The 1,109,310-nt window shown below is 48.8% G+C and overlaps 40 protein-coding genes, 1 long non-coding RNA gene and 5 other non-coding genes across 97 annotated transcripts; 25 read left to right on the forward strand and 21 right to left on the reverse strand.

Annotated features, from left to right (window-relative positions):
- The first annotated feature begins 3,082 nt into the window (after window positions 1-3,082).
- Window positions 3,083-49,137, forward strand: PRRC2B (proline rich coiled-coil 2B). Of its 6 annotated transcripts, none has more exons than XM_063410190.1 (32): window positions 3,083-3,237; window positions 16,383-16,550; window positions 17,459-17,636; window positions 17,855-17,957; window positions 18,796-18,868; window positions 21,521-21,664; window positions 22,302-22,543; window positions 22,851-22,972; window positions 23,425-23,567; window positions 24,159-24,249; window positions 24,647-24,839; window positions 25,206-25,521; window positions 26,148-26,341; window positions 28,735-28,939; window positions 29,670-29,886; window positions 30,514-32,577; window positions 32,710-32,912; window positions 33,590-33,735; window positions 34,181-34,322; window positions 34,916-34,995; window positions 35,702-35,893; window positions 36,033-36,227; window positions 36,652-36,738; window positions 37,332-37,436; window positions 38,002-38,194; window positions 39,382-39,479; window positions 40,130-40,257; window positions 40,864-41,101; window positions 42,485-42,661; window positions 43,329-43,420; window positions 43,948-44,068; window positions 44,445-49,137. In XM_063410190.1, exons 2-32 carry the CDS (start codon window positions 16,436-16,438, stop codon window positions 44,583-44,585), a joined length of 6,738 nt encoding a protein of 2,245 aa, XP_063266260.1. In that variant the 5' UTR covers window positions 3,083-3,237; window positions 16,383-16,435; the 3' UTR covers window positions 44,586-49,137. The 6 variants fall into 6 exon arrangements, with proteins under 6 accessions (XP_063266260.1, XP_063266259.1, XP_063266263.1 ...); XM_063410189.1 differs by having other exon boundaries at window positions 3,091-3,285; XM_063410193.1 differs by having other exon boundaries at window positions 3,091-3,285; window positions 43,987-44,068.
- Window positions 38,430-38,512, forward strand: LOC134557360 (small nucleolar RNA SNORD62). The gene has a single exon (XR_010082030.1). It is a non-coding gene; the product is annotated as a small nucleolar RNA SNORD62 (small nucleolar RNA).
- A 136-nt stretch (window positions 49,138-49,273) lies between the features above and the next one.
- POMT1 (protein O-mannosyltransferase 1) lies at window positions 49,274-63,306 on the forward strand. 3 transcript variants are annotated; one of them, XM_063410201.1, is made up of 21 exons: window positions 49,274-49,764; window positions 50,145-50,268; window positions 50,869-51,014; window positions 51,682-51,788; window positions 52,344-52,394; window positions 52,737-52,883; window positions 53,805-53,916; window positions 54,385-54,450; window positions 54,578-54,671; window positions 55,104-55,259; window positions 55,830-55,960; window positions 56,188-56,283; window positions 57,588-57,680; window positions 58,628-58,724; window positions 58,808-58,900; window positions 59,409-59,529; window positions 59,761-59,858; window positions 60,372-60,485; window positions 60,968-61,094; window positions 61,175-61,352; window positions 61,576-63,306. In XM_063410201.1, exons 3-21 carry the CDS (start codon window positions 50,893-50,895, stop codon window positions 61,748-61,750), a joined length of 2,178 nt encoding a protein of 725 aa, XP_063266271.1. In that variant the 5' UTR covers window positions 49,274-49,764; window positions 50,145-50,268; window positions 50,869-50,892; the 3' UTR covers window positions 61,751-63,306. The 3 variants fall into 3 exon arrangements, with proteins under 3 accessions (XP_063266271.1, XP_063266272.1, XP_063266269.1); XM_063410202.1 differs by having other exon boundaries at window positions 49,274-49,467; XM_063410199.1 differs by having other exon boundaries at window positions 49,274-50,268.
- A 155-nt stretch (window positions 63,307-63,461) lies between these two features.
- UCK1 (uridine-cytidine kinase 1) lies at window positions 63,462-68,248 on the reverse strand. Its single transcript, XM_063410203.1, has 7 exons — window positions 68,129-68,248; window positions 67,728-67,887; window positions 66,867-66,963; window positions 66,612-66,754; window positions 66,438-66,532; window positions 65,302-65,350; window positions 63,462-64,995 (listed from the first exon to the last, which is right to left on the reverse strand). The coding sequence occupies exons 1-7, from the start codon at window positions 68,213-68,215 to the stop codon at window positions 64,808-64,810; spliced, it is 819 nt and encodes a 272-aa protein (XP_063266273.1). The 5' UTR covers window positions 68,216-68,248; the 3' UTR covers window positions 63,462-64,807.
- Window positions 68,249-69,105: 857 nt separating this feature from the next.
- PRRT1B (proline rich transmembrane protein 1B) lies at window positions 69,106-70,698 on the forward strand. Its single transcript, XM_063410204.1, has 4 exons — window positions 69,106-69,228; window positions 69,355-69,708; window positions 69,877-70,017; window positions 70,104-70,698. The coding sequence occupies exons 1-4, from the start codon at window positions 69,106-69,108 to the stop codon at window positions 70,248-70,250; spliced, it is 765 nt and encodes a 254-aa protein (XP_063266274.1). The 3' UTR covers window positions 70,251-70,698.
- A 793-nt stretch (window positions 70,699-71,491) lies between these two features.
- Window positions 71,492-155,592, reverse strand: RAPGEF1 (Rap guanine nucleotide exchange factor 1). 4 transcript variants are annotated; one of them, XM_063410198.1, is made up of 26 exons: window positions 155,365-155,592; window positions 124,660-124,799; window positions 120,241-120,419; window positions 117,395-117,551; window positions 113,003-113,091; window positions 112,467-112,619; window positions 110,987-111,110; window positions 109,633-109,816; window positions 108,542-109,057; window positions 102,140-102,345; window positions 99,130-99,288; window positions 89,815-90,096; window positions 88,406-88,498; window positions 86,749-86,831; window positions 85,385-85,496; window positions 83,643-83,718; window positions 80,626-80,714; window positions 78,765-78,853; window positions 78,205-78,390; window positions 77,974-78,058; window positions 77,657-77,751; window positions 77,145-77,223; window positions 76,900-77,001; window positions 76,377-76,474; window positions 75,868-75,996; window positions 71,492-75,373 (listed from the first exon to the last, which is right to left on the reverse strand). In XM_063410198.1, the coding sequence occupies exons 1-26, from the start codon at window positions 155,387-155,389 to the stop codon at window positions 75,223-75,225; spliced, it is 3,681 nt and encodes a 1,226-aa protein (XP_063266268.1). In that variant the 5' UTR covers window positions 155,390-155,592; the 3' UTR covers window positions 71,492-75,222. The 4 variants fall into 4 exon arrangements, with proteins under 4 accessions (XP_063266268.1, XP_063266265.1, XP_063266266.1 ...); XM_063410195.1 differs by lacking the exons at window positions 89,815-90,096; window positions 99,130-99,288; XM_063410196.1 differs by lacking the exons at window positions 89,815-90,096; window positions 99,130-99,288; window positions 155,365-155,592 and adding an exon at window positions 153,984-155,190.
- A 35,146-nt stretch (window positions 155,593-190,738) lies between these two features.
- MED27 (mediator complex subunit 27) lies at window positions 190,739-277,747 on the reverse strand. Its single transcript, XM_063409391.1, has 8 exons — window positions 277,509-277,747; window positions 274,881-275,025; window positions 240,809-240,939; window positions 216,739-216,832; window positions 206,947-207,054; window positions 200,732-200,773; window positions 193,592-193,669; window positions 190,739-191,148 (listed from the first exon to the last, which is right to left on the reverse strand). Exons 1-8 carry the CDS (start codon window positions 277,712-277,714, stop codon window positions 191,014-191,016), a joined length of 939 nt encoding a protein of 312 aa, XP_063265461.1. The 5' UTR covers window positions 277,715-277,747; the 3' UTR covers window positions 190,739-191,013.
- Window positions 277,748-305,824: 28,077 nt separating this feature from the next.
- NTNG2 (netrin G2) lies at window positions 305,825-353,362 on the forward strand. 3 transcript variants are annotated; one of them, XM_063409775.1, is made up of 14 exons: window positions 305,825-306,183; window positions 308,726-309,809; window positions 326,527-327,170; window positions 337,971-338,143; window positions 339,742-339,768; window positions 341,636-341,821; window positions 343,869-343,937; window positions 345,785-345,859; window positions 346,843-346,884; window positions 347,566-347,631; window positions 348,181-348,255; window positions 349,366-349,533; window positions 351,845-351,979; window positions 352,297-353,362. In XM_063409775.1, exons 2-14 carry the CDS (start codon window positions 309,597-309,599, stop codon window positions 352,518-352,520), a joined length of 2,097 nt encoding a protein of 698 aa, XP_063265845.1. In that variant the 5' UTR covers window positions 305,825-306,183; window positions 308,726-309,596; the 3' UTR covers window positions 352,521-353,362. The 3 variants fall into 3 exon arrangements, with proteins under 3 accessions (XP_063265845.1, XP_063265844.1, XP_063265843.1); XM_063409774.1 differs by lacking the exons at window positions 341,636-341,821; window positions 343,869-343,937; window positions 345,785-345,859; ... (1 more) ...; window positions 347,566-347,631; window positions 348,181-348,255 and adding an exon at window positions 307,394-307,599 and having other exon boundaries at window positions 305,829-306,183; XM_063409773.1 differs by lacking the exons at window positions 341,636-341,821; window positions 343,869-343,937; window positions 345,785-345,859; ... (1 more) ...; window positions 347,566-347,631; window positions 348,181-348,255 and having other exon boundaries at window positions 305,829-306,183.
- A 5,006-nt stretch (window positions 353,363-358,368) lies between these two features.
- Window positions 358,369-385,770, reverse strand: SETX (senataxin). Of its 2 annotated transcripts, none has more exons than XM_063409041.1 (26): window positions 385,044-385,770; window positions 383,459-383,645; window positions 382,193-382,373; window positions 380,709-380,919; window positions 380,439-380,548; window positions 379,757-379,976; window positions 379,497-379,616; window positions 379,134-379,305; window positions 378,465-378,555; window positions 373,787-378,019; window positions 373,126-373,225; window positions 372,536-372,712; window positions 371,677-371,906; window positions 370,998-371,165; window positions 370,722-370,878; window positions 369,787-369,888; window positions 369,255-369,367; window positions 368,518-368,589; window positions 368,122-368,271; window positions 367,541-367,648; window positions 366,693-366,880; window positions 365,972-366,064; window positions 365,229-365,393; window positions 364,649-364,786; window positions 362,208-362,295; window positions 358,369-361,734 (listed from the first exon to the last, which is right to left on the reverse strand). In XM_063409041.1, exons 3-26 carry the CDS (start codon window positions 382,370-382,372, stop codon window positions 360,421-360,423), a joined length of 8,700 nt encoding a protein of 2,899 aa, XP_063265111.1. In that variant the 5' UTR covers window position 382,373; window positions 383,459-383,645; window positions 385,044-385,770; the 3' UTR covers window positions 358,369-360,420. The 2 variants fall into 2 exon arrangements, with proteins under 2 accessions (XP_063265111.1, XP_063265112.1); XM_063409042.1 differs by having other exon boundaries at window positions 384,835-385,770.
- A 3,618-nt stretch (window positions 385,771-389,388) lies between these two features.
- On the reverse strand, window positions 389,389-397,856 carry TTF1 (transcription termination factor 1). Of its 2 annotated transcripts, XM_063408900.1 has the most exons (12): window positions 397,510-397,711; window positions 396,866-396,966; window positions 395,891-396,714; window positions 394,882-395,141; window positions 394,371-394,556; window positions 393,845-393,923; window positions 393,438-393,568; window positions 392,715-392,943; window positions 391,646-391,735; window positions 391,342-391,407; window positions 390,867-390,952; window positions 389,389-390,492 (listed from the first exon to the last, which is right to left on the reverse strand). In XM_063408900.1, exons 3-12 carry the CDS (start codon window positions 396,703-396,705, stop codon window positions 390,329-390,331), a joined length of 2,106 nt encoding a protein of 701 aa, XP_063264970.1. In that variant the 5' UTR covers window positions 396,706-396,714; window positions 396,866-396,966; window positions 397,510-397,711; the 3' UTR covers window positions 389,389-390,328. The 2 variants fall into 2 exon arrangements, with proteins under 2 accessions (XP_063264970.1, XP_063264971.1); XM_063408901.1 differs by lacking the exons at window positions 389,389-390,492; window positions 390,867-390,952; window positions 391,342-391,407; window positions 397,510-397,711 and adding an exon at window positions 397,749-397,856 and having other exon boundaries at window positions 391,684-391,813.
- A 56-nt stretch (window positions 397,857-397,912) lies between these two features.
- Window positions 397,913-454,700, forward strand: CFAP77 (cilia and flagella associated protein 77). Its single transcript, XM_063408902.1, has 6 exons — window positions 397,913-398,197; window positions 430,927-431,026; window positions 431,551-431,767; window positions 443,364-443,466; window positions 444,927-445,028; window positions 454,469-454,700. Exons 1-6 carry the CDS (start codon window positions 398,063-398,065, stop codon window positions 454,535-454,537), a joined length of 726 nt encoding a protein of 241 aa, XP_063264972.1. The 5' UTR covers window positions 397,913-398,062; the 3' UTR covers window positions 454,538-454,700.
- A 3,299-nt stretch (window positions 454,701-457,999) lies between these two features.
- On the forward strand, window positions 458,000-468,683 carry BARHL1 (BarH like homeobox 1). The gene is made up of 3 exons (XM_063410301.1): window positions 458,000-460,595; window positions 463,759-463,981; window positions 465,529-468,683. Exons 1-3 carry the CDS (start codon window positions 460,145-460,147, stop codon window positions 465,821-465,823), a joined length of 969 nt encoding a protein of 322 aa, XP_063266371.1. The 5' UTR covers window positions 458,000-460,144; the 3' UTR covers window positions 465,824-468,683.
- Window positions 468,684-471,712: 3,029 nt separating this feature from the next.
- Window positions 471,713-515,036, reverse strand: DDX31 (DEAD-box helicase 31). Its single transcript, XM_063410300.1, has 20 exons — window positions 514,857-515,036; window positions 513,778-514,031; window positions 513,518-513,593; window positions 513,093-513,136; window positions 512,648-512,718; window positions 512,314-512,378; window positions 511,456-511,500; window positions 510,165-510,206; window positions 509,340-509,404; window positions 508,445-508,564; window positions 508,081-508,187; window positions 507,102-507,337; window positions 506,570-506,746; window positions 504,096-504,155; window positions 498,065-498,115; window positions 496,160-496,299; window positions 490,774-490,855; window positions 484,623-484,734; window positions 479,320-479,500; window positions 471,713-472,145 (listed from the first exon to the last, which is right to left on the reverse strand). Exons 1-20 carry the CDS (start codon window positions 514,890-514,892, stop codon window positions 471,995-471,997), a joined length of 2,115 nt encoding a protein of 704 aa, XP_063266370.1. The 5' UTR covers window positions 514,893-515,036; the 3' UTR covers window positions 471,713-471,994.
- Window positions 515,037-515,130: 94 nt separating this feature from the next.
- Window positions 515,131-526,986, forward strand: GTF3C4 (general transcription factor IIIC subunit 4). Its single transcript, XM_063410299.1, has 5 exons — window positions 515,131-515,471; window positions 516,550-518,370; window positions 520,039-520,169; window positions 521,813-521,901; window positions 522,571-526,986. Exons 1-5 carry the CDS (start codon window positions 515,172-515,174, stop codon window positions 522,633-522,635), a joined length of 2,406 nt encoding a protein of 801 aa, XP_063266369.1. The 5' UTR covers window positions 515,131-515,171; the 3' UTR covers window positions 522,636-526,986.
- Window positions 526,987-528,810: 1,824 nt separating this feature from the next.
- On the reverse strand, window positions 528,811-597,038 carry AK8 (adenylate kinase 8). Of its 5 annotated transcripts, XM_063409601.1 has the most exons (13): window positions 596,798-596,955; window positions 591,682-591,766; window positions 587,800-587,849; window positions 587,015-587,128; window positions 581,577-581,645; window positions 575,599-575,680; window positions 574,006-574,077; window positions 573,196-573,396; window positions 570,355-570,486; window positions 568,082-568,171; window positions 554,394-554,535; window positions 531,413-531,493; window positions 528,811-529,383 (listed from the first exon to the last, which is right to left on the reverse strand). In XM_063409601.1, exons 1-13 carry the CDS (start codon window positions 596,897-596,899, stop codon window positions 529,137-529,139), a joined length of 1,467 nt encoding a protein of 488 aa, XP_063265671.1. In that variant the 5' UTR covers window positions 596,900-596,955; the 3' UTR covers window positions 528,811-529,136. The 5 variants fall into 5 exon arrangements, with proteins under 5 accessions (XP_063265671.1, XP_063265670.1, XP_063265673.1 ...); XM_063409600.1 differs by lacking the exon at window positions 591,682-591,766 and having other exon boundaries at window positions 596,798-597,038; XM_063409603.1 differs by lacking the exon at window positions 587,015-587,128.
- LOC134557017 (uncharacterized) lies at window positions 593,639-594,117 on the reverse strand. The gene is made up of 2 exons (XR_010081972.1): window positions 594,024-594,117; window positions 593,639-593,902 (listed from the first exon to the last, which is right to left on the reverse strand). It is a non-coding gene; the product is annotated as an uncharacterized LOC134557017 (long non-coding RNA).
- Window positions 594,295-606,371, forward strand: LOC134557015 (sperm acrosome-associated protein 9-like). Of its 4 annotated transcripts, none has more exons than XM_063409606.1 (5): window positions 594,295-594,359; window positions 597,140-597,213; window positions 597,812-597,973; window positions 600,394-600,596; window positions 601,088-606,371. In XM_063409606.1, exons 3-5 carry the CDS (start codon window positions 597,830-597,832, stop codon window positions 601,416-601,418), a joined length of 678 nt encoding a protein of 225 aa, XP_063265676.1. In that variant the 5' UTR covers window positions 594,295-594,359; window positions 597,140-597,213; window positions 597,812-597,829; the 3' UTR covers window positions 601,419-606,371. The 4 variants fall into 4 exon arrangements, 3 of the variants coding, with proteins under 3 accessions (XP_063265676.1, XP_063265678.1, XP_063265677.1); XM_063409608.1 differs by having other exon boundaries at window positions 594,308-594,373; XM_063409607.1 differs by having other exon boundaries at window positions 594,336-594,401.
- On the forward strand, window positions 594,374-596,768 carry SPACA9 (sperm acrosome associated 9). 2 transcript variants are annotated; one of them, XM_063409609.1, is made up of 5 exons: window positions 594,374-594,482; window positions 594,856-595,020; window positions 595,132-595,334; window positions 595,826-595,964; window positions 596,073-596,226. In XM_063409609.1, the coding sequence occupies exons 2-5, from the start codon at window positions 594,877-594,879 to the stop codon at window positions 596,157-596,159; spliced, it is 573 nt and encodes a 190-aa protein (XP_063265679.1). In that variant the 5' UTR covers window positions 594,374-594,482; window positions 594,856-594,876; the 3' UTR covers window positions 596,160-596,226. The 2 variants fall into 2 exon arrangements, with proteins under 2 accessions (XP_063265679.1, XP_063265680.1); XM_063409610.1 differs by lacking the exon at window positions 594,374-594,482 and adding an exon at window positions 594,493-594,758 and having other exon boundaries at window positions 596,073-596,768.
- Window positions 605,764-631,802, reverse strand: TSC1 (TSC complex subunit 1). Of its 6 annotated transcripts, none has more exons than XM_063409595.1 (23): window positions 631,680-631,802; window positions 624,518-624,580; window positions 623,283-623,458; window positions 622,327-622,430; window positions 621,553-621,705; window positions 619,723-619,867; window positions 618,528-618,682; window positions 618,178-618,251; window positions 616,569-616,747; window positions 616,017-616,126; window positions 615,676-615,799; window positions 615,204-615,319; window positions 614,900-614,972; window positions 614,162-614,260; window positions 613,502-614,069; window positions 613,239-613,282; window positions 612,562-612,728; window positions 611,524-611,706; window positions 611,063-611,173; window positions 610,451-610,573; window positions 609,321-609,508; window positions 609,053-609,214; window positions 605,764-608,776 (listed from the first exon to the last, which is right to left on the reverse strand). In XM_063409595.1, the coding sequence occupies exons 3-23, from the start codon at window positions 623,386-623,388 to the stop codon at window positions 608,296-608,298; spliced, it is 3,465 nt and encodes a 1,154-aa protein (XP_063265665.1). In that variant the 5' UTR covers window positions 623,389-623,458; window positions 624,518-624,580; window positions 631,680-631,802; the 3' UTR covers window positions 605,764-608,295. The 6 variants fall into 6 exon arrangements, with proteins under 6 accessions (XP_063265665.1, XP_063265669.1, XP_063265667.1 ...); XM_063409599.1 differs by lacking the exon at window positions 631,680-631,802 and adding an exon at window positions 631,538-631,655 and having other exon boundaries at window positions 605,764-608,773; window positions 615,204-615,316; XM_063409597.1 differs by lacking the exon at window positions 631,680-631,802 and adding an exon at window positions 631,538-631,655 and having other exon boundaries at window positions 615,204-615,316.
- A 4,220-nt stretch (window positions 631,803-636,022) lies between these two features.
- On the forward strand, window positions 636,023-646,950 carry GFI1B (growth factor independent 1B transcriptional repressor). The gene is made up of 7 exons (XM_063409275.1): window positions 636,023-636,164; window positions 641,075-641,203; window positions 642,581-642,727; window positions 643,260-643,522; window positions 643,779-643,916; window positions 644,364-644,529; window positions 644,964-646,950. Exons 2-7 carry the CDS (start codon window positions 641,089-641,091, stop codon window positions 645,140-645,142), a joined length of 1,008 nt encoding a protein of 335 aa, XP_063265345.1. The 5' UTR covers window positions 636,023-636,164; window positions 641,075-641,088; the 3' UTR covers window positions 645,143-646,950.
- A 3,220-nt stretch (window positions 646,951-650,170) lies between these two features.
- LOC134557104 (bile salt-activated lipase-like) lies at window positions 650,171-660,380 on the forward strand. Of its 4 annotated transcripts, XM_063409762.1 has the most exons (13): window positions 650,173-650,450; window positions 654,861-655,224; window positions 655,346-655,508; window positions 656,286-656,436; window positions 656,663-656,785; window positions 657,092-657,289; window positions 657,379-657,509; window positions 657,934-658,041; window positions 658,254-658,371; window positions 658,635-658,821; window positions 659,067-659,270; window positions 659,505-659,702; window positions 660,151-660,380. In XM_063409762.1, exons 3-13 carry the CDS (start codon window positions 655,431-655,433, stop codon window positions 660,353-660,355), a joined length of 1,701 nt encoding a protein of 566 aa, XP_063265832.1. In that variant the 5' UTR covers window positions 650,173-650,450; window positions 654,861-655,224; window positions 655,346-655,430; the 3' UTR covers window positions 660,356-660,380. The 4 variants fall into 4 exon arrangements, with proteins under 4 accessions (XP_063265833.1, XP_063265832.1, XP_063265834.1 ...); XM_063409763.1 differs by having other exon boundaries at window positions 650,171-650,450; window positions 654,861-656,010; XM_063409764.1 differs by lacking the exons at window positions 654,861-655,224; window positions 655,346-655,508.
- Window positions 660,381-662,525: 2,145 nt separating this feature from the next.
- Window positions 662,526-667,514, forward strand: LOC134557106 (bile salt-activated lipase-like). Its single transcript, XM_063409765.1, has 11 exons — window positions 662,526-662,598; window positions 662,748-662,898; window positions 663,329-663,451; window positions 663,771-663,968; window positions 664,074-664,204; window positions 664,703-664,810; window positions 665,018-665,135; window positions 665,968-666,154; window positions 666,400-666,603; window positions 666,718-666,915; window positions 667,266-667,514. Exons 1-11 carry the CDS (start codon window positions 662,533-662,535, stop codon window positions 667,468-667,470), a joined length of 1,689 nt encoding a protein of 562 aa, XP_063265835.1. The 5' UTR covers window positions 662,526-662,532; the 3' UTR covers window positions 667,471-667,514.
- Window positions 667,515-668,043: 529 nt separating this feature from the next.
- GTF3C5 (general transcription factor IIIC subunit 5) lies at window positions 668,044-675,164 on the forward strand. Its single transcript, XM_063408920.1, has 11 exons — window positions 668,044-668,219; window positions 668,797-669,019; window positions 669,261-669,459; window positions 670,198-670,393; window positions 670,725-670,829; window positions 671,303-671,417; window positions 672,063-672,143; window positions 672,663-672,760; window positions 673,420-673,502; window positions 673,789-673,931; window positions 674,510-675,164. Exons 1-11 carry the CDS (start codon window positions 668,073-668,075, stop codon window positions 674,665-674,667), a joined length of 1,548 nt encoding a protein of 515 aa, XP_063264990.1. The 5' UTR covers window positions 668,044-668,072; the 3' UTR covers window positions 674,668-675,164.
- Window positions 675,165-675,812: 648 nt separating this feature from the next.
- On the reverse strand, window positions 675,813-733,307 carry RALGDS (ral guanine nucleotide dissociation stimulator). 5 transcript variants are annotated; one of them, XM_063408919.1, is made up of 18 exons: window positions 733,094-733,307; window positions 684,763-684,873; window positions 684,175-684,368; window positions 683,766-683,840; window positions 683,023-683,216; window positions 682,558-682,679; window positions 682,224-682,439; window positions 682,026-682,129; window positions 681,617-681,701; window positions 680,936-681,013; window positions 680,760-680,846; window positions 679,635-679,667; window positions 679,362-679,483; window positions 679,108-679,203; window positions 678,761-678,962; window positions 678,206-678,565; window positions 677,979-678,093; window positions 675,813-677,776 (listed from the first exon to the last, which is right to left on the reverse strand). In XM_063408919.1, the coding sequence occupies exons 1-18, from the start codon at window positions 733,109-733,111 to the stop codon at window positions 677,601-677,603; spliced, it is 2,388 nt and encodes a 795-aa protein (XP_063264989.1). In that variant the 5' UTR covers window positions 733,112-733,307; the 3' UTR covers window positions 675,813-677,600. The 5 variants fall into 5 exon arrangements, with proteins under 5 accessions (XP_063264989.1, XP_063264987.1, XP_063264986.1 ...); XM_063408917.1 differs by lacking the exon at window positions 733,094-733,307 and adding an exon at window positions 718,039-718,324 and having other exon boundaries at window positions 675,814-677,776; XM_063408916.1 differs by lacking the exon at window positions 733,094-733,307 and adding an exon at window positions 700,560-700,967 and having other exon boundaries at window positions 675,815-677,776; window positions 678,206-678,532.
- Window positions 733,308-736,835: 3,528 nt separating this feature from the next.
- On the reverse strand, window positions 736,836-746,412 carry LOC134556847 (globoside alpha-1,3-N-acetylgalactosaminyltransferase 1-like). 2 transcript variants are annotated; one of them, XM_063409226.1, is made up of 8 exons: window positions 746,299-746,412; window positions 746,147-746,217; window positions 745,484-745,599; window positions 744,589-744,651; window positions 743,370-743,420; window positions 743,236-743,271; window positions 741,089-741,223; window positions 736,837-739,434 (listed from the first exon to the last, which is right to left on the reverse strand). In XM_063409226.1, exons 3-8 carry the CDS (start codon window positions 745,546-745,548, stop codon window positions 738,750-738,752), a joined length of 1,035 nt encoding a protein of 344 aa, XP_063265296.1. In that variant the 5' UTR covers window positions 745,549-745,599; window positions 746,147-746,217; window positions 746,299-746,412; the 3' UTR covers window positions 736,837-738,749. The 2 variants fall into 2 exon arrangements, with proteins under 2 accessions (XP_063265295.1, XP_063265296.1); XM_063409225.1 differs by having other exon boundaries at window positions 736,836-739,434; window positions 746,147-746,352.
- A 3,175-nt stretch (window positions 746,413-749,587) lies between these two features.
- Window positions 749,588-752,385, reverse strand: SURF6 (surfeit 6). The gene is made up of 4 exons (XM_063410038.1): window positions 752,208-752,385; window positions 751,554-751,778; window positions 750,872-750,963; window positions 749,588-750,426 (listed from the first exon to the last, which is right to left on the reverse strand). Exons 1-4 carry the CDS (start codon window positions 752,299-752,301, stop codon window positions 749,755-749,757), a joined length of 1,083 nt encoding a protein of 360 aa, XP_063266108.1. The 5' UTR covers window positions 752,302-752,385; the 3' UTR covers window positions 749,588-749,754.
- A 391-nt stretch (window positions 752,386-752,776) lies between these two features.
- On the reverse strand, window positions 752,777-758,703 carry MED22 (mediator complex subunit 22). 2 transcript variants are annotated; one of them, XM_063410043.1, is made up of 4 exons: window positions 758,568-758,703; window positions 758,062-758,142; window positions 757,590-757,798; window positions 752,777-754,120 (listed from the first exon to the last, which is right to left on the reverse strand). In XM_063410043.1, exons 1-4 carry the CDS (start codon window positions 758,688-758,690, stop codon window positions 753,928-753,930), a joined length of 606 nt encoding a protein of 201 aa, XP_063266113.1. In that variant the 5' UTR covers window positions 758,691-758,703; the 3' UTR covers window positions 752,777-753,927. The 2 variants fall into 2 exon arrangements, with proteins under 2 accessions (XP_063266113.1, XP_063266114.1); XM_063410044.1 differs by having other exon boundaries at window positions 752,782-754,126.
- On the forward strand, window positions 758,698-762,649 carry RPL7A (ribosomal protein L7a). The gene is made up of 8 exons (XM_063410047.1): window positions 758,698-758,816; window positions 759,319-759,439; window positions 759,703-759,852; window positions 760,583-760,723; window positions 761,055-761,134; window positions 761,482-761,612; window positions 761,979-762,048; window positions 762,491-762,649. The coding sequence occupies exons 1-8, from the start codon at window positions 758,814-758,816 to the stop codon at window positions 762,593-762,595; spliced, it is 801 nt and encodes a 266-aa protein (XP_063266117.1). The 5' UTR covers window positions 758,698-758,813; the 3' UTR covers window positions 762,596-762,649.
- Window positions 759,562-759,634, forward strand: LOC134557372 (small nucleolar RNA SNORD24). Its single transcript, XR_010082042.1, has one exon. It is a non-coding gene; the product is annotated as a small nucleolar RNA SNORD24 (small nucleolar RNA).
- Window positions 760,446-760,511, forward strand: LOC134557373 (small nucleolar RNA SNORD24). The gene has a single exon (XR_010082043.1). It is a non-coding gene; the product is annotated as a small nucleolar RNA SNORD24 (small nucleolar RNA).
- On the forward strand, window positions 760,823-760,900 carry LOC134557371 (small nucleolar RNA SNORD36). Its single transcript, XR_010082041.1, has one exon. It is a non-coding gene; the product is annotated as a small nucleolar RNA SNORD36 (small nucleolar RNA).
- LOC134557369 (small nucleolar RNA SNORD36) lies at window positions 761,334-761,407 on the forward strand. The gene has a single exon (XR_010082039.1). It is a non-coding gene; the product is annotated as a small nucleolar RNA SNORD36 (small nucleolar RNA).
- A 617-nt stretch (window positions 762,650-763,266) lies between the features above and the next one.
- Window positions 763,267-767,970, reverse strand: LOC134557234 (surfeit locus protein 1). Its single transcript, XM_063410045.1, has 9 exons — window positions 767,827-767,970; window positions 767,045-767,126; window positions 766,803-766,930; window positions 766,364-766,446; window positions 765,412-765,603; window positions 765,022-765,094; window positions 764,509-764,671; window positions 763,891-763,972; window positions 763,267-763,723 (listed from the first exon to the last, which is right to left on the reverse strand). Exons 1-9 carry the CDS (start codon window positions 767,911-767,913, stop codon window positions 763,657-763,659), a joined length of 957 nt encoding a protein of 318 aa, XP_063266115.1. The 5' UTR covers window positions 767,914-767,970; the 3' UTR covers window positions 763,267-763,656.
- A 3-nt stretch (window positions 767,971-767,973) lies between these two features.
- SURF2 (surfeit 2) lies at window positions 767,974-770,973 on the forward strand. The gene is made up of 6 exons (XM_063410042.1): window positions 767,974-768,106; window positions 768,491-768,645; window positions 768,858-768,961; window positions 769,347-769,538; window positions 770,090-770,241; window positions 770,875-770,973. Exons 1-6 carry the CDS (start codon window positions 767,999-768,001, stop codon window positions 770,956-770,958), a joined length of 795 nt encoding a protein of 264 aa, XP_063266112.1. The 5' UTR covers window positions 767,974-767,998; the 3' UTR covers window positions 770,959-770,973.
- A 260-nt stretch (window positions 770,974-771,233) lies between these two features.
- Window positions 771,234-784,261, reverse strand: SURF4 (surfeit 4). Of its 2 annotated transcripts, XM_063410041.1 has the most exons (7): window positions 784,107-784,173; window positions 782,983-783,059; window positions 776,968-777,154; window positions 776,068-776,144; window positions 775,430-775,473; window positions 774,319-774,505; window positions 771,234-774,084 (listed from the first exon to the last, which is right to left on the reverse strand). In XM_063410041.1, the coding sequence occupies exons 2-7, from the start codon at window positions 783,007-783,009 to the stop codon at window positions 773,818-773,820; spliced, it is 789 nt and encodes a 262-aa protein (XP_063266111.1). In that variant the 5' UTR covers window positions 783,010-783,059; window positions 784,107-784,173; the 3' UTR covers window positions 771,234-773,817. The 2 variants fall into 2 exon arrangements, with proteins under 2 accessions (XP_063266111.1, XP_063266109.1); XM_063410039.1 differs by lacking the exon at window positions 782,983-783,059 and having other exon boundaries at window positions 784,107-784,261.
- A 22-nt stretch (window positions 784,262-784,283) lies between these two features.
- STKLD1 (serine/threonine kinase like domain containing 1) lies at window positions 784,284-796,600 on the forward strand. 4 transcript variants are annotated; one of them, XM_063410031.1, is made up of 19 exons: window positions 784,284-784,432; window positions 785,101-785,196; window positions 785,621-785,665; window positions 787,069-787,143; window positions 787,749-787,853; window positions 788,040-788,110; window positions 788,725-788,840; window positions 789,189-789,301; window positions 789,385-789,545; window positions 790,015-790,118; window positions 790,746-790,829; window positions 791,463-791,579; window positions 792,120-792,254; window positions 793,123-793,251; window positions 794,064-794,201; window positions 794,763-794,891; window positions 795,162-795,299; window positions 795,582-795,661; window positions 796,466-796,600. In XM_063410031.1, the coding sequence occupies exons 1-19, from the start codon at window positions 784,418-784,420 to the stop codon at window positions 796,526-796,528; spliced, it is 1,914 nt and encodes a 637-aa protein (XP_063266101.1). In that variant the 5' UTR covers window positions 784,284-784,417; the 3' UTR covers window positions 796,529-796,600. The 4 variants fall into 4 exon arrangements, with proteins under 4 accessions (XP_063266101.1, XP_063266103.1, XP_063266100.1 ...); XM_063410030.1 differs by having other exon boundaries at window positions 784,285-784,432; window positions 789,988-790,118; XM_063410032.1 differs by lacking the exon at window positions 787,749-787,853 and having other exon boundaries at window positions 784,285-784,432; window positions 789,988-790,118.
- REXO4 (REX4 homolog, 3'-5' exonuclease) lies at window positions 796,370-801,155 on the reverse strand. Its single transcript, XM_063410037.1, has 8 exons — window positions 800,812-801,155; window positions 799,998-800,353; window positions 799,567-799,719; window positions 798,918-799,111; window positions 798,435-798,523; window positions 798,141-798,215; window positions 797,813-797,887; window positions 796,370-797,186 (listed from the first exon to the last, which is right to left on the reverse strand). The coding sequence occupies exons 1-8, from the start codon at window positions 801,004-801,006 to the stop codon at window positions 797,085-797,087; spliced, it is 1,239 nt and encodes a 412-aa protein (XP_063266107.1). The 5' UTR covers window positions 801,007-801,155; the 3' UTR covers window positions 796,370-797,084.
- Window positions 801,156-801,209: 54 nt separating this feature from the next.
- Window positions 801,210-820,005, forward strand: ADAMTS13 (ADAM metallopeptidase with thrombospondin type 1 motif 13). Of its 3 annotated transcripts, none has more exons than XM_063410029.1 (29): window positions 801,210-801,535; window positions 801,839-801,905; window positions 802,689-802,972; window positions 803,116-803,257; window positions 803,643-803,782; window positions 804,422-804,505; window positions 804,583-804,707; window positions 804,971-805,117; window positions 805,468-805,602; window positions 806,111-806,261; window positions 806,863-806,967; window positions 807,414-807,565; window positions 807,665-807,728; window positions 808,242-808,368; window positions 808,721-808,869; window positions 810,200-810,320; window positions 810,955-811,035; window positions 811,287-811,468; window positions 811,873-812,008; window positions 813,586-813,715; window positions 814,310-814,499; window positions 814,740-814,854; window positions 815,177-815,306; window positions 816,145-816,349; window positions 816,816-817,101; window positions 817,568-817,714; window positions 818,166-818,342; window positions 818,671-818,855; window positions 819,145-820,005. In XM_063410029.1, the coding sequence occupies exons 1-29, from the start codon at window positions 801,434-801,436 to the stop codon at window positions 819,301-819,303; spliced, it is 4,218 nt and encodes a 1,405-aa protein (XP_063266099.1). In that variant the 5' UTR covers window positions 801,210-801,433; the 3' UTR covers window positions 819,304-820,005. The 3 variants fall into 3 exon arrangements, with proteins under 3 accessions (XP_063266099.1, XP_063266097.1, XP_063266098.1); XM_063410027.1 differs by having other exon boundaries at window positions 801,212-801,535; window positions 814,737-814,854; XM_063410028.1 differs by having other exon boundaries at window positions 801,212-801,535; window positions 803,646-803,782; window positions 814,737-814,854.
- Window positions 820,006-821,276: 1,271 nt separating this feature from the next.
- Window positions 821,277-832,278, forward strand: CACFD1 (calcium channel flower domain containing 1). The gene is made up of 5 exons (XM_063410046.1): window positions 821,277-821,640; window positions 826,110-826,182; window positions 826,989-827,114; window positions 827,221-827,328; window positions 827,713-832,278. The coding sequence occupies exons 1-5, from the start codon at window positions 821,511-821,513 to the stop codon at window positions 827,804-827,806; spliced, it is 531 nt and encodes a 176-aa protein (XP_063266116.1). The 5' UTR covers window positions 821,277-821,510; the 3' UTR covers window positions 827,807-832,278.
- Window positions 832,279-832,448: 170 nt separating this feature from the next.
- SLC2A6 (solute carrier family 2 member 6) lies at window positions 832,449-838,033 on the reverse strand. 2 transcript variants are annotated; one of them, XM_063410036.1, is made up of 10 exons: window positions 837,735-837,977; window positions 837,070-837,232; window positions 836,200-836,406; window positions 835,265-835,364; window positions 834,544-834,755; window positions 834,253-834,405; window positions 833,859-833,967; window positions 833,450-833,623; window positions 833,048-833,193; window positions 832,449-832,963 (listed from the first exon to the last, which is right to left on the reverse strand). In XM_063410036.1, the coding sequence occupies exons 1-10, from the start codon at window positions 837,833-837,835 to the stop codon at window positions 832,808-832,810; spliced, it is 1,521 nt and encodes a 506-aa protein (XP_063266106.1). In that variant the 5' UTR covers window positions 837,836-837,977; the 3' UTR covers window positions 832,449-832,807. The 2 variants fall into 2 exon arrangements, with proteins under 2 accessions (XP_063266106.1, XP_063266104.1); XM_063410034.1 differs by having other exon boundaries at window positions 834,253-834,755; window positions 837,735-838,033.
- Window positions 838,034-859,650: 21,617 nt separating this feature from the next.
- Window positions 859,651-866,858, reverse strand: MYMK (myomaker, myoblast fusion factor). Its single transcript, XM_063410237.1, has 5 exons — window positions 866,724-866,858; window positions 864,278-864,392; window positions 861,680-861,828; window positions 860,792-860,908; window positions 859,651-859,797 (listed from the first exon to the last, which is right to left on the reverse strand). Exons 1-5 carry the CDS (start codon window positions 866,856-866,858, stop codon window positions 859,651-859,653), a joined length of 663 nt encoding a protein of 220 aa, XP_063266307.1.
- Window positions 866,859-875,082: 8,224 nt separating this feature from the next.
- On the forward strand, window positions 875,083-904,860 carry ADAMTSL2 (ADAMTS like 2). Of its 8 annotated transcripts, none has more exons than XM_063409282.1 (19): window positions 875,136-875,320; window positions 877,042-877,153; window positions 877,987-878,132; window positions 879,079-879,154; window positions 879,518-879,620; window positions 881,177-881,322; window positions 881,425-881,548; window positions 882,507-882,587; window positions 883,687-883,862; window positions 884,778-885,120; window positions 885,803-886,178; window positions 891,021-891,121; window positions 892,951-893,077; window positions 896,061-896,274; window positions 899,208-899,363; window positions 900,606-900,776; window positions 900,873-901,049; window positions 902,696-902,840; window positions 904,042-904,860. In XM_063409282.1, exons 2-19 carry the CDS (start codon window positions 877,043-877,045, stop codon window positions 904,158-904,160), a joined length of 2,892 nt encoding a protein of 963 aa, XP_063265352.1. In that variant the 5' UTR covers window positions 875,136-875,320; window position 877,042; the 3' UTR covers window positions 904,161-904,860. The 8 variants fall into 8 exon arrangements, 7 of the variants coding, with proteins under 7 accessions (XP_063265352.1, XP_063265354.1, XP_063265355.1 ...); XM_063409284.1 differs by having other exon boundaries at window positions 884,778-885,042; XM_063409285.1 differs by having other exon boundaries at window positions 884,778-885,042; window positions 885,836-886,178.
- Window positions 904,861-907,317: 2,457 nt separating this feature from the next.
- Window positions 907,318-908,036, reverse strand: FAM163B (family with sequence similarity 163 member B). Its single transcript, XM_063408970.1, has 3 exons — window positions 907,944-908,036; window positions 907,640-907,863; window positions 907,318-907,483 (listed from the first exon to the last, which is right to left on the reverse strand). Exons 1-3 carry the CDS (start codon window positions 908,034-908,036, stop codon window positions 907,318-907,320), a joined length of 483 nt encoding a protein of 160 aa, XP_063265040.1.
- A 28,596-nt stretch (window positions 908,037-936,632) lies between these two features.
- DBH (dopamine beta-hydroxylase) lies at window positions 936,633-951,098 on the forward strand. The gene is given in 13 exon segments (XM_063409575.1): window positions 936,633-936,689; window positions 936,691-937,065; window positions 939,116-939,262; window positions 940,535-940,792; window positions 942,196-942,372; window positions 942,953-943,055; window positions 944,257-944,423; window positions 945,129-945,272; window positions 945,913-945,951; window positions 946,835-946,894; window positions 947,756-947,883; window positions 948,318-948,477; window positions 950,856-951,098. Coding segments are annotated over 13 exon segments (1,950 nt in total). The 3' UTR covers window positions 950,991-951,098.
- A 2,458-nt stretch (window positions 951,099-953,556) lies between these two features.
- On the reverse strand, window positions 953,557-978,639 carry SARDH (sarcosine dehydrogenase). Its single transcript, XM_063409559.1, has 22 exons — window positions 978,527-978,639; window positions 978,340-978,455; window positions 977,366-977,678; window positions 976,503-976,681; window positions 975,778-975,957; window positions 975,326-975,449; window positions 975,046-975,146; window positions 973,812-973,916; window positions 973,310-973,439; window positions 971,203-971,289; window positions 971,008-971,098; window positions 969,155-969,296; window positions 967,060-967,143; window positions 966,006-966,119; window positions 965,350-965,488; window positions 964,235-964,348; window positions 962,089-962,236; window positions 961,346-961,439; window positions 957,192-957,354; window positions 955,712-955,880; window positions 954,859-954,994; window positions 953,557-953,972 (listed from the first exon to the last, which is right to left on the reverse strand). Exons 3-22 carry the CDS (start codon window positions 977,670-977,672, stop codon window positions 953,847-953,849), a joined length of 2,733 nt encoding a protein of 910 aa, XP_063265629.1. The 5' UTR covers window positions 977,673-977,678; window positions 978,340-978,455; window positions 978,527-978,639; the 3' UTR covers window positions 953,557-953,846.
- Window positions 978,640-981,950: 3,311 nt separating this feature from the next.
- VAV2 (vav guanine nucleotide exchange factor 2) lies at window positions 981,951-1,103,792 on the reverse strand. 2 transcript variants are annotated; one of them, XM_063410085.1, is made up of 28 exons: window positions 1,103,054-1,103,792; window positions 1,076,004-1,076,120; window positions 1,029,044-1,029,102; window positions 1,017,537-1,017,605; window positions 1,008,754-1,008,856; window positions 1,006,555-1,006,653; window positions 1,005,131-1,005,199; window positions 1,004,431-1,004,531; window positions 1,001,296-1,001,395; window positions 1,000,007-1,000,102; window positions 999,379-999,447; window positions 997,627-997,713; window positions 996,656-996,741; window positions 996,275-996,407; window positions 994,294-994,403; window positions 993,482-993,583; window positions 993,295-993,383; window positions 992,044-992,060; window positions 991,709-991,730; window positions 990,420-990,547; window positions 990,164-990,238; window positions 989,566-989,618; window positions 988,776-988,892; window positions 988,569-988,656; window positions 988,353-988,476; window positions 987,421-987,507; window positions 984,971-985,125; window positions 981,951-983,949 (listed from the first exon to the last, which is right to left on the reverse strand). In XM_063410085.1, exons 1-28 carry the CDS (start codon window positions 1,103,255-1,103,257, stop codon window positions 983,902-983,904), a joined length of 2,607 nt encoding a protein of 868 aa, XP_063266155.1. In that variant the 5' UTR covers window positions 1,103,258-1,103,792; the 3' UTR covers window positions 981,951-983,901. The 2 variants fall into 2 exon arrangements, with proteins under 2 accessions (XP_063266155.1, XP_063266154.1); XM_063410084.1 differs by lacking the exon at window positions 987,421-987,507 and having other exon boundaries at window positions 1,103,054-1,103,778.
- Window positions 1,103,793-1,109,310: the final 5,518 nt, after the last annotated feature.

A 1,109,310-nucleotide genomic window follows, 5' to 3' on the forward strand; every position in this document is an offset into this window, starting at 1 on the left:
ACCCCGGGTAGAGCATCTCCCAATGGGATGGTGCAAGTGTGATGTCACTGGTGAGCCTTAATGGCCCATTAAGAGCAGATATCCCCCCTGGAGCGTGGACAGTGGTGACAGAGATAAGAAACACTGCCCCACCTGGTTTTAACAGCTGGTCTGTTATCAGAAGGCATCCATCACCCTCCCCCCTGGAGTTACAAGAGATAAAGAAAAAACATCTCCCAACTGCTTTCAACAGATGAAGTAAAATACATGGGGTTTTTTTGCTTACATAACCCAAGACAAGCTCTCACTTTACACCAGTTGTTTTGATTTATACCCAGGCTGGTATAAATGGTGGCGCAGGTCTTTCAAAGAGCACCAGAAGAAATTCCTCATCTTATGCCAAGGTGTGATCCATGGCTGTCCCCATGGACTACGTGTAGTTGTGTGGATTTAGAGGAGCCCCATTCTCCCCTGTGGTGGTAGAGACAAGCAATATCCTCTGACTCTCCAGATTGTGCCCAGCTTTGAACAGTGAGGGGGTGGAAAATCCAACCCTAATTCAGTCCTGAGCCAGACTTGCAGAATTCCAGGGCTGGCTCTGGCACACTGCTGGGCATGGGTGGAAAAGCCAGGAGCTCATGGGCACTGCGGTGTACACACCTGGTAATGAATGTACAATTGTCCTTCATTTGTTCACTTTGGCCTTTTGATCGCCACAACAGTTTGCATTAATTTTTTCTTTAATTGCTGCATCTTTTCCCTTGGCCTTGGATTGTTGCCTTGGAGATGCACAGGAGGCCTTCGGAGAACTGCTTATTACAGCAGCAGGTGTGGATAGTGCTGACCTGGACAAACCTGTGTGAGTCACCTGCTGATGGTGGGGGTTTGTAGGTGTCTGCATGAGTCACTGAAAGTGAGGGGATCCCACATTCCTGATATCCCAAAGGGAAATGTTAATGCCTTTGAGAGGCTTCCTGTGACTGTGCTCCTGTAGCTGCTCCCGTGGAGGACAGTGAGGTTTGCATGGGCAGGAAACAGGTCAGAAGAGCTACTTGTATGTGTGTGTACTTGTCTGAGCCATGCAGAAAGAAATAATTTAGTGGACCAGACTAATGTCCCAGCTGTCAGTGAGCTGACGAGAGCAGCAGTTTGTGAATGTCGGGAAGGAGGCTGGGCTCCTGTAGGGAGAGAAGTGGAGGGTATTGGCCTCCTGTCTCTGGACAGGCAAAACACTTCTAGAAAGAAGAGACACCAAAGGGCCAGGAGTGGTGTAATACTTGGATATGCAGAAAAGGACATCTGACAACCAGATGATGGTTTTCAGCAGCGCTGGTGCATCTCTTGGTAGCTCAGTGCCTGGCAACTTCAATAGCAGAGCAGATCAACTGTAGGAACATCCCATATGGCCCAGAAAGCTGTTCATGCATTTCTTCCCTCTGCATTACTCTTGATGACTGTTTGAGATCAGACACATCTCTCATGAGCAGTGAGCCGGGTGCCCAGCCTTACGCTGTTCCTGTAATGTGGAGAGAGGTGGGAACTGTTCCTCCTGAGGCATTGCCTACACCGGGCAAATGTGCTACAAAATTCTTCTAAAGCCACCTTCCCTTCATGGGCAAGGGCACGTGGCGTGACAGCATAGGACTGGTGACCCATGAATAAGCCAAAGAGTGCATTGGCATGAGAGTAGCAATTTCCCAGGTGCTTGTCCCATATATAAATATATATATATATATGTGTGTGTGTGTGTGTGTGCACAATTTTTCTGAACTGCTGGGCAGTGCCTAAGAAATGCATGTGTGTATCTGCAGTCTGGCCTTCTGTCACCAAATGTCACACTGACAGAAACCTGTGTGTCTTACAGGACAGGAAGAAGAATCAAAGAGGCTGCTCTGTCCTTGAGTGCAAGGAGACCACATCTCCAAAGCTATAAGAGATCCACTGAGCAGAGGAACTGCAATTTGCAGTAACCTTTACAACACTACCTTTAGTGCCAATTTCTTGCCAGTGCTGCTGCTCAGGTTGTGTCAACCTGAAGCTCTTTTTGTCTGAAGCAGGGACTGTGTTTGCCAGTGAGGCTATTGGTATTTTACAGCTCTGTAGAGTGTTTTGGGAGAGGAGTGACTGTCTTGGTCTGCTGCATTCATTTCCATCATCCTTAATGACAGAACAAATTAAAAGATATTTCTGGACTGAAGTCCTTCCAAGGGGCAGCTCCTCCAGGTTGCCTTTGAACCTGCTGCCCATGAAACCACAGGGGGACAGCAGGCATCCTTCAGTGGTGTTTTCTGGTCCCTCTCAGGCTGGACAGGAATCCTCATGGGCCTGTCATCACCCCATGTCCCTGTCATTGCCCTATGGCTCTGGGGTCATACAAATGTGAAGGAAAAACTTCCAGTACCCCCTCGGAGACATCGTCCCTGGCTCAGGGGGTTCAGGCTGGGGTGATTGTAGCAGTGAACCCTGCAGTGACGACCCTTGCCTCATAAGAGATGCTCCAGTCCCCCAGTCATCCTTGTTGTCCTCCTCCTGGAGCCACTGCAGCAGCTCCATGTCCCTCTGAGGGGAGCTCACAGAATCACACATTAATTGAGTTAGGAAGGGACCTCTGGAGATCAGTGCAGGGTCACCTGGAGCAGGTGACACAGGAATGCGCCCAGGTGGGTTTGGAGTGTCTCTAGAGTGGGAGACTCCACGCCCTCCCTGGGCACCTGTTCCAGGGCTCTGCAACCCTCAGCCTACAGAAGTTCTTCCTCATGTTGGGGGGAAACTTTTTGTCTTTTAGTTTATGGCCATGGCTCCTCATCCTGTCACCAGGCACCACCGAAGAGAGTCTGGCACCCTCCTCGGGCACGCCGGGGAGATATTTCCAGGGATTGCTGAGATCCCCTCTCAGCCTTCCCTTCTCCAGACTAACCCAGCCCAGCTCCCGCAGTGTCTCCTCATCACAGAGATGCTCCGGCCCCCAAATGCTCTGTGCGGCCTCGGCAGGACCCTCTCCAGCAGCTCCCTGTCCCCCTGAGGGAGCTCCCCCTCAGCGCCGCCCCCGCGCTGCCGGCGGCGCCCTGCAGGTGGCGCTGCGCGGCGGGGCCGGCCCGGCACGGGAGGAGGGGGAGGAGGAGGAGGCAGCGAGTGCCCGGATCGGCCGCAGCCGCCGCCGCCGCCCCGCGCAATCCGCCGCCATCCGCCGCGCCCCGCGCCCATCGTCCCTCGGCACCCGGCTCCGCAGGCACCCCCGGCTCCCCGCCACCACCACAGGTGGGTATCGGGGGCCGGCGGCGGCGGCGGCCGCGGATATTCGGGGCGGTGAGTGGGGCCGGGGGGGAGGAGGAAGGGGAGGGAGAGGGAAGGTGGGACGAGGCAGCGCTAAAATGGAGCCGGAGCCAGCGGCTGCGGCACCCCGCGGCCTCCCGGCTCGGGCGGGTCCCCCGGGCGGGTTGGGGGGATACTGTCCCCAATTTCTCTCTGCTGTAGCCGCCGGTGTTTATTGTGCGAGCCGCCCCCCTTCTCCCTGCGGGGACGGGGCCGCCGCGGGGCCTGGCCGGGCCCATCCCCGGTGGCGCTGGCGGGGCCGCCCGGGCTCGGGGCCCCTTGTCCGGCTCCGGCCCCCGGGCCCGGCCGCCCCCGCCGCGCTGCGCTCCTGGGCGGGTGCAGCCGGGGCGGGGGGCTCCCCGCCGCAAAGGCAGGTTGTTTTTTTTTTTTTTTCGTCGTCTAGAGTGTGACACAAAGATATTTTTGTCGCGCCGTGTGTGTGTGTGTCTCAGCAAAACAAGGGGGGGGTGGCATCCAGAAGGCTCGGCCGGTTTGTTATTGTGCGGGAGCTACAAAAGGGCCGCGGAGGCCGAAATGCGGCTGGGGCGGGGGGGAGCGAGGATGGAGTTTGTGCGCTGGGAGAGCTCGTTTGGTAGGTTTGGAAAGGTGTTTTAGGGCTCTTTTTTTTCCTTTTTTTTTTTTTTTTTTTTAAATTCAAGAAGGAGTTTCTCATTCCTGTGTGGGAGCAGCTGTGCTGCAAGCTGGGGAAGCCCTAATGCGGGTCCTGGGACGTGTGCTGAGCATCTTCTCTGGGGAGTGGTTTTAGTCGTGTTGGTTGTGAATTTCGAGAGTCTTTTCTTTACAAAAACCCCCCTGATCTCCAAAGTATAAGCTGCCGTAAGGGGTTTGAACGAGCTGGGAATTGTGGGGTTTGTTAGGAAAGTTGTTTTGTTTGGTTTCTGTCTTCTGGGTGTGCAAAGTGTGAGATACTCAGTGAGTATCTACTCATCAGATAGATTTTCATGTGTTGATGTTACTGCTGTTTGGGGTGATAAGGTACAATAAACGTGAACGTTTAGGAATTCAGTGGTTTTGTTTCTTTCTAGGAACAGGTATGAAGTGTAAGCACATTGCAGTGTCTGCATCATCTCCTAGGGGGGAAGGCATCGCACCCCTTCTAGCACTGAATCCAGGTTTATAGTGAAAGTTTTGGTTTTGTTAAGCCTTGTCTTACAGATTTACTGGAGACCTCCACTGGATGGGCTCTTCCACGATGGATAAATAGTTGGTCCCTGTCTTGGAGAGCCCAAGGTTGGAGAATCAACTCGTAATGAGTAGGTTTCTCAGATATAAACTGGCCAGGACATTTCTTTTGTACTTGTCTTTTTCACGTTCAGTTTCACTACCCCAGTGTTCCAAAAACCAGTGCTCGGAGTCAGAGACTGGGGAGTAAAGTCACCTGGAAGAGGTAGGGAGGCTAAGGCCATATTCTGAAAGTGGGATTTAAAAACCAAATGGAAAGTTATGTTTTCAGGCTGGTTTCTGACTGAAAGTATGAAATATTTACATGCATTTTTCACTCCCAGTTAAGCATTGTAGATGAGCCTAGGTTTTATCAAGAGCTCATTTGTCGTCCATGAGATCTTTGTGGGCTCATCATGGTTTCTTTTGGATCTCTGGCCTAAGAAGTTTTTCCTAGTTAGCAGAATATTTTGGGGTTACAGTAAACAGCACCTCTCCCATAATGTTTTTCTTGTTAAAATTTAAAAGTTCAGATGAAAATCATTCTCAAGAAAATTGCAGATACTGTTTGGAGTCGCTGTTTTGTTGTTTTTGCAAGCCAGTGTGAGTACATCTGCTGTTAGCTGTATTTTGATTTTGTGCTTAATTTATTGAGTGCCTTGAGTACAAGTTGATTCCTTTTTCTTTGTTCAGTAATTAAGAAAACAAATTTCTACGTGATTTGACAGATACCTTTCTTTAAAAAAAGAGAAATTAAACCATGTGTTTGGTATGGATTTCCAAGTTTGTCATTATATAGTGGCTTGGTGCCTTGTTTTTTCTAAATTCAGAGAATTTTTCTTTGGTCTATACAGTGCATTTTTTGGATGCTCTCTGAGCTTTTTTTTTCCTTTTTTCTGTGTGTGCATGAGAGCTTAAAAGGGCAGCTCAGCCAGCTGGCTGGAACTGGAAAAGTGAGTAAATAGTCCATAAAGATGCTGGAAGGGACATGCAGGGTTTAAAAGTATTTTTGTTTCAATAAGTGAGTAATATTCCTGAACATTTTGTATTAAAGTTATTTCACTTTATAGTGACATCTTAATAAAACCTTTTAATAAAGCTTTGTGTACAGCCTGACTTCAAAGGCTAATTTATTTGAGCAGCCTCCTGAAGGTGGTGGTGGCATTAGAGGCTGTGTTTGTGTGACGCAGCTGCCCGTGGTACCCGAGGAAAACAAGGACCTGAGCTGTGAGATGATCCCATACAGAATTTACCTGCCTGTTCAAGAGTGTTTCTTGCTCATTGTGCTCACCTGACTAACTGGAAGTATTTAAGGGCAAGCCGGGCTGGGTTTAAGTGCTGCTGAAAATAATAGTAAATATTTTGTGTTATTTTTATTGCATTTATGGTGGTAGTCTACACAGAGATTTTGGTGTAGTGCCATTTCCACTTTAAATTGTGTATTTTCATGTTGGAGGAGTATAATCAGTATGAGCAGGAGAAACTTAGTGAAACAGGATGGTAACTTTAGGAGAGGGAGAGGGTTTATTCCAAGGGCTGGACCTCTCTGGTTCCCTGTTTCTTTTTACTACATTCCTCATTTATTCTGCAACTTGGCACTGAGCTGTTGTCTCAGTATCAGACCTTGCTCTTAAGCTGATCCTGCTTTGTTAAGTGGGTTTTGTTTTTCGTGTGTCACTGACTCATTCTCCTAATAGGTCGATAATTTCACAGCTCCTTATCACTAATTTCTCATTTGGAGCAGAGGAAAATACAAGGGTGGTTCTGTCAGGTATCAGACAATGAGATGAGAGCACAGAGAACAGGTAAAAGCTGGTGAGCTGCAGCTCTCTCCATCACAGAACAGCTTTTTCTAACTTCTGAAACGAAGTGAGGTCATTACCAAGGGGAAAACACCCTCTGAGGTGGGTTTTGCACACATCTGGGCTGGTTACAGAGTTTTTCCTTCCTCCACAAGGATAAAATGGGGCTAAAGCAGGACATTGCATTATATTCAGCCTCACTGAAACATAGCTTGGGCTCGTGTTTTGTTAGTAACTTGTACCAGAATTCAGGATGTTCCCTGCATGCACATGTACTTCTTGTGCAAAAGTAACAGAGCAGTTGGAGCTTATGGGCTGTTTATTTCAGAGCAAAGCTGTTCAGATACTGATCTGTATAGCTGTTAAATCCTGATCTGGTTTTTTTTTTTATCTGGGAGCTTTTGGACTATAATTGAAGTGGACTGGAGGCTGCTTTAGTAGCCCTGTGTTCTGTAATTCCCTGTGGCATTGGTTGGTTGTGAGGCTGCTTGTCCTGCCGTGCTGTGGGGTGTGGGGGGATGGGTGTTAAAAAGTGTATATGCAGTTCTGCAGGGAGTTATTTAACTTGCAGCCAAAATACGTCTGTATTTTGATTCCAACATTTAATTTTTTTCAGCAGAGTGTTAGTAGGCTGGAAAGGGTGTAAAGGTGAGAAGGGGTGGAAGTGGGGGTGAGCTCACAGTTCCATCTTTAGGAGACTGCAGGTAATAATTTGTGGGGGACTGATGGAAAGTCATACCTTGGGTGAAAGGGAAGAGATAATGACCAGGTTTGAAGTGGGCAGGTGAGCCCATTAGGGCTTAAGTGTGAAGAAATACGGGGGAAAAAGAACCATGAAGAAAAATTGCTAACAACCCTCTTAAGATTTGGCCAAGAGGCCCACTCAGTTGGACTGGAGTATCTCAGATATCTGCCAGCCTTCAATTAGCTGTTGGGAACATCCTCAATGGCTTTGGATTTCAGGTGGGTAGCACTTCAGAGGAGTAAACTACCGAGTATTTGTGCAGTTATCACCCTTATTGAAGAGGTTTGGTGTAGGAATCCTTCCCAGGTAGCCATTGAGACACTTTAATGGGAATTGTAGTGATGGTGCTCCAAAGAGTGAAGAGAGACAGATTTGAAGAGCTTGCACTGGGACTTTGCCTCCCTCAGCCACTTATTGTGTGGGATTATAGTGATTTTTTTGGAAGAGTTCTGCTGTGGGTGAGTTCTTCAGCTCTTCCTACCTGTATGTGGGCTGGGAGGCTGCACAAAAGCCTCCAGTGATCTTGTTCAGAGTTGGGAGTGGGCTGTGAAGCAGGCAGGGGAGTAGGGACAATTTCAAGAGGTGCTCCTTCTTTGGCTTCAATAATAACTATGGTTTTATCTTTTATTGAAATAACCAAGCTTCAAGAACCGTCATTCAGAACCAGATTCATGTGATCTTGAGTGTTATTGTGGTGTTAGTGTTCTGCATCTGAGCTAAGTGTTGCCTCTAATGATGCTGCGATCCTGTTGCAGTGAAAGCAGTGTATGAGGTCGTTCATTTAGGAGGTGTTTGCAGCATTCCCCAGCCCAGCATGCAGGGACCTGCTCCTCCCAGAGCTCCTCTGAAGCAGGGCTTTATGCTGCTGCTGGCCCCACAGCGTCAGGCAGCCTGTGTGATTCCGAGGGTGGTTTTCAGCCCCAGAAGGTGGGAGATGAAGGCTCTATTTCTTGCTCTGCCACTTAGCATAGCTGCAGAGTTCTGCGGTGTTGTTTTCCTATCTGGAAAATAGAAGCGGTGACGCTTACACACCTTGTCAGTAATGCACTGCAAATATCTATGTAAATTAAAGCATCTGTGAAATGTTTTCACTTCCTGTCTGGCTCAGCATAGTCCAGATGTTCTGGGCATAGTCCGAGTTGCTTAGCTGTCCAGAAAACCTAAAGCTTACTAAAGATGTCTAAAGCTACTTTCTTCAGAGCACTGAACCACAACTCATGTAAGGTGCTTTCTTACCACTTTGTACCTGTGTCCTTTTCCCGTCACATTTCTCTTAACATCCTTGGCACTCATTTGTCCTGCAAATGGCTCCCATGAACAGCTTTCCTGTAAGAATTGTTGTGCAATGCTGCATTGCCCTGGTGCTGTTGAGATTGGGGAACCTGGAGGAAGACTTCCTTGGAGGCTTCAGCCTCTGCAGTGTTTATGAACTGCAGGCTTGTCCAGACTGTTTGTCATCTTATTAATGGCTCGAACCAGCTGCATCAGTCCTGATGGCTGTGGGAATTGGGAGAAATGTGATAGAGCTATTCAGCTCTTGCCAGGGCAGCTTTGTACCCTGCAGCGTGTACCTGCCAGGGGAGCTCCCAGCAGTGCCTTGGGGAGGAACAAGGCCGGAGGAATTGCTCAGCAGGGGTGTAAAGGAGCCTCTCCCTTGCTTGTGTAACGAGGAGTTGACATTTGCTGCCTGCTGATCAATAGCATTGGGTTTTATCTCTTCATAAAGAAAACCTGTGCATAATCTTAGTGGGAGCTGAGACCCTGAAGTCAGCAGACAACTTAAGAGTGGTGTTACCAAAGCCCAGATTTTATTGTGAGGCTCATCAGGCACAGGCTAAGCATGCACATCCCCATTCCAGTGTGATCCTTCCTGAGACTGCAGAGAAAACAGAGCGGCTTACTCAACAGCTGTTGATGGCATTTGTGTGGAAAGAGCTGTTTCTATTCCTGAAAAAAGGACTGTTAACCCAGAGGACTGCCAGCTTTGCTCTGATTTCATCTCTTGGAGTTGTGACATCTCTGCTTTTCTCTCTGCTTGTTTGCAATAAAATTTATGTTCACTGTTGAGAGATGGAGTAAGTTGCTGAGCTTGGGACCTGGTGAAGGATTTATGAAATGTTTGACAGAGAAGCATTCTCCAGTGGCCAGTGGTAGTCTTGGATGAGTAGTGCTCTCCAAGATAAGCTAGACCTGGTGGTTTGGAGCCTTATGTTTGGGTTTTGGCACTGGCAGCACAGGTGTTTCACCTATGCTGCTCTTGCTGTGTCTTACCTGGTTATATGGGTATCATGGCTGTGCTGACTTTTAAAAGTCTGTGTAGGCAGAAGTATCAGGGCTAAGGGACTTTCACAACCTTTACATGCAGTGGTGTTTATTTTCAGTGATGGAAGAGTCTTTGCTTTCACCTATCAGAGCTAAGGTGTGGTGCAGCACCTGAGAACAGTTTGTGCTTGTGTGGGTGCGTCCTGCTCTTGTGGGCTCCTCGGGAGGAGCAGGCTGGTTTGGGTGCACTTTCTGTGCCAGTGGACAGTCTTTTCTACTGGAAGGGAGTGTTCTGGACATGGCAGGTGCTGCTGCAGTGCATTTCCTCCTCCTCATTTGATTCTTCTTTGCAAATTACTTCTTTTTGATGAAGAGCCACATTTTCTCTGAGAGTCTTGGCACACAGGTTTGGGTGGCTGAAGCTGGTACCTGAGTTCTGGGACTTCTTGCTGTCTACAGTCTTAGTTGAGCAAACCATTCCTCTGACTTGAACTGGTAGTGCCAGTCCTGTTACCCATCAGGAGATCCCACCAGCTACTCACAGTCTGTTACTGTTGCTCGGATACTTAAATGCCCAATTTACCTTACAGTTCAGCTGAATGTTGCCAGGAGCTTTCTGAACAAGTTTTGCCAACAGAGCATTATGCCAGGTATTTCTTTTGTATTTGGATTTAAATTGCTTGCTCATGATCAACCTCCTTGTCTTGATGTTGAGGGAACGGGATGTTGTATCTGTGTGTTCCCCCTGGACACTGAGGTCTCAGAGGAACCTCAGCAGGGCAGAGTGGAAGGCAGAATCTGTGTTGGAGGCTGGGGGTCGTGTGTTTTAACTCTGACCCTTGGTTGTAGGGGAGGCAGAGTGAAAGAGCAACTCTTAAGAGTAAAGATTTGCACTTGAATATGAGCCTTGTTGGGTAGGCAGCTCATGGAGATCACAAGGTCGCTTCCCTTTCCTCTTGTGCCAGAGAGGATCTGGATCTGTTGAGGCCACAGGTGATCCTTGTTGAACTGAGCTGTTTTGTCCTCCCTGGGTTTTGCCTCTGATATGTATAAAGGCAAAGCAATTGGCTCTTTTACTTCAATTTGTGCTGAGCCTTGTCTCCTTTAACACCTTGTGGGCCTGGATGAGAGGGTAAGGAGTGTAATGTTGGTAGCTGGTGCCTGCAGGTTGTTCCACATGAGACACCTTCCTGCTTCCCTGCAGGTTACGAAAGCCCTGCAGCACTTCCTCTTGGGTTGGAGATAAGGTTATACCTTCCTGACAAGCTGGCAGCAGTGGGTCAGTTCCTTCTCTACAGCGAGGGGGGCAGATGGGTGAAACTGGCTGTTTCTCTGGTGGGCTGTTGTAAACAGACACTCCTTTCAAGGAAAGAATTAGCTGCACACCTTGGGTTTTCTGCTGCTTTGAAAAAGAGGGGGAGTTACATGAGCACAGGATCTCATAAGTACTTTCTGTGGGCTGTGGACCAGCCTTCTGACTGGGTTTTTTTTCTCTGTGCCATAGTCTTGCATACTCAGGATGAACTATTTCTTTGTCTGCATCCTCAATTACTGGAGGTCAGGGCTCCTTTCCAGGGTGTGGTATTGTCTGTCCAGCCTGCACAGAAAGGACCACAGAACTCATTAATGTTTTTGTGTAAATACAATTGCACTATTCTCCAGACTCTGGTCTGCTTTATCTCTTTTACAGTAAGTTACAATTCTGGCCTCTCTGGTTGCCTTTGCCTTGCCTGCCTTCCCAGCACTGGAAAAGCTGTTTAGCAGAGAGGTGAATTGTCTGTATTTTAAGGCTAAACCTGACATTGCAAAGACCTGTTTTCTCTAGAATGTGCAGTGCTTCACTGACAGTAGTTGTGATTCCCAGCCTGTTGGTGCATTCAGAAGAGGGGGCAGCAGGTGAACTTGGTGAATGCAGAACTGAGGAAATGAGGACAGGACATCAGATAGGACACACCCTTTCTGTTCCCCTTCCCTGTTGTCATGTTTTACCATGGTCTGTAGAGCTCCACAATGTGGAGTTAATGGTAGATCCACTGCCTCTCCTCTTTGCAGTCCTGCTCCATGTTTCAAATCCCAGGAGGTTTGACTTAGAGCTCTGAGGATGGGGCTGGATAGCAGGCAAGTCCCCTGGCAGAGGACTTCCAACAGTATTGCTTGGCTAACAGCATAACTCTACAACAAATCATGGCAGATGTGATCCTGGTCTCCCATTCCCTGAGCCAAGATTCATGGGAGATGGAGAGAAGCTGGAACTGTGCAGGATTAAAAGAACTGGTACCACCAAATATGCCTATTGAGCTGAGCTAGGAGGGTCCCTCTTGTGAATCAGGAGCTCGGTGATGAGACGTGTTATCTCTTCTCTGCACTGCAGACTCCTGACTTGCTTCTCCCTGTCTGGCAGGATTTGGTGCAATTTTCTGGCGCTACATTTGGTGTTACATCCAGATCTTGGCAGGGCCTTTTTCAGGTGTACCAGCAAATCTTGGCATCTCCCTCTGGAAATAATGCAGTAGAATGACAGCAAGAGGGTTTTTTTGTGGCTTAGACTCTTGCTACAGCCTCTGCCTGCTGCACAGCTCTTCTGCATTGATCCCATTGACTTTGTACTTGGATGCTGATATTCTCCTGTTGCTCCCTGGCTTACTAAGCAATCTCTGCTGGGAACTGAGTGCTCATCTGGTCCCTTCCTGGCTTGGCTCATGATCCCTGCATGGCCCAAACAGGGCTTCTGCAGGATCTAAATGCATCTGACAGCAAGTCCCAGGCAGGTGATGACAGTGTCTCACCAAAGCCCTCCCAGGGGCAGCCAGTGGTGCCTTTCATCGCTGAGGCAGGTGGTGAGTGTTTCACAAATAGGTGGTTCTTGGTGGGACATGTTCCAGAAGTAGTGGTATCTTTGTGTTGACAGATAAATGTTCAGCTATGGAAGTACAAGTAAAATTGACCTGTGTGTGTATTTAAAGAAGAGTGAACATCATTAATCTCCTGTAAAGCTATACTGTGTTTTTTAAAAGGTTTCACATTGCTGGTAACATTAGGAACCACAATGTATTTCAGTTTAATGTAACTCCAGACACTTTTCTCGTCTAAAAGTACTGTTTAGCTTTTTCAACCTGTGAGTTTCTGAACAATTTGTATAAAATTACGTCAGAAATTTTCCTGCTTGTGGAGACAACCCTGTTGATCTGCATGCTGTTGCTTTGTTTTGGTGGCTGCTGCTGTGAAGTGAGCAAGGAGTGAAGAGCTGCAGTAATCAGGACTGTGCTCGGTGTAGAGCTCAGTAGTGTGTGAGTAGCTGAAGTGATTCCTTCTAGTATGTGTGTTACCTTTCATAAATCTGTTTGCCCTGCTCAGCTAAGGCTGGCTGACTTCCAGATACTCAAGCTCCATTGAAGTCTTGTGAATAAAACACCAGCAGCCCAGCCTCCTGCATACATAGATTTGCAAAGAGCTTTGTGGACAATCCTGTTTGTCAGGAGTCCCTGCATTTGACTGTTTCCAGCTCAGGGCTTTCCAGTTGTTACCAGTGCCAGTAACTCAAGGTTTTCACATGGGTTTTTTTGCAGGACAGGCTCGGTAGATTCCTGCTGTAGCTCCAAGACTTGCATGCTTGTAAGTCTAATGTCTTAAAAATATTAAAATGTCACTGTTGTTTTCTGGATTAGAATTTACCCCTTTAAAAGGCAGGTAGACAGGGTCAATACCAAAGAATTGGATCCAGGGTATGATGTGGACATGAGTATGCCTGGGAATTGGAGCTCTCTGCCCAAGTGCTTCTGATGCAGTTATTTGTATCCTGGGATCTCTAATGGGACTGGTCATACTGCAGTATTTTGTGATTGCTCAGACACTCAGTGTTTTGCTGTCTGGTGCTGTCCCTGGATATAATAGGAGACATTGCAAGTCCTGAGAATGAAAAGAGCCACCCTCCATGCTGAAACTGATAGCAAGCCTTCCTCCACAGACCTCTATAAACCCAGAGAAACCTTCCAGAAATACTGGTGATGGATTTTTTATTTCTCTGTAACAGGGGATATTGCTTTCTTCAGGGTCAGCTGCTGGGCACAGGAACCCTGAACACAGGTCAGAGGCTCTGCCGAGGCTGTCAGTTTTCACTTGTCAGCATCAGCATGTGCCTTCTAGTTCCAGCTCTGCTAATAATGAGCATGCAGGCTGGCAGTTTAGTTCTAAATAAACCACGATTTTTATCAGAAATGGCTTTGCTCTTCAAGACTAGAAGGCCTTTATGATCCCTCCTTGGATTCCCTGCTCAGCAGTGTGATGGGAAGATAGTGCAGCGTTGTGCCAGCCTTGGGAGGCTCTGTGCCTCTTTGAAGTGCAGTGAGTGAGCTGGGTGCTGAGTGATCTCCTGGCTGATTCACCTTTGGAGTAGCTGGGATCTGCAGCTGGCAGCAGGGACAGGCTGCAAGGTCCTACCAGTCCAGCAGCTCTGACCCAGCTCGGTGCTGCTGCAGCCTCTTTGCACAGTGACTCTGGAAATTGCTTCACCTCTCCATGGTCTTGCTTTCCCCTTTGGAGCACACACATTACACACAAACAAAGCTCTGTGTTTCACATCTTCAGAGCATTGAAGGAGTTGAAATTTCATTTATTCAGACAGCAGTTTTTGTCTGTCCCAGAAAGTTTGACAAGAGGCTTTATCCCGACATGTCCGCAGTTCCTCTGCTATGAAGTGGTTGTTTATTCTTCCTGAATCCTTTTAATGATAGAAGATGTAATCAAGAGGCAGCTGAGACCCGGTTACATAACTGTTGTCAGGGTTTCTCTTTGGCACCATTGCCCTGTGTGCTGTTTGCACACTGACTTTTAGGAATTCAGGGCTTTTCTGTTAACCAGATAACCCCTGAACCTGATCTGGGTAAGGTGGTTTGTTATTGTTGGGTTATTTTTAAACACCTTCTAATTTTGTTTGGTTTGAGCTTTCTGAACTTCAAAGTAGATTTTACTGCTTTTATTGTGAGGTTGGTACAGAGTTGCCATGGTGTGGATGGGCCCTGAGCCAGGCTCCCTCTACAAGGGGCAATATACCTGTAAGAGCAGGTGACTGTGCCCTTGCCAGCACAGCACCCTCTGCTCCTTGTTCTGCTCTGGGACTCCCCACAACTCTGCCCCTTCAAAAAGCTCATTGTTCTCAGTCCAACTTGTGCTTTCCTGCCAAGTTTATGCTAATCAGCGTGGTTTCTCCCTCTCTTTTATGTCTGTCCTACTAATAAAATACAGTGCAAATGGGTGAGTGAGGGAGGAGCTGTTGTTTTCTTTGGCACATGGTAGGCATCTGAGCAAAGATGAACCAGACTGGAGCCAAAGATCTATTTGCTAATCTGCAGGAAGAGGTGCTTCAAGACTGCCAGCCAGCCCTGTTGTCTCTACAAAGCCTTCATGCTGCAGCCCTGTGTGGTGGTCCGGCAGAAATGCTGTGAGGGGCTTTTTGGGTTGCTCAGTGGTTTTCCTGAGCATCCTGAGGGTGCTGTCATTGAGTGACAAAAACCACTTTTCTTTCTCTCTCCCTGACCACGTAGCACGGAGTCCATGGCTTCTTACTCCTGACAGACATGGTTGAAATCCTGCAGTGCAGGAACAAATGCTGTGTAGTGCTGGGCTTATTGGTCAGACACCTGCTCCCAGCAGCAGCTTTTAGATGGGCTTTACTGGGCCAGTTGCATTTGGCATTCCCAGTCCGGCTCTATCCAGCATGTTCACAGTCTGTGCTTTAATTTGTACATAATGTGTGATGGACTAATCCTCTTACCTGCAAATCGTGTTTGATAAGGCATTGCTGATGGGAATTACAGCCTTTGGTCAGACACAGTTTCTTTCAGAAAGAGTCATTGCTCTCTCCGTTGGAAAAAAGCTTTCAGCTGGCTGAGTTTCAGAAAGTGTGAGGTGTGGGAAGATCCAAGATATGTGTATATGTGTATATATATATATATACACACACACATGTATGTAGTGTTTTGTTACTCCCAACACAGAGTTGAAACCCTAGAATGGGACCTAGCAGATGGTAAAATGAAACTGCCAGCAGTTTTGGGCCTGAAGTAGAGGCTTTACAACAAGAGATCTGGAAATCTAAATTATGTGCGAAAAGGTTAGATGAAGCTCCTAGATTTGAGAAAATTTAGAACAGAATGATGCTTTAAAAAAATGAGAGCTAGGCCCATTGAAAGTAAGCAGAGTGTCTTTTCTGACATAAAAGTTGATGTACAGTGTGAGCATTGCATGTTTGAGCTTCATCCCAGGCTCCAGGAGCCAAAAAGTCAAAGTAAGGAGATTGCCTGCATGATGGGTGTTACTCACAGCATGTTGTGCCAGCAAAGATCAGATTGAAAAAAATTAACAAACCACATCCGTTACAGAAAGGATATTTCAAGCTAAATTATGTTCAAGATGCCAGCAACAGAGGAATGTCATTTTTTGATAACGTGTTTGGAGAATTTGTAGTAGAACAACTGAACTCACAGGCTCAAGAATGTGAATCTGGTACAGTTAAACAGATTTTTTCTGAATCCTTGACTCTTTCATGGCCAGCTGATGGGAAAAGGGGATTTGGAGAAATAGTTCTGTTGCCTTCTAGTGATGCTGTCAAAGCATTAATTGCTGGTGGAACTGTGGCCAGGGTGGAACCATAATCTAAACATTGCAAACCCAGTGCTTCAAGGGGAATGCAACGGTAAATTCCAGTGTGGTATAAGATACAAAGATACAGTGCTTTTCTGGCATTTATGTTTAAAAATCCTTGTGTTTAGCTGCTTATTGTCAGCCTTACTCTATAAAGCAAAGACTTATTGACCCCCCTCTTTTGTGTTCTCATACTTAAAGAATATCACTTCTTTCAGCACTGGAGTGGCAGGAAAAATGATACCATGAGAAGTGTGTTCCTGCAGATCTTCTCATTCAGTTTGTGACTCTTAAAGCCCAAAACCTTCTTGTGACTAAAGAGGAGGGAGTTAAAACTTGTGACTTGGTGTGTGTGCTCACTGACTGTGTTCAGTTCCTTCTGTTGTGTGTGTTCTGTGTTTTGCTTGTCCGTGGCTGGCAAATCCATTTGATGGGTTTTTCTGGTTCTCTTCCATTAAAAGGCAGATCAGGAGCGGCGCAGAGAAATTTCCTTACTAGATGACATTTCATCGCAATGTCCGATCGTTTGGGGCAAATAACCAAGGGAAAGGATGGGAAAAGCAAGTACTCGACTCTCAGCCTGTTTGATAAGTATAAAGGAAAGTCAATAGAAGCTATCAGAACTACAGGTAAGAAACACCTCCAGAAAGCTCCTCTTGATGTCTTCCAACAGTATTGTTGCAGAGCTCATTTGGGTTTTTGGCCCTGTGGGACACAGCTGGGTTGCAGTGTTGGTGCAGGTGTCAGAGCCTGTGTTTCATTAAGACCTAGAGGAAAATGTCCATGGCTCTTTGTGCTGCTGTTGTTGTGTAGACATAGAGGAATTACACAGGACAGCTGCAGGCTCTTGGCCATTTTGCTTAGTCTGTGTCCTTGCTGCAGAGTGGGCCAGTAGCAAACTTGAGTGGAAGCTTTACCAGGGCCTTAGGCTGTGCCAGGGCGGGGCATCTGAGCTGACTGAAGTGCCTTAATCTGATCAGATCTTGGGTGAGGTGAGAGTCAAGGACTGAAGACCACTGGAAAAGAATCTGAGTAGGTTTTGCAGCAGTATAAAAAAGTATACAGTGGGTTCAAAAAAATGACCTTGCCTGGACTGGCTCTGGATTGGTGTGAGAATAGAAAACAGAAAATAAAATACTTCCCTAATAAATGTGGTCTGGTGGATAGAGCTGGAAAATTGAGACCTTGGGATTCCCAGGTTAGGTCACCTGTTTGTCTGCTAAGAGGTGACTTGGGTGGCCATTTCCTCAAGCTGTAAAAAGGTGGTACTGCTTCTCCTTGGTGAGATGAAAGAGCTACCTGTGCAAATCCTCCTAAAAGACTCTGAGCACTTTGTTAGGGAGAATGATTTTTCTCCCTCCCTGTTTGCCAGCTGCTACAACAGACGGCTGCATCTGTGGTCCTGTGGGAAACAACCTGTGTGTTGACATAGCTGCAGCACTTCTGTTGGGGCTGTACCCAGCCACAGCTTCCTAATTAAGGTTACTTATCTAGCAGGGTACAGCCCTCTGACCTGCTGCTGTTCCTTTGTCACCAGTTATTCCTAGACATGGCTTACAGAGTCTTGGGAAAGTTGCTGCTGCCCGGCGCATGCCACCTCCTGCAAATTTGCCTAGCTTGAAGTCTGAGAACAAAGGAAACGACCCCAACATCATTATAGTACCCAAGGACGGTACAGGATGGGCAAACAAGCAGGATCAGCCAGACCAAAAGAGGTGGGTAGAGTGAATTTTTGGTAAGTTTTGGCAGGCAGGCAGCAGTGGTTGTGCACTACTGTGTTTGGTGTCAGACCTCACAGCGATCAGTTCTCTGTTCTCTGTGGCAACATAGAGCTGATGTCTTGACTTGATCTTTTAGCAACTGCCATATTGTGCCAGTTGTTGTTTTCCTGCCATCCTTCCCCTTTGGTCTCATCTGTGCTGTCTCTGCTCAGTTCCAGTGCGACGGCTGCACAGCTGCAGGAGTCGCTGCCGCAGCAGGGTTTGCAGAAATCTGTCTCCAATTTACAGAAGCCGACACAGTCAATCAGTCAGGAGGTAGGTACCAGCAATCCCTGACTGCCACCCTCCTTCCCCTGTCCCCAGGCAGCTCGAGGGCTTTAATTGCCTGTGTTGGAGGAAAAAGCTCCTGTATAATCAGTTGTTGTGGAGGTGACCCTCTTGAGTCCAAGCACAGGAGCATTGTGCTGCAGTTACAGAAGTAACATACACAGAAATATATTTCTCAAATGTGTGCAGCAAGTGTAGTTGCAGTCTAGGAAAAAATGGCTGGAATGTGGGATGGCTGGTTAGCACTTCTAAACTATTCTGCTTCTGGTCATGTGGGAGAAGTAGCCAGTGTTAGGACCTGAAAAAGCTACTTGGGAGTGAGAAGGTGTCTCAGACAGTGAAAGGACCTGGCCCCCCATGTGTTGCAAATTTCACACTTTTGGTTTGAAAAAGATTCCCAGCCCTCGAGGTTCAAGGAAATCAGGACAAGAGTATGTTTTGAAGAGAAGAGTGGTTAATGCATGAGGAAGTAGGGTGGCCTTCAAGGTGAGGTGTAGCATGGATCAAATCTGGGAGTTTAAGAAGACCGTTCAGGAAAGTGCAGGAGAAAAAAAGAAAAGCTTGGAGAAAGTACAAGCTGAGAAAGTAGTTGGTGAAAATGGGCAGAGGAGACATTAGGGCAGAGCAGAGGATTTTTACTGTAGCATTGTAGTACACTGGAGTGGGGAACAGCTGAGTGTAGCCCCAGCTTGAAGCTGTGGAGACCTGTGGTATCTGGGTCATCTGGAGGTCTGAACCATAGCAGGTGCCAGCCAGGAAATGAGAAACAGTCATGAATCTTAACTGATCCATGTTGAGGTTTCTTTTTGCTTTGTTTTGTTTTCAGAGTACAAATTCAGTGCCAGGTGGACCAAAGTCATGGGCACAGCTGAATGGAAAGCCAGCAGGACAAGAAGGTGGTGAGTATGATAAACAGAACTGGTCTGTGCCTGCTTTTCCCAGACAGGCATGAGATGGAGTGGACTCTCCTGCCCTCCCTGTCAGCCTGGTGCAGAATGGGAGTGAGGCCTCCTGAGCCCTATTTCCAATTTTTGGTGTGTGTTGCTGGAATGATGCAGCTGAGTCAGTTCAGGGCTGCCAGCACAAGGCATGGCTTGAACAGAAAGTGTCTCATGGCCACATGGAACCAGAGCAAATCATGTTCTTGGGATGCAGCAGGGAGTTCTGGAAGGGGAAGGTTCTGAAGGAGAAAGGAAACATTTGCCCCCATCATGAGCATCTTTAGTAAGCCCAGAGCAGTGTGTAACAAAGGTGCAGTAAACACTGTGAAATAGGAAAGGGATTGGTTTAGAAGAGAAGAAGGAGAAGGGACATTGGACAGGGGAAATATAGGCATCTCCATGGGCAGTAGTAAGGGGATCTTCGTCTAACTGGGTAGTCAGAAGTGAGGCTGGAATGTTCTTGTATCCAAGGGAATTGTGGTGTCAGTGGGTGGAAGTGACAGTGCAGCTGCTGCAGGGTGCACTCACACATTGGCTGAGGCCTTGCTGTTAAGTCTCCCTCAGTAACTGTGCTGCTAATGGCTTCTGCTCGACTGAGAATCCTGAAGCAGTGTTAACACGAATTGTGAGTTTAGTTGTCTTCAGATGCATCCATTTCCACCCAGGAGGTGGTTTCCAGCTGCACTGAGTAGTGCCATTAAAACCACAGTGAGAATAACAGCTCAGTTCCACTGTTATAATGTGAACAGGCCTTGAACCATTCACTTGTCAAGTGAAATTGCAGAGAGATTTGTAAGAACTAATACAGCTGCTGATTGTAGGAACAGAGGAGACAAGTTTACCCTGAATTAAATGAGGCCCTTAATGAGAGGGTGTTTCTCAAAGGCTAGGTGTTAAAGCAGAGACTTGTACTTCCCTGGGGCTGGTGGCCAGTGCAAAACTGTCTTGTTTGGTTAATTGGTATTTTCTTGAGTCTTGCTGTGTAGACCTCCTGTACAGTCATTTTGAAATCTGATCATCTATCAATGTTCTTAAAGGATTTTTTGAAAACTCATCCTAGGTCACATTTAACAATATACAGTTCTCAACCCAAGAAAATAGTTGCCTGTGTGGCTAAGAGCAGCTTAATTAGAAGGTAATTGAATCACAGGAGCATCAGAAATCTGTCTGAAAGGATTTCTTAGACCATCGCATGCTTGTACCTCTTCTCTAGTGGCACTGAAAAATTGCTTTTCCTTCTAAGATAACTCAGATATTACAGATGAGGAGGAGAGTCTCTTGCCTTTCGCTCTTTTTAAGTCTTAGAGCTGTAAAATCTCTTTTGGAGGGTGTATCCTGAAGGAATGTGGTCTAATAAATTAATTATGGACTTCTCCATATCTGTGTTTTTGTATGAAGGATATTTGGAGAAGAAAAAAAGGGCACCAAACCTTTTCTCAGTGTGGTGCTGCTTAGGGTAAGAGTATAAATTGTTAATGGCTGCAGTAGTCCTTACCTGGAGGTAAATGTCTCCCCTGAAAGATGCTTGCCTGTGCCATTCTAGTTCAGTAAAAATCAGAACTCTTCAGCAAGTCTTAGCTACTTTGCAATGTATTTAGGCAATGTCCTTCTCAAATATTTTCATCTGTCTAAAACTGAAGGTGTTTTGTGCAGCTGTTGCAGAGTTTTTCCTGGAAATTTCACATGGGAGGTCTTGTGCAGTGTGCAAGTTCCAGAAAATAAAAATGACTTAAACCAATCTGTCTCAGTTCTTCAGGGCAAGGAAGGAGAAAGATAGATGACTCTTGTCAAATCTTCGGTACTCATTCCTGATACTTCTAATATAATTCTGAAATGCTCCTTTTAAGAGAGCTTTAGCCAAGTAACACTAAGAAACAGATCTCAAAAAAAGCATTTCTTTTGATGTGTAATAGTACTGTAATGCTTGTAATTTCCTTTTTTTCAGTGTTATCTTGCCAACAGATATAGAATTGCTGTGTTTTGTGTTCCAGGCAGTGGCTGATCTTTAGAATTGACAGAGAACTGTTGTTCTGGGGTGACTTATGACTCAGCAAGACAATTTGCCAGTGACTAGAAATTGGCCTGATCTGGCCAGTGATCTGCATTTTGAAAACACTGCAGTAGGGAGGAGAGGATAGAACATCTGTCCTTACCTGTGGTGTTTCACTGATACATCAACAGAATTTTTAGCAATAGACTTCCCTGGCAGAGTGAGGTCTGAGGAAAAAGAGTCTGAATAGAAATGTCAAATGCTTGATAGCAGGGTATCATTGATGAGTGATACTGCAGAATTCACATCTCTGCCTCTGTCTGAATTCTGTACTTCACAAAAATAATTGGAAGCTGAGAAAGTTCACTGACATTGTTGAATGTGAGAATTTAAATGAAGATCCCACGTGTGGGAGTGCTGGGTGAGGACATGTGCTGTCGTGTTGGTGACAGTGTCTGAGAGTGTTGGGGATGTGAAGTGAGGTGCTGGTACAGTAGTAATTTGGGTTTAAATATGCCAGCAGCCCAGATTCCCAGGAAACTCATTTCCAGCCTGATCTCATAAGGGAGTTGAAACTGTGGAAAGATCTTCTCTGAGTCCCACACTTGTTTGTCTGACAGGTTCAAGGGCCTCAAGCCGACTGTTATCCTTCTCTCCCGAGGAATTTCCGACGCTGAAAGCAGCTGGCGAGCAGGACAAGGTTGGCAAAGAAAAGGGCGCCTTAGATCCGTCGTATGGGCCAGGACCAAGCCTCCGCCCCCAGAGTGAGTGAGGGATTGTCTTTCTGCCTTTTCCCAGCTCACTAACCCCATTGACTCTGCTTTGGGCAGGGGGTGCCAGTTCACAGTAGTACCAAGAGCTCCTTACTTACATTTCCTTTTATCTTCTTATGAGCTTACATGTGTCAGGCTGCTTAGCAGATGCTCACGGATTGGCGTGTGATTCTGATGTTCTGTGGTCTGGACAGCCAAGTATGGACTGTCATCTACTACACTGTTTAATAAAAATTACTGTGTGATGTTGCAAAGCAGGCCCCTTCCCAGGCTGGGGGAGCCACAGTGAAATTAGTGTGTGGTGTAATGTGGCATGTCTTTGAGTGTTTTTGCATCTAATTGGCCTTAATTCTGCAGGGTAAGGACTGTGGAGATGGGGAGCACTCCTAGGAGTTCAGGTTTATTGGCAAATAAGGACACCACTGGTGCAGCAATTACTTAGTAACAGATGATACTGCTCCTCTCTTAAGAAAATAAACACAGTTGGAAATTTTTCTTGGTCCTTGATATTTTTCTACAACCTTGGAGTTAATTAGGGCTTGACCAGACTACTTGAGATTTCGAGACTTTCTGGCAGAGCGGCTGCCCGCACTTACAAATATTAACATAATTCTTACCTCTTTTCCAGATGTCACCAGTTGGAGGGAGGGCGGTGGGAGGAACGTCACCTCTGCCACATCTCTGACCGCCTCCCCTGCTGAGCTGGGCAGCAAGACCTCGAGCACTGGGGACGGGGCCCCCTCCTCGGCGAGCGCCAGCGATGCCAAGGAGCCGTCCCTGCGCCCAGCCCAGCCTGTCCGCAAAGGGGCCTCGCAGTTCATGGGCAACGTCTACCAGCCACCCACCTACCACGACATGCTGCCTGCTTTTGTGAGTCGTCCTTTCTCCACACCTGTGTCATGTCCTAAGATAACAGGGGGTTGAAGTCAGCTGAGATGTGTTTTCTGGACTCAGTTGGTTGCCAGGGCTTGCTTAGGGATCCTTCTCTTGACATTCAGCCCAAAGAGAAGTTGTCCATTGCCCTCTGGAGCTGGAACAGGAACCATTAGCGTGTGGCCTATTGGGCAGCCAGATGTGAAATGTTTTTCCCCTACCCTGCACATGTTGTAACCTAATCTGGGTAAACCTTCCTGTGGCAAGGAGAAAAACCAGGCTGTTCTGCTTTGCCTCGTTCCAGATGTGTCCACAACAGCCAGCTGAGACCCCTGCACCGCTGGACCGAGGGTCTTTCCCCGTTCCTCAGCTTCGGCTTGAGCCCCGCGTACCTTTCAGACAATTCCAGATGAATGAGCAGGATGGGTAAGGCTGCATTGCTTTCCCACTTGAGAGGCAGGTTCAGGGTGACATGAACCTTACATTAGGCAAGAATTTTTGCCAGGGATGCAGTTGCATGCGTGAAGGTGCAGGCACCAAAGAGGAAATCTGTTTTTTACCCAAAGCATCAGTGTTTTTCTCCAGCTACAACAGCAGCTGAAGTGTTGCAAGGCTGTGAGTATTGTGTATCTGAAGAGCAGGTGGATGTGGAAATTGGTGTATTCCTGGACTTTGACGGGTTGCAGTTCTCATCTGTAAGTTCTAGGAAGTAGGTACCAGGTAGAGAAGGGAAAGAAGCTGCTGGACAGGGAGAGAAACTCAGATGCATTGTACATAAGTGCGTAGTAGAAAAGGACTGGTTCAGTGCTACAAACTCAGCTCTGCGTTCTTTGATTCTCTTTTTTGCTGTTTCTGACCAATTCTGTGTTTTCCCCCAGAAAAGAGAACAGGCTCAGCCTGTCTCGCCCAGCACGCCCACTTCGGCCACAGATGGAGCGAGTGCCCCGGCCCACCATCATCAATGCAGAGAACCTGAAGGGGCTGGATGAGCTGGACAACGATGCAGATGATGGATGGGCAGGTAAAGTGCCTTCATGCTTGAGCTTTGTGCAGCTGTGAAGTTTCTGTTGGTGTAAATGATGACACAATGGATCCTTCTGATCCTTCCATCACATTGTGCTCAAGGAACCGGATCTGAAGACTCCTAAGATCTGAAAACACCAAGTACAGCAGGAGGGATAGCACTGTGGGTGCTGGGAGGGAGAGTTAGTCCTGCCTTTTCAGTCAAGGCATTCAGTATCCAAATGGACACAGTCTGGCATGGTGATGTCTCCTTTGCAGCCCCCACTCCCAGGCTGTTTGCTGCTCCTCCCCTGGGACCAGCCCAGCTGTTCAGTGTCGTGTGTCCGCACTGCTCACATCATTTCTCGCCTGATCTAGTTGGAGTTGTCCCTGCTCATGGAGGGAGGTTGCTAGGTGACACTAAAGGTCCCTTCCAACCCAAGCCATTCTGTGATTTCCAGGACCAGTGCTGGACATTTGGCTTTGCAAGTAGTTCATGCCAAGCCTGTGCATCCTGTAAATTAATGCTAAAGGGAGGCATAAGCTTTATCAGGAGGAGGGGCCTGTTTCTTTCCTCTCATAAATCCATTCTCCCTTGCTGCCTTTGTAGGCATTCATGATGAAGTAGATTACTCTGAGAAACTGAAGTTTAGTGAAGATGAAGACGAGGAAGAAACTCTTAAAGATGGACGACAGAAATGGTAAGAAGTCACTCTATTTGTACCTTGTTTCAGTAAAAGTGAGCAATACCAAGTTCTTTAAAACTTGTTCTGAGTGTGGAGTCTTGGTCCTCTGATTTGTTGCTGTGACTTTGTTGATTTTGCTGGACAGTGTTTGAGTGGTCTTCAAGGATGTGTGTAGGTCTAGCAGCTGACTGCCAGTTTACCAGACTATTTTCCTCTTCTTTTCTCACCTTTATCCTGCTGCACTGTAGTGGAGTTGATCCATATGCACCTTAAGAGAAGCACATCACTTGTTCTGGTGGTTTTTTGTGATCTTTCCTTTTTATTAGAGTCAGTTGCCTTTGCCACTTGATCAGGCTGCAAGTGCTTTTTGAGGCAAGCAGCAAATGCAACAATAAAGCTGTTTATGTGACAGGAACAGCTGGGATCCCAGAAGGCAGCGACAGTTGTCCCTGAGCTCTGCAGACAGTGCAGATGCCAAGCACACCTTGGAGGAAGGAAAGAATTGGAATGATTCCGTTGGTTTGTCCCGGCCAGTCCGGAAAGCGCAGGATTCACAGCAGCCTCCGAGGAAGCTGAATGGCTGGAGCTCTGCCTCAGAATACCAGGTAGGTTGAACTCATGTGGGTGAGCTGGAAGCCCATCCCTGTCCTTAAGAGGCCAGGTTTTTTTATTGGAAACGGGATGCTGATGAATTTCTCTATTCTTAGTTTATATCCACCTGGAGAGAAATCTATCTGTATACCACTTCCACTAGGGAAAAGAAATTGAAGCTGGGTCCAGAACAGTGGGATTGTCAGTGAGAAAATGGAGTTACTGAACCAAACAGAAGTAATTCTTCCCAGTGATGGGGATTTGTGCTTGAGGATAGAGGGGAGGGAGTCAGAAGGGGATGTCATCAGCATGGGATGCAGGTCTCAAGATAGAGGAGCTGGCTGGGTCATGCTGATGGAGGAATGTTTTTTCTCTGGCAGAAGCCCGCACTGGGAGGTGTTCTCAGACAGCAGTCCCTCGAGGATAAAGAAGAAAAGGTGCCTGTGAGACAGAAGTTTGTGCACTCTGAGATCTCTGAGGCTGTCGAGAGAGCCAGGAAACGACGGGAGGAGGAGGAGCGGCGAGCCAGGGAGGAGCGCCTGGCAGCTTGCGCTGCAAAGCTCAAGCAACTTGATCAGAAATGCAAACTGGCTCAGAAGAGTGGGGAGACACAGAAACACACAGAGAATGAGGATGTGCGACCTCCCAGCACAGAGAAAAACACTGCACAAGAGAATGGCCATGCTTTCCGTAAAGGTACAGAAACACTCCCTGCCTCTCCCTGTAAAAACTGCTTTTTCTGCCATTGTGCTGATCTCTTACTTGGAATGGGGGAATTCCTGGGAGGGCGTGTTCAGAGGGTTCTTCAGCTGCCCTTGAGAGATCAGCTGCTGTTTGTGTTCTGCAGAGTATTTTGCGCTGTTGACAAAGGTTGATTAAATAAAAAAAAGCTATTAAAATAAATGCAAACTTCTTTAGTTGCCTTTGTCTGTGCTCAGTGAGCTGTGCTAGCAGAGGCCTTGTTGGAATGGGCCTCATGGGTTTCTCATGATTGGATGATAATATTAAGTGCTCATGGCCATAGATCAGAAAACCAGTAAGTGCTGGCAGGTTTAAAGACCAACAGGGGAAAAGGACTTTCTCCCCACTGCTTAAGCAGAAGGCTGATAGCAAGGAAGGATCTCAGAATTTATCATTAAAACAAGATGGACAAAAGCCTCTATAGGGCTGTCAAGGGACAGGATGTGCTATATATGATTGTAGTAAGGTTCAGCCATGCATTGCAGTCAGGACATGGCCACACCTGTGTGTGTTGTGTAGTGGTGGTGCACTCCCAGCTCTGTCATGAGCAGGCTCTTAAGGGCTTGTTTTCTTCTCTGCAGCAACCCCTGAGTTCCACACACAGGATGCCTCTGTTGGCTATCTGGAAGAGGAGAGTCCTGCTCCAGCAGCAGCAGCCCAAAGCAGCAGTGAGGAGGAGCTCAGAGAAGCTCCCTCGCCAGCACAAGAATTTAACAAATACCAGAAGTCTCTTCCCCCACGATTCCAGAGGCAGCAGCAGCAACAACAGCAGCAGGTAAATGGCTCACAACCCATTTTTTGGACCCCCACTAAACCATTGTGTTTGCTCAGTTCTCAACACCATCGGTTTTTGGGCTGGGAGGAGATAAATGGGGTTTACCCTGGCCTTTTTCAGTATTTCTGATCATGGAAATATCCTGTGGGATTGGGTGAAAAAGCTCTGTGTGGGCTGCAGTTTTCCTTGCACCCTGTGATGCTGGAGCTGTTGTGGGTAGGGCTAGACCAGGTTTGTCACTTGCCCGGGAGAAAAATAGAGCGCTGTCAGAAATGTTGACTTGTCTTGCATGGTTGTCTGGGCATCTCCTGACAATGGGAACTCTTAGGACTGTGTGGTTTGTGGCAGAGCTCTGGTTTGCAAATGTGCATGAGCAGGAGAAGCTGGGGATGTCCCCACATCCAAACCCATGAGCACATCAGTGCCTGTTTTGGTGCTTGTGTAGGCCTGGGCCAGGGAAGCTTCTGTTCCTTGGGCTAGCTTTCATCCTGATGAGCACCTCTGCTTACTGTGTGGCACAAGATGAGCTGCTGTTCTTCAGCACTGCTGCAGTGCCTGAGTACACAGGACAGGAAAGGGAAAACCCTTGGGGTTCAGCTGCTTCCATTTCACTCAGCACTTGCTGTGTCCATACCATTAAGTATGGACAGCCATTTGCTTGCCAGGGGCAAACTGTGCTTAGGTTGGCAAGTTGCTTCTGGACTAGGAGAGAGTTCTGGAGTGGCACATCTCTCATTCCACCTCCTGCCTTTGCAGAGGGCTGATCCTTTGCTCTGCTCTCATCTAATATCTACTCGGGTTTTTTCTGTGAGGCTCTTTCAGATCATTGTTTTCTTCGTGCCATAAAAATGTTTGGTCTTAAATGTTTCATTTTTGTTGCATTGAAAGCTCTTCTGGGGCACTGAGACATCAGCTGAACTGCTTTGTGCATCTTGGCTCTTGCCTGACCTTTCAGTGCTGTATGTGCCATACGTGCAGTGCCAGCTCTGCTGCCAGATGCAGCGAGCCTCTGTAGGGCAGCAGGGCCAAACCAGGGGACAGAGTATGCAGGCTTCAGATAATGCGAAGTTAATTGCCATTCTTCATAAAATAACCACTTGAAATGGGATATAATCAACATTGCTGCAGATCTTAGCGAGGAGCTCACAATTGGCTTTTGCTCAGTAATTGCTCTTTTATGGATGTTCCCTGTGCTCGTTGCTCGGCAGTTGACATTTTCATGATTCAGATGTACAGCAGCAAATGCTGCCTAATGTTACTCCTGAAAAGAGATGCTCTTAAACTAAAAAGAATTGGACGTCTTTGCTGTCATGCAAATAATACCACAGGTCATTGCTGCTGGAAGAACATGAAGTTTTATTTTATTTTCTCATATCCTCTGTGATCTTAGTATGTATGAGGCAGTGCATCTTTTGGCTGGCTTGTATTGCTGCTTTGGTAGCTCCATGAAAAGAATAAAATGCAGGTTTTGGTATTGGGAAGGAAATATTTTCTCCAAGGTACCAGAGGACTGGATAATGTAGATATAATCTGCATTTATCAGAGCCTTCCTTGCTGTAATGATGTGTCAGATTCAGATTTAAAGGTGTCTCTTCTGCTCTGCAGTTGGGGATTGGATTTTTTAGTAAACAGAGTATTTGACACTGTTGTAAGCTTAGCAAAAAAATACGGTGGCACATTTGACAAGTAAGTAGATGCATTTCATATTAATTGGAGCTGTTTCGTATTTGAAAACTTTCTTCAGTACACAAAACTCCCTTTTATATATTCTTTTTGGACCTTTGGCGAAAGTTAAATGTCAGATCAAATTAACGTCATGACAAGTCCTCAGCTAAGGGAAGGTGGCCTCGGCCATGTGGGAGATGGGGAAACAACCTCCAAGTGCCAGCCTGTCTCTGAAGAATGCTCAGGAAACACTGTAAAATATTAATAGCTCTCTTAATGTGGTTTAGGTTGTTTTTATATAATCTGTTAAGATAACAGGGGTGGAACTAATATATATATATAAACACTAAATAAATTAGAGATGCATTTCCTGAAAAATGCACCATCTTCTAAAAATATTTGGTTCCAGTTATGAAGTGGCATTTGACAGGAAGCTGTCCAGTATTCGTAGGAGTGTTGAGAAGATACAAACTGTGGTCTTGAAGCTGATCCCTTGTGTTTGGCCACATAGCCTGGCCCACAGTGATGTGATAGTCTGGCTGCTCTGGTATTTACAGAGCAACAACTGCCACATTCCCAGCTGGTAGTGTATTACCCCTCTCTGCTCCACCTCCCATCTGATTAGGATTGAGACTTTGATGCATGACACGTTTTCCTTTGGCTGGCCAGTACATCAGTGTGAATGCTGGCCCCACCACCGTGTCCAATGCCCGTCCTGTTCCCTGCAGGAGCAGCTGTACAAGATGCAGCAGTGGCAGCAGCAGGTCTATCCTCCTCCGTCGCACTCGCACCCGCAGCGGACGTTCTACCCGCCGCACCCGCAGATGCTGGGCTTCGATCCCCGCTGGATGATGATGCCCTCCTACATGGACCCTCGCATGGCCCAGAGCCGCACCCCCGTGGATTTCTACCCTTCGGCCCTTCATCCTTCAGGTGACGTGTTGTCAGGGTTTGTCTTGGCTGTTGAGGATTTGGAAATTTGCTGTGTGTATTAACCTCTGGCCAGACTTTGCATTCTGGCTGGCATCTCTTCTCTGGGGGTGAGAAAGCTGGTTGTAGTGGGAAGTGATGGGAGACTGGGAGGGAGGATGTGTCTATCCATTCTCTACACTGCAGTGAGAGACCTTCCCTGACTGCTTTGTGACCTTAGTGGGTGTGACTAAACTTGCCTCTTGGAGGAAAGGGTTAGCAGATCCACTGATCTTGCCTGTTGGAGGAGAAAGATGTGTTTTGGAGTTACTGTGATCATGTGAAGTCTTAATAGACCCCCTTTAGGAAATGTGGTGGAGAAACCCTGTAGTTCCTGAACTGTGTGCACTTTGCACCTTCCTGTCTTGTTACTAATCTTCAGAGGTGTGAATGTAAACATCAGGATGTATAAAACATTCTCAGAGTTTGTGGATTGCTTGATCCCGAGCCAGTGATGCTGTGTAGTGTCTGTGTGGGCTGGGCTCTGAGAGCTGTGTCATCTTCTGAATCGCTCCAGGTGTATTTCCCAGCTTTGCATTTTCCAAGCACAGGCTCCCCTTTACAAGGGAGGTTTCCATGACTGCAGTCGCCTGCTGCCCGAGAAGGAAGGGGAGCCAAGCTATGAGATAGTTAAATTCTTCTTGTCTGTGAATTTCTAGTGCTAATGGCATGAACTCTGAATTCCTCTGAACAGGAATTATGAAGCCCATGATTCAACAGGACTCCATCGGTGGGAGCAGCTGTCGGTCTGAAGATCAGAACTGTCAGGCAGGGCAGGCAGAGAGGAAAACTCCCTTGGATCCTGTGCCAGTGTGGGGCCAGGACAGCTACACATCCCTGCAGAGCAAAGGATACTCCCTGTCACATCAAAAGCAGGCTGACAACATGAGCATGGAGGGGCTGCATGCCAGGTGGGTGCAGAATTCCCCTGTCCTGCATGCTGGGTTGGGAGGTGCTGCTGTGAGCTATCTGCTGAAAAGCAGGTGTAGAGCTGGCCTGAAAGATACCTGTGAGCAGGCCCAGGTACTGATGTGGGAGCACCCTTACACTCCTGAGTGTTTTAGCTGTGGAGGTGTTTACAGACTGAGCTATTCAGAAGTTTTGTACCTGACCAGCTTGGAGCCTGTTTGGAGGGAGAGGGGGACTTGTCACCTACATGGGAAGGTATAAAAAACAATGAGTCAAAAATTCTGATGCTTGCTAGTTTGTCTCCTGCTTTTTTTGGACATTCTAAAACCAATTCTTTGTTTTCAGATTTCCACACACTGGAGGTTAAATCTCCCTTCATTTCTTAAGTTTGCTGCCCTTCATGGGAACTGTTTTCTTTATCATGCGTTGATTTAACAACCAGGCAGTACAGCCTGGGGCCACAGCAGCTCTGCCCAACATTTTGGTATTTATAGATTCACTGCCTCATATCTAGCATAAACCTCAGTTTCAGTTCATTTCTTTTCACCTCTTGTATCTGGCCTGGGCCCTTGGAGATGTGCTGTGCTCTGCATTACCTGACTTCCCTTTGTTTGTTGTTTAATTTTCAGGAATGAGAGTTACTCTGCTTCTGCAAGGCCGGAGAGTCTGAGCACTCAGCGAGATCTCTTTGAGGAGAGAGGGGAGGAGTATTTGAATGCTTTTGACAAGAAGGCCCAAGCAGACTTTGACAGCTGCCTGTCTTCTCAGAGGATAGGCCAGGATCTCCTGTTCCAGCACCAGGAGAGTGTGCAGGAAGCCTGTCCTGCTGGCAGCCGCCATGTGAACCTGAGGTGTTCACCCCTCGAGCCTGATTTTATCCAAGCAGAGAAGAAGCCTGAGTATAATGGTTGGGATATCAGCCACCATCAGAAACCTGCGGAGACAGCAGCGGAAACTGCTGAAGAAGTACCCCGGGATGAGTCCTCGTTCAGTGCAGACCCATGGAAGAAGGAAGGAGCCAGTACCAAACAGGCCACTGAGGAAACAGCAGAGTGGGCTCCTGAGAGCCGCAACACCAGCGGGCAGCACCAGGAGCAAATGGGGAGGACACGGCGGTCAGGCCCCATCAAAAAACCAGTCCTGAAAGCCCTCAAGGTGGAGGAGAAGGAGAAGGAGATGGAGAAGGTTAAACTGGAGGGAGAGGACAGCTCACGCTCGCTGAAGGAGAAGGCAGCTGTTCAGAAGGTAGAAAATGAGTCAGATGACTCTGCTGCCTTGCTGAACTCCACACGTTACCTGCTGGATGACAAAGGTTCTTCCCAAACCAGCCTTGCACGAGAGGCTGAGAAATCCCAAGAGGAAGAAGAGGAGGAGGAGGAAGAAGAGAAGCCAGAAAGAACCTGGGAAAACAAACTATCCAGAGAGAGCAGCGACCTCCCTCCCACAAAAAGAAACAACTGGATCTTCATCGATGAGGAACAAGCCTTTGGTGGGAGAGGTCAAGGGCGTGGACGAGGGAGAGGCTTCAGAGAATTCACTTTCAGAGGCCGAGGCACGGTTGTGAGCAGCAGGGGGGTTTACAACAACAACAACCAGAGGAGCAGCCGGGGCAGAGGGCTCCGAGAGTTCAACCAGCCAGAGGACTTCCCCAGAGGCAAACCGAGGCGCCGGATTGCCAGCGAGACGCACAGTGAAGGGTCAGAGTACGAGGAGCTCCCCAAGCGTCGCCGGCAGAGGGGCTCCGAGAACAGCAATGAAGGCTCTGTGCTGGACAGGGAGGACAGTGATTTGAAAAAGGGAGACTTCAAAGAGTCTTGGAGGTCTAACAAAATCTATTCAGATGATCACAACAGCCTGGATCCTAAGAGGGCTCCAAGAGCCTTTGGGAGATCACTGCCACCAAGACTGAGCAACTCTGGCTATGGGCGAAGGGGGTTCATGGGCAAGGAGCCCACCCAGTGGCAAGGCAGGAGTGGGGGAGGAGGGTGGCAGGAGTACAGCCACAGCTCTCCATCAGACACTTTTGGGAGCAGGCAGCAGTCTGACAGGGACTACATTCAGGATTCTTACAAACACACGGATTCCTTCTCCAGCCGGGTTTTTGATGAGAGTCATCTGGATGACAGAAGGCACTTTTTCCAAGAGGATTACTCAGCGGATCAGGAGAACATAGAGAACAGGCCCTTCAGGAGGCGCCGTCCTCCCCGCCAGGACAAGCCCCCACGGTTCAGGCGCCTCAGGCAGGAGAAGGAATCGGTGGGGCAGTGGAACCCTGAGGAGGGAGGCCCTAATCTGCTGCCCAGCCAGTGGCCAGGCAGACCCAAGCTGAGCAGTGCAGAGAAGAGCAGCATCTCGGGCAGACGCTCTCCTGAGCTGTCCTACCAGAACTCTTCGGACCATGCCAATGAGGAGTGGGAGACCGCGTCTGAGAGCAGCGACTTCAGCGAGCGGCGGGAGAGGAGAGATGGAGTTCCAGAGAGTGAGAGCCAGCTGGAAGGTGGCCTTGGCACAGGGAGCTTGGGAGAGAAGAGGGAACTGGCAAAGAGGAGCTTCTCAAGCCAGAGGCCGCTGGTGGACAGGCAGAGCCGCAAGGCTGAGCCAGCAGGGTTTGCAGAGCAGTCTGTCAGGACTGGTGTGGGAGCAGCTTCCAGATACGAGAGCCAGCAGAATGGCACCCTGATAAAGAGCAAAAGGTAAACTTGTCTTCTGATCTGTGATACATGCAGATCTTGAAGGAGTGGACATACACCCCATGCATTTTCTTCTTGTCATTTGTATTCACGTTCTACTGACAAAATTTAATCCTTTCCCTTCTTTTCGTGTAGGTCTCCAGAAGAAGGAGGAGGCCTTGGCAACACCAGCGGTGGGAGCAGCCACTCCATTTATAGCTTGGATAGGGGAGCCTCCCATGTGAACTCAGAGAGTTCTGAGGGGCCAGGTAAAAAGCCGGAGAAGGAGCACAAATCCACTGCACAGAGAGCGAGTGAGAAGGGAGAGACCTTGTCACAGTTTGAACTGAGTTATGGAAGTGAGTGTTTCGATTCATTTGTTTCTTTAAGAGGAAAATGTATTATGGCTGTCTTCAAGCCAGACTGATTCAGTCCAGTGTAATTTTTAATATCAGGTTTGGGGCTTTTTCCCATTTATTTACAGAAACAAGAAAATTCTTGTGTATCTAAATAGAAAAACATGGAAGGTAAAATTGTTGTTAAATTTTAAATGCAGACTTTTCAGACAGATCTAACAGTGTCTCTGATGTTTCATCTATAGAAAGGTTGTGTTTAGAAAGAATATTTCTATATGTCTCTCTAAGAGGCTAATGTATTTTTAGGCTTGAAATTTCTGTTGTGTGAAGGAAGTTGAGAGAGCATCCAGAGTGGGAAATTTGAGGCTGAGCTAATGGCAGGGAGGCAAGAAATGAGTATCTCTGAAAAGAGAATTACCTGAGTTATCACACAGCTCCCATTCCCAAGCTCTAGCTGAAGCGTGCTCATCTTGAAACAGAGGAGACAGCAAAGTCCTGCAAGATAAAATGGCTGGTAGATGTCAGCAGACTACATTATTTTGTTTTCAAAATGTAGCTGCAATGTTGCTAGGTGAACTTGTTGTGGCATGGATCCTCTTTGGAGTGCACTGTTTAAATTATTGCAATTATAAATATGCACACACATGTTCACTGTATTCTCCCCTGTGTGCTTTATTCAGGTACTATCATTGATAATCGAGTGTCGAACACAGCAGAAGAGAGTGAAGTTGGTTCTATGGCAGGGGAAGGCTTCATTGAGGTTCTCACTAAAAAGCAGCGTCGTTTGCTGGAAGAGGAGCGGAGGAAGAAGGAACAGGCTGCTCAGGTGAGGAATGGGAGGCAGGAAAGTTGGACCTGTTACATGGGTTGGATTGCAGTCAGAGAAGCAGGGCCCCAGAAAACATTTGTATGAACAGAAAAACACAGAACTGACAGTGCTAAAGTGGTACAGATCTTGTATTGGGACCCAGAGACTTATTTAAGGCTGCTGGTCTGAAAAGGAGAGTTTGATTTCTGACTCTTCTTGGCTTGCTAAAATAGTTAATTGGTAGTTAAGTTTCTGGAGTGGTCCTCATCCAAAGCAGCTTGGCTCTCTAAGCCAGCTGCTGTGTGTGCTTGGTGGGGTACTGGGCAGCAGGAGCAGTGCAGGACTTTGCACTCTCACTGTGTTGCTGCCAGCAGAAAATCTCACCCTGCAAAAGGTGGCTCTTTCCAGTCTTGTTAGACTGGGGGAACGTCCCAGCCTGACACCTGTGCCTTCCCTGCCACAGGCACCAGCCAAGGCGCGCGTCCTCCAGTCGCGCATTCCACCGCGGTTCGCCAAGAAGCAGAACAGCCTGTGCTTGGAGCAGAGCGATGTGACAGTGTCTGGAAACAGCCTGGGCACGGAGATCTGGGAGAGCAACAGCCCAGGTAGGCTTGGGGCTGTTGGTTCCAAAGGGTTTCACGGAGCTGGAGTCCTCTGGGGTGTGCAGCAAGGATGGGGTCCATGGTTCAGAGGAGACAACCATCTCCTGTCTGATGCTGGGAGTGAGAGGGGAGCTGGCAGACATGTGGAGTGAACTCTGCTGTTCAGCCATCTTGCTCCCGTTGCTGGCCATGTCCGTCTCCTAATCTACTTCTTGGGTCTTCATTTCACATCAACATCCTACTGTGCAGCATTTTATAACTGGTTGGGCTGGATCTGCTTGAGGCTTAGTCTTACTTGGCTTTCCTACATTGTCTCATCACTAGCCCTGAACAGCCAGTCCCTTCCTTGTTTCTCTCTGACCTGTCTTTATCCTGTTATGTTCCCTAAGAAATCTCCCTGTTCTCTACTCTCACTCCTCATACCCTGTGTTCTCTGCTGCATCATGTCTCAGATATCTGGGCAACACTAAACTTTCTGAGGTGGTGAAAATACCCTTTTTCATGTCTAGAAATGGAAGGTTGATGGTGTAATGTGTACAGAGTGTGCTCGTAGCTGTGTTCCAAGCAGCTGAACCCTGCCCTCCATTCTCTTCCAGCACTTTCCGTTCAGTCTCCTGGCAGTGATTCCTGGAGCAAGCCTGTAAATGCCTTTAATGGTACTGAGTCTAGCACTGAGGTAAGTGGCACCTAAGGTGCCCTTCAGGTATTGTGTGTATAAAGTATTAATGCTGGTGGCTTTTATGCTTCCCATTGCTCCATCTGTGCTTAGTGACTCTCAGCTCTGCTTCTGCCATTTTAAACTGTCTCTTTGCAATTTTAATTTGAGCTTGATGCTATTCAAATCTTGACCTAGAGAGCCAAGTGCTGTTTGGTGTGTTGTGTGTGGGTATAAATCTGGAGTAACTGTGTGGTAGAGCTGTTCCAGGGTTATGCTCATCACTGGGTGCAGACTGTGGTCGAGGAGGGTGGAATCCCATAGGTCCTGTTTGTGCCTCGTGCCCGTGAGCAGCGTGTAGCTGTAGCCTTAACACAGGGAGGGCAGAGTAGTTCCTCTGGAGCTTCACCTCTGGAGACCAAGAGTTGAAAAATTAGGTTTGGGTCACACGTGAAGTGAGTTTGGCAATCTCAGCCTGGTTGTTCTGTGGGACACATTTCCTTACTCTGAAGCCATGGTCTGGTTGGTGCATCAGTTCCCCCGTCTTAGAGCTGTGTGGAGCTAAAGGAGCAGCCCAGGGGTGCTGCAGGCCAGGCCCAACTCCTTTGCAATTAACCAGGATGGTGATTTGAAAAAGGGACGTGGTCTTGCTGTTTTCTGGGATGTTTGTTCCTCGGTGGCGCTGGGTCGGAGTCCGGGGCTTTAACACATTTCGTGCTTTGCATAGCAGGGATTTAAAGGCAGCCAGGGGGATAGTGGCATTGACTTGAGCGCGGAGTCTCGGGAATCCTCCGCCACCTCCTCCCAGCGCAGTTCTCCATATGGCACCCTCAAACCAGAGGAGATGAATGGGGCTGGCCTGGTGGACACAAAGCCTGACTGCCAGAAGGAGCAAGTGCAGAAGCAAACTGATAAAAAGGTAATCTGGATTCGCAGCCAAGCCAGGGCACAGAGTGAGAGACCTTGTGAAGTGGTTGTGTTGTTCTTGATGGCATTTTTAAGGCTTGAGGTTGGGTTATTTGGTCTTTGTGTCTCAGCCTCTCTGCTTTCCTGTTAAGGATTCAGATCAAGGCTCAGGACAGAACAAGGAACACAAGCCTGGACCAATCGGCAACGAACGCTCCCTGAAAAACAGAAAGGGTTCGGAGGGAACGGAACGGCTGGAAGGGAATATTCCCCCTGTTAATGGGGTGGAAATTCACGTGGATTCTGTACTTCCTGTGCCACCCATTGAATTTGGAGTAAATCCTAAAGTGAGGATTAAATTTAATTTTATCTTCTTGGTGATTTGATCTTGTTGAGACATGAAAGGTGGTTTGAGGCAGAAGGATTATTTAGAAGAAGCTTCCAGCTGTAGGTTTGTCTTAGATTTCGTTACTGATACAGACCAGGTACTCAGGATGTCCTGGCAAACATGGAGTATCCACTTGGTAATACTGTCCCAGGGACCAACTGGGGTGGTAGCAGAGGTGAGGGATAAAATCATGGCCAAGCTTTTGTGTGCCTCTGGGGTGCCTGCTGCTGAGTGCTGAGAAGTGCTTTCTGTTTCCAGCAGGGCTTACTGGAGATCAGTCTTTAGTTTGTAGTATCATAATTCAGGCTAGAGTCATTAACCATGAAAAGCAGAGGGCTGGCCCATGGACCTGGATTTGAATTTTATGTGTTTTGCTTTTTCAGGACTCTGACTTCAGCTTGCCACCTGGATCTGCCTCTGGCACTGCAGCTAACCCTGTCACCAAATTGCAGGATGCCTTGGCCAGTAATGTAAGTATTTTTTGTCTTTTGGTGTTGATTCATTGGAGATATTCCTTAGGTAAAACCTCAGATGCTTCCAAAGAGAGCAAGCATGTTTGCATCTGACTTCACATTTCATGCTTAGGCAGCACATGTCACTGAAATCCAAAATGGAAATCTCAAGACACTTTGGTAAAATGAGTATCACAGGCTCAGAAGTGATGTAGAGAGCAAGTGTGTAGGCTGTTTGATTTTGGAGATTTGTCTTAAAGGGTGTTTCTTTTCAGAAACAGGTTTTGTCTGAAACTTAGGTAGTTTCTAAATATGAGACAGGAAGGAGAACTCTTCTGCACATGGAAGTTACTGGATCAAACTGATGTTTAAGTGAAAGCTGCAATAGTTCATCATAGAGGGATGTCTTTGTACATAACCAAAGCTTCCTTTAATGCAAGAGCAGAATGGATTGAACGTGGTACTTGGCTCCTGCAGTACCACTGGGGACTGAACTCTTTGATCTGAAGTTTCTGGAGCTGTCCAGCTGAACCTCTGTCAGCCTTGGTGGCTCATAACATTCTCCTAAGAGTTCCCAAATATTCACCTTTTGTGACTCTTCCTCCCCTCAGGCAGGGTTAACACAGTCCATTCCCATCCTGCGAAGGGATCATCACCTCCAGCGCTGCATCGGCCTCAACCCCATGTCCTTCCCCACTGCAGACCTTACTCTTAAGGTAAGGAGGCTGAAGGTGTGTGGATACCATGTCTCTGTGGGGAGAGCTTTCCTAGAGTGTTTTGTTAGGTATTGCTGAACTTTAATTAGCTTTTGTGAAAGTTGTGCATATGTGCTATTCAGCATGAGCTCAGGGGTGTGTGTGTTCAGTCCTGAATGCAAGAAGTCCTTGCCAATTGTAGAACCAGTGCAACAGAGCTTTCCTATTTCAGTACTGGGTAAAGTGGCTGCTCAGGGATCCTGGGAAGCCTCGTGGTGTAAAGAGAGGGAAAAACCAAACAAACCCCACCCAACCGTACAAACAAGAACAACAACAAAACCAAATAAACCAAAACAAAAACCACCTGCACCCCAAATCTGAGAAGCTCAGCAAATACCAAAGGGTTTGAGTATTTGAAGGATTCTTGTCCATTAGAAACTTTTGTAGAACCCCCAGACCTGCCAGCTTTCCACTATGCCTAGAGTGCAGTGAATTTGAGTTCATAGGACACAGATGAGCAACTGTAGGTTTTGGTAATGTCCTCCCCATTTGAACTGTCTGTAGTTATTGTTCTTTGTTTCCGTAGATGGAGTCTGCTCGTAAAGCTTGGGAAAACTCTCCAAGTTTACCAGAACAGAACTCCCCAGGAGGTGCAGGCTCAGGCATCCAGCCTCCTTCCAGTGTTGGAGCTTCCAACGGTGTCAGCTACAGCTCTTTTGGTGGAGTTTCTATGCCTCCTATGCCTGTGGCGTCTGTAGCACCTTCTGCATCTATTCCAGGTACCTGCAAAGTGCAGCAGCATTTGCACTGTCTGATTGTTATCTGGGAGTCATCCTCTGGTTCTGGTGGATGGGAGCATGGTGAGAAGAGCTGCTGTGTAGGGTTAACTGGCTGGCTGGCGTTTGACAGATTCTTAACAACTCAGGCAAGGCAGAAAGAGGGACTGTCTCCCTGCTTTGAAGAAGGTGACTGGTGAAAGCTCAATACAAAGACAGCTTTCCCTGTGGAGTGGCAAGTCTGTGATGTCTCAGTAGATCTTGCTTACCCTTTACTGTGTGCCCAGTAGAATGGAAGGAAAGAGACTTATGGCTGAGAGGCTTCAACAGTCATTATCAGCCATTCCTTTTCTTGTTTTGCCATTGAATATACAGGGTCTGAGCACCTTTTGCTTATAGCAAAACAACTGGCTTATAGCTCACAGAACTCTGGGAGAGGGGAAGGTGTTGCTGTCTTTAGTTAAAGGAAAAGCCTAACTCAGTCATGTTAGTGTGTGTAATTAGGGAGAGCATCTGGAAAGAGGAAATGTACTGGGATCTCTCCATGGGATGACTGCTGGGTCCCAAAGGGCTTCCCATATATGCACTTTCCCATGTCTCAGTTCAAGAACAGAGTAAAATGGGTAGTGACTCTGTTTTATCTTCCACTTGGTAAACAGAATGTTCCAAGTCAGGTGATTTCCTTCCTCACCCACCCTAATCTTGCTGCTTAATCCTGTGGTTCAGATCTACACAAAAGTACAGGAGTGGCACAGCAGTTAAGCACTAATTGGTGCCACCCTTGAGGGTGAATATGGCTTTTAGATCTCACGTTCTGTGCTTTTTCCATCCCTCTTAGCTGCAAAGATGAGATGATTGCAGAGCAGATTTCTGGCATCAAGTTCAGATTACAGGTTACCAACTTCTGAACTGCTAGTGTCTGACTCTTTTGTGGAGGTGGGGAACTTGGGTTTACATTTAGCCTCCTACAGAAAGGTATGATTACAGAAAGGTATGATTCTCAGCAATCCTGCTACTGCTGATGTTGGTATGTGGATTTAGGAGCTTTACAGACTCTTCTGAATGGGTTCTATGTTTGTGTTGACTTGCTGAGAGGTAGGAAATAGTCTTGACCTGCAGATCTCTGCAGTCTGTTGTGCCTGTATCTTCCCTGTACTTTGAATTTACAGCCTGCCTTTTGTGATGTCCAGGTAACCATATTCCACCCCTGTATCTGGATGGGCACGTGTTTGCAAGTCAGCCTCGCCTGGTCCCTCAGACAATACCTCAGCAGCAAAGCTACCAACAGGTAAGGGAGCAGTACAGCTTGCAGGTGGTATTTCAAGGATTCTTCACAGTGGCAATTAAGAAACAAGGAGTAATTTTTCATTTTCCTAGCCCAGAGGAAGTCAGATGTGGCTCCTTTCAGGTTCCATGAATGCTGCTTCCCAGTGGGTGGCAGAGATTAGTGAGATTGAAGGGAGGGAATTGAGGAGTTCTTCCCTTTCTGTACCAGTGCCCTTGGACTGGTTTTAACTGAAGCAAATGCTGAGACCTGTGTGAGAGGAAATGAGTTTCAGTAAATTCCCCAGCAGTCATCATTACAATTACAATGAGTAACTTCACTAGTAAATAGGATGTTGATAGGGCTGGGGAGAGCTCTTTCAAGGTGGAGTACAGGCAGAGGAGAGCTGGGATTGTCACTGCCCGCTCTGTGTGAGGAGCACACTGGTTCCTTCATGTCCATCAAATGCCTCTTGCAGGCATGAACCTCTGGGTGCCTGTGCAGTGTCTTCCCTGGCAGTGCTGCTGTTCCTGGGAATGATGCAGGGCTGGGAAAGGCCCAGTGTAGGTAATTGTCACTGCAGATTGACTCATGCAGGAAACTGATAGGTTTTTAACAGCCTTGGAGAGTTTCTAGCTCCTTGTACCTCTCAGTGATACTAATTTTTTCTGCAGGCTGCTGCTGCTCAACAGATTCCCATTTCCCTCCACACATCCTTACAGGCCCAAGCTCAGCTTGGACTGAGGGGTGGGCTGCCTGTTTCCCAGTCCCAGGAGATGTACAGCTCCATACAGCCCTTCAGGTAACTGCTTTCTGTTTTCCATTCCTTGTGGCTTGCTCTCTTACATTCCTCATGTCTGTGTACATTGATGAGATACCCCACACTCATCTCCCTTTGTTCAAATGCTGTTTCCTTCCCCAAACAACAATGCTAGTGTAGGGAGCATGAGAATGAGAGTGAAAAATCTGAATTAGCACTTAGTGCCTCAAAAGCCTAAACACTGAGGTTTTAAAAAAACCACTTTTTTATTTGCTAGAGCTGTTGGAATCTTTAACTTCTGATTTCTTCCTACTTTGCAAATTTGCTGCAGACTTTGGGTAACCTGAATCCTCCCTTAACTACTAATCCACAGGTTGTTGTGTGGGATATTGAAGCATAAATATTAGATACTACACAATGTTGTTCTGCTGAATATTCCAGCAACACAAGGACGTGGTTGTAAAAGCTTAAGAGTGGAAGTAAAAAACCCTGATAACTAAAATGGAAAGTGGCATCACAGCTTATTTCTAAGCTGTCAGTTTAGTTGTCTGAGAACTGATGGCAGGCCAGATACGGTTTGGCAGGATGTATTTGTACAGCCTCCAAAGGTTTTGTGCATAATGACTGAAGCATGTTTTTTTCCTGCAGGTCTCAGGTGTACATGCACCCCAGTCTGTCCCAGCCCAGCACCATGGTCCTGACAGGAGGCACTGCTCTCAAGCCTCCTTATTCCGCCTTCCCAGGCATGCAGCCCTTGGAGGTGGTGAAAACCCAGTCTGGGTCCCCTTATCAGCCCATGAATGGAAGCCAGGCACTGGTTTATGAGGGGCAGATAAACCAGGCTGGTATGGGAGCCTCCCAGATGATGGACTCTCAGCTCACACAGGTTAGGAGCAGGACTGGCGAGCCACTCCTTTGGTCCAGGCTAATTCACAGCCACTTGTTTCTGAGAATGGGTTGTAACATGTCTGTCTGAACTAAACTCTTTGTAAAGAGGCGGAAGATTTCCCCAAGACACTGTTCTGTGAACCATGGTTTCACATATGCAGCACCTTATTTAATGAGATGGTTGCTAATACCTTGTCTGTCCCTGCTGAGACGTCACTTGGAAGTCAAACCTTCCAGTGCTGCATGCATAGGAGGCCATGATGCAATGGTTGTCCTAAAAGCACCTCTTCTGAGAGCCAAATCCCAGTCATCTCTCCCATCACCTCAGCTTCCAGGGCATCTAGGAACTTGTATTAAAGGCTCATCCGTCTTCTCAGTTCATTTGTCGTCCAAGTCTTATTTACAACTTCAGCTGATCTGTTTGGCAGAATCCTAACAGGAATTTCAATGTGTGAAAATGTTTTAATAAAGCATGGTTCACATAAAAAACATTGAATCTACTGTGAGCATAGCTGTGTTTGTGGGCATGTGCTCTGGTTCTCTGGAGAAATTTGATAATTTTATTAAACTCATCTTACGTTTATCTTGTGCAACTTGTTAAGGTTTATTTTTTGTTTCAGAGGGATTTTTGTGTTGTGACTGACGTAAAGAGTTAATCCTGAAAGTAACTTAGGTGAGGAAAATACAGAGAACACTGGCAAACTAAATATTTGAAGACATGCTTTATCCATCATAAGTGAATAACTTGGTTTCTTTTGCCAGCCTTAGATTGGTTTATTTATTTATTCTAAAGTGTTGATAGAACCTCCCAATCCAACAATTGTGAGAAAATCAGAGGGAACAGGAGGTGCCTCATTCCCGAGCTACAATATGTTCTGTAATTGCTCTTAATTATGTCCATCACTGGTTTGAAGCTCACTGTGAAACATGGAGCTGGGGTCCCCGTCGCTTTCTCTGGAGGTCCAGTCCTCAAAATGTTTTGCTGTGAGAGTGTAGGAGATTTTCAAAAGTGAAAACCAAGCACCTGACACTGCACTGTGACACTGCCATTGTATGAAGGGAAAACCGACCCGTGAAGTGACCGTGAGGAAGACTGGGACACTGAGCTCTAGGAATGGAGGAAAGCCCCCAGCCACAGGCAGTTAGGTTAACTTGATGGCATGTTAAAAACCCAGCTGATAAGGGTGTTGGCAGCACTGCCAGAACATTCATTTGAGTGTGAAAGTCCCTCTGTTACAGTCACTTGCATTTGTTCCGTGCCAGACTGCCCTGTTCGGGAGCTTCGTTTCGGCAAGGCTGTGCTTTCAGGGTATTGGGAGGCAGCATGTCAAACACGAGACTGTTACTGCCATTAAGGTAACTACATGTCCTTGTCACACAGCTGACAATGCCTGTGCCTGGCTCCCAGCTGCCTCTGCCCCGCTACGGCTCTGGCCAGCAGCCCCTGCTTCTGCCACAGTCCATCCAGCTTCCCCAGGGGCAAAACCTGCCTGTAGGAGCTCCCCGAAGAATCCTCCCTCCTGGATCCCAGCCTTCTGTTCTTGCTGCCAGCAGGGAGGTAAGGATTAACTCCTGGTGCTGCACATGGCATTCAGTAACCCCTCCTGCACTGAAGTTTTACTCCTTGCTTGTTAAAGGGGAGAATGGCTTGTTTGGGATCCTTAAATACCCAAGCCAAGGATTGCTATTAAAATGAGGGAGCCCTTTTCCCCTCATCTCCAAAGCTCAAGCCAGCAGTTCCCAGGTTTTGCTGCTGGTCGTCATTCTGTTTCCAGGGAGCCACATCCTGCCTTGATCCAGTTTGGAGTCTCCAGTTTTATTACATGTTTACACAGGTTTCCCCAGAGTGCTTGAGGGGTGGTGAGCTCCAGACACAGTTGGAATACTGCCCAGATATTTCACTCTGTTGTGAAGCTTGTCCATTTGAGTAGGTATATTAATGTCATGTCTGGTTTGATGGATTCATATCATAAGTTTGTCTTACTACAGGGGAGAGAGAGCACAGCAGTTAACTTCCAGGTTCTGAATTTGCTTGTGCTGCTGGCTTGATGCTTTAATACAAACAGATTATTTCACTTACAAGCCTCACTTTCCTCACCTGAAAAATATTCTTCTTTTAATGGGCATGATGGGGAGAAGGGCAAAGATTTGGCGTGTTTATATGAAGTAATGAGTGATTTGTGAATGCAGAGATGATACTCTCTCTCACTCATTTTCCTCTGTAGTCCTCCCAGATGGAAATGAAAGGGTTTCATTTCTCGGATGCTAAACAGAGCATGTCCTCCGGAGGGTCTGTACCGTCCCCACACGCGTACAGGTGAGACCTTCACACAGCTCGGGCTCCTTAGCATGGCAGAGAAACACGTGGTGCACCCATCATCCCTCTGCAAGATCCACCTTGTCATGTCTAGAACATGCTTACTTCAGTCCAAATACTTGCATCTAAATGCATGGTCATGGTTTTTCTTTTGGGTGTGGGCCAGTGTGTGTATCTGACCTGGTGCTTTGTGGGAAGTGCATGAAGTTCCTTGTTCACTGAGTCTCAAAGATAGGTTGGAATTGGTGTGTGCCTTAATTCCTTGTGAAGGTGGGAAATCTGAGGATCATTGGATAAGTGCTCATGGTCCTGAAGATGGGAGTGCTCATGTCTAGACACATCAGGTCATTGAGGCATAGGACACTAGTTTTATTTTTTTTTCTCCTAACCGACCCATGTGTTGTCTTTTGAACTGTGGAGCTCACTGATCTGCACAGCACCGATCTGTGCCCTGTGTATTGCTGCTTTGCTGTTGTCTTTTGTCTTTTTTTCTTTCACACATGAATAAGGCTCTCATTCCATTGTAGAATTTACTCCATGAATGTTGTCGACTCTTCGATTTCCAGGCCTAGCTCTGCCAGCCCCAGCGGGAAGCCGTCGGGACCAGCAGTGAGCATGGGCTCTGTGCAAGGACACTACGTACAACAGGTAGTGTACCTGAGTTCTTTGTACAGCCCAAAAATACCTGCTCTTCTACACTGCTGTGCTTGTGCCTTGGGCAGCAGGGCAGAAAGGCCTGTGTAACTAAAGCTCCATGTGGGAGCTGGTATTTTCCTCTGGGTAGGTGGGTGTTTTCTGAATTCAGGAGTAATTCTGTGTGATTTGAAAGTCAGGAGAGATTCAGTCTACTGTGGAATTTATATAAGCTGCTTGCATTGCCAAATATGTGAGACACTGAGATTCTTAAATGTGAGGTGTTACAGGAACAAATGTGATGTCTTGCATGGATGATGGTCACAGTTTGCTTGTTCTGCCTGCCTAGAGGTGTCTGTCCTAGCTAATGCTTTGGTTTTTGTGTCAAAAGGCAAAGCAGCGGGTGGATGATAACAAAACCAGTCTGGGAGCAGTGAAGCTGCAAGAAACAGCCTCCACAAACCAGATGAAGCCAGTGCGCACAGGAGCGATCAAACCTCAGGCAGTCAAAGTGGAGGAGAGCAAGGCCTAGGAGCACCTGTGATGCCCAGCTGGTCCTGCTGCCTGAGAGGCACCACAGCTTAGACTGGACCCCACTGGATCTCCTGAAAATCTCACCAGATCTATCCCCACCCCACACTGACTGACTACAGCGACATCATTTAAGCCCCTCTCCCAACAAAGCAGTTTGAAACAGTGGATATGACATTGACCTGCTTGCTTTAAAACAAACCAATCATGTGACTTTTAAGTGGCTTTAGCCATTTTTTTTTTATTTCCCCCTCCCCATGCCCCATCCACAGGTAGCTGTGATCGCTCACTTGGCAAAGCCCGTCCTTCTCCTTCCCTACTTCTGTCTCAGCAGAGTGGCAACCGGGGGAGAGGGGTTTAGTTTGAGGTTTTTCATTTTAAAGGCAGCTGAGGTTTTTACAAAAAAGCTGTATCTTTGTTTATAGCAGAACTTTTATATGTTCTCTCATTCCTCCCCTTCTTTCTGCTTTCCTCATTCCTTTCAGAAAAGAATTCCCTTCAGCTAAAATGATGTTCTGACAAAACTCTGCTTAGTTTTGTATATGGTTCTGTGCTATGTTGAGAGTTTGAGTTTGGGTGTATTTCCCCAGATGATTTAGCCTTTCAGACTCTTTGATTAAAAAAAAAACAGGACAGTTACGACATTTGTTAATTTTCCAGTATTTTTGTTTTAAACTAGAAGCAGTGCTTGCATTAGGAGGAAATGTGTACTAAAGACACATTTTACATCAGTGCATAAATCCTGAAACTCGTATCACTTCAACACAGCTTTGGGGTGCTTCGTGCACAACAAAATTTGGCATTTTCATATTAGGGAAAAAAACCCTAAACCACCAGATTTGTTGCAAGCTCACGCAGATCTAGGTGTTTAATTTTTCCTTTTTGCGGGTTTCGGATTCTTCTAGTGACTGCAAAACACACGCCAAAATGTAAATCATAGATTTACAAAATGTAACATTTGTTAGGAAGAAGAAAAATTCTCCTCACAGCACATGGGTCAGAAGAGTTGGCTAGAGCCAACGGGTGTGTATGGACTACTTTTTGTAGTTGTGATGCTCTCTCATGCTCCCTGCCTTGGCTGCTTGAATTCTTCGTGTCTCCTAAGACTTGTCCTATATTGTGTTCATCCCTCGGGGCTGCTCTCCTAAGCTTTGCTCTTTTCCCTGAGTCTTGCTTTCTGTTCCTCTATTCCACTTTTGTAAAATTTGCATAGAAATGCGTTGGTAAGGGAGTCCCTCTGCAAGGCACACTTGGAACCTCCTGTTTTGGGTTGGAAGTGCGTGGTTACAGAGGCAGTCTGGAATCATCCTTCTCCTCTCCTTCCCCAGGTGAACAGCAAAGGGTTCTTTACTCTGATGCAGTTGCATATAGTGTGTGTACAGCATCGTCAATTCACCACTCCTCTCCAGTATTTGATGATCTACACAAGGAAGATCCCAGTGGGAGAGGTTGGGTTTTATTTCTTTGGCTGTTTGGTTTTGGTTTCTGTGAGTGTGTGTGTGCGTGTGTGTACGTAGATTTTTTAGGACGGACTTAAAAGTTCCTGAAAGGGCTTAGAGTCCTTCACCTGATGGTAGTCTAAAGTAAAAACTACTTTCAGCTAACTTGGTTTGTGTTGTTCAGCTCTTTCAAAATGTAAAGTAGGCTGGTCACTCTGAAGTGAGGGACAGAACCATTTTAGGAGATGGTAGCTTGCTCACGGGCTGTGTGTCGGCCTCTGCTGGGTGGCAGAAAGTCATTTGGTGGTGGTTCCAAAGAAGATATTTTGAACAAAGAATGTATTGGGGAAGGGATCTGAAAGGTGTTCTTGTTTCTTTGTTTGCTCCCCCCGCCCCTCCCTTCTGGAAAAAGATCCTTTGTAACTTTTTAAGGATGCATTTGAAGTTTTAAGCTAGGCATAAATATGATTTTTATACAGTAGCTTTAAAGAGCTTAGAAACCTAAACTAACTTAGGCATAGTAATGTCCCCTCTCCACAGGTATCCCCATGGATCATGGCAGAGAACCCAAAGGGAAAGGTATAGGATGGTACTTTAAAAAAAAATAAGAGCTCTTTTTTTCTTAGGTTTTATGGATTTTAATTTCAGAGCAGAGTGTGCCAGCATCTCTCTAGCATCCTCCTTAAAGTACAGGGTTGAGATTTAGTGACAAATATTTCCCCAACCTTCAGACATCTCCCAGATCTGCATCCTTATCTGCTAGTCCTGCTCCCATTGTTTTCCAAAGATTGCACCTCCAGTAAGTCATCCCACCCACATTTCTATTTTCTCCCTTGAAATACCATTAACAGCAGAATTGTCTGTTTGGGATTTTTTTATTATCCTTCTGCCCAGCTGGCCCTAGCTGATACAAGCCCAGAATCTAACTGAAGAGACTTACCTGAGCCCCCCTCTTCTCATCTCTTCCTCTCTAGACACACTACTTTAGCTTTACAAAGACACTAACCTCCTTCCTCCCACCTGTGTGACTTCAAAATGGTCAAACGTGTTGGAGAAACTGGGTTATTGCAAGATCCAAGTTACTGCAGTCCCTCTGGTGTAAATGCCATCAGAACTACAAAACTTCCTGTTGAAAAAAGGTCACCCTTCTTTCTCTTTTAATCCCTCCGTTCCTTCCCCCAACAGAATAAAACACTAGAATTTATTTATACGTATTTGATGTTGTAGGTCTAGGTGAAAAAGTAATTGTTTCACTGCTCTATTTATATATTATGTCTGAATTATTCTGTGCAGGAAAGGCCAAGAAATGCATGTGAGCTTCATTCCATTTCTCAACTTTGCGTGGCTGTCAGCTGCAGTTGGCAAGACTCTCTCACTTTAGTGGAGTTTTGTGTGATGGAAAGCAGTTTTAGAGCCCAAATTTCTACGGTGCAATATCCTTCTCTGGCATATATTTTTGCTTGTTTGTTTGTTTGTTCGTTTAAAGCTAGTCCAAGGTTAGTGCAGTTTGTGGTGCTCTGGAGTCAAAAGGAAAAGCCTCTGATCCTCAAAGGAGCAGAATTGCCAAGGGAGCTGGAATGCTGATAAAAATCCAGCTTGGAGAGGAGGACGGAGGTGCACAGAACGTATTGATACGGTTACAGAGGGTCCTTCTGCTTGGTGTCTGCATTGCTGAAGGGTTGATTTATTGCTGATTTATTCCTTTGTGTGAGTTGCTTTTGCTTTGACTGAAAGTCAGCTACCAAACTGCAGGCTCCTTCTGCTGGGAAAGGTGCAGGGTGCAGTGGGAGGGAAAGGTGGAGCCCATCTTTGCAGCAGCAACAGGGAAAGCAGGAATGTTCAGAGGCTGACCCTGCTGCTCGTGTTCAGCAGAGGGGCTGAAGCCCCTGTGTGATCAGTTCTCTGTCACACAGTGAGCAGCTCCAGTCAGTGCTGCTTTCCTTGCCACTTCTGCTGTCAGCTCTTAATTTAAAAACAAATCAACACTGAAGTCTGGGACAAAAAATAGAAAAAAACCAAAGGCACTCGAGTATATTTGAAATGACAAGCAGAAGCAGCACAGTCACCAGTGCCACAGGTATTGCTGTTGGTGTTCCATAGCTTGCTCCTGGCAGTGCCAGCACCTCTGGCTGTGTTTGCTGCCCGTTACACTCCCGTGTGTTCACACAGAGGTGTCCACTCCATCACCAGCTTCCCTGCAGGAACGCTGCAAAGCTGCCCTGTGGTTCCTGTGTGTTTATAGATAGGTATTCACAGTGAGCAGAGTGTTTTTGCTGTGTCTACCCGGTCACCTTGCAGCCAGCACCCCTGCATGCCAGGCCCTCCTTCTGTTGCGTTTTCTTAACCCTCTCATTTGCTCCAGGCTGGTTAAGCACAGGTTAATTCCTTGTAGCACTGGTTATTTTTTTATTCAGCAACCCAGTTTCTTCATAAGAAAGTTGCATTAGTGAATAAAATTTAATTTACCAGCGCCACCAGCGTGCTTATTTGTGGCCCATGGACAGACAAGGTGCGTTTTACTGAAGCAAAAAAGAGACAGCAGAGCCCAGCTATTTTTGTTGTTTATTTTAATCCAGTGGCCATAGACACTCCCTTGGATTTAGTGGCTTGTTCTGGCTGCTCCAGATGTCCTTGCCTGTTCCCCCAGGAATCACAGCTGCAGCAGTGAGGCGCTCACCCTTTAGCATGTCTCGAGGCATTGTTCTTAGCTGGAATCCTCCCTCTGGTTCTGTAGAAATTGCATTTGTTGTTTCTCAAGGGGATATTGTCCTCCTTAAAGCTTTTAACTTCATGACCTGTATAGTAAATTTTTTTTGGCCTTTCCTCTCTTTGTCTTTTCATGTAGACCAGATATTTGAAAGGGCAGACGATGGATAATTGTGTTACGTGCAACCTGTTTATATTTTTTGGAAACTTTTACTCGGACCGGAATTCGAATCACGGAATCACCAGGCCAGTTGCGGCACACTCTTTATTGCCCTTCTCCTCGTTTCAGTACCTATTGTTTCTCCTTTCAAATATGTGATTGTATTAGCTCTTTCCATATGAAAGAATTCTCCTTATTTAAATAAAAAAAAAATTCAAAAAATAAAGCAGGTTATGCTTTTCTCAAAATCCCCAGTCCCTTGTCTGGTTATTTTAGTTAATAATAAAAAAGCAAAACAAACGCACATTTTTCCCCTCCCCCAAAAAAAACAACAAAAAACCAAAAAAAAAACCCCACAAACAAAAAAACCACCACCAAAACAAAAAAAAAACCCACAGAAAACAAAATAAAAATCCCCCAGGTTTTTAAAGTTTGTGCTGGCGGCGCCCTCTCGGCTGTCGCGGCGGGGAGGCCGGGCCTGGTCGGAACGCGCGGCGTTGCCACGGCAACACATCCGGGTTTCATTGTCCCGCCCCCGTGCCGACGCGTGCGTCTGACGTCACATCCGGCATCGCCAGGTAAGGGGCGGGTGGAGCGCGGCGCGCGGAATGGCCACGCCCCCCCGGCGCGCGGGGCCCGTGTGGGGCGGGGGGTCCCGGTCCTGATCCCGATCCCGGTCCTAGGCCTGGTCCCGGTCTTAGTCCTGATCCTGGTCACGGTCCCCGTCTTGCTCACGATCCCAGTCCTAGTCCTGGTCCTGCTCCCGATCCTAACTCCGGTCCTAGTGCTGTTCCCGGTGCCGATGCTGGTCCCGGCTCCGCGGTGCCGCTGGTTACGCGCCCCCTTCACCCCCGTACAGCTGAGGGGGGGCTGGGGTTGGTGCTCCTCTGCCCCCCCGAAACGCTCAGGGGAGGGTCCAGGGCTGGATCCAGGGTGGGCGGTGGGTCCTAGTGACCCTCTGAGGGCGGCGTGTGGGGTCAGAGCTCCCGCTGCCCCCCCCGAGAGCTTAAAGGGCGAACGAGGCGGGGTGGGGGACGGTGGCCCTGCTCCCCCTCCTATGGGGTGAAGAGCCTGGCAGAGGTTTGAGGGTGCTCTGAGGAGAAGCCCGAGGTGGTGCTGCCCCCCTGCCCTGGGCCCATCAGGCGCTCCCGGAGTCCCAGGGCCTCTCAAGGGGTGACAGAGCACAGGGGGAGCACAGGAGCTCTGCCAGGGGCTCCTGCAAACCTCTGCTCCACTCAGCGCTTGTGTTTTGTAGGCAGAGAGAAACCAGGCCAGTGGCACCGCTCTGGATGGTGGTGATGTGCTCACATCTCGCTTTGTTCTCCCCTGATCAAAGCCACGCAGATGGATTTGTTCTGGTAACTTTCCGTTGTGTTGAGGTGAGGAGGCAGGGCACTGATTCTTTGCTATTTTCTGACCTAGCTTTTAGCACTTCTGCTTAAATTGCACCTATCCATGTGCTCCAGTAACCAGCTTTCTAACGCAGAGGGTGTTTGGGGAATTTGCCCCTCCCTTCCCCCCTCCCAAAGAAATACCTCAGTTTGAATGAAGTAACTTGTTTGAGATATATTTTTTAAGCTACCTCAGCTCTGAATAGCTCAGTTAGTGAGGTCATCTGGTGCCTGAGCAAATGGGTTGTCCATCAGCAGCATCAGAATTTGGGTTTGCTTTTCACAAAGCAGAATACAGGCTGGAGAATTAAGCTGCTGTGTTTCTGCAGAACCAGTGTAAGAATAAACAAGGTTTCTAGCTTACTACTGCAGGCAGAAGCAGGGCAGATGAAAAGTGTGTCAGTTCAGTAACTTTATTTTTACAATTAGTCCTGTAGATAGAAAAGAGACACAGAAACATGAAAAGCAAGAGAATTTTGGGAAATTACCATGAGCTGCTTGTAGCAGAAATTAGGCCTGATGCTTTCTGTGAAGTGTTCAGCTCTCTGTGAGCCAAAGGGTGACTGCTGTTCTCTTCTGCTCTCAAAGGTTCAGACAAGGCTTTGACCAAGGATGTTGGGATTTCTGAAGGAGCCAGTTGTGATCACTGCACAGATCAATGTGAACCTTGTGGCACTGACCGTGCTGGGGTTAATAAGTCGTCTCTGGGGGCTTTGCTATCCACGGGCTGTGGTGTGAGTAATGAGTTTCTTTTCTACCTGAATGATGCAGACTCGCTTTTCAAACATTTGTGAGCAAGAATGCAGGAGCAGTCAAGCACAGCTTGACTGATGTCAGCCTCTGTAAATCACAGAATCACAAAATCCCAGATTTGTTTGGGTTGGAAGGGATCTCAAAGCTCATCTTATTCTGCCCCCTGCCGTGGGCAGGGACACCTTCCACTATCCCAGGTGCTCCAGCCTTGTCCAGCCTGGCCTTGGACACTTCCAGGGATCCAGGGGCAGCCACAGCTTCTCTGGGCACCCTGTGGGCCTGCCCACCCTCACACAGAAGAATTCTTTCATAAAAATTCTTCTCAACCCACCATCTGTCAGCGTGAAGCCATTGCACCTTGTCCTGCCACTGCAGGCTCTTAAACAGTCTCATCCCATCTTTCCTGCAGGCTCCCTTCAGGTACCAGAGGCCACAGTTAGGCCCCCCCTGTTGGCCTTCTTTGTTTCAGCCTGAATAAACCCAATACAGTGCTAGTCTTTCCCTAATAAAACCCCAGAGGAGAAGGGGCAAAGCCTCAATGCTTTGTTGCATTCTTAGCATTCTGCCAACAAATCAGTGTTTGCTTTCTGAGTATCCCTGCAGGATAATTGCCATTAATTTGACATATCTCTGCCTCTGGTGTTTCAGTTTCGATGAAGTTTATTATGGCCAGTTTGTTTCACTCTACATGAAGAGGATCTTCTTTGTGGATGACAGTGGGCCACCCTTTGGCCACATGCTGCTGGCCTTGGGAGGTAGGCTCTCCTGGAATTGGGAAGGGCCTCTGTGGAAGAGAGAGGTGCTGGTTAGAAATGAATAATCAGATCTGCTTATGGGGGTTAATCACAAGGGAAATGAGACTCTGATGGAGAGAGAATTGAGTGTTCCTTTATTTAGGATTGTTAGGGGCTGTTGCATGAGCAGAGGGGGGATGATGAAGCCGTGTATCCATCACCTCACTGTTATCCAGTTCTTTGGATAAAGAGAAAGGTAAGAGGTCACTGAAATAGGCAACAAGCCTCAGTTCCTTTCTGTAGCTGAGATACCACAACGTGAAGGTGTCTGTATGGCAGGGAGGGATTAAATACACATCTGACTTTGTCACTGAGAATCCCTTGTTCCCAGTTTATATTCTTTGTGCCTCTGCACATTCTCAAGCATTGCTACAGACAGAGCAGTGTCAAAGAGGAGCCTTTTGGGAAAGAGGGCCTTCATGCAAGGAAAAGCTATGTGTTTGGGAAATGGTTCCCAGTTTAGCACCAGGTTTTATATGTGCTTTGAGACTGGAAATTCTCTTGTTTATGTTGTAGGTTACTTAGGAGGATTTGATGGAAACTTCCTATGGAATAGGATTGGAGCTGGTAAGAGCTGTTTTTAACTGTCTCATTCTTTAGAGAAAATAAGCAGAATTTCAGCAACTGACAGATTCCTTTTGCCTGTTTAGCAGAAATAACACTTTATCCAACACCTTCACTCCCCTTTTTAAATAAGTCTTCTGCAGGTCTCTGGCACAAGTAAAAAGCACTGCAAATTCATAGCACAGGCTTTCTAAATCAGTTAAACGGTTAAGCAATGCAAGATGGACAAAGTAGTGCAAGTAGGAATTATATTCCTCTAACAATTAAGAAGTTCTGTGTTGGCCTGTCCTCTCTGCAGGTAAGTCTCCAAACTGGTGGATCACTGTTTCCTGTTTTCTGTTTCAGAATACAGCATGAATGTTCCTGTGTGGTCCCTGCGGCTCCTGCCAGCCCTGGCTGGTGCTCTCTGTGTGCCTTTAGCCTACCAGATTTTGGTTGAACTGCATTTCTCCCACTGTGCTGCACTTGGAGCTGCTCTTCTGATTCTCTTAGGTAAGATTGTTCAACTGAGCCCCATCCTTAATACGTGGGGAGGAGAGTCCCTTTTCCCCTTAGGAATGTTTAGGGTGGAGTAGCATCTCCTCAGAAAACACAAACAACACATCAGCCCTGGCCTGTGTCAGTCTGTGCTGAGCCTCCCTGGTCTCCTCCATCCTCACAGCAGGCTGCCCTTTTGGGCTTTATACAAGTTCATTTTAATATTAAGCAAAGTAGGCAGCCTTAACAGCCTCACAGGAAACCACATTTCTTGTATCCAAGGAGGCCTGTACTCCCTTCCTCACAAGTTTACAGGATGAGTTACAACATACTGGTTTTAACAGCAGGACAACTCAGCTTGCAGTCAGAGCTCATCAAATTTCTTCAGCTCCAAACTGCAGCAAACCAGCCTGTGTCCTTAGCACTGTGATTTGACACTGTTCTAGTGTGTACAACTCAGCTGGTTTTGTTTTCTGAGGAGCTGCTGGCACCTGCCTGAAAGGGAAAGAGCCTCTCAGCAGCTCTTTAGTAACCTGATAAGAGAAACCTCTCCTAGCTACCAGCTGCTGTGATTCTGGCCCGTTGCAGCTCCCTTCCCTGCAGATCTGTTGTGGTGCTCACTGCCTGCACTCTGCTTTGAGAAGAACCTCTCTGGATTTCCCAGGACTGATTTTCTTTGCCTTTGTAGGAAGTGCAGCAGCTTTATCTGCCTCCTGGTAGACTTCACTGCTTGCCCATCTCTTTGTCTTGGAAACAGTTATGGCCATGTGAAGGTTTTTGTCCCTCTAAACCCAGCACTTGCCTGTTACAGCCAGTAGTGACTGTCTGTCCCTAAGAGGGCAGGTCCTTCTGTTGGAGAACAGTATGATTGTCTGAGGTAACACTTGCCTGTAGATAAGTTTCTTTAATTTTGTGTCTGTCTCTCTTTGCCAACAGAGAACTCTCTGATCACTCAATCAAGGTTCATGCTTCTGGAATCAATACTGATTTTTTTTATCCTGCTTGCAGTTTTGTCCTACCTGAAGTTCTACAATTTGCAAAAGCACAGGTAAAGCTGGATTGTCTCCCACCCTTTTGGATATTCTCATGATGACTTTTTGTCACAGAGTGTGTTTTTCTATGCCTCTTAACCATTATGTAACTCACTTCACCTATCTGTAAAATCCAATGCTTTGACCTCTCATATAGCTGCCCCAGAATTTTTCTCCTAAGCAGTGTTAAAGACTGTTTCTACTGTTAGCAGGGTTGCCTTTTTAAATTTTAAAATAGAGATAAAATCCATTGTGAGCACTTCTTTGCCCACCCAGATTTTTTACTGGAAGGTTTCTTTCTGTGCACAGAAACACTGATGGTAACAGGTCACCTAATGCTCCTTTGTAACTGTTTACAGGCACTGAATTTCAAGATATTTGTCTCTTTTGTTCTTTGATCCTTGCAGAGAATGAAGTAATCCTTAGTAAAGTAAAATTATCTTTAAACTGAGCCTAGCAAGTGATTTAATACATTTATCTTTAAGTGCCTTCTCTGGAAGCTGGTGGTTTTGGCTCCTGCTGACTGGAGTAGCCTGTTCTTGTGCAGTTGGGTAAGTGATGATGTCTAACCTGGATCTTAATGCCTGCTGTTCAATAGAATGTTTGGATATTTATATCTTGTGTTAGGTAATTGTGTAGTTTTTAACCACGTTCATTTTTTATGCACTTTCTTCTCAGAGTGAAATATATGGGCCTGTTTACCTATATGCTGCTCCTGGCCACTGCAGGACTCCACTTCTGGCACATGATAGGAGACCAGAACTTGTCAAATGTAGGTAGCACAGCATGCAGAAGATATTATCTGTCACTTTTCATTCCAGGAGCTTTTCAATCCCACAGATAACAATGCAGTCTGCAGCTGGCTTTTGTACTAAAATTCCTTGTCTGGAAACCCTCCTGTCATAGCACAGTTCCCAGCTCGGTTGCTGGGGAAGATGGAATTAAGTTGAAGAAAATTCTGTTTGTGTGTCTTTTCTGCTGTTATCCATGTCTGGGTGATGTGTGACTCAGCACATGCACTTGTCTCACACGCTCCTGCCAGCTCCTCTGCAAAGCCTTGCTGGAAGTTACCCAGTTGTCCACAAAGTCACAGCTGCATGACAGCACTGGGGAAAACTTAGAAAAGACAAACAAAACAAGCTAAGTGCTCTGGAATTATTAATATCTAGAGCGTGAACCCAGTGAGTTTTCTCTGCTCTTGCAGGTTTCCTTGCTGTGCCATTTTGTAGCCCGGGGTGTGGCCCTCATCATCATCCCCATGGGGCTGTACCTCTCCTTCTTCTACGTTCACTTGGCTTTGCTGTATCGCTCTGGGCCTCACGACCAGATCATGACAAGTGCTTTCCAAGCCAGCTTAGAGGTAAAGGAAATGTCATCTTGGAACTGATTTATTGGAGAGAAGAGATGGAAATGTTCACTATTAGTTGGTGTTTAATCCTGTTCCTTTGATCCTGCGTATTGTTTCCCTTTTATGTCATTAACTATTTTGCTGCTGTAGTACTGCTTTAAGGTGAAGCAATAATGACTGAAATCCTAATAACAGATGAAAAGCTTTTCCCAGTGAAGCAAGAACAATCTATTCATTCTTCTGCTGAAGGTTTGTCCCTTCCTACAGGAAACTCCACAGAAACAGATACAGTACTGAACTCTCACATGGTGACATGGTATACTATAGGAGTGCTTAGCCTGTCTTTTAGAACATGGCTTTAAGGATATTTCCTGAGACCCTGTAGTCTTTTAGTTTTTTAGGTGTTGGTGTATTTACTATCTATTGAGTATGGTGCTGCAAGACTTGATTTTGGTGGATAAAACCAAACGAGAAGGCGCTGTGTGAAGATACTGCTGTTTGAAGTGGCACATGACTGAATAGAATTTAAACAGCCTCTGGGCTGTTTCTTCTTTGTACTTACCCTGTCCTTACCCTTCTCAGGGTGGGCTGGCTCGAATCACTCAGGGTCAGCCCTTAGAGGTGGCCTACGGCTCCCAGATCACCCTGAGGAATGTGCTGGGCAAGCCCGTGCAGTGCTGGCTGCACTCTCACACCAACACTTACCCCATCAGGTGAGGAATCTGCTTGGAGCTCCATGGGGAGGGTGGAAGTCTGCTCTGCTTCTTCACTTGCCAGTCCAAGTATAACAGTTTGGGTCCTGGCAATGTCTTCATTAATCCTTCAAGTCCCTGTGCTCTGGAGGAATGATCAGTGGTGTGGTGCTGGTTTGTACTGCTGGAACTGGTGAGCACAGAGATGGATCTTTACACCTCGGGGGGTTTTGTATCTTCCTGTGCAGGTATGAGAATGGCCGAGGGAGTTCCCATCAACAGCAGGTGACCTGCTATCCCTTCAAGGATGTGAACAACTGGTGGATTGTCAAAGATCCTGGAATGTGAGTATGCAAGAGATTTAAATTCAACCTATATGCTTCCAAAACTCAGCCAGGGCTTGGATTGGACATAACTTTTCTCTGCTTAAGCCTGGTGTGATCTGAGCAAATGATTGCAGCTCTTTGCAAAATCCTTCTCAATGTGGTAAAAACATTACTGAGGACTCTGAAATCCTGTCTGAACTGCTGCTGCCAAAACATGGGCAGTGCTGTGCACAAGGGGAACTTGACAGACTCACAAGACCAGTGGAGATTCTTCAGGTGTTTTGCATGAAAGGGAAGCTCTGCCTTTTGAAGTGTGAGCCATGGTGTTAGAGTGTCTTGATGAGTTTTGTCAAACTTGAATGCGTCTCAGAGAAGAGTAGAAAACACTTTTGAAAAATGAGTAGCTCTTTGTACTAGAAGCATGGAGTGAGCTGTAAGATCTGCCACACAGGGAAGGATCCAAGTGCTGCCTGTACCTGAGAGGCCTGGTTTGTGCTGAAGTGTTCTGCCATTGTCACTATCAGTGCAGAGCAGGACTCTCTGTCCTTATTTTGCCAGTAAAAGCCTTTGAGTGACATAATTCCCTACTGATCAAAAAGTTGCTTTTGTAGGTTTCTTACAGTGTTATGGAAACTGTATAAAGAGTTCTGTCAGAAGGACTGTGTGCCATTACAACTCATATCCACATTGGGAAAGTTTGTTCATGGTACAAACTTTTCAAGCAGGGGCTCTAACAGAACCACAGACCCCAAATATATTCTTAAAATTCTTCATACTCAAAAGACTCCTATTGGAGGATGTGGTGTCCTTCTATGGAACAGTAAAATACAGGCAGCAGTTCAGTGAACTGCAGTGTTTCCCCTTGCCATGGCCCTGTCCAGAAGCAAGGTGAGAGTTTATATGGTGCAAAAGCCATTGATCTCTCCTGTAATTCTGCCAGAGTGACACCAGCTGTAGCACAGCACCCATCAGACTCAGTGTTTCACACAGGCCACCAAACAGCTGTGTGACAGAAATAACCTTAATTCACTCCTGACTGACCTGGATTCAGACCACTGACCTAATGCCTGCAGTGTCAGTATCCCATTACTGATCCTGACTCATTCTGCCCTTAACTCACCTTTGCCTTGACAAGCTTTGTTTCCATTCTGCTACAACCTATATATTGCTTTAATTTCACATTTTCTTGCCTAAATGTCTGTCCCTGCCTGCAGCTTCTTGACCTATCAACTTGATCATGACAGGGTTGTGTTCTATATAAAGATGCATATAATTTAACCATTTCCAATGTAACCATTTGCTCTTGGGTGTCCCTTCCCCAGGCAGCAGCTGGTGGTGAGTAACCCACCACGGCCTGTCAGGCACGGGCACATTGTGCAGCTGGTCCACGGCATCACAACTCGCTACCTCAACACGTAAGTCCTTTCCTTGTGCTCTGCTCTGCCAAGCCTGCTGGCTCATTCTGCTGGCTTGGCTCTCAGAATAACCACGTAGTGACCTTGCATTCAGACATGCCATAAACTGCCTGTTACTTGTGGATTTTTATGCCTTGGAGGGACCTCATGTGGTTAGTTCCATATGCCATCGCTGTGGCCCAGAGGAAGGATGCTGTATGCTTATTTATTTTTTCTGGTTGACTTGGCAGTGGGATTTGATCCTAATCACAAACTTCTTAATGGTTGCTTACTGCTTCTGTTCTTCCCTACCAGTGGCCTTTAGAAAGTTTCACAGTTTTTCACATTTCCTGGTAATTCTGCAGATTCCTAAACACAGAGTCCCCTCTGTGAGTCTTCATCCTCACCCTTTCATGGCCCCCGCTCCAGACAGGTGCAGGTATTTAGTATTTTAGTATATGCTCCTACCTGAAGGATGTGCTCTGGAAGTTAGGAAGATGTGCTGGAGAATCCGGTGTGCTGGGGCTGATTGCCAGAGATTCTTGCTGCTTTTGAAAGCCTGCAGTATGAATTTGCCTCCTGACTGCTTCCCAAAGGGCATCTGTGTGTACTTGAATATCACTCAGATTAGGAAAGGGGTTGTTCTGAGCTTGGGTTTTTGCTATGTCCTTTCCAAATCTAATTTGTTTATTATTGGAAACCCCAGTGAACAGCGTCTCTGTTTGTCACAATCGGTGCTTGTTCTTCAGCCTGGCATCACAGGCATCTGCACTGGCTTCCTCTGAGCCTGTTCCTGGCAGCTCTTAGTTGTGGGGAATGCTCTCTCTCAGAGCAAACAGTGCAATCTCTATAAGTGAGTTACTTTTTGCTTCACTACTGAATCCAGTCTAAGCCAATTCCATATGGGTTTGCTTTTCGTATGTATTTGGGAAATGGTGGTGGAGGATCTTCCTTTATTTGTCTTCTAGGCATGACGTTGCTGCCCCTCTTAGTCCCCACTCCCAAGAAGTTTCCTGCTATATTGATTATAACATCTCCATGCCAGCACAGAACCTCTGGAGAGTGGTGAGTGGTCAGAGGGAGGGGAGGAACTGCTCCAGCAGAAACAGCTGAGACAACATGGATCAAAAGGCATCTTTCTGTTGTAGGAAATTGTAAATCGCGAGTCTGACACGGATGTGTGGAAGACAATTCTGTCAGAAGTGAGGTTTGTTCACGTGAACACCTCTGCAGTGCTAAAGGCAAGTGGGGTTATATTTATTAGCCTGTAGCTTTTGCTTCATGCAGTTCTTGTAGTCTCAAAAACTCTGCTCCAAAATAGCTACACCACTGTAACAACCAAGTCAGTAAATTAAAGGAAACAACAGACTTGCTCCGTGTGACAAAAGAACAGCATGTGTTTTAAGTAGTCACCTTGGTACTGCATCCCTTTCAGTATCAAAACTGTCCTGCTTCTCAAGAGGTGTGACCACTCTACACAACTGAGTGTGTGTGTCTGTGAGAAACTGAGTCTGTGTGTCTGTGAGAGCAGCTGGAATAATTAAGGATATTCACAAAGTTTGCCAGAATCACTGATTTTATGGTGGTAGCATTTATTGAGACAGTTCTGTGTGGCGATTCTTCACACATTTTCTGGCAGTCCCTTGCTGTCTTCCAGTGCTCAGGCAGAGCCTGGGAACTTCTTCCATCCTGAAGTTCAGATTGGTAGAACTTGGAATTTAAAAGTTCACAGTTGTCTTTCTCTTTTAGCTCAGTGGTGCGTCTCTGCCTGAGTGGGGCTACCGGCAGCTGGAGGTGGTTGGAGAGAAGCTGTCCAAGGGCTACCACCAGAGCATGGTGTGGAATGTGGAGGAGCACAGATATGGGAAAAGTACGTCTCAGCCTCGTTCCTGAAGCAGGTGTCACTTCATGGTGATGGGAAGGTGGTACTGTGTGCTCTACCATGGTGTCAGAATCCTTACAAAGTCCCTTCAAGTGCTGTTGCAGTTGGATAATTACTGGAAAAGGGCTCCTGGGAGAGTGAGGAGCCTGTGTGCTCTCTCCCCTTTCTAGCTTTCTGCCTGCTATGTGGTTATTTCTGAGTTTTGCTGTTTTATTCCAGGCCAAGAGCAAAAAGAGAGGGAAGTGGAACTCCACTCTCCCACGCAGGTGGACATCAGTAAAAACCTCAGCTTCATGGCAAAGTTCACAGAATTGCAGGTGAGTGTCTTGTTATTCCCTTCATTTTTCCTTCTGCTGCAGAGCAGGAACCTGAGCATTTCTGCAGAGTCTGAGCCTGAGGATTCATTGCTTAATCCTTGCTGATAGTTTGGCTTCCTCGCTGTAAAAAAATGTTTCTGAATGCACTTATAAGGGCACTGAAGACCTGGGCTGTCCAGTAATGAATACCCAAGTGATTGTGTAACAAAAAAGGGGGAGAAAAGTTGGTTGAGCACTCAGAAGCTGCCTGAAACTGAACTGTAATGTGTGGTACATGCAGTGAGTAGTGTTGATGCCTTTTGCTATCTTTGTAGAAATTCATTAAGGAAAGTGCATTATTTAATAACAAAATAAAGCCATTGTATTGATCAGTATCCATGTGAGATATGTAAAACATTTCTCTACTCCCAGCTTAGGAACTTTACATCTTACATCTGGAGCTGTTCACTCATGCTTGCTGTCCCACCTGTTCCAATTCTGAAAGCCTTTTGTGCTTCCCTTTTGTTTTTCTAGTGGAAAATACTCACATTAAAAAATGAAGACACAGAACATAAGTACAGCTCCTCTGCCCTGGACTGGATCACAATGGACACCAATATTGCCTACTGGCTCCACCCCACCTCGGGGGTAAGTACAAGACGTGGAAGCAGCTGTGAAGCTGTTGAGAAAGCAGAACAGCTCAAATGTGAGCTCCAGGAGTGGGAGTCAGAGCAGGGCTACAGCTTCCAGCCAAGGACTTTTCCTGTATTAATATGTTTTCCATGAGGGGTGAGGTATTTATTTTAGCATGAGATACAGCTTTGACAGTAGTTGCTTTTAATTAAATCATGTTTGCTTGTGCTTTTTTTTTTAAGGTAAATTGCAGTTTAATAGTTTCCATTATTGATTTCATTTAGAAGATGAGTTCATCTCCAATAGCATCCTTTAAATGCCTTCCATTACACGAGAGTTTTAAAGCAGCAAAGTTTATCAGCCAGTTTTGTTCCAGGTTACTAGGCAGGCACATTCTGCAGCTTAATTTAGCAAATTTGTGTAGGTAGTATTTAAACTTACCTAAAAGAACCACAGCATGTTGCTGCTGCTGGCTTAGACCATCCTCTGCCCTGCAGGCCCAGATCCACCTCCTGGGGAATGTTGCCACCTGGGCTTCAGCTAACGCTGCTGCTCTGGTGTACCTGTGTCTGTCCCTGTGGTACCTGCTGCGGCGAAGGAGGAAGATCTACGACATCCCTGAAGGTCTGACTGCACCCTGTGTGTGTCCAGGTGGAGGCTGGGGGCTTGCTGTGCTCTGAGATGCCATCTCCTGTCTCCTGCAGATGCCTGGCAGCTCTGGATGGCAGCAGGAGGCATCTGTGGTGGAGGCTGGGCTGTGAATTACCTGCCCTTTTTCCTGATGGAGAAAACGCTTTTCCTGTACCACTACCTGCCTGCTGTCACATTCCAGATTCTCCTGATTCCCGTGGTACTGCAGCATCTCGGTGAACATCTCTGCAGGTATTTGGCTTCAGCAGAACCCTTCTCTTGACCAGGACTGGCACAGTTCCCTCTCCAGGGCTGTCACCTGGGCCAGCTGCTGCAGGGAAAGCAGCGATTTTTCCAGCAGTGGCCAAACTCTGTCGCTTGCCTTTAGGGAAGCCAGGCCAGGCACAGGTCTTTTGGACAAAGTGTTTGGCCACCCTTGATATAACCTGAGTGCTCTTTCCCTGTTCCATGGCAGATCTGTGCTGCTCAAGAGCATGCTGAGTGCCCTGATTGTAGCCTGGCTCTCCTGGGTGTACTCTGTGTACTGCACCTTCAGCCCCCTGACCTACGGGCAGCCCGCGCTGTCCCCCTCGGACCTCAAGGCCCTGCGCTGGAAGGACACCTGGAACATCCTGATCCGAAAGCAGTGACACTGCAGCCTTGCTACAGCAAAAGGAAACACCTTCTGTGCAAAGCCAAGGATTTATTGTTAGGATCATGGAAAGCTTAACAGTCCGTTCAGGTGTTTTGTAGTATTAGTCCAGATCTAATCATTACAGGAAAAAAAGGAACACTGTTACAGTAAAGGTCTCAACACTAATACAGCTGGTATGAGCACAGTTCCCAGTTTCTGCCTGTTACATTCACCCTTCACTGCCCCTCAGGCTGTGAAAGTTGCTGACTTCAGTCAACAGCATCCCAGTTCCTTTGCTGGGAAGAGCTGGCACAAATTCTCCTCTTTCCTGGGAGTACAACGGTGGTTTCTTCCTTCTGGCACTGTGTTGCACTTAGGGCTGTTTAATGTGTTTCCTAGCACTGTGGTCTGCAATCCCATGATAGGCTTACTCTAAATGGACTCCTTCCAACACATCAGATACTTTTTTCTGTTTTCTTTGTTATGCCTGAAACCCAGGTTTTCCCTCTCTAAAGCCTGCCTATATTTATCAATCAGTAACTGGCCCTGCAGCCTAACAGCATAATTCCATGACTCTACTCCTCAACAATGCATTATTTGCCCCCAACTTCCAATGCTCTGCTATCATTTCTATTTATGTAAATACAGCATTAAGCTACATTTATAAATAGTTCATTCTGCATAGAATAATGACTTGTTACTATTATCTATTTATAATCATCTGACATAAGCATCACTTTTAAGAAGATAAGCAAAATAAAGAGACACTAAAAATTGCTGTTACAGCTACAGAAGGCTTCAGGCAAGCCAGGAATTGAGGCAAAGCCAGAAGAATCCTTTGGCCTTGTGGCACTGTTGTGAAGCCTGAGGCCTGTAAGCAGCAGTGGCAGCGTTGCCATTACACCTCAGATCCCATGGGAAAAGGAACTCTGGGCAAAGCAGGACTGATCCTGCTGACAAGGAACCTGCTCCAACTTGTGCACATGGGTTCAGGGTGAAAACACTGAAACCCAGCCCCTGGCCTGGCCTGCGCCAGCAGAGAATTCACAGAGGAGAAAAAGAAAAAGGTGAAGGAGTGGGGCTCAGTAGGGAATTTGTAATGGCTCTGTCCTATGTCCAAGCAGGCCTGTAGTACCTGGGCCACACTGCATTTCTGTATCTGCACGTGGCTGCAGCAGCAGGTCCTGCAGGGCAGCACGAAGATGCCAGAGCAGCATTCCCACACCCCAGGGCTCTTGGCTGTGCAGTTCCTCACTGCTCCAACAAATTCTATTCAAGGCTCCCCCACCCTCTCGAGGAGGGTATGACCCAACACCACAGTCATTCAAAATAGGTTTTAGTGACTATTTTGCTCGTACTGTAATCAGCCCTGAGAGCTAATGCTTCAGTGCAGTAGCTCATACTCTAAGTCTGTCACCCTGAGCTAACCAGCACCCAGCAGCAGTCAGGAAATGCTCTGCCTTTCCTGGGGCACTGCAGAAGTACCATTGAGACACCAAACCTTCACCCCTTTCCAGGGCTGGAAAGACTCGGGATGAAAGTGCAGACTGCATTTCTTAAGTTTGGGGTTTTTTCTCTAAATTTTCAGCCACAACAGAACCGAAGGTAACAATTCTGAGTGAAGGGGAGAAAGAACTGTTGAGTATAAGATCCCCTCCAGCAGTGTTTCTTTCTGTGCCTTTTTGCTGGCATAGTAAAAGTACCAAAATAACCTTTTATAAAAATGGTAATTTCTCATCACTGTTAATTTATTTATTAACCAAAGTAACACTCCCACAACCAACACAGCCAAACCCTGCTTTTAGAAAATTAGCAAATATGAAAAATTTCTTCTTAATAATATTTCCCTCCCACCCTCATTCTCAAAATTACACCGTAAGTCCAGACTCAAGAACGGTATCACAAGGACATTTTCAAAGGTCCAACCAGCACTTCATTGCAGATTTTTTTCCAGACAGACACTTCATGCTGCAGCAGTATCACTTATCTGGGGTAAACTACAGAAACTGGGATATCAATGTTTGTACTTCTCGTCTGCTCTTTTTAGAAAGCCAGACATTCTTGTGTTGAAGCTGCTGGAGTGCAAGGCAAGCGCTCTGACCCTGTCTGAGGGTAGAACATGTCCAAGGCAGCTGCTTGTGCCAGCAGGAGGAGGAGGGTCCTGCAATTCCCAGCTCCCCCCTGGCTGACCCCACCAGCCACCTCTGGAAGTGGACGGATTCTGCCCAGCAGAATTTGCAACCAGCAGTACAGAAATGCACTGAAAGACACCAATACTGACAAGGTCAGCTTTCTGATTCCATGAGCAACTCAATCCAGTTGGAGCTCACACATTCAGTAACTGTGGTAAAGCACACTGGGTACAAAAAAAAATCATACAGTGTAGCGAGACTCATGAGCTTAGAAACTAATAAATTAGGAATCACTAATTAGGAATTCGAACCACTAGACTTGGGCCTGTCCCCTGGGTGAACTGCAAGTTCCCATTTGTCCCAGACAGTCTCTGTCTCACCCCTGTCTCAAGGGAGAGGTGCCTCCTCAGGTCAGTCCCTCTGACCCCACAGGCTGGAAGGAGGCTGGCCAGCAGCACAAGGTGCTACAAGGAGCATGGCCACAACTCAAAGTGCCAACAAGGTGGAGAAGAGTAAGAGCTTGTTAAAATTAACAGAGCTAATCTTGGATAGAGAGAAAAACACCCAAGAGGCAGATGATTTTCCTGCTACAGATGACCATCATCAGGGAAATGGGGTATTATGATAGTGCTCAATTTTCAGGGGAATCTTCAGCATTAGATCTCATTTTGAAAATTAAAAAATGGCAAGTAGCACTGCCTTTAACCAGTTCATCAAGTAACAACTCCAGACATCTCAGGGAGAACAGGGAAGGGTTTGGAGGGAAGAGGGATGGATGGCCAACCCCTTCCTCTCCCTTCTGCAAGAAGATTCCCACCAGGATCCCCTCCGCTGCTCGGGCGACTTAAGGGGCGTTTCACCAACCATTCCGTGGAAGTCCTTTCCCAAAGTTGTCTTCAGTGTTGGTGTGGACCAGAGGCAAACCCTTGGGCCGTGGCGGGTCAGTGCGGGCGGCTGCTGGACTCGAGGTGCGAGCGCTTCCCGGGCGCCAGGACGGCGCCGCCCTCCGCCTGCTCCGGGAACGGCCGCTTGTACGTCCGGCCGTGCCCGTTCAGCGCCCCCCGCTGCCACTTGCAGATGTCCCCGTTCAGGATGTCCTGAATGTGCTGCACGATGAGGTTTATGGCAACTGCAGAGAGGAACGGGGAACACAGGACATGAAGGATCTCCTGGCTGAGTTATCTAGAAAATGTGGAGCATCCAGCTCTGCTCGAGTTTTAACAAGCCCTTAAATGAAATTCTGCCTGCTGTCTGCAGTGAGGTCAGACCTCAACAGGTCACTTTTCCAGCCGTCCACAGGCTGAGCAGCTCCCTCCCCTCCAGCAAAAATCCCTTGCTCAGGAGCAGGCACTCAAGGCAGCAATGTGCCTCCTGCTATCTTCCCAATCCCAAAGGTGTCTCCCCAGGAAAATGAGGGAACCCAACTCCCTTTTACCCATGTTGTCAACTCCTCGGGGGATGATCACATCCGCGTACTTCTTTGTCTGCAAAACAAAAACAGTAGTGGAGGAGGCTGTTAATGGGAAAAGTCAGCTTCATTCCAGGAAAAAAAGCAACCAAAGGCCAGAAAACTGGGCAAAGATGGAAGGTCCTGGTTCTCCAGGGTTGTGAGTTAAAGCTCTCTCTCATGCTAACAACCTAAATGAATTACAATATCACACTGGCAAATGTGCACTTGATTTAAGATCAGGGATTCTCCTTACTGTCCCTTTGCAGAGAATCACCAGGTAAAAGCAGCAGGTCAGGTGTGGAGTCCTTTGCTTTTACCCATCTGAGCTGCCTTCAAACATTGCCCGCTTCAGGCAAGGTCTGTTTGCCAAGAGCTGGTTTTAATCAGCATTTCACAAGCCCTTGCTAAATCTCTGCTGAAAGCCAAGGTATCCAATGTGCATGTGAAATTCCTGCCTGCCTCTGATAACACTTTATTGATCTTTACCACCATAGCACTCCTGCTTTTTCTTTTCCCCCACAGTGGGGAAAAAAGCTGGCAAATTCAGCATTTCTAATGAGTAGTTTCAGAATCCCAGAATTCCTTTGATCTAGAGCAAGAGGCACCTGAGTTAGCCTTTTCCAACTTACTTAATCCACATACTGGGTTTTGTTCTCATAGGGTTTTTTACAAATTTGATTATGTGAGCACCTAAATTGGCCTCACACTATGTGGTTGGCAAGCAGAGCTAGAATGGTCTGCCCCAGGTTTTCACCAGTGTTCCCTTTGAGAAAGGCTGCCAGAAACCAAGCTTTCCCTTCTTCCTACAAGACTTAAGAATAAACTGAGAGTGGGAGTGTTTCATTCAGAGAGACCCATACTTAAATAGCCCCAGCAGCCAGCAGTGAGAAAATGTGCTTGAGGCATTTCCATGGTGCTTTGCCAGCAGAAGGGACCATTTCAGTTCCTTAACAACCAGCTTGAAATGGTTGAAGACACGAGGCAGAGGGGATTTGTGAAATACAAATACCAAAACCCACCACTTCTGCACCTACAGCAGCTAATTCCCAAACAACCCTGTCCCTCTGCCCATCCTCCCCAAAGAAAGACCCCACAAATGGAATTAGTGAAAGGCTTCATACCGGCAAGCAGAACTCCTCAAAGGCAGGCTTGACAAACGTGGTGTACTGGGTGAGGATCTGCTCCAGGTCCCTCCCACGTTTCATATCTCGCAGAACTGGGATGGGGAGATAAAAGCCCTGAGCTCTGCCCCGTGGTGGGGACGGATAAGGAGCAGGGGCCCGGCGGGGCTGTACCTCTGCGGGACAGCCGGACATCAGAGTCCGTGTCCACGAAGAGACGCAGGTGGAACATGTCCCGAATGTCCTGATTGTAGAAAACCAGGATCCCCTCGAAGAGCACGACATCAGCAGGATACACCACTGTGGTCTCTGCCAGCCTGCCAGCACAGAACACCCCGAGCACTCTGTTACACACGCTCCTGCCACTGCCACGGGATCTGTCCCCAGGCTGGGGACACCCCACACCACCCAGACAAAGCCAGAGCCCACCTAGAATGTGTCACGAAGTCGTACGTTGGGACCTCAACCGTTTTGCCCTCAACAATGTTTTTCAGGGTCGAATGCATCAACTCATTATCGAACGCATCTGTGAGAGGAAATTTTAAAAGTGAAGGACTTTCAGATGCTGTTGTATCAAATGGTCTGCTCAGATTTTTTCCAGACCTAAAAGAAAAACCCTCTGCCTAGTATTTCACCAGGAAAAAGGAACTTGCAGCTTCTTTTTTCCTACCAGTAGCAACACAACACTCTCTGCCCAAGTGACAATGGCTGTTTGGTTTCAGAGATAAGGAAGAGACAGTTTGTAGTTGCTTATAAACTACAACACAATGAAATTAAGAGCTCAAAGGTCATTGTATAATTTTATCAACCCACTTAGTAATTGTGTAATTTTGTGCAACTTTGTTCATCTGTTAGTCAAAAGCCAATTGGAAAACCCCAGGCATTTTTCATGCTTTCCATTACCCACCCAACAGGCACCAGACTTCAGCCAAGGGCAGCTCCCTGTCCCGCCTACAATCCACAGCATTCCCCCGGGCCAGGGGAGCAGCTGTTTGTGCGGACAAGAAGTAACAAGAAAGGATTTGGGGAATGATGTAGCTCCTTAAGGAGCCTCTCGTGAGCAGGGAGGGGAGCACGGAGCAGGCTGGGATGCTCCGCACCTCTCCATGGCTCCGGAAGGGCCAAGTGAAGTAACGGGCACACGGGAAGGCCAAATGGATGTTTTGGGTGGGGGAAAGCACATTTCTGCTCCCCAACACTTCCCATTTCCTACCGGCGCTGCCCGTAAGACCCAGCTGCGCTCCAAGCACCGACCGAACCCTGCCGGGGCCGGCACGGCGAGCGGCTCACCCGGGTGGTCGAAGTTGTACTGTCCCTTCAGCGCCTTGGCCTGCTGCTCGGCCGTCAGCACCTTGTAGAAACTGTCCTGGCTGAGGATCAGCACCTTGCGCTGCCTCTGCTCCACCTCGTTCTGCCCCAGCAGCTCCATGATCTTCTCGCACACTGTGGACTGAGCGGGACGGGGGCTCAGGCGGGGCGGGGGGTGCCCGACCCTCCCCGCAGCGCCCGGCCGGGCCCGCAGCGCGGCGCTCCGCGGTGCCGGGCGCAGGGGGCGAGCGGCGCCCGCCCAGCCCGGGGCCGGCCCCGGCGATGCCCCTGCGGGCGCCGCGCAGGTCCCGCACCGCGCGGGCTGCCCGGGGCGGGGTGAGCCCCGGCACAGCCCCAGCACGGCCCCGGCACGGCGGGCTCACCTTGCCGCTGGCGGTGCCGCCGCTGACGCCGATGAGGAAGGGCTTGGGGTGCGGCCGCTCCGCGTCCGGGCCGCCGGCGGACGCCATGGCGGGATGGGCGCCGGGGGCGGGGCCGGGCGAGGGGCGTGGTCTGAGAGGGGGCGTGGTCTGAGGGGGGCGGGGCCACCCGCGATAAGCGCGTCCGGGCTCAGCCGCGGGGCCGCAGCATCGGCACGGACAGATGGACAGAGAGGTGGACAGACGGATAGAGGGGTGGACAGACGGACGGGGGGACACACGGACAGCCGGACGCCTCTACCTTGCTACAGACAACGCTGTCTTAGCCAGGCACTCGTGTGAGCGTGTGTGAGTGCACGCCCGTCCCCGGGTGTGTGATACCTGTTACCGTGTGTTTTACACCTGCATCGAAGTGCACGTTTCCACCTGTTCCTGTGTGTTTTACACCTGTACGATGTGCATGTTTACACCTGTTCCCGGGTGTGTTTTACACTTGTTCCCCAGTGCACGTTTCCACCTGTTCCCAGGTGTGTTTTACTGCTGTTCCCCAATGCACACGCAGGTGCCTACAGAGTGCAGTACATGGAAACTGTGAAGAAACCCTTGAAACCCCCCAGGGACCCCAAGACACGTAAATACACAAATGGGTGAGACACGTACACACAGCGTGTGCGCACATTCTGTGCGTGGGTGTGATAATCTACACTCACACACGTTAAATATTAATAGCTATAGCTACAATATACAGAACATGGTATTAATTTTGTGTATAAATAGAGCCGAACACACACCACATTCTACACATAAATCTAATACTCTAGAATAAAACCAAATCGTATGTTTAAACACGAATAAACTGCTGTGAAGCTCTCTGCCCTGCGCCCAGCACCGGCTCCATCACACCCCGGACCCCCTGGTCACCCCCGTTCTCCTCCCCGGGCTCCCGGCGCCGCCCGCAGGCCCGGGCAAACAGCGGGTCAATGATTAACCGGGCCCGGCTGCGCCCCCGCCGCCTCGCGGGGCCACGCGGGGCCCGGGGCCGCGGCGGGGCCGGAGCGGGGCCGGGCCCGAGCGGCGGCAGTTGGGACCCCGCGGGCACCGGCGTGAGTGGGGCCGGGGATGGGGCGCTGCGGGCTCGGGGCGGGGGGCAAGGGCAGCTTCATCCCACCCGAACCTGGGTGGGTGTTCCGGGAATGTCCCGTCCCATCGGAACCTCCCTGTCCCCGCAGGCGTCTCCGCGGATGGACGGTGACCCGCCCGCCGGGCCGCAGGGCCCCGCAGCGCGGGCAGCGGAGCAGGGGGATGGCAGCGGGGCAGCCGGGGCGCTGCCCACCCCCGGCACCGCCGGCGAGCCCCCCGCGGGCCGCGGGGACAGGCCCGTGGCGCCGTCGGTGGTCACCAGCTCAGCCTTCGAGGGGGCCCCTCCGCCCTACTCGCCCCCGGACCCCAAGAGCTTTCACCTCCTCTACCCGCCGTTCCCAGCCGGCTACTCCCAGCAAGGGCCTTTCATTTACCAGCCGCGGCCGGGACCGCGGCCCTTCCCGGGCCCGGGCTTCCCACCCGGGCCCCTGCCCTACCCCACGGTACGTATCCCCCGCCCCGCTGTGCTCCTGCCCGCTCTGCAGCGGGGCACCCCTGATCTCCCCTCCCGGGCCTCTGGGGTTCCGTGCGGTGCCCCCCGATGATGCCTGAGCAGCAGAGCCCTGGAGGGGAGCCCAGCCGGGGCTCCGCAGCTCTCTCCTGTCCCGCAGTACAACCCGCAGCCGGGCGCGGGGCCCTCGCCCGCCGGCCGCGGGCAGCCCCTGCCCAAGGACTACATGGTGGAGTCGGTGCTGGTGACGCTCTTCTGCTGCCTGCTCACCGGGGTCATGGCCCTGGTCTACTCCCACGAGGTAAGGCAGGACTGTCCCGGCAGCCTCGCAGCCCCTCCTGGCGCTGCGGGTCTCTTCTCAGCCCTCCCCTTCTCGCCCTGCCCCAGACCCGCTCTGCGCTGGCCCGCGGGGACGTGGCCCAGGCGTACGCGGCGTCCAGAAAGGCTCGGTCCCTGGTGCTCTTCAGCCTCCTCTTCGGGCTGTTCGCCTCCATCACCTGGATCATCTACGTCCTGGTGTCCCTGCACCTGTGACAAGGACCCTGTGCCAAGAACTCCTCGTGGCTCGCCACCTGCGGGGGCACGGGCAGGTGGAGTTGCCACAGCCTCGTGTGGAAACGGGTGAGAACGAAGCGTGACTGGGGCTGCGGGGCAGCGTCCGTCCCTGCTGGGGGCCAGGAGCTGCCCCGGAGCCTTCAGCCCTGCGAGCCCCGGCAAGCGGGAGGAGCCGGAGCAGGGAGATGCCGGTGCTGGATCCAGCTCTGGGCAGGGAGCTGTGTGGGACCCACGGGCGCGGTCAGGCTCTGCTGCAGGATGCTGAATCCCATTGCTGTGGGCTGTCAATGGGACTCTGGGGCAGAGGGAGCAGCTCGTAGGATTGGGGTTGGAGGTGGAGCAGTGTGGGAAGCCTCGCTGATCATTAATAGTGTGAGAAGATACAAACCCATGCAGTCCTACAGGAATTCTGCACACAGACACACACACACACACACACACACACTGTATTGCCACCTTCCTGCTGCTTCCAGATTGAAATAAAACACAGCTGTAGCCAAAGCTTCTGTCTTCTCTGCACACCGAGGGCCTACATCTCCCCTTGCCATGGCTTTTGTCCACCACAAAACTCAGGATAAACTCTCCTGCAACAGCTGAAATCAGGGTTTTCACTAAAGCAGGGCACCAGGGCTCCAGCCCATACAGGACCCAGGGAAGGGCAATCTCCACACGGCCCCAGGCCTGGGGGTGCCTCTGGCTGAGCCGTGGGACGCAGCCCCACATTCCAGCCCTGGTGCAGGGGGCACGTGCTCCGTCACTGTCTGGGCACTCTCCTCCTGAGCTGGCCCGTGACAATTATTTCCAGAGGAATTTTGAACCCTGTCCAGGACTGAAATAGCAGCACGGAGCAGCCCGGGCGCTGCAGGGGTTATTTATAGCCCTCGGCTGCCGGCGCACGGCCACTGCATGGGCTGGGCACACGCCAGGGCTGGGCAGCCAAACCCTGACACGGGGGACACTGGCGCCCAGAGGAGGTGACAGGAGCAGGCTTCCCCTCCCAAGTGTACGGCTCGTATGGGGGCAAAGCCATCTTGGCAGAGAGAGGGAAGAAATTTACAGTGAAAAAGGGAAAAAGAGACAGGAGCAGTCTTCCCCTCCCAAGTGTAAGGCTTGCATGGGGGCAAAGCCATCTTGGCAGAGAGAGGGAAGAAATTTACAGTGAAAAAAGGGAAAAAGAGGCATGGGCAGAGGAAAGCCAGGGGGGAACATGAGAAAACACGAGGCCACACCAGCGCCAGAGGAGGATTCGATTGTCACTTTAATCCACAGACTGTGCATGCACTGTAAACAGGATCATCAGGCAGGTGCGTTATTGGTGTTTTATTTCTCTTTAATATAAAAGGTACAGGTCTGAAATGTTTGCAGGAAGATGCCACCATGGGGGTCAGTGGTAAATCTATAATACAACGGAACTGCTTGGGGAGAGAGAGGCCTGGGAGCGGGGCAGGGGGCTGGTGATGGGGGCATCGCTTCTCCCCACTCCCTGCCCCGTGTGGAGAGGGGACTCAGACTCTTCCCTCTCCCCAAAAAGAGGTGATGGCCTTGAGGATGCTGCCTACAAGATGGGAACACACTCATGGCCAGGCTTGCACAAGGATGTTCTGGGTTCCTGCTCCCCAGGGAGTGCTCCTGGAGAGGAGGGGATCTCTGGTCAGCAAACCTGAAGCTGCTCCAGGCAAGGGGACCTTCCTCTAGGGTCCCTCCAGCCCTGTGAGCCTGGCCTGAGGGTGGGACATGAGCCAGGAGCTGTGGCTGGGACACTGCTCAGCTGGGGATGACAGCAGAGGAAGTGGTGAAGGGGAGGAAATTTGGGGGGCCTCATCCCACTGGAGGAGGTGCTGTGGCCACTCAGACCTCCCATCCTCACACCATGGGCTGAGCCTGTGGCTCTGCGGGCTGGGCAGAGGGCAGGACCTCCTTTGGTGCTAACTGGATTCAAGGGCAGCAGAAAACCTGGGCACGGCTCCTGCTGGTGGGGATGACAGAATCACAGAAGGTGCTGACTTGAAAGGGACCCATCAGGGTCACTGAGCCCAACTCCTGGCCCTGCACAGCACAACCCAAAAATGCCACCATGTGAGCGATGTCCAAACGCTTCTGGATCTCAGACAGGCTTGGTGCTGCCCTGGGGAGCCTGCTGACAGTGCCCCACCACCCTCTGGGGGAAGAACTTTCCCCTGATTTCCAACCTAAACCTCCCCTGACGCAGCTCCAGCCGTTCCTTGGGTCCTGTCCTGGCCACAAGTGAAGAGATCTGCACCTGCCCCTGGTGAGGCTGCTGAAGAGCACAATGTGTCCCCTCAGTCCCCTCCAGGCTGAACAAACCAAGTGCCCTCAGCCACTCCTCACAAGGCCCCTCCAGACCCTTCCCCATCCTTATGGCCTCCTTTGGATAGCTTGATATCTTTTTTATATCGTGCTGCCCAAATTTAGTGTTCTCAGCAAAGTTCCTTAGTATCCCTTCCACTCCGGTGTCCAGGTTGTTAACGAAGATGTTGAAGAGCACAGGGCCAAGGCTGGAGCCCTGTGGAACCCCATCACTGCAGTTTTTGGGGTGTCCTGTGTGCCCAACCCACGAGCTCACCCCTCACGTACCACGGTCACTCAGCTGGATGGAGCTGCCCCTCCTGTCCCTCTGAACCCCAGGGCTGTGATTCCAGAGCTACCAGCACACACAGCCCTCCTGGGACAGCCACGGCACCCCAGGGCTGTGATTCCAGAGCTACCAGCACACACAGCCCTCCTGGGACAGCCACGGCACCCCAGGGCTGTGATTCCAGGGCTACCAGCACACACAGCCCTCCTGGGACAGCCACGGCACCCCAGGGCTGCTCAGAGCCACCAGGGTGAAGCCCACGCCACATCCTGGCTGTTTTCATCGCCCTCTTCACCACCTCGCCACGCTGGGCTTTTAAAAGATCTTATTTACAAAAGAAACATGGAAAAGGCTTCCTGGGAAGCCTTTGGGGATTGCAAAGCCTTGGCTGGACAGAACACACAGCTCCAATGCCCTCAGTGCCATAAAAATAAACCACTTTTGAAGTGTTCTGGCTTGGACACTGGTTCAGCATGGAAGATTCCTGGCTCCTCTGCTCTGGGGCTGCACAGAACTGCTGCACAGAACTCCCCTTCCCCAGAAGATGCCCTCGTGGGCAGGGGGTCTCTCTGTGCTTGGCCACTGTGTGAATCTTGTGCCTGAGTCCTCAGGAAAATAACCAAGCTGGGTAAAACCCCGGGCTGTCACTCCCTCCTGAGAGGCAGAGCTGGCCAAGGCTTTGCAATCTGTTTGGAGAAGGAAAGGAGTGCAGCTGATTCACCCAGAACAAACAGGGGCTTTAGCAGGCACAGAGCTGCTATTGAGAAATAAGTTAAGGATGCTCTGTCAAACTCCACATCTGTATTCCTTGGGAGCTGCTGCCCTAAACCTGCAGGATTTTCTCAGAACCTTGTAAAAACCTGTGACCACAGGGAGTTGAGGAGGGTCTTGCAAAGCTGCTGAAACCTGCAGGGCACACTCACACCCAGGATCCAACTGCAAACCACTGGAGCAGCACAGAGAGGAGGGTGTGAAATGGCCTGGCTGGGGCTGTGCTGGCTGGGACACAGAGGGGGAACAGAGGGGCTGAATAAGGCACACTGAACAGATTGGGTTAACACTGTGTGAGTGAGAAATGACACCCCTGCCTTGGCCTTCCATGCTGGGCTGTCCCTGCCCTGCTGGCACCAGCACAGCAGGACTGGGGACAGGGACCTGCCGGGGGCCCTGCCAAAGTGCAGCTCCCAAAGCACAGCACTGAGGGTCCCAAATGGGACCCCTGGAGAAAAACATTTGGCAACAGAGAGAGGAGAGAGGAGTGGGTGGGAGGACAGGGTGGCTCAGCCGGGCACAGGGCTCCTTCCTGGTTCCACTTCCAATCCAGAAATGGATCCACTGGCTCCTGCACGAGGCTCCTGCCCCTGCTCTGCAGCCAGTGCCCACCCGGCCGCCCCGAGACTCCTTTATCCAGCACTTAAACGACATTGTCACTGGTTGTGGATTTCATACAGACTGGTTTGCACTTTTCTTCTTTTCTTTTCCCTATAAACTCATCGGTATTCAGACATGCATCAAAAATTCCCCGGGGGTTCTAACACTAGGTATGTACAGTCTGTATCCTACAGCATTTCCTGTGCAAAAGCTAAGTACCATCGCTAAGAGACATGGGGTCACAGACAGCGACCCCCAGTACCTGGGCAGTCCACGTTTCCAGGTTCAGAGGGATTTACCCTTGCTTAAATAACGAGATCTGAGAGGAGGAGGGGGTGTGATGACTGGAGATGGTGGGGCCCTGCCCACATTTTCAGTGCCTCTTCCGTATCTACGGCCGGTGCCTTCCTCCCGTGAAGGAGGCGCCGGAGATCTGGGGTGAGCCGAGACCCCTGTAAACACAAGCAGCTCTCTGGGAGCAGAGCTCCTCTGGCAGGCAGCGGGACACGCTCCCATCCTCACGGACACGTTGGGAAGGTGGCATTGCAGGGGAGACTCCAACCCTTGGCTTCCACGGCTGCTGCTGCCCCACGCCGCTCTGAGGTGAGTCCGTGGGTGCTGAGCTCCTGCTGCCCCTGCGCTGCGGGTGGGAACCAGAGCCAGGGCACACCCGGGTGCAAGGGGCCAGCAAAGCAGCGGCACGCCGGCGTGGGACGCTCCTTCCACACAGCTCTGTCCCCGGGGTTAAAGCTGGTTCATGGCACGGAGGGACGGGAGGAGGAGGGCGAGTGCAGCGAGCACCGGCCGATCTCTGCCCTCGGCGGCCGCGCCGGCGCCTCCGCGCGCGGCACTGCCACCCCCAGGGGTGGCTGCCAGCTGGGAGGGAGGGTGTGTCATCCAGTGACAGGTACAAACATTGAACTCCAGTCTCGTAGCTGCCCTCGGCGCCTCTGCGGAGCGGTTCTCCTCGCACCACCCCTCCTCCTAGGTTTTCTCCTCCCGATCTGTTTTCCGCCTCTGGATGTTCCGAGGTTTGATTTTCAGGGACAGCTCCCACAGGGCCTCCTCAGCCAGGTGGTCGCTGAAGTCGTTGAAGAATGACACGATGTCGTCGTTCCTTTTGATGTCGTAATGTCTGGGAAGGCACAGAGGGGCTGCAGTTAAACCAGGGCTACCTGGGCTCCTCTCCTGCCTTTGGGCCACCCCTGTCCCGCTCTGACATCCAGCACTGCGTGTCAGTACTCGTGACAGTGGTGTCACATCAAAGGGGAAAAACCTGCCACTGAACTGAGGGGAAAAGGCACCCATCACACAGAAATCAGCAGTTAGATCTGCTGCCTCTGCTGCAAGACAGCACTGAAGAAAACCCTGAATATCCCCGAGAACATGGGAACCAGCAACGGCAAAACCTGAAGGCAAAACCTGTCTGGGTCTCCAAACTAGTACAGAAAAATGTCCTCAGTGTTTATCAACCCAGAGAGGGAAGGAGACTGATTGGAGCCCTGTTGCTCCCAGCTCTCCCTTCCCCTTTAGACTCTCTCCTTGCACAGGGGCTTCCATGTCCAAGCCCTGCCCCAGTCCCCACCGTGGTGCCCCAGAGCCTCCTCTCAGCCCCACTGCTGCACTCACACTTGCTGGAAGCACCTCATGCTGTCCAGGATGTTAAACTGCTGCCAGCGCTTGGAAAAGTTCACTTTGCTGTCGATGTAATCAGGGTTTCCCAGGTGGACAAAGGTCAGGTCCTGCAGAATCAGGCCTCTGAAAGAGGGAAAGGGGCAGAGGGCCAAGGGAGTAGGCAAACAGACACAGAGGTTAGTCACACAGGGCAGGGTGGCCAGCCAAAAGGCAGCACAACAAAATCCAACAGCCTTCCACTGCCTTATCCACAGGGAAACATTCCCCAGCAGCAGATCCAGAGGTGTTCAGATGCAAACACCCCCAGCTGCCCCCTGCCCCAGACAAACTGCTCCAGAGAGGGCCCTGGGCTGATGTGGCACGGTGCTGCCAAACCACAGATGCTGGGCAGAAGGCAAGGGCTGAGCTCAGCAGCAGCTGCTGAGGAATCCTTGAAGGAGAATCCCTGAAGGAGCTGTTTCAATGTGCAGGAGCAGAGGCAGGGGAAGGAAGGGGCCACTCACAGGTAGGGGATGCAGGGGGGCTCCACGTCGGCCAGGGCTGCTCGGTAGGCGCGGAAGGACGAGGAGCTGTCGATCAGGGTGCAGTACTCAGCCAGGCCCTGCAGGACACAAACCCCTGGTGACACCCCTGCTGCACACCCATCTTTGTCACCTCCCCCAGGAGGGCCACACAGAGCAGGGAGTTAATGCCACCCTGCAAACACCTCCAGCTGATTTACTCAGCCCCACCCTGGGGTGTTCAGTGGGACACTGCTGCCTTCAGCCTCCCAAGCCTTGGGCTGCAGGAGGAGGAGGAGGAGGAGGCTCCTCTCCCCTGTGACTGTGCTGGCCCTCCTGCAGCTGTCACAATGCCCAGCTGCACTGAAGGCTTTCAGCACTGCACTGTGGCATTTTACTCACTGGAGAGGAGTTATCCACCAGCCCTCCAGCCTGGGACACTGCTGAGATGTAAAACCACTCAGCTGTTTCACACAGAACCACCCTTATCCTCCCCCCAAAGACCACAGGCCCCACTGCTCCTCACCTCTGAGGTTTGCTTCTGCCACTCCAGCCTTCGGATGGGTGCAGAGTCCAGTGCAGAAAGAATGGCCAGATAGGAATTAAAATTATTCAGCTTTCTTAAGTGCTGTGAAGAGGAAGAATATTCCAGTTACTTGAGAGCTCTGAAAAGCCTTCTAGCATCAAGCAGCTCTACCAAGCAGAGGGCCCCACTCCCCTGCTCCTTTAAGCAGCAGTGTGTGTGATTCCCAGGAAAAACCAAGCTGGTACCTTCATAATCTTTATAAATTTAAGGAGCAGCCTCTCTCGGTCCTGGGCTTTCTCTTGTAGCATAATTATTGAACGGACCCTGGAAGAACAGACAGAATAAAAGATAAACCTACCTAAGGAGAGATCAGATTAAGAAAACTGATCACTAATAGGGATGGGCCAATACTAAGAAGTTCACAATACCTTCAACTTAAATGGAGCACTCTAATCTACAGTAAAGACAGGATAATTTCACAGAGTGTATTTATTTGCAAGGGGAATGTTTGTTTGAAGAGCTCAGTGATACTGATAATGAATTCCTCAGGATTACAAGGCCCTCCCTAACCCTCCTGATTTTATTTCTGCTGTGCCCTGGGGTCTTAGATGAGTGCTCTGCATCTACTTCCTGGCCAAAAATACACATTATCCCATTTGTAATAAAGGAACCCAAGTCTATGAGGAATCCTTGGAACATTTGCAAGGCATTGGAGGTTAGGCACAGTTCAGTGCCGTGGCTGTTCTGAGCTCCTTACCAGTAGGACATGTTATTAAAGTGCTCTGTGAACTGTGTCAGGTTGGGACTCTTCTCTTCATTTTGTTCTTTTGCCCAAAGCAGAACTTCTGGGATCTGCCAAGGAAGGAGAGGAGAGGGGTGGGAAAAGACCACACATTAAAATGGGATTTCTACCCCAGCATTCCCAGCTGCAGCCTTTGTTCACAGCCACTTGCTGGCACAAGATCAGCTGTGTCCTGCAGTCCAGGAGGTGTCTGGGAGAGCTGGCAGGGAACACCAGACACTGCAGAAGGTCCAAACCCTCCCACTGCCCTCAGCCCATCCTCATCTCTGTACCTCGATTTTATAGAAGAGTTCAGCATCCAGCAGGGTCAGCTGCTCAGCTATTTCATGACTGTGGAAATCATGTAGTGTCCCTGGCCTGTGGAAAACAACCAGCAAGTACAAAGGCTCAGCAAATGTGACCTGTTTTCTTTTCTTTCTTGTATTTTGAACTGAGGAAACTGCTGTGCTCCCAGGGAAGGGATGCCCTGGCTCTCAGCTATGGTTGTGTGGCCCTTCCCTCACCTGGCTGCCACCCCTCTGGCCGCGAGAGGTTTGATGGAGTTGGCGTAGCTGAGCATTTTCTTCTGATCCACTTTGTCCAGGATGTTCTTGCGCAGCACCCTGGCCAGGCTCAGCTCCCCGCTGCACACCAGCCGGAACACCAGGTCCATCAGCAGCTTCAGGATCTCCTCTGTCAATTCCACCAAGCTGAGAGGAGGATGGAAAACACAGGGAAGGCATCAGAGCTAAGACACTGAGCTGTGGGATATCTGTACCCATTGCTCTTTCCTGCATGCAGAATTGGGTGACTGAAATTCCTCTTCTTCCCAGCTCCTCCTTTCCCAGAGATTCCCCTTTTACTTGTTTTAAAACCACTGACCCAGTTAGGACACACAGGAAGAATCTGTTCCTCCAACACGAGAGTTCAGCACTACACATGTCCTGTTGGTCAGGGTTGGGGGATTTCAGTTGTCATTATAGATGGGGTTAAAAAAATACATCTTCCCTAAAACCCACATTTTCCCAGCTGCCAGATTTCTGAGTTACTGGCCCTGCATCCCAAAATGAAGAAGGCAACTCACCACAGCTCATCCACCACTCGCACCAGCACGAAGAAGGTGTTCTTACTGACTCGCTTCTTGAACGTGTCTGGGAAGTGGCAGAACTTCTCATATGTTGGTTGCAAATTAAAGAATCAACTCAGTGTAGCCAAACCATCAGTGCAATTCCCAACTGCCTCGAGGAGTCATAAAATCATTGAAAGATTTGGGGTGGAAGGGACCTTAATGATCATCCAGCCCCACTCCCCACTGTGGGCAGGGACACCTTCCACTGCCCCAGGTTGCTCAGAGCTCCATCCAGCCTTGCCTCGCATATTTGCAGGGATGGAGCAGCCACATCTGAACTGTTCTGTCCTGATGGAAACTGGTGTTTGATTTCCAGGAGATCAGGGACACTGATATGGCTCTAAGATGGCATTAAACTGACACCAGCTGCTGGTTAGCAGGGGGTGTGAGGAGGTACTTACACCTCACAGAACTGAGAGCAGGTGTACCCTGAAATTGTTCTCTCTAAGGTGGAATTTAATGAGCAGCACTTCCCTACAGTGATCTCCCCCGCTGGTCTGTGACATCTGGTCTCAACAGATCTCAGATGTCACCTCCACCTTCCTGGCTGCCCAATCTGCTGCAAGGAGGACAGTGACAGGGGAGGCAGCACAGGCTGAAAAACCTTCTGCCAGGTGGACAAAGGGTCAGAGAACAAAGTTATCAGTAAGGCAGCACTGGCAGGGGCCTGCAGGGACACCCCAGCTGGGGCTGTCACCCGGGCTGAGTCGTGCTGTGTCCTTGGCTGCTGATCCCAGCTGCAGCAGTGGCTCTGCTGCAGATGGCACTGACGAGCTGCAGCAGGACACGGTGACGTCAGGCTCCCCCTGACGTGGTGCACAGCACCAGAACCACGGGGCCTGGGAGCCCAGGGACCAGAGCCTGCCCCCCTCTGCTGAGCCAAGGGCCAGGAATGGCAGCAGGGTGCTCAGCCTGCTCCATCCTCTGCCAGGAATGCTCACCCTGCACATCAGGGCCCTGCCTCGTTACCAGTTCCAAGCTCAGCTCTGCTCCCCCCTGCACTGGGAGGCCAAGAGCAGAGCACCTTCAGGGCTGAGTTTATTGCAGTAAGAAAGTCTTGATTGTTTAATCATCTCTAATATTAAACTACACCTGTCCACGCAGGCAATGCCCATGGTCCTTCTGGAAGGCAGAAGGTTCTCTGGTCCCCACTCTACAAATGAGATGTCCCAAATAAAAGACCAGTTCCCAGTGACATACAAAAAACCTGAATTGCTCCTCTACCCTGCCAGGACTCTCAGGAGAGAACGGTGACTGGACCTGCCCTGCAGCAATTCCCACTGGAGAGAGTGGAGGTGAAGGAATTCGTGCCTGGGACACCACCAGGGCCAGCACATCACTGACTGCTGGTTTTTCTGAGATTTTTTTAAAGCCTTCTACTTGCTTATAAGATGGAGTCAGTTCTTTAGTTACTGTACGATATTAAGGGTCAGTTTTTCACTTTCTCACACTTTGGAACACAAACAACCTTTCTTGTTTTTGTTCACTGTCCTTTGCTTACATATTTCCAGCCTGAAAATAATGTTGGTTGACAGCTGGTCTGGCCAGTGGGGTGAAGGGGTAGTAACCCCAGAAGCCAATCTGCTACCAGACCCACAAATTTATAAAAGGAAAAGAAATAAACAGGCTGGGTCCCTTTTTTGTGGGGAGCAGCTTTCACTGAAGACCTCTGCCTCCGTGTTGTTGATTTTGCGTTCCAAGCAACAACTGACCATGCTGCCAGCAGGCTTTTGACCAAAAAACCTGCCACCAGCTCCCTCCACGATGACAGCCCAGCTCTGACTCCTGGTGGGAGTGAACTGCCACTCATAAAAGGATATCTGTACTGCAGCTTCTTGATGAGCTCTTCAGGGGTAATAAATGTCCTGTATGTAGTCAGAAAGGCTTCACAGTACAGCACCAGATCTAGGCAAAAAAAGCAAGAAAGCCTCAGTCAACCCTGCTTTCAGAAAAAGAAGCTTCTTGTAAGGTTGAATCCAGATGTACAGAGGACACATTTTGGCATGAGTGAACTTCCCAGAAATGCTGTGCTGTTGGTCCTTACCAGCAGATGGACCCTTTGGCACAAGAGCAGCAGTGACACTGCCCTGTCCCCACCGGCCTGGCCCTGGCTCCCACTTGCAGCACTCGGGCTTGTGCCTCATAAAAGGGTCAGTGAAAAACACCTGCTTGTGGGACAGGAGCTATCAATAATGTGTCAAGGAAAAATGTAGTTTAGACCTTGGGGATGCTTTAAAAAGATCTGGTGGCAAGAGGTGATGCCTGCTCTGTCTTTGGTGCTCAGGCAGGTCACTGTGCCCTCCCAATGAGGAACACACGTGTTTCAACACATGCTGTGGTGCTGCAGATCCTCTGCCCTTGCTGAATTCCAGGAAATCCATCCCAGGACAGTGTAAATAGAAGATTATTTCCAGCCAAAAGAAAAGCAAATGGCACTGCAAAAACTGATGCTGCCCCGACAGAGACGTGGTGGATGCAGTCAGCCTGTGCTAATTCATCTGCAGGACAAGGTGCTGTAGGGCCTGGAATTGCAAAGGCTTTGGGCATTATCATGGGCACAGAGGATGGAATTTGAAGAAGCACAAATTGCAAAAAAGGAATGCAGATGTCAAGTCAAGACTGCAGAACAGTTGCAGTGCCAATGCCTGGTCCCTGTGGACAGCAGTGCCAAAATGGGAGCATTGGGAATTAGTCCCAGTAAGGAGCAGGGGGACAGCAGTGGGTGCCACCCTGCCCTGCCAGGAGCACCAAGGGCAGACAGAGGAAGAGCTCCTGCTGTGCCTGCCCAGGCTGGGCTGTACATGCAGAGCTTGCTCCAGCCCCACACCCACGTGCTGTAAGACCCAGCCACTGCTGGGAGGTGGGAGGGAGCAGGGCACAGAGGGAGAGCTGTGCCTCTCTACCTGCAGTGTTTCTCTTGGCAGGGACCTCACCTTCCTCCTGCTCTTAAATCAGGGAGTGCTGCTGCCTCTGGGTTACAGAGAGCAGAGGCTGGGTGGTCACATCAGGGGTGAGCCCCGGGCCTTGTCCAGCTCCAATCCTGCACTCACACCAAGTGCGTGGGCTGTGAGCACTTCACTGGCCATGGATTTTATTCCTGAACACCACAGGTCTCTCTTTATTCCTTATGCCATTTAGCTCTTTCAGAAAACTCAAATGGACAAGAAGCATCATGCAGCAGGGCGTGGAGCTACATTTATTCTGGGTTCCCATCTGCCCAAAAGGCAACGTGAGGTAATACAGCTGGTCTGCTCTGGCACTTGAAGCTGCCAAGAAATTCATCTTTAAAGGAAAGCCTCTTAACTCTACCCCTCTGTGCCGGTTGGCTGATTGATTTACAAGCCCTGAATTCTTCTCATTGTAAGCTTAATTCATTAACCCTCTCAGTCACCCAAACAGTGGGTGAGCATAGCACAAATTCCTCTGTGCTCCTTTCAGCTCCGTGGCTTGGCAGAGCTCAGCACTGGAACTGTCGCCTGCCCCAGCTCCCTCCACCCAGCCCTCCACAGCTGCACCACTGGGCACATCAAATCCTGCTCTAGCTTCTCCCAGAAGGTTCTGAAAGGTTTCACAGAATCCTCTGAAAGGTTCCCCACAGCTCTCACCCCACTGCTTGCAGAACCCTCAGAGTTCATGAACTGGAGGTTCAGCACTCACCCCCTTATCTACTTTTCAACAGGAACAGCAGGGAAGTTCTTTGTAGTGATGCTTATTCCAGAGAACAGAGCAGAGTTTCTCTGTCCCACTTACAGCATGTTTATAAGTGGTATTTTTACCATCTCATTTAGACTATTTTCTTTAATATACATTTCCAGCCTTGGCACAATCAACTGCCTCCTGCTCTCTGGTGTGTTCCTAACTCTGGTCCTTTCTGGATTCAATACCCATTGCAGACTGGGAAACACAGCTGTCAGGGGAAGGATTTTCTTGCTAGCTGAATGGTGCTGGTAAGTAATTGCAAACATCTTATGCTACAGTAAAACCCCAGTCATTTAAAAATGTACATGAAAGATATTTCCCTTTTGACTATCAACCTCTAAACTATGAGCGCTGAGCGATTTCAAGGGTTAGTGTTTTGCCTCCCAGGAGATAAGGAGATCAATCCTGGTTAAGGCCATCAGCACAAATGTGTTTGGCAGGTTCAAATCACTCTCTGGAAACACTGCAAAGGCTGTCTTTGCCACAGGTCTTGGAAAGGAGCCGCTTCATGCGTGTGGTGGCTGGATTTGGACAGATGAAGAGGGGTTTCAACAAATCTGAGCTGAGCTGCAAATGTCCCTTCTCCTACCCCACATCTCTTTCTTTTGTACTGTGAATTCCCTCTCTGGACTGGTCTGGGTGGCTCCCAGGACACAAGTGCTACAGAGGGGGACAGGAGGTGGCACAGTAAATTGAAAATACAGGGTGTCAGCAGAGCAGCACCTGAACAGCCTCTCTGTGTCCACAGGTACTGCATTAACCCCAAACCAACATCTCTTTTTTCTTCTTTGATGCAACAATCATTCCAGGAACTCCTACATCACCACTGCCCTGAAATTCAAAGGACAAGGAGCACCACTGCAAACAGCATCCAAGCACAACAGGCTGGTCACACCAGCTCCCACAGGGACACAGCACTGTCCCTGGTGTGCCTCATCTTCCAGATCCAGGCAAGGGCTGGCAGGAGTTAATCCCATCCCTGCAGCTAAATGGAACCACCAGGCGCTTATCCAGCTTACCTCCATCTCCCCCAGATAAACACAACCCCCCAGGCTCAGAGGATGCCTGCAGGCTGTCCCCAGCCCAGCTGTGTGTGCCAGGCTGTGCCCCCAGCTCTGCCCTCTGCTCCTGTACCTTTCCTGTCGGTCTCCGTGGCGTGCACCAGCAGAATGTCTCCAGATCCACCACGGACATCGGGCCCATCATCCCCCTGCAATGGGAGCACAACCACGTTAGGCACAGCCCAAGCTCCCCTAGGCCTGGTTTAACACCCCTGGTTTAACACCCCTGGTTTAACATCCCTGGTTTAACACTGCTGGGGTTCCAGCTCAGCAACAGCTGGCAGTGCACACGATGCTCCTGGCACTGCTCGCAGCACAAGCTGGGACATGGACTTCAGTGCTGGGATAATCCTGGAATTTGAGAAGAGCATTTGGTGTCCCAGATCAGGAGCTGGGCTGATCCTCACTCGGGGTCTCTGACTCTTTAAGGCCAGGTTGTGAAGCTCAGTGAAAGCTGAACCTTCTGCCCACAGGAGAAAGAGCAGAAATGCCACAAATACTCCCAAGAAGACCATTAAAGGGCAGCAGCACTGTGTGAACTGTCTCAAAGTGCAGGATCACATAGCACAGTGGCTCTGGGGTGGGAGGTCATGCATTCAACTTGCATGTTCCTGGAACATCAAAACCTAGTGAGTTAATTCCCTAATCTGGGGCCATTTGGCCGGAGGTCACCTGAAACGATCCAATAACTGGCAGTAGAAAACAGCCCTGCTAATTGCTTGACCCCTGCCTTACCACTCTCTAAAACACATCTTTCTTCTAGCTACTGCATTTCACAACTTAAAATATGCAAAACTGATCCACCACTCAGCCAGCAGTTCTCACACTGCAGGATGCAGCTCGCAGTGACAGTTCTATACCACTTCAAACATGTAGATCACAAAGAAAGGAAAGAAAAAAAGACACTAAGACACAGATCTGCTAGTCCCAAATGTTCAGAAATCACTGATTTTTAAATGTTTTTTAAAGGAAACAATCCGTCAGAGGAGGCTGGAGTTGTGTCTGGCTTTCCTTAGGAATGTCTTTATCATTTCAACATGCAAAACAGGGAAACAATCATGGATTACAGCCATGGAGCAGCTCTCTCTAAGATGTGAATTTTTCAGGTGACCCTCTGGCAAGACTCACAAAATACTACTTAGAGAACAAGTAAAAGCTTCTCACTCTCTCCTGCACATCTCAGCTGACCAAAGAACACTCCTAAAGTGCCAGTAAATGATCCATTCTCTCTGTTTTTCAGCCAAGCCCCCTGACAGTCTGAAAGCTTCAAAAGCCTGCATGTTCCCTCCAGCTGCATGTCAAAGACAGCGTGGCTCAAGAGCACAGTGAGCAAAGCTGGCTGGGAGTGCACCCAAGGCTAGACACAAAGCTATTTCTCAAACACAGAAAGAGTTCCTTTGGCTGCTTTTCCACATCAGTAACATCATGTCCTGCTCATTCACCTGCTGAACCTGCCATCAGAGAGAAAGGGCAGCAGCATCACCCACACCGGGATTTATTTTGTGCTCAGGCTCTCAGGTGATTCATTTCAGACTGTCAGAGGCTGAAGAGGTGGGAAGGGGCAGCCTGGGAAAAGGGCACAGGATGTGCTGGTTTTTAGGGAGCACCTTTTGTTAAACCCTCACTGATTGCTGGTGCTCCCTGCCTGTACCAGCATCTCATACTTTAACAGCAGCCTTCACACACACCCCACTTCTGCTGCAACCTAGTTTTTCCTATCAAATAAAAGGTGATGCCTTGTTTGTGCACACAGAGAATCAGATTTCAACTCAGAGTAAACCAAAGAGTATGAAAGCAAACCCTGGATGCACCTACCTCTTGCTTCAGTGTTAACCTAGACATGATTTCACTGTGGTCAATAAGGGACAGCTCATCTACTTCTTCCTCCAGCTGTGATGACTCCAAAGTATCTGGTGACTGTGGCTGCCTGTGAAAAAAAAAAAGGGAAATAACCTTCATCAAATGACAGTAAGTACACAGATACTCTGGAGGTAAATCTTTTGCAAACAAGCCCAAATGTCTGGCTCTAACTCTGTTGCTTTGTGCATCTCTTGAAAAAGAGAAAGATAAACCTTTAGGACCTGAACACTTGTCCGTCTGCATTTCTGGCAGACAGGATTTTACGATAAGTACACACTTCCATGTCTCCTTAATCCACCAAATTTTTAGTGCACACAAATCTAAGCCCTTCCTCAAGTGTATAGAGACTGAGCACACTCTGCACATACACATCTTAGTTAGTTCATGACCCGCTGTGCTGAGACAAGGGGAGATGACAGGCTCTTGCTCTGCAGGAAAATAGAGCAGAAAATCATGGCCCTTTTTTTGGTGTACATCCCCCCTCTAGAATTCCTACCCCAAAGGCTGGTACTTTTGTGCCAGGACATGTCCTCTCTGTGCCTGTTTTTCTAAAAAATAAAAATAAAGTATTTATTTATGTTCCTCATAGCTTTCCCCAGGCACAGGCCAAAATCCTATGCACCAGTCAATACTTGGGGCACATAGTGAGCTCTGCAGAGCACTCCTGTGTTGTCTCCTTCACTGCAGGGATTAAAACCCTCAAACCAACTGCAGGAAAATGGGGGAGGGAAGTTGACTGTCACACACAAATCAACGCTGCTCTCTATTTTTGCTTTAGAAATGCAATTGCAGAGCAATCTCGAGCAGCAGGGAAGCACTCACTCCACTCCTCCTGAAGCCCATCTGTTACAGCTTGCACCTCTTCATTTACATAGGCAAATGACAGCTAAGAGCATTAGAAGGGATATAAAACCTCCTGCTCCAGGGCCTCAGCCAGCCTCTAACTAGCAGGGTTAGGAAGAAATTTCCCTCTGCAAGACTATTCCAAACAGCAATACAGACTCTTTTCACACTTTTCCCTGGAAGCAGGAGGGAGCAGTCGGTGTCAGGGACAGCACTGAGATGGACTGAGGATGGCTAAGGCTGCATTAACCCCCACAGGCTCCCTGAGTTCAGCAAGGATATATCTTGCCAGGATTCTCCTCGTTCAGCAGAATCCCACCACGCACTGGCTGTGCAAAAGAAGTGGGCTTAGAAGTTCAGAGAACACAGAGGAGGTTCAGGGCAGAGCAGGCAGCCCCGAGGATGGGTTGGCAGAGGGGATTTGGGGCTCTGCACCCTCTGAACCTGGAAGAGGACACCAGGGGACCAAGGCTCACCTTTCAGCACCATCTTTGCCCTCCTTCCCCATGGCACTGCTGTTCAAAGAGGAGTCTTTGGAGTCTTTGACAGGGGGAGATTCCTGCCAAGAGAAAGGAGTTTTCCATCATTACACGAGGTCCTTGAGCCCAGCCAGCCTTGCATTTACAGTCTGCCTGCCTCTAAATGGCCCTTTACTGTAAATTCCTACAGAGTGGTTAAAGATTGATGCAAGTTAATGCCAAATGCCAGGAAAACACAGAAGTTAATCAGACAGGAAATTTGGGACCATCTCTGGAGACTAGTGTAATTAGTACTGTTTGCTTTTAACATTGTGAAATGATGCTGAAAGTTACAACACAAGTCAGCTGTTGTCTTGGATTTTAACCCTCTCATGACCTTTTATTTTTCCTCCAGCCCCTCCCATTGAAATACACTTTGCCTCCTGCTTTAATCCAAACAGACACAATCAGCTCTGAGCTCTCCAGTTTCAGTTCCCCTCCTGACCACAGCCCCCCTGCCTCAGGGGGTGGATGCTCACTGCTTCCTACCTCCCCTCTCTCCCATCAGGAGAGGTTTTGCAACGATGCAACATTTCCACTCCACGACTCAGGGCTGTGGAAATGAGGCTAATGCAAAAAAGCAGAACCAGCTGAACCCGCGGCACGGAACAGCAGGTAGGGAGCTCAGAGCAAAGATACAGCAGTTTAAATTAGCCATTTATTAAGGAGACAAATAGCCATGAACAGCAAATGGGAATATTAATCCAACAGTGTCGGAGTTCAGAATTATTTAACATCATGCAGAGTGAAGCTTGGAAATGCAACCTAGTGAACAGAGAGGACTGAAACCACCTCCATGCTACCCACTCAGCATGGAAACACCCTGCTGAGCCTGGCTTTCTTGGTGTCTGCAGGATTTTTGCAGACTCTCTCTGTAAAGCCCTTTGCTTCAAAGTTGAGAACCCGCTCACAGCTGCCCAAAAGGATGGGCCTGCCCAGATGTGTCTCCTGAGGGGAAGTGATGGGAGCACTATCTCTTGGCGTATTTAACACCACCATGAATAAAGGTCTTGGAGACATCCTGCAGGAGATGTGCCTTCCAAGAGGAGGGCAGGCAAAAGGATCACCACGGAATTCTGCCAGTTTCCTGTGACCCAACAGGAAGATGGGACCTCCCAGGAATGGAAAACGCCCTGGCTCCTCTAGGAAATAGCTAAGATACAAGGCTTGAGTAAAGGAAGAAACAGCGTGTGAGTACAATGCTGAATCAATCATTTACTTTGCAACCAAACAGTGAAGGAGAAAATAAATATTTAGTGCAGAAGGCTTTCTGTATTAAAATAGGGAAGGCAAAGCAGTTATAAGAAAAGATGTGGCCCCAGGATGGCAGAGGGTGAAGCTCTCTGGAAGGGAACTTCACGCAAGCAGCTCCAAACAGCCAGCGAAGCGCAAAGGAAACAGCGCGGCAGGAGAAGCCATCCCTGACTCCTGCCAGGGCTCAGAGTGACCCCAAAAGCATCTCCTGCTCTGCATCTGCACCAAGAGGGCCCCCAAACCTGCAGCCAGGAGTGGGCAAGCAGAGGGGTGGCTGGGGAGCTGGGGCAGCAGGGAGCTCCAGGGTGTGCAGAGGTCGGCATGCACCGGGCAGCCCCCGCCTCTCCGGGCTCTTACTTACTCCTTCAGAGCGAGGGAGTTCCCCGTTGCTCTGGCCAGAGGAATACAGATTGACATATTCACCCTCACCAGCCTCCTCACTGGCGTTTTCACTCTGAGGGAGACAGGATGAAAGGAAATCCGTGATGGTGCCCCCCACCAGCGCTTCATGGCAGAGAGGACCTGGGAGCAGAACTGCCCTCGGCAGCTGCCGTCAGCTCCCTCGGAGCTGTTCTCTGTCTGTGGCCAACAGCTGTCACTGAGGCTGCACCATCCTGGGGGCCATTATTTCTGCCTCTGGAGGACTATCCTGAAGGCCTTGGGCAGCAGCAGGCACTGCTTTGCAAGAGCTGTGGGCTCCAGGTGAGACTGCCAAGGTGCAGTGGGTGGATTTCAAAGTGCTGGAAGTGGAACGGTCAGAGCTGGACACGGAGCTCCTGTCGTACCTGTCCTGCTGAGTCCTATCTGTCCTGCTGAGTCCTACCTGTCCTGCTGAGTCCTACCTGTCCTGCTGAGTGCAGACCAGCCCTGCAGCCCCTTGGGCATCACAGGTATCCCCCAAACTCAGCTACAAGCCCGGGCTAAACCCACCACACCAGAACAAACCAAACTCTGGGATATAACAAGGATCCAGAGCGAGGAAGATGCGAAGCAAGGTCACGTCCAAAGCGTGAAAAGCTGCACATTTGCTCTGTAATCAGTGACCCTCTTCCAAACTTGGCAGAGAGGCAGCACTAGCATGCCCTGTGCTGACAGCTCTAATCCCATCAGCTCTCAGCTTCGCAGCGGGCCAAAGAGGAACTGTCTTGAAAATGAGGTGTTCAAAAAAGTGTCTGTAATGGACAGAGCTGCTCAGTGATGTGCAAAGTGATGTGGGACCTCAAACCAGCAGAGTGGGAACAGTGTTAGCCCAACTTCACCAGCATGTGACCACCTGGCACAGCACACAGCTGGGTGATGGGAACTGAAGAGCAGGAACCTGGAGAGAACAATAGATTTTGTGCACAGGAGAGGCAGAGCTGGACCGTACCCTCTGCTCCTGGACACTTAGGAGGGTGCAGGTGGCAACTGCAGGATGTGAACTGCTGTTAGGAGCCTGTATTTAGTAACTACCAACCTCACAAAACACTCCTTTACCTCCCTCAGCTTTGCCTTACAATTGCAGGAAGCTACAGCCAACTCCCCTTCACCAGCATTTGACATTTTGTGTTTCCTACATACGTCTAACATTTTCTAAAACCTGCTGAGGTCGTCCATTTCTGTCTAGCCATTTTTATATGAAATTTCCTCTCTGCAATTCACTAGACTAGACCCCAATTTAGCATGTATTAATACAAGTGACATTTTCTTAAAAAAAACACCACCAAAAAACCCAACAAATGAAGGCAGCCTCGCGTTAAGGTGCGTCATCATCTCTTTGGATAGTCTCACCGAAGGCGTCTGGAGAGAATCAGTGAAAGAGGTTTCAGAAGGAAGGCAGACAGGAGCATTCCCATTAAAGCTGCTCTCCTGAGAAGAGGAGTTTGGCACATCCACAGTGCTGGGTGACTGGCTGGCTGCAGCGGGCACCGCTAGGTCGGGGCTCTGGGATGGATGCACGGGCGGAAAAGGCGGGGTGGAGCAGGAGGAGGAGGTAGAAGAGAGGAAAGGAGGTATGGAGACTTGGTTGTGAGGCACAAAGTCCTGGGAGTAGGACCTAAACACAGATTTGTACTGCAGGACGCAGAGACACAACACAAAAACAAGGAAGATGGGGAAAGGAAAGAGACAGACAAAAGAAAAAGTAATTAGATTGGCAGCAGCGTAGCAGTGACAGCACAAGGCATTTCTAACACAGGCAGCACTATTTCACCATCCACACACTAGAGCAGGAATTGCTACCTGGGATACATCACCCAGCTTTTTCCTGGAGAGGAGTGTTCTTGCACCACTGCTCATCTCACAGGGAAAGTGAGCTGCAAGTGTGACCTGCAGTATCCAGCCTTTGCTAGGCAGGGGAAAACCTGGGGATCTCAGAACTGCTAATGCAGAATGACCCTGAGAATCCCCTGAGTGGAGGAAAGGATGTGAAGGCACACAGAAAGCACAGCTCTGAGCACACTGGAAGTATCTACATAGAGAAAACTACTTCAAGTGCTTATTGCTTTTCTGGGATTTTCCACAGGATCCAAATTTAAGATGCTTTTTGCTCCAGCCCTGTAATTTAACAGCTACTGTGTCAAGTCTGTTCCAGAACACACAGCTCCCAGGGAGGAGTGGCTGGATACTGCCTTCAAAGTTACACTGAAGGATAAAGGAGATTATGCTGCTACTCCTTCCCCTTCGTGAAAAACAGGGAGCAAAAATGGTAATTGCCCTCCGGAGTGATGAATTCCTTATCAAACCGATCCTTTAATGCAGTGCCTTGAAGAGTCAGCTGAAGAGATGAAAAGAGATCATCTGCGTAAAGCTTTATTTCACTATCTCTCCTAATCATCAGATTACTGCTCAGATAATATTAAACAGAGTGCAGTGGGAATATATTGTGCCAAGAAAAACAAGAGCAACCCTCTGTCTTTTAACATCTGGTGCTAGTAAGATTTGCCATCGGGGTAAGTCCAAAACAAAGCTGACAACCATTAAAAAAAAAAAAAAAAAAGACAATAACGCTAAATCTGCTGGAGAGGAGTTTATTTTAAAACCTACAAAGCTGGTCATAGTCAAGTGGACTGAAAGAAGAATCACATCATCCAAAAAACCCCAGGCTGGAACGCAGTTGTGGCGCTGCTCCACTGAGGGATGTGCTGCAGAAGGACGGTGCAGTACAGAGCTCTCAAGAAGCACTGGCACAACTTGCTCAAACCAGGCTGAAAAGTGACACCACCGTGATGGAAAAGAGAATTAAAGGCAGGGCTTGGAGAATTCAGGCTACATTTTCTCAGGGGAGTTGAGTGGGTAAGAAAAAGCAAAGCTTAGTCCATCACCTGAGCCCCAGCAGCAGCACCCAGCTCAGCAGTAGTATTTTTTGTTTCTACCTAGGAAAGATGTGGGCTTAAAAATCTAAGCTGAGAACAGCCTCAGGCCAGAAGCCTGGTCAAAAAAGCTTTTCCACTACAAAGGAAAGGAAATGTAAAGGTCAATGACTAGACTTTACCTTCCACCACCTTAATCCTTGAGTGGCTGTGCCTTGCATGGAGTCCAGCAGTGCTCTGGGTATATTCTCAGGGCCCAAAATAAATTGCAGGTCATAATACAGAGGAGGGGAGGGGGATGCTTTGGAAAGAGAGCTTAAAAGACTACTGAAAAATAATGAAAATGCAAATCCCCACCATGTGCCTGTGGCTAAAAGGAGACTGGCTCTAGGACAGGCTCCTCTCTCTTCCTGCCCATTTCTTTCTGGATGAGCAGCGCTGGCTCCAGGGACACTGTCAGCTTTTGGAGCTGCCTCAGTAACAATGACAAGTCTAATCTCTGTATTTACTTTCTGCCTGGATAAATGCTCTACATTTATTCATTTTCACTTGCATGGCACAAACCACTAAATCCCTCCTAAGACACCAGGCTCATGACATCATCTTGGCTCAGCAGATCCATTATGCCCGCCTGGTATTTCATGATCTCACTGCCTTTAATAAACCAACGATCACCCCAAGTCCCAGCCTAGACCCCAAACCACTGCTCAAGAAGGCACTCAAAGAAACTGCTGTGCTGATAACAAGATCCTTTGCTCCTGTAGAGGAAATAATTAGCTCCAGGAGAAGCTCTGTGCCAGCTCCCCCATCGCTGGATTTCCTGCACCCACGCTGTCCCTCACTTTGTAGTTGATGGACATCTTCCACCCAGGAGGTCCAAGGGGTTTTGTCCCTGACCTGCTGAACCCAGAGGAAAAGCCAGGCTTCTGCAAGGCAGCAGTGGAGCTCACGCAGGGCAGGAGTGAAAGGAAATGACTGTCCTCAGCCAAGTCACTCTGGGACAAGCAGAGCCCTGCGTGAGGCGCTGGCAGGGTTAGCTCAGGGCAGGCTCTGCCTCCCTGCCTGCAGCCTGGACCAGCAGCTCAGAGAGATGAGTTACTGCTCCTGGGGCAGGAACATTTGCACAGCTCCTGCCTCCAGGAGTTTCACACACATTAATCCTAATTTGAAGGCAATTTAGACCTAAATATAACACAACATTGCAGAAATTTTAGAAGTTTGAATGCAGATAAGTCACTATTGACAATCACTGTTTGTTTCTCTCTACCTGGCCTCATAATACACCTTCAGAACAACTTATTAGAATGAGAGATGTTGAAAATGCCAGTTTAAGGCCCAGGTACCGATGAAAATGCATTAATCTTAATTATGTGATCCGTGAACAATCATTTAAGGATGCAGACAGGCTCTCAGCATGCTGTTAACAAAGGGACCAGTGCAGAGAAGCCTTTGGTGTGCTGGCATTAATTAGTCAGCCTGTTCTCAACTTCCAATCCTGTTGTAAAGTTGCATCTTGTAGAAAGGGAGCCAGGGAGCCCCCTCCTTCCTCCGGAGCCTGCAAGCAGCTCTGGAATTCCAGTTATGCAGCCGTGCTGGGACAAGAGCCAGGAGTGAAGCATACTTTTGAAAGGGAAAAAAACCCACCCTGCAGTGGAGATGATGTCCATATGGCCCCCATTCCTGCTGCTCCCCAGCCTGACCCAGCCCAGCCAGCAGCTGCCCCAGGAATTGCAGCAATGGCTTCCACGGGATCTGGGTGTTGTCCATCTCCTGGAAGCCTTGTCATCCTCTAAAACAAATACTTTTTTTGGGAGGGGACAGTCCATTCACAACTGTCACAAGGAAATAAGCCATCTTTTAGTGCTCACCCCAAGAGGGAACAGTTTATCTTGGGAATAAATCAGTGCTCCTTTTACTCAGCTTCTCAGAGCTTTCCTGCAGGGTCAGTAAGGCCCTGGTTACGGCTTCACAGACACAACCTCCTACTCCATGGCTTTGATTTAAGTGAACTATTTCCAACTAATTTCTGGGAAAGCTACAAACAGGGTGCAAAAGGAGTCTTTGGGAAAGGATGCTCTCCTGTATTCAAACCCTGACCACACTGCCAGCTCCCGCCACAGGGCCAGAAGAGGGGCTCCCAGCATGAATGAGCCTGAGCTATGACAGCAAAGGGCCGAGACGGGGAGAAGAGAGAGCTCCCTCTCCTCTCACCAGTGCAGTGGTTTGTAAAAAGACCTCTCTGCCACTTGGGAAGTGCTTGCACAAAGCAAGCTTTGAGCTGGAGCAGTCTTGTCTCCTGGGAACAGCAGGAAGCAAACGTGCCTGGCCCTGAACATTTACCACACACCGTGACACACAGAGGTCTCCCAGAGACAGCATCTTTCAACCTTTTCAATTTGCTGCCTTTGATTTTTTGTAATGGTGAATATTTCAGAACAGCTTTCCATCATTAAAGGCCTTGTTCCAGGATGTCCCAAAGGTCAGTGACATTCTGGCTGTTTATTTGGATTAGATGGCAGGAGATAAGCACTCTAATAGAAAACTTATTTCAGGAGTGATGCTTCTTCACACTCACCAGGCATGGCTGACCACAGCTAACAGGGAGACAGGGATATATATGCAGAGAGTCAGTGGTTGCAAGTTACAGCAGTCTCCAAACCAAATCCAAAGTGGAATTCAATTATAAGGCTTACAGAGCATCTGCAGCATCAGCAGACACAGTCTTTACCTTTTAGGCACAGCCCTCTCAGTTACCCTATGGACTTCTGCCAAATTAATCTGCCATCCTGCCAGACACTCCCAGATCAGGTAGAGCATCAGACTCCCAAAGTATGAAGCTATCAGAGGAAAGGATCAATCTTTTAGATCTCCTCTGCTAATGCTATTAAGGGAACTACGTGGGCAACATGCCAGAACTGGATGCCCAAATTGTAACAGTACAGAATTATGTCCACAAAATACTGGGTGTTGCAAAGTCGTTAGACCCTAAGAATATAATTGCACAGACAACTATTGGAAAAGACTTCCTATCTCATGACACAATGCTGGGCTTCCAGGTACTCTTGCTAATGAGGAAGGAAATGCTCCTGCAATGAATGGCTGGAAACACAAGCTGCCAACAGAATGGCTTCAAGCACTGCCACAGGAAGGGCAGCAACTCCTCAGGCTGGAATGTTTCTCAGCAAGGCCTCTGACCTGGCTGCAGAGCTGACTTCCCTGGTTTTAACTGATGGTTAGCACAGTAAAGGGATGGATGGGGCTTGTTGTGTCTCCTGGCTTCTGCACAAGAGAACACAAAATCCAAACTTCTCCTTGTGGAGAAGAGATTTCTGCACATCTTTGCAATGATACAAATAAGGGGGCAGCAGGGGAAGAAAACATTTGTACGATTTATTAACCATGCTGTCATGCACCTCTCCTTGGAAAACATCAGAATTCAGCTCAGTTGCACCTACAGCATCAACTCTTTAGCAGATCAAGAGTCTGGAGACCAACACAAGACTTCTAAAAAATCAGTCACACGAAAAACATGGGGTGTGTGGCCTATGAAGTCAACATGGGACTGGTTAGAAAGACCTACAGAGACCTGCAGTGTTCCAACTGCAAGGAAAATGTATAAACCCCCAGAGGAAGTGGTTTTCAGCAGCAGGGTCCAGTGATGCCAGCAGGCAACAGCACTATTAATCCCAGTGTCCAGCCCTGCCATGGGCAGTGGAAATTAACACAAACACAGAAGGAATGCTAAACAGGAAAGGCAAAACAATACCTAAGTCAGGGCAGCTGGTTAAAGGGATGCAAATCTTTTCAATCCCCTTTCCCTCTGCTCCAAATTAAGGAGCCAAAACCTCAGGACAGAAATGAACAAACACATTACGACTTCCCAGCCGTGGTTTGAGGCTCCCACCAAATGAATGAGAACAGCTCAGTCTCTGCTGAGGGCCAGAGCCTGGTGTGTGCTGCAGGCTGGAAGTGAGCTACAGGAATGGGAACAAGGCAGGAAAACATGGCAAGCACATGTCTGCACTGTGCACGGCTCTAATCACTTATCTGACCCCCCTCTTCCTGAACATACATCAGCACACACATAAGAAAGAGAAACAATTGCTGTGAATTTTCTGTGCACTTGCTGGGTTTGTTCAAGAATGGTGAGAACAAGTGAGAACAGAAGCTCTGAACTGGAGCTTTCATAAGGAAATCACTTGCGCCTTCTGCTGGAATCTGACAGCCAATTGGTTTCTGGAAAGTTCCTGGGAATGTTTCTTAATTAAAAAGAAAACATAAGAAAAAACCCAACATTTTGAGAAAGGCAACTTATTTCTCCCCAGTGAAGGATGCAGCCAAATTTCCACTAATGGCATGTGCGTGCCTTGGAGATACAACTGTTCCTTGTTTCAGGGAGCAAAAGCTTCCACAAGACTCTCTGCAGCCCTTGGTGGAAAAAATGTGTGGATGGGCAGCAGTGGAGCTTGTCCTGGATGATTTCCTCTACCAGTGCAGAGTTCTCCAGCTGCCAGGAAGTAACGAGATTTCAAGATCTGATTATTCCTGCTGCTGGGATACCTGCCCACCCATTTCCAGGCAAACAGCACAAGGACTGATGAAACCAAGGGACAGCAGCTCTGTGCTCATAAGAAGAAGGGAGGGAGGTGATCAGCTGGAGAGAAACTACTGCCAACCATAACCAAGGACAATGGCTTCTTGTTGTGAACCTCCTTTCCCACTGCTTAGAACTTTCAGAAGAGGTGGGAATCCCTTGAATGATTCTTGACAGCACAATCCAGTTGTCCCCTCAGTGTGGGATTTAATGGCTCAGCTGTCCATGGGATGGGGAACACGATGCAGTTCCTTAAAACCCCAGCCCACAATACCAACACAACCCCTGCTGGCACAGAGGCCAGACACGAGTCAGACTTTTTTAAAAAACAGCTCCACTTGCCAAACCTATGAGGTCTGGTCCAGTTGCTCAAGATCTGCCTCTATCCAGTAAAAGCTATTACCTCTGACACAATTTCCTGCCAAGGAGGGAAAAGCACAATTAGTGGGCTGAAAGAGCAGTGGTGGCAGCTGGGCTGCAACAGCCCCTTCAGTGGAGGAAAAGGAGTCAGGGCTCTGGAAAAATTCATCCAGGAAAAATTAAAAGATGCTCTGAACAACTTCACCTCTTTTCTGCTGTCTGAAAACAGTCTTGTTAAGCTGTGTAAATCAGGAGAAAGGCACTAATCCTTCACCTGGAGCACAGAGCTAAGGGGATAATGAGCAGAACATGGTGCAGGCTCGGCCTCCCTGCTGCTGGCACTTGAACAGATGGGGACAGGGACAGGCCCTCCCTGGGAGTGACTCCTGTGTCCTCCCCAGGCCAGTCTCCAGGGGAGGAAAAAAAGCACAGGACACTTTCTGAAAACTGGCTACACTTGCAGGGCCTTGCTGACACTGGGTCAGTTGACAGCCATCGAGGTTTGCAGCTCAGACTCCCTGGTATTGACCCAAGGAGGTTTTTGCTTCCTGTGCAGAATGAACACCCTTTATGTAGGTGATATATAACTTCAGAAGATCTGACAGCCACTGCTGCTGTCTGGGTATACAAGAGGTGAACTGCTCAGCTGGCAGTGTCTGAAAGGTGTGCTCCCCCTGGCACTGACTGTCACTGGGGCTGGTGGCACCTAATCCTGATTTTTGCCAGGTTTATTGCTCCCCATCCCTCCCTCGAGTGGCCTTTCTCTAGGGACAGAGGAGAAATGAAGACAAGGGAATATGAGGAGCAGAGCAATGTCCTGAAGTGCTACTGGTGCAGCTCGTGGCATCCCTTGAGAGAAAGCTCAAGGAGCAGATTGCAGAGGGGCTCTGCTCCTGCCAGTGCTGATGGAGGGAGCCAGACCTCTACAGCTGCTCCACATCTCTGTCCTGTTAGGGACACGGGAAATGGGATAAACCATGGCCATGGTTTTACACGGATCAGCTATGATGAATGTAAGGACATTGGTGTTTTGCAGCTCAAAGAGACACTTTCATACTGAAAATCTCATTTTTTGGCTGTGAAAAAGTAGACCAGATAAAGTAATGAGAAACTACAAAATTATCCTACTTTAAAGGCACTAATGGAAAAATCACCATTTTTAATTCAGTTTATTTCCTTTGTGCATTTGACAGTGCACTGTCTCACTGTTCTCCTTGCTCCTCGTGCTCCAGCCATTTATTTTACCTCTCACCAAATCCCTGCAAAAACGAGCAAGGATTTTTTAATGAAGTTTCAACATTTCTTAAAATAATATATTCACAGTAATGTAGTCCAAAGTAAGATGAGAATGGGTCAGAGCAATTTAATAGGTAGTAACCATTTAATCCAACAAGGACACTTTCTTAAATCAAAGTGCCCATGTATTTTTAGAACATTATAGAATCATATTTATAGCCTCTCAATTAAATCAAAAATAGTCAAGTACTTTTATCTAGTCCTACAGTTCCATGTTTTGCTTGCAAGGACCACTACCAAGTCAGAGAGCTGTACAATGCAGGACTTTTACTTCAAATTTCAGAACTGCTCACCACAAATTTATGCAAACACTAACCTTGGCACCCCTCAGCCTTTTCATCCATGCAGCAAAGCTGTGATACTGCTCTCTCTCACACAAGTGGAAGCCAAAAGCTTTCATTCATGGCTTGTGAAGTAGCTCTACTTGTAAAGCACTTGAATACTTTCTTCTTCTTTGGACCAGTGATTATCACTAATTTTTAAAGAATGAGTAAGTGCTGAAACGGGAAGATAGCAGTGGCACAGTGGGAGGATACTGTTTTCAAACATTTAATATTAACCTAATTGAGCACTTCTCAATCTTCTCAAGTCTTGTCTGATAATTTCTTCTCCAGAAGAAGCCTAATTTACTAAACATCCAGGTCACTGTCAAAAAATAGTGTATCCTCAGTTGTCATCACATGGCAATCAGAGCATAACCACATAGTTTTACATGCAAACGAGCCCCACACTGATGAGCTGGTGGAATCCCATGGTTGACTTTAATTTCATTATATTAACACTTTGTTATTACTACCATTTAATTTAAGCAGCTGATCAGAGATTTAAGCAGTGCTCTAATACTACTTTGATTTAAATGATTTCCAGCTCCTCCTGCCATTCTCTCTTCAGGCTGCTCACAAGTGCTGTAGGGCTCATCCATCAGCAAATCATACAAGCAAACTGAGCTTGTTTGGGACCATGGAAACGTGAAGGGAAGCAGACAGGCAAAAATGAGATGGAAGATCTAGTAGAGGCCATTTTCTAGGAAAAAAAATAAGGAGCTGCAGCCCCTCTTCCATGTGTTTGACTAAATCCATGGATTTTGGGGACAGCATCTTGTTATTTCTCCCAAGGCCAGGCTCACACAGCAGCTTTTAATTGACTCCTCCACATCCCTGGCATTATGCAATGGGATGAAAAGACTTTGCAGCTCCAACGTGCAGCCTGGGGCACGCAGAGGTCACAGGAGTGTGCCTGGGCACGCAGGCCAGCTCTCCTTCCTCAGTCCCCTGGCAGAAATGTCAACGTGGACATGTAACACAAAGCCAGCTTCACCTCCCCTGGCTTCACTTGCTGAGATTTACACTTGGTGAGATTCACACTCGGTGAGATTTACACTCACTGAGATTTACACACCGCTCCTCCCACCTGGCTGGTGACTACAGGAATTCAAAAGCCCCCCAAGGAACTCCACCTCCAGCTGAGAGGGGCAAGCACAGGATTTGCACACCAGATATCAGCAGTCAGACAATCCCCACGTGCTCCAGAGGGAGAGGAACTCACCGAGTGCACAGGAAAGGAGCTGTGCCGGCTGAGAAAGGAGTTAGAGACTGACATAGTGAGGCCCTGAGTGGCAGCGCAGTCCTCGGGGGTGAAGGGCACTTTAGGTTGCTGGACACAGTAGGAGACAGAGGAGAAAGAGGAGGCAGCATAGGAGGCCTGCTGAGGAGAGGGGAGAAAGCAGGAGACACAAGACACAGAGAAAGAGAAGCACAGAAAAGGTGATGAATAAAGGGCAAGAAATGCTAGCTGTAAAACAATGCATATAATGGCTGGCTAAATAAACAGCTATTCATACAGCTCATCAGAGCCAGACACGCCAATATGCCTTTCTTGAGCTCAAGAGGCAGGACAAAAATCACAATTTAAATCTTCTTTGTTCCACAAATCCCTTAAAAAATGAACTCCTGCCTCCCCCTCCCTGCTCACCCGTGGACAGCTGCTGCCAGCACAGACAAGCTGCTCCTCGCTGCCCTTTTCTGGGGGCACATACCCTAAGGAGGAACTGGCTCTAAGCACACAATTTTTGCACTCTACTATTGTTTTCTGGCAGCCTGCAGACTGGGAACTTGGCCTCTCCAGTGTGGATCCTCACTGGCACTGCTGTGAGACTGGGTGACAGTGACATCCTGCCACTTCTCTGTCCAGTCCAAGATCATCATCATTTGCACAGGACGCAGCTATTACACCATTAGTGACAAATCCTGGCAAGGAATTTCTCCTGAATTCCCCTGTGCTAGGGACACTGAGAGAGGATAAGGTATATTCAGGCTTTCTCAGACCTGTTGGATCAAATATACAATGTAAACATCCAATCTTATTTTTGCTTAAGATCTGAAGCTGACAAGAAAGGACTTCCTCATTATTATATTACAGAGGAGTCCATCCAGCAAAACTTGCTGCTGCTAGAGCAGCTGATGCCCATTTGATTTGCCAAATCAAAAACTCCCAGGGCAGCAGGAGCAGAAGAACAAGAGTCTGGTGGCTTTTAGAGGGATTGTTGAATAAGTTGCACCTCTGCTTGCACCTCTTTCCCAACAAAGGGATGAAGGGTGGGAAGCTGCACTTGAAGAAACCTTTGCTTCAGGGGAACTGCAAGCAACACCTTGATGGTATCAGCTTGTAAAATGACAAGAATGGCCAGCAGGCAAAGCAGTGACATCTTGGCTGTCCAGATACTGATTAAAGGGAAGCAAAGAAATGCTTTGCTTCAGCCAACAAATTCAGGACAGGAGCAGAATTTCCCTTCTGCAGAAAGGCTGCAGTAAATCTGTGCTTTGCAGACACTGACCACGAGTGTGCAGCCCAAGCCACCTCTGCAAACATCACTGAAGTGCAGCCACCTCCAGGAGGGGAAGGCAGGCAAGGGACTGCAAGGGACAAGTGACAGTGCAAGGGTCACACTGATGGGGACCACAGGCCCTGGGGCACTGCCTGATCCTCCAGAGATGAGTCCTGTTGACTCCCCAGTGACCCTGCAAAGCAAATGGGACGCCAGCATTTAAGGTCTTATCCCCACAAAGAATTAATGCATAATACTCAGTTTAACTTAGCCAAAAATGTCACTTTATCTTTTCAGGACCTCCTATTTGCATGACAGGAATGTAATTATGCAAATCCCAAAATCAGAGTTAAAAAGTAACACTCTGGGACAGTCAAACTTTAGCACGTACAATGTGAAGAAATATTGCAAGAGTCACCCTCACAAATGGTAAGACCATGGCTCTGTTCCCACATTTCCTCCCATTTTGTTAATGCCATGGCCAATTTAAGTAAGCTACATCAGAACAGAAGAATTTTTTGTTTTAAACAAATAAGAACAAATAAGATAATTAATATAAACAAAATACCTTAGGTTGGAGTTGGGAAAAAAAAAAAAGAGAGAGAAAAGAACTGAAAGGAAAACCCTTAAAAGGAAATGGGACAAAATCCCACCCTCCACTGAGGTCGGAAACAAAACTGCTGCTGCCATCACTAAGGTCAGGATTTCATCCCCCACATGGAAAATGGCCCTTTCTGTGCTGTTAAATCCATCACTCACACACATGTGGATGTGCCTTTCCCTGCTGGCAGCCTGGGGGACCAGCAGAACACTGAGAAACAGCTAAAATCCTGAATCACACAAGGGCACTAACGTGAAGGAAACATGCAGGAGTGAAGCAGTGGCTACACCAAAGGTCTGTGCATCGTAACATAAAAGCAGTTATTATGTTTAAACAGTTATTATTAGTGGCATCTCTGACAACAATTTCAAACCAGCAGTGGGAACAACAGTGCAGCAATCTCTTGAAAATTGTGCTGCTCTGTGTGTCAAAATCTTCCAAGCAGTTGTTGTTACACAAGCCTGGCACAGATTCAGCCCTGCCATGTGGAAGATGATGAACGTTTCATTTTTAGGGCATTTTAGGTCTTTCAAAGCTTATGAGGAATGGTCTGAATGTGGGGTTAGAAAGCAGCAAAAATGTACACGATGCAAAATGCCCAAAATGTTCACAAGGTGCCAAGGAGAAGGATGTGGTAACACCAGGGAGACATCCTCCCATCACCTCTGCCTGTCAGAGGCAGGAGCAGGAGGAGCAGAGCTGTTCCTGGGAGCCTGGTGGCCCTGCCAGGTGTGGGCCTGATATTTCAGTGTCTTAGAGATTTTACCCTGCTGGCAGCTGCTAACTCTTTTTTCCCCAAGGAAAATTTCTCAAGAAAGCTTCTTCTCAAAACAATCTTGGCAAACAACTACCCTTTCTCAAAACAATCTTTCTCCAAGTGGTGTTTTGCCTTTCTAGTTCTCAAAAAACCATTTTAGCTGTTTCTCTAGTTTAACCAATGGGATTAGAGAGGTGTCTTTCCTATTCACCAATCATGTTAAGTCTGTATGGGAACACCTTATAAAAAGTAATAATAAGAATTAGACAATAAAGTTTCTTCTATGCTCTTTGCCTTCTGAAATATTTGGAGTCTCTCATCTTTTTTTTCATGTCCTACAACGACAGCCAGGTGTCCCTGAGGTGTCACTCACCAGCTGCCTCTGCTTGGGTGGGAGAGCAGGAGGAGGTGCCAGATCTTGAGAGGTTTCTGAGCTGATAAAGGAGTCGTTGGTGCCGTAGACTTCCATGAGGTACTTGTTCTTCTTCTTCTGGTAGATGTGCTCGTTCTGAGGGGTCTGGTAGAACATGGACGGCTGTGGCTCTGAGTAGTCCTCCACAAACTGCATGTAGGCCATCACTGCAAGGCAAAGAGAGGCCACACTCACTGCCCTGCCCTGCAAACCCCAGCTCAGGGTCAGCAGGAACTGCTCCTTCTCAGAAGGGCACCAAGGCTGTGCTCACACAGCTGCCATCCACCTTGCAACCCCAAATATCCATCCCACGAGCCAGCACACAACAAACACCATCCCAGGCCACTCTGGAACCAGTGAGATCTCCAAAAAACAGCTTGAGAAGTCTCTTTTGCTGATGCTTAGCCCAAATCCTCACATAATCCATGGCAACTCTGAGAATATTCCTCAACAGCTGATGTCCAAAGTCACCAAAAAAACCCAGAATAACGTCAGTCTGCTTTTAAGGAGTGTGACAATGCAACCTTGACAATAAATCTGTAATAATTCTTGTGCCTACAGTAAGTCTCATACCTGCAGTCAGCAAGATTTCAAGGTGTACAGTGTTTCTCCATTCCAGCAGGCTGATAAAACTGTTATCAGAGAACACCCACCTGAGAGATGGGTGTGCCTGTCCCTCAGCTCTTTAAATGCCACTGCCAATCCTGGTACAAAATACTTCCTCACAAAATACTTCTGAAAGTGCCACTGACCATGGGTTCCTACCCCCTTAGCTCAACACTCTTTGCTCCCATCCCTTTTTAAAGCAACTTACCATCTCCAATTTTCAAATTCAACTGATTCCCACGCTTTTGTGAGATGTGGCTCAACAGAAATGTTAAATGGGAACCGACCTTGTCTAGAGGACCTTTCTGTCTGTACAATATTCCTTCCAAAATCCATGAAAAAATCCACACAGGTCAGCCCAGGCAGCTCTGACAGAGGATTAATTACTGCTGCAATATTTTAGTGTTGGAGGGGGAGGATGACATCCAGTGCCATAGAGAGACTACTACAAACCCACCCCCATTATTAAGGATCAGAAGTGTGCTGAATAATGTAGAACAAAGAAAGAAGCCCCTCTGCACACCTGAGAGCTGGAGAAATAGATGTATTTAAGTGTCACGGGAAGGACTGGCCAAGGCTTTCTTGTAACCATGCTGTCATGCACAAGGCACTGTGATCACCCCTCCCTTCCTCCTGATCAACAAGCACTTGTCACTTTTTGTAAATCTGGTCATTTGGTGGCAATTATTCAGCTTCTGCTGCCATTTCAGTTGTACAGCTGAAAGGAGTGGACAACTTCAGTGAAAGCTGCAAATACCACGAGCACAGTGCAGGATCTGCACATCATGAAGTTGGTTCCCACACTGGCTGCAAGGCAAAGTCCTCTGTTCACCTGCCAAGGCAGACCCCTGGGCCCGCCTTTAAACAGGATGCAGCCCTGCAAATGTGTCAGCAGGAAGGAGTTGCTTTGCACCTGTCTTAGTGCAAGCTTTTTTCAGATTTCCTCTAATATTTTAAACTCTATTTAGAAATGGAGCTAACACAGGTGCCCTTCCCCAAAAGAATTATAACCCTCTTCTAAAAAATAGAATAAAGATAAAAAAGAAATCATGAAAAAGAAAAAAAACAGGTCGAAGCACAGGGAGCACAGGAAATGGAGCTGATGGATTTCAATCCCAGTTGGTGACAGCTGCTGTCCCCATCCTGTGACCCCACAGCCCTGCCACTGCACAACCTGTTTGTGTCCTGCAGTACAGCCAGTCCTGCACAGCTCTGCCAAAGGTGCTGGAATTCTGACCTCCAGCTCTCCCTGCCACCTGAGCCCTGCCCCTCTTCCTCCCTGCTCCTTCCCAGTGCCACCTCACAGTGAAAAGAAGCATGTTTTGAAAATACTCTTATTTGGTGAAGCTGTAGGAAATACAGAATTACCAGAATTGTTTTTTCAAGTATCAGTTGGCTACGGTGCTCCTGTTCCCTGGAAAATACCCTGGTATCATACAACAACTTCAGGGGATAAGATCTAAGGAAGGCTTATGAAAGATATTTCTCTAGCAGCAAAACTGAACTAAGGATCAGGAGTCCTTGCAGAAGTGTAGAGGACAAGAGCTTGAGGGAAAGACCACATTTTGAGCAGGACAAAAGCCAAGAAGGCAGTGCTGGCAGTGCTGGCACAATGCAGCAGACACTGCTGAATCCACACCAAGCCTTCACGTTGAGTCACCCACAGAGGCAGTGCCTCACTGAGCACCCAGATCTGCACACACCACTGGGGATCCACAGCTGGGAGCTCCTGGAATGGCTCCAAACACTGCAATGACACCACAGCTCGGAAGTGTCGGTGAAAAGGGCATCACATTAGACACTTGTGTGAAATTAAATCACTGTAACTCAGGGCAGAGAGCTGAATGCTGTCGGGAGCCTTAACTCAATCTGCAAGGGAATAATGAAGAGCTCTTTTATCTCAGCTCTTCATGGGGCTAATGCATCCCATTGTCATGGCAGCTCCCCTGCCTGGCTTGTTACAACTAGTCCTGGGCAGGTGAGCACATCTCTGCCTCTACTTTGTCATCTTTGTTTTTAGGCAAAATGAAGAACAGTTGGGATGGTGAAATACAAACCTGGCACTGCAGATTGCAAATCAAAATAGGCATCATTAAATCCTGCCAATCTTGAACAGGAGAGTAGGAGAGCGAGAGCACTCCCATGACTCCTGTTTGCAAAGGGTCTTCTCTCCCCCTCCCCACTGTGGTTTTTAACAAGGCAGAAATTTAAAAGCAGATGGGAAATTACATCAGCAGCTCAGTTCAGGCTGCACGCCCTGCAGCAACTGTGCAGAGGGAGGGATGGGGGCTGCAGCTCCCCAGTGAGCAGCTGGGGTGGAGTGACACTCTCAAGGCAGCACCCCAGGAGAGAAGGGAGGCGTGAGAGAGAAACCTCTCCCACCACATGCCCAGTTTATGTCAGCTCTTAACCCAGACAGAAAACATGTGAAATGTAAAAAACCATGAAATCTCAGACTGAGGCTAGGAACACCTTCCCAGCAATCTGCTTGCAGTGCCTTGACTGTCATTTCTGAAGGAGCTGAAGCTGCTCAGGGATTTCCAGCACACACCAGCTCTGCCCATATGGCAGAAGTCACAGGTACTGCTCTCCCAGGAGCCTGCTCTCCTGGCAGCAACACTCAGCTGCAGGAGAGGACCGGTGGTTGTTGGAGCCTAAGGGGGTTATTAGGACATGATCAGCACTAAGGCACACCTGCAACAAGGTGAGACACAGCAGCAATCCCCTGGAGAGCTCACTGACAGCCCAGCCCCACCCTGGCGCTGTTGGCAGCTGGGCCCTGCACAGGCACAACAGATTTGTGTGCATGAGCAAGAGCCAAAATAATGGACATTCTTAAGCTACACCACTCAGCAACTCACTGGAGAAGTCAAGGTCAATGAGGCAGTCACTGCTGTCACCTCTGGGAGGAGAGCTGCTCCTCACAGAGCTGGCATTATCCGCTGGCTAAGCCCAGCCTGCCCCCAGCGTGGTTCCTGCAGTTAAATACCAGCTGCTCTCTGGGCACCAGGCTGAGTTTTGTTCCCACTGACAAGGAGGGAAACATGAATTAAGTGCCTCACCAGTAGTTTCCAAGCTGTTTGGGGAAAGGATCTTGTTATTTCTGACTGTGGGCTCTTAATGGCAGAAGCTGTTCCGTGTCTGTGTCTTGTTCAGCAGGAGCACGATGCTGGTGCTCAAGCAGAAGTCTGGAGTAATTTGCCCTTAGCACAGTAACATGTGCTCTTACAGCACAGTAAAATAACCATAACTCATGCCAGACTAAAAGCCCTATCACTGCTCTGTTTAAATTATACAGAACTCAACTGTTGGAGGTCCCTCTGAGCACAGCTCACAGCAATACACAAGGTTAACTCAAGCAGATTTTCTGTGTATTACCAACAAAAAGACCACCAGTGTCTCTGCTGCAACACTTACTGCCAGCTACCAGAAGAAGCCCACAACAAAGGCACTGCCACCAAGTCCCATCTGTGTGAACTCTGGACCTTTTTAGCAAATCCATGCATTTCCTCCAGATCCCAGGAGCTTGTTGAGGTTGTGGAAGCAGCGCTGTGTGATTACACAAGAATATCTACATGCATCAGCCTCTGGGCAAAAAATATCCTGGGTGCCACCACAGGGCCTGAGTAATGTTTGACTGGCCTTTTAAATGATGAAAATAAAAGTAAAACTAGCAACCACAAACCCGTGGTGTGATATACTGTGGAGTAGAAACAACCTAAAACAAGTTCTCAGTGTCACACGAATGCAACTAAAAAATTTGCAGCGGTCAGGTATCAGCCCCAGGACTCCTACCAAGGGTACTTTATCAAATCATCAGAGCTGACAACACATTAGGTAACAGCTCCTACCTCTCCTAACAATGCAGTCTGATCAATACTCCCAAATTTTGTGATAGTGCCAGATTACAATTAACTCTAATCCAACATCAAAGAAAATTCACACAAGGCCTTGGTACTGAGGTTAAAGTTGTGCTCAGGCAATAATGCAGATTGCTTTTAAACCTGTTTTCAAGTAACTCTTTGGCATCTTGTGTGATACCAGAAAACAAAGACATGGGGCTTAAAGACACAAGCAAACAGCTCAGATCTCTCAAATGTCAAACTGCCTCTTACCCAAGATTCACCCAGGAATCTCCCCTCCACTGAAGCTGCCTACGTGCACAGAGGGGCATTTCCCTGCAGCCACCTCTCATCACCACCAGCAGATCCACAGGGATCTGACCCTGCAGTGATGTCTCTGTATCACAGCCCCTGGCAGCTCACACTGCAGGAGAGGATTTTGAACAGCACAAGCTGTAACAACCACCTTTGGCTGTGCCCTGTCACTTCCTTTCTGTTGTCCACAACCAGCCACCTCAGCCTCTTTTTTAGCTGATTTTGGTGTCTGTAACTGCTTGATTACCAGAGAGGAACAAAAGAGATTTCCTGCACATGGGGACACTTGGATGACCCTCACTTTCAGGTGGGTCAAGCCTTATGCTCTGAACAAAATCCCTGAGGGTTACTCATGTGGATTGGTCACTTAGGGTTAATGAAATGCTTTTAGACAAAGCCTATTTTTAGAGAAGTGACTGGCAGAGTGCACTACATACAAATGGAGAAAATACACCCTGACACCACACACCCCTCTTACTCTCATCTTATTGATAGCATTGCAGCATCTTGGACTGGTTTGAGTCCTGAAAGAATCCAGTTTCAACCCCCTACCATGGACAGGGACACCTTCCACTAGCCCAGGTTGCTCAGAGTCCCATCCAGCCTGTCCTGGAACTCCTCCAGGGACAGGGAGTACACAACCTCTCTGGGCAAAAATGATTCTCAGTGAGAAGTCTATAAACTGCAGAAAGGAGCCAGAAAACCAACTCAGCACTTTGAAATCAGCTCTTCTCTTGGGCTGCAAGCCATGCAACGTAGTGCTCTTCTCCCAGATCTTGTATACATTGCCTCCTCATGCAACACACAGCTGCAAACCAGCCAGGGACCAGTGAACCAGTATCTGCTGGATCTCACTGGGTAGTCCACAGCCTTCCCTGGCAGAGCTCTGTGGCTGCCTGTTTGGCAAGAGGTTTCACATTTTTCAGCCATGAACATTAAGGAAATCAGAGGAAGGTTGTGAGCTTGAGATGTGGTCAGCCTTGGTGTGCCAGGAGTCTGGCTGGGGACAGGAGCCTTTGCTTTTAGAGGCTGCTTGTTTTAATGATGTGGGAAATTCTCAGGCATCCAAAGGAAATGAGATCCTGTAGCAAAACAGCAGTACTGGGCTCCAGTTAATAGTGTTGTCTTGCACAGCTATGTGGGTGACTGTGCTCCTATTGCCAAGTAAATGCTCTGGCAAGGCTGGGTTTTGGACAGAAAAGCAGTCCTTTCTCCGAGCTCTTGGAGAGGACCCAACTCTTCCCTGCAGAGGGAAAACAAAATTGGGGAAGGGGGAAGGAATGGACTTGTAAAGGGAGAATAAACCAGAAAGATCTGCCTCAAAGAGTCACGTTCAGGTAAACAGAGAAGTAACATGGTCTCACTACAGTAATGAAGATGCTGTGTGATTCCAGATCTCTGGAGCCTGGGTCTATCTTGGCCCCAAAATCACTCCTTGCCCACCACAGCACTGACATTTCCCCTCCATGTCTTTAATATTGACTAACTGCTTTTGACACACTCAAACAAGAGCATCACCATCATCACCACTGCTTAGCAATGATCAGGAGCACGACAACTACGAGGTAAAAGTAAAACCCAAACACAGGAACTTGCTTACTGTGTTTGTTTTTCTTCTCTGGCAGAGGCGGCGGCTTTTCTGGGTCACTGTTTGAATCTGGAGCAGCAAAATCAGCAATGAATTCCACGGGTGCTGAGGAGTTTCCCTGCTGGAAAGGCAGAACAGCAGCAAAGGGCGTGAAGGGCATTGACGGGACAACCACGGCGCTCTGCAGGTCGTCCTCGGAGATGTTGTCGTACTGGGAGGGGTGCCTCTCGTAGGACACCCTGCAGCCCGAGTTATCCGAGGTCTGGGAGGCTGCACTCCTCCTCTTCTTCTCTGGTAACGCTGGGGGAGTCTCTGTTGGCTGCGCTGCTCCCGAGAGGCTGCAGAATTCCAGGGGAGGAGAGCTGCCCTGCGGGAGCTGGAAAGTGTGTCCATGGAAAGGGGAGCCAGACTCACCCAGGGACTCTGGCAATGGGCTGAGCACAGTCGACCCCTGCTGAGGTATCTGATCAGCGTTGGAGAGGTCCTGCTGCAGGAACTCATAGTCTGGATCGTAGTGATCCGATTGATCTGGCAAAACAGAGAATCACGGATTAGTTTCTCTCTTCTATTGTTCAGCCCTTCTCAGTTCTGTCCCTCCCATTCTATCAGTTAATTAATCAGTTCATTTGAATCAGAGGAACTTCTTCCTTGCAGCTGGGACCATCTTTTTACACCTTCTGTAACACCCAAACTTCATACAACTCATAATTAATTCTTTACACCAGCAAACAAATAACGAAAATTCAACAGGTAGATGACTGCAGACATAATTTGTGTCACATTTGTATTTTTATTTTCTTTCCTAGCATGTAGAAACAACACTGCTTTAGTCTACCAGGCCTGTCATTTCTGCAGACAGAGCTGAAATGAAGAAAACATTCCACTAGAGAGCTGAACTGAGTTTGAGAACCATCACCTACAGCAAGGGAAACACATTCTCCTGGGCTTTTTCCTCTCCCACAGAACAGCTCTGCACTGAACCGCCTGCAGCAACTCCCAGACAGCAGCTGCAAGTTCAGTGCATTTATTACATCAACTTGTGCACCAAATGAGGTGGGAAGGAGCTCCTAAATGAGAGGGAGAGCCCCAGCAGCCCCTCTTACCCAGGGTTTCACAGCTTGTGTTGCGGGAGCACTGGCCGCTGTCGCGGTCCAGAGAGGAGAGCTGCTCATCAGACTTGCTCAGTTTGCCGATGCTGCTGCACGGAGAGAGGCGAGGAGACTCCCCCCCATAGGAGTGGCTTCCACCTGACAACCTCCTCTGGGCATAGCAGTCAACATCAAAATCCTTCAGGACAAAAAAAAAATTAAAAAAAAAATCAAATCACCATCACTCTTGGCAGCTCGCTAGTGAGGAAGATGCAGCTCGAGGAGCAAAGACTTCACGGGAGAGGATCAGTGCTGCTGGCCCTCTCCAAGCTCATGGAGAACACAGAAACCCTCTGATCTGGTGAACAGCCCATGCTAGGGAGCTCTGTGTGACTTGTCATGACACTGCAAGACTTCTCATGACATACCCGAGGCTTTAACAAATACTTGGTTACCTCAGGTGCATGCAAAGGGAAAATAAACTACAGTGAGATACAACGTTCTGTGCCTATGGCTATGGTCCCATTTCAGAAATTACCTCAAGTTTATTAACCTGCAAGTGAACCCCTCAACTATTCCCACTCCATCAAACAGCCTCAGTGTGACTGTAGTTTTACCTGAAGAGTGGCCACAGCTTTGTCTGAGTCAGCCAAATGACTGCAGAGGCTCCCTGAGCCAGAGCTGAGCCTCTGGGGATGAGGACAAGATTTGATTTTTGTGCAATTTGATATGATTCAGGTCCTCACTGCTGAGCTAGTAAGTTCCTGAATGGGTAAAGCAAACCCAGCCATTTACAACCTCATAAAACGCAGACAAGCACAAGAAATGGAATGTGATTAACACACACACAACTTCCCCATTTTTCTACCAGAAAAATTTCCCCAAAGCACCAGCAGCAGTCAGAGCAGTAGCTCCAACCACTGCTTGAGTTGCAAGATGTTTCAAATTGTGACTGGATGAAGACAGACTTCTGATCTCACTCAGCCACGTGCTCCCTTGGCCTGTGAGTAAACCCTGGTGAGATCCCAGGGAGCTCAGCCAGCTGCTGTCCCCTGGTCCATTGGACATGGCAACACTCAGCCACTCCCATCCTCACACTCTGCTATGGCTCAAGGCAACAAAGTTTGCAGCAATTTGTTAATTAAACACAACACTGTAAAAAAAATAACAAAATTAAGCTGTTCACATTATTTATGACACTGCTGTTCCTGCCACTGCCACTCCCACTGCAGGCTGCCTGTGCTGGGCTGTTTGGGACGAGCAGGGACGTGCAGGGATCTGTGTGGCTGCAGGTGACAGCACCAAACTGAGCTTTTCCTCAGTTCACAGCACGTTTCCCTTGGCTTTCACAAAGGGGTTATGCCATTACCTGTCTGTTGATCCCAACAGGTAAACTGGACCCACTGGTAGCTCGGCTCATGGGGGCCACAACAGCCACTCTGGTTGGGGAAGGTGCAGACTGACGTTTTTTAGGGGGCAATGCTGGTGGAGGGCTGCAAGACACAACAGGAATTGATGCTTCCATCACTCTTCCAGAAAAAAAAAAAAAATCAGAGGCTTCACAAGTTGTTTTCCAGAAAGCTTTTGTCAGTCAGGAGGTATTCAGCAAAATGTATCCACTGAAAATATCAACTTAAGAATATTCTCACAGGTAAGGTTCTGTTAAGTGATTTACTTTTTAAGGTTGGTATTTCTCAAACAAAAACAAATGCTGTTCTAAAAAGTATTTCTAATGGAGCTAATTAGCATGGTAATTATATCCTGATAAAAGCACTGAAAATCCAAATTAAATGCTTTGGTTGACCCAAATATTGTTTCCATTCACAGACATCCCTCCCTCTCCTCAAACCTTCCAGGTCTGAAAAATGCTCAAAGTTCTACAAATTTACAGGACATGCAAATTCTCTTTTTTGGCCTTTGCTTTCTTGGTGAACTCCAGGGAACAAAAGGGTCAGAGCTGCTCTCACCACGTGCACTGTGAGGGCCCCATGTTCTGGCATGAATCCGTGTCAGGCCCACACATTTGCAGCAGCTTGTGAGAGTTTAACCCTTTGACTTTTAGTTTTTGCTTCTAATGACACGTAATTCTGGTAGTCATCAAGCCTGAGAAGTTCCCAAGAGCACACATAGTCTGTTCTTGGAACATACCAAGAAATTTTTATGTAACCTTTAAGAATTCATAAAATACACAGAACTGAGATTCCTAAGGTTAGCCACAACCCTTGATGCCACATTTTTAAATTAACACAACACCTATTTTTCACACCAGCCACTAGCACCAGTACCAGAGAAGAAAAACAACACACGCACACATACAAAAAAACCCTGCAAATTGGGGGTTTTCTCCTCCTTCTCAAAATAGAACATAGAAACTTTTATGTGGTTACTCGTAGAACAGGGTAAGAACAACCAAGCACAAGGGGTTTTTTCACACACTCTTGGCTTTCACTCTTAAGCTGATAGGCAAAGCCCAACAACCTGGCTGGGCAGGACAGATTGGTTAAAGGAGCATTTCCCATTAGATACAGCAGCCCAAGACACTTGTACTTGTGGAATTCACACAGTTTTATGTAAGGTTATCACAGATTTATGTGATGCCTCTCATGCGTGGATGTCAGGGCATGGCACTATCCTCACATAAAAAGAAGGAAAGGAAAAGAAACAAAAAATAATATGAGAGACAGAACACAAAGCAGAGTCCAGTAGCAGGGAAGAATTACTCTGGAGGACTAAAATCCAAAAGTAACACTAACCCTCCTCTCTGGTGCACATTTTGCAAGATTGTTTAAAAACCAGCAGGCTGGTAAGAGGCACTGGAGTTCTTCAGTCAGCTGGCTGGTCAGCATTACCTGTTCTCTGCCACACGAATGCTGGGCAGAGGGGGTTTAGGAGGTGCAACTTCTTCATCCATGGAGTCAGTCAGCAGCTCATTGGATTGAGTCATATTAGTTGTTTTGTTGAGGATTTCCATTTCTCGGTCGGTGAGGGGAAGTTCTGATGGGCTGCAATATGCAAAACACAGATTGTAGATCATAAACCACAGCTGGAACACAGCCTGCTGACAGATTCAAAGCTATTTTAAATCATGTGCTATCAGACAGACACCTAGAGCAGAAGGCAGAATTTGCATCTGCAGGTGGAATTCTGTGTATATGCAGAGCTCAGCGTGCATGTGACACAAAGGGATGTTTCACTGCCAGATTTTGGTGTCTTTCCTATCACAGCATATTCTCTTTTAGTGATCCTACTGAAATGGATGGGGGGTACATAAAGAACACTACACCACCCTCTGTGAAGAGCAGCTGAAGGATTTAACTCCACTGTCAGCAGTCAGAAATTACCCCTTCTATATCAGCCCTGCCCACAGGAGAAACCAGTGACCCACCTGTCAGATTTACATGCTGGTAAACTGGGTTTAACTGGGCTTGTGGGAGAGGGATGCTCCTGCTTTTCAATGGTGAGTCTGACCAGCTCCTGATGGATGGAGAGAAGAAAAAGAGAATAATCACTTCTTGCTGAATGCTACACTTAAACATCCCAGAAACAAAAGGATGCTACTGTAGTAAACTCTTGGTTATGGTTTAATGAGGGTGTGGACACAGAGAGAGCTGAGCTGGGTTTAAGTCTGGTACAGAGCCACATAAATGATGCAGAACAGCTGCTAAGGAGCAGCCAGAGGAAGTTTTGGCAGTATTTGAGTGAAGTTCATTACCCCTGACTGGATGGGGATTCTGCACAAACCCACATGTGTGTCTTTTTGCTGTGCTTCCTCTTTCCTCTGTCTCACAAATGTGTTCCAGTTCACTCAACACCCAGATAATGGTAAATTTGCTTTACATACATAGATCTAAGTAAAAAACAGCCTTACCCAGTGCAGTACTCCATCTAGCCAAAACCAACATTAAATAACTGCTTTATATTTTATATATTTGTTTCAAAAAGCAAGTTTCCAACCAAAAACTAAACAGTGAACACCTTTATTAATAGCCCTGCTTCCCCTGAAGCCACCTTTTAACACGTTAGCAATAGAAGACTTAATCATTCAAGGAGCTACTGTAGTGTCTCTGTTATAGGCAGATAAGGCTCTGGATAAAGAGATAAGGGCATGATAATCCTGAACTCTAAGTCTGCCAGCAGTCAAAGCAACAATCATTCACGCCAGAAATTCGGAGAGAACATTTTATGGATGTCTGAGGCTGACAAATAGATCTGCTCACACATACAAACACATGCCCCTCTTACAGGCAGGCTGGAAAACTGGCAGTGCTTCCTGCCACTATTGGTTTCCCAGCGTATTACACAAAGGAAACTATAAGGGATCAATTTTAATTTAATTTTTTTTTAAAGCAGCAGAAGTACAGTGTCATCATTCCAGTATCATCTTTGTGTCCTTGTCCGTGGAGCTTGGAAACAACTGGCATTGCTCTCCCAGTGCAGTAGCTGCAACTGGGATGTCTTTGCCATCATCCCTGTGAGGAAGGAAAATACCCCAATTCTGGTAGTTTTCCATAAGGCTCTACTGAAAGCTGAAATTCCATGGGTTAACACCCACAGAACAAGAGGAACAAGGTGCAAACACCATCCAAGTGTCCACCACAGCTGCCTTTGGTCTCCGTGCTCTACTTACGCTCTTGGTGTGAGCTGGTGCTCCAACAGAACGCACACTGTGTTACCCAAAACCAGGACACTCAGCTCTCCAAAAGCTGTCCTGGAACATCCCACACAGGGGGAAGAAGAGGGAGCACAAACAGATGTCCACAGGGACCAAAATTATGAAGATGTCCCTGCTGGGACAGAGAGCCCTGGTGAGGAACAGTGTGTTCTGACAAGTGTCCTGATCAGTAACATCACTTGATTCTTTTGGCTGCATTTGGCATCATGGGGCTGAGTGATGACAGAATGGGTTGCCACCTTTCTGCCCTCTGGAGAAAATTCCACTGCTGGAAAGGTTTTTGGAGATCCTTATGCATTTTAACAGACTCAGGGTTGGACCCTGTGGGCCTTTGGGGTAGTGGCCAGCAAGGACTGCAAATGTGCAGGAGCACAATAAGGGAAATAAAATGTATGGGCATTCAAACCTAAAGCCAAAATACTCCTTCAACATCTCCCTGAAAAGGCTGTGGAAGGGAAAAGGTAATGTCTCCTTTTTCCTGACCTTTCTTCCTGACCTTAAACCTAAATTAGGCCAACACTGCAGACTCTGGTGGTGGCTGTGCCACAGCAGCACTGAGGAGCCCCAGACACTCAGGGCTGAAGAGCTCAGTTTTTTTATTTTGCCAGTCATAATAGACACAGTTGTCTACCACATGGGAATATAGGTTAAAACAGGAGAAAACCAATCCATTTTGGCTCAAAAGTATCTTCAGAATAATTCACACCATTGGGAAAAAAACCCAAGGCACCTTCCAGCAGAGGCACCAAGGCAAGGCATGATTGCAATTACCTGAGAGGATCACTTCACCTTCCAGCTTTGACAAATATCACCAGACCCTGAATTTTTCTCCTCTCTGCTATCCCCAAATGAGAACTGGCATTTGGAAATCAAGCCAAAAATCTTTAGCATACACACAGAGGTAATCTGCACACAACTGAGCCAGATGCACATTATGCTATTCCTTATCAGCAAGGCAAGAGATTCCTGCAGCAGTAATTAGAGATAATTAAAGCCTCTCTACAAACTATGCTACTTCAGCAAGCTGAAAATTCCACAATGAGATGGATTTTTGAGAAGTTATGTAATCAAACCAAGGATTTTCTTCCTGCCTAGCAAAGCCCTAAAACCTGAGATCAAAATATCAAGTAACAGAGGTGAACAAGTCTCCTTTATGCTTTATTCTGAAAATAAAGAAGTAAGCACTGAAATGTGGAAGTGGATCTTGTGTGATCTGCCAGAAAAACAAAATAGGCTCTGCTGTGGAGAGAAGTGTCCATCTTCTCAGTTCTGCTTCCAGATCTGAAAAGTGGCCTGGCCTTCCTAAAATAAACCTTGTTCCTTGCTGTGCAGGAGGTGAAAGCACGCTGCTTCCAAATGCTGACCTCTTGATGGGCAAATACTCTCCCATCTCCCCAGACAGCCACACATCTGCTCTAAGGCTGACCAGACATGAGCCAGCTCCAACTGGAAGCCCAAAATAACTTTCAGTCTAAAAACAAAGCAGAGACTGATATAGCCACGCTGCTGAGCTGGCTCATGAACAGACATCCAAAACCTTCCCCAGTCCCAGACCTTCTCCCAACCCACAGAGGACACAGCTCTGGCTGAAAGGCAACAGGTACCAAGGGTTTAAAGTCTTGAAGTCAAAGAGCAATGTGTGTCCAAGTCTCCTCCAGTGAGACCACACAACTCTGCTCCAGATCTGGGGATAACACATCTCTCCCTGGGATTGTGCAGGTACAGCCACTGAGAACTCACCATTTGCTGTGGAATTACAACACAGCACAGCTTTTCACATCCTGCAAATTGCTGCTGGATTCCAGTGCTCACAGCAGCTGAATTTTAGGTTAAACTCTTTTTCTCTCTCCTGCTGTGCAAATTTAAGATCAGCTTTACTTGTAAAATGTGTAGCTTAAAGTTAAAGAGCATATTGTGCAAAATAATCCTAGAAAATCCATCTTCTTTAGGTGATAGAAATGATTTGTTTCAAAGATACTTATTTAAAAGGCTCATAAAGTAATAGCAGATTTTAGTAACTGTGTTTGAGTAACATTAAAGAGATATCCAGATGATGCAGACATCAAACCAAGAGGCCTGAAAATGTGACAGTCAAAGCTTGGGAGATCCACGTCATTTCTGCACTTGGCTCCATTTAATAAAACTGAGTGTGAGTACAGTGAAAGATAATTGTTCCTGATCCATAATTCCAGGAGAAACACCTGCTGCAGTTCCTAAAACTCTATCCCAACTTTCCTTGTGTAGTTGATTTAAACATTCCCTTTTAGATTCATCCCTGCTCTTGAAAGAGATTTAACTTTCTCTACAGTTTCCAAAATAAGATTCCCAGGAGATATGACAGTCTGGTGCCCTAAGCCCACGTCAACCAAACTTTTACCAACAATGCTAGGACAGGTGAGGAGGGATCAGCCCAGAGACAAGCCTGGGACACAGAAATAATGAGTACAAGAACCTTACCAGGAGGCAGAAGGAAAGGAAAGCAAAGCCAACAGCTTTTCCAGGGTGGAACAGTGGGGGAATGCTACAGGCAGGTCTGACAGTGGATACAAAGGTTTCTGTTAAATGTTTCCATTAGCAATGTAAAACTTATCTCCAGAAAACCGAATTTAGCTCATCACCTGTTCCACACCCTAATCCAGCTGCTTAGTGGTGATGTATCACTGACAAATCCCTTGAAATTTCTCTTAAAAGATGGAGCTGGAGTCTTTCATTCTCTGTGGGCATTGACAGGAGCATTTTCATTTTATTTTGCTGAGACAGAGAATGTGCAAACCACGTCTTGTAATCTGCACGGGAGACTGGGAATGACTCGCTGAAAATTTAATACAATGCTGAATAAAGATCCACTGCTTCTTCCAATTCATCCAGATGCCAGGGTGAACATGCCAGAAGTTCACATTCAGAGCCAAACTGTGCTAGTCTTTAACCAGCACTCCAAGAAGGAACATTTAATTTATGGAACAGTTGATTTAAGAGGGAGTTTACTGAAGCAGAAAAATAGGACCTTCATATTTTACCTGCGCTTATCTAGTTTACATAGATCTCTTCTAAAATACATTATTATATGCTTTTTACAATAAAATTTACAGTATTTGTCTCCTGTACCTTGACTCCATCCAGAACAGCTTTGATGACATCCTTGACTGTTGTCACCATCTCCTTGTCCTCGGAATTCACCCCCTCCAGCATCACCTGGTCAGACCAGCGGATGAGGTTGGCCAGGCTCTGGTACACTCGGCTGTAGCACGATGAGATGGCAGAACTGCACAGCAGGAGAGGGAGCAGTTGAGAAAAAAGAACAAAAAGAAAATTTGGGGATGTTATCAAATGTTACAGAGTGAGTTTCACACTGTGCATTTCACTGCTTTGCTCTCTGACACTCGGAATTTGTGTTGAAGAGGTGACAAAGCTCAGGCTTCTCTTCCAGAGCAGCTGCTCTCCCTTCTCTAGCACCAAATGATGACAGTTTGAAGGTACAAACCATCAACAGCTCATTCCCAGGTATCAGAAGGAATTATCTGGGATGCAGGTTAACACAGCAATACTAAAAATAACATTCTTTCCATCTTTATTTACAGCTCCATCCTATGCCTTAACTTTCAAGATAAGTATTTAAGCCCTACATTTAAGTTTAAGCTATGTTATTTCAGTATTATCCTTCTTCCTTATTAGCTCTCCCCAAAACCACCTTGGATCACTGAGAGCTGACTCTATTCATTCCTTTACAAATCACTGCCTCACTGTTTATAATGCCCGAAAACACGTAATTAAAATTACTTCTTTAGAGAAACTCAACTGAATGAATTTCAGGTTTGAAAGAGGAAGGGTGTTGCTTTGTTTTGTTTTTAATGAGAAACAGAATTGAAGCTATTGTTCTGAAGGAAAAAAAAAAAAAGAGTTTTGGAAGGATGACAACTTTAAATAAAAGTTAACTGTAACAACAGTGCTCCCAGGCATTTTCCTGGCCATTCTGAAAACACTGACTTCATTACTAAACAAGGTGTGTTAACAGTACTGCTGATGGCAACGCTTCAGCAATTCTTTGTCATGTTAAATCAATTTCAAACTGCATCAAAACCATAAACAGATAAGAGAAGGTGTAATCTTGCAATCATTACTGATACAAGTTGTTCCAAATCTTCCCGTTTCTCTCTGGTATCCATTTTACATTGGCTTAACTCCAGTAACTTCATTATCTGTGAGAAAAGAACCAAGCCCATGAGCTGCAATGAGTTTATTTAGGTGAATGAAGGTTTGCAGGACTGGGGAAAGAACTACTGTCAAGTTACAGCCAGGGGATACAAACAATGGCAAGGACTTGATTGTTTGGTTGTTGATTTGGTTTTTTTTAAGGTTTGCTGCTTGCCATTTGTTCTCATTTCAAATGAAATTAGCTTGGTAGGAGATATTTCCTAAACAGGGCCCTCCCCCATCTCTTTCCAAAGCTTTGATTTCTCTGCCATTAATCTTCAGTCTGCTTCCTTCTAAGGAGGCAGTAATTGAAAGCCCATTTTGTGCAAGATTTAATTACTTTTTTCCTTGATGCAAATGCTTCCCCTAAAGTAAAAAGAAGACCAACAATAATTGTAGGGCTTTCTTTGTCACTGACACAAGTCTTGCTCACTTTTCTTCAGGGGGATTTGCCATCAGAATCACCTCTTTGTGTCCTGCCACTGAAGCAGGGAGACCAGGACACAGCTTTTTGAGAAAGCCAGATCCCCTTTTGGGTTTTTTGGGAGGCTGAGCAAGGCAGGGCATGGACGTGGGATCTGTGCTTTAATGCACACTGTCTCCAAAAAGAGAGACTTATTAATGCAGAGGACATTCCCATTCTACCAGATTTGCTGACTGTGGTTGGACAGATCCAACCTCAACTGGATCTTACCTGCCCCAGCCACAGGTGTGATACTCACCCATTTCCTCCTTCCTTTTGCCAGCAGCAGCCCTGGCCTCAGCACTGGGGCCAAACACAACCGAACATCTCTGTTTGCAAAGTATTTGGCACCCCAGTGCTACCTCAACTACATTATAAACCTTCCCTGTGCCAGCACTGAAATAAACATCTTGAAAGAAAAAAATGTGGAGATATTTAATGGGAAAACACACAGGAACAGCACAAAAACTGGCAGGATTTCAGGAAGCAAACACCTGAATTTCTCTGCTTAGTTCTGTGCTTTTCTCTATGTTAACTTTGCTCTTTCAGTATTATTCAACAATGTTTGTTTGTTTTCTCTAAGTCAATTGCTCCAGCATCCATGGGATGAACACCAACAATATCTCTATGGCTTGGCAACACCACAAATTCTTATAATCCATGCTGAGCTTGGCTTTGGCAAATTTCTACTTCTTTCCTGGCTTCAAACCCACTGCCTAACCGGTAAAAACATAATACACATAATCTGTTAAAACATAAAACAATAATCTGTTGAGTGCAGCAGGAATGAACTTGGACTGGTTAATCTGCTGAAGTACATCTATTTACTTCTGTATCTGATCCAGTAAAATCCAAAAAAGCAGTTAAGAGTGCAGGCTCAGACTTCTGTAATATCAGGGTGGATAAAGCGAGCACAAAAAAGGATTACTTTGAAGATAAACTCCTTTTTCAGGTGAAGTTATTGGATTTGCTAGCTTTTAGGATACCATCATGGATTGCAGAAGCAGGAACAGCATCTGAAGAGAACCTCTCTCCAGAAAATAATGAATTTCCAAGTTTATGGTAAGAACCATCCCTTCCTCCACTCTGAAAGCAGCCTGATTTGCTTTATCTTTCAACAGCATGAGCTTCTTCACAGCAGGGAATCTGCTTTTAAATGATGTCTGAAAACCACCACATAATTAGCAAAACCAGCAGTCATCAGATACTTCATCAGCATCTCCTGCACTGCGGTTCTTGAGATAAAGAAGGAGCCTGTTGCTCTGCCAGGGTCCCAAAATGCAAGAAGGAAACTCACCTTTGCTGGATGCGTGGGTCAGTTTGCACCAAGGGCAGGATGGCTTCCAGCACTTTACTTGCTGAGCCTGGCAGCATCTCTAATACTTTGTTATCAATTGCCATTTTGTCCACAATCGTCTTAAAGTAGCGCAGTGCACTGACAACCTCCTTCTCCTTTTCCTCTAGCCATGATACATTCTAAAGAGGAGGGAAGAAAAGGAGAGATGTGTTAAAACTTCAGTATTTTTAAAGTATGGTGACACTGAGGTGTAGTCCAGGAGGAGTGGAAAAAAACCCCTTCTAGCATAAACAGGTTTAAATTGAATTACTACTCTTTCAAATGAATAGTCAGTGCAAGATTACACCCACACTTTAACCTTCAGAATTACCTGCATTCCAAACTGAAGGCTGATCTTGATCAGTTTTAGGCTAAGATTAGCACCAGTGATGACATCAAGGACATTGCTTTGAAACCCACACCCTAAACTGGGACAGTGAAAGAAAAAAACATTTCACAGAATGGTTTGGGTTGGAAGGGACCTTAAAGCCCATCTCCACCCCCTGCCATGGGCAGGGACACCTTCCACCATCCCAGGCTGTCCCAGCCCCATCCACCCTGGCCTTGGACACTTCCAGGGATGGGGCAGCTAAAGTTGCTCTGGGCAACCTGTGCCAGGTCCTTGTCACCCTCATAGGGAAGAATTTCTTCCTAATATCTAACCTAAACCTGCCCTCTGTCAATTTAAAGGCAACACTCCCCTTGTCCAATTACTACATGTCCTTGTAAAATACATCAAAATATTCAAATAAACTCCAGTCTGATGAGCCTCCAACCTAAATCACTTTGTGATGCTGCTGGAACAAGAGAACTCACACAATTTCCATCAGGACCAACTGTAAAAGCTAAATTTTGGCATTGGTGAATGAATGTTGCAGGAGGGAACAATTCATTGGAATAAAGCTGAGTTGTGGTCACCGATTTCCATGCCACCACCAACACTAGAGGAGGAAATTCAGAAGTGATACATGCCACCTCAATGGCATTCTGGACAGGGCTATTTTTTAAAAGTTTACAACACTGTGCCTGGAGGACTTTTAATGCCACAAGTAGTTTCTAAGTGAGATTTAAATTAACTACTGAACATGGCTAGACAAGGAGCAGAGAGCTTAGCAGAGTCAGAGTTCATCCATTATCTCCTCAGTAAATTCAGCTTCAAGAATTAATGACCTGTGGGCATTGTGTGCTCCCCATATCCTTGTCAGCTGTTAAACTGCTGCCTTTCTTCAAAATCAGACCAGCAGCCCAAAAGGTTTTAGGAAGAACAATTTATAGGCAGGACTGGTTAGTAATTTGGGGCCAGTTGCATAAAAGGATTAGAATCCCAAGTTCCATCTAGCTCCAACTTCAGAAGTCTAAGTGCCAATCCAAGAACTGCAAACCACCCTGTCATTTTCCATCTCATCTGGGCAGTGCCCAAAATCTGCTGCTGCCTCCCCTTTGGGCAACACTTCTTGCCAGCAACCTCAAGCTCTGATCTACAGCCCACAGTGCCCTGAACTCCCTTGCTGAGGAGCATCCTGGCAACTCAACGGGATAAAAAAATGACATTTCCCGTTTTGCAGGGATGTGCCCTCACCACTGCAAAGTTTATTTCAGGATATAGAATCATAAAAAAATTTAGGTTGGAAACAACCTCTAGGATGATTGAGTCCAACCATTAATCTATGGAGAGCCTCTCCCAAGAAGGTTTTGCACTTCATATGAAATGATCACACATTTTAGGGATCAGAGGGTCTGTAAATTCCCTGGGTAAGTACGACCATGGTGCAGCAGTCAAAGCTCTCAAACAGAAGTGAAAAAATGTGGACGGCAGTTCCTGCTCCAATGGCTGTTTATGGGTTTCATTCAACAACTGTTTCCTGCAGAAAGGCTTGTGACTTAATAGCTTAAACACTCTCCTGGTGCACAGGAGGGATGGGCCTGACAGAGTTCAGGGCTGAGAATGGCAGCTGGAAACACAAATCCTTCCTCTGAGCACGCCAAGGGATGGGAATCCAGCCACTGGACACTGGAGGGACACAGCCCTTTTTTTGTTTGTTTGTTTGTGGGTTTTTTTGTGTGTTTTTTGGTTTTTTGGTTATTTCCCCTGCTAATTCTTTGGGTAACATTCCCCAGGAGCACTTTTTAATGAATCATCTTCCAAGGACCAAAGGTATTATATGTAGGCACAGAACCATGGAATGGTTTGGGTTGGAAGGGATCTTAAATCTCATCTATTCCACCCCCTGCCACAGATTCCACTAGACCAGACTGCCCCAAGCCCTGTCCCACCTGCCCTGGAACACTTCCAGGGATGGGACAGCCACTCATTTCTCTTCTTTTGGGCATTAAATGAGAAAAAGTTACAACTCAGGCAAAGCAGCATCTCCTCTCCACTCTCTGCCTGACACATATAGATATTTTTGGATGATTTCTGAAATTTTCCCTTAATAATCAAGTTGCAAATGCATCATGTATGAGGCACAGCTGACCCAGAAAGGGTCACAGTGAGCTGTGCAGAATACACCCAATTACAAAAGCTGGAATCATCCTTTTTTTCCCTTACATTTTGGCAGTGTAAAACCTTTCAGAAGTCTGTATATAGCACTGAAGGACACTCCCGTTCCTGCAATAGGATAAAAATCACAGACAGGGCTCAGGGGACAAAAGGAGGTTCTGAAAAGAACTCCCCTATCCAGATATCAAGGAGAGCAGGAGATGATGTTTGCATGAGCTGAGCATATCCTTCAGCTCACACATCGTGATTTTACATTAATTTTTAGTATTGCTATTTCTGCTCTACAGTGATTATCTACTTCAAGAGCACAAAAATAGCACCTCAAGTACTTAAGAGGGAGAAAAGGATGATATTTGGTTTATCAAGTGAGCCTTCTGACAGAAGATCTCCCGTTTGTCAACTGATGTCTGTACTCCAGTGAGAAATCCTGGCGACAATCCAGGCACAACCTCTTCCCCACTCCCTCCACACAAAGCTAATGAGCTGACTACACTCAACTAATTGATTAGTTGGACAGTAGCTACTAAAATAGATAAGGAATGAGCCAGAAATCAACAATATTTTGCACGATAGAAATGAATGCAGCTTAAATAATCATGTACAGTAATAAAAAATATTGGGTTTTGTTTTCCAATTTAAAAACCCCAATCTGTGCATAAAAAATGGTTTTAATGTCCAGCATGGCTTATTAGTAAATCCTCTTGCACTGTTTTAGGGGGAAAATAGAAAAGCAAAAACTTCATCTATTATTGACATGCATTTGCTACAGACCACATTTTGAAAAGAGCTCTTCATTTTCTAATGTACTTAATGTGGTCACATATCAATTTAAAGGAAGGCCTCTAAATTATCTCAAGATACCATCCTGAAACATCATTGGAATTAAAAGCCTTCAAGGAGTACTCTTGTTGTTGTCTTGTTTGGTTTTTTTAAATTTAATTTTTAAATAGCACTCAGCATTGCAAGGTGTTTGGCTCCCTAGAAAGCCTCCTGGGGAAAAAAAACACAATCTGGGGAAAAAAACCCCATCATCTTCCTCCTGATGGTGCAGAACAGGGTGAGGAAGCGCTGCAGAGACTTCTCTGGGTGTTAAGCAAGTCACACAGCCTAAGAAAACTTTATCTTGCTGCCTGCTCTCAGTAACTCTACAACAACTCTCAGCAGAGATAATCTGAAAAATTCTGCATTTCTGGCGCTGCACACTGGATGAGACTTTTAACAGCTGAGAATGATGCTTAATTACTCTAAACAACCTCAATTGTTCTTGACTTCTGGCTTTGATTTGTACTTGCAAACTGACTACAGCAGTGTTGTCACAGAGAGAGTCTCCAGCTACATAATCAGGTCACGACAGGAGAGGAGATAACACAGATCAGTTTGTGACCTCATTTCTTAGAGGACCTGGAGTACATTTGGTGTGAGGAACATTGTGCTGGATCAGCAGCTGCCTGAACCCTCCTGTGTGACTCTCCCTGCTGGTGTCATCACAGATTGAGCACATCTTTGGACCAGCTTCAAGGATGTGCTCGCCTGGGTCTGGGGTTTTTCAAAGGATCACACCCCAAAACCAGGCAGCTTTTTGGAAGTTGTAAGCATAACCCACAGGGTGTGCATGTGGGGAGGATGTGTCAGGCCATACACCACGTTCCATAATGAGATATTTAAATGCTTGTGGAAGGAGGTCTCATCATGCTCTCCAAAGGGAGGCACATATTTTGATTTAACACTACCCAGTGCTGTTTATAGGTAACCATCAAGTGACCCTGAGGATCCCTGAGCTGCAGAATTATGCAGAGGATTAATTCACACACCAGATTATGACAAACTGAGTACCAGGAAGCAAGAAACCATCAGGAAAACAGAACATGGCCTTGGCTTACTTTGTTCACTGACTTCTCTGGTGTTTTCACTGTCAGGTCAGCTTGCTTTCCTTTCTTTGAGGGTGTCCTCTTTATTTTTGGTGAATGAAACTTGCCCTTCAACTTCATCGTGAACGAGGAGAGATGGGAACGCTCAGAATCTAGAAAGACACAGAAAAAGCATTACTGGATTAGGGCAAATATGTTGAAACCAGGGCTGTGTTACAGCATTATCTGGAAGACACTTGCACCACGTAAATTTATTGAGTGGAACACGATAAAGAAAATTAATAAACTGCAGCTCTATATTATGTTTCAAACCACAACACCACCATCATTTCCTGCTTTCCTCAACCACAATATCACCATCATTTCCTGCTTTCCCTTGGAGGCAGGGAAGCAGAGGCAGGGACAGTGGGACTGCTACTGCTCAGTGCCTTGGAGGGAAGAGGAAAACCACTTCTCTTCAAAGCACTCATCTCCAGCAGGTCCTTTGCAGTACTTTACAAAGGAGGCAATCATCGTGCCTCTCTGGCAGAGGAGTCAAGGGGTGAAGTGGCTCTGGCAGAGCAGAGCCCTTGGCTGAGGGTCAGTGCAGGCTGGGACTTGGCTGCTTCAGGGATGGAGAACACAATCCCAGGTAAAGCCCTTCCCAGGTGCTCATCTACCCTCTGGGCAGCATCAGTTTTGAATGTGGCCCCGTGGATAATCTGAACAAAAATTCCAGTTGTCATCTGCAATGCATTTCACTTCCAGTGTACCAGAAAAACAGAGAACAGAGGAACTGCTTTGACACCGGGGCATCCTTCAAGGAGCTGAACTGCAGCTCAGCCCTTTTAAAAATTGTATTTTCATTGTCTTTTGAATACCTAAAAGCAGAAGTCTCAAAGGGTTGCAATCATGCCATATACAGACTTACTGTTGAAATACATTTTTATCTGTTTAACCATGAAGCTAAATAAAACTAAGCTGCCTTGTAGAGAGCAATTTGGAAAGTATTTTGAGCAAAGAGCACTTAAATAAATGAAGGTCTGAGTTGCTCTCTGGTGATCCAGATAATTCAGCAGAAGTTACCCAACTTGTCTGTAACTACATAATCAAGAGAAGTACACACTTTTGCTGTATGTTTCATTTTTCTTTTAGATTATTTGAGCATTAACTGCACTGGCTGTAATGAGTCCAGAGGACAGCCCCGTGCATGCAGCACTGCAGCACCTCGTTAGCATGCAGACTGCAAACAGCAAAGGCTGCTGAGTCAAATCTTGCAGCCAGCAGCTAAATAACCACAGAGCACTGCTGCTCCTCGTACTCAGAAACCACCTAACCACAGTCAAGGAAAGGAACCTGTCTCCCTTTAAACCTGATTTCCTGGTAGCATGTTATAACCTTCTGTGAGCACACTACCAATACTCTGGTTAGGTTTGTCCTCTAGACCAAGAGTTTGCAGGCATCCTACAAATGGAAGCTGCATGAGCACCCACCCTAATCTGGTCTGGCTGCAGACCTGTTCTCCATTTACAGAAGTAAATGCTTCCCCAGTTTTCTTTGTATCCTAAAGTCCTGTTCAGTGCACTGAGGAGGGAGGCACTAAAAACCTTGGCCACTGCAGATAAATCCAGGCGTATCAGTTGGCCTCTGAAGAATCACTTAGAGCAGCTGGCACCCCAACTTAGCACCAATTTACGTCATCCAGAGAGGATCTCCAAACCTTTAAAACCTCTCTGTCTCCACAGGGTGCTGAAGGTCACCACTGAAGAGAGTTCCTGGCTGCTGTGATAACACTCTTGAACTCCTCCCCAGAAAATCATTTGTATTTATTCCATACACCATATGAGAATTTCCATATTTGCACGCATATGCATGCTTGCCATGAAAAGTCATGGCTCTGAATTAATTTCTCGAGAACTGGCAAACAATTACAATAATTAATCTACAGGGAAGCAATGGTGACAGCAACAAATTGTGTCTGGCTCCTCCACAGGCTGCAGTGAAATCCAAACTGCCAGTCTCAGTAAGAAAACACTCAATATCCACAAAATCCTTGGTCACCTATGGTGATAATTTCACATTTTAGGGACAGCAGCTCTTCTTCACCACCACCACCAGGCAACCACTGCCCCTTTGCTCTTTTTACTTTGGTCACACCAAACACTAAATCATTTGTGAGGGGATATAGGCACACAGAGCAAGGACAGAAGCAAGTGGCTGGAGCAGAATAGGAACTGCTGAAAATAGTACTGGTGAAGTAAACCAGCTGACATTCGCAAAAATAATAAATGTTATTGTTTGAACAGCCCTGCTAAGTCCTGCTTTGAAGATCACAAATTAATGCAGCTTTTTACTGCCATGGCTTTCTGTCTACACCAAGCACTTTCCAGCTCTCATCTGCTCACAAGTTTCTGATGCATTTGCAGTTAAACAAATGAGTCACAAACCAATATTCTCTCACACTCAATTACACTTAGCACTTAAAATAGCGCTTTTCTTGTTCCAAGCACATTACAAACACATCGTTCTCATCCTTAAACAGTCAGGCCTTAACCTTACTCTGCAGATGGGAAGCAGGCACAGAGGTGAAGCAACTTGTCTAAATAAGAGGGTGAGTCAGTGACTCTGGTACAGCATCTCCATCACTCTGCACCCTCAGCCCTCTCCCCCATTCATGGATCAAGCTGTGGAGCTCCTGTGATTATGTTCAGGGAATGCCAACAGAATTATTCGGCACACTGGGCTTTACAGTTTGCAAGCTGATACATCATTCAAGCATTATAAACAGAATTTGCTTTGTAATGAATCTGGATGAAGTGGTATAAAAGAGAAGTGACACTTGAGCAGGAAGGGATTCTAGCTCACAGGTGTAAGGGACCTAAGCTTTCACAGATGAAGCCTGAAACTCTCCTCTGAAGGCACAGCTGAGCCTAGGCTGGTTACCACAGCACTGGTCTGCTTTGAAAAAGTAACTTTTTTTATACTGTATCCTAATTTAAATATTTTACATGTCCTGAGTATCTGCCCAGTCAAAAAGTTCGAACAGCACAGCACGCCTTTACAGATTAAATAATTTGATAACATACACAGAGACAGAAAACAGAGCCTTGGCAGTGCTCAAACCACTTCTGTCTCTCTGCTCCTTCCTGCCTATCTACAGTAACCAAACCCCTTAATGCAGCATTGAGGTTGTTCTCAGCTTGGGAGTTTGCCCACTGGAAATTATTCTATCATATTACCCTCGCCTCTTGTTGATGAATAGCCAGCAGTGTTTAGCTGGAGTCTCAGCACTGGCTTTCTCCTCTCCAGTGTGCAGGAGGAGGGTACCCCACACTTACTTCTATGCAGTATCCAAATATTTGTGAGATGAATTGGAAAAGTCAGGGTAATAAACTCAATGAGGTGATTTCAACTGGAAGGGGGGGAAAAAAAGTTGTATCAAAGTGTTTCTGTCCCAAAGGAACCACTGACTTTCCATCCCCTCGTATTTCTGTCTGGATGCTCTCTGTTGCTGCACACAACTGGAAAAAACAGCCCTTCAAAATGCCTTTATTACAGATCTGAGTTTCTTGATTTCTGACTGGGAGCTTCCCTACGTCACTGGTTTCCAGCTAACTCCATCCGTGTCCGTGAGGCTCCCGCTCGCCGTGCCTGAAGCAGCTCCAGCAGCTGAGTCACGGCCCTGCTCAGCTCCCAGGCTCAGCTCCCCTGCACGTGTCTGGGGTCTGACCACACACACAACACCAGAGACACGCCTGACACGCCTGCCCCGACCAGCCCCGCTGCCAGAGGGGTTTGCAGCACCCCTCAAACCCTCACACCATGCCTAAGGAGACCAGGACCATCCAGGAGCCACCTGATGCCCCAGCAGCTCCCCAAGCTCCAGCAGTGCTGCTGCCAGTTTGCCAAAGGAAAGCTCACTCTGGTGAGGAAAGAACTGCAGGTTTACAACAACACTGAATTAAAAGGGAAGGCAGATAAATCAGCTTATGCACTTGTGGGCGAAGAAACTAAGGCTGCTTAGGAGAAAGCTGGCAAGTCAAAGCCCAACATCCAGCTCTGCCATAGTCAAATAAATGGTCACTCTCCACTTGGGTTCAAATGAAAGCCAGAATAAGTCAAAGCACACACAAGCAGGTGAATTCCACCAAGCTAAGCCAGCAGCAAATTCTTTGCTTTGAAGTCAAAGTGAAAGTTCAGCCTTTCACAGAGCTCAGTCACAGCAGTTTCCACAGCAGAGTTGGGTGCCACTCACCAGCCTCATGTAACCAGCACATGGGAGACTTCAGAAATGGGAAATAATGCCCTGCCTGCTTTTCCACCTCCTGGTCCTGTTTTTATCACTACTGCTCCATGGCAGGGAGGCTCCAGCAGCTGGGACAGGCTGCTCAAATTGTCTAGTGCTTGGATCATATAGAACTCATTGAAAATAGACTTATTTTTAATTAAAACCCCACAAACTTTAGGATACAGTACCTTTTCTTTCCTTCACCTGAAAAACTAAACTCTCCATCTTCTCTCACTCTCTATGTGTTCAGACACCAAAACTCTTCAGGAGTTAGAGGAGACACAGCCTTAAAAAAGGGTTATAGCTCATTTTCCAGCATGTCCAGACTCTTGTGGCTTGTTAGAAAGAACAGAGTCTAAAAATCTTATTCCACAAATGGTTCCCTTTACAAAGGCCATTTAGGTCTCTCTGCTGGATGCACATATTTAAAAGCTATCAGATTAAAAATAACAACAGACATCTCTCCCCGTGTCCTAATGAAGCTATTGTGCACATTTTTAATCAACTGCTCCTGCCACTTTTGCCACGAGTCCTTTGAAGGCAGCAGTGACTTATGTAATGAGTTACACAACGATGCCCATTAAAATGGCATTTGTTCCCTTGGGCTCAGCTCCATCATTTGAGAAGACAAAAGGCAAGTTGCAAGGCTTCAGCTAAACCCTAGCTGACAGGGATTTTAAGGGTTCTGAAGCAAAAGGCAAAAATAACAAGCTAGAGTTCAAAACGACCTTTCTGCTGAGGAGGTCTGTGCTGTGATGCAGCAGCCAGTGAGAGGCTTTGGGCTGGGGCTACTCCAGATGCAATTCTGCTCTCAGAAACACAGGAAAACAGGTGATGCAGGATGGGCAGAGAGGCATTGAGAGCTCAATATGATAATCAAGGAACATTCTGCAAAGCAGATGTTTTCCCAGATTTTATATGAATATTACTAAAATTCCCAACATCTTCTTCCACCCTTGGGGCAAGGGTTGTATCTGTTACATACCTGTAAAAAATCAGGGGGAGCGTGCCCTGGCTGAAGCTTTTGGGCTCTCTTGTAATGTAAATCTTAAAATCAGTGACAGAAAATCCAAGCCTTTGAGCTTTGCAGGAAACAGCCAAGTTCCTCTGCAGAAGAGCTGGCACAGGAGGCACAGTGGGATGCTCACCAGTGAGCTGTGGGCAACAGAAAACTACTGCAGGCACACTTGTAAAAACAAATTTTAATAATTCTGTCATGTGACAAAATGTTCAAGCCTGCCAAAGTGCAGCTATGAAGGTGGAGAGGTTTCAAGGAGGGTTGAAGAAACAGATGAGGAGGACCCCAGATAAATTCTGCACCCTTTCACACTTGCAGTGTGTCCCTAGCTCTCCCATCACACTGCAAACAGCCTTCAGCTACTTTTCACACCCTCTTTCTCCAGAAGTCCTGGGGATGTTTAAAAGCCTAAAAATGCTGATATGCAGCACTTGTGCAATGCTGCATGTTCCCAAAATGATGAACTGGGATCCTGAGTACAGAAAAGACAGACTGCGACAGAACAGAATTAAAATATCCCTTTTAAATGTATCAGCATATCACTGCTGCATCATGGGTGCTGAAAATCCTCAGACCTACTACTCCCAGCTCTGCGAGTTTACTTTCCTCAGCCTTGCCATTACCCCCAGAAGCAAAGAAAATTAATGCAGAAACAAAAAAAGACCTGGTAGGGGACCTGGAAAGGAAAAAAAAAGGGAGGGTCTGGTGTCAATCAGGAAGTTTGCCCACCCTAACCTTTGTACCTTAGGTGGAGTTGTTTGTAAGCTGCTCCAAGTCCCTCTCCAGGGAATCCAATTGCTAGGAGAGCCGCCAGGTTTTAGAGGAAAACGATGGAGGAAGGGCAGCTGAGAATCAAACAAGCGCTCTCGAGTGCTAAAGGAACTTTTCCTCTAACATCACGTCACCTTGGAAGCAGCCAGCTTTTAGGAGCAGAAAGACCGACTGCCCTTTTTCTTTTTTGGCAACATTACAGTGAATGAGCATAAACCAGTGAGCATTAATGATGTGCAATGACAGCACACAAACTTCTCTGGAAAAGGGAGGCTCAGTTCCTTCTCAGCTGGCCAGGCAATGCTCAGTGACTCACAGGCTTCATTATTTTTATGCCGCCCTCTGGGGCCTCCAGAGGAAGCAAAACATTTTTATTTGTCAGAGAGCACATTTTTATTTTGATTTTTTTTTTCTTTCTAAGCAACCATGAATGAGGCATCTCCAGCTGCAGCAACCTCATGTGGAAAGAGCTTGCAGTGTTTGCAAGGGAACTGCAAGGCAGAGAGGGTAACTTATCAATTCAGCCACGTCTCCCTACTGCAGTGAAAAGGACTGGGTTAGTCAACATTAATTTTACGGTGCATTAACACTACAGCTCTTCTTCCTTCCAGTATCATATCTGGAAGGAAATCTTCAGGTTGGAAAGGAAAAGAAGATGTACACGATCAAGTAGCAAGTTCAGAGCAGCTGACCAGATTCCCCTCTACTCCTCTTTTTGGCTGGTATTTCAGAACAGACAAATCTTGTATGCACATAAACCAGGAGGAATCCTTTACCTGCTGAAAGCTGCAGCAGTATAGCTCAACCAATGTACAGGAGGAAAAAGAAAACTAAAAGGCAAAAAGCTAAAATAAATCAAACGAGGAGGGATTTAAGGAAGTAAAACTGCTACCCAAGTTCAGTTTCCTGCAGCACACCAAAGCTGGCTTTCAGATTTCTTTTCGAACAAGATACTGTAATTTATTGATAAGCAGCAGACAGGACTTTTGCTGTGGTTTATCGAGAGCTGCTCCAGCAGACTGCTGCCGTATCAACCCCCAAGCAGAAACACCAGCAATCACCAGCAAACCTCTGTGCAGCATCTGGCGAGTCTCTGGTAATTTCCTATCTAAGAACTGATTTTGCACAGCTCTGCAAGCCCCAGAGAACTGATGGGATTACAACACTGGTAACATGACTCGTAACTCCCCCAGTGCCAACAGCACTAGAACAACAAGAGACTCAAGCAGCCTCCAACACCAGCATGAACAATGTGGTCCTTGCTCAGCCTGTTCTACCCATAAAAGCCACCAAGGATGTTAACTAAACATTTCTTTTTAAATGGAAAAAAATAATCCAGCTACCAGGCATAACATCTGCATTACTCCAGCAAACAGCTCCTAACACAGAAACTGAGATGGTTGAGGGGAACCTGCTGAATTTCCCTGCTCACCAAACATGACTTAATATGGGGTCTGTGGGCATCCCCAGTTGTCTGGCAGCTTTTGGAGGATACGGTCATGACAGTGATTCAGACATCTAAAAATAAAGCCCTGCAGGCACAAGTGTGCGTGCGCAGCACCTGAGTCACTGCGGGGAGCCCGGGAGCCAAAGCTCATCTGTTTCATTGACACCACTGCCATGGCCAAGCAAAAAGCTTCAACTCTTTCTGCCCTCCTCTCATTTTCTCAAGCACATTTAAGTTTTCTTCCTGTAAAACCTTTGGGTTTCAGTCGTAGGGCCGTCAGCTTTGAAACTAGGAGCTGAAAGATTATAAGCCAATGTTGCTGAAGCTGTTTATCCATCTCCAAGGTGACAGGATGTCGTCACAGGCACTCGGCAGGCCACCAAGCAGAAAGGCATTATTTCAGATGCTTTAGGGAAAAGCCTAATTGCTCACAACCTGGCCATAGGTTCAACAGCCGACAAACAAGGTTGTAAATGGAGCCTTGGCTTCTTGTCTGCCCCACAGCACCGGCTCTGAATGGGAAAAAGCTCAGCCTTCTTTCATCCTTGGAGAGTAACCTCTGCTCTCATTCATTAGGCAATGGAAAAAAAAAAGAGAAGCTGGCTCAGATCTGCCTGACACAATTTCCAGTTGCTTTGGACATTACTAATTATAGTCATCTTTATTTTTGACCTCTGATTACAGACTCTTTGCACATTCAGTCTGAATGGCAAAGATAACCCCTCTTTTCTAGTAGGCTTGGGAGGAACCTTATACCCTGCCCAAAAGCCACCGCCCACACTCATCTGAGCTGAGCACAAGAAATAAGATGAAAACATGGAAAGCATTTGCTTAAACATGCTCACTTTTACTTCCTTCTTTAGCAAGTGCCACAGATCAAGGGCAGCAGTCCAGGTGAGGGTGTGATGTAAGCTCTTTTCCATGCATGTTCCAAGATGAGCTAACTGCTCCGCACGGGAGCCTCACCTCTCACTGTTCTGACTAGCACTGTATCCTCAGGGCTCAGATGCTGAAAAGCAGATATTCACTTCAGGAAGATTAAACATGTCTGCACAACTCCAGTGCACCATGCTAGGGGCTCACATCTCTCCACGAGTGAGAAAAATGAATTTTAGGAACCAGGCCAGCACTATCTCCTAGAGGCACTGCAATACCACTGTAAACTTCCCTAATATTGCTTACTCAATAAAACAAGGCATCACAGGAGGGCTATGCAAACCCCTCAACTTTGAAGTACTGCTCTCCTGGTGCCCCAAAGGACCGGCTCTCTATCTCCACACACCCAGACAAGTGTGTGTGTGTGAGATACAGCGGCACTGCAGGTGTGAAATTTCTGATGTAATCAGGTCAAAAGCTGCTTTGACATCACTGTTGTGCTGCTCAGTAAAGGGTTAAGAAGCTGCAGGCCATATCCTCAATTCCATACTCTGTTCTAGACCTGATAGGATCTGCAACCAAACCACCAGCTTTATTGCCTGCCTACAGGCAGAAGGAAATATTAGTCTTCTATAAGCATGATTTGAAACATCAGTGCCTCCAGCAAGGGGAAACCGAGATGTTAATTGAACTGAACAGCCCAGGAGGGAGCTCCCTCTTCCCTTCCTGAGCTGTAGGATTAGCACATCCCTACACCACCACAGCAGGAAACATGAAGTACCTTAGGGAATCTAAGTGGGGTGTCTGTCTTTCACTCTGCTGCACATAAACATTAAAATTACTTTAGCAGTCAACAATTATTTGTGACAACTTTCTATTTTATCCCATCTCCTCATGCCTGAATCAAAGTCTCCTGGTTATACTGGTCTATGGACAACAGGTTTCAAGGTAAAGGCATACTGACACCAACACCTGCAGTTCTCCCCACTCTTTTTGGCAAATCCTGACTTTGAAAGATACAGAAGACTGAGCTTCTGCAGCAGCAAACCCCAGCAGATTTGTACAAACATCAACAACATGAAGGGAGTCTGGAGAATCCATCCCATCTCTAACTCATCTGAGCCTACTGAAGACTTGAGGTTTCAGTAGCAGGAAACAGACACTAGAATTTTACTTGTTCATTTAATTTTGAAGAAAAAGTAGCTATTCCCCAGCTCCTTCAGATATTACTCAGCCTAATGCAGTGACAAGTCTGAAAATCCACTTAACAAGGGGATACCTGAGCCTCATTTCTTTGGCACATCATTCTTTGCTGGCGTGCTGCATTAAATGCTGCATCATCCTATCTGTAGTTACTGTCATCTTTAATGGAAATTCCCAAAAGGGGGCCCTACTAAGAATCAGCTTCAATTTTTCGATGAACTTTCAGTTTGCTCACACAGGAAGCTGGCCTGAATTTCAAGAAAAAATACATTCAACACTCATATACAACCCAACAGCCAAAGGGAACCCAGCTCAGGCTGGATTTCACCAAAAACAAAGCGGAACCTTATCTCAGCATCTCTTTACAATCTTACTGAAACTATTCCCTTATCACAGAATAAATCTTGGTGAATTAATAGCTACTTGAGGGATATTTTTACCAACAGCCCATTTCCTGATCATATCCCATCCCATTCAGGGCATGGCATCAGGTTTCAAAAGCAAGATCTTGCCCACAGGCCAGCCATACCTGCCAGGAAGACACATGAATGCATTCAAAGACCATGACCTACTCCAAGAAAAAAACCCATGTTTTAAAAACCAGAGCCCAGATTGCGTGGTAGAGACACCTTAGGATTCTATAAATAATAAATCATTTTGGACAGTATTTCTATTTAATTTGGTTTTGACAAAACAGCAAACCCACAACCGCCAAAGCCGTTTAAGTCCACGCAGCACAATGCGCGGCTGTGTGGCCATCCTGCCATCAGCCCCTGAAAGGTGAATCAATACTAATTTCAGTTTGTGGTCCGCTGAGCAATACTTTGGAGCTTTAGGAGGTCTGTTTGGAAAACAGCAGCCAGTTTGTAACAGGAAACTTCAGCTCCACGAGGCCTCGAGCCATGCGGAGCAGGGTCAGGCCAGGCTCTGCTCCATCGCCTCCGGAGAGCACGGCCCTTCGGTCAGGCCCAGCCTGGCGCCCTGTCAAAGCTTCACTGTGATTAACTTTATGCTCCTTCACTGTGAAAAACAGGCAACAACCCACTGGTTTCTGCAGTGCTTTCAGTATGTCACACAGCTGGGTTCAGAAAGACATCAAGAGATGTGTATTAAAATACCTGTGGTGCTGTTAGTAGGAGGGGAAACACCTCCCAGATCTTCTGGGCTTGGTGTTATCAACTGGTAATGCACAACCTGCCTGCAAAAGCTTCACTCCAACTGGATTTTGAGTCTTCACCTGGATCCAGGCAATGAATACAAAAATTGCACTGCATTAAAGCAACAAGAAACTCAATAAACCATCTTTCAACTAGAAAACCACCACCTATAATGTTGCAAGCACAGAACTGACTTCATATATATGATCCATGTTTATAAGAATCTAGTACTAAGCTTTGTGTCAGTGTAGTAAGAAAGCATCATTTTTTTTTTTTCTGCTCAGCAGAAACAACCTTGTGTTGCAGGGAAGGGGCTTAGGGGAATCAAACACTGCAATTATTGAGTGCAGGACCTCCAGGAACATCTGCTCCACACAAGGACCACACTCACAACACCCTGCACAAGATTTGCAGTCAGAGCTTGGACTTCATTTATTTTAGCACATGTTTTCAGGAAACGCCTCTTTCCTTTCTACCCTGTTTACAAATTTACACAGCAAACTCACTTTGCCTCCCTCCCCAAACAAACACATAAATTTTGCCTTTTTTCTCCTCTGTGTAGTCACGAACTCTGACGCTCAGCAAATAAACTCTCAGCTACATCCACTTCTAAACTGCTGATTTCTGTAGAGGAATGACAGATGGAAGAGAGCTCTCCTGCTTCATTTTTGACAAGTCTGCAGCTAGAATACACTCAATGTGCCCTCATTCCTCATTAACCTGAGAGCCACTTGTGTACCCACTGCAAAGAGTGCAGAACTGGAAGACGGCTCAAACAAATCTTCAAAAAGGTGGTTGGTTTGGGAAAAGCTGCTTCATTAAAATATATTCAAACTCCTAAGCCCATCTGCAAAAGGCTCCTACAGCTTTGTATGACTTTAAGCAGTACCATTTCCATGTCTGTCCTCATATGACACCAGCCATAGGTATAAAACACCCCTCAAGGCTTGATTGCTGCTATTTGATAAAAACCCAACACTATATATAGCAGTCACAATCATAATTACGGAGCTGAACCCATATGGGAACTTTGAAAGATGGCCCTCACAGAAGATACTTTCAACAGGGATTCAAATCACTTATAAAAATAGAGAATTTAAAAATATATACAAAATACTTCTTCAAGTACAGTCAAGTAAATTTGCCATTTGTTGGCAGAAAACAGAGCAGGTGAAGAGCTAAGCTGATTATCTGGCAATAGTACAAATCTACTTTTAGGGAAATTGCTTCAAACTATAAGACATCAGAATTTATCATTATAAAACAGGCAACATTGAAAACCACAAGAACCCTGTAGCTCAGACTTTACAATAAGAGGGCTTCTCCATCCTGGAAAGGTAGCTTAAATCAAGGTGAAAGTTGGAAATTCACACATATTATTCCCAAGTAACTCCCCACATAGTTTTACTTTGGAATATGACTGCCCACTAGCAGAATGGATTTAGCTAATTATAAGGCAAACGGCCAATATTTAGAGATGGTTCTCATATATATGGGAAGTTGTTTCTCAAGATATAGTCTAGCTTTGTTGAACAGGAGTAGATAAAAAACCTCAAAGGAAGAGATTTTTCTTGTATGAACAGTCATTTTTTTAATTTAAAGACCACTCCTGTGTTATTATAAGAAATCAGGACAACATAACCTCAACATTTTCCATTGTAAAGCAGATTTAAAACACATTTAAAACTGCTTTGTGCTCTCCTGTTAAGAACTGGGTCTGCATTTGCAAAACAGCCCAACAAAGAAGTGCCAGCTCCACTGAAATATTTGTCATTCAAGAACTCAGGGGAGGGAAAGTCAGCTTCAGACCTAGCAGCAAAGCTCTAGGCTTACATTTGATCAATAGTCTAAACAAAGCCTGACCTAGCACCAAACAGGCAGCTGGTTTGTACATTGAAATTTGCAGAATGTTACTTCTGCCCCCCTTTAATGAGCAAACTGCCATCTCTGTGCCTCCAGGATGGCCCTGTGATGGTTTTTCATTTTACAAGCCAGAAATTCATGGCACAAATTGATGAGGTGGGGATTCAGGGCGGGTGACACCGTCAGTCACAAGAAAAGCTCACGCAGAACAGAGAAAAACATGTCACCATTGGCAGGTGACACACCTGGGTGATGGCAGCTCAGCTCCTGAAGCCACCAGGAGCAGCTTTAAAGGACAAATGTGATCCTGAAGCCACATAAAATTCCTATAATGGGCTTGAAACACACCAGTCACAGGCAGCACACAGTAAACAGTTTGGCAAAGCTGCCCAAGCAATGAGCAGGCGACTGTGAAAGAAATGACCAAACCTTATAGGAAATGACCCAGCAGAACCAATCTCACCACCCCTAACGAGCTCTCCAGACATAACAGGACCACTGCTTACAGTCATTTTCAATATTTCCAACCAAAAAACTGCTCCCTCATATTCTTAATAACCCTCCACAGCAGGACAGTCAGGGATTTGGAGCCTCCATAAATTCTCAGTAGTAGAGAAATCAACCCATTAATATTCTAACATTAAGGCTACTAGGTTTATTTTATAAAATTACTAACCAAACTAGAGTTCGATAATGAGATGATCTGTTTGTAAATAATATTTTGCTTGGAGGAAAGAAAGAAACACTGTTTTCATCTCTAATACCCATAAATCACTGTATTTACAGACTACAGCTTGGGGACTCGGGGCAAATCTACTGATAGGATTTCTTTTCTATTTGCACCGTGTCAGCATCTGCTCTCTTCATGTGAAAACAAAAAGCTGCCCAAGGAGATTATGGCACTTTCACACCCTGGATCACCCAGCTCCCAAAGAGTCTGCCTAGCTCAGCTCATTAGGAGCACACCATACTTTGCATTTCCTACTATTTTAATATTGTGTTTAGTGAATGTAAGATAACACTGGTAAAGAAGCTCTTGTTCAATTTTAAATAAAAGACACTTCTTTATTATAAAAGCTGAAATCACATGCTCCAAGGCTCCTTCCACAAAGTGATCATGGGCATAACAAGGTGAACACCAGCAAGTACAATCAAACATACATCCTCCTCTCCCTAGACATGTTCCTACTGTTCAATTACACTGTGCTAGACATGGCTTATTAAAGGATTTTCACACACCTAAGGAGCCATGTCTGGCAGTGATTTCTTTCTTTAGTTAAATAAACATTTTACACCTATATTTACATAGTGCTGTTAAAGAGAACCTCCAAAAAACATCAAAAACCATTCAACTCCAGGGTAAAAGGTGAGAAAAATCACAAGGAAGAAGAGAAATTAAATTCCATAAAAAAGAGCAGATGACATGAATTTGAAAGCATGCTAGGGGCTATGCAGGGCTCTACAGAGCCCACTTATCACAGATAAGAATTCAGATTGAATTTTGGAGGTCTAATCTGAAATACAGAGAGTCATAATATTCCTGGGGGTAAGCAGCTGCAGACAGCATTACAGGAGGCTTCTTCTGCCAAATTACCACCACTCTTACTTGAATTCACACCTCCTGGTTGTGTATTAGCACAATAATCTTGTATTATATTAACCTCAGTCAATCATTTTTACCTCCAAAGAGGCACAGGCCAGGAAGGGAATTTCAGAGTTCAAGCCCATTCTCTTGCTGGATCATAAAAATCCCAGCATTACTGTATCACACAAAAGCTCTCCCACTGGGACTCGATGCAAAACAAGGAAAACCAAAACAAGGAAACAAAGCAAACAAGGAAAAATCCATAAACAAAGAAAGAAAATCTTTGAAATCACTGGCCTATCCACTTAAATGCTGTTAATTCATAATGATCTTGATTCCTATAGCTAGTTCGGAATTTTCAATGTAGCATGTGAAATTTTATTTAAAAAACACGGCCTACATTTGAATTTCTGAGTAACAGCACAGTACACAACGCTTTGCATGCTAAAGATGCTGCTCTATAGTGGCTCAGATTTCACACGTGCCCATCTTTTGAACAGCAAATCTGTTCTGACGCTGCCCATTGTTACTGGATCTAAAAAATCCAGAGACACACACAGCACCTGACCTGGGAGTTCTGATAAAAACCAGGCTATTGCAGGGCCAGCAGGAGAAAAGAGGCCGCTCAGTGTCAGTCAGACGCTTTTTAATCAGGTTGAAAGGCTTGGCTGTGGAGAGGGGGGTTCAATCTCTCCAATCCACGTTCCCATCGCTCATGCTGCTTTCTTAATTAGCAGCAAGTGGACAACAGCTGTCAGTAGCCTGGAGGCCAGAAAGTTATCAGCAAAAAAGGGGGATGTGGTAAGAGAGAGCCACAGAACGGGGCTGTTCAATGCACCAGTGGTCAATACAGGCAAGAGATCCATCCACAGCCAACATGGAATGCTTTGGGTTGGAAGGGACCCTAAAAATCATCTCATTCCAACTCCCTGCAGTGGACAGGGACACGGCCTCGTCCACTGACACTGAGAGGATGCTCTTCCTGCTGCCTTTAGTCTGGTTATTTTAACATATGACTAACTGTAATTCAGTTGTTTTGTTTTTTTGGGTTTTTTTTTTAGTACTCCCGTAACAGGAAAATTTAAACTGAGAATAGAAGGAAATGGGAAGGCCATCCTAATGTCTTCATGAAAATACATGGGGGTCAGTTCAAAGGCACAGCAGAATAAAGGCTTTAAGATCGTTCCAGAGATTTTAAGGATAAAAGTTGAAGCACAGCAGAGAGGGGGGGAAAAGGATGTTTTACTTAAACAGTAGAGAGAAACTTTAGCAGAAGATAGAAACCTCATCTACAAGCCCTAGCCTCAGACAGCACAAAAGAAAAAGACTCTAGCACATCATTACTGTCTGTGTATTAAATCCTGTGAGCCCAAGTCATTGGTCTTGCCCTTATTGTACCATGTATTAGACTAAAGTGGGTCAAAAAGAAAATTCCTTCCCAAAGAGGTGACACCCTCTGGTCAAACCATGTGCTTATCTCATAACACAACTCACTGACTGTCTCGATGATCAAGAAATAAAGTAATTGCTTCCCTGTTGGATGTCCTGATTACTGTCATTTGTGCAATAGGGAACTCAATGCAATTGCACACAATAAAATGTATTATCAAAATTCCCCACTGCCCATTTGTTACTGATAAATTGTCATCACCCCAACTTCTCCAGAAAAGTCAGGCCTCTTTTGAATTTGTCTTTAACCTCACCAGAAAACAGAGATTTGGAGCAATTTTCTGAGGCCTGGCTGGCAGTTCTGCCAGTTCTAAATATATCCCAGCTTTCTGAGCTTGAACCTATGCAAGGGAAGCTTGGAGGAAGATGGAAGTATTTCCCCAAGCTGCCAATAGACTAGCAAGACATCTAAAAGCCCTCATCAAATTAAGTGCTTAATTACAATTCAGACTTTGAGACTCTGGAAATTAGGATAATCTTCTGGGAAATTTAACAGTCTCCCACAAAGAAATTGCAACACACAAGCCAAAAAAAGCAGAGAGCCTGGAGAATGTTATCCCACCAAATCACACCTTGTACTAGATTCCTCACCCTAATTCCTGAAGAATGTACAGTGAGATCCACAACTTAATTTCAAGTTCTTGAGCCATTGGGAAAGATGAGGATCAACATTTAGGAGGCTAAATTGGGAAAAGCAGTCTCATGTGAAAAGCTCAGAAATGTTTGTTGAGTTGATGGAGAGCTGCCTGTGAAGGGACCTTCTCACACTTGACTTTGTGACAGGCTGTGAGGCGAGGTCACAGAGGGCACAGCTTGGAGAAGGTCTGGACACAGTCACTGGTACAACCACCCAAATTTTGGCAGCAATGCAATGACTGCAGGCTTGCCAGCTCCATTCCTCTAGGTGGCATGATCTGTGCACGCATCACCTGGGTCCTCCCACGCGCAGAGATGTCACCACTACACAGCGCTACGTCTGCCACTCTCACTACCTAATGACATCCCTAAAAGCACGAACTAACCACCCACTCACAGGATACACAGCTCCAGGGATGACTGAAGAGCCCACAGAAGCTGATGGAGAAGCAGAGATCATCTGACCACATACCAAGTGAAACCAGAGCAGTAAATGAAAGGAGGGTGGAAGTTGTGCTCGCTGTCCTTACCTCACTACAGACAGCACTCTCTGTCACCACCCATCCATCATGAAGTCAGAAGTACAGAAGAAATGTTTGCACAATTACACATCTTAGCATTACACATCTTCCTTTTTGATTCATGAAATTATTGCAAGGGAAATGAAATCTTGATCTCAGAATAAGCCAGAACATCCCACACTTCCCATTGTTATCACTCTCATGAGCCATGACCCCAGAATCACATTTAGCAGCGAGAGGAGCTCTGCTGCTTGGGCAAGATGTGCAAGGATGTTCTTCTGCTGTGACACATGCACCACTGCTTGCTGGCACATCCCTGTCCATCTCCAGGACAACTCTGCTGAGTCAAAACCTCGTGACACAGAGGATGCACTACAAGCAACGTGAGTGTTACCATCCAAAAAACTGCAAACTAAGAGAAACAAGGGGCAGGGAGAGCTGACATAGAAAAAATCATATCCTGGTATCAAAGACAACAGGAGACAATACAAAATGAAAAGCAATTCAAACCCAGAGCTCAAATGGAGAATGAAGGAAGTGACTGAACTTGGGCTGGAGGTATCTCAGAAGCTGAGCTATGACACTGAGTTTGCTTGGATAATGCAGAAGCTGTAGGTGGGAGGGTGTTTCCCATCAGCAGCTTATCTCTGCACACTCAGCTTCCAGACAGGTTCACATCTGGAGCTCTGTACTCCTTGCTCATTGTTTTTTCCGTGAGCCAAAGGTCAGCAGTGCTGAAAACACCTCCATACCCTGGATGAGCCCACTGGAGCCTACTGCTCACACCTTGCCCTGATCAGAGGGGTCTGGAGCAAAATCATGATTTATTTTTCCAGAAATTGTCAACTAGAAAAATTCACAAAAATGTTCATTAATTCAAAACAAATCTTTTGGCAGAAAGCTACGGAAATCTATATATAATCTCATCAGAAGTCAGCTCTGTGATTAAAAACAGAAAAAAACCAAAAAAAGTCCCAATTTGCTCATTAGGAGAGGGAGTTTCAGTGTGTGCCTGGCCTAACACAGGTCCTGGTAGAAACCCAGGCTGGGTCACAGGGTGCTACAATGCCAAAGAATGCTCAAAGCCAGGCAGCCAGCAGAGATGCCTACCTGCAGAAAAAGAAACTGCTGCTTTAACTCAACATGGAATAAATCAATTAAATTTGTACCCTGGAGCAAGAGTCTGGGGAGTGTCCAGACAAGCCTTAACAAATATTAACTAGCCAGAAGTTAAATACCTCTTTGTAAACTATCCTACAGACTTTGATACCCTAAGAACCAGAATTTTTTTTTCCCAATAGAAAATTCCAGGCAAGTGAAAATATGAAAGAAGTTCTTCATACATCTTAACTAGACTGATCACTTAAGCTCGAGCTGCTTCCTAGAGATATTAGGGCTTTCACAAGATTTTTCTGTGGCTTACTCATAATGAATAGCTGCTCTAGCAACTGCTGGAGTCAGCAGGTACTTCTCGCCCTGAAAAACAGTCATCAATATATCTCAGTGCAGAAAATCATACTCTATTTAAAACAATTCATGATAGGGTTTAGCTATCAACTGGCTCCATGCCACAGACACTCCCGTAAACAATGGTTACACCCTCTATACAGCTAAAAATGAAAAAGCTGAAAAGGAAGACATTTTATACAAGTTCCCAGGGTAAAACACATCTGAGAAGCACTGGTCTGGAACTGACATTGTTCTACTGAAAGAATAAATATCTGAGTCCAAATCGTATTTCCTTCACCACCCTCCCAGACTTGCACAAGGAGAAAATCCCTCTGAGCTTTCCTTTTATACTTCTGGTGCTCTCCGACAGAACGAAAACCCAGCGTTTTATAAGACTGTAAATAAATTAGAAGTGCTGCAGATTATGATTTGCCCTTTTGTTAACATTGCTGGTAGCACCAGTGAGCCTGTTTGCCAGCTTAGGAGAGTTCTGAAACTCTTTCAGTGTTGACTTTAAGCTGAATACAAATATTGAGTGAGCTGCCTGTACACAAAGTGCTCAACCACAGCGATCTCCTCGCACAGCAATGCTGCTTACAATGCTGCCAGTGAGCCAGGGTGTCAAAACAAACATCATTGTATTAATTGCATCTGTTGATGAACCAGCCCAAGAACAGCCTTGTTTCAATCACAGGCTTTATAAGACAGTACTGAAACGTTACTGTGAGTGTTGAGATGGATGAGTCAACAGACAAAATACAAAAGCATTTGTAAAGAGAGTCTTGCTGGAGTAATTTGAAAAGCTGCACAGCTACACTAAATGATGGCCTTTATTGACATAGCTTGTTCATAATAGTCCTTATCCTAATTTTCAGTTTTGTTTTCTGCAGCCTTTCCAGTCAAGGACAGGCAAACACAAGTACTGTTGTTACCTTTGCAAAGGTGAAAGATCAGCAGATGCGTAACCAATCTGAAAATAGTTCAAGAAGTCATGTCAGGTACTAATCCTCACTTGGGGAGTTACAAATGGCTCTTCCCTGTATTTTGGAAGCTTTCCCTGACCTTGTGGAGTGAAAGATCTCTCAAACTACCAGGGAAATATAACACTGGGGCTCAGGGTCAGCCCAAGGCATGAAGCACTGGTCACACATCCCCAGCCAGCCTCCCCTCCTGGTCTTACTCGGCTGAAATCATCTCTGCAGTGCCACGTAAGGTCAGGAGATTCAGGTTACCAAAGGAATGACATTTTAAACCTGATCTCTCTCTCCCCCTCTCATTCAAAACCATCTGCAACTCATCTTTTAAGGCAGAGATTATTCATTCTGGGGGAATTATCCACTAATCAGTTTTTATCTCTGAACTAGGTCCTCACGCTGGCAGCTAGGTCTGGCAGAGGTTTTGGTGCCTTCCACTCTCAGAGCAGTCTCAAACTGGACAGACTTTAAAATGCAGCTCCATGTGCTAAGGAAACCAGCCCCAATTCACCAGCCAACAACACATCATGTGCCAAGGTAGGTACAGAGGTACAAAGCAAGGCTCCAGTTATGAGTCACCTTTACTGGGTTGGTTCTTTACATCTTCATGCCCAGGGAACTGCCGTGTGAGGTTTCACACCACCCTGATTTTCTGAAGTAGGATAAAAATAAGCAAAACTGCACAACAGGAAAAGAAGACAAGGATTCCAGTATTTCCCCCCAAACCACATGCACAGAGAGAGATCAGCACAGACCTCTGGCTCTCAGCACACTTGCTCACTAGCCTGGCTGCTGCTCAGTGGGATATTTGTCCCAGCCAAGTGTGAAACTCAAGAGAAACACATGGTCAAATGAGTCAGACCTCTGCATTCTGCAAGTGCTTGTCCCCTACTTATTATAGCTCATCCTTCAGCTCTGCCCTGTGACACCAAAGCATTTTCTATCCACTGCTCAATCACGACAGCAGTTCCTCCAGTTCCCTCCACTCACCAGCATGAAATTCATGTCCATCACTCACAGAGGTGACATCCTTGTTCTGTAGGGCCTTCCAAATAAGATGTGCTCTTCATCTGCAATTATCATGCAAAAATACCCCCACAAAACTCAGGCAGATAAACTCCTCCTGCGTTTCACCCAGAGGCCAAGGCAATTACTGCAGAACTTGCAGTTTGCATCAGTAAACACAGCAACGTAACAGGTTTGGGTTATCTGATTTTCAATTTTGAGAACTATGTTAAAACAAAACCAAAACCAAACCAAACTCACCTGGATTTCTCCTGACAAGCAAATTGTTAAAAGTGCCCCAAAATAATATTTTACCAACCGCAAAAGAGAAATTCTGGAGATTCTTCAGCTGGTATGAATCAGGATAAAAGGCATTTCACAGCTGTAGAAGTGAGAATATTTTGGGAAAAAAAAGATGTTTTTAATTCCCTCTAGTTCATTTAATAAATTCTAAACATCATAGCTTAAAATAATCCTGACAAAGCTGGTCAGACCTTCCTTTTCAAGAGTACAACTGTGCACTCACTGAATCAGAACTATTCTCTACCCTCTCCTTGGGTAAAATAGTGGGGATGGAGGGAAAGAAACTATTTAGACTGAAGAGCAGAAACCTCTAGCCAGACCCATTTGTTTTACTCTGCAAGTATTGACAGATGAGTAATGAAAACTTTGCTGCAGACACAGGCTGTTCTTCAAGGCAGCATCAGTTAATAAACCACAACCACAGCTGCAAGAAATATTAAGGAATTAAACTAAATGACTCCTTCAAGGGCAAAGGATTGCAGGAGGAGCCAGTTTTTGTGCTTTGTTATCATCCCAAAGGTTAAGATCAGAGCATGCAGCATCAACACAAACTAGGGTTACTGTTTTGGACGTAAAAGCTTTGAATAACAATTTCATTAAATGTATACAACTGGGTACTGATATTTCTTGCATGACTCTTTGCCATTATGATAATATTTGAAACTTAGTATACTATGTTGCCAAAGCTTTTAGATGTGAATTATCTCATCTGAAAAGAATTAAATGGTAAAAACAAATTAACAGTAATACTAAAACTTACAGCCTGTTAGCTCTCAGAACCACAGAACCTTTTTATTGTTACCAACACTCTCACACACCTTGTTGCCAAAAGACCCTCAGGATTTAATAATAAATTCTTCTGCCCAGGCCAAAAGAGGGTTTGGATCCTTTGGAGCTTGGCACTCACCAGGCTGATAGCCAAATGAAAATTCAGGGAAATTCTCCTGGGTATCACTTGTGGTGCACCTGATGTCTCCAGGGAACCCTCTGAGTGTGACAGTGAAACACAGACCTCACATCTGAGGGCTAATGAAGCAGGTTGTATTTCAGGATAAAACCCCACAATAAGTGCTGCCAATGAATATTTAGGGAATTTATACAAGTGCTTGCACCCAACACACACAGGAACAAAACCAGCTTTGTTTAAAGCATACCTGGAAACAGGCACAGAGAGTAACAAGAACCAAATTCTCTCCTGGCATGGTTTTTAAGTGTTTCTTTGCCCTGCAATTGGTACCAGGCTTTAATTGGCAACCCACCTTTCACTGCCCTCAGTGGGCTTCCCTGAACTGTCTCCAAAATACACACATTTGCTTTTTTTCCCTAAAGATTTTGCTTTTCCTTGGAATTCTCCATTCCAGGCCATTCACAAGTCATGTTTGCCAAATGGCTGCAAACATGGGACAGCTACATTTTCAATTTTGCCATAATGAAGGCCCTACCTGCAGCCTCTCTGATAGCCTAACCTTCTTCAGAAAATGTGCAGAAATTTAAATAAATTTCAATATCCATTCCTCCACCAAGTTTGACAGAAACTGGCCAATAAATCCAAGAGTTGTAACAGAGGATGGATGAACTATCACAGCTGCCTTATGTAAGGATGTTACAGATTAAGGGAGAGAGGTGCAGACAAGGAGCAAACTTATCTCCAAGAGATGTGCCAAGTTCTGCATGAAGTCTTGCTGGTTCTTCTTTAAAGGGATTTTGTGCACCTGAATATCACAAAATTCCCAGAGCTGAGAGTGCCAGCTCCTGTATGTTAAACACCATTCCTTAAATTCACTCCATCATTTTTAACAGGGTGGTTCTACAATGTTCCAAAGGGTTTCTCCCATAAAACAACATCCCAGAGAGAGCAGGGACAGAAGTGCCACTGACTCCAACAACAAAGAGCAAACACACATAAAAAGAGCAGAAAACCTAAGCTGAAAACAGAGAAACTCCCCACCTCAGTTTGTCACTTATGTTCTAGGTATTGCTCATGAAGATACGAGATTTTGGGGTTTTTGAAGGTCGTGTGACTTTCAGATGAACAATATTTTTGAGTACTGTAAATTTTTCCCACACAGCAGCCCTAGAGAAGCAATTCCAAGCAGTAAAAGTTAAACTCAACCCCTGCACTGCTCTTACCACGCTCTGTCAAAAATCCAGCATCAGCCTTAACATCTGATTTCGTGTGACCTTTCAAGGATATTTATACAGACAAACCAGTGCTCTACATTTTCTGCAAATCCCTGTAAATTCATAGATGAGTTCTAACTAAACCTTTTGGCAGAATTCCCTAGTTCCTCAAACGTATTATTCTTATATTTAATTCTTAGAAAAGAAATAAGAAAAATAGAAAACATAGACTTAAAAAAATTAAGATGGAAAATATATATCCAAAGAGGGATATTTCATTTTATTGTATTTGAAAGCTGCAGCATACATCACTCTCAACTGTGAAATGCCAGGTTGTATTAAGCATGAAAAAGGAAAAAAAAAAAAAAGGGGCAAGATGCTCAAATTGACAAAGTTAATATAGCTAGAGCACAGCTGAAAGGATCATAAAACACCCAAGAAAAACTGTGTTTAAACAGCATTGTCCTGCTAACTGAACCCATTGTCAGATGGATTCACTGAGCTCTGCTCTCCAGAATTGATTGGAATGTACTCTACAACCAGAACTGCAATATTGATCTCCCTGGGTGCCCTTTGTGATGGTTGGTTCGTAAAGGAAACTTTCTAAATATGGAATTAATTCCTGAGGCTACTTTGGCACCTCTTGGGCAGCACAGACAGGACAGATTGGTAGACAGGACCCAACCAAATTAAGGGATAAAACAATGTGTGCTGTATATTTGGAACACACTTGCTTTAGTTCCCATTTTAATTGTTAAAGACTCCCTGCAAACTACAGCTGAATAGATACAGAACTATTTATTCAGTCTCCCAGTAAAATTCTATCAAGGTTTAATCAACCAGCCAAGCTGCAGGATCTGTTTTCTCCAACCTTACCAGCTGTAACTATTTTTTGACTTCAACCTCCACTGATTTTTTTCCTTTCTTTCCAGAAGCTTAAAAAAGAAAATTCTGACGGATTTTCTTTCAAACCCCAAGATTTCGTACACGTCAGGGATGAAATTAAAGATCTTGTTTAGAATATAAATGGGACTGGTTCAGTGAATATGTTAAGTACTCAACAAAGGGCATCCCCCCATGAAGCCTTCAGAGAGAAAGAATGAGAGCATGAGAGTGCAGGCAAGCTTTAACCTCTCTCCCTGGGCAGAATAATGGATTAGGATTTCCTCAGAGGCACTGATGGCCACACCAAGATGTTAACTTACATCACAAAATGCACAGGATTTTCATGGCACCAGAAAAACTCTACCCAAAGCAGCAGACACTCATCCAGGTAAAGTAAGATAATGCAACACATGCATCTGTTTTGATTCAAAAAGCCTCATTTCTGTAATTAAGAAATCTCTTCTTCAGTGCCACCCATGCTCATTCGACTCTCAGAGTGGTTATAAAATGGGAACCAAAAATTTATTTGGAATATAGCTCTTATCAATTCTCAGATCTTTTAGCTCCTTTCCTAAATATGATACAATAGAAAGGAGGTGTAGGAAGACCAGTCCTCCCAAATACTGTGAATATTCTACCTCCCACAACACCAAATGAACACTCTGATACAGGCTATCTTTTTCCTCTACTTGTTTCTATTCCCTTCTCCCTTGCTCTCACCACCAAACATTATCTTACAAACTCCAGGGAAGGCGAGCTGTGCTAGCAGCTCAAACAGCAAAGAGATTTAACATGAAGAGACTGTTTCAAAGCTGGAGAGCTTCCACTGAAATATGCAACCCAAATAAAAGCAGATCAATAACGTGATCCATCAGCCTTCTCAGGCTGCTTCACAGAACACGTGAGGACATCATTTCTCTCTCGCACAGATGAAATTGTTTGCTCTGTCACTGCCAGTGTCAGACACCTGAAGAAGAGATTGGAAATGTATTTTTAAAAGTGGCTGCTGGGGGTCAGGGAATAAAGCTGTAATTTGTCAGGCTGCAGGAAAACGTGAACGGCACAACTGCAGAACATTCCTTTGGCAGCACGTCCCAACCTGCAGGATTCCTGCAGCTTTTCCGGATTGCTGAAATTCATCTTCTGCCTCTCTGCCTTGGAACACACTCCCATGAAAGCTGTCAGGAACGTCCTCCTTGCCTGATTTCCCCCTCTGCCATCCATCCTGTCTTCTCCTCCCTGCTCTCCTCGCACGCAGCTCAGCCCCTGCTCCCTCCTCTCCATCACTGGTGGGTTGGGCATTCTCTCACTTGATTCTCTGATCCCTCAACCCATTCCATCAACATGTGATGTCCCTTTTTCCTTATCTTTTTATACACCTTGGAGCTCTGGGGCTGCAAATTCAAATTTGCAAAGACAATAATTCTAGTTTTCCTTCAACCTGTTCTCCCTTTTCCTCTGATTTCAAGCCCTGAGAATGACACACTGTTCTCCCTTAGAATCCCCTCATCTCATTATGTTCTACCATATTTCTCAACTGTAGCCAAACTCTATTCAGAAAAAAAATCACAAATAACAAAGCTAATATCCTTGCAATAGCTTCAATACTCTTCCCATGACACTGGCTGAATACTATAGTCATATGCTAATAAATAAAAAGGAAAAAAAAATCTAACTCCAAAGCAGAATTTTCCAAGTATTCAGGCACTTACAGCATAATAAACTTTCAATTCTTTTCAGAGAGAAAAGCTTATTCTGTCACAAATCTGAGAAGCTGAAGGACCCCTCTCCATGCATAGGATTTTTCTCCAGATAATGTAACATCTCTACAGGCAGCATACAAACTGGAAGGATTAATTTCATGCTAAGCAACAGTACACAGAGGTCAAGAGCTTCCCAAACTAGCAAACAATCCCAAATCTCGAGTTCCAGCAGAAAAATGTTTTGATTATATGCTTTGGAAAACTGAACAAGTTATATCCACTGCATGTATTCAAACTATGCAAAATGATGGGTGTGGTGAGGAGGGGGAGAGAGGAAGGAGGCTATTAAATCACCTTACCTGTAGTTCTGACATGTAATTTGTTATTTTTAATATAAAACATAGTTTCAGGTGTTTTATCTGGCACAAAGACAGAAAATGTTCTTTACTGTCTTACTGGGGTACAAGGGATCTTCCAAACTGAGTGCTACAGTAACAAACAAATCCAGCTCAATTGAAAGCTACCTATGATACACATAAATTGACTGAGTGATTGAATTAAACCTGATTAACCATCAAATACCTCTGCCAAGGAAGGTACAACATCTCTAAAATGAAGTCTAGAAAGTTAACTCCTCATGTTCCTCCGCTTGCAGTTCAAATGCTGTTAAAATTCTGGATGGAATGCTCTCCTTCCAAAGGATTTGTAAGTCAACAGCAAAGCTCATTTTGGCAATCCTACCCTCAGGCTTTCCACTTTGGAATAAATAAGGTCTTAATGTATATTTCTTAAAAAAAAAAAGACCACAACTTGGCATTGGATTCTATCTGCACCTCCAGTACTAGAGCATCAACTGCAATTCAGAACTTCCAAAAATATGAACAAAACCCCAAGGAAACCTGAAAGAGGAGTTACAGATCGACTCCCTTCCCTAGAAGCAAACACCCAGGTTTCTTCCACTCAGGCAATACATTGCAGCAAGAAAAGCCACACAAGTGAATCAAGAGATGTAAATGAGGGATATTTGTTTTATGATCTTGACTGACAGTGAACTTCCACTCTTCTCTCTGCCTGCCACGAGGTTAGCAAGAGCCAGTGAGTTACCACTGCATAAAAATCACAACCAGGAGATATATTTAGTCACTGTGGTTCAAGGAAAACGATTGCTTACACTGGAAATAAATTTAGCAATTGTTTCCAGTTTCTGATTTTCACTAAGGCACAACCCAGCTGCTTCACATTCCAGTAGCCTTCAGCTGTCTTTTTTCTCCACTTCCTTCTTACAACTGCTAAGAGCATCTCAATCCTTCAGCAGTCATCCCACGGGCTGCATTTTGGAACACACCACCTGTCAGCCTCCAATGCCTTACAAAAGATGCCAAATTCTGCTCCTTGTGCCATCTTGCAGAAATCAGCGATCATCTTTAAAAAAATACATCTTGTACCTGTATTTTACCTCGACACAAAACCAGCCTGAATGGTTGATGCTGTTTGAACAAGTTACAGTAAAGCACACGTGGGATGTCACTATGGGAGTAGCACACAGGAGGAAACAGTAGGTGCTGAAAAAGCCTGACTAAGGAAGAAATGGAATTAAACTGCCTTTGAGGTTGAGAGGTAAGTTTTTTGAAGGGTCTCATTTTCAGATTTGCAGATAACTCCTACTTTGCTTGAAAACCACCAGCAGAGAAGCACTTAAACTGGTCAACTGCAAAATTTTCTAAGCTGAAAGCCCTCAGTTATTATTGAGGGACATGGTACAGCTATGAATGCACAATAAAATGGAGAGAGTCCTGCCTAGTAACCCACCTAAGCATGACAGACAAAGAAAAACTGCATAAAACTGTACAGGTATATAAAACAGGCAGGCTCATTTCCATAAAATGATCCAAGACATGATGACAGTTCAAAATATACCCTCTGCAAAAACAAAATCTCCAGGAAGCTTCACATTAGTACAAAAACATTTGCAGATGAACAACTCACGATCACATAAGTTGGCACGAAGGACTCCACACAGAACATTAAATTCCTACAAAGATGGGAATAATGTGACCCCCTGAATTGTTTCTTCAACTTTGTAATTTTCTTAAGAACAAGGTTCTCCTGGGATCACCCCTAGATTTTTACCCCACTAATACTAAAGGGCGAGAATTCGAGGTGAATTTGCTTATCAGGCAAGTGCTTATGAGCAAAAGGTAAAGTCAGCAGCATTTTTGGTCTGCTGGGAGTAAACACATCCCGTTGAGTCCTGAGCAGAATAGAGATGACTGCCTGCACTCCAGGTAGCTAACACCTGAAACAGCTCTCTCAAACAACCTTTAGCAGGCAGCTGTTGGAAAAGCAAGTTCACAAGGGAAATGAAAGCCCTGAAAGAAATAACAAGCCTAGGAGTGAAAACACCAAGGAGAATAAACCTTCAAAGTATGGCACCCATATGTTCTTTGGTTTTAATAAAAGGGCATTTTTGAAGGGACTTGTTTCACAACAAGCTTTTGGTTCAGAGGTGATGGTGTCTAATTCCTCCCTCACTCTCCCTGAATGATGCAGAGTAGCTGAATTCCCTGCAGCACGTAATCCATCAGGTAAATAAAAACAGGAATTCGTGCATCGCCATGGTAACAGGAAACCCAAGCAGAATCTGTGACCTTCTCTGCTCCTTCTTGGCATCCCTATTTTGGATTTCACATCAAAAAGGGAGAGAGCAAATATTTTCTGAAAGTGAAGACAAAAAAGTCACAGTTCTGGAGTAAAGAGAAGCCAATGGCCATTCCCTCTCTTCAAACCAAGGAGGGTTCTGCTTTGGAAAAGTGTCTGGAAGTCTCCTGGCGGGAGCCTAACAAAGCAGAGGCTCTAACACTAGCAAACCCCAAATATCCCATCTTCTTCTCCATTTCCAGATGGCTGCCCTTCACTCCAAAGCAGAGCTCTCAACTGCTCTACAGTGACCCTTCTGTGATTGAACAGCAGCACTGAGAGGCTCCAGAGGGAGCCTTGTCTGCTCTTCCTTCATGGACAGGATGGAAGCTGTTATCTCTAATCATTTATTATTGTTTTTTATTGAGTGCCAACAAGGTGTTTCAGTTAAGGACCCAGGGAACAGATGGATGAGGGTCTCTGGGGGTCTAACCCTGGAAGGGGTAACACATTTTTTCCATTGTTCTGTCTAGATGGCCACATGAGTCAAACCAAAGCCCACTCCAAAGTTTGTCACGGGGCCTTGTGACCAGCCAATAGTCTATTTGATTTATAACACATTGCATGAATTTCTATCCCTGCAAGAAAAACAAATTCAATGTACACCAATGCACAGACCTTGGACCTCACAGCGTTTGTCTCATGAGTCTGTATCCTTTGTTCTGCTACTGTACACGTTTTGACAAACATTACCCCCGAATGGCTGTGGTGTTACAGGTTGTGTTTATTCGGTGACGCTATTAACCAAACTGTTTGTGTCAATCAGAAGTTCAAACACTCAGAAGCAGCGATGGAGACACAGCTGGCTCTCAGCCCTCCTGCCCTGTCTCTTCTCCTCCCATTTATATTTGGACTCGATTTTTTTTAATATCCTTCCTAAAGAAATGAAAGTGCAAGCAGTTGAGAGAGGCCAGATTCCCAGATTTACAGCTTCTCTTGTTCAGCAAATCATCACTGTGATAGACTTCCACTAGAACAAATGTCTCTGCATCAGGGCTTCTCCCATTCCATCTTCCAAGTGCACGCTCACAGCACTGACCTGGGGATGGATCTTGCATGATCCTTGAATTCTCCAGTGGGAGCTCAGTGTGGCTGGTCTCTAGGTTGTGCAGGGTATGATTTTTATACGGTTTTTTATTGCTATTATATGGCGTTTTATACGGTATTTATATTTATATGGTATTTCTTGGCCTCTCTGTTCTATTGTTTATGGGACCATGATGAGTTTGTATGTGTCTCCAGAGTCATCTTCCTGTGCTTGAACTCCTCACGCTGCCTCTTTGGTGTGGAGCTCTATTTACGATTCTCCCAGGGTTATTTACAGCACGCGAATACACAAGACGTGATCACTTATTTATACATCTGTAATTACTGTCTACAGTTACTAAAACCCAAGCCAAATTCACCTCCAGCATAAACAAGTGGCAATTATTCCAGAGCTGGCCCGAGGTCTGTGTACTCTGCTAACACCTTCCTTGCTCGCTGGAGTACGGGACGAGCACGGAAAAGCTCAGCAGGAGCAAAGCTGAAAGGCAATGTGCACGGGATCAACCCGCGATATTCCTGGAGTAACATTTGTCCCCCGATGCTGCGCACACTTGTTAGACAGTAACCGAGCGCGAAGAGCTGGAAGCTCGCCGAGAGCTGCACGGAGCCTGCCAGGGCTCATCCCCCGGGGCCGCCGCAGAACCCGCAGCGCCCCGGGAGAACCCCGGGCTGGGATGAGCACAGGGCACCGAGCTCGCTCCTCGGAATCCCGGATCCTTCCCGCATCCTGCTGTCCTGGGAAGCCTGGATGCTCCTCACTGCCCTGCTCGGGCTCATGCCCTGTGTTCCTCCCCCAAAGGAGACAGCCCGGCTCTTCCCCGCAATGAAATATACAAAACAGCATTGATTTTTTTTTTCTCTGCTAATTAAATGCAACATAATTAAACTACGTAACTTCGCTGCTTGATTTGCACAACACTAATTGAATCTTTAGGCGTACTACTCCCACTACAGAGAAAAACAGGGTCATTCAACCATCTAAAGTGACAACTGAGAACCAGGCACGGCTCCAGAAGCACAGACAGACAATATGATCCATGCTCGAGCGTTTCCTTGCGATGCAGGAGGAACCTCAGCAGCCTCCCCTGGCTCTGGCTCTCATGAGCACCCCAGGCAAAGCGGAAGAGAGAGGAAAAAACCTGCAAGTTCCCTCTGACATTTGCCCACGGACTCATCTTTTCTCATCCTGCACAAACACCGGGAGAGGAAAGTTGGGAGAAGTTGAAATTAATCATTACGCGTAGGCCCCAAAGCGCCGCAGCGCCCGGCTGGGCTGATGCTCGGCTGCACGGCAAGGACGGAATGGGTGCAAGAACGTAAAAATTAAAATAAAGGAATTAGGGGGGAGAAAACAAGAAAACAGCGAGGAAAAAGGAAGACGCGGAGGAGACACAAAGCCCGAGCCAAACAGCGGCCGGGCAGCGCAGGACCAGCCCCCGGGGGGCCGGGCAGAGCATCCCCTGCGGCCCCCGGGCCCGGCCCGGCCCCGCTCGCCGCCCGCGCTGTCAGGAACCCCCGGGGGGACCTCGCCGGGCGCGGGGGGCCCTGCCCGGCTCCCCCCGCCCCGCCGGGCCGCGCCAGGCCCGCGGCACCGCCGGCACCTCCCGCAGCTCCCGCAGCCCCCGCGGCTCCGGCTGCTCCGGCGGCTCCGCGGGCCGCGGCGGCTCCGCGGGGCGGGCGGCGAGCGCGGCCGCCCCGGCGCGTCCCTCCGGCGCCGCCCCCGGGCCTGCCGGCGCTCACCTGCTTTCTCGATCTTGCCGGACATGTCGGAGCCGGCGCTCGGCGCTCAGGCCCGGCGGCGCACGGAGCCGGCCGAGGGCAGCCGGGCTCCCGCTGCTGCCGGGGATGCGGGAGCGGCTCCAGCGGCGGCCGTGGAGCAGCGCCCGCCCCCTGCCCGCTCCGCGGGGCCGCGACGGGAAGGGGCGGCCCGGGGCTCCCGCCGCGCACGCCCAGCGCCCGGCGCCGCCTCCCGGCCGCCGAGGGAACCGCGGGGCGGGGCCGGCGCGGGGCGGGCACGGAACCCCCGCGGGACGGGAGCGGGGTACCGGGATGGGATCGGGATACCGGGATGGGACCGGGATACCGGAACGGGACCGGGATACCGGGATGGGACCGGGATACCGGGGTGGGATCGGGATCATGGGATGGGACTGGGATCCTGGGATAGGATCGGGATTCTGGGATGGGACCGGGATACTGGGATAGGATCGGGATACTGGGATGGGATCGGGATACCGGCATGGGATCGGGATACCGGGATGGGATCGGGATACCGGGACGGGACCGGGATCGCGGGACGGGACCGGGATACCGGGATGGGACTGGGATACCGGGATGGGACTGGGATACCGGGATGGGATCGGGATACCGGCATGGGACCGGGATACTGGGATGGGATCGGGATACTGGGATGGGGACCAGGATACCGGGATGGGATCGGGATTGCAGGATGGGATTGGGATCGCAGGATGGGACCGGGATCGTGGGATGGGACCGGGATCCTGGGATGGGGACTGGGATCCTGGGATGGGGACTGGGATCCCAGGATGAGCATCGGGATCCTGGCATGGGAATCGGGATCCTGGCATGGGAATCGGGATCATGGGATAGGATCGGGATTGTGGGGTGGGAATAGGGATCCCCGAATGAGGATCAGAATTATGGCATGGGCATCAGGACCTCGGGATAGGTTCAGAATACCGGGATGGGCATCAGGATCCAGGGATGAATATCAGAATCCTGGGATGGGCACCGGGATCCAGGTGTGGCTGGGAGGGTCCCAGCTGGTCCCACCTCCTGCTCAGGGAGGGTCACCTCAGAGCACAGCACAGGGCACCAGATGTGCCTGCAATGTCTCTGCTGAGGGACACTCCACACCCTTTCTTGTCTCTGTTCCAGTGCATGGTCATTACACGGGAAAGAAGTTCTTCCTCGTGTCCAGGTGGAACTTGATGTGCATCAGTTTCTGCCCATTTCCTCATCTCCGAGTGGTTGGCACCACCAGGAAGAGCCTGGCTGTATCTTCTTGGCATCCCCCTTTAAATAGTTACACACATTGATGTGGTCTCTGCTCAAGGCTGAACCCCCTCAGTCTTTTCCAAGGAACCCAGGTGGTTTTTCCCCCAAAATGCAATCCTCGGGACGTGGGGTTGGAAGGAGCAGGGAGCCCCATCCTGAGCTGCCCAGGGATGTCCTGCTGATGCTCCTGACCCTTCAGAATCTCCTCAGGCCTCACAGATTCTGCTGTTTTCCAAATTCACTGCCATGGCAGAATCTTTCTTTTGGAGCAGTCAGCAGCAAAATTAAAATTAATCAATTACCATTTACTCCTACAACTGCCTGAAAGAAGGCTGTGGCAAGGTGAGGGTCAGCCTCTTCTCCCAGGCAAGCAGCAACAGAACAAAGGGAAACAGCTTCAAGTTATGCCAGAAGGTGCAGATTGGATATTAGGACAAATTTCTTCATGGAAAGAGTGGATAAGCATTGGAACAGGCTGCCCAGGGCAGTGAGGGTGTCACTGTCTCTGGAAGTGTTCAAAAATGAATAGAAATGGTTTAGTGGGCATGGTGGTACTCACTAGAAGGTCAGACTTGATGATACTGGAGGTCTTTTCCAGCCTTAATGATTCTGTGATTCTGTGAAAGAGGAGCTGTCACAGAGGACATGGAAAGAACCACACGAGGACACGCAGGTGAGCGAAGCAGGAAAAAGGGCTGAGTTTATTTACAAAACTCAGTTTTATACATTTCCTATGGGGCCTGTGGATTGGAGGATGGAATTCCACCTCTCAATCCACATTGGTCGAGCCAACTGTCAGTCAACTTTCTCCTCTCACCTAGAAATCTGTAAACAATGAAAGACAGTTAGCAAAACATGGCCATTGTTTATAGTAGAAAGTGTGATAAAGTAGAATTTCTGACTCCAGTATGAAGAACATTACAGAAGGCTTAGAAAAGTCTTCAAAACCAGGGTGACAGGGAGCAAAGGTGGGATTTGTGCAAAGCTGACTGCAACAGGACCCCAGTGCTGCTGCCTCAGAGCATCCTCACAGCATTCTCAGACACCCCAAAGCCACGCTCGGGGCAGGCGTGGCAAACGTGACCCCAGGTTGCCCAGCACGGCTGCTGGAAGCCCCCCAGTAGCCACAGACAATCCCTGTGGTGCTGCTCCTGCTCCCTGACCCCCTCAGCTCTGTGTCTGCCATCCCAACCTGCACACTTTGATCTGAGCTTTAATCTGAGCCCAGGCAGCAGTGGCAGCTCCCTGGGGACAGGTGGCTTCGCTCCACGGGGAGGTGACAGCAGAGCCCGGGGGGAGGGCTCCAGGCAATAATAAAATAATTATGGTCCTGTTTGAAAATTAACTCCTTTCTACAACTGAATTAGGGACGAACATCACAACAATGACTTGCAGGTAGTCCTGTGCTACAGGCCAATAAATCTGAAGCCTGGTGAGCTGTCAGAGGCTGTTTACTTCCCTTATCAAATAAATCATTCACGAAGCTGCTATTTCTGTAAGATTTCCACACAACTTTGCGACTTCATGAGCCTGTTTAAACCCCTCACACACCCAGGGCTTGGCAGAAGGTACAGGAGATGTCTAAGAGGCAGAGCATGCATTTTTCTCTCATTAATTTTTTCATTGAGAGGCTTGTGGAGAGTTCTCGAGTGCTTTTGCTTAATAAATCCAATTTTAAAAAAAGAGAAAGATTTATGTAGAGGTGTTCCTGTGGCTCACACAGATGTAGATGGTGGCTGTTGTAGACTGAGCTGTGCTGACTCACCCGTATTAGTGAGCAGTAGTAAGGAGGAGCTGCAGCGGGTGATGCTAATGAGAGCAGACCCGGCTGCGAGTACACACAGGAAGCAGACAGATGAAGTAACAAGCTGCTATTCTTACACCCTCCCGTTCTCAGACTTGGGCAAGGGAGAGGGAGCGTGTGTGCAATAATGTGAGATATGAACAGAACAGCTACTAAATTGGAAGGTCTTTTCATAGCCTCTGATATAAAAAGCCCCGTTGTGCCCATGATGTGTTGCCTTCCGGGGGATGCTGGAGTTTCTCTTGCGGTTTCTGCATTAAGATGTAGCTCACAACGCCGGGAAAACCTGGTGCTTCTAAATATCCCCTGGAGTCAGCTGGGGAAAAACACCTCGGAGCTGATTGTGTCCATCTGAGGGTGTTGTGAGGGCAGAGCTGTGGCCAGGAGAGAAGGAGGAGATCTGTGAAGAGAGATGTCACTTCCCAGGCTGTGTAAAATGTTCCTGCAGCACATTTGGATGGAGGGAAAGGGATGGCAGTAGCTGGTTACCTTCAACAGGGAGCAATGCTGGAACACCCTACAGGGAGCCAATTTTTCAGGTGCTGATGCTACATCAGGAAGAAGAAATTAAGAATATGTTGGGCATATAATTATGCATTGTTATCCAACGAGAACGCAGTGCTAAAGTTCACCTTACAGCCAGAGGCGTGCCAGATGTGGGGGCAACACCTGGAGCCTCCTTCCCCAAATATTTCTTCGCTGGGAGAAAATCCCTGGCAGCAAAACCTCAGCAGATTGTGAAGCCCCTCGCTGGAGGCTGCCCCAGACGGGCTGACAGCACCCAGGGCAGGCCAGCAGACACAAAGTGCAACCCCACAGGGTCATTTCCTGCAGTGAGTCACTGACTGTACAACTGACCCCACTGAACGGGGGAAATTGTGCAAGAAATGCCAGCGAGCCTCGAGGCGCGCAGTGGAAGAGCGCTCCTGCCCTCTAGTGAGCCCAAAACCAGCGCTGCTCCTGTCCCAGCCCTGCGCTCCTGCTCCCCTCCAGTTTGTGGGATCAGGGCTCAGCTCCTGCTGTGTCTGCCTCTGCAGAAATCCCAGGAGGTAGCGGCAATTCACCCCAAACAAAGCTGGGATTTAGTAGCAGGGAATAACTGGGATTATTTAAGGAAATGCATCTTAGCCAGCTGCCCTCTTGCACAATGCCCTCTGCAGCAGCACTGGTCCTGATAACATTGCTGCTCGGGATAGCTGCAGTTTGATTAAGGCTCCAAAAGCTCACTGAAACACCTTATCCCATGTGTAAGGACCCCCAAGTGACAAACACACCACAGTGACCCGGTGTGCCCCATCCCTGCTCAGTTTATGTGGTGGAAAGTTTTGCCACTGGGAAGAGGTGAAAAAAAAAAAGAATTTATTGGAAGCAGCTGAAGCTGAAGGGCAAGGTTATCATCTCCTGTTCGTGGCTGCAACTCCTCTGAGGTGTTCAGGGGTGGAAAAAATAGGAGTGGGATGCCAGTATGTGGTGGAGGAGAGGAACTTTTTGGGGAAGAAGACAGCACAATCATGGGGAATATGCTCTGGCTGAGAGACTCAGAGGAGCAATGCAGAAAGGGCCAGAGCTGTGTGTCAGTCCCCTGGAAAATATATGTGATGTCATCTGCATAAGAGTTCATATGAGGAAAAAAACAAACAAACAAACCACAGATGGGAGACACTGATTAGGGGCAAATCCCCACCTTCACCCTCTCGAGGAAGGGTCAGTGTTCAGGTTTTTTTGGCACAGCAGCTGATGGTACCTGGCTGGTGGTCCCAGCTGTGTGACAGAGCCCCGTGCTCTGTGTGCTGGAGTGAGAGACAAGTTTTTATTTTTAGGAGAGCTGACAGTTGGGGCAGGTTGTCAAGGCTCCCCCTGTGCATCCTCCGTGGGGCCGCTCCCCCTGAGGGGTCTCACCCTGCAGAGGGGGTTCCCACTGCTCCTCCCATTCTGATTGTCAGGACTTGCTTTCTCGGAGCTTTTTCCTCTAAAAAAGGCGAGATTTGGGTGCCGGCTCTAGAGGGCAGCATATGCCGGCACATGGGGCTGGGGGCACCGGCGGCTCCCCCCACCTGCCCCAGCCTGAGCCAGGAGAGTCCTCGGGGTGAGGAAGAGGAGAGGATCCCGGCAGGGCGAGGATGCTCCCCAGAGGTGCTCGCTGTCCTCTGCCTGCAGGTGGGACAAGGAGTGACACAATCATAGAATGGTCGGGGTTGGAAGGGACACTTTTAAGTTCCAAACTCCCTGAAATGAGGAGGGACACCTCCCACTGTCCCAGGCTGCTCCAAACCCTCTCAACCTGGCCTTGGACACTTCCAGGGATCCAGGGGCAGCCACAGCTTCTCTGAGCACCCTGTGCCAAGGCCTTACCACCCTGATTATAAAGAATTCCTTCCTTGTATGTAATCTAAATTGACCCTCTTTCAGTTTAAAGCCATTACCCCTTGTCCTATTGCAACATCCCAACCTTGAAACACCTTGGTCCCTTCCCGGCTTGGTCACAGACCTTTGGTTTGTTGTTTGGTTTTGTTCTCCAGGTAAATCTCCACTCCAAGACCAACAAAGCCATTGGATGTCTGGGATGGGTCACTCAGTGTTTCAGAGCTCCCCATGTGTGAAACACCAGCAGCCGGGTGGGCAGAAGGGCAGAGACTCAGGTCACTGGGACTAGGGGATTAATCAAAAAATAAATAAATTGCACTTTCACATATATCTGTTAAAGTGGCAGCTTAAAGCTTTTTGATGTCTCTTTCTTAGATTTTTGTAAAAAAAAAAAGTAAATAGGGAAAAAATTGTTGGCCTCCTGCTGCCACAGGAGAATGAGGCGGATCTGAGGAGGGACACTGAGAAGAACCCCAGGCCCTGGGATTATTAAAAAGAAAAACTGAGAGAGAGATTAAAGAGCTTATGACAAAACCTTTGTACATCTAAAGTAATTAGGAAGGTGAGGGTGGAAGGAGGAAAGGCTGTGAAGGTTCTTTCCCTGGTTTAATCTTGTCTCTCTACTGGGGACTATATTTCACAGTGGAAACATAAGCCTGTGAATCACCAGCACAATATATAGCAGCTAACGAGGTGTCTGGCACTCCAGGGTGTTTCTGCCACTCCTCCTCAGTGGTCACACGCCTGGCTGTCCCTTCACCTCCCCACACCTGGAGGTTCACTTCGGTGCCTCATCCTCCCGGGGTTTATTGGGACTGTGGCAGGTAACTGAATAAAGATCTTTGCTGTGCACGGCCAGAGCTCGGTCGCTGACTTTGCTGACCACATCCTGGTCCATCTGTGCTGTCCCTGAAGGGTAAAGGCAGCTCTGAGCAGGGTGAATGAAGCCTGCCCTGACCCTTCTGGCTCTGGGGGTTGTGTTGGACAGAATTGGTGGGAAGACCCTCCTCCTTTCAGAGGAAGGGAACAGGATGTCTTGGGCAGTCCTTTCCACTTGCAGATAATGAGGATGTCTTCCTAGAAACACAGATAGTCCCAAGCCCATCTCCTTTGGATGGCTTGAACCTCACCCAGTGCCACACTGCACCACAGACCTTGGCCAGCCTCTGGGCACTGAGCAGGCAGAGGAGAGGAAAGTTTGTTTTGTGGCACAGGCTTCTGGATACACCAGGACTGTGGGAAATGCACCTTAGACCTTGCCTGCTGCAGCTGAACTCTTCCCTCAACCTGAAGCATCATTACTGGTCACTGCTGAAGGTGGAACACAAGGAGATGGACACATTTCTGTGGCAAACTCTCCCTTTCAAGCAGAAGATGGTCCTGCTGCTGCTGCTGCTGCCAGCAAAGACTGGAGGAGCTCCACATCCAGACCTGCTTTGTTGCAATGCAGTTCCATCCACCTCTGGATGAGGGAGACAGCTCACCATAAAGCCACGGGGTATTCAGGAAGGACAGGATGGAGGGGCCCAATTTAGAGCACCAGAAGCAAGCCCAGCTCATACACAAGCCCTCTTTAAAACCTTGCTTTTCTTGCAGGTCATTTTCCATGCACAAGTGACCCTTCCTGCCTCACACTACAGAGCAAGCAGATGCTGAAGGTGAACCAAGTCACTCCCTGCAGGAAGGAGTGAAACAAAAATGAATCAAAAAAGGAAATCAAAATCAATATTACAAAGTCAAATAATAAAAATTGTGTTTTGGAAACAAAGGTCACCCAGGGAAAAATGTAATTGGATGTGACAGCCGAGATTTCCCCTCCCTGCCAATCCCAGGGGGGGAGACCTTGTGCCCAAGCCAAAGTGTCACCTGGCCATGTTGCTGAAGCTCCAAACAGCCTGTACAGCTGACAGCAGCTGCAGGAAGGATGAGGGAGAGGAACCTGGGGGAGCTGCAGGCAGCAGGTCTGAAATAGCAGAGGTCTTGCAGGGCAGGAATGAGCTGTGTTGGCAAATCCACCCGGGGAGCCCAGCACCGAATAAAGGAGCCTGTGGCAGGTCAGGAGTGAGATGTGCTGAGTCCTGCAGGCTGCAGGAGAGGCAGGATTGGGAAAGGCAGCGCTGCCTCTGAACAGAGAGCAGCCCCAGCACGGAGGATGTGCACAGCAGAGAGGGAATGCATTTGCTTTCCATGCAAAAAGGTGACTTGGGGCAGGCTGGCCTCTCCGTGCCTCAGTTTCCCCTTTTTTAAAATGGCCCTTTCACCTTTGCAGTTCAACAGGAAAGGCACAGACACCTCTGGACCCCGTTAATGAGCACAGCAACCACCCTGGCAGCTGGTACGAACATGAACCAGCGATTCCCACCCAGCCCCTCCAAGGTCCCTCCCGTGCAGGGCGACAAACTGCAAGGTCTCATGCCAGTCTTTATTTTGGCCTTGGAGGAGGGACTGACCCACCCTCATGTTGCTCCCATTATGCTGCACAAGCCCTGCTACATTTCAGAGAGCATTGTAAATGTGGGGCACGTCCCTCTGATAACGATGCAAACTTCAAACCATTATTCCTCAGCCCACAGCACTTCACATCAAGCTGGTGCTGATGGGTTGTTTGGTGTAGCTTTTTTTCTTCCTACCTTTATTTTATTTTATTTTTAAACTTGACCTCTCAATTCCTCCTGGGAATTTATGTTGGATTCTTTTTGTTATTACTTTCTTTATTTATTTTTTGTTTTGTGTCACACAAAGTCAGCAGCAGGGAGATAAACTTCCCCATGAAGTCCATTTGCCAACAAAGCTTTCTTTAGCACAACAGACAATAGCAAAGCAAAACTGATGCTCTGGCTGGACATGACATTTCCAGCACCATGGTGACCACGGCTGCTCTCTGTCCCCCTGCAGCTGGCCCAAGGGTGACCTTCAGCTCCATGAAATGCATTTTTCCTCGCCAGCTCACAGCCTGCCTACCTGGGCTGGGGGGTCCCACTGCAGGAGCTGGAGCTTCTCCATTCTTTGGCAGCCCCATCTCAGCAATCTCCTCTCCAATTGCTTTTACCCTGCTTTATTACCTTGTTTTGGCCTTCAGTGCTTCCCTGCAGCCTGTGGAATTGGGGGAAGTTTCCTGCATGCTGAGGGGGCAGCTGGATTTAACCAAGGAATAAGAAGAGAATAGAAAAGTCACTCAGCCTTCAGTACAATTAGCATGGGACCAAATCCTGTTTCTCCCCTCTTAAGGGTGGACAGGGTTTAGCTCAGTTTCTGATAAAATTGACACTGCTGTGGTCGGGATGGCACAAACCCCAGCACGCAGCACATTTCAGATGGACATCAAGATTCTTTTCCTTGTGGCTGAAACAGGAGTAAAATAACCCCTCAGCAAGCTGGAAAAGCAGTAAAAGCCAAACTTGAAGGAAACCCAAGGGATAAAATCAGGGAATCAGCCTGGTTGCCTTCCAATAACAACAACAAAAAAAATGAACTGATTTAACTAATAATAATATTTAACTAGTAAGTATCCAGGTGAGCTGGATGAGTGGAGAGAACCCTTTGGCAAAGGAGCTTTCTCCTCCTGGGACCCCCAAGAGCAGGACACAAAGAGAAGGCAGTGCCCCCCCTTGGGCTTACAAGGCCTCCTGGGGACACAAATAATGTTGTATAAATTGGGCCACCTCCCCAGTTAAACAGGAACCTGTGCACTGCCTACAACACCCCCTGGTGGGTTTGGATTTGCAAACAAAGGAGCTGCTGAGGCTGTGGATGTGCTGGGAGAGAGCTGGAACAAGTCAAGGAAGGGGAAGATGATTGCTCCCTGTCACACAGGGATGCTGCTAAGGGACCATGGGGAGCAGCAGCATCACCTCTGTGTCTGGGGGGTCCAGAGAGGCTCAGGACTGTGCAGATACAAGGATTGGAGGGACTCAAAGCAGCTCTGTGAGTGCCAGCAGCGGCTGAGCAGTCAAGAACTCAAAAAGGAGCAGGGGCTGGGAAACGCGACTGCAGAGCTCAACTACTGCAACAAAACACACAGAAAAAACCACAGAGGATCCTTCTGCTGGTGGATGGGGGCTCTTCCCGAGAAATAAAACCATAGGGAAGCAGCCTGGCACTGCTGCAGGGAGGTCCAGGAGCAGGGAATGGGTTTGGACAGAGCAGGGAGAGGCTGAGCTGCTGTGACTTTATAAACTTCACCTTCAGCAGAGCCTGCTCATCACCCCATCATCCCAGCCAGGATAGAGCAGAAAATGGAAAAGATCCAAAGAATTGCAACAAATAGTATCAATAATCCATGAGAAGAGATTAAAAAGACTTAGGGATATTTAGTTTTAGAAGAAGAGGGGATGGGATAGAGGTGAAGACAAGGAAGGCATGGCAGAGGCATACAAAGCACTGGCTGAGGTAGAGGAGGTGGCTGGGAGCACAAATTTGCCCCTGCAGAACCAAAAAAAGAGACATTCAATGCAGTTAGAGGAGGGTTCCCTTCAAACCAAGAACAGGCAAAGCTGCAGGGTGCCCTGCCTTGAAGGTTCACAGGAACGTGGAGTTCAGCAGGATCTACAACGCCAGTGGGCACAACTGGAACAACAGCAGTGTTTGCCAGGATTAAATTTAATAAGCTACAAACTGTCTTGCCCAGGATTTTGTACCTCTGGGGTCTCTGGCATGGACTCTGCTGAAGACAGGACAGTGGGGTGGGGATAGAAACCCCTGGGGGTAATTCCTGTACCTTCAATGTTAAATAGCCCGAGGACAGGCCTAGAGCTACTGATGGGAAACAGGAGCTGGATTTCAGCATCTGCCCGGAATAGACCCCATAAACATCCTTGAGGGACTGGGCTGTGAGATGAGAGAAACTCTTCTGAGTACCTATAAAAAAAAGCAACAGTGAATGATAACAACTGTCGTCTATGAGGTGTCCTTCACCTTGGACCTCCAAGTGAGAGCCTGTGCCTGGAGAAACTGAGGCACGATGACACAGGGGGATGCTGGGGTGCTCAAGGAGGGTCAGGGGGTGGAGGGAAGGGTGCTGGGGGGCTCCTGTAGCTCTCTTGGCTTGTCCCCCTGCCCTGCAGCTGGCAGCATCCCCAGGGCTGGGTGGGACAGGGGGGCCAGGGCAGCCCAGCTGCCCCCTGTGTGTCACCAGAGGGGTGGTGGCACCAGCAGGAGCAGGGACAGGTCACCCCTGGCTTGGGGTGGTGGGAGATGATTTCAGCTGCTCCACACGGTGTATTTGGAGGTTTTGCTGGTTTGCTCCAAGAGGCCAAGAGCAGAGGAGCTGTCAGGGGCCCGGTGACACTCCTGAAGAATTAATCCCTGCAGTGTGTCACTCAGCAGCCTCTGACAGTGCCTCTGTGCTGGCTCCGTGGTTTCTCACCTCTCTGCTGCTCAGGACAGGGTTTGATATGCTTCAGAGACTCGCTGGATATTTTTTTTTTCCCCAGTCACTTTTTCTATGCTCTCCTCCTGTCCCACAGCTGCTCTCACCTCCCAGATTTACAGCATGGTTTGCTTTGATCCTCCTCTCCCTCCTTTTTACCCCAAGCCCCCGATTTCTCCCCAGACACAATCCCCAGCGCGGTCCCTGCCAGCTCAGCCCTATTTCATCTTTAAATGAGGCTTAAAAGACTCTTTACAGGGGCAGAAACAAACATTCCTCCTCCACAGGGCCCCCGTGGATTCCCTGCCAGCCCAGCCCAGCCCAGAGGCTCCCGGCCAGGCTGGGGCTCAGGGAGCATCACCACACGGTGACACCACAGTGACAACTTCTGTTGCTCCAGCCACCCTCGGGGAAGAGAAAATGAGCAACTGTAGCTTTAAAACAAAGATTAGATGCAATTTTTTTTTTCTCCCTCTCTCCCTCCCTTTCTCTCTCCTTTTTAAAGGGAACTTGTCAAGGTTTCCATCAATAATAGATAATGGTGCATCACTCTGGCAGGTTACACCCTCCGGCTGTTTTGATATTTTCCAGAGAATTTGTCAGCAATCTTACAGCAAAGGAGGGCTGGGGGAAGGGTGCAGGGGGTGGGGGGGAGGCCTCATTAATTTTTTGTCATTTGCATTCCTGCTGCTAAATAATGTATTGATTGCTCTTTCTCTCTCCCTCTTTAATTCTCTCTCTTCTGCAGTGTCTCGCAGCCCGTGGCCCTCGCTCGGTGACAGATGAGTTTGTCAGAGGCACCAGACAGCTCCTGCTCCCCAGGACAGGGCTGGGAGAGCTCAATGTGACCCTGGCACCAGGTGCAGCCACACAGCCACAGGCCTGGTGACACCAGCTCCTCACTGGGGACACCGAGGTCCCTCCTGAAGGAGATGCTGAGACAGCCCAGGCTGTGCTGCAGTGATTTCCCACCACACCCAGCCCCTGCTGGGTTCAGGAGGTCAAGGACAGCGGCACAGGGGTCCCAACATGCTGGGGTGTCACCAGAGGAGGGATTGCCAAAGAGCTGGAGCAGTGCACAGCCATGGAAACCAACACAGAGCCAGGGAAACCATCCCACGGCCAGGGAAACCATCCCACAGCCAGAGAAACCATCCCACAGCCAGAGAAACCATCCCACAGCCAGAGAAACCATCCCACAGCCAGAGAAAAAATCCCACAGCCAGGGAAACCATCCCACGGCCAGGGAAACCATCCCATAGTGAGGGAAACCATCCCACGGCCAGGGAGAACCATCACAGAACCAGGGAAACCATCCCACGGCCAGGGAAACCATTCCATGGCCAGGGAAACCATTCCATGGCCAAGGAAACCATCCCATGGCCAGGGAGAACCTCACACAGCCAGGGAGAGCCTCACACAGCCAGGGAAACCATCCCATGGCCAAGAAACCATCCCATGGCCAGGGAAACCATTCCATGGCCAGGGAAACCATCCCACAATGAGGGAAACCATCCCACGACCAGGGAAACCCTCACAGAGCCAGGAAAACCATCACCCTGTGGCCCTGCTGCCAGCCCAGTTCCAGGGGTAGCTGTGGGGGTTTGCAGGAAAAGCCAACACGGGCAGCTCTTACCCTGGGAGAGCAGGAAACTGGAAATGCTGGGGGTATTTTGGTCTGCTAACCTCAGGAATCTGCTTCCCTGTCCCTTCCACAGCGCTGAGCCCAAGGCCCTGGGAGACACAGTTGTGGTCCATTGAGCTAAACAAGAACTTGCACATGATTTGGGCCTTGCTCAGCTTAATGTGGCTTGGCTTCTCTTTTAATTAATAAATACTTAATTACATAGTTAATATTTTAATATTTCCCTTTAAAAACATCTGATTTAATGGAATTACTGCCAGCTATTTGTTCTGTATGACTTTTATGTTTATTTTCCTCTTTCATTTCTCATTTCCCCCTCCAACCCACTGCTCTAATCCCCGAAGCTCCCAGCTGATCTTTGCTACTGGAAATTAGGAGGAGATTCACTAGAAATTGCTACTGGAAATTTCCAGGCGTTCAGCTGAAGTGCAGTCTGGCCCTTGGTGCTGACATCCACCAGCCCGAGGTGTTAATGTGGGTTATTAGCACTCGGAGACCTCTCTGCAAATGTCCCAGGAGGGGAGGAGAGGGGAGGGAAGGTAGTGGGGAGGTGCCCAGGGAGGGGAGGTGGGACAATGGGACGACCCCCAAGGTCATCCCCAAATTTAGGGAGAACCCCGAGCCTGTGTTTGTCTTTCAAAGCTTACCTGGCTGCATACCCTCGTCAGGAGCAGCTCACCTGCACCCAGGCGAGGATGGAGAAGGGCTCCAGCTGTGGGGATGACAAGAGTGTGTGACCTGCAGCAGTGACAGCTCCTCTCTTCCTCTCCTCAGCCCTTGGCTCCTTCCTGCAGCTCCTCTTGCTCCGGGGTACTGCCCATCGTGGGTGGATGCACCCAGAGAGTCACTGAGTTAAAACAGCCCTTCCCTTCCCTTCCCTTCCCTTCCCTTCCCTTCCCTTCCCTTCCCTTCCCTTCCCTTCCCTTCCCTTCCCTTCCCTTCCCTTCCCTTCCCTTCCCTTCCCTTCCCTTCCCTTCCCTTCCCTTCCCTTCCCTTCCCTTCCCTTCCCTTCCCTTCCCTTCCCTTCCCTTCCCTTCCCTTCCCTTCCCTTCCCTTCCCTTCCCTTCCCTTCCCTTCCCTTCCCTTCCCTTCCCTTCCCTTCCCTTCCCTTCCCTTCCCTTCCCTTCCCTTCCCTTCCCTTCCCTTCCCTTCCCTTCCCTTATAAACAGAAGAGTTAAAGCCAGGGCACTTGGGGCACCGTGAAACAGGCTAAAAGCAAATATAGCATTGTTAATCCATCATAAAATACCAGCCTCTTATGATCCTGAATGCTCCAAAAATGACCGAGAGGCCGGCAGGGTCCCAGTTCACCCAGGGCTGTGTGGAATGTGGAGCAGGGCTGGAAGCAGCGGGTGGGACACAAACCCCACCCTGCTGGGCAGGGGCTGAATCAGGACTCCAGGAACTCCGACCTCCCTGCCCAGGTGTGTTTAAACCCAGTCACACCAGTCCAAACCAGTAAGAGAGGTGTGCTGGTGAGAGACGTGCACGTTCTCCTGCTGCTGGTGGAGCTGGAGGTGGCGGGGCATCCTTGTCAGGAGAGGAGGAGATGAAACAAATGTGGATGGAAACTTTACGGGACTCTTTAGTGCTCTGTCTTCCCGCTAATGAGGGTTCTGCGTGTGAGGGCAAGAGAAAAAAAACCCACCAGGCACTAATAAAGCCCCGTGACTTTGCTGACTGGAGGCACTGGCGCTAATGAAGTCACCAGAGAGATGGGATTCCTCTGGCAGCTCTGACATTGCTCTGTAGAACTGTTATTTTAATTCAGTCTGAGGAAACAACAACCAAAACAAGAATAAAAGCCACGGACTTGGTGGCACGCCCAGGCAGCCGCCAGTGCCTCTGGTTTGCCTGGGGGCTGCGGAGCCTGGGTGGGAGACGGGGTTGGGAATGGGGGTGTTATAGATTTTTACATATTAATGCATTAACTTGTTGATATCTAACACATTAATATATTAAATATTATCCCTAAATGTTCCCCCCCATATTTATGTGTGTGTATATACACATGAAAGCTCAGGGCCGTAGTCTGGCACTGACAGGCTTTAGCAGAGGCTGCTTTTGGAAGCTTTTATTTGAGCTTTGCTGAAGTTAAAGAGGAGTTGCTTCACTGTTCTGTATCCGACAGTGCCCGCTGTCCTCATTGTCACCTCGTGGAGCAGGGAGGAACAGACAGATACCCCCCGAGGTTCTTCAATGCCTCTTTTTAATTAGAAACCTCGTCTCTGAGTCTTACGTGCCCTTCCACAGGGTTAGTTGCTCTCACCTGCTTAATCCTGGGAGATTATTTTCTGGTCTCTTTTAAAAAATAACCCAACCGCCCCAAACTCTTTGGTCTCTTTCAATTCTTTTCATTTCACCTCATTTAATTCCTTGCCAGCTTAATGACTTGGTAGTAATGAATAAGATGAAAATTAGGGCTTAATAAGTGTTAGGAAAAGACAGTTTTCTTGCTGATGAAGGGAGCCTGGTGGTGGGAAAGTGGAGCCTGGGGAGAGCACAGAGATAACCCCAAAGCTCCTCCCGACCTTGAGAGGGGTGATGCCAACTCTGGCTGCAACTGGTGACAATGACAAGCTGCAGTGACATCAGGGACATACCAGTCCCAGGAGAAGGATGCTGGAGGGAAGCAGGAGGGGATGGAGATGAGGAGGGGCTGGCACAGGGAGAGCTGGAGGGGAGGTGGCTGTGCCCAGCTCAGCATCCCAAACGCCCCATTGCTTTCTGGCCAGGGGCTGCTCAGTGGGTGCAGTGACCCCCACGTGTGGGGAACCCACTGCCCCACCTGGGGGTGGCTTTGGCCTGAAAAGCCCTGCAGCAGTGGGGTGGCACCCACTCAGTCTGGGGTGGGGGAACTCAGAGCCCAGCACGGTAAATCCAGTCCTGGGGTGACTGTGGGACCAAACCTGCCATGACTTCACCTGTCACATCCCCTATCACATCTCCTGTCACATCCCCTGTCACATCCCCTGTCACCGAGTGCCTGCGGGGCCAAACCCTGCTCTGGTCCCCTCCGTGCTGGGGTCACTGCCTGGCCACCGATGACACGGGGCTGACAGAACCCTCTCACTGCTCCTCCTGCCTGGTTTTCCAGGCTGTCCCCCCTCGGTCCCCCTTTCCCAGGGGCACCACCGGCACTGCTGCTGCTTTTGCTGACTCAGCTGCAGCGCGGATCCTGCTGACTCAGCAGCCCGGCAGGAGCTGCCGTGGCACACCGGGAGCACCGGGAGCAGCCCGTGGGCACCCCAGCACCTCAGGCATCCCCTGGCACCGGGGTGTGCCACGGACCAGCCCGGGATGGCACGGCTCACAGCTCACCCTGCATTAGCTGACTCTGGGCATGTGTTCTCATTAATGATAATATTGGAACTGACAGCCTGGTCAGGGGAAAAAACGGTGCGGAATTAATTGACCTGCCAGGAGACGTGTCCAACAAGATTCACCTCCCCATAACACAGGCACCTGCCTGCCCACCCCAGCCAGGGCAAACGCTGCTGGTGAGCCCCACGCTGGCACCATGGGCAGTCCTGTGGCTTCCCCGTGCACCCTGAGCTGCCTCCATCTCTGCCACCCACCACGTTATTCAGGTGAGCAGCTCCTCCATCATCTTTGCAGGACCTCTGGCTGTCCCCTGTCCCAAGCTCTGTTTGGTGGTGCCAGCACTTTTCCCTCCCAGGGATTGGTTTACCCCTTCTGCTCCCACGTGCTGTCTCTTCAGAGGCACTGGCCAGTTTTGAGTGCATTTTTTTGCTGTTTGGGTGTTTATTTTGTTTCCCTGGGAGTAACTGGGCATGGCTGAGGGAGGGCACAGGATCTGAGCCCCACTGGAGGTGTCTGTGTGCATCCATGGAGGGCTCTGGGTGCCACCCAGCTCATTTCAGGGCTGGGCTGTTTTGGAGAGAGGGTTTTGTCCCAAGCCAAAGCGTCAATCCCAACACCTCTCAGTGCTGCAGCTCCTGCCGGGGCCATCCTGAGCAGGGCTGAGCATCACCACGAGCCCAGGGAGGAGCAGTTTGGGTTCAGGGTGAGAGTGTTTCCCACTAAATCCACGTGCTGGAGGCCTGGGGTGAGTGCACAGCCCTACTCCCATGCTGGGACTGTGTGACCTTACACACATCCAACTTTAATTCCAGCCTTTCCAGCTGCAATGATCACTGAAACACAAGGAGTGGGAAGCCTGGGCAGGCTTTGCAGAGTTGTCCTCTCCAACACCTCCTCCTTTTCCAGGTGCACAGGGGACCATTCAGGTGACACCAGGGGATTTTAATTCCCCTTTCTTTGTGCAAGGACTAGAGGTGGTTAAATGGGTTTCCCCATATCATCATCTAAGCTGCTGAAATTCTTATCCAAGGGTGGAAAAACCTGAAGAGGAGAGTGAATGAGGACCTCAGTGAGATGGGGCAAACAACACCAGGCTCAGGAAGTTCCCCAAGCTAAAAATAGTTGACCCTAAAGTCTATTAGAGGGCTCAGTCATATTACAGGGGATCAAAAATCCTCTTCCTGCTCACTTCTGTGCATCTGCTTGTGGCTACTACAGCAGATAGGAGACCAAAACCCCACTAAACCCTCACTATTTTGTAGCAGACACCTCCAGCAAAACAGCTCTTGGATTCAAAAGGATGCTCCAGTCCCCAAACCTTCTTAATTTTTTAAAATTATTTTTTATTATATGCCTTGTAAATCTCCTCCAAGTCTGTTTCTGCTGTGACAAACGGCTCGAAAGAACCCCTCAATAATAAAATCAGATAGTGCTCCTGCACAGCCCAAGATCAGATGCACCTGCAGTGGGGATCGATTGCCTGATTAGGGGGAATTGATTGCCCCAGCCTCATTAGCATATCGTTAGCACTGACCCCGTGGCTGGCCCCACTCAAGCAAGCCACGACCTGGATGGATTAAAAAACGCAGTGCACTGGGGAGGGATGGGAAATCAGTAAAGAGGAGAGGAGGAGGCGAAGATCCTGGTCGATAACATCCACATCATCACCCTGCTGAGACCTCGAGTGCTCCACACCCCTGGAGCATCCCAGGGGGATGCAGCTCCAGGGAGCCGTGCCCTGCCCACAGCAGTCCCAGTGGAGCATCCCCCCAGGGACCACAGAGGGTTTCTTCAGGAGCTCCAGCCCTTTTGAACATTGACTAACAGGTTTTTTTTAGTGCTGTGAGTCAGTAGCCCCAGATAGGATTTCCATCTGTGCCGTGTGGGGCCTCGCCAGACTGTGTTTTGGGCCTCCATCCAAATAAAGCTGAAGAACTGGTTGGGTTTGATTTGGTTTTATGGTTGGGGTTTGTTTCTTTCTTTCTTTATCAGTTTTGCACACAGAAGACGGGGAGAGGAGCCCAGGCTGTTCCAGGGGCCCTGCCCAGGCTGAACTTCCCCAGGATCCACCTTGTGAGTGACTTTACTGAGGTCAGGGGACTTTACTGGGGACAGGCTGCAGCAGGGAGCCTGGCCCAAGCTGGAATCCCCTCTGGAGAGCCCCAGCTCTGCAGGGTGACCTGGGTTTGTCCTGAGCACCTGGGCTGTGGCACGTCACAGCTCTGCTGTCAGCATGTGGGGACAGCTTTTCACTGGCTGATCTGGCTGATCAAAGCAGCAAGGACGAGCCTCTGGGAGCTGGTGGAAGGAGCAGCTTCTCCCAGAGAGCTGGGATATGCCCAGTGCCCCAAGGGTACACACACCCCAAAGCAAGCTCCAGCCCCATCCCTGGAAGCACCCAGGTCCCTTTCTCTGGACTGACTCACAGAGGAGCCCCTGAGCATCCTCTGCTTTTGGGTGGAGAAGCAATTCCCAGGCCCAGGGAGGGCAGCAGCACTGCAAATGCAATCAGACACGCAGCAGCAGCCCCTGGTTGCACTGTGAGCTGATGAGATCCTGGCTGCAGGCAGGAGCAGACTGGGCACTTGTCCAAAACCCCAAGCCATTCACGAGGAGTCAGAGCCAGCAGCCAGCCCCGGGTCCCAGCCAGGACAGGAGCCCCACAGAGGTCATGGCCAGGCATGAAGTGCAGTTTGTCTGCTCCCAGACATCCTCTGAGCATCCAGGACCAGTTCTCTCCTGGTTCTGGGGTTTCTATTAATTTGTTTTAAATGTCTGATGTGGCAGCTGTGAGGAGCCAGGGTGCTCGAGGAGCACAGGCTGCAGCACAGGTGACCTTGCACAGGTCAGGGGACATTCAGGCCTGGACACCCTGTGCCCATCCCTGCTGACCACATCAGAGACCAGCACGGCCTGGAGGACATCGAGAGGACACAGAGGTCCCTGTCCTTGTCGTGTGGGGAGATGTGGGGACCCCACCTCCACCACGTCCCTTCCTACCTGCAGGGTGGAGGTGTCCGTGCCTGACTGGCAGCTGTGCCGTGGGCGTTGTGCAGGTTTAGGAGGCATTTTTAAAGTAAAAGGTGCTCACAGTAAATCAGTTCTGGTTTCCCAAATAATGAGCACAGATTTGGCTAAAAAAAAAGAAAAAAAAAAAGAAAAAAAAAAAAAGAAAAAAAAAAGGAGTTTTCCTTCTTTCCTCCCCCTCTGGTGTGTGGGACAGTGGAAAGCTTCAGGAGTGCATTTCCCTCATGTGGAAGCTGTCCATCACCTCTCATTACGGTTCATTTTCTCTGTTGGGTGAATTATTGCAGGAGACTCGGCGCCGGCAGCCCTTTGCCAGATCCCGTAACACAGCGAATTAATTAGCGGCGATGTGCTAACTACCCGCGAATCTCATCACCGTAATTGCACAGCGCGCTCGGGCCGGGAGCATTTCATCTCCTATCGACGGACGGAACTGGCCTCCCCCTCCCACCCTGGGCATCCTTTCCATCGCCTTTTGGGCCGCCTTTTCTGAGGATGAACAACCTGTGCGAGGAGTGGCAGGGGGATGGAGGCAGCAGCAGTGAGGGAGAGCAGCACATCCAGGGACTGTGGGGATCCTGTAGCCCCCTCAGCCCCTACAGGAACCCCGGGAATGTGGGACAGATCCTGCTCCCTCCTGAGCCCCTCTGAGGCATCCTGCTCAGTGTGGAATTCTCGGGGTGATGCTGCACCTCTTCAAGGACACAGCTCCAGGAGAAGATGCTCTCTTCACCCTCTGCACTGGGACAGAGCAGGCAGCTGCTCTGCTCTTCAACAAGAACCACGTTTCAAGCGGTGTTTTCCAAGAAAAACCCCTCCTGAGCTCTCCCTGTGTTTTTCCAACTGCAAGAAATGTGTGTCCCATTCCCTGCTTTCCTCTCAGTGCCGGGCTCCTCCACCCCAACATGGAAAGGGTGAGCAGGATCCACCTGAATCGCAGCCACCCTCCCCGCCCCAGCTCTGTGCAGGGTGATTACCCATTAGGCCATGAATAAATAATGTCTCACTGCGGATTTCCACCTGTTCCCAGCGTCTCCCTGTGAACTCTGTGGCTTTCAGGACGGGAGCTGCAAACAGAGACCTGTTTTGCAGGCACCAGAGGTGTTTGAAGCCTCCTTCATCCCACGTTTCAAGTGTTTATCTCCTCTGCTTGGCACAGCTGCGCCTCCTCCGAGGCTGCAGGGTGGGAATGGGCACACCAAGCTCTTGGTATCAGCTTTTCATTGCTGCAGGTCATTGCCTGGTCCAAAGGAAAAGGTGCTGCGAGGATCATTGAGCCACCACAGAGAAACAAACCCCAGGAAACTGCACTGGCAGCAGAGAGAGACTGATTAATTAATTGGCTGATTGACCATCTATATGTCCAGCCCTAGGGGTTCCTCTGTAGCTTTTCTCAGCAGTGAAGGGAACCTGGGTCTGCAGGAAGGTGCTGGGGTGGCAGATGTGCTCACTGAGGTGCAGAGAGCCAGGAGAACAGCCCTGTGTGCCTGGAATGCTGGAGATAATTTACTGTTGCTGAAGTATCTTCCTCCTCCTCTCTGCAACAGGCCAAGAATTAAATAACAAATATTGCTTTATTGTTCCCGAGCACCTCCACCCACCAGGCAAAAGGCAGGGATATAAAAGCTGCTATGGCCTTCAGGGAAAACAAAACCTCAAACCAAATCCCCCCAAGCTTCCTCTTTGCTTCCCTTGTCAAAATAAGCAAATGAAAAAAAATATGGGGAATGTTTTGCCACCAAACCTAATGCTTCACGCTGTGTAGGTGTTCTCCTTCTCTATGAAATTAGTGTTGGCCAAATTTAGTTATTTTCACATCATTTCAAAACAAAGAGTCAAGATACTCCATCTTTTAAGGATTATGAAGAAGCATTTTGACACCAAACCCAACCCCCCCATTCATCAAGTCCTCATCTAATTCAGCCCAAGTTCATGAATAATTTTCATCAGCCTGAAACCGCTCGTGGCCGATGGGGCTCAGCCCAAAGTGCCCAGCACGGTGGGATCCTCTCCCCTCTCAGGAGCTGCAGCAGGGAGATGTCCCTCAGCCTCTGGGAGCCCAGGACCTGCTGGCAATGGTGACCCCAAGGTCCCTGAACATCCTCCCAAGTTCAGTGTTTGCTACAGCAAATAAATGAAATCCTGGAAGGGTCAGGGGATGAGGTGAGGACCCTCCAGCACACCTTCCTCCCCTCCCTGGGACACATCCCCACAAACATTTTTGCACCAGTTTTGCTGCTCTGGCCAACAAGAGCTGTTTGGAGGGAAAAAGAAAAGCCCATGCTGGAGTGAAAGCCAAAAAACTGGGCCTGTGGAGCCACTGAGAGCTCAGCCCCAGCCCTCTCCCAGGACAGGGTGAGGGTCTGTCCCTGTGCCCCTGGAGGAGATCTCAGCCATGCAGGGCATGAGGGACACGTGTCCAGTGTCACCTCTCCTCTCTCCAGCCCCCCTGCAGCCCAGGAGGGGCTTTCTGGGCTCAGGCAGCAGCACTTGGGCTGGTTTGGGGGGCAGGAAGGCAAAGGGCTCCCTCTTCCCCTCCCTTCTCCCCTCGGTGGCAGGCTGATGGCAGCAGCAGTGCCTGCTGCTCTCAGGGGCTCCCAGGCAGCTCCACAGCTCCTCTCAGCACTGCAGGGGCTGCCTCTTGTTCTTGTTTTCCAAAATAAACTTCTCTACAGCAAAGATTTCTCTGCACTGACTTGTATTGGCATTAGCAGACCCCCACAGATGTGGCTGCAGCTGCCTCCCTGCTCTGCCTGCCTCTGCTGGGAACCCAGCTATGAAACTTCTGGCTGACTTGTAAGGGAATATTTTTATCATTAATTCTGCCTTATGAAATCTTTTGAACCCCATTTTCCCTTCCTGGGATCTCTTGGAGTCAGCCCATGGGTGTTCAGTGAAATCAGGGGGTTAAGCTGGAAATTCTCCTCCTGATGTTCACATCTTTGCAGAGTTCATTTCAAACTGATGGTGAAGATTTAGGAGGGTTCTCAGCTAACAGATGCTGCCAGATAACCTGGGAAACATTAAACACCATTTGATCACCTGTCTGTTGTCACAGAGGTTTCACCCAGGGCTGGGGGCAGTTTTGGCAGCCCAGGCTGGGCAGACGCTGTTTTTGTCAAGCTCAAACACCCCCAGAGAAATTCCTCAGCCCCTCTCCCGTCCATGCTCTGCTCCCACTCTCATTTTCCCAGGGGATCCCTGGTGGTGAGACAGGAATCGAGGCATTTTCCAACCCCCCTGAACTTCAGGAGCAGCACAGAGCCCAGAGGGGGATCTGAGGTGCAGCTGTGAGCAGGGAACACCCTGGGGCAGCCTCTCCCTGCAGAGGTTCCAGATCCACCCATGCCCAGGCTGGTGGAGCCATCCCCTCTCCCTGGGACACTGCCTCTGCCACAGCCGCCTGCTGAGAGCCTCAGGAACAAACCAGCCTCGTGTGTGGGAAGGGAAACAAAATAAAAAAACAAAATAAAGGAGAAGAAGAGAAAGGAGATTAAAAATTATAAACGGCAACAGACAACAACAACAACAAAAATATACAGCTTTCTCCTCAAACTGCTCTTTTAGTCCCAACAGCGTCTGCTGTGCAGAGCTGGCGTCTCAGAATTCACAGCTGCTCAAAAAAACCCAAAAAAGCACATGAATTATTTATCCCCGCTCGGATCAATCCTTCAGCGGGCTGTCAGTGAGGAATCAAAGCCCCAACAAGGCAGGCAGGTGAGGAAGCAGCTTCCAAACTCCCCGAGTGACCAGCAGGTCCCTCTGTTCTCCCTCTGCTGCCCCTCGCCTGCCTCATCCCTGTCCCCCTGGTGCCCATCACACACAACCCCTCATTCCTGAGCTCCTTCCACCATCCTGCAGGAATTGAAGGCTTATCCCAAGGCACAAAAATCACCTTGTTCTTAGGGAGGTTTCTCCCCCTTGCCCCCAAACCCAGCCATTTCTGACTGCACAACTCAAGGGTGCTTTATCCCCAGCTCTGCCTTCCCCAGGGGACTCCATCTCCTGCCCCCACCCTCTGAAACTCTTAAAATCCTGGACCTCTCCCCCACAGCCTCTTTCCTCCTGTAAACTGGCAGGGAAGCTTAAAAAAGAGCAATTGCAGCAGCTGAGGGAAGGAACCATCCCTGTCCCTGTCCCTGTCCCTGTCCCTGTCCCTGTCCCTGTCCCTGTCCCTGTCCCTGTCCCTGTCCCTGTCCCTGTCCCTGTCCCTGTCCCTGTCCCTGTCCCATCCCCATCCCCGTCCCCACTGCCCCATCTCTCCAGGCTCTGTCATGGAGAGGAGGGCGAAGGATAGGGACACATGGGGCTGGAAAAACTCTTGTTTGTCCACCCTGTCTGGTATGGAACAGCAGAGAGGGTGGGTTGGAAACAGAGGAAACGTTGCAGCTTCTTTTCCTCTTTGCTCTTCAAGTGAAAAATCCGGCCCTGCAAAGGGAGAGGAGGCCGATGCCCCCGCACCCGGGGATGCTCCAGGCTGTGATCAGGAGCGCTCTCAGGCTCTTCCCACTCACACCGAGAGCAGCTCCGGCAGGAGGGGTGCCCGGGGCCCCATCTCAGGCTGAGGATGTCTCAGTGACAGCGCTGGGTTCGCTCTCTCTTTTCCCCACGCCCCCAGCCCTGTGCTCTCCTCTCTGGCTCCATCCCCGCTCCTGTTCCGCCGCTCCTCCCGGAGCATCCCCGGCTCCGCAGTGACCCCGGGGCTGCTCCGGGCTCCTGCTGCAGCCCCAGCCCGGCCCAGGGCGCAGGGAAAGGCAGGAGCACACCCGGGACACCCGGATCCATCCCTGCCATGCCCTGGCACAGGAAAGGTGGCATCTCCCTGCGTCCCTGTGCCCCCGGGCAGGGGGCGGCGGGCACGGCGGGCTCAGCTCAGCCCTGCTGTCCCCATCCAACCCCCCCGTGATGCTCGGGGAGAGCCTCCAGAGCGGCCCTGAATTCCCGCAGCACCTTCCCTGCTGCAAAGCCATTCATCAAGGCACACAAACAGCTCGGCTGCTAAAGGCCACGCCGTGACAAAATGCCAATAGCTGTATTTACATTCAATATGTCCCGCTAATCTCGCCTTCAGGAAGCGTCTGCTGAGCCTGCCCGTTCCTTCCCGCGCATCACCTCTTTAATCAGTCTCTTGTTACTGATCACAGATTGATTTCGGTTCCAGTAGCCAATAGGTTTTCCTTTTAATTTTCAGCATCATGTTTAATTAAAGCGGGGTGGGTCCGACCCCATCAAATCATATCAAAGTCTGTCTGAGCCCCAGGTGAGTGAAAACACCAGCATAAATTATTGATCAATCTTTGTTCAGATTAATCTATCACTGCCTCTCCCCGGGCAGTGGAGCTCGGGAGGTTTTTGTCTCGTGGCAGCTGCTCCGTGGCAGTTCAGGACACCGTGGTGGCCCAGCCAGAGAGATCAAAACCTGCTCCTCAAAAGCAGCACAACTCCTCACCCTTTCCTCCCAGAAAATCCCAGCCCAGGGACACAGCAGGTGCTGGGAGATGCTGCTGAACTTCCAGAGCTCGTTGTCTGCTGGGAGGAGGATGCAAACCACAGCAAGAAGCCAAGATTAAAGAAATCCCCACTCCTGCACAAATGCCAGTCTGAAAGCCCTGGAAGAAGAAGAGTTTCCCCCATTCTTGGAGGCCCTGGAGCTGCAGGGTCGGTGGGAGCGATGCTCAGGGCAGGAAAACCTTTCTCCCCTGCCCTGCTGCAGAATTCCAAGTGATCAATGGAAACACATCTCGTACCTGGAGGCAGCTTTATGTCAGTGTGCAGAGATGAGGAGCAACAGGAGGTGGGAGTGATGGGCAGAGAGAACCAGGCAGACACAGGAGGGGCTGCTGCCCCCAGCCCAAGCATCTCCCCCTGTGAGCTCCCTGAGCCAAGAGTGGTGTCTGAAATTATCCAGAAAAGCTAAAAACCAACAGAGCCTTGGAGCACCTGAGAGGTCCTGTGGGGCTCAGGCGGAGCCGGCAGCTCCAGCACTGCAGCAAGCCCAGCCCGGAGAGCAAACACGCCTTTGGATGATGAATAAAGATGGAGCCGAGGCGTTCCTGCCGCTCCCAAGGCTCTCCTGCCTGAATACTAATTGCTGGTCGGAGCTGAGGCTGCTTAAAGCAGGTTTGGGGCCAGGGTCTGGAAGAGACTGCGGTGCATTTGCATCATTCGGGGGGAAAACAGGTGGTTTTGCTGGATTCAGAAAACTTCTGCTCTTGGAGTAAACTTTGGATGCTGCCAAACCCCGGGAGGGGTGAAGGGCTGCATAGAAATAGCTGGAGAGTGGGGAAGGATTGCCAAGAGCAGCAGCTCAGCTCGTGAGTCAGCAGCATTAGCTCTCACCTCAACAAGCAATCTGCAAATTGTGCAAATCTGCTTTTCACAGTTCACCTAACCTGCGAAATGGCCTCAGATTTACAGCCCCGGTGTTCACGCTCAAAAACAACTGAGTTAATGAAGAATTGGGAGGGAGGGGGGGAATTAGACAGAGTTTGGGTTTCACCTGGGGCTGTGGCTGCCACCCTGCACAGGGTTCCTGCCTCGGGGTGCTAGGCTGGGCTGGGGGTGCAGTCCTGGGGCTGGCTCCTGGGCCAGGTATCCCTTCTGCTTCCCTATTTTCCACCTGCTGCTGCAGCTGCAGCCCCACCTGAGGCCCTGGGAGGGCAGGAGGATTCTCTGATAAGGCAGAGAGTTCCAATCCTTTGGGATTAAAACCCTCCCATCATCAGAGGCGAGGCGGGCACGGAGATCGAGGAGAGGATGAAAGGGGCCGTGCTTTCCCTCCCTGTGCAAAGTGGTGGGATCAATAGCACCTTCCACTGGGATAAAAGGGCCAGCTTGGCTGTGGGGAAACTGCTGGGGAAGGAGGAGGCAGGAGCAGAATGAACGGGTGGAAGGAGCCACCCCAGGGTTTACCTTTAAAGTATTTTTAGCACCGAGCTCAGAAGAGAAAGCTGCAGCTGAATAGTTGAGAGCAGGATGAGTAGAGGACATGGAGGAGTTACCTTTGTGCAGAGGGCGTGGGGCAGAGCTGGGAATGGAGAGGGAGCAGAGGAGAGGGGGGAAAGTTGTGACTGTTCCATGTGCTCCTTGCACTGAGCTTCTGGAACTGGTGTGGGGTGGGAGGGTGGTGGCTTTGGAGCCTCTCCTGGGGCCTCACCCCTTGGATGTTAGATCTTGGAGAGAAAACCCATCAGTTCTGCATGTGTGGGAGAAGGTCCCTTGTGTGTGAAACCCTTGGGTGATGCTCTGGATAATCTCCAGCATTTCCTGGGCTGTGCCTTTGCTTGGCCCCTTCAACCCCACCCTGGTCCCGAGGCTGAGCCACCCCCAGCAAGACTTTGCCCACACTTTGCTGCCAACCTGTGCACTGGGGCTTTTTGATGGGAACCAGCCATCACTCCCCTTTTCCCACAGCAGCTGGGACTGTCAATCCCACTCCAATCCTAATTTCAGACGCTGTTTGCTCTCTTTGCAGATAATGCCATCTTAGTGTTCTCCAACAGGCTACCATTAATCTTGTGCCACAGACAGACAGATCATTATGGATGGGGAGGTGGGGGATCTGCAGCCCGGATTGATCAAGCCTGATACAACAAAAAGTGATGGGATTTATGTCCATATTACCCCACACCTATGGATATTTCTATAGGCAAACCCGAGCACGTGCCCCCCACACAATGAGCTGTGTGTGACAGTGTGGTGGCACTTCAGGGGCTGTGAGCAGGTCCTGGTGGGATAAACAGCTTCCTACAAACAGGGATTGAGAAAAAGGACAGGCCAGAGCTCCTCCAGCCTGCACTGGGGGCCTGGCACCTCCCTGTGCATGGGATGGTGCAGGGTGTCCCCATGGATCACCCCCATCCCTCCTCTTGAGGTTTTGGTGCCTGGAGAGGCCACCCAGAACAGAGGCTAGGCAGAGTTAAAGGCAGATATTTATTGAAAAACCTTCAAAGGGACACCTTGGGCAGTGCAGGAGTCTCGAGTCCCAAGAAGGATGACTGTCACGGGTTTTTTGACAAATATAAATTTGATCTGTTTGCATATCAGATGTTAATTGTTCAATTACAGCTTCAGGTAATGGAGTCCCATTCCCCCAGTTTGCTCCCCTCCCTAGTTCTCTGTTATTTGCGTTTTTCAGGGCCTGAGAAAGTGAGGTGTCCTTGGGTTTCAGGCCTAGAGAGAAATTGTTTTGTCTGAATGAAACAAGAGAATAGCAGCTATGGAGTTTTAGAGTTATACACTAAAGCAATACTGATCTGAAAAATATAAAAGCTAAAACTTAAGGCATCAGTCTGGACCCTTTTCCTCTCTCCCCTGAGGAACAGCAGGCTTCATTTCCCCTTCCCACACAATGACTGAGATGAGCACCAAGCAGCACCTCCCTTCTCCCCCAGCCCCACGGACACCCCTGGAGCAGAGTGGTGTCCCTGTGCCAACCTCCAGGTCCCCTCTGTCCTCAGAACGTCCCCAGCTCAGTCAGAAGCTGCAGGGACAGCCTTGGAGGGGTCATTAAATCAACTCTGGAACCCAGGCTCTCTGCCCAGACCCATCTCCGACCTCCTGCTGCTGCTGGAGGGGTCAGAGCCAGCCCAGGAGCTCCCTGTGCTTCATTCAGGCTGACAAAGCATCTCCTCTTGCTCTACAGCATCACCCCATGAGGTCCAACAGCTGCTGCAGCCCCCGTTGCATTGCTGCAGCCCCCGTTGCATTGCTGCAGCCCCCGTTGCATTGCTGCAGCCCCTGTTGCATTGCTGCAGCCTCTGTTGCATTGATGCAGCCCCGTTGCATTGATGCAGCCCCGTTGCATTGCTCCAGCCCTCGTTGCATTGCTGCAGCCCCCGTTGCATTGCTCCAGCCCCCATTGCATTGCTGCAGCCCCCGTTGCATTGCTGCAGCCCCCATTGCATTGCTGCAGCCCCCATTGCATTGCTGCACCCTGGGACCTGTCCAAGAGCTGTGGGAGCCGAGGGAAAACTCCCATTGGCATCAATCAATCCGTGATTAAACAGAGGCTGCAGAGCCTGTGGTACCTGAGGGATGAAAGATGTAAATAGAACTCTTCTTCAAGATTTACATTTTAAAGAAATGCAGTTTTCCACCATCAGTAAAAATCCCCAGCACTGCTGCTTGTGGTGGAACTCGGGAGGTTGTTCTGATTTCAGGAGACACTGAGCACAGGGGCAAAGCTGCTGAAATCTGAGTGCAAAGCTGGAGGACAGAGAGGAGCACGAGTGCCAAAAGCACCTCAGAGCTCAGGCTGAAGGATGCTTCAAGCCAGGAGACCCTTCAGCTCCAATGGCCTCTGAGTGCAATAAAGAAAAGCCAAGGAACTCTTATTTTTTGCAGCTTCCTTGAAATAACAGGGGAAGAGGACAAAATGCCAGGGTATCCCAAAGTTATTTCTGTGAAATAGGAGCCCTAAAAGGACCAGTTTTATCTAAAGGTGATAAAACAACAGAACCCAAATGGCATCCAAGCAGACCAAAAGCACATTATTCTGTGCTAGGAGCCTTACAGGAGAAAAGTTCTGGTTGGCAGCACCAATTTAAAGTGCAGCTTAAAACCCAGTGACTTCAAGGCAGGTTTTTTGTTTCTGTTTTGTTTCATTTTTTTAAAAAAATAATTACTTTGCCTTCTGAGTGTCCTTCAAAAGCTTTGCTTTCTCTACCCAGCAATTCTCACACCGCGCTCGTGCAGAGCCCTGGTGGCACCAGACTTGGGAAAAATAAAGTAAATCCACTTTTAATCTCAAGGGCTGAAGGTGTTAGGTTTTGTTTATATCACCACTGTTTAATGTTGAATATTTTCAGCTCTTCTGATAACCAGGGTGAGGGTGTATCGATTTCTCCACCTCGTGCTGTAAGGTGGCTTGTATTAAAAAAAAGAGATAACTCAGCTCTTTTCAACTTCAGAGCCTGCCCATGTCTGACTGGATTTTAACCACCCTTAAAGAAAATCCTGAAAAATATTCACGGATGAAAACTAAATACCAACCTTTCTGCTGGGTTTTGTAACAGTCTATCAGCAGTAAAACAACAGAAAGGATTTTTAACAGAGGGAAATAAACCAGTTTAATAACCAAGAAATAAACCTGATTTAACAGGAAACTGAGGTGTCAAATGTGGGACTATACCCAAAGATTAGAGCTAAACTTGTGAGGAAAATGCCTGGTTTTAAAGATTCTTGGGAAGTTTGGGAATTTCTGCCTTGCAGAGGGCAGCAGCCCCTGCAAACTCTCCAGGACCCGCTGTGCTGACATGGGAGAGCTCACCTGGATTTTCCCCGCACAGGTAACACAGGCTGGCAGGTGAGTTTGGCAGGATTTCCTTCCTGATCCCCCCCTGCTGCTTTAAGGCTGGAAGAATGTCCTGTCACAGCGATTTAAATTTCTCCAACCCGGCCTTTCCACTCTCCTGCCTCAGCAATTTGCAGTTTTAATTTCACGGATGTTTGTAATTACAGCGAGGGGCTCAGTGAAAACAAAAAGCAAACCGGGAGAGCTTGGCAGCTTTGCCTCTTGGCGTGTTTTCTTGAATACTCTGGGATTAATTTCCTTCTGTTTTTCTTTAGGAGAAAAGTACTTAATACAGAGAATTTGATTTGGCTACAACCTTCCACGGCCTCAGACCCAGGTGGCCCCTGGGCTGAGGGCAGGAGCATCCTGCAGATGTGCTCATCTACAGATCCAGGGGAGAAAAAACACCCAAAAATCTCAGGGAACCACATGGGCCCTGAGCACAGCACACCTTGATGGTTCCTCTCCCTGCCCTTAGCTGGGAGCACATTTCTGTCAGAAAACCGAGGTTTGGGAAGCTCGGGAAGAAGGGTTTGCGAGCGTTTCATCAGAGTCACCTCCTGGCTCAGGAGGAATTCATCACGAGAGCAGGATTTATAGGAGAGCGGGCTAAAACCTCTGAGAAAGAAAACAAAATCTAATTAAGCCTGCTGATAAGGTCGTGGTTTAGCAATTTTTGCTTCACTTCAGCATCTCGGGACATGGCCCGGCTTTGGCTTGCCCTGCCCCGGGCCGGGATGCTCCGGGATGCTCCGGGACCGCTTTTATTCCCTCGCAGCCGGCGCCTCTCCCGAGCTCCCATCCCCATCTGACATTTCCCTTCCCCTCAGGTCCCCCAGCAGGTTCCAGCCCCGCCAGCCCCAGGATCCGAGGGCTGCGGGGTTTTTCCTCCAGCAGAAAAGGAGCCGCGGGTCATCCCCGCCTGTGGATGCCCCCGGATTGTCCCCAACCCACCGCCCATTGTCACCCCCGGCCCGGCTGGTGACACTGTTAAAAAGCGCTCCCGCTTCCTTTTCAGCATTTTAAAGAGGGATTGTCAACAGTAGCGAGGCTGTAAGGAAAGAAAAAAAGGGCTAAAAATACCTTAATAAACCCCAAATGCAGGGAGGAAGTGCAGATGGTGAGAGACAAGGGCACGGCAGCGCTGCACAGGCACGGGCTGCTGCCCCCCTCCATCAGCTTTATTTTTATACCAAGGCTGCACCGAAATTTCCTGCTCATAATTCCTCCCCTGCAGATGCCGAATGAGCAGCTTGTTGTGAAACTCGGTGGCTGAGGTGTTGGTAGCACGGGTTAATTGTAATTGGGAACATAAATCTGAATTTCTGTCCCCAGCGCCACTCTCGGAATCACGTTCTCCACGCAAATATTTGTTCTCATGAATTCCAAATGATCTCACCATTAATATTTTTCACATATTTGTTGTTTTCTGGCAATACTCCTCAGCTGATTTGCAGAACTGTTGGAGATGCTGAAGACCAAAGCGTGGGGCACCTTTAAACCCAAAGTGTTCAGTCTCAGCTCCGGAGGAACAAAACTTCTCTGTCCTTGATCCTGGCCTTCTGCTTTTCAGAGCAACTTTTTAATTAGCACAACCCCGTCTATTACCAACTGCAAGGACTCCCATTTTAAATTAGCCTCCTTATTAACATAAAAAAGTAAATAAAATGAGCAATGCTCAGCCGTCCCTGGGTTCTCCCAACTCAAAGGACAACAAAAGCCCATTTACATTCCTGTGCCATACTTCATTTTTTTTTAATCCCCCTTTCATTTTTATGACACAAACCCAGTAATCAGGTATTGGTGCTGCTGTTGAACTTTAGAGAGGATAAATTGCCAGCTGATAAAAAATCCTGGTTTCTGCAGGGACACACCCCTGCCCTTCCAGAGGGTCACTGCTCTCCCTGTGTGAACAAGGAGCATGTCTGGAGATGTCTCTTGTTTTGATCATTTGCTTTTAAAAAGAAAGAAGAAAGACAACCTAACAAACTCTAACAAGTTCATGACACACATCTGTCTTTACAAGAACTAATTATCTGATATTGCAATCACTGTCCCTCCAAGCAAGAGATGAGACGCAAACCCCAGCAACTCGGAGCCAGCTTTGTTTTGGGGCTGCTGCTCACAAAACAACCAATTCCCTCCTCACCCTGCTGCTTCCAGCCAGGGGACAACATGGGAAAAACAGCTGATGTCTGATGTGAAGAAATTCAGTTTACCTGCAGCACATCTCCTCTTCTGAAGGACACCAGGTGAGCTCTGACCTGCAGTGGAGCGTTCGGGGGCATCGGAGACCTCGGCTGGGGCAGTGGGATTCAGCTCCTGTGAGATGATTCCTGCTCAGAGCTGGGGGAGGAAGAGCAGGACGTGGCCTGAAGGGCCAAACTCTCTGATGGAACCTTGTCAGGAGTCAGCCTGGGGCTGATCTGCCCCCCTCTTGCATAGGTGGGAAATAAATCCATGCATGGATCCGTGCCGGGGTCACACCAGGGGGGTGAGGGTGGCAGGAGGGACATTGGAGGTTTCCCTGCGATTTTGGGTGACAGTTGGAATGGGACCCTGAGCCTCCTGCCTCACCCCCTCCCTGCCAGCATCTCCCACCCCCATGGGCTCGGCTCTGGGTGTGCTGGCACAGAGCAGGGAGTGATGGATTCCCAGGAAAAAGCTGGAGGAGAGTCCAGACACAGGAGCTCAGTCCTGCACTGCAAACCCTCCATGGACAGGGAACTTTTGGAAGCTTTTCCAAAAACCAAAGGACATCTCTGGAATTCGCAGCTCTGGAGACACCAGAACAGGCTGTGGAGAAACACCTGGGATGGGGATCCTGCCACACACCAGAGCCCCCATCCTGCTCACCCAACACAGGACTGCAGCACCACAGCACAACACAGAGCCCAGAGGCTGCCAGTGAGACAAATATCTTCATATTTAAGCTGCATTTCTACCTTGAAAGGCAATTTGCAAACCCACGGAGCGATTCTGACAAGGCTCACTGAAACCACATTGTGAGTTTGCAAGAAAGACGCTTTCACCCACCTGCCAGCCCTGGGATTCATCATCATCAGGGCTTACGAGTGCTCTGCAAGGCAACCCAGCTCTCACATTTGCAGAATCCCAGCAGCTTCTGGAGCGTGCAGCAGCAGTGGGGTGGGTGAAAGCCGTGAGCCTGCAGGGGGGTTTAGCCAAGGATGTCAATTTGGGGTTGAAGAACCTGCAGGAGCCCTGGCAGGTACCCAGAGCTCAAGAGCTGTTGGTGTGGCCAAGGGGCTGCACTGCTGTGATGGGATTCCACTCCGTAAAATTTAAATTCTCTCTCTGTTGGGAGAAGCCAAAGAGAAAAGGGAAACCTTTCCCACGTGTCCTTCAAGCCCTTCTCCAAAAGATTTAGCTGTGAAAGGGGACCACAGCAACAGCACTCACTCTGTTACTGCATTCCTGGGTAAATCCTTCCCTGTGGATTCCTCTGGCTGGTGCACAGCACCAATTAACCCAGGGCCTAATTCAAAAAATGTATTTGTTTCTGAACAGACGTTAAAAACTTTGGGAAAAGGCAACAAATATACAGGAAAGGAAAGAGAACGAAAAGGCTTTGGTTGGAAAATTAAAGTTGTTTGCCATGGCTTGATGGCTTAATCAGTCGATCAATATTTTTCACAGGGCAGGCAGGGAGGGAGCCATGAGCTGTGATGAAAAATGCATGAGGGGACAAGGGAGACCTGGGAGCAGAAAATTAAAAAGTTAGCCTGTTACATTTGTCCAATATTGGCAGAGAAATTAAAGCTGTTTGGGGAGGGGTGCGGGGAGGGAAAGGGGAGCGGCTGCGAATCTGCTGCGGGTTCCCTTCACCAGAGAAACCCTGACATTAATTAAGTTGCTTTCTTAGCAAAAAGATGGATTTTGTAACCTTTAGCACCAGGCAGCACCAGGAGCACAGCGGGAGGGGATTGCACAGGGGGAATGGAAGGGGATCTCTTCCCAGAGGAGCACCCTGGGCTCAGGGTGGGTGACAGGGAGTGACAATGCCCAGGGCGAGGGGCTGCACCTCCTGCAGCAGGAGGGGAGCTGGAGGGATCCTGCAGAGAAACAACCACGCCGGGATGATTCAGCTCTGCCACAGCCAGAGCCACTAAAGCACTCTTGTTTCTGCGTGTGCATCACTTTCCTTTCCCTTCTCTGCTCAATTTGGCCACTCCTGATCCTGCAGCAGTGCTGGCCTTGCAGAAATGAGGGTAAGGAGAAGTGCAGGCCTGGAAGATGCTCTGGGAGAGGTGAGAGCCAACCACTCCTAATGGATCACGGTCCTTGGTGTTTGCCTTAGAGATTGGGAGTGCTTTAATGACTGCAACAAACTCCAGTGGTAAAGAGCAAAGTCACTCATTCTTCAATTAAAGTGCTTTTGGTCACCCATCCTTTCTAAGGGCCACAAAAATAATTATAATGCCCTGCATCCAAAGCTGAGAAAAACCACAGAAATTCTGTGAGAATGGCTCTGTACTTAGGAGTGGCCTCCCAGTTTCCAGCCCTCACACCCAGCCTCTGCTTTCCTTGGAATTCCAAAATCCACATCCCAGGGATAACCAGGCCCTGCCACCAGGCTCGAGGACTGCCAGGACAGTGAGCAGGGACAGGCACAGACTGAATCCAAACTGCTGGAACTCCTGAGCTGAGTTTCGCTCCCCCTAATGAAAATATTCCAACCTGTTGCCCTTCAAGGCTGGCAGGGACAGAGCTCCCTGCTCCTCCCGGGGCCCTGGCAGGGGAGAAGATCCTGATCCCTCTGCTGCAGCTCAGGGGGAAGGAATGAAGGGGTTTGCGTTGCACGTCATTAAGACAAATTATTTTTGTACTGAGGTACCTACAGTGAATTGTGTGACTTCAGATCAGGCTCCCCAGTTACAGGTTTAAAATTTCAGGCTCAATTAACAGACTTGGACAATGCTGTTTTCTGCAACTAATTATCTCCAAATGCCAAGACACGATTCCACACTCGGTACTTTTGTGAACCTCAGGATTTGCTTTCTACACCATTATTTAAGCATAAACAGAAGGGAGCAGCCAGCAATGCCTAAAGCAGGTTGGATATCATATTATGACCTTTATAGTAACAAAAAAAATGCTTATGCTATCAGAAAGCCAGGAGTTCTAATTAGCACAGGAACAGGATGGAGAGTGGGACCGATTATTTCCAAGGCTCAGGCTCATCCAAGATGCAAACATTGTTCTGTCTTGGCTGATCTTTGGACTGAGAAGGCTGCTTGGGTCAAGGAACAGCACAAGAAGTTTTCATTAAGTGATTCAACTACAGCTGAGTTTGAAATGGCCATTATCCCACTGCTATGGTAATTCTTCTGTTTGGTGACTGGGAATATTATTATTAATAATAATATGGAAAAAAAATTTAGATCTCATTATTAACAACCTCAAAAACACACACACACTCTCATCCTTCACACACAATGTTGTGCCTCCACAGCCATAAACATAATTTTCTTTCAATTTCTCTTTCGTATGAGGTAGTCCTGCAACAGAAGATTGTCCAAAGGCAGAAGGAACCTCAAAATTAACTCTGCAGCACTGTTAATTAATTTGTCAATTAATGGAGTGATAAGGGTCCTCCAGAGTTCCCCTTCCCAGTTCCCCAATCAGCTGATTACTGAAGCCTTTGTGGTTTCAGCAAAAGGTGGCAATGGGAGTGGAATTCATGAAATTGGCTGTCAGGGGGTGGCACAGGAGATGAGGAGTCAGGAAAATACCAGGGGAGACCCACCACCCCCTGGGCTGGGACAGGACCAGGGAGCTTCCCCTGTGTCTGGGGGAAGGACAAACAGCCAAGGCTCGGGGATGGAACTCTCTAAATCATTTAGGAATCACGCTGGATACCTGCACTGCAGAAACTCTGCTTTAGGGCTGAATTATTTCACTTGTAGAACACGACTGTCACTGCTCATCACACGTTTCCTCACCACTTAATACATGCAGATTTTGTTAACATTTCTCATTACAATTTTAGTAAAGGGAAACATCTGCTTCCCCCCTGCCTTAGAAAGTTACACTGCATCTTCCAAGCTGCCACATGCCTTTGAAATTCCGTGTTTAATCAATGCCATAATCTCCTCTTCCACCCAGCACTCACATAAGCAGCCTTGCAACAATTCCCCCCCAAGATTACAGCATGTTCAAATGTTTCTAGTTTTCCTAAAGGAAAGAGCACTGCAAAATCCACACCAAACCAAAGGTTTTGCTGAGCAAATAAAACAAACAGCACAAATCTTGAGAATACAAAATTTATTTCAAGCCTATAAAAGTCCTCAGCATTGCAAATTCTGTCACAAAACGCAAACTGTACAATGGATATTTTTATTAAAATTTGGAGTAATGGCAACTACTGCCAGATCTTCCCAGGCAGATCATTCCAGATCACACACAGCTTCTTCTCCAAGATGGATCAGTCTCACACGTGCCTGGCAGATGTCAAATGTTTCAGAACAACCTCACTGCTTAGGACAGGGAGGTTCAGAATGGAGCCACCAGTGCTGTCCTGGCTCCTACTGCCTGCAGGTGTCGTGGAAAGCCTCGAGTGTTCGGAAGTCCCTCCACGTGGGAGGCAGCCCATCCTGCAGGAACTTCCCACAGCGCTGGCACGGGGCCTGGAACAGCTTTATGTAACTCCTTAACCAGGTCTGAAAGGAAAGGGGAGAGAAATTAAAGAAAACTGGATATGGATGTTCCCCTTTGGCATTGTTCTTGCCAAAGAGGAGCAGCAAGGACAGAGGGTGTGCTTTGGCCAGGCCCCAGTGAGGTGCAGGGTGATTTTATAAACACAAGCACACCGAGGATTCCAAGGTCACTGTAGAGCTGAATTCCCACTTTATTAATCATCTCTTGCTTTTTTAGTCACTTAAGCAAATTTGTTAATGAAATTCCTGCCCTGTGAGCAGGAGGCATTCACAGCTCCAGCATGGTGAGGGGAGGTGAGAGCTGCAAAGCCTTGTGTTTTTACTGGGATATAATTGTTCCTGATGGTGCCTTCTCCAGCTGAGTATTGGTTTGTCTCTTGCCATGACCATCTATGACCCCCTGCTGCACTCCCACTGCAGCCTGGGCTCTCCAGAGCTGAAGACAGAAGGACTCTCACATCCAGCTAATGAACTTCCCCTCTAATGCGATTTTAGGATCAATACTCACTGGTCATAAAAATCCTGAGCCATTTTAAACCTGATTACACTGATGACTACACAGATAGACATAAATAAAAGGTCAGTAGTGCTGAACAACACAGGGTAAGTTCAGATGTTCCTTCACAAAGTTCCTGCCTCTGGAATGGGTTGTTCCCATCATCACAGGCAGCAATGAGCATTGCATAACCCAATTCCCCACTCAAGGAGACACACAACTAAAAAAGCCCTAGACCAGCAGATTTATACTGTGAAGGATGCACATGAATCTTGTCATTTAAAGTCCTATTGAATTACATCGATAAGAGAAAATTGTTCTCTGAAGAAGAGGTCAGCTGAGTTTATTGAAACAAATCCTTCCATCTTCATCAGAGTCTTCTCTATAGCAACCAAACCTTGGGCCGTCAATAACTCTCCTCCAGAAGAACTGGATCTTGTCTGGGTTGAGTAGTAAATATGGGAACAAGGGCAACACAACCCCACAAGTAAATTGCTGTTATTTACTTCAGCTTGGATGGGCTTTGCTTGCACTATTGAGAAATCGAATTTTCGGAGCCATAATACAAAAATAGGTAAATGAAGTTAAATCGTGCACTTGAGATGTGTGTTGACAGAAAAGAAAGGAATGGGTTCTTCATTCCCAGCAGAAAATCAGGGCTTCAGAAGATCCTGTCATGTGGATTGCACAAGTGACAGGTGAAAGGCCCAATGTATTGACACTTGTGCTGGTTTTGCTTTGTTGGAAGTTTTGGTGTTTTCTCTGATCAATACAGCAGGGCCTTGGCTCACACAAATCACTTGTTCTATTAAACATTCATTTTCAGGACCATGTTGAACATGGATCTGACCAGTAATGGTTGCTTTCACCTTTCAAAACCTATTATTTTTAAGATGCACTTTGCAAATCTCTCATCTTAGTGGCCTTTTTATTAAATAACCAATCCAGCACAGCAGGGAGCACAGCCTGACTGTTCTGAAATGATGCACTAGAAATTAAAGATGTAAAAGAATTGTTGCTAAACACTCCTAAAGATAGTGAATGGCAAAATGAGATTTTTATTTCCTCAAGTCTCTGCTGCATTCTCCAGGTGAAGGGAAGGAAATGGAGGAAAAAGCCTGAATTGTAAAAAAAATCTCTCCCCAAATCCTCCACTGGGTGACTGTAGCAGAGAAAACAGCAAGATCCTCCACTGGCAAAATTTATCTTGGTAGAAGGAATTCTGAATCTTAATTCCTTGTTCTCACCCTCTGATTAACAAGGCTGCTTCTTATGCAAGTTTATTTCACAAATACGATTCTAAATACAAACAGAATTAAAGGGGATAAACCCAAATCTGTATATCAAGGCAGAATAGTATTGGATTAATTTTATTCAGTAAGGAAAGATCAGAATATTCCAGTATTTCCTTGCTTCTGCAAACACCTGCTGAGCTGGGTGAGTACACACAATTCCACAGGAATAAAGTCTGGACACAGCAAAATGGAACCTTCTGTAGTTAATGCCCATCACTTCCCACACTGGGCAGGCTGCCTCAGCTGGAATACACAGACTGGGAATTTGAATTCCCTCTTACCAGGGAGCTCCCAGTGGAGCAGATTTTGTTCATCCAGAACTTGCACAGAAGGAACAAAGGCTGGGCCACAGGACAGAGCCTGGCTGAGGGAGTTTTCCTCCTGTTGTGACAGATGACCCAGAGCTTTGCAGGAATCATCAGGCCAATATTGACACTGGGACAGAAGAGTTCTTCCCAGCTCAATTTTCCAACACCAGTTACCCCAGGGAAATGGGAATGAGCTCCTCATCACTGTCCAGGGAGGTGACACAAAGAATCAGAGTCTCCAGCTTCTTTGAACTGGGGAAATCTCAACTGCACCAGAACTGCCTGATGTCAATCACTGCAAACACACTCAGACCTGGCTGGAAAAATGTGTTTAACAACACACTTACCATGAAAGACCTGACCACCACATCTGGCATCTGGGGCAGCTGGTAGTGCAGCAGGGCAGTGGTTGCATGATCTGTCACCTGCATCAGACCAAAGCAGAAAGAAAATACCTTTATTCACTCCTCATTTCAGACAAAGCAGTCTTAACCTGCAGGAAAACTGTGAATTCCATGGGGAGGTAGCAAACCAGGGAGTACAAGGATTACTCAGTTTCATTTCCTCTGACATCAGGAATCAATTAATATGATTATGGTTTATAAATACTCGCCTTACTAAAAGATTTCTGATAAAAAGCTTTTTAATTTCCCAGACAGAGCCATAACAAGCTCATACATCTGGGAATTGCACTCGGACACAATACATATAAAACGTATTGAATTAAGAATAATTAAAGAAAAATCAGGAAAACTAACCAATCCTGACTTTTTTTTAATAACTACCATTTTTAAGATTATTCTGGAAGGGACTGTTTCTGACAGTTATGATACAATTTTCTAGAGTATTCAGCACAGTCAACAGCTTACTGCTTCTTAGAAATTCCAGGCTGAATGCAAGAAATTACTGGAAAAACTCTTTAGGCTGGGCAATAAAGAACTCCAAACAACAACACAACCACAAGAGCTCTTTCACAGATTTCAACTCATGAATCTCAATGGTCCTCATCAGGAATGTCAAAGCTTCCAACAAAATACAAGACTTTATAGAGTGATTAAGTTGTATTTTCTAGCTCTGACATGGAAGAGTGGAGCTCTTCTCAGGGCCAGTCTACAAACTATAGCAAACTTTGAGTAAGAGAAAGTGAGAACTGAAGTTCCTGTTGCTATTCCCAGCTAACTCCAGTTGTTCCCCATTTGCAGTTAGGTCCAATTCAGCACTGGGAGTTGGAGCACTCCAAATTTCCTTGGAGAGGAGAGAGGCTCATGCTTGCAGCTATTCAGGGAGGTGCTTTTGCCAAAGATATATTCCTGAATAAATCCATGTATAGCCAGGCTCTCATTCACACCATACAAACGTCCTCCACAGAGCACTCCATCACATCAGTCTGTCTGAATCCAGTTCTGAGTTTTTCTGCTATTTTAGACACAGGATCTGCTCCCCATCACTCTCACACACCCAGCTCCGTTCAGCGTGAGCAGGGACTCACATGTGATTCTGACATTTGCAAAACTTCCAGGACTTTGCACATTCTGGTGAGTTCGCAAAAATATTCACAGAACGGACCTCGGCCCGTTTTAGCCATTTCTGTGCTACCATGTAAAAATAAATATGAGAAATAATGTGATGAACTGTGCATTAATAGCACAGCATAACTCAAACCAGCCACTGCTTTTAAACATAGCTCATGCAGTGCTCAGAAGCCAACCCCAGCCCCACCAGCTATCTGAATTTCTTTTTGAGATGCTGCTTTTACAGGATAGTAGCAGACATGTCAAAGAATAGGAAGTTCTGAAGATATTTATGAGCAGCCGTTCTCCTTCTGCTGTGTTTCTACTTCTAACAAACTGTGGTTTGTTTTTGTTGGTTTTTTTTCCTCCTGAACAACAAAGTTGTTTTCTCTTGGCACCGAAGGAAGTTGCTTAAAAAATACTGCTATTAACAAATTTAAATTGACTGGCCACTTTGGCAAAGTTGCCCATATGCTGCTGCTATTGTAATGTAAAGATAATGAGATTCCTTGGGGAGATAAAAGCCATCCCAGCATTGCTGGAACACTAATAATGCCTTCTGCACAAAAGGAGGCGATTTCTACCCTAAGCAAGAGCTGATAGTGAAGAAAGATCAAAGTGGGTGTCAAATTTGAGGAAGAAGAGTAAAGGAATTACCCCCCTCCCATTCCCAACCCAGCAAAGAACAGAAGTCAGAAAAGAGCTGGGCCATGGATAAACTGCCCAAGGCTTGGGAGTGAGGGAAAATTTACCCCCCTTAAGATAACAGAGACATGAGAGAAACCTCAAACTGACCAAGATTAAAAAAGAAGAGGAAAAAGGAAAAAAAGAGCAGGGGGAAAAGAAAAAATCCCCAAAGATCAATACCCAGCTTTCCTAATGGCAATACAATTTCACACCAAAGCACAGCAAAACAAACTGCCTGTGTGCCAGCTGACTTCAGGGACACACTTTTTCTTCCAGCCAAGCTGGAATCAGAAATGAATTTATTCTGGGTATAGGATGATATTTTGTACATCTCAGGGTTTTATTTTATTAACTCCACTTTTATCGTTGTGCCTTACCTACTGCTATACAAGTTATCAGTCACTTTCTAATTTCTCAACTTGTTTTTACAGGGAAACATTCAGGGGAGCACACATCGATTGGGATAGCTCTGCTCTGGACCTTGAAATGGATTTTCAAGAGATCTTGCAGAAGAGCTCAATATTTCACAATTCATCTATTGAAAAGCACTTGTGTTTCTTGTCTAAAAAACAGGGAAAACAAGGCAATCTCCTGCAGCAAAATTCTGCTAAATAAAATAGCCATTGTTTAACTAAGTACTTGGAGACTGAGGAAAAGAGACTTCAGTGACACGGAAAAAACAAATTTTGCAAAGAGACTCAATTTTTCACAGGAAGAGTTGTAATGCATTGGAACAGTACTGAGTTTTCCAAAGGTGACACATCCAAAAATGGCTTTATTGGGCTTTGATGACACTGGTTAGTTATACAGCATTCCCAAAGCCAAAAAATACATTTAAAAAATTTAAATTATGCAATTTACAGGTGGAGAAGGCTGAGCAAGTGCTTCCTGTAACTGGGAGAAGCAGCACAAAAGCAAAGACCTAAGGGACAGCTTTGCTCTGCTACAGACCAGGTGAATGAAGCTACACCTGGCCTAATAAAAACCATCACATGAGTGAATTATAAAAGCTCTCCCTCTCCCCATGTATTTTATCTCACTGCAGGAAATATCCTTCTCAAAAGCAGGTGCAGAACTTCCTTTAAGAGCCACAACTTCCCTTGCTACTTACTGGTTTTATTCCTTCAAGCATGGCCCTGACAACTCCATCTAATATAAAGGGATTCTTTAAATCCCCTGGAAGGTTTGTATTTTTTTTTTCCCAAACCCTTGTAAGTTCATGGCTTTAACAGTAGCCTGTAGCAATGAGCTCTGGAGAGGCTGATCACAGCACTAAGGGAAAAGAGAAAAAAGGAAGTTATTTTATTAGTGTTTAGATCTTTTATAGCGTGGAAAACTGCATGAATGCCTTTGTTCATTTCCAAGGATTGCCATTACTCAATCCTCTCTCCAGGAACACATCTGAGTCTCTCTGGAGGGAATGTGGAGCACAGAACGTGGTGCCTGAGAGGTGCTGGGAAGGATGATGGATGGAGCAGGCACTGATGAGCTCACACAAATCTTTACACACCCTTCCCCACTGCCAGCTCAGGAAAACACCACCACACTTCTCTGAAACAGGATCCATCAGTTGTTTTCAGAGCTCACAAAGTGTTCAGTTATTATTTTGCTTGTTCTGCTTATTTGGACTGGGTCACAGAGGTTTTATTTCACCCAAGGAGGTCTCTGAAGAGAGCCAGGGACTGATCCTGCCCCGTGACCCTGGAAGAGCCCAGCTCCTCTCCTGAGCAGCAGCAGCACAGCCCACAGTTTGTCTCATGCATGCATTCATCCTGCATGTGATCTCACTCCCAGATTATTGACAAGAATACATCTTCATACATTACAATACTTATGTGCCCTTGTGCTGCTGAAAATGCCATCACTTTGGGATTGCACGGCTCACAAACAGCTTCTCAATGTTCTGGTTAAAATGTGCTTTGGGGAGAAGCAGATCAAGCAAAAACACAACCAGTTTGTGGCATTGCTAAAGCTGGTAAGTGTTTAGGTGAAAATAATGATGGGACTCTGAGATCAGAATGAAATATGTGGGTTTAAAGCCTTTGCATTTGATTTAAACAGCCAACCTCATCATAGTACCCAGCAACACCAGCTATGCTGCTCCTAACTGAGCAGCTGTTTGACACCATCTCCCAGTTTAATCCACTCACAGCAGCTCCAAAATTCTATGTTCCTCTCTCTTTTTTGAATGCAAAGTTATGAACATTGCTCCATTCTTTACAATTAGAATTTTGAACCTTCTGCACAATGATTGGAATTATGCAGCCTTCATGTATACCAGGATTTAAGCCCCCAAATCTTTCCTTATTTCCTGTTTTATTCCTCTTCTTGCGTTAGTGGATCAATAGACACGAGGTGTTAAAATAAGGAGGTTTATAAGATGAAAACATTTGCTGCTCCTGTGGAGTTTAAATGTCACACCAACATGGAAGCCTGAAAAACCTTTTCTTTGCTCCTTGTGCTTCTGCCCTTTCAGCATCCTCCTCTCTTATTTCCCAGCTCCATTCTCTGGATCCAACCCTGCTGGTGCATTCAGTGCCTGTAAGGCTTGCTCACCCCAGGCCCAGATTCAGGGAGTCTCCAGGGAACTGGGAAAATGAGTGTACACCTGAACAGTAATGGGCCCTCCAGGGGCTGGCCCCCATCAAATCACACACACTCGGGGATCCTGCCTAATAAGAAGGAGAGAGAAAAGCCTTGCTGACACAGCCAATGTCTGCAAACAAAAAGCCAGGACAAATTTAGCTTCGTCTGACAGGGTTGGATTGAAGATCAGAGGTCTCTGGTCCTTAACCTAGAAAGTCGTGCAGCAACCCTGTGAGAGTTTGACAGCCTGCAGCTCCCCCAGGCAGGGAGCTGGGAGCTCCAGATGTTGTTGTATTATCACTGAAGACACAGTTTGGGAACTTGCTCGGGGTTTTAAAAAGGAACAGCCCTGTCCTTCAGAGGGTGATGGATTTTACATCTAAAGGCAGCAGTGAAAGGCCTGCCCAGCCTCCTCCATAGGGGGAGCAGTTACTCATCCCTATTTTTCCTTCTTCCACACTGGTGACTGCCATGAGAAACACATTTCAAGAACACTCTGATGTGCTCTGACACATTTACTCATGATTTTTTAGTGGCATGGAAACATTTGTTCAGAAAATCCTGCAGTACAGATCCTACCCTGGGTAACAGAGTATAATAGTTTCTGTAACACTATTTTATCTATTTCCTTCATTTTGCTACTGCTAAATCACTACTCCTGGGTATTACAAACAGACAGAAGTGCACCTTTAGAGAATAAAATCAAACCAAGCACTGCACCACAGAGAATTTACTATGCTGAACCACAGCACTTTCTATCACCTGCTTGAAAACCTGATGTGGGTCCCAGCCTTAACTTCTTCAACTCTCAGCTCAATCTACACCATCTATTGATTAGAAGGTGCCATCACCTTGCATTTTTATCACCGTTCTCAGGCAAGAATCTGAGAGCTCTATGCAACCAATTCAGTGAGAGCTCCTGTGAAGTCAGCAAATATTACCCCAGCCGAAGGGATGAGAAACTCAGCCAAAGAGAGGTGAAGTTGTCCAAGGTAGCACAATGACAGGGCCAGCACCAAAATCTATAAAACTACCATAAAACCTCCCCCACAGACAGTTTTTCAGCTGGTTACATGACATCCTTTCCCTGAAGTCTTTCTGAGCTGGTTTTTATATTTTGGTAAATATTAATAATTTGGTATTTATCAAGAGAAAAACGAGGAACTTAGGAAGAGAACAAAGATTCTCATTTATCCATACTGCAGCCACAGAGGTAGCAGGAAGAGGAGTATTTTATGTTTTCTCACTGATCTCTTCCAGCTTCTGCTCTGAAAGCACCACCTGGACATGAAGGGAAATTTATTCCACTTATTTATACACTCTGAGTCCTTAAAGTGGACATCTAAGCAAACTGGACATTTACTGTACTTTGTTATCTTGCTATAGACAATTATATCATCAAAACCTGATTATTTATTACCATTTCACACAAATTTCAGCAATATGAATTTACCCTTTTAAGTTATTCAAAACTAAAACATCCAGGAGGACAATCTTACGCCCAAATAAGTGTACAACCAAACACACACACACTGGGAAATTGAGATGATGCAGGTCATTCCAGAACCTTACATTTATTCCACTGAAAAAAACACTTTAAAGCAGGCTGATAAACAAATGCTGTTTTACTTCCTGCTCTATTACCCCACTTGATGCTAAAATAGAAAGAATATTTAAACCACTAATCTCCGGGGTAAAGACTCAATTGCAGCAAAAATTCGCTTTAATGCCAGGCAGAGAAGGGAGAGCAACCAAGCTCCCCAAAAGTTGTCCTTTGATCTCCAGCAGGGTAATACCCCGGGTCAAACATCTCCCCTTCTGATGTCTCTGAAATCTTGGAAGGGAGCTGCACAAACACAGCCAAGCTGGCACAGCTTTGACCCCTGTTTTTGAGCCCTTTCGAGTCCCTGACCCCCATTTGTTCCACAAACTACAAACGTGGATGAAAGGAGCCAGTGCAGCAGCTGGAGACTCCAGCTCCTTGAACTGGGGCTCCAGGGTAGGGAAACTGGAATTTAAACTCAGATCAATCTGAACTTACAGCATTCTGACAAGAGGCCTTCAAAGAGAAATCTTCCCTTCCTTGAAAATAGCAAGATATAGATCTTTTTAAAACACATTTTAACCTTCTTAGCAGTTTTATTTTTATTGCTGCCCTTCTCTTCAGTCTTCTCTTACTTTATGGCATAACATTCATTCCAGTAAGTCCCTCCTCTTGCTTACACCATCATGGGAAGAAGGGCAGGCAAAAATAACGTCATGGAAAATATTTCCAAACTCATTCTGGGAAGGGGGTTCCACTGATTTATTAAGCTCAAGCTCTCCAGAGGCAACCAATCCCAATGAAAACAACAAAGCAAAATCCAAATTAATCTGAAACAGTCCTTTCTCCCCCAAAAGATTTAAACTGAAGAAGGAATGCTCAAAGATTCCTCATGGAATTTTAAGACTAGCGTAGCATAATCTCCAATTTCCTATTACAAACCATGGAGTGGAACTGTGATGGGAAATAAATCCAAATTAAGTAACACCAGAAGTGATCTTCTTTTCTACTCACAGTTTTCCATCATTACAAATTATTGTTTGCTATTTGCAAGTTGTGATGACAAAGAAAAAATTCTGAATTATTTAACTAAGGGCCCAGATATTTAAAATCAATTCCACATATGTGCCTTAGGTAGAGAGAAATGATGTGAGACTTACCTTCTGAAAAACTTGATAGTTGGATTTAGACCATATGTCAAGCTAGAATAGGAAAAAAAAAGTTATATATTACTACAGATAAAGGAGCAGCTTTGGAGAGAAAATGGATCAACAAAGATGTATCTCTGAATTCACTCTGTTGACCCCTTGCCCTCACCTGTTGCAATCCAAGAAAGGGAATTAATAACATAAGATCTCCTTTGTATTGCAATGAAGAATGAACATAGTTCAGCACAGTTTCAATAAAAAAATTATACATACAAGACCTGTTGAATTAATGAGTTCTCTTTAAAAAAGCAAAATCTTCATTTGTATGGGGTTGTGGCTGATCTATGCAAATATTCATCAGCTTGAGTGTGTTTCTAAAATGAGAGCATTTTTATTAAGTTTATGCTTGTCTTGTGTTGAATAAGTGATTCAGTTACAAAAGACACAAAGAGCGTTTAGCTGAATTAAGCCAAAGCTTTGGGTCTACTGGGGCTAAATAAAACATCCCTCAGGAAACTGCATTTACATTTGCAGACAAAAATCACACTAAGAGAGATTTAAGGTTGTAGATAACAGCACACATCCATGACTTAAACGTGTGCTCAGCTACATATAAACTATTAAATTGAAATTTAAGATTTATTAGCCCCCAGACTGGAAGGTAAGGCTGAACAGTGCTCTGGTGTTTAACAATTCCTACTGCCATGTTAATGCTCTCTTAGCCCAGCCCTGTGGAACATCTTGGACTCTGTCAAGGAAAAGCAGCAGGGAAAAACAAGAGAAGCTTCCATCAATCCTGGACTTGCAAATCACTTTTTTTTTTCAACAGATCCCATTGTACTCAACAATTCTGTATGCACAGGACTCGACAAGGGAAAGGTGTTTGATAAAGCATTAATCTCAGGAATCAGTCTAGACAGAAGAACTTCTGAGTGAATTTATGAAGCAGGGGTAGCTCCTCTAGTGCCTGATACCACTGTTGTACACACGTGTTCTCACAAAGGGGGTTCTCTCTTTTTCTGGTTATTAAATTGATTATTTCAGTTCTGCCTTAGGTGCCCATACATTCTAACTGATGGTACAAGACTCTTCAAAGGCACAAAAAGAGTCTGAAATGAAGGAAGTCATAAGACGTGAGTAAAACACATTAGAAGGAGGTGAGGGAAGCGAGGGGGAAGGATGCTGAGTCCAAGTGATTAATTCACCATGCTAAAAATGGTCAGGATGCTAAAAGCTCTCATTCTTTCAGGAGCAGCAGTGTGAAGTGGCCCATGTCCAAACCCTGCCCAGCAGTGACTCCCGAGTCCCCAGTGCTCAGTGTGGACAGGACGTGATGCTGAAACTCCAAAAGCCACTCCCGGATCGATGTTTCACGGCTCAGCACCGCTGACCTTGCCGTGAGACAGGAGGGAGCTGAGGTCTCACTGCCTTCTCCAGGCTGGATGGAGACACGAGTACCCTGAGGCACCTCCCTACAAACCTTGCAGCATTTCCTGGCTCTTGGGGTGAGATCAAGAACTTGTGTGAACACCAGCCCGGACTCGGAGCCAGGCTTGATTTACAGGGTATTATCTTACCTGTGCCTGCTGGGAAGGCAGCACTGCACTCCCAGATTAGAAAAGCCTACATTTGAAAATAAAGAATTAATGTATATTTAACCTCCCCCCACATTTTAATGTAATTTACAGCTTTTTTTGACGGCAGAATGCTGTAATTGGAATGTATAGATGGTTTGCTGATCTCCAGTGATCAAACCAAGTATGTGATCCTCTCTAGTTAGGCTCAAAAAAAGGTCCTCAGATGCTGCTTTAAGTCCAACAGGTTCTGAATGTTCATTAGTTGGCATGGAGATGGGAAAGCTGAAAAAGTAATGAATGCCTGTCTTACAGACATGATGTTATCCATGTTAAAAAAGGAAGAAACAGAAAAGAAAGAAAGAAAAAGCCACTGGCCCCTGCTCCATGCATACATCCTAAATGAGTGCCCACCTTTTCCTCCTGAAACCGAGGATTAAGGCAGAGGCAGATTAAAGAATGAATCGTTATAGGTCTATTATTCTTCAACTTTTCACTTTCAATCAAGACACACATTTGTAACTAAAAAACTGCTGAAAGCACAATTTCAGGGCATCCTCCGCATGTGAATTAACCCGGGGCTTGCTTTCCCCAGTGCCCCTCTCCCCACCCACCCCCAGCAGCTGGAACAAGAGGCCTTTTCTGAAGGTCGTCGGAGCGATTTCAAAGGCGATAACAACCCCGAATGTTCCCCGCATCCCATATCAAACAGGTCCGGTGCCAACACTTATTAGAGAAATCGGATTCAACCCCCCCTTCACCCAAACGCACACACAGGCAGCTTTGAAGTGGTGAGAATGCAGGGATCAGAAATTACCCGAGAGACAACTCTGCCTGTCTTTGAAGCTTTCCTTTGATACTACTATTTCTTCTCCTCTCTTACGCTAGGAGGCTAAAAGCTGCCTTTTCTTATTGATATGGGGTAATTAATGAAGCCATAGCATTAACATAACCCAAGTTCCTGAACATGAGAATTCAACAGAGACACTTATGTTTCTTTAGTTAAGTCTAAGGGATGCAAAATAGGAATTTGGTTGGCAGTGAAGTGCCCACATGCCCTGTCAAGGTGATTCTTGGTCTCTGCACCCAAAGAAAAGCGTGGTATTTTCATGCCAAAAATTCCCAATATGACTTTTTTGTTGGCAGACTGATGGCTTAGCTGCCCTGTGAAGATGAGCTGCATAGCTTCACTGAGTCAGGAATCAGGAAAACACTAGTAATTAATTACTACCCGTGGTTAAATTTCAATGCACAACAAGCATGTCACAGTCTGAAATTGAGGGTGGCACTGTGCCACCACTAAAATCATGAGGGTAATTAAAATGCATCAGTCTGTGGTGGACATGAAGGGTTAGGATGGTGAGCAAGAGCAACTGTGAGCAGGTCCAGCACCCGTGACGTGTCAGAGCCTGCCAGATCTCACTTACTCTTTTTGCAAAGTGGCACCAGAAATGTCCAAGTTATGCAGCTGGCAGCTTGGCAAAGATATTCTGCAGGGTCTGTGAATAATTCACGAGAGAGGTACACGAGGCACTTAAGAAATGCAGTGATTCTGTCTGTATAAGCAAAGCTTGCAAATAAAACCCCACAATGGCTGGTCTTGTTTTACTCTCTGCAAACTTTAAACTTCTGCCTTTTCACCTTAATTTTGAAAATACTTAAATGTGTAAGAGGGAGGGCCCAGTTTAGGCAGAATTCAGCAGAGACCACGTGAGGCTCTCATGTAAGCACCTGACAACCTGCACAGCACAACGTGTGAGCACACAGCAAGATGGAAAATGCACTGTCAGCTTTCCTGGGTAACTGCTGGTGTGCCACTGTGCAGCTCCACAACCAGGAGGAACACCCAGATTTGGGGTTTTTTGCCAGATTTGCCTGAATGAAGGACCAGAAGAGTCTCAACAGCTCTGCTGTTTGCACCTGTCCCTTCCTTTCTTCTTCCTTGCAATGCAGAACTTGCTAAAAACCTGTGTATTTTCAGTAATAAATGATGACTAGTCTGATCAGAGGGGAAATCTTTGGCCTGTTCTGTGCACAGCCCATTTCTCACTTACTATCTGTGTGACCAGTCTCCCAGTGATGGCCAGTTCTCCTTTTTTAAATACCACTGAATACATCTGGTTGCACCAAACCCTCTCTACCTCTCTCAAAAGAGTCTCCCACTAAATTGCACTTTTTGTACTTAAAGGCCTTTCCAACATGTGCAGTTTGGAGGGTGACTCAGCAGACCCTCATCCAGTTATTTAAGTGCAAAGAAGTACAAAGACTTATCCAGTGTCCCTTTTTCAATGTGCCTTTCAGAAAAGAGGCACTTCAGCATTGCCATATTGCATGTTAGCACCTAATTCCTCATCTCCCTGTTGTTTACAAATATTAAATGTTTCCTAGGAATACATAAGCTAAGTCCCAAATCAACAATGACTGTGTAAACTGCTCCCTGGAAAAATTATCACCTCCCACTGTGTTCCTGAGGGTTCTCCATATTTCTGTTATTTAATAAGGATGATACTCTCTGATCTTTTTCTTACTTTTTTTGTGTGTTTCTCCTTAATGCTGGTGCATTTTTTAATGCTATCAGGCTAGCAACTGAGAAGCCAGAATTGTGTAGAAACCTCACTGAAGTGCCTTACCAAAAGCATCTGTTGTGACAGGGAAGGAATTGCAATGGACTCTGTCTGTAACTGACTGCAATCGCTCATTCCCAGCAGGCACAATAAAGAAAGCAAATCATTGTGAGAGCACAATCTTAATTCTTATTCTCCAATTACCAGAGTAGTTAATTAGTGACAAAAAAGAAAGGAGCTCACTGTTTGTCAATATGTGCTCCAGTTGGCAAAACTAGCGAACTATGCATTTATTTAATCTTCCAAGCCAAATTTGCTCATGATTTAAGTGGCTCCAACTCCAATTCTACTTCAGTCAAATGAAATGTTCCTGTTTATCCTAAAACAGAGACCTTCAGGTTTGCAAAATCTCTGGGATGCCCACTGGAAGAGCAAAGTGCCACGTAAAGGTCACGGGTTGGTGCAGCCGTAAAGGAGCAGTCACACAGCCCAGGTTTGGACACAAAGCTAAATGGGTAGAGAACAGACTCCCCTGCAGACTGGCTTAAAGCAAGAAAGAAGCCAGGTGTTAACAGCAATGCTCTGGAGGAGCAGAGCTGCTCCCCACTGACAGCAGGCAAAGGTTAGTGCCCTGTGCCCAGAGCTGGCCTTGGCAAGCCCTGCTGTTCCCCTGGCAGCAGGTGATGGCAGAGGAACAATGTGCAGCTCCCAGGAGAGTTCACCTTGAGCTGAGCAGAATCCCAATGCCAGATGCTGAGTTTCAGAAAGGAACTCCTTACTTAGCTTTTCAGCATATATAGCATTATTGTATTTCAAGGGAGCTTCAAAGGAAACTGGATTCATCAGAGAAAATGAGCACACCCAAATGAAGTGTGACACGGGAATCCATCACACACCGTCAGTGCTCTCTCAGCAGACCATCATTTCCCTTCCATGCAGAACTTGGGGTGAAGAGGGGCTGCTGCTGTAGCTGTGTATTTATATGCAAATATACAGGGAGTAGAGAGCAGCTGCTTCTGCTGCAAACTGGTATTTAAACCTGCCTATCTGAAAAAGGCAAATCAAAATGAAGCAATTTTTATTTTACTACTTCTTAGGCCAATCCCCTGCCCTTTGAGGGAGAATGTCTCACCTGGGAAACAGAGCTGCACTATTTCCTTCAGCAGCTCAGCTCCTGGCCTTTCCCAGAGAACAGAGGTTCAGACTCAGAGCTGCTGAACTCTGGGGCAGCACACAACGTGCTTCTGTGTGCTCAAACACAGTTATCACTTCTGAAAGGAAAAGAAGTCTCACCTCATTATAACATGGCCTATGGGTGCCAAATACTCATCTTGATATAATGAACTTTTTATTTTAATAGGCTTCATAATCAGAAGAGAAAGCTCCAGAGAGACAATGTGAAACATGGAGGTATTTAGTGCTGTTACTGGCAACGGAGAGTCCTGGTGGATGTCTCGGGAACAATTCTACCCTGGAAAGAGACCTGAGCTGAGCTCAGGCCATCAGGTCCCGTTAACATCTCCTGATGTGCTGAGGAGAGCCATATGGAGTGTGTGCAGGCACAGGAAATCTCAGGGTTCAAGCAGGGTGAACTGTTCACAAAACAAATCACTTGTGGAAGCAGGTAACACTCACTGTAGTAGCTGCTGTTCAGGATGTGCTGCTGCTGGCAAGCAAATTCTTGAGGAGCACCTACCAATGATCCTCTCTGTTGTGTTTATCAAGCCAAAAAAAAACCAGCACAAGATTTCTCAATGGCTCTCAGAAGAGAGAAAGCTGAACCTTGGGCTGTTGATGTGCTGGTACACTGCAAAAAATGTTTTCTCAGCAGACACTACGAACACAGCAACTGGGGTCTAAGGTGATAAATCAGAAATTCAAGCAAAAGCTTCAGAGCTTAGAAAGAACTCAGAGATCTGGGGATGCAAAACCCAAGCAAAGCAAGACAAATTTGATCTGGAACATTCCACAGACATTCCGAGTCTTTTGCCAGCTTTATGTTTCCAGTGCATTGCAGTGGGATCCCAGTTCTCTGCCGTGTAAATAGGTGAAAATGAACTGCAGTGCTGCTGGGGAGGCCCTGACCCACCTTGCCATCCTCGGTGTAGACGTTCTCGTTGTAGCCTTTGACGATCGTGCGGTCGATGAAGAGGCTCCGCATCACCACGATCACCTTCAACACCTTTCCTAAGGTCACCTGTGAAGAGCAGGACAAGGACACAAACGGGCTGAAATGGTGTCTGAATTCATCAGACCATCGAGTTAACAGCTTAAGTTGATGCAATTTCAGTTTTCAATATTTTACAGAGAGACCAAAATAAAAGATCTAAAAGCAGTGTGTGTTATGAGGAGGAGAGAGACTATAAAGTGCAGAACAAACAAACATTCATTTGCAACTGAAAATGTATGAGTTCACAGAATTCCCTTGTGCAGACATGACACTGCCAAGCAATTCTCTCCATTTTATTAACACCACAACTCAATAACTTGTCAAAAACAATGGGCAAATGTGATTATTTTCTATGAATTCGATATTCTCCAATATAAGTCCACTTAGAGAAAAACAATTTGAAAGAAGAATCGGAATCTCCTAATGCTGGCTTGTAAAAGCATGCCATGAGTTTAATGGAAAACATTTTCTGTCCAATAAAAATGTAAAATTATTTCAAAGGAAACCACTGCTTAAAGTAAAAATGTGACATTTTCAAAGGTTTCATTTCCTTCTGTGAAAGTGTTAAAGTGCAAAGAATAAAACTAGTATAATGGAAAATACAGAGGGTCAGTCAGAGTATAACAACAGAAATAAGCCTAAATTATATTATTGACAAAAATGCAATAATGAAGGCATTTTAATCTAAAAATCAATTTACATTTCAAAGATGAAGTTGTACTTCAATACAGTTAAGATGTGTGTCTAACAAGAATCCTGTCTTTGTATTTTGTTATGCAGAGATTATTAGAGAGCTTTTCCTCACCCACAAAAGCACAAAAGTGAGATAAAAAAGACACAATTAGCTCATTTTAATATTTCCCAACCAGCAGCAGCTCATTTTCTGCCTGTGTTCCAACATTTCATCCTGTATAGATTAACACCCACTGAAACAAATGTGCTTTTACTGCTGACCTCAGCAGACAAATCCACACCTAAAGAAATCAGTCAATATGCACCTTTATTGATCTGTTGGATGTTATTCCTTTGTAACTTCTGCTAATGACTCCTGCCCATCACCCTGTTCCAACAGCAGCCTGAGCTGATTTAATCAGCAGAGAGCAGGACAGAGGCACAAACCCTGGACAGAAGTGGTGCCAAGCCTTTGGCACAGGACAGGGAGAACTCCAGCAGGGAGGAGTCTGAACAACGGGGCAGGACAAGTTCACAGCAAGAGAAAAGACACGGGAACAAGAAGGGAAGACAATGACAGCCATCAAGCAGACAGGCTGCAGGTATAATGCTGCAAGAACATAAAAAGTGGGTCAGAAGAATGGGTAATTTCTGAAGAAAAAAATTGTGAAAGGCTGAAGGACAGGAACTTCTATCAGGGCCTGAGCCATGCACACACCAGGAACCATGAACATGGATGGAAACACCATGGTGTGCTATGAATTTTGGTTTAAATGCAGTATCTTGGCAGGGTACTCGTTTTTAAACAAGATCTAGATGGTCCTCATATACAGAAAATTGGCAGAGTTATTTCAGCATCTGACACTGTATTAATTAAGTCAGAAATGCAAAGTCATGACCCACAGGTGCCCAAGCTATGATGCTGATCATCCACTGGAATCACAGACTTTTGTCATAATTGCTAAGAGGAGGAAATGAATAAACTTTGCGAAGTTGCCAGCACATTAAGAGTTAACAGTTTTCAATTTATTTTTCTGCCTTATTAAAACTGGCACTTCAGTGGGATACCGGTCTGCTGAGAGAACGGACTCTTATTTATAACTTCACACTAGGCATCAACCACACATAATAAAATTAAAAGCAGGAAAAGAAGACATTTGAAAGAAAAAAAATCGTAATGGAAGAAGGATAATGCTGCCCTACAAATACTCAGACCTAGCTTTCTGTATAATATTTCCTATCTCCATTGCCTTCACACACTTCAGTTGATGCTCCCTTCTTTCCTCCTTCTCTTTACATTGTGCATTCACAGCATTTCCTCTTGCTGCCAGGTAGAAATAAATCTGAGGTTCATCTGAAGCCTGTGTGGGATGTTCCTGAAAATCCTCACAGTGAACAGTGGAACCTAACACGGTGAAAAATCCTGTGTGTGGCACTCCAGCTTGCTGGAATGAACTCACTGCTGGCCTCAAACCTCCTCCCCACAGGGTTTACCTGCACAAAAGCTCCTGCTTTAGCTCCCTGCCCTTCTCCAGCTGATCTGACTTCACACCCTTCCAGTGGTGCACTCCCCACTTCCAGAATCCATCCCAGCACTGAAATGTCACATCCTGCACGGTGTCCAGGACAGTATCTGGATCACCCACTTGTCTGACCACCAGAATTCAAAATTCCTGTCTCCCACACGTGTAAGGAGCTGTGGAAGCCCAGCCCTAGCTGGGTACCTCAGTGAGCTCCCTGAGAAAGGTCCTACTGCTGCATTGCCCCCTTACAGGGGGCACCCAGGCACCCTGGAAATCCAAACTTTGCCTGGGTTGTCTGAATTAGCTCTTACAGTGCTCCAGTACTAGAACAAAAACTTTCCTCTTTTGTACCACTCTTGTTTTGACGAGGGATTCCTGCAGATTTTACTCTGGCTGGAAGAGAGATCGAGACTTTGAGATGATTTCTGTAGGACTGTATCATTAGTTAAGTCTGACAGGAGCAGGAATTTTGTAAAAGAGTAGCTCAGAGAAATTACAGATCATCGTTTTAACAGCACTGAAAGAATGAGGGTAGTAGTACAAAGAATGAACAGCAGCCTGTCACCAGACTGGAGGATGCTGTGAGATGGAGAAACCAGAACTATGCTCCACAGCTATTTGCAGGGTGAAGCACATTCCATATTGTACACAGCAAATGCAATAACCTTTATTTTTTTCCTTCAGTAATCAAGATTTGTAACTATTTCCAGGGCTTAATGTTTTTGTTCAGCTCCACTGTATTTTACAAATCATGTTTTTCAGCAGACCATTTTATTCCAATCCCTGCTCAACCTGGCGACTTGTTCAGAACAGATCTATGTATGGAATATAATCTACACTTACAGCCAGTCATACAACTGTGTCCCTGCAGAGCACCTGAAAGAAGGTAATAAAACACTGATGGCTTTGGTAAACCAGTAATGTGATAGTTCCCTCCAAGCTCCAAGAGTGCAGGTCTCTCCTGGAGGTCCAGACTCACCCACATGGTCCCCATTTAATGGGCACTGAAATGTCCCTGCATTTCCACAGGTAGCAACTGAGAAAAATTTCTTCCCTTGTTTAGAAAAGATACCTTTCAATTGTGACAAGAAGACAACAATTTCCTTTCTAAGCCAGGTTTTCCTATTAAATTTCGACTTCTCCTGTCGATATCCTGTTAAGACAGCACTTGGCTTTTTAATATTTCGCCTGAAGGATATATGCCAACTCGTCCTTGATGTACAAAATTTTAATTCAAATCAATACATGTACAAGGTCACTTTAAAATTCAATTAATATGAATGAAAAAATATGCCCCACAGTTCTGTGAGCTGAAAATGGAACAGTTGCAAGTTAAATACTTCTGTAGCTTCTGTTTTGGGCTGTGTAATAACAATGTACTTCTAACTTCCTTTTAACTGAAGTGTACTAAATTCAGACAGTTAAGTTATTCATAAATCCCTTGCTTCCTAAAATGGCAAACCCCAGAAGAAGGTAGGACAGGCAGCTGATTGAAATCTGCAATATGATGCAGCTTTTCTGACAAAGACATATAAAATAAAAATCTTCTTGAAATATCCCAGTTTTAAAAATATTTTGTCTATCACCAAGATAAATCTCAAGGAGCATCTGACAGACACAGTATGCCAAGAAAGGGAGAGGGGGAAACAGAATAATCAGGGAGAATGACTTAGATAATTTCTTGTAAAACTGCTAAAAAAAGTTCCCATTTAAACAATTATAATTGGAAAAGAAGAAAGTGCCTTTCCAAGTAAGTCAGAATCAGGGTCCACATGAGTTTACAAAATGCAAAGGATCAAAATTAATTTACCATGCCAGAACTCTGCCTGGAGGAAACAGTTTGAAATCCCCCCTTCAATTTTGTCTCCTCACTGAAACTAATATCAAGTGAAAATCCCTTTTATGAATCATTTAAACAACACATTAACAAATATTCTTTCTTAAAACTTATTTAAGTTTGATATCAGGAAAATGTATGCTGACAAGCCCAAGCTCCCACACTTTGTGAAATGAAAAATTCCCAAAGCTGCAGATTTCCCCTCAGCATTCCAGGGAATTTGCTGCTGATTTGAGCTGCAGATGCTCTGCAATGCAGAGCTAAAAGAAAGAAAACATTATTTTCAGTTAACATGGGCACCTCCCTGCTTCTATAAAAAGGAGCACAAGTGTGTGTGTGGTTTTTATTCACCTCAGAAATAAGGCAACATCCAAGCAGAGATGTAACCGAGCCACAGATTTCCAGCAAAAGGCCAGACACCTGCTCCTTGCCATGGAACCAGCCATAAGCTCAGCCTCCCACTCACAGATCCTTCTTACTAATCAGTACAATGCATGGAAATCATATTTATATATGCTGAAAATAAAGGTTTTGCATTAAAAATAAAGATTAAAAAAACCCCCAACAAACCAACACACAGACTTTCAACTAGATTTTTTCCCCTTCGTTTTTTATGTCTCATCTGCTGCTGGTACGGCTGCGTTTTCCCTCACATGCTCATTATTCTTTAATGATGCCTATTTGTAAATAGCAAGATAAGATGCAATTAAGCCATTAGAGTCTAAATAAACAAACATACTAATTAGGTTCTTTACAAGGATTTCTTTTTTTATGCAAGGGCTGGAATTTACCTTTCATTAGTCTAACCTAATTGCAATAGCGCCTGATAAAAAGTCAACATAAATGAAGGACTTTAAATGCTTCCACCATATTAAGGATGAGCTGGCTCTTCTCCCTTGGTAACATTCCCTATTCTTTTAATAAGGCAAAAAAACTGGCACAGGAATATTGTTCAAAGGTTCAAGGACAGATTTTGCCAGTGGCCAGTCACACTTAGGGAAGGGTGACACCAGTCCAGCATTGCTACAGAGGATGAAATGGATTTTGTGTCTTTTTTCCTTTCTAAATTAGAGCACACCAGGAATTTTACAAGGGTGAAAATTATGTCTGATCTTCCACAATATAAATCTATGGGAATATCAATACACACCTGAGAGCTTTGGGTGCAGTAACTCCGTGGAGGGAGCAAAGCTGAGGACATTTCTCACAGGTTTTTCTCTACTTTTCTCTACTCTTGTTCCCTTTTCCCAATGGAAAAGATTCTTCCTCATCTTCCTCATTCTTCATTAGACAAGTAGAGAATACTTTCCAATTTACTTGCCAACTCCTGCTTATGTACTTTGCAAAATCCCTCCCAGTCCTCCCAGTTCTCCAACATCAGGGTCTCATGCACAGAAATCAGTCTGCTGCCTTTCTTAATGGGCAAATAATAAATTTCAGCTTCCATTTTCCCCACAAAAATAATAATGGTTTTATGGAAAACACTAATAAACAACAATGAGACACAAGGAATTATTCAGTTTCAGGGAACAGATGTCTGGCCTGCTTGCAATTAATACAACCCACCGCCACACAATCAGACTGCTGCAAATGCCGGGAACAAGATCTGAAAGTTCAAATGCAAATGTGTCTGCTTTTAAGGAGAATGACTAAAACTCTTTAAAAACCTGCTTCGTATTTTTATATGACAGATCTATTAAAAATCTAGGCAGCAGTATAAATTTATAAAAATTAATTTAGAAGGAAAAATTTGTAAGATAACCTGGAAAGAAAAAATCATGATTTCTGACCTGAGTTTGGCAGAAACAAATCAGTTCTTCAGGTTGGAAGTTACTTACACATATCATTGTGCTTTAGAAACAGAAACTGCAGGAAACAGTTCCATTATCTGCAAAAATATTTACCCAGTGCTTGCAGTTTCTGTAGTAGTTCTTTACAAATATTGCAGATAAAAAGAATTTAAAGACAAAGTAGCTCCCAGATGTAGATAAGAAAATAAGCTACTTCCCCAGGTAGGACTGGTTGGGTAAATGATGCTAAGGAATTCATATTTTTCAGTTGGAAAAGTGGGGCTAAAGTTTACTCTCTTTTAAAATCTTTCTGTTATTAATGAATCAATTGTACAGAGGATTTGTTTCACACAAAAAATATTCTGAATTTTGATAAGAGAAACAAGGTATGTGAAACAATTACAAAATAATTTATTATAATAGGAAAAATAATGTATCTAGGAATACATCTAATCAGTCAAGGAAAAAATAATCTAGGTATTTTCATTCATTAAAAATTAGTGAATGTTTTCTTAATATACAAGGTAAGGTTTATCTATTTAGAATTCCTGGCATTTGACCAACAAAATCTCACAAAAACCTTAAGGAGTCCAGAGTTCCCTGTGCTGCTGCTGGAAATTAATTTTGCATAATACAGTTATTAGAGCTGATATAATTCTATGTTTAGTCTATTTTATACATAGTGCTATTAAAAGATTAATTGAAAAATCACTGGTGAAGACTGGGATTAAACAGCACCTTGAAATGCCACAATAAACCGCTTTTAAAATCGGCCGAGGATCTCACACAGCTCTGAAAGGTTTCAATTATTTATGTGTTTGGCCTGTGTAGCATAAATCCAGACTAATGAGGTACAATTGGTGTGTATAAATTGAAAGCACAAAACCCCTCCTCATTGTCTGGAGGCAGCAATTCATTTTTCTCCCAGAAGTTTGCAGCTCCTGGTCAGGGAGAGCCCAGCTGAGCACGAGGGTTACTCACCAGCAGAGTTTGAGCAACAGGCTCACACAGCTCCTGATTAGTACAGAATTCCAGAATTGTTGGAATTGGACAGAATTGTTGGAAGGGACTTCTGGAGATCATCCCATCCCATCTCCTGGCCAAGGCAGGGTCACCTGGAGCAGGTGACACAGGAACATTTCCTGCTGGGTTTGGAATGTCTCCAGAGAGGGAGACCCCACACCCTCCCTGGGTTCCTCTTCCAGAGCTCTGCCACTCTTGATGAAAAGAAGTTTATCACAGAATATTCTGAGGTGGAAGGGACCCAAAAGGATCACTGGGTCCAACTCTTACGTGAATGGCCCATAAAGAGATCACCCCCACTAACCTGGCATTACTGGCACCATGCCCTAACCAAGGGAGCTCATCTCAGGCCACTTCCTCACACTGAAGTGAAACTTTCTGTGGTTTCTTCTAGTTTATGGCCATTACACCTTCTCCTGTCACTGGGCACCACTGAAGAGAGTCTGGCACTGACTTGGCACCTCTTGGAGATATTTCCAGGGATTGCTGAGATCCCCCCTCAGCCTTCCCTTCTCCAGACTAACCCGGCGCAGCTCCCGCAGCGTCTCCTCACCAGAGCCCCCAAACCCTCTCGGTGCCCTCCACAGGACCTCTCCAGCAGCTCCTGGCTCTTCTTGAAGAAAAAGACAACTTCTTGAACCCCCAGATGGATCTTAGTGGTGCAAGTCCCACCTCTACAGCTAAGGATATAAATAGATTTCCATGTGCACATAAAGTCGTAGTCTGGGGCTGAAACTTTATCTCTTGGGTCTTTTTCATAAAGATAATTTGTTTGGCAAAGGCCTCAGCGTTACTTGAGTTTCAAAGAGTCTCCCAGGCCTCCTTTCCCCTTCTTCCCCATCTCCCTCCAGTCATTTACACATTTTCAAGATATGGATAGTGCTTACCAGTGCCTTTGAAGATGAATGCACAGGTTTTCCCTGGTAGATGGAATGGTTGTGTTTAAAAATGTTATAAAAACTGGACCTTCGCATCAAGGACCTTCCTAAGATGCCAGGTGTGCTATGAACAGTCCAAAGATGAGCATGGTTGAGATTATATAGTTAGTTAATTAACTCTGGGCCAACAGCATGGCTGTGAAACCTTTTGAAATAAAATGAGCATTATCTGGAGCCTTTGGCACTGAGGTAAACCACACTGCTGCAGGGGAGCAGCTCCAGATGTAACTTGGGTTAAGTTCAGAGTGAGAAATCACAAGTGCTGAAGAATCCTCCCTCCTTCTGGGGGAGGTGCTCTTCACACTGCCCATCCTGCAGCACCTTTTCCACTGAAGGATCTGTGGCTGAAAACAGCAAAAGCTTTTGTAGCAGTCAGGGCCAGATGGAAAGTGCCATATTGGCAACATCAACTGAGACAGATGGGGAAGAGGGAAAACCTGGCTAAAAGAAAAAATGATAAACCCATCACACAATCACACACAAAAAGACTTTAAAAACAATCTTTCTGATCTCTGATCCAAGGAAAATATGCACACCACTGGTTCAACATGGGGCTGGGATCTTGTAGGAACAAAAATGGCCTTGATTTAGAGAGCAACTGCCACATGGAATTCACTCTCACTGCTGCTGGTGAAAGGAGCTTCCTTCAGTTACCACCCAATCTTGTTCCTTGGCAGTCACATCCAAGGTAATTCCTTATTTCCTAATTGTGTCTCATTCTTGAAAAACATCATCTATTTCCTGACCACCCTAAAAAGCAAAAGTGGAAGGTACTTGTGTATGCAAAGAAGGGCTCCAAGAGAATGGAAAGCATTTCAAAGTAAGGAAGCAAAACCAGCCATTTTTCTATAGCAAAACAGATAAAACACAGTCAGCTTAAGAGGAAACGCAAAAACTTCTAAGACTTATAACTTCTTAAGACTGCTCTGATGAATTCTATTCTTTTCTGGAATATACTGTTCCACTTGGTGAATCCAGCAATTGCAGATTAAATGTTTTAATGCCAGCTGTTTATTTTAACCTCTGACTCAGTTAATCTCTTGTGAATTTGTGACTGTTCAAAGAAAGTTAATAATGAGATGTTAAACAGTTGACTAATTAAAACTAAATACAATTAAAATACTTAAAAATTAACAACAATCACAGCAATAGTTCCTATAGGGAAATCTCCATGAGAAATGTGAGATGGAAAAGACTGAACTGGCCTCAGTTCCTCATCTGTGTATGTGGTATATTTTCTAATTTTATTTAAAATTAGGTTAAGTATGTGACTTCTGCCTTTCCCTAGAAGGAAATCAGCATCCAGAAGCTACACCATGGACTCCTCTTCCACTTTGCTGTCTTAGAGCTTTGAAGACTTCTTTTGCTGTAAGCACAACAGCTGCCTGTAAAAATGGATGTGAACAATAGGTTCCTCTGCAATGAAATCTTGCTTGGTGAGGCAGAAATAAGTCGAATGTATTGGACTTGTTTATCTCAAATCCAGCCTTTACTGCTCATTTACTTCAAAGGCAAATTCTTAACTTCATCACAGAACAGAAATTCACTGACCCAGGAGCAATGTGAACAAATTTAAATCATATTGGTCTCCTTCCTCTTTTCTTCTTCACAACATTCTCTTCCTTCTTAATTATCATGATTAAGATTCACTCATTGCCAAGTATGCCGAAAATTACAGTGAATATTTGAGTTTGTGCCCATATTTCTACAATCACATTTAACAATAAAGCAACAGATCTTCTGTTTAAGAGGGAAATTATTTTTATCACTTATTTGCCTAAGAGCAAGAAAGATGCTGCATTGCTGTGGCAAATGAAGAATGATCTATTTTCAAAAAAAAAAGAAAAGTATCTTTAATAACTTGCATTTTTTGGGACAGCAGTTCAACCTGCTAAAATCAACTGAAGGGAGTAAATGATCCAACTTACCAGCAGCATTGCAGAGGTTCCATTTGGCCGGGAGAGCTGGATGGACATTTCAGGGAACATCCTGTCAATCCGACTGATCACATCATCAACGTATCTACCAAGCAAACCAAACAGCACCATTAACACAGAGGCTGTCTCACACACTCAGATTATAAAACTATGCTTTTGAAAAACATTTATTCTTTTTAGAAATTATCCTTTTAAAATTTATCCTTTTTAACCCTGTTCATGGGACTTTTCCGTATCAGTTTCTCTCTGATACCTGTGTATTTTTCAACACCACATGCAAGCAATAATTCAACTAGTTATTGATAAAAGGAAACAAACTAAAGCCCTCTTCAAGTTGTTTTGAAAATCAATTACTCTGCCCTTAAAAATATGTACTCCCTTAAATTTTAGTCCACATCTGTCAGTCTCAAACTCCTATCATTGCATTTCTATACTTTCTCCTCAGGAGGGTTGAAGGACACATGATTAAAATTACTCCTCCAGTGTAGGAATTCACAGGCTGTCATGTCCTTACTCTCTCTTTGATAAACTTAACAGATAAAGGTTTTATCAAAGTCTTTGGATGATTCTTAGGGGTGGTTTTTTTTTCCCTGAATCTTTTCAATTTATTTCATGCACTGGTGACTCTGAAATTGGCTGGTAAATTCCAGGTGTTTCTCTGGAGCAATCAAACACAAATGTAAAACAACATCCTTTCTGCTGGGTGTAATCCCTGTTTCTGCAGGCCAAGGTGAACTGGGATCAAATTAAGAATTTGACTTCCATTAACTCTGAAAACAGCCTTACAGAGACCTTGTTTCCCAGGACACATCACCCCAAACCATGGATATGCCACTTCAGCCACTCGTCTGGGCACATTAAAATCCAAATATTTGCTTTAGCAGAGTTTCCAGGACAGTCTGTATTATCTGTGCATTGATCTGTCCCCATTTCCAAACTCTGCAACTTGATCAGATCCATGAATGAATTAGTAAATAAAACTGTTTTCATGCTAATCCACATACGTGCTCTGAAAAAAAAAAAAACTTTGGGAAAATTGGATGGCTGAGTTAGAGTAACAGTAAAACTAAAAAAAAAAAAAAAAAAAAGCTAATTATTTCCCTTTAATCTGCCTAAACAAAAGCAAAAAAATGTTGAATTCTTGCTCTTCAAAGTAATTCAGTTCTAATGTTAGAACTGAATTACTGAACAACAACGAGGTGCTATGCTTCAATGCCTACTTTGCAAAGGATTAAAACAATCAGAAAAAAATAAAACCAAATCAGAAAGCTACACCTCATCAGCTGGTAATGTCAGCTTTTAAAAGCAAGCGAAGAATAACATGAGTTATGACAATTTTATACAAACCCCTTAATCCACACTTGTCACAGTGCAGAAGAAAGCTCCCCCATTCACTGCAATGACTCATTAACACTTTGCTGCTGCTAAGCAAAGCCAAAAACATCCAGAAGCCAAGAACTTCCTCAGCACTGGGAAACAGGAGGTGCATCAGAACTGCTCCAGGAGGAATAAACCACACATGGACAGCACAAACCCAACTCATTTCAACACTGATGAATCCCAGATTTCATGCAGCAGGAGAGTTTATACTGTTTCATAAATGCTGTTGCTCCAGGCTCTGCAAATAAATTAATCTCTTATTGTGGGGGACCAGGGATGACTGGCTGTAGTAGAGGTAAGGAGAGATTCTGTGGTTCTGAACGTGTCGTGATGCAGATTTTTGCACAGTTTAAGTTTTCCAATTTGCCAAGCTTTAGGCAGTAAGAAGTTAAACAAAATAAAAGTTGCCAAAAACAAGACACTGGCATAGTCAATGCATTAAGGAAGGAAAATTCAAGTAATTTTAAATCATGTGAACAACAGTTGGACGTGAGCACTTAATCTGCTTACGTCCTTCTGAAAATCCCACTGGACACGCACACTCAGCCTTTGAAAATGAGATCCAGGCTGGCTGGAGGTAATCAATTCTTTGAAGTCTTTCTTACATATGATTATTTTTAAATGTAAAACTTGTCTTGACCACGAGGCTTAAAATCTGACTCAAACCCAACTGTCACCTCGTACTATGCGAGCAGTGCAAGGCAGAACAGGGAATGCACAGAAATCTTCCCTTTAAATGAAATCACACATACAGCAAACTAGAATTCTTCTAATTTGCATTAACCATCTTCTGAAAGCACTTAAAGGTGAGTTACTATGAATTTTTGGGCTTAGATGCCTGTTAAATTTGTACTACTTTTCACAGATCAGTTGACAGAAGAGGGAAAATGAAAACCAGGAAAGGTGATGTTTTACTTTGGCAGCTCTATCAGGACCATCACACAGGGAGTTTTTTCCTCCTCAATCAATGGGATGTCAGAGAAGATCCCAGACCAGCAGGAGAAAAGGGCATTGATGTATACAGCATTGTTTTGTGCCCCTATGCCTTTTCTCAAGTAATCATCAGGCTTTCCTGAGCCCTCTTCAGAACAAAGATCCTTCAAAAATACATATATATTTACTCAGCCTGACTGGATTGTGGCCTCAAATACAAAATGACAAACAACCTTATCCAAGGCAAACTTCTTCTATAGATTTGCCCTTCCGAGAGGACATCTGGTAAAACATCTTGTGAAGGGATGGACATGAGTGTAAAGCGAAGTAATGTGAAAGTGTAACTGGTGATTACTTCAGAGAAAACTGAGGAACACATGATAAAAAAGAGATAAAATGCACTCCTGAGGCTGTCTGGAAAGAGGACCAGAGAAAAAGCCGCTGTCTGGAACTTATTTTGTAGCACTGAAATAAATTTACTGCCAAAATAAGCACTTACAAAATGTACGCATCTCTGTCCAGTTTTAGCTCAAAAATACGATAGTTCCTATTCATGTTACAGAACCTCTTGCCCAGTCTCAGAGAAGCAAAGCACTTGAGGATGGAGAAAAGTCTAATTTTACTTTGCCAACGAGCACTTCTAACTTCTGACGTCCTTTGCACATCTCAGTTTTCTCCTACATACAAAAGATGATGGTTGGAACGAGCATTTACAAACCCAGATGAAATAACGCAAAATGGGGAAAAGCAAATGGCAATAGATTTGTTCAGATATGTGGTCTATTTTCATCTTAAGAAAAAGAAATTCATGGGATTCTCAGAATTAAATACAAGCTGAAATTTCATGTCCTAGAACAGGCATTGTTCCACCTACCAAGGGCTGAACAGTGTCTAGACAAACCCCCCCATCGCTTCTCTGGGATGCAAAGGTTGTTCAAAAAGGTCTGAAGCCAGACTGCAAAAGATTGTACCCAATAACCCCCAGTCTACAGCACAGAATTTTAACTCTTTATAGCCAGAATTTCATATTATGAACTATTCTAGGTCTCAAAATTATTTAACAACTTCTCACTGCATCATCCTGAGTTTGTCCCATCCTGTTTAAAAAGGGTTTAAGTAACTTCACCAATACCTGCATCCAAATCCAGATCCATATGTCCCTCCTAATCCAGATCCATATGTCCCTCCTAATCCAGATCCATATGCACCTCCTAATCCAAATCCCTGAACATCCTACTTAGAAAAGAACAGACTCAGCCAAGAGTTCTTCACCTCACTAAACCTTATCAAGAACTAAAACAATTTCCCCGATGTAATTTTACTGATCTGGGGGGAGATTTTTAAAACATCTTCAACAGCAGGTTTGTACCAACTTCCCCCTCCCATTTTTCTTCTTCTTTCCCTCATGACACAGGTTCATGATTTTTCAGGAGGTATTAAAATTGTATATTAGATACAAAATCTTTACTTTAAAAAATGCTAATATTATCATTCAGGGGTTTGCATCTGAATGTGCAGAGCCAGCCAGCCCATCAGATGCTTTCAAAGGCTGTCAACACTATAAATTAGTATTTTTATTTTAATGTAGAGGAATTATTTTTTCCCCAAACATGCCAGATTAATACTACAGAAGTCAAAACAAATCTACTTCATGAACATCAGCAATGACTAAAATTAATTCAAAATATTACACTTCAAATGAAGCGTTGTTATGAACATGCAGAAAAATCAGCACTAGAATAAAGTAATAGAGATATTAGTTGAAAAATCTCTCTGCCACTTTGCCAGTAAGTGTACACACAAATCCTTTAGTCCCTATTACAGAAACAATGCCTGGGACATGCATAAGACATCTTTGAAGCCAGTTAGAATACACTGTTTAGAAAGGCCTAATTACCTATGCAAAACACTCATGGAGAAGTTTCATGCCAAAACATCAGGTTGACAATTTAGAAATAATTCAGGAACCATTTTTGTAGATAAATGGTCTTGTACCATCTCTTTGATTCACATAAAGGCCCCCCAAAAGACAGAAATATAGGAAAGTAATTCATTATAAATGCCTTTCAGTTCCACACTGGACAGATGGCTTCGCTCTCTAATGTGACCTCTCTTTTTATTTTTTTTTATTTTTACTGGATTAGATCCAGCAATCCAGTGTTAGTGTGATGTTTAACAGCTTAGACAAGACTTAAATAGCATTTATCCCACACAGTTTCACTTGAGTGCTGTTCATTTTTTCCACCCAACACAGCAATTTAAAAATTACAAATATAGGTATTAATAATAATTTTCTTTTGGAAGAAAGAAAATTTTTCTAAGTGATCTTGGGAAGATGGAGAAGAAGAGAAAAGGGGTAAAAATACACATTTGTAACATGAAAGAAGTTAATCTTTCCTATACACTTAGCAGAAAACACCACACATAAGACAAAAATAAACTCTACAATTCTGTCGAATCTGGATTCATGATATTCTGGAGAGCAACAGAGGAAACTCTCCACACATCCTCTCACTTACTAGCACAGTATTTACTTGTTCACAGATTTTTTTGTTGTTGTTTTTGGCTTCAATTAATATTTTCAACCCAGTTAATAATTTCTTTTCACATGTGTGATATTTCAGAGGCATGAGCTGGCCCTGCTGCACATGCTGGAGGCATCAGGGGACAGCATTTCCCTGCACTCATTCCAAGACCTATGGAACAGCTATTTTTGGCAGAACCAAGACTCAATATACAACTTAAAAATTTTAGCAGCAGCAGAATTTAAAATATTATAGGCTTATAAAGACATTCAATAGTTTTAAGGGAGCCCTGATTAGAGAAATAGTACATTTTAACACATACAGGGTAATCACAGTTCTAGTGTGATTTATTCATCATGGAATTGAAGTTCTAATTTGATTCAACTACCTGCTAGGCAAGTCTCTGCAGGTAGCAAATTCAAGTTGATAGAAGGCTTTTCAGAAGCATCAATTAACAATAGTTATTAAAACAGTGACCTCTGCCAGCTTTGGTGAGATGACACTTCCTGCTTGGATAGGCAATGAAGAGCGTGAAAAGAAATTCAACACCACTCACGCTGAGAAAGCGACTTCACGTCTCAAGACTAAATTAGACAGCTGCCACCATCCCTGACATCAATCCTGGAAGTCTCTGCCTCCTCTACCAAATTCCACAGGTTCTGTTATTGTGGGGTTTTTTATATTAACACAGGTTCTTGCTTTTCGCTTCTGCAGAACCTCTATAAAATGCTCAGAGTTTCCTGGCTCTGGTACTAAACTCTTGTTTTGAGCAACTTCTCCTCCAGCTATGAGTTTCCTTGCCAAGCTGTTTTCTCATACAGTTGTTAACACCGTCCTCTTGTCCTTTCTGAACAAACTGCTTCAGCAATTTCCTCTCTCTTCTCACCCAATTTCCAAGTTTCTTGTGGTGGAAGATTCCAGCCAGGATCCTCTTGGCTCATCTTTCTCTTCCCTTCTCATCTGCACATTGACTTGGTCTCTGCGACTCCTGCAATGCCTCTGTTCCAGCTGTAAAATCTTTATTCATGACACGTCAGAAAGGAAAAATGTTCTTTCAAATAATAACTGACTTCTAACTACCAGGAGGTGAGGTGAGGGCAGAAGGAGCAAATCTGAGTTGTGCACACTGGAGCAGTGGAGTCCTGGCAGTGCTGGAGAGTCAGGGCAGTTTGAATCCACAGGTGTGGGGAGGAGTCAGGATGTGTGGGCTGTGAGGAATTGATTTGCTAAGACACCTTGAACAGAGGTCCTAAAGAGCAAATTTGCCAAAATTTTTGCCCAACTCCACCTTCAGAGGAGCGGAAACACTGAAAGATCCAAGCCTGAGAGAAGGCAGACTCCCATTGATTCTTACAAATCTGCTTGTTTTCAACTTTGCTACGGATCTTATTCTGGTCATAGAGGAATGATGCTTTATTATTGAGTGGATGCAAAAGATTAAGTTATGTGCCTAAATAATCTAGCAGTGTTTACATATAAACACAGGGTGGTCTGCTGCAAAAGCATATGCACACAGAGCTGTATCAAACACTCACCATCTGCACTCCTCACTCACAAAAGGCCAAACCTGGTACAGCACTTAAGGACACACGTGCAATCGTTTGGACAGTTCTCCAGAAGCCAAGACAGAGTGTGTAAGGGTTGGATTTACAAAGACATTTAGAAACCTGAGGCTGTGATTCAACAATTTTCAGGCTTCAGCAGCAATAGTGACATAAGGCACTGACACATCCCCTCCTGCACAGCATTCAGCCCCCTCAGCTGTGCTGTGCTGGAGGAGCTGGAGCTCACAACTGAGCTGGCTTGGAAAAAAACAAGTATTAGTTTAAATCTAAACCAGTTTCATGATTCAACTCCCCATGTGGCTGCACACACAGCGTGCCAGTACAATTCCTGCTGGCACTACACATCACAGGCCAGGGGCTGCACACTGGGGTCATTCTATTACAACAATAAAATGTTGGTTTATGGTAAAATGTTGTTACTTAAGCAGCATTGTTTAAACAGCAAACACAATTCAGAATTCTTCAGTGCCACGTGAGTCCACTGCTAAGTGACGTGGTGCAGAGTGCCTGGAATGTCCTCAAAGGTCTGAGCTGACAGCGATGGCACAAATGAACACAGGTTCTCCTGCTGAAAGCTGCTGGAATGCAAACCTGCTGCTGAATCAAATGGTCTCTGGACATCTGCACATTTACATTAAATATGAACAAACAGCTCTGTAACACCCTCTGAAAACACATGTTGTCAGTGCATACTTTGTTTTTTAAGACAGAGCAAAAAGACATCTGTTCACAATGCTGAGTTCCAGTGCACCACCTTAAAAAGCGTAACTTTAATAGGAAAAACTTTTAGTTACAAATAGAGACCTTGCAGTCCAATTCCCAGGGCTATTTTATTATAGTACTGAAATAGCTTTCTTTGTACTTATGTGGAATGCTCTTCAAAATGCCTTTAATTCACAGCAGTAATCATGAGAGGAATATGGATATTAGAATGTGTGAAAACTGGTTAACAAAACAAGCATGCATCTACTTTACAGTCATCACCAGGATCCTGCCTGAGCCTGCACTGGTCTGTGCTTTATGAAAAAGAAAAGCATTAACTCCTTTATACACACTTTGAGAGGAAAACCAGCCCTCCCTTAACCATTCAGCATCAGTGGGAAAATAATTTCAGAACCAAAACTCCACAGCACGAATGCATTGTTTATATTTCCACTTCATGAAACACGATATTGCACCACCACAATAATAATAATATTATTATTAACAATAAATACTAACAGGAGTCATTTTCAGGGGCCCGGGTAAGAACCAGAATTATTACATTAGTGTTTATCTACAAAGATGATTCTGGAATTATTCCTAACTTTTCAAGCAGTTTGTGCCCCGCACATCAGCCTAAATTTGGACGTGCACACACATTTCCAATACAGCAGAGCTGTGCCAGAATTCCTCAGGAGAAACCCAGAGTCCTTTAGAAAGGAAAACCAGAGTTTGCACACACACGGAGCTGTCCCCCACGGTGTCCCAGAGCTGGATAATGTCCCCACGCTCTCGGGGTTCCCTGGGGTGGCTGGGTCAGTGCTGGGAGGTGAAGCCCCCTCCCCTGCACTCCCCGCAGGGACAGGGGCTGAAGCTGGTGCTGATCTCAGTGCACAGCACACGGTGCTTTGACAAAGGCTTCAAAGGAAGCCAAAAAGTTCAGTCCTGCTTCGAGGAAATGTGATGGGCTGGGATGGTTTTTGCCCAGCTGCCCAGGCAGATTCCAGTTCCAGGGAAGTGAGTGGGGCTGTCTCCCACCTGGGAAAAGCCTCACGGTGTGCACTGCCCACCTGATGGGACCCTGACACCCTGCATTACTCCACACTGTCACTGAGCTTGAGTCCAGCCTTCTCAAGCTAGAATTCGATATTTTATAACATGTTATTTTCAGCTCTGCTATTGAAGATTTACTGCAACAGCAAAGCCTTCTCACTCTCTTTCTTTGTGCTTTATTTCTCCCTCAACAGAGCAGAAATTACAGTACTTACCTCCTTTTATGAACAGCAACAGATGATGCATGATACCTATTATTTATTCTATACTTATGGGAAGCATGAGATTTTCCCTTTGGGTGCAGTGACTGATGAACAGGAAACACAGGATGATGTGCCCAGTTAGACCTTTTCACACACTGGGCTTGGCCATGACAGGCACTGCTGGCAGAAGAGATCTTAGTGATCACTTCTCTTAGGCACATCAACTTCCAGAACTCAGTGAAGGCATCACAAATTCCAGAGGCTGGGAGGAAGGGAGGATTAGGGATTTAACCCTCTGGAGAATAGCTAATATATCAAAACAGGAGAGCAGAGCAGACCATTTCATACACAGGACTAAAAATACACAGAATTAGCAAGCGAAGACTCAAATTTTAGGCCTCATCTATAGAATTCAAATGGCCACTCCAAAAAAATCATCCACTTCAAGGTCTAGAGCTTTGTTAAAATTATAAAGTGTGGTAGAAACAGGCAAGTCTTAATATCACCAGTTCTAAGGGTGCTTAGGATACTTGATATCAGCCTTTAAGGATCTGTAAGATCAATTTGTTCTTCTGTCATTAAGAGGGATGTAAAGGTGAAGAAAAAAAGCAGGAAAGATGAGATATTAGTGTTGTACAGCCCACTGCAATTTATTTCACAGGCTTTTACCCATTTCAACTTTTGTGATCACTTACTTTAAGTTTTCTTGAGGGAATTTTGTAATTAGTCCTGGTTTTTAGCTCTTTAGAATTATGCTCTGACCAAGTACTTCGATCTGCCTGTGATACTACAGAGATAAAAATCTATCTTAAAACTCAGAGGTTTATCAAAAGACTCCTTCAAGGTCATCTTCACAGTTCAGTAGAAAAACTGGAGATAACAAGTACAATTAGGCATTTATAAACTCAAGACTCTCCCAGTACAAACATTTAGGAGAGAGAAGCCCTTCAGAACACTACTTAAAATATGCTTTCATCACTTCTTCCTCCAGCATGACAAGCTGTTCCTTAGGTTGAGATTTTTTATAGGGCTTATGGAAATTAATTGCGTGGCTTCCGCTGAAAGTCATCGTGGGGGAGGAGGGCGAATTCCCCTGAGGAAATTCTCTGAGAAAAACTCTCCTTGAACAAGAAAGTTAGTTAAAGGAAAGGGCTCATCATGGCTGTAACTCCTTGGCTTAGTGAACACAGCCCAGACAGGGCAGCAAAGTGACAGCAGAAATTCACTGCACCTTTCTGGCCACTTCCTCACGCTTCTAATCAGATTCCCTCTCATTTGTTATTTCCACTCACACAAGGATCATGTGCAGCCCCAGCAGAGACCACACAGGTTTTAAGTTCACTGTGGCTTTCAAAATATTGGAGCCTCTGAGCTGAAGTTTAAAGTCTTTCATGGGGCTGAGAGCTGGACTAAAGCCAAGTACCAGAGTAAGAAACAGAAGTGTAGTCCTGTACCTGCATCGCTTGACATCACCTGCAGAGCTTCCCTAAAAAATAAAACCTAAGCTAGCATTAATGCCAAATACATCTAAAGTAGAATAAGCCCTGCAAAACTACCATGTCTGCTGCAGTCTGGGAGAAAAGCTCAGCCTACTAAAAAATAATCTGATTCTGTTTATGAAGGCAGACTAAGAGAGAAAAGTGCCCAAGTGAAACCCAAGGAATGAAGATCTCCCAAGGTAAGCACATATATTATCAATAACACTGCCTAGCTTAGTTCCTAAATACATTTCCCAATCCTCTTCATGAATATCGAGCTCAGAACTTGTGAAGAGCAAATTCCTTTAAGGCATATCAAGTTAGTTATTCAGAGTAATGAAATTCCAAGTTGTCAGATAATTTCTAATAATAAATAGATAAAGATTTAAAAAAAAAAAAGGACAGTCTATGCATTCACAGTCCTTTATTTAAAACAAACATAGAACAAATAAAGCCTGTAATGTGACTGAGTGGTACAGAATAATCCACCCATCCCTGGGTCTGTGCTTGGTCAAAAGCCAGGGTTTATACTCTGCCAAACATCTCGAAAGTGCTGCTAGAGAAGGGCCAATAAAACATTTCTTGCAGACCCTGCAGACAACCCAAGCCTGCTGAACCCTTTCTGATCAGCAGCCCCAGTGTCTGGCCTGTCTGTCAATGCCAGTGGCTCTCAGCAGGGAGTGGTTTATTATTCTAATAAGATGCTCAAATGAAGAGAGGGTCAGCTCTGAATCGCTGCCATGAGAAGATTTAATTAGATTTTTACACTGACTAAAGACATTCCCTGCACACACACAAAATTTTAAATATTGAGATAAATGACAGTGTCTTTTAAGGCAAGGTTACTTTTGTTTTCTTTCTGGTTTAAACTCCCTGTTTCTATTTTTCCCTTTCTTGAGATAGCTGTTTACATTACACAGTGTCCAAGCTTAAAGGTTTCTTGTGAAAGAGTTCAATAATTTTCTGATTAAAAACTCTCTGAAGTACTCCACCCAACACAGAGCTCTATTATTTCCTAGGAAAAGATCTGAAAACCCATACCCAATCAAAAATTAGAAAAATCCAACAAAACAACCCAAATTTTCTTCATCACCCAGTTAAACCTGCAGAACAGATTGATATTGAAAACATGTATATTATATATCATTATTGGTAATTATACGATATATAATATTGTTAATTATATATATAATGTTTTATATTGTTAATGATATATATAATAACATATATCATATTATTAATTATATAGCATTATTGTTTATTATGCTGTTTTAATTCAAAATATACTGGATAAAGAAAAGAAAGGGGCTCAGCTGTATTGATCCACACAGCTGCAAACTACCTGTATTAGCAGACAGAACGTTCATTAAGGGTAACCTCATATCAAAGATTTTTCTAAAAGCCACCAGAGGAACGCTGAAGTCAAGCACGAGGGCCAGGGCTATTAGGGCTGTTTCAGTCATTAGGAAACCATTATCTCAAATTCATGCTGCTACCAGGATACAGGTTCACCCAGTAACATGACAGCAAATTATATGATTAATTAGCTCCCACATAGCTACTGTGAGTCAACCAGTTGAAACTGATGCTCTACAGAAACAGATAAAATATTACCCAATGGTTGCTATTGGCTCCAAAGATCTTGCTGCAGTTACACTCCCAAACATCAGTGAATTTGCAGATGTTTTAAGGGAGCTCCCCATCCATGCTCACTTTGCATTTACTACTCAGTGCATGGAGGTGCATTTCTGTATTTGATTCTTCTTTCACCATTTAATTATTTTCACTTTTTTGCCTCATTGCAATCATCAACTTTCCTGTAGATTCAAACCCTAAACTGCACTGGCATTCATCTAATGGCACCCATTCTTAAGAGCACTTCACAGGCATTTTTAAAAAGGAGGCAAAATATTTCCCTCCTTTGGCAATTTGGCAAAAAACACAATGAGACTAACATTGCACAATAACACTGAAGATGATGGGAAAGCTGGAAGAGAAAGCTTAACTGAGAACAAAACAAATTAAATTACATCCACCACTGAGAAATTCCCTGCTCTGACTGGTGTCCTGCACCCCATCCCACCAGGTGAGCCAAGTGGTGAGAAGCCAGCAACAGCAAAAAAACCAACAACAACAACAAAAACACCCACACAACCATGGGAAACAAAACAAATCTCTCATTTTGTTCCTTTCAAGTGCTTGAAAAAACCCAAAGTACATGTGTGTACAAACATTACCCAGTGTTAGAGCAGTTAGTGCTCCCTGACACCTGGAGAGGCTCTGCTCACTCAGCTGAACTTTTCTCAGTACATCCTCTCCTTCATACTCAGGAGATGGGAATGAACTGTTTATTTAGGATCTGAAAACAGGAGTCAACTGTGGAGAGACCTTATGTGAGAGAAAACAACTTCATCCTTGAAACTCTCCAAAACAAACCAGAGCAGGTTAAGAGATAAGGAAATATTTGAAACAACCTGAAAATCTAAGTACCATCCAATAACCAGGTTCTCTGTGTACCTTCTCCCCATCAGCATTTTAAGATATCTTGAGAATTTCAGCAGAAGGTATTTGAGAGATTTACAAAATGCAGACATTTAAGAGCGAGTATTTGCTTACTGATACTTTAACAAAGCAATTAATTCAAAAGCAAACTGTTCACCGGAATTAAGAGATTTTTGGTGCAGTGTGATGCTTAAGACACCAAAAATTAACTGGCTTGAATACATATCAGCACAGAAAGAGATGATTCAATCATGGCACTGCTGAGAGATGCAAAAGAGCAGGACAGAAAGAAGGATATTACAACACTCAGGCTTCAATATCAGAATCTTTATCCCTATTGATGACTTAATAAAAAAACTGAGGGAAGACAACAACTGTGGAACAACAAAAATAAATTAGTAGCAGCAGATAATATTTTAGTTGTACTAGCAAAAATTATAATTGATTTTCTGTCTGTGGTGTTAAAGTTGCTATCTTTGCTCTGAAAATAAATTTTCATTTTAAAAGCATGATCACATGTTAAAATAGTTCCACCTGGCATTTTCTGTCCACAAGCTCATTTTACAAGAGGGATATGAGAGCCACCATTGCTTCGTCATGTCAAGAAATCCATTTAATTTCCTCAGGAATACCTAAGATTAGAAAGCATTAAATTTGCTTATCATCTACTATGCTGTAAAGTCAGGTTGTTGAAGAAGGATCCTTTTGTCTAAATGAAGAGCAACTTTCAAAGTAGAACAGATCATGGAAGCATCAACACAGAAACTGTTTTTAAGCCAAATTTCAGACTTAAAAAAAAATCACAGAACTATTACTTTAAATGCCAAGCACTCCTCCTTGTAGCACTGCTTTCAATTAGCTCAGCTTCTCACCGTGGGATTTTTAAGCAGGCTACTATAATCTACATTATTACTTGATGTAGTTTCTTCAGAAATATCTGTTTTTTCCTTCCATCAGCCACCGCCCTCAAACCGTCCTGCTCAAGGGTTCACAAGTGGGCTCTCAGCTCTTTTCAAGACCTGTCTACACGGCACACACAAATCTGTCATGAGCAAAGGCATCATCGCTGCTGAGCAACTGTCAAAATGCAAAAGCCAAAATGAAAGAAGGTTCTGCATGTAAAACAGGGAAGTAGAAAAGCCTGGGTTTTGACTTCAGGGGAGCTCAGCTTTACAGGGCTTTATTGGACACAGATATTACACTCTGACTTAAAACACATCAAAACCATAGGGTATTTTTTACCACTCCTAGAGCACATTTGATTTTAATACCAAACACTGAATACAACAATCAGCAAAAGAGTTCAACAATTTAGAGGCCACAGAAGTTAAGGCAGCTTGACAGGCTCCAGCCAGGCTTGTGTGGAATTATTTCATGTGTTGGCACTTTGTCTTCCATCACTGAAATGAGCACCCGAAGGCAAGAACACAAAGGATACAGGATAATACATCACCACTCATTTATCACAACGAATGCTGGCAGTGGATACTGAGAGCTTCCTATCAGGCCTTCCAAGTAGGAATTATCTGGTCATTCCTTCATTCCCAGACTCTGGATTTTTCAAAATATGACCCGGATTTAGAAATATTGTTCAAGATATTGAACAACCAAAAACAAAAGGTAAAAGCCCAGATTCTTTCCCTGGATGAAGGCATCTGCTTTGTGGTTAAAGCCTTCTTGCTCCATTCACCCCCAGCACTCCTGCACAGCTTCCAGATGATAAAATTCTCACCATTCCCATGGGGAAACTGAGGCACAGAACAACTCAACAAAACAATTTGCTCTGCAAGAACTTGTTTAGGGGTCTCTGTATCTTTAAGTGCTTTCAAACACACGTGGCACAGAATAAAAAGGCTGAACATTATTCCACAATCACATTTTGTGAGGGATGGAGTCAAAGCATTACAGGCAACAGCAGAGCATAATGGTCATACACAGAATACAATCCTTGTCTCATTTCATTCCAGGTAAGCTCAGCAAACATTAAATAAGTGATTCACTACTTTACCACGAACTCTGTGCCAAACTTTTGCTCTCTTTCCTAAAGCTGAGTATCAAAGAACAGTCTTAAGCAACACTAAAGCACAAATTTAATTCTAATGCAAAACTTGCTGCATGGAGGTGCTTTTGGTTGCTAAAATTAGAGGGCTTACTACAGGATTCCCCTGGCCATGACTCACAGACAATAAAGACACAGTTTGCAGCCACAGAAAAAAGCCAAACCCAAGTCTCCCATGTTAATAAGCTCTTCCCTGTCCAGTTTTTACTCCCTGTGTTACCCATGCAAAGGTAAGAATCAGGTAAATACACAAATAACAAGGTGAATGTATCTATGTCAATTAACAATCTGCCTCACACTATTAATACAATATAATATTAATATTATTTTCACAATAACATACACATACTGCTGAGTTACATCAATGAAATTGAAAGGATGGTGTTACTCCTGTGTAGGTAAAACCTACACAGCACAGAGCCAGTGCCTTGCAAAATTAACCCATCAAGAATGAAAATAACAGTAGAGCAGCATCTATAAAGAGATGAAAACTGAGTCACTTCACCCAGTGAAACTTCTAATGGTTCCATTTTATTTATTTTTTCCCACTGGGGAAAAATGGGACTAGAAAATGGGACTAGAAAATATGTGTACCAAAATATTTCAAACCATTTTAAGTGAAGATTATATTTAGAGGAGAAAACTATGAAGTCATCAGCTGGAATTTGCTACCCCAAGCTTTTTTCATTTAACCCATCCATAGGGCTCCTTGTAAACACACGAATACCCAGAGAATGCCCTAAAGTGAAATTAAAAAGTAATAACAGTTATTTTTAACAGCAGGTGAAGAAAGCAGAGTAAAGCAAGCAAAGAAAAAGTTCTCCCCTGTAGTTAGAAAGGACAGCCAGGCATCCTCTCAGACCCTCCATGTGGTCAGGAGCACCAGCACAGTCCCCAGGCATGGACACAGCTCTGAGCTCCCAGGACACGTTCACCACTTGGGAAAACTTCACACTTTGTAGAGTTACTGCTGAAACTACAGGGGGCTTTAATTGTCTTTATTTCCAGGTAAGATTTGCATTTTTGAAGTTTTTTATGGTGATACACACCCAGAGCTTCATTCTCCTCAAGGGTACAGGGTTCCCATTTGAAAGCACTTTTATCTCCCCTCCCAGTGTAGCTGTTTAGTTTTCCTCTCAGATAGACAAAGGTTACTTTGTAGAGAGAGAAATAAAGTCATTAATTAATGCATTCACAATGGGCTTATACCACATTACACAATACAATTATACAATAAAGCTGGTCTGCCTAAGCCACCAAAATATAAAGATCTTCTCATTCCACCTTATTCCAGCTCTGCTCCTCCTGCTCCTCATCTCTGACAAGGGAATATACAACCAATGCAGATGGAAACACTTGCTGTAATACATTTTTGAATTTGGCAAGAAGCAGTTTTAATTTATTCTTTTCAGATTGATTGTCTGCTGCAGTAAAGCAGCCTCGAATCCCCATCCCCCAAATTGCAAAGCTAAAAAAAAAGGGAAATGGGGGGGTTTAAAGCAATCTTATTATAAAATCACAGCTTTAGGAAAAGCTTTGATATCATTATTAGGTTCATACAAATTTCCTCTCTTATCTAGCTTGTTCTTCAGTGTCTTAATTAGTTCAACCACACATAGTTTGTGTTCTTTTTAACTTTTTTTTGACACAGAAACAAGCAGTTAAACTAGTATTTGCAGTCTTTAATTACACATTAAGATCTTCATCCTTGCCTTTCTTTTTTACTGGAAGTACAGGGATTCCCTGCAGTGCAATATTAATGTTCTGCTCTAAATGCTGCAAGGGCATCTTCTAATGGTTGGGACTGTGGAACAACTTTTAATTAATTGCCACCTTTTAATGGCATGGTTCTCACACAAACATTACCTTTAAGGCAAACATACATCAAAAGAGTCAGAAGTCTGCTCTTTTACAACAGAGCTGTGGTCCCCAGTAATTCTAAACTCACTAAGGGTGTGTTGCTCTGGATCTGTGCACGTTTTGGAAACAGCAGATCAACACTGCTACACGGCCCAGAGTCTCCACAAAGATTCATCTTCTGCACTTCCCAAATACAGTGTTCCACTTAATCTTCCCCAAAGTAGATGGGAATGATTTCAAATCGCTGTGCTCGGTCACACAGGGCTCGACAATCCTGTTTGGGGGATTATTTGTGGAATATGACAACGAAATATCAACAGCCACCAGCCCCAGGTGCTTTTTGGCTCATGTCTCCATGACAGGCACGTGCACAGAGCTCATCCACAGTGGCTCACAACACACTCGTAAAAAAGCTCCATACACAGTAAAGAAATTGTGAAAATTTAATTGCATGCACTCTCTTTCTGCAGTACTTGGCTGTAAGAGCTGTTGAAAAGTGAATAAATAAACCAGATTTTTTACTCCATGTTAAAATACACTGTGAAGTTTTACCTCCTAGCCAATGTTTCCTGTCCAGAGAAGCTGTGGCTGCCCCTGAATCCCTGGAAGTGCCCAAGGCCAGGTTGGATACTGGGGCTTGGAGCAACCTGGGGTAGTGGAAGGTGTCCCTGCCCATGGCAGGGGGTGGAATGGGATGAGCTTTAACTTCTCTTCCAACCCAGACCATTCTGTGATTCTTTATTGCATATTTCAGTAATTTACTACGGATAAAGCAACATCCAAGATCCTTTTGTATTGTATGGATAGAAATTATTCTCCTGTTAATGAATATCATAAGGAACATTTAGTTTTAGTCAAAGTATTTCCTTTGGACAATCTGTGTTGATCAATGCCTGCTGGTTTTTTGTAATCACTTTGTAAGAAAATATGCAGCTGTATAATACTTAATGAAATGAAATTAAATTCAGCATATAACTACAGCCAAAAAAAAAAGCATTGATTTGGCATAACAAAACAAAGAAGATTACTGCAGAAACCCCTGCTGTCAGATATATCAACATATTAGAAGATTAAATGAAGATTAAAATGCTTAAAAGAATTGTGTTTCTAAAGATGCACAGAGCAGCAAAGCTCATGTTCTGTATCTTTGGTATCCACACAGGTTACAAAGCATCTGCAAAGTCCCAAAGTTAACATGATAATAACCCAAGGGAACAGCACTGAAAACAAAACAGACATCAAACAATTTAAGAGCACCTATTTAAAAATTTACCTGTTACACTGAAATAAAATTTCAACTGGATTACCCCCTTCATTCTCTTTTTTGGAGCAGAGTTTGGTAAGGTACCTTTGGCTACAAGTAGTGAGATGACCTTTTAATATCCCTGGTATGTTACTGGATTTGAGCTCACTGGACTTGCCTAACAAAGCCCTTCATGAATCAGAATTGTACTGTGGAGTTTTTCTTTCCAGCTACATCATACTGAGGCCTCAGCAGTAAATACCACATAACTGAGACAGACTGCCATCACATTTAATAGCAGACTGTTTTTCCCCCACCACATTTAAACAAAACACACCCAAGGCAGCAGGAAAAAGCAGCAGCCAGTCACAGAGCTCTGGAACATTTGTTCCTGCTGCTGACATGGGCAATTGGGAATGAAAAATATCTGTCTTTAAAAGCTTAGAATCATCTCTGCTGCAAATGACATGTGAAATCCAGAAAGGACAATGCAACAACCCACCCAAGGGCTGTTCCCTTGGAAAACTCCGTTCCAGACAGGTTCATGATGTGTCAGCACCTTGGAACTGTCCCTCGTAATTTGTTACAGGGATGGGTTCAGTCGAGGGAGATGCTTCCCCAGCTTTGAGATCCCAATGTCCTGGCTCCACAAGCCCTGAACACCCTGAAATCAGAATGGCAGTCAGGGGTAAATGGTGATACACTGCAACTCCCACCAAAAGAGCTTCACAAAAGAGCTCTGCCACAGGAGTTCAACAATTTACTAAAAATAAAAAGAAAACAACACAATGATGTGATCCAAACTGTGCACAAGATATCAAATACTAAAATTATTGTTCAATTGACATGGTACATAGCTGCAAAGTAATTAAACTTATGCTTGTAAATATTATTCTTACAATATAAGGAACTAATTTTTAATTTTTTTTCTTTCATATAAAAGGGGATTAATTTGTGGAGCAAAAGGGTCACATGTTTCAGCAACATGTTCTTTTACAGTTCCTGTTGCACTGTCTTGCTAAAATCAAGCTAAAGAATTCCGTGAGAAACTTAAACATGAACAGGGATATGAAATGAGCTCCCAGTCTTGAAAGTTATTGGAAACTGATCTCTTCCTTATTAATACAATTCCCCATCATGTACGAGACGATATCTCCATGTTCTAGAATGCAAACAGAGTTTTAATCTTTAATTATATTCTCAACCTCAGCTCTTCTGGAGAGCAGTACAGATGTGGGCCTGAGGATTATTGCTTTATTACATTATCATCTCCATGGTATTTAATGAATATTGATACTTAATGCAGCTTTGCCAGTACAAGCAAAGAAGAATTTCAGAATTGCACAAAGAACTTCTGATGACTTTTCTCAAAACAGAAAATACAGACACACACTTCACTCTTCTACTCTTGAACACTTCAGGAGGAGGCCCAAAGCTTGGAGTCCAGCTCCTGATACTGAATTATTGCAGTAACAACAGTGGCTGTGAAATAACCCTACCCTACACCTGGTGTCACACTGAAATGAATCACATTCAGCATGGAATTCAATTGGAAAGGACTAACACAGCATAATTTAAACAGGTTTTCTTTAAAATTACAAAACTTATGAACTTATTTATTGGTTTAAGCCTGTTTTGCCATTACCTTTAGAAAAGCCTGCCTCATTCTCACATACTGAAAATCACTGGACTTAGGAAGTAATTAAATGCTGTTTATAAAACAAAATGCTGAAAAAACACTTTCCTCCAAAAAACTCTTGGCAAAGGGCTCAGGATTTTTCCTTAATGCAAAAATGATAAATTATACAAGTTAAGTTCCAAAGAATTTATTCTGGCACATCTGATGACTGGGTGTGTATATATATAAAGCTGTTAAAAACAGCAACTTTTTTATTTAATACTAAATCTTCCTTAAAAGTCCATTTGAGTATCCTGAAGAAACCTCTTGACCAAAGCCAATAGAACCTGACAGTACTAATTATATAACAGAATAATTAAACAGGTAAGACATTAATGCTATGACAGAATGACACTTTGACTATGCTGGTATTGAATCAAGCTCCAATAAACACAGAGTTTGGGACATCTGTACAGTTCTGTTCCAAATCCAGATGAACAAATACCTGCTGAGCCAGGAAATTAACTTTTTATGGAGTATCTTTAGCTAATGAAGTTCTAAAGGATGCAGAAAGTACAGACTTCTTTTGGATATATCCTTCTTCTCTAGAAGAATCATCCAGATGAATTCTGAGCTGTAGAGGGCAAATCAGAGACCTCCTCCACCTCACCCAGAACAAGCAGAAACAAAGTGCCCATCCAGAGTCCCTAAAGCCTCAATTCCTTGTTATCTCCTAAAAGAAAAGTTATCTCCACAGATTTTTTGCTCATTCATCTAGAACAGTATCATAGGCAGCACTGTCTTTTCCTTTATTAAAAAAAAAAAAAAAGTAATAATTTTGCTGGTGTGCTCCTAGCAATAGAGTACAAATTTACAGAGATTTTTACTCAATCTATTACAGTATTTTCACTGTCAAGTTAGGGCATACATCAGACCACAAGAGATTTATAAGACAAGTTGAGGAGCTCTAAAACAAAGAAACTGGACTCTCTTTTACTCAAACCTCTCTGTTCATTGAGCCTCAGGTTGTCAAACAAGAACAAGACTTCCACTTCTTTATTGTTTATAGTGTGCTTATTTCTCCAAAACCACAAAGTGACAACAAATGACCCTAAAAGGCACCATAAAGGGCAAGAGTCTCAGTACCTTCTGTGGTGATCAAGTTCTTGTTCTGGCAATTTTCTCCCAGACAGACAAGACAGATGATTAATCTGGGAGCACAGAGCTACCAAAATCACAGGGTTTCCAACTGAGACCCCTAAAACTTCCCATTAAAACTGACTGACTCTTGTGTGTGTCACTCAACTCCACTGCAAGAATCCAGAGAACATCCTCGGCTTCCTCTTTTCTTCCTTCTCCAGCTCACAGTGGCTCACTGCTGTTGTTTTCCAGCTGGACAGTGACACACCAGATTCCCTGGAATCCCAGCAGGGTGGTCCAGCAGCAGGAATTATCTTGTGGATTCCCTGCTCTCAGCAACTCCCCGAGAGAATTCTGCTCCCTCAGGGCCTCAGAGACAACTTCACAACATCAAATTTGCTTTTGACATGTGGCATCAAGCAAAATAACACCAGATTAATTAACTGCGCCAATTACTCCATTTCAAGAAGAAAAGCAAAGCCACGCCATCATTTCTTATTGTCTTTATCTATTGATTCCCAAGCAGGAGCAGCCACCCTGGTTTTCAGCAGGGCTGCACGCAGATGCTTCCCCAGGCACTCAGAGGAGCTGACAGCTCTCAGCACTTCAGCAAACACTGCCTTGAGACTCCTGAACAGAAGGAAAGAACCCGCAGCCAGATGAGAGGCATGTGAGGGAACGCATCCATTAGCACGTACAGGGAGATGTCTTGTTAATAGAAGACAGAAGGAGGGACAAAGCAGGCACAGAAAGCAGCCAGCAGTTAGTCATTTTCTCACACAGATCATTTGGCTGGGAATGAGACACGCATCAATCCAGCCTTCCTTTCTGCGCTTTCAGAGCCAGGGAAAACCAATACTGGAAAGCAAAACCGAACGCCAAAAGGGCTCTCGTCAAAAATGCTCAGCACCCTTAGGAGTCCTCAAATAACAAACAGGGAGGAAATGCAGATTTTCCTCAGAGTGGTTGCATAGGGCAGAGAAATTTCATTTTCAAAACCACCTTTTATTCAAAATTCCTGCTCTGTTTCTGATATTTACTAGTGAAGAACTAGAGGTTCTCTCCTCCAAAACAGCACATCAGAAGACAGCCTGAAGTTGGGGAGGAAAAGGGGTGAGGAGCCACCAAGAATCACTTTTGCCATCAGCAAAACCCTTTCTCCAGCTCCTTCAGTGAGCATAAAATTGGAAGAAAAGGCTGAGCCTCCAAGACAGGCTTGGGTTTGCTTTGTTTGACTGTTTCTTTAAAAAGGCATTTTGGAGGGGAAGAAAAGCAGAGCAGGGATAGAGACTGAAGGCTTAAGTGAACAGGAAATTGAACAAAACTTGATTTTTCTGCTGTATCACCCTCTTTATGAGAAGAAACACCATTCAGTTTGTGGAATACAACCCAAGTCTCACCCCAGAGAACAAAGCCTCACCTCAGAATAAAGACCTGGATGAACAAGAAAATTGCTCAGCTCGCACCACTGCCATGGAGAATGTGAGGTGTAACAGCAAAAGTTACTCAGGCAGTTTCTTCAAGGAACAGGACCATAAATAAACAGATAGTAACCTGCCCTCTAATACTACCTTTAACTCAAATATAGACATGTTTACTAGCAAACTAGCCATGTGCAAAATCTGCATCAGAATAAATTTGTTTTAGGAGATTCTTTGCCCAAATCATCACCTCTGATACCTCCTGAGCAAGTGTTTCCTGGGCTCCTTTGCTGGCAGAAGGGATTTACTGCAGTGTTGATATTCACTCCAACCTGCTCTCCTGAAATGACATTTTGGCATACAGCTGGTTTCAACCACTTCTGTTTAAGAAAAGCTCTAGATAATATAGTTGCTCTGAACAACATTTAATAAACACTTGACTCATTGTTACTCAGCCCAATGACTTGTCACTGAACTTAATTTTAATGGCACACATCAAGGCAAAAAATAAACCAAGAAATAGTTATCCCTTTCTTGATGAATTAATAAAGCTAAAAAAAAAAAATAAAGCCTTGAATTGCCATGGGAATATTAGGATGCAGGATGCCCTTTCAAGGAGATCTGTAGTTTTGCATCTGGATGTTTTCTTCTTTTGCATTTTTTAAAGAATGAAAGGGAAAAAACCCACTGCATGATTCATCACTATTTGCATGAAACTACAGCAAAATCAAGATATTAAAAACCATTTGTCACGCCTTTCTTTTTTTTTTTAAATACTTTTCATAAGCCTATTTTCATAAGTCTTTTCATAATCTGCTTCTGCCTTGTGTTGGAAACAAGATACTGAGCCCAACAGGTATTTGATTTGCCTTATAATATCACTATTATTCTCTTAAGACACACCAAGATAGCAAACAAGAACAAATATGGAAAGGTCAAAGAGAAGCCAGAGAGGAGGAAACCAGTGACAGATAAAGGGCCAGCTCAGCAGAAACACATTTTCCCTGTGAATAATGCTGGAAGTGGTAATAAGACACTGAAACATAATTCAACTACTGCCTGAAGTTTAGCAACCACACTAAAATTTCAGTCTATCTGCAGATCCTAGGGAAATGCACCACTGAAGGAAAACCATCTACAGATAACAAGACATATAATACTTTTAAATTTGTATATTATGTATCTTACATTAAGATTTATAGAGCTGTAACTGTTAAGGAACAAATTTTTCTAGACAAAAGTAGGAGTTAGCTCTTTATATGTATTTCTAGTAACTAGAGATGCCATGATTAAGAAATAAAACAAAAAACCACCAAAATACTTTAAGATATCTGAAAAAGCTGTGTTAATTGATATAACAGTACTCAAGTTTATAGATTTCCTGGAGAAGGAAGTCCATTTGAAGCTCCAGATAACTCAACAAAGAAGAAAAATTAAGCAGCCAGTTTGTCACAAGATACCCCTGTTCCATCACACATATCAGAGAAAAAACATCTGGTTTTCAAACTACTGCTGGAGGCCCCTTCAAACCATTCTCCTTTGTCAAATATATTGGTAAAACAATAGAGCATTTTATGGATTCTTGAATTACCAGCACTTTAAAGTTAATATACAAGGGGAAAGCTCAATTGACTCTGATTTTTTCACATTTCTTTTAAGAAAAAACCCTCTGAACGTTGACCTGTGAAATCTGGTGACAACAGTGACTTTTATTATTGTAACTATGAAGTTTTTGGTAGCACAGTGTTTATACATCAGAGACTCTTGTTCTGTGAAGAAAACCAGGCAGCTTCCACGAACTACAAGGATGCTCAGCACAGTGAACAATTTCTTAACATTTTCTACATAATAATCATTTTCTTACATGGAACTAAATATATTTCAGGTTGTTTATTAATTTATAAGCTTCGTTGTGTACATCTCTGTGTTTCTGGCATCGCTACACACACGCTGTTTAAAGTGTTGATACTCTCTGTCCTCAAACAGTTCCTAAGTGTCCTCATAATTGCTTGTCACCTGTAAAAGAGGTTTAGATCCGATGCAAAATTAACATATGGTGAACAGATGGACTCGGAACAGACGTTTGCCGAGAAAGTACTCACACCAAAGACTTTGGCTTCAGTTTTCTAGGACCTTCAGAAAAGTCCTACTTGAAGCTCCAAGTCACAACAATCAGGTGAGCATCATTCCTCAATGACAAGCTCGTGTTGCAAAAAGTTTTTTAATGACCTGCTACAAAGAGAATGTGTACAGAACAAAAGTGCAAGCACGAGGTTGCTTATTATGATGATTGGAAATTAAACCAAAAAAACCCAGTAAGTTAATAAGAAATATTCCACCCCCCAGCATGGAAATTCTTCCAAATATTCCATTACTTACTGAGGAGGCAGGACAAGAGTTGTTGGCTGGGCTTTTGGTCTGCGCTTTGCAGAGACTCCCATCTGGTTGGCCGAACGTTTCAGAGACTGCTGATTCAAAAGGCCAGATGCCAGCCCAGCATGGTACTGCAACTGGATAAGGAAAAACACATATATATATATATTAAAATACACACCACTGCAGTACTCTGTCCGTGTCAGAGCTCTGCTACCTGTGGCACCTGATTCAAATTACAGCCAGTCAGGATGTTATGTGTGGTATTTCAGATATATTGCCTGGTGGAAGACAATAGGGACAAAAGTACGTGGAAAAAGTCTGCAGAGAAATGGGTGTGAGGAGCAAGTTATGCATTAGGGCAAGTAAGATGTTGAATCAAGGACTTCCTCTCAAGTCTAACTCTCTTGAAACTTGGGCTTGCTTTTAAACATTGAGACTGTTTCTCCTCCCTAGGGACTAAACATTCTCACTTTAGGAAGAGGATAAGAGGAAGACAGATGCAACTCTTTCACAATATGAACCAGCTTTTTAGAAATAACACTCATCTTTTTCTTCTTAAACATAAAACCACAAAACATTTGCAAAGGAGTTTCTAGCACTGTAAAGAAAAATCTTGCTTTTAAAATACCTGCTTGTTCTCCATAGCACTGCAGAACAATTCACATTCAGTAGCTTTCTCCTCAGAACTTTTCCTTGCCAATAAAAGACAAATTTCTGAAGGACACAACATGAATCAGCAGGATTTTGAGTGCACTCCCACAGCTCTCAGATTTAAGAACAGCTACAGGGCTCTGCCTGTTCTGCAACCCCCTCCAAGTGCAACAAGTTCTCCTCTGAACACTTTCAATTACATTTTGAGTTCCCCGTTTTTGAACTGGAAGGGGAGGAAGATTCAGTGCCAGCCAAATGTGATTTCCTGCATCATTCCAGTACCTGGATCTATGTGTTCACTACATTGTCTAAAGATTTGTTCTGAAAAAGCTGAATTGTTTCACACATTAACACCTCTAACCCCATGGTCTGTACATAAAATATGGGTTATGGTCAAGAAAGTATGATTTAAAAATGTTCAGAAAATGATGTGGTCTTAGACAGGGGCTAAGTGAAAAGGAGGCTGGGTGAAAAGGAGGGAAGCAAAGCTTGGAATGATGGACTCAGAACCACCTGTGGACAGGAGGAAAGCAATCCCCTGAGCCAGTCTGACTCAGATGTCACTGCTCAGAACATCCACAAGGATTTCTAACAGGCTCCTGGCTCCCTTGGCTGCTCTGCCACGTGAGCTCAGCCATGGCACGACACAAAGACACATCACACTCCTAATGGGAACAGAGCTGTGCTCCGCCAGGGAAAGGGGGGGATTTTATTGCCCCAACCAATGGATTTTACTCAAATTTGTTTTTCTCTGACAGTTTTCTGAAATGAAAAAAAATCAATGAGAGAGATGGAGGGTCCATGTTTGAAAGGTGATGTTTCAGTGTCAGGGGCTTAGTTTTCAATCTTCACTACCTGAATGTGCAGGGAGTGCAATGTGCAGGGAATTAAAAGCAAAGACAGCTGTGGCAGAAGAGCCTGTTGACTCCAGGAATACGCTTCTCCTTTTCCTTCTTGCATCTTTTTGTGCTGGTGACACCATTCACTGATGTTCCCTGTGCAAGTATTTCAGGTAAACAACATTATTTAGACACTTGCTCAGAGATGGAGGTAATCACTGGTACTAATCAGAGATGCATTTTAAAGGTAACCTCTTAAAAACATTTCCTAACCACCCAGCTAGTGACATTTAGTGGTCAGGCATTAAACAAACAACCGAAAAACTACAAAAGGAATAAAAAAGAAATAGATTCTAAATCACAGTTTTGTCCTTCAAGGCTGACTTGCAAGTGATTAAGTTATTTTTATTAATTATAAAGTATTTCTTCATCATCTACCTTTTGCTCTTAGGAATGCAAGTCCAACTGTCAAAACCTGTAAGGGCCATTAAATATTTACCAAACCATCTTTATAATGGTAGAAAAGGTCAAAGTTAATAAAACTGACAGGCAGCTTCTGTCCAGCTTGATTTATACATTATTAAAGCATCACACACTGTACTGCACAGAGTGCTGTCCTTTTTGGGGACAGGGGCTGCTCACTGAAGGGATCAGGAAATTGTTTCTTAATCATTTTTCTGAGGTGAAGAAGGAAGACTGAAAATAGGGCCAAAGCAGGACCACAGCTATCAAAACTAAGGCCAGGAGATTCATGGTCTGATGGATAATCCAGGTGCCATTCAATTCCCTTTTCCTCTTACAAAATAAACACCTTTGTCTGCCAGCATCAATCATGAAAGAAAATCTCAGCTAAAACTACACCAATTTCCCCAAATTTTTGCCCACTGACAAGAGAATGCCATTTCCAAACGCATTCTCTCCACTTTGGGGAAAAGTGCTGACATGCAATGTCAGAGGATGTTGTGGGTGCTAAAAGGCTCATGCAAGGAGGGACACATCATGGGACACAAATCCATTTTGGGGTTAATGAACACACAGAAACTACATAGAGCTCCAGGAGCCCTGAATCCAGGGAATGCTGGTGGCTGGAAGAACATTGTGGGGAAGGCTGTGGGCACGTGCTGCAGCTGGAGATGAGACAGGGGTGACAGAGCCTTGGGCTGGACCAGCAGAGCTGCTGTGACCCCACGACCCAGAGCGGCCGAAAACCGCAGAACTGCTGATGGAAACCTGCCCTGTGCATTCCCACCAACATTCCCAACAACATTCCCAACAGCATTCCCAACAACATCCCCAACAGCATTCCCAACATCATTCCCAACAACATTCCCAACAACATTCCCAACAACATTCCCAACAACATCCCCAACATCCCCAACATCATTCCCAACAACATCCCCAATATTCCCAACAACATTCCCAACGACATTCCAAACAGCATTCCCAACAACATCCCCAACAACATCCCCAACAACATCCCCAACAACATCCCCAACAGCATTCCCAACAACATCCCCAACAACATTCCCAGCAGCATTCCCAACAACATTCCCAACGACATTCCCAACAACATTCCCAGCAACATTCCCAACAGCATTCCCAGCAACATCCCCAACATTCCCAACAACATTCCCAACAACACTCCCAGCAACATCCCCAACAACATCCCCAACAACATTCCCAACAACATTCCCAGCAACATTCCCAACAACATCCCCAACAACATCCCCAACAACATTCCCAACAACATCCCCAACAACATTCCCAGCAACATCCCTAACAACATTCCCAACAACATCCCCAACAACATTCCCAGCAACATTCCCAACAACATTCCCACCAACATTCCCAAAAGCATTCCCAACAACATTCCCAACAGCATTCCCAGCAGCATTCCCAACAACATCCCCAACAACATCCCCAATGACATTCCCATCGACATTCCCAACGACATTCCCAACACCCTCCCCTCTGCTTCTGCCACCTGTGCCCAGTTAAACCAGCAGAATGGGGAACACTCACTGACAGGAGCACTGGTGCAGCACCAGGCACTCGTGCAAACCATTCCCCTATCAGCTGCCAAAGGAGTTCCCCATCACTACTGAAGGCATCCATGCTTTTCCAGCTTTGGGGAATTCCACCTGGCTTGTGTGAAGCTAAGCTTTTCCTAATGAAATATTTTTTTGCATAATATCAATCAGATTGATCTGTTTTCCCCAATACATGCAGATGAAACAGAAAATCTATTTAAGAAAACGAAGAAATCAAAACCAGCAGCAACAAAAATCAATTTACAACATTTAGGAGCCAGGATATGCCCCAGTGCCAACTTGTACAGGTTTATGATGAATCTCATGATAGCTGATATTTTTCCTAAACCTGGAGTTCCAAGTAGATGTGTGAATTCCACATTTTAAAACCAAAAGTGACTCTTCTTTGGAATGTAGGAAAGGTACTGAAAGTAACACTTCAATATATACAAAAGCTTTACATGTAGCTAAATGAAAACAGAACTTGGATTACTTTTAAATTACTTTTTTACGATTAATTCTTCTTCTAGGTTAATGGCCACATAGCTATATTTTCCAGAACAAAATGCTATCACTAATATTTCACATTTTCAGTGTTCCTGAGTATATGAAAAATATATTCAGATATTAACAGCTCTTAATTTTCCTCACTAAGTGAAAAGCATCAACAGAGAAAGCACTTGGGAGTCACTTTTCTCACAGCTGTAATTGTGAGGAGGGCAATTTCTTCATCAACATAAGATGTCTTTGGCTTTCACAGGAATTACTTAAACAAAAAAGAGAGGTGTATTAAAGAATCACAGATCTGATTTAGCACTGAAAACATTAATATTTTTAAAGACATTAATCACATAATATCTTTTCCTTACTCTACCCCAGTGACTCTTATCAGAAATAAGGCAAAGCACCTCCTAAAACAATGAAAATAACCAAAAAACCCCTCCTCATCCCCCCAAAAATCCTGTTTTGTGCAGATGATGTTTAATATTTGGAGCAGAGAGAAAACTTCTGCCACAGCCAGACCCCTGCAGAAAAAGTCCCTTTGTTCAGCTGAAAGGCACTGACCATCCTGACAGGTTTCCATCTCAGCCTGTAGGGTTATTCTGCAGTGAATGTTATGAAACCACAAACACGGGCACAGTGCTCATTTAAAACTTTGCAAACTAAAGCTTCATCATTAGAATCAAGCTGGGTCTAGAGGTCTTTAGTTTACATAATTCATGGGCTGGAGATTTTGCATGTGCTGACTGCTGCCCAAACTAGTGAGTACACTGCACTTACTGTCAAGGCCATCTGAAGCTGCAAAATTGGTGAAAGAAAGTAAGAATCAGGAAAAAAAGAATAAGAGAAAAAGAAAAAAATCACTTGGAGCATTAGTAACCGATCACATCAGCTCACAGTTGCACATTACATTTACATTTTGCCTTTAATTAAAGCTTCCTAAGCACCAACACTTTCAAAAGTGAAATCAGAAATGTGATTTCTTTGTAATCACCTTACCCTGTTATTTCTTCTATTCTTATGTAAATACTTAGTGATCATATATATAAACACAAAAACATTTTCTCACATCTAGGTAAAGTTTTTTTCCATTCCTCCAAGGAATGCCTTTTAGAGAGGTGTCTGACAGATATTCACCCACTGTGACATTTTCTGAGTTCACTGTAATCCTGGTGATGCACATTGGCCTCCTTTAGGATGCACAGAGCTCTGCCCCTCATCATTAAACAACTTCTCCCTTGCAGATGAAAAGGGATTTGTCTATTATGATAAAACTTTACTTGCTCTTTTGAAAAGAGCAACGAGCAACCAAGCAGGACACTCCCACAGTTTCATCTCTGCAGACTAAAGGAGGCAAGAGAGAAATTACACTACTTTAATTGATATTTTTAAGCTTTTTTTTCAGATAATGAGGCCTGTTTGGAAATTCTCTTTTTCTCCAAACAACGTTTGATCATTTTAGGACAGCTGAATTCTTGACTTGACCAAAACAGCATCAGTAAGTCAAAAGAAGAGTTTCCAATTTCTTTATTCACTGGTTTTCCTCTAGTCGAGCTGGCTTGCAGGCTTTTGAATTAGCAGGAAATCCAGACAGTGTGTCTTTGCTCTATTTTACTATTTAATTAGGACAGCTTATTCTATTTTTTGAAAGCATTTATGCCCCCCAAACACCTTCTATTTTACAAGAATATTTAAGCAAGAAACACCTGTCCATGACAGCATAAAGGCTGCTCCCATCCCATTCTTTATTAAATCCCTGTGCAGAAGTTGTGACACCTTTTGCCAAACACCCTGATCTGACTAAACTGTGACAATAATTAGCTCACATTTCTCTTACTGTCCTCTCTCATGCCTGGGTTGAGTCTTGCATCGCACTGAGATGCCATGGCCTCATCCTGGCCAATAAACTGAGATTTGGAGCAGACTGGGAGCATCAGCCCTGCACAGGTTTCTCTCTTGTCTCTCTTCTCCCTCCCTCCCTGACCTAGGGAGTTCAAAAACAAGCGGAGACATTTTTATTTATTTTTATATATAATGACACAATAGTAGGAAATGCATTGATACACAGCCCCGTTTCTTTTTCTTGTCTTTGCTACAGGTTTTATTCCATTGTCTCTGAATTCCTATTTTTGCTGAGAGTGCTGTTTTAATTAGTGTCAGATTTCTGCCCTAAAGTGTGTTCTTCCCATACTTTTCTTTCGAAAACATTGAAGTTCTGCTGATGAATGACTGCTGATGAATGTTCCCTCACTCCAATACTGCTTGCAAGTCTTTGGCTTTTTACCATGCAGAGATAGCAAATCTTGTAGTACTTTCTTCAAGGAATTGGTCAAAACTTCAGCCTCTGCATCCCTGCTGCCAATAAAATGACCTGCACTGTTCAAAGTCTCTGCAAAAGCCACTACTTCTCCTCTATGTTTTAAAAAAATGTTCTGGAACCCATTTAATAATTACAGAAGTGACTTATTCTTGCTTTTTGGATAATGTCAAAACAAAGGGACACTACACAGCCACCAGGCTGAATTTTAAAGGGATCTAGTGTTTGAAATGAATAAAGAGGCAGAGTAATCATAATCTGGGGTTACAAGCTACTTTATTTACTCTTTAGAAGAATAACTGTATTTTTAACTGTATTTTATGCTTAAAATGTCTATACCTCCAGGTATTCTGGAGGGTTTGAACATACATACTTACTGAAAGATAACTAAATGAACTGGCATTTATTTCATTGTATATGCAGCTACAACATAAACATAACAGAATTACAAAAAGCAAAGCAGAATTATTACATTGTGTTCTGCATCTAAATGACAAAATAAAAGCAGGTGCAATAACAAACAGCAGCACTTTCACGTAACCCTGAGCTGAAGGTAGAAGTACAGAGGTTGTCTAGATGTAAATGGTTTTAGTGTCACTCTGTGGGGTGTATTCACAATTGTGTGTTCCTTTAATGGACTTCATTAAAGTCTAAAGACCCAAGAAGTGCACATGATCAATATCTGACAGAAAATCCTAATTCCTTTTTGACAGAAGCATTATCTTTGTATAGGACAAATAATCTGTAGCAGGAGAAGTCATCATTAAACTCCAAGATAAGGATACAATTAGTACCTTCCCCCAGAGCTCCGTGCTCCCTTAAACAGCCACCAGAACCCTGGAGACGCTGCTTTCCTACTAAAATTAGTATTTTCTAAAGCCCTAGACTAAATCTTTGGTGTCAGGGGCTCAGCTGGCAGCTGTGTCAGTATGAAGAATGACCTGCTGCCTCTGTGACAGGGGATGCTCAGGTGCTTAGATAAGAAATGGGAAGATACTTTAAGCCCAAATAGCAGAATAAAGGGCTGCAATCAGGTACACAAACACTCCCCAAACTGTCCAGCACCGTGCCATGATTTGCAGCTCTGAGGGAGGCCTTTACTACAGCAAACAAAGCACTTTACGGACGATTTAAGAAATTAATAGTATCTAATAAAATGTCTACGTAGTGCAGTGTATGTAAATCCAACCAGGACAGTGCACAATCAGACAAAGGGGAGACATGAGGGAAAGCCATTACTGGGTGAGCAGTGGAACAGTAATAACACCCAGTACTTGTGCTGCTGAATTCTTCTTTCCCTAACTCATTAAATTTCATTATTTTAAATTCTGTTAAACGCCTTTCCTTAGCTTTGGTCACTTGCACAATAATTAAAATGCACGATACCTTTAGACTTTAGGCAGATAACCCATACTGAATGTCCAACAACAGCCCAGCTGAGGGTTTTCCTGCCAGCACAGGGAAATTTGGCTTTCCTCACTCTCCTGTGGCTCTCCTGAAGGGGAAATTGGAAGATCACAACTCCACAGTCCATCCCAAGGCTCTGCCAACCTACACCAGAAATCACCACCCTCTTCTGCTCGAGGTGACCACCCCACTGCACCAGCAGAAGGGGCTGAAGGAAAATGGGTTAAACTGAGCTCAAGTTGCCAAATTAGGAGCTGATTTTTCCTTAAATGGTTACTTTTGCTAATATCTTTCTTTACATCTAGCGGGCATCCTGAAGCAAGGCTGCAGGGGATGCTGATTTCCAGCCCGCTAGCGACAAGCAATTAAAGCTTAAAGCTGCAGAGTTTTGGAACAGAATGCACGAGGCCTATTTCCCTATAAGAACATTCCTACTACAGAATATTCATGATCATATTCATTTATCCACATTTTCAAGACACTAGAAAGTAACTCACAGAAAATATTCATCCACAAATAAGAGCAAATCTTAAATGAAAGGTCACTGTTACTACTGGTTTGAATAAGAGGTTTTAATTCTCATCTTTCCCATGTAACACCAGAGATTCTTACAGAGACAAACCCTGCAATCACCACACGTGTCTGGAAATTTTGAAAAATCAGATTAAAAGGTATTTCAAGTTAGACATCCAAAAAATAAGTAGACATCTATAACAGGCAAATGATTTCTTTAGACATCAGAGAGTTAAGTTATGAATGTTTTTGGGAATGCAAAAAGAGTCTATCAGGTTTGATTGATAAAAGTGTAGCTTTTAACTAAGACTGAAAAAATGGAAGACTGGCAACATTCTTTTCCAGAATAATATGCTTCCTCTGCTTTTTTTCAGCATAGTGCACATAAATCAAAGAAATGTTAAAGAGGCCCATACATCACAAGCTGGCATTTCTAAACTATTTACAAAATCTGTAATAGTCAAGAGGATGGAAAAGTGTGACCAGCAAAGTTCCTGGAAGAAAAAAAGGCAGTTCTACCATCCCAGCAGGGAAGGTTGGAAACTTGATTGTAGACTTTAAAATCATTAAACCAAGACAATCCTGACAATGCAGGGTTGCAAAAAGCAAAGAGGATGGGGTTATCAGCCAAATCTGGTGTCAACTAGACCAGAGGACTGAGTGCCACATCCAGGGATGGTGACTTCACCTTCCTGGCCAGCCCCTTCCAATGCCTGAGCACCCTTTCCATGGAGAAATCCTTCCTCATGTCCAACCTGAACCTCCCTGGCAAACGCTCTAAGGAGGATTGAAATACCGAAGTTTGAAGTACAGAAGCAGGGCTGACCTCACTGCAGACAGCCCAGAAACAGCAGGAACTCCAGTGCTGAGCTGTGTCTCCATCACATTTTCACGTCCCCACACCTACACACACAACAGATTTCGACAGATTAGGTTTTCCTCAACAACTTTTACAGATAAGAATCTCATCTCCTCTTCTGAAAGGAAAGAAGTGGATTACGGAAAGTTTATGTGTCCATCTGTTGGAGATGTCACACTCTGTATAGAGAGTGCAAAAAGCCCAGAGATGTTTTACAACCAAATCCCAAACTTACTGTAGTCTGAACGAGTGGAAGAGCCATATGCTTTGCAAAAAAACACCTCTTTTGCTACACATTTTTCTGCTACAGCACAAAGAGTAACAGTTCGAAAGCTGCTGTAATCTTTATTTCTGAAAATAGATCGCATATTCTTACTCTCATCTGCCACACTCGGGTGAGTTACTGATTGGAAACTGGAGAAACAAGGAGATACTACAGTGGGAAATGCAAATAAAGACACTCTGCACTGCAAGGAGTTACCTGCAGCTGCAGTAAAGGGGCAGCTCAGAGAGCCCGGGGCTGGGATGATGCACAACAGAAGGTTTGGTGCAATGACACATGAAATTCTCTTACAGTTTGCTCTGTTGAAGACTTGCAGTGGGAGCATTTGAGATAAAGCTGGGGGACCTCAGAAATATCTTTAGGAGTAAAACAAATGGAATACACTTCATCCTATTTTCATGGGAGCTTATAATGATATTATAATTAACTCAATTACACCACAAGATTAATAGCCTTTAAAACGCTCCCAGTCATTCATTACAGGCCTAATTAAAACTCTCTTTTGGTGCTGAGCCAGCACGAAATATGAAACGATTTGCTAGCAACCATATACATATAGAATATACAAAGTATTATCTTTACTGTGGTGGTTTTCCATGGTTACAATTCAGTGAAAAGTTTGGGGTTGGGTTGTTTGGGGTTTTTTTAATATCAAAAACAACAAGAAAAAAGGACAAGATCCACTTTGGAGGCTCCAACACCTGCAACAGCATATCAGCTCACCACAGCTAACCAGTTTATTTCTAGTTTTGCTGCAACAGTTAAGGGCTTCTACAATAGCAGATGCCTTCCCTCCCACACATCAATTAATTTGCAAATGCGCTCAGGTTGTAGAAATAATGAAGTGCTGAATGCTTCTCTATTGACAAGTTTTGCTGTCAGGAGGTGGATGCTGTAGGCGAGGTGCTAAAATCCGCTGCTTCTCTCTGCATGCCAAAGGAAAGACAGCCACACACGAAACTTGGACATGAAACTTGCTCGACAGCTAACAGGGCACATCAATTACTTTATTTACTCCTCTCTCGCTGGAACCAAAAGGAAGAAATCTGGTCCAAAAGCTTTTTATTGTGTTTATTTAGGTATTTATAACACATCATTTTACAGGGAGGTGGAAGGTTTTGTGCTGACCCAAGAAATATTGTAGATTTGAGGAGAAAAGTAGTATTTTTCATGTATTTTTAGGTATGCTAAAAAAGTTACATTAAAATTAAGGTTATAAATGAAGAATTCCGTAACTAGGAAATGCTTCATAATGCCTGTGCAATCTAAATCAGTCTGCCTGTGCTAAGGATTCAGATTTTCATTATGTGCTTCTTTCCAGACCTCAAATTACCACAGTCTGCAGGATCTCATGGATGAAGAGGCAGTTACTCAGCACCATTTTCATGCACAGAATGTTATTTGCAGGATCTCACACAATGCCCACACTTCTCTCAGATGCCTTCTACCATATTTTCCTGCTTTATCCTGCTTCTTTACAAATACTGTTAAATTTACCTTCACAATTCTTATTCCACTCATGCTGGGTGTGGATCTGAGGAACCTTAGATTTTTAAAAACACTAAATGTTTTTACTACTAACTATATTTATAGTAGAGTTTCTATAGATAATGACTGCAGTCAGGTGCTGAGCAAGCCTTTGAAGCAGCCAGAAGAGGCTTTCAGCCAGGCAAGGTTGGAATCTCTACCCCCACTTTTATCACTTGAAATAAAGGAACAGTCTGGAGCAGTCCATTGTAACTTTCTGTCTGGACAAGCCACTAATTGGAAATAAAGCACATCCTGCCAGATATTCTCTGAAACCATGTTAAAAACACTGAACTTTTACTTCCAAGGAAGGCAAGTCCCAGACTATTTCTGTCCCATTCTTCCCATGCTTAATTACCACAGGTATTTAAACCATCCACCTCAGCAGCCGTCCAGATTTGTTAAATTTTTATTTTCAATTACTGATTTCTTTTGTTTTGTTTGCTAGAATGAAGAACCCTCTTACCCACTTTCCTCCCTAGCAGATGTATTGGCGATTGAAGAGAGACGGGAAGACTGATTCGGTGATCAGAATTCGATTTTACTCAGGTTTTCCAAAAGCTTATATACTATTTCAGACAGGTTAATCATTTCTACTACAATAATCAGGTTAAAAATCACACAGAAAACTCATGCATTTTACAACAACTCTTTGCTTGCAGAAGTTGATTGAATCTTCTCTCTTCCCGTAAGCAGGTGTAATCCCATCTCCTGTAATTTTCACAGTTCTGTTGGTTCTTGCCATGGCATCTTGGTTATCAAACCAGATATGCTAATCAAGTCTGTTTGACTCTCTGTCTTGTGTATTCCCAGATCTCCCCCTTCTGTATTAACCAAGAATACCCCCTTGATGGCTTTATTAACTAATCTCTGCACACATTGAAGCAAGCAAGGTATCATAACTAATACAATTATTATTAAAATCATTACATGCATTCCTATCCTAAGAAAATCTTTCAGCCAGGGTGTCAAACCCCAGCCACTAAACAAGTTATCTAGCCAAGATCCAGATTCTACCTTTAGTTTAAACACACTGTAAAATATAAGGAATAATTATAACAATACATAATATAATGTCTAATACAAGAAAGCTTATTTTAACTAAATTTCTAATTTATTTATGGAGTCTTTAGCTTCTTAGGAGTTTATTCAGCTGTTCAAAACTATCATCTGTTTGCAGGTTTTACACTTTCTTATAGGGCTGAATTTCTGAAACACTCTGACAACAGCAGCTAATTCCACTATTTGTGGAGACCCTTCAACCACAGCAATATCAGATTGCCAAGTTCTAGTTTCAGGGTCCCTCCATACAATCACTGATTTACGGGTTTTCCCAGACCCGTCTGTGAATACTGTCATAGCTTGCAAGGGAGTCTCACTTCTCTTTGGCTTGGGGATTAAATTAAAAGACGAACTTAATAATTTGTGTTTAGGCGGATGGATAGATATCTGCCCTGGGTAATTTGTTAAAGCAATTTGCAATTTTTCAGACATCTGTAGCAACCAATTCAAATAAAACATTGTGAGAGGTAGATAGATAATATCAAAATCTTTCCCAGCCAAAGAGGTCAGTCTTTGCCGAGCCTCGACAATCAACATGGCCATAAGTTCATCTTGCATGGAAATAGTCTTGGGCATATTGTTAGGCAAAAAGACCCATTCGATAATTAGAAGAGGATCTGGTTTTTCTGAGTCCCACTGAAATATTAATGCATAAGGCTGTTTATTAGGATTCAGAATAATTAGCCACAAAGGCAACTCTGGAGCCCACCTAGCTGATTGCCTTTGAGAGATAGCATCAGCTACTTTTTGAAGCGCAATTTGTGCTTCTTTGTTTAAGTGTCTGGGTGATAAGAGGTTAGGCTCTCCTCCCAGGAGGGCAAACAATGGCTCTAAATCTGCATTTGAAATCCCCAGCAAGGGACGGACCCAATTTATTGTTCCTAGCAACTTCTGTGCATCATGTAAAGTTTTGATTTCAGTTGAGATTTGCAAGGGTTGTGCAGAAATAGAATGCATGCTTATTCGCCAGCCCAAATATTTCCAGGGAGATGTCTTTTGAACTAAAAATCAAACTGGTTATCACAATCTTTGTCAAAAGCATGTAAGTTGTCAAAAGCATTTAAGTTTAACAGGCTATATCTGAGCACTAGAAACAATTCTCAGTAAATATCATGATAGTCAGGAAATCATCATATATCCTTATTCTCAGTGGCAGTAAGCCACTGTGCTCTAATTCTTCAGGTGGATCAAACTTATATACACACATTAATCGTTGAATTTGTGCATTGCTTCTGATGCATCTTGATGGATCACATTAACAGCAAATACCTCGTCTTTTATGAGATGCACAGTACTACAGTATCTCACATTCAACACATTTGCATTCAACTTAGGTTTGATGACAAACTAGACATGAGAAGGAGAGAAGCAGTTCTGCATTAAGTTCTCACTCAAAGGCTGTAACCATTTGTTTAGAGTTCATCAAGAACAAAAAAGACTGAAAACTTAAAAGAGCTTTCTGCAGTCTTCTCAGAAGGGGTGCCATCCTCGGCTCCCCCTTTCCTGTTAACAACTTAAGAGACATTAATTTACCAATTTTTTTTTTTTTTTTTTTTTTTTTTTTTTTATTTTTTTTTTTTTTTTTTTTTTTTTTTTTTTTTTAAGTTTTAAATGACCTCTATACAAAATCTGACTGCATAAAAATTCCCTATTGAGATAGAACATTTCCCCCCCACAAAACTAGCGGCGCAGACAACACAAAAGGACTGACAGTTGCCACCCTCCCTTCAGGCCCTGTGATCTGTACTGGGTTTTGGCTTTGATAGCCTTGACTGTTTCCTCCCACCCCTGAGAGGATCTGGGGGACAGGCCATAGATTTCCTGTAGGGAGACAAAAACTGAGCAATTAGATAATGTTACTGCAGTTCTTGGGGTGGCTGCACATAGGTTGGAGATGGTCTGGTGGATGGGGGCTGGGCCGGCTGGAAGCTGAAGGTTGCTCCTGGTTACTTCGTCTGCTGTGGGACTTGTGTCTGCACTCGTTGCTGTCCCATGCTGTGAGATGATTTGCTGTAAAAGCTGGCCATTTGGTGAAACTTGAAGAGGCATTGATCAGCGAAATAAAGGCAAGGTCTCTGTCTTTAAGGGCTTTCTTTTTTATCTGTAACCAATTGTTATGCCTATTTGAAGCGAGTCAGTCCGGATCATTTTCGGGGCCGGGGTCGAATGGCTTTCTGTCACTGTTAAAGTCAGAGTCCCCATAAGCGGTTAGCGTTCGGCAGCTCTGTGGTCGCTGGTGGGATCCCGGTGGGGGTGCAGCTGGCGGCTGGGCTTTATCTTTGGCGTTCGTCGGGGAGGGGGTGCGGACGGGGGACGGGGAGCGGGACCTGGGCAGGTTTCGGTCTGGCACGGCCTCCGGGGCCGTCTCCGCGGTAGCCTCGCAGGCTGCCTCGCTCCCCCCCTCTTTTTTAACCGCTTCCATGACCGCCCTCCATGCAGGAAGCAGGCGCAGCTCTGGCTCGTGGCCAGGCAGCGTAGCCAGGTCGTAGAGCTTTACGCCGACCTTGTCCCAGTAGCGGAGAGTAAGAACAGAGGAAGGGGTGGTATCGGGGAACATGCGTGACACCCATCGTAGGAGCGACTTAAGGTCCTGCTTAAGGATGGGGGATCCATGCTTGCTCAGCAAGCGCTGGATGGTTTTCTTAACGTCTCTTCCGTCGGACATGACCTGTCCCATACCTTGAGTTCCCCTGGCTCACCTGTCACGTCCGGCGTACAGATGATTGTAGGCCCAAACACGGTTCTTTCACCGCCACGATCAGTTCCAGGGGCGTCGCCAATTGCCAGCAGACCGCCGGTTCTGCTCCTCACACGGGGCACCAATTATTGGCGATTGAAGAGAGACGGGAAGACTGATTCGGTGATCAGAATTCGATTTTACTCAGGTTTTCCAAAAGCTTATATACTATTTCAGACAGGTTAATCATTTCTACTACAATAATCAGGTTAAAAATCACACAGAAAACTCATGCATTTTACAACAACTCTTTGCTTGCAGAAGTTGATTGAATCTTCTCTCTTCCCGTAAGCAGGTGTAATCCCATCTCCTGTAATTTTCACAGTTCTGTTGGTTCTTGCCATGGCATCTTGGTTATCAAACCAGATATGCTAATCAAGTCTGTTTGACTCTCTGTCTTGTGTATTCCCAGAGATGTTGGTAAAAAGCAGGAGACCCATCCATTATCTCTTCTTTCATAAATGGAATAAACTGACTTGTTTGATCAAAGAGAATGAGCACAGGAACCCAAATACTTCTGGCTCAGTTCTCACGTCTCTTAACTAGAAAACCCCACATTAATGAGCACCAGACAAATAGTAACTAGGTAATTTTACAATTAAAATGATGTTTAAAATAATTTTTGAGTGTTAATAACTGAAAATGTTATTAGTAAAGGTACTAACAGGTAAGGAAATTTGCTGTTAAAAATAGATGATTTTTGGCTTTTTAAAATATGCAATTTTCAGGCTGACCTTGTTCCTTTTAAATTTTTATAGCATCTTCAGTTCCAATTTGAGATTTTCATATGGGGTAGGCAAACCTTCTTATGTTCTGTATTAAATGCAAGACACCTCCTTGGCATGATCTGCAATATTAATAATATAACAGTACCAATTTCAGGAGCAGCACTGTAGCATCAACACACGCATACCTACATGAATCAAAATTTAACCATGTACATCATGGAAATCTTTAATATATCACAAGAAAAAAGCAGTTCTAAGACAGCTCAAAGACAATTTGAGATTTCCTCTTTTGCCATGCAAACACATGACCTTGTCATGCCTCACAAGGTAACACCGACGTAGCTGATGCAAGAAAACATATGCTTGTCTTTACTGGGCTCAAAATAGGAACAGAGGGGAAGGAGAACGATACTCAGGGCCAAACCCAGGATTCTGAAGACCAGACTTGCAGCTGTCACTGCATTGAGCAAAAAATGTCCCCACCCACACAAGCCCTACAGGATTCCTAACATTGACTGCCACTACAGAGTTGGGAAAATACTTTCTGGAAATTGCAAACATTAGAGATTCATTACTTAGCTAGGAATTTGCTCTGGTGTTATCACAGGGTTTTAAGACTTGGAGATTGAGCCATTTTTATGTTGCTGTGGGACATAGTTAAGGGCACAGGAAAATAGAAATTATTATTTTTCATGGATTTCAAAGGAGACTGACATATATTTGATTTTCTAAGCACTGGCTGTCTTGCAGGCACTCTCCAACAATCCAATTACCACTTAAATGTTGGCCATCTAGCCCACAGACATTTCAGATCCTCATTTAAACCTGGACATACCTTATTTCTGTATCTTGATAATCACTATGAAAATCCTACCAGATCAAAGCCCAGCAGTTTATCAGTCCCTCAGTTCAAGGCACTAAGTAAACAGACATTCCTCTCCCTGCTTTGTGGACTTCATCACTAATGAAGTAAAAATTGCAGATATCAATCTATTGCCTCAGATGACCATCATCAGAAAAATAAACAGAAATGTGGCTGCTCACAGTGGCTCATCTGGCACATTCACTGGAAGGTAAATTAAAAGCACTAATGACCAGAGCACAGCAAGCAAGGGAATAAGATTGGATTGGAGCAGAAAATGCATCTACACAGCTTCGTTCAACCAAGGCTGTGTTTCCTCCCTCAATCATAAGATAAACAAATATCAATGATTGTTTTAATGACTTCACCCATCTCTGCGAAAGGCCACACTGCCTATGAGCCCCTACAGAAGAAATGAACACTGCTGGCCTTTTTTTCTGAATGTTCTCCAATATCAAGAAAAATATGAAAGGTGGAAAAAAAAAAATCCCAGTATGTGATCACACATTGTCACAGCCAGTGAGGCTCTGAGGGGGTTCTCCTTCCCTGCACCTGCACCGCCCAGTTCACTGCTGTTATCACACCCATCCCTGAACTGGGTAATTCCAAAATGTCCAGCTGGCTCTGGGAAACAGCACTGACCTCCCTACACAGAGTACACCCATCCCTGAACCGGGTAATTCCAAAATGTCCAGCTGGCTCTGGGAAACAGCACTGACCTCCCCACACAGAGTTTGTGTTGTACCAAAATTTCAGCATCACCCTACTGTGCACTGGTATCAAACTCATCCTATTGCCTGCTTCCCATTAAAACCTCAATGCATCCCATATATACAATCTGCCACCTTCCAAAGCTTGCCAGACCTGAACTGCCACAGAGTACCCTACCTTATATTCTTATTTTCCTCACCTCAAAAACCAAAGTGACTCCAACAGTTCTGAGCTGGCCAGAAGCAATCTCCCTACAGAGCTGAGCACAGCACGGTGCCTGTCACTGCAGTGTTATGGGTGCAGAACTTTGGAGAACCACTGGAAGTGAGAATGTGAAAATACATCATACATCTAAGAAAAAAGAAAACCCAAACCTGTATCTTTTGGTCTTGAAGACAGACAAGGAAATTATATTAAAATAAAAAAAACCCAATGCAATTGTTATATTACAGTTACAGTTGGAATTTTATATTACAAATACAATTTCGAAGCAGACATGAGCTGATAAATTCAGCGCTAAGTTTTCTGAAAGTATCCTCAACTCTTCAGCAGTGCATGTACTTACACAACCAAAAATGATCTTTCTGTATGAGCTCATAGCACCAGCAGTGTGACAAACTGGTGTGCATTTAAGGAAACTGGGGCGGTGGGGGAGCGAGACACTGCTTCTCACAAACCATGATTTTTGAACTTGTTTCCATCACTCCTCCAGCTACAAAATCTTTTTTAATGAGGACGCTACCTACCTACCTACCTACCTCACAAAGTTCATTTTATCAAGCCAATAATTCAGCAACATGAACAACTGACAATTCACTCAACTATAGTTTTTGCCTGAGGCGTTCACAAAAACATAAAAGAGCAAGGAAAACTTAAAAATGGTGCTGGAGAGCTGAAGCCTTGCTGGCGGCACGCTGAAAAAACAGGAACAATTGAAAGCTAAGGAGCAGTCAGTAATTTATACTACTGAGCCCAATGCCTGGACAGTAAGGAAAACAGATGGCTCTGCAATATGGAGATGGCTCCATGAAAAGCAGTCGGCACAGGGATGCTGCAATAGCTCAGCAGCAATAGTTTGCCTGGCTGTAACATCCACAGCAAACTGAATTCCATCATTTCAGAGGATAAAACAAAAGAAAAATAAACGAGAGCAAAAGAAAACAGAAGTTCTTATTACAGTTGGCCTATATTCCATGATAAAGCGTGGGCTCCTTCAGAGTTTTTCCAAGAGTCCTGCACAGACAGTTCTGTGTGAATAAATGAGCTCCATCCACCCGGCAGGAGCAGCGCTCCTCTTCCTGTCCCGGCCCCCTCCCAGGAATTCTGCATCACACCAAACGTCTCTGAACGTCAGCTATTTAGTTCTACTTTTAGCTCTGCTTTAAATAAAAGTGTGTGGAGTGCAAGCTGCATAATGAAGGCTCAAAACCATGGAGATGGCACAGACTGCACCGGGCAGCATTACCAAGCTGAGGGGGCTTTAGGGTTTGCTTTTCTTTCTGGCAGAACTATTTACATGGAACAAAACCAAAATTTGCCAAAGGAAGTTTCCAACTCCGTGCCAGGGGAGACAGAAAGCTGGTTCCAAATGGAAATGGCCCTCTCTGAGCCTTGAGGACATACCCAGAGGCAATGGCAGGGAACACATCAACAAACACATCAACACAGGAAGAGCGGGCGAAGGAGCTCTTGACAAGTGCGTAAGGACCTCAGACTAATTTTTTTGAAGTATTGCTTTTCAAGGCCATTGTGACTAAGCAATATACCAGTTATGCAAGGTCTTAAAATAAGCTAAAAATCTAGCACAAAACTTTTCAGAAAGGCCGAAACATTACAAACTCTTTGACCGTAAGAACCTCTTAAAATAAATGTATACTCACTATGGAATCAGAGCACAGGTGAAAGCGCCCATTTAAAGCCAAGCATAAGATTCTTCTTCCTCTGCAAGTTTCCTGTGATAAATCAGGTTGTTTAAAGGGCAAGCTCAGTAGCTGGATTTAGCAGAGGAAATATCATCCTGCCTTGCACACCATGACAGGTGATGCTACTCAGCTACAGATTATGCTGACATATTCCTGTTTCACCTACAGGATTGTTTTAATGTTAAAAAAAATCCACTGAAACGAGTGTTTTACTGTACAATATGTCTATTATTTTTCCTAAATCAAAACTCACTGACACAGTTGCTGATGGTGGTAAAAGGCCTCTGCACACAGTTTTACAAATGGTTTAGAATTCAGCATGAGCCCACAAGTGTCTGCATTTGGGGTAGGCTTGTAAAACTCAAAAGCACAAGTTTATCATCAGTTTTAGGGAGTAACCAAATGTTATTGTTCTTTAAAGTAATAATCAAACAGAAAATCAAAGCAAGTTCTTTTTAAGGAAGATGCTTACAGATATATTTCTCTTTTTCCAGATGTAAGCCTGAGACATTGTACAAGAATTAGAACAGAACCTGCATGCACAGTCCCAGCACCCTCCTGCCAGGACTGTGGCTGCTGGCATTGCTCTTCCCAAGAAAACAAATATTAAGATTGATTAAATACCTTTGTTCAAGTACTCTTGATAATAAAGGGATTATTCTTCCCCTTTTCTAATGGGTATTTTATTCTGGCAACTGATGGATCATATATTAAACTGTTTCAATTCCAAGCAGCATTTGCTGCTACAATTACCAAACTGAAGAAAGAAGATATAAAGCCCTGTGATTTGAAGGAAAAACAAGAAGAGAAAAAGGCATAAAGTTTACATGACACTAACAATCCTACTGACAGTTTTTCTGACTTTGCAAACTTCCTTCCACATAGAAGCATTCTTTTATAACCTGACAATTCCCTGCAGCCTGAAAACCTCGTGAACATGTCAGAGATTCTTGTTTTCAACCTCTCTGAAGTTCCTGCAAGAATCTTTCTAACCTACTGGTCAGGATGACATCCAACAGCAGACATGAAATTAATAACTGCATTTGCAGTAGCCTTCTTAAACTACTTCTGCCCTTTACAAGATGCATTGTTTCCCTAAGTAACCTTTTAATGAAGACAAACAAACATCAACAAAGGTTAAAAGAAATAAATAGATGTAAGCAACTTGCAAGAAAAGAAAAACCAAATCATTCAGTCAAGGCATGTTTGACTTCATCAGCCACTGAGAAAGCCAAAAAGAATGTGCTGCTACTCCAGTTTGATCATGCAAGTCTCTGAGAACCTTCTCTGGTCCATTATTTATTTAGAAAAAAAACCCTTTCCATCTTTACCATAAGAGTAGTGAACATGAGACATTAGTTTTCCAGACTTCACAGTGGCTGACAAAGCAAAACACAGACTGAATTTAGGCAGCCAGCAGAGCAAGAAACTCTGAAAAAGGGCACCTTAAATAAATGCACAATAAATGTCTCCTCAGCCCACTCAAGCAGAGCCTTCAGCCACTGCTGTATGTCCATGTCTGCTTTAAAAGCAGGTCAGGGATGCTTAGAGAAAAGCCACAGAGCCTGATTTCCATCCATCTGGGAATTACTACATTTTGCAAGTTAGCACATATGAAGATGCACTAAGGACAGTATTCTCTGAGTTCATTTAAGCTCAGAGAGCTGTACCACAAATAACCTTTGTAAAACAGTTAACAGGACCAACAACAGATTTTTTGAAGCAATGTGACTCTTCCATAACTTCTCTGTTATTCCATGGAAGACCCATACAAGTTTATCAGTAAAGAGCAAAATTTGTTGAATAAAGTCCTATCAAATCGATATAGCAATAACATAGTTCATGAGTGAGCAAACTTTAACAGTAATGTGTTTTGGTTTATCAGCTTAAATTAAATCTCTTTCCCCCATCATTTCCCTTTTTCATTTCAAGACTCTTTTACTTTGCAGGGAAAATTAATTTTATCTGAGCAGGTGAATATTCCACTTCCCCACTGCTTTTAATTTATGCAGCCTGCTGCAGCAACACAGTTGTTTCATTTGGGGTCTTGCAAAAAAATTAACAGGAAATTTATTCACCTGTGTGTGCAGATATTCTTGCCTATTACATGGAAATATGACTTTGAAACACCATATACAAACCAGAATATTCCAAAACTGCCTGATCTCTACAGACATCTGTATAATACCAAGTACAACATAAAACAGGAGTAATGGAAGTTCTTTTGAAGGTCCCCACATATGAAAGAGGGTTCTGCTGACTCTGCACCCGTGGTGCTCTTTGAACAGACAGAATCATCTCTGAGAAGCATCAACTCAAGCAATTGTGTGGATTATCTAACAAGACAGCCAGACTGAACCTCCTCACAGCTTTTCTCTGGAAGAGAGATTTGTTCCTTCCAAATCCATCAGGTGCAGTGAACTCCTCTCTGCTTCAGCTCTTCCAGAGGGAAAGTATTGGCTTGGAGGAAATAACAACTAAGTAGCTCCCTCATCGACAGCAGAAAGTGAGCGCATTGACTTGTGCCCTTTCTGTATTGATGCTCTGGCTGAGTAAATGAAGATGTACAGGGGAAAAGCAAAGAGCACCACAAGCGGGTATGTGACCCAGAAAAGCACAGTAGCAATTTTATATCTTCTTCAATCTTCCTGAAATGTGATTACAGTTGACCTTTAAATCTAGTAGATCAACCAATCGATTCTGCTGGAACAACCCCATGTGTGATCTAAGAGCATGCCCATGCTTAAAAAACTTCCCGTGCCTGCCTGGCAGAGTCATTTTATTTTGTTGTAAAAGTTACCAAGATTTGTCTGAATTGATTTTACTTGCAAGAAAAACACACCATCAAAACTGCAGCATCAGCAGACACTAAAGGTCTTAGATTCTTGCAGGATGAATGCAATATCAATACAATTAGGATTTATCCATATGAGGTACACAAGAGGGATGGAAAGAAGATGTTTCTAATCTCATTTAATCCTCATGCAGCCCCAAGTCTGCTTTTTTAGACTGTGGGAAAAAAATAAATACAAGGAGAACTACAAACACTCCGAAGTATTTGCCAGGCAAAACATTGAATTTGGAACGGAAAACATATTTAACAGCTCTTTCGGAAGTAAAGCTTTAAAGCTTTCCTGTTGTGTTGGATGGTAGTTTTATTTCAGCTGATAAACTGCCCTTAAAAAAAAAAAAACAACTTTAAAAGAGACTTCAGGATGGTGTTTGTCCATAGTGGCCTTGGAAGTGAGGACAGGGATCCTGCTCATGTGCAGCATCTCTCTCAGATTTCTCTGAGCACTCACTCTGTAGCACAACCATTATTTTATAGTTAGATATTTTACAGATGGAAAAAGACATGCACAACAAAGAGACTCGTGAAAGCTCATCCAGCAAGCTAAGGCCAGAAGAAAGAGGAGGATGTACAACTCCAGAGTCCCTCCAGTCCCATGACAAACTTGGCAATGCTGCCAAAATCTTCATCCTCCCCATCAGAAGTGTTTTGGGAAGTTCACATCACACACTCGTGTTCACAGAGTCAACTACACAGCAAGTTCTTTTCAGCTGAAAGTTATTATTTCACTCCATATTACATGCAGGGTGTCCAAAAGAACCAGAAAATTGGACATGAAAGGTTAGCTGGTGCTTTATCAGGCACAAGAGAGCTTAAAGATTTGATCAGCTCTGTGATCTATGAAATTTCTACAAACAGCTTTGGAAGAAGCATCAAGCAGCGCAGCCAAAAGAAAAAAAAAAAAAGAAAAAAAGAAAAAAAGATGGCACTGAGCAAACTGAAAATGCTACACTGAAAATTCTGAAAATACAAGATTTGACTCCAGAGTAAAACTGAAGCAGACGGCAAAGCAGAGAACTTGTTAAGTCTGAGTGCAGAGACAACTGCAGAGAAGACTCTAAATAGAACTCAACTGAAAGCAGATGGGCAGGGCAGGGAACATCAGAATAAAAATCTATCTAATGGTAAAACACACAGGGATGTTTTCTCTCAAAAGAGAAACATATATCCACCCTCACTGAGGGATAGCCTCGGAAGGAGGAGGAAGCCATTATCTTTTTAACTGCAGCTTATTTGATACAAAAGAGACATTTTCTTCGAATGAGGAATTCTTTTTCCATAAAGAAAAGCCACCATCTGAAATGAGAGAGAGCCCAGTAACACCGCAGTAGTTGAGAATGTCAGGATTTCCATCAGAAAACTGTTTTGCAGAGATCAGGAACAGCTGTTTCAAACTGAATTAGACTAAAACTGGAAACAAGCTGTCAAAACCCAAAAAATATATTTTATACATAAAAGAATGTATTTGATTCAGCTGTTTTATCATGGTGGTCAGCCAAAAGAGAAATAAAGTAACATTCTGAGATCCAGACGTTGTCACAAAGACTCTCTCATTTTAACACTCTTTATGTAGATTTATTCCTTTGAGCATTTGGAATAGGAAAAATGTCAAACAGCTCATATCACAGATTCTTGAATATTTTCAAACCATGGGCAGCTTAAAACAGTTTAAAGACACCTGAGGACTCTTGCTGCTCCAGTCCACATTCTGTGCATCTTCTGTAGCAGTAACAGGCTGGTGCAATAAGGAAAATATACTGAATTGATGTTGACATGAAAAGATTAAAATAATTCACTTTAACCCACCACTTGTGGGTAATAGCACATGCATCCAGCTCCTTTTTGTGCATGCTTGCAGATCCTGGGAGGCTTTTAGTGGGTATTTTCAATATTGATTTCCCCAGGAATCGCAGTTTCATGTAATGAGAGGTAAATACATCTATTTTAGAATATACTGTAAAATGTCACATCAAGATACAATTCCTTTGTGTCTAATGGCCCATGCAGTACACAGAGCACCTTTAGTACTCTGCCACTACCAGTTACAGGAGCTTAGAGAATCCACATACAACAACCAGATTAATCAAGACTGCACTGGTTTTGAGTAGAACTGTTTGTTTCAAAGCACAACTCTGAACATCAAAGACCTCTGTGATTTTATTACATGCTGTAAGATGTATCCATTATACCCTGCTTGCCAACCAAGTCTGAGATAATCTTGAAAATACCCTTAGCATTTCAACATGGTCATTACTTCTCATAATGATGATTCATGCTAATTCTATCTAATAAGGATATTCGGTATTACTGTCAGCAGCTGGGTTTTTGAAGAAGAGGTATCTGAGAACAAGCAAATTCATGAGTATATTAAAATATGTACACCCTAAGAAATGCATTTTTAACTCACTAGAAGACCAGGCAATCATGCAACTGCAGCCATGTGCCATTTCTCCTCTCAGATTACTCATCCAGTCCAGATTTAGGCATTTTAACTCGAGGGCTTAAGTTTCCAGCACACTCAGTGCAGCTCCAAAGAATGACTGAATGCTTCACACTAAGCCAAGAACTTCACAAAAGAGCACAACAAGGTAACTGCTGCTCAGGATAGAGAAACTTTTGATCTTTCTGTGAAAAGATCAAAAATATGAAAGACTAGCACCTGGTAGAATCAATCAGCTTTCATTAAATCTTCCTTTATTAATTCAGAGGACATCTTTTTCCGCATATACTGTAACTGAACAAGTGTCAATGGTTAAAAGACTTATTCATGTTTTTTGTTTCTTCTGCAAGAACCATTACATTGAGGCACATAAAATTAGATTAAATGAACTGCTATAAATGCTTGGGCTAATCTTGTATCAGCAAAGGACATGATAACATGTACTGATAAGTATCTTTATTTCCAGAACTTCAGGATTTGACAGCTCTAGTAGATTTAAATGCTAGCTCATACCAAGAAAATATACCAGCAGCAAATGGAGTTGGGAGTGAAGCAGCTCTGAGTGTAATGATCATATTCTGATCTCCTCTCTGTTTTCTCATCAATCCCCAAACCAGCCCAACCACAGCAGCCCTCAGATTCCAGGAGAGCCAAGACACGGTTCTGGATCTACTCAAGAACCCTGACAGCAGGCACAGAGTTACAGCACCTCCAGTTCTTATCCAGTAATGGTCCTGATGCCACAGTCTGTAATTTCTTATTCAGCTGCCACAGAGCCACAAACCACCACCCTTTGTCCAGGACAGGATTATCCTCTCTCCCAGGAAAATAAAGAATCGTCTGCATTGACCCCAAGAGACTTTGAGGGTCACCACAGACCCTCTGGTTTACACACCTTCAACATCAGGATTAGCTCCTGCTGAACAAAAAACTGCTGTCACCTTTTTACAAACGTGTATTTCCACAAAGCAGCAACCAGTGGTCAGAAATGCGGTTTTGATTACAGGCTCACACAGTTCCTTACACAGACTTGTCTCAATTTTATTAGCTGTTAAATCATCTCCATGTTTTATTACCCAATTATCAACAGCATGAGATTAAGATACAATGGGGAAGAACTGAGCATTGTTTATAAGCAATTCAAACAAATCCACTGTGAACTGTCTGGGGGGGGCAACTTCAGTAACTTCAAATGAGAATTCAAAGAAGAACACAGACGAGTACACTTCTGCATTAAAAAACACCAAATAAAAGACCTGACAACAACAAAAGTACAGAGCAACAGGGCGACATCATTAAATTTTCCATTTTATTTGATTTCCTCTAGAAGCTACAAAAAAATCTTTTCCATATGAAGAATACCTGTGGGATGCTTATCACCTGCATCAGTTATTTTATATTAGTGTTCATATTCCTTGAATGCCCTTCATACGAAGGTCAGCAAACGCTTCACAAACATCTTTAATTTGCCTCAAAGAAAGCAAGAAAGGACAGAGTGTCTGAAAATATTCTTTGTGTTTTCATGGTGGCACCATCCACGAGATGGTCACGCTTTATCACCAGCAACAAGTCAGTCTGAGCCATGGAGAGCTGAGGCAGGAAGAGAACTGGAAATTCAAAGGAATGTTGGGTCTGAGGCTTTTTCAAAAGGCTGCTCTTGTTCTGCAGTCCTGCATATTCATCAATTAATCCCCAGACAACATGGATTTCCAGTTATTTTTTGTTGTATTCCTCAGATTCTGAAAGTAAAGCTTTTTCTGCTGCTCTGATGGATGGATCCTGAGTCACCCAGGCCACATTTCTATGTCTGTGCCTGGCCTAGCTGCATTCAAACTCCATACAAAGCAAGGCAGTTTTAATTTGGTTTGATGACCACATTACACAACTTAGAAAGGGAAAGTGATCACTGCCTTATAAATTACGTATTTGAGCCATCCAGCATGAATTGTATGAGGAGTTCTAGCAGGGGGAAAAAAAAGGAGTTGGGTTAGAGGAGGAAGAACCAGGAGTGGGCAGAAGTGTTTTGGTTAAAACAGAGCCACATCAATCATTTCCATCCTGAAATAGGCTAACAGCTAGGACATTAATACTTATCAAAGAAACAGGGAAAAAAACCCACTCATTAGCAAATAAAGGTGTTGCAAAGCATTAAATAATTCCCACCAGCTGACAAGGGGGCTGTGATTTATAATAGTGTGTTATTGATAGATCACTTCCCATAATTAGGAAAAGCGAGACTGGTACTGCTTACAGCATTATTTTGATCAGAGCCTTGAAAAATACTGTTGAATAACAACGAATACTGGGCATAACAATAGAAAAACACCATTTCATTGCTCTCAGGCTGCTTCAGATTTGAAACAAAACATTCCAAAAAAATACAGTAAGAAAGGCAATTGTTTGGACACATAACCTTACTTCACAACAGCATCCTGGTGTGAATTATTATTGTGATAACTCAGGGAGGATCACAGATATATAAACCATTCAAACTATGGAGCAAAAATAAGTCAGAACCAAAGGCTAATTATTTCTCATTTTTAAGCAACATGTTACTCCTTGTAACTCTTACAACAAAGTAATCTCAATCTATTAAAATGTCAAATAAATTCAACTAATTTCTCTACTAGCACAAGTCAGCATATGTGGAAAATTCTCACCTGCCATGTTAACTTTCCATGAGCAAGGAAGAAAACACATTGGCAATTTTCATTTCATTTTATTCATATTATCAGATGTTAAAATATAGCTATAAGATAACAACAATATAGTTACAACAGCCCTGGCTTGGACTTTTGTCGGAAATCAGCATAAAAATCAAAGGCAAAGAAACAGAGAGGCCAAGATTCCAGGGATTCTCAGCTGAGGAGGGAGGATACATTTCCAAAGAGAAGACATAACATATCCATTTCTAATGCCCCTGACACTGCTTTAGGCAACATCTACAGGGAAAACAAACTCTGTCTAACAAGCAGAAGCTGGTGATTCTGCCTCTACTGTTGCTATTATTATAAACTTCCTTGTTTTCCTTATGGTTTTCACCATTTCCCCCCTCTCACTATATTCACATTCTCTTTTTAAAGTATGATTGCAGAGCTCAAAGACCCTAAGAAAAAGTTAATGTCCCTCCCTTTTCCTTCTCTAGTAAAGCCCACTATAGACTATTGAAATTACATTTTGGTACAAGCACTTCTTTCCTCATCACAATGGGATGTGAGTGCCTTTTCCAGTATCCTCCCATCATGATAATATCAAGGATAATTTCCACAATGCCATCCCTGCCATGGCTGGTCACTAAAATCAACCCTGCAATAAGAAAAGTCAGTATTCTCCAGGCAGACAACTGAGCAGTAATTAATAATTGCAGCAGTTGGAAGCAGAGAGGTAACCACCTGTTTCCCAGTCATACTAAAAATAAAGAAAAGGAAAAAAAGAACATTAATGTAATTTTGAACAGCAAGGGCATTTCATCAGATACTTGCCCAAAATCACACAGAATTAAAAGCCCATAAAGAGCATTTTTCCAGACTGCCAGGCAAACAACATTAGTCACTGGCTGTATAATACTTGGCACCTACAAAATGTTTCTGTCCAAAGAACCCAATGCACTTGAGACACATTTAGACTAGAAACTCTCCCAAGAAGTAGGTTAAGTGAGATTATCCTCTTTTATCTGCATGAAAAATGAGGCACAGTAAAAATTTGTGCGTCCTGTTCAAGGTTACAACAATTAGGAAGAAAAGCAAGAACAGAATCCAAGTGGCCCAGCTCCTATTTTGTGTGCAGTGTCCAAAACCCACCAGTCTGTGCCATTCACTTCTCCAGTGACAGGAACAGAAATTCCTGAGGCAGATCTGCACAGGAAAGGAGCCCACAGCTGGAGTTCCCAATGCAGCTCCCTCTAGGAAACTCTGATTCTACTCTTACAAATCAGATTCCTCCAGAATCTGTGGATCTCCACAGAACAGGATGTCACAACATTATAATGCTGCGTTTTTGCAGGAAAAAAGAGTTCTGAAAGGACAACATTTTGGCCACCTGCCTGAAATTCCCAACACAGTAATCTAGTTACATTGTCCATGCTACTGTAAAACTACAATAATTCACAATGTTTGAGCACACCCAAAATTCAAAATTAATGTTCCTTGGAATGAACACGTCCTTTTACAATCAAGATGAAGTAATTTTTTTTCCTGTTCTACACTGTTTCAATACCATCATGGTTAACATTTAATGTCATTTATTGTCATTAAACTCAGTATTTGTGTCTAATCAATACTAAGCTACCAAGTGCAGCTGTAACAAGTCTGGTCTTTCTCTACATGCTCTATTGATTGGGGTTTTTTTGAGCCCTACAATAAACACAATTTATACAAATAATTTATCAGGGAACATATCAAAATAATTTAATAAACAAAACCTATCTATACCTTTTCTCTTCAGTCATGTGACAGAAAATCATTTTAACTCATTAATGGTAATCTTAACAGTTCGATTTTAAATTTATGTAAAAACAAGAGGAAGCTATGAAGGAACAAATTTAAATCCAAATATTTTTAGCCTATTTCTACATGCAGATCAACAGTAATTTTTTTTCATTTTGTATTTCCCAGCATATTACTTTCAAATAAATTTATGACAACTCTTGTCCAGCTTTGTTCACTTAGAAAACTTAAAATGCACAGATATTGTAACATTTAGCCAATTTGCCAAAATAATCTTTTCACAGATAAGTAAAGTAAATAATTTCATATAAATCCTACTTCCCCAAAAAGTCACTAAGTCAGAAAAGTTGACTTTTTGCTTCCTGCTTGAAGCGGTAGAAGCCTTCCCAAACACATGGTTATCACGTTTTGTAAGCAGCATCTCATGAAGATAAAACAATACCACCACCCCTCACACACACCTACACACACGGGTTCAAGAAGAGTTGGAACTGGAGTAAAGCACATGGGTAAATGCAACTCTGAAAACAGCAGGGGATATAACACTGCACTTCAGTGAAGTTAAAAACCAAGGAAAAAATTTAAAATAACATCACCTGTTCAAGACTATAATTGCTCTCAATTTCCCCACTTCTAATGCTGTTAAAAATTATTTGAAGATCTGAACACAAAGCTTTCACTGCAAAGGAAGGGGGAGAAGGAAAGATGACTTGCAGACTATTTTTACTGGAGCAAGTGAACTCAGCTGATGCTGCTGTCACTCAGCAATGCAGGGGAGACTGAGTTTGCTGCTCTCCAACAAACACAGTTCCTTCCCTGGCTGAAAGTAGGAAACCAATTCCAACCAATTCTGCAGTGTTGGTTTAAGAGTTGATCCATTTTGCACACACCCTTCACCTAAACAAACAACAAACATGCAAAAAACCTCTCCAGTGATTAAAGCTCAAGTGTGAGGTATGAACTACTTAACAGCAATCCAGCAAGAGAGGTGAAACTGCCCAAAAAAGCATTTTCCTTGTTCAGTGGACATAAAATACGCTATTTTCTGTTCCACTAGAGCCAGTGGAAACCCCTTAACAGGCACTGCCTCGGGCACCCACAGGGCGAGGGCATGGAACACTTTACCAAGGGCAAAGGATGAGCAAGTACACACTGCAGGCCATAAATAAACAACCTCACTGAAGCTGCAGATGAAAACCCAAAGTTTGTATCACTCAAAGAATGAGCTGGCACTCCTGGATTCCAAAAACCTGCACCTGCTCTGAGCACCAGCACTTCTGTAGCTGGATCAAGTGACCACACCACCACAAGTTCCATAGAACATTTCATGTGTGGGGAAGTGTGATATCGGATTAATCACAGCACCAACAAGTATTTGCTGCCCCTATAAAACCTCTTTGTTGCCCAGTATTGAGAATAAATATTGAGAAACAGGCAGCTGCTTAGTAAAGGAAGCTGATATTCACGAGTTGGTGGTGTCATCTCCTGCAGGAAACAAGCAGCAGTGGGAGCAGGGAAGGGTGGCACAAGGGCAGCTGGCACAGCAGCCTGAAGAGCAAGAAAAGAGAGTTCTTGCAGTATCTACCAAAAATCTGAGGTCACATCTCATAAAAAAATTTAGAAATCAAAACTTAATAAGTATTTCAGTCTAGAAAGTAACTTACAAAAATTCATTTAATCTAAACTTAGCTGATGCCTTCTGCTTTCTGGTGATTCCCCTTGAATTCCAAGATAATGGGAGAAGCAGGAGCTGGTAATGAGGAGTAAGGCAGAGCCTCTGCAGACCCAGTCCTGACTGCTCCAGCAGCATCAGGCCACACACACACCAAGCAGGAGCCCTCCTGACTGCTGCTGTCATCTCACATTTCACCTCTCAGACACAGCAGTATATTACCAAAAAACCAAAAAAAAATCAACTGCCAAGATGTACATAACTACTAACCCAGAATTCAAGTGCAATGACTCAACAGAGACAGTCCATGAGAAAAAAACCTACTGCTATCTACAAACATCCTGTCTTACCCATAATACTCTCTGCATTAACCTTGCACAATGATAGCTCATTTTTACCTTATCTAATATTATATCTTCACTATTACATTAGAGGGTACATATGGATCCTTCTGGGAAACAGCACTTCAATTGTAATAAAGATAACCTCTTTTCTTAAATAAAATTGAAGAGGAGGAGGAAAGAAATTTATCAACTAGACCTAAATACTGTTCCATGGCTACTACAGGTCTCCATGCACCCCACAGGCAGCAAAGTAATTAACTTCTATGATTTCTACTGATACATAAAATAAGTTAAAGCAAAGAAAAAAAACCACTTAGCTGTTACTTGCAATAAAATAAACTTCCTGTGTTTTTCAGCTATGGCTTGGTGAGAGCTGTTAAACACCTGAAAAAGGAAAGTTCCTTTACAGCTGTGTGTGTATGCAATTAATGCATTTGACAAGCTGTTGTGTTCCCAAACAGCTGCTTCCATTACACAGACAACTTTGCCATCTGCAAAACTATTGGATAAACTACAGTAAGTAAATATCAGGAGAGCAGGTGCTCATAAATAACAAGCCCTGCCAAGATAACACACTTCTGTAAGAGAAGTTTTCATTCTTCCCACTGGACTTCTTCTTATTCCTGAAGCAGGTAAACTTAGCAGCAGAAATAGAGGAACCAGTGCTGTGACTCACAGGAGCAGTAAAAAAAGGTTCAGGGTAAGTATCTGTAAAATCACAATTAAATGCAACTCATCTCTGCTGCACTCAGCCAAAGGGGTCAGTAAATGTGCAGCTGGAAGTGAGTCTTCTCCAAATACATAACCAAGCACTGCTACAAGTATTAATTATGGCAAACAAACCAAGCCAGTAAGTGTCAGCTTAGTCTCATTTCCTATGTCAACACTCACATCTTAAACAGCATTTTCCATCTCTGACTATGATCTTCACTCCATTTCACATCCAGCACTGCTGCTTAACCCAAAAACTTATCCATGCATCCAAGACCAGAACAAAATCAGGCATTTGCTGGACCCAACATCAAAATAAAGCTGCAAATAGAAAGAAACAGCTATTCTAACATCCAGTATCTCAGGACACTGCTTTGCTTCTCATAGGTAGCCTAGTTATTACCAACCTTACTTATTATTGTCCTGAAAGTGACTTTTAACAGTCTCCTCGTGTCTTAAAAACAAGCAGAATGCATTGAGACCTGCAGCACAGCACTCATTTTCCTTGTATTTGGTGAATGTTCTTTTGGAATGGCACCACAGCCCCAGAAGTCTCCTCCCCTGGCAGCCATGGGGCCGTTCATGCCATCAGTAATGCATGAACAATCAAAGGCAGAGGAAAATGCCCTTATCTCAGCTCATCAAAAATACAAGCAGGCAAGCCACCAAGGGGTCACAAATTAAAAATTAAATGCAGGCAGACCTAAAGTGTATTGACAGACCATCACTTCAAAACCATCCCTGTGAAGCAGCTGGAAACAAGAGACACATAATAAGAATCGAAGGCAGCCAGAAGAAGTAATGAAATAACTCTTATTCCAGAAGTGTATTTAGCAATGAAGAATTAAGCAGGAATAGAATGATGTGTGGTGGTAAAACCAGCAGCTCACACTCTCACACAAGCAACACATTTCCTGCAACTTAGCCAGTGTTTTTCTTTTCTTTTGTCTCTGTTGTCTCTGACTTCTGTTTTACAGCTAAAATACAAGGTACTGTTTTTCTTCTGCAACATTTAATTATGAATATGAGTGCACAGGATACTAAAACTTCCAGCTTTCTGAAATCAGAATCCGGGATTACAAAAAATTGCTCTTCAAAGCTCCATAACACTCTAAGTTAATAAAAAACTACATTAGAACAGCTCTGTAAAGCTATTTCATTACTGCATGAGTTTACTCTGATAATGACCTGAAGAAGTAATTAAATCCCTGAAGACACAACTGCTGGATAAGTTTATAAGTTTTCCTACTTTTGCTGAAAGTAGCAAATCAATTATTTTTTCCTCAGTGCCAATAATCTGCTGCGAACAGCAAGGAACACAAGCAAACATGAAATATTTTCTCAATTACTAAATCTCCTCTTAAAAATCTTTACTGTTCCCCATTTTCCAATCATACCAAATTTCTCTCAATGCCAAATTCTGCTGACTTTAAAAAACATTAACACATTTTTATTCGGACCTATTACGGTCTGAATATTACTGTGATATTCATACAAACATTATTGCAGTATCATATCCTAAATATGAATAATGTTAGAATGGTTGGCTCAATGTATAACAAGAATTTGCCTACAAAGTATCTGTGTACTCTCAAAGTTTTTCTGGCTCATGTATCATAATAAATAATTTAAAGAACTGTTTCTTTTAATGCTCTAAATATTTTCAGATTTATAATTCCTGCTTACTCCTGCTGTCTTGCATAAGGGTATTAAAAGCTACAACTCCAAACACACTTACACTAATAATATTGTAACAGAAATTAATCCATCTTTTTTATTTCTTAACAGCTTACAGTATTTCAAATGTAATTTTTAAAAAGCTTTTAAATACTTACTCATTGTAATACTTCTATAAAAAGTAATAGGCATGCTCAAAAAAATCAGGATGGGAACAGGCAACCTGAAACGTAACAGTCCTCAGAGGCCAGCAATAACTGCAATGCCACGTTTACTTATTTAAGAAAATTAGGTGAGGAAAGGAGTATTTTTGACCCACAAGTAGATTATTCAGAGTAGAAAAGGGAACATACCTATCCAAATCCTACATATATTCAATATACAGGTTTATGAAACTGAATTATGCTGTTGAGAAAGATTCTTTCAACAAAAACAATTAAAAATTTTAAAGACTGCATGAATATTATCTGCATTTTTCTTTAACACTGCTTAAAATTCAGTGCTGTATTTATGATAGGTAAACAGGAGGGATGTCAAAGCTGCTGAATACAAAGCTGCTTTTGAGACCATAGGCAGAAAATGGTAGGGGAAAGGCTTGAAGATTTCTGATGATGGCAACTTCCCTACAGGACTCTTTCCTAGAAATAGTTTGGAGGTGACATAAGCTGTTGATTCTCTGTTCTAATATCCCACTAAATTGTTTATTGCAAGGTGCAAGGACACAACATATTTTTAATTTATATCTACATAAGATGCTAAGTGTGGAAATACTTGAGAGTTAATACCCCCTTTGAGATCAGGGGCACACCTTGGTATCAGAGAAAAGTCTGCTCTTAATTAAAATATCATTTTATCCTTGAAAGTACCTTTAGGTACATATTACACTCCTCAATTCCAAAAAAAGCCAGCCCCAAACACTCAGAAATCTGCTGTATGGCTACATGCAATGGGAATACACAGCTACATCACCCAGATGTGTTTGTTACCTTGTTTGACCATTTGTAGGCCTGGAGAAGTTGGCTGTACAGGGGAGTCTTGTCCTGCACAGGGTCCAGGCTCAGGAGGCCACTGTTGTGCAAGGGGTGGTTCTCTGAGGGTTTCCCCACCAGGTTGCTCAAACGCTCCAGTTCCCTGGAGGAAGGAGAGGGGCATTTTTAGAGTCAGATCTGGGAATCGCAGATGTGCAATCCTCCAGGGACAGCAGCATGCACCAGCTCTATTTTAGTAGCTAAATGAGTTTTAAATATGTCCCAAATTTGATTTAAAACATAATCTCTCTTATTACCCAAACAATCTGAAGCAGGTTGTTGGTTGTTAAGCTCAGTTTTTCTTCAGAGAGAAAGAACAAGTCAAAAGTCTTTGAAAACAACCTGGAAAGAGTCAGACTATGGCAGGTTCTGTTCACAGCCCAGGGCACCTCCCGAGCAAAACAGCCCCTCAGGAACCACAGAATTCTGACTTCAGCACTGCCTGCAATACCAGAAGCAATTTTTCTAACCACTATGCAAGCAGATGCCCCATCATTTCATTAGATAACTCCAAATTAACATTGTCCTCATATAAATATACACAAGAACTGGCATTAGTCCTAAGCCTGGAGACAATACTGCAAAGGCTGTGACTACTCTAATTAAGTATCTACCTTCCAAGTTCTCAGGACAAGGAAGGATCTTCTGATTTCCAAGAGTAATTTGTATATCTGTAGTGTAAAGTACTCAAGTGAAGCATAACAAGCACCATATTCCCCTGAAAAAGATCCCTCACTGTGAAATGATCTATCATTGCTTCATATCTCATTTGTCAAACACAACATTTAATCATAACAAAAGTTAAGCAATTTTTCAAACTTGCATTAATCAACTGTAGAAGAAAGACTGGCCACTTTGCACAGATATAAAAAGCAGTTTTTCAAGTGACATGACTAATCAAGTGCTTTTCCTTCTGACTGCCCAGTGCTACACCCAAGTCTGAACTTCAGAACCTCCACTAAATTAAATGCAGCACTCAAAAGGCAGCTTATGAAAACATCTGCAAAGAAAAATCCAAAATATCTCAATTTACATTTAAGAGAGGTTACAAAAATAAACTCCCAACAATCAGGGAACCGACAGTTAAAAGACTTCCAGACTTCACTACCACAAAATTCTCCTTTATTAATCATCATTCCTTGAAGTTTCCATGGCCTACATTCTTTCCAAGCCTCTGATGCTGTGAACACTTGCAAATCTGCTTAATACTCCTTGACAAAAGAATACAATAAAACAAGTGTGACTAGGCATAATAACTGAGGATTTGCTGAACAAAGACACAAGTCAATATTTTCTCTACATAAAAGTCCACTGGTAATATTAACTTCAGCACACCTTGGAGTATTCCCTCACTACTTGAATAGGCCAGTTCATGGAATAGCCTGAGTTGGAAGGGACCCACAAGGATCCAAGCTCCTGAGTTATCTATTATGGTCTAGGAATGAGATTTTGGGGTTATACCTGATTACTCTTTAGGAGGTCAGGAAAGAGGGATGACCAAAGGAACAGCTCGTCTTCTGCAGAGGGAACTGTGAGGCCTCCTCAACTTGAAAAGTAAAAACCAAAGGGATACAACACCTACCCCTAGAGCTGGGTACAGCATCATTCATGATCAGGGTTATCCACCACCTTTCCCTACAGAAGAGAAGTGGCTAACAAATTACATTACCATGACCACAGCTAAAAATCAGCAAGGCCTTTTAATCAACAAAAAATAAATTCTCATCCCCAAGACCCTGAAGCAGAAGATGTTCTGGGAAGGGCTGGTTGAGTGGACACCTTTGGACACCTCCCTGGACAGTGCTGATGGCTCCAAGGAGGACACAGCCAAACCCAGCAACCCAGTGGTGGGATCAACATGGAAAATTATTGAGTCAATCAGGTTGGAAAACAACTTTATGATCGTTAAGTCCACCCTTAAACCTCACATTGCCAAGTTCACTAAAGCATGTCCCTTGGTGTACACTAAGTACTCAGTTCCTGTGTCTGTGTAGGGGTTCTCAACTTTAATACACAAAATTGCTGAATGAAACTGTGTGCCAGCCTCTCTCTTCTGCCCATAACTTTCCTCCAAGCCTTCAGCCTCAGCAGTTTGTCTCTATTACACAAAACACACCTGCTGATACTAAGCAACCACGCTTACCTGGGAAAACTTTCCAGCCTGACAAATTTTAGTAATAAAACGATCATTCCTGAACCTCTTAGATGATACTGAATAGTCTGCACCTAGGAAGTGTTCGAATTTTTAACAAAAAACTTCAAAATACAGAAAGAAATCTCCCTGCAGCCAAACACCTTCACCTTGTCAATGCAATTCCACCGAGAGGTCCTTCGTGAAAACAAAACGAGAACAAAAACCAGGTAAATATTATGAGCACGTTTAACTCTTTGGAGACTCCAGAGCAGAACACCACGAAGAGGTAACGCGCACGGTGCTGGGGGGATAAAACAGAGCATTTTCGCATTTATTTGCCTAAAACTTTCGTCTGGAGTGCAAACGGCCCCGCCGGGCGCTGAGAGGAGCCAGGACACCCCGGGACCCCCACCCTGCCCACAGGGGGAACCCCCGCCGGGGCCGCTGCTCACCCCAGGTCGCGGCTGACGGAGTGCAGGCTCTCCTGGAAGGCGGCCACGAAGCCCTTCTCGCGGCCCTCCAGGGTCTCCTTGTTGCGCATCCCATCCTTGAGGCAGTCGAAGACCCTGGTGACGCTGGAGCGCAGCGCCTGGATGGCGGCGATGGCCTGGGAAAACGCCTCCAGGTTCACGCCGGGGCTCAGCGCCCCGTCCGCCATCTTGGCCGGCGCCACCGGCGCCGCCCCGCAGCACGCTGGGAAATGTAGTCCTGCGGCCTGTGGGGGCCGGATGTTGGTGGCCACGAAGCGATTTTTTAGGAAACTTTTATCTTCTTTTCCTGGGCTGCTTACTCTTCAGTCACCGAGTCGGCAATGTTGGAAGAGCCCTGTGAAATCATGAGATTAGCTCAGTTGGATAGAGCGTGGTGCTACTAACACCAAGGTTGTGGGTTCATGTGTGGGTCATTGACTTGAGAGTTGGACTTGATGATCCTCGTGTGTCCCTTTCAGCTCGGAATATTGTGGGAATCTGTAAATCATCATTTCTAACCATCCACTCAGCACTGCTACCATAACCCCTACCCCTAAACCACATCATCCAGTGCATGTCCAGATACCTGGAATCACAAAATTACGGAATTATAGAATCACAAAATATCCTGAGTTGGAAGGGACCCAAGGATCATCAAGTCCAGCTCCTGGCCCTGCATGGACGCTCCAACAATCCCACCATGTCCCCTGTTATCCAAACACTCCTGGAGCCCTGGCACCCTTGGGACCGTGCCCATTCCCTGGGGAACCTGGTGAGTGCCCCACCACTCTCTGGGGAAGAACCTTTTCCTAAATCCAGTCTAAACATCCCCTGACACAGCTCCATATCATTCCTTCAGGTCCTGTCACTGAGAAACGATGAGTGCCTGCACCTCCATTTCCCCTTTTGTGGAAGCAGCAGACCACAATGAGATATTTGTATGTTCTTGGATGTTCTTTGGATCTGCAGGGTGTTTCCCAGGCATAGAACCAGAAATGAAACCGTTTGGAATGGGAAGCAAGGGCCCCAGTCCTGCTGCAATAAATGCTCTGAGATGGATGCGGGCGAGAGCACTTCCATCATCCTGGTGCTCCTGGGAATCGCAGATGTGCAATCTGACTGGGGTGACTGGGGTGACTGGGATGTGCAGGTCCCATGTTATAGTTCTGTCTTAGTGATGGAGCCACCTGGTCCAGTGAAAGGTGTTCCTGCCCGTGGCAGGGGTGAAATGAGATGATCCCTTCTAACCCAAACCAGCCTGTGATTCTGTGTTTCTATTTTTCAGTTGTGATTACTGCTAAAACAAGGTCCTCATTACCCAACCTTTGCAAAGCACTGCAAAGTTCAGGAGTGCTTTCACAGCAGTAAACAGTGCTGGTTTGATTTTGTAGGAGCTGCTTATGTTTCCTATGCCACTGCCAGCTCTTTTCACCCTCAAAGTGCAGCTAAAATAAATAGAGCTAAAGTAAATGAAGCACTGCACAGGCCAATAGTTGCTCCATACAGAATAAACTGCAGCACAGGGATGGGTCTTTTGTTTTCTCAGCTTCTAGAGTAAATAACAACCCCTTTCATAAAGGTGTTAATTAAATTCGGTAAACAAAATCCACACAGATCCTTTAGCTATGGGTGATTTTTTTTTTGTATGTAAAATGGAAATGAATACGACAAGGAACAGCTGAGGTGTCAGTGGCCAAGTGAAGCGAAGCTTCGCCCTCCACTCAGTGACACTTTTCTGTCTGTCAAATGATGGATTCTGAAAATTGTATCCAATCAATTAAATGTTCTCAGAACACCATGTGAGGTATTGGAAAGTGAAACCCTATTACTTAGCATGAAAAATGAGAAAATGAAAGGGCTGCGGTGCCTCTTCTCTTGAGCTTAGGGATGCTCTTCCATCCGAGCACTGGGGTAAAGCAAACCTGCAAGCAATACACTTAGTAAGGCAAATAGGAACAAGGTAGGAATAGTTCTTTGTGTTAAAAAATACTGAATCAAAGAACAGCAGCCAGAGGCAGAAAGGACAGGACTATTTCAGCCAGACCAGCAACCTAAACTGTTTATGGATCTGTAATGCTAGTTATTTTAAGCATAAAATACCTTTCTTTGGACTAAAATAGATTGGTCAAGAAGGCATTGTTTTATAAGGGAATACTTGGAGGCTGAGAGGTCATTCCTGCATATTATTTTTTTTTTCTTCCTATGAAGTTCAGACTCTCGGTGCACATTGCAGATGTCTGTAACTTATTTTATGTGTTACCACTTGGACATGGATGATTCTTTTCCATTTAATAGTTACTATTTTAAAACATATATTTTTACATGTCAACATTGAACTTATTTTAATTATCTCCAAGATCCCTATCATTGTGGCTCCCAAAAGCAAGGAGTTCTGATTTCACATCCTACCTGGAACATTAAAAAAGGTTTGACAGTTGTTTTACTATTTTTAAACAAATGACAAAACAGTGGCCTAAAAACAAACCCATAAATATATAAGGAATCATTTGGAACTTGCCCCTATAGAACAGAGTGCACCACATAGCTTTGCCTTAGAAACTCAAAGGAGGGCATTCACAATTTTTTGCTCCAGGGATCTGCTTTTTCTTGCATAAATGAGGAGCCAAGTCCTCCTGAACAGACAACAGGCAATTCAGAGCACTCAGAGCTCCACCAGCTCCGTGGGGAGTTAAGGCAGACGCAGCTTCAACACCTACAGATAATGGCTGAAGAAGAGAGCAGGAGCTCCTTTTCCTCTTGTTATTCCTCCTCCTGTTTTGCCACATCTAGAAGGAAAAGGCTGCATCATTTTGTGTGCTCATTTGTAGGGCATTGCCGTGCCCATGTTGCTCGTTTCTTTTAAGCAAAATTCCTTAACTGGCAGCTTGCCCAAGCCAAGGCAGTATGTTCACTTCATCTTCATTATAGGTGCATTGTAAGGGGGCATTATGGAGAGAAAATATGTGGAACAGGGATATCTCCAAGGTACTGATAAAAATCTTCTTGCCTTTAAATCATTAATAAAACATAAAAGCAAGAATCCAGCTGATGTTCAGAACGTCCAAAAATCTTATTATCTGACAGCTGTTGAGTGGGCTCCTGCAAAATTATCTGTGTGGCTCAATACAGGTAGGTTTCCACACCCAAGCAAGCAGCAGGACTGGTATCTTTTATCCTCTCCACCAGAAGTTGAAGGACCTGGTGATCTCCCACCCAAAATAATCACATTGAAGGCATAGGGGGTATATCCACACGGCACAACTTGGTGTCATGTGGAGAGGTGCAAACAGCAGCCCTGCCCACACTAATTAACCCTGTGTCTCAGCCTGGCTAATTAGCTGTGGCAGACCCCTGTGCTAACACGGTGATGCTCCAGCCAGCTCGGTTCTCCCCATCATTGCTGCTCCATACTGAGCAGAGACACTACGAGATGGGAGAGGGAAAACTGCTCTGAGCTGCCAGTTCTGGGTCTGTTCTGTGGCTAAAGAGAGAATTTCATTTTGGGTGCTGTCAGTCTCAGATCGTACATAAGCTCTGAAATCACTTGGAGAGAAGGGAGGGGTATGAAGTAACAATCCAGCCTGGCATCACATGCAGCAAAAGAAGCTCAGTTCCCTTCTCAAGCAGAAGCTTGGCTGGGGGAGTGTGTGATTAAGATGAACATTTCACAGCAAAGTATGTTACTCAAATTGCAGCTACTAAGAACCACGTGGGCTGTAATTAATCAGCAACATCAAAGCAAAGGGATGACTTCAGAATCCTTGCAGATGTACTGTAAACAATTTGTTAGGGAAGAAAGTGTCCAATTAGAAATGCGTTCTCATTTAAGAGAAATTAATTTTGTTGTCAGGAGAGACAATTAATGGCCACTATTGGGCTTCAAAGCAAGTGAAGATAATCTCTCACAAAACGGCCAAACAGGGCTCAATATTTGAAATAACTTATAACACAAGAAATTATCTTTATCTTCCTCTGACAAAGATAAATGCTGATATTTATTCTATGGCAAGCTGGACTGATATTCATCACCAGAACCTCTTCATTTCTTTATACTTCATTGCTACATTCTTGACAGCACTTCAGATAAATATAATAAACTGATTTTGTTGTTGTTGTTGTTCAAATAATTGTGATGCTCAGTAATGCAATTGGCAAGATGTTCTCGCTATTTTTACATTCCTATTAATTTCTTTCAGGTTTTCAGTCTTCAGTTAGCCACTGAGTTTACTACAAGATGCATTATTGAAATAGAAGAGAAGCTGAGGGGTTATCGACTCATGTTTGAGGCTTCTGCCAAGAGAAGGGAATGAGTCCTGCCTCCCTTTAGAGAAGGCTGAAATGGCAAGACATTTTCAGATATGGAGGAGACTTGCTCTTCAGTGCTATTTCTTTCCTATTGTTCCCTGAATCAGAATCCCCCACTATATCCAACAATAGTGAGCAAAAATCTTATCTGAACACTCCTGCCAGAAGAAACAGCGAAATAATGAACTGAGCTGACAATGATGTAGTTATCATCAGATTTCCTGTGGGATGAATAGAGTTAGCTTCCTATTGTTTCATGCTCTCGGGCGACCAGGCTCACATTCAAAAGGATCTTCTCCCACATCATGGTGGATGGAAAACAGACCTGGAGGCCTCCCTGTCCCCTTAGGGGCTCTCTGTAACTGTAGGAACTCCAATTTTCAAGTGGCTGTTCAGTAATCCAGGGTGTTTTCTTTCAGTTTATGGTTATAAAATGTCCCCATGGCACACAGAGAATCCAGATTTGTCTGCAGAACCACCAAGGGCTGGCTGGACTTTGACTCTTCGATTCCCCCTTGCCTGATGAAACTGGCACTCTTGATATCAGTTTTAAGAAAATTGAAAGAGATCTGCTATTGTGTTGTGCTGCTTCTGGAACTTGGTTCCTTGGAGATGTCAACTTGACACCTTATTCCAGCACCGAATTTACATGAGAAGTGTAAAGCAAAATACAAAAAGTAAACCATACCCAGCAAGGCTCATGGTGTTATTTTATGCATGAGGAATTCTGTCCCAAAATATGTCAAATTTTACTTGCAAAAATAAAAGGCTGCTGTTTTATTCTGTATGTGTGCAATCTGCAGAGAACTCAGTTGCTTCTTTTCTTTAAACATTCAGTGATCAAATGGGGAATCTGCTGTAAAACCGAATGGGAAGAAAGTACCATTATTTAAAGGCTACAGAACTGCTTAAAATTAGAGCTGTGAAGGCACCAAAAAATACCAGAAATCACAGATGGTTTGCAGATAATTTCACATTGCATTTAGTCCACTCAACATCTAAAAAAAACCCCTATGCTTTTGCCTTGCTTTTCAGTCTATCTGTTGATGCCTGCTCAAAACGTACTGTCTTTAAATTGGGGTTTGAGTCGTGCTCTGTTGCCTGACACAGTCACATCCCAGTCATTTTGAAAAATCTGCACAAATATGTATTTTTAAATGATGTCGTTAAAATTTAATATATTCTGCATATTTGCAACATCACAACTATCCTGAGCAGGTTAAATAAGACATTAGCAGGGATGAAATAGTAGCAAGAACAGGCAAGTAGCTCTGCAATATGCAAGTGGCTGAGACAGAATGACCCAGTTGTTTCTTCTTGTCTATACTGATGATTCTGCAGTATTAGAGTCAGTTAAACATTGTTTTCCCCACCCAAAGACTGCAGGATCAGGCTTTTACATAATTCTGGGATATTTGTGTATTCTATAATTTAACTAGTTAAAGCCTATTTTTTTTTAAAATGCCTGGGCCGTATTTTCAAATGCTCTCTCTTTTCCCCTGGGTTTTGCTTCTGATCCTGGCTTGCTTTGGGGAAAATTCCGCTTCCATTATCATGAAAGATCAGGATTTGGCACAATCATTCCAGCCTCACTGCCTAGCAGCAGTCAGCAGAATTTGTTGAATACATAATGCTCCATTCTCCTCCTTACCAGGTTCTTGCAGAGGGATTTTGCAGCAGGCGAGGGGAAGCTCAGAGCGTGAGGGTCCTTCAATATCTACTTGAGACATCCAGAGCTCTTCATTGCACAGGCACAGGGAAGTTTTAGATGGCACTGTACCCGCCGTTAAGAGAGTAAATATGATGAAGTTCATGGTACAGTATATGGCATTTCTTCTTGCCAGGAGCAAACTCTCACCTACAGCCTGGAATAGCCAAGGCTGCTTTTCCCCTGGCTCGTTAAAAAGCCTGGCATGGTAAAAATCCCTGAGACAAGTTCAGCGAGTTCTCAAGTCCCTGATTAGTAAATATTATTTGTGCAAAGTGCAATCTCAGGACAATCAGGCCTGACACGAACCGGATTTGGGCATGTGTTTGGCAATCCTCAGCTTTATTCTTTCTAAATACAAATGCAGCATGCCAATCAGCAATCCTCTAACTCCTGAGCTTAGCTTTCCCCGTTCCACCAGCCACTTGCCAAGAGTCATTTGCTCCAGTACTTCACACAAAAGCCAAGCTACTTCTCATAACTCTCCATCCTAATTAAGCTACTTGCTGGCTTTTATAATCACCTCTCCATACACCAATCAATCTCAGCAGGATTTTTAACAGATGAAACTTGGCTGATTTCCCCTTAAAGCACCAAGCATCCTGAAACAATAAGGTTGGGGTTTTTACTCTTTACTGCTTTTCTGGCAGGCCCTTTTTCTTTTCCACATGTCAAAAGGGAAGGCCAACAACAAAAATAAATATAGTCAAGTATGTTTGAGGCTGAATGAGGACATGGAAAGCTCCTGTTTTCCAGACAAGTCAAGCAGTTCTAGCAGCTGCACAGACCAGGATTTTCTTCAAGCTATTCCACACTCACTGTTGTTCATCAGCCCATCAAAGAGGACAGCCACCCAAACTTTTAAACAGATATCCAGGCAAAACAGGCAGAATAAAGCAAAGTTCTGGGATATTCAGAACTTTAGCATTTCAGAAATTCAGTACTTCATCTTGACCTTTACTCAGGAGAGCAGCTTGAACTAAACTTGGAGTACATACAAAGGGAGTTTTCAATCAATAAGCCCTTCTGCAGCACTGCTGCCTGCTTCAAGACCCTCCTCTGGAATCTGCAGGGCATCTAAACAGAGCTCAGTTCACAGAGTCTACAACCAAGAGAGCATTCCCTCTGGAGGGGGCGTTGTGTGGAACACACAGATCTGAACAGTGCACAGAGCATCCCTGGACTGGATTTACCCAGAAGCTTCTGACCCCTCAGACACTGTTATGGAAAACATCCCACATGAAGGGAAAATAAAAGTTAACCAATTTGATGTCAACGACAGCAGAGTGTTCTGTGCTGTCTCATAATAAAAGGGACATCAACACTTGGAGATAGCAGAGGCGCCAGATGATGTGGAAACAAACTGGCTTCAAACAAAAACCTGGCTTCCTTTTGTCGGGACAGAACTGGAGCAGATGCCCTCACTGTGGGGCCACAGAGCTTCCAGCACCCTCAGCCAGGGTCAGCCCTTTCGGGTCTTGCCCCACCAAGAGCAGCAACCCCAAAAACCACACGCAGGACTGTGCTCTGTCGGTGCCAGCCTGCTGCCACACTTCTGTGCCAGCTGACAGTGTCCACAGGGTTGGGATGTGTGGCGTGGGCAGTGGATGCAGAATGGATTGGATTGTTTCCAAAGGCTATTATCTGAAAAAGACTTTGCTTTATGCTTGGGCCAATATGGTAAACTGCATCCAGTTAGCTCAGGGAAAGGTCAGACATATTTTAAAGCAAAGAAAGGCCATCTCTGGCAGGTGTATCCAATTCAGAGAGATATATTATCCCCAGAGGAACATGAGAAAAAAAATATCCTTATTTATTTTATTTCTGCATATTCCACTTAGAGTTACCCTGGTGCATTCATGATATGGAATTGAACAATGTTTTCAAGCAGAATCCAGCCAGTCTTTCCTAAAATGAGACATAGTTTGTCTAAACAGACAATCACTTACTGGAATTTGCAGATCTAATTCCGTACTTCAGTATTTAAGGCCTCCAAAAAAAGTGACATCCATCTCCCCTCCTATAAAAAAAAAGAAAAAAAGAAAGATTTTCCTTCTATCTAGAGATTATTTAGTGCTCTGTTATTGACACTGCTTCTATTGAAAGATTTAAAGATAAAAATGCAGTGTATTCAAGTAGTGATCATTTTTCATCGTCACTTAGTGACAGAACAGCCTGTAGTCAATTCCAACAGATTTATCTTTTCTGCTATTGATCCTGTGTGGGGCTGAGCTGTGCACAGGGACTTTGCTGTGGTGCTTCAGAGCTGCAGCAAGAAATGCAAAAGAGAGGTGCCAAGCAGTCTTGTTTTCATTGTCAAGGTGTTTAATTATTTCCCTGTAAGTGCTGAGATGGGCTGCTAGAAGATAATTTGTGTATAGACACATGGCACTTCCTGATGGACAAAGGGAACAGCCCAGAAATGCTATTTCCCCATGCAGCTCAGACTACAAGGTGTTCCAGAGCTGGGTTCAAGATATTGGATGTAAATCAAAACTTCAGGTACCGGAGAGACAGATGTTTTGTGAAAAGTAGGAACTGCCAGTGAGGTCCCTAAAGCAAAACTCCCATGACCTCCCGTGGTGAAGATGCTCTTTTGTGCTCTCATGAGGATTCCCATCACATCATGGAGAGAGTCTTTCTGCTTTTTGAAGCCCAAGGAGAGTGGAAAGTATTATCCTGAGACTTTGGAGCACTCCAGCCTCCAAAGTTCCATGACCAATTTTTATACTTAAAACTCAGAAATTAATTCTGGTCGCCTTCTGAGTCTAGAGTGAAGCTGAAGGGGAAAATAACAACAAAACATTTAGATGCAAGGTAAAACCTGCATCTTCTCAAACAGTTCAGTGCTGGATCCCAGACTCTTTACTATTTTAAACAGAGCCAGATTTCTATAATGCTCCTCTTCACTTAAGCCAAACACATCGGTAAATGCTGATACAGAGGCTGTGAATTTGATGGCTGAATAATGTTTGAATCCTTCAGAGACCAAGAAAGCTTTCTCCAGAAGCTGTCATGCAGCTCCTGATGGATCACCGCTCACAAACCATAAAGGCACTTAATGCTGGGAGCAGGCAGAACCAGATCTCCAGCTTCCTACAGAAGCTGCTGCTCTGGTATGGAGCTGAAAAGTGCTTTTGGGCTTATTTCCCTTACCATGACTGAAATGTGACCCAGACACCTTTAAAGTCCCTGTACATCAGGCGTAGTTTTTAAATATAAGCTGGAAAAGGGACACACAAAGAACTTAAGTGAATGAACAAACAATGGTTCCTCTGCCATTTGCAGCTTGTTCATCCTGCTGATGCCATTTATGCACAGTTCCCACTGTGACTTTGGGTCTGTTTTTTAGATATTTCCCACAGGGGTTAGGAAATGGAGACACAAGCACTGGCTTGAGCAAGGAGAGCTGTTCTAGTCCTTGTGGCTGTGGATACCCAGCAGATTAATTCAGACAACAGCAAAACCCCCAGACATTGCAACTGCAGGAACTACATCAAGATGAAAATCACAGATTGTATTCTGGAGGCAGTGACTTAACCAAAGCCAAGCAAACTATAAAAATAAAACACATATACAGGTTCACCTCATGTATGGGCTTGACAATGTTCTAGCCTTTCTATCCCTTGTTAGCCATGAGCTTCTGAGGTTAATTTTCTAATCACTTCTGTGTTCTTCTACAGAGACCTAACCTTGCATTCCTCTGCACTTTGGCTGCCTTATCATTTCCTGATCCAAACCCTTTTGATTAATCATCTCTGAACAGGTTTATCAGTCTGTTCTGAAGCACACAGGAACATACATGTTCAGCAGATATTTCCTCCATAATTGCTACACTGTTTTGGAGAACTGTTCCAAACTGTGCCAGCTAACTCTTGCTATTTGCAGACATAGGAGATGGGATTCTAAGCCATAAGCATTTGCCAAGGTAGCTATATGGGTATACTAGCAAAAGGATATTTCTCCTACTGTATAGCTCATTCCTGCTCTTCAAATAAACTGTACGAGTAGAAAGACTTGCACTGCCTCAGCAGAAGGGTTTTGTTGATAGATAATTTCACCTCTTTCATTGCAAACCAATGTAGCAGTGATAATGCAGCTTTTGACCAGAGTGAGTTTCCTCCTCAGTATTCACAGCTGCCAGAGGAGGAATATGATCATTGTCTTAAAGAATAAAATGTGGCTTCATTTTGTTTCCCCCAAATAACCTGCACCTTAGATCCATTCTGAATTCTTTCTCTTGCAAGGCTTTCCCGCACAGAGAACAACATTAAACAAATTAGCAAATTACTCCCTCTGCAAGAGCCAGGTCATATTTCATCATTAGAGAAGGAGTCTGATTTTAGTTGGGTGAAAATAAATCCACAGTAACACCATTTGCTATCATTCATGTCTCAACATTTCCCCTCAAAATAGTTTCATTTTGTTATATTTAATGCTTCAGCATTACATCTTAAAATAATGCCAATAATTACAAATCTCACTGTTTTATTTTAGGCACTGTTCTCCTGAAGTGACAGAAGCACACAGATTGAAAATGTTGCTGAAAGATTGCTGGAAGAGAGGAAAAACACGTCCAAGCTTTGCCTAAGTGGTAAAAAGGAAAGAGATGCTCTTTGGACACAGGAGGAGATAAAAAAAGTTTGTAATCTTCGTCATTTGCTTAAAGGCTGAAGAGGATTTTGGGACAGCAAACGGAAGCACTGCAGTGTCGTGGGTTCGTGGTGCAATATTTTGGTCCTTGTGGGATGTTACACTGCAATATTGAAATGAAGGATCATCCTCTGAAGTCTGCAATCTGGTGCCCCTCTCTGGCTGTCATACCCAATTCTAGGCAGAAGAAACCCAATAAGGGATATTGATCAAACTGTCTGATGTGTCAGTTAAAAAATAGCCCTTCATATGTAAATAAAAAACTATGCAGAGCGAAAAAGAAATAAATTCAAAACCCTCCTCTTCTTCAAGTTATTAAAGCTCTTTCTGTTGCTATACAATGAGAATCTTTGTATAAGTTTTATGAGCTCTATCACTGATCTATTCATTTTCTAATGCCTGAAAAATTACAGCTCTTCTGCCTATTGAATGAAAAAGCAAAGCCTTTTACAAGCCTATTAGGAAAACAATATTTACAACAAAGCACCAAGGAAAACTCTCCCATTAAATTTTACAGCAATTTCCTTGGAAGAGTCCTTTCCACTGAGAACAGCTGGACTTAATTGCAGATGAGCTGACTGAAGGAAGTACATCTGATTGCAGATGTAATAAAATTCATGCTTGACACCTTAATTTTTTAAAATATATATTGGCCACTATCAAATCACTGCATTTGCTGGTTTGCAGGCTGAATCTATCAAAGTTTTGGCAGGAGAATAGACAGGGAACGGAAAAGCTTGTGGAGGCCTTCAAAGCTTGGTGCTTTAGACACAGCTTTTTAATGCTATTGATTCCTAACAATCAATATTTTTTTTCAATAAGAAGGTCTCATATTACCCCTTTTCCCAACCACCCTTCACAATGAACTTAGTTAGGATGAAAAAGCACTTAATGGCTTTCTTTTGAGATTTTTTTTTCCATGTTCATTGCAGTCTCTTCTGCCTTACAAAGTTCACCTTGCTCAACCCTTCTGGTTGATGCTACATGGTTTTGGAGTGGTTGACCAGATGTTTTCCAGCCTAACAACCTGCCATGAGGTTAAGTTTTGACCCAGAAGAGCTAATTTCCTTCAAATAAAAGACATTGCAACCACATCAACCTCTAGCCTTTAAGGTTATTTGCTTAGAATCTACCATAAAATCAAAGAGCTTGTTCTTATTCCTCATCTCTGTTGAAATTCTGCGGATAATTTAATTCTCAATGAGTTTCACCAACTAGGTTTTTAGGTACCTTTATACCATTAAATCTGAACCAAAGCATTTATTTCTGTTAGGAGTTTTTCACAGTGACTTTTCAAAAAAAAGAGAGAGTTGGTCATCTCCTGTTGTGCATCATGAGGGTGTGGAAACTGCTCAGAGAGAGAATGGGGGAGCAGGAACTCTCCTTGCTGCCACTTGAGATTGCCCAGGAACTGTTGCATTGCTGACTAATTGCAGGCAAATTGCTTCTGCTGGAATATATTGAGTGAACAGCAGCAGCAGTGCTTGCCTGGAGAGCAGAAAGTTTAACAAGGATGGAACAAACACTAAATGCTGCCTGAATCCTCCTGCAGTGGGGGTACATAACCCCTTCCCTCTTCAGTCTGTGACTGGGAGTGTGGGATCCCCCTCCCATTTGTCCAGTTCCATTTTCTGCTGCAGAAAGTATTGGGGTACTCCTCCAATTCTTTCCTGTCTCCTGACCTAACAGGATTATTCCTGGATAGAAACATACATTTCTGTGAACGGAAAATAGTTTTATTTCATCCCTGTGTTGTGAGCTGAAGCTGATAATCAGGACTCATTACAAACAGAGGCTGCTTCTCATGCCTGGGGGCTTTTTGTTTGCAGAGTAACACTGCGTGGGCATCCCAACACTTCAAAACCAACCTGCTGCTCCTCAGGTACCTAGCATGCCACTAATAAGAACTTCATGAATGTTGCAGAATCTATAATAAGAAACTTAATTTTTTTTAAAGGAGTAGCATTCACCGCTTGTTTCTGTAAGTGGCTGTTTAACCAGCCTTGCCAAACATTGCAGATGTACACACAACTGCATTTTAATCAACCACAAAAACACTCTGTAGCATAAATAGTTAGGCAGCTATGCCCACAAGAGCACAGGTAAGTGGGCTAGTAAATATTTAATCAACTATTGTTGCATGGGATAGTAAACATGAATATTTAGTATAATATTTACTTACATTTATATCCCATGTTTAGAATAATATTATGTTTAAGGACAAGTATACATTCAGATGTTTGGTCTGGTAAGACTACTTGTAGACACCTGATTAGGCAAGTTATTTAAATACTGCCATGATGCAGGCAAGAAAGGAAAGGATGAGTTTATAAGATACAGACACAGGCACACAGCTTTATACATATTTTGTTTTCTTTATGGGGTAATTGCACTGTGACAAATAAATACCATGTACACATCAGAATCTCTTTGCAAGGTGGTGGTTGTTGGGTTTTTAACATCAGCCTTGTCACCTGGCAGGGAATGACCTTGGGAGGCTGCATTACAAAATGCTGGACTGGCACGAGGGCAGTTTTCCAATGAACACAGCATGAAGTGCAAATATCACTCCCCCAAGGCACAGCCCCAAGCACAGACAGACCTCGTGCCTTTCTTAGAGAGTAAAATGCAGGGGTTGGTGATTCTTTAGAGATGTGCAGGATCCAATCACTCCAAAAGAAAAGACTCCTTACCAAAAGCCCTGGGAATGCACCAGCTCCCTGGCAGGGCTGCAATTCATCCTCCATCAGGCTGGCTTTTGCCTCCATCCTGAAATAGAGGTGGCATCCAGCTTCACACATTAATATTTACTGCAGCTTGCAGTGCAGCAATAGTCCTATCTCAGAGCTGACTCTATTATAGAAAAGACCTGCATTATAGCAAGAGGTGGCCCTTTAGAGGGATTTGGGTTTTCTGCCTGATAACATATTCTGGACTACTCAGTCTCTATATACATTGAAAATTTCCTGTTACAGCCACCTTGTATTCATGATGACAGACAGCCTTTCTCTTCAGCTGGGGCCTTCTGAAAGAGCTCCTTCAGGTCTTCTTTTATTTATGAACTAAATGAGACCTCTTGTAAAATATATATCTGTAAGTGGATGTGCAGGCTTGGGTACTGGTTAGTGCCATTTATATTGGACCCCTGACCAAAGCCACGTCGTCAGCTTGACCAGAATATTTTGTGCCAAGGTAGAGAAGTCATCTGAGGACCAGTAAAGCAGTAAAAAGCATTTAATCACTATTTCATGGTCTTACAGATGGCCCATGTTATTCAGGACTGGTTTCACAACCGTGACCTCAGCGAGATGTGGCGTGGCAGTGGGTCTGCTCTTAGGGGATACAAGTTGTCTGTTGTACAAACAACATTGTCACTGCTGATATCTCTGCCAGAAGGACCTGTGTGCAGCACTGGGGTTTGTTGCTTTTTTCCTTAGCATGCACTGCCTTTTTAGCAATATGCCTGCTGAATATTAACCACCCTAACGATCCCAGCGCAGCTCCACAGCTCTGCTGCTGCCTTTAGTTCTGGCTGAAGTGATTTTCTGCTTTTGTAGCAGTTTCAGTAGAGGGGCCAAGGACTGGCAGAACTACAGCAGCTGAGCAACCTTCCTCCTCTTCACAGGCAGCTCACAGCCAGGCACCAGTGCTGACGCACAGGGCAAAGAGATGCTCTGTCCTCTCAGGCTTTTCTGACAAGGGCATGTGGTGGTAGGACAAGGGGGAATGGCTTTAAACTGGAAGAGAGTGGGTTTAGATTAGATATTAGGAGGAAATTCTTCCCCATGAGGGTGGTGAGGCCCTGGCACAGGTTGCCCAGAGAAGCTGTGGCTGCCCCAGACCTGGAAGTGTCCAAGGCCAGGTTGGAGCAGCCTGGTTGAGTGGAAGATGTCCTTGCCCATGGCAGGGGGTTGGCATGAGATGATCTTTCAATTCGTCCTTTCAATTGATGATCTTTTGGGTTGGTTCCTTCCAACCCAAATCGCTCTGTGACCATGACTCTATGACTTACACACCCTCCTCTGGTCGCAGCTGGACTGGCTGATGTGGTGGCTGTGTTTGGGTGCCCCTCACTGCTCTCCCCTCTGTCTCCCAGCCTGGATGGGTCACTGGGGTGAGAGCATCCAGGGGAACTGACCCAGACAAGACCCTCCCGAAACAGGGGCTGCTCTCTCTCTGACCTGCTCCCCACCTCTCTGCAGGCACACTTCATTTTTCATTGACTGCCTGGTAGCATTGTGCCTGACTTCATTGAGAGGCTTTTAAAATCTTCAGTTTTGCTATTAGTATTGATTAGCTTTGTCCTCTTAGCAGGCTATTCTTTTTTTTCCTGTGTGTGTCTCCTGCTTGTTGCATCATCAGGTTCTGTATTGCTCTTTAGGGTCCTTTCCATGGATTTATAAGTGTGAATACAGCTGGGGACAGCTCTGGGAAGAGATGCTAATCTTCTGAACAACCCCCCTCCAGGCCATCTTTCAGTGTGTAGGAGACAATTCAAAATGAGAAAGAGGACTAACAATCTGGTCATTGCATCTGGGCAAAAGGGAAAAAAAAAAGGAGAAGAAAAAGAGAAAAGAGGGAGAGTTGCACTTCTCAAGGGAGAGAATGAGTATTCAGTAACTTAGTGAGCCAATGCACCAACTTCATTCCTGCAGCCATGGGTTCTGAGCTTAAAAATACAGGAGTAGTAATTAATAGTTTGCACTTACATAGCATTTTTGCAGATTAACCTCGCCACCAAAATTTCACCTAAATCTAAATGCAGCCATTTCTGGAGTGGAAAATAGTGGGAGTTTAATAATGCATAGAAACACCATGCAAGAAATCAAGTCAGGAATACTATACAGATATAAAAATGCAGGGACAACGTTCATAGTGAGAGAACTCAGCTACTCAGGCTGAAATTGCTTTGTCCTGTCCAGCTAATAACCTGCCTTACAAAGCTGTTGCTGAATTGTTAAAATATTATAAGTAGATGTTACAAGTACACTTCAGTTCCATATCTCATCTCACAGCCAGCATCTCCCCGAGCATGGTGCCCCCAATCAAATCCCCCTGCACTAATCTGATATTTATTCTGAGGAAACAGAGCTTCTGAGCCACCCAAACAATGTTTTGCAGCACAGAAGGTTTCCATTGACATCTGTCCTCCAGCCACTGACCCAGCACTCGTGTAAGCTGTGAGAACAGCAAATATCACTTTGCAAGGTGGTGCGGGTGCAGCCCATTGATTAGGTGGCCTCATCCTCATCCTCTGGGAATGCATCCATTGCACAGTTTAGCTTGGATGTCAGAGAGGTACTGCAGGTGAGAGAGCTGCCTCAGAAACTGATGGTAGTTATTCTGCTTTCCCTATTGCTAGAAAGTCTTCTTTGCCATCTCTGTTCTTCATTCGATGTCCCCAGTCCTCAGCATTGGTTGGGTTGGTTGCTTGTCCAATGGGAAGGGGATCAGGAGTCCTTTTTAGCCTCTTCCTTGGGTGCTTGTGCCTGGGGTTTGATGTTGAGCTGCCTCATCCCCGTGTGTTACTGCAGACCATGAGCTCTCCAGCAGCACACACCTCATCCCCTGCTGCGTGGAGAAGTCCTGTGACATCTGGATCTGGAGATGTTGCTGATGTGCAGCGAGTTCAGCTCATGGAAGAGGGAGAAAATACTCCTTAGGGGGGTGTTCACTCATTAGCTGACCCCAGGTATTCCTTAATTGGACTCTGCTTCCCTCAAAATTCTCTCTTGAGGGTTGAGCTCTAATCAAATTAATTTGTCTCTTGGCCGGTGAGGAATAACAGTAAATCTGAAGTCCCTGAAGGCGTATGGAAATTGGCCCACATGAACCATATTATTTTTAAATATGAAGGAGAAAACAGATTTGCAAGGGAAGTTTCATAGCTGGAAAAATAAGCTGTAACAGAGAGCACAGCAAAAGGGAGAAAGTAACCAGGAGAATACTGCAACACAGCTGGAACACAAGGTTTTGTCTGAGAAAAGCATTTTCTTTTATTTTACCAGAAAGGCACTTCACTCTGAAAATGAAATCCAGACAGGATGTTACTGAAGGTCCACATCTTATTTTCAATAAATGATGAACCTTCATGTCCCATGAAATATGAAAGTATAAAGCTGCATTTCTATTATAGTCAGCAAAGGTAGGGGTTTTTTGTTCCCTTTTGTTTCAATATATTCATTATCAAAGGTGTAGTGCCCTTGAGAAGCTGAGACAGTTGCTTGTATTGCTGTGCAAGGAATTTGAGAGACTTGGTAAAGTTTTTATGAACAGTGATGCAGAGATGTGTGGTGTGTCTTTCAAGACCCCTGATCCATCCATCCCGAGCTGACACTTCCACTGTAAAGAGACATCCTTGTCAAAGCACTTACATATTGCATATACAATGAGATAGCCCTTCATTTCTAGCACACCAGTTGCAGGGGGTAGAATTTAAAGAAGAAAAGCTCCAGATCTCTTATTTCACATTCTTGTGGCTCCAAGCATGGAAATCACATTGCCAATAATGAAAGGTCAGTACCTCAATGCACAGTTCGTGAGAGGGCATGAAAATATTTTGGTGAAAAAGCAGCTGTTCTTCAGAATTTGCCAGTGTGCTACAAATCTGAGGGGTGTGGAGGGACAATGCTTGTTTGGGATGCAGGTTATCCCTGCACATCCTTTATTTTGTCCTGCAGTGTGGAGTGACACTGGAAAACAAACCCACCTGCATGTACCATGCCTGCAACAAAAAAGAGAGGGAAAACTATCTCAAATGGCTGCTTTCTGAAAGTCAGTAAGAAAAACAAGATACAGTTCAGCCCTTACATACACAACAATGGCCTTATGATTTGTCTGTGCCTTTTACATCTCTTACTTCCACTATGATTTTATTTTAATAACACTTTTCTACCTTCTCCCTGTCCTTTAGACACACTGGTTGCTATTTCATATAATATTTCCATTTTTTAATTTATATGATACCCTCATACAGGGTTCAAAATCAGGGAGAATTACTTATCTTCTCAAAAAGTAACAACAGTTGCTATTAACCAGATTTTGGTCTCTGCAGTGCCATTGGGAAAAGGTGGCTCGAGTGACTCCAGTTGTAACCCAGGAACTGAAGCAACCAGAAGTCATTGCCTAAATTGACAGGAGCCTTCTCCTCTGGCTGTGTATTTCCAAGGAAAGAGCAGGCACAGTCATGCTGGGTATTAAAGGAGATCCATTTTATGCCAGTTTTTGTCTGTGACAATCTCATCAGCAGCCATAGAAAATGATATGAAAAGTCTGAAGATGGATGTTAACAATTCATTTCCTAAATTTCCATGGTTAATATAAACTTAATAACTTCCACGTCCTACCAGCTTGATTGTGCCTGCTGGAGTTCACTGCTTAAATAGTTCTCCCTGTAATGAAAATGTACCAGGGGCATCCTCTGGACCAGCTTGTTCACTGCCAGGAACTCGGATGATTTCCTAGAATGATGATTGAGGCAGGTTTTTTACAAATCCCTGCAAGTTCAGCTCCTGTGAAAAGAGTTTTCTGAGGAGCAACTCAGGGGCACAGCACGTTTGGAGGCAAGCAGGAGCTGAAGATTCCCCTCTGCCTCTATGGGAATGGTGCATTTCCCAAGGCATCTCTCAGAGCAGCAGGAATCCTGCACGACATCAGCTCAGTCTTACCCAGGGAGGCTCCAAAGGCTGCTCCAGCAGCTGGAAATCTTCAGAGGTGCTTTATAAATATGTGCAGGTGCCACATCCTGGTCCACCAAGGAATTTTCCTGCATCTGTTCCACAGAGAGATCTGTGCAAGTCTGAAGGTCACAGCTCGGAGAAGTCCTTGTGCTAAGTGACCTCAGCTGGCTGGGATGTGGTCCTGGGTAATGTCTAATGGGTTTCGGATGACTCAGGTTTTTCTCCTTTGTCCTTCCTTCTCCTTGCCCAGCATTTTGCTAGTTAGTGGTTGTGCAGCAACAGCTGCAAAGTACCCTTTAAAGGCAAATTATTATTATTAACATCGCTTTGCCAAATTGGCACAAAGGAGTGAACAAGGAGTCACGGAGTGGTTTGTGTTGGGAAGGACCTTAATGATCATCCAATTCCATGGGCAGGAACACATTCTTCCAAGCATCATTCTTCCAAGCAGCCTGCTCGCTGCATCCTCTAACAGAGCACTCATTTTTAACTCCACACGCCTTTTTTATCCCAGGAGAGGCTGACAGGCAGGAGCTGGGCTGGCTGCAGCCCCGGCCAGCCCCGCTCCGCTCCCCCGGCGCTGCAGGAGCGCCCAGGGAAAGCTGCGGGAGCGAGCGATGCTCTGCTATGTGGCAGCTCCGGAGGTGCCAAGCGAAGCTAATGCTCCAGAGCGATACTAGAGGGCACTGTAAACCTGGCAGTTTTTGCCTTCCGAATGGGACGAAGCAAAAAATTGAAGTGTTTGCTATTTGCGGTCGTCAAAGCTCTCCTGGTATTTAGTGCAAAATTAGTGCTAACCCCCGGCTCCTGAGCAAATTAATTTGTGGAATTACATTCTGCTGTCGTAGATCCCTCTTACAGTCCGGGGTTCTTATTCATTGCCAGGCCCTGAACTGTTGCATCCACTGCTGGAGGGGCTCCTCTCCCAGTAAATGGGCAGGCTTGGGGGAAAGGGGAGCAAAAATCATTATGAGAACTCAGCAACTTTTTTTTTTTTAAGCTATCACTTAGCAGTAATGCGTTCATTAATTGGCAGCCAGACCACTGCCTGGCTTCATTTAAAACCTGATGGTTTCCTTTCATTGTGGTAGCAAAGGTTTCATCCTGCAGCTTCCGTACATGCCAACATCATTTTTTTTCCGCGTGCCTGATTAAGGATGCACTCCTATCAGAGAGAAGGAGAGTTCCTGCACTGCGATAAAACAAAATTGTTTTTAAAAGAGTCTTTTAAAACATATTTAAAAATAGGAACATGTTACTCTAAATTAAACACTCCAATCAATGTGATCGATAGATTAATGGGTTTCAGTACCTGTCTCCTCAGACAGTCCTCATACACCCATCACTGTAATTTATAATTCAGTGTTCAACTTAAATTAGTAAAATTTAAACTGAAACAACAACGGGCTGACAAGTAAACAAGACTTCCCAATTTAAATGTAAAATGTTTACCCAATATGCAGAATCAAGCTCTCGGCTCTTGCAATATCACTGCCACACAAAATAAACACAGAGCCACAGGGAAAAAGAGGAAAAGGCATCTTGAGAGGTCACCTAGTCCACCTCCTTCCCCCAGGGCAGGATCAACCCTACCTAAATTGGTCTTGACAAGAGAGTTTCTCTAACCTATTCATCCCTGGAGGTTTTAAAGGAAACTCCAGAGGCTCCTCAGATGGTCTATTCTGGGTGTCAGCTATTCTTATAGATGCAACATTTCCCCCAAAGTCTAACCCAAATTACTTTTACTGCAGTCTAATCCCACTAATTCTGTCTGTGAGCAACAGTTCATTACTTTTGTAGCATCCTTTATATTTGGGGAGATTTTAACTGTATCTTCATCAGCCTTAAGCAATGGAGGACAGTTCTTTTCCACTTGGGAGGTTTGTTTTCTAAACTGTTTTTTTCATTTTCTGTATTTCTCTGGAAGTCCGATGACAAAACTGCTCCTCCCCAACACTCAGCAGAGATGGGAGCAATGTACCACACCACACTCTCTTTATGTATAGCAGTGTCAGCTTTGCTTTGCTCACACCAGGGCACCACAGTTGGCTCAGGGTTCATTTCTAGCCCATGGTATTGTCCCTTTCTCTTAGAAATGCTGCCTGTGCAGCCATTTCTGGACACACATTTCAATAGTTTCCATACATTCAGCTTTGCTCTCGACCCTGTAGAACATCAATCTCTTCTTTCCAGCCCGTTCCTTCAGTTTGAGATTTTTGAATCTTTCTCTTGTTCTCTGAGAGCACTTACAGCCCCTCTCAGCTTGGTATTGTCAACAACTGCAATATGCCTCCTCCATATTCCACTACCCAAGTCACTAATGAAAACACTGAGTAATGCCAGAGCTGCACAGACCCCTCCAGCATCGTACTCAAGCCATCCTTCCACTTGGACAGCAAACAGCAAACAGTTTTCAGTGTGTTTCCAGCTGCTGTGGTACCTCACAGCATTTCTCCCCGTCCATATTCCCCCACCTCTCTCCTGGAACACGCCAGGAGTCAGAGTCAAAAGCCTGACTGCAGTCAAGCTGCAGCTCCTCCCCTCAGGGACCTGCTGCCCTGCCACAGGAAAATTAGATTGGTTTGACATGATTTATCCTTGACAAAACCACAGCTTGTGGGGCTACTGCATCCCTCATGCCAGTGCCATGGATCTAGCCAGCAAAATTCTGTCCCCTTGGAAGTAAAGGACAAAACTCCCTCAATCCAGGGACTTCACCACATCCAGACCCCACCCAGCCCCCAGAGGCAGTGGAAATACCATCACATTACTGCTCATTTTGGTCAGCAAGGGTTTATTTCCACTGAGAGCTGCAGAGACAGAACATAATCAGGGATATCACAGCTGGCTTTGAGCTTTGAACCCTCCCGAGTACCATCAGCTTGTGGACACACAGCCCCTCCCCAAACTGCTGCTACCTCATTTCCTTGGGACAGTTCAGTAGAGGTGGGAGGAGGTACAATTTACACTCTGAAGGGAGCTGCAAGGAGGTATAAATTACTCAAGCATGAGCTACCTAAGATTCACTTAAAATTCACTCTGAATTTGGCACCAGAAAATGTAGGAGATAATCAAGTTTTCCTTTTTGAGATCTTGTGTATTTAAAACCTGCTGTGTTTAATTTTTGCAGTCACAACAATGCTCATTCATAAATATTTCCTAATGTTTGGTCCTATTAGTATGTACAGCGTGGTGTTTGATTAATGGACTAGAACAATGCGATCAAATATATTTTGGGCTCCAGAATACCACTTTGTAATGCCTAATATTTGATGAGATATTACAGATAGGCTTGTCTTCTGACTAGAAGCGATTGCGCTGGAATTCTGAGAAACCCAGATACAGATCTTGGATAAGATCTGAATTTCAAGCGAGTCCTAATTACAGAGCACACTGGACCAAAGCTCGAGGTCTGCACATTTCCAGCGCTGGATTCTTCACAGCTCAGATGCAAATGTTGTTTCTTAGCCCTCTCTCTCAGGAATTCATAACATATTCATCAACTTGTAGTACCTAAGAGCCCTGTCCGACTGTATTTGGAAGACCTTAATTTGACTCCGGCAGGAGTTTAACAATATTAATAACTAATATTAAACTGGATTCCTAACGGGGATGCCGGGACAATACTCTTTGATCACTGCATTAATCTGGTGCAATTGTGTTTATATCAGCCTCGTTCATCCCATGTGAGCTAAGTGCCATCTTGGCATGAATATGAAATATGCAAATCTGGGGGATACACGTTAATAGTGGGTCCATCTGCTTGGATCTTTTATTAAAGGGAAGTGTGAATGCAGTTGCCATGCAATACACTCTTACACACAAAGACCACGAGTTACGAAAACAAGAGAAAACATCTCGTGCTATGGCCTTATTGGTATTTCACATTCGTTGTTTCTGCGTCTGGTTTGCATTTGAATTCAGAAATTTTCCCCCAAAACGAAATTTGAGTGAAAAAGCTCAACAGTTAGGAATGACTGTGCGTATACACGCACGCACATCTCTTCCTCTCTAGTGACAGACAGGATATTACTTTTCCACTGCATATGAAATTAATACCAGAAGCACAAGAAAAAACATGTAAATGCCATCCCTTAAAGCCTGATCTGGATCTCACTTCTCCTGCTTAAGACATATATAACATCGAGGAAAACTAGTTGTTGTGGTGAAAAAGAAGGTAATCCAGAGCTGGTTTGGGAGAGCCAAGCCCAAACATGAGCTCAGCCTTGGCTATGGAGTCACAGCCCAGTGCCTCCACGGGATATGGATGAGCTGCTGTGTTCTCCTATCCCAGTTTCTCTGTAATAAAGAACTCTCTCAACTCCATCCAAAAGGAAAAACTCCTATGGCTCATTGTTGCCGTGCACTGCCGTGTCCTTAGCTTGTCTCCCTTGGGTGTGTGCTGTTCCATGCTAATGGTTTGGGGGGAGTGAGCTGCTGTGATTTATTTAACAGCTGGCAGGTCAAACCTCCGTGCCCCAGATATGCAAGTGCTGATTCGCCTGTGGAGGGGAGAAGGTGCCCTGATGACATAAAGTCAAAGCATCCACCTTGCTGAGCATTCTCAATCCAGGAGCGGCCCTTCATCCACCACCCTGCAGAAATGGAGAGCTCCTGGCACCAGCGTTGGTTCTGAGCCTCACACTCATCCCAGCAGGCTGGATTGAGCAATCATTTTATTCAAGGACACTGGGATCTGATGTACAAAAGGGCCTATATTCTCCTCCTTGAATCACAGATATTTGAGTAGGCAGCAGAGTAAGCAAGAGGAGTTTTTTCCATATCTTCAATATGCAAAAAGATGAGTGAGCTCAGCTCCCTATTCATTGCTTCCAACATACATGACACAGATGATGCTGCTCCCATTGTCACGCTAAAACTGGGGGCTTGATGACAAGAAATTCACTGAGCTTCCATCTGCATAGAGCTGAGATGGTGGTTGGGTGGGGAGAGTCACTGCATTGGATTATGTCAGCTCTACTGTCTGCATCCAAAATTTATTAGCTGTGCTTGGGATCTGAGAGGCCAGTTGAAATCACAGTCATTCCTGCACCATCAGCTCTTGGTGCCACCTGGGGAGGGCCTCATTTGTCACTACCCAGGACTGGCACCTTTCTCTCTAGACTGTGATCCGGGAGCCAGCAAAACAACTGAAGGGATTGTTCAACCAGCAAGAAAAAAAAACTTGTGTTGAGATTTATTACAGATGTATTTCTTAATAGCATCTTAGCATAACTGGGTCAATTATCTGGGAATAGGCACGTGTGTGCCTGGGAGGGGGACATGTGCATGGGTCTGCTGGTTCTGTGCTGCTGAACACGTCACCTGCTCGGGAGAGAAGGAATGTGTTTATCCCAGTGCTGAGGAAAGAAGGAAAAAAGAACAAGTCAACCTTCCACAGCAAGCTGATTATGAATTTCCCACATCAGATTGTCAGCGTTTATTCAGTTACTTCACTCATTACCAGCGTGTTCTTCAGCCACTAACCTAAAACCCCGCCCTGCTGCTGTCAGCTCCTTTAGAAGTGACACGTCCCTTGCTCAGGTTAAAAAGCTTTTGTGGAAGGCAGCTGCTCCCAGGACAGGGCTGGGGGCTGCAGGGGGAGCACAGCCCTGGCCTGGCAAGGGAGCTGCTCTCCCAGGGAATCCACCCAGGGATTGAGGTGAGTCCTCCGTGGGGTAGCAGGAGTTGTTTTTAAAGCCAGACACCCTCTGAGGCAGGAATTAGAGGAATTCACAGGGCTCAGCCAAGGATACAGAGGAGATCCCCGGAGCCAAAACTGTATATTCTCCAAACACTTCCATTTTAATAGTAAGTTAAAAGGAAAGTTCCCCTTCTGAGGGGTTGTTAATTATAGATCCCTCCTTTAAACAGTCCTCCTGTTTTTATCCATGCTTACACCCCCACAGCTGGTAAAGATGAGGAAAGCTCTACCTTCCCCAAAAAATCAAATACATCCGAAATGCTTCCTGAGCTGATTCACTTGGCTGGGCTCCTATTTGATATATGAAACAAAAGACAAGGCAGCAGAAAGCAACATATTTTCCCTGTGTCAAGGTGAAGCACTCCCCATCACCCAGCCCATCTCTGCTGGGGTTAATGCGCATCAATAATATTTAAATGATCAAAGTTTTTCAGCAGAGACAGTGATGGTTTTTTTTTTTTTCTGACTTGTCATGCTTGTTTTCCTTAAAGAGGCAATGACCTGCTGTAGTCAAGGCTTGCAGTTTGGCACGCAGGAGCGTTTTGAGAAGCGTTATCTCCCGAGCAGAACAGCAGCCTCATGTTTCCCTGCACAACAACCTTTCTTAGCCTAAAATGCTTTGCATCCCATTTCCTTGATCTGGCTAAGTGCTTGCATGCTGAAAATCCCACCCTCCCTCCAGCTGTCCTTCTGGCAGGAAAGAGACAGCATCTTCTCTCTGGAGAGTACAGTCACTGCTCCTTTGGTTATCTAATCAGGGAGGGCAAAATTCACTCAGGGCCCTGTGAAACCGGCTGAGCTGCAGAAAATGCATCCCGAGGTCTTGTGCGGGAGGGTGGGAGGAGGCAGCCGGGGAAGCCTCCCCTCCCAGAGCAGATGCTCTCTGCCATTTCCCCAGTAGCTTTCACAAAGGAAGAAAAATGTGGAGTACTCCAGGGACTGAAGCATTCGGCTCTTCCCTCTGCTGCTCCCCGGGTCGGTGTGTGCCTCGGAGCAGGGCAGGGGCTGCCCCAAGGCCAGAGCAGCCTGTGCAGGAGGACAAGGAAATAAATGTCCCCCCACCCACCCTCCTGGTGCCAGAGCTGGCTGGTGCTCAGTTTCTCAGGGTTTGTGTGGGTTTTCCAGCATTTCTCATAACTACAAAATATTATGCCTCTCTGCCTTCTAAAATTCCATGATTTTGTCTTTGCACCAAGCAGGAGGAATTGGGAAGAGCAAACCTTCCCATCTTGATCAGGCTGGGAGCTTTCTTCACATTCAGCTTGCTGAGAACAAAAGGGCAGTACAAGGGTGGTGAGATGAGACAAATCCCCCCTGGAAGTGCGAGGTTTGAGCAGCCTTCACCTCCACCATCTGCAACATTCCAAACAAAAGCATCTTTAAGTCACTTCCTTTTCCTGACAAACTTCTCCCCAGAGGTCCTGGTGGGCTGGAGAAAGGCACCACTGGAACAAGGTTTGGGTAGAGCTGTGTTTGGCAGATATCACCCCTCACAAGGGGTCTCTCGCCTGCTCCTGGGCTCAGAGCACATTTCCAAGCCGTGTGTTCCCACCTAATAAAATGCTTACTCACTTGCAGGAGGCACTTTGACATCCTTGGCCGCACACTGCTAGATAAGGAGCATAAAAAGAATGTATTGCTGTTATAGGGGATACAGCAATACGTATCCCCAAATGAAATATCCTTTATAAGCCTGGTTATTATTCTGGCAGTGATCTCAGATCGCTCTCAGTGAGGTGTTAGCGAGTGCATCCTCACGGCTAGCAGGGACTGCGAGGTGTCACGTTTACCTTCTGTTGTTTCAGTACACTCTCTCCCATCCCAAGTCGGGAAAACACTCCCCTCTTCTTCCACGCATGTCAAAAGCACCATTTGCCATTTAGATTTAGATTTAGGGAGCCAAATATAGCCCTGGTATAAACAGGTGCGAGCCCACATATGTCAGTAGAATTCCACCTGATTTTAATGGGCTTACATTTGGCCCCTGAGCCCTGGGGATCCCTCTGGGAGCAGAGGCTGTATTAAATATTAAGGGCCTTATTCTCCACGCCTGCCTACGCTGGAGTAATTAAATCTCCATGCAGACCCATTGATTTTCAACCGCATTCTCCTCGTGTGAGGAGGCAGCGCTCGGCACGAGGGAGGGAGCAGAGATGTCCCCTCGAGGAAAAACACATCCATTTTTCCTCCCCACAGAAATTCCATCCAGAAGAATACTGTACTCGGCATTAAGCATTTGCAAAACGTGCTCGGGCAAAAGAATGCAAATGGTCTAAAGTGAAACAGTGACTCCAACTCTTCCCCATTGCCCCCAGCCTGTGACAGCAACGCTGCTTTGCCGCTTCCTTCAGGCTCCCGATCTCTGAGTGCCACAGACAAACCCTCTCCCTCCCAGCATCTTCGGAGCCAGACCTGCGAGGAGCTGGGCGATTTCTCATCCTCCAAGCCTGCTCCTGGATCTCCTGAATCGCTGGGTAACCTTGGATAAGCCCCACAGCTGTTGCCGGCCTCTCCGGGGTGGGGTGACACTGCTTGGGTAATTCCGGTGCTTTGCCTGGAGCTAGCGCCTTTTACCTGTGTCTATACAAGTATTGTTGCCAGCTTGTGATCTTTTGAGCTTGCAGGGCTGTGAAAAACGACTTTGGTTTTTCCTTAAATGCCACGGAGTTTAGAAGTGTGACGACTCACACTGTGCTGTTATTCTTTCCAATTGAAACCTAATGATGCGTGCATATCACTTAACTCTGATGTCAATAATCAGCACACCACTTGGTCTTTGCCGTGGCTATTAGAGGGAATGAAAATGAAATACCAACTCCTTTTTATCCTGTTACTGTACCATAATAACTAATAAAGAAGTAATAAGGGAGACGTGGGGAATTTCCAGGGGAGTCATTACTACAGAGCAGACCTAAAGGCACAAAGTGAAATCCAGGAATATTAGCCAGCCCTGGATTCCCAGCCAGTGCTTCTCACTTAAGCTGTACTGCTGCCGTAAAATAAGTGTTTACAGAAGAAGTTACCATGTGGAAAGTATCAGACCGTGTCCTGGAGTGGAAACTGAGCCAGAATCAAAGACATCCTTGCAGGTAAAGACCACCCTGTACAGCAGCGTTGAGTTTAGCCTGGGCCACAGTCAAGACACAATGCCAGCATTTCATAAATCTCACTTATGCTCCGGAATATGGGAAACGTTTCCCAGAAGAGCTCTAAATCACCTCTGTCTGGTTGCAGGATGAATCGTGTGTTTTCCAGGGACTCCTGTATGGGAGAAGCCACCCAGAGACCTCAGGGCAATGGGTCAAAGGAAACCATATAACAAAATACTGAGTGCATGAGGTTCAAACCACGCGTAAGATGGACAATGCATTTTCTGGCTTAGAAATTATTGAACTCTTGGTTAGGGAGGAGCAGTCATTTTTTGGTGGTTGTATACATAGGAGGCAGTGGTGATTCTTTGGTTTTCCTCCACGTAAATGAACTGTCGTTTATCCACAAACTGTCATTTATCCACGTGTCAAAAACCTGTCGCTGCTCAGGAGTTCTGTCTTCAGCAGCTGCCTGGTGCAAGGAAAACCTGCACCTTTACCTGCCACAATTTTATCCACCTTGTCCACAGCTGGAGGCTCCTCTGCCCCTCAGCATGGACTCAACAGAGCTGACCTAAGCAACCCCAGCCTCTTCTCCAGCCCCGTGCTGGAGGGTGCTGTCACACCTCACAGTCCAGCATGTTCATCCCCCACCTTTCCAAAGCAAAACCTGCTTCGGTTCGATCTCACAGCACATCCCCACCGGTATCAAGCATTTCCCAGCCATCTGATTTCCCCATCTCCGAGTTCCTGCTTTGTTTATCCTATTAATTCCAACCACCCCCTCTTCCCCCAACACACACGCACGCAGCCTCATTTACAGCATCTTCGCCAGCAGAAGCCTCCCCAAAATATTCAGGGCACACCAAGCGAGGACTTACACGTGTGGGGAAACCCTCGTGACTGGAGATTTTTTTTTCCTCTCTCGAGCAAACATGAGCTCATGATTTTAATTTTTTTTTAAGCTCTTAAAGGAAAAAAAAAAATAAATAAAAGAGAAGCCCCGAGGAGCGGCATTCCCGGCTGCCGTTATCCAAGCGGGGGCAGCGGGACGGCGCGGATGCTGCACCGGGAGCCGCGGGGCCGCCGGGGCTGAAGGCTCCCGCTCGCATCCTCCTCTTCCTCGGGTGGTTTTCCCTCCCTCCTCCTCCTCCCCCCCTGCATTTCCTCCTGCACCTTTAAGAAGCCCATTGCCGCCGGTGGGATGGTGTGTGCTAAAGCTGCACAGAGGAAGTTACGCAGCCGGGATCAGGCACGGAGATAAAAGCTCCGATTGTGATTGAAAGTGAGAGCAAAAGGGATTTCAGCCTCGGCATTAACTTGCGAGGGGAGCCGGGATTGCACAAAGCTCCCCCGGCCATCTGCCCTTGGGGGCCGGCGGCGCAGCGCCCGCCCGCCGCGCTGGGCTGGGCAGGGCTGGGCAGGGCAGGGCAGGGCTGGGGGCAGTGTTTTTGGGGGTTCCCCCGGCCCCGAAGTTGGCTGCTCCGCCGGGAGCCCCGCGCCGCAGAGCTCCCTGCCGGTAAGGACCCGCAGCGCCGGGGATGGGGGGAAAGCGGGGGCGGAGGGGGGCGGGCAGCGCCGGCATCTGCCCCAGCCCCGATCGCTGCGCGTCCCCCCGCGCCTCCCAAGTTGTTGCCACGCTCTCCTGGGGTGTCCCGCTCTCTGTCCCCCTGCCCGGAGCATCCCCGTCTCCCCGCCGCGGGATGGGGGGTTTATTTTTCCCCGCTTCCGAGTTTGGGAAGCCGGGGGGCTCCCCCAGCCCGGGGCGCCGGCTCCCCCCGCGCCGCCGATTCCCTCCCCGGTCCGTGCAGCCCCCCAAAGTCCTTTAGTGCAAAAGGAACCGGGGAGGACGGGGCGGAGCGGGAGCGGCATCGGCTTTTGCCGGGAACCGCGAATCCATCAGGGAGAGCGTCGGGATGCGAGCGGGATTTCCAGGTTCGCACTGGGAGCGGCGCAGCGTTCTGCCCCCGGGACCGCGGGGTTCGGGCTCCCGTCCCTCCCGTCCCCCCGCGGGGCTCCCCAGCTCCTGTCCGGGCTCGGGGAAGGGATGGTCAGCCTGGAAAGAGAACAACTCCCGCTCCACGAGCGCGGGGGGAGAGCGGAGAGTTCACGGGGAGAGCAACACTTCTGAGAGAAAATTAAAAACTCCTTCATTGAGTTTACTTTCTGCTCTTAATCCGAGAGCGGCTCAGTTGTTGCTCAGCGTTGTCCCTTTATTTCAATAGGGTGTTAATCCAATAATAAGAAAAAAACCCGGAGCCAGCTAAGTCAAGACACAATCTAATTTTGTGTTTTTAATACTCCGGCTATCAGTCCCCAGTGAGTGCTGAGTACTCTTCAAAGAGAACAAAGAGCATTGATTCTATTTGTTCCCATGAACTGCAGTTTCTTAATAATATCAGGTGAAGATTTATCTTCTAAGAACCAAACCAAATCAAGCAGGGTGAAACCTTTAATTTGGGGAGGCTCTCTGCCCCGTTTGCAGTATGTTGGCTCATTCTAGAGCAACACTCCAACTATTTCTGCACAGGGACTGGACCTGCTAAGTGAGTGTTGAGCCACAGACTTCACCCCAAACCCGCTTGCCTGGCTGATGGACTGACTGTAAATGCATTTTTTCCCAGCAAATTTTCATTTCCCTGGGAATCTGTGACATTTAGCCAGCATAACAAGACACTAATAGATATTATAGATCCTTTCTACCTGTTGGTTTTTTTTTTCCCTGACAGCCATTCAAGTGCAAGATATAATTGTTGAGGCTGTGAAAATAGATCCATAAACTTAACAGCACTGGAGTCCTCATTAAAACTACCCTGCTTGTTTTCTACACAATACAGGAGTCTCTCACTCTCCGCTGTTATCAGGCACTTGGCAGTGACCAGCTTGATGTAATAATTAGGAACTGACTTGTTATCACTGAAAAGACAGCTCTGATGTAAGTAGGACTTACAAACACTGTGTCACCGTGGCTTATTATTTTTACTACATTTACTCATAATATAAAAATAGCAGCCAGTCTATTCTTTTTCTGGGAGTTTATTCAGGTCCAACGCAGCTATAACAGGCTCTTCGTTGAGAGCTGGCAATGAAACATGAGAGACAGCTTCTCTTTTCTGAACTCATTCATCTCAATCAGCAATCTTTCAAGCAAAAAGGGGGGAAAGGGAGATGGTAGCAGAGCGGTGTGAAGCCCCCGAACACGGATCAGTGCTTCTGTTAACCTGGAGTTTCTGAGCTTTAGTAACTGAGCTTCATGAGAAAGCAAATGCTAAGCATGCTGTTGAAACAGATGTGCCTCCGTTGTGAAAGAAAAGTTGGGGAAAGAAATAGAAAGGGAATTATCCAAAGGTGAATTCCTGTCCTGGATATGTGCCTCCCACCTTCTGGGATGAGATCTCCCTCCTGAATCTAATACTGAGAGAGGGTTTGACTTCTTCCCCCTCCCCGCTTTGGTTCCTTGTCATTTTGTTTTGTAATTACTTACAATTTTTATAGCTCTACTGGAAAGACAACAAAATTGCAGAAATGTTGTTCTAACCTGAAATGAATACTGGGAAGGTCATTGCTCTTTGTATTAGGTGAACCTAAATGTTATTAGGACTTTAAATTGTTTTTTATTAAATGTTATTGTTCAGATAAATCATATGTGGGGATGCTGGACAATGTATCTGTCTCCCCAGCTGTCTTATTTATTTGCTTATCTTTTTAGGACTATCAATTTGTCTGTCTGTCCCTACTCTGTCTGCATATTTCCCATCTTCTAATGACCCATAGCTGCTTCTTGATATTATTTGAAGACCCATTAGAGCTCCTGTTGTCCAGCTGCTGTTGCAAAGCAGATACCTTAAATTGGGCAGCGCTCCTTCCCTTCTCCCAGACAGCAGAAAAGCCATAAGCATCTTACTATGGATTGCTTTTTATTAAAGTTGTATATCTCCCTGTTACAAAAACCTGTCTGGTGGCAAGCCCAGCTGAGGGCTCTGCCTCCTGAGGGACCCCTGTTCTTCTTCTCCAACTGTTCCCCCTTGCTCTCTCCTAACTTGTCTTCCAATTTCTTGCAGGTCCCTCCTGCTGATGAGCTCTGCCTTTGCCCTGACCATGAAAGAGAGAGGAGATCTCAGGTAGCCCCATGGCTTGCAGCTGAAGGCTTTGGGGATTTGGTGCTCTGTTGCCAAAAGGCAGAATTGGACAGGAATCCTCCACAGGACACAGCAGGGGAAGCCAAGGCCAGCCCTGCCCCAGTCACCCCAGTGACCACCCTGCACCTGCTGGGACCAGCACGGATCTGGCACCTGATCTGTTCACGCTGACACAGCCATCCTTTGGGAAAAGGGAATTTTAGCTCCAAGCAGTGTCTCTTGTCAGAGCTGTGCTGATGACCAGATGCTCTCTTTATTTAATGTGGTAATGTTCAAACACCCCAATAATTAAGGCAGACACAGTTTAAGGCACTTTCCACAGCAACGCATTTGGAGCAGGAGGCTGAGGAAAACCTGATCCAGCACCATCTCACGGCCTCTCCAATTTACTCCTATCAAATTTCATCAGCAGCCCAGAACTTGATCTTTGTATTGATTGACTGGAGTCACCTCTAGATATTTTCATGCTGATTGGAAGACCTTTCGTACAATAAAAGGGGCAAAAATGAGGTTAAGGAAGACTTTTGACCACTGATCAGCAACTCTGGCCAAAACTTTCCCAATCAAGTGAATTGCAAAGTTGGCTTCTGTGCCCAGAGGAACTTTCCACGTCCAGACACAGCGCGCAGAGTGGGATCATCCCTGTTACTGTCTGGATCTCCTTCGACTGGAGCATTTTTAGATGAGGAGTTTCCATGCTGATCCCGAGAGCCACCCCTAGCCCAGTCGCCGCCTTCCTCGGGACTCTCGGCGCTGCCCTCGCCCAGGGGTCCCGCGCTTGGCCGCAGCTGCCATGCTCTACCTGGCTGCTCTCCTCGTGCACTGCGTCCCCCTGGCCATGGGGCAGTATGACATTTGCAAGTCCTGGGTGACCACGGACGATGGCCCCTCGTGGGAGTTCTATGCTTGCCAGCCCAAGGCCATGCGGATGAAGGATTACGTGACCGTGCGGGTGGACCCGGCAGGAATCACGTGTGGGGACCCTCCCGAGAGGTTCTGCACCCATGTAAGTGTTTCCCTCCTTATTTGCTGCCTTAGAACAAACTCTGCTGGTGGCTGGAGGTGGTGTCCAGCCCGGGTGGCACTGTAAGGACGTTCTGGGGTGGCCACGGTGGCCACTGCCTGGAGCTCTCGATCTGCTGAGCAGGGAGAGGGCACCCTGCCCACCCCAGGGCTGTGCCAGCCCTGCAGTAGGGATGGGGCTGACAGGCTGAGGGGAGGGCCAGGAGGAGCCAGGGAGGGCTGAGCAAGTGCTGGGTGAGGTCTGGGTTTTGGAAAAGCTCTGCTCACTGCAAGCACACAACCTGAGCTGCTCCTCTGCTTGCCAAAGTGTGGGGTGTGCTCGCCAGTCCCATCCCAAAGGGCTGCTCCAGCACTGCTGGGATTTTATAGGATGTGGGTAGGTGGTCTCAGTTTGAGGCAGAGTGAAGGGCAGGGCAGTGGGGTGGTTTGGCCCCTGCACACCCACAGCTCTGGCAGTTCCTCTGACACCCACAAATTTCACTAAAACCCCTGAAAATGTGGTTCTCCCTCTCTTCCAGCCTCCACATGAAAGGGCTCTGTGGACAGACATTTGCCCTTGTAGTTAAAATCTTTAACTTATTTTCTCTTAAATATTAATCATCGCATTTCATTCCGTGCACCACAAAGCTCAGCAGGAGCATTTGATTTATAATTCACAAGGCTTTACATTGTTAAAGAGTTCAGGGGTCAAAGCAAAGAGCAAAGCAGTAATGCCCCCTCCCAAAGGTCCCCCAGGAGTGGTCCAGGCACACGTTTAAGGGACAGCCACCAAGCCAACCCTTGCTGGCAGGGTTTCCACTGGGCTGAGCACTGGACAAGGAGTGTCTTCTAAAAGAGTATATTATTCTTTTATTATAATGAGAAGGGGAGTTCTCCCTCTAAATCAGTGCAGGGAGTCCCATTTTCTATTGCCAGTGCTACCCCTGGGCCCAGCCAGTCAGGGCACCTCTTGAAAATACAAGAGAAGAATGCTCCTTCATCACCAAGGAATGCCCAAACATTTATGATCATCAGAACATGCTGCCAGTAGTTACCCAGTTCCCTCCAGCCTGAGGGCTCTCATTAGTACCAAGGAAGACATTTCCACTAATTCCAGATAAGTAGCAGCTTTTCCTTTTAAAAGATCGTTTGAAAAGAAAGATTAAGTCCAAGGTTGCAAATAAAACCGTTAACTATTGATGGGTCAGTCTGTATTTCCATTTATCTGACTGGCTGCAGAAGGATTAAAAGGAGAACACCAGATTGCTTCCCACTCCACTCACTGCAGCTCTGTGCAAACCCTCTCTGGTTAAAGATGCTCCAGACTTCAGCTCCACTGACCTCCAAGGAAGCAAAAGACACAAACTGCAATCAGCTCTGTGCATCTCTTGATTCAGTCAATACCAAGCTGAAATCTTTCTATTCTGGGCACCGGCAGTATTTCCTTGTAGCGTACGCCTGCCATGTGCTGTAACACTTGCAAACACCGTGTACAGCCGTGAATGAGAGCTACACAAATGCAAAACATGGATTTGCCTTCCTGTCCCTGCCTCACCCCAGCCTGGCCTGGCTCTCGCTTCCCAAAGCAGAAACCAGCACTCACAGCAATGTCCCTGAGCAATTCCCTGGTGAAGAATCAAGCTAAGAACAGGAATAATATATGGCATAAAGGTATTTTTTAGATTTTTTGGGATGGGTTTGTGCCATACCACTGTATTCATGGCCCCTTCTCCTCCATCCTGCACCAGTGCTGTTCTCTCCAGAGGGCTAAAGAGTTATAAAAACAGAGGAAGAGCAGCCCTGCTGAGGTGAGCAAGGAGCCCACCCAGCACCCAGGGCACAGAGTAGGAGGAGGCTGCAGGAGAGCTCCAGGTTCCAACCCGGCCTTAGGACTGGGCTGGGAGGCCATCAAGCTAAATTTTCAGGGCCTCTGTCACCGAGAATGACACTTGGCCACTTACTGCTGAGCATCCCCTGATGGTCAGGGAGAGAGGAATCAGCAAGAATTGGCCCTTCCATCGCCGGTGCTGGGTGGTGACTTGACACCTATCGACGTGCAGGGAGGGGAGCCGAGCCCGCAGAGGATGTGAGCCGAGTTTTGCTCCCCCTGCACTAAGGAAGTGCTGGGCAAAAATCGATGTCCCTGCCCACGGATCGTTAGAGCCCCCGAGCCCCGGGCCTGGCTGCCAGGGGGAGGGCGAGCAGCTCGCACAGCTCCTCGCTGCCAGCCCGCTCAGGTGCCTTTTGGTGTCCTGTTATCCTTTCTCTTCAGGTTTTAATTATTTCCTTGTAACAGGTGGCTTCTCATAGGAGCCTGGCTTTCCAGCAGAGAAGTTCTTACGGTGACTGTATTGCTTTCTTAGGTGTCTTTCAAAGCAGCAGGGGACTGTCCGTGCAGTTAAACTCGCGTTACTCAGAATTAAGCGCAGCCCAGCGGGGCTCCTGCCCTGCTCAGACAGCTGCAATCAAAACTGAAGACACACAGACACCCCTGCATGCTCAAGGCAGCCAGACAGGAATGAGCTGCACCATATCCCTGTGCAGGGCAGGCCAGGAGCAGAGTCCTGGTGACAGTCAGGACCTTGTCACACAGCAAGTGTGTCCTGCCAGGCTGCACAGCCCACGGGAGCACGCACTGCCCTGCACAGCACCAGCAGAGCTCACAAGACTTCTGCACCAGGAGGCTTCAAGAGATGGCAGGAATTATTTGGAGGAACGTCCTTTGTGTTTTATAGGAATTCTGGTCACATCTGGCTGCTTCCTTCTGATTGGGAAGCGTTTTGCTGCTTATTGAAGTCAAGGGTTTTGCTTTTTCCACAGTTTCTGAACCTGTTCCTGTTCGTGTCAGTGCCTCCCTGGCAGGGTCACCTGAAAAATGAATTGTACTTTGCCACCTGGCAGGGCAGGGGGAGTGGTGGGAGCAGGAAGACAGATGGATAAGTAAATAAAAGCCTGAATGAAACTGAAAGTGGGACTGAAAGACTAATAGGGAACAGATCTTTCAAACCAAGGATGTCGAGGGAGGGGTGAGACTCCAAAGATCACAGGCAGGGCATGGCACGGGGCAGCTGAAGGTGATTTCAAAGGACAGGGGTTTGCAGGGCAGGCCCAACTGGGAAATGGCCAAGCTGCAATCCCCGTGGGGCAGAGGGGAGATGTGGTGTTCCTTCACCTTCCCACCTCCTGGGCAGGAGGAGGAGGCTGGCACTGCTGGCAGGCTGCTCCCAGGTGTTGAGATGCTCTGAGATGCTGAAGCACTTCTTTGATACCGAGCAGGGACCTTTGGGAGTTTCACTTCCGAGCGTCAGCATTCTGCACACAGAATAAAAATTCCTCAGGTTTTGTGGGGAATTTGTACAGTGGGGAGCAAACAAACACCACAGCCCAGTCCCAGCTCCTGGCAGCTCGAGGGGTTTCCAAATCATTCCAGCAGAAACAAGGAGAGGTGTTCATAACAGACACCACACTCATTATGGGATGGTTTTGCTGCTCTTTGACATCCCAGTGAGAGCACAGGGAACCCACCTTGCTGCAGAGATGGGAGCCTTTCCCTCCCCCAGAGGTGTCGAGACAGTATTTCTTGTTCTGACAACACTCTTTGATGCAGGGCCGAGCTCTCAGCCCATATTGATGGGTCAGGGGTATTTTTATTTGGCGTCAGCATTGTTTCATCAGCTAATAGAGCTTGTTGACTTTGGCACGGGTACATGAAAGGAAAAAGCTTTATTTATTCATTACACACGCAGCCAAATTGGATGTTTAGTTTAATTCTTAGCTAAACTTTTCTGAATGACATGTGGTTATAAGGCTTGTACTAAAGGACTGTTTCTCCTGTGGACTGGTGCTAAAATTGGAAAAAGCAGACAAACCTTTGGGCTAAGAAACTCTTTTCCCTGCATTTTTAGCCCATCTCATACAACTCTACCCATCTATATCTTCGTACACCTGTTTAGGTGCAAACAAGAGATTATGGGTTTAGGGATGATTAAAAGCCAAAAGTTTTAAAATAAGAAGGGAAAAGCCAAAGTTTTTAAGGTAAAAAGGGAAAAAATTGCTTCAGCAATGCTCTTCTAAAAGCATTTTTAAAGATGCAACATGTTCTGGTGGTTAAAGGATGGATTAATCCCTTCTGGTACCCTGAGCAGAGACCCACAGCCCTTTCCTGGCCCACCACAGTTCAGCCTTGTTTAGAGTAGAACCAGGGGGCAAAGCACGAGGTGTTCTCAGCCTTTTGACTGCCCTGGGCTTCAAGGACATCCTTTGGGCTAAGCAGAGCCTGTATACAAGTCTAATAGAAAATCCTTTCCAAGAAAAGCAGATATTCTCCCTCCTCCTGGAATAAACCAGCACTACCCACTGCTGGTTGCAAACCCATCCTTGGCCGTAGCAGAGGAGTTGGAGCCTTTGCCCTTCCTTGTGGAACCCATATGGCCCTGGGGACGATCACTTTGCCTTTATGCCAAAATTCAGCAGCACAAGAAATTCACTCTGTGCTGTCAGGTCACCTGTGACACCCCTGGCAGGGCTGGGGGGATGGAAAGGCTGGACTTGGTTTTCAGAGCTGCAAAGTGCTAACAGCCCCTCTTCCCCAAATTAACACCTGGAAAAAGCTCCCCTTTCCTTTGAGGAAAGCCTGGAAAAGACAACTTGCTGCCATTTCCACCCAGAGGAAGATTTCCCAGTTCACCCCTTGCACCCTTGCTTTTGAGTGTGGGAGAAAGAGCTGGAGCCTTTTGGTTCTGTTCCCACCCTTAATCACTCCTCAGCATCAGGGCTGCTGCAGAGGACACTGTTTGAAGTCAGGATCAGTGGCCCCTTGCCCTTGGGGCCAGACCCTTGGGTTGTTCATTATTAGCTGCTCAGCAAATTACACACTGCTCCTCTCCTGCCACTGAGGCTACTTCAGAGTGCCAGCAGGATCTGGGTCTTTTAAAAGGAGAGGCTTCACAGAAAAATGAAAGAAGACAATTCAGCTTCAAATTAGAGAGTGCTGAGCAAACGGGATTTTCCCTCAACAGCCTGTAACAATTTCCTTAAATGCCCAGTTCGGGATTCATCTTGTTCTAAAGTGGGATGCTACTCCCCTAACAAGGATCATTTCCACTTGCTGATGGAAAAGACACTGTGATAAAAATGAAGCTGTCAAGTAGATTTAATTGGTACAGTGAGCAGAAAGTTTCCCCCTACCTTGAAGGTGCTCAGGAAGAGTAAACTACTTGTAAGAAAAGCTTTGCTCTTCAAAGGGATCAGTGTCCAGATGGGAAAAACAGAGGAGAATGGACTGAAGATTTGCTGGGAACTGTGGCCAGAGCTGGGAGAGCAGTTCTTACAGCAGCCCTTATACTGCAGCTCCAGGTACCACAGCTTTCCATAGCCAACTTTTGAAGCCAAAGGTATTCAGGGAAAACCTTCCTATTTATTTACTTTAAAATCTGCATTGTGTTCTATAGCATAGATATGATTCTCCAATAAACTCTAAAAAGGATTTCTCCCTACAGAAAATCCTGCCTGAGGGGGAAGGACCCTCTCTGGATCCTACCCCGCTCTGGTTTCCCTGAGTGAAAGTCCAGTTCCAACCTTAGTTTCAGATCCCAAACCACCCTTTTACCACCAGCCTTTTGAGACGTGGAGCTTTGGCTGACCCAGTTACTCTGGCAGTTCAACACAGAGCGCAGGTTTCTGTGTTGGAAAACACCAAAGAGGCTTTTTCCTCCCCAAAGCGCACAGCACTGCTGGGTGACAATTCTGGAGATGTCTTTGGGGAGAAGCTACTGCCTGCAAAGCCCTGGCAAACAGCAGTCTGGACTTCCAGCCTTCACCCCAGGTAGATGAGCAGCCCTGCAGCCTCAGACATGTCCCATGAGGTTCCCACTCGTGCCCCCTCTTCCAGGCAGGGCCACCAGCACGGCCAGAGGGGACAATTGCAGCACTGACCCCGCTCCTGCCCTGCTCCACTGCCCTGCCCTTTGCTTGCTCCAGCATTTGGCACCAGTGCCTGTGCACATCTGCTCAGTGCTGCCCGCAGCCAGGCTTAGGGGAACCTCTGCCTTTTGGCTCGGGGGTGGATTTCTGCTTTGCTCAGCCCCACAGGAGGGGCCTGCCCGGGGCTGCTGGCGCAGGAGCTGAGCTCTGCAGAGTCACCGGGCTGGGGCTCAGCCCTGCTGGCTCCCACCCGTGCAGGAGCCTCCCAGGGCAGCCTTCCCTCTGCTCCCCTCCGTGCAGCAGCTCCACGCTCCATCCCAGCTCTCCAGCCTCTGCCTGGACGCTGCACACCCCAGAGCAGTGGGTCTGTGCTGCCCTGGTGCTCCAGGGGATGCTGCCACCACCGTGCCCAGTCCTGCCTTGACACTTCCATGTCCCGAAGGGGGAATCAGCACAGATTCAACTGGTTTCTACTCCAGCCAAAGGGTTTGTAATGCCCATCTGCTGGCTGAGTCAGCTGCTCCAGCTCTGTGGTGCTGCCAGGTGGGAGGTTTGGGGAGCCCTGTCCAAGGCGAGGATCGCTGTCGGGGTCTCAGGGACAGCCAGGACACGTTTTGGGCTGACACAACCCAAACCTCTGACAGGCACCTGCTGAATTGTCCCTCTGAAACAGAGCACAAAGCAGCCAAATGCTTTGCACACAACAGCAAAGGCAGAGCTCCTGATGCAGCAGACAGACACAGGAGCCCTGATCAGAGGCTGGCGTGGGTGCAGGGGCATCCATCACCCAGCTGTGCCCCCTCCACACAGGCTCTGGGGAACATCTGCACCTCCCTTTGAGGAGCACAGCAGAGCCTGCACTCCCTCCCCTTTCCCACCCCCGGGCTCTGCGTCCTGCCCTCCCCCATTCAAACTATCAGGGCCTCTCTTACAGAATAAATTATTAATAGCGGCGTAGCGAGCCTCTCTGCAAAGGCTGCATGTATTGAGCTTACAAGGCGCACAGGCTTTTAGAGAGCAGGACACTTTTCCTACTTCCTAAGCATTTTCTTAGCCCCGAATCAATAATGCACTCGCAGCCCTGCACACAGGTCGCTGCTGCTGTGCTCCTGCTGCTCGGGGCTGCGGACACGAACACATCTCTGTAGCAAGATGCAAGGGCTTAATAATCTGGCAGGGAAGGGATGGGGCGGAATCCAAGCAGCTTAATTTGTAAACAAGCTTCAGGGAAGTGCCCTGGGAAGAGCAAAGCTTGCAAGTCCCCGGTACAGCAAGTCCGAGTTTGGAGACAAGCTAAAAAGCAGTCAATGGGATTAAAGTGCCGCGGTTTTGAACGCGTGCCCGCGGCTGCCAGCTGAGGGGTGTCTGGTGTGTCATCCTCTGATCCCGGGCCCTGGGTCCCCGCTGCCACAGGGGGGATTTGAGGGGTGCAGCCCCGGCAGGGCGGTGGGGGTGGAGGTGAGCCCGGGGCGGGGTCAGAGCGGCTCACCGGGGGATTAGCAGTTCGCAAAGAAAGAGCTGCTCAAAAATGATTCCATGGGAGGCCGGGCTGCCGCGGGTGATGTGTGTGTATCCCCAGCACAGATGAGATTATCTGCTTAGGAGTGGAATTTTCCGGGCGGCGTTAACCCTTGTACCGCCCCCAAATCAGCCGCGCACGCCCCTGGGGACAGGGCAGGGGATGCGGCTGCCAGGACACCCCGGGGCTCGGGAAATGGCTTTGGAAATGGCTTTGGAAATGCTTCAGGCCACTCTGCAAACAGCGTGCTTGGGGCTCTTCTTGGAGAGCTCACCCGTGGGCTGGTTTCAGGCTGGAGCCTGAAATTCCCCGTGCAGCCAGATTTTCTGTTTCTGGCTTAGCCGGAGTGGGCGTGAGGGGATTTGTGCCGGCCAGGACAGGTGACTTGGGTCAGCCCCTGTGCGTGACAAGCCGCATCTCCCTCTGGGTCCTCCCTCCGTGGAGAGGATGCTCCTTCCTGCCTGGATGTCGCCCTTTTGCCGAGGCTGTGTCATTTACAGTGCAAAGACCAGTTCAGACCCTTTTTGTGAGGTGCTGCCAGCCCACAGGGAGAGTTTCAGACAGCGTGGGATGAGAGCAGAGATTCCCTTAGAATCACATCAAGGCTGGGTGAGGGAGCCACGACTTTGCCCTGCCGTGGGATTTCAGCCCTCAGAAAGGTGGGGAGCCCTCAGTGCCTGGTGAAGCCGCTCCTGAGATCCCTGCCTGCCTCGATTTCCCCGTCTGGAGCCAGGGCACTGCCACCAGCCCGCCCTGTCTGGCACGGCGATGTCTCTCCAGGGCCGGTGGAGAGAAGGGCACGGTGCTGAGCCTGGATGAAATACGAACGAGATGCTTCTCGAATTCAGAGCAGGCAGGAGGGGGAAGGGGAAGAGCAGCCACGGGTAGGGCTTGAATCTCTTCTCCGGCGGAGAGACGGGCCCAAGGGAGCCGCAGAGCCTCGAACGAGCGGCGCTGCTCGCTGAATGAGGAGCTGCTCCGGGCCAAAGGGAAGAGGCCAAACACAGAAATGTGTCGCTGAGCGCGTCCCGGTGTCGCTGCCGGGGTGGGCTGTGCTGACTCACGCTGTGCCAAACCCCGCAGGCAGGCACAGCCCGGCCCGGCCGGGTCACCTTGGGCTCGGACAGCCCCGGATCCGGCAGGAAGGGGAAGGAAGCGGAGGAGCAATCAATCCCCCCAAACCACGGCCCGGGAGAGATGGAGGGTGTGACATTCGGCTGAGCCAGAATTAGCAGCAGATCTGTGGAGGGACCCCATTTCCACCCTATTAATAATTCATCCCAGCTCTGCCTTTACCTGCTCATAAACAGCAAACAGCTTGTTAGCGAGGACGGTTTTCTCCCCTTTTGCTGCCTCTGCCTGAATAAAAGCCCCTTGCAGATGGCTGGGGGAGGGAGGGGACAGGGGAAGGACACATGAGTGAGCAGAACACCCCACCAGCCCCCCCTGAGCTTTGAATCCCATCCCATCCCATCCCATCCCATCCCATCCCATCCCATCCCATCCCATCCCATCCCATCCCATCCCATCCCATCCCATCCCATCCCATCCCGCCCTTCCCCTGCAGAGGTTAAGCTGTGAAATACCCCTCACCAAGGGTGCCCTGCCAGAACCTTCCTATCCACACGGGCCCCCCCAAAAGGTCCCTTTGGATGGGCACAGGGATGAGGGGAGTGATGCCTGGAGGATGTGCAGATGAAGGCTCTGCTGGAGCATTCCCGAGTGGCTCTCAGGCAGCCCAGGGGAAAACTGCATCTTCTGCCTTGTGAGACAGCTCCTGTCTTATCTAAAATATAAAGAGCTTGACCAAAGAGGTATTTTTAAAACAACGACAAGAAAAAAAGTAGAAAAGGTAACATCTTGAAGAAAGACTCCCCAGGGTCTCCACAGTCCAATGCTGTGGTGCTGGCTCCATTAGGGACCTGTCCCTGCATCCCAGAACTGTTCCTGAGATGTTTTCCAGGTTCAAGTCACAGCTGTGCAGTGGGGACAGCTCACTGAGGGGACAGTGCACGAAGCGTGGACCTGGCCAGGCAGATCTCAGTGTCCCCCCATGTCCCTCAGAGGAGGGCACAGACCTTCACCTGGGCTCACAGGGAAGGGGATTTCTGGGGCTCTTTGGCATAAGAGAGGCCTTGTATCTCTCCTGATCCCTCTCCCAGCCCTCTCTGCAGTGAGTTATGCCACTTGCCAGCTGTTGGAAATAATCGCTGTAAATTAATTACGGTTGTTTCACCCCTCTGATCCCTCCCAGCCCATGAATAGAGTGAAAATTAATTGTCAGGGAGTATTTCCAGCTCTCTTAGAGTCCCACCTTGGCCACTGGCAGGTTATGGTTTATGCCCTAAAGCAGGAGATTTAATTACTCACAAATGTTATTTTTGATCATAAAATCACCTTGTCTTGTCATAAATCCAGACAGAGCAGTTGAACCCTCAGCTCAGGAGCAGCAGGAGTGAGAACACCCTGAAATGTCATTAGGGTGAGCCTGTGTTTTCTCCTGGGTAATTCTGTTTGGGAAGCAGCATCACGTCCTGGAGTGATTATTGGAAGAAAAGCCAAGGAAGTCTCCCAAAACACACATCTCTCAGGGTGGCCCTGCTCAGAAATCCGTGCTGCAGAGACTAGGCTGAACTCTGTCACTGGGGGGGTTAAGGGTGGCTGGCACTGGGGCTGGGTCAGTGCTCAGAGGGTGATTTCCCTGTGCTGACTGACACCACAGCAAACCCCCAGCCCAGCCAGGAGGGGCACAGAGATCCCTGTGAAGCCCCGGCAGAGGCAGGAAAGCTGGGGCAGGGGATGGAAGGGAAGCCCTGCAGCTCAATCTCAGCGAGAGCTGGGGGCACTCAGTGGAGGATAAATCAGGAAGGAAAATGTGCTGGGAAGGTCATTTCAGCTCTGTCCTGTGGGGCCAACAGATCCAACATGGAACAAAACTGGGAGAGGAATGTGTTCCAGAACACACAGCACAGGCAGGGATGGCGTGGGCTGGCCCTGCTCCCCTCTGCAAGTTGGGGACCCCCATGTCCCACGGCCCCCAGCCCTCCCTGTGACAGACAGGGCTGCTCAGGGAAGGACAGGCTGCAGGACACCTGCAGTGCCACTGCTCCACAGCAGGGACATTATCAGGGCAGCAGGGATCAGGTGCACGTGGAGATTTTGCTGATCCCTTGGTTTTTTGCAGGATTGGGAGGAAATTTGATACCAATTTCAGGACTCAGTCGCAGCACGAGGAAACGCGGGGACTTGGTGAAACTCATCTGCTGCCCTTTGAGCAGAAATTCAAAGGCAGTGCCCTGGGTGTCCTGAGGGAAACAGGAGGGCCTTGGGTATCCCAAGGGAAGCAGGAGAGCCTTGGGATGCTCCTGAGAGCTCCTTAAGCATCACAGCTGGATGGGGTGGGGGCTACGAGGGAATTGTCCTCTCCTGGATGGAGGTGGAGGTTCAGACCAAGGTTTCCTTGGTCACAAGCAGTCCCAGGAAGGAGGCAGGGAGGTTCCTGTGCTGTCACCTGCTTTTCCTGGCTCTGCAGGCTCTTTGGGGGTCTCAAAGAGCCCCCCAGTCCCACCAAGCAGCAGCACTTACAGAGACACCCCAGGTCTGAGAGGTGTCTGGTTGGGTTTGAGATCCAGGTCTTAGAGGGAAAAACCACTCCAGGAGAAACCCACACAACAGCACCGATCTTTGTGCTGAAGAAACACATTTAACTTTTTCCCCTTTAATAAAAATCTTCCTATAAAACACCGAGGATTTCCATCCCCCAGCCCCAATTAAAAGAATACCAAGTTTTGTTTCCCAAAACTCACCCAAATTGACGAGACCTTGTCATTACTCTTACTAGGAGGCTGTAATTAAAAACAAGTGGGTCCCAGGGTGCTCTAGGTTTTGGCAGAGGCCTTGGATTAAATTCCATCAAGCAGAAGAGACCCCCCAAAAGCAAAGGAAGTCCAGGAGGGTTCCCAAGACACCCTTAAAAAATCACACCAGGTATGAGAGCTGTGACTGAGCATCCTTGGCTGAGCAGTACAAACTCTCCCATCATCTACTCATTTTTCTTTGCTCAAATCTCGTTGGATTTTTGTTTCCCTTTTAATATTATTATTATTATTTTTCGTATTTTTCTCCACTGTGCAGCTAGTGGTTGCAATTGCTTTCCAGCTTCCCTTTGGCATGGAGATCTAAAAGCTGCAGTCTTATTTCTGTGCTGCTTTCACCATTCACAACAGATGTCTAGTTTGTTTAAAATATTCAACAGCCTAATGATTAATCAAGCAATTGCACCTACAAAAATATATAATTTTATGCTATGAGGCTTAAAAATTGTATTATCTGCTAGGAAAAAAAAAAAAAGGCAACTTTTACACTCATTAAGAGCCCTAAAAACCATCTGGGCTTTGTAAAACTGAGGCCTTTTGTTGTGGCTGGTTTCCCCCATTCCCCCCCTTCCCAGCAAGGTGGGGAGCAGCTTCTCTGCAGCATCCTGGGTTCCTGTCATCCTGCTTTGTCAGACCAATATCTTGTTTCTTTAAGAAATCCTCCTCCTCAAGGAGCAAGTCTCTGCTGTCACCTTCAGAAAGTTCCTTTTGCAGCATTTCTGCCCAGAAAATGCCCAGACTGCAGGCACCAAGGGCTGGGTCAGCAGTCACCAGGGCTGGGACACATTCCCAGCTCAAGGACTGGGCCCATGGGGACCTCCTGGGTCAGGACAAACCTGGGTCAGGACAAACCCGAGTGTCACCCCAGGCTGGGGATGAAGGATTGAGAGCAGCCCCAAGGAGGGTTCAGACTCCCAGCATCTGAAGAGGGTCTAGAGGAAAGATGAGGTTCTCTTTATTATGAATTGTAGTGTTAGGGCAAGGGATAATGGTTTTAAACTAAAAGAGAGCAGATTCAGATTGGCTGTGGGGAAGAAAACTTTTATAATGAGTGTGATAAATATTGGCATGGTCAAACCTCAAAGGTGATGGATGGCTCATCTGTGGAAACATTCGAGGTCAGGTTGGACGGGGCTTTGAGCAGCCTGACCTAGCTGAAATGTCCTTGCCCATGGCAGGGGGCTGGACTAGATGACCTTTAAAGGTCCCTTCCAACCCAGACCATTCTCTGATTTGGCTCACAGAGGCACAGCCTTACCACAGTGCTATTTTTTAGGACACCATGTCCTCAGTGAGGCTCTCACAGTTTGTCCCCTGGAGATTTGCCCTTTTGGGCTGAGCTGGAGCTAAGCAAGGCTGCAACACTCTTTGGTACAACCCCAAAAAGTGCTGGAGAGCCTGAAACCTGCAATGTTAGTTGCTGTGAGGACACTCACGACTGATTTAATAGCGTGAGACTCAAAGTGAACTGGTTTATTTTAAGCTCACTGAGACCAAGTTTGCCTGGCTAATGCATCCTGACTTTTAGATTGAAGACTTAAATATCTCAAGACTTTGGACAGATTCTTTGGAGGACACACGGCTTGGAGGAGGAAACCAGATTCAAAAATAATACCTGGAATTGTTTCAATAGTGCTAAATCTGATCTTACCAGGACCAACGGGGCAGCCAAAACGTGGCCATCTGTTTCCGCTCCCCCCTGCCCTCCTGGCTGACTCCAAACCACCCCCCAAGCAGAAAAGGCATCGAGCATCCCGCAGAGGAAGGACAATTCAATAAACCTAACCCCAAAAAGGAACACTTCATTTTAGCAGAGGAAGCCGTAGTGGTGTGACTCACTCGGCGGCTTTCGAGGCTCTCCCCCACCTTGCAGCGCTCTCACTTGGAGGTGATTTTTGAGTTTGCTCTGTTAGAGCCATGCCCTCCCTGAGCCTTTTGCCTCCCCAGAGCATCAGGGTGGCTCAGGAGATCTCTGGGGTGCTGAGCTGGGCTGAGCACACTCCCAGGTTGGGGAGGCACCCGGGGTTGTGCACATCCATCCCTGGGAGGAGCAGACAGGCAGAGTTTTCACTCCTCTCCTCCCTGCTCCCAGCCCTGCCAGGGCCGTGCCAGGCCAGCCTGGTCCTCCAGACGGGACGTGGCAAGGGGGATCATGCTTGATCAGGCTCAGTTGCTTCCCCCCCTGCTCCAGGGAAATCTGTCCCGCCTCCCATCCTGGCCAGCCTTCTCTGCTCTGGGTAATGTTTCCTTATCGTGCTTTCATCACAGAGTCCTTCGTTTGTTGAATTTGGGCACTCCAAAGAAAGCAGTGATGGGAGCATCACCCACAGCCCTGGAGGTGGCCACTGTGGCCGTGCTGGGGCAGCTCAAGTGGGAAATACTCAATGAGATCCATCTCCCACCAGCTCGAGGGCTGTGGCTGCTGCACACAAGGTAGGGAAGGCTCATGGCAAGAGCTCTCTTGGCAGGACAGCTCTGAGACACAGACTCTGCTCAGACAGAGCCCCTGAGCAGCAGGGCACGTTTGTCACAGAGTTTTCTGCTGCCATCCCAAGCCAATTCTCCACCTGCTGCACCCTCCTTCAGACAAGTGGCAAAAATGGACCTCTGGGATGGTCTTTTCAGGAGTGTCCTATTAAGCCATCTGTATGGCCACACTGACAGGAGGACCATACTGCAGCACAATATGTTGCCTCAGCACAGGAAACACACTCAGAGCCCCCTGCACTTCAGCTGAGGGGGGATTTTCTGCCTTTTCCCCCAGCCACCACGGCAAAGCTGTGCTGAGAGGCAGCTCCATCCCCCCAGCAGGGAGCTGTGTCTCATTAGCAGAGGTAAACAATTCCTCTGAACGTGACGAGTCAGGAGAGCATATTAAATATGTCAGTGTCTCAGGATTTTTAAATCCCTACTCCAGAACAGCTTGTTGTGGCAGGACAGGATCCCCCAGCACAGCTCAGAGCCTCAGCTGCCATCTCCCCCTCTTTGAGGGGGTTGTGGGGTGCCCTCACCCCTCAACCTCACCCACGCAAGCAAGCCTGAGCACTCTACTGATTTCCCTTGCTCCGTTATCACAGTTGCAAACTAAACAAATAAATAAATAAATCACCAAGCTATTTGATTTTAAAACATCAACCCCAGCACCTGCTTTTGAGCGTCCTCCCTGCTGCAGGCTGGGCACCACCCCAGAGCTCAGCACCTCCTGTCCCAGCCCTTCCTGCTGGCACCCACGGAGGTGACAAAAGCCACACGTGGCCCAAGCTGAGGCTGTGACAGGAGGAACAAACCCCAGCGTGGCATTTGCAGCTCCACTGCCAGGCAGGGGTGTGTCAGGGCGAGGCTGGGCTGGGAGCAGTTTGAGTTTTGACCTGTTTTATCGTGTGCTGCTTTCCCCCGTGCACACAAGCACAAACACGACGTGTGCTGTGTTTGCAGGAGTCCCCTCGTGCCCCCCAGGCTGCCTGCCCTGCTCAGGAGCCTGGTTCTCATGTACAGATCAGCACTCACTGCTTTGTTTTCCCCCCGTGCTGACAGAGCAGCCTCCTGCCTTATTTACACTGTGCTGCTCACACGCTGCTGCAGACACAGAATTATTTGTGTCCTCAGGAGTTTGTGGCCTCCACTGACTTTGCAAACAGTTGTTTGCCTTCAGTGCACATCTCTGAGCCCTGAGGAGGCACCAAAGGCCCTTTGCAGACACGGAGTGGAGAAGCTCTGAGTGGTTTCCAAGACCCTTGGCTGCCTGGCTGGAGGTGGCAAAGCCCAGGTTTTCCAAAGCTCGTTGTGTTACTCAGAGGTTACTCAGAGCACAGCCCCACTTTGCACCTGAGAGCATCCACTTGTGCCAGCCAGATCCCCTCCCCTGCTGTGCCTGGGAATGCACAGGGCACCCCAAAAGCAGCTCACAGGCACTCAGACCCCAACAATTCCCCAGGTCAAAGCAAGCCATGGACACAGGAGCAGCCTCTTCCCACACCTGCAGCAGCCAGGGACACAACCAACCTGCTCAGATCCTCATTTTTTGGAGCCTCCAGGTACCAATATCGGCTCCCTGCACCCTGGCACAGCCCTGGCACTGCAGGAATTCCCCAGGGCCAGGCAGGAACACGCTGATCCCCACACACAGCACCTCCCCATGGCTTCCAACCACACACAAAGCACCCACAAACCAAAGCACAACGCCCAGCTCGGTCTTACCTTGAAAGCTGCTGTGCTCGGGAGAGCCAGACCTCACACCCCAGCAGGCTCCTCACCTCCAGCCAGCTCCGAGCAGCTCCAGCTGCTTTATCACCTCCTCCTCCTCCTCTGCCAGGTGCCTCTGCCTTCCTGAGAAGGGTCCCACAGCAGCAGAGCCTGCTGTCATACCAACCCCTCTCCCTCCCCAATCCTTTGGATTTTGATTCTGAGAGGGAGGCAAAGTGACAGCAAAGAGATGCTTCATATGCAAAAAAAGAGGATTTGCAGCGTGTTGCAGAGTTTTTTGTGGTCTGTACCCACCAGAACACAATCCCCAAGGCAGGTGGGACCCACATGCTCACTCCTGGGGGCAGAGGCTGCAGGGCAGTGATGCTGGGCTTTAACAAACATATCGGGTGAGCAGTAAATGCATTGGCACAGCTGCCCACCCCCAAAACTTCAACATGTGGTGTGTGACCTTGACACAGTGTCCTAGAGCAGCTCAGCATGAGGAGGTGTGTCCCTGCAGAACACACCAGCCTGGCTGTGCACGGGCACTTGTGGGCAAAACGGGATGGCTGGATGCTCCCTCCCGCTGTGGAGGGGACATTGTCCCCTGGATGGGGTGAGCCACCCTTCCCACCCTCTTCCCTGTGGGTAGGTGAGGACCAAGGCACCAGGAGCACAAATCTCTGCTCTCTCTGTTACTGCTCAGTTCTGTCCCAGCTGGGAGCTGGAGAAATTTGGTTTCCGTCCTCTAGCTGTGCTCAGAGGCACTGAGGGGATGGTGTGTCCCTGGCCTTTTCAGCATCAGGAGCCATGAGAGGCAGGGGTGTGCTTGGGGGCTTTTAGCCATTCTGTTCCCCCAAGGAGACAGGGATGAGCACAGCTTTCTGTAGCCTTGTGAATCGGCCAAGCTTAGCCCAAGTTTCTCAGAGACCATCTCAGGCAAGGAGCTTTCTATGAAAATTGCCCCCGTGCCAAATTGAAAAGCCCTTTCCCAAAGGGCCTTTCAAAGGAAACAGCTCAGCCGTTCTTACAGCTGAGGCAAAGCCTCACCTTTCTGCCTTAAAGCCCTTCTCAGAAACAGCCTCCTCCAGAGCTCAGCCCAGCAGTTCAGGCTTGACACGAGCAGCCAGACCCAGGGCCTGTGTGCCCACTCTGCCCACTCTGCCCACGCCACGCCAGGGCTGTGCTGTCCCCTGTGGTGACCGCTGTTGTCGTTCCAGGAGAACCCGTACCTGTGCAGCGACGAGTGCGACGCCTCCAACCCCGACCTGGCCCACCCGCCCCGGCTGATGTTCGACAGCGAGGACGAGGGGCTGGCCACCTACTGGCAGAGCGTGACGTGGCGCCGGTACCCGGAGCCTCTGCTGGCCAACATCACCCTGTCGTGGAACAAGAGCATCGAGCTGACCGACGACATCGTCATCACCTTCGAGTACGGGCGCCCTACCATCATGATGCTGGAGAAGTCTCTGGACAACGGCAGGACTTGGCACCCGTACCAATACTACGCTGACGACTGCATGGAGGCCTTCAGCATGCCAGCACGGAGGGTCCGGGACCTCTCCACCACCAGTGCCAACAGGGTCCTCTGCACCGAGGAGTATTCCCGCTGGGCGGGCTCCAAGAAGGAGAAAACCGTGCGGTTCGAGGTGCGGGACCGCTTCGCCATCTTCGCCGGCCCCGACCTCAAGAACATGGACAACCTGTACACGCGGCTGGAGAGCGCCAAGGGGCTCAAGGACTTCTTCACCGTCACCGACCTGCGCATGAGGCTGCTGAGGCCCGCCCTGGGGGGCACCTACGTGCAGAGGGAGAATTTGTACAAGTACTTCTACGCCGTCTCCAACATCGAGGTCACCGGCAGGTAAAGGCCGCTGCGTCTCTTCGGGCGTCTCTTCTCGGAGGGGTGAGAAGAGGGTTCTTGCTAGAAAAATGAGCCATCAGCGTTTCTCCCTCCAACAGCCCTTCTCCCCAGGCAGGGCAGCAGATGTGTCCTTGCAGGGAGGGCAGGGGCACCTCCAAGGCTGTGTCCTCCACAGCTGGTGCTGGGGGAGCTGGGACGTGGCTTGGATGGACGCTCAGGGCCTGAGCTCCCTCCAGTGCCCTGTCCCAGCTGTGCAAACACAGCCAGCCTTTGCCCTCATGTCCCAGGGATGATGCTGGTGGATATGGGGCGTGGGATGAGGCTCACCCTGCTGAACTCCAGCTCACTGCCAGGGTGGGTCATCCCCAGCCAGCCCTGCACACCCTGAGCAGCCCCAGCCCTGGCAGATGAAGTTTGGGGTGAGGGTAAAACCCCCCGACAGATCTGGGGCAGAGGAAGCGGGGAGGGGGGGGTTTCTCCTGGGTTTTGTTTTTCATTTCTCTGTACGATGCCATATGTTACGTTATGACATCAACCGAAAAAGCAAAGTAAGGTGGAAAAGTGCCGAGATGGCTGATTTCCCATCCAGCTTGTGCGAGACTTAGAGGCGAGAGGGGAAGAACCTCCCCATCACCCACCCCGTGCTAACAAGCATCACCACAGCGACAGAGGAGCCGTTTGTATCGCTTCCAAACTGTTTGCTTCTGAGACTTGCAAGTAGAAATGTTTGCAGGTGCCACTGAGGCTGCCTTTGAACAGGCTCCAAGGGGAAGGAAGCTGCAGTGAGGGATGGGAGAGCCCTTTCCACCCGCCAGGGCGGGCAGGAGGCCGCGGGGAGGGTCTTTCTCACGGCGTGGTGCCTGTCTGGGATAGCAGCTGTGGCTCTCAGCTGGGTCGGGGGCATTTTGGGGTGCTCACTGTGGGGATTGCTCAGGGAGGAGCCCTGGGGGGCTCAGGCGTGTGGGCAGAGGAGCAGGAGAGCACCTCTACATGTGTCTGGTAAATTAGGAGTAAATGTTTGAGGTCAGTGCTTGAACTTTGGCTTCCAAGTGTGGAGATTAACCAAGGACTTGTTACTGCTCCAGCAGCAGCCTGGGGATACTTGATCAGAGTTAAAAAACTCTTGGGGTCCCATGAACACCTCCCTCCTCTGAGCCATTTACCTTTCCTGCCTGGCTTGGGTAGGATTTGTTGCTTCATCACTTTGGACTTCAGGCCGTGCTGGTGGGATTCTCCCCAAACTAGCACCTGGCTCTCAGTTGTCCTCCCCCCTCCCCAGCCCCTCATCAGCTTCTGAATTCACTGGCCAAATTTAATACCATTTTACAGCAGCAGAGATTGGTTGAAGACAGAAAATCCCTGAAAATTCTGTGAAAAGAGGCAGCTGGGGAAGAAGGGGAGGGAAAACCTCTCAAACACACCCGGGGCTGGAGGAGCCGCAACCTCCACCAGACACCCAAAATTCCACCGCCACCCCGAGGGCAGCCGGAGGCGGGGACGGCCGGGCTGCGAACGCCCTGTGGAAGCTGCAATGCCGCTTTTTAGCCGGGGCCAACACGAGCCAGGTCGGGGTTTTGTTGGCGGTGCCTGCCGGCCTCTCCCGGCGCTGGCGCGGTGCCGGCGTGGCCGCCTGCCCGCGGCTGCTGCAGCGCAGCGGCTCCTCCGCTCCCCCTCACCAAAAGCTGCCCCACCGCCCCCTCCAGGGCAGCAGGGCCCCTGCGAGGAGAGGGCTTTTGCTCGGCTGGGAACAGGGAAAACTCTGAAATCTGCTTTTTGTCAGCCCGGACTCCCGAGTTGTGAGCTATGGTGAGATGCAGGTTTGCGCTGCTCCAGCTCGCTCCAGGAGAGAGGGACACATCTGGACAGGGACAAGGTCAGTGCCTGTCCTGTGCTGGCTCTTCCACCCCCCTTGGGCTCAGGGCAGGGGGAAGGTGAGCAGCTGAGGAGCTGTGGATAAGTGGTGTGTAAGATGGAGAAGCTCCCTGTGAGTTAACTCTGCTCCTGTGATTATTCCAGTCCCAGCAAGCAGGTTTTTGCACTGAAAAGCAATCTAATTCCAGCTGTAAGCAAAGCCAGTTACAGTGCAGGGACTAAAACCAAATTAAATCTAGTGTATGGCTCAACAAGGGATGGGTTATTGAGAGGAAGAGAGGAGAAATCAATGCGAGCCTGACAGGAGCACTGTGCAGGGAAGGGGGGAGGAAGGGTGGGCAGGGATGGGGATGGACACACACTGCCTCTTCCAGGACATGTTGGAGGAACAGCAGGAAAGTGCCTGGATAAAAGTGGAATTTCCACTACAGAGGGCATGGAAACAAAAGGGGAGATGATTGTGAAGAAATGAGGGGTCAAGGGCAAAATACAGCCAGAAAATTCCACCTGGAGAGCAGAGTGAGAGAAAATTCCACTGGGAGGGCAGAGTGAGAGAAAATTCCCCCCGGAGAGCAGAGTGAGAGAAAATTCCCCCAGGAGGGCAGAGTGAGCAGCCCCGAGAGGCTGAGGGAGCTGTGCCTGGCCGCAGTGCAGGAGCAGTGTGTGCCCTCAGTGTGGCATTGCCTGTGTCCCTGTGCCACACTGGGATTTTGGCAGTGCCCACAGGGTGATGAGGCACTTGGCAGCTCGTTGCCAGCTGATGTTCCTGGGTGAGGGAAGAGCAAAACACTTTGCCCTCAGAGCAGACCATGAGCCCAGTGTTTTCCTGTGCTGCAGCCTTAACTGGTGGGTTCAGAGAGCTTTCTGTGACCCCCTCAGTGCAGGTACTCCTGGCCCCCATCCAAACTCACCTCATCCTTCACCCTCAGCTTCACACCAAGGAAAACCCCTCACCACAATCTCCCAGAGCTTTTGAGAAAACCAGAAAGAGAACAAAGAACATGGGGACAAGGGGAAAGAGTTTTCTGCCTTCTCTTGTCCTGTATGCCAGAGAATTTGGTGAATCCTGGGGGTCACTGCTTCACCCCTGGGTGTTGGTACAGTGGGCTGGTCCCTCAGGGTCTCCTCTGCATCTCCTCCTCCCACAGCCTCAGCCAGCTCCATCTCTCTGTTCATGGCTGACAGTTTATTTTTACTCCCTTTCTTCTTGGTATCTTTTATTTATTTTTTTCCCCTTTCTTCTTCCATCCTGTCCCTATTGATCTGCAGAGTAACTGGAGATGCAGAAGAGTCAGGACAGGAATAGACACAAGCAAGCCCTTGGCCTGTGTGCTGTGTGTGTGCCAGGCAGGGTGGGGAAGGGAAGTGGAAGGACTTTTCCCCACAGATCTCTCTATTCACTGCTTAATTTTCTCCTCAGTGCAGCAGTGAGCTCGGGCACGGGTGAATGAGCTTCCCCTGGCTGCCAGGGCTGTGGTGAGAGCCACTGGTTCTGCTTCCACTCCACGCTGGGTCTCTCTGGAGTAATTCCTTTCCCTTCATAATGTCAGTCACTGCCGTGCTCAGCAGGGCACGCTCCATCACGGAGACATTAATAAACTGTAATTGAAGTTAATGTGCCATGGCCAGGACATGTGGATCCAGTTAGGAGAAATCAGATTGAGCAGAAGTGAATCAATTTTAGGCTGGTTATTAGGATTTTTCTCCTCTGTCCTGCCCTGACCCAGTGCATGCACTGTCTGTCTGTCTGTCTGTCTGTCTGTCCTTCCTGCTGGCGATGAGCAGTCCCCAGAGGAAGGCAGGAGGAGGGAGCATCCCTCAGCACTGAGCAGCTCCACGGAACAGAGCCTCCTCTCGGGCTGTGCTCAGGCCAAAGAGGCACCAATAAAATGAGGTTTCTAGTTCTGAAGTGGCATTTCCTTTCCTCACTTCACCAACTGTGTTTCTTAGGCTTCCCTTGGCTGCTGCTTTGCTTACACCAAAAAACTGAAGGGAAAGGCCCTTTGTGCTCTCCTGCTTCTTTCCCTGGTGCATTCTCAGTGCTGTGCATGGATGCTCTCCAGGAGGATTTTCTCTCCACATGACCTGGAGAGTTTGTGCTGGTGGAGCAGAACAGCTTTGGCCAGCCTGGTGCCAACAGCCAGGATCAGGCACTCCAGACCTGGAGGACCAAGGCCATCCCCAAAAGCACCTCCTGCAACAAATGGAGCTGGAAATGGTCAGTGGTACCCACTGGTACCACTGGGATATATTTTTGTGCATTTGTGGTGAGTTTTGAGTTGTGGAGATGATGCTGCATCGCTGTTAAAGATGAATGAACTCCTGGTCACTGCCTCCTTCTCTCAATGGAGGCAGCTCAGTGCACTTCCCCTGTGGCTATAGCTCAGCTCAAACCAGTGCTGCCAGCACAAAGCACTTCCTGGCTGCCCCTGAGCTGCTTTGCCCTGGTTGGAATTCCTTCTTCTGGCTCTGTTGTAGGAGACCTTCCAGCTGATCTCGACTTCCCAGCAAAGCTGTCTTCAAATTGGAGAAGAGGTTTGGTCCGTGGAAGAGTCTCTTGTTGAGGGTCTCGGATTTTGTGTGGTGGCTGGTGAACATCTCTCCCTGAGGAGCAGGGTGGGACCTGCTCCAAGGGGCACAGGCAGCACTGGGGTGGATGAGCTGTGAGAGCAGGGGCTTCCCCAGCTGACATTTCCCAATCCCAGTGCTGGGGCATCACTCCCAAAATAGCCACAGGCTCACCATTCATCCCCCAGGAACCAGCCCAATGCTCCTGCAGCCCTGCCCACACTGGGCAGCTCTGGGATGACCACAAAAACCGGGCCAAGCTCTGCCTGTGCCGTCCCTGCTCCTTCCCCTGCAGCTCCTGGCAGACAGAACTCGGGTCCCAGGAGGCAGCAGCATCCTCGTGTCAAGGACAGCCCAGCCTGTGCCAGCACAGCACCGTGTTCCTCAGGCTGTCCTCGCCCCCGGGAGCTGCAGGGCTGAGCTTCCCTGCCATTCCTCCGGGCTGGAATTACCCTGAGCTCCGGCAAAATCTTGCTTTTTGTCGTATAGTTAAATTAAGTTAACTGCATCCACTGTTTGCTGGAGTCCTGCGAAGGTTTCTACTCCCACTGCAGCGAGGTGGGGAGGAAACTCTGAGCGGAGGGAGGGAGGGAGTTAGCGAGAAACCCGGAGAGCTCCTCCCTCCCCCAGACGCTGCTGACACTTTGTCGATAGCCAGAGACAGATGCCCAAGGTCCTATTACCTGCTCCTGGCTTCGGTTTGTGAAGGGTTTTATTCCCCCTCCGATTTTGTTGCCGAGTTGTGTCCGGCCCTGAGCAGATAATAGAATTTCATCGATAGACTGAGAAGGTGATGTATGTTAAAGCACTTAATATAAAGAGACTTCTACAGGAGCCCAAATTCAATTTGGCCAATGAACTCAATTGCAGGCATTATTGCATTCCAGGAGAAAGACCAAGAGCATTTATACACATTACTCTGCAAATATTTATGTTCACATATCTGTGTGATGTCCTCTTCACCCTTCCTCCCTTCTGCTGGCCGACCCCCTAATGGGGAAGTTTGGTTTTGTGTTTGCTTTTTAAGACAGCTTTGAATATAAATAATGTTTCACCAGTCAGCAGGATCTTGACAGCTGGTGAGTGTCAACTTATTTAAAATAAATAGCCTCTCGGATGGGAACAGCCAGCTAGCACGCTCTCCACTTTGGCATCTTTTAAATTGTCTCATCTTTGTAACACAAACCTCAAATCATTTCAGAGGGCAGCGAGGAGGGTTCCTTCCTGCTGGGAGGACTCACCCGTCCCCACCACACAGCCAAAAGTAAAAACCCACAAGGAAAACAACCCACTCGCAACCCTCTGACCTAACTCGGGGGTTTTTCAGTTCTTTGGCTCTGCACAAAGCAGTGAAAGCCAGAAGCCTCTTGCCCTGGTTCGAGCTGAAAAAATGAACACGTTAAAATGGCTTTTCCTCTCCTTCAGCCCCTGGACCTCGGGGAAGCTCCCTGCTCCTGGGATGAGCCACCCTTGGATTCTTCATCCCCTTCCTGAGCCCTGCTCCAGCACTGGCAGCAGCAAACCCCTGCCAGAGCAACCTCCCCGCAAGGCAAATCCTGATAGAAACACTTTCCACAAAGGGACTGTGCCTCTTCCATGGCCCAGCCATTAGAAGCTATTTTTACCTGTTTCCACACGCACAGATGGGCCAGAAACAATCCAAGCTCAGCACCCGTTCTGCTTTGCCCAAAAGATTTGCTCCCTGCTTTTGCTGAGCTGCCAGAACAGTTGCAAAGGAGCAGGTAGAGGTGGGTAAGTGATGGCCAGGCAGCTGCCGGAGCAGCGGCTGCGGATGACAATAGAGAGATGGAGAAGAGTTATTCATGTTTCCCCGAGAGCCCAGATCAGTTGAAACATCGTTTTCCTTGGGGACCGAGAGGAAAGAGCTCCCTTCAAACACATCGTCCCGCGAGACTCATTAAAGGCTCATCAATTACAGTGAGAGCAAACAATTCAGGGGAAAGCTCTGATAAGCCTTCCTCCGGCCGGCAGTCATTAGCGGCTCTCCCGAGCTGCCGCTCCCCGCACCGGCAGAAAGGGAGCAGGGGGGCAAAGCCCAGCCCGTGGGGGGAAAGGCAGGAGTGTGATGGCTCAGAGCCGGCAGGAGGGGACCAGCAGTCCCCAGAGTTATCCCTATGGCCCTGCAGAGCATCCTCATGGAGAGGAGTGGGCTGGAAAGAGCCTTGCAGGGGCGGTGGTGGCCTTGTCCAGGATTGCACAGGGTTTTTCAAGGAGCTCAGGGCAGTCAGAAGTGTCCCATGGGAGCTGGGCAAGAGGCACAAGGGGATGGAGCAGCTCTGTAGGTCCCCACCCAGCACGGCAGTGTCACTGCATCGGGCCTGAGGGGGTGCCAGCACCCCAAGGCTGCCCCATCCCTGCAGGAAGGGAGAGGGATGAGGAGATGCTCTTTGCCTCTCTCTGCCTCACTTCCCTGCTCTGGGGTTGTAAAACAAGTAAGAATCCTTGGAAGGAAAACAAAAGGACTGGGATGGCTTTTTAAAATTACTTCAAAAGTCATTATTAATGAAAGCTCAGGGAAAGGGGGCTGTTTTCCCACTCCCAGCACGGAGGGAGGTTTGCTGCACTCCTGTGTGTGGGCATCTCCTTCCCTCACACGTGGGTTTGGCACCAGACACCTCTCCAGCAGCTCGCTGCTGTGACCTCCAGGATGCTGACATGGAGAATTGCAGAAAAGTGTTCTTTATGGCTGAAAAAAAAAGTAAAAAAAAAAAAAAAGAGAAGAAGAAAGGAAAAAAGAGGGCACTATCCTGTAAACTTTCCTTGGCGCTCCAAGCTCCGTGATGTTCCCTGGTGGAGGCATTGGCAGCATCAGAACCACACTGCACCACTCTGAGGAAAGCTGAATGACCTGCACTAAAATAAACTCATAAATACCTCTTTGTGCAAACTGTGACACCTTGGGGCACACATTGCTCCGACCACTCCTGCTGGGAACAGTGAGCCAGGTTCTGTTTGATGCCAAGTGCAGGGGGGTGACCTCCTGCCAGCCGGGTGCAGGGTGGGTGCCCCTGGTGCCCGAGGGTGCTGCGGGTCCTGCTGGGGCTGCTGGCCCTGCACAGGCTCTGAATGCCCGCTGAGCTCTGTCAGCACAGCCTTGACCCTTGAGTCAGACTCACTCCCAGCTCCTCGTTTCCCCTCCAGAGCCAGAGAGACCATATTGCAACCAGCACTTTGCTGGAGCAGCCCCGGGGCTGGAGCGGGGCCACTGCTGCCTTCTGCAGGACACAGCGCAGGTGTCTGCCCCGCTGCTGAATTTTAAGCCTCATTGCTAAGTAGCTCCTAACCTTTCCCTTCATCCTCCCCTTCCTGCCGTGGCTGGGCGCCGAGGAGGATGAGCAGAGGCGAGCAGGACCAGCAGCTCCCACCCAGGGGACTGGGCTAATGCCATTTACTCCAGTCCCTGCCAGCTGAGTCTTGGCTGGGGAAAGGCAGGCACAGACCATCGGCGTGTCCTTGGGCTGTGGGCCCGGAGGAGGAGGCACAGGAGCCTGAGGAAGGGGTTGAGGCTGTTCCACTGAGCCTGAGCTGCAGGAAGGGCAGGATGCAGAGACCTCTGTCCAAAATGGGGCTGGCTGAGGGGGGCTCAGCTTTTCACCATTAAATAATGCAGCCTGATTGATTGGGCTGTGCTGCGGGGTCAGCCTGCCGGGGTTACAGTTCCCTGCTTAGATTGATGATCCTCAAAGGTCGAATTCAGAAAGCAATTCCCTGGTAAAATTGATCCTTCGGATAACAAAACTTTTGCACAGTGGCCAAGGGCCTAGCCATGAGAAAAATCAGTGACCCGGGCACAGGCAGGCAAGGTGAACACCTGCCTGTGCTTCCTCCTGACTCAATTTTCCTTGTTTACACCAATTAGGAAGTGAGGCTCTCCCCTGGGAAGAGCCGTGCTCTGTCACTCCTCGCTGGGGGACATCCATGAGCTCCCTCCCTGTCCCCATCCCATGGGCAGGAGGCAGCTGGGGCTGTCCCAGGAGCTGGTGCTGGGCTCCCAGGGCACTCCCAGCCCTCCCCAGCAGCAAGTGAGCAGTGTGTGTGTAGGAGCAGACACTTCTGGCTGCCTCCTGTGCCTTGCAAGGCCAGGTCCCTCTGCCTGGAGCAGGATTTGTAGCTGGAACCAAATTAATGGTGAACGGGTCTCACCCCCCTGCACTGGGAGCCAGAAGCTCCCCAAAATGTCTGATTGGCTCCTGCCACGAGCAAGGACGTGCCACGTGTGGAGGGCGTTGGTCAAGGCTGCCCCAGGGCCACCCAGGGCTGATGTTCCCACTGTGACTGGTCCGTGAGTCACAGGGTCCAACACTGGGGCCAAGCACTGCCCTCCACCTCATCCCAAACTTCAGGGAGAGCAAGGGGTGTGACAGCCCCTTCCATCCTTGTACCCACCCCCTGGGGCTGCTAAACCCCCCCTAGGCTCGGTGCCCTGGAGCTGCCCCATCCCCTCGCCCCCACCAGAGGAGCAGGGAGGAGAGCTGCAGCTCCTGAAGCTGTTGCTGTGCTCAGGCAGGGCTCAGAGCAGCAGTGGTGAGGCTTTGACCTGCTTTAACCTGCTTTAACCCACTCTCTTGCCTGCTTTGCTCTCGTCTGCTCGTTTTGAAGAAGGAGAAGGAGGCCACGCTGTGTGGACGCTGAATAATTCAGCGCCAGGCTCCGCAGCACCCTGGGGCTGGGCAGCGCCTCTGCCGAAGGGCTCAGCCGAGATCCTTCCTCACCACAGCCTAGGGGGGCCTGCAGCATCTGAAATTCAGCATCCCTCCTGGCTGCAGGGACCAGCCAAAGCCACTTCCTTCCCCTGGCTGCTGGGATTCGTGGCTCACTCCCAGAGCACGAGTGCTCGGAGGCTGTCGGTGCTTTCGGCCGTGACGCGGCGTCTCCAGCGCTCACTCACATGGTTTGAGTGGAGCACGCATTTCTTCTTTCCTCCCTTTTAGAGGCTGCAAAATTCCCTCCTCTGCTTGGTCAGGCACAGGGCAGGGTTGTAAGACTGGGAGGGATTGTTCATCCAGCTTATGCTTAGCCTCTGAGCGGGGTTTGCTAGAATTAAGGACAGGGAGGGGAGGGAGAGGAGAAAAAGAAATCATACATGAGGTCAGCTTATCCAGCCATGCGTGAGGAGAGCACAGCAAAGGCGGCCCCAGCGGGTCAGGCAGGTGGCTGGGGAGCTTCTCTGGGGGCTCCAGGGGAGAGGGGGAGAGGCTCCAGGAGCAGGGGCATGCACAACACCAGCATCCAAACCCCCAGCCTGAGCCAGGCTGTTCATCCCAGTGCAGACAGAGCACAGGGAGCAGCAGGCCATGTTTCCTCTGTCTTCTCTGCAGGCAGCTCATTCCCTCTGATTCCCAGATTCATCCCTGCATCTCCTGAGCCCTGTAAATGGAAGCGCTGCCCCACCAGACTCCTCCACCCCTGCACAGAAGGCACAGCATTACTGTTTTCTAATGCTTCTGCTTCTGAGAGTGTAAATTATTGCAGAAAGCAGGGAAAACCGTCGGGCTGTGCTAGGGATGGGCTGTCTGGAATGAAATGAGATGTTTTGGTCCCCAAAGTCTCTGTCTGATGGCCTCAGCTCGGGCCCAGGAGTCACCAGAGCCACGAGTGAGTTATGGGCTCAGCTCTGCGCTCTGCACGAGTCACCTCCGGAGCCTGAGCAACAGGAATTATTGTGCACGGAGATAATTATTCCCTGCACACTGCACTACAGCTCATTAAAAGTTTCTTAATGTTTGCAAATTGCTGAATAGCGTTTTTAGTTGTTGCCTTCTCTGATGAGGCGGGGAGTAACTGGTGGATTCTGGTGGTGGCTTTGTTGTCTGTGTTATTTTGGTCACAGCAGGCTGGGGCTGTGCTGCACGTAGGGAAAAGGGTTTGTGCTGGGCAGCCTCACACCACGGGAGAAAATGCTGCTGGCTTTGGCACAGTGCACAGGGGACAAGGGCTGAGGGCCACCAGGGTTAGCCCAGCTCCTCCATCCACAGCCAGAGACTGCCTCCAAGTAAAAGCCTCCATCTGAGGTAATTCCCCAGGTTCTGTAACAGCCTGACAGGTGAGGGGCTCCTTCCTGGTGTCTCAGCTGGAGATGCTGACTTGCCATTAAACATCCTGTGCTCCTCAGTCAGAGGAGTGAAGTGTCTCAACTTGGACGAGAGGCTGCAGACCTGCCCTGGGACATTGAACCTCAGCACCAAATACCTGGAAAACTGCTGAGCTCAGTGGGAAAAACCTGCAGGAGGAGCAGGGAAGGGGTGACCAGCCTGGCCTCAGCACATTTTCAGCACTGCGCTGGGGACAAGGAGGAGCATCAGTAGCACCTGACAGCTCTTCCTTGTCTTCTTCCTGCAGGTGTAAATGCAACCTCCACGCCAACCTGTGCACCTTCAAAGAGGGCAGCCTCCAGTGTGAGTGTGAGCACAACACCACGGGCCAGGACTGTGGCAAGTGCAAGAAGAACTTTCGCTCCAGGTCCTGGCGAGCAGGGTCCTACCTGCCCCTCCCCAACGGGTCCCCCAATGCATGTGAGTACCCTGCAGGGAGCCAGCACAGCACCCACAGAGGGGACCGGGGGCTCTTCTTGTCCTTCTCCAGCTGGAATCAGTGCAGGGTGCTCAGCTTTCCAAAGGGAAATTGTTCTTACCCCTGTCCTGGCACGCAGAGGAATGAGGGAGGATCTGGTGGGTGCAGAGGTGCTGTGCTGGCTGCTGGCACAGGGGTGGTGAATCTGAACGATGCTCAAGAGCAGGGATGATGACCTCAGGCCAGGATACACCCACGGCTTCGGGGCACGCCTGCTATTGTCCTGTGACGAAGGGGTTGTTCAGCACAGCAGAGCTCTGGCTGCCCGTGTGTGGCTCTGCTCGGTGCTCCCGCATCCTGCCCGTGCTCTCCGGCGCTCCCGGGAGGCGCCGCCCGCCGCGGTCCCCGCGGTGCCGCCGGATCGCGGCTCTGGCAGCGGCGGGATGAAGATGCATCCCCACCCTCCTCCGAGCAGGGAATCGGGGCAGCAGGCAGCGCAGATGGGCCGGTTCCTCCCGGGTTCCTGTCCACTCCACATTAGCAAACTTGTTTAAATGTCACAAAGCCACGGTAGCCGCTCCAGCCTTTCAAGCAGCAGCTTTGAGCATTACCAAAGAGAATCTTTGCTCTCCCTCCTCCCAAATTTTTTGAAAGATTTATGTGCTTTAAGATGATCAAAGCTGAAATCCAGGCTCCGAAGGCCGTGACGGGAATGTTTTGTGTGTGCCAGGGCTGGTAGACGAGCAGGTTCTTTGAAAGGGAACGAGCTTGTCAGCTCCCACCAAGCAGCTGCATTGCTTCAAAGGAGCCTGGGAGAGTTTCTGGTGTTGACAGGCACAGACATGCTGTTCTGCCTCTTTCCCTTCCCTCCATTCCTTGTGTCTCTTCCCATTTCTCCTTCTCCTCTGCTCTTCCTTCTCCCATTCATCTCTTGTCCCATCTGTCATTCACTCTTCTTCCTCCTCCCCACACCAACATCCTCTTCCTCTGGCCCAGAGGCAGCTCTCTGAAGCCCTCTGCTCCTGGCAGTCCCACCTCTTCCATCACTGTTCTTTATATCCACACAGAGCTGAGACTTTCCCTGATCCACCCCTGTGTTACAGCAGGGAGCCCCATGAGCACGTTTGAAAAAAGACAGGACATGGCACTCAATGCCATGGTTTGGTTGATGAGGAGGTGTCAGGTCATAGATTGGACTAGATGATCTTAAAAATCTTTTCCAGCCTAGTTCATTCTGTGATTCTTTAGCCCCCTGTTCAGACCCTGTGGCTTGTCCTTAGCCCAGTGCTCCTCCGTGCTTGTCCTTTGCTGAGCTCTGGCCACAGCCCAAGGAAATGGTTAACAGAAAAAACCCATCAGCAAGGACCATGCTGGTTTTCCTTCCCCAGGTGAAAGGCTTGAGATGCCAGGAGCCCAGGCAGCGTTGTCTGCTGTTTCTGTGCTTTGACAAAAGCAGCTTTTAAGCTGTAGCAGCAAACTGATGTGCCTGTGAGCAAGCCCCCACTAATTAGCTGCTCTTCAGTCCCATGTTGTGTGTGTGTGTGATCTCCTGATGGTGTCCTGCTTCCAGTGACTGGGCCTCCTCTTGTTTTTTTTCCAGGTGCAGCTGCAGACTCACCCTTTGGCAGTAAGTAAAACCCTGACTGAAATGTTGGCATTTAACACCTCGCTGCATGATCCTTGTGGATGTCACTAGGAAAAAAATATATGGTTATTTCCTATCCATTATCATTTTCCAGGCAATAAGTCTTCCCTAATTGTGCCTCATTTTCTGTCCTGTCAAAGAGTCTTATATTTTCTTCCTCTGACTTCAGCAGCCTCATTTTGCCTCTTCCTCTGGCATGGTTTCCCCCCATGAGGTTCGTTAGTATGGCAGCCGAAAAGGAAATAAAAAAAGACTTCAAAATCACCGGTGCTCGCTGCGAACTGCCCCCCTTAACCCCCCAGTACTGCAGAACTCTGCTCTGAGAGGGAGCTGGGTGTGAATTATTGGGCACAGAACCCAGTCTGGGTCACCTTGGGCTATCAATAAGAAAGCACATAGAGTGTGTGTACATCTGTATGTACACGTGTATGTGTATGAACAAATGTCTGTGAGTGTCAGCAGCAAAGGCAGAGCTCAGCGGGGATTTCTGCTGCAAGATTGATGGCAGGAGAGGGCTCCTTATTTAACAAAGCTGGAGGTAGTTGGATATCAAAGAGCCTGGAGTTTTGGGTAAGCAGAAGCCTGGGTTTGAATGTTGTGGCGCAGAGTGCCTCTCCAGAAGGAACAAATCAGGGAGCTGAATGAATAATGAATTCTTTGGTTTGCAGGCAAGTGGGAAGAATTGGAGGAGGAATTGTTTCAGGGAGATGCAAATGCAATTAAGAGAAATGCACCTAATAGGAAAGTGGAGGACAGGTTCTCTGAAATGAAAAATGAACCATATTTAGATTTTTAGCAGTTAAGTGCTTGAAATTTTCAAATAAAAATTAAAGGTCTCCCTTAAGTAATTAAGGAGTTTAAAAAAATAAATGTTTCAACAGTTCAAAATATTCTTCACCTTTCTCGTGAAAACCATTTCAATAACTTTTTTGCCTCCCATTTGACTTCCTCAGCACTACTTTTTCCCCTGGAAAACTTTCCCCATCAAGATTTTCTACGGGGCAGAAGCTGGGAGGGTGCTGGGAGTGATGTGCAGGAGGTGGACAGGAGGGATTTATGTCCAAGGCCAGTTAAGGAGAGATTATTTAACCCACATAGGAGACTAGAAGTGACCTAAATTAAGTATTTAAACTAGCTCAGGGCTATTATGAAATTAAGCACCATAATCTGCGTGAAGCAGTGGGACAAACAAGGACAGGAGGGCAGCAGGTATAAGTTAATCAGGAATTTGTGTCCCAGTGTTATTTTAGTCGGGGCTGCTGTGGGGAGCAGTGGGCTGGGATCGCTCCTGCCTGGCTCCATGGGGACCCCCAAATCCCGAAATTTGGAGGGTGCCACTGGAAATAAACCTGCAGGAGGTCCTGGTTGGCCTTAGTGGTGCCAGGTATTTTGGTGAGGGGTGGCAGCAGGGAATGGCACCGTGCAAGGAGCACGGCTGTGCCCGTGGGCACGGGGCAGGGGGAGCACAGCTCGGCCTGGGGGCTCCTTGGCACCTCCCGCCCGCTCCTCACCCCATCCCTGCCCAGACGTGCCTTCATCTCCCCTTTCCAGCTTAATTGGCAATTAGTTTATGATCGAGCTGTAAGTATTTAAGCCAATATCTGCACCAACAGAGTAAGCTGATACAGCCCCAGGCTGCAGCCCTGCTCGCACAGGCGGACGTGCCCTCGCTGCGGCAGCGTCACCGCGCTGCCGTCGCCTTAATCCTGCCCGTGCCCCAGTTGTGACCGTGCTGCGAGAGCAGTCACCAGTTCATCCCAGCAGCAGCAGCCTCACGGGTGTGCAGGCTGGCCTGGAACCCCCCCATTCCCCCAGTGAGTGCCCCCCAACTCTTCTCTTTGCTTGCCAGCGTACGAGCGACCGCAGCGAGCAAACGCCGCAAAAACCACCACGGCAAAAACCACCACGGCAAAAACCACCACGGCAAAAACCACCACCACCACCTCAACCACCACCTCAAGCACCACCTCAAGCACCACCACAGACACCACAACCACCAGCAGCACCCCCCTGCCAGCCAGCACCACCCAGCCAGGTGGGTGCCACGCTCAGAAGCCAGGACTCCTCTCCCAGGCTCCATTTCCAGCTGCTGTGTTGGTAGCCGTGGATCTCTGCTCTGTAGGATGATAAAGGGACATGGATAAAAAATCTGACTTGGTTCACTTCCCCCAGCCACCAGCCGGCCCTGGTTTGCTGTTGTCTCTGGCACAGCTGCCAGAGATGCTCTCACAGCTTCGTGACAAGGCAGGGCAGGAAAGCAATGAAGACTTTTCTGATCCATAATAAATTTAAACCACGTATTTCTCTGGAAGGAGAGGGGGATTTTACCCCATCCTGCTCTATCCCTTCCTCTGCCTCTTGCCACCAGACTCAGAGCAGCACACAGGTTTTGCTCTGTCCTTGCAGGTTGTCCCAGTCCTGCACCAAGTCCCTGTGGCCAAGCTCATGGATGTACTGCAGTTTTCCTAGGGCAGAATTCCAGCTTTCCCCAGGTGGCCGCTGTCCAAGCAGCCCGGGAGCGTGCGGGGCTGGGGCTCACACACGCCACAAACATCCTTTCCTAATTTCTGCAATCACCCCGTGGAGGAAAACTTTTGTCCTTTTTCTGGGGGTTCCTCCTTCCCTCCCCTCCCATCAACAAGGAGACAGTGTTTTTCCTTGTCTTTTGGAAATGAGCAGATAAAACTTAACAGCAGGACATTTTTTTAAGCTGCTCATGGGGGAATTAGACACGCATTCCTCCCTTTGCCATGCTTTCAGGGCCTGATATTTCCCAGGAGGACGTTTTACACCCACAGCATGTTAGTAACAGTCTGTCTGGGGGAGCTGCCAGAAGCCAGTCAAAGGGATGAGGAAACTTGATTGCATGTTTATGCAAATATAGATATATTCATGGAAGTACCCTGCTTGAGGAGTTAATCAGGGAGCTGAGGGTTTAAGTCCAACTTCCATGGAGTTGGAGTGACCTTGGGAAAAGAGTGTAAGGCTCAGCTGTGTTGGGAAGAGCTCCTTACCCAGATCCACGCTGTACCTGAGCAGGAGGAGGTTCATCCTCCTGGAGCTCACCCCATCCCCACGGCCCCAGCAGGGCCAGGTGATCACATCTACATCCACACAATGCACTTGGGGTCATCTGATTTTTATCCATGCTCACCTGTAGTGACATTTTAAGGCTGTTTTTTGCTGTGTTCGTAGCTGCTTGGTGTGTCTCTTGTGTGATTTGCAGTGCTCTGCCTTTGTGGCGCCTCTGGCACAGGCAGGACAGCGTTTCTGGGGGTTGGGATGCTGGGGGTAACCTCTCCTGCTCTGAGAGACATCACAGGGTTTATTCCTTCTCCAAAACCTGCTTCCTGGGCAGAGAAAATGTTTTGCTAATGCTTTCATAAACTGATGGCAAGGAACAAAATTAATAAGTTGCAGCCCAGCTGCCAGGTCGTTGGCTCGATGCAGCCAGCCTGAGCTCCTCGCTCCTCAGCCCCATCCAGATCCCCATCTGTGCTCCTGCAGAGCCAGGTCCCACCCCAGGGTGGTGCTCCTGGGAGTGGTGACAGTCCCTGAGGGGCTGCTCCACAGAAAGGGGCAGCCAGGGACCTGCTCTTACCTGGGCAGCATGAGGGGTTTGATACCAAAGTTCCACTGTGTGCCCCTGACCAGCCTTTAGGGAATCAAGACACAGCTTAATTCTGATCTGCTTTTGGCCAGAGATGTTCCTCCACCTCCTCCATGTGAAATATAAAGTATTTCTTTAGAAACCATGACAATATAAAGTATTTCTTTAGAAACCATGACAATCCCAAGGGCCTGCAGATCTGATTCTAACCTGGGCCCCAAGGGGAACACTTTGTGAAAGAGGCGACCCTTGAACTCCTGGTAGGACACCCCCAAGCAGGGTCAGAATCCCAGAGTGAGATACTCTGTTGTAACCCCCCCGTTCCGAGTTTTAGAAGCATTAAAATCCCTCCTTGCTTTAAAGCCAGACTTTTAAGCCAGTCCTGCCAGAGCCCTGCCCCGTCCCTGCGCTGTTTCACGCTCTAACTGACACACTGTCTTCTGCCCTCTCAATTTCTGCTTCCCACCACAAGCAAGCATCATCAGACCAGCCTCTGAGTTTGCTGCCTCTGTGCCTGTGACAGAAACACAGAAAAAATCAGGTATTTAAAGCCAGTTCCTCCCTCCTCGCCGGTGCCTCCGCGCAGCAGTGGGAGCAGGAGCAGCGTGGCACGTAGGCTTAGAGGAGTAGATTGGATTTGGGTTGTCTCTGGGTTGCGTGGAGCTGCCAGACATCTGCTTCCTTCGGCTGCTCGTGGTGTTCTGGTGGTCAGGGGGGAGCTGTGGTCGTGCTCGTGGGATGCTGGCTGTGCCCAGGGCTGCGGTGACAGGGGACAGAGGGAGGAGCTCATGGGCTCTGGTCTGAAGGCAGTGGAAGCTGCCAAAGTGGGTAGAAGGAAGAGAAATGGCAGAGTTACCCTTAGGAGGATGAGTTAAGTGCTATTCTCCTTTGCCTTCTGCAGTTCTGTTGTTTCAAAGCCTTCCTTGAAGCCTGTCAGCTTCTTCCTTGCCATTTGTTACATTTGTTCCCGTGTTCAAAATAAGAAAAAAAAATTTAAAACCCCAAACTTTTCCTTTTTTTTTTTTTTTTTTTTTTTCTGCTTCAATTTTTCTCCCTCTGGTTCATGGCAGTCTCAGCAGTGCCAGTTCACCTCTGGGAAAAACAGGACCAGCCTGAGCCTTGCTGGGTGGTCACAAACTCCATCAGAAATTGAGCACCAACAGCCTGGCTCTGGGGAGGTCCTGCAGGAAGGGCACCCCGTGTTGATGTTTTTAAAAAGGCTTTTCCAGGCTTCTCCCCCAGTGCTGTTTGCCCCAATGGTTTTTGCTACAAAATGTGACTTCTTGGTTCAATTAATTCCACTTCCTCAGGAGCCCACCAGGAACAGCAATTTCCATCAGAGCTGAACATCGTTTCCCATTTTTATGGAATGGGTCTGGGGCAAAATGTGTCTCTCTCCCCCTCCCAAAATGTAAAACTGTCCATTATGGCCCAGAGCTACAAAGGGAAAGGTTCTCAGGATAATGAGCATTAATAATTTTCTTGGCTCTGTAAATGCGATTGAGTGGAGGTGTATGTGAATGACTAAAAAGCAAAATGCCTCCAGGGCTGTTTTTTATTGTGACTCTAATTAAACCCTTGCCAATTTGCACAGGGATTTTTTCATATTCTCTTTAACACCGTATTAATATCAATTGGTTTCCACTTTCCAGCTGAAAAGGACAATGTCTATCACCTTCTCTTAGAGCTTGTCATTAAAAAAATAATCTTTTTTTTTTTTTCTTTTTTATTCTGTATTGTTTATCATCCCCTTGATGAGGCTGGGAAATCACATTTCTCTCCTACTCGGGTTTGTCCTTTGAAACTTGGCAAGGATCAAGAGATTTTCTTTTTTTTTTCCTCCTCCTCCTTATGTTACCCAACTGGAGCTTGAAATTAATAATATGGCTTTTAAAATTTTTAGTCCCTGGTTTGTTTTCTAGCAAACCTGAAGATTATTACCAATATTGAGAAGCAGGAGAGGGGGATGGAGCCAGTGGGGGTGAAGGTTTGCAGAGAAACCAAACAAGTGAGCTATAAAATTTCTCACTGGTTCAACTCCCCTGCGGTGGCTGGAAATTCTTTGAAATTTTGTATTTGTGAGGGAACAGCAGAGCCTGAAGGAGGGCGTGGAAGTTGGGATTGGCAACCAGGGCTGGGTGCCTCCATGCCAGGTGTGTGTGCTGTTTCTCAGCTGGTATTTCAAAGCAGAGGGTGCAGAGCAGATCCAACACAGGGGCAGGGGCAGCTCAGCACACACTGCCCCGCACAATTCAGGGGCTCTGGTGCCTAAAGATGCCCCTGGCACGGGGCTGGCTGTTGGATTTGGGGCTCTGATTCCCTGTGGGGATGCTGCTGGTGGGACACCAGCTCCCCCAGTAACACAATTTTCTCTTTGATCACTGCAAGACTACCCCGGCTTGTCGGCGGCTGCCCCGCTGCAGGTGGGCTCTGCCCCGGCCAAGGCTGGCCCAGGAGCACAAGGTAGGAGCCACGGGGCTGAGCTGGGAAAAGCAGCTCGGAGAATTTTCTAGTTCCCAGCTCTGGATCTGTGTTTTCCATGCCTCTCTTCTCCTCCTGCCCAGGAAAGAGCTCGGGGCTTGTCTGTGCCCTGCACTCAGCAGGGAACGAGGCTGGATGGAGCCTCGGGGTTCAGCTGTGTTCATGAAAGGTGAGGGAGTGCTAGAAGGGATTGTTCACAGCTCGCTGCTGGGGTGAGCAGAGAGGATCATGGAAATCCTGCGAATTCCCGAGGCTGGAGCCTGTTTGTAGAGCAGAATCCTTCTGTGAGTGAATAGCCCCGTGTCCTGTAGAGCACAGAGCCTTCTGATGCATTTCCTTGCTCAGGCCTCCCGTGTGACAGCCTGAGGTGCTCCAGGTGGGAGCCTTGGGAGGTTTCTCTCTGCCTGTTGAGGCTGAAGCTTCTCCTCCCCAGGGCTCCCACCACACACAGGCTTTGGTAGCTGCCCTTGGTGTCCAGCTCTCACTTCCCACCCAAAATCCCTGTAGCTCACTCCAGCTTTAGCATCCCTCCTGTGCAGATCACGGCGTCCTGGGCCTGCCTGGCCTCACAGAGAGGCAGAGCTGCCTCTGATGCAGGGACAGAGCTACACCAAGGGGCCAGGAGTGCTGGCAGCCCTGACAGTGCTCTGCAGACCCGGCTGCTCTCCGTGCTGGGCAGTGTCAGGACCACATCCCAACACTCAGCCATGCAGCAGCTCCCGCTCCTTCCCCTTAGGAATATTTTTCCTGCCTCTCTTTGCACTTAGAGCTGCTAACTTTGAGGAGACTTTGTCTCTCTTTCCTGCTTCAGCACATCCTTCAGCAGATACAGCTCCACCGACCCAGCCTAGACCCCTGCCTAGAGCTCCCAGTGCCCTTGGCCACCTTGTTAAACAAACCAGGGGGGATCTGTTTTAAATGTGATGTTCTCTCTGATGCCCCCTGTGATGACCCACCAAACACAGCAGCACTTGGACAGAAGCCAAAGCCACCAGAGAACATGCGAGGTAAGGCCAGGCCTATCCCCAGGGCTGGGACAGGGCAGGTTTCTCCCTCAGTGCCACAGCCAGGACAGCCCCCTGTCCTCAGCACCACCCCCATTGTGCAATCTCCGACTCAGAGGGACCAGCTCAGCCCAGCTCTGCTCATCCAGGGAGGTTTTTAGGAGATGTTTGGGGCCAAGGGGGGCCATGGAGAGCAGCAGGGCTCTGGTACCACAGCAGCCTCAGGGCTGGTGTTGGAAGCAGCAGTGGGTGCACTCTGACCATGGCTGAGCCCATGGGGACAGGGCCACCCCCTGCCACCACTGTCACTGTGAGGATGTGACCAACACAGGTGGCTGGAGCTGGCAATGCCCACCCACAGCCTCCCTGAGCACCACAGCGCTTGTAAGGGCATAAACTCCACCAAAAAAACCCCAGTGGAACCAGAACCCATTTCCAAACACCCTGTGGGACCTCAGTGCTGCTCAGCCTTGCTCCTCCCTAGGCTCACCAAAGCACAAAACCTCCCAAGGCTCGGTGGCCTTTACCCCCAGTGCTGGGTCACTCTGTGTGGGACAGCACAGCCCCCAGGGAGCCCCTTGCAGCTGGGACAGCCCCTTACCCTGAGGAAAGGGGGGAAGCACAGCCCTGGGAGCCCCCTCCCCACCAGCACAGCTCTCAGACCTGCTCTATCCTCCGGCGCAGCGGCTCCGAAGAGCAAACCAGGGCGCACAGCACACTCTGCAGGCAAGAAGCACGGGAAAAAGACAGGTACGTGCTGCTGGGGCCGGGCTGGAGCAGCACCTGCCCTGCACGACCCTCCAGGTGCACCCTGCCAGGTGCCACCTCCGTGGCCTCATCCTCCTCGCAGAGTTTTGGGTGCCAGCTGGTGGCACCTCCATCACCTCGACCCCGTGGCTGGCAGAAAATGGTTTGTGAGTTGTAGATCCTTGGCCTAAACCATGCCACCAAACGCTCTTCGAGTGTGAGCAGCTCCTCCCAGCTCTGCAGGGTGTTGTGCAGTGGGTTATTGATGCATTGAGTTATTGATGCATTGAGTTATTGATGCATTGAGTTATTGATGCACTGAGTTATTGATGCATTGAGTTATTCATGCTTCGAGTTATTCATGCATCGAGTTTTTGATGCATCAGACTTTGAGGAGGGGAGGGGAAGAGCAGAAATGTGGCAGCTGCCAGCTGTGTGGTGCAGAAATAGAAGCCAGCACGGTGCTCTTGGCTGGGCATTGCTCTCGTGGCAGGGGAGGACACGGGGTGGTGCTAAGCAGCGAGAAAAAGCCTTTCTCTGATTTTTCTCAAGCATCCTCAAAGAGCTCAAAACTCATCCGGCTCAAACCAAACTCTGGCCCAGTGGCTCCCATTGAAACGTACAAAGGTAAGCAGAGCTCCAGGGCTCCCTGGCCTCGCTCAGGTGATGTGGCCCTGCAGACTCAGCCGTGCAGAAGGTGGGGAGGGTCTGTCCGAGTCGTGGTTAGCTGTTGGCTGTGTGTAGCAGTGCTTCCCTGGTCTGAAACAACACCTGGGAATTGCAGCAGGCAGTATTTGAGCTGGAATTCTTTGGATATCAGTTGATGAGGTAGAAGTTCTTTCACAGGGAGTCAAGGTTACAAGAGAGTCTCAGCTCCTCCTCAGGCAGCTGTGAACCATGGGGAAACCTCTGCCCTGCTCCTTCATCCCTGGTCATCACATCACTGATCATGTCTCCTCCTCCAGCTGCATGTGCATGCCAACCCACACTCTTCCCTGCCATCCCACTGCCATCCTTGAATGTTTCACGTTCTGCTCGGAACAAAGCCCCACTTCCAAACCTCTCTCTGAAGGCTCTGAAAGCTCAGGCCTGGCTGAAACCATTTCTGCTCAGGTCCCACAGGCCACACTGCCTGGCATAGGCTTATTTTAAACATTTAACCTGAGAGCCACCACCCCTCACGACAGAAAGGTACAACAGGAAGGGGCCTGCTGAGAGGGGGAAGGAGAGGCTGTGAGGTTTCACCTGGACGTGCAGCAGCTCCATCTCCACTTGAGCACCCTCTGCCAGCCCCATGCCATGGGCCAGTCCCTCTGTTCCCCAGGGCTCTGCCCCAGCCCAGCTCCTCACAGGTCCTGCAGCCCCCCCAGAGCCAAACCCAGGCACAGAGCTCTGCTCATTAACAAGGCAGCTCTGTAATTAACATCTGACTCCCCTCCACTGCTAATGGTGCAGTTCCTGAAAGAAATCACGTCCTGGGATTGCAAGGGGCTGGCTCCTGCCTGTCCACACCTCAAGATTACAGGGACCCTGAGCCTGCTGTGCTCTGAGTGATGATTTATTTCCACCCCACGGTGGTGGAGAGCTCTGTGCACTCCTCGTGCCCAGCCCACCCCAGCCCTGCTCTGCAGTGCCCGTGGCATTCCCTCCAGCAGGGCATCCTGCACAGCTCCTGTCCTGCTCCCAGCCCCAGGGACGGCGCTCCTGTCCCCAGCTGTCCCCTGCTCTCCTCCACAGACTGCGAGTGCTACGGCCACTCCAACCGCTGCAGCTACATCGACTTCCTCAACGTGGTGACCTGCGTGAGCTGCAAGCACAACACGCGGGGCCAGCACTGCCAGCACTGCCGCCTGGGCTTCTACCGCAACAGCTCCGCCGAGCTGGACGACGAGAATGTCTGCATAGGTGAGCACAGTGTCTGTACAGGTGAGCAGGATGTCTGCATAGGTGAGCAGAGTGTCTGCATAGGTGAGCAGAGTGTCTGCATAGGTGAGCAGAGTGTCTGTATAGGTGAGCAGAGTCTGCATAGGTGAGCAGAGTCTGCATAGGTGAGCAGAGTCTGCATAGGTGAGCAGAGTGTCTGTATAGGTGAGCAGAGTCTGCATAGGTGAGCAGAGTGTCTGCATAGGTGAGCAGAGTGCATAAGTGAGCAGAGTGTCTGTATAGGTGAGCAGAGTGTCTGCATAGGTGAGCAGAGTGTCTGCATAGGTGAGCAGAGTGTCTGCATAGGTGAGCAGAGTGTCTGCATAGGTGAGCACAGTGTCTGCATAGGTGAGCAGAGTGCATAAGTGAGCAGAGTGTCTGTATAGGTGAGCAGAGTGCATAGGTGAGCAGAGTGTCTGCACAGGTGAGCAGAGTGTCTGTATAGGTGAGCAGAGTGTCTGCATAGGTGAGCACAGTGTCTGCATAGGTGAGCAGAGTCTGCATAGGTGAGCAGAGTGTCTGCATAGGTGAGCAGAGTGTCTGTATAGGTGAGCAGAGTGTCTGCATAGGTGAGCAGAGTGTCTGCATAGGTGAGCACAGTGTCTGCATAGGTGAGCAGAGTCTGCATAGGTGAGCAGAGTGTCTGCATAGGTGAGCAGAGTGTCTGTATAGGTGAGCAGAGTGTCTGTATAGGTGAGCAGAATGTCTGCATAGGTGAGCAGAGTTTCTGCATAGGTGAGCAGTGTCTGCATAGGTGAGCAGAGTGTCTGTATAGGTGAGCAGAGTGTCTGCATAGGTGAGCAGAGTGTCTGCATAGGTGAGCAGAGTCTGCATAGGTGAGCACAGTGTCTGCATAGGTGAGCAGAGTCTGCATAGGTGAGCAGAGTGTCTGCATAGGTGAGCAGAGTGTCTGCATAGGTGAGCAGAGTGTCTGTACAGGTGAGCAGAGTGTCTGCATAGGTGAGCAGAGTGCATAGGTGAGCAGAGTGCATAAGTGAGCAGAGTGTCTGCATAGGTGAGCAGAGTGCATAAGTGAGCAGAGTGTCTGCATAGGTGAGCAGAGTGCATAAGTGAGCAGAGTGTCTGCATAGGTGAGCAGTGTCTGTATAGGTGAGCAGTGTCTGCATAGGTGAGCAGAGTGTCTGTACAGGTGAGCAGTGTCTGCATAGGTGAGCAGTGTCTGCATAGGTGAGCAGAGTGTCTGTATAGGTGAGCAGTGTCTGCATAGGTGAGCAGAGTGCATAGGTGAGCAGAGTGTCTGCACAGGTGAGCAGAGTGTCTGCATAGGTGAGCAGAGTGTCTCCATAGGTGAGCAGTGTCTGCACAGGTGAGCAGAGTGTCTGTATAGGTGAGCTCGGCCTCGGGCCGGGGTCTCCCGCTGGCACTGGGCGTTATTCAGTGTCACAACTCAGCCATCACCATCGGAAGCCAGCTATTTCCTAATTACAATACATTATAAGCGTTTCTTTGCCCATCAGCCTTTGCCACACAATACTGTTAATGCCTTAAAGCCAATCATCTGAAATTACCCCTCATGGGTCCTACTACGATGCACTTTTCACAGTTCTATTTCTCCAAAGTATCTAGTCTTATGTGCAGGGCCACCCTTTAAAACTTGTTTCCAGTTCCGTTTCTTTCTCAACAATGTCTGTCCCACTCCACAGCATTTCTAAGTCAGCATTTCTGATCTCAGAGTTTGCGTACAGGTGCACAAACTATGGGAGCCTTCTGTCAAGAATTTTAGGATTCTCTACGAATCCTTTTCCCACAGTTCAGCCCCTCTCTGCAGGGTGTGGGGCCCACCTGCGTGCTTGGTGAGCATGGCAGCTGGTACGGTCTCTGCAGCCTGCAGAGGCATCTCTTCCCTGAAAATAAACCCTAAAAGTTATCATAGAATCAATCACAGAAGAGTTTGGGATGAAAACTGTCTTGTTCCACCCCCTGCCATGGGTAGGGACACTTTCCACAATCCCAGGTTGCTCCAAGCCCCATCCAGCCTGCCCTGGGACACTTCGAGGGATGGGGCAGTCACGGCTGCTCTGGGCAAACTGTGCCAGGTCCTTGTCACCCTCACAGAAAAAGTCTTTGTGACTGAATTCAGATGCTCAGGCAGGAAGGGCTCAGCCCCAAAGAGCGGTGGCCTTTGCACCCGTGGCTCTTTGCACTGTTGGGGTGTCCTCCCAGCCCCTTGGTCGCTAAGTTCTCCTCCACAGCACACCTCCAGATTTTTCCAAAGCCCCCCAGCCCCTCCCTCCCAGGCAGGACAGGCTCTGACCTCCCCATCTTTGGGCAGAATGTAACTGCAACCAGATCGGCTCCATGCACGACCGCTGCAACGAGACCGGCTACTGTGAGTGCAGGGAAGGCGCCACGGGGCCCAAGTGCGACGACTGCCTGCCCAACTACTACTGGAGACAGGGCTGCTTCCGTGAGTACCCTCCTGCAGGGCACTGGGAGGGCTCCGAACACGAGCAGCACCTCCAGAGCTCTTGGCTTGGGTGCCCTGTGGTGCTTGGTGGGGTGTGAGGTGAGCAGATTCCGGCCATTCCTCCCAAATCTGAAATTACTTTATGGGTTTGGCCACGGGGGTTGCGCCCCTCCAGCACTCTGCTGGCCTTGGAACCGCTCTAGCGCTGGGAGGGCTGGATAATTGAACCCCTAGGGGCTGAAATGCAGCTCCTGCCGCAGCAGAGGGGTTTAACACGCTGCAGGATAACCCCTGCACCTCTCCCTGTCACCCTGCAGCCAACGTGTGCGACGACGAGCTCCTGCTGTGCCAGAACGGCGGCACCTGCTACCAGAACCAGCGCTGCATCTGCCCCGCGGGCTTCAAGGGCGTGCTGTGCCAGCAGTCCCGCTGCGAGGTGGACAAGCAGGACTGCGACAGCGCTCCCGGTGCCGGTGGCAGCCTGGCCACCGTGGGGCTGGCGCTGCTCGCCCTGCAGCTGCGAGCCTGGGTGGATCTCTGAGGCTGCACAGGGAGCCCAGCCCGAGGGACCTGGGGACACCGAGGTGACGGGTGGCCGTCCCCACCGCCTCCTCCTCCGCCTTCCTTCACGCTAGGACTTGCACAGCGTTTTTTCGGTCCACTTTCCAAGCAGAGAGGTACGCGGGGAGCCCGGCGCTGCCTCCTGCCCGGTGTCCCAGCGCGGTGTCCCGGCGCGGTGACACGGGGACCGCAGCAGCCTGTGCGGGACACGGCGCGCAGTGACTCTGTCCTGCTCCGCACAGCCCGGGGCCGCCGGGGCTCTGGGCAAACGGTGCCGCCATCCAAGGGATGTTTTTTTTATTATTACTTTCTTTACTTTGGTATAGGCTGGGGTGTTGTTTTTATTTTCCCTCCTCTTGGCGTCCTGTTTTGGAAGAGCCTGTCAGGACACCCGCAGAGCCCACCACGGGCAGGGGACAGGAGGGAGGGGAGAGGGGACTCCGGGCCATCCCTGCTGCATTGTCCCACATCCCACCACCGGCCCGGCCTGGCCACGCACATACTGTTGCCTACGACTGTAGTTGCTGCATTGATTTTGTATTTTCATGGCTGGGTTTTGTTTTCTTGCACTTACAGAGAACACAGGGGCCGTGAGGCATTCGGAGCGTGAGGAGTGCAGTGTCTTATCCACACATGTCCGTATGGTGTACGGGTCAAATACTTCTTTTGGTAGAGACTTATTTTTGTTTGGATTAAATGTTATAACAGAACCACGACCTAAAGGGACATTTTACCATGAGCATTTGATTCTGGTGTATCCTCCTCCAGTAAAGCAACTATTAATGGCTGCTTGATCACCACGTTTTCCTTTACGTGTGCACAGTTAATTACAGGTAAAGACTTATTTTTTGATTCATAATGTCCTCTTGTGTTTTCTGAGTCACTACCAAGGTGCACCACACGGTGAGGGAGAGGGGAGGGAGAGAGTGGATGCCTCATCACTGAGAGCTGTTAATTATTTCTCCTAATTACTTCGCTGAGCCTAGGTTAGACTACTAACTGTAGACAATGAGCAAAGTCTGAGTGATATATTAAGCACTGGTCTTGTGTGAAAAGGCCATTTCCAAATGAGCCTGCAGCAGGAGAAGGCTGGCTAGTGCAGGGATGCTTCTCCATGGGGACCTCAGCTGTTCCAACCCCACTGCAGCCCCCTCCTTCTGCTGGTGCCATGATGCACCTTTGCAGAAAATGCTCTATTTTTAAGCAACCACAGCCAGTATTTTTAAAGCAGCAATATAGAGCTCAGAGGGCTTATATTAACTCATTAAGGCTCATCAGCATGCTCCTGTCTGAGGAGGCATTTACACTCAAGCACATAAATGAAGGCAGGAGAACCAAAGACAAGAAAAGAGGTAACTCAGTCAGATCAACTGGAATGCCATTAACACAAGAGCTCGAGTGTTATCATATTCAAATACCAAGCCAGGAGATTGCCTGAGTGCAGGTTTGGAAGATGAGGGACCCCCTCAGCTCCAGCTTGTTCTGTTCTAGGCTGGTTTCTCTGCCAGCCTTGGTCCCAACCCCAGTCCTGTGACGTTCCCAGAGCCAGCCCAGGAGCCCCACACAATCCAGGCTTGAGCCCCACTGGCATTTCCAGGTCTGGTGTCCTTGCCTGAGTGCAGCTCTTCCCTGAGAGCTTCTCTGTCAATACCTGCTCTGTTCCAACACCTCCTCCCCGTCCCTGCAGCCCATCCTGCTCAGGGATGCCAGGAACAGCCAGTGTTTCAAAAGTGCAAGAAACTCACAGAATCCTCCAGCCCTAACTCTGGAAATGAACACCCAACCAGTGCCACCAGAACCCAGCCACCTCCACAGAGAGGGGACAGCAAGTCTGTGCTTTGGAAAAGGACAGAAAACCACAAATGAAGGTGCAGGATGGATGTTGTCGCTTCAAAAAGCAACACACATTCTGAGCAGGATTTAAGATCACAGAGGCAGAGCACAGGGCTTAGTTAATAAAATAAAAGAGGGTTCAACTGACCCTGATTTGACCCTTGAGGCAGCGTTGGCCCCAGCACTGCCTCCCTGGCTTCAGCACAGTTGGTTGCTCTCTGTTGGTAACACTCACTCTTTTCCTTGTGCTTTCTGACTGCACCAGACCTTAAATCCTTGTATGTTGCTGTTCTTACGAGTAATAGCAAAGGCTGTAACAAGATCAGGATCTCTAGTGGCACTTCTGGAGGGTGAAGCAAAATTCTCCTTTCCCCGCACTAGTTTTTCTCTAGAATATTAGATTAAGCAACAGAAAATTTACTACTTCATAAAGCCAGACAAACTCTGCACCCAGCAGATTCCCTGCAAAACACACTTTTATTGCAGGAACGTGCCAAGCAGCAGCACCAAATTCATGCAGAAAATAACCTCAGAAGGGCACAACAAAGCTCAGAGCGGTCCAGGAATGAAGGCTGCTGGAAACTACACTTGACCTTTCGAGGTTTGGGGCTTTGCTCTTGGTTGGGTTTTGACTTTGGGGTTTTAGAGTCACAGAATAGTCACATGTGCTGGAGAACTTGGAAACGCACAATGCAAGCCACTGCAAAGCAGAAAAGAAAATTATCTCACACAAAACTTACATTTAGTATTCAAGAAAACGATTTAAAGCTTCTGAAAGCTTCAGCACTGAATACCCAATAACTGCAGACGTCTGTTAGCACGGGTGTGTGCACAAAGAGAACAGAGCTTTATTGAAATAACACAGAGAAACCACCACTGCAGTACCCACAGATCCCAAAGTTCATCTTCTCCAAGGCAGAAGTTTTGTACATCAGTTAATGCTTCCAAATGGGAGAAGCTGTCCAATGAGCTTGATGCTTTACTTGTGGAAAGGTTACCCAAAAGGTACTTCTCTTTCTGAGAAAAGCCACTTATGCTCTTTCAAGAGGTTCCATGTGCATCCTGTCACCGGCATTTGATTAGTTTGAAAAAGTTTTTAAATTACACTTCTTGTCTGCAAAAAGTGACCTCTCCAAACAGCACAAGTAGAGCTTTTGATTTTTCTTGTTTACCTCAAATTCCGCTCTGATTTTAACTATTTAGAGCTCTGACAAATCTGAATAACCAAAAGCCCCAAGGTAAGAAAAATCTTCCCGATGCACACTTGCTCACTTGCCAGGTAAAATGTTAAAGCTGCAGTTCCTGGGAGCTGGAGACAAGAGGGGGGAAAGAATTCCATTGCCAGTTCCCAGGTATGTTATTTTTTGTTTTAAAAATGAGGCAGCAGACAGCACATCTGCAAGTGATTCCTAAGGAGCCCTGCAGAGGCTGGAGAAGCGAGAGAACCAACAATTTTTAATGGGAATAAAATAGTTTCACTGCCCTGTTCTGCTCTGTAATTGGCTTTCATGAGAAGCCTCAAATGTAAATAAAACAAAGTATAAAGGAGGAGCTGAGTGTTCTTGCTCAGAAATAAGAGCAGAGCTGGGTTTTGAAGAGCTTTATATCCACATTTTCTCAGCCTTTCTGGCTGGGACCCGGGGAGTTTGGCAGAAAATGGCTAAAAATCACACCCTGATTTGAGATGCAGAGAAAAGCTTCAGACCCTCCTGAAGGCTCCTTTGGCATTTTGATTCTCGAGGTGGTGTAACGAGTTTCACTGCAAGGTGAAACACGTGAGGAAAGCCTAAACTCACCCATTTTCAACACGTAATTGCCAACAACAGTACCAGGCTCCAAAAGCTCCATCCTGACCCCACTCTGTCACTCCAGGGGTTAAAACAGAGGGGGAACTGATGGGATTTCTCTGTAGCAAAGGGAGTTCTTGCTTCACACCACAGTGAAATCAGTGGCACAACTGTATCAGACTATAAAATCAGGTTTTCTATGTTTTCCCAGTATCAGATGTGCTCTCAGACCACCTTCATTTCTATCATTTTCCTGGGAGCTGGTGGCAAATTAGCCAAGGGCTGAGCAGCAGACAGGTACATATGGCCAGGAGGTCTCATGTCAGTGATATTCAATGTACAAGGCTGCTTAGCTTACATTTATTTGCACTAAAGAATAAGGCACTGGGCTCCTTTCCAAGCAGCTTAAAAAGACAAGAAAGGAGACCCGTTGTGGCAAGAGACTGTATTATATCATTAACATTATAAATTCCATTTACAATCCAGCAGTCATTCCATCCATCATTTATTCATGCACAATGGAGAGAGCATCTTGCATTTTTAGGACCATGGTTCTGCTCATCCACGGGACTGCTGTGAATGAACAGCACAGCTCCAGTTTTGGCTCCTCTGGTCTCTGCCTTCTCCCCACACTTCCCAAACAGTCAAAATGCAAAAGTCAACCCTGGAGTTACTGGGGCTCCACGTTATTTTTCAGGTGTTGACTGGGAATTGTTGCTTAGCCCCAGCTGATGTGATTTATTCACAAGTTCTGTGTTGCTCTGGAAGCCCAGGCTGCTCTGTGCTTCCCTCATGAGTGTAGCAAAGGGTGGGAGCTATTCCCATTCCATGAATTAGCAGGAGAAGTGCCTTGCCAGCCTGCACCCCTGGCTCCCAGCTCCTGTGCCACCACTCATTAGACGCATCTGCTAATTAGTTGCTGCACTGGCTGCCCCAGGAGTCCCACCAGCACTGGCAGTGCCAGTGGAGAGGCTGGCAGGAAGGACAGGCTGGTGTCCCTGATGTCCCCACAGCAGCCTGGCACAGCTCGTGCAGCACCTCCATCTCTCAGTTCCCCTTGTGCCCACCCACCAAGGAGCCAACATCTCCCTCCTGCACTTCCCAGAGCAGATAATGCTCCTGGAAAATTGCTGGTTTCCCTCTGGTGTCCCACAGACAGCCCAGGACAGCCGGGAAGGCAGCACAGCACAGATTAGCCAAATACCTGCCATGCTCTCATCATTATTGGGAACAATGACATGGAAAACAATTACAGCAAACCTTAAAGGAAAAAGGAATAACCACAGTTATAGCCCACATTTACTACAAAGCCTATTTTGTGTACAAAGAATAAATAAAAAAACCTCCACAGTCTGAGAACGCCTGGACAAAACATAGTCCAGCTCTTACAAGGCTTTGCTTCCTTCCCAAAAACACAGAGGGGACTGGCTTTGCACTGAGAATTGAGCTCCAACCTTGGAAGCAGCATGGAAGCCTCTCTATAAAAACCTGGATACTGCTTCTTCCAAAGGGTTCTGGCACAACCTCCAATAAAGCGTTTTACATAAAGTTGTGTTGTTTCTTCACTGACTTTCCCAACTTGAACTCAGTCACTACTGAGAAGCCTCCTCCAATGACCACCAGCTGTGAGGAGTTACAAATTACTACAGTGAGCCTTTACTCACAGTTTACACACTGCCTGCCCATCACTACTCAGCACTTTGTACCACACAGTGAGAATTTATGAAAATTGTACCTGATCTGTTTGTTCCTCACTGCAGATCTGAGTCAGTGAGAAGTGTGCTTCAAGACTGGATTTTGCTTGATTTTCTGTGTTACAGGTATAAACATGAGGAGAAAAAGCTAAAGCTACAAACCTACTCTGAGTGGTTTGTGAAGAGGGAAAAGTGTTGTAAGTGCAATAACCCAAGCATTTTTTTTATTGACAAATACAGGACTAGTGATATAGACTGACATGGCAGCAATAATCTGCTGCTGAAGACTGACAACTTAAGTCAGATAAATATAGTGTTAAACCAGCAAAAAGGTCTGAGCCACTGAACACACCTCAAAGATGATTTATGGGAACACACAAGCATTACAGAGTACAACAAAAATGAAATGTTGAAATAAAATTCCTTCCAGCATGTGGCAAGTACTGCTCTCAGAACATGTCCTGAAATGCAGACTAAGGAGAAAGAAAACTAGAAGAAAAGTTTCACAGAAACATTCTTGTGACCAAATTGCATTTAATAACCAGAAAAGCATCCCCTCATTCATTTTGTTGCCAGCTTCACTTTATTTACATCGAGACAGTCCAAATGGCTTCCACAGCCGTGGGGTTTGCAGAGCAGCAGCCTCTTAATGTGCTAAGTACAAACAGCAGGCAGGGCAGCACAGCCCTGCCAACAAGAGCCAAGGGGCTTGGAAGATGACAGTTTTTAAATATTCCTATTAACATAAAGGGAAATAACACCCAGGGTATGGAGTCTGTGATGGAGTGGCTGATATGTCTAGTTTGTTAAGGTCAGAGTCACTCAGCAGCCTCACAAGAGTCACAGCAGCTGGAAAAGAGCACACAGGGCTGCCAGGAGGAGTCAGGGGTCACTGAAGGATTCAGAATGCAACATAACAAATAACTAAAGCTGAACAATGCACAGATGCTGATCTCACCTCACAGGGATCTCCCAGATTCTCCCCATTATACTGAAACACTCAGTCCTGCAGAGCACAAGCTGAACAGGCCCAGCCAGCAATAAAAGCCTCCCCACACACCTCCAAGGCAGCTCCTACCAGTAAAGCACGTTTGTTCTGGGCTCGGATGCATTAGGGATGAGTTTTCCTGGCAGTTACAGCCCCAAGCAGCACCTGGTGCTCGGCAGGGTAAGGCACTGGTGTCTCCCTGAGCTGGACCACACAGCCCTGCCTGGCAGTGGGTTCAAAGCACAAAGCTGAATTATCCCTGCAGTGACAAAAATGGAACTGAAGATGGTGGCTCACTTGCTCCAGCAAAGCCACAGTGCTGTGACAAGGGACTGCTCCAGGCTATCCCTGAACGCACCTGGAGATGGCACAGCCTGGCCCAGTCCAAGTGGTACCAACCCTGCAGCTCCTCCATTCCCTGAGAGCTGCACTCTCAGGTTATCTCCACACAAAACTCAGTGCATGTGAAGTACTGCTCTTCACCTCCTGAGACACACACAAGCTCCAAAAACCAAAAGGTGACACTTCACAGCGACCCCAAGGAATTCTTAGTAGAAATAATTCTACTTTTATTGTGAAATGTTATGATGAGAGGAAGGTTTTCTTAAAAATAATTTGGTTTTTTGCCATCTTCTTTTAGTGGCTGCATAGTCTTCATCAGCACAATGGAAAGAATCTAGCAATAACACCTAGAAAGAACTACCTGCCTTTTTTATCCCTGTAAGTTTTCCAAAAGCTCCATACAAAGAAACTCAAATGATATTACCAATAACCATTAACTAGATCTTGGACCAAGATTCCACAGTGAGATTCCTCCTCACAAGGACGCAGTGGGACCAAACAGACCTCACAGGTTTGAATCTGCAGATTGTGTTGCCACTGAAACAAGAAAGGAATTCCAACTGATAGAGCAGCAGCAAGAGCAAAACTCAAGGCACGTTTGTAGAAACAAAAACTCTTCTGTTCCTATAAAAACAGGCAATAAAATATACAAAATAAGTAGAATTCTCTCCATTCAACCAATGTACATCTGCCTCACTCTTCCCTGAGGCAGTAGGGGAGCATGAGCAAGAACCACTGCTACCATATTTTCAACATTCAGTTTTGCTATTAAATAAATTAGACATATTAGTGCAAAGGGAAAAGAAGATTCTCTTTTGGATTTTGGGATTGGGTTCTGTTTTTGCTTTACTCTGGTTTTTTGTAAAAAAATTCATCTCTAAGAAACTAGCATTTACACAAGGAAACAAGAAGCTATGTATTTACCAAATATCTTAAAATAATTCTGTATACTGTACAAATATACACCGTTAAACATTTACAACCTCAGCTTCCTAGATGACTAAACCCACTGCTCTTCCAAGCAATGCAGCTACCCAACTTCTCTTTTCAAAACCTCAAAGGTACCATCTGTCAGGTATAAAATCCCTTCACAATTAGGGACAGGACGGGAAAGAGATCTACTGATAGTAGTGATATCAATATAAGGGAGTTCCAGTTGTACTAAATAATTTAAAATAGAGTCCTTGCTAGACAGAAATCTGGGAATAGATTTTCAGTAATGAGCCGACAGTAAAGTCAGGGGAAGATCTTTCTTCTCTTGGCAGAGCTTGATTCTGTGTTCTCTGGTGATTCCTGGGATGGTCTCCTTGACAAACCACGAGAGTCTTTGTTCCACTCACTGCTACTGCTCTGACCTCCTTCACTGGTGGCTTTGGAACCGCTTTTGGACACAGCTGCTCTCCGCTCACCCTCATGCTGAGCTGTGTGAGGGGCTGTGGGACGCACACTGCTCTGTCCTGCTGCCTGCTGGGCCTTCTTGGCATCTTCTGCTCTGCAGATCTGAGCCCTGGCAGCTGAGGACACATCCAGGCCTTGCTGTGGTGCTGATCCTGGATTGCTCTGGGCTGGCCGATTCCCGTCTTTCAAGGGCAGCTCCTTCCCTTTGCCTTCAGTTCGACTGGTCAGGCTTGCCAGCCGTGGGTCCCGTGGCTTCTCTGCAATGGCAGCAGCTCCTGAAGGGGCAGGGGCACTGCTCCTCCTGCAATCTGCAGCTGCAGCTCCTGAAGGGGCAGGGGCACTGCTCCTCCTGCAATCTGCAGCTGCAGCTCCTGAAGGGGCAGGGGCACTGCTCCTCCTGCAATCTGCAGCTGCAGCTCCTGAAGGGGCAGGGGCACTGCTCCTCCTGCAATCTGCAGCTGGAGGAGCACTGCTCCTTCTGGAATCTGCAGCTGGAGCCCCCATGGATGGAGGAGCACTGCTCCTCCGGGAGTCTGCAGCTGGAGCTCCCATGGAGGGAGCACTGCTCCTCCTGGAATCTGCAGCTGGAGGAGCACTGCTCCTTCTGGAATCTGCAGCTGGAGCCCCCATGGATGGAGGAGCACTGCTCCTTCTGGAATCTGCAGCTGGAGCCCCCATGGATGGAGGAGCACTGCTCCTTCTGGAATCTGCAGCTGGAGCCCCCATGGATGGAGGAACATTGCTCCTGTTGGAATCTGCAGCTGGAGCTCCCATGGATGGAGGAGCACTGCTCCTCCTGCAATCTGCAGCTGGAACTCCCGTGGATGGAGGAACATTGCTCCTGTTGGAATCTGCAGCTGGAGTCCCTGCAGGCTGTGTGGGCCCTTGGCTTCCTCGGGGCACTGCATGGCCAGGGCCAGCAGCAATTTCCTGTGGGCTGTTCCCAGCATTTCCAGGCTCACTCCTCTTGCCATTAGAAGAGCCAGCCTGCACCACAGGAGATGTTGTTGTCCCTCCTTTGGCTGGGGGCTGTCCTGCTGGCCTAAGCTTCAAAATCCTCAGAGCCTCTTTCTTGTAATTTTTTTCTGTTGTCCTAATAATGGCGCCTCTCTTCTGAGCATCCTGAATCAAGTGATTCCAGTTTTTATCTTCCTTTAAAAAAAAAAGAAAAACAAAAAACCCCTGTTACCAGCAAGAAATCAACACAAATGGACAGAGGTGTCAGAGGATGCACAATCTCTTTAATCCAGGTACCTGACACAACTGTCATGGAAACCACTGTTATGTTCCTTCTGGAATGGAAGAATCTTATGTTTCAGGTGCAAAACAGCAACAGACACTCTGGCTGCTGTAACACAGGGAAGGCACTTTGAACCATCAGAACTTCCAAAAATGACAAATTTCTCAATTTCCAGGGGTTTCCCCTCACAGGCGTGGGACTACAGCGCCCCCTAGCGGCGAACTAACAAACCCCCTCTCCCGCCCTTGGGAAAACACAAAAATCGAGGAATCTCCAAGACACAAAATTTATCCCTTGCACAGACTGGAGCAGTCTGAGGATGCTGCTCGGTCCCCCAGCCCTCAGGGGTGGCTCACAGAGCCCATTCCACCGCTGCTGCACCTACCATGAGCGTCTGCAGCCGGCCCAGGATGAAGAGGCTGAACCGCGCCCGAGTGATGGTGACATTCAGTCGCTGGAGGCTCGCCAGAAACCTGAGTGACGAGACAAAAACTAAGCTCCTAAACTGCTTCTTCCACAAGAAGCTTTAAAGGGTTAGGAGAAAAAGACATTAAACTAAATGTCACCGAAATTAACGGCAGCAGTTCCTCCCCAGCCCCAGGCCCCGCAGCAGCAGCCCTGCCTCGGTGAAAGGCTGAGCATGAATTGTGTTTTTTTTCTTTCACCACTGATTCCTTGCAGGGAATTCCAGTTCTTTCCAGCTCTTGCTGTTGATGTTTCCTTTCTTAGAGCAAATCCCCTCTTAATGCCAACCACTGCTTCTTTAAACGTTCCTCAAAGTACTGAGGGCATCAACCTCACTTCACCTATCAAGACTTTAAGCTTCTTTTTGACTCAAACTGAAATAACTTAATAATATTTGGCATGATTAATGGGAAAACACCCTACTGAAACACTGAACGCTGCACATGAATATTTTATTTTAAAGGTGACCTGCACTGGAAGCACGTCCAGGCAGACTTGCTTTGTCATGCTTCAAGAGGGGAGAGTATATCCTTGGCAGAAGTCTGGTTTTGCACTAGGAAAATTGCCTGGTTTGGTTTTCAGGGATCACAAACCACAGTACTGAAACCTAAACAAATGCTGAGTGTATTCTTAAACGTTGATTTCTCTTAGCACTCATTTACCAGAGCTCAAAAAAAGGTTTGTGAGACTAATATCAACTATTTCTACTCTAATGAAAAAGCTTCCAAAGCACACAGCTTATTCTTTCCTAACAAAATCCACAATTCAGAAGTCCAACCTAATTTGAGCAGGTTCACTATCAATACCTGACTATTGTCATTGCACTGACACCTCATCTGCAGCAAATTCACAACCCTGTAGTGAAGACTGCAAAAACCACAGAATCACATAAAAAAATTTAGAGAGTGCAGGAAATAAGAGAAGCAGGAAGCAGACAGGGGAGTGGATCCACCAACACGGGTAAAAGTTTTCTAGGTCTTGAGAAAAGAATGAAGGGAGACCTTGAAAGACTGCTAAATATTCCTGACAGCTTTTACAGCTGAAAGACAAGAAGATTATTTTCTCAGGAAGGAGAGGGAAAAAAAATCCATTGTCATCCCCTGGAGCTTTCTTCTCCCAGGTAATTCCAGAGTAAATTTAATGCTGGACTAGCAACCCTGGAGAACAAAACACTTTATTCAGGCCACAAGATCATAGGTAAGGGTGTGGCAAATATCCCATCACACCTTGGCAAGGACACCTGACCCTGAACCAGAAATGTCCAAGCCATCAGCATGTACAGCTGCTGAGGCACTGCACTGGCATAACTTGAATATTTACTTTTATATATTAATGTATGAACACTGCAAGGTGGAAAGTTCCTGCTGAAAGAGCAGACAGAGGTTAAGTCTCATGTCAGCCAAAAGAACTGGCAAATTCCAGCTGCCTTCCATTCCCAAACTCAATCAATCAGATTAAGAAATCTTCAAAAGGCATTATTGTTGTTTACCATAAGATTTGGATTCCTTCTTCCCCCAAAGTGGATCAGCATAATTAAAACACATTTTTCTTGCAGAGAATGAGTATCAGAGCTCAAACATAAGCAGCTTAGTGAAACTTGTGTGTAGAAAGAAAGATTTTTGTTTATGTGACCAGATTTTTCCTAGTTTAACTTAGAAGGCAGGGGACTCTAAGAAGGCATATTTCATATTTTCACTACCATTTTTTAAACTAAAAATGATTCACAAGTTACAGAAATCAGCAACTGCTCTAAGTGCTCTGGGGGTAAACAGCACACTCAGTTTAGTTCCTTCTGTTTCAGACAGAAAAAAAGACATATAAAATTAAGAAATCTGCAGTCCTGAGTTAAGACTTCCTCCTAATCTGCCCTTATCTTAGAAGACAAGCACATTCATTTACAAATCCCAGATCCAAGTCTCTACGTGACATTCCAAGTGACATACACGACTAATTTACAAGACTTTTACAGACATTAACAAGACAGCAACAGCCACAGAAAATGGGTTTCATTTTGAGAACAGCATGCAGAAAGGTGTACCAAAAGCCACAAGAACAACAACTGCTGCAGTAATAATGCAAAGAGCCAAGATCCCAAGGCCAATCCTGCCAAATCCAGGCAGTGGCAGGATAAGGGAGCTGTGCAAAGGGATCAGCACATAATGCAGAGCACACCACCAGCACTTCCCTGTCCCTCTTGCTCAGACATCTCAGGACACCAATTCCTGCACTGAGATACCCTTTAATTCACTGACTGCCAGAAGTGACTCCCTCTGTAACTTTCTAACCAGCCCTACTAACAAGATAACTCTCTCTACAGCATCCCTGGCAGTGGGACTGCACAATTCCCTGCAGGACACGAACCCAATGGATCCTTTGGTGCTGTTTGCCTGCACATATGCTGGAGTGCAGCCCTCGGAGCTGTTTGCCCGCACGCAGGACACGATGATGCAATCCTTCTCTCGGCCCTGGAACGCATCCACGGTGTCCACCTCTCCTGGGCTGTTGAAGAAAAGAGAATTGAGCAGATTGCTAATTCTGAGCTGGATTTTTAAGCAACACACTGATGCAAACAGCCTAAACACTATCCTTAATGTGTCAAATCAGTCAGGGTAAGTTTCACCTTCAAAGCTGAATTTACTTTTCTGAGATCAGCATCATTACTGAAAATCTGTTTGGGTCCACACAGCAAGGAATTTTAGGTTCTTTTAAATCAGCTTTGTTCAGAGCAGCACTATAATCAAAGCATGTGGGTAATAATTAAGAATGGCACAAGGAGACCACGCCTGTTTTAAGCAAAAGGGTTACAATGTCCCTTTTAAAGGCGCAACCAAGTACAAATTTCAGCAGTAGGGAAAAAAGAGTTTTTCCATTATTTAACAGGATAAACAAAGGATTAATATGTAAGAGCCAAGGCCCATTTGAAAGCTCGTGGTTTCTTTACCTGTTATTCTTAAACACACTGTCCAATTGCTCCTGAATTTTCCTTTTCTGTGCACTGTAAGGGGTAATTATTCCAATACGACGAAGGCCCAGATCCTTCCTTTTTTCTTTAATTGTTTTAATTAACTCCATCACCAGCTTCACTTCTCGAGGATTGCTGTAAGAGCTGCACAGGACAAAATGGAAACATCACACCTTTGAGAGATCTTTTCAATTCAATGCTTCGGCCCATTTTGTTGGGGGATTTTGAGTCACAGCCCCTGTTTTGAACTTTTGCAGGTTTTTTCACACAGAGGTTCAAAGAACTTGGCAAGCAGAGCCTGAGGAGGGGCTAGCAAACCTGGGAAGTGCAGGCAGTGAAAGGCTGCACTTCCACATTCCCTCAGCACCTCCCAGCTGTGCTCTCCTTACAGAACAGGGAAGGGGAGGACTGAGCCTGCCACCTCCTGGCATCTCCGCAGTGTGCACCTGGGAAAGGGAATCACTGAGAAAATCAGGAATTTACACTCTTACTAAAGTTAACAGGCATTTACTGGCATCTAACAGTGAGTTAAACCAGGATTAAAACCAGTTTCAGATCTAAGAAAACCTCTGTTTTTTGTGAAATTAAATCTTATCAGCTGGAAAATGCAGTTCTAGCTACTAGATGCATATTGGAACGACCAAGGAGAGAACACAACTCTTCTGTAGGCAATTAATTCTCAGAAAATCTAAACTTTGCCTGGGTTAGAATGCAGGACTTACTCATTGTCTCGCTCCTCACGACCATCAGCTACATCAAAAATCAGGTAGGGCTGGAACGGCCACTCTGAAGAACATCTGTTCTCCTCTATTGCCCTGGAAATAACATTTTTATCACTAGGGAACCATACAAATAAGAAATTCTAAGAGCTTATACCTCATTAATTTACATCATTGTTATAAAACACAAGCAACTCTCCAGAAAGAGAGGAACTGGCCTTTAAGTTTCACCAAAGGAGGTTTGGATTAGATATAAGGAATTTTTTTTCACAGAAAGGGTTGTAAAGCATTGGACCAGACTGTCCAGGGAAGTGAGAATCACCATTCCTAGAAGTGTTCAAAAATCATGTGGATATGGCATGTGAGGACATGATTTAGTGGTGGAAATTGTTGACACTTGAAACTGATGGCACTAAAGGTCTTTTCTGACCTTAACCACTTTATGATTGTAACTTTCAGCTCTTTTCCTCCCCAGAATCCTTAACTTCCCCTGCCACCCAAATAGATTGAGGCCTGAAAATGAACTCTCAGCACTCTGTATGCATAATTTTAAGGGATCTTACCTCACCTATCACACCCAGCACTAACAGAGATGGAACACACATTTCCTCCCATTAACCATCTTTCTCCTCCCCACAACCTCAACCATTTCTAGCCTCACAAGAACACCCTGAAAAAACTGCTTTAAAAACCCTCTGCTGAGCAAGAATAGAGAGCTACTCACTTGGCAGTTTTGAGAGTCCTGCCATACACATAGTTGGATGGGAAGAGGCAGATGTCGGGGTGCATCCTGTACTGCACGGTGAGCTGCACCACGGGCGGGCTGCGCAGCACGTTCCTCTGCACCTGCTCCTCCAGGTGCCTCTGCAGCCGCGCCATCAGGGACTGGTCGTAGCCGTACTGCTGAGCTTTCTGCCACGGGGAGGACAGGAATTGTAGCTGGGATCTCATGCCCCACCAAAGAATTTGGTGTTTTAAATTTCTAAACTGACAAAATAACTACTTGTGCTTCGGTTTTCTACGTGTCGGTCTTATTTCAGTAAAGGCCACCTGTACAAATCTGAATTCTTGTGTGTGGTCTTTAGCAAGACAACTTCTCTTTGTGACTCACAACACAGTAAAATTTTTAGAACGTCAACCATAATGAAAAGCAAGACTTTCCAGGTGGGATCTGGTTAAATAAACACAACCTCCAGATAATTTACACCTCTAAAGAAGCCAGCTTTGTTTTCCTGCTTTCTTTACCAGGTGTTTAAAACAGCCTTTACTGTTGGAGACAAGGATGTACTCTTACACATTTATCCTTAAACACCTGCAGGGTCAGGAAGTTCCAGATAAAAACAGGAAATCTTCATACTCCCTAAGGAATAGGGTAGTGACTGAAGCTCCCAAAATGAGAAAACAGAGCCTACCACAACACAACATCCCTCTCAAACCAAGTGCCCAGTTCAAAGTTTGTATTGCTCCATTAAAATGTATCTTTTTCCCCCCTCTTTAAATATTTTCTATAGATACTGTTCTTTAACTATATCCATTCTATGGCAAGGAAAAAAAAAGAGCTTGCACACTTACTACTGATTTGACAGTAGGAGGGAGCTGTTTGGGATCTCCAACGAGGACAAGTTTATTACAGCGATGGATCAGTGGAATCAGTGTTTCTACCTCACAGGACTGCCCTGCCTTTGGGATATGCAAACAGGACAAAAGCAAGTTGTAAGCAAAGCAGAAGTACATCAAATTTCTTGTAACACAGCCAGAATAACTCAAATGCTTTAAGCCTTAGAAAAAATTAAAAAAAAAAAGAAAAAGAAGGACTTTTCTCTAGTAAAAAACTACAAACAGATTTATTTTATTATTATATATGCAAAGCTCTCCAAACAGATATAAATATAACCCAACCATCTGGAAATCTCTGAAGCAAAAAAAAACCCACCCATGGCTAAGTGTGGTTCTAAATAAAAGCTGTCTGCCATTACAGCACCAAACAAGCCAGGAAAAGAATCAATTAAAAGTTCTTTCTCTCCGTGGTTCTACTGGGGACAGGGCAGGCAAGGCACAAATGCTGCAGCAGCCCAAGAGCCCCAGGCTGCCCAAGCAGAGCACAGGGCAGGCGTGGAGGTGAAGGAGCTGCAGCTCCCCCCAGCTGCACTGACCTCATCCACGATGACACAGCTGAAGGGATCGAGGCCCTGCCGGGAGAAAGCCGATTCCAGCAGGCTGCCCCCGCTGGTGCTCAGCGTGCAGCAGATGATGTCAGACTCCAGGATGATGTCTGCCTGCACTTTCTGCGAGTGCCCCCGAACCTTCAAGCACAACAGGACACCCTGGTTAAAATTCAGCCTGAACTGTAACAGTGAATGCTCCTGTTTGGGCGTTTTCCCAATGTGCAGCCAGAGCACAGCCACATTTCACAGCTGCCTGTCCATAACTAATTCAGCTTATGGCCTTGATCCATTCACCCACTACTTCATAAAACCAAATCTCACAATTAAAGGACACCAAGTATAAAAACACATCAGCTGAAGTTTATCAGAGATAAATTCTCCTACCTCCTTTAGCTGAGAAGCGAGTTGTTGTCTTTCCTTTGCAAGTCTGCCAATTTCATCATTTAACATTTGACTCTAGATGGGGGAAAAATTAAAGAGGAACCACCTTTAGCACCATCCATTTCCCATATATCTTTTTTCCTCCCATACCCTAATTTATTTCCTAAACATGCAGACTTCCTCAGACTGTCTTTCAGTATCAAGTGTGTCTGAAGAAGCCAATCAGTTTCTTGGAAAGCTGTCACCATATTTAGGCACTGCAACACACAGATACCAGATCTTACATATTCTGGCAACTGAGAAACAGTTCACCACCAGAAATTTCTCTTTGGGCATAAATGCCAAATTCTTAGACAAAAAAAATGGAAAACCTCAAGTGCAACACATATTCCAAAATCTCAGATCATGAGGTATCTTCCTGTTTTTTCAGAGCTTTGAAACAGATAATCAATTTAAACCATTAGGATTTACAAATATGGTTACATTAAAATCTAACTGGTGACAAAACCAAGTGAAGACTACTGAATGACAGAGCAACAAGTGGCATGATCAACCAGTGGAAAATACTGGCATAAGTAAACAAACAAATTCCTGACAAAGTTCTCCATTCCTTTTCATGGTGCTACCAACTTTTCCATTAGTTGAAAAAGTAGGTGGTAGAGACAGCAACATGAAAAACCAGAGTTCTTTTTGTGTTATGAACACAAAACCACAAAGAGGATTAAAAATTGTCCTGCTACCTCTCTCTTCTCACATTTGTGCATGGCACGCTCTCGGGAGAGCAAGTCCAGCTTCTGATCCAGAGCTTCTTTCTTCTTCTGAATGTCCTGGTCACAGTCACCTGGCTTTCTTTCTGTAATAAACCACAGGAGAACATAAAGGAGGAACAGAAAAGCTGTTACAGTAACTCCAAATTGGACAAATGCTTTTTTTTCTGCATTTTCCCCTTTTTCTATTGAGGATTTATCCTGTACAATGAAGACAGTGAGAATTTCTTCCAACTGTAGCTCTCAAATTGCTTAAAAAATGATGGCATTAACATGTATACAATGTAATTTATTAAAGAAACAAGTCACCTTGCTTATTTCTTTCCTTTTCCTTAGATTCTGGCTCAGATATATAAACTTCCCCACTAGGACTGAGAAAAACAATGTTTAATGAAATATTATTGTAGAAAAATCTTCCTTCTTATCAGACACATAATCCCATGTGGAAAACATCACCAAGCTCTTAGAGAAGACTGAAGAAAAGTCTGATTTCCATGTTACTTACTCATTCTGTGTTCAACTTGCTTATCCAGGCTGAATCCCCGGACTTCATTGTTGATTGATTTTTCAGCACCAAGTCGCACTAATTTGATATCACCACAATTTCCTGTTTAAAAATCAGAGTCAGAATACTCTGAAATTACTCCAACTGTCTCTGTGCTTTGCTATGACAGTTCATAAATGTAAATATTATGGGTATCAAACAAGGTTTTTCTACTTATCGAGAGTTTTCAACACTTGACTTGTACTTAAATACAGCTACAAAAAATTCAGTAATTCCAAACTCTAAATAATAAAGATGTTGCCCATGTTTTAGTAGTGGCTATCATTAAGAATGTTATTTTGAATTAATGAAACTACTTCTTATTCTCAGGTTTATCTAAAACTTCCAGAATTCCTAACTTGGACAATGCTAACTCCCATCAAGTAATGCAATTGGGAAATCAAAACCAAAACAACATTGGTTACAATGGAGATATTTTTCCCCTTGCCACAAACTAGATGTCTTATACAGAATTCATCTACTTTGTATTAGTCACAAATTGGGAGGAGGAAAAATAAGAGCCTTTGACACATCAAAGTTTTCACCAGTCTCCTTCCCATGACACACAATGTCCAATTTTATTCAAAATAAAGGCAAAGGACTTGTGTCCAAATCCCCAAGGAGTACTAAAAAACTGATGAATTTAACTACAGCATGAGGAAAGGGTCAATGTCTATGTAAAACAAAGTGTAATTTATTAAAAACAACTCCCACAGTACACCTTTCAGAAAAGCACAATGAAGTTAACAACAGCAGGAGGATGTACCAGTCACGTTCTGCAAGAGAAAGAATCTGCTCAGAGGAGCGTGCAAGTACAGAACATGATCAACTGCTTCAGCTCCTCCTCCAGGTTTTGCACATTTAACATGAAAACAGAACTTAAAAACAAACCATACCCAAAGGCTCCTGTTTGTTTTGGCATTTTTCCTTAAATGCAACGATGATCTTTTTCATGAGTTCATCAACAGCAGCATTTGATGGTGCACAAACCAGAAAACGATTTGGCTTAATCTTGGTATTTTTTTTCCGAGCCGTTTTCTCATTCCTAGTGTTCTGTAGATTAATTAACAACAAACCAAAACAAGCCCTTTAGATTGTTTTCATTTCAGATTGAGAAGCCAGACTGTACATTCATCTAAACCAAACCCCAGCACGTGACCATGTTCACTTACTTCTCTCAAAACCCGGGACAGGAGTCCTACAATAGTTTTTGATTTCCCTGTCCCAGGAGGTCCATGGATAAGGCAGATCTTGGGAAGTCCTGGGTGTTGCTTTACCATGGCATAAGCTGTCTCAATGGCTCTCTTTTGATCTTCATTGTATTCATTCATATATGAAGCCTGAAGGAATAGACAGGGCAAAAGACAATGAATTAATGCTGATCACACCTTCCACATCAATTTTCTTTACTTTCACAATGTCCTCACCTCTCTAGCCAGAACTCAAAAGCTGTAAGGGCAGGGAAGCTTTTGATTCTAGGTTTGCTCTAGATGCACACCCAATCCTCCCTTGAAGTTGTAACAAAGGTTTTGTTCACTCCCCACACCTTTATTTTGCAATACCTTTTCCATCCTATGTTTCATTTCCTAAACACTTTCCCAGTAAGGGGAAAGAAAACTGAAAGCAGTTTGAAATTCACTGTAACAGCAGAGCACAAACACCTGAGCAAGTTCAGACTCCTCTCTCCACCCTGGCATCCAACTCTGAAGAGGGAAGTGTCTCTGTGCTTTTGAAGCTTGGCTATTTTCTCTTGGTCATCTCAAAAGCCAGCATGAAAAACCAAACCTGCAAAACTCATGAGGTCCAAATGCTTGTTCTGTTAACCCTGACCCTCCCAGCTGCAGGACTTACAGCACTTCCTGAGGCAACAGGCAGATCTCTGGGACAGAAGTCATTATAACTTGGATTTATGATGGGTTTAGCCAGGGGGCTCCTGCTCAGCAGCAGCAGACCTTTGAACTTTCTGTGTGTGGTCACCAGGGAGCCAACCACCACACACTTCACTTGCTTATGGATGAAGAATGACAAATTGCCTCGGGTTTGCACAGTAAGATGACAGGCAGTTTGCTGCTCTTTTTGTCCTGTTAAAGAAAAATAAAAAAAACCAAGTTGTTAATCCAAAAACTATCCAGATCATTAACTGAAAGATACTCCAGTAAGTCACTCAATGAATTCACCCAAACAAGATTCTGAACAATTCCCTGACTTCTAGACAATCAACAATGAATTCTTGCAAAATGCCAACACTTCCCCATCCCCACCAAAAAAAAGACCAAACAAAAACCCAGTGCTTTGTACAACTACTCAGAGCACTGCTTTAATAAGGCAGGTTCTGGGTACTTGGTAATCCTGGTAACTCACAGGTTCAGTTCCCAAAGACCATGACAACTTTAGGCAGTGAGATCACAGAAGTTCATGGCACTTGGTATCACCTGGCAATACCATCCTAAAGGTGCTTTCAGAGCATTTACTCATCGCTAGTTTCTGTTTTTACATGAGGTTCTAGAAAAATGATGGACAGCAGGGCTGCAGCTTCAGCTCCTCATTTTTACAAAGTTTCTAGCCTGGAACAGACCTGCTACAGAGGAAAAACAATTCAATTTCCTCTGAGGCCAGGGGTACATTACAACTACCAATAGCCAACAGCTATGAAGAAGCATTTTATGGCACCAAGAAGGATCCCATTTTCACTTCTAGCCCTGTTACTCACTATTTCCGTAGCCAGATGCACGAGAAAATCGTGTCACGAGGCCAACATGATTCACTATGTGGTTCTCCATCCCACTTTCTTCCCCAAAAGTGTACTTCTCCTTGTGGACCACCAAAAAGATTAAGTCATCCTCCTTTGGATGAAGCTGCCTCGCCAAATCGCTCTCTCGTAGATGAGCTACCCAAAAGACAAAGTAAAATCCCAACATTGAAAAGAAAATGGTTACAATTATTTTCTGACTGTACAAGTACTGTTAACTTTTAAAGCTGTTAAAGGCCGTAGCAAAAGATTGTGGTGAAAATTTAAACTCCATCCTGCACTCTTAAGCCCGAGCACAGCATTTTATAAAAACAGAGCAAGTCAAGGACAATGTTATCAAAACAAGCTGAAAAAAAAATCCCAGCTGAGAGGTATGGAAGGCACAAATTCCCTGCAAAATACATATTTTTCTTACATGCATTCTGTAGAATAGCAAAGTTGAAATCCTTTCTATATTTAAAGCAAACACAGAAAACTCTGCCTGTAAATGCCAGCTCATTATAATGCATCATCTACTTGAAAATCAGATTTTATAAAACAAAACTCCTCACCTGTAAAATGTGCTGTATTCATGTCAGCAGAAAAGTTCTGTAAGTAGAAGCAATAACTTCTCTCTTTTGCTTTCTGGTTTTCTACCCATTCTTGTGCCAGCTACACGTTGAAAAGGAAACAATAATACTTTGAAGGGTTTAGTGTATCAGAAGAAAAGCTTATCATGACTCAAAGGGCAAATAAAAAATGAAATTGAACTATCAGACTGTCAAGTAAACTGAAGGAACACTGTGCTTTGTCACTATTAAACTATAAAATAAAGACTGGGAAAAAATACTTCCTGGATTAACCTACTCTTTCATGTAAGTTCTCAACAGAAATCAAAACATTACGTTTTTATCCTCTGTCATTGAAAGACTTCCGTTTCTTGAAGATTTGTTTCAAGCTTTATACACTACAGAGAGAGGAACCACATCCTTTGCCACTCCTTTTTTATTGTTGATGTGCACCCAGGAAAAAAGAAACACTTCACTGAGGTAACTCTGGTAGTCCCCAGTCTTAAACACAGCTGTTTGGATTATCTATCCTAAAATCATTCCTCTTCTGATCTGTATCTGAATGTTTTCAAAGGTAAATAGAGGACATAAACCAGGCTTTAATCTCTTACTAAAATTTATCAGTGTTGATGAAACCAAACCAAAAGGCAGAAAAGCTACTTACTGTTTCAAAGGCGTTGAGCATCAACAAGGGAAAAAATGTATTAAAATAGTCATTGTAGCCCTGAAATTGGACAGGAACAGAGGCTACTATGGACTGCAGAAGATTATTTGGAGTTCCAAAGAGGCTGAAGTTCGCAAACATTTCGTAAGTCCACTTCAGGACTTGGTTAACAAAAATGCTGTAATCACGCTGCTGAGCGCCAAGAAAAGAGGAGTAGGTTTCTCGGCCAGGCCCTCTGGAAATGTTTGAAGCATTGTCATAGTGTCTATTTTGGGACTGAAGAACATTATTGGAACCAAGGGGTTGAGGTACATTACTGAAACTTGGAGATTTGCATGTTGGATTTCCTGCTGGTGCAGGTTTTGGATACAGTGGTGGCCTGGCCACTGCTGGTTTGGCTGCATTCACTTTGCTTTTTGAAGGTGGGGGCAGCTTTCTGCCATCTTCCAGATCTTTGCTGAAGGCTGCGTTCCGTGAAGAACTCGCTGAGCTGAAAATTTTGGTAGTGGAAGGCTTTCTCACTTTAGGTGGTGGGAGAGAAGGCTTGGCAAACACGTGATCTGCCCCTGGGCTGGGGGCTGGGTGTTTACTGCAGTATTCTCCAGGTTTTTCCACCTGTTCCATACAGTCTTTGTCCTTACAATTCACAGGAGCTGAGGGTTCATTTTGCTGAAGGCTTTCATCAACATCCATTTCCTCTGGGGTCTTACTACCTGTAGCAGTATCTAGAACACTTTCCTCCTGAGAACATAACTCCATATCCACAGGATCTAACTGGGTTAAAAACAGATTATCATCACCTTCATCACTGCTTTCATCTGATTTATATCCATTTTGCTTGGAACTTTTCACCTCACACTCAGGCAGGACAGTGCAGCCTTTTCCTGAAGACTCATCTTTATCATCTCCAAGTGCAGTGGGAGAGAGACCTGAATCCATAGGGACAGGAGGAAGCACCACACTGTTACCCTCCCATTTTCTGTTCCAGTCTGAAGAACGAGGCATTTTAGAGGCACTTGCCACCTCCTCCACAGAGGGGCTCTCAAATTTTCTCTCACTGGCAGAAGGAAAAGCAGTCTCTTCTCTTTTTTTCTCCCTTTGGTTTTCAACAGAACCTTTAATAGCTGCCAGTTCCAAACTTTGAGGCTTTTGTTCCACGGGTTTTGCACACACTTTGGTAACTTTGTTTCTGCTCTCCAAACTTCCCGCAGAATTTTTCACACTTCTTTTGGGCCTCGTCTGCCTCGGATAATGCCGGTCTTGGCAGATCAGCATTTTTTTATTGTATTTAACAGACAAGCGCTGAGCCTCGATCTGTTTGGTCCTCTTTTTCTGTGCCACTCCAATCCTGCCTGCAGCTTTGCCGTGGCTGCGCAGCTGAGCCAGGCTCTCCAGGGAGGGCTGGGACAAGTCGAACGCCCTGCGGGGACCCTTCTTCAGGCCCAGCTTTTCCACAGTTGATGCTGGAGCAGGACTCTGCCGGACCTTCCTTGGGGGAACCACAGCAGGCATCGACCTGCCAGGCTGAGAACGCTCTGTCGTGCTTTGGAGCGGTGTTTTGGTTTTGGCTGCTTTAACAACGGGAGGTTTTTTAGGACTTCTCTGAACTGCCGGTGCCAATTTACATTTTGCTGTGGGCTTCTGTGGGCTTGTGCTGTTTTTCTTAAGGGCCAACTTTGAGGCTAATGAGATGGGAGATGTAGATGCTTTGGGTTCAGGCAATTTTGAGTCCAGGGTGAAGCTTTTAGCAGTACCTTTGTCTGCACATTTCTCCAGCTGATCTTTTGCATCTTCTTTGCCAACTGATTCTTCCAAGGTTGAATCAGTTGCTTCTTTTCTATCACCAGCTTCCTTCTGATGAGAAGTATCTTCTGCCTGCTTTTCTATTGAGTTTACTGCTTCTTCCATGGAGTCATCACTGAAGTAAGACAGATCATAGCCCCAGTCATTTAAATCATTATTCAGGCAGTCATCTGAATTACTGGTCTCAGCTGCTGGTGAAACATGATCTTGTTTATACTCCTGAGTTGCTTCCATAGCATACGCTTGAGTATCTTGCCAAGCTGAAAAAACCTCAGCTTCTGTTTCAAATTCAAAGTACTGAGATTCGCAGTCATCCAGTAACATGGGAGAGCCTGGAGACTTTGATTCTCTTTTAGTGTCACTATCAGAAATGCTGCTGGGTGTTGAAGACTGCTCTGCACACACATTTTCGTTGTTGGGTTTTGTTTCCTCCTTGTCAGCCACGCTTTTTTCTTCATCAGAAGAGTCTGAAATTACAATGATTTGATTGCTGGGGCTATCTGCACCACTGAGACACCTGGTACTCTGGCCCTCGTTGGAAGATCTTACAGAACCTTTCACTTTCCTTTTAATATCAGACACATTGTGGTACACTGAGCTTTCTTGGTTGGATGCAACAGGAAAATTGACACTTTTGGCATAAGCAGCTAAAGATAATTTACTTAGGTCTCTATCAACCTGAGAGTCTGATAAAGCATCATCTTTAGAAACCGTCTTCACAAAATCCTCCTCTTTCTTCACCACTGAATTGTTTTCCCTCTTGAAATATGCTGAAAACTCAAACAACCTGTCACTTGATTCATGCTTCACTGACAGTGGCCTGATCACATCCCGCTTGTTTTCAGAGCCATATGGAAAATTGCCATAAGCTGAAATCTTATCCCTACAAAAGGTCTCCGAAATTTGATTTTTGCAATCATACTTATCCAAATCATTTAAATTAGACTGCTCCTGGTTTGAAGTTTGCACATTAATGTTTTTCCTAAAGAAAGACATCACGGGTAAAGCTGGTTTTTCTTCTGTTGATCCTTTTTTCAGTGAGGTGTCATTATGCCCTAAAAGCAAAGCACTGTCATCTTCCTTCCCCCGCACACCAGGTTCATTTCTAGAGGAGTCAGAGGAATCCAGTGATGCTTCCCTGGACGCCTGTTTAGTGGGGACCAGTCTGGATTGCAACACACTGTTTGCACTTGTCTCTTGCATACTTTTGCAATTCCTTGAAGATGGAGAATCAAGTTGAGTTTCAGCAGACAGATATGGTGGTGTTTTGGGTTCTGCTTTGCATTTCATTTCTAACTCTCTGCCTCTCCTGAAATCTGAATGCTGGGTGTTTGAATTGAAGCACTGATCATCCATATTGCATTTCCCTGCCACAAGATCATGGTTCTTATTTTCCTGAACTTTCCCACGTACTTTTTTTACCAAAGGGTTCTGTGCAAAGACAAACTCCTGAGCTGTTGAGTCACCAGGTTCCTTTTTAATATTCATCAAGAAGCCTTCTGTGGATGTGCAAGACGTTGAACTCCTACAGGCATCTCTACATTCCTCTTCCCAGGCATTTTTTCTCCTGTGGGAAGAGTTCTCCTGGCAGTCTCTGCTTTCCTTTGACATGACACAAGGTGAATAAAGGTCCTCCCTCTCATGTCCACTTGTCTTGCATCCATCATCACATCCATTCCTCTCATGCTTTAGAGAGACACTTGGCAAAGCTGTCAAGTTTGAACTGCTTCCCCCAGCCAAAGAGGCGCTCAGCGCTTTGCCCTTTATACTTCTTATAACTTGCCTTAAACACGTCTGCAGCTCCTGGTTTTCCTGGCTGCTCAGCTGCCACCCCACAGCTCGATTTTCCCGCAGCAGGAGGTTGAGCTTGTCCAGGTACTGCTTGCACAGGGCGTGCTGGCCGAGCTGGTAGCCCTCCTTGAGCAGGCTGCGGATGAGCTGCACGCAGGCGTGCTGCACCGAGCCGGGCGCCTGCAGGGGCCCCGTGCCCTTGGCGCACAGCCCCAGCCCCTTCTCGCTGCACTGGGTGAAAGCTCTGCTGGGCAGCGTGGTGCACCTCACCACGGCCTCCACCCACTCCTGCGAGCTCACCCACAGCAAGTGCAGGCACTTCTTACTTCTGTGCAGCTCAACGATGGACACCAAGATGAGCAGGAAGAACTCGGAGATTTTGTCGCACTGCTGGAGTCTTTCGATGAGGATATTTTTGATTTCTGAGCAGAGGTAGTGGATGACCTCTACGATGTAGGCTACACCCAAATCCCTGAAATCCATCAGGGACTGAACAAAAGGGATGAACCAGAGGAACGTGCTGTTATGGACACGCATGTCTCTGCCAATGTCAGACTGAAGCATGTTAGCCAGGGTCTGCATATCTTCGTACATGTTGGGGCAGTACTCTGGGCAAATGGCAGCCTTCCAGCCAGTGTCCTGAAAAATACATTCACCACACAACAGCCTCAGTGATATGCACAGCTGAATAGGGCAGCTGTTCTGTGGCCAAGCCTTTTGGTTATTTTCTTTCATATATTTGTTCATTAAACAGTAACAGCTCTCATATCCCAATGTAAGTTACTAAAAAATGCAAAAAATAAAGAGCACACAGATGTATAAGGAACTAATTTCCTAAAATATTACCTGTCAAATTGGTGTGAAGTAGTAGTTCCTTTAAAAATCATTGTGAACTATTTAAAGACACTGTCATGCTGACATGATTTAACCTCAATCAAAACCACATGGAAAGCCTTTAAAAGACATTTCATAAATGCAACACATTGACATCAAGAGATAACCACACTCAGAAATGTTTATTCTTGAAAATGGTATTCTGTGACCCCAGCTCAAAGAAAAGGAATATAAAATACTGGATTAATACCTTTGGAGGCTTTTCTGTGTTGTAATTATACACAATCTGACTGCAAGACATCATGTCATCACCGTAGTCTGACTCTGGTTCAGATTTTGTCCTGAAAAGAAACACAAATCACTACAGACTCACACAATTAAAACCCTAAGAAAGTCAGGACAGATGCTGCTTTTCAGATACCAAGTGACCATTAGAACTTGTCAGTGATAAAACACACCAATGAAAAGGTACCATATTTAAAAGTAAAGAGCTTGTTCTGTGCAGCTTGTAAGAGGTGGGGGAAGTGACTTCTGGAAAAAGATTTCTATTGAGTCATGGATTTGCCTACATAGAACAAATGCCCAGAATGCCATCTACTGAAAATTCAAGACTTCCCATAAATTTACCAAATGTTGAATAAGGCAATCTTCATTAACCTTCAGTGCAAGTTGGTTGTAGCACTAAATAAGCACAGAACAGTTAACAGTCTTCCCAATTCAGGAAAAAAAAATCCTAACAAGCTTAACACAGACACCAGAGTTACCAAAAAGAAGTGAGTTTATATTTTTTTGAAGGAACCTCACAATTTTAAGGGACCTACTTCAATTTTTCTTTGCTTGAATTTGGAAACATAATATTTTTTCAATTGCCCTCTCCCCCCCCCCAACACAAATTACAGCAGCACTGACAAGAACTGACCTCCTAAAGCTACTGCGAATATTTTTGATTTCATTCTTGTAGCTCGCACTGTTGATTATGGTTTGAAAGGCTTGGACAGGATCAATCAGCTGGCCCCAAACTTTAGATCCAAGCTGATCCAAAAGAACCATGAAACAGTGCAGGGCAGGCCAGAAGGGGTCGGTGGAATCATCTGCAACACAACAGCAACTTTTGTCATCTTTCAGTATTTGTCAATATTGCCCAAACATTGCACCTTTCAGAAGATAAATAGGCCTCAGGTAAAATGACCTCTCATTACAGTATTAAGAACTTAACAAGGAAATTGATAAAGATGAAAAATGGGCTATGAACTGTCTCCATCTCAGTATCAAAGCTAGTTACCAGCTGCTTCTTTCTCCATAGTGTGAAGTATAGACTGCAGGAAATCGTTTTGTTTGTCTGGGCCCAGTAACAAGGAGTCCATAGCTCGTTCTTCCAGCACTGACAGCAACATGCAAATTCCTACAGAAGAAAAAAAAGAAACAACTTGTGTATATATTTGAAAAAATACACAGCAACTATGAAATTGTAGAGCTCTGACTTGAAAGAAGTGTTTACAAACGGGAGACTACACAAATGAATTTCTGATCATAAATACTCACCCAGCCAATAGTTCTTGTAGTTGGCTGTATCATACAAATGAGCTGGCAGAAGGATGAGTTTACTCTTTTCAAACATTGAAGAGCTGTAAATATCTGGATTCTCAAAAAGCCCCAATGCAATAACTTTGAATAAACAAGTCAGCACTTCCTCTAAGTCATAGTAATCATCCCTATCAACCTTTCCTAAATTCCTTGCTGTTAGGATGGCCCACCGACGAATCTAAGGATTGAAACAAAAAAGTTATATATTAATAAAAAGTAAAAATAAAATCAGAATTCGGCAAGAGGAAGCATTGCTATTACAAATGGGACAAAGGCGTGTTTTTACTAATAGAATAATTAAAATTAAGCCTTTAAAATAATCTTAGAAACAGGCTTGCTGTACCTATAAGATGATGTTGGTAACAAGGGAGCTAAAATTCAGGGTAATACCTATAAAAAATTCCTCGGGATTTATGTGCAACAGTGTAGCAGTTGGTTTGTACTAATTTTATATTATTCACATGTTACTGACCAAGATATTCTAATGAGAGAACTGCATCCTGTAAAGGATGTCAAATTTTATTTACAGAGAAATACACCACACAGATTTTCTAAAACCATGCAAAGACAGCACTCAATCCCTTCAGTATTAACATGGTGCACAAAACCAGGGTTCAGCAGAACAGAAAAAGCAACTTACCACCTCATTTGGGTGTACCAAAAAGAGATAAATTCCTGGGTATTTCTCAAAGACCTGAAAGGAGTCATGACTTATTTCCATTTTACAGAGTACTTCTACACACAGCTCACCTAAAAGGGTAAAACACAGTCATAGTAAGGACTAATCCACAGACTCACAAAAGAAGTGTATTTAGCATCAAAATAAATATCTACATTGATCCTCTGGTTTAACTCCTGTTTATTTTCACCTCCTGCAGCAGAACAACAGGGGACACGGTCAGATACGTACTGACTTTCTGATGCAGCAGCAGGTAGGGGTATTTCAGTATTTCCACCAGGGGCACTCGCAGGTTGTTCTCAAAGTTTGGCCCCACATAACCAGACAGACGCGTCTCGCCGTGCTCGTCCACCAGGAACAGCTCATCATCCTCTGCTGCCTCCTCGTGCATGGATCTCTCCATGTGGGCAATGAGGCGGGAGGTTTCCAGCTCCCACAGGGCCTGTCCCATGGGGGAAAACAACAACCAAAACAACGTGAAGGAAGTTTATTAAAGATTAAAGACATCTATTAACACATACTGAAATCTGAATTACACTTTCAGAAACTGGAATCTCATTTTGAAAAGTTTCTTTCTCCGCATGGTCCAAAACACTGAAGCTTTGTAATGGAATTCAATTATGCTAAGCACAAATCTCCCACTTTAAAGTTAAGACTACAAACTCATTTTTAAAAGAATAGCCTTCAAACCAGATGCAATTTTATAATTCTGTTGAAATAGTCATATTCATTTCAATACTTATTTTAGGTTAATCACAAAACTTTGTTCCACTGGCCAAAACACAGAAAGAGAACACAGGAAAAGATCATATTTAGGAAGATAGGAAAAGCAATTATAAAATCTTGCCTTCTAACAGATTTTGCAAGTAGTGGAAGGAAAAGAATATAAACAATGCAAAGAGACTGACTGATTTGCTGGATATTTGTAGGGACTCACTCACTTAACATTATGCATCTTAATTAACTTCTCCAAACCTCAATTAGACACCAACTTTATTCACTGCAGTAAAAGGACACAGAAAGGAACTTGCAGCAGGTCCAGACACTTCTCTTATTTCCAGTCTGTGGAAGTTCCAATCACATGGAATTGCACTCCAGAGCAATCTAGCTGACCATTCTAAAGAGCAACCTTTTAGACATCTGTATTATGATCAATTAGCTAAAAACACATATTTTACATACACAGAAAATAAGCTTTCCAAAAATATAAAATTGGAATTTTATAGATATGTAAGGGAGAATTTTATATACATAAGAGAGGACTACAAAAGAGTTTTAGATTTTTTGATTAATTGCGTAGTCTGATCTCTGAAATTGAAACACAGGAGAAAACTACGAATAAGAAGTGAAAGCAAACAAAAACAGGAACTAAGTGAAGAGAAACCAGTGGAAAAAAGAAAAGACATGAAGGAAATGAGCTGTTAGTCTGGCAGATGTTCTTTGTTTCAGATGACAAACCATCAACAGCGTGAAAGAAGTCCAAGCTACAGTGTCAAGTCAGCAACTTCCAACCACTGGTTTAGTTCTTGCCAATTTGAATATATGCAAAACAAGAGGATCTCTGTTTTACAATCAGCAGTTTGCAATTCCATATGAAGAAAACAGACAGTTAAAAAGCAACACAACCTATTCCCAAAACCCAATAAAACACAACCCCTTCCCCTACAATGAGACTGGACAACAGAAGCCTCTTAATTAATCTCTTAATTAATCACCTCATGCAATCTTGGACATTCTTCTCTTGCTTTGTGATATTCAACCACACACTCCAGGCAGTAACAGAGGTCATCATTGGATCCTTCAAGATCTTCCTGGGAAAGCCTTTGAGCAGCATAGCGCTTCAGGAACTCGGTGGTGTCAGCACCACTCTGTGTGCACCACCGGCATGTGCTCATTCTGGGGAGAGGGGGGCAAAGAAGCAGGAATTAAAGCCTTCAAGCGGTAAAATATTCCCTTTCAGACACAACGAGACCCAGTTTTGAAGTGCGGCAGCGTCAGGATTTCAGTTACTCATTAGCAGCCTCTATGCAGGTGCTCTTACACCAGCCAGGTGCTCGCAGTTTAACACATTAAAGCATTAAAGGGACATCGCACAAAAAATGCCTGTGGAAAAGCAAATGGTAAAAGTAAAGCACTGTAGACAAATGTGCAAACTAGGAAAAAAAAAGGTGAAAACTCATCTTACATTAAGAAAAAAAATCGCCTTACCCATATATTGCACAATTTTCAGAACTACAATGCAAAGCTCTTTATATTATTTTACTGGTGTCTCTGGAATCTAGGTCTAGTGGCATAAAGTTTAATTAGCTTTTTTCCTTAATCTCCTGCTAGAATTTATAGGTCAACAAATCCCTGTTGTCACAAGCAAAGAATATTTACCCAGAACTTTCCTGTCTTTGTTATTTTTATAGACAGAAAGAGTGCTGAAATTCTCACTGCAGATTGCTTTCCTCTAAAACCAAAAATGCTTCACTAAGCAGCACTGGAGTCATCTCAGATCCTGCCAGTCTGAAAAATTCCACAGAACACTGGAATCACAGAATGGTTTGTGTTGGAAGGGACCTTGAGGATTGTTTCATTTCACCCCCTGCCATGGGCAGGGACACCTTCCACTCTCCCACGCTGCTCCAAGCATTGTCCAAACTGGCCTTGGGCACTGCCAGGGGCAGCCACAGCTTCTCTGGGGAGCCTGTGCCTCAGCACTCCCACAGGAAGAACTTTCTCCTAGTACTCAGTCTAACCCTGCCCTCTGTCAGTTTGATCCACTCCCCCTTGTCCCAGCCCTGCAGCTCCTGATGAAGGGTCCCTCTCCAGCTCCTTGCAGGCCCTTTCAGATAACAGAAGGCTGTAAAAGCATCAACTCTTGAACTAACTATACAAAAAGATGGTAACTACTTCTTTTCTTCTGCATAGCGAGAGTATATAAAGCCTTAAGTTTCCTCATACATACACTGGGAAAACCCAACAATTGTGGCATTTACCTTTGAAAAAAGGAGCTATTTGCAGTGCAGGTGTGCCAGGTCACATGGTGGGAAGGAGCCCAGCGCTGCCCTGCAGGCAGGGAAGGGGCCGAGCCCTTCAGCCATACATGTCCTGAGTGCAGAGGGCAGAGCTGTATCCTCAGCAATCCAACTCCTGGCGACCAAGTCTTGGTGGGATTTCAAAGATCTAGAGCAAAACAGAAATCAGACCGCTGAATCACGGGATCAGTCCGGCTGGAAAAGACCTCTGAGGTCACCGAATCCAACCTGTGACCAAAGCACGGCCTTGGCACCCAGAGCAGGGCACCGAGTGCCACCTCCAGGGATGGTGACCCCACCACTGCCCTGCGCAGCCCACCCCAATACTCACATATTTTAAAACCCTGTCAGTGAAGGAATTCCTGCTGATGCCCAGCCTGAACCTCCCCTGGCACTGCTTGAGGCTCTGTCCTCTCCTGTCACTCGCTGTCTGGGAGAAGATGCCAACCCTCACTTGCTATAACCTTTTTCCAGGTAGATCTGTTGCCCGATCCGAAGAAAACACAAACAACCGAAGTCGTTTATGCGGTGCTTTATTGAGGGCCCTGGGAACCTGGGACTAGCGTCCAAAGTCAGAGCCCCATCTCACAGAAATTTTACAGGGTTTTTATATGTTTCTTTACATGATTTCTTCATCGTAACAAAATCTTACTTAATTCTAACACCTGGTACTATTATCTTCTTGACATTTAGGTTCCTGCCAAAAGGTACAATCCTTAGATAAGTGATTATCTCTTAGCTACACTGCTTACATTACAAATTTCACTATAATAGTTCATCTGCAGGTTATACGCGGCCTACCAAGCCTTAGCATGACTACTACTAATGTCCACTATAAGGTTCTCTACTAGCTAAATACAGTTTATTTTAATCAAATGGCAACAGATCAGCAGAAATCTGTTCAGCTCACACTTAAGAATTGCTTTGGTATTTAACTTAAGAGCTCCATTAATGCATTTCATGAAGCGGTAATTACGACTTGCAAGAGAATCCCTTCTGCCATTCAAATGCGGATGAGACAACGATTGTCTCGCTTTCCACTCGGAAAGAGCGTAAATATTTACCTCTCTTAAAGGGAGGAAACCACTTAAGGGAGCGTGGGCGGGCACACGAACGAACCCCAGCGGTGAGGGGCACCGTGCCCCGGTAACGCTGCTACCGACACCCGGCACGGGCTGCGGAGCCCCGGCCCCCGCGCACCGAACGCCCCGGCACCGCAAACTCTTTCGGTTTCGCGGTCGGAGCCGCCGCAGCCGCTCTGCTGCCGGCCCCACCTCAATCCCAACCCCAACATGAATCTCAGCCTCTGGAGAGCCGCAGCAGCTCACCCGCCTCACCTCAGCCCCCTGCCCTCCGCGCCTTCCCGCCAAGCGGCACCGGCCTGGCGGGGCAGCGCCTGCCCTGAGGCGGCGCGAGGGACCCACACAAAGCGCGCCCCGGCAGCGGCGCGGGCTCCGCGGGCTCCGAGGCGGCTCCGCGGGCTCCGAGGCGGTGCCGGCCGAGCGGGCGCTCCCTGTGCCCGCCGCTCGCTGCGCTCCCCGCTCACCTCCCGCCGCTCCCGCGGGTCCCCGGCCCGGCCCGGCCCTCCCGGTGCCGCGCTGAGGCCGCGGCGCTGCCCGCGCTTCCGCTGGCGGCCGGAAGCGGGCGCTCGCTGCCTCCCGCGGGAGGAGCCTTAAAGGGCCAGCACGGCCCCGGGAGGCGGCGGCGGGGAAACTGAGGCACGGCGCTGCGGTGATGCAGCACTGCCTCAAGGGCAGCGGTGCGCGAAAGGATTGGCAGCAATTAAAACCTCATAGATTGCTGTCTACAGAGCAGGTATTGGTTTGTTGCAGTGCTGGAGGTGAGGGGGTTTTCTCCACCTCACTCGCCCACCCCTGTCAAGTGCTGTGGTTTATTCATACAGTAAGTATTCCTTAATGTTGTTATGTCATTATAGCATCATCGTATATGTGCTGGAGGTAATTTACATAATGTTATCTCTTGATTATAAATAGTTCTGTACTGCCCTTGCACCTCCCCGGTTTGGGTGGTCTTGGGGGTCTTCATGAAGGCTCAAGGTCTATTTGCATCTGAACTTTTCAACTTTGTCTTCAGAGCATGGGCATTTAGTGTTATTGATATTTCTGGATCTAACCGGTCTAAATTCTTTATTTTTTAGCTAATTTGCCTTACATTTGTCAATGTGATAAACGCCAATCACTCGCTTTTTGAAATTTATGAAAATTTAATAAAGAATAAAAATTGGTTACAAAAATTAATACAAGAATAAAAGTTTAAAAAGGTTTTCAGAGACAGGACAAATAATGAGACAATAAGAGCAAAGAAGGTAGCCCGGGTCTACCGTCCCCCCTCCCTCTCAGACAAAGGCTGTGAAGGAGAAGGGAGGAATGTCCCCTTTTTGAAGACCAAAATTTCAAAATTACGCAATCTTTATCTTAAGACAGACCCGTTTGTCCAGAGTCCCCCTTCTAATCCTGGGCGTCCAGGAGTTGGGCTTGACCAGGTGGTTCGTGTGGATTCAGTCTGGGTTGACCAGGTGGCTTCTGTGGATGCAGGGAGATCTGCATCTTGTCTTCTGAAAGTCCTAAGGTGGGGGTCTCTTCTTCTTGTTGTAACTGTTATCTCTGTTGAGAAACACCTCTGGGCCTCTCCCTTTTTTTTTTTTTCTTTTTTTTTTTTCTTTTCTTCTTGAGCTAAAGAAAATATCTTACACACAATTCTTTTATTACTAAAACTTAATGCTAAAAACTACATTTACTATATTATTCAAATGTCAATACAGCATAACTTTTCTACCTAGCATTATTGTATATAGTAAATATCTGCATAGAGCCACACACACAACAAGCCTTTTTCACATCAATTTCTCATTAGCACATCCTCCTGCTTCCAGTGCAGCTATACCTGTCCATTTTTGGTATTATTCTGCTGACAAGTTTCCATTTATTTATGCATTAAGATAGTTAACCCTATACTGGCTATTGCATTGTATAGAAGGTTATGATCCAGGTTAGATTGGTGTCTTACACCTCAAGCTTTTTAAGCACCTTCTAACTTTGACCCAAGTTAATCAGCATCACCTTTCTCCACCTCCTTGGTTAAGACCTTACAGGAAAGAGGGATGAAAAAAAGCAATTCCTCGTTTGATCTTCAGCTCCTTTTCAGCTTTGAAGTGCTGCAAACACGCCCTTGGCACTGGGCTGTCTCTGTCTTTGATGATGCCACACAGCTGAAGGGTTTTGTGCTGTAACACCACTCAGGCCATGAACATGCCAGGGAAACATTTGAAGCAACACCTCTGCTTGAAACACCCAAGTTTTTAGGGTGCTTTTCCACTTGAAGGATCTGTCATGCTCTTATTTATAATGCAGTCTGATACACAAAGCTTTGTCAACCGTATTTCCTTCATCATTTTGTGGAGCCTCTTCTGGTGCTTTTTTTTTTTTTTAAACTTCTACACAGTTTGCTCTGTTTGCAATAATTCTGAAATATCCATGTGAAAGAACTGAGCTTCCCCATGGGAAGAGGATGGCAAAGGGAAAAGCTCCTTCCTTGTGCCATTATTTAGCACCTGGGAAATAATCAACATGCAATTATTTGCAAATAGAGGTGAAGGATGTGAAATACAAAGTTATGTTTCGTGTCAGGGAAATGAAGAAAATCTGTGTAATCATAGTGGTGGAACACAGCCATGGGACAGTTATAAAGATGAGTTCTAATAAACAGCTGAGGAAAGCATGGAAGGAAGTTTTTTAATAAATCTTTTGCTTGCAATTATCTATTACAAGTCTCAAGCTATTCTGCAATAAGTGTCCTTTAATTATAACTTTAGAAGATTGCTTTGTATTAAAGAATTTTAAACTGTAGTTTTAGAGTGCAAAAAGGGGTTTTTTTTAGACAAAAGAAGGAAATAAGGAGGGGGCTCAGGCCTCACACAAGGTGGGAAAACATCCTGGACATGAAGATAAGACTCCAGCTCACTGATTTATGGCTCCTGGAGAGAGAAACTGGACATCAGCATTGGAGATTGATGGACTTGAAAATAGAGATGGGACCCCACATCTGGAAGCCAGATCCCACCACCTGGAAAAACATATCCTGGAAGTACATCCTGGAGTATTGAAATATCAGAATAGATCACAATGGTCTATAGAATTATACAGGACAATCTATAGATTTATGGCTGTTAGGTATTGAATTGTGACGTTAAAACTAGAAATGGAAACTGCTGAGAAAGCTTATGAATATGTATGAATATAGCAAATAAAATACCATCAAATCCAGCAATAGGTGTGCAGTTGGAAGGGAAAACCCCTACCACTGTACCCAGCGCTGCCTTTTTGCTCACACTTTACCATGTTAATTAATTAATTATTAAATTGCTGCTTGATATATTGGCCGTGTCAAGCGTCTTATTTTTAACAAGGAGTTTCCTTACTCCATTCCCAGGGCTGCAGAAAGCCTCTCTCATTCCTGTGTTTCCCCAAAGCAGCCAGGGCAGTGATGGCTCCAAGTTTACAATTCCAGCGCTGCCTTGCTCATATTTAGCAGAGAAACTGCTTTTAATGAGTATCAGCAGGATTTTTCCTTGGGTATTTGCTGGGAGGGAGGAACAGGAGCTCACACTCTGAGGTGACTATTTGAGCTGGAACGCTCCTGGCTCACAGACAAGGGAGTGAAAGTGCCTCGGAAAAATATTTTGAAAGGTGGTTTTGAAGCCCAAACACACAAGATAAGGAGTGGAGAATGAGACAGCACAGCTAAAACAAAGGTATCCGTCTTGTCTGTGCTGCTGATTAACAGGCGCCAATTTCCCCCTAATAACTCTGATTTGCAGGCCAGGGGAATGCCCTGGAGCAGGGAAACCTCTCAAGGTTTGGGATCTCTTCCCTGAGCCCTGCCCCAAGGTCTTTCCCTGCCCAAGGACAAGAGATCCCTACCCCACATCCGATCGTGGTAAGTGACTGAGAGCAGCAGAGAAAGTGCTAATGAAATACCACAGATTCATGGGGCTACTCGCTATTAATGATAAATTTACATATATAAACCACTGATGAGCTCTGTCACTGAGCCTGGATCCAGCTGCACCCAGACTCCTCTCTGAGGAGTTAGAAAGGAAGATCCATTCTGAGCCTCAGGAGTCTGGAGGGTCTTTTTTACCCCAGGTGTCTCAAACTCTTTGTGAATCACTAACTTAATTTTAATTCAGTTTCCCTTTGTATGATTCTTCCATGCCATCATTAATAAGATGATCTTTGCCATCAGACTTTCAACCTTGGCACACCACTGTTAAAACTTCATTAAATTCCATCAAATTCTGTCAAATTATTCTTTTTGCTAATAAAACACTGCTGCTCCTCTCTTTACAGTGAGGTGCATTCCACTCAGGCACAAGAGTTTTCTTTTAAAGCAAAGAATAAAATAAATCTCATCATGGAGGTAGGAGTTTATTTCTGCAAGATTTACTTTACAAACTCTACAACAAGGCAGTGTTTGTGCTCTTGCCTGCAGACAATTCAGAGCATCTCCATTTTCTGGGAAAAAAAAAAACCACTTAAAAAAACAAACTTTTTAGATTCAGAAATTCATGTGTTTCAGCTTTTAACCTTCAAACCTATGAAATAACAAAAAGAGCTAAGACAAGTGGTGTGTCTCTCCTTCAGCCCATTTTATCTCTTGGCTGGAAAACTTTACACTCAAAGCAGTGGCTGATTTGCCTGTCTCACAAAAATCCCAGTGAGCCCAGATCCTAGGGATCTTCTCTCTGAAGATCCCCATCTTCAGAGAGGCTAAAGCCAGACACAATTAAAAATGGAAAGTTCTCCTTTAAAATCCCTTGCTATAAGTCACCTTCCAGACCCTCCAACAAGGGGAGGGTCTTTATTTCCAGCCACTGAATGTTCTGGATTTTCGATGATGATTATTAGAATTCAAGAGGGAAATTGTCACTTATCAAAATGTCCCTCAAAAAGCAGGGACTGAGTCTTCTTGCATCACTGTCCAGTACAGCATATGAGAAATATAAACAAGCCATACAAAAACTTTACACAGTAACATAGTTTTGGGGTTTTTTACACTCAATCCATTTACAAATAATCACTTCAGGCAGAGATATAAAATATCATACAAAACATGAGTGCAACCTCCATCTTATTACTTAATTTTCTTATTAAAACGTAGAAATTCTCCTTGGCAAAATAAAAATATATATATGTATGCATATGTATATATATACACTGCTTGTATTCCAAATATTAATTACAACATTTTAAATTATTTGTTTTGGTTAGCATGAAATAATGAATAGTAATGACCAAAAGTCCTTTTTCTCTAGAAGGGTTGAAAAAAGTGTAAGTCTGCATCAAAAATAAAATCCATTGCTTTTAAGAATAAGTTACCTGTTTAAAAAATAAAACCTTAAAAGTTGTGCTGCTTTCATCAACACGTCCTTAAAACTTGATTATTACAGAGATTTAAAAACAAACTGAAAGCCTTTTTCCAATCCCATAAATTAAAAAAAAAAATACAATTCTGAAAGCCAAGTTCATTCATAAAGGGAAAACAGCAGCTTTCAACTCCACAGATGGAGACATTTAGAAAGCAACTTGGATGCTTACATGAAAACTTCTAAAACCAGAGCTAAATTAAATAAAAGGTGGCACAAAAGCTCTGTTAACTCAATCTTCAAGATGAAGCAAGACAATCAGAGGTGCCTATCCTGACTTTTCCCATTATCAACAGCTTAGGTGTTTGCAGGTGGTGAACTGTACCCACTTTCAACCAGACCCAGTTGCAGTTAAATATGCAAATTAGGCATTGGTTTTAGGATAATTAATCACTCTCTGCATCTGAGTCAAAAATATCACTGAGTCGGAATGCTCGCTGCGGCTGCTGCCTGGCTGCTGAATTGCAAAAACCAGGCTCTTTCCTCTCTTCTTTTTTTAACTTTTCTTCAAGTTCTGGGAGCGTCTTTTCATACAGATAATCAATAATTTCTGTGAGAGGAAAAAAAAAAGTTTTAATTTGATCTGTAGAGGAGCAGCATCTCACAGACAGGAATTATATTGTCGGTGTTAAATGTACAAAATCTCTGTATTGCTCTGATCACAGGGGCTGCAGGGAGATCAGATGTAACACAAACATGCAAAGGGAAATTAAAATGCAGTCTTAAAACTTTGCAAGCCAAGGTATTAAAAAAAAGAACAGGTTCATAAGCATTTGCATGAAGAGGACGTTGAATGTTATAAAAAAGCATTTAGTAAAATAAATGTAAAGCCTAAGATTTTAGCCAATTAGGAAAAATTGAACCAGAACTGTGAGATTCAAGCCAAAGCCTTAAGGAGTACATACAAACAGCTGGCATACTGACCAGAAAAAGTCTTTCTTTTCCATAAAGGGACAGAGGACACTTTTAGCTTATGAAACTTTGATTGAACATAGCCTCTAGGAACACCTCTGCAAAGAAAAGAGTTCAAAGAATTAGTGGTGCAAGGAACTACCATAAAGCTGAATTGTTACTGAGTTATCCATTCCTGAGAGTGATGCCAGTCAAACCTTAGCTTAGATTTAGGTAGAAAGGATGGAATTCAAATCAAAATTAACCCATACCAAATCATAATTTTTCCCATTAGTTGATTAATACTGGAAGCACAGATACACAACACTGCAGTGTTTGGAATGTGAAGGGTTTCAGATCTTAGCTTCCTGCTCAGTGCCATGCCAGGATCTGCAGCTGTAATGTTTCCAAACTGAACATTTCCTGCAGTTGTAAAGGTGTCCAATCAGAACTTGGATTCATCTGCTTGAACTATAAAAAGCCATAAAAAGGAGGAAAGGAGGTTTACCCGATGGCATTACTGAGTTCATCCCAGTTTAGTTCACTGGCATCCTCTGCTTTTGTTTCATTCAACCTGTGAATGTAAGACAGAAGCAGTTTGCAGGCAGAAATCAAGACATAATTCAGTGCTCCCAGCTTCCCCAGTCAGAAATTACAGGACATTTTACCCAGAGAAAGAATAATTGCAAAACATGTTTTATAATAATAAAATAATTTCAAAACAGCTGCAGGCTGTTCTCACCCTACAAACTTTTATAAACACAGCTCAAACAGTGGGAGACACAAACACATCCCAGTGCTCAGAACTGTACCTTTTAATAAGATTGATCTTGGCCTTTAATCCGTTGATCCCTTTGTACAACTCCTGCCCTCTGGTCAATTTGTTTGTTAAAATCGAATTCCTTTGAAAACACACCAAAAAAACACCAGGTTTTTATCATTCCAAGAAATTCCAAGCATCAAGATGCTGCTGCTGCTGTCTGCCAAGTGACAGGGGGGATTGAAAGGACACAGTCACCAGTGGAAAGAATGGTCTTATTTTACTATGAATATTAAGGCAACAAAAAAGTAAAATGATGCATTCAATAAAACCACACACTTGGCTTTAGCAACAAGCAAAAATAAGCAAAGAATACATTAATCATTACTGTATGAGAGAAAGGATAGTGATTGAGAAAGATCCATCACCAATTGCCTCAATATTTTACCATCATCCTGATGCTGTCACTGTCACCCATTTCACAGCCAGGACCTGGAGAACCTTCCCAGCCACTGGGAAATCCTACACAGTGTGAGGTCTCCAAATTCACCCCAAAGCTTTTATAGGCCCCAAATCTGTGACTTTTTGGCACAGAAATACCTGGATCTGATGCCACACTTGCCAACCAGCAGAGTCCAGGGCCCAGGCCTTGGCTGGGAGGGTTTCCCCTGGAATTCCCTGCAAACAAACTGCCATTCCTGTCAGTTGGGAAAGTTTCTTAAAATGATACAGTTCTTGCAGATAATTACCAAGGTTATGTGAAAGTTTCTAAAGCAGCTGGTTTGACGTTAAATAGTTGGCATAAGAGTCTCAATCATCTGGTTTTAGCTAAATAATACTGCTGGTGTTAGTCACAATGCCCAGGGTTCATCATGTAAGTCAACTCTGCTGCTCAGGCCTCAGCACACCAGGCAGAAATCAGGCTTTGCTATCACAGCAAACAGAAAATTTGCCCCAGCTAGCAGAGTTATCTGTCTCAGACACATCAGCAATGCCTTTTCTGTACTCTACAGTCTCCTGTCTGTCCTACCAAAGGATCATGATGGTACAAAACACAGGTTTTGCAGAGTAGATACACCCCAGAACACATTTTACCATCTCAGTTTAGTGCAAGCCCTCACCATTTCTGTTTGCATTGTCTCCAGTAGCGACTGCCCACTTTGGTTTCAATCTCAGTCCACGGCAGAGGCTGGGTCAGCTGCTCACGGTCGATCCACAGATCCGCGTTTGACTGCTCCAGGGAGAAAAGGGAACCTGGCTTCTTTGCTTTCAGTTTTCTCCTCATCACCTCCTTCACTGCATTCATTAACTTCTGGGTCTCTTCCTTTGTCCAAGGACCATAGTTAATAGCTGGAATTGAAAACCCACCAGATTAAGGCATAATTTATCATAAATGAGTAGAGGGAAAAAGGCAAGAGAGCAAATGTTTCACTTTGCATGATTTTTATTTACAGGACCAACTTCTTAACACATGTCCTAGAAACTCTTCTGCATACCAGACTTGGGAATTCAGCCTGAACTCTAAAATAGTCTATTCCCTAGTTTTTATATTTTTAAACCTGGCTGCCAAATTCCTTCTGCCTTGCCCATGAAATCATCTTTAGATGTCAGTTCTGTTAATAAAGAGTTATATTTGTTTCACTTCTTTTCCATTTTCTTTCAGAGACCTTTCTCATCCTTTCCACATGAAAATGCAATCAGTGGTGTGAAGGACCACCACCACTAATTAATTAATTAATTAAAACCCCCATACTGGAAGGATTTTTCCTTCTGTTTAGGGTACCTATATCATACAGTTCAAATAACGTGACACAAAATGAATTGTTTTTCTTAAAATTACATACCTGACTTGATTTCAGAGTATTTCATAGCAACTGAGAGGTTAGAACGGGACATCAACTCAGAAATCTTCTTCCAATCATTGCCATGCAGGGCTTGATACTTCTTTAATTGTTCTTTTTCTTCTGTAGTATACCTGGTTGAGGAAATAGGCACAGCTTCAGCTGTAAATTCAAACAATTTCAATCTCAGAGAGCTGTAACATCTGCAGGTGATCAGTGTTAACCATCACTATCACTTCAAGTCACATTTTAGAATGGAGGAACCCATGAGGGAAAATGAACTATCAATTAATTCAGAGTAACTGGCACAAATGGGAGAGATGATCTTCATTTGAATTTATTTTTAATTTACAAATAATCAACACAGACTGCTATTAGCATTCAGAAACACTTTCAAAGTATTCCCTTACCTTCCTTTATAATTATTTGGGTCAAACATCTTCCTTGCCCGATAATATATCAGCCTCCAGGGCCGGGGGATGCCCTCAGCTGGAAGGTAAAGGATCCTTTTTAACCAACATTTCTCACAGTGGTGAGGCCAAAATGAAACAAACCCCAATACCCAACACCACACTTTTTTATGACTGTGCTGTCAACAACAGATTCTTTCCCCTCACCAGCTACAAATTGCATGGACATACTGCCATTAGTAACATTAATTACAGTTTAGCAAATAATGCACTAAAAGCCATAAAGCCCAATTGGAAGTCTTCAATGGTCTTGGCCATGTTTTATCTCTAAACTCTTCCTATTTGAGACCAGAGAATAAAAACAGTGGCCTGTGCAGACCATCACCTACACCATGTCAGCAGCTCCTTTTTTCACTCAGTTTAGCAACATCAGTGCTTTTCAATGCAAATTATTTTACAAAACATGCCATGATGCCACCAGGTTGTAGAATGCAACATTCAGCTGAGGATGAACTCAAATACTCACAGATTTTCTCACAAAAATGATGTTCTGTTTTCAGGCGATGGATGGTGTCTTTCTCTTCTGGATACCTTGAGGTAAACAAAAGTTTTTCAGCACTGTCTATTCCAGTAAGTGACAAGAACTCTTCAACATTTTTCTGGATTTGTTTATTTTCCTTCTGGGTAAATCTGCCAAACTTGACAGCCATACCTAAAATATAAAAAGGTTAAAAAAACCAAGTCAAACCTCAAGTACGATCTCTTGCACATCTCAGGTTTTCACACAAGTATCAACAAATTCAGAGAGGAAAAGAGAAAACTGAAAGAGACAAAATCAGCTGGGAATCAGCAATTAACACACAAGTTTGGACTGAAGTTTGCCAGTGTGGAAGCAGATGCTACAAAACACAAATGTCAATGGCATGAATGAACCAGACTCTGTGGGTGCAACAGACACAAGAAACTTTTCCCTCTGTCCAAACATTAGCACAGCTGCACAGTCCTTCCTCACTGCAACAGGATTTCAGAGAGCTCACCTTGTTTTTTAAACTCCTTAAACCTCATCAGGTCTCTCCCAGCCATTTTCTTGATTGAACTGTCTGATATATTCTTCACATGAGGAATGAACTCTTCCAGTTCTTGTCTTGCAGTATCCAAATCTATGAATGAAGTCATGGCAAGGTCCAGGATTTCTTCACCATCCTCACTGACCTCATCAGGGGCTGCCAGTTCAGTAAAGGAATTGTTCTGCTGCTTCTGCTTCTTCTTTTTAGGCGATGCCAAGGCTTTTGGTGTCCTGGTATTAAAAAAAAGGCATAAAATAAAATACACTACTACAACTCCACACCAGATTTTGTTAACATCTCCACCACTAAAAGAATAAACATAGTTGTTAATTACAGAACAAAAAATACTTCACACATCCACTGCCTTGCATTGTAATTTAATACCAAATTTCTGTACTTACAATAATCAAGGAGCTTTCTGAAGTTCTGAAAATCCACAAAACTCTCTCACATGGGCATACTGAAGCAATAATGTCTCTTGCACACTGATTTTTTCAATCTGTCTCTTATTAGTGCTCCTGTTTTGTGTTCTAGACACTGTAAAGGCATCAAGAGCTACTTCCATGAGCATTTATTGCACAGAACATTCAATTGTGTAGCTGACCTCACTAGTTGCTTGGTTAAAATGCACATGTGCACTATAAATATCAAGTTTAGCAAATGAAATACCTTTCTTTTCCCTCCACTTTTCTTATTTTAAATGTCAGTTGTTTGCACATAAATTATTTCCATACCTACAATTTTTAAAGAGGAGAAAAGAGCCTACACTGAAGCATCCTTAAAAATTATTTGAGCTCCACGAGACAACTGAGCTTTTAAAGCAGATCTCTAACACCACACATGCTGTGTAAGTTCCAAGTTTTTCTTTAAAACACACACAAAACAGAGAGATAAAAAACCTGGAACCCAAATAACCTGAAAGGAATGAATGTGGGCAGTGGAGGAAGGGAAAAATCTGACAAACAAAACCCAAACTTACATCACATCAGACTCTGAAGAGCTTTCTTCCATGACCAAAGTGCTGCTTTTAATTGCCTTTTTAGCATGTGCTGGAGTCTTTTTAGCTCGACCAGCTGATTTATTTGGTGTAGAAAAATGAGCAGGGAGCTCCTCACTGGTGACAGAGGCAGCATCACAGGCTCCATCCTCACCTGCAGGTGAGGGCCACCCCCTGTGTCCCCTGCCCTGCCCTGAGGGTGACAGCAGTGGCTGCTCAGTTGCTCCATCTGTGTCCTCCTGCACGTCCTGGGCACTGCCCTCTCTCCTCCTCTTCTTCTTTTTGAGTTTCTCCTTGTGGCCTTTGCTGTGTTCCTCAGAGGGAGGCGGCTCACACACCTCATCCCCTTCAGGCTGCTTTGCTTTCTTTTTCTTCTTGATTTTTTTAAAGCCAACATCAGCAGCAGCCCCCTCCTGGCTGCTGTGCTGCTTCACAGGGGCACAGGTGACATTGCTGAGCCTGTCACTGCTGTCCTGAATCTTCCTCTTCTTCCTCGGGGAGGCAGCCACTCCAGTCCCATTGCTGACTTCACGTTCCACCCTCACAAGGAAGTTATTTATCAAAGTCTGCTGCTTTTCACCCTTCTTTTTCAGTTTTTTCTTCTTTTTCTTGCCCTCCCTGTCCTGTGGTGATGCATCTTCAAAGAGCACCAGGGAAGCGTGGCTGAGCTCTGGATCTTCCACACTTTCAGCATTTTCATGTTTGTGCTTGGACTCGTTGTGTTTCCTCTTCTTCCTTTTCTTCTTCTTGGCAAAATCCTGGACTTGAAAATCATCTGCACGTGCTTTGCCTTTCATTTTTTTCCTCTAAATTAAAAGAGAGGAGTTTTATTGAAGTCATCTATATACTGCTTCTGCTTAAAACAAATCACCCTCCCCCCAAAAAAACCCCAACAAAAAGGACAAACCCACCCAAAATCTTAACAATTAAAAGCTCTATTTTAACTCAGACTCTTACTTTTCAATCCAGTTTGTTTTGTAAAGTGCCCAGGAAAAGCTGATGCCTTCTTTGTCAAACAGATGTGCATCACAGCTGTCCCCAGCCTTCAAAGTGCCTTCCTACAACAACAAAAAACACTTTAATAAATAACTATTAGCTTTGATTTTGAATAACTAAGCAACGTCTGACTATAATGTTCAACCCAGCTTTCAGCACTGAAACAGCAGCAAGCTAAAAGCAACGAAGAATTGAAAAAGAAAGAAAAAACGAGACTCATCAGCCCTAAATCCAAAATTCTCTAATTAGAAGTTTCTGACGGGTCGAGCTCAGCCCTGCCGGCTCTGCCCCAGGACAAGGCAATTCCTGCAGCACTGAGTCACACAGAGCAGGCTGGGAGCATTTTGAGCGCAATTCCTGCAGCATTCAGTCACACAGAGCAGGCTGGGAGCATTTTAAGCACATTTTCTACACCCAGCACATACAAAACGCTCACTCAGCAACGCGCCCGTCACGTTTGAAACACGCGCGCTTGAATTTCCCATCCCCAGGGCAGTCCGCACCGCCGGCCGGGCCCGGGAATCCCCTCCCCGCCACCGAGGGGAACGAGCGGCCCCGAAGGCTCCGTGGAGCTCAAAGCACAGCTCGCTCCTAGGCCCACACACCGATAAACCCCGGCTGAGCACGGGTGTGCGGCCGGGCCGGACCCCGCCGCTCCGGGGCTACCGAGGGAGGCTCCCAGCGCAGGCACAGAGCTCCGGGCGGCCCTGGGGCGTGAGGAACCCGGGGCGTGAGGAACCCACCGCCCCTCACGGCCCCGGGGTGTGAAGAGCCCGGGCTATGAGGAACCCGCCGCCCCTCACGGCCCCGCCGCCCCTCACGGCCCCGCCGCGGTCCCGCTTACCAACACGCGGTGTGCGCCCGCGCCGCCGGCCCCCCCGCGCCCCGCACCCGGCCCATCCGTTCCGCCGGCGGAAGCGGCCCCGGCCGGAACCATCAGAGCGGCGCACCGCCTGTTGCCTGGAGACGGACGCCGCCGCGCGCGCCGCCAGTTCGGTGGGCGAACGCCGGCACCGGCACCGGGGCCGTGCAGAGACCCCCGGCACCGGCACCGCCGACAGAGCCCCGGCACCGCCACCGCAGAGATCCCCTCCCGGCACCAGGATCAGCACTGGGACCGCCGAGAGACCCCCGGCCCGGGAGTGTCCCCCCCGCGCCATGGCGAGCACCGGCGCTCGCAGAGCGGGGACCCGGCGGGGACCGATGACCTTGGCCGAGGCGGGCCCGGGCACGGAGAACGAGCGGCTGGGGGTGGTCCGGCTCAGCATGCTGCGGAACCCGCTCATCATCAAGGTGAGCCCTGCGACCCCCGTTCCCTCCGCCCCCGAGCCCTGCCCGGACACGGCCACCCCCCATCCCAACGGGAGCCGCGGAGGGTGGAGGTCACGGTCGCCGCTTTTTCACAGCAGAAAAGTTTCCTCTTAAAGCAGTTAAAACCAGGTTTCTCCCCCTAGCCGCTCTCTGATTTCTCTGACAAGGAGATTGTGTTTCCCCGCTGCTCCTTCGCAAGCATGGTGGTGTGTTAAACACCCGGCGGTCCCCAGCCGGTGATGGCACAGAGCAGGACGGGTTCTCCCTGCCAGCGTTTTCCCGTAAGTGCCGAGGTTTGGGGAGCACTCGGGGACAGGGACCGAGATGTCACTTGGGCTGTCGTCCACCCCCAGACACAGCAGAGGGGTCCCGGGGAGAGGGATAAACAAACTGTATCCACCTGAATTACCACCACCGTTGGAAAGAGCCGCTCAGGGCGGTTTGGAGTCACCGTTCCTGGAGGAGTCCAAGGAGCGCCTGGATGCGGCACTCAGCGCTCCGGTCGGGGTGACAAGGTGGTGATCTGTCACAGGCTGGACTCGATGATTTTGGAGGTCTTCTCCACCCTAAGTGATTCTATGGTTCTGTAATTAGCATGCTTAGACCTGCCGTGGAGGTTCTGGTCCCTTCCCGAACTCCTGGCACTTCTCAGTCTGTTAACCCCACTCGCACCCCTGCCCTGCGCACCGGCTGAGCTGGGCGGTGTTTAACGCATTTCTCTCCGGTCGGTTCCTCCTCCGGGACACTCACACCCCCATCCAGTGACGCTCTCGAGCAGCGGCTGAAGTGCAGCTCTCGTCCCCTGGATGGCACTCTCAGAACGGCTTCGTGCCCGATCCGCGCTCCCGCCGGCCCCGAGCGCTCCCGGGGCCGGGACGCGGCGAGGGCAGCGCTCGGAGCGGCCGCTCCGCGCCCTTCCCCTGCCAGGGCAGCCGCTCCTGCTCCCAGCCTTGTTTCCCCTCTTAAACCGCGGCTTTCCGCACTTCGGCGCCTCGGCTCCCTCAGTAATCGCGCCTTTGCACCGCCAGGCTTGGAAGTCGGCTGTAAAATTTGGGATTTCGGAGCGTCACTGGAAATTTGAGACTTTGCAGAGTTGAATTCTTTTGTTTTCTTATGAAACTCTAAAATTCTATTGGGAAATTTTGTCAGCCGTACGAAAAAAGTAGGCTTTGCATCAGAACTCTGCTTCACTTGTTCAAATCCACAACTTCTTTTCTTTTCTCTGCATCCCCTGAGTCTGATGGGAAGGATAATTCTTGCAGAGCATCCTGGCACTGGAAATTCTGAGCAATTTTAAATCTTGAGATATTTTAATAAATTAAGACACAATCTGGATTTCAGCAATCTGGCCTGGTGAAACTAAACTTTGGGCAAGTTTTAGAAGAAGAAGGTAGTGTTCAATTTCAGTATTCTGGATGAATTCTGTTTTCTCGAGGATTCCTTGCAGGAGGGTGTCTGCTGGTAGGGATGTGAGGAGATTTGCATCCACCTGATGCAATCCTTGAGCACGGGGTAAGTGAGGTGTTAACAGGGATACTTTTACCCTCGATCCAGCAGTAATTGCACTTCATGGTAGGTTCTGCTGTCGAGTTTGTGCAGCAAACTCTGCCCCGCTGCCAGCTGCCTTCCCACACTGCCGAGGAGTGCTGACTTCACCAGGGTGTCCCTCTGTGCCCGGAGGTGACAGGGGTGGGGTGGCAGTTGGCTGGATAAACGCTGGCACTTGGCATACACACAGACATCATCAGCCCTCTGCCCTTCCTCCTCCTCGTCCTGCTTCCAGCTGCAGCCTGGAATCTCCTCCTTCCCAGGACAGCCCTGGGGACTCTGCAGAGGGTGTCCAGCAGGTCCCAGCCCTCGTGCTGAAACCGAAGGACACAAAGATTGTTTGGAAGAAAAGGACAAAAGGTTTGGAGACAACTGCAGCTTGGACGAGTGCTGCTGGCAGCCGAGGGAGGGCATGAGGATCACACAGCTCCAACAGCTGCCAGTGAGGTTCTCTGGGCAGCAAATGCACAAGAACCCGAGGCCCAGTGGAGATGGATGGGACACTTTGTCTCTGATCCTCCTCCAAATAGCGCTTGGATCCCAAAACCCTGGTGAGAGTATGACAGACCTCCCACTTTGCAGCAGCCAACAAGACCCCCTGTTTTCTCTTTCAGTTCTTTTATATATCTTCTGGGTGTGGCATCACATATCCAAACAATATCCCTGCTCAGACTGTTTCTGCCTCAGCTCTGCCCAGCCCCAGCTCCCCACAGGATGTGTCCACACACTGTGGCTATCACAGATTAAAACCATCATCTTCTGTAAAGATTTCTAGGGATGAATTCTCTGTTTCTCTGCTACAATGTAGGATATGTTTTAATTAATCAAGGAGTTAATTCAGTTGTCAATATATATTTGCTTGCGGCATAAAACTGAGGAAAACATTTCATCTACTGATGCCAGCAAAAATCTGAGCAAAGCATTTTTGGTCTGTTTTCACCAGTAAAAGCCTTAGCCAAGCACTTTTCCAGAACAAACTTACTGAAAACTTCTGTGTTACAAAAATAAACCAGCTCTGGGCAGGAAATAAGAGTTTACCACACTTGAAACCGTGGCAAGCTTGACACAGACTTCAGAAATAGTGACCCGCAGTGGTTTGGTTACTTTTAGATTAACATCTTCTGCATAATATGGTATAATTAAGTTCAACATATCACCGACATTGTCACCAGCGAGGAGTTGGATTTACCCTCCCTAATGTGTGAAGGTAAATGGGAAATCCAAAGCATCCACTTACCTGTCCAGGTGGAGCCAGGGGCCATGCAGAGAGCAGGGAGCTGCTCTCCAGGAAAAGCCCTGAGGAGCATCGGGCTCACCTCCAGAGCCCCTTCTGCTGCTCCCAGCATTGCAAAGTTGTTTCCAAACTGGCATTTCTGAGGAGGAAGAGCAGGAGAATGGTGCTGGTGCTCTGCCGGCCAAGAAAGGCTGGCCCCAGGTCCCAGTCCAGACTGGAGGAGAGGCAGATTTAACAAACAGAACCGCTGGAATGTGCAGTGTTTGTTTTACAAGCTTGTTATTTACATGACAACTGATGCCAGGCTGTCTTTATTGGTCTGAATGCCAGGGCATTTAGGGTTCATTTTCCTAAGCTTTCCTTTCCAGCCCCGAGGGCTGGAAGTTTTTAATTTTTTTCCAAATGAGATTGAACAGAAGCTACAGGATTCAGGCAACAAAATTTCAGCAGCTACGATCTCCACAAGAAGAATATATGATTAAAAAAAGCTCCCAAACCCACAGGAACTGGCACACTGATGGCCTTGGCTCTGGAATTCCCAGCAAAAGAAGGATTAGCCAGGCCAGGGAGAGTCAACTGCCCTTTTTTTTTTTTTGTGGTGGGTGAAGGGAACACAGACAGAACAGAGCTTTCCCTGGGCTCACCCAGGAGCCTGCTCCCTGTGGCACCAGCCAGCTGACCAAGGGATTCCACTCCCTACGTGGGTGCCAAGTAAAGGGAGAATCACTCACCACGTTTTTCTTTTTCCTTTCGTGCCTTTTGACGCTCATCATGAAGTATTTCTGAGCTGTCTGACTGCCACAGAGCAAGGCACTGCTGACAATTGTTGCAAAATCATTTTGAGTTCTGGAATGATCCATAGGATGGAGACTACAAAAGAAAGTGGGGCCATTTTGTCAAAGTAAAGTTGTGTCACACAGTGAAAAAAGAAAAGAAAAAGCTGTAATTAAGCAAGAGACAAAGATGGACCAGTGCATGGTGTGAAAAAGAATATTATAGCTTCGAGCTGTAAACTGCATCATCACAAACATCTTTTAGAGTAGAAATTACTGACAGGGCAGGTTTTCCATCACTCTAAGCTTTTATTATTGACCTGGACTGTGGCTGCAACAGGGCTTTTACATCTGAATGTTGTGCTTCATCTCTGAGCCTTTAACCCTCAGCTTCCTGGGTGACTTGGGGTGTTTTTAAAACATTCTCTCCAAATCCACTCATCTTTATCTCTGCTGGCACCAGTCTGTAGAGGAGTCAAGGTGAACTCGGCACGGGTGAGGAATGGGACTGACAGGAACAAAACCATTCCTCTTCCACAGAGCACCCACACAGCCCCGGGAGGGCTGTCAGGTCCTGCTGCCTCTGCTCCCCTCGGGGGATCTTCAGCCACAGCCAGGATCTCACAGCTCTTTCCACAAGAGCCCCCCGTGTGGCAAACTGCTGATCCCAGCCCTGAGACAGCTTCCAGAGGATGTGGATAAGTTCCCTCAGGTGTTGGCTTTGGTGGTTTAAACACCTCTGTTCCCTCCCCAAACACAAACCTGCTCCCAGCTGTCTGGGATCGATACATTCACTGGAAACTTGTCAGAGAGCAGATTTCTGTTTCTCTGACTCTCCCCTGTAACACAGAGTGGAGCAGCCACAATCCATGAGCTGTTTATGGAATCAGGTTGTTTTATTTCATGTTAATTATACTTTTTACTTCAAATCACTACATGTGCTGAGCATCCTGCCTTCTGTGCTTGCTGCTTGGGGACACTGAGGTTTAATTAGTGTTTATGCAGCATTTTGTGTGCTTATTGCTATTATTATTATATCACGAGTACTATTATATTTTTGCAGTCTAAGACCAGTGTTGTGCTTTTAAAGATGTATTCTGAGCTGTCTATGCAGTGCCTCAATAATTCATTAGAGAAATAAACTAATGAAGGGCTGGTTAGTCAAATAATCATTAGGTTTGGTTCTGAGCTTTCCTTCCAATGCTCCGACTTCTAAGGGTTTTCTTCTCAGCATGAACTCACTTAAGATTTTAAATGAATTATTTGGTACACTAAAAATTAAACTCCTTATGAGCTTTAGTGCCCTCCCATATTTTGCACAGGCACTGCTGAAATAAATAAGGTATTTCCAAGAGGCAAGTAAACATCCTGCATGAATGAAAGTAGGGGGTTTTTCCTCCTTGTTTGAACACGGGCTCCAAAGTGCCAGCTGTGACTCAGCAGGCAGGGGGACAGCCCCAGAAGTGCCAGACCTGGGGAGCTGCTCACTCCCAAGATCCACAGGCAGGATGTAAAATCAAGCAAAAGGGCATTTTGATCCTTTATGTGAACAAAACAATGCAAATTGGTGAGACTAATAAGCTCAGAAACATTACAAGGTGAATGCCTTTTATGTTTGTGAAAATCTTCTATGTTTATTTGTCTAATACAATGGAAATAAAGCTTCAAAGGCTCTTTGATTTAAAAGTGCATTATTGAAGTCAGCCAGCACAATAATAATGGTTAGACCAAATTGTTGCATTGTGACCCTAATAGCAGTGCTGTCAGAGCAGAAAACATCTGTACAGCCTCTTGCCCAGTTTGGTGGGGATGTAAAAACAAAAATTAAGCCAAACGATGAGAGGATATAGGCAAGATAGGGAAAAAATTAAAATGAAATGGGTCACAAATGGATCCATAAATCCACAGTGCATCCAGAGCTGCTGCAGGCTATAAATTTTTAGGATTAACCTAAAGCTCAGGCTTAATTCTCAGAAAGATTTAAGAAACTTTGGGGGAGAGCCTCTGCCTGTTTTTAGTGCTGCCCCCAAACCACACCAAGCCAAGAGATGATTTTCAGACTAACTCAAATTGAAGACACCACACAGAAAGTCAGGGCTATCCCAAATCCCACTGAAGTGCCCTTAACCCACCAACCCTTCTGCAGGGACACCAGCACCAGAGCCCCAGCTAAAACCTGGGGAATATCTCTGCCTGCTTCCCTCTCCAATACCAATAAAAATTCTCCTTCTCTGGAAGAGCCACCAGAAAGTGCCCTGAGCACAGAGGAAAAGCTGGTGGGGGCTCAGTGAGGACAGTGCTGGACAGGAGGGTGTTGGGCAGGCAACCAATTGGCAGCTGCCCAAGGAGAAGGTGAAAAGCTCTTTATTTTTAAACCTTTCCCACAATCATTCTCCTCTTTTTGAGTGCTGCCCAGCAGAATGTAGAGCAAAGAGAGCGTGTTGTAGGCAGTCACAGAGACCAGCATTTTCCTGATTTTGGGGAGTTTTTAGCCACACTTTCCCCCAAGGGCACATTGCTTTCCATGCAAATTCTTAGAGATGCTCTTATGCCTAATTATTGGATTTCAGGAGCTTTTGTCATCTTGCAGGGATTGTTTTGTTCTTGCCTGGCTGCTCGCGTTGTACAGATTAGACAGAACCTGCATTTCAGAGAATATTTTCTTTTTTAACCATTTGTACTGTATAAAATGAATTACACTGCTTTTCCCACTCACATTTATTTGAAGTAGCAAAGATAAATGCAAGTGGGACCTACTACTAGATTTCCAGCAACAGCCTTTAAGAAAACTTCAATATCATGGGAAATATCTCTAGTTTGATTTGTTTAAGCAAACCAACACAAGGTTTGTGCCTAAAAATCTTACAAGTGAAACCTGATTAAAAATAATAGCGTTAACTCCCAGGCTAGGGGGATAAAAAGCAGTAAAGCAAACACAGTGAACCTTGCATTGCTCCGTGAAGAGCAAACCAGCCTGAAAAATAACGCTGGTTTTAATCGGGAGCTTTGGGCTGCTCGCCCAGGTAGAAGAGCCCCTTTGTCTGCAGCTTTTCAACTTCCCCTCATCCCTTTCCATTTGCTCTCTCCATCACCCTCCCGGCTGCCCAGCCTCTCTGGTGGCTCCCAAGGGATTTCAGTGGGCTGCTCATGCTGTAACTCCATTAATTACCACGTATTACAGTCTGTTAAAGCCTTAAGAGGAGCAGAAATGCAACTTTCCCTGCACGGGGGCTGCTGCATCCGTCACCCCTGCTCTGCTGCCGGTGCTGTCCCACCTCTGCCGCCCTAATCAGGGAGCTGAGATTGTTCCCAGCTTAGCCCCAGCGCTGAAAAGCACAGTCCCAGATCACACTCGCAGTTAGTTAGCATTTAGATAGGCTGGGACGGCGCCCTGTACAATAGGCATCAAAGCTGAACTCTTGGTGCAGCGAGAGGGATTAATTTCTTTAACCAACATGCCTGATCTGGCCTATCTCATTACCCTGCCTTGTCAGTGTCGATGTTAGATTTGATTGAAGATTATACCATTTAGGCCTTTCCCCTGCTTTCCACTGAAATCAGGCCTATTGAATTGCACATTCTTCCATGGGCCCCTGTCAATACTCAGTGGCCTGAGCCTCTAATTCTGCTTCATTTAAACTTCATCAACTTTTCCAATCAAGTGGAAGGATCTGAAATAGGCTCCGTAAGCAGAAAGGGCCTTTTTCCTTTTGTCAGATAATTTATTCTGTTTTCTCTTTCTCTCCCCCTCGCTTCCCCACCTCTTTCTCTTTTTCTTCTTTTCGCTCCCTTTCCCTGATGCTGAAAATGAGATTACAGTATTTAAATGACTATGATAATCAATCGGGGGACCTCGAGCCGAGATTGAGGTTAATTTTTCTTAGCAGAACAAAGAAGCGTGATGCCATCGGGGATTTGAAGGTGCAATCTGTGTTTCATGCTTGTATTCCTGGCCCCCCCCACCCCGAAACTGCAGTTTTAGGAGTCTTTTCTTGTTCCTAACTATGCAGTTGCTGTGATTTTTAAGAGGAGAGAAGAAATGTAATTTTGGGGCTGATAAATAGCTAACAGCCTTCAATCAACGATTTTAATAGGAAAAAACAATTCACTTGCATGGAGAGACTGCAGATCTAATGAAAGCGTTATCATTACCTTATTTATTTTTAAATATACTTGGAATAATTTTCTGCAGTGCTAGGAATAGTCCTTCCAGCCTGCACAGCAGAGTTGTGAACTTTTAACTGAATATCCCTTTTACCCAGCCACTCTTCCTACTCAGCAGCTTTCTTGGTTGCTTGGAAAAAAGTTGATGCTTTTGTCATGATTTTGCTAATCAGAAATGGAATCGCTTATGTTCGTCTCAGAAGCTGCCTCGAAATGGCTTGTTAAGTCTTTAGATGATGTATTTTTGGTTGTAACACGCCAGCATTCGCTCACCTGGATCTTTCCCATTCCCTGCTCTGGAAAAGAGAAAGAGAAAAATATGCATTTCTTTGCTTCCATCCCAGCTGTCTTGTCAGTGCTGTTTTACATGCTGCCACCCAATGTTATCTTTTATTTGTGTCAGGAGAGAGGATTTGACAAGTTCAGTATACAATGTTCATTTGGCAAGGCAAATTTTTCATACCAATTTTGAGTAGAAAATGAAACCATCTTTCAACACAACGAGCGACATCATTTTTGGACAGACTTATTATGAGAAGAAGAATTGCAAAACTTTATTTCCCTGCACGATGCAGAAGAAAAACAAACCAGGAAATGAGACATTTAAACAAACAAACAAACAAAAATCCCCAAACATGTATGAATGTTTGAGGCCATCAGTTTGTTTTAGAAATAAAAAATAACCACAGGCTGCTGTCAGGTAGCTGTGGCCTCCTTTTTGTTAATCAGATGCTGCTGAATTTGGTTGCATCATAATGTAGCTTTGTTTCAAACCTTTTAAGCTGTCAGATAACTGGGGAAAGCAGACCAGACTGACTTTAGAAGTTTGTCAGCTTTTGCCAGGCAAAACAGCATTGGAGGTTTGGGAAGGGGCTCAGGGCCCGAGAGAGGGAGGGTCCAGGGGCATTTCAAAGGGCTCTGGGTGCTTTGTCTCCACCCAGAATCCCAAATGTAACTTCTGGCAGTCCTAAATACTCCGAACAAGCCAATTAATGGAAAAACCTCATTGTAAATTCTGCTGTCCCATGTGTCTCACAGCAGGTTCCTTTGGGGATCAGGTTTTGTGTCTGACACCACAAAGGGCTTCTGCTCCAGGACTTGCTGGTGCCTCTGCAAAGTGAGGGCCCAGGACACTTAAATAAATATTGCCTGAGGAACACCACACATTAAAAAGGGCTGTCAAAGCTTCACTGGGTGACAAATTCATTTTAGCCCCCAGGACCCTGCAGGGTTGGGAGGTGCAGCCTGAGAGCTCAGGGAACCTCAGCCCCTGGAGGGAATTGATGCTCTTTGGTGCCCCACCTACGCCCCTCCGTGAATTTTACCCCAACAAAAGCAGCAGCAGCCCCAAAATATTCAGCCCCACAGATGTGGAAGAAGCTGTGTGTGTTTCAGGCAGTGTTTTGCTCTAAGAGTTTTCTCTCTTTAAGCAAATGTTGACTCACCACGGGGAAATTAAAACTCCATTAGACATTGCCACACTGCAGAACAGACCCCATTACAGCGGTCGAGTTGCAATTAATTGGTTTCCTCAGATATCACTTAATTCTGGGAAGGCACAGAGAGATGGGAAGGACAAGGCTGATCTAAACAATAATTTCCTAAAATAACATAATCTAAATAAACTAATGAAGTGATTACATAGTTATTAATCTAATATGAAGAAGAGTCAGAAGAAAATATTGGGTATATAACAATTTAGAAAGAACAGTAGAGTTAATACCATTCTGGTTAGACTCATCATGAGGCAATCAGCATTTGTGCTTAGAGATGGATGCTAGTTTTGCAGATTAATTATATTTTGTGCTAAAAGCTGCCATTTCAAAGTGTCCCATCTTCTGCTTTATTTGGTCCGTTGTTCATACTCAACTTTTCAACGCCCAGATGGAAGGGATCACTGCCTATGAGGCACTGCAGGTTGGGGGTTTGTTTTGTTTTTTTAAGTAAAGTTAATTTTGGAGTAAGAAATGTAAAACAAAATAACCATAAAAACAGACTCCCTGGTGTGCAGATGGAATAATCAGCAATTTGAAAATATCCTGGCCCTGGGAGGGCTCTGCACAGGCAGTCCCTGTGCAGAGAGGCAGTGGGGAGCTGCATGCTTGGGGTGCAGCAGTGCCTTGGGTGCTGTGGGGGTCCCCAGGGCCAGGCAGGGTCCCCCCAGCCTGGGGCCAGTGCAGGGAGCAGATCCAGCCCTTCCCACAGAGCTCCCTCCTTTGCATCATCAGGGTACAGAAAGTATTTGGCTTCAGGAGAATAAATAACTAGGCCTTATAAGTCATTAAAAATGTATCACAAGAAAAATACAGTGCAGCTATAAATAGAAAACAAAGCAACTCCTATATAAACTTTTACAATCACTGCTACTCTGACTGTTTTTCACTGTCTGGTTTCAAGTGAATTTAGCATCTGTGATCTCTGGAGACTGAGATCCCTTGAGGCTGCAGTTCTGGCAGTGCTGTGGCCTCTGGAAGGCTGAGCAGAGATGGGGGCTCAGTTCTGGTCAGTCCCAAACCAGAACTTTGGTGTTCCTTCCCTTCTCTCTCTCTATCTCTCTCTCTCTTTTTTTTTTTTTTTTTTTTTTTTTTTTTTTTTTTTTTTTTTTAAGTGAAAATATTTTAATGTATATTTGTGACAGTCTGACATGTAGCAGTTACTTTCATAAGAGATATCACCTCTCCCTGCAAGCCTCCACAGATATAGATCTTAATATGGAATAAACTCTATATAGCAAGGCATTAATCATTCAGTGATACATCATTACTGTCTCCCTTTTTGTTAGTACTTAAAATAGTTCACATAGGTAACACCAAGCACTCAGAATAATTTTTAAACCTTTGTGAAGGAATAGACATGGTTTTTGAAGAAGCCACTATTATCTCCACATTGTGCTCAGTGCTCAGCTGAAGTCAGGGTGAGTTTGTTTTCAGGGGAGTTGAACTGCACTCTGCTTTTATACTTCAGTGTTAAAAAGTTTTTGTCATTGTCTTCTTGTCATGTCAAGCAATAAAGTGGAAAAATTTGGTGGTTGATACACCTTAATGCAAAGGTGGATTAACCCTACTTTGCTGGCACCCACAGCAAAGAAGGTGCCTCAAACTTTCAGCTAAATTCACCTATGTGATATTCTGACTTTGAAAAATCAAATCCTGACTGCGACCCCAGCATAAAAACTCCACCAGAGAGTCCTCACAGCACTGAAACTCCCACGTGTAGCTAACAGGGGGTTTCAAGGGAAAGACTGAGCTGCCTTGGCTGGACAGTGATGAACAATTAGAGGTTGCAGGACCCAGGTGTACTGAAGAATCCACAGTTAAATATTCAGGTCAGGGAAAGTAGGCCACGGATCTAAATGGTGAATCCTAATGGAATCCTAATAACCCTAACAGAGTCGTGGAGGAGGGTATTTTGTGTAGCTTACATCTTAAGAAATGTGATGTTTTAATGTGTGAGAGCTCTTGGGCTGCATCAAATCCCTGAGTGACTCCAACCTGTTTGAAACTAACCCCAGGACTGCAGTGGGGTCACTCACACCTTCCTGGGTGTGAGGGAGAGCAGAGGAGCTCCTCTGGACTACACTCCCAGCTGTGGAAACTGCTGGCTGGAAATGCTGGCTGAGGGTCTTTTAAAAGAACAGACCCATTGGGTTAATTTCTACAAAAAACGTGAAATTCAGCAAGCGATAATTGGGAAAAGCAATTTCCTTTCCATGAAATGTGGGCTCTCGCTTTGTTTTCCTCCTAAACTCTCAAAATTCTCTTTTCTGAAATGCTCCCCCAGCTGGGATCCCCTTGCTCACCCCTCCTGCAAGGCTGGCAGCATCCCACAGTCCCTTTAATTTAGGAATTTAACAATTCTGAATTGAGATGCTGGAAAACCTGTGATCGTATCTACCATGCCTATCCTATCAGATGTGGTTCTGTGCCTTCCCTGCCCTGAAAACAAAGGGGAAGAGGGTTGAACACATGGCACCCTCAACTAGAAAGGACTTTGCTGTAAGAGGATATTGAGTTGTTTTGTAAAGCCCAATATTACGCTTGAATTATGCCTGAATAAGGAGAAAGGACATTGTTAAAGAGCTCTAAACATTGACCACAGTGGATCTTCTTTCTTCCAAACCCTTCAGCAGTGTTGTTTTTGCCTGGTAATGATTTGGTATTGTATTTATAAGCCGTCAGGGTAATCCAGAGAGCAGCAGGAGGGGCAGTTGCCTTAAATAAAGCTTTACAATGCTGCTAATTAAAATGATCCTTCCTCTCCCTGTGATGACTAATGAGACAGAAAGAAGAACCAGGGAGGGTTAATGAAAATGTTGCTGTGAGATTCTCTATTTTTAATTAGTCTTTGTAATGTTTTAATCTTCTTTATGGTGTGGGGGTGGAAATGGAGAAATTTTCTTTCAACCTTTCTTGCACCGTGTAGCATGTGGCATTTGAAACCTCCAGTTCTAGCTTTATATTAGGAGTCTGTAACCACAGGTCTGAGGCAGAGTGTAGCCTTGAGGTGGAAGAAGCAATTTCAGACTTAACTGAGACCAGAAACAAGAAATGTGAAAGCTGGTTTGAAGCTCAAGCTTCCAAAGCTCCAAGGGAGCGTTCGTACCCTGAGGACTGGGGCTAAGATCTATTGTGAAGGATTGGCACTGATGCTCAATAGTATTTACAGCTTGAGGTCATGATGCTCTGTTAAATGCAATATTTATCCCATGAGCATGTCACAGTTCACCTCAGATGTCAAGAATTCAATTAATATTCTATTTAATAGAACACACCATGACCTAACCTTTTAATACTCTTAGTGCGTCTGAGCCCTCCTTATTAGTGTCACTTTCCAACTTTCCTTCTCAGCTGATGACAACAACTGGGATGGGGAAATTGGGAGCAGGGGGAGAGGGGAAGAGATTTAAATTACTTTTGGACCTCACTGTGAGGATTCAGCAGCTTTATCCCTCGTAAAACCTGGCTCTCAGTGGTTTAGCACACCCCGCTTTTCCCATTTTTAAGGGTTGATGTTCTGCAGATTTCAACTTTCTGTCAGTTCAAACCCACTGCCAGATTTTTCATGGTTTGAGCTGATCCAGTTTCAAACAGCATCGCCCCTGCCTCATGTCACATTATTGAGCTCGGGGTCAGGGGAAACCATTTATGTGAGCAACACCTGCAGGATTCAATCTTTGGCTTCCAATTTTGTCTGTGCGCTGTGGGGTGGGTTATAAACACTCCGGGATTGGGAGATCAGCCCTGCAGAGATTTCCCTGCATGGCATCTGGAAACTGTCTCAGGAGGTGAGATCCCCTGGATGCACCATGGTTTTACAGATGAGAATAGAAAATTGGAGGGCTCCTTCAATGAGCAAACAGGGCAGCCCAGTTCCAGTGTTTGTGGTGGAAATCAGAGCCTCGGAACCAGGTTTTGCCATCCTTGTGTCACCTCTAATGAGCTACCAGCAGAAAGCCATAAAAACAGTAAATTGTGTGTTTCAGATCATATGAATTAGAAGACAGGCTTAGTAATCTGGTGGGATTTCTAGCAAGCTTTTTTAAAGAATAGAATTAATTTTAAAAACTCCTAATTGGGATCTGCTTAAGGCTGATGCTTTTCTGTGCGAGACCTGCGTAACACATTAGAAATGGAAAGAGCTTGAAAGCAAATAAGTGTTTTGAATTACTCTGTCTTTGTAGCATTTACATTTTGAGAAGAATTAAACAGCAAAATGTTTTTGAAGGCAGCACTTGCCTGCCTCGAGGCAGGCCGGGCAGGATGGGGTTAGCTCAGAGAACACCTGGGAGGGGGCCACGCTATTACCACCCCTGTGATTTCAGCAAGATTTGTTGGGAAGATCAACCAATAAATACAGAGCCTGTACTGCAGCTCCTTAGAGTGGGAGGAAGAACAGACATTGTGCCAGATATTTTCATGCAACTATATTCATTATTTATGCAGAAGAAGAGATATTTCAGGAAAACAGAGCTGAACCATGAGTGACAAGGTATCTTTCCAGAGCGTAGGGTGCAGGAAAATTGCACTGGGGTTGACAGCTTTTTAATGTACAGTCTCTATTTCACTGAATTACTGCATGTTGGCATTTCAAAAGTACAAGATGACCTATTTATTAGCTGTGAATCAAACAGAAATTACATGCTAGAAAATAAAAAAGTTGTATGTTTCTTCCAGCTGGTAAGATGCTTATCCTACAGAAATAATATATACAGAGAGGAAAACCTGGAAACAAAGGATCATCAATCACAAGGCACTAAATTTAACGTTGTAGGACCTATATTTGTCATATAATATTGCAATCCTATGTGCTTGTTCCCTTACATGTGATGTAATATTAAATGTATGTGTGTCATAATACTTTAAAATTTCACTATCCCTGCTCTGCTTAGGCTCCTATCACCCTCTTCCCTTTTGGAGAGGGAATAAGGGCTTGGAAACTTGGCTTTAACAAGCTTGGGCAGTGCCAGAACCTCAGGAGGAAGGGAACCAGCTACCAAACTAAATGCTAGAAACTCCCAGGCCATGCAGATGGAACATTTCCCTGTGGAAAAGGAAAAGTGGGAGAAAAAACTGACAAAAGAGCCCAAATAGTAGCCCTGCACTTTGCTAGAGGCAGATGCCACCTCTGAAGGAAATACCAACAGCAGGCTATTTGAAGAGTGGAAATTCAGCTTTCCCTGGGAAGTTTGATGCCTTGGATCTGGACAAAGGGCCAGAAAGCAAAACTACAATTGTCGGATTTGCCAACTGACATTCAAATGAAGGTGGAACAAATTCCTGCCTTCTCTACCCTCATGATCTTACAGAAACAATTAGATAAGGTGCAGGAGCAAAAATGTCCAAACACAAATCTGGAACAGTGTCAAATGTAGCTTTCATTGTGTATTTCATGTACCTTTTAGCTCAGAAAAGAAATAATTAATATACCTCCATTTTTCACTTCATGTATCATCATCAATATGAAGAGTAAACACTACTTAGGAAAGTCCAGATGAACTTGTATCACATACATAGTGGTTTGATGTTGCCATGAATTTTCCTGGTTTGCTAAGTGTTCATATTAAAGGAGAAATGTGCAGTTTCTCACGCTGGTGAATTGTAAACACAGGACCATGTTTTGTAAATATTGGCAATGTTATGAATACTTTCTCCAAGACAAGGGGAGGTTGAATGACAGCCTCCTGGACCAATGTGACAGGAGAGGTGGCGATACCCTTCTCCAATCCATGGTCACCTTGCCACAGATATATAATGGAAAAATAAACTAAGGGCAGGTCTTCTGCCCTGCTGCTCTGTTGCACCCAGATCTGTGTCCCCAGTCTGTGTTCCTGGTTGGGCCTCCACGGTGATAGTTTTATTTTTAAATTAAAGTGAAAACCACAAACTGGCTGTGTAGAAAGAAGGTTGCTGCCAGGTTTCTTCTCAAACCTGGCAGTTTTGTACCGAAACCCATCCTGGAGTAGCAGCTTCCAAAATCAGGGCTCTGCTATACCCCAGTGAGTACGGCCAAGAGCACCAAACTCATCCTGACTTTGCAATAACCACGTCCTGAAGAGGGCAAATGAGCAATAACCTCCCAAAACAATTATAATTTCTGCTAATCCATCCATGTGGCAGGAAAGGGGAGGACAGCATTAAAAACTGCTGCTGCAGCTGCCTGCTCCAAAAAGAAATAGAGAGAAGGAAAAATAGTACAAAAATTCCTATTGACATTTCTGAGACCCATTAGCAGAAGCACATGGTGAACTTGATAAAGGCACCTTTGGCTCTGCCATTTTGCCTTTCTGGGAATCTAAAACAATCTTTCACCAACCTCAAATTCAAATCAGCTTTGTAATTGACCAGCACCTCTTGGATATATCTATTTTTACATATATATCCTATCAATGTAATTTTCAGACTTACCAATACAGCAAGTGCTTCCTCACAATAGCTGGATAAAGCATATTTTTAAATATGTGCTGATCCAGGTACATTTGCAATAGAAGCAGAGCAGTTATTTCAGCTTTGCAAATTCATTCCAAGTGAACACACAGGATCTTGGGGGGAAAAAAAAAGAAAAAAATCTATACATTAGAAACATTTAATTGACCACTTGATGTTATCCCAGTCCCTCTGTGTTGAATCCTGAATGGTAAAACTTAACATGACTTTTTTTGCTTGAATTATCCTCCTGCTCTTGCATATATACAAGCTACGTGCTCTAATGCAAGACTCATACATTTGTCTTGGTAATTTATCTCATTTCCTTTGGAATGGTGTCCCTCAGTGGCTCAGAGAAAGTGGAGCGGTTGTTTTAATAGATTTGAGTTTTATCTGCCTCTCTATTTGCAGCAGGGCATAATAATAATAAATTATGATACTAATAAGTAGGTTGTGCAGAATGGACTACAGTGGTACCACTTCCCTCCCCCTCCAAAAAAGTAATTTATGGGTACATTCTTGTGACTTTAGGGGTGTAATAAATTATCAGGGTTCGTTTTTCCATCCAATTTGAGGCAGTGCAGCTGTGTTTTGCAAGCAATAAACTCTCTTGTTGTATTTCTTAGCTAAGCACTGAAAAACACAGTGTGATTTTTTTTCCCTCCCTTCCCAATTATTGTTGCAATGCCTGGTAGCTTCTCTGTAGTTAAGGGTTTGCCAGTGCTTCTATTATAAACCTCAATTTTCAAGGGCCTATAACTTTGCTCTTTTAAATCATAGAGGGCTAGAACTTGGTGTACATCTCTGTCAATCTGGCTGCTTTTTTTCAAGGAGAAAAAGGCAAATTTTTCAAGGAGTCCATACCTCAAAATCTGAGCCATGTGTGGAAGTCAGAGACACATGGATGTGAGTAGCTGGTAATGCTTGGATACCTTTTTAGCTCCTGAAAATCCTAGGATCCCTCTTGTTCTGGGCACATCCTGGGGCAATATTTGGATCCTAATTACATTTCTGGTGATGTACAAGCAGGGTAGCACCATGTGCCACTCTCCTGCTGCAGGTTTGGGGATCAAGGACAAGTCAGCCCCTTGCAGGAGCTGCCTCCTTAAAGGTGATGCCCTGCTGCTGAGTGCTGGCCCAGGGTTCAGGATGCTGAAAATACAGAGGGAGCAAAGGAAACTGCAGCAATTCACCCTTCCCAAGCAGCCTCGTGCAGCCTCAGCCAACTGTATCGACCAAAATATTGTCAGAGGGTCTCTGGGTTCAAGGAGAGATTAAGAGTCTGCGTGGGCCTGGTTCCCATTCCCATTCCTGCCCTCTTTGCATTCAGCCTGACACAACCCAGGGTCAAAGAAGGGAGGGAGAAAATGAGAGCATCCAGCACCAACACCACAAGTGCCCAATCTCTGCAGCAACCTCGGAGACCCAGGGCTGGGAAGAGCAGTGCGTGTCCAGCTCTGCCAGGGAATGCTGCATTCCTTCCCCCTCTCCAAATCTTACTGGATGGGGCAAAAACCCACCTGATTTTCTGACACTGCCTTGTCCAGGTGTAATTATGCCCTGCACACCCTCTGCTCTGCATTAGGGAGCAAAATACCTTCTAACACAAGGAATTAAAAACGATTGTGGCTTTCCAGGGTGCTCTTAGAGGGGGCATCATGGCAGGGAAGGAGCAGCTCTGAGCCCCTTTGTGCAGGCTGCTCTCCCAGCTGCTCCTCTCAGGCTGCACAGCTCTGCCACGCTGATGCTGCTGCTAAAGCTGCCTTCTACGTGATCAGCAATTAAGCTGTGAAGTCAGCCCCTTAATATTATGTTAACATAGTTCAGTATATTAAATGTAAAACAAGTCATAATTTTTAAAGGTACCTCGGCTTACTGAGTTTAAATGAAGGCAGCAGTAGGACTATCACAGCCATATGCAAATCACCTGCATTTTAAAGCTAACAATAGATTTTGCTTTATTGTTTTGGCATTTAACGAGTGGGAAAATAATAAATTAAGCCACATGGGGAATCCCTGGTGCTTTTACAAACTGAAGCAGTGCCCATTTGGAGAGAGAACATTCCCCATTTTTCTCCCTAGCTGCATTTCTCTTAACCCACCACCTTATTAAAGCTTATAGGGCAAAATTCTCTTCTCATATTCCTCTGGAAGCTCTTAGTCCACATTCAGCTCTCCCTACCTTCCCAGCTGTCTTTCATCCTGCCAGCTCTCTCTGCAGACAGGAAAGAGAAGAAGAGTAAAGATTGCCTGGGCCATAGGGAGTCAGGAGAAAGATTTTGTCGTAGTTTTAGGAGGGTTACAATAGCTATTAGAGCATGGATGCTTTTTCTACCTGTTGTAATAGGGGATGCAGCTACCAGAGCAAGGTCCATGGGAGAGGCAGCTGCATCAGGCTGTGGTCAGCAGAGCAATGGATCCATGCAGGATCCCAAATAGGGATCTGCAGCTGCCTGGTGTGACACCACCATGGCTCTCTGGAGTGGTGGGGTCTCCTTGGGGATGCACAGTAAAGGAAGGAAGGGGTTGAATGATTTTTCAATATGACCTCTCTTGTTCAGAGCATTTTTAAACATGTTTTTAGACTCTGTCACACAGGGCATGAGCAAAAAAAAAAAAATTTAAAAATTAATTGTGTTTTCATTTGAACTCACCGAGCTCTTACTGATCAAAGCCCTGAGCCAAAAGTCAGGCTCAGCCATGAGGGTCACAGAATTATAGAATATCTCAGGTTGGAAGAGACACATAAAACTGTTGGAGTGGGCAGGTGTTGATCTTGCCAGTGGCAATGTTTGGCTCTCTGCCCAGATCATATCATGGATGCTTGCTCCTGAATGCCATCCTGGATATGTCTTCTCCAGGCCATGTTTTCACAAAGTCACTAAAAGGAAAATACAGCACTTGATTGCCTCCACAGCTCCTCTGTGTGAACAAGCACAGCCCTTCCTTTGCAGAGCAGGAACGTTCAACACGTGCTTGTTTCCTGTGTTATCTGTGAGAAGTATCAATTATGCACATCCATGAACATCCCCTGCACCCACATTCCCCCAGGAACGCTTTCACCAACACCAAAGGATGGAGCAGAAATCAGGAACCAAGGCAAACCAGGCAGCCTAAAGTGAACACGGCACTGCAGCATTAACTGACAACAGAAAATTGCCAGGCAGAGTGAAAATTTAAACAACAGGAACATAGAAAAAGACTTTGAATGGAAACCTACAAACCTCAGAGAAGTTTGGGATGCACCTGGGGATAATTCCTCAGCTTCCCTCTCATGGCTCTGTACAATCTCTTAGAAAAGCCCCTGTGGTCTTGCCACACACGTCTGTTTTCTGTCAAATCTGCTGTTTGTCCTACTCAGTGCATTTCATCAGAGGCGTGTAAGGTTTGCTCTCACATCCACTCAATGTGGGGAGATGGAGGTAGAAGGTTTGTGCAGCCCCATGAATATACGAAGCACTCCACAAGGATTATGATTATTTTCATAATAATTCTCCACCCCTGCCTACGTTTGAAGTCAGGGATGTCTGGTACTGAACCAGACAAGCAGAGCACACACAAAAGCCCAATTAGCTCTGTATCACCTAAGCTCTTACAAACACTAATGCATTAATCATTGTAGAACTAAGGGATGAGCACTGGTCTGTGCTCCTGGCTCAGTTCAGTCAGGTTTGCACTTGACTGATGCTGAGAGCTGTGTGATGAATCTCGTCCATTCATCTCCACTGTGCAGGAGAGGAAACAGAAGCAGAGCACCTCACTGGCCACTCTGACCTCAGTCCAAGTCCCTTCCTAAAAACTGACCAAGTCTTAGCTCAGGAACAAGCACATCCTAGGCTCAGGTCAGGGGAGCATCAATCCTCCATGCAATGCTTTCTGTTACCCCGTCAGAAAATCTAGATGTTGCTTAAAAGCATGGAAAGTCTAAATATGACATGAGAATAGACAGGGGAAGGCTAAACAGCAAAATAAGTGTTTGGTTCTGTAGGAGATGCACAAACACACAAAAACAAGCTGGCTCTAAGAAGAGCTTTTCAGATTACTTCAACATCTCTTAAAAAAAAATGGATTAAAATACAGATTCCCCCTATTATTTTTCAATAATAGAAGTGCAGCACAGAACAACTCACTAGTGCCACAAACTACTTTTTCATTCCTGTTTTTGTTTCATGCTTCAATATCTTCTTCCAGCTGCTCATGTCTCCTTTTCCTTCTCCTCACTTTGATCTATTAGTTTTCCCCAGAAATGGGGTTTATAAATCATTGTAATGCAGCCCTGGGAAAGACGGTGCTTAGTGCAGGGAGAAATACATTGCAGCTAACAGCCACGGCAGGGAGGAAAACTCTCACCTCGGAGAGGGGCTTTGGCGACAGGTTACGGATGGCGCTGGGTTATTTTATGGCTGCATTCCTGCCATCAGGGGCAGGGCCACAGGGAGCGCTGCCTGCACCCTTCACAATATTTCAAGCTTCCTTCTGCAGGCAAAAACAAACCGCGAGGGAAAGGAAGGGAGGGAAAAAATTGCTGAAAGAAGGGGAGGGGAGGCAGGACAGGTGGGGATGGATAGCTGGGTTCCTGCTTTTGCACCATCGCATCTTTTTTTTATATATAAAAAAGAGACGTTTGTGTCTCTTGCACACTGAAAAGACGCTAATTTCATGCAGGTGCCATCCATTGGCAGCAGTGGCAGGATCCAGCTCGCCCAGGAATGTTTCCACCCCTTTGTGCCAAGGCTTTTGTGTTCCTATTTTGTACTCAGGAAACTGTTTCTGGAGGACCTCAGGACAAGGCTGAGCCCAAAGCTGCTCCTTGCTGAAACTCAGGGGTCCCACAGGAGCCACCCCTCCAGTGCTGCCCCACTTTGATCCCCATGAGAGCAAATGCTGTTTTATTGTTCAAAAGTATTTTTGTATTTAAAACCTAAGAACTGAGCTTCTCTCCCCACTCAGGATTTTGAAAGTTGGTTATTGCTATTAAAAACATCATCTAGAATAAGAAGCTGGGAGCAGTGCAAGGCTGGGCAATCACAGGGTGATCTCAAAACAGCTTTTCCAGGGCAAATTGGTGGAAGGGCTGTTTTAGTGTTTGTGGCACAACACCGTGGCCAACCTGGGCGAAGGTCTGAGTGTCTTCCCAGCAAGAGGACATCCCCTGAGTCCCCTCCTGGGAGTAAGGGATACTTCTAAATGCAGGAAACCCAACATCATCACACAGCCAAAGACAAACCTTCGCCAGCAGAGGTTTCTGTACTTATCTGCCGCCCTGGAGTGCAGCATGGATTAGGGGAACCCACTGCCAGCCCTATTTAATTAGGGAGGAAATCATCGTAACTTCCTCAGAGCAGCACAGTCACATGCAAGCCACAGGCACTTGGAAGCACTTGCTGTGTTTTTAGGATCACCAGCTCCTAATAAGACCACCCCGGGCAGACACACCATCCTTTAGTTCCGAAAGCACACAAAAGAGACACCATGCTGGAATCTTACTTCTATCTTTAACAAAGCATTACCCCCTCCTCACCCTCTTCCCCATAATTGCCTTGTTATTGTCATTGGTGCCATTGTTCATTGGCTCGGCCCTAGAGAGGCCCGAGGGAGCAGTTCTGCCTTAGCTAAACCAATATCTCCTGCAATAACCCCCTGCAGTTTCCCCTTTGCTAGCCCATGTTGAATAAATCCTCCATCTCTGTTTGCTGAATGATCATAAAGATATGATTGAAGTTTCAGATTTATGGTTTCCTTCAAATAGAAGAGCAACTCCAATAATGCCAGAGCCTGTTTGCTGACTGTTTTCTGACAGGATGTACAGAAAGGGAGATTTGTAAGAGCAAAAATAGGAATGCAGAGATTAGAGGCAGGTATTTTCTAGACATGCAGTGCACACGTATGCAGTCATGTAGAGGGTTGGACTCACACACTGCCACAGCATCCTCTGTCCAAGGACCTCGCTGTGGTTCCCAAGCACCCTGCCAGGCAGGGTGTGCACACAATATTTCACTCTAACAGCAGATCTGTCTCCAGCAGCCACACAAGGGAGCCACAAGAATTGGTTGCTGGGTAAAGGAGGATCCTAACTAAAGATCTCGCTCAGCTGTACTGAAAACTAAAGTGGCTGCTGAAGGCTGGCGGAGGGCTCTGTGTTAAGGTGGTCCTTTCTGTCAGCCTCGGGCTCCACATGCCTTCAGCTCCCTCTGAACTGTGTTTGTGCAATCCTCTGGATGCCCGGGGTGCTCTGTGGGGAGCGCAGAGAAACCCTCTGGCTCCTACGGGAGAACATCCCAGGCGTTTCCTCTGATCAAAGCACCAACCCCCCAAAAACCCCACCAAAGGGGACTGCACTGACAGAGAAAAGCAGCTTCCTCCTGAGGACACCCAGCCCTGCACCTCCCCGCTGAGGCAGCAGCCTCCAGGGGATCTGGTGCAGGATTGTGACCTTCAAGCTGGGATAATCATCACCTTCCCGATGCTGTTGTCTTGGCCTGGGTGTCCTCCTTTCCCTTCAGCCCATCCCAGCTGCATTTAGAGAGCCATCTCCATTATTCAGCTGGATCTGGGAATTGCACAGCATGGGGCACATTGCTATTCACATTCAGGTCAATATTAGTTTTTTAATGAACAAACCACCGCAAAGCTGTAGTGAAAACAAAGTTTGTGACTTTGGTGTCAAAAATCTGAACAGAGCATCCAAAACGCCTTCCCTCAGCCCTGTGGCTGCAGCACATTTGCTTTTCCCTGATTCACAGCCATTTATGCTCATTCCCACTTCAACAAAAACCTATAAAACTCTTACAGCGTGATGCAGTCCTAAATTAAATGCACTTTAACATTGCTATATAACAAGGGAGTCTTTGCTCTTTTAAATTAATGCATGCAGCTGAGAAGGGGACCTTTCCTGGCAAATTTATTCCGCTTTATTTGGAGAAAGCCCCACCTCGTTCCACCTTCTCTGAGAGCAGAGATGATTTTGTGTGTTATAATGAGGAATTTGTAATAACGAGAGCATTGTGTGTTCGAGTAACTACGAAGCCAACAACAGAAGACTTCTGTGAGCAGCAGTGTTTGTGTGATGTATGGTAATATTTTTCCTCAGTGCATTACAAAAGAAAAAAGCAAGATAAAAATATCTTCCATTTTCTCCCTAATTTGTAGTTTTCTGGTGTTAGCAAGGCTTATAAGACACATGCTCCCAATTAGCTGCTCCTCTTAATTTAAATGCTTCATAAATTATCTCCTGCGCTTGTGGATTATCACTTCATAATGCGAGTTAGCATTTAAATAAATAGCTGCGATGTAGGAAATTAGAGAGGTTTACAGTCTGAGGCAGCAGCATAATGAAGGAAAATACCACAGCAGCTGAACAGGGCTTGGGAGAGATGTGATGAGGCAGAGATTTTTTTTTTTTTTTCCTTTTTACCTTTTAGCAACCAAATTTGGACTGCAGCAAGGAAAATATGGGTCAGAACTCCAGCAGAGCAAGAACCTTTTGTAATGGCTGAACACAAATGGAACATGGAGAATTCTTAAGCACATAAAATGTCTGATTTAGCAAATATGATGCAATTAGGAAGTGACTTTTTTGAGCCAACTCTTGGTTGCCTCAGAAGGTTGCCCCTTTGAAAGCAATTGGGCTGCTCATGTATGTCATACCTGAGCAGTGCCAGCCCCTTCTGTTCTATCCTTTCAAAAAAAAAATATATGGGACTGGAGAGAAAAACAGCAGAACAAAGCAGAGCTGGAACTGTATTGAGAAAATTTGGTGGGGAAAGCAATGAGGGAGTCAGATGTAGAATTATGAAGAACTCTAGAAATATAGATATATTTATATATATATATATTGAAGTGAAGAAAGCAAGCATTAATTTGTAAACCACATAACTTCTGCCACGCTTTTAGCACCATTAATAAGCTCAGCCTACAGGCAATGAGAGTTTTTAAACATTGGCAGCAACTCCCTACTCTATTTCAGTCCAGTTTCACAATTATTGTCCTAAATGTAGAAAATTAGGAATACAGGGCAGGGAAAAACCTCCTGACAGCTCCTTGGAGGATTGAGACTCTCTCCAGTGCTTGCTGGTCTTGCCTTTGGTGTCACTGCTGCATTTTCTGCCACAGAAGAAAACTCTGGGCAGGAGTCAACCCTGTTTGGCTGCCCCTGAGCTCCTCAGGAGCTGGAAACAGGCACCAGTGGCTCAGGACCCTTTGGTGTTTGTCTTGCAGAGCACCCAAGGCTGAGCACTGCAGCTCTGGGAAGTTCAGCTATCACAGCTCCCCGCTTGCTCACACACACAAAATGTCAAAATCATGGTTATTTTTTTTTCAAAAACACTGGGAAAATCATAGAAGCCTTGACAGCCTTGACCAAAGTCCAGCCTTAGGCAGGAGTAAAGTTATTAGTTGCCTTATTTCCTGGAGAAAGCCTGACACATTAGGATTTCACAGCAGCTGGCTGTAAGTGTAACGGGCAGGGTGTGATTTTGCTCCCTGGGTTTTGCAGTTACATTTCAGCAGCTTGAATACATTTTGCTGTAGGACAGAGCAAACGATTCGGGCAGGTTCTTGCATCAGCACAAGGCCCTCAGTGCTTAATGGGAGCTGTGCCCAAGTGTCAGCATGATTTGAGTGTCCGCTGTATTTAATATTCTTCAAGAATGGGGGTCAAATTGTCTCATCATTTACATCCCTACAACCCTGCTGGTCCCAGGGGAGCTGCACTTCCTCTGAACTCGACAGGAACGAGCATGGGCGACTGGACTGAGATGTGCTGGAAGAAGATTTCTGCCTGGACCCCTCAGGATTCAGGTGGAGTCTGCAGCTGCTGCTTCGAGACACAGCTCACCCTGCAGAGGGTTCAAGTCAGCACAGCAGGAGCCTTGTTTCATCCTATAATTTTCTATTCCAACACGTAGTGTTTAGGAAGTGAAAAAAAGGGACTGATCCCACTCCAACCCAACATCTGAAAGTTTACAGCTCTTCATTCTCTCCAAGTTTCCAGGTGCTAAAAGAAAGGCTCTGGGGGCCAAACTGTGCCTGTGCTGAGCCCTGGAGTGGCTCTGTCCTCTGGGGCATATTTGCATCTCTGTTATCACTTTGTCTTCTGAAGCAGGCAGGAATGGCCACAGGTGCTCCTGGCTTATCCTGTGCCTGATAAACCTCAATTTCTCTGGACTACAAGCACACAAACCAGCTCTTCTGGCCCAGCTGCAAGGGCTCTTCAGGTCTAAGAAAAACCTGGCAGAAGTCTTGAATTCTGAATGCTGGAGACAGGACTGGAAGCCCCAGGACTGGATTCCTTCAGGGAGATGGTGCCATTTCTTTTACAGAATCACCTTTTCTTCCTAAAGGGCATTTTAAATAATAAAATTGGAAGCTGCTGCATATCTTTCCAACTGATCTACTAATCATATTTCTTCAAATTTTATATCCCTGACCCTTGTAAAGGGATTGCAAGGAAGGCATTTTTTAAGCTGCATTTTAATAAGTCAATATGAAAGCTCAAAATTATTTAAAGCTTCTTAAATAGGATTATATTTGATTTCTTGTGGGAATAGTGAGGGATAGTCTAGTAAAGACATTCTGTCCTGCTGAGGTTTTATTACATTAAAGAAACAGCATCCTTTTTTTTCAGCAAAAACTTTATCTATTCTCTAATGAAAATGGAGATTATTCTGCACATGAGGTGACTGAAGTTGGTAAGTTCCTGCATCTTTGATCAGAGATTAGAGTTTCTCCTTGAGTGAAAGCAGAGAGATTCCTGAAGCAGAGGTTTGCCTGAATTTAACAAGTTGCCTCCTCATCTAAACTATTTGAATTTTCTTCTAGAAGGTACCACAAGTGTATTGACTTCAGACAAATTCTGCTGTGAAATAACAGGTAGCTCTCAAGGCAGCCAGTATCTCATTTGCAGCCAGGGATTTAATTTGGCCTAAGAATCAGAGGTCTGTGCTGCTGTGGGACTGTTTTACGATATAGGAAATGTCATATCCAGTCTGCTCTGGAAGGCCCACAGTCAAATTCTCACTTGAATTCAACTCCTTTAATGTCAGTGTGACTTACATGAAGGCCATACTGGCAGCACTTAGCTTAGTATATTCTATTGCACCCAAATAAAAGCAGGGGAGTGAAATAAAAACTACCTGTATGAAGCTGGAGCAGCAGCAGGGAGTTACATGGTGTAAGCAGCAGCTTCTCTGAGCTGAGTTGCTGTGGACATAATCTGGGCCAACATCTGGCCTCGAGAACATAAAGGGATTTTTCTTGAAGTAGCAGATGGGGAGGTTCAAAGAACAGATATTATTAAGGATGAAACACAAAGAAAAGGTCATAACTGCTGAAAGGGGACAAAACCTTTAAAAAAAAGAAGAAAAACCAAACAACAAAGCCAGTGTCCATTCTCTTTAACAATTAGAGAATGTTTTCTCATTCTCAAATTGCCCAGGCCCCTCTCTCAGCTAAACCTCAGTGTCCTCACTGAGGGCAGTCATTGAGCATTCCCTGGCAGAATTTGACTTCAGGGTTTGCAGCACTGCAGGCATCCCCAGGGCTGTGGTTCTCTGGGAAATCACAACCCCACTAGACCCTTTCCAGCTCCTCTCTGGCCCCATTTTCCCTGGAAAGTCAACAGCAAAGATGGTAATACTGCTTGTTTTTGCCAAGGTGCTGCGTGCTATTCTGCCCACATTATACCCTGAGCTTCCAAAACTGCTGCCACATTAAAGACAGAATTATTTTCCTGATTTTCCCACACCCATCTGTTCATCCGTTTTCCCACTGATGTTGCTTGTAGGGAGAGCAAGGACTCAGAGAGGTCCTTCTTCATCCAGCTGCTCCAGGACCAGCCCACACTGTCCCAAACCTCCCTGCCATTGTCCCTACATGTCCTCAAACCTATCCCAGCTCATTCTGCCTCTTAGAAGTGAATGGTGGTTGTAGCTCAAGAAAAATCAGGCACAGGTAAGACCTCACTCAGCAGCAGCTGTAACCTGCACGTTCATTTAGCCTGAATAACCCATCCCTCCTGCCAAGGGCTTTGTCTTCTGACTGCAGCCCACGTTTCCTCCTCAGGGCTGAGAGCAGGCAAGGGCTGATGTGAACTTCACAAGCTGTGACACCCTCTATAGAAACACATGTGCTTCTTTGACCTTCAGCGCTGGCACGAAAACCTTACACAGACACAAATTTATCTTAAAGTCAGGAGCAGATTTAATAGAGCAGGAGAAGATCGTTTTCAATATTTCCATCTCAATTAGAGTCAAACACCTCGGTGAGTCTCAGCCTTTGGGGCTGTACCTGGGCTGGCTGCTCCCAGCGTGGAGACTGTCGGCAGAATCAGCAGAAACAGCACAACTGGGCAAGGTGTTGGTGATTTATCAATGCTGAAGTAATTCATCCTGACACGGAGGCGCCGAGCAGGAGCTCAGGGTCCAGCAGGTGCCCCCGAAGACCTGAGAGTTATACGGTGCCACACATCGACAGTGGCAGACCTGGGAGCTGACTCTGTAGCAAAAATTCCTCTTTTTTTTTTTTCTAAAGCCATTTTCAAACAGCAGAAAGAAGCAGTCTTGTTACAGAGAAAGGCAGTTTTAACAGTTGCAATGCCCCGCTGCTAAAATTGTCCCTTCAACAGCACACTGTCTACTAACTCCATAAAGAGTGACTAATATTCAGAGTCCCAGAATTTTGGAGCAAACAGGATTTTTCAATGGAACACTAGAAGGTGAATACATCCATGAAGACAAATGCACGTATTGTGTACGCAAATACTCTCATATCTGTCTGGCCCTTTAAAGCCAAAATGATAGAGTTCATTTGCATTTAGATCTCTTTGGCTCCCTCTTTTCATCTAAAGACAAATCCTCACAAAGGCTGCTTAATTAGACCAAATTAGATTTCCACCTAGTGGCTTGTCATTCATTAGAAAACGCTGTTCTTTTTTTCAGTTTTGGTAATTATAAGCTGGTCTCGCAGTGTTCACTTCAGGTTCAAAGTCTGACTTGCATTCATGATTTTGTGCAGATGAGAGGAAAATTATTCAGTCACATCAAGCCTGCCCATTTTACAAGTTGGATAAAGATCATCGCTGGAGTCTTTTATGTAATGGGGTATACTCTTTCTTAAGTCTTTAATGATTAATTGTAATAGCATATCTCATGGCAATTTTCAAGACTAAAAGCTAAGTGCAAACAGCCAGAATGCTCAGTGACTGTATCAGACAGTGGCTGCTCCTCTGGACTGGGGTTTCTCTTTCTCTGTGTGTGGCCCTGCCTTGTTGGTGTCCCAGCCCTGTTGGGAGCAAGAAAATGGCAAGAGACTGGTGCAGGGGTTGTGTAGGGAGAACCTGGGCTGGAAGTGCTGCCTGCCCTCTCTAACCCAGCCAGGGGGACACCTCTGCTGCTGGCCCTACACAAAACGCGGCTTCTAGGGGGGGAAATGGTGCAAATCCACGCCTGGCACTCCAAGGTTGGTGTGTAACAAGGCTGCAGCTCCCAGGGCAGGTCAGTCAGCAGCACAGGTGAGTGGAGACTGCACCTGTAGATGTACTCTGGGTTAGCAGTGTGGCTGCCCTGTCTGCAGTACTTGTAATGGAAGGAGTTAAACTCACAGCAAGATCCTTGAGTTTTGCCATTTGTGACTCTAAGGGCAGCAGTTTGCCCAACCATCACCCTTTACTCTGGAAAGAGAAAGATTCTTACACTGCTACAGAAGACTAGGATGATTTTGTCTCTCTCTCTTCTCTCCCCAGTCCAAACTCCATTCCCTTTGCTGTCCTACATGGGCACACTGCTTCCCTGCCTCAGTTTCCCCTTTATTACAGAGTATTAATGCTCAGCGGCATGTTTGGAAGCTTAATAAATCAAGGACAGATCTTGTGGTGGTCCATCAAGCAAAATTTCCTTTGGCTTTGACCTTTAATGCTTATCAAAAGCTTTGAAGACAACTGCCAACTTATTATTAATAATCTTCTCAGGAGTGGAAGTTACAAGCAGTTGGTGCCAGGCAGCCCAGCAGCCACCAGCCCCTGCTAGGATCTCTTCTGCACTAACAAACCCAGATTTTTCAGGTGTGTTTTTATAGCAACATTCTTGTTTTCCTTTTTTTTTTTGTGTGTGTGTCAGAAAGTTTTTCCTTCCACCTTTAAAAAAAAAAATCTCATCAAATTTGCCTTTCTCAAAACACTGAACATTCCCTTTCTCATCTACCTAAACCTGATGTTGAGTTACTGTCCCCCAGAGGCTTTCAGTAGCTCAGTTCTGATGTATCCCTGCACTTTGTAGCTCACTGCCTTCTTAGAGTGTAATCAAACATCAAGCTAAGTAGCAAATAAATCTCCCGATCTCATAAGCTGCACAGCAAGATCATGTAAATGCAAATGAAGGGCTTGATTTCAAGCTGTCGCGGGGGGAAGGAGGGAAAAATGCTGGGCCTTGTCACTGCAATCACTTCACTCTGCAAGTGCAGTAAATCTGCAATAATAATAGTAATGGCAGCGTGACGGGAGGCTTTACTGTACAAGGGGGTGTAATGAAAAGGGGAACAGAAGGTGGGAAGGAGGCAGAGCCTGGCAGGCTGAAAATGCACCAGCACAGAGTTTGCAGGTGTCCACAGGGCAGAGCCAGAGAGGAGGGGATGGGGCAGCCCCGGCTGAGTCAGAGCACAGAGCATTCGTGGATTTGCCCAGCGTCCCCTCCCAGGGAAAGGCTGCAGAGGCAGGGATTAAAAATCCACATCTCAGCCTCTTTCTGTACCTCTCTGCATGGACACGTCTCCTGCCTCGTTCAGTCATCTTCAGAAAATTGATGCAATGTGTGTTGCTGGGCCACAAACACCAGGGGATGGAACACAAATAAACCTTGCAATAAAACCCGGAATCCTTAAAAAGTTTGCACCTCCTTAAACCTTAGCAACACCTCCACCTCTAGAAACAGCCCCCTTTCAGAGCCTTCCTTCACAGCAAACACCTTCCAGCACTCAAATACAAATCCAGGGCTCAAGCCCAGGGCTGCACAGGCCAGAAACCACCTGGAAAAGCTGGGGATAACTCAGCACACCCAACAGCACTCAATTCTCAACCAGCCAAGGAATCCCCACTGATCAAACACCCCCAGCTCTGCACCACGACCAGTGGGAGCCTGGCACCCTCCAAACCCAGCCCAGACACACCTGGTTCAAACAGGGAAATTATATCTAAAAGGAAAAGATGCATCAGCCAAGCCCTTAAAGACAGTTTGGGAGAGCAAACAAAGCCTCAGTGCACATCTCTCCTAGCCCTGAGAGGTGTTGATCTCTGCTGGGCGCCCTGGGAATGCTTCAGGAAAAGGTCTAGAGCTGTCTTTTCCAAACTGGCTGGATAAACAGCATTTAGGATGCTGGATTTTCCTCACTGAGGTCGTAAAGGGAGAAAACTTGCAGAAGGTACCCAGAGAAAATTAGGACCGCCTGGGATGCAGGGAGAGACGGTTTTAATTAGAGCCAAGAGGTGGGAAATAAGGCAGAGAAATGACATCTTAATGAGGTTTAATGAAGTTGTCTGCTGATGGGCACAGCTGTCAGACAGATCTGTATTCCAGCCAAGCAGCTTTGTGACAGGCTAAACCTGAACACAGGGAATGGTGCTGAAACTGGGGGAGAAAGGAAAAAAAACCCACTTTCTGCATCAACTGGCTCAGTTTCCCCACTGCTTTATGACAGAACACACCTATAATGCCCCAGGACAAACAAATGAAACAGCCCATGAGCTGGAAACAGCATTTTGCTAATTTATGAATGAGAAAGGCTGTAATCTTGGATTACACCGAGCAGGATTCATTCCTGCTACATCCTTCCTCTTCTTTGCTTTTGTAGGTAAAAGATGTTGGCAGGCAACCAGAATCCTCTGAGTTCGTTGATTTTTCTTCAGGCACAGATTCTCTCCATGTTCAACATATTGGACCAGATTTTTTCTAATTAATTATCCAGCACCTTCAGCTTTATTTATTCAGTGCAAAGTGACTGTAAAATGCCACCTGATCATAAAAGGAAACAGCATGCACTCATTTTGTGATGGAGTAAACACCCAACTGTGTTAACTTCAGGTGATCTGCAGAAGGAGCTCTTTAAATCCTATAATTTCTTCCATTCTACAGAGTTCTGCCCTCGAGGGTCTGGAAGCAGCTTTGCCACAGGTTACAAACCTCTCTCCTTTCCTGCAGTTTCTCAGTGATTTTTCTCCCATCTGACACACCTTTACCACCGTAGCAGATTTCTGACCTCGCTCCCCTGATCCGTCACCAGAACATGATCCCAGGAAAACTCCTTTTCTCATGCATCTGAGGAACATTACACCATTTCCCTTGTACACCAGTGACAACTAATCTAAAAATAGCTGTAAATTCAGGAGGAACAGATCAGCACTGAAAGCTCCCTTCTCCTCGCTGGCAGCGTGAGCTCCCTGCACACACAGTGCACTCTTGGTTTGTCACTGCTGGGTGTCACCACAGCCCTGGTGGCACTAAAACCCCACTCAGCCCCCTCCTGCTCGGTGGTGGACAGGGACAGTCCCTCCCTGTCCTGGAGGCAGGTGGGGAAAGGCAGCCGTGGTCGATGGCTTTTAGAGAGGGCTGTTTGCAACAGAGGATCTGCAGTTTCGCACAGAGCACGTCCCTGAAACTCATTTTCTGCTGAACTCGTGCTCCTGAGAGCCATGGGAATGCCACACCTCCTTTAGAGTGTCAAAAGTGTAAAAGTTTGAGGAATTACAAGCACGTTTTAGAGACCTTGATACAGAGCCCACTGGAAAGGTGCCTGTTCTGGACAGGGGTTGTTAACCTTCACTCTCCAGGCAAAACTGGCTGAGTGAGAGTCTGGCCTGAGCTGAGGGTGATGCAGAAGAGCACATTGGAAAGCAGCCACCATGCTGGCAGTGTACAGGGGCCACTCTGAGGCCCTGGCCAGGATTTGCACGGTGCTGACTGGGAGTAAAATAAAATTTTTGGTGTGGACAACACTCCTACACAAGCAGCTCCAGTGAGCTGGGTCCCTTATCAACCTGCACAAGCTCAGCCTGCCACGGTGGCAGCTGGAGGTGGTTCATTTGCAGTTTCTTTTTCCCAGTGTCTCTGCAGAAAGGGCTGCATTTGATTCAGCAGCTCCTGACACAGAGTGTTCACTCTGCAGTTGATCATGGCCATCTCAGTGTCAGCGTGCAGTGGTTCACCCATAAGGAGCACCAGAGCGGTATTTCTGCACTTTCATTCTCCCAACAAGACCTGCCAGCACCTACAACACCCCAGCTCTTCTAACACACTTCCCATGGAAAATAATCCATCCCAAAGAACCCAAATCCTGCCCTCAGGGCTCCTGGGCACTCTGCTCCAGCTTTCCCTGTGCCAGGCTCTCTCCCCTTCCCTCCTCTCCTGCCTCCCTTTCAATGAGGTTTCAAGACACACATCCTGCACTGACTTCACCATGGAGATGGGAGGGTGGAGACAAAATGGTGAGGGGAGGTCAGTTAATCCCACAGACACCACCAGGCTGGGACACACATGAGCTGGAGAACAGTTCATTTGAAAACTAAATAGAAATGATGTTATTGAGCTGAAGTTGTTTTCTGTGCTATACACCCCATGCTCTGCTCTCCCTTCTTCATCCCTCTTCTCCTCCTCCTACAGCACGCCTTGTGTCTTGGTTATTCCCAGGCAGGAGCAGCCATGTTATGGTGCTTGGGGAAGTTTTTGTCAGTTTTCTGGGAGGATGCACAACTTGGAAATGAAATAACTCAAACGAAAGTTAAGACTGGCTGCTGTGTCCCCAGCAGACACCACAGCTGGGTATCCCCACCAAAGAAGAGATTAACCAAACAGGAAGACTTCCAGTCCACATCTATTGAGTCAGGATCCCTATTTCCAGCAAGGCTGGATCTCTTTACAACTCAAAATCAAACTTGTGTGAAATTCAGCTCCTTTTTGCACTGTGGCACTCACTTGTGCAGAGGGTGTTCTGTTACAAACTTCTGCTTCCAGGGGCTTTATCTTATCAGAAAAGTGTTTATGCTTCTCTACTAATGCTCTTTATGCTTCTCTATTCCCTTTTCTGCAGCCAGAACTGGGGAAGGCCAAGAGAAACTGCTACCCCCTGCCAGGCCCTGACTTTACCTATGGGATGTACATGCACAAGATAGATGGAGGAGTCCCTGAAGGTAGGACACTGCCCCTAAAACACAGACCTGCAGCACAGTCCTAATGCTAGTAGGAAGTCTCCTCTCTTTCCCACGGCTCTTCAGTGCCTCTCATCAAGCTGGAGGTGCAGAACTCCAACATTTACTCACATTAATATCACCCCAATTGCTCGGTGACCAGTGACATTTCTCTGTAACGCTTGAAACTTTCAGAGGCTGACACAGAGCCCAGGCAGGGAGGGTGCACCTGCAAAGGGTGATAACCTCTCATAACTCTGTCAGGGCTCCTGCTTTGTGCTCTCAGGGACAATTTCCTGAGAAATTTTTCAGGATGAGAATTTTTCAGGATGTCAAAACAAACATCCTGAGCAAGCCAGGATAGAGGGTGAGAAGGCATCCAATTCATATGGGATACAGTGGGGCAGGGTATGAAGATCCCAAAAGGAACCTTGGCCACACCAGACCCCTATGAATGGTGCACACACATCAATCTGCTCTCCCAAACAGGAACTAACCTCTTTCTCTCCATTTCCTTCCATCTCCAGCCATAGGCCACTGGGACGCAGTGAAGGCCAAGCCTCGGAAGAGGGTCATGCCCCGGGACTTCGTGGCCTTGGGCAGCAGGGCCGTGTCTGAAGGCTGCACCACGGCCCGTGAGTTTGCTCTGTACTACAAATTCAAGGACATACGCCAAATAGACAAGGGGATCCTCAGATACGGCGGCAAGGCTCCTCCAGGCATGACTTTCGGCAGGCCATCACGGTGAGCAGGAAGGTTTGGGCCCTCCTCAGAATGAAATCACCCCTGCCCACCCTCACTCCTGCATTTCTGCCCAATCTTTGCTACCACAGTCCCCAAACAGACTTGTCCTCAACCTGGATGTGCTGAGTCACAGCATCCGTGTCAAATGACACTTCTGTCAGATAATCAGCTGAATCTAACACACACAGCCTCATTTCACCTGTGGTGTTAATGGCTTGAAGCCTCTTAAAAATATCTTCAATGCCAACCCTTTAATCTAAAGGAATATGGAGAGCTGTCACTCAGAAAATTGGCATCCCAGGGTCAGAAAATGAGAGCAACAGCATTTCTACCTGTCTGCACTGCTTGGAATACTCTGGTGGAGTTAAAATTCTACTCTCTCCCACTTAGTTCATTACCCTGCATTGGGCAGAAATTGGGAGTAGAGCAGGACAGAGGCAAAGAAGCTTCTCCCTGCCAGTGCAACTCCAGCACAAACCAGTGCTCAAAGCCTCTGAAAGTCCTGCCACTGCTGGAGCCCAGGGGGGTTTTCTTGCTCTGTGCAGGTCTGGACCAGACATTAGGTTTTATTTTAAGAGCTAGATAATAATCACTACCAGAAAAATAACAGCTACAAATTCTAGAGAAAAGACATGATGAACGGCACCGTGTATTTTACATGATAGTAAATGGGCTTTGCATATGCAAATTGAATGGATTTTAAAATGGTATTTAATGACAATTTTCGTAGCAGACATTAACATTAATTGCATCAAAATGAAAATGTAGCATTAGCTGGCTGTTAGCTGCAAATGCCCCAGCTATAAAGCTTTATCTTTATCAGTATCAGCCCTCACCAATGTGACAGGGCTGCTCTGCAAATTGCAGGCAAAAGGGCTTTTATGCTGCAAAAGTATCCCCCAATGCAGACCAAAATCAACATCAATTTTGCTTTATTTCTTCATAAACGGAGGTTAAATGGCTGCCTGTAAGAACCCCAGGCATGCTTCAAAAGTTTTAAGGAAAATCTGCAGACCCCACAATGGCAGAAGTAGTGAGAAAGGGCTTTTTATTGAAAGTTATTATTGTACAACTTCCCTGCTCCTTAATAGCTACCTTTTATGCAGACTGATTGTATTTATCCCTTTACTTTAAAAGCACATTATAGATAAAACTGAATTACTGGGATTATCAAGGAGTTGTTACAGCCATTTTGGTAAAAGTGGGAGTTTAACACACTTTCCTGTGACTGGCAAGAGACCAGCTTTGGTGAGCATTCCTAGGACAAGCTGGTCCCTGGTCACAGCTCACCAGGTTCTGCAAGACCCATCTTCCTAAAAATGACCTGGTGGCCAATGGATTTCAGTTGGGTTTGGACTCTAAGCCCTGTTTGACTGTGATCTCAGTGCTGCTACCTGGGAAGGCACATGCTTGTCTCAGGGCAGAAGGTGACAAATGATCTTTTTTTACAACTCCAAACACTTCATGTCTTTAAGAGATAACAAATCTGATCAACATCTTGGGTGCAGTGAAGATTTTCAGCAAGAACAGCTCCTGCCTGGCATCCCCCAGCACACACAGTGTGGCTGAGGAGGCCAGGGAGCAAAGGTGCTTTCCCAAGGCACTGGAAGGAGCTGCAGAACCCTGGCTGATGATGGGGTGCTGTGGGACAGCCCAGAACCCCAGTGCAGACCCTGCCCAGTCTGCACCACAGCCCTGTAGCAGCTCTCTGCACAGTGGGGATTGCAGCTGCTTCCCTGGGAACCCAAATAACTCAGCAGCTGTCCCAGGAAAGTGGCTGGGTCGGTGGGCAATGGGCAAAGGGCTTTTTGAGCCCTGGGAACTCATCTCCAGCCCCTCCTCTGGCCCTGGGCTGTGCTGCTACAGGCTTCTGTCTCCTGGAGACACCAGGGTCAGGAGATCTCCCCAGGCTCACAGGTTGGAGCTCTCCTGGATCATCCCAAACAGAAACAAGCACAAAAGCTGTGGTTGCTATTAGTGCCTTGTTAATCACTGCCTGGCCCTGCTGCTGCTCTAACATCACTTGTGCCTCTGCTTTCTGCTCACGGTGTGTGCAGCGTTTCACCAGGCAGCCTCAGACACTGCAGCAAGCTTTCCGAAGCTTTGAGGGCTCTTTCCTTTCTTTTCCTGGGATATTTACCTTCAAAGGTCACCCATACCCCTCTATAATTCCCCCTGGGCACCTTCCAGGGGAAAGAAGCAGCGCTGCTTTTTGCTGATTCCCCCCCATTCTCTCCCTCCCTTTTCCCAGAGTAATGTTTGCTACGAATCATGTGGCCAGCTTTGTTGTGAGAGTCATAAAAAGGACATTTTTCATCTCTCCTTTTTCCTGCTCTCTCTCCCTTCTCTCTCTCAGTACCAGACAGAGATTTATTCCTTCCCTGATGCCTGTGGCATTCGGAGCTGGGAGGGGTCAGGGGAGGCACTGATGGGACATAACAGATAATGCAGCGATTCCCCGGGGGCCTGTCCAGCTCCGGGGCCGATCCATCAGCAGGCAGAGCCCGTGCCAAGGTCAGCAGTAACGAGGATGTGCTGGGGTCCCAGCCTCCCCCATGGGGCACCCTCCATCCAGCCAGGCTCCCCCAGTTCATGCTCCAGCTTCTGAGCCCTACCAGAGCTGATTTGTTCGGCCACGCTTTGCAGGAGAGGACACGTCTACAGCACACAGGCTCTCCCAGTCCTCCTTCCCATCACACACGGGCTCATCTGCCAAGGAAAATTCCCCTCTTTGACAGCCCCCTTCAGGAGCTAAACCCCATCCATGTGCTCACTACAGAGCTGCTGAGGGCTGCTGTCCTCACAGGTCTTTTCATTCAGAATAACCCCACAGGTGTATCCAGCCCCCATACTCTGCAATAATGACCTTGTTTTAGGAGGAGGAGGCTGGAGGGCACTGAGTGGGCTGGGGTTTGATGATACTGGAGACCTAAAGGCACAGAGGGTCTGTGAAGGCCTCCAGGATCTTCACTGGTGTCACTCCAGCCTGCTATTCACCTTAATAGTGTCCAGACCTACATTTATCCTCCTGAGCACCTTTTCTGACTGATCTTCACTGTGCTCTGGAATCAGCCAACATTAAAGGATCGTTTTTGGAACGAGAAATAAACACCAAGACGTGGATGCTGCCTACAGCAAGATTTTAGATGCTATTGATCTGTGCAAGGTCACACAAGGAGCTGGAAGCCAGAACACTCCAGCACACAGTTGGTACCAGTTCTGTCACCAGGAGTGAGCAGGGCAAAGTGCACCCTCAGCATGGACACACTGTCCAGCACTGCCAGGGCTGCCTGGAGAAAAAAGCTTCCAATCACCTCTTGGTGAGCATCCTAATTCTGCCTGCAATGCCCCAGAACCTGTTCCTGGGCACGAGGAGTGCACAGACTGCCATCCTCTGCCATCCTGCACCTGTACCCGCTCCAAACCCTGCATGGCCACAACCCTGCCTCCCACGGGCTGCCATGCACTTGGCAGTGGGCCTGGAGGTTGGGCTGACCTTGGGTGTGCTGGCAGGATTTCCCTGGCACTCTGTCATCCCCAGGGCTCCTGCCGGGTCACCCCCGCTGTCTGCCTTCGCTTCAACTGTCCCTTTCCTGAATTTTACAGCCCATTTTCCTTCTGTCTTCATCTCCTGCCTCCATTCCACCTCCCATTCTCTAAAACTGCTCCTAATCCTTTGGCAGCTGTTTTCATCATGTTCCTGCAGCAAACTCACCTCTCCAAAGCGTTTGGTCACTGCAATTTCTCTTCTTCAAATTGTTACACTTGGCCAAGGGCATCACTTACCCAGTACCTCCTCTTTAATTGGTGTCGTTTGCAGTCATCCCAACCTTTCACCTTCCCTGAGAAGGGAGATTTCTATGCTCATGCTCTGCTTGGCAAGTGGCCTTTCCATCCAAAGAGTCTGTGCTGTTTGCACACAGCCAGAACAAAGTTTAGAAAGCTGCCCAAGAGGTGCTGAGATATTTCCACTGATAGGTTTATTTTTCAGCTACTTAAAGAACATTTCAGGTGGTTAATATATGGCTGTGGAAAGAAAGCTAATCTAGATGTAGACCAGCTGCAAAGATGTCAAAGAAATAATTTTGAAGAGCAGAGGGTGTTACTGGAAAGAACCCACCAGAAAAAGCTGGTCAGGCAATAAAATCGAATATTACGGCAAGTCTGCATCTGACCCATGATCACTGGAAGCCAAAGAGAGTGTAAAGCCAGCAAAATCCTAAAGATTAGGGCAAAAAAGTTTTACAGAAGAAAAAAAAACCCACTGAGGACTGACAAAACAGATTGTAAAATATAACACAGTGACTGGAATCACTGTCAGGCTCATGGCAACAGAGAAACGCAACCAAGTTAAAAAATACAGGACTCCCATCAGCTCGAATAATTACATATCCTGTCCAATTCCACAGTGAAAGGCACTTTGTGCCTCTGCCACCATTCTTACACTGCTAAGACAAGAATTTCTATTTCAAGAGTAGTTTTCCTCTCCTGGAAACGTTCCAGGCTGGGTATGTGGTCTCATTGCTACCGCAGAGCTCCCAGCCCCGTCCGCCCGCGCCGTGCCCCGGTGGCTGCAGCATCTGCTTGGGCAGAAGGACCTGTTACGCCCTTCAAAAAATCCTGAGTGCACCATGAAGAGGCTGATTCCCCTCCAGAGCGGTTATTTGCTTGCTGTTAGAGTTTCTGACTGCTTCAGGCTGATGGCTTAAGAGAAAATAAACAGCCAAGTCATGGTTTGGCATAAGGTTCGGGTCCTGCACATCAGCCACAGAGCTGGGAAAAAAGAGATCTGAAAGACAGATTTAGATCCCTTATTACCAATTGGTTTACACTGAATAGGAAAGTAATTTACTCTCACACAGACTGGCTGTTGTCTGTGGGTTTATCTCCACTGATTACCAGCAGGCTGAAAATTTTCTTCCAAAATTTTACCATCTAGAGCTCCTTTGGCCACAAGTGGATCTCTTTCTTTGCCAGCTTTTGCTTTTTCAGGCTGTGTAATGAAAACCTGGGTCAGGGGGGAATAATCACAGAATCCTTTCTGTGAAAACAAAGCTTTCCAGCCCTCATCAACATCTTTTCCTTTCAAAAAAAGTCATGTTCCCACCCAGCCAGAGAGATTCAAGCATGGGATGGAGGTCAAGGGGAAGACCTCACGCTTTGATTCCTTTTGCTCAGCATTGGAGGGGTTTTTTTTAGTTTTTCACTCTCTGGGATGTTTTGCATTTGTTGATGGCTGCAGACTGAGCTCTGTTCACTCTCAGCCATAGATCTGGACCTCCAGGCAGAAGAGCTCTGTCAGCTCTGTCCCAGAATCACATCCCAGCTGAATTTCTCAGAGGATAACAGCAGATAACAACAGACAAACGCGTTGAAGACAAACCTAAATAACCTTCAATTAAGTCAGCCAAAGGGCATCTCCAGCCCTAAAATCGATGCTAGCACACAAATTCCAGCTTGTCAAGCCAGTTATTTAATAGGTAAGAGCTGGCTTGGTATCTTCACTGTGAGACACACGTTTCCATATGTGCTTTTAGGACCAGTGCAAGCAAACATCTCACTCGGCCTGGGAGGGAATAGTAAAGCAAATTGGTGCTCTTGTAACCATGTGTACTCCTAAGTACAGCTATGAGCATCTGATAAATCTTTTAAAGTGCATGTTTACAATGGATTTTATTCTTTTTACTGTTCTATACATATGAGCCCTCTGAGCAAAATAACAGATCCTCTGACACTTAGAAGAAGCCACTGCCTCATTGGCTGCCCGCGGTGAAATAATTTATATTGTTATTTCCTCATCCAAATTACAAGGATTGTAAAGAAGCCTCAGAAATTCAGCGTAATCAGTGCTTTGGAGGCACAGATCCCACAGCTGCCACACGGGTGGAAGACCCACTATTGCAACTGAGAGTTTTGCCAGCACAAAGATTGCAAAAAAAATTAGTCCCTGAGTGTTTTCTACCGATTTTTCTCTTGTTATTTTCTTCAATAGTTAATAGAAAGTGAGGACAAGTGGAGATCATTTAAAAATGATCTTTTGGGCTTCTCCATGGGTTTATGGCCAGGACCTATTTAGAGAAGCATAAAGCTGTAAGGGGCCTATAACTTTACTGGATATTCCACAAGCTGTTTAGGAAAACGAGGAGCCTTTGGCCTCACACCCAGCTCATTTTGCCACATCGCCAACACACCCACACACGTGTGTGCAGGGACTGCGAGCCGCTAATTGAATTCACCCTTGTGAAAGCCTTAACAAATTGTAAGTGACCTTTTATACAAATTTCAAAGTCAAGGATTCACCGCTAACTGCACATCCCTCCTCTGCCATTCACCGTTATGCAAAACCCACAAACAATTAAAAGAAATAATGAAGAGCCCAGCGGCCCTCTTTCCTAATTAGCTGCAGGAGGCAGTGCTGGGGAGTGTGGTTAAGTGCTTCAATTACCTCGGCCCTCCTCGCAGCCCTTGTTAGAAGAGACAGGTCCAGGGGCCAAAGGGGAACAATTAAGGCGAGGCAGAGCCCGGCGGTTTGCGGGGGATGCCGGGGCCGTGCGGGCTCTCACCAGGGCCGGGGCTGTAATCACACCCCAGCCTCCTGCTGGGCTGCACACACACAAATTAATGGGAGATAGATTGCTACCTGCAGCCCATCAGTAACCGGGGAGGATGGGAGGCAATGCAGCGCTGCAAGGGAGCTATAATCTGAATTTTGCTGTGCTCTCAGCCCCCTGTCAGGGCAGAGGGACCTGAGCACTGATGCCTGGCTGCTGCCTACATTGGCGGTACCCCATGGCCCCAAATAGAATCACAGATGCTGGCTTGTGCTTGATTTGCTAAGTTAATATCAGTGGAAGCTGCCCCAAGGAGCCCCACACTCCAGAGGGGCTGGAGACCAGCCTGTTCCCAATAAGAAACAGGTTGGACTCTGTTACAAATGCTATTTATTACAATTCGATCTTGAAGGTCTTCTCCAACCCTAATGGTTCTGTAAAAAACCAGGCTGAGCTGGTGGGAGCTGGTTCTGCTGGCCTGACCACGAGCCATGGGGAGACTCTGTATGGACTCTTCTAGCACAGGACAAATCCTTCCCAGCATGAAGACACAAGGAAAGAATATAAAAGTAGCTGTCTCTCCTGGGGAATGAAGGTCCCAAAGATAGATCCTGACTCTGCAGCAAAAGCACATCTTAGGTGGAAGGACAACAACAAGGACTAAACCCCCCTGAAACCTCATTAACCTTTCAAGGAAGGGTTAAAGCTTCAGCAGTGGTAGGCACTGGTGCAGCAACACAATTTAGTGTCACAGGCATGGACAAATTCCATTCCATGATGGGTCTGTTGCATAAGCAGCCGTGCAGGGCCAGATCCTGGGGCTGGAAGCTGCCAGTGGGATCAGAGCAGTGTTCTGGGCACAGCCCCAAGAGCCACTGCCTGCACCCATCCTCTGCTCCCAGCCCCAGCCTGTCCTGACCAGCAGCAGGAAAAGCACTGCCCTGGCTGCAGAGCCACACACAAACCCCACGGGCTGAGCTCTGCACTAAAATATTTACGTGCTTTTGAATTATACAGGAAAAAAAAAGCACTCGCAAGTCAAGTTTTTACCCTTTTGCAACACAACTTAGCAATCAAATTGATTGCACCTTTCAAGCTGGTCTGAACCCCCTTCCTGAGCAAAGTCCTTTGTATCCACTTTTGCCAAGTACCTTTTTTTTGCAGCTGATATATAAACCTTTGAAAATAAGTTTGAGGGGAGACTGACAACCTTGAAACCTCAGGAGCAGCATGGCATTGACGGGCGCGGCTCCCTGAGCTGAGTATTATAGATAGATTTTAATTTCATTTTAACAAAATAGCTGTCTCCAGTGGAAGAAGCATCAAGAGCTAAATGAGGACCCGTCTTGAGCTGAATCACGTTGAACAGACCTCGGCACTGTCATTGATTTTCTGGGAAGAAAAAAAATGCCTCTGGCTACTAAACCAAATTAGTAGTCACTGATGACCAATTATTTTGCCCCACTGTGAACGGGGAGGCGTACTAAAATTCCAGTTTGTCAGACCCAAGGCTCTCTTCTCAAACACCTTTCAACAAGCGTGTACCAAAAACCTCTCAGATGGTTCTGACGCCTTCCTGTTTTCGGCAACTTCTCCTTCTCCAAAGTTTTAATGAGCTGCTGCTCTGAGGATGGCCTGCCACAAAGTGAGCCCTTCCCTGCACGCCGGAGCACTATTTGGCATTGGCACAAATCACAGCTGTCAGGATTTATACACACATACACAAAAAAGTGTCAGCCTAATGTTTGCAGATTATAATTACCATTTCTCTTGCATGTCCCTGGTGCCTTCATTTTAGATAAATCCCAGCTCTGAGGTATCAGCTGCAAAGCACTGAAGGCTCATATTGAATGGAATAGATTTAACTAGTTTGTAGCTCATTTAAGGCCTACACTGTTTTATTTTAATATTGTTAATACTTTATTATACTTTTTAACACTGTTTTCACAGTAAAATAGCCTATTAGGAGGCTGCAGCTTCTTTTCCAGGAGATGTCTGGCAGACTAGAATTCCACATTGTATAACCAAGTTAGCAGGTGCTTGTCATTTCAGTTGAAAATAGGTCTGTACCCTGACTCTTGAAAGTAAATTAGAGAGATTCTATTAAAGAGACAGAAACTGTTTCAAGGATAATAGTTTTGAAAATGTGCACAGATAAATTTTAAAATATTTAGGAAATGTCAGCATTAGAAGTAGCTCCAACTATTTGACTATAAAAGGAAGCAGATGAGTATTTTTTCCCCTACAATTATAAATAATTTGTTACATCCTATCAGAACTTCTTTGCCTTTCCTTTCTGTGGCAGGGTGCTTGTGCCAAAACAAGGAGATCTGAGTTACTGAGAATGAGATGAGTTTTAATGTGCAATGAGCATTTCCAGAGGATGTTTCCCTTGCTCTCCCCGCAGCATCTGCAGACAGCAGCGGCAAAATCCTCCCTGTTCAGCAGCGACATCTGGGCAGGGTGACAAAAGGAAAGGGAACACACAAGCCATTGATCCCTGTCCTTAAGTAGCACTGAGGTAAAAGGACATTTCCCAAAGGCCAGCTGCAAGTGAGAGCTGTCACTTTGCCAAGCAGCACCGATATCGGGCCGAATTCCCCGTCCACTCTGCTGAGATCAGGCTGTGACCTACAAAGGAAAATCTCCTCGCTGAGATCCCTGCAGTCACCTCACAGAGGTGTTCCCTGATATCCCCTGCTCTTCCCCACTCTCTCAGTGTTTCTCTCAAAGGAGGAGAAGCCAGGTGAAGCCTCACCTCCTACAGCCCCACCAGGGCTGGCGTGGATAACCGAGCACAAGAGTCATCCCCACCAGTTTGAGAGAGGCAGTTCATGCGTGCATCATTCCAGGCATGAGTCTATACTTTGCTGGATCAGGACTTAAATGCGATTAATCACACGGCAGGGAAGGATCTCTGAAGAGCATCAACCCAAATGTGTCCTTTCAAGCATTTACCTACAAGCCAGCTGTGGACTAATCAGTCACCAACTGGCTGGTCCACTGGAGATGGTAAAAGTCACCTCCATGGAGATGTGAAAACACATTCAACTTCCAAAAAAAATCAATAATCAAAGACAACACACAAAGGCTCCTTGCTTTCCTGCATCCCACCCTGCTATTCCTGCACACCAGGAAAGCTCCTGCCTTGGAGAGCAAAGGGACAGGAGCACACAAGCAATGCTCACCTTGTGCTTGTGTCAGGAATACCAACACTTACACCACGCTACAAGACTGGACACCCAAACAGATATTGACACACTTGGCCACTGCTCTGCCACATCTTTTAACCTTTTAAATATTTTGCCCAGCTCTGATCAGCGTGAAATGCCAAACTGGAAGGGAAGGAGGGGAAAGAAGAGGGGACAAAGGGTAAATGTCAGCGTTGCCTTGGGCACCGGGTGTCTCCAGATAATGTCTGGAGCAGCAGAGCTGATTTGTAAGCAAAGGCTTGAAAAGCCCTGCAGCATGTGATCTATGAAACAGGAGGCCTGCAGAAGGATGTCTCCTCTGATATGAATGTCCCCTTGGGATGGATATTGCTGGATTGCACATCCAGTATCATTAGAAAACACGACCATAGATTAGGCTGTTTTGAAGCATGTGGTGTGCAATAATTAAGTAATAAAAGTCACCACGGGGGTGAAGGAACAAGAAACAGAAGAGTTACTATTTGCATACAGGCTGCTGGCGCCCTCGGTGATCATCAAGGATTCTCCAGGCTGCTAAAAGCTGGCAGCTGTCAATTCTGGACCCACTCCTGCCATAAACCACGAGGCACCAGCTCACTCTGTGGCTTGTGGGCTCTTTGCAGAAACAGGAGGAGCTGGTGGCCCACAAGCAGCCCAGCAGCTAGCCCAAGTCCCCAGTGTCCTGCAGCTAGTCTGCACAGGCTGGGAAAGCACTGGCTGGGCTATCAGAGCTGCAGCTGGGGGCTCTGCAGGCTACAGGTGGGAGCAGAGCTAGAGGTGAGACCTCCACAGCCATCAGCTGCTGCCAAGATGGGAAAGGTCCCTCCTCAGCAAGGAGTGCAAGAACAAAGATCAGTAAAACTTTATCTTGAGGCCCTTCACCACCTTCAAGCATTTGCTTCTGGGGGAAAGGAATGGCAGCAGAACCATGGAAATTACTGATTCACAGTCCCTGCCACGGCCAGGTCTGCCTCCCATGGTGGCTGATGAAGTGTCCTCACCTTCCAAGGAGAAAGGCTCAAAAATTTCAGGCTGCAGCTTTGCCACAAGCTGGTCAGGTTAATGCCAGCTCAGAGCAGCTGAATGGGACACTGGCCAACAAGCAACAGCCTTCTTTACTCTTTTTCTAGAACCAGGTCATGTGCAGCTCCTCCCCTCTGCCGTCCCCTCCTTGCTCCCTGCAATCCTCTTTCAAGGGGCAAATACAGCTGCTCTGTGCAGCTGAGGCACCAGGCCAGGGCTCAGCATTTCAGCTCCCCTTTCTGCTGCAGACACCTGACCATCTGCATTGGGTCCATTTTTAGCCCTATCCAGACTGCTTAGGACAGCACTTCCTCCTCTCACCCCATCCATCATTGCACATTTGCAGCCTTTGCTGCACCACATCAGAGAGATTTTAATAGTAAAAGCAGTGTTATTTTAACAAAACACACATGGCACCCAGGGGTTCTTCCCCTGGAGGGAATCCAGCAGAGCTCCATTGGGTACCAGCTGGGAAATGCTCTCCTGAAGCTCCAGCAGGGCCCAAAGTTGAGCAGCAGCCTGTGGTGCCCTGTGGCCCTTCCAGCACACCAGAGCTCAGACAGAGCTGCTAAAACCTGCCCTGTGAAAGGCTGTGCAAAGAGAGAGATTATGCCAGTTCTAGGGAATGCCCTGGCACAGGTTGCCACAGGTGTGTGCAGGCTGTAGCACGTTCACTGCGAATGATTGTGGGTTTGAGGCTCCCTGAGGAGGAGAAAGCCTTTCCCAGTGCCAGGCTTTATTCATGTTCTCACCAGTCACTTTTCAGGAGCAGAGATGTGAACCAGCACGAGGAGGTGAAGATTACAATGGTGTCTTTTCAATGTTTTCCAGGCCTTCCACTCCCATTTTTGACATCATACAACACAGATACAAGGAGCTGTGGATGGAGCAGCAGAGAGCCCGAACTGTTGTCCAGCGTGTGGTGAAGAAAAAGGTGGGAATGTTCCAGCAGTGCTTTCCCCAGCACTGCTGGGCATGACCCCTCCCTGTCCTACCCCACCAGGGATGCATGGGCTGCTCCCAGCCCTGGGAAGGGCTCTCAGCTGGGAAAACATCCCCCTGACTACTAAAAGGCTGATGATGCCTAACAAAGATGAGCATCTCCCTGGCAGGAGCTCCACGGGCTGTCCTTTGGACATCAGCTCTGCTCAGGTTACCTGTGACAGTGGCCACAAGAAAGGAACAACCAGCAAATGCTGAAAGGACAGCCCCAGCCCTGAGCCTGGCGTGCTGTGCTTGATGCAGCACCCACAGCTGGAGTGTAAGGCCGTGCTTTCAAACACACCAACATTGTAATATCATTTAAAAGCAACCAATGACTGTTTTATTAGTTAATGGCTCAAAGAAGAGTTGGGCTAATATGGTAATGACCAATTTCAATGGGCTTGCTGCCATCACAAACGATGCTTTATCATTGAAGTGCAGGAATACAGTGTCCTTAATTAGCAGCTATTTTATGAATACACCAGCCTGGGATGTTAGAAAGTGCATCCCTACTTTATCTATTAATGACTGATGTTTTTAATCACTAAATTACCTCCGTCAAGCTCCCAAAGCCTGCAGCCACCAATTGCTGAGTTAAGTAACACAAACCTGTATCCTAGACCACAGAGCAGACAGATTCCCAGGGTTTCATGCAGTGGCCAAGACATTCACCAGGGATCTACCTGCACTGGTTTGTGCTGGGATTATCAAGCACTGTGACCTGCAATTAATCAGGAGAGTCAGGGAACCTCACCATGGTGAGGGTGGTGCAAGTGACTTTCCTGGTTAGGGAACAGCAGCTCAGGGCACAGGGCCTCCAGTGGGCAGCAGCCACCTCCCTGGGATGCTCTATAAAGCACACACTGAGAGCTGACAGCTGCTCATGAGTTTTAAACATCAGTACTGCCTGCAAGGACATGGAAAACTCCCCATATCATCACTGCTGATCATCAGCCCAAAGCCACTTTTGGCCTGGTCCATCCCAATGTCACTGCACTGCACAGCACAGAGCTGATGTGCACGGCTGTGCAACTGTTTGAGCCCACTCCTGTTCACCTTTGGGTGCAGTGCAGCTGTTTGAGCCCTCTCCTGTTCCCCTTTGGGTGCAGACAAGTGCAGTGCAGCTGTTTGAGCCCTCTCCTGTTCACCTTTGGGTGCAGACAAGTGCAGTGCAGCTGTTTGAGCCCTCTCCTGTTCACCTTTGGGTGCAGTGCAGCTGCTTGAGCCCACTCCTGTTCACCTTTGGGTGCAGTGCAGCTGTTTGAGCCCACTCCTGTTCCCCTTTGGGTGCAGTGCAGCTGTTTGAGCCCACTCCTGTTCCCCTTTGGGTGCAGTGCAGCTGTTTGAGCCCACTCCTGCTCACCTTTGGGTGCAGTGCAGCTGTTTGAGCCCACTCCTGTTCCCCTTTAGCTGAAGCCTGGCGAAGTGCGTGAGAACCTCACCTCGTTCCTGCGCTCGCACCCGCTGCCGGTGAAGAAGGAATCCTTCTGGCACCTGCAGCGTTTTGAGAAGGTACGGGCCCCCCAAAACCCATCCCGTGACCAAAGTCAACTCTTCTGGGCCTCTACAAGCATCTGACTGAAGTCAGGGACTTTCTAACCTCACCCACATGCTCCAATAACAGCATACAATGAATGAGGCTCTTAACTCAGAGCTGCCCGTGACCCAGACCTTAAAATGGTCCCAAATGTGTTCACCCATCAGCTCCTTTGAACACCAGGGTGGGATATTTTTTGCTGGCCATAAGCCCTGGAAGAGAGACAGAAGTTGCCTGGATAATACTTTTTTTTTAACTTATGTGCACTTTCATGAGCTTCCTGAGATGAGAATCATCCTTTTATACCTCACTGGTAGTACAGAAGTGGCCTTTGCTCTACAAGTGCCCCACACAAGCAGGACAGTCACACTGGCATTTTGGGACCCTGCCATTTCATCAGCTCTCACCATAACTAATTCAAACCACACCAGATGGTTCAAAAAGCTTTTCCGCCCCAGGATTAGAACTTTCCAGAAAGCCTGCACTCTTGATACCTCTGTAAACCACCTGATTGACAATATTCACCCTGAGACAAAGCAAAGGGTCTGGCCAGGTTAGAGATGTCCTTGACATTTCCTTTAATTGATCCAAATAAGAGCTAAGGTGAAGATTTCTTGTTCTAGTGATGGGATCTAAACATCTCCCTGAATTCATCTGTGCAACCTGCTGTGCTCTGGGGTACTTGTTAGAATTCCATTACCTTTGTTTGTGGTGCAAATTATATGGAAAGTTCCATACAATTTAGTGAAGAGCTAAGGGGGAATTTTAGGAGAGAAGGGGAAAGAGCTGGACCAGTGGAATGGAAAGGAGACACCAGAAAGTGAAAGCACTGAAACCCTGCAGGGAGTTTACATGGTGAAAATCATACTTGGCATTGATAGTTACCACTGCAAAAAGCTCTCAGCTCTCTGACCTGGCCCTTCCTCTGATGGGGTTATATTTTTTGCCACGCTGTTGATTTCTAACCACAGTTTAAAACCGCGAAGAAGCCCTGCTATTTCCTGAAGGTGATTTGCTTGTACAAGTTGGAGACTTTTGCCCAAGAAACACGCTTTGCACCACCTTGATGTATTCCTGCACCGTCCTGTCTGGGAGTGCCCGATTAGCATATGTCAGTAATCATTTATCCCCACTGCCTGTCAGCCCGGAGCTGCCGCGGCGGCGAGAGAACATGACCGATCGCTGTTAAACAGATTGTGAGAGTCACACCAGGTACTGGGGCAAGCCTCCTCTTTAGAGCTCCTCTCACCCCAGACCTTTCCATCACTGTTCATTTTTCAGCCTGGTTTTTGCTCTGTGCTTTCCCTTTTGTTTCATCTGTGGTTGTGGTTGGGGTTCCTGCCCCAGCGGCAGCTCTCAGGCCTCCAAATCCTTCCTTCTTCTCTTTCTCCTTTTTCTTCTCCTCCCTTCCCCTTCCTTCCCAAAAGCAGCATCCAGGGAGGAGGGACAGCTCATTTTGCACAGCCTCTGCACGTTTTCCATACTCCTTTCTCATTGCATTGCCCTGGAAGGTTTCCCTTCCCCAGCTGCACATCCAACAGGCACAGCCCACATTAGAACTTGGATCAAGGGATTTGGTACTCACTTGACCTTCAGTGCATGGTTTCCTCCATGGAAAAATAACTCTTGAACATCCATAAATGTTGACCCAGTTAAAAGCAGTAACAACCTGGAGGAAGTTAAGGGTTCAAAGAGGTTTGGTGGTCTCCAAACTGTTCTTTAACTACTCCTGTAAAGGTGGGTTCTACAGAGATGCTGGAATGGCTTTGAAAGCTAGACTGACCTAAACCAGGGACTCCAGGAGTCAGTGTCAGTCCTTCCTGTACTGAGGTGAGAATTGATCAAAACACTGCCTCTAATCCATGTAACACCCTCATCCTACTGTGCAAGAAAAATATGGAAAGCAACCACAAAAATATCACTTCACAGAGCTCGTTAGCAGACTCCATCTGCACATTATTTCCTACCAGCCTTTGGTGACTTTGTCCTGCTCTGACCAGTACAGAAGATGCTCCTGACTTGGGAAATACTCCAGATGACGGACAAGAATATTCAGAGACTCCATTGCCCTGACCACAGCCTCATTTTAAGCTTTATTTCTGTGTGATATTCTCAAGCCACTTGTCTTTCTGGTCACTCATCATCTGGCATAACACTTTTCAGTCTGGCCTGCTCTAGGTCTGAGGGGAGCAACACTCAGCCGCTTAAATAGTTATAGTCCAAAACAGGAGGAGCAGGAAGGTGACATTTTGTTCCTTTAGGCCCATAAAAATGATCAAGAAGGATTTTTTTTATTCCCACCATGACCCCTTACAGAAAGTTGCAGAAACTGGGCGTGGAAGTCTCTGCTGGCTCTTAATCTGGGTTTTCTATTCAGTCTCTGGCACCATGAAAGCTTGCCCAAGAACTAGAAGAGAACAAAACAAATGAGCTTTTCCTTCCCCACTAACTGTATCTGCTTGCTCCCTGCATTGCCAGAGCTGCATGGCATTACATAGTCATTCAGTCAGTAAAGTATGAACAAATTGACTATATTTTCATTTGGATTTGTGTTTCAGCCCCACTGCTTTAGAATAATGGCCCACACTGCTAAACTAACTGGGTGATTTACAGGCTGTCCCACGCTCCTGTGCTCTGCAGGACTGACCTGGCTGTGGTCTCCTGGGCCCCCCAGCTCACCAAGACAAGCAGGTCACAGGGAGCCAGTCCTGTCCTGATGGGCAGCTCATTAAGGAAAGTTGCTGCATTGAAATGTTGGTTTTTTGTTGGTTTTTTGTTAACTAAACCAAGCAGATGTTAACTCCTTACTCACCAAGATGCTTCTACTGCCCTCATCTTCCTCAGCCACCTGCCAAAGCAAGCGGCCTCTGCCTTGCTTTGCCTGCACTGACACAATTCCAGGGCTCAGGTTTTGCTGGGACTGTGCACCAAAACTTAATTTATTTGTAGATGTGGGGCTACATTCCCCTGGGACTGTGCTCTCAGGCACCCAGCATGGACATAAATCATAGAATGGTTTGGGTTGGAAAGGGACCTTGAGGATCATCTCATTCCAAACCCCCTGCCATGAGCAGGGGCATCTTCCACTGGACCAACTGGCTCAGAGCTCCATCCAGCCTGGCCTGGAACACCTCCAGGGATGGAGCAACCCCTGCTTCTCTGGACAACCCATTTCAATGCCTCACCACCCTCAAAGGGAAATTTTTTTTTCTAGTATCTAATCTAAACCTACTCTCTTTCAATTTGAACCCATTCTTCCTTACCCTGTCCCTCCAGGCACTTATAGATAGTCTTACCCCATCATTCCTGTCAATTCCCTTCAGATCACCCCAAACACTTCTGTTCCAGACTGAACAATCCCAATTCTCTCAGCCCCCTGTCCCCCATGTCCAGTGGATGTGTCCTGTCCCTGTGTCACTCCTCACCTGCTGGCTCAGGCAGAATGGTGTCAACCAAACCCTGGAGAGGACATTTCTGCCCAAATGCAGCATCTCCACCTGTGCCAGGCCAGGGTGAGGCTCCAGCAACCTCCATCCAAATGTCTGATAGTCATTAACCAAACCAGTAAGTCAATTTTGGCCATCCCCAATACATTTCCAGGGCTCTATCAAGTCAAGAAGGATTCAGGTAGCAACAAAGCAGCAACACAGGACAGAATTCACCAAGGTGTCAAAACAGCTCCGTGCACCTCCTGTCACTGCCACACACCAGGGTTCTTCCTTTGCTCATTAGAGAATCCCAGCTCTCAGACACACTCAGGTGGTTTGTTTACTTGACCAAGAGAGAGGAAGGAAAGAAAATGCAGCAACTTTGGACAAGACTTTTGTCACCGTGCGCTGCCTCCCCGAGCAGATGAAACGCGCGATATGAATAAGCGATAAGCAATTGACGAGCAAGTGTTCGGGTACCTTGGCAAAAGACTTAATTTGCAACCTGGCACAAAATCAAAGGCTCTGTCAACGGCTGAGCGGCTCTCCCGCGTCTGCCTTGCATTACCTGGGAAAGCTCTGTCAGGTAAATTTCCACTGAAAGTAATTAGAGGAATCCCCACTGTATAAACTTTGCAGCAAAAATTCTGGGCTCCGGAATTTGATTCTCACCAGGGATCCGATACCTGCTCGCAGCCTGATCCTTCGTCAGAATTAACAGTTGAGGTTTAACATGTACACACAAAAGTGTTCCGCATTCTTTTTTAATGCCTTACCTCTATTTTTGTCTATAGAGCTGAACTGACAAGCACAGCTCATGTAATCTTGCAGTTGTTGTCTTGTCAGAAAAGCCACAGATTCTGCTTAAATAACCTGGGTTTGATACACACAGCACACGGGGTGGGCTGTGCAGGTGCAGCTTTGCTCCTCCTGGGTTTCGGGGGCAGAAAAACTTCTGGGATTTGGAGAGTTATAAAACTCTTCTCCTGGGGCCTAAATAGTGCTTAAATAATAAAGCAGTGAGTTCAAGAGCTTCCTGTCACCACACTACCAGATCAATCCTCCCTTCAGCTGGGATTTTGGCTGACCAAAAAGAATTAAAATCAGTGTCAGCTGATGGTTGTTCAGTGGCCCGAGTGACACGAGGTGGTGGCTCCCAGGCCTGCAGTGACAATCCAAAGCAGCGAAACTGGCCTGTGCAGGCACAATGCAAACAGAGACCACAACACCCTGTTCCAAACAGGCAGCACAGACCCAGCTGCCCTGGGTACAATCCCTGCACATCTCTGGGGCCACAGCAGAGACGTCACCTCCCACCCCACAGCCATTCCATGGCTAACTGCAGGCTCTGGGCCCCTGACACCACCACTACATTTCCTTGCAGATTCTGGAGGCTTTCTTGCTTTGGCTCCACTGCCAAAGATTCCAGCAATACAATTGCTCAAATCACAGCAAAGCATTTTCATGATCCAGGTTTTCCCACTATCCCTTGTGCCCTGGACGCTCAGCCTCTCATCCCATCCAGAATATTTTGGCTTGGAAGGAACCTTTAAGGGCCATCTAGTCCAGTTCCCCTGCAGTGAGCAGGGTCATCCTCAAACAGATTATGTTTCTCAGAGCCCCATCCAAGCTGACCTTGAATGATTCCAGAGATGGGAGCATCTAGGCAACATGTCCGAGTATTTCAACATCCTCATTGTAAAAATGCTCCTTATATCTTATCTCAGTTGACCCTCTCTTAGTAAAAACCATTACCTGCCATGCTCAGCACATCCTTGTATCTCACTAAGAGTGACCATCACTGCTCTGCCATTCCCATTGCTCTGGACATCTCCTGATGAACACAGGAAAACAACTCCCTCCTGTGCAGCTGCACAGCCCAAATCACCTCCAGGGCAGGCTCCACCTCCAACCAAGCCCCAGTATCCAGAGGCAGCACAAGGAACAGCTGGCAACCAATTCCCAGTGCTCTTCTGGAGATTCTCACCCATGAAAGAGCAGATTTGGGGTGCTGTGTTGAGTTATGGTGAGCACATGCCATTGCTTCCAGTGCACAACTCCATGAAAATGCTTTTTAAACGGGTTTGGCCCTGTTCTGACTTCTGCAGAGATATTATTTATCAAGACAACTTCAAGTAAAGCTCTTGCCTGGCATGAAAAGGGTCAGGATTCAGATGTCAAGCACATGAGGTCAGTGTGAATGCTGCCAGCTCTGGTCTGACCCTGAAACATCTGCCAGGGAGGTGGGGGGCACACACCAGGTTACAGCTCCAGTGGGTTAATTCTTCTTTCCTCATGCTGTTGTCCAGACCAAATGACCAGTGAACCCCAGCAAATATCTGTGGCCATTATTTTCAGGAAGGAAAAAAACCCAAAACCCAAAACAAACCAACCCAAATCTTCACGGGACATTAAATACAGCAGCCCAAAATTGCCAAACACCGCTTGAAAGCTTCCCGGGCTTGAAGCAAATAAAGATCATTTAGCCCAGGCTCCCTTGTCCTGCATTTCCCTCTGTTCTCAGAGCAGTGGGGAGAGAAAAACCAACCCCATTCGTTAAGCCAGTTAAGCACGCTCCTGGCAGGAAAAGCCACGTTATTTGTAACCCTAATAATCCAACACTCACCTCTGAGCACAGCTCATCTTGGACAGAATAACGTCTGTTTTAAAAGTACCTGCCTCTCTCTAACTTGTCATGGCATTTGTTGACAACCCTATTGAAAGCCGCTCTCGATGCGGCTGTGAAGGATCTTTCAGCACCTCTTTCTCTTTCCTAGACAGTTTTTGAAAGGGAGGGGAGGAAAAGAAAAAAAGCCATCAATACAGGGCGAAAAAGGCATCAGCAGCCAACACCGGCTGATGAAGCGCCTCACCTGGGCCCCCAGCACACCGCCTCCAATTAAATCAAAATGGTTTGTTTTTAATGGTCTTTTACACTGACAAGTGGGCTATCATTCCAGGCCTAGAGAGCTGTCAGGGAGCCGAGGCAAATCCTCCGTTGATAATGCCCAATGCTTCCAATTAGGAGCCGGGGCCGCTCCTGGCGCACTAACGATTCCCCAGCCTCCCCCAAGGCCCCTTCGGCGCCGCCTGCTTCGTCTTCGCTCTTCCTCCTCCGCAAATTACTGACACAAAACGGAGGCGCCCCGGTGCCTCCTCACCACGCCGGGCCCCGGCCCTGTTGGATTTAATGAGGCGATGGAAGTTTTTGCGGATCTTCCGCTAAATTCTTTTCTTGTTTGACAGCTGCTTGAGTGTTGACCTTATAAAAGATTTAGTGTTTCTCATTATTTTCTGTCAAGCTTTACAAGCGGTGGCTTGGCGGAAAAAAAAAAATAATCATTTGCATCTCGGTGTGCGTGCGCAGGGCGGGGGGGTTTTTTTATTTATTTTGTCTGTACAGGGATGCTCGGCACGCTGAGCATCAGTGTGTGCACCCTACCCCTCTCTGTATTGTTGATTTTTCCTGAAAAAATCCACTATTGTTTTGGAAGAAAAAAAAAATGAAAAAAGAATCGCTAGGATTTGTTAGATTCCTGTAAATGAAGGAAGGTTTGGGAAAGAAAAAAAAAAAGAAAATAATAGAGATTGGTTTCCTGTAAGTGAGCACAGAAAGTGTTTTGTCACCCGCTAAAAGGATTCGATCAGATGGATGATGGAGGAACGAGGCTGAGTCCCGGTGCAGCTTTGTTGTTAAAGTGAAAAATGGTGCAGGGCTGGGGAGCTGGGAGCAGGTGGGCAGAGCCAGGCAGGTGCTGGGAGAGGAACAGGGACAGCCACGTCTCCATGGATCCTTCCAGGCCGGGAGGAGAGCCTGGTGCTGCTCATTACTTCCTTCCTGGGTTCTTTCTCAAGTCACCACAAACCAATAAATGTAGCTCTAGTAACTAAAACTGCCCCCCATAAGCTGAGCTTATTTTGCACCCAAGGGTGCTCACAGTGCCCAGCAGCTGTGGCACCCACAAAACCCTGCTCAGTCTCTGGGGTTTGTCACCATCAGGGGTGCTCTGATTCCTCTGCACCAGCTTGGCCTTTCTGCAGCTCACATGCAATTTATCAGCCCTCAATTAACACACCTCCTTAATGTATCATCCAATTTAACACATTATTGTAACCGTGAAACCCTAAAGATAATAACCCCCAAATACATATTTCAGTTTTAGGAGTGGTAATTATTTTTCTTGCCCCTCTAATTCTGTGAAGCAAACACTGACATCACGATGTCCCAGCTGCAAGGGTCCTGCAGGTTTTCATTTGTCACTAACAAATGCAATAAAAAGCAGCAAACCATTGCTCCTCAGCAGCACCTGGAGCCCCATGGCAGCTCCATCATCCTGCAAGGAAAACCTTTCAGCTCTTTCCTACAAACCATATCCCTGTCCTGCTGCAGCCAGTGCTCCAAACAAAATCCTGGCATAACAACCCATAACTGCGGCAGAGTAATGGCAAAGATCATCAGCTGCCTCTAGAGGAGGTACCTTTGGGTTCATCATTTAAAATATTAATTAGAAGAATCAGAGATGAGGATTCATCACTGGCATTGACTGCTCAACACCAGTCTCTATCATAATAAGACCTTTGACCCGAGGACAGCCTTATCTGGACTCTAATGACTGGGAGGGTTTCTCATTTTTTAAAGCAGCATTTGCCCCTGTCCTACACCTGGTGCTTCCCACTCACTCATGCTGAGGGCAGGAGCTGGCATCCCTCACAACTTCCTCCAGGCCCTGCTCACTTTAATTACTGCCAGTTGTGCCTCTGTGGGACATTTCTCACCCAGGAGCTTTGTGCCGAGATTGGAGTGAATAAACTGCTGTTTCCCATGGCATCAACCCCATCCCTGGCAGAAATGTCCTTGTACCCAGTTGCCAGCACTGGGGGATGAGGGAGGGTGACAGGAAGGCAGGGGAACATTCAAGAGAAGCAGCTCAGCTGTCCTTGCCTGCAAGCACTGGATTTTTGTAACAATCCCAGCTCCAAGGGGAAAACTGCTGCATCTTTAATGGCAGTTTGGAGTTGGAACAACCAGGGATTGTCCCTGCCAGCTCTCTGGGGTTACCCACCTACTTCAGCAGCTCCTGGTTCTGCCTTCCCCACCTCTCCCTCCCAGAGAGGGGTTATATCACTGCAGGTATTTGTGGGAATGCAAAAACATCCAGAAACAGCTGTCTGAAGTTAGGCACTCAAATGCATATTTAAGTACCTGAACGCCTTCCTCCAGAGAGGGGGAATAGCTAAATATGCTTTGTTTGTCTTGATTAATGAGATCACTAGCAAGCTTTTCAGGGCAAAGACTGCTCTGTATTTTTTACATATGCAAAACCTGACATGCAGCCAGCCTGAGCAGGGTGGGGGAAGCGGAGGGAGCTCAGCACAGCCACACGAGGCAGATGTATGGCACAGGGAATTGTGCTGGGGCAGGCACAGCCCGTGGCCCCCCATGGGAAACACTCCAGTCTCGGTCACTGCCACCTCCTGTGAGCCACACTCCTCACCCCAAAGGGCCCTGGGACCTTTCTACCCCCAGATTATTCCTCATTTATTTATTGTCGTGAGCATTTTTTCACCCTGTCCCCACTCAAAGGTGATTCCTGGGGAGCTGCTGCTTCTGTGTTTTTAGGGCAGGTCATGTAAGAGCCCCTGACCTCATCCTGGCCCCTCAGTGAAGCACCCAAGTCCTGTGTTGTAGAAAACAAATCGTATTTATTTCAGGGCCCACCTTAGGGCATGGCAGTCTTTGAAAATGTCAGACAACAAACACGCCATAATACAATGACAGGGTTTTGTTGCTAGAGCAGGATAAGAATCTCCTGAAGTCAGTCAGAAAGTTGCTCCTCATTTTAAGCAGGTTAAAGCTGGAGCAACATCTCCCAGCCAGGCAAAAGCCCTTGTGCAACCTGCAGTCTCCTCCCTGTCTGTGCTTCAGCCCATTTTCCGTGGCTGGCTCCTGGCTGTAACCAATCCTCTCTCTGCTCCTTTCCTCGTAGGCTGAGCCTCGTCTCAGGACTTTTCCAGACCCTGAGTCCCGCAGAAAGGCTCTCAGTGCCTCCCACTGAGGAGGGCCTGCCAGTGGTGCCCTCCCCCAGAGGGTCCCACAGCAGGGACCGTGCTGGGCACAGCCCTTGAACCCTGCCATTCCACATGCAATAGATTTTCTCTCAGGTTTTACAGAGTTATGCTAATGCAGATATAGCCAATAAATCATAAATATAAGAGGAACGATTCTGTCTCAGCGTGTTCATTGCCTCATGTCAGGTGCACAGCACAGCCTGAACAGCACAATGCCCGTGATACTGAGGAACAGGGCAGTGCTCACCCCAGCACACCCCACAGGGAGGCAGGACAGGCTCCTTCCCTGCTGCCTCTGGACAAATAGATTGGATTCAGCCATATCCTAGCTGATATCAAATCTGTAATAGCTCATCAGTCCTCATTTCTTTGCCAAAAAAGCTTCCCATCAGTGCCTGATTCAGCAAAGCTCTTGCCTGTGTGAAGGAATTCAAACACCTGCTTTGAGAGCTCTGCCAAACTGGGGCCTCAGCACAGGCAGTGCCTCTACTTTAAGGTGGCTCCAGCCTGGAGTCTCTCAGGGCTGAGCCTCTTCCAGCACTCACTGAACAAACTCAAACTCCTCCAACACCAACTCAACATCACAGCACCCAAACCCACAGGTGACTGCACGGGTTCAGTCAGGAACCAGCACATTTGGAATCCACCTTCTCCCAAGAGAGCATTTCACTTCAAATACCACTTGGTTAAAAGTGCCATTGTTTAAACTGTGGATCTCCATTATTGCTAAAGGAACAATTAATAACTCTTATGTAGTCTGATTCTCACATCTACCATTACAGCTCAGAGCTTACCAGCTTTTTAAGCCAAATTATCTCCCAGTTTTCATATTCACCCTCCCACTGGCACTTGGAGAGCTCAGGTGTGTCACCCCAGAGCTCTGGGAGGTGACATCTGCTGTGCTGGGCAGCCCCAGCCACATCCTGAGCTCAGGTGGATATGCCGCCAGGATTTTCCCCCCCACACTTTGGCACTGGGATTAGCCCAGCCCTACATAAAGCCACCAGCAGCCAAAGAACATGAAGAACCCAAAACCTTTAACCCCAAACCTCAAAAAGAAGAGTTCTTTATAACACTACTCTGAATTGCTCAAGATGAAACAACAAAGTAAACTGCAAGGACAGCTTTTCTTACCCTCAGGACAATGAAGGCTCCCCAGGAGCTGCTCCAGCATTTCCCACACCCCATCCTTAGGGCAGCTGGTACCTCAACCTGCCCTTTTATAAGGAAGGAGCTGTGACAAACTCCACCCTGCCCACACCTGAGCTGAGGGAGGAACAAAATCCACACCGGGAAAACCCTGGTATGTGGTTGCCTCTTTTAGTACAGGCCTCTAAATAAAACCCATCTAAAATAAGGAGGGGGTAACAGCAGGGCTTGCCAGGCTGGCAGAGGTGGATTATAACCACAGATCTCTCCCACCTCCCCAGGGAGGGAGGAAGCTGGGCCTTAAATGCCTTGTCTTGATAAAAACAACACTGTTTATGAGAGTGTGAGAAACCCAGGCACGAGGTTTGTCCTCCTGCCTGCTGGGAGCCACATCCAGCTCTCAGCCGAGCGTCCGTGTCCTCCTGCAGCAGCCACTGAGGTCCCTGGGCTGTGCTCAGGGAAGGAGGCACCTCCAGATTGTCCTGCCTGGGAAGAGCTGGCACAGGACTTGGTGTGAGCCAAGCCCCTGTAACGCTGCTGGCTGGGGCAGGCGCAGGAAACCAGCAAGGAGACCACAAAAATCATCAGGAGACCGAAAATCATCAGACAAATAAAAAAAGCCGCGTTCAGGAGACACCTCGGAGCCGATAGATCTGCCCCTGAAATGCTGGACAAGGTCCTGCTCCAAATGTCCCCAGCTCGGAGGGGCAGAGCGGGGCACCCCTGCCCCTGTCCCCGGCCCGGCCCTGATCCCTCCGAGCCGGGCGGCAGCGGCGCCGCTGCCCGAGCCCGTGTGGGGTCCCGGCCCCGCCGCCCCCGCTCCTTGTCCTGCAGTGACACCCACCGGTAATGGGGCTCTGCCGCCGCCGCAGCTTCCCCGCCGCCGGGCCCGGCTCCTCCCCGGCTTCGCCCCCTTTTCTGCCTCTTGCCCCCACCCCGAGCCCTCCTCTCCCTCCTGGCGATGCGTTCGTTCGGGTAGCGGAGCATCCCAGCGGAGCCCGTGGCTGTGCGCATCCCTGGCTGTGCCTTCCCGAGCGCCCGGCCGCCTCCGGGGGAGATCCGGAGCAGCGGCGCCTCCGGGGATCCCTCCCTCAGCCAGGCCCTCCCAGGCCGCCGGGCTGTGCATCGCCAGCAGACATTTCTGGATTAACTCTTGCTCAGTCACCGTCACAGCGCAGCAGCCCCCGGCCCAGCTGGGGAAGGGGCTCTGCAGCCTCTGGGAACACCGGGGACAGCCCTGTCCCCTGTCCCCAGGGCCAAACCTGCACTGGTGACAGGAGCCAGGAGAGCCCCGCGCTGTCCCTCAGCAGCACCCAGCGGGGTGGGACGAACAGCAACTCCCAAAGCTGCCACAGTCCTAAATCCACCCCTGGGTTGTGACTGAGCCTTGTGAGGAGGGGACTGTAAATGCAGTTGGCATCAGGGACCTCCTCTTGACTGATGGATTTGTGAACAGTCTGGAAATCGGGGTTTGAGGGCAGACACACAGAGAGAAGGAGTTTGCACTGCTCAGGGGTCTGTGCACAGGATTTCCTGCCTGCCCTGGGAGCCACAGAAAAATCATTGGAACCCCACTTGTCCAGGTGATGTAGGAAGGACATCACATATGGGCAGAATGAGGCACATTTCTGCCTTGGGGAGTCTGGTTCTGAAACAATTTAATAAAACAATAGCATTAATAGTAATAATAGTGGTAATAATTTAGTGTCATTAGAACATGAGTAGCAGTGCATCTGTAGCTGCTGGCAGCCCCAAGGATGGCCTAGGAGTGACACATCTGTCCCCAGGGCCTTGGCTGGGCATGGCACAATACAGGACCTGCTCTGGTGTGAGGACTGTACCTCACACACAAACACCCCCCAAAATCTTGCACATCATCAGGAAATTCATCTAATCTGGGGACTTCCTTGTGGTTATTTGAAGGCAGGTGCTTTTTTAAAGGGCAAGACCAGCCCAAACCTGTCCCTGTGTGGCTGATCCAAATCCTGATTCTAATCCCACTCCCAGCCCTGTTCCCAGTCCTGTTCCCAGTCCCAAATACAACCCAGCACTGCTCCTGAACCCAGTGCAAATTTCCAACCCAAACGTGTTCTCCTGGTTGAACAGGGATGCTGCCAGAGCCCAGGAGCCAACACAAACACTGCGAGGAGCTGGCAAACCCCGTCGGGGTCTTGGCACCATTTCTCAGCAGGACCAGTTCCTGCACATCCCTTGTTCTGGTCCAGCCCAAAGACAGACTTGGCCCAGCCTTATGGATGGTGAACACTGTAAAACTGAATTTGCCCCCAGTGCCGGCTCTCAGTGCTGGGAGGAGACAGGGCAGAGCAGGAGCCCCTCACCCAGGGCCAGGCAGGGCGAGCAGCCCCCAGCTCAGCCGCGTTGCCTCCCCGAGTTGGGGGCAGGCTGCGACCGGGGCTGATGCTGATTTTGTTGCCGGGCTTGTCCTCCTCTGAAGTCCTTTTGTTCCGCTGCCCCGATCGCAGCCGGCCCCGAGCCTGCAGGGCCGGGGGCAGGAGGTGCTGGGGGCCCTGCCTGCGCCGCTGCCCGACAGCTGGCAGCCGCGCTTCCCAGGGGGGGCTCTCCCCTCCTTGGTCGCCTCCAAGCTGCCGGCCAAGGGCGGCTTTGGAAGAGGGACAAGATGCAGCTGACTGGCCGGGAAGGTGGGGAACAGAAGAAATCGAGTATTTGAGAAATAACCGGCGACATCGCTTTAAAGTGACGCAGCTTCGCGCAGCCGGGTGTGGACATTTTCCCGTCTCCGCGGCGAAGGGTCTATCCACGGGAAAAGCCCCTAAATAAACCCTCGAGGAGACAGCAACCGGTCTGACCGCGAGGAAGGTGGGAATCCTCCGTGAGCCAGTCCCTCTCCAGCCTGGGAGACCAACAACAGCAAAGCCCCGACGGGGCGGGAGGGAAATTGGTGTCTCCGGCAGAAACGGGCGGGACGGGGCAGCCCTGCCTGAGGCCATCGGGGTTTTATTTAAAATGCGATCGACGGCAGAAAAAACCCGCTCTGAGTGAGGTCCCTTCCCAGTTGCACCAGTAGGTTCCGCCGCCGGGCGCTGGCAGAGCGGGCAGAGCGGTGCCCGGTGCTCGCAGGGCCGGGCGGGGGGCGCGGCTGCCCGGCCGCCCCGCGGACCTCTCTGCTCGGCCACAACCTATTTCCAGGGCATGCAACGAAATTCGCAGCTCCGAGGCTCATCTAAGGCTTAGGAGCAGCCGCCTCAGTGCTGCGGGTTTTGGAAGGGTTTCGGTGCTTTTTCTTTCCCTTGTTTTTTGTGGTTTTTTTTTTTTTGGGTTTTTTTTTTCCCTGTTTTTTTTAAATATGTTTTTTGTTTGTTTTTAATTTTAACGCCCAGCAAAACTTTCCCTGCTCGGGAGGGACCGGCAGATCAGCTAATTGCGGGGGGAGGCGCGCAGAAAGCAGTAACCCCTCGATACCCCACCCAACCCACACCCCCCCGCCCTCCGCGGCTAATCATCCCATTAAGAGCCCCATCAGCGGGATAATGACAGCAAAAGAGGGCGGAAACCGCCCGGAAAGCGCGGGGATCCGGGCGACAATTAATTCCCCTTAATCAAGCTCCGAGGTGTCGCCTGTTGGGGAGCGACATCCCCCCAAACGCCTGGCGGCCAATGGGCGCCCTGACACGGGATGGGTGGGGGGCGCGGGGGTCCCCCAGCCGGAGCTGCCCCAGTTCAGCTTTTCCCCCAAATTCCCCCGTTCCCCCCGCGGGGAGGGCGCGGCGCTCCCGCCGCTGTCCGAGGTGCTGAAGGCACCGCCGGCTCCGGAGCGACTCCGGCGCTGTCCGAGGTGCTGCTGGCTCCGGAGTGACTCCGGTTTCCTCCCCCCGGCGCTGTCCGAGGTGCTGGCGGGGAAGGGGGGCGCCGCGGCGGCCCGGAGACTGGCCACCCCCTCCGCCCTCCCCTCGCCCTTCCCCATTGATTTCTGGATCATTAAGTGGTTAAGGCGCTGCGAAGCCTTCACTATCGATCGCTGCCTCCCCACCTCCGGCTGGGAACCCCCGGGCTGCCCCCCAGCCCCGCGCCGCCGCGGCTCCGGGCACGGGTGGGGTGGCCGGGACCCCGGGTGAGGTTGGGGTCCGTCCCCCCTCACCCCACCCCCTTCGCGGCCAAAGTTTGACTCTGCCTCCCTCTCCCCCCCTCTCCTGTCTGTCTGTGAGTGCAGCTGGGCGCGATGCTGAAGACGGAGCAGCCCTGGATCTAACGCGCGGCGCCTCGAAGAGCCTTGCAGCGATTGTTGCCCGGATCCCAGACTGAACTTTGCTCTTTTTATTTTTTCCTTTTTACCTCGTTTTTATTCATTTTTTTTTCTTTCGTCTTTTCGTTTTTCCCTCCTGTTATTGTTAATTATCGTTACCAACCCGCCTCCGCCGCGCCCTCCCCGCCAATGCCCGTGTGAGCGCCGGCACCTCGCGGGGGCCATGGAGGGCTCCACCGGGTTTGGGATCGACTCCATCCTCTCCCACCGAGCCGGCAGCCCGGCCGTGCCCAAGGGGGACCCGCTGGTGGGGGACGGGCGGTCCCCGCTGGAGCTGAGCCCCCGCTCGGAGGGCAGCAGCGGGTGCCCCTCGCCCCGCTCGCCGGGCCGCGAGTGCCTGGAGGCGGCGGGGCCGCGGACGGGCCTGGACGCGCATCTCCAGCCGGGGCAGGTCTCGGCTCCCTCGCAGTCCCGGACCGTCACCTCCTCCTTCCTCATCAGAGACATCCTGGCCGACTGCAAGCCCCTGGCAGCCTGCGCGCCTTACTCCAGCACCAATGGACCTCACGGCGGGCAGGAGCCGGCGGGCAGGATCCCCACCAAGCCCGGCGAGGATTTTAGGGAGAAAATGGAAAAAAACACCAGCAGCTCCTCCTCGGACTCGGAGTACAAAGGTAAGAGCGGCTGACGCCGCTGGGCTGTGCGGGGCGGCCCGGACCCACAGCCTGCGGCGGCTCCCGGGGCTCCGGGATCGCGCTGCGGACCCGGCTGGGGCGCGCCCCGCTCGGGGCCGGTCGCGGTGTGGGCACCCCCGAAATGCCCGAGGGGTCGGCACCAACTTGGGGAAACTTGGGGGTTCGGTGGGGCTCGGCCCGGTGGAAGGGGTTGGGGCAATCGGCGCTTCATTAAACGCGCCCGGGGGATGCTCCAAGGCCCTTCCGCCGCAAAGATCCGGCTGTGCCTTCCTACCCGCGGGAAAGGAGGAGCGGAGACGGATTGCTGCCTGCGGGGAAAAAAAAAGATTAAAAAAAAAGAAAAACCAAAACAAACCAACCAAACGAACAAACCAAAACAAAACAGTAATTAAATAATAACGGATTCACCGGGTATTTTTCCTGCTCCGGTGAGAAACGAACAAGCCAGTTGGCGGGGTTTGATTCGGTTGTTGTTATTTGTATTATTATTTTGGAAATCGTTCAAACCCGAGCAGCGCAAACACGGAGCCCGGGCCGCATCCGCAGCGCCGGCGGGGCGCGGGGCTGGATGCGGCCGCTGCTCGGCCGGGGCCGGGGGCTTCGGCCTCCCGGGCCCCCGCAGCCCCTGCCCGGCCTCCCCCTGCAGCAGCCGGGGCAGGGAGAGGCACGGGAATAGCACGGGGGGGTTGGGGTCAGACCTCGCCCCTCGGAGTTTATCCCGGGTGCTTTTTCCCATCCCACCCTCATCACCTCTACAGAAAGTTTTCCCCGGGAAAACTGCTGGGCGGCTGCTTGTGAGGGAAAGGAGAGGGTGTCCAGCCAGCTGGGGGGAGAAAAGCAAGGCGATGGCACCTTGCGAGGCCGCTGGATTTGGGGGAATTGGCAGGAAAAAAGGGGACAGACTGAGCCCCGTCCCGGCTACAAATCCACCCTGGGCCTGAGCGGAGCCGCCGGGCTGAAATCTGGTTCATGGAGGAAAAAAAATCACCCGATCAAGCCTCCAAAGGCGGCGGCGGGCTCTGGACAACACGGGGCGATTTTCGCTCCGAACGAAGGATGGAGCCCGGGTCGGTGCCGGGGCTGGAAATGCCCCGGGAGGAAGCAGCGGCCCCTCGGCTGTGCAGGGCCGGCGCTGGGAACAGCCGCGATTCCCACCTTGGCTGTTTGTTCTCGCCTCCTACACCCGGCCCGGATTCCTTCAGCTCTTCTCCCCTCTCCCCAAATGGCCGAGATGCGACAAAAGCGAGGGGAGAGAAGGAAAGCGGCTCCTCCGCATCCCCTGAGCCGGCCGAGCCGGGGTTCGGCTGTGGCGGGGGCCGCTTCCCGGAGCCCCTCGGCTCCTCTCCTGTCCCTGCGGCGGGACAGCCACGGCCACGCTGCGAATGCCTTTTAAATGGGGGAAAATATCCTTTAAATTGCGAGGGAAACCCAGCTTAAGTCGGGGGCAAAAAAAACCCCCACTGCTTAAACGAAGGGGGCGAAAAGACTGTTTAAGGGAGGGAAGAAAAAAACAACAAACAAACAAAAAAAAAACCAGTTTAAATGGGTAGGAAACCACAGTTTAAAAGGGGGTGAAACCCCCGCATCAGCGGAGGAACGGGTGAACATCCCCGCTCTTAGAGCGATCCTTTTTGTGCCGCTTTGGAAATTGCTTTCCCGGGGCAAAACGCCCCAGATTTACTCTGCAAAGGGGCTGCGAAGCTGAGCCCAACCCCCAGCGGCCAAAGTGCCGGAAAAACCCACAGTATATATATTAAAATATATTTTTATAAATCATTAAATGTATATAATTAAGCTAGGAATAGGCAGGGCCGATCCGGACCGAGCGGGGAAGCCGCCGCCGTTCCTGCGGCCCTTTGGCGAGCAGGAACTTTTTAGGAGCCGAGGATCAGCCCAGGGGCCGGGGGGGGGATTTTCCTCCTCGGGATGCTGGAGGCCAGACCCGCTTTAGTCCGCGAAAAACTCCATCCAAACTTCGGGGCCGTTCCCGGGAGAGAGCGGGGCCGATCCCCCCTGGCCGGTTCCGGCGGGTCGGGGCTGCCGCTTCCCCGGAACCGGGACCGGAGCTCTCCGCCCCAGGATCGTCCCCGGCTCGTTCTGCCTGCTCGGGGTTTCTGGTTGAAGGGTTTCACTCCCCGGTGGCTCAATTAACCGGATTATTGTCTTCCTACAGAGAGAAATCAGCTCGCGTTCGGCTCCAGCCTTGTCCCTACTCACCCCCGCCACCAGCAAATTTAACATAAACCCCTCTAAAAAAACCCAAAACAAACCCAAACGCCGCTGATTTGTATAAATCGAGCCTATTTGCTCCATAATCTCCTCCAGAAGGGTGGAGACGGCGAGCATAAGCAAGATTTTATTTTCCCCTTTTATTTTTGTTTCTGCTCCGTAATTTTTCCATCACCTTCCAACATTTTGCGGCGTAAATTCCCTCATTGCTCCGCCGGCGCTATCGAACCACCACCAACCCCTCTGATTTGGGCTTTTTTTAAAGATAAATAACAGCCCGGACAGGGGGTTGCGAAGGGCTTTTCCCGGTATTTCGTTGTGCACCCTGGAGAAGGGAGGTTTGTTGTGTGCCCCGGCAGCATCCCCGGGAGGACAGAGGCTTCTCCGCCGAGGGGAGAGGCAGGACCAGCACGGCAACATTCCCCTCCAAAAAATGGACGCTCGCAATTTTCGTTTTTGGTTGGTTTGGTTTGATTTTTAAAAAAGAAAAAGAAAAAAAAAAAGGGGGAGATAAAAAAGATAGATAGAAAAAGGAAGGAAAAAATCCAAACAACGAGAAAGGTTTTGAGTTTGGGGGAATAAGCCCGGAGGAAACTCCTGCCCCGTGAGAAATGAGGGGTGAGAGGGGTCGGGGGGGTCTGGGCAGGAGGGCGCCGGGGCCGGCCCGGGGATTCTCTCGGCGCAGTCCTGTGCTCCTGCTCCGATCCCAGGCCCTCGGGGCCGGGAAAAGCCGGGCCCGGCTCGGGGAGCCCCTGAACCCCCTCCGGCAGCCGGGGTTCAAATTTACCGGGGTGCAGAGCAAATGTGCCGTGAGCCCCACTCAGAGCCGAGCCCCTGCACTGGGGCACCCCCTCTTCCGAGGGGAACTCCCTTCCTGCTCTGACCTGGCCCCTCTTCCTCCCTCTCGGCTCAGTGAAAGAAGAAGGGGACCGAGAGATCTCCAGCTCCCGGGACAGTCCCCCGGTGCGGCTGAAAAAGCCGCGCAAAGCCCGCACCGCCTTCACCGACCATCAGCTGGCCCAGCTGGAGCGCAGCTTCGAGAGGCAAAAATACCTGAGCGTGCAGGACAGGATGGAACTGGCCGCCTCCCTCAACCTCACCGACACGCAAGTGAAAACGTGGTACCAGAACAGGAGGTAAAAAAGCTCCGTTCCCTCCTGCCCACAGCGCGGGGATCCCGCCCTGCTCCCCTCGGCGGCCGCGCACCCCAAACCGGGCAGGGCTTTTGCACCCCACAAACACCGCGTCCCTCCTGCCACCAGGACAGGGGCGATGTCCGGCCCGTCCCCGCCTCTCCCGGGGCCTTTTCCCCCAAAGTCAAGGGGAGAAAAGCGATGCCGAGGCGGGGCGGGTGTGGGGCGATCCGTGCCCCCAGCCCGGCAAGGCGGGGAGGCAGCGCCGGGCTTCCAGCTAAACACAACGGCATAACACATCGGGCCATTAATAATAAATACCAATTACTGCTTTGGGCATCAATAATTAACACCCTTTACAGTAATTACACAATTATTATTATGATGAATAATTTACTGGTGGAAATAGGTTCAGGGCTTCAGCGACAAATCTGGAAAAGGGCTGGCGACGCGGTGGCTTCAGGGGGTTTGTCCGGACACCGCCAGCCCCGGCCACTGCCACCGCCAGCAAACGAGGGACCCCCGGCTGCAGCCCCTGTCCACTCGCCGGCTCCAGGGTTTCACCCTCCCTCCCCATAATTTCCAGCCCCGCTTCTCGGTCTGCAAAGATCCCCCCACGTCGGGGGTTTGGGGAAGTTTAGGGGCGGAGGGGGACGGTGTGATCACCCCTCCTGTCCCCAAATCCCTTCTACAAGGACACACCGGAGAGGAAACAGAGCTGCCAGCCCCTAACCCAGCCCGGCCGGCGGCGAGGTCCTGGGGCCGGGGCTTCTCCACGGGATCCGACACACACATACATTAAAAAAAAAATAAAATATATATATATATATATACACATATATATACACATATATATAGACATGCCTATACCGATATATAGCATATAAAAATATGCATACATACATACATATATGTATATTTAGACACAGAGACATATATATGCCGCAAACGAATTCCTCGGGGCCCTGCCTCACGCCTGTCCCCCCGAGGGACTCCCGCAGCCTCCGGAACGGCCCAGCCCGGCCCCGGCAGCCCTGGCCAGGGGAGAGGGTCCCGGAGCCCCGGGCGGAGGAGCCTCGGGCCGGAGCATCGCGGCTGTCGCAGCATCCGCGCTCAGCTCCCGGATCCCCCGTGTTATCCTCGGGCCGTGTGACAACCTGGGGCTCACACCCCCAGGAAGGGACCGCAATGTTTGTGGCGGTTTTTATCGCGATTCACACCCCGCCATGGGATCCCAGCCGGGCTGGGGCTTCGGTGCCTCCGGGAGAGCTCCGTGGGCGCTCACGCCGGGCTGCAGCGGCGGGAACGCCAGGGAGATAAACTCCCTCCCGCATTGATGGGGTCTGCATCCCATCCCAGTAAATCCCATCACATCCCGTCCCATCCCATCCCTGCCGTCCAGGGGAGACCCTGGGAGCGGGGATGCGCAATGAGAGCAGGGCCATGCCTTTCCAGGGGAAAGGGGGCATACAAAGGGTAAAAAGAGCTCGGGAGCGGCTTTGGGAGCATCCCTCCCCTCCTTGACCCCTTCTCTCGACTTGCCCCCCCAGGACCAAGTGGAAAAGGCAGACGGCGGTGGGCCTGGAGCTGCTGGCTGAGGCTGGCAACTACTCAGCCCTGCAGAGGATGTTCCCCTCGCCCTACTTCTACCCGCAGAGTTTGGTCTCCAACCTGGACCCCGGCGCCGCCCTCTACCTGTACCGCGGACCCAGCGCGCCGCCCCCCGCCCTACAGAGACCCTTGGTGCCCCGCATCCTCATCCACGGACTGCAGGGCGGCAGCGAGCCCCCGCCGCCCCTGCCCCCGCTGCCCGGCGTCCTGCCCCGGGCTGCGCAGCCCCGGTGAGCCTCGGGGAGCCCCGGGGAGCCCCGCCCGCACCCACCGGGCAGGGGGGCTGGAGGGGGCCACCCCACACTTCTGGGGCCGCGAGCAAGAGACAGACTCCCGCTCATCCCCAAATATATATATATATATATATAAAATTATAAATGAGACCATCCCCTCCTTTTTTAAAAAATAATATATAAAGAATGCAAGAATCAAGGACAGCCTTGGCAGGACGGAGCCGGCAGAGCTGCCCCTCACCCCGCAGGGCACTCGCCACCTTCAGCCCCTTGTGCCCCCGACGGCAGCGGGGCCGCTGCGTGTCCCCAGCCCGGCGTGGGACCGCGCCGGGAGCACGGGCGGGGCTGGATGCTCCGGGGGGGCTTCGCTTCTCCGCCCCCTCCCCAGGAACAGTCAGGGGAGCCGAGCCACACCTGCCACGGGCGGCTCCGGGGAGACCCCTCCCCTCTTTCTGCGGCTCCCCGACCCCGGGGCAGCGGTGCCGCCGCCGGGAAGGACCGTGGGGTGGCCCGGGCCGATGGCCCCAGCGAGACTTTGGGACGTCCGTAACTCAGCTAAAAAAAAAAAAAAAAAAAAAAAAAAGATACCCTAAAAAAACTTAAAAAAAAAAAAAAAAGAAAAAAGAAAAACGAAAAAAAAAAAAGCGGTGGAATGTAAATACGGTGCAAAATGTATATGAATTATTTATTTGTGAACCCTGAGGGCGTATTTGTGTAAGTGATTCTTGTCAGTCTGTATCCCGGGGCCGGCCCGGCCGGGCGGGGGGCGCGGGGGGGGCTCGGGGCGCCGCGGCCGCTCCCGCTCCCCCCTTTTTTAAATGTGGAAATAAAACTTCTTTACAAACAAACGGGTCTCTCCTCCGCCGGCCCCTTCTTCCCCTCCCGCTTGTTTGCTCTGGCGGAACGGCCGCCGCCGAGGGAAGGGGAAAAGCAAAGAGGAATTTTCCCACCTCCCATCGCACGGAGCCCCCCGCTCCCCGGGGCTCGGTGTCCCCAGGGGCTCGGTGTCCCCTCTGGGCTCGGTGTTCCCCCTAGCTCGGTGTCCCCCCAGGGCTCGGTGTCCCCCCGGGGCCCGGCTCCAGTGCCGGCATGCGGGACCGGCCGCGGGGCCATCGGCGGGAGTGGGGCGGGGGGACCGGCACAGCCCCCGGGCGCGGCGATAGCCGCGACTCCGGTGAATTAATAACGCTAATCTTAAGTGTATAATTGCCTAAGTGCTTTAAATGATCGCTTTGGAAAATGGATTGTTTCCACCCTTTAAAAGTGTCGCTCATCTGGCCGCGGCCAGCGGGCCCGGCAGCTGGTGCCCGGGACAGCCGGGCAGCGCCCGCCGGCTCGGGGAGCCGACAGATGGGCTGCGGGTCCGCCCGGCCCCGGCCGCTCCCCCCGGCCCCGGCCGCTCCCCCCGGCGGGCCCGGCTGTCTGCGGAGCCCCCCCGGCACCCACCGGCCTCCAGCTCCCGCTCCTCGGGCCGGGTCCCAGCCCGGTGCCCCCGGGCCGGCTCCGTCCCCGGAGCTTTGGCCCGGCACCCCCGAGCCCCGCGGGGAGGGCGATTGTCGGCTCGGCCAAATGCACAGCCACGCCTGGGGGCGAGAGCCCCCGGCCTTTGTGCGTGGGGCCGGCTCTTTGCATGTGAATGGGGGAGTTTGGTAAATCCCCGGGCCTCGGCTGGGCGAGGAGGAGGAGGAGGAGGAAGGGGGGGTCGCTCCCAGCTCGGGGTTAATGAAGTGGGAAAGGAGTCTTTCAGAGAGGCCTGCAAACAACCACCTCCCTGGGCAACAACCCCCGTCCCAAATCCTACATGGATTGACTTAAACCCAGGGGATAAGTGCTTTAAATTAATCTCATTGAATAAGAATGAGGCCAAACAAAACTCTTTAAAATCATATTAAAAATCTATCAAAGGACAACTTGCAGTGGGTGTGCTTTTCATTTTGTGAGCGCAAAGGCAAGGAGCATACAGCAACCTTCCTCCCATTTACACAGCAGGAATGTGAATCAAAGGCATTCTCTAATATTTAATTGTCCTTGTAGCCGTAGCATATTCCTCCTCTTACATTAATGAAGTACAAGGCTTCGTTACACGTTTGTGTAATTGCAATATTTAAATTTGCCATTTCACATCTGGAAGGAGCTGGAAGCTCCCCTGTACCAGCGGGTCTGAGCCAGCACCATCACACAGTGCCAGGGCTGGGAGACTCCAGAGTCCCGAGCAAACCTCTGCCCTGGGGAGGGGGAAAGGCTGGGCTGGGCACGGTGGGAAGGAAAGAGCAGAGGGGATGTGAGGGACGGAGCTGCTGATGCCACGGAGATCTCACAGCAGAGCCAAGCTTCAAGAAAGAACAGTTTAGGGAAGACACCACGGGCTATAAGCAGAGAGCACTGCACCTGCCACACGAGCAGCATCACATGTGGGAGGATCTCAGCAGCCTCAAAACCTGCTGAAGGACCAATCTCACCTCCAGCCTGCGTGCAGGGACCCCGGTGGGAGCTGGGGTCACACAGCAAAACCCACCAGCACTGGCCCTGCACCTACAGCAGCCCCTGAGCAGGCTGGAAATGTTTCCAGAGGATGGTGCCAGGTGGGCACGATCCTGGCAAGGCCCCAGGGGTAGGACAGGCTGTGCTGGGTTGAAATTACATGAAGTAAAAAAATGGAACAGTTCAGAAGCACCAGTCCCGGCAGGGAAACCTTTGGAGTATTGCACCAGCTCTGCTCCACGGATTTCTCCAGGGTACAAAGTCCAACAGACAAGCTGCTGCTGCTGCTGGGTTCTGTCAGCTCCAGGCTCTGGATCCAGAGAGTGCAGAGGGTTTGCCAGGACCAAACACAGTCCTGGCTCTCAAGGCCCTTCCAGGCTTTTACCCAACTCGAGGGCCACCTTCCTCCCCTCCTGGCACAGCTTTAACCAGGACCAGCACCCTTGGAACAGGCACAGCAAGGGCTGCTCTGCTGGACGTGCCAACACACACAAAGTCATTGCAATCAGCAGAATTGTTTCCTCCCAGCACCAAACAAAACTCTGTCAGAATGGAGAGCCCAGAACACTGTTGCTTTTCCTGCCCTCTCCCAGGTTTATGGAGAAAACAAGGTGCTGTGAGCAGGGAGGTTCTGTTGCTTTCTGCCCTGCTTAGTTCTGGTGTTCTCAGCAGTCAGGGACCAGTGCTGTGTCCTGTGTCTGACCCAGCCACAGTCTAACTGTGACCCCCAAGGTGACCTCCCTGCTTTTTCCTAATCCAAAGCCTTGCAGGGTGAGCTCAAGATGCTCCAGCTGCAGAGGAGAGGAGGATGTGAGCTCCTACTAAAGGTAAAGGACACGGAGCAAGAAGAGAGCTGAGAAAACACAAGAGCATCTCCTGCAATCTCGGTGTGAGAGCAGGGAAGGCAACCTCAGCTAAGCCCTGCTCTGACTCACAAGCAGCTTTGTAGGAAAGTCACACAGTGCCACTAAACCCAGGGACTTCAGGCTGCAGGCAGTGAGGCCCTCTCCCTCCACCACAATCCAGACAGGCAAACGTGACCCAAGCCAAACCCAAAGCTGCAGTTCCACCGCCACTGCCAAACCCAGCTCCCCTCCCCTGCCAGCTCCCACCCAGCCAGGACCCCTCCAGCACACACCACAAACCTCAGAGCAAGAGGGGACAAATTCAGGGGCAGCTCAGGGCACATTCCCTGCTCCACGCCACGGGAATCCACTGTCACCCCCAGCTGCTCCTCAGTGTTTGGGTGCTCAGAGGATTTGGGAATTTCTGCACACCCAACACCCCGGTCCTGCTGCAGGTGGAGATTTGCAGGTGGTGGAAATGAGGGAACTCTACAGCAGCTCACAGCTCCAAGCACCACAGCCTGCCCTGCCTGAATGAAGGGATGATTTGAGTCAAATCAACCCCAAACCTATCAGGTTCTTCCCAAATTGAGTGGTGCACAAGGGTGAAGCCAGCTCAGAGCCAATGTGGAGCTGCCCAAGGGTAAGGACAGAATTTGACTCCTGCCCACCCAGCCACAATTCAAACACATTTTACTCATCAGCCTTCAAGTTCATTAGGAGAAAACTTGGCTTAGCTTCAGGTGCACGTGCATTTCTTTTAACACTTCCTTATTTAACAATCTCCTCCTCTCTCTTTCCCTAACCACACAAGCAACCCAGCCCTATCTGCTAAAGATGGTGAAGCTGAAAGAAAAAGGCACTCTTACTTTTTTTAAAAAATCACTTTATTCATCATAACCATTTGTACTGTTTCATGCCCAGTTAAGGCAGCAATGAGATCTCCTGATGTCTCTCCTCTATGTGCTGCTGGCCTTTTTTCCTACTATTATGAATTTGCCAATAGTCCTTATTAATTCCTCTGTGACAATCAGCCAGGGGAAGGTCATGTATTTTCCCTTCACTCCCAAACTTGCACTCTCTGCATCATTCTGAGTCATTCTCATCCTCAGGGGTTTTTTTCCTGTTTAAGTTGACATTTGCCTTAAACCTGGTTGCTCCTCCAAATAGTTCTCATAACAAAATCAGGTGCGCTTTGTTGTTATTTTATTTTAATCTAATAAATGTTTCTGAACTTCATTCTCTCTGCAAAATCATGGTTAATTTGATACTGAAGCCTTTTTATCATCTTTCAGAAATATTCAAAAAAGTATTGCAGTGAAATCGGAGCATTTGGTAATTGCCTGGGAGGAAATAAAAATTCTGGTTTCAAAAGTTACCTTCACTTCAGAAATTAAATACTTTGGAGCTGATTGCTGCTCTCCTACAATCCTTTGTATGACTCACTACAGCCCAAAGTAGGTGCCCTCAATTCTACATTTACAAGGCATCATTTTCACCTGCTTCTCCTCCTTTTCAGTACTTTTCTTCCTTCTGACGCCTGAAATTGCCACTATTTGAGCACTTTCTGCTCCTGCATTAAACATGCCTGGCTCAGGTCACGGGTGGGCTGCTCTTCCTCACCCCTTCCCTCGAGGAAGAAACGTGCAGGGAGCAGAAAGTTGTGTTTTGTGCTCTTCTTGCCTGTGCCTTGCTTGGTGCTTGTGTTCCAGGAGGGGCTGGAAGAAGCAGAGGGAGGAGCACGGGGAGGGCCAGGCGGGTGCTGAGCTGCAGGAGCTGGGAGATCTGCAGGCTCTGGGGGCACTTTCCCACCCACAGGGCAGTTTGGGTTCTGTTTCACACACTGGTGGACAAGTGCCAGTCTCTGCACGCTGGGGGCCATCCTGCATCCCCTTTCCCAGTGTCCCCATTCTCTGATGGGAATGAGATGGATGGCAAATGGGAAATGCAAGAAGTGAAATCCATGAGCTCAAAACAGGCCCAGAACCCCAAAGGGTTGGGTCACTACTGGAAAGGGTTTGCAAGAGCCTGCAAAGGCTTTAATGTTCAGAGAGGTGAGAGATCTCACACTCCCTGTGTGTCACAGAATCAGGAATAACAACACGCTGCAGAACTTTGGAGGCTGCTGGGTTCCACTGTGGCTCCTTCCCGCAGTGACAATGTTTGTTCCTGAGCTCAGGAGCTCTGACAGAGGTTCTGTGCCCATGAGCTCTGCCCCAAAGCGACCGTGTGTCACCACACTGGAGAGTTCTCCACAATCCTGCCCTGGCATCAATGCAGGTGGCAGTTCTGAGTAACAGGACCAGGGACAGAGCTTGCACAGGGCACAGGAGGAGGTGGCAGCAATGTGGCTTCGTTAGCTGAGACTGGAGCAGAAGTGTTCCCTTCACAGTGACAGGGGACAGGGCAGATTCCCCTCTCCATGGTCACCTCCCCTGCCACGTTTACCTGGCTGGAAACAGCAAGTGAAGGGATTGTGGAGTGTTCCTTAAACAGAAAAGCACTTCCTGCCTGCACAAACTTGTTTCCCTTTATGTTGCACACACATCATGTTTCTCTGAAAATCATATTTAACCTTGTTTTTATTATTTTTCTTCCTCAAAAACCATCTTAGGAGCACGGCGCATCTTCAGGAGGCCACATTTAACTGCAGCAGTACAACAGGACACGCCTGGATTCCCTTCCACTCCGACCTAGGGAACGAAGGGGAGGAGGCCAAGATCCCCAGGATCCCTCCCACATTTTCCTGATAAATTGAAACACTCCTGAGCTGATTTGGCAGGTCACCCCCACCCCGGCTGAGGCACTCCAGCAGCTTTTACAGCCAATGAGTGGAAGGGCCTGGCTTATGTTGGAATCTGCTGGTTGCCAGCTTTCCTCTGCTTTCTCTTCTTCTTCTTGACCTTGGCTCCAGCAGTGTCCATCCCACTGGAATATTCAGAGCGCAGGAGCTCAGCAAGGCGGCGTTTGCCCTGGGTCTTCTTCAGCAGCTCAGGCCTGGGCAGGGGGAAGAGCAGAGGAATTAAGGAATTAAGGAATTAAAGAATTAAGAACCCCTTCTCCTGCTGGGTGGGTTCCTGCAATGCCACTGACAGCTGCACATTAGAGAAGGAGCAGCTCCCTTTCCTTGAGGCTTGATTTGAAATTCTGCCTCATGCAGAATTAGGCATTGTTGTGACAGGTTTTCACAAAGGTGGCAAAATATCACGGCGTTTCTCAAAGCAAGCCTTTGTTCTGTACAAATGCTCTTGCAGGGGTGGCGGGGAGAAGGAGGGAAGCTTGTGTGCCTGAAGGCTGATGAATGAGGTGACACAGCAGTTTGGAAATAATAATAATAATAATAATAATAATAATAATAATAATAATAATAATAATAATAATACCTAACAGCCCAATGACATTGAAACATTTTATAAACAGAGTTTAAATCCAGAGCTTGAAAACACAACCTCCTCCCAAATAAACCAGGGAAAAAATTAGAATGTTGAGTCAAAAACACAACAGATCCAAGAGATTTTATTTTCTTTTCTTGCACTGTCCTGCAGCCATCACATGCACCTCACAGCCTCCCTCTCCAGAGACTGGCTTTTGCAAGGGTAGCTGCATTTTGCCAAGCCACCAAACTCCAACATGGATGTCCCTGCAGCCCCAAACTGCCAGCTATAAATATAAAAACCCACTCAGCATTTTCCCACCACGAGTTCTGCCACTGTCCTGCTCGATAACCTTGGGCAAATCTCAGTTATTTAAAACACAATCAATCTCCTGGGTGCAGGATCAGGCATTCCCTACCTCGTTCCTGTGGTCCTGGGTACAACAGGGTGTCCACAGGTACTGGTGGTGGCATGTGTCACCCTCAGAGTCACAGACTGGCTTGGGTTGGAGGGACCCTCAACATCATCTCATTCTCCAACCTGAGCCCCTCCCAGCCTGGCCTTGAACTCCTCCAGGGTGCAGCTCTCTGAGCAAGTTCTAGTGAGGACCTGGAACACATCTCAAGTGTTTCCAGAAAAACAGAACAGAAACCTGTCTGTCCCTCTGACCAGCAGCCCCACAGCCATGCCAGCGAGATTTGGGGACAACACAGGGACTCAGCAGTCCTAAAGGATGGTGACACCTCACAGCACTGCCTCAAAGTCCCTTCAGCTGTCCAAACCCACGCTGGGCATTGAAGAGAAGGAAGAATTTCTGGCTGCAGCAATGGATCAACGCATTCCATAGGCCAAACACACAGGGAAGGCAAGGGAAGTGAACTCTTGGCTGCCTGGGGTATTTGCTTGCTCCCTTCCCACAGCCTGTGCAGGTGTATCCTCTGCTCAGCCCCCTCCAGCAGTGGGTAAAGCTCCTATTTGACACTTTTGATTGTTGTCTCCAAGCATTTCCTACAGTAATTCCTGGGTTTCCAAGCAACAGACCAGTTTACTTAACAACAGGGAACTCCCTGCTGCAAAAGCACAAGGAATCCACCAGTAGCTGCCGGGCCGAGCTGCAGCTCAGCAGGGAGGTTGTCCAACACTTTATTATCAATCAGGTGAAATTGCTGCCCAATTAGTAAATCAATACTCCCTGCTGAGGTGATCAGCTGTACACAGAAAAGCAGGGATGCAGGGAAAAGGGAGCTTTCTCCCTCTAACCCAGGGCCACAAAAATCAATGGAGTTGTGCTCTGGAACCTGTGCTCATCACAGCCAGAAGAAAAGCAGCTGTCAAGGCCCTGTTTAACCATGAGATGGAAGAGCTACAGGGAATAACACCAGCACCAGCCTGCAGTGACAGCACACCAGGAAAGCAGCAGGTCAGGAGCCCTGATTTCTGCTGTAAAGCTGTAAATTCCCCTCTCTGCCCCACTGGTGACAGTCTCTGGGGCTCTGCCAGAGCAGCAAGATAACCACAGAGCACCTTCCATCACCAGCTTTGAGACAAAGCCCAGGAGAACTGAGCCAAGACCTCAACACTCACCCCCTGAGCATCCTTGGGCAAGGAATTTCATCTCTTTGGCCTCCATGTGGATTCTCCCACCTTCCTGTGTTTTCCCTGTTGCTGAAGGCTGGTGGGATGTTAATTTAAGGGAGCTGTGTGGTGATACTGTGGCAAAAAGCTTCACAGAAAGGCTGTAAATGTAAAGATGCATTTGCAACACAGACAGAACCCACGTTCCCATCAGTGGAAAAACACATGGATTATCAGCATCTCTGCTGTGATCTCATGTCTAGGTATCATGGTATACCGAGATGGAGGAAGGAACAAAAGCCTCATAAATAAAAGGTTTAGAGCTGCCTGTGCACATCTGTAATGAAGCTGCAACCTCACAAAAGCTGGTACCAAGACCTTCAGCAGAGAGACAATAAGGAAAAAGAGGAACTGTCCCCAGATGACTTTTGTTATCTCCTGAAAGGATGGAAAGGACCAGGTCAAAGTTTTCAAGACCAAAAAAAAAAAAAATCTGTTGTCCTCCAGAAAACTGGAATGATTTTATTCACCGTTTAAACATGAGAAACGTGTGAATCTTGCTGAATACATCACAGAATGATGAAAAGGCAGGAGAGGAACCCCTGGAAGAAAAAGTGTCCAGTGAAGGAAAGAGTAAAATCCTTCTTTCCTCTGCTTCAGTTCCCTTCTAGACCCTCTTACAGAGCTATTCCTTGCATGCTGCTGCCCTTCCCCACTCGGGAGCCACAGCGATCTTAGGGATGCTGGTGCTGCCCAACCCTCCCTCTCTGAGGAAAGCTGAATGGTTTGGACTGATCTCCTTCTCCTGGGTTGTGTTTGCTGGCTCAGAAGATGCCTCTGCTCATCTTTTCACCTCAGTGGAGAATGAGCTTGTTCTTGAAGGTGTCTCAACCTGGTTGGCATCAGTGCCTGTTCCTTTGTCTTGCAGTGTGAGATGCTGCTGCAATGCAGTGCCCAGGTGCAGTGACCTTTAACCAAGTCCCACCATCTGCAGCCACCAAAGGCTCCCAAACTGCTGCAGCTGAGGCCAGAGGAGGAGGAAGTTCTGATGCACAGTCCCAGAACTCACGGTGTGTCTTTGGAGGAGACCCGAGGAGGCCGTTCCATTTATCAGAAAACATTTCACTGTGGATTGCACTATCAATCTGCCTGACAGCATCTCCAACAGCTCCTTGACACTGTGCCAGCAGCAGAGCTGGGTTACCTCTGGGCCAAGGCTGCTGCAACACCTGCTTTTCCTACTTCCAGCGTTGGATGAACCATCTGCAGCCAACACAACCCTGTTTGGGTTGGTTTTGCTGCTGTTGTTTTTGCAGAGTGGGGGCAAGAAATCCATCAGCAATCCTACACTGCTCTCGACAGGTCAACAGATGGCCCAGGTCCTCTGCTCCCAGCTGATGCAGATGCTTGAGAAGATCGAGGAAAATTATTACCCAGCCAGAATGAGCACCAAGCCTGTTCCAGAACACAAGGCAAGGGTGGTCTCCACCACCTTGGGACGTGCTGAACAGCAAAGCCCACCTTGCCCTACTGAAGTCAAGTGCATTTCAGCCACACAGAAAGCCCAGGCTCACTTTCAGTGCCATCCCTTGGTCTACACCCTATGGAAAAAGGACAAAAGCAGCACTGGGAGGCTGGGAACCTCCCAGGATTCTTGCTTCTGTCAGGCCCTTTCCCAGCCTAGAGGATAGAATATATTTCAGTTAGAGAGAGATGATAATTCTTGGTGCACAGAGGTTTTCCAGCTCTGTGTGCAAGCACTGTTTACCTGATCAGAGATGGAGCAAAGGCTCTGTGCTGAGCCACAGTGGAACAGGACAGTAATAAAGGGCATTGCTGTATGCAGGAAACAATCAGATGGACTTTACAACTATAAAACTTTAATTTCATAAGAGGATTTCTCTTATAACATCATGATGTGGTAGCCAGGACTCACCTGTGTCCCTGAACTGCCTTAATAAGGAGTGATGGAGATGTTTCCTCTCACAGCAGCCATGTCTCTTACTCTCATTTTTGGCTCCATTTGCCCATGGATACATGCTCTTACCTGAGCTCCAGTCTGGCCTTCTAGAGCAGACTGCCCAAACCAAGTGAAATTCCCAGTGGGCAGAATTCCAAAGTTGCATTTTGACTAATTAAGTGATATCAGGAGAGCTCTAAATGCTCACATAAAAACTGGCAAGCAAAGTGCTCCTAATGACGAGACAATTGCTGTGCAGGGAGGCCCAGCTGCAGCTCTGAGTCACAAACCCTGTACTAGTCTTTTCAAAATTGTCAGTGCCACGATGTTCAAAAATGAAACCAAAGATGTGAGGTGGGAGAGAAGGTAAAAGGCTGCGAGTTTGCACCCAAGGGAAAGTGCTGCCCTGGCCGTGTGGAGGACACAGGGCTACAAGGTCTTGCTGAAGAGTGAATTAACACCATGATCTTGCAGCCAAAGCCTTCAGGCCATGCCCATCTCCACACCAGAGCAATGGCACTGTGCTAATGATTAGCAGCTCTCAAACACCTCTTCCTCATCCCATTTTACTTGAGGGTTGGACTTAAACTCTGAAGCATTTTCTTTTCATACCACTTTTTGCATGTGCTGTAGCAATTCTTGATACTCCTAAGTAAATTTAACCTTCCTGAGCATTTCTTGCATCAGAGATTCCTGCAGCAGGCAGTTCCACAGAATCAGCTGAACTAGAGTCATCTTTCTTTGTCATGGCTTGAACTCACAAAAAAGCCAAATTAAGTTGCAACTCCTCACTGCAGTGAAAGCTTTTGGGGGCACACACTGGCCTCCCTGATTTCAAAGGGAAAGCAGACCTTCAGTTGGCCACAGGTTCCCACCAAAGCCCAGTGATCCAGAATGCAAAAGCCTGAGCAGCACAGGGCTGCACGGTGGAATGGCAGAGGCTCTTTGGCATTTGCATTGTGAAGGAGTCAGAAGACAAGTCTATCTGACCTGTCAGCCACTTCCTCAGCTCCACAGCGAACCAAGGACAGCTAATCCCTCAATGGAAGTGGGATCAGCTTCCTTGCCTCTAGCCTGCAGTCAAAGCATGAGCCCAGACACTGGCTAAGCTGCTGTACTGTAATTCAATATGCAGTATCTGGTTTGTGTGCTCATCTCTCACCTAAACACGGCATTGCAACTTTCAAAAAAAACCATCAGCAATTATTTTTCCGTCTTCAGATCGGGTTTTGCAAGATCCACTCTGGCTAAGGGGACAGCTGGTTTGCACAAAGCCCTCTGAAAAACATGTGGAAGTTTACACGGGCACTGAGGAGAGGCTGCTCCTGAAACATCACACACCTGGCTGCTCCCTCTCACTGTCTCACCTTCCCCAGCAGGCTCTCCAAGGAGGTGCAAAGCACAAAAGGAGACTTCAAAAGAAATGAGAAGTTTTCTTTGTCCTCTTAAGGAAACATTTAATGATTGCCTTTACCCCACTTTCAACCTGGAGTGCCTTCTCTTTATTCTCTAGGCAGGTGCTGAGAGATGAGGCTTTAGTGAGCAACCTGATTAAAAACCAGTATCGGATGTTGGGAGACAATGTGTAATACGACAACCAACACTCACAGCATCATGTGAGAAATATAATTAAAAAGATTGCTCTGTGACCGCGCTGTTATAATTTCAAGCCTTACATTTTACAATTAGAAACCATTTGTCTTCTAAATGGCAGGCTAAGTTTTGTTTTCTGCTTTGTCAGTATGAAATCAAGAGCAATTCTCTAAGTTAATAGCATTATCTTGGATTTATGCAAGTGCAGAGTGAATTTGAATCGATATTCACTTTCTCTAAACTATCCTATAAATACTAATATACCCTCTCTCTTTATTTATTTATTTTTTTAAGCACACAGAGAGAAAGCTGATTAGAACCAAGTTTCACAGGCAGCAACATTTGTTGCACATCACAACTTCGGCTATTTTTTGCAGGGTCTTAACTTTGCAGATGCTCCCGGATTTGAAATCTGGAGCTGTGCAAAGTCTGCCCACTTTGCTTGAGCTGCAGTTCTGTGATCCACGTGCAAATGAGCTCTCAAATCACTCTCGGACCATTTGTTCCAACACCTCCACATCCCCCAACCCCACACGTCCTGCGTGTAAATACCTACTGTATCTTGAGCTTGTCTGTGCTATAATGGGATGAAGACTCGGGGAGGAGGAACCCCCGACTAAAAGAGGTTTGTAACAAGGGAAAAAGTAGCTCTAACAGAGTAGCAACATCACAGGAACAGAGACCGGCATTGTTACAGGCCAAGTAATCCTGTGACACGCTACTGTCACTCATAGCTTGACACCCTGCTGGGCCAGCAAGACATCAAAGCCCACCCCATACCATCTTACATGCTCTTTATCAGCTAATCAGGCTATTCTTCCCGAAATAAAGCTCCCTTAAATCCCCTGCTCACAGGGGCATTCCCATCCTGTTGCCCATCTGCTGAGGAGGGTCAGCTGGAGCAGGAGGCAGAGCAGTGGCCTGTCCCTGGTGGCTGCTGAAAGCAGGACAATGCAGGCTCCAATTTTTTATTTTCAAATCCCTTCCCCTTGCATTTTTTTCTTCTCACAGGATAGGTGTGTGTGTGCAAGAGGAGTGCCCAGCCCTGGAACAATTATGTGGATTAGTGCTTTAATTGCATGGCTAAGGTTTGCTAATGGAGTTTATAGCAACGATTACACGGAGAGAGTCACAATTGATGCTGATAAAGAAAAACGATTTTCCTCCTTTGAATTATTGCAATGATTTCACTGGCAAGGCAGAGGTTTGGATCCTGCCATTGCACTGGGGAAGAGAGCGTGTCCTTAGCATTGTGATCCCAAAAGAGAGGATTATGTGTCCTGTGGAGCCAGCTCAGAGCAGCCAGGATCAGATCACTGAGCACCTTCAGCTCCCTTGCACGCACAGAACAGGGTCCAGGGCTCCTCCAGCAGCATCAGGGAACCTCCAACTCCTTACACAGAACAGGAGCACCCAGGACAGCCCTGAGCACACCCTAGAGGGGACAGAGCTGCAACTCTGGGCTTGCTGCAGGCTGTTCCCAGGAGATTCCACAGCAATTTTGCAGAAATGCCTTTGCCACAACTACTCACACCTCCAGATTTGCAGAAGGATCATGTCTACCAACATGATTTACACTCGATTCCTGGAGCAAGCCCAACCACCTTGAGGAGCACAGCACAGTGTGTCACCCCATGTTCCTCGGCTCAGGAACATCAGACTCACCTACCTTTTTGGTCTTGGTTTGGTTTTCCTCTTTGAGCCTGCAGTTGGCAGAGCAGTCAGGTTTTGGGGGGCATCTCTGAGACCAAAGCTCTTGGCCACGTGACCCAGGTGGAGAGATTTGATGTGGAAGATGTGCTTGAGGTCCCTGGGATAGGTGGTATAGGCACAAAGGAAAGACTGCAGTGCTGAGGGGAAGGAAAAACACCAGTGAATTCTGTTTGTTGCTGCATTTTTTAAACACATATATATATATACACACACTTAAAGATTCAGCTGTTCCAGCTGAAAGGTCTGGTCCTTTGGGACACCTTCTGCTCAGCAGCTGGCAGAAAAGGTTGGCATGTTAGCAACCTGTGAAGGTTGCACAGTGCTGGTACAATCCCAAAAGGGGAAGCTGGGTGCTGGGAAGGTGTTAGGAACTGAAACAAAGCTCCACTGAATTGCACTGGCTATGCCTCCTGTCAGGCTGCCCCTTTGGCCACTAAAGGTGAGTTTTGTAGCACATCTCTCAAGAGTCATTGACACTGAGGGGCAGCAGATAAGAGGGGAGTGGGGACAGAGATGCAGGGATGAAGAAAGAGAAGCATGGAGATGGCACAGGAAGACTCCTCTGATACTAGAGTCCCAGTAGTCCATGCATTTTTCACCAGTTACCAGCTAGTCCCTTATAAATATCTGAGAGCCGGATGGATTTCCTGACTCATCAGCACACTGAGAACAGAGCTCACCTTCTCAAAAGGGAAAAATAATAGAACTGTGTGCAAATTTCCCTTCCCATCTTTATATTCCTGTAATGCCCTTCCCTCAGGGCTCATTGCTCTAAAGACAATCATCCACTAATATGAGCACTACCTCTGCTCCTCCCTGTCCCTGGAACATTAACTACACCCGGGCTGGCCCCTGCTCTGGGAATAGAGGCACTTCCAGGAGGGAAACTGCAGCTCAGAAAATGCCTCCCCTCAATCCCTTGCTGCTCCTCTGCTTGCTAAACCTCCTGTGTCCCCCCAGCCCTCACCTCCTGCATCTTCCTCTCCCTCTCCCTCCCGACAGCAGTGAGCTCTAAACTCTCACCTCTCCTGCCCTTGCCTGTTGAGCCACCGGACCAGCAAGTTTGCCCACAGCTTATGTCTAATCTCTTGGCAGCAGCCGGAGATTGGAGTTTATGAACAGTAATAAAAATGTCATTTTAGCAGATCAGCTCCTGGAAGGACCCAGGGAATCCATCAAAGCTCTGTTTACTGAGCAAAGCGAACTCCTTTTCCCAATCGATGAGAAGAAAAGATTGAGTTTTTTGCACCTTCTTCCCAATTTCACGGTGCTGCTCTTTTAGAGGCTTCTGAGCACCGAGAGACCTGTGTTTTTCCAAAAAAGAGAATGCTAAATTCCAAATACCGTCTCAGTGTCTCGTCTGAAGGCCATCCTTCTGAGGGCTTATAAACCAGCTCAAATGCTCTCAAAAACCCTGCTCTGCTGCCTTTTTTTTTTCATAAAGTTATTGGTCAAATTCACCTATGAGAAGGTGTAACTCTTCAAAGGGAACAATAGGAACTTGCTCCTGCTTTGAATTCAGTCCCACTGGAGCTAATACAGCTGTCTGCCTCACAGCATTTGGAATGGCTGATACTAAAGATCCTGTTATTATGAAGGCTGAGCTCACCTCCCAGAGTCGTGCAGAGAGGAAAAGCTGCTGCTACCAAGTCCCCAGGTCAGAGATAGAGAATCAAAGTGTCAAAGGCTCCCCTCTTCCCAAAGTCCTGACAGATATCTGCCAAATCCAGCTTTGAGTCAGAGTACACAAAACCAGGGAGAGCTGCAAGGCACTAACCCAGAGCTGAACTAGAGCCTGGCTGGACCTGCAGGTCACAATCCCAGCCCAGGAAACTGCCTCAACTCCGAGCAGCCCAGAGCTGAGATGTTCACTACAGCACCCATGAGATTGAAATGAAGACCTCTGTAGATGAGATTCTTTTTAAAATCTTTACTATCAGGTCTTTAGACCTCTCAGTGTTGCCAGAGCCATGTTTTCTGGCTTTTATGTGCAATTAGAGTGGTCAGATACTGAAAGCTTTATTGGTTTTTTTTTTTGAAGTCAGAATTCTTTTATGATTTTGTGATCAAAGAGACAGAGCTTTAGGAAAACAACTCACAAAGACTGATAACAGTGCTGGTCAGACCATAATTCATGTGCAGGGTTCCTTATTTTGATGCCACAGGAACAAACTGCCTGAGCTGTTGAGAGTTTTTGCCACACCAACACAAGTCTGAGGTAACATGTACTGGCTTGGGGTGGGATTTGGAACTGTCCTCGTGTAAGACAGAGGATTTAGATTGGTCCTCTGCATCTCTGCACCCCATTTTCCTCCAGGAAATATAAGTGTAGAAAATCAATGGAAGAAAAGAAAAAACCCAGCGTGTTCTGTGTATGATAGGGGTTAGATGGGCTGGTTTGTTGTTATTTTGAACAGGGGACAAGAGGGTAATGAGATATGAAAGGGAGACAGGTGACATAACCTGTTCACCAGGCTCTCAGCTGGCAGCAGCTCCCAGCAGTGCCCCCAGGGCATGGCCTCAGCAGGACTGGATAAACTGGGAGGCACTTTGCCAGAGTTGGTGGGAGCAGGAGGGAAGGATGCACCAAAACCACCACGGATTTGAGCCTTGTGCCACAGCCCTGGGCTCCTGTGACTCTGCTGTCCATCTCCATGCAAGTGCTCAGGACAGAGAGGAGGAGGCAAAACACTCAACTGCTGGCTGTAAAACTGGGAAATGAGGAAGAGGGAAGCAAGATTTGCTTTCTTACCCTCTCTGTAACTCAGGGGCACACAGGAGCAATCTCCTGAGCTCTTTCTGGGCCCACAGCTCCAAAATGAAGCACCCATCACCATGCAAAGCATCGGGATGAGCATCCTCCACTTCCCAAAAGGGCTCTGCTCTAGATAAGGTTCATCCTTCAGGTAGCAGGGCCCAGCCAGCCCCCTCCTCCCACCCACCTCTCTGCTGATCAGTCAATCAAGTTTGAAGGGCAGCACCTTCCCTGAACCATTTGATTTGAGTGTGAAAAGCCCGGGACCCAGAGGCAGAAGGGGAGAGCGGGCAGGGAGCCACTCGCCTTTTGAAAGCAGGCTGCAGTGCAAACACTGCTTATTAACATTGACTGGGTCAGAAAATGGGGAAAAACAGAAAAAGAGAGAGAAACAAATGCATCTCTGGCACAGTTTCCAGTTGATTGTCTGCCATGAAAGCAAAAGCCAGCTGCCATGTTAATTATTCATGATGCCTGGCTCAGAGGGGAGGAAGAGGGGCTTATGGAAGCCACTCAGCAGTGGAAAATTTGCATATGTAGATAGCAGAGTTGGAAAAAGAGGTGGAGTGCTCCTCTACAAGATAAATGGGATGCACAGCAGATCAGCATTTCCTGATGTATTTTCTGTGCTTCTTTTCTGTGGTTAAAGGAGTTACTAATGCTGAGCTCAGCAACAAGTGTGTGTGGGTGGGTGTGTGCACAGTGACACTGGGTAGAGAGGAACCACAGAGGGTTTTTAGGTGTGACCAGAGTTATTCACTGGTTGTTCCTGTCACAGGCATTTCAGGTTGGAAGTTTGCATGGGGGACAAGAAATCCCAAGGGAGCAGCAAGATGCTCATCCATGCAGAATGAAGGATTATGATCATGTTAGTCACATGCTTTCAGATTGTGGATTTAAAAGAGCAGCTACAAAATTACACTACACACCTAAAAATGGGTGCAAGCTGCTTGTGTAACAAGTCCAAACTCCCTACTGCAGGAGGAAGGTGTTTGAAAATCCCAAGGAACTGAAATCAGCACTGCAGCTGCTGGAGGTGGGGTGAGATTTCAGCCCAGGGATGTGCAGTGGTGGGGGGAGGGCAAAGAGTGAAACAGCAGAATTTCAAGTATTTTGCCCCTCAATACAGCCACACATAATCAAAAGCATGCAGAATGATTGGGGTAAGCAGGCAGTCACAGGATTTACTCTGGTTGCTCTGCTGTGGCATCACCTAAGATGGGAATACAACACTCAGTAAAAACCAGCACCTTTGACCTCCTGAACAATCACTTCTCAAGCTTCCAAACAATTTTCATGCTGAACTTTTATCTTGAGAACAGCCTCCCCTTCTCCAGTTTCTCCAGACACTGTGTAACTCCAAGAGCAATTTCCCCACCTGGTTTTGGACCCCTTGGAAGGTGATTTCAGAAGGTGAGCACACGAGGCACACCTGTCCCACACCTGTATGCAGGTGCACACAGCAGGTACACAGAAGGGTAAACAGGAATGATCAGACCATTAAAATTCATCTCACCAGGACCCCCTCAACTGGAAATGCTGCAGAACTGAAATAACTTCTACACAAGCTTAGAGAGCAGGGCTTGACTCAGAGTAATGAGGTAAAAAAGAAAACAATCAGGAAGGGAGATGTGGGAAGAGGAGACTCAAAAAAAGGGTAAAGTCCTAAATACTGTAAGCAAGAATGGCTTAGTCTCTTTCATAAAGGGTTTGCATTTTGTGGATTTGTCTCAGTAACTCATGTCAAATTCCAAGTAATTGCCCAGGAGTTCTGGGGCCTGACTTCCTACAGTGCCTACCCTGCACCACCTTTTTGGCTCCTCTCAGGGGACAGTTTGGTGTTTCTTTTCCTACCACATCCCCAGCAAGATTTTAACCTTTCTCCCAAATCTGTCTTCCTCTCGATTTTCCAAACTGAGGGGAAGAAGGGAAGAGTCTCTCACACTACTCAGTGACAACTGCAGTGCATCCTGCCAGGAAAAGATGGCAGATCAAACCCCAGACTTGTACACAGCTACAATCATCAAGTCCATCCCAGTTTTTTTCTGTCCTGCCTTTTTGAGTTGTTGCCCCTCTCCCTTTTATCTCCCACCCCACACAACCAGCTCCACTTCAAAATCCTTTCCTGGTCAGGGGTGCATCTTGTCTTTCAGGCTTCAAATTCACCCCTGGTGAGAACTGGAGGCATCTGATGAGAATTGCAGAAGGATGTGATGGAAGAAGTCACTCATCCCCTTCCCAGCATAACCCACAAGCTCCTGTGATTGGGTCAAAGCCCTCAGATGTGAATCCCACTGAAAGCCAAGACTAAATCTCATTTGCACCTAATATGGGAACGCCAGAAATTAACATTTAATATCACCACAAAGCCTTCTGGGCCTGCCTCAGAGCCCAGCAGCCCTAAAATGTTTCTTCCAGGCCTTTTCCCTGATGCTGTGCCCCAGAAGGAAACCCTGGCAGCTCCTCTGAGCCCTTGTGGGACGAGTGGAAGGAAACTCACTGACCTTTCTTTGCCCACTGGACCCTCTCCTCGCTGGAGTGGACGTGATTTTCAAATTTTGTCTGCAGGACTGTGGCCCTCTCCCGGACTTCCTGAGGGTTCTTGCCACAGGATTTCTACCAGGGAGGCAGAAGGATTAGAGGAAAGAGAGAATTTGAGTCAGGAATAATGAAGCAGTTTACAATAGATTTAATAACAGTAAAATCACACAGCAACTACCCAGGGGCCAACAAAGGTAATCCTCTCAATATTACTAGAGGAAAAAAAAAATCCAGATAAAGATGTTAAAGTCAGAGCAGCCAGTGAGCACCGTGTGGTGGGGAGAACAAATCAGTTTTAATTTTGTGTTTTCTAACATCTATCACATATCTTTCTTTCCTTGCTTTCTTTTCTCTTTTTTATTTTTTTGCTTCTAGGTACAACAGGCCAGATCCCACTGCTTGTTTCCACTGGAATTATTTGGAATAACTGCCCCTAGACCACACTAACAATTTCAGAGTGATGCTGAAGTTCCCCTGTGCCCTTCCCCAAAACACCCAGGGCAGGAGATCATGAGATCCACAATGAGTCTCAAGCTCCAGGGAAGAGACCAAATTCAGCCCTTGTGAAAAAAGGCAACCAAATGAACTCCTCATGAATTCCAGCATGGATTTCTGTGTGAAGTTTCCTCACTGTCAACACATCATACTTGACTGGAACTGCCATCACTTGGCTCCTCTGGAGCAGGACAAGCCCCTTGCACCAAAGGCATGACAGAATAAACTTCCTCAGGCCAAAAGGGCAATTTTGCACGTGTTCCAGCTTTCCTGGCATCAGACTGCAGGATGCAGCTCAGGAAATGGAAAACAAACCTTCCTGGGAGCAAGCTGTTACTGGGAGGAGAAGAGAGGCTCCCTGCCTCTCTGAGGGATCCAGGCAGAGAAAGGAAACGTGGACCAGAAAACAAGTGAAACTTTTGATGGAAAGCTGACAGCAAAGTGCAAAGCCAAGATCCATGGATGTGCACCTCTCCCAGAAAAGGGCCACAGCTCTCCAGTGTGACTCAGACAGGAACCAGCATCCAAATGTGAGAGTGCCAGATCCAGGGCAGCAACTTGATACTGGTCAGACCCCTCATCTGAGCAGGGCTGACTGAATACAAACACGCAGCTCCTGGGATTCTGGAGGAGGCCTGTGCCAAGGCAGCAATCCTGTTGTTCTTCTCTGCATGCTAATGCTGCAAACCCCTCTCTCCCCGGTGCTGCTGCCAGTCCAGAGGAGCCACATCCCACTGACACCACAAACAAACTCCAGGGACCGTGGGGGCTGCCAGCACCTGACACAAAATGCTGTCCTGTCCCAGCTGTGCCACTCTGTACCCAACAGCAAAGGTGCCCAGAGACAGAACTTAAATGGAGTTTAAATGCCCTGCACTGTGCCCTCTCTGAAACCCAGGATCCCACAGCTTCCAGCCACTGGGTAATTCCTCAACAAAGCAAACGTGCCTGGGGCTGGAGCTCCTGCTCACTCACTGCCTGGACTGACTGTCCACCTGCACCTCCAAAGACAGCCTGGCTACTTTAACACATGAATTTCTGGTCTCTGCTGTCTCACAATCCCCTCAAGAAAGGCTCATGACCCATCTCAGAGAATCACAGCATCATTTAGGTCAGAAAAGACCTCCAAGATCATCGAGTCCAAACTTGGGCTGATCATCACTTTGTCAACCAAACCATAGCACTGAGTGCCACGTCCAGTTCTGCCTGACCACTCCAGGGATGGGGACTCCACCACCCTCCTGGGCAGCCCATTCCAATGCTTGACCACCCTTGCAGTGAAGAAACTCTTCCTGATGTTCCACCTGGCACAGCCTGAGGTTCTGTCCTCTCCTCCTGTCCTTGTTCCCTGGGAGCAGATCCTGACCCCCACCTGGCTGCACCCTCCTGTCTGTGAGCTGTGTCCCCTGAACCTCCTTTTCTCCAGGCTCAGCCACCCCAGTTCCCTCAGCTTCTCCTCACATAATTTCCTCTCTGGAGCCTTCCTCAGCTTTGCTGCCCTTCTCTGGACTCTCTTTTCACAGACACCTTTGACTTCAGGTGTGCCCTGAAGCTGAGACCGTCCCCAGAGGTTCAGTGACCCCCAAGAGGAGCTGCAGAGGCCACTCCTTGTTGTCACTACCAACTTTCCACCGATGTGAAACACAAAACTTTGTGGCCCCGCCTGCTCCTCCCGGCCCCAGCACTTCCCTTTTGTTAAGCCTCCTGGCAGCACCAAGTGTCACCTTCCCAGCGCTTTTTAATATGAATGTGAAATTAGTGAGGTTTGCCCTTTCCCCTGGCGGACAGAATCCTCTGTTATTAAAAAGTAAAGCACTTTAATAATGAAAACTTTTTCTCTTTTTCCTGTGTTTTAACTGTTTAAAATTAATGAGAAGGGCATAACGGTTGTCAAAGCGATATTGAAAGCTGGGTAGCCAGGACCGAATAAGCACGAAAATCCCTCCAGAGTGTTAAATAAACAGTGCTTCAGCCCCCTCTGAATCCCTGTGTTGGTTATTGTATACATTCTGTAACAGCACTCAGAATAGATCTGAGCACCGGGGAGGCAGAAAGGTTTCAGAATTCCAATAAAGGCCTCAAATTAAAGACAGCCTGGTGCGAATTCCAGGAGAAAATTAAAGAGACCTCAAGCTTAAGTGACAGGTGACTTGCTTCTGTGTCACAACTGTCAGGGGATTTAGTGATAATATGGCAATATATTACAAAGGACTTTTCTTATTCCCCCCTTTAGGTTTCAAAATGCGGCATCTCTTCTTGCTGGTGCTGGGGGAAAATAAAAAAAAAAAAAAAAGTAAGACAAAAATGAGGGATAAAAAACTAGGTGCATAATTTTCAAAGTGTGAGGTCAGTGCAAGAGATATAAATAAAAAAAAAAGCAAATGGCAGGAAACATAATGTCCTCAGAAAACAGCTTCTCCCCTCCCATCTCCACCTTGTCTTTTATCCCCTTCAGACCCTTGAGACAGATCTCATTTTAAAATTGCACCCTAATGGGCATGAAAAAAACCCTGTGTTTGATTCCTGTCTTCCACTGAGGTTCATCTAAAAAACAACAACAAAAAAAATCCCCATCCCAATAATAAAAAAAAAAATTCTAAATTTAAAACTGACTCAGAGGCAAACTGAAAATAAAACCTGCCCACGATTGAGTGTCTGGACAGATCAAATAAATCAGTGCTTCTGGAAGGGCATGGAAGCCATTCCATGTGCTTTACTCACACAGGCAAGCTTTAATCCTGGTTTGGATGAGCAGGACAATTAATTTGAGACCTTACACATTTTTCCAAGACCCCAAAGATAAAAGCCTACCCCAGAGGTTTGTTTGATCTGCTCCCCATCTAAATTTGTTCCCTCTGTTAAATAAGCAGCATTGTTGCCATCATGGAGAAACAGTGAGATAGGAAAACTTTTTCTGCCTTGTGATTCCTTAAAAGCCTGTTCTGGCAGATCCCAAACCACTGGCAGATTGACAATAACAATATTTATAAGCTAAAAGAAGAAATGCAAGAGAAAAAAGTCAGGGTGCAATGTTATTTAACGTTGTTTGAGACACCAGGGGAACTCCCAAAAATGCCAACTCCATGAGGAAAAGATACACGGATTTCTGTCAGAAGAAGGGAACTTCCAGTGATAAAGGTGGCAGGTTTTAGGTTTGAGAGGTTGGGACAAGTACTGAAAACTTCTGATTTCATTAAGAGAACATGATAATGGGGAAAAAAAATTGAAACACAGTAAGGCTAGACTGAGGTAGAAAAGTTCATTCTTAAAACAGGAAAAAAAAAAAAAAAGAAAGAAAGAAAGACGGGGAAAACCCACCAAAAAGCCTGGCTGTAACATCTCCTGCTTCCATTATACTTCAAAACAAAATGAAGGATTTTGTTTTAATAACAACTTTTTACTAACCTCCACACACCTTCTCTAGAACTCACCAAGTCCCCCTTGCCCCCCTCCATAAAAGTTGAAAGATCAAATTTATTCTCTTTGTAGGCAGGTGAACATTCACACGCCCAGACATAGCCACATATATATTTCATATACCTAAATATAAAATATACATTTTACAGGCACTTCAGCTTGCTCCCTGGCTGCACACAGAAGCCCAAAAAAGACATGTTCCAATGTGGTACTTATAATGGACTTGAGTTGAGGCAATGAGAACTGAAGAGCATCATAATGAGGATGCTGTGTGCAGGACTATAATATATACATGACTCAGAGCATGGAGAGCTGAGAGCAATCCCTCCCTGTCCCACTGCATTCCCAGCTTATTGTACTGTCCATGTGGCAAATTTAGGGAATTTGATAGAGATTAACCCTCCTGAAAGCTTGGGAAATGCCCCTGCAGCTTCTGAGCTGATCACTCAGAACCTCCATGGCAATATAAAACACAAGTTCTTGATTGCATTAACATATTTTGTCAAGTAATTCCTGAAGGAGTCTGTTTTATATTGGCAGAACTGCTGGAATTCCATCCCCATTTTTCCCATGAAGACAAACTCCATTCTTAGATCCCAATTCTTTCAGATTGAGTCACATAAAAACTGGTTATTCTGTATTTCTAAGTCCCTGCAAGAGATTAAAACCATCCTGCAATCACAGTGATCTCAGCTCTAGTGAAGTCAACAGCAAAATCCCACTTGCTTTGATGTCAGAGGGAAAAGAGGAATTTAATCCCACCTTTGAAGGCAAAAGGAACCAAGTCCTTCTGTGCAAGCCCCTGCATGCAGCACCTGCCCAGCAGCACTGCCCAAACCAGCCACTGCTCCTTTCAAAGAGGGGCTGGGCTTAGAACTTTTTGGAAGGAAAGGAAGAAAGCCAAAACAAGTGTATTTTAAAAATTCTGTGCTTAAATGTGTAAAGCATTTGATAATTTGGAAGCATGGTAGAAATACCAAACTGATCAGTTTTGGTAGCACACAGGCTTGGTTAGGTTTTTGTTACTAAAAAGGCATTTTCTCTTGCCACTTTTCAAAACTTAAATTGTAATTTCCTGGAACAAAACATGTTCTCTTTTTTGCTCACTTCCCATGAAATAACATTTATTCTCACATCTGGAGCAGCAAATATTCTGTCCTATGTCAGTAACAAATTTAAAGTACAATTTCTGCAGAAATGGAATTGTTGACAATGTCTTCAAAAGAAATCTTAAATTACTCCCCCCATAAGCACATTTGGGACAAAAGGAAAGTATTTATACATGGAACTATTTAAAATAATTTCTGCACTGACAAAACACAACTGAACTTTGTTACGAGGCGATATCCTAAGCATTTAAAACACAGGCATTACAGGCTGATTTCAGCCAAAAACAGAGGTGAGAGAGAGCTTTAAACAGAGCTGCATCTCAGCTGAGCTCAGAGCTGGCCGTGTGTGAGGTGCAGGAACACTGAACATCGTTCACAGGCCGTGTTTACCAGGAACACCACGGCTCCCACAGCCAGCGCCGGGAACGCGGCGCCTCAAACACGGGGTAACAAAAGCACGGGCAGGCAAAACAGCAACAAGAGGGGGAAAAGAGTGTGTGCTGCATCATGCCTGACACATTCTTGACTTCCATTCAAAATGCTGGATTTAATTTGCCAGAGTGCAGCAACGCCCGAGACATCAGTTGCAAATGAGTGAATTCTGTGAATTAGCAACTTGAAGGCAGACCCAAAGCTTGCCCAAGTCAATAAAAAGGTGCCTGTCAACGCAGGGAGCTTTGTTTTAGGCTCCAAGTAAATACAGATGATAAAAACCTTGATGTAACACATCACCAAATGCATTTTCCTTGTTTCTTTAGAGAAGTTTAGAGCCATTTGTCATCTCCAACAGTATTTTAGTGCAGAAAGCACAGGAAAAACAGAGACATTGTGAGGGAAAAAACATGGAGCTTTTGCACCCAGAAACCTTCCCTGTCTGTTATAAAGATATTTGCTGAAGAGTTAGCAAGCAACTGCTTTCTGGGAACAACAAAAGACAGAAAAAATGTGATAAAAATGTGATACAAGGTAGTTTTATAATTATTTACACTGTCTGAAATCATGGATGTAAAGACAGATGCTAAGGCAGGAACACTTGTGATGTTGAACTGGCAAGTGAAAGCTGGAGCAGTTCCAAAGCAGCAGAATAACTCACCTTGCTTCCTGGTCTGTGCAACTTGAAGCGATCATCTTTCATCAGGCTGGCTAACACCTTCTCCATCTTCAGCTCTGAAACACTGAAGCAATAAACACCAAAAATTAGTGTTTCTGCTGCTCTGAAACGCAGCGTGGAACGAGCCACAGACTGGTAATGGAGAGCAAAACAGTTGAGATTCACAGTTCAGCTTGAGAATTTATTCCTGAAATACGTGAGGTCTTAGCCCAGACTCTCCCTCATCACCCCTGAAAGTGGAACTGCTGTAAAATCCAAACCCCTGCTTCCAGTGGCACAGAGACACAGTTTCACCCACAATTCTCTCACTGCTTTAAGTCACCTACACACACACTCCAATTCTAGCAGAGCTCCAAAATAACTGAGGGTGGACTTCCCATTCAGTGAAAGTCTCCTTGGCTCCCAACCAAGAGGAACCGATTAAAGAAATAAATTGGATTACACTTCCATTACTTTCATTGTTTTTCTTTCCTTGCACTGAGAAGCATCAGGACAATTGGGAAGCACTTGGTTACTCTTTTCACCAAAAGAAACTCAGGACAGAGCTGAAGCAGCTCATAACATTAATGCTTCTTGGAAATTTGTTTTGTAACTATAAAGAGTAAGATCTGCAACCTCCACCTTGAACCCTGGGGTTGTCCAACAATTCTTTTTTCACTCAATGCCATGGGCAGGGAGCAGAAGGTTGGTTGTGCAACTGTGAGAAAGAGACTGACTGAGGCACCCAAAGGCTGCAAACACCTGCTCCACTTTGTTTGCTGCTCCTGCTACATCTTGTCTCCTCCAGTTCAGCTTCCAGAGTCTCTGGAATGAGACACAATGCTCAACCCTCACTTAAAGGATGATACTTTTGTGTTTACACACATTTGTTTCCACCTGTGTCAGTGACCATGCTCACAAAACCAAAGAGCTAAAGCTAAAGGTGTGCAAAGACACAGCTCCTTCCTCTCACAGTGACTCAGAGGGTAACAGCAAAACCCTGAGGAACCTTCCTTCCCTCTGCTCACACCATCCCTCTTTCTTTCCCACAGGATCCTATGTGATTCCAACTCCTTGCTACCTCACCCAGGTCAAAGCTCAGAGACACTTCCCAATGGACAAACTCACCCCCCAATTCATTTATAGCCTCAAAACCCACCTCTGACACCAGATACACAATTTGATTTCCTTCCCTGCTCTGAGAACTCACCTCCCCTCTTCATCTGAAGTGCAAAGCCAAAGCCCAGCCCATTAGAGACTCCACAGCAGGTTTTTTTTTAAATACAGGAGACTCAGTCAGCTGTCCTAGCCAGGCTTCACACTGGGCATTTATTTTCATTCTGTCGACTCACATTTCTCCTGTAGGCTCAACCAGATGATTTATTCTCCAGTTCTGCTTTCAAGACACTGCTGGGTCCTGCAATGGCCCAGATCTGGAAATGCTTACAAACCTGCTTCATTTCCAAGTGAGCAGTCCTGCTTCAAGGTGCATTTACAGGAGACCAGAAATTCTTTGTCCTCTTTAACACTGTCTTAAGGGGCACACACAGCCCAGGTGACAGCACAGGAACAGCTGTGAAGCTCCAGGCCATTAATATTACAGCTGCATCCAAACTGGGTCCCATTTCCAAGGGAATTACTCAGATCATAAAAGTTGATGCCTGTGGGCCCAAATTTTCTGTAATGGGCAAAGGTTATGTCTAGAGAAGAAGCCAAGGAGTTCACTTGGGATTAAACCAATTTAAGGAAGAGAGAAATCTTTGAGGTCAAACAGTTCTCAGATGGTCAGAAAGCTGCCTGTGATTTCTGAAAGGAAGCATTGCTGGTATTCTTTAATTTGTAAAGTATAGAAAGAAATGATACCAACAAGGATATCTGCCTCTTTTCACTCCAAGCTCTCTAACACCTGGCTAGCAGGTGTGACAGGACATTGTGACCTCATCTGTTTCCCGTCCTCCCCAGTTAAACCAACAAATACCTTCACTTTTGCAACCTGCCTTTTCAACCTCAGCCAACTCAGCATCACAGCACAAGGAAAAGAGAAGGAGGAACAGCCATTTGACCTGGAAGGGACAGGCCAGAGTGGCCATAAGACACCCTACAAGGGAGAGCAGCCCCTCCATGTGCAGCTGGACCACCCCATGCACAGATTCCTTCACAGAGGATGCAGAGAAAGGCGGGGCAGCAATGGGGGAGAAAGGGAAATGGAGCATAAAACGACAACCGAGGGTTCCTCTGTTTGATTTTGAAAAGTATACCAGCAAATTAAAACATAAATGGCAACCACTTAAGCAAGAGGAAAGCAGACCTCCCCCTTTCCCTGCAAAGGTTGCTGTGACACGGCCATGAATGAAAATGTCAAACCTTTGACATTGATTTGTTGGAGTTGTCACCCCCTCTCGGGTCCTCCCCTTGCCTGGCTTGTCGCCAGCAACAGATCCCTGAACTGGGTTCACAGCGGGGAGCAGGAGAGGGAGCTGGGAGGGGGAACAGCACAGCCCCAGAGCAGGGAGGGAAATGACTCGTGCCTTCACGGTGATGCCTCCTCTTTATAAATTAGTTAGGCCGCCGTTAGCAGATAAAGAAATTATCTGATAGCTGTCGAGGCAGGCGCTGCGAGATTGCAGCTGAAGGGACTAGGAGAGACATAAAGGAAAAAAAAAAAAAGTGAACCTCGCATTTCCTCTGCTTGTTGCCTCCTCCCTTTGAAGGGAAATCTGTTAGTTGTGCTTGGAGCTGAGACAGAACATTTTGGAGTGTAAACTTAAAAAAAAAAAAAAAAAAGAAAGAGGGAATGTAGAGAAAACATGAGTGTGCACATGCCTGCACATCCACATTTACAGCTGGGCAGAGCAGCCACAACTTCAGCCACACAAAGCCCGAACACAAAGTTGCAGAGAGAGGAGGCAGCTTTGCTGAGCCCCAACGGGAATTCCTGATCTCAGCAGAGCCAAAGTGAGATCGTTTTGGCAAAGGCTAACGCTGCTTTTCCACACTGGAAGCCAAGGAGAGGCTTCAGGTACCGGTGAAAATTAATTGCGAGCGATTTCCAATTTCAAAGGCAGTCATCTCTAATTCCGAAGTGGATTTTCATCCAGGAACAAAGCCACGTCTGCTCTCATTACTTCCGACTCTCAACATTCCTGGACTTACTCCCATGCATGCTGGGGTGGGTGGAGGGGTTTAGGAAAAAACTCTGGGTCAGATCCTCATCCCCTGTAAACCAGCAGAGCACTGCTCATTTACACCAGCTGAAGGCTGCGGGGACACATCTCATGCTTTGTCTTCTTCAAAATACATATTTTATGAAGTATTTACATTTCAATAAACCCAGCGGGAATTTCATTTAAAAAAGGAAAAAAAAAAACCAAACCCAACAAATTAAAATAAAAGATTCACAACACACACTCATCCTCAACAAAAACCTGAGAGATTTAAAAATTAAGCTAAGAATGGGGGGAAAAAAAAAAAAAGGAAACTCCAGTAACTTGTGCAGACCAAGTCAAAAGCTACAAAGACTTAGGGTAAAGGAGCAGAAATGAGCAGTGCTTAAGAGGCTCGGTGACAATCCAACACACGCTGTCTTTCGCCCTCGCACTGAATTAAATTGTCAGGATTATCACCATAATGCTCTGTTTATGAAGGGTAACGGCAATTTGTGCTGATGGCACTCGCTGCCTTGAGCTTCAAGCTGCCTTCCTGCATCTTCTCAGTAATTCATCAGCTCCCTGCTCTGTCCTGGTGCCCCTTCTCCTCATCCATGTGGGAAGAGCGGAGAGGCCGGATCGCCCCTGTGCCCACCAGGCATTTGCTGCCTTCCCTCTGAGGATGGGGGTCAGGAAAGGCAAATTACACTCCTTTCTGGCAAGCCCTTCATCTGCAGAACATAAAACAAACAAACAAAACAAGAAAAGGCAATCCCCAGAGTTGTCTGGCTCTGAAAAGCGAAGGGAAAATAAATTCACATGAACCTCCCCCTCACATAAATTCAATTTAAGATTCCTGAAGACCATGGCCAGCTCCACAACAGGTCTCCTTAGCAGGTGTAATTACCAGCCTGAGTGACACTTCCCTAAACTTGTTAAAAAACAACAACATTGGATAAAAGCATTAACATTTAAAATAAAAAGAAAGGAAATTTCCCTCTGCTTCCTCTAACACTACCAAAATATTATAAAATAAAAAAATAGAATTTTCTGCTTGGAGTTAAAAATTCACAATTATGTGGGATTTCACCTTTAAATGTCAGTGCTGTTTGTTACATGAAAAAAAACCCTGTCAGCTTAGCCTTCCATGTCTTGCTGGTGTCTGCTTAATAGATAGTTACCTGGGATGATGGATGGCTCTTTGTTAGACCACTAAATGGCTCACAGCCTAGAATAAGCCTGTATTTACTGCCAACATTTGTTTGTTTCAAGGATGCAAAACCAAATCCGATTCCAAGCAGCTCCACCCGACAGAAACACAAGAAATAAAAGGGAACTAATTTGTGCATGAGTTTACAGGGCTCCATCAACACTGCTACAACACTGAAGGGACCCTGCTGACGTTCTCAAACGCTGAGAGACAGCAGAGCAGGGAGCAAGGGGAGGCACAAACACCCAGCTGGCTGCTGAGGAGGCTGGAGATCCTGCCTGGCGATGCTGAGCAGCCAGTTGTGGGTTTTTTCCACAAAAGGACGATTTTGTGAGCAGAGTTGGACTAAATTCTCATCATGTGTCAGCCATTAGGTACCTGACTGCACTCTGGGCTGGTCCTTACCCAGCCTGGCTTGCTCTCCCTGTTGCTACTCCCAAGTCCAGGTCAGAGCCAGGTAAGAGGAGCCCTCCCAGGCTTGGAAGCACACCCTGCTTTGGGTCTGCAGAGTCCACCCTCCCTTTCTGCCTTCCAGGACCACACTGGGCTCTCACCACGTGCCAAAGCCTCTCCTGTTCTTGTCACAAGCCACTTAAACAACACATCTTCGTCAATGAACTGCAGATATGACCAACAGCTCCCCAGCAGTTTCTCCCCTGGATCTCTCCTGAAGGGCCAGAACAGTCTGTGACAATATGGTGCCACACAGGCAGAGGGCCAGGCAGCATCTGACAGGCTTGTCTGACTTGTGATCTGCACATAGTCACGACTTAAACCCAGGGCCAGAGGGGAAACAATGGAGGATCTCTGACTATCATCTCCTCACCACACACACTCACTCACGCCCAACCTGTCAGGCTGCTGATTTTCACACACTTCCCTCTCCTCCTTTTGCTAGTCTGGGGCCAGGCCCGGATGACGAGAATTAATAAATCCTTATTAAAACCTGCACGAGGCACAGTCCCGCTGAAAGTGCCACGGAAGGTTAATTAGCGAGGACGAGGCGAAACTTTTGCTCGCGTTTCTGACTCACTTAATCTTGTGAGAAGCCAGCAAGCTGACATATTCTGCCTCCGAAGGCGCCAGCACGAGCAGGCTGCTCCCGCGGCAGCCGATGCGCGCCGTCCTCCCGATGCGGTGGATGTACTCCGCAGGCGAGGCCGGAGCGTTGTACTTCAGCAAGGGGGAAAAGAGGAATTAACAGCGCGTTAATTATAAACGAGGCACCCAGCCTGCTCACCTGGAACAAAAGGCACACCCCCACAGGCTGCACCTCCTGAGGAATGGGGGTGTTTGGAACACGCCTCAGCCCCGGAGCTGTCGCTCAGCCCCTCACCGCGGCAGTTTTTTGACGTGTGGATGTGACACGTTGGCCAACTTTCAGATAATAGGACAGTTTCCCCATCTCAGTGTGTCTCTCTGCCTTTTATATTTTATTTCTATACAGAAAGCTGCTTGCTTCGCCCAAAAAAGAAAAATCAAATCGAATCTCACACCAAAGAGAGCCCAGGACTGCCCACATGGAGCAGGGAGCTGCCTGCTCTGCATCTGGGAGAAAAACCACAAAATAAAAAAACAATTAATGCCAATTTAGAGTTGGGCTAAATTGCTTGGTTTGAATTAAAGCAAATCATAGCTGGATAGAGGGTAGAATAAATCTAAGAGAGAAGTGGGAGTGATTTCAGCAGTCTATGATACAGCTAGGAACTGTCTTCTCCTGTCCAACTACCAGGCACCATGAAAATGTTCCTTAAAGACCCCCCAAATATAGCAGTGCCTCTCATTTACTTCGCTGGGAATCAAAACTGCCCAGCCATTTGCAAGATCTGATAAAGGGTGACACATTTCCCTCCCTTTAACCTCCCCCTATTCTTTCCTCCCCCTTCCACTCTTTCCTGGAAAAAATGAACAAGCACAGAGATACTGCTCAGAAATGAGCCCTCAGCAGTTTAACTGGAAAAAACCCAACAACCAAAGCCCACTCTAGTGTTTATACCTGTGCCCTCTGGCAAAGTTTCTACTGGCTAGAGGTGTGAGTAAGATGCTGTGAGCAATCTAATTGCTCCCTGCAGGTCCTTGCTCTTGGACACAGCTCTCAGGACAGCTGAGATTTCGCCTTCTGGACACACAGAAGTCTCCCAGGGCTTTAGGTAATTTGCACTGCGTTCTAACACTGGCAACTATATCTTTGGTTAAATTATATTAATATACAGATCTGGGAATTAAAGACTTCACTTCCACAGCCTTCTCTGACTAGCTGGCTGCTACAAAATCATTCTTTTTTAAAAAAACCACAAAAATCAAATCAAATTTGTTACCTGAAGGGATGAGGTAGAAATTAAAAAGCTTTGTTGAGGCTCTGTGCCCTGTTCCTTTTTTCCAGGTGTTGCTTGATACATGTGAATCTCTGGATCAGTTTTTCCTCTATTCAACTAACCTTTTTTTAATTATAAATCTTTTATAGAAATGAAATCTGTCTCATGCTCTCAGCCTCCTCTTTGATACGACAGGCTGCTATTTTTAAGGTTCAATCCATCTTCCTTTCTTTCTATTTTTTTTTTCCTTAGGACTGTATTTCTGTCAACAGCAATGCAGCAGTGTGGGGTTTTGTTGGGCTTGTTTTTTTTCCAGGGAAAATCTGAACCATGCAGTTCTGGAAAACAGGAACAGAACTGCAAGAGGTGGCCAGGACTTCACAAGATTTGGCTTTCTGGGTGGGGAAATGGAGATTGTTTCATCTCCAGTCAGGAGAAACTCTGGTAACACCAGAGTTATTAAAGGGAAAACCACACCAAGGCTTTATCCTGGATAAACCCAGAGTCCCAGTCCTGCAGGCATCAGCACCAAGACCAGCAAAGTGCAGGAAGGTTCTGGACTGAAGGGATTTCACCTGAGCAAGGCTGCACTGAACACACACAGACACACAGAGCAAACTCACCTGTACGATCCAGGTCACTTGAGGCAGGTCCAACCCCCGTGCTGCTACATCCTTTAAAATTAATAAGGAAATCACTTTAGTAAAAATCCTTTGGAGGTACCAGCAGAATGAGGCGTCTTCTGGGATGGCAACTATGTCTGGAAGTAACTGGCTGTGTAAGTAGGAATTTTATGGGTCTAATTTGGGGAGAGATGAACTGAAGGTCAGAAATAAGATTGAGGGTTTAAAATGCAAAGATTGTTAGCAGACTAATGCAATAAAAAATGATCCACTACTACAACCCAAAGCCTGGAGGATACAAACACCTTTTTCACGATGGTGGTGTTGAATTACAGCATTTTGCTACAGCCCCCTTGCATTATATCTGAGAGAATCCACTGTGCAAACAGCAGTGATACCTTTGGTTTCTCAGTTTGTTTCACTGATGACAAGAGATTTGCTCATGGGCACCTACTGCCCAAACACCCAGAGGCAGGATTAAATCTCTGAAAGGCTGAACTAGTTCTGAGCACACCTTTCTCCACAGCAAATCTAAGTACTAAAACCAGGCTGCTTATGATGAAAAGGGAAAAAAACCAAAGGCCAATGGTCAAGAATCCCTGGCCTTGGGTGGAATGACAAAAGATACACTGATCTCTACCTACACATAATTAGTTGTTTCCTAGGTGAAGGTCTGAAGTTGAGGAGCAGATGACTTGCAGGTCATCTGGCCCTAAAATAAAAGGCCAATAAACAATTTAGCAGAATCTACAGGAAGCTAGAGCACAGCTTGAGGACAGGGGACTTCAGCTATGCCTTAGATTTGCACCAGTCTGGCTTTGATTGGGAGAAACAAAACGCAGCCACGAAGAAGAGTCAGAAGCTGCTGTCAAGGTATTATTTGATGTGCCAGCTGGTGAGAAAACCCATCAACTTGGAGAAGGACTTGAATGAGATCCTTTAGTTATCCACAGCCAGCACAGATCCACAAACATACCCCTTCTGAAAGAAAAGAGAGTTCAAATACTATCCAAAACAGAGAGTGCAAACACATTTCAATCTCCCTTCTTGATTTTCTGTTCATTAGTAATGTCCTCACATACTCCTTGGATTTCACATTCACCAGGCGCAATAGCAGAGCAGGTGTGCAGATTTAACTCTGTTAGGAAATGTTTTGCAACACATGTATCTTTTAGCTAGTTGCAAAATAGAATATATTAAGGACGTAAGCAGGAGCTTAATGTACTAAAAATGTGTCAGCCACCCACTGAAGTGTTTTCATGCAACTCCCACACACGTTAAAAGAATGGGAAGCTGATGTTTTGGCAGCAAAGGCCTTCCCATAAACACTAACCAGGCTGTTCTGTGGCTCCAACTGCAGTAAAAGAGGAGACACTTTCCACAGCGCCCACTCCGAAATAATGCACACTCGCGCTCCAACACGCTCATTAAGGAGTGACTCGTTCCCAGAGTCAGAACGAACAGATGTACAAAAAGCCATTTAAAGGAGGTTGGAGAAAATAAATCAAGGCAAGTCGGGAGTGTGTACAGCAGTTACCAGGATAACAAGACTATAAACTCTGCAGCACGATCAGACAGGAGCGCTGACGGCTGATTCTGAGCTGGCTGGCTCTGTTCTCCCATGCTGACAAGGCTTTGGTCTTTTCCTTTCCCTGTGTGCTCTTCCTCACACCCAGGAGCTGAGGAAAGGCTGCCTGAGGAGAGGGCTCTGGCCTTGGGACAGGGCAGTTTCCCCAAAATAAATCAACAACCAAGACACCCCTGTGGTCTGGAGCACCTCTAACCTGAGAAGGAGTGGACAGCACAGGCAGGAGGCATCCCTCTCATCCATACAGACTCTTTTCCTATTCTTCCAAGACAATTTTCCAACATCTCAGCTTGGAGAATCACTGCCACAGTCAGTGTTTTCATGTGCATTTGCCCAAGCTGAAAAGGTTCACCAAATGCCTCATAAATAGCCAGGGAGAACATTTTAGGAGAAGCTTTCTCCCATCACCAGCCTTGCATTCACGATCGCTTTCACAGTGCCACCAGCTCCCCTCAGTCCTTACTGACACACAGCAGCAGATACTCTCCTGGGGCTTCCCTTGCCTCTCTTTCACAAGTCTCTTGGGATTTCCTGGTAATTGGAGTGTTTTGCAAACTCTCAAAGACTCCTCAGTATCAGTCCACCTGTGTCTCCTTGAGCTGTTTTCCCTCAAAGACCCTGGTAGAGAGCAGTAAGGCAGGACTAGGGTAAAGAGTTTGAGTTGATTTGCTTTCCTCTGCTGGCAGAGCCCGTGAGTTTCAGTTTCTCAGAATTTCAGGAAAATATTTGTGGGTCACCTTTCCAGGAGAGAGAACACAGCTCAAACAACAGCCATCCAGTTTTACATTTATTCCACGCACAGAAGCACTAACCTGCTGCCAGTACAGTTTCAAGAAGCCCAAGAGATTTTCAATGTACCAGTATCCCCTCTTTTCCACTGCCTCAGATGGCACTGCCCCCTCCATGTGTGACCTCACACCACCATTCCTTAATTACAGGGAAATCAAGGATATGACACCTCGGCAGGTCACTGCTGCCTCCTTTCCGTGGGCAATGGAAGGGCCAATTCTTCAGTGACCATCTCATGGGAGCAAAAAACAAGAATAACTTATACCAGTGCAATTTTAAAGAAAGTCCAGGTGCCAAGCAAACACGATAACCTAAAGCCTTAACCAAGTTCCTGCCCTGATCCCAACTGCAAGACACACAAGGGCACAGGATCAAGGAACAATCCACCTGAGGGATGTCAGAAAGGCTGAAATTTCTGCTTTGAACAATTCGTGTTACCAGCCTGTGCTTGTGGTTGGGGGTACAGGGATGGGTCCAAGAGAATGGGGTACAAAGGGAATGGGGTACAGGGGTACAAAGAATGGGTGCCAGGTGATGGGGGACAGAGAATGGGGTACAGGGGGTGGATGCCAGCAAATAGAGGGCAAAAAGGCCACACCAAAAGTGAGTTCTGTTACTGCACAAGACCAGAACCAACAGGGCCACAAAAGTTTTGCAAGGGCCTTGGTTTGCTCAGTCCCTCTCACACAATCTAATTAGGGCAAAGGAAATTGCTAAAGTTGCTTTTGAAAGACACTCAATGGTGAGGTCTTGAAGGCCCTGAGCTTGACAATTGGCTGCCTACATGAGGCCTAGAAGTACAGATGGAAGGCAGCTTGCTCAGGTGCCAGGCTGTCAGTTGGATTAAAATGACTCATTTATTTACCAAAGAACCTCACAAAGTGCTTTAGCTAACAGGCAGAGAGGGCCTAACGGCTCTCCAAGCTGGGGAAGAAGCTCTCGCGCCTTCCCGGCCTGCCAAAAGTCATTACTGCCGAGTGTGGAAAGCCATCAGCAGGGTAGAGACCCCCGTCGGCAGGGTGACAGATTGGGCTGCGTAATCAGAGGAGGAAGGGGAGAGCACAGAAGCTGTCAGAGGCGAAAGCTCTTGGCTGGGGCCGCCAGAAAACTGGCAAGATGAGTTAGCGTGACTGAGTAAACAGCAAACAATCTCCAAATGATCTTTCCTCCCTCCCTGGAAGAGATGAACTTGTTTAAAAGGCACATCCCAAAGGAAGCCGCAAAGAACTTTCAGTGAAGGAGAGAGAAATAAATCTGGATGAGACCCTCTGAGATACATGGCCCTTCTTTATTTTCTTGTCTGCCAGCTTATACTGTCTGGCAAAAATATTTTATGGGCTATATTAATATACATATGACATAGAGCAAATTAATAAAAGGAACAGCAGGTCCCATTGCTTACTAGAGCGGAAAGATGGGTGGAGAACATGGCATAAGGGACAAGGGAAGGACGGCAACATTATTTGTGTTGCTCTTTTGTGAGCCAGGTTTCAAAATTTTGTGGGCACAAAACACGATTTCGCAGGGAAAAAGAACAGAATCACCTTCCTGTAGAATTTTTTTTTGCTGATATGGAGAGGAGTGTCAGAAAAAGCAATGCCCTTAGAGGCAGGAGGTGGTCACAGAGCCTGGCTGCCCTTTGGACATCTGCGTTGGGGAGGCACCTGTAATGTGGGACTGGTGCAAAGTGTATCTCTATATTAAGGTGTCCATATGGTCCCCATTACTGTGGTAACAGGCCACCTCCTGCTTTCAATGCATTTGTCCTCCCAACATCTCTGTAAGATGGAACTGTGCTGCTTTCCCCATTTTACAGATGGGGAGCTGAAGCACAGGGAGATTTTGGACTCAGACACGCAGCCCACGGTGCTTAACGTGCTGACCGTGTGCCAGCTGAGCCAGAGTCACCGGCACCGGCAGGAGCCGCACCCCTGCCTCGCAGGAAATGCAAAGTGCCTCAGATTGAAGGAGGAGGGTTACAATAAATGTGTTACCTTACACCACCCTCCTCATGGCAATGCAGGTTTCTCCACGTTAGCTCCCTTTTGTGACCATAATCTCCCGTTTGGGACAGATCAGGAGCAAACCCACAGCTATTGCTGCTCAACTGACATGTGGGTATTTGTCTTGTCACCCCAGTTCCACGTTCACCTGCACTGAGTCTGTGGCACGGCAGGAAATCAAACTACATCTCCAGTGTCTCAAGAGGGGAATCCCATCCACTGAGATTTCTTTATCCAAATTCTTCTTCCTACCTTCTCAACAGTTGCACATTTCATGATAGATTTTTTTCTGTCACAGGCTGCATTTTCCCTTCAAATCTTCTCACTCAGGAACTGATAACCTAGTGATTGCAATGGTTTTGCTTTCTCTTTGTCTAAAACTGAGCATTTATCTTCTTTCCAAACCCATTCAATTGGAATTTCAAAAACAAGATACGTACCTGACATTTCTCAGTTATAGGCAGTATGTGTATCAAGGATAACAAAGTCTAGCTATTTATTTTTCAGAATTTACCAAATACTTTTTATCTTCAAAACAATCTCAACACCACTGAATGATTTAAACCCTACTCTCCTCCCCAGTTCTGACATTCAAGTATTACCTCTGTATACAAGAAAACCAAGTTAGAGTTCCACTTATGCACTGCAAAGATGCATTTTGACCTTGATCAAATCACTGAAAGGTTGTACACACAAAGCAGGACCAGAAAGTAACAAGTATAATTTTACAGATGACATAATTTGGCAATGCTAAATCAAACACTCCTGTATACATGGCACTCCTAGTTTGAACTGTGGGCAGAAAAAGAGAGAAAATTCAGCCCCCCACACTGTGAAAAAATTGCAACTGGTTTCCTTTAAGAATAACGTGCAGAAGAACAGGAGTCATTTCAGAGCTGGAGAGGGTTTCTCAGCTCTAATTACTCCCGATCGCTGTAATTTACAGGTTTGCAGTGGGTAGAAATCGCCAAGATTCACACGTTTTCAGATCAACAGCTGCCACTATTAGAGAGCAAATCGTGCAGCCTTCTGCACCACTGCAGCAGCCTGTGGCCCCGGCAGGTCAGGAGCGAGAGGCAAAGGTGCCACCACCACCCAAGGGTGCCAGCAAACTTCAGCACAGGACAAGAATTTCACCCTCAGCACCCTTGTCAGGAGCCTGAAGGGCACAAGGAGAGCAGCAGAGCATGTGCTTTTCCCTCTCTGGTTGGGCTCCCTTTTCCACCTCTGCAGGTGGTTGTTTTTAACCTTGGGGTAGTTATTAAGATGGGAAATACCACATTCCATCCAATTTTCCTGGCAGTTCTGGGGCACACTACAAATCAGGATTGAATTCTACTGGCTGCATGTAGGGGGCAAGGTTCCAGCTTCAAAGGAACAGATTTTTCAAGACCATGCAAAATACTTGGTGGTCTCTAATATAAGATATACATTCTTTCTGTATATGGTAACTCAGCAGAAGATCATATTAATAGTTTGCAAAGAAGCCCCCAGTCCTTACTGAACATGTGAGATGCAGAAAAAGGAGATGACTTTCCTCAAGGTCAGACAGTGAGCTGGAATTAGAGCTCAGTGCCAATTCCTCTGGTTACCCTTAGGGATCAGACAGGCCCATTAGTGTGGAGCTGCAAAGGGACTCCAGGTTACTCACAGTGCAAAGCAAGATGCCAGTCTTGGATTTTAGGAACTCCTGGAAGACCTCTGTCCTTTCCTAGAAGATTGAGAAGGAAGAATTAAAAGACTGCTTATGCACATTACAATCGAACACAAACCAAATTAGCAAAGTAACAATTTAACTGTATTGCTCACTAGATCATGTACAGATTCAAAAGCAAAGGAATTGGCCTCACGAGTGCCAGTCAGACTCTTCCTGCAAATGGAAAAATCTGTGGCACACAGGTGTGGTCCCAGGTAGGAAAGCAGTGTCTGGGGAAGCCTGGATGCATTTGGGCAAGTCAGAGCAGCCAACACCTCCACGGTGTGCACAGAAGCACAGCCTGCGTGTGCCAGAAAACAGGAACTGTTTTACACGGAGAGGGGATCCACAAAGGATTAACCAGCACCAACAGAAGCACTGGCACACTTTAAGGGCAAGACAGGCTTTCATGGAAACAAGCAAAGCTGGGCATGTTCACTGCTGTCTGTCCAGTCACACGATGGGCAGGATAAGCCCATTTTGTTGACACAGTGATATAATCACATCACAAGAGATCAGCCTCATCATGTGCCCAATGGGGCATGCACACAGCCACTGCTCTGACTCTGGAATTACCGAGTGTCAGGGCTGCTCAGCTGCACAGTGAACTGCTGTGGGACAAAGCTGCAAAGTAACAGGGCAGGAGAGAAAGCCAGAAATCCCTGCCCAAGGGGAAAGGAGGCACCTTCCCATGCCTTTCCCTTGTACTGGCAAAGGCCACCATGGGGGTTGATGGCACTGGGACTGAGGCTGCTCCTTCCACCAGGGTCAGAGGCAGGTGCTCCCCAGCCTTGTCCCCATCTCTGCTCTGCACCACAATTCCTGTGCTCAGGCAGGGCCATCCACAGCCCCCAGATTCCAAATTACCTCCCCAGCAGACTCTGAGCCACTGAAGGGAACTGCAGGAACACAGTACAGCCCCTCAGCTCACTTCAAAAGCTTCCTGCTCTGTCAGTCCCCAAATCTTCCCAAGCACATTCCAGATATTTTAACTAACAGCTTTGGGGTGTGTTTTTTTCTTGATGGAAGCCACAAAAACTGACTCCAGAACTCACATTACATCACAACAATATTTGCTATCTCTGAGCACCAATAACCAAAGTTCTCAGCAGAACTTGGTCTTCACTTGCCAATACACCACCTCTGCACCTACACTCCCTTTTCTGCTCGCCTTCCAAAATATCCTTGTTTGCATGTTCCAAGTCTTTCACAAGCTAGGAGCTGAGTGAATGTCCTGTGATGCTGCTGATAGAGAAGAAACCTTACACACTTGACTCCCAGCTAGAGGTGCTGTTCTAGAAAAGAAGGGAAACTTGGGCCTTGCTGACACACTGAACCCTCTGCTGACAAAAATTAAAGAAGAGAGCACGCTGTATCTTGTTGACAATGACAGCAGCCGTGCTCAGCAGTACCATATGGGATCCACAATTTAGCTCCATTAATGCTCTTAATTTGAAGACATCAAGCACTAATTACACACTGGGTACTAAAAAGGCAAAACCCTTCCCCTGGTGCCAGCTACTTAGTGGTGTTCTGTTGGCTTAACAGCTGGTCAGGGTAGAGTTGGGCCAGACCAGGCCTGCTCACTTGCTCAGGCAGGCAGGTTGAGGAAAGGCCAGACTGCAGGGACAGCAAAGCACATGTTTCTGGTCTCCACAGGATGGGAATGAGTGAGAAAAACAATGGCTCTTCACCTCTTGCTTCATCAGAAGAGCTCTATTCATTTACTATCTCTGCTGTGCAGCTCAGAGTAGAGCAGCAGCTCTCTCCATCACAGACCAAGGGCAGGATCTGGGCCTGAACTTCCAAGGGAGGTCTCTCAGCTATTGAGAGAAACTCTGCAGTGACAGTTCACCTGACACTCTCCTCCTGGCCTCTCAGCCCTCTGTAGCAAGGTCCAACCTCTCCATTCAGGCCTATCTGGCTAAAACCTAAACCTATTTTGGGGTAAGCACTGTTACAGTGCTATTATTCCATCCCAGGGAAAACAGCAGTCTGTCAAGACACTGCTCTTCAAAACCAAAGCCAAACTGCTCCAGCCTCATTGAATGGGGGCAACTTATCAGGTAATAATGTTGTTGGGCTTGGATAGGGGTTTCCTTTGGCATTAAAAGTCTGTCTTGACTGCATGAGAGAGAAGCACAGAGACATAAATGGTTTAGTGCACCCACTGGGAATAGAGAATGGCTGCTCTGCCTGCTGAAATAACACATTTGCCTCTTCAGGTGTGTTCTTCAGATACAGCTACCAAAGTACTTTCCAGAAATGGGACAATATCCTTATTCTCATTAGCAGATGGAAGACTGAGGCCCCTAGAGGTGAAATGACTCTCTGTCCTCTCTTCTGCCCTCCTCCCCAAAATAGCCACATAATAAATCATAGGGAATAAGGAATAAAACTGCGGATCCTGACATTTTGAGAGTGCTTACTTCCTGTTCCATGTCTCCATGCAGACGTAGAAACTGTAAGTTCCCAGAGGAGAGGGATGAATGTCCAGGTTGCTCTGACTCTGACCCTCCTGAAAGGACCTTTACAAGGAGCTCGTGGTAGAATTCCACTTGCTCACAGCTGGAGAAAAAGATGATCATCTTGTGGCGCTTTTCAAACTGCAAGAAGAACAAGAGAATTAAGAGAATTGCACATGACCACTTCCAAAGGCCTCTCCCAATTCCCTGACCATGAAAAGATCCAGGTGGTTTACACTTCTGGAGACATAATTATATGGGAAAGGATTACAGAGACCGACACCAAACAGTGAGCCCACAACAGAAGAATGAGTACAGGCTGCACAGGGATCTCTCTGCCAGCATGAAAGACACAATAGCACCTCAGCTCTCTTGTGGTTCAAGATGCACTTCAAAGCCCTGGATCTAATCCATGCTAGCCTCGACAGAGGAACAGATAAAGGAGTCGGAAAGGGCAAAGGGCTACTTAGTAATATAAATGCAAACAGAGTCTCACCTTGCATTTCTGCAGGATAAAAGCTGCTAACGTGACAAGCCTCAGTTTGCTGGGGACCATCATGACAAACTGCTGGAGTGTGTCTGGAACAGCAAAGTTCTCCTGCTCCATGCACTTGGATGAACTGCTGCTTTCCCTGACTGTTTGTGATGCTGGCTCAGGCACCTTCTGGATCTCATCTGCTATGGAAATGCTGACGGGGTCATTCAGGCTGATATCGGCCAGGCGTGTCACTCCTAAACCACAGGAGATGAGAAAGTGAGGCCCAGTCTGGGCTGGGGTGATGCACTCAGAGAAACAAACAATTATCACAATTCCAGTGAACAGGAGTGGAGGGCAAGAACCCAGCCAGGCACTGACACAGCCTCACAAACCTCAGCCTTATTAGGGCTTACCAGGCTGAGCTGCTGTGGACTCCACCAGAACCTTGACAAGACACCACTTCAGCTGACTGTGCTAGTTTACAGTACATGAATGTCTTGATGGACAGACAGAATTTGGCATGTCTACTTTTAAATGCATGTGGAAAAATCCCAGCAGATCTTCACTCTGTCAGGAGTGCACGAGGCCTGGTTCAGTTCTTGCCTCAGCAGCTGACTGCTTGTACGGTAGTTACAATGCTATTATTCATATACAATCCTATATTTATATACAAAGCACCCAACAGCTCTTTTGCCATTAGCTTTTTGCCTTAATTCTGCATTTGTACAGCAAACAAATGAATTTTCAGGTTCATGGTGACTTTGCTATGGAATTTGGGAGACATATGTGGATATCATGGAAGTACATACACTGACAGAAATTCCAGTAACGAAGGAAGCGCCACAAGCCAAAGAAATTAACAGAAATTAACAGGAAATTAATTCCACTCCTGCAAAGAGCTTCAGACTGGGCTGTAATAGAGGCAGACTCAACCAACTCTTCTGCAGTTGCCTGTGCATTATTCAGCTACAGGAGCCCCCATCTGTCCCCAACCCACCTTCAGTGAGGGTGGCTGAGAGCAGCACATTCTGACGTGTCTCTCTCGCAGCATTTAAAGCGTTGAGTATCACAGCCACATCCTTCTCAAAACCCAGGTCCAGGATCCTACACAAACAGCAGAGATGGTTAAAGGCACCGTAGGAAAGTCTTGATACTGCGTGACATCTTTGCAATGAATAATTGTCCAACAATCTGTCCAAAGTGGGTATTTCGTCCTAATCCCAGACATCTGGTGCTTGGCTGAGACCACTGAGCATGAATGGATTAAGATCACACTCTCTCTCATACCTTTTAATATTTAGTGAATTATGATGCAGAGGGTATTGTAATAATTTTCCATATCTGAGCACTTGGAAGTTTACCTGTCTGCCTCATCAATAATCAGCCACTGAGTGCGATGGAAATGAACACAGGCCGTGGACTTGATGTGGTCAACCAGGCGGCCAGGAGTGGAAATGAGGATATTTATCCCTTTCCGTAACCTGTGCCGATTTAAAAACAAAAAATAAAACCCAGGTAAGAGAAAGAAAAGACAGAAAAAACAACCCCATGGAGGTTAGCATGGAATAGGACCCAGAGTGAGGAACTGGAACCTGCAGAGGGAAAAAGTGCCACAGTAAAATTGGGGACAGCACCTTCTCACTGATAAAACTGATTTTTTTTGCCCAGCTAAAATTTATCCTTGATCATCACTGATACTCTGATACTCAGAGGCACACTCAGTGCTAAGGACAGGATGGAAAGAAATATTAATAATATTAAAAATAAATTCTAACACACCCCAGCTAGGTTTTCCTTTCTAATTGAGTACTTGTTTTACTGTCAAGAGTAAACTTCTTTTTGTGTATGCTTATATAGAGAGAAATGAAAATTCCATTTTGGATTATCAGCTTACAATTCAATTCTTGAAAAGGGGAAAGAAAGGGATTTTTAACACCAGGAAATCTCTTCTCCAGAAAGCAATTTCCCCCATAACAAATACAGTTGGTGGTAAGCAAATACAGGTGTTTGTCAGGAGAGGGAAAAAAAAATACTGACACATGAAATCATCTTGTCAGAAGGCTCGTCAGCATTTTAGAAATAGATTCAAGTGGGGGAAGTGAAAGTTTCCTGCTGACCCAGCCACCGTGGCTGTGTAAGATCCAGGAGATCACCATCCTCCCTCCCAGTAAGAAAAATACTCTGAAGAAGAGCAGCAGATAAAGAGTCTGCAGAGCAGAAGGACCCAAAATACAATTTAAGAAGTTGGTTTCCTACCTGGCTTTTTCTGATTTTCTCTTTTCTCCCCCCATTAGCACTCCAGGCACAATCCAGGTAAATGGCTACAGAAAAGAAAGCCAAGACCAGCAATGATTCTTCTTAATAACAAGACAAAGCCTAATCAAAAAATGATGTTTCTTGGCAAAAAGAGAGAGGATGGGGCTGACAGCAGCGTGCATGTGATGTGATCACAGCTCCAGCACTAAAAAAAAAGACTTGTCTCTTTTTAAGACTTATAAATTTATAAGACTTATAAATAATGAGGAAGTACCCTATTATTCTAAGGAAAAATGAAGAGAGGCTGGAAATATGGATCAGATAAATAAATGATTTAAACACCTTCTAGCCCAATGGTAAGACACTCTGCCTCAATTACAAAGAGAGCACTATCATTTAATGATTTTAAAAGCCTTCTCATTTCTCCAGTCATTCAGCTGGCAAAGCAGTTCCCCAAGTCCTACTCCCCATCTGAAACCCATCTGTCCAGTATTAGTTTCAGTAAAACGGTCCTTGTCACCACGATAGTCTCCATTCATAACTCAGCCTGAGACAATGCAAGGTATTTCTGCAAACAAATGGCTGTGAAAAATCAACTGTGCTTGTTGATCAGCACATGTGCAACTAGGGTGCCATAATTAATCACTTAATTGCTCATGTAATAATTTAAAACATGCCACAGGGAAATCACACACTTAAACACATTTATCTTTAAGGACCATACATCTCGCCAGGTGCTGGATTTCCTTAAACCTCCAGCTGAACTCACAGGAACTGAAGTTGTTCAGCTCCTTACAGGAACAATAACAAGCATTGAATTCTTACCTTAAGTAGTTTCTGGATTGTATCAAAACTTTGGAGTGCAAGCTATGAAAATCAACAAGAAAAAGAGCTTTGACAAAGTCTCACTGGAATAAAAAAGCTGAATTACAGATCCCTATGGCTCAAAAATCTGTAGATTAATCTAGTTAGGTATATCAGAATTCTAACTGCATCCTTAGTTTTTCTTTTAGAAGCTGCTTATTATTTTTTTCTCTTGAACAATCTCTCTTTTATTGTATTTTGACCTGTTCAGAAACCTCTCTACTGGCTCAGCTCCACGAGCCAGCTCTCAGGACAAGAGAGACTTCTGCTGGCTTCTGTGAATGCCCTGGGGAGAAAACAAGCTACAGGCACAGAAGATTTTGCTCCAGAGGAAGAATAAAAGGGAAAATTATAGAAATTCTGGAAAAAAATACCACAAAAAGGAAACACATAGGTCAATTCTCTTCTGGCAGCCCTCACTGTTCCTCACCTGACCCAAGGAGCGATTGTGTCACTGGATCTTTCTATCTCTGCATTTCTTTCTCAAGGAAGGTTATTGCATCCGTTACAAAGTAATACCAATTGTAATCACAAATTATCTTCCTAAATACTCTCAATGACAGCCCTTTAAATGAGCTTACACACAGTTTCCTCTGTGCTTAATATTCGCATGGCATCCTAAAGAGGCAGTAAGTTGTTGCTGTAAAAATTTAAATAGCTTCAGAGCCTTTTCCTTTCAGGTAACAGAGCAGAGCTATTGCACTGAAGGCTGCATAAAATATTGGACCCCAAATGAGATACCTGCAATCAGTTCTCCACATGGAAGTTATTATCATTTGGCATACCAAACAAAAATAAAAAAGATTGATAACCTCTTCTGACATTGCCTTTGCAATTGCAAATAATATAAATTAAATAGAAGAGTTCAATGGAGAAACCAACTCTTGGAGGCCTCAGCTTCAGCATTCACTTCTGGGTTTGAAAAAACAGCTTTAAAAATGAAACACTTGTATAAAACTACACATTTGCAAAGCTGAATTCATTGGTTTTACTCATTCCCCCTGCCCGAGCAAGGCCTGCACTGAGCCAGAGAGGTTCTCCACAAAGATTTCCAATGCAGGAGGAGATTGAGGAACTCCTCTCTCACTCTGGTTGGCACTGAACAAAAATGACAACATTTATCATTTTTGTGAGGGCAAGACCTGAATAAAAGGACTGAGGGTGTTTTCTAAGGTGGGGAATTCTGGTGGAGCCACATCCACCTCCCCAAAAATCAGTGTTGAAGGAGACTGAGAAAGGAAGAGCCACCTACCTCCCTGGTTGGGACGAGCACGAGCGCGTAGGGGCCATCGCTGCGCTGCAAACACACAAGAGCAGGGCTCTGAGAGCAGGCAGCACTGAGCAGAGCCCTGCCACACCTCCCTGCTCTCAGCCAGCACACACGGCTCTGGAGGGCTTCAGTGCACGTTTGTACAGGACATTTTGGGGGATTTCTGCCCCACAGCTTTTAAAGCATCAAGTTTTTCACGTGTCAATCCTGAAGTGCCCTCTCCTCAATCCTGGGAAAGCTGCTCACAGTCAAACCAACATTTTATTGCACAGGTAAGTTGTTTCAATCCTGTGCTCCTGAGCTGCAGGGATGTTCTCCTGTTTGATGCACAGCAGCAATCTGCAGGCAGCAGCTGCAGGGAGCGACAATCCAGGATGGGCTGGAAATGCTTCAACCCTTCAGTCAGGATGATCTCTTTCCATAATGTACACAAGATCTGCAGCAGCATTTTCTGGTCTATGATCCAAACTGGGAGCAATTACCCAATCCCACTCCATGCCAAAGATTAAAAACTTACTCCCCCTACAGACATGGCAGCAACCTTTGTTTTCTGTTCACCCAGCTTCCAGACCATTTCCTCTGCTCTCTACCTCCTCCACACCTGATAATTTAGCTTATTTCCAATTTATCCCCCTGCATGGAGCAATGGGGAATGCCTAATGTTGATCTTGTACCATCCACATCTCAACAGAACTGGAAAATCCCACCTGTCACATGTACAAATAAAGGGGAACGTGGACTGCTTGTATAAGAAAGAGACAGTAATGACTACAGGAGCTGGATTTTATTTTTATTAATCTTAGTATCAAAAGCAGTTATATTTAATGCTGTTGGACCTACCTGTATTTTGGATTCCATTCCTTGCAAAGTCTGCACAAGTGGAATCCCATAGGCAAGAGTTTTACCTTTTTGATAGGGAGAAAATAAGAAAACTTTCCATTAAAACCAAAAAGTGGCAATTACAACACTCCAGCAAACCAAAGCACCATTTGTCCCACCATTCTTAAACTGCAGAGTCTGGAAAAGTTTCTATTAGAGTTTCCAGAATGGAAGAATGACAGGCAATTCAATAAAGGGTCAATTAGAAAAGAGAGGTGGTGGTATCCCACTAAGATCTACCAAATAAATGCAGTTAACACACCCTGAGGAAGGACAGTGACAGTTCAACACTGACCTGAACCAGTCTGAGATCTGACCAGGGCATCTCTGCCTTGCAGGAGCACAGGAATCGTTTGCTTCTGAACACTGGGGGACAAACAAAGCAGGGCAGGAAATGCAGATGCAACACAGCACAGAATTCCAAGATTTTAACACACACTGGCTGTCTCAAAATTCTTTACTCCAAATTCCTCCCACTCATCTCTGCTGTGCAGCTACAGCAGCTGAGGTGATTTCTAAGCAAATCTAAGATAGATTCTCATCTATCTAAGATGAGATAAATTCAAACCAGATGGGTTTATGATTCAAGTACCAAACTAGAAGGCAGGACTCCCTACAAACCCAATAGCAAACAGGACAGTGGTGCTGTGGTCTTCATAAGTCAATGACATATAATGAAATAATCACAGGTGATTGGCTTTGAGGGGTAAACTGCAAAGTTTTGATATTGATTTGCTTACCTGGTCATGCTACATATGTTTAGCACAGTGTTTATTGTGGAGATCTAGAGAGACAAAAAAGAGAAATAAAGGTTTTATTGTCAAATTGTTCCTTTTGTTACTTCTTGTACTGCTAAGACAGAACAAAACTCATAAGACTGACATTTATTCTCTGCATAACTGGTCCATAAAGATCCCATGTCCTCAAATTACTTCTTAGTTAATCAGAATTACACCATTTCTGGTTTTCTGTGGGTTTTTTTGGTATTACAGCTGCAAACAGTGAAGAGGACTGGGACTGTGTCTGGAGACAGGTCAGGATATGGATCAGCACCCTGAGTGACTAAATCAGGTGAAGTATACAGGTCACCCTGAATTAAGGCTCTCTGAGCTGACCCCCCCCAAAAATCCATGTTTTTGAGTCATGTAGCCCTCCTGCCACTCACCAGATGTGGGTGGAGGTTCAGCTGGCTGAAGGAATCTGTAGTGAAAACATGTTCTTGTACCTGCTGCACTTCTTTTCTGAGTTAGGGGAAACAAAACCAAAACACAAAGTGGAGTTAAAAATTATATAACAGCATTCTACATAATCAGCAATGAAACTTCACCTACCAAGCAACCGCTCTGGCAAGCAAGGGCAAGAATTCAAGACACTGAATTTCAAGGCACTTCAAGGAGTTTTTTTCTCCCCATTTGTCTAAAATACCTGTGAATTTCTGGGATGTCTGGGTTGTTTTTAAAGAGGCTGGACGTCTTAATGAAAGGTTTTTTCTTCTGGCTTTCATTTTGTTTGTCAGTCAGCTGCTTCTTAGGACCAGGTTTTTGTGGTGAGCTTCCCTCCTCTCTTCTGTCAGCCTCCGTGGTACCCTTCCTGAAGGTGTTTATGGATAATTTACGTTTGCGTTTCACGGGTGGGTTTCCATGTGGTGGCTGGAGCTTCCTTTTCAGAGCACCAGATTGCTTGAAAGTGAACAAACAAAGACAAGAGTCAGCAGTGACTGGGAATTAACACACAAACATCTGCCCACAGCAGAGCCTTATTTTTGGAATCCCCCACTCCACGAGTAAAGAAATCCAAGTTGTTTTCTGCAGCTACACAACTCCTACTCCAACAAATCCACAACCACCCCTAAGGTTTGACACTGCTGAAACGCGAAGAGCAGTCTCACCCTATAAGTAGTGCTCATTCCTAAAATAATTTCATTCAACTTCTCCAATAACTGGGCAGAACATGCTTTAAAAATGTGTCTCGAAAGCATTTTAAACTCTCTGCAGACGAAGCAGAGCGCTGGGAGAGCATCACCCACGGCCCATCGAAGGCAAGGCGGTGAGTCCGGCAGCGCCGCCCGCTCCTGGGGCTCGGGGGAGCCGGACCTGCCCGACCCCCGCCCGGGAGCAGCCCCGGAGCCGGATCAGCTCCGGCTCGGGCGGGGGGAAGCCAAAAGCTCCGTTTAGCAACTTGTCCGACGCTGCCTCCCCGCCGGTCACAGTCCCGCAGGGTCCCGTGTTCCGCATCCCGTAGGGTCCCGTGTTCCGTATCCCATGTCCCGTGTCCCGCATCCCGCAGGGTCCCGTGTCCCGTACTCCGTGTCCCGTACCCCGCATCCCGCAGGGTCCCGTGTCCCGCAGGGTCCCGTTACCCGTTGTCCTGCATCCCTTAGGGTCTCGTGTCCCGTAGGGTCCCGTGTTCCGTACCCCGCGTCCCGTACCCCGCGTCCCGCAGGGTCCCGGGCTCCCTGTCCCGCACACCCTCCACCGCTCCCCTCCCTTTCCCTCCGCTCGTACCCGGCCGAGGCCGCGCATCCCCACGCCCGCCGCCATATCCCGCCCGCTGCTCCGCAGGGCCCCGGGGCCGCCTCTCCCCCGGCCCGGCCCGTGAGGGCGGCGCGGCGGCGGGTGCGGAGCCTCCCCCGGAGCCCGGGGCGCACCCGGCTCCCCGCGCACCCCGCGGCGCGGCGGCGGCTCCGTCCGGGCTCTCCGCACCGCGCAAGCCGCGCTCCGGGCCCGCGGGGCGCGCAGGCGGCGCCGGGGCAGCCCCGGCCGGGCCCGGCGGGGGCTTCGGCGGCGGCGCGTGCGCGCGGCCCGTGAGGCGGCGGTAACATGGCGGCGGCGGGGCGGGAGGAGCCGCCGCTGGGGCTCGAGGTGGTGGCGGAGGAGGCGGCGGCGGCGGCGAGCGCCGGGTTCCGGCTCACGGCGGTGCGGCGAGAGCCGGCGGTGCGGCTGCAGCACGGCGCCAGCGGGTTGGAGCCGCTGGCCTGGTCCGAGGACCACCGGGTGTCGGTGAGCACGGCCCGCAGCATCGCCGTGCTGGAGCAGCTCAGCGACGTGCACAGCGGCGGGCAGGACATGGTCATCCACCGCACCGCCGTGCCCGCGCCCGGCGCCGCCTGCACGCTCAAGGTGAGCGCCCGCCGCGGCCCCGTCAGTGTGTATGAATGTCTACAGGGGGAGGTGGCAAGGAGAGGGAGCCAGGGGAGGTTCGGGTTGGACATCAGGAGGAATTTCCTCACAGGAAGGGTGAGCAGACTTCGGAATGGGCTGCCCGGGGAGGTGGTGGAGGCACCGTCCTTGGAGATGTTCAAGGAGCGGCTGGACGTGGTGCTCAGGGCTGGGTGACACGGTGGGGATCGGTCACAGGCTGGACGCGATGATCTCAGAGGCTTTTCCAGCTTTAATGATTCTGTGGTGCCAAGCAATAAGACAGGAGAAACGGGCATAAACTGATGGACACGAAGCTGTGCCTGATCACGAGAAGAACTTTCCTGTGCAGAATCCAGAGAGGATCTGAAGTCTCCCCCACTGTGGTCCCTTCCAGCCTGACCCATCCCGGGATTCTGATCCCCCTCTTGAGGAGCTGTCCCTGCCCTGCCCAGAACTTGCTGCAGGGTCTCGTTTTAAAAATACAAGGGAGAGAAAACCATACCCTAGGAATGCCCAGGGATTCTAAAACTTTTCTGAGAATCACTTGAGCTCCAGTACAGTTATTTCAGTACAGTTTTAAGTAGGAATTTTCCTTTGTTTTGCTGCCTAAGCTGAAGGATTTTTGCAGCACGGATTTCTCTGGCCTTCAGAGAGGAACATCTGACTTTTTATGAAGATGACAGATGTGTGTGAATATCTTATTTTATAATACTTTTGGTTTTGTGAACCTGATTTTATTTTCCAAAACAGCTGGGAGTATGGAGTGGAGTTGAAATATTGAGTATTTACATATTATGCCAGGTATCTTTAAGAGAACAGAAGCATGAAAACAGGTTCTTTGATTCAGCAGACAAAAATTCAAATAGCTGAGAGTCAAAACTATGCAAATTTGGGGCATTAATGAAGCTGAAGTCTTTAGGAGTGACATCAATTAACCAGTATAGTGTTGGTTGTGATTGGGGATGCTCTGTTTCAAGAGAGAATTAATTCCAGGAGAGTCTTCCTAAAAAAAACCAGCTGTACAATTGTTTTAAAGGTTCTTTCTGTTCTCTTTTAGGTTGGCCCAAAGAAGGAGGTGGCTGAGTGCAAGGAGAAGTTCGCCAGCTCCGTGGACCCCACCGTCAGCCAGATGTTTATGCTGGACCGAGTGTTCAACCCCGAGGGGAAGTCCCTGACGCCCATGCGGGGCTTCAAATACTCCAGCTGGTCCCCTCTGGGCTGCGACGCCAACGGGAGGTGCCTGCTGGCAGCGCTGACCATGGACAACCGCCTGACCATCCACGCCAACCTCAACCGGCTGCAGTGGGTGCAGCTGGTGGACCTGACGGAGCTCTACGGCGAGCGCCTGCTGGAGGCCGGGTACCGGCTGTGCAAGGCCGACGCTCCCCGCGGGGAGCTGGGAGACTTCCCCGAGTTCCAGCGGCGCCACAGCATGCAGGCCCCGGTGCGCATGGAGTGGTCGGGCATCTGCACCACGCAGCAGGTGAAGCACAACAACGAGTGCCGGGACGTGGGCAGCGTGCTGCTGGCCGTGCTCTTCGAGAACGGCAACATCGCCGTGTGGCAGTTCCAGCTGCCCTTTTTGGGGAAGGAATCCATCACGTCCTGCAACACCATCGAGTCGGGGATAAGCTCCCCCAGCGTGCTGTCGTGGTGGGAGTACGAGCACAACAACCGCAAGATGAGCGGGCTGATCGTGGGCAGCGCGTACGGCCCCGTGAAGATCATCCCCGTCAACCTCAAGGCGGTCAAAGGCTACTTCACGCTGAGGCAGCCCGTGGTCTTGTGGCAGGAGATGGACCAGCTGCCCGTGCACAGCATCAAATGCATCCCTCTCTACCACCCCTACCAGAAATGCAGCTGCAGCCTGGTGGTGGCCGCGAGAGGCCCTTACGTGTTCTGGTGCCTGCTGCTGATATCCAAAGCGGGGCTCAACGTCCACAATTCCCACGTGACGGGGCTCCACTCCTTGCCCATCGTCTCCATGACGGCGGACAAGCAGAACGGCACGGTGTACACCTGCTCCAGCGACGGCAAGGTCAGGCAGCTCATCCCCATATTCACAGACGTGGCTCTGAAGTTCGAGCACCAGCTGATAAAGCTCTCGGAGGTGTTTGGCTGTGTCAGGACTCACGGCATCGCCGTCAGCCCGTGCGGGGCCTACCTGGCAGTTGTCACCACCGAGGGCATGGCCAACGGGCTGCACCCCGTCAACAAAAACTACCAAGTCCAGTTTGTCACCCTCAAGACTTTCGAGGAGGCGGCTGCACAGCTCTTGGAATCTTCTGTTCAGAACCTTTTCCGGCAGGTGGACTTGACGGATCTGGTACGCTGGAAAATCTTGAAGGATAAGCACATTCCTCAATTCTTACAGGAAGCACTGGATAAAAAGATAGAGAGCTGTGGTTCCACTTACTTCTGGAGGTTTAAGTTGTTCCTCTTGAGGATTCTGTACCAGTCGATGCAGAAAGCCCCCTCAGAGGTCACCTGGAGACCTTCACACGAGGATGCCAAAATCTTGATATCAGATTCCCCTGGGATGGGCAGCACTGAAGATGACCAAGAGGAAGGAACATCAAAACAAGCCAGCAAGCAGAGCCTGGGGGACACAGGCAAGGGAGTGGACATTGATGACACTGCAGAGGATTCTCTCCATCAGTCAGGTGACACTGGAGGCCGTGAGCCAATGGTAGAAAAGCTCCTTGAAATACAGGCACAGATTGAGGCCGTAGAAATGCACTTGACACGGGAGCACATGAAACGGGTGTTGGGAGAAGTTTACCTGCACACGTGGATTACAGAGAACACCAGCATTCCCACCAGAGGAGTCTGTGACTTCCTAATGTCCGATGATGGCTACGATGACAGAACAGCACGAGTAAGTGGCACCTCTGCTCGGGGGTTCTGTGTCACTGTCACTGCCTTCTCCCCCCTCCTGAAAATACAGCTGGGCTGGGAAAGACAGCTGTGGTCATGTCATCCTTGCCAGTCAGATTCTGTAGAGCATTCAGCCTAAATTGTCCTTCCTTGATATTGTGGAATAGAAGGGAATGTAAATACAGATGTTGAAATTTGGATCAGGTACAATAAATGATACCTGAATTTTTGCAGAACGGGGGAGAGGACTGGGGTTGTTGTGCTGCTGTCAGTGGGTTTAGAGCATGAACTGAGTGAGGGATGTTTGTTTTCATTACTAAGGTTATTTAATCCATCATCTTTGCACAACCCAACTTCAGATGTATTTCCTCCAGTCAGTGACAATGTGGTTCTAATGTGAAGAGCTGCACAAGTCTCTCTTCTGAAATTATTGTTCAGGTGTTGTCATTGCTTCCTGAGCCTTCAGTGCTAAGATCATTTCCAGAGGGTCAGAAAATGGTTGTGTTTTATGACTTAAACCCAGGGATTCAGAACTTGAGGACACTGAATTAACCAAGCTGACTGAATGCCTTTGTTACACCACACATGGCCAGGACTTCCAGGCACACTGGCACTTAATGCACTACAATTAATGAGCATAAAGAATGCTTGGCCATGATAGGAGCACTTCCCAAACCTGCAATGTCCCTACCAATGCCAAAGCCTAAGGGCAAGGACAGTTTCCTGACTGCTGCAGTGTGCAGGGGAAGCATTGGTGGCAGGAAGCCCGTGGGCAGTGCAGCCTGCACAGGGCACCTCCAAGTACAGAGAGGAGACAAAGGCAGCTGTGGTGGGAATGCTCTGCATCAGCCTCCCAGCTCTTAAAGCTCAAAAACAGGAATTGTTCAGGTGTCTCTGCACCTCTCTGTATGAGCAGAGAACAGTTCTTTTCATACCCAAGTCCTTAAATCTCTTGAACTCTAAAAATCCACCTTTATATTGGATCCAGAAAGAAGCAGGAAGGAAACACGTGTCCATCACTGGTGTAGTGTGGTGTTCTCCCTGCTGGCATCACAGCCAAGTGTGGCCTTCAGTAACTCACTAGGAAAGTGCTCTGGCACAACTGCTGAGTTGTGGCATCCAATATCTATGAATTGAAGGTTTTGAGAGGTTGCTTTTCTTTCCTTAGAAGAATCTTGTTTCTTTTTTATAGTGATGTAAATCAACTTCTAATTTGTATCTATTCAGTTTGCTGTCACACTTTAAAGGTCCCTGGGATGTGGTTTATACCTGTTGAAATGTCACAGACAAATTTGATCACATAAATATTCTGCTGTAAATGTTGTACTCCCAGGTGACTGCTGAAGACATCCAGGTAATTTCTGAACAGGAATTTTTTTAGCACATCCACTGGGATAGGCATGAGGGAAAGCATTGTTGTTCTGGTCAGTGGTGTGATATCAGTCCTTTCAGTACTTTTAAAATTTGCAAAGAATTACTGTTTTTAAGGTTGGTATCCCTTTGGTGTGGGACAGAAATCTTGGGGAGAACAAAAGGAAAATAAATGAATACTTAGTGATACATTTTATCTCTTACACTTTGATATTTTGGCATTCAGCTCCTTCTGTGTCACTGAGATCACAGTGAGGTGTTCCCAGCCGGGGAACTGAGTGCCTGCTGTGTGTTGCAGGTGCTGATCGGGCACATCCTGAAGAAGATGAACAAGCAGACGTTCCCCGAGCACTGCAGCCTGTGCAAGGAGATCCTGCCCTTCACCGACCGCAAGCAGGCCGTGTGCTCCAACGGCCACATCTGGCTCAGGTAACGGCCTCGGCTCCCACAGCTCCCCCTCCTCTGTTCAAACGTGCCCTGGGAGCTCACTAAACCACCTGTTAGCATTGCAAAGAAAAGGCATAAAGCATCTTAATCCACGCTGCAGTTTTATCTGTGCTCTTCTGTAAGGGCCAGGGCACCGCAGGTTGGATTTGGTTTTCTAGCGGGACAGTGTTTTGATAATAAAATGCTTTTGAGCATCTTTTTGGGGGGAATGTGGGGTCAGGGAGAAAGCAGGGGAAGGTTAGGGAAGGGAAGGTTAGGGAAGGTTAGGGAAGGTTAGGGAAGGTTAGGGAAGGGAAGGTTAGGGAAGGGAAGGTTAGGGAAGGTTAGGGAAGGTTAGGGAAGGTTAGGGAAGGTTAGGGAAGGTTAGGGAAGGGAAGGGAAGGTTAGGGAAGGGAAGGTTAGGGAAGGGAAGGGAAGGGAAGGGAAGGGAAGGGAAGGGAAGGGAAGGGAAGGGAAGGGAAGGGAAGGGAAGGGAAGGGAAGGGAAGGGAAGGGAAGGGAAGGGAAGGGAAGGGAAGGGAAGGGAAGGGAAGGGAAGGGAAGGGAAGGGAAGGGAAGGGAAGGGAAGGGAAGGGAAGGGAAGGTTAGGGAAGGGAAGGGAAGGGAAGGGAAGGGAAGGTTAGGGAAGGGAAGGTTAGGGAAGGTTAGGGAAGGGAAGGGAAGGGAAGGGAAGGGAAGGGAAGGGAAGGGAAGGGAAGGGAAGGGAAGGGAAGGGAAGGGAAGGGAAGGGAAGGGAAGGGAAGGGAAGGGAAGGGAAGGGAAGGGAAGGGAAGGGAAGGGAAGGGAAGGGAAGGGAAGGGAAGGGAAGGTTAGGGAAGGTTAGGGAAGGTTAGGGAAGGTTAGGGAAGGGAAGGGAAGGGAAGGGAAGGGAAGGGAAGGGAAGGGAAGGGAAGGGAAGGGAAGGGAAGGGAAGGGAAGGGAAGGGAAGGGAAGGGAAGGGAAGGGAAGGGAAGGGAAGGGAAGGGAAGGGAAGGGAAGGGAAGGGAAGGGAAGGGAAGGGAAGGGAAGGGAAGGGAAGGGAAGGGAAGGGAAAATCAAGGACAAGTCATCCTTTGGAACATCACTTGGAGGAGGGTTTGCTCAAGCTCCTTCAGCATTTGAACACAAAAGCAGTTTAACAAGAAATGATTGAGAACAGGCACACTGAGAATTCTGACAAATTCTGGAACATTTAGAAAATGAAATCTTCCTGTACCAGTGTGGGAGGTACATGGAGATTGCCCCTGGAGGTGTGGCAAGTCACTGGTTTGTGACAGAGAAAAGCTGTGCCTGACAGGTTTTGTGTGCTAGTCTGGGTAAATAAGTTATGACCTTAAGGACAGCCTGGTTCTTCCCTGTGCAGTAGGGCCTCAAGCTTTTCAATACTGTACGCTAGTATTTTTTTTTTTTTGTTAATGATACCTTGATTTTTGACCTTTCATTTTTGTGTCCATATGCAATGGGGTACACTTGGAAAGCTGCATTTACCTAAATTAATAAATTAATAATTTTCATATTTAATGTGGTTCATTACTGCCTTTACTCTCAGAGAGCAAATAGTGAACAGAACCTCCAGCCAGGGCACAGGAACAGGTCATGAAACAATAAACTCCAAACCTCCTGATAAAACTGGTTGTGCTTTCACAGGTGCTTCCTAACCTACCAGTCCTGCCAGAGTTTGGTGTACAGGAGGTGTTTGCTTCACGACAGCATTGCACGGCACCCAACCCCAGAAGGTAAAATGTTCCTGGGGACAAAAGGGGCAGGATTGGGGCTTTTTAACTTTTATCTACAAAAAGGCTTGCACTAGTTTCACTGACTTTAGTCTTTTAGGCTGTTCCCTTGTGAAGCTCTGTATTTCAGAGTGTCCTGGTGTTGTCTGGTCATTAGTGACATGTAAATTACAAATTAATAATTGCAGAAATTGAGGTACAAATCCCACATTTTAATGAAATCTGGGTAAACACGTAATCTGTGCTGGAATGCCCCAGCAGTTAGTTTGATATTCAGGTTGAATATATCAGCATCCAGTTCTGCAAGAGGGATCAAGAAACAGGAACCAAGGGCTGTGTTGTGTGAGGGATCTAATTTCAGTTTAGAAAATGAGAACACTGCAGTTATGCCATGGTAATGCTTTAAATGTTTTTCCTATATAGCTGTGAGCATGTAAGGATAAAGCGTGGAGTGTTTCACCTGATTTTGTTCCCTGCTGAGGTGGAATTTAAACTGGCATTACTTGAAATTTCAGGGCAGAAAGAGAGTTGTATTTCAGTGAATTCTGAGTCACTCCTGCATGTGAATACATGCAAACTGTCCAGGATTCCTGTTGAGTTTGTGGATCTCAGGTGTCATTCCTCTGTTCATCTTTACCCCCAGCTCTAAATAACTTGTTTTCTTATTTGCAGATCCTGAATGGATCAAGAGGTTATTGCAGGGACCTTGCACCTTCTGTGATTCTCCTGTGTTCTAGAGAAAAGCTGTGTCAAGACTGAAAGCATTTTCTGTGCTGCATAAGCTCCCTCCAGCCTGGGAGGATACAGAGACAGGAACACAGGCTGCTGGACAGGAACACCTTGTCCACAGCCCTGTACATAGAACGTGACAGGTTCTACAAACTCCTGACATCCAGAGCCCGTTCCATGCTCCAGAAACAGGAATACACCTGGAACAGCCAGTTTGAAGCTGTTTGGAAATGCATCCGTGGAAGCCTCAGCAGCTGGACACTGAAGGAGCTGGAGGGTTGGGCGTGGTGGGAATTGTCCTTTCTGCCTGACACCAGTGGCAATCCCCAAAAGCTGGGATGGGAACAGCAGAGCTGCCTCTTGAAGGGTCCTGGTGGGTAGAGAAGCTCCAGCTCGCAGTGCTCTGCTTTGCATTTTACCCTGGCATTTGCTGCAGAACATGGAATTCTTCAGATAATCCATGGTTCCAGTGTCTTGCCCAGAGAGGCAGGTGCCAGTTAGAGCCATATGAAAGAATTTGGCCATGACATGAATTCCTCTGAAAGTCTAGAGGAGTAACTGCCTCAGAAATGTAACAGTGTTTCATCAGAAGGGTCATAGTGGCTGCCTGGGTCAAATAGGAATCAGTAAGGATAATTTTTAAATATAATAATTATTAAACTAATAGCAATTAGCTTAAACACTAATATATATACATATATATAAAATTTCCAATGCTCTTAAGTCTCTTGCCCCACTTTCTTTTTCTGAACTAAGTTCTAACTCCTTCCCAGCTCTTGCCCATGTATTTGCCTTTGGTTTCACTGAACCCTCTACCAAGAGGAATTCTCTTTTGAAGAGAAACTCAGTCACCAAAAGTATTACAAATTAACACTACTGTCAATTAAATTGAGAGTCTCGCTCATACAGCAGTTGAGTTTTACACAAATCTGACATGCAATAGTCACTCTTAGCTGATGCTTTTTCTTGTCATAAAAGCTCAGTAAAAAAACCCCAAACCAAACAGAACACCCCAAACCCAACCCCACCATGGCTGACATGCTCTAGGCAGGGCCAAGGAGGCTGGTGAAGCTCTTTGTGTATCCCAGAATGGTTTGGGTTGGAAGGGACCTTAAAGCTCATCTCCTGTCCCCTGCCGTGGCAGGGACATCTTCCACTGTCCCAGGCTGCTCCAGCCTTGTCCAGCCTGGCCTTGGGCACTTCCAGGGATCCAGGGGCAGCCACAGCTGCTCTGGACACCCTGTGCCAGGGTCTCCCACCCTCACAGGGAAGGATTTTTTTCTAATATCCCGTCTAAGCCCTTTGAAGCCTTCTCCCTTGTCCTGTCACTCCAGGTTCTTGTAGAAAGTCCCTTTCCATCTCAAGTGGCTGAGCCCAGAAATTTTTTTTGCTTTCTATTTGTCTTATCAGAAAAAACATCCTTTTTTTGCCATCTGTTCCTACAGAGAGCAGAATCCTTTTCAATCCTATGCAGTGTTAGAGGAATAACACCTCCCAAATGTGTGTGGTTACTCGGAACAGTTTGTCTTGTTACCTTCAATCCCTGCTGTCAGATAACCCTGGGTTTGTGCATTTCCATTCTGCAGAGTACCAGTGGCAGAGGTGCCGCCCTGTCTGTGATTCCTGACACTTCCACTGTGTGGGAAGTGCTCCACAGCTGTTGGGAAATGATGGAATTGTGAATGGAATGATGGAATTGTGCTGACAGTATCAGTCTCCCACCAGTGCATGTGTGATTGGTGCTTGTTTCCTCCATTCAATGACTATGCATATTTTTTTCATGTTCCTTCACCTTTAATAGGAGCAATTTTTTTTCAGCAGACATTAAAGAAGTCAGCTGTCCTTCTGCTCAGTGTCTCATGCATTAAGCATGATCATGCATTGACTGAGAAGAACGTTACTGTAGTAGCTTAGAAACAGCAGAAGCACATTCATCTGTAAAATAATTAGCCTTGTTTGTAAATATCCTTGGAAGTGATACCATAATTGTATTAAAGAAACATTTAGTTTTTTATTGCTGTGCATTGAAAATTGAAATTACTTCAGTGTGTCTGCAGGGAAGGGAAGTGTAGCTCGTGTTGGTACCCAGTAAAACAAGGAGTAACCTCAGTACCCAACGTGTGTGGAGTTTGGGGCCAGCTCTGGTACCTGGGACAAAACTTCCCAGTGCTGATGGGGCGTGGGGGAACAGAACATCCATTTCCACATGAGCTGAGTGGAGGTTTATTCATGGTGGGTGAGAATGTATTTTAAATGGAAGCTGCAAGTCCTTGTCCTGGCAGCTGTGACCAGCTCATCAGTAAATATTCCAGTTTAGAATTCTGCCCGTGCAGAAGGGGAGGGGCCCTGCAGAACCCTGTCCCAGTGCTTTCAGAAAAAGTCAAAGAACATTTCTTTGCCCATGGTTTAGACACCATAAAAATATTCTGATCTACTGAAATGTTTAAGTCTGGCTGACCCAAAGGTTCACATGATAACACATTAGACTGGTTCTTGCTGATCATTTCTGGCAGTTCTCTTCAATTTCCCTGAACTGAGTTTTAATGCTTTGCCATGCAGAAGCTCGAGCACACCTCACATTAACATTGCAGCATTAGTGTTTATTTTCCCTGTCTTTCAAGGCAGTAAATACTCAGTCTGCCATTGCCAGTTTATTTAACCTGGTTTCAGACTTGTAGGAAAATGGAATTTTAAAGCCAACAACATTGTCTCTTTGTGGAGATCCTTTAGCAAAAAGCTTTCACTCTTCACCCTGACCTGTTCACAACAAGTACAGAGGAACTGGGATTTCATTTTTCTGTAAACCAGCACTCGTCCCTAAGTGCATTTTTAACCAGAATAGCAGAGCCCACCTCACTCAGCAACATTTAACCCCTGGTGCTGACCTGAGTGGGTTTGGCTGCTCCAGGAATATTTTTATGCCTCAGACTGGTGAGGGGCAGATCTGGGGCTGGTCCTGCTCCTGCAGGGCTGCAGCAGCACCTCGGGCATTGTCCCACACGTTGTCCTGGTCAGATCTTGCTGTCACCTCCTGGGAAGGGCAGCAAGGAGCGAGCCCCTGCTGCCAGACCCTTGTGTTATTTTGTCATTGTCAGAGTTACCTCCTCAAACTAACACAGCTATTGAGGCCCAGTCTGTTTGGAGACACCAACTGAAGTGTTCAAAGAGCAAAGCTCACAGAATTGGAGATCATCTCAGCAGGATTTGGCCAAGTTTTGCAGGATACATCAACCAAGTGAATAGTGGGAAGGTGTCAACTGCTTGCCCATTTGGTGGTGAACACTCTGGCTGTTCCAGGGCCCTCATCTCCAGAGGGAGAGCAACATTCCAGCAGAGACTGAGGGCTCCTGATGTTCCTCTTTTTTTTTTTTTTTTTAAAGGGTTGGGATATTTGCTCTTGCAGCTGAGAATTAACAGGCAGAGATCCTGTTTGTCCAGAGCTAAGGTGTGATTTTCCTTGATGAGGAGCTGCTGACAGCATTTAAGATTTGCTGCTCACGCTGGTATCACACTGGGAGTTAATCCCTCCTCCACTGGGATGAAGAAATCATCTCCCTTGGCTAGTCCAAGTTGGATGGATAATTGGAACAACTCTGGACTGTGCATTGTCCTAGTGCCTTGCTGCTAAATGCCATTCCTGGAACTAAGGAGGAATTTTGGGGTCACAAGGACTGAGTCTTGTGTCTCCAAATGACACCCCCTGCTCTGGGAGTGTTGGTGAGGGACCTCTGCTGCCTTTTACCTCAATTCACTGATGGCTCTGGGACTCCATCATTCACCACCCTTTCCTTTGGTGTTTCCTCATCCTCTTAATCCTACTGTGTATTTCTAGAGAGGAAATACTGTGGTTGTCAATGCACACATAAAGACAGTAAATATTCTTTGGGATAGGGGAGGAGGACAAGCCATTCCTGCTCCTCAGAGCAGGTTTGGGTTAACATCATTCCAAACCTCCCAGGAAATCCTTCAAGAGCTACAGGGGTCCCTGCAGATCTCCTGCCTGGGGGTGTTCAAGTGCCCTTCCACCACTCAAGGATCCGGTGTCTGGAGCTGGTGGACACAAAAGTTTGTGGAACAGTTGGACAAACTGACCTTGTTGCTAAACTACATCATTAACAGCAGAACTTAGGGTACAGCACAAGCTCCAGGCAGTATCTTCTCCACAAAGTGTCTCTGGGAGGCAGAGTGATGGAAGGTGTCCATTCCAGACCTGGCCAAAGCTGCACCATCAGTAACGGCTGATCCCTGCTGTGTTCCTACCACCTCCTCCTCACCTTGTTTTTCTCATTGCCCAACATTTGTTTTGCCAGAATAAGATGCTAATAAAATCACGCCTAGTTACCAAATTGGTTTTCAAGTGTTGCATTCCAATTATAAAAGCCTAATTCCTCCTTCCACCCACTGAACCTTTTTGGTATTAACAGGCTTTACTATGCAAAGTCATGCAGGGGCTGTTTCGTTTACAGTAATTAAATGAATGTCAATTGTTTTAGTTGTTTCTGAGGGAGAGTTCTACATGAGTATTAGCATGTTCTGCTAACCCTGACGTTCTGCACTTCAGGCCTGCTGCAAACCCTTGGGGGTTGACCACTGACCTGAGACTCCTACCCAGACATGCCAAGTGCATCTCAATGAGACTGAGCTCTTTTTCTCAGTTTCTATGGAACCAGCGGAGCGGAACTAATATAGCACCCGCATATAGATGAAAGAATGAAGAGGAAAAAGGGCTTTACAGCTAAATTAATTAAGCAGATGTACCTGTCTAATTAAAGATGCACTGTCCCTTTTGTACCCTAGCTGCAGTACAAACAGTATTTAAATACACTCTCTACCCATTTCATCTATCAAAATATTTAGTAGGAACGCTGAGATGAAGGTGATATTAGCAAGATGAGCTTCCCATGTATTATTAATAGAAGGGCTCCCAATTATGCACAAATGCTGCAGCACATCTTCATAGCAATGGCAGAAAAGCCAGCTGCCCAAGCAGTCACCAAGCAGCTCATTTGTAACAGGTAGGGCTGTAAGAGAGCTCGTTGCCCAGCTGAACTCAAGGGTTTGTGGCTGGGCCCTGTGCCTGGCAGCAGCCTCTGCCTCAGTCTGCTGCTACAGGCTGGGATTTCTCAGCTCGGGAGGTACCAGAGACTCAGACTGCTTGGATTTGGCTTTGAAATCTGCAAAGGTATTTATTCTGAGACTTCTAGAGCTGCCCTCAAGGCTAGAGAGTCCAATTCCCATCCATCACCACCCCTCTCCTTCCAAAAGTATCGAAAATTCTGACTTTAAATTCTCACAAAATAACACAATATCCCCATTGCCACCTGGACAACCAGGGTCCTTCCACCTGAAGTTACTCTACAGGAGCAAGAAGCAAATCTGGCCTGTACATGTTTCATTTCTCCATATCCATTTAGACACACACAGCCAAAGACAACGACAAAGACCCAAATCTATTGACAGCAACAGGACCAGAGGAGTCACCTAAACCCAAAAGCCTGTGTTCTCTGCCTGCACCTTCCCCGAGACTTCAGGAGAGACCTGAAGCTCCTCCCCATGACCTGGCAGAGAATTCACACTCACACACAGGAGAGAAATAGAGGGAGACATAACAGAGGCACCCAACTCAGTTCTCTGACCCCAGCACAAATCACTCCCCTTCCTTACAGGCATTAAGGATGTGCATTTCCACAGGCAGCAGGCTTTCATCAGAGCTCTTCCAGGTAAAAAACATTCATTGCTGCCATATCCATGCAGAGAAGGAAAAAAAGAAACCGTGCACACCAACGTGGCCAGGCAGAGCTCAGGCAGAGCAGCCCCAGGCTGGGAGTTGTTACCCCAGGAAAACAGAATTTAGTGACCCACGTGCTGCTGCAGCTTCTTCTGTCCTTGATGGGGTTCTGGGAGTGAGGAACCTGCAGTTTTCCATGGCTCTGGATATCCCATCCAGCTGCTCTTTCTGCCCAGCAGAATGGGCATGGCACCTGCAGAGGGGTTTGTCAGCACTTTTTAAACAATCTGAGTTAATAGGGGAGTGAAAACCCTGACCTCAAACACTGGGGAAAATTCACTGCAGAGTGGGGAGCTTTGCTTTTCTCTTTGCTTCAGGGTTTGCTTGCAGGGACAGAGGGAGGCAGGGAGTGCCTGGGTGGTTTGGTGGATAATTAAGACACATTAAGACACAAACACATCTAACAGCTTTAATACTCCAAATTGGCTTCATGGGTCTTATATAGTGAAGATAAAACTACTATTCAGAAACAGAAAAAAAATATTTGAATTAAACACAGGACTTCCCCAGCCAAGGTGTTTCATATCTTGCATCATGAATTAAAGCCAAAAATTTTCCCCTTAAGCCAAATTTCTTACCCTTTGTACTTCACTCAGCCTTGGTGAGCTTCAGATTCAGCACACCCTGGCTGACTTCCCCTTCCCTGCCACCTCAGCAACCAGGCTGCAAATACTATGGGTAAAAATTCAAAATCAACTCTTCCACAAATCATCCCTTTTAATTATTGAATTGTAATGTTTTTACATGGAAGGGGCTTAATGATGCAGCTTTCTATGAACTCAAAGATAACGTAAGGGTCTTGGTCAGCATTGACATAAAAGGCATCTCGGTAAAAATCCTCCAGGGCCTTGACATTGCTGTAATAAATGTCCAGGCGCTTCTCAATATTTTTCTCCTCATCTTTGGGGTTCTGCCTGAGCCGGGCCTGGATCTCTGGAGTGGGAGCTGGTCTGAAAGTCGTGTGGTACCTGGAGAGGAGAGGAAATGCCACAGGTTCAGCTCAGCCTGAGGACACAGCAGCCACCTCTGCAGATACTCCATGCTTTGATCTGTCACAGTCCCTTGGCCTCTTTCTGCTCCAGGTTGGGGTTTTAAAACAAAGATTGGAAATTTCAGGGCAGGGAATCTGTCATTGCTGCCCTCAAGAATTCTGGATCCTCAAAGGCCAAGGGTTTCACTGGTAGAGTTTATCTGCTCCACACAAGGAGAAATTTCTATTACATTACCCAGTGCTCCAGTTTCAGAAGCATTTCCAGTTCTTTTACTTGTAATCTTTGATTCCTGTCTTTAAATAAGCATCTAAAAAAGCCTAACCTTGAACATAAACACAGCCCTGTGTCCAGCATTGCTGGGACCTGTCACTTAAACTGCATTTAAGGCTCTCAGACATTTAATTGCTAACATCTTTATGTAGTAGCAGAAGGTAAAAAGAAGTTAATTCACCTGAGATAGGTTTTGGTTATTTTTAATTTTCCAAATGCCAGAATTTGGCTTCCCTCAATTCACAGTTGTGGCTTCCCTCAGTTACTTCAGCAGGAAAGAGGATTTTCATCCTCAGAGCCCTGTAGCAGTGCCACAGCCCAGCTCAGCTGACACCAAAGGAATTCTGATGATGTTCCTGCATTGCCAAAGGCTCCCGACAACCTCTAAAAGTTCCTTTGCAATCAAAGGTTTAAATTCCCTGTTAGAATTGGTAATCCTAACTGAGTAAATGTCTTCTCTGCCCTAACACAAAACCAGCTTATCCCTCTTCATGTACAGACAAATTTTCTGAAGCTTTTGGGATAAATGCAAAACCAAGGAGAGAGCAGAGCCTGTGTCTCTGCAGAGCTGCACCCAGTGATGTGGACAGAGTTCCCTGCACATGGGAATGATTTAGGGCACAGCTGAAGGCCACCCCTGCCCTGCAGCCTCAGCCTTTACACAGTGCCAAGGATTAGACACAGCACCTAAAACAATTCAATTCACGGCGAATTTGTGAGGAATAAACCCCAGAGTGTGGGAGAGGGAAGCGTGTGAACTGGAGCAGATACTGAACAGCCTAATCCTCATGATGAGAAATGCAAAGATGTGGGAGTGATTTGCTTCAGCCTGTTCCTTTCTGCTGAACAACCACACTGCTCATTACTAAAGCAAAGAGAGCAGTTAGAGCAAATCACTGCTGCTGTCACAAGTTAATGCTGCACCTCGAGTGAGATGTCTGAATAATCATCCATCACTTTGGGATAAATCCACTCCTTATGGCCTTCATCTGTGAGGGTTCAGGGTTTGTCCTTGATGCAATGGGTTGAGTTCAGCCTTTAGAAAAGCAAAATAAGGGTTTAAAATTTATCTATGGGGAATCATAAAACCAGACCACAAGTTGTGAACACGTGCCCACTCCAACAGGTATTTGGGAAGATAAATTTCTTTGTGACTTGTTCCCTGGAAATGAAGGGTGGAGAAGGCAGGAAAGCTGAAGGTCACTGGTGAGACAAGGGGATGTGACACCACTGAGGTGAACCAACCTTACAGTGACTCAGTGACTCAAACGAGTTTGCTCTACTGAGCAGAATATACATTAATACCTCCCAGCAGACAGGACCATCACAGGAGCCTGGGGAAGGAAAATGCAGCAAGTTTTCCATTTCCCCAGCTGGGAAACCTTCAAAATTCCCGTGGGAATGTCTGAAAACCATCTGCATTTAGGTTAGGTTTCAGACATCTTCCCTCAGCATTATTTTACCAACCAATTTAGTTACCACTCAAATAGACCTGAGCTATTTGCTGCTGCAGATTTCAGGCTCCAGGATTTAAAACCCCCAGTTCTGAGGAGCTGCTGCAGCAGGAAGGGTGAGCTGGTGCTTCAGGAGCTATGAAAGTTTTAACTTTTCTTTTAAGGAATCCCTAAGCAGGAATAGAGCATTCCTGAGCTCCTTAGATTTCTAAGAAGCCTATTTGGTGCTTTCATCTCCCTGGCAGTCAGGAAAATGTTCCCCAGGAGCCAGGAGTGCTCACCTCTCCCCAGTGACAGGATCAATCCTCCGCTGGGACAGGCGCTCCAGGATGGACTCGTGGGGGAGATTAAAGAAGAACACCCTGTGCAAAACACAACAATTAAGTGCATTAACATCCTGAGAACATCATTTGTGACCTTCTGAGCGGGAGTTAATCCTCACCAAATGAAAGCAGTGGTGGCAGTGACAGTGCCCCCAAACCTGCAGTGTCACAAACACCAGCACAGGATTTCTGCACAGCTTCTCCTGCTTTGTTTGTTCTGCAGGCTCAGCGAGGCAGGAGCTCTGTGGCACAGGGACTGTGTGTGCTGGGTGCTCTGACAGCTCGGGAATTGCAGCTGGAGCCTCTCTCAGTCTGTCCCAGCCCTCTCACCACCCAGCACTTCCCTCTGAACTGCTCCGGATCCACTTCCCAACCCAGCCAGCAAACAGAATCACAACGCCAAGCCCCTATGGGTAAATAAAAATCCTCTGCTGTTCCTGTCAAGGACAGAGAGAGAGCTTGTCTGCCAGAATTATGCATTTCTGCAGTGCCCATGAGAGGGATTTTCCTCTTGCTGCTTCAGTCCACCTCCACTCCTTTTGCCCTTGTCTCCCCCAGAGTGAGAGCTCTGCTCTCCCACTCCTGCCCTGCACCCTTCAAAGCAGGGTGAGTGATCAGACAGGACACAGCCCCACAGTGCTGCTGACAACTCCCTGTCCCTCCATCAGCACTGCCAGGGCAGGGGGAGCAGCTCAGCACGGCTGGGCCTCGCTGGTGACAGGGCTAAAAGGAAATATTAATGCTGAATGCTTCATTTGAAGAGCAGGCTCTGCAATTCCCACTGAACCTGAGGGAGTGGGAGTTGCTCAGCACCGGAGAGAGGCAGCCCCACAGGGTCACTGGGGGATGGAGCAGGATTTGCCCTCCCATTTCACAGAGATGACACAAACGGGGATGGAGGATGCAGAAGCAGAAAACAACCTGCCCTACATGCACCCAGACACATCCCACTGTTGCCTATAAACTGTCGTGCCCATCTCACGTTGATTTCTTGTCTTTTTGGTTCATTACAGTGGTCCTGTTATTTTATATTTGTGTTCAAAAGCTCCTCAGCTGAAAATTCTTGACAAACTGCTGAGCGTGAGCAGATGTGAATCCCCTGTCCTCCAGCTATTGGAGACTAGAGCAAACCTGCACAAAGATCACATTTAACAATTAGCTCAGAACAAAATACAAAATAAGGCTCCCTTTGAACATATGAAAATAATTTTTCCCAGCAAAGCACAACCTGAAGGCTGTAAATACACCTTTCTTTACAACACACCTTCTCCTGCTGCTGCCTTCAAGGCCAGCCTTCTTCTTTTCATTTTTGTCTGCTTCTCACAGGAGATACTGCGTGGTTTAGACATTCACCAAAGGAACATTTTACACTGACTGGGTGGGATCAGACCAGATGAAAGGCTGAGCTTTACCTTGGCATGCACATAGCAGATTACTAGAATCCTTTGTAGGATTTAAAGTTATGAAAATCATCTCTCTTTTCAAATGTTTACAGATAATGACTTCTATTCACACTGTGGTAACAAAATAACAGCCAGGAATAAAACATTCAAGATCTTGGAGATTCCAAAGACAGGAAAAGAACAACAGTTTCAACACTCTTTTATCCCTTACACTCTTAACATTTTGTTTTTCTTTGTTTCTGTTGCCCAACAATGGCACAAAAACGTGATTGTCAGAACAGGTAACATCTGATGATATGTCTCAAGATGAATATTCTAGTAGAGAGGAACAACATTTATACAGTCATGATAATTGATACGGCTTCCTATTATATCCTGAGATAAACAAACCCACTGAAGGATTATAACCTGGCATATCAAGAAAGCTTGTCGTAATTCATAGTTAGGAACACAAAAAATATTATGGGATTTGAAACAGAGGAGCCTAAAAAACTCCACTTAAAAAGCTGCCAACAAAATGAACTCTGAAAGCCTTGTCTGAGACTCCCTTCTTTTCCAAACAAGATGCTGCTTATTATCCACTCTGGTGTCACCATTAAAGAGGAGTGTAGGGGGAAGATGTGGGAGGGTGCAGACATCCCTGCTAATATGGATTTTTTTTCCCCCGTGTGCTTTGTGTAACAGCACACACAGAATTCACTGTACAGCAGCACAAACTCCCAATCCAAGGGTGCTTCCAGTGGAAGGTGGGATGCCTCACCCTGCCACTCCACACATCTCCCACAGATAAGAGAAAACAACACTCCCCAGGGCTGTCAGTTTAAAATCGTTCAGAAGCAGCAAAAAGAAGAAAAAAAAAAGATGAAGGGGAAAACCACTGACAGAACTACAGTCTAGACTTAAAATACTTCCAATTAGAAAGCTTTATTACCATTTTGAAGGAGACACACACCCCACACAGTCTATTACGCAGCCCCAGGAGGTTTACTCACATGAGTAAAGCCTATTTACAGGGATGCAGGCTGGGAAGTGTCAGCCTTGGCTATCTGAGACATCTCCTGCAGCTCCTCAAGGTAATTCTGAGCAACATTTGGCCTCTGTCCCTCGCTCAGGCTGATGGCTGATCACATAACAGTGACCCTCCAACTGCCCAGGTAACACATTTATTGGATTTCTCTTGGAAATCCTCGTGACACAGAGGGCTGCACCCATGACCTTGACCCAGCAGTAACTGGAACAACTCCCTGCATGTACTGGATTCCTCTCCAAGCAGAGCTTGGCCCCTTCCACACAGCGAGCGTGGATTTCTCACATAAATGCACCCTCTGTAAAGCTCACTTTAGGAATCAGCCAGGCTTTGTAGGTTGTAATGTGTCACAACTCCTATCAAGGGGGAATATGAAACAGATGTCATCAGAACTGGTAGACAGGGAAGTGAGGAAACACAGCCTCATATCAAAGTACACGACATTACCCTGCTGGATTAGCATCCAGCACAGCTCCTCTGCCAGAGCTCCCAGTTGGGCTGCAGGAGGGGAGGGGTGTCAGTCAGCAGCAAGGTGAGGGCAGGGCACAGGGGCACCAGGAATCCTCACTCCTGTGCCACAGGGTCAGAATCCACCCATGGGCAACCAAAAATCTCTGGCATCCAGCTGGAGACTGTGGGGAAAACTCAGAGCAGCCTCTGAGGATAAACGTCCCCCAACTCCCATTGAGTGATTCCCAAGCACAGCTCTGCCCTCTCTGCTTTGTTCCATCTCCCAGGAGAGGGATATGTGGGAAAAGGTCCAGTCCTGTCAGCTTTTGTAGATGATAAAACTGTGCACACAAATGTTAAAAGGCACAAAACACCCGTGTGTCAGAATCCTGCCTCTTCCTCTCTGTACTTGACATCACTTATCCAATCTAGTGCAGCTTCCAGATACATTAGAGAGATTAAATTCCAACAAATTAATAATGATGATGACACCTTCACTGTGTACCCAGTCAAATGAGAACTTGCTGCCTTTGGATGGTGATGAAATGCATTCCAGCCCTAACAGCTGGAATATAACTCTGTTTTCCTAGCAGCCATCTGGCATTCCAGAAGAGTATTCCAGCCACTTCTGGCTCTTCAGACAGTGTCACCTCAGAGCCTGGAGGTCACCAGGGCATCCTGAGGCTTCCCCTGGCAAATGGAGGGAGGAGAGGGAAGAGCAGGGGTGGCAGAGGTGTTACTGCAGCCCGGATTGTGAGACAGCATTTTTGGAAAAACGTGTCCCAACCACGCCATAAGTGAAGGATTTGTGACCTACACGACAGCATTCGACTAATCCTGAGCTGCATTTGTTCCAGATGGCAACCAACCCACTTAATCCAAGTTATTAACAACTGGCAGTGCTCAGTGCTGTCCTCATAAGAATTTATTTGGTTTGCCTGTTTTCTGGGTAGAACCACCCCGACTTCAAACACCTGTAAGGGAAAAAATTTGAGTTTTGCTGTAAGAGAAGCAGGTGCTGTGTGCCTGAACCCTGGAATCCTGTGCTGGGGAATAAGGAATGCTCCTGCTAGGGACAGTCCCCTTCCAGGATGGCTCCGGTGCCCTGCCAGCTGCCTTCACATCTCCAGAGAGCTGAAGCTCTGCCTGTGAGCCAGGTCCTGTCAGCTAAGCACAGCTGCTTCATGAGGCTGGCCTGGATGGATCCAGATGTTGGCTGTTCTAGACCTGTGCTATTTACTCAGGTCAGATTCTCATCCTTGGCATTTCCCATTATTTGGATTGACACTGGTGGACTGGAGCCCAAAGCCAAGCCCTTTTTATAGAACTATTGTCTGTGAAATTAGATTATACCATGAAATCAAATTCACTCCTTGTTTCCAGTTAAGGATGTGAAAACAACACAACAGGATATCTGAGACAGGACCCTCATCCCTACCTGGCATTTAAAAACAGAGACTCCTGACTTGCTTGTGGCCACACCAGGGCCAGGTCAAGCTTTGCAACAATTTAGGATACAATAATACACCACCAGCCAATACTGGGCCACTTTTAATGCAGCTTTTAAACTTTTGAGTTGAAACTGCAACTTTAAAAATAGTAAGCTATTCATCTTTCCCTTGTTTTCTTGACTCCTATATATCTTCTCCATCCCAGGCAGGTACCAGCTGCCATATTCCCATTCTTCACGCTCTGCACTCTGCAAAAAAAAAAGGCCCCTGCTGGCCAATTCTTGTTTAAAATTGTGCATAATTGATAGTGGCAAATCTACCCCAGCTGTGTCTAAAACCTCTCCAGGGGCAAGAAAAACACTCTCTGTGACTGTCATTAACTACTAAATTAGCAAGTGCTCCTGGCAGTTTACAACGTACCACGTCAGTCTGCTTAAAAAACAAAATAAAATAAAAAAGTGAAGATCAGATGCCTGTGTGATGTCAAAGTTAGAGCAAACTTTGCTGGCAGGACTTTGACAGACTCTCAGCTAAATCAGAGCAAAAAGAACAGGAAGGAAAGAGTGAAAGAAAGAGAGGGGAAGAGACACAAAGTTACCTCCATTTCCAGGCAGAGAAATAGAAAATGTCAAATTCAAGACTAACAACAATTGTGCCTTTCATGAGGCACAGAATATCTTACTCCATGTGGAGATATCAACAGTGCTCCTGGTGCTGTGGCACAATTCCCCACGGAAAACAGCTCTCCTGGAGGACTCTGTTCTGGCAATGCAATGGCTACAAGTTTGTAATTGAAATATAAAGCTGAGAAAGAGCTGAGGTTGAAGTGAGGATGCAGGAGGTCCCAAAAGGGCAGCACAGGTACAGTCCTGGTGTGATCCCTGGCACAAACACAAGCTCCTGCCTTTGGTTCACGAAGCAGCCAAAGCAGGTGGGGAAGGAAATCACAGAGTTCTCACAAATGCATGGAAAAGTCTTGGGAGCATCATGGACTGAGGTGGCAGAGGGACAAAACCATCTCTAAAAATTGTTCTGAATTTGGGTGAACTCTAAGATGCTCATTGTTAAAACTGACCATATTATTAGCTTTTAAAAGTTTCAAAAAGTGCAAAAAACTCCACAAACTTCTGGATTTTACAAGCAGGAAGGAGCGGGATGGCAGCTTTGCTCAGGGTACAAAAATTACCAGCATTGCAAAAAGTTCTTTTCCTTGGGTAGCACCACTGAGGGAGCACAGTATGACAAATCAAGAGAGTGGTCCAACTTGACAGGTATGAGGGGGTTCAGACTTGAATCCAAGTACCTAATTCCAGATAAAATCCTTGACATTTTATCTTAGTTGACTTTCCATCCAGAGATACTAAGATACCTTGAACCTGAGGCCTTGGCTAAGCCTCTTCTCAGGCCCCATGGCCCAGACACAGGATACCAAGCACATTTTATTTCCACAATTACATTCTGCATCCCCAATCCCCCTGTTAAAAATTCAAACTGGCTACACAGATCCCACCTACCTCTCCCCCGGCTTGTGCAGGGCTCAGTGCAGCTCTCACCAGGTGTTTTGCCCATGGGTAACCAACTACAAAGGCTCTGCTGAGGCTGCACCCCTGACTCAACATGAATCACAGTTTATTCCCTACCCTAAATACTCCTCCTGCATGTCTCTGCAATGGATAAAATGATCCTTATCTCTTATTTATGGAAGGAGCTGTTGGGAGGTTTTATTCACTGATTTCTTTCAAACTCTGGGATATCTTCTGATGAAAGATGCTTGATTCTATTTTGGGAAGTAATTTCACCCTCTTGGTTTCAACCATAAGGGAAAATACACAGCATAAACACTAAAACACAGGTTAATCAGCACAAGTGTTTTGCTCATTGAGCTCTTACAATGATTCATGGCGTGACAAGCTATTTCCAGGCACTTGGATCTTTTCAAATGGATGCATTTCTGTCAAATAACTACAAAAGGCAGCTAAGTGGGGCACAATTCCCAGGACGTGGCTGCTGGCCAGGGGAGTGAGGTGAACAACATCCTTGGTGGCTGCAGATGTTCCTTTCCCTCAGTGCAGAGTGATGACTCTGTCAGATGTTCTCCACCCCCACCTGGATGAGCAGCAGAGGTGACAGGGTCCCTCTGTGTCCCCCCCAGCAGCCTGGTGGCTCTCAGTGTCCCAGCAGGGGCCACACCAGCTCACACTGGTGTGAACTGGGGGAACGGGCACTGCTGCCTGTCTGACAGGACAATGGACCCAGCTGGAGCTGGGTAAAGCAAAGCAGCTCCAAGCAAGCAACCCCAGGCCTTTGGGCAGCCTGAGCCCTCCACGGTCTGCAGGACTCTGTGCAAACACGACAGAGCACAGGGAAAGGCACAGAGAGAGCAAATGTGCTCGTAGGAGTGGCTTCCGTGCATTTTTAGAGCTTCTTTTGAGGAGGCAACATTAACTCTTTCTGTGTGTAATAAGTGGCTCGCATGCATTAATACCTGCATTCTGAGCTGCTCTCCACTGCTCCCCTCATTTCTATTCTTTGCCTCCTCCTTCCTCTCAGCTGTTATTCCAGCATCCTTGCATTCCCCCCGGAGTTCATTCCAGCGGTGCTTTATGAATCACAGAATGAGATGGCAGCCAGCAGTGCTTTGGAGAAGTGTGGCTGGCACCATTTCTGCCCTGCACGAGGTTAATCAAGCCCCTCCTCAGATAATCCACAGCCCCAGAGGCCAAGGTCAGGCACCTGGAGCCTCTCCCCCAAATGCAGGAGTGTTTCCTCAGATCCCTACAACCCTGCCCTGCAATAATTAGATTCCCCAATAATTAGATTCTGCAAAGCAAATCTGGAGCAGAGCAACGACTCCAGGGTTAAGCACCAACAAACTCATCTCAGGACTGATGTCTTTGCTACCTGTCTGCAGCACCTCCTGCTCCTAACAAGGGCAAAACCGATACTTTTCTTCCTTATTAAATAAACCGAATCAAATTTAGAGTAAATGATGCTTAACCCCCACCCCCAACATTTAAACACTAACTTTTGTCGTTAGTAAAGGTATTTGGTATGTAAAAATAAATAAAAGGCCTGACACTGAGAAAGTGTATGATTTGGGGGCAAGGGGAGGGAATGAAAGGATGGATTATAATGTGTCATTTCATATATGTGTCAAAGGAAACCAATTTCATAATAGGGAATAAAAATTCCCTGTTTAAATACTGTCAAATAAATCCTCAAATGTAATAGGGTTCACTTCTGGGGAAAGGAAAACTAAATCTGATTAAATATTAATGTGGCGTAGTATTAATTAAGAGAGAAAAAAGTCCATCAAGAGAACCCCAATATGTTTACTGTGTCCCCAGGAAGCTGGAAAATTTCACAATCAAGTGTGTAAATGTTCTAAAAAAGGGTCCTGAATATTTTATGAATATTTGTCATAAAACAGAAATAATAACCACTGTGCAGAGCTATTAGAATTAATATTTATGCTGCCCGCCATGAAATATTCATGGGGACAGAGAAAGGGGGGCCCGTAAGACAAGAATTAATTTACATTGGGCTTGGTTTACCCGCTGGCTTGATGTTTAAAGACGGCTTGACAAGGCTCCATATGAATCCGTCAGTCACTTGCAGCGGTAGGTGGGGTGAAGGCAGGGGGGGAGCGGGTCCAGGCTGCTGACAGCTCACAGATTGAGTTTCTGACAGCCCTTAAAAAATCTAAACGGCCCCCCACCTTTTTTTCCTTCTTCCATTGCCCAAGGCGCTCTGTACTGCCACCGTTCATCCGATCTCCCCTTCCATCTGCTGAAATTAAGGAATTAATGAGCGCTATACACTTTACAGCAGGCCCCAGGAATGTTTACTGGTGATTAAATTATAATGCAGCCGAGCTGTATAATTCATGAACCAATTAAAGGAAGTGTTAGTTGATTTGATGGGATGAGGACGTACAAAAAGCATTTAACTAATAGGGAACCGTGGGCTGCCGGGCGCTTTGGCTTTCTCGGATTACGCGGCTAATTGCTCTGCTTTATAGGGCTGTCACAGATAGCCATACATATTTCATTGTTCTCAAATACTTCAATTGTTTGCTTTCGTGTTGCTGCTGTAATATGTAGAAGCCCAGCCAAACTTCAGTGTAGTTAAAGCACCACTCTGCAAAAGCAGGTTGCTCTGGGAGGAGGGAGGGACGAGAGGGCCACGAGGAGAAGGCTGGCTGAAAAGGAGTAACTTAAAGCCTCAGAGTTAAATGTCACTCAGCAATTACATGATTAAAAGCTGCAACATATGATAGTCTTTTGTTTTACAACTTTTTGGACACTAATATTCTATGCTGACTTCACTGTGGAGAAAATATTGGTGCGCTGAGCTGCTTTTTGTTTTTCCAATACTGAGGAGCGAACGAGGAAGGTGGAGAGGAAAGTGTATGAAAAAAATCCAGCAAGGAAGAGCTAGATTGCTGTGGTTATCAAGAATAACACATCGTGTTTAAACTTAGGTGGTTTGATATTCTAAAGCACACAAGAGATGAAGGGGGTTGATTTCCCATCTGGGAGAACGCTCGGTGTCTAATTCAGAGAGCTGCGGAGCTGTGCGAGCTGCTCATCCCAGCAACTGCACAAGGAATGGGGGAATTTGCCATTCCTGCTGTTTCACACAGCACTCCCCCACAGCTGACAGGCCACAGGGTTTGATGAAACACATTCTCTGCATTTGGAGGGGCCTATCAGTCAAGTTACTCCTCAGTCAAAACAGGCACGTTCCTCCAGCAGTGAAATCCCCAGCCCATAGCCAGAGGTGCTGCTGAAGAAATTAGGCACAATCAGATAAACATCTCACACAGGCACTATTTTGTGTTTAGACCCTGGAATCTATTGAGTAAACAACAAGCTGGGTGAATATTGGATTTCTTTAGCTCAGTGGTGAAGACTGCAGACCTCCATGTGTCCCTGGCACAGTGTTCTGGAGGAACTCTGTGCTAAATCCTGACCTGTCTAATTTGGAGCTTTCCATTCCAAAGTGTTGTACAAACACCAGCTCAGCAACTTCCAAGGTAAGTTATTCTGTAAAATTTATAATCTGGTTCATCCCTTTCCTGGCACCTGTTCCCTCCAGGATCTGGGTTTGGAAAGCAATCCCTCAGGAGAGCCCTCCACCAGAAATCAGGGTGGCTTTGCAAGCCAGTGCAGGTGTTCAACAGGGAGGCAAAGGGATCTACATTCAATAAATAGTTACTTTTTTTTTCTAAAAAGCAGAGCACACCTAAGTGGCCCCAAAAAGAAGGAGCTGCACATCCCATTTCCCAGGGCAGCACTCAGACGAGCAGGCTCAGGCCAGTCTGGGTGGAAAAAAAAATTGGGGTACTAAAGAAAAAAGATTTCTCATATAGCTTGACACTGATGTTAAAAGGCATGCAAATAAAAAATATTTTAAATAATTCCCTTTATTCAGAGGATAGTTTGTCCCCAGTTTCTGGGTTGATGCAAAACTTTGGCTTAGTTTAACAGGTAGGCTCTGAAATAGGGGATAATGACACCAGTCACACAGCAGGAAAAACTTGTCACCAACCCACTGGGAGGCTGAATAAAATGGAAATTGGATTGCCTGCTCTAGAAAATAGAAAGGTTAAATTGTCTGGAGATAAAGAGGATCCTAAGCTCACCTAAGTGGGCTGTGAAATCCGACTTTCCCAATAATCATGGGGACAGTTCTACACATTACACGTGATGTTGGGGGGCTTTGAATTACCCAATGTAGGATTAAATACATCTGCAATTTGGTAAAATCCATTAAATTACATTTCTGGCATTCAGCACCTGGGATAGCAACAAAGAGTGCCAGTTAATAACAACAAAAAAAAAAGTGTTTGTGCAGAAAAACTGAGCTCAGACTCTGTCCCAGGCACAGTGAGCAGCACTGTGGGCATTACACAGGAGAAAAGCAGAGGTGAGAGCAGGCTCAGGAATCACTCTGTGCCAATGATTGCTAACAGGAAGCGTCAGAACTTGGCAATGTCAAGGAATCAGAGGCACTGCAGAAAGTATTTTCTTTGTGTCTTTTGAAGTGCCCTGGATACAATCAATCACACAGAAAAAAACTCCTATATTTCGGTTCAATGTGGAAAGAGCTATTTGCATTTCAATATGTTCAACTTATCCTGCCAATAAAAACATGGAATCATGAAGAAGAGATCAGGCCACTGGAGTGAAAAACAAGAGATGACATCCTGCAGACCTTTCAGATAAAACAACTTCTTGTTTGTAACATTTCTGTTGACGTCCCAATATTTCTGAATGATTGGGTTTTCAAATGAGATCAGTCAGCATGCAAATAAGGAAACAGGATCAAGACATCTCCCATATCTGATTGGATAGAGAAATTATCAAAAGACCCTTTTTTCATATCAAATTTCTATCACAAAAGGTCAAACTTTCAACTCCCATTACTTTTGCTAACTGCATTTCACTGTGCCTGCCAGCTCATTGCTGCTGCTGTTTTCAGAGGAAAAACAGAAGTAACAAACGATTCCATCGTCTCCCACATCTGTCAGATAGGATGGACAAACATTTTTAAATCTTATTCAATCTTTCTCTATAGCCCTAAAAATCCTTGCAGCCAAAACATCCTTTCTAACCTGATTAGCTATTCCTAGGTTGCTTTTATTTTTCTTACAGGTTCTCTTATTTTCTAGCCTGCAGACTGACAGAGCACCAGCTGTGTTGCCAGAATGTTTTGTCCTACAATTTGGCCATTTAAAACACTTTTTGATGTGTGCTTTCCTAAAATATATGTCCCTGTGTTGTCTGGCTGGACTGCTGCCTAAATACACAAATAATGGATGTTCCAGAAATGGCCCAAGACTCAAAAACACTCAGCTCACACAAACTCAGAGGAGCAGCTCAGCACCCTGAGGTGCCATCCACTGCTTTTCAGGTTTAAAGCTGAATTTTAAACAGCAGGGATAGCGAGTGGGGCAAGCACAAGAAAAATGAATTCATTAGTAAATTGGCAGGACTAGATGTATTTGTTGCTACTGGTCCCATAAAAATTCTCCCTCAACATTATTATCATTGCGACATATATAACCCATCAGATCAGTACCTGGAGGTTTCTGTTATTCTGATTTTCTCTGTTGTTCTTATTACTCAACAACTAAATGCTTCACAAAGCCATTTCCTACAGAAATATTTATGTTCCCAAATGTTTATTGGCCCCTCTATCATGATCAAGCTTTTATTAGCACTCTATACAGAACTCTGAATTAAATACATAATTCCTGCTCTATCTGTGTTTGTCTATTTTACACAGCCAGGCACTGTGGTGAACCCCAGAACACCTTACAGAAAATCTAATTTATATGGTAAAGATATTTCTACCCACACTGACTGTTTGGGCTGGTGATTACAGGAAGTTAATGAGCACAAGGAGGAGGGAGGGTTTAAATTCCATTAAAGGCTTTTTTTCATTGTGCTGCTTGTCCTGAACAACCTCTGCCAGTGATTTCTACACAGCCACAGGCTCTGAACCATCCAGGCTGGAAGGAGATGGAGGAAATGTCCCACAAATGCTTCTGGATTTGCTCTACACCACCACAAGAGCTCAGCTGCAGGGAATAATTCCTCAATCCCCTGGAATCTGCTCTTCCTGGCAGCTCAGATCAGGAGCTGTTCCCCCAGATCACCTCCTTCATCTCTGACTTTTCATTTTTCTTCTCCTGTTGACCACAAGTGCCTGTGGTGATTTGTCAGTGTCTCTATATAGCAACTAAACTAAAATTTGGCCTCTCTACCAACATCAGTTCAATGTTCTCAGCACCTCGGTGTCCAACAAATGCCAGATGCAGAATACAGGGAAACTTTTTGCATAGAAATTCTTGGGAATGGCTGAAGCTGTGCCAGGGGAGGTTTAGGGTGGGATTTAGGAAAAGATTCTTCCCCCAGAGGGTGGTGGGCACTGACCAGGCTCCCCAGGGAATGGGCACAGCCCCAGAGCTCCAGGAGCCTTTGGACAACAAGGGACATGGTGGGATTGTTGGAATGTCCATGCAGGGTCAGGAGTTGGACTCCCTGCCCCTTGTGGGTCCCTTCCAGCTCAGGATATTTTAGGATTCAATGAAAATAACAGCGAATACATTTTACCTATAAGTCTCTGCTCTTCACAAGTCTATTACTATTGACACACTAATCATCAGGCCACTTAAATGGATAAAAAGTCATTATCTGAAAGGTTAAAATTTGTAATGCTCTTTTTTTTCCCTGAGACATGTCTGGTCAAAGGTATTTTGAGGATGAACTGAGGATTTCAGTCACTAGGTAAGGTCTGGAGCTCACAGGACTTAATAATGGGCTCTTCAGAGTAGATGAAGAAAATATAAAAGATCTGCTGACTGGAAACTACATTTGACATTCAGATACATTCATGACTTGAGGTGTGGGATTCTAATGATGAGTAACTGCATAGGAAGCTATTCACTCTTGGATTGATTGCACAGGAAACTCTTAACCAGAGTGATTTTTCCTCCAAAAGATACTCCAGTTCAAACAAGACTCTGTCTGAATCTGTTGGGAATTACAATGTGTTTGGAATTAATCAGATAGAATCTGACATTTAACAAAAAAAGAAAATGATGGATTTTTCTTCTTAGAATTGTTTTAAATGAAGACTCCTGTTCCTTAAAAGGCCCAACCACTCTGCACAACTGTTTGTACTCAGAAATAAACTGAAGGAAAGGACACTCACCTCCACTTGCAGCTTGCACATCCTAGGAAAATGTGAAAAGCTGAATGTTTCTATTATTTCTCTACTAATAACAGAATCCTGCCTAACACCATAACGAAAACCACTTTTTACAAAATCAAATCCTCTGGTTCTTCCGAGGGCAAAGCTTCCAGGTTACCCAACAATTAAGAATTTTCCAAATGCACACTTCAGACAACCACACAAACTCAGCAGCACAGACTTTGTGCACCTCGTAACAATGAGGAATATTCACAAATATCTGCCCTTTGCAGAATGATTTTTAAGGGCAGGGAGGAAACCAGAAGAGGTTTTTGTGCTGGATTCCAGTAAAGAGCTTACACTGCCATTACCATAAATCACCCCAGAACATCCACAGTGATAGAGCACCTTTCATTAAAAAAAATACTGCAGCTTCCTTCAGAAGCACTGCCACTTGCCATTTCTTTGAGGTAATCAGATAGCTGTTAATTAATAAACCTGTCAGGTGAATCGTCCTGCTCTGGTCATCATTATCCATTCTGTAACAGAATCCTGCTCTCATCACTGCTATCCACCCCATAGCTTCCAGCTCAATTAACTTAATGCTATGCAAATGAGAGGCTCTCCTCATCATTAGCTTATAGCCCACAAATGTTAATAACATAATTGGGCCTTCAACAGGGTAATTAGACACGATTTCTTCCATTAGTCTTACAAGGCTAATTATTGTTGATAGGAGAGAGGGGATGAGTCCCAGTGCTGCATGCAAAGAGGGGCATCTGGTTAAAGCAAATATAGACAAAACATCAACAAGGTAAAACAACAGTGGAGATCCAGAGCAGGGGCAGGTAGGGGTGGGGTGAAGGAAGACACCACCAGGAGAAACTCAGGAACCTTGGGAGAAATTCTCTGCAAGACAAGAGCTAAACCCAAATATCCACCCTGAAGCTGGAGCTCTCCTGCCCTTAGCAGTGAAACAACCTGATGCTTAATAAAGCCAAGGAAGCTCCTCTCAAGCTTTTGCACACAGGGCAGTTGGGAAGCTGTGCTGATCAAAATTCCCAGGTTTGAGATGCAAATGTGCAGCCACAGAGAAGAGCTCCAGAGCTGAATTCATTCCTTCATTTCCCAGGTCATTATGTCCAAACATTTCTCCTGCCACACCTGGGTTGGCTCTGTTTGATCACAAGATTTTTCTGAGCAACACCTACTTGCTGTAAGAAGCAGAGAGATGGTTTCAAGTTGAGCCAAAGGAAGTTTAGATAGTAGGAAAAAAAATTCTTTGTGGAAAAGGTGGTCAGGCATTGGAACAGGCTGTCCAGGGAAGTGGTGGAGTCACCATCCCTGGATGTGCCCAAAAACTTGTGGATGTGGCACTTGAGGACGTGGTTTAATGGTGAACACCACGGTGGGGCTGGGTGGAAGGCTGGACTTGATGATTTTAAAGATCTTTTCCAACCTTCAGGATTCTGTGACTGTAATTACAAAACTGGAGTACACTGAATTCTTTAATAATCACAAAGCAAAATGCATGTCAGCAATTTATTCACAGACAGTTAATAAAAACCTGGATTCAGTGTAATGGACTGGCAGTAATATCTTTAACAAAAAACCAAAAAGGAAGCAAGTTTCCAAATTTAAATTATATTTTGGCTGATGCAATGAAAGCTAAGGATTTGTTCCTGTGCCAGTCAAACCTGTGCATCCATGGAGGTTAGAAATGTACAACTGCAGACAGAGCTCTGTGAGAAAACTGGACTTTTAAAAGGAGAAAGAAAAGTTTACAAAAATATGGCAAGTTCTCCATACCCACCAGCACTTAGCTTTGACAGTTCAGTGTCTTGCTGAAAAACAAAAAGTCAGACTGAACAGTGCACAGAACTCAGGGGCTTGAGAAAACACATTATTTCTTTATTTTGTATCTGTTTAACTTTGGGGCACATTCATGGCCAATATGAATCCTTTGGTTTCACTGCAAGTATGTGAGGAGGAACCTTTTCTATAGACTTGTCCTGAAAATCAGCTGAAATTATGTTCACAGAAGTAGCAGCTTTTACTAGAAGGTTAAATGAAACCATTACTCTTTTAACCTGCTGTACCCTGACCTTTGGTCAGCCTCTCAACAGAACAGGATTGTTCACTCTGTGAGTGTCAGTGGGATATTAAACAGCATTTATGTCAAAAGAATGACAGAGAACATATTTTAAGAATTATTTTTATCAAAGCATAGCAGTGCCCTACTGGGCTAAGAGGCACAGAAGCTGTTAGGAAAGGGTGATGTTTAAAAGCCTCTGTGGAATACATAAAAATCTTTCACAAAATGTGTTTCAAAGGACAGCATTCTGTAATGCTGCAATTACAGAAATTAAAATTAAAACTGCAAAATTCTGGAATTTTGCAAACATAATGGATTTAAGGACAGAAAATGTGATCCTTGAAAAGAATAAAAGCCCTGAGTCACCTCTTACACCTGAACTAAAGGAGGCCAATTTAGGTGACAGTGATTAATACATTTATGGGGCTGCAGGTGATCCAAGCCCATGGAATTGGATCCATCTGTCAGACATCAGGGATCATTCCCACATCTTTCCTGCAGGATAAGCTGTGGCAGAATTCAGCTCCCCTCCTTTAAATTGCCCTGCACTTACTAAATTTACTCACTAGAAATTTCTGAGCAAATATCTCGTTCCAAGGCAAGCAGCACTAAATCCACTGATGTTTTAATGAAGATTACACTTTCCAATCCTCGTGGTAATGACAAACCAGTCTCCATTCAATATGCAATATTACTTGTCAGTTTTAATCACCAAAACTGTATTCTGTTTGCTACAGACTGATGCTCTTGTCTTCCCACATCTTCAGCCTGCAGAATCCAAGCAAAGGCAGCACAATTCCTGCTCTGCTGAGGGTTTTCTGTGGGTAAATTTTGCCACATGAGCTCTGAGTAAAGCCTGACTCTGGGATTAGTCCTAGATCCAATGAGATCACCAAATCAGGGCACAGCTGGCACAATCCTGTCCATGGTTTTACCTCAGAAACCCTGAATTGATTGTGGAGTTCACAAATTCGGTATTAAGCTGTACAAGATGTAAGGGTGGCTCTACTGCATTTATTCAGAAGAATATTCAGCCAAATTCAGCTACCACACTACTGAAATAATCAGCAAGGTACTGACATGATGGGAGATGCTGGACAACACTCCCCAGCCCTCCTTTCTCCTCAGCATTCCTCAGACACTAAATGTTTTCATTTATAGTTTTCACTCATGCAAAGCTCTCCTCAGTTTTATCTACAAGTGTCCTCTTACCAATGCAAAGTGAATGCCTTGGTTAATTAAATTAAAATGCTGCTGTATTTTTATATTTAAAGTTTTCCTCCCTTACTCATTTTTCAGAAGTTTTTCTGGTTCTAGGCAGATCTCAAGCCCAGTATCCTCATTACAAAAATACTACAAATCCAGCCTTGCATGTATATGGATTTTATTTGTGTGTTAACTACTGAGTTAATTAAGGTGAAATTTTGAAAATGACTGCTTTAGACCACGAGGAAATAGTCAGAATTGACAAAGCACATCATATTTTACCCTGTGAGACCAATCAGCATTGCACACCATGAAATGCACTGATGGTGCATGACTGCAGCCACAGCTTTTCCTACGTACCCATCTCAGCAGAATTGTTGGTTCAGAGGGACTCTGGGCTCCAAAATGTGGGAATAAAAACTTCAGCAGAGAAAGGGCAGAGGGGAAAAGCACAGGGTTAGACTTGGCTGCTATTTAAATGGTAATATTTGGATTTCCTTGGCTGTTTCACTTCATTCCTTAAACCAAAGTCGTGTTTTAGGTGAATGTGATTGGTATCACAAAGTTGTCACTGGACTGAGACACGACTGGCTTGCTTTGTCTTGTCTAAAATTTGCTACCAGTGCCAAAGACATCAAAATTAGCCCAGGCTCTGTTGCTTTTACAGAATTTTCCCTCTCCAGTTTGGTGCTGGCTTCAGAAAGGCAGCCTTGATGTTGGTGGCAACTTCCAAGAGAAGCAGTTCCAACGTAAGGGCAACCAGGATAGAAAATCTTCACATTTCCTAATGTTTCCTCATTTGTGAGAGGTAGTTACTGTAGGAAAATCTCCCTCCTTTCAGCAGCAAAAGGAATGAAAGCGTTGTGCATGTGATGTTGGGTCCTTAAAAATAACAATAAAAATAAAAATACTGACTTAGAAGTAGAAGCTTTTCTTCTCTCTCTTCCTGGAGACTTTGGAAGCTTGCTGAGATCAGAGCACTCCTTAATTGCTGTATCCAGGATTTCACCACACAAACTCCAGCCATCAAAAGGAGCTCATAGGAGATGAGGTAACTTCTAAAAATAATCCCTGCCTCCCACAACTGAAGCCAAATATACCTCCTATTCTTTTTGGAGCAAAATCAGCTTGTGACAGCAAATGCAGCATCCTACAGAAAGCCCATAGAAAGATTTTAAAACTGCATTTGATGTTTTGTTATAGCTGGCTCAAGATGCATATTAATGGTTCTCCCCAGGAGAGAAAGGTTCTTGTGGGACCAATACAGGTCAGGCAGAATGTGCAGCAGAAGTGACATAATCTTTTTATTGTAATCATCCAATTTTCTATCTATTGGATTATTTAAGAGCAAGAGCTTCTATTCAGAGTAGTGTTAGGAGGGAAGAGAGAGCAGAGTCTGAGGAGGAGGAGAATGGAGAATAAGGATTTCCCAGCAGTGGCTAAACCTCAGAAATCTGAACAAGGAGCTGCTTCCATTGGGTTTGTGTGGATGGAAGAATGAGGGTGAGTTTGAGCACTGCATGTAAACCCTGGGAGGGCTGAACAGAGCTCCCATGCCAGAGGGAGATTCCCAGATTTATTGTGCCCATTACTCCACACCCAGTGGTGCCTCTTGCACTGGAGGCACATCAGGAAACAAAGGTCAATGACTTAATTGCAATCATGTTAATGAGCAGTGTCCAAACACTTGCATCAAGAGATGAGACCATCACTGAGTTAGTCCTGGAGCTTGGAAAAGGCCACAGGAGCAGAAAGTGGATTAAACTGATCCCACCCACCGAGTGAAGCAGCCAAGTCTCAGGTGAGAGGAAGATTTGCTAATCTTGCCCAGTAAACTCTGGGATTTTGGCTGGGGAGCAGAACCTGGGATGTTTCCCCCTGGCCAGGGTGCTGTGGTCCCTCACAGGTAAGAGGGGCAGTGTCTCTGCTGGGGTGGGGACACAGACCAGGATTCCCCACCTAAAGCACGATTTCCATCCAGTTTCTATTCCATAAACACTTCAGAGCTCTGCCAGTTCTGCCTCCTTTAGCCCCCACTGCCCCTTGGTTGTTACTCTTTGATTTGGTGATGGAGGAGGAAGAGCCCAGCGGAGATGGAAGCGCTGAAATGCAAAGGGAAAATGAACCCCAGATCAATTAGTGCTAGTGAAGACAAGAATCACTAAAGCAGCAGCCTCAGAATGGCTGGAAGAGTGAGCTGAGGAAAAAAAAATGAGAATGATTGAGACAGAGAATTGTGCTGCCTATAATTTTTACTATTTTACAAATTAATCCAAATCCTACATAGTTCACTTGGACTTTTCCTACAGTTTCTCTGTCTCTGGTGCAGGCAAATTTTATTGCACTGATTTAGTCCCTTGATTACCACATCATTTTTCTGTTGGGTTTTTTGGGGTTTTTTTTTTTGCCTGTAAATGAGGAGAAAATAAGATATAACATTTCCTCTTTCCTACTCATCAGATTTTTGTATGCCATCAACTAAAAGCACATCTATTATAAATACACAATATCCATCATTTAAATTAGGTCAAAGTTTTTAAAATGCTCTGTAAGATTTTTCCACATCAGAATAATTCAATCACTATCATGTTTGCTTGATGCAACTATTTTGGGATTTAGCTTGTTCCTTGATAGGGATTTAATTAAGTCATTTACATGTAATTTCCAAATAAGTAGCTGTTACAAAAGGCAGCAAAGAAATGAAAAGGCAAAAAGGAACTTGAAGGCAGCTTTAACAAAAATATTTCTGATATAAAAATGAATCTGAGGAATACATATTCAGTGATAAGTATTCCAGTCCATGTCTGGTAAACTCTCAGATAATGGCAGCATGGTGGGGTCACTGGGGTTCTATTAGCTCAATTAATGAGGAGTAAGATAAGGCTAACACCCAGCTCTTCAAACGGCTCAAAAATAGAGCTGATAGTAATGGAGTTATTAACCTTCGCCAGCCATTGAATTTTGCTGCTGATTCAAACTCCATTTCCTAGTTCAGGCCTCCATTAATAGGCTGTTTATTATCCCTAATCCACATTGGGATCAGCTGCAGAAATATGAAAGCCCCATGTAAAGACCAAATAGTTAAAAAAGAAAAAATAAGATTTTTTTCCCATTCTGATTTCTCCCTTTTCAACACATTCACAGGTTCTTCCTTAGAAATTAGGAATTTCATTATCCTAAACTGTTTGAATACATGTTCCTCAGCAGCGTGGTGAAAAAGAAGCTTTAAATATATTATGTAAAAAGATGACATAATTGGGAACACAGCCACATCATTTTGAAGACCAAATAAAACCCTGCTGGAAAGCTTGCACGGAAGAAGCTGTTGCTGTTTATTTTCTCTACTGGGAAAGAAACAACTTTAATTTTGGAAAAATGGGCATTAGAAATATATTATGGATGTACTGTCAGGTCGGTCCTTTGGCTCAGCCCTCCCCTGCCCAGCTTTGTCTGTTCACTTGTATAATTTGTGATGTAATTAATTAACACAAAAGTAAAATAAGTGAGACCCTGGATTCAGATCAGAAGGACAAAAACCAAGGAAATAATGGAGCAGGGGAAGTGGCAACGCCAGGAGAGGCAGCAGGAGAGGCAGTGATGGGAGGCCTTGAGGAGCTCCAACACAAACCTGGCCCAACTTTAATACAGAAATCTCGAGTTAAAGGCTCTCATTAGATCCTCTGCTGAGTCTGAACTCACTCAACTGAGATTTTTGACACTTTGTAAATTTTTTGTGTATTTTCAGCAATAGAGACAATGTTTAGTTACCACAGTCTACACATAGAAGATGCTCTTCCAAAATCTACCCCAGTAACATCTGATAGAACATCAGCCATTATGGGTGATGGAGTTAAGATCAAAATAAAAATGTTTATTTTATCCACCTCCAGTACACAGTGCTGCCCTCAAATGCAGTTCTGGGTGTTCCACCTCAGCAAAAAAATAAAGCTGGAATGCCCAGGGAGGGGAGAACAGGATGATCAAAAGAGGGAAATGATTTCTAGGAGAAAAAAAAAAACAAGGATAAACAGATCAAGGTTCTTTGTCTGGGAAAGAGGTGACTGAAGGGCAAATACAAGGGGCTTAGAAAATCAGAAATATTGGGAGACATGACCAGGGAATGTCTGTAAATTTTTCTCAAGAGAAGAAATGCACCTGGAAAAAAATTATGAAATATTTTCATATGACACTCAGTGAAATGTGAAACTCTTTTCCACATGATTTGGTGGCCTGAAATACAACGTTGGAAAAGAGACTATAAAGCCAAGGAAAATGGGGGATTAGAAGCTTTCCAAAGGATCCCCTGGCTCAGGGAATCCTTGAATTTCTGACTGCCCTAAGCAGAGGAATGGTCAGGAACCAGCTGAAGGTGACAGCCAGAGATTCTCAACACGACACTGCTGCTGCTGCTGAACCTTATTCTAAGTTTGGGAGAGAGCAAAAAGGAGAAAAAATACTTTGGCAGATCAAGTTTTCAATAGAAGTATCCATGGCTATTTTCAGTGAAAGTTGAATTATTTTCCTTTTTGTTCCAGAGCAGTTCTTTGGATGTGGTATCTGATGCTGTATGAGGTTTTTGTTTATTATTACATTTTAACAAACTTTATAGCCCATTTTGTTTGTTTTCAAATAACTTTATTTTCCTTCTTTTCTCCCATCAATTACTAGGTTTGTTTTTCTTTCTGTAAGATGGAGGAGTCAGGAGACTGATCCTGCTCAATGCTGTATAATTTAGTATTATGTGTGGTAGCTTTATGAGGTGGGAGTCAGATAAAACATAGTATTTGAACACTAACCATTTATTAGCTCTAAGGAATAGATTTGTGACTTGACAAGCAGACAATAACTCTGTGTTCTGATCAGCCAAAGAGGTCTACTCTGAGTTCAAAAACCAGAGTAACATTCTCTTTCACAAATAATTTTGTTTACTGATGTGACTAGATTTTAATAATAAACTTGATATATATGTAAATTTATTTTAATCTAATTTCATCAACAGAGCCCTCCTAAAAATGAGACTTTGTAGATTGTTCTGTGTCTGATTTATAGATTTCTGCATCCTATTCCCAGATTGATTTCAAGGCTATAATTCTATCAGCTTTTTCTCCTGATGTCAGAAACACCACCTCTGCAGATAGTGTTTTATAACTAGCATCACAACAGAAACTGAATTACTGCCCTGCTATCCTAGGCTGCAATGTGTCCTTTTGTTTATAATCACCCTCTCCCCCTCACATCCCTTCCACCTCAGCTTCATGGAAAATATCAGCTCCCAGATCAATCAGGGAGCTCGATTTCTATTTCTGTCCCTCCCTTCAGCCCCTGTATAAAACAGGGACCAAATTCTAAACTCAAATATGAACGTGCAGAGCTCTTTAAAGCAAAGGGAGGCTGAGCAAAGGGATCAGTGCTGAATTCCCACACTTCCAATTCCATAATGAGCTGCTCCTCCTCCCTTGACGAGGTCTCAGTCCTGTGCAGGAGCACGTGGGGCACACTTGAGAATTCACACTGATCTGGGGACTCAGGATTCAGCACCTTCCTTCTAAATGCACAAGAAGAATAACAATCTGTGGGAAATTGTGTTTAACTGAGTCCAGCACAAGTTTTGAGGCTCTTTCTCTGGTTTTTTTCATGCAATGGATTCCTGTTTAAGACACACACCATCTTACTTTGGATAAATAAAGTTACTGCTGTTTTCACACCCTTCCCTTTTCAGACCTTGATGGATGACAGCTCCCTCCCTCTGCCCTCCCCTCTATTCTCCAGCTCAACCTCAACCTTTTCCATCCTTCTTCTGTCCCTGTACAGGAGGGAACGCAGGGCAATCACAGCAAGAGTAACTTTACCAAATTAAACACTGATGTGGGCAATGCACCTCTCCTAAAACTACTTTTTAGGTAAGAACATCTTCCTTGGAAGCAGAAAGACCACAAATTCCAATGTTTGCCTTTGGAATGGCCCCTGTGCCAGGACTGGAAGGCCTGGGAAGGGAATGGAAAAGCCTCTCAGCTTTGATGAGTGCACCAGCACTTTAAATCCTCACCACCTTTGGACCAGCTGTGGAAAGTAACTCCATTTTATTTGCTTGGCACTCGTAACAGTTCTCTTTGGATGCTGGATGTCTCTCATATTACATTTCTGAACAATTCATTATAGCTCAAATAAAATGTAATTCTCGTGTTGTTTTTAATTATTTCACAAAACCCAAAAGTCTCATAATGAGCTCCTTGCAATACCAATATATTTCCATGGTATTATGTCAATGCTGAAGAAAGAAGATGTAGATCCCCCCTCCTGCTGCAAATAAAATACATCTTCTCATATAATCCAAACTTTAATCCATTTCTTATGGTTTGGCTTTAGAGGCAACTCAAACAAATAACCAGAACAACAAACCTCTTCTCTCTCCCACAGTTTGGCCATCTGGAGCCTTTGTCAGGCCAGGGCTCTATTTCCTACTCTCCAGGAGCAGGACCCCTTCCCTCCCTAAGGAAGCAAAAACTAAGATGCAGCAGCATAAACGATGTAATAAAGATCTGTATCTTTCCACAAACAAATCTGTCACATCCACAGCCCTGTGATGGTTGGGTTTTTCCCTTACCTGTTGGGATTAATCTGTGCTTTCTGCAGCTGCTCTCCCTGCCCCACGTCCCTGGGGAAGCCAGAGAGCACCCAGCCATTGGTCAGGCAGTCCAGGGCGCTCAGGCGTTCTGTCAGCAGCCTCAGGACAAGGTTGTCTGGCACTGCAAAGGAGGGAAAAAGGTGACATTTATTCTGTGTGCTGAGTCTGCAGTGCAGGGAGATGCTCACAAGCCCTTCTGGAACCAAACCAAACAGTTATTCCCATTTATGACTGACTGGCATTGGGCATCTGCACATTTACTGTCATGAAACCCCCAAACTCACCAGAACTGTAGGATCTAAGAAAAGGATTTGGTAAAACCTGGTGCCCACACAATTTTGTGCCCATGTAATTTTGTGCCCACATCATTTTGTGCCCACATCATTTTGTGTCCACATCATTTTGTGGTGTACTTTTTCCTCTCAGCCACACTGACCGGTGTCACAATTGTGACGTGTGTGACACAATCTTATCAAAATGCAAAAACAATGACCCAAGTTGTGGAAAAGAAATCCTAAAACAGGAAAGGAATTTCTGAGCATTCTGGATTGACCTCAGCAGGTGATAATGGTTCTGCCACAACAGGCTACAAGTGCTACTGCTTCAATTTACCCAAAGGCTTGAAGATTTTATAACTGAAAATAATTTTTAAAATTAATTTCAACAACCTTAACTACTGCATTGATGAACCCCTAATTTTAGAGCTAAAAGCTCTTTTCCCTCTATTTTTATTTTTCTTTAGGGCAAGAGAGAACATCAGCAAGATACTGACTAGGATTACAACTACTATGGAGCTTTTAAAATTCTGTTTAGTGGGACACAGTAGGAAGGAAGTATCCTGCACATTTTCACTAAAGTCTTTATAAAGTAAAATGCTTCAATTAAGATACTTAAAATTCGAGTTTGTGTTTTTGTTTTTGGGTTTTTTTTTTCTTTTTTTTGGAGGAGGGGGTGTGTTCAGAATTAAATAATTAAGTTTAACGAGACTGACTAGAGATTTTGCAACGACTATTGTCATGTCTCAGGCTCAGTGTCAAATAACCCCAAAGAAAGAACAGCAAAAATCACCTGGAGCTGCTTCCCAAAGCAGCAGCCAAACCAATTCCCAGGCAGCAAGGAGAGCCCCATCCCTTTATCTGCCTGATACACCCGTGCCTCCACTGAAAACAAGAGAGAAATTGCTACATAAATCCCCTTCGTGGCAGGTTGATGTTTTGATGCTCACCCTGCCATCACATCTGCATACAAAAATACAACAACAAGTGCTTGTAGGAGAGTGTATGTGTCAGATTTCCAGCACTGCACTTCTCTTCAGGACAAGCTGACAGCAATCTGCCTGGATTTTAGCAGAGTGAATTATTAGCAGAGCACAGTTCTACCCCCGGAACAAGGAGGTTTTAAACTGCAATAATGGGATCCGTTTGCTCCTGGAATTTAACATTGCACCTCTATCGTGAAATTCATGGCTTCTCCTTTAAATAATCAAATTACTGAGTTTACAGAACTGCACTCAGGATTCAATGTACCAGCAAAAAGAGAAGAAAACCACAGGGAATTAATTAGGAAACAGATTAGTGTATTAATTGAGGATATCCACTTCACATTATAAAAGAACAAGTTAAAGAGAGTAATATTCTCCATCTGCTGAAAGGAGAAAAAAGGAATGGAATAAACCCACACACTTGACAAATAGCAAAATGACAATGCAAAACCTGAGTATTCTGTTAAAAATGGGATTCATAAAATTAACTGTAACAATAGTGCAGCAGCAGGAAGGAATTTTATCAGATGGATGCTTCTTCCCTATCCAAGACCTGAGCTGCAGGCAGGCGTGGCAGGGAGAACTGGAGAATTCCAATGCTCTTTCCAGGGCAGTTCTCTCCCCACCCTCCAGCTCACAAGAATTAATACAAACCCAACACATCCTAGCAGGAATAATGCAGAACAAACCAACCCACCTTCTCTTCCAAAAATGCATTCCATACAAAACTAGTGGAATTTTCCCATAGTCCCGAATTCCTGGCTGCAGCACTAAACTTTTTAATGTGTGTTATTTTATGACAGTTCCTACTGGAATCACTGACATGGATTTACAGAGATGCCAAGTGGCATGATTTTATTTTCTTAATTTCAGAATGCTCAAAACAGTTTTGCAAGGAATTGGAATTAAACCTACAGACCCACGAGTAAAACTGCAGCAGGATTGTGCCAGAGCTGCCACCCCTGTGGGATGAACAGGGGATCAGAGGCTGGGAAGGCCAGGAATGGCACAGGACCATGGATATCCTGTGCTGTTGAGTTTCCAGCAGATCCTGGGAGATTCCCCAGCTCCAGATTGATTCCATCCTTCACATGGGAAGGAGAAACACTGCAGCCTACAAGGAAATTAAAAAGCAATTCTGATGGGAACCCGGGGCATCTCCTGGGTCTGAGCGCTTCCCACAGGACTTCTGTGAGCCCTGGTGATCAAAATCCTCCACTGTGGTCACTATTTTGGAACAAAACTGAAGCAATCACACAAGGGGAGCAAAAAAAACTGAGATGCAGACACAATTAATTAATAGTTTATCTAATGCCATGCCAGGTTTGGGGTGTTCTGAGGGATGCTGGGGACACCTGACACCTCTCTCCCTTCAGCCAGGAGTGACTGCAAGACATCAGCAACACCCATGTACACACATACATCACTGAATAATCTAGATGCTTACATATTTTCTGTGCCTCCCTCTAAAGCTTGATGGGGAGAAATAAAACATAAACAAGTCAGACAGCAAGCTCTGCTCTCCTCTTGATTAGCAAACATACCTATCACTTCAACACAATGGGGGAACAGAGCTCGTTGGCTGCTTGGTGGCATTACAAAGTACATCAGCTGCCCTTGAACAGGAACAGTCACACTTAAAACAGCTGCATTAAAACTGTAAAACATCTTCCACAGACCAGAGGGAAGGGGAAAAAAAAAAGGCAAGAAAAATCGGTATTATTCTTATTTTGTAGTACAGACAGAGTAGGTAATGAAGAACTCTGCGGTACAGAATTCCTTTTCACTCATGTGGAACTGTCTCTGGAATGTAAGGCAAATTAATAACCTGTAATTGGAGGGGCACACAGCCTGTGAGGAACCAGCCAGAGGTCTCCTGGCCTTAAGCACACAACCCAATGGGCACAGAGCAAAGTAAAATATAGAGCTTTCCTGACGAGACAGTCAATCTACATGTTTTAAGGAGATTATGAAGCACGAGAGCTTTGAATAATCAATTCCTTTTCAACATAACTTGTGTGAGTTTCCAACTCAGAAAGTTGGGGGAATGAGACTCGAGAGAGATTTTACTTTATCATTAGAGAAGTCCAAAGGTAGGTTTCTTGTAAAAATTACAACGTGCTGCTGCAGAGAGATATCCAGACTAGGAAAGGTGGGAGAATGTCTCTATTAGGGAGAGAAATCAAGGCACGGGAGTAAAATTCACCCCTCAGAAGTAAAGTGCAGAGCCTGTGAGCTGCAGGGATTCCTGAGAGCACCAGACACAGCTGTGGACACAGCAAAGCCCAGGCATGGAACAGCAGCAGAACGAGGCCACAGCCAGCTCCAGATGGAAATGGAATTTGTCTGTGCCTACACCAACCGCACACTCTGTGTCCTTTATCTCCCAGCCTGTTTCACCACGTTAATGATCCAGACTACGCCCCTGAATTGGCAGCTGTGGGTCTAAGAAGTGATTGAATATCTCAGGGGTTTGATCAGGCAGGGGACAAGGCTAAAGTGCTGCTGCGTGGACACCCAGAGATTCTCCATCTCCAGGGCTGTACATCTGCACCTTCCAGCAGAACATTTAAAAAAGAAATTTACTTCTCAGAGCTTCAAAGGTTTTCACAGGTATCAGGTACTTCTGAGAAGTACGAGCCCATGAAGCTCAGGAGTGTGGCCTATTAGCTCTTCCCCAGTCCATGGATCTGCAGCACTAATAGAAACCCAGATCAGGCAATCAGTTACAAAATCAGGCAATCAGGTACAAAATCACACCATCTGCTCCAGACAAGAGTAACAGAACATTAAAGGCACAGTCTGAAAGGGAAAAACACCATTGGAGGGATTGCAGGGCACTATTCTCCAATAACTTCAATGCTGTCAGTGCTTCAAGCTATGCAATTAACATATTTAAATTGATACCGCCTCCGTATATTTCCCTTTAAAACAGACTTTTGAAGAGATCAACTCACTTCCCCAAATATCTCACTTCTATAAAACCTCGATTCTAAGTACAGCATAAATGCATTTACAGATACAAATTCTGTCACCTTTGTGCTCTAAAGGGTCCTTTTGACAATACTGTCCATCTATACTTTATCTTTTTAGATTTATTTCTTTTTTTAGCAAGGTCTGAACACTTTCACAGCTAATTCAGATGCCTGAGGCTTAATCCCAGTAGTTGACAGTTAACATCTTGTCCTGAGTACAAGCCACTGCCAAGGGCTACTTTCCCGAATTGTCCAGGAAACACCAAATTTAGCAAAGCATGAGATTTCCTTCTTTTATTGGTCTAGAAACTCTGGATGATTCACAATGAGTTCCTGCCTTTTTCTACTCTGTTTTCTTGCCCACATTAAGGTCCTCAGAGATGGCATCGATTGAGATTGTATAAATTGGTTTTTAATGTGTTTGAGAATGATTTAGCGGTGATTTACCATGGCGTGGGCTGATCGATAATTTCGGGTGATCCTCCGGGGCGGCGGTGGCTGAGGACGGGCAGCTCTGCGTGAATAAACCCGGGGACCGTGAATAAACCCGGGCCGAGAGCGCTGCAGCGGCACCGGGAGGAAAACACCGGGCTGGGGGCAGGAGAAGGGGATCGGTTCCTCCGGGGATCCTCCGGGGGGCTCTGGCCCCGCACACCCGGCGGGGAAGTCCCGGGAGGCTCCGACCCCACGGACCCCGAGGGTCCTGGGGTTGTCCCGGGGGGTTCCAGCCCCGCGGTCCCGGAGGGTCCCGGTATTGTCCCGGGGTTCTCTGGCTCCGCGCATCTCAGGGGTCCTGGAGAATCCCGGGGGTCTTCAGCCCCGCGCACTCGGAGAGTCCCGCAGGATCGGGGAGGTCCCGGGGTGGTCCCGGGGGTCGCGGTTCCGCAGGATCCCCGGGCTCTCCCAGGGCTCTCCCGGGGGTCTCAGCCCCGCGGTCCCGCAGGATCTCGGTGGTTCCGGGGCTGTCCCGGGACTCTCCCGGGGGTCTCCCAGGGGTCTCAGCCCCGCAGGGTCCCGGGGCTGTCCCGGTGCTCTCCCGGGTCTCTCCCGTGGCTCTCCCGGGCCTCTCCCGGTTCTCTCCCGGGGCTGTCCCGGGTCTCTCCCGGGGCTCTCCCGGGTCTCTCCCGGGTCTCTCCCGTGCCTCTCCCGGGTCTCTCCCGGGCCTCTCCCGGGTCTCTCCCGGGGCTCTCCCGAGGCTGTCCCGGGTCTCTCCCGGGGCTCTCCCGGGTCTCTCCCGGGTCTCTCCCGTGCCTCTCCCGGGTCTCTCCCGGGCCTCTCCCGGGTCTCTCCCGGGGCTCTCCCGGGTCTCTCCCGGGGCTCTCCCGAGGCTGTCCCGGGTCTCTCCCGGGTCTCTCCCGGGTCTCTCCCGGGGCTCTCCCGTGCCTCTCCCGGGTATCTCCCGGGTCTCTCCCGGGTCTCTCCCGTGCCTCTCCCGGCTCTCTCCCGTGCCTCTCCCGGCTCTCTCCCGAGTCTCTCCCGGGTCTCTCCCGAGTCTGTCCCGGGTCTGTCCCGCCTCTCTCCCGGGTCTGTCCCAGGTCTCTCCCGGCTCTCTCCCGGCTCTCTCCCGGGTCTCTCCCGAGGCTGTCCCGGGTCTGTCCCGGCTCTCTCCCGGGTCTCTCCCGGGTCTCTCCCGGGTCTGTCCCGGGTCTCTCCCGGGCTCGGGCCCCGCTCGGCCCCGCCGCCGTTGGCTGTTCTCTGTCGCCACCGCGCGGTCGCGGCGGGCAGCGCAGCCGGTCCCGCCCCGCGAGCAGCCGAAATGTCGGGAATCGGGAATTCGGGGAAAAAGCGCCCGCTCCGGACGCGCTGCGGCCTCCTGAAACCCCGACAGCGCCGGAGGGGCACGGAAACACTGCAAGCATCTCCGGTTTTACCGGGCTGGAAGAAGGGACAGCGAACACCGGCACCGCGGCGGGTTCGCAGCGCTGCGAACACAACGCGGGCGGGGATCCATCCAAGGGACCCTTCCTACAGAAATCCCGGCTTCACTCGCTCGTTTTACACTGCTGAGAAGGACTCCTGTAAGAATCGGAGTAATTCTTTAAATATAGTAAAACAAATAGTGCCATAAAATATTTAATTTCCACCTTTAAAATATTTCTGCTTGTTAGCATAGGTTAGAACCAGTCTTTCCTTGTTTTTAATCTTGTTTTTTTGGGTTTTGGTCATTTAAAATAGGAATGAGCCATATTAAAGGTGAAATGATACTATTTGTAAAGCAGGTACAATCCCAAATTATCGATCATATGTAACAATAAATCATATGATACAGGATAAATTAAAACCTTCAGAAATGCTTCCTTGACAGGTAGCAAAGCAGAGATTCAGGAATCTACATCTGATCACGTTCAGTGATGAGATTCCAGCCCTTTACACCACTTTACCTGTTAGCAGCAAAGGAAATTCAGTCCAAACTGAGTCTCCAGCATGAAAACAAAAAGCTTTTTCCCCACTAAAATTGGCCTCTGTGCTGTTTTCCATGGATTTTCCTAATGGCCTTGGCTCCCAGGGAGTCCCAGGTTGGGATCCGCACACCCGAATTCCCATCCACGCTCCCTGACTGCGGCAGGGCTCGAGCTCAAAGAGGTTTCCTGCCTCAATTTACCTGCCTGGGAGACAAAACTGCTCTGAGCTATCTCACAGGGATGGGTCTACTCTGAAAGTTTCTAAAACCACTAACAAAATGCATATTTGTGTTTCTTTTGACTCCTTTGGTTTCCACAGAGAGATTACAGTTGGACCACACTTCAAACCCATTGGACTCCTCATTTCCATTATTAACCAAGTTCCTATTTCCTCCTTATTTCTAAAAGTTCAGCTCTGCTGAAGAACACAGAGCAGAATTTGACCTACAAACCCTCCTTGACAGTGATAATATTAAAAAAAAAGAATAAATTGGTCTGATAAACATGGTGAAAATTGGCTTTTTACACCAAATAGTGCTTCCCAAGGGATAAGAAGGGAAGGGTCCTGAAGGGGTTCCTCATCCCTGGTGCCAGCTCGTGCTCCAGACCCCCACGAGTGGGATGGATCCTGCCCTGTCTCCCTTTCTCCTGACACCTCCCAGCCACATTAAAGGGATATCTAAAAATAGAAAAGGACACAGAAAAGCTGTTTAATGTTTTCCTTGTCATTAAGACAGACTGTTTCATACAGCAGCCTGGTTCTGGTTGCATTACACCTCATGAAACAGAGCCAAAACCTGGAATTTTATGTTAAACTTCAAAAAAAGGGGGATGCTGACAACATGCAATGTGCTTTTCCCTCTGGTTTTTGTATAAAAACTCCTATGATAGCTCCATCCCAAACTCAAAACCACACAGAATTCAAGTGAGCAGCCCTTTGGTGAGGAGACAGTGCTGCACGGAAAGGAAAGGATCCCCCACTTCCCTAAATTTTAAAGAATGACTGTCAGCAATGAAGATCAATAGGGATATAAAAGATTAATACTTAATGTTTATATTGTATTTTGCTGTTTAAAAGCCCCTGACCACGAGGCCCCAAATGGCCAAGGGCCACATCTTCACTCAAATCCATGAGGGTTTGTGGCACAAATACTGGAAAATTGATCCTCCAGCAACAGCAGGAATGGTGAATATCACTGCAAAACCATTTTATATAGGCAGGACCATATCCATGAATTAACTGATTATCACAGTTCCTCCAGAAAAAAACCTGCACTTCTCTCTTTAATCAAATCACATTTACTTTGCCTGATCTGGCTTCCAGGGTTGGTTTTTTAGGGTGGACTTTTTGGTTGCTTTGTTTTTACTCCTAAGTGGGGTGGCCTTCAAAAATATCTTTGTAGACCAAGGCTCATTCCAGCTCTGAGTATCTGCCAGACAGATACACTAATCTGGGTTGTGGAATAAAGAAAAATACATTCTAGATTTTCAAATAAAGGAAAAGGGAATTCTGATTTATCATCTTGCAGTGATTCAACACATGAAAAGGTAAAACTCAGGGAAGAAAATTCCAACCTTCTGTCTATATGTCTGCATTTAAAACTTTCTGTTCTACAAGCTTGCACCTCATATAAAAATATGGCCACCTAAAATGGAAAATAAAAAAAAATTAATTTTATTATGTTCTCTTGACCACCAATTTTCTCCTAGTAGGAAAAAAGACTGCTACCTACTTTCCATAAAAAAAACCTTTGTAGCAGTCCCAGAGGAAAAGTCAAAAGTTTGACTTGAAAAACGAAGCTACTTCAAAAGCATTGTCAAACAGAGGTGAAGGTTTCTTAAAAATGCATAAATTAAAGTGTAGTGTATTCATAAATATCTCCATAACTTTACACAGTTTATTTGTGAGCAAGGTGCACATTTAGGGGAGCTACAGAATTGCTGTAAAACTACCTTAAATAAAGTAGAAAATCGATTTGTTTATTAGCTCCTGTTTGGACTCTGTGTGCGTGTGTGCATGTGTGTGGAAAAATGAAAGAAAAATGGAGAGTTTTTTTCAATAATAAAAAGGGAGTTGCACTGCAGGGCCCCTAAAGCTTGTGAAAAATTAAACTCGACGGATTCAAACTGTCCTATTTCCACTTCAAAAGAGAAGAGGCACTGAGCTCTTCCCAACTTATCTTCAAACGCCCAGCACCCTAGAAAGTTTCTTAAAAAAAAAATAAAGTCTCTAGTTCCCCCAAGCACTGTACCCGTTACTGTAGCTGCTGTCTCTCCCTCTTCTAATTATACCCATGTGAGTCTATTAATCAACTTGTAAATTATTTAGAGAGCCATGCGCTGTCTTCAGCCAGTACAAACACGCTGCATGCAAAGGCTTGCTGAAAACCAATGGAGCTCCCAGAGGGTCTCTGCAATGTTCAGACAGCTTGCAGCTCGCCAGTACAGCACTCTTAAAAACAAGAAATAACACCGAGCTTACCCCCTCAGATATCAAGATTTACTCAGCCTTTCAACTCTGAAAGTCTCGGCGAGTTTTTAACAAAGAGGAGCTGCTGCATTGTCAAATCTGTGTTTGGAGCTCAGTGATGAGAATATTAATTTGATGTCAAAAAAAAACCTAAAAATACCAACCCACCCGGAACTGAGCAAAGTGTTTTCAGTGAGACTGTGATCACAATTGCCAGGGGACCCCAACTTTCTGAGGCTACACCAAAAAGCACCCCTTTAAAACCAGAGCAATTTAAAATGAGGGAAATCTGTATTTGTACAAGTAATGGTTTTTATTAGGAAACAGGAGAAATTAGGGAATTCTAGATTTTACCCCCTACGTGCAGACTGCCATTGGGGACAGCTTCAGATATTACAACTTAAAAAAAAAAAATAGAAAAAGGAAGAGGAAAAAACCAACACAGATTGTGTGTGTTCAACTCTACCAGGCTGCAAACAGTGCAATGTTATGTGTGTTCCATGAATCAGTTTTACCTCCTGAATCTTCATTTTGGTGGGAAAAAACCCAATTACCCAAACTAATAGCAGTTCTCCCAGCTGAAAAGCAGGATCTTACTGGTTTGGGAGTGTTTTTTTTCCTCCATGCTGCTTTCCTGTCATCTCACTTTTCCTGGCTCTATTTATTACAGCCTCACAAACAGATATATTAATTAGCAGTGATCACTCCATGCTATTCCACCACAAAAACTGGACAGAATGGCATGCAGATTTCATCTGACTGATGACCTTCCCCCAAAATGCTTCTGCTTGTCCTTTCATTAATGCATCAAACACCTCAAGGGAAAAAAACCAGGGACATTTAGGTGGGGAAATCCAAAATGCTTTCTGCAGTTTTCTTTTTTGTTCTCCCAGAGTATCAAATTCTGACAGACATCTTTAGGATGGTGAACAAAGATCATGCAGATGGAACTTTAAATTCATGTTTGTCCATGTTTTTAGTGAGACATGTCCAGCAGGCTGTCCAGAACTGGAGCAACCTGAGGACAGGAATTCTGTTTAAAGGTTTCCTGCAGGCCTGGGGGGTCCATGAAAGACCTTTCCACACGGGCATCATCTGTCCAGGGCAGGGCCAAGTCTATGGAACTGCCTCCTCAGAACGTTTCAGAAGGAATCAAACCAAATAAATTAATTTATGGGACTTGTCTTGCTGCCTGTGGGAGGGTTCTGGCATTCACCTCTTACTCCGTTTCTTCCCAGGCTGCCCAAGCAAATGGTGTGTGCTGAATTTGGCATCACTGACCAAGAGTTAATCTAAGTGGAGTTAATGACCAGAAGATTTATCTTAAACTCCAATGTTGGTAATTTTCAGCCCAGACTACAGTTAATAATAACTACCCAGTACTCAGTGAAACTACAGCACCCTAAAGGAACAGTCTCTGCATTTCAGACTGGTTGTCCAAAGCACAGCTCTATGTTTATGACAGGCAGAAAGCTGTCAGGTTACTGAACTTATCACCAAAAATGCATTTTTCATTATCTAGTGTGTACCTATTGTAGACTAGAATGTCCTGGGAATTAAAAAATTAATGGGCTCAAAAATATCTATGCTGCTTTCATGAGGTAAAATAAATCACCATATACAAAATCGAGGATTTTGACAAAAAGCAGGTCTTTATGAGACAGCAAACATTAGAAAATACAGAAAATGGGAATACTGGCTTGCCTTTTGGGGTGAATAACAGAATTGTCTGGGCTATTCCTGAAATACATGGGGCATACATGAAGCAGCACTACAGGAAAAGCAGCACAAAGAATGCTGATGAATCCTAAAGCCACGAAGAGATCCGGGTTAACCAAGCAGAACTGGAGCAGAACAGACAGTGGGAGCCTCAGTAACTCAATAATGAGTCAGCCTCGAGCAGGCTGGGCTCTGAGCCTTGTTACAGCACCACCACACGCCCTGCTGGCACATCTTAAATGACTAATTGTATGCAATCAGTGGTGTCCACAAGAAGGGAAACACACTGAGATCAGTCCCCTGGGGAAGCACTTTAAGAATATATGAGGCATGTCCTCAAGTTTTTATGGCACTGCTTTCATTTTGACAAGTAATGATTGGAGAACAACATTTTTCCTGGTGTGCCTTTGGTTCCACTGCTCTGTGCCAATGTCACTTGCACGATTCCCCACCCACAGGATGAGCTAAGCCTCTTTACAACCAGAAATGGAATGAAAAGGTTGAAGTTCTAATTGTTTTTCCACTTACAGCACTGTCTGCTATGGAGTCTTTGCAGGTGAGATTTTCTGGACACTGACTGTAGTCAATCCCAGCAGGAGAATCTTCCTCCTGTTTTAACCTGGGCTGCAGCAAGAGAGCAAAGAGGGAAAGATTCCTTGCCCACCTTTCCTCTTCAGTACCCTGTGTTATTCCATTTTCTCCAAGCCTCTTGTGAGGGCAGTAATGAATTCTTGTTAGTGTTTACTAATGTAAATTCATTCTTTGCTATCCCTGGGAGAGGAGGATTAGCAAAATGACAGAACTTGTTATTTCTAGTTTTGCTGGATGATATTTATCTTTATTCAGCCCTTAATTTTGTGCTGCGTCCCAACAAATAAAATAGATCTGTGCATACCAGCAAATCTAAGGGAGAAATTTTAGCATAATGCACAGAAATATAGTTATGATCCCTATTAACATTCAGAAGTGTTGTACAGCTTTATCTGTGCATGCTGTATTAAAAAATTAATCTAAATCTGAAATAATTTCTAATTTGGAGGAAGAAAGGAATTACAACTTCAATTTCATTTTCCTGAAATGAAAGCAGCTCCCTTGGACTAAGGATGTGCATATTTTTTGGACTGGCTAAAAATTATGATCTGTGCAATTATTTTACTCTACTGGGAATGCATCTCCTTTAAGGAACATTAATGGTTAAGATGAAGTTTATAAAACACACAAAGAACATTTTAGTAAAGGAAGCTCTTAAAGGAGCTGTCTTTGAATAAACAGATCATCCAAACTCCCATCTCAGCCATAAGTGAAATTTAGAGAGTGAGGTATTTACAATCCTCCTCTCCACAGAGATGAGCAGACAGTGAAATCACAGGATGCACATGAGATTCTGAAATTATTGGAGAGCTTCAAATGATCTCCAAGTGTGAGCTGAGCTGCACTCAAACCCAGCCACGTCCAGGTCAACCAGATTGCACAGGCAGGAATTATTGCCATGCCTGGAGACCTCAAATCCACTGCACAACACACTCTGAGATCTCTTGCATTGAGTTAAATGCCCATTCTGGGTATTTCCAACTCAGAAAATCCTCCCCCAGATCTCTGTGCCCATTCCAGAAGACCCAACCTCTCTCTTGCAGGCTGCAGAGATTCCTGCTTTCCATTCCCACTCCTACTCCCAGCACTGTGGTGGCTGCATCAGGAATAAACTCAATCCATTCCCTGGAGATGAAATTCAGAGCTAAAATCCATCACCCTGTGGCTTGACAAAGTGCCTGACAGAGGAGTGGCACCCCCAAAGCTGCCAAGGATCTTCTGGAAAGGCTGGAGAAGTCCTGCAGCTCTGGGTCTGGCACCAAGGGAATTTCAGTTAATTTTAAAGTATTTCACAACTGTCTAATGCAGCCTCAGAATTAAGCTGTTGTGCAAAATTCAAAGATTTTCAAGCTTTTCACCTTACCAAATGCATTTTTTTGCTAAAAATAAAGGACAGTGAAGATTTCTCTTTGCTCAGGAGAGCTTTGCTCAAAATTCCATTAATACTGAAGTTTAACTGAGATTGCCCCATCTTCAGCACGATTATCTTGTGTTTGTACCACTGGAAACCATTTGGGCTGTTCCCAGAAACAGCACTGAAAGTTCCTCTTGCAGGCCACTGCAATTTGGCAAAATAAACATTCTTCCAGCCTCCTGCAATACAATTTCTCCTCTTTAACTACAGAAATTCTCTGATTTCTAATCCCCACCACACACAGACAGACAGGTTTAAGCTGCTGCCCTCAGGAGCTTACAGTATTTATGATTTATCTGAAATCCCTGCAGAACCTTCCAAAAGCAAAGTAAACTCAACACTCCCTGTGACAGTCCCCTCCCACAACCAAAAATGTTGATAGAAATGAAGTACAAAGAAACTTGAAGTTTAAAATATTTACATGAAAGTAGAGGAAACTGTGGTAGCATTCTGAAAGTCGACATCCAAATATAAAATGAAGCACAAGATTATTGTGCTTTGAAAGCAGTTTGGTACAGCAATGTGCTCTAAAAGCAGTTTGAACTGATAGCAGAATCCTTATTTTGATTTAGAGATTAAAACATGGAATTCAGATTTCGGAATGTGCACAAGAAATCTGAATTTCACTGGAACAGTGAATGTTTGCTTTGAGGATATAAAAAACCCCTTAGAAATCTAACTTCTCTTGTGCAGTGCTACAAATCCCATGGAATAAATGGAATTAATCGACTTTCAGACTACTCTGATTAGAATCTGACCAACAAAAATTCACTCACAATTTGATTTTTGTTTCAAATTTGTAACTACAGTGTAATGAGACAACAACGTGCCCTACCTGGGCTTCCACTGTCAATGTAAGGCTTAACGAGTTCTCCAAGTTTTGTGTTGTCTGCAACAGCTTCCTTTAGCAGTTGCCCACAGCAAACTAACAGGAAGGAAGAACAAAAAAGACACAAGGTTAAATTTTAAAAAGGAGGCAACAAAGAAAAGAAAAATAAAAAACAACCCAGAAGCTGCATACTGGAATAAGGTCACTGAATAAAATAAAAGTTGTATGTTTTTTGAGTTTGTTGTTAGGGTTGTGGGGGGGTTTTTTTGTTTGTTGTGGGGTTGTTTTTTTTTTTTTGGCCAGAGTGAAAAGCAAGGAGACTGAGGATATGGAATAAAAAAAAAAGAATATATTTGGCAAAGAACATATTAAAAATTGAGAGAATGATATTAATCAAATATATTTCAGAAATAACAACTCAAGGGATTGCTAGTGGCTTTCACTTTTTATAAACTTGTAATTACTGAATAAAGTTCCAGCTGCTGAGCAGCATCTGAGCCACGCTGCTGGAGGTGCAGCAGGAAGGGCCTCCCTGGATTATTTAATGATCATGTAAGGATTACATTTAAAAAACTGTGCTAATGCAATATTATCATTGATTTCAAACACACAGAGCACCAGGAAATGCAGATTTCAGGTTTGAGCCAGGACAGCTGTACATGAAATATTCTTGGTTTGGGCTAGGACAGGCAAGGGAACCAAGACATGGAGGGGTCACAGAGCAGCAGAAACCCTGGTCACAACTCAAATTTGGTAAATATTAGCTATAGCTCCCCCTGTAAACTACTCAATTAATAATCCTAAATTGATTGCTTTCTTCCTGGAATCAATAGCACCGCCAGGCAGTGACTCTGATGGGAGAAGATGGAGCCCTTTAATCAGTTTATTGCTGTTAATCACACAGGCCAACAGGAGTGAGAACCCCCAGCAGTGTTCCTGGGACAGAGCTGATCAAGTTCAATGTTTAAGTGACAATTTGAACAGTCACCAGTTGTCCTGGAGAAGTAAATTCATATTCACCATAAACAGTGTAAAAACATAACAGAAACTCAGTGCACAGACCCCAATTTAAGTCACCTAATAAGTACACATCTAAATTCAATCCAATTCATTTAAACTATTTAAATATTTAAACACAGATTTAAAATTTTGAGCCTGTGCTTCAAGCCCAATACACCTTAGAAATAAGGTGTATGCTGAATATTATTCTGAAGAATGATGGTCTTCCAGCTCTGTATTAAACATTTAACTCTTCTAATATCTGGGCTACAGAATTCAACAATAAAATAAATTCAAATAAAATTCAACATATGGACAAAACATTGGTAATGATTTTTAATAAAAAGAGCTCCAAGTCTCTCATATTGTAGTTAATTAAAAAAAAATATGCAAATTTTGACCTAGATGGAACACTATGAAACCTGCAGTTTTAGAAAAAAAGTTGAAAAAAAAATCAAAAGGACAAGGACAAAATAATTTTTAATACATTCGAGCATGTTTTGCTCTGTATAAGTCATTTACACAATTGATAAAAACACAGCTTTGAATAAATCTACAAATATTTCGTTTTTCACATGATATTTTAAAATACAGCAATGGCACAATAAGTGGCAGCAGAAATATTCTGTTAAACTTGCCTTTTATTTAAGTAAGGCAATGTGACTAATCAGCAAATTTTACAGCTAGAAATTTGTTTAAAATAATTTATGGCTACTCCACTGTTAGAAGACATTAGAGAATATAGAAAATATTGCACTGATCCTATCACCAAGCTGCACTTTTATATACAGAACTTTTTAACATTTGAATGCTAATCATGAACAAGTCTCAGGCAATATTTTTTGGACTTCCTTTACAAAAGAAAGATGATGAATTTTTAACTAATTCCTTCATTTTCTGCTCACATTATTCGAGATGAGCAGAGCCTGTGCCTTCACTAAAGTTCAGAGTGAATTCTGTTTTAAAAGTGCCCCAATTTTGGGCAGACCTTACTCATGATCCATAGAAGAACTCAGAGCACTACAGGAGTCTAACAATGGAAAAATACAGATGTAAAAGGTGTAAAAAATGATGGAAGGATGACTAAAAAACCTTAGAGCTGGTTTGTCACTGGTTTACACTTCTTTATTCAAATACTTTTCACTTCCCTCAAAAAATTTGACATCCACAGCAATGGACTAAGAGAGACATTTTATAAGCGAGCAAAAAAGACAAAAGATAAATGATCAAAAAGAGAGAAAGGGAGAATTGAGCAAAGTGCATATTTACTGAGAACTTACTGTTGACAACATCGTATTTCTGAGCTATTAGTGCTGCCTGCAGGCTCTTCCCACTGCCTGGGGGGCCAAAAAAGAGAATCCGGGGGGTGAAGGGGGCAGCAGATCTGTGCCGGGTCTGGACAAAGGCAAGAACTAGAACAGGGGAAAAAGGCAAAAAAATACAACTTTTAACCCATTTCTTGAAAAAAAATTAAATATAAGCGTTGATGAGCTACTCTCTTTAAAAAATAAATGTTGTCATGTTGATCATGGTTTATTTCATCTTGGAAATATCCAGACTCTGCACCCAAAATCAGGACACTGCTGGAACTGTCCTGTCAGCAATTCACTCTGAGAGGCATTTTAGAGACCTCACTATCATTACATTCCTCTTTCTTTCATCAGTGCCTGTCAAACCATTTTAAAGAGCAGATTCAATTAATAATTGCTCTCTCACCATGTTGTTTTTAGCAGAAGTAATTTTTGCTTGATAGCTACAATTTTACCATGCAAATTATAGAGGGCTGTAATTACATTTAATACTTTCTGCAGTTTCTGAACAAATATTTAAGTGTAAAAACTTGGGATGTTAAATTAATGACATTTATCCAGCTGTGTGTGATTAAGGCTCCTAATTAAATATTATAGACTTGTAGCACAGTGTGTCATGACATTGCTCAGCATTGACAACACAGAACTGAGTGTGGATATTTTATTCTTCTCCAATAATTTTTGTGTAACTTGTAAATATTTGAGCTTCTCTGCCTGATTCCACTCATTTGCTGGACATCATCCTCCTAAATTTTGCTTCAAGCAGGAAATAGCACTTTTAGCTCAGCCTGCAGGTTTGGAAAGACCACAGGATGTTTGAAGCATCATCAGCCACGTTATAGAGACCTGGACTTTGGTAGAATCCCAAAAGAGAACCAGAGAGAAGCCAAAATATGTCACAGTTTTGGCAGTGAGGACAAATTGGGATTGTATTTGGACATTCCTGTGCCCATTTGATGGCTGAGAATAGCAGAGAAGGGAGCAGCTCAAGCCACACAAGTTTTCCAGGGATGAATCAAACACCAAGGCTAAACTTTCTGGCTCTGATCCCACCTGGCCATGACTAAAGCAGCAAGGACACATCTGCACAAGCTCTGATTCCTCTGGGATTGCACTGGATACAACTAAAGGTGAGCCCAGACGAGCTGCAGCCTCTCTCAGTTTTTGTGAGATCTTCACTTCCAATAAAAGACTCTCTAAAGAGTCCTTGTAATAAAAAAAAAGTATTTTAGGCTAAGGAAAAGGACAAAGTTAAACATGACTGTTTGTATGAGTCATAAGCTAGATTTAAAAAAGTATGAAAGGATTGGTGGGGAACACCCTGAGGATCAGGATTTTAAGTGCCATTGTCAACACATTGCTCTGTACCAACAATTTTTTCAGAGAAGCCTCCCTCAGATATTTTGGTATGATTAGAAAATAATTTCTGATAAAGAAGCATCTCCAGCAAATTCCAATTTCTACATAGCAGCCCTAAAATATTGAGAAACTCAAACTGCAGCCACATGGGATTGTATCCACCTCTCCCTGCAGTGCTGGAATCCTGCACTGCCCCACTGAATTGGGTGTCACATCCCACATTAGGGCAGCAGCAACGGCATTAAAGTCCACAAAATTTTATAGCTGTGTGAAACAAGCCACAATACCACTCATATTTATGAGAGATCTTCTATGTTTTTAAAACTCTAGCTGGGGCAATAAAAATCTAAAGAAAAAACCTGGAAAATCCTACTAGAAAATAGTGTTTGCTGCATGGCTTCCTAAATCCTGAGTATCAGCTACCCCAGTGTGCTCCAGTTATTCTGAACATTTTCCACAACCCAGTGTATTGAAAAGCACAAACATTACAGGCAAAGCACCCTGCTTACAAATGATGCTTAATTTGCAGTAAATAACCAAGTTAATTAGGAGTAATGATCCCCTAGACAGTCTCCACATCTAATTATTCTTAAAAAAAAAATCTGGCTGCTTGATGCACTGCAGAAAAAAGATCTAGAGAGGATTTTTTCATTCCAGTTTTCAATTTATCTCACTACATTATTAATTAATAATAATTAATATTCAGGCACTCACATTTTTATTTACAATTCAAGGCATGAATTCTTTATGAATGATGATATGAACTTTTAAATTTAATTAAGTAATTTAGAGGTAATTAATGTGTAAATTCAGAATATAAACTTCCTACTTGTTTATCTTAAAAGTGCAGCACTTGTTATTTAAAAAAGAGACCTTTTTGAGATGCAAAATTACTGGGATATAAGAGATCATCTGCAGACTGACAGCTACAAAGTACATCATCAATTGGTCTTTCTGGCAGTTTCCTTATTTTCTTCTAGAAGGATCAACATTAAAAGTCAGACTGCATTACAGTCAAGCAAAGGCAAACAAGAACTGTTGAACAGGAAAGCTCCCAGCACAAACAGCTTTTAAACAATGAAATTCTCCTGGCTTTGAACTATTCCTTGTTGTTCTCAGAGTTTGGAAGGTTCTGGTCCTTTGGGAGATGAGCAGTTGAGCCACAGGGCTCCCTTTTAGGAGAGAGATTCACAGAAAGGACGGTGACATTTGCTCTACTGAGTCAGCTCTTCCTTGGCAGGACTGTGAGCTAAGAATTTCCAGTTATCTGCACTTACTCCAGTAAAATAATCACCAGGAACAGCCCAAATGCTGTTCTAGAGAGAGCACAACTCAGCTGGGAGCTGTCTGTGCTGCCTAATCCTGCAAAGTGACCCTAACAGCCAGGAGCCACCCCTCAAACAGAATTTTCTCAACTTGCCACAAAATTACCCTTTTTTTACCCATATTTACCCTGGGAGAGAATATCCACGGAGGGCTGGTCTGCATTGATGGATTTCAGAACTTTCTGGTAGATGTGGAAAATCTCTGGGAAGTTTCTGTGATATTCCAGCAGCTTCTTGGACACCTCCTGCTCAGAGAGATCCTCTGGTTCCACCAACCTCTGCTGCACCAGGGGGTCACTTGGCCAGTCAAAGGTTGTGTGGAAAACCTCTACAGGGAACAAGGTTAGGAACTAAGAGCATGATTTAACATTTTAATTAAGAATGTCCCTCTTCATTCCACTCCTCAAAACATCCAACCTGATTTTTTTATTGAGCAATGTCAGGATTTTATCTCCTGATGGATGATTGAGGAAAAAATTCAACAGACAATACAGAGCTGGGTCTATTTGACAGTTTATTTTATTGAAAAGAAATGCTTTTATTTAACCTAATGGAAATGATTTTATTGAAGCTAATGGAAATGATTTTATTTACCCTAAAAGCATCCCTGCACCTCAGAAACAAAGCAGGACCTAGCAGAGATGAACTGCAAAATTATAAACTCATATGGACAGATCTAACCTTGAAATATTCTGTACTGCCACAGCCCACTGTTTGTAGGCTCAGTACTGAGCTTTTTATTTCCCTGTGTTTTATTGGCACTGAAAATAATGCGATGTCAACAAATACCTGTTCCAAACAGCTGAAATTTATAGTTATAAAATTCTACTAGTTCTTAAATGGATCCCATTTCAATTTTAACCCCATCAGTAGCACCACAACGTTTCTGAGACCAAGCAACACTCCAGTTTGCAGTGGAGGTCAGGAAGAAAAATACCTTGTGTGAGGGGATCCAGCCTTTTCCCACCACTCCTCTCCAGCAGCACAGTGTCTGGGGCATAGAGCATAACTAGGCAACAAAAAGGAAAAAAGCAGGAAAAATAAAAATTGTAGCTCTTGTTAATGATTTGCTTTATTCCCTGTAAGTGTTCAGATGTATCCTGATATTAAAGGTGGCTGAATTCATCTCGAGCACATTTGCCTCATTCTCATTTCCCGGAATTCTCCCTGCAAATATTTTACTGAGCTTTTAATCAGAATTTTGCTTCACCTACTACACAATAGAGTGGGATAAAATAACCATGAATGCAGTACCCATGGGCACTAACTGTCCCCATTATCCAAAAAACATCACCACCAGCAATAAACAATTGTCTCTGGAGCCTCAGACAGAAGTTCCCACTGAGCACCTGAGGCTGATTCTCTTCTACACCACAAACCATCACTTTTCACCCAGGCACTTAGTGGTGGAACTGATGTTTTTATAATCTCACAAAAAAGCGTTCAAACTTGATTAGAAAGCATCAAAAGAGGAAGAACCTGTCAGTTCCCTGGGTTGCTTTTGGCTAATCATCCTTACAGTTAAACATTGTAATTTAATTACTATTTTCAGTGCATTTGATTACAGGTTTCAAACAAGTTCTTTTTATGACTTTCTTCTCTGTGTTAAATGGCTTTTTCAGGCACTTTTCTCCCTATTAAGGTACTCACACAGCTTAAATCTCATCTCCTCTCAATCTTTTTTTTGATTAACTAGACAGACTGAGCTTTAAGGTTCTCATTCAGGCCTTGGTGGCACAGATATAATTGTGAGCAAAACTCAACTTCAGATGATATTAGGTATATTAAAAATACATGCAAGTACTAGACATTAAACATTTTTGCCTAACTCTACTGCAGTGGTTCTGAGTTCTTCATTAACAGTTGAAAATCATCCAAATCAAATCCAAAGTGACAATTCATCAAGTTGGATAAATTCTGTTCACTGTGCACTGGCAAGCTCTGCATTTATCATTTCACACTGCATTCCACACAATTGCAGCAATTTTTTATATTCTAAGTAGGTCCTTTAACTATAATTTGGGACAAATGGCTTCTCCTGCATGGCAAGGGCAGCTGCCAAGGTTTTGCTAAGTAGAATATTCCACATCAAACCAGCCAGAATCCAACCCCACTCTGAAAGACCAAGCTTAAAATCATCATGTTTCCAATTCACTTGGTGAAATTTATGTTCTCTAATTCAACAGAAGCATAAATTTGTGTTTAATACATGAGGAACTGGTTTAGTCTGAGGATAAAAGCTGATTTTTAGAGATGGAAGTCAGGAACAAAGCTACTTGTAGCTGCTCAAAAACACTTGGTGTAGGGTCTGGAATTTACAGAGCTCTGACGTGGAAGGAGAAAAGGGGGTGAAAGGCAGAGTTCAAAGTCTCCCAGGTTATTATCTCAGGCTTTCAACCCCACTGAAATATTCTGCTGTCTGGTGACTTTGTCTGCAGCACTGGTATTGAATTTATTGAGGATTTTTTGGGACAAACCCTCCTAGTCTTTCCTCGTGGATGCAATCACACACAAACCTTGTACTGCTTACCAACATGCCTAGGAAAAATGCCAGCTGATTGCAGCATCCATGCCTGCTCCTGATTTTCAGGGAAGCCTTCCAAAATCCATCCCTATTGAACAAAAACATGATGCAGTTATTGATCCTGGAAGAGAAAAAAACCCCGAAATTCATACTAAATCTCAGTGCTGTTTACACAAAAATTACCTCGTTCTGATCCCTCCACAGCACAGCATTTCTCATGGAGAGAAGAAAGCAAACATGGAGCACTGATATTTTTGTGAAATGCCTGCACTGATTCCACTGCCACACAAAAATGGGAACTTATGGATTGTAGCAATGATTTTTTTCCTCATGTTTCAATCTTAAAAATATAAACAAACCAACTTCTATATCGAATAAAAACAATCCAAAACAATTTCTATGGTTTTGAAATATTCAGAAGGATACCAGCCCACACTGTGTATATATTAAAAAAAAAAAAGGAGCTAAACAAATCTAGAGACAGATTTAATGCCAAGAATACTGAGGAAAATATGCATGCTTTCATTATTTTCTTAAATTATACAGGGAAACTCACAGCAATGGAACCAGCATTCCCAGAGCTAATGAAGCAACAGAGCAAAAGAAAGAAAAAAGAAAAAAGAGCCTTTTGCTCCCTTAAGTCCTTGTTATAGCCAGCTAAGTGTTGGATTGAGCATCTTTAAAAAAACATTTAGAGATCTGTGAAATACCATCGGAGAGCTGCAGCCTCACTCAGTTTTTGTCTGATGCAGTATTTGAAATCTAATCCACTTCCCAGGCTCAAGCCTGGATCTTCTGAACTCTCCCTAATTTATCTGTTAGTTGCCTGAGCACACAAGTCCTTGCTGTTATATCCCATCCCTCAAAATAACTTTGTGATACCGCAGTAAATCTGGGAGCCATCTTCGTGCTGAAATAAAGGAGATATTTTAATATTGCATTAGCTGGCAATCATTATCATCTCCCATATAAATGTGGTGCTCTGTCAGTGTGGGGTCCAAAGGTTCTCCAAGTATTTCAGGGAAATCTATCTGCAGGACTTCTGTGGGAGGGAATGGGCCATTCCAATTACACAAGAAAATGGAGTAGACTATTTAAAATTCCTTAATTAGCCTGGTTTCAGGAACATGTCATCCTGCTGACAGATGTAGAAAATACAAGACTCGAGTTACTGCAAGCCATTCTTGCCACTCCCAGTGTTTGCTCTGCCAAATTAGAATGAACCACTGGCTAAGGTCACTCAGGTGCTGAGAAATCAATTTATCCCTTGGGACTTGCAGAAGGCAAAGCTGCACAGTGTTTGTAGTGCTATGCCAGGAACTTCAGCACTAGTTTGGAATATACTGTGTACAAAAAAAAAAAAAAATATATATATATAGGCCCACATCTTCTAGGGAAAAATGGCATCTGAGGTCTGAGGCAAACAAATCGATGCCAATTTACACAGACTACAAATCTGGCTTATTTTCTCCACTCTGAGTACAACAAAACAAATAAAAAAAAAACCCAAACCACCCCACAAAACCAGAAGTCAGTGCCGCTAATGGCTCAAACCACATAATGTGCAACAGGCAGTAAACACAATACTATAACAATCCACAATCCATACTTTTAACAATCCACAGCAAACTTCAAGAGGTTTACATCCAAATTTCCAAGGTCCTTAAAACTGGCAATATGCAATTTTATAGCCAAAAATTTTGGCTATATAGGCAAACAAAGCTCAATAAATAGCTTCCTGCAGAAAATACATTTTAAGGCATTAAACAAATGCAAAGTCAACACACAGCACAAAAACCGTGAGCATTTTGGAACTGATTTCCAAAGGTCTCCGAGTTGCAGGGTCTCAGTCAGTCCCTAATTAGAATATATTATCCATCTACTTGACACTTCAGTGAAATGTCTATTCCAGCACAGAGCTGCAGCTTTGTTCAGAACAGGTTTATTGATATTCTGCTGCATTCCCTCTCCATACCCCCAGTGGCTCGGTTCTGTTTTATCACACATCAAAAAGGCCGTATGCTCAGGGCACCCCATGCACAGCTCGGAGCTGGAGGTCTGAACAGCTGCAAGTAGTGTGGTATCACAGGAGGGACAAGCTCCAAGCAGATGTCACAGATAAAATAAAAAAAATAAAAAAAAAAAAAGGAAAAAAAAAGAGTGAAAAGGGAGTGTGGCTTGGGAACTGAGCAAGAGGAAGCAAGACACGGCAGAGCAGGACCTGACTTACAATATGCCTATCATGCTTTATGCAAACATTGGTCTTTTTTTGCCCTCCTGACTGTCATTAAAGTGTAATTAGTAACTTCACATGGTAAATTTGTTTCTTTAAGAAGCTGTCTCTTCTTGGTTCTTGATAGCAGCAACCTTCTATCCAGGCATGGATTGCACCTTATCACATCAAGGGTGGAACAAAGGCTAAAAGTGAGAAATTCCACCGTGCCTGCACTCTGTGGTCACTGCTCCCTCTCTTCCAGCTGGGAATCCCCCCCTTTCCACATTCCCCCAACTTTCCCTCCATAAACAGAGATTCTGCTGCTGCCTGAATGCCAGGTGAGACCCAGAGACCCAGGCCATGCTGAAAAATCAGCAGCAACTTTCAGAGCCATCCCTTTCCTCTCCAGACTTCAGGAATCTGGAGAAAAGAAAATGCTCAAGGTCATTCCCAAATGGAAATCTCCCTGCTTTGCTGGCAGTTCTCTCAGCTATGATACCAAACTTACAGACTTTCACACTTCCCACCACAATAATAATGTCTTGGGTATTCAAGTTCCCTCCTGTTGTCTGACCTGTACATCCTCCATATTTTTTTTTAATTACCAAATCCAAAATTGACACGGCCTTGGAATAAATTAAAAAAAAAAGAAACAGCAGAAAGAAACAATGCTGAATTATGTGGCATATGAGAAAAAAAATTTCAGCTAGAAGCATAAAGGTCACAAATACAGCTGTTTTTAGGAAAACAAGTAATCACAGCCATTTTTCCACATTATTATTCAGTGGGTTTGAATAAGTATTACATGGTTTTCACTCCCAAATCAAGAAAGGAGTCAGAAAATAATACACACACACAAAAAAATAATATCAGTAATAGCTTTGGCAGTACGGATCTAAAATTGTGGAGATTTTCAGAGCACAGCAGACTGAGGAGTGCAGTAGAAATACTGACAATTTAGCTCTTGCAGAATGAGCAGAATGGATGATGGAAAAAAGCTCAAACCTTGCCAAATCTCCCATTAGAAAGGAACCTCTTATGCCCTACATTACTTCTGTCAGCTGAGCAAGGTGAAAAGATTATTTTAAAAAGTTCCATTCTCCTCAGAAAACAGAAAATGTGGTGAGTGGGCAGACTCTCCCTGGATAAATCTTTGTACAAAACAAAATGTGGTGAATGGGCAGACTTTCTTCCTGGATAAATCTTTGTACCATCACTTTGAATTTCACAGAGGAAAACATGATGATCTTTAGCTACCAAGGTAAAACCAAACAGAACCAATCAAGGTAAAACCACACAGAACCAATCAAGGTAAAACCAAACAGAACCAATCAAGGTAAAACCAAACAGAACCAATCAAAGTAAAACCAAACAGAGCCAATCAAGGTAAACCCAAACAGAGCCAATCAAGGTAAAACCAAACAGAACCAATCAAGGTAAAACCACACAGAGCCATTGCTCTCTTTGCTTTCTTTTTCAAGGACAGCCACAAAAAAAAATCCCAATCTCAAGTCATTGTGCCATTTGTTGTGTGAATCACTGGCCTAAGCTTAGTTCCTAAAGATCCTAAGCCTTCAGGAGGGTGGCTCAGCTCTGAGCAATCTCTCTCCACTGCCTTTCTCCAGCTCCAAGAATTCCCTGCACAACCCCAGGAGTCAGAGGGGCTGCAGCCAAGCTGTGCTAACCCTGCAAGATGAAAATTCTCTCTGAAAAATCATCCTCACAAGTGTCAGGCTGGAAGATAATGTTTGCAATAAGTTTCCTGTGTGTGCTGCAAGACCTCCCCACCTGATCCCTCGCAGTCCTGACTACGTTTGCGTTGGAAGAACACATAACACAGGGCCTCAGCAGAGCTGTTGATCAATAAAAATGTTCTCCTTAGAGAATGCCAGTGACATCTATAAACCTGTGAGTGTCAAAACAACGGCACAAAAAACCCTGTATGCCTACTGTCAGTGGGATGAAAGCTGTACAATTAATGCCAAGCCAATGACACCACAAGGAGAAATAAAACAAACAGCTGGTGGTACTGTGGTCCAACATGCTGCTCTTAATCCATGAACATTTTCAGTGGAAACATGCTGACTCATGTTTTGAAAGAAATGGCATAAATCTGGTCAGTGAGTTTAAAACCCTACAGCATTAATTCTATTTTGAGTTACACACGGAAAATAATACCCTTAAAATGCATAGATCCCCTTTCAAAGGAGAAAATAATTTGTGGTCACTTTGTGTGTGTCTATCTTTTAATGTAAAGATTTTTAATAACCATCACACCTTTGAAAAACAAATTGTATTTTTCCTAAAACCAGCTGAAACCTCAGCTAGGTTGAGAACATCCACTCCATTCTTGCTGAATGTCAGGGAATTTTAAAAAAAAAAAGGGTTTTTTTCCCCCCCTGGTTTTGTAAGACTGATTCAGTGCTGCTGGTGATAACAACAGAAACATAAAATACAGGCAGGACTCTGTGCAGCTGTTGGCATTTTAACCACCTTTTAACCACCTAATACTTAAAATAACTCACTGAGAGATCCTTCCCTCATTATTGACAGGAGAACTAAAGCCATGCCAACAATTATAGAAAGCACAGGGAAAAGGAAAGCGGAAAATAAGGTGGATGCAGCCTGTGGAGAGTGATGGATTTTGCTTGTACACTGACAGTAAACCTCACTTTAACAAACACTGGGAAAAGTAGCTGTTGAAAACATATGTTCTTTTAATCAGGGAAAGAGACCTGTGTGAAAAAAAATGAGCATTTTTGAGAGGTTTTAGAGCTCTTATTATAAAAAAACCCTAAAAATACTACTAAAATGAACAGGACAGTACACCATGTGTGGTTTTTAAAGAGGTTCTCCTGCCAGCTGAAGGGCCTAGGTCCTAGGTGTGGATTTATTACAGATAAAAAAATACATTAAATGCTACCACATGTGTAATCTGGAGTGCTAAGTAACTATAATGAGTTAAAAAGAAGTAAAATAGTTCAGCTAAAAAGACCTGCAAGGAAAACCAGACAGACCCACATAATTCAAGCACAGTGAATAGCAATGCAAAAGTTTAATTCTACTTTAAAAATTCAACATTAATAGGTCAATTATAGAGGAAAGATCTGCAGTATTTTATGAAGAAAAGTTGATACTATTTAGGATTTCTGCAAATCCCTTTACTTTTTCTTTCCAAGGATCAAAAGAATCATTGTTTCAGTCTCGCAGATGATAAAACATGGAGCAAGAAACACAGGATCCCACAGATGTGAACACAACTAAACTTATTCAGTTGCCTCTTTGTGTAAGCTAAGAGTGAACATATTAATTATTCCCCAGAAGACAATATATTCCAGTGCAGTGTTTCCTAACACAGAGAGGAAAAAAGAGACACAACGAGAAAGAAATCAAATTGAAATCAGTAACATCAAGATTCTTTTCCTCCAGAAGAGCCAAACCCTTAACAATATTGATTTCTATCTATTTTCTGTTTATCTGTTTTGTCCACTCCGTCTGTGCCAGTTGCCCCAGGCAATCAACAAAGCTCTGCTTGTTCAGCCTTTGATCATCTCTGTGCTGGAAGATTAGCATATGCATCCTCTCATCCTCCCCTTTATCCTGTTAATAAAGCTCCAAACTCCCTCCGCTGATGTTCAAGAAAGCAACGGGGCTCGGGAGCCCCCATGATTTGCCCCCATTCCCTGCTCTGCTCAGGACTTGGAATGCTAAATACCAAGCACGAGTTGTGTAAGTGCTTATCCAGCTCCCTCTGAGGAGCAATTCTTACTTGTTTGATGCAGTCCACGTTTGACAGACGTTCCTGGATCAGATTGGCCCAAAGCGCGTTGGGAATTTTCTAAAGAAAGAACAAAAAAATAAAAGGGCTGAATATTCACAATTGAGTTCAAAAGGAATTTTACCATGCAGGCACGTTGTGGTTAAAGGTGAAGTGAGATGTCTTCTTAGAAATAAAGAAATAAATAATTCTGTGCGAGCCCCGGGTCATTAACATGACTTAATGACAAAGAGTTAATAAGGGCACAAAAATCAGTGTTAAAGGGAAGCTGAGCACAGAGCATGAATATCCATGGGGGTTTTGCACAGTGACACGGAGGCAGTGCCAAGTTCTGCACACTGACACACATTGGAGCTGCAAAGGGATCCAGGAGAACATCACCTCCTTTTAAAAGCATCCTTTAAACACAAGGATCTGACCCTCAAACGCTCCGTGTGCCACAGGGCTCAGCACCAGGGACCTGCCCGCTCTCAGGGACACAAACAGAGCCTCAGACACTGAGCAAACAACACCAAGAGCCTGATTTTCAGGAGGGTTTGTTTCAGAGCTTCAAGTAACTCTCATCGTCCAAAAGGTTTATTTAAAATACATCTTATAGTTGAATTTTGCTTATTTTTAAACTCGGGACTGTGAAATGGGATGGAAACTGCATCTGCCAATATTTTCAAAGTGCTGTTTAGTTCTGTGACTGCTACTTTGTCCATCTCCAGAGATGTTTTGTAAGAAGGTATTTGCTGTGTGACAGAAGAACAAAGTTCCTACACAGATTAACACCCCTCAACAATTCTTCCATTGTATTTGATTTCCTGACAAGAAATCAGCAATACTCTCCTTTCCTTCTAGTAAGAATTTGCTTCACTATGTTGTTAGTTAAGGTTTCATTCTGTGCTGAACTTGGTTAAACTCTGTGTTAGCCAGTTTAACTCAAAGCCTAAACTTCTGTCCATGCAGCTCATAACAGCCATTAATCATTTCACTAAATGCCTTGTCTTACTCATTATTGGTAAAATGAATACTCAGAAAAAAAACCAATCTGCAATCAGATTCTCTACCTCCCAATTAAAATAAATTATCTTTCACTTAACAAAGTGAGCTTCACTCTCTGTTCCCTTTAGTTCCATATATTGTCTTTTTCCTAACCAGTCTGAAGGGTATGAATATAAAAAAGGAGAATTTCTATAGGCTTGGAGGGGCAGCTAGGGCAAGAATCAGATGCTTCTCTGTAGTCAAGATAACCTTTCAACATATTTCTCCAATCTGCATATTTTTCCAACCTAATTGCCACTAATTTTTATTAATGAGACAATTGTCTTTTAATAAGATAACTTCATTACTAATCAGCTAATCTGGGACTCACTGCACCTGGAAAAAAAACATTCTTTGGAGCAACCTCTTTGAACATCAATTCAAGCAATAAAAAAATGTGGGAAGATTTCATAAAATTATCTTTATTAGATGATGAAACAATTTCTCAAGCAGTGGTGGAAATGGTCCAATGGAGGGCACTTTGGAGGAGGGTGGAGAACAGAACCCACAGAAGAGCCCAGGTGGCCCAGCCAGGCGAGCTTTGCTTTTGTTCCTCTCTTTTGTCCCCAGCTCTCAGTGCCTCTCCTCACATCAGCCGTGCAGGAGACAACGCTCACGCAGGTAGCAGGGGAGGAGGGAAGGGAATTGCAGGGTTTGCTGAGAGCCTGCAGGTCCCCAGGGCGCTTTGGCAGAGCCTCCTGCAGCCCCTGGCTGCTGGATCCTGTCACCTTCCAAAGGGACACCACGCTGCTCGCAGGGACAGCCAGGCCTGGCTGCTCCTTTCATGTGTCATGTCAAACCAGGCTGCACGCTGCTGGGGGGCTGCTCTGCTCAGCCCTGCCAAACCAATTTAAACCAAATTTATCCTCGCTTCTCTCCGTGCAGGGGTGTTCTTGCTGCTGTCTTTGGAGCGAGGTTTGTTGCACAAAAACAATCAAGGACACATATTCAGGTATTTTGGTGTTTTAGCTCCTTCTGCTCTCTGTGGCTCAATTCCAGTCTCATTTCCTGGGCAGTTTTCCTCCCACTGAGCAGTGGCCTACAAAATCATTTTCAATAGGCTGCTTGCAGAATGCCTAATTATTCCAGCAGAAATCAGGATACCTGCTACATATCAGGTAGCCCATTTATAATTTATCTCTTATAAACACATAAATCCATGGTGAGCCTGGGAGATGGGATTGCACTTCCCAGAAATCTGCAATCACGGACAGTGACACACATTTGATAACAGCCAAACCACACCTGACTCACAGAGCTGCCCCAGCACTCAGGGCAGCTAAAGGAAACAGATTTTGGTCATACTCACACTCCTTTTCTATCCATGCTGCTTTAATCACTATTTCCATATTTGCTGAAAAATTGCACCCAATCATGATTAATTTTAAATCTTCTGTGTTATTTCAGGAACATCATACTTGAATTTCCATGCCTGGTCTACTCAGAGTTATATTTCAATTCCTCTTTCATAAAATTCCCCCACTTGTTTTGTAGGGGAGCTTTTTCAGTAGGTATTTTTTTTGAGTTTTGGATTTATTTGCTCTGAAAACAGCTGCAGCTTAAAACTTCTGGCTTCTCCAAATTGCCACCTTGGAGAAAACTGCAATTAAGTTTGAAGAAATTTACCTCAGGTTCCTGAGTAACATAAATGTTCAGATTTAGTTTGTTCAGATAAATACACATGAAAGGCTGGTCTCTTTTGGATACACAAAACTGGACAAGTTTCTTTTTGTTCCTTCAGAGTGGCTTACCCTGGAATGGATTGGAATTCTGACCATGCATAGTTAAATACCTTGGATTTGTTCTTCCCTTCTATTTTATTTCTTTTTAAAAAGCACAGGGATGTGACACAACTCTGGAGCAGTTTTAAGTTATTAAGTATTATGCAAACACCTTAACTGCAATTTAGTGTAGCATTAAGAGCACACCCATCCCACAAACCCACAATTACCACAGTTGTTTCAGCTTCTTATTTCATCCACTTAACAGGAAAAGTGAAACATGCAATAGCTCATCATTAGACTTCACTATAGGAAAACCTGAAGATGCTTCCTCTTAACATTATAATAACTAGAGATGAGGGAATAATTTGCAATGATTTATCCAAAAATGTAGCCTCTTTTTCTGTTCATGGAATATTTATTGGTAGCTTGTGGTTCTTCAATTTACTGAATATTCAAAAATATTTGACTTCTTTTTGGAGTATTTTTACATGCAAAATGATCACATTTTGCTTTGAACACTCAATATTTAAAATTCACTACCTGAGCTGTGCTCATTAGTAAGTGGCCAGGTATGTGTGGGTGAATGATTTGCTTGTCCAACCTGAAAAATGGAACTTCAGAGAGTAATCATGGATTTTAAATATGCCTTCCATGGTTTCCTGTGCCTTGAAAACCCAAATGCTTTAATGGGTGAACACAAAAGAGATGAAAGCTTGGCTGAAGATGATTAGGTAAAATATCTGAACCAACATTTGCAGAGCTTTTTGCAGCATTTGCCCAGATCCAGTGACTTTGGCCAAGTGACCTCAAACTGCCCAACCTCTGGCTCTGGGGTTAATGCAGCCACAGCAGCCTGAGATGTGAGAAAAAAACATTAAATTGTGTTTATGATCTTCACACCAGACTCTCCAAAACCCACAGCCTTGCCTCCTGCTTTTCCTCTTGTCCATTTATTAAATTGCTTTGTCCAGGACTACATTTTTAATGCCCTGCTTTTATCCAAACTCGTGTACACAGCTCTTATTCTGCTCCTGAACAGACATCCCAGCTTAGAGGAACCCAGGAATTCCTTCCTAATTCTAGGATTTCCATTCAAAGAAACAAACTCACCTAAAAGAACAAAATTATTTAGTGAAAACCTCCTCCTAGGGTCTGAAAACTCAAACCCAAAGGCAAAGTGCACAGTGCTGCACCACCAGCAGCCTCTGCTCTGCGGGCCCTCCTCGCTACCTGATTAGCCTTGACATTTTTGACTTTCATCTTCCACACCATCCATCTTTTTAAATCAAATAAGCCCAAAAGGACACCCTTGAAAGTGCATCTGTATAGTCTGAAATATGTTAATAATTACAGTAATTAAACCAAAGGGAATTTTTGTTTTAAATTCTCCCCCTCCAAGTATAAATTTATGAACCTATCAAAACAATCTTTAATAATTAGAGCTAAGATTTCAAAGTACATATTCTCAGTAAGAATATTTCTGTCTCACCCCAGCCAAATGCAAACATTTTTACCAGTGAGTTCAGGGAGTTCAATGAACTCTTTCCTCTCAGATCTTGAAGTGTGTTACATGAGGCATCTCCAAACTTCATCCACTAATCCAGTATTTTATTCAGTTCTGATAAACAACATTTTAGACTAATTTTCTAAGGAAAAAACCCTAATCTTTGTATCACACCGTCTGCTATCTCAGTAAATTACAAATCTGTTGGCCAATTCTAATTGTAAATTGGATTTACAGGGGTGTAGAATTCCCACAGATGGGAAATTGCTTCAATTTTTATGAAAATGGGTGATAAGGGACAAAATAGAAACTCAAACGAGTGGACTTGTTAGAGAAAGTCACAAAAATCCCAGACTTCTTCCATTCTATTTCTCATGGAATGCCTTGACATTGGAGAAAGGACTCAGCCAAAAAGGCAGGAATCAGATGTTTCTCTGTATTCAAGATAAGCTTTTGATGTATTTTTCCAATCTGTCACTAATTTTTATTACTAAGATAATTAATTACATTACTGATCACCTAATCCTGGGAGTCATGACACTTGGAAAAAATCTTCTTTGGACATCAATTAGGATGCCCACAATGAATGGATTTTAAAATCTCACTGGAGAATCTCAGGTACACAGAATTGGGGAAAATTCAACAATCTGAGTCAGCTGCTCCTGCCTCAGCCTGAGAGCTTCCAGGGCTGTCAGGAGCTGACTGGATTGTCATCCTCCTTTTGAGTTAATGCACCAAGTAAGTTATTTGTGTCATGCTACAGAGGAATCAAGCGTGCACAACTAAGTAGCACTGTCAGATCAAAAAAAGTTCTTTGTGTACATATTTTCCAGAGCATTTTGTACCAAAGGAGACCTCAGAGATTAATGCTTATTTTATCGAGATTATCAAACATGCCCAGATAGAAGACACTGTTTAATAATAGAATGAACCATTCTTTAAACTGGATTTTTCCCAGTTCTGCTGCTTGTTTCAAGGTAAATATTTTCAAGACCTCAAGAGTTTGCATTGTCTCCCCCTCCTGCCCCTGTTCTGTGTCCTGACACCGAGGTACAACACAGAGAGAAGAGATTCTTCCCTCTCATCTGCTCAACTCAGCGGTGGAAATCATGGCAATGCCACATAATTCCTGTTCTGTGACACGAGAACAACTGCTATTATATTCTCTTACACACCTGGTTTCTTTCTTTATATGCCTTTGCTTCCTCTGTCTGCATTAATACTTCCTTGAATAACAAAGTCTCCTGAGAGACACGTATGGCATTGAAATGTTTACAAAGCCACATTGCCTGAGGGGAGAGAAAAAAAAAATACAGGTTGAAATATTTGGAAAGAAAAGGAAGCAATTTTTTTTCAGAAGGCTGCAGAAAGACAGAGATTTCCTAGACATACAGTTAAGTATACAGACATTTAAGCATATAAGCAACTTTTAGTTTCTTATAAAGATATTCAAGAGTAGCCAGCTTTGAATAATGGCTTTTTCATCTTCTGTACGTTAACAGAGAATTTAAAGAAGGAAATATTCTTCCTACCATGCCCTCACCAGCATCACCTGCCGAATCTGGGGTTGAAATGCAACTTTGACCTTGGCATTTAAGTGGTGCCAGTGGACATGAGACAACTGACCATGCAAATGGAGCAATTCACAGCAAGGAAACACCTCAAATGTGTAATTACCTTACTTCCCCCAGGCTAATTAGCCCTGAAAAAAGGCTGGGAAAACAAGGCAGGCAGAATTTTGTTGCATTCCAGTAGTTTCACTACTTGAGTGAGTTCTCACAGACTTCACTTGAAAATATCTATTTAACCTGTAGTGTAATAGCCTCAGGAATGCCACCTTTGTCTTGTACTCATCTCTCACCTGGATAAAACTCAAAATTCTTTTCCCAGAATAAAATGCTGAGCTCAGTAGAAAGTAAGAAAGTGAGAAGTGCTACAACACTGAGGGTAAGGTACTCACAACTGTGGTTTTCCCAGAAGCAGGTGGACCCAGGACACAAATTCTTGGAGCTATGGAACAAGGATATGCAAATGTCAAGATGCAGAACAGCAAAAATCCCAACCCGTTTCCCACTCTTGTATTGGACAATACCAATGTAGCCACCATGAAACAATTATTTCAGCTGGAAAGCTGCCTCAGTGGAGACTTTGGGATTGGGCTCCACTGGGAAAAAATGGGGAACAGAAAATCCAGTGCCAGCTGGGTCCTCCTTTAATCTCCATGGTCAATGAGATTAACACTCTAACGATGCCACTTGGAGAGATATATGAGATATGTATAGCTCAATCCATTGAAACACATGGAGAGTTTAGTGGGTGAACCAGAAGATACAAACATTTCCTCACCTGAGTTTGACTTTTATTCCTGAAACATTGATTCAGAACGAAAACATTTTGTGATGAAAAAATATTTCAGTTTTTAGTTTCACCTAAATAGATTGCATCAGGGTTCAGAGAAGATTTATATACTGCAAAATTAAGGACTCCCTCACTACGCTTTTTGACAGCTGCCTTCAATTTTTCTAGTCACCATTTAAAGTAATTTTCCTCATTTCTGTTTCTTGTGTTTCTCTGCTGCATGTCCCTCTCCTTTATCTGAGGGGGGCAAGGTGCAAAAAATGCGTCCCAGTTCTGAGGAATTCTTAATCCAATGCACACACACAACACAATAGGCATTACTGCCCTGAGCTTCCTCGGGAATGAATTAGAGGCAAGACAAACAAGAGAAAATGGAGTCGCTCTTAGGAAAGTATTTGGAACTTTTTTCCATAAATACACCTTGGGCTGCAATCCCTTGAACTGTCATTTTATATTAACAGCTTTGATGTTTTTTCCCCCTATACCACAGGGAAAAAAAAGAACCCAAATCAGAGTCTGTGAAGGAGGGACTGGTTAGTATTTAATGGGAGTAACACAGGTCAGAGCAAAGGAGGGATCCACTCGCCCAAAAACCTCCTCAGCTCTGATAACCAAGGGAGAGAAATCGTGTCTGATGGGAACAGACAGGCAAGGATGTGAAATGGATTTTCATGAGGCCTTCCACCCACTAAACAGTTACTGGGCAGGTGCAATTTTTAAACATACATGAAACCCAAATTACAGATTCATCTTTACAAAGTTATCTGACTTGGAAGGTTTAAGAACAACTCCCCCCTTATTGGTTCTTGCAAGTGCAACAGAACTAGTACACAATGTAGAAAAATACTTTAAAAGGATACATCAGCTGTTTTTATCACCTAATTTCTTTCAAATGTAATGTGATTAAATCCTAGGGTTTTTTTAAAATCTAACACCTTGAAACTCCAGCCCGGTACTTAGGAATTATTTATAAACAGCGTCATAAAAGAGTGCTTGGGTGCCAACACTAATCAACTTCTTCAAACCACTTCAAAGAAAATCAAAAAACCTTTCCATCCACAGATCCTTTTGAGGTTTAACTAGGAGCATGATTTAAAATTCACAAGAAAGCCCTTAGGTATTGAAGCTTTAATACACAGCTTTCTTGGACAAACGTTTGATAAAAAACGAAACATACCATTATATACACCATCTCATGCTTTAATATTGCCCAGGGCTACTGTAAATGCTCACTTTGTACTAAATCTGGTTTTCTCTCTGCTTAGTGGCTGGCAGCAGATGGGGCAGTGTAATTCACTGATTTCCTCATTTGCACACTTGTAGGACTCGTCCAAAGCGTTCTCCCCAAACAAATGACACGGGGGCACAACCACGACACCACTGGGTGTCACGTTTAACCCCTCCAATCAACAAAAGTCACTATTTAATATTGCAGCTCCAAAGCAGCAGCTAAATGAAGTCAGGAAATTCTGGGAAATGCCTTTTTCTTCGGTAACAAATCATATTTAATTCTGTATTTAGTCTTGATGAGACATTATGGGATTTACTCAGCCAGGTAAAGCGAGTTTTAGCACTCAACAATGATTTTAGCAATGACAAAATGAATGCTGGAATAACACAAAAGAACAGCTAGACTCACAGAGTTCCATTTAAATCCAGAAGATTCTAGGATTAATATTAATACAACAAAATTTGCTTCACTTGTAAGAGAAATCCTTTGTCAAAGAGGAGAAGCACAGGGTACATTCCTGCAGAACTTTTTTACATTCCTTCACAAGTTTGAGTATAAAGGAGGAACTCACAGAAATTCCACTCAGACCCTGAAAGCCTTTTTCATTAGCACAAACCAAGATTCTGTGTAGAAAACTTGCATCTTTGATTATGAAAGAATTATCAATCTTCATGTGGCACTCAAATGTTTTTAGAGGGAACACGTGAAATAACAATAGCACAGAGCCCTAAGCACAAACACTTTGCCACACATTTGACCTACAAGATTTCTGAGGCAGTTGTAAGCGCTAATCACCATTAGACTTGTTTATATCTTGAAAAGTATTTTACTATTTAGTATTTACTATTATCAATTAAAAAGGTTTTCTCACTTCACACCTGGGATAGATGCAATGCTTCTTTTCCACACATCTCTGTTTGAAATTTTCTCTAGGGCTAAAACTGTCTAGGCAAGGCAAGATCATGAAAATTCATCACTTTACTGATGGCTCTAATAAGGTTTTTTTTCTTCTAAATAGTCAGCACCTTCCACCATGATCAAAAAGTAAAATCAACTCTGCTACACATTTCTGGTACATTATTTTCCATATAATTTATTCTTAAAACAACATTTAGGCTTTATTTTTAATTGGGGTTCCTCTCTTTCCTTAACAGGGTTTTCCAGACCAAAAGCAGACAGCATTTTCCCTCTGACAAACAACTGCTGTAGTTCTATCTTTAGCCTCTAAGTACTGAAGTTATGAGATGGAAACCTGCCTAATTCTGTTAAAATAATACTGTAGGGCTTCAGGACAAATGTTAGCCCAATGTGAAGAATTTTTATCAGCATTCTATCAAATTCTTCCACACATTTTCCATGGGTCTACAAACCAGATTGATTATTCATGCTGCCTGCACCAGAAAAGGCTGGGCACAATTTGCAGGATTTGATTTTTTTTTCCTTTAATGTATTTAGCAGCATTTCAATCAACATCCATCTGATCAGCACCACGAAGAGCTCACAGCACCTCCAGTGATAAAGATTTCATTGATGCTGCAGCCAGCAGAACTTTCATAATGGTTTACTCTGGTTTTAAAGAAACATCAAAGCTCCATGACACCAGCTCTCCCTGACAGCTCACGCAGAACAAAAATTACAGTTCAGTTGTGCATATCCAAATATAATCTGCCTAAGGGTGAACAGTTTGTAAATCAAATAATTTGATTGAGGGTACATGCTTTTATTGTGCAGAATACAGACTTCCCATTCAATTTACCAGGTTTTGTTACACAGAGGAGCAGACACACTCACTGTTCCTTCAGCTGAGATGCCACTGAGCTATGGAACTCATTAACAGCAGCGAGTAACAAACTAATCAAAAAGCAGAGAATCTGCCAGCCCAGGTAGAATAGGAACCCAAATTTACACCTGACAAAAGGAGTAATTAGCGAGCTTAAAGACAACAGGAAATATCAGATGGGGCACAGAAGGCATTAATAATTGATACACCAGAACTCTTTGTTATTCCCTTAGAGGGTTTCATTGTTATAACTGTTAAAGTGCATTTCTTATTAGATTACCCACTAAAAAAAGAAATTAAAAGCATCTTGCCTATAACTATTCCAAAATGCTCACCTTTTTTTGTTTTGTTTCCCCCCTCCCCAAGCCTCAGCCTGAAAAGTTTGATCCATCACCTGCCAACGGCAGCACAGCTCCAGCAGCTGTTCACAAATCAGGAACTGAACTATTTCTGGTGTCTCCATTTTCACTCACCATCATCGTTGTTTTGCTTTAAGTGGTTTATCATGAACTCAATGGGATCATCTGGCTTATGAATTAATAGCTCTTCAAGCATGTTCTGGAAATAAATGGGACAAAGTCAGAGGAAAATTTAACTCAGCTCTGCAGCCGTGGATATCTCACATTTTTTACAGCAATGTTACAATGAGGATCCTAAACAGCTTATAAATGCTTATTTATTTTCTTTCACAGACTAAATTGAGACATCAGAATCTATTTTAGATGCTGACAAACTGAAGAGGGTCAGAGAATTGCCAGTTAAAAAACCCCAACCTATTTGCTTCGGCTTATTTATGGTACAGATGGACAGCAGAAAGGTTTGGCTCGAGCAGCCTGGGGTCAAAAATGGTTGAGGCAGCACTGACAGAAAAACCATACAAGGAGTTTGAAAACCAGAGTTAACTTGAATTTGTGTCTCTGCAGGGCAAGATGACCCTTCTCTAGCACATTCCCACAAGCTTCTGACTAGCCCAGAGGAGTGCAGAAAGGACAAGAGCTGTGGAAAACACAACCCAGAGAAATGGCACATTCCACACCTGTACCAGCCTTGCCTCCTGCATGAAAAGGAATGGGGAGAAGGGGAGAGGAAAAGGCAAAAAAAGCCTTAAAGCCTTGCCTTGAATGTCTATTTTGGAGCCCATTTTCATGCTAAACCCTTTAGGTTATACAGAGCCTTGTTTCAGCTCCCACCTGCAGCAGTGGGGATCTTGCACTGGTTTCAGGGAGGATTTGGGCTTTATAGGCAAAAAAAAAAGGACAACCCTGAGAAATCCATACATTTCCTAGTAAGACATTTCAGCACAGCCACGAGTTCTGTAATTAAATCTAAACATCAAACAGAACTAAAGCTCTAATTCAGACAAGCTGCAGAAATGCTCGCACTGGAAGAGACATTTCTAAAAAGCAGTCATAACACTTTTATATTTGCAAGTAAATTCCATAAAGTCCGTCTAGTCCATAAAATTTTATATCCTCAGCAACTGATTGTCTTTTATTAGAGTGGCCTATTTTCCCTTTCTACATCATCCACTTCATTAGAATAATTAAAACACTCAGTTTGGTTTATAAACTGGTGATGGTGCAAGTTCTGATGTGTCAAGGTCTGGGTAGCACAGAGCATAAACAATGAAATTTGTATTTTTATTGGAAGTTCATTTAAAAATTATTCTTTTCCATCAACATTTATTTTAACTAAAAAAATCTAGATTTTTTTTTTTACTACACTTGCCAGCACCTTTACAAATAACAAACCTAAAAAAATCCGCGTTTATTATCATTCAAAAATGTCCAGTGATTGACAGTGGCACTGTTTCTTGCCCAAACCCTTAATTTTATCCAATTCTGCTAAACTCAGTTTAATTTCACATGAGTTGTTCTGTTAATCCCTGGGGGAGGTTCATACTTTGGATCTCATGGAGTTTTTACATTTTGTGTTTTGCATTTCAGCACAACAATTTCAAGCTGTGTTTGTGTCATTATTTTGCTCCAACACAACTGAAGCACGAAAACACAACCCTGACTAAATCCCACAAGTATTTTATGTAATTTGAGTCCCTACAGCTGCATGCAATGCCTCGTGGCTTGCAAAATACAGTATTTAATTTTAAAAAAATCACAAATATTATGCAGTGCTGGTCGTAATGAACAGAGAAAAAAATGATCGCACAAAAAAAGAATGGAAAAGAAATAAACATATGTGTGCATTTCAATAAGCTCTGAGTAAGTGAAAGTGACTTTTTATAGAGTTAAGAGCAGCACACAGGGGAAGGTTCCCCAGCAAGTTCTGCAGGGAGAACAGCACCAGGGTATTTAATCCTCCACACAAACCTCCCCATGCACGACTTTTCCCGGACTTCCAGAACAAACCCACCCTTCTCTAAAGCAGGGAAAGCACCCTCGCCGTGTACCGAAATCACAACGACGCCACAAGTGAACTTTTCTCTTTTTATTTTTGACATCTCCCCGCACAGGCACAAGAGGAGCTCAGGGGAAGGGTTTGAAGCTGAAGGTGCTCAGCAGGCGGGGACAGCTCCGGCCGAGCCAGGCAAAACCTTCAGGCGTTCTTCGAGCGAATTCTCACTGTCTCCATCCCTCCTTCCTCCTCTCCTCGTCCTGCCGCGCCTTTCACCGACTCCTTCTTCCACCAGCTGCCGCTTTCATCCTCAAATCAAATGACACGCATGAGCCGCGGCAACTGCCAATTAAGATAATTAATTGAGAGCCCACGGCCGCTTCCCGCACGCGGACACCCGCACATCAGCGTCCACCGCTGCCTCTCCCCGCCCCGCGGAGGGGCTGGCGGGGTTCCCGTTCACCGGCAGGAGATGGAAGAGTCCCCGCGGGCGGCGGCCGCGCCCGGGCCGGGTTCTCCCCGTCCGGTCCGCCATGGCCGCCCCTGGCAACGAGACGCGTTGCTAAGGACGCGTCATCACCGCGCGACGCGGGGCGGCCTCGCCCCACATGGGGGAGCGACCACCGCCCCGTTAAAATAAATGGGCGTGCGAGAGAGACGTCATCGAGCTGCGACGGTTGCCATGGACACGGCGTCGCGGTTGCCGCGGCAACGGCGGGCCCGAGGCCCGCGGTCAGCGCTGTCCGCCCGCTCTGCCCGGCCGGCCCGGCCGCCCCGACACCGCGGCCCCGACACCGCGGCCCCGACACCGCGGCCCCGACACCGCGGCCCCGACACCGCGGCCCGTCCCGGGGAGCTGCCGTGAGGAGCGGCGGGGTAACCGCGGCCCCGGCCCCCAGCGCTGCGCGCCCGCCCGGCTCCGGTGAGCGGGGCAGTTCGGGAGCCGCTCAGGCCATGCTGTCACAGCCGTGAGAGCAGCCCCGGCTCCCCGCGGCCCCGCCGCAGCCGCGCTCGATGCACTCCCGCATTATCTTCACAGGGGTTTATGGCATCTGACTGTCAGCGCTCCCCTTGGGGTTCTCTGCCTCTTTTTTGCAGCATCGTTACCAACTCCTTGACTTACTGCTTGGGGCTCGGGGACTGCAGGGCTCTGACACAAGAGATCGCCTCTTTTTTCTGCTTTTTACTTTGGTTTTGTGTAAGCTTTCCACTATGCTACACAATCCCAACTCAGCGAGAGGTCGAAATGCATAATTTCTAACAAGCAGCTTCCTTTCTCTCCTTTTTGCCTCCAGATCCAGAAATAAGAACCAAACATGAACGAGATAGTGGAGACCCTAAAAACGATCCAGCAGAATTACAAGCTCTTCCAGCAGCAGCAGTTCTCGTTTATCAGAGCGCTGGAACGCACTCGGAAGGAAGCCCACGACACGTTCAGACCTGTGTCATCCATCATGCAGGTACAAATGGTTCAGCACCAAGAGCTCCCTGCCCCTGAGAGCAGGGACAGCGCCTGGGGCACAAGCTCAGTGCAGTTTGCCATGGCTGACCTGTGGGTCTCCCCTGTGCAGGTGCAGTACTTCAGGGACCACCACTGCTACAATTCCACGGACAGGCGCATCCTCAGCATGTTCATCTCCCTCTGCAACGACCTGCGCAGCCTCTGCCACAAGATGGAGACGGTGCACCCTGGGGACAGCGTCACCCACTGCCTCCTGGAGAGGTGCAAAGTGCTCCTCAACGACAGCAACGACTTCACTGCCATTCGAGCCACGTAGGTGCCAGCTCAACTCAGCTCCTGCCACCTGCCTGTCCGTGCTGGGGCACTGGCACTGCACATTCCCACCTGGCAGCTCCACACTTCTGTCACAGCACCTTCCTGGCTCTGCCCAGGCTCCAAGGGGCTGCCCAGGCTCCTGTTGCAGCTCTTGGGAAAACACAGCCGTGTCCTTGCACGAGCAGAGTGCTGCTCTGTTTGTGCATCCTTTTCCTGGTGCATGGCAGGGCAGGTGAGCGCCCTGAGGGCCGTGCAGGGCTCACGCAGGTGACCTGCTCTGCACAGAGAGAATTTCTGCAGGCCAAGTGTCTGCATGTCCTCTCCAAGACTCCCAGATCTACACCAGGGTGCTTTTTGGCAGGACTCTCATATCCACACACAACTCTATCCCTGGGAAATGGCTCGCTGTGCAATCCTGCTCTTCCATGGGGGATCTGAGGGTTGCAGTGCTGGGACTCCTCTGCCAATTGTCTCCCTCTGTCCCACAGCTACCCCCATGCTGTAGTGAACTACCTGAGCTGGGAAGAAGCAAGAAATCGCTATGCAGGGGTGGTGAGCCTGCTCCCCATCGTTCTAGACAACATGTGGGAGTGGGTAACCCACAGTGAGACCAACCTGCTGCAGAACGTGAGTCATGGACGTGTCTCCAAAGAGACACCCACTCCCCCAACACCACCTGCTGGCACTTTGTAGCTCAGACCTCCATTAGTAACAAAAAAATTTGTACAATTGCAGGAAAGACAATGCCAGAGGTGCGGGTATGAAGACCCCCGTTTGAACAAGAAACCTCCCTGGATACCACCAGGCAAACCCCGCTATTAAAGGAACAAAGCTCCTGCATCATCTCACACCTTTAACAGCCTGGATGATTAAATACAATGAAATGAACACCAGAGATCCAGCCTGAGTCCATTTTCTGAAGAGTTGCCCTGCAGCCAGCCTGGGACAGATGCGTTTTCTCTCCCTTGCTGGTATTCCCTCTCTCCTCCTCATGTCCCCACAGAAGGAGCTGTAGCCACAGCTGGTGCCTGGGGCCAGCACTGCAGTGGGAGCAGGGAACAGTCTGGACTCATCAGGTTCTAATCTATCAGACATGAGTCTTGGACAAGTGATTTGGGACAGGATTTACATTTTCTCAGCCTTCTTTGTGAGGAACATCCCCTCCCGGCCACAGCCAGAGGTGTGAAGAACCTGCCTGTCTGAAGGCTGTGATGCCAAGGCCTGGCATTATGGATTCAGACATGTCTGTGACATTTAGACTTGTCTCTAAAATCCCCCCACCCTCCCAGAAATAGTTTGGTTAGCTGGACCACAGCATCGCTGTTTAAAAGACAAATGTTCCACCCGCGGACACCCGCCCATCAGCCTCCCCAGGAGCCCGCACCGCTGCCCCTGCCCGCCTCCCCCGGCCATGCCCGGCCAGCCCGCGCCGCCAGGGGCTGGCGGGGGTTCCCGTTCACCTGCAGCAGCTGGAAGAGCCCCTGCTCCTCCGCGTAGGCGCCCGCGGGCGGCGGCCACGGCCGGGCCGCCTCCTCCGCCTCCGCCACCTCCGCCTCCGCCATGGCCGCCCCTGGCAACGAGACGCGTTGCTAAGGACGCGTCATCACCGCACGACGGGACCTCGCCCCACATGGTGGGCGCGCCCCCCGCCCCGTTAGGAACAATTGGGAGGGTGGGAGACGTCATCGAACAGCGACGGTTGCCATGGACCCGGCGTCACGGTTGCCGTGGCAACGGCGGGCCCGAGGCCCGCGGCCAGCGCTGTCCGCCCGCTCAGCCCGGCCGGCCCGGCCGCCCCGACCGCCCCGACACCGCGGCCCCGACACCGCCGCCCGTCCCGGGGAGCTGCCGCCCCGCCGCCGCCACCACCCGGCCGGTAGGAGCCGCGGGAGGGCGGGGGCGGACAGGAGAGAGCCGCCCACAGCGCGGGGTCTCGGCGGCACGAACGGCCCGAGGGGGGCAGCGGGCCGGGGCTGCCGGCGAGGCTGTCCCGAGAAATTCACATCTTTCCGCAGGGTCCAAATGGGCCCCGTGAGGAGCGGCGGGGTAACCGCGGCCCGGCCCCCAGCGCTGCGTGCCCGCCCGGCTCCGGTGAGCGGGGCAGTTCGGGAGCCGCTCAGGCCATGCTGTCACAGCCGTGAGAGCAGCCCCGGCTCCCCGCGGCCCCACCGCAGCCGCGCTCGATGCACTCCCGCATTATCTTCACAGGGGTTTATGGCATCTGACTGTCAGCGCTCCCCTCGGGGTTCTCTGCCTCTTTTTGCAGCATCGTTACCAACTCCTTGACTTACTGCTTGGGGCTCGGGGACTGCAGGGCTCTGACACAAGAGATCGCCTCTTTTTCCTGCTTTTTACTTTGGTTATTTTTTTATTTTTGTAAGTTTTGCACTATCCTACACAATCCCAACTCAGGCGAGAGTTCAAATTACATGATTTCTAAAAAGCAGCTCATTTTCTCTTCTTTCTGCCCCCAGATCCACAAATAAGTAAACATGGACGAGGTAGTGGACACCCTAACAAAGATCGAGCAGAATTACAAGCTCTTTCAGCAGCAGCAGTTCTCGTTTATCAGAGCGCTGGAACGGACCCGGGAGGAAGCCCACGACATGATGAGACCTGTGTCATCCATCGTGCAGGTACAAATGATCCAGCACCAAGAGCTCCCTGCCCCTGAGAGCAGGGACAGCGCCTGGGGCCGGTTCAGGGATGAAGAAATGTTTTTTACTGAAGAGAAGATGGACAAAAACTCAACAGGAATGCTTGTGTATAACTGAAGAAGTGGGGAGAGAAGAACCTGTACGGTCTCCCGTTATCTCAGGAGGAATCTCATGGCTGAACTTTCTGGTTTCAGAACTTGGTTTAGTTTAACACTGCTGAGGCAGAGCCAGAAACACAGGGTACAAGAAAACAATCAAACCAAGCCTGCTTCCCCAGCCACACATGGAATCTGTAATCCTCAGCTTGCAGGAACCAGCGTGCCTGCCTCTTCCCCCTGGTATTGGTGCTGCTGTATCTTTCTATAGTGCTTATTAAAAATAATGGCTGTGTTACAGAGGGAGGATGATGGATTGAGGGCTGAAAGTCCCAAGTCGGCAAGGGGTTTTCTGGGCTGGTAAGTCAATTGTCTTGGAATTTTTATAACGTGGTGAACTTAAAAGTAGGACTCAGACCACCTGGAGACAGAGGGGGGAAAGAAAAAATCTAAATAAAATCAGAACTGTGGAGTTGAGACAGCAGAACTCGGGCACAAAACCCAGATGGATGCCAAAGGCAGAGTGAGAGCCAGGCTGCTGTCAGGGTTAGGACACAGAATGAGCTGGTTGTCTTTTCCAAGGGCTGCCTCTCCCTCATATTAAAGGCTTTGCTCCTTGCAGTGAAGAGGATTGTGACAGACATTGCACTGAGCATTTTTTCCCATTGAGATGGGAAAACCATTTATGCTGGTTTTGGAAGCACTGATATTCCAGGGGTACTTGGTGGAAGGGCTGCTGGTGGTGAGGGTGAAACCTGGTGGGTGGTGACCTCAGAACTCCATGGATCCATGGCCTCCTCTGTGACACCACACAGGAACTCGGTGGTGGCAAATTGTACCCCTGAGGGGGAGGCTGGGAAAGGGAAAAGAGCAAAGTACTGGGAAGGACAGGGAGCAGCTGGTGCAGCACACCCTGGTGATGCACTGGGAAGAAGCTAAAACCCTACAAAGAATCTTCACTGGTGACAAAAGCAGGCACCCATTTAATTCACTGCCATTCTCCCTATTTTTAATTTGCCATGGGAGGGCACAAGAATAAAAGCAGCAAACACAGAAATGTGCCTGTCAGCCCACAGCTGACTTGGCTGCCAGCTCTCTTTGCATGGAAATATAGACACTACAGAAAAAAATGATATTGCTCTGGAACATGGCTGAGTTTCCAACCCCCAGCAGTTTTATGTGGCAGCATTTTTAGCAAGGAGTGATGACATTCCTCAGGGAGGAGAGGAGAGCGCAGAAGGTGGAAAGGTGGGAGCGCACACCACAGTCAGGCAATGGCAACAACTCTTTAAAGATTCCTACATGGAGTAGGGTGTAAAGTCTGGCTTGTGCAGAACTGGACAGTCCTTGCAAGTTGTTCCTGTAGTCCTGGTCCCCATCCAGGCCACTCAGGGGCATTAACTCTCTGTTGTTCATGTGGGCAGCAAGTCCTGTTATCCCACTGGTGAACATCCAGGCTAAATGGATACTCTCCTTAGGATTATTTCTGCTCACAGCAGCAATAAAAGATCCTGCCACTCACAAGGACACAGCACTCAGCAAACAGTGTGGAAGGAGGAATCTGCAGTGGAGATGGACCCTTAGGGGCCATTTTTAAATTTTTTTTACAAACCTGGTGAGAATTTAGCCAAGCACATTCCATGGCTCTTCTGCAAGCAGAGACTGCATCCATGCTGGAACAGCTCCTTCCCCCTTGTCCTGAAATCTTACAGAAAGCACTGGAGGTGTTGGAGCCCAGCTCTGGCTGCCAACCAGCTACACAGGATTCTGTATTTTGAAGAGCCCATAATTTCTTTGGAGAGGATACTTAATGCCTTGGCATAACATTTCCTCATGCTATGCCATGACTGAGTAACATGACTGCTCAGGGCAAGCAGGGAATAGCCTTGCTCTAACAGGTTAGCAGGACAATCAGGGTTAAATGGGTTCAGTTTGCAGCCATGTGCCACATAAAGACCCACGGAGATCAAACACATCACTCCAGCCATTCCCACTGCCGTCACTCCCCACCCTGCTCTGCCCAGGCAGCTGTGGTGGGGCAGGGGGAGCAGACAGAAGGCCCCACACTCACTCAGCCTGTCCTGCAGTGCTGGGGCACTCCTACAGCTCCAGGGCTGAGGCAGGCTCAGGGGGCTGACAGACACATCCCTCACTCCAGTCCTCCCCAAAATAAACAAACATCCTGCAGTGCTCCCACCTGAGAGCCACAGGAGAAAGCAGCTTCTCCTCAGTAACCCTGAGCACCTTTGGGGCACAAGCTCAGTGCAGTTTGCCATGTCTGACCTGTGGGTCTCCCCTGTGCAGGTGCAGTGCTACAGGGACCACCACTGCTACAATTCCACGGACAGGCGCATCCTCAGCATGTTCATCTCCCTCTGCAACGACCTGCGCAGCCTCTGCCACAAGATGGAGACGGTGCACCCTGGGGACAGCGTCACCCACTGCCTCCTGGAGAGGTGCAAAGTGCTCCTCAACGACAGCAACGACTTCACTGCCATTCGAGCCACGTAGGTGCCAGCTCAGCTCAGCTCCTGCCACCTGCCTGTCCGTGCTGGGGCACTGGCACTGCACATTCCCACCTGGCTTCTCCACACTTCTGTCACAGCACCTTCCTGGCTCTGCCCAGGCTCCAAGGGGCTGCCCAGGCTCCTGTTGCAGCTCTAGGGAAAACACAGCCGTGTCCTTGCACAAGCAGAGTGCTGCTCTGTTTGTGCATCCTTTTCCTGGTGCATGGCAGGGCAGGTGAGCGCCCTGAGGGCCGTGCAGGGCTCAGGCAGGTGACCTGCTCTGCACAGAGAGAATTTCTGCAGGCCAAGTGTCTGCATGTCCTCTCTAAGACTCCCAGATCTACACCAGGGTGCTTTTTGGCAGGACTCTCATATCCACATACAACTCTGTCCCTGGGAAATGTCTGGTTGTGCAATCCTGCTCTTACATGGGGCATCTCAGGGTTGCAGTGCTGGGACTCCTCTGCCAATTGTCTCCCTCTGTCCCACAGCTATCCCCATGCTGTAGTGAACTACCTGAGCATGGAAGAAGCGAGGCATCGCTATGGGGCAGTGGTGAGCCTGCTCCCCATCGTTCTAGACAACATGTGGGAGTGGGTAACCCACAGTAAGAGGCACACGCTGTATATTGTGAGTCGTGGACATGCCACATCCGAGAAGGAGACACTCACTCCTCCTAGGCACGTTGCAACTCAGACCTGCAATAGTAACAAAAAAAATGTGCAATTGCAGGAAAAAGATTTCAAGAAATTCCTGGCTGCACATCAACGTCCGAAACCATCAAAGGCTCCCTGGATACCACCAGGCAAACACCCCTATTAAAGGAACAAAGCTCCTGCATCATCTGCTCACCATCTTTAACAGCCTGGATGATTAAACACAGTGAAATGAACACCAGAGATCCAGCCTGAGTCCACTTTCTGAAGAGTTGCCCTGCCAGCGGTGTGAGGAACGTGCCTGTCTGAAGGCTGTGATGCCAAGGCCTGGCATTATGGATTCAGACATGTCTTTGACATTTAGACCTGTCTCTAAAATTCCCTCATGCTCCCAGAAACAGTTTGGTTAGCTGGACCACAGAATCTGTTTACAGGACACTAAGGAGGTTTCTCATACCTGCCCACTGGCTAGAGGCCAGTGCTCTTCAGCTCTGCTCTGCTGCAGCCTCCTGCAGCTCCTCAGAACATCTCCCCTTACACCTGTATGACTCCTGTGCCATCAGAGCTGGAGATTTAAAGGAGAGCAGAGTTCAGTTTGTATGCACTAATAGCCAAAACACCCCTGTGCCCTCAGACCTCTATAAAGTAAAAGCCATTTCCAGTCCATGTGATTCATGGAGATGTGGTGGGAGCATCATGTTCAGATGGTTCCTGTTCAAACTGCACATTAAACTGCCTGTGCTTTCCCTGTTTAAAGGCAAGGTTAGGAGTACATTAGGCCAGATGCCTCACCCAAGGGACAGGGCCATGATGGCCCTGGGGCTCAAAATATGGAGCATGAGGTCAGCACATGGTCAGACCCTACAGCCCTTCCTAAATAAGTGTCCTCCCTGTGTCTGACTGCTCTTTTCCCCTCCCACAGACAAATTACCTCCTGCTGGAAGAAACTCCTGAATAAACAATTTCCCTTGCATAGCAGGCTCAGCTTGCTGAGAAAGCTTTTGCCTTAAAATCACCAGTTTCTGGCAACAAGCAGATAAAAAGAGAAAGGAGAATTAATACAGAGGAATTAATACAGAGGAAGGAATGACAGGTCAGATGAAATGGAAAGCATTCTTATTCCTCACATAACCCCACGTTGTTCTGCACTTTTTTCCTTTCCCCTGTCCACTTGCACTGCAGTGCACCCACCCAGGCTGGAGCAGAGCCCTATTTTTAGGGAGATTTGATCCAACTGAGCTGAGCCTTGGTGAACTCAAAATGGTAACAGAGGTCACAGAGCGAGCCCTGGGCACTGCTGGGGCCACAGGCAGTGGAATGTCACCATCACCCTCTCTGGCTTCGCTTGAGATCCCTGCTGCAGAGGCAGCTTCAGGCTGAAAAATCCAAGTTTTGGCAGCTGCCCCGTTGTGTCCGTGGTGCAGACAAGTGTCCAGTGACAGCTGCTGTCTTGGAAAGCTGCTCAGGACAAGCTGCGAGGACTGAACAATGACAAGTGTTGGGACACAAGAGATGCTATTCCCAGATCTTGTTTCCAACCTTCTTGGCCCAGTCCTGTGGTTTAAATTTGAACACACAGGCTGTGAGGAGACCAAAATTATCCTCCAGCTCACTTTCAGCTTCCAGGGATGAGCACAGCAAAAATGGTTTGTCAGAACAGTCCTACCAAAGCCAGTCCACCACTGCTCACAATTCCAGTGCAGTTGTTGTTTTGCACCTGACCAAGGTGATGCACACAAAAAAGTTCCCAAATTTTAATAATAAGATTCATACAGACACAAAACAGTTCCCAAATCTTCATAATAATTTCTAATCTGGCCCTATCCTTTCAGTCAGTGTCATGCAGCCAAAATTTTAAGATCCAAGCAGAAAAATGAGTGCATAAAACTTGCAGTCTGAGGTTTGATAATGACAAGACCAGAATCTGTTGGAAGACTGCAAAGTTAAGTCTCACGAAAACATCCAGACAAATTACTTAATTTCCATACAAGTTCTCCTCTTCCAGAGTGGATGGACACTTCAAAAGACAAAAAGATACAGCAAGAATTGTTTTCCTCTACTACAAATCAAGCTGTTTGAAGAATTTACATAAACAGGATGTAAATGCCAAACACAAAAGTGCAATAAAGTTTTACTTTAGCCTCGGTGAGCATAAAATTGCAAGATACACACTGAGAAACCAGGCAGGGCACCAGGCTGACTTTGCTACAGATCTGTCACTTAGTCCTGGAAATAAATGCTGCTTTTTTGTTCAAAGGCTGAATCAGAGATATGGGCTGGTAATAGATGATATCAACAGAATCCTGGCATCTGTATGAATTATCTCTGTGCTCCCCTTGGATTCAGCTAAGGGTCAAACCAGGCTTTTGTCAAACCGAGGAACCTGATGTAGCTGAAGGTGTCCCCACTCACTGCAGGAGGTTGAACTGGAGGAGCTTTAAAGGTCCCTTCCAATCCCAACAGTTGTGCATTAAAACATTCTGTGTGTTCAATATGCGGTTCCAGCCTCCCACACACCGAGAGGGCAGGACACAGCTCAGAGCCGAGGAGTTAAAATGAAGTGTCAGGGATGGTGGTGGGCTCTGGAGAGAACCAGAGGGGACCATGAAGGGGAGAGAGGAACCTCAGCATCCCAGGGATGCCGCGGGAGCTGAAGCCGAGCGAAGGATGGGCTTGGCAGGACCTCTAGCGGCCGCCTCAGAGCAGTGTCCAAACCTCTCAGCAGCGACTTCTGAACAGTTCCAACCACCTGCTGTCCCCACTCCTGAATCCACAGAGCCTTTTAAACATTGGTCACAGGCACCCAACCCCTGGGATACAGCCCAGGGCAGCCGTGGGGCGCCCGCTCCCACTTCCATCCCCAGGGCTGTAATCTCAGGAGAGCCAGCGGCTGTTCCCTGTCACCACCAGCCTGTTCTGTCACCTCCCCACATCATACACACCCCGGGGCAGAGAGGTTTTCCTGGGGGTCCTGAATTCCCCTGGTGGTGGTGCAGCACCAGTTCGAGCTTTCAGTCAGCTGAGCATCGAGCACAGCGAGCAGAGGCAGCTTTGCAGAGAGCAGGAACAGCGTCTGGCAGACAGCAAAGATCAGCCAGCCCAAAACTGCAGTGAAAAGACCTTCAGGAAAAAAAAGGTTTAGCCGAGTAAAGCCCACAGACACCAAAATCATGACGACAATAAGTCAATTATTTGCAAGTCTTGTCTGGAAAACAAAGCCCATGGGAATGCAAACCAGGCTTCCTTAGCAGAGCTCCTGAGTAGGAACGGATGAGGCAACTCAACTCCTGTGATTTCCTATTTTGTAACTTTTAAAATCCACCATTGTGCCAGCAGCTAAGTAATTCCAACAATCAGAATCAATCAGCAAAGATATTTTAGTTTCCTGAATTTGAAGTATTTCCTTCCCTAATGTCTCCTGTGTGATTATCAGCTATGTTATGAACTATGAAATGTACTACTTGGCATTAGTAAGGAGGAGACTTAATTTTTCTCTTTTTGTACCCCAGTAATACACTTCCATGGGTAATTTTTAACTAATGATTTTTTACACTGGCAAGTGCAGCTTTTCAATGCCAAGCTTGAGGGATGCCTTATTTCAAACCCCATTTTGTGTAGGGCAAGTAAAACTCCCTTTTGGTGTTTTCATTTTACTACCCCATGCTAATGGGGTAGTAAAATGAAACTAATCAGTAGAACTAATCCCAGTGCAGAGGTGCAAACAACTTTCTGTGCCACTGAACTCCAAGATATTTTCTGTATGAAATTCTCCATAAACATTACTTGGCATGTTCACAATGTGTCACTTGCACAACTTAGATCCCTGCCTATGTTGCTCATATTTAAGAATTATGCTCAGTCCTTAACTGGAATGCTGAGGCTCGTGTATGGATTGCTAAACTGCTTTGGCAATCTTTCAAATATTCATTTATTTCAAGAAGAGAAAAAAAAATCCAAATAAAACCCAATGAAAGACCAGAACCAGTGAGAAAGTGCCAGTCTGGGAAAAAAGCAAAACAAAAAAGAGAATAATCTTACCTCACCAGGTTAAGCTTAGAACAGTAGTCCCAAAATTCCTCATGGTCTAAGGAAGTGTCCTCGTGTGTGCACTGCATGGAAGGGGAAAGCACAGACAGAGCCAAGTCCTGACAGCAGCTCCAGCTCTGCAAACAAGGCTCTAACATTTGCAGCTATTAATTTCTCTAATCACTGTACAGTCCTGGCCTGCAGGAGCAAGGCCATGCAGAAGCTCACCCGCGGATTTGCAGCACTGAACTGTTTGTAGCTCATTTATGGATTATACTGGCACATTGTTGGTGAGTTTGTCTGTCACAGAAGGAAAAAAGGCTTTGGCTCCATGCACAAAAATGAGCTTCTAATGGTGAATCCTGTGCAAAGGGGCAGCAGCACTGACCTGCTCTGGACTGTCCCATCTGGGGAGATGCTTGGACACTCAACTCCCTTCCATGTGTTTGGTCCCAAAGAGGTCTGCCAGGGAATCTAACACAGAGTAGTGCAAAACAATACATTTTATTTGTTCACAGTTAAACACAAGCAACTGCCTTGACGTTTTAGAACATTCTAATAAGGACAGCAAAACCTCCTTTTGGTTTAAGTTCTCTTTAGCTTACGATTGTACCATTTCCTCGTATTTCATATTTATGGCATTTAATGTGGATTGTTTAACATGCTTACAAAGAGCGAGGCAGGGAACAGATTAACTTGACAAAGACAGCAATTTTAGATTTAACTAAAAGCAGTCAGTTAAAAAAAATCTGTTTCCACTTCACTGATGGGACCCCTTCAAACAAACTGCAAGTTAACTACATACAGCAGATCCATGATTTTTAGACTTAGGAAAGAAAATTGCAAAATTTGTTCCTCCATAATCTTTGTGGTCCATAAACAAACCTAAAGTGGTTTCCATTACTATCCTGGTGCTAAAATCCTGTTTAAAAGAAGAAAAACAGCCACCTTATCAAAGAGCTTGCGTTGCTGCCAGGGCATTTTTGGGACTGACACAAAACCTGCCTCTCATGGGACGCCAGATCTGGGCTGGGCAGAGCAGGATGGGAATGAGCTCCTCCAGCAGGCCTGGCTGAGCTGGCCCATCAGGCCCTGTGTGTGCAAACCGTTCACTCCCAGGGCTGGCACCCAGAGGAAAAGGGGCAGGAAACCTCCAAACCTCACCGAAACACGCGCTACCACGTTTGCTACCACTACGTCTGAGAAAGCCTAAAGACGCCGACAAAACCAGGCTGTCACTTACAACCAACTCTCTACTCTCTACTCCATGCAGAGTCAGCTTTGACACAACCACTGAAGTTCACCTCTACTCTCAGAGTTCCGACTGACCAACTGAAAGGACACGGAGAATAATTTAAGACAGGCAGAAATGTATTCAGACCTTGGAGTTACGGAGGAGGCGGGAATGGGAGGATGAGTCCTGTCAGGAATGAGCCGCTCTGACGGCCTCGCTCCCACCCGGGCTAAGAAGGGATTTGAACTACAAATGCAAGTGTGCTTGGACTTGATTTCTGTGTGAGGTGGTTCTTAAACAGCAGCTGCCACCCACAGAATGTTTAGGAGAAGAGGCCACGTGTGATGCAGGGGAACTGTGAAGCCTGAACCGTCTGAGTACACCTGGACCCAGCCATGTGGGACGTTTAAAACAAGCACTGCCTTCCTAACAGCAGGCCCTGTTCTGTCACGAAGGAGATTGAGTCTGACCACTGACAAGCCCTGATCCCACAATCCTCCTTCACAGAAGGTGCATAATTGACTTAAAACATGATTAACACCAAAAGGCTTCATGCCAGGATTCGGGTTTCAGTGTGAGCAGGATTCCTCCTCAGCCCTGTCATCTAAGGAAGTTGGATGAGGGTGAAGTGGGGAGACCTAGAGCCAAACTGACACTGCTGAACTCAAAAATGTGCTGCAATCTGAGTAGGAGAGCACTCAGAGGAAACCATGTTCTCCAAGTCAAGCCTGAAAAGGTATTCCCAGGAAGAATGGAGCCAATTTCTTGGACTCAATACATGGTGGTCTTGCTCAGACCAGGAACAAAGAGCAGAACTATGAAGGAGTGTGAAGCAGCACATTTCCCTGACTAGAGAAGCAAATCCTCCTCTGCAGATCTTCATAAGCTTAGAATTCTACCTCCATGTTCTGCATCCTCTCCCTACTTGAGTAAAGCTTCCTCTTTCCTCTTCTCCCACCCAAACTGCTTTCCAATATGAACAAGTGTGAGGTCAATCACAGTTTGTCAGGCAAATACTACAAACACCAAGAAGATCTGAGCTGGTGTTTTGACAAGTCTTCAGCATCTACGGTCTCTTCTGCATTACAAGCTCCAGTTCCTTTCTGTCTGTTCCAATGTAACTTCCCAGGAAATGTTAAGGACAATATAAACAATGATCATGAATTAGGGTGAATGAATCATTTTGCAGAGGTACAATGTTCTTTAAACATTTGGGTACTCAATCAGACTCCAGCCTAATGAAGGCCGGGCTCTGACGGATGTGGGACAGTGGACAGGCAAAAATAGAGAATGCACTGGAAATCCTAGTGCTGCTTCTTTCCAGGATGAAAGGAACCAAAGTCACCTGGACATGCAGCACAACCAACTGCTCTAAATGGGAAACTTGCAAAGAAATACAAAGCATTCAGAGTAAACTCACAAATGTTAATTTGGCCTCATATTGCACTCAAGTTCATAAACGCAGCCACTCAACTGGGGACAGGGAGAAAGGGAAAAAAATACTTGCAAATGCTAACAGTTGTCCCTTCAAATTAGTACACGCTGCTAAGGATTGAATTTGAGAAAGAAGCAAGAGTTAGGCTGGGCATTTTCAATTCCAGACCCAAAAATCCACTTTGCATTCATTCAGCAGCCTCCTTCCGTTCGTGGCCATCGATCCTGCTCCGCTGCATGAGCCACTGCTCAGACCAAAAAAACATAAAAGCTTTTAGTTAAACTTGCACTCACGCCTCCTGTTCTATGCCAAGAATATGAAAATAACACTGATTGACTATCTTCCTCTTTAACTGTGGTCATGATGAGTTTCATTGTAGTCCATGATATGAAGCTGTCCAACACTGCTTTCCTGGAGCTTAGGTGAGAGGTTCTCAGGGCTTGGAGGGGCCTTTGACTCCATGCTTAGATCTTTACACTGTTCAGTCTTTAGGGCATCAGCCAGCCTGTTGATGGTGAGCCCCTCCTCATCACACTGGCTCTCACTCTTGTTGCGAAATAATTCTCGTGCCTTCATTCCAAGGAAGCTCTTGGAGCTGGGGAGTGAACCTACAGTCAGTGGGACAGCAGAGGAGGGCTCCAGCAGCACAGATGTCTCCCAGCGACTGCTCAGCCTCTGGTTCTGGGGTTTTTCTGGGGTGGAGAGCTCGCTGCTGCTGCCCCCCTTGCTGCTACTGCTGCCTCGGGTGCTGGGAGGTTTGGTCTCTCCATTTCTACCCATGGTTTCTTCACTGTGTCCTGCTGTGTCCTCATTACCACAATCCAGCCTGCTTGGGGAAGAGAGAGGACACAGTGTCAAGGAAATCACAGCAATTAAAGAGTGGAGAGGGAAATAGGGTGGATTACTTTGATTACTTTCCCTTTCTGCCTCTGGGTATGCACTTCAACAGGTCTCCTTTCACAGTTCTGGGGCAAAGGAGGAGTGACATGGGGTTAACCAGATGTGTCACATACTCAGCTTTGAAACAGCCACTGTTTTTAAATCCAAAACTGGTAATAATCCCACGTGGTAATAATGCCTGCAGATTTCACACCACCACCCTCACCTTTCCTCTGCTGCTTCAGCTGCTTCTGTTTTATCATCTTCAAGTTTTTTCAGTAGGCTGCTCTTCTCCAGCCGCCCAAACAGATCCAAGATCTCCAGCTCAAATGCCTGGGTGATTCTTTTCTGGGCCTTGTACCTGCTTTCTACTGCCTGCAGCTGACCCCTGAGCAAAGAGAGAAACCACAATGTCCAAAATCTCCAGGCTCTGCCTCAGCTGTGACAGTGCATCTGTCAAAGCACAGCTAAAATGTTACACAGGAAGCCCTTACCTTGCTTGGATTTTAACATCTTCCAGGTATTTCTTTTGCTCCAGGAAGAGGTGGTCCTTTTTTGCAAGCTGAGATTCCAGTTCAGCTATCCTTTTCTGGGAAGCATCGAGCCTTTGGCTTTGCTGCTGAACACACAACTTTGCTTTCTCCAGTTCTTTCCGATAAGCAGCGTGCAACATTTCAACCTCCTCGAAGCAAACAACACAATGGTAAAGTATAATTTGATCCTGTGTTATTTTTATTGGTGTTTAGACATGTTTCTGATGTTATAAATAGGCACATTTTAAAGAAAGCCAGAATAAAAGGAGCGTTCCTAAAAACAGATATAGAAAACCAGCCCTGCTGAGGATGTACACTATTAAAATAACTACACATCACTGGAATTTATTAGCACAATAATGTTCCTTATGAAAACCTCTTTTCATCAAAGCACTCTTGCCAGTTCTGCACTGGATTAGAGTAGACAAACTCTATTTTAAATCCATTTTTCCAACACGACCTTCATTAAATACCAGTTTTTTTCAGCGTATTATTCACCTTCTTTAATTACGTGCTCTCACGCAGGAACAGTTATATTGTTGTGTAATTTACTTGCTTCTAATTAGAAAAAGGTTTCTTTGAAGTCAGGAAGTAAAACCATATGAACCACAGAAGTTTTAGTGAAGTTACCAGTAACTTTTAATAGGAAAATGACTGAGTGGGAAGGCTGAGATGCTCATTTGAAAGTAACACCTCACGAAAAGCCGTAAAATCCTTGTTACGGTCTTTCCACAAATTCTGGCACTACCCTGCATTATTATACCAACAATCTGCTGTCAGTTACATTTGAGCACAGTAAAGTCTTGGCCTTTGGAAAAGAAATTGCTAAGAATTTACATCAGTTGGCTAAAAGAGACCCCAGGTATACCCAAACAACCCCTTAGCTTCCAGAAGGGGCACTGAAGATATTCCTCAAACCCACAGGAAATAAAATGTGACCAGAAGATCAAATATAAAATCAAATCCCTGAAAATCAATTTCAGAACAAAGAATCTGTTAAGTTACAAGGCCTTTCCTTCTGAACTCAAGGCTGGGAACTGCTGGATGATGACCTCAGGGGAAGCCTCCCCAAAAGTCCTCTGCACTGGTACCTTTGTAGTGTCTGTGTGCTTGTGCTGCAGCTGCTCCAGGTACAGCTCATTGACCTCCCCAAGAACCAGCAGCTGCCTGTTCAAGAACTCCATCTGCTGTTGCACCGACTCGCTGTTGGAGAGCTGGGGAGGGAAAGGAACACAATCCAGCACTGGATGAACAGTTCAGCAGGAGAGTCACAGCTCACGGGCACTGTGTTCACAGGGTATTTTTATAAAGAAGGGAAACAAAGGCTAAAATCCAATGCATCATTGGTAGTTCAGTTGTTTTCATAAAGAACTTTTAATTTCCATTCAACTTGTGATATAAACAATATCTCTCAGTTACCAATATTTAGCAGAGCTTTCATGCAAATTCATAATGCTCTATCTGCAAATCTCTGTTGTGGAAAATGCCAAAATAAGAAGTTTCAGAAGCCGTTTAACTGAGTTTAGAGTTTCTTCACCAAAATACATTTTTCTGTGTTGTTTTTGTGCAATTAATATCAGACTCTATGGAGCTCAGCACAGGATTTTTTCAGATCAAGAAAGAAAAAGCACCTGATGGAAATTTTCAGATAAAAATTAATCAGAAAGGCACAAAGGCACCATGGGAACACTGACTTTTCTTACCTTTTGAGAAACTTGGCTTAGCAGCAATTCAGTGTGACACACCTTGTTGTTTGCCTTCTTTAACTCTAACCTCAGATCTGCTATCATGTTCCTGCAATCTTCCAGCTTGGTCTGTTCAAGTAACAAAAAAATTGCTCAGGGTTCTGAAACTTCATTAAGGACAGCAAGGGCACAGGCTGGGAGGCTGCAAACCCCCAGCACTGGAAATCAAGTTATACTGACCCCTCAAAACCAGCTAAGAACCTGCCTTTTTCTATTTCCAAGCTGAAGACAGGACAAAACAGAACTATAAAAGGACGATACTAAGTTAAGCACTTTCAATTAAGCACTGAGTTATTCTGAATCAGGACAATATCTCTAATAAAAATGTGCAGCTTTCTCTCAGGTATTTCATGCCTTGTTATGAAGAAGGTTATTTTTAAAACCAGTAAGTAGACAACAAATTTGTTGATGCTTCATACCTGCAATTCCTGGCTCTGGTTGTAGAATTCCTCCCGGTCGTGCTGCAGCTGTCGGATCTGGCTGTGGAGCTGAGCCACAATATTATCATGTTCCTCCTGGAACTGGTGGTACCTCGCCTGTTCTTTCTGCAGACTCAGTTTCAAGGCCTGGATCTCCTTTTCCTGCAGTTTCAGCTGATCTTTCTGTTAAGAATCCCACATGAGGCATCAAACACCTGCTTAGCAGTTAGGACATCTATGCTCAGCCAAGCAAAGCTATCATTACCAGCATGCAGCAAAACACTTTTCCACACACACAACATTTCATACAGAGCATGTTCTCAAGACTGTTGGGGCTTGGCTTGGTTTTGGCTGAAAAGGAGATGAAATGGTGATAGGAGTGGACAGGCTGAAAACTCACAGCCACACTCCACAATGAGCAATAGCCTGTTTTTCCACTGCTCCTCACACTTTCAACAGGGACTCGGGCCTCACAGCTGAAGCAGCATTTTATCTCCCAAAACCTACTTGGAAAGTCTGCTTTTGGCTCTTGTAGTTAATTATCAGAAGGTGAAACTATTAGTTAGCTATGTCATGAAAATATATTATGAAACACACCTAAATCTGTACTGAGACATCCTTCAGTGCACTTATATCTTTAAATTCTATCACAGTGAACACCTCTGGAAAACAACATTTGAGTTTTCAAAGCTTTGGCTATCAGTCATCATCTGAGGAGCAAAAGGACAATACTTTATCAAACATGCAGTAAGGTGTTTTGCCAGCAATTGAAGAACCACTGCACTAACAGGGAAGCCAGAGAATGGTTTTACCATTACCCAAAGGCAAGCGCTGGCAGGGGTCAAGCATGAAGGATTCAGCTGCCTGCAGTCAACCACAAACTACGAACTCATGCGCGAGTCACTCCACAAACATCGACTTCAATGAAGTGACAAATGAGGCTTCTTCGTTAACACCAAAAGACACCAGCCAGGCTAATTAACACTTGTAGCAGCACCCGTGTGCCTCAGCCACTGGTGGGGCTGTGTCCCTGCTCACCATGGCAGCGTTGTGCTCCTCCAGAGCCGTGGCTTTGATGACTTTGCGCAGGAGGCGGCGGTTGCGCAGCGCGTGCTGCTGCCTCTTGAAGCGCTCGTACAGCAGCTGGTTGTGCAGCAGGAGGAGTTGGTTCCTCAGGGTGTGAATCTCATCTGAGGGGGGAGAACCTGCAGCAGGAGACAGAAGAGGTTACTGAGCTGCACTCTCTGCGTTATTTGATCTCCATTTTTCCCAAAGCGATGGATGTACCCCTCAAATGGATTGCTCCTTTGAGTAAGAAAAAAAAGCCATGCCAACATCACTACAGAAGCCTCAGAGCACAAAACTAAGACAAAGACACATAAATAAGCAAGAAAACCAATCAGATTTAGATTCAACGAGCAGTGAGAAGGTGCAAGATCTGTCAGATGATCAGAGCAGCAGCACTCTGAAGCTTAGCAAGGCTGAAATGGTCAAAAGCAGAAGTGTCTAGAATTTTGCGCTTTTCAAAGATGAAAAACACAGCTCATCTCTCTGGAACACAGCTACTTGCTAAGCAGAGGAACCACGACTTAGTGGAGGGCATCATCTTTCTGCAGCATTAGTTAAAAACCCACAAGCAAAAAGTATGCAGGTCACTGTTTAAGCAAGTCTAATAATAGAGGAACAGATTGCCAAAACACAAGAAATTTCCTCACCTCCAAAGTGAGTCCAGTCAGCAGATTTGCTTGGCAAAGACAATCTAAAAAAGAAAATGCAGCATTAACAGGTAAGTTTTAGTAACAAAATGGAATGTTCACCTCAAAAGAGCTTATAGCCTGGTAAAAATACAATTAAGGTCAGTTGGTATAAAAAGATTAGGAAGGAACTGTACAGCTGCTTTTCCAACACAGCTTAAAATTAAGGCAGCACAAAAAAAAGTAACAATAAAGTCTGCAAAGTAAGACTTTCAGTCACCTACTTGTTCAGCTCCTTAGTGTGTGCATCTGCTCCTTGCTGAATCAGCCTGTCCAGCACTTCCACAGGAGAAGTCGAGGACATGCAGTCTTCATCCTGGGTTCCCTTGGCTTTCTTTAGCAGCTCCTCAGTCTTCTTGCCAACAAAGAGGTAGGCAGTCTTTGGTAATGCAACCTCAAAGAGGTGCTCATAGAGGGGAGGCTGCCCACTCCCAAACACCACTCTCCTCTGTGCTGGTACTTTGCACGGGCTGGGAGTGAGAATACTCGGCTCCCCAGAGGTTCCCTCCCTGTTCCCAGCAGGGCTTTCCCCAGGGCCTGCACAGGGCTTGTCTATGGGAGTAAAGGTTTGTTTGGGTGTTTCCCGTGCACCCTCAGGCCCAGGCTTGTCCAGAGATGTTAAAGGCTCAGAGGTCTGGCTGTGTCCCTGAACACTGGAGGCTGCTGAGTGGGTCTTCTTCTGAGAGCCTGACAGACTTTCATTTGTGCGGTAAAACGGGGAGTCGAATCCTCCTCTAGGCACCATGTGTTCAGCATCGGTGGTGATCTCGGAGATCTCTTTAGATATTGCATCTGAGGAGAGGGGGAGCATCATGATGCATCTGGTGTTTCAACAGAATAAACATTTCCTTAGCTAAGATGTAGGTAAGGAGGGCAGACATTACCTTCCTCTCTGTCCTTCTCAGCGCTGTCTTCAAACGACAACCCTCCTAAAAACTCTGGAAGATCACTTAAGGTTACCGAACTTTTACTACTGGGTATGTCTAAAAAAAAACCAGAAACAAAAAGTTAGTTGTACAGATGCTGTCTTCTCCAAGCTTAACACAGCACAAAACACAAGTCTTTTACTGCTGCAAGGTCCCCAGAATAAAAGCTTGTCTCTCCTTCAGATGCCTCCTCAGAGGAGGAAGGTATATTACTCCTGTTCCATTCCATGTGGAAAACAGTTCAGAGATCAGTCCTGATCCCAAAACATAATTTTGTACATTTAACACTTGCTATTGCACAACCTCTGTGAGGAAGGCCTTTAAGAGGGAGCATCATATCTACCCTTACCTGCAGCCTCACAGATTGATCCAGACATGTGACAGATAACTTATTGAAGCAAAATTTCATATACAACTTGCTGCTTCTAATAATCATCATTATATTTTTAAATATGCAGGAGAGCAAGGTAAAAAAAATCTCAAGCTATTTCTGGACATGAACAGTTAAACTGAAATCAGAAGCATCACAAGGTTTTAAGTTGAATCACAGGTTAAGGCAGGATCCTGGAACTACAAAGAACTCAGGGGGGAAAAAAATAACTGTGGAAAAGTGTTTGGGAATTGGAACAAGTGTCAATAAAAACTGGAGCTGTTTACAATAAGTTGAAGTAGTGGGGAAAGAAAAATGGAGTTTACCCAATGATTTATCGCTGTTTATGACATTTTGCTGTCGGTACAGTAAAGGCCTCCCAGAATCTGGTTTGTCCTCCTGGAAAACAAAAAAAACCCAGAATACATTAACTGCCTGAGATTTCATTGGCAACTGTGCAGCTGGAAGTGGCAATAGCTGTCTACATTTAGAAGAATTTTTGCAGTGAAATGCAAGTTGTTTTTTTTATAAACCACCTACTCTGATTTTTCTTTCTCAGTTAAGGTCACTGCATTAAGGCAAGTCAATGAAAAAAACCAAGATTAGTTCAGCACAAGAATTTTGCAATACCTTTTTAGGAGGTGTGGCAGCAGCTGAAGGGAGTGAAACATGCACAAAGTCATCTGAAGTGCAGGATGGAGGAGGAGATGTGGCTGGTGTTCCCAAAGGTGTTCCTTTCCCCCCTGCTGAAAAGGAGCACAAGTTCTCTCAGCAGGCTCCCCCTTCCTCCTTTCAGCTGAACATTGCATGTGAAGAATTGTACATTTAAACACCATCTCAGAGCATTTACTTCTTAAATCTCTTTTAACTGTTTATCAACACAAAAATGCAGCTTCCCAAAGGTTGTTTCAGGCTTTGGCACTGAATTCACAGATTTCCTCTCAGTTTGCATCAGCACTGCTCTAGGTGAGGCACTCAGTTCACAGGAGTAATCACCCAAGCATTATCAACTGGCATTCCATAAAAACTGCCAGCAAAATTTACAGCCAGACTTTCCAGCAAAACAAACCTCGAAGGCCTAATTCCAAAAGGCAGCACGTACCAGATGTGCCAAAAGCTTTGCTGTAGGGCTGTGATGCAGACTGGGATGACTCTGACGGGACAATGCCGGGGGACGTCGGTGGCGTGGTCATACCACACACTGCAGAAGGGCTCCAGATGGTGACCTGAGCACAGAGCAAAACACAGCAGAGCTCAGAAAAGGGGCATGTGAAGCACCTGGATCCAGGTTTTCACACAGGAAATCAGGCAGAGATTAAATGTGAAACGAACACAGCTTCTGAAAAACTCACAGCACAGCTCAAAACCATGGATTTTTAAGACTGGCACAAACTATGGAAGTGCAAAGAATGAAAACTTGCTGGGCTTCATCTTCTGCTTTACCTGCTGTGGCTCAGTTGACAGCCTCGTGGACTGTGGGCTCAGAATCTGAGGTAGCTGCCCTGGCATTTGTGATAGTGTTAGCCGAGGAGTGGAATATGGGGTAGAAGTCCCTGAAAGTTAAATAAAAGAGACAATCAAAATTCCAAAGCACACAACACATCAAATACAAACCCATGATTCTTCTGGCTAGGACTAAAAGGCTTTTAATCAAAGCATTTCAAATCCATTCAACATATACATTTGTAGCTAGAGACTTTTCTTCCAGCCCAAGAAAATATCTATTGAATACATTATACTGCAGTTTTCTCTTTTTTTTTTTGTCGCTTTGGGGTAGGTAAGACAGGAGATGAAGAGACAATGTTGAGAACACACTGTAATATGTCTGCACATAGAAAATACAACTTTGTATTTATTTTTTTTAATGACAGTTTATTTTCTGGTGCCTAAAAATCAGACTTTAAGTGGGATAAATTAGTGACATGGATTTTTTTTGCTCTAGGGCCAGCTCTCCTCCAGCAATTGGGTATTGATTAGCCATCAGGCAGGTCTTACCATAGCTGCTCTGTGTGTCAATGTAAGAGCTGGCACTGGGGTCAGTTTGATGATGTTTTAAGCTTGTGCAGAGTTTCCGAGACACAGAGTAATAACCATCTTCATACGAGGCTTCTGCAGGGTCCAGGGAGATTTTGGCACATTCTATCACAACATCATGAGTTTCTAGTCTTTTCCACCTGCAGACAGTTTTTGGATCCAAAAGAGTAAGTTAGTCAATTATTGTTAAAAACAAGAGTTCCTGGAGATAGGAGGAATTGGCTTGCAGGATGGCTCATTTGTTCCAGGCAGCTTTGCATGCTCCCAGCCAAACTGGAACAAGGCACCAGACAGAAATTGCAACCAGATGACTTGTGAGAGAGGGGGTCTCAAAGAGGAGACAAACAGCTCTGACACAGAGATCCATGAAGGTCTGCCATGGAGCACTCTGGAAAGGAGGAACAGCATACGAAGACTTGCTGGATCCTGAGCTTCAGCAGCTGTAGAAATCAGCTCAACTACACTCAGATGTTGGTAGTCAAAATTTAGACATGCCAGCAGTGAGGGAATCTGTATTATTTAAGCAAACACTGTCTGCAATGCCAGTTTCAGATCTGTGTTTTTCCTCTTAAGTTTGGGGAATCTTTTTTACTATTACAATCTCCTTCATCCTGAAAACTACTTCTCACTAAATTAAGCAGCCAGATTAGATCTGCCCAATATTTCAGGGGATGGATGTTCACTGTAAAGAAGAGAAAGCCTTGAAGGCTGTCTGTTAAAGGCTGGGCTGCTTTGGAAATTAAAAATACTCTCTTGTCCAAGATACCAGAACAGAAGGCTTCCACTGGTAGGTTTGTGCCAATTGTGCTCCTGAGTGGTGCCACCCTCCCCCCTGCAAAATTGAGCATTGTGACATTCAATGGGTTCCCAGTTAGGAGTGATTTCCTAGTGGCTCTGAAAAGCAGGGCAAGAGCACTACTGTGCAGCAACAAGAGTCAAATTCTCCTCTTCAGTGGCTGGGCCTGTGGAGACAAGAGAAAAGCAGCAAGTGGTGCTGCTGCAGGCAAATGAGCCTATTGCTAAAGAAAACTAATACAGCTGATAATGTTAACACATACCTGTTAAAAGAACTGATCTGTTAAATGAACCAATATCTAGGTACCAAAACAAGACACACTGAAGCCATTTTAAACACTTAAATCCCATCAAATACTTCAAGAAACCCAAGGAATATAACCCAAACCTTCAGCCAATGAAGCATCTCTGGCAGTTTCACTTTATTCATTATAAGCAAACTGTTTTAGATCTTTATGAGGATGTTTGATCATTAAGTCATAAAAATAAGATAAAGTAAAGTAGAAGACAGATGCCATTCCAGACACAAAATGAATTTAGAACCCCAACATTGTTGTTAATAACCTTTCTCAACAGTTTTTGCTTATTCATCCAGCTGTAAGCTGGGATGAGGGAAGTCCACATGTTTACCTGGTGCACCTACAAATCTGGGTAGGAAAACACCCCCACACAAACTGTTGCTGACTGAAAACATTTTGCTGCAGCCTTCTGAAATAACCCCAGAGAAAGCTGCTCAGTTTGAGCCTTTGCTAATAGCAGTGAGAACATACAATACCTTCGTGGGTCCAGTTCGTGGTCCTTGGATCCAGTCACTAACTCTGGATGAATTCGCACATGTTCCATCATTGGCTGGGAGGAAGAAGAAGGATTTGTTATCAGTGCAGCACCTTTGGGTTCCACTAAACCACACAAAGCTGGTGAGCAAACTACTGATCTAAATAGTTCAGAAAGTTACATTTAACAGGTAAGGTTAATACACAGCTTCAAGAGTTGATCCCAACTGAGCTTTCAGTTAAATCACTCGATTTTATACTGTTTTGTTGAACAGCCCTCAGCTGAATTAGCAAATTAATTGCATTTAATTTGAATATATAGCTATAAATACACAGATGAGCAGCATTTTACCTTGACTACTTCTTCAAAGGTCTCCAGGTTTTCCTTCATACTGTAGTGAGAGCGCAGAAAGGAGACAAAATTGCAAGGATACATTCCATAAAGACGATGAAAGAGAGAATAAACGCTGGCATGAAGATGGACAAGATAAATCTCTGCCACATGACCTGGAAAAAGTAGTTAGAATCTTTTTCATTACATTGGAGAAAAGAACAGAATTTCTAAGAATGCAAGTGAAGTACTTTTAAATTTGAAATGTTAACTGGAACAAGTCTTCTGAGGTACAAATAGTCCCTAGTGAAACTGTGAAGTTTTCTCAGAAAACAAGCAACACTTAGTCATCAGCTCACAGCAAACCAGAAATTAGGATAAGGACCATTAATTTCAACCAGAGTGCTGTCATTCTCAAAGCACAGCTCTGATTTTATTCCAGTTAAAACCTGAAACTCTTCTAGACAGTGAGCCAGAGTAAGACTGACTGAATGATACTGTGATACTGTAATGATTAAAAAGGAAACTAAGGTTTGTTTCACTTCAAAAGGTAAGAAGTAAAAGCTTGTAGCCACTAACAGCAATCACAACAGACAAATCTCAGTATTCACCTCAGAAGTTCCAATCCTACTTGCAATGCAGAATGGCTCTCTAAATAGCAGCTCTATGTGCTTAACACAGCATTTGTTCATTCAGCCATGAGCCACGCTCACAGATACTGCTGGTGTTAGACATCAGACCCCTTACAACAAATCCAGCAAAGCCAGGGCTCTGAGAAAACCAGTTTTATCAACCTTCATGACTATTGAGAGTTGCACATTAAAATAAACTCTTATATATGTTGCTTCTTTCCCCTCCCCACTGATACCTGGGAATATTAAATTCCTCAAAATCTGTCTCAAACATTAGCATTTTCCCTTCTCTCTCCATTAAGATCAATCTCTGCTTTTCACTGTCATCAGGGCAGTACTTTGGTTCAGTGAAATTTCATGCAGTAGCAGCACCACATGGAAGATTCTGAGAGACTTCTAAATTCTGAGCAAAGAATTCGCCCATGCTCTCGAACAGAACAGCTTGTGGGCTTAACACATCATTTTCTGCGTTTAAATAATCTCAGACCATTAAAAGTCTCACAAAAGAATGTGCTCATCAACTGCACACCAGTCACAAGGATACTGCTAAACCACAACTGCATGCAACAAAGTGGAAATCTCACCTGGATTCTGCAAGCACCAGGCTGAGAGACGCCCAAAGATACCAAAGAAATCATGAAGGTACTGTTTGCCAGACTGAGGAATCATTGGCAACATGGTTATTAGCACTAGGACACCTGTGGTGAGTACTACTACATCTGTGTCAGTCTGCAAGAAGGGAAAAAACCTGCATTAGTTAAATGTGGTGAACTTGATTTTTTCCAAGGATGAAGTGAACATTGAATCATCATCATGGAAAAAGTTCTCTATTGAAACAGTCTCTCTGAAACCTACCAGAACTTAATGATCCAAGATAATTGAGTATTTTCATACAGAACAACTTGACAAGAAATAGATTTGGGATTCTTGCTCCTACTACTCTGCTGCATTTCTGTATACACACTTGGATTAGCTGAAAAGGGAACATCACCACAGTTCCACAGCTGAGTAAAAACAATTAGTGGTATGTGAAGCATCTTATGTGCCACCTTCCTTCCCAGAGCTAAACACATACAGTGTTCAGAGGCTCAGAAACTTCAGATCTGATCAGGGGGTTTAAGGTGTTGGCCAGTTACCAACACAGGGGTCAAAAGCTTTTCTACTAAACCTGGCTGCTGGAAATTTCACCCAGCAGGAATTTAAACAATGACTAGAACACTTCATCTTGTGCCACAAGAAAGGGATGTGGCAGTACAAAACTTTGGCTGGATGAAACAGAAAGAGAGAATCAGATTTTAGGAAAGGACACAGAAAATGTTCAAACTCTTTCCTTGCTTCCTAAGTTTAATGCACATTTTCCTTGGCAGCTCCTCTGCTTTGTCAGCACAGGGCGCACAGAGAACAGGTCAGGCTGTGGGCAGGTGCTGCTGAGCTCTCTGGGTACCTCCCAGGAGCCACTCACGCTGATGGGACAGTCAGCTGATATTATAATAATTATATATTATTTTTATTTTAAGGGATTTATCCTCCTCTCTGTGTCTACAGCCTCTACTCTCCCTCAGTCACACAAAACCTAACAGAGCACATTTCCTGCCCATGCCTCTCCTCTGTCCACATCCCCAGCACTTCCACAGCTCTGTCCTACTCCCAGCAGCTTTCTGACACACTTCACTCCTCCCTCAGTCACACTGCAAAGGGCAAAAGATCTTGTCAAGCACATCAGGAGTTCCAGTGACAGCAGCTGGAGCTGCTCCTTTGCAGTTACAAATTTGTGGTGGTTTTGTTTTGAAGAGTGCTAGCACTTGACTGCATCGTGCATTTAAATGTGACTTCATGACTACTGTGGGCTCTTCAGTATCATAATAAATTCCATTACTGACAATGAATTCTAAGTCTCAAAGCACTTTTCATTCCTTATTCACTGGTACAGTGCTGTACAGCATTACAGCTGATCAATCTGCAGATGAGGGAAAAAACCCACAAAGCTTGGGGGAACAGCTGTAACCCAGCATGTCTGTAGCTAAGAAGGGAAAGTCTGCTAACACCAAGGTAATTTCACCAAGGAATAATCCACTGCATGGCCCATCTACACTGCAAGTAGAGGACACAAATTCAAACTGCACCAGTAGGAAGTTACTGTAGTTCTCATTAGGTTCACATTCAAGATATCCACCAACTTCACCAAGAGCCTTCTTGTCTTTAACTTATTTTAGTTTAAATAAACATTCCTAACTCACAGTGACAGTGGCTCTTAGAAACAAGATTGTCAGCAGTAACAGCATCAGCACAGAGTATTCAGCTGATATTAATAGCACCGTGGCTTAACTAAATGACATCAAAACAGGAATCAAATGCCTCGCATCTGCATGCAAGTTTACATCAAGAGTTTTATAGGCAGCACTGACAGTTCTTACCTTGAGACATTTAAGTAATGAAAGCAGGAGAGGTGCTTGAGAAAGTTTGTGTTTCCAAGATGGTTGTCGTCTTATCACATGTCCCAGCAGAGAGAGGGTGGGTAAACGAGTAGCAGCTTTGCCCATATAATCATTAATTTTGTCCAGTAGATGCTGATAAAGGATTTTGCAGAGAGTGGTAGAAAAAGAAAGGTATTTATATTTAACTGCTCTATACTCTTTTTGACTGGTCTATATTCACAGTTCATCAATATGGAAATTTTAAGCATTTTACAAATATACAGGATCCCAAGGAAACAGAACCCTGCAATAACTTTGACACTACTGGTAAACAAATGCAAACTATACAGATCAGAAGCAGTCACTGCACTTCAAAATGTTTATAAGTAAATAATAAAAAAAAACCTGGGCAGCAGCCAGTTTGCAGTGCCACTTCCAATCTATTTAAAATCCTTACTTGCTCTCAAAATACCCAACTTGTTTTAGGCTAACACATCCTGCAGCAGGAGCACTGTAAAGAGACAACATTAATCCTCCAAACCCTTTCCTTTATAGAGGTTCTTTGCTTAACTGGGTCAGTTTAAACAACTCAAGAAACAGAGACCTCTGAAGTCTTTTCTTTTAAAGCTTAAACTGCTCTTACTACAGAGATACTACATCTCTACAGCAAGGTAATTCTACACCAGAGTGGGACCCCTAGAGTTTTAACAGATGCTATTTAAAGGCTGCTTCAATAGCAGGCTAAAATCTGCCATAACAAGATTTTTTTTTTACCTTGTCATGAGGCTCTTGCAGAGTGGACAGAATATGCAGTGCCTGCTGAGAATTGGTTTCCAAGTAATAGTCCACCAGGTTGTTGACAAGCATAGGCCCACGGTCTGTCAGTTTGGGGACAGCAAGGAAAAAACCCAAAAATATTCTCAATACACTAAAAATGAAGCACTTGCTATTGCAGAACTTTTAAGCAACTATTACACAATTTCTAACATAAAGCAGTCCTTGGTGTTTAGCAGACCTTTGGGAAAATGAGACCTCTGAACTACATTTCCTGGTTCCAAACCATTCAAGTGATTGCACTCAGCTCAAGGAAAGGAATCAGGTTTTTTAACAACCAACAATTCCTGTCTAAACATAAAACCTTACAGGTAGCTGAGCTGCAAGAGTGCTTTACCCAGTAAAGTGTTCAGGAGTGACTTGATGTTCTCTCCCTTCAGCAGAGAATGGAGAGCAAGTTCAGGGACAAGGACACTGGCAGTGCTTCTCATGCTCTGAAAAGGCTCTGTCAGCACAAGTCATGCCTCAACAGCAGCAATCACTTTTCACAAAGTCTGAGTCTGTTTTGTTTGGGAGTAGGGTTTTTGTTATTTATTATTATTATTAACAAAATCCCACTGGTTTCCATAATGTGGGTGACACCTAATTGTTTCTAGATACACTTGACAAAGAAAGTTTCATCAGCTCACACTTGAGGCTCTGCCTCAGGACAAGCCAGTCATTTTGTAATAGTGTTTTAACAATTATGTAACAGACCTTCCAGGAGCCATACCATTAAGCAAAATGGACTGAAGAGAAGCCTCAATCCTTAAAGCAATTTCAAACCCAAATATCAAGACTTTCTTTCAAGCTGCATTAGCAAAGACAGTGTTTGACAGGAAAAAAACCCCACATTATTCTACCTTTATTGATGTAAAAACAAAATCCTCCCCAAAACTACACGAAAGGATACGTACCACAAATGAGATTATCTTTGAATGCAGCTGTTATATCTTCCAGGACACCCAGAATTGGAGAATCCAGCATTGAGAGGAGCTCACCAACATTTCCTTGCTGTGCCATGATGCACGTACTGACATGAATGTGGAGCTTAAAACTTCAGGAAGTTCTTCATTGGTGTCTTTCTACCAGACTAGGAGAGAAGAGACAGCAGATGAGCGAGCTTTTCCCTTTCCATATAAAATCTCTCATCTCTCCTATTTCTTTTCCACACAAGTGCCCATTTAACACTGAGAGGATTGTTAGGGTTTCCACACCTGCAATAAAAGCTGTAAGAGTTTCCAAAAAGCCAATGAGTCATGAGCAGGGTTTTCTTCGTTGTTTTCACAAAGACATTAATCTGTTTTGCAGATGACCTCAGTATCTAGACTATCAGAGAATTCTCTTCACATTTTTTCAATTTGCTCTCCAGGTCAGTAAACTGAAGCTAAAGTTTTGAATAAAATGCAAAAAGCTCCCTGGAATCCCTCCAATCCTGAGTTCTTACAGCAATTCCTCCTCAAACCACGTTTCTAGTCTTGTGTATAAGATTAAAATGTGGAGAAAACAGACACCTCCAGATCCTTCTCCACTCCTGTGACCAGGTCAGGAATTCACTGCCCTGGGCTCTGCATTGTTGCACCCGGAGAGATTTGGGCTTTAAGACTTTGCACCGTGGCCAGGCTGCAGCTGTTGGGAAACTCAAGCAGGGCTGCTGCAGCTGCTGCTCCTGGGCAGCCTGAGCACACCACACACAGCCAGAGCAGCACAACACACCTCGCTTTCACTCCTGGGATCTGTGATCACAAACTCTGCAGTGCAAAAACCGCACGAAGGATTAAATGCAACAGTGTGCAGGTAACAACTGGTCAGCTGCACAGTGCAAATCTCAGCCATGTCAGGCTTTTAAAATGGCTTCTTCCCAGGTACCAGCACCAGAGGGACTCAGGTGTCACACTGACCTACCTCCCACAAAATAAATCAATTTTTATTTCATCCAGGAGGATCCTATACCAAACCTTTCCCAGAGGAAGAACAAATCTGGCTTTAGATCACATCTAATATTATTATCAGCAAGGGTTTCTTCTTCCCTCCCACTCCAAGCTAGAATACATTTTTCACTTCCCCCATGGAAGGCAAGACTGACACATACCAAGTTTACATATAAAATTCTTTTTCTACTGTTTTTCTACTGCAGTTGTGTTTACAGCACCTGTTCTGTGGATGAGCTGAGCTTCTGTCTGCAATGCTGTCAGCCACACACCGTTCATGATCACTAATAAAGGAAAACCAGAAAGAAGAGGTTAAGAAAAGGCACAATTTATTTCTTCCTTATCACACCAGGTATATGTTGAGAACATCACTAAGTTTTTTACATAGAACAGAAGAGTTGTGCACCCCCTGCATGAGAACAGACAGCCCTCAGTCTGAAAAACACCAAAAGTTGCTGCAGTTGCCCTTTCCAGAACTGTCCACAGGTTAAGCTGTGCAATTACTCAAACTAGATGGTTTTCACAAGATCATGGGTTTGTACTGTGACCCTTCAAAGCTGCTACACTTTCATTTATGGCAGGTAGAATCTTACACACAAAGATATATTCTCTATTCTGAACATACAGTAATTAATTTAAGCCTTTAAATTCTATTCAAAACATTTTTAGGCATTAGCCAAGGAGCACAGATCACTGCTCTGTTTTAAATGATAATGCTGTAATTACCTATATACATATTACTTTCTTGAATATTTATGTTTAACAAAGCCACTGGACAGCAGGAGTTAACGTGTCCACCAGTAAACTTTGTCATTTGCAACATATCACTCTGCAGTTGCAGAACTGCCCAAGGTCACTTTTCTTAGTGCCACCAGACATCAGCTTACTTAACCTGGCACTGATTGCAAATTCAAAGGTGATAATATGGCACCACACTCCCAACTGGCATTTCAGTAGCAACAAACTGGCTGGAGCATTCCAGTAATCACCACCACAGAACATAAAACCCCTCACCCTCAGCTTTCAATGATTATAACTGAACAGTCCAAATGAAACTTCAGGTCAGGTACAAGCAGCCAGCAGAGTCTGATCAGTGAAGTGTTTAAATTTAAATGTTATTTCCTTCTTAGTCTAATGCTGGCAAAAAGCTAAACCTGCAAACTTAAAACTGGCTGGTAGTGTGAGCAATACTGGGATAATAATAGAAGAGAGACTTGGGGTGAGGGAAGTTGCTTTTTACTGAAAGCAGAACGGATCATTGCTTTTCATGAAATCAGAGCTGGCATTTGTTGTGGTTTAGGATTTTGGTTTGGGCTTTTTGTTGGTTTTTTTTTCCCCTACATTGTGCAGACTCCCAAGCTTCAGCTCCTTCCTCAAAGCACTTGCTGTTTAGGAGACAAACAATGCTCAGAGAGTGACACCATCCTTTCAAAAGGTTTAAAGCCACACATCCATGCAACCTAAGAAGTCAGCCTTCCACTCTGTTAGTCCTTCTGAGGAATTAACTGCTTCTTCTGTTTCTGGTAATTATTATAATATTTTGAATTGACTCAATGACTGCATTTGCAACATTGTATGGGGAAGCAGCTCACTCCAAGGAATCTATTCCTCCTTTTCTGAGAACACATCTTTCCAACGGGCCTTGCTGTCCCTCCATTTCTATCGGGACACAGTCTCAGCTATGGTTAAGCAACAGATTCACCAGCTTCCTAAGCAACATGAATTTGTTGTTTAAAGTCTTGCTAACAAAAGAGATGCACGGCCACACCCCCAGAGCAACTGCAAGCAAAACCTGTTTTGAGAATTAAAGCAGCAGAAACATGAGTCTGTCTTTTTTCACCCTGTAAAAACCTTGTCAACTCTCTTCTCTTTGATTCCCATACCAGTGGAAAGAGTATTTTTTTTTTCTTATTTTCCTTAAGCAATACCATTATATTAGACCAGATCTTTGTCACACCAGTAAAAACCTCAACAGTTTCACTGGGTTTGATACTGCCAGAGAAAAATTTACAGCCTTGTGAAATCATAAAAGACACTTTTGGAGATAGTATGGATGGGTTCTGGAAATCAGGCTCAACAATACCTCTGCAGACAGATGGGGAAAACCCGGGTTTAAATGTTGAGAAGGTAAGAGGATTTCAAACTTTGTGCCATTGTGCTGGCACGCACAAACTCTGCCATCAGATAAGGGCGAGGCTGATAAGGCGAGCTCAGCTGCGATAAGGACACACACATACACACGTAGGTAACGGATCATTTCCCAAGCTCCCTGACTAAAACAGATGGCTGCAGTGACCTTGTGCCATTAAATCCAGCATCGTTTATTTAAACTTGTCAATCGTGCACTGGAGTACTTTAAAGTGCAGCAGTCTCCACTCCAAAAGTAGTCAAAATATTAATAAAAGTATTTCAAAGCACATCTAAAAATGGGGCAATGTTACACACAGGTAACTCAGGAGGTGGAAGTTTATCTGAAGTTACACCAAACCAGTCAATGTTGTCACCCCACTGCACACAAATGGCTGCAACTTTAAAAAAGCAAATCACAGCGTTCTCAAGGTAAAGTCATTTATCATTTTCAACTCTAAGTAAGACTGAGATGCTCCAAATCTGTGCCCAACACAATTAACAAGCCAGGAAATTCCACTTCTTTCAGGCAAAGGCAGTTGAATAAGTAGTTTACAGTCAACAGGCTTTTAGTCAGCAAACGCTGTGTTCTGCCATGAAGTTCAGCTCCCTGGTGTCAGTGTGATTTATCACAGCCCCACCAGGAATTTGCGATGTGATTTTCAAATCCTGTAGATAAGCACAGGGCAGGTTAAGGGGCTGCCATCACCTTGTGAAACAGCGGGATCAGCCCCTGCCTGTGCGGGTATTTTGTATCTGGAATTGATACTGGTGCGGTGAACAGGACATCCCTGACACCTTTACAGTATCACATCGCCAGCAGCGCTTTCTGCTCAGATACACAGTTACAGGATGAGCCTCTCTAATACTTCCATCTCCAGATATTGCAGTCATTCCCTCATCAGAGGAATTTCCACATCCCTGCAGCCATTCTTGCAATAATAGGATTAAACCAAGTAAGTTTTCCATGTGATTTGAGTCACTGACTCTTCACTAACTTTTAAAATACTTGGTTAGCAAAGAGTAGAAAAAAGTCTGTTTAAATACCTTTAAAATGTAATATTTTAATCTCACTGGAAAACATCACACCAACAGCACTTCTTCTATTCAAGAGCTTTCTTTAAGATTTACTTAGTAAAAAGTATTTACCAATACAGCTTTGGAGCCATGTTACAGGAGGAAAAGGAGAAACCAACAAGCCAAGAATCAAGTCTAAATTTTTTTTCAGTTGTTAATTTAACAACACAAAACTGTTTAAGCTAGAAACTCAAGACAAAGGGAGAGCAGAAATAGACTATAGAAATATTAACTGGAAAAGGCTAAACAGATAAAGATACAGCAGAGAATTCCCAAAGATTATGACTTCTCTAAGTATTTCTGTCAAGAGAAGATGTTCTTCTGTTCAGTGTATTTTTATCCCAAGCCAAATGAAAAAGCAGCTGGTAGTGCCAGTTATGCTGCTCGCAGGGGTGGGGAGGAGGGGGACACACCACAAACACACAACACCCAAATTCAGACACCAGGAGCACCTAGGAGGGGATCAACAGCAGCATTTTATCTCTGCTCATTAAGCAGCAGATAAATTTAGGGTGTGCCAGTAAATGGTTATTACCCCCTCTGCCCCAAGAGGAAAGGGGATTTCAACACCACAGAATGTCCAGATTTACACTTTTCCATCTGATTTCTATTGCAGGTGAGGTCAGGTCACATCCCCAGGTATTGCTTTGGCAAAGGCCATGAACGAGGACAGGATTTTACAGCAATTGTGTTCAAAGAAAAAATCAGATTGACAACACAGCAGCCCTTTTCATTCGCATCTTTGAAATGTTGGTCATGAAAGGATTAAGCCTCACCCCCTCCCATTCAGCACACAAAACTGAAGCCCATTTAATGCTTCCTAACCATGCCCAATCTTACATTTCCCTCACAGTTAAACTGAACATTGCCATTATACGAGTGACATAAGCAGTGAATGAAAAGTTCCAGCAGGGAGAAAAATCACTGGTGGCATAGGAAAGCAAGCAGCTGCTAATTCCCTTTTTCACCACCCAGAAATAATAACTCTAAACACTCTAAACCTCATTTCAAACTGATCACTACAACTGGTAATACAATCAATTTAACTTATTTATTCATCTTTAAAGAATGAAGGTGTCTGGCTTCTTCTAATAGTAAATATTTTCCTGGTTATATTAAGAGCTGATACAAGATTCCATTACTAAACTAGATCATTATTTATAGTTATAACTTGATATTATACACATTCTCCTGTACTTTGTTACAGGTGCTTAACTGACATGGGAACAGGAATATCACAAAAAAGCCCAGCAAGCCCAAACAAAGAGAGAAAATCATATTCAGAGATATTTAAAATTCTTTGGTCTCTATGCTGTGCTAATACATTATTGCTAATTGCTACTCATCACATTTCTGTCAGAGGGAAAATTATTTAAAAACAATCCATGTCATAAAAAGCCCAAACATGGAAGGGCTGTCATTACACCCTCTGGCAGAAGCCAGGATAACCAGCCAGCTACTAAAGGGAGTCAGGGAATTATTGCAATTCCTTACACACAACTGCATATATTAATAGCAAATAAATAAATAAGAACAAGCCCTGGCTTTCTAGAACAATTTAATTAACACTACAACATGGAAAGTCAGTCCAATCATGGAATCTTTTTAACTACAAACAGGTGATCAGAGAGCTCTAAACTCGGCACTAACACAAGGAGTGAGACTCCTAAATCTCTGCAGCATTTTTTTTTTTTGCCCCCAAGAGGAACCTTTTAAAATATTCACAGAGTTAGGCAGCAATTCAGAAAACCTTGAAACCACTGCAACCTATCTAATGTCCTCATCAAGGCATTTTAACTGCTCCAAGAATTAAACCCAGCATTACACAGAACACAAACGATGTATAACTGTAAAGTAAAAACAAAACATGAATAATGCCCAGGAAAGTGACAGCAATTCACCACTGCAACAACTTTGCTCTGGATCTTAATGTGCTACTCAAGGAAATGCTTATGCTAAGAAAGGAACCATCATTACTTGTCCTCATTACGTTGATTAAACTACAAGAACATATAACACCAGACATTAAGCTGTGACATTCTTTCTTAAATACACACCTGTCTGCAACTTGCCACAAAATCTGATGCTGTCCCCTGCTTCCACCACAGCAAAGTGCTTCGATTATTTTGTTTGTTTATTACTGAAGAATCCCAGAGTGGTTTGGGTTGGAAAGGACCTTAAAGACCATCAAGTTCCACTCCCTGTTCCACAAGGACACCTTCCACTATCCTAAACTGCTCCAAGTCCTGTCCAACCTGGCCTTGGGCACTTCCAGGGATGGAGCAGCCACAGCTCCTCTGGGCAGCCTGTGCCAGGGCCTGCCCACCTCACAGGGAAGGATTTCTTCCTAACAAATGAAAAAGTATCTTTTCCAAATATCTATTTGTGTGTGTTTGCACCATGCATGTGTTACACAGAGGCTGAATCAATCCCCAGCTCCTGTCAGGGCTGACAAGAAGGTGCCTGGCAGTTGGAAGAATTTCAGGAATCAGGACAAGTCAACATCCCAGCAGCCCAGCTGCAAATAGAGCCAGCATTCATTTTAAACTACAAATAGTTACTGAAGACAAATATTTGTCCAAACACCCAAACATCTGCAGTTGGCCAGCATATGTCACATGGGAATCCATTAATAATGAGACTTTTTAAGTCACTATAAAGGTAACAAAGAGTTAAGGTGTGAGGATTAAACACAGCCAGAGATAAAAATCATTTTAATTAAAGCTTATCTCATGACACATTAGATATTCTGACTACATTTACAGCGGTGTAAGTCCATGCAATTCCCCACAAATGTAATCTTGGGTGAACCGGGCTGCTAAAAACACCGGAACAAATGAACAAACAAAAACAAAGCAAAAAGGGTTTTCACTGAGTAAAGGACTTTAAGTGTCTCATTTTATTGTAAACTTCAGTGTGGTGTAGCTATTTCTGATAATAAAAACACCTGATTGCTGCTCAGCAGACAGATGGATTCCCAAGGTTCACACTGATTATTAAAACTTCCAGAGTTTTCAAAGATTTACTTTCTAGTTCACACAATTAAACTGAAGAGGAATTTCTTTCACCTAATGAGATCACCTCAGTAGTGCTTCGATTCCGATGGATTTCCAACAACTACCCCCAGGATTTAATATCAGGAAACTGCAGGATCAGACCACACAGAGAATGAAAACCTGGATTAGCACCCACTGGAAGGTTCTCTGGAAGCAGCAGTTCTGGAAAGAGTTCTGCACACAAAACCTGATCCCGGTTTCTGGGTCATTTCCAGGGGTTTTGAATCATGCATTCCTTTAAGGCACGTTCGTCCTTTCACTCATTGCCTTGTAAAAGATTCATTAGAAAAACCCCAACCCTGAGCAGCAAGGAGAGGAGCTCTGCCCAAACTGATAAAACAATGACAGAGGCTGCATCCATAGCAAACAAAGGCTGAAAACTTCAGAGCTGCAGCCTTCCAAGTTCTTTGTGATAACAGGAAGCAAAATGTTTTATTGTAGAAGTAAACAACATCCTGACTTCACATTACCTACCCAGGAGCAAGGAAATGAGAAAAGCCTTCCTCACCGAGGGGACAGACTTTAACAACTGCTTTATTAAATACCCAACCCCGGACAAGGAAACCTCCTCAGCAAGTAACCAAGGCAGGGGAAACCTGGAAATCGCTACTCAGCCTTTGCAATGGGGATGCTGAGCCTTTTTCGATAAAAAGCGCAGAATTAAAAGGGCGCTGTGGCTGGTGGGGGATCCCTGCTGAGGGGGGCAAAGCCCCGAGCCCCCCGGGCAGCGACCCGGAGCAAGTTTGTCTGGAAGGAAGGAAAGGGGACAGAGGGAGGCAGGAAAGGGGACGGAGGGGGAACAACACCCCCCCCACCTTCCCCATCCCCCCGACCCCTTCCCTTTCTCCTGCCGCCTCCTCCCCCAGCCCTTTCTCCCTGCTTCCCCGCTCGTCTCTCTGCTCTGCCTCCTCCTCTCCGTCCCCGCGGCCGTCCCCGGGGTCGCCGCGGCGGTGGCGGCGGGGGGCGGCCCGGCGCACTCACCTCTCCCTCTCCTCCCCTCAGCTGTTTACCACTCCGGGCTCCTCCGGCCCACAGGGCGCCGCCATCTTGGCCCTGCCTCCCCCTCCCATCACAGCTCTTCGCCCCTCGGATCCCTCCGCCTCACAACCTAGTTCCGCCTCACCGCCTCTCTCTCCGCTGGCTGCCCGCCTTCTCTCCCGGTCCCTCCCCGCTCCGCTCGCCTCTCCCGCCTCACGGGACGTTCCCGCCGCGGGGGATGAGCGGGGGGCGAGCCCGCGGCGGCCGCGCCCCCGCGGAGTCCCGCGGCGGAGGGATCTCGGCGGGGGCAGCGCTGCGGCGGGCGGAGGTCGCGTGATGCGGGGGGCGGGGCCGCGCGCGGGCGGTAAACAAGGCCCGGCCCTGAGGGGACGCGGCTGAGGGAAGGGTTCAGCGCTCTCGGTTCCTTCGGTTCTCTACGATCGGACCTGGGAGTCCTGTGCAAACCGCGGCGATGTGCCGAAAAGGAATAAAAAAGCGTCTCGGAATTACCGCTGTGTGCGGAGCGGTGCTGGCGGGACGCGGCTCTGGTGGCTCCCGGACGGAGCCCCCGGGCACGCGCCCCAAATCTCATTGGTTTTAATTGATGAGCGTGCAAAGCTCGTTTCCTTCTCCTGTTTTTGGATCCCTGAGGACTTGTTCGTCCAAACCGTGCGCAAGGACCCTGTGTTTGGTTTTGTTTTCTTTCTCCCCACCCCCCCCGCTAGAATGCAGCAACCGCACGACACAAACATCCCATCCTCGCAATAAAGGTTAATCTTTCCCTGTGGAAAATGCAGGGTAGGAGGGGAAAAAAGGAAATTACCGCGGGGAAGGATCCCCAGCCTTCGGTTTTGTGTGTCACGTGCAACAGGTTTAAAACTCAAAATTACGTGTTTAGAACTCAACATTACGGGTTTAAAACCCAACATTACGGGTTTAAAACCCAACATTTCAGTCCCCATGCTCCGTGTTTCTCCTCCCAGAAGGAGCTGCTCCCAAAGGGACACGCCGAGGGTGCTCGATGTGACCCTGGAATCTGCACGAATCATCCGCAGATCCCAGCAGGAATCACAGGCGTTAAATTTGCAAGGTGGAAATGAGGTCCAAGGGAAGAAAAATCAGATTAGAGCCCCATCTGAGAGGGATGGGTTGATTTTTAACTCCAGTGGCAGTTTCTGTGTTTCCCTGCAGGACTGAGATAGTTCCCTCCCGCTGCACCTGCAATGGGTCATCCTGCCTCATGATGAGATAAGAGTTGCTTGGAGCCAGCATATTTTTAATCTAGCCCTGCCTTGTGCCTGGCAATTAATATTTATTATGGTCTGGGCAGAGTGATGGTATTTTTTTTTTTCTTGATGTGCTGAAGACGTGTTTGTTTAATGTGCCACAGAAAGGAGTGGAAATTAAGATGAGCTTCAGAGAAGAGCTGGAAGCAATTAGTTGTGTTATTTTACTGGGACTTAATTGCCGTAACAGTCAAATTGACAAAGAAAACATGGATGCTATAGCAGGGCTTTGCTGCTGGATTTGAAAGGAGAAACAACTGCACTAAAAGGGACATGTTGTAATTAACCTGTTTATTATTACTGAGCTGTACATTTAAAAATCTATTTACTTAGGATGCATTGGAGCATGTGACACGTAGTAAGCACTCACAGCAGCACACAAAATTAAACTGCCCTTGTGTGCAAGCAGGGTTCTTCACATCCCCTGTGGTCTGTGTGGGTCAGGGCCAGGACAAGCCTCTGGGAGCCCAGATAAGCCCTCTGTGGCTCTCCCTTCTCTGCTGAGCCTGAATAAGAGAGAACGGGGAAAATGATATCAACAGGAAGAACATAAAATAAGAATGACCACACGGGGTCAGCTCAAAGGTTCTTCCAGCCCCAAATGCACCTCCAGCTCTCTGGGTTCCTAATTCAGCTTGTGTGAATCACCTTTTGATGGTGCTTTCAGTGGAGAGATGAACATAAGCCACAGACAGAAATCCAGGGGAGAGTAGAACACAACAAGCCAAGCTGACTGCAGTCCCATCCTGCAGCTTTTTGCTCCACAGGAATCCCTGAAATAAAATAAAGTGAGGACAAGTGGGTGAGAGCTGGAGAAACCCCAGCAGTGTCCCCATGTCCCTTCAGCCTTTGCGGTGGGGTGACATTGGTCCTGAATGAGAGTTTCTGTGCCCTTAGCTCAGGGATCAGTCTGTCTTCACTAACATCTGGGCCTTGTGGCCACCTGGGGAGGCAGAAGAGCTGATCCAGCTGTTGCTGACACTGGAGATGGAGTCATCCTCCTTTTCCACATTGGAACACCTCTGGAATCAGCTGGCTGGGGAGGTTCTACTGAACATGGAATCTTAGAGTGGCCTGGAAAGGACCTTCAAGGTCTTGACACAACTACTTTTCCAGGCTTTTTTTTTTTTTTTTTTTTTTTTTTTTTTTTTTTTTTTTTTACTTACTTTGACTGTCTCGAGTTTAAGAGCCACATTCTGCAGCCATTTGCACTTTGTATCAACAGGAACTCCGTGCTCAGGGGTGCTGGCAGAAGCCAGCCCCAGTGTTTCATAAAATAACATCTCAGTCCTTTTCAGCAGCTTGTCATTTTCCTGTTTTGTTTAATTCCTGTAACTGTCTTAGTACGAAACCCTGAAGCTGCAATGTACATTTTGGGTTTCTGTTACAATGCTTGTTTTTGTAGCGGGAAATGTAATCCCTCAAATGCCTGTGTTTAAGAGGATGCAAATCAGCTTCCAAGCACAATGCCTTGGGAACGTTTCTTTCATGCAAAACCCGGCTAGATAAATATGGAGGGGAGGAGGGAGAGGGAAAAGGGATTGTTCTCTTCTATAAACAATGAGAATTAATTACGCTCAGTAAATGACAGATAGGTTAAGATCAAAATCTGAATCTTTCTCAATGCGGGTGAAATCCACGCTCCTATCTCCAAGTGGCATCAAGCCCATTGCACAGCCCGGCCGGGGCCATGGGGCAATGCCACACCAGTGGTGGCACTTGTGCCTGCCTTGGCACAGCTCTGGGGACAGCAGGCTCTGCCATGGCCACGTGCAGAATCCCTCTGCTCTCAGTGTCCCTGGACCACATCTGCTCTGTCTGAGCCTGGGGCAGGACAAAGGTTGTTCCTTCCTGGTGCTCCCCACCCCGAGCTGCAGCAGGAAAAGGGACCCAGCAGAGCCATGCAGCTGTAGGAAGCAGTGAAATGCATTTGGAAGCTCTCAGGGAGCAGGAAAACTCCAAGTCCAGAGGAATTTTCCTGCTGCTGGTGGCAGTCCGGCACTCAGCACGCAACAGCTGCTGTACATTTCCTTACCTCTGGAATGATAAATTCCTTGGGAGGCATCTCTGCACTCTCAGTTCCACCGTACACAGAGAGAGCTGTGAGCACAGGGGGGCATCTGAGGGCACACACAGCTCGTGCCACTGTGCACCTGCACAGCCAGGAGGGCTGGGATAACTAGAGAATAGGTGGAATCAAGGAATTACTCCCCTTCTCTCTCTCCCACGTATTTGGGGATTTCAGCTCTCCTTGTTTGTCTCCAAATAAGACTGATGCCTACAAATTCTAAAAGAAGAAACTGTTCTCCAGCTCGTGTTCCCACCTGTGCTAGAGAACAGCTAGAGACAGTCACTGTGCCCCTGCTCCATCCTCCTTCCTTCCACTCTGCCATTACTTTGACACTCAATTATTTCACATTTGCAAACCCATTCTCAAGCCCTTTTTGAAAGCAAGTGATAGAAGTGCAAATTCTTATTATTGCTCTTGAAGGGCTTTTTGCAAAGCTGTTGTTAATGAGCTTGCTTAATGAGCTTTCTTAAATCTATATTTATACCCTATATACAGCTGTATATAGATAGAGCAATGCCCAAAATATGTGTGGATTGCACACACATATGCCTGGGAAAATGAAGGGTGATTAACACGCATCTTCTTCAGTTAGACCGTGCAAGTATTTATTTGTTTTTCCTTGGAAATTGGAGAGATAAAAGATCCTTTCTGGAATAAAATAATTCTGTGCATATGTGCTCGATGGTTTTGTTTATGAGCCCCAAGTATGTGAGTGTGTGTGTGTGTGAGACAGATGGTGTGTCTGTTTGTGAGAGATATGATGCAGGGATGAATGTGTGTAAAAATACAGGTTTCTTAAGGGCTCCTTTTTAATTTTATTTTCTTTTTTTTAAAGGAAAAGACAAAATAACAAATGCCTGCTCAGTACATTATTTCCTGTGTCATGCTTTTTGTCAATATGACAGAGGAGTATTCCTGCAGAAGGCAAAGCTGCCCCCAAAAGTGAAGGGTGCTGCCCCCAGGGCTTCGAGCTGGGCATCGTGAATTCTCTTCAAGTTGTCAAAGTCCTGGGAAGTTTTGATAAGCAAATACTTTCTGGGCTCTGCCTCTTATTGGCTGTTTCTTCACCGCCAGATTTTGACACAAATAATCTGATTGAAAAATCAGGGAGGGGAACGGGGGGAAAAAAAACAGAGAGAAAAAAGGAGAAGTATCTATTTCAGCCGACTGCAACCAAGTGAAAAAGTGGAAGAGGAGTTCTGAGAGAAGACAACGTCTCGCTTGTCTGGGGAGATTTCAAGACAAATCCAGTAAAGCAAAGTCCCTCAAACAGGTGATTGATTTATTCTTTTAAACACTTTTAATTGCATTGGTTTTCTCATTTTTCTGAGATGTTTTTCTAAGCTTTTTTCCTCCTTCTTCTTCTTTGCTGTTGTCTTCAAATATGTAACATATTCCACTGCCTAAGCCACTTGTCCTGGGGATTCCTTTATGGTACTAGTTCACCTGACTCATTTGAATTGAACCTTTTGAAATTATATGCCATGTACTTCACTTTCACATGTGAAAATGGTAATAGAACAAAATATAAGAGATGTGACAATGGGCTCAGGTACCTGTGTCCCAGCCAGCTTCATCAGCAGGACCTGTGGAGTTTTTTTCTTTCCCATTGACGAGAGGGCAAATTGGTTTATTTCCTTTTAATTGCTCTTTTATAGTGCCAGACTTTTACATTCAGAGAGCAGCACACCTCTGGTGCCATCACCTGTGCCAGTTTTTGTAGATAACAATTCCTCTCCCGTTCAGGATTTTTGCTTTGAATCCATCTTTTATTATTTTTCCACTCTTTTTAAACACAGGCTGATTAATCTAACAATTTTTAGCATATGGAATTAGCTATTTATAGGCGCTTCTCATATCACAAGATTGATTCAATACGTTAATGATTTGCAAGTTCACACTGAAATTTCATCTGTACATTAAGGAGATCTGGAATTTGGGAGATTGCACTTTATAATTCCATCCTTGGAAGGCTCAGGTAAAGTTTCCTAGAGCCAGTGGCATTCCCAACATCACAGGGAGCTATGTGAGCTTTCTAGAGAATAAATGCTGCAATTACAGTCTAAGTCTTTTTTTCTGGGTGTTGTAGCTATGCCAGCATTTCTGTTCAACTTCTTGGGCAAAATTTTCACCATAATTTGCTTCCCCTGCCATAATTTCCATTTATCCAGTCTTACCACCAGAATTAAAAATGTCCTGTTCATTTTTCTGATAAAAAAGTCACATTTAAATTACTTGCCCCAAGTACATTCGATTCGAAGGGTAGACTTGTGAAGAAATGATTCATTCTGTTGTAAAAAGCTGAAATTCTTTCAGATTTGACTTTATATTTAAAGAGTCAAGAGTCCATAAAACCTCTTATTTTATTTTACTTGGGCTCTTAAACCCCAGATATATTGTGTTCTACTGTGTGGTTTTTTTTCTTCAGAAATGTAGTCTTTTAAGAGAGAAATTACTCTGTATTTTTGGAAGCTTCACTTTTTCCTCAATAAAAAGAAAAAGAATTAAAAAAAAAAAGCAGGAAAGGGGCAATATTAAGATATAAATATAAATAATATAAATTAAGCAATGAAAAGGAAAAAACCCTTTTTAGCCTAAAACTTTGTATGCTCATCAACTTATCTGAAGATGTGGTGTCATGTACTACTAGTGAGTACTAGCCTTGTACTGCCAGTTAAAATTTAATGTTTCACTGAGTGTAGCAAGAAAAAGCGTTTAGTTTCTACAATTAATCTTAGAAAAGAGAATTACTTGAATTTAGAGAAAAATGCAAGTCGGCTTTAGGATGGAGCTTTCACTGCAAATTGGGCTCAGCGTGGCACAATCCTGCAACAAAGGCTTCATAACTGAATTCACAGAGAGTATGAATTTCCTCTAAATTACATCAAAGGACCAGTCCTGTAGGTTTGGGTACTGAGAGCTGTCGTGCAGTGAAGTGGGATTTCACTGAGGGCTCCACGAGGAGCACAGGATGCAGTAAAATGAGGATCCTGGAGTCAGAACCCACCCCTAAACTAAAACCCAAACCCATTTGCAATGTTCCAGTGTCCCATTAGGGTTTTACCTGGGATACTCTGCAAAATCACCCAAAAGCATCGCTGAGGATGAAGGAACTCGGAGTTTGAGTGTGCAAATGCTGGATCTGCTGTCAGATCTGACTGGGGAATTTACACCTGGTGAAAGAAACCCTTCTAAGGTGCTTCAGGTGAGGTACCCAAAATAGTGGAGCTGCTTTTTTCCCCTTGGCTCCCGCTGTTTTTCCCTCAGGGCACATTATAAAATTATTACACAGCTGCATGAAGGGCAGGCTAATAAGAATGTCAATTCTAGCCACCTACTGGTTTTATGTCCAATATTGAATTAATAAAAATGCCTGTACACTTCCATTTTGGATGGGCACTCTTGCCCAAGCAATAAATTCCCTTGTGCACTTACCAGTCCAGGTAGAAACTGCTGCCACAGGGGCTGAAATGAACAGACTCCAAAAAAAGAAACTTTAATTTTCAGCAAAAGGTTGAAGCTAATTTCTGTCAGAAGCTTCAATAACTCTGAAACGTAGCAGGGTGCAGGGTCCATTGTCCACAGCACTGCTTTTCTTGGGAAGTACAGTGAGCCATTAGGAGCAGCTGATCTCTTGCTGCAGATAATCTGGAGTTTCGAGGAAAACCAGTCCTTTTTCCCCCCACAATCTCTGCTGGTAGCTTTCCTCTAGCCTGGTTGTGTGAATCACAAAGCCAGTCCAGTGCAGTTGTTAATTAACTCTGCTTTGGGCTCCCAGTTCCCTTTTTTTTTTTCTGTAAAATGGGGTGGGGGAAGGTGACTTCCTTTTGCAACGTTCAGTCCATTGAAGATGGTTGTGGCCCTTATCAGCACTCAGGACACTGCACCAAATTCAAATTTTACACAGGCTGGGGCAAACACATCCAGAAAGATTCTTTTTATTCATGGCCATCTGCTTTCAACCATCACTAGAAAAGAGGGGCTGTACTTAGTGCTGTCTGTACTTGGCATGTGGGCACTGCCACAAAACTTTGCTGGATTGTTTAAGCTACCCATCTCCATCTGATTTACCTGGCTGAGCTGCCCAGCTGTGCCACAGGATTCTGCAGGGCTCTCCAGCCTGAGGACAGGGAGAGAGGGACTGTTCCAGCAGGCACAGCTGGATGCAGGCTCTCACCCTGGAATTACCCATCACCAGAGCCTCTTCCTCCACCGTGGAGGAAGCCCAGGGAAAGGAGCTGGTTAATTCAGGCAGATTAATTCTGCAACAGGTTAATTCAGATGTCTGAAACTTCCTGGCATGAATACCCCACATTGTGGACACAGTGCTGCCCCACCACATGGGAAAATCCCTGTGACAGGAGTGGAAATTCCAGGTCTAAAGGGTTTGAGGCAGCACTTGAACTTAGGCCAGGGTTGGGTCGGTGCACAGGTAGCTCAGCTGGGACTGACCAAGAGCTCAGCAGTGCTGCTGGAATGGGGGAATGGGGAATGCTGGAATGGGGGGGACACAGGCTGAGCTGAAGGGTTCTAACCCACTGCAGAACACCCCTGTGTTTGCTCTGAGCTGGAGCTGTTTCTGTGCCTGCAGCTTTTCACTGGGCAGAAGCTCTTTACAGCTCTTTGAATGAACCATGCAGAGAGTTCCAGGAGAGCAAAAAGCAGCCTTGTGCTTCAGTGCCCCTTCCCTCAAGGGCCTGCTTATGGTTCATCCTCAGTGCTGTTCTGTCCTTTTTTCTAAAATTAAATTAAAAGTCTGCTCTTGGCCTCAGCTTTCTATTATTCATCTCAAGCTACACGTAAATTTCTTAGGAAAAAAAAAGATGAAGAAAAACAGGTGAGTCATTTCAGAAGAAAAAAGGCTTAGAGCCAACAAGAGTTATCCCTGAAATCATAGCTGGAACAGTGGGAATCCTGGACCAGATTTAAAAAGACAGCAGCATATCCAAAGGCAGCTGGGCTGGGGGTACCCTGGCAATGCCCCTGTCCCCAGCAGACCTGGCTGTGGGAATCCCACAGCTTTAGGCACCAAATGTGGCTCTCAGACCTTTAAACAAAACACCACTGTGCTCTGTAATTATATTTAGCATGAAGGGGTAGTACAGACTCTTCTGAACTCTGGGGAACAGACCTTTCCCTCCCTGCCTCTTTGGGATTTCAGGATTGCTCTGTCCTTGGACAGACATTTCATATCATTCCTGCTTAACAGGAGAAAACTTTATGGATTTTGGGGGGTTTTCTTTGGTAAATAAATAAATTCCACTGAACTGCTCCCAAGAAGGACAAAACACAATAACAGTTTCCAGTCAACAGAGAGCCAGGACTTAAATGCTGACTTTTCAAATGAAATATAGCAAGATTTGTTTTTAGTGCTTCTATCCCAAACAATTACAAGGAAAAATGCAAATACGCATGCAAATAAGGCACCAGCTGCTGTCAGTGCACACAGCATCGTCCCTGCTGCCACCCTGCCTCCACCAGAGCAGTTACCAGCCCCAGGGAGCGGGCACAGGGCGGGCTGGGTTCTGGGTGGCAAAGATAACACATCCATTGCAAGAGAATTTGGTATGATTAAATTTCAGCATTTTATGTTTGTCCCTAACCCGCCATTTCAACGGTCTGTCGTGTTTGAGTTGGGTCCAAAAGGTGATTCTCACCCAGCCCTCCTGCTCTGCCTCTGCTCTGTTGTTTGTCAGCCAGAACTCCAACTACTCAAGCAACAGGGAAACCCTCCACGCATCATTCTGCAGGGATTTCCCTGTCTCTCACCTATGATTGATGTAGATTTGATCTTTATTGTTTATATAATAATTTCACAGCAGAGCCCAGGCCATGGCTTGGGACTGAGCCCTTCCAGGTGCAGCACAAACACTTGGACTTTCTCCAGTGGAGGTCTTTAACCTGTGGTTCCCTCTGAGTCCTGTCAGAGATGCAGCCTGTCCTGTAGTCAGAGCAGGACTACAAGGACAGGTCCTGGTTCCATCGTGTCTGCCACAGACAGTTTTGGTCTGTAACACAGCTCTCGGGTTAAGCCTGCCCCTGTTCTTTTTCTGTAATCCTTTGCCTCAGCCTGGGCTAGATTGTGAAGTGTGATTTTTACAGAGTGCATTTAATCTGAAACAAGTGGGAAGTTACTCCCCAAGCCACAGAGGTTTAATGGTGTTTTCCTGTGTTTCATCCCAGAAAGTGAATGGAAGATGCCACGTTCCTTTTTGGTGAAGAGCAAAAAGGCTCACACCTATCACCAGCACCGCTGTGTGGAAGATGACCTGCCAGTACTCACGTGGGCTCCAGTCACCTCTGCCTTCACTGGTGAGTCAATCCATCCCCTGGGCTTGCAGGAGCACACCGAGGTAAATCAATAATTCAGATGGCAGCCAAGGGAGCAGGATGAGTGAGCTGAAGAGCATCCAAGGGCTTCCACACAGGGATGTCAGTCTAAGGGCAAGCTGATCCCTTTCTGTGTGTCCTTTCTCTACACCAAATCCACACTGATCCTCCTCCCTTTGTTTCCTGCTGGGTTGCTGGGGAGATTTGAGCTGGAAGATGCTGTGTGAAGTTGGTGACATTTGGGAAAAATGACCAACTTCAGGCCACTAAGCTGGAAAAAGAGCTTGCACTGGCCTGTCAGTGTTCTACAGACTCACAGCTCTGCCACCTCCATCTCTGGTTTGCTGTGTTCACTGCCCACATTCCCTCTGGACTGCACCTTCTCTACCTCGGGGTGTTACCATCTCTGCCTGGTGTTAACAGCACCCAGCACAGTTCTGCCCATCCCTGCTGACCCCTCTCTGCTCTTGCTCTCCCACAGCCATCCAAGCAGTGGCAGGGCCAGAGCAATTATCTTCTTCCTTCAGGCACCATTCAAATTTTCTTTATTCAAATTTAGGATCAATTTACCCTTTGTTCTAGCCCTGGCTATCAAATTAGAGCCTAGCCTTGAGATAAGTTTGATAAAAAAGAAGGGAGGTAACTCTTTAATTTCCATTCCTGCCATCATCCTTAGGCCATTTGTTGTGTCTCTGGTGCAGTGGCAGGTTTGACAACAGATAAATACTGTCCCATGTCCAGCAGAAAGGAGACACATGTTGGACCTCTGTCCATTTTAGATTCTTACTACAAAGTGCTTAACAAGGGTTGGTTGGTGTCTTTAAGGACTAGGACAAGCATGGAGAAATAAATGGGAGTGTGGGCACGAGGAGATGAGGCTCAGTGCATAAGGACTTGCCTCCCCTCTCTGCTTCCCTACTTGGCTGTCCATAAATCCAGGTTAACAATACCCAGCTCTCTCAGGAGAGGGGTGGGGAGGTTAATAAGTTAGTGATTGTTAGTTACCCACACAAACGGAAATGGTTTTAAATAGGGAAATTATTCTTACAGACACAATTCTGGGGTTGATTTTCTCTAACTGTATCAAGTATCAAGGATCCTGTCATCTCATCCTGCCCCCTCTGCCTCGCCTATCTCATCCTGCTTGGAATTTCCCTTCCTCAGCAATGGGCAGGCCTTGAATGCTGATTGCATCACTCTGCACTTCCTCAGGGAACTGAGCATGGGCTGCTGTGTCCAGGCAGGAGCTCACACACGAGTACAAAACAGACTAAATCACCTAAATCATCTAAATCACCTAAAATTCTTGTAACAACAAGAGGGACGACTGTGACACAACTGTGACACTGCTCTTTACAGCCACAGGAGACAGGACACCAGAGGACATCAAGAAACAGGACCTGGGATGTGTGATTCCAAAGCAAGAAAAGGACCCCCCTGAACTGAAAGAAGGAGGTGTCCCTGTCCAGTACCTGAGCAGGATCCTGCCAGGCCCTTCAGCTCAAGGTTGGCTACCCAAAACCCCAATTGCAAGAGAGGTCAGGGCTGAGCTGGACATGGAGCCCCTAAAACTGGGCCCAGATTTTCTGTAAATGAGAGGTTTTATTTTCACATCAGTGGTCAAACTTGCCACAGGCAGAAGCATTCTGTATTTCCCTTTACAGTTCTTGTCTACACCAAAAAGAATGAAGGGTGGTGCTGTTATTCCCAATGAATGAACCTCCCCATCTTAATGCAGCTCTGTGCTGTGTGGGTCAAGGCAGGTGCCCACAGGAGACTTGTTCAAACACCCCATCAAGGAGGGCTAGCAGGGGCCTTAATATTCCCTTAGCCATAAAATTTCCATGGCATTCTTTGCCATAAAATTTCCTCAGACTGAAATCAGTCACGACAGGAACTTTACCTGGGGAATCAGGATTTGAAGGAGAAGTTGCCAAGTGCAACTCCCGAGGTCAGGGAATATGGGGAATTTTTCTACATGTGCCCAGTTTCAGGCAATGGTGTGACACTCACCTCTCCCTGTCCTTTACAAACTCAGAGATGGCCATGCCAGGGCTGCAGATCAAGGACTGCACTAACACAGCGAGCACCCCAACCTTCTACAAAGCTGGCTTCTCCTGGGATGCCTTCCATGTGCCCTACAGCTACCAGCAGATGTCTTCCAGCATGCAGTCAGCCCTGCTGGAGCACCCTGTGAGCCTGTATGGGAGCCACCTCCTGCCCAGCACCGAGCCCCCCCTGGATTACAGCCTGCATTATTCCTCAGACATGGAGACCTTCCACTGCGTGAAGTGCAACAAGGTGTGTGTTGGATGAGAGCCTCTGGGATGGGGAGGGCCTGGAGGGATTTTTATTGCACTCATGAAGCATAAAGCCCATTCTGCATTTGGTCACAGCAAAGTGTGTGGCTCAGAGCCTTGAGAACAAGGCCCTGGGGATGCTGCAGTTCCCATGAGTTCTCACAGAGGGGAGGATTAAAAAAAGAGAAGGAATTGAAAACAGAGATGGAGATGCAGCCACCTCATGTCAGAAAAATCACTGGGATTTTGTTTTGCAGGTGTTCTCCACCCCCCATGGGCTGGAGGTCCATGTCCGAAGGTCTCACAGCGGGACCCGTCCCTTTGCTTGTGATGTGTGTGGCAAAACCTTTGGGCACGCTGTGAGCCTGGAGCAGCACACCAACATCCACTCCCAGGTGGGTGGCTGGTTCCAGAGAACCAGCTCTGCACCTCAGCTCTTGCTTAATCCATGCTAGAGGAAGTGACCCTTCCTAGGTTACAAACGTGACGCCTTTCCTGTGGCACGCAGTGACAAGGACAGGAGCTCTGAAAACCACAGGCCATGGCTCTTGGTCTCACAAATCTCAGAGTGCCCTTCAGAATTCCTTGGAAGGGAAGGGAGGATCATTGCTGCTCACTCTTCTGTGCCTCACCTCCTGCCGAAGGGTGCAGGGGTTTGGATCACAAGATGTCATCCATTTCCATAATTAACCCTCCCTGCACTCCCTTTGTGCTGCACCCAGCATTATCAGTACCCACGAGCCAAGGAGATTTGCTTATCAAATCTACAATTCTCATCACTCTTCAAGCTCTGTCACATGTCTTGCAGCCTCAGACTTCCCATGATTTTCCTTCCCCGACAGGAAAGAAGCTTTGAGTGCAAGATGTGTGGGAAGACATTCAAACGTTCCTCCACCCTCTCCACTCACCTCCTGATCCACTCGGACACTCGGCCCTATCCCTGCCAGTACTGCGGGAAGCGCTTCCACCAGAAGTCAGACATGAAGAAGCACACGTACATCCACACGGGTGAGAAACCAAACATTCCCATGAGGAAAGGAAAATTAGAGCCCATTGTGGTGATGTGCACACACAGTCCCCAGGCACAGAGGTATTAGACCAGGGATAAGTGTCCAGAGGCAGTGGGAAGTTGTTATTCCATGTGGGGTGAGGCAGCAGGAGGCTGAAGCGCATCTGCCTGACCAGGAGGTGGTTGTTGGGCAGCCTCTGGTGCGTGTTGGGGTGACAGCCCTGGATGCAGGGAATGGCTCACTCAGCTGCAGAGGACTGTCCCTGGTTCTTCCCCCCCTCTGGTGCTGGATCACACTCCAGACACATCAGCAGCAGAGCTCGGCTGGCAGCACCCTGGTGCCCATGCAGATCTGACTCTGCTAAAATGCATTTCTATCTCTCTTCCATCACTGTTAAAGTGGGGTTTTTTTACCACTTTCTGTGCCCTGCAGGTGAGAAGCCCCACAAATGCCAGGTGTGTGGCAAAGCCTTCAGCCAGAGCTCCAACCTGATCACCCACAGCCGCAAACACACGGGCTTCAAACCCTTCAGCTGCGAGCTCTGTGCCAAGGGCTTCCAGCGCAAGGTGGATCTGCGCAGGCACCGGGAGACCCAGCACAGCCTCAAGTGAGGGGTGGCTGCAGGTCCTTGCAGGACCTTGCAGGTCCTTGCAGCTCCCACTTCATGCTCCAGGGAACAAGACTGTCCCCAGCACCTCCATCCACGTGATAAAGCTCCCAGGGTGTCCTGTGTTCCCCTGGGGACTGGCCAAGTCATGTGCTGGCTTTGGTGCTTGGCACATCCCAAAGAAACCTGTGGGAGCTTTCACTTTTCTATTGCAACAGGTACCAGCCCAGATCTGACATCACCTGCTCAAGTGTAAATCCAGAGGAATTCCTCCAAGGTCACTAGCACTCTGGAGTTACACCAGGAGCAGGATCCAGTTCATCAGGCTGCCCAGCAGGGACGAGGGGACTCCTGGGTTGGTGGCAGCAACAATCTGTGCCAAGCTGGTGCTGTAACCATGTTCTGCTCTGATGGTTGGGAAGATAAGGCCAGGGCATGCAAATAGATTGCATTCAGTCAGCTGTGTTCAACCTGGGCAGGCTTTCTGCAGAGACTTGCCCAGGCCATAAATTCTGCCAACAGACACCATAAAGTCATTTCTTTCAGCAGAGCATTTACTGTGATCAAATGACAAGTTAACTGTGCTGTATTTTTAGCTTGGAGTGGGAGGAAAATACTGAAGAAACAGCTCCTATCCCTAGCAGATAACAGGGGTCTCTAAATACATTCCTCAGACACACCATGCTGCAGAGATCCCAAGCAGGAAGAGCCACACCACAGCACCAGGCAGGAACAAATCATCCCCATGTCCTGGTACCACGGGAGAGTCTGGCTGCTCTTGGAATCGGGGCTGGTATGTGCCACAATATTTCCCTGCATGCTGGACATGCCAGCTTAGAGCTGTCCTGAGCAATCCTGGGTCACTGCAGGGGCAGGAGTGACCCTGGATATCGATGTCAAGGGCCAGAGCTCTGCTTGCCAGGCACTCTCCACAAGGAGGAAGTGACTGAGCCTGTACAGGTTGGCAGAGCATGCAAGTACCTCACAAATATTATACAAAGAGAGCAGTGGTATTTCCTCCTTTTGCTGGTCTAGGGGTTGAAGCAGAGCACTGGAGCAAGTAAAGAACCAGTTCTGCTCCAAGCTCTGCCAGATTCTCTCGCTATAACCTTTGGCAAGTCACTGCAATGGGCTTTTGTTTTTCCACCCCTCCTGGTGACGTGGGGCCATTCACTCAGGTTTGTGCAGTCCCCTGAGTTCCTAACAGGAAGGACAAAGAATTATTATAACATTATTATAACATAGACAAGTGTTTTCAGTTAATTAGGGCATTGTAGGAGCACATGGCTCACTCCATAACTGCATCCCTGAACACACGGCCTTGGACAATGACACCAGTGGGAATTACCCTGGGAACAGGCTGGGGCCATTTCACTCCAAAGGCTTGAAGTGAAGGAAGGGCAAAGACAAAGTGGTCCAAGTGGAAAATTCAGGTATTGCCAGGAGAGAACTGTCCTCAGTTCCACTGCTGTAAATCCCAAGTTGTTCTCCTAAGACCTAAAATGTACTTGCTCGTTTTATGCTGTGCCTAAGCTGTAAGACATTAATATGTACCTGGAAGCTCAAACCCAGAGTCTGTACTCCTGGCTTTACTTGTACACTGTAAATATGTATTTATACTGAGTCTAATGTATATTTTTATTGCACTATACCAGACAGTGACGTGTACAGGCCTGCTGGGATTTATCTGATAAATCTGTTCCTTCTTAGTAACTGGGCTAACACAGTGGTTTTCATGTTCAAAACACACATTTAAAGAACAGCTCATACCTGACTCTGGGGACACAGTGGGGATGGGATGAAAAAGGAGAAGGGAAAGAGTCTAGGATTGCTCTTTATGGTTTTAGTGGGAATAAAGATGGAGATTCACATGCAGGAAAGGGCTCCCATTAGAGAGACTTTCATCCTGGTTGGTGCAGAGCCCCACAGAGCCAGAGCCAGCTCTGCAGAGCAGGAGGGCCACACCAGACACACAGAATGTGTGTCCAACAGACAGTGCCAAAGCCCCCAGTAAATCCCTGCTGTCCTTCCCTGAGCCATTCTGGGGACGGTGCAGAACCTGGTGGTCCCCAGCCCCCACCTGTGAACACCCAAACGTGCACAAGCCTTGCTCGAGGTAAGGTCATTTCAGCTTTATTGAAACTGCTGCCCAAAATGCAAACCGTGTTTGTTATTCCCCTTGTCCTCCACTAATCTGCAAACAGAAATATTCAAAGAGGGTGTCAGCATCTGGACTGCTCAGGAGCAAAACCCTCCAGCCCCAAACCACACAGGCACACCAGCACAGACTTCCCTGGGGACAGCAGGGGTGTCTGACTCACGTAAAGTTTCCCAGTTTTGGCCATTTGGAGTCAGGTGCTGGCACACATCAATTGGCAAGAGGGCCTGTGACCACCCATAAAACCAAACCAGCCAGCTGGTTCTCCTGAGCCTCATGAAGAAGAGCTGCTGTGTCCATTAAATTCTCATTCCTGTCCTTGATTCCGAGGTACAGAGGAGCTATAACCTTCAATGGACAGCTGGGATCTTCTCTCCTGTGTGCTCCTACGGCTTCTCCCTCCAAACACAGCAAACATCACCCCAGTCCTGTCTGCTCTTCCCAGGACTGCAGGGTGGGTTACTGAGCCCAGATATCCCTGAAGAGCAGCGACACGGGAGGAGGCAGTGCCAGGAGAGGGCTGGTGTTGTTAACCCTTGGCCTGGTGTTTGTGAGGAGCCTGGGGAGCACATCCCAGCAGATCCAGGGACGATTTGGGCTGGATGGGCAGCGAGTGGAGCAGCACCCTGGGATGGCTGCAGGCAGTGTTACTGCTGCAGGGCTCAGGAGAACACATCTGTGGCCAGAGCAGTGCAGGGGATCAGGCTGACAAAAGGGAGGAGTGCTTTCCACTAAGACACTACAGTTTCTTCCTCTTGAGTAATGAGTTGCCACTTTAAGATCACCTAGTGCCCAAGCCCTGGCATTGCCTGAGGCCTTTGGATGCCAACAGCCTGAAGAAAAACGAGGCAGAGCCCCAGTGCCCTTTCTTCCCTCCCAGAACAGCACCAGCCATGGGCAGATCTGATGCAAAGAGCAGGCAAAGGGCTGCCCTGACCCTTGGGGCTGCTGAATCTACACCACGGGTACCCAAGGATGCTCAGCACCCGTCAGGACCGGGCCATGGCTGGCACCAACTCCAGACACACCTGGCCTTGCTCTCCAAACATGCAAATCCTCCTCAGTTCTGATCACCCCTTTCCCACCACCTCCCCTTGCATCACAAACATTCTGGTCAGTCAGTCAAGGAAACAGATAGCAAAAAGCAAAATCTCAACTAATCTTTGTGGCTGAAGAAAGAGCTGATTGTTTTTGCCTCTCTTTGAGCCCGCTCTGTATCCTGAACTTCCCCAGTCCCCTTCACACCTTCTTCCCTCTATTGCTAAGGAAAAGGAATCCTGGTCTCTGGGCTGTTTTGTTTAGCAAATGAGGGGCATGCAAAGCACTAACCCCGGGCATCTGTCAGGAGGAGAGAGGTGCCTCTGTGTCTTCCAGACAGCCTTGAGGCACCGAGGGCAGCAGCCCAGAGGAGCAGTGATTAAGGGTGGGTTTCAGTTTGGACACGGGATGAATCTGTCTTCATAATGAGGACAGAGGCTCGGGACACCTGCAGGAAGAAGAGGGGTGAAGCTTTCTTGAGTTGGCAGTTGTTAGGGAAGCCCTACAACGAACTGAGAGGAAGGACAGGGAAGAATTAGACTCCAGTTGGGAGTCTACTGGTTTACCAGTTCTACTGGTTAAAGTTATTTGCTGCATCCACTTGTTTCCTGCCTGAAACATCACAAGAAAGGGTTTTCAGTAAAGATAAGAGCAGAGTCCCTTGTCCTCACAGCAGGTTGTTCCCCTGTCACAGGTGATGGAGACACGGCAGCAGTTTAATTCCAGCCCTTCAGCACAGCACACAAAAGGAAACTTGAAGGTGTGAGGCAATCTCCCAGAAACAGCTGCATGCACATTTCCTTGCTCAGGGAAAACATTCCTGGTGGCTATTAAGGGCCTAACATGGGACTAGATATGGAGCTCATCCTGCAAAGCAGCTACAGAATAATAATAAATAAGTACATGGCAAGCCATTTTTTAATGTTTAATCAGCTCACAAAGCAAAGATTTTTCCCTCTTTTCACCTGGAATAGCACATCCACTCAAAGGAGGCAACCCAGAACAGCCACATAAAAATTATTCAGGGATAGTGAATCTCTGTGCTGGATGAGAAGTAAGAAAACACAGATCCCTGCAGAATTCCTGCCCCACCACCTTAAAACTAACAGTCACTGTGGACACACATTGATCTTAAGGCTGCAACTTTAAATTGAGACTTAAGATCTCCCACACATTTCCTGCATGTCCTTGGGCAGGACTTGAGTGCTGGATTTCTGAAGTTGTTCAGCACACTGTGAAGCTCTCAGAAGCTCTTCAGCCCATCTGTGAGAGGAGGATAATCATTCCCCCTCTCCCCTTCATTTCACTTGTTTATTTCAACGGTAAGATAGTCAGGAATGAGACTGCTCCTCCTTATCTTCCACATCCAGCACCTCCACACAATGGAGCCTTGATCTGGGCTGGAACGCCCGAGAGAAGCTGCGACACCAATAATTAGTGATAGGAACTGAATCCAGCAAAGCGCCCTCACTGCAGGGCTGGCTCAGCAATCCTGCAGGCAGGCACAGCGAGACCCTGCTCTAAACCCACTAAACTCAAACCAGCAGAGGAGCAGGGCAAGCAGCAAGGGAGGAGAAACCAGACAAGGGCATTTCCACTGGTGAATAATATTGCAGGGAGACAGACAGAGCTGGATATGGATGCTGTAAACGTCCCACTCAATGCCCTTGCTTTGAATGTGCTGCTTCAATCTGAGCACTTCTCAATCTGGTCCTTGGGCTGATTTTGACCTGTGGGCCCAAGGGGGTTCTGTGTTCACTGTACCAGCCACCAAGGCAGGCAGAGAGCAGAGAGTCCTCAGGAATGGGGAAATCTGGGGCTGGGGAGGAGCTGAGCGTGCACTGAGCTCAGCTTTGGTCTGATAAGTTTATCAAGCACTGCCGGCTGCTAACTGTCAGCCGGGGAAGGGAGCCTGTTAGGGAGGAGGAACAGCTCCCAGGGCAAGATAGGACAGCCCAGGCCTTATCAGAGTGCCTGAGCCAAAGAGGGAACTGGAGAGTGAACACTTTCCAACCACTTCATCTGAACAACAGACAGATTGGCAGGAAAGGGCTGTCAGCCCTTTGCCTCTGCCACCCAGGCACCCAGGGAGCCCCCATCCATGCAAATAGCCCGGGTAAGTGCAGCCTGGGAGCTGCAAACGTGAACATTGGGACCTGAGGGAGTGCATGGGGAAGGTTTTCTTAGAGCATTGCCCAGTGTGAGAGTCAGATTTGCAGCAAACAGTTCCAATTATTACTGAGGCAGCTGCTCCTGTGCAGTGCCCAGAGCAGCTTCTCCCCTGTGCTGCCTTCCCTGAGGTTTGGGAGGGGATCCACCACTTCACAGGTGCACCAGTCACTAAGGTTTGGTGTGCAGATAATTGCTCTGTCTCTGAAAAATAATAAAACCCCCTGAGTGAATGGAAGGGGGGAAATCCTGACTGTTCCCTTTGAGCTGCAAAAGCATGAGCCAGCAAATAGCCCTTCACATCTTCTCTTAGGGCAGCAATAACCAAATCAATACAGCTGAAGATCATGCCAGGGACACCTTCCTGTGTTTGGATGAGCTCTCCTGGACCTGTGCAAGTTCCCTGTGCCATGACAGGGAGGGGAATGAGAGATTCCTGCAGGGCACATCCTCTGCTTGGTTTCCCTGCTGAAGCTGGGTCATGGAGGATGAGCCAGTGTCACACCTGCAGCTTTGACACATTTCTTTAGCCTGCCAGGCCATGCTGTTAGCAGGTCACTGCTCACCCAGACCACATGGACAGCCCCCATTCTGCATCCCACCACCTTTGGTTGAGGCTGGTGTCAGGGTCCTGCCTGTATCTGGGATTTTACTGATCTGCAAGCCCTGCCTGTGCTGGGAGGATGTGCTCATCCTTGGCTCATCCTGCAGGGCTGACCCCAGCTCTCCGTGGGATCTGAGGCAGGAAATTTTCAGCAGTAGGTCAGGAGATCTCTGCTGTGACCTGGTGACTCAAAGGCTCCCTTTTTTTGATAAGAAACATATCTAGGAAAGGATTTCTCTGCTTTTAAAGCACATATCTAAACCAGGGCTGTAGTCCTGCCTTGTATGCACCTACTGCTCCCCCTGAAGAGAGGGAGCCCAGTATCTGTAGGCATCTAAAGTTACACGAGCTGAGTCACAGCCCTGTGGTTTCTGCACCACTCTCAGGCTGAGTTTCTCACAGCTGATTCTGCTCCAGCCCAGAATCTACAGTTCTCCAGGTCATGAACAACCTCTAAGCCATTTAATTCCTCTGTGCATCAAGGGCTTCTCAGCAAGCTCCAATAGCCACATTCAGCACTGGTTAACAGAATTCTGACATTCAAGGCTTCCTCATGAAGAGCAAGGGGTTTAAAAACCTGTCTCCATTGATTCTGCCTTCCTCCTGAATAATTTTAAAGCCATGGGACTTTATCTTACATCCCAGGCTCATCTATATTAAGAGCTTTAGTTGGATTTTTAGCAGTGGTCAAGTTCACTGGTTTTTTTCTCTTTATAAAGTAGAAGTTATCTCTTGTCTCAGTTGAGGAAGGGGAAGCTGGAGATGACAGAGCATTCCTGTTCCTGAAAGGGCCCCATCCTGAGAGTGTGGACATGGTGAAGCAGTGTGCCAGTCAGACATCCCTGCCTCAGCTCCTTATTTAGATCCAGCCTGCAGCAGCCTCAAGATCTGCAGGTAAGAGCAAGGCAGAATTCCTGCACATGCACAGCAATACACTGGAGTGGCATGGTGAAAAATCCAACAAAAACCCCGTAAAGCATCAAAGCAAGGCCTCCGCATTGGGATCTGCCAACCTGCATTTTTCACCTTAAAATGTTTGCCCAAAATTGAGTAGGACAGCAAGAAATGGAACTTAGGTAAGCTGGACTTGCAGTCTTGTTTGTTAACCAACTTTAACTCACCTCCTTGAAGTATTAAAGCTAAGTAGAACATCCCAAGTTAAATCTCTTTTTTAGGAAAAGTATCATGTACTATTACTAAGACTTTATTTCTGAATGATACTTGTGAGACCTGCACGAAATTAATTTTCTAATGTCTTAAAGGCAGGGCTGACAGGCCAGAAGACCTTGGGTTTCAGACTGAGCATGCATGAGGCAGCTGAGCTTTCTCACATTACCTGGAATGCAGGGAAACAGCTGGAAAGTCAGAGAGCCGTGTCCCTGTGCCACAGCCACGGTGGTGGAGAACCCAGCAAGGCTGATAATATTTTGTGTCTGAATAGCTCATAGTGCCTAAGGATTTCAAAAGGGCACAACATCCAGCAGGCAGCAGGATTTAGCCCCTAGCCTGCAAGCTCTCACAGCATCATTAATAATTTTGCAGAAGATACAACTTTGTAGTCACCAGGAACAATAATTTCTACTTTGGGGGTACCACCTCCTCATCCTCTCTCCCTCAATCCCAAAGTGCCCAGCAATCTTAGCTCAGAAAGGAATGTGAGTCAAGCCTGCAGCTGAAGGGCTGTCACCTGCAAAGCCTGAAGGCTGCTTGTGGCTGTGGTTTTATCACTGGCCACCAGCTGCCCCTACAGCTCTTGCCTCCTCCCCAATGATTCAGCAAATCTTCTTCGAGGAGAAAAACAAGCACAAAAATGAACAAATCACAATGTCAGATTACACAGATGAGCGGGGAAAAGCTGCGGCTCGAAGGAGGGAGATAAAAGTTGGTGAAGTTATTACAGGAGCCAAAGATGAAAATGGCCAATAAAGACAAGGGGTTTTTTTGAGGGGGAGCAATAACAACATGAAAAAAAAAGTGTTGTAGTTTGGATACCTAATACTGTGAAACATTGCTAAGAGTAAGAGAACACAATGTGGAAGGAAATGAAGCATATTCTACCCTCTATTATCTGGGCATTGCACAGGACTGATAGGGATTTTTACTGGTGTAGATGAGAACTGAACAGTCCATTCTGGTTTACACTGGAACAGAGTTCCCCTAAGAAAGCTATTTTCAGAAGGAGTTTCTGCTCTCTGTAACCAAGACTTCCAATAATCTGGAAGCCCCTTGCCAGGCACTTTGAATGTCACTGTTCCTGGAAAAAAGGATGCAAGTCATTAGCAGAGGGCAGTTGGAAGTAAAGTTTGAACTCCTGACAGCTTTGGCCACTGCATCATATTTTTACATCACACCCCTTTTCCATGAGCATTTTGTTTCCTGCTTTAGGTGAAACACAGGATCAGTATAACAGCTCTATAGAATAAAAATTAAAAAGAAACTCCAGCCAGACCTCAGCTGGGAGATGTAATATTTCCTCTAGTGGCATTCTACTCCACTCAGAGCCCAGACTTCCAAGAAGGCCATGAAATCTTGGGGAAAATAAGTGTTTGGAATGTATGGAGAGCTCATGCCACATTTGGGGAATCTCAGCCCAGCGAGTCCTCCAGTATCTGTGAGAGAGAAGCAGCCTTCCCCTGGATTAAACGCAACACAGAAAGTCAGCACAGAAGGAAGGGGAGCTCGGGAACTGTGGACACATGGGACGGCTAAACTCTTCCCAGAGGGAACAGGGTTTGGGGTACCTACTTACACTGCTGCTGTTCCCTAGGAAATACAGAAAGAGCTGTGGCACAACCCAGAGGCTTTCCCCTCGAGTTCAGCCGGGATGTTACTGCTGTGTAAGTCACGTAAAGAGTGCCAGAGGTGTCTCCTTTTAAAGCGTTTCCCTGTGCTGTGCTGCCCCCTGCTTTCACAGCTCCGGGAGATTCCCCTCAGGTCTGGCAATACTCAGGTGAGCTCTAGAACTCCAATGTCAGCCCACGTGAAAAGGGGAAAACTTATCACTAAGCTCAAATGTTTGAAGTGTGGCTACAGAGAAGATGAAGACTCCCTTTAGGAGGAGTCACATGGAAAAAATGAGGGGTAATGGGCACAAGTTACTCCTGGGGAGATTACGATTGGATGCTAGAGGACAATTTTGCACAGTGAGAGCAATCAGTCGTTGGAATAACCCTCCCAGGGAAGGGGTGGATTCCCCAACCCTGAACACTTCTCAGATCAGCTGCACAGGGCTGGGCTGTCTTATCTAGACCGGGCTGTTGCCAGGGGAGGTTGGATCAGGTCATCCTTGAGATCCCTTCCAAACTGGTATTCTTTGTTTCCATCAAAGTGAGCTACTGCTGCACCCTACAGGCTGAAAACAGTTCTTGTAGTATTAATCACAACTTCTAAGCCAGGTTTATAGTTTTGTGAGGGGAGGCTGGCTCCTGGGTATTTGAGGCTGATTCTGTTTCTACCCCATCCCAGAGTTCTCACAGAAGGAACATGCCCAGTTCCCACTTTGCTGGGATGAGCAGGAGGAAGAGCAGCAGCTGTAACACAGACACACAGACACACAGACACACAGACACACAGACGTGCCACCAACCCTGACTCAAAGCCCCCACAGTGGTGGGGGACACAGGGCTGAGCTGTGGCAGTGATGTCTCACGTGCTGGATCCCCATGGGGAAGGGAGAGCTCAGGAGCAGGGGGGAGATGGGCTGGAGACCTTCTCCTGCTGAAGCTGCTGCCTTGTTCTGCTTTATCCCTTTAGGGCTGGCACAGCAGAGGAGGCACAGGGAGAAACTGCCTGGCAGTGGCCACTCCAGCAAAAGTCTACTTGAGGCGAGGGGATGTGGTGATCCCAGCACACCCCACACATCCTGGGATGCAGCAAACCCGGCTTCCTGCCAGGAACCGATGCCACGTGTTCCTGTGCCTCCGCTGGCCCCGATTTGCTTTGCCAGAAGAACAAGCTGGGAGATCTCCCACAAGAAACATCTTTCATTTTCTCACTGTTGGCCTTCATCTGCGCTTTTTAAAGGAGGAAAAAAAAAGGTCTTAATGGCATTTTCCTCTTGCATTGCCCCTTGATGCAGATGTTGGGCCAAAGTTAAATGAACCCATTGGTCGCTTGGGTGAGTCCTTTCTCTTCTGGAATCTGGAGCACAAACTTCATTGTCACACGTTCCGGTGACAGCACCAAGTCTGTGTGAGCCACAGGCAGAGTGCAAACCTGATCCCTTCCCTGTTTCTTAGACAGGGATAGAGCAATTCCCAGTTTTGGAGTGAGAACCTGATTGGCCTCAGCAGTACCTGTCACTCACAAAATTCCATCTTTGTGATGAAGAAATCCCAACTAAACCACTGGATGCTGCTGTCCAGACCTGGAAGAAATTGTGCACCAATGCTGTGGATAAATGTGTGTCTGCATTTTCATAATAACTGGCTAATGAGTCCTCTAGGAAGCTCAACGAGCTCCCAAGAGAGAGGCAAGCATCCAAATGAGCTGGTAACACACCAGAGAGAAACAATAACAGAGAAGTTGCATTCCCAATTCTCTCCGAGTGTGAGAAGTATAGTCAGATCAGGATGGTGGCCACACAGAAAATAGAAAATATATCTGAGGGGGTTTGGCCTGCAGCCCACACAAGCAGCACCTGCAGGGCTCTCACACAGCCATGCCCATGAGCCACGCACTGGCCTCAGGCTACTGAAGGACAGGAGTGTGGAGGCTGCCCTGCTCCAGCTCCCAGCCAAGAGCCAAGCCTGGCCCACGGCATTGGCACACACCTGCACTCCTGGCTATATAAACACAGCCCTGCAGCTGGGACTGTCCCCTCAGGGCTGCCCTCGCCATGGCTCGCTGGCACCTCCTGGGCTTGGCCCTGTGCTCCTACCTCGGGGTAGCCTGGGCTGCCACTGTGAGTACAAAGGCTGGGATTGCACCCTGAGGCTGAAGTTTTTCTCCTTCTGCCATTTGTCTTTAGGACTGTGGGGAATTGCTGCTGCCTGGCTGCTCCAAAGGGCACCTGCAGGACACCTGCACAGGCAGAGCTCCAGTGGCACCCGGGGGCTTTGCACAAGGGACCAAAGGCCCAGATGGGGAGGGCGGGATGTGAGTGTGTGGCTGTGTGGGAAGCCAGAGTAATGAAGGACAGAGCAATGGATTTTCTCTTCTCTATGGTACCACCTGTAGCTGGGTGTGGTGCTCACCGAGGGAGGATTTGTGGAAGGTGAGAATAAGAAGCTGGGACTCTTTGGGAGCTATGTTGACATCTTCAGAGGGATTCCCTTTGCTGCTCCTCCAAAGACTCTGGAAGACCCCAAACCTCATCCTGGCTGGGATGGTAAGGTCCAACATTTGAATGTCTTCAGTTTGGGGTTTTATTCTTGCTTCTCTCTCTTTAGTACATATGGGAAATGGTACAACATATAACTCAGCCTGGTCACAGTGGCAGGGAGGGCTTTGGTGCCACTGCACTGGAATCAGGGAGGAGAGGATGGGTGAGCAGACACCTTGCAACCAGAGAATGAAGCCGATGCCCTTATCTGGTCCTCCCTCTTTCCTTTCAGGAACTCTGGAGACAAAAGAATTCAAAAAACGCTGCATGCAGGTGAAGCTGACACAGACTGATGTCCGTGGGAGCGAGGACTGTCTCTACCTGAACATCTGGGTCCCTCAAGGGAGGAGACAGGGTAGGTGCTTGGCAGGGACCTGGGATGCACTTTCCACCTGCCTTGTGTGCACAGTCTCTCTCTGCACTTCTGTTCTATAATGGGCAGGTGTTGAGCGGTGATTTTCAGGGGAAAGGTGGGAACTGTGTCACCTTCCCCCTGTTGGGAGGGTCAGTCTCTTGAGCAGAGCCAGGATTTTCCTGCAGAGCCTGAGGTCAGCTCCTGCCCAGGGCAGGTGGAGGATGCTCAGGGAGGGGCTGAGGGGAAGGAGGGCAGCACCTTGCAGCTCAGGGGGGGCTCACTCTGCTGCCGTTCCTCTCCTCCCAGTCTCGACCAAGCTGCCTGTGATGGTTTATATCTACGGCGGCGCCTTCCTGGTGGGAGGCAGCCAGGGAGCCAATTTCCTGGACAACTACCTGTACGATGGGGAGGAGATCGCCGTGCGGGGCAACGTCATCGTGGTCACCGTCAACTACCGCCTGGGGCCGCTGGGCTTCCTGAGCACCGGGGACGAAAACCTGCCAGGTACCGCAGCTGATCCCTCTCGGGGGCTGTCCCGGGTGCCCCTGCTTTGCTGTGCCCCTGCTCACTGCTGGCTGATCTCTGTCCCTCAGGGAACTACGGGCTCAAGGACCAGCACATGGCCATTGCCTGGGTGAAGAGGAACATCAAAGCTTTTGGGGGTGACCCAGACAACATCACCATCTTTGGGGAATCAGCTGGTGCTGCCAGTGTCTCCCTGCAGGTGAATTATTCTTGTTGGTTCTGAGCAGAGTGACTTTTCTGTCAGTGGGAGAGAGGAACCCCTTGGCACTCATCTGCTTTCCTCCTGCTGCCCCATTAACATCCTGCCCTGGCCAGGACAGCAATGCTCAGCCTCAGTGCTTTGTAGCTGCTCCTCCTTCTTCAGCTACATCAATCCCACCACTGCATCCATCTGTCCTTGCTTTTGGGACCTGTGGGGAAACACCCTTTACTTTCCCTGTCCCCCTCTCCTTTGCAGCATCTCACCTTCAAACTTTAACTCCCAAGTCTGTTAAACACTACAAGATCTGCAAGCTTCCCCAGTCTGGGGGTAAAAGCTGTGAGGTGATCAGTGGGGTTTGGCAGGCCATTGTCACCTCAAGAATTTGTACCCAAACCCCTCTTGTTTCTGTTTTGCCCTCCAGACACTGTCCCCAAAGAACAAGGGCCTGTTCAAGAGAGCCATCAGCCAGAGCGGTGTCGGGGTCTGCAGCTGGGCCATCCAGAGGGACCCGCTCGTCTGGGCCAAGAAGGTAACATGCACATCATGCCTGAAGGACTTTAAAACCAAAAAATGCAATTCCGTAGAGGAGGGCATGGCTAGGAATGGATTGGGCAGGAGCTGTGCCAAACAGAGCTGTGGAAAGTTATTGCTTTGGGATTAAAATAACCCACAGCTCTGCCTCTATAAGAATAACCCCTGGCTTTGGGATGAATGTGAGGATGTTTCTCTCTTCTCCTGCAGCTTGGAGAAAAGGTGGGCTGCTCCACAGACAACACCACCGTCTTGGCCAACTGCCTGCGCATCTCAGATCCCAAAGCCTTGACTCTGGCCTACCACCTGCAGCTCACCAATCTGCCCAGTAAGTGCCCCAGCCCATGGTGTGGTCCATCAGCCACCCTGGCTGCCCAAGCTCTTGGCTGGAGCAATTGGCAGGAGTGTTGAAGCAGTGCTTGTGCCCTTCAGGGAAGGGACATTAATGAGAGCTCTTGCAGTCACCGTTCTGTAGGGAGATGCACGTTGCACCAGATAAACACTGCCCACCTCAGCTTCCTCTCAGAACGTGCCAGACCACACCTGTGTGTTTCCTCACCTCCTAACAGACTCCACTCCTGTCTCCTGCAGTGCCCCTGGTGCACACCCTCGCCCTCGCTCCCGTGGTTGATGGGGATTTCCTCCCAGACAAGCCAGAGAATCTCTTTGCCAACGCTGCCGACATCGACTACGTGGCCGGCGTCAACGACATGGACGGGCACATCTTTGCCGGCGTGGATTTACCGGCCATCAACCGCCCGCTGGTGAAAGTCACCGCGTGAGTGACACACGCCCCTGGAACCCTCAGCAGGAGACAGCTGCTCTTTAATGCAGCTCCCAAGCCCCAGGCAGTTAGACTGGAGTGGACAAGGCATGGCCAACAAAACAGGACGTCACTCCAAGCCTGGGTGCCCAGGCGTTTTGTTGCCAAGTCCAGAGCCTTCAAGAGAAAGGACCAAGCCAGCTCCCTGTCCTACCTGAAGCTGCTGGTCAGGAATTAATTAATATCACTTGTCTTTTCAGTGACCAGGTCTATGATTTGATCAAAGGCCTGACCGTGGACAGGGGCGAGGCTGGAGCCAATGCCACCTTCAACATCTACACACAGAGCTGGGGTGACAAACCCAAGCAGGAGGAGGTGAAGAGGACAGTGGTGGACCTGATCACTGACTACATCTTCCTGATTCCCACACAGCGGGCACTGGACCTGCACATGCAGAATGCCAAGTGAGCAGCTCAGCCCTGGGGATGTTGCAGATGGAGGAGGGTTAGGGTGGGAATTAGAAATGGAAGTTAAAAATGACCTCAGGGTGTTTTCTCCTGAAACCACCCCTTGTGCGTTCATGCATGTGTACACCTTCCAAGGCCGAATCTCTGGTCCTGATGGTATTTGGAGTGTTGGTTTGAATTTGCAGCCCTTTTTCTGCTTTCTCCTTGCTCAGCCAGTCTCTTATTTCCCAGGAGTGGCAGGACCTACAGCTATTTGTTCTCCCAGCCGTCCCGCATGCCCGTGTACCCCAGCTGGGTTGGGGCAGACCATGCTGATGACCTGCAGTACGTGTTTGGGAAGCCTTTTGCCACCCCCCTGGGCTACCGGCCCAAGCACAGGACTGTCTCCAAGGCCATGATTGCTTACTGGACCAATTTTGCCAGGACCGGGTGAGTCATCTGTGGTTTGATGCAGCATTCCAGGCTGCTGCTTTTGCCCAGTAACTTTCCAGGTTCATTTGCAGAAGTGCTCTGTCTTTGTGCTGTGAGCAGGGCTCTGTCTCACAGGGCTGGAGTTTGCCCTGGATTCCCCTCATCTGTAGCACACTTGGGGAGGGCAGAGGCTTTTTCATGACTTATGGTCTCTGGTTCCACTTGATGAGGTTTACTCCTGAATCCTGGTGTTCAGGCAGGACATAAGTCTCTGTGTAGAGCCAGGGATGATGCCAGTGGGGATGGAGGGAAGAGACTGCAGGTCGTCAACTCACTCCTAGCAGGCAGAATTCCTACTATTTGTCCCACTTTCAGATTCTTTCATCTCACTTAAAGCCTCCCTTGAGCAGACAGGGTTCCTGCCAAAACCCTCAAACCTGAGCCTCTGTGTCTCCTTTTCCCCCAGTAATCCCAACAAAGGGCATTCGGATGTGCCCGTTTCCTGGCCAGCCTACACCAACAAGGCCAGGTACTACCTGGACATCAACAACAAGATGAACAAGAACTCTGTGAAGCAGGACCTGAGATCCCGCTTTGTGACCTTCTGGAACTCGGTCTATCTGAAGCTGCCCCAGGTTGCCAACATCTCCCAGTCGGAGTTACTGTTCTGAACTCTTTGAAGATAGTTCAATAAAAGCTTGCTTATAACTGAGTGACTTTGGTTCTCATTTTGTTTGCCATGGCAAGATTTGCTTGCCAATGTTAAGGTCAGGCAGGAAAGGACATCCATTGTGGGGACAGTGTGTGTTCCCCTGGCTGTGACACCCCGATGTCCCAGGGAAGCTGCTGCCAGCTGGGGTCCAGTCTCTCCCTGTTCAGCCAGCTGTGGGCCCTGGGGTTGTTTTCCCTCACTGCCCCTGTGAGCCCACGCAGGACAGCCCCAATCCTGACCTGTCCTCTGGATTTCCCTGTGTTACCATCAAGGTTCCTGCTACTGCCAACCAGATCCTAGAGTGCAACAGTTGTGACAGGTGAATGCAAACCAGTCCTGAGCTGTTGTTTATCATGCACTGACATTGCTCAGGAACTGAGCAGAATGGGGCAGAATAAATCCACGGGGGAAGTGATTCACGCTGGTTTTATGGAGAGGCTGGGCTGGGTTGGGCTGAGGAGCTGCAGCTCTGAGCAGGGCAGGACAAGGAGCACAACTTTCCCCAAACCTTGTCCACCACATGTCCCCATCCACACACCATACACTGGACCTGGCCTGTCCAGGCCCTGGTACCCTGTGGGGAGAGCAGGGGGGTTCAGCCGTGCTGGAGCTGCCCCACAGACCTGGCTGGTGTGGAGAACCCAGGGCTGCTGTGGGGCACTGGGGCCATGCTGTGGATACTGGGAGGAGAGCACGGGGAGTCACAGAGGGTGGGACCCTGGTGTGTGTGTTGAGGTTATCCAGGCAGGACTGGAGGATGGGGAGCCCACCCCTGGGGAGAGCCAGGGCCAGGGAGCCCCTGCAGTAGAACCCTCCTCCTGCCTGCTTGCAGATGGCTGGAGCCAAGGGCAGGGTTTGCAAGAATCGATGCCGTGTGTTCCTGTGCGCTCCTGGCCCCTACTGGTTTTGCCAGAAGAACAAGCTGGGAGATCTCCCACAAGAAACATCTTTCATTTTCTCACTGTTGACCTTCACTGGCACTTTTTAAAGCAAAAGAAAATTCCAGATTGAGTTGGTACGTGCAATTCCCTCTTGCTTTGCCCCTGTCCCACTGAGTATCAGCTCCAGGAGAGCAAATGCAGAGGGAGAAGCCTTGTCACCACATTTCATACAGATCAGTCCCAAGTGCTGGAGGGTTTTCTGCCAGCCAGGGCAGAGCTCCTCTCTCACTGTACAATTGCATGTAGCTTTGAATAGATTTTTTTTAAATTTTCTTTCTTCAATGATGCCATGAGAGTCTTCTATGGTACCAGTGTGTCATCAAGGGAGGTTGGGCCACAGTTAAAGCAACCCATTGCTCATCAGCATTGATTTCCCTTTTTAGAAATCTGGAACACAAACTCCATTTTTGCATGTTCCTATGAAGACTCTCATTTCACCATAAAATGCACATGGATCCTTTCCTTCTTTGCTAATCTTATCAACAGATGTTCTATCAGCTCCGTGATTAAATGTGGAAAGGTACTGCACACTGACAGATGAGTTTTCTGTTAGAGATAAATATCAAAGCTATTGTTTGTATCTCTGCATTCCCCTCTCCTCTGACAAACACAACAAGCAGTGAAGATGACAAAGGGCAGCTCATGAGCCTGCAGAGATATGAGGAGGAGGGAAACTTCAAGCCTTCTGATAGAAGTGGCAATGAAATGGTGACAGACACTCTGGACTATATGTGAACTCGAAGAGCAATTTGGCTGCTGTTGGATGGAATCAGCTTTAAGGCTTGCTGTCATTTTGAATCTTTTACATTCCCCAGTGTGTTATGAGTGCAAAGCTTCTCACAGGCTGCTGATAATAAGCTCTACTGCATAGCTTAATGATTTCAGCCACCTGTGCTTGGATGAGGCTTCTCAAGACTCCATTGCATTGAATTTCTCCGGACCTTTCTTGGACTGAGCAATTTCCTTTGGTTTGGCCTGCAGCCCACACAAGCAGCACCTGCAGGGCTCTCACACAGCCATGCCCATGAGCCACGCACTGGCCTCAGACTACTGAAGGACAGGAGTGTGGAGGCTGCTCTGCTCCAGCTCCCAGCCAAGAGCCAAGCCCGGCCCACGGCATTGGCACACACCTGCACTCCTGGCTATATAAACACAGCCCTGCAGCTGGGACTGTCCCCTCAGGGCTGCTCTCGCCATGGCTCGCTGGCACCTCCTGGGCTTGGCCCTGTGCTCCTACCTCGGGGTAGCCTGGGCTGCCACTGTGAGTACAAAGGCTGGGTTTGCACCCTGAGGCTCAGATGCACCAGGGCACAGATGGGAGGGTGGGATGTGAGTGTGTGGCTGTGTGGGAAGCCAGAGTAATGAAGGACAGAGCAATGGATTTTCTCTTCTCCATGGTACCACCTGTAGCTGGGTGTGGTGCTCACCGAGGGAGGATTTGTGGAAGGCGAGAATAAGAAACTCGGAGTGTTTGGGAGCTACGTCGACATCTTCAGAGGGATTCCCTTTGCTGCCCCTCCAAAGAGACTGGAAGACCCTCAACCTCATCCTGGCTGGGATGGTAAGACCCAATTTTTAAATGCCTTTGGTTTCAAGTTTTATTCTTTCTTCTCTCTCTTTTAATCTGTTTTTCTCAAGCTAAATATTTTGTTCCCTGCTTTCATCTACTAAGCGAGGCCAAGAAAAAGCTCTCTGTCTCCTGAAGGGTCTGACAGTCTGTGTCTAAAAGTTCCCAAGAAACTCAAGCAACCCGGGGAAGTAACAGAACTGAAGCAGGGCACCTGCACCTGCCCTCCCCATGCCTTAGGTGTCCAGTGTTGGTCCATAAGGGAAAATCTCCCAGTCTGTCACTCCCTCAGACTGGTCACAGTGGCAGGGAAGGCTTTGGTGCCACTGCACTGGAATCAGGGAGGAAAGGATTGGTGAGCAGACACCTTGCAACCAGAGAATGGAGCCGATGCCTTTATCTGGTCCTCCTGCTTTGCTTTCAGGAACTTTGAAGACAAAAGAATTCAAAAAACGCTGCATGCAGGTGAAGCTGACACAGACTGATGTCCGTGGCAGCGAGGACTGTCTCTACCTGAACATCTGGGTCCCTCAAGGGAGGAGACAGGGTAGGTGCTTGGCAGGGATGTGGGATGGACTTTCCCACCTGCCTTGTGTGCACAGAGTGCGCTGGAGCCTCTCTCAGCAGTTCTGTTCCATAATGGGCAGGAGCTGAGAAGTGATTTTCAGGGGAAAGGTGGGAACTGTGTCACCTTCCCCCTGTTGGGAGGGTCAGCCTCTTGAGCAGAGCCAGGATTTTCCTGCAGAGCCTGAGGTCAGCTCCTGCCCAGGGCAGGTGGAGGATGCTCAGGGAGGGGCTGAGGGGAAGGAGGGCAGCACCTTGCAGCTCAGGGGGGGCTCACTCTGCTGCCGTTCCTCTCCTCCCAGTCTCGACCAAGCTGCCTGTGATGGTTTATATCTACGGCGGCGCCTTCCTGGTGGGAGGCAGCCAGGGAGCCAATTTCCTGGACAACTACCTGTACGATGGGGAGGAGATCGCCGTGCGGGGCAACGTCATCGTGGTGACCGTCAACTACCGCCTGGGGCCGCTGGGCTTCCTGAGCACCGGGGACGAAAACCTGCCAGGTACCGCAGCTGATCCCTCTCGGGGGCGGTCCCGGGTGCCCCTGCTTTGCTGTGCCCCTGCTTTGCTGTGCCCCTGCTCACTGCTGGGCGATCTCTGACCCTCAGGGAACTACGGGCTCAAGGACCAGCACATGGCCATTGCCTGGGTGAAGAGGAACATCAGGGCCTTTGGGGGTGATCCAGACAACATCACCATCTTTGGGGAATCTGCTGGTGCCGTCAGTGTCTCCCTGCAGGTGAATCATCCTTGTTGGTTCTGAGCAGAACCCCTTCTCTATCAATGGGAGAGAGGAACCCCTTGGCCCCTGCAGGTGAATTATCCTTGTTGGTTCTGACCAGAACCTCTTTTCTGTCAGTGGGAGAGAGGAACCCCTTGGCACTCATCTGCTTTCCTTCCCCCCTGCTGCCCCATTAACGTCCTGCCCAGGCCAGGACAGGAATGCTCAGCCTCAGTGCTTTGTAGCTGATCCTCCTTCTTCAACTTCATCAATCCCACCACTGCATCCATGTGTCCTGTGAAGAAACACCCTTTACTTTCCATGTCCCCCCTCTCTGCTCATCTTCTCAAAATCTCACTTTTTAACTTTCTCTCCTGAGACTGCTGAACACCACAAGACCTGGCAGCTTCCCTGGGACAGGTGCAGAACACTCAAGGCCATTCACCTGGTTTGGCAGGCCATGGCCTCCTCAAGAGTTTGTACCCAAACCCCTCTTGTTTCTGTTTTGCCCCCCAGACACTGTCCCCAAAGAACAAGGGCCTGTTCAAGAGAGCCATCAGCCAGAGCGGTGTCGGGGTCTGCAGCTGGGCCATCCAGAGGGACCCGCTCGTCTGGGCCAAGAAGGTAACCTGGCTGAAGGACTACAAAAAGTACAAAAGCAATTCCCTAGAGGAGGGCATGGCTAGGAAGGGATTGGGCAGGAGCTGTGCCAAACAGAGCTGTGGAAAGTTACTGCTTTGGGATTAAAATAACCCACACCTCCAACTGCGTAAAAACCCCTCCTGGCTTTGGAGGTAATGTGAGGATGTTTCTCTCTCTCTTCTCCTGCAGCTTGGAGAAAAGGTGGGCTGTTCCACAGACAACACCACCGTCTTGGCCAACTGCCTGCGCAACTCAGATCCCAAGGACTTGACTCTGGCCTACCACCTGCAGCTCACCAACCTGCCCAGTAAGTGCCCCAGCCCATGGTGTGGTCCATCAGCCACCCTGGCTGCCCAAGCTCTTGGCTGGAGCAATTGGCAGGAGTGTTGAAGCAGTGCTTGAGCCCTTCAGGGAAGGGACATTAATGAGAGCTCTTGCAGTCACCGTTCTGTAGGCAGATGCACGTTGCACCAGATAAACACTGCCCACTATGCAATGGCCACAGTGGCAGAGGGATTATCCAATGGCCCTGCCTTGGCCTCGGAGCAACTGTATGGGCATCCTGTTCTGTGAAAGCAGCGAGAGCAGTCCCTGAAAACTGCTTGTAAACAAACGAAAAGACCACATCCCTGCTATTTCTATTTGTGTCGCTGGGTGGAGTGTAGGAACACTGCTGGTTTTGTGCCTGTGGGGATTCCTTTCTCAAGAAGATTCTCCTGGTGCTCCTGGTCACAAACCAACGTGTTTAGCCTTGGTCAGAACAGAGAGTGGCCAAAACCCTGCTGAGCAATTGCACACTCCGGGGCTGGCTGTCCTGACAATCAGACAGCATGGCCAAGTGGGATGAGAAGTTCAGCTCTTTCCTGTCCTTGGCTGGGCTTTTTGGGCAGGTATTTGCAGATGATTTGTGAATGTTACCATGTGGGTTTGGCTGGTGGATCTCTTGCCCTTCTCCTTCAGCCATACTCATGAGGTTTACCCCGCATCAGGGTGACCTCCTGCCCATATTGAAGTCACTACTCAAGCTGTCATTCACCTCAGCCTGTTCTTTCCTGAGCTCTTTTTGAGTCATGGGATGTGCCAGGCCACACCTGTGTGTTTCCTCACCTCCTAACAGACTCCACTCCTGTCTCCTGCAGTGCCCCTGGTGCACACCCTCGCCCTCGCTCCTGTGGTTGATGGGGATTTCCTCCCAGACAAGCCAGAGAATCTCTTTGCCAACGCTGCCGACATCGACTACGTGGCCGGGGTCAACGACATGGACGGGCACATCTTTGCTGGCGTGGATTTACCGGCCATCAACCGCCCGCTGGTGAAAGTCACCGCGTGAGTGACACACGCCCCTGGAACCCTCAGCAGGAGACAGCTGCTCTTTAATGCAGCTCCCAAGCCCCAGGCAGTTAGACTGGAGTGGACAAGGCATGGCCAACAAAACAGGATGTCACTCCAAGCCTGGGTGCTCAGGCCTTTTGTTCCTGAGTCCAGAGGCTTCAAGAGAAAGGATCAAGGAAGATCTCTGCTCTACCTGAAGTTTCTGGTCAGTAATTAATTTATATCACTTGTCTTTTCAGCGACCAGGTCTATGATTTGATCAAAGGCCTGACCGTGGACAGGGGCGAGGCTGGAGCCAACGCCACCTTCAACATCTACACACAGAGCTGGGGTGACAAACCCAAGCAGGAGGAGGTGAAGAGGACAGTGGTGGACCTGATCACTGACTACATCTTCCTGATTCCCACACAGCGGGCACTGGACCTGCACATGCAGAATGCCAAGTGAGCAATTCAACCCTGGCAGGAGCCCAAAGCCAACCTGAGGGGCTGAGGAGTGGGTTAAGAGGGCTCTGGTGTCCCTTCACAGCTGCTCAACCAGTCTCTTTTATTTCCCAGGAGTGGCAAGACCTACAGCTATTTGTTCTCCCAGCCGTCCCGCATGCCCGTGTACCCCAGCTGGGTTGGGGCAGACCACACTGATGATCTGCAGTACGTGTTTGGGAAGCCTTTTGCCACCCCCCTGGGCTACCGGCCCAAGCACAGGACTGTCTCCAAGTACATGATTGCTTACTGGACCAATTTTGCCAGGACCGGGTGAGTGATTCCTGTTCCACATTTGGGGTTTGATGCAGCCCTTCAGGCTGCTGGTTTTGTCCAGTAAAATTTAAGGATCATTCCCAAAATCAGGGCGTTCACTGTCTGTATTTCTTATTCCTGAATCTTGATGTTCCCACAGAAGTTAAATCCTTATGTGAAGCTGACATGATGCCAGTGGGATGGAGGGAGGAGACTGCGGGTCACCAACTCACTCCTAGCAGGCAGAATTCCTATTTTTTGTCCCACTTTCAGATTCTCTCTTTCCTCTCCCTTCAAATCTCACTCGAGCAGACAGGGTTCCTGCTAAAATCCTCAAACCTGAGCCTCTGTGTCTCCTTTTCCCCCAGTAATCCCAACAAAGGGCATTCGGATGTGCCCGTTTCCTGGCCAGCCTACACCAACAAGGCCAGGTACTACCTGGACATCAACAACAAGATGAACAAGAACTCTGTGAAGCAGGACCTGAGATCCCGCTTTGTGACCTTCTGGAACTCGGTCTATCTGAAGCTGCCCCAGGTTGCCAACATCTCCCAGTCGGAGTTACTGTTCTGAAGCTAAGAAAAAACCCAGCTTTTAGAGATAATTAAAGGCTTGCTTGTAACTGAGTGGCTCTGTTTCTCTGTGTGTTGCTTTGACAGAGTTTTCTTGCTCATGTCAAGGTCAGGCAGGATGGAACATCCTGTGGGCAGTGTGTGTTCCCGGGGCTGTGACTGTCAGTCCTGGCAAGGTATCCTTGCAGCAAAATTACATTCTCACCCTCACCTTCCCATCCTTCATCTGCCACCTTTTGTGGCATTAAACATTGCTGAGATGAAGGCTGAAGTTCTTAGGAAGCAAAAGCTTGTTTCAGTGAGAATTCACACCAGATTCCTTGCACGAGCAGAGAAACGGGCGGGTGCATGCAAACATTTGCTCAGCTGAGGGCTGTTTTCCTTCATTGTCCAAGCAGGACAGGGACAAAATAACACACGGGCGAGGTGATTCTGCATCTGTTGATGGTCACAAGCTGGGCTGAGGAGCCCCAGGTCGGAGAAGGACAGGCCGAGCTCAGGCCGAGCTCCGGCCGCCCTCAGGCCGGGCCCGGAACCGTCGTGCGGCGGAACCTTCGCGCCGCAGCTCGCGGGGCGGCGCCGGGAGGGGCCGGCGGGGCAGCGATGGCGGCGCGGCAGCGCGGCCCGCGGGGCTCGGCCGTGCTGGAGCTGCCCCGCGCCCCGCGCCTGGTCAGCGTGGAGTACCCGGGGCTCGTCAGGGACGTCGGGGCCATGCTGCGGACGCTGGGAGGAGAGCAGGGCGTGTCGCGGGTGAGGGGGCCCGGGGGGTGTGGGGCTGGGCAGAGGGTGAGACCGGCCTTGGGTAAGGGGATGGGGGCGGGAGGGGCCGGGGTGAGCCCCCACATGGGGCCCTCTGTGTGAGTCCAGCATGTCCCCACGCAGGGCCCATGTGTGGTTTGGGGGTGATGCCGCTTCCCTGCTGTCCCCGAGCAGGGATTCAGGCGGTGTCCGGTAAAATCTTGGAATGGTTTGGGTTGAAAGGGACCATAAAGTTCATTCAATTCCACCCTCTTGCCACGGGCACCTTCCACTGGCCTTGGACACTTCCAGGGATGCAGCAGCCACAGCTTCTCTGGACAACCAGTGCCAGGGCCTCCCCACCCTCACAGGGGAGAATCCCTTCCTCATATTTCGTATATATATTTATTTCTTCCTGATGCCCAGGGTGGGAGCACACCGCCAGATGTGCTGCAGGTGTTGGTGGGGCAGGAATGCTTCCCCTGAGGCTGTGTGAGGGGCACAGCCCGTGGCAGCGTGTGGGGCTGGGGGCTGGCACAGCAGAGCAGGGCTGGGATGCTGACAGGGGCTGTGCCCCCCTTGCTGACAGATCTACGCCGACCCTGCCAAGAGGCTGGAGCTGTATTTCCGCCCCAAGGACCCCTACTGCCACCCCGTGTGTGCCAACCGCTTCCCCACCTCCACCATGCTGCTCAGGGTCAGGAGGAGCTCCAGGAGGAGGCAGCAGTTGGATGCTGAGGAGCAAACCCAGCCAGAGGTCCAGTATGAGATGGAGATTCTTGGGATCGTCACCACTGTTTACAAATTTCAAGGTAACCCTTGGGGTTGTGTGCACGTGGCTTAGGGAGGAGTGTGTCTGATGGGAAAGGGAAGTGTTTCCCCCTAAACAGTTGGGGGCTGGAAGGAAAATCAAGTGTCCTGTTGTTACATCCTTCCCTGCTGGATAAACCTTTGCATAAAATTGTCAGACTCCTGCTCCTGGAAAGCTGAGTGTGAGAAACATTGTTGAATTCACTACAGACCTCACAATGTTTTAACTTTTGTTTCTTACAGGAATGTCTGACTTCCAGTACCTGGCAATGCACTCTGGCCCTGATGGCAAACAGACCTCCATGTATGACAAAGTCCTGATGCTCAAACCAGAGAAGGAGGAGTTTTTCAACAGGGAATTGCCTCTTTACATCCCACCACCCATTTTCTCACGCCTGGACACTCCTGTGGACTATTTTTATCGCCCAGATATACAGCACAGGTCAGTGCCTTTTCTCATGATACATCTTTCATGTATTTTGCCCTTTTAATTTGCTTGTGCTGTTTTATCCTCTTGATTTGGCACAACAGAGGCAAAAAAACGCCAGAAACTGTCTGGCAGTGACAACCTCAGCAAAATTCCACTTGAGGATTTGCCAGGTGAGGTGAAGATGCCTCTGCCAGCTCACCTCACACAGTATGGGGTGCAGGACACAGCTCCAGCCTGCTTCCAGAGGGCTGGAGCCAAGGGCAGGGTTTCCAAGGATTGCTGCCATGTGTTCCTGGCCCTGCTTTGCTTTGCCAGAAGAACAATCTGGGAGATCTCCCACAAGAAACATCTTTCATTTTCTCACTGTTGGCCTTCGCTGGCACTTTTTAAAGCAAAAGAAAATTCCAGATTGAACCTGCAGTTCCCTCTTGCTTTTCTCCTGCCCCAATGAGTATCTGCAGTAGCTCCAGGAGAGCAAATGCAGAGGGAAAAGCCTTTCCACCACATTTCATACAGATCAGTTCCAGGCGCTGGAGGGTTTTCTGCCAGCCAGGGCAGAGCTTCTCTGTCAGTGTGCAAATGGATGTAGTTTGGAAGCTTTGGGATTTATTTAAATTTAAATTTTCTTTCATCAGTGGCGCCATGGGAATCTTTTAGGGTACCAGTGTGTGATAAGGGGAGGTTGGGCCAAAGTCAAACCACCCCACTGCTCACCCAGCTGAGTCCCTTTTGTCTTTCCCTGATCCTTAGGGAGGGCTACAACAATCCCCAGGTGTCTGGTGAGAACCTGATCGGGCTCAGCAGGGCACGGCGCCCACACAATGCCATCTTTGTCAACTTTGATGATGAGGAAATCCCAACTAAACCCCTGGATGCCGCTGTGCAGAACTGGAAGAAAGTGTGCACCAATCCTGTGGATAAAAAGGTGGAGGAAGAGCTGAGAAAGGTGTGTGCCTTACTCCTGGTCTGAGCGCTGTCCTGCAGCAAGCTGGGGAGGAAAAAGTACTTTTTTTCCCAGAAATTCTTGGTGATTTTAAGTGACTGATACAAGTGAGTAGATGCTGCTGACACTGCTGTGTTCATTTCAGTTCTGCAAGTCAGGCTTTGAATCTGTGGCCAGCTCTAAGCCCCTTTGTGTGCCACGAGTTCTCACATCACCACCCAATAGCTCCTACTGAGGGCCAGAGGCCCTGATGTGGATCTGAGTCCACTTGGAAGGCTGCTGTGCCTTTGCTGAGCCCTTCCCAGCGTTGTGAGGTTGTTTGTTGTTATTTCAGCTCTTTGAGGAGCGTCCCGTGTGGTCTCGGAACGCGGTGAAAGCCAACATCAGCGTCCACCCAGACAAGCTGAAGGTGCTGCTGCCATACTTGGCCTATTACATGGTGAGTGCTGCATCTGTGTGCCTCTGCCTGCTCCTTTACCACGTCTGAGGTCCTGCCACTGATACCTGAGCTTAGCTTAATGTAAAGAGACAGAAAGAAGGAAATGCTTTGGAACCAAAGTTAATCCAAGGAGGATTCAGTGACTCTTTGCTCTGTAGGTTCTAATCACCTCTGCAGGTCAGGCAGACACTGCAAGGGACTGTTCACCTGGCAGTGGTAGCAGAATTTTTCCACACAAACACTTGGCTGTGACCTTGGTTTGTAAAAGCACACAAATATTTGGGCTTTGATGCTTTGATTGCCAAGTTTCAGTGTATAAATAGTGGCATGGCAAGTGAGCAAAGAGTTGGTAAAACAAATACCTTTGGACAATGAGGGAAAATATTAGAACTTTCCAAGGACCTCTGTATTGAAGAAAAGTGCAACACTGTAGTGCCTTTTTTGTAACCTTCTTCCCTCCTGTGTTTGTGCAGTTAACAGGTCCTTGGAGAAGCCTATGGGTTAGGTTTGGGTATGACCCCAGGAAACACCCTGAAGCAAAGATTTATCAAGTGCTGGACTTCCGAATTCGCTGTGGAATGAAATATGGTAAAAGGGCCCAACCCACAGAGCTGCTCTCTCTGCTTTCTGGTTAATCCTGGTAGTATTTTTCTTTTTATGTGTTTTTCAAACTCTTTTGCCATATTTCTTCTCTGATGAACGTGTCACCTTTTGAGCTCCTTGCTTACTGTAGTTCTTTCTAAAACTCCTGTAATACTTTCTTTCATAGTATGCAATAGGTCTTTCCTCATCTGGCATTGTAAACTCTGATTTTCCCCTCCACGTGTTCCAAGCCCAAGTGAGTGTAGCAGAGCATCCTCCTCCTCACTCAGGAGAGGCACCAAGCAGGAATTCTGATGCTCACATAGCAGCTTTTCCTCAAGGACCTCAGCATTTCCTGCGGGATGCTGGGTTTCAGGCCTTGGATGTGGTGTTCCCTGCTCTGATTTTGCAAAGGACAAGTTGAGGAAAAGGAGTTTCTGATGCCATCTAATGAGTCCGTGCCAGAGCTGGCATCCACTCACTGACATCAGATCACATCTCCAAGCTGAAGGGTTTCTGCCCACCCTGCTAAAGCCAGCACATCCCAAAGACCAGCCTGCCCTTCCCACAACAGTCCAGCCCTCGTGTTCCCAAGCTGGGGCTATTCTGCTTGCCCTCAGTTCATGACTGGATTTTGCTTTTCACCCCTAGGTTATGCTGCTACTGACATGCCTGTGAAAGCAAAGCGCAGCACGTACAACTACAGCCTGCCCATCACTGTCAAGAAACAAGGTATGCTGGGCCAGGGGGGCTGCCTGCCTCTTCTGCCTCTCTGCTTGCCCCATCCTAGTCACAGGAGGTGAAGGGTCTCCTCCTGTTCTAGCTGAGCCAAACTGGAGCTTGTTTTCTGGTTATAATATTGCTGCTGTTAAGCCAGAGAAAAATCTGCTGGGAGGTGTTGTGGGAGTCTGGCTGAGCCTCAGTATCTGTAGCAGGCAGGAAGGAGTTCTGCAAGCCACACTGGGAATTCAGAATTCACTGAGGTGCAGAGGATGGGAGAGTTCTCGTTTCTTTGTCAAAGGAGAGTAGAAAAGGTTAAAATTATGAACAAATGGACTCTGGAAAAAGCTGCCCAAGTCAGCACCTTTCCTGGGACTGTCCAGTAACATCTCTGAAGAATGAACAAAGCACATGCTCTGCTGCTGGTTGGTCTGGTCTTGTTGAATCAACAGAGAAGTGACAGTCCAATATGAAAGATGTCCCTAATTAGGGACATGTCCCTAATTAGATGTCCCTTTGTTTTCCTTTCAGGAAGTCACACAGTCAGTGTCCACGACCTGAAACAGGGGCTGGGTTCAGCTGGTGCATCTGGGGCAAAAAAGCCCCCCTCCAGCAGGTATAAGCTGAAGGTAAGCATGACTTTTTATACCAAAATTTTGAAATATCTCAGTGAAATAGGGATGTTTGCTGGTTTATCAGTCTTCAAAGGATCAGCTGTGAGTGTGTTCGTGTGCTCAGGTTTGCCTGGGAAGCTCCTACTTGGATGTGGCACTATGGAACATCACCTGAGTGTATTTTATTACATGCTGCAAGGTGGTATTGGTGTTTTCCACCCTGATCTTAGATGCGAGGAGCATTTTGCTTCAATTGATAAAACTGGAATTTCATGGGCAGTGAAGTGCAAAAAAATCACCATGCCTTTGTCAGGTCATGCTGCAAAATCCAACAGGGTGGAATAAATAAATGAGTCTTACTTTTCCTTTTTGCTGGAGTGAAGCCCCTGTTGCATTGCAAGGCAGTGACAGGCTGCAGACTGAGCTGCAGGTTGGGGAGGTGAAGTGTTTTCTCTTCACAGCAGTGCTGGTGTGAGTGTGGCTGCAGGGACATTTTGGGGCATTCCTCATTCAGCTTTATTTTGTTCCACGTACAGATCTATGCCTTAAAACTTGTTTCTCTTGGAAGTACCCTGTTCTTGAATCAGCCCATTGGAAGTACTTTCAGTTATGTCAGAGCTGTTGTGTTACACCATGAGATGCACATGAATCCTTTCCTTCTTTCCTCCTCTTAGGAATCCGTCTACATTTTCCGAGAAGGAGCCTTACCCCCTTACCGACAGATGTTCTATCAGCTCTGTGACTTAAATGTGGACAGGTACTGCACTCTGACAGCTGAGTCTTAGAGACAGATTTCAAAGCCTGTTGTTTATACCCTGTCCATTCAGCCCCCTCCCTCTGAGCACAAACATCAGAGGTGTTACTTACCCAAGAAAAACAGAACAGTCTTTTCACACATAAACTTCCTTTCCCATCTGACAATTACCTGGTTAACAACTGTGCTGTTCCAGCTCAGTGAAGTGGAAGTAAATGAATGTATCTCATTAGAAACTCACATCTGAGTGCAGAAGATGAACATTTCCTCCCCTTTTGCTGCTCTTTAGCCTGCAGAAGATCATCCATCGCAACGACGGCGCGGAGTCGGAGTGCACGGAGCGGGACGGGTGGTGCCTTGCCAAGACAAGTGATGACCTGAGGGACAGCATGTCCCTGATGATAAAACAGATCATCAGATCCACCAGACCTGGTAAGGATGCTTTGAACATGAGGATGTTGGAGTTGGCACTGAGGCAGAAGCGTTGCTGCATCCTCTGTGTGTTCTTTGGGATGTAGCTCACTCCAGTGTGGGAGCTGGGGCTGGGAATGGGGGTTGGCATTAGGGATGGCTGGGAGTTAAAGTTTGCTATTTATTCTTCCCAGCATCAGCCCTTCAGCTTTTAAATGTCTTTTGCACGGTGTTAATTAAGATCCTAATTCTGACTGATGTATCTGTTGGTGGCATTTGACTTTTAATTGATATTATTGATTGACCAAGAAGCGAAGAAATTATTTCTTCCTGATGCTGGGCCAAAGCAATAATATCCCAGTGAACTGGATCAGAATGAGGCAGGGGAGGAGGCACAGCACTGCAGCTCTGCTGCTGTTCTGCTCTCCTTCCTGGAGTGTGGAGACAGATTGCTCTGGGCTTGATCAGATTCTATTGAGTGTCTTAGCTGGGGCCCTGAGGCTGCTGCCTTCCTCTCACATGTTCTGTGAACTCAACTGCAAATGCCCCCAGGTTGCACTGAGAGAGGCATCACTGTCTTTCTTTCTTCCCAATTTAAGCTCTTTTCTCAAATACAACAAGCAGTGAAGATGGCAAAGAACAGCTGGCATATGAGTCTGGAGAGGATGAGGATGATGAAGAGGAGGAGGAAGAAGACTTCAAGCCTTCTGATGGGAGTGAAAATGAAATGGAGACAGAAATTCTGGACTATGTGTGAACTCTGAGCAGTGTGGCTGCTGTGGACAGAACTGTCTGTGCTCTTGCTCCTCGAGAGCCAAGGGTTCAGCATCAGGGTCTGGCAAAGCAGAGCTTGGTGATGTTCTCTGTGCACTGAGTGCTGCTGGGCAGCATTCTGCATGTTTGGGAGCCTCTGCCTGCATTTTCAGAATTGCTGGCTGAGAAACCCTCCAGCAAGCTCAGCAAGCTCCCAGGAGCCAGCCCAGCATCCAAAACAGCTGGTAACACCCCAGACTGTGAGTGAAGCTGCATTCCCAAATCTCACCGCGTGTGGGAGTACACCCTCCACAGGCTGGGGGACATGTGGAGAATATCAAAGGTGCCTGAGGAGATGCTGGGAGAAGCAGCCCAGTGCTCCTGGAGCCCCTAAGGCAGGTCCTGCCCTTCTGCTTGTCCAGAGGGAATGAAATATTGGTGCCAGGCTTTCAGCCCTGAGCCTCGCTGGGCATCTTGGAAATAAAGCCAGCAGGAAAACTACACTTTCTGTCAGTGAATAATTCCCTTCCTGGGATGTAGCGTTTGTTGTCCTCGTTACCTGATGGACTGCTCTGGTCTGTTTGGACTTCCCCAGCTCCCAGTTAGCAAGGACTGAAGGCAGCTGGCAGAGGTGTGGAGCTTCAGGTGCACAGGAGCTGACCTCTGCCAGCTGCATTCTTCCCACCAAAAGAAAGTCCCAAAACATAAAGAGCTACTTTGGGATACTGTGCATTCCCCAGTGTGTTCAGAGCACACCTGAAAGGCAAGTTTCCTTTTTTATAAGGGGTAGGACGTCCTCTTCTCCACTGAGGAGGCCCTACAGACTGTTACAGTTGCTTTTTAAGCCATTACTTGTAGCAAAAGTAATAAAACCAACAAATTATAAGGGGAAAAGGGAACAGTTTCAGTTCACAGGTTCAAGGAATGCGGTTCATTTCAAGACCGAGGGCTGGTCCCTCAGCCAACGAGTCTATTTTTCTAAACAAAGTTCAACCCACCAGAGTGAACATGAAGTATGAACTCCTCCACAGTCAGGTCCATCCCTCTTTCTCCAGTAAGGTGCCACCATTTTGGGGAAGGAGGACAGGACAAGCCCTGCCTTGGGGCAGAGACATTTGACCATCAGTATTTTATTGCAAAGACTAATTACATTGCTGTGTACATGTCACACCAGGCAGTGTGTTCCTTCATTGAAGTGGTACAAAATACATACGGTACAGCCAGTCCCCCCGGTGGGGAGGGGAGGGGACAGTCCCAGGGTGGGCAGGCACGGAGCAGAGGGAACACCCTCCCAGAGGTGCTGGTGCCCAGGGGAAGGGGCTGTGGGCAGGGGGGAGGCAGGGGGCTGCGTCAGGGAGCCAGGAGCTCCCATCATGTGCAGCGTGGGCAGTGCCACCCGAGGGGCCGCGGGGCTGGAGGAGCTCCGTGCCAGCCACGCTCACACCCAAGCAGCCTCTTCCCCACCGAGCCCAAACCCTGCCACCAGCCCCAGCCCCTGGAGTGTGGTCCCTGTCCTGGAGCTGGGGAAGGCACCCCATCCACCCGGGAACTCTGACGGATGGGAAACGGAAAAGATCTGCTGGAATGAAGCGCTTAAAAAAACAGAGATGGAGGCAGGAGCAACAAAAGGTCCCCCTTTGGTTAGTGTTTCCTACAATGATTAAAACAAGCGTCTCTGCCCCTGCTCCAGCAATTAGTGGTACAGAATTTGGGAGGGGGATGCTGGCAAGGTCTGCACCCCACGAGCACAGCACAGCAATGCTGCTGCCACTGCCAGCATCCCTCCCAGCAGCCTTAAACACCGGAGGGGCACAGGACAGGGACTGGGCTGCAGGGCAGGGGGGGGCTGGATTAGTAAAATGTACAAGTTTGCCCCTTCTATTTACAACCAATAAATACTGAAAAAAAAAATCAGTAAACTTTTTTGTTCTATACAAAAAAAAAGTCTCATTGCTGCTTCTCCCATGGTCAGTGTTTGAAAAAGTCCGGTTAAAGCCCAAGGTGAGTGGCACTTTCTGTGGGTCAGGCAGTGGCAGCTGGGGCACCTGGAGCTCTCTGGCCCCTCACGTGCCCTTGCAGACCCGAAGTCTCTATTTACACAGCTTCAGACAGAACTTTGCTCTCCTCCTCCTCCTCCTCAGGCTGGCAGCGCTGGGGGCACGGCCCAAAGCTCCCCCTCGGCAGAAGAGACACTGGCATTTGATCTTTGGTGCAAGTTTGAACCGGCCCAGTCCAGCTGGAGGAGGCGCTGGATCGGGAGAGGAGCGAGACCACGCAGGCTTCCAGCTGGGGAGAGCACGAGGCGCCCACTCCATCGTGGCACGGTCACAGCCTCCTCCACAGGGCTCAGCACTGGGGCAGGGCTGCATCCCTCCAGCTCAGGGCATCCGTGGCTTCTCCCAAGGGAAGGACAGGCAGAGCTGTGCAGCAGTGGCAACGCCAGTGATCCCAGGGAGGACAGACGTGGAGGTAACACCGGGAAAGCTGGGAAGGAGGCTTGACAGCCCCTTCCAGGGTGGCGGTGGCTCCTGCTCTGCTCTGTCACAGCCCCTCTGCGAGTCACCGCTCCCCGGCTCGCTCAGACACAAGGCACCTACGGCAGAGGCGGGCTCCAGCTCTGGGCTGGCCGGGCTGGACGAGTGTCGCACCGTGGAAGGTTTAAAAAACAAAACAAAACAAAAAAAATAGACAAATCCCCTCCCACTGCTGCCTTCCTGCGTAGAAAAAAAGACCTGATTGGAATGGGGGCTTGTGCAGAGAGAGGCAGAGGCCGACAGCAGTTGCCCAGCTCTGGGTGTGGAAGGGAGGTGCACGGCCACCGCCCGTGGGTGAGGGTCACTCCTCTGCCGCGCAGGGCGGCACAAGGACCGGCCACAGCCAAGCCCGGAGCAGCTGCCCCCAAGGCCCCGTCGGTGATGGGTGGCAGTGGGGCTGAGGCTAGAAGATGCCCTTGGCGATCTTCAGGCCTTTCTGCTTCATCCTGGGCAGGGTGGAGCTGGAGCCGTGCTTGATCTTCACGCCCTTGGAGAAGCCGCGCTTCTTGAGCACAAAGTCGTAGTTGGCGGCGGAGTTCATGGCGTAGAAGACGTTGGCGTTGTCGGGGATCTTCAGCTCTGGAAGTGAACAAGGATGAGGGTCAGGCTGGTGCCCTTTCCTTGAAAGGGGACCAGAGTGGGGACAAGTTTTGTCCCCAGGTGCTGGGACCCTTCTTGCTGTCACCTCTCATCCCAACTGCAGCCCGGTGCTGCCCAGGCTGCAAGGCCCCAGGAAAGCCCCCCCAGGAAAGCCCCAGCACACACACACACACACACACACCTCTCTCCTCCGAGATGATCTGGACAAGCTCGTAGTCTTCAGGCCGGTCCCCATCCAGGTTGTGTTTGGCCATGGCCTTGCGAATAACCGCGGGGGTCTTGTCCTGGCTCGTCACCTGTGAGCACAGAGTGCTGTGAGCTCAGAACACTGCTAAAGCCTCCAACTCCTCCCAAAATGTGCCCATATCGGAGCAGAACGAGCCACCCCTCCCTGGGGATGTCACTAACCAGGATGCTCTTGTACATGTTGCCGTTGTCCACAGCCAGGCTGACTCGGATGATGCAACAGTCGTCGACCTGCTGGTTGTAGAGGGGCAGCGAGAGTGAGGAGTAGCTGGAGATGCCGGAGACCGAGCGCTTGTGTGTGCGGGAGGCCGTCACCGGCGTGGAGGAGACGGAGGAGGAGGAGGCACTGCTGGAGCCTGAGCCGATGCCTGACGTGTCCAGGGAAGAGAGGGAGGTGGATTCCCAGAACTGGAGGGCAGGGAGGAGAGGGGATGCGGAGGACACAGTGGGTTTAGCTTCTCCATCGGCCACAGACGGGGCGTACCAGCGCTGGGGGAGGGAGGCCAGAGGGATCTCACTGACCTGTGACAACGGGGGACCGACACTTGTACAGCCACTGGAGGCACAAGAGCCTCGCCGTGCTGCCGCAGCAGCCAAGGGCAGGGGCCTCCCGAGCAGCCCCCGGGCCCCCCGCCTGCTCCTCCCAGCCCCAGCGCCAGGGCAGAGGTGGGACAGTCCCCACACGATGGCCCTGGGACCCCGGGCCCTGCCACGTACCTTCTTCTCCTGGCAGTCGGGGGACTCGGGGATGAAGCTGATGTTGATCTCCTCCACGTCAGAGCTGCTGGAGCCGGCGGAGGTGACGCTCACCGAGTCGGTGGCGTCCCCGCTGCACAGGTACTGCCCACACTTGAGCTGGTCGAAGGATTTGGAGTGGGAGCTGCCGCTGGCGCAGGGCTCAGTGCTCGGCGGCTGCCGGCTGCCAGGAGAGAGACGGGGCAGGTGAGAAGGGAGCAGGGTGAGGGTGCATTTGGCTGGCAGGACAGCAGCCATGCCAGCCTGGTGCCCTGCAGTGCCCAGCCAGAGATGCCCACGCTGGTCCCCAGCTCCCACCAGGGACTCACTCGCTCCATCTCTTGATGATGCCGGTGTTTTTCTTGGCCTTCAACGTGTTGCTGGCTGACTCTGACAGCGGCTCAATCTCACACGACAGCCCATAGCTGGGAGGGGAGAGAGGAGGGTTTGAGCTCCCTGTGCTGCCACCAAGTGTGAGGGAGGAGGAGCAGAGAGGGGAGCACGGGGCAGCTGCTGCTGCCGGAGGAAATGAGTGGTGGCACCTCCCGGGGCACCAGCACAGCCCCAAACCCCTCTCACTCACCTCTCGGCCTCGCTGAGCCGCTCCAGGCTGTGGAACCACTCCACAAACTGGTCCTCCTGTGTGAAGCTGTAGTTGTTGCAGGCTGACTGGAGCAGCTTGATCTGTGCGATGACTTCGAACTCCTGCAGCAAATGGAAGCCATGAGACTGGATCCCCCTCCCCCAAAACTGAAGAGCACAAAAAAAGGAGAGGGATCAAGCCCAAAGTGACTGGCACAGCCTGTGACTGCACCAGGCCAGCCCTGCTGTGCAGCTGCCAGGGCAAAGCTCTCACCTTCCTTCTCTTCTCAAAGTTGATCAGCCCACTCTGGAAAAGAAAGAGATGAAGGTCAATATGGAGAAGGCAGAAGAATATTGCTCCCACCCCTCTTTGTCTTGCTGCCACTGCAGTGGGAGCAACCCTGGTGAGAAAAAGCAGCCCATTTCCTTGGGACAGAGGTGGAAGGGCAGTGATGGATACGGGATGTGCAGTGTGGGATACGGGATGTGTAGTGTGGGATACGGGATGTGTAGTGTGGGATACAGGATGTACAGGATGTGCAGTGTGGGATACAGGGTGTGCAGTGTGGGATACAGGGTGTGCAGTGTGGGATGCAGGGTGTGCAGTGTGGGATACAGGATGTGCAGTGTGGGATACAGGATGTGCAGTGTGGGATACAGGGTGTGCAGTGTGGGATATGGGATGTGCAGTGTGGGATACAGGGTGAGCAGTGTGGGATACACGGTGTGCAGTGTGGGATACAGGATGTACAGGATGTGCAGTGTGGGATATGGGGTGTGCAGTGTGGGATGCAGGGTGTGCAGTGGGATACAGGGTGTGCAGTGTGGGATATGGGATGTGCAGTGTGGGATACGGGATGTACAGGATGTGCAGTGTGGGATACAGGATGTGCAGTGTGGGATATGGGATGTGCAGTGTGGGATACAGGATGTACAGGATGTGCAGTGTGGGATACAGGATGTACAGGGTGTGCAGTGTGGGATACGGGGTGTGCAGTGTGGGATACAGGATGTGCAGTGTGGGATACAGGATGTGCAGTGTGGGATACAGGATGTGCAGTGGGATACAGGGTGTGCAGTGTGGGATACAGGGTGTGCAGTGTGGGATACAGGATGTACAGGATGTGCAGTGTGGGATGCAGGGTGTGCAGTGTGGGATACGGGATGTACAGGGTGTGCAGTGTGGGATGCAGGGTGTGCAGTGTGGGATACGGGATGTACAGGGTGTGCAGTGTGCAATACAGGGTGAGCAGTGTGGGATACAGGACGTGCAGTGTGGGATATGGGATGTGGTGTGCAATACAGGACGTGCAGTGTGGGATACAGAACACGGGGGACCAGCCTTCCTTTTGTCAGCCAGGCTCTGGGAGGAAGGGGTGGACAGGGAGGAGGTACATACATCCAGGAAATCCTTCATGGCCGTGTCCAGCATCACCAGGTCCGTGAGGAAGGTGCCGAGGTAGGGAATGGTGCCCTGCATCACACCCTGTGGGGACAGAAGGGACAGTGGGGTCAGCAGAGCTGGGACCAGCCCAAACTGGGGACAGGGCACGGGGACAGCCCAGCCAGACTCACCATCTCTCGCTGCTGCTGCTGCCGCTTCTGAGCCCTCTTTGGGTTGATCTCCAAGGTGGCAAATTTGGATGTGCCCTCCTGGATGGTGGGGAGAGGAGAGATTAGCACAGGTGTGAAATGGCACTAATGCCTGTTAGCTAAAATCCACACCCATTTTTCACTTTTTCATGGCTCACAGAGAGGAGAGCCTTAGTGAATAGGAACTGCTGCTCTCATTTCTGTATAAATGCCTCACTAATAGGATATTTTGTTCCCTTTTGCATTTTGTTTCCTCTCAGTCCCTAAACCAGAGCTAGCCTGGGATCTGTGGAGAAGCTCTACACAGAAAAAAGACATTTTTGCTGCAGCCTTTCACCGACTCCACCACCCCACCTAGATTCAAGAGGACTTTGCACTGGACTGTTAACATGCAGCTGCCTCTGGGGAGAAGCTGTCACCTGGTGTTCTGGATCCCATCCCAGTGCTTATCTGTTCCCTGAATTGTTTTGCCAGCTCCAGGTAATAAGTTTTGGGCAGGGAAACAGAAATCCCAGCCTTGGTCTGAAACCCCTGCCTGCTCCCCAGGCTCAGCACTGCGACTCCAGCAGCTCTGCCACAGCTTTATCCTCATGGATGGAACACCATGGAAGCCTGAGCTGCCTGCCAGGAACAGGGCAGTGCAGGTGTCCTCCTTCCCCCTACCTTGATGAGCAGCTCCCGGCTCAGCGAGTGGTTGTTCTCGTCGGAGAAGATCTCTGAGAGCTCGTGGAATGTGCGGAAGCTCTCCCTGCACAGGGGAAACGAGGGGAAAGGTCAGCAATGCTGCCACGGTGGGGTTTCCTCCTTTGGTTCTCTTCTGCTCACACAAATGACCCCAGTTATGCTCAGCTCCAGCTGGGCCTTGCTGTTTGGGAGCTATTCCAAGGTGTTTCGCACAGAAGGGTGAGGTGATGACACTTTTATTTCCTCACCCTCCTTAAGTGCCTGACACCTTACACGGTGCCTGGGCACACTCCAGGAGGCGATGCTGGAGCTGAGGTGATCCCATTCACACACTCAAGTGCCACAGCACATCCTTCCCCTTGGAGCCAGCCCTGCAGGAGCTCCTTACCGCAGGACTTCATCCCAGGTCTTCTTCAGGCGGTGCACGGCGTTGCACTGCAGGGCCGAGAGGATGGCTCGCAGGGAGGAGAAGTTCTTCAGGATGCGGCACTCCTGAGACAAGGAGATAACAGGATCTGGGTTAAAAAGAGCTGGAGGATCTGCTGGTATTCCAGCATGGATGGGGGTGGGAGGTGAGCTGTCCTACCCGAGCCACCTCGATCCACCGCTCCACCACCTTGGCCCTCTGCTGTGGCTTCAGGGACCTGTCCCCCAGACAGGTGGCGATGACACAGTTGGCCACGCTGTTGAACTGGGACACCGTGGCACGGATGGTGGGGGCCAGGTGCTCCTTGCCCTTCTTGTCCCTCTGGGACCAGATGCAGCCCAGGCAGTGGTAAGGCACCACTTTCTTGAATAGCTCCTGGGAGATAAAGGGACAGAGAAGGGTTTCTTTGTGTTCTCTGGGGAAAGAACAGGCCAGGAGGAAAAAAGGGATGGGAAGAGCCAGGCCTGTGCCCAGAGCACCACTGACTACTCACAGCATCCATCAGTGTGAACTGCTCTGCCACCATCTCTGGGGAGAAGGAGAGGAAATCCGGCTTCCCATCCCCGACCCCGTTCTCTTCCACCAGCTGGAAGGTGCAGCTGCCGTGGTCCACAGCTGCAGGAGGCAAGAGTGAGGCTGAGCCCCGCAGTGCCCACACCCCTGCAGACACCCAGACCCCACCTCCCGGGCTCCTCACACCCATCTGGCTTTGCACCTTCAGCAACAAGGCTCAGATAAAAGGATAGTCATTTTAAACCTGAGTGCAAGTGTCTACAGAGGATTAAAGACAGATTAGCTAATCCACTTAGAAATCCCACTCCTGCTGCAGTTGGGTTGGTTCAGAGTTCATGGGTGTTCAGCCACGTGGCTGAAGTTTTGGAGACCCTTGGTGCCAACCAGCAGCATTCCCTCCACCTGCAGCCCCAAATGCCCCCTACAAGCCAGGGGAGGACCTCACCTTCTGCCTCGGCCTCGCTCTGCTCTTGCTGCTGGAACTGGGCCAGCAGGATGCGGGCTCGGCGCTCCAGGTCGGAGCCAGGGATGTTGTGGCGCACGTAGGAGATGAGCTGCTTGAGGCAGGCAAAGTCGGGGGGCTTGCGGAAATCCTCCGAGTACTGGTCCAGCCAGGCGCCCAGGATGGAGGAGATGGTGCTGCAGGAAAGGGTAAAACACAGGTCAAGAGGATCAGGCGCCAGGAGAAACCCGTGTGCACCACCACGAGGCCAGGAGCAGGCACAGGCACAGGCACAGGCACAGGCACAGGCACAGACACAGGCACAGACACAGGCACAGGCACAGGCACAGGCACAGGCACAGGCACAGGCACAGGCACAGGCACAGGCACAGGCACAGGCACAGGCACAGGCACAGACACAGGCACAGACACAGGCACAGGCACAGGCACAGGCACAGACACAGACACAGGCACAGGCACAGGCACAGGCACAGGCACAGGCACAGGCACAGGCACAGGCACAGACACAGGCACAGACACAGGCACAGGCACAGGCACAGGCACAGACACAGACACAGGCACAGGCACAGGCACAGGCACAGGCACAGGCACAGGCACAGGCACAGGCACAGGCACACAGACACAGGCACAGGCACAGGCACAGGCACAGGCACAGGCACAGGCACAGGCACAGGCACAGGCACAGGCACAGGCACAGGCACAGGCACAGGCACAGGCACACTTACTTCTTCAGCTCCATCCTCTCGTCCACGGTGTGCCTGGCGTGGTCCCCGTTCGCCTGCACGTGGAGTTTGCCATACCTGGTGGGGCAGAGGGGAGGCAGTGAGCACCCTGCACTCAGCTGCCTCAGAGCAGCCGCTTCTCCCTCCACATCACCCCCAGCTCTGCCAAGGGGTCAGGATGAAGCTGCTGCAGATCCTCTCCCTCTGCCACAGCCTCCCTGTTACAGGAGGAAGCAGCCAGCTTCCCTGGCCACCACACTGGAAGAGCTCCAGCTTTCTGGGACCTTGTGCCCTCCCTACCCTGTCCCTTCACGCTGATGGAGCTGGGAGAAGCCACCAAACCTCCCAGGCAGAAGATGCTGGGGCTTTCCTGGCCACCCCAGCTGTGTTTCGGGGCTCAGGGCAGCCTCACCTGTTAAGCAGCAGGTCCAGCACTTGCTTGGTGGTGGCGAAGGCGCGGTAGGTGCACAGGAAGATGGTGACATAGGTGGAATCATTGCCCTTGAAGGCTGACACCAGGTACTCCACCAGCTTCTCCAGGGTCCCCGCCTTTATCGTCCGCACCTTGCACGTCTCGTAGAGGTTTAAGGCCGACTCATTCTCGAACTGCCAGGACAGGAGCAGAGGTCAGTGGGCTGGGTGACACCATCAAGGGCAAAGTGCTCCCAGCAGCTTCACAAGCTCGGGTCTAGGCTGGGATCCCCACAGTGCCTGAGGCTCTCCTGGCTGGGAAAGGAGAGCTGAGTCTCCTCAGACAGCAAACACCAGCAGCCCAGCTGAGAAGACTTGGGAAACCCCAGGAAAAGCCTCAGGGTTTCCAGAATCTAGATACAAATCAGAGTTGCCTTATTTTTCAAAATGGGGCTTCAGATTGTTTCACCTGTGCCCCTTCCCATAAGATAGAGGGCAATAGGTGCTCCTGCTCCCAAATAAATACAGGATTGCCATGGCAGGGAAACCTCTGAATCCTCCCCTGTGGCAGGAGGAGCCCCCAGCTTACCCCCAGCCAGCGCTGCCCTTTGTTGGCCGTGTGATGGAGCTGCACCTTCCGGAGGGATATGCTGTAGATCACACCATCCTCCTGCTCTTCTCCGATCTCCTGTGTGGAGCTCTGCGTGGAAAGACAAGATACACCATGAGATAAGCAGAGCAAAGCGTGGCAGAGGTGCTTTTGTGGCTCCTACGAGGGATCCCAGCAAGCCAAAGGCAGCAGCTGGCTGGCAGTGAGTCTCCTTCAACTGCTCAGAAATGCAAACCAGGTGACACCAGCGTGTCTGGCCAGCTGAGCCTGCCCACAGCGGAGCCAGGACTTTGGGGAGCTGCTCTTGGTCTGTCCCACGTCCCCTGGCTCCTTGTCTGAGCCCTCCAGCAAAGCCAGGCTGTGCCAGTGCAAGGTGGGAAAGGGACAGTGACAGCACAGCCCAGTGCCCAGCCCTGGCTGCTCCCCTCCCCAAGCCTCTGCCTTTCCTGTGAGGTGACATTGGCTCCTGGTCTGAGCAGAGTCTCAGTGATCTGTCCAAGCACCCTGGTGCACTTTCCTAAGAAATAATCACTGTCAAACCAAGCTGCCCACCAGCTCTGGCAGCACTGGCACAGCACGAGGCAGAAATCCAAAGCTCAAAGCTGGGGGGAATCCCAGAGATCTGCACCACGGTGGGATCAGCCAGGACCAGGCTGGGCACAGGTCCTGACAGGCACCCAGCTACAAGGCTCCCATTTCTGCTCTGGAGCACCAAAAATATGGTGAGGAGAGGGGTGATGCTTCCCAGGGCAGGCCCCGGGCACACACCTCCCCCAGCACCACATGCCAGCACGGGCTCAGCAGCAGCTCCAGCCCCACAAGGACAATTTGGTTCCCTCCTCCTCCTCCTCCTCCTTAGCCACGCTCTGCTGAGTCAGTGCCTCCCTTAAGAAGATTTATCCAGATCCTTTTAAACACTGCAGGGATCTCCCCCGCCCTCCATCCCCCTCACCGAGTGGCAGGACACGGACAAACACACCCCAAAACCCACAGCTCAGCAGATGGAGAGAATGCCCCAGAGCAGTCGGCTGGTTAGAGGGGGAGGTGACCATCACTGGGACACAGGGCTGTGGGGACAAACCTCTCCTGCCACAGCCAGCCCACAGCTTTCCCTGCAACTGCCCTTCCAAGAGCCCTGAGCAGTGACAGCAACACGGCGCTCACTGAGGAAGAAACTGCCGTGAAAGGATTTAAGATGGAGCCCCAGAAGTGATGCTGCTCCCTGCAAAAAATCATCCTGCAAACTGCCCCCTGTGAAGGTGGGGACAGCCACACGCAGGGCCCCAGCTCAGAAGAGCTGCTCACCTCAGAAGGCAGGAGCAGAACACAGCCACACAACCCTGAGCTGACAGATCCAACCCTGAGCTGACAGATCCAATGTGCAGCCAAACTCTTTAAGCACTTTAAGCACCCTCCTTTATCAGCACCACCACAGCAGCGGTCACTGCTCTGTTATCACACCCTGCTCAAGGAATGTGTCCTTCCTCAATCACGAGGAATCCAGGCAGGGAAGCACAGCCAGCTCCAAGACTGAGGGGAAGCTTGAAAAAGCCTCTCATTCATGGCTGTAATGAATGAGGGCAGAGAATCCCCCTGGGCAGGGTTACTGACTTTTTCACTTTCTGCTGAACCTGCTTTTCTCACTTCATGCCATACTATGGAGACGTTTGGTTTGCTGAAGTTCCAGGAGTTGTGAGGCTCTGCTGTGAACATCAGGAGCCTTTCCCAGGGTTCACTGACTTCTAGACCAACCCTGAGAGCACACACATGAGGCAGCAGACACCAAACGGCCCTCCTGGCACTTGTCCCTCTCTTGTTCTCTGCTCTGGGATAAATTATGGCACAAACCTGTCTTCAAGTACCCTGCCCTGGGGACTGGCACAACCTTGGGAGAGGGCTGCCAGCACGGCTAAAGCTTTGTGTCCACTCTGGATCAACCATCTGCACTGACAGCACCTAACCAAGTTGGCCAAGTTGTCTTTCTTCTACCTTTAAATGCTATTTCCAACAAAAAACTAAACAAAACAAAAGCCATGGAAAGGCTTCCCAATTTGGCCTGGGCTCTTTCCCAGCCTTCATCACCCAACCTGCACGTCAGCCCTTCCCCTGTGTACCTCCCATTTAAGCTGAGGGGAAAGCTCTGGGTCCAGCAGGACCAGAGCCCTGTACAGTCTAACTCAGGAAAGAGATTTGGCTGGGCAGTTGTAAACCCCAGACGAAAATATCAAGAAAAATCAGATGCTTGCTGACATGCAATTAAATTCATAAATTAAATCATATGGGAGGGAAAAACCACCTCAGGATCAACCCATGAATCATTGGCAGCTGCTGTGCAACTCCAGTGGAAAGTATTGCCACAACTGTGCGGGGTTTCCACTCTGCATTTCGTGTCACGTGCAGGGGATACAGCCCCTTCTGATGTGCATAAAAGCAAATTTCATTTCCTTCCCATATCCCGGGCTGTCAGGTTCATTCATTTTTCGCCTTGCTGACTTGTGCGATATCCCCCAAAGTTCCCCCTTTGCAAACCACACACGAAGGCCGCGGCTTCCCAGCGGTCTGCAGGCTCCTGCCAAGAGCCAGGAGAGCTGCCACACTGGGACATTCTAAAATTTGGCTATTTATATTCCGCGTGAGCTTCCTCTTTCCTCCGAGATGCTGATTGTGCGTTCCGAGCAGAAAAAGCGGCGGCAGGACGGAGCCCGAGGAGTCTCACCCCAACACCTGCACCAAGCACACGTTTCTGCCCTTGCAGGTGAGGAGGTGAGGTGGGAGCAGGGCAGGGAGAGACTCAGAACTCAAAACCTTATGGTTTATGTTTGTGCCGGCTGTCCAGAATCCTGCACCCACACCAGGATTTCCAGCAAAGTCAGCCAAAGCTGAACAAAATGGTCTCTGCAGAGACAGATGAGGTAAATACAGCACTGCCCTCACTGCCTGCCCTGCACATCTGCTGGAGGTTTCTGCCCTTCAGAAGAAGGGAACACGAGTCAGGCTCAGGCAGCACACAAACCCTGCTCCACCTCAGCCTGAGGGTGAGGCACAGGTGGACAGCCCCTTCTGTTGGCACAGGGGATGAATCCAACAGGCCCAGGCAGAGCTTTAAACATCTGCAACAGGATTTGGTGATTATGGCATCTGCACCTTCCACCAAACCCACACAGGTGGGACCTGGCAGTCCAGAAAGGGAAATTCAACACATTTCAAGATGGACACCAAGAAAAGGGAAGACAGAAAAATGGAGGATTGGTTTGATTTCTCCAGCTCAGGGTGCAATCCTGGTCCTCTCCACACATCAGGACAAAGGCCTCTGGCTGGGGGGACACGAGGAAAAGCCACATGTTTAACTCTCCCCAGTTGTGCAGAGCAGAGGCTTTTGCAGAAGCAGCAGTGAGTGAACTCTGCAGGAGTTCATCCCCTGAAATATGAAACGGGAGGTCTGCACCAGATGGCTGCCCTGGGCCTGGGGACTGCCTCTTCCAATTCCAGCCAGCCCTGGAGCTCCCACTGACGCTTCAAAGCTTTTGTGACTACACCAGGGAGGAATTCCTGCTCCATGCAATAAACTCTTCTGCTCTCTGGTGAATGTTCTTGTACTCGGCGTGGTGTCAAGCCCCACGTCTTCACACAGAGGATTAATAAGGAGCTCCAAGATGCAGCCGAGGTTTGTGAGCCTGGAGGAAGGGTGTGAGGGACCCAGAGAGCAGCAGCAGCAGAGGTTCTGCCTTTGGCCCTTCCCGACAGATGAAAGGAGGGGAAAATGCAAAAGCCAAACAGCAAAGCAAAACATTGGCTCGGGCTCTGCATTTTGGAAAGTGTTTGAGCTCAGTCACAAAGGTGGTTTTAGTAAGACAGGAGCAAAGTGCAGGATTAAGTGAGAGCACAGCAGCATCCCCACACTTACACACAGACAATTAGCCAACAATTACCAGGTCTTAAGAGCTCTGGTCCCTTGTGCCCCGGGTTAGCGCACTGGCCTCCAAAGGCACAAAAATAATGAACTGTTAGTGGAAAAAAGTATTAATTTCAGCACACGTGGAGGAGGCACAACTGCTTAAAGTGCTTTTGCTGATGCTCTCTGCACCACAGCTGGTTTAACAATCAAGATATTCGTGTTACTCTGCTCCCTTTTCAGTCGAGTTACACAAAATGCCTGTTCTACAGACAGGTACAGAGCAGCACCGAGAGGATCTCTGTGATTTCAAAGGGGCTGCTGCTACCAGCCACCAGAGAGGAGCAGACACTAACCCTGCCCATGGGAAGCCAGGAATGTGTGCCTGTTGGGAATTAACAGCCCCACTGGCTAACGAGACAAGAAAAGGCAGAGCTGAGCCTCGGAGACGTCACCAGGGGTTTCCCATTGAAGCTCCGCTCTTGCACAAGCTCTAAAGAACTCGACAAAAGGTGCTAAAGCCAGAAACAGCAAGTGGGAGTTTGGTCTTTACAATCCCCAGCCCCTTCTCAGAACAATCCCTTCCCGCTAGCAAGGGGAAATGAATGGGCCTTCCCAGAAACGAAAGGAACGGGCTCCAGCATGGCCCTGTCCCCCGTGGCTGGCACCAACCCCCAGTTAACTTTCATTTCACCCTCGGGAGCAAACCCTGAGCCCCTGCGAGGAGCAGGGAACTCTTATGCAAACCCGAGCGAATGGCGTTATGTAAAAGGAAATAGGAAAAAAAGTCACCCCCGGGGTAGTGAAAGGAAAACAAGCTCAGTTCTGTGAACCGAAGATAAAGACCACAAAAGCAGAAGCACCCTGTGTCCCACACGTCCAAAACAAGCACACGCAGCACAACGCTCTTCCCCTGGGGACTTCCAAGCAAAAAGCCCTGCGGTGGCTGTGCCCCCACGGCTCTGCCTCCAGGGATCAGCCACTCCTGGCACACACAGTTTCCTTCCCCTGGCTGTGCTCAGGAAGGCTACAAGGGCTACCCAAAGTGGTGAGGAAGCTGACAAACATCCCCTCCTCAGGGGAAGGAGAGGTGCCCACGCTGGTGACTCACGGCACGTCCCTTGGAGCAGCAGCACCACTGAGGGCTGGAGCACTTTTGCTCCAAAATGTCATCCCAGCCATGGCGGCATTTGGATGGTTTTCTCCAACTGGACAAGTTGATCTCCCACCATCTCCTTTCCCCCTGAGTGCTCTGTAGCTGCTGATGGAGCTCAGTCCCCTGCCACAGCTCGGCTGTGCCCGGCCCCTGCTCTCCATGCAGAGATGTTCAGCAGAGAGACACAATTCCTTTGGGTTTTCAACACTCTCTGCCTTCCTTCCTGCCTGCTCCGAGCTGCCTCAAACCAGGACGGATTCCAAGAGCCCATAAAACACAGCAACAAAAGGGGAAACAGGAAAAAAAACCCAACAGAAAAAGAGCCAGAAGCTAAACTTAAAGCAACCATGAAAAAGGGGTGGTTTTGCCAGGACAGCAGGCCAGGGGCAACAGCTGAGGGCCTGTTCTCTCCCCATCATTGCTGGGCTCCACAGCTGGGTTTTGCTGTCATTCTGCTCCAGGTGTTTTGGCATGGAAAGCTGTGCCCCAGGAGAACAGCCCTGGAGCCAGAGCTTCACCCTGCACCAGGATGGGGCAGAGAGAGAGGCCACATCACCCCCTATCTGCCTCTTGTGGGGATCTTACTCCTCCTCCCTCAGGTTCTGTGGGTCCTGAGACCGAGAGCAGCTCTGATGCTGTGTCTGTGGCCCAGAGGGGGTGCAGAGGGTGTCCAAAGGCCGCCTTCTCCACCCTGGCAGCTCAGGGAGAAGGGAAGATGGGTTACAGAGGCATCTTGTGACTCACACACAGTGAGTCAGTGGCTGGAGCAAGGATTAGGAGCTCAGTGCTTGGGTCCAGGAACGAGACAGAGCAGATATGCAGGATTCCTCCTCCATTTGCTCCTGGTTTGCTTTTACAGAAAACCAAGAGCCTTCCCACATGGAAAGACTTTTTCGCTCTTTTTGTGGTTTGGAAATCAAAGACTCTGCACATCCACTCCATCCTCAGCCTTCAAGGGGCAGGATCAGACCCCTGAGGTGGGGGAATGCAGGTGCTGGGGGTGGGTCAGGCTGATAGGGGGACCCCCAGGGAAATACAAACTCCAGCCACAGCAGGGATGACTGATGAACTGCAGGCTCCTGATTTCTTACACCCAGGAGTACAGAGGACCACCAGCCCTTATGAAAGCACCACCAGAGCATGACACCCTCGTGTCCCCTCCCAGGGGATGTGCTGGGATGGGCTCCCCTGGCAGGCTGTTCCAAGAAAACTGAGTGCAGCAGGTTTTGCTTCCTCTCTAAGTCGATGGAAAAAAAAAGATCCCGCCGACACAGCAGATCTGGCTCTTGCTGCACCAGCCCTGAGCCCCGTGCTCGTGATGGCCCCGGCAGCATCAGAGGGATGCAGCCCTGGCTCACACAACAACTGCTGCCCCCGGGGCACTTCTGGAAGTGAAACCAGAGCGACATGGCTGGTGAAAAACGGCGCATAAAAAATTAACGTAGGCACTGCTCTGAGAGGTTAAATAAAGACTGAGCGTCTGAGCCCCAGTCATTTCAGCTCAAAGAGAACAAAAAGGTTTGTGTTTTACCGAGGTGGAACAGAAAAATCTGTAAAAAAAAAAAGAGGTAACTGAAACAAGTTCAAAAATTGATTGATGTTTTTCTGGGTGTACAGTAGCACCTGGAAGTCACATGCAACATGACAGTTCCCCTGTTCAACTCTGAATTAAAACATGAGGGGTGTCCTTGAAGAGCTCCAGCCTATCCAACCCGATGTTTCTCTATCGATTCCACCTCTGAAGCAGGGCCCTGGCACACCAAATGTGTTCTTTCTGCAGCAGCAAGAGCTGCCAGGCGCATTGGGAAAGGGATGGAGATGAGGTTGGCACTCAGAGCTGATGTTCCTTCAAACTGATTGGAGTGCTCACACCTAAAATGTCAATTCTGCTTCACACACGCTCACCAGGACACACAGACTCGTTCCCTGTGGCAGCTCCAGGGCAATGCTTGCTCTTTGCATGGATCAGCACCTGCAAGTGGCTCCATCTTCACAAAACTCTTTACATTCCCAGAGACACAAAACCTTGAACAGTCTCCAGCTCTCAGCCCATGTGCCAGCCCAGACAGCCAAAAAATTTCTCTTGAGAAGTATCAGCTGCAAAAATCAGCTCTTTTTGTCAAACCTGCCCCTTGTCCTGCATGAATGAAGGGCTCACCTGGGCACACACCTGCTGCACGAGCAAGGTGGGACATGGAGGAAGGGCAAAGCAAAGATCACAAGTGCCAGGGGTAAAATACCAGCCCAGCCCCAGGAGGAGGCTTTCAGCCCCCTGTGCCACGCTGAACCACCCTGCTGGCCCCACACTGACATTCCAGAGTTTCAGCACACAGTATTCCCAAGCAGCCTGGTTAGGCTGTAAATGTAAATGTCTGCGCAGTGAACTCGCCTGCTGCAGCTTGCAGAGGGGAAAAGACAGCAAAGTCACATCTCCCTGCAATTCTGAAGGTGCTCATATTGGGCTGGCCAGACTGGGGGCTGTCCAAAAGTCCTGACAGAAACTGCACCTTTCCCTTCCATTTCCATTTGAACAAGGTTAATTTCAGTTTAGCCGAGACACATCCTTAGCTTAGATAAGCTGAACCGAAATAAACCCAAGTGAAATAAACGTGTCCACCGTGTGTTTGCTCTGCCTTACCTCACCTGACACTCCCTCCACCAAACCTGGTGTGACCCAACATGGGCACAGCCGGCCAGCCCAGACCTTTTGGGGCTCCCTCCTGACAACCCCGTGGCCACAGCCTGAGCAGAGGAGGGTGCCCCCAGCCCAGCCTGGCCCCGGGCAGGCTCTGCCAGCCGGATCCATGGCACTGCTGTGCCCCCGGGGCCGCAGAGGGGCTGGCAGTGCCGGTGGCACAGGGACAGCCCCGGCCGGGGCTGGTTCTTTGTGTGCGTGTCTGCACCAGCGTGACCCAGTAAACAGCTGAAGCAGAGAAAATGCGGGAACAATCCAGCGCAGGGAGGCAGAGAGGGGCTGACACGGTGAAAGGACGGCAGGAATAAATGCGAGGCTTTGTTCTCTGGTCGTGCCCTCCGCTCCCGGCTCCCAGCCCGGCCGGGGCTCCTCCGTTCGCTGCTGCCCTGCGCTGTCGCAGCCTCCTCCTGTCACCCGCAGCCCCAGCGTGTCCCAGCACAGCCCAGCTGCGGGGTTCGGGCCATCCCCTTCGCTCCGCAGACATTCTCCCCTTGCAGGGCGTTCCGCTACTCGTTCCCCTCCCCGTGGGAAGGTGGAAGAGGCAAGAGCAAGCACTTCTGCCTTGTAATCAACAAAATCTCACCTCCGGAGTATTACTTAAATAGGTGTCAACGAGGCAGGAGGTGCTACCGGAGCAGGTGTCAACAAGCCGACACCTCGAGGGTGCAGTGGGGATGTTCTGCCAGCTCCGGGTGATTTCCACAGCGAGGCAAATGAGGTTTTATTATTAACTGGCACCTCTGGGGAGGAAACAACTGGAAAAGGATAAAAATCCCGCTCTTGTCAAGTGCCTGAACACACGCACAGGCAGCCTCAGCAGCGAGGTTTGACCCTGAGTGTGCCGGATCTGCGGCACAAGGAACGCGGGTGCCCAGCAGGGAGGAGGAATTCCCTCCCCGGACCCTCAGGCTTCACTGCCGGTGCGGGTTTGGCCGTGGAGCGGGTCGGAGCAGCTCGAACCCCGCACGGGTGCCTGCTCCTCCTGGCCACGGCACCTCCCCAGCCCGACTCATTGCTCCTGCCCCGTCCATCCCCTGGGATTGCCAGCCACGGTGAGCACTCCTGCAGCTCAACCCCCCCCATAAAATTATTTGGGGGAACGCACCCTGGGAGACCCAAAAAGCTGAAGTGCACAGCGACAGGGCGGCAGCATCAACGTGAAGAGGGCAGAGGTGCCCACTTTCCTTGCCTGACTCCTTTCCTTTGATGTTCCCTGGATTAACACAGGTCAAACCTCAAACAGCCCCATCCTCCTTGCTGAGGAACACACCAAAATCCATGGGAATGAGGGCTGGGAGAGATGGGGTTTGTGGAATCCCCCCCCAAGAAACACCTCGGGGAATAAGTGTTTGTTATGACACTGGTGTGATCCATAGCTAGGCTCTGAGTCACCCCAGCACTGCCAGGGAAGAACCAGCCGGGCCTGTCCCATCTCCTTTGCCAGCTCTCAGTGTTGCAACCGGGACTGGATCGAGTAAACCACATTGTCTGGAAATCCAGTGATGCCAGTGAGTGTCAGCAGCAGCGGGCACCGCCAGCGCCGCGCTCAGCACGGGGCTCCTGCTCAGCAGAGCCACGGCTGGCACAGAGAGCCATTGAAAATGCAACCAGGAACAAACAAAGAGCAGCATTTGGAGGAAAGCTGGGCTGCTTTAAACCATGATAAACCAGCCTGAGGGTTGGCCTTGCCCTGGACAGTCTGCAGTGAATTTTGGGGAGGGTTGGGGGTGACACCATCAGATCACGTCCCCCCGCTCCCAGGCTCTGCTGCTGCTCCAGTGCACACAGCCAGGCCTTGCCAGCGGCAGGGAGGAGACAGGAGTCTGACCAAAATGACCGGGGGTTTCAGGCTAAACTGGAAGGTGAGGTCCTGAACCCCCCCAGCACACAAAGGTGGTGCCTCAGCATCCTTATTGACCTCCCACAGCTGAGCCTTGCCCCTGCCAGTCCCAGGCAAGGCGCTTTGCTTTGCCCAGCTTGGCTAAACCCTGCTTTCCTGAAGTCAGTTCCAACTCCTCGAGGTGAACCCAAAGCAAACACACAATTTCACAAACACACACTGGCTGGAGCAGGAGCCTGGGGCAGGCTCTGGGCTTCAGAGTCTCCATGGAGACCCAACCTCTGCAAAGAGTGGGGAAAGGCTGCGTGGTTTTGCTCCATCACATGAAAAGAAGTTCTGGTAAGACGGTTGAGCCCTTTGCAAAGCAGGTTTCCACACAAACCTTCAGCTCAGCTGCTGGAGTGTGGTTAGCAGAAAGCAAAGCCGCTCTAAAAATAATGCCTCAGCATTCCAGATGAAGTTGCCTCCGATGAGTTTCCTCTTCAATCTGCTCTGTTTGCAAATTAGACCAACTTTTTTTCCCCTCCCATGGGCTCCGAGGACTCGGCTGGTGCCGGGCAGCCGGAGCCATCCCCATCCTGCCTGTGCTGAGCCCGGGGCTCCCCGGGCAGCTGCTCCCCCAGCACCCCACGAGCAGAGGGAAGCCGCCCTTCCCCGTCCCAGCATGTTCCTGACAGCAGAGCTCATCCAAATACCAACGGTGTAATGAAAACAAACTGCTGTGGAGCCAGCCGAGGCAACCGGGCCACGCCAGGAGCCTCTGCGTGTGTTTAATCTGCACTGACATTCAGCTGTCACATAGCTCCTGACCCTCAGGTGGAGGGAGCTGGGCGTTATCCCAGGTGAAAGTGCTGCCCTACGCCGACACAGCCCCGGGAATGTGACCTAAAACCAGAGAGGCAATTTGCATAACATCACAAAAACAAACCCAAAGCGGGTGAGAGGGGCGCGGGTTTGCCGGAGGAGAGCAGCACTGGCTCAGCACAACCCACTTTATATTTAATAAAATGTAAAGCTACAAATATCTTTTAGCTCTTTCTACACTGCTAAAGTGGTTGATCATTCATTACTCTGATGTACACCAGGTACATTTCCCCCTTTTTTCTTTTCCACTCTCTGCTTCCCACTTTCCTTGGCACATCTCACACCCAACAATTGGTACAGGGGTGACAAAGTAACTGCGTAGAGTAACTGCAGGACAAACTTGGACACCAATGTTGTGGGCGAAATGCCCCAAATTTCCTGTAAGGTGCTCTGGAAAGAACAGGAGAATTCATCTTCCATACCTGTTCAGTCTTTACAAGGACTGTCATATATGTCAACATCAAATATTTGCCTTTCTCTGATCTCCTTCTTGCTCTGACAAAACATTTGTGGCTGCATTTCAGAATTTTTAGCTAACTTTGTAAAGCATGTTGGGATTTGGGAAAGGACTTTCCTGGTGCCTCTAGCAGAGCTGTTCCCAGTTGTGAAGGGAACAAAAGGCCCATCCACAACCCCCCTGTGCCCAGAGCAGCCCTGCCCCTGCTCCGATGCCCTCCCCGTGACTCCCTTCAGCGGCCAACCCGCCAGCCTGAGGAGGGGCTGCGATTACTGGGATTACTGGGATTACTGGGATTAGTGCTCTGTGCCCCAGCTCAGCACTCCCTTTCCCTAACGACTCAGGAGCAAAGTCCAAATGCATCCTTGAGGGCTGGGGCTGCCGTGACGTGCAGGTGGGTCCCTGCCTGGGCAATGAGACAGCTGATGACTGGAATATCCAAACATCCCAGTCCTTCCCCTGCTGCTGGTGCTCCCAGGAACGCTCCAGACAGAGGCTGCCACAGTTTCAGCGTGATGCTTCTTCCTGGGCACCAAACCCCACTGCCAGCATCACCTTTCAGCACACAGATCCTCCTCTCTGCAAAACAAAGGTCCCACGGACCCCTGGAACGACAGACACACATTTGGGACCAGCCAGGGATGCTGCTGGGGGCTCTAACCCATGCAAACAGCACCAGATGAACACACTGACCTGGAAAAGGAGTGACTCCCACAACTCAACTCCTTCTCCCCAAGGCCAGGGGAATGTTTCTAACCCAAATCCTCCTCACCCAGACCCCACAGGTGCCATCCCACCAAAGCAATGCACAAACCCTGACTGGTCAGGAGCTGTGCCGGAGCCCCCCGGGGCCCCCCGCCTGCAGCTCAGCCAGCTTTGTATCCAAATCCTGCTCCTTAGCAACCACATTTTTTTCCCCCCTCTTGCTGAGTCCGTGGGAGATGGAGAAATATTTGAGAACTGAGACAGCCCTGCTGCAAGGATATATTTAAATAAAAGGAGCATGTCCGTTTGAAAGGCAGTCATTAGGCAGCTCTGGAGTTAGAGAAAGTGTGAGCAGGGCATACCCAGCCTTTAATGTGCTCTGGAGTGACCTAAATAAGCCCTTTCCTCCCTCAATTACACTCCCCTCGGGGGCACAGTGGCTGTTTAGAGAGCTGGGAAGGGACATGGGGGAGCTGCTGGTGGTTAAGCCCTTCCTAAGGCCAGACCAGCTCAGGGGCCCTAAAACCAGCTCCTGCTCTGGCCCCAAGTGTGGGGTGGTCACAGGCAGCCCCCCGAATCCCAAAGAGTGGTGGGTGCCAGCCCTGCAGGCCTGATGCTCCTTTTGCTCATCACACCCCAAAGCCAGGCACAGGGAAGTGGGGAAATACTCCAAGACTGCCTTTGCTTGCCCCTGCCTGGTGATGCCATCCTGAGAGCCAGAAAAAAATGAGGCTGCAGTGGAGCAAAAGTGTGATCTGGGACAGGGGGCAGGAGCTGAGTGATGCTGAAGAACAGGGGTGGCCTGGGGGGTGGATTGCCCATCCAGACTGTGAACACACACAGATTTCAGTTTCCAGGGCTGCCAGTCTGGTACTAAATCCACTAAAACTCCAGTGAGATCCCAGTATGAGGATCCCACCCTTATGGAAACATGGCACAGCAGCCCCTGAGTAAAACAATTATTACATAAACACATTTGGAAGCTTCTCTCTATCTTCTATCTAACTATATCAAATAATAATAATAAAAAATCCCTCCCACCTCTGTTATTCCCACCCTGCTTCAGCCACCAACAATCAGGATCCCAGCCTGCTCCAGGCTTCACCACGGGCTCCAAACCTCCCTGGAAGGGAGCCAGAAGGTTTTCCCCATCCAAGAAATACCAACAGATGATGTTCATCTGGCAAATTGCAAGGGACATATCAGGTTGTGCCTGGGGGAGGAGAACAGGCTGGGAGAAAAGCGTCTTATTCCAAAGGCACCATAGGAAATGAAAAGAAAATGCCTTTTAAGAGAGCCTCTCCCTCTCAGCTCTAAAGAACAAGCACTGACCTATTGGGCATCTGGGCTGAGCAATTCGAGTTTTCATGGATTCATTTAGCAACTGAAAAATCTAATTGTTCAGAAAACAAATACAGCCAGAATTGCAGGGACGTGGGCTTTTTTTAGAAGAGTCAGCCCAGCCTCGTTGGGGGTTCAGCCACATCAGCTTCATGGAAGTTTCAGTCTGTGTCATCTGCAGTGGTGTTTTAGGCCAGTCCTGGCCAGCAGGACCAGGAGGGCCACCAAATTCACTCTGTGGCTCCTGCTGGACTGCAAGGACTGACACTGCTGAATATGGAATGGATTGGAACTGAAAAGGTCAAAGCAAAAAAGGTCTGCAAAGCTGCAGTGTCAATGTCCCACTGGAGACAGTCAGGTTAAATTTGGTTAATCCCATGGTTAAAATCTCGGAGAGAGCTCCCAGGGCAGGAGGGCTCAGAGCGGTGCCTGGTGATCGATATCGTTGCTGTGGGATACAGGCAAAGCCTTCCCTGCTGCCATCCCCGGGGGTCAGTGAGGACCAGAATGAGCCTCTTTCCCTGCAGCCTGCCCAGCAGCTTTCCAGGGATCCTCTGTTCCCCGTGGGACCTGACCATCCACCCACGAGCTGCCACAGCTCTGCCAAAACCCAGCTCAGCTCCCTTTGGCAGAGGTGACAAAGGTCCCACTGTGTCCTGGGGATTGTCACCAACAAAACACTGATGGTCCCTGGGGGTTCTTATTCAAATAATCTGCCTTATCCTCTCAGTGTGCATCTACAGCTCTGCCTGAGGACTGCAACCCCCCCCAGGCCACCACAGTTGTCACAACAGTGACACATTTTTTCCTTTCCCCTGTTGTGCAGTGAGCACCCTGTGCATCCCAAGGCTGCTCAGGAGGCCGTGGGTCACTTTGCATCCCTCTGGGATGCTCCTTTTCTCACCATCACTTGCAAATAGAAAAAATAATAAAAAAAAAAAAAAGGAATTTCTCTGTTCAGGACTAGAAGAAAAGCTCGAGTGAGCAGATGCCAGGGCTGTGCTCTGACCATTCCCCAGCACAAACCCACGCACAGCCCAGGGCAGAAATGTGGGCAGAGACAGCTCGGGAGGAGGTCTGGCTGCAGCTGTGCCCTCAGGTGGGCAGGGGTTTGCTCAGTGCCAGTGGGGGCCACACAAATCCTCCCTCACCCCCGTCACTTTTCCCTCACATCCGCATCACCCAAGATGCTCCAAAGCCTCTCCTGAGCTCCAGAGCCTCCTCCAGCCAGGGCAATCGTGCCGGGCCGGCTCTGCCCAGGGATGAGAGGAGCAGCACGCTGCATCCCCGCCTCTTTTCCCTCTTTTCCCCCCCGTTCTTGCTCTCGCTGCCAAAAGCGCGGCCCCCGAGCCTCCCGGAGCGCCGCGGGCCGGCGGGGCTGGACTTCCTGCCAGGCATAACACGAACCAGATGATGCACTGCAAACCCTGTCAGCACGCCCACCCCCAGGAGAGACCAGCAGGGAGGGGAGAGGGGGAAAACAAGCTGGATGGAGCTTTCACGAACTCTGCAGAGCCGCTGCCACCAGGCCAGAGGTGAAGCGGAACAGCCTGAGCTCATCCCTTCCTGGCCGTGGCTGACCGAGACTTTCCATCACAGGTTGTGGGGTTGATGTTTGGCACTGCGAGAAGGAGGCGCTGCCCTCCCCGAATATCCCCGCATATCTGCACAGCAACCGGAGAGGCTTTAGCGGCGATTCCCCCCCTGCACCGCCCCCGTTGCGGCGGGAAGCATCCAGAGCAGCACATCTGCAGCTGGCTCCAAATCCCGGCAAAGCCAGCCCTGCTGACCCTCGCTGCTGTTAACCCCTGCACCGCCAGGGCCGCGCTTTCTGAGCAGCAAAGCCTCCCTCCCGCCGGGCTGCTCCCGAGCAGCGGCACTCCCACCGCCCCGATGACGATCACACATTACTGAGATAAAAGGCCCAGCTCTGACTCAGATTATTTCGGGTGCCTCTCCACATGCGACTGCCATCAACAAAGCACTCGGGCCTCGCTGGGACCGGCCTGGCTCTGAACCACCCGAGATCGAATCCAAACAAGCACAAATATTCCCGCATCCTCCAGGAAAGTCCTCCCAATGCCCGTAACCTTCCCAGAGGACGCTTTTGTGGTTTGGACAAGCCCGAAGCCTTTACGAGGAGCTCAGATCTGAGCAGATTCCTGCCCTCCCACAGCCAAAGTCTCAAATGAAATATTAAAAGCCCAAAGTTTTAACAATCTGCCCCTTTCCCTGGGTGCCCGGAGGAAGAGCATCTGGTTTCTCCCTACAGAGCCTGGCAGCTCCCTGCTAGTCCCCAGGGGCAAAGGGACTCACAGCAAAAAAAGCCAAGCACGGGCGCCCATTAATTCAATAAAATGAAACCCCTAAAGTACCTAAAGGGGCCTACAAGAAGACTGGAGAGACTTTTGCAAGGGCATGGAGCGATAGGACAAGGGGGAAGGGCTTTACGCTGAAGGAGGGTCGGTTTAGATTAGATATCAGGAAGAAATTCTCCCCTGTGAGGGTGCTGAGGCCCTGGCACGGGTGCCCAGAGAAGCTGTGGCTGCCCCATCCCTGGAAGCGTTCCAGGCCAGGCTGGACGGGGCTTGGAGCAGCCTGGGATATTGGAAGGCGTCCCTGCCCACGCCAGGAGGTGAGGAAAGATGATTTTTACGTTCCCTTCGAACCCAAACCACCGCGTGATTCTGTCACAGAACTCTGCCAAACACTCCGTGCGTGCCCACAAACCCCGGGCCAGCCCTACCCACGCTGCCAGCGAGGCGGAGCCCCCCAAAACCACCGAGGGCTCCCCCCAAACCCCTCATCCCCCGCAGCCGCACTCACCTCCAGCGGCGGCAGGTCGGGGTCGAGCTGCGTGAAGCTGTGCAGCACCACGGGGCTGCTCTCGCCGGCCACCTCCAGCCGAACGCCGCCCCAGAGGCTCCTGGCCCGCCGGCAGCCCTCGAACATCCTCTCGGGGCCGGCGGGGCCATGGCGCGGCGGGGCGCGGCGGCGGCTCACCATCCCCGCATCCCCGGGCCCGCCACCCGCCGCCGGCCCCGCCAGCCCCCCCGGCTGCCCGGGGAGCCGCAGCGGGGACGTGGGGGCGATGCTCGGGGCGATGCTCGGGGGGACGCGCAGCTGCAGCGCCCGCACAGCGGGGCAGGCGCCCGGAGCCCGCAGCCGCCCCCGCGCCCCGAGAGCGGCCTGATGTCACGGCGGGGCCGGGACGGAGCCGGCTGCGCTGGAAAGGAGGCGCTGGATTTCCTCCCGCTGCCTCCGCCCGCCCCCGGGGGCCGGCCCGCCGCGGCTCGGCCCCCTTGGGGAGGGGGGGACGGGGGCGCTGGAGGCGTGAAAAGCCCCGAGGCCACAAAAAGGGGCGGCGGGCAGGAGGAGGAGGATGCTCGGGGGGCTGCGGGGGTGGCAGGGCGGGGGAAGCACCGGGGTGTTGGCGTTGATGGGAGGGAGCAAAGCCACGCAGGTGACAACTGCTCCGGGAGAGGACTTTGTGTCGCAAAGTGCTCGCCAAGCACCTGGGCTTCACACACCGCTAGCAAACAGAAAAAGCGTTAACTGCGAGAACTGCTGAATATCCTCAGCTCGTGTTTTCATCCAGCATTAGCTCAGCCCCTGAGCTCAGCCCCAGGGCACTGCCCAGCCCCTCGCTGGCCACAGCTGGGCTTTGACACGGTCACGGCCCTGCGGGGACAGCGGGCAGTGTCCCCTGGCAGATGAGGCGATGTGACCCACGGTGGGTCAGCGCCAGGCCCCCCATGCACAGGCAAAGTGGGATTAGGGACCAGGGCACCTGCTCTCGGCCCAGCAGGGACTCTGGGAAAGCAAAACAAGCCTGGGGGACAGCAGATCTCACTTTAGAGAACCCCTGCAACATAATTTTGTTTTCGGAAGCGGAGAGAAACGGGCAAAACTGTTTGTCATTCATCAGCCCCCTGCGCTGAGCGCAGCGTGCTCCAGCCCTCCCCTGCTCTTCCCCTTCCCTCCTCACACACTGCTGAGAAACTGCATCACAGGGTCCGGGCTGTTGCTGCTGACACCACCAAAACCTGGACTTTCATGCCTCAGCTCCCTCTGCAGCTGAAATAACACCGGCCTCCCAGGGCCCTGCAGCCCTGCAGCTTTATTTCCAGTGAGGACACGGAGCCAAGGCTCACGTCCAGCTCTGCCCAGGGCACCAGCAGCTCCTGCCCGGGCAGGAAGGGATTAACAAAGCTGCCAGGCTGTGATAGCTTCAAACTGGAAAGTTTACCAGGCAGAAGGATGAGCCAGGACAACGTGGGCTATTGTCCCTGCTTTATCTGGAGCCAAAGAGGTCAAAGGGGCTTCCTGGACACGCTGGGAAAGGGGGCCCAGCCCAGCAGCAGGGCCTTGCAGGGCCGTGGCAGCCCCACATCTTTGGGGGCAGTGCACATTTTAAGCCTGCCCAGGCACGGAGAGGCAGCCCTGATCCCTGCCCAGGTGAGCCTGCAGTGCCAGGTGTGTCTCTGGAGCTCTCTCCACCACGGAAGGAGGAGATGCTGCTCCGTGCAGGGGCATCCCCAGCCCCACCGACCACGTGGCACTGCAAGATGTGTTTAGAAGCTCAGTGCTGTGCATTACTTTGCTAAAATCAGAGGCAGGGGCTTGTTTTCCAGCAGAAATCAGCGTTGCCTCTCTGGGGCTGTGAAATATTTGGGAGGGAGGCTCTGCTTTGCTTCATGTTTGAGTCCTAGGGCAGAGTAATCACAGCCCACCCCTGGAATCGCTTGGCACCGCCCGAGTGCACACAACAAACAACAGCACCGCTCATTTTCAGCTGGCAAAGCCCTCCCAGAGCCTCCAGCTCCGTCTGACCTCTGCACAAAGATGCAGCTCTGTTTGTCGGGCAATTTTCACCGTCCCTCGGTTGACCACTAAAGATGGTTTCAGGGGAAAAACACTTCTGATAATGGATAATAAATAATATAAGGCAGGAAGGCAACTGCAGGGGTTTAAAAATAGCCGCTCAGTTTCCTTTCTCCTCTCTTGGGAACCTTCTGGGTCTGAAAAGCAAAACACTCAGAGCGGGGTCAGGAGCCCAAGTTCAGGATGTTTGCTCTGCGTAGCTAACCCCAAGCACTCAGCCGTCAGGGGCAAGGCTCTTGAAAACCATGAGATTCAAAACAAATAACCTTTCAGGGCTTCTTATTTGCCTCTAAGCACGCGGCTGAAAGGCAGGATCACATCCTCAGGTTTCCCTCTGGCACCCTTGAAGGTCTAGAAATTGTTGCGACATGTGATTAATTGACACGCATGTGACTTCAGAGATTTAAGAGAATGATCAATGCTTGAGTGACTCATTAAAAAAATACACTGTCAATGTGCACTTGGTGAACTCAGCAAGAAACTTTTCACAACACATCGAGCTTTTTGGTGTCATCTGTAAATGTCTCATCGACTCTGGCAGGCCGGGAATTGGGTGATGTGGGAAATCCATCAGTTTTGGTCTTTCCACCACTCTGAAATCAGCTCTTGGCTGGATAAATACAAACCCACAACACCGGAGCAGCTCTGCTCCTCTGCTGCAGTCTCCAGCCTTTCCTGCGTGGTCAATAACGTGGAGAGACCAACACAGAGAAGCTTTTGGAAACTTTCAGCCAGTTTTCTGGTTTGGGAATCAATTTGGGTCAGTCTGTCACAGTCAGGACCTGCAGGACCTGCAGATTCACACCTCAGTTAATAACTGGGCTCAGCCTGGACCCCAAGGTGTCTCTCCCCAGCACGTGGGGTCTGAGCATTCCCTCCTCCAGCCCTCCTCTGCTTCCATCCCCCTGCTCTGCTGCTGAGTGGGGCTTTCCAGCCCATTTCCTACAGGGCAAAACTCACAGTGACCCAATTCCTGAGCTCAGTGTGGCTGTGGGGTTTTTTGGGGTTTTTTTTGTTGGGTTTTTTTTTTTTTTTTTCCATCAGGCAAGGCTGCTCACCCCAAAGCACAAACACTTCCATGGAAGTTGCTCCTGCCTGGCATCCGCTGCCTGCCAGCACCCCCAGGGCGCTGCCACCACCCCCAGGGCACTGCCAGGACCCCCAGGGCACTGCCACCACCCCCAGGGCACTGCCAGCGCCCCCGGGGCACTACCACCTCCCCCGGGGCACTGCCACCACCCTCGGGGTACTGCCACCACCCCCGGGGCACTGCCAGGACCCCCAGGGGACTGCCAGCATCCCCAGGGCACTGCCAGGACCCTCAGGGCACTGCCAGGACCCCCGGGGCACTGCCAGGACCCCCGGGGCACTGCCACCACCTCCAGGGCACTGCCAGCACCCCCAGGGCACTGCCACCACCCCCGGGGCTCTGCCACCACCCCAACAAACCCGTATTCTCTTTGAGCCTCAGTGAAACCACAGCAGGACCGATGCCAAGAGCTGCAAGGAGCTGATCTCAGCCCCGAGCAGAGGAGGCAGGAATCACCTCACCACCTCTCACTGAGCCCCTCTGGAGCATCACACACCTCCAGCTTTCACTGCTGGACCAGAGAGAGACCCAGGACCCAAACCAGCAGCCTCTGAGGGGAACTGGGCTGCTTTATGTGCGAGTTGCAACATTATCCAGCCTCTGTCCCAAGCTCTGGCACCGGCTCACAAGGCGAGTCTGTGTCAGGCCCTGACACGGAGCCCTGAGCACTTCCTTCTATTGTGCAGCTGGGGAAACCCTTTTGCTTGCTGTTTTTAAGGCATTTTGCAGGAAAAGTGCTACCCAGTTACAAGAATTACTAGCTGAAGGTTAGGCATTATGTCCTAGATCAAAACTTTTTGGGCATTCTGATTTTAATTGGAAAAGACTTTTGTTTTCACTGCCCAGGCTCAGCTGGAAGGTTAAATAATAATAATAATAATAATAATAATAATAATAATAATAATAATAATAATCCAACAGTAAACAACCAGTACTATCTCTTCCACTTCAGGATAAGGGGGAAAGCTTGTGCAAGAAGGGAAAACGATGCCACCGCTCTGTTCAAACAGTCTGTACAGAGAGGTGAGATTGGGTTCCACCAACAAATTTGGGGACCAACAGATCTCAGATCCTCGCAGACCCAATTCTCACTCTCAGCATGATCAATGCCCTGATTTAGCCAGATTTTAGATGAGAGCCACAGCTCGGCACAGCTCACAGCAGGCACGGATTTTAGGAGATTCTCTGCAGAGTATTTCAGCTCCAGGGCAGCGGGATCACTCTGCCTCCGGGCTCTGGGCGTTTCTCAGGGCCATTTTGGACAGATCAGGCTCTGTGAGCTCTTTGTGCTGGCAGGGAGGAAGGCTGGCTCGGGCTCTCCTGCCCTTTGTGCCCCTTTCTGCCAGGGACAGCCTCCCCTGCTCCCCACGGGCAGCCACCGACCCCGAGCCGGGTAAATTCGGGAGCACAGCCCCCCTCCACACCGAGCATTAACACAGCCAGGCAAGCCCCTAATTACTGTCAGCTCCTAGCAGAGGAAGCACAGCAAATCCCCGGGCAATCAGCATCTAAAAGTCTCCATCCAGCCATTCTGTGTTTCATTTCCTGCAGCCCCTGTGCACAGCTGGGCTACGGCATCTCCTGCAGAGGTTGCCGGCTCCTGGAGCTTGGCAATTATTCCACAAGCCTTGGAGACTCAAGAGCTTGCAGGAATATTTCTCCTCTATCCTACTCCTCACACCACCCCCTTGGCTGTAGCAGAATCATAGATTTTCTGGGGGTTTGGGTTTTTAATAATCCAACAGGTTTGGGTTGAAAGGGACCTTAAAGATGATCTCATTCCAATCCCTGCCATGGGCAGAGACACTTCCCACTGTCCCAGGCTGCTCCAAGCCCTGTCCAGCCTGGCCTGGAGCACTTCCAGGGATGGGACAGCCACAGCTTCCATGGAAAACCTGTGCCAGGGCCTGCCCACCCTCACAGGGAACACTTCTTCCACATATCTAATCGAAATCCACTCTCCTTCATTTTAAAACCATTGCCCCTTGTCCTGTTACTCTGGACCCTTGTCCAAAGTCCCTCTCCAGCTCTCTTGAAGCCACTTGATGCTCTGGGATGCTCAGATTGCCCCAGAACCTTCTCTTCTCCAGGCAATTTATCAAGTATTTGAGGAGCTGCCATTGGAGCAGCAAGCAACATTACAAACCTCTGTTTTCCAAACTTTCTGACCTCTTAAATCTCATCAGAACAAGGCCAACATGTGAGGTGGGGGGAGATCAAGCCCCTTTCTCAGAAAGAAGTGACCACAGCACACTTTGTGCAGGCACCTGCATTCCTTTGCAGCAAAGAAGAAAAGACCCAGAAAAACAAGAGGCAAGATAGAGCTATTAACACCAAAATGTGCCTAAAAAGCTGAAGGCAGCAGGGCCCAAGGTGTGAAAAGCACCAAGAGCGTTTTGCAGGGCACTGCTGGCAGGGGGATGCAGGGACCAAAGCTCATCAGCGCTCGCAGTTTCGGGAGGATCACAAGACAGGCAGGGAGTTTTGTTGGGACCATCCCCACCCCGCAGGAAGCTGCAGCTCCTGGCGGCAGCGTTTTCCCTCTCTCCACGTGGCTCCCGGGAGTGCAGAGTTCAGCAGGCATTAAAAGCTGCCGCAGCCTGACACGCTGCAGACACCACAGCCCCTAAGCTAAGGACCATTATTTCTTGAGCTGTTTGTCTTTAAAGGCCGCTTTTATCTCCCTATCACCTTTCAGCCAGAATGTTTCAGTCAGCTCTTTTAACAAATACCACCTAAGGTGCTCGCAACCCAAAGAAAAACAGGAAAAACATTTCTCCCTGTTGCTTAGCAATCAGTGTGTGGCGAGTTGGAGCCTCCCAGGTGCTCCGTTATTGTAATTTCCATCCTTGCTTGCTTGGCTTCCCTGCAGAACAGCCAGGGAAAGGAAAACCACTGGTGGAAAAGAGGGGAAAGGTTATGGAGCCACAAAAATTTGCAGGGACAAGTTGGGAATAGGTGTAGCCCATAAGATAAGGGGAGCTCATTTCTGAAATCAAGCCGTTCCTTCTCATCTGCCAGAAAAATTAAATTAAATAATGAGAGTTCATTTTATATTGAAAACACACATCCACCACCTGGGTGGATACAGAACAGAGCAAAGCTCTGGCTCTGCTCACCTTTCAAAAACACATCCAAGGGCAGGCAGCACAATTTTCCACCCACAACAACCAGCCAGAATGACACGTTCAGCTGAATCGTGTAAAAGGAGAGTCCCAGAAACGAGAGGCTCTGGCAACCGATCCAGGGAGAAATCCCAGTGGAAAACAGAGAAATTTGGCTTGGCAGAGCAGCTCTTCCTCCTCCCCAGCTCCTATCCCAGCCCAAGGTCCAGCCCTGCTCCCTGGTGGGACAGGTACACCCACCCCACCTGTGCCAGGCACAGGGGTGGGCACTTTGGGCTGTGCATCCCTCGCTCCAGCCAGGAGAGCAGCAGGGCAGCTTTATCCCAGCTTTATTCCCACTGGGCTGGGGAAGGCCAGGAGAGGCTCCCCCTGCCCCCTGCCCAGGTGGCAGCACAGGCAGGGCCTCACTGAGCACCTGGGGCCGTGCTGACCCCACACTGCTCGTCCTCCCTGGGGACAGGCTGGCGTCGGTGTCACCACCCAGCACGCCCAGACTCAGCTCCTGAACCTGGGCAGCACCATCCACTGCCCTGCTGCTGGGAGGACGTGCCTGGACACACGAGGGGGAGGGAAGGATGCCATAGAGCGGCTGAGAAGCCCAAGTGATGCCACAGCACAGGCACAGGGAAGGAGCACACGGAGTTGATGGAATTGATACCTTGCACAAGATTAAATTATATCTGAAGGCCAGCTTGAAAATGGAGCCAAGCAGGTTGCAAGGCACTGAGCTGATCTGAAGAGATACAGGTAGGGAAATAAAGCAGATTTGCACAGAGTTATCCCAGTTTGGGAATAAAGTGGAACAGATTTAAATGCCAGATCATGGGAGTAAACAAAGCAACAGCAAAGTGTTCCACACACACAACATTAATACACCAATAAATAACTGAGGTTACTGACAATAAGAAACTCAGTTAAACAGGAACAAAGCCCTTAAGAGGGGATATGAAAAGGATGTTCCAACAATGGTCCTGCATCTCCTTTGACCGCACAAACGTCAGGGAAAGCATAAACCAAACCCCAGACACATCGGGAAGCTGCAGGAAAGCTGACTTGATCTGAAGTGAGGAGTGAAACCTTGGAGCCGGGCTCCAGCAGAGTGGAGAGCTGATGTGATTGAAAGCGAGCAGCCAAGAGAGGAGCCAGAGGGCCCGGAAGAGCTGCAGGGATGAGGGAGAGGAGCTGCAGGAGGAGCAGCAGCAGGAGAGACGTCCGGCAGCTGGACCAGCCCCGGTGCTGACACTGCTCAGCCTCTGCCAAATATCTACGCCAAATTCACCACGGGCTGGGCAGGGACACTGAGTGGACATGAAAACATTCTGCTGTAACAGCCTGAGCACACACTTACTGCTGTTGGCCACGTGAGAGCCGGGAAAAGGGGCTGGCAAGAGCTGGAAAGGGAAAGTTTCACTGCCCGGCCCTGAGCTGGCTATTGCAGAGATGAAACAAACAGTGACACGGCTGAAAAGTCAATTAGGAATTGGAAAAGTCTTTCGGCACTCCCAGGTATTGTTAAGCACTCAGACAAAGGATGTTTAAAAAAAAAATTATTTTCCCTTTGGTAATTTCCACTTTGAAAGGTTTCCTCTCTGCATTGTTCCAGCGGGGGAAGTTATCCCAGGCCAGCAGAACTCCTTCTGTTGTGGGGGTTTTGGCATGGAGGAGCAGCGTTGTCCCAAACAATTCTGCATGCCAGGGGCTGAGGGCCAGGTTTGTCCCTCAGTTAAGGTGGCAGCAATATCAACAAAGTCATCAAGAGCCACCGAGTCACACCACGGCTGAGCCCCGGTGCTGCTGACCCTCCCAACTCCCCGCTTTCGAGTCCATGATTTATGGTGTTTTTCCTTCAAGCCTTGGCTCTGGGAATCACGCTGAGTGCCAAAAGAATTTCAGGTTTTATTAAAATAAAAGGTTATCCCATGAGCACTGAAACTACTTGTGTTGCTTCCTATGGTTTTGTGTCTCGAGGCTGTTTTTGGTGCCTAAAAATGTGCGAACCGAGAATGAAAATGTTATTTGTGGTTAAGTGTTTGTAAGAGGCATCTCCCACGTGGATTTGCTGGTGTCTAATAATACATGAACTCATGCTACAGATGTTTTGGGGCATTTACAAGATTCTTTCCCTCCTCTCAACCATCTCATTTCATCATCTCTGCATAGACTTAATTATCTGCGAGCCCTCAGCCAGATCTGTGGGTTCAGAAGTCATCTGGGGAGAGAGGGCACAGGCAGAGGGACACCGTGACAGCATTAGCCTGGTTTTGGTGGGAAATCAGATTTTCAGCTCTTTCTGGCTCCTCTAACTGCAGGGAAAACAGCAAGGAAACACAACCCGAGCTCTTGCAGGAGGATCAGGGAGCAGAGAGTGAGTGGAACAAGCTGCTCCCCGAGGGTCTCACCCAGACTTTCTGCAGCAGTGGGGCCCTGAGGAGCCTCTCTCCTCTTTGCCACCCGTGGCACAGAGTGCACAGCCTGATCCATCCATTCCTGAGCTGCCAGCACCTTGGCAGGGTGAGGTTTTTAACCTCAGCAGTGAGGATCAGACCCCTCTGGATGGTTTTTAACCTCAGCAGTGAGGATCAGACCCCTCTGGATGGTTTTTAACCTCAGCAGTGAGGATCAGACCCCTCTGGATGGTTTTTAACCTCAGCAGTGAGGATCAGACCCCTCTGGATGGTTTTTAACCTCAGCAGTGAGGATCAGACCCCTCTGGATGGTTTTTAACCTCAGCAGTGAGGATCAGACCCCTCTGGGTGGTTTTTAACCTCAGCAGTGAGGATCAGACCCCTCTGGGTGGTTTTTAACCTCAGCAGTGAGGATCAGACCCCTCTGGATGGTTCATTGCCCAATGCCACTCGTGCCACGTGGGCACGGAGCAGTGTCAGGGTTTCCATGACATGTGGGCACGTAACACGGTGGCACAGACGGTGCCACCCAGCCAGGGCATGCACTGAGTCATCTCTGACAACAGCCAAAGCCCTGGGGAGCTTCCCTTTCCCCCTCCTTGCCCCAGCCCTGACTGAGAGTCACCTTTTACAAAGCTCCTTCCCAGGGCGGGTGTGCCAGGGCACAGCTGGCACTCGAGGGGAATGGAAGTGTGTCACAGGTCCCAGATGGGGTCCGGTGCCATTCTGTGGCCAGCTGGATGTCAGCAGCAGCCAGGTCTTTGATTAACCCCAAAGTAATTAGGGAGGGCTGGGAGGACCAGTTCCCCCCGGGGGCTGTAGGTGCAGAGGCGTCGGGAAAAGGCGGAGCTGCCCCCACTGAACTCGTCCATCTCCTCCCCTGTGCTTCCCGCATCCCTCTCCACCAAACAGAAAGGGAAATCCGGGATTTTCAGCCGCTTTTGATTCCCCCTTGCTCTGCACAGCAGGGTGGGGAGGGATTAATCTCCATTTCCTGCCTCCAGACAGCTCCAGGGCTGCCCAAGCAGGATCCCCCTGGTCAGGGGCTCCCCGAGCCACGACCACGACCCTGCCGGACCCCACAGGGCTGGAACAGCTCCTCCATCCTGCTCCCCCTGCCCTCAGCTCTTCTCCCCAGAGCCCCCAGAAGTGCCTCCCAGCTGCTCTGCTCGCTCAGGCCAGGCTCTGGCGCCACAAACCACATTGCCCCTCCTTCCTAGCCCGGTTGCAGTTTCTAACTCGCGCTCAGTTTCCAGTATGGGAAGGAGAAGTGCTGGGGAGGGCACTGTGATGAAAGAAGAAACCCCCTGACTCTCAGAGCAATGCACACAGAAGCCTAAAGGGAGAAGGATGAGCAGGAAGGGGTTATTAAGGGAGATTTTTGGGTGCTTCTTTCCTGCAGCAGAGGAAGCCCCCTCATCTCTGCATTTCCCTGTCACCAACGTCACAGCCAGACACTACCGAGATTGTCACACCAAACCAGCCTTGTCCTCCCAAACAGCTCCTCAGTATCTCCAGGTGAAGGGCGTGATGCTCACCCTGTCCTCTGAGAGCTCACCCAGATCACAAAAGCAGATGTCAGCAGGGTGGGATCGGGTATTTCCCTCTCCTGGGCTGTCAAGAGGAAGCAAAACCCCAATGTCCTGCTGGAAAAGCTGCTGCAGCCCCAGCACACCCAGGGACACCCCTGGCACATGCCCAGAGAAGCCAGGAGAGGAGTGAGGACACAGGGCTGAGGAGATGCCTGCACAGGGATGACACAAGAAAATCAACAAACCAGATTTTGGATGCAAACAACCTCTGAGGTTCTCAAAGTCAGACCTTGACCAGCATCTGCATGGAGCTGGTGCCCAAAGCCTGAGCTCTGGACCACAACACCGGGGTGCACTATGTGCTGCCCTCTCCAGACACCATGAGTGATGCCACGCACATGACCCTGGGAGTTAAAAATACCAAATATCACAAGTTCTGCCCCAGCTGAACCACCGGCCCTGCCTGTCCTGTTACACCATTGTCACATGATGGGGCAGGCAGGAGGATCTGGGCAGAACCAACTCCTGGGGCAGTGGAGCCAATCCTTCCAGCAGTGTTGGTACCACGAAGCACTCCAGGTTCATAAAAGAGCCAACACCAAGCTGCCTCTGGCTGTCCCCCCTCCCTGCAGTGCTTTACAACCTCACAGCAATTGCACTGAAACCAAAGGTGCTCTTTGCATCTCAGCATTTATCAGCCAGCAGTGGCCAAATGGAGCTGTTACAGGACAGGGCTCCCGGCAGGGGCGTTCCTCAGCAGTATTTGAAGGCTAAATCCATCCCTGTCTGGATACAGCAGTGGTGCCTGGCAGTGCTTAACAAAATTAAGCTGCTGTCTCCTGCACAGGGACACCAGTGAGCAGCGAGGGGCAGGGGATCCTCCAGAGCCGTGTGCTGGCTTTGGAGCAGAGCAGAGAGCCCCGGGGCTGTGTGTGACAGGAGGGGCCACAGGAGCACGGCTCGTGTCACCTCCGTGGTGGCAGCACATCCGAGGCCAGGCAGGGTCCAGGTCAAGGCGAGGCAGGCACACTCAGCACTGCCACTCTCAGCTGTCTCAGCCCCAGGGCTCCTCCAGGCACAGGATAATTAAATGGGGTCATCTCGGGTGGAGTCCCTGGATGGGAGATGCCCGGGGTTTGACCCAGGCTCTGCTGGTGTGTTAAGGGTTGTGAATGGGGCAAGCCCTCGATGTTTGCAGCTGGCACACTCCAAATCTGAGGCCCAGTCACTGATGGAGCCTTGTCCCTGCCCCAGCCCGGCTGCAGGAGCTGGAATGGGTGGCTGTGCAGAGGAGGGGATGGAGCCACGGGCAGGCACTGCCCGCACCCCCAGCTCATCACCTCCTCTTGGGGAGGGCAGCATAGCCAGGGGCAAACAATCCCCACGCTCTGGCAAAGACCCAAAGCAGCCAACAGCCTCTGCTGTGCCAGCCTGCGCTGTGCCAAACCATCAGCAACTGGATCTGGGTATCTGAGCACACGCGGGCAGCGGGCAGCGCTCACGGCACACTCCTGCAACAGCTGCTCCTGCAGGGGCTGCCCTGGGCCCGGTGCAGGGTGACAGATGACAGCAAATTGCAATGACGGGGCCCTTCTTGAATCAAACTGGCAGCAGGCAGCTGCTCCGGGGCCGGGCTGCCGTGAGTCAGGGTGCCCAGCCCCGGGGCAGGGATGGAGCCAGGTCCTGGCAGCAGCACCGGGACCGGGCTGTGCAGCTGCCCCGGCAGCGCCCGGAGCCACCAGAAAGGCTCTGCCCATCCCGCGGGATCGTCGGGATGGGAACTGAGAGCAGACAGCGAGAGGGAGCTGAAAGCTCAGGGAGGAGATCCCATTTCACTGGAGAGAGGGAAAGTGCAAGAGGCAGAGGCTGCACCTCCGGGAGAGCAAATTCTCACAGTGCCCTCAAGGTTCAGACAGAAGTCAGTGCTGAAGGATGGGGAGGAAGAGCAAAGAAGCAGAGAAACACTCTATAAGGTCATGTTGAGCATCATGTTCTTAGCTAGGAACAATTTATAATGCCACCAAAATCAGAGGGTTCATTTACCTCGATGTGCACCAGCTGAGGATGTGGCACAGGGTATTTCACCTCATTTTCCCACAGTCACAGACCCAGCCAGGCCACTTAGAAAAATACATTGAGAATAGATCAACTGAACAATCACTGGAAACATCATCTCCTTCTGCCTCACAGACAATTAGCACGGTTTTAATTGCACCAGTAACTCCAGGGCAGCAGTGAGAGTTGGTCAGGCAGCTCCAGCCCTTGCAGTGAGCACACGGAGCTGTGGCACACGTGGGGTGACCACCACAGACCCACTGGTGTGGCCACACATGGGCAAGGCACAGACATCTGGTGGGCAGCAGGCATCTCAAAACCTGAAAATAGGTGACAGAGGTGACAGAGTCCTGGCAATAATGACAAACCCTTGGCCAGCATGAGCCCCAAGACAGGCTGTACCCCAGGGAGCTGGGTCAGGGCTGAGGCTCCAGAGGTCTGTGCTCTCATTCTCCTTCAGCAACTCTTGTGTGCATCGACACCATCCTGCTACCTGCTTATTTGTGGGAACCCTGGTATTACTGGCCTGGCACTCCCAGGGCTGTATTTTAATGTTTATTCAGTGTGGGAACACAGGCACAGGTGAAGACTCTGAATGTTTCAGCACCAGTGACCCAAACAGCTACTGGGGACCCTTTCCCCATTCCTTTAAAACCAGAGTAAGGGCTCAGCCATCACACCAACTCCTCCCTCTCTGAAGCCTCGTCCAGGGCTGGAAACAGGGACTGCCACCACCCCAAAAGCTCCTGGCACAGCATCAGCCAGAGGCACAAAGCAGAGTGCTCATGGCCTCACATGTTCACAGACCCAGAAGTCCCAAACTCTCCACCCTGCTCCTAAATCTCGGCCCTTACAGATAAGCATTAAACCTTTTTTCAGTAGTTTCTCATTATCTCCAAAGGAACAAACCAATGATTTGCCTGAGGGAAAAGGAGAGTTTGGCCAAGAGCAGGGATGGAGGGATTTGTTGTTTTTGCCTGTAACTGTGGTCAGGAAATAGTCCTAGAGCTCATTTTCAGCTCCTCCCTCTCGATAACATCTACCATATACATGCAGTGGAAAAGAAACAGCTTTGATACAGACACGGCAGACTTTGATTCACCACGGGGCCCTTGGCAGCTATCACCGCACCCCGGCTCCAACCTGGGGTGGACACCAGCAGCAATTCCCTGTCCCTGGGAATTAAAGCCTCTCCAGCCCCGGCAGCTTCAGCCTGGGACTGACACCAGCATCAGCCCCCTGGCCCCGCCTGACTCCAGTTAAAGCCTTTCCAGCCGCGATGGGGGAAGTAACACCCTTCCCACCCTGTCCCGCAAGGATTAATTGGCTATTTATCACTCCAAGGTGGTACCGCTGCTGCGGACAGGAACAACCAAGCCGGAAATTAGCAGCTCATTACTGCTGGTCTGAAAGTTTCCTTTCTTTGTGCCAGAGGACAACGTTTCACCCAGGATGCCCGGGTGGCAGGCAGCTAAAACTCTGAAAACTCCAGCGAATGAGGTCTGAAATGCGGCAGGGAATCAGCCTGTGCTACAGCAAACCTGGGAACGAATCGTTTGTTCCCATCTCCAGCTCCTCTGAGCCTGGCTCTAAGGTCAAACCAAGCTTTTATCTTCTCCTGTATTTCAGTATGCCGAAGAAAAAAAAAAATAATATTAGAGGAATAAATTAGCATGTGAAATGTAATTTAACTAATTAGCTCACTGGAGTGGAAAATATTTGCTAACCACTTTGAAGTCAGACCGACTGCACTTATTAGGACATCACAGAGGAGAAAGGAAGAAGCCGAAGATGGGGAGACCGCCAGGACAGGCTGTGGAGCATGCAAGCGCCTAAGCGGGACAAGGAGATTTCCCCCTGATTTCTTCTCACCCTGCAGGGCTTCACTCAGCGCCCAGCTCGGAGAGAGCAGCGCTGGGAGAGCCCCGGGCTGTGCTGCTCCCCCCTGACCCGCCGGACGCTGCAGCAAGGGAGGTTTCCCAGTGCTTTCCATCACACACAAGGCTGGGAGCGCTCAGCCTGGCATTCCTGGGATGCCCAACCACGGGTAAAACGCAGCAGGCAGGAGGGATGCCCCGGGAGCGGGCAGCAGCATCCCAGCAGCATCCCTGCACTGGCAGGGAGGGGATGTCACCGATTAAGCTGAAAAACAGCGAGCCATGAGGCTCCACCACGTCAGGGAAGTGCCTGGGATGCCACAAAAAGCCGTTATATCACTTGCAACAGCCTGCTCATTGATTTCCCCACCTCCCAGGCGTAGAAAGTGTTGCTCTTTTATTAGCAAAGCTTTGGAAATCCCTCCCCATCACAGCAAAAAGGGGCAGCCCCGGCAATTTTGCAACTGCTGTGGCTGAGTTATGAAAGGGGGGATTGACAACCCCAGTGAAAGGCATCAAGGGGGGCAGAAATGAGAGCCTCCTCTGCCTGATACACAGCACCACATTGGGGATAACCCGGGGGGGATGTTTCCCTTCCCCCTGGCCACCCCCTGAACGTGGGCATGAGCACCTCCAGTGCCTCCACTGCCAGCTGGTGGAATGTCCCCCAAAGGAGACCCAGTCCATTGCTGGGGCAGAGCAGTTTCCCTGAAAAACAGGAATATGAGGTCTTGACCCAACAGTGGTGCTGCCCTGGGAGAAGAGACTTGAGCCAGAAATTCATGTTTTTATGGGGTGTCCCCAACCCGGGCTTTGCCTTGATCCTTTTTGAAGTCAGAGCTTTGCTCCCTGCGAATCCAGCTTAGAAAAAGGTCAGCTGTGTGTTCAGTGAGTGGATTTGCAGCAGGAGGAAAACCCATTTTTCAAGCCAGGCCTTCCCACAGGGATGACCCAGATGTGACGGACACCGGCAGACAGGAACCTGCAGAGGAGCCCCAGGTAATGCAGCCCCTAAACCTTTCCCAACCTGCCTGTGTCGTCTCCAAAAAGAAAGGAAACTAATGAGCCTGAAATAGAAATTAAAGCCCTGAAATAGAGGGGGAAATGCCAACACTGCTCCCTCCCCGCTGCCCACGCAGACGGGGAAGCGACGGCAGGAGATGAGCAGGGCCCTGCAGGTGGGTGTGAGACACCAAACCCTGCCTGGCTGGGGGAAAACTGCAGCTCTGAAAGAGGAATTTCCCCATCACCCTCATCAGACAAAAGCGCCACTCAGGATTTCCCTGCTGGCATTTCCCCACCGGGCTGTGTTCTGCAGCAGCTTCCAGCCATGGGCCCCGCTGTGCCCCCGCTTTCCAGGAATGGGAATTGAGCCTCAGAGCAGGGGTACGTGAACATGGAAAGACACTGAGACAGAGCATGGAGATCCTGATCCACCTCCTGCTCACAGTGCTGCCAGAGAGTGCTCACCCATGGGGTGTCACCCCACTCTGCCCAGTGCAGGTAAGCCCAGAGCTGGGAGAGGTGAGCATGGCATTGCTGGGAAATGGGAAAATCCCAGTGTGACCCCCGGGCAGTTCCAGTTGCCACAGGGAAGCCCTAACCTCTCCTGTCCCTCACTAATGCCCCAGCCATGACCTCAGGTCTGGGGACACCCTGATGTGCCAGTCACCGACTCTGCCTCCCCGTGATGCTGCCAGGGCTGGCTGCCACCCAGCAGCTCCAGAGGGCTCGCGGGAATTGTTAAAAACCCAACCAACCAAATAACAAAAAAACCCAGCACTAACATATTGCACAGCCCCCTTGAAAATTATTTCTCTTTTCTGCTAAAAACCAGGAATATTATAAAGAAGAAGTCCCTGAGTGACCCAGGCCAGGGCACTCCCCGTGCCCGGTTCCAGCCGATGCCCAGGGAGGGAGGGAAGCGGGGGAGCCTCCACCTGTGTCGGGCAAACCCTGAGGATCCCCCGCGCTGCACCGCGGGCCGCGGGGAAGTCCAGCACCGGATCGCACTGCCGAGCAGGAACGGAGATCTCCTGCCGTAAACCTGGAGAAATCTGCTGCTTGGGAATCAAGCTGAAGGAGAATAAAGCAGCCAGGCACTGCTTCACCCCCCGCTCCAGCCGCCTCCCTCCCTCCCTCCTTCTCAGGAATGCTGCAGGAGGCACCTGCGCTTTGGGGGCGTGCTGCCCACCCCGGCACACCCCGGCAGCTCCGCAGTGGCCGTCACAGGTATCCTCATTATCCTCATTAGTGCAGCAACGCTGTCGATGCTGGCAAAGCCCCCCGGGGTGTTTCCAAAAATAGGAGGCTCCCTGCAAGTCCCCTGTCCCTGCAGGGACACTCAGGATGCTGGGCTGGGGCTCCCCACCCCTGTCAGGATCCAACCTGCAGGAAAGTGCTCCCTCCTCCAGGGAACTGGGCTCGGTTTTGTGCTCTCATTTCACCTCTTTAAGCACACAGATAATGCTGAGGAGAAGGTAACAGCGATTGTGCCAGATCAGTTGATGGCCATGGAGAAAATCCAGATTTAAGGCTCCTGCAGTGACACTACACACCCTGAGCACATACAGCAAGAGATGGGCTTTCCCTGCTCCAAAAAAATCAAAGCAAGTTTTGCCTCAAATATTAACAGCACCTGGATCACACCCAAAACCCTTACACAGGTGGGACTGCTCACCACCCACCCGCCCTAAAAAGCATCGCCCCTGGTTTGGGGTTCTCAGTTGCTTTATCCCAGAGTCCTTCATGCACAGATTTGGGGTGTATTTCTGTGAGGGGCAGAGTCAAGGTGGCAAGAGGAGCCCTCAGCAGGGATCCCCTGACCCACATTGGGAAAGCTCTGCCTCAATGCTGCAATCGACTCCAATTTTTGCATGGTGAAGCAAACCCTGCAGCTGCACCAGAGCGGGAGGGCAGGACCAGAGCCCACGGGCGGTGACACCAGGCAGGGAAACACCAAGAGCTGTCCCCCAGGTTTTCACACCCACTCCAAGGCAGCAGAGCCAGGACAGGTACAGCAAACACTCCCTTCTGCATCGAGCCACAACACGACTCTTATTTCCCACAGCGAGGCTTCCCCTCCCTCCCAAACCCCTCCTTTCGTTTTGGTGCCCTGGATTTGGCAAGCGCCACAGTCTGCCTGAAGGTACAGCCCTTCAGAGAGGAAACGGTCACATCTGGAGGCGGTGCCAGCTCCTGGCACCGTCAACTTTGCCAGAAGTTCACCACCCCCCGCATGGTGCCGGGGTGGGGTCACAGCTCCTCGCTGTCCCTGTCACCCCCGGCGTGTCCCCGAGCCGGCCCGGGGCTGGCAGCGCCCTCGCCCCCTACTCACATCGTCATCCTGCACGCTCAGGGGGATATCCAACATGCACATCTGCACCGGCTGCACCAGAGCCTTCTGCACGTTGAACAAAGGTTTTGCCTCCATCTTCCCGGGCACGGAGGGGCTGCTCATCCTCCTCCTCCTCTCTCTCTCCTCCGCCGCTCCCCTCCCAGGAGCAGGTCCAGCCCAGGCGGCGCGAAACCCACCGGAGATCTCCCTCCCCGTCCAATTTTGTCAGCACATCTCGCCGACAGCTGCTGCGAGCTCTCGTTTCCTCCCTCGCGAATCAAAGAGCGGCGAGGAGCTGCACCGGGAGCGTGCGCGCGTGTGAGCGGCGCTCCCGTGTGCGCGCCCGCCTGTGCCGCCGCTCCCCGCGCTGGGGAAGCGGCCCTGGGCCAGCCTGCCCCGGCTCCCCGACCGCCCCCAGCTTCTCCTTTCTCTCGGGATAGCCTCAGCGCCGGCCCCGGCTGCGGCTCGGCCCCGCCGGGAGCTCCCCAGCCTCATCGACATGCGTGGCACTCGCCGAGCCCGCGCATTGTCTTGGAGACGCACAACAGGTCCTGCCTGCTGTTGGGTTGTGATTATGATCAAACCGCGTCTGCAGCGCTCACTGCGCTTCCCTCTGGCTGTTGTGGCAGGCAAACAGGCAGGGCTGGAAGGATGAGAGGGTGTGAAACAGAGGGAGAACGAGTGGTCGGGGCTGGAGCCTCCCCCTTTCTTCCCATCCCGTCTCCCATCCCTGTTTTCCATTGTCAGAGGCAGTTTCAGCCCAACGCCTTCCTGTACTCCAAGGACCACAGCCAGGCTTGAATAATTCACATCCACAGAGTGCTCGGGAGCCTTACGGCACTGGGAATGCAGCATGGCACTGAGACCATCAGTGCTGGTCATCACTTCGTTTGTAGGACAATTGTGCCGGGAAGTTTTGCCCAGGTGAGCATTCCCAGCTGCCTTTCCCTGTGAATCCAAACTGGAGCTTTGCTAAAGGAAGCCATGGCACAAAAACAGGTGGTTTGCCATGAAAAACCCCTTCCTATAGAATTTTCAGCAGCAGTAGCAGCGGGGTGGGAGTCTCAACATGGAGCAGCTCATGTTATCACCCGCAGACACAGAGCACACGGATGTTATTGCTCTCACCAACAGGAGTGAGCTGGAGCCAAGCCCATAAGCCATCACCTCACCCTCAACAGCTGCAGAGGCCAGGCCCAGCGGCAGGGGTGACACCCCGGGTGTCACTTCCCAGCGAGGGCAGCAGCAGAGCAGCAGTTTGGTGGGTTCATCCACTCACACCCAGCCAGGGGAGACGCTGGGGCCAGCTACAAACCCAGCTGAGGGACCAGGGTGAAATGCCAGTGAGAATCCCCACTGCCCTCAAACAAACAGGAGTTTGTGTCCTTGCAGCTGCCCTTCTTGCTGGACCCAGCAGGGATGACATCAACAGGATGAACAGACCCTACTCCAGGCAGGCACTTTTGGGTGGCTTTGTGGGTCCCACTTTGAGTAGTCCCTTGCAGGGCAAAGGTCTGGGACTGTGCAGCTTTTTCCCAGCTTTCCCAAACTCGGCTGCTGCCCGAGGCCACAAGGGCGGCTCGCAGCACGCCCGGGTGCCGGAGCAGAGCCGAGGAGCCCCGCTGAGCCCGGCATTCCTGCGGCGTTAGGTAAGCCGGGCTTGGCGAGCCGCGCTCAGCGCCGAGCCAGCGCCGGGCTGACTCATCCGCGCAGGAGGCAGAGCCAAGGCCGGGCTTAGAGGGGTCTCACACACACACAGACCCCCCCGTGCCCCTCACAGTCGGAGCTGGGCTCATCCCCAGCAGGCCGGGGCTGGAGCGGGGTCTGGTCCATCATTCCTGGGGGAAATGCGGGGATGAGGAAAGCAGCTCTTACATGCTGCAGGAATGGGAGCTAATGGGCAAGCCTGGAACAAGACCAAATAGGGATAAACCCACCATAAATTAAGTTTTAACTGGAAGTTAGGCAGATTTTTCATCCACCATATGGCTGAGATGAGCAGCAGAGAGGACCAGAAGGCAGCACTGCAGCAGCCCCAGGAATGGATTTGCAGGGGAGGAGAGAGGGGACATCACAGCTGGACAATCCCAAATTTCCAGGGCCATGCCCCAGCTGCTGACTGACACAATTTCAGCAGCTCTTCTCGTGGCAGAGAGGCAGTGCCACAGCCCTGGAAACTCCCTGGCACAGGCAGTCTCTGTCCTGCTCCTTCACAATTCCTTGGTGACTCAGTGCAAAGTGCATTCCCATGGAGGACTGCCCCACATTTCACCAGCACCAAACCCAGCCCTCAGCACGGGCAGTGCCCACAGCTCTGGTTCCAGGAAAGGTGATTCAAACCTCTGCTTCAGCCCCAGCTCGGGTTACTCACCTCACCTGCAATTGGTCAGCAGAGCTCAGCTTTCCAACAACAACTTTTCAGTAACCAGCTGGGCTTGGTCAGCTGAGATTGCAGCTTCCAAGCATCGTGGGAAGGACACAGATTCACACTCAGGTGCCAGAGTCTCCAAGGGCTGCCATTCCCAGGAACTCGTCATCCTGTTCAGCAGCTAATCTGTGCCGTGGGAACAGGAATCTCTGCAGAGGTGGTGTGGAGGTGTAGGAGTCCCATCACCTGCTGGTTCTCTGGTTCCTGGGGCTTCCCTGGACTTCAAGGGCTGGGGACAGGCTCAGAGGTTGTCACATACCTCTGACAGGAGCTCAGTCTGCTCTGCTGATCCCCAGAGCCCAGTGACCTCCCACCTAGCAGCCACAAAGATGCCAAAAGTGACAATCCATCTGGAAAAGTCACAAACCACATGGGCAGTCTACAAAGGAAAACAAAACTCCAAGTGCAGAGTCCCAGGAGGGCCACCAGGCAAAGCAGCAGCAGCAGAGGCTGGACAAAAGCAGAGATGCTCCAGAGAAACATCTCAAACCAACAGGAACAGGACACGGTGGATGGACGGGACATGGGAGCTGCAGTGCATGGAATGCTTTGGTCAAAGGTGACCAGCCAGAAGTTGAGGGCATTCACACAGCCCCAGAGATGGTGTGGGGCCTTCCTCTCCTCTGCTGGGGCCAGCTCACGCATGTCCACCCACCAGTGTCCCCAGCCACCTGCCTCAGTCACCGGGGAACAGAGCTGTCCCTCAGCAGGAACCGGCAGGGTGGCTTTGAACCCTTCCCCACTGCGAGGTTTGCAGCAGAAACACAAAGCAGAGAATCCCCTGCCATCAAACCAGCCCAGACAGGATGATCCTACGCAGATGTTTAAATGACAGCTTCATCCTCCTGCTCCTCCAGTCTGGCTGACGTGAGTGGAAACCGTGCCACGATCCCAGACTGAGCCCTGAAACCATCCCTGGGCACGGAAAGCAGGGGAGCCATCCCCACTGGCCCAGGGCTGAGGTGCTGCTGGAGCCCCACAGCAGCACTGGGGCCATCCCTGCCAGGGTGCAGGAGGAATCTCCTCCTGGTGCTGCCTCTGGAGGGCAGGGAAGCCCCAGCACCGATGTTTCCCCGTTTCATTTCACACTGGAGCTTTATTGTCGCAGCTCCAGCTGAGCAGATAAAGCCCATCATGAGACCTCAGTGCTTAGCAACCATTACTGGGAAAATACTGTTTTCCAGTAAGAGTCTTGGCAGGGACAGAGCAACTGCAGGGTGAATTCATTGCGATTCCTCTGCTGGGTGCATCCTGCTCCCGACTGCGCTGCTGCTGCCCCAGGGAGAGACCGGCTCCTGCACTGGGAATTGCATCCATTCCCTAAGCTGCAAACAGCCTCTGTCACCTTGCAAAAACATCATTTTGTGCACCCCACAACTGAACCTCTGCACAGTTAAATGCAAATTTCAGGGACAAACTCATGCACGGGACGATCTCAGCACCCAGCGTTGCTGCAAAGGTGTGGACATTTGGGATGCTCCACAAACCAGTGAGCAACCTCTCCCGTGATGCTGGGCATTCCTGACACCCAATGACTCACAAAGGCCCACCTAAGGAACGCTGACTCCAATGCTTGATGTCAAGCATCAAAGGCCTCCACAAAATGAAAGAAATTCCCCAGGAATGACAATGGAGGGTTTGTTTTCCAAAGGAAATTGCAACTCCGTGCCCAAACATCACAGCATCCTGCACCAGAGAGAGAAACGACACAAAACCTGCAGGTTTATTTTCACTGTGCAAGGCTGATGGAAAGGCAAAGGGGAAAGGAAGCGGCGTGACAAATAAATGGCAAATGGAAAATCCCAGCAGCTCTTCCCCTTTGACACTTCTCAGTAACAGAAAGAGGAAACCTGGTTTCAAAACCACAGAAATCCCAAACGAATGGCATTTCTTTGGAGAAACGTGGTGTTTACAGAAAGCCCGTGGGTAGACTGAGAGAGGCAGACATGGAGATGGAGCCTGGTGGGACTTCCAGGAGACCACGAGCAGGTGGGATACCTATTTCCCAGTGAAAATCAAAATCACCTTGACATCTAAGATGGATTTCAAATGGGATATACAGAAGCACTCGCAACCTGTCTTGTCCCAGACTAGTTCTGGTAATAAATCCTGTTGATTTGAACCTGCACCCTTGTTTTTAGACATTTATTTGAAGAAGCCACTGTCATTTCCTCAAAGTCACTCCTGAGAGAGGGCGCAGCCTGCGCTGCACCTCACGCCTCTGGAAAGCCTGTCTGGCATTCAGCATCCTGAATAAATTCCAATGCTCCCCAGAATAGATGCGTATGCAAAATTAATTCACAATCAAGCCCGTGCAAAGCATGAGACGGCCTTTTAATAGGTGCAGCGCAGCAATTACCAGTGTGCAGTGAAAGCCAACAAGCATTAAAGGAGGGTGGGGGAAAACCAATTAGTTTCCTTGGGATTCCTCCACGAGCTTGCCACTTGAGGGATTTCCATTTCCACGAACCCCTGGAGCCAGCGTGTCCCCGTGGGGAGGGGGACACATCCCCACGGCCTCCCCCGCCGCGGTCCCCGGGATGCAGCGGTGCCGGCCCGGTCTCCATGGAGATTGTCACCGCAGCAACGGGGACCTGCCGCCTCCCGGAGCTGCAGGGGATGCACAGGGGATGTGACCACCGCTCCCAGCTGGGAAAGGGAGCACCGGGTACCCACACCCCTCCTTTCTGCTTCCCAGACCGCTTCCCTGCACCGGCGGGGGAAAAGGGCTGCCGCAGCCTCGGCCCGTGCCCGAGGTGAGTCCCAGAGGAGCGGGAATGCCGAGCAGCCGCGGTGGGAGAGCATCGGGACGGAGCCGTGCTCGGGGCTGTCATGGCAACAGCTGATGGAGCTTCCACAGCCTCCCTCCCTGCGGAGGTGGGATCAGGATGGGAACACCCCTGCAGCAGCCCCCGGCTGGGCAGCGCTGCTCCAGGAGGGGATCCCTGCCCTTCCACCGCCTCACAGCCGTTCCAGGAGCGCTCACACAGGGGATGGGGGAGGACCCCGTGTCCCTGGGCAGATCCCCACTCCCTCCTGCCCCCCGTTCCCCCCCACTGCGGGAGGGAAGGACGAGGACAGGACCACGGAGCTCTTTGCAATCCGTGGCAGCTCCCACCACCCCTTCTTGGTTCACCCCGAGATGGTTCCCCACCAGATTAAGCCCTTTCAAGGACACACCCGTGGCGTCCCCACCCCACCCACGCCACCCCGGGGAGGCCCGGGCAGGGCTCTCCTGCCGGGAAATCCCTGGCACAGGGCCCACACCTGCTGGGTGCCCGCACTGCCGGGCTCCCTGCACTCCTGCCCCACTGCCCAGCTGGGCACACACGCCAGCCTCTGGACCTGACACTGCAGGACGATGCCATGAACTGCCACATGCCCACCGCTGTCCCCTGCAGCTCCAAACCTAAGGAAAAGGCTCACAATTCCCCCAGACACTGCCTGGCAGGGGAGCCTGCAGCACAGGCAGATTGGGGACAGGAATAAACTCCCAAATGCCAGCACATCCTATCCCCTGTGGGCCAGCTCTGGACACGGACCTTGCAGGGACCAGGTGGGCACAGCACAGGTCACAGCAAGGCTCAGCTGTGCCCACCCAGCCCTGCAGCAGCACCGGGTGCTTCCCACTGCAAATACCTCTGCTGGAGAAGAGGAAGATGCCAGGGGATGGAGAGCTGAGGGTGTTAGCAAGCCATGGCAATCCCCACTGTTACCAATCGTGATTTTTCCACAGGGATTTATTCCAGCTGCCAGCAGCCGTGTGTGGCAGGAGCAGGCTGGCAGCAAGGCCAGGGCATCTCTCTGGGCACATCTTTGCAGGCAGCCAGAGCTGCTACCCAGCCCAGCACAGCCTGGAGCATTCACCAGAGATGGGGCATCCACCAATTCACCCACTTGGCCGAGCCCCCAGTGCTGGACAGGGATGCTCCCTTCACATTTTCCAGGGCTTAGCTGGAGCTTGAACAGACCCAGAGGAGGAGGTTCCATCTCCCCAGCCCTGGAGCTTGCTCTGGCCGTGCTGTTTAACACGGCCCCAGCTCCTCACGCGTGCTTTAACCCACATTACCATGGCCAAGAGGTTATCTGCAGATCCACACCACTGCTCCTGCAGCCAGCAGAGCCCGGGCTCCAGAGATAAGAGGCACAGCTCTGGCAGCCTGCAGGTCTCCAGCCCCACACCCTGAGCCAAAGGCTCTCCCAAGCCTCCCTCTTCACGCCTGGTTTGCAGCCTCCAGGGATTAAAGACATCTCCACTACGGGCAGTCCCCTCTCTCTAACAGCCAAGGGGATGGGAAACCCTTTTTGGACAGCCAGGTTCCTGAAGCAGTTTGATTTTTCTAGAAGTTTCTCTCAGGGCTCCTGTTCAGCTGCTCCTCAGTCTCCCACTCTGACAGCAAAGGGTTCCAGTGGCTTTCTTGGCTGCAAGGGGTGCGGGGCCCTGGGACAGACAGGGAGAGCATTCCAGCCTGGAATCCCCTGGGGAGGGCAGGGACAAGGCAGGGTGGGACTGAGCAGGGACAGAGCTGAGCTGGGCTCTTAGCTCTGCTGGAGACAGCCCAGAGAGCACAGAGGCCCTTCCCTGACCTGCTGGGCTTGTCCAGCCTGGCCCCCGTGCAGTGCAGATGTGCAGCCCACCAGTGCAGGGCTGGGAGCCTGCTGCATGTTTGGGGACAGCAGTTGTGAGCTCCCTTTGCATTACACGAATTCCTGAGCCCATCCTGCCAACCTGCTGTCTCCAGATGTTTGCTGACAGCAGAGAGGAGGGCAGAGCCCCCCAGGCATGGTGGAGCAGCACCTGCTCTCAGCTTTCAGGCCAAGGAATCATTTTTTGACTGGAGAAAGGGAAAATTCCTGGGATCCATGCAGCAGCCCAGCAGCAGGCACAGGAGCTGGGGAGCATCCAGGACTTTGGGATGGCCAGGCAGCACCAAGGGGCTGCATCAGTGTCCTGACTGCCCGTGAATCCCTGCAGCTGGTGAGACACACGGCCTGCACGAGCTGATTGGGAGCAGCCTCTGCATTTCAGGGAATCACAGACTATCCCAGACTGGAAGGGACCCACAGGGATCATCAAATGAAACGCCTGATCCTGCACAGACCCCCCAACAACCCCACCCTGGGCATCCCTGAGAGCAGTGTCCAAACCCTCCTGGAGCTCTGGCAGCCTCGGGGCTGTGCCCATTCCCTGGGGAGCCTGGGCAGTGCCAGCACCTCTGAGGGAAGAACCTTTCCCTGATATCCAACCTAACCTTTCCCTGACACAGCTCCAGCCATTCCCTTGGGTGCTGTCACTGGTCACAAGAGCAGAGAGATCTGAGTTAGCCCCTGGCTGTCTCTTGTGAGGAAAGTGCAGACCTCAAAGTCTCCCCTATCTTCTTTTCTCCAGCCAAAAAGCCAAGTGACCTCAGCCACCCCTCTTACAGCCCCACTAGACCCTGCACCATTTTCTCTGGACACTTCCCAATAGCTTTCCATCCTTTTTTCCCTGATTTCCAGTTGGCCCCAGCAGCGTGGGGAGCACCAGGGAGGGGGCAGCCCGTCCTCCCTTCTGCAGCACTGCAGTCCTGGCCACACACCCGAGCAGTGGCTGTGCTGGAAATGGGATGAGGCTCATTCCCAGGGGCCCACCATTGATTTCCGTTGCCTGACGACAGGAAAGCTTTATAATCCTATTAACTAAACACCCTTTCAAGCAGCACTGGGAACAGTGCAAAGGGGACTTGTACAAGCAGTCACAGCCACCCCGAGCAGCACCCAGCCCCAGGAAACGCTGGGCAAATGCTCCAAAAGCAGGGCTGTGACTCCCACTGTGGCCAGGGAGGGGTCAGTGGTGGCCAGCACAGGGAAAATTTGGATCCCACCATGAAACACAGGCTCTGGCTGCAGGTCACTGAGCAAAGGAGACTTTGCACAGGGACATGGTGCCCACACAGGCGAATTCACAGCAGCTGGCCCCTGAAACACTGACAAATATCAGTGCACCTGGTGCTACTTAGGGGTGTTTGACAGCAAAAGATAAACAGCTCGGGCCAAAATATACAAACATGCCGTGGGAGAATGGGAATTTCCTTGCTGCTTTCGAAGGAGAAAGGATTAATTTCATCGTGTTTGTAAAATGTTTCAAGAGTGCAGCCCTCCCCTCCAGTTAGCATCGACAGCCAGAGCTGGGGGGAAAGCCACAAATCGAGCAGGCAGGGGATGTAAAATCCCAATTTCCGAGGCAGCCCCGGGTATCCAGAGACACGAGAGTGGGAGGAGCCCCCAGGCTCCGCTGAGCTCCAGGGAAGCGCTGCTGAGCCGCAGGCAGGGACAGCGATGGGAGCAGCCACGGCCGCACCTCCCTCCGAGCGCCGCATCAGGGGCAGCGCAGCAGGGATGGAGCCGGGCTGGCGCCTCACCCCGCTGGAATCCCTCGGGATCCCCCCGATCGGCAGCCGGGAATGTCCGCAGCCTGAGCAGGGGGGACACAAACGCCTCTCCAGCGGCAGAAACGCAGAAATGCCCGGGCTGTGGCAGCATTTATCAGCCATCTCCGCTTCCTCTGCCTTTAGCAATTCACACAGCGCCGCAGAGAGCCGGGGTCGCTGTTTTCCCTGACGGGTTATGGATGCAGAGGCGCAGGACGGGCTCTGTGTCAGGGGACGTGATGCCACAGCACCACCAGCAGTGCCACACACGCAGGGACAGCACGGGAGCCTGGGCATGGCCTCCTAAACAACCCCTTCCTTTTTGGGGCTTATCCCAGTGGGGCAAAACCAGCTGCCCCTCATGGGGAAGGAGAGGGTCCAATCCAACCCTGGCCACAGGCTCTGCCTCCCAACTCCCCCACCAAGGCACAGGGCTGGCACCAGCCTCGTTCTTTCGGTGGCACCGAGGACGGCACAGCCACCAGAAGAGCCTTCCTGTCACCATGGAAATGCTGAGCGGGAGGGCTTGAAGCCTGCTGGGACTTTCAACCTCTGCCAAGAAAAACAGGGCCCTTAAAACATCCACAAGCCCTGGTTTGTACCAGGGGAGGATTGCTGCTCCCTTTGGTCTGCTGGTGGTGGGGCAGAAAATGTGGGACTCCTCCCAGGGTAAAAACCTCATGGGCTGAGATAAGAACAGCTTAATTATTGAAATATAGTAATGGTAATAATAATGATGATGATGATGATGAAAAAGAAAGTACCCAGGCTGCTCCTCCAGCCTCCACACAGGCAGAGCTCAGCCCCATCCCTCAGCTGCCCTCTCCCAGTGTGCACCCACAGACACCCCCAGCTGGGCCAGCAGCGCCTTTCTGAGCCTGCACGGAGCTTTTGCACACCTCGACCACAACAACCACCGTGGGAAGCCTCCTCCATCCCCTCCCAGCAGATTCCACCAACGATTCTGCCCGCAGGGTTGCCCAAGCTCCTTGGAGAGGGGCTGAGAGCAGCCAAGTTCCTGGTAATTCAGGACCACGGCTGTGCTCCTGCTCCCTGTAATTCAGGACGTGCAGCAGTCCCCCTGAGCTGGGCGTTCCTGCCTGCCCTGGGCTTTGCCCCGCTGCCCTGGCTGCCTGTGGTTGTTGTTCACAGCGAGGGTGTCACGTCCCCGGGGAGGTGAAGAGCCGAGTTCGCGTGGGACACTGCCCAGAGGGACAGGCAGGAAACACTCGGTGGGAAATCCGCTGCGGGATGGAGCCAGCGGGGCCAAAAGGGCAGGGCCGGGCTGGAGGTTTCAAAGGGAACTCCCGAGGGGTGACCTCGACCTCCCTGCTCCTGCTGAGGGCTCGCACGGAGCCCGCCCGGCTTCCCCAGCACCGTGCAGGGTTTGTTTCCTGCCGCCAGCCCGTGTTTGTGGCAGGGCAGTGGGAAACAGAGTGGGACTGCACGGAAGAGGAAAGATGAAAAGGGACAGCGGATGTCCCAGGAAAGCCCCGAGCCAGGCTCGGCTTTCAGCACACCCAGAGCAGGCTCACACGGCCACGTCCTGAGTGCCGGGCACAGCGTCACCCCCAGGCTGTGCCTGCACACCCCCTCCAGGATGCCTGGAGGGCTTCTCCAGTGATCCCCCCTAACAGCACTGGCTGCACCACACCTCACTCATCCTCTCTCCTCCTCCCCTCCTCTCCTAGACCCTGCAGGGAAGTGTGAGGCCTGATCTGGGGTTCCTTGGCATTTCACACGTTCTGGCATCCCAGAGCTCTGCCACCACATCTAAAGCTTCTGATTTTCTCCAGGTGCCAAACAGGGCAGGACAGACTCAGGAAAGGCTTCCCCACCCTCTGTGACCCATCAGGGCACCACTGCACCCCTTCCTTCTGCCCAGCCCCTTCTCCCTGCTTCCCCTTTCTCCCGGCTTTGGAACCTCTCTCCAGGCAGGGGGGTGAAGGACATTGAATTACAGCCACACCTCTTCCAGGGAGCGTGTGAGCCTCGGCGGCTCCAAGCACAGGAGCCCTCAGGGCCGCAGCACACCCGGGCGCACCGAGGGGGCTGTAAATCCTTGCAGAGGATGAACTCCCGCTGCACTGCAGAGCCTCGAGGGAGCGGAAACTGCGATGGCCCAGCACGCCAGCACCGAGCCGCCTCTGACGTGGGCTGTTGTCTACAAACTCTGCCTTTGACCCGCGGCCAAGGCGGGGGGAGCAGAGAGCGAACATCCGCGGAGACAGCGCGCAGAGCAGCCCCGGGAGCCGAAAGGAAACCCAGGAAACCCAGGCACTGAAAAACAAAAGTCCTCGAGCAAAACAGATGCGTGAACCCCACCGCGGGCCATCCCAGCAGGAAAACCTGCCAACATCTGGAGGCTCCGCCAGAGCATCCCGCAGGGGAGGGATGGATTTTTGTTTGGGAGCACCCAAACAGCTGCCAGCAGCTGCCACGGCCACCCCTGGCCGCCAGGGCTGTGACAGCCCGGGCACAGCGCCCCGGGCACGTGGAAAACGCTCCTGATGTGACCCAGGGGCAGCGCTCGCTGCCGGCCCGGCTGGTGGAAAGGTCCCCGCTGTTTAGGGAGTGCTGGGGACAGCTGCTGGCAGCGGGGACAAGCACAGAAGGGAGCGGGGGATGAGGGATTTCTTTTTATAGGAAGGACGCGGTGATTGACGCGCCCTTGCTGAGGTCTCCCACGGGGTCGGACCTGAGCTCTCCGTGTCACTCAGCGCCAGCACGGCTCCTCCCGGGTGAGCAGTGCCCCAACACCGAGCCCTGCTTCTCAGAGCCCGGCTGGGCGCGCTGGGCTTTCGCAGGGAGCCGGACGCTGGCGCTGTCCCCGCTCCCATCCCCGCTGACCCTTCCCAGCGCCGAGGAAGAGAACCCACGGCAAGAACTCATAGGGAAAACAACAGTGCCATCTGCTGCACAGCCCCGCCGGGCTCGGGGCAGCCCTGGCCGGCCCATGCAGGGTCACACAGCCTGGCAGACCCGCAGGCAGCACCGAGCCAGCGGCATCCCGGCAGGGGAAGGCAGCCCCAGAGCTGTCCTGACTGCCAGGCACAGCTGGATGGCCTCTGGCTGGCACAGGACAGCAGGATGAGAGGCAGAGCAGAGCAGAGAACGTCCTGGAGCCCATCTAGTGACTGCAGAGTGTGAAGGACATGGAGGAGGGAACAGGCTCCTTCGGCCAAAGCAGGCAAAACCTCTTCTCTATCAACACCTGGGAGCTGAGACCCATCTTCCATCCTCTCCACAGGCAGGGAGAGGGGGGAAGAGGGACACAGCCCCTGCCACTCACCAAGACTTGGCAAGGTCCTTCACACCATCCTGAGCATCTCTTTTGGAGAGAAATCCCAGATCCTGGCGCTAGACACCGTGCACTCCCCCAACCTGTGCTGTATCACCCCGATATCCCAGGGAATCTCCAGGAGGTGGGGACACCTGGGAGAGCAGGGTCAGCCTGAGGGAGCTGTCAGCAGCTCCCCTGCCCCTCCAGGCTCAGCACCATGTGCAGTTGCCAGTTAACCAGCCGTGCCCCATGAGTGGTGGCAGCCTGGTGGCAGGTGAAGCAGTTTCCCTGCACACACTGCCTGGAAAGCGTGCTGGCATCCCCGTCAGATGGGTTGCTATAGCAATGGGAAAGGTATCAGAAGCAAAATCCATCCTGATGGACAGTGCAGATTGCTTTGATCACCACCTGAGATCAGAAGCCCCGATTGCCCTGATCAGGTCCAGCAGTCAGGCACCATTTAGGGAATGACAGAGTGAAAACACTACGAGGAGATGAAAAACACAACCCCAAAGACGCCCAGAATAACCAAAGTCCTGAAAAGCCCCTCATTTCTTCACTTCAAGAGCCATCTCTGAGCAAACTGGCTCAGAGATAACACACTGCTCTGAGCTATAGGATGTCAGATCCATCATTACAACGTCCCAGAGATTTATTCTGGAGCCTGCAGCAGTCGCTGCATCCTCTGCTCACGTCTGATCAGCCCAGGCACACAGGCTGGGGCGTGAGTGGGAGCTCCAGATGGAGTGGCTGAGCCACGCCGAGGAGGGACTTTGCATCTCCCCACCTGCTGCCTCCCAGCCCCTGCTGCCAGCTGGACCCTGGCTCGCCGTCACTTGTTGCCAACTCGCCCCCCTGCCCCTGCAGAGCAACACCAAGAGTTAACTCCGAGCCACTGGAGCTACTTCAGACGCTGGGAGCAGATGAAAGGAAAGAAAACCAAACGCAGCTCCAGCCGTGCTCGCGCTCCCTGCGTCCTGCCCCCAGCCAGCCCAAGCCTGCTCATCCACCATCTGCTCCCTTCTCCTGCCCAAACGGCCAGAAAGGGAGAGGGGGGATGAGTCTGCAGCTCTGGGAGCTTGGTTCAGGGTGGAAGCCACCTTCTGACCCAGCTCAAGAGCAGGTTTCCATTTCAAAGGCTGAAATTCACCCTTGCACATGAACCTTTGCTTTCACATGTCAGGACACCTGGAACAACACACCTGCAGCACTTAGAGATGAAAAAAAAAATATTCTCCTTGTTTGCTCAGCTTATTTACTTTGCAACACTCAGTTTTACCAGTTGTTTGTGTGGGTCTTTCCCTTAGCAACCAGGGAGAGAGAGGAACATTTACAAGGCATGAAAAATGTAGCTGTGCAGCCCTCAGAACTGGCAGGGTGCGGCTGCGGGTGCAGCTGGAAATTCCTCTTAAGGGGTGACCACAAACAACGGGACCTCAATGAATTGCACCCCTTAAAAGGCAGAGTGGCTCATCCTCTTCAGCAGGCAGAACCAGGACTTTAAACCTCTGCTCTCCACCCACACGGGTTTGGAACAAAGATCTCTATGTGCCTCAGTTTACCCATATAAAATATATCTATAAATAAATATATACAATGGGGTAAGCATAAAAGAGTGACAGGAAGTCTAAAGGTGAGACCTTAATGCAAAACATTCCACAGGATGCCACATGCATTCCCCAGCTCTGGACATCTTCTAGACAACCTTTAATTACCTGGATCTCCCAGCAAGATCAATCTTCCTACTCCATAATGACAGAAAATTCTCGTTCTTGAGCTTAGGCAGGGTCAGGACCCAAATTCCAGGATTTTGGTTGCCAATCCCTTTTTCCAAAGGGACATGCCACTATCCATAGTGTGGCACTAGGGCCTGCCTCCCACACGTGCCCCCAGGAGAGCTAATTCAGCTTTTGTTTATTGGGCTGGACCAAGGTGAACGAGGCCCAGACCAAACAGGCCCCCAGGGTGCAGGAGGCAGCTCTGGAATGCACATTTTCCAGTCCAAAAAATGGATCCCAGTCCACTTCTCCAGCACAGCATCAGCCCTTCTCTTTATTCATTCCTGGTCTCCAAGGAGCCATTGCTGCCCATTTACCTTCCCAGCACCCCCACAAGGGCAGCACAGCCCCCCCTTCCCAGGGATGGGATCGGGGGGAACATCAGAAGAGATGTCAAAAAGTCAGAGGAGCATCAGGATCAAACCCAGAGTCATGTTCTGGTGCCACCCCCAAAATTTCCAACCTTCGCTTCATCCTCCCCTACCCCAAAAGCACCAGTGGGTTTGAGAGTGCACATCTTTAGCCCACCTCGGCTCGATTTAGCTTCTTTGGCCTCATAAACACAGCAGGCAGAGACAAGGGACCTGCTGATGGCCCTTGGCCTGCGCGGTGCCAGGGGAGCTGGCCCTGGCTTGGCACAGCAGGCAGCAGCGCCAGCCTGCCGGCAGCATCGCAGCACAGCGCCTGCTGCAGCATCGCAGCGCCCTCAGACCCCGTCCCAAACTGCGTCCCTTCCCTTCCCAATCCTCCGGCTCCTCTCTTCCCAGCAGCGTTAACCATCATACAAACAGAAAGCCAAAAAAAAAAAGAAAAAAACGTTGATAAACAGACTTCCCCCGCTCCTTCGGCAAAGCCGCTGCTTCTCCTCCGCTAAAGCCCCCGCTGCAGACCCGGGGCCAGGGCTGCTGGCACGTACAGTGACCCCGGCCCCAACAGACGGCCAGGGACGGACACCTGCAGCTACAGACCCCCGGCAAGCCCCGCCAGAGCCCCGCTGCTCCCCGGCACAGCGCATCCATCAGTTATCCGCCGCGGACACGCGTGGGCCGCCCTGAGCCCCGTCCAGCGGGGGTTCTGGAGGGGCCCGAGCCCGGCAGCAGCGCAGCGAGCCGGGGCAGCTCGGGGGGACAAAGCCGGCGGTGCCCCGCGCACTCACCTGGGTGTCGATCATCATCGTGCCCCGCTCATAGCCCCAGCGCCGCGCCGAGAGCCGCTGGCCCCGCTGCGGGTGCCGGGGCTCACTCAGCGCCCCTGGGCGCTGCCCGGCGGCCGGGGGCGATGCTCGGCGCCGGCCATGGGCCCCCCGCCGCCCCCGCCGAGCCGCCAGCGCGGAGCGCCCAGCGCGGCCGGGAGAGCCGAGCGCGGGGCGGGCGCGGGGCGGCGCCGCTGCCGGGAGGGAGGGGGCGGCCCCGGCTCCGCCCGGCCCCGTTCCCCGGGGTTGGGAGCGCGTCTGCAGCGGGGGCGGCCGTGGGCACCGCTCTGGTGCCACCCGCGCCCGTGGGCGCACGCACGGGCACCGCTGCGGGGGTATCCGGGCCAGCTTTTCGGTTTTTTGGGGGTGTTTTCGCCCAGGAGTGGGTGGCGGGGGGTGGCAGGACCGTGGGGAGGCACCGTGCAGACCCCCCCGGGGAGCGGGCGCTGTGGGTGCCGAGTTTTTCGGCGGGTACGAACGGGAGAAGAGCTCGGGGCCGTGGCTGAGAGAGACCCCCGGGCTGTCCCCTCCGGGAGGAGAGGCAGGGGCAGCGAGCCAGGGCACGACACGGGCCCGCGGGCCGCTCATCTCCGCTCAGCCCCGCAGCGGAACGGGGCACGGGGGGACCCCGGGCAGCGCTGCCGGAGCGGCGGGCGCACGGTGTGAGCGCTGCGGAGGGAGACAGCGGGGTTGCCCTGGAAACAGAGCGGCTCCGGTCCCCATCGTTTGTCATCACGAGGCCGATGACATGAGCCATGACAGCGATGGCAGGAGGAGAAGGAGCCGCGAGAAGGCTGCGGCAGCCCAGGGCCGGGTGCTCCCGGCCGCGGGTCCTGGGTGCCAGCACCCCGCGCCGGCCCCAGCAGCCACCCCCGCTTTTTCCGGGGTCACAGCGGGGATGAGCGACAGGGCACAGCCCATCGCACCTGACCGTGCCGCTGCTCCGTGGCCCCGGGCCAGCTGAACCAGCAGCTCCGGCTGGGGAGCACAGCCAGGAAAGCAAAAGGTGCTGCCAGGGCTCGGGCGCTGGCACTAGATGCTGCTACAGAGCAACACCGCTCTAATTATAGTAACGGTGTCAGTGCTCAACAGTGAGAAAAACACGCACTTCAAAAGGTCTAGAACTATGTGATTTGCTGCTGGCAAAACTCGCTAAAAACCACACCAGAACGAAGCACTTTTTAAGTGTAATTTGTACTCATCTGGGCCACTTTAAATTGGCTAAAGGTTCAGGGGAGCAGGGGGAGGAGGTGGGCATACAAGCAGTAGAGATTTGTGGTTAAAATTTCCTTTCTACTCTCAAGGCTTTACACTAGTTTTACACGAAACAGCGACATTTGGTGGATGTATGTATAACCTAAATATAGCACAGGAAAAGTCACGTCAGTACAGCAACACTCGTGGAGAAAGGAGGAGTCTGGTGGGCAGGCAGACACTCAAATGTCACTCTTCAGATGTGTTTTTCTAGTGATGTTTCCCTAAATCATTTGATTGTGTGGAGCAGAACTCCAGGGTTGGGGTTTACCGTGAGTAAAGTACAACCCAACCCACTCCTGTAACTCCTCCAGTTCCTGCTATCCCCAGAGTGGTCTGTCATTGTCACTGTCACTGTCACCGTCACTCCACCTGGAGAGCAGCTGTTGCTCTGTGTGTGTCACCCCTGGAGTCCCACAGGAGATGAAGCAGAGCAGGTGGGATTCAAGTGAGAAAATAACAACCTTTGAGCTGCCCTTTGAGATTAGAGCAAACCCTCACTGAGTGACCAGACTGGGCCCTGTGCAAAAAACAGAACAAGGGACAGACCCTCCCTAAAAAGCTGGACAGGTGGGACAAAGGGCAGGGGAGTGAACCCAGCAGCTCTGGCAGGGAGCTCCCAGCCCTCCAGCTCCTTCCCACCACCATTGCTGCTTCAGCTGCATGAAGCCAGGCAGATGCACGTGGCTTTTCCACAGGCTGGTTACATGCAGGGAATGTGTAACTGAGGTTCTTAGCCCTCCTCACCCCCCTCTGCTCAAAGATCTTCTCATTTCCGTGCCCCACAGGTCTCACCCACAGAAGGTTTGGCTAAGCCAGTCCTTTGTAACTGGTGCTGTGTGGTACAAAATGACATTTCTGGTCAAAACTGTCAGGGAACATCACCTATGGGAGGGTTATGGGAAATCCAAACAGGAGTGGAAAAAGAATCATAATCTGGCTAAGTGGAAATTATTCTTGTCCTGTCAGTGGGGAGAACGAGAGGAGCACAGTCTGGCCCCACCTCAAACCATGTTCAGTGCTGGAAGTTTCTGTTTCACACCACACAGAGAAATTTGCCCTTTGGGGGTGGATGCACTGGGCAAGACAGCAGCAGGGAGAAGGAAAGAAACAGCCTGTCAGATGGGTGCTTAAATTAGAGGGACAATGAATGATGAGTCTGTTCCAGCCGAGCAGGAAGGGATGGAAGGAAAAAGGGGCCCTTGGGAAGGCAACAAGCTGCTGATCTGAGGCTGGGTTAAGGGTTGAGAGGGAAATACCTTGAGAGCACAACCCCATCCCCAGGCAGTGGGGTTGATTTACAAGTGGTGATTCAGTTTTCATGCAGCTCCCTGCACTTCTAAATCCAAATTCTTTTGGCACGAGAACAGTAAGACAACACTGGCCCCCGTGGTGAGTGGAGGGAGGCAAGAGTGACGCTGTGCTGCCTCCCCGCCGTGTGCCTCAGTTTCCCCGCTGTGCCCTGGGTGTGGGTGGGGAATGCACAGCAGAAAGCAGGCCCTGGTGAAGCTCCCACAGTGCACACAAGCCTCAGGCTGCACAATCCAGACTGGGAGAAGGAAAGCTCCCTGCTGCTGCTGCTGCTGCTGGGGGAAGGGGATTAATCAGCAGGAGATGACAACAGAAGTCCAGCCGCTCATTAATTAGAGGAGGGCAGGAGCTGATTCAGGGAGCATCTCCCACACAGCTCTGTGGGTTGTTTTTTTTTTTTTTCTGCAGACATTCTCCTGCTCCCTGGAGGCACCGGGAGTCTGTAGGTACTGCTTAAACCACAGCCCTGTGGAGCAGAACTGTGTCACACAACACAAGCCATTCCCCCGGGGAGAAGCTGCGGGCCTGCCAGAAAAATAAACATGTTTGGCACAGCACAAACCAGGCCATTATGGTGTCAATCAGAGGGCTGAGGATTCGGCCAAAAGGCAGCTCGGATGCAGAGCTCAGACCAAGCCCTTCACGATTTTTTTCAAAGCAGGTACCCCAGAAACACAGACCATCCTCCACCACCCATCATCTGTGGTGCAGAGCTTCCTTTCACTGAGGATTTATGAGTGTCTGCACAGGAATTCAATAATTAAGGTGGCAGAATGAATGTAGCCCTATGGCTGCAAACCCAGAGCAATTTCCAGCAGAGTTAAGGCAGAAGGGGAATTGGCCATTGGCACAGCTGATCTATGGATTTGTGGCTGCTACAGAACTTCATGTTTTTCTTAGAATCTGAATGCTTTTCTACGAGGTCAAACCCAGCCCAGCCACGTACTGACACCAGGAGATAAAATTATCTCACTTGTCCTGTGCAGAGCAGCCTGGATAGTTCCTTCTGGCTGGTAAAGAATCCATATGCATATATGTATAATTAGCATAATGAGAACCCATTTCAGAACGGCCTTGAGGCACTAACTCTTTAACAAATAAGAAACAGACAGTATTAATCCTGGGCTGGTTGGAAATGGATCTTTCTGGAATGGAAATATTTGGATAAGTATTTTTCCTCACCATTTTGGCTTAGATGAAGTGCCTGGTTACCCAACATACATGGCAGGGGCTTCACTTCTGGTTTAGTTATGTAAAGGGGCATCTTCCTTCTGCACCACATCACTAAGAGCAGTCTGGAGGAAATGTAATAAAGACCCTTTGCTGGATTAAGCACGAATCAGCCAACCCAGCTGCCACTGGGGCTTTGGGGCTGGAGGTATTTCAGGTGCCTTATCTATATTATGGGTCCGTGAAAGCTTTTCTAATTAGTCTTCTGGAAGATGAAATGCCTGCAATGACAGTGGCAAGTGCCATTTCCAGCCTGCTCACAGGACTGAAATGGCTCGTTAAGTCATCTGCAATCAGTGGTGGGGCCCTAAAGCTTTGAATACTTGATTCGCTGCCATACAGCAATTTTCTCATGTGAGGAGAAGCAGGAACAGTCAGCCACCTCTTCCCTATTTTCCCTCTCTCTGCCAAATAAGCTTTTTTTTTTTTGTTTTTCCCTTTTCTTTCTTTTTCCTTTTTTTTTTCCCCCCTAAACTGTTCCCTTAGAAACAGCGCGCTCACCCTTTCACCCTGCTCCTGCTCCCCGCTGGTGCTGCCGTTCCTGCAGCTCCCGTGGCCTCTCTCCTGCTTCCTTGGAGGGAGCAGGGCCTGCTGTGCTCAGCCCTTTGGTGGAGATGATGTTTACGTGTGACAGGGGAGGTGGCACTGGCGCTGCCGTGCTGTGACCTCAGCTGCCAGCCGCAGCCGTGGCTGCTCCCCCGTGCTCACCCGAGGGAGTTGTCAGGCTCTAAACGCCCTGGTCCAGCTCCTCAGCACATCCAAGGAGAGAAAATGTTAACCCCAGCCTGCTTCCAGCTCCACACTGAACCCCCCAGCTTCAGCAGAGCATTTCATTACGGAATGAAATCACCCTCGTTGCTGGAAAGGCGTCAGCTCGTGCTGTCAGCTCCAGCAGCTTCTCGCCAATTTATTTCACAGAGCTTAGAAAAATTGGAAAGGGCTGAAGCAATGGAGAGGAACACGAACATCTCAAACCCAGATTTTCTGTGTTGGAAAAGATTACACGATCCACAGAGACATGTGACCCAGGGAAAAGGTTCAGAGCACATCTGTGATTGAAATAAACCCGAAGAAGTTCAGTCTGCTCTGAGCTGTGCCAGTTCTGTCTAAACTTGGGTCTCCAAAGCACAGACTGGAATTTGGGAGATAACTGCTAGATGAGTTCACGCTGTTTGTCCTGTCAGGCCAGGGCTCTTACTGGCAATGCCTGGCACCAGCTCTCTGCTGAGAAGGTCCAAGAAATCCTGCTGCACACCAGTCGGGGATAACGTGCTCTGAGTGCAAGTTTCCTCCTGATTCTGACAAAAGGTGTTAGTTCAAATCACAATGCAGGAAAATTTATTGCCCTGCACAGTTCTCTTTTTTTAAAATGAAAAGGTCTTTACCAAAACCCAAGGTCTTCTTCTCCACAGGAATGTCAAATACCATTTTGATCTTGTTAAGTTTCCACCAGGCCTCAGGAAAACATTCAGGCAAAGGGAACTCCAGCCATGCATTGGATAACTGGCTTTTTGGATGCTTTTTTGTGTGCCACAGCCTCAAGCAGGACGTATTTACAAAGAGTGAGAATCCAGAAACCTTTTCAGTCTCACCCACACTTTGACTGCTGCTTCTGAAATGCATTTAGGCTCTGCTCTCCAGAGGAAATATCCACACATTCCTTTCCCAGTCTGGAATTTTGTTCCTACCAGGGACAAAAATTAATGGTGGGGCACATTCCTTTCCCAGTCTGGAATTTTGTTCCTACCAGGGACAAAAATTCACAGTGGGGCACATTCTGCAGGAGCAAATTTTGGTGGGTTTGGTTGCGTGGAGGATCAGGTGGTCAATCTCGGACCTCTTTGTAGTTCTTATCCACCGTGGAAAAACGTATGAGGCGGATTTCGGGGGGCTTTGGCTTCCTGTCATCCCATATATACTCCGGGGACAGCAGCTTGGAGGGTTTGTGGTTCAAGAAGTGCCTGTTGAGGTGACTCTCCTCCTGCCAGGCTGCCATGATCCCGTTGGCTTTGTCTGCCAGGATGGTCATGTGGCACGTCCTGGTGAACTCGTAGACTTTCTCCACCGAGCCTCCAAACACGGCTCCTCCGTAGTAGAAATCCCCTTCCCCCTGGGGGATGAAGGCAGCTGAGGAGCTCCTCCTCTCGTAAGGGAACTGCTCCCGTGGGACATTGAAGTAGCCGGGGTGGATGGCTGCCACCGTGTCCCCCAGGGTCTCGGGGCCCCAGGGGCCGTGGAACACCATGTCGATGTCCAGGCAGAAGAGGTACTGCACCTGGCGGTGGCTCACCTCGGCCACGTGCCGGCTGATGGCCTCCATCCTGCGCATGGAGATCTCCTGCCAGCTGGAGAATTTCTGGATGGGGACGGTGACCAGCGTGCGGCCGGGGCGCAGCGGGGCGCGGGGCACGGCGCTGGGGGTGTCTGTGAAGATGTAATAATTCACCCGGTAACCTCTCAGGAAATGCTGCTCTGCCGAGGCCAGGAAGCGCCGCACGAACCGCGTGTACCTGCAAACACCGTGGGCTGTGAGACAGATTCTGAAGCTTTGAGAAAAGCTGAGGTTACAGTTAGCAATAGATGTTGCTGATTTAGCTGAAATGAATAGATGAGCTTTGCTGGAATCAGTTAAAAGTTAGAGGATGGTTAAAAGAAACTGGATTTAAGATCAGCTACCGCGGATTTAATAACTCATTGGTTGTCAAACAGAGAAACCAATCAATACAACACCAGACCTCCTGTTTCCAGAAACCACTGAAATAGTCCTGGAAAACAGGAAACAGGGAGTTCTACCATCCATCAATCACATCTGCATTGAAAAGGTTGAAAGTTTAGAATGAGGAAGACTCGTTTTACTTCCTCCTTTTGGTGACCACTCCTCACAAAAGGACCCCCGACCCATTTCAGGGAACAATCTACGCATGCCCAACAACCTTTGTGTCAATTAGCACAGAGTGGAGAAGAGGAAGTGACAGGAGTATGAATATGCATTTGTATTTCGTGTATTCAACATTTTTGTAAATAAAAGGCTTTGTAATGACCTGTGATCTTTGCAGTGCGCATTAGGGAGTGATCGCACACAATAACCATACACTTTCTGACTTTAACTGTTAGAGAGTTGAATATTGATATTAGATCAATATTCATATTTTAATAAATCAGGCAGCACAGCGGGGATGGTGAGGGCCTTCCCTGCACAGGGACTGTTTGCAAGGGTGTGGGGTAGAGCCAAAGGGGAACGGCCTTCAGCTGAAGGAGGGCAGGGGTGGGTCAGATATGAGGAAGGGAATCTCCCCTGCCATGGTTTGCCCAGAGATATTTTTGGGCCTGAGAGATTTTAGCCTGCTGGTAGCTGCTAACTCATTTACCAAGGGAAAATTTTCTTAGGAAACCTTCTTCCCAAAGCAGTCTTGGCAAAACAACTATCCTTTCCCCCAAAAAAAATCTTTCTCCAGGTGGTGTTCTGCCTTTCTGGTTCTCAGAGAAAAACATTTTGGCTGTTTCTCTAGCTTAAACAATGGGATTGGGGAGGTGTAAATGTTCACCAATTAAGTCTGTATCGGAACACCTTATAAAATTAGACAATTAAAGCCTTTTTATGCCTTTTGCCTTCTGAAATATTTCGGGTCTCTTGTCTTTTGTTCGTGTCCTGCAGCGACACAGAGCAGCTGTGGCTGCCCCATCCCTGGAGCTGTCCAAGGACAGGTTGATGCAGCCTGGCCCAGTGGGAGGTGTCCCTGCTCATGGAAGGAGAGGAATTTTAAGGTCCCTTCCAACCCAACCCATTCAGGGATTCCGAGGGGATGCGTGGTGGATTATGAAGGGCACATTAGTGAATGCAAGGCAAGGAGTGAGGAGAGCTCACTGATCATCTCTGCTAAAATCCACACACCACACGTGCAGCAGGTGTAGTGGAGGATGAGGAATAAGTGGATTATCCCCATTTTGACCAGCTCTGATTCCCAAGCCACCTGCTAATTCTAAAAATATACTGCCCAAACCTCAGGTGTTGTCATCCCGTGGGCTTGTGTGATTCCAGACACACTACAAGGGCACAAACCCCCCTATAAATTGGGAAAAAATCCAGGAAAAGGGAAGCCAAAATCATTTCCCCAGAGGAAGGGCATCACCCCAAGACCTGTGTCCACTGAGTGCTCCCCTTACTTTCCAAGAGCAAAGGCTGTCACCCCTATGGTGAGGTTCAGGGGTCTGTAGGCACTGTCCAGGATCTCAGGATCAAAGGTCCCTTCCCAGACGATGGGGGCCAGCCAAGGTGTGACTGTCAGCACATCCTGGCGCCTGAAGGGGACAAAAACCAGAAATGTTAATGAAATGTAACTGCTCCTGTTGGTTTCCAGGCCAGTAAATGGGGAAGAAGCACGAAAAAAGCAGCTGGAAGAGTGAGGGAATCAGCATTAATTCGCCATGGAGGGTATTAGCCTCAGATATTTTCTCCCTGCACTCTCATTAGAGGTTACAGAGCATGGATATTTCAATTCCTGGGCTGAAATTAAGCACTTTAACACATCAGCAAAAACCTGAGGATCTGCTAAAATCTCATTTAAGGACTTTTCTGCTGAGGAGAGTTTAATGACCACTGAACTCTCAGAATGGGAATCTGTGCCTATTTGCTATCAGCCTGATCCAGATTAAAACACAAGTAATAATAATATGAAAATTACTATAAAAATATACCCCATTGCTGTGTTATTAGAACACAGCTTGCAACATGACAGCTTATTTTCCCAGTATTTATATATAGCTCCAACATATTCAGATATCATTTAAAATGCTGTATGGGAGCCAGCATTCAAAAATGTAACAAAGTTAGGAAAAAATCCTTAATCTCCTATGAGGGAAGTGGAAATACTGAAAATAAATGCAGCAGAGTCTGATTCTGCCCCATTACAGCTCTGCAATGCTGTTTCAATTTGCTGCTTTGTTTTCAGTGTTTCATTCTTACCTTTTTGATTTTAAAAGATGTCATTTATGGTGGAATTCACCCCAGCCTGCTCACGTTTGCTCCAGAGCAGGGGCTGGAGCCCTGTGCTAATGGAATTTGTCACACACAGCATGTGGCCACACCTGGGGGCTGCCAGGCTCCCACCTGACACAGTTCCAAGGCAAAACAGCACCAGAACCAAACTGGGGGAGCTGTGGGGAGCCCTGGAGCTTCAGGCAGCAGATCCAGTCAGATCCTCCAGCCCAAATCTAATGCTTTCAGTCTGAGAGGATACAAGAATTGCAGTTTGACTCCTTCCTCCAGCAACACATGTGATTGAAAGATTAAATTAGATTAAATTATACAGGAAGAATTTGGGTTGGGGAAAATGTACTAACTGATCTGGTTTTGGGTTGATTATCTTTGCTTTTTTTTGGAGAGAGAAGGAAACATGCATGTTCACTTCTCTAAGCTTTTTAAATTTCATTTTAAAGGGCTGCCCTGGGTTTCCCAATGAGTCATGGTCATCCTCTCAGTGCCAGTGAACTCCTTGCAGATGACACAGAGCACGAAAAGCTTCAAGATTCTCCCCTCCTTTAGCCCAGTATATACCAGCTGATTTAGCCCAGAAATTTATTCCAATATGGAAGAGATACTCAGACTGAGCACATCCTGAATACGTGGGGGAAATAATACATATATATGTGTGTGTGTGTACCTACAGGGTGTGTTTGTTAACATGCAAAAGAATGTGGTTGTTGAAGGTGAACTGCTCCAGATAAAAGTCAGCACACAGGAGCAGGGCCAGAGGAGGCTGGGACAACCTGAGCAGCACAGAGGGGTTGTCCAAGCCACTTTTTACTGCCACTGCTGTCCCAAATCTTCCTTAAACTCCCTGCTTTGGCTGTGTCTCAGAGATTGGTCTGTGTTTGCTGAAACCACTACTGAAGATCACACAGCACCTGATTTTTTTTGCCCTGAAATGGGTTCAAAGCTCTTCCACAGCTCCAGAAGGTATTACAGATATTGCAGATATTGTAGATATTGCAGATATTGTAGATATTGCAGATATTACAGATATTACAGATATTACAGGTATTACAGATCTCCCATCTCAAAAAGATTCCTGGCCACGACAGTGTGTGTGTGTGCTAATGTAATAACCGGAAATTAACAGTAAATGTGTTAATAAGTGTACAGTAACCAAACCCAACCTCGGAGCAGCACAGGCAGCTGCTGACACACCCCTGTGGTTGGATTTTCATGGAACAAGGTCCTGCTCAGTGTGCCCCAGGACTCTGCAACTGTGAGTGCTGCAAAGTGCCCAAACCAAACTCAGCAGAAACAAAGTTCAAACAAAGAAACTTACTTTGGCGCCAGCACTCTTGGCTGCTGATAAAATAATCTGTAAAAAGGAAGAAATATCCATTGAATAATACATGAATATGCCTGGAAGAGAGGAACAGCAGTTTAAAGGTCAGGAGATAAAAAGCCAGTACTTACTGGGGGAAGAGCTGGATTAGCTTCTCTTCTGTATATTGGAGTTTCATGGAGCTGCATGATGGGGTGGGAAAGAAAGGGATTGTTATGCTTTTCTTAAAATATCAACCAAGTTTGGTTTCAGGACCTGCTGCTGCACTGACAGCTCCAGATCCAGCTCCAGATGCTGTGGACACTGCCCTGCCTGGCCCAGGTCAGGCATCACCTGCAGGGCTGCCAGGCAAGGGGCAGCTTTGGGACAGAACACAACAGGGACAGAGGGATGCTGGCAGCAATCCCAGTCTGGGGGAAAATCAGGGTTTAGAGGTCAAAATCCACGTGGGACTGTCAGCAGTGGTGATGTTTGTGCTCCACACCCTGCAAAACTGTTCCTGGTCACCCGGAGGGCTGAACTACCTGAAATAATCACATTTCCTACAGCATTCAGAGGAATAAGCACCTGACCAGACACAATGGTTTGGAATGGGCTGGAATAATCAGAAATACCTCCATGAAACATTTTTTTCCCATTTGCATGGTTTGGTTTTGTTTTTACCAGAGCAGTAGGTCATGGGGAAAGCCATGGCTTGTCATGTCCCAGCTCTGGGGCAGTGTGGCAGTGAGGAGGTCACTGGGGCCGTGTCCCTGGCCCCTGCACACTGCAAATTCTCTCCTGTGCAGCTCTGGGGGAGCTCCTGGCACCCAGGCTGGGGCAGGTAGAGGAGTTTGCAGCGTGCAAGGCAGCCCAGAAGCAGCTCCCCTGGGTTTGTCCAGGTCCAGAGCTCGAGTGCTGCCACAAATACACCCATGGAGTGAGGGGAGAGCACAGATCACAGAGGAACAGGAGCCTGATGAGAACTGGGGGTGATTCCTGACAGTGCCAGAGCTCCTCCTGTGCCTGTTCAGGTCACCTGTCTGGCTGAGGTGTCTGTGGATACTCAAAGCACAGTTGTGCCTGTCCAGGGGTGTGATTTCACCCCCATAAGGAAGCTGCATTAACTTTTTAGTCCCTGTGACCCACAGCAAACAAAGCCTCCCTCACCTGTCCTGCAGGGCAGGCAGGCCCAAACAGCATTGTTAGCTTTTTAAGAGAGTGACTAATTACAGATTTTAAGAGAGTGACTAATTACAGCTTCATAAATAAAGAACAAGTGACTTGTTAATCCCTGATTGTGCTGTCAGTGAAGAGCGGGACTGTAGCAATGATCTGTGTTACTCATTAGACACAAAACAAAATACTTACAAGATTTCAGGGCAAGGAAGGTAGTAGGGCAGGTAGTGCACTTTTCCCCTCCCAGCTATAGCCCTGTGAGAGCAAGGAAATGTTTTAATGTTTAGGAGATACTTTAGAATTATTTTATTTAGAATTTATTTAGAATGTTTAATGTTTTAGGAGATATTGAAGGAAACCTTCCTAGGATTTTGCAAGGTCACCTAAGGACCTGGCAAAGATTCTGAGAGGTAACTCTGGCTAACTCCATTTCTACTTTATTAATTAGAGTAGGATCTGCTGTGTTCACATTTCAACACAATGTCCTGCTGCTGAGGCAAGATGCAGATACCCACAAGGTGAAAGTACAGAAAACTGCAACATCATTTATATGGGATAACTGATAATCATTTAATAATTAATATTTTAATATTTAACAGAAATGCCTTATCTCAGATTCCCTTCCAACAACGTTTGAGTTTGCTCCACAGAATCCATAAGTCATTCTCAGTCATCAAAATATTCAGTTAGAAAATTCTCAGAGTTTGAAAGCAGCAATGTCTGATGGTTACAAAGCTGTCCCTGCTGACACTGGAGTGAGTTGGGACTGTTTGAAGAGACAGATAATCACCTCTGCCAAGGCCTGAGCTGAAATGTAACTGGAATATTCTATACTGAAGCATTTTGTGAGTCACTACACTGTTAGCAGCCTGATTTGGACTCAGTTGCTCTTTCTTCCTCTTTCCCTTAAGGCCTTCTCCCTCTACCAGTGCTCCTTTACCTATTACACAAATTGCTGTTCCTCCTTACAGCTCGACCAGGGGCTTCCCATAAAATGCACAGCCTTTATTTTTCTGTTCTGTGAATTTTACCACAGGGTCTACACAGGGTGTTTTAGGTAAGACCAAGCTGGCCAGCAAACGCTTACCAGACAACTGCAGCAACAGCACCCAGGCAGAGAAAAGATCCCACCAGCACTTTCCTGGAAATCATCTCTTCTTCTGGAGGAGGAGGAAGAGTGGCTTCTGAATTCCAGCAGCTCTCCTGCAAAGAGCAAACATAAAGGAAGGAGGGCTGTAAGTACCTCACTCTAACAATTGATCGTTTCCTCAGAGGAGGATGATGCTTCTTGGTAGTTTCTCTTTCAGTTTTTCTGAGTGATAAACACGGAGCTCTTCAGACCGTAAGAGCCAGGGCACTGATGAAATGTTCTGAGCAAGTTCTCCATTTCAGGGAGCTTTAACCCCAGCTCCAGTGCATGGGGAGCCTTTCTGATTTGCTTCCACTTTCTGTAGATTCCATTTTTTTATCTCAAGCACACACCCCTTGCAATTGAATCAAATCACGCACCCCAGTGCTATCAGAGAGCTAACACAGTTATCACCTGAGCTGATAAAACTCCACCTTCCCAGTCCAGTAACCACCAGAGGCACTCCCTGCAAAGATGCCTGTAGGAAAGGTAACCTGAGGTGTGAGACCAGCAAAGAAATATTTCACAATCCTACCGCATGCTGGATAAAGATTAAGCCAAAGAAATCATTTCCTCTACAACAGCCACGAAAATCAACTTTCCTGAGTGCAGCAGTCTTACCTTAAAAGCCCAAATCAATCTCTTTTTCTGCTCACAGGAAGCAAAGGTGCCCACAGTGTGAACTTTGGTCCCTGTGACGAACACAAAATGCATTTGCATGGGGCCTCCAAAGGCGTTACAGGCACATTAATTGTTATTCCTTTCGTTATTACCTTCAGTGAGGACAGAAGCTGGGAGCTGTGGATAAGGTTTGTGTGTTTTCTTTTCACTGTGGTTATTTCAGGACCCAACCCTCGCTTTCCTGCTGTCTCATGACCCAACCCTCCACACCAAGTGCTCCTCCAGGCTGGCCTCAGGGAGCAGAATCATTTCCAGTTAGAGCTTTCTACTTCCTATTATGTGATTGGAGCCTGCAGAGGAAAAACAAACAAACAAAATAAACAAACAAAAAACCACAGAGAGAAAGAGGCTCTTTATCAATGATTTATAAGGATGGTAGCATTTATACTGATGGGAGGAATTGGTACATGCTGCTTCTTGGAGGGTGCTGAAGTAATCCCAGAGATCATTACTGGCCTTTTTTAAAGCATAGGACAATGCCAATGGATCTGAACAGGCAGGAGTGATTTTCCTGCTTTAATTTATTTGGCTGGAAAAAGACAAGAGGCAAAAAGTTCTTTAATTTGCTTTACTGTGTCACACAGAAATCCTCTCTGATGCTTCTCCCTCACTTTCCTTTGAGGCAATCTAATTAGTTTTCACCAGCTAAAATCCTACTTAAAAAATAATGACTAATTATATATACACACACACACACATATATATATATGTGTATGTGTGTGCAGCTATATAAATATATATATCTTAAGGCCTTCCACCAATTAAAGCCTTCATGGATTCATGCTCAGCAGTTCTGGATTCATGCCTAAAAATGCTGCAGATCCACAAACACAGAAAGAAGTAAAAACAGCCTTCCCCCTCTAGCAGTTATTCCGTGTTTTGACCAGTTTTATCTCATTCCTGTGCTAGTTGTGTCATGAGAGCTGCTATGCTGACACCAGGATTTGTCAGTGCCACGTTCCTTACCTTGTGCTTGATGCTTCCAGAACATGCAAAGCAGATAAATGTGCAGAGGGGGGTTTAAACAGTTGTTTTTCAGCCATTCTTTGAGAGATGGCTGCACACAGAGCAGGCAGGAAAGCCCTTCTCATCAGCAGGCTTCCAAATTTCCAACCAGGATCTCCCTGCAGTTCAGGTCTGGGCAGTCTCCCTTTCCAGAACTGAAGGCTCTGATGTTTCCTTTCCTCTTCTCTTCTGTGACCTCCTTCAATCTTTCAATGTAATTTCCTAACTTCAAGATCTGGGATTATTTCTGTCAGTTCTGACTGGACTCTCTCTAATCAGCCCATTCTCATGAAATTGGTGTGAAAGCAACCCAAATTCCCTGAGCCCTCAGCAGTATGAATAAAGCTGGATCACCCCCCAAAACTGAAAAGCTGTCACAGTTCATTCCCACAGGACATTTCCCTGCTTTGCAGGACCACAGCACTGGGATGATGTTCAGCCTGTGGCCAAATGCAATCCATGTGTTTTTCAGCCAGGTCTGAGGCGTATAAAACCTTGTACTTGGCTTCATGAAAACAAACTCAATTTTCAGGCTGTTTGTTTTTCTAAAACATCAAGCCCTGAGTGAATCCTGTTCTCCCTGGGGCTTGCAGCCCCTCCCAGCTCGATGCCACTTTCCAATTGCATAAATATCCTCTCAACATTTCCACCCACAGGATAAGGGAACACACAAACAGTCCCACTTTGCACAGTCTCCTGGGGGATTCCATTTTCTGTACCTGACCCATGCTCTTCTCTCCATGGCATACAGAGGATGACAACACAGAATTTGGGTGATGGGGAAGGACAGAGTATCAAGAACAGAGAGAAGAAAGGGGGGCTAAGAGTTATCCTCAAATTGGACAGGAAAATTAACAAGAATAAAAAAAGATGTGGGTGTTTGGTTATTTTAGTGCTGTTTCAGCTGTTGTAATGGGCATAGAGTACTTCCATGTGTCTTTTACAGAGTAAACATCTAATCCCTCAGGAAGAGAAATACACATATTTTGAAATATTACATCATTAGGAGCACAGCTGATGCATTCACCCCTTATTTTCTGTGGTACAACCCTGCCAGAGCACTGGAGCCTGCTGAGATTGAAACATTTTTTGCATCTAAAACCATCTCACTGAGATTTACCTCAGCTGATTTACAGTTTACCATGAATACAAACAAAAATGAAATAGATGTGGTTGCAGCTGATGGAAGAACCTCCAACCAAATAGAAATCACAGCTAAAGCATTTTTAATAGTTACTCAGGTTCCTTGAATTTGTTCTGAGGGTTTTTTAAAAGGGATATGGCTCAAAGTAGCTCTGTTACTCCCAAATGAACTTGTTTGACCTCCCAGAACAAAGCTCTACTTTATCTTCAAGCCCTGCTTGGAAAGCATTCTGGACAGCTGATAAATACCTCACTTGTAGACAGTGCCATGGAAAATATTCTTTGCAGAGCAACTATTTCAGATTTCCAAACGTGTATTTCAGATTTCTACAACTGAAGTGGCAAGCTGTGAGCGCAGGCTCGTTCAGAATGTGAGGAAAGAGGAGATCTCCACAGGGAGAGCTCCATCTGAATTCAACTGGACTCCATTTGTAACATCTTTGAGCTCAGTAAAAATTATTAGTTCACATCAACCAAGATCAGGAGGGCATCAGCAAGGTTTGACTGATCTCAGGGGCAGAGTTGCTTTATTTTCTGATGGATTGTTCCCACCAATCTTCCCCAGGCTGAATTGTCAGCAGCCAAGCTGTATTTTTTCCCCTGAGCTGGGCAAAAAGCTGCTCAAATTTATGTTGTTATTTCTGTATAAACAACAACGAAGGACAGAATTGGTAATGACCAAATATAACTTTGCACTGATGAACTGCACAGAGAAGAAACCCTTGCAGGCACCTGTGGTTGCCAGGATTCTTTTTTTTGTTTGTTTGATTAATTTTTTATTATTGCCAAAGACAGACTTGGAGCCAATCCTACCATCACGATCAGTGTGTCCTATGGATGATCCAAAAAGATCAGTTAGCTCCACAATAAATCCATGCACATGTGTATGTGTGTCTATATTGACCTAATGCTGATAAAATATGGCTTGTAAGATAAATGGACAGCATGGCCTAAAATTGAAAATGATTTCCAGTTTTCTTGTGGTGGGGAGGATAAATGCATCCAAGATGCACTCTCCTTTCCAAAGGTATCATCCAGGTTCATTTTAAGCAAAGGTTTTACAATGTCTGCAGTATCTTTGTGTTGAGATGAATCCCATGTTTGGCCTTTTTGTTTCCTCTTCCCCATTCCCAGGGGATGCAAAGAAGACACTGTGCATCAGAGGAAGTGAGAGCAACTGATATTTCCACCTTAGAAAAAGAATAATTCCTATTAGAAATCAGCCAGGAGGTGTTTCTTTAGGATAGAAAACTTTATTAACAAACATACAACTGTTTTTTTAGTATGATGAGGCTGGGAAGCTGTGGCAGTGCCTGCCTCACAGCCTGGGACAGTGCCACAGCCCCGTGTGACAGACACCCCACCCTGGAACCCCGATGCCAGCACCAGCTGCCTCACTCTCAGCTGAACCCAGCTTTTTTCAAGTCCTCTGGCAGAACTCGGCCCTTCTTTCGGGCCCTGGCTTTCTTCTTCTCTATCCTCTCCTTCTTCTTCTTCTGGATGTTCTTCTGGCGTTTGTCCTGCCGCTGCTGCATCTTTTCCACCACCCTCACAGTCCGTTCCTCCCACTGCTTCTTGCGCTGGGCTTTCCGCTTCTCCTTGCGCTTCAGGGCCTCCTTCAGACGCTCCTCGTCGTCACGGATCTTCACCCCTTCTGCCTTATACAGAGCATTTGTCCATTTTATCTTGGTCTCCAGCTCCTGAGCTTTCTTCTCGTCCTTCTCCTTGAGCTCCTCCAGTTTATTCTTCCTGGCCTCCAGCCTGCTCAGCAGCTGCTTGTAGTTCTTGCCTGTCATGGGAGTGATATTGCCTTTCACCGCTTTCCTCTTCTCTTTCTTCTTCTGGATCTTGTTCAGCTCATTCTCTTCACGAACTTCAACCCTGTTGAAGACAATATCAACTTTGCTCTCTTCCTTTTTCTTTTCTGGCTCTGCTGGTACCTCCTCAGGTTCTTTTTTCTCCATTTTTGCCTTCATCTTCAACTCCTTTCGCCGGCGTTTCTTTCTCTCTCTCTCATATTTCCTTCGCTGCCTCTTCTCCAGGACTGCAGGGGTTAACTCTTTGGCATTATCCTAAGTGGAAGGATGGAATCAATGAGAAGCCTTAAAGGGTTAAAGCAGAATTAAATGTGGGCTGTTCCCAAGCTCATGATTTCAAACTCCTCCTAGGAAGCACCACCTGTGATGTGAAGCTGTGACTCAGAGACACTAAACACAGTAACAACATTTCAAACCCTTTGCTTTCCCCTCAGCAGCCTGTAGCTGTTCCCTTTTGGGCTCTCACTATTTTGCTTTTTCCTAAAAATCACCACAGGCATGTTCTCTTTGCAGCTGAGCCCATCTTTTTTCACATATTTTTCCACAGAACACACAGAGGTCACCTGGCAATACCTACAGGCAATTCCTTACAAGCTGGAATCAGCTCAAACCCTGAGCCTGTCCCCACGTGCCCTGGGAGGCTGGGGAGAATTTCAAGTGCATAAACACAGATATGGACACACATTCAGAGCCCCCATACCTGTCCAGAAGCCTTTTTGATCTTCTCGTGGAGTCTCTCACGCAACAGACTGAGTGCAGAAACAGAAGGGGAACTCAGGTCACTTTTACTTCCTGAAAATGAGAGGGAGAAAATAAAAATACTTAAAAAGCAGCACCAGCTAAACAGTAGCACTTCCTCTGGCTATGGGAAAAACTCTGGGAACTCTTTAGACGCTGTGAATGGAACGGAAAATCCAAACAAACCCAGAGTTTCTATTTCATTGGTTTCTTTAGAATTTCCCCTTTTATCATTCAACACTGCCAGCAGTGGCCTGGCATGCCCTGGGGCTGCCTGGCAAGCCAAAGACAAGTACCAAGCCTGTGGAACAGAGAGGCTACAGACATCTTTTCTCTGTGATCTGGCCTTTCATTGTCATAAAGGAAAGCTGAGCTGGCAGGACAGGGACTGCAGCCACGTGTAATTCCCAAAGTTACTCACATGCACAAACCCTCTGAGGTTCAGTTAAACACCGTTTCCACAGAGCCACCCAGTGGTGATGGCACAAATTCCTGTCCACAGGCAAAAGCTTCTGGGGCACATGAAATAAATAAAGACGTTCTCAATTCAGGCTTTCCAAACCAAAGTTGTGTGGAGCAAGTGGAAAGCAGCCAGCTCAGCCCAGGTCACTTTAATCACACCACGGCAAAGCTGGAATTCCTACCTGTAGCCAAACTCTCCTTTCTGTTCTGTGTACCACCCTGTGGAGATGATTTGCTGGCTTGAGGGGCTGCTTTCTCTCCTGGAGTGGGTTTAGTGGTGTTAGAAACCACCTGCTTGGCTGAAGGAGCATTCTTCTGCTCAGTTTGCTTCCTGGGCTTCTTTTTCTTCTGTTTCTTCTGTTTCTTGACCTGTCTGCCAGCATCCTCGGGCTGGCCTGGCTTAGACACTAGAAAGCAAAAACAAATTATACAGAGGAGGAGAATGCTACATTACCATTCATAACATTCAGTTGTTACTGAAACCTAAAGTTCCACCATCGCAATGGCACATCTTAATGTTGATAAATTATACGTTTTAGGATTTATATAGGGTATTATTATATAGGATATTAGGATTTAAATAGACCAAACACGTTCGCACATTTCCGTAAAATCCCAGCTCCCCACATCCATCACCACAGTGAATGGAGACTATTGATTTCCAGGGCTCCCAGTACAATGTGCACAATGTGCTCGGGAGCTCCGTGTTTCAGGGTTTTTTTTGTTATAAACCGGCACAATCGCGGGCCAAGCACCCCGTGGGGGCACGGCAGTGGCGCCCAGCCTCCCGCAAGCCGGCCGGCGAGCACAGAACCGAAGCGCCGCAGTTCCAGTACCAAATTTCCTCTTCCGCGACTCCGGGGCGTGCTGCACGCCGGCCCTCCTGGCCAAGCCCTGCAGGTAGGAGTCCTGGGCGGCCAGGCTGGCCATTGCGGCTCCCGGTGCCCTCCCGGGGCAGCGCGGGGACCGCGGGGCGCTCCTCGTGGAGCCCGCAGGAAGTGATGGAGGCAGCGCGCCGGCCGGGAAGTGACGGCAGCGCCGGGCGCACCGAGCGGCCGCCGAGCCGCCCCCGCCGGGGATGCTCGGGGCTGTCCCGGGGCTGTCCCGGGGCTGCCACCCCCGCTCCTTCCAGACACCTCCCGGGAGCCCCGCAGGCAGCCCCCGGTTCGCCTCCGCCGCAGCTCCCAAACCTTTCCTTGCCAAAGCTCCCTTTATTGGAGGAGAAAGCCGAGTTTCCTCCCGCACGGGGGTGAGGTCCCCAGAGCGCGGGCGAGTTTCGTGATGGTTTCTGCAGCCCCTGTACGGGAAGAGCTGCAGGGAGCAGGGATTTCTTCACAGCCTGCAGGACAATGCTCATCCCCTCTTCGCATGTGTATGCTCATTTTGTGACACTTTCACAAAGCCTCGTGGCTGAAAACACACGCCTTGAAAATTATACAAAACAGTCAGTTTTATTAAATCACCTAATTACAAAAAATAGATGGAATGGAAGAAAAAGAAAAACCAAAAAATACTAGCAAAATTCACATCCTAAGAAATGAGACATTACAGCAGAAAGCTGGGGAAGCTCAGCTCAGTTGTTGGAATGCACTGGTGGCTCTGTGGTGCCCGTGACACCGAGCTGTGGTGACAGTGACAGTGTTCAGTTCAGTGGCATCTCCCTTGCAGCTGCACAGCTCGAGCCAAGGCAGAGCCACCACAAAAGGAAAGGACAGGAGATGTGCTGAGCTGCCCAACAGCTGCAGACCAAGCACCAAACGGGTTTCTTTGGAAGGAAACTGAGAGTAACTGAGGATCCCTCACTGCTCTCCCGATTTTTTCATTACACAAAGCTAAAAGCCAACATAAACAGTGGCTCCATGTTAGCTCAGAATATATTACCAGGAATTTCTGTGTAAACACTGAGGAAGGAATCGACTGACTAAAGCATGATGCTGTTTCTCTTTGTGGCTTTGGGGAAGTGCTGTCATTGATCCCTGGCTGCCTGCTCCTCTTCCAAGGGGGAACACTGCTCTGCCAAAGGGTCTCCTGGGTGGGGATCCTCCTTCCAAATCAAGAGTTCAAGTTTGTAAAGCATTTTGACAGTGAAGACTGAAGTGTAAAAATCCTGTAAGACTCTTTACAGTAGACCAGAGGTTGTCAGATGCCATCCTGAGAGAGCTTTAACGTCAGTAACCTTGGGAAGCAGAGTGAAAACCCAACACGCTCACTGCCCCCACATTTGGCTCAAGTTTATCCCAAAGAAATTCAACTCCCAACACTCACATGGAAACAAACTGACTTCTACAGAACTCTACACGTAACTATCACGTTAAAGCAAACCTGGCTCTAATTTGTTATAACGAGATTCACTTTGTGTCTACACATCTCTATCTCTTAAGGGACAGGAACGCTCCTGGCAAGGTCCCGGCGTGGAGGAAGCACCGCAGCCGTGCAGGGAGCACAGCACAGCTCCAGCGCCTCCTCCCGACAGCAGGAGGAAGACTTCCAGCAGCGCGGTGCCGCGGCAGGGCCGTCCATCCCCGCCCGAGCCGCGGCGGCGGCAGCGGATCCTCCTCAGGAATGCTCGGCGGGGCCCGCGCCGTGCCCGTTCACGTGGGGGTGCGACGGCGTGGAACTCTGCGAGGTGACAACGCTCTGCTCCGCTGTGGCAGCGGCCAGCGGCATCGAGAGGCTCTCGGGGGACAGCGAGGCAAAGTCTTGTCTCCAGTAGGCTTCGCACAGTGGGAGATCATTGCTGTCACACAGACTGTAGCTTTCCAGAACAAACAACCCCCGTGAGGAGAGAGCGGGTGTGGTGACAGAGGAGGGGAGGGGTGGGAAGGGTGGAGGGAGCAAGACAGAAGCAAAGCATTTAGAAAATGGCAAAATAAATGCTGGATGTAAGGTCTGTGTTCATGGAATCATCCTAAGTTGTGTGACATTGGCCTTCCCTAAGACACCCCCTGCTAAGGACTGGTCCTAAAACCTCTTGGGCCTGGTGAGGATTGGGCAATTTCACAGAACTGTGGCTACAAAATGAAACAGAGGCTCAATTCTAATTTAGACACTCCAAGTCTCTGAAAAGATCTCAGCTGAAGTCCTGCTACCCCCAAATATGTGAGTTCTGCTACTGATGATTGAGACATGGACCTTACCCACAATTTACTTGGAATTACACTGCAACCTATGTGAGGAAAAAATAGAAATCCTGCTCTAAATTTTACTTCAGCAAAAAACCTGCCACAATTGTTTTGGGGTCTGTCCCTGTCACAATAAAGAAGAACCCTATTTGCATCCCTGCCCTTTCAAAAAAGTGCTCCATGGGTTTGGGTCTTCCTTTGAAGGTTTATTAGAAAGTACTGACAGCTCCTGCCTTTTCCCAAAGAGCCTGAGCTAACAGTGCTTCTAAAAGCAGCTGGCTGGATTCCAACACTGGATGAACCAGCAGTGTGGGAAAAAAGGGTTTTTAAACTGGCTAATTCCTGCCCATACTCTGAGGAAAACATAATGTGGAAGGGCCAAAACTAAAAAGAAACATGGAAGGAACTGGAACAAAACCAACACAAATCCCAAAGAGAAGAAGGAGCTGCACACACAAGAGACACCCAAGACAAAGTGAATGCTGGAGCAGAAAGCAGCTTGCATTCAGAGAAAAACAAACCCAATGGGTCAAGTGATTTTGTTGTTGCAGCTTTATTTACATTTGTAATGTGTGGACTGATGCTTAGGGAAATACTTTAAGTATAGAAATATGAGACAGTTCATATTGCACAAACATGAAACATGTGAGATTTAACCCCACACTGAAGACAGCTCCTGTGATCTCAGAGGAGGGAGCAATGGAACACAAATGCAGGTCTGGGGTTAGGATGAGAGAAGGCAAGCTGGACTTGCAGTTACCACTTTGGGGAACAAGCACACAAAGCACTAGGTGCAAGCTGAGCTCTTTTCTGGCAGCATCACCCAGCTGGCTTTGCAGAAGTGAGAAGGCAGTGGATATAGGTTTTCTACCTGGAGCTTCTTAAAATCCCTTGCAAGATCAGCCCCCAACACAGCGGAGCTGGGTTCAGATAACAAAAACCATCAGGACTGAACCAGAGCCACAACTCCTGTTCTGTCACAGGCCTTGATTTCCCAGGAGAACCTGACCACAGCATCCACACCTCATGGCAGGGGAGCTGCTAACCACATTTCAGCTGTGTCAGAAGCATCACTGCTCCTCCTGCTGCCCCAGCTAGCACAGTTCCGGTCTAAGCTCCATCTCTCAGCTAACACTCCTCAAAGGGGCAGTGAGCAGCTCTGCACAGCCCAGGAGCACTGGGCAGGCTGCTGCTCTGTGCTGGGAGGGCTCCTCAGGGCATGGGAGGGACTCCACTACTCCCCTGAGGCCCCCAGCCAGTCTGAGTGCAGAGGGACAGCTCTAGAAAAACACCTGATCACAGGGCAGGGAAGCAAAGATTCCTTCAGGGCAATCTTCTCGTGTTTAGTTTCAAGGACCTGCATTTGGGTCTCATCAAAAGCCCCATGTGCACATAAAAGCCTGGCAAACACCTGACCCTACAACTGAAGAGGCATTCCCAGGACAGCAAGGAACTCCCCTTTGGGGCCAAACAGGCTGTTGTGTTGACAGCCACTGAAACATGGCTGTGACATAACAGAAACCCCTTCCCCCACATAAGATTTCATTAAAAATATTGTAGTATTCTAATTATAAAAGGACTTTGAATAAATCACTGTTTCAGTATTTAGACAGACACGATTTCTTTGGTGCAGAAAAAGACAGGAAAGAGCACAGGAAGGGAGGAAATGCTAAAAGCAAACGACCAAGTGCTACATGATAACAAAGTGAAAGATAACAGCTCTGCAAAGTTGCCAGGTTTCCTCACCTCATGACCCACAGGAAAGAGCAGGAAGGCAAATCCATCTGCTGTACACCACCATTTGTGTTTCCATGTTAGTTCTGTCAGAAAAGGCTGCTTTTTGTGGCACCAGGCAGGTGAACAGACCATGCCAGCATGGCCAGAACCCTCAGACCAAACGTGAGTGACCAGCACACAGTGGTGGCAGTCTGGGGACAGGGTGAGGGGAGCACGCCTGGCACACGTGGGGCACTCTCATCCCACACCACACCCCTTTGGATAAGCTCACTGCTGTGTCATGGACCTGCACAGGAGCTTGGGTTTGTGATCATCACAACCTCCTCAAAAAATGGAATAAAGTTGGAAAAACAGCTCCAAACTTTTATCTCTAAGCTGTGTCATATTATTATCTTTTTACTCTTAAAATACATATACTACTCATAAACAATGGCCTTACTTTAAAGATACTGAGCAATTTAGCTGGGGTTATGACTTAGCTGGGGTTATAGGCATTCAGCATTCTTAGAAAATAGGAAAAGGCAAACATAGAAAACCTGGTCAGTAAAATTTTAAGTAAGATTTTTTTGAAATAAAGTGTTTGTTTAAAAGTCCTAGAATTATTGCACTGACTTCACTTAGCTTGGAAAGTGCAGCCAAGATAACCAGGTTTACATTTGTTTTCTTCTGCTTTCATTTACTGCATTATTAACTAGAAGTGCTGGAGTGCATGACAAAAAAAAATAAAGTGTCTGAATTCTCTAACATCTGTTTGCTAAACAAGAGGTTTTTAAAAATATTAAAAATCCCACAAACAAACCAGTAATAAGTCATTCCTTAGAAAATCCTATCACAATACTTCATAATTCAGTGACACTGAGCAAGTCTTTTTGCTTCTTGCAAATACTGACCCCAGCAGGGCTGGAGGCAGCTGGGGGCAGTGGACTGTGAAGGAAAAGGCACAAAGTGTGACCAGGTCACTTGTGAAAGGACTCACCATGAAGGTGAGGTGACATCAGGACCCAGATCAGCAAGCTGGTGTCTGCAAGGAGAGAGCCACAGGCTCCTTCAGAGGGATTTCCCCCAAGGAAATTAATTTTCTTTTCTAATGATTACAACAGAAGCCTAAGGAAATTACCTATCAAACCTGGGATGCTGTGAACACCTCCTTCACCAGGACACTTACACCCTGTAGGGGATCTACAAGGAAAAGGCAGCTGCTTTAGTTGCAAAAAAAAGAGTTTGACCTAATTAAAGGGAGGACTGAATTTTTTTGGGAACATTCTCAACACCTATACCCTAAGGGCTATTTAATGGTCTGCACTAACTACCCCATAAAGGCCTGGAGTTGTAAGGCAGAGTCCACTGCCCTATTTGTACCTGGAAGAGTAATATTCTTCTTCTAGCTCGTACAGGTCAATGGAGATCTCATCCCGCAGTGCAATCAGCTTCTTGTCACACTCCTCCTGCAGGCTCCGCAGCTGCTGGTTGCGCTGGTTGATGGCCTCGTTCACAGAGGGGAAATCGTTGAGGATCAAGAACTGCTTCAGGTCGGACACCAGCTTCATCAGGGACTCACCAGCTCGGACCTTGCAGCAGCCAGAAAAATCACACATAGGAACAGGGATTTCCTCCAGCTCTAAGAACTCCCAAGCTGCTCCTTCAGTCCAAACTTTGCATAAAAACTCCCACAATACATGAGGATACTGACAGAATTCTGACCCAGCCACCTCAAAAATGAAGTTACTCTCCTGGTAGCAGTCCTTGGGAGTGTTATAAAGATAAAAAAATGAACCCAACAGCCCCTGCAGGATGTGCTGCCCACAGGTCTGAACAGCACAGTGCTACTCACAATATTTGCAGCTCTGACATGCATCTCGTAGTTATCTTGCTCACCCTGGGTTGCTCGAGAGACTTGAGTTTCATCCTCGATCTAAAGAAAAAAGTACACAAATGCACCTCTGCATATTTAAAATTCAATTAGACAATTACTATTTTATAAGGTATAATATATGAGAATATATATGTGGATATGCGTGTGAATTTCCTAAATGTGTGAAATGAGATCACACATTATGTATGTGAAATTCACATCTGTGTGTGAATTACAGTTCAATTCACAGTGTCCAAGGCAGGCTGGACAGGGCATGGAGCAACCTGGCCATAGCAGGGGGTGGAACGAGACGATCTTTAAGGTCCCTTTACAGCCTTTAACATTACGGGATTCTATGAAAAGTCCTCCCCTCTCCGCTCACGGGCTGTGCTCTCCCCTCACAGCCCCTTCTTCCTCGCGTGCCCCCGCCCTTCTCCGCTTAGCAGCTCCCGCGGGGGGGGGGCGGGCGGCCCGCTCAGGCCCACCTTGGCCGTCTTGATGATCTCGGTGAAGTTATCCATGATGGACTTGACATCGTCCTTGAGGCGTTTGTTGTAGGACTGCAGCAGGGTCTCCTTGCTCTGCGGCAGCACCCGGGGCTGCGCCATGGCCGCGCCCTCCCCTCACGGCCCGCCCCGCGCTCTCGCGAGACCTCGAGCTCTCGCGAGAGCCCGCGCGCCGTAGATATCTCCCGGCATGCACCACGCCGCCTTTCTCTCCCTCCGCCCAAGATGGTGAGTGATGGCGGCAGCGCCGGGGGGCCGGGCCCATCCGCCGCCATCTGCGGCCGCCCGCCGTCATCCGCCGCTGCTGATGGGCCGCGGAAGCGCCACGAGGGTGTTCGGCTGCGGGGGCAGGCGGCGGAGCGGTGTTTCGGGCCCGGTTTGCGGTGATGGGGGAAGGCCGCGTACGGGCCTGCCCGCCCGGGCCGGGAACCTGCGGCCGCTGCCGGCTCGGGCAGCCCGGCCAGGCCGCAGGGCGTTGCTGGGGTAGGTCGGGTCCCCGCGGTCAGTAACGCGCCGGGTGGGTATCGCGCTGGCTTTAATCCTTTTCCCTCTCGGGGTGGTTTATAAACCTTGTAAAGCGAAGGATTTGCTCTCTCTGCGTGAGCATGGGAGGCCGCCAGGCTGGTGAATTGCCTAGGAAGATAAGTTCATTTCCAGGGTGGGCTGGTAACTTTTGCAAGCACACGTGTTTTGGAGGCAGAAAAAGGCAGAGTGTGTTTCTTGCTTGCAGCCGAAAGGAAAGAAGGCCAAGGGTAAGAAGGTGGCACCGGCCCCTGCTGTAGTCAAGAAGCAGGAGGCCAAGAAGGTTGTCAACCCCCTCTTTGAGAAGAGGCCCAAGAACTTTGGCATTGGTGAGTAAGTGGATATTTGGGATGGTTGTTCCTGTGGTTTTTTCATGTTCAATGAACAGATGTCTAAGTTGTAAGCATTAAAAATCACTGCAGACTTTGTGCAGTACCGTTCTTGTACAAGGCGCAGATGATGTGAAAGAATATTTGCTATCTGAGTGGTCGTGCTGACACATCACCACCAAGATCACTGATGCCCCTGTGCCATTCCCGTGCTGCTGCACTGGATTTAGGGCAGCCCTGAGCTAAAGGCTGTGCTGTTTTAGGACAGGATATCCAGCCCAAGCGTGACCTCACCCGCTTTGTGAAATGGCCACGCTACATTCGGCTGCAGCGCCAGAGGTCCATCCTCTACAAACGCCTGAAGGTGCCTCCTGCCATCAACCAGTTCACCCAGGCCCTGGACCGGCAGACAGGTGAGGATGGGCCCCATGAGGTTCTCTTGGCGTGGGCTGTAAATGGGATGTGGCTCAGGAAAGGGGAAAGAAACCAAAATAAGCCTCAGCAGAGGTAAGCTGAGGTGTGTCTGTGTTTCAGAGAGGCTTGAATAGTGACCAGGGTGGTGTCAAAATCAGTTTGCTGGCTTAAATCTGGGATTCCTGCTGTGTACCCTGAAAAGGGATTTAGAAAATAATCAAAGCTCTGTTTACTGACACAAATCCTGCATTAAATCTTAACTGTGATTCCATTCTTCCAGATTGATGTACAACTACCCAGGATGGTGTAAACAGATTGCTTGCGATGTGTAGGAATGCAGGTTTTGGGAGAAAACCAGCAGGCTAGCACTGAAGGAAGAAGGGATTTAGGGATCATTTGTGAGTGAGTCTATGCGAAAAACTTTGGACCTGTGTAGAATAATTTGCTTTGAATTTATAGATGCTTTAAAAGAGCCAGTGACCACCTCTAACCATAATTGCTGGCATTTCCTCCTCCAGACAGTCAGGGAGCTCTCAGTGCCCTCAGAGGTGCATGCAAACAGGGCCTCTCAGGGTGCTCTTCTCTTGGACTGTGCAGATGATGATCACTTTTTGCTGTGAAAAAAAATGTGATGACAACCACCAAGATCGCTGATGCACTGCAGTATTTTTAAAAAACAATGCTTAGACTTGCAGGTCATGCAACTAATTAGTAGGTGTTCTCTTCCAGCCACACAGCTTCTGAAGTTGGCACACAAATACAGGCCTGAAAATAAGCAAGAGAAGAAGCAGAGGCTGCTGGCTCGTGCTGAGCAGAAAGCTGCAGGAAAGGGAGATGCTCCCACCAAGCGGCCACCCGTCCTTCGGGCAGGTAACTTTGTACCTGAGCTGATGGAATATGGGAGGGTGGCACTTGATGAGAGGGAAATCTGATGGAAGAGACTTCAACCAGACAGCCTTGGACAAGCTATGGCAATGATGTTATGAATTTCTTCACCTGAGCTCAAAGTGAAGATTAAAATAGACGAGCTTTTTAACCCTGAGCTTTAGCAAATTGTCCATGAAATGTCTTTGTGCCACTGGTGTGTAAAGTTTTTGTACCTTGCATAGTGATGCTGTGCTATGGAATCAGAGTTAGCTTGCAAGAAAGCTCTGAAGATGGACTGAGAGGAATCAAAGCTTATCTAGAACTTGTTTTTCAGGTATTAATACTGTCACAACTCTGGTGGAGAACAAGAAAGCTCAGCTTGTCGTTATTGCCCACGATGTAGACCCCATTGAGGTGAGCATGGTACAGGCTACCTGTGGAACTTAGCCTGGGGTCAGAAGTGCTTTTAAGGCAAAAAGCACTTCTCTAAGTGCTCTAAAATGGATTTTAGGACAAATTGCATGAAAGAGAATGCATGAAAAAAACAGGCATTTGCCAGAACTGGGATGCCTGTGCATGTTTGTAATCATCCTGCTTGTACAATGCTGGGCCCTTGCAATGATGTTTTGAATTTCTTCACCTGAAGCAGCAGTGAAGAGCAAAACGAGCTTTTTAACACTGAGCAATTGCCCCAGGCCAGGCTGACACCCAGCACAAAGGGCTGTTCTCCCCCAGTGACCCAGCACCCCCTTCCCTTGCAGCTGGTGGTTTTCCTGCCCGCCCTGTGCCGCAAGATGGGCGTTCCCTACTGCATCATCAAGGGCAAAGCCAGGCTGGGCAGGCTGGTGCACAGGAAGACCTGCACATCCGTGGCCTTCACACAGGTCAACCCGTAAGTATTCTGAGACATCACTTGATTGTCTTGTGGAGAGAGCAAACTGCCCTAAGCACGGGCTCTAGGGCTGGTGGGTAGCAAACTTGGGTCTCTCTGAAGTAGTGAAATTAAAATACCACCTCTGTAGTGTCTGATAAAAATGTCTTATCAAATCCTGAAGGTACAGATTATTTTGCATTACCAAAACGGTGGTTACTCTAAAATCTGAGCAGTGCAGATTGTGAGTGTTAATCCTTTGCCAAGTGATGCTTTTGCTTAACCTAAAATATTGGGTTACCATTAGATGTTCTCAAATTCTATGGCAAAATATTTACGGATAATGTTAAAGCGAGACTCTAAAGGAACTGAAACTGTCATCAACAGGGAGGATAAGGGAGCCCTTGCAAAGCTGGTGGAGGCTGTCAAGACCAACTACAATGACAGATATGATGAGGTAAGATTCTCTGTGCTGCTGGCCTTGTCTTTGTACATGTTAACATCCCCAGAAAGGAGAAATGGGAATAGTGGGAATCAGTTTGTACTTGGGTGTGTTATACCTAGGTTTGCTTACAGTGTACCCAGATTCTTCACCTGAGAATGGGCTGTAAAATGTAAAAGCTGTCACCAGGTTAGAAGTAAACAGCAGCCCTAGGGCAAGGATTGTAGAGAAGGCAACACCTTCTGCTACCCAAACTCCATATCCCAGATCCAGAAGTTATGGGATAGCTGAATCCAACATCCCTCATTAGGAAAGATTTTAAGCATTTCTCTTGCTGCCCCAGAATATAGTGCAGTGCTTGAAATGCGTAGGACTTTCTGAGGGAGCTCTTCCCCTTGTGCAGAATTGAGTGACAGAGGTGGAGCGAGGTCTCTAACCTGTTCTCCCTTCCTTGCAGATCCGTCGTCACTGGGGCGGGAATGTCCTGGGTCCAAAATCGGTGGCTCGCATTGCCAAGCTGGAAAAAGCAAAGGCTAAAGAGCTGGCTACAAAGCTGGGCTGAGCATGTACTGCATTGCACCGTGTTTTCTGTACATAATAAACCCCAGCTGTTTCAGTGGTGTCTGTTCATGGGGGTGCTCTAGGCAGGGCACAGTGGCATTGCTGTACTTCCGTGCCTTCCATCCAGTGACAGAACTGCGCTGGGCAGAAATGGCTGCACAGAGCTGGGATTACTTAACTTGGAATAACTTTCCTTAATTACTAGTCCTGTGTAATAACTCCTCTCCCTTGAACACACAACTCGGCAGCACATGCTCTGGGACCTTGAAGTTGACTGGGCTGGGCTAGATCTGGCTTTCAGCCTGGCTTGGTTTTGCAAATCCAAATTGGAAATAGCTCTTGATTTCTCCTTACTTATGTCAGGGTTACAGTAGGGGTTACACACAGCGTTACAACCTTCCACACCTGTGATGCCTCTTGCAGTGAAGGCAGGCTGAGGGGGCGAGAATGAAGATCTCCCTGTGGTTCTGCTCTTAGCTGAGTGCTGACTGGGTCTGGTGGCACTGTGGAGGCTACCACAGCTCCAGCTGTGGTAGCTTTTTTTGCCAGCCCTCATCCTCTTGCAAAGCCACAGGCTGCCTTCCCCAGCTAGACCTGAGTGTCCACAGTAACCACATCCAGGTTTGCTGCTGTTCATGTAAGATGCATGATGCAAGTCACAGGGCAAAGATCTCTAGGCCTGTATTTATTCTGCTGCAACTGCTGTGAGCCATTCCTGACTTCAGGAAGGACTGTTTGCTGCAAATGGTTCGATTGACAAAATCCTCTGGAATTGTCCTAAGGAAAATACAGTGGAGGTGTTAAAATGTAGCTTACAACCAGCAACCACAGAAAAATGTATTCTTGTGATTACTATTAAAGTTCAGTGCTCCCAAGCTGCAGCCAAATCATGGGTAGGAGCTCAGTTTGCAGCAATTGCTTAAAGTCTGTTTGCAGCTTTATAACAGGTTTCCTGAAACTGCTCTGGAATTCCAGGTGCATTAGTTACTTAGGACTGATCAGGCTCCTGTTCTCCTTAGAAGTCTGCTCTTGACTGTAGCACAAAGACTTCCTTCCTTCCCCTCACCGAGGCAGCTTCTGTATAAATTTCTTGTACCACATGAAGGAAGTTGCAGCACACAAGCCGTACCTGTGAGAAAAATAATCACATTGGCACCTTTCCAGGGTGGACTGGACCTCCCTAAGACAGCTGCAATAACCAAGTCAAACCAGCTGGCACAAGCTGTTAGGTTAAAACTGGACCTTTGTAGCTCAAAAGCTGCTCCAGGGCAGTCCCCAGGAGGGCTGGTCCCTTACCAGGTGACGATGTACTGCATGTGCTCGTTGCGCAGGCTCACCCTGGTCTGGCCCCCGATGGGGCCCCCCGGGACGGTGCTTCCTGTGGGGACAACACAGCCACGCTCAGTCCTCAGGCTGCAGTGTGTGACAGGGGAAGGGGTTAATCTGGGGATGGACACCCTGCTCTCCCTCAGGCAGTGCTGATCCCAAGTTCATAGAATCTCAGAATGGTCTGGGTTGGAAGGGACCTTAAAGCTCATCTCATTCTACCCTCTGCCATGGGCAGGGACATTTTCCACTACCCCAGGGTGTTCCAAGCCTGCCCAGCCTGGCCTTGGACATTTCCAGGGATCCAGAGGCAGCCACAGCTTCTCTGGGCACCCTGTGCCAGGGCCTCGGCACCCTCACAAGGAAGAATTCCTTCCCCATCTTCCATCTAACCCTGCTCTCTGGCAGTTTGAAGCCACTCCCCCTTGTCCTATCTTTGATGCTCCTGACTAAAGTCCTTCTCCAGCTCTCTTGTAGGCTGCTGTCACCTTCAAAACAGTGGGCTGCAAAGCACAGGAACAGAACTGAGGGGAAAGGGAGGGAGAGGGATGTAAATTGGACATGGGGCTGGGCTCCTCTGTGACTTACTGAAGTCTGCATCGATGAAGATGGGCTCAGCACCGGTCACCCTGGCCATGGCCTCCAGGTCCCGGTAGTGCCAGCGGTTTTTCTCAATGTTATTTTCAGGCACAAAGGGTTTCCTTTTCTCTGTTAACCTCACCACTCCTGTGAGATCAATCTCATCTTCAATCTGAGGAGAAGTGCAGAAAGAAAAAAGGATTATTTCGAGATTGATTTCACATTCTGACACATCAAGTGCTGTCAGGAAAATGAGGTATTTAAAGGGTCTGAGCATAAATGAAATAGTTGTCCCTGCAGTGGGGCAGTGCTGTAACACAGCAGGGAAAAAAGCAGAACAAGAACAGCTCCTTGTTGCTTAAAAAGGTGGGAAACAAAGGTTTGTCATCTTAGAAAAGTGCAATGACTAATTAAATCACCTCCCATGATGCTGGACATCCTGCCTGTCTGGATTAGTGAGTGGTGCCTGTGGGGAACCAAGGGGCACAGAGTAACACCCCCCAGCCCCTGGATCCCCCTTACCTGTCCCTTCAGCCTGGTCTCTGGTTTCAATTTCTTCTTGGGCACAAATCCTCGGTTGACTAAAATCGTGACCCTAGAGTTACATAAAGAAGTCTGTTCAGAAGTCTCCTTCACTGAAGTCTCCCTCAGTGAAAGGGAGTTTATTCCTGCTGCTGCCTAGAACTAAAGACCAAAGAAAGAAGCAACTCATGTGTTTGCTGCCAGTTTTGTTGTCACCTGAATGCACATTATAAAGGAATTTAAATACAATTTCAAATCAAGCCCCAGTGATGTCACAGACTGAGAGATGCCTTTTAAGGCAGGGAGTGACTGATACAAACCCAAGCACCAGGATTCAGCTTTTCCAAGGAGAGCGAGTGCTCCCATGGGGCAGGGCTCCCCTGAACTCACCCGAGCTCGGTGCAGTGGAAGGGGGTGACGACGTTGGCTCCGTTCTCGGGGTGGGATGTGATCCTCCCGGCCTCCCGCGCCTCCCGCTCGGGCTCCAGCAGGGAGCGGGGCAGGAGGTAGAGCTCCTTGGAGTGGTCAAAGCGCCCTCGGACCCTCACAGGTCTGTACTCCAACTCCTTCAGCTCCATGGGGCTGCAGGGAACAAGAGGAAAGCAAAATCTGTCTGTGCTAGGCCAATTCAATTGGGAGATTTTATAGCGGGATCTCCTTTTTCCCTAATGCTTCACTCTGGATGGAGCGTGTTGGCAAACAGAGGCAGAAGACAAACAGCTCATGGAATATGGCTTATTATATTTCAATTGTCTCAGAGAATCAAATAGAGATGATCAGGAGCGTCCAGGAAGTTCTGTTCCATGGTATCTGCAACCCAGGTATCACAGAGCAGGTGGACTCACTGCCCGTGCATCCAGCCAAGGGAAGCATTTCTTTCCCATCCCAGACCATGAAATCCAACAACTGATCCCTTCTGGAGTTGTGCCAGGTGACAAAGTGGCCTTAAAAATCTCTCTCACAACTGCTCCATGTGTGGGGCAGGGCGTGCTGTTGCTCCAAGACTGCCTGTTGCAGTAACAATTCCTTTGGGACACCACAGACACCCAAGTCCTCTTTTCCTGGTGGGATTAAAAATGCTATGAATTAAATCCCACACTCTCCTGAACAGAGACTCATCCTTCCCCATGCATTTAGAGTATCCCATAGGAAAGAACTGACTTATCCTTTTACTAAAAATATTAAAAAAAATCAAGATCTCTTTCCAATTTGCTGGCACATCCCAATTTCATTGCATCCCTTCATTTTCATGCGGGTTCAACACAAGCTCATTAGTGCATGGTCCATATCTAATATTCCCAGTCAGTGCTCTGTAGACAACAAACAATCCCTGTTTCCATACTCTAATGTCAGAGGGATGGGATCTGCTGTGATTCTCGATGCCAGCTGGGCAATCAAATCTAATTTCCACTTGCGCCGCTGAACCTGGAAGTAAACAAACACAAAAATAACTGCTGAGGGTGGAACAGAGCAATGTAACAACCCCAGCAGGCCTTAAAATCTTAAAATTTTCTCATCAGACCTGGCCTAAATCAGGGTAATTGGAAATATGACAATAGAGGCTACTGAATTTAATTTGAGGAAAAATACTTATACTAAAATGAAAGTGTAAAAAAAAAACCCCTTCCTTTAAAGACTTAAAAGTGGACATGTGGAAGGCAGGAATGCAAAATAACAGCAAATCTTTAACCTGCTTGTTGTCTGAACTAGATCAAACAGATGGAAAAACTTGACAGTCCTCAAGTGCTCATTTTTCAAAGAAATGAAATATTTCTTTGTACCTGCCATGTGCCAAGACCAAACGTGGTCAGAGGGACGAGGAGAAGGCCCCATTTCAGCAAGGTGTCCTCTCCAGATGTGTCAGCAGCTGCTGCAGAACGTTGTGGTCTGCAGAACCTCAAACAAACATCTACAGAAAATCAGAATGGGCAACAGGATTCAGAGAAGAGGCACCAAATTCCTACAGGAAATATTACATCTTGATACTAAAAAAGGGCAGAAGCCCAGACAAATATTTTCTTACCTTTCGTTTTTTGAACCAGACCAGAACCTCCTTTAGTTAGGGGATATCCAAAAAATGTTCTTCTGATCAAGCACTGTGATGCCTACACAGAATAAGAAAGATCCTTTGTAATGTCACTGATTTATAAAACTCGTACTTAGGTGATGTCAGTGAACTTGATGATTGTGTGAAATATTGTTTATCCATTGATTTCAGTCTCTAATGAGCAACTGCCTGTGAAACACTATGGGTTAAGCTATAATTTAAATGAAACAAGATAAAATTTCTGTTACGGAGCTGCCTTACAGCACAGCAATGAACTTCCATCCACGCTATCAGCAAACACACACCAGCCTAATCTGGTCTTGACAGAAACATGGGCCTGCAGGAGACAAGACAGAGCGACGGGATGAGGGGAGGGGATGAGGGAATGGGATGAAGAGACAGGATCGAGGGACGGGATTAGGATGAGGGAACTGGATCAAGGGACAGGAGAGGAGACTGGATGAGGAGGACTGGATCAGGATGAGGGAACTGGATCAAGGGACGGGATGAGGGGACAGGCTCAGGGAAGTGAATTAGGGGAGAGGATGAGAGGACAGGATCAGGGAACTGAATCAGGGGACAGGATGAGGATGAGGGAACTGGATCAAGGGACAGGAGAGGGGACTGGATCAGGGGAGAGCATCAGGGAACTGAATCAGGGGACAAGATGAGGGGACAGGATGAGGGAACTGACTCAGGGGACAAGAATGAGGGGACAGGATGAGGGGACACGACCGAAGGAAGGATCAGCGCCTTACCCGTCCCGGCCCCGCCGCCCCGAGCCCGCCCCGGCCCCGCCGCTCCCTCAGCAGCCGGGGCCCGGCCCGCAGCACCAGCGCGGCCATGGCAGCCCCGGCGCGGCCCCGCCCTGCCCGGCCCGGAACGGGAAACGCGCCCGGGCCTGGCCCGGCCCCGGCCCGGCCCCTCGCGATGGCGGCGCCGGGCCCCGGCGGCGGCGCGGCCGTGCCGGAGGTGCCCGAGGCGGAGCGGCTCTTCCTGAGGGAGCACCCGCTGCTCAGCCCCGCGGGGCCGGGCAAGGTGCGGCCGTGTGAGGGCTGGGGGCACCCTGAGGGTGCGGAGGGGATGGGGCCGGCACCGCGTGGTACCCGGTGGGCTCCTGCCCCGCGGGGTTTGTCCAGCGCGGAGGGCGGTGGAGGGCCGGGGAGCAGAGCGCTGCTCTGTCCTGCCCTCCCCAGCCCTGGGATGGATACGGGAAGGGTGATTAAACATCGGGAGGTTCTGCCCAGGGAGGCGGTGGGGTCCCCATGCCTGGACGCGGCACTCAGTGCCACGGCGTGGTTGACAAAGTGGGCATCGCTCGTAGGTTGGACTCGATGATCTCGGGGGCTCTTTCCTGAGAATTGATCCTGAGATTCAGTGGGGCAAAGCCCTGAGTTTCCTGACCATTAATGTTTTTTTCAGGTGAGGTGCAGGCTGACAGGACATGAGCTGCCCTGTCGCCTGTCGGAGCTGCAGGCTTACACCAGAGGCAAAAAGTACCAGCGGCTCATAAAGGCAGCCAGAGAGTTCGACTATGGCACATTTGAGCCCCACATAGTGCCCAGCACTAAGAATTTGTACGTATTCTCCCTCCTGTGTGTTGTGCTTTACACTTTGTTCAATTGCAGACATAGAGTGGTTGGGCTTCACAAAGTTCTTAGGTCTTTATGGATTTGGCGAGACTGGGAAAGGCTTTATGAAGTATTTATCAACTTTGAGCAACTTGCAGTGCTTGTAAGTGAAAAGTTTTGCAGTCACAGCACACTTTAACTCTTTCTGTGTCTGTCAGACACCAGCTGTTCTGCAAGCTCACCCTCAGACACATCAACAAGCTCCCAGAGCATGTCCTGCGTCACGTCCAAGGGAAGCGCTACCAGAAGGCCCTGAAAAGGTGTAAGTAGCTCTGCTGAAACTGTACCAGGCAGCTTTTCTTTCCCGAGCTGTTGAGATTCCAGTGTATCTCTTTGAAGTGGGTGGGACAGCTTTGTTTAAATTGACAGCAGTGTGTTACTGTGTCCTCCTCAGCTAGGAAGGTCTCAGATATAGGGAGCACTTTTGAACACTTTGGAACATCCTTCCCTAAGAGGATCAGCTCTAAAACTCCCCCAGGGAGTGTGATTCTGTGTCCAGCACAATCTGTGTTAACATCTTCCCTGGTCCATTTTATCTATTTGGAGCATGCTGTACTTTTGAGCTGCTTTTCCTACAAGCTTGAGCTGGGAATGGGAGGACTCTGGGGCTGGGCAGCTGATCAACACTGCCTGACCCTCACTCTTAGATGAGGAATGCCAGAGGGAAGGAGTGGAGTACGTCCCTGCCTGCCTGAGACAGAAGAAGCAGCGGGCACAGCACCCTGATGACCAAAGGAACGGGAGCAGGCAGCCTCAGAGGAAGGAGGAGTTCTGGGAGCCAAAGTCCAGCGAGGAGGATGGAGAAGAGACAGATGACAGCATGAGTGACCTGTACCCACGTGAGTGAGAAGCTTGGTGTCATCCCTGTCCTCAAGGGAGTTGGTTGGTTAATTGTCTCCTGGGTTCTTCACACTGCTGCCAGATCCTGGTGTGCTAGAGGCTCCTGACTTCATCCAGTTGGGAGTCCTTGGGTTTTGGAAAAGCTTACCACCACCAAACAGGAAATAGTTAATGCTAAGTAATAATGAGTTGAAATATTGACGGTGTGAGGGAAGGGACACAAGATCCACTTTGGGGATTTTCTGGGGATCTCCACTTTCCTTGTTTCTCAGCAAGTCCTTGACAGAAGGTGGTCAGGCCGTTCTGCTTAGATCTGGAGGTGCAAATCCATCTTGCTGCAGGAGCAGGGGTGTAACACATGGCAGCACCTGTGCTGACATTTCCAGAATGGGAATAGAAAGAGCACCAAGGCACATTTCCAATAAAACACCAGCATGTTTATTTCCCAAGTATTTCTGTAGTGACACGTGTATGCCTGGTGACTGGAAGCAGCTTGAGAACAAAATCAGGGGAGGCAGAGGGAACTGATTTTGAGCTAAATCTTTTTTAGCTGCGCTCTTCCGAGAAAAAAACCCATCAGCTCCAGAGACCACGAAGGGCAGCGATGACTTCGTGACAGACAGCGAGGACGACGGGGCCAAGCAGAATGGAGAGCACGGGGCAAGGAGGGACAGCAGCAGAGCAGCTGGCAAGAGAGGCAAGGTGGGAGGCAGGCCCCTGCCTGCAGCAGCAGGGGTGGAGCTGGGTTCCCAGCCCGTAGGTGTTCCAGCTATTCCTGTCTGGGAACCAGCAGAAGGTGCAGAGCTGTTCAGAATAGATTCTTCCCTGTGTGCCAGACAGTGACTTGCATCCCGAGGTGTGAATTCCTGCCAGGCAATATTTATCCTGGCTGGGGTGGTGAGGGATGTTCCTGCTTGTACAAACAACTCATCTTGGGTGGGATCTTGCCCCATACACCATCCTAGAAGGAAAGCTGATGTGTGTCCTGTGGGTTATGTAATTGTTCTCCAAATACACAAAAAAGTTAAACTGTTTTGCAGAGAGTCCGTCTAGACCATTTTTCTCTCATTTTTGAGACACTACCTTATTTTATAAATGTGTCAAACTAGAAAGTTAGGGCTGGATAAAGTTTGGATTCATTGCTGCAGGGAGCCTGTCAGTTTGTACCTAATGAAACCCTCAGAAAGGGCTGCTGAACTGCAGGATGCTGGCTCTGTGAGCAGACCTGAGCTCATTCTGTTGAAGGAGATCACACTCAGTTTCTGTTTAAGCTGTCTGAGGCAAGGCTTGATCTGGATGTTGGAAATAAGCTGATTAATTTCTTTTTCTCTACAGAAACAGACAGGCCCTTTAAAGAAGAAATTCAAGAGCCACCATCGAAAACCCAAAAACTTCAAGAAAGCAGCCAATGGGAAATAAATTCTATGATAAATACCTGACCTGAAGCATGTTGTGTAACAATCCCAGTGGGAGCAGAGGATGAAGTGTCTGCCCATTCCAGTTACAGGTGTGGAGGGGAATAATGGGGTGGAATTAAATTGCATTCCAAGAGCTTCAAGCGAGCCCCACACCAAGGGAAGGATGCCTGCTGCAGTCAAGTCCAGACAGTTCAGTTTTTTACAGAAAGCTGGTTTCTGTTAGGCAGGAAAGCACAGCAGCTCAGTGGTGGAGCATCACCAGCCACACACGGCAAGTGGATACAAAGATGCCATTGTTTTATTTTGATTGTTTTCAAAAATCAAAACATTTTCAAACACAACTAAGGTACAAAATACAGCATAAAATGAGAATTTATACTTATTTCTTTTTTTTTTTCCACATAGAAAGCAAAAATATATTCAGAATGAATTCCAGAACACTTTGCAGAGCCAATTGGTAGCTGACATCCTGCTTGTGAGAGCTTCTCAGCCATGGGGAGAGGTCACTGTATTTCTGGGAGATGCACAAGTACAGCAGTGTATGTAGGAAACCAGAATCTTCTGCATCAGGACTCACAGTTAATAAATCTGCACGTTGTGCTGCCTAGAAGTATCTGATAATGCCCTCCACCTAACTGTGCCCCTGGAATATTGAAGCATTCCTGCTGCAGGGGACAGCAACAGTTCCTTTTCTAGGATCTCTTGTTGGAAAGGGGACTTGATTTTCACAGAGGAAACTGGTCAGTATTTCAGACTAGTCTGTCATCCAGCTCCTTAGTTAGGACACAAGGAAGTTGAGAAAGACAAGGGGCTACTTGCAGGAGCAGTTTGTGTGATTTATAAATACTATGAACATCAACAGCAGTGCAGGTATCAGAGTGGGTGCCTTGATCAGTCTAGAACCGTTGTGAGACCTGCAGTGGAGCAGTGAGAGCCTGCTGTGCTGCAGGTCTGTGACTGAAGGGACCAGTCTGTTTAGCCAGGAAGAGTCAGGCACATGGAACACTTGAGGTGAAGATTTCTCTTGCAAAACTTCCTTGAAAAGAATGCTGTCAGTGACCTGACCTTAATGCTGAATTCCCCTCCCATCAATCTGGACATGGGGGTTGGACTAGATGATCTCCAGAGGTCCCTTCCAACCCTAACTATTCTGGGATAGCAACTGGCTTCCTCCAGCAGCAGCAGATCTTGCCCTTACAGAGGCTATTATCCCCTTAAGATGATGAAATCACTGATTTATAACTGTCAACAGTGCTCTTTCATTTTTCATTAGTTCAGCCCAGTTTGCCCTCCTAAAAAGCAAGTGTTTAACTGAACTGTCCAGGTGAGTGTCCTTATCAGGAGACCCTGGGAAACAACTCCCACTGGAGATGTTCAGAATTCCTCCTTGAACAAAGAGCTGAGCATCTTCCTCGGGGGAAGCAACAGAGCAAGGAATCAGTGTAATGGTCAGAAGTTGGTAGGGCTCTTGCTGTCTAGAACTCCTCCACAATCTAGGGAAACAGGTTCACACCTAGTTGACTAAGAGAGGACAAAACACCTCCCCTGAGCAGCACTAAGCATGGTCATGGCACAGAGGTCGTGGCACAGAGAAGACAAGCCAGGGTCCATCCCTGGCTGCCTCTCCACTGCCCAGGCTTTGCACTCACACTCCTCAGCAATAACCGTCTGCAGAGTTGGGAACGGGGGCCACTTCCACAATTCCACCCTGCACAGCTCAGGGTGGGCAGAGGAGGGGCTGTCCTGGAGAGCTCAGCAGCCCCAGCTCTTCAGTCAGCTGGGACTTTTACAGCCAAGAGACTGACAGAAGTGAGTCTAAGAAGCAAAGACGAAGATCAGGAGATTGACTGCTCTCATCTGGCAAGTACTGAGTGCACAGAAAAGGGGAGTTTCTGTAGTTCTCAAGACATTTTCACCAATAATCTGCAATTCAGATATGAATTTGGGGCATATATGGATGGAAGCTGGTTAATAGCAGAAAGGAGCTTTTATTATGGAACCTGCAGCACAACTTGCTCCCTTCTTGGGAATTCAGGAGGGGCAACTTTTGGGGAAAGAATGTAGAATAAGGAATTCTTTTGGCACAGAATTTTCACAGAATCTAACGTTCTGTCTCTCCAAGATTATCTCCCCCACTTCCTTTAAATCTGATTAGCAATACAGGATTCATGATTAACAATACAGGATTCTCCCTTGTTCCCCTCAAGGGCAGAACTGGGATATGTTAGAAAATCCTCTCCCTTTTCTTACCCAGAAGGGTATACAACTACTTCCATGGTTTTCTTTTTGCTTTCTGTTCAGGAGCAGGAAAGACCCTTCCCTGTTAAACCAAAGGGAATTACAGACCTCTGAGCAGCAAAATAACAGTGATTTTCTGGGTTTTCTTTGATGCTGCTTTCCACCTTGATAATCAATGCTACAACCAGCAATGGAACTCCTTATGCACAAGACAGTTTTGATAAGGGCAAGAAAAGGGATCCACTTTTTTTAGTTATAGCTACAACCCAACACCACACCGAATGATCCAGCTGTATCTGCTCACCTTTCTGCAAATTTTAAGACACTGCTGACATTCCAGACAGCAACTGTTCTACTGCAATTCACTGAAGCATCAGCAAAATGCAGGTTCCTTGGGTTAGTTCCAAATCTAGGAAGTTAAAGTAAGCCTAGGCAACATCCCTTGAAGAAATAGGATTTTATCTATTGTATTACTGGTGCCACAGTAAATCAAATTCAAAACATCTGTGCCTTTTATAGGAAGGGGGCATGTACGTGTAAAATGCTGGCAGTTTTTGTTGAATCCATAGAGAATCAGTTCTGGACTTAGTACAGTATGTCCCAAGAAGTGTTGCTATTCCTGTTACCACTCTTTTTTCTTCTCATCCATGGAGACTCCGCCGGGACCCAGTGCAACCACGAGGAGGAGCCCTCCAATGACAGACATGGTCTGGAAGAAATCGTATTTGAGGAAGTCGTGCATGGGCTTGTAGGCTGGGATGGTCCAGAAGGCATTGAAGTAGATGTTGATGCCAAACAGCCAGATGACCAGAGTCAAGGCAGCCAGCTTAGTCTTGAAGCCAATTGCCACCAAGATAATCAGGGCTGTGCCCACAATGTTCTGCAGAATCTGCAAGGAAAAAAGCCATGAAAAAAGCCATTTACTTACACAATTCTTACACAGATACACCAACACCAGAGCAGAGCTTGGATAAATTCAATTGTCATGGCCTAGATAACCTAATAACTTTTTCTACAGTATTAATTTTACTCATAGATGTCAATAAGCATTGAGCAGATCCTGCAGCCCATCTGGTGCTACATTCTAGTTGCTCAGCTCACACTTTCATGCTGGGATACTTACATAAAAGAAGTTCATGTCAAAGTGTAGCAGCGTCATGAACATGAGGACGAGCAGCACACGCCCCCCAAGCTGCATGTACTGCTTTGGGGAGCTCTCCCTCATGGTGGGGACACCTGCAAACATGCTCTTCCCCTCCGAGCGAGACTCAGCCAGAAGCAGCAGCAAGCCTCCCCCAAGGGCAAGATTCCTACACAAATGAGGAAAAAAGGAAAAAAAATAAAAGAAGTATTTTAGTACAGCTTGCACTGATCTGTATCTGTAAATCTTATCTGACAATTTCAGTAAGGATCTATGTGAGAGTGAGGAGTGACTTGCTCTGCACCGTGGGATGTGTTGGGCTGTGTTGGACTTGCCAGCCCCAGCAGCACTGAGCACACCAAGGAGCTGTGGGAACACAGCCTGCCAGGGAAGTCCAGACCCACCACTCAGGCACAGTTGCTTCAGCGGCTGTTACAACACAAATTTAGTGGTGTTAAAGTTATTCTGTACCTCAGGTTTAGCCATATATGCCAAAGTAGTTCAGAGGTTGCTTTGAGAAAACAGAGCAGCAGCACTGCTCAAAAGTTACACATTGACAGGGCTGTAGTAAGCCCAGAGTGCAGCTCTTGTGCTGGCCTCCCCTCAGAGGGGTGCAAAGGCAACAGCCAGCCATCACTCAGGGCCTGACAGCAAAGCTCGTGTTTATAATCTTGTCTTCTCCTTAGGGAAGGTGTTAAGAGGTTTAAAATCCCAGAAATCACTCCAGTGAGCACATGCTGTAGTTTTCTCAGCAAATGGCTTCAGTCATGCAGAAGCAGAGTTGTTACTTTAGCCATTTAGGAAATAAAAGCAACTCTGATCAAGTGTAGACGGTTGGTTGAGCTCTCAGCCAGGTTAGCAGCAGAAGCACCTGGATCCTAGTGGGTTAGGATTAGTCTTTCCCTTCCTGAGCGTGCTGTCTACAGTTTAACACAGACTCTCCTGATTTTTCAAGAGGTATCATTTCTTCTTTAATGCAAACACATCACTTGTAAAATCTTTCTGCTAAATACCATGTACAAATGTCATTTCCTTTGCCACCAAGTGTCAGTTTTCATTCTGTTTCCATAAAAAGTTTCAGAAGCAGGCATACCTCATCAAGAACTTCAGGTCCCATAGAATGCTGTATGCAATAGTCTAGGCAAAGAATAAAACAGGTTAAAACACCATATAAATGACACTGAAGTTCTGAATTTCTATTATAATCTCAAGTCTGTACCAGCCACAGGAGAATTTGATTATAAATACAATATAGTGAGAAAAACAAGGTAATTGCATCAGCGTGGTCCAGTGAGTCTGTGTAACACAGGGAAGGGAAGTCAGAGTTTGATTTGTGCTTTATGCCCCCCAAAATTCCCTGGTTTTGTAGGGGAAGGGTGCTGCTAGCTTGGATCCTTTGTGTTGGGAACACAGCTGAAGGCCAAAGCAACTGCAAGTTCCACATTTGGCTCATTAACTGACATGCAGGTAAATTGCCAGTTACTTCTGCTAAATTGGTCAAGGTCAAGTATTGAATGAATGTCTCCAAGCTGACTAATTGCAATTACATCTATTGGGCACATCAGGAGAATACAGGCAGCAAAATGGTTCAATGCCATCAAGGACTGGCACTGAGCCAGGGTGGAGAAAAATTCCAGGGTTGCAAGTTATATTTAAACATGTTGGGAGTACTGGGGCTAAGAGAGATTTGAAAGGTGCAGTTTAGAAGGGATGAAGATTTAAGCCTCCTACCTGTAATGCTATAATTCCAAACAGTCCAAAGCAGGCATATTGCACAAAGTTCCTACTCAGCACCAGGATACAGCCACCTGAGTTGGGAAAATGGAACACAGTTACACTTGGAAAAGCTCCTGCAGGAATGCTAACCTGGGTTTTCCATTTTCCTTCATGAGATAACTGTTAGGGCCATCATGCTGTAGTTCTTGAAAGGATAAAATCCAAAACCTTTCCCAGACTTCCATCAGAAAGCACCAACAGCCTCAGTCACTTTGACATGAGGACTGGCAACTGCATTAAATTAAGGTGACCCTCTACACAAGATAGTGAGGGCAAAAAAATCTAAATCCAGACACAAGATAAGAAATTTGCAATTAGGAATATTAAATCAGGAACATAATACAAACAGAACGGGATTTTTCCTCTCTCCATTTCTGACAGCCTGAGCCCACCCAGCACACACATAGCAGTGCACTCCTTCTGGGATTATTCTGATTCCTGGGCTTTGGAAAAATTTCTGACACAAGCACCTCACTCAGGCTTAAATGCACCCTTCTCCAGGGTAAGAATTTGCTTGGAGGTGAAAGCCCATAAAAACAGGAGGCTGGGAATCTCAACATTGCCCCGTTTAAGAGAACAGGAGTATTTAATTTAGAGAACTCTGGGTGTGGTTTGTATTTATGGATGCATGCATAGAACTGAAACCAGATTGTCCTGATGGATTCTTGGCATCTCTGACTCAGAGGCAGTGTGTCACAAAAAATTCTCTACGGCTGCTTCCAGGGAAGGCTGGAGCAGGTCAGTTCAGAGCTCTTTTCATTCAGCCCATGTAGTACTCTCAGTTCTGAGCTGTCAGGAGCTATTAGGCAATCAGCATCCCACGCTGCCAGGATTCACAGCCCCAGAGCCACTTACTCAGCTGCCCGAAGAGGTTCAGGAACACGAAGATGGAGGCCAGGAAGTATCCGCAGTTCCACGTGCCGTCGATGTAGTCCCTCTGCTCGCTCCACTGGAACCACATGCGGATGCCATCCTCCAGGAAGGTGCTGATCAGGCACAGCCGGGCCACGTGGGGCAGGTACTGCTTCGTCACCCTCAGGAACTGCACGGGCACACAGGGCATCAGCAGGGAGGGCAGGGAAAGGGACACTGAGGGGATAACAGAGCCCTGAGGGCACACTGAGGGCAGCGCTTCTCATGCACTCAGAGTCACCAACATCCAGATAGAAACTGGGGCTTGGATTAAATGAAATGCTTCTTCACCCACTGGGAACAGCAGGGGAAACCTGTTGTCATTCTCCACTGCGTTAGGACTTGGAAAAAAGCAGAATCCAGCAGCACATTTCTGTGTAACAGGAACTGTGCTTTGATGGAGCTCTCTGTAATGAAGGCTGACCTTGGTTTTAGTTTCTCTATCTCAGGGTTTCATGTTACAGCTCAGCTATCAGATAGCCCTGAGCTGAAAGGGCAATCCTGCTCCCACCCCTGTGCCCAGGCACTCACCACCCTGGAACAACCCCAGTTCAGGAGGCCAGGCTGATAGGGGACAAGTTCTGTACAAATTAAAAAACTTCACTAAAGTTTTTGCCAAGCTCATTCCCTCCAACAGCTCGGTGCAAACAAAGCACAGGCACTGCAGCAACAGCAGATCTCAGCTCTACATCACCACTGCATGGAATTGCACCCTCTATCCTCTAGGTTTTTATTTCCATTAAAAGGAGCATCCTCTGCAGAAAGGAAACAGACGCCTATAGCCACAGTTCAGTGCAGTGGCTAAAAGGAAATGATATCATCATGCAACGGAGGCTGAGCTTTAGCTTTTGGATGGAAGATGTATCTGGGCCCCCTTCATCTTGCAGGCTCCTTAATCAGTTTGCTCTGCAATTACAATAATTAAAGGAACAAATGCAAAATTGCCAAACCAAGTCTAGAGGGTCGTGTTCTGTAGGGCTGTGGGGTGCACAGGAAATTTTACTGCCTCTGGGTTAGGACAAATGTTTAATTGTCAACCCATTTTCTAGGCAGCACTGCTTGTTACTTAATTGAGACTTCCCCCAGGAAGGAGACAAAAGCCATTTCTGACAGTTTATTCCTGCCAGCAGCAATCAGTCAATACTAAAGGCTATGCAAATGACAAGCCTTGCTCACTGTGCAACTACAGATAATCACAAGAAAAAAAAAATCAGCAAACATTCTTAATAGTCAATTAAATAGTTAATATTGGAACAAATTGCACTGTTGTACTGCCTGTATCCAGAGTCTAAGGGTCAAAATTCACCTTAATCAAGTGTATTTTAAGTGCAGCTGTACTCTGCCTCCAGGCTGCCACTTCAGGCTTTTTTAAGCCATGTCAACAGTTGGATGAATGAGTCAGAGGAGAATTTCTGATCTTTGTCACTCACTGAATGAGACACACATCTTGGTTTACAGCTTTCCTCCCTCCTGGGTTTCACTGTGAGGTCGAGGAAACTTGCTGAGGAATACTAAGAATAAAGTTCTTACAAATCAGAAGTCGTTTGTAAGATACAGAACAAGCAGCTTTGGTCTAGAAAGAAATGAAAGAAGACAAGTGCTGGGAATCTGTATGGAAAGGATAAAAACACTGCTGTAGAAAAGCTGAAAAAAGCAACAGACAGTAGATAATATCTCCCTCCAGGCCTCATTTTTGCTGTTTTGAAGTGGGAGCTGATCTCATTTTCCCCTTTCCCGGAACTATGAAGAGTGCAGGTGAAGGATCCAAGAAGACATTGAACATTTACCTGTTCTCTTGGCATACAGAGGGAATTTAACACTGGCCATTAAACACGAGTGCACACATCCAATGGGCTCCAGACAAGTCAGAGAGGCTGCTCCAGTGCTAAGCAACCTCATGGCACACACACACACAGCTCCTGGAGCTGCACTCAAATTGAACCCCCTGTACACAGCAAGCCCAAATAAACTTCAGAAACAGCCTGTGGGAACAAAAGCCCAAGCCAAAGGAACGTGGAGATCCAGAGAGAAAGAATGACTACACCACAGCTACAGGAAGAGAATGTAACGGGCGTCAAGTGATTTCACAATTAGAGGATCTGGGTGTAAATCACTGAAGTAATTTAACTAAAGATGGAATAAATGACAAGAAACATGAGAGCTCCAGCAGTGAACAGCACCAGTCACCCTGGGTTTCGCCCTGCACAGCACCAGCACTGTGTGGCTCAAGAGCTGCACCCTGAGCCCACTTCCTTTAAGATTCACACTGATAAGGTGGCACACATGGGAAAATTGGTGGCTTGCAGCTAAGAAATGGGACCTGAAACACACCCTGCACTCAGCACAACACATCCAAATCCAAACTGCGGGCACTGATGGAGGTGGCAACATTAAATTCATGACAACAAATAACTGCAGGGCTTTTTCTGCTCTGGGCTTTGCATTAACTGCTCTCCACATGTCCTGTCTCCTTGGAAGAGGTGAAACATCATGAGAAAAGACAAGAAAATGCTAAATAAAACAATTTTAAAGAAGAACAGCTGGTTCTGTGTTGGCAGCCAAGTCAGAGACATATGCCAGAGGGGCTTTGTGTTACCACATCCCCCTCTAATGGGATTAGAATGGCAAAGATAGATTTAAATGCTCCTTTAAGTTTAACAACCAAAGATGTACAAGAAGATCCAAGGATCTCTTAATCAAAGCTCTGCTCAACCCCCTATTTTTCTAAAGGAGGACTGAAATTTTCAAACTCATAAAGGCCTGACCAAAAGAGAGGCAATAAAGTGATTCATTTTGGCCCCACCTCCAACAGTGTCAAATTTGCTGAAAGTCCACTCTATTTTGATAAAAGTATATATACCATGGTACAATCACAGGTATTTTAAGTCCAATAAATGGACATGAGTTGACAATTTTTGCAGGTGTGTTCTGTCCAAGCACAAAGCCTTTTCCTGTGTATTCTTGGATCAGGGAAGTTCTGATTATGATAAGAAGCAGCACACTGTTCATCTATACAGAAATCCTCCTGAGCTGCACAGCATTATTAGTCTAGAGCCTCTAATAAGGCACATTCCAAATATCCTGAATACCTCTAAGGGATTGCTTAGTTCTGGGAGAACAAATTCCTCCAGCAGCCTGCGACACCACTGATCTTTCCTGGAGGAGGATGCTCAATCCAATGGCACAGAGAAAATCACTTTCTTTTATCAACTTGGATAAATTCACTCAAAGAGATCCCACTCCAAAATCATAGGGACAGCAAAACCCATCATAATCATTAACCCAATGCCTACAAAGTACTGTAAAAACAAGGAGCAGGCTTTCCTATTTATTTCCAAAGGCAGGAAGAGGGCTCTGACCCACTAGAGCATTGCCAGCAATATTAATCAGGTTTTTAATTGCAGGAAGATTTCTCAATGTTTTTCCCTTCTGAAGTGTGCATTATTCCAATGCCCTTTTCCAAAAGGCTTTTTATTAATGAAACCTCTAAAATGGTACTTTTAGTAATTTATTGCATTTTACTATAATTCTTCATGGGAAAATTTTTCCCCAGCCTACAGAACAGGCTGCTTGGTTTATAACGATAAACAATCAGTGCACTGCCATGACAAAGTTCTAGAGAACATTTCCAAATTCAGTTTTTTTAATCTAATTGACAAAGTTCAGACTAACAATTAAATGTTTTCTTCTCCTTTCCATTTTCTGCAAAATAGGATATTGAGGACATGAAATAATGGGTTCAAACTGAAAGAAGGGAAATGTAAGGTAGAAATTAGGGAGAAATTCCTCCCTGTGAGGGTGCTGAGGCCCTGGCACAGGGTGCCCAGAGGAGCTGAGGCTGCCCCATCCCTGGAAGTGCCCAAGGCCAGGTTGGACAGGGCTTGGAGCAGCCTGGGAGAGTGGAAGGTCCCTGCTCAAGGCTGGGGCTGGAAGAAGATGGGCTTTAAGGTCCCTTCCAACCCAAATGGTTCTGTGATTCTATATCAGAATTATCTGGACAATGTACATCCGCATTTATCTTGGAGAATTAAATAAACTCCCCCAGTCTGGCTCTCCCTTGCAGCCCTCTCACTGCTGTGCAATGACTCAATAGTCTCCTCGCATTTTTGTCCACAAATCTTTTTTTTCAAACAGCAGAAACACCAAGCACCCACATTCCTAAGGATTTATTCCTGAAGATTACTAGACACTAGGAAAGTTGCCTGAGATCTGCTCCCTCTTAGGAAGGGATTACAAAGGAGAGACAATCCTAAACACTCCCTGCAGGCACCAGATACAGCTATTTTCAGTACTTGTGGCTGTACTGAAGGGGTTGCCAAGTAGTATTTTAACAAAAAATCACCAAAAATGGGCTTAATCTCCAAGTATGTAAATTACTGAACTAATAACACTGGGCTGGTGTTACTGTGTCCCCTCCACTGCAATTCCTGACAGCTCAGAGCAGCCTGTAACCAGCAATCTCACCCCCAGTATTGCTCCTCACTCGACCTGAACACGGAGATAACTGAAGCAAGTGAAAAAAAAAAATCCTCAGTCTTTTCTCCTGCCAGTTCAGCTCCCCAGGTCAATGACAAAAGTGCTGGTGAGAGGAAAGGGGAATTTAGCCTTGGGAGAAGTAGGACAAGCCCTTTCACTGACAACTGGCTGTCTGGCAAGCTTAGCTGCCTGTAGGGCAGTGCACTAGTTCACCTCTGGATTAAGAGCCACTTATTACTGTTGAATATCTTGGCATCTCAGGCATAATTTGCTAATTCAAAGGGAAATTACAGCATCTGAGAAAAGCTAAGATTTACTGCTTGAATTTAAAGAACAGATTATTCTTGTTCTTGTAAGAGACATTCAGGATTTCTTGATAAGCCATGGAATTTGCTCTAACATTCTCCCACAGGGGTTTTATGCTACAGAAATTAAGACTCATTATGTGTTGAGCACTGGTACAGAGAGTGGAAAAAGCAAGAACATCACTGAGAATGCATTCAGCTCCCAGAACAGCCATCGTCCAGCCTCCACCAGGGGAGTTTCAACACAATTTCAGTCCAAACATTCCAAGTGCTTTTTCAAATCCAAGATGAGCTAACAGCTCCTGTAATGCCAAGTGTTAACTCCACGATATATACCAAAGGTTAGTGTTCAGCAAGTCACTCCTGACTGGAGTGACACTGAGCTTTAGCAGCACAGACAGCACTGAAAGGTTCTGATTGAGCTACCAGGCAGAATTACCACAGGAGTAATTATTACTAGAACATTATTACTAGAACACCATCAAAATTCTTTTGCAATCTGATGGTAAGAGTAGCAAAACTCTAAATTCTGCAGCTTAAGGCAAGACTCATCTTTAAACAGGATGTGGCCAAGCACAAGTAAATTTGTGCCATTTAAACTCACTTCAGGAGGAGGCAAACTGTATTTAAGCTGGACAAAAGAGCTTTCAGCAGAGTAAAAAAAGGGGTGTTAAGGACATCTAGAAATAACCCCACAGGAATAAATAGAGAGGTGTTATAAAAAGGTCAGGACAAGCATTGGAAATTTTGGCAAGTAACGTGAACACTGCAGTGATGGTTTACTTTCTCCTCTAAAAGGAGCAAGAGGACAAGGTAAACAGAATGACCAAGATAATCCAGAAATCCCTTAAACTGAGTATTCCACACACCACAAGCAGCTCTGTCTCTAAATTGAGTCCTCCTTCTTCCATCTGGGGGTGGGGAGGAAGTGCAGAACAGGTTTTCCCAGTGAAATCAGTGAAAGACACAGAGGCAGCACAGCCCCCTCAGAGCTGTGACGTGTTATTGTGCACCACACAACTCACACAAAATCACAGCGGTTGTAGAACCAGGCAGAATCAGATTTTCCAGTCAATTTGCCGAATGTGATTACTTGCTGCCTCTCATTGTCGATTAGATGAATCACCATGACTGTGAAGATCTTTGCAACACCATCCCCAGCAGAGCAACTACTTACACTCAAAATATTCCTGTTGTCAGACATTGTAAGAGATCACAAACTTCTATTTAACAGAGAAATCACTCGGGCCTCCACTGAAATAAACGTAAGAAGGTTTACAAGACAACATCAGCTTGTTTGCTTTCCTTTTGCCCCAGTCCTGAGCGCAGCACCACGGTGCTGACCAATCTTTTCCAGTTTGGCCTTCCAGACACAGATCTGGGTTTCATGAAGTTACAGAATGGTTTGGGTTGGAATGACCCTAAAGCCCATCTTGTTCCAAAGCCCTGCCATGGGCAGAGACACCTTCTACTATGCCAGGTTGCTCCAAGCCCCGTCTAACCCGGCCTTGAACTCTTCCAGGGATCGGGCAGCCACAGATTCTCTGGGCACCCTGTGCCAGGGCCTGCCCACACTCACAGGAAGGAATTTCTCCCTAATATCCCATCTAACCCTGTCAGGCTGGATTACTCTCCCGTCCCTGCCAGCTCACACCGGTTCCCCACACCCCTCTGTGCCCCCTTCACCAGCCGGGACGGCTCCCGTTCTCCTTTCACTTAATCCCTCCTGAGAGAAGCGCTGTCCCCAGGGAGAACTCGCCGTACGAGAGGCTCGGGCGCTCACTCAAAGGCAGCGGCGGCCGCTGGGCCTGCGGCGGTGGGAGCCGGGCCCGGGGGTCCCTCGGAGGATGGAAATACACTACTTCCACAAACAGGGAGTGAAAGGGCAAGGTAGAATGGCTACAGATCGAAAGAGAGGAAACTTAGGCTGGATATTGAGAAGAAATTTCTCCCTGTGATGGTGGAGAGGCCCTGGCACAGGGTGCCCAGAGCAGCTGTGGCTGCCCCTGGATCCCTGCAAGTGTCCAAGGCCAGGCTGGACAGGGCTTGGAGCAACCTGGGCTAGTGGAAGATGTCCCTGCCCATGGCAGGCGTGGAACGAGACGATCTTTAGGATCCCTTCCAGCCCAAACCACTCCACGGCTCCATAACTCCATAAACCCACCGCCCCGCCACAGCGCGGCCCCGAGGCGGCAGCGACCCCGCCGCCATCCCGGCCTGCCTCAGCCGGGCCCCTCAGCGTGGCCCCGCCGCACAAAGCCCGCCGGGCGGGCGCGCTGGGGAAGGCGGGCGGCCACCCACCTGATCGACGAAGTCCTCGGCGGTGTTCATAATGTCGTTGTGGCCCATGGCGGGGCCCGGGCTGGCTCGGGGCGGGCGGGGCGGTGGCGGGGCCGGGCCGCGCTCGGTGCAGGCGCTGCCACGTCGGACGGGCCGGGCCTTGAAGGCGCCGCCGCGCCGGCGCGCTGGGGGCGGGGCCTCCCCGCCAGGACACGCCCCCGACACGCCCCTCCGCGCTCTTAAAGGGGCCGCGCCCCGCGGCACACTCTGTGAGGGCTGGGGGGCCACTGGCCCGCAGCCCCGGGCGGGAGGCAGGGCTGTGTTTCCCCGCCATGGAGAATTATGAGGTGCTGCCCCCATACTCAAGCTCTACCCTGCAATAAGCGGGTGGCTCCAGCGCTGTGGGGGTGTAGGTGGTGCTGGAGGCGTCTGTGTGGGGTACATGGCCCTGAGGAGGGGTCTGTGAGCAGGGCAGGGGCTGTGGGTGCCTTTGGGGGCATGGTGTAAGTGGCTCTGAGCGGGTTAAGCGATGCTGGAGGGGTTTGTTCCCCCCATGGCGCTGGGGAATGCTGTGGGTACCCCTGGGAGCAGCACACAGCCATAGGAGGTGGGGGCTTGGGTGGTCCTGGAGGGGGTTTGGGTGGTCCTGGAGGGGGTTTGGGTGGTCCTGGGGGGGTTTGGGTGGTCCTGGGGGGGTTTTCAGCAGGGGAATGCCCTGAAGAGGAGGGAAGGGAAGGCCTGTGCCAGGAGTTGGGGTGAAGGTGGAGGTGTCCCTAGCCCTGTCACGGGGAGCTGGAGGTGTTCCCTGTGTGGAAGGTTTCTGTGGAAAAATGAATGGAAGGGGGGAATTCTTTTGCCTCAGTTTTTCTGCCCCAGCTGAGCAGGTGCTTTGGCTGTGTCCTGTTCCCTGTGTGGAAGGTTTCTTTGGAAAAGTGAATGGAAGGGGGGAATTTTTTTGCCTCAGTTGTTCTGCCCCAGCTGAGCAGGTGCTCTGGGTGTGTCCTGTGCCCGGCAGGTGCTGGAGCAGCTCCAGCCCGGGGCAATGGGCACAATGCTGACAGCTCAGCTGAAAACAGACGAGGGTGCCCAGAAGAAATATGCAATAAAGCAGGTGAGCAGGTGGTTGCTATGAAAACAAGAGTTTGGCATGGTTGTTTTCTCCAGAGGCAGCATGATAGTAGCAAGAGACCCATGCTGGGTAAGAGTGGGCTTGCTCATTGCTGTGCTGCTTTTTGAGAAAATGAGAGATTCAGATGGGTTTATTGGAATGTTGAGGCTCAAAGTGGGGAAAGAGCAGCAGCCTAGCAAGGTCTCCTCAGTGTTCTGACCTCAGCTCACTGCTGCCCTGACATGTATTTATTTTCAGCTCTGTTTTACCCATCTCCTGACACCAAAACTGCCCCAAACATTAGAGATTTGTCCTATCATTGAAAATTTATGTCATTTGCAGTCCAGTCACCTTGATAAGAGTGTTGTGGCTTGAAGTTCCCCAGTGTTTCTGTTACAGTCTCACCCCTGTGTTTTATTTGGTGCAGGTTGAATGCACTGACCAACACCAAGCAAATGTGGCCTTAAAGGAGGTATTGGTGCAGTCTTTTCTTTACTACTTCACTTACAAAGACCAAAGTCTTGATAGAACCAAGTCTTTTATCTACAAGGATTAGCTGAGTAAATAATAAGTAAATAATCAGGTAGGACTATCTGTGGGGTGTGCTCTCTGCCCTCTGCTTGGGCTCAGGCCAGGGTTTTATATTAATTGTTCTTATTTTTGGATATGTAAATTCAAATGGACAGCTCTTCTCAGAGGATAGTTCTTTCTCAGAATTTTTACTTGTTTTGTGAAACAAAAACAAACTAAAAAGCAAAACTCATCCTTTTGGCCTTTAAGCTGAAGGAGAACCTTGGTCTATTTGTAGTTTATTATTAATAACTCATTTTCCAGATAACATATCTCATTATACGCTCAGTTCTCAGAGTTGGACTTTTTTAATATGAATTATTTTCTCTCTTTGTTGTACTCTTTTTTTTTCTTTTTTTTTTTTTTTTTTTTTTTTTTTTTTTTTTTTTTTTTTTTGTGCAAACTTGTTGCAATGCCTTGGGTTAGAAGCATCAGAAATACCTTTACAATACCAAAAATGGTTTCAATAAAATATGTGGAATAGCACATGATGGATGAGTCTCCCAGTGCCCAGTATGCACAGCATCTGGAGTTGGAAAAGAAGGAGAATAAATGTCTGTGCAGATATTTTATCCTGGTCAGAGAGGTGACTCTTTCTGCACCAAATATGGCATCACCAGTAAAACTTGATCTATTTATTCTGTTGAAATAAAGGTTGAAATACATCTATTGAAATAAATGCAGTCTTGCTATCTGGGAGTGTGGCTCTTTTTAGTTTTTCTGTCTCTTTTCTGGCTCTTTTTCTGGCTCTTTTTAGTTTTTCTGTCGTGCCTGCACAGCCACAAACACAACTACAGGAGAGTAACCTGAATTCTTTTTATCTGCCACGTAATCAGCAAATTTGCTGAAGTGGTTAGGATTTGTTAGAGCCCTGCACGGAAACCACCTTCAGGGAGATAAAAATCTCTCGTGCCATTGTATTTGCTGAGGTTAAAGCTTGCATGGATGTCACAGGAAATAATGGCTGCACTTGAAAAATCATCCTGGCTTACATTCTAAGAAATGTTTTCAGGTTAGGGACTGAAGAAGGGGGTGGTTCACACATCATCTCCCTGTGGATCAGTTTATCTCTCTGAATCTCACAAGGCTGTTGCAGCACTGAGTAGAGTCTGGGTGAAATATTTTCCTTCTTTCCACATTTGTATATGCAAATATTTAACAGAGCAGACACTTTGGATGAGTTTGATCAGAAATGTGACATGAACAAGTGAGGGACTGACTTTGGGTGTTATTTGAGGTCCTGTTAAAGGGAAGGTCTGTGTAGCTATAGAAAGCTGTCTCTATTTTATCTCTTATTCTATGCAGGCAGTGGATTTGCTGAAACTCCACCATCCTAACATCTGTACTTACAAGGAATTGTTCTTGACTTGGAATAACGAGGTGAGAAAGGAACAGGATTGGTTATGTGTGGTTTATGCTCTAGGCACGTGAGCATATTCACAGATATAAACTTGGGGTCATTGGGGTGAGATGCTAAGAAATAAAGTTTTTTGATTTGAAACAAGCCTGATTTTTTGGGGGTTTTTTGTCTCTTGAATACACACACATACAAAAGCTGTGAATATGTATGGATTGGAGTCCATCACATGGCAGACTCCCAAATTCTGATGGGAATTAGTGTGCAATTCTGATTTTCATGCCTGCATGAAACCCCTTCTATAGGAAACCATAAGAAGCTGAAAGCCCTGACATATTTATTTTTAGATTTTCTTCAGTGCTTGGACAGAATCTTTGATGATTTTGTGGATGTATAATTGATTTGAATCATCCTATACAGCTTCAGATAAGACGCTTGATAGTCGTGGTTTGTTTTATGTGCTAAAGCAGTGCTATATTTTTAATGAAAGAAATTAAATATTGTCTCTTCTGTGAGAGAATAATCATCTCAGAACCCTTTTGTACTGTGAACATCACACCCACCAGTTTGGTTTAGTCTTTCTTACCTGCAAACAATTCAGCAATTTTGGTGCAATGTTTTATTGCAGGCCTCATCTCTGTTCCTCTGCCTGGTAATGCAGCACTCAGGCCAAGGAGATCTTTCAGCTCTAATCAAGGAAAAGAGGCAGAAGTCAGAAAAGATAACATACAGGGTAAAAAGTACAGAAGAGACACCTGTTTGAACTGAGAGACTTGTTGCTTTTATGGTATTCCCTCTTTCTGAAAACCCTCCCTAAAGCCTTCAAAGCACAGGAGGGGGGTTTTGGAAACTCACTTCTGAAAGATATTTGAAAGTTACTCTGTTTGTGTTCCACTTTCGTGTCTTTTTCCCTCCACAGGTGGTTCAGAAGTTCCTGGGACAGATGGTGGATGCTTTGTTTTACATACACAAACAAAATATTTGGCACAGGTGAGCAGAAATCTTATTTTCTTTGTCTGACACGCCCTTGTTCTTTGCAGTGTTGGTTCAGCACAGTGCTCAGAGGCAGGGAATTTTACTCTTCCAAAAACAAAAGTAGAGGGTAGAAATTCCAGACTTTAGATTAGGGTTTTTTTGACTTCCAAAGTTACCTTTTTCCTGAGCTTTGTCAGGAATATTTATCTGACTGAGGTATTATCTCTTGGTTGGGTTTTTTTTGAATATTTAAAAGATGGTCCATCTCTGTCAATGCTCACATTTTGGTGCCTGTGATGGACAAAGTTTTTGTATCTGAATAAGAAGCAGCTCTTGCACTGCATGCTCAGATCAATTTGTGTCCAAAGCACAAATTTTTAAGCATTTAGAATGGAAAATAATTGTATTGTATTTGTATTTTGGTTGACTTGTATATTTTAACAAAAAAGCAAACCAACAAAACACAAACAAAAAATATCCAAACCAATTTCCACCCCCCTCCCCCAAAAAGCTACAAAACCCAACCCAACCCTTCTGAAGGCTAAAGACGCAGGGAATTTGTAATTATATGTAATTATATGTAATTAGACTCTAATTTCACAGGCTGACAGAAAATATTTGTGTTGCAGAAATCTCAAGCCATCAAACATCCTTGTGACTGGTGAAGCATCCTTCATGCTGAGTGACTTCAGTACTGAAACACTTATGAAGGATGAGCTGAAATGGAAAATAAGAGTGGAAGAAGGTAGATATCTGGGTTTTTTTCTCTCCTACTGTATTTTTAAATGATTTCAGTTGTGGTGGATATTTTTAGGCCTCAGAGAAAAATTAGGAAAGAAGGGAAAGTTCTCTTCCCTCTCCTTCTTCTGCATTAAACTATTTGTCTTCTAAATAGGATTTTCATTGGCAATTGTCTGCAGCATTTATTGTGTTCACAAGTGAAAAATGTAGATATGTGTGTGAGTTTCTGCAATCAATACAGCTGGAATCCTTTTTAGCTTTGTCCTCAGGAACATCTTAGAAAAATGTTCATTAGTCACAGTGTGTTTTTAGTTTTTGGAAGCAGTGTCAGCAATGATTCCTGTTCCTGCAGAAAGCAAGGCTTGGATGGCTCCAGAAACATTTGGATTTTCTTTCACTGAGAAATCTGACATCTGGTCCCTGGGCTGTGTCCTCCTGGATATGATGAGCTGCTTTTTTCTGAATGTGTGTAAGAGTGATTTATTAGGATTTTAAAGGGCCCTGGGCTCATCAGGATAGTGAGAGCTCTGCCACTCTGCTCTTCCCAGGCAGAAGAGAGAAATTCCATCCTGCAGGGGGTCAGAAGGAGCAGCAGCTGCCTGGAGGGAGTGCTGACCCTGATGCAGGTTGGAGAAAGCAGATATTCACCTTTCCTGCCAATTTTATTGATGATGCTACAGACTAAGCCCAGGATGAGACCCACAGCAAGGTGACTTCTGGCTGCCTTCCCTTGATTTATTTGGTCCTAAATCCCTCCTACCTCCACAAATTTGGAATGTTTACTGCTCTTGGAAAGGGTTAAGTTAACCTGCTTATCCTCCTGCCTCAACAAATTGAATTATTAAAGACTTGATATTCATTCAGAGTGGACACTGAGATGCACAAGTGTCCCTTTTTTGCATTCATATTATAAATTCATGTCATACACAATTTTATGAGCCTGGACTTGACACCTAAGTGTGGCTTGTGCAATATGAGCTCTTTCTGGAGCTGCTTTGAAGTAAATGGTTTAAATTCTGTCAAAAATAATCTAGTCTAGAAGTAATATTAGGCTTTTTATATCAAAATGAAACCATGCCTGTAGATTTTTTTTCTTTTCTAGTTTACCAGTTGTAACTCATTGGTGCTGCTTTTGTCTCTTGAAATTCCAGGGATCTGGTCTCTGTTCCATTTATTAGGAAATGTCTGATTGTTGCTGGTGACACCTCAATAAAACTGAAGAAGTCTCTGTCTCTCACAGTGACAGATCTGCTCTTTCAGGGAGGAGTTGAAAGTGTTCTAGGTAAAAAGGAGAATAAGATTCATGTAAAGGTGATTTTCATAGGAAATAGACTCTTCCAGTCAGCATGATTCTACTTGGAAATAAATTCTTGGATATTCAATTTACCTGAAATAAAATGGGATACTCTTTGGAGCAAGGATAACTGTGCAGCTTCTTCTCTAAATTCCTGAGATTCTCAGCCATTCCTACAGCAAAAGTTAAACAGGGTCAGAGGTCATTCCTCAGAAAATTTGGGAGCTCCACTTAATTTGTTTGCAACGTAATATCTTTGCTAATTTATGCCACAAAGGATCTGCTCTGTTATTTTCCTTCTAAGTAAGGAAGATGTTATCTTAATCTGAAAAGTCTATTGGAATAATGCATTTAAAACTCCTGTCCCTGCTCTGATTTAATATTCCAACAGGTTCCCAAAAATGTATATATAAAACCAAATATGTTGTGAATCATAACACTTTGTATTATTGAAATATTTAATGAGTTGGGGGAAAAGTTTCTCTCTTTTCAACAATCCCAAATTTTATTATTTTCATTCATATGGATTCACATCTGGCATGAAACAGAGACAATTTGAGTGCTTTGTGTAAGTGTTTGTGTGGAATGGTTGGAAGAACTTCCCTGGTTTCTCAGAATTCATGCAGGCTTCCTGGGATATTGAAGAAGTCCAGGCTAAAGGCATTCAGCACCTTGCCAGCTTTGTAAAGGATGAAAGTGGTAAGGCACTATTTGATCAATTTATTTATTTATTCTGCTCCTTCCTTGCATTTTGAGATCATAGGAAGAGGAAAACATTTTTAATGCCTATAAATGAGGATGAAATTGCCCTTTTCCTATTTCTCCAGAGCAGCAGCTGATGGGATTGTGTTAGTACTTGTTCTGTACATGCTTTTGTTAACCAGCAGAGGGGTTTTACTGGATAAAAAATAAAACCCCTGTGATATTTGAATTGGTAACAAACTGACATTTAAAGAAGGTAATTTCCCCCAGTCCTGGGATGACTTGGGGGTAATTCCTGGGGCTGCAAGGCTGGCAGAGCAAAAGGAAGCTACACATGGCTAATTCCTGTGTGCCTGGTAAAGCTGTGAGGGTGAAAGCTGTGTATTTTCTCCCAGAAACTGCACATTTTTCAAAAGAAGCTTTCAGATCAAAGCACTGTGTTAAATCAGTTATAAAATGCTCTGTCCTTTGATAGCATTTTAGTGCTGGCATTGACTTATGATGTTAAAACTCAGGGTTATTCTTAGCTTTAATTGATAGGAGACAATCCCACACAGATTAAAACTATTCACTCTGTTTTGTTCTCTTTGATTCAAGAACCTTTTCTCACAAAATTTCTTTCCCCTGCAGCATTCCCCTATCTGCTAAGATGCACAGAAGTGATCACTCTTGCCATGAACACTCACATAGATTCTCTGGATTTACAAGTAGAAGGCTGCACTTTATTGCTTGAAATTCTTAGTCAAGGTACAATTTTAAGATTTCCTCCTTCTGTTGGGTCTTGTAAAGATTACTGAACTCGTTATCTGCTCCATTAACAATTTTAGGGGATGAATTTAAAGAACTAAAGGAAGTTAAGCAGCTTTGTGAATTCTCATGGCCTTCCTTCAGGACTGCCACACAGGAATTCTGTGTTATGAGTTAATTTTAAATGTAGATGCTGATCTTGTCCAACCACATTTGCTTTCATGTCATGTAGAGTGTTGCTAGATGGATAAATAAGACTTATTGTTTTGCTGTTTAAATTTTAAACCATAAAAGTGGGTTTGGGTCTGTTGTGTGGTCCTTGCTGTCACTTTCATGGCAATTTACCCCCAAAACACCTGATGATATGAGCTTAAAAATATTGAGTTTCAGCAAATGAAAGCTTAAAGTAACTTTTGCTTATTTGATGTGAAGAAATGCTGTTAATTGAGTGTTTTGCTATGCTGATTGCAGGGCAGGGGGATTCAGATTTCATTCAAAATCACTGAAATCTTTGTTCCATTCCAATGTTTGTGGTGACAGCTCTGGAACAGGGGGTGATGATGGCCCTGGATGAGAGTGTGGCCAGCTGCCTGTTGCACACAGTGAGAAAACATTCTGAAAATGAAGAGTTCCTTTCCATGCTCTGCACGTTATTGATGATGGTTTCAGCCAGTGGTGGGTCCCCTTGCTCATTCTTTGGGGAATATTAATTTATTTTTACTTTTTGAAACAAATCCAAGATACAATGCAGAACTTGTGACTTCACTGAGAGGTGTGGGTGTCTGTGGGTCATTCTTAATTTAATAGTGGTAATATTGATAAGATTGACCAGATATTGATAACACCCCTGAAAGTTTAAGATACAATGCTGAGGTTTCAGGGATTTACAGGACCACTGTAATAAATACAATTCTGTATTTCCTCTTGGTTTGGAAATGAGTACAAACTCTGCAAATAGTAGTGCTTGAAAAAATGAGAGCACAGAACGTGAATTCTATTTTGGACTCTGCCATGATGAAATGAAACTATTCTCCCTAACTTCTGTGCTTTGTTTTCTTTTCTTCTGAACTTGTAATTGCTAAATATTTATAGTATTTTTAGTTGTTTTCAGTGTCAGTTGAACAGTCATCAAAGCCTGTCATTAGAAATGATTACAGGAGGATCATGTAAGGAGGAGATCTTCAAAAAATTACTACAAAGAGTCATATCTAAAACCAAACTATCCAGTGTTTCCTAATTCAGAAGCTTAGTTTGAATCGTTAAAAGTGGAAACAGGTGAAAAATTGTGATTTACACCCTCTCAGTGCCTTTCCCGTTCTGTGAATTCCAAGTCTGTGAGGAAAAAGGATGGCCAGGCATCCATTTGAAAGGATCCGCTGTGTTAAGTGCACGTTGTTAAAGAATTCTGTCTGTTCTCTTCCTTTTGTCCGGCTGATGGGCTCATGTTACCGCTCTGTTACCTCACTTTAAACACGGGCAGTGCCTCCTGCTTCGAGGCCAGTGAGCGGGACAAAAGATTCTATAGAATTTCTGTGGTTTTCAGAAGTAGCTGCGGAGAACCTAAGGAAAGTTGGAATCATTCCAGACCTTCTGTTGATTTTAAGACGTTTTCTTCGCAATGACAAGATCTGCTTCTCTTGCTGTGCCGTTCTCTGGAGCTTGGCTGTGAGTGGTAAGTGGAACACAGCGAGTATTGTGCCTGCCCTCATGGGACTGAAGGGCAGCAGGTATTGAGCATAATGGACTTCAGACATTCCTGTCGCTGGGACTGGATTTTCTCCCATTCTTGTTCCACGGAGCTGGAATGAGATGATCTTTAAGATTCCTTCCAACCCAAACCAATCTGATTTTGGGATTCTGGAGAGTTGTTTGCACAGCACTGCTACTTTGTGATCCAGAATTAAATTAGATAAAAATAAAAATTAATGATGAGTTTTTTACCAACCCTTTATGAGATAAGAGTCAAACTGGAGCTGTTCAGGCCAAGATGTGACCTGATTTTATACTGACTGATTTGTTTCTGTGACGTGTTCCTGTAGAGGTGTGTGGTGTTCTGATCATCCTGGAAGCACAGATTGTGCACAGTTGCACTTGCTGTGTTTTATTCCCTCTGTGCAGCAAATTACCCGTTGGATTTATAGGACAGCTGAATGAATCTCCATCCTGCAGCCCGGATTCTGTCAAAGCTGTGGTTATTTCTGGAGGTTTCTTGCTGTGATCCCTATGCATAATTTAAATGACAAAGAACACTCGTTCCTGCAGAAGTTCAGCTTTCTGCAATAAACAGAATTATTTATTAGTCCTGTAGCACTTGGTTTGGTTCTGTACATTTTTGATTCCTTCCCTCTGCTGCCCTCCAGACTAACACAACGTTGCATTATTCCAATGCCAACACCCATTACGGTTTTACTGATATAATTTGACATCCAATGATACCATTACTCCATTAAATAACTCTGCCTGGTGCATTTCCTTTCTGTCCAGGTAATTCAGAGAACAATACAGACCAAGCAGTGCTGGAAAATGCTGTCCCTGTCACCTCTGCAGTGCTTCAGGAACACCTCCAGAACGGAGTGGTTGCAGAGTCAGCGTGCTCAGCCCTGTGGGCACTGGCACTCCGAGGTGTGTGTTCCCATCTCCCTGCCCTTTGGAAAGGGCTGGATGTCCGTGTGTCCGTGCTGATCCTGCAGTCCAGGCTGCTGGGCTGCAGCAGGCTCTGCAGATGGCAGCAGAGTCAGGAACTTGCATCTTCTCTTGGCTGCTCTTCCCTGCACTCTCCCTGTGACTCCCTAATGAAGGCATTTTTGATGAGCTGCAGCAATTAAATCACCAGATACTGCTAATGGGGACTCCATTGGTGGGCAGCTGATTTGCTTGGTTGATTTGGAACAGTATTTCATGTTAAAAAAGAAATAATCTCTTTCATTATCATTTGCACTAAGGAACCCATCCTTGCAGTACTACTCTGATATTTCCTCCTCACAAAGAATATTGTCACATTTACCTACTGCCTGCCCTTGTGCCATCATTCCACTGGGAAAAGCTGAGCAAAACACCCTCAGCAATCTCATTTCTGTTCCCCATCAGCAGAATAAGTTGAGTATTCAGGACTCTTCACTCTTTTGGCCTGGAGGATATAGAAATTTGGGGCTTTTCTGTGTGGTTTGTTGATTTTCTTTAAAGGTTGCTTGACTGACAGTGACTATGAGCCCACAACAGCTCTTTTGCTGGATGCTCTCAGGATGAACCCAGGAAGAGCAGTGCTGGTGAGGAATGGCAGCCTGGCATTAGCCAGCCTCGTCAGGCTCTCAGGTAAATTCAGCAGTTCTGCTTTTATTAATTACCAATCAGCTCCATCAACATAAAAACAATCCTTAAAATCACTTCTGCCCTGCATGACAGTGTCAGCTGCATATCTGGTCTTCTACTTATTCCTAAATATGCTTCAGAATAGCTTTAGGAAGACTGAAAAAATGGGCACAGCTTGCTGAAAAACGTGACACGTGCCAGCTGTGAGGGGATGGGAAGCAGATCTGCAGTCTGCAGCTACAATGAGCCCAGCAGTGTTTGTGTTCCTTGCAGAAACTGCAGCTTTGGCAATTCTGCTGGACTCCAAAGGCAGTGGAGTAGAGCTGATCAAAGATCAATATCACCTTCACTTCAACGAGCCAGGGGTGGCAGAGGCTCTGTGCCTGCTGATGAACGAGATGGTTCAGTATGGTGAGATGAGTGCTGCTGTCACTTCTGAGTCTCCTCCTCTGTCCCAACCCCAAAATCAGCAAAACCACAAAGTCAGGAAAGACTATTTTGTATCTGAGAAAGTTTCAATTCATTCTCCTGAGAATTCACTCCACTTGTTCCAAACAAATACCATTCTGATGGTAAAACATTTTAACTTCATCTTGTCTTGCCTCCTCCTCTGACCTTTCCCCAAGCTCCTTTAGCTCCTGCTCCCCTGGCAGTTGAGTATAACCATAAATTTTCTTTTTATTTGCACTGTAGATGAGGTTATGCTGGATATGAGGTCCCAGAAAATGGAAAAGCTGCTGTCTGAAATAAAACTCCAGTTTCCATTTATCAGGGTATGAAGAAATCTCTGTATAATAAAGTATATTAGTATATTATTTCTGGTGAGGGATTTGATCAATCTCTCAATTTAGAGAATTAGCTGCATGTGGAGTGAAGAGTGAGTTTATAAGGATAGTTCTAACTACTGGGAATAAGTGGTTGAAAGTTGTTTTTCTTGTTGTTGTTGATGCTGAAATTTTAAAAACTTATGTTCTGGTCTCTTGCAACATTATTTTGATTAATAATTACATTAATTTACTGCAGTCCTCATGCTAAACTAGGCTAAAGTTTACAGGAATAAAGCCATAAGTACATTAAATCCTATTTATTTTTGGTTTGGAAGTGTCATCATTAACAAATAAACAAAAAACCAACAAATACTTTCTGACAGTTTTCACCCAATAGTCACACTGAAAAAAAGGAAAAAACAGCAGTTATCAGAGCTATTTAATGTGTTACACTAATATTTCTTTTGCAATGGCTTGCTGGCAAGAAATCAATAATTAGGTTTGTTCATCCAGCCAATAAAACTGGTTAGTCTTAATTTTGCTGATTTTAGTTATGTATTCACAAAATTGTTTTCAGAGACGGTTCCAAACTGTTCTCCAGGTTCTCCTGCACCCCTTCAATGAACACTGCAGCCACAAGGTAGCGCAGAAAATAATCCCAGAAGGGGAGAAGCTCCCTCTCCTGTTCCAACAACAGCAGCCACTTCAAAGATCTATGTTAGACACATTGTTTTTATTAATAAATGAATACAAAAATAGGTGGAGCAACAAAGTAATCTTCTGAGTGACAATTCTCACATTTCTCTCCAGGAGATTCAGACCCTCGTGAATGCAACACTTTTGAAAATGAAGAAGGAAAAACGTTTTGTCTAAGAACAAGACTTGGCCACTGCTGGATAAAAAAGCCTGGATCCTCCATTAGAAGATTCTTGCACCAGAAAAAAGAATACTGTGCTATTAATAATATATAAACAGGTATTTATTGTTGGTTTAGGTACCACAACTGTGTAGCTAACAGCAACAATTAAGAATTCACCTTGTAGTGGACCTCACTTTGTAGACCTCAACATACTGAAATAAAATTTCAATCCTCTGAGTTTAGACAAAGCAATGGCAATTTCTCCCTTCACCTATCATAATTTAATTTTTTAAACTTATTCAGTGTTTGTTTCCATTGAAGAAATTGAACTGATGAAGTTGTTCCAGCTGCAGGCATTTGTTACAAAGGTTGTTTGAACACAGCAGCAGGCATCAGGCACAGGGACCATCCACAAGGATATACAGCAGCATTCCTGTACTTCCAGCTCATTGTACCACTGCCTTTGGATTGATTTTATGAAGTAGCTGCTGTCAGTTCTGACTTATTTTTAATTTGGAATGTGACATCAAACCAGCAGCTGCTGCAGATGGAAGATTCTACCTCGTGTTCTTAAGTTTTACAGTTTTTGTTATGAGCTTTGTTCTTAACTGCAGCTTCCCATTTCTTTTTCTCCAAGGTGTAAAGTCTCATAGCTGCCTGTGCATCCTGGATCTGAAGAGAACAGACAGGAATGTGAGATAATATGCAGCTAAATCTTCCATCATTTTAATCCATCCTTCCAATTAACATTCCATGATCTGTCTTTACATTTGGGCTCTGTGCCTACTAAAAGGGATAAATGGTGTATTTACAGTCCAGGGCTCCCAAGGCTCTGCAGTTCTGATTGTTACTTGGAAAGTCATAATGACAAAATTCTCTTGATACAGGATCTACAAGCTCCCCTCCCAGCTTTGCCTCCCCAGTTCATTCCTCTTTTCCATCCTCCTGCCCACTGAAATCAGGGATCTGCTGAGGTTCAGGAGTAGCCCCTCCCACTGTTTATCCATCCTGCCACAGTGCAGAATGCTGCTTTTAGGGTAAACAGATCTTGATCATAACCTCTTCCCCTGGGACTTCTAAAATAACAAGAATTCAGAGTTAAGAGCTGTCTTGTGCAAAAGTTGTTAATGAAGTGAGAAAGTGAACAAGCTTAGAGGACAATCTCACTGCTGCTGCTGCTGTCCAAGCAGAGCTTGCTGAGTCTCACTGGGGTGAAGGCACAGGGTCCTGGGCTGAATCCAGAACCCAGGGCTGGGGGTTCTGAGGAGGTTCTGAGGAGGTTTTGAGGAGGTACCCACCGAGCAGTGCTCTGCTGTCTGCACCTGAACGTTGAGCAGCTTCTCACAGAGCAGCTTCAAAGATGGCCTGGAACTCTAGAGACAGAAAAGACCATAAAAACCACACTGTCTCACAGGACTTGAAATAACAGAGATGGGTGTAGCTATCAAAGTATTACACTCCTCAAAGAATGGCACATCTTAGGCTCTGCTGGTGGAATATCAGGAATAATTAATGAATTATGAGATTTGTGTGTGCATAGGTAGGAAAGAAGGAACAGGGTGAGGTAAAAACAAGCACAGCAGCTCTGGAGTCTGTTAACTGAGCACCTTCCCAGCAGTCTCTTACCTTGACTCTCTGTTTGAAAGGTTTGTATCTCTGCGTGTCCCTTATCTTCTTATGAGGATGATCAAGAAGTAAGACCTAGAAAAATCACATTTTCACTCTAAAATGTGTTATTGCATGAAACTTTACAGAGCTGAATGTGCAGCTGCCTGTTGTTTCCTCCCATCTCCATTGCAAGAGACACTTTAAACCCATGAACTTTAAACCCAGCTCATACAGCCACAGGCTGTTTCCATGAGTTCAGGTGTGTTCCCTTCACCCACAACGATGTATTAGAAACTTAATTTTCAATTGTACCTTTAGATCATTCTGTAAGGCGTGGCCCACTAAAATCCTTCCCTTCAGGATCTCAGCCACCTCCTTCTGAACCGTTTTAAAGTCTTCACCTAAAAATGCCACACAAAGAAACACTTTCCATGAGCAAACACTGCATCTTTTCTGGGAGGTAACAGTGTCCTTGTGACTGTAGCTGTACAGTGCACTGAATCCCTGCTTCCTACAACAGAGAATTCCATAAAGAGCACAGCATGAAAAGGAAATTATTTTTTTTATACCATATTCCACCAGTTAATTCCTTCAAGGGTGTTAGTGATCACTGTATAAAAGCCCTTCTCCCCACAGTTTTTCTTAGCATTAAGTTTAACTTAAATCTCAGCATTTTGTTTCCCCAAATTAGGTCTTGAACTGTTCCAAGCTCAGCCAATGAGGCTTTTGTGACAACCTACTGAATTCTCCCTCTAAAATTCTCCCTCCCCTTCCTTTTTGGGGACCCCCTGGTACCTGTGTTTATATTCTGAGGCCGGATGCCACTGACAGCTGTCCTGTAGTCTGTCACCTTCTCGGTGGGCTTGACGTACTTGTCATAAACGCACTTCCCAAACTGGTTGACGATGGACACCCGTGCCAGGATGCTGTCCTCGCCCTTGGGGCCCACCCCCACCATCTCACAGTCCATGGCCACGGCTCGGGTCAGCCTGAAAGGCAAAGGGACACTTGGGGACAGCCCTGCAGAGCCCAGGGGAGCTGACAAGGTTCACACCTTGATTTGAGCAGGGCCTCTATAAAAATGTAAAGTGTAGCAGTATGCAATGCTATCTCTGCTGCTCATAAAGAGGAAACAGAAAGTAGGACAGGATGCAAAGAACACAGGACATTGGGAATGTTCCCAAATGCAGCTTCTGCTTAACCCAAGTGAGGCCACACTAAGTGTCCCTTTTTGTCTTTAAGGATCAGCATCAGCTAAGAGGTGATGATCAATCACCAACCAAAACTTTGATTTCCATTCATGCACCAAGTGGAACTGTAAAGAGATTTCCCCATGCTCTACCTGGCAGCAGATCAGGGAGATGTCAGCTCCCTGTGCACATCAGCTCAGCTCTGATCAGCCCCACAGCTCCGGTGCCACCCTTCCCCCTGGAATGTCACTCACCCATCAAACGCCTTCTCCTTCACCAGCACCTGCTCCACAGCCTGGGAGTGCTCTGTGTCAAGTCCCAGGTTCCTCCTGGCAATTTTTGCTGCTTCAGGTCCTATTGCTGCTTCAATATCTTTTGGATCAACGTCGTCAAACCAGATGTCAGCCCTGGCAAGAAGGGATTTAATTACATTTAACAGCCTCAAAGCGATCTGTCTGCTGTACAAAAAGTGTGTTTATTTTTCAAACCAAGAGATAAACTCTGTGAAAATTAAATCTGTGGCTGGCACCACTGCAGGTTTCTTGCTGTGTCTGAGGAGCAGGGGTAAAATGTGTTTTGTTTCTTTTGGAATTTAGTCTGGAAGAGTGCAGCTGTTTAGAATGTACCTCTCTGTGCTCCTCCCAAAATAAATATTCACATCCAGGGCTGCTGCCTAAATACTCACTCCTTGGGCTGCTGCTCCATGTGCTCCTCAGCTTTCCTCCTCTTAGGTTTCAGCTCATCCTTCTCCTTCACAACAATGCCATTTTTCTTTTTTTCTTTGCAGCCTTTCCCGTTGCTTTTGGAGCCATTTAAATTCTTATTTGCTGTAACCCCCTTGGATTCTGGCTTGGCCAAAGCAGGACTGGTTTTAGCAGAGCCATTGTCCATTTTTGGGGATTTAGCCTTCACCACATTCCCACTCCCATTGACTGCTGGGACCTCTGGGCTTTTGGCTGCTTTGAGTGGCTTTTTCTTTTTGGTGTCTGTTTGGCCCGTAGAGGTGGGCTTGTTGGAGTTATCTGCCTTTTGTTTCAGCAGCTAAAACGACATTAAAAAAAAAAAAAAAAGAAAAGAAAAAAAGCTTAAAAAGATATAGGAAAAGAGCCTGAAAAAGAGGTGGCTTTGGAGTGACCTGTGTCCTTCCAGTACCTAAAAAGAGCCTTCAAGAAAGGGGGAAAGGGACTATTCACAAGAGCCTGGAGTGACAGGACAAAGGGAATGACTTCAAACTGCCAGAGAGCAGGGTTAGATGGGATATTGGGAAGGAATCCTTCCCTTGTGAGGTGCTGAGACCCTCCGCAGTATCCAGAGGAGCTGTGGCTGCCCCTGGATCCCTGGCAGTGCCCAAGGCCAGGCTGGACGGGCTCGGCGCACCCTGGGGCAGTGGGAGGTGTCCCTGCTCCACCGCGGAGCTGCATCCAGGCACCGCCAGCTCAGCCCCGCTGCTCCCCGGGGCTGCCTCCCTCTGCCCCCACGGCATCCCCGGCCCCCCTCACCTCCTGCAGCGCCTTCCAGTTGGAGGAGAACTCCTGGGGGTCGCGGGGGGGAAGCAGAGCCGCCATAGGGGGGCCTTTGGACGCGGCCGCCACTTTCCCGAGGGCCTTCCTCTTCTTCCTCCTCTTCTTGCTCTTCCAGCGGGCCGCGCCGCTCTGCGCCGCCAACTGGGGCCCCGCAGGACTCTGCTTGGCCATGCGGGGGTCAGCGGGGTGGGACCGGGACGGGGACCGGGATCGGGACCGGGATCAGGGAGCAGCGAGTCCCAACCGGGCCGGCGCTACCGCAGGGGGACCGGCACAGCGCCGCACCGCCCCGCCGGGGAACGCCGGCCCGCGCTTGGGTTCCGGGCAGGGAGGCAGGGAGGGGGCGGTTCCGGGGTTCCGGGGCTGGGGGGTCGCGGGGTGACCCTCACTCACTCCCCTCACGGGTGTGTCCCCAGGGCCACACGGCCCCCGAGCCGCCCCTTGGCCCGCCGGGGCTGGCGCTCATCTGCAGGAGCCGCGGGCATTGCGCAAGGGTGGCCGCGCTCCAGCGCGACCCCCCGCGCCCCCGCTCCGAGCGTGTTTGCTCAGAGCGTGTTTGCCCAAAGGCTGGAATTGCTCTTCCCTTCCGCTCCACGTGATGCCCCGGGCCCAAAACTCCTTCTGCTGGTCCGGCATGGGGCTGAGCTGGGCGCTGCGGGCGCTCGCCGTGCTGCCGCTGGGGCTGTGCTGGCTCCCCGAGGTGAGTCTGCCCCTTCCAGGAACGCCGCGCTGCTTCCGAGAAAAGCTTAAAAAAAAAAAAAGAAAAAGGAGGAGAGACGACACGTTTGTAAGCCAAGCTCCGTCCGAGCTCGCTAAGCACGAAGATAAAGCTGTTTCCTCTTGTGCAGCCCGTGCTTAGCGCGGAGTAAAGCCACGAGGATTTGGCACTGGCGCCTGCTGAGCTGTTCGCTGGCGCTCCTTGCAGGTTGGGTCCAGTGAAGGGATCGTCTCTTGTCCACTTGTTTTTCGTGAAAAAAATGTAAAGCTCTTCTTCTTCTTGCAGAAATTCCTCGGCTCTTTGGATGCGGAGGATGTTTTGTCTTACTTTGGAAGCAGCTCAGTGATTGATGGTATGCAGGGCTCGGTCCTTCCTCGCTTTGGAACACATCTGTCCGCTGATTTCTAACCCTGTGTGGTTGACACTGATTAACAACCCCTGACCTGACCAGAATTTGGTGTTTCTGAGTCCCAGTGCAAGCGAGACAGTCTGGGTTTCAGTGTGAGAGAGGATGAAGAGATGTGTCCAAGTTTAAAATCTGTTGAAGGAGATGTGTTCAATCTCTTTGCACATTTCTGCTGCAGCCCTCATTCTCTGTGTTGGTGTTTTTCTCTGAGATTAACAGATCTTCTGACAAAAGCTTTAGATTAAGGGTAAATTTAAATACTTATTAATTATTTCTTTTTTAATAAATGCACAAAGAGATTTGAAATCTGGGTCTGGATTGATGATAGTTCAGAATAAAGATATGTTTTGAAGTCTCAAGTCCCTAAAGGAAGGGTGTTGTCTCCTTGTGAGTTCACCTAGTGCTCATCCCAGCGCCTTTGTCTGTATTGTGATAATTCCCACTCAGTTAAAATCTGAGGAACAAAAGTGTTTTGATGAATTATTGTCCTTATTGAGAGAGCAAAAGCTCCAATAAATTCGGTTTCTGTTGTGTGTTCCCAGTCAGATTATCCCCACTTTGGAATACACAAAGGCACAGAAATCCTCTGGCTGTTGACTCCATCACCCCAGGAGCCACAGCTGTCATTTGGAGGGTGTTTTTCCTGGGAAAACAGACCTTACATTTGTTTTTTGTGTATCATCCTTCCTCATAACTGCTCCCCTTGTTCTGGTCTTTCATTTCTTTCAGTACCTGAGTTTGTTGTGGCTGAGCCAACTTGTCCTTGTAAAGAAGAACATTTTGGGCTGAGGCGCTGTCGGGTCCAGCACTGCTCCATCCAGGCCTGGGGCCAGCTCTATGCCTTTGAATTCCTGGAGGACCACGCCCTCCTTTCCTCCTCCTTTGTGAGCAGCCAGGTGGTGAACTCCTCCTTGATTTTACTGAAGAGATTCCCAGGGAACTGCTTTGCAGGTGGAAAGGCCCTGCAGCCTCCTGGGGCCAGGAGCAGAGTCACTTATTGTGAAGGGCAGCTGGTGAGTATGAGCAGAAACATTTTTTTGGGGGGGTTGGTAGCTCTGTGTACATGTGTGAACCATCCACTGAAGAACTCTTTGCCATCTCCATGGATAGCAAATATCTTTGGAATAACTCAGAGGTGGGATTTTATCTGCTTCAGCAAGGAGTCGTCACCGTGGGTGAGGAGAAGATTCACATCAGGCCAGTGAGGAGCAAAGATGTAGCTCTGCTGAAGGACCTCGGCTTCTCCAGCCCCCACATCCTCTTCAAAAGTCCTGCAGGAGAGGCAGAGCCAGCCAGAGGTAACAGCCACAGAGAGGAAGGCTTTCCAGCCTTTTCCCTGCTGGAAAAGCTGGCTCCTGGTGGTGGGATTGCTCCCATGAGCTCAGAGGAAAAATCAGTGTTTACAGATACACAAATAGATTTGAAAGCGTTTCTCACCTCGCTGAGGTGTGACCAGTGTCAGATGTGGGTGGTTGTTATTTTGATAGCACAGGTTGCTGCTAAAGCTGCTGACAGGTGAAAGACACCAACAGAGGTGGGAAAGCTGAGCAAACCCCTGGAGGAGTGGACTTGCAGCTGAGTTATTGCAGCCTTTGGGGAGAGGGAGTAGGAACGTTTACAGTAGAATCTGTAGGACCTTTTTTGGTGCATTTGAACCTCCTGGTGTCCCTTTGTGCTGTCCAGCAGGGCGGGCTCCTCCTCGCCTGCACAAGAGGGCTGAGGCAGCTGTCAAACATCTGGAGCTGATGGTGGTGGCAGGGCCAGATGTTTACTTGTACCACCAGGAGGACACGGAGCGCTACGTCCTGGCCAACCTGAACATTGTGAGTGGCTCTGTTTGGGATCCTGCCCCACAGTGGGCTCCAGGCTGTGTCCCAGGAAGCACCTCGGGGTGCTTGGGGTTACCTGGCCCTGGTACAGAGCTCCTGTGCAGGGCTCTGTGCTTCCCTGGGCATGGAATTCCCCAAATTCCCTTGGACTAGGAGCTGCATGAGTAAAAGAAGATCTTAGAGGATTTAAAACAAGGCTCTTGATTTCATTACTAATGTTGCAACTCAGGTAAAGAGATTTCTCACCGTGTTGCTTTCAGTGGGATTGAAATAAATCCACTGAATCAATTTTATATTTTACACTTCACTGTTTTATTGCAGAATTTTTATGTCTCTTTTTGCTATTATTAAGAATTTTTCTGTGTATCTACTGCAGAAAAGTCTTTAGCATTCACTCTACCCTATCAAACTTTTCACGCAGATTCTTCTCTCTGCTTCAGAGTATCTGACAGATCCGACCAGTTCTCATCTCTTGACAGATTTATTCCCATTTGTAGTGCATATGTTAATGTTGTAAATTACCTTTGTAATTTACCTCATTACCTTTGTAATGAGTGCAGTCCAGTTTTTGGGAACGGGGAGTGGGAGTCCCCAAGGCCCCTCCTTTATTGAATGCTTTCTGTCTCCTCTCAGGGAGCAGAGCTGCTCAGAGATGCCTCACTGGGGGCTCATTTCAGAGTTCACCTCATGCAGATGCTGGTTTTGAGAGAGCCAGAGGTAAGGGGAGGGCTGTGTTTGAGTGCTGTCCGAGCTCAGAGCTGTTTGCAATGTGCCAACGTGTCCCTTCCCTGCAGGCAGAGGTGAACATCACCACCAACATCACCTCCTCCCTCATCAGTGTCTGTGAGTGGAGCAAGAAGGTGAACCCCCAGAACGACTCTGACCCCCAGCATGCTGACATTGTCCTCTACATCACCAGGTGCTGAGCCCCCTGCCCTGGGAGGGACTGGGAAAGAGGATTAAGTTGTTTTCCTCAGTTCTGCTTGTCTGAGGACATTTGGATTTTTTAATGTGGAATCATCATAAAATCTGAGCAGTGGGCACTTGTGTCAAAAGAAATGTTAAGATAGCTGGCAAAGCTAGACCAGGAAAGCTTGGATAAATCCAGCTGAATGTCTAGACCTGATGTTTTTAGCTGTGGGGGTTCTTTGCTCTTTCCTCCCCCTGTCTCCTTTACCTTAGGTTTGACCTGGAGTTGCCTGATGGGAACAAGGAGCTTCGTGGAGTGACCCAGTTAGGGGGAGTCTGCTCCTCCTCCTGGAGCTGTGTCATTACCCAGGACACTGGCTTTGACCTCGGAGTCACCATAGCCCATGAGATTGGGCACAGGTCAGTAGGAAACTGCCAGAGCAGCCCACTAAGTTTTATTTGGGTAAAAACATCCTCCAGTTTAAGGAAGGAAGCAAAAGGACTCTTGACATAAAAGGGAATTTCCTATGAAATATTCTAAACCTTTTGGTCATCATCATGGATTATTTTGGAAGGAGTTCCTTGCATTTCTTGCATTCCTGCATGTCCTATGACAATTAGAAGCTGCAAAAAGGAGAGGAACCCTTTGTGAGAACAGCAGGAGGAAGGGCTGCAGAGGGAGCTCAGTCCTTGCTTAGAGAAGGGAGGCTCTGAGGGAATCCAGCCTCGGGGTTTCTTCTCCTCAGGGCTCTGTGCTGCTTCTGTTGCAGCCTTGGCATTGCCCACGATGGAGAGGGGAATCTGTGCAGCAGCAGTGGCCACATCATGGGCTCAGCAGGAAACCACAACAGCATCGACCTCACCTGGTCCCCGTGCAGTCGGGAGCAGTTCCTGACCCTTGTCAGGTAAGGGAATGGTTCAGTTCTTCAGTTCCCTGTGCTGGGAGCTTAGGAGAGAAAAACTCAAAGAATAGAAAGGTTTCTTGAAGAATGATGAACAGTAAAAAGCTTGGGGCTTGTTTATTTCTTAGCACTTTTTGCTGAGGTTAAACCCAGTTTTTGCTTCATGTAGCTGGAAGTGGCTTTGGTTGGTGCCTGACGTGCCTGGGCTGGGTTGGATTTCTCAGACACTGGCTCAGGCTGCACATTTTATTTACAGCACCAGAGCATCCAGGCTCAGACAGGCACTGCTGGCTGGGTGCAGAACAGGAATGTGATAGAACTCCAGCAGCAGGGAACTGTGAGCATCTCCAGGCAGCTGCTGCAACTAAATCCATCCCAGCCCACAGCGAGCATGTGTTGTCTGGGAGAGCAGCAGCCAACTCCCAGAGTGAAACTCAGCACAAGTTTGCAAACATGTCCTTGTCCTCACTGCCCACAGCTGGGAAAGTGTTATTCCTCCTGTTTCTCTCAGTACAGGCCAGACAAGCTGCTTGAATGACCTGCCGGACATGGACGGCAGCATCCCGGGGTGGAAGCCTGGCTTGTACTACGGAGCAGATGAGCAGTGTAAAATTGCCTTTGGGAGCGTGGCCACAGCTTGCACCTTTGCTGACAGCAGTGTTGTAGGTAGAACGTTTGTCTGTCTTGCTAAGGGCAGCAGGGAAAGGCTCAGGAGCCAAAATCTGGGAGAAGGGGCTGGCAGCATTTTCATTCTGAAGGGATTGGTGCTTTTCTGCCACAGATTTCTCGGCAAAGCTTTCAAAATGTTTCCCTTCTGTCCATCGCCTCCTTCCTCCACATACATCTCCTGTAAGGTTGGCACAGTTGGGTGCTGTTGTGCACAGCTGGGTGCACCCACTCAGGGTCTTGCCTTGGGGAATTTTTGTTCACTGGACTCCTCCAGCCACAGCTCAAATCCCTTTGTCTGGGAAGCACAGCGTGTTTAATAGCTGCCATCTGGACATGTTTTGTTAATGAGGAAACACTAAGGTGGGTGAAACTTTAATTGCTTCAGTTCATCATCTTCCAGCATTCCAGCTGGTGATCACTACAGTGATGATCTCTTGACTTCCTCACAGCTTTTCTCCAGTAGCAGGAAAAATGAAGGAACTTGCAGTGTTGGGTGTCTGTGGGAAAACCTGGGACATGCACTATTGGGACTTCTGGGACTGCTGTGTTGTTGAGCCTGACTCCCTGAACTCTTTGATTTTCTTGTCACACCAGGACATCTGTAAAGTTCTCTCCTGCCATGTGCAACCAGCAGACAAATCCAGCTGTACTCGGCTTCTGGTTCCCCTCCTGGATGGAACTGAGTGTGGGATCAACAAGGTAAGGAGGCTCCCACCAGGAGTGGGCGTGGGGGCTGTGGAGCTCAGACTGCAAAGCTTTGTCGGTGTCTGGAAGGTACCTGGCACTCACTGCCCCTTGGCCAGGGAGCTAAAACCAGTTCTAAACCGGCACTGTTATGTCCTGGTCTTGCTCTTTCCACCTTGTCTGTATCTCTGGAGTTGTTTGCTGTTCTATAGCCTGATTTCTGAGCTCTCCTGCTACTTGAAATGACCTGCCTGCTCTTTGCTGTATATATATATAATGAGACCCCAGCCTCATTATAGACCCTAATTAGGAAGGGGACTCCTCAGCCTCTTGTGAGAAGGTGCCTCATTCACCCTGGGATTCTCTGCAGCTGGCCTGCCAAAGATGGGGACTTGTGCCAACCCTTTAGATCCCAGCCCTGCCATATTCACTGCTGCCAGCTGTTGTGTTCTTGGTCCTAGTGGTGCTCCAAGGGTCAGTGCAGCTCTCTGGAGGAGCTGAACCCCCTGGCTGTGGTCCACGGGCACTGGTCAGCCTGGAGCCCCCTCTCCCCCTGCTCCCGCAGCTGCGGCGGGGGGGTGGTGCTGAGGCAGCGCTTCTGCAACAACCCCAGGTGAGACATGGGCACCTGGCTGTGCCCAGGGCCTCGGGGCTGAGTCTCCCTCTTTGCTTGGGTCAAACCTGCCTCTGTTGAGGAATCTGTCATTTCCAGGCCTGCTTTTGGAGGGCAGCAGTGCCACGGCGCCAGCGTGCAAGCAGAGCTGTGCAATACACAGGTAATGGAGCTCAGCATCATCTGAACTCGTGTCCTGCTGCTGAACCCTTTGAGGGCTGGGTGTTTTGGGACTGTCCTTCCCACAGCTGACTGCTCTGGTAAAGACCTGGTGTACAGCCTCCATCTGTCTGACAGCAGGAGAGGTATTTGTGCCATGGAAGGCAGCAGGGTTATTTAATAGCATCATTCACGTGTAATGAAGCGTTTTCTCTATGCCCCAACAGCAGGACAGATGCTGAGAAAATAGTGACTCACGATGATGGTTTTCCTCAGAGGGACTTTCTTATATTGTTCCTGTTTTCCTTATCTATTTATTTTATATAAATTGCAAAGATAGCAGCTTCCAAGCACAATTCTCTGCATATCCTGCAGCTTCACTTTAAAGTGGTTCTCTTTCTTTGCAGTTGTTTGTGTGTTTTAGTCACCAGCCACTGCATTTTGCCTTTGGCTAGAGGGTTAATTGTCAGTGCTCAGTCACTTCCTTTCCTTACACAATTATCTCTCTGGGATCCAGGCCTGTCTGACGACCCAGCAAGACTTCATGGCTGAACAATGTGCAGCAACAAATTTAAAGCCACTCTACCTTGATGTAGAAACGCCGTCCTTTTATAGCTGGACCTCCGCTGTTGGCTTTGCCAAAGGTAAGGAGTGTCTGGAATCTCAGTTTGTGCAGGGACTGCTCGTGGATCTGATGTGCTTTGCAATGAAAAGGCTGTTTCACTGAGTGTTCTAGTTTCCACATGAAACCTGGCTGCTTTCTGAGAGATCACAGAATTCCAGAATGGTTGGGTTGGAGAGGACCTTAAAACTCATCTCATCCCACTGTGGCAGGGACACCTTCCACTATCCCAGGTTGCTCCAAGCCCTGTCCAGCCTGGCCTTGGACACTTCCAGGGAGCCACAACCTCTCTGGGCTTTTTCCCATGGCTTGATGAGCAGCCATCAAGTGCCTTCCTGAAAGAGTAACTCCTTCCTTGTGCCTGCCTGCTCCAGGGGACCTGCTCTGCAAGCACATGTGCAGGGCTGTGGGCAAGGAGTTCATGGTGAGCCGCGGGGACAATTTCCTGGATGGAACCAGGTGTGAGCAGGATGGCACGGAGCACCACGGGGATCTGCACCTGTGTGTGATGGGGAGATGCACAGTAAGTGACTGGGGAGGCCAGGTGAGCTCCTGACAGGTGACCTGCACCAAAGGAGCCAGGGGAAATCGTGCTAGGAAAAACCACAGTGTCCCAAACAACAGAGCCAGCTCTTCTCAGAAGAGAGTTTTGTGTTTGTTGTGTTGGATGGAGTCCAAAAATCTACTGTTCTGTCTGTGCATCCAGTGCCCTCTGGATAAGACATTCTGCTAATTATGCAGTAAACACACAGGGCTATTCATCCCTAATCCAAGGAGCAATTGGTTTGTGTGTTGGTGGAGGAGACATCATTAGCTGCTCAGCTTGCCTGCTGTAATTAGCCCCATAAACTGGTGACTGGCTTGGGGGGAAGTTCCATGACTTGAATCACTGAGTCAGGGGCAAGATAAGGAGCAAAACCTGGGGACAAATTGATTTTTGGAGTATTGCTGATCAAAACTGAAGTGTAACTTCTGGAGATTTTGCCTGCATTGGACCTGAGGAAGGCATTCTTTCCTGATGACCTTGGATACAACTCCCCCGCGCTGTCTGCATCTTAGGAACTGCTCAGTGCTGACCCGGGTGGATGTTTTCTGTTGTTTCTTTACATTCCCAGAATACTCTTTGTAAATTTTATGTTTTTCTCATTATCCTCATGCTCACCATGTTTTGTGAAGTGTTTCCCCCGATGAACAGCAGAGGGTGTAGGCACAACCTGTTCTGATTTTGGCTGTTTTATTGGCAGCAGTGATAAATATGCATGTTATGGCAGCTTCCAAAGCCTGGGATCAGTGGCTCCAGCATAAATTCAGCAGTTGCACATGTTTTGCTGTTAAGCCTGCTGAGATCCTCCTGTAACTTTGTGTAAATTAGTCTTGTTCATGGGAATGGGGATAGAATCTCTTCTGAGTTCCGTGGGGCTGCAGTGATATGAGCTCACTTTGGCTTTGGAGTCTGGGGAGCTAAAGATGCCTTTGGAACCTGCCATTCATGTTCAGTGTTCTCTTGGGCTTTTGTTTTTTCCTCCCTTCCTTCCTCCCTCCAGAAAGAGTTCCTAGAAGAGAGCACAGAGCTTTGGGTTTAGGTCACAGGAGAGATTTTTTGGGCTGCTTCTTGTGGGAAAGAAAATGTCACAATTACTGAGAGCTGTGCTCTCAGCTAAGACCTCCCAGTCCCTGGCTTTGCACACTGCTATCCAGTGGCAGCTCTAGGTACAAACACATCTTTTCCTTTGTTGCCTTCCTAAATCCAAATTCCAAATGGGAAGGGCAGTTTCAGGAACTCAGGCAACGTTGCTTTTGCTGCCTTGTTTTCTCAGAACAGGCCAGGCTGACAGCCTCTCCCCTCTGCTCAGGCATTCGGGTGTGATGGCCAGATGGGCTCCAGGAAGTCCATGGATCCCTGCAAGGTCTGTGGGGGTGATAACTCCACCTGCACCAGAGTGAGTGGATCCTACACAGAAGGGAAAGCTAAAGGTGTGTAGTCCTCCCCCTCAGGCTCTGCTGTTTGTGTGCTGCATGTTTGTGTGCAGTGTTCCAGATCTTCTGTGTATGAGTTCTCCCTTCTGCTTCTGCTTGATTTTATTTTATGGAGGGTGTGGAGATGGATTTCGGGTGGTCAGTGCTGAGGGAGGTGGGCAGAATGCCTTTTTTTGTCATAATTCTCTGGATGTGGATCAGAAATGTAACTGTTTGGGAAGTCCTGGAAATTGTTGGGAGCTGGGGGTGATATCAGATCATGGAATGATAAATATCCCACATTGGAAGGGATCCACAGGGATCACTGAGTCCAACTCCTGGCCCTGCACAGGACAGCCCACCAATCCCACCATGTCCTTGAGAGTGTTGTCCTTGCTTCCTGAGATGTTAAATTCAGGACCTGGTCTGGCTCTTGCAGCCTCATGTTAGCAGAGAACCTCAAAAGAACCAAAGAAATGTGAGACCAGGACACACAGAGCAGCTCAGTTGTGTTTGCTGTGTCACCAGCGCTGTGTTCCAGGCAAGGAGCAGGGTCCGGGTGAATTTAGGAGTTGAGCTGCAATCCCCATCCTTTCCCACAGAGTTTCAGGGATGGAGGGTGACCACATCTTTCTCCTTTCCACCCTTCCAGAGTATGTGACATTTCTGTCCCTGCCCTACAACACCACCTCGGTCCGTGTCACCAACAGGAGGCCTCTCTTCACACACCTGGGTGAGTGGAATGAAAAGGAGAGGAGGGGATGCAGGAAAGGAGCTTGTGCAAACCAAGAAATGGAATTTTTGGTGCTGCATTTTGCCTTGTGGGATGCTCTCCAGAGGGAAGCTGTAGGAATCACAGTCCATGGGATGCCAAACTTGGATCAAACTGGTTTCTACCAGGTGGGCAGCAGCAGCTGCCAGCACCAGGGGATCCTGGTGATCACATCATGTCCCTTAACCTCACTGCTCCTCTGGCTTCTCCAGCTGTCAAGGTTAAAGGAGAGTACGTGGTGGCTGGAAAAGGAAAAATCTCACTGAATGTCACCTACCCGTCAGCTCTGGAGGACAAGCAGATCAAATACCAAGTGTTTCTCACCCAGGACAACCTGCCAAGCCTGGAGGAAATCCACGTGGATGGGCCAACACAGGAAGAAATTGAAATACAGGTGAATTAAAGCAGCAGGGTTGGAAGGGGGCCAGTCAGAAGTGGCCTGGTTTGGGTGGCTTTGCTGCAGAATCCAGGTGTGGTGGATTCAGGTGGCTTTGAGGTGGTGTTCACTGTGATAGTATTGCTCTTTTTGGGAACGGTTGCCCACAGGCTTCCTGCAGCTCTGGGGGTGGTCATGTGGGGAAAACCACACTGAGTTAAACCTTCTGCTTGGCCTAATCACCTTCAGTGCCCAAAATTCACAGCGTGGCTGCTCTGACTGCATCTGGCTGGGACTGAGGCTCAGGATTGCACTGAGGCTCAGGATTGGATGGAAAGAAGGGAGAATGGCTTCTCCTTCCTCCATCCTAAGAAATAAATCCAAGTTTTCTTGTCCATTGAGCACAGTTTTTCCTTCCCCAGGTCTACAGGAGGTACACAAAAGAATATGGCAATGCCACCAACCCAGACATCACCTTCAGCTACTTTGTCCCCAGGGAGAACCTGACCTACCTGTGGATTCCTCAGCAGGGCCCGTGCTCAGTCACCTGTGGGGAAGGTGAGGCAGCAGAACTCAGTTTTTACTTTGTATGGAGACTTCTGCTTTGGTCTGAACTGAATTTCAAAGCAGATTGCTGGAAATTATTGCTGCAGTTGATAGTGTTCGACTGAACCAAAGAAAAAAATGGTGGAGCTTTTGAATTAAATTAACAAATCAGCAAATGAACTGAATCATCAAAATGATGCTGAAAATGTTTGATCATGGTGAGGATTTTAAAATAGGTTTTAACTGAACTCTTGGTTTTAAGACTAAATAATTTTCTGAGATGTTTCAACGTTGCTGAAGACTGTAATTTGAAGTTGGCTAAACATCAGAAGTCTGAGACCAAAGGGGTATCTGGTGTCTGACTAAAGCCTCAGAGCTAATTATGAAACTTCCTTCTTAGAATTCTATTCCTGTGCCATGGCTAATCCTTTCTGTCTCCCTGAAGGAATCATAATGCAGATGGGAACAGTTCACTCTGATAGATGGCCTGACATCTTGTTTACCAGATAATTCAGATGACACTGTCAGGCCTCTCAAGACTTCTGTGACAAGGATTTAGAAAATACATTAATGAATATTTATGGAAGTCAATCTACACAACTAGTTATGCCTGGAGAGCTTTTCTCCAGCAAATCCCCCAGGTGAACTGATTGCTGAAACCCTGAAGGAAAGAGCTCAAAATGCTCCAGAGCCTCCAGCTAGCGCAGCCACAAAGAGAAAAAAGAATGAGAAACTCAGGACTGAAAATAACAGAGTTGGGAATCTGGGCTGAAATTGCATCTTGAGAGCTGAAGGTGATGCACAGCCCTCCTTAGCAGTAGCCATTATTTGAAAACGAGGAGGGCAGAGCAAAGATAAGGCTGCTGCTGGATTCTGGACATTTGGTGCTCAGGGTTGTGCTGCTTGAGATTCAGGAATGCCTGGCTCTCCTTGTAGCCTGTTCTCTAAAAGGAGATTCCTTTTAGCTTTGCTTGTAATGGCTTTGAATTTGACTTCTCATCTGCTTTGCTTTTTCTGTTCATTATTGTTAAAAATCTTCTTTATAGCTGTAGCTTATGAATATTTCATTCCCTGCCTGCTGCAGGCACTGGAAGTCTCCAGTTTGTCTCCCAGTACCTCTGGTTTTGGCTGTTGGTGATGCCTTTGAGGAGGTTGGTGCTGTTGGAGCACGAGGGCTGTGTGATGATATTACCTGGTCACTTCTACACAATGGCATTTAAAACCAGCTCCCTCCTAGATCTTGTTTGCTGTCCCTCATCAATCATCAGATAATTAGAAGGAATTTGTTCCAAAGTGTGATTGATATCCTTGTTCTTTCAAACGGCCAGTTCAGAGCAACCTTTCCATTTGGGCAGTGGGTTATCAATCAAACTTCTCCTCTGCTGGGGTGCTCACCTTGGAAAATCACTTTAAAACTCTTGTTATATCACAAAGAAGGTGTTTATGTGTGACTGAGTAAAGCAAAATCACCTGGGTAAGAAAATGGGATGTGTGGGAGTTCAGGCTTCCTGTATTCCTGCATCTTCCACAACAGAGGGGAGCTGTTCACTTTGGTTATTCCTTCAATTCCTTTTCCTTCTGTGTCCCAGGGGTGCAGCCAGTGGCTCACGTGTGCTTTGATCAGGCCAGGAATGAGGTCACAGAGGATCAGTGGTGCCTGGAGCTGCCACAGCCCCTCCCAGGGCACAGACCCTGTGCCATGGAGCCGTGCCTCTACAGGTTGGTGTTCCTGGGAGCTCAGCTCCATTCCTGCTTTTCTCTGCCTTAACCCAGGCTCTGTGTTTGTGTTGTGAAAGGTCAAAAAAAAAGGAGAAATATGAAGTAATTTCCTCCTAATTGTAATGGGGTAGCAGATCCCAAACCACGTTCTGTCTGTCCTGTGAGATAATTGAGATGTCAGCTGAAGGAATGGGAAATAATCCTTCAGTATTTTACAGTAATCTGGTAAATAAAGATGCTTTGAGGGTATGGCCAGAAGAAGATGCCTCTCACATCCTTTCTGAGATGGTGCCAACAAAAAGGGTTGACCTTTGTGTTGATTATTTTGGAAGGAGGACCAAGGGCCAAGCCTGCCCAGACATTGCCCTCAGAGACATTTTAGTGTTCAATAAAAAGTGATTGCACCCTTAGCTTAGATGCTTTCAGTCCTTGCAAGCTGTCAGTGAAAGGATTTAATTGTCCTCTCAGCCACATCCAGACAGGGCTTTTGAAACTGAGAGAAGCTGAATACTCTACATGACCCATTTCTGTAACCAGTAAAAAACCTCCCTGATCCAGATGGGAAATGGGGTGATGCAATTGCCTCCCTCTCAGGTGGAAGATGTCCCAGAGAGGTGAATGCTCTGCTGTGTGTGGGACTGGAGTTGCCCAGCAGAACCTGACCTGTGTGCAGTTCCGTGCTGGCCTGGAGACGGTGGTGGATGCCAGCCTGTGCCCAGCAGAGGAAAAACCCCCCTCCCTTGTGCCATGTGTGGTCAACGTCTGCCCTTTGGGCTGGGACAGAGTGAGTTTGCTGGCTTGGCTTTTCAGGAGCCTCACTGGGAGCTTTGCACTTTTATCCACCAGTTAAGAACCACCAGCTTACTCCTGGAGCCTGGAGGGTGGTTTACACCACTGCTCTGCCCAGTTAAAAGTTCATCCTGCCACTTTAGACAGCTCCATCCCTCTTTAGTTATGCTGCTGGATTCCTCAGTTCATCGTGCTGGATTGTTTAGGGCAGCTGTTTTTGCTCTGTTCTGAGGAGGAAGATTCACACTTACTTCAGCCTCTGGAGTCACTTGGGCATGTCCAGCTGGAGAATCAGACTGTGTATGTGTGGAGCCCTGTAGCTGGGGAGTGTTCTGTCTCCTGTGGCAGAGGTGAGGCCTTTCTGTGCTGCAGGGAAATGTTGCTTGGCTGTAGGTGTGAGTTCAGTGCCTGGGAACCTCGGGGCCCACCTGCTCTTTCCCCCTCTACAGTTCTAAGTGTAGCTGTGATCAGAATTTTTTTGGGACAGGCTGAGACAGAATAATTTAGAGGGTGGTGTGGCTGCTGCTGTGCTTCAGAGCTGGGGGGATGAGTGCAGTAAGAGTGCCATGGCTTGGGCAGAGTTTGCTTGTTTTGTACACACAGATGTGACATTTCTGACCCATTTTCAACCCTTGCATCCAAACCATGCAGTCAGATTGCTTCCCTTCCTAGGTAAGACTCAGCTGCACTATGTGTGTGTGGCCTTTGACACCAAAGAAGAAACCCAGGAGGAAAACTGTCAGCCAGTGCCAAAGCCAGAGAGCAGGGTGGAAGTCTGTGATCTCAACCCCTGCCCACCGAGGTAAAGCAGTTACCAAGAGACAATGAGACAGTGAGGGGTCTTTCCTTTCTCTCTCTGGTAAAGGAAGAGTCTGGCTACTCTCCCCTCCTTTAGAAACACAGCCAGCTGCAAAAATTGTAGCACTGCTCCACACTCAGCAAACTCAGAGTTCTTCCTGGGCTGGTACATCTCAGACAGAAGTAATTGTAGTACTCAGAGGCTGAGTCCAGAGAAAAACTGAAAGCCTCTCAATCCCCTGTTACTCTGGGGAAGCAGGAACAAATCCATAGCTGCAAAAGGTGGTGACACATTTGCCAGCTGTACAGTTTCCACAGAGCATCAAGGAAAGTGGGAAGAATGAAATACTCTCAGAATCTGGAACAGCTGCTCTGAAAAGTGAAGGAAATGCATTGCACTTTCCTTAGGATTTGTGGTGAGCTTGCCCTGCCCTATTTACTGTGGGACTGGAACACTACTGGAACTTTTCTTACACTCCCAGGATGCCACTCCCAGGGCATCTGGGTCTCATCCTGATCTGAGAGTTCAGTGGTGTGTGTGTTTTGGAGGCAGATAAGATTGTTTCTGCAGTTCAGACTGTGAGTGTCACCCTGGGGAGGGCAGTCATGGACGCAGAGTAAGATTCAGTGTGGGTTTGAAATCTGTGGGCTCCTGGCAAAATAGGAATGCCCTCTGTATCCAACTCCAAACCTGCTCCAGGCTGCATTGCAAGCACCATAGACCATGTGAGGCAGAGGATGAAGAAGGAGGAAGGGTGAGGGGGCTGCAGTGCCTTTTCTGCAGTGAGAGACAGGGCAGGCATTCATCCCTAACTCACTTTTTGTCCTCCCTGCCCTGTCAGGTGGAAGGTAACCCCAGCTGGGCCCTGCTCCTCCAGCTGTGGGCTGGGCTTAGCAGCACAGCTGGTCACCTGTGTGCAGATCCTCCACGGCCAGGAGGTCTTGCAGGAGGAACATTTGTGCCCTGTGGCAGAGAAGCCCCTCACCAGTGTCCCCTGTGTCATCCGAACGTGCTCGTACGAGTGGAGCTTCAGCGAGTGGTCAGAGGTACCTGCTCCCCCTCAGATGCAGCAGTTTCCCAGCTCTTCCCTTCCCTGGGGAGAAATAACAGCTCCTGCCTTGTCTGTTGGCTTCCCACAGAAATGCTGAACTGTTTCCAGGGATGTTTTCTAGCCTTTCCACTGCCCTGTGTTTAGCAGCTGTAGGTTTGCTTCCCACCTTCCTCAGCTAAAGTTTTGGCTGCAGCTTTGAAATGGTTTTGGCATGTTTTCTCCTGGAATGCAGATAGCTGGGGATTTTTTTTAGGAAGTGGTTCTGCAATTTAAATATATAGTTTGGAAGGTCCCCTGGAAGGTGGGGCATCTTATAGCTGATGGAACAAGAGCCCTGACAGGGCAGGTGGTGGAAGAACATCAGTGAACCCCTCCAGATCATGCATGAGCTTATCAATGCATTGATTTCCAAATACCAACAGAACACAGCAATAAAAGCCTGTGGGTTTGTTCTTCTGCAGTGTTCCACATCCTGTGGGAATGGCATCCAGACCAGGCAGGATTTCTGCCTCAGCTCCCTGACCCACAAGCCCGTGAACCCCCTTTTCTGCCGGCGCTTCCCCAAGGCCATCGTGGTGCGCGGCTGCTCCGCAGGGCCCTGTCCTGAGCAGGAGGGGACCCTGTCCCCTGGGGCAGTGACAGCAGCCACACACCTGACAACAGCCACAGCTGCCACAGAGCACAGGCACAAGGACCTGGATGTGCCCCTGTCTGCTGGGCCCCGGGAGCAGACAAAGCTCGATGGAGGTGAGGAGGACACGGCCAAAAGGAGCTTCCTGTGTGCAGCTGGGCTGTGCTGATGCTGCTGCCAGACAGGGACAGGAGCATGGGAGGGAGTACATCTGGCTGGGAGGGAAAACCTGCTGTTCCAGCACGTCCATCTTACCTGAGCTAGGAACAATGAGTCGCTTCCCTGTGCTTGCCAAAACTCTTCTGACTTGGGAGCCTGTGGGACAGCGGCTCAGGACTTGAGGGAGTGTTTAGACAACACTCTGAGGCCCGTGGTGTGATTCCTGGGGCAGTCCTGTGCAGGGCCAGCAGTTGGACTCCGTGACCCTTGTGGGTCCTTTCCAGCTCAGGATGTTCTGTGGTTCTGGGATTCTCTGACTCTTCTGTGCTTTACCCAGAATATGTGACCTCATCTGTGCCACAAAGGGCATCGTTTTCCTGTAGTTCCTTCTGGGAGTGTTCCTCACCTGTCTCTGCTCTCCAGGTGTGTGTGGAAACCTCTTTCTCACTGCCACTGGCATCATCAACATGACGGGTGTGGGGAGCAGGGACTGCACCGTGGCCATCGGGCGTCCCCTGAGGGAGGAGATCTCGGTGACCGTCCTGGAGAGCTCCCTCAACTGCAGTGCAGGTACTGCCTGGAGCTCTGGGATCCAGCCTTGGGCAAAGCTGCATCTCCAGCTGCACCTTTTCTGGTGCCTTGGAAAGCTCTGGGAGCCCCTGTCACCTCTAAACCATTTTACTGAGTTTTTCTGCTCCACAGAGTTGTTGCTAGATGGAACAAAATGAAGATGCTGCTTGCCCTCCCCTCTCCCAGTGGTTTCTTACCTGTTTTGTTGGTGGATATGAGATGAAAGGAGCTTATGGGGTTAAAGAAGCTGCTTGTTTGGGCCTGTTATAAAAGTAATGTACCCTCTAGCTGGAATCAGCAGTTAGATTAGTTAACTGGCCTGTTCTCATGACAGATTTTGATAAGATAGAAACAAGATGCAGAAATCACTCGATTCCAGACCTGTGTAAGAGAGACTGTGGCTTTTATTTAAAATAAAAGTGTTTCTAGGCCCTGTGCTCATCCGTTCCAGGTGAGGTCCTGCTGTTTTCTGGGCGAATGATGTGGCGGACAGGCTGCAGGAAGCTCCCTCTGTCCCTGATAAATTCCAGAACCAACACACTGATTGTGAAACAGCGTGTTGTGCTGCCAGGAAACGGGGTCATTCTGCAGTACAACAGCAGAACTGCAACCAAGAAATATTACCAAGGTACTGTGCTGAAAGCTTTGCTCTTGCTTTAGGTTAAGGTCTATGGAGCTCCATGAATGGTGGTTGCATTTGGAAATATATGGAAATCTTGATTCATTTTTGGCAGCTAACAATCTCCTTCTTGAGGAATGTTGGAATCCGTATTAATGGTGGACTCCCCCTTTGTTTTAAAGCAAACCCCCCCACAGGTATTTGCTGATGCTTGAAGGTTCCCAGATGAAAATCCCTAAAGAAACTGTTCTGCTTGTATTTAATTTAAATAATTTCTTTTCTTGGAGGTGCTGGATACTCCTCTAAGCCATTCTCTCTTCTCCCTTTGCCCTGTCAGCCTGTGACCAGCAGCTGTTTGGCCCCCGGGGTGAACTCGTGGCTCCTGTGCAGCTGCCTGGTGAGAGGCAGGAGGGCGTGTGCCGCACCTTTATCACGGTGGCCCCGCGGCAGCGCATCTCCATCCGCGCCCTCAGCACCGACCTGGGCCCCCAGGGCAACCACACACACTTCAACTACATCCTGGTGAGGAGGCAGGAGCCCCAGGGGGGTGGTTTGGATGGGAACAAACCCATCTCTGTTAGAGCCTCCCACCCCGGTGCACAGTTCAGTCACAGATCGGGGATCTGATCTCTGTTGTGTAAATGTGGATGGGAGTGGGAATTTCTGATATCTGCTGTATTTCTTCTAACCTTGGTAGCACAGCTTTTCACTGAGTGACCAATCTGCAAGTCTCCAGTATTTTTTAGGTACTTATTTCATGTGTAGAAATAATTTCTGCTGAGATAAAATGGTTTGGTTTTTCTTCCTGCAGGTCCGAGATGTCAGCACCATGAAGACAGTGGTGTTCCGTGGGAAGCAGCAATTCCTGTGGCAGTCGACAGGAAGCCAAGCTGAAATTGAGTTCCATGAAAATGTGAAGGATCACAGAACCCATTTCTGGGCTGAATATCACGCTATTGAGCCCAAATAAAACACTGCCCTGAGAAAGGCCCAGTTAGTCTCTGCTGCCTGCTCACAGCACACATTTAATCTTGCAATTGCTTCCTCATCTGTTGAGTAAGAACAATATCTGCTGACTCCTTTGGGATCTCAGTCTTGATAAGATCATACAAAAGACATGTAACCCCCAAATATTTAGCAAATCTTCCTCATTTGGATTTTCTGTCTGATCTGGCTGGCATTAATGCAGTTTACATGTCTGCAGGGGGTGACTTGGGCACTGGAGTGTCAGTGCCCCTGTAATGTGGTGGGACCTTTTATAAGAGTAATTTGATTTCTTGGTGTTCCAGTATAAACCTCTGTACACCACCAGCAATGTTCTAGCCATTAAATTCACTCTCTTGCAGTGTAAATGCCCCTCAAAACTGAGGCACAGTGAAGTTCTGGACTGGAATAAAGAAGGCAAAGATGAGGATAAACTGCCAGCACAGGGAGATGTGTGGGGTGGGCAGTGCCACCCTAGGACTGGTCACTCAAAGCTTGAATGTTTGCACAAGTTGGCTGAACTGAGGCACTTCTGCAAGCCCTGGTGACAGCTGGCTTTGTGTGGGAGGGCTAAATGACATCCTGAGGTCCCTCCCCAGCCACCCTTTCTGTGGTTCTGCTGTTGGATATCTGACAGTGATGCCACCACTTCTTTTCTGTGAGAAAATAAAAGAATTCTGTCTCTTAATGCCAGGTTTGATTCCATGACTGACTTACTCAGATAAGAACAGGGGCTGTGCTATTAGTCTGTATCTTCATTTGACAAAAATTGTGGTTGAGACTGTGGACAAGCTGTGGCAGGAAGAAGGATTTCAGAGCAGTGGCAAATATTCACACAAGTTTCATGTAAATGTATTTTTTAGGTTATTTCTTTTTTTTTCAGTATCTTGAACATTGGGCTGTGCTTTGGTCCAAATCTGTCATGCTCCTCAAAATCACAATATACTGCTTGAAGGGTCTTTTCTGCACCTGGAGCCTGGCTGGACACATCTGCACTTGCTCTTCACGCTGGATGCAATAAATGGTTCTGCCTGGGCAGTTGTAACCCTGCTCCTGCTTTCTCTCACTTGGATTCTCTGACATCCTACTACAACCACAAATGCTCCTCTTAATTAATAGCTGTTCTTTTGCTGGTTAAACCTGGAGTTTTTTGCTTGCCAGCCTCCAGATTTACGTTCCATTCCTGGAAGAGCCAGAAAACAGATTCCTGAAGTGAGATCCTCGAGGAGCTGGAGACATCAGCTGTCCCTCTGCAGTGCGTGGGTGATGCAGGCCCTGGGCCTTCATTTCCTGTCTGACAGGAGATGGTAATGAAAAGACATCCTTTCCTTAATCCCTTTTTTGTAACCTTTTAGCAGATGGGATCTGTCTTCCCACTCTGCTCTGGATCCCAGGTCTCACTGCTATTTATTGTTCCAGATCTCCTGTGCAGAGCTGGGCTCTGCTGTGTCCCGTGTCCATCTGCACAAAATGCAGCTGTTGCCTTCAGCATTTAGGAGAGTTCAGGCTGTTCCCCTGTCCCGTTTGGACACCACCAGGTTGCCAGCTGGGGCATCTACTTGCAAAGTGCTGCTTCTGCTCCCATTTCTAGGCAGAAAACCCAATTCCAGTCAGATAAGGGGAGTGCAGCCCTGTTATCCAGAGAGCAGAATTTTGCCACAGTGCTGCTTCTGCTCCCATTTTTAGGGAGAAAATGCAATTCCAGTCAGATAAGGGGAGTGCAGCCCTGTTATCCAGAGAGCAGAATTTTGCCACAGCGTGCCATTCCCATCAGAGTGAGGATTCCTTTTCCCTTTCTGGAGAAGCAAACTCTGCCTTGCCCGGATAACAACACCCGCGGTTCCAGAGCTGCCGTGAGGTGCACGGCCATGCCTGTGCTGATGAATGTGAGCAGCAGAGCTCTGCCCACAGCCTTTTAATGCAAGTGACATCAAAGCCAAAGCCCTGCCTGCTGCCGGGGGGGACCCACAATGCAGCTCGAGACAGCAGTGGAGCAGCTCCAGGCCCGCTGGCATCGCTCTGCAGCCAGCCACCCTCCATTGTCAGCCCTTGGGGCGCCAGGCCCTGCATGGGGACACGCAGACAGAGCCAGGCCTGGCTTTAGGGGCTGTCCCCTGGGCTGGCTGCACGAGGGGGTGACACCTGGGGGCTCAGGTGGGCGGCAGGGCGCTGAGCCCCCGGCGGCTGGGGGAGATGAGCTCGCAGGATGAGCAGTTCCCAGCAGCAGCAGCAGCCCCCGAGGCAGCGGCCGCCTCCGCCGATGAGGGCATGACCTGGTGGTACAGGTGGCTCTGCAGGATTGCCGGGGTCATCGGGGGCATGTGTGAGTATCCCCTTCCCTCTGTGCCCCTCCTGCTGCCTTTGAGGGGGTGGTGTTGGCACAGGGGGCTGTGCCAGGAGGGGTTTTTGGGGTGATGGGTCGGTGCCAGCTCTGGGCACTGGTTTGCTGTGTTTGGGGCAGGAGGGAGAGCGCTGGCTGTGCCTGGGGCGGGGTGGGTGCAGCTGCACACCAGGGATGTGCTCTGTGCTCACCAAGCCTGCTGAACTTTGGTACCCAGCAGCGGGGACGTCACAGGGCAGTCTGCAAATCCCAGAGTTCTCCTTGGCCATGGCACTCCCTGGGAGCAGCAGCTGAGCCCCTGGAGCTGCAGGAGGGCTGTGGGCAGGCACAGTAGATGATTTTACTATGAGCACCATGCTCAGGGCAGGAAGAGCGGCCACAGGGTTTGGTTTATCCTATATTTTGGATGTTTATATGTTCCTGCAACTTGTTTTTCCCCCCATCCTGACTGTCAGAGGATGTTTCCCATTGCTCCTGTTGCTGATTGCAGAAGGCCTGCCCGTGGGTTTTACTGAAGCTGGAGAATGGTTCTGGTTTGTGCTGTGTGTTTTTAAGGGCTTTGGTAGGACACACAGAACGGAGCTGCAGACGCAGAGCGAGTTGGCTGAGCTCAGAATTACCTGCTGCTGAAAAAAATTTTCCCAGGGAAAGAGTCTCAGCAACTTTGCCAGAAATCAGCCTGTCCTGGAGTGCTGTTTTGCTACATTCTATGGAGAGATTAATAGCTCTTAAAAGCAGGAGGGACTGTTATGACCGCTTAGTCTGATCTCCTGCAGAGCACAGGATGGAGAATTTCTTCTGCTTCAGGTCCACGACTTCAAGTTAAACAAGAAGGTTTCTCAGCCAGAGCAGTCAGCCCTGATTTATTCCATCAGCTGGAGCTTTGTGTCTGATCACCCTCTCCCCCTGCCCCTCCCCACGCCTGCCTTTTGCCTTGGCACTGAGCTGCACAACCCCACGATGCTTTTGGAGCTGACATTTACACCCTGTGCTATCACTGGGCAGGCTCCTGAAAACCCTTTTTGTCCTGGCTGGTAAAACTTGTGCTGCTCTCACCGTTTTGTGTGCTGGGTGCTGAAATTCTGGAGGTGTGACAGGATCTGGTGGGATCTGCTCTTAGGGGGCCCCTCCATGCCCTGCCGGAGGCCCCCGCGCTCCTGGCCCGGCCAGCAGCCAGCAGAACCAGCTGGGAAATGTCTGTGGAGCAGGTCCCAGGTGGGGGTTCAGGGGAGCAGCATCTTTCCCACGGGCTGTGGCTGCAGCAAGAGCCTTGGCACTTTTCCTGCAGTTTTATCCCATGCAGAGGGTGATGTGGATGGAGGGTGAGGAGCTGGTGGCACTGCCTCGTGCTGCAGCAGCTGGTGGGTGGCTTGAAAGTGCAAATTTCTTCTTTTTCCCTCTCTGTCCTCGTGTTTCAAAGCAGCTGAATTGTACTTGGATTATTTTCCCAACCTTTTGTTCACGGCTCTGCGACCTCGTGGTTTGTTTTTACAGGAAAGAGGAGAGTTTTATGTCTTTGGGTGAGTCTGGGAGAAGCTTTTGGAAGAAGAGCCAGGCTCTTAACAGGGTTTGCCAAAGATCTGGGGAGTGACAGCTGGCTCTGGAGCCCTGACTGTCTCTTTATCAGGCAGAGAACGAGGCACAAAGTCTCCTAAAGAACAGGGAAAAGGGGGATTGTGAAAAAAACAACCAGTGCCCAGTGCTACCAACACTCCTCTTCAAAGTGCTGCTTGCTCAGCATCACCTTCCTGAAGGTGGATGGTTTGGAGAGGAGGTGATGAATAAACCAGCGGGGCTGGAGTTTGCTGCTGTTCCCAGAGCTCGCTGTGAAAGAACAAAACTAATTTATAAGGATTTTGAACAACTGGATTGTAACACTGCTACAGGGCTGGATTATTTTTTACAGAAGGAAAAATTCCCTCAGAAAGGAAGAGAAACTTCGTTAGTGGAGGTGAGAGCAGCAGACAACATCTGCCACATGCAAACACCTGCAGCCACAACTTGCTTCAGCCAGAAAAATCCAAGGGCTGGAGCAAGAACCAGACAGACAAGGTTCAGGATCCGTTTCTGGCTCCTGCACACGCTGTCTTGGTGACCTTGGCCAAGTCCCTTCTCTCCCTGTGTTCCTGTTTGTAATGGGACGAGGAGAGTCTGTGGCTTTTGTAAAACGCTCTAGGAGCAAAAATAGGCTTGTGTTGAGGACAGTGACCAGCTGCTGGAAATGAATAGAGCCTTTGTAGGGAAGAGTGTCCTTCCCCCCTCTTTTTAGCTCCCAGTTATTTGTCCTTCCTCAGGGACTTGAGATGGGACAGCAGTTAAACAAATGGCAGAACTGTCTGTTTCCCATAGCTTACGTGCCACTGAGCATTATCTGCATTTTAACCCTGTAGTGAGACCTCTGTTCGAAAAGAAAATATTTTAAAAAGAAATTTCTGGCTCGGCAGGGGTGGGATGAGCTCGTGAGGGAGGAACTGATCCTGCCCCAGTGGGACAAAGGATGTACCAGGCTGCTGTGGGATGAGCAGCTCTGCCGAGGAGACCCAAGGTCACCGAGCCTGTCTCTGTGGCTGTTGGCAGCAGCTCTGGGGGCAGTGCTCCTGTGATCCCAAACCTTTGACTCCTTTCCTGCTGCTCTGTGCTTCTGCTGACGTGGGGCTTGCTCAGCTCTGTTTCCTGGGTCATTGGTCCTCTGGCAACTGGGGCGGTTGCTGAGCCAGGACTGCTGCAGGGACACGGTGCTGCAGGGTTGTTTTGGAGTGTTTGGGGACGAAACCAAACCAGAAACCTGGCAAAACAAGCCCTGGTTGGTTTAATTAGGAGAAAAAAACTTGCTTGGGAAAGAACATTCTGCTTCCCTTGGTTTGTTGTGTGCTGGAGCCCTGCTGGGACCTTCCTGGGCCTCTGTGCTCTGCTACCCTGATCAGCAAGGCAGGGCCCTGCCCCAGCCCTGGCTGTGTTTGGGGGATAGCTGAGAGGTTTTGCTGCTCTGCTAATTATGAAGTGCCAGAAAGTCAGCCAGCATTATTGTCAGGAATGTCCTTTCCTGGGGCACAACGAGTGCCACGAGCCTGGGGTGCTTCCCTTCCATCAGCACCCACGGGTTTGGTGCTCATAGGGAGTTAGAACCCCCTGGTTTGTGCCCTGCTCTCCACGCTGCCCACAGCTCCCAGGAATCCTGCTTGCCATTGCTCCTCTCCAGCTGTTTGCACGTGTGACCATGAGCAGATCATCCCACCCTGCTGCCTCAGTTTCCCCTGCAGTGGGGTGACTGATATCAGTCCCTGTGGGATGGGAGGATGAGAAGTCCCTTGGAGCACAGATATTCACACTCCCTCTGGCATATCCCCTCTGCTAGCTGATCTTGTTCTTGCAGGACTCTCCAGAAGATTTAGGGTCCTGTGGGATTAGTTCTAGGAAGTGTTAAAAATTAACGTTTTTTGGTGTTTCCTAAGGCCAGGGGGTCACTTGCTTGTGGGATGACCTTCAGCCTGTCCTGTCATTGCCTGCAGTTCTGCTTCCCAGCCTGGTGAACAAGGATAACTATTTTTAAAGGAACTTTGAGGATTCAGCAATGACTGCTTAGAAGAAACCTTGCAAGCATGTGCCAGGCTTTTGAAGGTCAGGGCTGCTCACAGCAGCTCTGCTCAGGGATCCCTTTAACAGACACCCCAAATCCTCAATCCAGGGCTGCTCTCATCCTCAGAGAGGGACTCTGCTGCTCTCTCTCATCCCCAGGACAGCCTTTAAAGGCTGTAGAATTAATTTTAGCTGGAGTTTCACAGTGTGATGTTGTTTGCTGAGCTGCTGTTTGTTGTTTGCTCCCACCTGGGCTCGAGTTCCTGGTTCCTGCTCTGGCATTGGCAGAGGGAAGGGCCCGTATCAGGTGCCAGGAACACTCTGCAAGTTTAATGAGGCACCAAGGAGGTGGATGCAGCTCAGCTCGGTCCCTGCTGCCTGGTTCTTCTCCCTGAGTTACAGAGCCAGGAGCACTGGGGTGATTTGGGGCTTTATTCACTTCCTTTTGTATTAGCAGAGACCCAAACTTGGCTCTTTTCTGCCCATCTCTGGTGCAGCTGCCCAGAACCAGCAGTGAGTGGCAGAGGCTGGGTTCACCTCTGCTGTATTTATTATTTTTCCTGTGTGCAATTCATGCTTTTGCTGAACTCGCCCTGTGCTGCTCAGAGGTGGAACCTGCTGGCACTGCTTGGGGTAAAGCAGTAGGAATTCCTTGGCACATAAAATCCAGGTGCACGTCCTGGAGTCCATGGGCAAGCAAATGTTGTTGTACACAAGGGAAATAATTGCTGGAACAGCACTCAGAGCAAAAGGATACCACAGGAGGGCTCTTCCCTGCATTCCAGGCTCCTTTTGGGCCACCAGACCTTTCCACCCACCGCCCTGTGCTGGCCAAGGGTGTGCAGGACAGTCACTGAAATCCTCTTTCTTTCCAGCCTGTGCCTGTGCTGGTCTCTGGAACTGTGTCACCATCAACCCCCTGAACATCGCGGCCGGCGTGTGGATGATGTGAGCAGGGTTTCTTTTCATTTTCATTTTCATTTTCCTGCTTTTTCATTTTCATTTTCCTGCTGGGAGGGAGGTGTTGTTAACCAGGCCCCACTGAGAGGGGCAGAGCTGCCCTGCCTGGGCAGAGGATGGGAGTGAAACATCCATCGGGCTCTGGGAATTGCCAGATCTTGCTCCATCAGGCGGGTTGAGATGTTAGGTTTATTCTAGCTATATTATTTCTTTATGCATTTATCACTGCAAGCTTAGCAGATGAGGACATGCTTGGAGACAGAGGTTTGGGTTCACCAGAGCAGCAGGGCAGGAGACCCACTCTTCGTTTATTCTTCTTATTAAATACTTCTAGCAAGGTGACCATGGATTGGAGAGTGGGCATCCCCACCCCTTACCCACATTGGTCAAGGAGGCTGTCATTCAACCTCCCCTTCTCTTGGAGGAGGAATTCATAACAGTGGCAATATTTACAAAACATGATCTTTTGTTTACATTAAGGAGCGTGAGAAGCTGCACACTTCTACTTTAGTATGAACGCTCAGCAAACTAGGAGATCTCAGGGCAACATGCATTTTTAGGTAAATACTGAGATATGCTCGTCCAAAATAAGTCTGGGGCAGCAGAGCTTGGAAATGTGGAAATTATCAAGTGGGGAGAGTGCAGTGGGGCCCAGCCTGACCATTCCCTTCACCTGCACGGGGCATGGGGTGTGTGCTGTCTGTGGGACTGGGGGGGCATCGCTGACTTAATCGTGTTAATTAATTAATTGCTGACTCAGAGTCAGGACTAACCCCAGTTTGCTCTCTCTGGAGGCTCAACGCCTTCGTGCTGTTCCTGTGCGAGGCCCCTTTCTGCTGCCAGTTCATCGAGTTCGCCAACGCCGTGTCCGCCAGGGCCGACCGCCTGCGGGCCTGGCAGAAAGCCGCCCTCTACTGCGGGTGAGGCTGCTCCGGGGGCTGCCCAGGGCACATCCCGGGGAAAAAAGAACCCCCCTGTGCCCCGTGGGGAGCGGGGCTGGCGCTGAGGGCTGCCCCTCTCTTCCAGGATGGCCGTGTTTCCTGTCGTGCTCAGCCTGACGCTGACCACGCTCTTCGGCAACGCCGTCGCCTTCGCCACCGGCGTGCTCTACGGTCTGTCGGCTCTTGGGAAGAAGTAAGAGAGGTCCAGCTGCTCGTGGAGGGCAGGGGAGGGGGAGATGGAGCTCCGTTCACCTCCCTGAGGCTCTGCTTGCCTCTTGCATGGACTGTGCTGAGGGGTGAATGCGACCAGAGAAAATCTCTCTCATCTCAGAGCGCTGGGAGGGAAGGCTGCTGCAGCTCTGAGCTTTTGGGAGTTCAGGCCAGCTCGTCCTGAGGGTGCCTTGCTCTTCTTCCTGCAGCTGTTGGGTGGACGGGCCCAGCTCTGGGGCACAGAGCAGCTCTGGGGGCTGCAGAGGGCTGGCGAGTGTGGTTCCACTGCTGGAATCCCTGGGCATGGAGAGCCAGGCCCCAGCTGGGACAATCCCTGCCATCCCCACGCTGTCCCTTCTCTCCACAGGGGAGATGCCATCTCCTATGCCAGGATCCACCAGCAGCAGAAGCAGATGGATGAGGAGAAGCTCACGGGGACCCTGGAGGGACAGGCTCTCTGAAGGACAGGAGCTCAGGTGGCATCTCCTGGACACTGAGATGGAGGAGACGTGGAAATCCACTCTGCCCTTCCCTCTGTCCTCTCCACTCCTTCCTACACCACGATTTCCCTGGATGCTGCAGCAACTGGAAATCTCAGGGGCTGGGGCAGGCTGTGTCCTCTCCTCACACCAGCAGCCAGACCTCAGCACGTCGCTCCTTCTCAACCCTCAACCCAACATCTCACAGTGCCCCTCGTTTTTAATCTTTTTTTTCTTCTTTTTGCTACAGAGGTGTTGGCCCTCTGAGTGCTGCTTTCCCAGCCTTTTTGGTGTTTTTTTGGAGTCCCCCTTTGGGGAGTGTCCTCTGGATGGGTGAGGAGGGACAGAGGACCTGCCAGTGCAGGTTCCATGAGTTTAGGAGAACTCCCTGGGATGGCCCTTCTAGGTACAACACCTGACCCAGGGTTTGCAAAGCCCCCTGGTGCTTCAGCTTGGTCCTCTTCCATTATTTTAATTATGGGATCAGGTACTGGAGGCACTGGGGAAAGGACTTCCAGCAAAAACCCACCTGAAGATAAAATCCACCCCAGAGCTGCTGGGCACATCCTGGGACCTTCAAAGCACAATCCGTGCTTCCTCTGGATACAGCTGCAGGCAGTTACTGCAATTTACTTAAATTATAAGAATTAATTACTTTGTCTTAAGAAGGGCACTTTTCTTAAGCCTCACTCTTTTACTGGGGTGGGAGGGAAACAATATTTGCTGTACCTCAGCTGAAAAGGAAGTTGTTTCTTGAGCCAAGTGGGATTTTTGCTGGTGTGGGGGTCACTGATGTGCATTCCTGCCTCGTGAGCCTGGGACTCTGCTTTGTCACCTCCCTGCATCCCTCTGGGAAGGGACCTGCTCTTTGCTTGCCTGGTACAGCCTTTGTCTTTGGGGTTGTGATTTTTTGCATCAGCCCCGAGCTGGTTTTGTATGGGAAGGTGGCACATCCTCCCTGTGCAAACAGAGGAGAGGCTGCACCGTTTCAGTGTGGGCAGCTGGGATGTTTTACTTTGCTATTCCAGGCTCTTTCTGTGGTTTTCACATTGTATTTTCTGTTTGCTTTGTACCATGCAGTACAAAACTGCTCACTGAGTCCAGATCCCCCTCTTCTCATCAGTTCATCCTGGGGATTTTAATTTATTTGATTTTTATATGGTCGCTTTTTGTTTTGATTAGGAAAAGGGGGAATAATTTATTTCTAGTTATTTAAGTATTTTGATGGGGCTGATTTTCTCTGATACAGGAGAAAGGAGTGCTCTGTTTCCTGTCCTTCACAGGGCTGCCTCAATTCACCAGGGGTCTCTGAACGCAGGGACAGCCCTGGCTGCTGCAAATTCCAATTTCAGCCTTCAGAGTGTTCCTCAGACACTTGGAAAAAAAGTGTGTTGTCCTTTGACCCCTTTGTCTTTTTCTGGGCCACAAGCTTGACAAACTGTGTTTCCCCCCTCTTCTGGGACAGAGAAGGGAGGAAAACTGGGCTGGGTTGGGACAGCCACCAGCACTGTGTGTCCCCATTTGAATCCTTGGGTACAGAGGGGCTGTGCTGTGGTCTCAGAAATGCTGCTGGAGGCTGAGTGCTCTCTGTCAGAGGGGTCTGAAACCTCTCCTTGGACCCTGCCTTTCCTCAAGCTGCTCCTGTGGGCTGCTGCTTCTTCCCTGGAGCTCAGAGCTGTGAGGATTCTCACCAGTCAGGATTTCCAGAGGCCTCTGCAGCTGGGTGTGGGCACCCTTTTTGTGCAAAGCCACTTCCCCCCTGCCTTTGGACTGGGATTTCTCCAACACTCCTTGTCTGGGATGAAGAGCAGGCACCACCAGCCTGGATTTTTTTCCTTAAAGGCAGCTTTTTTCCATAAAAGCTGTGCTGGTTTGGAGCCCCCAGCCCTTGGCTGATCCCTGGTGCTGAATGCAATGCACGGGCCATTGCCCCACAGCCTCCTGCTGCCTGCAGGGATGGGTGCTGCAGCAGGAATTTGGGATATTCCAGCAGGAATAACCTCTGGGTGGCTCAAGGGCAGAGCCCTGCCTCAGGAATGGGCACCTGCTTTGATTTCAGGGGGGTGTGGGACATTCTGTAGTGTTTAGTAGAGGAATGTTGCAGACTGATGCATGTCAATGTCTCTGGTAGTGCCAGCTTTGCTCTGTGAGTAGTTCTGCTGTAGCTTGAGTGTCAGGAGAGCACAGCTCCAGGGCTGAGACCTCCAGGGTGCTCTGAGGAAGCACAGAACATCTGGGACCCTCTCTGGCCTCGCCTGTCCCTCCTCCTGACGTGGCCCCTGGGGCTGGGGGAGGTGGGTGCTGCTCCAGGTCACCTGCAGGGCTCCTTGGCGTGGGCAGGGTCCACTCTGCTCCCTTGGAGCCCCAGCAGTGCTGTCACCGTGGGGTTTGTGCCTGGGGCTGAGGCAAGAGAAGAATCTGCACTGATCTGCCACCATGAGCAGGTGGCAAAGCTCAGCCCCGAGCTGGAAATGAGCCTCAGGGAACTCCCCTGGAAGAGCTGAGCTGGAGCCTTTGGCCACAGTGCTTGAAGTGTCTGTGCCTGTCACAGCTGCAGGTGGCTCAGATCCGTGCTCCAAGGCTGGTTACTCCTACAGGAGCTGTCTGGAGTGGGAACCCTTGGGAATTTGGGCTGTCTGGTGCAGTTTTGGAACCAAGCCAGACGCTGCCATCGTTGCAGACAGGTTCGGTGACAGCACCTGTGGCTTGTGAGGGCTGCAGTGACAGCCAGTGCATGGTCTCACCTCCGTGTGAGCCTGTTTGGTGGAGATAGGGAGGAGCTTTAGAGTAGTAGCATCCCCGTAGTTAAATGCCAGTGCATGGTGGTTGTTAGTTGTGTTTAGAGGCACCCTCGGGCTGCTTGGAGCTGTGCAAGGACAAATGAAGTTCAAACCCTGCTCTGGAGGTTTCACAGGCTCAACCCAAGCCCTGCTGGGGGCATCCAGGTGGGATGGCTGATCCACAGGGGCTCTGAGAAGCAGGTTCTGCTCTCCAGGCCGTGGAAAGGAGATGCTGTGAGGGCTCAGGGGCGGGTGAGGACAGCAAATTATTGTCACCAAGAGTGGAAGGAGCAGTGGCCTGTCACACACCAGTCACCAGGGCAGCATTTCTGCCACTCTTCCATGGCTCTGCCACTCGTGCGTGTCCCCTGGGGCACCAAGAGCAGAGCAGAGCTCGCTGCCCCGGGCAGGAGCTGCTTGTGTAACACCCATTGATTCTCTGTGTGTGCAGTGAATAAAAACACCATTCTACCTCTGGGAAGAGCCACTGTGATTTCTCAGACTCCAAAGGTTGCAGCAAAAGCCCTCGGGTTTGCTGTGCTGCACAAAGGAGGTCACTCAGAAAATGCTCCTCCGGTGAGGTTCTCTCAGGAGCTGGAGTCCAACCTCATTTCCTAGTGGGGCATTTCCTCCTCAGGCTGAGCCCTGGGAAGCTCAATTCATCTCTGTCATTTTTTTCCTCAGGAAAAAAACATCCACTGTCTTCAGGGAAGGGTTTCAATGAAGGGAAGATATCAAGACCTGGTCCATAGCCATGTGAGAAAGAGAATGCTCGAGCACAGGGCTGCCAGAAACCCTGATCTTCAGAAGGTCAGTGGAAACCAGAGGCTCTTGAGACCTCTCGTAGTCAGGCCATGCTTAGAAAAAGTTGTGTTCCAGCCAGGGCTGAACATCTTTCTGGAAAAGGGTCTCAGCAGCAAAGGGTAGGTTTAATACTGAATGTTTTCTGTGGGTTTTTTTTTTTTTATTTTGGCCCACCACTCTCCCTCTGTCCTAGACTGTTTTAAATTAATGCTGTGATAAAGCACATCTTCTCTTGGGTGATTTCTCATCTCCTGCTGCAGGAGATCAGAATGGCAGCTGGCACATCTGGAGGGCTGGCTCAACCCTGCTGTTTTACCCCTTCCTCCTTGTGACAGCAGGCTGAATGTCCCAGGCGCAGCCCTCGGGGTGCCAAGTGCATTTCAGGAGCTTGGGCACAGCTCAGCCTTTGTGCTTCTGCCCTTTTGGGAGGAGTCAGGCAGGACTAAGCAAGGCCATTTGTTCCTCACAGCCATAACCACTTCCTGCAGCCGTGTTTTACCTCGGGTTAGCTCTAAAAAACAATTATAAAAAAGTTCCTAATCTCACAGGACACACAGGAAAGGGGTAAGACTGATTTGCTACTAACTATGCAGTTGAAATCTCAAAGTGATGGAGGTGGAGGCTCCTCCACCTCCCTCTTTATGGGTGGGTCAAACCCCAGGGTGGGAAGGACCCACCCCAGCACAAAGTGTTGTCAGTTCTCACTGTGTCTTTTCCACAGGGAATCACTTGCACTACAGCTGAATGTTTGTCTGTTCCCATTCTTTTGTGCTGGGTTTTCTTTGTGAACTGTATTTGGTCTTGTTCATTAGGCTTCTAGTGTAATGTGTGTTTTTAGAGCAATAAAACGTGGCAGCTTTTTATACAAAAGATCTGGCTCTGCCTCTTTCACGGTCCTTGAGTGCCTGAGACTCCTCTGGGGAGCTGCAGGCTGCTGTGGTCCCCTTGTCACAGCCCTGCTCTGCCTCTCCCATCCCTCCCTTCTCTGCAAATCAAGGCAATGTCCTGCAGTTGAAGGCAAAACTGTTTTATTCCTGCAGCTACAGGATGAGCTTTTGCCAGAACGGCTCCAGCTGTAAACTCAGCTCCAGCCGAGCCCTCAGAGGCTGCTGAGCAAAGGACAGCCGTGGTCTCCTGTCCACAGCCACACCATCATCCTTCAGGACACCTTCATCTCCAGCCTGCCCTGTGAGCTGCTCCCATCCCAAGGACTGACAGGTTGTGCAGAGAGCAACAGGTAGTGTTGGGTGACAGGAAGGGAAGGTAAAGTTCCAGCTGGCAGCTTCTACAGCCAGAGCCAGACGATCACTGCTGCCCTTTCCTCTCCCACAGGGAGCTCCAGCCTCCACTTCCAGCAGCACAAGTTTGCTTTGTCCTCCAGCCTGGGCACGGGCAGCTCCTACCTCAGGAACGACCTCCGGCCGGTCCTGAAGAAGGCCTCGATCTGCTCCAGGGACCTGCCTTTGGTTTCAGGCACATAGCAGCCCGTGAAGAAGATGTTCCCAGCACTGATGACAGCGAAGAACAGGAAGGGCACCTCGAGGCCGAAGGCGTTCTGGAAAGTGAGGCAGAAACCAGCTGTGAGTGGTGCAGAGAGAGGCTGAGGAGGGGCTGCTGGCACCCCCCGGGCAGTACCCACCACGACTGGGAGGAAGAACTGGGTCAGGGTGAAGGCTGTCAGCCAGCTCACGACCACACAGAGGCCCGAGGCCACCCCACGGGCTTTGAGAGGGAGGATCTCGGACATGAGCAGCCAAGTGATGGGGCCCCAGCCCATGGCGTAACCTGCAGGGGAGGAGGGCAAGGGGGTCAGGCTTAGAATGTCACTGAGGAGGGCAGAAGAGCCCTGAGCAATCCTGCAATCATTATCCATCCGATTCATGTCACTCCTCAAAGTGACTTCAGAGCCACCTTTCTGTTCTTCCCAGGGACATCTGCCTCCCTTCCAACTCCAGCCCCAATCTCTGTGCTGCACATCGCCCTGCCTTGGTGAGAAACACCCTCCCCTGGCTGGGGCCCGTGCTGGGCTCCCTGCACCTACCCATGATGAAGAGCATGGTTGCCAGCAGGGGGATGAGGGTGATGTAGTTTGTTGGCTCGGCAGGGAGGCGGGCAGAGCTCGCCAGGGTGGCGTTGGCCACGGTGCCGTTGTGAGAAGCTGGCACCAAGTGGATGTAGAGCCCCATGGTGAGGTTGGAGACCAACATGACACCAGCTGTGGAGAGAGGCAGCAGCACAGTGAGAGGGAGGCGTGAGGGAGCCTCTCCATGCCCAGCTCCTGGGAATACCCCTCTGAGGAGCTGAACCAGCACCAAGGGAATGAGACCGCCCTGCCTCCCTGAGCTTCGTAGGGCTGAAGTTTCCACTCCTGCACACTTGCAGAGCTCCTGCAAATCCTTCAATAAGAGCTGCCCTTGGGAGGAGAATGGGAGAAGTGGAGAGAGCCGTACCTGATACAAAGAGGAGAATCTTCCTCCCAGCTTTATCCATCGACACAGCAGCGATGGCCACTGCGGACAGACGAACCAGGCCCACCAGAGCTGCGTCGTACTCTGCTTTCTGCAAAATAACAGTGGGGAAGCTGAGCTGGGAGAAGGGGCAGGTCCCAGCTGCTGATGACTTGGCCAAGGCTGTTCTCCCAATGGGAGACTGGAGATGATGAGCCTGAAGCTCAGAGGAGGAGCAGGGAGACAGTGAGGCCAGTCCTGCTCCCCGTCTTCCCTCAGCCTTTTGCAGGGCAGGTCCTTTAAAAAAGGGTTTTATATCTGTAGGGAACTGGGAGCATTGGGCAGCCCCCACTGAAGGCCCAGGCAGCCTGAGCAGGAGCTGAGCCCCAGGGCTCACCAGGATGACAGATGTTTTCTTGAATATTGGCTGCAGGTACACGAGGATGCAGGTGACCCCCGAGAGCTGCTGCAGGAACCTCATTCCCCCCGCAATCAGGATGGGCTTGTAAAGGAAGGGGTCCTTGAGCTCAGCACAGGACACCCGACGGCTCTGGAGGGGACAAAGGCAGGAACACGAAGTCAGAACACCTCTGGGAACCACCTGGCAGCCAGAGGGGGGCTCAGGAGTTGCCCAGTGGATGGATTTTGCAGTTTTCATGTTACATCTCCCTGTGCTGAGCTTCCTCACCTGCTTCCTCACGCTGTCCTTGATCTGCTCGTACTCCCGGGCGTAATCTGTGTCCTCACCCCGCAGCCAGCACAGGGAGCCCAGGGCCTCCTCCTCCTTGCCCTGGGAGAGCAGGAACCGGGGCGAGTTGGGCATGAAGCAGAGCAGGAGGACCATGGCAAGCACCGGCACCTCCCCGGCCACCGCCAGCCAGCGCCAGTCCAGGACCAGCCCTGCCAGAGCAGCACAGTTAGGGAGAAAACACTCAGGAATGGGTGTCCTGGCCTTGCCTCCACCTGGGCACCCCAATGATTTAATTTAATGAACCCAGCGGGAAAAAGAGGAATAATAAAAAACAAGATTTCGACTGTATTCTCTCCTATTACAGCAGCATTTCCAGCAGCATGATGTGGGGAAATCGCAGCAAATCTGAGAGGATCCAGCAAGACCCTGCAGCAAGCAGGGCACGTGCTGGCAGGTGATGCACAGGGTGCTGTGCCCTTCAGCCCTGGCACAACCTCATCAGGACCTGGAGCACAGCGATTGCCACAGCTCCGTGTGGGCTGTGGATTCATCCCTCAGCGCACACACACCAGAGCAAGGGGCATCGATGGCCCTGTGCAGCCCCCTCAGCACAGCTGTGGTGGTGGCTACGAGGGGAACAAGCCCTCCCCTCACTGAGAAGGTTCATTTTAAACTCCCCCTCCCCTCCTGGACACAGGGACAGCAGGGAGATACTTGCCCAGTGCGTACAGGACGAGGGAGCCCAGCACTGCCATGATCTGGGGACAGGCACCCAGCATCCCCCTGACCCCCGGGTGGGAGATCTCCGAGATGTAAACCTGGGCAGGGACAACACACACTTCAGAGAGCTGCAACACCCCCTGGTCACCCGCTGTCCCTGCCCACTGTCACCTCGCAGTCATACCCTGTGACCAGAGGAACCCCAAATTGCTGGGGAATTGCCCTCTGGGGTTGGGACATGATGGTTCCAGCTGCACCTGGCCAGAGGAGGGGACAGCCTGGCCGGCAGCACCACTTCCCTCCTCCCCCGGTGTGGGAGAAGTGCTCAAGTGCCTCCGTTACTGGAAGGAGGTGCCCTGGTGTTACTCAACTCCTGCCTTCCCCTCTGTGTGAAACACGAGGCTGGTGTTTGGGAGGAAATAACTGCAGGGAGGAGCAGGGGCTGAGGACCTGCCTCGTCCTTCCTGCAGGCGAGGAAGTCCAGCACCAACGGGCTCAACCCCGTGCCAGGGCTGCGAAGCGGGCACACCCTCCCCATCTCCTCCTGCTGCATCCTCCCCATCCCCGCCTGCTGCATCCTCCCCATCCCCGCCTGCTGCATCCTCCCCATCCCCGCCTGCTGCATCCTCCCCATCCCCGCCTGCTGCATCCTCCCCATCTCCTCCTGCTGCATCCTCCCCATCCCCGCCTGCTGCATCCTCCCCATCCCCGCCTGCTGTATCCTCCCCATCCCCGCCTGCTGCATCCTCCCCATCCCTGCCTGCTGCATCCTCCCCATCCCCACTCGCCCACACACAGCCCCGGGGCTCTGCTGATGCCGGGGGTGCCCCCAGCATCATCCCCCAGCCCATCCAGGGCCCCACAGCACCTCCTGCCCTGCAACCCCCAGTTCATCCGCAGCACCCCCTGCCTGGCGTTTCCCCGGCACCTTACCGGGATGGAGGCGGAGGTGACTCCGCCGGCGTAGCCCGTCAGCACCCGGCCCAGCAGCAGCATCCAGAGGCCCTGGGCTCCGGCCAGCAGCGCGTATCCCAGCGCCGAGGGCAGAGCCGAGAACATGATGCTCAGCTTGCGGCCCAGGCAGTCGTTGAGCAGCATCGTGCTGAGCCCGCCCGCCGCCGCTCCCAGCGTGAACACCGACTGCGGGGCAGGCAGAGGGGCCGGGTGAGCCTGGCATCCCCCCGGGCACACCGCTCCTCTGCCCCCATCCTGCCCCTAGCTCCGAACCCGGGCTCTGTGTGAGACTGGCACCCCCCGGGCATCCCCCGGCTCTGCCCCCATTCTGCCCCCCATCTCCTGACCCCGAACCTGGGCGCTGTGTGAGCCTGGCACCCCCCAGGCACACCGCTGCTCTGCCCCCATCCTGCCTCCAGCTCCTCACCTTGAACCCGGGTGCTGTGTGAGCCTGGCACCCCTGGTTCTGCCCCCCAACTCCAGACCCCGAACCCAGGCGCTGTGTGAGCCTGGCATCCCCCGGGCACACCCCTGCTCTGCTCCCATCTTGCCCCCAGCTTCTCACCCTGAACCTGGGCGCTGTGTGAGCCTGGCACCCCCGGTTCTGCCCCCCAACTCCTGACCCCGAACCCGGGCGCTGTGTGAGCCTGGCATCCTCCCAGGCACACCCCTGCTCTGCTCCCATCTTGCCCCCAGCTCCTCATCCCAAACCGGGGTGCTGAGCCTGGCACCCCCCAGGCATGCCCCGGCTCTGCCCCCCAATTCCTGACCCCAAACCAGGGTGCTGTGTGAGCCTGGCACCCCCCGGGCACCCCCGGTTCTGGCCCCATCCTGCCCCCATCTCCTCACCCCAAACCAGGGCGCCGTGTGCTGGTCCAGCCTCAGCGCAGGGCTGGGATGAGCCTCCAGGGCAGGGATGACGGGGGAGGGATAAACCAGGGCGAAGCCGAAGCTGAAGTTGCCCAGGACAGCGGCAAACACAGCCAGGTAGAGCCGCTTGTTGTGGAGGCTCCTGAGGGAGGCACGGAGAGACGGGGACGTGTTGGGTGCCAGCAGAAAGTTAAACCCTGCTTCCCGCAGCCTTTGCCGGGGCTCTGGTGACACTCAGAGAGGGATTTTCCTGGGGAATGGCCCTGCACAGCCCCAGGCTGGTGGGGTTTCTCTGAGCTCCTGCTCCATTGGTGTGCCAGGCAGTTTTCAGGGGGTTCAACAAAGCAAGAAAAGCAGAAGCTGGAGCTGGGTGGCACCGAGGACCCAGCAGCAGCCGGTTCATCCCAGCAGAGCAAGGAAAAAGTTCTTTCAAAGCCCCCGTGCCCCCCAGCAGGACCTCATTCCCCCATAGGAGTCACACAAACCCATCGGGCTTCCAAGTGGGCTCTTCCAGCCACCTTGGGCAGGATGAGATTCCCCTCAAAGCAACTCAGGAGCGGCAGGAATATGGAACAGCTCTTCCTCAGCTCCCCCAGCCCACAGCCCAACCTCTGCCCACCGTGTGGCCCCAGCCTGGTGCTCACCTCAGGTACTCCTTGTCGAGCCTCCTGGCAGTGCCCTCGGGGAAGGTGCGGTACGAGGAGCTCGGGCTCCTCACCAGGGGCTGGCGGTCCCCGCGCTCCATGGCCCGGCGGGGCGGATGCTGGGGCTGCCCAGGGGAAGGGAGGAAGAGGCAGCTGAAAGCGAAAGGGGAGAGGCTGCCTGGCTGTTGCCAAATCAGAGAAATCTGTGCCTCGTGGGCTTGCACCCTGCTGCCCCTCAGCAGGAAACTGGGGGGGCCGGAAAACCAGCAGGAGGAGGGAGAGGCACGGGGTGACAGTGACGGTGACAGAGGTGCCCTGCAGCCTCCACCCTGCCCAGCCCCACGGACACCAAACCCTCCCACTGCAGGGGCACTTGCAGGGATGGCCCTCACAGAGCTGTGCTCACCAGTAGAAACGTCCCTTTGCTGAGACCACGTCTCTGCCACTGAGGAACTGGTACCAGACTGGCCCAGTTCTATTCACAAGGGAAAATTCCATCTGTGGGAGCCTCCAGAGCCACCCTGGGAAAGGGTTTCCAGTGTAGAACAGAGGCGGGGAAGAGGAAGGAGAGGAAAGCAGAGGGAGGTGAATGTGGAGCGGGCACAAGGAGCAGGGGACGGGGATGAAGGGCAGCGATGAGGATGGAAAAGGGGAGGGCAGCATCTCTGCCACAATGGGTGGGCCCAGGCTGCCCATGGGTGCCTTTCCCCCCTCACCCTGATCCCTCCAGCCCCACAGGGCTCCTTGGGCAGCGTTGTGCTGGGACATCTGCAGGTTTTGAGGGGCTGCAAGATCCAAACTCCTGCTGTAGGAAAGGGCTTAGTCTGACTTGCTAGCTCTGAACCCAAAGGCAGTTGGATTTAATTAGCAAAAGGTCTATTTCCCCTAACTACTGCAGTGCTCCTCTTGTTTCCACCATTCCCCTTGGGCCTTGGTGCTTTTTGGAACATGTGGATGGTTTCTGTGCCCCCAAGCCTGCGTGGGAGCTGCAGTGACACCTCAGGAGCTGCTGTGTCTTCCCTCCGTGCAAACCAGTTCTCCTTCTGCAACCACCAAGAGCTGCCTTTACTGTCTGGTCCTGCAGGGGATTTACAGCTGACTCAGGCACTCGGGGCTCTGATTTCCCTGTAAAAAGAAAGGTCATAGATTGGGGGGGGACAGAGGGGTGGGCAAGACAGCTCATCCAAAAAAATCCCAGCTCTGTGTTGGTCTGAGCAGGGAGGTCACAACAGACCTGCAGCTGGTCCCTGTGCCCGGGGCTCCCCTTCCACAGCAGACACCACCACTTTCCTCCCTTGCCTGCACTTTACTCCATGAATTTGGGCTGGCTCCCACTACACGATTTTGCAGCATCCCCCCGCCCCTGAAACACAGAGGGTTCTCCAGTTTCTCTGCAGATTTGTCAACTGCTTCGAGCAGGAAATTACTTTGTGTCTTGAAAACCCTCCAAGCACCTGTAAGGCCGGGAAGCTCGGGGGGGAGCTGCTGTCTGTGCTGCTCTTGGCTCAGGGCTGAGCCCTCGGGCAGGTCTGTCCCTGAGTGTCCCCTGAGGGAAGGGGGTCCCTCGGGTGTGGTGGAACAGGTTCTTGCACCACATCCTCACTCTGCCCTTTGGTTTTGGTGTTTTTTTTTCTAAAAGTGCATTTTTGGTAAGGAATAAAGGATCCACCACCTTGCTCCAGATCTCCCTGACCTGCTGTGGGTCCTTCCAGAACAGACTAGGGGTGGGTCAGGTGAAATCAGCGTTGTCTGTGGTGGGCTGTGCTTGGCCATCATCACATGGCAGTGGCTCCTGCACGTCTGCAGCAATAACAGCTCCAGGGTGAGCTAGGGAGGGCTGAGGTGCCCACTTTGGGAAAGCAGAGCAACCCCTGGCTGATTAAAGGGCAATCTGGTTTTGTTGAGAGCTGTTGGCTGCTTCGGCTGAGTGATGCATTGCTCCAGCTCCCCAGGACCTTCCTCCCCCCTCCACAGCTGGGAGATAGATCACGAACATATGCAAAAAAATAACCAGCATCAAAGCCACTTGGCAACTCGGCTAACCCAATTCATAAATTAATTTCTATCCCTCTTGTAAGGGAGAAATCAGTCACTCCTCAGGGCTATCCATCTCCATCGCTCATCTGGCCACATCCTTTCATAAATCTTGCTGTGAGCCTGAGCTGGTGAGTTCTGGGTCAGGATGGAAGAACGCCCGATGTCTGTGCTGGGTTGGGGCAGCTCCGGGGCTGCTTTGCCCTGGGCTGGGGCAGGGATGGTTCTCTCTGCATCCCCCACATCCCAAGGCTGGAGCAGAGCTGGGGTTTTGGTGCTGCTGAGTGGGTGATTTTGGGGAGCGTGGTTGCTGCTGAGGAGCCATCAGGGTGGTGCAGAGGCACAGGGATGAAATATTTCCATGCAAATCAGCGTGTGCTGGGTTTGCAGAGCCGTGCAGGAGGTGCCTGGTGGCTGCTGGAGACACAGGGGGTGCAGGTGGGAGCTTTGTGGGGTCTGGCCTGGTGTTGGATACACCCCTGGGGCACTCCAAGCTCAGGAGGCGGCTCCAGCTGCTCCTCTCACAGCTTTCCAAACCCTCATGGCTTTGGAAAATAATGCCTTCACCCCTCCATGGGCATCAGCACCTGGAGGCCAGGTTAGCTTTTCCAACCAGGCAGACAGAACTCAGCTCTTCCCTGGCTGAATCCCTCACCCCACTCCCCCTGCAGAGGAGAAAATCACCACCTTGCAGGCTGCCATCTGTTTATTTGCTCGGACTCTGAACCTGCTGAAACGTCTTTCGATGGATGAAGGAACGCAGAGTAGAAGAACAGAGCCTGGCAGGCTGCATGGTGAGTGGAAAATAGTTTTTTTGGGGCTTTCTGGAGTTTGAAGGGCTGATGATGGATGTGCATGCGAGGGATGGTAATGGCTTTGTAAGTATCCAGACTCAGAGCAGAGGAGTAACTCTGCCTAAGAGACTGAGAAATGTGTGTGGGACAGGATCCTCCCCGCTCTGACACGGAGATGAGTGATGGAGTGCTGCAGGTTTTGGGAAGAGAGGCTGGCATGGGCTGCATGTATTGGAAAAAAGGTGCAGCTAGCTTTGAAATCACCTTCAATCTTCGCTGTGAATGCCTTGGAAAAAGCTGCATCTTGCCTCGGAATGAGGCTGGAGGAGCTTGCAGTGATCTGAGAGGGGCTTGCTGTGGTTCTGAGCTGCTGGGCAGGGCTGGTGCTGCCTGTGCCTCCTGGCTTCCCTCTTCCTGCCTTCCCACTCGGCTCCCGGTGTCCAGACCTGCTGACAAAATTGATGGGTTTATGTGGAAATTTTGTGGGGATAAATATTTGCCTGTCAGCAGGTCTGGGTCAGAGTGTGATTTCCCATGTGCCATTTGGAAATGACATTTCCAAACAAAATTAGAATTTCTCATTGAGGTTATTTGGGGTTTTTTTGTCATTCGTATGTTGGGAAATGGTTGAATTTGGGGAGTTTCCTTGTTGCCATGAAAATGGAAGAGTTGTTCACCTCCCCATGCTTGGAGTGAGGGGTTTTGGTGTCCCATTTCCAGCCTGGCTAACCCAGGAGCTGGGATGACTGGGAGATGTCTGTGTGCCCTCCAGCTGGGTGGGGGATGTACCAAAAGTGGGAGATTTTAACCTGCTTGTGGGACTTTTTTTTTGAGGTCACGTGAAATCTCGTGACCCACAAATCCCAGTGGCCGTGGGTACAAGTGAAACTGGGAGAGTGGATAAAAAGGGGACGTGGGGAAAGGCTGTGGGTTTCCAGCCCTTCCTGTGCCATGTGGTGACTTTGTCACCCACTGTGACTTCTGTGACAGCTTTGGGGGTGAGCAGTGTCAGGGCAGGACACTCTCCTGGATGCTGGATGTCCCCAGGGCTGTGGTGGCTCCTGGGAGAGGGAGGGACCCCTGGATGTCCTTGCACCCCTTGGATCTGTCCTGCCTTGCCTGGATGCTGTGGCTGGGTCACCTGTGCAGTGACAAACGCAGGGCTGGCTGTCCCCAGGGCCGCTGTGATTTTGGATTTTCCACACAACCTGGGCAGGGCAGGATGAGCTGGGATGCTCCAGCTGGGATGGGCCCCGATGGCTCTCAGTGCCCTGGTGCTGAGCCAGGCTGGGGTTTGGGTGCTGGGTGAAAACTTGGTGAGCACAGGGCTGCACATCCACGGGAATCCCTGCAGGGATTCTCCAAGGCAGGTTTGAGAGGCTGATGGTGACCTGTGGCCTTGGGACACGATTCTGCCACTGCCAGGCTCAGCCCACATCCAGAATGCAGCCACAGGGGCTAAAAACTGAATTTTGAGAACAAGTGCAAGAAATATCCTGCACATCCAGAGGCACCAGCAAGGTTTTGGACACTCTGTGTTTGCTGGCAGGTGGCAGGATAAATAAAATTATTTGAAGAAGAATTTTAAGTGCATTTTTATTTTTACTGTGTCCCATTGGAGCTGCTGGGCCAGGCTTTGGAGCAGTGCCTGTTGTGATGCCACAACCTGGATTTTTTGGATCCCCTTTCCCTTGCCCACTTCTGCTGGGTATTTTGAAGCTGCTTTGTCTTTGATGGCAGGGACTGGATTTCTTTACACTTTGGACAAAAAAAACTCCCCCCTAAATTCCTGAGAGCTGCTGCCTGCTCCTTCCTTGGCTCCGTGTGGGTTTTGCCTGTTTAATATGATTTAAAAAGAAAAAAAAATAGGAAAACAAAACATATCATTTCCTTGCTTTAATGTGAGCCAATTATGGCTCGCAGGCTGTTAACTTCATCACCACTTCTTCCAACAAAGCCCTTGGTAAAATAAACCACAGCAGAGCTGCCTTCCCTGGACCTGCTGTCCATCACATCCTCGAGCCACAGAATTTTATCCATCCCCCTAGGCTGGAAAAAAAAACCCACCCCAGTGGCTCTGTCCCACACATGCCCAGTAAAATTTCCCAGCACTTGTTGTACATGTGCTGCCGGATACCAACTGGAAAGGAGATTAGTGCTCAGACTCTTCCCTGGGCTGTCTGCCCCTCCTAATGAGGAACACATTGGAGCACGGCCGCCGCTCCAAATGGCAAAATCAGGAGGGTTTGGGAGGGTGGAGGGTGCCAGGGCGTGGGGCAGAGGGGCTGGAGTGTGCCAGCAGGCAGGGAGAGCACACAGGGGGCTGTGCTGGGCACAGGGGGCACCGGGGGCTGTGTCCACTGGCAGGGTGGCACAGGGTACCAGGGGTGCTCTGTGGGTGCTCTGTGGGTGCTCTGTGGGTGTTCTGTGGGATGTTCTGTGGGTGCTCTGTGGGTGCTCTGTGGGTGCTCTGTGGGTGTTCTGTGGGTGTTCTGTGGGATGTTCTGTAGGATGTTCTGTGGGTGATCTGTGGGTGCTCTGTGGGTGCTCTGTGGGATGTTCTGTGGGATGTTCTGTGGGTGTTCTGTGGGATGTTCTGTGGGATGTTCTGTGGGTGTTCTGTGGGATGTTCTGTGGGTGCTCTGTGGGGTGTTCTGTGGGTGCTCTGTGGGGTGTTCTGTGGGTGTTCTGTGGGTGTTCTGTGGGTGCTCTGTGGGTGCTCTGTGGGATGTTCTGTGGGTGTTCTGTGGGTGCTCTGTGGGATGTTCTGTGGGATGTTCTGTGGGTGCTCTGTGGGTGCTCTGTGGGTGCTCTGTGGGATGTTCTGTGGGATGTTCTCTGGGATGTTCTGTGGGTGTTCTGTGGGTGCTCTGTGGGTGCTCTGTGGGTGCTCTGTGGGATGTTCTGTGGGTGTTCTGTGGGTGCTCTGTGGGTGCTCTGTGGGTGTTCTGTGGGATGTTCTGTGGGATGTTCTGTGGGTGCTCTGTGGGATGCTCTGTGGGATGTTCTGTGGGTGCTCTGTGGGCGTTCTGTGGGCGCTCTGTGGGTGTTCTGTGGGTGCTCTGTGGGTGTTCTGTGGGTGTTCTGTGGGTGCTCTGTGGGTGCTCTGTGGGATGTTCTCTGGGATGTTCTCTGGGATGCTCTGTGGGATGCTCTGTGGGATGCTGTGTGGGTGCTCTGTGGATGTTCTCTGGGATGCTCTGTGGGATGCTGTGTGGGTGCTCTGTGGGATGTTCTGTGGGTGTTCTGTGGGTGTTCTGTGGGTGCTCTGTGGGTGTTCTGTGGGTGCTCTGTGGGTGCTTTGTGGGTGCTTTGTGGGTGCTCTGTGGGATGTTCTGTGGGTGCTCTGTGGGTGCTCTGTGGGGTGTTCTGTGGGTGCTCTGTGGGTGTTCTGTGGGATGTTCTGTGGGTGCTCTGTGGGATGCTCTGTGGGTGCTCTGTGGATGTTCTGTGGGATGTTCTGTGGGTGCTCTGTGGGATGCTCTGTGGGTGCTCTGTGGATGTTCTGTGGGATGTTCTGTGGGTGCTCTGTGGGTGTTCTGTGGGATGTTCTGTGGGTGCTCTGTGGGTGCTCTGTGGGATGTTCTGTGGGTGCTCTGTGGGTGCTCTGTGGGATGTTCTGTGGGTGCTCTGTGGGTGCTCTGTGGGATGTTCTGTGGGGTGTTCTGTGGGTGCTCTGTGGGATGCTCTGTGGGTGCTCTGTGGATGTTCTGTGGGATGTTCTGTGGGATGTTCTGTGGGTGCTCTGTGGGTGCTCTGTGGGTGCTCTGTGGGTGCTCTGTGGGTGTTCTGTGGGTGCTCTGTGGGTGCTCTGTGGGATGTTCTGTGGGTGCTCTGTGGGTGCTCTGTGGGATGTTCTGTGGGGTGTTCTGTGGGTGCTCTGTGGGTGCTTTGTGGGTGCTCTGTGGGATGTTCTATGGAATGCTCAGTGGGATGCTCAGTGGGATGCTCTGTGGGATGCTCTGTGGGATGCTCTGTGGGTGTTCTTTGGGATGTTCTGTGGGATGTTCTATGGAATGCTCAGTGGGATGCTCAGTGGGATGCTGTGCTGCCCCCAGGTGCCTCCTGTCCCTGCACTGTCCTGTCCATCACCCCAAATCCCACCTTGAGGCAGGGTCTGACCCCTCCATCCGGGGCACTGCTGGCTCAGGCACCTGGAGCTGGGTGGGGCCCAGCCCTGGTGAAATCCCACACCCTTTGTGTGGTGTTTCCCAGCTGCTTTCCCTCGGGAAGAAAAAGGCTCTTGGCATTTACAGGTCTGTCAGGACCATCCCCAGGAGAAGGTGCAGGGCCCTGCTCTTCCCACCTTTGGCCACAGCCATTTCTCTGGAGTTTTGCACTGGGACCCACAGACCCTGCACTGTTTGCATCCCCATCTCCTGAATTCCATTCCATTGCTCCATTCCCTGGTTGGGATCCAGGGCAGAATGTTAAATTTATTAATTATTTTTTTTTTAATTTGTGGCTGATTTGGGACTTTGGGCAGACCTGATGCTCCCTTCTCCCTCCCTCTGCTGCAGAATCCTACAAAAAAGCCAAGATGAGCTGGGATTCCCATGCAAGGGCCAGTGGGAGGCAGCTGCATCCTCAAAGCAGAAGAATCAGGAGCTTCTGATAAGCCCATTTTTATAGGCACCTTTTAACCTGTTTATCCTGCTGTCAGAAAATCTTGTGGATGAAATTTGGAGTGAAAACAGAGACCCGAAAGCACATTTCTGCCCCGCTGCTGATCTGTAAACGGGATAATCCTGTTACAGCCACCTGTTAGTCCTGCAGCGACTCTTGAGGATTTCTGGGCAGATTTTAATTTATTTTAATGGTATAACAGTGTCCTGTCCTGTGATCCTGGGTTGTCCCCAACACCCCAGCCCTCAGTTGCTTCCCCATTCGATATCACTGAAAGTGACACTGAGTATCTTCAGTTAAACCAAAGTGGGTTGGAGGTTTAGGAAGCTCATGGTGCACCAGGATTTTATCCAGGGGCCTTTAGAAAAATCCTCAGGCACCTTCATGACTTTGATATCTCTCAATTTTGTGACTGGATAGAGGGGAAAAAAACCCCAAAAACATGTCCTTGCCACGGGGGTTAACTCAGAGCCACGTGCCCATGGCATGGAGCTGCTTTCCCTCCCCACCAGCTTTGCTGCAGCTCCTCTGGGATCTTGTCCCTGCACTTTTAAACCCCACAGGCCACCTGTCCCCTGAACTCTCTGTCACCCTCAGGTAGGGCTGACCCCAAAATTCATTTCCCTTGGGAAAGCCTCCTAAGCCCCTTGCACATCCCGCTGCCCCCCGGGTCCCTGACGGGTGAGCCTGACCTTGCAGGAGGATGGGATGCGAAAATCCGGGAGCGGGGATGGGAGGTGTCACCCCTGTCCCCTCCCGTGAGCTCCCCGGAGCTTTTTGGGTGTCGGGAGCCCCTGGGGCCGTGCCGGTGTCTGGAGGAGCTCATGTGAAATCCATTAGGAAGCGTAAGGAAAGGGAGCACGACGGTTGGGAATGGTTTTGTTTGGGTTTCTAAAACGTGCGCATGAAAACACTGTGTGGTTTTCTGACAAATTTGAACCAGCGCTGCTCAATCCGCTCCAGCGCTGCTACTGTTGATCTTGCAGACTGTAAAGCATTTATTGGAGCTGCTTGAGGCGAACTTAAGCATCTGTGGAATAACAAGTCCAGGAAGTAATTGCATCCACAAGGAAAATATTTTTATGTATAATTCAGTGACCCATTTTATAAACATTGCGGTTCCACCTTGGACTTTTTTTTTTATCCTTTTTTTTTTTCCCCCCCTTTTTTTTTTTTCACCCTCAGCCTTTCCTCTCCGAGTGTCTGGGTTTGGTGATCCATGTGGGGCTGTGCTTGGTGGCTCTGTGGTGAGGGTTTGGCGTGGAGGGGGATGAGGGTCCAGCTCCGAAGGTGACACCGCAGTGGGGTGCTCCAGGGAGGCAGAGACAGCGTGGATTGCTCCTGCTGAGCTTGGCAGGCACAGAGGAATTGTTTCGTGGCAGAGGCTTTTCTTTCTTCCTTAGCAAACCAGCTTTATGAGAAGATGAGTCACTTCCAGCCTGGGTGGCACAGTGCTGGCACAGGGCTGGGCACCTGGGGGGCTCCATGGCCTCTTCTTGGGTTTTTGGGGTTTCATTTCCAGTAGAAATTCGCCCCTGCCCCACCTTGCTCACCCCAGGAGCTCTGTTTGTTCCCACAGCACAGGTGGGAGCTGACAAAGACCTTTGTGTGGGACAGACCTGTCCCCTGACAGCCTGGGCATGGCCAGTCTGGGGGCCAGCACTGGATACAGGTGTTTAAATGGGTGACAACTTAGAAATAGATTTGTTCTGACAGAACAGAGTTATAAAAAAATAAGGCTGAAAAACACTGTATCAAAATTAAACTAAATTTTTGTAGGGGTAAATATTGGCACCTCTTCCAGGGTGGAGCTGCCCCTCCTGGGGAGGGAGGGATTGATGGTGTGGGATCTTCCTCCCCCTTTTCCTTGCCATGGATTTGTTGGCATCTTTCCCCCTTGGGAGGAATGAAAGTTTGACTCAAACTGATGGTGAAAGGCCTGTGGCTGCTGTGCCATAGGACCAGTGGCATCTTCAGTGTCCCCATCCTCGCTGTGGCACCATGGGGACAAGACTGACCCCCTGTCAGCACCTGGCATGGACCCACCACCTCCATCCCAGCTCCTGCCCCTCTCTCTGTCCCTGTGCACCGGGCATGGCTCAAACAAAGCCTGGCAGGGCTGAAAATCACAGAGTGAAGCTCAAGTGTGAGGTGCCAGGCAGAGCCTCCCTTGCTTTTCCCATTGCTGCCATCGCCCCCAAACTGCTCTGCCCTGCCCAGGGAGCAGCGATGCCAAGGGCAGCCACAGCCCCGGGGCCAGGCCTCGCTCCAGGAGGGAGAAGAAAACAAAACAAAACAGGCTTGGAAGTAAATATTATCTGAATATAGAGGAACGCGATGTTTCTTCATACGGGTCTAGAATTTCTGCCTTTTAACAGCTAACCTTGACTCAGCCAATATCCACAACATGCAGCTCTGGCCAAAATATGCTGGGTCTTAAAGTACCACAACAGCTGTTTTTCTTGCTAAAATATGACATTAAATTTTTTGGACGGCTGGATGCTTCCTTGATGAAAGTGGAATAAGGGGCTATTTTTCCTCTCCCTCTTCCCCTCCTCCAGCCTTTCCTCCTCCTCCTCCCATGCAGGGGCTCTTTTTCCTCTCCCTCTTGCCCCCCTCCAGCTTTTCCTCCTCCTCCTCTGGTGCAGGGAGATAACGCTGGAGCCTTTGCAGATATCCTGTGTGGGCAGGCTGCAGCCCCTGCTGCAGCCCAGGGGAGGGGGCTGCTGCTCACTGACCCCCCCTTTGTCACTGCTGGATCCCTCCCAGGCCCCTGCAGGATCAGTGCAAGCAGCAGTTCCAGCCCTGACATCTTGTTTTGCCCATGGTTTGTAGGATGTCAAAAATTTTCTGCCCTTGACGAGGGTGCTGGTTGAGGGACAGGGGTGGTGGGTTTTGTGTTTCAGACCCTCTGTTGTCACAAAGGGGACAGTTTGGGGCTTTCCAAGAGCTCAGTGGTGTGGGGCAGGAGCCTGGTGGCCACATCTGAGTGAGCCAGGGCTGGTCCCTGTCCCTGAGCTGACCAATATTGGGAGGAATTGGTGGTGGGGTGAGCTGGCGCTGGCTGGGATCTGCCCTGCTCTGTCCTGGGACAGCTGTGAGGGCTTGTGCAGGGTTTGGAGCAGTGCAAACAGAGCTGCAGTGGCCTTTGCTCTGGTGGTGTCACCTGGTGTGACAGGTGCCTTTCTGGACAGCCCTTCCACGGATGAGCTGCATTCCTCAGGATAGACCAGGCACAGAGATGGGGATTTGCAGTGGAATCACTGCCCTGAGCCTTAAAACACAGGAATGGCCGTGGTGGGAGCAGGGATTTGGGGTGGCTGGGGACAGCAAGGTGACTCTGCTCGTCCCTGCTGTGGCCACCCACAGGCAGCATCACCCAGTGGCACCTGCTTGTGGCTCTGGGCAGCCCAGGGCTCACTCACACCTGATGTGGCAGTGTCAGGGTGAGTACCCGCTCCCCTTGTCCCCCCCCTAAGGGGGACACTCCTGTCACTCCTCACCCAGGGACAAACTACGCCCCCTCCTCCCCTTCTTTCCCCTTTATTTTAAAGATCAGCTCCATTCTAACGGCAGGCAGAAAACTTTTCAAAGTGAGGAGCTGACAACCAAACCAGGATGAGGCTTCCACTGCCCAGAGCCTCTCGGGCTCACTGATTTCTCCTGGAGCCTGGCTGACAACCCAGCGAGGTGTGGCACGGGCAGCTGGGACTCCACCATTCCTCCTCTTATTTCCACAACAATCCCTCCGCAGGACTTTATTTCTCCCCGCTCTCTGCCGAGCTCTCAGCCGGGCGATTTCGGAGCATCCCCGGAGTGCCCGGGATGCCCTCGGGGGGTGCCCGTGTGTTGGGAAGGGACGCGTTCCCTTTTCCCGGCCGGCGAGCATGTGGTTGGAATTAGCGGCGAGGCTGCAGGGGGAGCGGGCAGCTGCGTTTCTCCGGAGCGTTTCAGTGCTTAATCTCTGAAGAATGCAGAATGTCTGTCTGGACGGCCCGGCCAAGATCAACTCCGCGGCACGGGGAGGCCAATATAAACGTTCATGTTTTGTGTCACCGAGATTTCATTAGATGTTTTTTATGTAATTGCATAAGTCGAACTACCGTGATGAAAATGCCGCGGCGAGCAAATGAGATGAATTGTGAAAACTCTCCTTCGAGGAGACGCTGGCCCCCTCCGGGCAGTGGGGATCCAGCTCCAGCCCCTTCCAAGGTGCTTGGTGACCTTCTGGGGATAAATAATGGGCCCTTTGCCCGTGTCCCCCCTCTCTGCCCCTCACCCTGACGTCAGGGTGAGCTCAGAGCTGGGCCAGGAGCGGGTCTCCCCATGGCCAGTCCTGGGCAGAGGGACTGGCAGCTCCTGTGCTCCAAAGGGGTCTCATCCCTCCTTGGAAACCCAGGGGGAGGCAGTGGAGTGGGGGGAGAGGATGAAAAATCTCCCATTTCTTGGCTGCCCGGCATCTAAGTGTTCTGCAGCATCTGAGTGATATCACTGCCCTCTTGATTTCCTGCTTTAAACCCTGACAGAGGCAGGGCTGGAGAGTTCAGGGCTCAACGAGCACCCCCAGCGATGCTGTGCCCCATCCTCATCCTCTGACCCTCTCCACTAACAACAACAACTTCATTAATCTGTCCCCTCAAGGCCTGGCGTGCTTTCCTGATGATAACAGATTAATGCTAATTTAATTAGGCCCAAATCAGCGCTTGCTTGGTTCTAACCCAGACACGCTCCGAGGGCTGCTGAGCGCTGTGACACTGCGGCGCTGCTCCCCCTGGGATGAGTGAGGTGACATCCCACCACCCCTGAGCACCCATCCTGGCGCTCCTCAGTGCCTGGCAGCACGGATGGAGCGGGGGAGAGGCTGAACCCACGGGGGTGGTCCCAGCACAGCCCCCCGGGGATGGGGGAGCACCACGGGAGCCTCGGGCGCTGCTGCATCCCCGCAGCGGCTCCTGCGAGCCGGGCTGGAGCGGCCGCCCCGGCCACAGACACATCTGCTGGGCGGGAGGGCCTGGAATTCGGGATATTGTTTTTCTGGCGGGGAGCGGTGGGTGCCAAAAGCCTGATAAATTAATCACCTCTGACATGGGTCAGTCCAGCTCTGGCGTGCGCAGCCTGGGCCCCCTGAGACGCTGCAGCGCCAACATTCATCAGGCAGCGAGGCTGCCCCGGAGAGCAGCGGGTGTTTGGGAGGGGGCAGCTGCTGCCAGGGTGGGGCTGGACCACTGCGGTCCTGTGGGATGGCAGCACAGCTCTTCCAGCTGCCTGTGCCTGGCACTGCTGCCACCTGACATCACTTGTTTTGGAGCAGGACCTGGCTGGGTGGCTGCCTGGGGGATGGGAATGGATTTAGGATTTGTGCAGCTCCTGTCACAGCAAGCTCCTTGCCCAGGGGGTGCCAGTGGGCACGCAGAGCCCAGGGAGGCTGCGTGGGATGGGCATTTGTGGTAGGAAAATGTGCAGGGCATGGCAGGGGTGCAGCTGCTGGGGGGTCACAGGCAGCTCCTTGTGGCCCCTGAGCCCAGTCCCTGCAGGGAGGTGTCCTCTGCTGGGAGCTGGGTCTGGATGTGCCTCTGTGCTGCTGAGCCTGCGGCTGGGCCAGCGGGGAGCAGCCCGAGGTGAGAACAGCACTTCCCTTCTTCCCCTTTCATGGTGGGTTTTACTTTGTGGGGATCTGGTCAATCCAGCCTTTTTGCTGGCTGCTGGAGCCCAAGGCAGGCTCAGCCTGCACCTCACAGGCTCCTTTGCCCTTGGGGAGGGGACAGGAGGCCCACAGGTCTGTGCTGTACAGGGTGTCCATCCCTGGGGGTGGCAGCTCCTGGCCCTGCAGCATCCCCACTGCTCATGGCACTGTCTGGAGAGAAGATGGGGAAGGGCTTTGTTCAGCCTCTGCTGGGCTTTCTGTACAGCTGTGGAGCAAAGAAGATTTTCCTGTTTTTAATGATTCCTTTTACCATCCACCTCCTCCCCTCTCATGTGCTCTTCCCACCCTGGTAGCTTTTGCTTTACCTTCCTTGGTCTTCCCTGGGCACTTTTCTGCTCAGAGAAGGAGAAAGGAGGAACAGAATGGGGAGCAAAGCTCAGGGGACAGGGCCCCGTGAAGCCTTTGAGAGTGTCAGGGGCTCTAATTGTGCTTTTCATTCCCCGAGGTGTTCCCAGGGGCGGTGCAGGGCTGCTCTGGTGGCAGGAGGTGTGAAGACACCCAGCATGTGCTGTGACCTCCACGTGGGATCAGAGCAGATCTTATCAGCCCGATGCAGAAGCCTCCCTGCATCCCTCCTGTCTTCTCCACTCGCTTGCTCTCCTCCTCTCCCCCTTTTATTTTTTTTGTCCAGACATAATTAATGTAAACCAAATGCTTTGTGCACAGCTGCTGGCATCCTGAAAACGTTTTGTGTGTGGTCTCTCCTTTAGCCTGGACAGGGACGTAGCAAAACTCTGAGCACTATCCCAGACCTGCCTGAGCAGGGAGCAGCATCTATTGCACAAGCAGCACCTTGAATTTCTGCATTTCCCTCGTGGGATGAGGTTATGGTTGAACTGCTTTAAATAAAACCAGTTTTAGCTGCCCTAAAACTTCATCTCCCAAATCCAGTCAAACCCAAGCTCGACTTTTCTTGCTGGTTGTGCTTAACTGAAACCCCAAATATCTGTCTCATTTTTGTGGCTGTCTCTGTGTTCCCCCAGGACCTAAGAGATGCTCATGCAGCAGAGCTGCTGTGGGAAGGATGTCCTCATGCTGCTTTTGGTGCCTTTGGATGCAGGGAACAGATCTTGTGATTTACGATTTTCCAGTAAAGGGACAATTTCTGATCATTGCTTTTGTCGCTTGATCTTTAGGCCTTGAGGGAAAGAAAGTGTCTGGCCGTACCTGTTTTGCTCCCAAAAGTCCAAGCAGCAGCTGAGTGTCTCCTGACATCCTGCAGCCTCTGGATTCCCTTCCTGCACCTTCTGGACCCACACACTGAGCTGTCCCTGCAGCTCCCCCTTCCCAATTCCTCACAGATGGTGCTTTTCCCCTCCACTGCTCCCATCACTCCCTCAAAACCCCAGTGTGGCATCTGGGATCACCAGAAAAAGTAGCAACTTCCATGCCCCACATCCTGCTCGCTCATCCTGGGTGTGCTGGGAAAGCTGTGTGGTACCAAGGGCAGCTTGGTTTCCAAAAAACTCAATTTTTTTTAGCCAAAACCCCCTCTGGGGTGGTGTACTGAGTCCTGCCATGGTGCAGTGAGGGCTGTGCCTGTCCTGGCCCTCCGTGAGTCAGTGGCTGAGCATTTTGCAAATGTTGGAGCTGAATGGGAAGCATCTGAAATCCCAGCGTGGCCATGCTTTGGATTCCGGGATGATTAGGATGCTGCAGATGCCTGGGTGAGAAGGTGGGCTGGGTGGAGGTTTTGGGAGTGGCTGTTCTCAAGTTTCTGCTCCAAAATTGTCTCCGTGTTGTGGCTGGGAGATGGGAATGACACCTCTGGGATGAATCCTCCCAGTGGAGCCTGAGCAGCCAGGGCACTTCTCGAGGTGGCTCCTTCTGGGGAGGCTCAGAGCAGAAAACCCACGTGCAACAGGACAGTCACTGTTTGGGAGCAATAGCTGTAATTTAATTCCTCAGACAAAAGGCACCGGTTTGGAAAGCACGTTCACATGCCCACACAACATTTTAGTCCAAAAAACCCAATACCTGGAAGAGTTTAAAGGGAAAACTTTCAAGCAGCCCATGGTGGGTGCCTGGGGAGATGTGGGTGTGCACGAGGGGCTATTTCTGCTCTCAGTGCTTGGTCGAGTGATGCTCACAGATGAGGGAAGGGCTCTGATTTACAGAGAAATCCTCCCCTGGCTCCCCATCCTCACACCCAACCCCAGTCCAGGATGCTCTGGTGGGTGCCAGAACACAAACTGTGTGCACTGAGTGCCCCGCAGCACCCAGGCAATGAAAATCTTTAATGAGTGAGAGGCTGAAAAATAGCAAGTGAGATTTTTTAAGAGGTCACCTTGGCCAAGGAGGCAAAAAAATTCTTCCTTGTGTGAGTGAGATGCTTTAGGAACTGTCTTAAAATTAATCCAAAACATGAGCTCTGCTCCAAATGAGTGGGACTTGGCAAGAGGGCTGGACACATTATCTTTAAACATAGGCAGGCATCCTGGAGGGTTTCTGGTGGTTTTCCTGGTCACTTCTTATTCCTCTGTCTCCCCCTCTGCTCCCCCCTCCTTGCATAATTCTCTCCCTTTTAATGTCTCTTCCCACATTTTGGGAATGAAGTCTCCACAAACCAGGCAGGGTTGCAACACTGAAAAAAGATTTTGTGTCGGGATGTTTTGCCTCCTGTGGCGCTTTTTCTCAGGAGAGCATTGCCTGTGTGGCCAGTGACCTCTGTCCTGAGCAGGCTGTGCCTCCCAAGGGCTGGAAAAGGAGTTTTGAAGGTGTAAATTGGTATAAATGGGTGTAATCCATCTCTGGCTTGTGGATTTGTGCCCTCAAGGATCCCAAGCTATGCAAAATGAGGGTGAGACTTGTGTGCTTGTGACCATCAGTGCAGTGACCTGAGCGGGGCCTCACGGGTCAGTGTGGCCCCAAAACCTCCTGTGACAGGGCCAGCAGTGCCCAGCACATCATGAGGTTTGTGACAGGGACTCTGTGGTGCTTTCCTGGGCTCTGCAGCTCCTTTTGTCCTAAACACCAGGCTGGGGCCTCACGGTGAACCAGCAGAGCTCGGTTTAGGCCGGGAAGGAGAAAGGAGGCTCGGGACCCTCTCAGGCTTTGAAGCTGGAGATGTCTGGCCATACAAAGACACATCTGTGTTTAATCCTTCCCCCTGTAACTGAGCTGGGCCGGGGCAGAGCCCAGCACCCCTCGCCGCGTGCTGCGGGGATGTGTGGATGCGTTTGAAGGTTCTCGGCGGTGCTAGGCCGGCTAGAGCCACATGTGCTTGCAAATGCAGCTTCCTATTGACTTGTTAAACATTTGCTATTTATCAGATTTTGCTTTTAAACTGTCTGTAACAGTCTGGGAGAAGTCGTGTCAAAATGCCTTCCAGATGTGAAGGTGCTACCTGATACTTGGGTTGTAACCTGGACCCTCACTCCTGCTCCATTCAGATTAGCTCCACTACTGTGGAAATGAAAATGCAAATAAAGACATAAAGAGAGTAGAGACGTGTGTAAAACTTCCCCCAAACCTTCCCTTTTACAGGCAAAACGATCCTGCCTTTATAAGGAGATTGTGAGTTTTATCAGTGAACGTTTGCTTTGCTGGAAAACCAGAGGAAAGCAGGGGAGAGCAGCCACCATCCCCGTCTGCCCACACGGGTGTTTTTAAAGCATAATTGACTTCCCCCCCTCCCTATTTAAAGAATGTTTCTTTGGGTCTGGGGCTTCCCAGACACATCAGCTCGTTTTATGAGCATCAGGTGATGTGTGCAGTTGGAAACCCGAGCGGTTTCCTTGCATTTGGAGCACGTGGATCAGATAACGAAGGCTCATTAAACTCTCATTGAAAGGCGGCTGCAAGGTCGGGAGCTTTCCTCACACCCCCTGCCCCGTCCCTTTCCAGGAGAAACTCTGGGGCCAAAGAGATATTCCCAGCTTAAAACAACTTTGCATGGTATCTGTCAGATCGTAGAGGGCCTGGGCCAGCTCCCATCGTAGCGAGGGAGGGTTTTTCCACTGAGTTTGAGAGGCGCTGGCGCGGGGCCATGCTCTGTGTAATGCGGATCCGGGAGTGTGCGTGATGCACTGCATGATGACAGAATTTCTGGGAGATTGGCCTGCACCAAACCTTGGACCGCCGCTGCCTGGGACAGCTCTGCCGGAGGAGAGGGGAGGCTGGGGACACCCAGCTCGGGCCTGGAGCGGGGTTTTGTAGCTGTGCAAGCATCCCTGGAAGGGCTGGGAGGGCCCAGCTGCGCCACATCTGCCCTGCCCCGCGCTGGGGTTTGGGTGCTTGGGTTGGGTCCACAGCCACGCCCGTGTCCGGTGCTGCTGGGGGGAGAGGACACCCGGGAGGGTGTGAGGGGCTCTCTGCAGGGCCCCAGGCTCTCTGTGCTCTCACAGCTCCTCTGTGCCCCAAAACACCCTGGAGATGAGTGGCTCAGGCTGTCTGAGGTGCCCCAAAAATACCCCGGCACTGCCATTGGCACTGGGATGGGGCTGCCCTCCTGCCCCACCTGGGCTGGGAAGCTTGGCTGGGAATCTTGCTGAGGGGAAAGAGGAGGGATGAGGAATGTGCTGGACCATTGCGTGGCATTTCAAGCAGAATCTGGATGCATTAATGTGGTTTTTTTTTTTCTCCCATAAATGCTGGGTTAGGCAGATTTGCACCCTCACAGGAGGTACCACTTTACTGATTCCTGTGATTGCCTCTGCCCTAACTCCATCCTGCTGTTCCCCTGTGCCTTCTGGCTGCTCAGAGGAGCAGGAGACCTTCTTTTCACACCCAAAAAGGACGTTCATTGGGGCTGGGATATCTGGAGCAAAGCTGAGAGATACCAGTGGTCCCAAATAGGTGCTTCAGTTGCTCCATCTCGCTTTTTTTCCAGGCTGATGGACAAGGCTGGGTCCTCACAGTGCATCTGCACCACGTTCTTGGCCTGTGGAGCCCCAGAGCTGTGCAGGATATGGCTGGTGACCTCCTCGTGCCCCTGCAGACCTGATTTACCCCTCTCACAGGGCACAGGCACATCAGAGCTGGAGGGTGATGGAGAACCCCAGGGGAAGACTTCTCCCTTGGACTCCCCACAGAGCTCCTGACTCTGCCACCACCACCACTCTTAAATTTCCAGGTGAAACTTGGGTTTCTTTGGCAATTCCAAGGAGGAGTCTGCTCCCAATGAACTCCTGGTGCCTCAGGGTGGAGCAGCACCACTCTCTGAAGGGGGATGGTGTCACTGTGGCCTGACGGCTTCTAAGGGGGTACAAGGAAAACCTTGGCCCCACCATCTGCATTCACCTGGCCAGTTCCAACACTTGAACATGCATGGAGGAATGACAATGGGAGGGTGAGGAGGGAAGAGCAGTGTGTGTTAAAAAACCCTGAAGCCGTCTCTCCAAATCACATGGTGATAAGGCCTTTTCTGGAGTGCCCCATGCAGCTGGCAGCAGAAACCAGGCTTTTATGTTTGGGTCTGGCTGGTTTTTCACTTTCTGCAGCCAAAAGGATCTGGATAAAGTTTGCCTGGAAGATTAGCTGGCGCTGAGCCTGACTAGACATCTCTGGAAGCCTCCCCTCCAGCAGGAGTAGGTCCTGATTCCCTCCTCCGCCAGCCCTGCATAGGCAAGCGTGGGGGAATGTCCCCTGGAGGGGACAGTTCCACCAGCCCTGTCCCCTCTGGCACTCCAGATCCCTGCTCCTGCTGCAGTGGGGGTGCTGGGGAGCCTGCAGATGAGATCCCAAGGGATCTTTGTCACCAGGGATGGCAGGGAGGTGATGCTCTACAGCCTGAGGGGCGGGATTGGGAGCACGGAGCCTCGGTGCCCACGACCCTTCCCTAGGGACACATCCTGTGTCTGTCCTGACACCAGGACTGGGCTGGGAAATGGGGTGCATGGGAGCCCCTCAAGCAGGGCTGGCCTCCCCCAGTGCCAGCCCCAGGACAGATGTGCCCCAGCTGCTGCACACCGGGGTTGGCACCAGCTGTGCTGTCCGGCCACATCTGAGCTGCCAGCTGCAGGGCACAGCTGGCAGGGGATGGAGGCAGGGGAAGAGATGCTGTGCAATTCCATCCCCACGGGGTCCGTGGGCACCCCATGCTGACCCAGACACAAAGCAAATTTTGGGTTTTGTGCCCGGAGAGGCCTGGCAGAGGCAGGGGAGGCTGCGCTGGTAGCAGATGCCAATGCCTCCAGAGCAGAAAGCCCAGTCCCTCCCCTCTCATTCTTTTTTTTTGCTTTTTCTGTCTTTTTTGTCTTCCCCCCCTCTGGCTGATCTTAAAAAAGCCCAGGCGGTTTGGTCTTGGTGAAACCCAAATGCCTTTTGCAGCATCAAGCCCGGATCCCATAAGTAATATCCCAGCACTGGAGAGTAAGACAGTATATGAAGTAGACGGGGAGCTATAAAGACACTTTAAAAGGGGCAATAAAAGTTTTGGGTTTCATATCGTCTTACCAAAGAAGAGAATAACAGAGAAGCAGGAAATTTCAGTAGCAGACATGACAAAGGTCACAGCACTCAGACTGCACCTTAGACGAAAACACCTACTCTTATGAAAACAGCCAGAATTTTTGGCAGGGACTCAAGAGCTCTTACAGGCAAAGCTCTCGGCAGCGCTAAAAGGTTACAAGAGACTGTTTTGTCTACGTTGCTGTAGATGTTTATAATATTTCCCTGCATCGGTGTTGCAGGGGATATCCTGCCTGGGGTAGGGGATCCAGCCCTGCACCTTCCCCCGGTGCCGGGTGGTGCCGTCAGCTCGGGGCTGATGCCAGGGCAGCACCCTGTGGGTGTGCCCAGGTGTGTGTCAGCCCCAAGGCTGGGTGCTGGCCCTGCACTGGGGTGCAAAGGGATGGTTGGCAGAGCTGGAGCATCGCCCTGGGGCGTCAGCAGGGAGAGGAGGGGACAGAGCAAGCCTGGCTTGAGATTTTGCTGTGCGCAAGACAATTTTGGGTTGGATTTTTGGCAGCTGGATACACAGCAGGTGGGAGCAGGAGGTTTTATCTTCTCAGCTGCTCCTCAGGTAACGTGCTCTGGTTGTTTGTGTGGGGTTTGCCAACCCTTAGTCCCTCATGCTCAGCCCCAGTTGGGTGTGGTGGTCTCCCAGTGCCTCCTCCCAGCACTGGATCCTCACAAGGCTCTCACCTTGCCCACGGTGCCCACGTCCCCAGGGCTTGTTGCAGGGCTGTGCCTGCCACTGCAGCCCAGGAGGGACCAAACAGTCCCAAAATGAGCTGCTGGGGTGAAGGAGCCTCTGATGAATGACTGCAGCAAGCGAGGGAGGCTGCTGGCACTGCTGCTCAGGATCCTGGGCAGGGTCAGCGTTGGGTATTTGTGACAAACACCCAGGAAGAGCCAGCGTGGCCAGGGGATGCCCATGGGGGTGACCCCTCAGGAGGCTGCTGTGCACCCTCAGAGGCATCTCTTGCAGGCAGTGCTGAGCTACTCCTTTCACTCCAAACCAGAGCCCTTGGGCCTGTGTTTTGGGGCTGCCCTGAGCAGCCCTCACACGCCAAAGAGCTCCAGTGGCGTGCAAGCAACGAGGAACGCCTTGCACGCAAACCCTGAGAGCATCCTGTAAACATCCTGGGGGCTGGATGCTGGGAAGGGATGGTGCTGTGGTGGTTTAGGTGCTGGGGAACCCTTTGAAAGCTCTTTGCTAGCTCTGCCTCTGCGTGCAGCTGCATCAGCTGTGCCACCGCTTGCCAGTGACTCTTGGATGCTTGGGGGTTCATAATTCATTTATATTTTTGTTGGAAGCTCATTCAGTTTTGGTTGTTGCCCCGTCGCAGGAAGTTGCTCTGATGAATGACTGGGGTGGATTTCTCTTCCAGAGGAACCCAGGCTTAATGTGGGCTTTCTGTGGACATCTCTGTATATCAATACTGCTCTAATTGTCCATGACATATAGTCTTGGCCTTTTTCCCAGACAGTCTAAATAAATCATACACTTCTGCTATAGTAAATAGTCTGTTAGAGGAGATGTTATAGGCTTACAGCCCTCCCCCCTCCCTCCAGGAGCTTCTCTTCTCTGCCTCTCATTTTCCATGTACTTTCCATACCAATGAGGCACCTGCTGCCTGAGCCTGCAGGTCTGCAAGGACAAAGTGCCCTGTGTTGCAGCTCCCTCCAGGTCTGAGGGACCATGGTGGCCGTGCCCAGAGCTCTGCTTTGGAATTGGCATCTGCCCTCGACTGAGCTGAGTGGAGCTGGAAATTTTCCCACCCCGCTGAAGAAATGCTGGCATTGCACGCTGGCAAAGTCTTTATTAGTATATATTATTTACATCGAGAGAATGCATAAATAAAATAGTTAATATCTCACAAAAAATACAGGTTCTGTTAATTGGGTGTTGCAAATGAAGCTTGGTGTGCTCAGGCTGGGCAAACCTGCATGGAGGGGACAACTTGGGTCCTGCCAGGTCAGTGCAAGGGACAGCCCAGGAGAAGGTGACATGGCCTGGGAGTGCAGGGGTCTCCTGGGGCAGGGGACAGGCCACAGCCCAGCTGAGTGCTCCTCTAGGGAGAAGGTGGACATGTACCAAGCTGGAAGTGCAAGCTTTGCTAGGGCTGATGGTGGAAAGCGAATCACAGGATGGTTTGGAAAGGACCTAAAGCCCATCTTGTTTCAATCCCCCCACCACGGTCAGGGACACCTTCCACTAGACCAGGTTACTCAGGAAACTTCCCGGGGGAGAAAATCCCAGAGCGGGCACACAGCTGGTGGGAAAAGATGCCAGAAGAAAACCCAGCAGGCATTTTCCTTTTGGCTGCAGCCCCCCATCACCCAGGAGCAGGGACACGCGTGCCCGGGGGGCTCAGACGCAGCAGCAGAGCGTGGAGCAGTCCAGCCTGGCGGGGGTCCCGCCGCTCCCGGCCTTCTTGTTCTCCTTGGGCAGCAGCAGCACGAGGGCCATGGCCAAGGCACAGTGGTAGAAGCTGTGCACGTAGGTGTAATCCCACTCCTGCAGGCAGGGAGAGCGCAGTGAGAAGCAGGGCAGGGAGACCGTGAGGCGCACGACGTTAAATTTCTACAAGTAGCCAAAAGGAAGGGGATAAAAAAGATTCCTGAACCTTTTGCTGTCAGGGAAGAACGGATTTCCAGTGGAAAAAAAACCCCAAACCTAAAGCAAAGTGGATTTAGCACGTTCTAATTTGCACATTTCCCAATTCTTGAATGAAGTGTTTCATTACCCCGCAAAGGACGCGGCGGCGAGGCCGGGGCGCGCGGGGAGGCGGCTTCTGCTAAGTGACATTTTTATGTTCTGCTAGAATTTGCAATTACTAAATGCTTTGAAAAATAATCCTTGGGGAGGCCTGCGAGGTTGTATCTCGCAGCTCCCAGAGCACAGAGCAGCCGTAACAGCGGGGCTGAGCACAGGCACGGCTCTGTCGGGGGGTTATCGCCTGCCCGGCAGGACACACGGACCCCTTTGGAGCAGGACAGGGGGACTGGCCAGCAGCAGGAGCACAAGGATATAAACACAGGATCGAGTGCCCCTGGGAGTCGCTGAGAGTCTTTTCTTTGGCGTGAGCCAGCTCTGGATCCGGCCATGCCTGGGTTGGATCCAGTCCCTGCCGCGTCGCTGTGAGGTGTCCTTAAGTCACCCGTGCCCAGGTTCCAAAAAACCCCGCTCGCGCTTGACAAAGCCATTCTGAGGACCACGTGTGCCTGAGGAAAGCACATCCCGTGTCCTTGTCACTCGCTGAAGGGGGAAAAAGAGACAGAGCATCACCCTGTGTGCCATCACACCTGCCCTGAACGGATCAGGGGATGGGGACAAGCACGGAGGGACCTTTGTCCCTGCTGCCAGACCACAGCACACCAACCCTGGAGCCCCACGCCTGCAGCAGGTTTTGTGCAAGGCTGGATGCAGCCCAGTGGTGTGAGTGGGGATGTTGCTCTCTTGGTGATGTCCTTTGCACCTCATAGAGTCAGGGGAGTGTGCACACAGATACCTCAAAGAAGAACCTCAGCATCAGGGCCAGCGCCCCGAAACAGAAGCCAGGACCAATCTGTTGGGTGTAGACACTCTTGTCAGGATAGAGCCCTTTCTTCTCCTTCATCTTCTGCAGCTGGGAGGAAGGAGAGAGCACACCACGTGTATTCACCTGGATTTAGCTGGCTGTTCCACCCTCATTCCTCATAATAATACTGGGTTTTTTTAATATTCAGCCCCAAAGCCAGCTCAGGGAGTGTGTGCCCTCACAAACCCAGTCTGTGGGAGAGCAGATCCCAGCACAGCCTCTACAGACTGGAGGATGCAGGGTGCTCCCGTGCCTTGCTCATCCCCTCCCCATGGTGGCCACCTGCTTTAGCTGTTGGCTTAATGACAGTTTATAATTGGGACTTGCACCACTGCATTTCCACAATGTTTGGCACCATCTTTCTGCAATTTTTATCCCATCACTCCTTGTCTGCTCCTGCAGTGGCTTCCCTGCCTCACTCCCAGCTGGGTTCACGGCACGTGCTGTGAGTGGGGCACAGACTGCAGCACTGGATTCAGGCAGACTGCAGACAGATTCCTCCCCACTTTATCACCAGGGTTTTATCCACTTCTTCCCTGTATTTGGGGCAGTTTACCAGGTCCCTCTGCCTCTGAGTAGCTGTAAAAACTCCATAAATACGTTCCTGCTGATTAGAAATGCAGGGACAGGAGGTGTGGTAGATTGCTCAGACCCATCGAATCTGGCATTTATCACAAAGGCTGCCGTCTGCCTTCCGCCCAGGTTAAAGGAGAAATCACTCTGAGACTGAGAGGAGGAAATCACTGCCTCATGCAGGGTTCAGCCCTTTCCCCACCAGGAGCATCCCCCAGAGCCCATCCCAGAGCCCACCCCACGTACCCATTTGACAGTGATCACCAGCACGGCCGTCCCAATGGGGCCCGAGTAGACGCCGTAGCCCCAGCGGTCGTGGTAGATCCTCACGGCGATGGTGAGGACCCCAAACATGATGAAGGTCGATCTCTTGGGCTCGTCAAACTCTGCCAGGGCTGAGGAACAGAGCACAGGGAGCATCAGCTCACAGCCCCCTCCTTTTTCAGCTGCTGCCCTAAAGCCTTTCTGGGGTCTGTCCCACCTGCTCTGGGGTTGCATCCATATCTGGTTTGCCCTTCTCATGTCACACTGCTGGGGAAACTGAGGCACATGGGGCAAAGCAAACTACCCTGAGGCATCTGAGTGGTGAATCCAGGAGCTGATTGTTGGGGTTTTATTTCAGTGTTGCATGGGGAAGCTTAAAGGAGATTCCCTACCCAGAAAAGCTGTGGCCGCCCCATCCCTGGAAGTGTTCCAGGCCAGGTTGGATGGGTTTTGGAGCAACCTGGCACAGTGGAAGGTGTCCCTGTCCATGGCAGGGAGAGGAACAAGACAATCTTTAAAATCCCCTCCCACTTTAAACCACTCTATGATTTCCATTTTCCTTGACCCAGAATCCAGAGGCGATCCCAAACCCGCTCATGCCCTGCGAGCCCACAATCAGCTCTTGGGTTCCTCCTGCCTCTCCAGCCTCCCCAAACGTGCCAGCTCACTGTGGCACAGGCTCCATCACCCCAGTGCATCAGGACTCCCCCGCTGCTGCCGTGGGGTCCCGGCCGCGCCGGCACCTGCCCAGGGTTTGCGAGCTGGAAGTGGCCAGTGTGAGTAAATTATTAGAGGCTTTTGTTTAGCACAGAACGGGGTAATAACTGATAAAAGTTATGGATCCCAGTGGGCTCCATGCTTTTCCAGCTTGCACAGCTGTGTTATGGCTGTCCTGGATTTGCATTCCGGGAAGTTTGCCCGAGGGTCTGCGTCCGCACATGTGCGCTCGGGCTTTACAAGCCACAGCGAGAGGCTTCCCTGGGCTGCAGTCACCACACCTTCCATGTCCTTGGATCGTGCTTTTATAGGGAGTTTGGCTAAGGGATAATGTCCGCATGTTAATCTCTGTTGTTTCCCAGCGGGTCAATATTTTAAACCTCGTAGTCCAGGATTTGTATTTTTTCTTTTTTTTTTTTTTTTTTGAATGCGGTAATGAAGCAATCAAGTTGAATTTTGTTGCAAGGAGCCAAAGTGTCTGGATCAGCTCTGACCTACCCTGACACTGCTGTTATCCACTGAAAATGCCCTTTGGAAATGATTTGTCTCCTTGCCTTTTCTAGCTAAGCCCTGAGCAGTGGGGGAGCCCCCCTTGGGACTCACATTTTGATGGGACAGAGCCATTTCTAAGGGTAATATTTTCCCCACACATTTTTTCCCTCCATGGACAATTTACCCCATTTCACACCTTGGAAAGGGGGATGCTCCTGCATCCCCACAGGAGGAATCTGCCCAGCTGAGGGGATGTTACCCCTGTTCGTGCTGGGCTCTGAGGCTGCAGGAACCCCATCCCTGCTGGAGGTCCTGCACCATCCCTGGTGGGGCAGAGGGGAAAGTCCTGTGGGAGTTTTGGGGCTGTACATTGGAGTGCTGACTCCAGCTCATAATGGGGAGAAACAGGAACTCTGTCTGGAATGGGCACTGCTTAGAAATGGTCCAAATTTTTGAGCAAAACTTTTGCTCTTGGACCATCTCTCTCCCCTGATCCTGCTCTCTTTCCTGCCCTCAACACTCACATCCTTCCAAAAATCATGGTGACAAAATGGGAAAATTATAGGTTTGAACTTTTTGTCTTTCTTGTTGGGTTTTTTTTTTTTCCATTTCCATTATATTTTGTTTCAGTGGTAAATAAGGAACAAAATGAGGAAAAAGAAAGTGAAGCAAATGTGGGAAAAGGAAAACTGAATAACAGGGCAAGGGGTGGGATTTATAGTAAAAAGGAAGTGAAATAAATTTCTGCTTTTTCTAAGCAGATCTAATATTCCCATCAGCCCAGCCCAGGCTTTTGATAAACCAGGAAGTTATATTTGTTTTTTTATATTTGTTTTGACTGAACTTTGATTCTCATGCTACCAAGGGAAGTGGGAGATTCTGCATTTCTTAATGTCCCTTAGTGAGGCAAGACAAGCTGATGGGCCCAGTATGGGGAGAAGGAGGAGAAATGGGAAATTCCCTGGTATATGAGGTTTCAGACTCAGTCATCTCACAGTCTTGTCCTGCCTTGAACTGCAGCACAAGTGTGTTATTGTCATTTGAAGCAGAGGACATGTGTGAGAGCTGGAGCAGGCAGGGGAACGCCTGAACACCACCAGCAGGTGCCACAGGAGCAAAACGTCCCCAGCCACCACTCAGGACACTTCCATGTCTGGAACCCCACCAATTCCAATGATTTTCCAAGGTGTTAACAATACCAAGCTGGATTAATCCACGGCACAGCCTGACTTCCACAAAGGACAATTTCAGTGGCGGCTCAGGCAGAGCTCAGAGCAGGCAGCATTTCTGGGGACTGTCCCCACTGACTGTCCTGTCACCCATCCTGACACATCCAGGAGCTCTCAGGAGCCACCACAGAGCAGTTCTTACCCATCAGGGACACCCAGATGGACAGGGCTGTCCCGTAGATGCTGAAGTACTCCAGGATGTCGTAGCGCATAAAGCACAGCACTGATAACCCGGGGCCGTCGCAAAGGTGGTAAAACTATTCAAAAAGAAAAAAAAAATTAGAAAACTGGTTTCTTATCCACATACCAGTAAGGTAAAGTCTCTTATCAGCTTGTTTGAAGCAGTGTAGCTGCTGAGAGGATGGCCAGCCAGGCCAGAACAGTGTCAGCTGCACCAGGATCACTGATATGCAGTAATGAATATATTTGAGTGATAATGTCATCGTTCCCAGTTGCAAATTGCCCAAGAATCAGCATTCTTCTCTCTTAGTACAAACTAAGACAGGCTTTAATTTGCCTCTTGGCCAGAATTTGCAATCTGATGACCAAGCTGCTTTGAGCTGGGCGCTGGGGGACGGCCTCTCCAGCAGAAGGAGGACTCTGGGGTTGTGGTTTTAATTGCGAAAGATTCTTGTAAAACAATTCAGAATGAGTGTCCTGATGAAATGTGTATGGATGCCAGGTCACTGTCCAGGCTAAACAGGGTTTATATGGCCAGACTCTGAGTACTGGGGAATTCACTCATTAGTGCATTCCCTTAAAAACCACCAGTTCCTGCCCATTAGCTCATTGATTAGGTTATTTGCAAAAAAACCCCATTGTCATGCAACATAAACGCAGACCGTGCCAAGAGACATTTTCCAGTGCAATCAGAGGAACGCTCCCAGTGTTTGCCTGGCTCTCTCCTTTCCCTGCCAGCCCTCAGCCCTGCAGGTTGTGCAGTGGCAGCACCAGAGAGCTCCTCTGTTCCTGAAGAAGTCCCTGCTCCTCCTGGCAGGGCGCCCTTGGAACGCTGCTGGGCTGTCACGGCCCGGTGGGGATGCTGATATAATTTATAATGGGAATTGCTGCGAGCCCTCTGGCTGGCTACAGCTTCCAGAAAGGATTGCACCACGGCCGTAATTCTTTTCCCTGCTTGAGATTGGGCTCGGGGAGTCTGGAGCCGGGGGCAAGAAAGGGTGGAAGGCAGAGCGTGTTCCTGGCGCTTGTCTGCCAGGGCCATGTGCTTTCACTGCTCTGCTCAGCTCTCCTGCGGGAGGAGGAGTGGGATGCAACCAAAAATGCAACAGCAGCAGCTGCTGCCCTTCCAACCCCCTCCCCAGCACGCTGGCAGCTGCCTCTCCTCCTTTCCCTGCTTTCCCTTCCCCACTCAGGGATATTTTGCTTCTTCCATCTCTTTGGAGAGGACCTGTTCCACCTCCCACCGAAACACGTGCCAACATTCCTACTGACTCCTCGGGGAGGTGGAGCAGACACAGACCCAGTGCAAAATGAAATTGTGGATGTCTGGCTTCCCTGGGGAGCTGGGGAGGGGGGCTCAGGGATGTTTTCATATTTACTGGTCCTGTAGTTTTTAAAGAACTGGCAGAATTTCTTGCCCTGCATTGTGCTTTAATCAGCTCAAATGGTCAAGGATGTTCTGTGGACCCTTAATAGGGGACCAACCTGATTCTGAGCCCTGTGGGAGAGCTTTTCACACTGGGAAGATCCTTTATCTACTCCCTGCCTCAGTTTCTCTGTACAAGGAACGTGCCAACCCTCACAAGACACCTTGAGATGGATGGGGATTAGTGAGAAATGCAACATCAGCTGGGTTGCTGAGCTGTTTCTTTCATATTCTTTAGCAGATCATTGAAATTTAGTCAAACAGGAGGGTTTTTTTCCAATGGGAATGCTGCTTTGGGTGCTCAGCTGGAGTCTGTATGGAGTCACTTAGCAGGGATACAAAGCCCAGGGCAGTACACTGTGGGGAGCAGGAATAGGAATATTTTATCTATGTATATATGTCGTTATTTTCACACAAAGGAAGGCCAGGGAATCACAGCCTGGTAAAACACACATTTCAGACCACAAAGAGTTAATAGTTACTTTTCTTAATGGCTCAGCAGCAGGTTTTAGTCTCTCCTTTCCCAGTGCAGAAACTCCCCTGACTCCAGCATCACTCCCATCCCCAGCTGGAAATTGCAAAATCAATAATTCGACTACTCTGTGCTTTTGGCTAGAATGACAGAGGCAGAGCAAGAGATTCTGGAGGCAATTTAAAGCCCAAATTCAGCATGGCCACTTAGCAGCTGTAAAACAAAGAGAAAAACCAGCTCCAAAGCATTGCAAATCAGTCAAGGCTCTTTGCACCCAGACCTTCTCCCTAATCTCAGTCATAAAAAACCACTAAATCTCTGTAAGGCCACGCTGCTGGACATCCTAAACTGGAGAATCAGCTGCTCAGCACCACACACGTGGAAATAACTGAAAAGGGAGATTTTAGGGGTTGTGCTGGCTGCTCTTAGGCAAATCAGCTTCTCAGTGGTGTGGAGGGGTGTTTAGGGGGATAAAACATGCAGGGAGAGGGGAAATTGGGAGCTCCTTACCGCCACGAAGAACATGGTGAAGAAGTAAACCATGGCCTCCATGTGGAAACGCCGCTTGGCCGCGATGCTGATGGTGGGGAGGAAGGCCAAGGAGCTGAGGGTGGGCAGAAGGAGCTTGGCCACCAGAGAACCCATGGGTGCCTCGTGGGAGCTCTGTGAGCCGGGCAGGAGCAGTGGGGAAAGCAGCCGTGGGGAGGGTGCTTTAAAATTTAAATGCCCGAGGGCTGCGGGCAGGGAACAGCTGCCACTGCCGCCTGTGCTCCCGTCTCATCCCAAATTCTTGACGCAGCCGGTGGCTCCGGGCAGCAGATGGGCCCCAAAATCATCCTGGGTGTTTCTAAAGGAGCAAAAGGGAATGTTGTCCTCGCACGCCTTGTGCTGGGTGTTGGATTTGGGGATGTGGTGGGTGAGGATTCGGGGTTTGCTCGCTGCTCATGGGGACATCCCAGCCCTGCATCCCGCTGCCCCTGTGCCCAGCCTGGGTCAGCGCTGCTGGAGGAGCAGGGGAAATCCATTTTCTTTCCTCACCGAGGGGCAGGCACTGATCAGTCCTCTCTGGTGGCCAGGGATAGAACCTGGGACTGTCCTGTGCAGGGTCAGGAGCTGAACTCCACGATCCCTGTGGATCCCTTGCATTATTTCATTATTCTCTGCTCTGCACTTCCACGAAGGAAGAACTGGCATGTAGCAGGCACCAGAGTTTTTTAAAACAGTGGGATGTATCCTACAACCTTTGAGAAACACACACCAAGCTCCAAACCTGGCCTTTATCTCCCCACAGGGGCACACGTGGAGTGGGTGCTGGCGTGACACAGCACCCACTGCCTGCTGCCAGTGCCTACGTGCCCTCCGTGGGCTTCAGCGCAGTTAAATTTCCCAGCCCTGCCCTCAGCCTTTTGCAGCCTGGCCACCTCCAGGAGCTCTGTCTGAAATTCAGGAGCCGAGCGTCTCCGGGCTGGAGGAATTTGAGCGGATTGTCGTGCGGCGCAGAAAAGCTGGAGGAAAGGAAACCAAAAGCCAAACAGCGTTTGGGCTGCTAATCCACTCAGTGGTTCTCTCTTTTATTATGACTTTTTATTATATCGCTGCTGCTCCCCCCCTGCGTTAATATCTTTTCCTTGGAGCCTCGCAGGGATTCTCGGCATCCTTTCGGCACAGCTGCTCCCGGGACACGGCGAGCAGGAATGCTGCGCTTGAGCAGCGCCTTTGTGGCTGCGGCTTTGGGAGGAGGGTGGGAGCTCCGACAGGAGCCACCCTTTCTAGGGCTGATAGCACGGGCTCGCCTGTCCCCCGGGAGGGGGTCTGGAGGAAAGACAGGCGTGCACGGATTTAAAAAAGAAAAAATTAAAAAAATCCTCTTTAAACTACTCCAGTAGGTTGGAAAGGGCTCTGGAGGGGGAGTGGGAATGCAGGGAATGGCACAGAGCATTAAAGCACCGACTCTGTGCCCACAGCCTTCCCCGGGGCACGGCTCAGATGAGCTGGGTAAGGCTCCCGTTTTTAGCTGATACTGCAGGAACCATCCACATTCCCCGGCTGGCTGCAGGCAGGATCCCTCTGTGGGATGCTGCCCACACCGCATCTCCAGCCGCCCTCCTGCCTGGGCAGGCTATAAACTTACCACAAAACTCTGCAGAACTGAATCTTGACCAATAAATGTTGAAAAAGCCTGGAGTCCCTATTTACTGTGAAAATGAATCCCTCCAAGCCAGCACATGGATACCCCGATGCTCCCCAGGTGTCCAGCCCTGAGCTGAAAGCAGAGCTCCAGCACATCCCAAAGCACCCTGCTCCTTTTTTGGGCCATATCCTCAGATGAATCCATTATTCTGCATTCATGATCTGCTTGGACTAAGGATGGGACACAGCAGGGCTTGTCCTCAGGGGACATTTGAGCAGATTTGGGCTTTAGAGGTTGCACAAACCACTCTGAATTCCTGGCTACGAAAGCATCCTCTGCCCTGCTTTTGTGGCCATGAGATGGATGTCAGAGAGCTGAAAGCAGAGCTCAAAACCTGCTGCTGAGGACAAACCCTCACCCTGGCTGGGTGCAAAGCAGCCCCCACACCGCTGGTGAGGACACAAGGACGTGCAAATGTGGCAGCTGTGCACAAGGCAAACGGCGTCAGGTGAAAAACACCATCGGGCAGTTGTTAAATACACCCCCTCACCCCCAGCCTTTGCCCAAAATCCAGCTGGCGCCCACTGGAAAGGAAACCCCGTTGGCTGCTGGATGCAGCAAGTGCCAGCCATGGCAGGGAAGTGTTGGAGCTCTCAGGAGCAAGAAAACATTCCACAGGTTGCTGGGGTTTTATTCTATTTTTTTCTTCTTTTTTTTTTTCTTTTTTTTTCTCTCCCAGCTGCACACCCAGGGCTGGCGGTTGGGTTGCAGCCAGCGCTGTAGGCATGGGGGGAAAAAAACAACACAACTCCCACCGTGTTGCACACGTGTTTCAGCTATTATTGAAAAAAAGCCCCCAAAATAAATGGGGAGGAGAGGGGGCAGGCAGGTGGTGAGCTCCTGGCAGGGGCTGCTGCTGCTTAAAAGGTCTTTGTTCAGGCTGCGAACACCGCGGTGCAGACGTGGGTTGGGCAAACCTTCCCGGGAAGGAACCCAAAAAAACAAAGGGCCAGGACTTTGTTCCTTCTTTCCTAAACAGGTAGGAAATGGAGAAAGAGCAAATTTTAGCTCCTGCGTTTAAGTGCTGCTGGAAAGGGAATTTTTGAATCTGCATTCCACAGGGCTAATTTCGTGTGGATCGGCGTGCACGCAGGAACGGTGATATATATGGCTGAAAAGTGGCTCCCAGATGCCAAACCCAGGTTCTGGTATGCTGTCCTGGATCCTTCCAGGGTAACATTAACCACGGCTTTCTGCAAGCACTTCTACCCTTTCAACTCAGACGCTGCAGCGAAGGAAAGAGACACAGAGAGTTTTGTTTTATTTTTAATATGAGGGTGATGGTTTGAAAGCAGTGTGTGTTGGAACAGGGGATGAGGGGGCCGTGCCAGCTGAGAGTATTGAGAGTATTTTCTCCTTGGGATAAGTATGGGAGGATCTTTCCTCTGTCTGTGGTGTAGACTGGGTCAGAATTGAAACCTGCTCTGTTGAGTGTCACCAGTCACTGCCAGGCTGGAAATAACTGGTGATAATGACCCAAAAACCAAGAGTGAAGCTGCAGTTCTACCTGGGGTTGCAGTCTGAAGGACTGTAATGCTACAAAGTGTTTTTTACCACTCTGACTACTTCAGGGTTTAATTTTTCATTCTCACAACCCTTCAGCTTGTGCACTCTGATGGTGAGAAGCTGGATGGTGGCCTGGTCTCAGCAGGTTGATGTGGCAGAGCCCTGAGGAGCCCTGAGCAGTCTGACCAACGTGGCAGCATCCACAAATCCACTTTGTGAAGATTTTCTGTCATTTTTAAACCAGGAATCCTCCTGGTGTGGAAGCACCTGGTGCAGGAGGGGAGCAGCCCACGGGCACGAGCCCTTTCCTGCCCAGCTGGAGAAGGGATGGCAGCAGCCCCTGGATCAAACAGCTCTCCCCACCCACTGCTGCCTCTGCCCAGGGCTGGAGGTGAGATCCTGATGTGGGGAAGGCTTTCAGGGCAGCTGGAGCCCAGACACAGGCCCTGGCAGCAGGGAAAGGAGCCCCATAAAGGCAGAGCCACCAGCTGTGCCAGAGCCCTCTCGGCCGCTGCTGCAGCTCCGATCACCCGGGCCCAGCCCTGCCAAAGCACCTGCATCCTTCTCATTTTATTAGTGGAATAAATTGCCACTTAAAATATCCATTCTCCCTAAGGCCTGGCCCCATTTGAGGCAGCTTTAGCTGAATACTTACCCTTAAAAAAAAAAAAAATCCCCCTTCCTGTCTCCCTGTTGAATAAACGTATTATGCATATTGCTCACAGGTATTCCTGCTGCTGCTTTCCTTAGTGTTTTCTCACTCTTCCCTTTCCTCTCAGCCCTGTCATGGCCCATGACAAGCATGTCACCATTAATGATAAGGACATCTGATTTCTTGTCACCAGTTTTCTGTAGCTCCTAACTTTGGGGTGTCCTGGGGTGGCCCCCACTGCCAAATTCATGGAGGCAGCACAGGTGTTTATTGCTCATTTCATGGTGTTTAATGGGTTTTTTTTTTACAGTCATAACTCCTGGAGCCCAGTAACAACGCTGAGGGTCTCAGCTCTCACCCTGTTGGTCCAAAAAAAAAAAAGTCATTTTCTGCAGAGAAATGCTTGAAGCTGTGATGCTTCAAGGCTCGAAATCCAAAAAGGGAATGAAACCAGTCTTAGGGGTTTTGGGGAGTCTGACTCACGGATTTTGAATGCCTGTGGTTGGCAGGGCTGCATAGCTGATGGCCCTCAGCACAATACTGCTCAACTTCCATGTCAGACTCATTCCACTCAAAGAAAAGCCTTTGTACTTTTTTTTTTCTTCAATCTTTGAATAGCTAAAATTTCAAACTGAGCCTGACTCGCCTGGAAGCTCCTCCAGGTTCTTGCAGGAATGTGTAACCTTTGGGGACAGGTAAAATTGAAGTCTGCACAGACAAAAGAGGCTCTGGAAACCACTGAAACTCCACAGCCACCACCACACCTGAGGCCACTGCGGCCGCTTGTGGCTTTCAAAGTGCCCAGAGATATTTTTCGCAGGAATCTGATGGTGAAAGCAGCTCGGTGGCTTTGGCTGGTTCAGTTTGACTCAACATTTCTCAAATCTCCCTGGCTGAAACCCTCAGGCCAACGTGGCATAAATCAGCCCCGTCCCCAGTGCGTGGGGACACTGAGCTGCCTTGCCCAACACTGAGCCGCAGGTCACCCTGCCAGGCACCAGCTCTAAAGAACACTTCTGCCTCCAAAGAACTCTTCTTTTGGTCTCCTCTTGCTTCTTTTAGTTACCCACAGCTGCAGCTCTTGGCTGCCAGGGGCTTTTTGGGGTGCTTTGATCCCCTTGGCAAAGTTCTGGTCACGCAGGGACCTCACCCTCTCCGTGGACAGCTTTAATCTGCCCATGCCACTCCAGTTCAGCCTGGAAATAACTTCAGAAGTGTCACACAAATGCATCACTTCTGCAGTCAGGATTAAAAAGGAAGAAAACCAATCAGTTGTCTCATCCCTGAGGGAAGATGGAGCTGCTGGGGGGTCCTGGGCCAACAGACTCCTGACCACGCTCACACTCGTGGACCTGGGCAGGCATTTTGGGGGGCCTGGCTACAGCAGAGCCATCCCATCTGCTGTGCCAGAGCAAAGGCTGAGCCAGGAAAGGGCTGAGCCAGGAAAGGGCTGATTTGGCAGGGAAAGTGCTGCTGGAACTCCATACCCACGGCTCTGGGAGAGAGCAGGTCCAGTGGTACAGAGTTCCTGGGGGTTGTTCCAGGGATGTGCCTGGGGCTCAGCAGTGCTGGCTCAGGATGGAGAAGTGTCCTGCCACGGGGAGCACGGGGAGGAGGTCAGTGTGTCCTGCCTGGACCAGAGCTGGCTGTCACTCCCTGCTGCAGGCCGAGGAGGGAGAAACTGCCACGGAGAAACTGCCCCAGCAAAGGCATCCCCCAGCCCTCCCTCGGTCCTGATCCTGCAGAGCCCCGAGTTTCCCCGCTCAGCTGAGCATCCCTGCCTCCTGCCAGCAGCACCAGTGCCCAGCCCAGCGCTTTGTTGAACTCCTTTCAGCCAAGGAAACTCCTTTCCTCCACAGGCACTTCTCTGGCCAAACCAGCAGCCAGTCGCCGGCAACACTCCCCCGACTGCAGAAGGTTATTTTGGAGTGTCTGTCGCTGTTTTTTTTTTTTATTCTCTTTCTTTTGCACTCTGAATTCTGCACTGCCCCGGTTTGGGATGGAAAAGCCTGGCAGCTGCCTGGGGCAGGGCTGCTCTGTGTCCCTCAGGTCCTGGGGCAGTGTTGGGAGGTGAATGCCCAGCACACGATTGCTGGGCTGCCTCGCCCGAGTGCAGGATGCAGGCAGCAGAGCTGCAGGAGGGACTCTCATCCAAATCCTAAATATCCCTGGGAAAGTCCAACACCAGCCCTCAGCGACCGTCCCGGGTGGGAAAGCCTCTCGCTGTCCATGCAGGTGCATCTTGTCTCAATTTACTGCGAGCCCAAAAGCAGTAAATAACATCTGCAAACCATTTCTAACGCTCCTGCCAAAAACCAGGAGATAAAACCCGCTGTTGTCTGAGCCGGGCCGGCCGTGATTAATGCTGTACCTGCCGGCAGCGGCACCCGCCGCCCGGGGCTCTGCGGACAGCGCTGTCCCCGCCGATTTTGGGGTGAAGCTGCGGGGTTTGGAGGATGCGAAAATCGCCTTTTGGATCTGCTCTCTGCTGCAGTTCGCTCTCGGGGCTGATTGTGCTCCCATCGAGGCGATGGCATCGCTCCTGCTGATTTCACGGGGCCGGGCCGGGGCTGCGTAAGCTGCGCTGCCGCGGCCAGGGATAACACGGTGATTTATGGGAGCAATCAGTTGCCACTAGGAGCTGGTTAGGAATTTTCCGATGAAACGGGGATTGCGTCAGAAACCGCTGAGTCATCTCAACTGTTTCATAAAAAAAAAAAAAAGAAGAAGAAAAAAAAGTATATTAAAAAAAATCCTTTGGCTTTGATGAACTTTTGGTGAAGCACAGACTGAATGTGTCTCGCCTGCTGCCGGCTCCCCCTGCCCTTGCCTCGGGATCAGCATTCCCACCCTCTGGCATTTCTCCTCCTAGGGCATCCCTGCAGCAGGACGGGGTGCGAGGTCACCCAAGGCTGGCATCTCCTGAGGTGCCACCACCCCAGGGCTGGGGCTGCCGGGGCTCGCAGGGACCCAGGCTGCTCTGGCGTTTTCAATGTGAAATAATTCGATGCTTTTAAAACCTCTCGTGTTCAGACTTTTCCCTCCTTTGGTTGTTCCAAAACGGAAAGGGTTTTCTCCTGCATGTCTCGGGCTGGGATATTTTGAAATGCAGGAGTTGGGTGAATTCAAGTGCTAAATTTTCCCAGTGTCCTGGTCACAGCCAGCCGATGGAAAATTGAAAGTTGCAAATCAACCTGGCTGGGTAAATTAGAACAGGCTGGCAGACATTTAGCCAAACAGAAAAGGAGACTTCATTTCCCATGTAAATTTTTTGGGACGGATTCTCTGTCACACAGACATCCCAGGGAGGACTGGGTCCAAATTAACAACGCTGTGGTTTCTGCAGGGGACTGGGGGCTGTGCTGGAAACTGTGCCCCATGGAGGGGGGACAGTCACCTCAGGGCCCTGTAGACGGGTGGCAAATGGTGACAGGGCTGAATGGTGCTATCAAAGTCCACTGGGACAACCTGCAGTGCTGGACAACTCCACCCAGCTCAACACCTTGAGTGCAGTGCCCTGCTGGGAGCACTGGTTTTGCCCTGTGCAGGGAGGGAAGGAGGAAAGGCTGGAGCTGAAGCAAGTATGGTGGGATGCAGGAATTGCTCAGGTGGGATGTGCTGAGGAGTGCACAGGAATGAGTGTCACCACATTTAACACGCACAGACCTCAGAACACAGACAGCTGTATCATACATCAAATACAGGTTGCACATACACTGTGGCCTTCTTCCCCCACAGGCTTTTCTCCCAGACACACAAACACAGATCAGACACAACCTGTGCATGGCTGTCGCTGAGCCAGGGGGTTTGTACCCATCCAAAATAGCTCTTGAAGTGGCCCAAACCAATTTTCTGACTCCATTTTCTGCCTGGCAGAAAACTGTTTCAAGCAGCAAGACTGGCACTGAGCTTTACCACACGGCACCAAAAGCACATTTGGTTCATTTTCAGCAGCAAGTGAAACTAAAAGCCTGGCAGACCGTATCCTGCCATCCCAGAGGCAGGATGTGGCTGCACAATGCCCGTGGAGGCACCGGGAGTTTTTTGGTGACCTGCGGTGACGGGGTGGGCAGAGGGTGCAGAAGTCCCGTTCTGCCGCCCGAGGAGGGGAGCGCAGCATCCTCCGGGGGGTGCCGGGGGTAGGGGAGCGCAGCATCCTCCCGGGGTGTGCCCGGGGAGCGGGGAAAGAGGAACATCCTCCCGGGGGGAAAAGCGGAGCATCCTCCCGGGGAGTGCCCGGGGAGCGGGGAAAGAGCAGCATCCTCCCGGGGGGAAAAGCGGAGCATCCTCCGGAGGGTCCCCGGGGAGGGGGAGCTCAGCATCCTCCCGGGGGTTCCCGGGGGCCCCCGGCGCTGCGTGGACCGGCGGGAACGCATGCGTGCGGTGCGGGCTCCCCCCGCCTGTGCCCCCCCGGTCTCGCCTCAGGAAACCGGCTGGCGGCCGCGGGCCGGCGCCGGGGGAGGCGAGGGGTTAACCGGGGTGGGGGCATCCCGGGCCGAGAGGTGTGAATTCCGCCCGCTCTCCCCCCTGCCTCCCTCCCACCCCGTCTCCGCTATAAGAGCGGCCGGCGCGGGCTGGGGGGAGCCACTGCGGCGGCTCCTCCTCGCTGGAAGCCCCGGCGCTTTTGGCTGCCCTTTGAAGTCGGAGAGGGAGAAGGAGGGAGGGAGCGTCTGGGGCCGCCGCTGCTCCGCTCCGCGCCGCCGCCGCCGCTCCCGCCCGGCCCCGGAGCATCGTCCTGCGCTGCCCCGCCGCCGCCAGGTACGGCCCGTCCCGTCCTGTCCTGTCCGTCCCGTCCGTCCCATCCCGGCCCCGCAGGGGTCGCGCCCAGCAGGACCCTTCCCCGCTGCCCGCTCGGTGGAGATGGAGCCCCGCATCCCCTGCCCCGCATCCCCTTCCCCGCATCCCCTGCCCCGCATCCCCTGCCCCGCATCCCGGCCCCGCAGGGGTCGCGCCCAGCAGGACCCTTCCCCGCTGCCCGCTCGGTGGAGATGGAGCCCCGCATCCCCTTCCCCGCATCCCCTGCCCCGCGTCCCGGCCCCGCATCCCCTGCCCCGCGTCCCTGCCCCGCGTCCCTGCCCCGCATCCCGGCCCCACATCCCCTCCCCGCATCCCCTCCCCGCATCCCGGCCCCGCATCCCTCCCCTCATCCCCTCCCGCCGCCCGTGCGGGGCTGTCCCGGTACCGGCTCCGCGATGCTGCTCGGCCGCATCCCTCCCCCCTTTTCTTAATTTTCCCTTCATTGAAGCGCAGCCCCGAGCGCCTGTAGGATAAACTCCGGGCGCGCTCTGGTATTGGCTTCGAGTCAGGAGTGTCTGGGAGCCTTAATGAGAACCAAGTGTAAGGCAAGGCTCAGCCACCTGTCCGCGGGATCCCCGGCCAAGCGCTCCGGGCTCCCATTAATCAATGGATCTGCCTCTTGGAAAGTCTCTTTAGCATGCTGCACCTCTCCCCCAGGGCGACTGCAGAGCGGATTTGGGGACCTGGAAGCCCTCTGGTGATTTTTTTAAAGCCAGACAGCAAAGCGGGGCTGGTATTGCCGGCAATTCTGTGATTTCAAAACCGCTACAAAAACCTTTGCAAGGAGAAAAAAAACCACCAAAAATGAGTAGGAAAGAAGCTCTTTATATTGCAGGTCTGCAGTCCTGCCCTCTCTCCCCGGGAGCAGCACCTCTCCCACCCCCCTGCTTCCCAAAGATACTGCTTTTCAAGGGAAATTAGCTTAGGGGAGGATATTTTTTGTCTTTCTTCTTCCTTGCAGACATGAGCTGCTTTGATTGCCTGGAAGCATGATTTCCTGAAACCTGCTCCTTTCTGGCTCTTGCAGGGAGGTTCACAATAAAACGTATTGTGGTTTAGAGCTGGGTTTTATTTAAGAAAATGCCATTCTGGGTTATTCTCTTTCATGAGGCAGATGGAGAAGGAGATGAAAGGCTGACACTTGGGATACTTCATTTCTGCTCTTTAATTGTGGGTCGTGTCTTTTCTGTAAGAACAGGCGTCTTCCCTGGGAACCGAGGGGAATTGGAGTGGAATAAATGAAAAAAAGGGGGAATAATGGCTGTTAATTGCATTTTTTTGCTGTTGTTTTTGAAGCTTTTCACCTCATTCTTCCAGGAGCAGTCCTGTAAATGGGGGTATTTAAATGCACCTTAAATGCTTTTATAGATCCAGGAGCACTTCTGTGTAAGCCAGGCTCTGTTCCAAGGCAGGCTTGGAGCGCTGTCAGGTGCAGCCACTGCAAACCAGTGCAAAGTTGTGGTTTGACAGATAAAAACCGAGCTGGGAAGCGAACCTGGGTCATGTTAATGGTTCTGTTAATTAAGTCAAACCTGAGGCTCGAGTCCCTGCAGTCCCTGGAGGTCGGTGTCACCGAGCTGAGCGGGAATGCTGGAGCAGAGCTGTGGAACCCAGGCACAGCAGCTGCTGCTGGTGGGGCTGGGTGGGAGCTGTGCTCAGTGCAGTGTTTGGTTGCTTTTTAGGATGAAGATATCCAAGTGGAGGTGGAGCAGCATCTCCATCAGTGCTCAGCTGCAGCTGAAAGTGACCCTGGCCCTTCTTCTTGTGGGCAACGTTGTCTTTGTTATAGCTCAGGTAAGGGATCAGGTTTTGGGGGGGTCTCTGGGCTCTAAAACGCTCTGGTGTCTGGAATGGGAACCCCCTGTGCTTGCAGAGCTGCTCTGTGCATGCACCAGGCCTCCAAAAATTGTGAGGGCTTCTGGCTTGCCTTCTCTCTGTGGTCTGGGCTTAACCTAAGTTGTACCTCCATGGCCAAGAGCATTCACAGAGCATTTCAAGGACTCTGAAGGGCCATGCCCTGCTGTCATCCTTGCTCCCTGGAGTTTTAATTTACTTTGCATGCAATATTTGCAGCTCCTTTGCCCTCTGATGCATGGTCACAAGAGGGGGTGGGAGGTAGGGGTGTCAGGGACCCCCCTGAAGTGCCCAACCTGTGCTTGCAGGCAGAGCACACAGGCCCCTGCACCCTGCTGGCACCCCCTGGCACCCACTGGCCTCCTCTGCTGCTGCAGAATAGTTTTGCAAGGGTTTGTTGAAGCTTCCAGTGGAGCTTTCAGCTGCAGCTGGCTCTCCAGCTCACTGAATTCTCTGTGGAGCAAGAGTCAGAGAGCACCAAACGTCTCGGAGAGTTTAGGGTTGTTTGGGAGCTCGGTTTTGCCAACAGAGCGAAACAATGAGAATTTCCTTTCCTGAGGAATCCCAAATATTGCCACTTCATTCCAATTTTGTAATGAAAACACAATTACAAGAATGCAGGGATGGAAACCTCAGGCTTGACCTCAGCTGGAGAAGGCAATGCCTGGGTCGAGCGGGGCAGGCTGGGGGAGGAGGGGTGGCCTCAGTGTCCCCACACAGGCTCTGAGGTTTGGATGTGACTCCTGCTCCTCTTCCCTCCCCCGTGCTCCCAGCAGGACCTGGCACAGACGTCCAACAGCCTGGAGGAGGGCTCAGATGTCACTGCTTACTGGTGGGGAGAGTGGACCAAGTGGACAGCGTGCACCAGGACCTGTGGGGGAGGTGTCAAATCCCAGGAGAGGCACTGCCTGAGGCAGAGGTACAGCACCCATGGGCCGGGCAGGGGGTCACCCATGGGCCGGGCAGGGGGTCACCCATGGGCCGGGCAGGGGTCACCCATGGCCTGAGGAGGTTTGGCTGACCCCAAAGGCCACCACTCAGGGAGAAGCACTGGTGGGGATGTGTGTGGCACTGGTGGAGGTGTGTGTGGCACTGGTGGAGGTGTGTGTGGCACTGGTGGAGGTGTGCGTGGCACTGGTGGGGGCGTGCGTGGCACTGGTGGGGGCGTGCGTGGCACTGGTGGGGGTGTGTCTGGCACTGGTGGGGGTGTGTCTGGCACTGGTGGGGGTGTGTCTGGCACTGGTGGGGGTGTGCGTGGCACTGGTGGGGGTGTGCCTGGCAGTGGTGGGGATGTGCCTGGCAGTGGTGGGGATGTGCCTGGCAGTGGTGGGGATGTGCCTGGCACTGGTGGGGATGTGCGTGGCACTGGTGGGGGTGTGTCTGGCAAACACTGCTTGAGCAGGAGGTTATTCCTGAGCTTTGGGCATCCCTGCCGGGGCACCAGCTGAGTGATTCCTGTGCTGGCCCTGCAGTTTCTCCAGCAGGGGTTGGTGCAGAGGGGCAGCACAGACTGAGCCTGTTCTCGAGGCTTTGGGGCACAGCAGCGGGGACCCCCTGGTGCAGGGCTGGTTGAACCCACTGGTTCCATCTGCTTTGTGCCTGGCTCTGCCCTCTCTGCTCAGTGTGGTTGCCAAAAGCCACTTTGTAAACCTTGTCCCCAGGCCCTCATCCCAGATACCTCCTGGAATAATTGATGATGCAGGTGACAAAGCCACAGAGACCTTTGGTGCCAGCTCCAGGGAGGCTGACAGATCTCTGTGTGGCCCTGCTGTGTGGACACTGACCTTACAGAGTTAGAGAGCAAATATATTTAAACAAGGGAAAATGATTTCTGCCCCTTGTCTAACCACCATTTCTTTATTCAGAAGGAAGTCAGCAAGTGGGCTGGCCAATAAAACTTGCACTGGAACATCCAAAAGATACCAGCTCTGCAAAGTCCAAGTAAGGATATCCTTTGTCTTGCTGGGTGTGGAAAGCCATGAACGGCATTTCTGGGTCCCTTGGAGAGGGGACACCGTCTGCCCTGTAGCTGTCACCCTGGTACCCCTCCAAGCAGCTGGGGGTTCCCTTTGATTCCCATCACCAGAGTCTGTGCTTTGGGCATTTTGCCATAAAAACCAGAGAGTGGCTCTGGCAACAATTCCCAGGGGGTTCCTGCAGTGGGGGGAGGAGGAGGAGGAGGAGGAGGAGGATGTGGGCCTGGCTGGGGAAGGTGATGGAAACACTCCTTGCAGCTGGCGGTGATGTGCCAGAAACCTTTCCCGCCCTTTGTTTCCATCAGGATGTTAATGTATCCCATTCTAGGAGTGCCCTGTGAACGGAAGGAGCTTTCGAGAGGAGCAGTGCTCATCATTTAACTCCCATGTGTATAATGGCAGGACGCATCAATGGAAACCTTTATATCCTGGTAACAAGACATTCTTTGTGTGTTTCATAATGCTCAGCCAAATATTTTGATAGTTATGATGCTACAGCCCGCAGGAAGGCTCCTCCTCTGCTGTTTTAAAGTGGTTTTTCGAGAGGCACAATCAGCTGTCTCCCGAGTTCAAAGGCTTGTTTGGCAGCTGCAGGGTAGCTTGAAAATTAAATAACAACATGAATTCGTGTCTGTAGGCTGTGTTGGTCACAGCTCCTGGGGACCAGGGGCTGCAGGAGGATGTGAGAGCAGGGGGTGATGGGCTGTGCTGGCAGGGACAGTCAGGATCACCCAGACAAGTGTCCTTTGAGCCAGGGCCATTGCTGGCTGTGCTGTTTTCAGCGATTTTTGGTCTGTCCCACACCCTCTGTGTGCTCTGTCAAATGTCACCGAGGTGCAGCCAGTCACTTTGGTCATCTGGGGTGAGCAAGGACTGCAGAAACAACTTGGGACTCAGAAACCGAGATTTTATTGAGCTTTTAGGCACTGAACTCCCATCAAAATCAAGCATTAAACAAGCTGTGGATGAGCTTTAGAGCTGCTGGGAAGCCAGGACCCTTCTCCTGAGGAGGCTCCTGAAATCAGATTCTTCAAATTCACATTTGGATTCCTAAAAATAGAGATGGGATCAACTGCAACTTTGTTTTAGGGGGGTCTCTGTACATACCCAAGAACAATTATCTCCATCAGCTCAATTTCCCTGTGTACCAAGCCCCTGGCTCTCATGGCAGGGTCAGCATGGTAGAATTTAGTCCATGACCTATTTCTCCTTGGTGGCTTTTGTCCCTTGAAGGTGACAATTTCCTTAAGCACACTTGCTGTTCAAGCTGACTCACCAGGGACCTTGCAGGGGTTGTTTTGTGTTTGAGCAGGCGTTCCTGTGGCTCCTGGGGCATTTGCAGCAGAATATTTTGACACTGATGCTGCCTTGCTTGGGTGTGCAGGCCAGTGGGTCTCTGATTGCTCAGGAGCTGGTGGAGACAGACACTTGGCATCGGGGTTCTGATGCAAATATGAGTTTGTCATCTGCTTCCTGTGGATATTATAAAATGTGGGATCACTGTGCTGGTGGGTGCTGCCAGCCAGTTGTTGTCTGCAGAAAGCAAAGGGGGAATTAAGTCCACCTTGGGTGAATATTTATAGAAAAGTTATAGATTATAAAATGCTGAGTTGCTATGGTTTCGAATATAGTCTCACACGTGTATTTCCAGCAATATATCTGTGAATTTAGCCCAGGTGTGATGTGTGGCTATGTGAAAATGCATGTTTTTGTGTAATGTACGAGTCCTTGCACAAAGCAGAGCTGAGGGCTGCTGCTGGTGATGCCCCTGGCACCCCCAGGGCATCTCTTCCTGCCAGGCTGTCACACTGTCCAAGTGCCATCTCCTGTCTATCCCAAAACACAAGAGATGGCAGCTTCTGAGCTCTCACTGCTCCGCAGTCGTGCTGCTGCTGTTTAGCTTGGCAGAGATTCACTGCCTTGGGTAGGATGAAAGTTGTGGTGTTTCTGCTGTTTTTGAATCTCTCTTTATATCCTTTCCCCTCAGATGACTATGTTCACATTTCTAGCAAGCCCTGTGACCTTCATTGCACCACTGTGGATGGTCAGAGACAGTTAATGGTTCAGGCCAGGGATGGAACATCCTGCAAATACACGGATTTCCGAGGGGTTTGCGTGTCTGGAAAATGTGAGGTTGTTAAACATTATAGCAAAAATATTGTTTGTAGCATTCAGAGGATCGCAATGGGAGCGACGTTTGCCTGACCCTCAGTGCTCTGTCTGTGCATTTTTTAGCCCATTGGCTGCGATGGCATTCTCTTCTCCACCCACACCTTGGATAAATGTGGAGTTTGCCAAGGAGATGGGAGCAGCTGCACCCACGTAACCGGCAGCTACCGGAAAGGAAATTCTCATCTTGGTAAGGCTTTGGGGACCCAGGGCTTGACTTGAGAGGGCTGGGTTTAAAATGGACTCATTTTTTTGGTAAATTGCTATCAGGTCTTACCAACTGCCCAGCTGCAGGTTTTTTTTCCCACGTGTTTTATGCGTGTTAATGCTGCTTGTGAATTGGGGCAGAGAAAACCTTCTTTAAAAAAACAAACAAACAACAAACCAGGAAATTTGCGTGGTGTTTGTCAGAAACCAGAGGTCTCTGATGATGAGTGGTGCAACAGGGTTATGCAAGAAGCTGGTATCTATTTTAGTCTTTTTTAGTCATTTTGCCAAAAACAGGACACTCATGACCCAGTAAGACTAGAAATAAACGATCTGTAATAACAGGAAGCAACAATATCTTGAAAGACCAGGATTTCAAAAATTGGTGTGATGTAAAGTGGCTGAACCTACATGTCCTAAATATAACAACCTAATTCAGGAATTGTGATTAATGCTCTCTGAGATGGAGCAAGCTGCAGGAACTTCAGTGTTTGTGGGAGGGCTTGTCCTGTTCCATCTCTTGTCTGGTGCTAAGCAAAGGGGAGTCAGAGGAGAAACCAGCTTCCATCTCCTGCTGGGATTTTGGGAACACTGGCTAGCACAGGGATCAATACTGAGCCACACAACTGCTTCTCTAGCAAATAAAACCATCTGCAGATGTATTTTCTTACACCAATTTAGACAAACATGATATTTCTGCATGTAAGAATTCAATCCTTTCCCCCCTTGGATGTGTTTTCCCTCCATAAACCGGGACACACAATTCACACATTTTTCTTTTCTATTATCAACAAGCTCCTGTTTGCAGCCTAAAACACGAAAGGTTGGGGCTTTTTAACCCACAGCTCAATAAAATGCGTGTCCAGGCCAGCGTGTGTGACAGGGTTTCTCTCAGATCACTGCTCACAAAGATCCCTTCATTAACCCGAGGTTTCCCCTAGGCTATTCCCTGGTAACGCACATTCCCGCCGGAGCGAGGGATATCCAGATAGTGGAACGGAAAAAGTCTGCAGATGTTCTGGGTGTGTATAACCCCTTGGTACTTCCCTGGGATGCATGCTATGCCGGCTAATGCTTTTTCCAGTGAGGAGCTGGATGTAGTTTTGTCACAGGATCACAGAATATCCTGAGTAACTGGAAGGGACTCACGAGGATCAGCGAGTCTGTTTGTTGCAGACTCGAGTTGAATCCGTAGGCAATGTGAATCCAACTGTGTTGTCCAAGCCAGGGTGTTGCTCCTCGCTGCAGTCCGAGCACCTGGAGTGTGTTTGTCGACACTTTTGACTGCTTTAAAGCAGGAAATGTTGGTGGATATTGGTGGGATTTCAGCGGGGTGTGACAGGCGCCCTGGTGCTGGATCACAGATGGCTGAGTGACTTCACCTCTCCCGTGATCCCCTTAAAATTCCCCTGCCTGGGGAATGTGCAATGGCAACAGCACCAAGGGGATGTGACCTACATGTGGCCTTGCTGGAGTGGTGGTGACCACACACCCATCTCAGGGGGAGGTGACAGAGCTGCTCAGGAGCAGTGTGGAAAAATCCAGACTTGCCAAAGGGAAGGGAAGCACATTTGCTGCCTCAGAGGCTCGTGGCCTCTGGAAGGTTCTGTCCCATCTCTGGGTGTGTTCAAGGATGGGATTTTGAGCAGCTTGGTCCAGTGGAAGGTGTCCTTGCCTATGGCAGGAGTGAGATCAGCTCCAAGGTCCCTTCCAATACAAATTCTAGGATGATTCCATGAATGAAAAAGCTTTGATGTGGGCTAGCTTGGGGTGACCTGTTTTGGGCCACTGCTGGCCCAGGTGGCATCAGCTCCTGCCCTTGGCAGTGCTCTCTGCAGAGCTGGGGCTGTTCAAGGTCCCTGCTGGGCTGGTGCCAAGGGGGTGACAGGAGCCAGGGATGAGTGTGAGCCACACTCCCAGGGGTTTGCAGTGTGGGGGGACACCTGGCCCAGGACTCTGCAATGCACCCTCGCAGGGTGTGTGTTGCAAACAGGTGACCAATGTGTTGCCATGTAGGAGAATCTGGTGTTATTGCTGTGACACTGATTTTACCCCCTGAATGAAGCATCCAGAGCTTTGCCCTTGCATGTCACAGCCCTGACTGTTCCCTCTCCTTTGAAGCTGTGGCTGATGAAGCTGGGTACTACTTCTTCAATGGGAATTATAAAGTGGACAGCCCAAAGAACTTCAACATTGCAGGCACGGTGTTCAAGTACCGCCGGCCCATGGATGTGTACGAGACCGGCATCGAGTACATCGTTGCCCAGGGACCCACAAATCAAGGGCTGAACATAATGGTGAGCTTTGACTCCTCAGGTTCTTGTGATGGGGAAGAGAAAATCCACCTTGGACCGAGGAGGGGTGAGCCTGGGAGCAGAGTCCTGCCATGGTTTCACATGAGGTGGGGAGAGGGAGCAGTGACTCTGCCCAAATCCTTACCCAACCCTATTGTACTTGTGTCGGTGCTCTTGTGTTCAGGCAGGGCTGTGAGGGGTGAATGTGAGCTTGGTAACTCCTGTCTGCAGGGAGAAGATGCCTCAGACACTGCGAGGGGATTTCTCTTCTGCTCTTTGGCATTTTTATCCAAGTTACCTGGCAGGAGAAGCAAAAATAAGAAACTGGGCCAGAGAGCTTAGACAAGTGCATAAACCTTAAACCCCAATTCTTTCTCGAAAGCAAACCATGTAAAACCAGGTATTTGGAGAAAAGCCCCTAATTTTCTTCTGGGCAGCCAGCCAGGGCCCAGCTCTGACATCCTGCATGTAGCCCCAGGCTCCTCTGGCAGGGGAAGGGATGGTTGCTTGGGTGCTTAAAAAGCATTAGACCAACTGTGAGGTTGTCTAAGCTGGGAGTCCCAGCCCCAGTGGGATGTGGCAGCTGCAGGGGAGGGTGTGCTCCTCAGAAATTCATAAAAAATGTCTTTGCAAGTGATGGTGTTGAGAAGTGGCTGCCTCAAGCAGTGGTCACTCCATGGCCAAGGAGGAAGTGTGACCTGTGGCTCCTGAGCTGGGCTTAATCCCCACTCAGGCAGCGCTGCCAAATAACCCTTGGAAAATGGTGCTGGGCTCCAGCAGGAAGAAGTTGGCACTGTGAAGGAAAACAGGCCGGAAAAAGCAAAACAGATGCTCCCAAACTGTCAGGTCCAAGATGAATCCCATGCCTCGTGTGCCACAAACTCCCTGCACCTGCTAACAACCTGATTTCTTTGCTAGGTCTGGAATCAGAATGGCAAGAACCCATCCATCACGTTTGAATACACTCTCCTGAGGAAGCCACACTCCAAAAGTCTGCAGCCCATCTACTACACCTTCTCTGAGTCGGAGAGCGAGGAGAGCCGGGAGTTCGATGGAGAGGTGCCACTGGGCTTCATCCAGCACAATGCAACCTATTTTGGGAAAATCTCCAGGGAAAGGATAGACTTGGAGAACCAGGTGTTTGGAAGGCAGGACACGGAGGAAGATTTAAACTTGAGCAAAGGTCAGGAAACCAATGAGGTCTATGAAAGAGCAGAAACAATTGACTGTGAGCCAAAACTGAAGGGCAAACAACCCCAAGGTAAGGAGGAGACTTGGGCCTCACCGTTCTGCTTCTCAGAGCTCTTGTTGAGAAATGCTCTGTTTCTACCTCTGGTGGTTCTGCTGGTTTGTGTTTTGGAAACCTCGGAAAGTTCTTTAAAACATCTCTGCTCACAAATCCTCTTTGCCCTTCAGATTCTGGTTTCTGGTGGGGGCGTGTGGGGGGTGGACACCGGGTGAGATCTCCCCGCTGGTGCCCTGCTGTGCTTTGCCTCATGCCAAGGACAGGAGGGAGCCCTGGGTGCACAAAACTCCCCCTCACAACATCTCCCATCACCTTCCACCCCTCCAAAGCCCCCAGCAACCCCTTCCCATTGGAGTCCCTGGGGCATCCTGTCCCCAAAGTGCCTGGAGTGCCTTCCCAGCATGGCTGCATGGGCTGTGGGGCTGGGAGGGCACCTTCCTTCCGCCTCTGCTATCGCTTTGGGCAGTGCTGGCGGGTGCTGAGCTCCCCTCTGGCCACACCATAGTGGGATAAACCTTCCCTTAAGGTGCACCCCCTTGAGAACCCCATGAGGCTCCCCCTCCCCAGAACCCCCTTTCCCCCCCTGTGGCTGCTCAGGCTCCGGCGCGTCCCCGCTGCTCCGGGCTGCTTTCCCCTCCCAGCCTCCGTGCACTTTGTGGTTGTCACTGTGGTTTCCCCCCTGTTGGCTCCAATCTAGATTCAAACGTAACCAGGTCTACTTACCAGACAGACCATGACGAGGGAGACCCCGAGCCCAGGCCGGGCTCCAGGGAGTTCCTTCTGGAGAACGCCATCACGGACAAGCTGCTGGGCAAGGCCTCGGACTCCAAGGAGCTGCTGCTCAACGTGACCACCAACAGCATCTTCTCCCAGGGGGACCCGACCAACTCGGTGGGGTCACCCATGGACAGCCTCTACGTGGACTACGAGGATGGAGACAGCCTCTCCAGCTTCTCAGCCAACAGCACCTACATGGAGCTGAGCAAAGGCACCAACACCTCTGCAGAGACGCCCTTCTCCAACGCCACCGCCACCATGAGCAGCCCCCCGGGGAACAGAACCCACAAAGCAAGGTAGGAGACGTGCCTTTAATCACAGTTAATCACAATTTGTCGCTGTTCTCAGCTCCTGACAGCCCTGTGCTCAGTGCATGGTTTAAATCTCTTGGGGAGCAGGAGGTAAGTGGGGGTGGGATGGTGAGAATGTTCTGTTGGGAGTTGATTTGGAAGGAAGGGCCAGAGGTTTGGGAGCAGGAAGTCATGAGAGTGTTTAAGTAAGAGGAAAATTCAATGTCCCCCTCAGTGGGCGCATCAGGAAGTCCATGCTGATGTTTGTCAGCTGGGGCCTTGCTCTGTGCTGTCACAGAGCCATGGCCACAAAGAAGCCTCTTCCTTTTGCCTCCTCCTGACGTCCTGCTCCCTTTCCCCAGCCCCTTCCTCCGAGTTCTGATGCAGCAGAAGTTGGTCCTGGCCCCTTTTCACCCACCCTGTTGAGTGCCACCCACGACCCTCCTCACTTGGGATGGCAGGAATATGCTTCCAGCAGCTCCCAGGCACGGCCCTGCCACCAGGAGCTGCACTGCAGGTCCTGCAGGGACAGCCTGCATTTGTTGCCTCAGCAGCTCAGGGAGTCACAGCTCGGACAGGAATATCCAGAGCTCTGCAGCAGCAGCTCACTGATTGATACTGGGACCATCACACCTTTAGATGGCTGGTCTGAGTGGAAGGTTTACCTTTACCTCCCCAGGTTCTTTACCTGGGGAGGTAAAGAAAGGGTTAATGTAGCCTCAGCAGCAGGTTTTGCTCTGGGGAAGGGTGGAAGGAACTCTTGGGGTACGTGCTGATCCCCAAACCTGCATCTATCAGATTTTGAGAAGCCCCAGGGCTCTCAGCAGCCTTGATTCCCAGCCCAGAACCCATTCCCAGAGTGGGCACATAGAGACTGAGACGAGGCCAGGGCAGCAATTATCCCTCCAATTAACCCTCCAATTATCCATCCTTCATGGTCAGCCAGATGTGAGAGCACTCCCTGGGCAGCCTGAGCTCAAACTGGGGCCTTGGGAGTACCCAGGTCCCAGAGCCAGGCTGGATTTGGGTCCCACTGTGCATCCCCAAGGCAGCCCAGCCTCCTGCCAGCCTCCTCCTGGACTGTAGAACACAGGATAAGATGCTGAACTTGGGGAGATGCAAAGCCCTGAGCAGATGCTCCCTCTGGTTAGAGTTAGCTGGGTTTACCCACAGCTTCCACTACGTTATGCTAAAGACAGTCATGCTAAAGAAAACGGCCCTGCAGCCGAGGGGATCAACAAACTTCTTAATGATAAGAACATGAAAACGTTGCCAAGGGCATGAATCTATCATCTCTCCTCGTGGCTTGGCTTGGGAGAGCTGCCTTCAGCTGCCAAAGCAAGCATTTCATCCGTCCTCTGACAGAGAGGGCAGCACCTTCAGCTCCCCTCACCTGCCCTGGGGCAAGGAAGGGGCTGCCCTGCCCCTTGGGGCTTCCCTGGGCCCCTTTGCACTCCTGTGTCCCCTCAGCTGCCACCCTGTGCCCCAAAACTCTGCCCCAGCAGCTGTGAAATGGGGGCAGTGCTTTCCTCCCCCCAGGGAACACAGGGAGCTTTAGACCTCAGAGCAGCTTGGCTTTTACAATCACAGAACACTGTGGCTCCAGTGCAGCTTTTTGGGGGCTAAAAAGCTCCTTGCACTGTCCCTGGAGTGATTTAAATCCCTTCAGGGGTCTCACCCAGCACTGATATTTTTTCCCACCTGTTCTTCCCTTGGTTTTGTCCTGCAATGTCCCCTCTTCTGCTCCCTGTCTCTCTCTGGAACAAAGTACAAACTTTTCAGATTAAACACTGATATCCAGACTGGCTTTGCACCAGCCAAAAGGCTGAGAGATGCTCAGGTCCCTTCTGGCTCCATCCTTTGCTGGTGGGGGGCTGAAAGCCCAGGGTAGGCAGGCTGGGAGACAAAAAGAAGAGGGAGGAAGAGAAGAAGGCAACAAAACAACTTCACCTCACCTCCAGAGGGTGGGATGGGATGTGTCAGCACAGCCTGGTTGTTCCCAGGCCTTTATTGCTTCCCCCAGTTTTAATTTGTTTCCTCAAGCCCAGTTGCTGCTGTAACTCTGATCACTAACCTGCATCTCCAGGGTGGGAACGAGGGATGAGGAGCTCCAGCTCAGCCCTGGGGTCAGGACTGCTGCTCCTGCTGGCAGCAGCACGGTGGGATAAAGCCCACCCTGACACTGGGATGTGTGGTTTGGGGTGTCATGGGCTGGAGCTCTGGGGATTGGGGTTGTCCCACCAGGAGGGAGGGGGCTGGAGGGACAGGGATGGGACACAAGGAAATCTCTTGTTCTGGAGTGAGGCAGAGTGAGGGATTCCCATCCTTGGGAAAGGGCAGGGCCCTCTGTGCCCAGTCTGTTATTGGGGTCAGCCCAGTTCTGAGTACAGGAGCTTGGACTTGAGACCTCCCAAATCCTTCCCAGGATCAGTTTGGGATGGATTGTGGTTTTTTGTTCCTTTTCATTCCCTGTCAGTGAACAAAGAAGGGAAGCTGAGCTCTCTCATTCCCTGTCCGTGTGGGGCAGTGGTTAGAGGTGGAGGAGTTTATTTCTTACTGAATGTGGATGGAGGTACCCAGTTACAGGAGCACCTTGCACCAGTGTGGGATGTCCTCTTTCCTCTCTGGAAACAAATCGAGCTGGGATGGATGGGTTGGTGGCTCTTGTGCTGCTTTTCCTCTCCTGGAACAGCTAAAAAACCTTTCTGGGGTGTGCTGGGACAGATCCAGGCACCCTCTATGGCAGTGTGCAGCCAGGGCTGGGACTGCAACAGGAGCCACGAGTTCACCCCTTTGCTTAGAAACAAAAACAGAAATAAAACACAGAAATGGGAGCCAGGGACTGTGGATGCTGATCTGGGGAGTTTGTGTGCGTTTGTCTGTGTTATTCCTCCACTATGGGAACTGTTTTGGGAGAAGGGGCAGCCCAGGACTCAGTTAATGGTGAGGGATTGGTGCTAATTTTTGGTGCTGTATCTTGCTTGAAAAGCAGATTAAAAGCTTGGGAAGCAAATGCGTGACTTTATTATTTAGCTGATAATAGAGGAAAATGAAAATAAAAGAGAAAATGGCCCCAGTTTTGTTGGACAATGGGCTGCTGTCTGCATTTAGAGGAGAACAAAGTGACAGCTTTGTCTTTGCTGGAAATGAGCTGAAAGCTGCCCTGTGCCCAAATGTCTGATTCCTCTGGAAAGATCTCGTCCCTGGGACCTTGTCATGCATAGAAGCTCTTTCTTCAGGACCACATACACTAAAGGGACACTGCTGAAAGATTCACTGTCCTCAGATGTGGCATAAAGCTGATTTTAAAGATTTTCTCCCTTTAAAGAGCAGTCCTGGTCACAGGAGAACTCAGTGTTTGCTTTCATGCCTTGGAGGGTAGGATATAGACTGGAGGATCTGGGTAACATTTCCAGGCAAATTAAAGTACAAAAAGCAGATCCTGACTGTGTTTTAACAAGTGTCATTTGTGAGCCCTCTCCTGGCTGGGTGGCAGCTGGTGGCACAAGGCTGGGATCAGGAGCTGGTGTGGGTCCCCAGGCAGAGCTGCTGTGGCAGATAAAACACTATTTATAGCGAGCTGAGGTTGTTATTTTTCCACCAAAATAAAATAAAAAATAGTCACATTCATTTCAATTCCATTTCAAACGCAGGAAGCGACCACTTGCCAAACTGACAGAGGCAAAATCAACAGGGAAAATGAGATTGTTGTTGTTTCAAATCCTTCTGGAGGCTCAGTGCTGGTGGTGGAAGGAGGGTGGGTCAGAAAGGAAATGGCTGGATTCTCAACAGTGTCCTTTTAAAAGTTGATTTGATAGGCTGGACCTCAACTTTTTTCTTACAAACAACTAAATAGGGCAATTCCAGAGCTTCTGCTGCCTAGAAATCATACAAGCTGCATATCCTGCCAGGCCAGAGACAACTGGATGTGAGGATACCACCTTGTACACTATTCCAGTGTAGCTGTTTCAAGGGTTTGGACAAAGGTATGAGGACAGAACCGAAGCCTTTTGTTGTAAAGGTGCAGTATCCCGGAGGTGTTCCCCTCCCAGCAAGGGAGTTCTTGCTTGGATAAATTGTTTTTTCTCACACCAGGCTGACTCTGTTACTACTCTCCCCGTGGCATTTTGTGTTTGAGCACAGTGTGGATCTGAGAGAAGCAAATTCCCCACCCGACAGCCAGCGAAACAAATCAGGCCAAAAGCAGAGTGGCAAAATCAGCGGGGTGAGATCAGAAACTCCTGTGCTGGCTTTTGGAGATTGGAGCAGCCAAAATCTCTGCTGCACTGGGCAGCATGAGTGGGTTTTCCCAGCCCTGGAGACACAGGGGAGGAGATACTGCACCTTTAGTCACTGTGTGCCGAGGGCCAGGTGTATTTGAGCAGAAAATGCAAACTTTGTTAAATTCTGAACTGTTTCTACTTGTGGGTATTTTTATCCCATTCTCTCTATTTCTAGACAGTGGAAGCTCTGCCTCTAACCGGGCTGGGGATTCTACTTGGGGCTCAGGACAGGTATGTTGTGAAACTAAAACAAATTAAAAAATTGATTCAAACGAACGAACCTCCCAAAAAATCAGAACAACCAAACCCAACCAAAGCCAAACCGAGCACATCCCCTCCCAAACCCGAACCCAACCGAACTGCAGCCAGATGTGTGTGTCTGTCGTGGGCTGTCACTGCTCGCCTTGTAAATGCCTTTTGTTTTTGTTTTGTTTCTTTTTCTTTCTTTTTTTTTTTTGTTTTGTTTTCTTTTTTTTTGTTTTGTTTTGTTTTGTTTTCTTTTTTTTGTTTTGTTTTGTTTTTTGTTTTTTGGTTTTTTTTGGTTTTTTTGTTTGCTTATTTCTAGAAACAGATTGAAGTTAAGAAAGGGCCAAGGTGTGAGTGCTGCTGACATGTACAGGTGGAAGCTTTCCTCCCATGAACCCTGCAGCTCTACATGCACCACAGGTAGTTATAAGAAGCAGCCAAACTCTGCACAACCTGCTGAAATCACCTGGTGTGAGTCCATTTTTCATCTGTTAGGGATGGGAAGGAGCTGGAGATGTTGAGGGGATCTCAACTCTTGAGATCAGCATGACCCCAGCTCTGCTGTGCCCGGTGCAAAGGTGGGGAGAGGAGCTGGGGGCTGAGCATGTGAGACCCACCGACCTCCCAGGTGTGCTGAGGACCAGGATTTGGTGCCCAGCGTGTCCATCACCCCTCCAAACCTCCCTTTGGGAAGCTCTGAGCACTGCCTTCACTTCCCACCACTTTGTGTCCCCCCTGAGGCTCAGCAGGATCCCCAAACCTGTGCTGAGCCTCCTTTTTTTTTTTCCCCTTCCTCACCTTTTTGACAGCTTCAAGGGATTTGAAAAGCTCAGCTGCTTCCCTGCAGAGAGAAATTTTAAAGATTGTTCTGCTCTGGCAGGAAACACAATAGCATTTGGCTTTTTGATTATGTTTTGCTTCTCCCACTCCTTCTACCCTGGAGCCTGAGCTCGGCTGCGAGGGTGTAAATCTGGAACAGCGACAGAGATGCCAGGGATATCGAAACTGAGCCTCTATTCTTCAGGCAGAAATTCCCTCTTTTTGCATAAATTCCCCCCTTTTTGCCCCCTGAAAAGCTCCAAGGCACCTGATCTCCTCCCTCACCCCTTGGTTAGGGGGTCCTGTCGATCCCTTGGGATGAATCAGGCATGTGGGTTGTGCACTTCTCTGTGCTGCCCCTGAAATTATCCAGATCCCGCAGTGCTTCTGGAATTAAAAAGAAGGAAAGGAGTGGGAGAGAGGAGTTTGCAATCTCAGTGACATCTCTTAAAAGAGCAAATGCAAGGATTTTACATTTTAAACATTTGTTCTTATCCAGCAGCCTCATGCCTGCAGCAGGAGCTTTGCAAGCTGCCCCTTTCCCCAAGATCCTGTCATTCACATGTTCTGGGACATTTTTGACTTTTTTGATCCCCTCTGAACAAATTTCTCCCTTGGCTGGGCCAGCCTGCTCTGCCCTGGTTTGCAGCAAGCCAAGAGAGGTTTAACTCAAATTTCTCCTTCCTCGCTGCCTTTTCTCACTGACATATCGCAGAGAGGCAAGGCCGTGTCAAGAGCTGTAGATCTTTTTTTAGTTTCATGTAAACCATATGTTCCCCAGAGCTGCAATTCTTGTTACCTGTAGCCAGAGCAGCCTCCTGGTCCCCAGCCAGGTCCCAGAGTGGACTTCCCAACATTTACTCTGGCACGGGAGGCTGCAGGGGAAAAGGTCTCGCTCTGCTGGCACCGGCTGCTGCTGCTTTGGAGGGGGAGCAGGAGGGGCAGGGCCTTCCTTGCCAAAGCTCCAGGATCTCTGTCTTGCCCTGGAGGTCTGGATGCACCTGGAGAACACCTGGTGTAAAGGGGGTGTAAAGCACAGGGCGAGTGGGGGGATTGAGTGGGTTGGGGGCAGTTTGCTGTCACCTCCACCCGCCAGCCTGGCAGGGTGGGAGCTGCCAAGCAGACCTGTGGCCCTGAGTATTTCCTATAAAAACCTGTTAGCCATACATTGGTGTTGGTGGCAAGCCCTGGCAGGGGTGGCCATGCCCTCCTCTGAGCTGGCCAAACTCAGCCACACTGCTCAGACTGGCGGGGTGGCCACGGTGACATTCCCTCTCCCAGCACCACCCATCCCACGGGGCAGAGAGCCCAGCAGGAGGGAGTTTTGAGAAACTCAGCTAAAACCACAAAAACAACAACAACAACAGCAGAGAGTTTGGGTGTCCAACTCACCCAGCACCCTGCTGTGTGTGTGTTCTCTCCGAGCCCAGGAGTGATGTCCACGTACGCCATGTGTGTGCGCTATGACGGCATCGAGGTGGACGATTCCTACTGCGATGCCATGACCCGCCCCGAGCCCATCCACGAGTTCTGTGCTGGGAGGGAGTGCCAGCCAAGGTACCGCCTGCACAGGGCACTCCTGGAGTCTCTGTGCTTTCTCTGCCCTGCTTGTCCTTGGGGGAGGGTTGCTGTGGGTTTGGGGGGGCAGCAGGGGTGGCCCTTGGCATCCCCAGCCCTCCTCTCTTCATTCCATCCGGGAAGCAGCAAGAATTTCCTCCTGAGTGCTTAGCTCAAGCTGCCAGGTTAAAACTTCCATAAATCCTGGCAGAGTTGGCACGTGGGGCTCCCAGCAAGTCCAGCAGTGCAGATTCATCCTGCCCTGCCTGGCACATGGAGAACGTGTGAGTGAGCTGGGTGGAGGGGCTGGGCTTGCAAACTGTGCCACAAACCCAGCCCTGAGATCCCTTCAGCATCCCAAACACCACTGGGGGTTGTTTGTGTTGGAGAAAGAGCCGGTGTGGAGTGGAGCTTGTGCTGGAATTCCTTTGGAAAGTTTTCCTTCTGATGTGGCTCTTGATCCAAACAGTGACCACAGTCTGGAGCCAGGCTGTCCAGCTCCGGACAACTCCAGTGCTGGTGTGGAGGGTGGGAGGTTTGCAGGTCACAGAGGGTTTGGGCAGGACAGACCCGTGTCTGGCAGAGGGAGGGGATTGTCCCACTCTGGTCTGTGCTGGAGCAGCCTCTCCTCGAGTCCTGTGTGAAGCTTTGGGTGCCACCACAGGAGGCAGTGACAAGGGAAGGCTGTGGAGGTGGTGAAGGGTGTAGAGGGGCCATACAAGGAGCAGCTGAGCTCACTTGGCTTGTCCAGCCTGGAGGAGACTGAGGAGAGGCTGCATTGCACCCTACAAGTTCCTCAAAGGGATCACAGAGGGGCAGCACTGATCTCTCCTCTCCAGTGACCAATGCCAGGACCCAGGGAATGGCTGGAGCTGTGTCAGGGAGGGTTAGGTTGGACATCAGGGAAAGATTTCCTCTCCAGAGGGTGCTGGGCACTGCCCAGGCTCCCCAGGGCAGAGGCTGCCAGAGCTCCAGGAGTGTTTGGACAAAGTTCCCAGGCACAGGGTGGGGTTGTTGGGGTGTCTGTGATGGACTCGATGAGCCCTGTGGGTCCCTTCCACCTCAGGGCATTCTGTTCCATGGCTGTGACGGTGTCAGACTACGGGAGCAGTAAAAGGAGGAGTAAATCCAGGGATCCACACCCTGGGATGGTGTGAACAGGGCAGAGCAAGAGCCCGGTGCTGCCAGGGACCAGGGATGGCTCCTGGAGAGTGCTCAGGTGGCTGTGAGGGAGGACAGGTAGGACATGGAGTAGAAGATCTCCTGGAAACTCTCGTGTTAGGGCTGAGAGCCAGGGCAGGCTGCAACTGAGGCAAGAAAACTGCAGGGAGGTGAAAGGCTGCAGGTGCTGCTGCAGGGAATGCACCCACCCTGCGGGCACCACGGGGACTGGAATCTCTGTTTGCCATTATTTAAAACAAGCATTAGGGCACTTTTTGTGCCTAGATTCTCCCACTAGTCTTTCCTGAAGCTGTCCCTCCTCATGGCTGTGCTGTTCCAGCTTCAGGGGCTTGCACTGTGAGGGAGAAGAGCTGCTCTGTGATTTACCAGTGACTTCAACTGGGGAGCACTGGGAGCTCGTGGGGTGGCCACCAGCACTTGGGCAGACAGGAAGGTGCTTGGGCTGGCAAGGCTTTTCAAAGAAAAAATGTTAATTTTGCATGATCTGGATGGGGAAGACCTTTGTTTCATTTCCCTTCTGAAGTCAGGTGACACCTCTAAATGACATTTCTAAATGAGTGACATCTTCCTACGGCTGCTTGTTGTGCCTGGAGTCCCACGTGGGCTGTGAAGCCTGGGGACAGCCCAGGACTGGTGCTCTTCTGCTCAGAGAATGGCAGCAGTGGGGACCTGGGGGTCACCCACATCCAGAGGAGCTGGGAATTCTGATCCATCCAGATCTTTAGCTCATTATTTAATTGGTATAATATCACTGTAGTGTAAAAAATTTGACCTTTTATGTTTTTTTCCTCGGATTGCAAGCTGCTCCTCTCTTGTCAGGACAGAGGTGGCAGGGGACAGTAAAGGACAGGCAGTGCTTGGAGCAGATGCCAGCCTGTCACATGTGCTCAGCAGAGCCAGACTGACAGTGGGACAGGAACGTGTGTCCCACAGGGGCTGGGGCAGCTCTGTGTGACATTACTGCTGGCATCTGCAGGGTGATGAGCGGCGTGTCCCCTCCGTACTTCATCTGAGCAGGCAAAAAGGAGAGGTCAAACACGGGCTAAAATCCTGATGGAGAAACGTGGTGGCAGAGCCTGCGGTGACAAACGCTCGCGTGTCACCGAGGACACTGGGCCAGGCCCTGCCGTGCCACCCTTCCTCCTGACAAGCTGGTGTCAGCTTCAGGCATGAGCTGGGGTCTGCAGGGTGAGCCCAACATATGCTGGGGCTTCCCATCCCTTGGGAAAAGCTCTCATGTGTTGGCAGCTCACTCACTGCAGCCGGGGGCAGGCAGGGTTTTCCCGTGGGTGATGTGATGGATTTCTGCGTGGGGCCAGAGTGGTTTTAGCCCCCACAAAGAGGCATCACACTCTGAGGGTCGACCAGAAATGGCTTAAAAATAATTAGCGAGATCAGGTGTGCTTTGAAAAAGCAAAAAGGTTTTAATTAAAGAGAATATAGCAAACTATACAAAAGATCAAGAGCTGGGCACAGTGCAGGGAGGTCCCTTGCACCTGCTAAGGCACCCCAAAAATGCCTCGAGATTCCCCATGCTCTCTCTTAAGCAGTCAACGATCTAGGAGGGTTTTTTTGCAAGCTGCCCAATAGAAAATAGCTACATTTCTTGAGAAACAGCTGAAGAGACCAACAAGCCCTTTTTTCCTAGCACTAGGCCAACTATGGTGAGGACAGCATAGAACTTTCTAGTTCACCTTCCTTGTGAGTTCAGAGTGAAGCCTCCACTCTTTTCCTAGTGTGGAAATGTGTGTTTAAGAGTGGAGGTGCAGTGCAGCAGCGGCAGGCTGTGCTCTGTGCCCAGGTGGGAGACCAGCAGCTGGAGCGAGTGCTCGCGGACCTGCGGCGAGGGGTACCAGTTCCGCATCGTGCGCTGCTGGAAGATGATCTCGCCGGGCTTCGACAGCTCCGTGTACAGCGACCTGTGCGAGTCCGCCGACATCGCCCGGCCCGACGAGCGCAAGGTCTGCAAGAACCCTGCCTGCGGGCCCCAGTGGGAGATGTCCGAGTGGTCAGAGGTGAGTCCTGCTGGGAATTCAGCGCTCCTGCTTGGGATTCTCCCCTTTTTTCAGTTTGTCGCCATCTGTGGAGTCCCTGCGACCCCTTGACTCCATACCCGGGGTTTGGCCTTGGCAGGACACACTTTGAATCCCCGCCCAGCCTGAGAGAGAGAACTCTGCACACCATGGTCTGCCTCAGTGTCCCCCCTTCCCAGTGCCCCTGGCCTTTTGGTTTCTCCTTTCCCCTGTGTCTCCACTGAGGGTGTGACCCCGGTGACCGGTCCTGTTTTCTCTATAGGTCACTGACCTCTCCTGCCCCTTGTACTGCCCCCCGTCTCAAGGTCTTTGGCTGCTGAAGCTCATATTTAATCCTGAGGCTGGCACATGATCTCCCTCTTGCTCTGGATTCTCCTTTGGCTCCTGGAAATAAGCCTGGCTGGAACTGGTCTAGTGCTAGGGCCTTCTTGCCTCTCCTTACTGAGCTAGCCTAGTGGCGTGTGTGGATGTGTGAGCTTGACTGCTTCCCCTGAGTTTCCCCAAGCAGCTTTTCCACAGGAGAGGCTCATTGGGGTTTAGGCTTCAGCTCCACTCCCAAAGAGCAGGACACAACACCCATCCACAGCCATCCACTGTGGCAGTGAGGCAGGATGCAGAAATTCTGCCACCTCCTCAAAGCTTCTCCTCCAGAAACCCTCAGGGTAGTGCAGGACAAACAGACATCTGTTTGACCAATCAATAGGATTGAGTAGCAGCCACTTTAGTGTTTACATTAAGCTGCAGTTGTAGATTCTAAGGTGCTTTTCACTCTTTCAGGCACCATCTCATTGCCCAGCTTGCCTTGTCCACAAGGCAGGACATTCCTCAGGACATCTCATTGGTCAGGGTCCATCATCACTTGGTGCCTCCTTTATCCAGGTTTAGCATTTTTGGTGGACAGTTTCTCAGGCTCTTAGTTCTAATTTTAGCCTTGTTTTCCTCACTAACCTTGACAAATTCCTGAGAGCTCTGACAAAAGCTGCAGGTGGCTCGATGAGTTTTCTCACACACGCTTTGGCTGGTAAACAGAATGCCCTAAGTTTTGCAAACACATTGCTGCAGAGCAGGACACAGGAGCAGCCGTGTCAATCCATGCACACACACACACTCAGTGGAGGAAAGACAGCACGGGCCTTTTGTGTGATATATTCCTGCAGAGGTTTATTCCAGCATGCCAAAGGGATCAGGGACAAGGAGACTCAGACCATGTGGTGCTCGGTGGTTAAATAGGGGTCAGGAACCAATGGTCTGAGAGCACAAGGGCAGGACAAAGGGCAGCAACCCATAGAGAGATGAACGATTGGGGTGGGCAGGGTTAATCGGCCCATGGGGGAAGCAATCCAAGGCAGACTGGCAGTAGTTCCACAGGGCACCATGAGGGAAGCCCTCTCTTTCAGCCCAGGCAGGGAAACTCTGTGGTGCACTCTTCCAGGGCAAAGCCTGGGAGTTTCCCTGGGGGGATTTTATGGTTCCCACAACCCACAGCCTCTCAGGATACACTGGTTGCAGTCGCTGCATGTGGATCAAGGTGCAGCAATGTTTTCCCCCTAAAATGAAGCTCTGGCTCCCCTTTAGGATGGGAGGCCACTGCCACTGGTCACTCACAAGTGAATTACATCCCTATAAACCTCCAGTTCCCCTGCACCACGTGCAGAATGAAACTTTTCCCTAGCTGTGCCCTAAGCCAGTGCCCGAAGCCACTGGGAGGTGGTTTGGGGAGACACAGTGCTGCCCCTGTTCCAGCTCACTGGTTTGCCTGGGAAAACCTGTGGAGAGGGTTTGAATGCCCCTGAATCCCTTTCCAAGCACAGACAGCGCTCCAGCACATCCCTTACAAACACAAACCCACAGAAACAACCAAACCAGTGCTGCTTCCTCGGGGTGCCTCTTCCCAAATCAAGCACAGACCTCATCTAAGCAAGAGCAGATGAGCTCTGAGCCGAGCTGTCCGTGGGTGCCAACCTGCCCCATGGTTTGCATCACGAGGAATATGACTCTTCCTCCTGGGAAGCTCCCAAAAAACTCTTCTTAGTCATAATTTAAACATCTCCATTCCCCTGCAAGCTGGTGTGTATCATTTCCCTGGAGCTGGCGGAGGGGCTGGTGCATTCCCTGGTGGTGCAGGATGTTTTGACTTTCCCAGCTGGTAGAGAGGAGCTCCCTGAGCACGTGCTGGAGCGTTATTTAGTCCGGCGTAGCAAACTGGAGTGGTTTATTTTACAGAAATCTGCATTCTCCTCCAGCATTTGTCAGGGACAGATTGCTTGAGACAGTGCTGGAGTAGATTGTTCTTAGCCAGCAGCAAAGCTAATCTCCTTTGGATCCCATCAGAGGTGGGGTGCCAAGTTGGCTGGGGAAATAGGCATTAAAAAAAGCACATTTCAGGGCTCTGAGGATTAACATCTCGGCACGCTGCGTCTGGGCCCTGTGCTGTTGACACTTTTCCCTGCTTTACGTTATGCATGGAGCAAATGTAATGTGTATGTGAGACTGTAGTAACTCAACTCCAGTTCTAAATAATGTCACTGGGCTGAGCAGTGCCAAATTTATCCGCAGCACAGAAATCTCGGTTGTGCAGTCAGGGGTGAAAACATTCTCCAAAGAGGTGGAAAGGAGCTGGCTGTTCCTGGGAAGGAGGCGAGGGAGATCTCACCCTGTCTCCAAGTGACAGCTAAAACTGCTCAGCTCTGAGCAGGCATCCCCGGAGCCTTGGGTTTCCCCCTCTGGCATCACCAGCCCCGGGCCAGGACGCAGCCTCCTGCTGAAGCTGTTCATGGGGGTCGGGGAAATAATTTGGGTTTTTTCAGTGCGTGCTTTGAGTGTTTTATGTCAAAGCATGGGGGAAAAGCCCACCCCAGAGGGCGGCAGCCGTCGGGAGCCCCGGGTGACGCCGTGTCCCTGTCCCCTCCCGGCAGTGCTCGGCGCGCTGCGGGGAGCGCAGCGTGGTCACCAGGGACATCCGCTGCTCGGAGGAGGAGCGGCTCTGCGACGCCAGCGCCCGGCCCCTGGCCGAGAAGAACTGCACGGGCCCGCCGTGTGACCGGCAGTGGACAGTGTCCGACTGGGGACCGGTGAGAGCCCGCGGTGGCAGCCACAGTGGCCAGCGTGCCCTGCCACAGGCTGGCCCGTCCCTGGCGCTGGGGGTTTCGGGATTGGGCTCATCGTGCCCGGCAGGTCCCAGCTCCAACAAACCCGCAGGCAGCCTGTGCTGGGAGCTGACTCCCAAATAATTCCACTCCTCCCTGTCACCTCTGCCAGTGCTGTCACCCTGAGTCACCCTGACTGGCCACCCTGGCTTGGGCTCTGGGGTGATCCAGTGTCCCAGTGGGTCCTGCTGCATCCCCCTGGGCTCCAGCCTTGTGGGGGATGTGGTACAGCAGGGGTTAAACCCTGAGAGACCTGGCTGAGGGCCTTAGTGGGTGTCAAAATCCTCTTGTCTGTCTGCTGCACAGCATTCCTTGGCAATGCTGATGCTCCATGCCCAGAAATTGAACCTTTTAACTAAACTATTTTCCTTTTTCATTTTTCCCTGTTCCCCCTTTCTCTTTTTCCTCTTTCCCCTTTACCTTTTCTCTTTCCTCCTTTCCTCCCTTTCCCTATTTTTCTTTCCTCCTTATTTTCTATTCTCTTTTGCTCTTTTTTTCCCCCACCCCCCGGCTTTTTCCCTTCCTGCACAATTCTGCTCCAGAGACCCCCTCCATCCCAAGCTATTTTTACCCAGGTTTTTGATACATTCACATCAGCTAAAAATAAGCAGTTTCCATGGCAGCAGCAGTGCTAGGAAACACCGAGAGTCTCTGCAAGAGCAACCACGGGAGCACCGGGGAGCTCCGGCTGCTCCGGGCACTCGGGGCTGAATATTTGCAATTTCCTTGGTCCCCTTTGCCTTGGCCTCTTTGGGGTTCCCTGCTCATGGTGTTCCCCTTTTGCCAGCCCTGAGAGATGCTGGGTGTTGGGGCTGTGGTCCTGGCACAGAGAAATTATGGATGGCCCATCCCTGGAAGTGTCCCAGGCCAGGCTGGGTGGGCTTGGAGCAGCCTGGGATAGTGGAAGGTGTCCCTGCCCATGGCAGGGGGTTGGAACAAGATCATTTTTAAGGTCCCTCCCAACCCAAACCAGCCTGTGATTCCATGATGATGAAAGAAAGGATCCACTGAGCTTCCCTGTGGCTAAACCGAGCTCCAAAAACCCCTCTGAAATTTGGGGCCGGCGGCTGTGGGGAGGCAGCTGAGCCCTGTGAGGGGGCTCTGTCCCTGCCGTGGGACAGCTCAGGGCCGGCTCCCCGTGGCGCTGAGTGCCCGCTGTGGTTGCAGTGCAGCGGCGGCTGCGGGCAGGGCAGGATGATCCGGCACGTGTACTGCAAAACCAGCGACGGGCGCGTGGTGCCCGAGTCCCAGTGCAACCTGGACACCAAGCCCCTGGCCATCCACCCCTGCGGGGACAAGAACTGCCCCTCGCACTGGCTGGCGCAGGACTGGGAGCGGGTAAGTGCAGCCCCCCGTGCTTTGGGGTGCCCTCAGAGGGGCCGGGATTGGGGGCTGTGTGAGGGTCTCAGGTGGTCGTGCTCGTTGACCCCCCAGTGCAACACCACGTGCGGCCGGGGCGTGAAGAAGAGGATCGTGCTGTGCCTGGAGATCGTCAACGGCAAGATCAAGACCCGCGGCGCCGCCGACTGTGACGTGGCCAAGAAGCCCGTGGAGGAGAGCACGTGCTTCGAGAGGCCCTGCTTCAAGTGGTACACCACGCCCTGGTCCGAGGTGAGCCACGACAAGGGCGCTGCCCTGTTCTCGTGGGAAACTGAGGCACAGGCAGCGCTCAGAATCTTGTGCCTGCAGGCCCTGGGTTTGAAATGGACACAGGGTTTGGATTGAGACTGCAGAAAAGGCTTCCGGACTTGGAGATCTGTAGTGAGCAATGTGGGTTTGTGGTTTAGGAAGAAGCACAAGTTAAGTTAGACACTAGAAGGTTTTGGAGTTTGAAGTTTAGGTATAGAACTAGTTATAAAGCTAAATAAGAAGTTTAAGGTGTAGTGATGCAGGATTGTGTGTTGTTATACGATTGGGTAAAAAACTCCGCATTGCAGCAAAAACGTTTAAGACAATTTAATTAGCGATTGGTGTAAAGACATAAACAACTCTGTGGCAGGAGTTTATTGGCTAATTAACCTTTAAAAGACCTTGTAACCTGTGGTCTTCCACTGACCACAGCCTACTGTGAAGACGTTCTCACTCCTTCACAAGACTCCAGCAATAAATCATGTTTTCAAATGCCTCTCAGTGGTCCCACCTGTCTCAATAATCCCGATATGTTGTAATAAATAAGCAGACAGGACTCACTTTTCCCATTCAGAAAAGCCAAATCTTTATTCACAAAGCTCATATTTATAGGAAATATCAGAAGGCACCGTGTTAAAACTTAATTGGTCAGCAGCACAGTGAAACTCAGTTCATTGGTCGGTGAGGGCTGTTGTTTATGTCTATCAAATCTTGTCTCTCTAGATATGTTTACATATTTTCTTCACTGGTTCTCACGGGACAGATTCATTGTTTATGCAGGTGCAAACTTGTTTTTCTCCCTAAGAATAGGTTGTTGTGCTCATTCTTATAATTCTTATCATTTTGCTTGATGGGAACTTACGAGCTACCCTGGGTGTTTTAACTGCACTGGCAGCTCAGGGCAGAGATCCTGCCCTGCCATGGTGCAGCTGGAGCTGTCAGGAAGAACAGGACTGAGAGGGGGTTTTTGGGGCCAGCTGAAGATTTTTTTGTTGTTGTTATTTTTGCCCTGGTGCCTGGGAGTGTGACTGGGGATGTGCTGCCCCATGGGATGCTCCATCACCCTGTACAACCCCAAAGTCAGCCAGGGTTCAGTGGCCAAGAGTCCAAGACAAGCGAGCTTGGGCTTCCTGCAAGCCCTCCTGGATGCAGCCTCCCTGATCCGAGCTCCAGGAGCCTCATTTTTGTCTTGGAAACCCTAAAATTAGCCAAAGCAGCCCTGCTGTAATGCCAGCTCCACGAGGCATCCAAAGGGCAGCAGGCGGTGAGGGCTGGGCCCAGCAGTGGCTCCACAAACCCCCCCATGGATGCACAGAGACCCCCAAAACCCCACTGCTGGTGCTCGGGGGGGTTCCATGGCCACCCCTGAGCATCCCCAGCTCGTTTGTGGTCCCCTGTGAAGGGCAGCAGGGGGAGGGAGGATGCCAGTCCAGGGGCTGGGGCCACATCCACCTACCCTGGGCAGAAGCTGATGGTGCTGGCAGCACAGACGCAGCAAGGGGACAGCAGTGTGGCACTGAGATGTGACATTCTCCTCCTGCCCTAAGCTCCCCAAGGAGCAGATTCTGGCTCAGCTCAGTCCCCTGGGACGGCAGGGTCTTCCCTCACCCCCTCTCTCTGTCCCCCAGTGCACAAAAACCTGCGGGATCGGCGTGAGGATGCGGGATGTGAAGTGCTACCAAGGCAAGGACATCGTGCGGGGCTGTGACCCGCTGGTGAAGCCGGTGGGCAAACAGACCTGTGACCTGCAGCCCTGCCCCACGGAGCCCCCAGGTGAGCCCCAGGGCCTGGATCTTCCATGGATCCCTCCAAGCAGCACCGCCAGCGTCTTATCTTCCACTGCCCCCATTTGGATAATCATCCCAGGGGGGGATGAACGGGGACAGCTCTCCCTCTGTGCCCGAGGAATGGGGGGCTCTGAACTGGCTCTTTCTGGAGATAAATTAGCAGGAGAGCTCACAAGAATCATGCTCTGACCTGAAGATAAAAGGGGCCTTTGGAGAGCTGATTTGGGTGCTGCTTCTGTAAGATTCCAGCTAGAGCCAAGGAAGTTCTGTCTGTGCCATTATTTTAATGATTTTTCGTCTTCGGGTGTCCTGTGGGATTTGTAACTATCTCGTTATCTGACTCGTCTGCTGGCTCAGAGTCCCTGTGATCTTTAGCAAACACGTGGCTCTAATCTTTTAATAGGATTTGGGAATAAGGACAGTGTGGGAGAAAAGCTTGAAAATGGGAGACAGATTTGGGGCCAGCTCCTGGCTCAGCTCTGGCTGCCCATCCCCTTGGGATCTGGGATGGGGCGTGGAGCTTGGGAGTTGCCTCGTGGCCACCTTGCCCTGAGAACAGCCTGGTTTCGTGCATCCCATGGATTTTAAGCAAAAATACATATATATAAGTATAAATCCTATGGGTTTGAAGCAAAATATTGCACTGAAAGGAGCTGGGAGAGTGCTGAAGCAGCCTCTGGCCTCATCCCTTTCTCCAGCATCTCACTTACCCCTAATTCAGGATGTGACACCGCTGGATTCCCATTCCCTTTCTCAAATATCCTCTTTGGGATAGGAACTGTGAATCCCTACCAGGGGAAGCCCTTGACTTGGGGACAACTTGGTGGCTCCAGCAGTCCCTGGGCAGCTCTGCTTTGCAGCAAAGACACCGAACTTCAGGGCTGGGACCAAATGAGGCTCCCCAAGCCTGGCCAGGTGTGAAGGAACAGATCAACCTGCTCATGCGTTTGTGCAGGTTGACAGTGATATTTATGAATTATGAATGATAATTATGGATGATATTTATGGAGAAGCTCCATGGTGTTTTCCAGGGGATGTCAGGGAGGTGGCAGCCACGGCTGGGATGATGCTGTTGCTCATCCCGCGGTGTTTAGAGCTGTGCAGGGGAGGGAAATGAGCTCACGAGCTCACAGCTGTTTATTTTCCTGTTCTTTTCCGTGCCATGCCTTGTGTTTTCTCTCCTCCAGATGACAGCTGCCAGGACCAGGCAGGGACCAACTGTGCCTTGGCCATCAAAGTGAACCTGTGCAGCCACTGGTACTACAGCAAAGCCTGCTGCCGCTCCTGCCGCGCGCCCCACTCCTAGAGCCAGCGCCCCAACCCCTGCCTGCCTCAGCCAGGGCTCCCCCTCCCACTTATCCACACATCCCACACACTGCTGACAAGGATTTTGGCCTGGCTTTTGTGTCCCCACCGAGGCAGAACTCCCCTGCTGGCCCCGAGCAGAGGGACGGCGCCGCGGGACGTTGGGAGCCCCCCGGGATCAGAGCTGTACATAAAGTCCTGTATATTTGATTCCTTCCCCCAAAAAACCCCTCCAGCTCCACCCTTTGGTTTCCTCCCTCGGTGCAAGGCTGGGGTTGGCCAGGGGAAGGTGTGAACTCTGGGAAGTGCAAGTTTCCCCTCACAAAATAGGGTTGGTGCCTCTCTCCTGATTCATCCCGAGACCTGCACGCTCTCGTTAGCTGAATTAACGTGGTGGGAAGCTGATCCTCGTTTGTTAAATGAACTCAAGCCCTTTTTTTTTTTTTTTTTTTTGTAATATGTAGGTGTATACTTTTTCAGAGAATTTTATCTTATAATCAAATGTTAGTTTCATAGTCCTTACAACCCCGCCCCGATGCTGACATATTGTACATAATATGGAAACATAACTGCACTTTATATCACAAAAAAGACGTGCTCTTTTTTAATATATTTGTTTACAGACAGTGAACTTTATCCATATAATCATTAATTTGTACTCATATGTATATTTTAATAAAGTTGTCATATTTATGGTGGTATTTTTTGTTTTATTCTCCAGTTTGTAGTGGAGTGCTGGGAACACTGGGATTGGGGCTGGGGATTTGCTGGTGCCCAGGGGAGGCAGAGCAGCTTTAAATCAGGGGAATCAGCTCCTTGGACAGTGATACAAAGAAAAGTCCCAACAGTGGGAGAAATTTGGGGACTGTTGGGGCCTTTTGAGGTTCTGTGGCTTTAGAAGCAGCAGCCCTGAAGCTCCTCAGGGGTTTGGGAACAAAGAGATTTCAGAGGTGCCAGTGAGAAAAGGGAATTTTTTTCTGAGCTCCTAAGGGGTTATTGTTCTGTGTTTTCACTGGTGTGACCCCCAGACAGTGAGACGAAGGCTCTTTAGCATCCCCCAAACTTCCGTGCACACCCCAAATGCTCCTGCATCCCTCCCTCGGCAGCAGGGAGCTCCTGAGAGCTTTGCAAACACCACCGCAAATCTGCAGATGCAGAGGCAAAAAAAAACCAACCAAAAAAATCCTCAAAACCCGTCTCAACGTAGTTTATTTCTTTTTATTTTTTTCTATTTTATTTTTTTTTACTTTTTCCCTCCCCAAATCTGAGTTCCCAAAGTCCTGTACAACAGATCACCAGGTGAGGGTTAGTGAAAGTTTGCTGAATTTCCAAGCTACAAGGGAAAGAAACAAGGGGAAAAAAGGGGGAAAGGAAGGCTGGCAGGAGAAATCACAAAAAACAGGAAGAGAAGGGAACAAACCCCAGTGAGAACTGTACAAGGGAGCATGGCCTGAGTGGCTGCACCCCTCTGGAGCAGAGGGATTGTGCTGGGCCACAGGGACCGAACCCGGAATATTAAACACGTACGAAACCCACCCCAGCCCTCCCCACCCCAAACAGAACCCCCCCAAAAAAGTCGAAGATACTCATTTGCAAAGACTGACTCGTACTTCAAAAGGTTTCCCGTGGAATGAAAAGCCCTCGTGGTTCGAAGTAAAATACCCAGCTGGGCTGCAAACAGTGTCCATGAGCCCAGGGGGCTGGAGCCACGGCTGCTTCTTCCCAGAACATCTTTAAAAAGGGAAATCCCCCCGGAGCACAGCGCTGAGGCCATCAGAGTCTCTGTGCAGCCAGTCCATCCTCGCCAGCCATCCCCAGGTGATGCTTTGAACCTGAATAATGCCCAGTCCAGGAGAAACGGGGTGTTCTGTCACATGGAGGGTGGTGAGGTCGGAGGGGAGGAATGGAGGCAGCCGGGAGAAACCAGAGCAGGAGTCCCCTCAGTGCTGCAATTCCTCTCCTAAATCTGAGTGGCCCCAGGGGCTCCTTTGCAGCACATTTGGTGCAGAGGGACACACTCAGGGACCAGCTCTGTGCCTGCTGCTCTGCCAGGGCTGTCCCTGCTGGATCCAGCGTGGGACAGAGCTGGGACCATGGCAAATGGCTCAATGGAAAATGCAAACTGGAGGTTTTGACTAAATTTAAAAGTGGTTAAATTTAAAAGTGTTTTGACACTATCCCATATGGGAGAAAAGTGTCTTTTTTTCTTTTGTTTTTGTTTAAAAAACCCCTTCCAAACAAATAAATGTACGTAAAAATGTGCATGCAAGGGGTGGGCACACACACGGTGACCCCTGTGCCACGGAGCCCTGGGTCAGAAGTTGTGTATGGCATTCCTTGGGTGCTGATTATCCAGAGGGATATTCCTCCATCCCAAGGAGATTATCCAGAGGGATATTCCTCCATCCCAAAGAGATTATCCAGAGGGATACTCCTCCACCCCAAAGTGTGCTCTGTGTCCTTTCTGTAGCTGAGTGATGCAGTGGGTTTGCACCCCCAGCCCAGCTCCTTCATGGGGTCCATGAGGCCACTCTGGAGGGCTCCATGGACAGGCCCAGCCACCATCCTAACCCTGAGGGGGTTGTGCCTGGCACCCGGGAATTAACGCCTGGCTGGAGGTGCAGGATGGGCTGGGAACGGTGCAGGGCTGTGCCCACCCACAGACACTGCCACGGCTGCAGCAGCGAGCAGCACAGGGTGGCAGAGAGGTGGGCAGTGACAGCCTCGCTCTGCTAGAGGACATTTTGGGGTGTGGGTGCATCCTGGGGCCCCCAGGCCACGCCAGCAGCTGCTGCTGACCTGCAGCACTGTTTGCATTCTCAGGCACCCATCACTGGCTCACCATCCCCCGGGCGAGCGGCGAGGAGGGGCAACTCCTCCGTGCAAAAGGATGCTCAATATCAAAATCCTCTTTATAAAAGAAAAAAAAAAAGCAAGCAACGCAGCGCTGGCAAACCTCCCGTTCCAGCTGCACCCCCTTTGGGGTTGCCCTGCTCCCCTTTTATACCACCAGCCTGTAGAAATACATTCACTTCTTCTTAATTTTTTTTTTCCCTTTTCAAAACCCCTCCATGGATTCCAGCCAGTCCATCCCGCTGTGCAGAGCCCCGCGGAGGGGCGAGGGGGCGCTGGGGGCCGGGAGGGCAGGAGGAGGCACCTCAGACATCGGTGCTGATGCTGCGGCTGCGGGAGAACGCCTCCCGCATGGCCGAGAGCCGGTTGGGGTTGAGCTGCAGGTTGGACACGGGCAGCGCCAGGTCCTCCTGGCTCACCGTCTTGTAGCTCACCCGGTCGCCCCCGTTGTGCAGCTCCTCGGGGGGCTCCTGCAGGAAGAAGGTGGGGGGCTCCTGCAGGAAAGTGGGGGGGTCTTGGAGGAAAGAAGTGGGGGAGTCTTGGAGGAAAGAGGTGGGGGGCTCTTGGAGGAAAGAAGTGGGGGGCTCCTGCAGGAAGGATGTGGGGGGCTCTTGGAGGAAGGAGGTGGGGGGCTCCTGCAGGAAGGAGGTGGGGGGCTCGTAGGGAGTGCAGCTGGGGCAGCTGGGCCGGCTCTGGGATGCTTTTTTGGCGAAGGGGGATGAGGAGTAGAGCGAGGGGCCGTTGGTCAGCACTACGTTGCGGTTGCAGTGCAGCGGAGGGATGTGCGAGTGCACGGCGAAGTCGGGCTCCTCCTCGTCCTCCTCGGATTCATCCTTCTTGCAGCAGTAGTACTGAAACGGGACGGGCTCAGCTGGCACCCCCGAAGCTCCCACCCCTCAACCCTCCCCGCTGCCCCATTCCCCGGCCTCACCTGGAGCCTACAGTAGCAGAGGACGGCGATGATACAGAGTAAAATGACAGTCGCTAATATTCCACCTGTGATGACCACGGTCCCGGCTGTCATCCGCCCTCTTCTCCATTAACAGCCTGCAAAATGGAGTGCTCGGGGTGAGGGGATGCAGGGAGGGAATGGGATGCAGAGCCCCAAACTCTCTGCTTACCCCGCTCTGAGGTGGGCTAAAGACCAGGAGGGCTCTAAAGGGCAGAATCAGGTCAGACCCCTGGGCTGGGCACCTGTGGAAAGTAACCAGGGAGTCCCCATCCTCCCAAAACTGCCACCTTATAGGTGGAAATGTTAAAAAAATCTTCCTGCAGCGGGTGAGAGAGGAGTGAGAAGCAGCTCTGGGGGCAACTCAGCAGGGGCAGCCAGGGGAAAGAACACCAGGCACCAAGGGCACTGTCCTGGCTCCTACCTGGCAGCAGAAAGCTTCAGTGACGGGAGAAGGAACCCTGCAATAAGTATTTCTGATCTGCACTCATTTTTCTCCGAGCCTATAATCCATTTTCCCCAGGAAAACAATGTGGTATTTTAATTTGGAATAATGGGAGCTGCTGAGCGAGCCTTTAAGGGCTGCAGGGAGCAGGGTGCTGCCCTCCCTGTGAGCAGGATCCTCCACTTCAGCACAGCCAAGCCACAGTGCTGGGGGGCTGTGGGGGCACCCCAGGGTGATGTTTGACACCCCCAGGTGAGCTGTGGCTGGGAGAGAGGGCACTGGACATCACAGAGATGCTGTGGCTCAGCTTGGCCACTGTGCTTGCGTTCTGGGGTACCACCAGCACCTTTCTCTCTCTGGAATGTTCCCTGGTAGCTGGCGCAACACTGGGAGCAGCAGAAAATCCCTGCCCCTGTCCCTGTCCCTGTCCCTGTCCCTGCTGGCCTCACCCAGAGGGCAGATGTGATGTTGTGCATCATGCACAGCACGAGCCCTGCAATGCCAGCATGGGACTTGCTCTCAGCATCCTTCCCTTGAACGCTCATGGGAGGCCTCGAATTCCTGCCCACCCCAGGGTAAGACGCAGCTTTTTGCCCCAGGGAGGATGCTGGGGAGACAGGGTACCTGCCTGCTCACACCTGCCAGCAGCTGCGAGACAGTGGCACTAAAATCGGTACAAATAAAGCTCCAGCAATGTTTTAGTTCGGGCTGGGAACAGGAGGAGTGACATAAATTAAGGGAGAAATCCTACCCTGACCACCTACTCTACAAGTGCTTTAACAAAGCTGGCTCCCAGCTCGTGCTATGGGGTTAAACCAAAACCCAGCCACCCCAGCCCCAAATTACTTCAGCACCCGAGGAAAAGTAACCGTATCTGTCAGGGATTTAACCTGCTTCCAAAGAAAACAACCCCATGCTGTATTTTCAGGCACTTAATGTCCTGCTAAAGTCGTGTGAGCACTGAATGGATAAAGCAGTGGCACGTTTTATGTTGCAGCTCGGGAGAAGGGAAGGGAATTTATCCCGGCGGCTCCACGGCTTCTCACACCGGCCAGAGCCGGGCCAAATCCTGCCCTCATCCCTGGGGAAAACGCTCCGAGGAGGCTCGGGGGGAGCAGCACAGCCGCGGGAAGGCTTTGCAAACCATGAATTAGTGAGTTAGAAACCTCGGCTGCTGTTTAACCAGGGATGGAGGCGCCTGGCCGGACAGTGTGCAGGCTGGAGATGCCCATCCCTGGCTCCTTTGCTGCTCCCGTTTGCAATCCCCAGGCTGCCCCCGAGCCAGGGCAGGGGTTGGCACAGGAACCCGGCTCTGGGGTGGCCACGCAGCCCTGCGGGGCTCGGGGTGGGCGCTGCACCCATGGCAGAGCATCAGCACCTCCCTGCCGGCCCGGGTGGGAGGCGGCAGGCAGAGCTCTGCCAGGGGAGCCTCTCCGGCTTTTTCACCATCAATTAAAGCCCCGCGGCACAAGCCGGGCTTGCACCGAGCAGATTCCCGTGGCTCCTGTCCAGCCGCGCCCAGCCAGACGTGGCACCGCAGCCACTGCTCCCTCCGGAGCCGGGCCATTCGCATCTCTCCCTTTTCCCCTGCCCAAACATACTTCTCTGATTAAAGCCGCATACCTGGAAGCTTTAAACCCTCCAGCGTGCAAAGGGGGAGGAAAGCAGAGCATGCGGGGGCCCATAAGCTGAACAATTCCTGTCTAGACCTCCTTTTTACATTTGTTCCTAATTTCACGCTCCACAGGCTCCCAGATTCATATATTTAGCAATAAATATCCTGGTAAAGGGAAGCGCTGTACAGCTCCTCTGTGGTCTTGGAGAAGGTATGTGGGAGCCCTGGGCTGAGCAGTGCAGGCACGGGAGGCTCATTCCCTCCTCGGCTCCTCCCTCCGGGTCAGGAGCCCTCCAGCTACCCAGGATGTGTGACCCCATCCAAATTCAGCCCCCAGCACATCATCCCTCCCTCCCGGCCAGCAGGAAGGGGTGCAGGGGGGTGTTTGCCCCCAGCCCAGCAGCCCTTTGCTGTAGGAACACCCCAGTGCCATGGGCTGACAGGGATGGTGGCCCTGGGGTTACTGGGAGCACGCAGGGCTCCTCCTTTCTCAGAGTGAAAAGGACAGGTTGTGCTGCTACAAACCCCAAACCATTTCACAATTTCCAAATGCAGGAGTTGTTTGGTTTTAGACACATCCCTGTGCCACCTGCCTGCTTTTTCATGGCCCTGCCGTGGCTGAGGAGGAGGATTTTGAGGCTGAACTGTTCACTAAAGGCCGGGTCTGCCCCAGCCTCTGCTCCTGTCTTCCCTTGGGCACTGCCACGAGGAGCTGCCCAAGTCCAACCCAGGGGCTGGGGGAAGCCTCTCATGAACAACAGAGAAGGATGAGAGAAATCATCCTCTTCCCACCTCCCCAGCACCTTGAACACGGCCCCTGGACCACCACGGGGCAGGGAGGGGCTGCTCACAGCTGCGCCTGGCTCCGTGCAGCCCCTCGGGAGGGCTGTGTGGGAGGAAGGCTTCCAGCAGCTGGGGGGGCTGAGCTCAGCCCAGCCCGAGGCTCCAGCAAATACCCGGCTCTGAAAAGCTCAGCTCCAGGTCCAGAGGGCTCGTGTGGACCGGCCTGATGCTGCCTGCTGAAGCTGGGGGAGAAGGAGACCTGGGGATGGAGAAGGACACTGCCCCAAGGTTCCTCTAAGCACCCAGTTAAGGGATCACAGGTACTAAAAATAATCTTCCAGGCAATTAAATAAATGAGGATTTCAGCTGTCCCATCCCACCCCAACTCCCATCTGCAGGGCAACAAAATCACTCCAAAGAGTTTTGCATCAGCTGGAAGTGCTGCCATGGCAAGTGATTAAAAAAGGGGAATGCTGGTCCTGCTGAAGCTGTGCCTGCACGAGGAGATCGTGTCTCACCTGCAAAGACCTGTACCCAAAACTTGTCCCTCTGTGCTGCTACTGCATCCCCCAGCAGCCCTGGGAGCTGCTTCCTCTGCAGCACAAATGTGGGAATTGCCCTTCTTCACCTGCCTCCAGGAGCTGGGGATGCAGACAGAACAGCCAGGCTGGGTACGAGATGCCAACAGCACAGACAGAGATTGATCCACCCTGCTGAACACCCAGGGATAAACACAGGCAGAAACAGCCCCTGCTCAAGGGACACTCGGCAGGAGACCCTGCCCCTCGTCCACTGTCTGTGCAGGGCAGGGGGCTCAGCTCTGCCCCGCGCTTCCGAACAGCTGGGATGGAGAAAGGAAAGCAGAAAAAAAAGAGGAAAAAAGGAGAAAAAAAGGAGGAAAAAAGGAGAAAAAAAAGGAGGAAAAAAGGAGGAAAAAAGGAGAAAAAAAGGAGAAAAAAAGGAGGGAAAAAAGGAGGAAAAAAGGAGAAAAAAAAGGAGAAAAAAAGGAGGGAAAAAAGGAGGAAAAAAGGAGAAAAAAAGGAGGAAAAAAGGAGAAAAAAGGAGAAAAAAGGAGGAAAAAAGGAGGAAAAAAGGAAGGAGAAAAAAAGGAGGAAAAAAGGAAGGAGAAAAAAGGGAGGAAAAAAGGAAGGAGAAAAAAGGAGGAAAAAAGGAGGAAAAAAGGAGGAAAAAAGGAGAAAAAAAGGTGAAAAAAATGAGAAAAAAAGGAGGAAAAGAGGAGAAAAAAAGGAGGAAAAAAGGAGGAAAAAAAGGAGAAACACGTATCCCACCCTCTACAGGGAGCAGGGGGGGCCAGCACCGTGTCCTGAAGTGACACCATCCTGCCTGTCTTGGCTCTGCTCTGCACCAGCACATCCCTGGCTCCTCTCTCTGCTTGCACAAGTTGTTTCTGCACCGAGCGCTGCCGTGTGTGGGTGTCCTGCAGCACCCGGGAAGGGCCTCTGAGCGGGGAGAGACCCCAGCACAGCCCCCAGGCTGACCCTCATCCGGCCTGGGCGGGGGGAAACAGCTCCTTGGGTCACCCCAGGGCAGAGACCCAAGGGACAGACCTCAGCAGGGGGATGGTGAGGTGGGGAGGTTGGAGTTCTGAGTGGAACTTGGGTGTTGGAGCAGCTGTGGGGGCAGCTGGGGGGGTCTGAGCCCGTGTGCTGCAGGGAGAGGAGCCTGGAGGGTCCTGCCCTGGGTGGGCACTGCAGACACTTCCAGCTCACCCACGTGCCACCAGTGCTGAGGGTGACACTGCTGATCAGGCCCTGCCTCAAAAGGAAGAGAAAGAGCTCAGCACCGTGCCAGGGAAACAGGAGAGCATGGGAGAGAGTGATGCTGCCTGTCCAAGATCCCACTGCCCTAAGCCACTGGGCCTTGCTGCTTTCTGTCCTGGGTGCAGACAGCATTTAGGACCTTGAACCAGAACAACAAGAAATTAATAATTTTAATTAATAAAAATTGAACCAGAATAACAAGCAATCCCACAGTAATGGGATGGGACAGTCACAGTAATGAACTGTCCAGGGCAGAGCAGACTGGATCCGAGCCCTTGGTGCTGTGAAGTTCAGGATAAGCCTGGTTCACACTCCTCTGCTGCCACCCTGGAGCTCCCCCAGTGCCACAGCTCTGCCCAAAGGCAAACCCCAGAGAGCACCGGTGTGAGGGGAAGCCACTGCCACCAGCCTGGGAGGTGGGAAAGCAGCAAATAAACCAGGAGCCAGCACCAGCTTGGTGGCAAATCCAGCCTTCCTCGTGCATTTCCCCCAGTTCCTGTAATCCTACCCAGTCAATGAATCAGAGCTGGGCTCTGGGAACGGCCGGGCAAGGTGCCAGCAGGAGACTTTGCATGGCCTGAGCCAGCGGACAGGGCAGCTGCCAGAAACACAGGCAGGAACAGGAACGTGGCTTTCTGTATGAAAAACGCTTTAACCAGAGGGCCTGCATCAGTCCCACGTGCTCCCTGTCCCCTCCCAGGGCAGCGTTCCTGCCTGGGGGCAGCGTTCCTGCCTGGGGGCTGCGTTCCTGCCTGGGGGCTGCGTTCCTGCAGGGATTCAAACAGCCAGGCTGGGCTGGGGTGGGCTGGGGAAGGGGCTGGGTCACTGCAGACCCCTGGCTTTGCCACCTGGGCACTCCTTAGCACAAGGGGACACATCTCAGGGACACATCTCATCCCTCCATCCCAGTGCTGTCCCCATGGGGAACCCCATCTCCAGGCACTCCGCGCTCCAAAGGGGCTTTTTGAATATTTTATGAGCAGAGGGCACTTTGCTCTCTGCTGTGCCCTGCTGGGAGAGTGCTGCTCACAAATTCCCAGGCTCTCCCACAGCAGATGGGTCCTCCTGGGTGCTGGAGATGCCTCAGAGATCCCAGCAGTCCCAAATTCCCACCCGCATCCATCAGGACTCTGCTCATCCCGTCCCTGCTCAGACACAGCCCCTGCACTCAGGAGAGGCTTTCCCTGCCCTGAAAGGTGCCACTGTTGATGGTCCCTGGAATAAAAGGAATTTTATCAGCCTGTGGCACATCAGAGAGGGCTCCACCAGGTTTTAGTGCCCTGGCAGCAGGAGCCAAGGCTGGAGGTACATCAGGATCACACAGATAAGCACTGGGCTGATTTAGGGATGTATCCCCCGTGTCTGCATCAATCAGAACCCACAGTAACTCCACAGAGGGCTGGAGGGACCAGGGACTGTTCCTCTCCTTTCTGCCCATTCTCAGCTCAGCCCTTTGCAGCAGAAAATCTCCCCCAGTGCTCCCAGAGCAGTGCTGAGGTGGGAAATGGGTCACACTGAGCTGCTCCTTCTGTCTGCTCCTGTCATAATTCAATATAACCACATATCAAAATGGTGCTACAGATCATTAACTCCCCAAACTTTACAATGAAAAGTGTTTTGTTAAATAGCACGTGCCAGTCCAACATTGGCCCCTTGTTGTATAAGCTTTTTCCAAATGCCAAGGACACGCTGTATATGCACCTCTGCAGGTGTCCCTGTCACAGAACTGTATTTTGGGTCAAAGGGACCTTTAAAGGTCATCAGGTGTGACCCCCACAACCTGTGACAGCAGCTCACTGACCACAAAACCCAGCAGAGGAGGCTCAGGCTGTTCCACAGCAATCCTACAGCAGGAGCCTCTTCAAACTGTGGGATTTCCTGAAGCCCTAAAAAAGGCAGAAGTTCATGGCAGAATCAGGGATCCTCTCCCAGCAGGTTTTGGAGCAGGGATGAGCTCTCAGCCTGAGTTTCCAGCACTCTTAAGAAGGTTTCCCTGGATCCAGGGGTTGCCCATGCCAGGGAATGTGTGCTCTGCAGTAATGAGGCACTAATGGCATTTAGCACAAGCAAATCACGCCTCACAGAAATAATATTTGCACAGCTCATCAAAGCGGAGTGAAGGCTTGCTAAGCACAGTGCCAGGCAGGAATTTCAATGGCTGCAGATGCTCCACGGAGAGAGGCTGGAGGGAGGGGGGGAATCGCTGAATCACCTGGATGCTGCCCTTGGGAATGTCCCCTCCAGGGCCACCCCGAAGGTGCTGCTGTCCTCATTCCAAAGCGACTGGGGAAGGTGACAGCAGGCACTGGGGAAGGTCCAGCTGCACCTCCAGCCTCCCTGCACAGCTGGGATACAGCCCTGCCTCATCCCAGAGTCCTGCTTCATCCCAGGAATCCTGCCTCACCCCTGGAATCCTGCCTCACCCCTGGAATCCTGCCTCATCCCAGGAGCTCTGCCTCATCCCAGGGGCTCTGCCTCATCCCAGGAATCCTGCCTCATCCCAGGAATCCTGCCTCACCCCTGGAATCCTGCCTCATCCCAGGAGCTCTGGTTCATCCCAGGGGCTCTGCCTCATCCCAGGAATCCTGCCTCATCCCAGGAATCCTGCCTCATCCCAGGGGCTCTGCCTCATCCCAGGAGCTCTGGTTCATCCCAGGAATCCTGCCTGATCCCAGGAATCCTGCCTCGTCCCAGGAATTCTGCCTCATCCCAGGAATCCCGCCTCATCCCAGGAATTCTGCCTCATCCCAGGAATTCTGCCTCATCCCAGGAATCCTGCCTCATCCCAGGGGCTCTGCCTCATCCCAGGAGCTCTGCCTCATCCCAGGAGCTCTGCCTCATCCCAGGAATCCTGCCTCATCCCAGGAGCTCTGGTTCATCCCAGGAATCCTGCCTCATCCCAGGAATCCTGCCTCATCCCAGGAGCTCTGCCTCATCCCAAGAATCCTGCCTCATCCCAGGAATCCTGCCTCATCCCAGGAAGTTCTAATTAAACTGAGTCTTACAAGCTGCAAGCCTGATCAACGTTTTAATCCATTTTTATATAAATAAATTTTAAAAGAAATATGCTTAGAATGCCTGATATCCTCATATTCTGCAGGATTAAGCATAAATGCAGCATTAAAAAAAAAAAAAACAAAACCCACCACACTGAAATATATTTTGCATTCCTAAAGAAGGAAAATTAAATTTGTCTACAATATACATGTGTGTTTCATTTATGCCTGTGTGTATGCATTAATCTACAATTAATATAGGCACGGACAGAAAGTATAAAAATATCCTGGGTGAAGGAGCCATCGATCCCGAGCTGTGCTGAGCCATCGACCGGGCCGGGGAGGAAGGGCACGGTGAACAATGCCTGTAAGCAGGAATTCCAACAGCTCTGCATTCCCAAGGGGGGTGACCGCGCCCGGGAAGGTCCTCAGCAGATTAAAGTCTTTGCCTGCTTCCCTTTGCTCAGGAGTGCAGCCTGGGATGCAGGGAATTCTTTTAAAATAAAATATAGAGAGCTCCAGGGATGCCCTCCAGCCACCACCAGCGCATGGAGCAGCAGCCCCCTGTCCCTGCCCAGCCCTGCCAGCTCTGGGGACATCTCCATCAGTGTCACACTGCTCCCCCCAGCACCCCTGAGCTCTCCTGGGCTCTGGCTTTCCATGAAATCCACTTTTTTTCCTCCTGGATCCCCCTCCTCTGCCTGGGGACGCAGCCCTGGGTCTGTGCTTCCAGCTCCTGCTGCTGCTGTGACACCGGGATCTCCACAGGCAGCCCTGCCTGGGATCTCCACAGAGACATACGTTGCTGCTCTCATTAAAAAAAGAAAAAAAAAAGCCAGAAAAAGGGGTTGGGAGTTTCCATAGCTACAGCTTTACATGGCTCTGGTGGAGCCTCTGGCTCAAGCCCTGTAATGAGGCACAAGCAGAGCGGGTTTTCTCCCACTCCAGCCCAGCAAGGCAGCGTGGTGCATGAATAAAGAGCAGGAGAAGAGAGGGGGAGCTCAGGGATCTCGGAAATAGCACATAAATGTTAAGGACTGGACTTTGGCACACGTTCCCTGCCCTGGGGCTGGGGCAGGGCATGAGCTGCACTTGGGGAGGGAGGGAAGGAGCCCCTCACTCATCACAGGGTGAGTGAGATGAATCTTCAGGCTGCTTGACATGGGCAGAGGGCAAAAACTGCTGGATTTAAATTCCTGTCTGCCTGGAGCTCCCAGGGCTGGACCTCAGGGACTCAGGGAGGGCAGAGGTTTGGGGCTGCTGCCAGGGCTGAGACCCTGCCCACAGCACCTGGGACAGGGGAGGCTCACCCTCCATGGCCTTTGTTCAGTGTAATGTCACCCCCTTAGGGCTGCTGTCAGCACTGTCACACTGCATTTGCAAAGTGATCACGGAATTCCAGATTGCTTTGGGTTGGAGGGACCTTAAATTTCACCTCATTCCACCCCATTCCACCCCCCCTCCCGTGGGAGGAACACCTTTCACTACCCCAGGTTGCTCCAAGACCTGTCCAGCCTCCCCTTGGACACTTCCAGGGATCAAGAACAAGAGGGAAATGAGGTTCCTCATTGTTTTCACCCTGGAGTTTCTCTACAGGCACTAAAATCTCCTTATGTCATCCTCTTTAATAAGGATTTATCATTGCTGCACCAGGGAATTAATACAGACCGTCTGAGAAGGTAATTTTCAGATTCTTGGGAACTCACCATGAACCAGTTCCAGTAAATTTTCCCTTTTTTTCCTCACCTTAATTTTGTTACAGCTTTTCCTGGGAGATGAGAGAGGAAAAGATTTAAATAAAACCCCGAGACAACAACCCCACAACAACAAAACCATAAGCGAAAGAGCGGAAAAAGATAAAGGAACTCGCACAGCTCAGCTGAAAACCCTCATTAGGAGAATAAAGAAAGGAGGAAAAACCTTCACACAAATTGCTCTGCTCAAGCCCACGTGGGCTGGGAAGTGCCAGGATCAAATGTTTGAGATATCGACTGTTCCCAGGGACAGCAGCTTTCCCAAAGCAGAACACGTGTCAGGGATCCTCTTGCCTCTCGTCAGCACGGGGTGACACCAGCCCTGCCTTTGAAATGACTCCTTGATGCTGGAGAGCCCCTAGAGAGCCAGGCAAGGGCTCCTGAGCCTCACTGGCACCTCCTCGCCCTGCCCAGCAGGCAGAGAAACGCTGCCACGGGCACCAGAATGTGGGAAACTGAGGCAGGAGAGGTGGGGGGGATGGAGTGAGCAGAAACTTCTGCTCAGTGCTGAGGCCTCCTGAGCAGGCAGCAGCTCCGCAGCCTTGGGAGGGCTGGACCTGGAACAGAGACTGGACAGAGCCAGAGAATAAAGGAGATATTTATTAAAAGGCCTTTAAGGATCCACCTTGGGCAGCACAAGAGCCTGGCCAGGGCTACACCCAAAGTGGACTCAAAATGGGCACAAAATGGTCCCAAAATGGGCACAAAATGGACAAACCCTCACGAGGTCTCACACTTTGATAAGTTTTGGTCCATTTGCATATTGGGGTTTAACTGTCCCGTTCCAGCTCCAGGCTGGGAGGTCCCATCCTTGTTCCTCTCTCCAGCCACCCTTGTTTGTGCTTTAGGGCTGAAAGTTGTCCTTGGTGTGCAGCAGGAGAAGGATTTGTTTTGTGTCCCTGCTGTGTGCAGAGCTGAGTGAGCCTGAGTGTGAGCTCAGAGCTGCACCCTGGGCAGCACAGAGCCTGAAATAAATGGAATTAAAACTTAAGGCATCACCTTTCTTGCTTAAATGGTGCCTGACTGGCAGCACTTCAAAGAACCAGAAAATGGCAGGGTTCTTCTCCTAGCCAAGCCTCAGGCCAGTGCTCTGAATCCCACAGCAGCCCCAGGAGGGGTCAGGGCCCTGAGCCCACCAGGGATGAGCTCACAGAAATGCTTCCCTCAGTCCTGGAAAGCAGGAGGAGCTCACACAGCAGCCCCAAACCCCAGCTGGATTTCAGCTCTCTTCCCTTGCACTGTGAGTTCGCTTCACCTGGACGCGGTTGTTGGAACTCCTTGGGAAGCAGGAGCTGCTGTTCTGCTGTTAAACAGCAGAGTTAATGTACTGGACTGAGAGCCCAGAACCAAATGAGCAAAACTGCTGGTTTTCTGAGCTGAGCTGGGATGGACTGGGAGCCCAAATCAGCAAACCCTTCACTGAACCCACGCTGATTTTCTGAGCTCTCCAGGCACCACCTCCCTATGGAGCCCTTCACTGCCATCCTGCCTCAATGTAAACCAGACAGAAAGCTGAAGTTTGAGTCTTACAAAACCCAGAGCTGTAAAAATGTGAGCATCTTCCCTGCCCAGTGCCTGGCAGTGCCCCAAAATGGGCGATGGAGCTGCTCCTGTGGGAGATGCCCCTTTGGAAAGTTCATCAGACCAGAAATCTCCTGTGGGAGTCAGGAATACATCCACTGCTGGCCCAAACCATGGGCCTAATTAAAAACCACCCTCCAGCCTGGCTACCGCTCCTGGGCTTGGCAGAAGGGAGGATGGAGCATGAGGGGACCCAGGAATTTCTGCTGGGAGTCCAGGATGCTTCAGTGCTGCTTCCGGTGGGTTTAATTGGCATTATCATGGAACTGCACAAGCCCTTGATATTTGGGTTATGAGGTGATGTTAACAGCCAAATCAAAAAAAGCCCTTTTCATTTCAGGTCCTGACAAACCTGTATTAATTTTTGGGAATTTTCTCTTTTCCAGCAAAACTCCAGCAGCAGCGTGTGCCCATTTTATGCATCCCTAGGGCTGAGCAACTTTAATCCTCTGCAGTCAACAGTTCTGCCACAGCCCAGCAATCTTCACACTTTATATTTACTACCAATCAAGTCAGACAGTGTTTTAGAGACTAATCCTTTGCCTGCCAATTTGAACATTCAAAAATATGAAGTATTTATAACAGTACCTAGAAATCAGGTAAGATCAGTGCTTGTTTTCTCGGAAATTGCTGTCACTGTTTTATGTTTTCTGTAACCTGCATTGTTTTCTTTGAAAAATTAACATAAACAAAGATGTGGTGCCAGAAAAACAAAGGAAAATAAGTGCAACTAAGAAAATTCCACTTTCTGTGGGCTGAATCTGCTCCCACGAGCTTCTGTGAGAATCAGGAATAACTCTCGAGAAAACAGCAAAGCTGAAGTGTTGCAAATTAGAAAAAAAAATAATCTGGAACTGTCTAATATTCATTGTGCTCATCTTTATCTCTGGGGGCTGGGCCTGCCCATGGGATGTCACATCCAGAGCTGGTCACAGGCATCACAGAACCCCAGAATCCCAGACTGGTCTGGGTTGGGAGGGACCTTAGAGCCCCTCTCATTCCACCCCTGCCATGGGACACCTTCCACCACCCCAGGGTGCTCCAAACCCTGTCCAACCCGGCCTTGGAGACACCCAGGGGCAGGCACAGCTTCTCTGGGCAGCCTCCCCTGCAAAGAGCAGAGACCTGAGAGTCTCTGTGATGCCACTGCTGGAGACCCGAGCTGCCCTCGGAGTCACAGTTTGGGTGGGAAGGGACATTTAAAGGCCACCAGGTCCAACCCCCAGCCAGGAGCACATTCCCTGCCCTGGGTGGACCTGAACGCTGCCACAGTCACTCAGAAAATGGCTTTGGTGACAGCTGGGTGGGAGACATCACCTGGAGGGCTCTGAGAACACCTTTCGAGCATTTTAAATCATTTGGATGCGGAGGTGGGGCTGGCTCTGCTCTCCTGGCAGAGCTGCAGCCGCAGGCAGGGCAGCTCCGTGCCTGTCGCTGTTTGCACGAGGAGAAAGTCACACAGGGAGCCCATGGGACAGCCCTGAGTTTGAATTGTTACCTCGGTTGCTCCTTTGTGTAACATAACAATAAACCCACTAAATTTCCCTAACAACAAACGCAAATCAGCGCTCGTTATCCCTCCCCTCGCAGCTCCACTCCCACTCTCTCAGCAGAGCTGTTTTCCCCCAGATCCCACCGCTGATTTTTCCAGGGCTTAGCCTCCCAGCAGGCAACACCAACCAGACCGAGACCCCTCCTTCCCCTTCCGCGGAGAGCCTCCATCCCTGCAAATCCCCCTTGCACTCGCCGAGAAGATGGGGAGAGATCCCCAACAGCGAGGCCGTGCATCTCCTCAGCCACCCTCACACCTCCAGGCCGAGCCCCCACGCTGTAATTCCTCCCCAGGACAGCCTGGAGTGGCACAAAAAGCCTCCTGCGTTCCCCTGTAACCCCGTTTTCGCTCTTGGTTGTGCTCAGTCGGGAGCTGTGCTGGGTGGAAAAGCGGGATGCGGGAGGAGCATCGCTGCCTGCAGGGATGATGCAGGAACTCCGCGGGGACAGCCTCCCTGCACACGCTGCCGCCTCGCCGAGAGGGCAGGCAGCAGGTGAAGGGAAAAGCTGATGGTTTGCCAAAGCCCAGGAGGGGAGATCCATGACGGATCTAAAAAAATCCCCGCACAGACAGCGCAGGGAATCCAGCTGCAAATCGCATTGCGAAGGGCGAGCAGCACCCTCTGCCTAAATCGGGAGGCAGACGCGGCTTTCCGAGTGCTGGGATCGCACCGTCCCTGCCGGCCACCTCGGAAAATACCCCAGCATTTCCCAGAAAAACCCCAACACCCCGAGAAGCGAAGGTGGAATATTTGGAAGAGAAACGAGCAAAGCAGTCTCTAGGTAAGTTATTTTTCTCGCAGGAAGCCGTGCCTGTGAGCGGTGCTTCAGCAGAGCTGCGATTTTTGCAGCCGCTCCGGGGACTTGTCTGACGCTTCCCTGTGAAATCCCCCTCGCTCCCGGCACGCTCCCGCAGCACCACAGCGAATTCCAGCCTCAAAGGAGCCTCTGGAGCATCTTTTACAACAAAGCCACGACATCCCTCTGCTGTGATCAGTGCCAGTGTGTGAATCTTTGAACCTCCGGGCATTTTGATCCCGTTCAGCTGAAGTCACCCGAGGTTGTGGAGATGAGGAATCCACGCCAAGGCTGGGGTGATCCCCGGAGGGTTTCAAAGCAGCCCCATCACCCAGCAATGTGGGGGTTTCCCCTGCCCCAGCAGCCACTTTTGTGGCATTGATACTGATGGATTTCCACCTTTCACCCCAAACACTCCCTGAGGAACGAGAGGAGCTGGCATTGCCTGGTGCCAGCTCTGTGGGGACAAGGCAGTGCTCCAAGGGGCCACTCGTGTCCATCAAGGTCCAGCCCTTTGAGGTGGCCCAGGAACAAGGGGCAGCTCTGCACAGGAGAAAAAATAAATGCAACCACACAGGGCTCTTCCTCCTGGTTTGCTAAGACGGGAAGGAAGGGGAGGAAATCCTAGCTGTGTGGCCTGCTCACCACTCGCATCTCCCCCAGAATAATGAGCTTATGAGCTTCTGCAGCTCAGAGCCTGCGATGCACCCTGAGCAAAGCCACGGCCCGGCCTCAGAGCCAGACCTAAAGCTGCTGGTGCCAGGGCTCTGTCCCCTGCTGAGCAAGATCATCTCCTTTATCCCCTCCCCAGGATGGGCCAACCAGCTCAGCCTTGAAAGAGCCTAAGCTGGACTTCAGTAGCAATTAAAAGGGAAAAAAAAACCCCCTGCTTTTCCACCAAAGGCAGCTTCCCGTGGTTATCTCGCCACCTGAGGAGTTTGTGATTGTTATCTCGGAAAGGGAGGAGGAAGAGGACGGGGCTGTGGAGCAGGAGGGCAGGGCTGAAGCAGCAGTGGGTGAATGAAGGGAAAAGGGAGGGATGGGCAGCAGGGAGGGTGTGTGGGGTCTGAGCAGCCCCAAAGGGCTCCCGGCAGCACTGAGAGCCTGCAGCAGTGACAGAGCCTCACAGCAGCGCCGGGGGAGGCACAGGGGAGCTGGAGCCAGCGGAACAGGACGGTCCTGCTGCAGGCAGAGCCCTCAGCCTGGCTCCAGAGCAGCTCCAGGGCTCCACTCCCCCTCCGAGAAAAACACTGGTGGAACAGGAAGGTGTGAGCCCACGACGTGATTTCCTCTCTGAGGGGCAGGAAGTCATCAGTGAGCATTAATTCTGCCTGCCCTGGGGTTGAGGAGAGCAGCCAGCAGTGGCTCCTGCCAGGAGCAGGGGCAGATGTGGGAGTGACAGCAGAGCCACGGCCCGTCCCAGCAGCATCCCTGTCACCTGGGCCAGGGGAGGGGAGGACAGCGGGCCCTTGGCTCCTGCCAGGAATTCTCCTTTTATCCTTTGAGAGGCTGTTCAGTGCTCTGGGACGTGCTGAACCGAGGCGTGGGCTCAGAGTTGCTCCTGCTGTGGCCTCGCTGAGCCCTGGCAGCCCCCGCCAGCCCCCTCTCCCTGCAGAGCCTCCCACCCTCGGCTCAGGTGCTCAGGGAAGGCTGCTTTATCCACGGCTAATGACGTTTATTTTCCCCTCAGTGCCTCCGGGAGGCCTCTTTCTCTTGCCCTCCCTGCTGATGTGAATCCTGCTGCCCTGTTATGCTGATCTGAGACCTTTTTTTGTCGTTGAAGTGCCGGTGAGCTGCCCTGCATCCCCCATCCGTGCCCCCAGCCTGCTCTTCCTTCAGCCATTTCCCAGGTTTGATCCCACCAGCAGTGAAGCAAAGAGCAAACCCCCTCACATTTTCAGGTTGGATCAGGTCCCTCCCCTGGCCAGGACAGGCTGAGCCTTACTTTGGGGTTTTTGGTGAGTTCCCTCTAAAAGGTCCTTCAGAAAAGGCAATTACCACAGTGCCATTAAAGCTTTCACCACTGCACGGCCAGATAAGTCGCTGGGAGCCTTTTGAAATAACCTTTAAACAATGGATCCTGTCTTGTTTACTGAATGTTTCTGAACTCAACAGTAATGCATCCAGATGTCACCCCTGCCTACCGTAGGCCTAACTATTTCTGGAAACACACCAAAGGCAAATTGCTTGGATAATGTCAGATATTGTTGCAAAAAGAATATGACAAGTTTCCATCTCCTTGATAAAAGCCGTGGAGCAGAGAGTTATTTCCCAGGGCAGCAGAGCCGCGTGCGCCTTCGTGTAGGAGCTGCACCTCTCCCTCCTGCAGCTCATGGACAGGTGGACAGTGGCACGTGTTTCCCAGCTTCCAGCTCGGGAAAACATCAGTGCTGCTGTCCAGAGAAGCTCAGCACACTCACAACGTCCACGCTGGAGGGGTCTGTGGCTGCAGGTGGCTTTTGTCCTGCAGGAGGGAGGGAGATGCACTGGAGAGGGTGAGCAGGGGCTGAGCTGCCCTGGTGGTGCCTCAGCACTGTGGGGAGTGGGGTTAAATGTCAGCTCTGAGCTGTCACAGGGGATTGCTCGACGAGCAGGAGAAAAACTCTGTCTGAAGTGAGAGGGTGACAGACCTTGCCAGCCCCTGGCTCATGTCCTGGCTCCACTCCTTGTCCTGCCAAGGGGAGCTCAGGCTGAGGGAGGTGCTGGACACAACACTGCCCCTGCTGACGCTCAGCTCCAGAGAGAAATCTCCACTCTTGGACACAGGATGGGGTAAAACCATCATCGTTGTGGTTCTGGCCTAAACCAAGTCCTGTCCCTGCTCAGTGATGCCTCTGACACCTTGGGAGCCACATCTCCATGGAGCCTGGTCCTCCTGCTGCTGCCCTGAGCTGCTGTTAATGGGTCAAGGCTGTTATTAACCTTTCCAGGGGAAAAGAGGCCCAGGGATGTTTCAAAATATTATTCTGACCTTTAATTTTGTTCTCCAACCTTTGCAGCTGCCCTCTGCCCAGGGCTGCTCTAAGCAGGTTCCCAAGGCCCCAGTCCTGTCTGGGTTGGCCCTGGTGTGAGCTGAATGTGGCTGAAAGGTCTGGAGGGGCTCAGAGTCCATGAGCCACCTACCTGTCACCCCTCTGCCCACCTGCACTGCTGGGATAAAGGCTGTTTGCTCAGGAAAAGGGGGAACCAATCCTCCCTAGGAGATCCCAAGGAGAGAAGCAGGTAACACACACAGACCTGGGAGAAAACGCAACGTAGACAGGGAATGAGCTGCAAGTTCAACCCCAACAGCTGCCACCTCTGCTGCATCCTTCCCTGCACCTCTTCAATGTCACAAGCTGCATCACCAGCCGTGGCTGCAGGAGCCCTGCCAGCATGCAGCACCTCATTCCCGGCCATGTCCTTGTCCATATCCATGACAACACGACAGGTACCGGAGCAGGCCGAGTGACAAGGGACGAGCCATCCCTGCTCCTTCCACCAGCACTGCGCAGCCAGAGGGAAAAGCCTGAGTCAGGCAAATCCCTTGGAGCTTGGCCAGCTGCAAAACCCCTCCTTGCCTCATGTGCTGGGCACTGAGGACATGTCCTGACACCCCAAAGGTCAGTGGCACAGGCCCTGCCAGGCTGTGAGGATGCAGCAAAGCTCTCTGGGCTGCACATAAATGCCTGAGGGAATCTGGCACCTTTATCTCTTCGAGTCTGGCACCCAGCAAACTTTTAAAGATCCTAAAGGGGTGCTGAGGAATGGCTGTGGGGTCAGGGGTGTTCATCAGCTTCGAAGTGGGAACCATTTAGAAAGTCTTGGGTCAATAAACCACGGGCAGTGAGTCTGTCCCTTACCCACTGCTGAACACATTCTCCTGAGAGAGCAAAGCCCCTGGGTCAAACCTTCAGGCTTGCCTCTCGTGTCACCTCCACGAGGGTTTAGGGACTGCCACAGATTCAACGGGAACGGGTCAGGAGATGTGACAGCCAGACCCATCTAGCAGGCTTTGCTGGAAAACAGCGACCACAGCGAGTGCACAGCCAGGAGCCACAGCGCTGGTGATGTTCTGCAGCTCCTTGTGCCAGGTAGGCACAGGTATTTCAGAGCTGCCTGTGTCTGGAATCTGTGCCCGCTGGCAATAAACCAGAAAGGAACAAATGCTGCTTCCTTCCTTCCTTCCCCTCAAATCCCCACATCCTCTCTGAACGAGAACCAGTGTACTGCGCGGTGATAAATCAACATCAGTAGCTTTGCAGGGGATTTTGTTGAAGTTCTTTATCTCTCCTGAGCACCAGCACCATTCCTTAAGAGGTCCTGTCATCGTTCTGCACAGAAATCCTGACACACAGAGGAAGGAGGTTACACTTCTAATTACAGCTGCACGGTCTTTAAAGTGTTTAAAATCCCTTTTCACCAACTGACAGCCCCTAGTGCACCTTTCTGCTCATTCCAGGGAAGAAGAACATCAACCACAGAGACTGCAAACAACCTCCAGCTATTCCCAAGCCATTGCAATGGGGCAGGAGCCTCAGCACAGGTGTGGGATAGTTCAGGCACTCACTTCATGCACAATTCACGTCAACTGCTTTCCCTCACAGCTATAATTTAGATGCTTCCTCAGCGGAGACAAGATGTGATGACTAAAAATCCCATCCTACCGGGTACTTTTGCTCAAATGAAGTCGCCCAGGAGCACCATCTGCACTCTCAAAATCGGGATAACCCACCAGGTTCCCTAAAATGACAGCCATACATCATGACAGACTGAAGTGCAGAGTTTTCCCATCTAGGTTTTATGCTGATTTCGCTGCTCGTTTCAGGCTGGAAGACAATCTGTTGAACCTCAAAGTGCCGTCTTCTCTTACCTTGAATTTATCCTGCCAGAAAACTGTCTACCTTAATGAGTATGAGCACACCCCCACTGCCTCCCAAGTTTGGTGATCTGTTATGTCAAATATAAATAATCCTGTCTGAAAGCGGTCGATATGGGGAAATGAAAAGCCATCTTCCCCGGGGGGATTTCTCTCTCCCTCCCACAGCCCCCCTGAGCCCTCAGGCTACCTTTAATGTGCTGAGCAGCATCCATGTGGCTCTGAGAGCACAGACCTTGATGGCTGCTGGATTCAGAGTGACAAAAACAACCCACAGGTGACAGTGCCATCACCTTCCTCGCATGCTTCCTCTCCATCCCTGCTTTGCTGAGCTGATGGGATCGTTTGCTACCTAACCCGGGGCTGGGGTGTTCTACAAACTCATTGGGATGGAGAGGGGGATTCTGATGTCCTTTGGGGCCGGCACATGAGATGGAAACAGAGTGAATCACACGGCTCCAGGTGAGATGTGCAGACAATGGACAGAGGCCGGTTCCAGTCCCACACTGAGTGCACAAAGGGGACCGAGGTGTCCCTGGGGCAGAGAAGGACACGACCCACACACCCAGGAAGGGCACGGGATGGGGGCAGCTTTCCCACTCCGTCCCTGAAAGGTGCTTTCATGGCATCCCTGATGGGCTCTGGAGCTGAAGATGCTGCAGGATGAAGGAAAACCTTGCCTGGAGCACCCCGGTGCAGGTCTGAGGTGGTGGGACTTGCCCGGTCCCTCCGGGCAGGCTGTGGGGCAGCGGACGCCGGGCAGTTCCCCATGTCCCTCCTCACCCCATCTCCCCCTGTAAACCCCTCCCAGCCCCACTCCGGGACCGTGCTGTGCCTGCTGCCCTCCCCGCGGGCATCCCCCAGGATGCGGGCTCGGCGCCGCTTCCCCGGGGCAGCGAGCCCGGGCAGTCCGGATGCACCGGGAAGCGGGCGGCGGGGGCGGCAGCCAAACAAACGGGAAAAAACCACCGCGAGAGACCCCAGCGCTGCGAGAGACGGGGAGAAAGGGCCCGGCAGAGCCGGGGGGGTCCCGCGGAGCCCCCCCATCTCCCTCTGCGCTTACCTTCAAACGGGGGAATGGGGCCGGCTCGCTCAGGTGAGGACCGCGTCTCCCGAAGTCTCCCGCTCGGAGAGCATCAACACCGAAATAAACGTATTTTTTAAAAAAAATCTTAAAAACGAAATAATGATCAAAAAAAGAAAAAATTAAAAATAAGGGGCGGAAAGGAGGCTGAGGAGGCGGGCGGCAGCGGCGGGCGCGGAGCAGGCAGCCGGCAGCAGCCACCCCTGTCGGCACATGGCCGGGCCGGCGGCTCTGCGGGGGCCGCTCCCGCCTCCCCGCCCCGCTCCCAGCGCCGCCGGGGCCGCCAATGACGGGCCGGGAGCGGGGCCGGGCCGAGCGGCGGCCCCCGGGCCCCGCAGGGCCCCGCACGGGCAGCGCCGCGCCCGCCGCCCCCCGCCCCGGGATGCGGCTCCGCCGGGGGATGCGGCTCCGCTCCCCCTCCCGGCCCGGGATGCGGCCGCAGGGCCCCGGCGCGGCGTGAGGGGCTGCTCTGGGTATCCAGGAGGGGCAGAGAGGAGCTGGGAGATGGGGGACTCCCCCCAGAGCTGGGTTAGCCCCAAGGAGAGAGCGGTCATCCCGCTACGGACCGGGACCACCCCCGTACAGAGCCGGGTCACCCCCTCTATACCCGAATCACCCCCCTACAGAGCCGGGTCACCCCCTCTATACCTGAATCACCCCCCTCTAGACCCAAATCACCTCTCTCTATACCAGAATCACCCCCCTCTATACCTGAATCACCCCCCTACAGAGCCAGGTCACCCCCTCTATACCCAAATCACCCCCCTCTATACCCGAATCACGCCCCTACAGAACCGGGTCACCCCCTTTACAACCAAATCACCCCCCTCTATACCCGAATCACCCCCCTCTATACCCAAATCACCCCCCTCTATACCCGAATCAACCCCCTACAGAGCGGGGTCACCCCCTTTATAACCAAATCACCCCCTCCAGGGTGGGCTCACTCCTCTGTACCAGGATTGCCCCCTCATAGAGCCGTGTCACCCACCACGGAGCCAGGGGATGTTGGTTTGGCCAAGAGAGCTTCACCCCCAGAGCTGGCACAGGAGCAGGATCCCCCTCCCCATGCCCAGTGCGGGGAGAAAGGAGAAAGCCAAGGCAAACCCCACAGCACCCCCTCTTTGATCCCACACGGCCCCCAGGGCGTTTTAGAGGTGACACGAGTTTGTCCCTGCTCTGTTTTTCAGGAGCTGGGCTGGGGTTTCAGCTGGTTTTGGTTTCATGAGCAGGATTGGGAATGTCTCTCCTCTTCCCAAACCCGTGCCCATTCCAGCACAACCTCAGCTTAGAGACCTCATCCACAGCTTTTTCCCACAGTGGTGATTTTCAGCAGCGGTGATTCACAAGATTTCCTTAGTGCTGGAGTAGTGATGAGCCTTCAGAGCTGGAAAAAGCAAATTTTGGGACAAAAGCTGAATCCTAGAGGGGCATTACCCCTGTGGCAGGTGGGCAGCCCGCAGAGGCACCACCACAGGAGACGTGGGGTTTGTCCCCCAGCCCCAAGGTGCTGTCACAGGGGAGCACAGACTGCCCCAGCCCTCCCTGAGCTCTGCAGTCCCCGGGCTCTGTGCAGAGCTTCCCTGTGCTCAGAGGATGCTCAGTGTGTCTCAGGAGCTTCTGCCTCATCCCCTGCCACCATCCTTGCCTCTTACCACCCAAGCTGGGTAGCAGGGACCCTTCTGCAGGCCCCTGGATTGTCTCTGTCCACGGGGATGTGTCACTTTTGTCCTGCAGCACTCATTCCCCTGGCAGTGAAACTCATTCCCAAGAACTAACTTAATTTTTCTCATCAGCAGTTCCAGCCTATTGATACTTTCCTGCCCCTCTCAGCTGATGAGAATAATCAGTGTTTTTATAGCACATCTGCTCTTTTTGAGATGGTATCGCTTGTAGCACTCCTTTAATCTATACAGAGGGAAACAGTTGCATTTAATTAATTGCTCCCCAAATAAACCGATCACCTCCAGCAGTTCCAGCACACTTTACACGCAGTTCAAAAGCCTGTGCAGAGATCTGAAAGGAAAAACACTCACCACGATGACAAGAAATGAAGGTGAGGGGAAAAAAAAACCCTTTATCTATTAAAGAGTCTACTTAAGACTGTTATTATTTAATTATTGTATCAAATCCCTTAATACTGAACTGTGTTGTGGTTGCTGTTGAGTTTTTCTTCAAGGTTGCTTGAACCACGTGCAGAAGATATTGAAGGGCTGTGCTTTAAAAAAAAAAAAACAACCAATTTGAGCTTTTTATTACTTGTGCAGGTCAAACATCATCGTCTGGCAATTTGTCACCGCATCCTTGCTCAGGAATATGAACGATGGAGGTTCTGTGCTTGGCCCATTCGTTTTGGTTTCAATGCCTGGCCTCAGGTACTGCAATAAACATCTCCTTGCTTCCCAGGGAGATGTCAAAGCAATTCTCACGGAGCTGAGCCCAGGATAAGAAGCGAGGAAAAACAATGTTATAACAAGGACTTAGCAAATGCCTGGGCTGCCTTGTGCCAGTGCAGAGCTCGTTTTTGGATTTTAACATGAGGTTCGCTTACTCTAAAAGCAATTCTGGGAAGATCAGAATTCTGTGAAGCTGAAAAATGTTTTTATAATGTATTTCTGTATTGCACTGATGTACAAGACCTCCATGGTGAGCACGGTCTGGCCCTGCCAGGGGCTGTACAAACACGGAGTCCCCAGACTTTGCAACAGAAATTTTTACAGAAGGCAAGTGTTAATTAGCATCCACAGTTTGGGAGCCGGTTGATAGCCTCGAGACCTGGCAGCTGGCCAGCCACAACTTTCATCAACCCCAACATTTGGGAAGTGTCCTGTGCCTGCCAAGTCTGTGGGATAAACAGACCCAGCAGCAGCCAGGAGCCAGATCATCCGTGGGTTCTGAGTGCAGTGCTCAGGTGTGCTCACCTGTGCTCCACCACCACCCGTGGGTTATTCCCTGTGTCAATCCTTCGGTGATTTTGTGCACTCCCACTCCTGCAACCCCAAATTCCTGGTTTTCTCTCTTGGCTCCAAACTTGGCATCAAACTGCCCAGGAATATTTTATGATTTTCCCATCACTCAGCATCCAAGGCTGCTCTCTAGGGGAATTTTTGCCCCACCTCCAGTTTGCTCCATCCCCAGGGCAGGTTCCCCTTTGGTTTTCCTGGCCCTGGAGGAATCTCCCACCTGAGACTGATCCATGAGCACACCCACAACCAGACCTGGGCACTGCTGGGAGCAATGGGCTGCTGGAACTCTGCCCAGCTCCCTGTGTGTATTCCCAGTGGAACACACCGGCCTGGGGGATGCTGGTGATGTTTTTACCCTCAAAACTCCTTTGGCAATGGCAGTTTGGTGGATGTGGCACACGCCAAGTGTGTGGCCTTCCAGAGATGCAATAAAATACACACTCACCTGAGACAGGGCAGTAAAAGAGCTCCTAATATTGCTAAAGGATCCCACTGCTCGTGCAGGGCTTTGTTCCAAGAGGAAAACACAGAGTTAGGGCTTTAAACCAACTCCTGCACGTGGCAGACCCTGGGAGGGTTCAGGTACAGCGACAACACAATCCTGGCATCACCTGCCGAACACTCTCCCATTCCCTAGGACAGAGCCTTTTCCTCAGCTTCTCCCTGGCAGTAACAGGACCCCGTGTGTGCAGCTTTGCAGGGGGAGGCTGCAGCAGGATGCTCTGAGGCTCAGCTCACAGTTCCAGCCACCCTCTGGTCCTGAGGGAGGCACCAGGTGTTTTTCTCTGCCTCTTCCCCATGATTATGGAGGTTCCTTCTCTTGGAAGGTCTCCAGGCTGATCCCAAATATTGATGGCAGCAGCCTGAAAAGTCCCCACTGCCTCCTCCTCCTGTCTCTGCAGCACCTCTGTCACCTTCACTGGATTTAATTGCAGAATTTTGTATTGCTGAGAACAGCAGTGATTCCCAGGTTTGTGCTCTTCCACATCTGTCTCCTGCTTTCCTTGTAGAATTTGGGATTCTCCACCACAGGTCAGGTGTTGAAGCTTGGAAAGGTGTTGGCTTGGATTCACAGGGAGAGAGAGAGGAGAGAAAACAAATGGAGAGATGGATGGATGGATGGATGGATGGATGGATGGATGGATGGATGGATGGATGGATGGATGATGGATGGATGGATGGAGGGATGGATGATGGATGGATCCATGGATGGATGGATGGATGGATGGATGGAGGGATGGATGGAGGGATGGATGGATGGATGATGGATGGATGGAGGGATGGATGGATGGATGGATGGATGGATGGATGGATGATGGATGGATCCATGGATGGATGGATGGATGGATGGATGGAGGGATGGATGGAGGGATGGATGGATGATGGATGGATGGAGGGATGGATGGATGGATGGATGGATGGATGAGGGATGGATGGATGATGGATGGATGGATGGATGGATGGAGGGATGGATGAGGGATGGATGGATGGATGCATGCATGCATGGATGCATGGATGGATACATGGATCCATGGATGGATGATAGATGGATCCATGGATGGATGGATGGATGGATGGATGGAGGGATGGATGGATGCTCATCCCATGGTGGAAGGCATCTGGAAGGCCAGGAATGAGCTGACACAACCACAGGCTGGGAATATCACCACAGGTGAGCATCGAGGGTGGGAAAAGGGAGGCACTGGTGGATACTGGGAGCTTGGGGAAGAGTCATCACCACTGGGAGGACTGGGGCAAGCTTGCCCTGCCTCTCCTGCAGAGCAGGAGCAGAGTTGATCCTGCCTGGAGCATCTTTTGCAGGGACACGTGAATCTGTGTTCCAGTGCGTGGAGATGGTTATTGCAAAGCCACTTTATTTCTGGTGTTGTTATTGGCAGGGGAGTGGGAGTGCAATACAATTTTAGCCACCCTGATGTCTCCGTGTCCCTTACATCCCACCTCCATTCTAGAGCAGCTTTTCCCTCACATTACACGATTCTTTCGACTGTACAAAAGGGACTTTTAGCACCTGAAATGGCAAAAAATGAGCTGGTCCTGCAGGGCAGGGTCAGGTGTGGGCAGTCCTGGGAGAGCTGATGGTTGTGTGTCCCCACCAGCAGCAGCAGCCCTGGCCCCAGCAGCTGCAGGAGACAGGATTTCCTTGTATATGGCAGGAACAGGGGATGACCAAGCTCTGTGTGAGGCTCAGTGAGGATGAACTTGCTGATGGAGAAGGATGCCCGTCACACCAGGAGCTGCAGGAGCCCAGGCCCAGCCAGCAGCACTCTTTTATTCATTTAAAAACATCCCACTGAAGATCAGGGTGAGTCTCCAGACCTCCTGAGTCGGAGACCACCCCTCAGATAAACTCCACTTCCCAAAGCTCACTCCAGCCTCTCCCACCTCCCACTGGCACTATCCCCTGGATCACACAATAAACACACCCCGAGAACGCTTTTGTCTCTTCCTGTCCTTTTCAGATATTTGTGGCAATCTCTCCTGTTTATATAACAAAGCCACAGCCCAGTGTTTGTGACACCATATCCATGGAAACCCTAATATAGCATGCACAGGCGAGGAGATCTCATTAGGTGGCTCAGCTGCGGCAGCACCGGGGAGGGAATTTCTCTGGGATGCTCTGCTGGGAAGGGGCCTGGCTGCTCACCCAGCCTGGCAGGGCAGTACCACCTCCCAAAGTGCTTTCCTTTGGCTGATTTTGGCCTTTCTCCTGCTGTCCCATCACCAGTGGGGCAGTGGCTTAGCCCAGACTCCCACCTTTGGCTCTGCAGATCTGTGGCTGCATGGCTGGAGCAGGAGGAGAGGCAGAAGGGATGGAGCTCCTCAGTCAGGGCAGTCCAGTCCTCACCTTCAGTGCCAGGAGGAGAGGCTGAGCTGTAAAGAGCAGCTCAGGTCCAGTTCTGTCCCTAATTTGGCTCAGTGGGGAGGTCTGGGGCTGATCCTTGTGGAGAGTGAGGCAAAAGTTTTCTTCCGTGGTGTGAAACAAAGAAAATCTGGTCCTGAGGAAGGCAAAACAGGCTGGGAGAAAGCAAGAAATTGGAACAAGCAGAGGCTTGGCAAGGGGGATGTTACAGCATTTGTGCTGTAAGGCACAAACTCAGTGCAAGGAGGGAGAAATGGCTCTTCCCACCCATCCCTGCTGGAGCACAGTCACCTCCAGGTGTCCTGTCCTGGCTGGCACGTGGCACATCTGAGAGTTTAACCAGCCCAGGCTGCTGTCACATGTGGAGGTTCCCTGCAAAACCTCACAGCTCGCTGTGGCCCGGGTGACACAGGGACAATAAAGTTATTTTAGAGAGAGCAGACACTCACCTGTACCTCTGCTGGGCAATTGAAACCCGGACTGGCAGCCCCAGTGCCCTCCTGGTGCCCAAAAAACCCCAATGGGCAGCCTGCAGATCCTTTCTGATTCGTTATGAGAACAAGACTGGGCAAAGAGATCCTTTGGGAAGGGTGATAAACAATCCTCCCACCTCGGGGGTGTGATGGAACACATCCTGTGAGTCCTGGGGCTGCTGCACGGCTCTGATCTGCTGGCTGCGGGGTGGATTTGGCCAGAGGGATCACACATTGACCAGGGGTCCTTGTGACCCTGCAGGGTGTGAGCATCCCCCCGGGGTGCCAGCCCACCTTTCCCCCTCCTCACACCGCGCCGGGTGTCAGACGCTGCCAAACCTCATCAGCACCGGCAAATCGGATCCCGGTGCTGGATGGGGCCGCGGAGAGCAGAGCCCCGGGGCACGGAGAGCTGCGGGAGCAGACAGACAGCTTCCCTCCCCTCCCCTTCCCTCCCCTCCCTGCCCTTGCCCAAATTGAATTTCCATTTCTGTTAGCCGGGCAATGGATTATAGTTCGGAGGGCTGCTGCCTGCTTCAGCCCCTAATTTGGCGCATCAATCGTGTTTAAACTCCTTACCTGAAGTCAGCTTTTGTGGCAGGCGGGCAGCCCTGGCTCCTGCCGCTGCCGGAGCCTGGCACTGCCGCTGCCGGAGCCTGGCACTGCCGCTGCCAGGGCTCGGGAAGCCGCAGCTCATCCCGGCTTTGTCCCCGGGGTGATGAGTGCCCATGGAAAGCCACCGCAGTTTGTCCCCAGGAGGGTTCGGGTGCGTGGCTCTGAGATGGGGTCAGTGATACCCTTTAACCCCTCCAGGCGGGTTTTAAACGCTGCTGCCGGGGCATTCAGCACCCAGCCAGCCCAAACCAGCCCTGCCCCGGGCTCACAGCCCGCTCCGGGGATACCCGGGCATCTTTCCTGCTTTTCCTGGAGAGGGGAGTGTGGGGACACCCGAGTCCCGTCTCCAGCCCAGGGATCAGCACAGCCCTGCCCGCGTTCCCTTCCTCAGGAGCCCCACACGGGCACAGAGTGGCTGCTGAGGCTTCGAGGGAAGGGCAGGACCCCCGGCCCCTGGCCCATCACCCTCCCGAACCCTCCGAGCTCCCGAGGCAGGAAACTCCGGCCTTTCTACATCTCCTTGAAGTCTGAAAATAAACACCCCAAGCAATGCGTGGAAAGCTGGATCCTCTCTCCTTGCCTGGATTTATGAGCCACGACCCAGGAGAAACTGAAGGGGGGGAGAGAGAGAGAGAGAGAGATGTACATCATTTTTTTTCCCTCTCTTCAAATAAATTCTCAGTGCTTATCTGCAAAGTTCAGCTGTTTTCAAGCTGACCTGCCCGTGTTCTGCTGTTCCACTGCGGATTCCTCCTGTACAGGAGGGCTCAGGAGCTCCACTTGCACACGCCAGCAGCCTGGGGGTTCATCTCTGATAGAGGCAGGCAGAGAGTGTTAACTAAAGACCCCCTCCTGCCCCCGGTGAGGATCACTTTGCCTTCCTGCCGTGCTTGGCAGCTCAGCTTCCTCTCTTTACAACAAGGAAATGAAGCCAAGAGAGGAGGACAAGTGGGTGAATCTGCTTGGAGGAGATCAGGGATAGGGAAGGACAAAAATCTGTTCTGTGGGGCTTTTGTAAGGCAGCCAGGCTTGTGTAATGCTCCAGCACCAGGGGGATGAGGGACATCCATCTGACGCCTTCAGTGTGCCCAGGAACGAGCCCAGGAGCCTCAGGAAAAGGGAAAATGCTGCATCCTCCTTCAGGAAGGTGAAGAGAGCCGTGGATGGGGTGAGGTGCAGAGCCCAGGAACAGCTCCAGCAAACAGAACCCCAGAGATGCCACGCTGGGATCATCCCCAGGCAGCCCCAGCCACCTCCTGCTCTCCAGACGTGCTGATTTTAAGGCTTTTAAAGCTTTTAAGCAGCAGTGGGAGGGCTGCTGTGGGACTGGGCTGTGCACTGGAGTCACTGGGGGAGGGATGGGGCCTCGGGACGCTCCTGTGGGAGAGCTCAGCTCTCCATCCCTGCTCTGCCTTGGCCTTTTGCCTGGTGGGGCTGAACGAGAGAGCAAACCCTGCGAGCAGCAGGTCACCCGGCAAGGAGACACGGCCGGGATCAATTGACGCATTCCTGAGTAATGGCTGTGTCTTAGGACAGTCAAACCTCATCGGGTTTAACGCCGAGATGCTCGCACTGATGATTCATGAAAACGCCGGGCTGGATCCCTTTCCTCGCGTTACACAGCGCTGGGGAAGGCGGATCTGCCCCTGTGACATTGCTGCAAGGACCTGGAGGGACACCCGAGCCCGGAGGGGACCCGAGGGGACCCGGCACGTGAGGTGGCATTGATAAAACAACGCCAACACTCGCAGACTAAAGCAATGTCTGTGTGTGTGTATCAAAGAGCTCCAGGCAGTTCATTATAATTCCAATTAACGTGGGAAAGTTAATAACCGAAAGAGAATCCATCAGACTTTAAACAAATGGGAAGGGGGAGGGACTAAGGGTGTCTTTAAACTGGAGAAGTCCCAGCTGCCACAAAGAAATAGCAAATATTGAAGATATCCAATGGTCTAGGCAGGAGGGCTTCAATGGACACAGAGCAGGGTGGGAGAGGAGCTGGGCCTTGCTGGGTTTGAAAAATTAAATCCTACAAAGGCCAAAAATGAGAGGAGAGAGGAGAGGTCTCTTTTCTTGCTGTTTGGGAGAAATCAGCATTTCTGCTGGCACTGAACTTTGCAGGGGAAATATTTCAAACCCTGCCAGTATTATTTAGTGCCTGGGAGCTCAGGCAAGGCTCAGGGTCCTTTGTTCTCATGTCTGGCCACCTCTGGGGTGATGCCAGGCCGGGTTATGTGGACACCCAGGCCAAAGGCACCATGGGCAGCACAGAACGTCCACGAGGGCTCAGCCAGAGCAGCCTGTGAGCAAACAGCCCTTCCCAGGCACTAAGGAAGATTTAAGAGTGAATCACATCAGCCCAGTCAAATCCAATTGCTATTGATAATGTCCATGTGCAATTAGAGCCAATTAAGGGGAGACAGCAGATGACAAGTGTTTGGCCAGGAGCTGACGGGGGTCAATACACCAGTCCAATTTCCCAACAACTAAATGCAATTAAAGAGGATCGCTTACCCGGCTTGCCCAGGAGGGCCAGCACATAAATGGGGCACGGCCAGGTGCCGGGTGCCACCCTGGCAGGATGCAGAGCTCCAGGAGCAAGCCCTGCTCCTGCCCCAGCCTCAAGCTGCGGGAGGTGGCATCCATGTACTTCACCTTGGTGGCGGCGTTCCTGGTCATCCTGGTGGTGGCCCTGCAGGGCTCGGTGCCCCGCCAGAGCGATTTCCCCTACAAGGTGCCCCTGGATCCCCAGGGGCTGCTGGAGCTCTCCTGGAATGTCAGCTACCCCGAGCAAGCCGTGCATTTCCAGCTCCTGGTCAGGGAGCTGCGCTTCGGGCTCCTCTTCGGGATGTCGGACAGGGGAGAGTTTGAGAACGCCGACCTGGCCGTGCTCTGGAGCGACGGGCACAACTCCTACTTCGGGGTGAGTCCCTGGGGTGTTTGCATGGTGCTTTTGGGGCTCCCTCCCTGTGAATGCAGCTCTCTGAATCTGGTTGGTGGTTTGGTGGAGTGGGGTACAGGGCACGGCACACGCCACACTGCTCAGGTTTTTGGGGATTTCTACCCCAGAGGACCCCACAGATCAGGTCCACATGGTGGGTTTGGCTTGGGGATTAACCCAAAAGAGAAAAGAATAAACACAGCAGCACATCAGCAAGGCTGAGGGAAGCAGGAGCTGGATGTCTCTGCTGTGTTTAGCTGCAAAGATACACACACAGAGGATGCATCAATACCTTGCCTCACTCGTGTGCTGCTGCCAGTCACATTAAAAATTAACCACAGCTCCCATTAATGGCTCTGAGACAGGGCAAAAGTCACCAGGCAGAGAGGCTGCTGCTGCCAGCAGGAAGAACCTGGCTGAGGGCTGCATCCACAGGATCAATGGGATAACAGGGCAGCCTGGGGTGCTGGCAGGAATTAAAGGTGCAAATGTATTTGGGTGAGATGTAAATGTGAGTGCAGGAAAAACTGATTTCCAGTTGTGTTTTTCGCTGTTGCTGCTGCTAACTCCATCCTTCCTGCCACTGTCTGTGTGTTGGGCTCCTGTTTGGGTGCTTTTCCCAGCCCTATCCCCAGCCCACCACACCAGGCTGATTGCGATTGTGCTCAGCTGCAGACAGAGCAATTCCCATTTTTGCCCATGTGAGGCTTTCCAGTAAAGTTAAATTTTACCTCTCTGCTTACTTCAAATTAACCATAAAACACATTCTCCCGCAATCAGCCGCAATGTGATCCGCAGTGTAATGAAAGAATGAAAAGAAGGGTTTATTATCTGCCCTGTTTTCCTGCTAATTGCCAGCCTTTCAGGGTCTGTGGTGGCCCAAATGCCCCAGGATTTCACAGCATCATGTTAAGAAAACATAAAGGATCATTTCTAATCTCGCACTGAATGAAACTCCCGGCAGCGCTCAGGTTTTCTCTTTCACTTGGTGCTGAACAGCATCCTGCAAGGAGATCTCAATAAATCTCTCCAGTCCCATTTTTCTCTCTCCCAGCAGCTTTTCTTCTGGATAAGTGTGTCGGCTGTTAAAAAGATCCAAATTTGCTCAGCCCCCCATGTACTGTGAGATTAACTTGCGCTCCATATTCCTACGAAGACAAATGTCATGCGAGCTCCGTGGAGCTGATTTCCCTCTCCCCCTCTAAGGACAATATGTTCTGGAAATATGACTCTATAGTTCTGGCTGAAATGATGCCAAGTTGCTTTATCCTTTTTCTCCTGGTTTTTCCTCCCAAGAGAAGAGAACCAGTGCCACTTGTGTACCTACAGCCAGCTACTTCCTGGGTGCCTTTTCTGAGTAAACAGGAGGCCCACAGGAGAAACAAAAGATCAAAGAAATAACCCTGTTCAAATGGAAATTATCACAGGATTTTAGACTCCAAACCTTCAAACCATGAGGCACAGGAATACCCCACTGCTTTGCTTCTTGGGGTGGCTTTGTCACCATCCTCTGTAACAAGCAGGTTTTGGGAGGCCGTGCTGGGTTGCCAGAACGATCTGAGCACAAAAAATTAAGGATTTTGCAGAGGGGCAGCAATTTCTGGGGCTGGCATCACATCCCAGAGGGTCTGATCTTAAATTGAGGGAGACTGGTTTGTGCCAAGGGTTTTGGAGAGCTCAGTACCCCGTTCCACAGGGTCCAAAAATACCCAAAATACAGCACAGACCAATGCAACACCTTCACATGTCCCTGGGGGCTTTCCTCCCTCCCTTCCCGACCTTTCCCCACCCACATCTCAGCTTGTAAAGGTCCATCTGCAGTCTGTTAGTGCTGGGTCAGGTGTTCCACATCTGCCTGAGCACCAGGGGCCGTTCCAGCCTGGATCTGCCCAGGGGATGCTGGAGGTGGGTGTGGAGCCCACCAACGCACAGGCTTCCTGCTCCTCTGGGATGCCCAGGGTGGGGAGAAGGAGGACCTGTGGTGCCTCTGGAGCTGCCTCCAGGCTGAGCAAAGCTGCTCTCTCCCTCACAGGACGCCTGGAGCGATGCCAAGGGGCAGCTCCACATGGATTCCCAGCAGGACTACCAGCTCCTGGGGGCTCGCAGGGCTCCTGAGGGGCTCTACCTCCTCTTCAGAAGAGCCTTCAGCACCTGTGACCCCAAGGACTACCTGATTGAGGTATGGCATGGCCCTGACCCCCTGTGGCACCCCCAGCCCCGGGGCACAGCTCCAGACCCATCCTGCAGGGTTTGGGGTTTGGTTTTCCACACAGCATCAGGGCTTGGTGCTGTGTGAGGCAGAGAGGAAGCGAGCTACAGATGTCAGCCCCTTCCCATGAGTAATGTTTGGCACTGTCTATTCACAACCCCTTCAAAAGCTCTCCCAAGTGAAGCTTTTAGCTCGTTTGCATCATCAGCTCCTGTTGAACATGCATTGGGTCTATATAAATCCCTCCTGCATCACTCTGCTCGGCAGCCTGGAGCCAACAGTTGGGGGTGTTACGAAGAGGGGTGGGTGTATCAACAGGAGGCAAACAGGAGGTTGTGACAGGAGCTGGGACAAAGGGACAGCAGAGAGAGGTGCTGCTCCGTGCTCCTGTGTGGTGATGTCTCTGTGGCTCTGCATCCACCACTCCTCTCTGAGCTGGGATTTGGGCTAATCCTTCCCAGTGAGGGATGTCAGACAGCTCAGGGTCTCAGCTGGGGGCCCTGGCTGCAGGCAGGAACCTGTGCAAGGCTCACCTCACACCAAAGCCTTTGTGGGCAGGAGATTTTAGAGCCAATGTGGGCACAGAATGTCCTGGAGTTTTTGCTGCTGGTGTTCAAAAGCTTCTCTTGTGGTGAGAAGTGTCTGCCGTCTGCCAAAACACTGAGAGCCCTGGAGGGAAAAATCTGTGTGTGTGAACCATGAAAACACTCGCTGGTCTTCATTCTCTGATCCTTCAGGAAAAGATTGTTCCCTTTTCCCTTTCTCCCTTATCTCCTGTCCAGAGCTCTCAGCGTCTTTGTTTTCAGCAGAGCTTCTTGTGGTACCTTCCACCTGAAAAGAAGCTGGAAGAAAAGGGATGGCTTCAGGGAGAAGTTCTATTTCTGCAATTTTATTTTGCCCCCCAGGCTATTGCTGGGCTGCAGGCGGGGGGTGACCCCTGCACTGATGGGTTTGTCCCAGCCTGGGACTCACGAGGGGCTTGGAAGGAGCAGAGAGGATGTGTCACCCTTTCTGAATTGATGGGGAAAACTTTCCAGACTCTTCCACATAGTAGGAAACCTTAATCAGATGGAAAAATACCCTGGAATGTGGAGCTTTCCTGGGACAGCACAGCACAGTGAGCTGCTGGTGCAGTCAGGGTGGGGTCGCAGGACCCATTTCTGGGTTCATGCTGGTGCTGATGGTCCCTGCAGCTCCTGTTGTGCATGAAAACCCCTCTGACACATTCTGCCCTGGCTTCAGGATGGCACGGTGCACCTGATCTACGGCATCCTGGAGAAACCAGTGCATTCCCTGCAAGCCATCAACGTCTCTGCCCTGCACGGGGGCCTGCAGAGGGTGCAGCTGCTCAAACCCAACATCAGCATCCCCGAGCTGCCCAGCGACATGAAGACCATGGAGATAACAGCCCCTGACGTTGTCATTCCCAGCCAGGAGACCACCTACTGGTGTTACATGGCAGAGCTCCCGGAGGGCTTCCCCAAGCACCACATTATCATGGTAAGAGGCAGGAGAAGAGGGCTGCTTTTCCCCCAGGGTGGATCAGGAATTGTGCTGGAAATCCTGAGTTTTCACATCCTGCAAATTCCATGCCACAGGGAGGCTTTCAGACCCTGACATCTTCCCAAATGTGGTCCCAAAACCTCTTCCAGGTCCACCCCAGCAGTCAGTAGCATCCTCGTGTCTCCTAGAGTGTCTCAGCAGGAGGGGCCAGGTAATGTTTTCCCACCTGGCACACCCAGCAGGTTTCAGGGCAGGCTCAGAGTTGACTCCCTGCAGAAGGAACAGACCCACAGCAGGATTTTGGCCCACAGAGAGCCATGAGGAGCATAAAAACACAGGAGACAAATGAGCAGGGCTGGTGAGAGCAGGGCACAGCCAGCCAGGATGGGAACTGGCTCCTAAAAGATGAGGCATAGTCCATAAAAAAGAGAGTTACAGACAGAAATGCAACTTGTGGGCATTGCCCAGACGTGTTGCTTGGGCCACCTCCTGCAAAGGAGAGGCAGAAACCTGCTGGCAACCCCGAGGAAAGGATGAGCTGCTGGGAGAGCACCCAGCGGGTGTGGGGGTGGCTCAGGAGGTGACCTGGCACATCCAGAGTCAAAACCACCCCACGGGGGGAAGGAAAACCTTCAGACACTCGAGCTGCAGCTCCGAGATTTCGAGGGGAGAGACGGCGCTGCAGAGGAAGGCTCAGAAGGAGGATTTTCTCTCTGACAGATGGTGTGAAGTGAATCATCTGTGTGTAAGTAAGAAGTGTGTAACTCCTGATACCTTCCCGCTGCTGCGGATCACTTCTGCAGCTGGCACTTTTAGCCAGAGATGTTCCTCAGGCTTGAGTCACTCTCTCTACCCCAAATCCCCCTCCCCGTGCCCCCAGGCAGCTGCTGGATAGAAACAAAACCCCAGAGCTGCAGGCAGAGCTACAGCAGCAGCACAGCCAGGGCTCTCTGTAGGAAAAAGCAACGTGCACAGGGCCACCTCAGCCCTGCAAAGCTGCTAAAGGACTCAATCATCACAAAACAGACCAAGATCTTCTGCTGATTGGATCAGACCGGGGTCTGTTGCTGGAGAAAGGATGAGCTGGCTCTCTGTGGGTACTGGTGGGCTCTGGGTTGGTCCCTAAGCCAGCCAAGAAATTAAATATTTCCACAACTGACCTAGGTGCTCCTTGGGTACTAATAACATGTTGTTTTCCCTTTGAAGCATCCAGGTGCTTAACTCTGCCATAACCTAAATATGAGGCGAAAGCTCTTGGCCCTTGGTGCCCGGAGCAACCTTCCCTCCCCATCCTGTGGCAGGGACTGGTGCCAGGTCACAGATGCCCCTGTCCTGGGGAGCCTGCAGGCCCCAGGGACGGGCTCTCAGCGTGTCCTCTCCCTCTTGGGGTTGCTTTGCAGTACGAGCCGGTGGTGACGGCGGGCAACGAGGCCCTGGTGCACCACATGGAGGTGTTCCAGTGCACGGCACACTTCGACAGCTTCCCCCGCTACAGCGGGCCCTGCGACTCCAAGATGAAGCCAGACAGGCTCAACTACTGCAGGCACGTGCTGGCAGCCTGGGCCATGGGGGCACAGGTGGGTGTGACAAGGGACATGTCCCCCCTGGGTGGCAGCTGCCCTGCTGCCCGCCAAACCCTCCCAATCCTGTTTTGGGGTTGTCCCATGGGGGCTGCCCTCGTGCTGTTCTTGGCTGGGGTTTGGTTTCAGCTCTGTCTGATCTTCCCAGCCTCTCCTGGGTGTGTTGGATTTTCCATCTCCCCCAGCCCTCCTCCTCTCTGGTGCCATAGATCAGTGGGGTGGGCACTGGAGCAGATCCCCATGGCCCCAAGCCTGGGAGAGCTTTTGGACAACGCTCCCAGGCACTTGTGGGGTCCCTGGGGCTGTCCTGGGCAGGGCCAGGAGTTGGATTTTGAGGATCCCTGTGGGTCCCTTCCAGCTCGGGGTATTTTATGATTCTGTGACAATACTCAGGTGTTGTCACATGTGGAGTGAGAGAAGCTTCTGGAAGCAAGGGCAGTTCCCCAGGGGCACAAGTCACGTCCCTCAGCCCATGGTGTGGGTCAGGATTATGCCCACACATTCCCCCAGACTTTCCAGCCTTGTTCCCAGGAAAGCCACCCTGCTGCTGCCCTAACACCCTCCCTTCTGCTTCCAGGCTTTCTATTACCCTGAAGAAGCAGGTCTTGCCTTTGGTGGCCCAGGCTCCTCCAGATATTTGCGTCTGGAGATCCATTACCACAATCCCCTGGTGTTTAAAGGTGAGGGGCTGGGTGGTGCTGCCCATTGTTTTACCTGTTAGACCACAGCAGGAGAGCTGGGGAAATTCCAGGGAAGGATTGCCACCTTCTGTGGAGGCCTCTGGCCAAAATCATGGCCCTGTTCTCAACTTTCTGGAGAGTCCAGATCTGTCCCTGCAGGAAGAATACATTAAATCCCCACCATGCTGCTGCTTTTTGTGGTCTCAGCAAAGTCATCCTCACTGAAGGCTGACATGTGGCCCAGAGGTGGGGAAGGATGCTTGGGAAAGGAGCCTGCAGGAAGAAAATTGCAGAGTTCCTGCAAGGATGTGATCCAGGGCAGCACCAGGATTTATCTGGGCTGCCTCAGGAGTCCCCCCAATTTCCACACAACGTTCTGGGGCTGGGTCTGAGCTCAGAGCAAGAGCAACAGCAGTGCCAAGTCACCAGAGGGACCAGGCTGCCTGGGGAGGGGGGATGTGGATGTTGTGTTCCTGTTCTCCTGCTTCGATAACATTGTCAGGAGACACATTGGAAAAAAAAGAAGGATTCCAAACAACCCAGCTTCTTCATTAACATAAAAACAAGCAGCTTCTTGACTACCCAAGTATATTTTTAGGAGGCCAGAGCATATGTGCTGTGGATCAATCATAGCACATTCGGCAACTTGAGAAGAAACACGGCTATAAATACGGAGTTCACGTCTTCCATCATTTATCTGCTTTTCCCTGTTAACCAATAGTGTCTCCCCCGTTATTCTTATCCCTGGGTGGGCTCCAGCCTGGAGACAGGGAGCTCAGAGATGCCCTGAACCCCTCCTGACCTACTGACCCCGCTCTTTCCCTTTTTTCTTTGGGCCTTTTGGGATTTTGGGATGCAGCCGTTAAAGAAGCTGCAGTGAGCCCCATTCCTGAGGGACCCCTCCAAAGCACCCCATGCTCTGTCCTTCTGCTCTGGGCTCTCCAAAGGCAGCCCTTACCTTGCTATCCTGGGACAATTCATTCTCAGGTCAGTGCCCTCACCAGGGAACCAGGTGCATCTGGGGTCACTCAGCAAAGGCTCGCACAAAAATCTGTAGGATTTAAAACAATTCCAAACAGATGAAGGAAGCCGGGAGTGAGAGGCTCCCCGCAACAGCACAGCATCGTTTTTCACCTCTCCTTGTTTTTCACCTTTTGTCCTTGTCCCTGCAGTGACTTGTCCTTGTCCCCTGGCCCACCAGGTCGCCGTGACTCCTCGGGGATCCGGCTGTACTACACGGCCACCCTGCGTCCCCACGACGCCGGGATCATGGAGCTGGGCTTGGTGTACACCCCAGTGATGGCCATCCCCCCTGGAGAGGACAGCTTCATCCTCACGGGCTACTGCACTGATAAATGCACCCAGCTGGTGAGTGCCTGTTCCTTCCAGCCCGGCTGCTCCTCAGAGGAGAAAGGTTGCCCGTGGCTTTTCCCTGGCTCCAGGCAGCACCAATCTCCAGGCTCCAGTTTGAAGTTTTAAACTCACAGTGAGGTAGTGCTGGAAAATAAAAAATCTGCTGTGTACAATAAACAGAGAAGAGCAGCTGGTTGGGATGTGCTGAATCCCCCTGGAAGCAGCTCTCGTGGGGAGCCATCTGCTCCAGCTCCCCGGGGTACCATTCCCATAAAACTCACTGCCGAGCTGGCCGTGTCCCAGTGGTGCTTTCCCTCACAGGGATGGGAAACTTGGCTCCTGCTCCCGGGGAGCCTGCCAAGAGCTCTCTCCAAGATGGTTCCAAAGGGCCCACCTTGTTCTCTCAGGGAAGTTTTAGTGTGTGTTTTTGTAGGGCCTACCCACAAGGAATCGTTCGTGCCGCCACTAACGAGGGCAGGGGAGGAAGCAGGACCTGGCTCAGCTGCTCCTGCAGCCCTGGAGCATTGTTTTGGCAGCAGTGAGGGTTTGTCCCTCTGCAAGGAGCTCACTGAGATGCTCTTCCAGGGGCACAGGGATCCCCTAAACCCCGCGTGAGAGCCAGAACGGGGCCAGCAGGGGGATGTGAGGGAGGGGAGAACAACAAGGCTGGCCACGAGGGCTTGAGCTGTCCTTCCTTCCTTCCTTCCTTGCCTCCCCCAGGCTCTGCCCGCCGCTGGCATCCGCATCTTTGCCTCGCAGCTGCACACGCACCTGGCGGGGAGGGAGGTGGTGACGGTGCTGTCGCGGGACGGGAGGGAGCGGCGGGTGGTGAACGCCGACAGGCACTACAGCCCACACTTCCAGGTACGGGGGCTGCAGGGCCATGGGGGCTGCAGGGCCACGGGGGCCCGGCCGGGTGTCACCCCTGGGGCCTGTGCCACCCCTGGGCGTGGTGCCACCCCTGGGGGCTGTGCCACCCCTGGGGGCTGTGTCACCCCTGGGCGCTGTGCCACCCCTGGGGGCTGTGTCACCCCTGGGCACGGTGCCACCCCTGGGGGCTGTGTCACCCCTGGGGGCTGAGTCACCCCTGGGGGCTGTGCCACCCCTGGGGCCTGTGCCACCCCTGGGGCCTGTGCCACCCCTGGGCACGGTGCCACCCCTGGGGGCTGTGCCACCCCTGGGGCCTGTGCCACCCCTGGGCGTGGTGCCACCCCTGGGGGCTGTGTCACCCCTGGGCGCGGTGCCACCCCTGGGGGCTGTGTCACCCCTGGGTGCGGTGTCACCCCTGGGGGCCGTGCCACCTCTGGGGGCTGTGTCACCCCTGGGCGCTGTGCCACCCCTGGGGGCTGTGTCACCCCTGGGCACGGTGCCACCCCTGGGGGCTGTGCCACCCCTGGACGCTGTGCCACCCCTGGGGGCTGTGTCACCCCTGGGGGCTGTGCCACCCCTGGGCGCGGTGCCACCGCGGCCCTGCTCGGATGTGTCCCTTCTCGTCCCCTCCCAGGAGATCCGCATGCTGAAGGAGGTGGTGGCGGTTTTCCCGGTGAGTTGCTCCAGAAGCGGTTCCGAACGGCTGAACTCAGGGAGTGTGATTGCACCAAGAGGTCTGGTTTTTATATGCAGAGCCGTAAGGAGAAACGTCCTTGACTAAAGATGGGTTTATCCTGTATAGTTAAACATGGCCCTGAGTGCCCTGCCTCCTTCCATCACCCCATCCCATCTGGGGACTCCCAGGGGGGCTGCAGTGAGGGTCCCTGGCTCATACCTGCCACGCAGACACTTTGGGGACAAGCAGGCCCCCTCTCATATGGCACAGAGTTGGTGTGTGGGCAGCCAGGAGATAAATTAGGCTCCTGATTTAGCTGGGCTTCGTCTGGCAGAGGGAGGCTCCTCAGGGGGTGAGGATGAGCCATGGTGGTGCCCTCTGTCCTTGCTTGATGGAAGGAGAGGAAGAGATTCAGCATCAGAGTGGGAGTGGGTGTGAAAACAGGGGTGGAACCTGCCCCAGGGCTCCTCAGATGGGGAAGGACCTGACTGCAAAGCTGAGGCAGTTCCTGGAGCTGCCGTGCCCCACGGGGCTGCTCAAAGCACCCAGCACCCACTGGAGCCATGCCCAGGGCTGTGCCCGTGGTTCTCAGCACTGGCTGTGGCAGGGAGGCTGTTTTGACATCAAGTCAGCTCCAGATCTGACACTTCAAGCTCTTGCCTAAGTGCGATTTTGAGGTGTTTTCAAACCTGCAGAAATTCTCAAAAGGCGAGGAAAGCAGCAAACACCATCCCTGGGATGCAGCCCTGGGGAATCTCCGCAGGGGATGCAAGTTTAGCAAGGACTCCTGTGGGGTTGCAGGCTCCTGATATGGGAAGCAGAGATTTCTATGTGGAACTCTCCCCAGTTCCTAAATTTTCCTGTGTTTGGTCCCCCCAAGGGCGATGAACTCATCACCACCTGCACATACAACACCGAGGATCGGAGCAGAGCCACCGTGGTGAGTGCAGGGGCAGCTCCCCTGCATTTGGGGGCAACCAGGGTAGGTTGGGGGCACCCCCAGAGCGGGCACCTGCAGGAGGCCAGGCTGAATCACAGCCAGAAACAAAGGGAGGGTGGGAAGAAAGGAGCTCACAAGGCTCTGCTGCCTGCAGCGGGGATGTGAAGGTGCTAATTGTGAAGTAGCATGTGTCACTCTAATTCCCATCACAAACTGTTCCACCAGGGATTAATTGTAATTAAAGAGAAGTGGCACTTTTTGACAGTGCATGTTATTTCCTTACATAGGCAGCGGGGGGGAAAAAAATAAAAGAGCCTGTCAGAGGTACCATCAACAGGGACAAGGCTAAATATAGCAGAGGGATTATAGGAAATCTGCATTTTAATGTAAACCACACGGTCTAGCCTGGAAGTCTGTCCTTGCACAGAGGGCAGACAAGCAGAGAGCTGCCCATGCCATGCACCTGAAGGGGTGGGAATACCCATCAATCTCCAATCTCCAATCTCCATCTCATCTTTATCCATCTAGATATCAAGATATCTATATATCCAGATATCAAGATATAGGTAATAGACAGAGGTTTTAGATATAGGTCCACCCCAGAGGTGTGAGATTTTAGATACAGATCACCCAGAGGTGTGAGATTTTAGATATAGATCCACCCTAGAGGTGTGAGATTTTAGATACAGATCACCCAGAGGTGTGAGATTTTAGATATAGATCCACCCCAGAGGTGTGAGATTTTAGATACAGATCACCCAGAGGTGCGAGCTCTGTGCCCCCCTGCCCTCCCTGCCCCTGTGCAGCCCCAGCAGGGCACAGCCAGACCCCGCTTCCATCACCTCCCTGCCTGTGCCACAGGGAGGGTTTGGCATCCTGGAGGAGATGTGTGTGAACTACGTGCACTACTACCCCCAGACCCAGCTGGAGCTGTGCAAAAGTGCCGTGGATCCGGGCTACCTGCACCGCTACTTCAACCTGGTGAACAGGTAAAGAGGCCCTGCCCAGCGGGGCTGGAGGCTCAGGGACTACTGGTACAAAAGCCAAACCCAGGGTTTGAGGATGGCTCTGTGGTGAGAAGAACCAGGAAGGGAGAGCAGACCCTGGGAGGGACTTCCCAGCAAGAGTCAGTGTGCGGCCAAGTGCATAAATGCAAAATATTCCTTAGAACCCGAGGCAGACACTGAGCATCCACGCCAGGATCCATGAGGAGAGGGGAGATGCTGACCTTGCACAGGGTGTCCTACCCACGGGCTGGTCCCAAGTCCTGCCCTGCAGGTGCTGGCTGCTCCAGGCTGTCCCTGTGTCCCCTCAGAGCCATGCCAGGTCACTGTTCAGGCGGGGAGGAATCGGTCACATCCAGCGCTGGGAGGGCACAGCACACAGCACTGCTGTGCTCCAGCCTGGCCTTTCTCCTGCCCAGGTTTAACGACGAGGAGATCTGCATGTGCCCACAGGTGTCTGTCCCACAGCAGTTCTACTCCATCCCCTGGAACTCCTTCAACAGGGATGTGCTGAAATCCCTCTACGGCTTCGCTCCCATCTCCATGCACTGCAACAAATCCTCGGCCGTCCGGTTCCCGGTAGGTACAGCCCCACCCCAAAGATTCCCGACAGAATTCCCAGATGTCAGGTTGGGTCTGCGCTGCTCAGGACACATCCAAACCCAGCAGGCTCAGGGCAGGGGGCTGGAGCTGCCTGGCAATCCCTGGCATCAGCAGGACACAGAGCACAGCCCTGTGTTTAGACATCTGGAGCCCACCACGGATGCTCCCAGCCAGATCCAATTAGGAGATGCATTTGCATAAAGAGATTTGGAGGCTGCTTTTGCTGACTGTTAAAGCAGGGCCAGATCCAAGGAGAAACGTGAGGTGGTTTTTAGGATTTTGGTGAATCACCCAAAAGGTCCCAGCAGAGCGAGTGCGTTTCACACAGCGTCTGTGCAGCCTGCGAATGAGGAGATCCAGCAAAACGTGAAGGATAAAGGACTGGGAGGTGTTTAAAATAAAACCAGGCCCAGAGACCAGGGACATGATGATGATGGTGATGAAGATTTAAAACCACTGCTGGCATCAGCTTCCAAAGCCATTAATGAGTGTAATAAGTTTGGATGATACCTTGTTCCTGGATCCAGTGCTGTCCACTGCAGCACAGGAGGATGCTGAGCTGATTGCAGGGATGACCATCAGCTTTCTGCCACAGTAAATTCCCTTTAGCAAAGTTTCACTCTGGAGTGGGCAGAAACCTTTCCAGTTTCCTGGAACTGGACACCAGGCACCTCTCAGCCACGCTGCAGGGACAGAAGTGGTGCTGAAGTTTTGTGCAGCAGCAGAATTATGAATTAAACCTCTTAATTTATGACCCAGACAACTCCCTTGATTTCACAGAGGTCTTGGGAGCTGTCAGGAAGGGACTCCAGCAGACCAGAGCCAATGCTGGCACAAAGTGGGTCATGAGCATCGCAGTGAGGGCAAAGGAGCCTCTGCTCCGCTGGTGTTTCAGAGCGAGCCCGACTTGGAGACATCTCATTTATTCCATACTGTTTCTGCCAAGAGAAAAGCACCAGCTTCTAATTAAGCTCATGTTTTTGCAGTTCAGTGATCCCAAATCTGATGGTTTCTGGAAGGAACTGAGTGCTGTTAATTATCAAGCCAAATCTCAAGGTAACACTTGTGAGCAGCAGCGGGGACAGTGCCGTCCCCAAGTTCCCCTGCACCCTCAAGGGCTTGCAGTAAACGCTCTCTGTTCAGGTTTCCACTCCAAAGCACTGCAAACAACAACTGTCAGGACACTCCACGTGCCTTTGAACTCTGCAAAAAGCAGGCTCAGGGTTTGGGATGTACCAGCAGGGCAGACGCTGCAGCAGATGGGCTCAGGGCTGGAGCCGAGCCCTGGAGCAGGCGCACCCCGAAGATGCTTAACTGCTCCCCTACGCCATAAGGGCACAGGAAAGGAGTTGTTTCTCCAGCTGGTGCTCCCTGCGATGCTGTCCCCTCTCTGGTCACTCCCCACGAGCTTTGGAAAGGTCCCTCCATCCCACTCCATCTCTCCCCAGGCTTTTCCCGGTGCTGGTGCTGGCTTTGTCCCGTTTCGCTTGACATACCAGGAGAAATGTCAGCTGAAAACATAAATCCCACTTTCATCTCGCTGATGACTCACGGCTCTACCTCTCCTCTCCAGACCTCCCTCCTCCTGCTCGCTCTGCGGCTCAGCCTCTCGCTGACATTTCCGCATGAACACGCAGCCGGCGGCCCCACCGGAGCATCCCCGCCCCGGAGCTGAGCCCCCCGTGCCCTCCCAGCCCCTGCCCGTGTCCCCAGCGGCCACCAGGAGAGGCCAATGTCACATCTGAGTCAGATCCTGCTGGGCAGGCTCAGCCCCGGGCACTGCCTGCAGGTGCTCTTTGCAGGTTGCTCTTTGCAGGGAGCATCCCCAGGACCAGGTAGGGGATGCACAGAGTGGGGGGATTTGTCCTGGCCATGGTCACCATGAGCCCCGGTGGTTGTGACAGCCCTTCCCTGGCTCTGCTCTGTGCCACCTCAGCCAGGCTGCTGCATCCCCCCTGCTCCACGGGCACATCCACGCTGGAAATTCCTGCCAGGACCTGGTAAGGGAGCGTTTTCCAGAGCATGGTGGGCCTGGGGGTTTGAGCTGCCTCCACCTGGCTGGGCAGATAACACTTTTTGGGGTGGAAACTCCCCAGCTGGGCTGGATTTGTGGAACATGGAGCACCTCAGACGTCTGTGCCACTCAGGGGATGTGTAGGTGCTTCTGCACTAGGAATAATTAGTGATGTCTCATTAGAAAACACCCTGATTCGGGCTAAAACCCACTTCAGACATTAAAGCTCGTGCCATTTCTCCAAGCAGACAGAAACACCGAGCCTCCAACACCTTCCTCCCTTTCTGGGGGGGAAAGAGTTTCCCCCGCCCTGCTCTCACGGCGCTGACCTCTCTTGCAGGGCGAGTGGGAGAAGCAGCCGCTTCCCAGCATCACCGAGAGGCTGCGGGAGCCCGTCCCTCACTGCCCGCCCACCCCGCAGCCTCAGCCCGCTGCCCCCGTGCCCCTCGAGCTGGGCCGGCTCCGGAGGGACTGACACGGAGCTGCCAGCAGGCCGGGAAGCGCCTCCTGGCAGGAGCATCCATCCCTCCCTGGGAGCATCCATCCCTCCCTGGGAGCATCCATCCCTCCGTGGGAGCATCCATCCCTCCGTGGGACCATCCATCCCTTCATGGGGAGCATCCATCCCTCCGTGGGAGCATCCATCCCTCCATGAGAGCATCCATCCCTCCGTGGGATCATCCATCCCTCCATGGGATCATCCATCCCTCCATGAGAGCATCCATCCCTCCGTGGGAGCATCCATCCCTCCATGGGAGCATCCATCCCTTCATGGGGAGCACCCATCCCTCCATGGGATCATCCATCCCTCCCTGGGATCATCCATCCCTCCCTGGGAGCATCCATCCCTCCATGGGATCATCCATCCCTCCCTGGGATCATCCATCCCTCCCTGGGATCATCCATCCCTCCCTGGGAGCATCCATCCCTCCCTGGGAGCATCCATCCCTCCCTGGGATCATCCATCCCTCCATGAGAGCATCCCTCCCTCCGTGGGACCATCCTGTCGCCTCCTGTCCTCACACTGATGCCAGCCCTGCTTCCGGAGGGGGTCAGGGCCCATCAGGCACAGTTCACAAAGTCCTCCGGGGATGGGCAGCGCTATATTTAGCGCGTTATTAGCAATTCTGGCTCTGAGTAATGCTGCTTCCCACCCCCGGAACAGCAACGGCGAGGTTTGCTATTGTGCGGTCCGGGGGAGGGGGGAGGGAGCTTGTTCGCCTGCAGGGAAACTGAGGCACGGAGCAAAGGGATGTGTGGGAGCAGCATAAAAGCCTTGCCGGTGTCCCACGGTCCCTTCCAGCTCGGGCTGGCTCCACAGGTGCTCCCCCGTGCTGGCAGCAGGGAGGGAGGGATGGATGGAGGGATGGACGGAAGGAGGGAGGGATGGACGGAAGGAGGGAGAGAGGGATGGATGGAGGGAGGGATGGAAGGAGGGAGGGAGGGATGGATGGAGGGGTGCCACAACACCCACCCCGCACTCCCCTCCCTCCTGCAGGGGCTGCAGCTCCCTCCACACTCCTTCCCCCACTCCCCCACTCCCCGGATTATTCCTCTCTCTGCCACCAGATGCCAATGGCTGGGAACAAACGATACCTCTGGGCTGGGGTTTGGAAAAGAGGAGGGGGGGAGGGAGAATGACAAATGTTTTGTCAGGAAAAAGTGCTCCATTAAATATCTAAATGTAAAATAAATTGCTTTTTGCTGCTGAACTCTGAAAGGAGAACATTCAGGAGAAGCAAAAGAGAGGCTGGAGGTGCTGCAGGAGAGTCCATGTCCGTCCCAGCTTCCACTAACCCAGCTTGGTGCCTGTCCTTGCTGCCCTGGGACAGGTGGGATCCAGGCCAGGTGGTCCCCAAATTTCCTCCCCATCCACCTTGAGTGTAAGAGAAACCTCAGGTCAGAGCACTGCACACCAGAAAAGGCTTTTTAAAGCAAAACCTGATCTTCCAGGATGCCTGGCTTGCCAGGGAGGCAGAATGTTCCTTCACTCAGAACAGGACCACAGCCACCCCTCCCCTGCCCTCTGCCCTGCCAGAGGGAGGGCAGTCACCTCCTATTCAAGAGAAAAATTCATCTCAATCTTGTTTTTTAATGTTTTCAGTAAAACCAAAGCATTTCAGAGTTCACGCTCTTGCTCAAGGCACGAGGGTAAGGAATGGAAATCAGCTCTAAAGAGCTTATGACCCAAGCAAACCTAGTCAAGGGAAAAAAAGGGAAGAGCAGGGAGTGAGATTATTTCTTCAGGCGGGTGAAAGCTTCAGCAGAGAGCCCAGCGAGGGGACAGAGCAAGGGCTGGTGATGGGGAGTTGCTGATCCTCCCCTCCAGCACCGGCTGTGTGCGTGTGAGGGCAAACCCTGCCTGCTGCCCCCAAGGCTGACTCTGAGCTGCCAGGACCTGCAGGGCTCTGGGCTCACGGCTCAGCCTCCCCCAGCACCCCCCTCTCCGTCGGGAGATAAAAGGAGCCACCTCCAAGGTGACCTTTGGGAAGATGCCACAAGGAGCTGCCAGCAAATGGGGCCAAGGGCAGCTGTGGGGCCGGTGCCCCCTCTGGCCACCTTACACCACAGCCTGTGCCAGGAGCAGACCACAAAAATCGTGGCTGCCCCATCCCTGGAAGGGTCCCAGGCCAGACTGGTGGGGACTGGAGCAGCCTGGGGCTGTGGAAGGTGTCCCAGTGGAAGGTATCCCAGTGGAAGGTGTCCCAGTGGAAGGTGTCCCTGCCCACGGAATGAGATGGGTTTTAAGGTCCCTTCCAACCCAAATTGTGCCGTGGTTCCGTGATTCTGACACACAAACACAAACTGCAGTGGCAGAGAGGAACCCACAGCCTGACCCTGCGCTCCTGCCCCTTCCCTCCACAGCCCCCACCCCAGCAGGGTCCCCAGGGCACAGCCAGGATGAGGTGACACCCATGGGAGTGGGGACACGTGCAGCAAGGGACCAGAGGGATGGCAGGTTTGGAGGCTCCAGCAGAATTAGTTTAAAAAAAAAAATTCATTTCCAGGCAGCGTGAAACTACATTTGGGGGGAAAGAGTGTCCAGCAAAGTCAAAAATTGAAACCACTCCATATGCAGTGAGACCAAACACTGTTTGCAGGCCAATTAACCCATGGAAAAGAATTATTGCTGCAGTGGCACCGCTTCACTTGGCAAACAGAGCATCAGAGTCGTGGGACTTTTTTTGGGATCTCTTCCTCCTCTGCCCTGTAATTCGACCCACACTGAGTTGAGAGTTCCAGGCGCTGGCCCGGCTCCTGCAGCTGAGCCCGGAGCCCTCGGGGCCAGGTGGGCCGGGAATTCAGCCGGCAGCTCCTCTTCCCTCCCCGCTCAGTAAAAGCCCTTCACGCGTTTGTTGTCGGGGTCGAACGGGGACTTGGTGTGAGCTCGGGCCGGGAAGGTCACTCCCATCCGCTCCAGCTCGTAGCTGCCACTCTTCACAAAATCCAAGGAAACCTGCGAGGCAGAGCCATGGAAAAACCCCTGTAGGGTGCCAGAATCCCAGCCCCATCCCTGGGCAAGCCCCCTCCCGCCCCACACATCTGCTCTGCATAAAACCCGGCTCTGCCACCCCGAGAGGATGTGAGGAAAGGAGGAAGAGACTGGTAAAAGCACCCTGTTTAAAAAAATAAAAAATAATTTAAAAAATCAGTGTTTCAAAATTTTAGGTTTCTTTTTTTACCCTGTGGAGGGATAGATGGAAAGAAAAAAGGGAAAAGGAAAGGGGGAAGGAAAGGAGAGGGGGAAGGAAAAAAAGGAAAAGGGAAAAGGGAAAAGAAGAGGGAAAGGAAGGGGAAGAGGAAGGAGAAAGAGAAGGAGAAGGAAAAACATCACTGGGAGAAAAGGGAGTTCCCAGGGCCAACTGGCCCACTTGCCTTGGGACTCTTGCAGGGATGCAGGAGGAAAAGCCAAGGCAAGCAAGAGCAGCAACCACAGCACACACCCAGCTCTTGGCTGGCACAGGCAGGGTCCCTGGAGGTGTCACCAAACCTCTGTCCCCACAGCCTGCTCTTAATGAGGGCACCTGGGTGATTACCCAGGAGTTTCCCACGGTTAATTAAGAGCCTGCTCCTATTGGTCATTGCTGTCTACAACATTAACTAATTATCTGCTGCAATTAAATATTTGGTTGCAATTAACACCCGAGGCAGCACTTGAGCATGGACCTCACACAGTGCCAGTGGGTGACATTGCCTTTGTCACCGAGCCGTGACATCCCTCACTCTCCAGCCTGCACAGGGCACACCAGGGAGGTGCTGTCCCCTCTCCCAGCCCGGGTGACAGCCGTGGGTCTGTGTCCCCGCAGGGAGGGAGGCACAGCCACGGCGGGGGCTGCACTCACCGGGCCCCCTGCAGGGTCACGGATGTAGCCGTAGGCGATGGTTCTGTCGATGGCAAAGCCAAAATCTGCCCGGCGGATGTGGCCGACCACCTTCCCGTCCCTCCAGACCGCCTCCAGGCCGAACATGGGCACCTTCCTGCAAGGCAAGGGCACAGCTGCCCCAGCACAGCCCCTCCACAGGCCACGGGGGGCTGGCTCTGCCCCAGGCCAGCCTGTGGACCCCATTTTCTGAAGCCTGACAAGTGCTGGCTTTCCCAGCGGAGACTTTTTGGCAGTTTCTCCTTTCCCAGGCAACTTTGTGTGGGTGGCTGTTCTCCCCATAACATAAACAATATTCCTTCCCCATAACAACCTCTGTCCCAGATGCTGTTCGTGTTACTGAACCAATGGAGAGAGGTGTCCATCCAATGGACCAATAATGTGCCTTTTTTAGGGCAGCAGGCTATAAAAAAGGCTGAAAGGAATTGTGATAAAACCTTCTGATATCTTCTAACTGCTGGAGTCAAGCATCTTTATATTTGTGTCTAATTTTGACCCCAGCCCACGTGCCAGAGCTGCCACTGCCCACAGGCTCATTCACCTCTCCGTGCCAAACCCCAAATCCCTGCAGCCCAGTGTGCCAAAGCTCCCTCTGCTCCGGGTGAAACAAGATCAACAACCCCCTCACACCGCTCGCAGCTCCCACTAAACACCCAACAGGGAATTCGCCGGGGGATTTAAATTAGAGATGGAATTAGAGCGTGGAAAACAGCCGAGCTGGCTGGCAGCCGAGCCTCACATGCACCCAGGTGTGCGTGTGTGTGCACAGGGCTGGGTGGGCTGGCTGGAGGGTTGTCCCAGCAGTAGCACTCACTCCTCTGTGGTGAAGCACACCAGGCGGCGGAAGATGCCCTTGGCTTTCTGAGCCTCCACGGCCTCCCGGCCCAGGAAGGGGATGCTGGATTTCAGCTTGCAGGTGAAGGCCAGGCCTGCTTCCAGCGGGGTGTCATCGGGGCGCAGGTCTGCGTGCCAGTGCCTGTACCCTGCAGGGAGAAAGCAGGGGTCACCCTCTGATCCCTGCCACAGCGCCAGGAGCAAGCAGGAGTCACCCTCTGATCCCTGCCCACAATGCCAGGAGCAAGCAGGGGCCACCCTCTGATCCCTGCCACAGCGCCAGGAACAAGCAGGGGTCACCCTCTGATCCCTGCCACAGCGCCAGGAGCAAGCAGGAGTCACCCTCTGATCCCTGCCACAATGCCAGGAGCAAGCAGGGGTCACCCTCTGATCCCTGCCACAGCGCCAGGAGCAAGCAGGGGTCACCCTCTGATCCCTGCCACAGCACCAGGAGCAAGCAGGGGTCACCCTCTGATCCCTGCCACAGCGCCAGGAGTGAGCAGGGGTCACCCTCTGATCCCTGCCACAGCACCAGGAGCAAGCAGGAGTCACCCTCTGATCCCTGCCACAGCGCCAGGACAACACCACCCCTGCCCCCCGGTACCCACTGCCCTTCATTCCCTGGATAAAACACCCTCAAGAGGAGCCCACACAGGGAATTCTCAGCATTCTGAGACCCTGCCACTCCTCCAGTCACCCTGAAGCCCTTCTCTCTTGTTGTAGATGATAGAAGGTCAATCAAGAAATCAATGAATCGATGCCATTGCCCCAAAAACAGGGGCTTTAATCCATCAACCATAAATGCATATTCATATCCTATTTATAGGTTAGCCAATCAACTAAGAACACAATTCTGAAACATTCTTTCTACACGAACCTAAACCTAATTTTGAAATGATGTGAAACTACTAAAAACTACGAAGGATGTTAGGTATCAAAACCTAAGCATATAGCATATCTATTAAGGTAAAGAGCTCTATCTTATACCATATCTATTAACATAAAAAGCTCTATCTTATACTGTATCTATTAACATTAAAAGCTCTATCATATACCATATCTATTAAGGTAAAAAGCTCTATCTTATACTATATCTATTAAGGTAAAATGCTCTATCTTATACCATATCTATTAAAGCAAAAGGTTCTATCTCATTCACGTAAAAATTGTACCTGCTCTGTCTAGTACTGAGATGTTCTACTTTTTTTTTGTTATGTCTAAAGCTTGCTTGTCAGGCCTCAGGACTCTGGGCCCTGTGCTGGCTGACTGATTGTTCAGGCACTCAGAGTATACTTAGATAAAACTAAACTTCTTGTTCATATTTATGTATTAATGTATTTTCGTTTCTCTAAAGGCTCAACCCCTCCACCTTTCTCTGTCCCTGGGGAACTCAGGGAGCTCGCCCTGGTCTCCCCTGCTGGAGGAGAAGCAGAGAGAGCAGCTGAAAGGAGAGCAGGGACCTTTCTCGATGCTGAGGCTGTCGATGGCTCTGTAGCCGGCGTTGGCGATGCCGTGCCGGGCTCCCGCCTGCATCACCGCCCGGTAAACCTTGACACAGTCAGCCCTGGGCACGTGCAGCTCCCAGCCCATCTCGCCCACGAAGGACAACCGCATGGCACGGACCTGCAGGGGCGAGAGGACAAACACCCCTGGGTGAGGGAAAGGCCTGGGAGAGGCCACGCACTCCCACGGCAGGGGAAAAGCCAGCTCTGCCCGGGAACCTTGTTGTGTGCTCTCCTTTCTCACACAAGGACAGGGTCAGAGTGAATTTCTCATCTCTGGGCAGCCTGAGCCTGGCACCTCAGTGCCAGGGGGCAGAGGTGGATGCTGCTCTGGCCGTGGATTGCAGGGCTGGGGTGGGATTGATGCTCCAGCTCCAGCCGAGCTTTTGTCTCCCTCTGCTGCTCCGCTGAGACAGGGAAGCTGGTCCCCAGCAGGACTGTCCTGCTGTCCTTCCCACAGGGATGTTCCCTCTTGGACAGTGCTCCCGCAGCAGAGGCACCCAGAGGCTCCAGGGCAGGGGCTGACCCCGGTGTCCTGACCCACGCCCCACTCCCACCAGGAGATGCTCGGGTTTCCCCACGGAGGTTGTGTCCCCAAGCTGTGCTGTCACATCAGCTCCACACCAAAGGCAAGCAGCTCCAAGGAGGAATGAGCAGATGGGCACAGGGGACTCGGTGCTCCTCCAGAGAAGCCTCATTCCCGGGGATGGAGCCTGGCTGCAGTCCCAGGGAACAGACTGCCCTGCCTGTGCTCCACCAGCTTCTCCCCCAGGCAGCCCTGCCTGCACCCTCCTGGTGTCCCTCTGGAACAGCCTCCATTCCCAAAGCCTTCCAGGCCAGCTGGGACCAGCCCAGCTCAGACACCTTCCCTGGAGTCCGAGCTGCCTTTCCCTCTGATTCATCCCATTGCATTTCTCCACTTCCTCCCCCACAAACCCCCTCTGGTTCATCCCTTCGGATACACATCCAAACTCTGAGCTTGCTTTGGGAGAGAGATTAGCTCTGGAATTTTGCTCTGGATTGTGATCTGTCCTGTTAACAAAGCTGTTTCCAGCTCAGATCACACTCCAGGCTGGTTCTGGTGGCCTTGGGGCTGGTCTGGCCATGCTGGCTCTGGGTGTGCTTGGGGCAGGAGCTGAATTTTGCCATTTGCTGGGCTCTTACTCCAAGCAGAGCCAGTGCCAGCTGTGCTCTCTAACCCCAGGGACGAATGCAAACAGACACCAGCAGCTGCTGCCCAAAGCAGGCACAAGTGCCCAAGGGCTGCCTGGGCTCTGTGCTGCCAGCGTGACCAGAGGGCACGGCTGCCAACCCAAATCCATTTTTTAGTCCCAAAGCACAAAAATCACAAAAATCAAGTTGTCAGGCAGAGTACAGCTTGCAAAAAGCCTTAACCTCTGCAATAGGAGTGGGGAGGAGGAATGAGGATGGGGAATTCATGTTGAGCCATGCCAGGAGCCAGCCCTGCCCTGGTCCCGGGCACAGCCCCGCAGGCACTAAGGCTGGCAATCCCTTCCCCAGGAGCATGGGCACAGGGGGCTCAGAGAAGCCTTTCCCTCTACACAAAGGTGTCATCTAATTAGGGAACAGACAGAGATGAGGCTGCTGCGAGCCAGCTTCCATCTTCATTTGGGCAGGAGATGCTCCGGGGATTGACAGGCAACTTCCCGGCTCATTAACCCCGTCTGTGACTGCAGCTAAAGTGCTCTTTACAATCGAGAGCAAGTTACTCCTGGGAGAAACTTCCTCTCAAACCACCAGTGCTCCAGGGGAATGGGCATCCCAGCAAGAGCAGTGCCCCACAGAACGCAGGTAACCCTGGAAAATTGGGGTTCCAGTGATCAGCTCAGCACAGGAGGGATTGGGGTTGCTCCCGTGTGTTTGAAGCCCAGGCAGGATTCACATCCCACCATGGAGGGGAAATGCTGAGGGCTGGACCCAGCAGCTCTGCTGGATTCCCATGGGAACAGATCTTTCAGCTGGAGCTGTGAAATAGCATCAATTCCTGGGCATTTGTGCAGCAATTCAAAAGCATTCTAGGTATTGTAGAGAATGAAAACCTGAATTTCCCCCTGTCTCCAGCAGCGAGATTCAAAGGGGGACCTTTCTCTGCTGTTCCATACAATGAGAGACTCTATATATAAACTCACAAACCAGTCCATAATTTCCAGAGTCATTAACTCTGCTGGAACTCTCCTTTGACTCCAGCTGATTTTGTTCAACTACCGAGTTAATGCAGGAAAATCTCAGTGATAACTTTTTAAAGATGCTGGGTTCAGTTTAATCCCCCTGGAAGGTGATAATATCAGCCCAGGCTTCAGCCTGCTGCCTTGAGAAATCCTCCCACTCTAATTCCAGCGTGGGATGGGGTCCCTGGTGCTCATTGTCCAGTGGGACAAAGGAGACCTCCTGAAGGGTGGCCCTGGCAGCAGGCAGGGAGTTCCCTCCCAGCCCACAGCCCTCAGGCAGGAGAGCTTTTCTCTGTCCATCAGGGAATTGACACTCCAAAGAATCCACAAAACTTCTGCCAGCTCTATCTTCCTCGAAGGACCAGATTATTTATAACAAACTTGAAGTGAAATGCAAATAAACCCATCACAGCCACGGAGACAGGAACATTTCCACACCTTTCCCAGGGGATAAGCAGATTATTACAAGATGATATCAGTCCCTTACAGGCTGACAAGGGAGGCTGCGGGGAGGATTAATGGAGACTAAAATCCAGCACTTTGGACAAGCTGCAGCAGCGGGTTGGCTTTGAAGTCCCCCAGGCCCTGCTTCTCCTCCAAGGGACTTTGAACTTGCTGTGGGTTGAGTTTTTGGGCACCCAAAGGCCAGGGTGCATTGATGGCAATGGTTTGGAGATAATTCTGGCTTGGGCAAAACCTGTCCCTTAGTTAAACCACCTTAAGGCCTGGCCAGGCTCTTGCTCACAAATCAAGATGCTGTAATTTGATTTAGCAGCAATCCCTTCAGCAGGCAGCTGCAGCTGAATTAAAGCCACTTTAATTCTGAATGAAAAGTGGCCGCACGTGGCTTAACCCAATTTCCTTCACATCCAGCCTGCTGCAGCTCCTGGCTCTCCTGCTGCCTTTTATGAGATTTACTGCTCCACCTTCACCTCCTTCATCCCCCACCAGGCACCAGCCTGGGAGCCAGAGCGAGTCCTGGGCATGCTCTGGGATCATGGCCTGCCCAGGCTTCCCATGGAAAGGACAGGGTACAAATTCCACCTCCCTCCAAAGTGTTTTTGCAACCATAGAATCCATTTTGCAACCATCACATGGGATAAACCTCTCTAGGAAACCAGAGTTTCCCTTGCAAAAGCTATCCAAGCTTGCCAGCAGCAGGTTTTCCCAGGACATTTCTCCTTTGGGAAAAAATGACATTTCATGGCCACCGACTCTGCCATTTAGGGTGTTTCAAGCAGGCTCAATCAACAGCTTCAGGGCATGTGTGAGCCCTGAAGGCTGGGCAGAAGCAGGATGATCTGTGCCTGTACAGGGAGCTTAGGGCTGTCAGGCTTCTCCTGTGATCAAACACAGAGGCTGCCCAGTCCCTGACAAGCTTTGCATTCAGTTGTCCCCATTTTTTTATGAGGAGGGGGAATGGAAAATGTCCGGGGTGTCAGGTAGATCCCATCACCCTAATCCACGGAGGCATCTCTCATTCCCCCAGCATCACTACAAAGCCAGGAGTCACCCTGTCCCCTCCCCAGGCTCAGTGTGTGACACCCCTGGGAGGGCTGGGAGAGCAGGGTGGTACCTGGCAGGCAGGCAGGGAGGGAAACACCCTTTTCTCATTCTGCATTTTGGTCTTTTCCTACAAAAACCACAACAGAACCTCTCTGCAATAAAGTGGAGGCAGACGCATTCCTAACAGAGGGAGACGGCAGAGTTTGCCCAGAGCAGCTGTGGCTGCCCCATCCCTGGAAGTGTTCCAGACCAGGTTGGACAGGGCTTGGAGCAACCTGGGACAGTGGAAGGTGTCCCTGCCCATGGCAGGGGGTGGAACAAAATGAGCTTTCATGTCCCAAACCAGTCTGGGATTCCATGCTTGGCTGGTGGGTGCCCAGAGCTCCCTGGGCAGCTCAGAGAGCAGCCCCCTCCTACCTGGCATCCTGCAGCTGTGGTGATTTTGTGTGTGGAGAAGGGGAAGGCCTCGTTGCTGAGGTCGGTGTCGAGCACTTCTTGGAGGACAACACGGCTGGGGGGAAACAGCAAGGTGGGCACAGTGAGGGCACTCAGTTGCCAGCCTGCCCTCAGGGTGATCCCCAAAACTTGTTCCCTTGTCTTGCTGGCGAGACAGACTGCTCACTCCAAAGAGGAGCTGAGGGGGCTGATGTGCAGCCTTGGAAGAAATTGCAGTTCCATGGGAAATGGAATGGTACCCCAGCCAGACCAGTGCTTATCATGGGGCTCACACCTGTCCCTGCCCAACAGGGGCACCTGCACCTGAGGCAAAGCTCCCTCTACCCCTGCATCCCTCCTTCCACCTCTGCATCTCTCCTTTTATCCCTGCATCTCTCCTCCCATCCCTGCATCCCTCCTTCCATCCCTGCATCCCTGCATCCCTTCTTCCATCCCTGCATCCCTTCTTCCATCCCTGCATCCCTTCTTCCATCCCTGCGTCCCTCCTTCCATCCCTGCCTCCCTGCATCCCTTCTTCCATCCCTGCATCCCTTCTTCCATCCCTGCGTCCCTCCTTCCATCCCTGCGTCCCTCCTTCCATCCCTGCATCCCTCCCTCCTTCCCTGCATCCCTTCTTCCATCCCTCCTTCCACTCCTGCATCCCTCCCTCCCTCCCTCCCGCTCTCCCCAGTCAGGTTTGCCGGCAGGGGCCCCACACCTCTCACCTCAGAGGGCCCTGGATGCTCATCATGCCCAGCTCCTCGGAGCAGTCGAGGAGTTTGCACTGGAATTTCATGTCCTGCAGCACGGTGGTGATGTGGGACCAGTTGTGCTGAGCCACAGCCCCGCCGATGGCCAGGTAGTAGCCGTCCCCTGGAACACAGCCCCGGGCTGCCTTTGTTCCCCCACCCCGGGCAGCCTTTGTTTGTTCCCCCACCCCGGGCAGCCTCTCGGGGCAGGGCTGGGCTGGTCCTGCTCTGCAGAGCCTCAGTGCAGCCCTGAGCCTCTCCAGCTCGCACAGCCCCAGGTGAGGACTGCCAAAAAATGGGGGGTTAAGGAGCAGTGGGATTAGGAAAGGCTTTGGGGCTCTGATTTTTGTGTGAGCCTCACAAAAAGTGAAAACTAAATGACCTTTAACAGTGAAAGTGTGTGTGAGCATCACAGGAAAAACACTCCTTGAGACCAACAGGAAAAGCATCTGCACCTCTGTCCCGGTACAGAACAGAGCTCAAGTGTGGAGGGAGCTGTGAGCTCCAGGTGGGAGCAGGGAATGCTCCAGTGCCCAGCCCATAACCAGTGTGGGAACTGTGCCGTATGCAAGGAGGAATTTCACCTCCTCAGTAATCCTGGGTGGAAAAATCGCCAGGGATGGGGTTTGAGAGCTGATTAATATGTAATCAATCTTCCCTCTGTCTTTCCTGCCACTACGAAATTGCTCTGTGGTATTCTGTCACAATGATAATAAGTGCAGCCACCTACTGTAATTGGAAAAATAGACTTTGCTGTGATCAAACTCCTCCAGCACCCGACAAATGCTGCAGCTCTGCCAGCCACTTCCCACCCCGCTTCCCGTGCCAGTGTCCCAGACAGGAGGGAAGAAGGATTCTCCCACAAGGCAGGGAAAAAATCCCTGGCACCCCACGCTGCTGGGATGAGCACAGTGAGGTTGTCCCTGAAGGTGACAGGTGACACAGCGTGGGGACAGGGCCCTGTGGCACCAGTGCTTGGCCAGAGCCTGGCTCAGCATCCTCCTCCTAATGCCATTTCTGCCCCCAAGGCTGCTCTGCTGCCTTTCAATCCCCTTTAATTGCAGCTGATAAGGACTGGGACAGAGGTCAGAGGCGAACAAATAACAGCGCAGGGCCTGGGGACAGGGCCATAATCGGGTTACAGGGACACAGGGACGGAGGTGGACAAAGCCATTAGGCTGCATCAGGAAAATGCAATCAGCCCTGTGCCTGCAGCCCCTCCAGCGCAGGGAGGGAGGAGGGGCTGGAACAAACCTGCCCAGGACTGGAAAAGTCTTTGTGTCACAAACAGGCAGAGATCTTATAAATATCTTACAAATTCAGGCCTTGCTCTGATAGATTACCAGCCAGCCTGTGAGTTCCCAGAAGAAAGAATCAAAGGAGTGAAAAGTCAGTTAACACAACAACTTATTCCAGTAAGAAAAGGAAGTTTGCACCTGCATAAGCAATAGATCTGTCCCATGAGAATCCACAAAGGAAAAGGGTAAACACTTGAGTAAAAGAGAGTCTTAGGTACACAAAAAATGCCTTTTGACCAATGAATTAAGTGGCAAGATAACTACTGCACACAGGGTCTGTGAAAACTGTATAAAAATGAGTTATGTGAATAAAGAATTGGCTTTTCCTGGATGAAGAACTGAGTCCCTTATTAATGAAATGTCTTTGTGTGCATCGACAAGGCTGAAAAGGCAGTGGGAAAGCCTGGGAAGTCACTAATAATAAATAATAAAAATAAATAAAAATAAATAATAAATAGTAAGTAAAATAATATAACATATTATAAATATTTTATAAACCGTAAAATAATATAAAATATTATAAATATAAAATAATAAAAATAAACTATGATTAAAAATAAGTATAAAATTAAAATAACTAAAATATTATAAATACTTTATAGAAAATTGAGAATAATATAACATAAAATAAATAGAAATAATAATAAATAAAATAATAACAAACAAAATAATAATAAAGAAAATAATAATAAATAAAATAATTATATTAAAATAATAAAAAATAAAAATAAAATAAAAATATAATAATTCACTAATAATAAACTGCGGGAGGCTGAGCACAGCCAGAGCTCCCCTCTCCAGCATCCCCGAGCTCAGGGTTTTACCTTCAAACGCGGGGGCCAGGGGGGAGCCCGGGGCCCCGGGGCTGATCCTGCTGACGGTCAGGTCGCTCTCCACGCCGCCCTGCCGGTTCAGCATGCAGGTGTACACGGTGGAGCCTGCGGGGACACGGGCACCGCTGCCCATCAGCCAGCCCCGGCAGAGGCGGCTGGGCAGCGGGAAAATGTGTCCCCATCGTTAAAAAATGTGTCCCCATCGTTAAAAAATGTGTCCCCATCGTTAAAAATGTATCCCCGTCATTTAAAATGTCCCCATCGTTAAAAATGTGTCCCCATCATTTAAAATGTCCCCATCACTAAAAATGTGTCCTCATCATTTAAAATGTGTCCCCATCGTTAAAAATGTGTCCCCATCATTTAAAATATGTCCCCATCATTTAAAAATTGTCCCCATCATTTAAAATGTGTCCCTATCATTAAATCACCCGCCTGGCTTTGCCCTGCCCCACTGTCCTTGTTCAGGGCAAATTTGGGAGGAAACCTTCGAATGGATCCCTCTGGAAAAAGCAAACCCAAACGGCCCCACCCCCAGCTGGTCTGGGAAAAAATCTCCTGAGAGAAAAGCAGGGAGAACTATTGATTTAAAATGCCCACAAGCATAAAAAAAGAATAGCATGAAACAGCAAAACCTCTCGCTGCTCTGAAGAGAGACTGCAAAATTGAGAAAATCCTTGCTGTGGGTGTAGCTTGGCTCACGTGAAAATTCCCAAGCCGGGGGATCAGAAAATCCAAAAATCCTGGATGTGCCAGCACCAGCAAGGGAAAGGAGCGACGCTTTTTTCCCTTTCCCGTGTGAGGAGCTGGACTTGCCTCCTTGGAAATGCCACAAGCCCCTTCCCAGCCTCGGAAAAGGGGACAACAACCCACAGCTGGCCAGGGCACCATCGCACCTCCAGATGTGAGCCACAGCTGGAGGCAGAGGGAAACCTCCCTCCTCCATCCCCAGGCTCCGAGCGCTGTGTAAATGAGGCAGAATCAAGGGAGAGCAGCATCTCCCACACCCTCTGCGAGGGCAGCTTTGAAAGGAAAAACCAGTCTGGGTCCCCCTGGGCTGTTTTGGGGTGAGATTTCCCCGGCAGAACGAGGAGCTGAGCCTGTACCTGGAGCTTTGCTCACATCAGCACTGAACAGCCAGTCGGCTGCTTTGGTGGCTTCGGGTCCCACCAGGTAGAATTTCCCAAAATAAGACATGTCGAAGAGAGCCAGGGCGTTCCTGCACGTCAGACATTCCTTCTTGATCTGCAATTAAAGCAAACACGGCGCTGAGGCTGAGCCGTGCTCTCAGCCCACAAAGGGAAACACAAATTAAACCATTTACGTAACGGGAATGATACCAGGGCACTCGCCTGGTGCCTTGAAAGGCTTCAAAATGCTCCTGGAAAAGTAGATATTTACAGGAGGGAGCCTGACAGGCCACCCCGAGTGCTTGATCCCATTCCTCTCCTCACTAACTCAGTGACAATTATCATTAATAACACCCAAATTTTATCAAATTGAATTTTTCCCCCACAAGCCGGTCTCAACGCTTTAGGAAAGCAGCAGCATGATTCCCATGGCCTCTCCCCTGAGGTGAGCACGGACTACACATTTCTCTTAATATTTTTGGGATATTTTTTGCTGTTTTTGGAGCTTCCCCTCCCTCCGAGCATCACCAGCTCCCCCAAAAGCAGCGATGGGGTGCAGCTCCTGCTGCCTCCAAGTCCCCTGGTCCCCTGGGAGTTTTGGCAGGGCAGGGGGGGCTGCCAGCCCCACTCACGACGTCGTGGTGAGGGGGGAAGTCGAAGGTGTACTCATCCCCCAGCAGGCGGTTGTAGGTGTAGTCCCTGTGGCGCTGGTGGCCGTAGGCGCCGTAGTAATCATAGTCCAGGACCTGGGGGAGCCGTGGGAGCACGGGACAGGGAGGAAAAGGATGTGAGGCCGAAGCTAAAGGACTCCTTGTCACCTTCATCCCACTCCTGGAAAGATGGCTGTGGTGGTGGGTGCCCACCCTGGCACACAGGGTTAGCTACAGGGATGGGTTCCCACCCCGGTATCCCAGTCTGTGGGGATGGATCCTCACCACAACATCCCTGCCCTCAGGGATGGGTTCCCACCCCAAAATCCCTGCCCATGGGGATGAATCCTCACCCCAAAATCCCTGCTCTCATGGATGGATCCTCACCCCAAAATCCCTGCCCATGGGGATGGATACTCATTCCAACATCCCTGCCCATGGGGATGAATCCTCACCCCAATATCGCTGCCCTCAGGGATGGATCCTCACATAACATCCCTGCCCTCAGTGATAGATCCCCATTCCAACATCCTGCTCTCACTGATGAATCCTCATCCCAAAATCCCTGCCTTCAGTGATGGGTTCCAACCCCAAAATCTCTGCCTATGGGGATGGATCCTCACCCCAAACTCCCTGCCCATGGGGGTGGATCCTCACCACAACACCCCTGCCCACAGTGATGTGTGCCCACCTTAGCATCCCTGTCATGGTGAGGGGTCCCCACCCCAAAATCCCTGCCCTCAGGGATGGGTCCCCACCCCAAACTCCCTGCCCTCTGGGATGGATCCTCACTCCAGCATCCTGCTCTCAGTGATGAATGCCCATACCATCCACCCCTCAGGGACTGATCCTCATCCCAACCTCCCTGCCCATAGTGATGTGTCCCCACCTCAGCATCCCTGTCATGGTGAGGGGTCCCCCCCCACAATCCCTGCCCTCTGTGATGGATCCCCACCCGTCCCTGCCCATGGTGATGGGTCCTGCCACAGCTGTTCTCTGCAGGCTGAGGACCCCCCAAAATCCCCGGTGTTCTTACCGGGGCTGCTCCCCCAGGGCTGAACCAGCCGGGTCTCTCCCAGCCGTGCCTCTCCTGGAAAACACAGCCCTGTCGCAGCAGCTCCTACACAGAAGAAATGGGAACAAACAGCTTTTTTTAAAAAAGCCCTTTCACAGCTTTTTGAGCAGCACTCAGGCTGCTCTCCTCGGGTGCAGATGTGGGCTGAAGACCAGACTTGTGACCCCTTGGCTTTGGCTATCAAAGCCAAAATCAGCCCTGCAGTTTGTATTTAAAACAGTGCCAGACCTAAGAATTGCCTGATTTTTGTCCCCCTCAGGCAGGATGTTTTCCTCAAGGGTGGTCAGGGGGCAGAGAGCTGCAGCCCAGCTGTGCACCCCACCAAAACCTGCACTAGGGTGCCCAAATTACCACCCAAGAGATGCTACATGCAGAGAGCAAGGTTCCCCACCATGTTTACAGAGTAATTATATAACAACATTTAATATTTATACTACAACCTTCTCATCCCTCCTCTGTGCTCTCAGGAAAATCTCTCTGCACGTAATTAATTAGGGATCCATTAAGACATTTTTGTTTGGAGCCTCAGCTCAGAAAAGAATAGATTTTGTTGAACATCTCAGAAATCACTCAGTGCCTATTTATAAAACACAGCACATGTTCTGGAGCTGCATGTATAAATACCAGCCTGTCAGTCAAGTGGGCATCGCTTATTAGACGTGCTATTAAAAAATAAATTGCATCCTCAGTGACAGAAAACAACTGAGCTGTCAACCAAACACCGGGGGCTGGCGGGCAGGGGTGTCTGTTTTACTGCTTGAGCCTCTGGCCTCCAGTTGGAAGAGGAATGGTGTGGTGTCAATCAGAGAGAAGCAGGAATGGGCTTGGGAAATGTGGCTTTGTGGGGCTGGCGGTGGGATGAGGCTCTGGTGCTGAGTCACGATGAGTGTCTCAAGGAATTTGGGGGGTTCTGAGCTGCTGGTGCAGCAAAATGCTGGGAATTGGGGTTTTTCTCTCAAGTGCTGCCTCTTGGGAGTGTTCACCGATGGGTGTTGGTGTGGAGAAGGGGCTGGAGCAGGAGGGAGCCCTGGCTGGTGGCTCCAGGGAGCAAAACCACTTAGGGGGTGCTGGCAAAACCATCTCCACAGAGGAACAGCCCTCTTCACACACCTCTCCTTATGGCCCAGCCTCACTCCACACTGAGAGAGGTCATTTTGGGGAGAAACTGCTGCTAAACTGTGATCAGGACACGGTGAGCAGGGCAGGAGATTCCTGTGAGCGTTCAGCATCCTCAGCCCTCTCAGCTGCCCCTGGGATGAACTCAGCCTCGGAGCTCTCCCCTTTTACCTTGCTCAGTGATCATCACCAGGCTCTCAATCCATATCTGCTGAGTTGAATATCATGGGATAAACTCAGCCTCAGAGCTCTCCCCTTTTCCCTTGCTCAGTGATCATCACCAGGTTCTCAATCCGTGTCTGCTGAGTTAAATATCATGGGATGAACTCAGCCTTGGAGCCCTCCTCTCTTCCCTTGCTCAGTGATCATCACCAGGCTCTCAATCTATATCTGCTGAGTTGAATATCATGGTATGAACTCAGCCTTGGAGCTCTCCTCTCTCTCCTTGACCAGTGATCATCACCAGGCTCTCAATCTATATCTGCTGAGTTGAATATCATGGGAATGCTCAGGCTTCTACCACTAAACTCCCCATGGCCCCAGAACCCTCACAATGAGTTTTGTCTCTGTGTTGTCAGTGGGAAAGTGAACAGTTGTATGGGGGGAGGAGAAGTGTTTTGAAGGTTTCATTCTGATTTTTGTTAATTTTTTCTTTCTTGTAGCTTGGTTAATAAACCTGTCTTTATACCTTTAAGGTTTGAACCTGCTTTGCTTCCCTCTTAGTCCCATCTCACGCAGAAAAAGAGTAAATAATTCTAAGAGACATTGAAACTACACTAATTTTGGGAAACGGGAATTGGTGAATGTGAAATGAATCTGGCAGGGACCTCCCCGGGATGGATGGATGGGAGCGCAGAGGTTTTGGGGAGCAACACAGCTGCAGCCACCCCTCGTGAGCTCTTTTTGCTGCTGTGAGGACCAGCCCTGGCCCTGTCCTCACCTCGTGCAGGGGGTCCTTCCTCACATTGCGCCCTGCCAGGGGCTCATCGTGGGGGAAGACCACGGAGTAGTTCTTGGCGTAGGACTCGTGGCTGCGCTCCCGGATCCAGCGGTTGTTGTCGGTCAGGGAGTGGTGGAACCTCCTGGAAGGCAGGGAGGGAGATGGCAACATCTGGATGAGTCCATCAGCTCACAGTCTTCTCACCCAGAGCCGGGTGTGGATGCAGCTGCTGGTGTAAAATTGCTCTCCCTGCTCCAGGTTCGTGGGTAGGAGCAGAGGAGCCGAGCAGGGTTGGGTGCTGGCCCTGCCACGGTGCTGACCATGGGACTGCAGCCCCCACTGAGCCCCCAGCCCCACCCCAGGGCAACTGGGAGCAGAAACAGCCCTGCTGAGGAGGGGAAATAGAAAAAACATGAAACTTGAGGTTAATTCTGCCTCACTTTAACATGGGACCACACAGCCCTGATGAAGGAATGAGCCCTGGACATTCCTTATATTTTTTACCCAATTCTCCCCAGGCTGAAATATAAATAAACCCCAAATTTATTTTCAATTCATTTGAGGTACTTTCATCTTTCAGACAGAAAATCTCCTTGAAGGAATGTGCCAGCTCAGCCCACGGTCAGGTTGTTTATCCCAGAGACCTGCAACTCACAGGGAGCAGCCTTGGGCACAAGTGGCACCTTTCCCAGGGCTGGAGAAAGGGAAAATGAAAAAAAAAAAAAGCCATTTCTAGGGACTTTTAAAATGCTGCTTTGAGCTTCCCTCCTCCCTGTGTGCAGAGGAGAGGCAGGGCTGAGCCCTTCAAGGAATACAAGTGATGCTCTCCAGAGCTGTGAGGGCAGCTGCCTCTTCTGCTGGCAGGAGGTGACACATGGCATGTCACCAGCACCCCTGGCTGCCCCAGCAGCCTCAGCCCCTTCACCAACGAGCTGAATTTTTGACAGCAGCGAGCGGGCAACAGCTGCCAGATGAAATATTTACAAGCAAATGTTCTGAGAGGATAAATATTGAAATGTGCAGAAAAGGGAGTTATTTAAAGAGGAGCTGGGTAATTGTCAGCCAAAGGAAGGAATGGGACTGACAGCTTGATGACAGGGCACATGGGACATGTTTGGGTGGAAAAGCCCTGGCTGCTCTGAGCAGGGCTGGGGTCTCTTGGTGCAGGTCAGGGGGGCTGTGCTGGTGCCAACCCAGTGCCCAGCCTGGGATTTCTCCATCTCTGCATGCCCATCCCCAGCCCAGCTGGTGGAAGGGGCATCTGCAGGCATCTCCCCTGATCTCTGCAGCCCTTCACTCCCACAGCCCAAGCCAACGTGGCATTTACCAGCTTGGCCACTAAAGCAACGTGAGATTTTCAAAGCTTTGTCCCCGACAAGGTGGTTGCTGTCACTACAGCCCCGTAAGAAAGCCCAAACCCAATCAAAGACAATCAAGCCAGTCAAAAGCAATTACTGAGCCAACATCTGCACAGTCACAGCTCCCAGCCCGGGTGGTGCTGCAGAGGGGGGCCGAGCCAATCTTTGTGCTGTTGAAATCATCCCCCCCATTATTAACTTAGAGGATTAGGCACGGCACTAATTGAACAACAAAACCCAAACGTAATTACCCCGTCCTTCCCCATCACCCTGATCTCCCTGTGCCTGGTGGGAGCTGTTTGTGTGGGAGTGGAATGAGGGAAATGAGATAAACCCCACGTGCACACTCATTAAACTGCGTGTAATTGATTCCAGCTCCTCGGAGGGACACAGGCTCTGCCTGGACACCCATCCCTGATGCCAGCCCTGCCTTGAGAGCATCCCCAAGGAGCAACAGAGGGGAGGGATGCCCGTGAAGGGAGCTGGGGCACTCACCTGATGTCGTAGCCGTACATGTCCTTCTCCGGCCGGCCGTGGATGATCCAGTGAGCCAATTCCCTGCCACAGCCTCCTCCCAGCATCATCCCTGGGGAGCAGGGGGGAGGCAGGTGAGGCCAGGAGGCCAAGCACAGCCAGGACCCACCTGGGATCCGATGCCAGCAGGGTGGGACCCCTCCAGGTCTCTCTTACCGGCGCTGTTGAAGCCACAGCCCAGGAAGAACCCTCGGACCTCCGGAGCTTCTCCCATCAGGGGTTTGTGGTCGGCTGTGAATGACTCTGAAAAGAGAGGGGATGTGCCAGCCAGGCCAGGACAGGGGGGCCACACACCTTGGGGACACATCACACACCTTGGGGACATGTCACACACTCTACAAACAGGTTTCCTGCATCCTCCCGTGCTGACCTCGTCCTGCTCCCAGAGTGGTCAACAGAACTGGACCAACACCAAGCACTTCCCAGCACAGGTTTTTGGAGGTAGACTGAAAATTTGGGAAGCAAAACGAATTTCCCAAGAGGAGGTGCATGAGGCACTGTGAGGGCTCTTTTTTCCTTCCCAATCCTCCAGTCAAGGGGGCTGCACTGATCTGTTTTTTGCCACTTTAATATCTGGGCCCTATTTCCTGACAGTGTGTTCCACCTTCATCAATTCCTGCTGGGAAATTCCACAATTTTGAGCCACTTGGTTCAGCTGAGGGAAGGTTGGAGACGTCTCTCCTGTGCTCATAATCCCTCCTGCTGCCAGTGTTATCCCACAGGGCCATCAGCTCTGGAAATCCCTCTACAAATCCCCACCAGGGAGGACAGCAAAGCCCCTGACAGAGGTGTGCAGTCCTCCTCTCTGTTTGATGGTTGTTTATCCATCCATCCATCCATGTAAAAGGAGAGAGGAGAAACTGATTTCATTGTAGTCTTTCCCCACTCAGCAATGCCCAGTTTGCTTCCCCTGATCTCCTCCAGAGAAGGCAGGAGCAGAGCCAGAATATTTCCACTGTCACCAGAGCAGCTCCTCACGTGCCAATATCCCTGCACAGATATTCCAGGCTACAAACTCAGGGAGTTAATGGAGCAACAGCCAAACACCTCCCCTGCCAGCACGGCTGACTTTGCCCTGGGACAGCTGCTGAGGGCTCCAGGGACCTTGGCACAGTGACCACGGCAGAGGGGACAAAGCCTTGGCCATTTGCTTCAGCCCAGCGTGACTCAGCTGCCACAGGCTGCTGGTTTCAATCAAGGAGGAGAAAAGGAGGAGAGCTGAGCCTTGGAAAATGACATTATTGTACTACAAAGAGGAGACATTGATCTACCAGCAGCCAGTTCTGCTCTGCTCACCCCGCAGTGTAATCAAACCACTGGACCCAGGGCCAAGGTCTCCACCTCTTACAAGTCATGTTTGATCTGCTGCAGAGCATGAGATGTGCCCTACTTTCCCTCATACAACCCAAAGAATTTCCCTTTAAGTGCCTCAGCAAAAAGGGCTTTTACTACAGGTGATTTTTTTAGTGCACAGTGGATTTTAAGGCCAAACCCCATGTGGAAGGCTTGGGCTCAGTGTCTGGCACCACCTCCAGCTGGCACTGCAGGGATGGCTTTAACTCCACACCAGACTGCCTGGGATGTAAATCTGGGTAAATCTAACGTCACTAGACCAGGAGCAAGTAGTAAAAATAATTATAGAAGATAACGCTTGGTAAAATAACAGCCACTGCTTAAAAACATCTGCCTCTTAATTTTCCAGTCCAGCGGCCACAACATCAGCTGGAAATCCACTCACTCCCAGAGTGGACCAAGGCAATCAGCTCCCCAGGAAAATGGTTTTAAACTGAAAGAGGGACAATGGAGATGGTAAGAAATCTATAAGATTATAGGAAATTAGAAGTTATTTACAACAAGGATGGGGAGCTCTTGGCAGGGGGTGCCCAGAGAAGCTGTGGCTGCCCCATCCCTGGAGGTGTTCAAGGTGAGGTTGGACAGGGTTTGGAACAACCTGGGCTAGTGGAAGGTGTCCCTGCCCACGGCAGTGGAGCTGGAATTTGATAATCTTTGAAGATCCCTTCCAAGCCAAATCATTCTCTGAGTCTCTGAATGTGTGATTCCATTTCTCCACCCAGGCTAGGCCTGGAATGCCACCCCTTGGCAGATGCCACCACTGCAGCCAGACCAGCAGCACTTCCTCTGCATTCAGAGATTTCTTCTCCCCAGGTTATAAAGATTCCCTTTGCAAGATCTTCTGAGAAACCCAGCCACCACAGTGCCACCAAGGTGCCACCACAATGTCACCACAGTGCCACCACGTTACCTGGCCCGCAGACTGTGGATTTAATTCCTGTTTTCTCCAGAACTGGCACTCTGTTGACAGCACCTTCAATGTGTTGCGTGAAAACATCCCAGTCCAGGTCAAAGAGGCCAAAAGCAAATTTTTCAGATATCTAAAGGTGATAAACAGGAATCAGAACACAGAACAGAGGATGGCTGATGGTGTGAGACCTTCTCATCTTTGGCAGCCTCGGAGAAGATAAATCGAAGCTGCATTGAATCTCTGGCATTTTGGGGTTTTCTTGAACAACCCAGACAAACCTGAACTCTGAATTGAGGATGGAGGGATGGGCACAGCTGCTTGTGGCTCTCCTGTTGCCTCTGCACTGCATATCTGTGCCACAGACAGCCCCAAAGGGGAGATGCTCCCCTCTGCTCTCCCCACCAGCCACCAGAGGTTGGTACCTGCAGAACGCTCACTCCTCCGAGGTGGCTTCCCTGGAAACCTGCCTTGTTCCCCCAGAAAACCTCCCTGCTCCACTCACCTCCTCCCAGAAGATGGGGTTTGACTCATATCCACCCACGGAAAGGGCATCGCCTTGGAGACGGAGATAGACCGAGGCGTCGTGATCACGAACGTTTGGCATGTTCTGAAAAACGGGGAGGGGGAGTGCAGGGGTCAGGGGAGGCCAAGAGCCCTGGGGACACCCCTAGGGCACCCAGCGAGGTCCAGGGCACGGGGTGGGCACCTGCAGCAGGGGCCTGTCAAGGATGGGACACCAGGGGTGCTCCCTCAGCAGTGAAATTTGGGTGCCTCCATTGCCCCAAGAGGAAAGCACCCAGCTCAGCTCTGGCTAAGCAGCCCAAACCACGGGCAGAGCAGCTCACACAGACACCTGAGCAGCACCCAGGGGTGCCCTGGGGACGGGGAGCAGCCCCTGTGGTTGATCCTAGCTCAGGAATCATCACTCCTCTGCCACCCACCCCCGCAGGAGGATGCGGCAGCAGCAGCTCGACGCGCAGGCAGCGGTGCATGAAGAATGGGGGATTTGTTCTCGTGAATAATGGATGGGGAAACGTTTAGATAACACTGAAGAATCGGTGTAGGGCCTGCTGCAACCCGTGTTGACAAGTGGAATTAAGTGGATTGAACAGGAGGCACCGAGGTCTGCAAGCTGCAGCCTCCTCTCTGAAGCCTTTCCTGCTGCGTACGGCACAGAGGAATTACCGGGACAGAAATGTGACCATGGGACACGGCACTTCTTACAACGAGGCACCCCGGGCTGAAAGGTCAGGCACAGCCTGTGTCAGCAGGATGGAAACAAATCAATGTGTCACCCTCAGAGCGCTGGGGCCTGAGAGAATGAAGCCTCCTTCAACTCCTGAGCAGCTCTCCGCAGCCAGATGGCAGGAGCAGATTTATGGGGCAGTTTAGAAACGCTTGGAGAGCTGCACCTCTGCCTGCCAGGGCTGGGGCTGGCTCAGAAAGGGTCTGGGATCGTTATGAGTGCTGCTAGCAGACACCAGGCACAGAGAGCCTGAGGAAAAAAATAATTATCCTGCCAGTTGTAACCTCATTAAATATTAAATGTGGCTCTGTCCAGGGTGGTCTGACAGCCCTGCCAAGGGTGCGCGCTCCCCTGAGAGCAAAGCCTGACCTGGCAGGAACGAGGAGGTCCCACAGATCTGGGGCTGCCCTGGAAGGGGCAGGGCTCTCTGTGCCTGTCCTGCCCTGTCCCCCAGGGCAGAGGGGCCGAGCTGCAGCAGCGCAGGACTGACCTGGATGCCCTCGATGCGCTCGGTCACCACGTAGGCGTGGTGCATCCCCACCAGCGGCACGTGCACGCCCGCCAGCCGGCCCAGTGCCCGTGCCCACACCCCTGCAGAGACAACAACCCCGTGCTGAGCTCCTCTCCGTGCCCCACAGCCCCAGAGGGCTGCAGGGGACAGCCACGCAAGGGACAAGGGCTGCTGCAGGCTTTCCTCCTCACGGGAGCAAAGCCACCAGTGAGCTGTGGCTGCTGCCCCCACCCCACGCCTTCCCCTGCGCCCTCCGTACCTGCACAGTTCACCACGCAGGGAGTCTGGATGGTCCCGTGGGCTGTCTCCACTGCATGCACCCTCTTCACCCCAAAATCATCAGTCCTCACCTGGATGCCTGTGACCGGGCAGTTCTCGATGATCTGGTGGCAGAGGAAGGGTGGCAGAGTCACAGCAGGGTCACCAGGGCAGGGGGACAGCCCCCCTCACCTGACATGCAGCTCCCAAATCTGGAAAAAGTGAACCTAAGCAGTGTCCTGAGTGCCTTGTTTTGCTCCTAAGGGTCTTTTTTCCACCCTCTATTTCCCCTGGATCTCATTGTCACTGTGACCCAACCAAGAGGACATCACCCTTCTTGGGAGAGACCCAAACCTGCAGGAACAGCCCTGCCCCAGTGGGAAAGGAGAAACTGAGGAAGGCAGAGGGTGAAACCAACGGGCATTAATGAGTAAATTACTAATTAGGAACTACCGTGGCGCCTCTGGCAGTTGCTGCTCTGGCAAGGGTTGAGCAGGTGCCAGCGGGGTCCATGGTGCCATCCTTGGGGACGTACAGGGTGCCATACAGGTCATCAACGTTCATCAGAGGGTACAGGTCCTTGGTCTGGGACGGGGTCAGCACGTGCGACTCCACACCGTACACCTTCCCCAGCTGCCAAGGGACAGGAAAACACCCAGCTCAGGCAAGGGACAAAAGCTTTGCTCATCACTTGCTGCTGAAGGAGAAGGAGGAGGAGAATCCCAGGACTGTTTAGGAGAATCCCAGGACATGTTTAGCTAATCTCCATTTAGGAGAATCCCAGGACATGTTTAGCTAATCTCCATTTAGGAGAATCCCAGGACATGTTTAGCTCCCAAACTCTAAATCCAGCATGAGGTGATGCTCAGATTCCAGGGAATATGGCCCTGTTTTCAAATTCAAGCTGCCCGTGCAGCTTGATGGTGCACAATGGGGAAAACGATTCTACCGCTATTTTAACGCTTCAAAAATCCAAGGCTGGTGTTAATTTTGCCAACTTTGCAGGAGTTTGACAGATTTTGGCTGCCTTATGCGAGTCAGGAGGCTTCCCTAGAAGGATCCTTCCCCGATCCTCCTCGCTGCTCTCCAGGCGGGAAGGCAGAGCGGGGTGGGACATTCAGAGACGTGAAAGCTTCACAAGAACACCCCCTCCTGCAGCCCACCCTGCTCCTCCCTACCGACATGAGCCTCTTGTACTCATCCAGGCGCTGCTTGTTGGAGGCGATGAAGAGCCCGCCGTTCTCCACCCAGCCCGTGTGCAGCCCCGTCTCTGCCGGCAGGTCCCGGCTGACCACATCCCTGGTGTGCGCCAGCAGCTCCACTTCCACATCGCTGGGGCGCAGCTGCCACAGGAGACCTGGGGGGACACGCGTGGGGTGGCACAGAGGCGCTGTCACCTCCTTGTCACCCGCAGAGCTGGGCAGGGGGGTCCCCAGGTCCCCAGCGAGTGTCCCGTGTCACCCTGCGGGGCTCGTGCTCCATCTCGTGGATTTGTGGGAATCCTACAAAGCATCGGTTTCTGCTCTTTTCGGGTGTTGAATTAACGGGGCTTGAATTAGAAGACTCAGAGGGGAAGTTCCACCAAAAAGGAAGCGGCTCCAGTTACCCAGGAAAAGTTAAAATCAGCAAACGTGAAACTACTACAGGGGGAAAGGGTTATGCAGGGGATGGACCCCAAAAGTGGTATAAAAAAAATAAAAGAAAAAAGCTTACATGGCTCTGCCGCCCTGCCAAAGAAAAGTGGCTTTAAAAAGGAGGGGAAAACTCTAGAAATAAAGGAGTTCCTTTTCCCCGCAGCCACATAAATCTTGGGAAAAAAAAAAAAAAAGAAAAAGAAAAGGAATTTGGGGGACTTAAAAAAATTTATAGCAGAAGGAAAACCAGAAATTCTCAGAATTTACAGCTAAAACCATCCAGCGCAGCCTGTCCAGTGATCCACCCCAGGGACAGCAGCACATCCCGAACCCCGAGCATCCCTCGAGCATCCCTCGGGCATCCCTCGGGCATCCCTCGGGCATCCCTCCCGCGCCCCGCCGCTCACCCGCCGTGTGCCAGGTGGTGCCCGAGGTCAGGCGGTCCCTCTCCAGCAGCACCACGCCACCCAGCCCCATTTTGGCCAGGTGATAGGTGGTCTGGCAGCCCAGGCTGCCCCCGCCCACCACCACCACCTGCGCCGAGGCCGGCGGGGCCCGGCTGGGCTCGCTCCCTGCTCCTTCCTCCTGCAGTGTCTTCTGGTACGGGACGCTCTTCTTGGCCGTGGGGCCCGAGGCGCTGCTGAAGGGCCGGGGGCTCCTCCAGGGCGCTGGAAGGTGGGCGGCTGCCCGCCAGGCACGGCTCGTGTGGGACATCTCCACCTGCGGATCCCCAAATGCCCTCGCTGGTCCCTGTGCTCAGCTCACCGCCCATCCCTGGATGCTGAGCGAGCACATCCCTGGGGGGTGCTGGGGTCCCTTTCCAGCAGGGAAATGGGATCCCAGTTGTGTGTTTGGAGCTCCCAAACACCCTCCAGAGGGGCATCCCTAGAAAGGGGGCTTGGGAGTTCCCAGAGCACGGCAGCCCCTGCTCGCTCATGCCTCAATAAACCACTTTATCCTCCCCGCTGGGATTCGGGAGCTGTTTGAACAGAGAAGGTGCCAGGTTTGCTCCCTATCAGCGGGTGGGGCAATGGCAGCTGGGGGAGAAACGGGGACAGATCCTGCCCGTGGACACTGAACCCCCCGTGCAGGTCCTGGCTGGGGACACAGCTCGGGATTTCCCCCTGGAACAAGATTTTGGGGGCACATGAGGGGGGTGGTGGGGCCAACACAGCCCCCCCTGCCCACCCACAGGCCGTGAGCAGGGTCTGCCCTGGGGCTCACCCCACTGAGACCCCCTGCTCGCTGCCACGTGGCCACCAGAGCACCCGCTGTCCCCCCAGTGTCCCCCCAGTGTCCCCCCAGTGTCCCTCCAAGCCTCAGACTCCCACTCGGGAATGCTGTGACCACCCACGACACATTCCCACCGGGCACCACTCACCAGCAAGGCTCACTCCGGGCTGGCTTTCCCTGCCGGGATGTCGTGGGGCCCCTGCCTTCCTCTGATGCTCTCCTCCTCCTCCTCCTCCTCCTCCTCTTCCGTCCCCTTGGCCCCTGCTGCAAAAAATATTAACCAGCACTTGGAGGCGAGTGGAGCCAGCCTGAGCGGACAGAAAAGAGGAACTCACCTCCCTTGTGCCCCCTCCTCGTGGCTCTGCTGCTTCCCAAGCAAGACAAAAAGCCCGGCAGAGCAGAGAAATTCAAAACAGGGAGGAAAACGCTGCTTTTTTTCCCCGGCTCGGTGCCCAGCAGAGAACAAACAGCCCAGCTGGGGCCAGGGGGACTCGCAGCCTCCCGGGCTGGCTGGAGCTGTCAGCTGGATGCCAGAGAGCAAACACGGTGAGGAAAGGCACCATCTGACCCTCCTGCTGCAGCTCCCAGCGGCTCCAGTCAAAGAACAGAGTTAAAATCAATTTACACCTCTCCTAAGCCAGACCCCAGAGCTCAAAGTGAAGGTGGCAACACCAGAAAAAAAATAAAATTACATTAAATTGGAGTTGGGTAGAAAAATAAGGGTTTGATTTAGATCTCTAAACCTGAAGGTTTGTTGTTGCTTCAGCTCGGGGCTCAGCCCTGGAATTAGGGCCTGTTTGGGCAGGACACAGAGTTTCTGCTGAAGGGCCTCATGCTGGTATCTCAGAGAAGCAGAAGTCGGGGTGGAGTCAGGGTTTGGCTGGTGGTTGGGAGGGATTGGGGTCCCAGCAGCATCATGATCCCCCAGGCAGCATCACCCACCCCTGCAGAGCTCTGAGCAGCCATGGGATGGTTTTTGGGGGGCTTTAGGCATCCAGCTTAAGTGGAAGTGCCCATTTTCTGCTCCTCAGTGCCCAAACCCTGCTGGACCCCCTGTGGTACCCAGTGTGAGTCCAAACTCCCCCACTTAGGGAAGGGTTTGAACAGCACCCAAGGGGTTAACTTATTCCAGCTTTATCCCCTGTCTCCAGCAGCATTTCCCCTCCTTCTCCCAAAGACAAAACCTGCTTCTCAGTTTTACAGAGAGAGCCCCAATTCCTGCAGGCTTCTCCACGGACTAAATTGCTCAGAATAACCACAGAGCTGCAAACAAGTCTAAACTCCTGTTTGCAGTGGGGTGTTTGTGTTTGACAGGCCAGAACCATTTCCAAATTATAAATATGACCTTTGGGTTAGACCAGACCTAGAACAATACAAGCCCAAGTCCACTCCAGCAGCCTGAGCCCTTCACCAAGCTCAGGGTGGACAGGGGGGAAGTGGCAGCTCCTGCAGCCCCTCTGAGCCCTGGTGTGATTCCAGAGCAGGAATGAGGGGGGTTATTTTTGGGGGGTGTCCAGTCCAGTGTGGGGGCAGCCTACACAGTTCAGTCTCCCCTTATCATTCTTAGGTTAATTCTAAAATAAAGCAGCGCAGTGGCTCAGGCGCCAGCTGGAGTTTTCTAGGTCACAGAAATCGTGGTTAATGCAGGGCTGAGGCAGCCAGGCGTGCTGCAGACTGTCAGCATCGCCTCTGCCACCCCAATCCTCGCCCTCATCAGAGCTGCGGGCTCAGCTCTGCCCCACAGCCTCAGTCCGGGCTTGGGAAACACCACCAGCATCTGAACAAAAAACACCCAGATCCCACCGATCCTGCTGGGCAGAGCTGTTCTGAGCTCCCCTCTTGGTCACCCCCTGCCTCAGTTTCCCCACCCTGATGGCACGGCAGTTTTGGGATGCCCCGGGCTGGGTGAGCTCACCCCCAGAGGGGCAGAGGGAGGTGGCCAGGGCAGGTGGCTGTCACCCTGTGACAGGAGCAGGAGCTGGCAGAGGGCAGCCAGCAAACGCAGCCACCCCCATTCTGTGTTTGCTCAGAGCCCGGCTCATGGGCTTTTTGTCAGCAGCTGTTCCTGCTGGGGGAAAAATCAGAATAATAAATAGGACCCCGTGCCTGGTGTGTGTCCCTCGTCCTGGGACAGGCCAGGCGCTGCGCAGGGCTGGAGCCAGCTGTGCTGGCCGTGCCTGGAATTTGCTCCCCTGTTAATGCCCCTGGAACGCTGTTCCTGCTCTGATTTCTGCACCTGGCCGTGGCTGGGCACGCTGGATCAATGCCCCATTTATTCCTGAGCTGCCAGGCCCTGCACAGGAACAACCCCCAGGAGAAGATTTTGGCACGAAGCTGAGCAAAGCCGCTGTGGAGGCACCCGGCTGCCAGCTCCAGCCACTCCCCAGGGGCTGGATGTCCCCAGCCCTCGGGCTGGCAGGGATGTCCCCAGAGGCAGGACAGGATGGGAACAGATTTTTGCACTGCCCAGCTCTTGGGTCCAGGCTCCAGTGCTGTGTTTGGCAGCTCAGCTGTGCCACGACCATTCCACCCACCCAGGGCCAGGCTGAGGCTCATCACCAGCAGGGACCAAAACCTGGGATTTCATACCTGGTGAATGTGGGAGAGTTTATCCCAGGCAGGAGGAAAGAGCTTATCCCAGGCAGGGTCAGCACCTGGACCAAGGCTTAATACCTGGCTGGGCAGCACCTTCCCAAACCAGCATCCAAAATTTAGTGCCCAGCTCACGTCCTGATTCTCTGAGTAAAACCCCTCTGCTCATTGCTACATCCCCTTCCAGCTGACCCTGGGAAAAGTGAAGCACTGGGGACTCCCAAGGGTGGAAAAAATTAATGTTCTTAATTAAATGACATGGCAGCTCACAGGGACACCACATCCCTGCTCAAGGTGGAGCCTCTTGAACACCTCAGGGTTTTTTTTTAAGCAACAGTGCAACTTATTTATTGCTCTGGAACACGCTGCTGCCTGCAGGGCCAGGTGGGATTCTGGAATATGATATTCAGCAGTGACTAAAAGCCATGGAAAATCAGCCTCTTTCTTTCACCCTGCAGGAGTTCAGCTTGGAAAATGAGAGGAGTCACAGGGAAGCTCCCGGGTGGGACAACTGCTCCAGTGGCAGCTGCTCCAGGAATGAGAAGGAACCCGACAGGCACCGCAGGAGGGATCTACTCCAGATTTTGGAGGGGGAAAAAACACTCACTGTTCATGCCAGGAATCGTGAAGGATCCACCCCTGGGAGCACCCATCTTCCTTGGATGGGCCAAGCCACCCCTGAGCCCCAGTGCAGCCAAGGGGGTTTTAATGACAACAACCCTGACATGATCCTGACCCCCTGGCACATTAAAAACCATGGCTGGGAAAAAAAGAAAACCTATCAGCAAAATTACATTTTATTTTGTTGGGGTTGTTTTTTTTTTTTTTTCCATTGGGGAATTTACTTTGATGAATTGTAACTTAAAAATGCCTGGAAAAACCACATGCAAAAGGGTTTCTAAGTAGCAGCTAAAAGTTTCTATTCCAGCATTACAAGCTATTCCAAATGATTTCCAAATTCCCAGCTATAAACTATTCCATTAAACAAACAGTTTGATCTTGAAACCCCCTCCACCCTACCCCAGTTAGTGCAGTGCAAAGGAAAAACCCAAGGAATTTACATATTATTTTCCAACATATCCCATTGCAATTCCGAATGATCTGCGACGAACTAAAATAATACATACAATTTTCTCGCCATCATCATAAAAAAAAAAAACATTTCCCTTTCTTATTCACAGATATATTTGTGGCAAATGGCTGAATAATTACTTACAAACAGAACAATCTCTTTTGAACGAGTTTTTTACACCAGTAAACACAAGAGGGAGAGCTCTCTGGGGAGGGGGTTTGGCAGAGGGTGGGGGTCCCTTTGGGGTGTAAGGGACAGAGGGGCCCTGGTCCCTGTGACAGGGCTGTGCTCTCCCAAGGTGATGCCCTGGCCACCTCACAAACTTGGCCACGTTAACAGGAGGGGCTGTGAGGCTTCAGGATCCGAGGCAGACCAGGAGTTTGTGTGTCCCATCCACCCAAACGCCCCCTGAGCCCCAGCACAGCCTCTGGAATGGGAATGGAACCCTCTGCTCTGCACAGGAGCAGGGAATTGTCAGCTCCCTGCTGGCTGCTCCCCTCAAACTGGGCATGGAGGGGCTGGCTGGGAGGGGTTAGCACCAAACAGTACCTTGGGAATGCCCCGAGCCCCATCGTGTCCCTGTCACCTCCTGTCTGCACCCACCTCACACCCCCTCGAGTGGGGGCACTCCCAGAGCTCCAGGAGGAAAAGCAGGGTGGCTCTGGGCTTGTCACCGAGCGTGTAATTCCCAAGCTGGCATCATTCCCTTGACCTTGAGAGATCCAAACTCTTCCATTTCTCATCCCAAACATGACAGAACCTCGCACTGCTCACCCACCCAACACTGGCACCTCCAGGCTTGCAGCAGGACCCCACACCAGAACACGATGCTGATACCCCAAATCCCAGGAGAACAACGCCAGGGCATGGAAGCACCAGCTCAAAATTCAGGGAGGCAGCTCCTGGGGCTCACATATAGGGAAGTTATTCCCTGTCATGCCCCCACACATGTATTTTGTTTGTATTTGCACTTTGGGAAGGGCAGACTCGGACTGAGGGGGCTCAGGACACAGTGGGAATGTCACAACACAAGGACCTTTGACAGCAGCAGGAACAGCCTGTGGGAGAAGAGCAGGGGGCAACGCTGCCAGCCCCCAAAAGTGCACACAGCTGGGGAGAGGAGATGCTTTCCCAGCCCAGGGACAGCATTCAGGACTTGATACCGTAGCCCTTATTCAGGTGGGTTCGCCCTGAGCTCATGAGGTGGGATTTGTCACAGCTGCAAGGAAAATCAGCCTGGCTTGGGGGGTCCTGCTGCCAGCTAGGGGAGGACAGACCCAGGGACACATCCTCTGCATGTGCCTGGTGCCTTGGAGGCCTCTGAAACCCTTGTGTGGAGCTCATCTCCAGTCCTGCAATGCACTGAGACCTCCTGCTCACCAGTGGGACCAGTCTGCTCCCTGGGCACCCCCCTGCCTGCAGCACGGCTGGTGGGACTGAGGTGACTGTAAAGAAAATGGGCTTGGGGGTGCCAAAATGGCTCTTTCCCCTCCTGGCTGACCTGAAGGTCCAATTCCAGCCTACATCTCAGGGTGAAAATGGTCACAGCCCTCTCCTCCTCCTGGGCCAGGTGTCCCCAGCCCGCCCCTCGCCCTGGCCACAGCACTGCCCACGGCTGCCAGGGCCACTGCCAAAATCCTGACCTGGGCCAACACCTGAACGGGCTGGCGGGGGCTCTGCGTTGTCTCCTCGGGGCTCCCTCCCCTGGAACCCCCCCAAAATCGTCACCCAGGCACAAAAAACCCTTCGGCCTCACCCTCCCACCACCATCCCCACACGGTGGCTTTTCAACCCCCGTGGCAGCAGAGGGGTGCAGCCCCCACGGCCTGCGGGGCACCCCCGAGTCTCTGAGCTCTGTCCATGCAGGGGGAGCGCCGTCCCACAGCCCAGCAATCTTCTGTACACGGGCCGGGAGCAGCCTGGGCCGGGAGGGGAACGTCAGGGGCTGCGGGGGCAGTCCTGGGGGTGTCCAGCACGGGGACAGCGTGCTCGGGCTGCAGCTGCCGGCTCCGGGCGCTCGACGACTTCCAGCGGCCACGGCCGCGGTCACTGCACGCCCTCCTCCTCCACGTACGTCGAGGGGAACCAGCCCACCTGCAAGGGACAGGAGAGGTGAGTGGGGAGATGGAGGGGCACAGCACAGAGCCTGTCCAAATTCGAGGATTTGGACACTTCAGGCACAGTGAGGGATTGTTGGGGGGTCCTGTGCAGGGCCAGGGGTTGGACACTACGATCCTTGTGGGGCTCTTCCAAGTCTGTGGTTTTACAGAGGAGCTCCTGTGCTGTCACTGGGATTGTTCCATTGTGCCCTTAAGTGCTGTTCCCAGTCCTGGATGTGCCAGGTCCTGATGGTGTGAGCCATCACCCTAATTTGGGATGGAGCTAAATCCCCTACATCACCTTGGACACTGCCTGCAAGGGATCAGGGCAGGAAGAATCTGTGGGATCCCAGGTCAAGCCACCAGGCTGCTGGTTTTCCTAGGATGCAGAGACTGCAGACATCCCCCACGGGCAGGTTTAGGGAGGATCAGACCCTCCCACCACATGCTCCCATCCACCTGTGTGCCCTGGCTATCACTGTCACTGTCACAAAGCACCAAATGGCCACGCAGAGGTGGCTCCCATGAGGTGACAGCCCACCCAGAACCCAAGAAAGAGTCGGATTGTAGGCTTGGTATTTTTTGGGCCTGAGAGATTTTAGCCTGCTGGTAGCTCCTAACTCCTTTCTCAAGAGAAAAGTTTCTTAGGAAAGCTTCTTCCCAAAACAATCTTGGCAGAACAACTATCCTCTCCCAAAACAATCTTTCTGCAGGTGGTGTGTTGCCTTCTGGTTCTCAGAGAAAAACACTTTGGGTGTTTCTCTAGTTTGACCAATGAGACTGGGAAGGTGTCAGTCCTGTTCACCAATCATGTTAAGTCTGTATCAGAACACCTTATAAAATTAGACAATTTGAGGTTTTTTATGCCTTTTGCCTTCTGAAATATTTGGAGTCTTTAATTTTTTGTCCATGCCCTACAGCAACACGAGCTGGCGTGGGACACATCCCCCCTTCCCTTTGCCGTCCTGACAGCAGGGAGGACATCCCAGAGCAGGAATTTCCCTGGATGCACTCACCCTTCCGTTGGTTTCCCCTTTCCACCATCCCTGGTCCCCTCCAATCCTGCTGTAGATCTTCACCACGTCCCCCTCCCGCAGCGACAGCTCCCGCATGTCCCGCGCCGCGAAGTTGTACCGTGCCACGGCCGTGCCTATGACCCGGGGGGTGAACACTGCCAGGGGACAGAGCACAGCGGGTCAGGGACAGCCCCACACTGGCTGAAGCCTGGGGAAAGCTTGCAGAGGTTCAACCTGGGTTTTCCATCACAGCACCAAGAGCTGGAGCCGCTGGGATGGAGGGGTGGTGTTGGAATCCCGGGCACTGGGGGAATTTCAGGATTTCTGTGCTGACAGGCACTGACCCCCAGGAAAATACTGCATTGACCTGAGGGTGTGGAAAAGGCTTCCAAAATTGAGTGACAGCACTGGGATTGTGGGTGTGGGGTTTGAATAGAAGTGTGTGATAGCACAGGGTGGAAAAGTTTAAGTTTTCCTTTTTTTTTCAGAGAGTTTAAGGTTTTAGGATATAGCAATGTATATAAAGTAAGATGGAGGATTTAGGGCATAGGCTAAGTTCTTCCTTTTCACCTTCTTCTCCATGGCTCTGGGTGGTGTTTTGTAATTGGGTAGAAAACCCTGCATTGAGGGCCATGTGTGGCTGGTTATTGGGTTAAAAGTAAAAATAATCTAGGTGTCATTTCTCAACTGGACAATGTATCCCTAAAAGGCCTTGTAGAGAGATAGAGACAGAGGCATTTTTCACTTTGCCAGCTAGAACTCACAGCTTGTGAGACTGTACTATAGATAAGAATTAATAAACACCTGAGTCCGAACATGAAACACCATCTCGAGCATTTAATCCTGATCCTGGCAGAAAAAGAAGATAAAAAAGCAACAGGGTGGCACCACCTGAGCTGCTCAGCCCCACATGGGTGGGGTTAAACTGGGTTCCTGCTGGGCTTTGAAGGGTCCTGTGGGTTTGGGAAGCTCCTCTCTGCTGGTCAGGGGCTTGGTGGGGATCACGGGGCACTTTTGTGAGGTGGTAAAAGAAAGGATTTCATAGGAATACACAACCATTAACCAAGAAATCATGGAAAAATCCTGTTCAGCTCTCAGTGCCAGGTCTGGCTGCCACACAGCTCCCAGCACCTGATGGAACCACTCTGTAAATCAACATCCCTAACACTGACCAGAACCTTGGAGTGAGGAGATGACCCCAGGAGCCACCTCAGGAGCCAAACACCACCAGCACAGCCCCAGGATCTCCATCACTTCAGGCATGGGATGCTCAGGGGAAGCACAAGGAGGGGGAAGGCAGGGGCAGCACTCAGCATTCCTGCCCCAAGGTCTGGGCATGGGGAAAAAGGCTGGAGAACAACACTGGAGGGATGGGACGGGCAGAGGAGGAGAAAAATGCACTTTCTCTGAAGTTCACAAAAAAAAATGAAATAAACACCCTGAGGGGATGTTGTGTTTCACTCCCCCTCTTTCTCCCAGGATTTCCAAGGGTTAATTTCAGCTCTAAAAGTGTGCAAACCAAGGTTGAACGAAGTTTGGGGGAAAGCTTTGCCCAGGTTTTCAGCTCTTGGGGGGGAAGGAGGTGAGGATGGCGATGGTTTGGACACACAGTGTGTGATCACTGGGGGGTTTGTCCGTCCTGGCCAGGCAGCCAGGCTGGAGAATGGACAGAAACCACGGCAGCTTTGAGCTCCTTCATCAAGAGCTTGCTCAGAGCCCCTTGCTGCACAGATCACTTCCTGCAATACTTTCTGTGCAGTTAGAGAATCTCAAAATCCCGGATTTATGCTTGAAAAGTTAAGTGTTCTTCCCAAAAATGGCACCAAGGAAGGCACATATGGCTTTGCTGGTGATTTTCTCTGTCCAGCCTAAAGGAGAGACTGAAAGATAAAAATGGGAAATAAAACTGGCAGGATTTTGCCCTGATCCCATCCAAAGGGAGGATGACACCAGTTTGGGAAGGTTTTCTCACCACTGCAGGGACACTGAGCCCCAAAACACACCTGACAGCTCAGGTGTGTCCCTGTCCCCTCAGCAAGGGGCTCTGAGCAGCCTCAGACACCAGAGCTCAAACCCTGCAGGACACTGGGATGCTCTCCTGGAGGACAGGGAGGAGCAGACTGGGACAGGGTGTGATGTTGGGTGAGACACACGGGATAAGCAGGTCGAGCTTGAAGTACATCATGAGATCCCAAAGTGCTACACCCACTTTTTGTTTTGGTTAATTTTCGCCCCTTTTCTCAAACAGCAACAAGTCCATCTCCTCCCTGCCTTGATTTCACTGCCAACCACGCCATGGTTAATTAACCTAATTAATTTATTTCCCAGGGCAGCACTGGGGAACTGCCTGTGGGGATGGAGGGACAGGGGGGACCCCGCAGGTCCCACTGCTGATGGCTTTCAAGCTGGGGATGGTGGCAGGTCCCTCCAGCAGGGAGAGGCACTGGTACCTGACCAGAAGGGACTGGAGGAACTCTGAGAAGAAAAGTTGAGGCCCTGAGGACTGAGAAAAGAAAAGTTGTAGGAAGCGCAGGAGGCTGCAAAGAGGTTAGAGAGAAACAGAAAGAGGCAGAACACGCATTAAAAAGGAAATTAAAATAAAATATTATAAGGCACAATGTTTTAAAAGCTGATGGAGGGATACAGGGCAAAGCATGCAGAGGGTCTTGTGCAGGGGCTCGGAGCTGGGACAGCTGAGAAAAGGTCTGGCCACAGCCCCACAGCCACTGGGGGCTCAAAATCCATCCTGGGCTTGTATTTAATTCAAAAAGGTATTAAACCAACTTTTAAAACCTATCTTCCTTTGGTATTCTTTTCTAAATATACCATGGAGAAAAATATTTAAAAGTTATCTTTCCCCACAAAGCAGTTAGTTCTGCACTCAGGCTTTTGGACAAAACAACATCTTGCATTACTGCACTTTTTTCTTCCCATTTATTTTGATTTTTCCTTTCTTTTCCTTTTAGACACAGACTTACCCTTTCACCCATCACCTCCATTAAAGGAATCCCACTGGGCTTCAAACCATCCCAAGTCACACTGGATCCATTAAAACACAAAAATCTCTCGTGGGTGGGAAAAACAGGATAAATCCCAGGAGTGAACATCACATCCCTGCTCCCAGCCAGAGGGTGGGCAAACCACAGGAGGGGAACTAGCCTGTCCCAGCAAAACCTGTCCCTTCAGAGAGCAGCAGTGCCAGAGAGCCCCAGACCCCCCTGATCCCTCCAGTGAGACCCATCCTGGAAATGCCACCAGCCCAGAAGAACTTCTCTGCAAGCTGAGGAACTCAAGCCCTACAGTGAAGCTGTAAATTCCTCCCTCTGCTCCTCCAGCTGGCTGGAAGGGGCAGGTTTTCCCTGCCACCCGAGCTGGGTTTTACCTGGGGAGCGGGTGAAGGTCCTGGAGGTAGAGCGCTCCCGGGATTTGTAGGGATATTTCAGTGTGGTGTCCAGCTGCTTGAAGCTCTCCTTCAGTGAGTGGCTCTGGTAGTACTCAACCAGCTCCTGGGAAGGAAGGAGAGGCATGTGGCTGTCTCTGCCAGCCCCTGCATGACTTGCAGAGACAGTGCTACCACAGAGAGGGAACACAAACCCACCAGCAAGCTTTCAAACTTCTTGGCTTCCGTGATGTGAATCCAGTTGTCCTTCTCCACCACCTTGATGTGCTTCACCTCCTCGTTGAACCTGCCAACGACAGCAAAGGCACTCAAAAAAAACCCCACAGCCACGTGCTCCAGCCCTGGGTCGTCCTTTGTGAGTGAGAAAAATTGAATTGTTGAATTCCTAAATGGGGAATGACTCACTTAATGCTGATGGCAAAGCGCTCGGCCTCGGCCGGCCGCTCCCGGATCAGGTAGGTGCCGCTGACGTGAGACTTGAGCAGGTTGTCTGTCTGATGCCTCTCCATGTTCCCTGCAAACCTGAGCCCAGAGGTTAATTAGTTCATTTAATTCATTAAAATGAACTTGTAGCTTTAAGCAGGCACGTTTTGGATGAAAAGAGACACCTTTTTTAAAGGCATGCAGGTTGCGAGGCAGGTGGAGAAACATCCCAAATATCCTGAGCAGGAAGGAAAGTGCCCTGAGATACACAAAAAGCTGTTGAGCCACTGAACCACACAGAGGGCAGCCTCTTCCCTTTGAAGCACCTGACACCTGGAAAAACCCACTAATTGGGACTCAGTCTCCAGGTTAATGAGGCCTCAGCAAGAGCTGGAGAGCAGGGATAATTTACATCCACGAATCCGTAAACCTGGCTGGAGCTGGAGAGAAGGAGCAGCAGGCAAGCCAAGCACAGCCTCTCCTGCCAAGGCAGGAGTTGCCTCCTTCCTGCCACAATCATTTTCTGGGCACAGAACACGGGAAGAGAAACCAGCACCTCTCTTTGTGCCTCTGACCCTCTCCTTCAGCAAAGAAATCCCCACAGCTGCTGCCAGGGCTTTCAACACCCAGACCCCACCGTGGCAGCTGCTCCAGGGCCGCAGAGAAAGCAGAGCACTGCTGGCCTGCCTTAGGAATTCCTGCCTGGAGTGGATTCCTGAGCAAGGGACAAGCACCAGGCAAGGCTGGGTTGTGTTCCTGCCCTCTCACTCACCACGGGTACGCCGTGTAGTCGATCTCCCGCGAGGGCGGCCGGCTGTTGGGGGGCTGCAAATTAAGAATTGCTCATTAGTGGGGAAGCAGCAGCTCCTCAGGCTGAGCATCACCTGTGGGATGCTCCTCTCCACGGGAGGATTCCCTCTGCCCAGCCAGCCCTGGATTCTGGGCCCGGGCAGCGGAGGGCAGTGTTGCTGCTGAGCATCTCGCTCCTCTCAGCTCCCCGCTGGGATGAGCAGGCTGTGTTTGCTCATTTACCTGAGTGGTTTTTAATTGGGAAGCAGCTGACAACGTTACAGCAAGCAGCTAAAAGCAATTAAACTAAACCGAGTGCAGTTTTCCTGCACTGGGCATGATCTGGAGCGCTCTGCTCCTGAGCAGGAACAGAGCTGGCTCTGATGATGCCAACCCCAGCCTTGGGAACAGGGCTGGGACAGCCCTGCCTTGACACCTGCAGCTGTGGGGTGAGGGATCCACCTTCCCTGAGAGGCAGAGAACTCCCTGAAGGTCCAGGGAAGGACTGAGGGCTCCAGGAGAAGGCTGAGAACAGCGACAGGGACAACCTCACCCAGCTGCATCTCCTCTCTGGCACTTACCCTGGCATCCACGGGGCAGGGTTTCACTGAGGAGCTGGGGAAATAACCCGACTTCTTCGTCTGCAGCAGCCTCCCCTGCAAAGCCAAGCTGGGCATCAGACTGGGGGGCACTGGGGGCACTGGGGGCACTGGTCCCAAGCTGCCTCCCAACCCCCAGCACACCCCTGCTCCAGGAAAAGCCCTCAAAGGAAAGGCACAACGCAGAAGTGAGTGGTTTGGAAGTTCCCAGGAGTTTCCCAAGAGGAATCAGTCTCACCTCCCACCAGGGCGAGTCGGGGTCCCCCCTCAGCAGCTCGATCACATCCCCAATTTGGAAGGTCAGCACTGGCTTCCCTGGAGGGGCTGGGTTTCCATGGTAATTCTGAACCCCCACCATTTTAGGACCTGGCAGAGAAACAAAACAGTTTCACAACCTTGTCCCTGCTGAAAAAAATAACCCAAACAAACCCTCCTGAAGCCTGTTCCTCCTCATCCCCTGACACAGCACAGCAGGCAGGATCCAGGGGCAGGAAACATGAAAGCAGAAAGGAATGGTGTCCACAGTGAATGTTCTTGGCTCCTGCAGTTCCATGCATGACTGAGTTCCCTGAGCAAAAATAAACCCAGGGAGGGCCCAGCCAAGCTGAAGCTGCAGCTCCCAGCCCTGCACCTGGATTTGAGCCTCTCCCAGGCAGAGCAGCCCCTGCCAGGCAATGCCTGGCCAGCACCAAGCCCTGCCAGGCTCAGCAGTGACACCACAACCACAAAAGGCACCAGGGGACACTCAGCCAGCTCTGAATCTCAGCTGGACCTGGGACTCAAACGCCCCTGAAGCTCCCAGTCAAAGTCCACTTGTCTCGCCAACAATTGCACATTAAATAAACTTCCCCCACTGCAGCAAACCCACAGTGTTTATCCTCAAAATGCCTCCCCACCTCTGCCTCTCCCCTCCCAGCAAGAGCACTCTGTGCTTGTTTTGTTGGTTTTTGTTGGTTTTTTTTAACCACAAACTCGATTCAGGTTTCTTTTCTGCCAGGCTTGGCTTTCCTTCCATCAGAAACAGCACAAAAACAAATTGTTCTTCTCCTTTGAGCCAGAGCAGGGGCAGGGCAGGCCCAGAGCTCTGTCCAGGCAAGTTTTAAACACAGGAAGATAAAAGTTTTTGCAGTAACCTTTGTGACTGACCCCCATCAGAGGCCCTGGACGTGCCAGCAGCAAGGTGCTCCCCAGCAGCAACAAATCTCCCTGCCAGAACCTGCCTGGTCTGCCCTGGAGGCTGCTTTGGCACAAGGATGTTGTGCCAGGCTCTCCTGGGATGGGCAGAAGCTCTCCTGGCCCAGCAGGGCTGGCCAGGGGCACGAGGGCACCCAAAAAACGATGTGGCAGCAGGGACAGGACACTCCCCAGAGCCCCATCGCTGCCCAGGAGGGTGCACAGGAGCCTTCTGCAGGTACTGAAGCTCTTTCCTGGCTTTGGAAGGATCCTCCCCCTCCCACACACTCAGCACTGGGGATTCCTGCAGCCACAGCCTCTCCCTGCCCTCCCATCCCACAGCAATGCCCTTACCAGGTCCTGCACCCAGTGGATCCTGCAAAGAAAGAGGAGAAAGGCTCAGTGAGGACACAGCAGCCTCAGTTCTCACCCACCTGAGGCCACAGGGATGAGAAAACCTCTCCCCAAATCCCCCTGGTACCCCCCAGCCCATGCTGGCACCTCCTGAGGGCTCTGGTGCTGCTTAAACTGGGCCAGTTTCAGGCTGGGGAGGAGGCCACTGGTCCCAGTCCTGTCCCACTGAGACCCCTGGGACCCCTCTGAGGACAGTGCTGGCCCTCCCCATGAGCTGCCCACACCCAGACTGGACAGGGACACAGCAGGGAGAGGAAAAGGGCCAAGCCACATACCTGGTCTGCTGAAGAACCTGCAAGAGAAATGATGGGATAAGGGGTTAATTAAACAGGCAACAAACCAAATTTTCTGTTTCTCTTGATGCTCTGAGTACCAACAAAGCAGCCCAAGGCAGAGGTGGGGTCACCTGAGTCACTTCTTTGCACAAATGGGATATTTTCCACAAGCTTTACTGAGGTATCAGCCTCACTGCAGGGTGGGACAACTGAGAGGTGGCAATGCCCATGTCCTCCAGCAGCAGCCAAAGGTCTCCTTTTAAACATTTTTAAAATTTTTAAGGGCATTTTTAAACACTTCCCAGCCAACAGCATACTGCTAAAGCTCACAGACAATTGTTCTAGCCAGTCAGTAAGAGCACACCTGCCTCAAACAGTGTTTGCATGTGTGCTTGCTATTAACAACACACAATAATCCATTATTAAGCTTAAAACCTTCTACTGTCTTGCTAAGCAGATTTTTCTGCAGTCTTAAGATCTATCCAAGCCAAGCCTAAAAAACTCAAACGATTGTTTCATGTCCTTGCTTGCTGTCCTACTCTACCTTCTCTACTTAAAGACTTTGCAGAGGCAGCCAGCTCCAAGTTTTCTGCTCTTTCTGTTTCTGGGGTTTGCTTCCACAGCTTTCTGAAAATCTTCTGACCTTTACTGTTCCCCACAGTGGGGCAAGACCTGGGCTGTGACTGCAGCCAGGCAGGGGCATCTCCTCCCTGCCACAAAGGTCTGCAATTCTCTTTCTTCCTTTCTCCATTCCCCACCCAAAACCTCTCCAAAGCCACCCTGAGACAGCTCCTGGAGCATCCCCAGGGTCCTGCCCCGGGTGAGCACAGTGAGCCCCAGCTTGGCCCAGTTTAGTCCCAAGTTTGCCCAAATTTTTGCTGTACTTTGGGACATTTGGGGTCCAGAATGGGCTCTCTCCTCATCAGGAGTGTTCTCCCTGCTGCAGACCCTCCTGCTTTCACTGTTAAATGATGAAGAATGATCACCTCTCTTAAATGCCCACCCACAAGAGCTGCAGCATCACAGAGCTGCCGTGATTCCCTGCCATCCACGGGATGCAGCTCTTTGTTCTGGAGAATTTGGGCTGCTTTGTTTGTATTTTAAACCACCAGAAAACGCCAACTGCAGCCCTGGCAGGTGGGTGGGAGCATACTTGTATTTTTTTAATGCATTAACAAACATCAGTGCTTTACAGAGTGAATTTCTCAGATCATTCACGTGCAGCAATGAGCTGCTCAGGAAATAACTCACCCATCTTGCAGGGAGGAATAATCTCCAAGCACTCCTTGTGAGCACCTGCTCCACATTTGGGACAAAGATAGCCCTGGTAGAAGGTTCCTCTGTGCCAAAAAAACAAAAAAAAGTCAGAAAATCCTAACCCAGCCTCAGCTTGGAGATTTTTCTGTCCCTGTTTTACTGCAGAGCAGTTGTTGCTCACCTCAGGAACATCCTGCAGGCCTTGCAGTTGGTTGTCTTCTCAAATGTGTACATCTGGAAGTTGTGATGATTTGCATTGGCTTTCTCTGGCTTTATGTTGGACCTGAGGGAAAGGACCTGGGGGTTATCAGCCTGTCCCCAGGGGCTGCTGGCATTTCAGTCAGCTTGGGCACCACACAGACACGAAATCCAACGTGAAAGGAGATCAGGGCTCGGTTGTGGAGAGAGGATTTTGCTCATTACCCTCCCCTGGGACAAGAGTCACGGGTTTGGCCTGAGTCAGTCACCAGCCCAAGCCCTGCTCTGCTCAGGACCAGGTCCTGCAGCACCACCCTCCCTCCTCATCCTCCCCCTGCTCCAGGGTGGGGTGTCCTTCCAGAGAATCACAGAAAGGTTTGGGTTGGAAGGGACATTTAAAATCATTCCATCCCACCCCCTGCCATGGGCAGGGACCTTCCACTGTCCCAGGTGCTCCGAGCCTCATCTACCCTGGCCTTGGGCACTGCCAGGGATCCCGGGGCCTGCTCTGGGCACCCTGTGCCAGGGCCTGCCCACCCTCACAGGGGAGAATTCTTTCCAAATATCCCATCTCCATTTCAGACATAAAATCTGCTTCCAGAGATGCCTTGGTGGGGCTGCTCAGAGAACAGTTCCAAGCCCCCTCTGCACTGGGGCTCATCCAGCAAGGCCACATGAGCTTCCCCATCCCAGGTTCTGCCATCAGAGCTGCTCTGCAGGGACCTGATGGCCCAGGACACTTTTCCCCCACTCCTGCCATCTGCACCCGGGGCCAGAGCAGCCACTCGTGCTCACATGGCCATTTCAAACTGCTCCATCCACTTCCTCTTCATCTCCTCAGTCTTGCAGAAGAACTGGAAGCCCTGCTTCCCCTGCAGGTGGATCAGGTAGAAGCCGTACGACCACTGCAAGAGGAAAGAGAGCTGATCTCACAGCAGAGCACACCACACATCCCCTCACACGCCTCAGGCACTGCTCTGAGTGCCTGTCCCTGCCCCTCTCAGGGTTGTTGATTCCCTGAGGTTCTCCTTGGGGTTGGTGTTCCCCATGGTACTAAGGTTCCCCCAGGGTTGCTGTTCCCTGGGAGTTTCCCCTGGGTTGCTGTTCCCAGAGTTAATCAGGTTTTCAGGCTTCTCTTTGCCCTGGGTGTTTCACACCAGAGGTAGAGACGACAAGCTGAGTCCCCAGTGCACATTTCCAAGGTTGTTTATTCTTCATTATCTCAGTTCTGTCCCAGCTCTGCCAGGCCTCCCTGGCAGGGTCCCTGATCTCAGTTCTGTCCCAGCTCTGCAGGGCGTCCCCAGCAGAGCAGGACACGCGGGGGACTGGGCGGGTCAGAGAGCCCCACACCTTATGTACAGTACCCCTGACCCAACCACTGTCCGAGACGTATTTTTTATTTACAAAATTTTACCAATACCTACTACCTATGCTAACATGTCATTTCTACTCTAAACCAATCCTTGAGATCCAACTCAGCAGAAAACGGGGGACGAGAACAAGAACAAGGAGCACAGGGGCCACTCCCCAATTCCTCCATCTTGTCTCCTCAGCCCCATATGCTAAGAATCCTAATTTCTATATTTATATTCTATAATAAACCATCCACTACTTATTTTAAATTCTTAGGATTTGTGATTCTTCCTGCATGTGAGTGTTCACTGCCATGGACAGGAATCAGAGTCAGTGTCCTCCTGGGATCTGTGTGGGTCTAACTGACCCCCCTGGACAGATCCCAGACCCCCTGTCTGGTCTCCAAACCCTCCAGGGTGGCCAGAGGGATGTTCTAGACTCCAACATGCTCCCTTCTGCTCAACCAGGGCCGGGGCACACAGGGGAGGAGCAAGGAGAGCTCCGTCTCCCTAACACATCCCAGCTCATCACGCCTGAACCGCCTCGGCGCTGTGCACTTGGACCAAGCTGCATTTCGTGGTGGCAGATGAGAGAACCCAGATTCTTCTGCTCCACTGGGTCCTCCCCAGCCGTTCTGCCTGTGGCTGACAGCAAGTGACAGCCCAGGAGGGACATCTGACCTGCCCACTGCACATATGCTCGGCCTGTCTCACGGGCACACCGCGCACAAACACGCCACGGCCACGGGGGTGCTCTGCTTACCATTTTTCCGTGGGACTGGGAAGCATAGGAGAGCAAAGTGGAAACAGATTGCATTAAAACACAAAGCCAGCAGCGTTCCCTCAGCAGCCAAGTGGCAGAATTGGCTGTCCTCACCCCAGTGTCCCTTGTCCCCTCTGCACCACAGCTCTTCCCGTGGCAGGGGATGGGTTAAGCTAAGGGGGCTCTGCTGAAGCAAGAGCTGGGAGGTTTTTGCTCCGTGGCTGCAGAGTGAGCCTCAAAGCACAGGAAAATGATGTTCCTTCAGTGCTCCCAGTGCCAATTTTGGTGTGCAAAGCTGCCTTTCCAGGCTCCTCCACCCTGCAGCTTGTGGGAGAAAGAACATCCTGGACCTTCCCTCCCTCCCTGCCCTCCTCTCCTGCCCATCTGATGTTTGCTCCCTGACACTGGGCCAGGCAGCAGGGAGCAGCTTCCTCTCTCCCAGCTCCAACCATCCCAGCCCCCTCAGGGCTGTTCTGCCAGGACAAAGGTCAAGGATCCAGCCCAGCCCCACATTAATAAACATTTCCCAACGCTCTTTAAGGCTGTCCTGAAAGTTGAGCGTTTATTTTCCAGCTTTTTTCTATTTTAAAAGGCTAATGGGAACACACTACCCTGAAACAGCTCCAAAATGCTCTCCAGAGCTAATCCTTGGTCCACCTACCTTCTTAATGTCCTTGTTATTCATGGGGTCATCAGTCATCTTGTGGAAGAGCAGCTCAATAATTTCCTTCAGCTCATAATTGTATCCTTTCCTCTTGCAGACAATCACCACTTTATCAAATAAAAATAAATACCTGCCCAAAGCAAGCAAACAAACAAGCAACCCAGTCAGACACACCGTTAAAAAAAACCCAAGGGGAAGGATCTGGAAAGCTCTGAGGAGCTCCCCAGCCAGCATCGCTCAATGCCTGTGCCCTGCTGTGCCTTCACATGGATGCTGGGTTATGTCAGTGAAATTAGAGGCAGTAATTAATTAAATGAGCTCAAGGGGGGTCGTTATAGGGGGGAAGGTTTGGTCTGGGGACGCTGTGCTGCCACTCACCTGTCCTGCTTGGTGTGGTTCACTATGGAGCGCACCTTGAGCTCCCCGTCGATCTTCGGCCTCCCAAACTCCTCCAGCTTCACTTGCTGCAGGAAGCAAAGCAGGGCTCAGACCCACAGCCACACTCTGGGCAGGAGGGAACCCAAAATGTGCCCACTGCATCCCCCCAGCCCTGCCTGGGGCTGCCACAGCTCCTGGGAGCAGCACCAAGGGGAGGGAGGATGCTCCAGGGCATGGACACAGGTCCAGGAGCCCAGGAAAGCCCAGAGCAAGGCTCAGCAGCCACAGCAATTTTGCAAACCACTCCCCACCTCCAATGAAGCTATTTTTTCAGATCATTTTTTCCACAATTTTCAGCTATTTTTTCCAAAATCATTAAGGATTTTGTGCCTGTGAAATAACCATCAATTAAAAGCTCATCATTTCTAAATGAAGTCAAGGCTTAAAGCCCCCAAACCCAGCCCCCCTCCAGGTGAGCTGAGGCACAGCACTGGGGCCGAGTGTTTGACACCTCTGGGGCTTGGAGGATGAGTTCTCCTTAAAATACCTGGCTGAAATTTTGGGGGATTTGGTGCCTTTTTATGTGAGCCCTTCCCTTGCCCCTTCAGTTCACCTCTGTCCTCTTGAAAGCAAAATAAACCCTCTTTTTAAATAGAAGCCAGATACCAGCTTGGGGAACTTTTGTGTCCTCCCTACACTAATAATGCAAGAAAAACCTGAAGAAACACCTATTTTTACCCTACTTTTTTTACCCTATTTTTAGGGTAACACCAACAAGAGAAGCCACCCTCCACCACAGCCAAAGCAGTTTTGTGGTGGAGCAGCCACCTCTGGACCATCAGCAAAACATGAGAGAATCTGAGCACACAGGGATCTTTCAGCACATCAGAATAAGTGGTAATTACACCAAAAAACCAAATATGTTAATAATAATCAAATTAAACTGGGTTCAAGAGGCTTTTCCAACTTACCAGGTTTTCTATAGAGCTCTGAAATTCACTTATTTTCTTCAAAGTCTCTTTGTCCCTCTTGACTTCATTGATGTACATGGCCAAATCCTTTAAAAAACAAAAGGGTGAACAGTGATTTTTACTTCACCAAGGAGAACAAACACGAGCCTGGCTCCCTGAATGCCTCAGGAGTGTGAGCAGGGCTGCAGCCTGGGCCAGGTGAGGCTGTTGGTGCTCCCAGCGCTGAGCCAGGCAGGTGCTGCAGTGTTTTGCATTTCCCAGAAGGTGGCAATGCACGAACCCAGCCCAGCACAGCAATCCCAAACCCCTGAATTTTCATCCTCCAAAGAGAAAGAACCATCCCTGCCACTGGAACAACTTCTTGCACCCTTCAGAGAGGATTTTCTGTGCCTGTTTGCTCCTTATCTGCTCCCTCCTTAACCTCAACAACAGCTCTTGTCAGCTTGGATTAAATCTGAACAGGGGATTTTTTTAAGACGTCCCCCCCGGGTCAGACCTCGCTGAGCCCCCCAACACAAGAAGGGTTAATCACAGCCCATGATCACAGATCTGTGTGACAATAGTTGTAAAATCACCGAGGCATGGATGGCAGGGATGCTGATGAGAAATGACACAAGCAAAAGCCTTCTGAGGCAGGGAGACACAATCCGAGGGAAACACAATCCCAGGGAAACACAATCCCAGGATCAACTGTGGAAATATTGCAAATATTGGCTGTGGAATTTCACTGGGAGCTGCCTTTCCCTCCCCACCACTGGGAACTCCTGTGTTCTCAGGCAGAGGGTTGGTACCTGCACCAAAAATACCCCACCACAAATGTTTGTGGGGTTTTTTTTTTGGTGCAAATCCTGCCCTTGCCTTGCAAAAATTTTATTCAAGCAAAATAAAAGGGAGCTGAATCCCTTTGGGAATGCCACTCCATCCATCCCCCCGCACAGCTCTCACCCCAGACAGCAGCAACGTCTGCTGCCTGCCAGCACAGCAGACAGAAAGGCTGGACTTGTGATGAAAGACATCACTTGGAAGTTAAGCCTTGGTCCGCAGATCAATTAAAACCATTCTGAGTGGCTCCCGAAGCCCCCCGAGCCCAGCGTGGTCGGAACTGCTCCCACACTCTCCTGGTGATGGGGAGGAGAAGGGAGAAACCTCCCCATCTTCCTGCCACAAAAGCTGAGCCTGCAGCAGAGGCAGAGCAAACACAGGTTTATTTTCCAGCAGTGGTGCTGGGTGATGAGGCCACGAGCGGGGTTTAGCTGCTGTCACCAGGTCCAGCGTTCATCCGAGGCCACAGCAGCGGGCTGGGAACGTCCTTCAAACACCCTCAGCTCCACACAGAGCCCCACAGCAGCTCTGGATGCCCGGGCTGGCAGGGATGATGGCTGGAAAGGTCACCCAGCTTATGTAAGAGCCAGGAAAGGCAGCGGGGTTACAAAAGCTGCGAGGTGGAAAACAAAGTGACCACGAGCACAGGGGTGAATCCTGAGGGGCTCTGTAGAGGAAAAACCTGGAGGTCATGAGCATCCTCCAGCCAGCTTCTGCTGGCTTCTGTGGTGTGAATGTGTGTGTGGGGAGACATATCCCAGTCAGAAAAACGTCTGGATGATTCTACAAGTTGATTTTTTTTTTGTTGCTGATGGTTTTCCTGAGATTTTGGGGGCTCCAGCTAAAAGCTGAAAAAAAAACCCCAACTCGAAGCAAAGCAAACTGTTGATGCCAAAATTCATAAACGGTTGAAAACAATTCCTCCTGTACCTGCATCGCCTCCAGAGCCTCCTTCAGCTGCTGCCTCTCTGGCCGCTCTGAGGAATGGCTCAGCAGCTCCTGGAAAAGCAGAAATGAATAAAAATAAAGAGTTTGGGTGTGCTAGGAGAGATGCCCAGAGACTGCTTGCACCGGACAGGCTCTGCCTGGGTGTTGGCAGGGTGGTGACAGAGATGTCAGGGTGGCTGCAGGCATTCCAGGGGTGGCTGGAGGGATCCAGGGAGATGGCAGGGATGCCAGGAAGGTGGCAGGGATGCCAGGGATGCCCAGGCAGGCAGCTGTGGCTGCAGGACAGGGAACACACCAAGGGCTGGTGCTTGAGAGATCAGTTACACGGAGTTGACAGGAGGAATTTCACACATAATCAGATTATATGCAAGCTTATTTTATATTCATTAAGTGCCTCTCGTGGCTAGCAAGTGCAGAATTACCCTGGGTCACCGTACTTTAGGAGACAGCACAAATATCGTGTTGTGTTAAGTAGCTCTAGTAATTATTTTATTTGAAGGGGAATAAAAATCCCAACCCTTGATCTGCATTTGGCAATGATTCACCCTCCACTGGCAGAGGTGAAAGATGCTACAGCAGAGAGAGGATGTGCCAGTGCTGAAAAACTTACTTTTAACAGGAGATGATACTTCAAAACTCTTTGCATTGGAACCACCAGCAGATCTTGCAATTTGAATTTCCCATCCTGGACCTTCAGTGTGCATTCCTGGGAAGGAGAGCAATAAACCAGCAGTGAGAAAACAACAGCTTCCCACCTAAAAGGAGTCTCAAAACCCTTGAGAATGTTTGTTGGGCTTCTGTAAACTCAGTTCTGATGCTCACAGACCTTGCAGCCACCCAGCCAGGGCTGGGCTCCCACCACAGAGGTGACCAAGGGATTAATCCCAGGGGCTGGGCCCTAAATTCCAGACCCTGCCATGCAAATGAGCTACTCCAGCCTAATGAGATGCTGCTCATTAGGGCAGGGCACGGATGCTCTCAGAGCTGGGGAAATGTCAAAGGAAACCCATTTTCCTCCTCCTGGGCCAAGCTAACACAGCTGACCTGTGAGGGGCTGGCACTGAGCACGAAGCCCTGGAGTCACTGATGAGCACTGAGTCATTAAGATGAGCTAATTGTGGCAAGAGGAAGTTTTGTCACCGCTACCTTGGCCCAGACCCATTTCAGCTGGCTGAGCCCCCCTGTGTGACCTGACAGAGCTGCCACGAGGGAGGCAGAGACAGGCAAAGCACAGATGCTCCAGCCTTGATGTGAGACCCTGGGAGCCCACACTGAACAATTCCTAAGCGCAGTTTTACCCCTGAGCTGGGTTTACACAGGGAATCAAAGCGTGTTTGTGGGAGGAGAGGTAACGTGTACAGACAGCCTGGCAAATTCCCATTGGCATCAAGAGCAAGGCAGGAATTAAAGCTGGGTGAAAACAGCAGCTCAAACAATGCATCCCTTCTGGGGCTCCTTTGATTCCCTTAATGTCTGGATCAGCCCCTATTCACACTAAAGAGGCCAGAGCAGGAATTCCAGGGATTTGGGTTTGTCTCTGATGTTCCCATGCTGCTGGTGGCTTTGGAAAACCACGTGGCTCCTGGTTTGGGGATGCTCAAGGCCTGCACAACTCAAAGAACTTGTCCCAGCCAGCCCCACTCCAATAAAGTCACTGGTTTGTTTTAATTTGGATAAACTCGGGGAGGAAGGAGAGAGCGCAGGTCTGGTGAGGAGACACAGGAAAAATGAGGGTCAGGACAGGGGAACGCCCAGCTCTGCCTCCTCTGTGACAGCACAGACACACTCTTACACCTTTCTTCTCTTCTGGTAAATCAAACATTCCCCTGACACCATTCTGAGCTCCAGCAAATCCTTCCCAAACCCATGACAAGGGGATGGGGGCAGCCCTCAGCTCACCTCCACCTTCTGCCGGACGTCCTCCCGGTTGGCAAGGAGGTGGTTCAGGGTGTTCTGGGCATATTCCATGTGGCTGCAGTACTTGCCATAAATCAGCAGCCTGGAGAGGGGAAAATCACAGGTTTAAGCAGTTATTTGGCAGTTGTAAGCTGTTATAAAAGATATATAAATGTGTGTACGGCGAAAGGACCAGGCAAACAGCTATTCCCCCATTTAACTGCTTAGCAAAGTACTCTTTTATTGTGTGGCTTTTTGACATTTAGATTTTCAACAGTTGAATATTTAGAAGTTGCCAGAGGTGATGAGCAGCTCATGATGAGCAGAAGGAGCTGGGTGGCCAGAGCAGAGGAGTTTTTGGAGGGTTAGATGAGATATTGGAATGAGATTCTTCCTTCTGAGGGGGGTGAGGAACTGGCAGAAGTTGCCCAGAGAATTTGTGGCTGACCCTAGAAGTATCTAAAGCCAGGTTGGACAGGGTTTGGGAGGAACCTGGGACAGTGGAAGGTGTCCCTGCCCATGGCAGGGGGTGAAATGAGATGAATTTTCAGGTCCCTTCCAACCCAAACCATTCAGTGATCCTCTGATGATTCTATGTCACATTTTAGAATCATTCCTTCTTGAGAGAGCCACAGGGACCTAGAGATCAAGAGCCTGGGTAATTGGGAAAAGAATGTTGCCACAGCCTTTGGAAACACAGGAGAGCTCTGCATGGACACCCTGGGCTATAAATTTCAACACTGACAAAGGAGAGCAGTTTTGTCGTGGATTCCCCCTCTTCCCTCATTAATCCTGCCTGACAGGTTTGGGTTTTCTCCCCCTTCCTGGCTGTTAACTGTTCTGCTGCTGATAAGACACATCCCCCATCACAACCTGCAACTCATCCATTATTTGGGGGCCTCATCCCTCTATGGAGATGACCTGGGAACCACTGACCCAGCGTTGCTCCATAAACATGGGACATTCACACCCTGCAGGGCAGTGAATAAAGAGATTTATGGAGCCACAGCCCCGGCAGAGCCACAGCCAGCAGAGACTATTCTTCTGCCTTTCCCCCATGACAATAATATCTACCTTGCCAGCACGGGGAGAGCTTCAAAAAGGCTTCAGGAGCATAAATTCAAACCTCTGGCTCCCAGAGAAAGAGATTTACAAAAGTATTTCCTTAAAAAAAGGCCCCTGCAAAGCCAAGGAGCAATGCATCATTTTGCCAGAATGTCTCCAAGGATGTGGAGGGAAGCAGGAGTGATTTGTCATGGATAGATTGGAGGGAGGAAGGTCTCCTGTTCTGGGACTCTGGAGCTCCGTGTTCCTCTCTTGGTGGGGCAGCCCTGTCTCCCCAGTGAGTTCACTTTTCCTCCTCCTGCACTGAAATTCCCTTGCTGTAAAATGATTCCTGATGCAGGAAAGGGCTCTGCCTACTCACATCAGGTGGCTCCAAACTCTTCATCCCCAACAATCTGGTTTTAGGGACCTCTCCAAGGCAAAACCCTGCTTGAGCAGCAGTTTCCCACAGCACTGATGTTCCCAAAATCCCCCCAGACTGAAGAGAGTCTCAAATCCACCATCACAGCTGGTTTGGCTCCTTCCCTACCATCTTTCCAAGGCTTTCAGGTCCTTCAGGAAGTTCTTGGCAAGCTCCCTTTGGAAGGGGGGTCATTGGTTCACCCATCTGCATGAACTCACCAGCTCCAAGCACTCTGCCAGCTCCCACCAGCACATCAACAGAAGAAAACATTGATTTCATGGCTCAAAACCAAGCCTCGTGCTCCTGCACAGCCACAGCACCTCCCTGGGCAGCAGTGTCACCTCCACAACTCCTCCCGTGTCCCTTCCCTGCTCCCTGTGCCCACAGCTCTGCCCCAGGGATGGCACTGGCATGCACGGAGCTGAGCCAGGAATTAGGAGATCAAAACCACCTAAGTGGGTTTTATGAGTATTTTGAAATTATTTGCATTCTTCTTTGGAATGTTTTTTTTTTAATTTAACCCAGAAAAAACCTGCCCTTTGTAACAAGAGGCGCCGTGAGTGATGGAAGATGTGACCTCACGGTGTGTTATTAATGCAGATGGTATTTCTGGAGTTATTGACTTCTGAATGGCATTTCTGTGTCTAGACACTGGTTTAATCACAGTGAAATAACAGCCTGGCACCATTCCACAGTGAATCACCCTTTGATTAGTATTAAGGATATTAAAGGCTTTTATCAACCTGATCTTCTGTGTGCTGGGGTGCTCCCGCCTGCAGCTGCCAAAACCCAGCATTGATTCTGTTTGTGAGAGGAACATTCCCATTTATGCACCGTGCCAAAGGTGCAGGATGAGCTCTGAGAGATTCTCTGGGAGTGAGGAATCGCTTTGATCTGCCCTGCACAGGAGTCACCACATCACAGCCCTCTGCTGCTGTGAGACCACACAAACCCCTGAAATCCAGGGAGGGTTTACTCCATCCCAGCTCACCACAATCTAAGCATTCCCAGCTTTATCCCCTCAGATGTGTCCCCACAAACACATGGGATGTTCAGTCTCCTGTGGGATGCTGAGCTCAAGGAAAATCCAGGTGCAGCCAGGGGCAAGGATCCCACACGGCAGAGCCTGGCTGTGACAGGGGAGATGTCCCAGCTCCCTCTGCCCCCGATGACCTGACAGCTGTGGATGGATTTGGCTGCTTCATGTCAGCACTGAGGGATGTTTCAGCTCCCTGAGAGCATTTTGCTGTGGAGGATGCAAATCTGGGCTGCTGTGAGAGGCATTGCTGGAACCACAGAATTATTAAGGTGGAAAAAAGACCTCTGAGTCCAACCACTACCCCAGCACTGCCACTGAACCATGTCCCTAAGCACCACAGCCACACGATTTTTGGGCACTTCCAGACATTGTGACCATTCCACTTCCCTGGGCAGCCTGGTCCAGTGCTTGACAACCCTTTCAGTGAAGAAATTTTCACTAATATCCATTCTAAACCTCCCCTGGTGGAACTTGAGGCTGTTTCCTCTTGTCCTGTTGTTACTTGGGAGAAAAGAAAGATCCCAACCTTTCAGGCAATAGTAAAGAGTAACAAGAACTCCATTTAAATCTCTGAAAACATGAACCCAAACCTGTTAAAAGTGGAGCTGCCTGAAGCCCACAGTTCCTTTACCTCTCTTTGAATTCCAGGAACACTTTTGCCAGGCTGCTTCCCCCAGACATCATCGAGACATCGATGGCTCTCAGGAAACTGAAGTGCACTTTAATCAGGTCCTAAAACCAAGCAACAGTCAACACTTTAAACACATTCAAAGCAGGTGGGCAAACAGAGCCTAAGGAGGTGCACATTCACTCCTTCATCAGGTGGGGTTTTCCCTCTTTTAGGTGCTTGTAAAGAAAGCTGTTCCAGTGGGATGCAGCCCTGAGTGGCCTGGAGGACAGGGGTGTAATTCCATTGAGGTTACATGGTGAGAAATGCCCCAGGATGGGGAGGGAGGAGGAGATGGGCTGGAAGGAGTGGAGGAGATGACAGGTTTTGACCCAGACCCCCTGCAAACCAGAGTAGAAACAAATCCCTCCATCACCCTGTGCCCAAATCATCTAAATCAGCTAAAATCCAGAGCTCCAGCCCTGAAACACCCACTAGATAGAATTGTTTTCTTACCTAGAGTTCATATATCCCCCACCTCTAAAACTGAGTGTTAAAGAACATCTCATAAACCAGTTTAAGCTCCACAGCACACAAAAGGCTGAAGCTCTCCAAGTGAATGCACAAATCTAACAGGGAATCAGAAAACCTCCTCCTAAGCAGGGAGAGGGCTGAGCTGCTGTGAAAAGAACAAAGATTTAAGGCAGGATGCCCACGACGTTACCTCCAAATTGATAAAAATGGCTTCCATGTCTTGGGGAGTCAGTACCAGCCTCAGGGGGTTCATGTAGTTCTGCAAGAGGGAAATGGAAAAGGGATTGAGGTACTGCAGAGGAGGGAACGAGGTTGTGCAAGGGATTTGTGCTTTTTGCTTCACCAGCTGAGTTCACCTGGGCAGGTTTTGATGAGTTTGAGCACTTGCAAAGGCAGAGGATGAGCAGGGATAGGAGTGGGAGGCAGGAATTCCCATGAGAGCATCATCCCTGAATTCCCATGGCATCTGCAGGGGTGGGAAGGTGCAAGACCCCCACCCATGGGTGCCCATAGCCCCCTCCCCTGCTAAACCTGCAGCAGGGGGGTGAAATGCATTCCTTCACCTCGCTGCAGCCCCTGGCTGCACTGGAGCATCTTCCCAGCTCTTTATCCCCCTGGAATTCTGCCCTTCTGAGGAGGCAGCGATGATGTGATTACATGGGCAATGCCTCTCTGAACAAATACATATTAACAGGAACATCTACGTGACTTGGGACTCCAAAAAACCCAAATACAGCACACCCAAGAGGGGATCTTCCACCCCTACCACCAGCAGGACCTGCAAAGCCTTTGCAAGCTTTAATTGAGACAAAAGCAATCATTTAACTCTTCCTTTCCACTGAACCAGAGGGCTGTGGCTGTTTCCAAGGAACAAGGGTTCACTGGAAACATAAATGACAAATGCATTGGGACATTTTCCTGGAAAATGGGAAATGTTCTTCCATTTTTCCACTTTTGCTCACGGCTTCTTCAGGGGGAACTTTCAGCAGACAAGAGGGAAAGGATGGCAAAGGGGGAGGAAACAAAAGCATCAGGGAGATCAGAAATGATCAGCTTGATTTTCATTATTGTTCTTCCTCCCTGCTGCTTTCCTGGGAGCAGGAGGCATCTCCAGACTCCGCTGCCTCACTGAGGTGTTCGCTTTCCTTTGTTTTTCAAAGAAAGGCGCCACAATAATTCATCAAAACCAATTAAAGCCCCGCCAATTTAGGCAGCAGAACGTTCCTTTTAATCCAATTAGCTTCAATGGCAAGTCAGCACAGCTTCAGCACCCGGAATAAAGGAATTATTCCGTGGCAATCAGAGTGATAAGAGATATCTGCAAGCACGGCTCTTATCAGCAAACCCGGCCTGGCTGAGCGAGGAGTGGGAGATTCTCACCCCAGGACAGGGGGGGTTTCCAGCCTGGTTCTAATCTGCAGCAATCAGAAAAAAAAGAAAAAAAGCTGCTGCTTTTGGCTGCTGCAGGCTGCACATTTGTGCTTCTCAGCCTGGGGTTTGTGGCTCTCCCTCCTCTTTCCTCCATCCTGCCTCCTCACAAGAACCAACCCAGCAGAATTCCTGTGGGATGCAGGGCTGCTGGGGATGCTGTGGAAAAGAGGGCTCAGCTCTCACCTTCTCTATATCTTCAAGCGTTTTGTAGTATTTGGCCTCGGTTTCTTGGATTTCTAGCAAACAGCAATTTCTTTTGTCATCTTCTGTCATTCCCATTTTCTAGGGAGAGGAGAGATGAGGCACAGTCAGATGGTCCTAAGGGAGGTCGAACAACCTGCTGGGGCTCCAGTTCAGCCTCCAGTTACAGCAGCCAAGCACCAGTTTGGAAAGTCAGGAGAGAGCCACCACTGGTTTATGCTAAAGGGAATTACTTTTATGCAAAAAATACAAGGAGGAACCCTGGCTGTGTTATTAAATATGTTTCAACATGGAAAACACGGCATTTTTTGTATTTATTACAGCCACACCACCAAAGACTATCAGCTAAAGAAGAATAATAAGAGATAAAGGCTGAATTTTCCCTTTTAAAAATTTTGTTGTTGCTTAAGATGACACTCAGAACAGATACTAAGTGGGTCACAAATAATACGTTAGACTTATACAAATCCCTGGCCAGAGTTGCCAATTCTGGTTATTTTAGGTCAAAGCTGATAAAATGTGCTTCTCCCAAAGCCCCAGCTCCTGTTTCTGCTCTGCCAAGCTGGGACCTGGTGTTGGGAGCTGCTGCACTTGGCAGGGCAGGATCTGAATTTGGGAGGGATTTTTGGGTGGGGTTTTGTGGATCATGCACAGGAACAGAGCCCCTCTGTCCACCCCCTCAGAACTCACAGCTGGGACCTTTCAGCTGGATAAAACCCCAGATTTTAATCAATTCTTCTTACCTGCATGTATCTAATCTGAAGCATGCAGAAATACAAGAAGCCATTAGCATCACACACTTGCTGTTGCAATAAATGTTACCCAAAGAGTTTGATTTTTTTGGCAGATGTATTAAAAATAGACTCTTTTGCTCAGGGAAGGGAAAGGGGGTCACCACAGCTCTCAACTCTAACACTGTTTAGCAAAAAACATAAAGTAATGTGGAGAGGACAGTGAAAAATTGCCAATTCCCCTGACCTGAATCCTATATTACCTGGGTGCCGGAGCTTTCCCTAATTTTTCCCACTTATGCAAGAGATTCCTACCAAAACCTCCCCCTGGGGGCAGTTTTTGGGCCAAGTGGCTTTTGCAGCTGGTGGCAAAAACCACTGGTGGCCAACGAGCTGTGCTGATTCCGATCCCAGCGCTTCGGCAGGATCAGTGGGAAGATTTTTGGGAAGACTCCATGATCCAGAGGGGGTTTTGGGGTGCAGGGAGCTCCTCCAGCTGCAGGGAAGGTGTGCAGGGATGGAATGAGGGGTTTGTTGTCTCTGTGCACACCCATGGGTGCAGCCCTGCACTCCCAGGCTCCAGCCCCGTCCCGCTCCAGGGACTGAATTGATCACTGAACTTGTCCATTGATCCTGCCCTGTTCCAGGGAGGTGTGTGCTGTGGGAACTAGGGGAGAGTAATTAGAGTCTGAACAAAGCCTGGGGGTGGCAGATATTGGAGCGGGGGGAGAGAATTGGGAAGGTCACACTGTGGAGAAGGTCCCTTCCAGCCCTGCACCACTGCTGGGGACACAGGTAGGGAGGTGGCTGTGGGCACATCTGGGGAGGTGCAAGGGCCACCAACACCTCCTTGGCTCATCCATGGAGTGTGATATTTGCTCCAGAGCCCTTGGAGACACCACAATTCCCCCCATGACGCTGTCCATGCCTCACACTCAGGCTTCTCCAGCAGTAAAATCTGGTTTATTGAGAGGTGACAAACGGGGAATGCTGCTTGTCCCTAACACCCCACGGCTCCCTGCAGCCCCGGAAAGCTCCACTGCGAACACCTTCCTGCCCTGAGCCGTGCAGGCAGGAGCAGCAGGCACAGACAGCTGTGGATCCCCCACACACAGATCTGTCACCCGCTCTAAAAATACCGGCGGCACCGTCCTGGAAAGGCTGGAGTGACACAGCCCCAGCAGCAAACTCCTATTTTTAGCTTATCTTTTAGGGCTTGCTAGGTCTCCCTTTCCCTTCCTCCTCCCCAAACTCCTGCAGATGACAGGCTGGGCTGGGAAACTCCTCAGAGAGCCCCTCTGGGCCGGTGCCATCCCAGCCATGCTGTTCTGAGGAGCGACTCAAAGCAATTCCCTTCCCTGCAGCATCACCTGCCACTGGCACGGGGTTATTTCCATCCTGGAGTCCCCTCCCTCCCCTCCCACCCGCAAAAAGGCAGCTGAGCTGTTACCATGGGCTGCTGGACTTCCACTCTGATGATATCCTCGTAGATATCATCGCCCTCATCCTCGCAGGGGACGCAGTCGTAGATGTCCTCCCCCAGGTCGTGCTCGCTGCAACGAGAAGGAAAAAGGGTCAGGGACCATAACCAGGGGATGTTCACTGTCACTTCATCAGGCACCGAGGAGGGAGGAGAACCACAACGAGAAAACCCTGTGAAAATTCACGTGCTCAGCCCGTGCTGTCTGTTTTTCCCGGATCAGTGCCTCCTGCACATTTCTTTCCGCTCGCTGGAGGCTGGAACAGGCGGAACGCTGCTCGACACCAGCGGGGATCAAAGCCAAGAACTGCTCTGTGCCCCGTGCCAGGCGTGCCCACGGCACCACGGGCTGCCAGCTCTGCCCTGCAGAGCTTTTGCTGGGCACTAATGGGCCCAGCTGAGAGGGCTCTGCCAGCCAAGAGCACAGCGGGACCATCTGAGCCACCAGAGCCACCAGCTCCAGCTCCACCTGCTCCAAAGATGCCCAAAACCTCCCCTTCAGCTCCACCTGCTCCAAAGGTGCCCAAAATCTCCCCTTCAGCTCCACCAGCTCCAAAGGTGCCCAAAACCTCCCCTTCAGCTCCACCTGCTCCAAAGGTGCCCACAACCTCCCCCTCAGCTCCACCTGCTCCAAAGGTGCCCAAAACCTCCCCTTCAGCTCCACCTGCTCCAAAGGTGCCCAAAACCTCCCCTTCAGCTCCACCTGCTCCAAAGGTGCCCAAAACCTCCCCTTCAGCTCCACCTGCTCCAAAGGTGCCCACAACCTTCCCTTCAGCTCCACCAGCTCCAAAGGTGCCCAAAACCTCCCCCTCAGCTCCTCTTCAGGACCAGGAGCAGCTCTTGCATCAGTGACTTTATATATGTCTTGCATATATGACTTTATATATCAGAGAATTCACTTTAAGGGTTGGATTTTGGTCTGCTTAAGGCTCTGTGTTTGCTCTTGATCTGATTTTGCTTTTCCTCACTGAAAGGTTTCCCTCGTGCCAAGAAACCATCCCCTTCCCCCAGCCAGGGGTGCAGAGAGCCAGATCCAGCAGGAGCAGATATTAAACACTCATCAGTGTCTCTGAGCAGCAGGAGAAACCTCCCAGTGCTGATGAACCAACACCCCCTGGGCTGTGCAGGACCCACAGCAAAGCCTGGACCCAGCCCTGGGCATTCACCCAGGTTTAAACCCTCTGCATCCAGTTATTTGTGTGATGCCAAACCCCTGCCCTGATGGGCAACGGGGGGATTTTTAACCCTGCATTGCCCAGAGGAGTGGGAGGCTCTCCTGACCACCACCAGGCAATCTCATCAGACACTCGGCTCGGTGGGCAGAGGCCAACAGCAACATTTACAGCAGACAGCAATTAAGCAGCAAAATGTCCCATTTTGAGGAGCAGCCCCGTCACTTTGGAGCTGCCCCTGCACTCCCAGGCTTCAAAGGCACCCCAGAGCTGTAGTGCCCAGGTTGTGCTAAAGGTGATGATGTTCAGTAATTAATTATCAACCCAGACTTCACACCCCTCCCAGGGGCTCCTCAGCCTTGGAACACTTTTGAAAATTCAGCCCACATTAAGCACCAATTACCAATAATAATTCCAGTGCTTAGATCTACAGGTGCTGGCTGCTAACAGCTCCCACTGAAGTCAATCCCACAGGATCAGGACAGTGTGAAATGCTGGAATATCAAACAGCGCTCGCATATTTTACGAGCTGTGTCTTTCAACAGGGGCATTAATTACACACAAATAAATTTAGGTGTAAAGCTGTGCTCCAAGTGTGGCACTCAACATCTCTCTATTATATATCAGGGAGAAACAGAGCACATCTGTCTGCAAAACCGAAAAAAACCAGGCTTTATTTCTCTGCTCAAATACGGCCCTTCCTCTTTATACCAACAGATTTATTTAATAAAAGTTTGGGGATTTTAAATAAATACACTGGCATGATGTATCCACCCCATTCTTCCCGGGTGATGCATTGCAGCTGCTGCAATAATGCCCACTAATAGCTGGTGATCCATCTTCCCCCTCCCAGGCGTCGCCGTTATTATCTGCACCAATATTTATATTCTGGGCTCTGCTCCTCATCCAGAGCCCGTCGCTCCTGATGGATCTCCCTGCCCACACCTCTCGGGCTGCTGGCTGGCTCTCCATGCATCATTTCCCTGGCTGGAGGGTTCTTGGGAAGGTGTGGTGGGGTTGGTGTCACGAGCAGGAGCTCAGCTGGGTGTGACACGGCCAGGAGAGGGCTGGGGCTGTGCAGAGAGCCTGCTTGGAGGGAGGGATGAACATTCCTGTCCCTGGAGAGCTTGGGAACTGCTCTGGGATATGTGCAAAGGAGAAGATGGCATCCTGAGGTGTCCCTGAGCATCACCCGGAACTCCTCTGCCACACCAGCAGGTGCCACAGCCAAGCCTCAGAGCCTGGCACTGCCCGTCCCCAGCCTGGAGCTGCTGCTCCCAGCCTGGACAAACTCTCCTCCTCTCCCTCCCCAAGAATCCAAGAGCTCTGGAGCGTGGTGGGCACACACTGGGACAAACCCAGGGGGCAGCACGTGATGCTGGAGGGGCTTTCACAGAATCACCAGGGCTGGGAGAGACCTTCAAGGACATCTGGCCACACCTGAACCCAGCTCCACCACAACCACCCCTAAGCCACATCCCCCAGTGCCAGATGGGCTTTGCTCCATCATGGGCAGAGCCTGGAGAAGGATGGATGCCCCAGGGCCTGGCCCCACTTGGGCCACCAGGAAAGAAATGCCTCCCAAGGGACGTCCCAGCAGATCTGCCACAGAAGTGCCAACAGCCCTCGGACACAAACGCTGCACCCACCACGTCCCGACAGCCCCCACAGCCCCCATTCCTCTAATGAAGGGGCTGAGCCTCGCTGCTCCACTCCTTCCTGCTGCTCCACAGCAGAACAAGCCCTTCCCTACTCCAGTTTCTGGTTTTGGGAAGAAAAAATAGGAACTATTCCCACATCCTGGGGATGCCTGGCAAGACAGCTCCACTCCAGAGCTCTGGGAGATGCACCAGAGTTCCTCAAACTCGACAGCTGTGGCAGTATTACAACAACCCCATCATCCAGCAGTCTGTTATTTATTAAAATACATTCTCAGTGCATCTCTGAGAAACACCAGAGGCTGCCAGTTTTTATGGAGAGCAGTAAACCACGAGGATCAGCCTCTCCTGGAGCAGCCAAGCTCCTGCTGTGCTGTATGGATGTTGACATCTCTGCTTTGCACATATTGATCCTCACCTGTGCCCACACTGTTGAAAACACACACCCTGCCTGTCCTTAAAACAGGGATTGGGATGATTTAACCAGTGGAAACCTCAGGACACGCAGAATTCAGGCAATAAATTCAGCATCCCAAGCGTGTCACGGGCAGACGGAACAACTTGAGCAGGGAAAGCCAGAGATCACCTCATTCCTCACAAAGAAAAGCAATTTACTCCTTCAATAAAAGCACAGAGTCTGCGAGTTACCCGTGGGTATCAGAGCCTGTGATCTACTGCTTGGATTAGGAGATTCATTGACAGCTCTGGGGTTAGGAAGGGGATTTCAGCCGCCCTTCAGAGTGAGCACCAGCATCTGCAATTACTGTTATTAGGATGGATGTAACCAGCTTTAGGCTGGCAGCATCTTGCCGAGCCAGAAAAGCTGGTAATTAATAAAGCTTTTCATATTTAAGGCAATTTCAGGCAAAACCAACGCTTTTGGCTGAGCTCTGCCTCGCTGGCAGTGCCTGCTCTGCACCAACACCCACCCGGTTCCCAGAACAGAGGGGCTGGGGCCAGGATTCTGCCTTGGAGTGAGGGAAAGGGAAGGAATAACTCCACAGGGTCACAGAATGGCTGGGGCTGTGAGTGGGCACAGACAGTCTGTGATGCCCCCATAAAGGACATGCAGCATCCAGCACACTGAAGGAACCCTGCACATCATCTTTGCAACCACACTGGGGCTCAGTGGGAAATCTGATGGATTTTGGGGCCACTGAAAAGCCTCTCCACCCATAAAAGCTGCTGTGGGAAGCTGATGAGTTTGTGCCAGCCTCAAGAATCCAAGGACAAACCCTCATGACAAACCCACCACAGCAAAACTCCGTCCAAACCACGCTGAGGAAAGAGCCAGAACCACCAGGAACAGCAAAAGAAAGAGCAGGAGGGGACAGAAGGAGCTAAAATAAGACAAACAAGACACAACCCCAAATTTCCAGTCCTGTGACCAGGGTTAAGAGCCAGGAGACCTCAGAACCACCACAGGTCCAGGCTGGGAGTGCCTCTGCAGGGTCTCTGAGGCAGCTGCCAGGCTCCAGCCCATCCCAGTAATCCCCACCTTCGTTCTCACTCTGAATTCCCAGCTATAAATACACAGTTCCTCCAACCAACCCCCTCATTCAGGGGTTCCTCCAACCAACCCCCTCATTCTGTCAGAGAGGACAAGCAGAACCCTAAATTTGCAGCACATCTGGCAGGTTTAGGTTTCAGGGTGAGGGAGTGCAAGATGTGCAGCTGCTGGACTCGAGATCTTGCAGGGTTTTAATTACTCAGATTGGACTTAGATGGAGACACTGGTCTGGAAACATCAGGAGAAGCCTTTTCCCATCCTTTCTGCTTGGGTTTTACATTCCCCATCCCAAGTGGGACATTCTGATGCCAAGGAAAAGCCTCACAGAGTTACAGAGACCAACATGAGCCCAGGACAAGCAGGATGTGTGAAAATCAATACCAGTGACACACAAGGACAGACACGTTCACAAGCACGCTGGCTCAAGTGCCCTGCACCACAGAGCCATTTATTTGAGGGGCTGTTGTGCCTGGTTTGTCCAACATGGCAGAAATAATGAGAAAAGTGGCAGCTAACTCATCATCTCACCCTGGCTCCTGCGCTCGTTACTTTTTTTAATGCATTTCAGGAGTTGTGCTGATCACAGCACTGCTTTGGAACAGTGAGGGGGGCAATGCTGGTGACAGCAGGGAGAGAAGCAGGAGAAACTTCAGCAAGAAGAGGCATCACTTGAGAAATTGTGGCTTAGCAGATCTCCTTCCCCCCTTCTCCAGGATGGAAAGTTTGGGAATGCACGATTATCCCAATAAATTTGTTAGGGATCAATTCCCAGTGAGCTGCAGCTCAAAACAAGAGCAGAGGACATTCACACCAACCTGTGGGACAAAGCTCTCCAAGGGTAGATTTGGTGGGGACCTGCTTTGCCTAAAACACTTATTTGGTCCTTTATGCAACACTACAGCCCCTCTCCTCAAAAAAATGATCTTCAGAAGAGAAAATAAAGGTGAAAGTTATGCAAATTAAATGCTTCACCTCAAACCAGTCACAGAACTTCTGCCTGACTCTGAATCCTTCAAACAGCCAACAAATAACCCAAAATCTGCCCTGTGTGTTCTACCTAACTGTGCCACTGCAGAGGGACAGTGCCAGGAAGTGGAGAAGGTTCATCACAAAGAAGGCTCTGGGGGTGTAAAGACGGCCAGGATTAATTGCTCTCGTAAATTTAATGAGACAAAATAACTGGAGAGAGCTCAAGTGGCAGCGGAGAAAATTCAGGTGAAATGTTAAGTATAACTCAGAGGTACCAGGATGGTTTGGAGCAGCTGAAAGAGCCATAAAGAGGGATGGAAAAGCAGTTGGCAGGGCAGTAAGGTGGATAATTGCCTCCTGACATAGCTCCCAGCAGGCACAGCCATGTGGGAAGCAGCAGCTCCCATCCCTAGGGATCCACAGGAGCATCCCCAGGACAGGGGTCACTGACACAGCCCTGAGCCCACACCCTGCTGCAAAACCCAGCTCATTTCATGGACCAGCTCCCCGCAAACCGGCTGCCCCAGGGTCTGGCACGGGCCAGGCTGGAATAAATCAGGCAGCAGAGGCCAATTGTGCGATTTACTGCTCCTCACAGCACTGCTCAGGCACCGCTTGAACGTGAGCAGCCCCTGTGAGCAGCCCCTGCCATCTGCCCGGGCTGGCTGCAAGCTGCCATCTGGCCCGGGGCATGGCAAACCCAGGGGCCAGAGGGCTGAAAATAGGGAATTTGAGAACTTCCCAGCTCCCCTGATGGCCTTTTAGCTTCCCTTCCCCTTTCCATCACCAATTGTTTGGTTGCTTTTTTATTTTTTTTAACTAAATAGCTGTTTCCAGGCAATTACGTGCCTTGATCTGCTGGCTGGGATCTGTCTGGAGCTGGGATTAATCCCTGCAACACCCCAAAGGTGAAGCACAATGGGGTCATCAAGGCTTCAGCATCATTTAAACACAGCAGCACCCCAGGACTGCACATACAGCTTGTTCCTGCAGCCCCTCTCCAGCCCTGGCACTGGTTTTTGTCCCACAGCTCCTCTGTGCTGGAAGAGTTATAAAAAATAACTCTCAGAACAAAGGTTCTCACTCTTTAGAGCATCATGAGGACAAAGCCTGGCTCCTTCTGCTCCCCAAATCAGCACCTCCATCTCAAATATGTTCATGTTTTAAAGGCTGTGCAGCGCAGGAATTCAAAATCTCAACCTGAGGACACCAAACCACTCCGCTTAAGTACTTAGAGCTGAAAAGAAATATTCTGCCACTCTGCAAAAAACCTCATTTACCAGCCCCCAAAATGTCTTGTTACAGCCAACTCAGTGTTTACCCTGAGGTTTTTTTCTCACCCAGCACCACAACTACTCTAAAAAAAGAGTTCCCTTTAGGGGATTCCTCTCTCCCAGGGTGAATTGGTGGCACAGAGCCCACCAGGGTTGTCCTTCCTCACCCACCCACGTCCCTCTGAGGCCTGTGGGGACAGCAGAGTGGCACCCTGAGGTGACAAATCCCTGCTGGTTTTACAGGCACGGCTGGAGCAGCTCCCTCCAACACCCTGGGTCGTTTCCCTGCCTGCTGTGGAAATCTCTTCCTTGCCTCCAACAAAAAAAAAATTCATTTTTTGGCTGCAGCCACATCTTCCTGCTGCTGGATCCTCAGCAATATGAAAGGCAGAGATGCTGGATGGACTGAATCGTTCCCAGCAGTGAATGCTGCCCTTGTTGGGCTGTTTGGAGAGGGCAGGAATTAAGAAAGAGCTTTCTCATGGGTGCCACAGGCTGCCCGTGCCTGGGGCACACCACGGGGACTGGCACATCTCCAGTCAGTCCCCTGCTCCAAGGGGGAAAAGGCAGCAGGAGCAGCAGCACTCGTGCTGAGGGGTTTTTTGGGGTTTTTGCAGCTCCAGGTGAATTCTGGCCCTGTTTTGTGGGCTGTGTTTCAGTGCGCTGCAAGGATCCAGGCCTGGGTGAAGGAATTTGTGCAGTCCCTGCTGGTTTCAACAAGCCTTTCCCTCCACGAGTCCTTAATATGATGTAAAAAAAAGGGGTTTTTGCAGAGAATGGGGAACAGGGAAAGTTAAAAATCAGAGATCTGGGACAGCACAGGGAAATCAGCTGAAATAAACCTCAATAAATTATCTGATGGGCATCACAGCCCCTCTGTGGGGACAGGGACAGTTTGGGAAGCTCCCAGCTGGACACCTTGTCCCCAGCAGACTTAAAGCTGGGAACCCACTTCCAGCACCAAATAACCAAGTGTGGCACCCCAAACCCACCCTTTCAGCACTGCCACCCCAGCACTGGTGTGAGAGCCCCCACACAAACCCTCTCTTCAATTAAAGGCACATCTGTCAGTGAGAAACAGGAATTCTAAACCCCAATGTTAAAGGGATTTGGGGAACTTTTGGAGAGGGGGCACAAGAAATGCTATTCTTGAAAAGGATCCCTTTGTTAGCTAAAATTTTATTAAACTGCAGCTGCTGGGAGCCAACAGCAAGCAGGGAATTCCAGGGTACTCCGTTCCCTCCGCTGGTAATTTATGATTTACTTTCGTAATAACTGAAGCCATAAGGAACTCATTGGATTAAGGAGTCTTATTATTTATGTTGTGGAACAGTAATATTTAACTGCACAAAGCCACACATCCACCCATGCAGTCCATCCCTCCGTGTGCAGCAGGCTTCATAAGCAAAACCCTGGCTCGATGGGAACGCTGCCATTGAATTCCAATAGTGCCTGCACTTCAACCGTGTGTGCTGGGGCTCAAGGTTGATTTTAAAAGCCTGTTACATCACCACCACAGGCACAAAACAACAGATAAACACAGGCAGAGACAGCAGCAGCATCACCCCACATCCCACCAAGGACAAGCAGGATGAGGCTGCCACAACCCTGGAAGTGTCCAAGGCCAGCTTGGATGGGGCTTGGAGCAACGTGGGATGGTGAAAAGTGTTCCTGTCCGTTGCAAAGGTGTGGAATGAAATGGTCTTTAAGGTCTTTTTCGACCCAAATTATTCTCTGACTGTTCCAGGGCCAGCTGGTGTGGTCCAAAATCCCCCCTGGGGGATGAAGCTCCATGTGCCAGCACCCAAAAAATGCCATGGGGGGAACCAGCACTGCTAATAATGGGAACCTCACTCCCAGAGCTGGCCTGGATCACCTCAGAGGATGAATTATGTCCCACGGTTCTGGGATTCAGGAGGAGGAGGGGATCCCCTGGGCTTGGACCCTCTCACCCCCCACCAAGCCACTCATCAACTCAACCCAATTAAAAGTGACATCTCCCAGGGCTTTACACGAGGAAAAGATGGACTTTTGTCAGAGCACAAAAATCTCCTGGCCAGAGGATCAAAGCAGCCGTGCTGGCTCTCCCAGCCCTGCTGTCAAACTTTATCTGCCTTTGCTGGAAACCCACAGCAAGTTTCCCCTCCCAGGAGAAGGTGAGGCCACTCACTCCGCCAGCTCCTCCAAGCTCCGGTACACGTCATCGTCATTCTCCGTGGTCTCCTCCGAAGGGAAGGGCCTGGGAAGGGAAGGAGTGACAGGGTTACACTGATGCCTCACCCCTCACAGCAGAGCCCCTCAGCTCAGCCCAGCCCTCAGCATCCTGCTGAGCAGCACAAAACATCCACTGCAGATCCCTTTTTGTGCCAGAACCGCCTCTGCTGCTTCCCAAGGGCAGAGGTGGCAGGGCAGGAATGCAGGAGGGGAGGCTGGCTGAGCACACAGGGCAGCAGCTGGGCACCAAAATGAGGAGCTGCAGGTCTGAGAGCATCCCAGAGCCCCATGGCTGAGCCCTTCCTGCTGAGCTGGTGCTGCACAAACAACCCAGGAGTCTGAATTCCAGCCTGGGGTTGGATCTGTTGGGGTGGAGAAACATTTTCTCCTCCAGTGATGGAGCCTTTCTACCTGTGAGCTCCTTCCCTGCTGGGCCAGGCAGGGCTGGGCACCCTGAGCTGCTTCCCACTGGCACCTCCCAGCAACCCCACTGGAATGAATGAACCCTTGTGAACCCCTCATCTTAACAACTTTGTGACAGCTGAAAAAAGTTAAACCCCTGGAGATGAGGGAAAGGACACCAAAAGGGCAGAAAGAAAGGAGGGGAGAAAGCAGATTGAGAGAGCGAGGGAGGGAGTGGGGGGAATACAAGAATTCCTTGGCTCGTTCTGAAGCAATAACCGAATAATGTAAGAGGGAGATGAAAAATACTGTTTTAATTAAACCCCACGTATTATTGGTGGCACGGGGCCAGACTGGGCTGTGGCTCTGCTGGGGCTGGATGCACCTCATGGCTCCAGCTGTGCTGGGCATCCCCACGGGCACTGCCAGCCCTGTCCCCAGCACAGGGACACGGAGGGGTGGCAGCTCTGCCCAGCCCTCCTGGGCATCCTGGAGGAGGCAGCTGGGGCTGCCCAGGCTGTGTCCACAGGGAGGGGACACTGCTGCTGAACCCTCAGGAGCAATTCCCTCCTCTTCCCTCCCTGCCCATGATGGATTGCCTCTCCTGAAAGATTTAATGCGTGCCCTGGTTAGCCCCCGAATTTGCTATTTTTGGATCCTTTCACCGGCATTAATTGGCTTTCTGTCCCCTGCTACACCTCAGCCTTCCTTGGGTGAGCAGCTCCACACCGGGCATTTTGAAATAGTGCTGAGACCTGCAGCCAGCTCAGTTAAAACCAGGACCAGGGGGTGAGTCCAGGAGGGGACAGAGCTCTGGAGACCCCAGCCATGGAGCAGGACAATTCCAGCTGTCACAGCTGCCCTGCTCAGCTGCAGCAAGGAGCACCCAGGGTGTGTCCAACCATGTGCAAAGTGGCAGCACAGGAGGGAGGAAGGCAAGGGATGCAAAGCTCTGGCAAGAAGGCAGAACTCAGAGGTGACCTCTGTTTAAATAACACTTGTTACAACAAGAATCCACCGTAAGGCACGACCTGCTTTCTTTTACGTGCATCTTCTGCTCCTAATCTCTAACTATTTCCTTCCCCAGCACTCACCACGCCAGGGAGAAAGGAGTAAAAGAGCCATAAAGAACATTAAAATCACATGGACACAACTCCAGCCATAAATCTGGGCTTGAGGTGTAATTGGCTCCTGTGATACAACCCCCCATGTAAGACAAGGAGGCAGAAAAGGGAGAAAATTATTTTCTAATCAGAGTTTCACGGGGATTCAGCTCCCCCAGCCCTCCCAGCTTCACCTTGACCACCGGTGAAGGCCCAGAGTGAAAGTCAGGACAGGGGAGGAATTAATAACCTGTGTCCCTGCCGTAGCAGCTAATGGCTAAATAAGGACTCACAGAATGCAATTAGAGGGAGAAGTCACACCAGGGTGAGAATTACTAAATGGACCATCCAAAATGTGGAGCTGAAGGGCAGCTCCATGGACAAAGCCTTGGGTTTTTCCTTTGCTCATCCCTTGCTCTTCCCCAGGAGTTCTAAGTGCAACAACACAATTTAATTTGGCTCTACCAACAGCCACTATTTGGAATATTTCCCTACTTTTGACTTAAGCTCCCCTCTACACCGATTTAGGTTATTTTTTATCACTGAACACACCTGAGCTGGTGGCAGAAATGGATTTGACGTGGTGGGGACAGGCACCCCACCAGATCCCTATCAAGGCAGCACAAAGAAAAGCCAGCTGGGAGATCTTTGCAGCCAGCATTTCTCACAAGCACAGAGTTTTCACTGAGAACCTTCCCACAGGCCATGCCCTTGGCCCCAGCCATGCAGGGAGCAGCATCTCCATCCAGATGGGTGAAGGTGCTGCTCCTTCCCAGGAAATACCTGGTTTGGAATCAACCTCTGTGGGTTTTTCTTTTTTTTTTTTTGTAAAACGAGTAAAAAATGTTGTCAGTCAAACGATCGAAATGCTCTGGCTTCTCTGGGGAATTCTTAAAGACCTCCAGGCACACTGGAACTTCTTAGGTGGGAACAGAGCACAGCTGGGAATGCCCAACAGGAATGAGCATTCTGAGAAACCCAGCAGGTCTGCAGAGATCCCAGCTGATTCAAATTCATTTCAAAACGTCTCTGATTTCATCTCTTTAGCTAAACACCACCTTTTTTACCCCACCACCATGCAAAAACACCTGCTGAGCCATTCACCCCAGCCTGGGCTGCTGCGAGCTCCACCCTGCTCAGGTGAAAAGCAAAATCTCCCAGAGCCATCAAACAGGGCTGGGAGAGGTTCTCCAGAGATAACAAAGCTCCCAAAACAGGCTCCTGCACAGGGAAACCCACAGCACTCCCCAGCATCCAGAGATCAGAGGAAGGAAGGGAATTTGGATCGATGTGATGGGTTTGTTTTAGGGAAGAAAGGGAAGAAAAGCAATTTGTTGTGGAGTTTAAAGTGAGCTGCTCCTCTGGAGGGAGGACTTGCAGCACATGAGCTTCCTGACCCCCTTGATCTCACAAAACATTCTGGCCACTTTCTGGATCTCACAGAGCTCCCTGCAAATGTGGCACAGCCACAGCACATCGCCCACGGGGACAATTAATTAATATTTCACGAGGTACCTCGTGCAAAAAAGCCCTCCCTGCTGTCAGGCTGGCCCGTGATCCCTCCCACACCACATCCCCACCGTCCATCCCTGCACAGGGAATCTTTCAGCACTGCCTGGCTGCCCTTCCCTCTGAATTATTTAACGGGAAGAGCCAGGTAGGCTGCAATTCTAACAGCAATGAACAGGGAGGTTTATTTATTTATGAGCCTATTTCAGCATCTGGGCTGCCTTGTCCTAGCAACTGAAGCCAACTCTTGACCTCTGCAGAGAGCAGAGGGTCAGGGATGAGGCAGCTTCAGTCTGATCATTTTGTCCAGCACCATCCTGGCCTCAAATCCACGTGGGACAGGGCAAGGAGGACCCAGCACAGTTTATTTATCATTTTTCCAGTCTCCACTCTGATTTCTGGGGGTCAGACACCAGCCCTGGGAACAGCAAGCCTGATGAGAAGCAGGGAGGGAGGGAATGCCCCACTCAGGGCACTCCATCCCAAGGAGCTGCTCCTGCTTGAGGCTGCTCTCACTGGAGACGGTTTGTCAGGCAGATCTGCAAGGAAGTTTCCCTGACTTGTGCAAACACCCTCAGGAGTCTGAAGGAGGTGATTTATCCCTTTCTGGAGGGGGATTCCACCCTCCCAGCACCAGCAGGATAATCCCCCCCTGTTTTCCTAAGGCCAGGGATAACACTCGAGTGTTTTAAAAAGCAGGTGGAGCCTGTGACACCCGGGAAACCTGAGCTGCTCCCATCTGCCGTCCCTTCTGCGAGGGATTTCTTCAGCAGGGGGAAGAAAGGAGCTGCTGCAGCTCTGCTGGGATGGACAGGGCTGTGCTCAATCCTCCTGGCAGAAAAATATTCCCATGGTGTGGAATTTATGGTCTGAAATGACACCCTGCAGGACTTGCAGCTCCCCTGGCTGGGTGCACAGACCCCTGACGTCGCTGTTTTGGAGGAAGCATCGTGGCAGTGCACAGGGAACACACGGGACACTGATTTCACCAACATTTTAGGCTTCAGGCTGTGTTTCCATGGGAGTTTGGGAGTGAGGTTCTCAGCCCTATAGCTCCCATGTTTCCAGAAAATTCCTTCTGTCCCATTGCTTCAATCCCTTCATTAAACCCACTGAGGTTTAATGCTGCTTCAGTCACAAAATTTCACACTTTGGCTCTTCCCAGCACATCATTCTGGCAGCTCCAACCTTCCCCATTTCTTTTTTTCCTCCTCTTTTTCTGCAGGAGTCACTGGGGATCGCCCCATTCCTGTGACTGTGCCCCCTGTCAGCCATCAGCTCTGGACCCACCACCCTGAGCACTCCTGGAGCTGCCCAAATTAAAACATGTATTTTTCCAAGACTTTTACACACCACTGAAAATGCTTCCCTCGTTGGCTTGGTGGAATTAGGCAGATTAAAGCAGCATTAATTTCCCAAGAGGTGGCTGTGAGCTGCCCAGGGACCTGCAAAGAGGTGACCTGGAGCTGCCTCTCCAGCCCTGCCCTCGACCCAGGCAGCACCAAAATCTCCAAGATTTGGTTCCCATCAAATGGGAAATGGGAGCAGAGTCAAGCAATGATCCTGGTCAAGTGCTGTGAGACAAAACCACACTATTAATGCCCCCTAAATCCATTTATATAAAGCAGAATAGAATCAATTCTCCCTGTGCAGAACAAGACACATCAGAGCATACCAAACGCTGCTGAATTTCATTAAAATCACACTTTTCTGTCACATTACTCATCTCTGGGAAGAAGCGCCTCGCGCGGCGCCAAATTTCAGACACGTCCCCTGAAAAATTACAGTTTGCTTTCATTTGTGGTCTGGAACTTGCAGAAATTCTCGCTAGATTAACTCTGATGGAAATCCAGCAGGGAAAGAGCGAGTTGCATCACCAGCAACACAAAATGATGATGATGGTGATGATGATTTTGCAGGAGAATGCTCGGCGTGGTGTCAGCACCCAAGGGTGAGCTGCAGGCCCTGCTTTATCCTCAGCTCCAATCTGAGCTGAGCCTTTCTGGAGATGAGAAGACAAGGAAATAACAGCTCGTATAATTTTATGTTTCGACACATTATCGGGTTTTTAAAACCCCCTCGTGCAGCAATGCCTCGCTCCAGCAAGAGGGATGATTTTCTCCTCACTTCAGCTCCACACTGACGAGAACAGATGGATAAAATCAAAAGGGGAATCCAGAAATGTCTGTCTTGAAAAGAAAGGGGAAAAAAAAAAAAGATCCAAACCCCGTGGGTTAACAGCACAACCAACCAGTAGGGAATGACTGCCCCAGTAAAGACCTGGGATGCATCCCATGCAACCACATCCACTGCCTCACACTGGAAAACACCTGGTGAAAACACGAATCCTGAAATCCCCATTTTTACCTCGCAGCAAAGCAGCACAAGGAGATCTTCCAGCACTGCTGAGTTCTGCTGTACCTGAGCAGCGGCCATCCTGTGAAACGTGTGCCAGTATAAACCAGTAATGACCAGAATGGACCTTTCTGCCTGCTGTCTGCAGGGACAGCACCAGCAGCACATCCCAGCCACGAGAGGCTCAGCTGTGCAGCACAAACCAGCTCCAAACAGCCCATTCCGAGGGCCAGCAGGATTCCCTTCCCCAGTGAGGGGCAGAGAGAGACCAGGGCTGTCCCAGAGCACCCCAGTGCCCCTCTGCAGGCACAGCCCATGGCACTGTCCCCATCCCCCAGTGCTGGGAACCTCCCAGGCCCCCAATTTTTGGACCAGCCGAGCCTGGAGCCCTTCTCCATCCTTGGAGCATCCTTGGGAGCAAGAGCTCATTTTGGGAAAATGATCAGAGGTGCTGGGGAGCTCCCAGAGGGCGGGCAGTGACACAGGAGGAGCCAGAGGGAAGCACCAGGTGTGCAAAACCGAGGAGCAGTGGCACAGCCCGTGACCCCAAAGGCCACCAGTGTCCCCAAATTGCCACAGCACGTGACCCCAAAGGCCACCAGTGTCCCCAAATTGCCACAGCAGGTGACCCCAAAGGCCAGCAAGCCCCAGCTGAGCCCAGCCAGCAGATCTGAGCTCGTCAGAGCTGTGTCCTCATCGTGCAAAGCTGCTGGTGGGGAGGGACAGGGGAGCTGCCTGTGCTTGGTGAGCAGATGCTGACGGGGTGACCCCAGCCTGCAAAGCAGCCCCGCAGGAAAACACCTCAGGGATATTTTGCAGGCTCTCTGCGAGGATACAAACTTGCCAAAATAAATGTGTCAAGAACTGTTTTTGGTGGGGTTTTTTTGGTTTTTTTTTAGTGGGAATGGAGCTGCTTTTCAGCCAAGCGTTCTGCTCATCAACAAACGGGGGAGCTTTGTGGTGACTCCTAAAGGTTTGGTGGTGGCACAAGACACAATTTCCACCTCACCCCCTGCTTGTGAGGTTTGTGCTGAGCTTCCCTGGGTTTGTGCTGGTGACCAGTGCCAAGACTGGTCCCAGTCCCAGGGGAGCTCTGCTCCCATTTCCAGACACGGATCCTCCCACAGCCTTCTCCATCCGTTTTATAGCAACACTTAAAGTGTGTACAAGGAAAACACAACGGCAGTAAAAGAATAATGGGAAGAGTGCAATTCCAGAGAGCGGGGAATAAAACAGGGAATAAAACAGTCCTTGTAAAATCAGCCTTGGGGAGGAGAGGTGCCCTAACAACCTCCTCATCAGGAGACACTTGAGGACTTAATTGTCAGCGCCTTTAATCGCTTGCCATTTTCACACCCAGCTGGATCCGCCTCCCATCCCCGGGGGCAGGGGGAGCAGAGACCAAATCTGATCTGCAGGAAGCCTCCAGCACGCTGAGGAATCCTCAAAAACGCCATCAAAACCTTCCCCTGTCTCCCTTCTCTCCTTCAGGACAGCGAGGGGAGCATCCCGTGATCAGCTCCAGCTTGTGCCACCATCCTCTGCACGGAGTGGGCTTTGCTGGTGGGAGCACAAAGCCCTTTTCACAGGGGCTCAGTGAGTGGGGAATGGATTAAAGCCACGAAACCTGGACAAAACCCCACGTTCAGCTCTGACCTGGCGGCTGCTCAGAGGGAGCAAACCCCAGGAATTCCCTGTGGCACTCACTGGGGTCACAGCCAGGTGTCCCAGGGCAGGGGCTGCAGGTCCGGCTCCCTGTGCCCCTGTGGGCACCTCCTGCCAGGATCGCTGCTCTGCCCCTCCCTTCCAGCCCCCCACACACATCCTGATGTTATTGGCAAGCTGTGAAGCACAGAACTGCAGGGCTGACGGTGCTGCAGCCCTCATTTGGAGTTTGGTGCTTTTCCCGGGCCAAGGGGAGCAGGGAGGAGCCCTGGAGCAGGCAGGGAGCTCTCCTTGGATCAATCCCCACTGCAGGCACGATGCTGGAACTCATCTGGCTGCCTTGACCGTGTCTGGAGGGGGCTCTGACCTGGGCTAATCCCAGTGCTGAGCTTTCCTCCTCTCCCCTCTCTGTCTGCACTGTGGAGATGGGAAAAAAATAAAATCACACAAGCCTGGAATGGTTTGGAAGGGACCATAAGGATTATCTCATTCCGATCTCCCTAATCCAACTTGCACCAAACCAGGTTGCTCAGAGCCCCAATCCAACCTGTTCTGGAACATTTCCAGGGATGGAGCATCCACAGCTTCTCTGGGCAACCTGTTCCAAAAAAAACCAGGATGGCCAGGATGGGCATTCCACATGTGCCCACGGGCAGCCCTGCCCTGACAGCCACTCCCACTGGACCTGAACTGGTCACTTTTTCTTCCAGCTGACCCAAAAGGGTCCTGCCTTGGCCCAAGAGGGGCAAAACTCCTCCCTGTGTCCTTCCCTCCATGTCCTGCCACTGCTGCTGTGAGAGAAAACCTCCCCTGACAACCAGGGCTCACCCTCCTGCCCATCTGCAAATGTTTTTAACTCTTTTATTAACTGTGGTGCCTTCTGAGGAGAGTCACCGAGAGGTGCAGCTCACACAGAAGGGACTGACTCAGATTTAGGGCCTCCATAAAGGCCCCAGGACATGCAAACCCCTTCGCATTCTCAGCTTAAAATGCATTAAAAATGCACACAGGCAGCACGAGCCGATGTTCCCCAACCTCCTGCTTTGCTTGCAGAACTCTGCTTCCAGGAAAAACACAGATCTCAGGGAGATGAATAAATATGTGCCCAGAGCTCACTTTCAGAGCACGAGGGGGATGATGGAGCCAGGATGTGCCACAGGCAGCAGCCGTGGCTGTGGCAGGAAAAGTCTGAAGGGAAAACAGAAAAAAAAAGCTTTAAGAAAATAATTATAATCCTGGATTATTGGGACCTGCATCAAGAAGTCTTGTTGTCCTCCAGAGAGCTGAGTTTGCTCAAGAAAACTTGGAATGAAAACTCGGAAAGGGAAGGTAAACTCAGAAAGGGAATGAAAACTCAGAAAGGGGATGAAAATTTGGAAAAGGAATGAAAATTCGGAAAGAGAGTGAAAACACAGAAAGGAAATGAAAATTCATAAAAGGAATGGAAATTTGGGAAAGGAATGAAAACTCAGAAAGGGAATGAAAACTCGGAAAGGGAATGAAAATTTGGAAAGGGAATGAAAATTCGGAAAGGGAATGAAAATTCGGAAAGGGAATGAAAATTCGGAAAGGGAATGAAAATTCAGAAAGGGAATGAAAACTCTTGCTCCAAAGCACAGGAGAAGCTTTGCACATCCCTGTGCAAAGACCACGCTGCTGCAGAATCCCCCAGGCTGGGAAGCACCAGTCAGCGTGGGAATGGGGTAATGGAATTAGGGCTGCAGTGGAAAATCCTGGCTGGAAAATAAAAGAGCTCCTTGTTCAGGGACAGCCAGGCAGGAGCACAGCGGAATTCTCCCTGGAAGTGCTGACAGTCCTCCAAAGAGATGGAGGGAAGGATGAGAACCAGTAACAATTCAATAAATCCCCTCTCCTGAGCAATGAGGAGCTGCTCTTCGTCCCTGTGTGCGACTCTTTGGGACAACAAAATCCCAGCACAAAGTTCCCATCCCGTCCTGCTTCCTGCAGGATCTGTAAGAGAACCCTGGGATGGGGACAGGGCAGAGCATGGTCACAGCAGGGCTGTAGCTGCAGCTGCTGCACATTAGGCACACTGCAATTCAAACACTGCATTCAGGATGGAGTTTTTGCCCTGGTTTTGCTGCTTGTTTCTTGGAAGAAACACTCTGTCATCTCCACGGAGCTGTCCTGATAGCATCTGCAGGGCTCTGGGAAACAGGGCTCCTCTGCCAAGGCTCCTGTAGCCAGAAATTATTAAGACAGAAAGAGTGATTTTTTTTTTCCCACTGAATGCCATACAAGATTGATTTTTATTTTTCTCTATGCCATGGAACTTATTTAAGAACAAGTAACAGGCTTTGGGATTTATTTCACTCTTAATTTGCGTGATCCTGATTCTCAGACCCTAAAATAGGGATTGGAGCAGAGCCACACTCATGCTGTGGGGCTGAAGACCATACAACCCACCCAGCATCCGAATTTCACTGTATTTACCATGGTTTAAACACAAAATTTAAGATTTTTCCCACTTCCAATGGAAGCATGGGGAAGAGGATGGACCCCAACGAGCTGAGGGGCAGTGGTGGCTGATGTGAGCAGTCCCTCCAGGGAGCCAGAGCTGCTGCTGGTTCCCACAAGATTAGATTAATTCTGATTCATTCATTTGAGATTAGTTTCTGTCACTGAGGGGCTGGGTGATGGTGCAGCAAGAAATCACCTAATTTACAGGAAAGAAGATGCAGCACTGGACAAAGCCAGGGCTCTGTGGCTGCAGGGGACAGCGAGGTGGGAGGGAACTCTCCCAGGAGGGTGTTTTCCTGGAATTATAGAATTCATTTCTAGTCTGTTCTATTTTCCAGCTAAAGGAGTGACAGCATTTTCTATTCCTGAAGAGCTGGAGGAGAAACAGGGTTAATACACAGGAAAACAGGGCTAGAAGCAGAGGCTCGCTAAGCTCTCTGCTATTTTTGTGTAATTGTGGTGCCAAAGGCTTCCAAGATAAAGGATTTTAGCGGGAACTGTAAATGCCAGTTGTAAAATGAATGAGAAAAAGCCACATCCCCATGAGAACAGCACAGCCTTGTCTCTGGATTCCCGAGCCCTCAACACAACCAAGAGGGGCTGAGCCAAAGGGGGTGGCAGCTCCTCCATCCTCTGAGCTGGACCCAGGACCCCTCCCTGCCTTGGGAAGGGCTTTGCCAGGGGTGACACCCTGGGACCCTCCCAGTGATGCCCCAAGAGCTAAACCCAGCCAAGGCATCACAGCCTGTGCCTGCGAATCCCCCACTGCTCCCAAACTCCTTGGATGTTCTTTTCCCTTCAAACAGAAATCACTGCAGGCTCCTCCAGGACTCAGGGCCACCGTCACAACGAGCAGCCCCTGAGTCACAGCAGATCCTTCTCCCTCAAACCCTCGCCCCTGCATCCCCCCAGCCCTGCTGGGATCTGTCGGATCCGTGTGTAACAGATGGGAGAGCTCTGAGCTGGTTTTACACGGGGAAAGCTGCTCCCCTCCAGCACAAGCAGTGCACACCAGGCAGGGAAAATGTTCCAGCCATGGGGATGGTGACAGGGGGCGCTGGGGATGGGTGGCAGGGCTGGCAGTGGGGCAGGGAGCCCATGCAGCCCCAATCCCTCCATCCTGGCTGTGCCTGGCTCGGGGTGCAGCACAGATCCCCACCCAGAGGAGCAGCAGGACACGTGTTGTGGAGAAAATCAAATGTGTTCTGTGGCTGGGAGGTGAAAACACACACATTCACCACCTCAAAAAAACCAAGGAAAGGTAATTTAGGCTGCATCTCATCCCTGTTATAGCTGTGGTCCTAATGAGATGTTCCCAGATTAATAATACAAATGCACTCTAACAAGGAAAGCAATTGCAAAGCAATTTTGCAGGGAGCTGAACAAAGAGCAGGATAACAGCTCTGCTTAATAAGAGCTGTCTGCTGCTTTTAATTCCTTCTGCACTGCTCCCTCAGCGAGCAGAGGGGGAGCAGGCAGCACAGCCTGGGTGCCAGGGCACTCCTACCCCCTCACCAGGGATGTGCCTCTGACAAAGCCAGGGGGACATTTCCCAGCTGGTTAAGGGCAGAAAGGTCCCTGGGCTGTCCTGCACAGGGGCAGGGGACAGTGGGGACAGTGGGGACAGTGGGGACAGTGGGGTGATGCCACAGCTCCTGGGCACTGCTGCCTTTCCTGGGATCCCTTGTGAAGTTGTGCAAAACCTCCAGCTGGAGACACCAAAACTGACCCTGCTGCCCTCCCTAGTGCACACAATTCCTCCTATTTTCACTTATTTCATCTGAAACTATTCCCAAGCAGCTGTTGGGATCCCACCTACACCCCAAAGGCAGCCTTGGTGTCTGTTTAATGTGCAGCTTCTAAAGACTCTGATGTGATCAAATATGAGGAATATGGAGAGGGAGAGGGAGAGATGTTATTTTAAAGCATCATATTGAAAGGATCTTACCTAATTCCTTTGGTTTGAGCAATGCTGTGGAAGGAGAGCCTGGATACTGCAGAGATCACCTGGAAATGAGAGGAAAAAGATGCTGTTGTGCTTACTGAGGACACAGGAAGGTTTGGTGGGGGCTCCCAGCCTGGTGCTTGGAGCTGAACCCCCACTGGAATGTGCTCCAGTCCCCCCCTCAGTGTCACAGTGTCACCATCAGGGCTGGGAGGACACTGCCAGTGCCAACCCTGCTTTAGACCCCACCCCTGAGCACAAAAGACACTGAGCCCTCAGCTATAAAGATATTATTGAACAGCTTCATCCCAGGAAAACTCCATCCCCACACTCATTTAATGAGCCCAGACCTGCCCGGGCAGGTTTTATGCAACACTAAGAAGCACTGAGAAAACCCTCTTGCTTTGTGTTTTGTTACAGAAGGATTACAACTCTTTTCGTGTCTCTCCTCACACAAAATGATCTTATTGAGGCGAACTTGCCAAGGCTGAAGGGCTCTGACTTCTTGCAATTCAATAAAGATGCATCATTTGTCAGAGGTGAGTGCAGACCATCGCCCTTTTCTGGCAGAAAATAGCCAGCAGTGATTCAACACCAAAATATTCTCATCAGCACTGCAACCAGAGGCAAGAAAACCACCAGGTTTTTCACAAAAACTCCCATTTTTGATGGAAGTGTTAATGGCTAAGGGGATTTTTGAACGGAGAGGAACAAAGAATGGGTCTGAGTCTCCTGTAGATTTAAGCTGTGTTTTACTCTCGTTCACATTCAGCATTTCAAAGCTGGAGTGATAAAAACAAACCTGTTATTTTTGGACTGGTTTGCAATCTGCAGGGATGGGACATGGATGAACGGCGTCTTGAGTGGCTCCAGGGGCACAAACCCAACCCCTGGGGGCTGCTGCCCGCATCCAACCCAGCCACAGGGACCCCCAGGTCCCCCCATTCAGGAATTTTACTTTGGGATGCTCCCCTGGCTTGCTGAGCCACCTCCACACCACCCACCCAGGCACCACATCCCTGGATTTTCTCCTGGGATGAACCCAGAGCCTCTCTGCCCCCCACATTTTTATCCCAGGGCATCACTGAGAGCCTCATCTCAGACCATCCTTTTCCTCCACACGTTTGCAACCTTCATCCCTCCCATTTTTCATCTGCCATCAATTCCAGCCTGGCTGTCAGCAGCTGGTGCCAAAGCCAGGGCAGCAAGCAAAGAACTGCCACAGTTTGGTGTTCAGCAGGAGATTTCCACATGGGAAACAGGGAACAAAACATCCCTGAAAGGCTCCAGGGCTCATCACGGCACAAAACACCACGAGTGGTACCTGGGACACCAGCCCAGACAGGGCACAGAGACTGGAGACTCCACTGGCACCCCCAGCCCTCCTTCAGGGGCTTAAAATAGTGCCAGGGAACTCCCAGACTGACTGAATGAGTCTCTTCCGTGCTCTATTTTTAGCCCTCTGAAGTAAAAAATCCAGTTTATGAATCAGACAGCTCCACCGCGGGGTTTGACTTGCAGGGAGGTTTAGGAGAAAAGCTCCCTGTTCTCGTCACCAACAGGATCCCCTTGTTCCCTGCCCAGCAGCCCCAGGCTCGGCACGTCCTGGCACAGCTTGGGCTCTGCTCCAGTGAGAGCCAGCAGGGCTGGGAGAGGATCCCAGACCCAGGCTCAGGTGGGAAAGTGAGGAGGCAGCAGGGCTGAGTGAGCATCCCAAATCCACACTCAGGTGGGAAAGAGAGGAACCAGCAAAGTGGAGAGATGATCCCAAATCCAGGCTTAGGTAAGAAATTGAGGAGCCAGCATAAAGGAGGATCCCAAATCCATGCTCATGTGGGAAAGTGAGGAGCCAGCAGGGCTGAGTGAGGATCCCAAATCCATGCTTAGGTGAGAAATTGAGGGGCCAGCATAAACAAGGATCCCAAATCCACACTCAGGTGAGAAATGGAGGAGCCATCACAAAGGAGGATCCCAAATCCACACTCAGGTGAGAAAGTGAGGAACCAGCAAAGTGGAGAGAGGATCCCAAATGCACACTCAGGTGAGAAATTGAGGGGCCAGCATAAACAAAGATGCCAAATCCACACTCAGGTAGGAAAATGAGGAACCAGCAAAGCTGAGAGAGGATCCCAAATCCACGCTCAAGTGAGAAAGTGAGGAGTCATCACAAAGGAGTGAGGATCCCAAATCCATGCTCAGGTGAGAAAGTGAGGGGCCAGCATAAACAAGGATCCCAAATCCACACTCAGGTGAGAAACTGAGGAGCCAGCACAAAGGAGGATCCCAAATCCAGGCTCAGGTGGGAAAGAGAGGAACCAGCAAAGTGGAGAGAGGATCCCAAATCCACACTCGGGAAAGTGAGGAGCCAGCAGGGCTGAGTGAGGATCCCAGATCCAGGCTCAGGTGGGAATGTGAGGAGCCAGCACAAAGGAGAATCCCAAATCCATGCTCATGGGGGAAAGTGAGGAACCAGCAAAGTGGAGAGAGGATCCCAAATCCACACTCAGGTGATAAAGTGAAGAACCATCACAAAGGAGTGAGGATCCCAAATCCACGCTCAGGTGAGAAAGCCAAGCCACCCAGTGTGAGGGATCAGGCACAAAAAACCTCCTTGAAGCATCTCCAGAAGGCTGAGCAGTGACTGTCCCAATATCAGGGGACATTTTCCCCACAACTCCTGCAAAGAGCAGGACAAGCCAAGTGCAGGGCCAGCTCCTCACAGATCCCAGCTCCTCACAGATCCCAGCTCCTCACAGATCCCAGCTCCCAGCCAGAGAAGCGCTTAAGCACGCATTTAAGGAGAAGTAATCCTCTCAATTTCAACAGGATTAAACAACATTCTTAAAAGTAAGTCAGCCCTTAAGCGTTTGCTAAACTGTGTCTCATTTTCCCCTGTGAAACAGCTTCTTATTTGCAGGCAAAGCCAGCCCAGACTCCTGGCTCTGGTCAGGATCTGTTCCACACCCACCCGGCAGCACAGGGTCCCTGATCCCAGCCGAGGCTCTTCCCTGCTTCTGGAATATCAGGAGAGACCCAAAAAACAGAAACAGATACTCCAACCTGCCCCTGGACACTTCAGGGATGGGGCAGCTTGTCCAGGCAACCTGTGCCCACCCTCACAGCCAAGAATTCCAGCCCAGTGTCCATCTAACCCAAATTTCTGTCAGTTTAAATCCATTTCTCCTCGTCCTGCTGCTCCATCCCTTGCCAAAAATCACCCCCCAAGTAATTTGAAGATGTTGTTTGGAAAACTATTCTCTTATCTTTGCATTTTTCTTCCAGGAGATGTAGGGCTGTGGGTTTTAACAACAGGGGCTTATGCAGATTATTGCTATTATTATTACTTCTTCACCCATTTCTCAATGCAATTTCCTGCCTGGAAACTGCATTCAGCACACAAAATTACCATAAAAGCTATATATAACATCCCAGTGGCAATAAGATGGCAGGAATTATAAAGAAGAATATAAAGGTACCAAAAATAAGGTGATGCACTTTTCTCTACCAGGGACCTGCAAAGGGTTCGTGGGGAAATTTCTGGTGGTTTTGCCATGACAAGTGAGGGATGCCCTTGAAATTCCTGAAATTCCAGTGTGCCCTGAATTTATTTAATTAAATCCAACCACCCAGCTGATCATTTACTGACCAGAGAGATCATTGCTAAAAAACAACAGCACCACAAAGTGAGGCACCAGGGCCCTGCATGTGATTTCAGGTTTAAAAAGGCACCGAGTCCTGCACTTCATGGGAAAAATAAAAATAAAATAAAATAAAATAAAATAAAATAAAATAAAATAAAATAAAATAAAATAAAATAAAATAAAATAAAATAAAATAAAATAAAATAAAATAAAATAAAATAAAATAAAATAAAATAAAATAAAATAAAATAAAATAAAATAATCAAGACTCAAAAGTGGGTTCCTCACACTCACTGGTCACTTTGGAAAAAAACGAAGTGAGTAAAGGAATGGGATTTTTGAAAAGAATAAAAAGAACACACTAGCCACACCAATAAAAAATTCACCACTTTTCTTCCTTACTTCCAACACTTGCTTTTAGGAATTACGGATTTTAAAATAAACCAAAGCCAAATAGAAAATAAATTATTATGTTCATTGCTCTTCTACTTCCTACGGCATTGTTTATGGCTGATGGTATCTCTGAGCATCTAGAAAACTCTAAAATAAACTTTTTTTTTTAATTTGAAAGAACAAACAGACCCAGCTGGAGGACACTTTGCATAGGAGGAACTTTCCAGCTCTGGGCACTCCAGGAGTGACCCTGGGAGAGGGAATGAGCTGAGGGCTCACAGCCAGCACTGAGCATTTCCAGAACAAACAGATTTGCTTCTAAGCAAATCAGGAGCTCTGCCTAAGTCTGGTAACTCTGGGCAGAGACCTCTCTCAGGTGATATTTCTGACTCTGTCAGGGTTTCTGGGTTTGTTCATTTGTTTTTGTACTGCTGCATTTGTATTTTTAATATTCCTAGTAAAGAACTGTTATTCCATTTCCCAAAACTTTGCCTGAAAGACTTTAACTGCAAAATTATAACAATTTGGAGGGAGGGGGGTTTTACATTCTCCATTCCAAGGGGAGCCCAAATTTCCTCTGCCTTTCCAAACCAAGACAAGGGAGAAGCACCAAGAGCCACAAACCAGCCCTGCTCCTCTCACCTCCCCAAGGCAGGAATTGATGCCTGAAACTCCAGTGCCTGCTCTGAGCCCCTCTAATAGAACAGCAATAAAGAGTTATTCTGCTCCTTAATGGGCTCTCTCCTCCGCCACGCTGCTGAGCTGCCCCTGTTCACTGCTTTTATTATCTCCATGTGATAACGAGGAGCTGGCTTTGATGGGACTTGAAAAGACTCAGGGGGGGAAACCCAGAGGTTTCTCAAGTGAGCCAAAGCCAAAGCCAAGAGAGACGAGCTGGGAAAGAACAAGGCACAGGGATTGATCTGATGGCCCTGGAACAGTGGGAGCAGTGAGCTCAGCAGCACCCATGGGTGCTGAAATGTCAGAGGGTTGAGAGAGGCACACTCAGCAAACACCCTGGGCTCAGGGGATGTGCAGACACAAAGCCAAGGAGAGGGCACGGCCTGGAAAAGGCTCTGGGTGCCACAAAACAACAGCAATCCTGTAAACGCTGGGGGTTCACAGGGCATGAGGGGCTGTGCCCGCTGCCAGCCCAGCACAGCTGCCTGTGGGCCACCACGGGCTCCCCTGGGGACAGACAAACTGCTCTGGGGCAAGGACAAGCCCATCGGAGAGAGGTGTTGGACTGACCCTGTCTCTGCAAACATCTCTCCAAAGAGAGGAGAATCAAACAGGAGAGACGGGGAAATTGCATCTATAAGCACCCAGCGTGGGGCTGAGCAAGAGAGAGCTGGTGCTGTGGCAAAGTTCCTCCAAAAAAGGAGGTGACAAGAGGGTCCCCAGGATCTGCTCCTGAACAGGAAAAAAATCCCCAAGTACTCAGCGAGAGGTGCAGGGGTGAATGGCCATCTCCTCCTCCTCCTTCTCCTCCTCCTCCTTCTTCTCCTCCTCCTCCTTCTCCTCCTCCTCCTCCTCCTTCTTCTCTTCCTCCTCCTCCTCCTTCTTCTCCTCCTCCTCCTCCTTCTTCTCCTCCTCCTCCTTCTCCTCCTCCTCCTCCTCCTCCTTCTTCTCCTCCTCCTCCTTCTTCTTCTCCTCCTCCTTCTTCTCCTCCTTCTTCTCCTCCTCCTCCTCCTCCTCCTTCTTCTCCTCCTCCTCCTCCTTCTTCTCCTCCTCCTCCTTCTTCTCCTCCTCCTCCTTCCTTCCCACATCTCCACTTCCCCTGGCTCGGCTTGGCCCCAGCAATTTGCCCAGAAATAGCCAATGACAGAAAGGTAAGAAAAGAAGGAAAATGAAAAGCTTTGATATCCAAAAAAACCATTTCTGGGACAAGCTTTGGCAGCCCCTCTGAAGGCTGGTTTGGAAATGAGTCACTGTGTGCCACCACGCTGGGGTTTAGGGTGACCCCAGACCATCTCACATCTCTGCACAAAACAAATCAGCATCAATTAAATATTAAGAGAAACTATTCCAGCACTGGTGGGCAGCAACGCATGGAACTGAAGGCAGGGATCAGAGGGGAGTGGGATTGATCCTGGCACTCCATGAAAGAAAGGAGAAAGCACCTTGGTCTTGTCAGAGAGAGCCCAGGAGATCCAGCCCAGACTGATTTTAACAGAGGAAATCTCCTGTCCAGAAGAATTCCCAGACAGAACCCCAAGTTTCTGAAGGTGGAGGAGAAGGATGCAATGTTCAGCACAAATTGATCTTGAGGTTTTAAATTTTACTTGCACATTCCCGCCCCTGTGACTCCCAAGGCCTTTTGGAGAGCTGTCCTGGTATTTCCCTCTGGAAACACCTCCCTGTGTCACTCCAAGGTGCCACCACTGCCCAAGAGTGCTGTGCCACCTCCCCAGCTTTGGCCAGCACCCTGATCCCTCATTTTCCACACAATCCCAGAGCACCCCAGCACAGGCTAGGATTTGCTGACCTGTGAAGCACAAGTGACAGGAATTCTGCCTTTGCTCAGAGCAATAATGAGATGTATTTGGGCAGAGGGAGCCAGCAGGGAAAAAAAACTAAATAAGAGCTTCACTTTCATTGCAGCTGGGATTTCAGCATCCTCCCAGTGGATTCCCAAGACAAGGAGGATTCCCAGAAAGGCCTGAGCACTGGAAGGCTGAGCTGAGGGCTGGCTGCTTCCCTCCAGATTAAAGACATTACAAAATTGCCTCTTGAGAGAAGAAAATTCAGCGTGTAACTGGAGAGGGCTCGTTTGCAAGGCTTGGTTACAAAAGGAGAGTGTCCTTCGGGGAAAGGAGGGTAAGGAGGCCGGGGAACTGGGCTTTTCCCTGCAAATTACAGAGGGGAAAACCACCAACAAACCCGGCTGCAGCAGAGCTTGGCTCAGGTGAGCTCAACCCCATCAGCGCCAGGCAGAGCTGCTCGCTCCACACCCCAGCACAGCCCCTCTGCTCCTTCCCTCTGCCCCTAATTAGCCGTTCCCTAATGAAGCTGGCAGGGTGCCGAGCTCTGAGCGGCAGAGGAGGGAGCTGGAGCGTGGGAAGGTGTGGGACACGTGTGGGACATGTGTGGGACACGTGTGGGACACGTGGGAGGACGTGGGCGCTGACGGCTGTGACCTCGCTGAGAGCCACCAAGCTGTGCTGGGCACCCGGCCCAGAAAGAGGGGCAGGAGGGGGGGAGAAAAGGCGAAAAAAAGGCAAAAAAAGCAATCCCTAAACCCGCTAATTAGCTTCAAATAATGAGGTTTACACAGGTCTGCAAAGCCCTGAGCATGGGAGCTGCCTCCAAGACACCTCGTGCCAGGCGTGGGGAACACCAGCAGCATCACTCGTTGTGCCCCTGTGCTGCCAGGGGGTCCCAAACCCTGGCCATGAGGCTCTGCAAGGATCTCTGCAGGCTTTGGGGAGCCCAGGAAAGGCTCAGAGCTCGCCCCATGCTGAGCAGGGTGGTTGTAATTCTCATATCTGTGCTTTCCATGGAGGTAACGACCAGGAGAACTCAGGAGAAGACAACCCCTGACCCCACAGCACTGATGGAAAGGGACAGGGTGGCCAGACAACCCCAGAAATGGCTCCAATATTTGTCTTACACCAGGACAGGCTAAACTTTGTCCAGAAATCAGCTGTCCCTCCTAATCAGTCAGATTTAATTAAGTTTACTCCCCAAATTGTGGGTCAGCTGCTCCACAACCTCGTCCCCTCCTCGTGCTAAAGGGCTGCAGGTCCTTGTCTGACCCCAGCCCACAGCTCAGGGTGCCCAAAGTCAGGAAAACTTGAGCCAAACCCTCATCTCGTGACTCAAAAAGAGCCACCCTAACAAACTTCTCCAGGGAAAAGCCCCTGTCAGAGACAGACACTCCCCAGGGAGGATTTGCACCCTAAATAAAAAACTGCTCAGGCAGGGCATGGAAAAGGAGCAGCTCACAAGAATTCCTGGTGCTAGATGGTGAGACAGGAGCGTGGCTCTGCTCCCAGCTGTCACCTGGGCTGTCCTCACACCTGGAATTCTGCTCTGGACTGGCACAGGTCACCCAGCAAAGCTGTGGCTGCCCCATCCTGGAGTTGTTGGAGGAGATTTGGGGCACCCTGTAGTGGAAGGTCCCTGTTCAGGGCATGGGGTGGGACAAGAGGGGCTTTAATGTCCCTTCCAATGCATTCATGGAGTGATAAAAAAGTGTTTTTATCACTCCATGACCAGACTCTAATTTAGAAAGCTGCCACCTCAGCCAGCACACCCCATCCCAGCCCTTTCATCAGCCCTGCCTTGAGGTGTTCCAAGAGAATTCCAGCCAAGAGGATTTCCAAGGGTTCCTTGCAGGCTGCAAGGAGAGGCTCTCCTGCAAAAACATCTCCCCCTCCCCCAGTATTGATTGGATTTGTCGAAACAGATGGAAAAAACAGCTAGTCAGATGCAAAACACGGATATCCAAACCTGCTTCCGAGAAACTGGCTTTAATCTGTATTAGGTTTAATCCCTTTCGATCAAGGCCTGGGATGTAAGCAGAAAATATTACAGATTTTCACATATCTTTGGGTTTCCATTTCCACTTGGCTCCAAAGGGGAGCTGGGGGGTCAGAGCAAAACGTACACAGCACCAAAAAAAAAAAAAAGGAGGTTTAGGAACATTCTGCATGTGCAGGAGGAATTGGAAGCATTCATATGAAACCAATCCACTTGCACAAAGAATAATTTACCCATTGGAGAGAGAGAGAGCCCAAAATTCTCCTTGCCTGATTTCCTTCATCGTTATCCCAGGCGCTAAAGGAAAAAATGCAGCTGTGCATGAAAACAACGTGAAGAAAAGTGTTTAAACGCCTTTTTTTTTTTTTTTTTGGCACTTTGCAGAGCCCCCAATTTCTGGAAGAGCCAGAACCTCCAGCACAGGTTTCTCCAGAGAAGTTTAAATTTAAATCCTTTGCAGTCCCAGGGCAGCAGTGCTGGTGGGAGATGCCTGGACCAGGAGCAGGGGGCAGACCCAGGGCAGGTTTGTCCCTCCCTGCCACACCCAGGGTTTGGTTTTGGAGTCCCCACTGAAAGGAGATCTCCCAAGGGAGGCACCTGCAGTTTAACACTCCAGAGGCTGCTGCGGGCCAAGCCCTGAAGGCAGAGGAAGCTTTTCCATTGATTCCTCAGGCTCTGAGCCCTGGATCCATCCTGCAAGCTCTGCTTAACTCCCCCCATCCTGCCTTACACCATCAGCTCTGCCCCAGGGACCTCAGGGAAGCAAAGTCCCTCCTAGAGCCCTCCTGCAGCAGCAGCTTAACCATCACAAGCCGTCTGAGACCTGCTGTGTTTTACAAATCAGGAGAAAAACCACTCGTTTAAGCTCAAAGAAATTCCTGTAATTCCAACGTACACGAAAGAGGCAGGAAGCAAACAGGAGTTTTTCAAGTGCAGCTTTTAGAATTTGCCTGGGATTTGCTGCTTTGATTTGCTCCAAAGCTGGAACTGCTGTGTCTGCAGGGATGGGAGACCTTTCCCACTGAAGTTCCTTTCCCTGCAGCTACACGGAGTCAGGGCTTGTAGCAGGAATCCCACCGGGCTCCACGGATGGAGGGGCTGCCCCAAGCTCCCTGCACAAGCACAGACCCACCTGGAGGAAACAGCTTCACTTTCACAGCTTTAAATTTAAAAAGAGGAGGGGGAAAAGGCCCAGAAGAGAAGGAAGGGGCAAAAGAACTCGATGCTCTGGGAAAGCACAACCAGGAGAGGGCTGGAGCTCTCCTCTCCTTCCCAAACAACTCAAAACTCAGAGTGACTTGGAGCAGAAACTCTCAGGAAGAAGAGCAGCAGGAAGAGAAGCACAGGAAAGCAGGATGAAGTTCATTTCCTCAGCCCTAATCCTGTCCCAGATTCCAGGGAGGAGAAGCACCCTGTAAACTTTGTGGGGTTTATTATCTTTACAAACAAAATTCCCCCAAAGGCAGCCAGGTCTGAGCTGCCTCCTTGCCCTGGATCAGCACTGATACACCTGTTAAATATCCATTTTTCAGGCTCTGGGGACACTTGGACACACAACCAAAGCTCATCACATCACCAGGGATGTGACAAACTGAGACATCCCTCGGTGCTACTGAGCTCCAGCTTCACCCTGCACTGTTTGCCAGCTCTGGTTTCATGGGTAACTGCAAACCTTTGACAGGATCACCTCGAGCATCCTGCAACCCTTCAGGTGTGGGGCACAAGGAAACAAATTCCTCCTTTCTAAACCCAGGACACTTCAGTTCAGATTATGAGTTAAGCTCTCACCCCTTCCTACCGAGCTGGAAGAGGCTCCCAAATCCCACAAAGGCACGTTGAGACATGTAATCAATCAGGGAATCATTTACCCATCCCCTGCACCACTCTGGGAATGTCTGCAGGCATCCAGCAAGGCTGGAAAATAACTGACACGAACTTCAGCCCTCCAGTATTGCCAATTTAGCTGCTGTTATTGCCCCTTCCAAAGTTTCTCTTAAAAAAGGAGTGATGCAGGCTGCCAGTCATGGAGGCAGGCAGGAGAATATTCCCACTGCTCCCTCCTCCTGTCCACAGGCTCTGGAAGGTTTCAAATCAGAAAGAAATGCCCAATTTAGCCGGGTTTTTGAGAGTCACGTAAAGCCATCACAGGAATTCACTGCTCTTGAGACAGAAAAAAAAAAATCCCAAGCTGTAGAATGCTCTGGTTGAACCTTTAGCTGTAGTAAAGGAGAAATCCCTCATATATTTTCACCAGACTGTCTCTATCCACTGATTTTCCCTGTCTCAGGCACCTAAATCAGAGGGATGTGCCAAGATTGTGCTGCTGGCCCGAGCCTTCCATCAGGATTACTCGGTTGGACACCTCAGTCACTTCCTGTCACTCTCAAAAGTGTCACCCCTGGGTTTCCTGGAAAACAACTGTGTTAAATTCCCAATTCCTAGAAAAGCAGGAGCTAAACCAGGACGTTCAGGAGACTGAGGGCAGGGAGGAGCAGTTCAGAGCAGAGAGGAGAAATTCCCAGCTCCTGAGGCAAGGTCAGATCACCTTTTATCTGTGAGTTTGCATCATTTTGGGGAAAAAAAAACCCCTACAATTGTTTAAATTCTTAATCTGTAAGAAGAGCCACAATCAGGAGCCAGTGTGGAATATCAGAGCTCCTGATTTGTGTGTTTTATTCTTCCTCACTGCACAATCTGCCCAGTTTTCCAAGAACTATTTCAAAAGGAAGAAAACCCGGGAAGGGACAGCTCTGCCAGGCAGACAAATACTACCATGAGCTTTTCTCTTTGCAAATATTCCATGTTTGACACAAATGAAGCCTCTCAAGCCTGTGCAGTGCAGCAGCAGAGCCAAGACATCCGTGTGCAGCAAGGATGCTGCTCCTCCTCTTCCCTGCCCTCCCCGAAGGAGATAAAAGGATTGGGTTTTATTTTATTACAGATTCTGCTTTGCTGGTGAAATACCTCCCAGAAATAAATGTTATTTCAGAAATAAAAAAAGGGTTTTCCATCAATCATATTTCAAGAGCAGAAACAACCCTCGCTTCCTCTCTGATTCAGTTCTCAAAATAGCAAGCCCTGAATTTCCCAAATCCATGATTAACTGGAAGCATCAAGAGGTTTCCAGACAAAACTCTCTGTCTGGAGCACTCTCCTACCCCTGCGCAGGCACATTCCCGGCCTGGGCTTTCCAAAGAGAAGGGACATCAGACAGAGACCTCTGACACTGCCTCATTTGTCCCATTTATTAATCCTGTGACATCAATTAATGCATTTCCACCTGCAGGCAGGCAGGAGCCTGGGGCAGAGGGAGCAGCAACCCACAAGGCATTTTCCAGAGATGCTCAGAAACCACTTCCCTTCCTCTCATCCTGTAACAGAGGATAAATATACCCACAAAAGTGCTTTGATTTGACCGGGGATGTTAAATTTAGTCACTGCTCTGCCTCTGCAGACAGCACATTTACTGCTCTGGGGGTGACTGAAACGAAGGGGCCCAGAAAAGAACTGCACTGAATAAAACATCCAAAATAAAAAAATAAAAATAAAAAAGAACCGAATAAAACATAAAAAATATTGGCTGCCCTGCCAGGGTGTCACAGCTCACAAGTGACAGGGTGGAAGGGGGAGCTGGGTGGATTTCCACTGCCACTACTGCACAGAGGGTGAGACAAGATGATCTAAGGGTCCCTTCAGGCCTAACAAATCCACACAGCTGTAAAAAAAAGGAAAAAATATCGTAGATTAGATCTTGTCTGTCTCCAGGAAAAAAGGAGGAGTCAGGCATGATGTTTTCAGGCAGTGATTTAAGGAATGTAAATAGCTTTGTCAAGGATGCTCGGGCAGATTCCCCAGCTGGATCCTCCAGTGTGAGCTCAGCTCTGCTCAGGATGGTTTAAAACCAGCAGGGGAAGCCGAGTGGCAGCTGGAGAGCCCCATCCTCACCGGGGAGGGATGGGGAGGGTGTCTGCATCCCAAGGGAGCAGCATCCCGCATCCCCCAGCTCTCACCAGCTGCTTATCAGCCGCTAAAAACGCCTTTAAAAATTAATGGGAACAGATTGAGCAAGCGTGGAACACACAGCAAGAAGCTTTTGAGGGATTTCGACAAATCGAGTGGGTTGGGAAAGAGAAAATGCCAAAAAATCCACTCACACACAGAGAAAGGGAAACGGGGATGGGACCACCATGAGCTGCTTCTCCCAGCCCTTCAACCAAAGAGCAGCTGGGCCGTGCACTGTGGTCAGCCTGGGGTTGTAGGAGAAGGGAAAAAAATAGGATTTATCCATTTGGACACACGATGTTGATAAAGGGCATCAGGATGGATGAGAGTCCTTGACTGTGCAGGAGGGTCCCAGCAGCCACAGAGAGGAAAAACAGCAAAAAAACGGGAATTGCTGGTGCCAGCAGGGCAGGGTTATCAATAAATGTCATCCCAAAGGGCACCGATGGAAATGTGAGGTCAGAGAGGTCACCTCAGGTATGAGCAGGGCAGCCCCAGAGGGTCAGGGAAAACTCCTCCTCTTGTCCAGAACAAAGAGATTTTGTAATCGAACAGGTAAAACTGGTTTCTGTCCTAAGGAGCTCCTGGAAATGCCCGACAAGTATTTGTTTGTGGGAAGGGAACAGAAAACTGGGATTTGTTCTTAGCTGGCTCTCTTGGCATTTTCTAAGTGCCAGGAGGAGCACATTAAAGTCTTACTGAGTTCACAGCCAGCACCACTGAGTTACCACTGCACAAAATCCCCAAAAATCCCAGATCAGGGTGAGCTCAGGTGCCTCATGAAAATCCACACTGCAAATAAGCGTGTGTGCTTAATGGCAGCAATGTCTGGAATTCCCAGAGGAAAAGCTCAGCCTGGTGTAAAACACGAAACTGAGGAGTGGGACAGAGAAAAGAGAAAGGGCTTTCTGACCTGATCAATACTGAGGAGCATTTTGTTTCTGTCCACCACTGAAAAAAGGCAATGTTTCCTGTATGTCCACAAACAAACAAAATATTTTCCAATCTTTTGGATTAAAGAAAAGCCAAAAAAAAGTCCCTGAAAATTGAGTTTTAATGGCTTTTCACCCCCATCTGCTATAAAGGCTGTCTTTTGTTCAAAACATCTTTTTTTCATGCCATATTTTGGCCAGATGTAGATGATGTGCTCGGACTGCAGAAAAGAGCATTTGACAGCATTACCAAGAGATAACCAGCTCATCCCAAGCCTCACAGAAGAAAAAAACCCTTTTATTTCACATCAGGCCCTCTCAGCCTCCTCACCGGTATCATCTCATCAGCCCGCCGAGCGAACCAGCCCGCGGGGATGGATCTGAAAGGTTTGAATAATTCCCCCATCAAAATCAACTCCACTCGGATGAGAACTTCCACCAAAGCATCGAGACAAGGCTGTGAAAGAGGGGAAAATACATTCTTGTCAAAATGACAGCCCCCTCAGGAGTACAATCCCCACAAAGGCGTTGCTCGCCCGCGCGCATTGTGTCGCGTTTCAGATCCCGCGCCTCTGAAACGCGTTACGCTCTTGAATAATTATGTTTGACTTGTTTAACAATTTAACATCCACGCGGCTCGGCTTTACAGCTGGAGAAATAAAAATCATATGTTTGAGGGGCTAAAAGGGGGAAAAAAAAGGAAAAAAAAAAGAGGAGACGGTTTGACAATGTATGGATATTTATGCAGAAATTACATCTGCGAAGAGAGCGTTCAGCTGAGCGAGCTCCCTCCCCCTTGCTGGCTGGAAATGGGGTTTGGGGTGGTGGGAATGGTCAGTGAGGAGTTGCAGTCGTGGATTTGGGTGCAAACAAGAGGAGGAGCTGCTCCAGAGGGGGATTCCGTGTTCCCACCACTCATCCAACCCTGCTTCCAGCCACAGCTCAAAGGAAGAACCACCCCAGGAGTGATGGATGCTGAGCTGGGAAGTGAACAGGGATCCGGGCTCTCCTTGGGGTGCTCACAGGCTCACCCTGAAAGTCACACCCAAATTCCTCTCCCAGCATCCTGGTGGTGCCTCTGCACAGGGCAACAAATGGTCTCCAATGGGGGGGAAAAACCCCCTCCGAAATGTCCCACCAGCAGAGCACCAGTGAATTTGCCACCCCAGAACTTGCTCCTTTCCCACTGCATGGAGCCTTCTCCTGCCCAGTCCTGTGTCCCCAGATCCCACTGGGATCCAGCAGCATCCCACAGAGCCCAGGATGTGAGAGGAGGGAGCTGATGGGATGAGAGAAAGGCAGAACTGTCATCACTGGGAAAACCCAGGGGAATGTCCCTGCTGGTGTCACAGCAGGAGTGCCCAGGCAGCCCTCTGCTAACAAAGGTCCCACTGATGTATTTTTCATCAAGTGCTTTATTCTGCTGCAGACGTGGACTATTCTCAGCAATAAATGTTTGCAGGGTAGGAGGTGGTGGCGCTGATATCTGTAAAGCTCTGGGTAAGAGCTGACGAGCCCTGTCCCAAAATAATTCAGTGTTATTAAGACCTCCATTAATCCAAACTATTTATATTGAAATGCCTCGATTAAAAAGCACAATCCCAGCTTGCTGCCTCTCCCCTTCCTTCTTCACACCTAAACACCAGTGGGAGTGGGTTTGAGCCAGTTATCCCAGTTTGCTCCCAGTGTGGGCAGCTTCTCCTGCAGCCCTGGCAGCAGCATGGGCTGTGCACTGCATCCTGCTCCTGGAAAATGCAGGATCTCTTCCTCTCCTCATCCCAGCCCCAGCCAGGGCTCACAGCTCCTACAGAAAATGCTTCCACGGTGGGTGAGCAGAGGTTGGAGCACGTCTGAAGCCATCAGACACACACAGAGCTGTTTCCATGCTCTTGGTGATGTCCTCACTCCCTCCTGGCCCTGCAGCTGCTTCCCCAGATCCCCGGGGATGTTCTGACAGGAATTTCCCTCAGGGACCCTGTGCTGCCTGCTGGGGGTGATGATGGCACTGTCACCTCCCCTCCAGTGACTCCAGTAGAGCTACTGGGAGCAATCTCCCTGCCCCCTTTGTCAAGCCAATCACTTCATGATGTAAATGATGTAAATTAATTAAACATCCAGCCCCTCTCTTGCTCCTGACAGCGTTTCCAGCAGCTTTTGCACTGACAAAGGCTCCCAGATGGGCTCCAGGGCGTGGGCAGGTCCAGCTCCCCTCTGGACCCCTCTGGGAAGGACTCTCAAGTGCCCTTGGCCTCCTCCCTGCCTTTGGTTTGCTCTATTCCACACAAGAACCTTCTCCTGCCCTTCCTGAGAAACCAGAGCACCTTTTCTGGGGGACAGATGAAGGTGCCAAAACACAAACCCAGGGCTCTCACATCACCCCACACCCTGGCAAAGGCTGCTGTCACTTGAAGCACCACAAGCTCTGCTGGGCTTCATCTCAAGCACAAACATCCCACAGCTTAGGAGAGAGCTTAAAATGAAATTAGAGGAATTAAAATGAAGTATCAGGGGAGGAGGCCCTCCCATGAATCCCACAAAGCAAGCTGACATCCTAGAGAGTCTTTCCAACAGCATCTCCCAAATGCTGCTGCAGAGCCCGGTGCTCTCAGCTCGGATGGAGGATTCAGAGCAGTGGAAATGCCCAAATCTCCCCTCTGGCCCTCCCAGCACATCTGTGCTCCTTCCTTTCCCTGCCTGGGGCCACATCTGTCCCCAGCACTGCCCCTGCTCTGCACGGTGCCATCAGGCTGTAACTGATACCTCACTGCAGGAAAAGAAACTTCAAATAAATACAGTTACAAATCAAAAAATAACACAGTGCAACCTGCGAGGGGAACAGCTGGGGTGCTCCACGCCTGTTGTCACTGGGATTTTAACTTCAGAGCAGCTCCCCACCCGGACACAGATGAGTCACTGGTGGATCTGCATTTGGGATGTGAAATCTGGAGCTCTCCGTGTGCCATCCCCCTTCCCAAACCCCCTCCAAAGCTGCGTGACAGCCAGACAACAGAGTGGGAACGATAAGCTTTGATGGGGGAAAAACTATGCAGAAAAAGGGCCAGAAGTGTATTAAAGTATATTAAAAAGCCAGCACGGAGAGCAGTTCAAACAGCTCCCTGTAAGGCAGCTCAGCTCTCTGGGGCTCTGTTTAACAGACATCCTTTTATTAGAAAAAGTCGCTGAAGATGGCTGTTTAGCACTCCCAATAAAGGAGAGGTGGATGGGGATGGAGGAGGGTTTTTTTTAGTTTTTTACATTAAGATTACAGAAGGGTCTGGGGCTGAAAGAAAGGGAGAACCTCCAGATCCAGGGTTTTGTTCATTAATGCACCAAGATCTGAACTGGTCACAGGCTGGGGGAGTTCTCTGACTTGGAAGGGTCCACCACTCATCCAGGGGGTTTCAGCTGAGGAATGGGCGCTTGGATGATGGAAAGGAAGAAGGAAATGCCAAAAAAATAAAGTGTGATGAAAAGAGAGGCTCTGCAGCCAGCCCAGCATCTCCCCTGCCCTGCACACCCCTCTGACACAGCTGGACACAGCTGGCTGGTGCATGGGGTGAAGAACGTGATGTCCTTCATCCCAAAACCCCTCAAACTGGAATGCAAGAGCCTGGCAGAAGCCTCCAGCTGCAGCATTCTGCAGAAACATCAATTTTATGAGCTCCACAGCCAGCCGAGGGCAGGAACTGCAGCAAACAAGGAAAGAACATTTTCCCTTGGGAGAGCCAGGCAGAGCAGGGGGGTTCCTGCGCTCTCAGCAAGTGGAGCCTGATGCTCCTCATCACCCAAGAGCTGCCAGGAAAAATCCTCCCTGCTAAAACCTTGGGTCTGCTCCAATTTTCTCACCGTGGCATGTTATTAGTGCTCATTACCATCAAGATCTGGGAGCTCGAGCGAGATTGGGTTTGTTTTCCACCCAGCCTTGTGCTTCCCCTCATCTCAAATCCCAGCACAGCAAAGAGAGGGGGCAAATGCCTGGAAAGCAGTGAGGAAAAATAGCTGAAGGATTATGGAATCATCTCGGATGTCCAGGCCCTGAGTAAGGCAACACCGACTTCAACCCCAGTTCTTCATTAGAATATTAAAAAATGATGCAAAATTGCCTTTGGTATCAGAGAAAGATGACCAGGGAGGCCAGCTGGCTTTAAGCAGCTGATGTTTTCTCCACACACCCCTGTCTCCAGGGCAGACCTCAGATTTGTTGCATTATCTAAGCTCAAAAACAGGCTGGAGATTTTAATACCAATCCCACTGCCTGGCTTTGAGTATGAACAGAACGGGAGCTGAGACACGTAAAAAATAGCACTGTTAAAAATAACATCAAAAATGCTCCAATTTGGGCCCTCAGGCCCGCAGAGAAAGACGTTTCATTACCCAAGTCTAGGAAATTAATTGTGCTTTAATCATTTTTTCACTAAAAAAGGCAGGTCTTTTTGGCTTGCTTGGGGAACCCTGAGCCAAGCTCCACCACTCCTTGCTCATCTCATCCAGGATCCAGCCCAGGGCTCACTGCAGCATCTGGGATCGTCCCCTGGACCAGCAGCACGAACTCTGCACCCCTCCACGTCCCACACATGGTGCTAATTCATAAATAACACCATTAATAAACAGAGCACCAGGACTCCCTGTGTGCAAACAGCCCAAAGCATCTCCTCCTCCATCTCCCCTCCAGAACAGGTGAGATCCTCATTCCAGGCAAAAAAAAAAATCAATTTATTATGGGTTTTAAAGGGATCAGACAAGTTTGGCATCAGGTGAAGGAGTTCAGGAGCACATCCAGGAGCTGCAGCCCCTTCCTTTGGCATCTCCAGGGCTCCGAGGGAGCCCGGGCAGGCTCGGGGTGGGTTCCAGAGCCGGATCCGCTCGCCTGGAGCTCCAGCCTGGTGCTCCAGCCTGGTTTCCATAGAAACAGGGCCAGAGCACACAGGAGCTAAATCTTATTTACTGACTTAAAGAAAAAGGGCTGCACAAGCTGTAATTTAGTCCTAGGGGTAAATACGGCGTTATGAGGAATACAGAGATTTCTGTGATGGTGAAGAACGTGGCTTTTCACTGCTGCTTTTTCCTTTAACATCAATTATTATAATAGGATTAAGATAAATCAATGCACACCTCCTTTTAAAAAGTTCCACTGCCCGAATTTCCTAATAGATACTTACAGATAATTTTTTTATTAAATGCTAGTGGGTCTGGGAAGATTATTTCCTTTTCCCCAACCAGAAATAATCCCACCAACAAATGAGGAAATCTACACTTAGTAACAGGTTCTACCTTGGCTATAACCATCGTTTATAGCAAATATCATGACCTCAAGTCCAACAAGATGCTCTCAAACTGCAAGCTCTCATTTTTTTTCCCAACAGATATATTTAGACAAGACCAGAATTTCTGTAACAAACCACTTATGGACACCTGAGGGAAACACTGTTTGTAAAATATTTAATTTTGGCTGCATCCCTTGCTCTCTGCTAAGGAGGGCGCCTTCAAAAACACACACGCACCAAATCTGTCAATGCTTTGAATATTAAGATTTATAGGCTGGAGATATCCCTCAAATCACTCTGCCTTGCCCTGCACAACGGCAGGGTTGGAATATGTATTATTTGGGATGAATAATACATGATGGGAGCGTGAATCCAGTCCCAGCTGAGCACGGGCTCTCCAGCAAGGAGCCAGGAAGGTTTCTGGGACCACACCGAGCTGGCTGCAGGGAGCATTTATCTCTTTGCTAATGAAGGGAGTTGCTGCTCCAGCCTGGAAAAAGGGCTGGAAAATCCTAATTAGTGAATGGGATTCAAACCCCACGCACGTCACTCTCTGTGACAGCCCCAGTCTCATCCCATCAGAGATACTGGGGGTTTCTCCAGCCCTGGCTGCTGGGAGCCAGGCTCAGCTCAAAATAAATGAAGAACTGGCAAATATTTCCTTACTGCAGGGGACAGGAGGGTGAAGTGCATCGGGTAAGGAGAGGTCATTGAATAAAGGGAACCTCCAAAATTCAGGGAAGGATTGTGTTTAATCCCCTTTAACTGGGTTCAGCAAAAGGCAGCAATTTTCGGGAGGTTGTCCCCAGCCCAGCCCTGTCCCCAGGATGTGCCACATTTCCCATGTCCCATCATCTATCTCACCACAGAAAAACCCTAAAACTGCTTAATAACAGCCACAATGCAGAATAATTACTGACTCCTCTGTGTTATCTGTGGAAGATAAACCAGCAGAGATTGTAATGAATAACAGAACCTTCCATGAAATCAAGGGTGTGGCAAACTGTATCTCCTCCCATCCACAAACAGGAGTTTATCAGTGTTTCATCACAGCTTTTCAGTTGGACTGTCTTATCTCTAAAAGAAAATAACTAAACTTCACCAGTTTGACAACAATATTGTAACAAAACCTAAGATAATTTTAAATTAAACAATACTTAAATTCAGTATGAATAAATTTTGATAGAAAGAAATCTTAAACTACATTAACTTAATAAACTTACATGTAACAGAACTTTAAATTAACAGAACATAAACCTAATATCCAGCCAGGCCAGGAATCAGAGCAGCCCCTTCTGAGCCCAGCATTTCTCTGTGCTGGACCAGCCTCACAGCCCAGGCTGGACATTCCAAATTATTCTTTTTAAAATGACCACGGACGTGGCTTTTGAAGGCAGCCTGACAGCAGCATCTGATGTTTTCTCATTAGCTGAGCTGGGATGACATTGCTCATGGCTCTGCCAGGGTAATAAAGGAACCAGCCAGCAAACAAAGCAGAAATCAATATGGATGAGTGTAATATTTTTCATAATGTCTTTACTGTGCACAGCCTTCCTCGTGCAGCTATTCACAGACACACTTTCTCCTCTCTTTTTTTTTCTAGGCAATGAAGTGATGGGAAATGTTCTTATTCCACACCAGAAAACCCAACGCTGATTCATCACCCCTGAAGAGTTTATAAATTAAACCCAAATACGAGCAGACTAAATGAACACACCCAGCCTGGCTGGTGGAGCTGATGTTTCAGACACATCCTGAAGCCCAGGTCCTGCTGGTGACACTGGGGACATCCCCATGGCACCGTGTCCCCCCCAGGGCTGGGAGCAGGAAATGTGCTGAGCCCCTGGATGCTGAGGAAGAGAAGCACCACTCAAACAGGAAACTTTGCAAGCAAACACAGCAGAACCACATCCTTTCCAAAGGCATCCTCTCCGTGACCCCAAATGACCAAAGGGAGGGGGGAATTGGCAGCTCTGGGGGGGTGAAGGCTCCAAGCTGGAAACACAAGGGAATTACAGCATAAACTGGGACCTCCAGCAAGGATCATCCCACCCCAAAAGAGTTTCCACACAGAGAGGAGCAGGGAAAAACTTCCAGCTCCCAGCAGAGGCTCTGCTGCCCCACAGGGAGCCCTGGATTCGAGGCTGGGCACCTTCCCTGCAGCTCTGCCCTGCCCTGCTTGGCACCAGCAGCAGGAGAACTCCATTTTTCATTTATTTATCGCCAAGCAGGTGCTGCAGGATAAGCATGGAAACACCAAATTTCCTCCCAAAAAGCGTCAGGAGGTGAATCCACTGCCAGAGCAATGTCCCCGTTCCTGCCAGGGACTGCCACCGTGCCAAGCAGCATCAAAGGCTCCTGGTATCAATTAGGAACAGCAAAAATGATCTTAATTACTCACCCTGAGCAAACACCTCTGGAGCCAGCTGTGCTTCCAGGCTTGGTGTGGGCAAAACCTCGTGGACACAAAGGTGAAGCCACAGTCAGACTGCAAAAGCTTTGATGCAAAGCTTTTTTTTCTGATGCCAAGTTACCTGCCAGGCTCCACAAGTCACTGCCACCCTCTTCTGTCCCCTGTGTCACCTCCTGACAACCCCACTCCAGCTGCTTTAATATTAAGTAAGAGCAAATCTTTCACAGAGTCTTTCACCCCACGAGCCAAGTCCCACCATCAGAAGGCACCTGGCCACTTCAGGGCACCTGGTTGGATGCAGAAAGGGCTTTTTTCATTTTAAATTATCCACTTCTGCTGCTGCAAGGCTGAGCTGGCCTGCAAAGCAACCCAAAGGCTGCAATTCCCAGCCCTGCTCACAAAAACCAGACACTCTTTGCTGCTGCCATCTGATTTTAATTGTTGTGGCACAGCTGATTGTCTCCAAAGCATCCACGCAGGAAAATCATGGTTTTCCCCCAAGCAGCTGGTTGGTTTTTGGTACCTCCAGCAGGGGTTTTGAGTTTAATCAGGGAGAAAAGGAGAAGAAATGGTCGCTCTGTGGCTTTGCTGGTGGTGAGTAAGCAAAATCCATTGATTAAAAATGAGCAATGGGAAGAGGAAGCGCCTCTGTGCTCCACAAACAGCTCGGACACAATGGTTTATACTGCACATAAATGGAACACAGGGAGATAAACGAGCTCCTCTTGGACACTGGCCTGAGCCAAAGGGCTGCAGGAAGGGACCCTCTGCACTAAACAGGAATGACAACAGCAAAAAGGATGGAAAAGAAGATTTTACCTGGCTCGGAACGAGTCAGGCTTTGCTGGAGATGCCCAGCCTGGCTCCCAGAGCTGCTGCCTCTGCTCTGGCTCCAGCTGGGACATCCCAGACACCAGTGAGGCACAGGGAGCTGGGAGAAATTCCACTCTGGGAGGGTGGGGAAAGCCTGGCACAGGGTGCCCAGGGAAGCTGTGGCTGCCCCTGGATCCCTGGAAGTGTCCCAGGCCAGGCTGGACGGGGTTTGGAGCAGCCTGGGATGGTGGAAGGTGTGCAGGAGAGTGGAACTGGATAAGCTTTAAGACCCCTCCAACCCAAACTGTTCAGTGACCCTGCTCAACACGAGGACCCTGCACACCTCTAGCACTGATATTGCCACCACTCCTCAGCCCACATTACCAAAACCCCTGCAAGCAAAGCCATTTTCCAAGTGGAAATGGCATTTCCCAAAAGCACCAGAGCAGTGTGACCAGGAGAAAAGGCAGCAGGACGATGCCTGGGCTGTGCTCTGCACGTGTCGTGCCTCAAGCCCCAGAGCAGGGAGGAAGCCAAGCCATGCCTGGAGCAGCCAAGAAAAACTGAGCTGTGTTTATATCCAAAGCACTGAACAGCAGGTAGAAAAGCAGAGATCCAACACAGCTCTGTGCAAAGGGGAAATGGGGGTTATCCACGGCCAGATTTTTAAGGAATAATTGTGTTATATACCCTAATATCCTAAATATATATTAATATATCCTAAATATATATTAAGGGAATATATTCAGTGCTGTGGGCTTTGCACTGAGTGGTTCATTGCTTCAGAGCAGGCAGAAAGGGAAATAAAGATATAAAGGGAAATAAAGATATAAAGCCTGATAAAGATATTTTCTCCTGTGCCCCCATGCAGATTCCCACTGGGAAAACACGAGTGTGTTCATTTATTGCATCACCAGGTCTGTGGGGCCAGTGAGTCACAGAGGCTGGGGGAAATCTGCTGTGGGCAACTGAACTAAATTGCCCAAAATCTGCCCAAATTGCCCATCACCCTGACCCCCCGAGGCCAGCAGCACAGCCAGCACCCCAGGGGTGTTATTGTTGGAGAAAGCAGGATAAATCTGCAAGGGAAAGGGGGGATGGAAAGTGTTTTAACTCCTAGGAGGGGGAAAGAGAAATACGGAAAAAAAAGGAAGAGTTGAGGATACAGAGCGGAGCTCAGCTGCCTGCCCTGGCCCTCCCCAGCAGAATGTGCACAAACACATCCTGTGGCCAGGGCTTTTCATCTGCTGCCAGGGAGATAAAGGGAATTCCTGCTGCTGGGGCAGTGCCTGGTGAGAGGCAGAGCACAAGGAGCCACCCTGCACAGCCAGGGTGACACAGCCCTGGGGACAGCCCCAAAGCCTCCCTCCCTCCTTTGGGTGGGCCTTGGGAAGGAGCCACAGGGATCTGAGCCCTGCCTGGAATTCCTGTGGGAATGATGGGGGGAGAATAGAGAGGAAAGGCAGGGCTGAGGGCAGGGGATCCAGCCAGGGGACACAGCAGTGACAGGAGCTGCTGGCTCCTCGGAGTGGAGACTCCATTTGGGATGGATCCATGCCCAAACCCCCGTGCCAGGGACAGAAACCCCAAAAACTCCCCGTGGGTGGAGGGTGGGGTGGGTTTGGGGAGGGTCTGGCAGCGCTCAGGCTCTGCTCCTGCAGGTCCCAAGGGTGCCAGCACCCCACAGAGCTCCCTGGCTGCTCATCCCAGCACCAGGAACAGCTGGAAGCTGCTGGGATTTCTGTCTGGAAACAGCATCTGGGGGGAGTGAAGGGGGCACAAAACGAGGGCAAAGCAGACAGACAGGGATGGGAAAAGGCTGGGGGTGTTTAAGCCTAGGAAGGTTCTCTCCAGGATTTACCCCAAAGTAGCTAATCTGCACTAACAGGAGTAAAACAAAGAGTGATGTCACCAGCTCCATCTGCTTCGAATTTGCTCTGAGATTTAAATCTCCCTAATTAAAATATGAAAATATGAAAGAGAGAGAGATAAAAAAAAACCCCACCAACATTTGCTAAATGAACCCAGAGCGAAGCAAACATCCCCACACATACACAAAATGCCTTTCTTTGCAAGCAGCTCAAAATGTGGGCACTGGGAAGCTCAGAGGAGTCATCAAAGGTTATAAAAACCAGCAGGGTGGGATGGCAGCTGGTTTGGGAGGTGACACCCAGCCCTGGGTGCCACAGCAGCCATGGCACAGCCCAGCTGCACTGCTGCTGGTGGCCTTTCAGTGGCTGTGCAAATGGAAAACCCCATGAGGCTGACACCACATCACCCTGTCACCTCCTGTGAGCTTTGGTGTCGGGGCAGAAATGGTTTTATTCCAGTTGAGCTCTTGAGCAGAGACGAGACTCGCTCGCAGTGAGGTCGTGATCTGCCACTGTCAGCTCAGCCAGGAAAAGCTCTGGGCAGCTTGGGATTCCCTCAGGAACAGTCCTGGAAGGAGAATGAGCCCAGCAGGACCTGGCAGGACCTGGCAGAGGCCCAGGGAGCACCAGGTGAGGAGCCCCACGGTGAAGTCTGGGACTCGATCCTGGGGCTGGAGACAGAGCAACACAGGTCCAACCAATGTGGTTATAACATACATTCTCCTCTTTATTCACGAGATGGCTGGTGATATACAGTAAGAATAGTTTACAGTAACAGGTGCATTTCTATTGGCAGTGAAGCGTGGATAAATATGTAAACAATCACAGTTTAAGGCAGCTACCATGTCTTTATTTACTCTATTCTATTGATACCCATACCTTAACCCAATTTCTAACTGCGCCACAAGCTTATCTACTTCTACACAGGCCCAAAGCTGAGGCCAGTTTGGGATAGCTCAAATCTCATTCCACAGCACATTATGCCCACGATCTCTAAGAAATTTGGTTACACCACGGTGTCTGCCCACGGAGCTGGCTCCAGTTTCATCACAGGTCAGACCCATCCTGGCAAACCATCAGCAGCTCCAAGGTGGATTTCCCCAAGCCTCCCTCCCCTCCTGCCCCTCAGCTGCACCCCCAGAGTGATCCCCTCTGAGAATTCTCCCAGTGCTGAGGCTGCAAATCCAAACAACCCCAAATTTCCAGAGCCATCAGTGCTTTCACAGCCTGAGGCACAGCCTTGCAGAGATCTGCTGGCCCAGAACTGCTGCAGCACCAATGTTCTCCAAAAAACTCCACGTGGGGCTTCTTTCCCATAACCACAGTTCCAGGCCCTTATCTTCCTAAAAATTTACAATATTTTAATTGATTACAATTAAATTATACCATTTTAAAAATTGATTTATTGGGGATACACCTGTATTTCAGCAGCTGGTTCTTCTCCCCAGATGAAAGCCCCTCTTCCCAAGTTTATCCCACAAAACCTCTGGGCATCAGCAATGTTGGGATACAGGGCTGCTGCTTCACTGCTTTAACATCCCAACTCACACAGCTCCTTGGGATCTGATTTATAACTATAGCAGAAAACCTTATTGGAATCAAAACTAATTTATAGACTCAGGAGGGGGAAGAAAAATAAAAAACAAATTGACGTTTTCCAGATCACACACCGTCGCTGTAAATCAATTTCCATTTTGTGCCCCTGGTGCAAGCTGCTTCCAGCCTGGGTGAATAAATGCCAGGAGTAATGAGTTTGGAAACAACCAGTAACAAAGAAGTGACAGCAGAAAAATCCTTCTCCTGCCAGGAAACCCCAAGTGCAGATTAAAGCAATTACCAAAACCCCAGTGACGAGGCAGAGAATTTGAACAAGGAGCTGATTTTCTGTCTCTTTTTTTTTTTTTTTTTTTGTCTGTTTTACCTTCCAAGCAAAGCCACAGAAGATGCTCAATCCTCTCCTGCTCAGCAAATGAGCTCACCACTGTTGGAGGGGGATGAACTGAGCAGCAATTTTGGGTGTGGGTGATGAGTGTCCCAGTGATCTGAGGCTCTTGGAAAGCAGGAGGAGGGCAGGAGAGGGCTGAGCAGGGAAGGGCTGGGCACAGAAAGGAACAGCAGCTGCAAAATCCACCCCTAATGCACTCACAAACACGTCATGGGGTCAGCCAGCAAACTGCAATTTCCTGCAGGGTGTCTCTTCCCTCTGGTTGTTTCTGCCCCGTGCTGGTGCAGTTTGGAGATTCCCCTCATCAAGGCTGCCTCATCTCCCTCGAGGTTTGGGGTTTTGGTGCTGGAAAATGTCATTTCACAGCCAAATCCAGCTGGAGAATGCCACAGGGGGACACTAAAAATGCAGCAGAGCCCCCTCCTCATGCAGCAGCACTGGAAATGTCACAGCAGATCTCCAACCTGAGAACCATCCCAGTGTCACTCCTGAGCAGAAGGCCTGGCTGTCACCAAGAAGATGCTCTCAGTGCCATCTGCTCTCCTCTGCAAGCCCCAGCTCCAGGGGCACAGACAAAGCTCTCTGTTTAACAGACCTGTGCTCCTCAAGGCATCTCCTGGAGCTCGTGTTGCTCTTGCTCCAAGAGCAGATTTCTCCCTCCCTCACAGAGATTTCTGCTCACAAAGAGCTTTGGGATGAAAAGGAAGGCATGTAAAATCATCCACTTTTACTGGTGCTTTTTATTTCTTACTTTCCACTTTTACTTTTTTACCAAAGATTAAAAGCCAAGCACAAAGTCTGGCTGACAGCAACCAGCTCAGGAACCGCCAGACATCGTTTCCCCCAGAGCAAACACTGAGATAATAATTGAATAAACTCACAAGGGGGTGAAATCACAGATGAAAGCAGAGCCCAGGTGAGACTTCACACACATCCCCTCAACCCACAGCCACTTCTAGAGACACACATCCCACGTGGGGATTTTTTGGGGTTATTTCTGTCAAGTTCCCAAAGAATTTGGCAGCTGGTGAAGCTCGGCAGCCAAGGATCCCAACAGCCTCTGATAAGGAGTGATCCTCTGACCACTGGAATCGCTTGATGTATGGGAGTAATTTGAATTTCTGTATCAGAAATGCAAATTCAGCCCCGGGGCCATTCTCCTGGATGTGGCTGCTGGCACACACGTGCTCCAGAGGTGAGTTCTATGGAAAATGAGAGTGGAGCTAATTACTGGTCCCGGCACACTGAAGCTTTTGTTACAGCTCAGAAGGGAAAGAAACAAAAGACTGGTGTGAAAACCCACCAGGGTGACTCGTTTTTGTCTTCCACTGAGAAAAGCCTGGCTAAGACAGATCTCCTGCATTGAGGGGAGTGAAAGGCAGTGCCAGGTCCCATCTGTCCTTGTCTGGCTTGCTGTGTCCATGGAGGAGGGGATGCTGCTGGGAGGAGGTGGGTGCCAGGGCAGGACTCTCCAGAGCACCCAGGGATTCCTCACACTGCAGCTCTCTCCAGGGCTGGGTGCCCTGGGGTTTATAAAAGCCCGATGTGTGAAGAATTTGGGGAATTTGTGGCAGTGAGCCAGGATTTTTTAAAAGAAGGTGGTGAGTTAGCACCAGCACTGCTGCCTGCTCTCTGCTCCAGCACATGCAGAGCCACCCCTGACTGCTCCACGCTCTGAAAATCAATGTTTTTAGCAACAGAAGAAGGGTAAAACACCCAGAGCTGATGTAAAACCCCAGCAGAGGCAGCAAATGGAGCAGAGCGTGAGCATCACCTCAGGATGAGGGCAGCTGTGTTTTCCCAGAGCAGGAACTGCACCCCTGGCTCTGAATCCACCAGCTCCATCCTCCCCCCTGGCAGTGATGGGCACAGAGCACCCTGAGCTCGCCCTCCTCACTGAGCCACTCCTGGAAAAGCACCACCAGCAGCTCCAGCACCCAAACTCAGATCTGGGGGAACACAAAAAGAATAAAGTTTGTGGGTAAAAGCTCAAGAGGGGTGGCTCAGCTCCCCTGCTGCAGAGGAGTGTCCCTATTTCCCAAGAATTTCAGCTTGGCTTCAACAGTTCCATCACCAAAGCCACCACAGCCCTGGCATGAGTGACAGCAAAATTTGGGTGTCCTGCTCACAGAGGGACCAAGGGAATGGAAACTCCACGTGGCTGCTTCACAACCCCAGCAGCTTTACACCTTCAAGGGGAAGCTGGAGAACAATGATACCAGTTCCTGGCACCGGTTTTTTTGGGTTTTTTTCTGCAGCAAAAAGCTTTTTCCAGCCTGGGAGGAAGGGAGCAGCTGGCCCCGAGCCCAGGGCAGGCACCCACACACCCCTGGCCACGTGGATGCTGCACAGCAACAGCCCCAGCTTTGGCACCAGGTTAAAGCTCTGGAAACCTTGACACGAGTGGGGAGAGCTTCAGCACAGCCCCAGGGCCAGGCAGGAATGAGGGATCCAGGGCTTTTCCATCCTGGGTGGTTCTGTGAGGGGCAGCGAGGGGCTGGGCTGAGCTCCTGGAGCTCCACTGGGTCTCCAGCCTGGGCAGGAACATTCCTGGGGGAGGAGGAGAGGCAGCAGCATCCCTGAAAACCCCAAACACAGGGATGGGAGGTGTTTGGTACAGCCTGTGCACTGCTGGATGGACAGACAGGCCATGGAATGGATTTATTCCCAGAAAAAAACATGGAAATCTCACCTATGGAACAGAGCATAAGGAGGAAAACCAGAATGCAAAGGGAAAGGAAGTGGAAAGGGAAAGGAAAGCATCTTTCACTGTCATGAACAGAACAAAAGCCTCAAATCACTCAAAACAAGGCACAGGGTCCAGTCTGTGGGCAGAGTCAGGCCGAGTCTTGCTCAGGAGCTGCTGTGAAGTGACAGGAGCAGCTTGATCTGTGCTCTGCAAACCCTGGAGTGCTCCTGTGCTTCCCTCACAGGCCCAAACTGCAGCCCCTGCCCTCCTGCACCACCACCTTCTCTCAGGTCTAAATACTGATAGAACATTTTTAATATAATTTTTAATATTTTTATTATTATTAAAAGCTACAACGCTTGCTTGTTTGACTGAAGGAGAAACCCGCTCTGTGCAAAGCCTGGCAGAAGTGCAAGGGAAGCATTTTCCCCGTGATTGACAAGATAAAGCCTCCCCATGATTGACAGGACAAAAGACTTTTTGTTTTCAGTTGATAGGCAATGCAGTAATTTTCTTTGAACGGCATCTTTTCTCCCCAAGTCCTTCTGGAAAAAGCACAAACCACAGGCTGAACCCCACATTGAGCTGTATTGATCCCCTGCCCTGGGGAGGAGGCTGAAAGCCAATGGCTGCCACGTTTTCCATGGTCCAGAGCCTGAAGAACCCAAGAAAAATCAAATATTAGAGAGCCAGTGCCACTGCTGTAAGAGCCACAATCCCTGTGCAAACAGGAACATCTCAGCCCATCACCCTCTGGGTGAGGAGAGCCTTCCCTGAGAGCAAATCCTACCCATCCCTGCCTGTTCTCCTCTTTTTCCTCCCCTCATCAGCTTCTCCTGTCCAGCAGAAACAAAACAAAAATCACATCAAGCGTGTTATGGTGACAGATTCATGTTGGGAGATCCCAGCACATCCCACAGACTCCAGAAACCCCAACCCTGCAAACCCCTGAGGCCCTGTGGAGCAAGAAACTCACCCCAAGGTTTAGATTTGCCCTCAGGAATGACCTTTACTGCTGTGACACCAAAGGATTGTTAAAAAGTGGGTGTCACCCCCTCCCTGTGCCCTTCAGGGCTGATAAAACGTGGGTGTCACCTCGTTTATGTCACCTTCTCTGGTGTCCCAGTGGAACCTGCTGGCTGAATTATTCATTTTGGGGGATGCTATGGCAGCCCCAGAGTGGGACACGAGCAAGGTTTGCTCCTGCAGTGTCTCTGTCCAGTTCCCAGCTCTCAGAATAAAAAAACTCACCAGATTAAATATCATTTTAAATTAAGACAAAACACACTGTGTGAAAAAAAATCCCAAATAATTTGCTTTTTAAACTATGAGCTGAATTTCAGCCAGAATTAGGCGGCTTTTTAAATTAAGGGTTTGTCTGGAGAATTAAATAAGGTGAGAAATCCCCTTGGCCTGCTGTAACCCCAGTAGGGAAATGCTTTGTGAATCAAGAGGAACAGATCCTGGCACAGCTGGTGCACACATCCACGGGTTCTGTCAGTATTTAGGAATAACACACGATGTCATTCACCCCACAGAAACCCCACCACATTCACCTGGAGGGATAAATCTGAATGAGAACGAGGCACAAACAACCCCAAACTCTCAGAAACCAAACCCCACCAGCACAACAAACAAAAACGTGCAGGTTCATCACCAAAATCACACCAGTAAAATCTCATTTTCCTGAATCACCAGCCAGCCTGACCCTGCCAAGCAGCAGAAAAGAGCAGCAACAACCCCAGCGAGGCAGAGGCAGGAGCTGCTCCACCAGCTCTCTGTGCTCTGCAGCCTTCTCCTGAAAAATAATAATAATAATGATGATAATCCATAAGCAAAGGAACAGAAACATTGTGCTTTGCCTGTGAATAATGACTTGGGACAGGGGGAAGAGAGACACCCGTGCCTGGTTAATGACACAGCTCGCATCTGCGTCCCTCCCCGAGAAGTTCATGCATATTTCAAAAGGCCAGGAGCTCCATTACTCCTTACTTCTCATAATATCACAAGATTAGAGTCCATCAGGGAGAAAAAGGCAAAGAAAGCATCGCAGAGAGGGGGAAATGTCACTCTGATTGACTCCCTGTCGCTGTGAAGGGGTTTCTGTGCCCGCTGGGATGGGATGTGTGCCTTGGGCTGGGTGAGGAGAGGGGATCTGGGGCAGGCAGGGGGCTCAGGCTCTCTGTGGGGCCAGCAGGGATTGCTCTCAGTTCTGTTCCCCCTGCAGAATCACCCTGGAGAACCATTAACTATGAACCACAGCTCCCTCCAACAGAGAGGAGAAGCCACCCCAGCTCGTCCTGCTGGTGTGGGTCTGCCCTGGCAGCAGGGATGGTGGGTTTGTTTTTTTCCTTTTTGTTTTTGCTGACAACCAAATTCTTTGAGCAGTTTTGCCCTTTTTTTTTTTTTTTTAAGAGCAAAGGGGTGGGGAAAAAATTGAATTTTCAGTTAATCTGTGACTCAGAAGGGCAGGAACTGAGTTTCAGCAAGTTCCCCTGAGAGGGCAGGGCTGTGATGGCTTTGAGCTCATCATCACCCTCCAGGAGAGCTCAACTTCCCTCCCTGACCCTGAGCCCAGAGCCAGCCAGGGCCAGCACAAATCCCACACTCAGATTTGATCCCACCAGGAGCATTTTATCCCACTCCAGGTCAGCTCCCAGGGATGGAGCAGCCTCCTGGAGATGTCACAGAGCAGGACAGGCCTCCAGGATTTCTCTGGATCCTTGGAGGTGGCTGTGGGGCAGGAGGGACCCGCTGGGAATGCAAAACCAGCAGTGCAAAAAATCCTTCCCCAGCAGCACCACAGACTGCCCACCTCAGCTCCTGACACTATTTGATACAGAATTCACTGTATTATTTTCTTCTTGCCCATACAGTCATTTTTACTTGTGTAAAAACTCAGGCATTCATTTCTGTTTGCACAATTAAAAATATGGAGGGAGAAATATGAAATTACTCAAAATCCTTCCCGAGCAGCAGCAGCACCACAGACTGCCCACCTCAGCTCCTGACACTATTTTATACAAAATTCACTGCATTATTTTCTTCCTGCCCACACTGTCACCATCCACTCGTGTAAAAAAACCTGATAATCACTCTGTTTGCACAATTTAAAATATGTGGGGGAAAAATATGAAATTACTGAAATGCCCCACAGGTTACCAACCCAGCCAAAGCCTCAAGATTTGCATCTAATGAGAAATTAGTGAAGGAAAAGCCCTGATCCTGCTGCCCTGGCTCCATCCTCCCCTCTGCAAACCACCAGCTCCTGCCCAAGTTTTCCCCCCTCATCTCTCCCCAGCCCTCAGCTCCATATCCTTGATTACCAACTCATTTGTGCAGGAACCAAAAAAACAAAAAACTTCACAGCACAGTGACTAAAACATTAAAGCAATAAAGATCTGGGTGTTTATATAAATCATCACATAAATATTTTGGCTGTAAATTGAATTGATTTTTCCCCCCCTTGCTTAGGCAATATTGATGGGGTGATGGTTTTGTGCATTACAGGAATACTTTTTTTTCCTCTCACAAGGAAATGGATGAAGAAAGCCACACGAGGAATAGAGTTCTTCCAAAGGCTGAAAGAGGGAATCCTGGAATGATTTGGGTTGGAAGGGATCTAAAAGCCCATCTCATTCCAATCCCCTGGGCAGGGACAGTTTCTGCTATTCCAGGTTGCTCCAAGGCCACTTCTCAGGGCTCAGGTGACACAAAGGACTCACAGATAACCAGTTCCAAAGTCATCCACCACAGTTTGTGCTGCAAATCTTGTGCATAAGCCTAATTTTTGGGGGATTTCTGCTGGATGGGTGGACTAAAAAGACAAAGCTTGAGGACAGTTTGAGGCTCGTGATGCTGAAACCCAGGAAAATCAATGGCACTGTCCTGCAGGTTGGGGAGATCCTCCATGGAGCTTCATCCTTCCACGAGGTGACAAGGACAGCACTGCCAAGGAGTTCACCACACCCAAATTCAGACCAAAAAACGGAATTAAAGCAAAGCACAACCCCAGCTGCAGAGGGGCAATCCCATCCCCAGCGCTCCCATCCCACAGGGATGCCCAGACATCAAATTTCCCCGCGTCAGCTCTTTCATAACCAGGGAACAGCCAGCTGGAGCAGGAGGGGGACAAAAAAAAATTGCCTCTCCATTGATTTTAGAGCTGTTCAAAGAACTTAGTGCCCCACACTCGTGCAGCATGTGCAGCTCTTTTCTCTCCGCCACGCTCCAGCACCTCCTGTGTCTGCAGGGGCCAGGGTCCCACTGCTGCTGATGGGGATTTAACCCTCTCCTGCTAATATTTTACTCATGGCATGGGGTCACGTTTCCCTTTCCCTCTTGAAAGGCATCTCCAGCTCATTGGCAGAGGGGAAATTAAGGGGGGGATCGTGGGGAGGTGTGAGGCCGGGCCGTGAGGATGGCGCGGCGCGCGGGATTATTTCCCGACAATGAAATTAATTGGTGTCATCAGAGAGCTGGCATTAAAAAACATGGGGGATTATTGCCTCCTCATACATAAAACATGCCACGGTGGTGTTTTATTTGGTTATTTCCTGTGCATTGAGGCTCCCCCCTGCACAGGGGGGTTGGAGGAGATGAGGGTGGGATGGTGATTCGCAGCCAGGAATTGGGGCTGAGGATTGAGGCAGAATTAACCAGGGTGGTTTTTGGGGGAAGTGGCTTCCTTTGGTCACCTGGGATGCAGGGATTTGCCTGCTGCAGGCACTTCTAGGGAGTAAATCCTTCTCAGTACTGGCACAACTCATGTTCAGCTGAACCCTCCTCAATCCTCCAAATTTCAGGTTTCCATCTCCCTGGGCTCTCCCGTCCCGCCTTGGTGACCCACAGAAACCACACAAAGAGAGCAGAGGATTTTGAGCCTAAAAGTGGAAGATTTTGGCCCTGGCTACACTGTCTTTCCCCTCAATATTCAAAAATTCCTGAATTTTTTTTGTAAACTCCACTCACCTGAGAGAGGCAGATGAGGTGGGATCATCTGAGCAAAGCAGAGTGAATACACAGTGATAAAAAAAAAATAAAAACAATTAATCCCAAGCCTTGAGAAGGCATGTGTGAATGTGTTTTGTTCTGGGAGAAAAAGAATAAATAGTAGCCTTAAGTCAGGATAATATTTATCCACATGCTTCTCTTTGAAGTTGAGCCCTTGTTGACTTCACGTGGTGTGTGCACACACTAAGTCTCCTCCAGAAGAGGCTTTTCTGAAAGCCCAGCCTTGAGCAAGGAGAAGAAAGGAAACTCTTCAAAACCAGGTACTAATGGAGAAAAATAAACCTCATCACCAGGGGAATTACCACTGTCCCTCGCAGATCCAGAAGGGGATTTAAACAGCTTCATCCCTGCACCTTCTGCAGATCCGTGCAGCAGCCTCTGAGCTCACAGGACTGAATTGTGTGGCAGGAAAAGCAAACTGAGAAGGGCAGCCCAGTTAATCTCCAAGATAAATCCCCATTCTCTTGGCTGCTGCCACAAAGAGGAATTTCTCTGTCCTGCCTTTTCTCCTGCCATCACTTGGATGCATTTCCACGCCTGGCAGGAATACCTGGGGAGCTCGAGGGACAGTGACAGGCAGGAGCAGGGACAGTGACAGGCAGGGACGTGCTGGGCTGGGGCAGCACCACATCCAAAGCCCTGCAGGAAACTTCTCCCCAGTCCCACAGAGCAGGGAGTTTGTCCCTTGTCTCCAGTTTATTTCTGTTTTCTGAAGCAGCTCCGTGCATTTCCCTTTCATCTTTCCCCAAGCAGTGATGGGGGGCAGTTTCTGCCCCAGCCTTGGCACCCCAAATCCAAATTTCAGCATCCAACTACACCTTTGTGCACATTTCACATATTTCAGCCCAGCTTTGCTCAGCACATACCAAGGGGCAGGAAATCAAACAGCCCTGCCTTCCCCAAACAGAAGCACCACAAGGACCAGAGCCATCATTCAGCTCCTTCCTTTCCCCCTCAAATGCTTTTTTTTATCCCGTAAGAAATTCCAAGATAATCACACATCACAGATAATCATCAGTATCCAAAACCCTCTTTCACTTCACCCTCTGCAAACAACTGGAAGGGGAAAGTTTCCCTCTCCATATCTTGCATTTCTTAACTATTTCCATGGGTCCTCTAGCTGCTTTCCTAATCCTAAAGCAGAATTCTAAATTCCAGCCTGGCACCCTTAACGAACACAACTGGGCAATGTCTTATCTGACCTTCCTTCACTTTATATATATTTATAGTCATGCTTCATTTTTCCTTAAGTGTGCCCTTGTTACCTCATTTACTCATTTATGTTTCAGAGGAGAACAGGGTGAAAAATGGATTTAATGGACCTAGAAATAGAGTGGGGGAAAGCCACAATAATCTAAAGATCTGCTTGTTCTCCAGACAGCTCCCACCACCAGGAACGTGCTGCCGTTCATCTGCATCGATTCTTCCCCCTTCACAAACCTTTCTGTGGCCAGGCAGAGCTGGAAAAGCATCTGGGGAAGGTGAAGTGACTGAAGTCAAACAGGTTTTGGGCCATTTTACACCTGTTTAGACATTTTAGAAGTGTCTGCTGAGACTCCGCAGAATGAACAGCTCCCAGCACAGAACTCTGCTTCCAAAAAGCTTTCCCCAGCATCACCTGCCAGCCCAAGGGGCTGCATCCCATTTTAGCTGCTCCCACGTTTCCCAGCACTGCCCTTTCCCTGCATTTTGCAGGTCCCTGGCACTGTGAAAACACAAATCCCAAAGCTGAGCATCCCTGGCCACATCCCTGCCCAGGCCAGCCTCTCCTTCCCTCCCCCCAGGGCTCGTGCTCTGAACCTTCCCTGGATTTTTCAGCTCTCCCCTGCTCCAGGTGAGGAGCCAGGAGCTGCCAGAGCAGGGGGATGAGGTGGTGAAGGGTCAGGCTGTGCTGCTGCTCTGAAGGATAAGTGCTCTTCTGTGAGCCATTGAGGGAGGAGAGGCGCAATAAAATCACAGACCCATGGAATCCCTGAGCTTGGAAAGACCTCCAAGATCATCACCCAGTCCAGCCATTAACTCAGCACTGAAAGAATAAGGCAGGGGTGTGCCCAGTGCTGCTGCAAGGGACACTGAAACCCCCCTGATGTCCCCAAACCAGCTGGGGACAGGGGAGGGGTGCCCCCAGCACGTCCCCAGGCCCCCCAAAGTGAGGGGCACAGAGGAGATGGATGTCCTCACACCACAGCTGTCCCCTCCCCTGGCCACCAGCCCCTGTCCCACACAGAGCAGAGTCTTGGGGATGAGTCTGGGCTCCCTGGCAGATCCAGAAAAATCTACTGGGATCCATCCAAAAGCCTCTGGAGCCCACAGTCCACCCCTCGAGGAGGGTTCCTGCGGGGCTGCATCCTAAAGGAGGAGATTTCACAGCAGCCAAACCCGCAGTGCCTCAGGCCAGCCCAGCCCTTTGTGCACACAGAGGGAAAAAACCTCCTCTCCATCCCATCCCTGCTCCCCTCTGCAGCTCCCAGCCTGCAAACTGAGGGGTGAGGGGGGTCAGACAGGAGCAATCTGTAATTTCCCTGCACAGCTCTGCTCCATGGATCCACCACAAGGGCTCTGGAATCAGGACCCGGTCCAAAACTGCCCAGTCTCCAACATTATGAACAAAAACTCCTCCCTGGCGTTTTCTTTAAGCCTCAGTCCTGCAAACCTTGCAATTACTCATTAACTGAGTTTTCAGAGTCACTTTTCAAGTTTTTGTGCCCTTGGAAATGCAGAAAAAGCCTGAAGTGTTGCACAAGTGCTCCTTTCTCACTCGAAAAAAACAAAACTAACAAAACCTCCAGAAACGGCCTTGCAGTAATGCTGGTTTTAAAATAATTCACTTTTAAAGTACCTAAACCACAGCCCCTGAGTTCTCTGCAAGCCCATGCTCCAACCTGGGAGCAGGAGGTCCAGAAGAAGCCCTTTCCTTAAGGGACAACCATGGTGAGCAGGCAAAGGACAAAAAAAAAATCACAAAAATCCCTGCTCTCTGCAGGGCTCAGGGCTGGACATCCCCAAAATCCTCATCCCCCACAACTCCCCTGCAAACCCCTTTTCCTGAGCTTCTTCTCAAGCTTTGCACCCACAGCTGTCCCAGTTTACCCCCTCCAAAAAAAATCACATTTGGCAGCTGCCCAGGAGAAACAGCCCTGTGAAAACACAGCCCAGCAGGATGCCAGCAAACAAGTGTTAACCCCTTTCCCTCCCCCAGATCCCTCCTTTTCTTTTCCCTTTCCCGTCTCCCCTTGGCTTTGAGGGTCCCCAGTGGAGCAACCAGCACGTCCCAGTCTGGGGAAGTTGTGATCCCAGGACGGGCTCGACATTTCATGGGTGCACAAATGGAATTTGCCAAGAGGCATTTTAAGAGTCGGTGCTTCACACTCCAGTAATTAGAACAGTATTATGAAGGGAAAAAAAAGAGAAAAAAAATAGGGGGAGGGGGAGGGCAGGCAGCAGAGCTCCCACAGGGACTTGGCTGGGGGAGGAAAGGGGCTGAGCAAACACCCAGAGTCAAGAGAGGCCCCAAGGCAAGAGTCCTCCACAGGACCCCTGCAGGCTGGACTTCAACCAAAGCCTTCTCCACTTCCCAGCTCTCCATTTTTCCGTGTGGGAGTGTTTTTAAATGAAATTTCTGATTTGGAGATCAAATGTGGGGCTGAGGAGTGAGACCCGGCTGCCTTCAGTACCTCGTCAGGGTCAGTGTGGGTTTTCTGTTTCCAGGCAAGCAAATTCAATTCAAGGTCCTGCTCCAGACACTCCCAATGAGTAATAAATCTCTATTGTTTCATGAAGAATAAATATCTATTCTTTTAATGAAGAAACAGACATTGAAGTCTAATCCCACTGAGCACTCAGCCCCAAAAATCAGATTCTCACAGAGGAGCTGTCATCCACATCTACAAAAATCAGAACACCCCAAACTGTTGCATCATCTAAACACACATCAAATCATCTCCACTATGACAGGATGGAACACCCCAGCTGAGAAAAGGAAACAGAACCAGGCAAACCCAGGTGCTGGTGGATCCATCCCTGCCACCTCCCTGGCCACTGGAGCATCCTCTCCAGGGAACTGGGGGGCTCTGTTTGCTCCCCAGCATCCCACACTGGAGTTCCCAGTGCAGAGCCCACACAGCCAGCTTCACTGGGGGATTTCCAGAGGCCAGAAAATCCATTTTTAAATAAAAACCTCCTTTGCTGTGCCTTGTGTGAGGCCAGCCTGGGAGCAGGGCTGGTGTGTGGGGTGCAGGACACTGCACAATGGTTACTCAGAGCTGCTGAAAGTGGGACTCAGTCAGCTCCACTCACATCTGCAGCGAGCTGTGATCTCAGCCCCGCTGCTGGAGCACAGAGGTCCCTTTGATAAATCTCTCTGTACAGGGACTGCAGCACTATTTCCGCATGAAAGAAATATATTCCATTTTTTCTCAGTAATCTTTGCAGGGCACTGGCTCGGAAGAGCGAGTTTCTCTCTCCCTGCTGCACTCCATCAGGCTCAGGTACGGGCAGGGAGCTCTGTCTCACACCCTGCCTCTCCAAGCACTTATTTCAGCCAGTCCCCCTGCACAATCTCCAGTTGTTTGGTCTTTGATGTGTGCCCTGAGCAGAGTTTGTCCCTGAGATCACGCTCAAAACCTTCCCACTTTTGTTCTGTCTGAACTCTGTGTAAAGGGAAGAAAATTTCCTCTTTTTAAATTTTTTTTTTCTTGAGGAAACTCCACAAATCTCCACTTTCGCACCCCTTCTCTGCAGAGATGTGCACATTTTAAATCAGATGCACAAAATCCAGAGGGTTCACCTGCCCAGGAGCCTGTGTGGGGGTGACATCCACCAAATCTCCACCAAATCTCCAGGGAATGCACAGCACCAGCAGCTCTGGAGCTGTGTCCCTGCTCCCATCAGATGTGGGACAGCAGCAGCTCAGGGCACAGCACTGCCACTGCCACTGCCTGGCATCCAAATGATGCCCAAAAAATGAAGTTTTGCCCCAGGATTAGGATGGGAAGCTCCACCAGGACATGCACAGAGCTGGCTCTTACTCCCAGCCCTTTGCACATCGCTCCTGCCCGGGGTATTTTGAACCACTTCTTCCCAAAATCTCCAGTCCCAGCCTGTGGAATCCCCGCCGTCTGTCAGGCAGGGAGGTGAAATCCCCACCACAGCTCCCTCAGCCTCTCCCACACGAGCCTCACTCACTCCAAGGGCTGACTGCAAACATCAGTCAAGCCCACGCTGGCTCAGAAATTCCTGAAATTACAACCCCGAGAGGCCTGGAAGAGGAAATAAGAGCCCCTGACAAAGGGCACAAAGTGCAATGCCCACATCATCAGCTTCCCCCAGGCTGCTACCATGATTAGGCTCTAACCCGTAATTAGCAGGAGGAGAATGATGAGGAAGAGGAGGATTCTGGCTCACACACCATTAGCACTGAGGGTGCAAATGAATTTTCTGCAGCAGCACCATCTGAGGCTCATTAAGTGGTGCAGCCAAGATCTGAGGGTGAGCCAGGGATGTTGTCCTGCTCCAGGTAGGAAAGGACCATCACCAGCACCTCCCTGGTTTGGAACCAGGCAAGGAAAAGCTGGAAAACAAGGAGAAATTGATATTTAAGATACTCTTGGCAGGTGTCTTGCTCATTCCAGCTTCCCTTGGGATGTTGAGAGAGAAGATTTTCAAAACCTGCTGACAGCAAATTGCTCCTCACCTGGGATTATCCTGTGTTTTCACCTGGCTCCTCCTGTGCTGCACCCAACACCTGCAGCTCCAGGATATTCCTGGAATTTTCCACCCTTTCTACCCTCCCCACCCCTCCTGTGAGTGCACCCCAGTGTCCACACACACCCTGCAGCAGGCAGGTGAGAGGAATCACCAAACCTACAAGGAGCTCTTGAAGAAATATTTAATTTCTGAAGGAAAAACAGGGAGAAAAAAAAAATCCCATGTCTGGAAGCCCTCCAAGAAGAGACAGGCAGCACATACTGACAGCCAGTGCAACAAAACAGTCCAAGATGATTTTTTTTCTTTCCCCTTCAGCTTTGCCCCATGAAGAAGTGTGGGAGGGAGCTGAGGAGCCTCCCCACCATCCCTAGTTTCCAAAGCTGTCCCTGCCTGGCACAGTCTCAACACCCCCAAGTCTTCCCAGACTCAGAGGAGAACTCAGGGTGCAAACAGCAAACCTCACCAAACTCCCACTCTGCTGACACAGGATTCCACAGTTCTGTGTCTGCAGAGCTTGTTTAGTGCAGAACACGAACATTTCCCTCCCAGAACATGAACATTTCCCTCCCAGAACACGAACATTTCCCTTGCAGAACATGAACATTTCCCTCCAGAACACGAACATTTCCCTTGCAGAACACGAACATTTCCTTCACAGAACGTGGACATTTCCCTCCCAGAACATGAACATTTCCCTTGCAGAACACGAACATTTCCCTTGCAGAACACGAACATTTCCCTTGCAGAACATGAACATTTCCCTTGCAGAACACGAACATTTCCCTCCCAGAACATGAACATTTATTTCCCTCCCAGAACATGAACATTTCCCTCCCAGAACATGAACATTTCCCTCCCAGAACATGAACATTTCCCTCCCAGAACATGAACATTTCCCTCCCAGAACATGAATATTTCCCTCCCAGAACATGAACATTTCCCTCCAGAACATGAACATTTATTTCCCTCCCAGAACATGAACATTTCCCTCCCAGAACATGAACATTTATTTCCCTCCCAGAACATGAACATTTCCCTCCCAGAACACGAACATTTCCCTCCCAGAACATGAACATTTCCTTCACAGAACATGAACATTTCCCTCCCAGGGGTGATTCTGCAGTATAAATCACGGATCTGGCAGGGCCCAGCCTCACCAACCACAGCCCAAACCCTGGGCTACCCTGGGGACACCTCAAAGATCAGGGTGTTTGTGTCCAGGGGTGATATTTCAATGTATTAACTCATATCAACTCATCTCTGCCCCAAGAAAATTCACAATTTACTACAGGACCCTCTTCCCTCTCATTTTTTTTACCCTGTTTGATAGGTGAGATGCTGAGCACTGGGGATTGTGGAGTTCAGCCACTCTAGCCTGGTTGTTTCACTTTTCACTAAACCACGTTTGCACCCACGTGTTAATCTGTTTCTAGAAATGTTAATTATTAGTTGTATTATCTGGCCTTGGGACAGTCTCATCATCAGATCCTGAGGGTTTTAATGAGGAAACAGAAGAGCTCGTTACAGAATAAAAAATTCCTTTTATTCCAGGAGTCCCTGAAGTGATATTAGCCAGGATGGATTTCCTTCCTTTCCCAGAGCACATGATGCTGGACAGTCAAGCTCAGGTGATGAGGGATCCACTCAGAACACCAAGGCACACAAAGCCTGGCTTTGCCTGCTGGCATCTTGCACCCACAATGATCACTGTATCATTAAGCCTCAAAAATCTCATGATGTCATCAAGGAGGCTCAAATGAAACCACACAATAGACAGAAATCATTGGATCACCCCAAAAAAAAGCCTGGCATCTCCCCTCCCCACGTTTTGGACACACACTTGTAGGTGTTTCAACACTCATGGATTTTTTTCCAAAGTAAAAAAAAAAAAAAAAAAAGATCCTTCTCTCCCTGGTCTTGTCAATAATTAACAAAAGGAGAACTCAGGCAAATGAAGAAGGTACAAGGAAATCAATTTCATACACATTAAGGATATGCATTTATCCAGGTCCTGATCAATACTCTGGGTTCCAAAGCTCTTCCATCACTGCTCCAGGCCTGACTGCAGAATTCTCCCATCACCACTGTGAGAGTTACAAAAACTCTGCCCACACTTGTTTGATGTGAAACACAACACCCCTTGGTGTGACCCCTTGGAAAAATACTGGGGAAGGCAGCCAAGAAGGGGAAAAAAATTAAAAAAAATAAATAAAATTTAAAAAAATAAATTTAAAAAAAAAAGGAAAAAGGGAAAAAAAAAAAGGCAAAAGTTCCCAGAATGAACATTTCTGCCTCATTAGGTTGCACTGAGAAGCTGCACATCCATGAACAGTCTGGAGTTCTAAGTGGGGGAGAAAGGAAGGGGGGAAAGCAGAGAATTTGCCAGAACTGAAAGCTGCTCCTGCAGGGAATAGCAGGGGGCCAGCAGCTGCTGGATTGTGGCATTTCCATCTTCTCAAGAGTGACCATTTCCATTTTGGGCCCTGGAGGTGACACCAGGGCCACACGTTGGTGGCTGAGCTCCCGCTGGGCATAGCCCAGGGGTGTCCCAGAGGTCCTGCCCTCAGGGGGCAGTGAAAGATTAAATGGCTTTTGTCAGCAGATTGCTGCCCAAGCATGGTTTGAGGCTGTGGTGCTCCTTCTGAAGCCCTGAACACCCCAAAATAACTCCCCAAAGTACCCCAGGACAGCCCTTTCAGCACCAGCTGCCACAAGAAGATGGGAAGATCCAGTTCTACCAGGGCTAAACTCAGAGCAGAGAGAAATCCCCAGGATTTGGAGCTGGAAAATGTCCATTACTGGAGGAGTGGCTGCACCACCACATCCCTCAGGGCAGGTCCTGGCACAGCACGGCCAAAGGCACCTCTGCTTCAGGCTTGAGTGGCCTCAAAAATCTGTAATTCTGTGCCTGTGTTTTGGGGAAGGTCAGCATCAGGCTCTCTGCACCTGCCAGCACAGCCCCACCAAAGTCCTCAGGGTGACCACGAGGGTCCCCGCAGCACCCAAATTCCCAAATTCAATTCACAGCACCCAGAATTCCAAACCATGAGCTCCCAAGCCTGAATGAACCCTCAAAGGGAGGGGAGAACAAACCCAACCCGTCTGCTTTTGCTGTTTGGAGCACTCATCCCAGTGTCCAAATCTCCAGAACAGTTCCAGGAAGGTCACTGGAACCAAACCCCCGATGCCCAAACGTCGCCCACAGCTCCTGCAATTAATCATCTCCAAAAAAAAACATCTCCAAAAAAAATCATCTCCATAAAAAAACAGCTCCTGCAATGGAGTTAATCATCAACTGCCTGCAGCCACAGCCCTGGGCTGCCTTCCCCATGCTCTCCTCCACTTCCCAGAGCTGGGGATTCTCCCTCAGGTGAGAACTGCAGTCCCAGAGGCTCTGGGGAAACCCTGGTGCAGGCACAGGGTGAACGTGTGGCCCCTTCTTGGGTGGGGACAAAGTGACAACAGCCACGGGGCAGGCAAGGAGTTAAGTGGGGTTTCTTCCATGCAATGACACAAAAATCTGGTGGCAGGCCAGTCACTCTGCTGCTCCCTTGGGAATTTAAGAAAATAAATAAAAATAAAAATAAAACATACACGCCCTTCTTTTGGAGAGCTCTCCCCACACACTGTGGTGACAGGGTGATGCTCCCAGCTGCCACAGGATCCCCTGGGCACACAGCCAGTGCCACAGAGCCAGCTGAGGAGCTGGCACAACACGGGGAACCCAGCCCAGCTGCCCCAGCCTCCAGGGATTTATAAAAACAAGGAGCAGAGCCGGGATGGGACACCCAGCTTGGCTGCCAGGAGCTGCTCTCCGCTCCCAGATACCACTGCTGCATGCACAGAGAGAAAACACACTGATTTTAATGCCTTCTTGGCTCCAGGAGGTCAGAAAAAAACCCTCCTGAAAGTCAAAATGAGAGAAGAGGAGCTGCTCCCACCACCAGCAGGTCACAGCTGGCACTGGGTTACAGCAGCCGGGGTCTCTGCAGTTTCTGCCTTTCTATATTAATTCATATAAATCTTTGCCCTTTCTCTGCCCAAACTGTGTTAAAAAGGCACCTTTAAAAATACTGCAGGGGTAGTGGCTCCTACACGGCCTTAGAGGTGCTGGAGGGAGGGGAATTCTCAGCAGAGAAACAGAAACGCCAACGACCAAGTCTCGGTTATGAATCCCTTAAATAATTCTGACAATTCTCCCCACCCTCCTGTCTGAAAGTGGGCAGAAAAATGAGGTTTCTGACTCTCTGGCAGCAGGGTGGGGTGTGACAGAAAGGGCTGGGGGGGGACTGTGGCAGCTCCAGAGCTGTCCCAGCCCATCCCAAGGGATGGCAAGGGGGAATCCCTCACTTGGAGGACAAACAGCGTCCAGTGAGGACAGCCTGGATCCCCCCAGAGTTTTCCAGGAGGGATCCACACCAGCCCGTCAGCAGGAGGAAAGGGATAACCTCACACTAAAAAAATCCCCTGAATATTTGGAGTGATTTCTCCACATTTATAAAGGACACCCTTTGCTTTAGCTCCGATTTCACTCCCGCCTCCGAGGCAGCTCTTGGCACGGCCACTGGAGTGTGCCAGGCTCGGGGCCACCTCCCCACCAGCCACATCCTCTCCCTGGCACTTCTGCCACACCAGAAAAGCCTCTCTGAGCCCTGCCCCAGCAAAAATCCGTGTGGGTTCAGCTGAGAGGAAGAACTGCTCCAGACCCTGCTCCAGCTGGGACGGGGTGCAGCTCCCTCTCCCCAACCTCTGGGGCAGGACCAGAGTGGAAAGCACAACTCAAATCTCAGTCCCAGCATCTCCTCCTCCTTCAGCTGCCCTGTGAATTGCTTCCCTTTTTCATTTTTAGAACAGCAACGTTTCATATCTCTGGGGCAGGGGAGGGAAGACCCTTATCTTGCAAAAAAAAAAAAAAAAAAGGTTTTTTCAAACGGAGCAAGAACTTCAAAAGGAATTCAGGAAGATTAAATCCACGTCAGGAGGGCAGAGAGGAGCGGGAGGCTAATAAATGGCACGCTCCACAGGTTTATGAATATTTGAACTATATTTCTTAAAAAAAATTGTACATTACTGCAAGTTATTTAAAATGAGTAACTCCTTTTAATGAACCTGGCTACCATCATGCTGACTAATAGAGTAATAAAGAGTTTAATCCATATTTATGTACATTTTATGTCATTACAGTTGGTGCCAATAAATTAGCAAGTCCAATAAGAGTTTGATTTTATACCATCACTGCTACTAAATGTGTAACAACACACGCTACATGAGCACCAGCTTTTTATTTTATTTCTTTTTTAAGAGCCACGCTGTGCTAACAGAGTCTGGGCACAGCAACCCTGCAGAATGAGACCTTAGGCAGGGATGAGGCAATATTAACTCAGGCTTTATTCCTGCATCCTCAGCCATGGAGAAAACACTTCTGCAGATGCCACTGGTGATCATGGAGAGCTCTGAGCCACTTTCAAGGGACCAAACATTCAAAAATAGTGAATAAAATTACATTTTTGAAGGGGCATGGGTAGAAATACAGGCACCAGCGTCTCAGGTCACCTCTGCCATGGAACACAGCACAGCCCCCACCACAGCAGGACTGCTCATGGGGGGAAAAGCTCCTTCCCAAGCTTAAAACTGAAGGAAGAAGCAAAGCCAGGAGTAAAGCTGGACTAGAGTTGGAAGGATCTCCACTGCTCCCATGGAAGCTCCTCCTTGCACAAGCCCTGGCTCAGGAGCCAAAAGGAGTGATGGAAACATGGAAATCTCTCTCAGAATAACAGCTGGGCAAGGCAAGACTGAATGCTCTGATTTGTCACCCTCTTTTACAGCACCAGTGGTTTCCTAACACTAAAATACCCCAGGATTCAAAGCCCTTCAGGCAGAGGTTGGCACCAAGTCCTTTCTCCTCTGTAATTACACTCCAGCAACCCCAAAAGCTGCTGGTAATTGCTGTCCCAGTGGCATTTTGGTTTGGAGGGGAGGAACAACTCCCCCAGTGGCATCCAGAAAGGAAACACCCAACAAACTCCACCAAAGCCCCTCTGCAATTAAATGCTGGGCTGTTACTGTGTTCCTCCAGAAACGCCTCCTGCACGGTGTGAGTGCCTTCTAACCAAAAAAATATCAATAATCTGAGGAGGGAGCAGCTCCAGGAAGGATTTTTTGTGTGTGAAGTCTGTGTTGGGCCAGTGGGGACGTGGATTAGAGACTCCTTTTGCTCTCGCCGTGACTCAAAACGGAAAAGGAGCTCTGGTCAACAGCAGATTTTTCCCTGTTTGTTTGCTTTGCCACTGTTGAACACAGATCTGAGGATAATGTGGGAATGAAAGGTGGTGAAGACAATGGGAATGTTTTGACAGGCTTCCAGAGGGATTTAGGGTGGTGCAGAGCTGGACAGCTGATCTCTCCACCAAGCTGATAAAAAAAAAAAAATCAGGTTTTTGTACAGGGAGTCTGTGCTTCCCACATTTTCTATGGTTGGTCGAGGATGACAACACACATGAAAACAAGCATAAAACACATTTGGATCTCTTGGAAGTTTATGACACATTCCCTTCCTGAGTCTCCTAAAAAACCAGATTGCCCTGAGGAGAGAGGGAGTGGCAAATCACCTCCCCAAAAAGCTGAATGCACCCCCAAAAAGTGAGCAGGGGGAGGGAAGAGCTGTTCCCCCAGCAGAGCAGAGAGGAAAGCAGACTGTGCTCATCAGCTGATGTGTTCCAGCAGTGTTTAACACCAGGCCCTATTAACAGGCATCACAGGCAATCTGAAACTGCACAAAGCAAGAGACAATGTGACGATAAAGCAGCATTTTAATTAGCAGCAGTTCCTTCCCCAGCCCAAAAGGTTCCTTCTGTGCATTCATATTCCCAGAACAACAACTGCCTTCTTGTATTCCATAAATCAAAAAAAAAAAAAAAAAACCTCATAAAACAAGGCACTGCAATTGCACATTCCAGATAATGGTCCAGAAATAAATTAGGCAATAAATATCAAATAATATATCCCCATCAGCAGTGAAAATCTACTCCTTGGATAATCAGAAGGGAAGATGCCTTCCAGCAGCTTACGTCTGGCAGTTCGAAACAGGTAAAACAATACAGAGCTTTAATAAATCTTTTATCACCTTTTCTGCTGAAGAATAGAGCAATTGTCCTGGGTAATGGCTTCCCTGAGCCCTGGGTCCATCAGCCCTGATGCAGCTGCTGTCAAAGGGGGGGATCAGAACGAGAGCCACTTGTCAAAAGCAGGCAGAGTTCTCCTGGTTCGGTATTTGGTGCTGACCATCACTTCCAGGAACACATTTCTGAGAAGCTCAGGGCACTCCTGTCCCCCTGCCATGAAACTCCCTGACCCCACAGACACTCACTGGCCACATCACAAAATTCACTGGTGATTTCAGCATTTGCTCTGCAGAGGTGACAGCAGATGGGGAAGAACTGAGCGAGGTGAGAACCCTGAGCAAGGTTTGGTTCCTCTCAAAAACACGTGGGTCACATCCCTCAGAGGCTGAGCCCACAGAGTTTTTAATCTAAAGCAGAAAACCTGAAGGCTTGGTCCCCCTTCACTGAGGACACTGCAGAATCAACGCCCAAATACACCAAAACAACCCCTGAATACACTGAGGGCACAGCAGAATCCTAAACACACCACAAGCCCAGGGGAACTGGTGCCCAGTTCTCAGAGGCTGCTCAGAAAACCACAAACCCTTTGGTTTTTGGAATTTTCATCCCAAACCTGGAGCACAAGGCCAGGGAACAGCCCCAGGGCCAGACCCATCCCTTCCCAGGAGCTCTTACCTTGCCGAAATCCCGCACGTCAAAGAGGTCAAAGGGGTCAAAGAGGTCGCTGTTCCTTAGCCCAAATTTGTCGTGACACACTTTCAGGAAGGTCCGGATGTTCTTCAAACACAGAAACTGGGGGAGAAAAAGGACAAAAGGAGGGGGGAGGTGAGCGAGACAGGCACAAATTACAACCTGAGATTTACTGAGTTAAACCCAAGACAAGTGGAGAGGGGGCTGAGGAACTGGCAGTGCAGGGCCAGGCAGGAGTTTATTTGTTGTTTCTGAGGATGTCAGACTCCGGGTGCCCTGCCAGGGCTCCTGTGTTCTCAGCTGCACACCAGGAACACAACGCCCCTTGGAAAAACAAGTTTCTCCCAAGGTAGCATTGCAGAAGGGCTGCAAAGCTCAGGCCAGGACGTTTCCCTTTCAAGGTCGGAGGCAAATATAAATTACAGCTGATGCTGCACACAAGGCCAGTGTTGAACGTTTAACCATTTCCAGCATGGCCCCACTTGGTTCCCTGCTGAAGGGACACAGCAACAGGACAAGGGGGAATGGCTTTAAACTGGCAGAGGGCAGCCTTAGATGGGATATTGGGAGGGAATTATTCCCTGTGAGGGTAGAGAGGCCCTGCCCAGAGAAGCTGTGGCTGTCCCTGGATCCCTGGAAATGTCCAAGGACAGGGCTTGGAACAACCTGGGATAGAGGAAGGTGTCCTTACAATATCCCTTCCAACCCAAACCTTTGCTTATCCAGCAAGGCTGACTGGCAGAACAACATCAAATTTCTCTTTTAAAAAACCCTGTCTTTGGCTATAGCAATAAAAGGTTGTTTATGCACAATCCTCAGGGATTCTGAAGCCTGAGGACTCCAGTGGGTCTTGTCCCTGGCAGCACAGGGGACAAAGAAGAGAAAAACAAAAATCTGCTTCATTTTTGAAGCTGCATCACCTCCATCCTTCATCTGCTGAGCCAGGCAATTCCCTTCCCTCCCTTCTGCATCCTCATTGCAAAATCCTTCAACTTATTGCTGTCTTTAGGCAACTCTTCACTTCCTCCAGCCCATTCCTTACAAATACCTAACAAATATGTCAGAATCCTTAAGGAAACCAACCCATTAACGGGGCGAATCCCCCCATGAGAGCAGGCAGAGGAGCCGAGCTGCCTTCGGGTGGATTCCCCCAGCCTGGCTCTGTCACACTGGCACAACCTCGGCTCCCCGAGCTGTCATCAAGCACCCACCACGCAAAGACACCGCCTGCAAACCTCACCCGGGGTTCAAAGCAAAAGAAAACAGCTTAATTTTCTTTTAATTAAAAGAATCAAAGCGGAGTCTTTGGGGCCGTGGTAGCGGCGCAGCTCGTTAGAGCTGCTTTGGGGATCAGGCACGAGGTCTTCCAGCCACAGGTTGGCAAAAACACCTCATTAACAGCAAGAAATAACCTTTTACCCTTGTCCCCCACGCCACGGGTGACAGCAGAGCCCCCCCAGCACGGGAGGTGGCACAGGACAGTCCCATCGCATCAGAGCCTTGTCATTAGACAGGCACGTGCCAGAGGCAGAAATTGAAAACAAATCTGGTTTTCTAGGGCATTCCTCTATCTCACATAAACACTGCAGTAAATGTAAGTGTCTAGACTGGGAGGTTTATGGTTGTTTTGTTGGTTGGGTTTTTTTTCTTTTTTTAAATAGCTTTACAGGCTCTCTTGCTGACACAGGTTATTTCATAACTTTATCTCCTGGGTCTCTGTGAGAATTTTCACCCCAGGCTGCGTGTGCTGCTGCACTGCAGCCCCATTGATTCCAAAGTTCCAGCGTGTGCTTATTTTAAATCCTTTTAAGCCTCCAATTTTGCAAGTTAATGGCACAGGGTGCAGCCACAATTACACACAGCAAGATGCAAACCTGCTCTGCAGAGCCGCCCTGCCCTCCTGCAGCATTCCCTCCCCAGCTCCCGCTCACCCCAGGCTGGGCAGCACCAAATCAGCATCACAGGATGGTTTGGGTTAAAAGGGATATTCAGGATTATCCATTTCCACCCCTCTGCCACAGGCAGGGACACCTTCCCCTATCCCAGATTGCTCCAAGCCCCATCCTGGACACTTCCAGGGATGGGGCGGCCACAGCTCCTCTGGGAAATCTGTGCCAGTGAAGGAACCAAAGGCCAAAAGTGATGTTGCTCATCCAACGTGGAAACCACCCCACCAGAGCTGGAGGAAAATAAGAAGCAATAAAAATGAGGAGGAGTCACCTGCCACAGTGGCAGTGCCCTCCTGCAGCCCCAGGTGCCATCAGCAAAGAGCCACCACGCCACCAGCCAGGCCCTGCAGGTGACAAACACCGAGGGAAAAGGGTTAGAGTCTATTTAAAGAACTATTTAAAGAGCTGCTGGAAAAAGGCCTGGTGTAAAACACAACCAACACAATTCAGCAGAGCCCTGCCCCACCAGCAAGGAGCTGGCAGCAGAGCCAGGCCACCAGGAAAAGCCACCACTCAGGGGACAGTGCAGGTGGCTTTCACCCTCACCCTTGGAGCACCCAAAGCCCAGGTGGAGACACCAGCGTGGGTGTCAGTGGCACAATTCACCCCTGGTGCTTTTCCTGTGGCCAGTCTGCACAGTGTCACCTCGTGCTTTTCATTTTTTTGGCATTTCGAGGTGGCTGCTGGTGGAGGATGATGAATTCTTGGCTCCAGACTGTTACTCAATGGCCACACATTAAAATTAGCCCCAATTCAACACGGGCTGTGCCGAGGCTGTTTTATTCCCCAGTCAATCACACCTTTGGACAAGCAAATGTTTGGCAGGAGAAAAAAAAAGAGGGAAAGAAATCAATGTTCTCCACAGGGCTCATTCAGCACTGTCAGGCCCAAAATCAGCGGTGTCATTTGTCTGCTGAGCAGGGCCCTGAGAGCTGCCACCAACAACACCAATTCCCAATTCCCAGTCCTGCCACCACCCTGCTGAGCATCCAAAACAGCCTTGGGAGCCACCAGCCGTGGCCTCTGGGCACGGACACCGTGCTCAGCTCTGGAAACACAGAAAATTCCACGGCTACCAACATTCCCAGGCTCTGGGACAGCCACAGAACAAATCCTTGGGTGGGGAGAACAGCCTGGGCACTGCAAAGCCCATGGGAGAGGGAAGTTAAAGCCAGAGGGGAGAAGTGACAGGAACAGGGATGGGATTGTGCCAAACAGAGCAAAAAACTTGTCTGGTGAAACACAACACCTTGAAGCCTGATAATAGATGAGAAAAGTGTGGTCAGCACCAGAGAGATGCAGCAGAAGGGCCCCATCACCTGCACTCGCCCAGTTTCAGAAGAGCTCTGCTTTATTTTTAACTACTCTGCAGAGTCATAAAGGGAATAAACTGCTCTGAACTCCCTCTGGGAGCCCTGGGCCCCCCTCCTGCACACAGGGTGGCCAACAGCCCCAGTGCCTGGGACACCCTGGGAGCTCCTCAGAAGAGGCTCTGCTTGAAAGTTTGCATGATTTTATCTCTTTTACTGCATTCAGTGAGTTTAGGGACTCCTCAGATGATCATAGGGTTGTGCTGCCGGGTTTTTGTGGCGCTCAAACTCAGAAATGAGCTGGAGGTGCCTTCAGGGGAGATCAAAATAGAGATAATTTGTCACTTGGGACACCGGGATCTCAGCAGGGACATGCTCACCCACCCCGGGGCAGCAAGGGCAGGTCGGGTGTTTCTGCATTGGAAACTCCAGCTCTGGGGGTGGGAGAGGAATCTTTGGGAGGGTGTGGGTGACCCAGCCCCTCACTCCTCTCACACCCCCTCTTCAGGCCCCTCCCTGCAGTCCCTGAATGACTGGGCACCCGTGGCACCTGCACTGACAGCACAGGACCATTTCCAACGCAAATGCAGCAGAAAAGAGACAACCACTCCAGCACCTCGGGGTGCTAAAGGCCACCCATGGTTCTGACACCCACCAGAACTGCTCTGTTAATGGAAAAACACAACCATTTTGGTTGGAAAAGACCTCTAAGATCGAGTCCAACCCTCAAATCAGCGCTGCCAAACCCTCCACCAAGCCATGTCCCTAAATGCCACATCCATACCCCATCAAATCCCAGCAGGGATGAGGGATCTGTTGCTTTCTTGAGCAGCCTGGTGATGGCAGAGACACACAAAAAGCTGGAAAAGCTGTCAGCAACCAGAGAGGGATCCCAGGTGGGGTCTGGAGGAGCATCAAAGCAGCCCCTGCTCCTTGGGGTGCACATGGGAAGTTGGGGATCTCTGGGAGGCTTCTAAAAACGCCAAAAAACACAAGGAGAGGGGAGAAATGAGGAGGATGATTTTGCCTGGAAGGGCAGGAACACGCAGCAGCTCAGAGCATTTTGGAAAGGGCCCTCAGGAGAGGGGTTGTGGCTGTGTGGGGAGCACACAGTGGCACACGGGGTGTCCGGGCACATGGCCAATGCCAAGCATGGCCAAACCATGGGCTTGAAATGTGTCCTGCAGCATGCCAGGAATGCTGGAGCTCTGCTGGGGGAGATAACCCCTCTGATGAATGAGAAAAGGGACTTTCTTTAGCTCTTCCTGGCCATGATGTCAGATTTCCTCTTATCTCACCGGCGAGAAGTGAGTCCTCAATGGGGAGCTGGGAGCATCTGCTTATCACAGGCTCTAAAAATGGGCAAGGGAGGCTCTCTCCTCAGGAAAACATCATTTGCAAGGGGAGACAGGTGTCCCACGGCACAAACCTCTGCAGGGAGCCACAGGATGCATCTCTGAGCCACAGCATATCCCCCTGTGCCACTCTGATGTTGCAAAGGGGCATCAAAACTCCCTTGGCTTCCTCCAGCATCGGGAAAGGAGAGGAAGCCCAAGGGTATCCCGTGGGAACTGCAGGGCTGCAGGGATTGGGATTAGGTGGTCTTTAAGGTCCCTTCAAACCCAAACCATTCTCTGGTCTAAAACTGAAAATCACAGCCTGCATCTGATTTCTCTGAATGGTTCTGCCCCATCCAGCTCCGCTCCACACCAAGGGCTCCCCAGAACAGTTCTGGGAGTCAAAATCACCAGTGGAGCTCATATTCCACCCCCCAGCAGCCCCAAATCTCCCATGGCTTTGTTCCTCCTGGCTCTGCTCCTCCCCAGCTTCACCCCATTGTCTCTGGTGCAGAGAAAACCTCTCTGCAGAGAATTCCCCTTCGCATTTGGATTCAAGTCGCAGCTCATCAATTACTTCAGATGGACAGATTAAATTTCAGGTTGTTGGACAGCAGATTTATCTATTGAGAAGTGGAGAATGAAATTATTTCTCAAACAGTTTAGCACTATTATTTCCCCCCCCCCCTCCCCTCTCCTTTCAAAGCCATTCCCATTGCTGAGTGCTCCAGGGTTGGGCAAATTCCACTTAGGGAGGCTGATTAATGAGCCTGAAACGCTGATGAGGGCTGACCTCTCCACAGCTTCTCCTTCTCACATCCACTCACAAGCACCATTTATCCCTAGGAAAGCACCTGAGGGAAAGCAACCATGGATTTTAGCAAGCTCCCATGGCAGGGCACTGGGAGGACTGGGGGAAAGCAAAGCTACAGCAAGAAAAGGTTTCCTTTTCCAGGGAGGAAAACCTGAGAGCTCAGGGAGGGTGAAAAATCCCTGCACAAACTCACCAGGAGCTCCCACCTTGCCCAAGAAAAGCACACCAGGGGTGCAGCAGTAACCCAAGCCCTGCTCTGGTCCTGCTCATCCTCACCCCTTCACTGATTGTCACCCTGGCACAGCCCAAAGGGACAAAGATCCCACAGTCACCTCACAGGAACTTCCCATCAGGAAAGGGAAGAGGTGTCTCAGTTATCAATACAAAACTCATGAACTGGAAACCAGAATACACATGGAATTGTGAAAAATTACTAAAAACTATAAAATCAAAGGGAAAAAATGACCAACAGAGACTCTGGAGTAACCTGTTAATACCCAGAGGTGTCCAACCTCATCCCCAGAGGCAGAGGACACTCAGAGGGGGCTGCTGTCACCCTGCCAAGCCCAGGGCTCCAAGGGCTCACCCTGTTTCATCCAAAGGTTTTCCTGACTCCTGACCTCCCCATGAAGAGTGCCAGGTTAATTTTTGCCCATTATACATGGAAAAAAAAAATGGAAAAGCCTTCCACACTCTCCAAGCCCAACCTTTTCCTCTTCTTGCAGGAAGAAACGCAGCTCCATCAGGGGAACTCAGTCAAAAAAGGGGGAAAAAAGGAAGAAAAGAAAAAAAGAAAAGAAATTTAAAAGAGATGTCTGAGCTTATGTTGTTGTTTTGAAGTCCTAACCTCGTGTTTGCCTCACCCAGGATCACACTTCACTCCGAAAACACGACCACAGATAAGAGATGGGACATGTGAAAAATCAACCCTGGTGGGAGCCGATGAAGAAATGAGATAACTCCGTGCGTGGGAGGGCCCTGCAGAGAAAACTCAAAACATTTGGGCCAGCCCAAAGGCTCTGAGGCAGGCCTTGACCTGAACCGTGACAATCGAGTTCCAGCAGAGCACTCGGCTGCTCTTGAGGAAAAGCAGGAATTGTGTAAGCCCTGCTAGGGTTACACTGCAAGGCTGCACTTCCAGGGAGCTTTCCAGGCAGGAATTGTCCTCCTGCTCCTCGGGCTGGAGCAGGGAATGGAGCCCTGGTGAAATTTTGAGGAGAAAAGCTCTGGGGCAGCTCTGAAAAGAGTCCATGGCAGCCAAGTGAGCAAATCGAGCCTGGTCACGTCAAGCACTGGGTGCAGGCAGTGCCTGCAAGCCTGGGCTGATTCAAGACACTCCCACAACTCCTTTTTGTCTCTCTAAACCCAAGCTGCTCTGAAAAAGGCCAAGAGCCAGGCTCTGAAACTTCTGTGGAACACAGGGTGGGATTGGAGGGTGTCTGCAACAGGGGACTGCAGTGTCACTCATGCAAAATTGTCAGAACAGACAATTAAATGATAATCAAAGGTGCAAGTTGAATTAAAAATCTTTAGATATCAGTTGTAGAAGAGTCCCGTATGAGTAGATTTTAAATACATGTTCAAGGCCAGGTGGGACAGGGCTTGGAACAACCTGGTCTAGAGGAAGGTGTCCCTGCCCATGAGCTTTATGGTCCCCTCCACAAAATCTGCTATTTTATGATCCCCAAACACCCCTGGGCTGACGTTAGACAGAGGAAAATCCTCATTTCAGGGCACCCTGCAGACTCTGCTTTCTTAAAACACCACAAGAAATCTGATTTTAGAAATTCTGCCACCAGCCCAACAGCATCTTCCAACATCCAAAAGACTTTTCTGGGAAGGGCTTTGTGTGGCTGCCATGGCATTATTCATCCACCGAGGGGAAAATGCAATTTTTCTGCACGAAGTCACGCTGTGGGGTGACTCCTTTCCAATTAGCCTCACTTCACTTCCACAAAGCCTCCAAAATTACAACTACATACATCGTTTTCCTCAGTGCAAGAAGTGCCAGGGCACCTGCCAGGAGGCAGAAAAACAAATTCCTGCCACATCCATCCCACAGAGCCCGAGCAGGGCATCACCCCCAGGGAAATCACCCTGCCCAGCCAAGGAAAACATTCATAGCACCAAGTTTGTCACAGCTTTTACCTTTGGAATGGGTGATGGAGGAAATAGAACCCTGGGAACACTGTAGATGTCTGCTTTAGTGAGATTTGCAGAGCCTTGCCCACCAGACAAGACCTGGAGGGGGGAGCTCAGCTCCCAGATCAGGGAGCAGCAGAGGAGTTCTGCTGATGCCTTGGGGAGGCTGAGCTGGAACAGAGACTGGACAGAGCTAGAGAATAAAGCAGAGATTTATTGAAAGGGTTTTAAGGATCCACCTTGGGACAGGTGGACACCAGACAAGAGCCTGGCCAGGGCTACACCCAAGGTGGACCCACAATGGTCACAAAATGGGCACAAAATGGGCACAAAAATGGACAAATGGTCATGAGATCTTGCATTTTTTATAAGTTCTGGTCCATTTGCACATTGGGGTTTAATTGTCCAATTCCAGCCCCAGGCTGTGAGGTCCCATCCTTCTCATTCCTCCCTCCAGCCACCCTTGTTTGTGCTTTTGGGCTGAAAGTTGTCCTTGGTGTGCAGCAGGAGAAGGATTTGTTTTGTGTCCCTGCTGTGTGCAGAGCTGAGTGACCCTGAGTGTGAGCTCAGAGCTGCACCCTGGGCAGCACAGGGGCTGAAATACAGGGAATTAAAACTGAAGGCATCCCTGCATCCCAGGAGATGGAAACAACCCTCTCCAGTGACAGGCACCGTGACACCCGGGCTGGGTGACAACTCCTGGGCTGCCAGCCACCCCCAGAGCCCTGCTGAAAACCAGGCCAGTGGCTCTGGAGAGAAACAGCCCCGAAATGTCACCCCAGGGGCTGGGATGGCATTTTTAGAAGCAGACAACAAATTCTCAGAACATTTCCCTTAATGGCACCGGGTAATGATGCTGAAAGACACCCCCCAGCTCCTGCCTGGAGAAGGAATTAAAACCAGAACACTTCTCACATTCTGGAGAGCTGGTGCAGACCTGCACATGAAATCAAGCTGCATTTTCACAAGATTGAGCCCAAAATGTGCTTTTTAACAGGTCCCTGGGTGCTGGTGCAGCACACCAGGGCTCTGTGCTGCCATCAGCTCCTCAGGGCAGAGCTGGGGCTGGTTTGAGCAGCTCAGCACCTTCCACACCCCAAAAAAAGCAGCAGAAATGGGGTCGTGGGGTGCCCCTGGGCCTGCCAACCTGTGCACTGCTCCTCCAACATGAAAAACTCTCCTCTGAGCTCCTGGGTGATGGCAGGAGCTGAGCACCCAATGCCCAGCTCTGAGCAGAGCAGGAGCTGGGACAGAGGCTGGCAGGGCTGGGGACAGCACCTGGGGTGGCTGTGCCAGCACCTGGAGCCTGCCTGTGCCTGGGGACCGAGGGTGGACAGCAGCCCCGAGGCCCTCGGGGTGGCTCAGGGCTTCCTCCTCTCCTCAGCTCTAAATAATGAATGTTTTTGTTGCATTTCAGTGCTGGGAGGAAGCAGTGCTGGGGACAGGATGGGTGATTTGGTAATGCCCATGTTTAAACCAAGCCTGGGATGAATCCCCTGCATTGCATCCTCCCAACAGGGATGGGGAAATGTCAGAGTTTCGGGCACTCAGAACTCCCCTGGCACCACAAGGAGCCCCCCATGAGTCTCCAGCAGGCTCCAGAAAGCTTCAGGGCACATCCCAAAATCCTGCTTGTCCAAATATATCAACCCCAAATCCATCCCTGTGTCCCAGGAAGGGAAAACCCACCCACAGCCACAGGCACAAACACCCATTTTTTTTCCTTTCTACCTAAAGCACTTGTGCTGCCCTGGGCAATTTGCATTCAGGGTATCAGTTCCTCTCCTTTCAGCACTGAAAGGAAATTAATTAACTGAAGAGTAACTGTAAGTATCACCAAGCTTGGGAGGCCGAGACAGGAAATCTGAAGGTTAAGCATCATATTTAATGTAGGCATGAGATAAAAATCAGAATGAACTTTGATCAGGGGCAGGATGAAGAGGCCACTGGCATTACTGTGATTTTTTTTTTTAAGATTAGAGGCTGTATTTTATCTTTAAGATTTCAATTAAGCATTTGCAGCCCTCATGGAGGAAAGGGAGAGGTTTAATTCCTTACCAGAGAGTACCAAGCATCACTACAATCACTCTGACATGTCAGTGAAAGCCAGGTGAAAAGCACAAGAGCCACCACTCCTTGATCCTGAAAGGAAATCCCAATTCTGGGAGGGATGCTGTGAGCCCCAGCAGAGGCAGGGCTGCCCTAAACCTGCCCCAGGAGAGGTTCTGCACCCCCCCAGCTCAGCACAGCTCAGTTATCCCAGCTCACACCACAGGAGAAAACAGGCAACAAAAAAGGGAAATCATTTCCCATTCCCTTTTTTTTTTTTTTTTTTTTTTTTTTGTAAGGGTGGAATTTAATGAGAGACTCCAGCCAGAACTGAGTCTGGTTCTGGGAAGTTTCCTAAAGCATCAAGAGATTTGCTCCATGATGAATTAAAGATCTTTCTGTGGTGAGCAGTGCTTAAATTTTGGCCACAGACTCCAAACCTCCCTGGATTTGGGCACAACCCTGTCCCTGACCTCCCCTGAATTAAAACAAGGGGAACCTCATTTCCAACCCAATTTATTTCAATCTCTCCTTGAGGATGTGACTATTTTACCTTATCTGGAAGATTTTTTTTCCCTCCCTTCCCAAGCTCCAGAGGTAAAATTTACTGCCACAGCACTGCAGAACAGTTCCTGCTCTGCATGACGAAAACAGGCTACAGAAAATTAATCTACTGGCTACTTAATTTGTAAAGCTGCTTAAAAAGGTCAGGTCCCCAGCTCATAAAAACCAGCACTGAGAACAGATCCCAGCCATTACGGGAAACAAGGCTCTGGATATTTCTATAAATTAATGCTTGGGGAGGATAACAAGATAACAGGACCCTCTAATTTGACACCCACATCCCATTCCTGGCAGCTCCTAACACTCATTTATTACAGCAACACATCAGGGGTGCACCCAAAGCTGGCACCTGGGGCTGGAGGGGGTTAGAAATCCTCCCAAAATCTCCTGGATGCTTTGACTGAACAGTTTCCAGATCTGGCTTGGTATTTCTGTCAGGCAAGTCCTCCTTTCTGAGCCAGGCTAACAGAGGCTAAACACACACAGGCAGAAAAATATTTTTATATTTTTTATCCTTTTTTTTCTCTGCTAAAAATAAGGAAGAACATGATTTTGCATTTTGTGAGGAAGGCTACATTTTTTTTCAAACTAGGCTTTGGTAAGTCATTTAATGGGAAGTTGCATGTGGGCATTAATCACAAGCACCAACACTTGTGTAATTCTGCACTGATTTACACTCAGTTAAGCAGGAAAACCCCACTGGAAAATCTCCCTGTGGGACAATGGGAAGATCCAGGTTGGCTCTCTGGGATCCAACCCTGCTTCCCTCCATTCCTGCACTGATTTGGGTCCTGTCAAACCCAGGTATTTCCCCAGGACATCATTTCCTCTGGAAAAACCTTCTCCAGGGCAAGGGGATGGAGCTGGGTGAGCATCCAGGTCCCTTCCAGCCCAGCCCAGTCTGGGATCCCATGGAGGAGCAGGATTTCATGAGATTATTTACCAGGCAGACAGCAGCAGCTCCACCAGACAGAGCACAGGCAAAGCTCCCTGTTAATTGGAGCCTCTCAAATAAACTCTGGTACCAGGGTAATTGCATTTGCAGAGCGGTAGGGAAGGCTGGGTTGCTTTTGCTAATTAATTTGGTACAATTTGAGGATGCAGATAAGGCCCCAGGGACATGCTGGGCTGGACCATCAGCGCTGTGCTCCAGCCAGAGGGGTGAAGAGGGGAACTGGCAGCAGCATCTGATTCCTTCCACCTCCTCCCAAAGCCACCCACTCTGCTGGAGCGGGCTGGGAGCTGTCTGGACAGGAAAGGACAATATCTGCAGCTTAATGGGACACGATCAATAAGTCTAAACAGGCAGCAGCCCTAAAAAAGCTCACTGACCCACGAATTAAAGTGACTTTATTGACACAGTTAAGACACTATCAACACCCAGTCAAACCCAGACTCTTCATTTCCCCTTTTCTTTTTGGCAGCATCCCTGCTTTAATTTCCTAAGTACCACCCAACCGAAGTTAATTTTTAGTACAGCTGCATGTATGACTTCCTTCTGCTTTAAATTATCCCTTCTCTTAGCAACTGCCTCCACCAACACACACGGGGTGCACAGCTCGGGGAGGGATTTTTTTAAGCACAAGAACTGAGGTGTGAGAACAAGCACGAAGGTTTTTGTCAGACTTCTGTACAGTCTGAGCAGGAGTTATTAAAAAGGCTGGCTTAGGAGGCAGCACGATGCATTTAAAAATCCATCCAGCAAACATTAAGGCAGGGCTGGCTCCTGTGGAAATGGTTGTGGCACACATTAGGCTGAGCATAATGCTGGGAATAAATTGCATAATGCAAGGGAGACCACGCAAAGAGGGGAGAGTGAAGGCTCCACGGTATTTTACAGGGCTATAAACAGCCAGGGAAATAAAACATCTCATCCTAAGGTGCAGCTTCCAACGCAAAAAGCTCTCACTGAAGGCAGTGCTCCCTGGGGGAAAGGCTCTCCAGCTGCTGAGTGCCTCGGGGAGGGGAGCAAAAATAACATGTCATGTAAAGTCACGGCGAGCCATCACTCCTGCTCACACTCAGGGAACAGGCAGAGGCTTTTCCTGGAGCACACCCCACCAGGAACAGCATTCCCTGGCCAGGGCTGGAGCAGGGACCAACATCTGCCTGCTGGAGCTCTCCCCACCCTGGGAGAGGGAGCCAAGCCCTGCACAGCCTCCCTTGCTGGGGTGGGTTTGGAGCCTTCCAGGGTACAGAGCCTTTCCAGCCTGGGCTGGAACCTGAAGGCACAGGTAGAACACCCCGGGCCAGCCCGTGGGGGCTCCCAAATCACTGAGTGTGTGCCCAGGGACAGCCGGCCCCTCTGTGAGCCCCAGGGTGTGCTCACACCTCTGATCCATCATTCCCCATTGGCATTTCATGGAGCTTTCAGTCCTCCTCCATTCCCAAATATCTCCTTCCACCCCAGGAAACTTTCCTCACATGAATAACCCAAGGAGCATCCAGTAAAAGTGATGCAACGACCTGAAATGCAGCTGCAGCTCCAGTTTTGGTTTCCTCAGCTCTTCCCTGCTGTTCTCACTCAACTTCTGAACTTTTGTCCCTCCTGCAGCCCGTGGAAGGAGCTCCCCAGCTGCTCTGTGCCCAGCCAGAGTCTGGTCAACCACAGCTCTGAGTGCTCAGGGAAGGAGTCCAGAATTGCACAATCACCAGGATGGAATCCTCCTTCCCCACCTCCCCTCATCCCACAGCCTGAGAGCAGTGAGCCCAGTGAGCCCAGTGAGCCCAGTGAGCCCAGTGAGCCCAGTGAGCCCAGTGAGCCTCCCAGGAGAGCAGCATGGGCCCCCTGGGCCAGCATCCAGGCAGGAGGGAAAGTCACACAGCTCCTGGAGATGTCACACGGCTCCTGGAGTGTCACACAGCTCCTGTAAAACTCCTGGAGATGTCACACAGCTCCTGGAGGTGTCACACAGCTCCTGTAAAACTCCTGGAGATGTCACACGGCTCCTGGAGGTGTCACACAGCTCCTGGAGGTGTCACACAGCTCCTAGAGGTGTCACACAGCTCCTGGAGGTGTCACACAGCACCTGCACATTCCTGGCTTTACCTTGACCACTTCATTCCTGACCCAGCCCCTTTCCTCCACGAGGAGCTCCAAGGTTTCTCACCAGTTCAGTGTCACCCCCAAACCAGCCCCAGATTTGCTCCCAGATTTGGAGGGCTGGGAAATCCAGCTCAGCTCCCTCCCAGCAGCCAGGACCTCCTCCCCAGCCTCTCTTCAGGCTGGGAGGTTTGGGGGTGCCCAAACTGGGCAGCCTGGGGAAGGGACAGCACCCATGGGATGGATGGGACAGTGGGACTGTCCCACAGCTCTCCCAAGCTTCCTGCAGCTGGAAAAGGATCCCTGTCCTAAGCCTGGGACTCAGCCCCACCCCAGGAGGATGAGGATGAAGAGGAGAGGAAGAACTCACACTTCTGTCCCCTTCCCTTCATGCAGCCACACAGGGACAGCAATAACCCAGCAATTACCCAGCAGCTGAGCCTCTTCTGACAAAAACAAATACTTGGTTACAAAACCCAGCCCAGCCTCTCTCCCCAGGCCCCAGGAAGGCAGAGGGACAACAGAGCACTCTGCCCATGGCTCTGCTCAGGCAGGGGGAGATCTGGGTGCTCTGCATTCCCAGAATATCTGGATAACCTTTGCCCAGGAGCAGGGCCTCTGTTTGCAAAGCGCCTGGTACCAGGTGGAGCTTGGACCTGGGAATCCATGAGTAAGGCAAAAATAATCCAAAAAGCAACGCAAATAACCCGAAGTAATGCAAATAGTAACACGTAAGTGGCTTTTTTGGGCATTACATCCACTGCTGAGGGAGATTCCTAAAGAACCAGGGTGTGCAAGCAGCCCACAGCACCCTGCCCACTCCTGGCTGCCTTAAACCCACAGAAGTGTGAAAATCCAACAACTGTTTGGGGTTCTTTATCCCAGAAAAGTTCTGCAGAAGTTGGTTTTTTTTATTTTTTTCCAAAAAGCAGGAACAAGGATGCCAGAGCAGGCAGGGGCAGCACGTGGAGCCATCCCCGTTACCCTGGGATTGCAGGGAACACAACACGAGGATGGCAGAGCTCAGGAGGGCAGCGTGGGAGGCTGGAGCCCATCCCAGCTGAGCACACACTGCAAATGTCAAACCCCAAAGCCCTGAGCCAGCTCTGGGCGGGAGCAGCAGCCAGAGCCAGGATTTCTGTGCCATTTCTGAGTGAAAGCCTCAGTGGGTGGAGGGAGGAGAAGCTCCACATCCATCCCTGCTCCAAGCTGACAAACCCAAGCAGTTATTAAGGCACCTCGAGCACAGACAAGTGAAACACCTCTTTTTGTGTGGGGGCAGCTCCTCCTGCCTCAGCAGCAGCAGAGCAGGTAATGACAGCCCTGCTCAGGTGAATAACGGGTTTGTGTGGAGCCACAACACCCCTGGCACCGTGGCTGTGTCACACAGGATCCTCACAGCCTGACACTGCTATTAGAAGAGCTGTCTCTCAAAAAAAAACCTCTAAATCAGAAGGAAAAAAAAAACCACACAGCAAAGCAAGATTTGAGCAGTGCTGTCTGCTCAGAGAAATACAGATTTTCCTCTGAAGAGACCCTGCAAAAGCTGGTGGGTACAGTGGGATTATTCCCAACATCCATGCACACACACAGCCCCACCTGGGGCGAGTTCCTCCCTGCCCCTCTGGATTTCTTAGGCTGCTTTCCACCCCTTGTGTGGAAACCTTGAGTGAGGTTTTACTCTCACTCCTTTCATTCACATCCAGTTAAATCAGGTGCTCAGGATGGTTTTTAGTGCTCACATAAAACAGGTAATTCTGTTCACTCAGTTCCTGCTGGTGGAGCCCAAAGCTGAACGTGGCTTGGCTTCAGTTTAATTTTTTTTTATGTTATTTTACAAGGAGGGGAATCCAGAACCTCCCCAATCATCACTCTGGGTTTATAAATTTTAAAACCTGGGCATTTTAAATTTGCTTTCAAGTCTGTGAGGCTTCAGAGAACACTTCAATCACCTTCTTCTGTGTCTCCCCAAAGCAAGGAAAGCAGTGCCTTCCCTCAAGGAAAAAATTGAGCTGCCACCTCACAGGGCTCCAGGAAAAACACCAGGGGAGGAAGAGTCACAGAGATATTTAACCTCAGAGCTGTGGGTCAGACACCTGCCCAGGGTGCTGAAGGATGGAGAGGGAGCAGCACAGGGAACACATCCTGGAAGCTCCAACACAAACCTGCAGCTCCTGGTGACCACAGCGAGAGCCAAAGTGCAAGAAAAAGAGACTTCCATGGGCACAATGGGATCAGGTGGCTGAGGGAGCAGAGTTATTCCCAGAAAAATGAAATATTTCCCCCCACACAGCCAGCCCAGCCCAGGGAACAGGGCTCATCTGGCAGATTGAGCCTCCAAAAAGAACTTGAAGGCAGCAAAAAGTCCTCTTGGCTTTGGGTGAAATGACAAAACAAAGGACACTCGAGCCTCAGATCACACCAGAGCCCACAGCCCAGCCCCATCCTTTCCCACTGCAAAGGAACAGATTTTGCCCACGCTGCCAAAATTACCAGGGACTGTGAAAACGCAATGAGGCTTCATCTTCCATCAATAAATTCATTTATTTTTCTATAGAGGCTCCCCCCCCACCCCGGCAGCTGTATGCTAATTCCCCCTCAGCACTGCATTATTATCACTTGGAACAGATGTTGCAGCCACTCCAAAATCTGGAGGTTACAAAAACTATTAACCTAAGCTGGGCTGAGCTTGGGAGGGGGTGAGGAGGAGGGAAAAGCTCAGCCTTGTCCTTCTGCCGCTGCTCCCAGCCAGGCTTTGCTCTCCCTGCTCCAGCTCAGCACCCACAGCACCCATGGGATCCCAAACTGATCAACAAAAACGCCCCCAAATCTTATAACCCAAATTTAAGAGATCAAGGGAGATGCTGGGATTTACAGGCTTGCTCTGAAAACTCAGAGAAATTAGCTACAAGGTCCCCAGTGGGATTTAAACTGGGCACAAATGTGGATGTAATCAGCTATTTGGGGTTTTTTTTGGAGGTGTCTTTGATGGGGGTGTGTGCAAACAAAGTCATTTCAACCCCAGATAAATCCAGCTGAGAAAGGTTTAGCATTCCCCATGGAGTTGATTTCTCCAGAGCAGCCCAGTGTGGCTCCTGGAGTAATTAATGCCAGAATCTATTTATGACCTTTGAATAAATTGTTCTTTTCTGAAGGGAAAGCTGTTAAACACGTTAGCAAATATAATTAAGAGGGAAGGGGGGGAGAATGACAAAAAATCTGGAATTAAATCTCTCCTAATTAGAAATGCTTCTTGCAACAAGCTGGCTAAAACCCCACTCTCAGGCAGATACTGTAGCTTCATTAAAGCCTCCTCATTACCCTTCCCTAGATAACCCAGCTGTCAATAGGAGGAAAATTCACTCCTGACCTTTGTCACCTCTAAGAAAATAAAAAATATTTAGGTGTTTTCGGTGTGGGGAGAGCTTGGGACGTGCAGATGAACACGCTGAGGGTGGGAAATGCAGCAAGGGAGAAGCAAAAGGTTTGTGTGGCCTCTCACCTCTGAGCACAGGAACAGGTTTGGCTGCTCAGGGCATCTGAGCACGTCTGCTGCACTCAGGTGAGGCTCTCAGCAGAGACACAGATTGCACCACACTGCAAGGGGCCAAAGCTGCAGGGAGGGGCAGCAAGGAAAGGTGGGAAAGCCCTTGGAAGGGTCCTGGCTCCATCCCAACCCCTGGAGGACCCAAAACTGATGGATGAGGAAAGGGTTAAAGTGATGTCACCCAGTGATGCCACCCAGCAGCCTGCCCAGTAGCCTGGAAACCCACTGGGGGATGATTCACATCTGAATTAAACTTTTAATTGTTTCAGAAAGTCCATTTTATGTAGGAATATTTGTGCTCCAGCAATGCCCACTCCTAAACCCCCAGGAGGTTCCAGGGACCAAAGCTGGGAGATGCTCAGGGAATCAGCACAGGAGGGGCAAGGAATATCCACACCTCCCAGGGAATATCCACTCCCAGTCTGGACAAACCTCCCATTTCATGTCCTGCAACTTCACCCTGCAAAATTCACCTTTTCAGAGGCAGCCCCACAGCCCCAGCCTTCCTCCTGGGATGGCTCCTGCTGGGCTGGCTCCATGCCCCCAATCCTGCCACCATACAAAGTTTTCAGGTCTATTTTGCAGCTTGAAAAATCCCATTTTTTCTCCAAGATATCCTCCTATCTCCCCAGGAGCAGCAGAAGAGATTCCACAGTAATGCCCTGTGCCCAAAATCCAGAGCTCTGCCATCACCTGGGCTCTGCCCAGCCACAGGACAAAGCCATTTCCACCCTGCAGATGGAGCATCTGCCCCAGAGAGGCACCCAAGGGAGCCCCAGGGCCACTTCTGGCACCCAGGGCCAGTGGGTGAGCCCAGGGCCACACTGTGCTCAACAGTGCTGCTCCAGCAGCAATTCCCAGAAAACAGCCCCCAACCCTGCAGCAGCAAAATAAAGATATAGAGGCTGATCTAGAACGGGAAAAAAAATAAATCATAACTTTCTACTAGGAAATTTTCTGGTTTATTTTCTCTTTAAAGCCAAAATTCTCCCACAGCTATGGGAGGAAAAGTCACTTTTTTTTTCTTTTTTCTTTTTTTTTGTCTCCTCCCCCCTCCAAGGCTCACCAGTGATTTTCTTGGAAGATCACTCACACGAGAAAGTGCTTCCCATAAACACAAAGGCTCTGGATGTGCACACAAGCCTGTCCCAATGCTGTGCACATTTCCTGTCCTGGGGCCGTGCCACTCAGCCTGGGATTTCCAGCATTTAACACACTGCAGCTCTTAAAGAAATACAACTTTATGTACATATAAATATATTGATATATCTCACACCTCTATCTCTAGCCCGTATTTTATATACAAAACACATTTATACCACCACAGATCTCCCGTTCTCATTGCTTCTGCCACAACCTCCCAGGAGAAAACCTGCAGGGACCTGAGTGCTCCCAGAGCATTCCCAGCTCTGGCAAACCCTAAGGAGTCAAACTTTGCTTTCCAGCTCCTCCTGGAAAGCAAAACCAGCAAAAACATCTCCTGCAGGGATGCAGGAGCTGCCCCAGCTCTGCCAGGGGGCAGGAGGGCCCTGCTGCCAGCCTGGCCGTGCATTTGTTCTGCAGGCACCGAGTGCCCCCCTGGATTTCACAGATAATTCCGTGTTTGTGGTGCTGGACACAAATCACTCCTCCTGCTCCTCCTCCCCTTCCCCAGCCACAAACCTCCTCTGTTCCCTCCTCAAACACCAGATGTTCCATTTAGCTGTAAACCACCATAAAACTCGACAAAAGATGTGAATGCTACAAAAGAGCCAATTTATTTTCCCCCCCCATCAGCGTTGAGGAGAATGCTGGAAGAGAAAAAGCAAATTTCCTCTATGGGAACCTTTTAACCTTCCTCCTCTCCTCATTTACCCAATCCTGGTGGTTTAGGGGCCGAAGCAAGGGCAGGCACAGGCTCGTGGTCCCTGGTGGAGCACCAAGGGACAGCCCAGACAGGCACAAACCCTTCCCAGCACATCCAAAGGCAGCAGGCAGCATCTCCCTGTGCCAAACCAGCCTCATCACCCCGAGCACGGTCTGGGTCTGATCCTGTGTGTGGTGGGAGATGCTTCCCAGGTCCAGCAAGCCTGGAAAATCCAATCCTGAGGAGCCCAGAGGCACCAGAGTGAATAAAATCTGATTTAGTGGTGGGTCTGTGCCGTGGGTAACGCCACTGAGTCCACTGACTGCAGAGTTCACTGGAGGCACGAGGAGCGAGTCAGGATGTGAGTCAGGCTGGTGGCTTTCCAAGGAGGCAGAGGAGGATCCTGCAGATGAATCCAGACAGGGCAGGCCCACGGTTCCAACACAGGAAGAGATTCCACATCACCTCCTCAGAGAGCGTTGGGACAAGGGGCAGGCACATCCTTTGTCCTGGGGCAGCTCTGATATCAGGGTCAAACAACTGCTGGGGGACTCCAGAAAAGGGACCCAAAAAGTGTCCAAAAAGATGCAAAGAAGTGTCCAAAAACTTCCCAGACAAGGCTGGGAAAGCCAAACTGCTCTGCAGTGACCTTCCTGAGGATGACTGATTTTTGTCCAAGGCCTCCAGACCAGCAGACTGATCCATCTGCTCCTGCTATTTTTACAATTCCTGCTCAGCGGAGCCCTTGTGGCTTTAGGCGGAGCACAAACACCCTCTGACACAGGAGGGGACAGGCCAAGCACCCATCACAGCTATAAACCCTAAAAAAGCCTTTCAGGCATCTCAGCCAAACCCTACTGTTAACACAGACTAGACTCCAGGGCTAGTCCAGAATCCCAGAAGCACAAAATGTGTAGGGGAAAAAAAAACAAATCACAGCCACAGAGGGCTCAGCAGCTGCAAAGTCCCAAAGCCCAGGTGTGAGACACCTGGAGAGCAGCACGGATTTGTTATGTACAAAGCTCTGGACTCTGTTTGTAACCTCCACCTGCAGCAAGCAGCGGCCAGGGAGGAGAGCCCAGCCCTGCCTTCCATCCCTGGAGAGCTGGGAGGCTCCAGAGGGTGCAGGGCAGGGAATTCTTGCACCAGAGCTGTGCCATGGGGTGAAGCACAGCCCCGAGCTGCAACCAAAGGAAACACAAAGCAGGGAGGAAAAGTCACTCTGATTAAAAACAGACCTAACAGACCTTTCCCCAGGCCTTTTCTTGAAGGGGAGATACAAAAGTGTTTTTTTTTTTGAAGGGGAGATACAGAAGTAATTTCATCAAGGCTGAGCCTGAAGCTGTCAAAGGCAGCCTGTATTAAGTTACCCTGAGAAGGAAGGTCCTTCCCCTCCTGAAAAAGCAGCCCTGAGGTTTGGAATCAGCAGGACTCAGGGCAGGTGAAACCTGCTCTGGGCAGCACAGGAGTCACCCCGAGCCCCAATTCCACCCCTGGGGCTGATCCTGACAGGAGGGCTGGGGGTGGCACTGCAGGGACAGCAGGGACAGCAGCCCCAGGGCTGGGGGTGGCACTGCAGGGACAGCAGGGACAGCAGGGACAGCAGCCCCAGGGCTGGGGGTGGCACTGCAGGGACAGCAGGGACAGCAGCCCCAGGACTGGGGGTGGCACTGCAGGGACAGCAGGGACAGCAGCCCCAGGGCTGGGGGTGGCACTGCAGGGACACCAGGGACAGCAGCCCCAGGGCTGGGGGTGGCACTGCAGGGACACCAGGGACACCAGGGACAGCAGGGACAGCAGCCCCAGGGCTGGCAGGATGCTGCAGGGACAGCACAGGGTCACCCTGGTGGGCTGGGGGTGGGAGCAGAGCTCAGAGGAGCACCCACAAGATTGTCTGGAGATCACTGGAGCTCCGAAGGAGCAAACTGATGGTGAGAGGGGTGTGAGGAAATAAAAATTTATATTAAAAAAATGTGCTGCACGGCTCAAAGAAGCTGGATCCATGCTTTAAGAATCAAAGCAGAGTCTTCAGTTCCCAGAGGTGTGGCCGAGCTCGCTGGGTTTTGAGGGGAGTCAAGTGGAGAAGGGGAACAGCTCCAGCCCTGGGAAAGGCTTTGTCTCTTTAAGAAACGACAAAGAAACAGATCAAAAAATTGCCCTCGGGTCAGTCTGAAGCAACATTTCAGTCCCTGCCAAAAATCAGGTCCCTCCTGGCTCCAGATGAGCTGAAGGAAAAGGGTCTGGGGCTCCCACACCCACAGGTCGGGGTGGTGAGGTGGGGATGGTCCCACCCCACACACCCCAAATTCCCTGATTTCCCTGATTTCTCACCCAACTGCCCCGCTCAGACCCAGCCACAGCAGCTGAGCAATGCCAGTGCCACTGCCAAAAATCAGTGTCACTGCCAAAAAATCAGTGCCACTGCCGAAAAACCAGTGCCACTGCCATAAAAATCAGTGTCACTGCCATAAAAATCAGTGCCACTGCCATAAAAATCAGTGCCACTGCCAATAAACCAGTGCCACTGCCAAAAATCAGTGTCACTGCCATAAAAATCAGTGCCACTGCCATAAAATCAGTGCCACTGCCAAAAATTCAGTGTCACTGCCAAAAATCAGTGCCACTGCCAAAAATCAGTGCCACTGCCATAAAAATCAGTGCCACTGCCAATAAACCAGTGCCACTGCCAAAAAATCAGTGCCACTGCCAAAAATTCAGTGTCACTGCAAAAAAGCAGTGCCACTGACATAAAAATCAGTGCCACTGCCAGAACACCTCCTGTTCCTCCCTGGAGGGACCCAGCCCCTGCTCCTGGCACAGCACCCCGGATCACCACCGAGCAGGATGGACCAGCCAAGCATTTTTTACAGCTCATCAGAGGCTGCTGGGAGAGGAGGGAGAATCCAAGCCCGAGCCCAGCTTGAAAAACGACCAAATTTTCCTTTTTTTTTGGCTTTGTGTTTTTAAAGGCATCTATTCATTCAAGAGCCTGGTGCTGGTAGGTGTTTAATGCAGGTATTTAGCTCTCATCCATCATTTAGAGGCACGGAAAAAAATAAAGTTTTCAGTGCTTTTCAGGCTGCTTGGCACAGCCCACAGCATCCATCCAACACTCTGCACCTTCTCCTGCCCCACAGAATATTGATGAGCCTTCAGCTGCAGGTTAAGTTGGATCCTTCAACTTCAGATGGCCTCAAGGAGGGTCCCAGCTCTGCTGACACAAAGTTTTAAGGCTCTGCTTGGCTCCCAGAGCGGGGCTGGGCAGGAAGAGTGGGAGCAGCTCCTGTTTTGTAAGGAGCTGGGCACACAGAGCACCTTTTTTCCCTTTTGTGAGGCTCAGCACATCCAAACGGGAAGTCAGTGAGACACAGTAAACAGGGACATGTAACAAGGCCATTTTTTACAGCCCTTCTTATTTTTTTGGAGCAGAACTCAGTTTCAAAAGGCAGAGAGTAAATAAAAAAAAGCCAGAGGACTCGAGCAGGGTAAATCAGAGTAGCTACACAGACCCTGCTCAAAGAACCCACCCAGCCAGCTCTGATAATACTGAATTATATTTAACTACTGTCATGATATATGGAAGGAATTACAAGCACTGTAGCTATAAAGCCTTCCAAGTGGCACGTTAAAAACCCCAAAGCCTCGTGAATAATTACCTGCACAAGCACTCCAGGCGTGCCTCCACCTCCCCTGTACCTGGGGGAGGCTCCCAGCCACCTGCTCCCAGCAAACCAGCACCTACAGCAGCAATAAACAGGATTTTGATGGCAAATGAAGAAAAGAACCAGCAGGCACGGAGGCATCTGACAGCTCAGTCAGGTGTGGGGCAGGGCAGTGGGCAGCCCAGCCATGCTCCAATTAATTCCCTTTGCTGCCTCTCCTCACCCTGCAGGGTCCAAATCAAACCCCCAGGTGCTGCAGGGCGGGGTGGATTCCCTCTGGAGAGAGGTAAATATGCTTCAAAATAAGAATCCTTAATGGGCTGGCCATTACTGATAACTACAAGTGTGTGCAGGCACACATTCACTCTTGTGCCTGCTTCCCTTCCAGGATCCAGGAGAATCCAGGAGCAGGGAAAATAAAGATATTCAGCAGTGTCCAGAGCAGCTTTTGAGGAGGCTGCTTCCCTTCCAGAATCCAGGAGAATCCAGGAGAATCCAGGAGAATCCAGGAGAATCCAGGAGCAGGGAAAATAAAGATACTCAGCAGTGTCCAGAGCAGCTTTTGAGGAGGCTGCTTCCCCTCCAGAATCCAGGAGGTTCTGGAGCAGGGAAAATAAAGATATTCAGCAGTGTCCAGTGCAGCTTTTGAGGAGGGCTGAGAGCAGGGTGATATCTGTGGGAGTCCTGATGTTAAATCACAGCTCAGCAGCTTTGTAAAGCCACTGATTCCCACCTTTGAGCACACAGGGATTGTTTGAGCACACAGGGATTGCAGGAGGTGCTCACCCAGGCAGGGCAGGGCAGTGGGGCAGGGTTTGGGGGGTCGGTGCTTCTTTCTCAGTTGTTCTCCCTCGAATTAACCCATTTTCCTTCAGCTGCAGGGACTGGGAGCAGAGCTGCCCCTCACAGCATCCCCACGAGGCTGAGCTCAGCCAGCAGGGCACTGAACCCCCAGAGGAGGGACAGGACCCTGCAGGGTCCCCCAGTTTTCCTGGATAATTCCTGAGCAGCTCCTCCCACACTTCCAGAGGTGTCTGGCACAGCTGATGCAGCCCCCACGAGGTCTCTGCTCCTGAGAGGGAACATCCTCCACCAGGCTCCCCCACCAACCTCCAAACACACCCAAGGCCCTGTCAGGAAGGATTAATTTTATCTAAGACAAAGCCAACAAAAAAAACCCAGAAAAAGGAAAACCTCACAAAACTCACAACACCAAGTATCAACCTCACCCAAACAGGCAGGTGTTTTATTGCACATATTGCACAAACATGAGTGGAGAGTCATTTAATTTGTATCTGACCAGAGATTTAACAAAATTAAGGTACAAACCTAATTATTGATGAAAATGCAAAGCTTAAAGATCTCCATCTCACAAGAGCAGCTGTAGCACACAGTGACAGAGGAGTGGAACTAGCAAGGGGAACGGGGAGAGGAGTGGGGTTCTGGGGATGGCTGTGGGGCAGGGGGGACAGGGAATGCAAAGCACAGAGCTCCCACCTCTGCTCCCATTTGCAAATTCAAATGTCCTTTGAGCCACACTCTCCCAGCTGGCTGGAAAATCACCCTGAGTGACACCCCCAGAAATCCAATCACAGTGACAGACTCGATGATCAATAAGCACCGGGGGCAATCGCCCTCGTGCCACTTCCCAGCTCTCCAGAAACAGCCTCTGCAGCAAAAGCAAGGAGCAGAAATGCAGCTTTACTCCAGGCTCATCCAAGCTGGCCTCACATCCAGAGATTCTCAGCAGAGAGATTCAAGATTGTTTTTCCTGTTTATTTTGCTGGAAGTTCTTGGGGTCACCCCATCCTCCCAGGCACCACCAAACACCAGATTTGGGTCCCTGGAACTGAGCGTGGAAATAAAGCAAATTTCAGCCTGCGACCTAACGGGGAGATCTGCCTCATTTATTTAATTAAGCATCACGAGTTAAACTCCTGCTGCGTGGCCAGTCTGGCCTCTCTGCTGAGCAAGCACAGGGAGGTTTTGTGAGGCTGGGGGGCTTTTAGGAGGATGGGGACATCAGGGACACCAGCCCATCTCTCCACCAGTCCCTGCAGCCTCCAACCTCACCTCACAGCACACCTCCACCAGCTGCAAGGGAAAACACATCAGTGTGGAAGGGGATTAAAAAAATAACACACAACTGCCTGGATCTTAAAGAGTTTCTCCACAGAGATGTGATTGCACCTCTGGCCTTTGGAAGGCTGCTCACCCCCGGCAAAAATCTGTTTCTCATTACACACCTGCACAGCCCCGCTTAATTCAGAGGGAAAGGTGGATGACAGAGTGTGACTGGGTGCTTCGAGTCTAGCACAAGTGTCTTGTCCCCTGGCATTTTACCTGATTAATAACAGCAGGAGCTCTCTAGCGAGGCAGACAGCAGGTTAGCCAGTCCAGCCAGCCAGGCAAAATGTGCATTTATCATCAGAAACAACCCCTGAAGTTCCTCGGCGCGCTCTGCCTGGCGCATCCCCAGCCCGTGTCTGAGCACATCACAGCGGGGTGACAAAGATGGATCCCTACATTATTCCTCTGAAATTTGGCCTAGAGACACTGAACTGCTCCCCCAGAGCCACAGCAGGGCTGGGGCATCCCAGGGGTGTTTGTCCCCTCTGGGCTCAGCCTCTTCCTCCCCATCACCTCCCCGGTGCAGCTTTAACCACCTTTAACCACCCTGGGAAGAAGCCAAATTCCCCAAGCCAGGAATTACCAAAAGAGCACCAAGCACATCAAATACAAAGGCTGACTCCAGAGTGGTTTGGGTCCCATCCTGGCTGAGGCATCAGCTGAGCCTCCCTGGAGCATCCCCTCCACACCAGGTGATGCCCTGCAGGTCCTGTGGGCCCAGCTCTGTGCTGGTCCCCTCTACTGGGCTGATTTTCAGCGAGAGGGCCACCAAAGCCATCCCCATCAGTCCCCCCACACATCCCCTAAAGCTGTGAAAGCAGCCAGGCGGGATCAGCAGAGGGGAATTTTCCTAAAGACAGCAGGGCTGTAAACTCTCCCCTCCAAGCAGCAAACTCGGCAAGGACAGCAGGAGCCTCCTCTCCAAACAACCCCGGGATCCTCCCTGGATCACAGCTCCCACAGAAGCAGAGTTCAGGCTGGAAAAGCCCTCGAAGATCGAGCCCAACCCATAACCCAGCACTGCCAAACCTGCCACTAAACCACGTCCCCAAGTGCCACTTCTTTAAAGCCACTCCGAACTCCCCACAGGGCAACTACAGCACCAAAATGAGCTTTGTAGGATTACAGCGTGTCCTTAAAAACAAACAAAAAACAAACCCCAAAACGCAGTGTGCCACTCTCAGCACGTTCTAGGGAAGCTCCAGCCCTCCACATCCACAGCTCCTGCACGGCAGTTTATATTTGGAAACATCAGCCTGAGCGGAAAGCGGTTTGATCAGTTCAGAGCCTGGAAAGCCAAGAGGAAATCTCACAGCATTGTTCCACCCTGGGAAGAGCCATCAGGACGTGTTATTTACCCTGGGCTGCTTTCACCACGGGGCTGGGGATTCCCATTCTGGTGCTTTATGGGATCAAGGACATCCTCACAGCAAAGGGACCTTTGCTCTCCAAAGAGGGGCTCCAAATCTGTCCTCAGCCACCCCGGCACACGCGGTTGTGTCTCGGTGGGTGAAGGGGACAAACAGCTGGAGAGGAGAATTGCCCTGGAAGGAAACTCCGGCGGAAAAAGGGAGAGGGGTTTGCTCTCACAGCACAGGAACAGAGCTCATGCGGCCACTGGAGGTTATTTACCCTTGAAGGCTTCCGCGAAGTTAAACACACAAAGTTTCCCTTCATTTTCACCACCAGAACCTGTTGTTCCAAAATAAAAGCCGACGCTGTGAAATGAACTTGTCAACACAGGGGCTGCCGGCGGGCAGGGCACAAACCCCCATTTCGTTTATTTCTAATCGATTTCACTTCCCAATTCCCATGCAAATACCTACAGCTCAGCTTGCAAAAACACCAGCGGAGCATTCAGACCCAAAACAACCTGAGCTGATTTGACTTCTTTTTTTTTTTCTTTTTTTTTTCCGTTTGTTTAAGCCTCCTTACACCAAACCAACCAGGAACTGGGAAACACGTCCAAGGATGGAGCCCTTTTAAAGTACCCAAAACCACGATGAGAGCGGGGCAGAGGACAGGGCAAGGGGGCCGGGGTGTGACTGGGGTCTCTGACCTGAGCCCCCCATCACCTCCGGGGATGCAGCACCGGGGCTCGGGCACAGCACTGGCCTCGCTCCCTGCTTGGGGCAGGCTTGCAGAGCACCAGAACTTCGTGTGTTTTCATAAATGTATTCATTTATTTTGCTTTCAGTCTTCCCAGCCAAAGTTTCGTCCCGGCGCCCGCTCCTCCGGCACATCTCAGACGAAGCAGCGCCTCCATGAAAACCCCCAATAATCCCATCTCCTCCCCTCAGTGCTGCTATTTGCTTTTGTTTCGCCATGGCTGTAAACACCAGGGGGATGTTTCCCTCCTGCCCGGGGTGTTCTCTCCCCGCCCCGCAGCCTTTCCCACGCGGCCGCGGCTCCCCCGGCGCTGGAGCGCCGAGAAACCGGGGAATAAAGCCTGGGAGGGGCTGCCGGGCACCCGGGGAGGGTGAAACAGATGGTTCCCACTCATCCCACCCCCGCATCCCACCGAGCAGTGCGAGAGCAGCAGCGATCCAGGTGCTCCCGGGGCTTCCAGCCGCATCCAGGGATCCAGGTGCTCCCGGGGACTCCCCCCGCAGCCACCCCTCCATCCAGCGCTCCCCTCCTACCTGGGACATCTGCGGCCTGAAGTTGATGTCCTTGAGGTCGATGGAGCCGGGGGAGAGGTTGTGCAGCAGCTGGCACAGCAGCACCCCGTCCCGCAGCGCCTGCGCCAGGTCGAAGACCACCGCCGAGGGCCAGACCACCCGGTGGTTCGGGGGCAAAACTTTGCAGTCGATCAGCCAGCGGCCGCACTGCCGCCACTCCTCCATGGCCGCGGTCTGCTCGCTTCCCCCGGCCTTCCTCTTCCTCCTCCTCCTCCTCCTGCCGGCGCTCAGGGGCCGCGGGCAGCTGCCCGAGGGGCCGCTGTGCTGGGCGGCTCCGCGCTAGCGCCGCGCTCCATCGCCGCCCGCCGCCCCCGAGAGCATCGCTCCGCGCCGGGGCTGCGAGCGGGAGGAGGAGGAAGAGGAGGAGGAGGAGGAGGAAGGAGGGCGGCGCGGAGTTTTCCGGCGGAGGGCTGCCCCTGCCCCCGCTGCGGCCCCACCGCCTCGGCCGGGGTTAGGCGCGCCGCATCCTCCGGGAACAAAGCGGCGGACGGACGGACGGACGGACAGGCGGACACCGCGCACGGCGGGGCCACCCCCCGCGCAACTCCGTGGCGCTGCCCTGTGAAACTTGCGGCGCCGAGGGACCCCACCTGCCCCGCGGAGCCGCCGTGGGGCCGAGTTTTCTGCCGGGCCGGGCGGCGGAGCGGCCCCCGGCCCGCCCCCGGTCCGCCCCGCCGCCCCTTTGTCTGCGGGAGCCCGGGCTGCCAGCGGGGGCGGGGGGCGCTTCGCCACGCTTTGGCTCGCAGCCCGCTTCCTTTTCCCCAGGATTTTTTCCTTTCCCAACTCCCTTTTTTAATTTCTCCTGTTTTGTTTGTTTTTTCTATTTTTTCCCTTCTCTTTCCTCCCCCCTCCCCTCCCTTGTATCCCTCCCTCCCTCCGCTGCCGCTCCTCTCCCTGTTCCGGCAAAGCCGCCCAGAGCCCCGGTGCTGCTTCGCTGTCCCCACCACGGGGTTTTGGGGGGTCCCCCCTCCCCAGGACCCCCTCCCGGTACCCCATCCCTGCGGGCAGAGGCGGGGGCGCTCCCGGGGCTCCTCCGCCCCCCGGGCCGCGCACACAGACCCCGCTTTGTCCGAGCGCTCATCCCGTGTTTGGGCTGCAAACACTGCAGCCGAGATGTTTAACCCAAACACGCGATCGTGTTCCTTGACTTTCAAACGGGAGGACGACTCCTATAATTAATTACCAGTGTATTTATTAAAAACCTCGACTCTCAGGCATTAACTCCTTGGCAGCAAACTTGAAAAATCTCTGATTTTCGCCGGTGGCTTCCTTCCAAATCAGCGCGGCTTAGAACAGCCTCTTTTCAAATCTGTTCTGAGTTTTCTTCCGAGATCCTCTCCCCAGAGTTTGCCGATTAATTTCCAGCCCGGCTTTCCAGATAGCCAAAACCGGAAGCCGTGACTGGGACGAAGGGAAGCTATTAACCTGCATGTCAAACAAATGCAACACTAATCTCTTCCAAATGGAGCCAAGCGGAGATGAAGGAGAGGCAGCCACTCTACAGCCATGATCCTTCATTTTCAATCGAGGAAGGAGGATGTCTCCGAAGAACAGAAAACGATTTGTTTAATGCTCCAAGGAAAGTTTGGGAGGGAGGTTTTTAAGGGGGAATTCTTTCATGCAGAGGTGCTGGCTGGCTGTCCACAGCTCAGCCCGGCTGTGCCCCTGGGCCAGGGCAGAGCATGAACAGATCCAAGAGGGAGCAGCATCCACACGCTCCAGTGTCACCGTCAGAACCTGCCCTGGGAGTATCCAGATCCCAGCCCACACTCCCCATACCCCGAGGAGGTGCTTTCTCAGAATGATTTTCTTGATCTTTTAGTTCTTCACGAAGCGTTTCTGCCCCCCAGCAGCACCCATGGGCAGGAATCACGAGGCTACTGACGGCAGTGGAGTCGTGCCAGGGATAACTTGGCTTGACTCGGGACCAGCCTGCCGTGTGAGGTCAGGTCTGTAGGTAGATGACAACAGAGGAGTTTATTATATGCGCATAATTAAAGCTGCGAGCCGCAGCCTGGCTTTTTACTGAGTAATAAAAAGCGTTCTTGGCCCCTGGACACTTGGGAACAATCCCTGCAGCTGCAGCGCCAGGCTCTGCGTGGGAGGTGTTGGAGCAGGCACACTCCTCGCCTACCTCTGAGCAACCCAAGGGCTGATGGCAGAGGGATTTCTGAGAGCAGGAAAAGTAAAAACTACCAAAACCTGCGCAGCCAGGCTCAGGGAGAGCTCGAATCCAGCACACGCTGGTGAGCTATGAGCTCCAGATTGTCCAAACTGTCCTGCAAGAGGATGGGCGGTGTGGAGAGGACCCAGCTGCTGTTTTCAAGGTGGAACTAAAGCTAAAAGGGAGCTCGGATAAATTTAAGAGGTTGGATTTTGTGTTGGAATTGGTGCTGCCCTCTCCTGCCTCTTGGGAATGACAGGCAGGGAATGCCAGGCAGCCAGGGAATGCCCGGGAATGCCAGGGAATGCCCGGGAATGCCAGGGAATGCCCGGGAATGCCAGGGAATGCCAGCCGGGCAGGGCAGAGGCTGACACCACCCTCTGCCGGGGCCCAGCCTGGAGCTTCTCTGCGCTCCCAGACCTCGCTCCCTGCACTTTTGTCTCGGTGCCTCGCTCGAGGTGACCCCAAGAGGCAGCTGGGTGCCCCGGGACGGTGCTGCCCGAGGGAACAGCGGTGCTTTTCCACCCCTAAATGTCTCAGCAGACAGGGAGCTGGGCAGGCAGCCCCCCTAGCTCAGGTCCCAGTGCAGAGGGAAGGGTGAGGGGATCTGGCTGGTAAAGTGGTGGCAGTTTGGGAATGTCACAGAGCTGGCTGTCACATCCCAGTCCTGCATGGAACAGGCAAAACGAATGGAAGGAGGGAAAGAGAGAAGGAAGCAGGGAAATTAAATGCATTAACGTGTATGAGGACGCCATACCTTACAAATCAACCCCAAAATACCTGGGACGTGGCCACATCTCCGAGAAAGGTGCATTTTTTGCAAAGTTTGGTCACTCCGGGGTTCTGTACGGGAAGAGAAGCAGCCACAGCGCAGCCCCTCTGAAAACCCCTTGCACACCCGAGCCGCACCGCCAGGAAATCCTCTTTTCGCAGCCGGGCAGTGTCTGTGGATTGCCATTGCCACCTTCTGGATTGGTCCAAGCGTGCAGCAGAGCCCGTCCCGGAGCCGCGCTGGCTGCCAGGGCCGTGTCCCCGCTGGAGCCACGGTCCCCAGAGCAGGAGCCAGCCCGGCTGCTGGCACGGCAGCTGTCACACAGCCCTGCGTGCCATTTGCAGCACGCCCCCAGATTTTGCGATCTCCTTTCACCGACTATTTTAGGAAAGCTGTGCAAGCCCCAGCTGGGCAAGCCCACAGCTCGAGGGGGAAATCACGGGGCCACCAAAGCGTTCAGCTGCTGGGTACAGACCGCAGTGCTCTGTCTGGCTCTGCACACACCTGATCTACCTGCCCAGACAAGGTGCACCCTGCCACAGCCACTGCAATTATCCTCCTGCCAAGGGCCCTTCCTGCAGGAGCTGCCCGTGGAGGTGACTGCCTGTCACCATGGAAAGGAGCAGGAAAATGAACCTGGCACAGCTCCAGGCAGAAGGGCTGAGCTGGATCCTCCTCTTGTGCTGGAGCAGCAGGAGCACCCAGCCACGGGTGCTCTTTGTTTGGCCTGAGAGTGCAACTCCAGTGGTAAAGGATTCTGACCCCAGGCAGCAAGCAGGTGGAGCTGGCACTGCCCTGGGCATTTCTCTGTGGAGGAGTCTCCTTTTGGGATGCCCCAGCTGTGCTGAAAAACAGCAAGCACCAGTTAAGAGCTCCCAATGCCATCACTGTGCTGCTGGGACACCCTCACTCATTAAGCATCCTCCACCCCAACAGGTTTCCCATCAAAATCAGACAGACCTGGAATGTTCACAGCCCTGGGAGCTGGGAAAAGAGGGGAAAAGCTGCCAGCCCAGCCCCTCACTGCAGCCATGGCACAGCAGAGGAACGGCCTGAGGCAGCTCAGGCACAGCAAAGCAGAGATTTCCTCGGAGGAGGTGGAGAGGAACAAACCACTGAGTGAGCAGCACCTGGATTTCACCTCATCCATTCCACTGCTGCTGCCTCCACGGTTTATTTGGGAAGGGCCCTGACTCGAGGGACTCACAGCAATGGGTCAGGTGGGGAGGTCAGAGCAGTTGGTGGCTGTTGGAGCTTGGCAGGTTCCAATCCTTCTCCTCTCAGCAGTGCACACACCCCCGTACCAACTCCTGTCAGTTTGGTGCTGACAGAGCCAGGAATTCTACACACAGGACCAGGAGAGGCTTAAAAACCCTAAATCTTGTCCACTAAAGGATTTTACACTTTGTTCTGCAGCTTCCACGAATGGCTCAGGCTGGCTCCCCTGCACTAGCAGGAAGCAGAATAAGCAGCAGAGCCAGGATATTTCTGATGATAAACATTTTAATAGTGTGGTCATTTTTTAAATTATTATTATATTTTTTTCTTTTCTTTTTTTTTTCTTTTCTTTTTTTTCTTTTCTTTTTTTTTCTTCTTTTTTCTTTTTTTTCTTCTTTTTTTTTTTTTTACTTTTTTTTTTTTCTTTTCCTTTTGCTTCCCTCTTCTTTGTGTTTGGCCTAAATCCCCTGGGAACAGGGAACTGCAGCATGCCTTCCCTGTGACGGAAGCAAACCACAGCCTCTTGTTTGTGTCTGCGAGGGCTGAGCAGAACACCGGGAGCAGCTCCGCTCCCATAAACGCACCGGGTCCTTCGCAGGAGATTAGATGGCGCTGCCTTCACAGGAGATAAGAAGATTGAGAGCTTAAATTTAGCATCATCGGGAAAAGAATAAGCCCTGCAGCTCTCCTCAAAACATATTTCGTCCTGTGCTGGCCAGGGGACAGGCGGGGTAAGGAGAGACGCCGGGGCCAGCAGCGATGATGGGCGGAGGTCAAGGAGGGGCTGCTCAGTCGCGCTCCTGCCCCACGCACCCCACGGGGACGGTGGCATGAGGCTGGCGACACACCGGGGTGTCCCCTGTGTCCCCTGCCCGTCCTCACCCCATGGTGGGCGCTCACTGGGCAGCCCAGAGGGGTACAGAGGGTGCCTGCACCTTCCCAGCACACACACGGCTGCCGCCGGTCACCCCGCAGAAAGGAGGGTGGGCTGGAAATCCCAGCCTGTGGCAGGCGGGAGAGCCCCTCTCTCAAGGACAGCGCTTGGGAGGACCCCCCCAGTTCAGCCCAGTGCTCCCAGTGTGGGCTCGGCACACGCTGGACTGGGTGTCGCTTTAAACACTGAGCATGCAGTGCTGGGTGACACCCGAGGGACTCTGGCACCCACTGCGGGGGCTTCACTGCCATCCCCGGACCCACAAATCCACCTCGGGGTACCCCACTGCCATCCCCGGACCCACAAATCCACCTTGGGCATCCCCAGACCCACACACCCCACCTGGGGTACCCCACTGCCACCCCCGGACCCACAAATCCACCTTGGGCATCCCCGGACCCACAAATCCACCTCGGGGTACCCCACTGCCATCCCCACGCACCCACCGGAGCTGTCCCCTCCCCGGCCCCACCGGAGCTGTCCCACCCCCGGCCCCACCGGAGCTGTCCCACCCCCGGCGCCGCCGCTGCCCGTCCCCGGTGCCCCCGCCCCGGCCGTGGCTCCTCCCGAGCGCATCACGGCGGGCGGAGCCTCCGCGGCCGCTCCGCCGGGCGCAGCGGGGCCGGGCCGGGCCGGGCCGGGAGCGCAGCACGGTGGGGCCGGGGCGGCGGGCGGGGGGGACCCTCGGGGGGCGGTGTGGGACCCCCGCTCGGGGCGGGCAGCGCCGGGGGGTGCGGGACAGGCGCGGGGGCCGCGGAGCCGCTGGAAGGGTCTGGGGGCGGGGGGGCCGCGGAAAGGGAGGGTGGCAGGGCGGGGACCCTCGCTGGCAGCCCGGGGGTGACCCCGCTGTGCCCCGCGGGAGGTGCCGGGCGCCCCCGGCTCGGGTACCGGAGCGGGGCCGGGCAGCATCTTCTCCTGCATCCCTGCGCAGGTGACGGTCCGGGCTGCCGTCCATCACCGAGGAGAGGCCGTGCAGGGCCCGGGCACCGCCGGCCTCCGGGCGCTGACCTCCGCACGGCCTCGGCATCCGTTCTGCAGGGCATTCGGCTCGTCCGGACCCGCTCAGCCTGTCCTGGAGATGCTTCATGGACTGTCAACAAACAGCACGTGTGGGCCCTTCCCGGCATGAA

The sequence above is a fragment of the Prinia subflava genome, chromosome 12 (assembly GCF_021018805.1).
Source record: "Prinia subflava isolate CZ2003 ecotype Zambia chromosome 12, Cam_Psub_1.2, whole genome shotgun sequence".
In the NCBI taxonomy this organism is placed as follows: Eukaryota; Metazoa; Chordata; class Aves; order Passeriformes; family Cisticolidae; genus Prinia; species Prinia subflava.

Excerpts from the sequence above, each read along its gene's own strand:
- STKLD1 (XM_063410030.1), top strand. Across the intron at positions 790,119-790,745 it reads AGGAGTTGAAAGTGTTCTAG|AATTCATGCAGGCTTCCTGG; the intron begins GTAAAAAGGAGA and ends CTGGTTTCTCAG. Across the intron at positions 792,255-793,122 it reads GATGATGGTTTCAGCCAGTG|AAGTAGCTGCGGAGAACCTA; the intron begins GTGGGTCCCCTT and ends TGTGGTTTTCAG.
- SURF4 (XM_063410039.1), bottom strand. The coding sequence starts at position 784,154 with ATGGGCCACAACGACATTATGAACACCGCCGAGGACTTCGTCGATCAG. Across the intron at positions 775,474-776,067 it reads TTGGAATTATAGCATTACAG|ACTATTGCATACAGCATTCT; the intron begins GTAGGAGGCTTA and ends TTCTTTGCCTAG. Across the intron at positions 774,506-775,429 it reads GACCTGAAGTTCTTGATGAG|GAATCTTGCCCTTGGGGGAG; the intron begins GTATGCCTGCTT and ends TCATTTGTGTAG.
- LOC134556847 (XM_063409225.1), bottom strand. The coding sequence starts at position 746,245 with ATGCAAATGCATTTTGTGTTCGTCACAGGGACCAAAGTTCACACTGTG. Across the intron at positions 745,600-746,146 it reads GATTGATTTGGGCTTTTAAG|GAGAGCTGCTGGAATTCAGA; the intron begins GTAAGACTGCTG and ends TGCTCTTTGCAG. Across the intron at positions 743,272-743,369 it reads CTAATCCAGCTCTTCCCCCA|ATTATTTTATCAGCAGCCAA; the intron begins GTAAGTACTGGC and ends TCCTTTTTACAG.
- POMT1 (XM_063410199.1), top strand. The coding sequence starts at position 50,893 with ATGTTGGGATTTCTGAAGGAGCCAGTTGTGATCACTGCACAGATCAAT. Across the intron at positions 55,260-55,829 it reads CTTTCCAAGCCAGCTTAGAG|GGTGGGCTGGCTCGAATCAC; the intron begins GTAAAGGAAATG and ends TACCCTTCTCAG. Across the intron at positions 55,961-56,187 it reads ACCAACACTTACCCCATCAG|GTATGAGAATGGCCGAGGGA; the intron begins GTGAGGAATCTG and ends CTTCCTGTGCAG.
- GTF3C4 (XM_063410299.1), top strand. The coding sequence starts at position 515,172 with ATGGCGGCGGCGGGGCGGGAGGAGCCGCCGCTGGGGCTCGAGGTGGTG. Across the intron at positions 518,371-520,038 it reads ACGATGACAGAACAGCACGA|GTGCTGATCGGGCACATCCT; the intron begins GTAAGTGGCACC and ends TGTGTGTTGCAG. Across the intron at positions 521,902-522,570 it reads ACGGCACCCAACCCCAGAAG|ATCCTGAATGGATCAAGAGG; the intron begins GTAAAATGTTCC and ends TCTTATTTGCAG.
- RALGDS (XM_063408914.1), bottom strand. The coding sequence starts at position 700,739 with ATGGTGAGCCGCCGCCGCGCCCCGCCGCGCCATGGCCCCGCCGGCCCC. Across the intron at positions 683,217-683,765 it reads GAGAGGATGGAGCTGAAGAA|CACCATCTCCTCCATCCTGG; the intron begins GTAAGTGTGCCT and ends CCTTTCCTGCAG. Across the intron at positions 679,668-680,759 it reads CCATGAAGGATTTCCTGGAT|AGTGGGCTGATCAACTTTGA; the intron begins GTATGTACCTCC and ends TTTCTTTTCCAG.
- BARHL1 (XM_063410301.1), top strand. The coding sequence starts at position 460,145 with ATGGAGGGCTCCACCGGGTTTGGGATCGACTCCATCCTCTCCCACCGA. Across the intron at positions 460,596-463,758 it reads CTCGGACTCGGAGTACAAAG|TGAAAGAAGAAGGGGACCGA; the intron begins GTAAGAGCGGCT and ends CTCTCGGCTCAG. Across the intron at positions 463,982-465,528 it reads ACGTGGTACCAGAACAGGAG|GACCAAGTGGAAAAGGCAGA; the intron begins GTAAAAAAGCTC and ends TTGCCCCCCCAG.
- AK8 (XM_063409600.1), bottom strand. The coding sequence starts at position 597,023 with ATGACGTCTCCCACCCTCCCAATTGTTCCTAACGGGGCGGGGGGCGCG. Across the intron at positions 587,850-596,797 it reads GGCTCTTCCAGCTGCTGCAG|CTCCAAGAATTTGTGTCCTG; the intron begins GTGAACGGGAAC and ends CTTGTTCCATAG. Across the intron at positions 531,494-554,393 it reads GCACAGATTAATCCCAACAG|GGTGTTCTTCTTTAATCTCC; the intron begins GTAAGGGAAAAA and ends TGTTTTGCACAG.
- MYMK (XM_063410237.1), bottom strand. The coding sequence starts at position 866,858 with ATGGGTTCTCTGGTGGCCAAGCTCCTTCTGCCCACCCTCAGCTCCTTG. Across the intron at positions 861,829-864,277 it reads CATCTGGGTGTCCCTGATGG|CCCTGGCAGAGTTTGACGAG; the intron begins GTAAGAACTGCT and ends TCTGTTCCTCAG. Across the intron at positions 860,909-861,679 it reads TGGTGATCACTGTCAAATGG|CTGCAGAAGATGAAGGAGAA; the intron begins GTACGTGGGGTG and ends CCTTCCTCCCAG.
- MED22 (XM_063410044.1), bottom strand. The coding sequence starts at position 758,690 with ATGGCGCAGCCCCGGGTGCTGCCGCAGAGCAAGGAGACCCTGCTGCAG. Across the intron at positions 758,143-758,567 it reads AGATCATCAAGACGGCCAAG|ATCGAGGATGAAACTCAAGT; the intron begins GTGGGCCTGAGC and ends TTTTTTCTTTAG. Across the intron at positions 754,127-757,589 it reads GAAGAATATTACTCTTCCAG|CTACAGTCTGTGTGACAGCA; the intron begins GTACAAATAGGG and ends TGTTCTGGAAAG.
- LOC134557104 (XM_063409761.1), top strand. The coding sequence starts at position 653,804 with ATGGGACGGCTAAACTCTTCCCAGAGGGAACAGGGTTTGGGGTACCTA. Across the intron at positions 656,786-657,091 it reads CCCTCAAGGGAGGAGACAGG|TCTCGACCAAGCTGCCTGTG; the intron begins GTAGGTGCTTGG and ends CTCTCCTCCCAG. Across the intron at positions 658,042-658,253 it reads CGCTCGTCTGGGCCAAGAAG|CTTGGAGAAAAGGTGGGCTG; the intron begins GTAACATGCACA and ends CTTCTCCTGCAG.
- LOC134557234 (XM_063410045.1), bottom strand. The coding sequence starts at position 767,913 with ATGGCCGCGCTGGTGCTGCGGGCCGGGCCCCGGCTGCTGAGGGAGCGG. Across the intron at positions 766,931-767,044 it reads TCTGGTTCAAAAAACGAAAG|ATGTTTGTTTGAGGTTCTGC; the intron begins GTAAGAAAATAT and ends GATTTTCTGTAG. Across the intron at positions 763,724-763,890 it reads ATGCAGTACATCGTCACCTG|GTACGGCTTGTGTGCTGCAA; the intron begins GTAAGGGACCAG and ends TTTTTCTCACAG.
- SURF6 (XM_063410038.1), bottom strand. The coding sequence starts at position 752,301 with ATGGCCAGCCTGGCCGCCCAGGACTCCTACCTGCAGGGCTTGGCCAGG. Across the intron at positions 751,779-752,207 it reads GTCGCGGAAGAGGAAATTTG|TGTCTAAGCCAGGCCAGCCC; the intron begins GTACTGGAACTG and ends TTTGCTTTCTAG. Across the intron at positions 750,964-751,553 it reads AAAGGAGAGTTTGGCTACAG|GAAGTAAAAGTGACCTGAGT; the intron begins GTAGGAATTCCA and ends TCTCATTTTCAG.
- MED27 (XM_063409391.1), bottom strand. The coding sequence starts at position 277,714 with ATGGCGGACGGGGCGCTGAGCCCCGGCGTGAACCTGGAGGCGTTTTCC. Across the intron at positions 216,833-240,808 it reads ACTCTTGTCCTGCCTCCTCA|ATACGTTGATGATGTGATCA; the intron begins GTAAGTAATGGA and ends TTTGCTTGGTAG. Across the intron at positions 207,055-216,738 it reads GAACCTCTGCAATGCTGCTG|GTGACCTTAGGAAAGGTGTT; the intron begins GTAAGTTGGATC and ends TGCTCTTCACAG.
- RAPGEF1 (XM_063410198.1), bottom strand. The coding sequence starts at position 155,389 with ATGTCCGGCAAGATCGAGAAAGCAG. Across the intron at positions 85,497-86,748 it reads GGCAAAGATGGTGCTGAAAG|GCAGCCACAGTCACCAGATA; the intron begins GTGAGCCTTGGT and ends TTTTTTTCACAG. Across the intron at positions 77,224-77,656 it reads TTTAATAACATGTCCTACTG|GGTCCGTTCAATAATTATGC; the intron begins GTAAGGAGCTCA and ends CTGTTCTTCCAG.
- DDX31 (XM_063410300.1), bottom strand. The coding sequence starts at position 514,892 with ATGGCGGCGGGCGTGGGGATGCGCGGCCTCGGCCGG. Across the intron at positions 508,565-509,339 it reads AGAAAATCAGAAAAAGCCAG|GTTACGGAAAGGGATAAATA; the intron begins GTAGGAAACCAA and ends AAATCGGCACAG. Across the intron at positions 507,338-508,080 it reads CTCAGCCACCCTCACTGAAG|GAGTGACACGCCTGGCCGAT; the intron begins GTGGGTTGGGGA and ends CCTGTGGTTTAG.
- VAV2 (XM_063410085.1), bottom strand. The coding sequence starts at position 1,103,257 with ATGGAGGAGTGGCGGCAGTGCGGCCGCTGGCTGATCGACTGCAAAGTT. Across the intron at positions 997,714-999,378 it reads AGGCTCTGGAGGCGATGCAG|GATTTGGCCATGTACATCAA; the intron begins GTACAGGAGGAA and ends TGTTTTTTAAAG. Across the intron at positions 993,384-993,481 it reads GCCTGCAGGATGTTCCTGAG|AGGAACCTTCTACCAGGGCT; the intron begins GTGAGCAACAAC and ends TTTTTGGCACAG.
- SURF2 (XM_063410042.1), top strand. The coding sequence starts at position 767,999 with ATGGCGGCGCCGGGCCCCGGCGGCGGCGCGGCCGTGCCGGAGGTGCCC. Across the intron at positions 768,107-768,490 it reads GCCCCGCGGGGCCGGGCAAG|GTGAGGTGCAGGCTGACAGG; the intron begins GTGCGGCCGTGT and ends TGTTTTTTTCAG. Across the intron at positions 768,962-769,346 it reads CCAGAAGGCCCTGAAAAGGT|ATGAGGAATGCCAGAGGGAA; the intron begins GTAAGTAGCTCT and ends CCTCACTCTTAG.
- CACFD1 (XM_063410046.1), top strand. The coding sequence starts at position 821,511 with ATGAGCTCGCAGGATGAGCAGTTCCCAGCAGCAGCAGCAGCCCCCGAG. Across the intron at positions 826,183-826,988 it reads GCGGCCGGCGTGTGGATGAT|GCTCAACGCCTTCGTGCTGT; the intron begins GTGAGCAGGGTT and ends CTCTCTCTGGAG. Across the intron at positions 827,115-827,220 it reads AAAGCCGCCCTCTACTGCGG|GATGGCCGTGTTTCCTGTCG; the intron begins GTGAGGCTGCTC and ends CCTCTCTTCCAG.
- TTF1 (XM_063408900.1), bottom strand. The coding sequence starts at position 396,705 with ATGAAAGGCAAAGCACGTGCAGATGATTTTCAAGTCCAGGATTTTGCC. Across the intron at positions 391,736-392,714 it reads AGACAATGCAAACAGAAATG|GAATTCGATTTTAACAAACA; the intron begins GTGAGGGCTTGC and ends GTGTTTTCAAAG. Across the intron at positions 390,953-391,341 it reads GAACTCAGTAATGCCATCGG|AGGTGTTCCTAGAGGCTATG; the intron begins GTAAACCTCCTT and ends TTTTCTTTGCAG.
- FAM163B (XM_063408970.1), bottom strand. The coding sequence starts at position 908,036 with ATGACAGCCGGGACCGTGGTCATCACAGGTGGAATATTAGCGACTGTC. Across the intron at positions 907,864-907,943 it reads TCTGCTACTGTAGGCTCCAG|TACTACTGCTGCAAGAAGGA; the intron begins GTGAGGCCGGGG and ends GTCCCGTTTCAG. Across the intron at positions 907,484-907,639 it reads TCCTTCCTGCAGGAGCCCCC|GGAGCCCCCCGAGGAGCTGC; the intron begins CACCTCCTTCCT and ends CTTCTTCCTGCA.
- CFAP77 (XM_063408902.1), top strand. The coding sequence starts at position 398,063 with ATGGCGAGCACCGGCGCTCGCAGAGCGGGGACCCGGCGGGGACCGATG. Across the intron at positions 398,198-430,926 it reads GGAACCCGCTCATCATCAAG|CCAGAACTGGGGAAGGCCAA; the intron begins GTGAGCCCTGCG and ends CCTTTTCTGCAG. Across the intron at positions 445,029-454,468 it reads ACCTGCAGCGTTTTGAGAAG|GCTGAGCCTCGTCTCAGGAC; the intron begins GTACGGGCCCCC and ends CTTTCCTCGTAG.
- GFI1B (XM_063409275.1), top strand. The coding sequence starts at position 641,089 with ATGCCACGTTCCTTTTTGGTGAAGAGCAAAAAGGCTCACACCTATCAC. Across the intron at positions 642,728-643,259 it reads GCCAGGCCCTTCAGCTCAAG|AGATGGCCATGCCAGGGCTG; the intron begins GTTGGCTACCCA and ends TTACAAACTCAG. Across the intron at positions 643,523-643,778 it reads ACTGCGTGAAGTGCAACAAG|GTGTTCTCCACCCCCCATGG; the intron begins GTGTGTGTTGGA and ends TTTGTTTTGCAG.
- SLC2A6 (XM_063410034.1), bottom strand. The coding sequence starts at position 837,835 with ATGGAGCGCGGGGACCGCCAGCCCCTGGTGAGGAGCCCGAGCTCCTCG. Across the intron at positions 837,233-837,734 it reads CTCGACAAGGAGTACCTGAG|GAGCCTCCACAACAAGCGGC; the intron begins GTGAGCACCAGG and ends TGCCTCCCTCAG. Across the intron at positions 836,407-837,069 it reads ACACGGCGCCCTGGTTTGGG|TCGGTGTTCACGCTGGGAGC; the intron begins GTGAGGAGATGG and ends CCTGCCCCGCAG.
- PRRC2B (XM_063410190.1), top strand. The coding sequence starts at position 16,436 with ATGTCCGATCGTTTGGGGCAAATAACCAAGGGAAAGGATGGGAAAAGC. Across the intron at positions 17,958-18,795 it reads CACAGTCAATCAGTCAGGAG|AGTACAAATTCAGTGCCAGG; the intron begins GTAGGTACCAGC and ends TTTTGTTTTCAG. Across the intron at positions 37,437-38,001 it reads CTGCAGACCTTACTCTTAAG|ATGGAGTCTGCTCGTAAAGC; the intron begins GTAAGGAGGCTG and ends TTGTTTCCGTAG.
- LOC134557015 (XM_063409606.1), top strand. The coding sequence starts at position 597,830 with ATGGACGAGGTAGTGGACACCCTAACAAAGATCGAGCAGAATTACAAG. Across the intron at positions 597,974-600,393 it reads CTGTGTCATCCATCGTGCAG|GTGCAGTGCTACAGGGACCA; the intron begins GTACAAATGATC and ends TCCCCTGTGCAG. Across the intron at positions 600,597-601,087 it reads TTCACTGCCATTCGAGCCAC|CTATCCCCATGCTGTAGTGA; the intron begins GTAGGTGCCAGC and ends TCTGTCCCACAG.
- GTF3C5 (XM_063408920.1), top strand. The coding sequence starts at position 668,073 with ATGGCGGCGCGGCAGCGCGGCCCGCGGGGCTCGGCCGTGCTGGAGCTG. Across the intron at positions 669,460-670,197 it reads CGCCCAGATATACAGCACAG|GGAGGGCTACAACAATCCCC; the intron begins GTCAGTGCCTTT and ends CCTGATCCTTAG. Across the intron at positions 672,144-672,662 it reads CATCACTGTCAAGAAACAAG|GAAGTCACACAGTCAGTGTC; the intron begins GTATGCTGGGCC and ends TTTTCCTTTCAG.
- LOC134557106 (XM_063409765.1), top strand. The coding sequence starts at position 662,533 with ATGGCTCGCTGGCACCTCCTGGGCTTGGCCCTGTGCTCCTACCTCGGG. Across the intron at positions 664,811-665,017 it reads CGCTCGTCTGGGCCAAGAAG|CTTGGAGAAAAGGTGGGCTG; the intron begins GTAACCTGGCTG and ends CTTCTCCTGCAG. Across the intron at positions 666,916-667,265 it reads ACCAATTTTGCCAGGACCGG|TAATCCCAACAAAGGGCATT; the intron begins GTGAGTGATTCC and ends CTTTTCCCCCAG.
- ADAMTSL2 (XM_063409282.1), top strand. The coding sequence starts at position 877,043 with ATGAAGATATCCAAGTGGAGGTGGAGCAGCATCTCCATCAGTGCTCAG. Across the intron at positions 882,588-883,686 it reads AAAGTCTGCAGATGTTCTGG|CTGTGGCTGATGAAGCTGGG; the intron begins GTGTGTATAACC and ends TCTCCTTTGAAG. Across the intron at positions 900,777-900,872 it reads TGGCGCAGGACTGGGAGCGG|TGCAACACCACGTGCGGCCG; the intron begins GTAAGTGCAGCC and ends TTGACCCCCCAG.
- TSC1 (XM_063409595.1), bottom strand. The coding sequence starts at position 623,388 with ATGGCACAGCAAGGAAATGTTGGTGAGCTCCTCTCAATGCTGGATTCT. Across the intron at positions 618,252-618,527 it reads CCTTTGAAGAAGTAGTCAAG|CCAATGATGGAACATGTGCG; the intron begins GTAAAATGCTGC and ends TCTTCCTCCCAG. Across the intron at positions 609,509-610,450 it reads AGCACACAGACACTACAAAG|GAGGTTGAAATGTTGCACGC; the intron begins GTACCAGTGCAG and ends GTTTGCTTCGAG.
- SPACA9 (XM_063409609.1), top strand. The coding sequence starts at position 594,877 with ATGAACGAGATAGTGGAGACCCTAAAAACGATCCAGCAGAATTACAAG. Across the intron at positions 595,021-595,131 it reads CTGTGTCATCCATCATGCAG|GTGCAGTACTTCAGGGACCA; the intron begins GTACAAATGGTT and ends TCCCCTGTGCAG. Across the intron at positions 595,335-595,825 it reads TTCACTGCCATTCGAGCCAC|CTACCCCCATGCTGTAGTGA; the intron begins GTAGGTGCCAGC and ends TCTGTCCCACAG.
- RPL7A (XM_063410047.1), top strand. Across the intron at positions 761,135-761,481 it reads ACGATGTAGACCCCATTGAG|CTGGTGGTTTTCCTGCCCGC; the intron begins GTGAGCATGGTA and ends CTTCCCTTGCAG. Across the intron at positions 762,049-762,490 it reads ACAATGACAGATATGATGAG|ATCCGTCGTCACTGGGGCGG; the intron begins GTAAGATTCTCT and ends CCTTCCTTGCAG.
- NTNG2 (XM_063409775.1), top strand. The coding sequence starts at position 309,597 with ATGCTCTACCTGGCTGCTCTCCTCGTGCACTGCGTCCCCCTGGCCATG. Across the intron at positions 339,769-341,635 it reads TGCAGACTCACCCTTTGGCA|CGTACGAGCGACCGCAGCGA; the intron begins GTAAGTAAAACC and ends TTTGCTTGCCAG. Across the intron at positions 351,980-352,296 it reads CTGGAGACAGGGCTGCTTCC|CCAACGTGTGCGACGACGAG; the intron begins GTGAGTACCCTC and ends GTCACCCTGCAG.
- REXO4 (XM_063410037.1), bottom strand. The coding sequence starts at position 801,006 with ATGGCCAAGCAGAGTCCTGCGGGGCCCCAGTTGGCGGCGCAGAGCGGC. Across the intron at positions 798,524-798,917 it reads GCCTCAGAATATAAACACAG|GTGAAGACTTTAAAACGGTT; the intron begins GTACCAGGGGGT and ends TGGCATTTTTAG. Across the intron at positions 797,187-797,812 it reads AGACAGCAGAGCACTGCTCG|ATCCAGGATGCACAGGCAGC; the intron begins GTGGGTACCTCC and ends TGTTCTCTTCAG.
- PRRT1B (XM_063410204.1), top strand. The coding sequence starts at position 69,106 with ATGATTAACCGGGCCCGGCTGCGCCCCCGCCGCCTCGCGGGGCCACGC. Across the intron at positions 69,709-69,876 it reads GGCCCCTGCCCTACCCCACG|TACAACCCGCAGCCGGGCGC; the intron begins GTACGTATCCCC and ends CCTGTCCCGCAG. Across the intron at positions 70,018-70,103 it reads CCCTGGTCTACTCCCACGAG|ACCCGCTCTGCGCTGGCCCG; the intron begins GTAAGGCAGGAC and ends GCCCTGCCCCAG.
- SETX (XM_063409041.1), bottom strand. The coding sequence starts at position 382,372 with ATGAGCACATGCCGGTGGTGCACACAGAGTGGTGCTGACACCACCGAG. Across the intron at positions 368,590-369,254 it reads ACAAATGTGAGAAGAGAGAG|AGTCAAATGTTAAATGATGA; the intron begins GTAGCAGGACAA and ends TCCCCCATCTAG. Across the intron at positions 368,272-368,517 it reads TCGCTTCTCAGCTAAAGGAG|GTTCGGGGGCACTCGCAGAA; the intron begins GTAGGAGAATTT and ends TTGTGCTTGAAG.
- SARDH (XM_063409559.1), bottom strand. The coding sequence starts at position 977,672 with ATGTCCCACACGAGCCGTGCCTGGCGGGCAGCCGCCCACCTTCCAGCG. Across the intron at positions 975,147-975,325 it reads CTGCGTGGTGAACTGTGCAG|GGGTGTGGGCACGGGCACTG; the intron begins GTACGGAGGGCG and ends TTGTCTCTGCAG. Across the intron at positions 973,440-973,811 it reads ACCCCATCTTCTGGGAGGAG|ATATCTGAAAAATTTGCTTT; the intron begins GTGAGTGGAGCA and ends TATCACCTTTAG.
- ADAMTS13 (XM_063410027.1), top strand. The coding sequence starts at position 801,434 with ATGCCCCGGGCCCAAAACTCCTTCTGCTGGTCCGGCATGGGGCTGAGC. Across the intron at positions 803,783-804,421 it reads TCCTGGCCAACCTGAACATT|GGAGCAGAGCTGCTCAGAGA; the intron begins GTGAGTGGCTCT and ends GTCTCCTCTCAG. Across the intron at positions 811,036-811,286 it reads GCCTCTCTTCACACACCTGG|CTGTCAAGGTTAAAGGAGAG; the intron begins GTGAGTGGAATG and ends TGGCTTCTCCAG.
- UCK1 (XM_063410203.1), bottom strand. The coding sequence starts at position 68,215 with ATGGCGTCCGCCGGCGGCCCGGACGCGGAGCGGCCGCACCCCAAGCCC. Across the intron at positions 67,888-68,128 it reads GCGGCACCGCCAGCGGCAAG|TCCACAGTGTGCGAGAAGAT; the intron begins GTGAGCCCGCCG and ends CGTCCCGCTCAG. Across the intron at positions 64,996-65,301 it reads CCGAGGAGTTGACAACATGG|TTGCCATAAACCTCATCGTG; the intron begins GTAAAAGGGAGT and ends TCCTCTCTGCAG.